At 43.9% G+C, this 1,148,179-nt stretch overlaps 15 protein-coding genes, 1 long non-coding RNA gene and 1 other non-coding gene across 42 annotated transcripts in view; 6 read left to right on the top strand and 11 right to left on the bottom strand.

Moving 5' to 3' along the window:
- Window positions 1–109,364, bottom strand: part of BAIAP2 (BAR/IMD domain containing adaptor protein 2) — a 134,506-nt gene extending 25,142 nt beyond the window's left edge. Inside the window, exons 1-7 of the mRNA XM_060271059.1 lie at window positions 109,173–109,364; window positions 74,612–74,687; window positions 66,668–66,754; window positions 39,265–39,326; window positions 38,444–38,515; window positions 36,275–36,412; window positions 3,936–4,235 (exon numbers count right to left, since the gene is read on the bottom strand). Of these exons, the coding sequence (XP_060127042.1) occupies window positions 3,936–4,235; window positions 36,275–36,412; window positions 38,444–38,515; window positions 39,265–39,326; window positions 66,668–66,754; window positions 74,612–74,687; window positions 109,173–109,250 (813 nt within the window). The 5' untranslated portion in view covers window positions 109,251–109,364. The remainder of the gene's footprint in view (window positions 1–3,935; window positions 4,236–36,274; window positions 36,413–38,443; window positions 38,516–39,264; window positions 39,327–66,667; window positions 66,755–74,611; window positions 74,688–109,172) is intronic.
- A 17,690-nt stretch (window positions 109,365–127,054) lies between these two features.
- On the top strand, window positions 127,055–127,129 carry TRNAR-CCU (transfer RNA arginine (anticodon CCU)). The gene has a single exon. It is a non-coding gene; the product is annotated as a tRNA-Arg (tRNA).
- Window positions 127,130–148,123: 20,994 nt separating this feature from the next.
- On the bottom strand, window positions 148,124–165,713 carry CHMP6 (charged multivesicular body protein 6). Its single transcript, XM_035104146.2, has 8 exons — window positions 165,614–165,713; window positions 162,159–162,268; window positions 153,491–153,578; window positions 152,983–153,069; window positions 152,831–152,896; window positions 152,318–152,398; window positions 150,455–150,509; window positions 148,124–148,797 (listed from the first exon to the last, which is right to left on the bottom strand). Exons 1-8 carry the CDS (start codon window positions 165,674–165,676, stop codon window positions 148,745–148,747), a joined length of 603 nt encoding a protein of 200 aa, XP_034960037.1. The 5' UTR covers window positions 165,677–165,713; the 3' UTR covers window positions 148,124–148,744.
- A 26,898-nt stretch (window positions 165,714–192,611) lies between these two features.
- On the bottom strand, window positions 192,612–513,908 carry RPTOR (regulatory associated protein of MTOR complex 1). The gene is made up of 34 exons (XM_035104148.2): window positions 512,281–513,908; window positions 478,257–478,359; window positions 470,200–470,282; window positions 399,495–399,653; window positions 394,937–395,083; window positions 383,668–383,843; window positions 367,838–367,897; window positions 341,534–341,634; window positions 340,804–340,948; window positions 322,847–322,922; window positions 310,853–310,954; window positions 301,596–301,679; window positions 300,534–300,644; window positions 292,465–292,539; window positions 290,842–290,907; window positions 290,470–290,661; window positions 289,313–289,453; window positions 285,422–285,539; window positions 283,983–284,123; window positions 277,191–277,349; window positions 265,065–265,183; window positions 257,335–257,438; window positions 255,974–256,157; window positions 254,267–254,377; window positions 240,673–240,778; window positions 237,366–237,480; window positions 236,909–237,033; window positions 233,959–234,063; window positions 212,041–212,147; window positions 206,502–206,629; window positions 204,935–205,021; window positions 198,799–198,915; window positions 198,124–198,253; window positions 192,612–194,989 (listed from the first exon to the last, which is right to left on the bottom strand). The coding sequence occupies exons 1-34, from the start codon at window positions 512,440–512,442 to the stop codon at window positions 194,921–194,923; spliced, it is 4,008 nt and encodes a 1,335-aa protein (XP_034960039.1). The 5' UTR covers window positions 512,443–513,908; the 3' UTR covers window positions 192,612–194,920.
- Window positions 478,257–636,827, bottom strand: ENDOV (endonuclease V). Of its 7 annotated transcripts, none has more exons than XR_009557056.1 (10): window positions 634,463–636,827; window positions 632,636–632,807; window positions 632,150–632,284; window positions 630,864–630,903; window positions 630,208–630,320; window positions 628,855–628,923; window positions 628,212–628,340; window positions 621,240–621,310; window positions 592,434–592,542; window positions 478,257–478,359 (listed from the first exon to the last, which is right to left on the bottom strand). XR_009557056.1 is itself a non-coding variant. In XM_035104154.2 (9 exons), the coding sequence occupies exons 1-9, from the start codon at window positions 634,690–634,692 to the stop codon at window positions 604,858–604,860; spliced, it is 987 nt and encodes a 328-aa protein (XP_034960045.1). In that variant the 5' UTR covers window positions 634,693–636,827; the 3' UTR covers window positions 602,751–604,857. The 7 variants fall into 7 exon arrangements, 2 of the variants coding, with proteins under 2 accessions (XP_034960045.1, XP_034960044.2); XR_004691878.2 differs by lacking the exon at window positions 478,257–478,359 and adding an exon at window positions 604,780–604,885 and having other exon boundaries at window positions 592,480–592,542; XR_009557055.1 differs by lacking the exons at window positions 478,257–478,359; window positions 592,434–592,542 and adding exons at window positions 602,751–604,885; window positions 616,191–616,526 and having other exon boundaries at window positions 621,240–628,340.
- Window positions 552,871–563,101, top strand: NPTX1 (neuronal pentraxin 1). Its single transcript, XM_035104150.2, has 5 exons — window positions 552,871–553,388; window positions 553,766–553,973; window positions 554,980–555,224; window positions 556,347–556,526; window positions 558,819–563,101. The coding sequence occupies exons 1-5, from the start codon at window positions 552,876–552,878 to the stop codon at window positions 559,038–559,040; spliced, it is 1,368 nt and encodes a 455-aa protein (XP_034960041.1). The 5' UTR covers window positions 552,871–552,875; the 3' UTR covers window positions 559,041–563,101.
- Window positions 636,828–636,963: 136 nt separating the features above from the next.
- RNF213 (ring finger protein 213) lies at window positions 636,964–730,979 on the bottom strand. Of its 2 annotated transcripts, XM_060270902.1 has the most exons (68): window positions 730,759–730,979; window positions 725,678–725,824; window positions 723,547–723,719; window positions 723,191–723,319; window positions 721,589–722,284; window positions 717,865–718,040; window positions 715,198–715,356; window positions 713,750–713,943; window positions 709,252–709,544; window positions 707,334–707,590; window positions 705,861–706,070; window positions 704,553–704,748; window positions 702,011–702,066; window positions 701,474–701,627; window positions 699,020–699,145; window positions 697,273–697,371; window positions 695,639–695,761; window positions 694,785–694,968; window positions 694,170–694,343; window positions 689,927–690,085; window positions 689,042–689,619; window positions 687,130–687,292; window positions 685,116–685,333; window positions 684,341–684,481; window positions 683,746–683,907; window positions 681,861–683,001; window positions 681,146–681,339; window positions 680,827–680,979; window positions 676,884–680,468; window positions 675,530–675,666; window positions 674,886–674,981; window positions 674,361–674,479; window positions 673,629–673,757; window positions 673,419–673,501; window positions 671,087–671,234; window positions 669,864–669,999; window positions 668,397–668,588; window positions 667,264–667,403; window positions 666,053–666,207; window positions 665,461–665,679; window positions 664,532–664,713; window positions 663,328–663,448; window positions 662,513–662,613; window positions 661,479–661,661; window positions 661,153–661,310; window positions 660,962–661,064; window positions 660,585–660,699; window positions 657,962–658,178; window positions 657,576–657,772; window positions 656,879–657,001; window positions 656,106–656,216; window positions 655,576–655,818; window positions 655,259–655,340; window positions 653,165–653,199; window positions 652,778–652,872; window positions 651,738–651,897; window positions 650,056–650,236; window positions 647,751–647,842; window positions 646,206–646,454; window positions 644,572–644,701; window positions 643,716–643,799; window positions 642,273–642,453; window positions 641,940–642,141; window positions 641,734–641,811; window positions 640,778–640,975; window positions 639,508–639,597; window positions 639,217–639,395; window positions 636,964–639,070 (listed from the first exon to the last, which is right to left on the bottom strand). In XM_060270902.1, exons 3-68 carry the CDS (start codon window positions 723,676–723,678, stop codon window positions 638,917–638,919), a joined length of 15,450 nt encoding a protein of 5,149 aa, XP_060126885.1. In that variant the 5' UTR covers window positions 723,679–723,719; window positions 725,678–725,824; window positions 730,759–730,979; the 3' UTR covers window positions 636,964–638,916. The 2 variants fall into 2 exon arrangements, with proteins under 2 accessions (XP_060126885.1, XP_060126886.1); XM_060270903.1 differs by lacking the exon at window positions 723,191–723,319.
- Window positions 730,980–732,334: 1,355 nt separating this feature from the next.
- Window positions 732,335–837,445, bottom strand: LOC118079699 (E3 ubiquitin-protein ligase RNF213-like). The gene is made up of 63 exons (XM_060271058.1): window positions 837,306–837,445; window positions 836,091–836,249; window positions 828,977–829,173; window positions 827,191–827,462; window positions 824,260–824,531; window positions 823,350–823,553; window positions 822,514–822,706; window positions 821,338–821,393; window positions 819,084–819,237; window positions 818,768–818,923; window positions 815,467–815,565; window positions 805,995–806,117; window positions 804,967–805,135; window positions 802,673–802,846; window positions 801,266–801,424; window positions 796,714–797,303; window positions 794,693–794,858; window positions 794,305–794,522; window positions 792,865–793,005; window positions 791,965–792,126; window positions 789,554–790,685; window positions 788,187–788,380; window positions 786,305–786,457; window positions 780,580–784,167; window positions 779,283–779,419; window positions 778,564–778,659; window positions 776,858–776,976; window positions 776,221–776,337; window positions 773,485–773,625; window positions 772,181–772,316; window positions 771,113–771,304; window positions 770,576–770,715; window positions 769,827–769,969; window positions 768,400–768,618; window positions 761,133–761,314; window positions 758,156–758,276; window positions 757,739–757,839; window positions 756,212–756,394; window positions 755,593–755,741; window positions 755,407–755,515; window positions 755,010–755,124; window positions 753,674–753,910; window positions 753,030–753,254; window positions 752,381–752,503; window positions 751,208–751,318; window positions 749,985–750,227; window positions 748,380–748,461; window positions 747,520–747,554; window positions 747,155–747,252; window positions 746,114–746,273; window positions 744,850–745,073; window positions 743,824–744,120; window positions 742,170–742,299; window positions 740,322–740,573; window positions 739,241–739,373; window positions 738,764–738,844; window positions 738,058–738,238; window positions 737,325–737,526; window positions 737,131–737,208; window positions 736,389–736,586; window positions 735,369–735,458; window positions 735,074–735,252; window positions 732,335–734,914 (listed from the first exon to the last, which is right to left on the bottom strand). Exons 3-63 carry the CDS (start codon window positions 829,122–829,124, stop codon window positions 734,761–734,763), a joined length of 14,436 nt encoding a protein of 4,811 aa, XP_060127041.1. The 5' UTR covers window positions 829,125–829,173; window positions 836,091–836,249; window positions 837,306–837,445; the 3' UTR covers window positions 732,335–734,760.
- Window positions 837,446–840,014: 2,569 nt separating this feature from the next.
- Window positions 840,015–848,768, bottom strand: LOC132591124 (uncharacterized). Its single transcript, XR_009557069.1, has 3 exons — window positions 848,213–848,768; window positions 846,114–846,298; window positions 840,015–840,183 (listed from the first exon to the last, which is right to left on the bottom strand). It is a non-coding gene; the product is annotated as an uncharacterized LOC132591124 (long non-coding RNA).
- Window positions 848,769–852,400: 3,632 nt separating this feature from the next.
- On the bottom strand, window positions 852,401–871,496 carry SLC26A11 (solute carrier family 26 member 11). 2 transcript variants are annotated; one of them, XM_060271931.1, is made up of 17 exons: window positions 871,423–871,496; window positions 869,573–869,933; window positions 868,855–869,047; window positions 867,292–867,377; window positions 865,623–865,702; window positions 864,597–864,739; window positions 863,328–863,503; window positions 862,085–862,157; window positions 861,077–861,127; window positions 860,795–860,855; window positions 859,581–859,636; window positions 859,292–859,432; window positions 857,766–857,893; window positions 856,875–856,980; window positions 855,987–856,120; window positions 854,846–854,918; window positions 852,401–854,395 (listed from the first exon to the last, which is right to left on the bottom strand). In XM_060271931.1, the coding sequence occupies exons 2-17, from the start codon at window positions 869,762–869,764 to the stop codon at window positions 854,304–854,306; spliced, it is 1,785 nt and encodes a 594-aa protein (XP_060127914.1). In that variant the 5' UTR covers window positions 869,765–869,933; window positions 871,423–871,496; the 3' UTR covers window positions 852,401–854,303. The 2 variants fall into 2 exon arrangements, with proteins under 2 accessions (XP_060127914.1, XP_034960054.2); XM_035104163.2 differs by having other exon boundaries at window positions 871,316–871,469.
- Window positions 871,497–871,526: 30 nt separating this feature from the next.
- Window positions 871,527–882,104, top strand: SGSH (N-sulfoglucosamine sulfohydrolase). The gene is made up of 8 exons (XM_035104164.2): window positions 871,527–871,719; window positions 875,310–875,470; window positions 875,587–875,692; window positions 877,581–877,734; window positions 878,122–878,278; window positions 878,735–878,816; window positions 879,834–880,037; window positions 880,916–882,104. Exons 1-8 carry the CDS (start codon window positions 871,596–871,598, stop codon window positions 881,473–881,475), a joined length of 1,548 nt encoding a protein of 515 aa, XP_034960055.2. The 5' UTR covers window positions 871,527–871,595; the 3' UTR covers window positions 881,476–882,104.
- Window positions 882,105–882,175: 71 nt separating this feature from the next.
- Window positions 882,176–903,441, bottom strand: CARD14 (caspase recruitment domain family member 14). Of its 3 annotated transcripts, none has more exons than XM_035104158.2 (21): window positions 903,300–903,441; window positions 898,654–898,888; window positions 897,585–897,722; window positions 896,900–897,225; window positions 895,319–895,489; window positions 894,673–894,792; window positions 893,936–894,061; window positions 893,088–893,231; window positions 892,400–892,531; window positions 892,043–892,170; window positions 891,050–891,144; window positions 890,082–890,127; window positions 889,066–889,255; window positions 887,080–887,206; window positions 886,139–886,376; window positions 885,935–885,998; window positions 885,399–885,510; window positions 884,873–885,046; window positions 884,338–884,441; window positions 884,069–884,184; window positions 882,176–883,360 (listed from the first exon to the last, which is right to left on the bottom strand). In XM_035104158.2, exons 1-21 carry the CDS (start codon window positions 903,339–903,341, stop codon window positions 883,153–883,155), a joined length of 3,036 nt encoding a protein of 1,011 aa, XP_034960049.2. In that variant the 5' UTR covers window positions 903,342–903,441; the 3' UTR covers window positions 882,176–883,152. The 3 variants fall into 3 exon arrangements, with proteins under 3 accessions (XP_034960049.2, XP_034960050.2, XP_034960052.2); XM_035104159.2 differs by having other exon boundaries at window positions 892,400–892,528; XM_035104161.2 differs by lacking the exon at window positions 892,400–892,531.
- A 7,675-nt stretch (window positions 903,442–911,116) lies between these two features.
- GAA (alpha glucosidase) lies at window positions 911,117–932,643 on the bottom strand. Of its 7 annotated transcripts, none has more exons than XM_060271928.1 (21): window positions 932,558–932,643; window positions 932,162–932,315; window positions 931,095–931,689; window positions 929,970–930,115; window positions 927,511–927,676; window positions 925,687–925,783; window positions 923,756–923,875; window positions 922,483–922,601; window positions 922,200–922,331; window positions 921,151–921,261; window positions 920,199–920,312; window positions 919,983–920,067; window positions 918,984–919,101; window positions 917,928–918,061; window positions 917,503–917,654; window positions 915,043–915,191; window positions 914,675–914,816; window positions 913,543–913,641; window positions 913,123–913,287; window positions 912,845–912,997; window positions 911,117–911,578 (listed from the first exon to the last, which is right to left on the bottom strand). In XM_060271928.1, exons 3-21 carry the CDS (start codon window positions 931,620–931,622, stop codon window positions 911,519–911,521), a joined length of 2,790 nt encoding a protein of 929 aa, XP_060127911.1. In that variant the 5' UTR covers window positions 931,623–931,689; window positions 932,162–932,315; window positions 932,558–932,643; the 3' UTR covers window positions 911,117–911,518. The 7 variants fall into 7 exon arrangements, with proteins under 7 accessions (XP_060127911.1, XP_034960057.2, XP_034960058.2 ...); XM_035104166.2 differs by having other exon boundaries at window positions 932,447–932,558; XM_035104167.2 differs by lacking the exon at window positions 932,558–932,643 and adding an exon at window positions 932,433–932,546.
- Window positions 932,644–935,143: 2,500 nt separating this feature from the next.
- CCDC40 (coiled-coil domain containing 40) lies at window positions 935,144–963,644 on the bottom strand. The gene is made up of 21 exons (XM_035107953.2): window positions 963,477–963,644; window positions 961,547–961,613; window positions 960,857–960,913; window positions 959,592–960,122; window positions 958,231–958,351; window positions 957,255–957,442; window positions 956,385–956,468; window positions 956,073–956,292; window positions 954,478–954,635; window positions 952,914–953,036; window positions 949,471–949,592; window positions 947,353–947,596; window positions 947,075–947,257; window positions 944,094–944,339; window positions 942,693–942,906; window positions 941,399–941,568; window positions 940,582–940,673; window positions 939,418–939,538; window positions 938,413–938,601; window positions 936,315–936,473; window positions 935,144–935,566 (listed from the first exon to the last, which is right to left on the bottom strand). The coding sequence occupies exons 1-21, from the start codon at window positions 963,494–963,496 to the stop codon at window positions 935,321–935,323; spliced, it is 3,555 nt and encodes a 1,184-aa protein (XP_034963844.2). The 5' UTR covers window positions 963,497–963,644; the 3' UTR covers window positions 935,144–935,320.
- A 301-nt stretch (window positions 963,645–963,945) lies between these two features.
- On the top strand, window positions 963,946–966,063 carry RMI2 (RecQ mediated genome instability 2). Its single transcript, XM_035098937.2, has one exon. The coding sequence runs from the start codon at window positions 964,075–964,077 to the stop codon at window positions 964,507–964,509; it is 435 nt and encodes a 144-aa protein (XP_034954828.1). The 5' UTR covers window positions 963,946–964,074; the 3' UTR covers window positions 964,510–966,063.
- A 551-nt stretch (window positions 966,064–966,614) lies between these two features.
- On the top strand, window positions 966,615–1,029,591 carry TBC1D16 (TBC1 domain family member 16). 10 transcript variants are annotated; one of them, XM_035104171.2, is made up of 15 exons: window positions 966,617–966,736; window positions 972,219–972,314; window positions 974,826–974,915; window positions 976,690–976,849; window positions 979,579–979,828; window positions 981,871–982,501; window positions 1,012,132–1,012,329; window positions 1,017,987–1,018,134; window positions 1,020,134–1,020,301; window positions 1,020,948–1,021,096; window positions 1,021,691–1,021,825; window positions 1,022,877–1,023,063; window positions 1,025,236–1,025,415; window positions 1,027,260–1,027,406; window positions 1,027,664–1,029,591. In XM_035104171.2, exons 5-15 carry the CDS (start codon window positions 979,642–979,644, stop codon window positions 1,027,907–1,027,909), a joined length of 2,376 nt encoding a protein of 791 aa, XP_034960062.2. In that variant the 5' UTR covers window positions 966,617–966,736; window positions 972,219–972,314; window positions 974,826–974,915; window positions 976,690–976,849; window positions 979,579–979,641; the 3' UTR covers window positions 1,027,910–1,029,591. The 10 variants fall into 10 exon arrangements, 9 of the variants coding, with proteins under 9 accessions (XP_034960070.2, XP_034960062.2, XP_034960064.2 ...); XR_004691881.2 differs by having other exon boundaries at window positions 966,618–966,736; window positions 1,025,236–1,025,356; window positions 1,027,664–1,027,798; XM_035104172.2 differs by having other exon boundaries at window positions 966,620–966,670.
- Window positions 1,029,592–1,097,323: 67,732 nt separating this feature from the next.
- Window positions 1,097,324–1,104,907, top strand: CBX4 (chromobox 4). The gene is made up of 5 exons (XM_035104183.2): window positions 1,097,324–1,097,583; window positions 1,097,725–1,097,768; window positions 1,098,833–1,098,898; window positions 1,101,593–1,101,659; window positions 1,102,690–1,104,907. Exons 1-5 carry the CDS (start codon window positions 1,097,515–1,097,517, stop codon window positions 1,104,073–1,104,075), a joined length of 1,632 nt encoding a protein of 543 aa, XP_034960074.1. The 5' UTR covers window positions 1,097,324–1,097,514; the 3' UTR covers window positions 1,104,076–1,104,907.
- Window positions 1,104,908–1,148,179: the final 43,272 nt, after the last annotated feature.

The raw sequence follows: 1,148,179 nt of genomic DNA, 5'->3' as shown, positions 1-1,148,179 counted from the left end.
CACTCAAGTCACTAGTCTATACTTATTTAAACACAACCCCCCCAACGATCTCAACGCCCAGATACACACACACACACACACACACACACACACACACACACACACACACCATACAGCTACTATTCTCATTTTACTTGAAGTTCATATGTACCCCCTCAGTACAAAGCTAATTTTTAAGGGAAGATATTCCTATCTACAAGTCTAAGTAATCATAAAAAAAGGAGTTGGGGAAAGTGCCCTAAGGACAGTTTGTGTTAAACCACAAAAAGGAAAGACCACCCCCCTCAAACAATTCTGCTTGCCCATTCGTTATTTGGGGGTGGGGAGAATTCTTTTTAAACTTGTGCTTTACATATATCATCAACATATAAAAGGCCCTTAACATATGTTGTCAATTTGCTTGGCAAACACTACTGCTTGAAGATGCTTATGACTAAGCGGGACTTTTCAGCTAATCCCTTTATTATCTAAAAAAACACCTTTTCAATCTTGCCAGATGGATATGGTTAAATGAAATGAGTGATATACAGAGAAAGAAGTAATTAAAAGGTAGAGCATGTTTCTTCAGAATACCAGCAGGAGTCCACCGACAGCCTAGAAATATTGGCTATTTCTCCATCAAGGGCATCTACAAGAGAGATTATTTCACTATTTGGCTACCCAAGGGAAGATATGGTGGAGCATGGGTTGCAGTATGGCATTCTGGAGTCATAATCCACAAGGGCCCACCACCGCCTGATGGCTCTCTTGCTGCCTACTTACTGAATACGACTGTGATGAATCTCTGGCAAAGGTGGGCAGAAAGTATTTTGGGATCTACAGCTCATCTTTAGGTGGTTTACAGCAGATTGGCAAGGGTTTCTGACCCCCCACCTCCTAATCTTTTAACAATAACCACAAAATGACTCTTTCCCCCATCCCAACAAAAATGGAGTGCTGAAAGGAAGAAAGCTTGGGGTGACCAGGAATGGATTTGTGGGGGGAAAAGACTGGACTCAGTGTAATTCTGAAACTCAAAACAAATCCCTGCACTCTCCTAAGCTGCTCAGAGGCATCATGGATATTCATTGCTATTCCACCACCTGCCATCCAGAAGAGACTGAATTATTATTATTTATTGAATTTATAAACACCAGGAAGAACTTTCTGACGGTAAGAGCTGCTCAACAGTGGAATGCACTCCCTCAGAAGGTGGCGGGCTCTCCTTCTTTAGAAGATTTTAAGCAGAGGTTGGATGGCCATCTGTCAGGGATGCTTTAGTTGAGATTCCTACATTGCAGGGGGTTGGACTAGATGACTCTTGGGCGTCCCTTCCAACTCTACCATTCTAGTATTCTATTATCCTCCCCTGCCCTTTTCTGTTCCAGGAAGGCACACATGCTTGAAAGCTCTGTATGCAAAGCACCCTTTTTTGCCCTGGAGCTTTCCCCATGAAAACCTGCTCTTTAGTGCTCAATCCGCAAGAAAATTTGAAGTTTGCTCTGATTGAGCGCTAAAGAATGGGTTTTCATGGGGAAAGCTCCAGGGCGAAAAGTGGGGGTGGGGGTGGGGAGCTTGGACACAACTTTTTAAGCATTGATTTATCCCTGGAAAGAGCAGGGCAAAAGGTAAATGTGGATATACCGTGAGTTATGTTCAGGAATACCAACTTGAATAAGCCCCGCCCTGCATAATTGACCACATGGTGCAGTGCATGGACGCCATTTGAATGGCAATGCCCATCAACTGGGGGGGGGGCTGGCTGGCCCCCACATAGAAGTTGGGTCCTACGGTTATGTTTCACTTAGGGCCAAATGGAAGCTTGTGCTTTTGGCTGGGGGTTGTTTTTTTTAAGGGGATCTTGTTCAAAAGTGATATTTGCCTTACTAAAGCTTGCACAAGGGTAATAGAGGTATTACACAAGGCCTCTGTGTTATTGTTGTTGTTGTTGCTGCTGTTGTTGTTTCTAAAATCCGGTGCGTGTACTGAGATTACAGTCTCCAGGGAGATCTCACACATGTACTTGTTTGGAGATTATGAAAGAACAGCTCCCTTTAAATGGGTTGTTGAAATTTGAATAGGCCTTCCACAGCCCGTGGAAATAGACGTGCTTGTATCATTCGGGCTGCCAAAAACAAAATAGCAAGGTTGTGCTCACGTGAGGAGCACACATAAGTAGGGGTACGGCCTTAGAGAAATGTCACCAACCAATCACCTCATAAACATGCCGACAAAATTCCACACCAGCAGCAACTGCAGGTGTATATAATGGGTTATTTTTACTTGCTTTTTTCTGCTGTGAGGTGAAATCCAAATTACATGTTAAAGTTTGGGCTGGCAATTTGACAACAATGACATCATGTGCGCACTTGCGGGGGAGGGGGAGTGTGTGCGCATGAGCAGCACCGATTTTACAACAAACTTCCATCTGGAAGCAGCCTTGACTTTTGCTTTAGTTGATGGATTGCAGTGTTTTAGATACATACAAAAGTAGATTTAGCAAGCTTGAAGCCTGCCCTCCCTGTGTGGCTGGGATACTTTTGAACATCTTTGCTTAGGGGTTGGGACAGCCAGGAATCTAAATATTGTGAAACAGTAACAGTACCAAATTAATATACAGTGGTGCCTCGCTAGACGAATTTAATTCGTTCCAAGGGTCTTTTCTTATAATGAAAAATTCGTCTAGCGAATCCCATAGGAATGCATTGAATTTTTTTTGCCCATAGGAACGCATTAATTGAATTTCAATGCATTCCTATGGGAAACCGCGATTCGCTAGACGAATTTTTCGTAAAATGAATTCGTCTAGCGAGGCAACCTCCGCTAGAAAAAACCTTTCGTTAAGCGGAAATTTCGTTAAGCAGGGCATTCGTTAAGCGAGGCACCACTGTACGTTAGAATATTTGAACCTTGTTGAGACATAAGCGCTAACCCATGTTACATTGCACAAGTTTTTAAAAAGCATGCTTAAGCTGACCACTTTTTGAAGGGAAGGAGATATGCGGAGCTCTGACTGAGTTAGTTCTCCCCGTGCAGTTTAGCACCCTGCACCAGTTTTTCGCAGAAAATTGCCCCCTTGGCTGCTATATTCATCTGCAGTTAATAGCTGGGGAAATTTATGGTGGGGAAACTAACACAAGGCCCTGATCCAGACTGTTGAGCACCTAAATATATATATATTTTCCTTCAAAAAGAAAAGTGGCCACTCTAACAACTTTTTTTGAAGAAAAGCATGCGTCATATAACATGCAGTCATTCTTGAGCAATAGGCCATAGTGGATGGGTTTGATGGGAACATGTTACCCGAACAAACTTCCCCAGTGGCCTAAAACGTTTCTGGAAATGTTGATGCTGATATTGGTACTGCAGCAGTGGGTACCAACCCAAACCTCCTGCATTGTTCTGATTGAAATGAATTTGAATGGGTTAGACACATGGCCTCCAGAGCCTCTGGGCTTTTATTGTTGTGCTAGAATTGGGCAGATATATTACAATCTGAGGAAGGTAACTACAGTACCTGCAATAGTTTTCAGATATTGAAACAGCTCTTGAAAAGGAAAGCTCTCGTTTTTAATTATCCTGGAAACTACTGAAGGGGCCCACAGGTATAAGGCTCCTTATGATTACTGCAGCTTTGTACATACACTACTAGATATGGGGGGGGGGGTAGCATCACTGTTGGGACACATAGCGCAGGAGTAGGCATAGGAAATTAAGACAGTCCAAGGGGGTGAAAAGCTCAGAACAAACTTGAGGCGTGCACATTTTCTCCGGCATCAACACTCATCTTAGTTCGCTCATAAACATGTGTACATTTCTGAACAACTTGAGATGAAGTACTTGGACCTGAATGATGTGCAACATCCCCCTAAGGAACGTTATATCCCTTCAAGTTCCTTGAAAAGGAGCAACCATTGGTGGCCTGCAATTACCGATAGAGTTCATTAATCGGTTTTTAGGAGTTTAGAAGTCAGCCAGGACAGAAACGCTGCCCGTGCCTGGGTTCCCGAGGGACTGCGTGAACGGAGGGACTTTTTCATCCCACCCGCTTCCCAAGTCGATGGTACCAATGGTACGGCACCCCAACACAACAACTCGCTCACCTTAGAATGGTAGGTGAGGGAATTCTTGGCCACAGCGCACTGCTTCTCTACCAGGAAACAGAATCTTCGCCTCTCTTCTGTGAGCGCCATCTTGTACCCATCGCAGACGTAGTTCTCCAGCTCGCCTTGTTTGTTGGTGATAGCTTCAATGAACTGGGAGGGGGGGAAAACACAAAGCAAAAGAGGTTACCCAAGGGTTCCCATCTGAGCCGCAGCACAAAGGGGGAGAGAGGGCTATCCTTCTGCATTAACACATCACTTGGTCTGTAGCAGAATTCCCTTCAGTGCAGAATCTGCATCAAGCATGGCAAGGACTGGAGAAAAACAGAGAGTGTGGTCATTTTGCAACTGCGGACTGTCCAAGGCTCTTAATTATTTCCATCGTTCCATTCATGGCCGGACGGCAGGGGGCACTAGGCAACAAGAGTATACGCAGGCTTGAGAGAATGCATCTCTTTCCCCCCTCGCCAACCATCCTTAGTCATCTGACCTCCCCCACACAAAAGCTCCTGACTCAGAACGTGGGCTTCAGATGTTGTGTGGGTGGCAGAAGAGCAGAGAGAGAGAGAGATTCTCTCAGCCTCCCTCCTACTTCGCCTGCACCTGGGTAGTGCTCGTTTTTCTAGTGCCGATTGTTACAAAAAAACCCCAACAACGGTTGTGCCGCTGCCATGAGGTTAAAGCGCTTCGAAAGGGCTTCCACTCAGAGGTGAGAGGAGGCTGAAACACAGACTGTCCATCTCACCTGTTGCAATCCGGACAGATGGAAATGAACTTTGTCATGTCCGTGGGGTTGGGGGGGGGGCGGAGAAAGCATGAGCAATGCATATATGTACCTTTCCTTGCTTGTACTTAACAACCCACAAACCCACCCCCCTCCTGTGGGAAAGCAGAACAAATGACTGCCTGACACACTCCCACAGAGCCCACTGTTCCCTTTCCAAACATCTATCCCCATGTCAATACAATACCCACTCACGCTTGGTCTCCATACACCCACACGAAGTCATCCACCAAGTCCCTCAACCTCAGACCATCAGCTGCTAGAAATCTGCATTTGAGTCTCTACAAAATCCAGGCTACTCCCTCTTCCCAGCTAGTCCTAATGCACCTGGTGTTCATTCTGAGCAGCTCAAAAGTTTGGAAGTGCTTCTTTCATTATTGGGGAAGTATTAATTATTTCCACCTATGCAGACTGGATACTCGTTGCCACGAGTTGTGTGTTGCTTTGAGCTCTCTAACTGCAGTGGCAATGAGACACTCCTCTAAGTTCATGTTCTGCACAGGGCTGCACCTACTGCCACCTCTTCCATTCAGTGTGTAACTTCTGCACAGGTGCATGCAATCAATATTTCACTGAATAAGGGATGCAAACTAAGCAACCCTTGCCCGACAGCCTGGACTGTTAATTAATGCTGCAAAAGCTACCTAGCCTTTTTCTTTAGGAACATGGGAAGCTGCCTTATGCCAAGGACAGACCACTGGGTCCATCCACCTCAGGTCTCATGCAGGGAGTTGTTCCCAGCCCTGGCTGACTGGAGATGCCTGGGACTGAACCTGGGAGGGACCTTTTGTGTGCAAAGCTGATGCTCTCCTTTGATTCCAAGAACCCTTTGTTCTGCAGCACCCCTTTTTTCCAATAGGGCTGCATGTAAAATCTTTCTGATCCATTAAAAAGGTGTCCACAATTAATCAGGCAGCAAAATTTTGAAAAAGAAAAGCACTTAACAACAGCAACAACAACAACCCAACTTCAGGCAGGCTGCTGATGCTATCACAGAAGCAGCACTGCCCCCTGGCAAAAAAAGCAGCAGCAATTCCTAGAATGAAGCCTGTTATACAAGCATGGATGATCTAAAACAAAAAGAAAAGCATGCTTCTCTCTCTAGAGCTGTGGTTTTTTTCTTCTTTTATTCACATGCAGTAAATGCATGCATATTTAACCAAGGAATGTACAGTAGATTAAAACTCCCTATGATCTATCTTAAAAGGCAGAGACATCACCTTGCCGACAAAGGTCTGTATAGTTAAAGCTATGGTTTTCCCAGTAGTGATATATGGAAGTGAGAGCTGGAAGTGAAAGAAGGCTGATCGCTGAAGAATTGATGCTTTTGAATTATGGTGCTGGAGGAGACTCTTGAGAGTCCCATGGACTTCAAGAAGATCAAACCTATCCATTCTGAAGGAAATCAGCCCCGAGTGCTCACTGGAAGGACAGATCAGAAGCTGAGGCTCCAATACTTTGGCCACCTCATGAGAAGAGAAGACTCCCTGGAAAAGACCCTGATGTTGGGAAAGATTGAGGGCACTAGGAGAAGGGAACAACAGAGGACGAGATGGTTGGACAGTGTTCTCGAAGCTACGAACATGAATTTGACCAAACTGCGGGAGGCAGTGCAAGACAGGAGTGCCTGGCGTGCTATGGTCCATGGGGTCAAGAAGAGTCAGACACGACTAAACGACTAAACAACAAATGATCTATCAGCTCATATTTCATTAACTGGAGGACAGCCAATTTCTGCACATGGATGCAAGCAACCAAGCATGTGGGTAAAAAGAAACAGCTCCAGACTTGCCTCTTCTGAATACACACACCGCAAAATGCAATCTCAAACTTGCTTCAAAATCACTCAAGACTGACACCTCTGCTGTTCCCTGCAAAAGGTGGATTTTCCGTTCTGAGCTGGCAATGAATGGGTTTACTGTCTTCTGTCTGCCTTATCATGCCAGCCCAAGCTTGTTTTGCTGAATGCAGTTCCACCCAGTATTTGGGTGGGAGATGCTGTTCACTTATAGAAGCATTTGTCTTTATGCAAAAGATAAACCTAGAGTTTAATTTCCCTGCAATGCTACAGATTCCAGACACAGCCTTGAGTAAATTTACTTATGACTTCTGATTTGCAGTCCTGTGTTCCAGATGAGGTCAGATGGGCCCCTTCCCTATTTAATTTCCTACACCCACTGAAGGCTTTAAAAATTGTTATTCCAGTAGGTATTTCAATTGTAGTTTGCGTTTATAGTTTTAACTGGTTTTATTTTAATTTTATTTTATTGCTTTTTGTATCAGATCCTTGTAAACCACTTAAGAGATTCTTGTAGTTAAGTGGTATATAAATTGTTTAAATATTTTGTACACACATTCATGTTTCTGCCAAATGTCTCTGCAAACTGTATCACTCACTGTGTGCCAGGAAAAAAGGGCAGAATAAAAGGTTACGTATCCTGAGAAGAACTAAATTGGCAAGTGATATCTTCATTTTCCTTACTTACCAGCAAATTTGTTTCAAGATTATAGGGCATCCACCAAGGCCCAGCTATAAGTATCCAAAATAAAATTTATGCACAAGCATTTTTTAAATCTTTTATCAGCCCTGAGTGCTCACTGGAAGGACAGATCGTGAAGCTGAGGCTCCAATACTTTGGCCACCTCATGAGAAGAGAAGACTCCCTGGAAAAGACCCTGATGTTGGGAAAGATTGAGGGCACTAGGAGAAGGGGACGACAGAGGATGAGATGGTTGGACAGTGTTCTCGAAGCTACGAACATGAGTTTGACCAAACTGCGGGAGGCAGTGCAAGACAGGAGTGCCTGGCGTGCTCTGGTCCATGGGGTCACAAAGAGTCGGACACGACTAAACGACTAAACAACAACAATTTTTTATCTTATTGGGCAAGTTTCCAATCCAGCCAATCTGAAGCATTCTGGAATTCCATTTATTTCAATGGGAGAGCTAAGTTTAGTCTCTCCCACTGAAATATATGGGGCTCCCAAGTCCTTTACCCTGGTCATGAACTAGCCAAAGCAACTATCTACATCCAGTGTTTCTGGCACAGCTACCTAGAAGCAGACCCTTCTCAGGAATAGGTGCCCCTGTTTGTAATTTGTTTCCTGTTGCTCTCAACTTTTGCGTTATTTTTCTGTGCATGTGCCTCATTGAACCAAGACCCAGCTGGTTTGTTATCATGCATATGCTTGAAAAAAAAGTCTAAATGCAGTATACCTTGGTTGCAAGGAAAGATAAATTTATTAAGACTCTTAAAAAAGAGTATAGGCCTTATTGCTCTCCTTCCGTACTAGGCATCTTTGTTCTGGAAAGTGAAGCAACTTGCAGTCCACCACCTAGCCACAATATATCTCTGATAATGGAGCAACTCACAAGCTGCCAGGGGGTATCCACAGGTGGCAACAAAAGAGTGCATGAAAAAGCAGTCACCTACAATACCAGCGCTGCTCCCGGCTGTGTCGACAGTATTTGTGTTAAACCATTATTCTTTCCAGAGCTGTACTCTTGAGGGAACAAGGTGTCAGGGAACGATTGTGCAACGAACGATTGAAAAACTAGATAGGAAAGAACCAGCGCGTGGCCACCCACTGTGCTACATCAGAAATCCTAAGGGCCTATTCTACAGGGTGGAAGGACTCCAGCTGTCAGTGCCTTTTGAGATGGGGCAAAAAAGATCGAGGAATGAAGCAACTTTTGAGACAGGCCAGCAGCTGCTAAGTCTTGATGTGCTGGAGCACATGCAAAGTGCCAAGAAAGCGATCTGCGAGGCGGGAAGGCTTTCAGTTCCATGCTTCACGTGCTTTCAGTTTTGATGTGCACTATATAAATATTGTTATATTACCCATTGTTCAAAACCTAGCAAACCCCACGTGGGCTATCTGGGTGGACTATAAATTTTGACTTCTTAGAGAGAAACAGTTGTCAGCTCCTCAGGCAGAATCTCTCTAACCTTAGTTTAACAAATTGAAGAAAAGAAAGAACAGCACCAACCTAACTGTGTAAGCACAGCCGTACTAGATTAGACGACAGGCCTGCCTTGTCCAACATCCTGTTTCTCACCAGCTAGATGGGCTTGAGAAGCCCATAAGCAGAACTCAAGGACCATTATCCATTTTTGCCCCTCAGTGACTGGCCTTAAGTGGCCAAGACTTGTGCTTGGAGGTTCCAAACTACTATCATGACCAGGGGGCGGCAACCTAAGGCCCATGGGCCACAAGCGGCCATGGGGGTCATTCAACCGGCCCATGGACCCCCGCCACCCGCTCGGTTGGCTCCTGTGCACCACGCTAAACTGGTGCGGAGCAGAGCGGGGACCGCCTTCTGTGACGCTGGCCAGCTTCCCATTGGCTGCAGGAAGCTCCTGCAGCCAATGGGAAGCTGCGCACGCCTCCTTCGTGCCGTAAGAAGTGCCGGAAATAGCATTTGCACATGCATGCACACTCCGGCAGCCGCGGTGTCTGCGGGACCGTGAACCAGCCCAAGCCACAAAAACCCCTGATCATGACCAACATCCTCTAAACATTTTCCCAATTTCCCTTTCAAAGCCACCCAAGCCAGTGGTCATCACAAGGCATAAATTGAATTACACACTGTGTGAAGTACCACCTCCTTTTGTCTATCCCCCCCCCAAAAAAAACTGGTGTATGGAACCAATGTTTCCCAAACTTGGGTCTCCAGCAGTTTTTGGACTACATTTCCCATCATCCCTGACCACTGGTCCAGCTAGCTAAGGATGATGGGAGTTGTAGTTCAAAAACAGTTGGAGGCCTAAGTTTGGGGAACACTGCATTACACCCACAGCTCTTTCCGGAAAGTATAGGTGGGGGAAGAAAAAAAGGTGGGGAGGGGGGAGAGACACTCTAATTTGTTTCCTATGGAAGAGCTTGCCTGCTCCTCACCAGTCATTAAACTTCCTTGTGGCCCTCCAGATGTTGGGACTCCAACTCCCATTAGCCTCAGCCTGCAGGGGCAATGGTCAGGGATGATGGGAGCTGGAGTCCAACAATATCTGGAAGGCCACAAGTACCTCAGCCCATTCTACTCTCTTGTCTTCATTGTTGTACTGTGAAGAACACACATCTGTCCTGCAGAGACAGATCTTGTGTCTATGTTTAAAGTTAGGATCAGGAAGCAGAATTTCCATCCCATGAAGAATGTCATGGTTTGGAAAGAGAAGCAGGAATTCCTGAACTCCGCAGTATTGGAAACATTTCTTTACCACATTAAGGGCCATTAATAATGGATTTCGTTTTGAGTTCTGCACTAATAAGCAGCCACTGCAAAGCCTACTAGGAGATGCTATTTGTTCCTTCAGCTTGTCTTCAGCAGCCCCCCACACCCCAGCCATGCCAAACTGAAATTCTCAAGAGACACAGAAGCGACACATGGGGAGTCGTTTACATCTGTGTGCCAGAGCAGATCGTCTCACTGAGACAAACCACAAGAAAAATAGTTTTGTTTCAGAAATTTGCTCCAAGATGATATATGGCTGTTGACAACCCAAGACAGACAGACAGACAGAGACACTGGGAGAAATATTCTCCACCATTTCCTATGGAAACTTTGAGGAATGGGAGGAATGGGGGCAAAGCTGCCCCAAACAGAAAAGAAAACCGTCCATGCCCAGCTGCCTAGGTCACCCCACTAAAAACCATCTCTGAAGCCATCATTTTCTTGAAGATCTTACACTGAAAATTCCCAGATGTTGATTATTGTGACCCAACAGAGTCTTGCTGGTGGGTTGTGAAATCTCGTGGTAACATCCTATGTGGTTCCTTGGCCAGCTGCTGGAGGCAGAATGACCAGCACTTGCAAGCTTACCCAGGTCCACAATCATTTAAGACCATGCACTTGCCCCAAGTCGGACAGGGCATGCTTCTCACCTAAGAGAGGGTGGTGCCAGATAAGAGAAAGGAAGGGAGCACATGCCACTTCCAATTTGGCTGGACCATGAAAATAGAACAGCCTTTACGTTCACTTCGGCCAGGGCGCCAGCCTAGTCATCAACAGCATGCTGCTTCTGTCTTCCCACTGCATGCAGGGTATAAGGCACATACAGCCATACGGCAGGAGACTAAAGGTGGGATTTGGAGGCAGGAATGACTCTATTCTCCCTGTCTGTCTCCAAAAGCCTAAAGCCAGCCCAGGGTATGAATAGTGACCAGTTCTTCTCCCACGTAGCAACCTGGATCCAAGTGACAGTACCCACCAGTCAACAGGGAAATGTACTGGCAACAGGACCCCTTACATGTCTCTCTTCATGCACCCATTTCATAAGGTGGCCGCTGCTACAGGGTTTATTAACGTAATGGGGGGGGATCCTCGTAAAATGCACTAACCACTCTTTACCAGGTAATTTTACTGGAGCTCGTACCAATGTATGGTATATGTACTTATTTAATATGCAACAGCTGAGAGCACTGTCCCTTAATTGTTTCATTTGCTAACTGGATTAAAATTGTCTAAAAGCAACAACATTATTTGTATACAAACAAACAAGCAGCAACAACAAACTTTGAAACACTGCTTCCAGAGACTTCAGTCCAGCACCTTCCTGAGAACTCACATTTGTTATTTCTAGGTTGGAAAACGTTTAGATAAATTCACATCCCTCCAAGTCCAGGACAAGGCTCCTGCTTAAAAATCCATGCAGAAAAAAGGCTTCCTCCAATTAGCTACCGGTATGTCAGTGATGTCTTTTCAGTAAGGCTGTGATCCTAAGCACACTGACTTGGAAGAACCTTCTGCTGAAATTAATGGGGCATGCCTATAGGTTGTTTATTTGGGAGCAGGATGCAAAGAAAACTATACAACGTTTGGTTTTAAAGCACACCTGTTCCTTCATTTACATAGAGAAGCAGAATATAGTCCCTCTGAGCTAATACAGTCGTACCTTGAAAGTAAAAAAGAATCCGTTCTGGAAGTCCGTTCGACTTCCAAAACATTCAGAAACCAAAGTGTGGCTTCTGATTGGCTGCAGGAAGCTCCTGCAACCAATCGGAAGCCGCAGAAGCCCCATCGGACGTTGGGGTTCCAAAGAACGTTCGCAAACTAGAACAGTCACGTTCAGGTTTACGGTGCTCGGGAGCCAAAACGTTGAACTTGCAAGGCGCTCAGGATCCAAAGTACGACTACACTGTACAAACCTGCGCCTACCCCGTAGCAAAAACAGGAATGAACTTTGGAGATAGCAAGAGGCTGGAGAACAAGAAGTATAATTTAGATATCAGCAAAATGAAAAAATAAAATGAAATAAAATAGGACACCCTGAATCTTGGGAGAGAGCAGGAAGGGTTATCTCATGAAGCTGGTGACTAATCACTCGTGAGAAGGCGCTCTGCTTATCCTGAGGGGCCTGTTGCATTGTAAGCAGCCTCCATTGTTCTGCATGTGTGTGTGGGAGTGGAAAGGAGGGGGGGGGGAGTGAGAATAGAAAGGAAGGGGAAGAATGGTGCTGTTTGCATAGCTATCAAGCAAAGTAAAAGCCATTATCTCTACCTCAGCAATGGGCTGCGCTAAAGCAGAGTCTCTAACCCCCCTCCCCCAATATAATTTTTTCATATAGCTTTAACCCTTCGCTCATCTGTTAAAACAAAGTCTTGCTCTTCATTTATATAACAGTTTTGGACTCAAAGGCCCCCAGAAGCTGTGAACAGCACCATATCAACACATCAATCAAAACTATGAAACAGCAAAGTTGCAAAATACCGACCAATCACACATTTCAGTTCATGAGCTACATTCACGCTTTTTACCACGGATGCACCTCCGCAGCGTTCCAGTCTCACTTGGCAGCCAGGTTAACTTGCACCTGCACTCACATTTACTTACACACACACACACACACACACACACACACACACACACACACACACAAAAGTGTAGCGGGTGGGTAGTGAGGGGCAGCTGCCCCCCAAGTAAATAAAAATACAGCTAACTGAGGTTCTGCTCCACACCCCCTAACAAAAGGCATGCCCCCAACAAAAATCCTGGCTACGCCCCAACAAAAATCCTGGCTACGCACACAAACACTGCCCTGTGGCTCTGATCCCTCACTTAGAAGCAAGCCTATCCAGAATCAAAACATTGAAGGGGAATGCCCTCACTCTACCCCAAATGAGATATCCTAAGGGGTTTCCCTTTGGGGTTCGCTCATCATCAGCGCCTGGCCTCTCATAAACAGCTGGTTCCAGCTACAGCTCTGGTGAAGTTCCTGCCCTTTAAGGGGAAGACTTAGCGGTGAAGCTTTTGTGCACATTTTTCTTCCATGAACTGGGGATCCACAGAGCAGCAAAAAGGTAAGCAGTTACCTAAGTATTCAGAGCATTTTCATGTGCAGCAGAGGGCTAAGTCTTCCAGGCACAGGAACTCCATTTTGAAAGCATTATTCAAGGCTGAGCAACTAAATTTAGCAAGAAAAAAATCCTCACGAGGTTCATATTCAACTTAGTTTATCTTTCGCTGCAACCATTCTCTCCCCCCAACTCCAATTTAATTACGGTATATAGAGGAAATTCATTTTATCTCTTGTGTGGACTCAAGCTTGCCATTTGTTGCTCACATGTTTAGCAGCATGACGCAACTTGTTTATGCAACTAACTTGTGACTGGCTATCTATATGCCATGTGCCACAGTGCCGTGGAAACGTAAAAAAGAAGAAGAGTTCTCGGAAAGGAAGGAACTAAATTAGCACTCAAAAAGAAAGCAAGGGAAATACAGACTTGCTGAATTCCTGACTGGCATCTATGGTCACATAAATATCACTGAGGTGATCCAGCTGAGAGATGAATGTGCTTCCTGTTTGGGGAGCGGAAGACACATTGCATCCAACTCCAGGGAAATAATGTGCCATGCCCCAATTACTGTTCTCATGATCAGTAAGGGAATGCCTATGTAAATAGAAAAGCCCCATAACTACATTGTTATTACTCTACTGTGAATTATTTACAGTAGCTACAAATGTACTCTGTGTGTGTGTGTGGTTTGACATAGGAGAATGCACATTCCTCTTCTTTGAAATCTATCACATCCACATGATAATTACAAAATGGTTGCTATTCTCCCCACCCCACCTAAGACGTTCTAGTTTTACTCCCATTAGGGATGCTAGGGTGTTTATATTTAGCATGCCTGAGAATACCTATATCCACAGGAAAAGCATGGTATAGCAGCTAGAGTCTGCTTAGTTAATGAAGCTCACTGGATAGTTTCAAGCCAACTGCCAACTTCTCGACGTGTCCTACTGCACAGGTTTGTTGCAAAGCACTCTGGTGGGAACCTTATAAAGATTTGTCAGCCACCACACCCCAAGCAGGTGAAATGTTGTTGGGTCCTTAAAACAAGACAGGTCTGGGTAACTGCTTGACTTTGTGCTTCCAAAAAAATGGGGATCAGAGATCACTTTTTTTATTCTAAAATCCTAGGCGTAGCTGGGACCTGAAGCCAGCGGTGGAGTTTCATGCTCCGCTACCAGGGACGGAGAGCAGGCGCACTGCCCCCAGGGACGCGGCGTGCGTTTGGGGGGGGCGTCGTGCGCAGGGGTGGGGCGTGCGTTTGGGGGCGGGGCGGGCATTTTGGGGGCGGGGCGGGCAGCCACGATGGCGCCCCACTCCACCGCCCCTATCTCCCTACGCCCCTGCCAGAAGCACACAGCAAAGACTAATCCAATCATGTCTGCAGTCATCCTACTGAGAAAAAGTCCATCTTTGGGACTGGAAAATTAGAACGCAAACATATCTTATGGCCATAAACAAAGGCAATTTGTTGTCTCTTTTCAACCTTTCTTATCCCCTCCCTGCTACATTGCTTTTTTTAGTATCCAGCCTGATTAAAAAGTTATGGAGAACTCAGAAACTCACTATTTGGGAACATTTCATTTTATTGTAATAAAGGAATTGTTATTGGTACTAGGCTACAAAACCACACACATTCTCTCTCTGCCCCAGCCCAAGTCATTCCCTTCTGTGTGTGAATTTCCCTCACCTCACCAGCTTTGGCACTAACCAGAACTTGCTCTTAACCAGATTTGCTCAACTGTCCGGGGTTATGTCAGCTGGTGCCAATGTAACCCTTACTTAACCACATTTAAAGAACACTTAACCACATTTAAAGAACAGCTAGGTAAGTTTTTTTGTGAATTAAGAGGATGGGGATAGCTGAAAGGGAAGCACAGCTCTACAGCCTGATCCCAAACTTGAACCTTGGTTATTGGATTAAGAGTATTACATCTGCACCGCCCTCATAAATACCAGCGAGCAAAAAAACCCCAAAAAACTAGTTTCACTCTGGAAGCCAAAACAATAAATTCCAATACGGAACCATCAGAAGAAAATTACAAAAATGGGAGGGAACTAAAAACTGAAGCATGCACATAGTTTCAAAAGCTATGAACCACAGAGTGGGGTCAATGTTGAATGTGGAAGGAAGGCGCATAAACTAGGGACGTAATTAGGCAGAAATGAAAACTGAGTGCAGAATTCATGTTTCTAGCATTTCATGTATTGAAGACAGGTCTGAGCACAGCGCCGTGAAGTCTCAAAACTACGGGGTAGGGTGGAGGAGCAAGATTTTCTGTGCCTGTCGGGTGAATGTGTAGGATCTTACTGTCTTATATAGTTCTTTCCAGTTCCTCATGAGCAACAGAAGCAGAAGTAGGTAAACACACAAACACAACTCAGCTCACATAATCCATGAAATTAAAAAAGGTCTGGTCTTGACACTTATTTTTTATTATTTTGAAAGTAAATATTACACACAGCCCCCCAAGAGGAACTGTGCAAGAACCACCCACTGCCAGCAAGGAATGTGCTATGCGATCATCTTTCCAGAGAAATTCTGTTAGTTTTAATAACTCAGCAATTCTACAAAATGGACAAAGCCCTAGAAGGTGATCTGGCAATCCATGCAATGTGTCATATTCTTTTTTTAAAAAATATATTAATTTTTTATGATAACAAAATATAAAAAACAACATATCATATACATTCCACGACAACAACAAAAATAAAAACATAAAAATACATCACTCAATCTTATATTCCGTATCTTTGTCGACTTCCTCCTTTCCCTCCCTTCTACGTTTCTATATATCACTTACTTAGCACTTTCTAAATCTTAATAAAATTCTATTTCTTAATTATCAAATCTAAATATTACTCTTAATGCCTTATCAAACAAAAATTTCCAAAACCTCTCAGTATAAGCATAATAACATCCCATCATATATCTAAATCTAAACACACATTACATTAAACTAGCTTACTTCTGCAACCGCAATGTATCGTATTCTTGGCAGATGGGATCACAAAACTAAAACTAAACTAAAACAAAACCCTCTTGAGCATGTCTATTGGGTTATCACAATAATCACACACTTTGAAGAGAATTGGTTCTTAAAATAAATACACAGTAAGCCCACTTCAAATTTTGGTTCAAGAGCAGATAGGACAGAATAAGGAAAAGCCCAACATGTAGGAAGCTACTAAACAGCAGGTATGGGCTATGCGTGCTGTTAAATATATGCATGCAAGCACCACTATCAAGAAAATTGTGGAGAGATCTACTCTGTGCAATGCAATGGGTGGAGGAAGAGATGACTGAAAGGCAACATGATATGCCACTGTTAAAATAAAACACAGCTGATTCAAGCACTTGGCAGGCTGACAGATGTGTGTCTTTCACTATCATTACTTGAAGCAGACTTGCTACTCAGAGCACCCAACGGTTTGTGAATGACATCAAAGTCTACTCTGCACTCCATCAGTTGCTGCAGCTGACAATTATTCCCGACTAGCAGCTCCTGATGAAACTACAAGGGAACTGAAAGAGGCAAGAGGAGACGCCGCCATCTACGCGCACATAGCACATACAAGACCCTCCTCACTTCCTGGAAGACAATCTCACATGCAATCCCACACCATTACAGGGGAAAGAGTGTGGGACAGAAAACGCAGGTAGGTGTCTGCAGTGAACAGGTAGGCTAAGCAATATATTGAGAGACCAAGACTGACAGTGACTGAACAAAGGGCACTGATCAGTCAAGGAACTAGTTCAGAAATGAGAGGCAGCAAGGTTAGGAGAAGTCAAAACTCTGGAAGAGATTTATGCAGGTTTCTCTAGGCTGTGAACCCCTGGGAGAATTTTTGAGTGCAAGTTTTTCAGAACCATTCAGTTCAAGGTGATATAGCATGCACATCCATTTTGTTCAGCCAGTTAAAAAAATAAGAATGAAGTGGCCCGCTTCCTTCCTCCCTCTACCAGCCTGTTTCTTTTTGTTGTGGTGGTGGTCGTTTGTTGTACTGATATAAGCTCAAAACAAAACTTAAAATTAGAATGTTAATTTAAAATGTTAATTAAAAAGAGACAAGTACCGTATTATTCCATGTATAAGACGGTATTTTTTCCTTAGAAATAACAGGCAAAAATTGTGGGACGTCTTATACACGGATAGCAGAGGGGGGACGGGCGATTGATGGCAGCAGCCAGCAGAGGTTTGCAGAAACTATTTCACGTGTACCTAGGAAAAGTTTGCTATAGCAAGTACAGTGGAACCTCGGTTTATGAACACCTCGGTTTACGAATTTTCGGTTTACAAACGCCGCGGACCCATCTGGAATGGATTAATCCACTTTCCATTACTTTCAATGGGAAAGTTTGCTTCAGTTTATGAACGCTTCAGTTTAAGTACTCCACGGACCGTCTGGAACAGATTAATTCACTTTCCATTACTTTCAATGGGAAAGTTCGCTTCAGTTTATGAACGCTTCAGTTTATGAACAGACTTCTGGAACCAATTGTGTTCATAAACCGAGGTACCACTGTACAACAATGGATGTCAGGTAACAGCTGGCATGCTCAGGGTGCTGGAAGCCAAAAAGGAAACAGATGGAAAAGGAATTAATCCCACCAACCCTTCATTTCCCTATGAAATATGCGCCTTCTGCAACCCATCCAATACTGGCAAAAAGGAGGGATGAGCTAGTGGCCGAGATTTGCTTTATTGGCTTGACCAAGTATGGTCAACCATATTCCTTCCTATCATGTATAATGTATCTGGATACAAACAGTAAATAGAGGGCAAACAGCTAGAAATAATCCAATAAAAGAAAAAGAAAAGGCCCTTTCGAGATTGAGCCTTTCATAATCATCTTTTGAAAGCATGAATAAGATGAGCCAAGATTGGTACTGTAGTTCTCATACCACTGTAGCTAAGAAAACAACCTTTCTCCTGAGAGAGATTATTATGCATGTTTTCAGGTTCTTCTAAGGTTTTCAGATATGTCCAACATATCACTATCCCCCCCTAAAATGAAAGCCATCTGAGGCATCAGAAACCCCATCAAACAATTGCAAGTGACTGCCTGGGCATGTTTACAGCTGGGGCAAGAGTTCACAGTGAATACCCTAATACCTTAACCAACCAGATATTGGATAATAACACTACTCATTTAATTTCGAAATAGGATTATAATCTTGAAAAAAGGGGAAGGCGCCACTTTTGTATATAGACTGGCCAGAATTCAGCTAACTAGCTTCACTGGCAGAAGTCCACATGAAGACTTACGTTAGTGCAATGGTATCCAATCAAGTACAGTGGTGCCTCGCTAGATGAAATTAATTCGTTCCACGGGTCTTTTCTTATAGCGAATAATTCGTCTAGCGAATCCCATAGGAATGCATTGAAATTTTTTTGAATTTTTTTTTGCCCATAGGAATGCATTAATTGAATTTCAATGCATTCCTATGGGAAACCGCGATTCGCTAGACGAATTTTTCGTAAAACGCATTCGTCTAGTGAGGTAACCTCCGCTTGAAAAATCCTTTCGCTAAGCGGAAATTTCATTAAGCAGGGCATTCGTTAAGCAAGGCACCACTGTATGGCAAGGTGTGTGCAGAACTAGGTATACATATGATGGAACACTGGGTGTGGGCTAGCACTAAAAAATACTGGTTGTGTTGCCATTTTTGTTGCCAACCTTCGAGTTGGCTCTCTTGGTTAAGGACTCTTATAAATCCAAAGGGTTCCAATAGATAGCAAAATCAGATCTATTGGTATTGACTTAGAACTCTTATATAATTCAAGTGAGCAATATATTTATCACAATGTTCAAACCAGATTAAGGGACATTGAAAAACAAAACATCAAGTCAGCTGTAAAGAAATAAAATTGGTCCCCCAAGTCCTATGGTTTAAATACAACAGATAAGAGGGTCACTTATATCTTAAAATTAATAATTCCAGTCCAATGCAGGGCCTTTGCGTTAGGCCGAATGAACGTTTCCCCCTCAGCTTTTGTCAAGGACAGATATTTAATCATCCCCAAAAGTGATAGACGTTGTGGATGTTCTTTGAATGTGCTGGACACTGTAGAACATATTCTTTTCTACAGTACAACCAGCTATGCAAACGCATGCTATCCCCTTTTTGGGGCAGACTAACATTACAGCACAATGAAAATATCAGATTCTATCTGTCTGACATTAACCTGGAAGTAACTGCAAGGGTAGCTGCATTTTTGTCAATAGTATCTCTTATAGAGTGGTGAATGGCACTATTTAGCGGGAAGAAATCCCAATGAAAATCCTCGTCATTATATATTTTACATGGCTGTTTATTTGTATATATTTTAAAATTTTATATATGGATGTTTTATGATACTCCATACTTGTAATGTCTAATAAAAGTAAGTTAGTGCAATGGGGCTTTCCCCACTCTTCTCCCTCTGCATATCCCTAGAAATAGTCTAGGCCTAGGGGGGGGGGGGTGTGTGGCAAGCTGAAAAGCTCGTGCTGATGGAGCATTTGCCATAGCGCTATGCTGAATTCCTCCCACAGATTCCATATGTACCAGCTTTAGCTGCTACATCAGCTGTGGTCCCTTCCTGACAAAGACAGACTTGCCAGTGTCATTTGTGCCTTAGCAACCTTCACATTGGAATACTGCAACATGCTATATGTGGAGCCGCACTTGGAAAAAGCGCTGAAACTTTCCGGAGCAGCTAGGGTGCCGATTTGAATCCATCACACCAGTTTTGTGGGATTTGCACTAGTTGCCAATGAGAGCGAGCTTCTGGGCTCAATTTCAAGGAGGTGGCGTTTAACCTTTAAAGCAAATAATGGGACCTGTTTACCTTAATAGCAGCCTTCTTCATAGTTTCCTCCCTGATTGCTTCAAGATCCCTGCTCCAGGTCCCTCAATCTCATGAGATGAAGCTGATGTCAGCCAGGCTTACGGGGTTTCTCTGCTGTGGAGCCCACATTGTGCAATGCTTTGCCAAGCGTGGTCTGTTAAGCCCCGTCATAATATCGCCTTGTGTAGTTAATGAAGATGTGGCTTTTTTTTCTTTTCTTTTTTTGTAAGGCCTTCAGCTAATTAATTAATTCATTCACTAGCTTAGCTTCATGTTCATTTGATGGCTGAATTGGAATTGTTAAATTTGTTTTTAGTCTTATGTTCATTTTTTGTGTGGAATTAGCTTTCATTTGAGGATTTTTACCTGTTTTATTAGTAATTAGTAATTTTTTTAATCATTAGTAATTTGTTGCCGCCCTTGAGTTTCCTTGGGTAATCAGGCAGAGTAGACATTTAAAAATAAAATAAAATACACACCATCTTATTTCAGAAGCACTATACTGTGTCCAGACCCACAGACACAAAACCTGCCCCTCACCTCTGGTTTCTTAAAGTCTCTAATCACAGGTGACAGAAATAGAAATAGTTGATGCCACCACTACTCAGTTTTGAGAATCCCTTCCATTGGCATCACATACAACAAGGAGTGGAGGGCATAATGCAATTTGAGTGTCACACTCTTAACATCACACTTTCCAGCTCTCCTGCTTTTTAACTACAGGTGCTTTTGCTTAAAATAGATCCCTATTCCCAACCCCTTCATCCCTTTCCCCTTAAGAGAAAGCCTGCCTCTCTCCTTGTTTTGATCATTTGCCGCTCCGGCGGGAAGGTAAACAGCATTTCCGTGCGCTGCTCCGGTTCGCCAGAAGCGGCTTAGTCATGCTGGCCACATGACCAGGAAGCTGTACACCGGCTCCCTCGGCCAATAAAGCGAGATGAGCGTCGCAACCCCAGAGTCGTCCGCGACTGGACCTAATGGTCAGGGGTCCCTTTACCTTTACCTATTCCCCACCTCATTGACCCTCCCCACCTACCCCTCTCGTCTTCCTTTGCTCAGCTCCTTTTAACCAATGGCTAATTTGTGGATAGGCTTAGACTGCAAAGTGAGAGACAAACCAGGTTCTCCCTGCATGGAACATTTTGTTCATACATTGATAGAAATCTGTACTAGCTGCAGCTTGTCAAATATAGAACATGTGCAAATTCATATATATATATATTAAGTCCTTCTCTTCCACAAGCTAGCTGACCCATTTTCAGGAATGACAAAACAGAAGCCATCCCACCTCTGTCTGAAGTGCCACGCATTCACAGTATTGTAAAAAAATATTGAAGCCCCCCCCCCCGTACTTCATTTGTTGACAACGTGGGTGTTTCATTTTTCGCCACCAAGCACTATCCCTTCCACAGAAAAAGCATCTGGGACCCATCTTCATAAAGCTAGCAGTGCAGAGGAATTTCCAGAAGGAAGACAATTGACAAATATAGGGAACCGCTGTTTTAACTGGTTCTGGGCAAAATGAAACACAGTACAGTAGTACCTCGGGTTACAAACACGATCCATTCCGGGTCGCAGTTCGTAACCCGAAAAGGTCGCAAACCGAGTGCCGCTTCTGCGCATGCGCAAAGCGTGTGCGCCGCTTCTGCGCATGCGCGGAACACGCACGCGACGAAAACACTTCCGGGTTTGCGGAGTTCGTAACCCAAAGTGTTCGCAACCCGAGGTACGACTGTTTCTATTCGTCTATATAACTTTTGCCACTTTTTCAACTTCCTGGGTGACATCCAATGCTGTGCAGATTTCTGCTGTCATGACAGGTTTTCTGCCCAGAGTTGCTGTGGCAACCCAGTCAGATGGGTGGGGTACAAATAATAAATTATATTCTCTGTCCCATGCACCCTCCTCTGTAGGAAAGAAGACTAGTACCTTGCTCCCCCCCCCCACACACAAAGAAACAATTTCTTTCCGTGCAACTTAACAAACCCAACAGCAAAGGTTCTGTCTGCTTTAAACATTTGCAGTGCTGTATCTTATTCTTTCCCCAACAGCAAATGAGTTTCTATTACCATATGGATACAGAAACACACTGTCTTCCAGCAAACTGTCACATGTTTAAAAGTGTGGTGGGGGGGGAGCCTTCTTGCGGATTTTTTATAGTGTGCATACTAACAGCTCCATAACTAATGCAATTGCCTGAAGTGTGACTCAATTAACATGGACGAAACAAGAGACTGAATTGTAAGCAGGGATTCCACAAATGCTCAGGTTGCTACTTTCTGGATGTCATTTGCACTACTGTAACATGGGCGATGTTCTTGTCCCCGCAGGTCCTTACTGTACTTGTTTCAGAGAACCGAAAGGAAGAAGGGGGTCTCTTGCTTCATGCCAGGAAGAGAGAGAGACTTATACGGATGTCTTAAAGGGGTAAGCATCTCTCCTGCTTCCACAAGTGTGGAACCAAAAAGAGAGGCAGGAAAAACCTGCTGCGGATGTATTTTGATTATTCATAGAATCATAGAATCATAGAATCGTAGAGTTGGAAGAGACCACAAGGGCCATCCAGTCCAACCCCCTGCCGAGCAGGAAACACCATCAAAGCATTCTTGACATATGCCTGTCAAGCCTCTGCTTAAAGACCTCCAAAGAAGGAGACTCCACCACACTCCTTGGTAGCAAATTCCACTGCCAAACAGCTCTTACTGTCAGGAAGTTCTTCCTAATGTTTAGGTGGAATCTTCTTTCTTGTAGTTTGAATCCATTGCTCCGTGTCCGCTTCTCTGGAGCAGCAGAAAACAACCTTTCTCCCTCCTCTATATGACATCCTTTTATATCTTTGAACATGGCCTTAACCTTCACTTCTCCAGGCTAAACATACCCAGCTCCCTAAGCCGTTCCTCATAAGGCATCGTTTCCAGGCCTTTGACCATTTTGGTTGCCCTCTTCTGGACACGTTCCAGCTTGTTAATACAGGCAATCCTCCATTGAGGCACATTGAATATGTGCATGATTGCGCACAAGCGCATCATGTCCAAAAGTCACACCAAGGGGCAATTCAGGGTGGGGCAGAGGCAGAACAGGATGTTTGCAGGCTTTTTCAATGGTGTATCAAATATAAACAATTTCACTTAAACACGCAATGCCCTGTGTAAATGGGGGGATTGCCTGTATACCGCAAATAGTGTCCTTTTTAACTATTAACCAGGGGGCCGCTATTTAACATTGTATGGCTTAGTAAACTTGAACGGTTTCAGCCGTACCAGAGTGGGGAATCCGTTACCCTCCAGATGTTGTTGGATTACAACTCCCATCAGCCCCTGCCAGCGTGGCAAATGGCCAGAGACAATGGGAGTTTATAGTCCAGAAACATATGGAGCGCAACAAGTTACGCACGCCTGAGTTAGTGTACTTTTATCTGAAAATAGTAGACGAGGTATTCGGTGTTCCAAATCTTGCCCAGTATTGTTATGCAATGAAATCAGCCATGTCTTGTATGACTGGTTTCAACCAGATATAAATGTGAAAGCAGAACAAGGTTATGCTGGTAGAGGTTTCATGGTTATGGTTTCAAAAACAAGAAGTCAAGCATTGTTCAATAATCCCAATGATAGTTTGAACATATTTAATTATTTGGTATAGATTTAAACAATGTTTTGGTCTGGGTTTGTCTCTACTAACACCAAATACCTTACAATAAAGCAAACAAAGTCGGCATCCATTGGGGGATTTTATGGTATGGATGGAGAAACAACTAGAGTGGTACCTTGGTTTACAAATTTAATCCGTTCTGAAAGTCTGTTCTTAAACCAAAGCATTCTTAAACCAAGGTGTGCTTTCCCATAGCAGCGGGGGACTCAATTTACAAATGGAACCCACTCAACAGGAAGCGAAACATGTTCTTATTCCAAGGCAAAGTTCACAAACCAAAACACCTACTTCCAGGTTTGCAGCGATCTTAATCCAAGTCATTCATAAACTAAGCTGTTCTTAAACCAAGGTACCACTGTACCTATCTGACTTTGTGGTGGAAAAAATCAAGTTCTTAGGTTTCAGCTCAAACAAGACAAACCATGAGCCCAAGTTTGGAAGACATGTTAACTAAGCCATAGCTAAGATCATTTAGAAATATTTAGATACACGCTGATATCCACAAACTCGGACACGATATTTGAAAAACATAGAATTCTATTTCACAAGTCAACACAACCTCATATATGTATTAGCTGACGAAGACATCCACATCAAAACAGGTCCCTGTCCTGGGTTCTTCTACTGAATCGACTTGGCATTCCGGCTCTATATAAAACGACCCTTTTGAGCACTTTTGGAATTTACGGATATTTACGGATATTATTTAGTTGATATCTTTTGTGTCGTTACACTGTAATGTGCTATTATTTTCTAAGTTGTAACATTTATTTCAAACTACATATACTTTAGTGCAGTGTTTCCCAACCTTGTGCCTCCAGCTGTTTTCAGACTACAATTCCCATCATTCCTGACCACTGGTCTTGCTAGCTAGGGATGATGGGAATTGTAGTCTCAAAACATCTGGAGGCACAAGGTTGGGAAACACTGCTCTAGTGAACTTGAAGCTCATTTCTTGTTTGTATTCATTTGTTCTGTTCAAGACTGTTAGTCTTACCAAAATACATACCTTATTTGACTGTAACTCACAAGTAGGATTTATTCCTAACATTGAAATTTCTGGCCAGATTTCATGGTGTCCTTCTTTTTGGTATAGCTAAGATCACAGCAGAGCAGCTCCTGAAGGACTGGAGGAGAAGTAATGCAGCTGCAATCTCCTCTCTGGAAACTTTCTCATTCATGCTAATCCATGGTTTGGCTTAATGTTACATGCAAACCAAACTAAGTAGATCTATTTTAGAGACCACTGATAAAAGAGGAAAGGAAGTCCTATCAGCCTGCTGGCGCAATGTTGAAGATCATCACAATATTTGCACATGCCAGAAAGCAAGGGGGAATGGATCAGAAGTGACAACAGATTATGGCAGGCTGCGAAGGCCAGACTGAATTTGTGGACCCCAGTTTGGACTACTACTCTATTTGGCAAAGCAAACACTTTGTAGAGCCACAGCTAAGAAAACCCAGCAGATATTATATGCTAAGTTGTTTTGTAACAGAAGCACATTAACGTTCTTGAACCCTAGTAAATTTGAGTAATCTCAGACATAGAAGTGTGGAACTAGATGCATCTCATTATAAATTTGGAGGTACAGTACTGAAACAATTTCAAAACTAAGTTTTGGTGTGATGCTAGCTTACGTTTGATTAGATTTTAAAGCCTGTGCAGAGCCTTGCCTTAATTTTCTTATCTGTGCAGTGTCAAGCATTGTCATGAGCTTCATAAACAAACATTCCAAACACTTCTGTACAAGACGTGCATGGTGTTAGAATACTGCCTATAACTCTAGGAGAGGGTTTTCTATATTCAAACTTGGCCAGCACTTCTTTGGTTGAAGAATTGATGGAACAGAAGCAAGTCTGATGAAATAAGGCCACTGAAGAATGCTTAAATCTAGCACTAAAAGGCTTTTAATTGGGCTACTCTTCATCCTTTACTCTCTAGAGAATGAGCACTTTGGTGTTGGGAACAAAAACTGATACTCTTTTTAAGCTTAAGTACCTCTGGGCTTTTTACATAATTTTTCCTAATGTCTCTTTTACATAAAACACATATGGCCTGGTTCAAGCCCAACTCCCCGTTCATTAGAGTTCCCTGACCTATAACTAAAATTATTTCTCCTTCTGGGAATATCAAAATGAGGCTTCAATTATGGAAATTTTATAAGAACTCCGGGCTATTTAAGCAAATAGTGCTGAAGCATTAGAAAACGCTCAGAGAAGAGAGGACTCCCATGCCTCTTGGAAGACACTCTGTGTGAAGATTCAGCTCAGCCCATCCACATAAATCTTCCAGAAAAACAAAGTTCTAGATTTTCACCCCTAAGTATGCATTCTCCATCTCCCCCACACAGGCAGACCAGCCTAGAGAGGTGGGTTAGAGAACCCACCTATCAACCACAAGACATCCATAGCTGATTGACAGGTCAGTGGTTGCACCCACCTGTCAAAAGTTGGCCTGCCATGGTGGAGGAGATAAAAGATCTGCTCCATTAGGTAAAAAAGGTTCCCAACCCCCGAAGAAAGGCATAAAGCACAGGAACAATGGCACTGATGTTTGCTACCATGCCAATTTTAGGGCTGGAGATGGTCACTGGACTCCATCACCTGCACTTGTGAGACAATACAAATGCAGCGAATCACAGGACCAGGCAGTTGATTTAGCTTCAACCAATTGGCAGACCTATCAAACTTGGGTGCAGGTGAGTAGTGATATAGGTGGAAAGCTTTTTTAATTTGTTTAGGATTTGACGCTTCTAAGTCCAGTTAGAGTACTAAACCGATTTTCAAGTACGTTTTGTGCAATGCTAATAAGCAGCTGAGCATTGTTTAGCAATGCTGTTAACCTTTTTGCATTTCCCCCTTCCCGTAATGTCAAAGATTAATAACATTGAGAGAGCTGAGTCAGGAAATCTCACGGTAATCAACATAAGGCAGTCAATTCATTTCCATTTAGAAATGACAATGTAATCATGCAGAAGCATCTTCAGTGGCAGATGAAAATACTTTAATCTAGCAAGTACATACGAGAAAATGCTGGAATCTATGAACTGCACTAGTTTAAATTCAAAAAAAGAGGCACCATTTACAACCCACTGAAACACCTTCCTGAAGAGACACGAGAACTGATTCCATGGCTATTCCTCTGAGTTTTTTTGAGAATAAGCAACATTTTAATCAGTGACACTAACCTACTGAATAAACATGCACAGGATCAGGCTTTTAAAAAGTTGTGAAGTCCAGATTATTAATTAAGAATCATATGACAACTGGGGACCATTTTACCTACGAGATTGATTTAAGCAGAGGCTTGGCAGCCACCTGTCAGGAATGCTTTGATGGTGTTTCCTGTTTGGCAGGGGGTTGGACGGGGTGGCCCTTGTGGTCTCTTCCAACTCTATGATTCTATGATACCCCACATGTGGCCACTTGGATCGGTGGAATTGGCACTACGATAGCTGCCACATAATACCCATTCCACATTTGTAATAACTTTGGAACTCACTGCCTATTGAGATCAAGCAGGTGCCTTCACTCTACTCTTTCTGGTGCCTGCGAACCTTATTTGGACAAGCCTACCCAGGTGCTTGTAGGGACCCAGGTGGCACTGTGGGTTAAACCACAGAGTCTAGGGCTTGCTGATCAGAAGGTCGGCGGTTCGAATCCCTGTGACGGGGTGAGCTCCCGTTGCTCGGTCCCAGCTCCTGCCCACCTAGCAGTTCAAAACCACATCAAAGTGCAAGTAGATAAATAGGAACCGCTCCGGCGGGAAGGTAAACGGCGTTTCTGTGTGCTGCTCTGGTTCGCCAGAAGCAGCTTTGTCATGCTGGCCACATGACCCGGAAGCTGTCTGCGGACAAACGCCAGCTCCCTCTGCCTATAGAGCGAGATGAGCGCCGCAACCCCAGAGTCGGACACGACTGGACCTGATGGTGAGGGGCCCCTTTACCTTTAACCCAGGTGCTTAGAAAGTTGATGAAATTTTAATCTGGTCTAATGTTTTAACGTTTGTATGTTTTAGACTAGGTTGTATTTTTTTCTTGCTTTTATTGCCTTAATCTTTTTGTAAACTGCTCAAGCTGTGTACAAATTTTTATGAAATAAGCAGATATAATTAAGCAGTGATAGGAGAGGAAACCCTTTTTTTGCACTTGAGGAGATGCCTCTTTAGAGCTTACACCACCCTCTTCTGACATACCGGTATCCTCCACCAATGCACAAACATGGTGTCAACTAATAGCATCACAAAACTTCACCCAGTGGATACAAATGTGAGAAAGCTGCTCTAACCAATACCAAACTACATGTTAATCATTCTACAAGCTTTAAAGATTAAGCCGTCTAGTGCCAGGAAGAAAGAAAAGCCAATCCTCCCAGGGAGGAACAAACATTCCAACTGCTAACATCCAGACAAGGATTGCAGTTAAGTTGGGAGTGGTTAGCACTTTGCCAGAACCTCAGTGTTCAGACATAACAGAAGGCTTTACTAGTCTCGCTCTTTCAACCTTGTTTAGAATTAAACACCACTGTTAATGAGTATTCATGCCACTAAGTCAGCTCACAAAATGCAGACATCCGTATTAGTTCTACAGCAAATGCGTTTAAGGGGCCAGGGGCGTGGGGAAACTGCAGTGCAGCCTCTCGCAATGTTTTGCTTCTCTCAACCAACAGTTTCAGGTGTCTTTATTGCATTTCAGCAAGCAACATTTCACCACTCCCCCCAACCACACTGCTACAATGGTAGGTGACAAGGTAAAGGTAAAGGTAAAGGTAAAGGGAAAGGGACCCCTGACCATTAGATCCAGTCGTGACCAACTCTGGGGTTGCGGCGCTCATCTCACTTTACTGGCCGAGGGAGACGGCGTACAGCTTCCAGGTCATGTGGCCAGTATGACAAAGCCACTTCTGGCAAAACAGAGCAGCGCACGGAAACACCGTTTACCTTCCCGCCAGAGTGGTACCTATTTATCTACTTGCACTCTGACGTGCTTTCGAACTGCTAGTTTGGCAGGAGCAGGGACTGAGCAATGGGAGCTCACCCCGTCGCGGGGAATTCGAACCGCCGACCTTCTGATCGGCAAGCCCCTAGGCTCTGTGGTTTAACCCACAGCGCCACCCACGTCCCAGGTGACAAAGTACTTGCCTGTTTTCTCCTTCTACACAAACTATTGAAGGCACAGGAGTCTGGTCTCCTGTTGGATCAGACTGGGCACACGTGTGGCATACAGTCGTACCTCGGATGTTGAATGGAATCCGTTCCGGAAGTCCGTTTAACTTCTAAAACGTTCGGAAACCAAAGCACGGCTTCTGATTGGTTGCAGGAAGTTCCTTCAGCCAATCGGAAGCCGCGTCGGACGTTCGGGTTCCAAAGAAAGTTCACAAACCGGAACGGCCACTTCCAGGTTTGCGGTGTTGGGGAGCCAAAATGTTCGACTCACGAGGCGTTCGGGATCCAAGGTACAGCTGTATATTCAAATGAAACGTGGCGAATGTATAAATTGAGAAAAATTGTACCTTATTGAATAGTTAAAAGGGAAGGGAGCGGTGTTATTAATGTGTTGTATTCATACCATCCCAACATGGTGCAGCTGTAATAATATAAAATAAGAATTTTTAAAATAGTTATTTTTGGTTGTGAAAAGGTTGTTCCTGTCCCCAACAGATGTTCCGTATCTTCAAATAGTTAGACAATTAGTAGTCTGACTATTGATCCTGCAAATGCCAGCGAATTAGCAGAATTAGGAATTTTAAGGCAGGGAATAAATAATCCCCAAAGCAGCACAGAACACCTGTACTTAACGTATAAACTAATTTGTGACTTTTCCAAGCTCTGTTAAGGACAAAGATTTGATCTGAGTAGGGCTCAGACCCTGGGATGCCAAATACGTTCATTCCCTCCCAGCTGGCCACCTACAACTTGGCAGTTCTAAATGAGGATGCACTGGGTTTCATGCCAGTTCAACATCCTGCTTCTTGATTCTATTGCTATTAAGAATTTACGGTCTCAAATATGTAAATTAAATGTTCATAAATTTACAAGGCAAACACATGTCTGAAATAGTACAGGAGAGCAATCCTGAAACCATTTTGACTCTCCCAAATTGACCTCAAACGTTTCTCTGAAAGGAGGAAGGAAATGGGAAAACCTCTCCATTGTCTTTTGCTTACCTGTTTTAGGGAGTCTTTGTGTATGCCTATGGGCCTCTGACCTGGATTCAGGAATGAAAGTATTTACCATCACAAAAGAATGGCCGGGCAGTCCAGGTAAAGTAATCAGTGACCATTGTCAGGTATCCTGGTATTTCAATCTTACTCAACTACGAGTGATCGCCAAAGAAGATGATGATCCTGGTAGACAGGATTTCTTTTGTAGACCGCCTCCTTCTGTGATGTATGCATGGTGTTTTTGGGGGTGGTCTTGAGCTACAGGGTGGGCAATTTCAAAAGTCTATATAAGACAGGCATCCCCAAACTGCGGCCCTACATATGTTTTGGCCTACAACTCCCATGATCCCTACTAAGAGGACCAGTAGTCAGGGATGATGGGAATTGTAGTCCAAAACATCTGGAGGGCCGAAGTTTGGGGATGCCTGATATAAGGGCTTGCACACCATTGTTCTGGGTTCCTCCTCCCTCCTGCATGTGGCGAGTTGCAACAGTTTAATAAAGATCAGGCTTTTACTACCTGCCTTGCTTCTCAATATTCTCTGGCTGGTCTCTGTTATTTTCTCCTACCAATAGGGAACACACTTACTCTATACGGGCTCTTGGGGACCCCACAAGGGAAAAGGAGCAGGTTTTTTCTTCATCAATATGGAGGGAAAATAATCCCACTTCCCACCACTTTTTGCCTTGTGACTTGAAAACTCATGTCCATTGGGAAATGGCGTCGCTCTCTAAAATGGGAACATTCAGTCTCTCTTCTATGTCAGCTATCTCTTTGATGTAAGAATAGGTATGCTGAATGAAATCTTCATATGCCATTTTGGCAAAGCAGCCACGAAAACCCCTTGCAATTCCTCATGTTAGACCTGCCTAGTGTATACTCAAGATTTGGATATTTATTCTACCTTATCTCCAGCGCAGCCGTTTGTCCTTTTCCCTTGAATAGACTTTTTAAAAAAAGCTTCAGGACAATGACAAAATACTGCAATTCTGCAAACAATGGCAACATACAAAATAAGCTTTTAAACTTCCTGTGGCTCTAAAATATGAAAGCAAGAGATTACAGAGCGTCTGAGTCCTGGATAAAAAAATTCCTTCAGTAGCACCTTAAAGACCAACTAAGTTTTTATTTTGGTATGAGCTTTCGTGTGCATGCACACTTCTTCATCTGAAGAAGTGTGCATGCACACGAAAGCTCATACCAAAATAAAAACTTAGTTGGTCTTTAAGGTGCTACTGAAGGAATTTTTTTATTTTACTTCGATCCAGACCAACACGGCTACCTACCTGAGTCCTGGATGTTTAACAGCCAGTTAAATAAACGTACCTACTAAAGTAAAGTCTAGGCGTCTTCCTAAGTAGTAATGGATTCCTACTGCAACAAACAGAATTATGCTTTTCTTTAACTTTCAAGACTTGGCTGGTAGTGAATGGGTGTTTAATATATTTTGCTGATAATAAAAAGCCTTCAAAAACAACGAAGATGGGTACATTCTGCCTCTCGTATTAGTATCCCACTTACATCGCCAGTTTAGCCAAAAAGGTGTTTCTCCACTAGCTTGGTTTGAGGGGTTTTGGGTGGGGGAAAATTGGGAAGAGAAAAATAATTCCATAAGCCAGAAGCATCTGGACCGAAAACTAACTCTCCTGCCAGGAAGGGAGCGGTGCTCTGTTTTTAAAATAACTACTGTCAACATGATCACACGCTTGTAGAACAAAATTGGGTGTCGATGCAAGATCAGGAGATACAAAGCCAAGATTGCATTTCATAGCCATATTTAGCATCTCTTTAGTCTACAGTCAAAAAGGAAATCCTCTCTCTGCACACATTGTGGCCAGCAGGATACCCTGTTATCAACCAGCTGCTCACCATCCGCAGACATTGAGATTGGATCAAAGGAGTTCGCAGAGTACAATGGGCTGCAGAAGAGTTGGCTTGGTAATGTGGGTATCAGCACAAAATGGTCTGATTCATAGGCTGGTTTAAACCATAGAAAACCAAACTATGGTTGAAATGTGTGCATGCACCTTGGTTTTCGAACGTTTCGGAAGTCGAACGGACTTCTGAAACAGACTACATTCGAGAACAAAGCTACCACTAAGGCTTGTTCTTGGCCAGGCACCCCCAAACTTCGGCCCTCCAGATGTTTTGGACTACAATTCCCATCATCCCTGACCACTGGTCCTGTTAGCTAGGGATCATGGGAGTTGTAGGCCAAAACATCTGGAGGGCCGCAGTTTGGGGGTGCCTGTTCTTGGCTTACCAGACAATGCTTGTTTGGAGAGAAATGAACCACAAGTCTGGATCTAGATGTAAACCTAAGACTAAGTTTTCCTTATTCAAAGGGAAGAGGGGAGAAAACACCCACTGAGTTACGTGGAACTTACTTCTGAGTAGGATTGTGCTTATGTATATATTTTTTCACTTATCTTACCCAACAAATACCCATCTGCAATGTATTTGAATTAGAATACATTTTTGGGCTTAGTTGGCCTGAACATAGCTACTCAGGGGCAATTCATATAATAAATTTATCCACTCAAGTGTGCAGATGGTAGCAAGCAAAAGCACAAAGCACAAGGGCCTTCTTGGAAGTGGTGCCCGCCCTGTGGAACGCCCTCCCATCAGATGTCAAAGAAATAAACAGCTATCAGACTTTTAGAAGACATCTGAAGGCAGTCCTGTTTAGGGAAGTTTTTAATGTTTGATGTAAAATGACAAATACCAAATACACAAGTGCTGTCTGGGTGGAGCATGTAATAATGTACAGTAACAGTATTCTTGGCACAGACATCTATCGTATACCTGCCAACACAGCAAGGTGGATGAACAGAGTCTTTCAAACAAAGCATAGATAACTGCACCTTATGACAGTCCTTCCACTGGTATTTAAGTAGCAGGCATTCAGATGGGTTTAAAAGCTCAGGTGCATGCCAAATTTAATTAAGTCTTCAAGGGAACTATGCTAAGCAACAAGCACAGCTTCATCAATACTTTCACATTTGGAAACACAATTTTATTTCTCCCTACAGCATCTCATACCAAAACTGGGAGACAAGATTCTTAAAACTACTTTTAGAATTTAAAAACCAGAGTTAAATTCAGAACGATTACGTTGCATTTTCTTCCCCATCAAATAGCTCGCCAAATTGAGACTCAATTACTGATAAACACTCCTATTTCCCTTCAGCAACTCTTTTCAAATCGCACAACCAATTAAAGAACAAGTAATTCATTGTTGTTGTTTTTTCATACAATTAAAACATGTGGCCTTCCCCAACATAATCTCTAGGTTAATCACCAGGCAATTATTTCCTTACACCTGCATCTAAAACAACTGAAAAAGGCCCTAGGATTTGTTGTGCTCTATGCTTAGCTCAGAAAATATGAAAAGTATAGTTAGTCTTAACCTTCAGTTACCATTTGGTTAAACCCCGCCTCTACAGGATAAAGTAGCTGATAATGGTTACACAGTGCGTATCAAGGCAGGAAGTGTTTGCACCAAACAGCTGAAAAATAAACTCATTCACAAGGCATACCCACCTAACCCAACCAGATTTAAGCAAATTGTTGGTGAGGGCTGCTGAATTACAACTCCCATTATCACTGTTTAGTGACCATGCTGGCTATGGCTAATGGACCTTTGGAGTCCAACATCTGGAGGGCCGCAGATTAGCCATCCACTTATCTACACACTACACAAATTTTGCACTGAAGCGACTTACAGTGACAGTGGTGTGCACAAAAAACGCTGGAAAAAGAAAGTGCCTCACTCATGTTCAAAAGCAAGCAAGGGATGGTTGAGAACTCCCAAGGAATAGGGTGGCGAGTTCCCTAGAACTCTTGTTATACTCTCTTATTTCATATGCTACTCTGGTCTATGACAAGGAAAAATAGAAAGCAAAAAGTTAGGTACGATGTCTTTAAGCCAAAGCATGTTGATGGAATCCCTACAAACATATCCTGAAGACTTGCTGTGCTTGCATGGTGAGGCACCAACTGGAGAAGACACTGACCTTAAACCCATATATATATATATATATATATATATATATATATATATATATATGAGAGAGAGAGAGAGATTAACCTAGGCATCCCCAAACTGCGGCCCTCCAGATGTTTTGGCCTACAACTCCCATGATCCCTAGCTAACAGGACCAGTGGTCAGGGATGATGGGAATTGTAGTCCAAAACATCTGGAGGGCTGAAGTTTGGGGATGCCTGGATTAACCAAACAAACATGCTCGTTTTACTCCTTGAGTGCCACTAGTCCAGGCATCCCCAAACTGTGGCCCTCCAGATGTTTTGGCCTACAACTCCCATGATCCCTAGCTAACAGGACCAGTGGCCGGGGAAGATGGGAATTGTAGTCCAAAACATCTGGAGGGCCAAAGTTTGGGGATGCCTGCACTAGTCTATCAATGCCTGTGAAACAGGTCCTCTTTGCACAGCATCCATGCCTAATTGTTTGGTATATATATATATATATATATATATATATATATATATATATATATATAAGATAGTAGCCTTTTTCATATTTTTTAGTGCATCAGTCTTCTTGAAAACAGTGTGTGTGTTTCCCCCCACAAAAAAGAGCAATTTCCTTTCTTCAAGATGCATGCAATGACACTTGGTTGCTCTCACCAGGCAACAGACACAGTCTGCCTTAAGACTCTCATGCCTGTCTCAATCTCTAGGGGACACTATCAAAATCTGATTAGAACACAGCATGGGGCTTGTCAAGTGTGCTTGAAATCAGAAGTCACTGACTAGGTATTTGTCTTGTCAAATGAAAAACCCCTATGGCATAGGAAAGAGTAATTTATTTATTCATACATACATACATGCATACTTAAGATTGGAAGTGAGGAAAGAGCAAATGCAAATTAAGAGACCAGGAAAATATTGTTAACAGAAGGCACTCTAATATATTTTGTGTGTGTGTGTTATCAAACACGCAATGCTAAAGGAAGCAAGAAGGGAGTGAAGAGTTCTCAGTAGTTTAATTCATTAATGAAAATGCATCTCAACTACTGGTGATTTGTTTTCTTGAAACTCTACTCTATAGCTTTCACAAAGTACTCTACTACAGCTTAGTACAGACTTACACATGTTAAAATTGTTGTTGTTGTTGTTGTTGTTGTTGTTGTTATTATTATTATTATTACCACCACTATCTCTGCATCCTAACTTTTCTCCAAGGAGCTCCAAGTGGTTATACTGTCCTCTCCCACTCCATTTCACTGTCAAACCAACCCTGTGAGGTAGGTTAGGCTGATAGACAGTGACTGGCCCAAGGTCACTCAGTGGCCTTTAAGGCTTGGAACCCTGATATTCCAGGTCCTCGTTCAACACTCTAATCTAGAGCTTTCCAAACTGTGTGTTGCGACACGTTAGTCTGTCGGCTACAGTGTGTAGTTTGCCGCACGAATGTTCCCGGTGCTCCTCCCAGGGCTGGAAAGGGGATAGTTTAACCTCTGGTTTGATAGCAAAACTGAATTGCCGTGTCGTGAAATGATGCATGTTTAAAAAGTGTGTCGCCAACATGAAGAGTTTTGAAAACTCTGCTCTAATCGCACAAAGAATAATGAGAACTTATCCCAAGTGTCTAGCTGTACAGTCCAATCCTGTGAATGTTTATTTGGAAACAAAGCCCCTTTTGAGTGTCAAGGAAGTGTGCACAGGTTTACTGCTTTATGTGTTTTTGCTGGTTTTGTATTCATACTAGGAAAACAAGAACTATCGTGCTGGATCCGTCCATCATCCTGCCCTCAGTAGCCAATCAGATACCTGTTGGAAGCACGCAAGCACAAACACAGTACAGCAGCACTTTCTCCACCTGTGATTCCCAGAAACTGATCTTCAGAGATGTACTGCCACTGACCATGAAGGTAGACCATAGCACAAGCAACCCCCGTTTTAGGTGCGACCAAATGTGCGTGATGGCACACACACGCACAGTGCCAAACCTGGAAGTGACCGGTCACTAAAAGGGCGGGGTGGGTGGGACATAACAGGGTGTTTCAGTTGCACACAAGCACATAATGACCCGGAACGCAACTCGAGGGTTGCCTGTAGTAGCTACTACCGGTAGTCACAATGGCTATTTAAGCCACCTTGAAAATGTTACTAACCAGAAAGGTGGCTTGTAAACGTTCAAAAAATAAACAAAAGGTTGCAGCTTTACACTTGGATGACCATATGCAGCTGTCGCTCAAGATGGCTCAAGCCCTCCTGGATGGGAAACATATACAGTAAGTACTATTATTGCCCCAAACTGGCCAAACTATGGGAGTAATGCCAACGTATAGCTTGCCTGGTAAAACACAAGCATTGCCATATGTAGTTAGAAGTACCACACAGATCCTGCTGGAATCCAGCACCAGTGAGGAGAACAAGTAGTGATTTTATTTTTTTTTACCCAGAGGCCTTTGCAGGCAAATGAAAAGCAAGCAACATCCTACCTGCAGCTCCTTGTCAGAATATTTTTGAGGATTCTTGCTCCCTTGGCTCTTCTTCCGGAGCTTCTTCAGTTCAGCCTGGCACTTCTCTAGCGAATCCCCCTTATTCCTTTGCTCGGTTTGGTACTTCTTCAGAGCAGCCTGTATGTGGAAGAGGTGTGAGGAGCTGAAACAATAATAAGCTGAAGGAGTTGAGCAGAGATTTCCCCTGCTCCTAATGAGCGCAGCTAACATCCTCCCTACAGGCAAGAAGTTCCTGACCTCACACCTGCTGAAGAGGGTATGTTTTGAATGAATACATGCTTAGAGGAAAAAAGCTGGCTTCCTCTGGGGGAAGTGCAGAAAACACATTCCCAGTAACCAAGAGAACAGGGGTCCTAGCTGAAGGGAAAGTTAACACAGCATGCTCTTACATGCTTGGGAAAAGGGCTGTGCTTGGGTTTTGAAATCCTTTGCCCTTCTTTGGGCATAGTAGTTCAACATGAATTCGGAAGCCTTAAAAAATAATAATAGAGAGTCTGCAGAGGGAGGCACTAAGAGAGAAACACCACCCTTATCAGTTTGGAACAGTAGAATTCAGCTCAAAAAGAACCACCCAGTTTCTCCAATAGGGACTTATAAGCAACGTCCACTTCTAACAAACATATCTTCCTTTCTACCAAACTAGATAAAGGTAAAGGTAAAGGGACCCCTGACCATTAGGTCCAGTCGTGACCGACTCTGGGGTTGCGCGCTCATCTCGCGTTATTGGCCGAGGGAACCGACGTACAGCTTCCGGGTCATGTGGCCAGCATGACAAAGCCACTTATGGCGAACCAGAGCAGTGCACGGAGACGCCATTTAGCTTCCCGCTTGGAGCGGTACCTATTTATCTACCTGCACTTTGACGTGCTTTCGAGCTGCTAGTTTGGCAGAAGCAGGGACCGAGCAACGGGAGCTCACCCCGTCGGTCCCAGCTCCTGCCAACCTTGCAGTTCGAAAGCACGTAAAAGTGAAAGTAGATAGTGCTTGGCAAATCAATGGCAAGCGGACTGTTAGAAACTAGGCTTCTCATCTGGGCTGTAAGTTAAGCTGCAGTGATCTGGGTCTTCAAAAGTCTGGAAGTTTCTTATTTCGTTCAGAAGGAGAGGAGTAGGGAGAGTGGTCGTATCAAACTTTTGGATATAGAATGAACTGAAGAAACACACACACACACAGGTTGAGCTTTTAATATAAAGAATTATCAGCTCTGCTTCCATGGCAATGTTACCTACTTCAACATTAGTAGCATAAACATTCACAATCCCACTGAGATTTAATGACTCATAACTCCCCATGTTCATTTCATATCTAGAGATGGTCTGGTTATGCTCCCACACGAATGAGAACTAGAAAGTGCTGGATTTGAGGAGAATTTATCTAGTTCTGTTCAGATTAACAGAACAGAGCAGAGAGCCTACATTCAGAAACCATTTGTATTCTCTCTTTAAAAATTTAGTGCAACTCAAACTCTTTGCAGACACAACCATAAATAGGAAGGTGTTGGAGAAAAACAATGGGCTTTCATTTCCTGTTTCACAAGCTTCTCCAACATATTTGAAATGGATTTTTTTTTGCATCTCTGGGGTACAGGGGAACTGAATGAGATGCGAAAGTTCCCCTTTCAACAGAGACAAGTGCAGAGAAAGAGTGTGAAAGTCAACTGCACTCTCCTAGCCCTCATATCATGTCCAAAATGTCTCTTTTTGAATGCAAAACATCAAAACTACAACACAAGCCTACATCAAAACTAAAACACAATGGGTTTTGAAAAAGTGAACCACATAAATTTGAATCCCTGTGGTTTTAAATTTACAAAGGATGAACACACTCATGATATCTTAACCGATAAAGCATAATCTGAATTAATAAACTGAATTAAGTGAACGTAGTTCAGAACTCGTCCTTCAGAACATATCTTAAGAAATGCCTTGCAGGATCAGATCAAGGTTCAGCTAGTCCAGCAGAATTTGCAAGAAACTCGGCCACCGGTAGATTGATATGTGCACCCAGATCATGATCTTCCTTGTATCTACCCCTTGCCTTGGAGCAGCCCAAACATTTATGGTACTAGATCAACCAGTTAAATGCAATCATATTTGAGCCGGTGATCGGATGTACCGTACATTAAATATAGATTACATTATTACTTACACTTAGATATCGGGAATCCAGTTCTACTTTCTGCTCCAGTTGTGTTAATAGCTCATTGTGGAAGGACTTCAGCTGAGAACCAAACAGAATGCGGGGGGGGGGGGGAGGGGGGAGAGAGATAACACATTTAACGATTTCAGTATGTAAATATGAGAAAGCATGCCGTGAAGGGCAACTAATCCACATGGGACCTTTGCATCAGGGCATGTGTACACAAAACAGAACGTGAACCAGTACAAGAATATAATATGTAGGACAAAGAAGCACCAGAACAGCCAAGCCGGCTCTGAGAAGACAGGTGTATTTTATTTATTTCACAACAATTATATACCACTTGGCTGTAATAAAACCTCAAAGGTGTTCACAAAAAGAATAGAACAATAAAATTATCAGTTAAAATAAAGCAGTTTTTTTAAAAATGTAAAAGCACAAAAAAGAAGCAACGAGCAGTTATAGGCCATGGATCAAGTGGAGATGCCTTTATTTTTCCTGAATAAAATATGAGGGAAGTTTACTTGCCTTGCCGCAGCAAAGAGTTTCCCTGGCACTGCATGAAATCAATCGGTCAAGCAAGGATCTTGGTCCACAATCAGTCCCCCCCCCCCCGTGCAGCTTCCATTATTTCTCTGACATTGCCGAGGCCAGCATATGATTTATGATTTTGTTTGCCTCATGGCTTATTCAACAGGGGCTTTATTCTTATTTAAAGGACTTGGCAAGTATTTCACAACAGATGTATTTTAGATCCACGTGTATCAAACAGACTGCCTCTTGGCCAGCCTCTGTAAAAGGGGCAAGTCAACAGGAAGCAAAGTGCTTACCATCTCTTCCAACTGATTCTGAATCTGTCTGTGGACTTCGGCCATTTGGAACAGAACCTCCCCTAAAAGAAGGCAAAGACAAAAGAGGGAGGGAGACAGACCAAAGAAGACATGTTTAGAGACCTTTCTGCATGGACCTTCTCTCTCTTCCTTTCCCCCTCAAACTACAGTTGTTGTTGTTGTTGCTGCTGCTGCTGCTGTTTTAAAATCACTTCAGTTTTGCTGGTGCCTGAGAAAGGAACACTTCTTTCACAGACTCATAGAATAATAGAATCATAGAGTTGGAAGAGACCACAAGGGCCATCCAGTCCAACCCCCTGCCAAGCAGGAAACACCATCAAAGCATTCCTGACAGATGGCTGTCAAGCCTCCGCTTAAAGACCTCCAAAGAAGGAGACTCCACTACACTTCTTGGCAGCAAATTCCACTGTCGAACAGCTCTTACTGTCAGGAAGTTCTTCCTAATGTTTAGGTGGAATCTTCTTTCTTGTAGCTTGAATCCATTGCTCCGTGTCTGCTTCTCTGGAGCAGCAGAAAACAACCTTCCACCCTCTTCTATATGACATCCTTTTATATATTTGAACATGGCTATCCTATCACCCCTTAACCTTCTCTTCTCCAGGCTAAACATACCCAGCTCCCTAAGCCGTTCCTCATAAGGCATTGGTTGCAGGCCTTTGACCATTTTGGTTGCCCTCCTCTGGACACGTTCCAGCTTGTCAGTATCCTTCTCATTTAAGACTAACTCAGTTTACACATACAATATGTGCCAATATGTGCCATACAATATGTGCCACCCCAGAATACATGGTCAGTTAGGTAGAGTTAGGCAAAACATTGATACCCAACAGCTTACAGTGCGCTTCTCTCTGTTTGGCTGTGTCTATCTCTCACAAGGAGACAGTTATTCTTTCTCAAAAGTGCCTTATAAAAGGTTGAGCATCTTGTGATGTTCTTTAAGATTTACAGTATCTTTACAGTACAGTGCATGCAAAAAATAATAAAGCATTTAAATAGAGAATACAGAAATGATAGAATAGGACCTATTATCAATGGTTCTTGGGCAGGCATAGGCAAACTCTGGCCCTCCAGATGTTTGGGACTACAATTCCCATCATCCCTAGCTAACAGGACCAGTGGTCAGGAATGATGGGAAATGTAGTCCCAAACATCTGGAGGGCCAGAGTTTGCCTGTGCCTGTTCTTGGGTATACTAAAAGTTGTGTGTAAGTTTCAACAGTCTTCATTGCAGAACACTTTGCGCTGACTGACAAATCCTTCGTGCAGACAAGAAGCCGACTCAAGTTTTCTGCAAGCTTATTTATTTCCCATAGAGACCCTCATTCAGCAACAGATGAATTTCCTTAGAGGAGACTCTGTGAGCATTGCTCCCATAAATGCAATCTTTTAAAAGATTTTGTTTTGCTAAACAAGTGGCACTTCCCCCACACTGGTAGAAGCATATTTCACACCAATTGGCTGCTCAGCAGTAGCAGCCTTGCTTTCAAATAACAGGCACGTCTACTATGTGGACATTTCCAAGCCCATTGGTTAGTGGCAGCTTGCTAATTATACTCCAGGTATTTTTTTTGGGGGGGGGGGTTGACAAACTTAGTTGGTCTCTAAGGTGCTACTGGAAGGATTTTTTTATTTTGTTTTGACTGCGTCAGACCAACACAGCTACCTACCTATAACTAGAAAAATAGTGTGAAATGGATGTACCAATTTATTGTTTTGTGTGTGTGTGTGTGTGTGTGTGTGTGTGTGTGTGTGTGTGTGTAAGTCAGGGTTCCTCAACCTCTGCCCTCCAGATGTTTTTGGCCTACAACTCCCATGATCCCTAGCTAGCAGAACCAGTGGTCAGGGATGATGGGAACTGTAGTCTCAAAACATCTGGAGGGCCGAGGCTGAGGAAGCCTGGTGTAAGTAATGGGGGAATTTTAAAGGCAACTTGTGTACCTGAAGAAGTGTGCATGCACACGAAAGCTCATACCAATGTACCAATGACACACTTAGTTGGTCTCTAAGGTGTTACTGGAAGGGATTTTTCTATTTTATTTTTATTTTGTTTTGACAGCAGGCCAACACGGCTACCTACCTGTAACTAAAGGCAACTTAATTAGGTTACATCATGCCCGGTACAAAAAGCTTGCACGTTGCAGCAAGGCATGCTGGGCTGAGGAAGCAATAACGACTCTCCCTTCAAAAATCTAAGAGCCAACGGGTACTCAGCTCTCTCTCTATGGCACTAATTGGGACACACAGGTTCCTCTTAAGGCAGAGAATGGAAATAAATCAGAACCTGGTAGCCGTTATATTGACAAAGTTGTAGGTTAATTAACACGCACCATCTATACAAGGGTCCCATGTGCTCCAATTAGCACTAGAGGCACATCAAAATAACGGCTGCCTTTTAATATTTTCAGAGGGAGAAAAAAAACATTTGCTCCTTTGCCCTGGTAGCTTTTGGTGCTATCTAATCTCTTTTTGCAGTAGACGTGCATTTTAAACTTTCTCCTTTTCCATCTTAAAGCTATTATTAATTTAGGCTGGATTTTTCATTAGACCCAACAATTCTCTCTCTCGCCTCCCACTACCGTGTTTCCCCTTTTTTAAGACGTAGTCAGAAAGTAAGACATGGCAGGGTTTTTTTAGAAGTAGGAGAAATAAGACGTACCCTGAAAGTAAGCCATAGTGCCGCCATTGTCCCCATCGCCAGCAAAGCAGCTACCGGTAGAGGCGTGGGGGGGAGGGAGACGCCTCTTGCCGGAGTTCTGCCCCGCCTGCTCCTGACTCGCGGGGAGAACAAAAGGGAGAGGCGAGGAAAAAAAGACGCCACTTCCTGTTCCTGCCGGGAGCAGCAAACCAGCGAGAGGCGCGGGAGAAAAAGGCGCCTCTTGCCGGAGTTCTGCAGCCTGCTTCTAGCGTGCAGGGAGCCAGAGAGCGAGAGGTGGGGAAAAAAAAAAGACTCCTCTTGCCCGAGCCCTGCCGCCACCGGGACTCAGAGGAAACTTGCCGACAAAGACGACTGAAGGAGCGAGAAGCACTGTCGCGTGCAAGGAGATAAATATAGGAGATAAAAACTGTAAGGAACCCCTGTTGAGAACTTGGCGCTTTTGAAGCTTCTCTCCTTCTTTCCCTCCTCCCGTTTTTTTAAGGTAGCATTGCCCCAAGGATCGCTTTGCTCCTGCTCCTCCTTGCCCAGCTGATTTGTGGCTGAAGGAGGGGTGATTCCTTAAAAATCTGCCGAGGAAACGATCCTTATGGAGGACAGGGAAGTTTTTTTCCCTCTCCCTCCTTGCGTTTATCAAGGCAGCTTTGCCTGAAGGCAGATTTCCTCCTGCTTATCCCTGCCCAGCCACTGGTGTTTGTGGCTGAAGGAGGGGTGATTCCTTAAAAATCTGCCGAGGAAACGATCCTTATGGAGGACAGGGAAGTTTTTTTCCCTCTCCCTCCTTGCGTTTATCAAGGCAGCTTTGCCTGAAGGCAGATTTCCTCCTGCTTATCCCTGCCCAGCCACTGGTGTTTGTGGCTGAAGGAGGGGTGATTCCTTAAAAATCTGCCGAGGAAACGATCCTTATGGAGGACAGAGAAGTTTTTTTCCCTCTCCCTCCTTGCGTTTATCAAGGCAGCTTTGCCTGAAGGCAGATTTCCTCCTGCTTATCCCTGCCCAGCCACTGGTGTTTGTGGCTGAAGGAGGGGTGATTCCTTAAAAATCTGCCGAGGAAACGATCCTTATGGAGGACAGAGAAGTTTTTTTCCCTCTCCCTCCTTGCGTTTATCAAGGCAGCTTTGCCTGAAGGCAGATTTCCTCCTGCTTATCCCTGCCCAGCCACTGGTGTTTGTGGCTGAAGGAGGGGTGATTCCTTAAAAATCTGCCGAGGAAACGATCCTTATGGAGGACAGAGAAGTTTTTTTCCCTCTCCCTCCTTGCGTTTATCAAGGCAGCTTTGCCTGAAGGCAGATTTCCTCCTGCTTATCCCTGCCCAGCCACTGGTGTTTGTGGCTGAAGGAGGGGTGATTCCTTAAAAATCTGCCGAGGAAACGATCCTTATGGAGGACAGAGAAGTTTTTTTCCCTCTCCCTCCTTGCGTTTATCAAGGCAGCTTTGCCTGAAGGCAGATTTCCTCCTGCTTATCCCTGCCCAGCCACTGGTGTTTGTGGCTGAAGGAGGGGTGATTCCTTAAAAATCTGCCGAGGAAACGATCCTTATGGAGGACAGAGAAGTTTTTTTCCCTCTCCCTCCTTGCGTTTATCAAGGCAGCTTTGCCTGAAGGCAGATTTCCTCCTGCTTATCCCTGCCCAGCCACTGGTGTTTGTGGCTGAAGGAGGGGTGATTCCTTAAAAATCTGCCGAGGAAACAGATCTTTATGGAGGAGGACAGGGAAGCTTCTCTCCTCCCCTCCCTCTTCCATTTATTTTAAAAAACAACCAAGGGCTTTTCCATATGACCTGTTTGTTGGCATTCAAACTCAAAGCTTTTAGTCTTTATCATCCAGACTTCATTGAGCAAGCATTCATTCCAACTTGCTTGTGGAGGGTGTTTGCAGGTTTTTCCATTGACAATTTGTTCATCCCACAGTTCTCAGTGGATTTCAAGTTTCCAAACAACACAAAGTTCCAATAAAAACAACAAAGTGGTTTTGTTGCACTAGGACAACTCAGCTCTTTAATCCACTTTAATTGTGCCAAACTTAAAATTGCAATATGCTCTTGAGTCCCCTGTCCTGAGGTGCCAAAATTTAATCTTTTTAGCCATTTCTGGACACCTAAAAGCAGCCATTTAACATTTTTCTCTATCCCCCCATAACCAGCCAGAAACAACCCCCAGACAATATGGCTGCAAAAAGAAGGAGCTATACAGTTGAGTACAAGAAAGGAATTGTGGAGGACTCCCAGGGCAAGAATCTTACAGCTTTCTGCAAGGAGAAGAATTTGGATATCCGAATGGTCCAAAAATGGCGGGCAGAATACGATAACCTCAGTCTACAGGTGGTCATAGGAAATGCTAAGAAGCGTAAGTGTGGTGCAGGTCGGCAACCTTCAGTTCCTGAGCTGGAAGACATGATCAGTGAGTGGATCGCTGAAAGGAGAGCAAAGGCTTTGGTTGTGCGCAGGGCTGATATTCAAGCATTTGCCCTAGCAATGGCATCACAATTTGAAGTATCCCCTGAATTCAAAGCATCACAACACTGGCTGGATGGCTTCCTTCAGCGATATGAACTGTCTCTCAGAAAATCAACAACACTGTTTAGGTTGGAAGATGCTGAAGTTGTTAAGCGAGCACTTGCATTCAAGTCCTTTGTTGATGGCATCGACTTTTCTAAATACCAACTTTGCAACATGATTGCTATGGATGAAACTGCAGTGTTTATGGGCCAAGGAGCCCAAACAACAATTGAACAGAGGGGTGCCTCCTCAATCTACGTTCCCTCCACTGGTCATGAAAGTTCTCGAGTTACCTGTATTTTGGCAATTCGTCTGGATGGAAAGAAAGCCACACCTGTTATCATCGCTAAGGGCAAGAAAGATAAGATTGAACGTGTTTCTGGCATTTATGTTCTGGAATCCGAAAAAGCCTGGTGCACACAAGCAGTTATAAGGAGGTGGCTTGATTTAATGCTGCCACTTGTTACGCGAGGTGGTCAAAGAGGTCTGCTAGTCTGGGATTCAGCCAGCACTCACCGCGCTAAAGACATGAAGAAGTTCCTTGCAGAGAGAAGAATAGATCAAATAATGATTCCTGCAGGAATGACTGCCTATCTGCAGACTCTTGATATTGCAATAAACAAGCCATTCAAAGACCATTTGCGTATGGAAATCAACGACTACATTGAAAATAGAATGACAAGAAATCAGCGTGGAAACTTTGTGAAACCTAACCTGCAAGAGGTCGTGAATTGGGTGAAGAATTCATGGGATAAAATCACTGAAAGTGTTGTTGCCAATGCACTCCGAGCAGGTTACCTGGATAAGAGGTGCTCATTTACTGAGAGCTCTATCGCTCAACATGAAAGATTGGGGCCAATGGTTCTAAAGGAACTGGAATTGCAAGAAATGAAGGATGGAATTCCGGGTTTGGAGTGTTATGATGATGTTCCAGAAGAAGACGACTTAACTATAATTGAATAAATGTTGATTGTTGTATGCTCCAGAAGAAGATGACTTAATTTTAATTGAATAAATGTAGATTGCTGTACCGTACCATACTGATGCAATAAAAATAAGACATCCCACTGAAAGTAAGCCACCCTGTGTTTTTTTGAGGGAAAAAAGTTATAAGACGGTGTCTTAAAAAAGGGGAAACACGGTACTTCACCCTTTTGTTATGTTGGTTAATATCCAGCCTGAAGAATAATTCTGGCTCTCTATTTTGTGACTTTTCCATTGAGCCCAATAAAAAATACTATGCTGCTGCTGTTCTTTTTGTTCCACCCCCGCCTGCCCACAAGCAACTCAATATGGATGGTTCCATTTTTATTTTTATTTGGTCCAGAACGACATGGTGGTTTGCAGTTTGGTGAAAATGGTGTTAAGTAAGGGGTGGCTCTGTGGAACTCAGAAGTAGTGAACTTTCAGAAACAAGCAGGTTTTGGAACAGCATACATTGTCCCCTTAAGTTCTCCTCATTTAGCTATATGCCCACATGCAGATCTCAATAGCAAACAGCTTCTCAGCTAAACTCTACCCACTAGTTATCCACACTGTGTTGTTGCAAAAGGAAAGGCACCGTTGAAGTGCAATATCATCCTGCTACTGATTTGCTCAACTTCCCACACATCATATCAAATTCTTTCCCCCCACTTATACCTCTCAAACTGCTTTGTAATGATAATCAGTTTAAACCAACTCAGGCAATTAGGTCTGTTTTTATATTTTCTTGCCCCTCTAACAGTGTGAAAACTATATTAGAAGGCATTAAGAGTTGACCAGGGCTACCTGCTGGCTCTTTGGCAGAACCAGACCTAGGATTCAGTATTTGCAACTGAAGAAACATTAATCAGTCGGTAGAGCATGAGACTCCTAATCTCAAGGTCATGGGTTCAAGACCCAAGCTGGACAAAAAAAAGATTCCTGCATTGCAGCGGTTGGACTAGAAGACCCAGGGGGTCCCTTCCAACTCTACAAGTCTGAGATTTTTAATACTACACATTGGGGCACTCTCTTACTTAACAGTTCCCTAAAGTTCAGAGAGATACCATTATAACACAACCTTTTACTTGGCTACCTATGCTGAAAACTGCATTCTAAATTAACTACTGTGAGCTATTAACTCCCAAAAGTTGGAGAGGGTGCAAAATGCATGTTTAAGACAGCACACCGGCTTTCAACTGAATGCCCCCCCCCCAATCCCTGACACTAGAGGCAGTTTTTGCTCTCTACCAAGACACTGAGAATAGCACAAGGTAGATAAACAAGAGAACCAAGCAAATAGACAAAAACTCTCTGGGGAGAAAATGCCAAAGGTTTATTCCTTTAAAACAACAAACAGCAACAGCTGATTACAAGAGTTGCACAGGGGATGTAAGAAAATGGTTTCACTACTGAGGCAATTTATTAGATCGTCATTTTGGAAATACGCCCAGTAATTTTATAAGCTTTCTTCCGTCAAGAAGGTTATTATTGTTGGTACTCAATACAGTATATGATGCAATTTATGTTGTAAAGCTATTCTAGCTTCAGAACCTGAAGCCATTGCAGCTCTGGCTGTGATCTTGCATTAGCTGATAAAGATAACCGGGGTCAGATAGAGCCACCATTTGGATGGAAGGCCCAAGTAACTATTGAATTAATACCTCAGTACGGAGAATTGTGGGAGTGCATTGAAGCCAAGGGGTCTTTGAAAGCTGCCTTATATGTCTCTTTAAAGAGGTATTCTCCTCCACTTTCTGCCAAGTGAGGAAGTCAATCATAAAAGTAGCCAATCATGACAAGTCTAGGGAAGGGAGGATTATTCCACTGCTGCAGGGAATGGCTTCGCCAGACTTGTGTATCCTTCTCCCTTTTATTCCAACCTATTAAAATCCCCCTTTGGCCACACAGCTTCCTACATCTAGTAGAACATGGTGCCCAAGCACGTGGACTGGCAAGTCACTTCTGCCACATGCCGGCCATGTGTGCATATGTCATAAGCCACCTAGTGGTTCACTGAGCACATGCAATGCACTCATACATACAGCTCCACCATTTCCACTTTGCTCGCCTCTTGTGGCACAAGGTGGATAAACACGTCAGAGAGTCTTGAAGGTCCAAACCAGGGCCACAGCTTAGTTTTCTGCAAGAAACCACTAAGATCAGGCACAGGCAAACTCAGCCCTCCAGATGTTTTGGGACTACAACTCCCATCATCCCTAGTGTAGGAACGATTTTAGGATCGTGTTGGCAAACCACACAAAAGCATAATTAATAGTATTGCACTGGCAGGCCATGCAATACATTAATATAAAAGTACAGGTTTCTGGAAAGAGGTTGAAGGGACATAGCAGGGCAGGAGGTCATGACAGATCCAGGGATAGCTGAGTGGGACTTGTCAGATCTGGAAGAAACGGGTTTGAGCAAGGGAAGCAGGACAGAACCAGAGGGGTCATACCCAAGTCAGAGGGAGAACAATGGAAAGGTGGAAAAACACCAAGAGTCACAAGATGGAGAGGAGGGGGATGTTTAAGGAGAAGGCATGTGACAGGGCGAGGTCTGAGGAGTATGTGAGGACCAGGCACTTCCTGTATGGCGGAGTTTTAGGGTGTTGGCAGGATGTGACATATGTAAGGAGACCACCTCTTTGGGGCTTGACCGATTGTCATTGGATGAAAGATGCACCTCTAGTTAATCATTGATAGTTCTGAAAATTTACAATAAAAGGGGGTGCCTGATTTTGTTCTGGGCGACCTTCCGGATATACATTCTGTCTCCCGCTGTGTTCTTTATCGCGTGCTCACCACACCTAGCTAACAGGACCAGTGGCCAAGGATGGTGGGAACTGTAGTCTCAAAACATCTGGAGGGCCGAGTTTGCTTATGCCTGACTAAGATCAAGCCCACAAACAACAAATAATGGTTTCCACTGGTGACCTTGGACCAGTTACTCTCAGCCTCTCTTGCCTCACAAAACTGTTGAGAGGATATAAAATGTGACGGGGTGGGGTGTTTATACGCTGCCTTGAGCTCCCTAGGGGAAAAGCAGGAGTAGAAGTGTAATTAAATGCATTATGCCATAAGACCCTTGGCAGGGAAGATTTACAAGGACAATAATCTAGCGCAGAGGTTGGGAACTGCATCCAGGTAGCTAGATTCTTACCTGCCCCGTACCCTCCTGCAGGAAACTCTTGACAGAAGGGTGAGGCTTTGCAAGTGCTGACCGTCAGCCAGATGCCAGCAGCTGCAAAGCACCAATGATCATGGCAGCCTGTGCAAAGGCATCAGGTTTTGCAAGCACCAACCGCCAGCTGATTACAGCTGCCTGCAACCCCCCCCCCTTTCAGCAGGAAGCCACATTTTTACCAACTCCACACATGCTGTCATATACAGAGCGGGTTTTTTAATAGAGGCCCTTGGAACATGTGTACTCTGTATCCATGGGGCCTCTTTCAAAGGACTCACCCTGTACAACGTTAAGTGTAAGGCAGGTAGGTGTGCCAAACAGGGCTGGAAGCTCCTCACTTCTGATCCAGTGCAATACACACAAAAAGCATACCCCTGTAGAGACAGGGTGTGGAAGGAGAAGCAGCAAGCACACAAACCTCTCACTGAAAAAAGAGGTGACTACTGTATTGTTACCTATTACATTTATTAGTCGCTTTTTTGAAATGGCAACTCAAAGCGACTTAGCAATACATGCCAGTGAGCCAGATGCTGTGAAAAAAGAGCCTGTCCTATGACCTACAGAATAGCAACCCTGGAGGTAGCCTTTTCCACCCCCCTGTGAATATATAAAACCACAAAAGAGGATTAAAATACAGAGTAGCTTGAACAAGTTGGAAAGAGAACTAGTCTCTTGCACACTACACACAAAACCTACCTGTGCTCAGGATATCAGCAGAGTACAATCAAAGACACTATCCTAACCTTTCAACACGGCGCCCAAATATTGATGCAAACACGGGGATTATGAAGGCAACTTAATCTAGCCTGTCTTCCCTCATGCTTATCAGGATGAGGGGACCGCTGAGAAACATTTTGTGACAGTCATTGCCTTAAGGGAGAGACCAATATGCATACCTAAAGCATTCCTCACAAATAGTTTTTGCCTAGCCTCCTCTGAAGTTTTCCAGCTGCTAAGATTCTGTAGCCTCCTTTGGCCAGAAGCAGCTTCAGCTTGTAGAATTACTCTCCGCTTTGAATCCTTAAGTATGTAGTTCTTAAAAGAAGGAAACCTTGGAAAAGTCGAGGATGTGCTCAGAGGTGGAGGTGGTTCGCTTCCCAAAACCTCCAACAGTGTCCCTAGAAAGTCAAGGCCTTTGGGCATGGATAGTACCTAGACTAGACGAACCAATTATCTTGGACTCAATGCAGGTTCATGCATTCCTTTTCCACCTTGCTCCAAGACAGCCTTCTATCATCTTAATAATTGCCCCATCCTTTGAGAATGTCACCAAGCCTGTAAAGACGACTTCTTCCGAACATTCAAGTTGTCACAAAACCTCACTATGAGGCTGGAGGGAGGGAAACACACACACACACACACACACACACACACACACTGCTAAAACCTAGAAATTAATAAATGGTAAGATTTTGATTACTGTATTTGGGATGTGAAGGGAGAAATACAAGCGGCAGAAGAATATGCAAAACTTCACACAGACCCTGGGTGAGCGCCTGGAACCCCCTGGAATCTTGTTACTGCTTGGCAGAGAGTGCGGGGGGGGGGGGGAAACACCCAAGTTTTGTAACAATATTGACCCTTTTAAAAGGCTTATCTAAAGCAATAGTTTCCTAATTTGCAGCCTGTGATCTTTCTTCCTGGGCTTTGAATCACATGCTGCAGTTACAAGAGGCATATGAGGGGAACAGAATGAAGTCATGTTATCTGCTCAGTATGAGCCTGAACATATCAAAGCCATCCTTAACTCTGGCTGTCACCTACTGCAATTAAGCATAGCCTCTCTACATGTAGTGTATGGTTTCATGCATGAAAGGAAGGTCTGGGCAAAAAGGTTAAAGCCACAAAACCTACAGGAAATTGCTTTCTGGTTGAGATGCTAAATAAATGGGAAGTGACTGGTTCTTGTTGTCAGGAGAACAGCAATATAACTTAGGAAATTTTGCTGCATACGCCGCAGAAAAAGAATGCCCAGCAACTTTCCCTTTCAAAATAACAAAGCAACGCTGGCTTAATTTGTGTACAAAGCAAAAAGCCAGTTTTAAGATCGCTTGAGAACTAGACGTTTTCCAGACAAATCTTAAGAATTGTAGCTTTCAAGTGAAATTATGTTCTGTGGCAATTATCCAGAAGACTCTGCTTTCTGAAGCATAGTTGCACCCATTGATGATTTGTGTGAATACGGACAATTAGTATGGAGAACAGCTCTTATCTGTGTTCATTAATACATTAAGTTAGTTGGACCTTTACAGAATCAGTAAAGAAACAACATATGTCCCTGCTTCAGAGTGTTTCCATTTTATCCCAGAAGAGGACCAGTGATAGGGAAAGTTCCTGTTCAGCCCACAGAAATCCTGTTCTAGATGTTCTTGGCACTGATATATATTTTATTTAATTAATGGTATTTTTATACTGCCCTTCATGCAAATATATCTCAAGGTGGTTCACAATGAGGAATTACAATAAAGCACTATTACATAATTTGATTTAAAAAAGAAAAGGAAAAGGTTTACAACCCAAAACAGGTGCCTACAAGTCCGTACTAGTCAAGACTGCTATTGTAGAAAGTGGTGATCAATACTGAAGGCAGACCCTTTTTGTAAAGCATTTTATTAAGTTTTCCAATTAAAGCACATAAGACAATACACAAAACAAACAAACATTAAAAAAACAATACAACACATACATCATTCTTTTTAACAATTCTTTCCAAATCTCTCAATCTCAATGCTCTGCCGAGCTTGACTTCCCTCCCTCCCCTCATTTGGTTTTCTATTCAGTTCTTATCTCGCAGTTCCTTTATACCTCCCATTTAAAGTCAATTCGTAGGATTTATTTCAGTCCTGCAAGTGTCTTTAAACTTCTACAGTTCTTTTCCATATAGTCCACAAATTTACTCCAGTCTCTTTGGAACCTTGCTTCCCCCTGGTTCCGGATCCTGCTAGTCAGTCTCGCTAATTCCGCATAGTCTATCATTTTTGTCTGCCACTCTTCAATCGTCGGTAAGTCCTGAGTTTTCCATTTTTGTGCTAACAATGTCCTAGCCGCAGTTGTCGCATACTAAGGCAGAGCCCTTTTGAGCTAGTAAACACGAGTCAGATTCTTAAATGTAACTAACACATGTCACCATCATTGTTTTACCATGTCAGAAGATTAGCTTCTACAGAAAATTTTCTGAGTTCCAGTGCTAGGTTACATACCTTGCAACTTGGGAACAGGGCATTTGGAGCTAATAAAACTATTTTCAAGCCCAGCTGACCAGAAATGTAAAAAAAAAATAGGTAAATAAATAAAAATGTGGGTTGTATCCTACAAAGTCAACCTATTAACACAAAGCCCTCTCTGCGACAGGCCTTCCCCTTCTCTCTTCGCCTCGCCAAAAAGAAATGTGGTGAGGCTTCCCCTCAACCCTCCATAGCAGATTTGGGGAGCTGGGTGCAGGGGGAACATGGATAGAGGGAGAAGTCACTGTCCTAGCAACTTCACAGGATGAAACCCAGTACAGAATTTCTCTCTTTCCCCCTCTCTTTTTAAAAGGAGTTTTCAGAGACAAGTGTCTATCTCTAGTCTGGTATAAAGATTTTTCGATGTACATTTTGACCAAAGAATCGTTTCAAGCCTGTATCGGCAAAAGGAAGTGGAAAAATCCTGCCTGTTTTTCTAGTTGTTACCATTGCTAAAGTGCTCAAAATAATTATATCGCACATGTGCAAAATAGATTGTGCTTTCCGCCATGAAGAGTGTGAGAGAGAATGTAGTGGACTCACTTTCCTATATGCAAGGGAGGCAAATTTACAGTGGTTTAATGCTAAGCAGCTCCACAGGTCTCGAGCAAATGCAGTCTACAAAAACAAGGCCTTCAATCCAGGGATGTAGAACCTGTGATTCCCCCAGATCTTTCTGGATCCCAGCTCCCATCAGTCCTAGCCGGCATGACCAATGGGCAGTCATGTTGGGAGTGGGAATTTAATAACATTTGGAGGGTTGTAGGTTCCCCAACCATGCTGCCATTTGTCTGCTGGCTCCAAAACAGTATAGTTTTTCTTGGCTTCATCCAGCAACTTGCTCTCCGGGAAGCTTATAGGCTTGCGGTATCTTTCTCTCCATCTATTTTGGCCATGGCAGATGCCTCCTTGTTGTACAAAAAGTCATACAACGCCTTTAATTCCATTGCCGTTTCTTCTCAAAAGGACCACAAAGCTTTCAGAGTAGCTTGGATCTTCTGTGTGGTGGACATCCCTCTCTTGTTGCCAGTATTAAAACAAGATTATACTGCCAGCCCAGTTGCCCTCTGTACATGGAAAAGTGAGATGTGGCATCTTGTTGCTCCCTTCAGGTAGTAGAATGTCTTGGGCCGGCTCTGCTACCATCCCTTGCTATATGTACCAGCAGAGAACACCCCCTTCTCTCCCTGTGAACAGGTGTGTGTCATTCTGAACTTCTTCTGTGGTTTATTACCGTAGGTACATGAGAATGCACAATCTATTTTGCATATGTATGGAAGTGAGAGCTGGACCATAAAGAAGGCTGATCGCCGAAGAATTGATGCTTTTGAATTATGGTGCTGGAGGAGACTCTTGAGAGTCCCATGGACTGCAAGAAGATCAAACCTATCCATTCTTAAGGAAATCAGCCCTGAGTGCTCCCTGGAAGGACAGATCGTGAAGCTCAGGCTCCAATACTTTGGCCACCTCATGAGAAGAGAAGAATCCTTGGAAAAGACCCTGATGTTGGGAAAGATTGAGGGCACTAGGAGAAGGGGACGACAGAGGACAAGATGGTTGGACAGTGTTCTCGAAGCTACGAACATGAGTTTGACCAAATTGCGGGAGGCAGTGCAAGACAGGAGTGCCTGGCGTGCTATGGTCCATGGGGTCACGAAGAGTCGGACACGACTAAACGACTAAACAACAACAACATGAGAATAGGTTGACATGACTTAAATATGACATGAATTTGCTAGGCACTGGGGCCAGCCCACTGAAAGCCATTCAGGGAACATCCTGAGCTTCTAATACCTTGCATAAAGGTCAGCACATGTAAATCTAGCTACCCTTAAAATCTACTTAGCTTCTGAATGAATGCCATCGAAATAATGGTGGGATCACTTGGAGACATGAGGCAGACAAGGATAGCCAGTTTTTAGGCATTGCTCACTGGAATCATCTGCTTTCAACCTTTTGTTAAGAAAAATGAATGGAAAGGGGGGTAGACAGGAAACCGGGATAAAATAAATAGCGCAAAAACTATGGAACTTCTCGGAAGTACTCTCTCAAAACACCTTCCCTTCTCCGTTAGAATGCATTGGCTAAAAATACTGGTAGTACAGACCCCCTAAAAGTTCAATAGCTTTTTCCAAACTCCAACAAAGAAATTTACTCAGCGCTCTCAAGGAACTCACACAGACTTTGCTTTAAGGACAGGTATATACTCTTCCCCACCTTCTCCATTTCTTAACTTGCTATCAGTGTGAGTTCTGCAGCAAAATTGCCACACTCACTTTTATGTAGGCTTAAGAAAATAGCTAAGGATTCTTTCACTCTTTAGATCAAGGTGTGTATGTTTTGCAGGATTTGCCGCTTGCTTGAATTGTATTCTTGCTGCCTGAATCAGCATTTATATATTCCGTCACTTCCATTTCATATAATAAATTCAGCTTTCTTTACTCCTTTTCATTATGGGGTAAAACATATATTCATAATGGATGCATGTTAGAACTCTAGCAAAAGATCCTAAACCTTTTGGCTTAGGAATGTGTATGAATTAGTGCCAGACACACATGTGGGTTTAGACCAGGCTTCTTCAAACTTGGCCCTCCAGATATTTTTGACCTACAACTCCCATGATCCCTAGGTAGCAGGACCAGTGGTCAGGGGTGATGGGAATTGTAGTCTCAAAACATCTGGAGGGACGAGTTTGAGGAAGCCTGGTTTAGACACATACATGTAACATACATGTAACATCCCTTTCACATAAATGCACATATGAGAAGTCAACTTCGATCTTTAGAAGAAGTGTCTCTATCCAGACACAATTTGTATGGATGAGGAGGAGCAAAATAGGCACAAGTGAAAGGTGGGCAGGTTACAAATAAAATGTTATTGGAGATAAGCATTCAGTATTACTTATTGTATATTGCATTGTCTTATGACTCACCCTGAAACCTTGAGTGAAGGGCAGGATGTAAATATTGCAAACGACTCTTATTTTCCAGGATACCGTATTTTAAAATCATCCCAAAGGCATATTCCCAACTTGGATTTCAGTTCACGTGCAATCAGATGCAATCATGTCCTAATTTAGAGCGGAAGAGCCTCTCTAAAGCAAATCAGCAATACTTTAGAGCTTTTGACATTTTAATGTGTCTTTTTATAAAAAATAAAATAAAATAAACGAAGGCAAATTGACTTGAATATTGTAATTATTGGATTTCTGCATTAAGATCAATTCTATTTTCAACAAGCAGTATAAAATGTTTTGGAAAAGTTTTCAATATTCATGAGGCTAGTCAGACCTAAAGGTTCAGGAAAACAAGAGCAGCACACACAAAGAAATAGCACTACTGCAATGCCACAATCGACGTTTTGATCAGCAAAACTACAAACTATGCATATCCATCTATGCAAGCTAAAAGCAGCTTCATATATTGTGGAAGCTCTCTGTCTCGCCACACATTCCTGCACCTCTTTTAACAAAATCTATGATGCTGCATGAGAAATCCAACATGTGAAGAAAAAGACAGTGATAACTGAGCATGCAGTCACCAACAGCAAAACTGCATGAAAAACTGCTGCTGTCGATAAGACAAACAGATGACGACAGAAACATCATTTTGTAACCACACAGTGGTGGATACTTAACACAAATGGTAGTGTTCCTGTGTATTTTTTTGGGGGGGGGGTGCAGCAGAACAATTCCCTTGTTGACATTCTTCTGCAGCCTTAAGGGTAGCATCCTTAATTCATCTACAGTATTTGAAGTTGCCCATAAAGAACACCCAGCCTCCAATCGGATGGAAAGCTGCTCCCTCTCTAGCACAGAAAAGAAAATGGTTTGTATGCATTGGTTGCTACGCCACAAACATCTAAATATGGCTGTCCATAGACATAACTAAGGAGGAAATGAACAGGAAGGGAATGGCGATGGGATAGAAAAGTGAGACTGTTTCAGGACACTTCTGTGGCCACATAAAATTAGGCCAGGTGCCACAGGCAGCCCCCAGGTTATCTACCTGTCAGCTAAAAGCTCACTTCCAGATTCTGGAAATTGCTTGCCTCCACCTGAAATCATGAATATTGGCTGGAGTTATTATGCTAACACTCAACCATGACAAACATTTTGCTCCAGTGCACAAAAGGTTCAACCACATCCCATTGCTTTAAAACCTAACAGTAGCAATTAATTTATTACAGTGGTGAATAAAATGTGGACTGAAATAAAAATGTTTTAAGAATCCCCCCCCAAAATGTGACATGTACCGTGTTTCCCCTTTTTTAATACATAGTCAGAAAGTAAGCCATGGCAGCATTTTTTAGCATTAGTGAAATATAAGACACACCCCGAAAATAAGACATACCTCCATGCCGTGTAGAATGAGACCGCCGAGCACCCCAGCTAGCCAGCGGGACCCAGCCAGCCAGAGGGGCCTGGAACCGGCTGCTGCTACTGCAGCAGCAGCGAGCGCGCGGAGCGCCCGAGCCAGCAACCTGGCCTCCTCTTTTTTTTGTGGCCTGCCCGAGGAGGCCTGCTGCCCCGCCGCCAGAACCGGAGGCTGCAGAGCGGAGCCCCGAGCCAGCGGCCTGCCGCCTCGGTGCCTGGAACCGGCTGCTGCTGCAGCGCCACACAGAGCACCCAGCAGCACCCCGAGCCAGCGGCCTGGCCCCTCCGAGGAGGCCTTAAGGTACAAGACATCCCCTGAAAATAAGACACCGTGTGTTTTTTTGAGTAAAAAAAGGTATAAGACGGTGTCTTAAAAAAGGGGAAACACGGTATTTCCTGTGTGAGTGAATTCTAAAGAGAGAATTGCCACCACTGAAAAGGCCTTGTTTATTTGCCAACTTACCATATCTTATCAATGGGCCAGACAATGGGGGGCCCCAGCAGCTGAATATATAGCCTAGGAGACTCATATGAGGACAAATCCAAAATAAACAAGTTTCAAGCAACATTTAACAAGCTCATCCTCTAACACTTGAAAAGCAGCTGTGGGCTAGATCAAAGCTTTCCAAAATGCATTTGAAGAAATATCAAGGAAAAGTGCATACATTTAAAATGAGAGGTTAATCGACTCCATTTTTTACCAACTGCATGTTTAAGAAGGTCTATACATCAAGGAGCATCTCTTTGATTCTACGAAGCTACTGTTCTCCAAAAGAGATGTTGAAAGGATTGCTTGTATCAGCAGGTCTCTAATGCCCAATTACCCAGGCAACTTAACACAGGGGAAAGGCAGTGATTCTTTCGAGGGTAAAGTACTAATTAACAGGTACAGGATAGCATAGAGGTTTGGTGGCAGCCAGCCAGCAGAAGTCTGCTGTGCCAAAAAGCAGGAATGGCCATTGAAAGGGTCAGAAGTGGGGGGTGGAGGGAGAAGGGAGAAAGAGAGACAAGCACATAATCTGGATCTGAGAATCCTTTCAGCTCCCATCTCTAGTTCCCAGGATCCGCCCCCTTAGCAGAAACACCCTACCTGCAAGCTTAACCTGTTGACAGAACAATCTCTATCATACACATTCAAAACCTATTCCGGAACAACACATTTGTTGACAGAAGGCTGGGTGTCGCCTTTTCAATCGTAGGACTTTTAACTAAACAGAAACGGAGGCCTTGTCTGCAGTTGAGAAATTTAACTTTTAGAGTTAGTCCTCAAAACAACTTTTATTATAAAAAGCGCTCAAGGATTCTACGGCCCAACTACTGCTGAATTCTCTGGGCGATTTCCCTCTCGCATGCATATTTTGATAGTATTTCAGTCACTGTTTCCAGGTGGTTTGTCAACACCAGATCTCAGGCACTCCTTAGAACTAACCCACAAGTTATTATTTGTACAGTGCCACCCATGTACAGCTAGTTTCATAACAAGAAGAAAAGGCAGGGAACATTCGATCTAAAGAGAAGTTTCCATGACTAACCCCTTCCAAGGAGCGATCAATCCTATTTTGTTGGTGTCGTGGCCCAGCCTTACATTCAGTCAAATTTAGGGTAGCTAAGTTACTGGGTAGCTAAAGTTACTGATTATTGCTATTGCTACTATTAGAGCTGCCTGATTTGATGGCTTCCCCCACTCCTGCTGGCAACATTTGGCTTGCTTCAAACCTAAGCTATCTAGATAAATAGGGGGAGTCTTATACACGGAAAAATACGGTACATATTTCCAATGATGGACTCCGCATGGGGCCTTTAATCCAGATCTAATTCAGATTAATGCCTGCACACCCGTCCTGGCAGCAGCAGATGGCACACCATACAGCGGCTGGCAATCTAGCACTACCTGAGTGCAGTACTACAAAAGACATTTTTCTGCAATGCTCTCTCCTCCGAGAACCCTGTGGCTTTTTACTGGAATATACAAAATGCTGGTTGATTATACCATCTCATCAAAACTTTCCAACACGAAACCATTGTCTCCTCCCACTTCCCTTAACACAGGTCTTAGGGTGGGCCGTTTCATCTTTCCAGCGTCAAATAGACAGGCAGGTTCGCAGAGAGGTTTTGCCTATGGGAGGGACTGCATTGGGAACCTAAGCTTATGGGTTCGTATGTGTGAAGCAGATCTTTGATAAGAGTCTCTTGCCTGTCTTTCCACCTCTGGGAAAAAAAAATCAAAGCCACGTAACAGAACGCGATGTGATTTCCCGGCTCTCTGTCATGGCCTTCGCCACATTCGCTGGAATCGTATGCAAGTTACACATGTAGAAAATTGCTAGCCAGCTGCAGCCTCTCAGCTCCTGAAACACTTCTAATGTTAGCTACCTTTTTAACAAGAAGATAAGCAGTTTTCCCCAAAACTTGGCTTCCCTTATGTGTAATTCTGAGATGGGAATGCAAATTTATCTGTTCGGCAATTTCTGAATAGCGTAACACAGGTCACTGTAATCGACATTAGTCCGCTCAAATAAGCACATGTCCCTAGTCTGTTATACATCTGTTGTCATATTAACTCCCTTACTCAGACAAATGACCTTTACGCATTCACCGTGTTTATCACCACACTGCTCCTGCTGCCACAGAAAGCAGATACCTGAGACAAGTACAAATCCAATTAAGAGATTTATTAATCCCCCCGGAGGAGGATTCAAAAGAAGCACTTACAAAAGGGTTTCCAATCTGGGTCAAAGGCAATGACAGGCACCATGTAAGTTTTTCCATGCTCAGAAGGACTGCTCTCTCTACACAAGCTGCCGTGCACCATCTATCACAAAAAAGCGATAGGTAAAATATTTGCACAACTACTGCTAAAACAGTCGCACAGCAGTTTCACGTCTCCTGATCTTTCTAAGTTTGAGGGGTTCAGCAGGGTTTTTACACCGTTGATTCAACCTGGACCTACCTGGGTAAAAAAGGAGCACATGGGAAGTTTCTGCAGTGAGCAGTTATATACCATAACTTTTATGCTGAAGGTTTGCCAGAAGCAAATGCATGCTGACATTTCATATTATCGCCTTTCCAAATGAATGTCAGCATTCTTCTAGATACAATCGAAACCCACCAGAATTTAGCTAATCCTTTTATGTTGAAATTATTTTTGAGTTTCCCCTCTACCTGCAGCCTGCTCAGAAATGTAGGGACTGTACACCCTCCCTCCCACTCACCAGAGATACTTCTTAAGACACTAAATATGTAGACCTGCCAACTTCCACCAGCCATCCAATCTACTTTGTATTTTTAAAATGCAAGGAATTCAACTGATAAAATTTTAGTTGTAGCATCAGGATGCCAGAAAAGGGCTATTACCTGCTAAATTTGCCTGTGTCACAACTGTGAAAAAGCACAGGAGTACTGCCAGAACAGAGAGTTTTAGCAGTGAAACTTTGCATTAAATTTCACATCTGAGAGAGCTGCCTTCAAAGGTTTCTTCCCCAAAGGAACCTTTAGAGTAGGGAACCATAGCAAAGCTTCCTGAACATGTAGGCTTCAGCAGCTTTTAGTATTGCCATCCACAGCACTAACAAGCAGCTGCCACACATTTCAAGCTGAAAATGCAAAAACTGACTTGGAGGGAGGTGCAGTCTGGACAGTTCTGATATACCTATTGCAGACTGGTTTCCTAGCCAGGAAAGTGGAATTTTTATGGATGAACATGACACACACAGCTGGCCCTCTGTGGTGGTGCTGAAGCTAGTTATCTGGGTGGACCCAACTGGGTTAGCAGGGAGCCACCCAGCTCATGCTCCCAGATCTCAGCCAAGTACAACTTTGTTTTGTTTTGCTTGGAGGTCTGTGTCTTTGTTTTGTTTTGTTCTTTGTTTGTTTTGTTTTGTTTTCACACTTCTACCAGTAGGTTGGTCCACCTCAGTTTTCTTCTTCTCTTAACTTAGATATTCATTTAAAAAAACTGAGGGGGGGGATGAAACCATCCTTGGGCATTTGTTCTCTTCTTTGCCCCACTTCTCAACTCAGGATACCCTTTTATCCAACTTAAATCTAGTCATTTTCTCTCTTCATATGATATCAGCAGTATTAAACAAACCATCTCCTCCAAGTCATGGATCCAAGCGGTTTCCTGTTTACTCCAACACTTTCCCCAGGGGGTGGAACACTCCTTACCACTACATCAGAGCAAACATCAATTGTCAGAAAACCCAATTGACGTTTGGTTCTATTCAGCACTAAAGAGCGGGTTTTCCTGGGTGAAAGCTGCAGGACAAGCAGAAGTCTGCATGAGCAACCCCCCCCCCCCAAAAAACCCCACAGATAGTGACTCTGTCAATTGTTTTCTTCATACATCTCAATTTCTTCAATTTATATGATCTGCTTGGAAAATCGTAATGGAAGTGAAAGTCACCTCCTAAAAGGCCAGAAGGGAAAGTGGAAGTCTATTCTGAATAAATCTCTATGTCCCTGCAGTAGCCAAGAAGAAGAATAGAGAGGGAGCTTTTACTGAGCTATAAATGGAGTAAAGGTGGCTTACAGGTGCAGATATATTTACCTAGACAGAAGGTGGGGAGCGGGAGAGAAAGTTGAAACTAAGAAAATACCAGATTTCCCTTTGAAGATGTAGTTTCAACTGCCCCCACATCAACGCACACCCCTGTCCTGTCTCAGGAATAGTAGTGGAGGGATGCAGAACATGCTAAGTGAGACTACCAAGAGGGAAATCATTCTGATGTTCCAGCTAAGCAAAGTGACTCAGTTCCCAGGAATTTGTCAAGGCATTTAGTATGAAGTCCCACCCATCGAAGACACCGTAGCACAGGTACTCACTTGTGGGCATTATAACATTTCCACCCATCTGCTGTTCTCCCTAACAAGCAAACCTGTGTAACGACAACAACATCAACATTAAGAGTTGCAGCATAGCAACTGAAGTTCATGACTTTGACTAAAGGAAAGAGACAATGGGCTGATTTCTCTAAGGAATTTTAAAAGGACATGTTTTGTAATCAGGTCATTATCTTAAGTAACTAAAAATAACTGCATCTGTAGCCAAGCTTACCCCATTTACAGCTCAGTAAAAGCCACCCTCCCATTCTTCCTAGTTGCAAGTATTCTGTAGAAGAAATGTTTAGTAGCTGTCAAATTTCACAGAATTATAGTCTCTTGCCCCCTCCCAAAAATAGATATAACTGACAAGGAATGCAAGGAATCATGCATTTGAAACCAAGATGAAACTATGAAGAAGTGAGTTATTATAGGAACGCAATACTGTACATACATATCAAAGACCTGACATTGATCATAAGGTGACTGCGGGAGTAGCTGAGTTTTTGGCAGCAGTGTCTCAAGGAGTAGTTTAATAGGAAGAAATCTCAGATTTTATTTATATATATATACATACAATTAGTATATGCAGTTTACTGTTGCCTCTTTGTATGCATTTTAAATACTTTTGTATGTGATTCTTTTTCTTGCGATTCTGTTTGTAAAATGCCTAATAAAAGTTTGATAGTTAATCAAAGACCTGTTCTACGCAGAACTAGACAAAGCTGTCAGGAGGGTCCCAGCCTGCGAACAATTATTCCCGCCAGAGATTTCAGTGCCAGAGTTGGGGACAATCATCACACATAGGACAACTGCACAGGCCACTTTGGTATTGGCAGCATGAACAAGAACAGACAAAAGCTGCTTGAACTGTGCTCTTCACAACCTTTACATCGTGAACACATTCTTCTCTACTAAGGCAAAACAGTGAGTATCCTGGAGACATCCAAGGTCAGACCACTAGCACCAGCTGGACTCGATTGTCACCAAGTGATCAACCCCGAACTATGCTTGTGTCACATGGAGCTACCACAGAGCCAAATGCAACACGGATCATTTCCCGGGTGGCGAGCAAGATCCTTATCCAGCCAAAGAGGGCCCATAACACAAAGTAGAATGAGTGGCCTTGATGAACTGCTATAAGGCGAGCCTTGGACTCATGTGCTTTTCCCATTTCTGTTCCTCCAATGCTTCTGTTTTGCATTAACCACAGTTTGGTATTACATCCAAATCCTAAAACGTTGATTAATCTTGAACTCTGGTTAATTAACAAGGCTTTGAAGTTGCCTTGTTTCAACAAACCATAGTTAAGATTAACCAGAATGTTCAGCTTCTGATATTACAAGCAGATGTCGTAAATCTTAAATTGAAACGAAAACTTCCAAACACTCATCCTCACAACGTGCCAGAGGAAGGACAGAAGGAATCAAATCCTAAATTTGCTGCAGGTTGTCCTCATAATTCTACACAATGGTTTAGTATCATGTGTGAATACAACCACAATCTACTATGGTCCCACACTTGATTGGGGGGGGGGGTTATCTATGGTAGTACCGTAGATAGTTGTAAAGTCATTCACATTTGGATTTCACACGCAATGCTGAACCATGGCATGATTGAACATTTTATTTCCTTTAATTTGGAGAGGAGGGGTTCCACAAGTTCTGCAACAGGAAACACACAATCTACAAACAAAGTGATTAAGTTACTGAAACTATGTGCATTTCTTCTCAACATTTTTCTAAATACAGGAATTGCACTTCAATTTTTTTTTGGGAAGAAATGCAGGGAACTTCAAAAATAATGGGCAGTGAAGGATATGCATGTTGACAGAGGAGATGTGACCCCAAAGCTGCTTCTCTCAGCCAAGGGGATTGCTGAATAAGTTGGGTGTCTTGAGTCCATCAATTCACAAGCTTGATATGTTAACTCTCTTGACTTGCAGCAACATGAGTAAGGACTGCTAATCACTTGAACTAAGTAGGTTTTCTGTAGGCATTTCTATAGTCACTGTGACCCAAATGTATTTCAATATCACTTACAAACCTCAAGGCTTAATATATTAAAGAAGACTGGTACACATTGTCAGCATTAAGCTGTCCCGGGGGCCAGTGGCTAAACTGGCCCCACAGGCCAAATATGCGATTGCTCTCACAAACGTGAAGAACAACACACACAAGTCAGTAAATAAGGCTAAACTGCTTTATTTACTGGGCGCTCTACATTATGGCTCCCTCTCTCTGGCTTCACAAGCCAGTAAAGAGAAAGAACAAAGGAACAACAGTCCCACTTAGGAAGACAGTAAGACAAACATCCTGTCTACGTCACATCCACTCTGTGGAATGAAAACACATACAGTCAAATGATACACAATAAACCTATGACTGCAGACTGGGAATGAATCTCCCAACACACATCCACAGTCTTTCATATGCAACGAGGTTATACAGGGGTTTTGCTGCATCCTTACTTCCAAAGTGGTAAAAGGATTGCAGCCATATTAAATAAAATCGCAAAAAAAAAAAACAAGAATAGTTCAGCATGCACAGTGTCTGACATGTTTCAATATGCTGGAAGGAATGCAAACCTCAGCAAGCACAGCACCATGCAAAATAGTAATAATAATAATAATAATAATCTGTAGCTAGCTAGCTAGCTAGCATCCAAAATTCTACAGTTATGCCTTGGAGCAAAATGTAAAATCCGCTGTTCCTTCAAGGATCTGCAACTAATGGCAAGCCATGCATTATCTCTCAGATTTCTTCAAGGCAGAAAAGAGCAGCCCACTTAGATTCTTTACTCCATATAAAAAGGCAAGCGCAAAAGGACACAGAACTAGCATTTTTCTCTACTGGGTGTATTTAAGTAGATAAAGGGCTCCTTCAAGGCAAGATGACAACAACTTTGGCTCTGTTGCTCAGTGGCAGGGGATGCAGTCTATGTGCACACGGCTGCGATTGAACCCAAGTGAGCTGTTGACTTGGGGCAAAATAAGAGCACATTGTATGAATATCAGATTAGCTAAGGTTTTGGAAAGACTTTTAGAGTCCTAACAGCCTTCACTTCACGATGATTCCCCAAATACTCAGCAAACCAGAGTTTATTGGAGCCAGAAGGCTGTGTTGTTACTTTTACGGTACAAATCATGCAGGCTATGCACATTTACTTAAGACTGACTGGGGAGGGGGGATTTGGAAACTGAGCAAAAAGGAAGGAATTAAAACGTGGGTGGTTGCTTGATGGGGATTAGAAAGGCTGCAGAGAAACTGCAAGGAAACCCAAACAAACTCTCATTATGCTGACAAGAATTTACTCAGAACAGCAAAACATATAGCAAGATGTCTGACTTTTCAGGGCTTGCGTGAAACTGCCATGTCCTGATATATGCTTGCGTTTCCAATAAAAACCCCTCCATGTAGTATGCACAGGTAACAGGCTATTCAAGCCCTGTGTTTTATTAGCGTTTGTCTGTGAGTCCCACTTATGTATCAAAAGCAACACTCACAGAGAACCAAAAACAGATTTTCCCCACATCTATACATCGCAAGGAACATAGAGGTGTTATTGTGGCAGCCCATCAGAAGCGCGACTTCCCCAGACCCCAGAAATAAAACCTAAGAGTTTATTATTCACATGGACGGTCTTAAGTAAACAGGTGACCCTGCAGTTCCCAGGAAATGACAGGGTTGTCATTGCTTAAACAATGTTGGGGGGCACTTTGGCTTTTTTAAAAAATAATAATGTCTATACCACTGTTTGTCAAAAGACCTCAGGGCAGATGACAGTATTTTAAATATACAAACATAAATCATAAAAGCACAATACAACAAGCCATCTCTCATCAGAATAAGAGCTGTAGTTGCCTGTTGTTGTTGTTGTTGTTGCTGCTGCTGCTGCTGTTGTTGTTTAGTCGTTTAGCCGTGTCCGACTCTTCGTGACCCCATGGAACAAAGCACACCAGGCACTCCTGTCTTCCACTGCCTCCCGCAGTTTGGTCAGACTCATGTTGGTGGCTTTGAGAACACTGTCCAACCATCTTGTCCTCTGTCATCCCCTTCTCCTTGTGCCCAACATCAGGGTCCTTTCCAGGGAGTCTTCTCTTCTCATGAGGTGGCCAAAGTATTGGAGCCTCAGTTTCAGGATCTGTCCTTCCCAGTGAGCACTCAGGGCTGATTTCCTTAAGAATGGATAGGTTTGATCCTCTTGCAGTCCATGAGATTGTCAAGTATCTCCTCCAGCACCATAGTTCATAGTTGCCTAGCCTAAGCCAAAGACTCTTCACCCACAGGCTGGACAGAAGAGGAAGGTCTACAGCTGGTGCCAAATGACAGCCGATGTTAATGAGAGCTGAACCTCAAGGGGAAAATGGTCCACCAAAGTTAGGCCATTAGTGTAAGTTCTATGACTAACTCTGCAGCAGTGAAGGCTAAAACTTCTCTACAAGCAAAAATGTGTCTTGTTAAAGGACAGCCTACTACTTTCATCTACCTTTAGATTAGGTAAGCATGAAGAAAACTGTTTAGGGGGGCAATTAACACCCCATTTCCTTTTCCAAGGAAGAGGAGTGTTTATGAACCAAGTTGTGGAGAGATTATGTATGTATAATAACACTAGAGTATTATCATAAGGCTTGCATAAGACAGTAAATTAAACTGCGCAAGACTCCCAATATTAGCCCACAACTAGTACTGCCATGGTGTTTTTGTTTTTTGCATAAAGTGGATTTTTATTTTTGATCTACTCACCAGCATGAGACCAATAAAACAATGTTTATTGCAGAGGGGAAAAAAATATTTCAACACCTGCAATTATGATATTTCATATGAAATACTGGGGCTTGCTCACACTAGCTCAACTCAAACGCTACACCAAACCATGATTAAAGATGCTTAATTGGCATGTTGTCCAAATTGCTCACCAGTCTAACTGATCTTAAGAAATGTGGACCAGCAAGCAGGGCCTCTGGCACTGATCTCAAGGGAAGGCCAGTTCATGCAGGTGCAAGAGGTGTTTTGGTTAACCTGGTTCCAAAGCTGCTTCCTTAGAGAAGGGCCTCAGTGAAATAAAGGAATTTTATTTGAATGTCCAATCACGTCATGTCAACCGTGGTTGGTTGGTGGAGCCAAAAAATTGGTTGCCTTTGCAGACATGTTCATATTTTTCCTGCAATGATCCATGGTCCTGATTTGGATCTCAGGCTTATGGAAAACCCCTCTGACTCTAAAATGCCAGTGTCTTATATCTAGTGCCTTGAACAGGATGCACTTCAAACAGATGGAAATGAATTAGGGTATTTTGCATGTCATGTACAAATAAACATCCATCCTGTCACTTAAGCATAATTTACGGAATCCATATTCCAACAATAAACACAGGAGAGTGTAACCTGCATGTTTGAGAAAGGGGTGTAACAGCTCACGTTAAGCAATACCGAGGCAACAACTGAGGATATTTTAGAACTCCTCTCACCCCTTATGAATAATGAGTGCTGCTCTTTCCCTAGAGAAGACAAAGAAGTGTTGTGAGTTCATCCTTCCCCTTTTAGCAAACATCATCTCAACCTTTTAACCAAAGTGGCTACCTTTTTTTCAGCCCAAGGGCAACATTGACGGTTGGCTAACCCTTTGAGAGCCACATGCCAGCAGTGAGTGTGGTACTTAACTTACCCAGTTCCTTAGATCCTTGACTTTCGCTGGCCAATTCTCCCATTTTAACCAGAGCATCAAAGTATCCTTTTGCTGCAAAAGTCACACCTAGAAATCGAAACACATGTATATTATTGCCATGTACGTTTTTACCTCCAATGTTGCTTCAGGGATAACACAACAGAAAAAGTGTCATTTATTTGAATGTAGTTGCTAAATACGGAATTCCCTGTTGATTTACAAGGCAGCTATAAACTGCTGTCAAGTCCTTGTTGCTAGTGTTGTCACCAAAATCTGGCAGAATCAAAGAACACCACTAAGTTAGTGAAACAAGACTTAGCTTTGCAGAAGCCATGCTGGCTCTGCTTTAGCAAAGCTTGTTCTTCTGTATACTTGGTTATTCCAACAATAAACACAGGAGAGTGTAAACTGCATGTTTGAGAAAGGGGTGTAACAATACATCACCAGTTTTCTGGAGACAGACGTTAGCCTAACCAGCCTGTAATCTCCAGGAACCCCGCCCCTTGGATCCCATTTTTTTAAAAACTGGTATTACAGTGGCTACTTTCCAGCTCATGTGGTTTCCACTAAGTGCAAGATCCTGAGGCCTAGCTGTCAGCTGTTGAGTTTTTGGTTTTCTAACGTTTCAGAACTCGAACCGTCTTCCGGAACAGATTACATTCGAAAACCGAGGTACCACTGTACTAGCTTATCAAGCCTCCAAAAATCTTACTAAGTAGCCAGCTATCACTGACTTTCAAATGCAGCTCGAGTTTTAGCTCGTTTGTTGACATTCCAATTGCACACGTCACTTTAATCAGATAAGAAGGGGGTTCCACTTAATCACAAGAACACATTGCATAGATTTGATTTAACACCGCAAAACTACATGTTCCAGCAAGTGCTACTGGATTAAACTGCTTGCGTTTCATAAGGATACAGATCAAGAGACAAGAGAGCGGGAGAAAATGGAATGGCCTTTAAGATTACAGAGTTGAGATCTGCAGATAGACTGCATTTATCAAAAACTGAAGCAAATGAAACCAGATTGCAAGATAAAAATTTCCTTCAGTAGCACCTTAAAGGCCAACTAAGTTTTTATTTTGGTATGAGCATTCGTGTGCATGCACACTTCTTCTGAAAAACTCAGTTGGTCTTTAAGGTGCTACTGAAGGAATTTTTTTATTTTGCTTCGACTCAGACCAACACGGCTACCTACCTTTTACCAGATTGCAAGAGTTAGTTCTCAAGAATGGATACCATATTAACCAGGCATCCCCAAACTGCGGCCATCCAGATGTTTTGGCCTACAACTCCCATGATCCCTAGGTAGCAGGACCTGTGGTCAGGGGTGATGGGAATTGCAGTCCAAAACATCTGGAGGGCCGAAGTTTGGGGATGCCTGGAATTAACCCACTTCCTTGTCTTGGAGCAGCATTTCTCAAAGAGTGTGCTGGGATACACCCAATGGCCTTTGGGCTACTTTCAAGGTGGCCTTAGTGCCACAGCCCACCCTGTGCCTCCTAGGTGTGCCATTGCCTTTTGTTCGGACCAGCACCAGCACCAGCAACTACCTGCATGCTGATTATGGGTGGCTGGGGGAAGAGCAGTTTGGAGCAGGCAGGTGGCAAGAAAAGTCTCCCTTCTATAAAAGGGAAAGGGCTGGAGGACATGTTGAAGAGATTAAGGAAGTGAGAGGTACGTGGTTAGCATTTATTATAATTATGAATAGTAAATAAACTAGGAACAGAAAAGGAGGATGTAAGAGAGGAAAGAAATTGTAGGAGGAATAAGTGAAGGTAAGAAGACCATAGAGGAGGTATAAAAGAAACTTGGAAGTTGGTGGGGGCTGAATATGGTACAAAACAAGTGTGAAAGGAGAATGGGAGAAGAAATCACAGATGATGACTAAAAATAGTTTCTCACAAGCTCATGGGAGTCAGAAGGGGGAAATATAAAAGAAAAAGACTCCCCCTGCCCCCACTTAGGCAAACTAATGCCCGGGGGCTGGATGTGGCCCAACCGCCTTCTGAATCTGGCCCACGGACAGTCTGGGAATCACTGTGTTTTTACATGAGTAGAATGTGTGCTTTTATTTAAAATGCATCTCTGGGTTATTTGTGGGGCATAGGACTTCGTTCATTCCCCCCCCTTTAGTCTGGCCCCCCACAAGGTCTGAGGCACAGTGGACTGGTTCCCTGCTGAAAAAGTTTGCTGACCCCTGCTCCAGATGAGCAAATTCTGCCTAAAATGGGAAGGCTGTCATGGTAACTCCAGAGCAAGCCTCTGCACTTAGCTTAAGGAACAATGCCGTGGCAAAGAATTTAGCCATTTCCAAAGATGGGTTGGGCATCAGCAGGAAGCAATGTTAGCAACTGCCCACTGGTTATGTCAAACTCTGCTTCCAGCTGCCACCATCTTTTAACTGGTGGGCCTCAGCAGTTTTCAGCCATCTCAAGTGGGCCCTGGTGATAGAAAGTTTGAGAACCTGTTTTTTAAAATCTACTTTTAGTTGCAGCACTTTATAAAAGTAAAAAATCTAAATGTGAAAGGGAGCAACAGCACAACAGTAGTATACATGTCTACTTAGAAGTAAGTTCCACTGAGTTCAACAGATCTAACTCAGATTAAAATGACAAAGCAGTGGTGTAGCTACACGGGCTTAAAATGCTTCTTCTTTGTAAAAGGTTTCCAAGATGATTAGTCTCTTTTAAAAATGTAGTTGGTGTTTGGTTTTTTTTAATACTAAACAGGTCTGGAAACAAATTTTATGAGATTATTTCAAGTTCTTCAATAAATCTCAGGGTCTGTAATCTTTAACTCAGGGGTCAGCAACCTTTTTCAGCCACCCACTATCCCTCAGACCATGTGGTGGGCCGGACTATATTTTTTGGGGGGGGGGGTGAACAAATTCCTATGCCCCACAAATAACCCAGAGGTGCATTTTAAATAAAAGGACACATTCTACTCATGTAAAAACACCAGGCAGACCCCACAAATAACCCAGAGATGCATTTTAATAAAATGACACATTCTACTCATGTAAAAACACGCTGATTCCTGGACCATCTGCGGGCCTGATTGAGAAGGTGATTGGGCCGCATCCGGGCCACGGGCCTTAGGTTGCCTACCCCTGCCTTAACTCTTACAAGAAGAGCTCTCAGTTAGCTGTATATAGTTTTATGTAACTATATGTTTCCTGCTTTCATGTTACTCTTAGTCTTCCTCTTCATTAGATATACATTGCTTAACACAGGCATCCCCAAACTGCGGCCCTCCAGATGTTTTGGCCTACAACTCCCATGATCCCTAGCTAACAGGACCAGTGGTCCGGGATCATGGGAATTGTAGTCCAAAACATCTGGAGGGCCGAAGTTTGGGGATGCCTGGCTTAACACATACCTTCCCCCATTTCACAGGTGTACTTATCAACACTCTTATTAGCTTACCAAGGATAAATGCTGCCTTGGGTACAAATTTAATAAATAAATGCTCAAATGTATCGCCCTATTTACGCACTGCTGAAAACTTTTCCTGAGTGCCTGCTCAATGCCAAATTCACAGCCTCTGCAAGGGTTTCTCTGCAACAAGCGCTGGTTTGCATGCAACTCTGAGTCAAGTTGTTTGTTGTTCCCGTCTCCAAGCAGAGCAGAGCAAAATGGGAACAATTCAGTAGCATGCTGCTCAATCATGTTAAGCTAAAAACCACAGTTTACTATGACATGTGATGTGAACCAGCCCATTATGTATTGGGCACACAAATCCTACCCTTACAAATGTTATTTTGGGGTGTGGGTGGGTATGGGTGTATGTAACACTTTTATGTTAGCCCAAACCAGCAGGGCCACTATGGAGTTGCTTTTCATTCATTCCATGGTGTGTAACACTTGGGCTATACAGTATTTCAAAGTATTTTATACAGTGCTGTAAAATCAGCTATGGGCCATGACTCCCTGATGAAAACCACGACACTTCAAATTCTGTCAGCGTTCTTTAGGTAACATTTTGATCTCCTTTTAACAGCTTTTCAGGGTCAACCTCAAGATAATAAAATGCATATCAAGGGGTTGGTGGGCTTCTTCTTAATATAAGCTTCCTTTCTAGCAGAAAGATTGCCATGGCATGATTCCGACCAGGGCTTCATTCCTTCAGCTTCTTGTGAATGCTAAGACACAGTCTTGAAACCCATGAAATAATAATAAGAGAAGGAAGTGCAACCCTTGAGAATGTGTGGAGTTTGGTTCTTTACTGAGTAGCACTGGATTTCAAAAGCAGGCTAAAGACACCCAGTACTTCTTTTTCTCCTTAAGAAACTATTGGAGACTGCAGATCAGTACAAAGCATGTGCAAGGCATGTGCAAAGCAGTTCCATGTTGTACAGCATAGGTGCCAACTCCCTGGGACCCTGGGTGCCTGAGCACCCACAATATTCCCCCTCTGAAGGGGCCGGGCACCCACAAACTTGGGTGCCAGGGCCATGCATGCTGCAAGGCACCCACGGCCCTGGGCAACCACGGTCACAAGGCCAAGCTGGCACTCCTGTTGTACAGAATGTGCTGGAGTTGGTTTGAGAACATTTCCCTTAAGACTCGCTCAAGTGATGCAATGCTCACAAAGCTGACTCATCAGGTAGTTATTCCTTTTATTTAAGGTGGTTGGTGGTGGGGAAATCCCAGGAATGTTACTGAATTGCTGCTGCACTTAAACAAGCAGGCAGAGTCAGTAAGTGAAGCTGTCAAAGGGATCCTCGGGCCATCTAAAAGGGGGGAAAGGCTTTCAGGGAAAGCTTTCCTCTAGGGCTTTAACGAGGTTCAGGTGTTAGCAACTATAAAAAAAGGAAAAAAGCAATTAAGTTCTGCTTGCTAGCTAAAGTCCCTGGGGGTGGGAGGGACGAAAGTAGCCTGCACTACGGTACACAAAAGCTAGCAGCACAAATACCTAAGAGAAATAATGTACATGGCTGACCAAGCTCTTGTTTGGTTTGAACAAATGACACTGGCTGAAACACGTAGGAGATTTTCCACACCTGCCTAGGGCCAGCCAGCTGAAGCAGCCAGGGCAGGAAACCAGGCATATTAGGAGCACAACAGCAGCTACAAATCTACTAACTTTTGGGCAAACTGCCAAGCAGAAGGTAAAAAAAACCAAACCCATCCTTGAGAAAATGCCACTTCACATAACTCTCTCTGGTTTTGCTCTGAAGATTTTTTCAGTGTACACTTAAAAACGTACAATCTGAATGTGACGGACAGCTGTTTGGAAGAATCTGTGTGTCATACAGATACACTCAGCATGCAGGTGGGACTGGCTACAGTTCCCTGTGAAATGTAAATGTGGAAGAAAACCTGGTGGGGTTTGGGTTGTGGGTTTTTTTTTTTTTTTGCTGCCTATTGTATGACTTAAAAGTGCTCTTAAAAGTGGTTCTTAACTGTGTTATTCTGTGTTGGATGGAAGAATCCTGTGACCTCTTAAAGACTCGACTTTGAATTAAGGCATTGGCTTTAAAGAGTCAACTTTTGTAAGATACGGGATGATGAAGCAGGATCTTGCCTACGAAAGCTCCTGCCACACAAACATTTGATGCTAAGTAGACACTGAAGTCAAGGGGATTCAAGTGCCCTAATTATAGCCTTAGAATTCCCGATGAAGCCAATGGATCAAGTCCGCACCAACAAGTCAGTCATTATTAACTAAACTGGATGAAAGCCTTTGTCTAAGAATTGGATCGCTCTACTTTCTATTATTTATTTTCCATTTCTTTACTCATCCTTTGGTCCCAAGCACAGGTTACATCAACTAAAATACAGTCTATAAAACAAAACCACAAAACAGATACAACTAATAGCAAAATTTATGGGGAAGACAACTAAAAAAAGTTTACTCCGCTTCCAAAGGTCAGAGTAAACAGGCGTAGCCAACAGAAGATGTAAATTCAGTGCCAGATTCTCACTATGGAGTGAGAATTCCACAATTTTTGAGCTGCCACTTACACCTCTGTGGATGGCAGCATTACCAACAAGTGCTCCTCCACCCATCTTGATACCCAAACTGGTGGATGTGGTAGAAGTTTCTTCAGCTATTTGGGGCCCAAAGTCATTTAGAGCTTTATACATTAATGTAAACACAAATAGGCAACCAGTACAGGTGCTTCAGGTCAGGTGTGATATGACTCTTTGCAGTCATACCAGATTGCAACTGGTCCAGAATGAGGCAGCCAATCTCCAAAGAGTCTCTAAGGGTGGCCCCAAGTAGAATGTATTGCAGTAATCCAATCTGGAGGTTACCAGAGGATGAGTACAGTGGCCAAGTCCAAACAGGCTTCGCGATATCCCTTGCCCCTCACACTGGCAAACCAGCCGGAGCTGAAAATAGGCATTCCTAGCCACTGAGGCCACCTGAGCCTCTGGTGACAATACTGAAGCCAGGAGTATTTCCCACAGATCTACTCCTTCAAGGGAAGTGCGATCCCACCCAAAACAGGCTGCATCCCCATTTTCTGTGCTGAGGAACACAACACCTCTATCTTGTCTGGAATCAATTTCAATTTCCTCATCAACACCCAGCACAACACTGAACACCAGCCTTCCGATGAAAAGGTATGGAGAGATAAGAGCTCAATGTCATCCATGTGTTAATGACACCTTACTCCAAAACAGATGTTACCTCCCCAACAGCTACATATGAATATTAAAAGAGCATGGGGGCAGAATGCAGCCCTGAAGCATGGCACAGGTCAGTGCCCATGGCACAAAGTAATACCCCCCAATAGCTATTCTATGGAACAAAACTCCCAAATCAAAAACAGAACCTTCACAAAATGGTGCACAACCCCCACCACTTGGAGTCTGTCCAGGAGAGTAAAGGTAAAGGAACCCCTGACCATTAGGTCCAGTCGTGACCGACTCTGGGGTTGTGGCACTCATCTCGCATTATTGGCCAAGGGAGCCGGCGTACAACTTCCAGGTCATGTGGCCAGCATGACAATGCTGCTTCTGGCGAACCACACGGAAACGCCGTTTACCTTCCCGCCAGAGCGGTACCTATTTATATCTACTTGCACTTTGACGTGCTTTCAAACTGCTAGGTTGGCAGGAGCAGGGACCGAGCAACGGGAGCTCACCCCATCGCGGGGATTCGAACCGCCGACCTTCTGCTTGGCAAGCCCTAGGCTCTGTGGTTTAACCCACAGCGCCACCCACGTCCAGGAGAGTACTGAGGTCCAAATTATCAAAAGCGGCAGACAGATGAAGAAGAATGAGCAGGGTTGGACTCCCTTCATCTCTCTCTCGACACATGTAAACGAACAGGGAAACCAAAGCAGTTTTGATGCAATGGCTGGGCCTGAAGTCAGAATCAGATCGACCTGGATACTCAGCTTCTTCCAAGCATGCTTGAAGCTCGACCACCTTGAAGCTCAAAGTACCTTGCCCCCAAAGGGGACATTCAAGAGTGGTTGATAATTGTCAAACTTTTTTTTTTGTTTACTCATTTGGGATTTGCTAATGCAGCTTTGAAACATACATCTACACTGTAAAGTGTAGTGCTGGAACTTCTTTGCCATTAAAGATATATTTGAAGGTTTTAGGCAATCCAAAGAGGCTATTTGAGACAGGGTGAAATCACAAGTTGTGTTTATCATCTAGTTGTCAGTAAATCAGCAGCCTGTATCTGGCTCATCATTGCAAGGAAGATGTTTCATGTCACAGCTTTTTAAGCAGTGCGCTTTGTGACAGCCCTTCATGCTTCACATGTCATAGAATGATAATGCGCTTGTGTTTTAATTCAAAGAGCTGCTTTGCAGTCTGCCTTCGGCAGACAAGAGCATTTCCTGACATATTTTCTAAACTTCCAAGAGCAATGCCAACAACCTCAGCGACAAGATTTTTGCCATTCTCCCACACACACCTCTGCTACCACCCGATGCCACAGCCATGACAACAACATGCACAATTACACTTTGCTTACCTGCCAAGGCTTTTTCATAGTTCTTCCCCATGGAAATGAAGTTCCGGAGGCTGGGGTTGAACTGCTCCATTATAGTCTACAAAGAAAGAAAAACACACAAACAAACAATGCATTAGCAATTCAAGCACTTTGCTGAGAAAGCTACTAAAAGTGTTCTTCTGCTCCTTGTGTACACATGTGTGAATACAAGAGAGGCTGAGTCACACTATCCTACAGAATACAGCCTCGGAAACAGAATCTTCCCACAGACACGCACACCATGCGACACAGACAACACAAGCCAACAAGTCAAACGACATTTTACAAGGCAATGGGTGCATTTTTACAATTTGGTCCGGGATTCTAAGTCAACAGTTATGTATGAGAGGAATTCCAGAGACCACAAAGCTCTCTCCTATATGACTATTTTGCCAGAGCATAAACAAAATGAAGTATAAACCAGTACAAGGAAGCAGCAGCAGAAGAAGAAGAAAATCAGAAGAAGTAGGATAAGAACAGCTGGCAATTGGGCACTAACACTTCAGTCTGTAGACACAAAGCAAGGAAAAACATTGACAGCAAGCTTAAATTTGGCCAGACTTAGAAATGTGTTTATTTGTAGTCGTTATATGTATTCGCCTTGGTTCTCCTACAGAACATTGTGTAGGGGACTGGCTAACATTGCTATATATATTTCATACATTTAAACCATGCCTGCAAGTTCCAGTCAAATACAAGGGCCCTGGATGGGCAAAGCAGTGCAAGGCAGAAGCCTGCTTCTGTATTTAGCACCTCATGATGAGGAAGAATAATTGAGGAACCTTCATTTTTTCTTTTATAGTCACCACCGGCTTCCTGACAGAGATTCTTTATGGGCAATTAAAGCATTCTACTTAGCAAATTTTTAACCCTTTCTGTCTAGTGGGTGGTGTCAGCATACTGGGATTTCAGATTTTAACACCTTGTTATACATGTGGAACTGTTACCATTTACTGTAAATATATGAACAATGCCATTTATTTAATTACATATTTACTCCTAATGGATATGTGAGAGGGACAGAAAACACGTGAGAGTAAAATCAACTGCACACAGACCTTTCTGGTTCTGTTCTATCCTATCCCAGAGATCTGCCTTCACATTTTAAGTTTGAGCTCTTTTAAGAAAATGGTTTTTCCACCCACCAGCTTCTTTGGCTTATTTTATTATTGTAAAAACAGACACACTCAATACTGCTATGTTTGGCCAGGCTAGAAAATGCAGGGCAACAGTGTCTAACTAGAATTACATAGTGTGCCAAACAGATGAGTTCATACATTTTGGTTTAAAGGTGCCATTTAACAGTTGGAGGATAACAATTCATACCCTCCCTTTCTGAATAAGATACAGTACTCTCCAGGCAAGCTGCAGAACAGTCAATAAAAGCAATAAATACAATTCAAAGTTAAGACAGCAATATACAAATAGTAATTAAAAACACCATCAGCAGAGACACAAAGTTCTAAAAGGCTTCAGGATTAAACTCCATGCACCAACTACAAAGTAACAATGCATTTCATGAATGGCCAATGTGGTGCCATTCAGATATTGTTGAACTATAATTCCCATCATCCCTAACCAATGGCCATTCTGGCTGGAGCTAATGGGAGTGGGAGTCTGGAAGGAACACAATGTGGCAGCATTAATAATAAGGCCACTCTGCATAAAAGTCACTGCCATTCCATCATGACCAAAGACAGCTGGAGTTATGTCATGTGGTCTAACTGGAGATACATTTTAATGTATACCTTAAGTCCTGACAAAATACTTGGGAGACAATCTCTTATTCCTAGCTACATTCCTCCTTGCCATCAGAATCAGGTCATGCTATGGCGAAGCAGGTCCAGTGCCTGAAGGCAGTAACGAGATGGATGATGGCCAAGAAACTGAGACTGGCTCCTGATAGGATATCAGGAACGAGCCAGCAGTAAATCACACTGTGCAAGTTGGAACTAACTCTTTATTAGCAAAACACAATTGACACAGGAGTGCTAGGCATAAGGAGCATCTCCAATAGGTCTTGCCCCAATGAAGCAGTTGCTGTGACTGAAGGTCCCCCTCTCCCCATAGCTGCCTAAGTCCTCTCCTTTTCCAGGGCTTTTTCCAAGCTATCGGAAACTGTGTTTGTGCATTACCAAGCTTGTTACAGCAAGAGGGGGAAGACACCCATGATTCTTCACAGGCCTGACTCGTCTCTGCCTCTTGGTCTCCCTCATGCCACTCTCCTGCCTCAGCTTCTGACTCTGATCCTGGACTTCTCTCTGCCACAGACTCTCCAAGCTCACTAACTCCTGTTACTCCTTCAACTCCCGACACCTCCTCTCAGTCTTCCTCCTCCTCCCTCCTTTTGGTCCCACCAATCCCCAGGCTCTGAGCCTTCTTCCCCTGGGGGTTCCCCAGCTGGTTCCTCCCACCATTACTTTGCATCCAACCCATCCATGACATAAGACAGAGGTGCTGAGGAAGGGCAGTTCCCATGTCCAGGAAGCAGATAGATGACCTGTTCTAAACATGGCTGCACTCCCCTTCATGAAGCAGATTTATAGTATGGAAGTGTTTTTCTGTCACTTGATGCCTAGGTGACACAGAATGCCAGTTTCCTGCTGTGGTGCTTCCTAGACTGGTCTAGTAACCCATGCTCTGGTAGCCTCCCATTTAGATTCTAATGCACTCTACATGAAGTTACCTTGAAGACTGTTCAGAAGCTGCAATCAGCCACCAGAGTATTGAGTGACATGGCTTGTTCTAACCATAGAACCTGTTTTACAAGAGCAGCACTGGTTACCACTTGTATGGTAATAACTTGGATGTATCCATGTATCAACTTGCTTGGAACCCTCAGATTTATAGGAGAGGACCTTCTGGAGGTGATACATCAGGTGGTGATAACGTATGGTCTGTGGTGGCTCTCTACCTGTGGAACTCCTCATCAGAAAAACAGCTGGCATCTACATTGCATGGGTGGGAGGTATCTGTTCACCAAGACATTTGGGCACAGTTTATCAGTGTTGCCCATTTGTAATGGAGACTGCTGTTCGCATGGATTCTAGGACTAGTCTTAGTTTGTTATATTTTGTTTTAATAATTTTTGCCCATAAGCCATCCTGAGGTTATTTATTACAGAGAATGGTATAGAAATTCATTGACTAGAATGCATGAGTGAATAACAGAAGCACCAAACTGGCTCAGTAGCAGGTAAGAAAAATTGGCACAAACGGTTGAGCAGGCTTCCTCAAACTCTGCCCTCCAGGTGTTTTTGGCCTACAACTCCCATGATCCCTAGCTAGCAGGGATGATGGGAATTGTAGTCTCAAAACATCTGGCGGGCAGAGTTAGAGGAAGCCTGCTGTTGAGCATTGTGACTATTTTTCTTTGGAGACCTCGCCTCATTGGTCTGCAGCAAATACTTTCCGGTGCTTTTGTTCTCCAGAAAAATTAACTGTTGAAGCAGCAGCTCATTAAGTAACTTGCTCATAGATCAAAGTGCAAGAACAAAGCGTGCATCCACAGCCAGGACATTTCACTTTGCTATTCTTGACCCTTAAACATGTAGACAGGATTTCTGCTAGCTAACAAGGTGAAACATAGGTTTAGGTAGGTTTATGGACCGAGGACAAGGTGGTTGGACAGTGTTCTCGAAGCTACGAACATGAGTTTGACCAAACTGCGGGAGGCAGTGCAAGACAGGAGTGCCTGGCGTGCTATGGTCCATGGGGTCACGAAGAGTCGGACACGACTAAACGACTAAACAACAACAACAAGACATGCACACCCCTAACCCGCACATGACCAATACAAAGAATGGCAAAGTTCATTAGAAAATGCTGAAACTGATAAACAACTGGATAAAGATTGAGCCCAAGCTTTGAATTTGAACAGGCCAGATTTAAAGGCTAACCAATAGGAATGCCATATTCTGTTGAAGGCACCAAGAAAGAGAGGGGAAACAGGCCACGAAATGAGAGGATTCAAGGACAAGAAGAACTCTCACCTCCAGTTACCAAACTATGTACTTTTAGACTTCTACATAATCACCAAAGAGAATGGGCTCTTTGTTAAGTGTGTCACAAGCTGTGAATGAGTCTCCTACCTACCTTAGCTCTACAATCTAGAAAGTCATTCAATCACTTTGTAACTATGGCACCTTACAAATAAGATGAGGAATTCACTAGAAGCAGAACTAATTCTGTGCTTTCAGATTGAGAATCTAACCCCTGAACTAATGGAAATTTCATATTGCAGTAAGGAAAGCCACAGGCAGATAACAGAGGACTGGGGAAACAGCCTAGTATCAGAACAACAAGCTCACTGCATAGTTCATGGAACTTTTATATCAAGAGTCTGCATGATCTCTAATGCATGAAGTTTGTTGTCTTCTTTTTCCTTCATAGGTTGGCATCTACAGTGGTACCTCGGTTTACAAACACAATTGGTTCCGGAAGTCTGTACTTAACCTGAAGCATACTTAACCTGAAGCGAACTTTCCCATTGAAAGTAATGGAAAGTGGATTAATCCGTTCCAGACAAGTCTGCGGAGTACTTAAAACTGAAAATACTCAAACTGAGACGTACTTAAACCGAGGTTTACAATGGATGATATTTTTCCTACTTTGGCTACATTTTTTAATGGCTTGACACATTGGCTAACTGACCAGTGGCTCTCTTACAAATTAATAAAACAAGCCATCTGGGCATTTCCACAGTTACGACCCGACCAGTCACATACAAATTCTATTTTCCTATCACTTCCCTATTGCTGAAATACTATCCTAGAATATTAACATACCATGCACGGGACTCTTAAAGACAAGTAAAATGCAACAGGGGGAAAGATGCTGGGGCAGTTTTGGCCACTCCCTGGAATTCAGAACTGGCATTCACCAACACTGCATCCTATCCACAATGGGTTTTCCTTCCATGTGAACTTGCCAAGGTTTTTTTTTCTTTTTAATCTTGATAAAAGATTAAAAAGATAAAATACATGAACAGAAGCCCAAGCTTACCTGGCAATTGTAGCAACAACAAGAGTGGGAGCCTGGGAAATAACCTCACCCAATACTATCAACCATTTTACTAATATTCTAGTGTGTTGTCTGTATTATTTGATGAGAACAATTCTATGGGGAGCAGTTTAGGCATCTGGAAACGTTCCAGTTTAAGAATGAATTTTCCTGGATGCGTACATTTAAAAATGCCGCTCGGAAAAGCCACACACAAGAGCTTTTTCTCGAGTTCGTTTTGAGCTCCTTATAAAAATCACGTGTATGTTATCCACAGGAAGAGAAAGAGTTCTGGGTTCTCCCCACTACCATCACTATCTCTCAGGGGAAACAAAAAAACTCTTACAGAACAAGGGTTCAAACAGAATCTGGATTTTCACTGCAACCCAATGGGCCTTTCGTAGAACTGGAACTCTTACTACAGTACTAACCTGTGTGGGAGGTGGAATGCCCAAATACAACTGAAATAAGCAAGACTGCTGTAATACCAATACTTTTACCTCTTGTTCCTGTTCCCCCCCACCCCGGCCATTATTGCAGGATATAGTTCTGACTGTTGTACTCCCCTAAAAGCAAGAGGGGGGGGGAGTGAGACAAGACACTTCTGTTGAATAAGCTGAGTAAACATCTGCCACCTCAACTGAAGCCGGCCAAGCAACCATAAAGCTCATTTTCTGCCTGAAGCGTTTTTATCCCTCGTTTCTGGATCCTGTTCTTTTGAGACTATGACCACTGTAATTTTCTTCAGCTAATGCAACCCGTCACTAATGCCAAGGAGCAGTAGAGCATCTGCCATTCTGGTGTTCAAAACAGCAGGTTATTAATTTCATAACAGGCAAAAAATGTCCTCATGGCAACACATACATACTAGCTTGGAAATTTCAGTGTAGTGTGCTTTGTCTGGAAGTAACATAGACAGACTTTAAAAAATGCTGGTTAGCTCAGGAATTTCCTTTAAATCCTCAGATTAGTTCTGAGCAATGGCCTTGCTCCAGTAGTTCTCTTGACAAGCTACTAAGTGAGCAGATACATTTGTGCGACCAGACCACCCTCATCTTCTCCTTAGGACAAGAAATAACTGCATTCAAGGATGTTTCAAGAAAGCAGAAGAGGCAAGCTCTTAAAAAGCCAGTTCAGCCAAAATTCCTTTCAACGTGAACTTATTTAGCAGGTTGGGGTAGAGAGAGAAACCAAGATCCAGCCCACTGACCAGCTATCCTAGAGACCCAAACCCTGTTGCATTTTTGTACCTATGGCTTGACTAAAAACTAGGGATGGTATTCAACTGTACATTTTGCTCAGGGTAGACTAACTGAAATTCATGAACATGACTTACAGTAGGTCCATTAACTTCCACAGATCTATTCTGAGTAAAACACATGTGAATGCCGCCCAGGGATTCCAGGTCCTCTGTGTGCACAATAAGAAACATGGTAGGCGGTAATAGGGCTGCAGCACTTGCAAGCAAAGGAAGAAGTGCTTGAGTAATGGGAAGAAGAAAAGTCAGGTGCTGGGTGCGAGGGCAGGGGAAGAGGCCTGCTGCGCCTCTTGAACCAGTTCTGATGTGCTCTGCAGGTCACCTTGTACTCAAAGCAATAAGCTGCTAATATTAGGGCTTCCATATCAGGCACGGTTACCAACAGGAACTGTGCCTTAAGTTGTATGTGGGAAGACTTCAGGCTTGCAACATACGCTGTACTTTAATAGAACCCTATTAATATATTCCACTAGCTGTAGCTAGATGCAAAATAGAATCATAGAATCATAGAGTTGGAAGAGACCACAAGGGCCATCCAGTCCAACCCCCTGCCAAGCAGGAAACACCATCAAAGCATTCTTGACATATGCCTGTCAAGCCTCTGCTTAAAGACCTCCAAAGAAGGAGACTCCACCACACTCCTTGGTAGCAAATTCCACTGCCAAACAGCTCTTACTGTCAGGAAGTTCTTCCTAATGTTTAGGTGGAATCTTCTTTCTTGTAGCTTGAATCCATTGCTCCGTGTCCGCTTCTCTGGAGCAGCAGAAAACAACCTTTCTCCCTCCTCTATATGACATCCTTTTATATATTTGAACATGGCTATCATATCACCCCTTAACCTTCTCTTCTCCAGGCTAAACATACACAGCTCCCAAAGTCGATCCTCATAAGGCATCGTTTCCAGGCCTTTGACCATTTTGGTTGCCCTCTTCTGGACCCAGCTTGTCAGTATCCTTCTTGAACTGTGGTGGCCAGAACTGGACACAGTACTCCAGGTGAGGTCTGACCAGAGCAGAATATAGTGGAACTATTACTTCCCTTGATCTAGACGCTATACTCCTATTGATGCAGCCCAGAATTGCATTGGCTTTTTTAGCTGCTGCATCACACTGTTGACTCAAAATGGTTGCTCAAGGGGGTCAGACTCAGAGCATTCTACTACACTCCACAAACCATACACTCAGATGACTTACATACACAAATACTATTCTGCATCCGGAGTTGCTACAGGTCATGGATTCCAATAGTCTGATCTATACACAAAAAATGAAATTGTTAATGCATTACATTGCTGGGTTACTGCAGTTCAGAGGTCCACCAGCAGCTCATCATTTACTTCCTGACTATTACTACCTTATCAAGTGTTGTTGCGATGCAAGTTCTCTTTTAAAAAGTTGCCATGTTTTGGCCACAAAATACATGTATTGTTTATATTGCATATAATAAAGTTAACAAGTGTCTAGTGTCACAGTTTCTAAATTGTGTCTACAGTGAACCTCAGGTTACGTTACCTGTATCGTGCCATGCGCAGAAGCGGCACCTCTAGATGTGGACTTTTCGGAGTACATACGGATCCCCAGAACGAATTATGTTCATATCCAGAGGGTCCACTGTATTTCCAAAATTCTCTATGAAGTTTTACAAGCCCAGTCCTAATCTAGGCAACAAATGAATTATAACACTCAAGAAATGTAACATTGCAGTGCTATAATGTGCTTTATATCTACCCTAATTCTAACATTTTGCCAAGGAGCTCAGAGCAGCATGTACGAAGTTTCCAAGAGACATATATTAACCCCAAAATCATACAACATTGCATCCTATTAGGGAAAATTGCTGGGGGGGGATGTGTATAGTGGACAAAACTGTGTATGTTAAAAGAAATGCAGACTAAAATGCTGACCAGTTTTCATGAGGACTGTCTTTAAAAAGCAGCAAACCGATGCAGAAATGCAGTGAACTGAACTTAAGACCGGGGAAATAAGCAACTGATAGAAACTGAAATTGACAAATCATTCGTCCGTCCATCCATCATTCACGATAATTGGCCACCCTGAAGGATAGCTTCCCCATACTTAATTCCAGCAACTTAAGGGTTCCGATGGAAATGTTATCACTAACAGTAAGTTTCACACCGCCAGTCAACTCGAATGTGTCACCCAACAACTTCTACAGCATTGCATCAATTGCTCTTGTAGGAAATAAATAATATTGAAACAAGGTGTTTTGTGGTTTATCTCCCATAATTATTTAAGGCACTTAACTATGACACATCACAAAGAAGAAAACCTGTACATCATCTGTGAATCATGTGTAGGAAATGAAGGGAAGGGAAATTTCTTACAATGAGTTTGCCTTAACCAAGTTTGTACTACATTTTTACAAAGCCACACTCCAGAGAACATATACTGAAACAATGGTAAGCCATGGATGATAGGTTCCCAGAACTGTAGGATAGTTTCCATATTTCAAGAAGACAGTGAATACAGTGAACACCTCTATTGAGTACAGCTGTCACGTTAAATAAAATAATGGTTTGCGTTGTCAGTTTACATTCTATATACAGTATATATATATTTAGGAAGCAGAAATCCCCTCCTTGCTCCTTCAATATAATATGTGTGCATGCACAGATATGCAGAAGCAGCTCACTGGATGTAGCAGAGCTACCATGAGATGAAAGGGAAAGAGATGTTGGGGAGGTCAGACAAGCCGGCACTCCTGCTTGTATAGTTGCACCACGCCGAACTGCCTGCTGCCTCATCCCTCCCAGTAAGCAACAGTGAACCAGGAACCTAGTGCAGTGGCTCCACCCCACTTAGCAAGCTGCTTCTGCACACATGAATCAAGGAAAATGCAGGTGGAGAGTGGTATGGCACAGTGCCGCCCGCAACAGCACTGCTTTACTGGCATTTTCAAATAATGTAGTACAGGTACGTCCAACAGGTAGAGCGTGATCTACCGGTAGAACATTGGATGTCTCTGGTAGATCACTGGCTCCCCCCAAAGCAGCTGAACAACATTGCATTTTTTCCCTGCACCCCAACGAAACAGGGCTTTCCTCCACTCCCCAAAAAGGGGGGTAGATCACTGCAAGTTTTTAACTCTGTGAGTAGATCGCAGTCTCTTGGGAGTTGGCCACCTCTGATGTAGTACAATGGCATTTCCTATAGAAACACACAGACACACCTATATTGGACAAACAGGCCAAACCCTACGCCAAAGGATAAATGGACATAAATCTGACATCAGGAATCACAAGACAGAGAAACCAGTAGGAGAACACTTCAATCTCCCAGGACATTCTATACAAGATCTCAAAGTAGCTGTCTTATTACAAAAGAATTTCAGATATAGACTGGAAAGAGAAGTTGCTGAATTGCAACTTATTACCAAACTTTAAACCATGGAGAGACCTAGTCTGAATAGAGACATTGGATTCTTATCTCTTTATACGTGATAAAGCTATTTTTAGCCATCTCACCCCTTGCTTTTTCCTGTAAGACCAATTGCAGTCGTCAACAGGTTTACCACACCTATCAGCCACTCACCCATTCCCACCACCCTTCTGAGTGATACCCCTCCCCACCCTCTCACTATATATAAGGGTCCGGTGACTTCTGTTTCAATGTATCTTAAGAAGTGTGCATGCCTACGAAATCTCATACCAATGACAAACTTAGTCGGTCTCCAAGGTGCTACTGGAAGGAATTTTTTTCATTTTGTTTCGACAGACACACCTTGACATTTTTCGGAACAAAATGAGAATCTTCACAAGGGAGATGCAGAAGCCTTTAAAGTGAAATAACTGCTTTAAAAATTCAGGTGGGTAGCAGTGTTGGTCTGACGTAGTAGAAATATATGAAAAAAAATTAAAAAATTGTATAGTAGCACCTTAGAGACCAACTAAATTTGTTCTTGGTATGAGCTTTCGTGTGCATGCACACTTCTTCAGATACACACTTCTTGCTGTATACCAAGGCAGCCCATCATTCCATCTAGCCTACATGAGATAAAATGGATCCTCACACCTGCTTTTCTAAGCAAAACCTCTAACAACTGAAAAGCTTCGGACCTGTTTTATGCTTTTTGTAAATGTGAAACCAAGGGTAAATTACATTCTAGAATCACAAGACATTGCAAATAAGAGGTAGAATACAATGGATACACAATGGTTTCGCTTAAGGTGTGATCCTCAACACAAGACAAAAACACTGAATTTTATTTCCGACACAGATTTAAAGTGTTATATTGGCATCGGGGTATTCACTTTCTTGTCATCAAGAATACATTTGAATTATAGGTCAGCTGCAGCTTAGTTGCAGTCTCATGCAATTCCTGTTTTGACACAGAAACTCACTCTTTAAGACAAAAAAGCCTACTTCTTGCCAGTCCACTGCTTTTAGCCAAACATTCAGATGGCATATTTATGAGCAAACAGATATCTTTCCCCATTTGTACATATTTAAGATCAAAGGAGACTACAATTACAGAACATAAACATTAAGTGCAGCTTGTTTCTTTACATTCTCAACTTTGGCCACAACCCACAGTTCATTTCTGGACTTGACTTCTGAATGCAGAAATACAGACAAATGTTGCCAGATAACAATTTATACTAGAATGGTTATTCAGCCTTTACGTATCCAGATTCTGAGGTATCAATTCCCATGCTGTTCTTAGCAAATGCTTACACTTTCCTAAAGTTTACTTGGAACATCGGATTCAGGAGAAACCTGGAATGCATGAATTATCCTCCTAGTTTTCATTTCCTAGGTTTATTTACATGACCTCACCTTCCTGGTTAAATGTATTCATCTTCTTCCCAGACATCCTTGTTCTTCCAAGGCAATGCCTTTTTGAGATCTTGCTAGCTACAAACTTTGGGCTTCCTATAGTAGGAGCAACTTTTCTTCAACAGCTTCATGTACATTTTCTCCCCATTCACAGATTAGAATCCTGCCCCCTTGGTCTCAAATGGTTCTACTGACTCCAACCTAGAAGTCAGGCATGTAGTTCCTCCACTGTCTTACAATTTGTGCACTGGTGATGCTCTGTAGGTTATGTCCAGACCCTTCACCTCTTTATTGGAACGTGTGTCATATTTATGCTCCCAAACTTTGGCAGAGAATGTCAGTGATCTACGGTACCACCTGCTCTGTGCTAGGAAAGAAGAGGTGGAGAGCTACATGCAGCCACCTTGCAAAGGACTGTTTGATTAAATAAGCTCAATGTGCAAATGTGGAGAAGATGTTTAGTGCAGAACGCAAGAACAGAATCCTGTTGGCAGGGGCTGTAAGTTGGAAATCAAAGATGAAACTGAGTAGTTAGCTGTGAATGAGTGAGTCTGCCAGCACCTGAGACCATGCTCTACTAATCTGCAATCACATGAGTATGAGATACCAAATTGTTTGTGCATGAAAAATGGGCTCACATCTACTGATATATGCAAACTCCCTGATTGTGGTAGCTAGTTCAGAAGGACATCTATTTGAGGAGGAGATGGATGATCATTATGGCGACTTATCTTAAATGTTAGACTACATAAGTCCAGGGCAAACTAAATAAACATTTCATTTAACACCATCAACTATAGCAACTATTCAAGAAATGACAATTTTGGTGCCAGAGAATGACAATGCATTTTGAAGGTAAGAGTTTCCTGGTGATGGAGATGTGCAATGTGAGGTATTAGAAATCTTATTTTGTGATTCTTCAAAAAAGCATTAAGAAAACATATACACCTCATGACTGCAGAAACTGAGCCTTAATATGAGAGTTCAAAGGTACAGAAACGACTATTGGGAGATTATTATTATTTTGCCAGATAGTTGCACCCATGAAAATTGCAGCAGTTATGTCTCAGGATTTGCCATCACCTCAGCAAATAGAAACTGCAGTGTAACTAGATGACATAATCACTTCCTCCTTTCCTAATATTTACAAATATGTAACCATTACGGACAACTGCAACCTTGATTCAATGTTCTGGCATATACGGTATTGTGGCCAGAGTGGAGCTGATATCGTTCACTTGCCATACACAAGATGTAAATTTGACAAACTATAATGGCAATAATTATCACAACTGTAATTTATCATAGTGCTCTGTGGTTCAGTAAGTAATGAGATATTCCAACAATCACATCTTTGGGCATTTTTGTATTAACATGTTGGCTGGGGCTGATGAGGCTGCGATATAGTCTTTATGGACAAGGCCCCTAACACCTTTAGGACAGCAAAGTCCTTTGTAGTTTCCAAGGCGATCCCAAACATTTTTTGGGAATTTGTGTTCAACAGGTCTTTCACTGTAGCATATTGTACAGAACATGCTTATGACTGCATCTTTTGCAAGGTTTCAGAAACTTTAAGCTACAATCTTTCACCACACCAATATACCTGGGAATAAGCCCAAATGAACTCGCTGGGAGGGATTCACCTACCCTGTTTCTCCGAAAATAAGCCATAGCCATAAAATAAGCCATAGCAGGATTTTTAAGCATTCAAGGAATATAAGCCATACCCCGAAAATAGGCGCAGCAGCAATGCTGGCCGCGGCAGGAGGAGGAGGGAAAAAATAAGACATCCCCTGAAATAAGCCATAGTGTGTTTTTTTGAGGAAAAATAAATATAAGACGGTGTCTTATTTTTGGAGAAACACGGGTAACAATTCCTGACAGAGAAAGCTCAGTGCAAGAACTTACACTTGCACAATTGAGCTTCTCAACCTCCTCTCCAAAACTGGCTCACAAGGGTCAGGATAACCTCCAGAAAAGCGTGCAGCAGCAGGAGAGGCAGAATCGTTCCATCTAGCAAGCTGAAATGCTTGCACCGAAGGAATGGTCGCCTTAGTGCGATGTTGAATTCTTCCCCAGAGAGACTTCTGGGAAGACTTGTATAGGATTGCATTATAAGTGTGTGAAGCAAAGATTACAATCTAAAAAGTCAAGAGACCTCAACACCACTTTTCTTGACCCAATGAATGCATTCAGATTCATGGGAGGGGACGGCAAAGCCCTATGTTCAGCAAAAGCCTGGTTAATGAAAGCAAACAGCATTCTTGCTTGAATTCTGCCCCATCAGCATCACCCACAAGTTGTTTGCTTTCTATGTGCTGCCTAGGCAGAGTTTGGGGAGGCAGGGGGAGCGACACAAAAACCCTGGCAGCTAAAGGTTGAAAGGGCTTTGTGGTTTCGTTTCATTGCTCTAAATTCCCCCTGGCATTACTGCTCAACTCTTTGGGATTGTTACAGCTTTAATTCAGCTGCCAAAAAAACTGAAACTAATGCAAAACACGAGGGCTCCAGGAGAGGGGGGGGGAGAGTTTTATGCTGAAAGAGATGAAAAGCAATAGAGTGAACAGCAGAGGGAATGAAAGTTCCCCCAGTACCTTGGAGGAATACAATGACTGCTAGTTTTGGGGCAACCATTTGAGAAAGTTTAAGGGGGAAAGAATTTGAGGACAGCCCATCTCAGCTTTGCACAGGGACTCAAGCAGACAGGAACTAATTAAAAAACCATAACTCCAACCTGCAGGCCCTCCAAGTACTGTTTTATTAATGAAACCAAAGGAGGGAAGAGACGAGTAGAAAATGTTTCTCTTGAAAGCTGTCAACCCAGTAATTTCAGGTGGTCTTCTAGCTGGACTTAGGGCTGCCAAATTTTGAAGAGCAAAGAAGAGGACGCATTTGCCGACTTCTACTTTTAAACTATGGATCATTATGACGATTCTCATTTTACACACCCATGAAAAAGAGGACATGTCCTGGAAAAAAAGAGAGGACATATAGCAACCCTATCTATACCTGTGAAAAAATCCTACACACCATATGTATCATGCTGTGTGTGTGCGTGTTTTATATATTATTGCCCAGCCTTCACCAACCTGGTACCCCCTCCAGATGTTTTGGAGTACAACTCAGGGCTGATGGGTGTTCTGGCCACCAAGTTGGCAAAAGCTATTCCTGGATATGCACTGAAGAGGGTTGAAAACAAGCCTTGAGTTCAGGGATGGAAATCCTTCTGTCCTGTCAGCTGTTGCTGGACTACAAGCTCCCATCATCCATGATAGCGGGATCTGATGGGTATTGGAGCCCAACAACATCTGGACGGCCGTCCAGATGTTGCATAACCAGGTTGGTTGCATTGGACGCCACAACTACGACGTAGAATGGAAGGCAAGAGGAAGGGGTGCTAATTTTTGTCAACTGCACAGGGCGCCGCTGAAATTTGAGACCCCAAGGTCCACCACTGGCCATAGGCTGCCCCTTCCTTGGCCCTAGGCACCACTTGACAATGGAGCGCAGTTTCCTGTGTCCACTGGAACAAATAGCAATGTACGGTCTAATCTCTAATAAGGGAGAGATGAAGGCAGCTCTGGCCAGCGCAGGCACAGATTTGCAGCGGGTATTTTCTGTGATGTCATTTTGGTATTAAGACCAAGTGACATATTCTCAGAGCATTTATCACATGCATATCCCACACTTCCTTCAGGGATCTCAGGGTGGTGCATATCCTGTTTTAAAATAGGCTTTCACAGACACCCTAGTTGCTTCAAATGCTAATTTGACTGAACTGCACAGATCATTTATCCTAGCTTTTAACTCTCTCTTTCAGATCCTCACTTCCTTCTCCTCAATGCAACACTTTTTAAAAAGCAACATGATTTCTACACTTCCCCGATTAAGTTGTTTTCTTATATGCAATGCACACCCGACAGCTACATCGGTTTTACCTACACTCTACTTAATAGTCCGGTTCACACAACACGGTAAGTCAAACTATGACTTAGAACAGGCATCCCCAAACTGCGGCCCTCCAGAAATTTTGGCCTACAACTCCCATGATCCCTAGCTAACAGGACCAGTGGTCAGGGGAGATGGGAATTGCAGTCCAAAACATCTGGAGGGCCGAAGTTTGGGGATGCCTGACTTAGAAGAACTATGAAGTCACTTTGCATTAGGAACAAAAAGGACTGGGGAAGAGCAGAGCTAAGCGAAGGTTTGGCTTAGCATGCCATCTGAACCCAAGCTCATGGTTAAGCTCTCTCCCTGGCTACAGCTAGCGGCTATTGAGGAGAGAGCCTAACCCCAAACCTAGGTTTGGATGATACAGTTAAGCCAAACCAGGGCTTGTTTTAGCATGCCACAGCAATAAAAAGGGCAGATGAGGTGCACCTCTATGGGACCCTGCACAGCCATGATTAGTGTACTGTGCCCTGCAAACCAAGTACAGTGGTACCTTGGTTTGTGACTGCAATCCGTTCCGCGGAGGTGTTCGCTCGCTCGCCGAAGGCACGCTTCTGCACGTGCGCGAAGCGCCAATAGAACGTTATACACTTATATGACCAGCTTCTCATTCTTATTTTACTTCCCCTAGATTCTTTAAATTAGTCTGCATATCCTTTTCAACATTATATGCTGCAATAATGCTTATTCTTTTGCATAGAGAAGGAGGGGGGGAGAGAGTGGAAGAAACACAGCCCCCCCCCCCCGTTATTGTTTTTATTTCCTGGGCCCAATTGGTTGACAACTTATGTAATGTTCAGGTAAGTGACAATTCCATAGCCTAATGGAGAGCCTGAATTTCCTCCAGCTACATTGAATATTGAAACTTTTCTCATATTAAACCACTTCAAGTTTTTTTCTTACAATCAGCAGCACATAAGCTTTATGCTGCTATAATCATCGTCATCATTTTTTGTATTTACTTCAAAAACATTGCCTTATTCAACCTATAGCAGTCACCTGTGGCTTTGATTTGCCTCCTTTCTGCATCAATCTGCATGCTTTGCAATTGTTGCAGGGCGGTAAACCACGTCATTTTTGCTTTATTCTGTTTGTGTTTCTTTTTCTTCTCATTTCCTGTGTGACAGTCTCTCTCTGGTACTGGCAGACACTTCCTAGAATTCAGCTCTGTATATGACTCTGTAGTGCGGACAGGGTTCCCCCCATTTTTGCATTGCTGCAAGTATGAAGGACAAATAAGTTTTACCAATTGACGTTTTAGAGCTCAGTTTGAATATGCACATACCGGCGCTTGGGATACCACCTGTCTCAAACACTCCCAATCAAATACAGGCTCTGGAATCCAAAGAATCTCATTCTTCATTTTGACAAGAGGAAGGAATGCTAGCATTTTTGCAGAGAGAACCAAGCCTCCAGAACTCTTATTATTTAATTCATTTATAAATCACTTCCCATGAAACATGCCAAAGCAAATAACAATGGAAACACCAGCAATTCTAGTCTAGTGCAGATAAAGGCTGGGATACAGTGAATAGGAGACAATTACACACACACACACCCCAACAGCAGATACAAAGTCAAGGTTTCTCTTTTTTAAAAAAGAGGAAACCAGTGTTTTCAGTGTGGAAGAAATCATCCTTCATCTTTCAAGGGCTACTCCAAAAGCCCATGGCCTATGGTAGTTGCTTAATCAAACTGGCAAGGCAAACATTTACTCGCTGCATGCAAACCGTTGTTACTGCAAAACAGTAAGCAAGCTCACCCTGAAGTGCAGAACAGGTTAGAATGAATGTGGTCATTAATTTCTAAAAGCAAGATCTTCGGAGCTTACCTGAAGTCACACCCTGAGCCTTGGAATATTTGCTCCTAAACCCATAACATATAGAACTGCCTGTCATTACTTACTAGTAGAATAAAGGCACTTTGAACTTGCTCTAAGGTGCTTTATTTGCTGTGTCACACATTCCAGTGAAAATCTTGTCACCAAAGGTGGCTCAGATTAAACTCACCAGATGGGAAAAAAACGTTATTATAGCAGCAGAGCTAAAACCAGGACACATCAGTAGGTCATGGAAGTTCCATAGATGGGAGTGCTAAGACAATGATCAGTGGGTGTTAGGTCAGTGTAGCAAAGTGTTAATGAGAACCCAAAGCACTTAAGATCCCACCAGTGGCTCACTTCAACCATCAGTTTACACCCCAGCACTAAAAGTGAGCCAAAGCTTCCCAAAGTGGCTTAGCAATAGAGTACAAAGGTTTCAGCACTAAGCACACTTAGTTAAAAGTAAATCCAAACGATGTCAGCAAAACAAATTCCAAAACAAATGACGGTAAGAGCACACACTGCATGTACTCGACAGCCCATGTTGCCTTAACCATAACAAGGTCCAAAAGGATAATATATAATAACATTCATATTTCACAGAGCCAAAGCAACTTGCTCACAGTTCAGACATAGCAATATCTGTCTGCTAAACCATTTTTAGTGGGCCCAGAACTATGCCTGTGTGTTCTTTCCTTTAGATAGATAGAAAGATATACTTTATTGTCCATTCTAGCTCAGTAGCAAACACTGGTTAAAGCCATTCTCTGAGTGCCTATCTTTATACAGTACAGCCAAAATGGCACTATCCACACAAACAAGAGAAAGGTATCAGCAGCATTTAAAAGGGTTTTTTAAAAAATCTCCTTCAATGAGGACTGAGAATGATCACTGGGCACAGAACAGCTACCAACTGTTGAAGGAAAGCCAGAGGAAGGGAAAATTTAAAGGAGCAGCGCTCTACACATTTTGTTGCAGGCTCCACCTGTTAGGTAAATGAGCAAGTCAAGCTCATTGATCTTGCAGAGCTACTAAAGCAGGCAACCTTTCCAAAAACACATTGGAAGGTTTTCACCCCTTCTTGGTACTTTTGCCATTAGGACTCTTATACATGAAGGAGTGTCTTCAGCCCAGACACTGAGGTCCAGCTCCCAGGGCCTTCTGGTGGTTATCTCATTGTGAGAAGTGAAATGACAGGGAACCAGGCAATCAGAAGGCCGGTGAAGAGGGCCAGAAGGAAAGATGATTGCAGGGAAGCTGCGCGAGAGAGCATGGAAGGACAAGCCTTGTTGAGGCTGTGGTAAAAGGCAAAAAGGTAAAGGACCCCTGGATGGTTAAGTCCAGTCAAAGGCGACTATGGGGTTGCGGCGCTCATCTCACTTTCTGGCTGAGGGAGCTGGCGTTTGTCCACAGACAGCTTTCCAGGTCATGTGGCCAGCATGACTAAACCGCTTCTGGTGCAATGGAACACCATCTGTGACGGAAATCAGAGTGCACGGAAATGCCGTTTACCTTCCCGCTGTAGCGGTACCTATTTATCTACTTGCATTGGCGTACTTTCGAACTGCTAGGTTGGCAGAAGCTGGGACCGAGCAACGGGAGCTCACCCCGTCGCAGGGATTCGAACTGCCAACCTTCTGATCAGCAAGCCCAAGAGGAATGCAACCATAGGAGCTAAATAAAGGGCCGCAGCATGGGAATGTCTCTCTGGCATCACCCAACTACCAGGACCGGAAAGAGCATTCTGTCCTGTAACACTTCCTCTGAGAACTGTCCCCAGCAGGATACTCGGCTGAAAACCAGATCTTCAGGTTTCCTGGTTCAAGCTCCATGATGCCTGACAATGTGACAAGTACAAAGAGGTAAGAAACCTGCTTCATATTTAAACAATGAAATCTTTATTCCAAGCAACTGACATTTTTGCTTATCTGCTTACTAGCCAGAGGATTAACAATGCTCAGGAATGCTACAGAAAGCAGGGGCCTGCTTGTGTAAAAGTAAAAGCCTTTAGAAACCTCTGAAGTGAGAGCTACATTTTGGCAGTTTCCAAATTCCGTGGTATAAAGAGTTCCAGTGTCTGAACTGGTTGATCCTGATTCAGAACTCCACCTCATTATTAATATTTATTGCTCAAACTTACTGCTGTTTACATCGGTCACTCCCAACCCCTTGAATTCAAAACACCACATCCCAGTTTCAGAGGGATGAGTCTTTCCTCAGAGGAGAAACTTAATTGCTGCTTAAGGTCAAGTCCAGTTTGACAGCAATAAGAGGGCTCAGAAAGGACATCCTTTGTTCCTGCCTGTAGCAACACTACCAGCTTAGGAGGATGTAGACAGAGTTACATAACTCAGGAGAATGCTGGTATCTATGCATTGCCAAGTCCCACCATCTGGCACAGATGTTGCATAACTGAAGAAGCCTCTTGGGAGTGTTCAGACTATCACTACTCGTTGGTACACTGCTTTTGTTCCAGGGATCCTGCCCCAACTCCTTAGAAGATGTTGTCACCAACTGCCTTTGCGAGAAGCAAACATGCAATTGGTTTCGCTTAGTTGTACAGTAATTATCTAAAGGAGTGGTCACTACTGGGTATGAGGACTGGAACTCACCTTGCAGGTCACCAAGTCCATGACTCCACTAAAAGTTAAAACATTAGCAGAGAGCCCGCCCGCCCTGTATTTCACAGAAAATAAAGAAAATAAAGTCTTTCGTACAACATCTGCAACTTAATCATTTGAACTGGAGTTGCTAGGGATTGGACCTGAGACTGTTATGAATGCAAAGCACAGGAGCTACCACAAAGCATGGGTAGATCTCCACATAGAATCCCCCAGTTCTCCCCTACTCCCCATACCCCAAAAATCACAACCACAGAAAGCAGGCAACTTGGACTAGACGTGAGAAATTGGTATAGGAAGTGCATGCTTTTTAACTTTCCCTAAACAGAGGCACTGTACCTTGTGTGTTCCCCCGTTTTAACCATCGCAGGTTTGGTTTGTTCCTGGGGACTTTTTATTTTTCTCATGGATTATTATTTCTGGTATTTACACTACCACTATCATGCTGGAAGCCAGTCTAGCTACACCTTAATTTTCCCAAAGGTGCTGTGCTCCCAGAAAGTTTATTATTAAGCTGAAAGTCCAGAGACGATTCTGCCTTTTTTACCTCTTCTGCAGGTAATGAACCATGTAATACATTCAAAGAAATACAGAAAGTGGCCATGAGGCAATTTTCAGTGAAGCGAACATTAGTACTTAGCATGGTTAAGTTCCTTCTCTGTAGGGAGAATTGGGACCCAGAATGTGGGTTTGTTTCTGCCCATCTCACCACTGGCACAAAGTCTTTAAAAAAAACAACACCTTTGAGGATACTTCAGGGGAGAGACAAGCTCCTTGCTCCAGATCAACTCATGCTTAAGTAAGTAATTGTATAGTCATACAATAACAACTAAGGAATAGGAGAGGAACACAGTGATTTCAAAGGAACACGCCTCCTGTGTTCACTACATGAAAGGAAAGGTTCTTTCTGGCCCCTTTAACTAGCACAGGTAAAGGGGAGAAGGGAAATAAACCTAATATGGGGTGAGAAGGCAGGAAAAGCTGGAAAGGAAAGATAGGAGGCCCCTAGACCTTGTGGGGGGGGGGGGAGTATCATACTCCTCTGGGCAATCCTCAGAGATTCAGTGTCCAATAGCCTCCCCCATGCACACAGCGGCACCTGGGACTGCCAGATCCCAATTCTCCCTACAGAGAAGGAACATATCACGGTAAGTACCAACATTCACTTCTCCTTCTTCCGTAGATGGGCCACCACAGTTATCAACATCTTTGAGGACATTCTCGGACTTTGGGCCAATCCAAAACCCAGACAGGTGTACTGATAATGATTTTTCTGGTATGCAAAATGCAGAAAATAGCGATTGGCTGAGTAAACTAGGATGTGGAGGTAAGCACTTTCCTGAGGCCTGCCCCCAGCCCCCCGCTGCTCCCCAGATCTGAAGGGACCCTGATGGGTCTGTGGCAAGCGGGGGAAGGGGTGCTGTGATGGCCGCGGGCAAGCCCAAAGCCTGTCCTAGCCAGGCATTTCCACTCAGGGGTAACTGAAGGCATCCCTGGGAAAAGAAAAATCCCCCCCAAGATGGCGTTCCCGCCTTTTCCTTTTATCTTGCCTAGAGCAGGCAAGAGACCCTTGATGAAGGCAGGGAATGGAACTGCAACAAGAGGCTTGTCTCTCCCCTTAAGTATCCTCAAAGGTTGTTTTTTTTAAAAAAGACTTCCTTCCAGTTGCAAGATGGGCAGAGACAAACCCACATCATGGATCCCAATTCTCTCCTGCGGGAGAAGAAAAAGGAGTCTTGCAATACATTAGTACAGGAATGGGAAACCTGTGGCTGTCTAGATGCTGCTAGACTACAATTCCCATCATCCTTGACCATAGTCTTTGTTTTCTGGGACTAATGGTGGTTGGATGCAGACCAAAGGCCCACCTTGACCAGCTTTCTCCTCCAAACGGCAGCTGGCCTAGAGCATCATTCAGCAACTCTACAGCCACAAAGAGCGGAAGATTGAAATAGGGGTGGGGAACTGGATTTGACCAGTGGGCCAGATTCTTATCCTATCCAATCCTCGTATTGCTGCTGGGAGTTCAACTGATGTCTTCAAGGATCCCTTCCAACTCTACCATTTGATGATTCCTTCTCTACAAATCTAGGATTTTATGATTCCAGGAATAACTGGAGAGCCTTGGGTTCCCCATCCCAGGATTGGTACCATAGATTGACTTTTGTCAGTCCTCATCCATCCATTTTAGTACAAGCATAGTACACACTGAGCAAAAATTTGTTAGCAGATAAGTAAGCAAAAATGCATAGTGGACCATACCACAGCACAGAATGCAGCATTCCTAGTGATGCGTCCATACCCCTTTTCACCCCAACCACCCTCAGCCATTATATTTGCATAACACTTCCTGGGATACACGTGGTTTCAGCCAGAGGCATGCAGGGGTGATCATAAAGCATCACATATACAAAGTGGCATAACTATAGCCTGGGGGCGGGGGCAGGCTCTCTTCTGTCAACCTGCATATCTCCCTCTAGCAGCCAGGATGTGACAGCCACCCACCATTCTAATTTGGCTTCATTTGAAAAAAAGAATCTCTCTTCTTCCCTCTGGACTTTGAGATAATAAGGCAATCAGCTGTTTTGCTTGGGCTGACATTTACTGCATCTGATGCGCAGCAAGTCATGATCAGGAATTCTGGCTACACTCATCCAAAGCAAAGGAAGATTAAGAGGAAAGATGGTTTTTTAAAAATAAATAAATAAATGCCAGGATGAAGCAGCCCACCGCTCTTAACACGTGAAAATGTCTTATTTCCAAAGCCAAACTGGGTAGAAGTTTCCAATAATGGCAAAGCTGAGATATAGCTCCCTGAACAGACCATTAAATTACACTCTTATTATGAAGGGGTTCGCTTTCCTACTTTTAACTCTGGGTGTGTGTGTGTATCTATATATAATATGATCCCCAATGTTGTAATTATACTCACACAAAATTCTAGTACACTTTTAAACACTGTGAATAGGATGTCAAACTCGCATCTCTCCTTGGTGTACATTTCTGATGCGCTGCAGATGTAAATTTTCAGAAAGCACCAGCAGAGGTGATAAGACTCCTATCGGTGCCACAATGATATCTGTTCTGTTACAAAGAAGTCCACCAGGATGAGTCACAGTAGAGGGGGAGGTAGGATTACGTTGGCGGTAGGTGCCAAGCTTTCTCCATCTCCCCCTGTAATTATTCCACATGTGTAGGCAAGCCAATTGTGGTGGCAGCAGTGGAGAAAGGGAGGCTGACAGCTCCTTCCACTATCTCATTAAGTGTAATCATTCTGAGGGAGAGCTCTGGTAATCGTAGTTCTCTAGAATCAGAGCCTTTTTAAGAAGGGTGGCTTAGGAAAGACTACCATGTGGAAGCAGAAAGCTGAAGCTCATTTGATAAGTGCTGCAGAAAGTAGCTGGTTTCCTAACTGCATCCCCAACAGCGGAGGGAAGGCAGCTAGATATTGCTGTAGCCTTCCTTAGAATACCAGGTTCAGCTACAGCAGGCATCCCCAAACTGCGGCCCTCCAGATGTTTTGGCCTACAACTCCCATGATCCCTAGCTAACAGGACCAGTGGTCGGGGAAGATGGGAATTGTAGTCCAAAACATCTGGAGGGCCGAAGTTTGGGGATGCCTGAGCTACAGCATAGTTAAAGGTAAAGGGACCCCTGACAATTACGGTAAGTCCAGTTGCAGACGACTCTGGGGTGCAGAACCCATCTCGCTTTACAGGCCGAGGGAACCGGCATTTGTCCCCTTCCGCAGAGTTTTTCCGGGTCATGTGGCCAGCATGACTAAGCCGCTTCTGGCGAAGCCAGAGCAGCACACGGAAACGCCGTTTACCTTCCCGTCGGAGCGGTACCTATTTATCTACTTGCACTGTGTGCTTTCGAACTGGCAGGAGCTGGGACCGAACAACGGGAGCTCACTCTGTCGCGGGGATTTGAACCGCCGACCTTAGTGAGCATTACATGGGAGAAGTGAGAGCAGTAGACCAGGAGTCAACATGGGCCTTTGTCATTTGGGGAATATGCTCCAAACCACACCAATGGCAGCAATCAAATATACTGTATGTAGAAGCGCCTTTTCTTCCATCCATGTACAACATTAAACTTTTGCAACTTATCAATGGAACACAAGAGAAAGAACATACATAGGTATACATTACTGGCTAAGCCAAATCAAACAGAACACATGAAGAGTTTGGACAGCATAATAGAATAACAGTAGCTAAAAACTCTAATAGAGATGGAGTCAAGGCTTCTGTTCTCTCTAGCATTCCTGATCCTGGAGACCCATACTATGGTCCATGAATTGATTCCACCAAGGTCTTAATAGGATCACTGTTGAGGTTGGGGGGGGCAAGAAAAAGGGGTGGTATATGCTCGATCTCGCTAGATAAACAGACTTCAGAATAAAGGGTCAGGAGAACTGTTGAAAGATCCCACATTCCACCATTTATCCAAGATTGTCTTCTCTCTCTAGAATGATCAGCTACTGATAAAATATCCAGCTGGTGTCACTCAATATAGAAAGATGAACGCATGGATTTCTGAACGCAGCTATCCAAGTGAAGCAATCAACCCTAGAAGGCATACCACGACCAAATGCTATCATGATAAATGGAAAGCCAAGAGCAAGATGAAATGCAACAGATTACCGGAAACAGACAAATTCACTGCCAATCTAACAAGCTTAGAAGAGAACTTTCCATCTGGCAAGCTGCACATTCTGTTCCTACTTCCTGTAGAAGTTAGGATCACCCTTATGGCTTGCATAAGTTGGATCTGTTGGTATTTCTTACTGAAACCATCCTCAGTAAAGCTTATGGTGACTTCCAACCAGAAGATGCTCCGCAAAGTACGGTAGTCCTACAGATGACCATGCAGTTGGGGGAATTGGCTTTCTCTTTAAGATCAAAATATTGGGTAGTATTCAACTAGGTTTTTAACTAAAGGTAGACCCATTGAAATTAATGAGAAATTAATAAATTTAACTAAGGGCTCATCTACATTTCCACTTATCCCTTGCCTAGAAAGTACGGGTCCAAGTGGTTTTCCACTTTGCCACATGCTTTCTAGGCACAGGTCTGAGCAGTTTTGGCTTTGCCCCGTTGCTTTCCCCCCAGAAAACACACTCTTTAGTGCGAAACTGGAACAAATGGCAATCCTCTGAAAACCCAGTTGCTGCTTGGTCTAATTTAGCAGCAAGGCATACGGAGGTGTGGATATGCCCAAAGTTAAATTCAGTCATTAATTTCAATGGGTCTGCTCTGAAGAAAACATAACAAAATGCAGGGTTTATTTTTAAGTCTTTTTAATTCCCTGACAAACATATGACATGAACGTGTGAATCTCATTCAGAAAGAAAACCTGGAATACCATCACATAAGAATTGGTAGCAAATTCCATCTCTATCAACTTTTGCAATTAGATAAACATAGCTTTTTAAGTCATTATTAAACTTCAGAGATCATACACTCTGGAGCACAACACCAACACCTCCTTATATTTACATAAAGGACATAATTTGGCCAGAGCCGATTAACTGCTTTGGGTGAGAGATGCACAGATGCTAGCAGAGGCAAATATGAGAATTAGTGTCCAACAATATGTGGAGGGTCACAGATTCCCTACTTTCCAGTTTAAACAGATTTGAATTATTTAAAGTAGCAGAACAGCTATAGCATGAAAAATATTGACAAATCTCTATGCATATAAATTGCTCACACACTAGACAGAACAATGTAAGTCAAGACATCCTTTAATTTGAATATTTGGCAGCAAATATATCAGGGTGCCATGGAGCCATGGTGTCATTTCTACAAAGACACCAAACAAAATAATGGTCTTGCATGAAGTTTCTCACATGGTCTATTTCAGGCATCCCCAAACTTCGGCCCTCCAGATGTTTTGGACTACAATTCCCATCATCCCTGACCACTGGTCCTGTTAGCTAGGGGTCATGGGAGTTGTAGGCCAAAACATCTGGAGGGCCGCAGTTTGGGGATGCCTGGTCTATTTCATGGCTGGATGGCTATTCTTAGTTTTGAAGTGGAAATAAGATTGTGCCAAATCCTGGAGCCATTTGCATTCTCCAAAAAAAAAAAACCCACAAAAAAACCAACTGGAGTTCAGATAAAGGGTACGAAACTATTATCTTACACCCCTAAACTCGCACATATTACTTAACCTCCGTTGAACAAGAAGAGATGCAATGTTACAAAAGACTGGGGTTTCTTTTGATCTTCCTAACCAATACGGTTTAAGAACGGAAAGTGTCTTTGCTTTTTATAATTATCATCTGCCATGTTACTGCACAGAATTAATCATCTTTTGTTGAAATCTGTTCCTGTACTTAACATGCATAAATAGCAGAAGAAGAAAGCAAACAGGACGTTCACACAGTAAGCCAAACCTGGGCATTTCAACGGCCCCCTTTTATTGGCTGAAGTCCAATCAACTGTGTTGCAGTACAAACAAGTTCATGGGTTTGACCCTCAGTGCATTACACTCAATGTTCTATCAGCTATGTTTCAGGCATGCTGTAAACTTCCAAAGTGTATAGGAACATGAACAGCAGATGGTTGTAGACATTGCCTTTCAAACTGTAACATTGACGATTTCACAGAAATATAAACAACTAGAAGAAGAAAAATGACGGAAGGATGCTGTTGATTCCAGCTCAGACCTCCCCTTCTTCTGTTAGGTATTTTGCTTAACCTTTTAACTTCCATTCCTAACTGTCACCAAAGCTACATAAGGGTAACTGTCCCTGCCTACATTCCCTGCCCAAACTGGCTCTGAGAGAGTGGGGAGAACCCACAGAAAAGCATGCAAGGGGGAAGAGAGGGTGGGTCATTACATCTGGCAAACAGAAAAACTCACTGATGGAACAATGATCAAAGTGCTACACTGAATTCCTCCCATGTACATTACATTACTCTGTAAAGTACCATGTATGGCTAATGACAGAGCAGCAGCAACAATTGGTATGTCCCCATTTCTAACAGCCTGCAAGAAATTAAAACTGAACATTGGCTAAAGGAGAATATTTTGGATGGGTGTTACTGTATACTTAAATTGTAGAGTTGGAAGGTACCCTAAGGGTGATCTGGTCCAACCCCCTGCAATGCAGGAATCTCAGCTAAAGCATCCATGACAGAAGGCCATCCAACCTCTGCTTAAAAACCTCCAAGGAAGGAGAGTTAACCACCTCCCGAGGGAGTCCATTCCACTGTTGAGCAGTTCTTACTGTCAGAAAGTTCTTTCTGGCGTTTAGTCAGGATCTCTTTTCTTGTAATGTGGATCCATTGGTTTGGGTCCTAGTCTCTGGAGCAGGAGCTTGCTCCATCCTCCATGTGACAGCCCTTTAGATATTTGAAGATGGCTATCATGTTTACCAGGCTAAACATACCCAACTCCCTCAACTGTTCCTCATAAGGTTTGGTTTCCAGACCCTTGATCATCTTGGTTGCCCTCCTCTGAATGCCTTTCCAGCTTGTCAATATCCTCCTTAAATTGTGGTGCCCAGTTTGGTGTCATCTGAAGATTTGATGAGCATCCACTCAATATCATTTTCAAAGTTGTTTATAATGATGTTGAACAACAACAACCTCAGGACAGAACCTTGTGGCATCCCATGTGTCACTTTTTTCTAGGATGCTGAGGAACCATTACTGAGCACTCTTTGGGTTCGGCCAGTAAACCAGCTTCAAATCCACCTAACAGTTTTTGAAACCCATGCTGGTTCTTAGTAATGACAGCATCCTTTTCTAAGTGTTCACTTTTTAATTATCTGTTCTAGGACTTTTCCTGGTATCGATGTCAAGCTCACTGGTCGATAGTTACCTAGGCCTGGATCATTTCAAACACTGCGAAAGATCCTTTCATATGTAGTACTAATCACTATACTGTACACTGTGCTACAAGTTCATTAGTTTAACTTAATAGGTTATAACCTTATTTGTGAAACCTGCTGTCCTTTCAACCACATCTAATTTAATTGTTCAAAAGAATCTCGTACACTGGAAGAGTTATGTGAATTCTCTGACAGCACAATCCAGTGCACGTCTACTTGGGAATCAGCCCCATAGAATTCAGTGGGTCTTATTAAAATGTAAACATGCACAAGACTGCAGTCCCTGCAACCTAAGTCCAACAGAGATTGAAAGGTGATGGAGTTTTGCTTCCATACACTAGCCCCGACTATGTTTCCCTTTTTTATTATTTGTGGTAGAGAAGCTTTAGGCAATTTTCCCCTCTGATCCCAGCACAAAGATATAAAAAAGGGAGGCAAATAATTCTTAGAAATCTGCATCTGCCAAGTTAAATAATTCCAGTCCTTGCCAGCACGGCAAGGACAAGCAAGATCACAATAGCCCTGTTCCTGAACTCCCAGAGAAATCGTTACCTTTGCTGCAAACATGCCATTAGCACAGCTCTTCAAAAGACAACAACTTTAACAGGAGCGACTATAATTCAGAAGCAATGGCCCTTGGAGACCCCAGTGTTTTATTATTTCAGAGGACGGGCCGAATCCAGTTTACTTGTTCAGCCACATTTCTCTTCCTGTTTGCTTAGCTTAAGCACTCACAATCTTCAAGTCACCCAACTTGCCCCAGCTCACTTATTAGGGCAATCTTTCAACAAGAGACCATTCATTCAGACCGCAAGTGAAGAGTCTGCCAACATGATCTCCAACACAAGCTTAACCATTTTTATGTAACTGTGACTAAAAATGTTTCAGCAAGTAGCAGCAGGGGTTTGATTAAATTTAAAACATGTCCCCATTAAGGCACAAGAGAACAAAAAGGTGTTGCTTCAGAATTAGCTTGCTATACGTTGGAAAATAACCATCCTGGCCACAAATGCCATTGCAAGCTGTTACAGACAGGATTGGGAGAAGATCTATGTAATCATGTAACCAATTCACATTTATCCCCCTGTATGTTTACTGTATGGTTTTCCCAGTAGTGATGTACGGAAGTGAGAGCTGGACCACAAAGAAGGCTGATCGCTGAAGAATTGATGCTTTTGAATTATGGTGCTGGAGGAGACTCTTGAGAGTCCCATGGACTGCGAGAAGGTCAAACCTATCCATTCTGAAGGAAATCAGCCCTGAGTGCTCACTAGAAGGACAGATCCTGAAGCTAAGGCTCCAATACTTTGGCCACCTCATGAGAAGAGAAGACTCCCTGGAAAAGACCCTGATGTTGGGAAAGATTGAGGGCACTAGGAGAAGGGGACGACAGAGGACAAGATGGTTGGACAGTGTTCTTGAAGCTACCAACATGAGTCTGACCAAACTGCGGGAGGCAGTGGAAGACAGGAGTGCCTGGCGTGCTCTGGTCCATGGGGTCACAAACAGTCAGACACGACTAAACGACTAAATGTTTACTGAACCTTCTGAAATGTAATGGTGAGATATTTAAAATGAAGTCAAACCAACAACTCATGTTTTGCTAAATAACGCACATGATAGGAGCTGAAGCTCACAAAAGTTTTCCTATAAACTTGCTAGAGCGGGAAGACATAGCTATATACTGTATTCTCCTACCTCCCTGGGCACACCCTCTTCCTCTTTTCATCTCTTTCTGCTCTGCCAGCAATGCGAGAGCATCTGCTTTTAAGATAGACTTAAGTGCGTCTTTGTAATCGAATTACCATTTTAAGCCTGCCTGAACAAAGCTGCTGTATCTATTACTCTTCAACAAGTGTTCTGAGCGAGTAAATGTTATTTTTACTTTTTACAAGACTTGTTTGTGTAATTGTTGTTTTAAGGGAGAGAAAAGGGGGGAATCCAGTCTGCCTTAAAGCATCCTGGATTACTTAAACTAAAAGGCTAAAAACTAACCTAAGCTTCCCTTTTAAGATGTAAAGGGATGGCACCTTGTTGAACTCGCAAACGTGAGGAAGGGTGGGTAACATTTTCCTAGCATCTATTCACACCAACAGTTATAAGTATTGTATAGTGTCTCCCGTATTCTCCTCTTGTACAGAATGCCTCACCTATGTCCCTTCTACAGTATTAACAACTGGCCATGCAAACTAACAGAGAATCCAAGGCTATGCACACCATGTAGTATTTCATCAAGAGACCCACTGGTGCCATATAATGAATGTCTGATTTGGAAAATCCCTAGTTCAAATCTTGTTCTTGGGTAAACTTCTCTTAAACTCAGCTTTTACCCACCACCAATTTGGGACTAATAGTACTGACACTTGCCAAGAATTACACAGCTATGACAAACAAGTCTAAATGCTTTAAACACACTTTACAAATGCTAAATTACCATCTATCATCATTAACACAGGGATACACCCAAAGGTAACATCCACTGAAGTTCTTTTGAAAATTAGTTGCCCATGAAAGGCAGCCAAGAGGAAATGCGTTGTAAGAGGACACAAACCACGGACAACAATGAGGTCACTTGTGAAGATTACAGATACGTAGTCGTGTAGGTCTGACGCAGTCAAAACAAAACAAAAAAATCCTTCCGGTAGCACCTTAGAGACCAACTACCGGTAAGTTTGTCATAGGTATGAGCTTTCGTGTGCATGCACACTTCGTCAGATACACTGAAACAGAAGTCACCAGACCCTTATGTATAGTCAGAGGGTGGGGAGGGGTATTACTCAGAAGGGTGGTGGGAATGGGTGATTGATGGTAAACCTGTTGGTGACTGTTAACGACTGCAATTGGTCTGCAAGACAAACTTAGTTGGTCTCTAAGGTGCTACTGGAAGGATTTTATTTTGTTTTGACTTGTGAAGATGTGTTCATAAAGCTAGAGAAATTAATGAACAAGTGGTAACTGCCCAAAAGAGAGCTCCTTCCAGCATGTCCAGAGGGATGTAACCTCCTGCTCTGTGTAGCTCAGAGAATATCTGTGGTATTTGCATAGCCTTACCCTTATTCCTAGTTGTCGTAGGCATTGCCATAGTGCTTACCTCCCTTCTGTCCATCTACCATATACCATGTAGTTGTCTACAGCTGTTTTTAATAAGCATTACTACATAAATACGTTTGTGTTTGGCTTGCAACTGGGTCTCTCAGCTCCAGGCTCAACACTACCAGTCCTGACAATGCAATTGGATTATCACAACTATTGCCATGGAGTGTGAAGTGACCAGATCCTACCAATGAAAACTACTTGTGAAATGCACAAAGGGGCTGTTATTCAGCTGAAGCTACACTAGTCAAGTGTAATGACACACTTTGGTTGCTAGTATAAAAAAGGACAGCCTGTGGATGGTTGTTTACAATACTTGTGCTGGGAGAAAAAGCATTTTGAAATTTACAGCAAGCATATCCAACTAAAGATATTTCTTTTTTTTCTTTTTCTTTTTTTCTTTTCGTAATTGTATGTTTTTGTTGTGTTTTGTTGTGTCCTTTGTATGATTGTATCTGTATATTGCTATCTTGTATCTTTAAAAAAAATAAAAAAATATTTTAAAAAAAGATAGATTTAAGAACAAACACAATATTCTGTACTTGGCAAGTGAGGCAGAAACTTTTGCCTCACTAGCTGCAAAGTAGCAGTGACACATAATTGTGCTGCTGTTCCAGACTCCTAAACAAACAAAGGGTTCATACTAAATATCACACAGAGCTCTCTGTAGCTAGACCAGTCCCCCAGTAAGCCAGGGATGGAGAATCTGTGACCCTTCAGATGTTGGTGGAGTTCAACACCCACCATCCCCAGCCATGGACCATGCTAGCTGGGGCTAATGGGATTTGGAGGGTCACCCTACATCATCTCCAGTGTAAGCCATTGGCCTATCCCATAGTTATCATTCACACTCTTTATGGACAAAGGGATGCCTATACCATATGCCTATGGCTGTAAAAGCAGGGAGAATTTAATCCCATCCAAAGAGTTGCCACTCTTCTTTGAACAGTTTCCGTATCACAAACAGCTTTCAAAATTCCCACCCCCAGTTTCAAAAGCACTTTGCCATGTAGCTTGGGACAGTCTGAGAGGGTTACTTCCATGGCTCTTTGGATCCTGGCCAATCTATGAAACCAAGAAATGTATCAGCCTGTTCATAACAATCATAATGCGGAAGGGGGAAACAAGTGGGAGGTAGATTCACTCTCTCATCAAATAAATAATTTTCAATGGCTAAGGATGGCTCTCCTATCAAGCAATGCACAAAGGTGGGGCACAGGAGGGGGGGAGATGACAAGAAAGGCAGCTTTAAGACATCCTGCAAGGTTAAATGGTGCGAGCCTAATAATTGAGGCATTTCATGCTTTTCACAGATAACTTAATGTTGTAATCATTTAAAGAGATGAACAGAGACTGCAAAGGCTGACCCCAGACAATAGTGCAAATGGCTCCAGTTTAATGCATGAGAGCCGCATTACATTCTCAAGTTAGCAAGACTTTTTATTAAGAGTTCCTCATAAGGCCTGGTGGAGCAGAACCATTTTAATTTGCCCTCGTTCTTACAGCAGAAGAATATTTTCAGTTAGCTGTCAAACTCAAAAGGTAGGGAGAGGGAAAATATTCCAGAGCTTCATTAATCCCCAACAGAACCACAGCCATAGAACTAATTACGGTCTTAACAATAAGGTTGCTTGTGGAAGTGTGCCTAACTTAAAAACAAAGGCCAAGGGTATTTCAAAGCAAATAATTGGCCCAACTTAACCACTCTCGCAACAAACTTGGAATCTGATATAGATCAGCTTCAGCCCCCCTTTGAGCCTTTATGACAAAGCAGAAACTGCTCCATTGTCTCTGGGTGCCATTGGGAGCAAGGGGACAGGAGCAAATATTTACATGAGAAATTCCAACACTCCATGCTCAACAAAGGAGGTGCGCTTCTTGTTCCAGGTGATATGATGCCAGAAGCACTACCTCAACAACACCATCTGTACACATAGGTGACAATTCCTGCATCTGAAATATGTGCAGGTGGAAGAACATTTACATGTGGCATAGGCACTGGGGATATCAGGCTTGCACTGTGTAACAGCACCTCTACTATTTTATTTTTTTAAAAAAAACAGAACACCATGTACATATGCCTTGGGACAGCAGATTTTGAACAACTGCCCAGAAATTATCAAGTAACTGGTGTGTGTTTACTGAGGGACACGTGCTTTTGAATGGCATGATATTTAACTAGATATTATCCCGGCATAAACGAACATAATATTGGCCAATTTTGTATGACAATATCTGAAAGTAACACACACACACACATTAAGGGCCTCTATCAATCCAGGGCCCCTTTAACTCAAGTAGTTCTTTCTTTCTATTGTTCTTCGTTTACTTAAATAGACTCAAACATGTTACATGAGCCAGCAGATTAAACCTTAGGATAAAAAGGGAAGTGTGCCATTATTTAAAGCAAGAAACAGCGTTTATTTAGGTACCACATGCCTCCACGCTGATTTGACTTAGCAGAGAAGTAGTTTAGTAAGGGAACATTTATAATTAAAACTATTCAACAGAAGCCTTGGAAGATCTACTTAGAAAGCCATGAACAGCTGCAAAGAACTCCAAGTCTCCAAATTCAGAAGAATCCAACAGTTTTAGAGTTAAAGACACCCTAGCAAATTGACGGATTCTCTAGAATTAATGGAAAGGTCATGTCCGAAGATGCACTTAAAAATTTTAAGCCATACAAAACATATACCTGTACTCAGGGGGAGAGAACCCTGCTTCCTTCTCCGTTCTCATCTATTCTCTTTCCTCTGTTACAGGCTGCAATCCTGCACTCATTTACCTTGGCCTGACTAGCATTGAAATGAGTAGGACTGACTTCCTAGTACTAGTCAAGGATTGTGTATAGGATTATTTTGTGAATTATCCTTTGTGAATTACCCTTGCCCAGGATAGGAACTGCCTGGAATCTAGTATAGGAGACCAGGTTTACATACCAGAGAGAAAAAGTTCATTCTTAAAAAAAAAAAAGACTCCTACACACAAGTCACCTATCGGCTCTGCCCTTACATAAGACATCTTCCTATACCCATTTTAGAACAAAACCAATTTGTTTCCCCTATTTAGAAAGAAAAAAAGAAAAAAAGGGGGGGGGAGAGAGAATAGGCCAAACATGTTAGCATGGGAGGGAAGGAACCTTATTTAAAAATGAATAAACAGTACTTTCGTAATAATATCTGACAAAGAAAAAGCAAATTACTGCTTCAGGCAAATCTAACTAGCATTAGCCAGTTGGAATAATTAACAAGTTAAGATACTGGTATTTGCCCTACAAACAGGGATTCTTTTGAAACAAATCAAGTATTGTACTAAAAACAAACTCATTTTGGGGGGGAAATGGGGGGGTTAGGAGAAAAGTTGCTGGTTTGCTTTAAATAAATAAATAAATAAACAAATGACTCTCCTAATTGGGGCTCTTTTTCTCCGGGGAAGACTTAGACATGTGTACAACACACACTTCTCACCAAGTCCTTTACAAAACTCTCTCGCCTTAGGAAGGTATGATATTCTAGCCATCCCCACCTTATAACCTCAGAGGAAAGCAGTATTAAATTAAGGAGTTCGGGATAGGATTGGGGCGGCGGGGGAGGGAGCTTCCCGTAGTTACAAAACGATCGGTATAAAGAGGACTATCTCGGCACTTGGACGGATACAGGAGAAGGTAACCAAGGCACTCTTGTTATGCAAGCCAGGTGTTTTAAAATCATTGTTTCCAGGGCAAAAAGGCGCTTAGAACCACCCGACGCATACCCAGGATAATGAAATAACTAGAAATTCGATTTGGGGGGGGGGGGAGAGAGAGAGAGAGAGAGAGAGAGAGAGAGAGAGAGAGAGAGAGAGAGAGAGAGAGGAGAAATGTAGGTGAAAAGAGGGAGGAAGCGAGGAAAGCTACAAAATCTTGCAACAGGTGAGTGCCACTCGGCAAGGCACACAAAGCAAAGCTGGCGTGCGGCGCCAGCCCCGGTACCAGGCAGCGGCAGGGGGAAGGTGTGCGCAAAACAGGGAGTCCCGGTGCAGCTGAAAGAGCCACATTTGGGGAGGGGGGAGGGAAAGGAAGAGACTCGGAAGATGAAAGGCTACTCCAGAAGCAAAGGAATGCAACGCTGCCCCCCCGCACCCCCCCTCCCCAGAGCTCCGGACGCTCAGGTCTTACCTTGTAGACATTCTCGGTGATCCGATGCACCTCCTCCGAGCGCGACATGACGGTGCCGGGGGCTCCGGGAAGCACCATAGACCAAGGCAGGGGGCGCAGAGCTCAAGCCGAGAGCAGCGCGCGGGAGAAACCGGGAACGCTGCAGCTAAGATCCGAGTACGTTGCAGCGCGGCAGGGAAAGGCGCCGACGTTTTTATACCGCCTCCCAGGAGCCAGGCTCATCCCACGGCAAGCCGCCTCCGCCTCCGCCCGCCCCCGGCCCCGCCTGCTCTTGTATCGCTCTGCCCTGGCGGCAGCCTCTAGGAGCGCAGCCTGGGAAAGGCGGGGAATCGGGAAGGAAGGCGGGTAGGTGGGTGGGTGGGAGCGGGAGGCAGGACAGAGGCAGCGAAGGGGCCGCGGGGAAAGACGGGCGGGAATCGCGGCTGCCGGGTGTTGCTCGCACAAAGCAGCGCGCGCGCGCACACACACACATGCATACATTCAGCCACGCATTGCCTGCATCCAGAACAACAGCGGTCTGCTTCCCAGTCCACGCATGTCGGCGTTTGTGCCCCCCCCCTTTCCACCGAGCAGGGAAAAGGGCAACTCTGCCCTCACGCGCGATGCCTCACTCAGACACGCGCCCACCCACACGTGGGCGAAGAAGGGACATGAGAGAGTAGGAGTTGGCTCTGCCCCGACGCACACAGACGCCCCCGCACACTTATTGCAATGCAAAAGCAATGTTTACGGTCAGGTTATGTACTCGGACCACCCCAGAGAGGAACGCCAGCACTTAAACTCGCTTTCTTCCCCTACCCCACCCCAACTCTCTTTCTCTCGCATGTGTTCACACATGGCGGCGGCGGCGGCAGCAGCTGCAGCCATTGTTTTCAGCCCCCGCCGGCTTACAGGTACACTGCTCAGGAGTCAGGACCGATCCGCGGAGGAATTATAGACAATGAATGGGACCGGGGTGGGGGACGACCACAAGGATTACAGATCACATACATTCCTCAGCGAATTACAAAGGGCACGGGATGGCGCCCACCTTCCGGGCGGCGGTGGCGGCAGACAGGCAGCCCCCCACCCACATTCACCATAGTCTCCTCCTGCTTCGAATACCTCTTCATCCAGACAGCATAGGCTTAGGTGAGCTGTAGGCACGCGCCACCTTTTACCACGACCTCCTAGGCAGAAAGAGGGCTTAATTACTAACCCCTGCGCATAAGGAGGACTTAATTACTACCCCTTACACATAGAGAGGATGACTTAATTTGAAACAGGGCTCAGCAGGGTTGAGTCCTCCCCTCCCCAAGGTAATAGTATTAAACAACAATAGTTCTCTTTACATGTGCAGAGAGTTTCTCCCTCCTGAGTAGCACATATTTTCTACAACGCCAGTGGTTAAGGTTAAAAGGCATAATTTAAAAGGCTGAGACCATATAACACCCGTCTTGAAAGACCTACACTGGCTCAGAGTACGTTTCCAAGTACAATTCAAAGTGTTGGTGCTGACCTTTAACACCCTAAATGGCCACCGCCCAATATACCTGAAGGAGTGTCTCCACCCCCGTTGTTCAGCCCAGACACTGAGGTCCATCTCCGAGGGCCTGCAAAAGTGAAACTACAAGGAACCAGGCAAAGGGCCTTCTCAGTAGTGGCGCCCAACCTGAGGAATGCCCTCCCATCAGATGTCAAGGAAATAAACAACCATCTGACGTTTAGAAGACATCTGAAGGCAGCCCTGTTTAGGGAAGTTTTTAATGAATGGTGTTTTAATGTATTTTTAATCTTTTGTTGGAAGCTGCCCAAAGTGGCTGGGGAAACCCAGCCAGATGGGCGGGGTATAAATAATAAATTATTATTAATTTCTAAAGCTATAGCTCAATAGCACAGCATCTGTTTTGCTTGCAAAAGGTCTCAAGCTCAATCCTTGGCAATTCCAGGTACTGTAGAGATATTGCTCCTTGTCTGAAATCCTGAAGAGCAGTTGTCAATCAATGTATACAACACTGAGCTAAATGACCAATAGAGTGACTCAGCAGAAGTTAGTTTCCGATGTTCCTAAATCGCAACTATAGCCACCAGTAGCACCGCTGTTGCTCTGCTGCACTTGGATTTCCCACAAGCAATGCAAATGTATTCATCTTTCACAAGCAAAGCAATATGCTGTGTTACCAACACTATCACACATACACCTGAACATGAATCCACCACACACACCATATGTATGTTTCACAAATACAAACACAATACCCAACAGTTCTAACAAGTTAATTGGGGTGTGCTTATTAGTCTCCTTTCTCCTTTCTCCTAGCTTTCAAATGTTGACAATTCAGGAGGTGGAATCTGCATTTGATCTGGCTGCTTCTCTGTAGCCTCAATATGGGTTAAAAATCTATGCACCTTAATGCCGGCATCTTCTTCAAGCTGCGGGTTAGATTTTCACATGCAACCTCACTAACACCACCCCCGCTCCTTGGGAAGGCACCGCTGTAAATGTTACTTCCTCTCTTCCTTAATAATTATTTGATAGGCTGTGAAATTGTTGGCATTTAAAGCACTGTAAGAGCTCCTGATGCAACAAATAAGACAGGCCTGGGTGAAGACTGTACAAATACAAATGTATTTCCCTCAACATCACTTGTGATAAATTCACATTTGAAAGGCACAGTGGTTGTTGTTTAGTCATGTCCGACTCTTTGTGACCCCATGGACCAGAGCACTGCCTCCTGCAGTTTGGTCAGACTCATGTTGGTAGCTTTGAAAACACTGTCCAACCATCTCATCCTCTGTTGTCCCCTTCTCCTTGGGCCCTCCATCTTTCCCAACATCAGGGTCTTTTCCAGGGAGTCTTCTCTTCTCATGAGGTGGCCAAAGTACTGGAGCCTCAGCTTCAGGATTTGTCCTTCAGGGCTGATTTCCTTCAGAATGGATAGGTTTGATCTTCTTGCACAGTCCATGGGATTCTCAAGAGTCTCCTCCAGCACCATAATTCAAAAGCATCAATTCTTTGGCGATCAGCCTTCTTTATATGGTCCAGCTCTCACTTCCATACATCACTACTGGGAAAACCATAGCTTTAACTATACGGTCCTTTGTAGGCAAGGTGATGTCTCTGCTTTTTAAGATGCTGTCTAGGTTTGTCATTGCTTTTCTCCTACGAAGCAGGCGTCTTTTAATTTCATGACTGCTGTCACCATCTGCAGGGATCATGGAACCCAAGAAAGTAAAATTTCTCACTGCCTCCATTTCTTCCCCTTCTATTTGCCAGGAGGTGATGGGACCAGTGGCCATGATCTTAGTTTTTTTTGATGTTGAGCTTCAGACCATATTTTGCGCTCTCCTCTTTCATCCTCATTAAAAGGTTCTTTAATTCCTCCTCACTTTCTGCCATTAAGGGTGTGTCATCAGCATATCTGAGGTTGTTGATATTTCTTCCGGCAATCTTAATTCCGGCTTGGTATTCATCCAGTCCAGCCTTTCGCATGATGAATTCTGCATATAAGTTAAATAAGCAGGGAGACAATATACAACCTTGTCGTACTCCTTTCCCAATTTTGAACCAATCAGTTGTTCCATATCCAGTTCTAACTGTAGCTTCTTGTCCCACATACCCTGTTTCCCCTTTTTTAATACCGTACGTAGTCGTAAAGTAAGCCATGGCAGAGTTTTTAAGCATTTGAGAAGTATAAGACATACCCCGAAAATAAGGCATACTTCCGTGCTGCGGAAACCAACCCCCACAGGCACCTCCACTCACAGAGTCACTCCATGCGGCCGGCACTGCAGGAGTGCGATCAGCTGTGAAGTGGCGCTCCAAGAGCTCCGCTTAACAGCTGATCGCGCTCTCGCCTTGCTGGCTGCATTCCCGCGCTCCACCTTCTCGTCCACAGTCATCCCTGCCGCTTCCATGCTTGCCGCCACCACTGGGCTCACTGCTTCTTCCTTGCCTGGCCCGGCCAAGGAGCTTGGAGCGCCCTGCAGTGGCAGGCGGAGCGCCTGAGCCAGCGGCCTCCGCCTGGCCCGGCCAAGGACTCCTGCAGCCCCGCCACTCAGAACCGGTGGCTGCTGCAGCGCCGAGCACTCAAGAGAGCCCAGCAGCGCCCTGAGCCAGTGCCCTGAGCCGTAAAAACCGTACCAGTAATAAAAAAATAAGACATCCCACCGAAAGTAAGCCACCCTGTGTTTTTTTGAGGAAAAAAAGTTATAAGACGGTGTCTTAAAAAGGGGGAAACACGGTAGAGATTTCTCAGGAGACAGATGAGGTGATCAGGCACTCCCATTTCTTTAAGAAGACTCAAATATGGACTTCCTTTAAAACTAGTCTACAGAGTTCTGCTGAAACCCAATTTGGCTGACGCTTTTCTTCCTTTATCAGAAACTGCCCCCCACTGATCAAAAATAGCAAAATGTAACTTTGCCACATGCAATCTGAGTCTGTCCGTAGATCCATTTTGTCGCTAGAACCCCAAGTAACATCAGTGGCCAAGAGCACTTTTTACAGCACTTTATTGTCAACACCACACTGAGGACAGATCCAAACTATACATTTATATCACATCCAGCACACATTTAAAGCACATTACTTCCCCCAAATAATCCCGAGCACTATAATTTGTCCAAGATGCTGTGAATTACAACTCTGTGAGGGAGTAACTACAGTTCCTAGGATTCTTTGGGGGGAAGTTATGTGCTTTAAATGTGCATTGAAAGTGTTTTAAACGTACAGTTGGCAGCACTGCACATTCAGTAGTTTGACAAACACAGATTGATGCTACCTCTACCAGTGGCAGCTGGTAGATTTTGGCACTGGTGGGCAAATGGCTATTTTCCAATACAATATTGTGAGCGTTCTCTGGCAAGCTAGGCATCTCTGATCCAGTTCAATGGAAACTTCCCAGTGGGTCTTACTCAGCTGTGTCTACAGCATGGGTATTTTATATCCTTCTTCAGAACTGGAGGCATAAATGGTCTACCTATAATTTCTAAATCACATATGGTTAACAAACCTGAGGGTTAAAAAAAACAACAACCCTCAGGTTTGTTAATTCTCCTGTGGCTGCTTTTAGAAGAGGTTGTTTAGGCTAAAGGTGGAAACAAACCTTCTTTATTTTATCCATCAGATCCTACCAGACAGGTGCAAAAAAAAATACACTAAGAATTAAATAATTATGATCTCAGGAATTATTTTTCAGTACCAGAACTGAAATGAGTTCACAGTACACCTACAAAAAAAATCCACCCCATTATCCCTTTTCCCACTCTCCACCCTCCAGTTTTCCTTATTTCAGTAGTATAGTTGGGCAGCAGCAATCCACTTTTTTTGCTGCCACTGTTAAACAATTGGGAGACAGAAATCCTTGCTGATCTACTTTAAATCGCCCAGAGATCTACCAGTAAATCCCAGTGTACCTTCTGCCACACAGCCCTGCCTTACGTAGGTCATTAAGGAACATCATAACCTGTCCTCTTTAAATTGAAAACTGATTCTCAGGATGTTAACAAATAAGGACAATGAAAACAGGGCATTTGAACATTAGAAAGAATGTACATTTGGAAAAAAATATTTCCCCCTTCTTTTAAACAGACTTCTGAGAGTCCAGACCACTAGCAGCTAAATATGACTATTATGGTGAGACTTTGAAGGGTGATTAGCACATTCTTAAGAACATAAGCATGGCCTAGCTGAATCAGACCGAAGGTCCATCTAGATTAGATCACCATCTGGCCAATATTTTACAGGCTTGCTTGCTTTTCACAGTGTTGAGGTTAGTAAAGCACTCCCAGACGGTTACAGTAAGTCCACTCAAATGAGGCTATGGGATGCGGCGCTCATCTGCACTTTCAGGCTGAGGGAGCCAGTGTTTGTCCGCAGACAGCTTTCCGGGCCATGTGGCCAGCATGACTAAACTGCTTCTGGAACAAATGGACACCATGACAGAGGCCAGAGTGCATGGAAACATCGTTTACCTTCCTGCTGCAGTAGTACCTATTTATCTACTTGCACTGGTATGTTTTTGAACTGCTAGGTGGATAGGAGCTAGGACAAAGGAACAGGAGCTCACCTGAACCAGGCAATGAAGAACCAGTAAACTTGAGTCAGCCCTGGTGCAGGTAATGTCTCTTACAGTTGCCCTGCCAGCAATAGCATTGCCATGGTGCTATACACATAGCTGTCAAGTTTTTCCTTTTCTCGAGAGGAAGCCTATTCAGCATAATGAAGTTTCCCTTTAAAAAAGGGAGAACTTGACAGCTATGGCTATACAATAATAATAATAATAATAATAATAATAATAATAATAATAATAATAATAATATTATCCCTTGGGGGAAGGGCTGTGGCTCAGTGCTTTGCATGCAGAAATTCCCAGGTTTAATTCCTGGCATCTCCAATTGGGGCTGGGAATTTCCTTTGTCTATACCCATGGAGAGCTACTGCCAGTCAGTGTAGACAATACTGAGTTAGATGGACCATGGATCTGACTTAGTATAAAGCAGTTTCCTATATTTCTAATAGAGTCCTAATGGTGAACTGAGTCTGGACAGTCCTCTCCACCAGCAGGGCATGATTTCAGGTTTTTATGTGGGTGGAGGGAGGGCTTTTAGTGGGAATGCGGCAGCCAGACTGGTGACTGGGAGTGACCGCCAAGACCATATTACACCGGTCCTGAAAGACCTACGTACATTGTCTCCCAGTACGTTTCTGAGCACAAGTCAAAGGGTTGGTGCTAACCTTTAAAGCCCTAAACGGCCTCTGTCCAGTACAGTATACCTGAAAGAGCGTCTCCACCCCGATCGTTCAGCCCGGACACTGAAGTCCAGCTCCGAGGGCTTTCTGGCAGTTCCCTTACTGCGAGAAGAGAGGTTACAAGGAACCAGGCAGAGGGCCTTCTCGGTAGTGGCGCCCACCCTGTGGAACGCCCTTCCATCAGGTGTCAAGGAAATAAACATCTGACTTTTAGAAGCAGCTCTGCTTAGGAAGTTTTTAATGTTTGAAGTTTTATTCTGTTTTTAGTGTTCTGTTGGGAGCCACCCAGAGTGGCTGGGGAAACCCAGCCAGATGGGTGGGGTATAAATAACAAAAAAAAATATTATTATTATTATTATTATTATTATTATTATTATTATTATTATTAGCAAGTTTTTCAAACCTGCTCTTGGATATATACAATATTACATATTGGGAAAAACTATAATAAAAATTAAAGAAAAAATTAATGCTCATTCAACAGGGTTTTCTAGACATCCCCACAGACAGATGACATCTACCCATAGATATCAATGGGGGGGGGAAATAATTTAATGGAATTGGGATTAAACACAAGTATGTATACCCCTAAAAAAAACAGAAGGGGAGAGACAAGCCCCCACACCGCCCAATGAGGGCTGATCATGCTTGTTAGGGCGTGAAATACCGGCTGATGATTGGTGGGAAAACCCAAAAAGGATGGAATGGAATGGCTTAGGAACCCTAAACAGAAGCCCTCCACATGGCAACTTTTTGTTGCACGGCCCCAATTGTACCTTCTAATTACCATAGCTATTTCTCATAAATATTTGTATATGGGTTAAAATATGGGGTCTGGAGCTAAATGGAACCCACAATTATCCAAACTATGATAGAACAGCTTCGAGGTACACAGTGTTGCCTCTGCGTGCTTGTGATCAGTTCATTAGTCTGAAACGCAGGTGAATGAGTTAAGCACCAGTCCTGATATAGATCCTTAGAGACAAGAGATTTCCACCTACCCTCTCTGTTGTTTTTCCTGACAGGAGTCTTTTGTCCTACTGAAGAACTGTTGAAAAGAAACATGATTTTGATCAAATAAACTCTGAGCCAGTTTACAAGCTTGGGGCGGGGGAGAAAGAAATGCTATTTGTCCTTCCCATTTCTTCACAGGGAATTTGTCGGGAAACATAAACCTAAAAGTCAGGCTAGCTGGCTAGAATTCACTTATCTGTTTACTTATTTTGCCTATGTAATAGGAATTATATACCCCTTAATCATCAAAAGCCGCTAAGAGATTTGCATAAAATATAGAATGTTAATTTAAAAGGACCAATAAAATCAAACATTAAAAAGGATGTCGACCTAAAATGTATCAAAATATAAGTAAAACAAGTAGCTTTAAAAACAAATATATGTATTAAGATAAAAATGCATGCTAAAATTACATGTTTGGGTAGGCTTGCCTAAACAAAGTTTTCACCAGCCAACAAAAGCTATACAGTCAAGGTGCTTGCCTAATACTAATTTATTGCATGGTGCCTAGAGAATAAATCTGAATAATAAATAAATAAACAACATGTAATAGGATCCCTTAGGATGCTTCCTTACACAGGACTTGTCATCCACAAGCCACAAGGAAGAGCCTGTGATTATTCTCATGCTTGTTTGCAAAACTAGAGTCTGGAAGGATCAGTGCCGATAACACTGTCCAATAGAATGATGAATGCAGAAAGTCTGCAAGCTGTTTGTTTTTCTTAAGGTACCTTTCATCTCACTACGTATGGCAGTAATTAAGCTGCATATGCTGTGGTCTGGATGCATCCGTAACTGAAGGGTATTATTACCTCTTGTCATCTTCGTCTTGCAATTCTTAAAGCCTGTTAGGTGTTTACTCACCGAAGATGCAGCAGCAGCTTCCTTCAGCAGGGATCATGGGGGTTGCAGAGCCCCCCATCCTCAGAGACATTGCCGGTGTTTCTTGACTAAGCTTCCCTAATGCTATTATACTGCTTATACAAAAAGATGGCTCATGAGAGCTTATACTCATCATGGTTATCAAAGCTGATTCATATGGTATGAATTAGCTGTTAAATAGTATTGGCACCAAGAGTCATAGACCCAGAGCTAACCTCTTAGTTACTTCCTGTGTGAGACTTTTCTTTTGAGTGAAAACAACAACAATTCTCCAAAACAACTTAGCATTCATATGGCTTCTCACTGCCAAATGCAATTCACTTTTCTCCAATAATAGTATGCCCCTGGTTGTATTGGGACTCTGCTCACATGCATCATATTCTTGTGAATGGTTCAGTATATGTCCAGATCACGGACCAATCAGAATTTGGAAGTCTTCACAAATCAAGACTTGGGGGCGTGTGCTGCCTTGAAGCTTCTGGGCTTAGAATATAAAAGGTAAAGGTAAAGGACCCCTGACAGTTAAGTCCAGTTGCGAACGACTCTGGGGTTGCGACACTCATCTCGCTTTACTAGCCGAGGGAGCAGACGTTTGTCCGCAGACAGTTTTCCCAGGTCATGTGGCCAGCATGACTACCACTTCTGGCAAAACCAGAGCAGTGCACGGAAATGCCGTTTACCTTCCCACCGGAGCGGTACCTATTTATCTACTTGCACTTTGATGTGCTTTCGAATATAGTGACTGTTATTAGCAATGTTCATTTGTGGATTAGGGATTCTTAGTGTAGACAATTGGGATGTCTAAGTATTAGAAAAAAGACAGTAGGATAAGACAGAGGCCTGAGATTATGTTAGTGTTTATAATTTAATGGCTTATATGTATATATAAAATCCTTCTAGGTTGTTTTAATTAGTTAAGACTTAGTTTGAAGAAGGTGTGTGGTGTGTCCCCCACCTTAAGAGAACATCCCTGGAACCTGAACTGTTATACAAATATTGTCCGGTGGTTATATTCCCTTTTAGGGCAAGATGCTTGAGAGAGTGGTGGTGGTCCAACAACAACAACAACAACAACAACAACAACAACAACAACAACAACAACAACAGAATAGCACTGAGGAGAGAAATTGGAAGCAGCTTTGAATATTGGTCTTTGGTGACTGGTAGGAGTACCAGAGAGAAGATTTCCAGGGCAGTACATCAAGACAAACCTGTGTTTCAATAGTGAATCATTCCATTACTTTATCTGTTTTTATAATTGTGTTTTCTATTGCTGTAACCTGCCTTGGGACCTTATGGTGAAGGGCGTGTAAGAAATCTATATTTATTTATCTATACTGTAATAAGATTTCTTGTCTGCCCTTCACCACAACATCAGTGTGGCACAGTGCTCAGGAGTCACAACAAAGATGTCCCAACAAGTTTTTCTGCCCCTCCTGCCCAGCTTTCAAAGATGAGGAATGGAAAGCTCACTTGTGAGACACTCTTGCCTTGTGGGAAAAATTGGGATTGCAAGCATAGGCTCGGTCAGGGCAAAGTGGGTGTGTTCCCATCTGTGAGGTGGTGCCTGGTTTTAGGGAACAATACTGCACTACCCTGCTCAGGCTCTTGCTCCTTTACAGCTGCATCGTGTTTAGCCTTCTCCCTCAGTCAATCAAACCCCTCTCCAGCTCCACTGAGGCTATCTGCTCCACGGGAAGCTTGTGGGGGGGGGAGTTAGTACCTCTGCTTCCCCTTCAAAAGCAACTGAAGGAGTGGTGGAAAGGGGCGATCTCCCCTCTTCTGTTTTTTCCTCCTCCTCTGTCAGAGCCCAGCCATCCAAGCCCAGTCCTGAGAGTGTTGTAGGACTAATGAGATCTGGATCACAACTCCTATTGTTCCTCAGTGTGGCCCATACCAGCAGAGACTGGTGGAAGAGAAGAAGTCTAACAAATCTGTCGGGCCACAGGAGTAGGAATACTGGGCTAGATGGACAAATAGTCCGAGCTGGTATAAAGCATCTTCCTCAGTGGTCAGATGCATAGGTTCAAGAGGTGACAACCAGAAAGCCTTTGCCTACCTTTGGCCTTACAAGCAAGCAGAGAAAGACAGAAGTAAAAATGGGGCTGTGGGAAGGGAGAGATTAGCTGAAGGTTACAATGTATTATTAGGCCAGTGAAAACTACTACAGTGGTGCCTCGACTTACAAATTTAATCTGTTCCGAAGGCACCTTCGTAGGTCGAAAAATTCGTAAGTCGAAAAACACCATTGGAAACGCGATTTCCCATAGGAATGCATTGGAAACTGAAAAATTCGTAAGTCGAAACAACCCCATCTAAAAATTTGTAAGTCAAAGCAACCCCTTCTAAAAATTCGTAAGTCGAAAAAACCCTATCTAAAACCGCCGTGGTTTCCATTCAGATGTCGAAAAAATCCATTTGCCCCATTTGTAAGTCGAAAAATTCGGTTGTCGAGTCGTTCGTAAGTCGAGGTACCACTGTAATACTATTCAGCATAAACCGATAGCAAAAATGTTACCTTATGACAAGGGAGGGACATATTTAACTCCACTTGGGGACCTGAACTCATATTTATGTAGGAAATCTGGGAAATCTGACTTTTGTGTGTGTGTTTCTGGAAAGAAAGAGGGGGGGAAATGAGAAAATTGTTGATTTCTATCAGACTATGGCCCCGAGTCTTTGGTTCATGTGAATCAAAAATACCTTCTTTCACAGGGTTGACCCTACATTGGAAGGAGTGGGGGAAGCCACACCAGCCAGCTGTTTTTGGTTGTTATGAAAGGACAGCAATTAAATTATTATTATTATTACTGTTAGGGAACAGGGGAGTCACCTGCGGGATTTTCTGCCCAAATAACTGGGCTGACCCTGACCCTGAGCACGATACTTCTTGACTCGGGGGGGGGGGAACAGATACCATTTGTTGCTGCGCCTCAGACAGCATAAAGTCTTAATCTAGCATTAGGGCCTGTCAGATGACTTAACTTAAAATTTTAGTAGTACAGTAGTTTGCGTTGGAAAAGATGCATAAGGTTCTAAAGTGTGGTCCCCAAATCTTCGACAAAAAGGGCAAATAATGCTATGTATGCTGTTTTCAGAAATTACCCACGGAGGGAGAGGCAGATAATTTATTTTTAACTGAATATTCTGATGGAGGGAGGGGACGTGTTGAGAGTATGCCACTCTCTGTTTGATGACTTTCCAAGTTCCAGATTTAATTAATATCCCTTGAGAAAGCCAAGACAAAGATTTCGGATCAGACAGCATGAATCTCTGTCATATTATATTTAGGGATGTTATGTAAGATATTCTTCACTACGTCATGGGTGTGCATGGCTAGGGGAGGGTGTTAGTGGCGGGTGCTTGCATTTAATTTCAGAGTGACAGCCTACCAGTTCAAACAAGCTGTTCCTCTGGCAAGAGAGATAAAAGGATTTGCAATAATTTCACATAATAAAGCTGGTCTTTTGGGATGCTTCTCATAGTAGAATCTCTAGCACCAGGATCTCTCCTTTCTTATCTCCACACCAATACAGAAAATATTTTTCTTACTATTTCCTGATGGTACTTTACAATATCTTTCCCATCTAAAACTTAAAAGGCGGGGAATTCCATCCTTAGATTTCAGGTTAACAGGCTTCCTCAGTTCTTTTAATTCTCACTGATATTATTTTCTCCCCTGTCGTTTCCCACCAAGATTGAGAACAGCAGGAATCACATTGGCCGTAATGTGTCTGGGAAGATCCCAGCTAGCCTCTTGCTTCACAAGCTTTGTTCTGCCTAAAGCGCCTTGGCTGATCCAGAAATAGGATCTATTGTGCAAGCTGGCTAAGTGCTTTTGGGGTGTGGCATTGCACTCATGGTAAATACATCTTTGCCTCATGCCACAACATTTTCTTTTGTTTCCCCCAATTGTCCTTTTCTTCCTCTTCAAATTATTCTACAAACACCAGGCTGCTTATGCACCATAAATAGGGTCACTGAAATGTAGCTTCATCGCCACACTCCACTTTCTTTGACTTCCTTCAACCACTTTAAAATTGCTTATTTGCCAACAAGGTTTCGAAAGAGTCACTGAAAAGGTGTAACCTCGGTTTCCAGGAGATAAGCAAGTAAACAAAGGAGGAGGTAGTTTCAGGCACTAATGTGTGTATATGCTTGGTGCTGGTGGGTAAATAAATAAAATGTATCCAAAATGTGAAGGCAGCAAATCAACAATTTTATTGGATGGGGAGGCTCTCACTGGTCCAAAGGACATGTCCAGAACCAGAAGTCTTTCCTTAAAGTCCTACACTAGCTTCCTGCCCTTTCCCATTTCCAGCATTTCCTCATCCTTTCCTTCCCCGCCTCCAATACCGATGCTAATACATTCTGATGCATCCCTGCCCAAAGCCTTTGCTAACTGCCCAAAGCTCTTCTATACCCTCATACATCTCTGCCCTTTCTCCCTTATGTCTGGGGCTACCTCTTCTCTCTTACTTCCTTGTTCCTTCTAATCCCTAACCAAAACCCACCTCTTCTGCAAACCCCTACTTCCTATGACCTACTGCAGGGGTTGGAGAACCTGTGGCTCGCTGGATGTTGCTGAACTGCAACTCCCATCATCAGGGACTAATAGGAGTTCAACAGCCCAGCTGTAACTGACCCCAAGTACACATAACTGAAATTATTTTTCTCTTTGCCCTGGCCTTCATTGCTATCTCTCCTGGGCTGAATTTTAGATTGCAAGTAATACAATAGGTGGATTAGATAGAGGAACTGATTTGGGATTTACAACATTGGGGATCAGTTACAGGTAGGTAGCCGTGTTGGTCTGAGTCGAAGCAAAATAATAAAAATTCCTTCAGTAGCACCTTAAAGACCAACTAAGTTTTTATTTTGGTATGAGCTTTCGTGTGCATGCACACTTCATCAGATTGGGGATCAGTTATACATATGTTCATCCAAAGTTATGGTGACTCCCTTAATGAAGACAGTGTTTGTTTCTTGCAGTACCTATACACTATCAAACATTTGTGCTCTCCCCTCTTGCCTTATTAGGATCTCAGAGTGCCTCTAAGAGTGCTCTTATGGGAGCATCTGTTGCCAAGACAAATACAAACAGAGCTAACAGAGCCATTCTCTGGACCAATCTGTATATTATACTTCATGTGTCCACACCAGAGGCACCATGCTTCCCTGGCAGCAACAGGTTCTTTGTTATGTCCCTGACATCTCCAAATAAAGAAAGAACCACAAAGACCAAGATTTTAGAGAGGTGCTGCAAATCAGAGACAAAACTGGCAGTGACCAATGGGCCAATTCAATACACAGTAATGCAATGCCACATGTTCATATCAACTGGATTGTTAAAAAGTGTTTTGATTTGAGATGGGCTGAGCTATATTGCTCCTGAACAGCAGGAGATTGTGGATTATTGCAAAATGCAACTTATCTTTAACTGAAGGAGGTGTTCAAAACCAATGTCCTGATCAAGGAATAGACGTTTGGGGAACATGAGCAAGAAAACTTATGATTTAAGCTCTTTCGAAAGCATCCCAGTTATGTGAACAGGTACTATAAGGTTAACTAATACATTTGCTGGTGTAGGACGTGATAATATACTAATATTATCAAGATGAGTAGGTGACAGCAAAGGTTGTAAGGTTTTTAGCTGGGGCAATTAGAATAAGATCCACTACTTGACTACTGTTTCAAAACTCTAAAATGTATTTTATATAATTGACTTTTATTTCTATTCTTTGTATATCATATTGTTGTTTTATTGCTATGGCCAATGGCTGAAGCAAATAAAGATTCAATCAATCAATCAATATTTAAGAGATATCAACCTTCTCTTGCCTGTACACTCCCTGCAATATAATTCATATAACATATACTTAAGAGTTAGGTTGAAAAGTTCCTTCCTTGCCCTGCAATTTATGGTAGTAATAGCATAAAAGACGGCTGTTAAGATACTGCATTCATCGTACACTGAATGCAAAACAAAACAAAACATTGACCAGTATAAGAATTAGCTACCATAAACAGAAAGGTTTAATATAATAATAAAAAAATAAAGTAAATAATAATTTTGTGTCCTTTTCATGACACTCATAATCAGCTGCCCGAGGCCCTGCACATCTTGTAGCTATTTTTTATATATATATAAAAAACCAAACTCATATTGTAGCTATGCTATTATTGAGACAGATATAAAGCTGTAGGGAAAACAAAATATACATTCCACCATGTGGTGGAAACAGCAAGTGCAAAGAAAATGTAGTATCCAAACCCAGCATGCCACACTCATCATTTGCATGTTGGGTGGAGTTGCAATCTATGTTTCACTGCAACTGTTGGAGCAAGTTAACGCACAGAAAGGTGCCTGGTTTCATTGTGCCTCCTCGCCAGCTAATTTCTTGCCACTCAGTAAGAGAACAGTGCTGATGTTGATTTGCCCTGACCACATGCAGCCTCTGCGTAGCACAGATCTTGGGCAGGGAAAGGAAAAGCTTTCTTGTTTATGAAGGAGAGAAAATGGGTGGGCGGGACTGGGTGACTGTAAAATGTTTCAGTCAGGGGACTGCTAAACTTCACCGGATGAAATCCCTCTTTCTGAAATCCGCTGGGGGGGGATTTAAAGCTACCCTAGACTTGGCATAGCAATCCCTATTGTCTTAGAGCTGTGGAGCCCAGAAATCTCCCTTTCCTGCAATGCATGCCAGCTGCTCTAGCAGACTCTGCTACCACCTGTTGGAGTTCCCGATTGCAATGTGCCCCAAGGGTGCTGAAGAGCCCCATGCTTTGGACCTTGGTAGAACCTGGGGCATTTTAGACTAAAATATACTTGTGGGATGTGGGTGGCGTTGTGGGTTAAACCACAGAGCCTAGGGCTTGCCGATCAGAAGGTCGGCGGTTCGAATCCCCGCGACGGGGTGTGCTCCCGTTGCTCGGTCCCTGCTCCTGCCAACCTAGCAGTTCGAAAGCATGTCAAAGTGCAAGTAGATAAATAGGTACCGCTCTGGCAGGAAGGCAAACGGCGTTTCCGTGTGCTGCTCTGGTTCGCCAGAAGCGGCTTTGTCATGCTGGCCACATGACCTGGAAGCTGTACGCCGGCTCCTTCGGCCAATAATGCAAGATGAGCGCCGCTACCCCAGAGTCGGTCACGACTGGACCTAATGGTCAGGGGTCCCTTTACCTTTACCCTTTACTGTTCCCCATATTGTGAAACACTTGTTGATTAATATCCATCAGCTGAGTAAATATCGTACCTTAGGAGTGGGTGTCCAAATAGGAGTCCAAGGGTAGTGTTTTTTGGGAGGGGGGGCTTGAGGCTTGAACCATAACTTAATATAAGAATACTGTATCCCTTTGACACTGAACCCAGTCCTGGGTTCTGACCCAAGGTTTACACAGGTATAGCATGAAAACAAACCTTAGTTACCTGCGAGAGAGAGAGAGAGAGAGAGAGAGAGAGAGAGAGAGAGAGAGAGAATGTTTTATTTAGAGATGATCTATCAAGTTATGCAAGCAGCATCAAAACGGTGGTGGCTAAAAACAACTCCCGGGGAGAAGCATCAGCAGCTACACGCTGTACTTCCTGGAGAATTCCTGCCACAGGTTTCAACTTCCCCTCCTCCTCTCCACAAATCCCTTTTAGTCTAGGGTATTTTCTACTGGGAGAAGAAGAAATTATAATGCATTGGCTCACAGCACAGAAGCATCCGCCCCCAGCTGCCACTGGGGTGGAGTGGAGTTACTGTAGCAACACACCACATTATATAATCCACCCAATTTAACTGCAGGTGTGTGTGTGTGTGTGTGTGTGTGTGTGTGTGTGTGTGTGTGTGAGGTCTGTGTTGCGTGTGTGCACTTCTTTAACAGTTTAATTAGTCTCTTTCCTCTGCAATTTATGACAATGGTGTCATGCTTTATCTGTCATGCATTTCCTCATTATTGCACATAAGCCATTTTGTTAGCTATTTAAGATTCAAAAAGAGGGGGCTGGGTTTCTTGAAAAAAATTACGGTGCCATACAAATCTCTCTCACCTTTCCCCCCAAAATTTTGATTCAACCCATTTCTAAAGGTTTTCAGTGACAGAGACATTGCACTAAGGACGCAACACTGTGGCTGATGACTTTGGCAGGTCTAGACTGGTTTAATGGACATTCATGCTGATTGGATTGCAGGGAGATTAGATGGGGTTGGTTATTCATAAGTATCCACTCTGATTTGTTCATGGAAAGACTAGACTTGGTGTCAAAACCCACACACTTGATTGCTTCCTGCCCCCATCACTTTCTTTGTCTGGAAAAAAAAATTGTGTTTGTTGTGCAAAAGCTCCAAATCAGCTTTAAATGCACACTCTGAATTGTGGCAGGATGTGACTGAACCCCACCCCAAAATGGCAAAAGCCTGGAAACAGTCTGAAAGGTGAAAGAGCAACTAGACGCCTGTGCTACAGCGATGAATGCTTTGAAAACACAATTTTGCCCTGTTGCTTACTCATCATCCTGACTCTAAATTGTATTGTATATCATCTTTCACTTCCTTCATCTTAAACTTATCATCTCCTACTCTCCTTGGTGGGAGCACAAACCCCAACTATTACAGCCTTATGAAGGATGGAGTTGAGACAAAGCACACCATTTGCTTTCTCTTAAGTATCTTACGCATTACTTTAGTTCCCCTCAAACCTTTCTCACAACCTATAACTGTGCTTCAGGGCCTTACTGCCTTCACCACCAAATAACCCATGAGGTGCTAAAACCATCTATATATAGGAAGGGATGTGCAAACAGACAATGGTGACACATTCAAAAGAAGTGACTATGGGGAAAAGACTTACTAAGTCAACAGGAAGTCAACTGTCCAACCCACAAACTAGTTCAGCTGGAATACGTGGATTTGAGCCTATTTTGGGAGACCGTAAGAGTCCAGTCCTTAGCCGCATCCCTCAAGTGTGTAATGACCCCTGCATTCAAGCACCCAAATTACCCTGCATGAGCAAAACCCCTCCATTTAGTATTACAAGCTATGGGGCTAATTCTTGTGTTTGCAAGAACCACTTCCTGCTAGTGCTTCACAAAGAGATTCTTTGCCATCTCTTGCTGCAGCGCCCGGAGCTTATCCTTGCCCCCTAGTCAAGGGTGACAGAAAAACAAGTAGTTGCTGCTGGCCTGTACACCAGGAAATGCTTCCATAGAGTGCAGGAGCACTGTGCAATAGTCTTTTGAGAATACGGAGAGGACAAGATCACTTAGCTATGGGTCCTGGGGTAGCTCAGTTGGTAGAGCACGAGACTCCTAATCTCAGGGTTGTGGGTTCCAGCCCCACGTTGGGCAAAGGGTTCCTGCATTGCAGGGGGTTGGACTAGATGACTCTAGTGGTCCCCTCCAACTCTACAATTCTATGATAAGGGGCAAGGCAGCTTCAACTCCCACTCGTTCAGCAGGTGGTTGTGGCTCAGAGTACATTCCAATGTGGCTTTAGATGAGGCCAGTAACAAAAAAAGACAACGTCACGGGAACCCAAGTACCAATAGCACAGAAGCAAAGATTGAAACATTAGGATGAAAACATATGCAAGTATATGTGAATAGAATACAAAATGCAAGTTATGGAAGCTGTGGTCGCTGTATAAACAACAACATAAACACTGTATGAACCATCAGACTGGACTGCTCAACCCTACCTGTAGTGCTATCTGAACCTGACTAGTCAATGGAGGCCCAGATCCCTCCAGATAAGCCTGATTTGGTAAGCCTGATTTGGCTCAAGTCTCTGCTGGGGATGGTGCACAACCCTCTGTGATATATTCCATGTGATGAATATTAACTATATATATATATGTATATAAACAACCCTAGGCCAGATGCTCACCCAAACCATCTATTCCGTGTCTCTGCAGCTCTATAGCTACTATTGCCATTTTAGAAGATTTTTATGCTGCTATTGATAAACTCTCATAGGCATTTACAATACTGAACAATAAAAACAGCACCCAATAAAGCACCCAGACAAATCAAGTCAATGATTTCTCAATAAACAGCGGCAGAGTCAGCACAACAAACTGCAAAGCGCCCCAACACGATGAGCCTGATCCTTACAGAGGAGTGTAACCCCATATGGAACAGGCAGAACTCCACTACCATTAATCCTGTCTTTTCTGGACTGGAGTGGTGGTAGGTGGTGCAATGATTTCTGGTGCCTGTAAATAATCGGAAGCAAAAACATCTCGAAAGGGCTTTGCCATTCTTTGCTTCCACCTCCACTGCAATGCCACGTGGCACAGCTACACTTAAGACTCACACACCCAACAACTTTTTGGTGGATCAGATACTGGTGTTCACCGCTGCAGCAGTTCCTGCCGCTGTTGGCATGCACTACTGCAACACTGTGCCATTAGATCAGAACACCACCCAGTCCAATAAGAAATGAAGTCCTATACACGGGTTGCATTCACACAGAGCTAAGTGGAATTTAGGCTTCATTGATTTAATAGATTGTGTCCCAAACTGCCAGCGTTTGGGACTTACGAGTTGTGGTCATTGGGGGTGTGGGTGTAAGGGAGTGTCTTTCTATATACATTTCTCACTTTGAGCATATAAACACACACAAAGTCATATCTCGGTTTAAGTATGCTTCAGTTTGAGTACTTTCAGTTTAAGTACTCCGCGGACCCGTCTGGAACGGATTAATCCACTTTCCATTACTTTCAATGGGAAAGTTCGCTTCAGGTTAAGTACGCGTCAGGTTAAGTACAGACTTCCTTCCTCAGCAACAAGAGGATACTCTGGGGGAAAACACAAAGCATCGCCTAACAACTCAGCTCCCTCCCCATGCCCACAAAGTACTGCTGCAGGAAGCAGAAATGGTACAGTACCTGCAAGTGTCAGCTGTTTAATGAGATTAACGAGATGAATTTGCATCGCATCTCCCTCATGCAGGTGGCTTCCCTACAGAATCCAAAGGTACTGACGGTGTGCACAACCTGGATATCTATGGGATTATCAACAGAAGAGAGAGAAAGGTGCTTGCTTTCAAATAAGATTGCCATGGTTTTCAGGTCATGGTTTTCTAACGTTGTCCTTTGGGGATCATCTAAATATGCTAGAGTAGGACACAATTTAATATCTCCTTAACACCCCTTTCCTTAATTCACTTTCCCTGAAAGTGTGTGTGTGAGAGGGGGGGGGGTTCAGAGTACACTCTCCCCACCATTATTATCATTTGCATCTGTTCTGTTGTCTGATTTTCCTCTGACTCTATAGTAAATATTTATTTCCCATTCTCAGAAAAATAGGCCTGTTTGCTGCCTTGCCTTTGAAGAGTTGTTTCCAAATTAACTTCGATCTTTCTTACCAGGAAGATTGTATTTGACAATGTAAAATAATAATAATTGGGAACAGGTATTGTGTAAATAATTGTTTTCCCAGCTTACCCTGCCAGCTGTAGCTTGAAGATAACTTAGCATGTACAAATACATGCTAGCTTGTTTCTCAATCAGAATGTGATGAAGGCAGCAGGCAATTCTGGAGAAATTAAATTAGCATAAGCATAAGTTTGTGCATGAAATACGTTTGGTCTGATGTAAGCAGTTCCCATGGTCAGAGATAGAATTGAAAAGCAGTCACATAGCGTATGGGTACATTATGCAGCACACCTTGGTTGTTTAGCCCCCTTGCAAATAATTGCGATGCCAACAGTGGTACCCTGTACAATAGATGTGCAATAGATAGGTTGCCTTGAGATCTAACCAGAGTGTGGGGCAGAGACTCTGTTCAGGTTGATAAGTGGGCAATCAGCTAATGGGGCAGCTACGCCTGGAGCTGATGGCTAAAGCTAATCTGATCATGTTCATAGGACTGACCCAACCATTAGGCAAAGTGAAGCAGATGCTAGGGGTGCATGGAATGGTGGCAAGGTGTTGGAGGAAGAGTATTTTGTGTGGCCCTCAGCTTACCTAAACCAGCCTGTTTTCTTCAAGCGCAGTGGAAGACATAAACAGTGCTGAATGAAATAAGATTTCACTGCCAGTGCAGTTGGTTTCTCTATATGGAACGGGGAGGGGAGGAAAATACTTTGTACTGACATGTGTGTATGTTTGGGTCATAAAGAATTAAGAAATGTGAAATAGATTCCTGCATTGATTGGAACTGCTTCAATGCAGTAAGCAGTACAGTACTATTTGTAAAAAGGTGAAAGGTAAAAGACCCCTGGAGTGTTAAGTCCAGTCAAAGGCGACTATGGGGTGGTAGCACTCATCTCGCTTTCAGGCCAAGGGAGCCAGCATTTGTCCACAGACAGCTTTCCGGGTCATGTGGCCAGCATGACTAAACCGCTTCTGGCGCGACGGGACACTGTGACAGAAGCCAGAGCGCACAGAAACGCCGTTTACTTTCCTGCCACAGCGGTGCCTTTTTTTCTACTTGCACTGATGCACTGCAGCCATGGCAGTTCCAGACATTGGCTGGTCACTCCTCTCATCACTGAACCTTGATATGTTCTGAATTTTTTTGGACACAGCGAGATTTTGAAAAGCGCTAGGACAAACAGCTTAACAACTTTTGTGCCTGGATTTTCACTTTTTGAAATATGGCAAACCTAGATTCCTGCATTGCAGGGGACCATGCTGTGTGCCAACTATCCTTTTTTTGGGGGGGGGGTCATTTCTCTATTGTGACACCTACCCTGTGGAAGGCTCCCCCCTTGAGGTCAAGTATCAGCTGTGTGTAGGGGGGGGGGAAGGTTTCATCCCCAATCAAAAACATATCTGTTGACTCAGAATTTCCCTGTTAATATTATTAACACTGGTCACTGATTTTACCAGTTTTATTTTTAGTTATTAATATCTACCGTATATCACAAACTTGAATAAAGGGTAACTCAATTAGCCAAAACAACATAACAAATAAAATCAAAGTACAGTGGTACCTCTGGTTACGAAGTTAATTCGTTCCGGAGGTCCGTTCTTAACCTGAAACCGTTCTTAACCTGAGGTACCACTTTAGCTAATGGGGCATCCTGCCGCCGCAGCGCAATTTCTGTTCTCATCCTGAGGTAAAGTTTTTAACTCGAGGTACTACTTCTGGGTTAGCGGAGTCTGTAACCCGAAGTGTTTGTAACCCAAGGTACCACTGTACATTAAAGAAACAGAATAACACCTGAGAAGAATGTGGTAGAAACCATTGGTCATTTTCATAGGAAGGCTTGCCGAGATAATCAAGTCTTAACTTGGCACCTAAAACTCATTAAAGAAGGCACCAACTTAATTTCATTAGGTAGAGTGTTCCATAATGCCTGTGCCACCACACTAGATGCCCAACTTCTTGTTTTCCAACACTGCCAGGCAGTGTCGAATGTGCCTCAGTGGAAAAATGAAAAAAGATTAGGCAGGGATATAGGGACCGGATATAAAGCAGATTGGCACAGCTTGGCTTATTATTATATTTTATTTTTATGTGAACTGCTCTGGTGTTTCTTTGTAAATTAAAAGCAGCATAGAAACATTTTTAATAAACTCTCTTGTGTGTGAATGTGGCGAGTGTCTGCTGGTTGTTCTGCATATATACAATGCAGTATAGGCATTGACTATACTGCAGTGTTTTGGAACTAGCAGCTGTACTTTTGGATCGAAGGCACTGTACAGTGGTACCTCACAAAACGAAATGAATTCGTTCCACGAGTCGTTTCGTGTTGCGATAATTCCGTCTTGTGAAGCGCAGTTTCCCATAGGAATGCATTGCAATTTAATTCATGCTTTCCTGTGGGGGGGGTGGGAGCGCAAAAAAAGGCGCCGACTCACCCGCCATGGCCGGAAGTTTTTCAGGGGGAAGCAGGAGTTGGGCCAGGGAGAGGCTCCCTCCCTCCTTCCCCAGCAGCCGGACCCTCGCGCCCAACCAGACAGACAGCCCGTTCGCGCGCAGGCAGGCAGGCTTAAGGTGAGTGAGGGGGGATCCGGGATGGCGGCGGCAGAAGCGCAAGGCGGACGGGCAGGCTCTCGGTCTGACTTTCTCCTCGCGGCGCCCTGCTTTGTCTTGCAAAGTTTTTTATGACACAGCCATAGAAAACTTTGTCTTGCAAGTCTGCCAAAAAGTCGCAAAACGTTTTTGTTTTGCAATTTTTTCGTGCCGCGAGGCGTTCGTCTAGCGAGGTACCACTGTATTGGCACAATAAGGTGATTGGGAGTGGGCCAGCTAGATCAGGGGTCCCCAGACTTACCGCGCAGCGGGCCGGTGCCCGCCGCGCCGACCGTGCGGTGGGCCGGAGGGCAGGGGAGTGCGCGCGCAGCGGGCCGGAGGGCGGGGGAGTGCGCGCCCGTGCGCATGCGCACACGCACACGGGCGGGGAAAAATCGCCGAAAATCGCTTGTGCGCATGTGTATGGGCCTCCCCCGACCCGGAAGTGCATCGGAAATGACCTCTTCTGGGTCAGGAGAGGCCCATACGCATGCGCACAAAGGATTTTCGGCGATTTTTTGCCGACTTTTAAGATCGTCGCCGCGCCGCGCGCCGTAAGAGCGGGCGGCGGCAGCGGGCGGCGGGGGTCGCCGCGGGCCGGATTGGGAGGCCGATTGGGCCGCATCCGGCCCGGGGGCCGTAGTTTGGGAACCCCTGAGCTAGATGCTCCTCCCTCACATGCTATGCCAGGTATCATACAGCTGTACGTGTGGGATGCCAGAACTGCATTCCTGTAGCAGTGCAAGAGGCCAGTCCCAATGCTGCACTGTTGCAAGGGTGCGTAGCTTAGCATGCTATTCCTTGACATTAAGACTGAGTTATTAATGGTCCACGTTACCTTATGTCTGATGTTTGACCAAACACTTCCTCAATAGTAGTCAGCCCTGTAACCCACCTTGGGGTGAGAGAGAGACAGCAAAAATACTTCTGCCTCTCATATGTCATCTCTTGGGGCTCTGACTCCACCTGCCCATTTTAGAACCAAGCCATAGGAACTAATGGCCTATCAACAATGTGCTGTGTGATGAAGTACTTACTCTTGTCTGTCCTGAATCTTCTACCATTCTTCTTCATTGGATGCCTGTTCTAGGACTGATGGGAGAGGGAGAAAAAACTTCACTCTCTATACTTTCTTCCAGTCACGTCACCAAGTTGGCACGTCCAGAGGACCTGTCTTGAATGGATCCAATATGAAGTCAGCAATCTGTGCAAAGCAACTAATGTTCTACGTCTTACCCATTCACAGATCATCATCATCATCAACATCATCATTATTATTAAAATTTGTATACCAACCTATACCCACAGGTCACAGGATAAAATCACAATATAAAAACACAAAATACATAATAAAAACAAAAACAACCCAATAACCCCAACACATTTTAAAAGGACCCTGGATGATGATCAACCAAAGGCCTGGTTAAAGAGGAACATTTTTGCCTGGCATGAAGGCTCCAGGCGAACTTCCCTGGGGAGAGCATTCCACAAACGGGGAGCCACTGCAGAAAAGACCCCGTTCTCATGTTGCCACCCTCTGAACCTCTCGAGGAAGGGGGCACATGAAGGAAGGCCTCAGAAGATGGTCTCAGGGTCCGGGTAAATTCATAGGGAAAGAGGCGGTTCTTGAGGTATTGAGCTCAAGCCACGTTTATTTTCATATTCCTGAAAATGTGTTGTGCAGTGGGCTCAGTTGTACTCTGAATCTGTGTGAAGCAATCGCACAGCTGGTTTTTGTTACCCGGCACAATTTCGCTCAACCTGCAGTTTCAACCCACTGCTTTGTCTGTGTGGATTAGCCATCAATTCAATGCCTAATGTGAGAAGGGGCGTGCATAAACAACACTTGCTTGAGTTAACATGGGGGGAATGTTGAAAAAGTTGCATTCTCGCACCTTCACAGAGAGTTGGAGAGTCGCTGTAGTTTCCACGCCCACCTGAAATGTCCTTTTCACAGAAACAACTTCACACCTTACCCCCCCCTCTCCTAAAGATTTATTAAGACGCAGGGGAGAAAGTTCTGACTGAGAGAGATGGCTGCTGCCATCTAGTGACCAGGTCTGGTACAGCAATACAGAGACACTGCATTAATCTAATAGGGGCTAATCAAACACAAACTGTTAACTAGCAGAGCGAACTGGGGTTGGTTTCATTTCATTTTAAAAAAAAAAACTTCAGCGACTTTTAGGGACATTTTTAACGGAGCTGGCACATTGCCATAAATCTCTGGGGCTGGCTTTTCGTCCCATGACCATTAACTTTCCCTTTCTTTCTTTCTTTTCTTTCTTTCTTTCTTTTTTGATACTGTTCATTTATGAGGTCAAAACCAGCACTTAAAAGTCTAAGGCTCAGCATCCATTCTATGCAGCCACCAGCCTCTCCTGCAGTTCTAATATTTCATAATTATCACTGGGGCAATTGGGAGTCAAAAGAACAATGGAATGGAAGGAACACTCAACCAGGCTTGTGCAGCCGAGGGAGCCTCCTTATTCACTCAATATTCCCCCCAATCATCAATTTTCCCACACTGCAATAATTTAGTTGTTTATTTAAAAGGACAGAAAACATATCAGTTGTATGGGGCCGATTGAATGGTTCTGAATGGTGGAAAACTGAATGCAGGCATGAAGACCAAGCTCTGCTTGGTCACCCCCACCTCCACCCCGCTGCCTGAGCTCCCCATCCTCTCTGAGCTCACCTCCTGTGCTTTAAACAGCTGCGTGAGAAGCAGGAGCCTAGGAGGTGAAACAGACCTATCACCTAACTTTCCGTATTAAGAAAAGATCCAGCTGCTGGGATTCCTTGACTATGACCGAAATTGCACCTTTTAGGGGCAGTGCACCCTGGAACTAATGTGCATTGGAGACTTTTTCTTCCCTTTGTCCAACCAGACTACAGTTGCCCTCTCCATCACCTCTCCACCTTTGCATCAGTGAAACAAGTCAAGAGAGGTGGGATGTGTAGAGGAGTTTTACTTGTTTGGTTTAAAAAAAATAAAAATGGAAAAGATTTATTTACCAGCCTTCAGCAATGCTGAAGGTAAACAGTGTTTCTGTGCACTGCTCTGGTTCGCCAGAAGCGGCTTAGTCATGCTGGCCACATAACCCAGAAGTTGTCTGTGGACAAACGCTGGCTCCCTTGGCCTATAGAGCGATATGAGCGCCACAACCCCATAGTTGTCCGCGACTGGACCTAACGGCCAGGGGTACCTTTACCTTTTATGACTACCTTATCATGGGACTAAGACTAAGGGCTTATTCACATTTACACTTTGCCCTGCTCTTTCCAGGCTTAAAAACTCTGTGTATGACCATTGTTGAATTTTTTGTCCCAGAGCTTTCCCCGCGAAAATCTGCTCTTAAGTGCTTAGTTGGACCATGCCTGGAAAGAGCAGAGGAAAGGTAAATGTGGAGAAGCCCAAATATTTTTTGATCTTCAGAAAAAATGTTCATAGTTGGTATCCATGGGTGCAGAAGGCTTCAAGATTATTTGACATTTGTTTATATCCAAAGCCAAGGCCTGCTCTGTATTTTTTTTGGGGGGGGGGATTTAAATATATGCATTCACACACACACACACACACACTCTGATGTAGATCTATCCTGCCAAGGGTATTATATTTAAGACACTTTCTAGTCCCCATTCCTTCTAAGTGGGGATGTGATATCTTCACCTTCATTTTAGATCCGTAAAGCTGAGCAATGCTTTGCAATATCCTGTCTGTTGGGGATAGCCTGTGCAATTTCTGTATTAATTTACACCTCCTTTTTGCGTAACTTTCCCAGACACTTCAGGCTCCTTTCCTGTGTACCTGCGACATGACCCAAAGGCACACTTTTGCTGTGTCAGGCAAGCCGTCACTTAAAAGCACCTGGGCCCTGATGGACCATAAATATAGAAAACGCTGCCTTTATCCCTCATCTGTGACCGTTGAGAGAAGCCACACACTGCTTCTATACTTGAGAAGACCCTCCCTGTGTTAGCAGTGGACAATTATAATTAGACTTCCATAGGTTACTTAGATATCAAACTTTAATTTTTTATTTTGTTATCTCTTATTTTTATTCTGAATAAAAACTGTTAAAATAAAAACCTGGCTTTGGCACTTTGTTTGCCACCCTTCCCCCGCCCACCCAAGGATAATGCACTCCATGGCTCAAGAGACTAGGATCCTTCCAAGTGCTTGTCCTCATGACATCATATCCATTTGCACAAAATGAGAATGTCCTGTGTGAGTGCCTGGAGGCGGTTGGAGGATGGATGGCGGCTAACAGTTTGAGGTTGAATCCTGACAAGACGGAAGTACTGTTTGTGGGGGACAGGAGGCGGGCAGGTGTGGAGGACTCCCTGGTCCTGAATGGGGTAACTGTGCTCCTGAAGGACCAGGTGCACAGCCTGGGAGTCATTTTGGACTCACAGCTGTCCACGGAGGCGCAGGTCAATTCTGTGTCCAGGGCGGCTGTCTATCAGCTCCATCTGGTATGCAGGCTGAGACCCTACCTGCCTGCAGACTGTCCCACTTGGACTACTGCAATGCGCTCTATGTGGGGCTACCTTTGAAGGTGACCCGGAAACTACAACTAATCCAGAATGCGGCAGCTAGACTGGTGACTGGGAGCGACCGCCGAGACCACATAACAAAGATCTACATTGGCTCCCAGTACGTTTCCGAGCACAATTCAAAGTGTTGGTGCTGATCTTTAAAGCCCTAAATGGCCTTGGTCCAGTGGTCCAGTATACCTAAAGGAGCATCTCCACCCCCATCGTTTTCCCCTTCTGGCGGTTCCCTTGTTGCGAGAAGCCAAGTTGCCGGGAACCAGGCAGAGGGCCTTCTCGGTAGTGGCGCCCACCCTGTGGAACGCCCTCCCATCAGATGTCAAAGAGAAAAACAGCTACCAGATTTTTAGAAGACATCTGAAGGCAGCCCTGTTTAGGGAGGCTTTTAATCTTTAATCGATTATTTTATTCTTCTGTTGGAAGCCGCCCAGAGTGGCTGGGCAAACCCAGCCAGATGGGCAGGGTATAAATAATAAATTATTATTATTATTATTATTATTATTATTATTATTATTATTATTATTATTAAATGTCAAGGATGGCAAGCAGCTCCCTGTCTTGGGGGGAGAGGCATGCTGGGCACTAACTGGCTCATAGCGCTGGAGGTATTCCCTTGATTAGAGCTGGATCAGCTTTTTGGAAAATGTTACAGGCACAACTGACCTACCTCGCAATGCAGTCTTAGCATGAAAGTGTGTTACACGCAGACAACCCGGATCTCTGGGCAGCAGATGACATGTTCGGAAACCGAACTGAACAGACTAGAGGGAAATCTGAATAGTTTAGATTAGAGGGAACTGAATAGATTAAAGAGAAAATTATATTGGTACAAAAGAGTGTTGGGGAAGAAAAGGGCCTATTCCAGCCTACCTGCGGCACTCCAATCTGATCACGCGCCTAGTAAACTGTGACTGTTGAGATTTCCTCTCCTGATCTAATCTGGTGGGCACTTGCAAGACCGAGGCTCAAATTTAATTATGGCTTTTTGCAATCCAGCATTGTTCAGTCACAATTCCTCCCCGATGGTATACTGGGAATAATACTTGTCTGGACCTATGTTATTGTTGTGGGGATGAAATATGGGCTTGTGAGCCCTATATTTAAATGCTACCTCTGTTTTAATGAAAGTAGTTCATGTGCTTGGCTGTGAATCTACTTGCTGCTTTATTTATTTATTTATTTATTTATTATTATTATTATTATTATTATTACCACCACCTAACAGAACAGTTGAAGAAGGTATAAATTCATTTCCAGCCTTTCTGGGTCACACACATTGCCACAAAGCAGAGGTATCGCTAAAGCATGGCTTGAACCACCAAGTCTGTTGCATCTAGCTTAGGGCATCCCTTATCCCCCTCCCAAAAAAAAAATCATTGTTGATAATTTCACTCCACCACACAACCAGAACAAGGCAGGGCACTATTAACCACATCCACCAGTGTTTGATCACACATGTGCTAAGCTCTTCTCTGACCCTGTTTATGGAAAGCTCTCTCCAGAGACATCTCCTTGGCTCAACCTTGACATCATTTCTGACCTTCGTGCTTTCCTGGACATTTAAGCAGTACCGTTGATATGTTATTGTATTGTTAAATCTGTTTTTAATTATGTTTATATGATTATCTTTTAATATTTGGGTTGTGAATTGCTTCTGGACTTTATCTTTTAGTAGGAATCAACCGTATGTACATAAAACCTTCTGGGCCCCTTCCCTTTCCTGCTAACAGTTTACAGGGGCCATCCTTTTATTTTGTATGCAGCTCCCACCCCCAGCTACAACATTTTCTCTGTTGTCTTTACGTAAACACCACAAGGCACAGGAACTAAACAGTAGCAAGCCCAGGTCCCTACTATCCTGTGTGCGCAGGAAAAGGCTGCACAGACCCAGGCTTAGCAGAAGCTCTGTATTAACCTTCAGGCTGAGTACAGCAGACAAGGCCAGAAACCAAGAATGTGTTCATTCACCACAAACTCCTAATGGTAACACAGCAGCAAGATTAACACCTGTATCAGCTGAAACACTGCTTTAAACTGTGTGTGTGTTGGCATAACCATGGAGACAAGGTGAGCCCATCGTAGCACATGACGGTCAGGTCAGTGGAAGTTTTTTCCACCAACTCCCCTTACGGTTGCAGACCCTCAGGGGTCAGCAAACTTTTTCAGCAGGGGGCCGGTCCACTGTCCCTCAGACCTTGTGGGGGGCCGGACTATATTTTGAAAAAAAATATGAATGAATTCCTATGCCCCACAAATAACCCAGAGATGCATTTTAAATAAAAGGACACAATCTACTCATGTAAAAACATGCTGATTCCCAGACCGACCGGGGGCTGGATTGAGAAGGCAATTGGGCCGCATCCGGCCCCCGGGCCTTAGTTTGGGGACCCTGCTCTAAGCGTCCCTATTTTCCAGGGATGTCCTGGATTTACAGAAGCAATCCCGGTTTCCAATTTGATCCCAGAATGTCCCACTTTTCCTTAGGACGTCCTTATTTTCATCGGAGAAACATATGCAACCTTTAGAAGACATCTGATAGGGAAGTTATTTTTAAAAAAATGTTTAGTGTTTTATTATGTTTTTATATATGTTGGAAGCCGCCCAGAGTAGCTGGGCCAATCCAGTCATATGGGTGGGGTATTATTATTATTATTATTATTATTATTGATGTCCCTTTTTTCATCGGAGAAATGTTGGAGGGTATGCAGTTTATGACAAATTACCGCATTTTTCTGTGTATAAGACTAGGTTTTTAAACCAAAAATTTAGGTTTAAAATTGGGGCTCGTCTTATACATGGGTAGCACTGAGGAGTGTTTTCTTAATTTGGAGTCCCCCAAAATAGGGGGGCGTCTTATACATGGGGGCGTCTTATACACAGAAAAAATGGTACCCTGTTTTTAAGCATTCAAGGAATATAAGCCGTACCCCGAAAATAAGACATAGTGATAGGCGCAGCAGCAATGCCGGCCGTGGCAGGAGGAGGAGGAGGGAAAAAAATAAGTCATCCCCTGAAAATAAGCCATAGTGTGTTTTTTTGAGGAAAAATAAATGTAAGACGGTGTCTTATTTTCGGAGAAACACGGGTAAATGCAGCAGTCTTAATTTGGACAATCTATTCTGAGTAGTATTCTCATGCAGAGATTGAGAAGATTTTTTTAAAAGTGCTGCTCCTCGAGCTGAAAACGGTTGCGATTGCAGGATCTCCACGTCTGCTGCACGAGGCAGCTGCCTCACTCTACCTAACGATAGTGTCATTCCTGCCCAAGGGCAGGCCATCAAGCAGGTGAGGTACAGATATGCCAGTATGTAGTGGGGGGTTGGTAGCCACCTGATAAGGGTCTGGCCTTGGATACTTATTCTTTTTTATTCAATTTATTACCCACCCTTCATCACATTGGGATACAACAATTTTAAACACACTATTTTGGAAAGGTCGGGGAAAAAACACTGCCAGAAGAAAAAGGTGAGCCACAAAAACATACATCTCAGGTGTCCAAGCCCAAGGCAGGGTGATGTGTCTTCCGCACATGATGGAAGGTGAACAATGAAGTTGCTGTAAGCACCTTTCTGGGAAGGGAATTGCAGAGCTTTGGGGATTGCAGAGTTTTGGGGATTGCCCTGTCCCAGGCTTCCACCTTCCCCCTCCCAAAAACAAAATCTGAGTGGGGGTGTGGAACTACCAAGAGAACCCCCTCTGCTGATCCTAACAGGCTCTGTAGGGAAGGAAACAGTCTTCCAGATATTTGGGGCCTAAATTGTTTAGGGCTTTAAACACTAATGTAAGTATTTTGGATTAGGCCAGTGTTTCTCAACCAGTGTGCCTCCAGATGTTTTGGGACTACAACTCCCATCATCCCTAGCTAGCAAGACCAGTGGTCAGGAATGATGGGAGTTGTAGTCCCAAAACATCTGGAGGCACACTGGTTGAGAAACACTGGATTAGGCTCATAAATGAACTGGCAACCAGGGCAGCTGTTTTAAACACAGAGGTTGCATATGTTCTAAATAGAAGGTGACCCAGTAATCTGGCTGCGGCATTTGGTGGCGGGGGGCAGTTTAAGTTTTCCATTCATATTCCCCACACAGAGCGCATGACAGTAATCCATTCTGGATGTTCCCAGAACACAGAGGTTAGGGGTATCGCAGTGGCCAAGTCATATCTGTCCAAAAAGGGACCATAGCAACAGCAGGGCACTTTTTCATGTATTGCCAGCTTTGCCCGCTAGAAGCCATTTCTGTCTTGTCCTTGTTCTGTAGTCACCATGGTTTTCAAGCTCAAGGAACATCTTGTTGTTGTTTTTTTACCTGCTTCTAGATTTTGCATGCAATTTTTTATTTTTATTTTTAAAAGCTACTTGGCACCGGTTATGCAAACTAGACTAATGGACATAATTCGTCATGAACTGTCACAAAGGCTCAACTATTATAGCTGTGGAAAAACCATATGCTATGGTTGGTTCTGTTCATTTCCATGGTGATGACAACAAGCACATTTTAAATAGTGTTGCAGTGGCACTAGTGTTGTCTTGTTCTTGGAAGTCTCCACAGAGGCTTCACCCAAACGATAAGAATTTGATTACTGTATCCCTCTTATAAATCTCAGCAGGATCAGTTCATCCTATCTTACACTTGACATGCCACAGAAAGCAGATGGACTACACTATAACTGGAGGGGAGGTTAGGGGGCCACGTGAAGCTTATGTATCCTTGGTGGATTTGTCTCTCACACATGTGGGCAGGATAGCACAGAGACAGCCTCCCACTCTGTACAGATCCACTGCTGATGCTGTCGATACCCAGAATGCCCTTTAACAAAAGTTTATTCTTTCTTGCTGCTGTCACTCTTAATCTCCAACATCATCTTCTGATGGCAAAGGAGGCATTTATTATTTAGAAAGTCAGACAAAGGTCCTTCCATGTACTGGACTCATGTTCCTAACTCCCAGAGATTGGTAGGGTACGCAGAAGGTTAAAGCAAAGACTGTTTCTCTGAGGCCATGATAAGCAGGATGTGGCCTCTAAAAGCAGAGCTGCCTTTAGACATTTTCATACCAGAAGCAACATCAAAACACATGTTTTGTTTACCAAGGACAGTTCCTATTTCCCAGCACCTTCTCTTGATCAATCACTTTCGTTATTTTGGCCCTTTCCCCCCTTGGAAATGCCTTACTAAAATTAGTGTTTTGGTGGTTTTATTCAGAATGTAAATATCGGGAACAGGGAAACTGATTATCATATTGTGTGTCATTGCAGGCAGATGAACACAAAGGCACCACGCTGTGCAAGGCCTCCCAATTTGCACATTGCAGCTGCTGAGCTATATTTTGGAATTTTTGACAATCTTATTGGGAGTACAATAGATTTTTAACCAAACAAATATCCTCTTCCCATCACAGACAGGCATTTGCAGATTTTACGACAGCAGACCAAAACCTTCAACTATGTGCAGTTAGTCAGGGATGGAGGAGACCAGGACAGTAAAACTTGGCCGGAGAATACGGGTACATGCTACTCCTATTTCCCTCTGTGAAATGTTGGGAGGATTTGAAAATAGTATTCTTTCTCTCTGTTTAAAAAATCTATAGATATGGAAGTTGGAGGCAAAAAATGACACCGCTCTGACGTATTGCCAAATCTGCTGCTTAGATTTCCACCCCCTCCCCTTAGAAGCTTCCCAAAGTCCAAGCCTGAACATATTTTGTGAGCACTGTTAAGACCTGTTTAGACTGGCTTTTGGAGACCTAGCAGGGTTTATTTTAGTGTTGTAATTTTATTAGGTTTCATTGCACTTTAATAGGTGCGGGCGTGGGTGTGTTTCTGTCTGAAGCCTTTAGGGTGAGCTGTAAATTTGAATCAATACATGGAATAAGCTTCAAATACAGGTAAGTGAACTCCTTCTTCAACCTAGCTTTCCTTTAGGCATGGTTTAAGGGGGGACACAGTGGAATGTTGCAGAGGTTTCCTGATGGCTTTGGTGAAAATGCAGCAAATAATGCAAGGGAAAAGAATTAGAAAATAGATATAAGTATCACTTCCTTAGAGACTTCCAAACCTACACTCCCCACACCTTGTATATTAAATTGATTTATAGGCCAGTAAATGCAGAACCTCACATTGCTAAATAGCTCTCCGGGGATGCCTTAGGAAGATGAGAATAGCTTATGCAATTTACATAATTGGTTGGTAGGATAGGGCTTTTTTTTAAAAAAAAGTCATGCTCTTTAACTAAGGATAACCAATTTGGGATATTTGGGCAGCAAAAGAATTAAGTGTAAAGGATGCTGGGTTATGTTGCCCACAAGTAAGTGCTCAAGTATGAAGCCATTTTCCCCCCTGCTAATACTCCTTTCCTTTCGTAGTCTGGTAACTGAAACTGTGTCTGAAAACAAGGGTGCAAAGTGTACTCTAGATTGTTATCAAGTGAGCTGGACTTCTTGAGCCTAACCAATGAAGCAAGCTGGTCTTCCCTTTACTGATGGGGTCAATATCTAAAAGGCTCTCAGTGTACTTCCATACAGGTCTACTCAAAAGCAAGTCCCAGTGAGTTCAATGTAACTTAACAGCTAGAAAACTGAGCACAGTCTCAAATTATGCACCCCTCGCTTAACAAATCATGTTATAGGAAAATTACCTCTCCGTTCATTGAGTTCTGTTGGGAGAAATTGTTTCTCACATCTCTGGCTGTTCTCCTATGGAGTGCTGAAGAATCCTGTAATTTCCCTTTCTACCTAACACCTTCATGAAGCTCCCAAGATCATCCAAAGAACAGGGTTGAAGTGTCATCAACACGCTGACAGCACCCGGGCTTCTTTTATATCAGATTCAGGTGCTGCTTCTTTCCTGGCGACTGTGGCTGTGTGGGGCAGAGTGGAACAACCTTAGGTGGAATCCAGACAACACAGAGGTAACACTGGTCAGAAATCCACATTCTCTGGAGGAGACCCATCTGCGTTTACCATATCCTGGAAAGACCTTCAATTCCCCGATGGAAACTGTGGCCGGAACTAAATTTTTTCCCAAGTAAAAAAAGATTATCATTGGAGAACAAGGTTTTTGGAACCCATTGCCCATGCTTTTGTCAACATCCAGGTTTGAAACTGAGGAACTTTGAAAAAACCCACTGCTGATACAACACAGCAGCCCATTTGAAGGATATGGTCACCATTTTTAAGATCATCAACAGCTCAAGCCTTGTCTTGTATGTACATTCTAGAAGAATGAACAATGATTAAGAGACACATCTGCAATTCCTGCTCACTTTTGCTCTGGCCCCACCTACTTTTCTATCTGGCCACAGCCACTGAATGAATGTGAGCCCTAACAGTTTTGGGATGATATAACATGGGCCTTGGCTTGGGGGGGGGGGAAATCCTCATCCCTACATTAGGGAGAGTTTGCTGCCCCATTGCTGTGCCCTGGAGAGGCCCTGATCCAAGTTTTAGGGTGTATCAACTAGCAAAATGGCACCCATGTTGAGCAGGGCCTACATAATATTCCTTCCATGGGGGGTGGTACCCATTCACTCCCATCCCTGCATTGAGAAGCAAGTCAAAATGTCTTTGTTTACCCAAGCTTTCCAGTTTTCATAGGCATTCAGACTTCTTCAGTTGGATCATTTATTGGTTAGACTACTCTTGTAAATTTGTTAAAGCTTTGCCATAGTTTGAGTGGAAGCTACTCTGGTTTTACACAGAAGGGTAGGTTATAAAATCTACATACTTGTCAATACTTTTCTTGCCCTGTGACTGGCTAATTTAGGAATGTGGCCTAGTTTATTTTGTATTGACACAGAACCTCCCCCCCCCTGCAAGTAATCCCCTTTCCTGACTTTAGGAGTATAGACTATAAAGGTAAAGGGACCCCTGACCATTAGATCCAGTCATGACTGGTGCTCAACTTGCGTTATTGGCCGAGGGAGCTGGCGTACAGCTTCCAGGTCATGTGGCCAGCATGACAAAGCCGCTTCTGGCAAACCAGAGCAGCACACAGAAACGCCGTTTACCTTCCCACTGTAGTGGTCCTCTATCTACTTGCACTTTGACGTGCTTTCAAACTGCTAGGTTGGCAGGAGCTGGGACCGAGCAACGGGAGCTCACCCCGTCGTGGGGATTCAAACTGCCGACCTTCTGATCGACAAGCCCTAGGCTCAGTGTTTTAACCCACAGTGCCACCCTTATAGACTATAAGCAGCAATAAATTAAAACATACCAAGCTTCTGCAAGATTCCTTCTGCAAGATTCCTTGCAGTATCTGTGAGAAGGAACTTGCATGGTGTGGCAGTACTGGAAGCTGCAGTATAGAATGATCTTTCCCTAATCAGCTGCCTTGGTGTACCCCAGAGTCTGTACTTGCTCTACTTTACGGTGTTTGTCAACTCTAGCGCTCAATACAACGTACCAGGGACAGGTAAGGTTGAAAAATGGACGGAATCTCTACTGGTCTGAGGGAAAGACCATCTCATTCATCCTTCAATGGAAATTGTAGCTTCTCTAGAAAAGCTAAAGAGATAATGGAACATCAACCAGGGGTGTGAGCTGTGTTGGGAAGCTGTGGCCTTCCAGATGTGGCTGGATTTCAACTTGAATCATCCATAACTACACTGACAATGCTGCCTGAGGCTGTTGGGGGCTGGTAGTCCAATAACACCTGGAGAACCACAAGTTCTTCACCCCTGGTCCCCACCCTGAATCTAATTGTGGGTGGTTAACTTCATTTATCTAGATCGGGGGGGGGGGGAATGCCTAGCCCTCCAGATGCTATTGAGCTACAGACATCCCATCATCTCTGATCACTGGCCATGCTAGCTGAGGCGGATGGGAGCTGGAGTCCGATAACAAGAGTGTCGCAGGTTAGCCACTCCTGATCTATAATGCAGGCTAGGAGTTCAGAAAAAGCCATTCTGATTTTTTACACCCCCAGAACCGCTGATTTGGCCAATACCTGAGCAAAATCCTCTCCCTGCTTCGCTTCTCCCAGTAGCCCAGTATTGCACTGGGTTGGCATAGAAACCACATCAGTGCCAGGCATCACACAGCAGCAGTTACATAAGCTCAAGGAAGGGAAGGAGGAAATAAAAAGAAGCAACTCTTCTTAAAGAAGATGCACGTAGGCCACAAGGGATAACTAGCTCAGGAGGAAAGGTGCCCACTCACACAGAGTTTAAAAGGCAGCAACTCCCTGAAGTCAAGGCAGCGGGAAGAACATCCATATCAAGCTGATTTCTAGCAGAAGCACCGTTCCCTCGTGGACAACTTTTGAGTAATGCTCTGTAATGGGTGCTAAACTTTGGCCTCTTCCATTTGAAGAGTTTTATTCCCAGGAATACCTAAGAAAAAAAAAGAGAAAACCCAGTAATTTCTTTTCTTCTCTGTTTTGAGATTGTCAGTCCCGGGGGTGGGGGGGTGGGGTGGGATTGCTTTGTGTGGAGCACAACTCCTTGGGGCAGGTACAAAAAGTTCTGGACCTGGAGGAGGGATAAAATCACCAGCAGACAGGAGGGACACTCATTGAAGCTCTTCCTCCCCACCAAACAGGCAGACCCATTGCAGAACAACAAAAACAAAAGACAGGCTGGCATTAACACTCTTACCTGTGTCCCTTCTTTCTGTAGCACCAGTTTCAGTCTCCCCAAAGGGAGAACATGCCATGTTCAGCTGCTCTTTAACAAACCAGCAAGTCAAAACCGCCCCTTGCATACATCCTAGAACAGGAGAGTGCCATTCACAATCCTCTCCTTAACTTTCTAACCGACAGTGATTCTTTCAGAAAGGCCCTTCCCGCTCCGTAAGAACAATCCTAAAGAGGCCAACACCCTCTATACGTTTCAGGTCCCAAGGTGGGGGGAAGTGCATTGGCTGCTGATGGAGGTATGTGACTGGACACCAGATTGAAGGCGTCAGAAAAAACTTTATTGCTGCTACCCTGAACTGCTCCTGCTGGCCTTACTGTTTTAGGAGCTGCACAGAGATTCAGCCAAGAGATGGAAATATTCAACTCACACGCAGGAAGTGGAGAGTTTGGAGAGGCTGGGCAGCAGCCCTAATCTGACCCAGCTTTAGCCAAAGATGTCACCGACTGGAGAATTGCAGAGGGAAGCTGTTTAGTTAGCACTGTGGCTACTCTCTAAGGCCACTTTACATATCTGCTGTCCTTACTCTCCTATGAAGCTGGCAGACTCTTTTGCTGGCTTTCTTTCCTGTTCTTATTGGCAGTGAAGAAGAGCAAGAAAAATGCACTCCTGTTAATTTCCCCTGGGCACTGAGCTACCTAGTTAACTGGCCCCAATGGAGCCTACTGGGGATCCCTGTAGGGGAGCTGAATGCTTCTACAGCACCCTTGATACCAATGAGAAAGTCCTGCTCCTCCTTGAGAAACAGGCCTTGGCATTTGCTCACAAATGTAGTAACAATCAATCAATGACAGCAGTCCACAGCAACTAAGAGGTTAAAGCCGGAGAATGTTTGTTCTCAACCACAGTGATGGAACAGGTAAGGGTAGGACTGCCACCTGGTGAACAAAGTGAATACTGCAGTACTGAGACAGAATTGGCAACAGACAAACTACCCGGTAACTTTTAAGAAATCACAGCACACTTCCCGTAATTGTTTGTCTCCCATATGTAAAGGCTGGTCGACTGGTCTCTGAGCACATTATATAGAAAGGATGACTTAAGTGCGAACCATGAACTCAATCCGATCTACTGCTCAGCCTTCCTAATGCTAACAAAGAGTGCCTAGGTGGGGGAAGGTCTAGGTGTAGCATGAAGGACTACTACCATGCACATCCCTCTCCCTGTGAATGGTAATGGGCAAGTGCTAGCAGAGGACTTTGAAGACGAGCCATTCAGGGTTCTTTGCAACAGCAAAACAGGCAGGGCCTCCGTTGAAAACCCACTGGGGGGGAAAACCGCTACATTCAAAGAGGCTTGAATCCCAGGAGCCTCAGGATACAATTCCACTCACTAAGAGAGAAAGTATGGTCAATCAGAGGAAACATTTATCAGCTCTGAGCTGTAGACCCCAGACAGTGACAACCTCTGCTACTTCTGTATGTAGAATGAGCCTTCAATATCATTCCCCTCCCACCCCCCACTGCATCAACCCATTCAACTGCTCAGCCACGGTTGGCCCCCATCTCAGCATGTCCTGCGGGTTGCGCTCAGCACAGACCAGCTGGCTCTCAAAAGGCAGTAAGTCTGGGATACAAATTTGGTGGGCTGCCACTGTGAAAGCAGGTCGGACCCATGTTTCAAGGTTCCTGAAGCCGTGTGATCTGGGGCAAAGTCTTCAACATCCTTTTAAGGGCAAGGAGGCCATCAGAACGAACTGGGATCCAGCCCTTTCCAGCATTCAGGAGGGGGGCGGGCACGGGGAAGCACATTCAAGTTTTCTATAATTATGAGGAAAACAATACTTAGCCCTACTGGCTCCCCATGTTCCTGACTGCTCCATACAAGAACAGAGGAAAAGCAGACATGGGAGACAGCCTCCACCTCTGAAAAAGGGTGATGTGTGCCTCCTGTCTCAGCCCATTTCACAGCTGTGATAAGCTGGGAAGGGCAAGATTAATCAAGAAGCTGCTTTGCAACTACCCAATCATGTCAGCTCTTCACACCATGGATTTGTTAAGGAAGAAAAAGGAGGGGAGAAACAGGATGCCTGTATAGGATTTCAGGAATTAATCCTTAGCAAGCACTTTATAGACTCCTATCCCTGTAGGAAACAGGCCTTCAGTTTTCTAAGATCAAGGCCAGCAGCCTTGCATCACTACCTGGTGGTGCATAGAACTATTAACTGCATTTGTCTCAGAAGCACACTGAACACGGGATAATCTTCTTGTATTTCCACTACCACGTCAGCACAAGCAATTGTTGCTACCATTGGAAGTGATGCTCCCATCTCAGCATCAAGCTAACAAGGTCTAATTCAGGTACAGGCCAAAGTTCCATAAATTCCATTCTTTCAACAACAACAAAAAGAGAGCGAGAGAACCCATTCGAAAAAGCCAGAGAACTGAAGAGAGGCAAGTGAAGAGGAAGGCCAAGAGGGTTCCCAGCAATTTTTCCCGCACGGTAGCAGAAAGCTCGTGACTTTTCACAGCGCCCACAAGCTCAAAAGGGCACCATGGGACTTAGGCAGAGTTAGCAAGAGGCTGTGCTGGTGTCTGAGGCAGGTCTGCAGCCGACATCAGGTCTGTAGAAAGCATTTGGCTTGAAGGGTTTTGAGAGTCACCATTTAATCCAGTTTATGTTACAAAAAAGGAGTGTGCACACTACAAAATAATCTTGATATGGGATATTAACCAGTTTACAGCTTCCATTCTGTGCAGGAAACCTGCTCCAGCGTGGCTGTTCAGAGCCAATGGGACACCACGGAAGCCTCTTGCACCCTAAGCATGCTGGGAGTCCAGGATAGCCTGCAGGGATCCCCCAGGAGATGGAGTTAAGATGCAGCCACCAATTCTGGCTTTGGTTTGACACTGACTGGCGACGTTTCTGTAAATAGAAGGTAAAATAAAAAAAATGAAGGAGTTAACTTTCCAAGCTGGAGTTAGAGCGAACCAAATTCAGACCAATGGTTTATCTAGTCTTACAACTGGTCTGTCTTGCTACTTGCTCCCTTTAGAGGAGACAATGGAGATGCTATGCAAGCAAACACGCCCAATCCCACAGCAACATCTCTCAAACATATCTTCATGTTTGAGGGAAGACTTGTGATTTTCCATTTGAAGTACTCCTGAATGTCTGTATACTTGTGCCAAGAGCAGGAACACTCCCTGTCGCTGCCCTGATACAGTTCTACACCTTGTATGTTCTAAGGGCGGCCAACAAGGAAGTTGAGATAGTACTTTCTCCAAATCTCTCTAGAGAGGCTAAGCCTGGGGGCCAGAGACTTCTGAAGCTTTACTCCTCAGCTGACGAGACCAACTGCACTGTACATGGCCACGTCAGGTCCAGCCCCAGCTTTTTTAAAAGGAGGGAGAGACAGTGGTAAGGTATATTGAAGTTTATGCCACTACAGCAGCTGGGCCAAACTGCACCGCATACAAGTTTATTACAGGAGGCAGAGGCAAGAGGTTCTGCAGAGAAAGATGTAACTACTACAGTACCAACAAGTGAGGATATTCTTCCAAGTTGTGAAGGGTATGATATAACACTATACTGGCTAATATATCGTGTGACGCCTCCTTGAAAGGTCCGGAGGGTGGCAACATGAGAACGGGCCTTCTCTGCAGTGGCTCCCCGTCTGTCGAATGCTCTCCCCAGGGAAGTTCGCCTGGCACCTTCATTATACACCTTTAGGTGCCAGGCAAAAACATTCCTTTTTAACCAGGCCTTGGGTTGACCGGATCAACATCCCATACCCTTTTAAAATGTGGCTATTTTTTGGGGGGGTATTATCGGGTTATTGCTTTTATTTTTATTTTGTATACTTTTTATATATCTTTTTATGTGAACCACTCAGAGACCTCCGGGTATAAATTCAATAAATAATAATAATAAAATAACGAAGGCAGCTTTTGTTATTTGTTTCTTTAGAGATCCCAGAATCTGTATGACTTACACATTGATTGCTGAGTGCTCCCTATTCCCTATATATCTTCCAGTTCCAAAGCCAGTCATTTTTGTACACCTATGGCTGCTCACCTCCACTCTCCCCCAGGTCCACTACCTTGTACTTCAGATTGAGTTTGTTTTTAAACACCCAAACCAAACACCAGTTTTATGGGTACAACAGGGTCTTCAACCAGAGCTTGGCCTCCTTTGTTTGTCTTGTTCAAACATCACCTGTACCGTGAATCCACTCCCCCCCCCCTCCCAATACAGTACTGGGATAGTGCAACTGATCTAACTTACAGTTGTTGTGAGAACGAAACCAAGATAACACATATGAAGGTCTTTGGACATTTTAAAGCACTCTACAAGTGCCAAGTGTTGGGCAGTAGCATGATTACATACAGTAAAGCTTTGGTGGAGTCTGACATAGCCAGTGCTCTAGAGCTGCTTTAAGAGCGCTCTGCGGAGTTGGTGCTTGCATAGCACCTGCCAACCTTATTCTTAAATCTCCCATGTGCCACGTGGTTCACGCAGGCACAACCAAAAGCACAAGCCTGCACAATTGAGGGAAAGAAAACAAGACAGGCAACGCTACCTGGAATCTTTTCCGGGAGAGGCTCTGATGGAACCTCTGGAAGATCTATCTGTTCCTGCAAGAAAAGAAGTCACATTGTGAAACAAATGTTCTGGGGATAACAAGCAACTCTAAACCAGAACTTCCAAGTGCATAGGAAGTGTTAGGAGTGCTGCTCCCTGTACCACCTCAGAAGCTGAAAATTTGGCTGGGCTCTAGAGCTTTGGTTACTAACAAGATTCTAGCAGCACTTTTGCTTCCTTGGCTAGTTACCCTGATTAATCATGTTGGGTGGCAGCTATTGTACTGGGAATACAACTGTGTCAATCTATTTATTCATTTATTTAATGGATTTATATCCCTTTTTGAGAAAGTCCTCCACAATGTGACTTATATTGTGTTTACAATACGGAATCAACATTAACCGTGGAATCAATGCCAGCAACAGGACCACAATCCAAATTCCAATAAGCAGCTGCTCTCTATGAGTCACATTAAAAGCTTTGGAAAAGAGAAAGGCCTTTAAGTCCTCTTTAAAGGATACAAGGGATGGGGTCTGTCTGATCTCCAAGGAATCGAATTCTGTAACTGCAGAGCCACCATTGTGCCCTAGTCTGAGCACCTGCCAGCTTGATTGCTTTCACTGGCAGACACTGAAGCAGGCTATCCGGCAAAGATCTCAAGATATGGGCAGGACAGTATGAGTGTAGGTAGTCCTTTAAGTAACCCAGTTCCAGACAGCTCAAGGCTTTAAAGGCTTTAAACCAGAACTCTGAATTGGGTCTGCAAAAGCATTGGCAGCCAGTGCAACTGTTACAAAACCATTTATGTTCTGATTGCCTGGCACCCACTAGTAATCCGGCAACCCCATTTTGCGCTTGCTGCGGTTTATAATATGCTCATCTATGCACTCTGACAAGCAACGGAATTTTGTGGAAAGCATCATAAGACGAATATTTTGAACACTTTACAATCACCACCAGATCGCTGGTGGAGTTGGATATTAGGCAGCAGGGGTTTCATAACTTTTGCCTTTGGTGGTCAACCCCAAAATTAGGATCACCAGGACTCTGCCACTCTCCTAGCATCAGACCTTGCTACACGAGGTCAGGGACAATCCTTTATCCGCTTTTCCATTTCCAAGCTTTTGTAGTTTGGGGGCTGTATTTCTTACATGACACCTGAATTAGAGGAGGTTGTGCACTGGTGCTTGGATGCATGAGGGAAAATGAGCTGAGCTTGAACTCTGGCAGCACAGAAACACTGGTTCCTGTGTGCAAGAAACTGATCAATTGCCTGCCCTGGATGAGTTTGTTGTCACATTGGGCAGATGACCCAACCATTTGCATAAACCGACACTTATTGCTTCAACGTAGTCTAATGGCTCAAAGTGAAGTTCCGTCCCTTCTAAGAAGGGAGCCAAAGTTATACAGGAGGAGCGGCAGGCCAGAATCTCCACCACAGATTGCATCCACAGAAGTAGCTGGGGACACATGAATCTTCAGACACTAGTGTGGAAGAATCTTTCATTTGAAGGCAAAGAAAACAAAGGGTAAACCAAGGAAACATGTTGTAAAAAGTTATTCAATACTGGCAGTATCCAGCATTAGCGATACTCAGTGAACTTAAGGCCATACATTTCAATAGGTCAGCTCTGAGTACGACTTGGTTGGGTATCACCCTCTTTCTTTTTAAGCCTCTCTGGGAAGATTGGGCTGATCACTTCAAGGCTTCGGAAAACATAAATGCAAGGCAGCTATAATAAGGACCCCTTATTACCTGCCAGGTATATGGATGGATAACCCCCTCGCTTGAGATGAAAAATGTCCACAGCAAAATGTAGCCCGGCAATGAAATTACCAGTGTTGCTGATTAAACACTCACCTGAGTGATGGCATCTAATTCTGCTAAAATGGCATCTTCGTCTTCTACAGTGAAGCTGCCAGCCAGTATTTCATCTATTTGCTGCAAAGGAAAAGGGCAGATTGCCTGGTGAACACCAGAATAGCACCATATCCTTAAGCATCGTAAGATGGGAACACTTATGTGTCGGTATAACATAGGAACATAGATCCGAAGCTATGAAAAACCCAGCCACTTGGCACTCAAGCTATATTCAGCTCCCTCCCTCCTTCTACGGCAGTCTTCTTGACATGAACAAATGTCATCTCTGACCTGTTTAAGGTGCAATGATGAAGAACAGTTTAGTCTCTAGTTTTGCAATGGAATATGTTAAAGCAAAACAGGCTCCCCACTCCTCTCCATAAGCAGGTTAGGTGGCACAACTGAAATACTTTCAAGCATCCAAGTGGGTGGATTGCTGTCGTACAAATATAAGAATGAAGCAGTGCAATGGTTAAAAGGGACTAAATGATGATACAAAGGGGCAATACATACCCTCTGGTATTCCACAGATTCCTGGGTTTCATCCATGATCCTTTCCACTTCTTCTATTGACATAACCTACAGGAAAAGGAGGTTGGTCAGAAGAGATGTCCCAACTAGTGTCCCATATGAAATAGTCCCAAGGACCCTGGGCTCACACTCACCTGGTGCATCTTATTTAAACACTCATTACCAATTTTGAGGCCCTCAATCACTTTCATCTCAATTTGTGTGAATTCAATATCCTGGACCTGAAGGAAACAGAAGTCAACAGAGGGGGTCAGCGAGTGCTGCATTTCATCAATATGTAGTAGGGAAAGTAGCCAACTGCAGCCACAGTTGACAGTATGTTCTACATTCCACAGGCCACCATAGAGCCAAATGGAAGAGGAACAGACAAAACTGGCTTGCAGAACACTGTAGCACAGGCAGATATTACAGCTTAAAACATGACTTAGCACTCAGAGCTCAGTAAAAAAACAACAACACCCAAACCCAATCCCCCCAAAATACCACTTTAAACATTCATGGTGTAATCCAAGATGTCCAATTAATGCTAAGTACTAAGGCAGCTTGAATTAGAAATTAAGCACAATTAAACAAAATTTAGCAGCATACAGATATGACAGCTTTAAAAGCCCTGAAAAAAATGACATTGGATGCCTCCATTACCATGCGTTCCAGGTTGCTAATTTGGTTTTCTGTCTTGTCCAGCAGTTGCTCTTGATACCGTTTTTTCTTCAGCAGAAACTTTGCTTTCCTAGGAGGAGAAAAAAGCACCGGCTGTAAAAAACCATCCTTCAAACCAAAGCCATTTCTGCCTTGCCTTGCTGATCTTAATTTTTTAAAACAATAATAAAAACCCCATTGATTCCAGTATTCTCAGAAGCAGGGAATAAGTTAAAGATAGTCAAACAGTCTGCCTTGGATTCAGAAGTCCCATTTTTAGCCATTATGGCCTGAAAAAACTAATATGTATATTCTCTACTTACTTGATCATTTAAAATTTTTATTAAAGCTCACGGCCATCACAATATTTAATTTTGCAATTATTTATTTTGCAACGTGTGAAGTGCTTCCTTCCATCTGATTGCGGGCTTAGGGCAATCCATTTCATTAGATGCCTAAGTTCTGGCATTGTGAGAAAGATTCATTATTTCTCTGCTGGTTGTGTCACATGAATGAAGCTGCCCATTATGTGACCTATCGTCAAAATGACTCCTTTCTCCAGCAGGATGCAATAAAGGAACATGTGAGGGACAGGGGATATCGCGAAGTCCCTCCCCTCCTGAGTTCAAGCCCGTCCCCGAGCAAAGGGGAAAGCAGGGAGAGTTCCGATTCCAGTGGGGAAGCAGGAAGTCGTGTCCGAGGCTCAGGCAGGGTAGAGGAGCCAGGGTCCCAGGTGGGACAGGAAGGGGCAAGTAAGGGGGGAAGACCCATCCCCCCAACTCCAGAATTACGCAGGAAGAGGAGGGGCAAGAGGATGGGTCTGCCAAAGCTTTTGTGTTGGAGAAAGACGCGCCAAAAGCCATTAGGAGGTTCTGAAACCGACTGACAACATCGCTCCGTGTAAATAGCAATGACTTGAGCACTGTAAATACGCAGCACCAATAAAAGAATAAAATGCAGAGCTGCGTAGCGTCGTTACTCTGAAGTAGTCCACTCCGGCCACTGTGACAGCAACCTCCTAATCATTTTTGGGCTACTTCGGAGTTGCCGGGATGAGCGTGTCCGAGGCGGAGAAGTGGCGGCAGATCGCTGAGCAAGCCCAGCTAGAACTGCAGCAGCTGTCGCTGCAGGCGCAGGGAGAATTGAAGGCAGCTAAAGAGGAGACTAAGAAGGTCCAGGACGACCGGCTACAACTTGCGGAACAGGTGAGAGAGCTCCAGGAAAAAGAGCAGCATTTAAGGGCGGTGGCGGTAGACCTCCAAAACAAGCTGGATGCAGAGAAAAACAAGGCGGGAGGGGCTCCCCAAGTCCAAGTGCTGCCAGGAAGGAGAGCAGGGACCCTTGTAAGCAAGTTCAATGGAGACCCGAAGGAGTTTCAGGGCTTTGAGACTGAGATCGTGTATGCTCTTGAGCTGCACCAGAATGAGTTCCCCGATGATGAGCACAGAGTAGCGTTTATTGTGGAACATCTCACCGGAGCAGCCAGGGAGTGGCTAAGACCATTAATCGCAACCAAGAATCCTTGCATGAAAAATGTCCAACAATTTCTAGAAGGTTTGAGGACGATGTATTCGTCCGATAGTCATTTGGACCAGACTAAGGAGGAACTGCATAATTTACGCCAAGGAAATATGACAGTTCGCGCATATTGGGCGAAATTCACCATGCTGGTGCACAGACTGGGGTGGGTTTTGGATTCGCCTCCCATGCAAGCTGCGTTTTACTTGGGTTTGAGCGAGGAGGTGAAGGATGAACTCTCGAGAGGTCCAAAGCCCAGTACTATGGATCAGCTGAGCAAAGCAGCTCTGGCGGTGGGGGTGAGGCAGGAATCCCGGTGGAACGACAAGCAAGCGACGCGCGCAAAGCGGGCTTGGTTCCCACGGTCGCAGGAGAAGCCACTCCCTCAACAACCCTTTCAAGCCACGCCTGGAGCCAGCCAGGACCAGGAGCCCATGCAGATTGATAGCGCGCGCGCGCGGGCTTTTCAAACCCCAGCGGCGCCAAGACGCAAGGAGGGAAGGGGCGGGAATTGCTTTCTCTGCAACTCACCCCAGCATCTCGTCAGAGACTGCCCACATCGCAGGGAGTGGCAAGGAAAGGCGGGAACGGTGGTGCCCTCCCCCACTGACGCAGCACCACAGCAGGGAAACGGGAAAGCCTGGCTGCAGGAGACAAGGGGCAGCAGCCAGGCACAGTCAGCAGACAACAGCCCCAGCCCGCCCACCCGCACAGAGAGGTGCAGAGCCAGCCCACCCCTCCCAGAGCAGGAGTGGTTCTAGAAGTGACGCTAACGCTCCCAAATGGCTATCCCCTGACGGTCCTCGCCTTAATTGACAGTGGGGCGTCCGCCAACTTCTTCTCGAGAAGCTTTGCAGAAGAGCACCAAATCCAGCTTTTGCAGTTGGATTTTCCTCTGCACGTGGCAACCATTGACGGCAGGGAGCTGCTGGGAGGGGCCATCACACATCAAACCCCCCCCATGAGAATGACGGTGGGAAGGCACTCAGAGACACTGGCGTTCAACGTCACCACCATCTCAGACCCCCCCATCGTCTTGGGCATGAGCTGGCTGGCGCGCCACGACCCCTCCATCAGTTGGCACCAGAGGTGCATCACGTTTGGGTCGGACTTTTGTCTGGAACATTGCATGCAGCACCAACCAGGGGAGGGGCCTCCGATAGCCACGGTGGCCACCATGCATATCAAAGGGGGTGAGGCAATACCCAAGCAGTACTGGGACCTGCAGGAGGTCTTCAGCGAAGCGGAGTCCGACCACCTACCCCCGCACAGGCCTTTTGACTGCCAGATCAACCTGGTGCCAGGGGCGACGATACCCCCAGCCAAGCTGTACGCCATGTCAGACCAGGAGCTGGAGGATCTGCGCGCTTTCATCGACAAGAACCTCAAGCGGGGGTTCATAAGGGAAAGCAAGGCAGCAGGGGGCAGCCCGGTCTTCTGGGTGGACAAGAAAGACACGCAACAGCGCCGTCTTGTGGTGGACTTTAGACGGCTGAATTCGGTGACAGAGCCAGTGGCTTTCCCCATGCCCAGAGTGGATGATCTCCTGACAGCGGCACGCAGGGGCAAGATTTTCACCAAGCTGGACCTAAGGGGGGCGTACAACTTGATCAGGATCCGGGAAGGAGATGAATGGAAAACCACGATGTTCACGCCTCTGGGCTCTTTTGAATATCTGGTGATGCCCTTCGGTTTGCAAGGGGGCTCAGCATGCTTCCAGGCCTTCATGCACCACGTCCTGGGGTCCCTCCTCTTCAGGAAATGCTTGGTCTTCCTAGATGACATCCTTATCTACTCGAATGACCCAGTGCAGCACGTGAAAGATGTCAGAGAGGTGTTGCAACGCCTGAAGGAGAACCACCTGTATGTGAAGCTGGAGAAGTGCAAGTTTCACACCAAAGAGGTGGACTTCCTGGGCTACAAGCTGTCAGACAAGGGGCTGGCGATGGACAAGGACAAGGTGCAGGCCATCCTGGACTGGCACAGCCCCAGGACGCGCAAAGATGCCCAACGCCTACTAGGCTTCGCTAACTTCTACAGGAAGTTCATCAAGAACTTCTCTCGCGTTACGGCTCCCATCACGGACTGCCTGAGAGGCAAGCAGAAGTTCAAGTGGACACCAGAGGCGCAAGCAGCGTTCGAAAGCCTCAAGAGAGTGTTCGCCTCAGACCAAAACCTGTTCCATGTGGTGCAGGACGCGCCCCTACGCATTGAGACAGATGCTTCTGAGAAAGCTGTGGGCGCAATTTTGTTGCAACTGGACGCCAACAGGGAGTGGAGACCCTGTGCCTTCTTCTCCAGGAAGCTGACACAGCCTGAACGCAACTACACAGTGTTTGATAGGGAACTTCTTGCGATCTACGCTGCGTTCCAGCACTGGCGACACTTCCTGGTGGGCGCAAAGCACCCCATCCAGGTGTGCACAGACCACAAGAACCTGGAGTTCTGGAGAACTGCCAGGGTGCTCAACCAGCGGCAGATACGGTGGGCAGAGTTCTTCTCGAACTTCAACTTCTCCATCCACTACATCCCGGGGGAGCAGAATGTCAGGGCGGATGCCCTCTCCCGCAAGCCAGAGTACATGGAGGAGGAGGCGCCACCAGCCCCAAGGCACATGTTCCCCCCGTCGGCATGGTCCTGCGGAGCAGCTGTGGTGAGCGAGGCAGAACTCACAGCACTGACGGCAGCGGATGACTTTGCCAACCGCATCTTCAGAGAACTGAGAGGGGGGAGGGAGCAGGCAAAAGACTTTGCAGAACGCAGAGGGCTGCTTTTCTACAAGGGTGCGCTGTACCTACCCACCACCCAGCTTCGACGTACGGTCCTCAAGCAGATGCACGACAACCCTACAGCGGGGCATTTTGGAAGGGACAAAACCGCTCACCTAGTCATGAGACACTTCTGGTGGCCAGGGGTGCGGGAAGATGTTCGAGACTATGTAAGGGGCTGTACCACCTGCCAGCGGGCGAAGGTGGTCAGAGCAGCGCCACCAGGGTTGCTGGAGCCCTTAGCCACACCACACAGGCCGTGGGAAGTGGTGTCCATGGACTTCATCACAGATCTGCCTTCGTCCAGGGGTAAGACTGCAGTGTTGGTGGTGGTGGACCTCATGTCCAAAATGTGTCACTTTATACCGTGTGCCAGGGCAGTCTCGGCAGAAGAGACAGCCAAACTGTTTGTTGATCACATTTTCAGACTGCATGGATTACCTTTAAGGGTTATTTCGGATCGTGGCCGCCAATTTGTTTCCAGGTTCTGGCGGCGGCTCATGAACCTCCTGCAGGTGGAGGTCAGCTTGTCGACGGCTAGACACCCGCAGACCAACGGACAAGCGGAGAGGGTCAACGCCATTCTGCAGCAGTACCTGAGATGCTACGTCAGCCAGCGGCAAACGGACTGGGTGGATCGCTTGCCACTAGCAGAATTTGCCTACAACAATGCAGTGCACGTCTCCACAGGGGTGTCGCCCTTTAAGGCCAATTACGGGCGCGACCTCAGATCTTTCCCAGAGAGGGAGAGGGAGGAGGAGGAGGAGGAGGGCCCACAGGCTGAGGATTGGGCAGAGGAACTGGAGACGGTGCACCAGCAGCTCAGAGAACACTTGGAGAGGGCCAAGGAAGCGTACAAAAAGGGGGCAGATCGCCACAGGCGACAAGGGGAGGTCATCAGGGTGGGGGACAAGGTGTGGTTGTCCTCGGAGGGCCTTCCCACCAGAGGGAGGTGCAAGAAGCTGGCACCCAAATGGCTGGGCCCCTTCACGGTCACGCAACAGGTCAACCCGGTGGCATACAGGCTGGCACTGCCAGAGGACATGAGGGTGCACCCAGTGTTTCATAGATCGCTGCTGTCGCCGTACAGGGAAAGCAGCAGGCTCAGGGACAGCGAACAAACCCCCGAGGGAGGGGGGGAGAGGGAAAACAGGGAGCAACTCAATGAGGCCACGGCCATCCTGGATTCAAGGTGGGGGGTGGGGGGCCTGGAGTACCTCATGGCATGGGAGGATGCTCCACCGTCCCAGAATGAATGGGTTCCCGCCACTCAGATACAGGAGGAATTCTTGGTGGAAGAATTTCACGCCCTCTTTCCCCACAGACCCAAGCCCTGGCACATGGAAAGGGAGGGGGAGGAGGAGGAGGCACGGGAGAACAGCTCACCATGGCGCTGGGAAGCGGAGTTTGAGGAACCAGAGGATGAGGTATGGGTGTCGCCAAGATCCACCCAGTCAGAGGAAGGAGCAGATTGGCAAAACATTTTTACCCCCACCAGCTCAGACGCCACGGACTTTTTGGGATTCCCGTCCTCCCAGGCGGAAGGGGGGGGCTCGCAGGACTGGGGGGAGGTGTTCACACCAACGGGATCGGAGAGCACCGAGTTTTTAGGCTTCCAGTCGTCACCGACACATGGGGGGGGCCTGGGGAGGGGTGAAGGAGAGCTTGGGAGGGGGGTGGATGTGAGGGACAGGGGATATCGCGAAGTCCCTCCCCTCCTGAGTTCAAGCCCGTCCCCGAGCAAAGGGGAAAGCAGGGAGAGTTCCGATTCCAGTGGGGAAGCAGGAAGTCGTGTCCGAGGCTCAGGCAGGGTAGAGGAGCCAGGGTCCCAGGTGGGACAGGAAGGGGCAAGTAAGGGGGGAAGACCCATCCCCCCAACTCCAGAATTACGCAGGAAGAGGAGGGGCAAGAGGATGGGTCTGCCAAAGCTTTTGTGTTGGAGAAAGACGCGCCAAAAGCCATTAGGAGGTTCTGAAACCGACTGACAACATCGCTCCGTGTAAATAGCAATGACTTGAGCACTGTAAATACGCAGCACCAATAAAAGAATAAAATGCAGAGCTGCGTAGCGTCGTTACTCTGAAGTAGTCCACTCCGGCCACTGTGACAGAACATTTTAAGAACGCTCAATAGTACCAATTTAGAAATTTTAATGAAGGTTATGCAGCTTCAAATCACTCTTCTCACTGGAGTTAGGAGCATAGGAAGTGCCCTTATATAAAGTCAGAACAGTGACCTATCAAACTCAGTACTGTCTACACCAGGAATGGGGAACCTGTGGCCCTCCAGATGTTGTTGGGGTTATTTCTATCATTCATATACAACTCCCATAGTTTCTTGGACCATTGGATATGCTAGGTCAGTGATGGGCAACCTTTTGAGCTTGGTGTGTCAAAATTCGCCAAAAAACCGAGCATAACTTGAGTGGTGTGTCACTTTGAGAAAAAAACACCCATAATTTTGTGATATTTATAGTTTAAATAAAAAATGTATAATTGTAATATATAACTGTATTTAATAAACAAAAAACTAATTATTTAACCAAACCAAACCAAAAATCCCTTGTTTATCACAAAGTGCCCAGAGTTGTTGAGCTTTTTGGGGGGAGCTGCTGACCAAAGTTTTGGAGGTTTCTTGGGGGGCGGTGAAAAAGTTGCTTTGCTTTTTTTGGGGTGATGCCCCAAAGCTGCTGCGCTTTTTGGGGGGGAAAGAGAACACAAATAAATGACGAATAATACATTTGCTGGAACTAACATGCAGCACCGACATAGTCTGCCAAAGCGCCAAAAACCCCAGCACATAACAGGTTAAAAAACGAACGCTGTTACACCCAATCATAGTCTGCCAAAGTGGCAGAAAAAACAGCACAGAAAGGGTTAAAAAACCAATCTCTGGCTACCAGCAGCAACAACAACAACAACAAAGGATCCAGATTTTAACAGCGGAGACAAGCTGTAGCGTGAGGAGGAGCGGGAGAACAAATGGGGGGAAAACAACAACAACAACAACAGCGCAAATGGGTCGATGGGGCGCATGCCAGCAGTGAGGGCTCTGCGTGTCACGTCTGACACGCGTGTCATAGGTTCGCCATCACTGGTCTACACCAGGAATGGGGAACCTGTGGCCCTCCAGATGTTGTTGGGGTTATTTCTATCATTCATATACAACTCCCATGGTTTCTTGGACCACTGGATATGCTAGGTGATGAGTCCTACAACATTTGGAGGGCCACTGGTTCCCACCCTGGTCTACTCTGACAGGCAGCAGCTTTCCTTAGAAAGACAGGATTATTTCCTTGCCCTATCTGGCCGTGCCAGAGATTGAACCTGGGACCTTGTGCAGGCTACCCCTCTGAGCTACAGCCTTTCTCCTATGTGTTATATCAATTCCTGGTACATTTACTACCAAAGTAGCTCCTAGCCATGCCGTGTTTCACTAGAGATGCCAAGGACTGAACCTGGAACCTTATGCATGACAATATTCATTTTAGCACTGCGTTATTATGCAGGCTGAGCCAAGGTAGTTAGAACACTTCAACAGCAACAACAGTACAGTGGTACCTCGACTTACGAACGACTCGGCAACCAAATTTTTCGACTTACGAATGGGGGTAATGGCCACGCGCTTACGAATGTCTCAACATCCGGAAAGAAACCCGCAGTGGTTTTAGATAGGGATTTTTCGACTTACGAATTTTTAGATAGGGTTTTAGACTTATGAATTTTTCCGTTTCCAATGCATTCTTATGGGAAATCGCGTTTCTAATGGCGTTTTTCGACTTATGGATTTTTCGATTTACGAAGGTGCCTTAGGAACGGATTAAATTCGTAAGTCGAGGCACCACTGTATTCAGCTTAAATATTAAACCATGGCCAGTCAGAGATTTAAGGTTTCTACATGATGCACCTCAAATTCCTCCAGGGATGCATTTGTAAAGAAAGTTTCCCACAGGCAGTTTCTTCAAGTGTGGAAGTAAATGCTTCATGGGTTGTAATGATGGAATGCAATACAGTCATACCTCAGGTTACAGTTGCTTTTCGGGTTGCGCTCCGCGCCGAACCAGGAAGTACCAGAACGGATTACTTCTGGGTTTCGGTGTGTGCATGCACAGAAGCGCTAAATCGCCCTTTGCGCATGCACAGAAGCACCGAATCGTGACCTATGCATGCGCAGATGCGGGTTGCGAACGCTGCGGGGTGCGAACGTGCCTCCCGCACGGATCACGTTCGCAACCCGAGCGTCCACTGTATGTCAATTCAAGCTTTTCCCATACAAGAGGGCCCACAGGGGCAGTTGTGGTTCATTTCACTGAGAAGACCTTGACTTTCTGAACCAGCCCATAAACTTATTATGGAAAGGGTGCAAAGTGACTTGGAATGACTTACTCTTTCTTGCCATCTTTTAATAGTTGCCGAGCAAAAGCCCTCTCCCGCTCCAGCTGCAGCGATATCCTTTTCTGATATTGCTTTAGTTTGTCCCGCTGCTGTTTCAGTTGCTACAGGAGAAAATACATTGACCATTAGAAAGTGCACCAACAAGACTTGCTAGGACATGAGTAGGCAAACTAAGGCCCGGGCGTTGGATCTGGCCCAATCGCCTTCTAAATCTGGCCTGTGGACGGTCCGGGAACCAGCATGTTTTTACATGAGTAGAATGTGTCCTTTTATTTAAAATGCACCTCTGGGTTATTTGTGGGGCATAGGAATTCGTTCACACACACACACACACCCCCCAATATAGTCCTGCCCCCCACAAGATCTGAGGGACAGTGGACCGGCCCCCTGCTGAAAAAGTATGCTGGCCCCTGTGCTAGGATGACCACTGGAAAAGAGAAACCAAAATCTCCCTTTAAGGCAGACCTGCTTATAAGCCCAGCAGCCTGATCAAACCTACTTTGTTATTCCCATTTTTGGCTTGCTGCAAAAACAGCAGCGGAAGCTGAAAGTTCCACCTTGCAAAGTTAAACACCAACTCACTGCCACTGGTTCTCAGGTACGACACATCGTACCTCAAGGGAGAAGGTGGGAGAGAGACAATAAAAGTTTGAGAGTGTTTTACCATGTGTTTCCTCTTTCAGGTTGGTCAAATTGCTTTTGCTCTCAGGCCGCAGCACAATAAAACTAGCAGCATCTATCTGATGATATTCCAGACTTACAAAACAGTATGTGGAATTCAGATTTGGTGCACAATGTTCAGCTAGTGGAGCATGAGGATGTTGTATTCCCAGGGCAATAGCTAGTGGAGGGGAGATGTTCAGCAGGATGTGGAACCTTTGACCCTCCAGATGTTGCTGGACTCCAACTCTCATCACCCTTGATGATTGGCCATACTAATACAGTAACTAAAAGGCCATGGGTTTCTCACCACTGAGCTACTAACCTCTTGTTAGCATTCAAACTAAATGAGGCTATTAAGAACTAAATGAAAAAGTTGGCAATCAGCTGGTTTTAAGTAAGAATTGTATTAAGACAAAGACCCTCCCTTCAGTACGTACGGTAATGGACATACACACTGCAATGCTTTACTACAGTTCCAATTCTGATGGCTACATCTAGCTTTTGACACCTCAACATTTTTAGGGACACCCTAAATATTAGAACAGATACTGCAGAGTAACCCCGAGACCCTGAATTTAAATTCAGTGCTGAATGCAAATCTTCAAAAAAGTGACAGGTGAGTAGCCGCAGGGTTCTGTTCTTGGGCCAATGTTGTTTAATGCCTTTATATATTTGGTTGAAGGAATTGAGGGGGTACTTATCAAATATGCAAATGAGACCAAACTGGGAAGGGTAGCTAATACTGCAGAAGACGGAATCAGGGTTTTATTGACCTTAACAGATTGGAGAACTGGACCAAAAGTGAATTTCAATAGGGACAAATGTAAGGTTCTGCACTCAGTCAGGAAGAACCATCTGCATAGAGGTTGGGTGGCCATTTGTCAGGTACGATTTAGTTGAGATTTCTGCACTGCAGGGGGTTGGACTAGCTGACCCCCCCCCGGGCTCCCTTCCAATGCTACAGTTCTATGATTCTATGACAGGGGATCCTGAGTGGAGCCGATCACTGCTGAAAGTGAGGCTGGCAATGGATAGGAAGCATTTTCAAATGTGCTTGGAGAAAAATGCAGAAAACAAAGCCACAGCTGGAATACACTAGATGCAGTGGCGAAATAAAGTGGTGTGATGACAAAGCAGCCAATCCCTAGCATCTCCAGATAAGGGCTGTCTGAAATCCTGGAGAACTGCCACAAGTCTATACACACCAGGGATGGGGAAACCTGTGGCTTTCCAGATGTTGCTGGGACTCCATTAGCATGTTGGATGGTCCAATATTATGGGACCTGGAACCCAACATCTGGTGTGTCACAGGTTCCCCATCTCTGGTGCAGTTCAAGGAGTTGGAATGTCACAGGCTGAACACAGGCTCTTTGTGTTGAAAACCCTGGTCTTTCTGACACTCGAAAAACCCTTTCATGCTATAGACATGGTATTCAAGTGTTATTTGTAATCATTTACAGATACCATGGCAGCACAATCCTAAACATGCTTGTTCATAAGCAAGTCACTAACTGTTCAAAGGGACTTGAGAATGCAATCCTACTCCATGTTGATGAATGGGAGTTGGTGAGCAGGATGGCACATAAAATCCTCTCCATCAGCAGGAGAAAGCACTTTGGGGGTGGATGTAGGAGGCCTCAGCTTTCTCCAAACTCCTGGAGATTGTTCTCCCACTAGCAAAGGGTTCCAAAAACTTTTCAGTACAGTAACTGTGTTTAGGAGGCAGCTTGCACAACTGCTCTACTATTTTGTGAACTATGGCCAAGGATAGGCAACACATTTGTGGCCAAGATATTGACCAAGATATTCCAACTCTATATAAATGATCATCCAGTGGTAACAGGGAATCTCAAGACTTCACCAGACAGAGCTCCCATAATTCCCAAAGCACTGTGACTTTACCCCCTCAGAGTCTGAGGGCATCTTATTTCAACCTCGAAACTTCTCATTCTACATAGGATGCTACTATTTTATATTAGCCTTCCAAATGAACCTCCCCAAAATGATGAGCCTGTATTTCTATCCTGGATGCGAAGAAGGGAGAAGCATAGTGCTGATAATGTCATGGTTGCAGGTTTGATCCCTGTATAGAACAACTGTATATTCCTGCATTGCAGGGGGGGTTGGACTAGATGACCAACAGGGTCCCTTCCAACTCTGATTCTAGGATACTCCTCCACAGACAGTAAGGAAAGGCAGGCAAATAACCTCTTCGATAGTGTTTTTATAATAGACTGGTGGAAGAGAGGCAGCTGCTAAATTCAAGGCTCATTTTTTCTATAGTGCTTTGCTGCTCTTAAGTACCCGCCTGGGAGTATTTCCACCTGACTGCCAAAGTGATCCACCACCACGACTTCCGTTCGTTTGCTTGGGTTTCTTTCTTTTCCTTTTTCCTTTTAGAGAGAAACAGAAAGTGTAGGCAGTCCGAAAAGAAGCCAAAGTTCCTTTAACTTTCAACAGCTGTGTTAAGAAAGAGATCTTTGGCTTTCCCACCCCACCCCATGCAGGAGAAACCGCACCTGCCAAAAATCACTTTTCCTCCCCCCGCCCCTCCAAACTGCCAATCAATAAATAAATACAGGGGAAGTGGGCATGTCACATACGGTGGAAACATGGGTCTACGTGGGATAAATGCGGGTCCGGGCTCTGTCAAGGCACAGGGGCTCCTTTGCAGAATACATTTGCTGGCTACCTTGCAGCCTTTTGCACTCAAGTCACAGCAACCTGCTCCTGCTCCTGCAGCCGCCGCCTTCCCTGCCTCCCAGCCCCTTCTTTGCTCTCACCAGCACGGCCTTATCTTGCTCGGTGACCCGGCTCCGCCGCTTGCGCCCGAACAGATTCCCCATCGCCCCGGCCCCGCCCGCGCGGCCCTGGCCTACATTGGCCCCACCCCGGCCCACTCGACTTCCGTACGGCGGCCGCGGAGGCTCTCTCTTTGCCGGAACGCGAACGCGGAAAGGGGGCGAGGAGCAAAAGTGACGGCTTTGGCTCCGTAGAGCTAAGAAAAAATTAGAGGAGCCCGCCGCCGCCGCGTTTCCTTTCTAGGGAGCTTCCGGGTGGTCATACAGACTAGCTCGCGGAACGCGCCTGACAATTCCCCCCCCCCCCCATGTCTGCATGCCCGTGGCTTCCCCCGAGAGAATCCTGGGAGTTGTAGTTTAACGGTGCTGGGAATTGTAGCCTACTTCGATTGCTGGGAATTGTAGCCAAACTTAGATTCACAATAAACTTGCATGTGGTGCAATATGGCCCAGCTGCTGTTCTGACATAAACTTCAATACAGTACTTTATATACCTTACCACTGCCTCTCCCTCCTTTTAAAAAGGTTGGGGCTGAACTTGAAGTGGGCATGTACAATGCCCTTGTTCTCATCAGCTGAGGAATAAAGCTTTTGTACTATCCTGCCCCTAGGCTTAGTGTACCCCTGTGTCCCCACAGAAAAAAGCACGTGTGTGTGTGTGTGTGTGTGTGTGTCTGTTTCATGTTTTGTAAACCACTTTGAGAGCTTTTTTATTTTAAAAAAGCAAGTGGTGTATACATTTTATTAAATAAAATAAACCTCTGCGTACTACTGAACTCTCACTCTGGATTGGGAAGGAGCTGGCCAAAAGGCTTGTTGTAAAATTTAAGCTGGTTCCTATGAAACCAGAGAAATGGATCTTGACCCAGGGAGAGCTCAAGGATCCAGGCAAGCAGACGAATTTAAGCGTCTCCTGCCCACCAAATAACAGAGACCAAACCAGGACGTACGAAGCAAGGCACTTTTATTTTTGCTGTTGCAACAGGGTCCTTCCTCTCACACAGGAGAACAAGGAAGGAACCCCAAACAAAGATGTCTTGCCCTTAAAAAGAGATTTGAAATTGGTTTCAGCCCACCCCCCAGAAGCATCATCCATATGTCACAGAAGGGGTGTAGCCCAAGACCCCTCTCCCTAGATTCATCATAGGTACATCATGAAAGGGGAGGTCTGGTGGCAGTAATCTGAGCATCCTGGACCCTGCCCCCTGCCCCCAAAACCTAATCAACAAAATTGAGAGATATTTACATTTCCCTGTTTCCCAGCCAAGTTAATCACACCCTTTTGTCTGGCAGTCAGGTATCAGGATGCCAGGGATTATCACTTTAATTCCTGAGACAATGAGAAGGTTCCCCCCACCCCACTTCTTCCTTGCAGAGGAACACCTGGTCAGAGAGAGTCAAAATGGTGTCAGTCAGGCCTGTTTTCCTGTGCTGCTTCAAACATGTTTCTGTACATTCATGTACATGTTTTATGAACAATTATTATATATATATATATATATATATATATGACCTCAAAATTCTTATAACAGGCTAATTAAAGGGACTGATATTTACTACAACCTGAAGGGTGTTTTGTTGCTTGGGGTTTGGGGCATGAGTCCCGGCAAGGTAAAAAGGTAAAGGACTCCTGGACGGTTAAGTCCAGTCAAAGGCGACTATGAGGTGCGGCGCTCATCTTGCTTTCAGCCTGAGGGAGCCGGCGTTTGTCCGCAGATAGCTTTGCAGGTCATGTGGCCAGCATGACTAAACCGCTATTGGCACATGGAGAAGGCAGAGCGCACAGAAACACCGTTTACCTTCCCACTGCAGCGGTACCTATTTATCTACTTGCACTGATGTGCTTTTGAACTGCTAGGTCGGCAGAAGCTGGGACAGAGCAATGGGAGCTTGCCCCATCGCAGGGATTTGAACCGCCGACCTTCCCGCAGCAAGTTCAAAAGGCTTGGTGGTTTAGACCACAGGGTCACCTCTAAACCTGAACCATTAAGGGTGAAGCATGCTTATTTCGTCATAGACCTTAGGCACCAGGCAAAAACATTCCTCTTTACCCAGGCCTATGGCCATATAATCTATGGCCTATGAAAGTGTGCAGGAGTGGACTGTTATGATGATGATGATGATGATGATGATGATGATTAGGCTGTCTGTCGTTCTGTTTTTATTATGCTTTTATCATTTATGTTCTGTATTTATGTGTTTTTAATGTTGTACACTGCCCTTGGATCTTCTAATAAAGGGTGGTAAATAAATTGAATAAATAATAATAATAATTTAACTCAGTGATACTTACTTCTGAGCAAACATGCACAGCATCAGGGGACGCAAAGACACCACAAGTTTTGCAAGCGGCAGCTCATCTTCTCCCTCTCAATTTGGGGAGCAGTGGACCGAACTGGCACAGACATTGTCAGAAACATGTTTCCTTTCTGAGTGGAGAGGCTCACACTCGGCCACAGCTACTTTAAAATGCTGCGGTCTCTACATGGACCTCTATAAGCATCTATTGCTTCCAACCTGGAGAAAGTGATGGAGAAGAACTCATTATAGATATATAGATATAGATATATAGATACAGATACACACAGAGAGAGAACCTTGATCCCCTGTCCTGTCAATATCAATTAAATCCACGAGCTATAGCCAACCAACAACATCGGGAGGGGAAAGAGTTGAGACTTTTCTCCAGATAGAAAACGGGGCCAACAGGAGAGGGGCGAGTTTTGTCTCGAGGCTTTCGGTGAACAGCTGCCGATTCCCACGCCTCCTACACGCCAGTGTTCCCACGCCATCTTCTGTTGGCTTCTCAGAGTGGTTTGCAAAGACTGGGAGTTTGGTTTGTTTTTTGGACACTCCCTCCGCGCTAAAAATAACTCGTTTTTTAAAAAAATCCTCCTAGTTTTTTCTGCAATTCCCCCACCCCCAACCCCACCCCGGGTTTATTCCTGCCTCCTGTGGGTTTGCAAACAGCAGCCCTCCATGAGAGAACTTTTTCAGTCCTTCAGCCAAGGACTAATCAAGAAGTTCATTTGTTTAGGCATGACGTAGAGACAATGGCTGGGATTCACTGTGTTATCACCAATCGCTATCGTTGTGAGTGACCTTTGGCTTATTGTGTATACCAGGGGTTCCCAACAAAATTTTCTTGAGGACCCCTCATCGAGCCGCTATTGTGACAAGGACCCCCATTAATTCCTAATCCTAAAATTAAAAAGTGAGAGCCAAATTAAGAGTCTTTTTATATTTTATATTTATACGTTTTTTACAGTTCTTCCTCTTCATCTGTAGGCCTTTGTTGTTTTAACAAACCACTTTTTAACCAACGGCCCATTTTTAACTACGCGAACTGTAGCTTCCATGGAAAACAACGCTTTGTTTACAAACACTACTGTTTTGCAAAGAGGCAGCGCGTGCCAGGGAGGAGGGAGGGGAATGGAGAAGACAGGGTACCTGCGCAGTAGCTCACAAATGAAGCCGACGCGCGCAAAGCATCTTGGGGAGGTGAGCGTTAGTAGAATGCGCGCGCTGCCTCTTTGCAAAACAGCAGTTTGTAAAGCGCCACCTAACGGCATACAGCATAACTACTGCCTCTATCTAATTCTAGTTTTGTGCTAGACTCTGCTCATGCAGGAAGCGGCCAAAACAAAAAATCTGTTATCATAAAAAATATATTTAATATATTTTTTATTCTAATAGCATCTTGCGGACCCCTCTGGCATAGCTCGCGGATCCCTGGGGGTCCCCGGACCACCTGTTGGGAACCACTGGTGTATACATTTCAGCATCATATAGACTTGTATGGCTTATACTGTATGTACTTGTAGTTCTTGCATTTCATGGGCATTTGGGTCCACCCATTAAAAGAGGGATGTGTGTCTCTGTAAGGGCAGCTGTGGTCAGGGAAGCTTGTGTCTGGGCACATGCTCTGCATTCAGAAGGTCACTAAGGGCAGATGATCTTCTGGAGACAGACATAAAGGAGCGAAATTGTGGTCTGTGAAGCTTTGCAGTGGGTTACTGTGTAGTATTCTGCACGCTTGGAACCTGCTTTTTAATAAATGAAGCCTCATAGGTCCACCCAACGTTACCTGAACTCTGGAGTCTTATTTTACCAGGCATGGCTAAAACTGCAATTGCCACATGGTTGCAAAGCATCCCCAGAAGGTCAAATGAGCAGAGTTGCCCCTGAGCTGTATTATTATGTCTAACCTATCTGCATATTTTTAAATGGCAGTAATAATAATAATAATAATAATAATAATAATAATAATAAATTTATTATTTATATCCCGCTCATCTGGCTGGATTTCCCCAGCCACTCTAGACGGCTCCCAACAGAATATTAATAATAATAATAATAAAGCGACAACATCAAACATTAAAAACTTCCCTAAATATGAGTTGCCCATATGAATGATGGTTGCACTTCTTCTTTTTCCTAGTGGCAGCTTGATCTAAAACCCAGCCCCTGGCAGTTGCTTAGCCTGGAGAGTTTTGCTTATTTCTTTCCTGTCTTTGTGCCTTTAAATGCACTCGGCGATATGTAGTGCCTGTGCAATATTGGGCAAATATTATCAGGTTCACAATACTCTCATTTAAATATAGACAAATGTTCTCTTATAGATACTAGGAACTTGAACTTACAAGTGGCCTCTTCTTCATAAACGTTATATGCTTGTGCATTATAATGAAGTATTATATATATATATTTAAATGATTATAATTTGCTCCAGTTTGTGCAGTTATGAAAAGGACATACACCCTTTCTTCCATTGGGTGGCATAATGAATCCATCATCACAGCCTTTGAAATACTAACTGTACTGCATCTCAGAAGCTGGAGTTTACTGCAGTGCTATTTGTAGCAAAGAATGGATCTGTGGCTCAAATGGACAAGAAATGGCATATCTGCCAACATAGATACAAAACCAACAAATTGTAAGTTTGCATAAAGGAATACAATGAAGTATATCAATAAGGAAGTCCCAGGATGGTGCATATATCTGTGAATATTTGTTGCATTGGCAGGTGCGAAGCAGAAGTTCATTCATATTGATTTAAAGCTTTTTCCACCAGATATCATTAGGAGGTTGAGATAATGATTGAATTCAAGCAGTCAGCATTGGACTCTGAAGCCATTGCAGACTAAATTTATGGGGGGCTGGGGGCTGGGCATATCCCAAAATTCTGCATCAGTGCAGGAAAAACAAACCCAAACATGGATTACTTTGGTACTGAGTGCAGGATTAAACATCCTGGAAATTTCAGTTTTTAAAATATAACAAGCAAGTTTCTAGTCCTCATTGGGAGTGATGATAGGTTTGTCTGTAAGTGGGCAGGAGCTGCTGAAATCTCCAGGTCAGAGCAGCAGTCAGAAAAAGAAGTGGCTTCAGTGCCGGGTACATTTCTTTTTTCCTCCTTGTGAAGCAAAATAAATTGTGCAAAGCACATAAATATATAGAAATATGCTTAGAATTCAGGATAACACGGTAGATAATTTTGAGTTTTGGAGACAGCACAGCCCTGAAAATGCCTACCTGCCTTCCATGTTACTTTATGCACAGAGGACCTAGGGAAAAGATCCTTTAAAATTATATCCCACACAAACTTCAACCCATGTGCTTTAGGAAAAGAGGTAGAGGAAGTATGTGCCTTCTCACTGCTGTAAATCAGTAGTAATGCAGGTGGTAAAAGACCAAAGAACAGCAACTGTTACCTTTCCCCCCACCCCATCCCAGTGTCTGCTGTAGTCTGCCTTTCTGTCTCGTTAAATAGTGCGGGAAGCAGCTTTGCCATAAAACTGGTGCTCAGAGGATATTATGTACACAGAGCAAGCTGAGGTGAAAGATCTCATACATATAAACAACCAATGCGGAGATTTCCACGCTGCAAGATATGACTGCACAACTGGGAAATTAGCCTGAGATTTCAGCTGGCACCACTGTGCAGTTGTGGCTCAGCAAACCCTTTATTTCAAAGTCACAGTTCTCTGCTTAGGGCAGGAGCTTTGCTCCAGAGTCACGGACGTGTGACTTCCATGTGCATTCTCAGCACACGTCGTTCCAAGCTGACAGCCCTGTACAGTTTCTCTCGTCTCCAGCAATAGTGCCACCTAGTGTACAGTATCTGACAGGAAAGGTGTAACTGTAGGCAAACAAAATTCCAATTTATTTTTTTGGAAATGTAAAATTTGGGGGGAAAAATGCAGATGCTTTTAATTCATCAAGAGTTCTAACTTTCAGTTATCTGTGTTTGAATGCCAACTTGCTTGTTTAATGGACAGTGTTGTGCTTGTGGCAGTGAAGTCTCCTGCATTGATTTTCCCCTTGGGGAAAGTTTTGAGAATGCTTGCAGTCCATTTTCCACACAGTAAGAGAAGTGAAAGTTCGCTGTTTGGCTGGGATTAAGATTTCAAACAGACCTTACGAGACAATAGTAGCTTTCTTGTGGGATAGACTGAGGACTGGGACAAGATTCCGGGATATAGGGATGTCCAGGAACAGGGAAACCAGAGACAAGGTGGGTGGTGCAATGAAGCTCAGCCTAGGCAACAGAGTTGAGAAACAGGAATGGTAAGGGAAGAATTCCTTGCAGGTTTTGTCCCAAGGGAGAGGTACGTGAAAGTTTTTCTGTCTCTGATACTAAAGAATGGACCTTGACTGAAGTAGGGACACTGTTTGCTGCTTAGTCGTGGCCAGGAAGATGTATTGAGCTACTGGTGGTGAATATACAGGGTTAAAGGAGGGGGGGGGCAAGGAGAAAACAGGAAGAAGGCAAACTTTCACACTGAAGCTGGAAGGGGCTGTGCAGTATTGTCAAGGAAGCACATTGGCCAGGGAGACTTGGCAGGACAAGGCCTATGCAAACAATTGGTTTTAAGGATTGTATGTCTGATATATGTTCTTCATAAGGCAATCATTAGGGCTCAGGCATTATTTGATGGAAGCAGGAGACATCACAACTATATTGGTTTTTTGAGACTGGGCATTCTAATCTGAGACTGGCATTGAGTTTGGTGTTCAAGTGGCATACAAAAGCTGGAAGGGGAAACAAGCCAGTTTTGGTCCCTAGCTTATACAGAGCTAGAAATGTGACACTTCACCACGGCTACCCCACGTGCTATTACCGGGGCTAATGGAAGCTGTCACTTGTTGTTGATTACTGCCTGCTTGCCTGCCAAAATGTGTATCACACGCTAAGGGGACAATTGATTCTTCAGATCATATGAAATGCCTGAGCAAATAAAAATTGAACAAACAGTCTATCACTGTCTGTAAGTTAGGATGATAAGCCTCAGAAACTCATACGTGCGCATATACTAGCTATCAGGTAGAGGCGTGAGAGAGTGTGTGTGTCTGTTTAGGAGAAGCAGAGAACGTTCAGCTTCACCTGATTTCGCTACCAGCAGAACTCTCCGCTGTCTCTGCTCCTCCTTCTTGTCTGCAAAATGCTTCTGGAGATCTTTTCAATGCAAAATGCAGTTTGAATTATATCGAAGTGTTGCATCAGCACAGTGCTTGGGGGTATCCAGGAGTTTCTCTCTTATTTTCAAATATCAGAACCAACCCAAGTATGGAATCAACATTAACAAATCTTATATAGCAAATGTCAGTTTTGCTTAACATTCAGTGTGAAGTGAGTCGCGTTAAAATATTCATTTTGTCAGCATGTGTTTATGCTGCTCCCACCTGTATCCACATACTGGTTCCAGTCTTCATTTCCCACATTTATTCAGACTTCCATCCTGCATCTCTTTCCACATCTTCTATTTATTGCTCTGAACCATTTCCCTCTGCCTCTTCAATCTCTACTCTCAGTCACCTTGACCTCTTCTGCCTCTCTTCCTTTCAGTGTGAACTTGCTGACTCACCTACCAGTGACCACTTTCCTCAATCCTCTGCCCTCTATTCATGCTTTTTAAGGCTCCTATTTCCTTTATCACATTGTCCTGCTTCCTTCTCCAACTCTTAAGAGATGCTGCATTGCTAGAAATGCTTGATATTAATTGAATTATTGTGCTCCTGGGAAGGTTTCAATCAAAAGCTATTATGCAGTTCACTCTTTTTAATAACGGTTTTGTGCATATTTTTCAGCACCAATTTGAGACATATTTTCTTCTCGCTCCCTCTCGTATTTGGTGCTGCCTGCTGTTTTGCTTTTTCTCCTTCTCTTCCTTGTGCTCAAGAACTCTGCATAACCAATGACAAAAGACTGCAATTTCAGCCCAAGGCTGTATAGATAGCAGCAAACTAAACTATGGGTTATGCCTTACTTGAAACGCATGCTGAAGGCGATTGCTACTAGCAGGAAATTATTAGTGCCAAAGGGGAGAAGCAATGTATATTCTTGCCCATTAACAGGTTCAAGCAAAGTGATTGGTGAAGTTAATAAGAAGAGAAAGCACCAAACTTATTAGATTGCAGCCTCTTAAAGAAAGCATATAATTGGCCATTCCTTCAGATCTTGCCTGAAAGCCAAGAATGAATGTGAAGTGCTAACACACCTTGATTTCCCACTAAGAGAGGCATAAATGGAGCCAGAATCAAATTTGGGCAAAGACAATATCCCTTAATTTGATTTGTCCTTTTACCCTGAGCAAGCCATCCAGGAAGAGTTGATACATGAGACCCAGAATTCAGGTCAATAAGATACTCTTTTCAGATCAGCATCAAGTCAAACACACCTTGCAGACTGCTTGCATTACAATGGCACCTGGGACACAAGGTAGCTGCTCTGAGTCATTCTGTTGGGCTCAGGAGAGTTGGATGAGCAAAGCGTATGTTTGGAACTTGCAGGACATTACTGTAATGTGGTCAGAGAGCCTGGTGTTGAAGAGAACACAAGAATGGTGTTGCATGGACTGAAGCAAAGGACAGATAACTCAAAACTAAGCGTTGACTAACAGTTCATTGGCATGACGCTTGAGGGTTTGGTAGTATAGTGTAGATGACTGACAAAGGATAGCTGCATGCTTCCCAGCCAGATATAATTACAAATTTGTTCCGCCTGACTAACACCACTGTATTGGCCTTTGTTTGATATAGGCCACTCAAACTGCTATGTCTTTGGGTGTGGCCCCCCAAATTGGTGAAACCGTTAGAATGGCTTTGACCGCTTATGTAAAATACAACTCTTGTCCAGAAGAATTTGCAGCTTCTGTGCAGTATGGAAACTGGCTGGAGCAGAGGCGCTGAGTTGCACCCAACATTTTTTGGGGGTGGGGGTGGGTTGTTACCATTTGTGACATCACACATATGTCACTGCTCCCCCCCCAACCTAGACAGGCCGACTCAACTGTTACTCTTGGGCTTGCCAATCGGAAGGTCGGCAGTTCGAATCCACATGACAGGGTGAGCTCCTGTTGCTCTGTCCCAACTTCTGCCAACATAGCAGTTTGAAAGCATACCAGTACAAGTAGATAAATAGGTACTGCTGTGGCAGGAAGATAAACAGTGTTTCCATGTGCTCCGCCACTGGTTATGGTCCTCCGTGCACTAGTAGCGGTTTAGTCATGCTAGCCACATGACCCGGAAAACTGTCTGTGAACAAACGCTGGTTCCCTTGGCCTGAAAAGCGAGATGAGCACAACACCCCTTAGTTAACTTCAACTGGACTAACTGTCCAGGGCTCCTTTACTGTACTTTTACCTTTTAATTATAGCCTCAATTTCGCTTTAACTCAGAAAGATGGTGGCAACCAACTTAGTTAACACATGGAAGAGAAGTAGCTGCAATATTTTATTCTGTATAAGTGATGCAAAGAGGCAGCAAAGGAAATTGACTTTAACCTTCCAGCTCTTAACAATGATAATATACCTGCCATAGAATTCGAGCCCATGCTGAACTGCTTTTCTAACTGAAGCCACTCAAACACTTTGGAGCCTACTTTAATTACAGGAGTGGGCATGTTCTTGGTTGGGCAAACCAGGAACACAAAAACCCTACCACGAATGAGAAACAAAATTATTCCGAAATATATCCACCTTTGTGCATAGTAACAGAGGAGAAGGAGTATCTTATGGGTGCAGAGTTTGTAAAATATGGTTCAACACAGGGAGTCTAAATCCTATTATTCACATTAGCCAAGGAGCAATCTTGTTTCTACTTTTCATTTACTTTTCCTATTAAGGCAAGGGTTGTCAGACTTGGACATCTCTCACAGCACTTTCTTACGGCTATAACATGTTTCTTTCACAGTACTTACAAGGCTGTCATGGTTGAAAGTATGTGCCTTAATTTCTTCCAGTATTGATTCATTCTATGAGCAGAGTAAGGGATTTTCAGTAAATTGCTTAATAACAACGAAGTGCAAAATGCTGAAATCTTTCTTCCATGTCTGTTTTCCATAGCCCCTGTTTCCTTGCAGAAAACATTCATGCCCCAGGAAATTTAAGAAAAAAAATGTGTTTCTTTAAAAAACACCACCACAAAAACTGCTTTATTTGTTTTAAAAATGCAGCATAACTGATTGAAACCAAATAGTGCGTTGTTTCCATCTAGAGTTATTATGGATTCTAGCACATTATAAGAGTGTGTCATTCATCTTCAAGAGCAGTGCTCAACAATAACAAATCTCAGGTACTCACTTGGTAGAAAATATAGGAAGTGTGCTGAATTTTTCTTCCCAGAGAAAACAGTTCATAATAATCGCTTTCTGGGTTCCTCCTGACTTTGAATGCTACCTAATTGAGGAAATGAAGTGAATTAATTAATACATGCAGGGACCCAGATGAGCTCCTTAGTCAGAGAAATTGATTGAGGAAATTTTAATCAATTTTTGACTGTCTGTGAAAAATACAAATTAAAAGAATGCCAAAGTGATTTCACTGGGACAGCCGTTAATCTGAGCAAAATATTTGTACAAACTGGCAATCTGGGAGTTTTATGCAGCTAGCTTCCTCAACACTCCTGACCCCTAAGTACTCGGTTGGCACTATCAGTTGGGCCTGAAGACCATCAGCAGCACAGGGGAAGGGACCTAATAATTAGCAAAGGACCCACCTCCTCAGCCCTCTGTTTCGTTCCTTAATCACTGCATGCAGTGGCTGATAGCACACCACACCAAAGGTGAATTTCTTCAGCATGCAAATCTGTTCTTGATGTTTCTTTTGGCTCCCGAGACTCTTGCAGATCTTGCGGAATGTTAAACTATCACAATTAATATGGAGAGAGGCAACTAATGCTGATTCTCCTCAGCCCTGATCCTCATAGTTTAAGCTAGTTCTCCAATCATCCAGTTCCATGGGAGCTTGAGGCTCATAGGGGAAGCAGGTGATGTCCGAAGGTCAGTCAATCAGTCAGTTCAAAGTAAAGGGCAGAACCTTGGACAGGGTCTTACTGGCTAAAGCATTCTTCTTCTGGACAATGGCGATGTTCTGAAATCCCCATGTCCCCATCAGATCTACTGCAAGATGTGCCAGGGAATTCTAATGTACGGTATCATTATGTCCTCCCTCAAGGTGATAGGCTATTGGTAGAAGGGATGTGAAATCACCAATGCAGTATGGGAGATTTGCTGCTCTAAGAGTCCCAGAGTGGTTTATGCTTACTGTTTCCAGACTCTCCTGTAGCACACCAGTTTGTGCCAGTGCACAGTTTGGGGACTTACTGTTCCCATGTGTACCGCATTCATAAGCTACCTCTGCTCCTGTTGGGGGCTTTTCTGTGCTTTATAGTGGCATAGTTTCATAACGTATATAGTTGTATTTATAGCAGCATAGTTGCTGTTTGATCAGACATCTTAAAGAGTGAATTTGTAGCTCATTGTATGCAACTTTCGTTACATGTCACTGTTTAATATTAGAGAGTGAGAGTGTGGTTTTCCTTTCCACACGAATGGTAGAAAAGTTCAGTGGATGTAGTCACAGCCCTTATGTGCCCTCATGTTCCTTCAGCCAGTAAATGTCAGAGTTTAAAGGATTTAATGCCTAGTGTTGCAGAATTATCCTGTTTTTCGTGGGGGTGGGATAGGAGATTAGAAGAGGAACCACATGGTTGCCTCAGCAATGGTGAACATGCTTATTGTGGTGGAGTTTTGTCTAATTGCTGTCATGAACTGTACTTATGGCTCGGCACCATTGTCTCAATCTGCCATCTCTCTTCCTAACGGAGCTCGCAAACTGACAGTTTGTACTGGACAGAGGGAAGTGGCACGAAACATATGACACCCCCCCCCAAAAAGCCTTGCATGGCCACCACACAGAAGCCGGGTCAATGCTTATACACATGCCACACAAATACTGAAGGTCCAGCCCATCTTGAACTTTCTCAAAAGTTTGTTGTTTTTTGCGGTAGACAAAAAAGTGTTGGGTGGTGTTGCTTTTAAAGTACCGGTACATTATTCCAAAATATTAGCTGAATAAAGACGGATGTCGTGTGTCAGCATGCAGAGTGTGAGAGAGTGAGAGAGAGAGAGCAGCAATTATAGCACTATAAATTGTAAGTGCAGAAATGCCCTTCATTTGCCAGCTTCACACACACACACACACACACACACACACACACACACACACACACACATAGATGGACTTCCAACCACATCGCCTAGCTCATCATTGCGGTGCTGCCACCCACTTCTTTTATATCTGGTATAGAAAGGGAGATGAAAGCCATTCACTTTGAATGCCTTGGCCTGAATAGGATTCACGATAGCAGTTGCCTTTCAGACTGGGTAAACAAGCAAGGCTTTTTATAGCAATTAGGCCAAGGTGTGTGTGTGTGTGTGTGTGGGAAAACATAGCCGCATACCCATACACCAAAAAGCCTGATTCTTATTATTAACACAATATATCCTAGGAATAACTTAAAACACACAGGGTGCCATTTAAGGCCTTCATTCAGGATGCTGGTTAGCCATTTATATATCTTATCGCAGTGTTAAATATTTGGGTTTGGATTCAGGGCAGCGTCATCAATTTGCAGATGGTGACACTCAAATGCCTGCAAACAATCGATTAGGGAAGGAGGAGAATTTCGTTTGGTGTATATTTTTACTTCTTCTTTTATTATTTGCATGATATATACAGGCAATGAAAAATTTATATAAGGTATATATTGCAATATATTAAAGAGAGAGAGAGAGAGAGAGAGAGAGAGAGAGAGAATAGCAGTACAATAATTAAATAGCATAGAAATATATGTCTAAAATTAATACTCAAGACATATATGTAGGTATAGTTTGAAATATTCTTACAATAAACAGTTAAAGTTTGTTTTCACCCTTTTTGTAAGATATGTATCTTTTCTTTTTAAAATACTCCTGTAATCTCTCTCTCTCTCTCTCTCTCTCTCTCTCTCTGTGTGTGTGTGTGTGTGTGTGTGTGTACCCCCCTAATTATAAGAGTGCTGCTTGCTTATTAATTAAAGATTAACCATTTAGCCAACTGATTTGGTCTGCAGTTTAAAGCAAACTGACCTCAGACACATCTTTTGGACTGATACGTGGATCAGAATGTAATTATCCTTCACACTTCAAATTTTAGAATACTGTTCTTGGTTCAAAGAATGCACTAAACTGTGTAGTAGGAATGAATATATATATATATATAGGATAAGGTAATGTTTAGAAAATTTTCCATTGAAATAAAATACTTAAAATTCACGTACTGAGATAAAATATGCATGCATAAATACAAATTTGCATACAAACTTATTTTAAAATGCCCATCCCTCAACCAGTCAAGAAGTAGTAATCACAGCATCTATTTAGTGCTTTGGAGCTGTGCTCAGTTGGATGAGGGTGAGCAAGTTGCAACTGAATCCAGGGAAGACAGATGCAATAGCACCTTCACTTGGCTGGGGATCCACGTGCTCTAAGGAGGGCTAAGGTTGCCACATAGTAGTAGTGTCTCCCCTTCCCTAATGAGATCAGGTTTGCAGTCTAAGAGCGCTACATTGGCTCCCAGTACATTTCCGAGCACAATTCAAAGTGTTGGTGCTGACCTTTAAAGCCCTAAATGGCCTCGGTCCAGTATACCTGAAGGAGCGTCTCCTCCCCCATCGTTCTGCCCGGACACTGAGGTCCAGCGCCGAGGGCCTTCTGGCGGTTCCCTCGCTACGAGAAGCCAAGTTACAGGGAACCAGGCAGAGGGCCTTCTCGGTAGTGGCACCCACCCTGTGGAATGCCCTCCCACCAGAGGTCAAAGAGAATAACAATTACCAGACCTTTAGAAAGTATCTCAAGGCAGCCCTGTTTAGGGAAGCTTTTAATGTTTGATGGATTTCTGTATTTTAGTATTTTGTTGGAAGCCGCCCAGCGTGGCTGGGGGAACCCGGCCAGATGGGCGGGGTATAAATAGTAAATTATTATTACTGGACTCTGCATTGTGTGTGAAAATCCCACATGGCAGGGACACCAGCAGTGCATTATTACCAGTGACATTTTCATCCCTTTCTAGAGCAAAGGGGCCTAGCAATCTTTATTATCTGTTTAACCTAAGCTAAAGTATTGACAGGACAGGACAAAAGGGACCTGTGGTTAGGGAGTAGATACAACTCCTTGTATTGCACTACTTGACAGGGTTTAGAGATCTTGGGCTCCTGACCTATGCAGAGGCTGGGGACCTGTTATAAGGAGATTTCAACTGGTAGAGCTCAGTGTGACTCAACGGCTGGCTAGACTGCTAGAGTGACCGTGGAGAAAGACTAGGAATCAATTCAGCTGAACATTGGTTAGAGCTTATTTTAGACCTGTTTTTGCGACAGCGAAGAAACCACGCTTCGCCATCACTATTGCCCTGCTGCGTTGGCTTGGCCAGAGAAGTTATTCCAAGTAGTGAAGGAATTCTTACAGACTAGCCCCCAAAGTAGTGAGGAGGAACCTTTGGCAGCTTACTGGAACTCGTATGCACAGCACATTGCAAGTACACACTAGCTCTGTCTTGCTCCACAATGAGAACAGAATCTATGATGGTGAGAGGCGGCTGCTTTTCTATTTTGTTGGATAGTTTTCAGTGTGCACAGCCTCAGAATATGGGCAGCTTGCTCAAAGGACTGAGGCCAACTACTTTCTCGTTTGATCCATGTCCATATTGCCCGATTAAGCTGCCAGAGGAAGACAGGCCAGATGGGTGGTTGAGGTTGTAAATATATCTCCACAGTAATCCTGTGGCAATAAAGGAAGCAGTTGTGCTGCATTTACTTTAAATGCCCTCATTTGATTCTACCATGCAGGGTAATTACTGGCTACTGTCTAATTTGTTTGGTTTGAGAAAGGCAGTAGAGTGGTAACTACTCAACTCCCAGGCTTTGTTGAAGAAAAGTGATTGTTTAGATTCTTTCCCATCTGGATTCCAACCTAGTTTTGGACTGAAATGACTTTGGTTGCCCTTTGAAGATGACCTTCACCAGGAGCTAGTCGGGGGAGTGTAACATTTTGGTGCTGGTGAACCTTTTAGCAGCTTCCAATACCATTAATTCTGATATCCTTCTTGGACTTCTGGCTGATATGGGACTGCGAGGAACTATGTTGCAATGACTCTAGTCCCTATATGGCTGGACATACCAAGAACAGTGGTGCTTGGCTCCATGACCATTAGCCTATGGGGTCCCTCAAGGTCCCATCCTTTCCCCCATGCTATTTAACATCCATGTAAATCTTTCATCTGCGCCTATTTGAAAACAAAAATATATTGCATCTATGAATACAAGATATCAGGCATATGTTCTACACACATATCAAGATATCAAGAATTACAACTTCGGCAGTCTTCTAGTAGCATGGGCCATTTCTTTAGCCAGGGGACGGGGAACCTATGGCCCTCCCAGATGTTGTTGAAACTCCAAACTCCCAACAGCACCAGATAGCAGGGCTCTCATGGTCAGCATCTGCAGGGTCAAGTGTTTCCCCTACCCTGCTCTAGGCCAATGCATATAGATACCAAGGGCTGTTGCAACAGCCAACAAACTCATTTTAATAGGCTGGAAATTAACTCTATTCCCTTGATTTACTCATAGCTGAACCAGATGGCAGCCTTAACCACGAGAGAGAGAGAGAGAGAGAGAGAGAGAGAGAGAAGAGAGAGAGAGTGTTGTTTATTGGAAGCATAATAAAGAAAGTACTTAAACTGAAATATAGACTTAGTTCTTAGAGTGCTTTGGAGAAGAATTGGAAGTAGAATGAAGTATGTGACCTTTAAAAAAGGGGTACATCTTAGTCTTGGTCTAGCATACCTGAAAAGATGAGCCTATGCATCCTTTGATATGGGGTGGGCTACTCCAAATTCTCTTATGCAAAGGTAGTGAAGCCTTACTTTTCAGAGTGTACTATCTGTAGGGATCTGTCCTTCACTTTAGGATGAATTGCAAAGCTTTTCTGCTTTTAAAAGTGCTTAGAGACTGATTCTATTATAGCAAGCCTCACGCCTCCCCTCTCATTGACACTCACACAAATACCCACCCCCCACCCCCATAGCAGTTACTTCATTTTTAATGGTCATTTGCCATCAAGAATATCCTTGGTCTACTTGAATAGGTGAACAGATGTTCCATGTAGATGCCAGAGAACCAAGACACATCACTGTTGCCACCTTCCCAAGGATATGTGAAGTGCCAGAATTTAAATTTCTGAAAGCTATCCAAAGGAAAAGTTTTCAACACTTCCTCCCGCTCCTGAGATACTTTGCAACTTTTCAATTTAGTTTTGAATGTAAACAGGTGATTCAGTTTCACAGTTCCTGACAGAATGTTCGTTTTCAACAAAACTTACTTTCTGGGCCAGCTAGAATTTGGAATGGTCCCAATGGCCTGCATTTACCTCTCCTAGAAATACAGATTTTCTCTTCCGAAATGCAAATTTTCTCACTTTAAAAGAACACTTCTGTCTCCTACATTCTACGGAAAAAATAAAGATAGGAAAAAGTCTCGTATCCAGAGAAATAAACATGAACAGAATTATTAATCACCTCCTCTTAGGAGCTCTTCATTTCTTGTCAGAAGTAAACATACAATTGTCCTCTTGCAAAGAGTCCCCCAACCCCCACATCCCAACTTGACTCCCTCCCTCCCCCAGGACAGATCAGTCTATTAAGTTTCGCCAAAGTCCATGATTATATTATTTCTACAACTTAAAAAACGAATGACTAGTAGTAAATATACCACACTAACCACTGGGGAAGTGTGACTAGTTTCACACCAAAATTCCCACTGGAGCTGCTAGATTTCAAGTCAGGTTATATTTAGCAACATACCATTGTTATGTGACATTCTGTCAAGTGATCAAAGCTCTGTCAAACAATTACTGTGCAGAAGATAAAGGATGCTGGAGAAAATGTTATTTTTGTGATAGCATTTTGCCCACAGTCTTGCTTCAATTTAAGCACCTCTGCTCTTCAAACCACAGGCACAAAGAGGTAGCCAGGTCCACCAATTAGAGGCGAAAAATTCCACACAAGCCAAACCTGACAGCATGCATTGTGCACCCAGTTGTGTTAAAAAAGACACTGAGTAGACATATACATTAAAACATTTTGGTCTGCTTTTCCACCAAAGGCTTCCAAGTCAACATAAAAGACAAAAGTAATTAAAAATGCAACAATACTAATCAATATACACAAAAAGAACTTAACATAAATCTGCAGCAACATAGGACCAGAATAGCAAACTAAAGAGAAAATAAAAACGACTCCAATCCAAAGGACTGATTAAACAAAGCAGATTTAACTGAATATCTGAGCCCCTGTAAAGTCGGGCACCCTGGGACAGTTAGGCACCACTACCAAAAAGATCCTGTCCCACTACACTGACAAGTGGAGGTGGGACACAGAGATGGACCTTTCCTGAAGATCTCAACTGACGGGTAGGTTCATGTGGCAGAAGCCTGACATTTAAATATCCTGATCTCAAACTATTCAGAGCTTTGAAGATAATGATCAGCCCTTTGCAGGGCACCTGGTTCATTTCCTAACACAATTCAAATTAATGGAGTTGATTGAACCATTGAACCATGCCACGAACCTCTGAGAGCAATCTGGTTGCAGGGTTATTTATATACCAGCTGCATTTTCTAGACACTTTAAAAAGACCAAATTAAGCAAATAGCAAACCTAGTTCTTTGGAAAGTATGAGAGTTGTAACTCAGTAGAGGACTTGGGATCCATAACAGCACCTCTTCCAACTACGATTTGCATGATTTCACACACACACACCCCCCCGGGGTGTTGGAGGATGAAACACCAAGTGTATAGAAGACAAGGTATAAATGATAAATAAATAAAGAGCCAGTGTGGTGTTAGAGTATTGGGAAAGCAGGGTTCGAATCCCTTGTGCTAGGTAGGACAACCACCCCCCCCCTGTACAGTGCAGCCCCCCATGTCCCCCTCCGATACACCTTAGTATGGAAGGGGGATAAATTCAATTCAGTTCAACTCGGTTCACATTTAAAAGTGAACTTCCCTGATTTGCAGTTTCCAAAATGATATGCAAACCAAAACACAGTCTTCCTTTGGAAATCTCACTTTTCTGAATGTTGAAGTACAGTTCTCCAGTCAAGGATTCCGTACAAAAAGTGCATCTTCTATTGTAAAATGTGCATGTTAATGCATATAACAGTAAAAAAACAACATACAAAAATGCAATCTGTTAAGGGAAATGGCCTTGCAATGGCAACACTGCATATAAGATTGTGTATATTAATAAAAATTTGAACTAAAATACTATGCTGATGAATTTTTCATGAGGACATTAAAAAACACCAAACAAACTGGTGTAGAGAACGGAACTGAATAGTGGAATAAATATGAGAAGGAAAGAAGTTGAAATGGGCATATTCACCCATCACTGCTCCTGAGGGATGGTAACCATATGGAACAGTATATGATACGGTGCCGAGAGCTGCAGTAGATGGGGGCAGGGGGAAATCAGCAAAAAGCTGGTGCTCCTTCCTTACACAAGTTGAAGTGCTTTCTGCTAACACAAAGCCACCATTGGCTACAATTCTACATATTTCCCCATAAAATTCAGGTTTGTGCACTGAGATTGCAAAACAACACTTGGACATTTGTCACATATCACGTAAGTTGTTGGAAATGATTGTGTGGAAAGCGGCCCTGATAGAGGCACAGCAAGGAAGGGGGAAATGCAGGAGGAGAAGCAAACCAACATTTTGGAAGGAGTAAGAGATATGAGCTATAAGAGAAGCACCAATAACCAAAGAGGGAAATAGTAAAGGACACTGTGCAATGCATAACGCATTGGTTTTAATTTATTGTAATGATGCAGTATTAGATAATTGCAGCCGCCCTACGGGCAGGTAATATATCTAAATAGCAGTAGTAGTGGCAAGTGGTAATGACAGGGCAACCTTCCATTTCAGCACCAATCTTGCAAAGTAGGCTAACAAGCCCTGAGGAACCCAGCCTAGCCCTTCCTCTCTGCTGCTGCCAAAACCACTCGTGTGCCTCTAGGGCAAGGGGAGGGGCAAGATTCCTACCTCGCTATGGTGGTTTTCTTGAGAGTAGGGGAGCAGCCAGCTGCATTCCAGCTTCAGCTTGTCTGCTGCCCCACATATTTTAACAACCAGTAGTGCAGCAGCCTAAACACGTGGGAGTTTAATTGGCGTGTGCAGAAACCAATACAGCCCAGAAATCAAATTAAGCAGTTCATTCCAAAAGGAGTCAATGCAAAAAAAGAAGGAAGGAGGAGAAGAGAAATAGCAAGCATGCAGGTCAAAATGGAAATAAAACACTGTAATCAGGATATTTGTCTAACTAGTAAAGGTAAAGGTAATGGACCCCTGACCATTAAGTCCAGTTGCGGACGACTCTGGGGTTGTGGCGCTCATCTTGCTCTATAGGCCGAGGGAGCCGGCGTACAGCTTCCGGGTCATGTGGCCAGCATGACTAAGCCGCTTCTGGCAAACCAGAGCAGTGCACGGAAACACCATTTACCTTCCCGCTGGAGCGGTACCAATAATAATAATAATAATATTTATACCCCGCCCCATCTGGCTGGGTTTCCCCTGCCACTCTGGGCGGCTTCCAACCAAATATTAAAAACAATACAGCATCAAACATTAAAAAGTCCCTAAACAGTTGTCTTTTAAAAGTAAAATAGTTGCTTATTGCCTTGACATCTGCTGGGAGGGTGTTCCACGGGGCAGGCGCCACTACTGAGAATACTACCTATTTATCTACTTGCACTTTGACGTGCTTTCAAATTGCTAGGTTGGCAGGAGCTGGGACCGAGCAATGGGAGCTCACTCCATTGCGGGGATTCGAACCGCAGACCTTCTGATTGGCAAGCCCTAGGCATCAGTTGAAGGTTGCAGGATTCAAGAGGAAGAATTCAGCACTATGGTGGGAAACCTTTGGCCCCGTTTCCCACATCTTCCAATAATTTTAAACATTGATTTTATTGTGGGCTTTCTGTGTTTTATAATAACTATTGTTGCAAACTGCTTTGAGAGTTCCTTGGGGCTACATAAACTGGGATGTAAATTTTAATTAAATTAGACATTCAGTGTATATCTAACACCACAGACTTAAACTGCTTTCAAAGTCATTTCTTCTCATCAGGGAATCCTGGCATATGTATTTGCTGTGATCTTTGACAGGATTTTCAACACCCCTTTTCGAACCAAAATTCTGAGGAAGCCATGACAGGATTAAAATGGATTAAAAAAATTATAGTGCAGTTAGGCTCTCAGAATGACCGTAAGGCTATTCTTAACCTTTAATTTAATTTGTGAATACAAATAAATAATAATGCGATTAGAGGAGGGAATATAATAAGGAAATGATACAGAGAAGAGCATCTGTTTAATCAATCTTAAGTAATTTATTCAAAGTGTATGTTTATAAAGACAAGGCTGAATATCTGTATTGTACCCTATACACACTCAGTTGAAGATAATCTCCATTGAACTCAATGGGATATGTTGCTGAGCAGATGTGAATAGGATCAGCAGTTAGATATTCAGGTAGGGTAATCTGGTGGATCTCTCAGTTCAAGCATTATGCTGAAAACAATTCTCTAAATAATATATCCGCCTTGTTAGCACCTAATGCTGAACCTTAGCAAGAATGCACAATTGTGTAGGTATCCAGAAGGAAAATTGCAGACTATTTGCTTCTCCCTCACTTCTGCTGCCACTGTGTTACCTTGGAGCTAAACTATGGTTTGACTGAGCATTACAGATGAACCTGGTTCCCCTCCCCCCCCAAAAAACTATGAGCAATAACTTGCTCCCAGACTAAGGATGTTACTTTTAGTTTAGCTTGGCAATAGTATTTGTTTAGTTTATACTTTGTACCTAAACTGCAATAGCCTGAGGTTAGGTCAGCTGGATACAGCACGGTGCCAATAACACCAAGGTTGCAGGTTCGATCCCTATATGGGACAGCTGCCTATTCCTGTATTGCAGGGGATTGGACCAGATGATTCTCACGGTCCTTTCCAACTCTTTAATTCTATGACTGAGCTAATGGCGACTGCAAAAATCTATCTTGCCTGTTCTCTCTAAGCCGTAGGTCAGCTTAGTGTGAAACTGGGCCAAGGTCTATTTAGGTCTTGTTTAAATATGCTAAACGTATCAATCTAGCATCTTAATAGATTTGTCAGATAAAATACTGGCCAATAGATGCCCAACTCTCTTTATCTGGCCACAGGCCTACATAATACCAAACAAAATGTCCCTGCTTTATCATGAAACTGGCATAAATTCAGAAAGGTTATTGCACTTCTCTATGTTTCTGCACAAATAAGTAGTTGTCTGGAATTGAGTCAGCTCAACCTAGCTCAGTGTTGCCTGACTGACAGCGGATCTTCAGGGTTTCAGCTAGGGTTCTCTCCTACCTGGAGATGGGAGGGATTGATTCTGGGACCATCTTCGTTCAAAGCAGGCGCTCTACCACTGAGCTATGGCTCTTTCAATGATCATGCCATTTAAGATGCTCAGGAGAGTGATAAGCCATGCAAAGCAGCTTGTGCACGTAGAATATATTATACGAAAGTGGCCTGATTTTCCTCTTGCACAAGCTGTTTATACAGTGAAAATAGCTACCATGCCTGTGGAGCAGCTTCTCTTGATCATATACTTCTTGGTTCCCTAAGGCTCAGTAGTATGCTACAACTTCAGGTGACACATTCTAGTGGGACTATATTAAATTTAGTGGCAACTTCCTCCAAGTGCAATAATGTCACAGCTGCTAACACTCTCACTCTTTGGAATCCTTTCAAACGTTACCACGAACTTATTTTACTTAAGGGGTACATTTCCAGAAGGAAAATCAAACAAACTAGGGAAGTGCATGTTTACATTTCCACACAGGCGTTGTGCAGCTTGTGTTAGGGTAGGCATGCCCTTGTCAGGAAAGTGCTGCCAAGGGACCTGAGGATCTGGAGTTTTTGACTACATTTTCATATGAGGAGTTAAAGGAAGAGGATGGGAAGACAGGGAAGAAAATAAGGACAGCTTTGTTTGTGCCAATAAACAGAGGGGCTAAATCAGTGTTTCTCATTTGCAGAGAAGGACAAATAAATGAACGGGGGCTATGAAATTCATAAAATTGTGCATTGTATGGAAAAGTGGATAGATATATTTCTTTCTCCTGAATTCATAAAACCAGAAGATAGGATGACAAATGGCTACTGGCCATCACCGGCAGGGGACAAGTGCAACAAAATGTTGCAGTGTATCCTCATCCTGTTGCAGGCATGTTTTGAATCTTGAAGCAATGTTTGGTGTGTGGTCTCAGGATGGGAGACCAAAAAGAGGCCCCCTTTCCATCCTTTCAAAGGCTTTTCTCATTGTCCCAGAATGGGGTGGGGGTGGGTGGGACAGTGATGACAATGAAACTCTAGCTTCAGAGGCTATATGCCTCATATTTAATAATTACTGGGGGGGGGGAAGGCAAGAGGAGTGAAGGGTTGACGTGTTACCATTCTACCTCTAGGATTTGTTGAAGCATCTGACTTGCAACTGTGGGAAAGAGTGCTGGGCTAGATGGACCTTTGGTCTCATACAACAGCACTCTTCTTTTTTTGAGCATATTTCATTCATGTGGGACATGGTGAGCCAAAGATAATCTGAAAAGCAGTCTGTTGGCAGTCTGTTATCCAGCTGTCATTGTATGCTTGTAACTTTTGACTAAAACCCGCTGGAAACACAGAACCAGCCTCTGCTGCTCATTAGCCCTACTAATGCAAGCCAGATGGACACAAATCTAGCTGCATTACCAAAACACTTGAAAACATTAAGAGGCCTTCTGAAAATCAGTGACAGAAGTATTATTCCCCATTTTATAACTGGAAACAGGGGCAAGAGTGACTTGACTGAGGACCACCGTTGCCCAACTTGTACAATAAACCGTGGCCCACCACATTCTATGTGTAGCTGACTTTAGCAGGCAAGGGGATGTGTCGACAAATGAGCCCATGCTAACATTTAAAAGTAGCAATGTGGGTCTTGCCCATCATAAGCACGTACGTTGATCTGATAGATGGCAGAAACCTGAAGTAAATTTCCAGGATGCAGAGTTGCTGTGGGTTGCTTCAGGACCTTGGATAGCTCCTAGCCAACAGACCGCAACACAAAGTTCACCCAAGATGTGAGATGCTACCTGCAAATGAGTTACTTATTAAAACATCTTTTCTCCAAGGAGTTCAAGGGTGCATTCATGGTCCCTTTTCTTACAGATTAGGTCAAGGGACTATGGTTGGCTCAAGGTCTGCCAGCAGTGGTGAACCTTGGCGCCTCACATTTCAGTGGTGCCCTGTGCAATGTCAAAACCCAGTGTGTTCCTCCCTCCCCTTGCCTTGAATTGGAGTAACAGTCATGAAGCCTGCTCTGGCGCTCCAGAAGCTCTGTGCCCAGTGCAACTGCACTGGTCACACTCCCTTAGAGCTGCCTCTGCTCCCAGCTGAGTGGGGATTTGAATCCTGGTATCCCAGGTCCTAAATCCACCACAATATAGGGACACACTGCTTGATCCAAAACATTAGTAGATTTATTATCACAATAAACAAACATCAAGGAACTGAACATTATATGCATGCCATGTTGATAAGTCCTCCACCTCCTACAAGACTCTTGGGACACTATTGTTACAAACCTATGAGTTGCATTCAATGAAGTACTAAAGATAGTGTTCTGCCAGTGAGAGCCCAATGGAATACTCTCCCTTTTCCTCCCTCCACATGCTGTTCTGGGGCTTTCCCCAATTCTCTGGAGAAGATATGGGGAAGATGTGAAAGAAAGGGGGCTGAGTTATGAAGAACCAATAAAAGAGGGGGAATTTTTGAAACTAGATAGTATGTGGTCACTGTGAATACTGCCCAGCTGAATTTGTAGAGAAATAATTGCTACAAATCTAGGATAACAGCCATAAGCTACTGGACAGCACAAGGCTATGACTTTCCTGAACAAAATGCTGGACTCAACAGATGTAATTGCTGGTAGGCTTGTTTAAAATAATCAGTAATTCAGTAAAGGTTCCCATGGTAACAACTTCCACTAAGACATAGCTAAGCACCATGTCAATTAATCTTAAAACAGCTTCAGACAAGCAAGGAAGACACATTATTCTTTTGTCCTTTACTGTGACTGTATTTCAAGGATGCCAACGATGTGTGCTCAAGACTTTCCATTCTCCTACAATCACACTTAATACTATTTGCATGAAATGTGCACAAATGTTTTGCCAGACCAATGACAACTCTAGAAACGATTTAGACAGCCCATTCATCTTGTATGGACTGCGAAAAGCCCATTTTGAGAACAAGAAGGCAGCCTGATAGTTATTGTGGTGGGCGATCCCTGTGTAACTATTCTGCGGTGTTGCTGAAACCATAGAACGTTAGCCTTCATATTTAATAATACTTAAATCCTTGCTGTATAGTCCTGCAGGCTGTTCAAAATGACTTGCAAAATATTCTCAGAATAAGATCATACACAAACCTAGTACAGGAACATAAATTATATAGTGTCCATTCGGAACAGGGGTTATTCAAGCATTTCCTGTCATTGTCCTTCCCTGATGTCATATCAGGTAGCAGCTCCCATCAAAGCAATCTGAAGCAAGGAAGTGGGGCTGAATGCTTCGATGGTGTTTCCTGCTTGGCAGGGGGTTGGACTGGATGGCCCTTGTGGTCTCTTCCAACTCTATGATTCTATCTGGTTCTCACTCAGCCCATGATGGAAGCTGCCTTCCCTTGCTGGTGGGTTGCCACCTCATACCCTTGGGACTGGTTACTCTTGTTGGGTGAGGCATACAAGAGTGTGTTACAAAAAGAAAAAAATTATCTGGGCCAATCAGAGCTAAGTCTGCATGTCACCTCCTACTCTTTACCAATAGTCTTCCAATTTCTAATATTTAGAGTGCTTAAGAGTGTTGGATTAGGAGTGGGAAAGAGAGAACAATGCACACCATCTTTGGTTTGAGGGCAGTAGAATATAAATGTAAGAAACAAAGCATACCTTTTATTTTCCTTGTTGTATGCATTCTTCAGAAAGACAAAAAGCCAGATCTTGGGGTTCCTCGTGAACATTTAAGTTACAGGTGCTTTTCTGTTAGGGGAGGTCAAGCTCTATATAAGTGAGCTAAAATTAAATGCATATGATGCTTTTAAAGGTTTCAAAGCACTTCGCATATGTAATCAGTAATAACTTAGAACAATAATGCTGTGAGGTTGGCCATTCTCATGATCCCTTTGCAAATAGGGGACTGATGTTCTGAGGCAGTGGTTTACTTCAGTCTACCTAGTAAGTTTATGGTTGACATGAGCGTTGAACTGAGGACTTCCTGGCTTATTGTAGCTGATGCACTTAGCTGCTACAGTAAACCAGTTCCCACATTTTTCATAGAATGAAAACGTGCCTTTCACGTTACAAAAGGATAAAAATTCTCCTTTCATGGCTGTGGCTCTCTGCACAACCTACAGCATGGGTCCCCAAGGACGTTTTGAGCACAGCACTCTTCACTCGGAAAATATGCTGAAGGTTTGAAGCTAGTCTTTTGAATCATGTCATGTCTCAGGGCCATCTTCGATTAAATGGCTGCTGTCCAGCATGACAAGCAAAAAGCTATTTCAGAGGAGATTAATTCAGGTACTGCTACTATTTTAGTGTGATACGGCTCAGCATTCTGTGTTTTTCTGCTACACAGCATTCTTTGTCATAGTTCCCTCCTGCCTGGTGCAGATAGCTAATAAGATGCACATGGCTTCACTATATTTTACAATAGTCTCCCTGTTTCTTTAGTTGTTTCTAAGGTTGGGACAGAGGGAGAAAATTGGAACAGACTGAGCCACATTCAGGGCCAGGTCAACATACATATCATTATATCAAATTTGATTAAAAGATCAGCTCTTCTGCCATTTCCCCTGGGATGGGTATGACATTAGAAAGCATTCAGTAAGACTCCACCCATCTAGAAAAATAACAACTCATCTGTTCGACTGTTAATGCAGCAATCTTCCTCTTTCTTTCTTTCTTTCTTTCTTTCTTTCTTTCTTTCTTTCTTTCTTTCTTTCTTTTTCTTTCTTCCTCTCTCTCTCTCTCTTCTGGTACAGCATGCTTGAATTGCCTCAATGAGAAAATGGCTTGAAATAATTTGTACTCCTATGAAGAACAATTATAATCCTATAAAGAGGGTGGGGGAAAGTTCTTGCCACATAGTTAAATCACTTATTATTCAAGGAATTGTGGAAGAATTACTGTTTTCCTTTTCTGGACTTAAGGCTGCAATTCCAAGCACACTCACCTGTGAGATGTTGTTGTTTTGGAGGCAGTAGCTGTGTTTGTACTTTCCCCAGACTGCAATGCACTTACTCAGCTCCTCTATTCACCCTTTTAAAAGATGAGGATTGCCGAGAGCAGGTGCAGCTATCCAGAGATGAAGACAAGCCAGGAGTGCATTGTCTGTGCGTTGTCAGAACAGCAATTATTATCTTCCTTTCTTCTTTGTCAGGAGGAGCAGCTAGGCACTCCTTCATGGAATTGCTTTGTTGTCCTGCAACACACCCACACCCACCCATTCACACACCCACACCCACCTGTCCACCACATTTTTCTTGACATCTGTTCTCCAAAGTTTCCCCTCCACCCCCGTCTGATAACAGTCAGATCCCATTGACCAGAGGCTGTTACGGCATTTACATTTTATTAACCATTTATTTCATTAATTGTTTTACTCTCACAGTACAATCTTGTGGTGGTTTATTATTAAATGTATATATACTTTTTTCCTTTAAATTTTGCCTTTGGAAAATAAATAAAGAGATAAGTGAACCATATAGGTAGATTACTTTCTGGAGCCTTGGTTAAACTTCATGATTGGATCTCCACATCAGACCTGTGAAAAAAAACACAGCTCCCCCCCCAATTTGGATGAAAGCTGACAATTAAAACAGAAAAAGACCACCACAACCATAGTCCTGGCTGTGCAAACTGAGGGGCGGGGGAAGCACAAGGGATATTGTTCTTGAAACAAAATATATAGGATATACATTAAAAAAAAAAATTGTCATCATATTCTCATTTGTTTTTAATTGCGTAGGTTAAGTCAGTTATACATGGATTTCAGACTCTGGCTTGGTGCTTGTTAGCAAAATCCATCAACTATCTGCCCTTCCCTGAGTTCATTGCCACTTACAGAGGGACAGGCACGGCAATGGGGCCAAGGCTGCGGCATCTCAGCACAACTGACACTGGGGATCAGCAAACTAATGTGTCAAGTCACCTCTTGGGTTTATTCCCATCACTTAATTTTGGCAGCTTTCGGTATAGGTTTCTAGCTATATGAGCAATCCTCCCTTGGCCTCTGCCTAGTATCTTACATGGTGGCTCTCAGCCTAGAAGGGGAGAAAAAACATACAGCAGGCTTCATAGTGAGAGCCAGGAGATGGATTTTGCAAGCAAGGAAAAGCTGACATCCACATTGCAAGATGAATTGGATGCTATCTCTATTCTTAATGCTATCACAAGTGACAAAATTATTGGCAAGACGACAGAATTCCATGCCTCTCCACAGCTTTGTAGACAACTGATTTTGGAGCCAATGCCAATAGCTGCACAACATAATGCAAAGGGGCCTTCTTGTCTTTGTGTCCCTACTCAGGCAGCCATTAAATTGGGATTCTCTTCCCTTGGACACTGAAAAGACCCAAGTCTTTATTGTATGGGAGATGGAACCAGCATTCTCTAGAGAGCGGGAACATCAGTAGTTCTCTTGCAGGCAGCACACCATGCATGCAATCACAGGGTGCCAGGTATACATATAGCTTCCCCTGTGTTCAGCCTAGGGGGCAAGTGCCTGAAGTGGGGGGGGGGTGAATGGGAGGAGGGACCCTCTGCACAGGCCTGTTCTGTATGTGTGCTGCAATATCTGCATCCATTACCAAGCTGAATAATAGCACTTCTTGCAAAAGGAGAACCGGGGGGGGGGGTAGGATTTAAGGCAGTGGTACAATGATAAGTGAACTCCTTGCTCTCTATGAGGAGGTAGCAGGCCATTTCTTGTGCTTATGGGGTTCTGCTGTGAGCAAAAGGAGTTAGAGCAACTTATAGATTGAATGGACATCAGAGCAGAAGGTCTCCTGTCCTGTCACATGTACTGACACAGCTTCTCAAATGTGTCACTCCGATTTCCCCAACAGACACCCAGGAAGTGGGGGCAAGTTTCCTGCTTTCCCTTCCGTAGTGGCAGCCAACTCTGTAGTATTTTCAGCAGCACCGAGAGACTCTCTCTTCCTTAGGACTCTCCTTTCGTCTTTTACCAGTGGAACAGTAAATGCAAGAGAAGGTGGCCGGTGGCATATAGAGTAGTAACATACACACAGAACTATCCAAGACCGGCAGCCTGCTAGCATGCGACTGCCAGGGCCAGCACTTGGCACAAAATAGGTAGCAGCCACAGACGTTCTAGGTAGAGTATGTAGAACACTAGGTGAGTCCTGAATTAATTCCTGATTCAAAGGAAAACCCACCCCTGTTCTAGGAAGGAATCGTCCTCTTAGTTTGTAGGAGCCATAATGCCAAGCAACCAAAGAAGCAGTCATGGGCAGTGGTGGTGAAACCCGGTGAGAATATAAATACTCATTTTCTGCTGCTCCTGAAGGTTCTGGCTCGGAAGAAAAACAAGAGGCTGCTTCTCTCCCCTCCCCTCTGACTCAAAATCATCAGTAGCTAAATCAGGAGGGAAAAAAGTGTTCAAGTTATTGGGGGGTGGGTGGGTTGCACAGCAGCAGCAGCCAACACTAAACATTCAAGTCGATAGTTTCACTATGTACACCATGAGTGAGACACGGTCCCACCTGCCAGGAGATGTCCTGCTCTTGACAGAGCAGCCACACACACTGTTATCTGATTCGCTTCTCCACCGAGTACACGGAGATGTAGTAGTCATTGCTTCCAACTGCCAGGTGAGGCTGTGGAAAGGAGAGGGGGAAATAGAATCAGTGCATACATAGCAGGGTTCTGCTGGTTTTGATTGGCTTTTGAAGCTAGTCAGAATTTATACTCGCCACCAGCCCTGCTCCTCACTCAAGAGGGAAATAGTTGGAGTCTTTATTATTATTATTATTATTATTATTATTATTATTATTATTATTATTATTATTATTAATTTAATTTCTATACCGCCCTATACCCGAAGGTCTCAGTGCGGTTCACATAAAATATTGTCATGTCATACCAGGTTGTCTGACTGCCTCCGAAGCCTAAGTAAGCCCCTTCACCCTCTTTCTCAGCTGGATATAATGGGTCAAAGCTCTTACCTCTTGCTCTGAGCCCAAAGAGGTTCAGGAAGCAGCAAAACATTGACAGTTAAGGCACTAATCTGTTTTATTCTGCTTCTGTTAGGCAACATTTATGTTGCTTTTCTTGATTTTAATTATTGCATTTTGAGTTACAAAGTTGGATGGTTTTATTGAGTTGTGGCCATAAAAGTTCTTAACTACCTCTGCTTCATCCTCTAGAGTGACAATCAACTTCCAGTAGTTTCTGTTATGCTGGAAATCCTTTCTCCACTAATTTCCCCTGTTTGTTTCCAGTGGATTGAAAATCCACCAGTACAGTTGAGTTCCAACATATATGAGGGCACAGTTCCAAGGGTTGTGCAAACACAGGAAAATTGTAAATAGAGGGGAAAAATGCATTTCCCTTGTCTGGCAAGGTGTGGAGCAGGCATCCCCAAACTGCGGCCCTCCAGATGTTTTGGCCTACAACTCCCATGATTCCTAGCTAGCAGGATCAGTATTCAGGGAAGATGGGAATTGTAGTCCAAAACATCTGGAGGGCCAAAGTTTGGGGATGCCTGGTGTGGAGAGTCCCATGGGAAGGTCTCCTCTGCGTGTGTGTTTCTGCTGCTCCCCTCCTCCAGGTGTGAATGGCCATTGCAAGGGAGGAGGAGCGGGGCAGGCAGAGAGAGATGCAGGCAGAAGAAAAAGGCTCTAATGCAGGCACCCCCAAACTGTGGCCCTCCAGATGTTTTGGCCTTTGTTGTTGTTGTTGTTGTTTAGTCGTTTAGTCGTGTCCGACTCTTCGTGACCCCATGGACCATAGCACGCCAGGCACTCCTGTCTTGCACTGCCTCCCGCAGTTTGGTCAAACACATGTTCGTAGCTTCGAGAACACTGTCCAACCATCTTGTCCTCTGTCGTCCCCTTCTCCTAGTGCCCTCAATCTTTCCCAACATCAGGGTCTTTTCCAAGGATTCTTCTCTTCTCATGAGGTGGCCAAAGTATTGGAGCCTCAGCTTCACGATCTGTCCTTCCAGGGAGCACTCAGGGCTGATTTCCTTAAGAATGGATAGGTTTGATCTTCTAGCAGTCCATGGGACTCTCAAGAGTCTCCTCCAGCACCATAATTCAAAAGCATCAATTCTTCGGCGATCAGCCTTCTTTATGGTCCAGCTCTCACTTCCATACATCACTACTGGGAAAACCATAGCTTTAACTATACGGACCTTTGTCGGCAAGGTGATGTCTCTGCTTTTTAAGATGCTGTCTAGGTTTGTCATTGCTTTTCTCCCAAGAAGCAGGCGTCTTTTAATTTCGTGACTGCTCTCACCATCTGCAGTGATCAAGGAGCCCAAGAAAGTAAAATCTCTCACTGCCTCCATTTCTTCCCCTTCTATTTGCCAGGAAGTGATGGGACCAGTGGCCATGATCTTGGTTTTTTTGATGTTGAGCTTCAGACCATATTTTGCGCTCTCCTCTTTCACCCTCATTAAAAGGTTCTTTAATTCCTCCTCGCTTTCTGCCATCAAGGTTGTGTCATCTGCATATCTGAGGTTGTTGATATTTCTTCCGGCAATCTTAATTCCGGCTTGGGATTCATCTAGTCCAGCCTTTCGCATGATGAATTCTGCATATAAGTTAAATAAGCAGGGAGACAATATACAACCTTGTTGTACTGCTTTCCCAATTTTGAACCAATCAGTTGTTCCATATCCAGTTCTAACTGTAGCTTCTTGTCCCACATAGAGATTTCTCAGGAGACAGATGAGGTGATCAGGCACTCCCATTTCTTTAAGAACTTGCCATAGTTTGCTGTGGTTGACACAGTCAAAGGCTTTTGCATAGTCAATGAAGCAGAAGTAGACGTTTTTCTGGAACTCTCTAGCTTTCTCCATAATCCAGCGCATGTTTGCTATTTGGTCTCTGGTTCCTCTGCCCCTTCGAAATCCATCTTGCACTTCTGGGAGTTCTCGGTCCACATACTGCCTAAGCCTGCCTTGTAGAATTTTAAGCATAACCTTGCTAGCGTGTGAAATGAGCGCAATTGTGCGGTAGTTGGAGCATTCTTTGGCACTGCCCTTCTTTGGAATTGGGATGTAGACTGATCTTCTCCAATTCTCTGGCCATTGCTGAGTTTTCCAAACTTGCTGGCATATTGGGTGTAGCACCTTAACAGCATCATCTTTTAAAATTTTAAATAGTTTTGGCCTACAACTCCCATAATCCCTAGCTAACAGGACCAGTGGTCGGGGAAGATGGGAATTGTAGTCCGAAACATCTGGAGGGCCGAAGTTTGGGGATGCCTGCTCTAATGGATCTGGAATGGAGCTGCAGCAAAGTGTGCAAAGTTGAATTTGTGAAAGTAAAATGCACATATGATGTGACTTGACTGTATACCCAGTTGCAACCTCATATCTACTTTGCACTATTCATCAGGCATCTCTTACTTTGATCACCTGGAGCAGAAGCATTTGTTTGGCCATGGTCAGAAACAGGATCATGGACTAGATGGATCCATGGCTTGACCAAGTGAACTTGTAACTTGACAGCTACTAGAAAATAGCAGATTCTGGGAACCTTGTCTAAGCAAATAAAAGAACCCTACTAGAACTTGCAGGTAATCTGAAATAAATAAATAAATAAATGCTCCCCAACCCCCAACCCCCCAATGAGCTAGTTCAATTAATTTTCTCACTGAATTTGAGTTTTCTGAATTTGGAAATACTGTGTGTGTGTGTGTGTCCCTCTCAACAGCTTCACTAAGTCCTCTTCATAATAGCTATTCAGAACAAATTTAGGGTAACAGTTGAGATGAGACTGACCCAGTGTGGATGGAAGGCTAGGCAGCTGATGGCACCCACTCGCTGGCCCATGAATCCATCGTAGTACTTGATATTGTTGATCAGTTCACCATTCCCATTGTAGATTGCAGTGAATTGATTCATAGAGCCACTGCAGAGGGAAACAGAGAACACAGAACATTGGTGACATTAAACAACTGGTGGTTAAGTCCTAGAGATGAAGGTTTTCTACTTTTGTGCCATTTGTGGCGCAAGAAGCAAGTGAGCTTACAACAGCAAATGGGATTTTCTTTAAGCCATGAAATCTTCAGCACAATCTCATCTATTAGCAGGTTCACAATGGAAAATTTACATGCTCAGTAAGAGATTTAGGGAGGCAGGATGGGAGACACAACAGCAGGCAGGGAGAATATAACTATGAGATAGTCTTGAGTGAAAACCTCAGGCACCAAACTGCTGACACTGGACAGCAAGTCCCTACCAAATAGTGCACTTTCTGCTCTTAAGGAAGGGAAACCCACATAATATGGTGAGTTGCAGCATCCACCATAATTGAAATCCATGTGCTGCAGGTTCAATGAAGCATACAAGAATTGAAATACCTCAGCTGCAAACATGTGAAATAAGCCATACTGTTTATGCCAAGGAAAATAAACAATGGAGCAGGGTGGTATGCAGGCTGTATTTAGAACTTACCAGGCAAACAGGTTGGCTTGTGGGTGGATGTCCAGAGCTGTGAGTCCTTTTACTATCTGCAGGACCTTCACTGATTCTGGCATCCTTGGGTCGAAGAAACGGACATCTCCATTAACACTGCAAAGAGATAAAACATGAGGCTATTACCTGTTTGCTCCAACAAGGAGAGCAGATCTACTTATCCCAGAACCTGGCTATAATTAGGAGAGTATTAGTATCAATGCTCAATTTGCCAGCAATGTCCCTTTGTGAAAACCAGCATATTTGCTACCCACTGCAGTCTGTTTCAGGCAGCCCTAGATGCTGCAGAAGCAAACATAAGGTTACTTACGCACAAGGAATCAGTGTACACGAATCAATTCATTATTCCTCCTGTTCAACTCATTGGCATTAAATAGCACTAGAAAACCACTGACTGGCTTTGCTGTTTGACTGATTTCTGAACTTTAAGACACTTTGTATTCCCCTGGAACAAGGTAAATGATAACAGGGTTACTTTAACCATATGCAAACATCCCATGCCAGAGAACTGACTTTGGACTAACGGTTGAAGACCTTTAACACTGGACAAGATGCTTTATAGTGGCATGAGTGAATGGTTAAGATCACAATAATTGGTGAAGTGAAATTTCTAACTTTTAGCTTGATTACTGTCTTGCCATAAATATAATGGATTCATAGCTCATGAAGCTGGCCTTCCGTCCTAATCCTTTAAATGCTGTAAGGCTTGTTCAGTCCAAATGATGATTCTATGAGGAAAACAAAGTTGAAACATGGGGTCCACTCACTGAGCAGATGGTTTCTTGAGCTGAGGATTTGCCAAGAAAACTGTAGCCAAAGCCTGATCAGTTGAAGTTATCTTAATTCAGTCAAATGACTATTTTATTGAGAATTTACCTTAAACCTTGGTTACAATAACTAATTCTCTACTCCCTGCATCACCACAATTACTGGTCTGAGGATGTAACAGAAGCAGCATCCAGGTAACTGGGATCTGGATCTCGTTAGGTAACCATATAGTCTATCTCATGCTGCTCTTCCCTACATGAGTTCCTTAGTCTCCAGCTGCAGCATTTCATAATGAGGACTCGACATGGGGCTTCCCTACTGCAATTCAAATTCTTCCGCTCTCTCTTGTGATACTTCAAATATCTGACCTGCATGCCCTGTCTCTTTTAGAACTTTCCCTTCATTTAGGGTTCATTATTTCTCTCCTGTTTCTGGAACCTTGTAATTTAATTAAAGACCTAATAGCCTTCATAGTGTGACCCATGGGTGGTTTACAGCCTGTGGAGCCTGACAGTATAAAAAAACACACAAAGGAAAACATAATAGAAAAAAAGAATAGTGAGCAGGGCTTTAAGTTACACCAACTTCTGGCTGGTGCAAGGAGAAGACTCTACAGCTGTACTGCCAAACAAAACAGCAATGGAGACACAGCAATAAAAAGACTGAAGATGAAAGCACCAATATTTGATTCCTTGTATGCAACTAGGTGAAAGCTAATGGAGGCTGGTGGAAATCCACTTGAAGGCTGAGTGTTTACAGCCCATCTGCAATACACACAGCTGAAAAGTGCAGCTAAGATCTGATTCAAAAAAAAAAGCTGTGGGTGCAGAAGAGAAACTAATACCTTACAGACAGTCAGATCTGGAAAGCCAAAGGTCAATACCAAATGAAGAACTACAGAGAAAAGCACTCCACCTGTCACTGCCAAGTGTTAGGCTGTCAGAGATGTAGCAGCATCCTTAGGAAGCATCTATAGCACCACTTAGAGGGCAGAAGCAGGGCTAAAATATCCAAGAGAGGCAAAGCTTCAAATTATTACTCAACATAAGGAAACGTTCTGATTAAAAATAAGTCTTCAGGTTTACTGTAAATTAATGTATGTGAAATCGAATCATGAAATGATTTATTCCATGTTCTTAATTCCTGCTGCCCTTTATTTATCTTTTAAAATTGCTTTTATTGTATTTTCTTTTATATCCATTAGTGTGCATTACAAGTAAGTGAACCAATATAAAAGTAATGAATGGAATAATAAACAATGTGAAAGGTTCGTTTCAGGGTATAAAATATGCAATTAATAAGATGTTAAACTTGCTGAGGGGACAGAGACAGAACACTTAGTGATATTAACTGTATTTATTTTGGGGTAGCAGATTGCTGCTGCTCTTTCTTGATGGTCTAGCTGCTCCTAATATTACTCTCATTCATATGTTGGCCCAGCTAAATATTATTCTCATTCACATGCAATGCTAAGTTGAACCCATGGCTGAGCATGAACAAGCTCCAGAGATGAGATGATGGTCAGTTGACCCCTCCCTGATCCCAGACAATCACGAGCTGTTTAAACCATAGGAGACACCTTGGTTATAGCTTGTGGTTTGTCCGGGAGAGCTAAGCCATGAGCCTGGGGTATGGATGACATACTAAACCATACTATGGCTTAGCTCAGCGTAGTGCAGCAGCAAAATGACCAAGGAGGGAGCCTCTGTGGGAGCCCATTTGTTCCCTTGTTTATGCTCAGCCATGGTTTGCCTTAGCATTACACACAAAGTAGGCCATTGTCTCCTCCTTGATCGGTCCAGCTACCCTAATATTTTCTGCCCTAACAGTATTGCTTCTGCAGCAGCTGTCCAAGGCTTCAGGCAGAGGCCTTAACAAACCAGAGGCCTGGGATCCTTTGGACTGAATAGGCTAAGGGACTGAACCTGTCCTATGCCATTAGGCCTTATGGTGTGCTGCATATGCCTTTTGCATTGGGACAAAGGAAGTAAGAACAACTAAATCAGGACGGATTTAAGTCAAGCCACGGAGAAAATCTAACAGCAGATCCTGAGTGTGCCAGCATAATCAGTACGCACATCAGTAATGTAGAATCCCAACAGTTGAGTTTAACGAAGCTGCCTGTGTGCTGAAGTAATCGAGGAAACGCAACAAACTTCTCAAAAGGATTAAACAGGATGAGACAGCACCATGATTCATCCCTCAGCTTCTTCACCGAGTTCTGACCACAGCAGTGCCTGAGGCTGAGATGTTGGATGGAATACCTGTGCCTACTGCTACACTTTATTTTAGTGATGAAAAACTTGGTCGACCTCAGAGGGCTAGTATTACTAGAAACATCCTGGAACTGTTCTAACCACAGAAAGGGGAAGAGTACAAAACCATCTTTTTTTCCAGTCTTTCAGGAACAGAGGTACATGCAAGGAGGAGGAAAGAGTGTACTTAAGTAACAAAAAGATGAACCCAAGCCAACATCTGTAATGTCCCCATGCTATGCAAGTCAAGACCCCAAAGTTAGAACTGACCTTCAGAGAGCTGCTTTTGTTGTGAGAAGTGCAGAGTTTAGACTTTTATCTGCAATCATTCATCTCTCCGTTTACTGGTACATAAACCATTTATCAAGCTTCTGCTGGCCTTCTTAAGAACACCATTCACGACCCTATTCCCTACAGATGTTCTTTGGGTTCTTAGTGTTAGTGTTTTAGTATAAATGTTTATCACTTACTGTGAAGTACAAGCCTTATAGTAAGTATGCCACTCGCTCTTGAACAGAATCACGGAGTGTGCCTGATGCATGACTAGAAATGATCACATTTTACATATGCACCCTCTGCAAGAGGGTGATTCAAACAGGCTAGTGCTGTGAAGGCCAGTTACTCCAACCTAGCCAATACTCTGCTGAACAGCTATCTTACAATAGACTACTGCCTTCCATGTTAGTTTATTAGTTAATTTATAATTAATCAATGCTCAAAGCATTATACTACATAGGTTCCTAGCTGCTCTCCTATCCAGGCACAAACTAGACCCAGGTCTTAGCTTTAGTAAGGTCGTTGCATCATGCTCCTTTAGGCCGTGCAAGCTGAATTAATCTAAAACTGAAGTGCATAATCTTTTGCTGAAACATCAACATACTGCATGCTGTTGAGAGTCAATATGGCTTGCTAGGCTGATCTAATTGATGTGGAACATGCCCAGTTCCAGGTAAAATTCCAATCCCTTTCTGAATCTGGTGAGAAGCACCCTTTGTTTGAAAGATAAGATAATTATCTAATGTCAGGGGGCGCCTACCAAAATATATTCAGAGTCAAATAAATTCTCATCTGGCAAGAGGAACTTCAACCAGCTTCCAGGAAAAACAGAAGTTATAACATTTGCTGCCCCTTCTTTGGGGGTGGAAAAGCATTACCTCTTACAGCATTATATTTTCTTTCAATTTTGTATACAAGGAAGAAGTTCTCTGGAAACAAACTATGACTTAGTGGTAGTAAATTATAGTCTGCTGTCCTTTGAATGGGGTAATAAATAAACACAGTGCTCCTCCACCATATTTATGAAGCATGAGAAATGGATTTATGCACAGAAAATTGCTAGATGGGGAAATAATTCTGCATAGCAATAAGTCCAGAACATGCAATACAATCTATCCCTTGGTGTTAAAATTTTAAGTTTTTTGTCTCAGTAGCAAGTCTTGCTCTAGCCAGTTACTTCCCACCTTTTACTTTACAGCTATCATATAAGTATTTCTGTTTAAGATTAGGATCCTTATCTCCAGTGTTGTTACCTGTCATGCCAGGCCCTGACCCCCACTTTGGTTCCCATCTATACCTTCAAATGACCAATGACCTAAGTGAGTAGACAAAGCCCCACAATGCCAGGGCCCTGAGGTCTGTGAAGGGGCCTCCTCAGGTCTACCTCCAGGGGATGTATTAGAAGATTCCTTGGAGTGGATTCCTGATCCACCTTGGCTAACTCTTGTGAAGGAGGTTGAATCATTGCCTAGTTCTTTGGGAACACCAGCACCAGAAGGTCCAAGCCCTGGCAGTTGGTCAACATTGGAGTCCATGTCTGAGAGTTCAATGTGGCAGCAGAACTCTTGCACAAAGGGCTCTTTCTGAGTAACAACCTTCCTCAACAATAAAGGCTCTTTGAGCAGACTGGTATTGGGCGTGGCCTGAGACACTAGGCTATACAGTGGTACCTCAATTTACAAATGCCTCAGGTTACAAACGCTTCAGGTTACAAACTCTGCTAACCTGGAAGAGTTATCTCGAGTTTAGAACTTTGCCCCAGAATGAGAACGGAAATTGTGTGCCGGTGGCGCAGCGGCAGCAAGAAGCCCCATTAGCGAAAGCACGCCTCTAGTTAAGAACAGTTTCAGGTTGAGAATGGACCTCCGGAACAAATTAAGATCGTAACTAGAGGTACCACTGTATATCAAGCTTCACTTGGAGTCTGCTAGTTACTGGAAACAACAGAAGCCAGCCAGCTCCCTCCTCCTGGACCCAATTCCTTTGCCTGCCTTGCTTTCTGAAGAATCTCTTCAGTTTTCGACCCCTAGACTCCTGCTGATCAATGCTGACCCTTGATTACATTTGGATCCAGACTGGATTTCTCTGACTTTGGTTTGACCTGAGCCTTGCTTTCTGGACTCTCTTTCCAAACATTTGGTGATCTTGTGTGTGGGACTAAGGCTGCAGTGGGTTCCACTGAGGACCTCCTTCCACTTAGCTCACAAACTCCAGCCGGAGCAGGGCATGATCTTATTTAGGATCCTTAACTTTAAAGGGTGACCCTTCCCAAAAGTCAATAGAAGCTGACTTAGAACACAGTGCCCTCACTCACAGGATTAAGCCATGTAAGAATTGAAGCAGAGTATATTTTGCACTCCCATTTGTGTACATAGAATGACTCACAATGCACTGCATCAAGAGTTAAATTTGTGGGGTTTTGCTTTCTTTGAGGTACCACTCCTACAATATTATGCAGTTCCCACACTCAGTTCTTCCAGTCTGGTGGGCTGCAACCTGAAATGAGGTTGATCATCATCAGAAGAATGTATCTAATTTGAGGAGGATTAGATTATTTTTCCTGACTGAAGTTTGCTGTGACCAAGTTTGAAAACCCTTGCTCTAAGGAACAAGGTTACCCGTTCATCCGTTCCCCCATCTTGGGAGCAGCAATTAATTGCAGAGTAGAAATGCCAAAGTGAAGAGCTCAAATCTCATCACTGTTTAAATACCAGAGACAGATTTTTAAACAAGAGAGGGCAAAATACTGTTTTGACAGGAAAATGTCGCATAAATATTCAGAGGCCCTTGTTCCTTTTCATTTCGTTTTCTTTTACCTGACACTCATGATGTTGCCTTCAGGATGTTTCTGCAAATACGCTTTCACCACCCAGGCTGTGTGCTCTCGATAGGTCATCACTCGGCTACAAGAGAGGGGCAAAACTTTGTAAGACAAAGTTGGAAAAAGGCCAGAAACCAACTCATGAACCATAAATGTGAAAGGGAAACCATCTGCTTGCTGTGGCTAGGTTCCCAGTTAGGTAAGTTGCAAGACTTTGAGCCAGAGATTTTGAGTACAGGCATTATATTTTACAACTGCATGTTCCAACATGTACCCTGGTGTGTGCTGTGATTCGTCAAATGAAGCATAAGTGGAAATGAGAGGGGAGGAGAAAAGGTAGGAGGGAAAGACCCCATGTTTTTGCTCTAGGACATAATAAGTAAATGTCTTTTACAACTTATTTATTTCAGGGAGAAAAAAAGTCAATGCAATATTCTTCTCCCATTCTTTTTAAAAAACCACAAACTGTAAAAAGTTATTTCTCTTGCAGCTCAAGTTGATAAAAATTGCATCACCTCATAGCATTTGTTTCCAGGTCATAGCTTTTTTGAAATGAATAGGTGAGAAATATAGAGTCTGTCAGGTAATCCCTGAGCAAATGATGATAGAAGATTATGGTAGGGTTTGAATAACGTTGGTGCTGGAGGACACATGCAGCCTTGAATTGAGGTAAGTTATCATGAGCGCTTAACCACAGAACCATCAAATGATAGACTCGCTTCACACAATTGCAGGGGGTTGAACTAGATGACTCTTGTGGTTCTTTCCAACTCTACAATTCTATGATTCTATTTAGACAATAATGTGCAGATTCTAGAAATTAAGACCCTCAGAATTGTGCCCCTTGTTTAATATAATCTACAAAATATGGGAAGACATCCCCTTAAGGTGCTGCAAACCAGAAGACGGGATGCAATGGGGGAAAGAGCCTCTTACTAGAGAAGATTTATATAGCGCAATTTCCACTATGCCATCACAAAGGCTTTTTAAAAGAGAGGTTCTGCAGTGGTGCAAGGGAAATTGCCCAAACATTAGAAATGGGCTCCCCACCCCCCACTCTGCACTCCCTGGGGAAAATGGATGCATTCAGTGGGTTTTATTCAACCACGTTGAACTGCAGGCACAGAACAACTCCAGTGAGTGCAATGGAACTTCCCCTTCCTCTCCTACCATGCCATGTGATCCCTAAGTTTGCTCTAGGGATTCCCCCATCTCTGTGGAGCATACCTGGGAGTAGAAGAGGGGTACATGGGACCAGGAGAGGGAAAGGAAGCTCCACTGCACTTGCACGCACACAATAATTTAGCTGGATTCAACCCGATATCCTTTTCACATTACATTTTCACACATGCTGTAGTAGTAGTAGTAGTAGTAATAGTAATAATAATAATAATAATAATAATAATAATAATAATAATAACAACAATAATAATAAATAGAGTGGGGGTTCCAAGAACAGCCAGATCTCTAGTGTGTATGGAGGCATTGAAACAACGGCAAGAATAGTAGTAGTGAATGCAAAGTGAATGCAACTTGTTGTAAAAATTAGATAAGTCTCTTACCATTCACTCAGAGCCATCCGTCGGTCATAGACACGAACAGAACCATCACCAAGCCCCGCTACTATGAGCGAACGATGCGAATCACAGGACAGGCTGGTGACACAGCTGTCAGCCCCTGTGGGAATATCCTAGGAGAGAAAAACACACTAGTAAGCTAAAACGGCTGGGAGATTTTAAGTGCACTGGCCATATATATAGCCCAGTGTTACCCCTGCAGTGGGGTCCACACATGAGCATTGATGCTAAACAATGGTAACAAGGTGGTTGTGACAACTTTACCACGCAGGCTCAGATTTTGGCTTATGACTGGGCATGAACAAATTACCTCTGGAAACAAACTAACTTCTGGTAGTGAAAAGGGCTGAGGTTTTTTAAAATAAGCACAGAACATGACTGTGCAGGACCAGGGCAATGAAGACATCAAGGGCACCTATTCTGAGCTGCAGCACCAGGCTAATTGGTTCTTTTCTTCTAGCAAAGAGCAAGACATAAATATTATCAGAACGGCATTATCTCCCACAGTGAGATTCAGGAACTTGTGTGGGTCTATGCCTTATTATGTATTATAATTTCTATATTGGATAATATTAACTTTAACAAAAAATGTCTTAGGTCTCTTTCACATGGTTTAAATCAGGGGTCAGCAAACTTTTTCAGCAGGTGGCTGGTCCACTGTCCCTCAGACCTTGTGGGGGGTTGGACTATATTTTTTTGGGTGGGCGGGCGGCGAAATGAACCAATTTCTATGCCCCACAAATAATCCAGAGATGCATTTTAAATAAAAGCACACATTCTACTCATGTAAAAACACAGTGATTCCCGGACCATCCGCTGGCCGGATTTAGAAGGCGATTGGGCCAGATCCGGCCCCCGGGCCTTAGTTTGCCTACCCAGGCTTTAAATCTTTGTTTTGGAAAATGTAATCTGGGCTACTTTACACCTATATGCATACTGGTATATATATGAAAATTGGGGTCATGAGTTTGTTTTTGACTGTGGTATATATGTCACACAACTTCCTGATGTGTCTACTCACTAAAGCAAACCTTTGCACTGGAACATGTAGCATGAGATCTTAGCCCTTCAGTTTGAAGGGAAGCCCTGCTTAATCACATTAAAAAGTCCTAATTTGCTAAGATAAATGTCCAGGAGGAGATTCTTCTCTGCAAAACATATTTGTCCCTGACCAGCCATAAATACTATATTGAAGGGCATGATGGATAGATGAGTGCTGTTTAAACAAACACACACCATTTCCCTGGGGAGAAATAAATCTGCTCCAGCTGAAAATACACCTGGCAGCTAACGTGCATGTAGGAGAGGTATGTTATGGCAGCCATTGCTTTCTAAATAAGTACGTATTAAAGGAAGAACTCTGCAGGGCAATAGCTGTTTATTGGGCATTAGATCAGGCCACAAATGCCACAAAAGTAGATTAAATATATATTTAAGAGCAGAAAGCATTGAGAAGGGAACTAACAACAGGAAGGCCTGGTGAGAAGGAGACACTTTTTATGCACCCAGTCAAATAGCAAAGCTGAATTACTAAAAGTGGCAAAACTACAAAGAGAACTGCAAATGCAACTGGCCTTTCTACTTCACATTTTTTGTGCAGCATTTTATGGGTGATTATAGAAGTACATAGCCTGCCATGAACTCTAAAACCCTGCATTTCCTCTGGGGAGAGAGATGTTACCAAAAAGTGTTTCCTTTTAAATGATGGAAGCTGTTCCACTTTGACATGCTTCTGCTCCCCAAGCCCTGCAGCAAAAAGGTTTACAGCCCTTTATAATCTCTTTGGAGCCAGGAACTCTCTCTCATATTTTTATGGAAAGTAAACTGTGAAAGATGAAACATTGCATGCCCATGGTCAAGAAACAGAAACCTGGAGTCCTGACAGGCTGCAACAAGATTCTATGCTGCATGTGTTCATGCTCTGCAGAAAAATGGTAAGAACAGAAACCAAGGGCAGTGTACTTTGTGAAAGAACAACTCTGGAAAATAATAAACACAAAGAGCAATGCTGGTATGTTATTCTAAGGCTATAGCTCTTTCCTCTTTATGTGCTACACATAACAGAACTGCATGGAATAATAAGAGTGCAGCTGTGAAAAAGAAAAACAGTTTCAATTAAGCAACCAAAAAATTGAGCAACATTTTCAAACTAGCATAATAATCAGAACTGGCTCTGCAAAATTATGTTAGCTAATTTCACACCTCCTTCCTATTTTTGCTCCTGTGAGCCTATCCGCCTTCTCTTGATGTTATTTTTTACATTTGCTTCATAAAAAAAATATATTAGATTAACAGTTTACTGGAGATAAAAATCTGGCAATCCTAGATTCAAATGGAACTGTAGCTGCATAGAGGCTCTGCAAGTTAAGAGACTTTTGGGTCTCCAAATCAACTCTCTTGTAGACTCCCAGAGGGTTGAGAAAGGGCCACAATGGTGTCTATTAAATTCTTTCAAATCAGACTATAATCCAGATTAGAGTTCCATCCACAGCATGCCACAGACAAAGAACACAACCTGTGGATAAAAGGTGCTTAAGGAACAAATAGTTCCAGTTGACTTATATTACTGAGTGAAGTTTCAGGTTGCAAAGGAAAGCAATTTTGCCTTGGGTGGCGGCGGGAGTATTTATACAATCTGTTTCCCAACAAGATATTTTCTGCACCTAATGTTGCATGTAGAATTCCAGCTCCATCCAACAACTGAGTTTAGTCATATGTAAACAGCATCTTGGCAGCTATTCAGGTAACTTGTCAATTTGGAACGTGATGACACTTGGGGGAAGCAAGTGAATTTTCTACCATGAAGCTCATATGCAAATTAGTGTTCCATCCAATTAGTGGAGTGGAGCCTTGAACTAGAAGTCTGGCAAGTGGATCCAGGCATCTTTCTCATTGTGTGGTAACCTGCCAAATGAGGAAGTGTTCAGATTTGACCTGTTATTTGCACTAACAGCCGGGATCGGTAAGGATTGGATGTCGCAATAGGCCAAGAGGATTCCCTCTGGTCCCAAGAAGCTTCCAAGTCTATCCTGGCTCTGGAGCCTGAGAAACCCAAATGCACAGATGCACTGCTCTCACAGTGCTCATCCCTGCTTACGCATGTGCCAACTTGATTTCCTGCTTGAACCCTTAGCTTGGCTTAGTTGGTGCCTGCTTGCTGCAGACCACCATTCCTGGCAGATATCTAATAACCCAGATAAGCTATGGCAGCAGCGGCTAACCCCCAAGCTGGGGGCCTGATGCACTCTCCCAAGCCCTTGGCAGCAAAAAGAAGGGGGGGGGGTCAAATTAAACACAGTGCTGGGGCAAATAGATAGGTTTAAGCTTCTCCCCACCCCCCCAGTCCAGTTCCCTGATGGAGATGCAAACTGTGTCCACCCTGGTGATCAGGTCAATCATTTAACGGACGGGGAGGGGGCATGGCTCTGCTGTGAAGACAGCATCACACATAGGAGTGTGGTCTAGCTGCACCTGCTGCCGCCATGTAGCTTTGGGAGGGCTGGGTCAAGAGTAAATGCAGACCTTGGGCCAAAAAAGGTCGTCCACTCCTGGGATGCAGACTACAGTAGTTCATATGAGATTTTATTGTACCAACTGTGCTAGATCATCACAGCTGTTGCACCCATCCACAATCTATGATGATTCTCCCCCATCTCCTACCAACCTAGTACCCAACATATTCTCAGTGGCTCAAATACTGGGCAGCAGGCATTTCTGAATATGACTACTATGTTTCTGCTGCTCTGGGTTTTGCAGTATGATTAAGTCTTGATCCCCTGAATCACTGCAAAAACCAATTTTCACTGTTTAAGAAATAAAATGCCTTTAAGATGCTCTCCGTACAATCATTAATCATTCTAATTTAAAATATTTTCACCCTGCTGATTTCTGATGTTCTCTAATTTGCACAGATAAAATAATATTTGAAAATAATTAAGATTAGCATAGGCTTAGTTGTGCTGCATTGCTGGGTCAAAGTGCCATAATTAATGTTCATCCAGAGGTAATTAATTTCCAAAAGATTTGTAGACTAGACTTTATTTCCCACAGCAGCTTAGACAGAGATGTTACCTCTCATTATGTGTCTGAAGAGGTGGCTTGATTTAATGGCAACTGACATGAATGCACTTTTTTTTTTTGCTAAGGTGAGTGGCACGATAGCTCAAACAACAAGGCGGCTAAAACTGCTCTGTTCCTTTGCAGTCTCAATGCCTATAGAAGAGGAGGAACAAGGCCGGCTATGTCATGATGTGAAGTGTAGTAGGTGACTTTAGGTGGCAGATAGAGAGGAATGGCATTTGGGGGGCTGCCAAAGGCAGATAGATGCTATAAGGGACTTTTAGGCTTGCCAACTAGTCAGTTTCTAGCACACATAGAAAGGGATGGCCCAGACACTGCTCTGTGCATTCAATATAGTGAATTTAAATTTGCTGTCACTCAGCCTCTGCCATTGTAAGCTGGATCATCTTAGTCCTGGCAGTGAATGACAGCCAGGAAGAAGCTTGGCTGGCTTGTTGTTCCACTGTGGGATGTGTCAGCTGCCTACACTCCTAAAGTTTCCTTGGATCGTGGTTAGAGATGCATGTGAATAAAAGGATGGGAGCTCACCGCTGCCAAGCGAGAGAAGGAAGAACAGCTCAAAGAAAAGCTACAGCCAGCAACAGCCAATCAGGGCCAGCTTCCTCTGCCACTGTGTACATGTGTGTGAATGCATACATGAGAGAAAGTGCTTGTCTGTATGCTTCTTGTCTGTGTCTGCATGAAAGATGGCATCAGTGCATCTTTGCTTCTTTTATCTGCCATGTGCACAGTGTTGCTTTTTTCCGTGAAAGAAAGGTGCCAGTACTACATACTGTTGTGTGCCACCAGAAAAAAAAACAACACACGGCACATATGTGCACATATATGTAAGAGAGAATGCAATTTTGCATTGTGCCTGTGTGGATGTGCCTCCTTTGGACTAATGGGTCTTTGTAACATTTCCTACACTGTTAAATTCCTTAATGCATGATCTGTAGTTGGGTTGGTTGACTTTCTTGAGCTGTGTATTCTGCATGTATTTCCTTCAGTACTCTAAAAGGGATTCACTTTAGATTGTCCTTGGAACCAGTTTCAGTGTTCCTCATATGTGAATGTCAGATGACCTTAGGAATACAGATTTGTCCCCATGGTCCAGACGTTCACAGGAAATGATGTTTCAAGGCTCAGGCTGAAAGTGCTTGAGGTACACCAAGCATTTTATCTTTGCAAGGTATCTGGTACTTCAACATGCTTTTTAAACAAAATGCATCACAGGTACACAGGCATGATTCACCCCCATTTGTAAGTAACCCTGGTCCCAAATTCCACCCCACATAAACTGTTTGACATCCATGGAGCAGCATTTCCACAGACACCTTCTGTATTGAGTTCAGGAATTATCTCATTAACAAGTAGCCTTCTGCTGAGTGGCGAAATCAGCAGCACAAGACATTTCTCTGTTTCGGATTGTATCAGATCCATAAGCAATATATATTGTGGTTACCTGAACTTTCATTTCTCGGTCTGTATCCCAGATTCTTATAATCCGTACATCTCCAGAAGTCATGAGAAGGCCAGTTTCTTGTTCCCAGTCCACCACCATCCCTGCTCCTGAGGAAAGAAAAAGGTGCGCCATACAAATTTATTCTTGGTACACGTGGACAGATGAAATAAGTCAGAACATTGTGGGAATGAAATCTTCCGATCAAGCAGAGCAATCCAACACAAAGAGTGCACTGTGCATCAATGTTAGAATGTAGAAGGTACTGTGGACTTTGGGAAGTGACAAGTTTTGAGAAAAAATATAGCGGGGTGCAGGGTGGTGGTGGTGGCGGCACCTTCAGCAGTGGTTTCTAGTTGGTTTCATTTGAATTGTTTTATTCACAGGAGTCACAAACTGCTTGTATGATACACAAAAGTGAGGGAAAAGTGTTTTAATAATTATCTGTCCCCCTGTTTTTGTTCCCAAGGAAGAAAAAGACCATTCCTCTCCAATATAGCCATAAGGCTTTTGTTTTGTTTTGTTTTTTTAACATAGAGATAAGCAGTAAATTGCATTAGGCATGAAAATACTCAAACGAATTTGTTGCAGTGATACAACCTCCTCTTGTTTCTAATCAACAAAATCCAATGCAACATGTGTGTTTTTTCTCTGGTTTCTGCCCCTGGGCTCCTTTATAAGGAGGTTGTGCTATGATGATAAATGACTCTGAAACAATATAGGATTCATAGCAGTCTCTTCCTTAACCCAACAAGGCAGCAGTTGATTCTTCCTGCCAACCTCACTATGACTTCCACCAGGGCCTTTTATAGGAAAACAAAACAGAACCCAAATAATGACTAATGCACCAATCTTCTGAAAGAGAAGTACCCAGTACTATGAAAAGCACCCAGCCCCACAAAAAGACCAGATATCTAGTCAAAAGATAAAAGCAAACTCTTGTATTTTTTAACCTTTTAACAGCAAAAACACGTAGCACTCCCTTAGATACTAACTGCCACCATAAGGGCAGTAGCACCATAAAGTAGGGTGACATTTATTTATCAATTTAATGCATTTCTATACTGCTTTGTACTGAGTAAGTTTTTGAAGTGGGATACAGCAAAATAATAAAATCGTACAATAAAAACTATTAGTTGTATCCAACCAAGGTCTATATATAACTTTATACAAACAGCAAATGGTATCAAAAGTCAATGAGAGATCACCCAGAAGTTGCAGGGTCGCACATCCCATGCCCCTCTCCTGATAAAGATAATCCATCAGGGCAACCAAGGAAGATGCAGTCCCCATAACAGGCCTGAGTCCAGACTAGAACGTGTCTAGAGATAATCAGTATCCTCCAAGAGTGCCTGCAGCTGGGACATCAAGACATAACAGCAGCACAAACATTCTACCTAGTGCTATAAACACAAGCACCTATTAAGGGTCTTGTAGGACAAAAAAGGGGGGAGCTATTTCTCTTGCCCGCCTTGGATCGTCACCTGCTAGAGGTGCTGTTGCTTCACACCACATTGCAGATCCTGATTTAATCAGGGGGTTGGATTACATGACCCCCAGTCCCTTTCCAACTCTATGATATAGGGCAGGCATTTCCAACAGGTAGATCGTGATCGACCGGTAGATCACCGGACATCTGTGGCTCCCCCCAAAGAAGCTAAAAAACATTGGCTCCCCTAAAAAAAGCTCAACATCTTTGCCCTGCACCCCTAAAATGACCTGAACCACCAAAAACAGGACTTTCCTTCCTTAAAAAAAAAACTCGACGTTGCTTTCCTCTTCCTTAAAGAAGCTCAGCAACTTTTACGTGAACCCCCCAAAAGGGGGTAGATCACTGCCAGTTTTTATCTCTGTGAGTAGATTGCAGTGTCTTGGAAGTTGGCCACCCCTGATAAAGGGGATGATCAAAGTATATGCTCTGAAAGCATCTTCCTAATTATCTTTGTCTTCATTCCCTTCATCCAGTGGCCCTGCCCAGGCCCACTTTAATGTTTCTTGTGGCCTGCTGGAACTCCCGGCTGCCAAAACACCTGAGCAAGTATGGAACTTGGGAGGTGCCATTGGGCCCTTTGTTTGCTCTTACTGCAAGAAATGGGGTGCAGGGTGGGAAGGAGAGAATGGCAGCAAAACGGACAGTGCCTATTTTTATCTGGACATGCAAACTTATTGTTTCTTCAGCTTCTTTGGCAACTTGGAGGGGTGCTACAGATTCAGAGCAAGCAAAAAGGCGGCAGTTTAGATTATAAGCACCTCTAAAGCATTTTTGCATTTGTCATTCTGTTTATGGTCCCTATGACAAGATAAACCCAGCAGTCTTGAGATGGATGATGCCTTTTCATCTTAAGCAGGCAGCACTCTAGGAAGAGATGCTTAAGCTGCCAGTTTCTCAGTCATTCATACTTACATTTCAGCACAAGAATATTAACACTGCTTCAGCAGCAACATAATCTGCAGACCACACATACACAATATGTGGATTTTTCTCCTTGCTTGTATGGCATGGCACCTTTGTTTACTTAGTGTCTGGAGGAAGTTGTCAGGTAGATGAGTCTGACTTTAGACTAGACGGACCGGTGGGTAATCACAATGTCCTGGGGGGGGGGAACTAAGCTGCCTATGATTGATGCTTTTATAGCTTTTTGGATCAACTACTGTAATGTCTCTTTGCGGGGCTCCATGGAGGCGTGGAGCTATTCTGCTCCCACATCATCCCAGAAGCAAAGCAAAATAAAGTGTTCAACATTTAACTGCCTCGTGAACAGAATGCTAAATAAAGGAGGAAGGATTTAAATTCCTGGTCTGAGTGACCTTGAGTAAGACATCTGCTCTTGCCCAAGTCTCACTTCTTACAACTGTAAAATGGGGTTAATAAAGGAATTCTCTCTCCTTTGTGGGAAGGGAAGCACAAAAAGAATGTTAATCATACATCACTTAAAAGGAGTTGGCTCTCTTGAAAGGTTTAACTGTGTGGAATGAACAAGACTCTACTCTTTAGTGGACGATATACAGATTTCTTCCTGAAGACTAATGAAAAATTAAAGTCTCTGCAAACACGGGTGAGAAGGACTCACTTCTTTATGCTGCTCTATAAAAATGGAAGCAGTCCCTGTCTGAGCAATGTGGGTTCTGCTGAATCTTTAGCAGTGAATGACAAATATTGCTTCTCAATATGCTTATTTGCCTTTTGCCTCATTCCCCAGTCACTTGTGTTTTATGAGAACTGCCTTCCTCCGTAAGTAGTTTGTTCTGGATTCTCAGCTGCTTTCTGTTCACTAAATCTTGACAACTTCCCTCGCAACTATGCTCAAGAGGAAGTGACCTGGCCTGTTCCCACATAGTTCCAGGCAAACGATGCTGTCAGTGATAACAACCATTTTACAATATAAGGAAGCAGGGGAACCCTTTTTGGCCCTTGATAGAATATAGAATACGCTCCTCCTCCATGTAGTGACATGGAGGTTTATGTAGCTCTTGCCACCAGAGGGTGCCCATGTGCTGAGAACTAGGATGGCACAGCATCCCTCCACTCTCAAAGGATTGCAGCAGACAAGCGGAATCTGAGATGTTCAAGATGTGTTTTTAAACCCATTCATGAGACATGAAAAGCAAAAAAAGATCTATGGAGACAGCCGCCCTTTGCATTAAATCTAACTCATTCATAATTGCATAAATATATAGAATGCTATGAAATGCTAATAGAAAATGCTACATGATGATGAGCAAAGTAGCTTGTGTGCATTACCCACTTCAGGGCAAACTAATGTTTATTAAAGTAGGCCTGAGGTTTCTGGTGGTTTTCAAAGAGGGAACTTTCATAACATTATTGACTCATGTTTACATCTCAAGTTCCTTGCGTCTTGCAGATCAGAGGCTCGTTGACGACTCTTTGATTTCATTTTAATTAAAAATAGGAAACCAACCTTTCCATGGGATTGGGGGAGGTGGGGCACAGAGTCAAGAAGATAGATCTTTTGGAGCCTTTCCAAACAATCATAGCTATCAAGTTTTCCCTTTTCTCGCGAGGAAGCCTATTCAGCATAAGGGAATTTCCCTTTAAAAAAGGGAGAACTTGACAGCTATGCCAAACAATGTTCTTGCAAACAGTATAATCTGTGTGCAATTAGTTGTTTCTTATTTGTTCCAGGAGGCCAAATGCCTGTTTGCAAAACAGTGCTCTCTGTTGCAAGGACATTGCATTTTTTCAGCACTCAAATAGCAGTATTTGTTCATGAGAAAATGCATCCATAGTTGCGAGCACAGTGCGAAGTGTGGCAGCATAAGCATCACAGCCAGCGATTGAAGAGGGCTAGTAAAACCAATAGAGAGAAGCGAGTCTCCCCTGCTTCCATGGCTGTATTATTTTAGAGACATTTTCATTTCTTTATATAAATTATTGCTCTTTCACTTCCTTACATGCTAAACGTTCCTCTGCTGCACAACTCAAATGCACAAACACCAATCCTTCCTCTTCTCAGCAATGTCCTCCCAGGTTGTGAACTGTCTTTATATATTTACATATCTCCTGATTTTACACACACACACACACACACACACACACACACACACACACACACACACCAACCACACCACACCACACCACAAACCAATCTTTGAAACGGGTTGTTTAAGATCTTTGTCAGAAGCCTCTCTCTGGATACCCCTATCTTTGAAGGTGAGGAGGGTGCCTACTGGCAATAGGGCTCTCTCAGCAGTGATGCTTCAGTTGTTTTTCTCCCCTTATCCATCCATGTGGTGCTAGATTTGATGGTCTTTACTCAGCATCTTTTTGCTTCCCAGTGTGTTTTGTGTTACAGCTGGTTTAACATCTATCTGCTGATGTTTGATTGCATTTGTTAGCATTTTAATATTGGTTGTGGTTTCTGATTATGATGTTGTGAAGCTCCCCCAGATCCAACCACCCCCCTCCATGACATTCCCACAGGGCTCATGATGCAAGGTACTGCTCAGGTACTAGAGACCTTGCTGCTATGTGCTCATGAGGAAATCTGTAATGGAGCCTACTGCCACAATTTGTTCCCAAAGAGGCAAGGTTCACGACAGCCGACATATTCTCACAGACAAGGCATGCCGTACACCATGTAAAAGAACTTCCATCTTATTTCTATAAGGCATTACATGAAGTTGAGTGCACAAGACACATGGCAGAAAGCTAATTTTAAAAATAATTCCTCTTGGCTTCTTTGCACAAGGACTAGCAGTTCTGCGTGATATAGAAGGGTATATTTTAAAACATGTCAGCCACTGGAACTTTCCATAGCTGCTACTTGTAGGATTCCCCCAAAGTCAGAGATGCATCTCAGTGGAATAGTTCCTTGAATACGTTTCAGCAAAGAACCCTGGCATCAGAAACAGCTGCATTCCAAATACATTCTATTTAAATAATGTTTCCACCCCAATCCCCTCTCCCAAAATCATTGCTGTATCATAGTCTTTGTCTAACTGGCATTTTGATTAGTTCAGAAATGTGTGCACAAGCCACAACACAATAGTATATCCAAGAAAAGGAAAGCTGATCTTCTATACACCCCCCCCCGGGGGGCTGATAAATGAGCCATGTCCCTGTTTTAATTTCCAGGCAACAGTGGGGAGGCTGCATTACCTCATTATTCATTAATTCCTGAAAATGCCCCTTCAAGTGACACTCGTGTGCCAAGCATCACCCAAGTGACAAAAAAAAAGACTCTTTAGAACACCGGGAGCCTTAATTTACCAAGTGAAAGGTGCCTCAAAATAGAGCTGCAGCTTCCCTAATTACTTTATTTTCATAAAAGACCTGATCTCTCTCAAGGCATCATGCTCTGTCTCTGACTACAGAGGCACAACATAAGTTAATCCCACAGACCAATCAATGCTGGGATTCACCTACTGCCTTTTTAAAAAAGAATAACACATTACCTCCTCATGAGACTCCTTCTGTCTCATCCATATCATGGTGGGTAATGAATACACTTGGATGCTGGTTCTGATACAGCACAAAAACGTGGCATGACATGCAGTTCTCCTAGAAGTTTTCCGCCCCACAAAGCAGAGTTACTAAGGTCACTGCCTTTTAAGTTCAAAATGTCTCCCTTACAAAAACAAAACTCCTTATTGTGTTCCTTACTTAGTAGTATCCCTGTTCTCTGCCCTGCTTCTCTCCTTGCCCCCCCCCGGCAACTTCACCCCTCCAGCTTTCTCACCCCTTACTCTTAAAAAAGAGAGAGAGAAAAGTACAAGACCCAAGAACTTTTATGAGCTCCTGGGCTGGGGGAAGCTCCTAATCCAGCCCCAGGCCTTGCCCGGAGCTTCTTTGATTTGAACATTTAATTAATTATATATTGGATTTTAAAGCACTGCTTACTTTAAGTGTCAGATTGAAGGGAATCAGACCCTCAGACTTGACCAGGGAAATATGTTATTAATGTATTTTGTGGCTTTTGTTTTGCTAATTAGCAGCCTCATGGGGCTGCTTTGAAGAGTGTGGAAGTGGTGCTCAGGGAGATTTGTACGGTAATTCTTTCCTTCCCTTAAAGGTAAAGGGACCCCTGACCATTGGGTCCAGTTGTGACCAACTCTGGGGTTGCGGCGCTCATCTTGCGTTATTGGCCGAGGGAGCCGGCGTACAGCTTCCAGGTCATGTGGCCAGCATGACAAAGCCGCTTCTGGCAAACCAAAGCAGCACACGGAAACGCCATTTATCTTCCCACTGTAGCGGTACCTATTTATCTACTTGCACTTTGATGTGCTTTCGAACTGCTAGGTTGGCAGGAGCTGGGACCGAGCAACAGGAGCTCACCCCTGTCGTGGGGATTTGAACTGCCGACCTTCTGATCAGCAAGTCCTAGGCTCTGTGGTCTAACCCACAGCTTCCCTACTCTATCCCTAAAGTAAGACCCCTCCTCTTCAGAGAGGGGGGGATTTGCGGACGGGACCTGCTCTACGCAACAGGCAGGGGGCGGGATCCGCCCCCTGCTCCACCTTTACCTGCCGCGCTCAGGGCTGGCCAATAGGGCCAGCTGAGGGGGCGGAGCTAACAGGCAGCCCCCGGCAGCCATTTTGAGTGTGTCTCTTGCTGTTTTGTTTTGCAAACCCGGCGCCATTTTGAGTGTCCCCACGTGTGCAGCCCCCGGCAGCCATTTTGAATGTGTCTCTTGCTGTTTTGTTTTGCAAACCCGGCGCCATTTTGAGTGTCCCCACGTGTGCAGCCCCGGGCAGCCATTTTGAGTGTGTCTCTTTGTGCCCTGTTTTGTTTTCCTGCTATTTTCCTTTTGCTAGATAATAATAGTAATAATAATAATAATAATAATAATAATAATAATAATAATACAGCAGTGCGTTGCCTGGGCGCCTTTATAAGCGAACTAATTCAGGAATCTTGCCTTTAATTGGGCCAGGGCACTGAGCAGGCTGATTCATTGCCTCTCCTTGGGGGCTGCATTATCAGCAATAGACACTTAATTGCATTGGGAGTTCTCTCCGGTACAAGTTTTTGTTCCCTCTTGGCCTGTAGCGGCTGTGCCCCAGGCAATTGCTTCCCTTGTGTGTTTTATCTGGCCCTTGCTACAATTTAGCTTGCCTTCCCTGATCTGAGATTCAGCTTGCCTGTGCTGGTGTCTGCCGCCTTGGACTCCCTGCTCGGTTTTTGCTTGTGATAAGGCCAATCCCCTGCACACAATAGTAAGAATAATACAGTTTAGCTTGCCTTTGCTAATTTAGCTTGCATTTGCCGGTCTCCTCCTTTAATAGTAAAGAATAATAATAAATAAATAAATAAATAAATAAAAATAATAATAATAAAAAATAAAAATAAAAAATATATATATATAAAAAATATATAATAAATAAATAAATAAATAGAATAAGTTAAAATAAATAAATAAATTAAACAAAGAAAAATAACAAAAAATATATATAATAATAATTATAGCATAATTAATTAATAGATTGTTGGACATATACTGTTGTCATTGTTGTTGGTTGGTTTCCACATGGAGTCGGGGAACAAAGTCGCCATGGACGTGCAGCCACCAAAGGATGTGGAGTCGGGAAAGAAGCCCGCCCATGTTGACACTGCCTCTAACGCGAGAGGACAGGTAGGCAGCAAGCCGCGGGCTCCTCGTAAGAAGAGTGCTACCCCAAAGGTGGTGACTCAGTTCTTTAGCGAACTAAAAACCTTTATGTTGGGTTTCGAGGAACGCATGACTAACCCTTCTTCTAAGGAATCTAGGTCTTCATCGCCCGATATTATTCCTGATACGCAGCAGGACGATCGGCCGGGCACGTCAGCGTCTTTGTGTCACGGTCCACAGTCAGGTAGGCTGGACAGGTCCCCGGTCGCTGCCTTAATATCTGCAGCATCTGTGGCTAGGGACCAAACGGTGCAGGCTTCCCTCCGTGACTCATCTTTGCCCCAGTCTTCCTTGAGCATTCCACAGGGTCAGCGGCATAGCGTTCAGCATCCCGGGGCCGATATTTCTTCCGGAGGCGAGGAAGCACAGCCTCATGCCCCGAGGAGCCAGCAGCCGGGTGGAAAGCGGCGTGCCAAGACGAAGCATATCCAGGAGTCCCACACCTCTTCTGATGGGGAGGATGAGCGGCGTCAGGTCCGGAAAAAACACCAGGCAAGGCGAACAGGCAGTTCCGGGGGTAAGCATGTACAGGACTCCTATGCCTCTTCTGGAGATGATGAGGATCACAGGGACAAGCCAGCACGAAAGAGACATCATAAGAAGAAACATGCCTGCAGGAAGTCGCGTTCTCACAGTTCAGAATCAGGTACGTCATCCGATTATGATAGCGATGCATCTCTGGAGTCTTACTGGGGGAAGGCTGAAGGGATTTCTGGCCTTCCGGACTGGGCCTGGCGTAGGAGGGCTAATTCCCACCGTAAAAAATTTGGGGGTGCGTTGGAATGGAAGGATGGGGCCCTAGTAGCGGATGTTACTTCCTCCACGCACAATGAATCGGACACAGTTCCTGGTGACCACCTTTCCCCTAAACTGAGGGAAAAAGTATTGAATGGGGAGTACGTAGATATGTTCGATTTGGTCCCACCTGCTGAGGAGCTGGGTAAGGGAGAGAAAAAGCCTTCTTACTCGAGGCGTAGGGGCAAGCCGAGGGTACCTAGGACCTTCGAGAACTGGCTGGACGGCTACCAGGCATTCATGGGGGCTGTAGTGGCCGCATACCCCAAGCGGGCCCTTCATCTGGTGGCCTATCTGACCAATATTAGGACAGCCTTTTCCCTAGCCGGTGAAGCGGCGGCTATTAGATATGACGAGAAGTTCCGCAGGAAGGCTTCTCGCATTCCTAATGCGCGCTGGGACAAAATTGAGAGTGGCATCTGGAACGTTGTGGTTGGCCCGTATGTGGAAAAGAAACCGCAGGAGGCCTACCGCTCGGGCCGTGCAGATGCCAGGAAGGAGGTAAGGCGAAAACTGCTGTGTTGGGAGTACAATAAAGGTGTTTGTAACAGGTCTGTCTGCAGGTACTCGCATGAATGCGAAAAGTGCGCAGGAGCTCACCCAGCAATGTCATGCCACAAGGGTAGGCAGCCCTTTCGTGGGGGCCGGGGACACTACCAACAAGGGCCTAGAGGTGCCCCCGGCCCCACCAATGCAACAGCAGGGAACCGCAATTGACATGAAACCGCAGGAAACCAACAGGGAACCGGGGCTGGCGTGTTCCCCCATTAAGCTTGCCCCATTGCGTCTCCTTCTGGATATCTATCCTAACAAGAAAGCCGCTAATTATCTCTGGCTAGGTTTTTCACAGGGTTTCAGGATTCCTGTAGCGGGTTCACTTACAGCCAAGGATTCCCCAAATCAGAAATCCGTCAGGGAAATGCCCGAGGTCGCCATCAAAAAGATTGGAAAAGAGATTGCAGCGGGTAGGGTGGCAGGCCCCTTCCCTGACCCCCCACTTCAAAACCTACACATCTCCCCTTTAGGCATTGTCCCCAAGAAGTCCCCGGGAGAATATCGGTTAATTCACAACCTTTCCTATCCAAAAGGGGGCTCCGTTAACGATGCGATACCACCCGAGTTATGCTCAGTCAAATATGCATCTTTTGATCAGGCAGTAAAGCTAGTTAGGGGGCATGGGCCGGGTGCCCTCCTGGCAAAGTGTGACATTGAGTCCGCCTTCCGGCTCTTGCCAGTTCATCCTAGGGATTTTCATTTATTAGGTTTCAAGTTCCAAGGAAAATTTTACTATGACAAGGCCATGCCGATGGGTTGTTCGGTTTCCTGTGCTGCATTTGAGACCTTCAGCACCTTCCTGGAATGGGCCCTGCGTTTTAGGACCGGCCTGTCAGGGGTGTGTCATTATCTGGATGATTATTTACTCGTGGGTAAACCAGACACAGCAGAATGTGCTTTTCTTTTAAATGCATTTGCGTCCCTAGCTCATGAATTAGGCGTTCCCCTGGCTGCCGATAAAACGGAGGGTCCAGTTCACTCCCTCACCTTTCTTGGCATTGAGCTAGATACCATTTCTCAGTCTTCCCGCCTTCCCCGAGATAAAATCCGTGCCCTTAGTGATACCATACGTGAGGTCCTTCCACTTAAAAAGCTTACTCTTAGGCAGATCCAATCCCTCCTTGGTCATCTTAATTTCGCGTGCAGGGTAGTCTCCCCTGGCCGCCCCTTTTGCTCGCGGCTGTCTAGATTGTCCGCCGGCCTCAAGCTGCCTCATCACAGGGTCCGCCTCCCAAAGTCCGTCAAAGCGGATTTGGAAATGTGGTTACAATTTTTGGAGCATTATAATGGTATCTCATTGTGGCAGGACACCTTGACGTTACATGCAGACTTTCAGGTCCAATCTGATGCGGCGGGGTCCCTTGGGTTCGGCGTCTACTTCCGAGGGCGCTGGTGCGCTCAGCGTTGGCCAAAGAGCTGGCAAGGCAAGGCCATCACTAGGGATCTCACTTTTCTTGAGTTTTTCCCAATAGTGGTTGCAGTGCACCTGTGGACAGCCGAATTCCGGAACCGCCGGGTTTGCTTCAGGACCGACAATCAAGCTGTGGTAAACATATTGGCCAAGCAGTCCTCACGTTCTGATAGGGTTTCCAGTCTACTGCGCTCATTTGTGCTGCTCTGCCTAGAGTGTAACATACTGTTTTCAGCCAAGTTTGTGCCCGGGATAAATAATGACATAGCGGATGCTTTATCTCGATTTCAGATGGACCGCTTCCGGTCACTGGCACCTCTAGCTCAGCAGTGGCCAGAACCCTTCCCGGACAGTTCTAGCCCTTGCACATAATATCCCACCGACCACAGATCACGTTTTACAATACTTGGAGCATCAGTACACTTTGGGGCGGGCAGCAAAAACTTTAAAAATACATACAGCTGCAATTACTTTCTTCAGTAAGGCTATGTTCTCCTTGGACCCTTGTGCGGACTTCATCGTCCACAGGGCAATTGACGGTTGGGGCAGGCTTCAGCCCAAAAAAGCCGAAGGGCGTAGGCCAATAACTTACGAATTGCTCTGCCTGGTTCGCCAAAAGTTAAGGTCAATTTGTTGGTCTAGATACGAGGCACGTTTATTTTCTGCTGCCTATGCCATCTCCTTCTTTGGGGCCCTCAGGGTCGGAGAGGTGGTAGTGGAAAAGCACTCAGACAATGAATATCGTGGCCTTCTTTTGAATGACATTCAGTTGTCCAGCGCAGAACTGTTAGTACATATCCGCAGTTCGAAAACTGATCAGCGCGGCAAGGGTGCCTGGTTAAAGTTAACAGCTTCTGACCATCGAGGTCCATGTCCTGTGAAGGACACTAGGCGTTATTTGTGCCTGAGACCTGCTGGCGCTGGCCCACTATTTATTCATGAGGACGGTTCCCGGCTGATGAGGCACCAATTCACGCGGGTCTTGCGCATGGCAATCGACGCATGTGGGTTTCCAGCAAAGGAATATGCTGCACATTCTTTTAGGATAGGGGCTGCTACCTCTGCAGCACATTTAGGCCTCCCTACAGACAGGATTAAGGAATTGGGCCGTTGGAAGTCGAACGCCTATAAGGGGTACATTCGTAAGGATCTTTAGCCGGCAGCCACTTACCTCCTCCCTCTTCTCCCTTCATTCCGCAGCTTCACCCTCAGTACGAGTCTGGATTTGTGGGCACAGCATCGTGCACTGGGCGCGAGTGCGGGCGTGCGATCGGGGCCTTGGCAACAACCTGGGTTTGCCGGCTGACGTGTGCGTTTCCTGGATCTCAAGGCGTGGGATGCGTTGGGAAGAGCTGATGCCTGCTGTGACAGCTCGAGCTGCTGCTTGCGGTCCCCCCGATATCCTCATTATCCAGCTGGGGGAAAATGATCTTGCTTACAAAAAGAGCGTGGACTTATTGCTCCATATAAAGAAGGACTTTGATGGACTTGCTGCCTTGTTCCCGGCTACTACCTTGTTTTGGTCCACACTGCTCAAGAGGAGAGTGTGGCGCGACTGTCATAACCCACGGGCCTTGGAAAAATCCAGGAAACTGCTGAATCGTGTTTTGGCACGCAAACTGCGTAGCATGGAGGGCAATGTTGTGGAGCACCCTGAAATCAAGTTCAGTGAGGTGGCTCTCTACCGTGATGATGGCGTGCATCTTTCAGATCAAGGAAACGACATCTGGCTGGCTGATATCACACGAAGCATTAGGGCTTGGTTACAGCGGTGAGGGTATTGGCGGCGAGCCCCTTTTGGGCTCGGGTGGCGGTAGGCATTGGAATATGGAGTTGTCTGGTGTGTTCGAGGACTGGTTGTGGCCATCATCCAACCCTCCTCATATAGGGGTATCCCCTTAAGGGATCCGGCGGTCGTGGATCCCGTCCGACGCCCTGCGGGTGGCTAGGGCCATGGCACGACCCCGGTGGCACCAGGGGGAGCTTTCAGTTGTATTTGCATCAACAGGCTCCTCCCTTGGGGTGTTAACCTGATATGACCCCCCGCCGAGCGGGGTGGAGTCACGCTTGCTAGGGAGTCCAATGCCTAAGCCAATACCTCTCACTTGCTTTAACCAATAAAGTTGTGGCCTTATTCTACCCATTAACCTTAATACCACGTGTCACTGTGTCTTTATTTCTTGCGGGGGGCGGGTCCTCGAACCGCAAGACCCCTCCTCTTCAGAGAGGGGGGGATTTGCGGACGGGACCTGCTCTACGCAACAGGCAGGGGGCGGGATCCGCCCCCTGCTCCACCTTTACCTGCCGCGCTCAGGGCTGGCCAATAGGGCCAGCTGAGGGGGCGGAGCTAACAGGTCTTTAAAATAGCGCGGCAGGCTCCAGATCGCCCCTCTTTGCCCCTGCACCACATCGGATCTCCCACCCACCCGCCCTTTAGGTCGTCCCTTAGTCAGGTACATTTTGACCTTGCTATGGACTTCGGTTGGTCGCCTTTGGGTCGCCTTTGGTGGCACAAAGGGTCCGGGTAGGAGTTTTTTCTCCAATTGGCTAATTGGCACCGGCCTCTTGGGTTTTTCGCCTACCTCGTAGCAATTCGTCACAACTTCTTCTTCGGTATTTGGCGGTAGGCATTGGAATATGGAGTTGTCTGGTGTGTTCGAGGACTGGTTGTGGCCATCATCCAACCCTCCTCATATAGGGGTATCCCCTTAAGGGATCCGGCGGTCGTGGATCCCGTCCGACGCCCTGCGGGTGGCTAGGGCCATGGCACGACCCCGGTGGCACCAGGGGGAGCTTTCAGTTGTATTTGCATCAACAGGCTCCTCCCTTGGGGTGTTAACCTGATATGACCCCCCGCCGAGCGGGGTGGAGTCACGCTTGCTAGGGAGTCCAATGCCTAAGCCAATACCTCTCACTTGCTTTAACCAATAAAGTTGTGGCCTTATTCTACCCATTAACCTTAATACCACGTGTCACTGTGTCTTTATTTCTTGCGGGGGGCGGGTCCTCGAACCGCAAACTCCCCTCTCCCTACATAAAGTCTGCTCTAACTGAGGTGGAGAAGACAGAAGTGGACAGCAGCTCTCCCACTGAGCTAATAGTGGGAGGTGGGCAGAAAGGAGAAGAATTACATTGGAGAAAAAACCATGGGATAAATCTCTAAATCTCTTTCTCCTGGAGTACTACTTCCCCACTCTTCAAAGCAGCCCCATGGGACCGCTAATTAGCAAATAAACTACAAAAGATCCTATTCACAGTTCTTCCAGGTCAAGTCTGGTTTGGACCTTAGAATGCATTAATTTCCTAGAAGCAATTGATGCAGTGGTATTTCCCTGGTAAATTTCTAAGGTTGTGGGAAGCAGGGATGGGAGGTCTGGAGCACACTTTCTGTTAGTTATGAGACTGAGGCAAGATGGAGGATAGCCTAAGAGGACCCAACCTCTGTCCAGGACACATTTACCACGTTTGCTAAACTCCTTCAAATATCAGTACACAACAAAAAGCAAACCCATTTACAGACAGCCCTGCATTGCCTATAGCCATCATCCAGCAAGTGAGGAGAAATGAGGCTGGACCACATGCTTATGCTATTGTAGTAGATACTATTGGTTGGCAATCTCATATCCCCAAATGGAACTTTTCTCACTTTTTTGTTGCATTTGACAAAGAATTACGAATCAGAGACAAGTTTAGTCACATTTATCAGATGGGATGGCAGTGCCTTTGCTCTTTATAATCTGGAGCAAATATTTCTGTACTTTTTGCAGTCATTTTGCCACTCTGAAACTCTCCAACTCCTCACAGAAAGAAATGTGCTCTCAAAGACCTCAACAGGTGTGCCAGGCTAGCTCTGAAGCGGAGCTATCTATCTGTGTGCTGCTGACAGATTGTTGCTTCCAAAGCATCATCAGTATTGATTCTCTATGGTGGTTGCAATAAGCTGGTCTAGTGCACAGCGTATCAAAAGGAAACCCCTTCAGCCTCCACCCTTCCTAATTTTAGCTTTGTCAGCTTGCCAGCAAGTTTCTACAAAAAATGGGATGCTCATAGTAATCCATTGTATTTGCACGTTCTTCTCCATTGCTTCCCAATAATCAGAGAAAGTTTAAAGGCCCCCCACCTAAGAGAAGCCAACTTTGTTCTGATAATCACTGCAGACACATTCCAGCCCTTATCAACTAGTGAATATTAATAATTCATAGAGCGCCTAAGAAGATTACATCAGCTTTCTGACACATACCACACATACCATGTCCTGTTGTGCCAGCCATCTGTCACTATCTCAAAAGCTGAAGCAACAGAGAAGGATTTCAAGTCCCATCCCTCCACTGGGGTTTTTTTTCCAGTCTCAGTCTAAAGAGCTAAATACATGCTTTACTGTAGGTTGGAAATGTTCAAAACCTTTTCCAGACAATTAATCGCCAAAGGCGGAAACCAACTTTCCAGATTGAAACAAGGTCACACCTGCTCTTTACTTTCACTCAGCATCCCATAATTACAAATCAAAGAAACGTAGCAGTCAACAAAGACAGAGGCATTTTACGAATTGATGCTCAAACATTCCAGACCATCTCTTGAACTGTATAAGAGTAATGGTGGTGGCCGAGAAGCTGCTGTACCCTGAGCATGGCTGGCCTGCTTCGATCCTTGTTTAAAGTGATCACACAGCAATATTGCCTCTGCATATCTTGAAAACACTTTCCAATTTCCACATTTTGTGATCAGGCTCCCAAAGCGAAGGAAAATGCACGAATCTCCTCCCTTTGCCTTTCTTCCACATGGACACGAGGCCCATCTTGACCGGATATCAGATGTAGAAGCCCACGCTGCATAGTACAGACAAGCAATACAAAGCAAGGAATGGGAAGGCCAGGAGAAGCTAAGATGCCTTCCAAGGATTAACAGGACCCAGGAGATGTTAGAAGGAATGCCATTTTAAAAACAACAACAACAACAACACATGTGATTAGAAGGACCACCCCTCCCACGCTGATTGTAGGTAAGAGGAAAGAGAGCACTCACCTCCCTGTTTACTTCTGTCAAGATAGATTGAAACCCTTCGGGCCAGACCTGTGAGAAGACAGGGATTAAGGGGTTGATGCTAAGGGTAAGTTGGTCAGCCAAAGCAAAACAAATCTTAAAAAAAGGATTAGGAAAGGCAACCCAAAAGGAAGACAAAAGAACACAGTTAGAGAGAAGCAGTAGCAGTAGAGAGGCCTCCATTCAGGGAAGGAAGGAAGGAAGGAAGACGAGTAGCTTGATCACAGCAGCCATCCTAGGAAGCCATTAGCCATGAGGGAGAAAGCAAGACCGGTCTTCTTTTGCTCATGTGCTCAAATCCCGCTCAGAAGGGCCCTGCTATGCTCTACAGTACCTAGAATGAAAGGCACCTCACTGTCAGTGGAGGAGTGAGAAATGAAAGCTGCGCTCCAAATGACCCTTCCCTTCACCAAAACAAAACCCACAAAGAAACCCAACACCCTGTGAGGGGAGAGGTGAATCCAAACAGCCAAAGGATGTGCTGCTCAGGCCTCACTCTGAGCCACCAACTCAGCTGTGAAGCAATGCAGTAGGCAGCAACAAAGCACACTTCAATGATTTGCTAATGAGCACTCATTCAGAGAGGAAGGACAATTTACAGAGGACTCTGCTCAAACAACTGTTTAAGTGGGGGAAATTAGCAGTACAAGGGGATTCATTTGAAGTCATCAGGAAGAAGGCTGGATAATGAGAGGAGCTGCAGGGTGGCGGCAGCAGCACAGTTGTTAAGGACAAGGCAGCTTAGGCACATGCCGAGCCTGGCTGTCCTTGGTTTGCCCACGGAACTCGAGAAAAAGAACCTGCTTGACCTTTTCCAGGGCAGGACTTGCAAAGGCCACTCTCAAACACCATGGGCTCACCTTTAAAACAAGCCCCAAAACTGGGAGGAGTAAAGCAGTGGTGATGGATGCGAGCAAAGAGGTCAGAGATGTACCAGTTGGGGGTGACAGCCCATTCTCTGCATTGTAAGGCATCACTTGTAAGGCATCACTTGTTCTGTAGGGTAGTCTGAGAGCACCAGCCAGAGTACTTTATTTATTTACACTTACATGCCACCTTTTTTTTCTCCTTGGCTAGATGGACTGCCTATATCTGACCTCAGGGAAAGATGTTCCTTATGCTGTTGCTCTTCCTTTCTCTCCTAATTCTAACTGGTAATACACAGGATGTGGTTACGCTGATGGGAACTGCCATGTCCTTCCCCTACCAGTTTACAGACGGACCTAGGAGCCTGCATTATGCTTTCTGTTAAACCACTCATCTTAAACACCCTCTTTGTAAAAAAGAAAAGAAAAAAAGTCACTCTGTCTATTCCATGTGAAACCTCGCATGCAATCCACACAAACCAACACCTTTTGAAATAGTATCTGAAACCACAAAACGGACACATATGGGAGTAGCATCCTCTCAGGAATCACCTTGAGACTGTAACCTACTGAAGCACTAACTTGCACAAGGCTTGCCCTGGTTTTATATCTTTCACATTTCCCCATGTCACCCTTCTCACTGGTTTAACTGCAAACAAAACCATCTAAAAGAGAACCACTGCACGCACACACACACACACACACACACACACACACACACAGAAAACCTGGAGAATAAAGGGCTTGCTTAGTACCGGTCCATCTCTTGTTATGAGGAACAGACCAAGTCAGAATGACAGACCTGCTTGGCCAAAACAGCCAAGTGCTGAATTTATTCCGATGTTAATTTCAGCAACTTCTCCCCACCTCCTTCAGAGTGGTACAATATGAACTGTGCCTGCACTATTTCTGGTGGTGCCTGGGTGCTTTCATTAAAATGGTCATTATATCAACACCAATTCAGCACCGACCTGGAGCTGACTCATAATGTGCATAGATTCTGTGGTTCCCTCCACCCACTGCCTGATTCTCTAATGCTCACACAGCTGTTCTAATCTTCACATGATCCAAAATATTACGACTTTGCATAATGTGAAATTTGCTCCTGTCTTTCTTAGACCTAATCCTTTAACTTTTAGATGGACAATGAATGTATTTGGTAGATTTAAGCCAGGAAAGGGCATAACCAATGCTAAGAAAAAAAGCCTGTTTGCTGTTGCAGTACCTAGTCAGTACAGAGCTGAAGCCTTTGTGTTTCCTATATATAGGCACATGAATGTTTTGCTAGAGAATTACATACACTTTTATAAGATTCCTTTCCTTCCATCCCTCTTAATCCACTCCAGCCTGTTCTTCACAAATGATAAAGCTTGCACAAAGAGGTCAGGTCCACCCACTCCTTTAAGTGTGTCCTCTGCTCCTGCTGTTCATTCAATCCCCTTGTGAGGTCAGTGACCCATTTTTCATCAAGATGATTACATCACCAATTGAGGATTAGGAGATGGAGGAGAAAGATGGAGGAAAAACTACCAACAGCAGAGGATGCTAAAATTCAGGTATCGTTCCACTGGCCATGTAAAAAGAGGAAGGCGGAAGAAGCACCATACAGAAAATTGAGGCCACAAGCACAATGGTCTCAGAGAAACAGGAGTCAGATTACAAACTGTACCAGCAGTCTCCACAGCAAAGGCCAACACTTCTAACAATAATCTCATTTCTACAGAGGACTCACATTTAATTCACCCTGCACCTTTGCACAGAGTGAATTTAACTAACCCTCTCATTCCCTCAGCAATATGCATAGATAGTAACAAAATCAAGGAATGAAAGTGAAATTTAATAGATCTGTAAAGGAAGCACAATCACTCTCCCTTAGTGCTGTTTCTTATTCACTGAAACAGTGAGGAAATTACTGGGAGAAAATTCAAGCCATAGTGGAAATCAGAAACAACAGTCACAAGGGACCTGTGCAGCTCTTCTCTGCAGGAATCATTTGCTCATGCTATAGAAAAGTGTGAAAAGGATCAGGAACAGCTGATCTTTACTATCAAAAAAACAAACCATTGCCCATTACCCAGACTAGGCTGTATCTGCAAATCAATGCTTCATGGGTATATTTTTTATGTCAACATGTTGGTTTGCTCTGCTCTCATAACTCTTACAAGTTTTATTTTTTTATGATGCCTGAACGTTGTTTAAAAGGATTTGTCATATGGGCAGGTTTTTCTTGTCTTCTCCTCTTTTGAACTGCAGCCACAGACAACAGCAGCGGCAGAGACTTCAAAGGAAGAGCCAAGGATACAATTGTATTTGACTGCACACACCAGCCTCTATGCAGGAGTCCTAGGGTTAAGGCAACATTTGCTTGTACACATTTTATTGAACTGAATCAATGAAATGCCACTTCTCTTCAGCCTCAGACTTTTCTTTTTGTAGTGACTCAAAACAATAAAAATGAATTATTTTAAGATAAGAAATGATAGCTAAACAGATTAGGCTATATTTTTAGCCAAAAACGGTCACTCTCATTCAGAATTTATAACAAAGGGCTTATAGGCTGTTAACACTGGAACTGAGGATATCAGAGTACAGCAATACGTATCAAGTTGTGTCCATGTGATAGCAGGTTCTCGCCTTATCTTAAACCTTTTAAAACAGGATTAGGGAACCTGTGGCCCTGCAAACATTGCTACACTACAACTCCCATCATCCCTGAACCATTGGTCATGCTGGCAGGGGCTGATGAGAGTTGAAGTCCAACATTAACAGGAAGGCCACAAGTTCTCCAACTACTTTAAAGGAATTACACAGGTTAGAAAACTACATTTCCTGTTTAACTTATTGATTGTTGAGCGAAGCAATGTATTGGCTATCAGACTATGAGCGTCTTAAATGAATATTTTCAAATTTTAGTTATGAACTTTGCTTGTCTATTTTTGTGAAGTGAAATGTAACACAGGATTTATCAGATTTTATTTTATTCAAAGCCATTTATTTATTCAAAGCCAGCTCTCAAATATTATTGCCAGTGTTGGACTCAGTATCATTGATATTAGCCTCCTGCAAACTGGTGTCCTCCACGTTTTGCATTACAGATCCAACCACCCCTAAGCCTTGGCCACACTGATTGGGGATGATGGGGTTGGCTGTTCTATACATGTTCCATTTAAATTAGCCTTTTTGCTTAGTGCATTTGTACTTGAAGTATTTGCTAATGTAAGTGTGTGTGTGTGTGTCTGTGACACAAACCTTACAAGTATGCTAAAATTAAGATAATTTCTTTCTAGATTTTCTGATTGCAAATTCTGGATAAATTCATTGGTTTAGGTGGGGATAAGTAATAAAAATAACAGAAAAATGGGAGAAGAGCGTGTAGTGGAGCTTAAGGAAGTCTAACAAAGTTCTAATTTCTCCTATGATGACTAATTCAGTGCTTGTTTTGAAATATAAATATATATATATATATCTAAACCACCCTCATATTTTTTGTGTGCCTACTTTGCAGGTGCCCTAAGCAGCATGTATTAAGTCTACCTACTGGGTAGTCCAGCACTGGCTATGCTGATTCTCAAATATGTGCTTTCAAGATACTTTAGGGTGAGATGTGTGTTTAATGAACATCAAGTAAGCTTTAAAGCTTGGTAAACGGACTATGAAGACAAGACCTGGAGAGATCAACAAGATTTGACTTTGGTACTCTACTCTCCACTCAAAGCAGCAGAGGGAGTTCAAGAATTGCAAGATAAGCATCTTTTAGCTGCTTCCGCATTGCTCTTATTGACAATATTCCTGTAAATGGCAGGATTTCACTCACAGCAATGTTTATAGCAGACATCTAACTTCCCATAGTTTATGTGCACATGTAATGGTGCGCTACAGAAGCTTGGGTGTGCAGCAGCTGCACCTCAAATTTCAGGCTACCTGGCCCAAAAGGAAGAGGAACAGAATCACCATAATATTCTTTTCATGGAAAGAACCAGAGGAAGGTCTGTCAAAGTTTTAAGATCTGAGTGAGGCATCGTCTGTGAATTCCAATGAATAGCTAGAAGGCACATTATACAGGAAAAGCAGGGCAATGTGAGGGAGGAAGAGGACATTAAAGGAAAACATGTAGGCAGCGCTACTGAAATGTAAAACCCTTTATGTTCAAAGGGCAGAGATTTTTATTTTGACGTGTCAAACCACTATCACTTACTGGCTATGCCAGCACAAATATTTTAAAGGGATTGCAAAGTGCTGGTTTAGCAACAGGAAGTTTTCAAATAAGTGGTTGTCAGGCTTCAGTGCTGAGATGCACAGGTTCGGAAATGAGAACTGTCAGAGCATTAATGACTCCTCGTGTCTTGGAAGCAGAGCAAGTATCCTTCATTATCACATCCGGCATAGTGGGTTATTTTTGGTCACCTAACCCTGCACCTCAGTCTCTCAGCCGGGCTTGTTAAGTGATGGGTTTCTTGTTGACACCTAACCCTGCGTGGATTCTCAACATGTTTGGGACACTCAAATCTACTTGCACTACCATCTTGTAAATGTGACATTTCACTTGACCTTCCATCCCCCCCCCTACACAACGAACAGCAGGAAATACTGCAAGCAGTGTGCCCAAGTCAAGGCAGGCTCAGCAAGGTAATATGGGAAGCATGCAGAGCTGGGGCAAAAGGGAACAAGCAAACAAAAAAATAGGATAGTGGCAAGAGGTGAGTTTTGGGGGGTAAAACCCCAAAGTGAGAGGAGAAAACCAGCTGCAATAATGAGTCCAAGGAAGGGCAGTGCTTAGAAAAGCCTTACACAACAATTCTCTATCTAGAAGCAAAAAAAGTTAGATCTGACCTCTAGTGATGAAACTCCAGCACAGTCCAGGAAGAGAACTCACCTGCACTCCTCTGTTCAGCACTATGAAAAAGATTGCATCTATTCCCCATCTGGCATCTCTGTTTAATCTTACATTTATTATTTGTTTTTAAAGTATCGCAGGGCAGAAATTTCTCATCAGCTCCATAAAGACCAAAACATTGTTAACAAGGTGCTACTGTGAAGTGCACTCCATGTTACTTAACCCTGTTCCAAATGATGGCAAACTACTTTTGCCCCTCCAAATCCAGATAGAATGCTAGGTCATACCTACCGCGTGTCGTTGGTAGCATGTCTGACAAGCCCTGCCAGGCCGTTACCATCTCTGGATTCTTCTCCAGGTCAGCAAAGTTTTTCCACACCCTTATAGCACCATCATCTTGAAGGAATGACAGAAAGAAAATTATAAGGCAATTCAGCCCAGAAGGGTAAGCTGGGCTTACCCAGTACCGTAAATTAATCACCATTACTGATTTGGCTCCAGCAGAAAATTCATGCCGCTTCAGACATATTCCACTAAACCATGGTTCTCCAAACAGGAAGCAGGCATGCTTATGGAGAGATCAATTGTTACTATGGAAAGCTTGATCTGACACTTTTTAATCATATTGTTGAGTCCGTTTGCCTCTTAAGCAAGGGAGTAATATGCCAAGCTCCACTATCCTCTGCCACATTCAGAGTCACAGGCAGCAACCTAGCTTGACAGCAATATAGATTATTTATTTCCAGACGGCCTCACTGGTAATTAAGTCAACCATTTTGGAAGAAATTTTGCTTCCTGTGGTCCTAGTATTATCCCAATTTTGATTTTGAATTAGACGATCACTGGGTGCAAATAGCATCTAACTGTGTGCTCTATGCTGTCCATGCACAAAATTGCTCTCATCAAAATGCCATCCCACATTTAATCTGGATTTACCCGTTCTGTGGAAATTCTGATAGGGTAAAAAAAGGAGGGGGGAATCAATTTGGATTAAATGGGGGGGAAATAATATGGGGTTGCATTTTGATGAGGATGAGACTATATGTTCCCTGCAGGAGCAGCAGAGAGTTTCCAATAAACTGCTATGTGGAAACACCCACTGAGGGTTATATTACAATAAGAGATGGGGACTGGATCTCCCATTGGTGTAACAGCAGCCACTAAAGGCAAGGGAAAGGATCTGATCTAGGTTGCGTTGCAGCATTAAGGTAGGTTAAAGTTTTATCCATGCAACACTTTCCTAAGAAATATTCTCCCAAACCATTATTTGCCCTATGGGCAAAACATATAGGTACCATACAGGAAGCTCTTTTTGATTTTAAATCAGAGGCACACATTATGACAAAACTGGAGAACATGTAATTCTGTTGGCTTTCTATTTTATTCTTTTCCTCGAAGTGTTCTTTTAGTGTGTTTTCCCCCTAAAAATGAGCAAGGATCTTATGAATGATTCTAGCCTGGAATGGCAATCTTTAAGACCAGTCTGCTTGCAGCACCTTATTTTTTTCCAAACCTTCATCTTATTTGTTGCTCCTTCTTGTCATTCAGCAAACATTTCCCCCCACTGTTTATGGGAATAATGCTTTAGCTGTATCACAGTCCGTTGGCCCAATTTTCCTTATTAAGTCAAACACTTCAGCAATAAAAAAATCCAGCTGTTTAAGGAAACAGGGAAAACAGCACTGCTGCTGCTACAGAATATAGCAGCACATGCTTTATTAGTTTATATGCTTGAGACTAGACAGGAACATTGAAGATGCTCTAATCTAAAAATAGTACAGTGCTCACTCCTCACCATCCCCATATCTATCTGTAGAGGGACAACTGAAATGGAGGTATTATAGCAAAACATTTCAGCTTCCACCTTCTTCACCAGCTCTCATATACCTACGGTAAATCAAGGGTGCTATAGTCAAGGTGGTAATACGACTACAGCACCCTTTGACTGACACGAGACTCAAAGGGAGCCACAGAAGGCAGAAGCCAAAACATATTGCCTTAATATGTGTGTTTCAGTAGTCACTGCAATAAATAAATGGGATTAACTGTATCCTTCCAAACAAATTTGTCTGAAGTGCTGTTTGATGCTTTTTTGTGTTTTTTAAGGGTCTCTGTCTCTCTAAATTGGTGATAGCAGCAGTATTCAGACATGGTTAATGAAAATAGACTCAGAAGTTTAGCTTCTTCCTGCTGTTATGGACAAGGCTTTATTCATTAACTGTATCATAAACTTAGATAGGGCTGGAATAAATACAGATTATTATCTATAAAGATTTTGTGATTACCTCGGCTATAGACTCAAAGCAAGAAGGCTAAAACTGAAAATAATTCTAGTATGCACAATAATTTCCAAATGAATTTCACATACCAAACCCTCAAATGTACAGTGGTACCTCATTTTAAGTACACAATTGGTTCTGAACGTCGGTACTTAACCTGAAGCGAACTTTCCCATTGAAAGTAATGGGAAGTGGATTAATCTGTTCCAGATGGGTCCGCGGAGTACTTAAACTACAAGTACTCAAACCGAAGGGTACTTAAACTGAGGTATGACTATATTGATTATGGGGGGGGGGTTGGGAGAGCGAATCATGCCACACTTTGCTGAGGTGGATGTTTCCCTGAATGGATGCAGTTTTTCATTTGCATATGCGTACACATACGATTTCCACTGCAGTTCATGGGATCCTGGAGCTTATGCCCTCAACATTAGTGTTGTTCACTAGCACTTTGCTCCACAACAATGATATGCTTAGGAAAGATATGCTGGGCAATAGACTGCACAAAATAATGCTGCTTTTGGAAGGGATTGTCACATAGCACAATATTCCTGAAGGCACTCCCTGCAAGAATAATTGTCTCTGGAGAAGCTTACTTTATCTGTTAACTCAGCCTGAAGTCCTATGGAGCAGAGGATTACTCTGGAGTTGTGACGGCCAAGGAAAGTGCACAGGGGTTAAAACTGATGGTTAGGATTCCTGACATCAGGATGAGAAAAACTGGAAGAGTCTCAGACAGAGATGCTTGAAGAGTTTTGTGGGTGACTCAATAAGTTTGTTGGCAGGATGCACTAAAAGGCTTCAGAAGTTTTTACTTTTGGTTCAGAAAAATACAACCTTTATTAAAAGGTGGGTCCCTTTACTAAAACAGATGAATAAAATAAGGAAGCATGTGTATAACAATAATACACCTGTGTGTGACTGAAATGCAAGACAAGGTCCATATATAAGGCCATACCCACCTGTAGCAGTCAGGAGCAGAGAACAGTCTTGTCCATTCAGATATTCCATGGCAGTGATCCTTGTGTAGCGTGGGTTCCCATTGTGAAAATAGTCCAGCTTTTCTCCCTTTTCCCAATCCCAAAAACTGGGAAGGGCAGGAGGAAAAACAAACAGGTAAGTTGGATTCAGGTTCCAAGTGGATTTACGTTCCCAGGATAAAAAGATATATTATTCTATACACTGGCTCCAAATCCAATGTATTCCTCCAGCCCCCCCCCACCCTTAGAGTATTTAACTTTTGATTAATGTCTCTTCATTACACCTCCGGCTTCCGCAGAGAAAGTAATAAGGCTGAAATTCTATTAGCAGGGTCTGTTACAAATCCAGGCACAACAAGACGACTGCATGTATGAGGCTTTTGCTTAGCAGCAAGAACAGGGCACCAGCTCAAGGGTGTTTAAAATGCCAGTGCCTTACCAGATACTGTCCTTGTCGGCCACCGCTATACATGGGGTAAATGGGTGAAACTTGACCACTGACGGCATGCCAGGGTTCCTGTTCAGGAAGATTTGATCATCTAGTCGTGAAATACCTAGGGAGGAAAAGGAAGAGAAAAACAACACAAATAGTGGTATCAGGACCTCTCACAATGCCAACCACCCTGAGCCCTAAGACTGCCAGGGGAGGTCCTATCAGTGGGACTGCCAATATATGCGGCCTGATTAGCATTAACTCATTCTTTCCCTGCTAGTAGTTTTCTCTTTGTGGAATGCCCTCCCTCGGAAGCAGCATCTCCCTCCCTCATTAATAACTTTCAGTACCTGATTGCTGAAAGACTGTTCACGGCAACTTTGAAATTATTAAGCTGTGAGGATATGTGATTGTTTTATGTTCTAAAATATTTTAATTGCTTATAAATATGTTTTATTTTATTATATTGTTTTAGCACTTGGGTGTGGCGTTTTGTTTTGTTTTGTTTTTTTTGCTCTGGGTTCCTTTGGAAGAGCGGGGTAGAAATGTAATAAATATTCATAATCATAAAAAATAAATTCTGATACTCAAGACTACATTGAATGTAAATAATTTAGTATTCTACAAAGGAGGTTCTTGAAATATGCTATGCCTGGTCTCCTCAAATTACATGAGGGAATCCACCCTGTTTCTGTCCAGGCTATCTTTATTTGTCCTCGGTCCACACAGAAAATGAAAATATCACTCAGCAAGTGCCCAACTGTTGTACTTGATTCCCTCCAGCATTACATGTCTATTTTCTGTGTGAGAGCACAGGGAAAGAGTGCCAAGTTGTCTTCACTGTTTGATAGCCTCTCCTGACATTGCATTGCATTCCTGACAAATTGGAGATCTCAGAAATCTTTTCAGATTTTGATAGCAGTGCTCTAAGGAGGTTAAGATGAGAACAGATTGGAATAAGCAGGCAAAATGTTTGTGCCTCATTAAATACTTATTGCACTATGCCAATAAAGGCTGAATGGGCAGGTGAAAAAAGAGATACCTTTACAATATAATGTGCAGCTACCGGTACATAAGAGTCGAAGTTTCATAGTTAAATAGGGCTCAAAGCCCCCAGATATTAATGGCAAGTTTACACAAGAATATCATTTTCTGGAGTTCCAGTGTAAAGCAAATCTGACCATATTCTTGTGACAAAATGTTTTTTGCAGGTAAGTGGAGGCAGATTTCCAAAAGGGACAGCATCAAAAAAAAAATCCCCCCGTGTTTCCACCACTGCTAAGAGTATGCAAAATAAAACTCTGAAACTGGCATCCTTAACTGTTTGCACAGTTCCTTTAAAATAAAAATGTAAGGCTCTCTTCTCTGCTGACTCAAGCCTGCTAGGTCTCAAAGGACTGAGCTATATGTGAGAGACAGACCATCTCTCTCAACAGATTAATATTTCACACTAATCTTTCCCCAGCTGACATCTGTAGACGGAAAGTCCCCCCAAATTTTCTCATCCCTGGTGAGAGCAATCTTGAGTCATGCTGAAAATGGCAGTAGAGGTGAACAGCACAGATTTGCTCTTACTCACTGGCCAACCAAGCTGCGGAAGGAGTAGAAATGTCAATTCTATGCAAAATTAAGGGGCCACTTCAGCAAGATACAGGGAATTCAAATATCCTCTGTCATTAAACAATAAAGCCCACAGCCTGACTTCTGCCTCGTAAATGAATAAAGAGTTATAAATAAGCAAGATGCGCTTTCAGTACAGCACTGAATATATATGCTGATGAAACGTGAGTCCAATGCATATGAAGGGAAAGAAGCTGTAAGTGTAAAAGAGGCCACACATAAAAAAGCATTGCAGAAACATGACAGGATATGAATAAACAATCATTTATGGGGCCCCATAAAACCAAAGGATACTGAAACCCTTTAGGTGCCTTGTGAATGTGAAGGGGATACAGCAGACTCTTGCAGATCACAAGCTAATTTGCTGAAAACCCCAGAAGTATTAGACACCTATCAAACTCTGACTCTGCTCTTTGGAGAAGGTGAAAATGCTGGTATTTCGCCTGCAACACCATCTCTTGTAAACAAGCTGCTGCATCCATCTAAACTCTACCGGATGGAAGAAAAGCCTGGCTATGTTCAGCAGCATATGTTCAACGTCTTTGAGCAATTCATTTTATCTCGAATATTTTGCTTTTGGTGGGGCATGCCATTTTTTTATCAGCATGACTGTCCAAAAGCTCTGCTATTAGCCTTCAGTGTTGTTAGCAAGCTTCCTCAGTAGGCACATGTTTCACATACACACACATACCCCCACCCCCGGAATCCCACCTTTAGACAGCAGCAATAGAATTACATGGGCAGATTTAGCTAGTAACTTACGTTTATGCACAGATCTTAATATGGGGATAATGATTACTGAGCACGCACACACAATCAAAATATGCACATGCTTTGAGCTTCAGTGGGGAATAGCTCAGCTACAACATGCACATTTCCTGGGTTAGGGAGAATTAGCTAATTAATTCTAACCACTACTAAACTAACGCACCCACGCAACATACGTGCAAAAAGGAGCATGTACACAGGACGCAAGAGGAGATGGGGTTGGAGGGCAAGTGTCCTGCTGCTGAGAGAGACACATTAGTCTTCTCCCTCTGTGTCTGTCTGTCGTCTGTCGCTCTCTCTCAGCACACATTAAAAACCAGACCTCGGTGATGCAAAGTGGCATGAATGTAGTGAAAAGCTGACTTAGGCAAGGACTAAAATACCTGTTTAAAACACAGGCACACGAGGATAGGAAGAAGGGGCTACAATTTGTAGGGAAAGAACCTGCCACCCCAGGAAAACAATATAACTGGGGCACACTGAAACTCCTGGGTTAGTCAGGAAACAGTCAGGAGCAGAGAACAGCCTTGTTCATTCAGATATTCCATGGCAGTGATCCTTGTGTAGCTCCTAAATTCCTGGGTTAGGAAACAGTAGGACAACCACAAATCATATTGGCAATACCGGAGCACAGCGTCTCCCAGACTCTTGTAAGTAGCAGCCTGCTGACTCCACATGCATAGTCCCATGTGCTTTACCCAAGGAGAAAAAGGCTGTCTAGCTCTCAAAAGCAAACAGCCCCATTACAACAAAACAAGTTGAAGTTTTTGAGCAGAAGCTCACGCTAAAGAGGTCAACACTGGCCAAACAAATGGTTTATGAACAGTGTTCTTGTTCATGGCCTCATGTAAAGAGTGGATAAGCATTCTCCTTGGTGCCAGGAGATGTATAAAGTGGGGTGGGTAAGGGAGAAAAAGTTGATCACCTTTTTGGATGATTTTCTGTGCTTGCTTTCGGACTCTGCCATTGCGCAGAAACCGCCACTCCCTTTCTTTGCGGACCTGGCTCTCCAAATCATGTTCTTCTGGAATCTGCCAATAAATAATAATAATAATAATAATAATAATAATAATAATAATAATAATAATAATGATGATGATGAATACAACAGGAGAATGGCAAATAAAGGCTTCTTGCGATTCCAAATGCCTTCAGCCCATGCAATCTGACCAAAACCAGCAAGGGGCAGATGAGATTTTTCTGTTCTGATACACTTCATTACCTTCTGAACTGAACATCATCCACCATTGGGCCCCAGGGCTGTCAAGTGATCAAAGCCTCAGTTGTTTCTTTTAACCAATTAAAATAAATATGATAAAATGTTGACACAGGCAATATTTTCAAGAAATCTAATGCAGATCATTTTTCATTGACAAAATACAGGGAATTCAACTGGAATGCACTGCTTGAATGCAGATGTATACATAGATCAATTGCAAAAATGATATTGGCACTGAAATCCTCTCACTCGGGACATTTATTTTAAAATGCACATTTTAAGCCTATGGCTGATAAACCGTATCCATTACTTGACAAATATTCCAAAACCTATTCTTTACTTACTCTTTTGAAAAGGTCTATTTGTTTTTGTCTTGTCTCATTCAGGCTACAAGTTCTCACAGAAAGCAAATGAATATCCCATTTTCTTAAACAGCAACGTAAATTTATGAAGCTCATATAAATGGCTTGTCACAGCAGATATATTTGAATCTTGTGGCTGCTGTTACGAACCCGCAAGCTCATCCCTAGTACAGGACCATTTTTACACTTGTCTCCAAGGCTTTCTTCTGTTTAGATGGAAGGAGTGCAACTTCTGCATAATTCCTTATGAATAAAAGGCTCCATAAAGTATCTGGCAGGGAAGTGTAAACACAGAAGGTATAATTCAAAATTGGAGACAACATGTGAAGATCCTGTACTTCTTCCTGTCGAGGGCCTGAGCAGCTAGGGGATCGTAAAGATTCTGCCCCGTTATTTAAGGAAGCAAGCACACTCAATTGCAAGAAGTTGATGCTGCTCACATTTTGGGAATGGCTGCTGAAAACAATTAGGCAGATGTGTAACGGCATGAAAACATACATATTAAATGTCAAATGTGAATTGGCTTTCTGTGCAGAGAAAGGTGTACTTTGGATTTTCGTAGCCAGGCCTGCAGTTTTCAAACACAAGCACTCACTCAGCTCAGGTGTTTTGCTTTCATGATGACCTCCTTTGAAATTATTATTCATGCCATGATGAAAATTCTACAGATATAAAACAGTGCTGCTAATCAGTTGGTACTGTAGCCTGAGAGACCAGGCATTGGTTACCACTGAGAAAACAGGCGTAGTAGCCGTTCAATTTGTTCTAGACCAATAGGGATCCAAGGAAGAACATTTATTTTAGATTGGTTATCAGAATCAGAACCTCCCAGTTCACAACAGAAGGAAAGACATATCAATAAAGACTGAAAGGGCACACTTCGAGATTATTTTTAAGAATCATGGGCACATAGTCCCTATCAGTCCAGAAAAAAAAGTATGCCAAATCATATTGCCATGCAAACAAAATTCACAGCAGCCCATCCTCTGGAAACAAATCACAACAAGATTACAAAGCTAGACAGCATTTATTTTATTATTTTAAAAATAATAATTCTCCCTCACTCTCCCCAGTAGTTTTCTTTGGCAACAATCCAAGGTTTGTTAGATGGAACATGAGAAATGAACAGCAATGTACATTTAAGTATATTCAAATGGAGAGATATACTTTGATAAAAATGTCATTTCAAAGGAATAAATTGGAAGATCTTAAAGGGCTCTGTATCAAGAAAAGAAGACAAGGGGCATGTACAGAATCGAAACATTACCAGTTGGCATCTAGCATGGCTTCCGTAAGTATAGATTATCATTAGGGAATGCTTCTTCCCGGTGTAACAGCTCCCATGGAGTTAGTCTGTCTATATCAGAAGTTGGCTGCACCAAAGTGCCATGAAAATCTGCTGCCCCTATGGCTCCTGCCACCTGAGACGGTCACTTCACCCTGCTTCATGGGTAGGCCGGTCCTGCTCATGAATGATGTTGCTAAAACCAAGGCAGTACCTGTACTTGGTTCTAGCAACTCCGGAGGGGAATGGAATAAACCATCTATACACAAATGGGAACAACCTGAGATCAGTGCATGTGCAAATTTCTCAATGAGCATACGGTAGCTGTCAACTTCCGGATTGGAAAATAAGGGATCAGCAGCGACGCGGCACTGTAAGTCGCTTCTGCGCATGTCCAGACATGTGCAGAAGCGACTTCCAGTGCCGGACTGCCCGTGTCCGCATGTCTGGGCACCAGAAATAGCTTCTGCGCATGGGCATGCACTTTGGCATGCGCAGAGGCAATTTCCGGCAACACTTGGCAAGTGAGCGAGCAGCCAACCGGGAGCCGGGACATTTACGCAGCTCAGGAGCCTCCCTGGCCAGCAGGAGATGTTTTCTTATAAATCCAGGGGATTTACGGGATATTTTGCAATTCAGGATAACAGCGGGAAACGGATTTAAATACAGGGGGAGAGTTGACAGCTATGTCAATGATTAGCCAATTATCAGCAAGGGATTAAGAGTGTGATCCAAAATCAGTGATTTGGCAATATCATTAATTCCTTTCCCAGAAAGAACAACTTGCTAACGGAGTGATGACCAAACTTGGCCCTCTAGCTGCTTTGGGACTACAACTCCCATCATCCCTAGCTAACAGGACCAGTGGTCAGGGATGATGGGAATTGTAGTCTCAAAACATCTGGAGGGCCAAGTTTGGCCATCACTGTGCTAGAGCATTTGATTTTTTTTTAGTTTAGGTGATTAGGTTACAAAGGTGGGGCAGAATGGAGAATTTTTAAATTACGCATAGTGTAGAGGAAGTGGAATGAATGCTACTCCCTCTCTCATAACACTTCAAATTAGAGGTCATCCAATGAAATTGACAAGCACAAGATTAAAGATAAACAAAAGAAAGCACCTTCACACCGCACAATTCATAATGGCTTAGATGGTTTTTAAAAAGACAAGACAAATTTATTGAGCGTTAGGACTATTAACAGCCATTAGTAATGAAATCTACTGTGATCTCTACCTTCAGAGGAGTAAAGGAAGAGTAAACCAGTTTTTGCTGTTGGGGGGCAATCAGTGGAGGATGGCTGTTGCGCTCATGCCATACTTGTGGGCTTCCCAGATGCAGGATGGTAGACTAGATGAACCATTGGCTCAATCCAGCAGGCCTATTCTCACACTATGTTTGTTCTCTCCTTGCAGTCATTTTTAATGACTTCAGAAAAGTCTTTCTATAGTAAACAAAATACAAGCTTCTGTTCTGTTCTGTTCTATTCACTTCTATGTGGGTCTCCCAGAGGTGTGTGGGTGTCTGGAATAGTGTTACATGATTAGGATCATGACACACTACAGATTTCTAACACCTCTTGGCTTCCACTCAGACAGAAACCAATTACAATTCAGAAGTATCCCACTGAGCAGTGCCATGTGAAAGCCAATGAAGTTGTTCTCCGCTTTATCCGTATCAAGATGGAAACAGTCAGCAAGGGGTTGTGGAAATAAGGACAGAGGTTGGATTTTCTCCTTGCAGCAATAAATAATGTTATAGGGAGATCTCTGCTGGTTTCACAGTGATGAAACAGCTTCCTAAGGGGCTAAATCCTCCATCAGTTGAACAGAGCCAGAGCCACTGTGGAGCTGAGGTGGCAACCTGTGACTATTGAGGCTAGGGTGTGAGTGTATATTTTTGTTCATATGTTGCCTGCATTAAACATAAAAGATCCTAAAAGTTGCAGTCAGACACAGGGGCAACACCAATGCTACACTTCCCCGACTTTAAATGTTTTCAGAACTCTTGAGGTGGGAGTAGGGCCGGATCTATGATTACCTGAGCACTGCTGTTAAGTACCAGTTAAAGCACTACCAGTTAAAACACTACGCTCTTTTCTGAAACAAACCTTGTTCTGCTTTTCCATAAATAGAACACTGACTGATGCCAATGATTTATAATGCCACCAGTCAGTGCATAGAAGCATAATGCCTATTTCTCAGGGAAAGAATGTTCCCTTCCACACCAAACCTTACAGAAATTAAGTGTTCTTGCAGCCCCTTTTGCATGTATTCCTCACAAGAGCATCTACTGTCACCCTGCCTGCTTCATGTGTTTCCTAGCAGAGTCTTGGCATAAGGCTCTAGGCCAGACATCCCCAAACTTTGGCTCTCCAGATGTTTTGGACTACAATTCCCATCTTCCCCGATCACTGGTCCTGTTAGCTAGGGATCATGGGAGTTGTAGGCCAAAACATCTGGAGGGCCGCAGTTTGGGGGTGCCTGCTCTAGGCTTTCTCACTTACCTACATTTAGTTCACATTTCATGGTGTGTGTGTGTGTGTGTGTGTGTTTAAATACAGGCAGCTGAAATTCCCAGAAGGCAGCAGGAACAAAACAGGTTTCTTTACTCCTGAATGTGCCACGTGCGGCATTTTCAGGAAAGAGACTATTCCACATAACTCTAGAGAACTACATAGATTGTAAGAATGTCAAGCTCAGCTAGATGAACTATGGAATAATCAGGAAAACAGCACAGCTGCAACTGATGACATATACCAATTCTGCTCCTTGGATATATGCAATGCTGGCTTTTGTTTCATAGACATTAATTATTGTTCAGTGTAGCGTTAGGATATATATATATATATCCTACACACACACACACACACACACACACACACACACACACACACACACACACACAATCTTTGGTGAAGAACACCCTGTAGAATACAGCATGTGCAGTGTCCATGAAACCTCTGTTAGCAGGCTCCCAAATCGACTTTTTATGCAACATGAGCAAAACGCAAAAGATGGTGGTAGGTAGAGAAAGAAGCAAGCATAAAGGTATATTGCACATCCCTTGGATGCGATCTTTAATAATGGATTCTAGAGGTTTTTAAGCAGAAGTTGAATGGCCAAATGTCATGTATGATCTAGTTGAGATTCCTGGACTAGATGACCCTCGGGGTCCCTTCCAACTCTACAGTTCTATGATTCTATAACGAATCACAGGTTTTTCCACTGGAAACACAGGTCTAGTACTCCTCCTAGGAGAAAAGCAGTTTGGGGGAGGGAAGAGTTATGGGGCGGGGAGCAATGGATGGTGAAAGAGTTATGCACTATTGTTGCCCATAACATTTCATTTTTGAATGCCAGTCTGTAACTGTGACCAGGTGGTGTTTGGATTCATGGAGTTCACCAGTATTGTGTAAAAACTGCCAATACACCTTCCAAAATTGGGTAAGCATTTTCTAATGTTTCCTGAATTAAGAGCCAAACCTTTGCGCTGGTATGCTTATATTGCTCGTGAGGTCTTGTCATGAACAAGACCTGCCTTTGTGTGTGTGAGAGAGAAAGCAAGCAAGTGGGGATGAGCAATTGTGTGGTAGGAGAGAAGGGAGAAGAAGAGAGATGGACAGGAGAGCGGGTGGACTCATGAGAAACTGTGGGGATGGTGGTGGAAGGGTAAAGAAAGGAGGTGGTTGAGGGTGAGGTTTGTGCAGGGGAGGGAAAGATGGGCAGAGACAGTGTGAGGAGCAGATTTGCCTTTGATTTGGTCTATTTGTGTACATGGGTATTTAAGATCAGCCACAATGTTGGCTGCAGGTTTCTATGGTGGCAATCCTAAGTACACTTACCTGGGAGTAAGCCCCACAGAACAGATGGGGCACACTTTTGAGTACACATGCATAGGAGCAGACTGCAGACCAAATTCTATTTCCAATAAAACAAGTCAAATGATGGGACAGCCCTATGAGTATGATTTGTGAGATATCAATCCACCTGTTTTGTTTCAAACATCTCAGCAAAATTCTGTTCTGGGGGAAAGGCTATATATAACCCTTCAATATTAGTGGTGATAGGGAATATGAGATAAAAATGAACACGCTATATTTCGGGTAGTAAGAGAAAATTCTCTTACTACCTAAAACCCTTTTGTATATATATATTCCTGTAAACCCTGATGAAAGAAATGGGACATCTATTTCCAGTGGAGCTTGTGGAAGGAAAATTCTTGCTGGAATGTGACTCATATCTATGGTAGTAAATAGTTATTGCTGGACAAATCTCTCTCTAGAATTGTGTTGTAGTTCTCCATTCAACAAGTAAATTCAGAGCACTCCAAATATTCTTAAACTTCTACTTAAAAAAAGAAAAACCTGAAGTACTCACACTAAAAACACACATCCTGTGTGCACAGAACGATGCATTTTGATTGGCCATCTGGAGTGATTTATTAGATTAATAAGGCACCACTCTGGAGAACAGTTATTCTCAGAAAGTAGATAAATGTTTTTAATAATCATTGGGAGTTAATATATTACCCACTCTGAATGGTAAAATAAAGATAGCATTATCCTAATTCTTTTATTTTTAAAACATCTACATACTGTTCTCTAGACTTGGAAACAAGCACATAAAAGTCAGTTTGGCCAAAGTAGCTGGACCAACAGCTTGAAGCTAATTAGTAATTAAAGTAGTAACATTTCAAAAAATGTTACAATGCCTGTGTAGCTATGGGTATCAAGAGAAAATTAATTGCATTTGTGCTGTAGTTGATGAAGTACCAAATGTTTTATTACCTTGCAAATTCTCTTGGTGATTCAATTTCTTTAAAAAATAATAATACTGGGGAACTGCAAATCCACCTGTAAAACATGTTGTGATTAAGAAAAAAATTGCTTGAATATAGAGCCAGTTAAGTGTTTTGCTTTGATGACCAGTAGGACTCTCGGGTATGCAGAAAATATATTGACAGAGATCTCAGGAATAGGTTTTATGTTCTTTTTTTAAAAAAAGGATGTGTGTGTGTCAGCCAATGTTTCTTTATTCTGAAACCCAGGTGTAACCCGATACCTGCAGCACCTAAAAGAAACTAATTCCACCTGTAATTTTGATCTTGGAATAGAAATGAAATGCTGATCACATGATTAAAACATTCAGTCTATTTTTTTGTACTTTTAAATCTTGTTTCCCTTGCCCCTACCTCCCATTTGGATACCACCTAACCAGATGAAGAACTAGAATTAAAACTTTGCTCATTAGTTTGCGGTATTTTGGCTGGTCCTTATAAATGCTGGTTTTGGAGAAATACTACATGGATTATTCACATGTCCATTCTGGGCCTCCTGGAGGCACTAAGCACACACAGGTCTGTTGGGTGTCCGTGTCTTTGTTACTTTCATAGCTGCCAAGTTATCCCTTTTTAAAAGGGATTTTCCCTTATGCTGAATAGGCTTCCTCGCGAGAAAAGGGAAAACTTGGCAGCTATGGTTACTTTACAAAATATCTCTCCCCCAGAAAGCCCAGCAAGAGCTATGTCTGCTCATTAGCAACAAAGTAGGTTACTGTAATGAAAAGAATGAGAAGAAGCTGGAATAGAGGACTGAAAATGGGATCAGGCAACAGAGGCCCTCAAGCACATATCCCCAACTCCGCCCCACCCCCTTTTGCTGAACTCTTCTGTACTTATACCACACAGCTCTGGGATTTGTTGTGTTGAAGCATGAAAATGGAGGGCTTCACACTCACACAACATCCAACTACCCACCATACAACTGTATGGGCTAGCTGGGGGGGGGGGTGTTGCTCTCTCAACCCTGAGCCTATAAAGTATAAAAGGTAAAGGGACCCCTGACCATTAGGTCCAGTTTTGACCGACTCTGGGGTTGCGCGCTCATCTCGCATTATTGGCCGAGGGAGCCAGCATACAGCTTCCAGGTCATGTGGCCAGCATGACAAAGCCGCTTCTGGCAAACCAGAGCAGCACATGGAAACGCTGTTTACCTTCCCGCTGTAGCGGTTCCTATTTATCTACTTGCATTTTGACGTGCTTTCGAACTGCTAGGTTGGCAGGAGCTGGGACCAAGCAACGGGAGCTCACCCCGTCACAGGGATTCGAACCGCCGACCTTCTGATCAGCAAGCCCTAGGCTTGGTGGTTTAACCCACAGCGCCGCCTGGGTCCCTCTATAAAGTATAGTACTATTCAAAATGCACGGCAATATTTTGTTTAGTTGTCCGCTGTCACTTGTTATCTTATTATGCCCTCCTCTGTTTGTTTGTTTTAAATAAGCATTTTCTGGAACAGCAGCAGTGGCTGTTCAGAGCCTTACACTGCTGCACATTAACATTTTTGAACGCAAGACCACAGTCTCTAATTGCGGACATGAACCAACAGCCTTTGCCAATCCACAGAAATTTAGGGGCATGCTTATCTTGAACCTAGAGGTTCTATATTGTCATCCATTGATAGGACTCATCCTCCATGAATCTGCCTATTCAAGTGGATCTCAAAGCACTGGGGAGGGGGGCACGTTCAGTGGACCAGTTAATACCACTCCCTGACAACTCAAAGTACATACATAATTCTTATTTTAATAACTGTACTCTTGCCTTTCTAATGCAATGAATGTGCCTGCCTCTTGCAAGCAAAGTTATATGAATTCATTGCAAGACATATTTCAGCCTTTTTACATTACCCAGCATGCAAGAAACCTATTGTACTGCCTATAGGGAGACATTTATTTCTGCTCCCTCTTCAGCTGACAGATTGTGCATAAAATACTGTAGCAGGGTAATTTTAGAAGATATACATGTGTACACACACACACACACACACACACACACACACACACACACGTGCAACACAGAAAGTTGTTGTGCCAGTATGAATCCGCATGAATTTCTGGAAAGTCATCACTATGAACACAACCTCTAACTAGGAACCTTACAAACCTTGTACTGCTTGGGATGGATGCTCACAATTCAAATTTCAATTGCCTAGTCTAATTCATGAGAACCTTCAGCGTGTCTCCATAGTTTTGTTCTATAAATGCATCTGTGATACATGAGGATATGTTATTATGGGGGGTGAGAAGGGTGCTTTTTTATGTTCTTGTGATTTTAAAATGAGGCCAAAGAATACCAGCCCTTGAGTTTCCTGAGTTCTAATTCAGATTGCATAGACCAGCTTTGACCTTGTCAGCTGAAAAGTACTCTTCACACTGCTCAACAAGATAGGATGCCCACCTAAGCTCCACAAAATGGCCATGTCCTTCCACGAGAACATGTGTGGCACAATCCAGTATGATGCTTCATCCTCAGACACCTTCCCTTTAAAGAACAGTGTGAGGGAGGGCTGTGTTCTTGCCCCAACTCTCTTTGGTATGTTCTTCCCTCTGTTGCTTTCCTATGCCTTCAGCTTGACAGAAGATGGGGAGGGGGTCTGTTCAATGTGGCAAGTCTCCACACCAAGACAAAGGTGTGGCAGGTTCTTATCCAAGAGATGTTATTTGCAAATGACACAGACTTGAGGAAGCTCTGCAGAGACTCATCAAATGTTTTGCCCAAGCCTGCATGGAGTTTGGCCTGACCATCAGCCTGACATCTTGGGTCAGGGTGTCGCTAGCACACCATGCACCAGCATTTTGACCCCAGGCTTCAGGTGGTAGACAATTTTAACTGGGCTCCACCATAACCAGCAACATTGACCATTGATGCTTTTCACATGCGCTGTATCAGGAAGAACCAGGGGCACCACATGGCAGGACAGTATCAAAGATGAGTTGTTCCAAGGTTACCTTCCCAGCATGTTCACACTTCTGTCTCAGTGATGTCTACACTAGATTAGTAATGTCCACAGATGAAAGATGGATGGACCCCCAATTCTATGGGGAATTGGCTTCAGGCACCAGGCCCATTGGTAGACCAACTCTGTGTTGTTCTCTACAGCCACAGCAAGCACTGTAACTCTCTAACAGTTTGTCTCCAATGGCACACTCTTCCATTCTCTCTCAAGACATATGGATGCCAATGAATTCAGATTGTAAATAAACAGCCTGGTGACAAATGGAAACTCCAAAGATGCATGAAATAAAGCAGGGTCAACTCTTGGTCCTAGAAGATTATGTGACTTGCTGACCTCCCTCCTGGATTAGAAAGCTTTACTTAAGGCAAAATGTTCCAGTGTTGTTTCAACATTAATACAGCTAGAAACAGCAAAGAGTGAGACACCAAACAGTTCTGCCCTTGTTGTTGAAAAGCAGAGGCTTTAATTACACAGCAAGCAAAAACTGGCATTTTTTTTTAAAAAAAGTTTGCTGTTGATGTCCCTCTGGGACAACAGACAGGCAGAATACTTAATCACTGCAACTCTCCCAGGAAGCTCAAGTGCTATCTGGATCAGAGAAAAATTGTTTGTTAACCCTCATGGCACACAAATAAAATATGAACATAAAGTTGCTCAACATAGCAAGTGAGCTGAAAGATTGTGCTGTACTTGGCCTACATTCTTGTGCTCAAATCTTGAACCCACCCCACCCCAGCTCTCTTCTTCAGCCTTCCCACTTCACCTTGCTTGTGTGTAGGTTAAATATAATGTGCAAAATGCACAATAAAGGTTTGGAATTTTTGGTAACAGTCAGAGGCACAGCATTAGCTTGCTCACGGTATCATGTAATTCCAGAATCATGAATTCAGCACTGCCTCTTTACTGTGGAGATGAATAGAAGCATGATGAGAGGGGAGGGAGCAAGTTTTTCTTTGAACACAAACCTCTGCAGTAATTAGCAAGGAAAGATACAGAAAACACAGCTGTTTGCAGCAAGTATGCAGACAGCTGCTTAGAAGCTGTCCTTCCCTGTACCATTGTGATGATTTTGGTGTCATTATTATACATAATTTATATAGCATTGTTTGGCATACAACCCATCTCTCATTCATATTCTGTGAGGCAGGCTGCTATTATTCCTGACTTTACTAATGGAAATACGGGCTGAAAGGTTGTCGTCCAAGGTCCATGGCTGAATGGGACTAGAGCCCTCATTCTCGAGGTCCAGAAAGCAGACTGAATGACTTGCACTGTGCGATAGTTGGGTTATTTCTCATGAGGTTTTCTTCATTTTTGAGTTTGTTTCCAAGTTGGTGGGCCATCAATAATGGCTGGGGAACACTGCCTCCAAATGTCTTGTTTACAGGCCAGTTCGTCATAGGAGCTTGCCTACCCTCCCTCCTGCAGGCCATCTATCACTCTTACAAGTTTTATGCCTTCTCTGATGTTGCTGCGACATTTCCTCCCTTACAATCTCTCTCTGTCCTGGTGTCCTCTTACTCCTCGCTTTATAAAAGGGAAACGGTCCCTTCTAGCTCATCTCCTTTCCACCCCCCCCCCCCACATCCCATTAATCCACCTGGAAGCTGGCAAGCACAAGGAGCCAAACTGCCTTGCTGTCTTTCCCATATGCATGGTACCAGGATTGGCTGCAGCTCTCTATTGAATGCATAAAGGTAAAGGTAAAGGTAAAGGGACACAAAGGTAAATTTGGCTTACAGTTTGTGAATTCTGTGGCCTCCTGCCTGGTGTGCTCCCTGCACAGTGGGCCAGCCGTGATCGTGTGGAAAGCACTAGATTCCTCTGGTGGGTTAGGCTCAGGGGACAGCATCTGTGAAGCTTCTGCTTTAGGCTGTGTGGGCTCAGGACCACCAGCCTCAGATTCTATGTGCTCCAAACCACCAGCTTTGGGCCCTGTGGGCTCTGAATCACCAGCTTCAAAAACAATGGCTTGCGGTGAACGTGTGAGCTCTAGGAGAGGAGATTGCAGCCACGTTGTTCCTCACTGGTCATTCTGCTGCTGCAGCTAAGCCATGGCTTGGCATGTCTACTGAACTTGAGTTTATGGTTTATAGCTATCCAGGCTAACCATGAACCAAGGTTTGCCCTATGGTTTATAACTCATGGGTTGACTGGGAGAGCTAAACCACAAGTCCAGGTCTAGAAAGCACACTATGTCATGCTTAGTTCAGTGCAGCACAGTAGGAAAACAACCAGAGAGGAACAAAGGGGTCACAATCTCCCTGGGAGTCTGTGCATTTCACTAAGCCAGAATTTGGCTTATCATTAGGTACAGAGGATGTGCAAGTCATTTTACTTCCTACTACGACCGCTTGATTGTAGGCAACGAAGCTGCCCTGATAACATACCATTAAGAACACTGAACCTGCTCCATGCCTGAACTAGAGAGTGGCTGCCACACTAAGTACCCAGAATCTTGTATGGTAGAATGGGATCCCATGGCTGTGGAAAGAGATCTGGCATCCTTTATGCTGTGCTGTGTATGTGGAAAGGGAGCCTGCAATCCTGTTGATCCACATATAGGTTCTTGCTACCACCCAGTATGACCCATTATACCTTTTTTGCAACAAGAGGCACTACAAACAGGGCTAAGGCAGAGGCCCTAAACTATGTCATTACCAAGAGAGCCCATAGCACTACCTCCAAATGTGTACTATTCTAACGGAAAAGACAATGAAATAATACACTTTCCTATTTGAATATATACTGGTACATAAGCGAGGATGCAATTAAAAATTAAGAAACTAACCAAAGCATATATCTTGCAATATTCCTGTTTGTACAGAATGTATCCTCTTAGCACATATGAATTTTTTTTAATGTAGAGCAGCACAAGAGCCGTTAAACATGCAGTCTATCACTTACTAAGTGGAAGAGCTCACACAGCATCTACTGTGTGTGTTCTGCACATAACACAAAATGTAAAACACTTTCTTTCATGATTTTTTTTTGAGAGCAAAGTCATGGATGTCACCCAATGAGAATTGATTTATAAACACAGTATGATAAATATGGTACTTAAATATATTAGTCACATCAGAACAAAAATCGATGTTCTCCTGTGTGTTTTAACAGATCATAAAAATTTTAGAAATCTTTTTTTTGGGGGGGGGGTTGTATGTGTCTTTTGTATTTAGAGGCCCCTCATAATCTGAGCCCCTAAATTGTAGCTTACTTAGCTTGTGCATTAATCCAGCACTGGGTTTAAACATATGGAACCTCTGACTTTCATGCCCCATGCCTTTCTTCAGTTTGCAGCACAATCATAGGGTTCCAACGGCAGGACTCTGAATGTGGCAGAAGCAGGGACATGCTTATGAAAACAATGAGTACAATATAAACCACCACTCCCCTTCCATGCACATGTATTGTTTTCCTACTGCTGATAAAAACCAAACGGGATGGATTCAGGATGAGCTGGGAAGTGTTAGCTAAGGCACAAAACTGACAAGCGGTTACAAAGCATTCTGTGAATGAAGCCTAAAATATTTATTCCTTTGCATGCCAGGCTATTACTGAAGAGAAGGAATCAATAGCTGCTGGGTTGTTGTTGTTTTTGTTTAAAATAAATAAATAAATAAATAAATAAATGCTCAACTCCTGGAACAGAAAGTAAATGAACAGAGAGAGAGAGAGAGAGAGAGAGAGAGAGAGGACCATGAATGAGAACTCGGCAGTGTGAACATGCATATGTGTGTGTACGTGCGTGTGTATGCACATGTGTACATGTGCAACAGTAATTTACTTTTTAGGGTGAGGTGCATTCAATTGATTCTGCAATTCAGAAAAGGGTTTATAGAAGAAAGGCAGACTGTACCTTCATCACCGGTTGAGCAAAATACTTGGCACTCCAGTCGCAAAACCCCGTCTGCATTGTTGCTGACATGAAGTTTTTATGCCCCACGGCATCATCGGCATCATCAGCTGTCTGTCCAGAGAAAAGTGAGGAAACAAAGGTACACTTTGTGCTTCAGTTACAGTACCTGCACATCTGGTTTCACTGAGTGTATAGCACATCAACCACAGTAGGACATCACCATCCAATAATAGTTTATTGGAACAACAGCAAAAAAACCAAAACCCTGCCAAATCAGAAGATAGCCTAGTATATTATTTCTGAAGCTAATCGTGGCGGAATGTGGCCATATTTTGCTCTCAAATTTCACATGCCACAGAAGTTGCTATGCCCTGTAAGGAAGTATCTTGTATGTATGTGTCAGAGGTTCTTGCGGCTACTTTTGCGTAACAACGCTCCACACCTGCTTGTCTTTAAGGTATTTTTTTATTGTGCATTCTATTTACAGTGCAAAGAGTCTGGAAAACATGTCTGCTTAGTCTGAGTCATATTTGTTTGAAAGAAGCATATGAATCTAGGCCTTTGTAAGGAAATCTATATATATATATATATATATACATACATACTGGCCTAGTGAAATGTACAATAATGCTGTCTAAGAGGCAGAGGCCTGTATTCTCTAGGGTGCCAATTTTAATATTGAACAGGGCACCTATGTCTTCAATAGAAGTATAAAAGGGAGAATTTCAGAAGATGAAGCTTCTCCCACCAAAATGGCAAGAGAAACTGGCCCACATTCAAATATCCTTTCTATGAAAATACTACAGAAAAAAGAATCCCGCTTCTAAATTGCATCTGGTAACCCGAATGGCTCCTGAGACTTAGGGCTGCAAGTGTTTCCCCTTATAGTAAACACTGCAGAGAGACAGAGCCCAACTGAAAGATCCCTGACATATGTACCCATCTCAAAAAGGTTTTAAAACACTAAACCACAGTGTTTATTGTGTAAGCTATAAGTTCACACAAAAGCGTAGCTCATGAAGAAGTATTTCTCAACATGCATTAACAGAATTAGGTTACAAAAGGAAACCATATTTTCAGGGAAAGAAATTGCATGCCATCAAGAATGGCAAAATATGCAGTGAAAAAGAGAGGCTGGAAAAGATTGTAGGCATAGTATCACATTTCTAGCTGCCAGAGATTTTTCCTGTATCACATTATTATACTAGGTTATGACTATCGTATCTGAAGGACTGCCTTCACTTTTACTTTCTGCTCAGACTGAACTGATCAGCACCGGAACTTGTATTCTACATTTATTTTCTTGCTGCATTAGTCACTGTATGGTGTAAAGGTTTTGTTTTGGAATAGGACTGAAGGACTCAAGCTATGAAGCTCACCTTAGGCTAGTCACTATCTCTCTGCCTACCCTTCCTTCACAGGTCATTGCAAGGATAAAACTAGGGGGAAAACAATTTAAAAATCTGTTATATGCAATGAATCTGTTGCATTTATTGTCTTTTGTTTTGTTGCTGCTGGTGGTTGTTCTTTTATTTTGATTTTTTTTAAAGCTGTAAAGCTAACAACAATAAATAAATAAATATCTTATTCGTATTGCCAGGGTTACAGGAAAAATAAAGATGACATAGCAAAAACAGGTGGAGGAGAAGCAAAACAAATGAGAGTTATTTCAGGGACTAGAGTACAATGAGACAGGGAAGATCTTACCTGATCTGGGCCCTTGTCAAACATTTTCCTTGTCCTAGGAAACTGGTGGGAGTGTGGAGTGTATTGCACCCCCATGTTGCCCACGTTTGCAGGCCTTACAGATGACATGTCCCGGTTGACCGGCTGCTTTGTCACATCATTGGTCAAGCTGGAGCTACTGGTGCTGGTGGTAGGTGGAGATCCTCTGGAAATGGGAAATCAAATATGGGTGGAAATATTGCTGTACTGGATACTGTTTTACCAGCAGAGTAGGAAAGCAGACTGCCGCAGAAGATGGCCTTTTGCAACTACAAATTTATGTTTTCTCTGTCACTTTCCACTTTATTTATTCTTGTGGGTAAAGCCATTCTGTTTTTCAGCGCTAGATGCTTTTCCACACCCCCCCCCAAAGTGGTGCCAGTTAGCCTTTGGCCAGTTGAGATTGTAAAGGGGGAAACGACATTTGAAATTAATGTTGGAAATCCCTGCAGAAGCGTTGATGCAGCAGTTGTAAAATCCTGTCCCCCTATCTGCAACTAGTGTAGGGTTATCCCTGACGGAAGGGTTACTAAGCACAAATGAAGAATCTATGTTCTGAGAAACTTTTTCTACTTCTAATTAGTACCTACCGTAAAAGCCATGCATTATATTTGGTGCATTACCCCTACCCCACAATCACACAACCTGGAACTGAGTCAGACCATAGGTGCATCTAGTTTACTATTGTCTACTCTACACTGACTGGCAACTGGCAACAATTCTCCAGGGTTTCAGACTGTGATCTCCCAGCCTTATTTTGAGATAACCAGGGCCTGAACCTGTGCAGTCAAAGCAGATGCTCTACTACCAATTTATGGTCATTCAAAAACCAAGAAAAAATGTGTATCCTATAATGTCTGACGGGTAGCATTTTAAATAACTGAATATAAGTTTCAGGAAACAGACAATGCAACAACTTCCTAATACATTCTCCTAGCCTCAGGAAAAAACCACACATTTGTGTCACATTTCAGACATTATAGGATGAGATCAACACTTTTTCCAACACAAAGATTAATCTCCTTCTTTGATGGCTTCAACATAGGACACTGTATATGTCACTTCTGACTAACTTTTGGCAAAGGGATTTGAAAGCATCTCTAATGTGGGATGAGTCAGGGTCAATTTAGAGGGATACTTTTGCAGCGCTGCAGCCTTCATTGCAAGGATTGTCAGATCAGTTTCACAGAGTGAGAAATTTGTCCTAAATTGTCCCCTTATGTGAAATATACCATAGCTTACCTCTCCAGACAGCTGAATGTCTGCATGGTACACAGATACACATTGCTCCTTAAGCACAAAATCAGCTATGAATAACAAGGGATTTAAGATGTAGTACTTACCCCACTTGGTGTATGTGCATGCCCTTGTTGGTAGGACTGGCTGGGGCAGACTGTGTGAGAGAAGAAGTATCAAGGATGCGCTGGGGGCGGGCATTTACCGTCGCCTAGGAAAGAAAGAATGGAAAAACTGAGAAAGAACAAATGCCAATCATAGGAATAAAATTATTTTTACCACCAGGAATAACCTTACTGAACCTCAATATCAATGGTGGGAAGTGGAAACAGTCTTCAGCATTGCTATAGCATTGCTATACAACTTAAGATATATGCACTTACCACATAAGGCAGACATGGCCAAACTTGGCCCTCCAGCTGTTTTGGGACTACAACTCCCATCATCCCTAGCTAACAGGACCAGTGGTCAGGGATGGCGGGAGTTGTAGTCCCAAAACAGCTGGAGGGCCAAGTTTGGCCATGCCTGACAAGGGTTCATCTGATGCCTATTAATAAAAGGTTCCAAATTCATATGAAAGATATAATATGTTAACATTTGCATTGGTGCTTTGGGGGCAAACGAGGTTACCTTTACAAAATGAAAAACTCATTAAAATGACTAATCTGACCAAAATGCCAAACTAGAACTTGATGCCTCAGCAAAAGTTCCTTCCAATATATTGCGGCGACAGATTTCCAGAAACTAGAACATTCAAATCTGCAAACAAATGGACATGTGTGAATGGTGCTTTATAAAAGTAGCTTAACCCACCTGAAGCCATAGAGGGAATAAAATTCCCTCCACGTTCAGGGGAGAAAAACTACTTCCTGACCTCATAACTGGAGTCACTTCCCTCCAAATTTGCTTGAGATACTGGGCTGGCGTGAGGTAATAGATTCTGAAGCAATAACTTCAGAAACAACAGCAGCAATAACTTTAAAACCAACAACAACCATAACAACAAAGAAGCAGGAAAATATGTGCAGCAGCTCTTGCAATTCCCAAAAGGTATTCAGGTAAGCTTCTTTCACTGCCTTTAGAAATCTTAGGCAAGGGAGGGATGGGAACAACAGGCAAAGAAGTGTGAAAAACCAGGCTTCTTATTCAGCAGACACTTCACTTACAGGGGTGTGTCAAATCCAAAAGAGACTGAGACTATGGGCATTAAGATCTCTGCAGTTTGTACAAAAGGTGTAAAGAGCCATTGACAAGGCATTTGGGAACTTGGGGAAATAAATAGCATAAACAGCAGGCCATTTTCCAGTTGTACCTGCATTTGCACTTTACACCCAAAATTGCTGGGTGCAAACTGGATGATTGCAGCAGCCCTGCTTGAGGGCACATATTGCCTCTCTCCTTCAGATTTCACCTTGTTGAGACAGCCTTTTGAGGCAGTTTTCTTCTCTCCTTCCCAGCTCATTAGGAAAAGGATCAAGGCCATCACTAGCACCATACCCTTGATCGGGGAAATTGCAGTTGGTGTAGTAACAGCCACATCAATAAGAGTGAGAAGCTGCTGCTGGAACAGCCAGCGTGACAGGTTACATTTCGGGATCAAATTGGCTCTCCACCATGTCTTAGATGGCTATGGAATTTGTGCAGCAGTAAATTATATTTTTGAAAGCCTTATTGTCTAACGCTTATTCCCCTGCTGATTCTCTTCTGTTAAGGACATGCAGAGTTATTAAAACCCAGAACCTTTATATGGTCTTCTAGGACCAGACAAAATATTCTTTTCCCTCTGACCCTCAGCAGTGGTGTAGGCTAGTTGAATTTTATAATGGACCAATGGCTGTATTATAGCTCATCTGATGCTTCAAGATCAAGTGTATCATACTTCACATCTTTTCAGGAACGTGGCAAGTAGGAATCTCTGTTAGAAACGCTCTGGAGTATTCATACCATCATTCCAGGTGCTAAAATATAACATAATATTTTTACAACCACATCAGAATAGTTGTCCCACTGCAAGCCCTCTGTGATAAATGAAATTTGCTCAACAGCAAAAGCACAATTCAAGCTATGCTGAGTTGTCAAGTCATCCTAAATTATTAAAAGCAGAGATGAGAGATAAAGGTTGTATGGTCAGTCACTATAATGAAATGCCATAAACTAGAACCTAGGCAATGATGTAATGGTCTTAATTTTTTCATTTCCAAGGGTTTAAACTTGACCCTTTTAAGTTCACTCCCTTAGAAACAGGTGCTTTGGAAGCTTTGAAAGGAGATGAGGAAGACACCTATGCAAAGTTCACCTAGGCACATAGCAATGGCAGTTCAGATAGAAACTCTTAGTAACTCCTGAGGATTCAACAGAAAAACCTAGAGCTAGTTCACACATTCAACAAATATGGGAAAGTGGCAGACATTCAACTTCTAACATAAAATTTAAAGAGGAAACTGCTGGTTTTTTCATTCATGTTGAGATGCATGAGATCTATTATGACTTCAAAAGAATAGATTCAAGCACAAGCTGCAAACGTTTATGAAGTTTACTTACGATAAACATATGAATCGACACTTTATAATGAACCTTTGCTGACCTATCACAAGTGCAGTTTCCCTGTCTGCTCAGCAATACCAGTAATCATCACGAGGTAAACACAATCAGTGCTCAGTGTTATGTCCGCACTGTTTCATGGGGCACACAAGAGGTCACTGCAACAGTTCCTTTTACTATATGATAACTGTCAGTTATGTATCAAACGCTTAAGTTTCCACTGCATTTCCCATTCCACCAAAGAATGCTGAACAACACCCTGCCAAAAAGCGTAGCCATTTTCTGTTGTCTTCTTTATGGAGCCAAGAAAATGCATAGTACATTCTGGGATGTGATCCAGAAATTCTTGTGTGAGCAGAAAACATCTATTACCACCAGGTTAAAAGACTATCTGAACAAGTACACCAAATGTGAAATGCCACAATTTATTTATTCTACATGATGTTGTAAAAGCTCAAAGAGTAAGAGACACAAAGGATGAATGGCAGGTGAATAATTGGCAGCAGCTAAAATCCTTGGCCACAAAGAACATTTTCTGCTCTGCTCCCGTTACTATTTCCCAATCCCTGGTTTCTGCAGTCACCCATATTTCCCTTATCATATTTGCAAATTCCAAGGCCATCTGGACTTGAGCTATCCCAAACTTCTTTGACTGTAATGGGATATGGCCCCTCCCCTCCCAAGTCTGAGGACCTGCACAATTGCCATGGGTTTCCCTTAGCGATATAACCACAAAGCATTTGTGGAATTCATTTGTAAACTAAGGAAATGGTTCACTCCAAAATATGGTGATGTATATTGTATAAAGTATAAACAGAAATGCAGGTTGTGGTTTCCAGAAATATAATGAAATTGTTATTTACCTGGTGATGCTATTTATCTACTTGCATTTTGACGTGCTTTCGAACTCCCAGCTCCTGCCAACCTAGCAGTTCGAAAGCACGTCAAAACGCAAGTAGATAAATAGGAACCGCTACAGCGGGAAGGTAAACGGTGTTTCCGTGTGCTGCTCTGGTTTGCCAGAAGCGGCTTAGTCATGCTGGCCACATGACCTGGAAGCTGTACGCCGGCTCCCTCGGCCAATAATGCGAGATGAGCGCGCAACCCCAGAGTCGGTCACGACTGGACCTAATGGTCAGGGGTCCCTTTACCTTTACCTATATTGTATAAAGTATAAACAGAAATGCAGGTTGTGGTTTCCAGAAATATAATGAAATTGTTATTTACCTGGTGATGCTATTCAAAGGGAACACTGCCCATCCATAATTATGATGAAGAAGTCACAATATGACTCTTCTTCCTCCACCTCTGCCTCTAGAAACATGTAGCACATGTGTGTACCAACCATATAAAATGTGGTACTGCCTAGACACCTCAGCTTCTATCATATCAAGTTTGGCACTTTCAAGATGGAGAGAAAAGGCAACTTTGACAGAGATGGTAGATAATACCACTATTCACTATTTGCTGTCCCTTGCTTGAGCTCCCTTTGAATGAGCATATATAGCCACTTATTAGAAGACTTCGTTTCTCAGCCATGTCAATGCCACTAGTTCAACAATGATTTAAAGTACAGTGGACACTCGGGTTGCAAACGTGATCCGTGTGGAAGGCACATCCACAACCCGCAGCTTCGGAACCCGCAGCACTGTGTCTGAGCACGCACGGGTTGCGATTTGGCGCTTCCGCGCATGCGGCGAAACCCAGAAGTAACCCGTTCGGGTCCTTCCGGGTTCATATGGTGCGCAACCCGAAAAGGCGCAACCTGAAGCGTCTGTAACCTGAGGTATGACTGTACTATCATACCAAACCCATTAACTGATTTGGCAGCAGCAATTGTATAACCAAAGTGAATGATGGAGAAAAAGTAAATCATATGGCCGAGTAGCGCTTCCTATTATATACCATCCATATATATTTCCTGGAGGGCAAGAATGGCATGTTCCATTGTAGATCTTGTCCACTGTGCAATCCCGTTACACCACACATGAAAGTACATCAGCTTTAATTCCAATATGTGCAAATAGCCAGAGGCATCATTGAATAATTCTATTATTACATTGGTTGAAAGGAAGAGTTTTAGAAAAATCACCATGGGAAAAATTCACCATCTTAATATGATGATGACTCAATCTGCAGGCTATTCTTGCTAAATCACCCGGTTGCAAGAAAGGATTACCCAAAACTGTCATGCTCATACTCTATTGTATCTAAGTAGCAGAAACCTGGTCTAAGGGTAAGTACACTGTATATGTGCATCCATATTGTTGATACATATTGTTGATTGCTTTATCTTACAGATTAAGTGTAACAATGATATGAGGAAGAACAGAGATTTAAAATATAAATCTCTCCCTTCATTCATTTCGGGTATCAGGAACATAATTTTTCATTCCTTATCCTTAAAGTCGTCTGCTACAGAGTCGTAAAACTACCCAAAGACATTTAACCAATCAGCTGAGATTAATCAGTGGGTCATGGGTGCCAGTAAATAAACATTTTAAAAGAAAAATTAGCACTGTAAGGAGAACAACGGGTTTAAACATGACACCTCTGAGCGCACTAAAATAGTGACATCTCTCATGGCACATTTAGCCTCAAGTTCTTGAGCTACATTGTTGGAATGAATAATCAGCAAGAGATCTCACCTCATGTTGGACTGGCTCATGTTTATTTGTTTGTTGGAGCAGCCAGAAGGGCTTGAGCCAAGAACATAACAAAGACAATATCCAAATAGCCCCTAGCTGCAATCTAGAGAGAGTGATGGGGGAAGTATTTTCAAGAGCAAATATTATGTAAATGTTTAGGTAGTGCTTTGTTTGTGGTAGAAGATTTGTTATCACAAGTGATTTCCAAAACAGCCCCGCTATCAACACTATTTGAGCTAATAATTCCAAAACCAGCAGTGATGGCAGCCTCTGGAGTGAAACACACATCATCCTTGCAAAATGAAGAAGAGCAATAATGGTGGTGCTTTTAATCCATACAGGAGAAGTGAGGAGTGGGATGGGGTGTCTGCATGCTGACTCACATGTACTAGATCACCTGCACTGGGCAGCAGTTGTGGCTTCAATCTGCAATCCAGTCTTACTCTCACTTGCATAATCTAAATGAGTTTGCAAAGAAAATAACCAGAACCGCAAGTCAAATTTACTAGCTAGACATGAAAGGAAAGCTCCATTTACAGGGTTATTCATGTTACATAATTCCATTCCTTCTAATACCTACTACCTGATCAGCTGCCTCTAGTACCTTCCTGCTACCGTGTTTCCCCTTTTTTAAGGCATAGTCATAATATAAGCCATGGCAGGGTTTTTATGCATTCGTGAAATGTAAGACATACCCCGAAAATAAGACGTACCTTGTTGCTTCCCTTTGGAGCCTCAGAGAGGCTTGAGACCAGATGGGAGGGGGCCGAGGCAGAGCGGTAGCGGGGCGACTGGCGGCGGCGGGAGCCGCACTGCCGGAACGTTGTGGGCAGCATGGCCCGAAGCAGAGCGGCGGCGGGAGGCAGAGTGGCAGCGGAAGCCCTGCTGCCAGAACATTGTGGGCCGCATGGCCGAGGCAGAACGGCAGCGGGGCGACTGACGGTGGCGGGAGCTGCGCCGCCGGAACATTGTGGGACACATGGCCTGAGGCAGAGCGGCAGCGGGGCGACTACGGTGGCGGGAGCTGTGCCGCCGGAACGTTATGGGCCGCATGGCCCGAAGCAGAGCGGCGGCGGGAGGCAGAGCGGCGGCAGAAGCCCTGCTGCTTGAACATTGTGGGCCGCATGGCCCGAGGCAGAGCGGCAGCGGGGCGACTGATGGCGGCGGGAGCTGCGCCGCCGGAACATTGTGGGCGGTATGGCCTGAGGCAGAGCGGCGGCCGGAGGCCCGCTAGCCCTTCCACACGATTCTGGAGGCTTTCCTGCAGCTGTTTCTCTGGGCCGTCAGGCTGCAATTTCACCGAGCCCCTCCAAGCCACGGCGGCGGCGGCGGCATTGGCAGTTCTTTAGGAACTCGCAGATCTGGATCTCGCAGTTCTTTAGGAACTCGCGGAACCAGATCGGGCAAAACCTGGCGCGCAGCGCAGGCGCAGGACAAGGGGCGTGATCCAGCCTCGGCAGCCCTAGCGACGGCGAGGGGGGAGTTACGAGCCTGCCGCTGGATGAAGCAGCCCCACCCCACCCCCTGCATAGTCTCCGGAGCCAGATCCCTCGGCAGGATCACTTCCCGCGAAGAGGAGCTGCCGGTGGAGCGCAGGGAGCCTGGAGGGGTGGCGAGGAGGGCAACCTGTCCGTCTGCCCGCATCCCTCTCGTAACTGCTGTATGGTAACTTGGCAAAGAGGTTTCCCACCTCATCGTCCCTGCAGGCAGGCAGCCACTTTAGAGGGGAGAAGGGCAAGGGGGAGGGAGTTCATTAATGTTTGGAGAGTCAGCTCAGGAAGGGGACAAAGGGAAGGCTTTAAAAGCATCGCGAACGGGGAGATATTCATTTTTTCCCCAGCAAGGTGTCCCAATGCAACGGCTTGAGTATCTCCTCTTTTACGTTGCAATCTGCGTCAGTTTTTGCAACCGATAGGGCTCCAGCACCGGCGCCCAGAGCAGATCTATCCATAGACAGTTCTTGCTTCACAAAACCCGTAGCACCGTTTTTTAAAAAAAAAGACACCCCCTGAAAATAAGACACCGTGTGTTTTTTTGAGGAAAAAAAGTTATAAGACGGTGTCTTAAAAAAGGGGAAACACGGTAGCAGTTGCCTATTAGGCTCTTCGGAGGCTGTCTGGGCATCTACTCTCCTTTTACTTTCTCCCCTCAGAGGGCAGAGTTCCAGAAGGCGAAGAAGTGCAATGTTAAGAGTTAAGTTTCAACCCCTCCACAAAAGCAGAGCTGAACTAGGATGAATACCTGTATATTGTGTTTTTGGGAAGGGGACTGCTGCAGGAAATCAGAACAAGTTTATTAATGGGATTAAGGCACATTCAATCTAATAACATAATACATAATTTTAAAAATTTTCCCTTTCCCCCTGTATGACCTGTACCCGATTTAGATTGCAAGTTGTTTGTTTGTTTGTTGCAGGGTGTGGAGAATTAACTATTTCTTTTCATTTTAAGTGCTATTCCTCAGGCTATAGTTCTTCGATTAAAGTAGACTATAAATAAAAAGTAACAACCAAATAAGCAAATTTATGTGAGAATCTATTCTACAAGCTCTCACTGACTGGTAAAATTATTACAGAAAGCCTTCCAAAAGGAGAAGTGCAAGAGCCATTTATTTATAGTTTGCGAAATCTTGAGAACTCAGTAGTTTACCTTGTAAGCAATGCTGTTGAGCACTTTCATAGCCAAGTCTGAAACATCTGGGTACGGGTCAGCAGCCAAATGTAAGAGGACTCTCCAAATCTGTGTGTAAACACTGTTGAAAGAAACTCCTAGAAGCAAAAGGGGGGGAAAAAGGAATGTATTTCTGAATTAAATCCTATGGCCAATTTATCATATTATATACTGATCTTATAACTGTGACAATGTCCCAGACTCAGTACAGTATTATTTACGGTTATTATTTATATAACGGCATCAGGATATATGCTAGTTTGCAGAATATCACAGACAAACGATAAATCCCTGCCAGAAGGAGATTACAATCTCTTTAATTAATGAGTATGCTTTCAATTTACTACTAGACATAGAGACTGAGAGGTCAAATTATAAATGCTAATAGAGTCTAGTTGTGTGACTGGCAATGATTCCTGGACATGTTATTTTACTTGAATATGGGCACATTAGCAGTCTCAAATAATCTTCAACCCAGATTAAGACTGTATATCATAACTGTGACAGGATCTTTGAAAGCTGAGCTTCCTTATTCATTTAAGATAGATGTTGTAATATGATGACAATGATTTAAAAAACAAACAAAACAGTCATAACTAATTGCTAATGAAATGGTACTGTTATTTCCCCAGGAGAATATGAAAAACAATACACATTGGAAGTAAAATTCGTCTCATCAGTATTGTGATTGCACCTAACATAGTTTTTACACAATGTTTGGGGCAAAAGAATGACTTCTGATAGTTTAGTTGTCAACTTTTGCCCAATGACTTAGTCAGATGTGTGGACTAAGCCCTCATTTATGTGTCTGCCTTGGTTAAATAGGTCAGATTCCTTTTGATAGGAAAAAAAAAAGCTTTCAGGGCAGAAGCCTAACTTCTTGACTTTTCACTTGCTCATGCAGATCAAATGATTGTTTGATTGCCTGACAGAATGGATTTAGCAGTACATGTTCTAGGAAAACTTAATACTAGCTCCTCTTCACCATGTCGCAAAGGCAACCCTGTTTCAAACTTCATGGTCCCATTCCTTTTCTGTATTTACCCAGGTCAGATGTGTGAGATGTTGGGGAGGAAGCCACTTCAATTACTTCAGTTTGTAGGTAGGTTACAAATAAATGTACAAAGGGTGATATCCAAACTAAGTCATAATCAGGTAAGATCCACTGAAATTAATGGACTTGAGTTACTTATCCATTTGTTTTGAATGGTCTGCTCTGAATAATACAGATAATCATCAAAATGTAACAAACTACACCCTGGCCATTGCTGCAACCATGCACAGCAGCATCTAGGCATCTCTTCCCATGCTTCCTAGTCTACCTGGATACAGCCAGGATTAATGAATGTGGTGTCCTCCAGATGTTTTCGACTGCAACTCCTATCTGTCCCAGCTAGCATGGTCAATAGTCAGGGATGATGGGTGTTGTTGTCTATATTATCTGGGAGGGAATGGCTACCGCAGCCTAACTCTTCCTTTGCAATGTGATACCAAAATTTTTACATTCCCCTGTTTAAAACTTGCTCTCTTGCTTAGTACATTTCAATTAAAACACCATGCTAATGCACAACAAAACATTCCAAAACCGTTTTAAATTATGAAACCATACAGTATACAATAGGAAAATACCGGTAAATGCAGGAGAATAACAACAACATTCCATCTACCAAACTAAGAATTTTCAGTATTTCGGTTTGAGTTATTTCATCTTGGGCATGTTAAAAGCCCTCCAAAACTGGGATATCCATCCCAATGGAGGACAATGAACTAGCCAGGTAAATATATCTGAGCAGAGTTCTAGATGTGTGGTGCCACTATTGAGAAGGTTCAAGCGTTGTTTCTCGTGCGTGGAACCTCTGATGGGTATCTTCAAAAATGCCTTCCTGGATATTAGCTTATGAAGGCATTCCCTTCTGATAACCAGGAACAAGGCCATTTAGGGCTTTAAAAGGTGAAGACTAGCACCTGTCTCTTATTTGTTCAATGGATGGTTTTTAAGCTGCTTGCTGTTTTACAGAATCATAGAATTACAGAGTTGGAAGGAACCCCGAGGATCATCTAAGTCCAACCCCCTGCAATGGTGACAGCTTGTGATAATTTCATGGGTGGAAATGTGTGCTTTTAGTTATTATTGTTGTATGTTTTTAGTATATGTTTACTACCGTGTTTCTCATATTATAAGACAGGTCTTATATTTATTTTTTCCTAAAAAAAACACACTATGGCTTATTTTCAAGGGATGTCTTATTTTTTTCTTCCTTCTCCTGCTGCGGCCGGCATTGCTGCTGCACCTATCACTATGTCTTATTTTCGGGGTATGGCTTATATTCCTTGAATGCTTAAAAATCCTGCTATGGCTTATTTTATGCGTATGTCTTAAAATATGAGAAACAGGGTATGTAAGTTGCCTTGAGATTGTTGGGTATAAGGTGACATATATATATATATATATATATATATATATATATATATATATATATATATATACACACACACACACACACATACATATATATATATATATATATATATATATATATATATATATATATATATATAGTGTGTATATATATATATATATATATATATATATGTCACCTTATGGGTGGTTTTCAGCTATCACATCCTGTGAGCACAAAGATTTCTGCTTGCACAATGGGATTCCTCCCTCTCTCCTTCTCCCATGTGCAACAGATTTAGGGGCTGCACAAGCAGAAATCATTGTGCTGATAGAACGTTCACATAGTACTATGCTAGATACAACCCACTGTACCCTGTGTTCCCCAACGATGGCCTCACCAACAATACTGTATATGCAATTGTTTTACTTCTGTCCTCACCAGCACCAAACTCCACTGGTTACCCTAAGCAGAACAAGTGTTAAAACTTGTCTTGGATTACTACACGGTTACCTGCTGCCCTCATGCTGGTAAATCACTTTCATACCACTTATATGGGTCCATGGTGGAACATCTGCTTTGCATGCAGAAGGTCCCAAGTTCCATCCCTGATTTTACCAGGCAGAGCTGGGAAGGTTTGGAAATCTTGGGAAAGCTGCTGTCAGTTAGTGTAGATAACAATGAGCTAGATGAACCAATGGTCTGACTCGGTATAAGACAGTTTCCTATGGTCAATCATGGACCTAAGATGACACGAAGAGGTATGGGAAACTGTCTGAACAAAGTAGATTTTTCCATGTCAGCCACTGTTTGGCCAATCTTGCATGCAACTGCTATTCCCTCCCTCTTGAATTAGAATTAAAGCCACCAAAAGACTACTGTGTGGGTACCCTAAATAGCTCTGACTTTTTAATGAATCATTGCTCTTTTTTGAATGATGAGGCTGGCAGTGAGGAGGTGAGGTGGGGCTTCACAGACACCTTGGACACCTCCACGCAGAGCTCAGACTGGGGATTCCATAAGAGCACAGCCCAAATGCTGCTTCATCAGCAGCCATCCTCAGATTGAACCTAAATTAAGATTTTCAGCTCTGTCCAAGTAACTTGCTCCACCAACTGTGTGAAGAGACTTTTTGTTTAATGGTGTGCAGCCTGCTTTAGCAGTCATGGACTCTGACTGAGTGTGGGAGACAGAGGTTCCACTGAGTTGAATCAGAGGAGGACAACATGACCTTCTTCGGCTATAGAGGTACTGGCACAATGGGCTTCTCTTGTACAAATGCTTCTTAGTATGTAATATGGGGTTGGCCCTGAGAGCAATTCACTCTCCCATCTTGAATCCCCAGTCTCATCCAGCTGAAGAAGGGGAGTGGCTTCCTGTTTCCGGCAGTGAGAAATGGCTGACTCCCACACAATTGGACTCAGCCATGCCGGTTATTCAGGATTGATATGGGGGTAATTAGCCATGGCAGACTCCCCAGGGTGGGGGAGGACTGTCTCGTAGACCCGCAGACCATCCGAGATTGTCAGCTTGCATCAAGGTGCAAGCAGCAGGACACTAGGTCCCAGAGCACGACACGACTCACTCTTCAAAGTCACTCTCATAGCCAGAAATATCTGTTTGATAAAATAATTAGATTTGGACAATAAACAGACATAGTCTGGACTGAAGAAGACTGAAAAAACCCCTGCAGAACTGCACAGTCCCTGGTGTTTAAACTCAGACTTCAAAGAGATTCTCATCATGGTGTTTGGATTACGGAGGTGACTGGTATGTTCTTTCCCCCCCTTCTCAATACCTACAATTGTTTTTCTATACCAAGCCTCATTAAGAAACCTATTTTTTAAAAAAAGTACAGATGGGCTTCTATTTATAATTAAGTATTCAATTGTGCTTTCCTTAGACTTGAAAAACATAAAAGAAGAAACAAGAAGAAACAAGATGGCGCTTGTTAATACTGCATGACGCAGCACGGAAAAATGAGAATTCCTCCCTTTTTCGAGGGAAGTGGGAAATACTTGCTAGCTGACTTTATCATGACTTGAGACAACAATTTGGGATAACATACAGTGCATCTGTTTGCAGAATTTCTTCATTATGAGCGAGAGAGAAGGCTAAATGGATGTCTAGCAACCCCCCTTCTAGGGCCCAGAGGGGGGGATTGTGTGGTCTCCGGTAAAGCTGATCGATCACCAAATGACTTATATCTGTGGAATACAGTTCATTTACATTGCAATATTGCAAACAGTACGCTCAAACGACAGGCTTGGACAACAACCTGGATTGGAATAATTTAACAACTTAGGAGTTGCTGCGTCATTAAACTTCAAACGATAGACTTGGACAACAGCCCGGATTGGAAGATTGGAATGAAGTCAGGAAAAGCTACGGTGGCAAATAGACAGTTGAAAAAATATATATACACAAATAAAGCTGTACTCGATGGATGAAAGGATATATGATTTCTGACATGATTGAGAATCGCATAGCCAGGGACGGAGAACTTTAAAGCGTTAAGATTGGAATGTGGAAAATATGAGAACAAAAAGAAGAAGGCAGGAACGGAGATATTGGAGATATACTTCAGAGGTCCAGACTATGGGAAGCCCGGAAAAATTAATAATTAATCATTTGAATTGTAATTTGGTTTTTTTATTTTAGTTTATTGTTTTTAATTGGATTATGATTATGATTTGATGGATATGTTAATTGGTTGTTTTTATTGGAAAATAAATAAAAATGATTTTTAGAAAAAGTAAAAAAGAAGGGGAGTCTGACCCCAGGGTCATGACAAAGCTCAGTATCTTCTCACCCTAACTTAGTCTAGAACTTTCTGCACACAATTTGCATCTTTTGTTGTGCCAGACTTTGAGATCATAGAACAAACCTGACTTTTGTCACGTGTGTTCTGTAAGGTGCAGGGGGGGAAAATGATGAAAGTCAAGAAGATGCCAGCTGTCAATGCATCATGCAGCTTGTACCACCAGGAGAGCTCTCTACAGCCCTCTTCTCCCTGATCAGCATTCTGCCTCCTGTGCTCTTAGTTCTGTGCAGAAAGTTACATAAGGACTTCTGGGAAATCTCAACTGTTTGAGATTCCTTTTAAAGTTCATGAAAGACCAGGGGTGAGGTGGAGAAGGAATCTGTGTTTCAGTATTCCAGCACTCTGTACTAACACACACCAGCACTCTCTTATGACAGAAGAAGAAAGAGCGAGCTCACACAAAAGACTTGGTTTTAATATATCTGATCTTTTTTTAAAAACGGAATTTGCCACTGCAATTCCTCATTCATTCACTCACTCGCTCGCTGAGGAGAACAGAGGGGGTTTCTATGAAGAATTTTTTTGACACATTAGAAAGAGTACCCCCTACCTCCCTATACATTATTTTGTTTTATTTTATTTCCCCCCTTTTAGTGAAAGGATTGCTCATAGCACTGATTCACATGAATGACGCATCCAAAATTGCTTCTTGTCAAGCTTGAACCAACTGAGTCAGTGTGCTGATGAAAGGAAATACTAGCAGCGGCGGGGGGGGGGGGAGCTGCTCTACGTCTGCATAATGGAGTACAATAATAAATAAAAAAGGGATGCAGAAACAAAGCATGAGGAAGGAGTGTTATACGCTTCAAGTTCATCTAAAATGACAGCTCTGTAATTAGCTGGGCCAATTCAACACTGGTTAAATGGACCTTGCAGTACAGAGTTGCAAAATGATTCCTTTTAGCAATGAACACGGAAAGTAAATTGCCTTCTTCATTGGCAGTTTTTGGTTTTTATTCAGATGTGCATGGCTCTTCATTCAATTTAACAGCCATGATTAGGGCAGTACAAATGGTTTACATCTTTCTGCCTCACCACGCTAAGTATTGAAAAGGCCATGGCACACAAAAGTTGAGATAGCCGTGCTGTCATTTAATTTCCCACCAGTGCCTGGCTTAGTCAGAGATCAGAAGCTGGAGGAATCCAACACTGCAGTCCCTAGTTGCACAACTATGGATGGGGCCAAAATTCAGAATTTCCTCCATGCTGATTACAAACTAACCCAAGTTTGTCTTAGCTCATAATTAGCTTGCCTAAGTATCATTCATCTTCATATTCCCAGCTGCTTTCCTACCACCCCAAAGTTACTGAGCTGGGGAGAGGGGAGAGAAAGGGTAGGTAAACTGGAGCTAAAGAAAGCTAGGGACACTGAAGAACCCACCTTTAAGTTATTACTGTGACCCTGCAACCCAGCAGATTAAATCAAGTTTAATTTCTTGTCTTGATGGTTTGAGCAGGGAGGAATTAAGAGCTACAGATCCCAGCATTCCTGGCAACACAACCGTGTTACCAGGAACAAAGTGAGAACCTTTTCTGATGCCAATTTACCTCCTCTACACATACACCTGGTAAAATTGGGAAAGGCCACAGGGAAAACTAGTATGGTGGGAAGCTGGCAAAGATATCCCATACGGGGGCCTGACCTTTCCTGGCCTTAGAAAAAAATATCTGAGCTTATCGATAGTTATGGGGCATGGGACTCAGTGAGAGTGAATATCCATATGACATGCGTAAAATAAATTTTATAAAAATCCACCAGCTATTATTATTTTGTTGTGTTAACAAATTTGCTCTTTTGTATCATGCATATTTTACCAACATGACAGGCAATTAAAGTAGGACTGCAACATTTAGTGAATTAAATGGTTAACCAATTTTTATTTATTTATGAAAATGGTGCCCTGACCAACCAACCAGCACATTTATTTCTTTAACTTATTTTATTTTTAAGTGCAAATATAAAACCTGCTGATAGCAAGCGCCATCCTTAAAGGAGGTACTCCCATTTATGCCCCCTAAAGTGTATACAATTAATTTACTAAGATTTGTTTAATTGGGTGATACGCCCGATGTTTCATCTGCTTTAAAATGAGAGCACAAATGACTTGTTAAATCTGCATGTGAGAAAAGCAATCTAAGTATGCATGCTTGTGGCAACACACTTTTCATTTTTGAAAAGTTTCCCACTTTTTCTTAAGCCTAACCAGTGTGCTGTAGTTGCTAAAGTGCCACTCTAGAACCAGGGAGACCAGAGTTAAAATCTCTGCATGGCCATAAAGCTCCCTGGGCCAGTCACTCTCTCTTAGTTTTATAAACCTTTAATGTTGTGTGAGGTTAAATAGCAGAGGAAGTAAACTGGACAGTGGATACTGACTTGAGCTCATTGGAAGAACAGCAAGATATAAATGTAGTAATAATAAAATGTAATAAATGTTATCTTTCCTCTCCTTTGCATCTCATGTTTTACCTTTTCTCATCCTAGCCCCACAAAGACCATAACTTCACTCTCTGAACAGTTACATTATTCTGTAAATAGTATTATGTATAGGTGGATTCCTAAGTACACTGCTTACAACTCCCGTTTCCACATCAAATCAGGCAAACCCCAGGTTTGATGGATCCTGGAGGTTTCAGAAAACTCATTTCCAAGGCAAACCACATTTTGCTTGGATAATTGCATTAGCATAAAAGCACAAATACAGTATGTTCAAGATGAGAAAGGGCTAAAAATGGGATTCAGGTATCATTTGGATATGTAGCAAAAGGTAGACCTAAGCACAAAATTTGGTGGAGCTGCAATGTTCTAGACAAGTAAAATGCCTCACCCTGACCCACTTATGGGAGTGCTATGGCCTCACATAGACTGGAAGTGGGGTGGGGGAGAGGATTGTTAAAATGCACGAGTTTGCAGAGGAGAAGCGAATTTATGCATATTGTGCTAGAACAGGGTGAGCAGAAATCAGATCAGGATCTAATGGTAGATCACTGTGTGATTTGAAGTAGATCAACACAGATTTCTGACCCCCAGCTGTTTTACAAGGATGACAACAAATTGACTCCTCGCCCTTAAACTATATTGAAAGAATGAAGAAAGCTGGAAAGGTGCGTGTTTGTGTATGTGTGTATAACCAAAACTGATTTTTGTGTAGATTGATGGTGAGCTCAGTTAAGTTCTGGAGCTCTAAACAAGTTCCTGGGCTCAGAATTATTTAATACTAAGGATATTTATTTTACAGCAGACCATTGCAAAATTCTAATTCGTTGCAGCATTCAGCTGTGATGTCAGGGTCAGGAGGGTTGGATTCACCCCAACCCACCAACTGCTATGAAATAACAATAAATTTCACATTTAGCAGCATAACAAAAGGTGCATATTAAGAAATGATAATAAACAGATTGCAACGGAGAGAAAAGGCCCCATGCACAAAAGCATCAAAAGGCTTTGAATATATGAAGCTGCCTTATATTGAGTCAGAAAACTATTGCTCTGTCTAACCCAGTATTGTCTACTTTGCATGGCAGTGGTTCACGGAGGTCTCAGGTAGAGCTCTTTCTCAGTTTTGTTGCCTGAGATCCTTTGAACTGGAGATGGCAGGAAAGAAACCTGAGAACAGATGCATGCAAACCATGTGCTTTACCATGGAGCTATGGAGCCATTCCTCGCATGCTTTTATCTCCATCCTCACTCTCTCTATGCATAAATTATTACTTGTTCAATATTGCCTTTCTCCACTCTTCATATGCTAAAGGGACTCTATGGCTGACCTGAGAATTAGTCTAGACCAGGCACCCCCAAACTGGAGCCCTCCAGATGTTTTGGTCTACAACTCCCATGATCCCTAGCTAACAGGACCAGTGATCAGGGATAATGGGAACTGTAGTCCAAAACATCTGGAGGGCCGAAGTTTGGGGATGCCTGGTCTAGATTAGTCAGCTACTTGCCATGAGCTAAAAAAGCTAACTGAATCCATGAAGGTGCCAGAGTAAAACACTGGCCCATCTCAAGAGAGGATTCAAAACTCCATCATCTCACCAACCACTCATAACCTTCACTTCCATTAAGGCTCTCAACAGAGATAACAAACCTGGAAGCCCACTTGACAGCAATGGAGTGCCATGCTCCAAGTTACTTGCCCTCCGTTAAGAGGTTGGAGCTTGGGCCTATTTGAATCCTAGCAGTTCAAAAGCACGTCAAAGTGCAAATAGATAAATAGGTACCGCTACAGCGGGAAGGTAAACGGCGTTTTGTGTGCTGCTCTGGTTCGCCAGAAGCGGCTTTGTCATGCTGGCCACATGACCTGGAAGCTGTACGCCGGCTCCCTCGGCCAATAATGCGAGATGAGTGCCGCAACCCCAGAGTCGGTCACGACTGGACCTAATGGTCAGGGGTCCCTTTACCTTTAAGACTCTTGTTAGACAACATCCATCTTCCCTGGGAGTTTGCCCAGGGAGCTATCGGGTACTGTGAACAACATGATCCAGCCACAGATACCCAGGAGTCTATGCTTGCTTCTTGCTTCTCAATACTGCCTCATATCCCAAGCCAGTCTCCTCTAGACCTTGTTCAGCACCCAGAATGAGCTCATAGTCTACCCTGAACAGTGCACTGCCAACTACACAAATGGTGTCACACAGAAAGTGCAACTTTTCATTGCCTAGAAATCCATAATAATATTACAATGTTAGTGTCAATTATGTGTAAGTGGTCTGAGTCCCTCTAGTTCATGAAATTCTTATTGTGGCCTTTGGTCCTGAACAAGTTGCCCCCCTCCTGCCCAGTGTAATTGAGAAGAAATTTAAACAGGAGAGAATGGGTTGGAGTTGACAAGAGTCCGAAAGTTTACATAATCTGCCATTCAGGTCAACTCAAGCACAAACCTATGGACCAAGTTCAGGTTTCCTTTTTTTACTATTTCCTTTAGGATGCAGCAGAGGCAAGGCTGGAAGATGCATTTGAAAAAGGGAGGAGAAAAAAGAAATCATGGAGGAAGAAGAAAAAACCCTGGCCTTAAAGAGGTAAGTGCTGAAAGTAATGGGATTCCGTGTAAGTTATGAATTTTAAACACTTCCATAAGCTATGTCGTTTACAGCTGGATATGAGCTGTTCCTGTCTGAATATGAATGAGGAAGGCACTAGAGAGCTGCTTTTGTGCTTCAAGATGCTCTCACTCATCTCATTCCTAGGCTATGTTTTTCAGCTGTGCTCTAAAACTCTTTTAAGACACATGTAAATAACTAAATATGCACCTCTTTACACTAGCAGAAGACTATGGAGAAATATCCACAGGAACTGAGACAGTGGGCCATTTTACAGGGCTGAGCTAAAGTTGGGGGGGGTACTTTTTGGAGAAGCTCTTATCCCCTTCAAAACTATGCCTTTTCCAAATAAACACAAAGGCAATGGAAATATTTCCCGTCCTTGCTTACTTGGCTTTGCAATGTTATCATGTAGCCAAATTTCAATGGCTGTGTGACCATTTGTCATCATCTCAATGTGATCGATGATTAGTTAGAATCATAGTCTAGGAGCAATATTGTGCTTCATACTCTGGAACGGTCTGCATGAGTTTAATATCTGACCGATTCACTCTTCCTCAAAAATCTACATTACTTTAGTCTGGGGACTAGGATGATTAACATAGGAAGCCTGAGTAATTTAGCTACAACAAACAAACAATCCTACAGGAACCAAAGCACTGTACTAATCCTGCCATGTTACTCTTACAAGAAAACAGACATGGGAAACTGCCTTACACCGGGGTCAGACTATTTGCCCATCTAGCCCGTGGTTCCCCAAGGCCTCAGGTTTTACAACTCAGCCTTATAACAGGAGGTGCCAGGTACTGAAACTAGGGCTTTCTGTATGCAGAGTCAAGCCAGTAGCACTTTCCTTATCTGGGTGGTTTAACCTATTTTCCCCTTTTCACCTCCACATTAACTCAGGAGCTAAGTGTGGTGGGAGGGTCTGTGGCACATGAGTTAACCACGTCCATTATGATGCAAATGGAGTAGTTGTTCTAATTGGGTGCTTTCCTGCCCTGCCCAGACAAAGACTTGAAATGAGGTGGGGTAAGAGGGAAGGTTGTAATGGTAGTGGAGGAGAAATAAGAAAGCAAGGTACAAGAATTCTGTCTCCATCCCACTCCCCGCTCATCTTTGCACAGGCACCATGGATCACTTAGTTAACTGATGCACAGATGCAGACTGAAACATGAATACAACTGGCTTCATATACAGTTCTCCATGAGCCCTAGAAAACAGGGAAACTGAAACTGAAATAACAGTCAGCCCCACTCTCTAGAACAGAGCTTTCCAAACTTTTCATGTTGGCGACACACTTCCTAGCCATGCATCATTTTGCGACATGGTAATTCCGTTTTACTAGCAAACCGGAGGTTATACTAACCTCTTTTAAGAGATACGGACACACATTGTGCGACACACCTACACACTGCAGCCAAAACACTAATGTGTCGTGACACACAATTTGGAAAGCTCTGCTTTAGTATATTGTAGCCAACATAGATGTTACTATCAACAAAGCAGCGCATCAAAACTATAGTCAAATATAATCACCCAGTTTTCTAGGTTAAGAATGCTGGAAGCAGCTGTAAATTCCAATCAACATTTGTTTCTTTTGCTGGGATTGTTCACCACGTCCTCCCCTTTCGGAAAGCTGGCACACTCTCACACACAAATGCAGCTGTGTCATTGTTCTGCATCCACACACAAAACTTCAAACAAATACCTCATTTCCTTTTGTCAGGTTGCTGTCCACTCACATTAAGAGTCTATGTGCTATTACAAAGAACTCCTCCTCAAAGCTTTCCTACCACACTCTGCAGAATAGAGATGAGGCGGCTTGGAAATGTGCAGGCTCACCTATCAGTGAATTCAGTGAAGAGTAGGAGCTGACTCTTCTCATCTTGTCAATGGTCTCAAAAGACAGGATATACTCTTCATTCTCAGGGCTGCCCAAGGTGCTACTGGCACTGCTGCTGGTGCTCAAGTTCCCAGGGGAAAAGGCAACAGAGCTCCCGGCTGTTGAAGACAAAGAATAAGTATGGAAACATTGAGAGAAGCAAGTGTGCAAGGACAGCATTCCTTGGAGTATCTGTGTACAGCAGGATTTCCCAAACTTCTGAGTACATTGACCCCTCGATGTGCCAATAAAGTTGTCATTGACTCCAACCCAAATTCTTAGGAACGTAAATGAAATAAAGTCAGGAAATATCAATATATGATTAACATTTCTTAATCATAGGGATTGTAGTCCAAATCACCATGACCATAAATCATAAAATTGATGTATTGTAAAATTATCTTATTAAATATAGAGATTCATCATTGGCAAGGGAGATGTACTCTGTAAATGCCTATGCCTATATTTCTGAGGCTCATAGCTATCAATTAATTTTTTGGCATTATGCCTCGTAAACTTCTTTTTCACTCCTTGGCCCTTTTCTTGGCCCCCAGGTCTGCATTCATTTCCTGCATGATTGCATCAACCACAGGGTGTCAGTATTGGCAGCTGTAGAAAATCTTGCTCTAGAGCAGGTGTGACGACCCGTGTCCCACTCTACCTTACTATCACTGCGACACAGGAATCCAGAGGGGAAAACACCTACCCTCTTCTCCTGGCGCCTCAAAAAAAATAAACCCCTTTTACTAATGGGTTTCTTAGTAAGGAGAGCCTTCCAGCTTGCGTGACCTGGTACCTTAAGAAACTCTAGGCTGTCCCCCAGGAATAACCTCTTGCCTCCAGTAAAGGGTCTCCCTCAGTTGGATTCCCCCACTGTAGAAGTTTGCCCTATGCACTCTGGCAACTTCTTGGCACCTCAGGTTACCCTTCTTAGCCTCCTCCGTGTAACTTCAGGACACAAACCACCACCTCCCTGCCTGAGGTGAGTTTTGCCCTCTCTTGAGTCACCACGGCTGTGAGTCCTGGTACCTCGCTGGAAAAATACAGACGGACCTCTTGTTGGCAAAAACAGAGATGAAGTTTTATTGTGTTAAAAACATAAGTGATTCTTTAACGTGTCATTTATTAATTAGCTTTGTTCCAGTTGTACAAAATAAACTCAGTCAAACATTTAACTTTAAGTTTTCCTAGCCTCTTCACTGTCTTCTAACAAGCCACCTCATAACACCACACCACACCTTCCTCCCTCTCCCTCCTAACTGACCAAACCGACACTCCCTCCTTTCAAACCGGGCACAGTCCCGCCCCCATCAGAGTTCTATGCCAGTCAGGCTGGAGGTGGGTTAACTCTTTGCCAGCCGGGCAGAAATAAACATTTTAAAAGTGCTTCAATTTGTCACATATCTCCCCCACCACAAAGACATTGCGTCGGCTTGCTCTTAACTAACTAGAGCAATGCCAAAGCAATGGGCTTGGGGTTAAAAATACTTCAATGCATTCTATAACATTCATATTACAAAGTCAACTAAATTAACATCTCATAAACTTGTACACAGATAAACCATGTTTGGCATGTGTCAGACTATAATGCCTAAGCACAAATGTTCTGCTAGGGTTATTACCGTTTCATATAATAATTTGCACCATCCTATACCTCCCAAAAATATACCTAGACAAAGCGTCTGCTATGATGTTTTCCTTCCCACTTATGTGCTTACCCTGTGTCTATTTTATAAGTTGCTAGGTTGGTCCTCCCTGGGATGTTTGAGAAGATCTGAGCAAACTGAGCAAGGACTAATTTTAACTGCTCCTTTTGCTCTGGGGTCAGACTTTCATCGAATGACACCTCTGCTAGAGTTGTGCCATTACTCAGCTCTCCCCACCCAGTTAAATGAATTCCTTGTGTCATCTTCCCCTTTACTTGCAACACCAACTTATTTCTGTCAAAATAAGGCTTAAGTAAGTTTACATGAAAATTTTTACATCGGTTCCCTTCTCCATCTAACTCTACCAGATAGTTCACCGCAGATATCTTCTCGACCACTTTGAAGGGACCGTCCCACGACATCTCCAACTTCTTTCGACGTCTTGTTCTTAACACGAGCACACTGTCACCGGGCTGGAAAGATCTGTCTCTTGCGTGTGCATCATACCACTGCTTCTGTCGACGCTGTGCCTGCTGCAAGTTGTGAGCAGCTTGCTCCCGTAGCTCTTGAAGGTCGCTCTGCAGCTCCTGTAGATACGTCACAACATCAGGGCTGTCAATCTGCTCCTCCCCTGACCACGCTGCTTTCATCAAGTCTAGGGGTCCTCGTGGCTGTCGTCCAAATAGGAGTTCAAAAGGACTGAACCCTGTGCTCTCCTGCGGCACTTCGCGATAACCAAATAGGAAGTGTTGCAGCCTCTCATCCCAGTCGTTAGGATGATTGATGGAATAGGTTTTTAACATCCGGCTCAGGGTCGAATTAAATTTCTCCGTCAAGCCATTCGACTGTGGATGATAAGCCGTAGTTTTAACATGCTTAATCCCACAAAGAGTTAAAAGCTCTTCCATGGTCTTGGACGTGAAGGATGTCCCTAAATCTGTTATAATTTCCTTGGGGAATCCCAGCCTTAAGAACACCGACATGAGGGCTTTTGCTACAGTCTTTGAGTCAATGTCCTTTAGAGGTATTGCTTCTGGATAGCGCGTAGCATAATCCACTAGGCATAAAATAAACTTATTCCCCCTTTTTGTAACTCTGGAGATAGGCCCGAGGATGTCCACTCCTACTCTGGAAAAGGGCTCAGTAATTACGGGAATAGACTGTAACAAGCCTCGCGTTTTGTCCGCTCTTTTGCCTGCTTTTTGGCAGATCACACAGGACTTGCAATACTCTTTGATGTCTTTGCCCATCCCAGGCCAGTAAAATCTTGCTTGGATTCTATCACTAGTCTTCCTAATGCCTAGATGCGCTGCTGAGGGTGCGTCGTGTGCCATTTGTAGCACTTGCAACCGGTAAGCTCTTGGCAACACTAACTGTTTCTTCCTTTCCCAAACAGCAGCAGTTTTCCTCCTCCTAGAAATTCTATACAGTCTTCCCTCAATGGTGGTAAATAAGCAGGGGTTCTCCACAGTTACTTCGGCATTAGGACTTTGTGCTTTACCCCACAGCTCTTTTATAGTTTCATCCTCTTTTTGATCACTCAAGAATTGGGCACCGTGCTCCTGGACCACTGGCACGCTAATCAGCCCTTCATCCTCACCAGGCTCTATGGGTGACTCTATAACTGCAGGAGGATTACTCTCAGTGACTTGAGACTGTGACCTAGTTATCACTTGAATACGGTGCTTCTGACTAGCTAGGTCATTCCCTATTAAAAAGGGTACCTCCAATTCATTTAGGATTCCAACTCTCCATTTGCCACAAAATCCTTTGTAGGTAATATCAACTTCAGCTAATGGTACTTCAAAATGTGGGCCCCATATGCCTTTTAAACTATAGGACTGACCCTTGAGGTACTGCTCCTTTGGAACAAATTGTGATTTGACAAGTGAGACTTCTGCTCCTGTGTCCCTCAAACCTAAACAAGACTGACCATTTAATTCAATTGGCTCCATGTAATCTTGGTTGCACTCCTGCTCAGCCCTCCAGACCTGTAAGACCTTAGAAGTAGTCTCAGCTGGACTGTCCGCTTTCTCTGAGCCTTCTGTCTGAGGCGAGCTATTTTCCTGAGACTGCATTACCAGTTTTACTTGTTTAGCTGCAGAAGGTGTAGTTTGCGACTTAACCAGCAGGGGGCACCTGGCACGTACATGGCCCTCACGATTACAGAAAAAACAAGTGATTTTCTTAGACCCTGTCTTGTCAGAAACTGATTCCCTGACAGGAAAATTTTCTTGCCTGTCTTTATTTTCTCTGTTTCTCCATGGATTACCCTTCTGTGAGTGTTTTGGGAATGCTATTTCATTGAAATCTCCCTGTAGTTCGTCTAAGACCTCAGCAACCTGTGCCACAGTTTTCAGTTTTTTATCCCTCAAGAACCAACGTAAATTGCTAGGGATTTGCTTAAAAAATTGTTCTAAACAAATTAATTGTTTTAACTCATCAAAGTCCTTCACTCCACTCCCTTGAATCCATCTGTCAAGTAATTTATCTAAGCGGCTAGCTAGTTGGGCATAAGTCTCTTTATGTTCCTTTTTTGCCTCACGAAAAGCCTTTCTGCTTTGTTCAGCCGTGAGTACACATCGAACCCTGACCCTTTGCTTAAATACTTGGTAACTTGACAGCTCTTCTTCCCTCAGGTCAGCATAAATTTCACTTAGTATCCCACAAATTTGAGGTCTTAAATAAAGCATCCAGTTCTCCTCAGGTATTTGAAATTCCACACAAACGCGTTCGAAGGTAAATAGAAACGATTCGACATTATCGTCCTTTCCAAATTTGGGGAACCTTTTTAAATTAATTGTGGTACTATCATTATTAACTGGGCTACTAGTTAATTCTGATCGCAAACGTATCTCTTCAAGCTTCATTCTGTCCTGTTCTAATTGAACCCTTAATCTCTCGGACTGCATTCTCTCCTCAGCTTCCATTCTAGCTTTTTCCCTCTCACTTTCAGCTTCAATCCTAGCTCTTTCTCTCTCACTTTCAATTCTAGCTTTTTCCCTCTCACTTTCAGCTTCAATCCTAGCTTTTTCTCTCTCACTTTCAATTCTAGCTTTTTCCCTCTCACTTTCAGCTGCTATCTTTTCCCTCTCAGCTTCAATTCGGGCCATCTCAATTCGTAGTTTCATCAGTTCTACCTCAGAACCTGGGCTTCCCTCAGCCCCTTCCGTTCTTTCATCTCCTTTTGCCTCTCTGGGTTTTCTTACGTGAGTCATTTTCCTCACAGGAAAATCCTGACAGACTCAAACCAAACTAGGCGCGTGAGCTTTTAATTTCGATCACGACGCTGCCACCAAAAATGTGACGACCCGTGTCCCACTCTACCTTACTATCACTGCGACACAGGAATCCAGAGGGGAAAACACCTACCCTCTTCTCCTGGCGCCTCAAAAAAAAATAAACCCCTTTTACTAATGGGTTTCTTAGTAAGGAGAGCCTTCCAGCTTGCGTGACCTGGTACCTTAAGAAACTCTAGGCTGTCCCCCAGGAATAACCTCTTGCCTCCAGTAAAGGGTCTCCCTCAGTTGGATTCCCCCACTGTAGAAGTTTGCCCTATGCACTCTGGCAACTTCTTGGCACCTCAGGTTACCCTTCTTAGCCTCCTCCGTGTAACTTCAGGACACAAACCACCACCTCCCTGCCTGAGGTGAGTTTTGCCCTCTCTTGAGTCACCACGGCTGTGAGTCCTGGTACCTCGCTGGAAAAATACAGACGGACCTCTTGTTGGCAAAAACAGAGATGAAGTTTTATTGTGTTAAAAACATAAGTGATTCTTTAACGTGTCATTTATTAATTAGCTTTGTTCCAGTTGTACAAAATAAACTCAGTCAAACATTTAACTTTAAGTTTTCCTAGCCTCTTCACTGTCTTCTAACAAGCCACCTCATAACACCACACCACACCTTCCTCCCTCTCCCTCCTAACTGACCAAACCGACACTCCCTCCTTTCAAACCGGGCACAGTCCCGCCCCCATCAGAGTTCTATGCCAGTCAGGCTGGAGGTGGGTTAACTCTTTGCCAGCCGGGCAGAAATAAACATTTTAAAAGTGCTTCAATTTGTCACAGCAGGCATCCCCAAACTGCGGCCCTCCAGATGTTTTGGCCTACAACTCCCATGATCCCTAGCTAACAGGAACAGTGGTCAGGGATTGTAGTACAAAACATCTGGAGGGCCGAAGTTTGGGGATGCCTACTCTAGAGCAGTGGTTCCCACTTGGTGGCCTGTAGACCCCAGGGGGCCCACATAGCCCACCCAGGGGGTCCATGGCACATACCCATCAATTGTCCGGGACATCCCATTTTGGGGGGCTGTGCTCTCATGCAAGAGCACAGCACTCAAAAATGTGCTTTTTGGTGCTGTGCTCTTGCGTTGGTCACATGACTCACACGTGAGCACTCCCTGTTTTGCGGTGGGACGTGTTGGAGGGTATGGTGGCACTAATAACATAACCAAAACTACCACAGAGATGTCAACATTTTCAAAGGTCCATGGCTTGGCTTTTGAAAGACAGGGGGTGTGCAGTACATAGCTAATTAGGAACCATTACTCTAGAACATTCAAGTTATGGGAAGAGCAACCCCAAGATATAAAGACAGGCTAGTTAAATATCTCTTTTTAAAAAAACTGAGTACACTGGAAATGCAGTGCAAGCAGAAGGGGGCTTACTGTGCTGTTCTTCCACCTTGCACTCACAAAAAGCTAATCCTGAGGGTCAGGGGACCCTCTAGAATGTGATGGGTTCATTTCTAGAAGAAGGGGAAAACACCCCAAATCACATAGAAGCATCATGTGAACTCCCCTTTCCCCTTTCCGCACCTCCCATGCCCCTTCCAACCTTGTTTTGGAGGATTCCCTGATCCTCTTAATTGGCCTTTAACATGGGGCAGGAGTGAGAGGAGGCGGGAAAGTGCTCTTATGTGAATTCTCTTCCACTCATGTTTTCCGGATCTAATCCTGTCACATCACTTAGGTATGCCATCCAAACTTTTATAGGCACTGAGTCGGTTCATTATTGCTGTGGTTGGTAGCAATCATATGAGTAAGCTTTGCATACATGCATGCAAAGAGTAAATGATAAGAGAATCCTGAAAAGCAAACTTACATTCTTCATTCAAACTGAGATTCTGCAGAGACTTATTCAAATTCCTTGCTGTTGTGACTGCTCTTATATTCCCATAGGAGCTGACAGAACGGAGTTTTGGTGTGCAGGGACTGTCTCGCACTGGAGTCAGACTTCCACCTTCTATGGAGACAATATTGTTATTCATTTCCTACCCCATCTTCCTAACACCCAGAAAAAGGATCACAACTTTCTGCTTTTAGCATCACTGTGGCCTAATACTATACAAAGTTGGGTTAGGCCTTGGTAGTCCATAAATGGAGAAGCAAGCTAACTGCTGCAAGTGCCCTACTTTGGCATTAGGAGAATACATCCTCTTGCAAACAAGACCTAAATCTGTGCTACTGTTTCCATCCATTCATTTTAGACTTTGCTGACAAAGTGCTGTGCAGCCTCCATTAACTCTAATGGGACTAACATGACAACCCCATTTAAAGCAATGTGGCGGGGTGTGATGGTGAGGTGTGAGGCTAGATAATTTTTCTATAACAAAAGGTCAACCAAAGCTTAAGCCCCCCCCCCCCCCGCCAAATGCTTAGCTGCAGGAGTTACAGTATACTATGAGTGCCTGGCATGTCCACTGTTTTCCTCCTTAAGAGAGATCCAAGAAGCATTTGTGCCGTATAAAAGCTTTCAAAATTCTGTGCCAGATATAGCTGGGTCTTGATGCTGGAGATAAGATGCTTCTTGTGCGTTTTATTTACATAACAGCTTTAATTTATCCTGAGTAAACACATTATTATTTTATTCAACAGCAACAAGAAAGACAAGGGAATGGGAGAGTAGGTTTTCATATTTTTAATATAATCCACTCTTTCAGACAAAGGGGCTATTGAATTACTCATTGCAGGGAGACAACTGTATTTTCATCTAAATTATATGACAGGAGAGGTTCCCAAGTCCCCAGAGATTATCCAGGATATTTAATATTTAAGATGACATTTCACGAGATAAAAGGCCAGCAACAATTTATCCAGATTTCTGTATTTCCCAAATTAAGAAGAATGTACGAAGAGGAGGAAAAGAAGAGGAGAAGCGATAGAAAACACTGACCAAAGTCCACATGTCACAGTAAGAATAAACCCTAGCTTCATATCAAGGTTTGCTTAGAATAAAACAAACCATGACTCCTCATTTGGATGTAATGCTAAGGCAGGGACTGTGGTTTGTTGCTCCTGCTTGTGCTAGGGGAGAAGTGAAGTGGGAACTATTTGTCCTTCCACAACAAATCTTTAATCTACCATGATGTGTAAATGAAGCCAATATGAAGCCCACATTTGACCTTCACATACAAAATCAGGTTTTTTTGGGGGGAAAGGGTTGCCAAGAAATGTGATTTAGCCAATAAACTGCCCTCCCTCATAGAATCACCTTCTACAGTTTTATTATAATTTTTTTTAATAAAGAAAATGATGTATTACCTGGAGCAGCTGGTGATGGCAGTGCATAGTTCTTTTCTTCTTCCATAAACTGCAAGGCAACAGTGCAGAAATTGCTTTCATACTGGACCACAAGGTGACTCAATGCCACCACCAACTCCTAGGGAGAGGACAAGGGAGGAAAAACAGACTTCTGAACACTGTGTGCATGTGAAATAACTGACAGCAAAGAACCCCAATCACTGTAAAAAAAGCAGGGGAGATCTCATTCACCTGATAATGTAACAGAAAAGCAGACACCCATCTGCAAGTCAAAGTTCCAGGAGTACTCAAAGAACAGTGTTTCAGGTCTTGAAGGCAAACAAACAAATTGATGCAGTAATCTCCACTCCAAATTCTAAGGTCAAGCAATATATTTCTGAATTTAACCTAGCAAGTCCAGGAGCTATTGAAACATTCTGTTCACAGCTCAGTGTATCTTGTAAAGCAGGGAGGAGGACCTATTACTATGACTCCTGCCATCCCTGACCATTGGCCATAATGGTGGGACTGATGGGGATTGGAATCCAACAACATCTGGCCTGTGACAGGCTCCCCATCCCTCCTGCAGTCATTCATTGGGTTGTACATTTTGACTTTTAAGTACCAACAGCAAATATCTCCCTCAATCCTAAAAATAGCATATAGCAGTACTTAACAAAGTTCTCTTTTGTGAAAATGCAGTGGAAATATTCTATTTTATTATTATTTATTATTATTACTATTTATTTAATTTATATACCTATACCTGGAGGTCTATTTTGTGAGCAACCTTAAATAAAGCAAGAGAATCAAGTCCCTGTGAAAATTAATACCATTTGTCACCTCAAGTGGGGACGAGGGCACTTTTTATACTTGGCTTTGTGAAGCATTGATTTTTCCTTCACTTTAGTGTGACGGTCTTAAGAAAGCTGGAACATTTGACTCCAAAGTGAATTCTTTGCAACGAAAGATATTTCATTATTGGCTACGCTCTACTTTTTGATGCAGCTGAGAATTGTAAAACTGATCTACTGATACTGGAAGAACTGAAGGGGAAGGGTGGACATTGTGCCATTCTTCTCTGGTCCACTCAAGCTCCTCTGTAGGACATAATGAATCATAATAAGGGCAAGGTTATTGTGTGACCTCCTGAGTCATGGTCCGGACCTTAAAGCCTTGCCAACCTTTTCTATGACGACTCCAAGAGTTACAGAAATAGCATGATGCCCTGTTAGAAATGCCTAACTGTTCACAGTGGTTCACAGTCAGCTCAAAAAAGAAATCACATCTGACATTGGGCAAGCAAAACCTTGGTGCTTTAGAGGGAACACAACCTGCTACTTATTTTCTGTGAAATCTGGTGGGAAATCTTGAATTCTGCAAGAATAGCACAGACTATTAAAGTCTCTAGATACCATGATACTTGAGCAGAAAATACCAAGGCATTTTCTTAATAGCCCTACACAGTACTACTAATGTCCTATTTACCCAGAGGCTAGAAAGGATGAAATACATTTTGCCTATGATAAATTTGACAAGACTAGGCAGGAAGCTCTGGTCACAACGCTTCTCAGTGCTATCAAGCGACTGGTGTGCTCCCGCTCTAAAATGGGAGGTTAGAAAAAACAATCTTCAAGGGACTATTGTTTCATCTCAGCCCTCTCCCCTCCAACCCATTATGAAAAGCTCTTTGCTGAATAGAACTGTCCTGTTTCCCTCTTGCACTTGCAAAACTCATCCTTCCTCCTCTCGGAGGGCTGCCACATACTTCTTGCTTCCAGTAACAAATTGATATTTCATATTTAATTCGGTAGATTGTAATGTAAGACTCTGCTATCAAAAGGGTGATAAATAGGAAAGGACTACAGAGACAAAACGTGGCTTCTGTTTCGGGAGGAAGTAGCAAGAGCATCAAGAAATTCTGCAAAGTGTTGAGGTCTTGGAGACAGAGGCCAGGACAGCTAATTTCATTACCCTGTCCTCTTTTTTTTTTTTAATGCAGCAGCTCCAAAATGAAAGTAGTGACATACAAGCCTGACAGCTCTCTGCTGACAGATATCACTTTCTTTTGGCATTCAGCAGCACACTTTTCAATGATGGATATGGTGCCAGGTCTAAAATAATTCTTTTCTAATGCCTGGTCTTTCATTATTTTGTTATGCAATGCCCTTTTTCTGTTGCAAAGGGATTTCTCATACTGTACAGCAAATGAAATGCCATATTGATAAAGGCCTCATGCCTGGCCCCACTGGGCAAAATGAAGCAGCCTGACGTTCAGGTCAGACAAGAAAAAACATTTTATATTTCAGAGTGATGGCCCCTGGGAGCTGTGATGGGAAAGGGATCCATGGCATCTATGCCCTCAATTCAAGGTCAACTCCCCCCCCCGCCCCCGCTGACCCTATACCACCTCTTGCAGCAAGTGTTCTTTATCAAACTCTGGGTGATGAAGTTAATTTTATTTCCCTCAGGACAGGGAGAAAAGCAGTACAATGTTATTCTTCAGGCTGAAAACAGACAGGCGAGTGCAAACTGAAATTTACGTAAGCCTCTCAGGAAACAGAGAGACAAAACGATTGACCCGACAGGGCTTGTGATTCAAAGAAATCGTCAACAGAGAGGGAGCCAGTATGGCTTGTAGGAGTGCAAAAACTTTCCCTGTTTCTCGCATTGAGGAAATGGCACTTGCTTACATATGATGAAGCAGTCTCGGCAGCCAAAGATTCACATTGGCTAACTACCCCCCCCCAAAAAAAACCCTCCCTATTCTTAACCATTCTGATGAAGACAAGACATTAAAACAAGGAGAAACCAATGAGAAGTGGCCATGTGGGAGGTAAAATGGGAAGCCTGACGTGCTATTAATTTACTGTAAGGATTCTACTGGAACAAAGATCTAGGAAGACTTGCCTGCAGAAGCAGCAGTGTGCAAAGGCTGTACACCACGAACAAAAGCCGATTCCAAGCAAATTTTAGGACACATAGTCATTGCCACTACCACATGTACACAAAGTATGCATATTCATCCTCATGAATCTCTCAATGAATGGCCTAGAGTGTGCCAGTTTGCAGACATGCCATGTTTTCTTTATTGCTTAATGCTGCCAGAACAGAATTTCAGAGCTAAGGTCTTATAATTGTGCTCTTTTTCTGCAGAGTCCATACCTGACGGACACTCATCATGATGTGGAACAATTGGGCTAGATTTAGACATTTGGGAATCCTAAATTACCCTGCGATTACAATACACTGTATAGAAACAACTCAAATGCCTGGTTTTAGAATTGTATTTCAATAGAACAGACATTAAATAGTTTCCCCTGACCTGAAGAATCCCAACGGAATATCTAATGAGAAAGGGGGAAACTTAGCAATACTTTATTATTGTTTGCAATTAACACAGCACTTTGGAGCTAAAATAATGGACATTCCTTCCTCTCGAAGGCATGCCACTATTATTTCCACGTTATCAAACTGAGGCTTACAGTGAGTCCACAGCTGATCTTATATTTTAACCTGGGTTTTCTCTTCAATACTATTTCTGAAGACTATGTGTCTTTTGCAATGTAATGTTTGGCAATAGTCATAGGTGCAAGGATTCACCTTGTAATGTTTTAAGGCTGTTGTTATTCAGGGTCTCACATGTTCATGACCTGCTGGGTGGGTGGGTGGGGGGGAGGAAACCTAAGCACAAATTCCGCTCTGCTAATTGGAATAGGCTGGAGGTTAAAACTAGAACATTCTGCATGTGAAGGATGCGCATTATCACTGAGCTATGGTTTTCCCCTGTTTTCAGTAAATCAAAGTGTTGAACAGCTGCAATGAACTATAAAAGTCAGTGCAGACAGAACTAACAAGCTGAGCAGTAGCACAGGGGCTCTAGCACCTACCCCTCCCAACCCCATGCTATACCTTTCGGACCATGGGACTTCCATCGTTGATGAGCTGAGCCAGCATCATGGCAACATTGTGATCAATAGTGGTAGAATGATCTGTCCGCTCAGCTGAATTGCCTACAAAGGTGCCAAGGGCAAAGACTGCAGCACAGCGAACCTGAAAAAGAAACATAAATAACCTCTGTCCAACTTAAACTCTTAGCATACACTTTGTCACTTGCATGTTTTAGTGCAAAGATGCCATAAGATAACATATCCATCCTATTGGAAAGGACTCCCAACATTAAAGACACATCTAGTAAGTAAATGCAGACATGAGAGAACTATGTTGTTTTTTTTCACATGACCGGCAGACCCTCAACACATCAGTTGAAAGCTGCAATAGTTAACAGATTACAGGGCTGCAATAGTTAATAGATTAATCAGTTAGTATAAGCTTTAATCAAATAAATTAACTGGGCAGGTATTCATGGGCTTCTCCTTCTCTTGCACCTTATAGTCCCCACAATCTGCAAAATCTGCTCCAGAAAACTGAGAAACCCTCTGGAGTGGATTTTGGGCATGTACAGGGAGACAAAGACCAGAAGTTCTATTGTGCCAACAGATTTCCATTGCATAAGAAGGTAGACATCACTGGATGTTGCCTAATACAAGTATTCATAAAAGCTACAAGTGGTGAGTGCTCTTTTAAAAGAGGCATTCTGTCTTTCATCTTACATAGAAGGGAACACATATTAAAATATGACATCTGCTACAATGAAGAAAGCTTCCTTCAAAATTACTATTTTTACCCATATATAGAATTAATTACTAGATTAATCACTCAAAACTCATGAAATTAATTGACTAAGATTTCTTTTAATCATGTTCATGCCTTATTAGTTAAGATCTTCATAAATTAATCAGCCTTTGCAGCTGTTTCATTAGCCAGCCACTTTAATGGTTATTTGAATTGTTTTAAAAAGGTGTTTTATATTTTATTGCTGTACACTTGCCCACATATGTTATATGGTGGTACAGAAATACTTTCATCAATTGTTGTTTTTTTTAAATGAAAGAATACTTTCAAAGTTTAGTGGTGTGTACCCTGATCAGATCAAGTAATATAGGGAAGCTCTTTTGGACAGCTAAGGCAAGCACATGAACCATTCTCTCCACTGGACGCTGTATTACCTCTGGGATTGGATCAGAGAGAAGGCTGTAGAGCTTTTCATGGGCACTGTCCCTCACACCGCACCACCTTGCAGAGTCAAAATTCTGCCAGATTCGCCCCAAGCAAATAGCCACCCACTGGCGCAGAAGAGGATGTGGATCATTGAGCTGCTCCAGGCAAATGGCAATCAAGTTCCCTTGAAGACAGGCTTCCTATAACAAAGGGCAGAGCATGATATTTTAACACATTATGTGCCAATTAAACAATTCTAAGGAAAACGACTCTTTTAGAGCAGCATAGATGCATGGGATTAGGTCCTTAACATTTTTATTCAAGATTATTAATGAGGTCAGATGTAGAGCCATCCACACCCTTCCTCAACTTTTACTCACCTGCCCGGTATTGTAGTTGTTGACAATCACTGCAAGGATAAAAGCTGTCATCGTCCTATGTTCAGCCTGAAAAGACACACAAAAGATCGAGGATTAGATAAATTAATAAGTGAATATTTCAAGGTAAAGAATTTTTATTATTAAAAAAAATCCTTCCTGCTGGAACTTGCCTCTTTTGACACTGAGGGTTCTCAAAGGTCTCCCTAACTTAACAATCCAAATTAAATGAAATAATGAAAATGGCCATGAAAATGACTTAATCTCATTTGCTTGTATGACGGCCCTTTCAAACAGAAGTGTGTAAATTCATTTTACTGTGGGTTCAAGCTTTCTAAGGGTGCGAAGGTGGAAAATGCTTTTAACTTTAAATCACAAAACACAGCGTCTGCCACAACAAATAGACAGACAGGTTTCAGGCAAAATAAAAAGGTTGCACAGGATTTGCATCCTTCTCTAAAAGAATTCTGAAAATTTTCTGTCATCTCTACCTCTCCATGTGTCAAATACCTTTTGTGCTTCCGATACATTTAAAGAACTATATAAACATTTCCCAAGGACAGTACATTTCACATGCAGCGCGGGAAGACTGAAAATTATTTTGGATGACATTTTATTTTCCCTTAAGTGCAAGATTACAAAAATAATAATAGAGAAGAGAACAGTGCCCAACTGATTCATACTAGCAACAGTAGTGAAGTTTTAAAAAAAATACAAAGAAAACCTACCAGTGCCCTTACTGCAACATTCTTTTTCTTTAACAGGCTTAAAATACATTTATTGATAATAAATAAGCCCCTTAGTTCATTTATTGTAGTCTCTTTCACAAGAAGAAATACTGAGCAAAAGAAAAATGTGTGCAATTTACGATTCTTCTTTATGTGTCCCACCTCATCCACATTGTAGCAATGTAAGAGTAGCCCTGTTGGACCACATCAAATGTCTATCTAGCCCAGGTTCTCATTTCCCAACAGTGGTCAACCTGACCCCCCTGGGAAGCCAAAAGCAGTGAATGAAGATAATGCCCACCCCACCAATAACGTATTCAGTTGCGTATTTAGTCATTATGGTTAATAGCCACCGATGGACCATGAATTTATCTAAACCCCTTTGAAAGTCATCTAAGCCTTTGGGAATGAGGTCCACAAATGCAGTGTGTGAAGAAATAACTTCCTTTTGTCTGTCCTGAATACAATGCCAAACCATTTCATTCCTTTAAGGAAGAGGGAGAAAGTGTCCTCTAACCATTTTCTCCATGCTGCTCATCAACAGGACAGTTGCATGTTACAACTTTGTGGAAGGAACTTCTAACCATCTACAAAATCAACAGCATGGCTGCCTCATAAGTGCAGCACATGAACCAGCATGAGTTCTAATCAGAGAGGTTGGATGGTGGTGGTCAGGGCCCGCCGGGGGGGGGCACCGCGCAGCCACGCCTGCCCGCCCGCCGCCCGCTCCGCCGCGCAGCAGTGCCCTCGGCGACTGCGCTGCGCACTGAGCCCGGCCACCCGCCCGCCCGTCGCGCTGGAAAACGAGGCGGCGGAGGGATCCGTCGCACCACGGCGCCAAAGGTGCTTAAGACGGCCCTGGTGGTGGTGGTGGTGAAGACTGATTATTTGACCTTACCGGCATGTAGGGATCTGCCAACACAGAAAGGAAATATTTGTGACCGTTGTCCTTCACAAGGTCGGCTTGGCATGACTGAAAAACAAGATAGATGGGGGAGGAGGGGAGAGAGAAAAAACAATAAGCTGAAGATAATTTATTTTTAGTCTTTGAATGATTTACATTTAGTTCATCAATTGCATGTGTACAGAGAGTCCTTGAAAGCAAAAATCAGGAAGCCAGTTCTACAGATAACAACTCAGCTCTGGCTCATTCCGCCTAAGCAATGTACTGGGAGTACAGCCATCTGCAAGCCAGGTGTAGAAAGAAGCGACATCTCCCAGACTACATAACTATACATATTCTGTGACTGACAAAATTCGGGGTCTTCCTGTTTCTTTTATGCTTCCTTTGACTTTTATGCTAAACACAGCCATGGGTTGAAAGGGAGTGACTTTAAACTTTCCCTTTCAGAAGCTACCTTGGGAACCAGGTGGCTCATTTGGCATTGGTGTTCTTCTCTGTTCCCTGTATCTGATGAGGCAATTTGATATGGATATGTCACAAAACTCTGCTTAAAGAAACTTGGTCTGTTCTGAAAACTCAGAAAAAAAGTTGTCTAGAAGATGCATGTGCATCAGTGATGTGCTGATGTTGCTCCCCTCTGCATACGCCTCTCACCATAACACAGATCGTGCAGATTTTCTGATCTAAGCCCCAAGGACAGGCACAAGGATTCAGTTTATTGCATGAAAGCAATTGTGCCATGAATGGTAGAATTTGGCTTCCTGCAGTTTTCCAGCCATTACTGTTGCAGCAATATGACAACAGTGTTGATTAAAACTCTAAGACAGGGATAGCCAACACAATGCCCTCCAGATGCTGTTGGACTACAGCTCCCATCATCCCTGACCACTGGCCCTGCTGGCTGCAGCTGCTGGGACTTGTAACCTAGAAGCATCTTGAGGGCATCATGTTGGCTTCCCTGCTCTAAGAGTAGAGTGAATTTGCTCTGCCCTTACTTACTGGCCTTTAACATTTATTTAGAGTGTCCAATTCTTCCTTGGCTTCTACTAATGGACTTTCTGCAAGGAGGAAGAAGTACCTAACTCAGCTTGGGTGAGCCAATGACAATTACGGCCAACAGTGAACACAGCTTGTACTCAATGAGCCATGATTTAACTTATTAGAGAGAAAAAACTTGCCAATATTTTGACAACTATAAAACACTCTATTTATTATGCTCACAACAAGGCTGTAGAATTTAGTTGTTTATGTCATATCAAACCCGCAATGGTCTGAGCATCGCACATTCTTCCTAATCTGCAGGATACCAGATTTCTGTTCACAGACCCTTTGTGAAATATCAAGTGATATGACCAATCCAAGCATAACCTTTCTACAGCATGTTCCTCAATGCTAATTATTCCAAATGTTCTACTGTGTAGAAAAATGTGGAGGAAATAAGAAAAGGGCACAAGTCACTAATAAAAAGTCTTCAAACTCATGTTTGGTCCCCTAAAGGCCACTAGGTTGAGAAGCATGGTGTTGTAGCTATGAGATGAAACTGTTAAGCTGGGACATGTTGCCAGACAAAAATCATCTCAAAAGCAGGCCGAGCCAACGCCAACAAAATGCTAATTTACAGAGTGAAGTTAAAACAATGGCTGCAAAAACACAAATGTCAAATTCATGGCAGGGTTGTGTCTTGGATAAGACCTCTCCTCCCTTCCAGAGGGGAGAGGTTTCCTGTGCCTGCAGGGGGGGCGTGTTCAGCCCCCTGCACCAGCCCCTCCTCGCTGCCACGTTATGCCCCTCAGCTGGCCAATAGGGCTCGCTGGGGGGCGGAGTCCGGCTGTGATTAAGCAGCTGAGGTGGCGGGAATTTTTCACTCTGCTTAATACACAGGGATGGACCTAAAATCCTTTTATACTGTGACCAAGAAACATAAGTTAGGGTGGCCCAATGTTGCTAGGAGAAGGTTTGTTTCTTAATGACTGGTGTTGGCATGGTGGGAAACAGGTTAAGCTCCCCCACACAGATGGCATCTCTGATTGTATTCATTTCCAGTATAAATGAATGTTTCCCAGCATTTTGCTGTGTCTGATATTAAGGAAAGGACATAGCCCCCACCTCTCCTGATAAGAGAATAATTCCCTTTGAAAGTGAGCTTTCCCCACATTTCATATTGGATGCCAATTAGATGAGAATCAAGCAGGCTGGCTTTTAGTGCTAATAAGGCTCATTAGCAACTGCATCTTGAAACATTGTGCACTTGCATGCCAGTTTAAGCATTGGGGATGACATATTAAGGCCAGAAAAAGATGAATGAACACATACACATACATACTGGTACATACATTTATATGAAAGACTAAAGTGACATTAGGTAGAGAGAAGAGAAAGGAAGGAGGCTGAATTTGCTTTGAACTCTCTTCAGTGAGTTCTGCAGGAAGATAAACACCAGGTGGGTAAATATTAACCATTCTTTATTCCTGATTGAAAATGCAAGAAGGGGGGGGGTCAAACAAAGCGGGTGGGAGAGACAAAGATTCAAGAGAATAACTACATTGTTCAGGTAACTAAAGCTGCTTGTTGCAGACAGCTGCAAAGCAGGAGAAAATGGCTGAAGCCAAGCTGTATGTATAAGCAGACTTAACTCTTGCTGGGGGGGGGTGGTTTGCTGCTTCCAATGAATGGTTATTTTGTTAATACTGGTACCAGTTAGGTAAGTGGCCAATTATTTGTCCAGAAACAGGCTACTACTTCCACCAGATTCCACCAGTATTCTGTCTGCCTGAGGAAAACAGACTCTGCAGTGGAAGACTCTGGTGATAACATTGAGCATTAATCTGTACTCTCAATATGATACCTGTGGGAGGAAAATACTGAATGTACATCAGCATCAATGGCACCTCCCCCCTTCAAGGAATCGTGATATACCAGTAAAAACAGAATGGTGGCAAGCCTGCTGTGAAGGTGGTATGAACTGCCAACATCTGTGAGCAATTAAAGTCCTCTCTGCACGCAGAAGAGGGCAGGCAACAATGGGCTTTCATTATCAGCTGCATATTTACTCCCTCAGCAGGGAAGAAAAAATATGAACCTTGTGATGCTGAAACACAAATCTGAGAGTGGCACACACCTACCTAAGCTTAAGTATAAGATGCTAGATTCATCATTGAAGGGCACAATCTAAAATAAAGGGGTGTTGGGAACATTTTGTTTGGTCACAAGATCTCACTCTTCCCTAAAATTCTACTAGTGGGATTTTTCAGTAGTACTTTATTACACAGGTTAAAGAGTCACCATCTTCTCTTTTGAAAACCTCAGTATACTTATTTAAATGGGCATTGACATTAATACAGTAAAATACTGAGCAGTTGCTCTTTTACTAATGTGGTTATTTCTCTCTCTACAATAAGCATCCCACTGGCACCATTATTACATGGAGTTTAAATTAACACTAGTTAACTTATGTACTGTCAGGAGTTGGATGGTGATGGTCAATTATACTATCATTAATGAGGTGATCACAGTTACAACTCCTTAATTCTTGTGCCTGCAGGCTAGCAAAGGATATTGTTTATATTTGTCTATCTATGGCTTTAAGAAAGAATTCTTAAAACAAAAACAGGAGAGCTGGAAGTTCTACTGGCCTGATTTCAGCTGCCCAAACATTCTGATTATGTAGGAAAGTTATGAATGAACACTATTGGGAATTTAAAAATGTATTATCCACCAAATCTAAACCTGATGTTAATACATGTTGATTACTTGATCTAACATACCTTTACAATGTTTTAATGATTAGCACATCACATAAAACAAAACCAATAACCCACCTCCCACAAACACATTTAAAAAGCCATAGAATGTTAATCAGCCAAATGCTTGGTTGAAGAGAAACTTTTTCGCCTAGAGCCTAAATATATGTAAGAAAGGCCCCACACAACCCTCCCTCTACAAACTGTAGGTCCCTCTTCAATGGCCTGGAGATTACGTGCACTCCTAAGACCACTGTTTCAACAGTCATTCATTGGGTTTGCACTGGCTGAATGGTACATTGAGATGGAGCCCAACAGCATAGGCTTCTTTCCTTCTGGACATCTTACTTTAATCCCCAACATCCTAGGACAGGCATAGGCAATCTCGGCCCTCCAGATGTTTTGGGACTACAACTCCCATAATCCCTAACCACTGGTCCTGTTAGCTAGGGATGATGGGAGTTGCAGTCCCAAAACGCCTGGAGGACCAAGTTTGCCTATGTCTGTCCTAGGGGAAGGGCCGTAGCTCTGTGATGGAACAGCTGAGGTCCCAGATTCAATCCCCAGCATCTCTAGATAGGGCTGGGAATAACTTCTGCCTGAAACCTGAAGAGCCACTGCCAATCAGTGTAGACAATACTAAACAAGATGGATCACTGGTCTGATTCAGTATACAGCAGCTTCCTATGTTCCCATATGGTTGAAGAGTCATATTACAACACTGTGTCCACTACCCCCAAATGTGTCCACCCCCCCAATGTCAACAATAGTTGTGCCCATATTTGCTCAAGAGGGTTGGCAGGCTTTCTGCTTCTATTGCCTGCTGTGTGTGTGTCTAGATGGACATTATCCAATATGTCCAGCTGCAAAACAAAACAAAACAAAACAAAACAAAACATGAATACTATGAATACTGCAGCACCAAACCACAGGATTAGGCCATAAGTATTCAAACACTAAAATGGATATAGAAACAAAAGATGTCCACACAAAGTGCCCATAGAGCGTTTTTAAAAAGATACAACATCTGCTAGCTTTGCCACTTTGCTCATTCTGCACAGTCAAAAAGTTTTTTTTTTTTTAAAAAAAGGAAAGGCACTAACTAGACCCAGTCCAAAACCAAGCTTTCCAATATAACATACACTCATGCGTACTAGTGCATACTTGTGGCATCCTCTCACTCCTCTTTTTCTGATCTTTTAGTTCTTTGTTCATCCTGCAGACAAAACCATGATGTGTAGAAGATTTTTCTGTCCAGGTGAATGTGAGAGAAAAGCTAGTTGGAAGAATGAGTAAGTAGACTACACTGAGTCTTCAATGATCCAACAGTATACATACAGTGTGCAACCAAGCCATAATCCAGGGATCAGTGCTCCAGACAATAAAGCTGCCCCATAGCATATGTGCTGGAGAGAACATGAAAAGCAACAGAACTCTAATTGAATCAGAACCAGGGAAACATTTGAACTCAAAGTCTGTTTTAAACATGATTTTTATTAAATCCTGTTCTCATATAGGACTCCAATTTCGATTACTTAAGCTTTAGAAATTCTGCAGTATCAGAATCAAAGAATCATAGAATGGTAGAGTTGGAAGAGACGCTGAGGCTGATCTATTCCAGGCCCCTGTAATGCAGGAAAATGCAGCTGTCCCATATGGGGATCGAACCTGCAACCTTGGTGTTATCAGCACCATGCTCTAACCAACAGCTATCCAGGTACAGTATTCCCAAAAACATTAGCTGGGCCCTGAGGTACAACCATGTGAAATTAAGTATATGCTTACAAACTGAAAAGGATTATTTTAACCTGGTAGCTCTTATCTAGCAACCCACTACTACTAAAAACTTACTGTTATTTTAAAAATATTTCAACTGTTCCAAGTGCTTTCACATGTAATCTAGTTGTGATCCGTACAACAAGCCCCTAAGGAAAGTCACCATTGCTGTCTTCCATATTGCAGATGGTGGGACTGAGGCTAAGAGACAGTGATTTGCCTAAGGTCACCTAGCAAGCTCACGGCCGAGGCACAATTCAAATAGGGTACTTCATAGCTAAGCCACTACAATGCACATAAATACACTTTTAGCTTTCCTCCACTTTCTACCTTCTTTTACTTCTGTCACACAGATGTGATTCACTGCAGCTGAACAATTAATCACTACATCTATCTTTCAGTCAACACACCAAAACAACAGCTTCTCATGACTGCCTACAGCAGCTGGGATAATGCTTTCACTTACATTCAAAGGACATTCCCCTGCAGCCATTGTTACCTGACATAAATCTTGCAAAATGACTAGCTCTGGAATGCCATGGCCATGCAAGAAACATACCCATAAGAGCCTAAACCTTAAGGGATAATTGCTGCTGGGCTGTTAGGCAACAGACCATGTCCTATGCCCCTCCCAGCCCCCTCCTCTACTTTTAACACACTGCACTTCATTCTTTGTCACACTTTGACGGACAGTCATGAAAATCTAATATGTAATGGATTTTGGATATACACTGCAAACACAAATGCTTCTATGTCTTCATTTTTATGTTAAATTCCCCACTAAGTGATGGGAGAAAGAAATGGCCGGGCATTGTCACCTTTATCACAGGTTGACAGGGAATCCTTTTGTGATGGACATCTCCCCTACCTTTGCTATTATACTTATAGCTAATGGGGTGGGGGGAATGGGGTGTGAACATGAGTTGATGTTTCACAAATGATAAAGGAGGAAAAAGTACAAATGTTTCCCAGCCTAAGATATTATATCCAGTGGAGTGAACAAAACATGGAAAGGGCTTCCTGTCTCAAAATCCCAGAATTGCTGCAGAATGCTGGATCATAGACAGCATAATGCATAAATGAGGACTAAACTCTAAAGGATTTACATCTCTGGCACTCTAAAGCATGTACTTCAGTCTAAGCTGGAAGGCTACATCCGGCCTTATCTTTTAAAGACGGGAATGTGTTCTGTACTCCCTGACAACAATTTCATTGGCATATTGGCCTCCACAGTGCTGTGTGCCAGATTCGGTGAATATATTCTTATTCTGAATTATACATGGAGGCTTGTATCTCCAGCCAAACAAAAACATATATCAAAAAAAGAGCTTTTTCTTCCCCAGAACAGCTTGAAGATTACTTTTCATTTTCTTTGCAGTCCAAAATCCTCTTAAAACATTATCCAAAATATATTTAATAACACTAAACATAACTCTGGATCAGCAGGAAAGGATGCCAGTGCGTGATCATGGCTCTTTCCTCCTGCTTGTGCTTAAAGCATTAATCAGCAAAGGCAATCAAAATACTTAAGTCAACACAAATACTGTAAATGTCAGGCTTGTAAAAAATATCTAGTTTTGATGTTGTAATACTTATATTGGTTAATCATTTCTGTCTGCAATTACCTTTATGCACAATGCAAGCTGATACACCTTTAGGTGAATTTAAAATGAGACTACGATAGGAAGTGAGACAGACATAGACTGCCTGCAGAGAACCAGGCAGAGGGCCTTCTCAGTAGTGGCGCCCGCCCTGTGGAACGCACTCCCATCAGATGTCAAAGAGGAAAAACAGCTACGAGATTTTTAGAAGACATCTGAAGGCAGCCCTGTTTAGGGAGGCTTTTAATATTTAATAGATTACTGTATTTTATTTTCCTGTTGGAAGCCGCCCAGAGTGGCTGGGGAAACCCAGCCAGATGGGTGGGGTATAAATAAATAAATTATTATTATTATTATTATTATTATTATTATTATTATTATAGATGCACAGAGTCAACACACAAAATGACCATTGAGCTTTTACTAGCAGGATCTACCAGTAAGTTCCAGTAAATCCCAACTGGCTTCAACGTAGACAGAACGACTGGGATAGCTACATGAAGACATCTGAAGGCAGCCCTGTATCAGGAGGTTTTTAATGTTCAATGTTTTATGTTTTTGTATAATAACAACAACAACAACAACAACAAACCAATAACCCACCTCCCACAAATGCATTTAATAAGCCATAGAATGTATCAGCTTACTGCCTGGTTGAAGAGACACTTCTTCTCCTGGAGTCTAAAGATATGTAACAAAGGTGCCAGGGAAGAGTATTCCACAACTGCAGGAGCTGGCCAGGTCCCTCTTCAATGGCCTGCAGATTGCAGGCACTCCTAAATCCAACTTGTTCATGATTCCACAATAATTCCCTTTGGGCAAGTCTCTCATACTAATGACATTCCTAAGCGTGAACAAGTTATCTCATGTGTTGCCTCTGCAATGAATCAAGGCAGCCCTTTTAACATATTCTACATCACTAAATTAACATTTCATGGTTACTCACACTGTCCACTGCAAGGATTTTGGCCCAGATGAAGACCAGAAGAGGTCTTAGCTCTCGAGCAGAACTCTGGAGAAGCTTTAGCACATAAGGGAAAATGCCAACAGACAGAGCCTAGAGGAAGAAAGTTTGAAAATCAAAAATAAACTTAGGAAGTATGGAGTAGGTGAACCCAGCACAAACTTTAATAGCATGGCAAACACCTGACAATGAATCACAATGATCATGCTAAAGACATAATCTCAGCATATTTGTCTCAGGTCAGTTTTATTCAAGGATATCAGATGCTTTTTTTCAATCTCATCTGGATTGCCAAAACTGAGACTTAATTTAAAAAACACATTTTGCTCAATGCACAACGTGCTTACGATGCATTGCTCTCCACATCTCTCATTTGACTCTTCTTGCTTCTACTAGGAGGCAGCTTGCAAAAATCTAATCATCAATCCAAACAACACTATTTCTAATGGATACAGTGCTCCATTTCTTTGCTTCTCTCATTTTAATTGAAGATTTAACTTTTACATGTACATCGTTACTCCACCAATGGCTTGTGCACAAGCCATACATAGCTCAAATCCTCAAATGATTTTGACCCAATTTTTTTCTCATTTAAGGTCCAGGTAGGCCATGTTTGAAGTATGGGTAAAATTTACAACAGCTGGGGAAGCATCTAGTTTATTTTCATTTTACTCAGGCAGCTTGTTCAATAAATCCAACATGTCCATAAAAAACTGTATAAGCATTCACATTGCCTCTCTTATTATCACTATCCGTAGCCTCAGATGAAATTGGAGAGGCCAAACAAGGATGGGATTGCCATCTTCAGCTAATGTGTACTACATATAAAGGAATTCTCATCAGTTCTATAGCCATCTGAAGCTCTAGCAGCCTGATTTATGTTGACCTCAGGGTCATACAACTCTTGAAAACTAGTGTCCAGTTCTTCAAATTTGTGAGACATTATTTTCTATAACCTGCAAGGATGAATTCTTCACTCATACATGCTAATTATATAGCCAGCATCTTTCATTTTCCAAAAAGATGGCCATAATAAGTACCTACCAGGCTAACAGCCCAGGGACCTAGGTCCAAAAACCGTCCCAGTAAATCAAGAGCTCGCAACCGATGCACTTGACTTAACAGCACCTGCAGAAAAAGGGAGAGAGTGAGGGGAAAACAGATTGCAGTGTAAAGCACCTGAAATTTTGAAATTCTGGAGCATATGTAAGATCAGGGAAAGGTTATATTCAAGCACCAACATCTCACTTTCAGAAAAATATAATTACTGTATACAATATGGACTACAACTGGGCCATGATCAGAAACAAAATAATCCACTTGCAGAGCAGATAACCAAGAAAAAATACCAAAGGATACCACAGAATACATGTAAGGTCATACATGATTTGCATTATATGATCAATAAATTAAGCATGTAGAAGACTTTCCAGAAAACCCTTACCCATTGCAAATATGGAAACATAACATTAAGTCTAAGAGAACATCAAAGGCACTGCCTTTGTAGGTATCTGATTACCATATGCTGAGAACCCAAAAAGAAGGCTATGTTGTGTCATCATGCATTGCTAAAAGTCTTCCACGGGATTTTGTCCAGTCAGTGTTGTAAGCAAGTACAGGACTAGAAGAAGAGAAGTGTCTTGCTTAAGGTCACAAACTAAATACTGGAGGGTCTGAGCTCCCAAGCTCCAAACAATTCTTTTGAAAACCACCTCACACATCTGCTGTTGCAACACAACCCATCTCAGAAGGCAAACTAGAAATGGCATTTAAAAAAATAAAAAAATACATGCTACAACAAGGCCAGGCACCTAAGATGCTCTCTCTCCCCTTTAGTCTCTCATTCGAAGTGTAGGAGGCTGGCTCCCAGAGGTGGGAAAGCAATGGCACTGTGGTTTGCAAATGGGCAGCTTATTAATCAGCAGGCGTCTACCCCATTTGTTGGTCAACTTCCTTCATCCACCCTACAGCCATGATTACGCGGAGCAGGTATCTGATGGACATTCCAGAGTAACTCATAAGGGCAGGCAGGGAGTGAACTAGGCAGACTATATTTGTGCTCTCGTGCTGCTGCAGTACGCTGGAGTCTCAAAACCCTAGGATCAGGGCCATGTAAGCTGTTGTTGTTTAGTCGTTTAGTCGTGTCCGACTCTTTGTGACCCCATGGACCAGAGTATGCCAGGCACTCCTGTCTTCCACTGCCTCCCGCAGTTTGGTCAGACTCATGTTGGTGGCTTCGAGAACACTGTCCAACCATCTCATCCTCTGTTGTCCCCTTCTCCTTGTGCCCTCCATCATTCCCAACATCAGGGTCTTTTCCAGGGAGTCTTCTCTTCTCATGAGGTGGCCAAAGTATTGGAGCCTCAGCTTCAGGATCTGTCCTTCCAGTGAGCACTCAGGGCTGAGTTCCTTAAGAATGGATAGGTTTGTTCTTCTTGCAGCCCATGGGTCCTTCATGGATCACTGCCTTGTCATGGCGAAGGGGCTTAAATAACTCTGAGAAGCTATGAGCTATGCCATGCAGGGCCACCCAAAATGGACAGGTCATAGTGGAGAGTTTTGACTAAACGTGATCCACCTGGAGCAGGAACTGGCAACCCACTCCAGTATCCCTGCCAAAAAAAACCTCCATGGACAAAGACAACAGGCCATGTAAGCTACAGAACAGTTAATCTACATTGTTGTTTTTTAACTGTGTGCACCGGGCAGGACAAGTGTTGCCAGTTGTTGCCTGCTTCTTCAGTTCTTTGCTCCTGCTAGGGCAGCACTTTGCTATTTTTGCAGGGGATGCCTTTTTAGATGAAGCTAAGGAAAAGGTTGAATCTGTGGTGGTGTGTGTGTGAGAGAGAAGATTAAACTGAAAATTGCATCTCCAGTCCAATATATAATGAACAGCAAGAAGCTATTCAAAAGGAATTGGAAGCAGTAATCAGTCTTTGTTTTCCTTGGCAAATAGATGCTAAGAGGTCAGAGTGGAGAGAAAAGGAACAGGAGGAGGCTGCACATTAGTAATTTAATACAGACTCATTAAAACCACATCCAGCTATGTTAATGAGCTGGTAGATCTACAGACCTCTAAAGAATGAAGGCTCCCAAACAATAAAATATTATATATTAACATGGCATTAAAGAATAATGTAATCATTTACCAATATATTTCAATAGTATGCTGCATGGCTATAGGCTAAAAATGACTAGATTTATAGTCAACAATCCTTAGTGGTTGTCTGTGTTTTAGGACATTAGGAGATATGAAATTGCTTTAATTGTTTTTATATATGAAATTTGTTTATATGTTTTTTACTGTTGATGTTTAAATCACTTTGAGATGTTTACTAGGAATTTAGCACCCATATAACAGATGCTAAACAGTAACACAAAATTCTAAGAAATGGGTATACCACAATAATAGTCAAATGTCTTTTTTTGGGGGGGGGGGTTTACTTATTTGAAGTGCTTGTCAGATGCACAGAAATATTATCAGCATTTACCCTTCATTGTCTTAGTGGATCATCAATACCTTTTAATGATAAAATCTGTAGGTGTAGACCGTAATCTTCTGAAAACTACAGCTATTGTGGGTACCCTTTCCTGACCTTACTCACATAGCCCCTACATAGAGACAGTTAAAAGGTAAAGGGACCCCTCCCTGACCATTAGGTCCAGTCGTGACCAACTCTGGGGTTGCAGTGTTCATCTTGCATTATTGGCCGAGGGAGCTGGTGTACAGCTTCCAGGTCATGTGGACAAAGCCGCTTCTGGAGAACCAGAGCAGCACACGGAAACACCGTTTACCTTCCCACTGTAGCAGTACCTATTTATCTACTTGCACTTTGACGTGCTTTCGAACTGCTAGGTTGGCAGGAGCTGGGACCGAGCAACAGAAGTCTCACCCCGTCGCGGGGAATCCAACTGCTGACCTTCTGATCGGCAAGCCCTAGGCTCTGTGGTTTAACCCACAGCGCCACCCGCGTCCCAATAGAGACAGTTACTGCAGTATAAAAGAGCTGATTTGTCAAGGGTGCTTCCCAGTCATAGGAATGCAGATGGCAGACAGTTAACTCTTTATTGTCAAAGATAACACAGTCGCTTCTGCAGCTCTGGATAGCTATGCACACCAATCTAGCAACTAGGCAGCTATTCTCAGGTCTGTGCTCTATGGAGCTGTTGCAGGTCTGTGCTCTATGGAGCTGTTCCTCCCATGGGATGCATGCACACATTTAGAGACTGCAACTTTCTCTACTCATCCCTTTTCAATCCCCTCCTGGTTCTGGGGGACAGTGGTGCAGGAGAGGGTGGGGTCTCTTGCCTCAACAGGTCAAGGAGCATCTAGGGCAGGGAGGGTGCTCATCAAGTGGTGCTGCATAGTTCCATTCCTCCCTCCCATATCCTAGTCCTCATCCTCAAGTGCTGATTTGAATCAGAGAGGTGAGAGGGAACCATGCCAGGGGCCAAATCTCAACTTAATCCCAAATTTTATCTACTCATTTCAGTCACCCAGTTTAACCCCTGTTGGGTTATTTTCAACTTGCTTAACATTTCACTGTGCGAAATAAATTGATGTTATCTGCAAACTGGCTACCACACTACACATTTCACTTGCAATTAAGTGAACTGTACTGTTTACTTTCCTCCACTGTGAAAATAGTCTATCTATTGTAGCTCTTTGCCTCCTATTTTTTAACGAGTCTATAAGAGAAGCTGGTCTCTTATCCCATAACCTTTAGAAGCTTTTGGTGAGAGACTTTGTCAAGCTTTTGGAAAATCCAAGAACGTAAGTATATTCTGGATTGTACCTATCTATGTGTGTTGGAAAAACAATACTTCCCTTTCTTTGCTCAGCAGGACTTATCCTATAGGTTAAATAACTCTGCCTTTTATAAAACTTTTTCCCAATATACCTGAGACAGAGGTTAGATTCAGCAGCTTCCCTTCCAATGGTAAGAACAGTGGCTTTTAAGCAATTTTACATGTGATTTCTTAAAGAGCTCTCATGTGAACAGTATCTGGCTCCAGACTTCTAGATAGTGTTCTGAACTGACTAAAAGGAGTGGATAAGGCATTAGGAAAGACTTGCAAAGGGGAGATTATCGTAGTCTAGCAGGAGATAACCAGAACATGAACAATGGCTTCAGCAATAGATACAAAAAGGAAATTATAATCCTGGAGATAATGAAAAGGAGGAATGAAGATAGACAAACACAACTTGGCTATGCAAAGGGCATTGGAAATTTTTGTATTAATACTTTTTGTTCAGCAGAACGTGTAAAAACCAGTTTGGAGAGGATCAAGAATATTGCAGGCAGAAGAATAATAAGCAAAGACAGCAAGTACAACTACCGGTAGGTAGTTTGGAGATGAGGGAGGTAATTCAGCAGGAGGAAAATTCTACACTCAATATATTTTACATGTATTGGAAAAGTTGTTCAGTAATTTTGATAAGAAATTATTTGACAATTTCTAACACAGAGAAAATCTAAGGAGAAAATCTAAGGTGTGCCTTTGAAAGGGATTCCGAAAGAGCATACATACAGGGCATGTGTGGCACACTAGTGAGATCTAAATTTCTTTTTATTTTAAACTTGCAAGACATCATATAAGAAAGCCACCTTAGTCTCTTGTGTTTTTGCACATGAGCAAAAAATGGGTCAAGCAGCAAGAGTAACAAGGCTGAAAGTAATCAGTGTCTATAAAGATGCTCCTCACATTATCTGAATCAGGCACCCCCAAACTTGGCCCAGATGTTTTGGGACTACAATTCCCATTATCCCTGACCACTGGTCATGTTAGCTAGGGATGATGGGAGTTGTAGTCCCAAAACATCTGGAAGGCAGAGTTTGGAGATGGCTGATCTGAATCATCATTATTACCTCTGGAGCCTACATAAAATACATTAATCATAGAAATATTCTTTCATAGCATAACTCTCACCTTTACCTTTCTGCAAACCCATAAACTGCATTGGTGCCACTTATCTGAACTAGATCTGATACATTTGAGCAGGGCCCCAAGACTAGAGCTGTGCTGAATTATTGTCACCCATGAAAAACTTGTGAATGAAAGGAAGGGCCGGAGGGGCTAAGAACAACCCCCTTGGCTCAGCTTATTTGTGCACAAATCACCTCCCAGTAACCGCTGCTTTTTCTCTGATTTGCAGCTTTGCTACAATTTTTCTTTTATAAAAAATGGTTCCTCCTAAGGTAATTGCCAGTTAGCCAGGGATCTCAAGGGCAATGTGATAATCTACCACCTCCCATGGGAGTCTGTTCAACTGTCAAACAGCTCTTACCATCAGAAAGTTCTTCCTGATGTTTAGTCAGAATCTCATTTCTTGTAACTTGAAGCCATTGGTTCAGGTCCTAGCCTTCAGAGCAGGAGAAACAAGCTTGCTCCATCTTCCATATGACAGCCCTTTAGATAACTGAAGATGGATATTATATCTCCAAACTAAGCATACCTATTCCTTTTGAACAGGTTGTACACCTCAATTTCTACATTCCAGTCATGAGTCTTGTCCCACCAGGTTTCAGTAATGCCTATTAGGACATATTTGCCATGTTGTATTAAGAACTCAAGTTCTTCTTGCTTGCTTCCCATAGTCTGTGCATTTGTGTAGAGACAACTGAAACCATGAGTCATTCCTCCACACACTGCTGCCTTGGGCACCCTCTGTAGGGAATCACCTGCCAGCACATCATGTCTCTTCCTTCTCTGGAGAGCAGCAGGAATAATTCTGTGCATTATACCTTCCACTGCCACCTCATTGTGTTCTGAGGTCTGCATCTGTATTCTTGATCTTCTGGTCGAGAATTGGGCTAGCCTCTCAAACTCCTCCAAACACCCCTGTTTACAAGTCCTGGTCACATGCTGGATTTCTTCCTGTAGTGCTTGTATTAAAAGTGCAGCTGCCCTGCCTTCATTCCCATCATTCCAATTCCGAGCAGGCTTCCTGATGCCATGTAGCTAATCAGATTTTGCTACCTTATATGATGACACGTTCACAGCCAAATGAAGACAACACTTCCTGTCCTCACTCCAAATGGGCAAAAATTACCACTTTCCTTTTTACAGCTCCCATGTAAATAGTTGAATTGGGTGGTTACATTGGACGTGGGGCAATGATTTTCACCATCAGGATACATTCAGCCCTTGTCAAGACATGGTTAGCTACCACAAAGCAGCTACCATAAAAGCTACCATAAAAGCAATACTCCCTCACAAGCTGCATATACTCACTGCTGGAAATGGGCACAGAAACTTGTCTTAAAAAAATTACGTTTTAATATTCTGATTCTTAATATTGCAGATATATGAAAAACAAAACTATTCTTTGTTTGATACTAAACAAAAGTGAACTTTACAATTGAGACCTAGCAAACTCTGATCCCTGTCTGATAAGAAAAGCAAAACACTGCTTGCAAAACCAGAGAGGCAAATATACAGAAAAGGCAGGGGATCCGAGATTTCTTTTTTTAAAAAAATATTCTATGTATATGCAAATACCAAACCACCTACCCAAAGCAGGAATGAATACATTCAAGGAGGTTTTAAATTAAAATTGCAGGATAGCACAGGTCAAACAGCAGCCGATGCCATTATTTAAAGGCAGCAGTAGATAAAACAAAACCTTCCTTGGCATCTGCAATTAGGCATTGCATCCACAAGGCAACTACTAATCCTTCTGAGCTGCACTGGATACAGTTTGGAAAGCAAATGCCTCATCGAGATTTAACAATCAACAGTTGAAACATATACCAAAGTGGGCAACTCCCTTACCCTATGAAATCGTTGTCTCTCCCTCCCTCCCACCCCCACCCTGCCCTTCTCTACATGGGTAATCCATTTCCGTCAAGTCTTTCCCAACAGATCAGAAATTCTATAGGAACTTCATTGTTAAAAAGTCAATAAAAGGCCATTTACAAAAGAATCGTCCTCCTGTGAATATTACAACCATTTCAAGGACAATATAATGCCAAAGTATAAGAAGAGAGAAATGTGGGAGTGAAGTCTCTCTCTTCTAGATCAGTTACCTAAGTTCAGATGCACTGTGCAAGTGGGCACATTCATGGGGATAAAACATCTACATGCTTTGCCAAATTTAATTAAATCACATCATGATTCAAATCTAATGAAACAATGTAAACTTGGTTGCCCTAATGAATCCTCCCATCTGTGCTGACTTTTCCACCGGCTTAGTCACTTCTCCCTAAGAAGCAATAGGAAGCAGGTGGGTATCTTAATATTGTTGCAAAATTAATGATCGTAGCATCCCTCTGATGTCAAGTCACTCAACAGATTTGATGCTGGATTAGAAATCTCCCTGTCTCCACGGCTTTGTCAGAGATAAACTGCCCATCTATCACCCCTTTCCAAGAATGATCTCCCAGGCTTCAGAGGCTCTACAAAATGAAGAGTCAGATTCACAAAGATTGATGATACTGCCAGCCATGATGCAAGATTGTGGATCTAAGTGGGAATGAGAGTCCTTTCCTATTATAAGAGAGGAAAATGGACGCCCTTGGATAGTCCCATTCCTCTAAGTAGGAAGAGTCTATGACTGGCTAACGTCAAGTAAATGAAAACAAAATATGACCAAGTGTCCTCAAATAACTGCAGGAAATAACGATTCACTCTTTGGTTGCAGTCAGCATTGCCTGTGCAGATTATTAGAAAACTGAACAGTTCTCACACATCAAAGTATAGTTCTCAAAGGTATGGGATAGTACAATGATGATATATATTTGTTATTTTTTATTCTGTGCCTCCCAGGAAACTTGTGCATTGCAGTTAGGGCTCAAGGCAGAACTGAGTAACTACTGAATTCTATATTCCACCAAAATGCTGGAACATCTATTTTTTGCTTTATTGTCTCAATAGGCCTGGGTGATCTCACATTCTGTTTTGTACCTTGAGAAACTAAGTCACTTATATCTGCAAAATTCCTGTATTCCAGCTCAAGACTGTTATTAAATTACAGGCTTCAGGAGCAACACCACTCCCCGCTTCCCTCACACTGTCTTCTAATAATAATGGAAGGGTGCTATTTTTTCAGCACAGGAAAGCGAACAAATGTGAATTAATCTCTGGCTATGCCGTTTTGCAGATATTAAATGCAAAGGGTAACACTTGCTGGTGCATTTTTAATGTCAGAATTCAATGACTTCTAAATTTTGAAACAAAATTTTAAAAAAATCCTTCCAGTAGCACCTTAGAGACCAACTAAGTTTGTCATTGGTATGAGCTTTCGTGTGCATGCACACTTCTTCAGATACGAAGAAGTCTATGACTGAAGGTCATCCATTTAATGCAAGACGATGCACATTTCTTGCAACTGACAGACCATTATTATTATTATTATTATTAATCCACCTTTTCCCCTGACAGGACTCACGGCAATTTAAAGATAAAAATAAAAACCATTAAAAAAACAATTAAACCTTGATAGAAATATAGATAATAAATAGTTTTAATTCTATCTGCTAAAACCATGCAAATAATTACAATAAAACAGCATGGCACCAGCCCTTTCATTAAAAGCAGTCAGTTCCCAAAACCCTGTTGGAAAGATAAGTCCCTGTTGTCACTAGCAGTGCTTATTTTCTAAAAATAAATAAATGTTTAGGGGCACTCTCATTTTGACTCAAGAAAATCACCATTTTATAGTTCAAAGCGGGGTAAATAAATACTGTAAATGGACAAAAGTAAAAAGAACATGCATTACCCCCACACATTCCACACTGCTTCACACACTGACAATTCGCTGTGCTAGAGAATAAACTAAAAAAAGAAAAAAGTTTCTTCTCCCATTAGATTCACAAAATGTTTAGGGGTATGCGTCCCCCTGTGTCTCCCCAGAAAAAAAGCACTGGTTACTAGTAGCCAGTAAATTGTGGGTGGGGGAGAGAGGCTGACATGACTAGCTGTTTTGTGCAAGTGTCTTCCTGGTGCATTCAGCGGGGGGGACAGGTGAAGGAGTTAAATTCTGTAGCACTGACTAATGGCCTGCAACCTCAATTTATGCTCACCTGGGGAGCACTTAGGGGGTGGGGTAGTGGGACTATGCTTGTGTGCAATGTGTCTTTTTCAGCAAAGGCCCAGCAAACAATCAGCTCCAATTAGTCTCCAACGCAGTCCACATAATTTATTTACCCAAACACCATCTGGCAGAGAGCAAAGCAGTCAGGGAAAGGCATGCACGCAAATACACACATACTGAGCAAATTTGCAGCTGGCTGGTTGTCCACATGCTGCAGCAGCAGCCGCCTCAGTGAAGCTAGCAGTCTTACTGCTTGCCAACTCACCTGCAGCACAATGGGAAGCTGTTCCGGTGGATTGCGGTTTTCTACTCCCATCGTTAGCCATACCTGAAACGCTGTTAGCTGCTCAGCAAAGAACGGGCTGTGCTGTTGGGGAAACAATGGGCATTGGGTCATTATAAACTATCATGAAAACTGTATGCCAACAAAACAATGCAGGAACTCCAAATTTGCTTGTTTACGAACTACAAAGCAGTGGGGAATTTTTTTTTTTTAACCTCAGCATAACATTAGCAAAAGTTTGTTCCACGCTGATTTTACAGTCTGCTGTGAACCAACTACTTGAAATCATTCATCTACTAAAAAGAATGGGAGGAAAATGGGAGAAAGCTCTTGTTTATAAGTTTTGAATGGTTAATCCGCTGTGCACATTTTCCACTTGTAACTTTGACAGGGCACAAATTCATTTCTTTTTCATGGCTACGCTTTCATATATTCTGTGCAACGGAGCCGCATTTACCGAGTCCAAGGTGAAAATGATTCAGCAACAATGAAAAATGTTTTTCTGTCTCGGCAAAGACATTCACAATTCATACATGCAGTTTTAAATTATATAAGATGGTGTCAAAACAAACAAACAAACAAAAAACCATGCACAAGCAAAACTCATTTCTCCATTTTTTTTAAAAAGAAAAAGATATTCACAAAATGCCTATATTCCATTTCAGTGATATAAATGTCTAAGAAACCTACTGGTTATCTTCCAGTTTTGCTACCCTTAACAATATATGGATATAAGTACAAAACTGGGATGTAAGATATGTCTTACTAGAACTATGTAGAACTTAAAGAGATCTTAAGTCCTTTCTGGGGCCTCATTCCCCTACCTCCTACCTCTTTTTGTGCATGCATATCTTGATTTAATTCATTTATGTGGAGGCCTATGGTTAATACTAACATTCAATTGAAATTTTATTTATTCTTATTTGATAAAATGTGTAACATTTATATACTATTACAATCTGGATGGAACACACAAAGCTATGCAGGTCACTCTTGGGTCCAATTTGAATATTCCCCAAAACAGGGGTGAGGAATCTTTTTGACCTGATGGGCCAGACCAAATACTTATCTCCCCACACTCATGTGGGCCAACTTTGACAGCGGGTGGGAAAATCCATATGTCAACTGACATCATAATGACACCAGGAGATTGGCACTCGCCAATGCCTCTTGTGCAACCTTCCCAAACACACTTTGAAAGTAATTTTTATTTGCGTTTTTACATAGAGTTAAAAATGAATAAGTAAAGAATAAAATGGGGAAAATGAAAACAAAGCCATGACAAACCAAGGACACAACACAAAACACCTAAAGACTTCCCTTCCTCTCCTTCTCTGGTATCTTCTCTTTTAACCTCTCTTCCGCATATTCTAAGTTACCAAGTTCTACTCTTCTTACTAATTATCTCATACTTCCTCTTGTACTGCTGAATTTATTCAAGTCCTACTAAACTGTTCACTTGTTTATACTGATTTCTTAAACACTTTACAAACATTTTCCAATCCTTTCTGCATTCTCAATCATTTTGTTCTCTTATCTTACTAGTCAGACTTGCTAGCTCCGCATATTCCAATAACAAATGCCATTCCTCCTTGGTTGGCGCTACAAGCAAAATTTGGGCTGCCGTAATTGGGGGGGATGGAGACTTCTGTTGTTACTTTTCCCAGAAGAAAAGCTTCTGGTTTCTTGGGAAATGTTCTCTTAAACATTTTTTTTAAGTGCATTATAAATCATTTCCCAGAATTCTTTGATTACTTTACATGACCACCGCATGTGGTAAAATGATCATTCTACCTCTTTGCACCTCCAGCATTTGCCTGTCTTAGCTTTAAACATTTTCGCTAGTTCACTACCATCTGTGGATCATTTTCATGTGGTTTTCGTTCAGTAAATAACACGCAGTATTTTTCAGGTCCATTTTCCATAGCTCCCCCCCCCCCAATGCAAACTCATTGCAAACACACCTTGGAAGCACTGCACAAAGACTTTGCAAACCTTGTGCTCAGTTCATCCCAAGCACCATGCACAGGGCTGGCAAAACACTTCATGCAAAATCCCTTTCAGTCAAGTTCCACCTTTAGCTGCCCAACACCTGGTATCTTATATTATGTTGGGTGTAGAGCAAGTGGGCATGATCTGCCCAAAATGGCCTGGTGGGCCACAAGGGGAGGTCTGGATTAGGTTCCCCACCCCTGCCAAACAGCAATCCCTGCCCCCTTACTGCATGGTGGTCTCTACTATGCAGGTAGGAAGTGCTGAGAAGAATGTCACATTAGTTTCCACCCACCGTACCTTGATTTTTAGAGCCAGAAACAGCACTGCTCCTCAAAAGGAATGGGTCTCTTCATGGCATTTGTGTGTGTGTCTCTCTCTAAGGATGCTTTGTAAAGTAAGAGGTGCTTCACTATGCCAAATGCCATGGAAGCATAATTTTTTAAACTGGGAAAACCAGCAATGGAGCCCTGATAATACTGATGAATGCCTAATTAATCTGTTTTTTCATTTGCAGAATCAGAGAGATTTATCTGCTTGAATCACTGACAGCAATGAATTGTTGTACCACTATATTTCTGTACAAGGTCTTGCGGAGAAATGAGATTAATATGCACAAGACTTGAATAAGTAACAAGATCTCAAAGTTAATCACATTTCTGCAAAGCGGGACATCACAAAACGTAGGGTATGTCCTCCCTGAATAAAATATCTACAAACTAAGTTCAAAAGTAGTTGTGCTTTTTAAATGCAGAACTGCTTACGGGGGAGGACAACCAAGCAACAAAAGGATACAAGCTGTTTATTAGAGAATTAGGGCAGGTCTATATGCTAAGGCCACCACAGCTTCAGTGTAAAGTTTGCTCCACACACCATCACATGTAGCGTGCCTAGCCATCTAGATTGTTCCTGACACAAGAAAATAAAAGTTTATATACAACCAGAAGACTTCCTTGGCAGTTGTTCAAAAACTCTTCACACCAAGGGGCAAGTTTTGTTTTATTTACTGTATTGGCCTGAATATAAGCCTCACTACCCCCCAAAATTCTTATTGTGAAAAGTTAAAGTGTAGCTTAAATTTGTGACCTTACAAAAACTGGCTTTTACAATATCGCTGCTGAAACAGACATACAGTAAAACGGAATGGGTGTGAGTGCCTGCGGAATTTTAAGGGAGCGACTTATATTCGGGTATTGTCTTTTTTACTCTCCCCCCCCCCTGAATTTTAAAGGTACGGCTTATATTCGGATGCGGCTTATATTTGGGCCAATGCGGTACGTATTATTACACTTGTATCCCACTTTTCCTCCAAGGAACTTGTGAGAGTTTTCCCCCTTCCCATTTTATCCTCACAACAATCCCGTGAAGTTAGGCTGAGAGGCTGTGAGTGGCCCAAGGTCACACACTGAGCTTCATGACTGAGTGAGGATTTGACCCCGGTCTCCCGAGCCCAAGTTCAACACTCTAAACCAGGGGTCCCCAGACTTACCGGCGTTTGGGCCGGTTCCCACCGCACCAATCGCGCGGCGGGCCGGAGGACGGGGGAGCGCGCGCCTGTGCGGGCCGGCGGGCGGGGGAGTGCGTGCCCATGCGCATGCGCACGGGCGCTTACTGGCACGGAGGCGCGCTTCCAGGGTGGAAAAAGCGCCGAAAATCCGTTGTGCGCATGCGTATGGGCCTCCCCCGCCCCGGAAGTGCACCAGAAATGACCTCTTCCGGGTCGGGAGAGGCCCATACGCATGCGCACAAAGGATTTTCGGCGCTTTTTTCCCGACCCGGAAGAGCGCTGCTGCGCTGCGCGCCGTAAGAGCGGGCGACGGCGGGTCGTCGCGGGCCGGATTGGCAGGCCAATTGGGCCGCATCCGGCCCCCGGGCCGTAGTCTGGGGACCCCTGCTCTAAACACTATATCACCATGGTTCTGATGGGGAACCACACTACATGTTTTCCAAACATATTCCACGTAGTGATCATAACACGTAGGCCAGCTAAGAACTCTTGATTGTGAAATGCTTAATTCCTCAAGGAGCAGCCCATTAAGAAGGAGAAGGAGAAGGAGAAGGAGAAGAAGAAGAAGAGGAGGAGGAAGAAGAAGAAGAAGAAGAAGAAGAAGAAGAAGAAGAAGAAGAAGAAGAAGAAGAAGAGGAAGAGGAAGAGGAAGAGGAAGAAGAAGAAGAAGAAGAAGAAGAAGAAGAAGAAGAAGAAGAAGAAGAAGAAGAAGAAGAAGAAGAAGAAGAAGAAGAAGAAGAAGAAGATGAAGAAGCAGCAGCAGCAGCGTTTGGACTTGATATTCCGCCTTTCACTACCTTAAGGAGTTTCAAAGCAGCTAACAATCTCCTTTCCCTTCCTCCCCCACAACAAACACTCTGTGAGGTGAGTGGGGCTGGGAGCCTTCAGAGAAGTGTGACTAGCCCAAGGTCACCCAGCAGCTGCATGTGGAGGAGCAGGGAAGCGAACCCAGTTCGCCAGATTACGAGTCCACCGCTCTTAACCACTACACCACGCTGGCTCCCTAAGCTTGGGCTGGGAAAAGCAGGGAATCACCCAACTTTCTCAAAACAACAGTTCAGTGGAAACTTAAAAACTAATACTTTTATTATAAGCTTCTGTGGAAAACACAGACTCTCACTCCTGTTCTCACATATGCAAACAGAGGGGGGGGGCTACATTTTCTCTCAGTAGTGGGCTAGCAGTTTTCAGTTGCAATTTCCAGCCGATCCTAAGCCAGGTGTCATGCCCTAGCCTTTGTGAACTTACACCCATACTTATAGTCCTCAAAAGACATATTTAAGAGCTACTGGAAGGTTAAATTCAATAAAAGTAGCCGAAACAGTTGATACTGTTAAATAGTATGAAGTAATTGTCTTGGCTTTCCCACTTTCCCACCTTTCTTCTCAGAAGCAGCCTCCACAGAATCCCCGAACTGTTCTTTAAGGGCCGAGTCAACTAACCTGGTATGCTAATAAAAGCCAGCACAGCTGTTCCCACTAGTCCAACAGTGCTTTCCTCCCCTCACATCTCTCCCAAATCCTCTCAGGAGGGTTGGGAGAATTCCCAGGAAAGCATATTGGGGGGCGGGGGGGCGGACTGTTTTGTCTTGCAAGCAGAAATGCTTGTGCTGATAAAATTCCCCACCTGAAAGAAGCTACTGGGTACAGCAGTGCAAGATTCCAGGGGTTCCAGGCGCTTATCCAGGGTTTGTGTTTCCTTCAGAATGAGGGACAGCGGAGATAGTGGTGTCTTTATGATACAGTAAATGGTTTATATCAGCTTCCGCCCCATTAGTCGTCTGTTTATGATACTTTTTGGGAAGCAGAGACTTCTATTTTATTTTTTCCTTTGTGCTGGTCTACAGTCCCACAAGTAGTTTGTTTTGAGGGCTACAATGTGAACAGCAAAGGAGTAACTGTCTACATTTACCATCACAATTCATAAGAAACGGTAGGGCCCAATTTTATGACCCAGTGTGGGACAATTCATCAGAATTTGAAGGAGCTTGTTTCCTGTCTCTTTGCTTCTATATGTTGAACATTTCAAAGCATCCCTTGCTCCCCACTTCTCCCTTTAATGTACCCCACTCTTTCCCTATAATTTGAATTAGCTCCGCCTATTATTTTCCCCTAGGTATTTTCATGGAGGTTGAATCTGTTCTTTGACCTTGGAAGACTTGCTATGACAATGTTTAAGAAATCCTGTGAGAGAATATTTGACATCTGAGATACTGACTCTGACGTCTGCCAGCCCAGTTACAAAACCGAATGACTAACCTTAATAATACTTAAATTCTCTCCCCCCCTCGTGGTTAACGCTTGAGCCTCCATTAAACCACAATTTCTTATAGGATTACCGCTGGCTGGCAGAAGCTAACTTAGTCTGCTGCACAATAATTCCTGATAGATTGGAGAGCAAAATGTTGATTAGGAAATGGGGGTTAGGATCTAGAACGTTCAGTCATGTTCAATTCACTGTGTGTAAAAGCAATGTAATAGAAAACTAAACCCCCTCAATTTTACAATACACAGAGTTTTAGGATGCAGCTGTAACGCAAAAGCTGACTAACAGCTAGAGGCCAGCAAAGACAAGGATTTAATGGAAAGATGAACTTCTTTCCTAGTCTGTGTAGACAAACAGGAAACAAATAGGAGTTAGCAAAAATGGATTAAAAATGCAATCCAGGGTTGAACTGTTCGTTTACTTTTAAATGTCCACCAGTCCTTCAAAAGAAAAGTAAAGAGAAAAATATAAATCCTTATGCAAAGTGTGTGTGTGTGTGTGTGTGTGTGTGTGTGTGTGTGTGTGTGTGTGTGGTTCAAATCTGGTGGTTTCTTTCTTAACCACAGAGATTATTCAGCAATTGTGTAACATTCTTCTGTAGTGGCAAACCACTGGAAACAAAGTGTCCCTGCTGAAAGCAATGTTCAAGCACAGACGATAAAAACTAGAAAAGTACTTATTCCAGATTAGCTAAAAGAGAAATCGTGAACACATTTTTGTGAGTTCTGCAGTCAGAAATATAAGCAATGCAGATGCCACACTACAAAAGCTTTGGAAGGGGGCATACTTCTCGTTCAGACATTACACAGCTGCTCGCCTGGATTAAGTGGAAATTTTATTTGTTAAATTACAGTTTCCCATGATGCTCAAACCTGGCATTCAACCGCAGACCTGAGGCTGGCTGATATGACAACCACGATTCCCAAGGTTGGAGGAGGGGCTGGCATATGACACGGTCACTGCCTGCCTGTTCTGCGTGCCTCTTAATATTAAAACTATTATTTAAGAAACCAGACTGTTTCCTCTGATGTCAGGCATGCAAGAGGAGGGAGGGAGGAAGCCCTCACACTTACTGTCTGTTCATATACATTTGGATACACTGATTTATTATAAAATATTCGTTTTCTGAGCAATTTCATTTATTTAAATTATCCAATATTCTCTCCAATGGTTTGACTTCGACCCCAAAGGCACACTGCTTCTCCATTGTCTCCTGAGAGAGATGGATGCCAACAACTCAAGCAAACTAAAGGTGAATGCCCTTACTTTAAAGACCTAGTAATATTCTGAGTCATACTTGTTTGTCACACAATTAGGCAAGCCAAGTCACATTAAAACACTTGCTACTGACAAATCCCGAAACAGCTTTTTCAAAGCTATGCTAAATAAATGATGCCTAACAAACACATTCGAACAAACAGACAAAGATCCACAGCTGTTTTTAGAGGTTGTGAGGGAGAGAACAAGTTTTATTCCTGTAACCGGAGTGCTACTCCCTTTCGGCTACAAAAGGCAGGAATATTACGTGCCAAGTACAGGTTGTATTGAGGAATCTTTAAGAAATGTCAAAACACTCTCCAGTAGGTTACACATTAGTTTTTCCCTCTAGTCATTAGCTTCAAGACTTTAATCATTTGTATAGGAATAATTCATTTTTATGGCCGTAGATGGTTGCTGTCATTGCAAGAGAACTTGACTGCAATTTTTCCCCAGTCCAATAAATTTCTATTGGGCTCTCATCCAGTCAGTGTAATATATCTAGATACATTTCTCCAAAAGGCTCAGTATTGCAAGAGCCACCAAGACGGAGCTTATCACACATACATCACTGCCTTGCCTGTAGGTGGCTGCCCACTTCAGAGTTCTAGAAACTGAAACAGACTGAGAAATCATTTTCACCCCTTCAGCATTCATAGAGTCCTTTGTTCTACAGTAATCTATTTCTATGGGCCTTCTTCACACCTACCTTTATACTATCAGACACATTCACAGCTCTGACAGTCTTCCTGGCCTGCTGCTAAGACTGAGTCACCCGCACTCCTAAACTCCGGAATGATTTCCCTTATTATACTACCTTTGTTATTATTCCCGAACCCAATAGACAAAAGGCCTCGGGTCTTACATATTACAGCATTCTGCAGGTGATGCCAACCATTATTGACATTTCTCTTTCAAATACATTTCTTGCTGTGTCAACAGTAATATAGATATAGCGTGGTCCAATGACTCAATAAATTACGCATTCCTACCCACCAAAGATAGCCACAGACAAACATTGGCACACTGCCATCTCATCAGATGGGGGGGAAAGTTGTTCTCATGATGCTTGCCTGGTGACAAATGCACCTTCCTCTTGACAAGAATATGCCCACTGCTCAATTATCTAAAGATCAACCACAACAGTCCATCTGACAAGAAGAAAGAAGTGATGAGAGCTTATTTGCAGGTGCTTATGTTGTAGAGCTCTGAAATACAGCTACTGTATACCAATTCAGACTGCATGTGAAAAAAATACTTTAGAGCCTCATACTAAAATCTCCCTCTGTGTGGAAAGGTGTACATACCAACATCACATAGAGAGAAATGCTGACTGGGAAATAATTCCAAATAAGCCAGTCTCCACATAAATTCTGAGGTGGTAGTGCCATGTGAAAGGAATGTGAGATAAAATTTTGTGAACAGAAAATTTAGCTATAACAATTGTGTGAGTTTGGGGCCAATTCAGTTTCGCTAAAGTATTCTATTAAAGGATGTCAGAGGGCCTGATATGGCTACTCTAGAGTAACGACTCCAGCATGGTCTTTTAAGGCTTTTATTAAGTGCTGATTATTTACAGTGTTCAGAGCAGTAAAAATGCATCCTTAAGGTGAGGTGTCAGAACCTCCAAATGGCGATTGGCGCGTTTTCTTCCAGCACCAAAGCTTTGGCAGACCCAACCTCTTCCCCCTACGTTTGCGTCGCAATTCGGGAGTTGGGGGGATTGGCCTCCCCCCCCGTGCGTCCAACTTCCTGTCCCACCTGCGGCATGGGCTCCACAAACTTGCCTGAGCCTCGGACACCACTTCCTGACTCTCCGCTGGAGGCAGAGCTCTCCTTACTCTCTCCAGCGCTTGGGGATGGGCTGGAACTTAAGATGGGAGGGACTTCCCTGTATCCCTTGTCCCTCACATCCGATAATTAGCATAACACGTAATTTCAGCCTTGGGAAAGTGGCAAGATCTAAATAGCAACCACAGTTTAGGGCAGGCTTCCCCAAACTTCGGCCAATTCCCATCTTCCCCGACCACTGGTCTTGTTAGCTAGGGATCATGAGAGTTGTAGGCCAAAACATCTGGAGGGCCGCAGTTTGGGGATGCCTGGTTTAGGGTGACACCAAGCATGGTAGACTAATAGCCTACTTCTCTATAATGAGTCCCCTTATGGCACTCTTCTCTTCGGTCAAGTTCCAATAGTGGAACTGGGGTCAGAGAAAAGAGCTGAGGAGGAGTGACTATAGCAGGATTCCTCAAACTCGGCCCTCCAGCTGTTTTTGGCCTACAACTCCCATGATCCCTAGCCAGCAGGACCAGTGGTCAGGGATGATGGGAATTGTAGTCTCAAAACATCTGGAGGGCCGAGTTTGAGGAAGCCTGAACTCTCTTCACTATGTGGTCATTTTGCTTTTAAAACAGACCCCCTCCCTCTTTATATGAAATTGGGACACAATGGTATTTTAAGACACCAGTCTGTCTGAAATGGGATATCTTACTTTGGTCACCTACCTTTTTTTGAGAGAGAGAGGGTATGACAAACTAAACATTACATGCAAGCTTTCCAAATGCAGGTTTATAAACCTCAATGTCCACTTTGTTATGAAAAGGCAGCTTTGGGAGAAACCCATTGGAATGGAGAAGCAGCAAGGTAGGTGCTTTAACCATTTCTCTGCTCAAAATTGCTCCCCTGGCCTTGAAATTGTGTTTCTCCCCCTAGGGCAGAGCTTTCCAAACTATGTGCTGCAATACTTCCGTGTGTCAGTTACAGCGTGAATGCTCCCCACGCTCCTCCTGGGGCTTGAAAGGTTTAGCTTAACCACCAGTTTACTAGTAAAACTGAGTTGCTGTGTCACAAAATGATGCAAAGCTGAATTATTGTGTCTCGAAATAATGCATGTCAAAAAAGTGTGTCACCAAACTTGTAAAGTTTGGAAACCTCTGCCCTAGGGGATCAGCATCACAAACATGCATCTAGAAACCTATGTGGCAGAAGTAGCTTAGGGGGGAAAGTAAAGGTGCAAAATGTTAGCTGACAAAGCGTTAAACATTTCTCCTACAGTAGCTTCTCCATTGCAAATCACACTTCCCCAAGCTGGTTTCCAATTAAAAAGTGGTGTGTGTGTGTGTGTGTGTGTGTGTGTGTGTGTGTTTGCATGCATGTGTATAACACAATTTTTTGCATTAAAGAACGTGGAGATAAATGGTGAGGATAGAAAAAAGGAGTATAGTATCTGAGTATAGTATTCTAGGTAACAACTAGTTATATGGTCAAACACAACTTGAGAAAACAAAACATAGGTTTTCCATTTAAAGCATCTTTAATGGAGTTGAGCCCAGAATCTATCAGAGTATTTGACCAAGTAGGCTAATGAGCCTATAAAAGAGCTATAATTTAAATGGTTCTGTCCATAAGATGGTAAAGAAATAGCCTAAAGCATCTGATGCTTGAGGGATAAATAACAGTTTTTCCCTTCAAAATCACTAAGCCAAAACAGAGAGGAACAATTTCTCTGCATGAGCTCATTCTAAAGAACAAAGCTAGGTGTTCCAGCTTTCCCAAAATATGATTCTTCAATACAGCATTTATAATCATGCAAGTTTCAGGAGCGCTAGTTTAAATAAAAGGTTCTATTGTAAAATCTTGGCAGTGGAGTCTTGTTACAATAGTATGGGCCTCTGTGAGCACATAGCATCATTATACACCATTATTTCAGGAAGCCAATTCCGGTCAATAACAAGAATTCACAATTCTCTCTCTCCTTTTCTCTCTCAGAGTTAGAAGTAAAGAAAAACAAGTTCTCCAACCAGTTCTATAATGTTCTACGTTTTACTCACCACAAACATATGGTAGAGATATCCAAAAACATACATACCATTCAATATTCTCTGTACCCAAGTTCATCTACCAGTTTTAAGTGCTGGTTAGCTCTAAGAAGCCAAATGTGACAACCTGCTAGCAAGTCTAAATCTTGCTTTGCTTGTTTTTCCTTTGCAGGGAAGGAGCATCATTACAACATATTTTTCTGAAAACCACTGTGGCTTCAGGTGCATTTCTAGTCCTGAGAAACTACCATAAGCAAGAGAAAGTGTTTATTCTGCTCTGGGACAGGGAGAACAAAAAGTTGCAGCAGGTGGGGGAAGGAAGGGTAGAATTCAACGTCACACTGATCATTACGTCAGAACAAGTATTGTTCTTACTGCTTGTCAGATGGAACAATCTCTCCTCTCCTCCCCCTGCATGCTGTACTGGAGGTTCTCCTGATCTTGAGCAGATTTGTGGGACATTGTGGGGGTTCGCAGGAGGCAGGGGAGATTTTTTTTTGGGGGGGGGGAGTCCTGTTACACTAGTGGAAGTCCTTGCACAGGCTTCTACTAGTGTACTAGGTTAGCTGAATCCAGCCCAAAACAGTGGTGGCAGAGGGATTGCATCTAGCCTCTTATGATGAAAGTCACATTAAACAATGTTATAGTAACTAGTCGTTATGGACCGTAACCCTCTATTTCTCATGTCTTTCAGTAACTAAACCTAAGTACATGGAACTGAAATAATTCCACACACTTCTTCTCATTAACCCTGCCTTTCCTACCCTCCTCTGTTGTCTTCTGTATGTAGAATTTCAGACTGTAACGTCCTCAGAAGAGGGACCTGTTCTTTTATACTATAAAAACTATTCCTCCCTTGCAAGCATAGCCAGTTTTCTAATTCTTATGAAACAATACACAAAGATGATTTAAATTAGACTAGACTAGACTCTGTATTAGCTATGCAATCAGAATTGACTCCTCAAATGTTGAGCAGCTCCAATCCTCCATTAATCAATAACTTTGACTAGAACTATTTGCATTTGCTGGGAAACATCTTTGGGTGTAAGAAGTCAAGAATGAATATGAGGTTTGAAGCACTAGCTGATTCCGATGGAATGGCCCATGTATGTTTCAAGAGAAAAATCAGTAACTCACCCTGAATGCAGTTCCTTCCTCTATAATGGTGGGCAACTGAGAAAGGCAGATATCCACAGCGAGGTCCCAAGCTTGCCTAAGGAAAGATAACATGACAACATCAGAAGGCTGACGAAAGTGATTGTATGAAAATGTCTGTGGAACCAGAGTAGCAAATTGTATTTGAAGGTGGTGGCCTTCAACAAACCTTAGTTTGGTATTTATTTACTTACTTGCTTCCAAGGTATTTTATACCCTGCAGTTTTCCCCCAAAGGGCTTTCTAGATCAGCAAACAATTTAAAACCAAATACGGTAATTTGAAAACTGCATTAGAACATTAACATTATTGAAAATCCCATGTCAGTAAGGTAAAACATGTATCACCCATCTCAAACAGGTAATGTAAATATAACAAGATTGGAGTCAGATGATTCTCTCTGGGGAATAAAATCTAAAGATGGGGTGTCTCTATTGAAAATGCCCTTTACCACCTGTCTAACCTCAGAAGGTAGTGGGAGAGAGGGAGTGAGGGAGAGGGAGAGAGAGAGGGAGAGAGCGCCTGCAAATATGATCCTAGGACCTGAGTAGTAAATGGTCTTTCAGGAAGTTCCAACAAAACCAATGGAGGTTGATTCTCTTCCCATATGTACTGACCCAGACCTTGTGATTATTTCAGGTCTTTCTTCGCATGGATCCTCCACAAGAGCTCCAAAGAGTGGCAACACAGAAGCATGATTTTTCTACTGTGGCTCCTCGCTTGTGGAATGCTCTCCCCAGAAAGCCTCGCCTGGCACATTCAATAATATCATTAGGTGCCAGCCAAAAACATTTGTCTTCTCCCAGGCCTTGGCTAATTAAAAAATCTATGCCTTTTTAAACTGTGTGTGGGTGTATTGTTTTTGTTTGCTAGTATGTCATATATTTTGTGTTTCTATATTGTAAACCACCCTGTGATCCTCGGATAAAGGGCAATATAGAAAGGGCAGTATGGACTTCTATACTAATCGAAAGCCCCTTACAGCTCCAGAAATAAATTTTATATTGGGAGATACCGGTATACCCTGTGGCTGGTTAGAGATACACCCGATTATACATGTTCTGAATCACCCAAATATAAGGACTTAAGCATTATGCAGCTTAAACAGTTTTGAGCAACTGCTTATCTCAACCCACCCATCGGGAAAGGGAATCAATCATCTCCCAACTATATAAAATCCTCACACAATTGGCTCCCCTTCCCCTCACTTCATTAAGACTAAAATGGAGAAAAAAATGTGTAGAAGAATTAAAGGAACAACTCAGGGAACACATTTGGAACAAACTACGATTTGAATCCATCTCAGTTAGAACTTGAGAAAAAGCTATGAATGCTGGTACATGTGCCCAGGCATATTATATAGAATTAACCATAACACATCCAACCTTTGCTGGTAGGGATGCAATTTACCTGGCTCTCTAGTATATATGTGGTGGTTTTGCCCCAAAATTATTCCCTTTAGGGAAAAAGTTTTCAAACAATCAAACAATACAGCCAGACTGAAAATTAGCCCTACTTTCTTATTTTATTCCTCACATTTTAAAAAATAACCAATAAAGACCTCATCCTCCATTTATTAACTGCAGTTAGATTAGAGATTTTTTGGGGGGGGGGCTAGAAAACTTTAAATGCAAATCTTTTTGAAGCCTGGATTTCGCAAGTATGGGACATTGTGCTTAAGAACAAATTAACCATTTCAGAAAAGAAATATCGATCGGAGAGGCGAAAGACTCACAACTTCTTCATGACATGATATCATTTTATTGACTTTGTTAAGACGATCAAACATGATTTTCACCCTCCACTGACTCGTGGAACCTTATGGAGAGACACTTTCATCTTACTGCCTTTCTTGGAATGTTTAAAACTATAACCATCAGCTGCTATTTTTCTTTCTTCTCTGTGCAACTACTAAGCTCTATTTTCCTTGTATGGGTGTGTTTTGTTACTTGATACTAAGAATCAATTAAAAAACAAAAATAAACATTAGTAGACCTAAAGATGCCCCTTTTGAAAACTCTACTCAGATGCATGGGGGATATTGAATTAATTTCTTTGTGCTAGTGCAACAGGCTTCTCTTTTCTCCTTCCCCCCTCTTCACTGTCCCCAGAGGGTTGGAGAAACCCCTGGAACCCAGAGAGTCTGGGGCAACCCAGTCAGATGGGCAAGGGACAAATAATAAAGTTGTTGTTGTTATTATTATATTTAAGGGGCATGTAGGGGGTGAGAGAAGGTGAAATATCCTTGGGCTGGTGAAATGCTCGGGGTAGTTGAACGCAACTCTTCATATTTCTTACGTAAGGCTTCTTAAAAGACACCCATTGCAAAGCTGCAATCCTATCTTCACTTGTTCTTGTTGCTGTTTAGTCATTTAGTCGTGTCCGACTCTTCGTGGCCCCATGGACCAGAGCATGCCAGGCACTCCTGTCTCCCACTGCCTCCCGCAGTTTGGGTCAAACTCATGTTCGTAGCTTCAAGAACACTGTCCAACCATCTTGTCCTCTGTCGTCCCCTTCTCCTTGGGCCCTCCATCTTTCCCAACATCAGGGTCTTTTCCAGGGAGTCTTCTCTTCTCATGAGGTGGCCAAAGTATTGGAACCTCAGCTTCAGGATCTGCCCTTCCAGTGAGCACTCAGGGCTGATTTCCTTCAGAATGGATAAGTTTGATCTTCTTGCAGTCCATGGGACTCTCAAGAGTCTCCTCCAGCACCATAATTCAAAAGCATCAATTCTTCGGCGATCAGCCTTCTTTATGGTCCAGCTCTCACTTCCATACATCACTACTGGGAAACCATAGCTTTGACTATACGGACCTTTGTCGGCAAGGTGATGTCTCTGCTTTTTAAGATGCTGTCTAGGTTTGTCATTGCTTTTCTCCCAAGAAGCAGGCGTCACCATCTGCAGTGATCAAGGAGCCCAGGAAAGTAAAATCTCTCACTGCCTCCATTTCTTCCCCTTCTATTTGCCAGGAGGTGATGGGACCAGTGGCCATGATCTTGGTTTTTTTGATGTTGAGCTTCAGACCATATTTTGCGCTCTCCTCTTTCACCCTCATCTTCACTTACCTGGGGGTAAGCCCAAATGAATTAAATAGGACTTACGTGAGTAGGCATGGCTAGGATTAACAGAGTGAGCCTTAAATAGATCTGCAATGTAGTTCACAAGTTTCTTACAAAAATAAAATGAAAAGGCTGAAAGTCTTTCTGGAGAGAACTGAACAGAAATCCCTCAGCACTTTGAAAGAAGGACCATAGTTAAGTAGCCTGCACTGCATACAGAAGTTCGCAAGTTCAATATCCGACATCTCCAGGTAGGGCTGGGAATGCTCCCTGTCTGAAATCCTGGTGAATGACTGCCTGTCAGTGTAGACAATATTAAGTTGGATGTGTCCATGGACTGACTCAGTAAAAGGCACCTTCCTATGTTGACGCACATGCAACGAATGCATAGGGTGAAGGGAAAGGGAAAGCAGTGCAAAATCGTGGCACAGCATTAACAGGTCTGAACATGTTCCGTGTCACTGGAGACAGTCTGACTCGGAGTGTCTTGACATTGTCTCTGAGACATGGAGCATGCAGGGAGCTAGTAATACCTACCCTCTGTCAAGCAGTGCTTCACCTCTCTTCAATCTGCGCATTCTGTATTCAGCTGCCCCTGCGCTGAAACTGCTGTATTTTAATTCAGATGCCTTTCAAATACCTTCTCAAGTGTTGGCCACAAAGAGATAAAAATTGGTAATCTCCAACAAGCAGGCAAACTACAATAGTTTAGGAAGCATCACATTAATAGTCTGATGCACAGTTAATCTCTTGAGGGGGAAAAAGTTTATCCCACACTTGTTAAAAGCCTACTAGCTTGACGAATTTGCACAATATTTTAAATTGCACGTTGGTTTAATTGCCTATTTTAATTTGTGTTATATGAAGCAACTGAACTGTGTGGAGAATGAGGAACGCAATATAAACATGGTTTTTAAAATTATTATTGTTTCCCATGAGGCATCCTGAAACAATTTACAATAAAGCATATATAAAAGTTATATATTTTAAATCAGTTTAAACAATTGCATATATAATTTTTTAAAAAGAAAACAATAATATAAAAACAGCTTAAAACATATACATAAAATCAATTCAATTCCAAGACAGATACCAACTGGGACAACGTGTTAGAGGTCTTGTTGAAAGAGGAACATATTTAGCAGATGCCAAAAAGAAAACAGAAACGGTGCCTGTCTGATATGCAATGGAAGAGAATTCCAAAGGGTTGGTGTTGCCACGCTAAAGGCCACATTGCGACACTGTGCAGAACCGAATTTTGGGTAGAATGATATCTGCAGGATGCTCTATCTTGCAGAGTGTAGTGATCAGTTGGGTATAAAAGAGATATGATATTTTAGGTATCCTAGTCCCAAGTTGTGTAGGACTTTGTACACCAATGCCATCACCTTGAACCTAGCCTGGTAGCTAATTGTCAGTCAGTGTAATTCTGCATCATCCTATTATGCAGCAGCATAATAGGATGATGATAGTCTACTGCAATGTGCAGTTGAGCTGCAACATTTTGCACCAGCTGTGGTTTCTGAGTTAGCCTCAAGGGCAGCCCCGCATAAGAGTGCATGGCGATAATCCAATCTGGAGGTTGCCAGCACATGGACAAAAGTGGCCAGGCTATCCTGATTCAGAAGCATCTGCAGCTGTTTTGCCAACTCAAAAAGGCACTCCTAGCCCCTGGGGTCACCTGGGGTTCTAGCAACAGGCCATGAACTTGCTCCTTTGGGGGAGTACAACCCCATCCAAAGCAGGCAATTGACCAGTTATCTGGACTCAGAATCCACCCACCCACAGCACCTCTGCCTTTCCAGTTTACTGGGGCTCCTCCTGTCCACCACAGAGTCCAGGCACTGGTCCAAGGCTTTCACAGCCTCTCCTGATTCAGATAAACTAGGTTGGGTATCATCAGCATACGATGAAACCTCACCCCAAATCTCCTAATGTCCACTCCTGAAGTCTTCATATGTAGATACTAAGCAACATTGGGGACAAGATGGCACTTGAGGCTATCATGGTTAATGGTATCAAAAACCCACTGAGAGATCAAGTCAACTAAACGGGTTGCTCTTCCCAGGAGTAAATATGGATCAATGGTATCAAATAGTATGGGAAACAGCCTTACTAGAAAAACTAACCAATAAGCTGAAACTGACATGGGGACAAATAGAAGAAGACGCCTTCACGCCCGTATGGTTACCCTTTATCAGCCCAACAAGACAACAACAAGAATCTGCCGACAGCATACGAATCAATATGGCTAACCTGACCCCACAACCCCCCCCATAAACAAATCTCACTACAGCCAACCAAAGACAACCAGCCACCCCCAAGGCCACCCCCAACCACTCTCACCACCAAGGAAAAATAACAAATGAATAGAAAGAAAACCTGCACAAGTGACACTGACACAAAAATACACTAAGTAGAAGAATAGAAGCATTGCCACCCAACCCACTCTTTCCCCTTCATTTCTTCCCAACCTAATACTGCAAACTGATCTGTAGAAAACACAGCTTGAGAAAAGAGACAATGCACATATTTTTGTAAACTAAGAATCTATAATAAAAATATTTTTTAAAAGGTGAAATTCACAAGAGTTCCTGCTATGCTAGCACAACACTGAGCCTAGGAAAATGCCAAGCTAACACAGGAATGGGAGACCACGTGGTCTAGCTGATGTGCAACAATGTCAGTTGTTGTGACAACTGATCCACGTACTTGCCAGGGCTCTACTCCTATAAATAAAGGTGTCGTCACGATGAACCAAAGTTCCTCATGTATATTTAAAGAAGAGTTTGGTAGTTTTATGGGTGTCCCTTCTTATAAAAAAACTCACCAATTTTTAAATGCTTGCATAGTGCACATGCCCCTCTGAATCTCAGGCAAACTTTTAATTAAACCAACACACATAAAGTGCACAACTGAAATAGAAAGTTTACAACTCTATGATTCTATGAAAATGCTAACTGCAAATGCATTGAAACAGTTCTGCTAGTACACCAGACAAGTATTTATATTCTCTGAAGCTTCTTAACCACCTTTTGTCTCTAACAATCATGAACTTAGCTGTTGTTGTTATCTTAACATACCTGAATATAATGTAACAGGATTGTGAGCTACACATCACCCTTTTGCTTTAAAGGAGCAGAGAGGAAGCATTAGGTAAATGCAATGGATCGGAGCCATGGAAATAAAAAAAATGTTATTTCTAAGAGGCTTTACATACTGATATTGTACATAATCAACATACAGGATTTTAGCTGCTTGTTTGAATACCTCCATTAAATCTTAATCAACTGTGTTCCACCCAAGAGACTAGCTACTGCAAAGCAGCCAACTACAGTAACAGGATTCAGGCTGCAGATAGAAAACAAAAACTACACACAAAATAAAGGAACAGCTTTCAAAACACACAATTTCTCTACTGATTCACAGCATACACTTTGTTTCATTTGCTCCCTCACCTCCTCATCCCCATGGCTTCTTCAGTAATGACCTTCACAATAGGCTGCCTATATAATTATGAGGTAATCAGGGGATAATCAAAACAGCTTCAAAGCAAAAGCAATAAATGGCTCCCACGTGTTCAATAAACGCCCAGGATGCAGGCAAAATGGTTATAGAGAACAGTTGTGGGATATATTTATTCCAGATTGTGACAAGAGATAAAGTCAATTATTACAATTAAATCTATATCCTATTTCTGAACTCTGCCTGCAGTGCTGACTTGATGTGAAAACATTTAACAGAGGCTTGGCTCATGCTTTTATGGATGGTTCCCACTCTGCAGATATATAGAAAAATAATTTGTGGTGACAACTGGCTCCCCAAAGGTTCCACCAAGAGACTCATAGAATTGAAACTCAAGCAGCTGTTACTACCTCTGAGCTGACTGATGACCCTGAAAAAGATCTGGCTCCTTCCCTAGAGCAACAGAGTAAAACAAAAACACCCAGCAGTGCTGTTGCTTTCTGGGTGCTAGTTTTACTGGCCATGAGCTAGGAGGCCATGGAGGAAGCGCAGGTACTGAAGGCAAAATGAATCTGCTCTCTGGTGCTCAATGTTGGCTTGGCTTAGTTCGGTTATTGCATGCAAAATTTAATCAGTACCCAAGCATATCCTTAAGCTAAAGAACCAGGGAATCCCCCTCATGCAATCTTGGAAGGCAATGGACACTGTATTCAAGCCACTCTGATAGCTCTTGTTATAGCCGTTGGTTCTCTGGTTGGAAACTAGGACAGCAGTAGGAACCTGGATTATGAATCAAAAACTCAGTTCCAGAAATCGGGCTTCCACTTATCTTCTGGCTTGGACACACTGAGTCCCAAATGGGGGCTGTGAATAAAACTTGCCTGCAAATCTTGGGAGGCTTTACTAATACAATGATATTTTAAAACTTCTGTCGAAGAACTAATAATATTACCCAACTTTCAAGCCAGAAAACAAGGAGGGGCAGAAACTTGCAAAAAAGAAAAATATCTCAATAGTTTGTGAGAGCCAATAACACCAAGGGCTTTGAGATGAATGCTATTTATCTATACTTTATTGCTTAGAGGTGAAGGAGGGTCATGGGAAGAGACACATTTACAGTCTTGATTTGTGCTACTTGCAAATTGCAGGAGACACCAGTGTAGGTCATTAGCCGATAGAGGCAGATGTTGGTAAGATGCTTAACTCCTCAAAGGCATTTCAGGTAAAAACCACAAATTCTTCTACAAAGAAAAGAGAAAAGAAGCAACCATTCCCACAAGGTCAAATCTTGGAACGCTTATAAAAAAAAACATTTATCGGAGAGAAACTCAATGGTATTTGAAAAGAGATTTCAGCAGATTAAGGCCAAATCTCTTTTCCTACTTCTACAAACACATCATTAAAAATCAATGTGGTCATATCAGTCAATATTATTCACCCTTTCCGAAAAGCATAATTACTATTATCAGAATGTAATATGACTGCCTTTAGCAATGTAATGAGATAGTGATTAACCTGACTTGCTCCACAGGCGCTGTCCTTTTTCTTACAGTGCTACCTACCCTCAAGAACATTTTCTCCTGCTTTGTAGGGGAGGGGGAAAGCACTGCAAGCAGGGCAAGGCTTGCTAATATTTCATCTGTTTTAGTGTTTAGAGAACAAATGTTAAATACTTATACAAATACACAAGTAAAATGGGCCACTGCCCAAGTAAAAGCACTGTAAACACTCATAAAAAGAGAGCAGGGGAACAGAGCTATTCATATTCCACCCAGAGGTAAAAGTGAAAGGTAAATTAAAAGATGGCAAAACAGGAGCCAGGAAGGAAAGCCACCCTTCTATCTTCTTAATTCACATGGAGGAGAAGAGAAAGGCAGGGGTTCCACTTCAGGAGGCTTTCATAAGAGCAAGACCGTGACAATACATAATATTTTATTAGATTAGTCTATTACATAACATTTGCATGGATCCAAAATCTTGTACACATTAGCAAAAGCGCTCTCTCTCTCTCTTGCTCTCTCTCTCTCTCTCTCTCTCTCACACACACACACATACACACAACATAAAATCACTGTGGGGGGATATGTAATTCTTCAGAGCATTGTATGGTGTGGCACAGTCAGTTTAGTTAGAGGAGGGAAGAGATTGCAAGTCATCTGTGCACGAATGGAGCTTCACCTCATGCCAGATGATGTTTGGATCTGTAGAATTATTTTACAGGCTAATTTCTACTGCCTGAGAAATAAGGAACGCTAGACAAAAGAGTCCATTATTTTTTCATTGCAAGTTTCCTAAATAAATACCTGCAGTTGTGAATCTTAGTCAGCCTTATTTTAAAATACCTCACCAACAAATGGAAAGCATAAAAGTGTCAGAGAGTCCATCAACAAGTTTTGGGTATCCATCACGAATTTCATGCTTCAGTCTTTGCTGCGGGAGTGTAGCAAGGGAGGGGCGGGCTGCCCCTAGCTACAGTCTGGCGGGGGCAGCGTGGGGGCAGTGTGCGGGGGCAGCGCCACCGACCCCTGGCCCGCCCCTTGCTTCCTCCAGCCAAACGCACCGCTGCCCTCGTGTGCCGTCACGGTGCATGCGCCAGGACGGACTGCGTATGTGCCGCCCCGGGCAGCCAAGTGGCACCGTTCGCCACTGCTTTGCTGCCTTATAGTCTTGTTCTGAAGGACAAATATGATGCAGCCCAGAGTCAATGGCACCCAACCTTTGGAGAAGGGACATTCTGAATAATCTTTTAGCTGCGTTTTGGTCTTCCCTGGTAGCACGTCCACACAAAAAAGTTGGCACCAAAGACGTTCTTCATTTGAGTAGGTATATGCATGTCAATGGCTTAAATATGTTTTGCTCAAAAGAGAAAAGGGTGACTATTTGACCTGCGTTGATAACACTGCTGTAGTTATTATGAGGTATAAATAAATAACCACAACATATGCCCTTAGAATATACTATCTGCTTTTCAATAATTCAGTACTGAATTTATTCAAGCATGGGCATTTGAACTTTGGTAAGATATAAATCTTAAATGTAAGATCAATGGATGAAAAATGTACAGTAATATAGCTAGTTTAAAACCAACCTATGAAACTTAAGTTATTTGCAAGCACTAGGGTTACATTGGGGAAGAGTTTTGCCTTTAACAGCTGTGTGGCAAGCAGAAATATAAGAGACTTAGCCTTTCTAGTATAGAAATACAATTATGGGGACAACTTCAACTGTTCCCTATCCCTGCCTTCTACCTATCAAAGCAAAGGTCATAATCCTTCGTAATATGGTGAGATGCCTTGCACTGCTATTTAAATTATCAGATAAGGGCTCATTACATCCCCCCCGATCTTTATTGAAACTTAACATATATACATAATAATCAAAATTACCAATAATTCCCTAACATAAAATATAATACCTAAATTACAACAACTACATAATTATACGCTTATAAAACCCACCACCCACCCTCTACTTCCCTCCACAGTAATTCAACTTCTTTATATTTCTTTATACCTTTTTTCATTGCATTCTGTAGTAGATTATTTTTGTTAAATTCAGATTTTTCCTTCTTTCTCTATTGGTTTTGTTATTGCTTACATTTTTTATTCCAAGCCTATTAGCATGTCATTTTTAGAACAATATTTTGATATATAATCTTTGAAATACTTCCACTCCATTCTTAACTTTTGATTCGAATGGTATCTTATAGATACTCACTTAATTTGCAAATCCATTCTTCCTTTGTTGGTATGCCCTGAGATTTCCATTCAGTGGCAATCACTACCCTGGCAGCTGTTGTTGCATACAAAAAAGATTGTTTTTCCCCCCATATGTGGTATGTCTTTGCCCACCAGCCCTAACAGATAAGCTACTGGACAATTTTTTTATCTTGATAGTAGACATACCAGATTAATCTGCCCCCCATCACTCCTTGAATGGAAGGAAGTACACACCTGTTTTCAGCCAAGCTGAAGACATATGAGAGCAACAGGGAGAAGAATATGCCAAAGAGGGTTGGGACAAGAACACAGCCCTGCTTCATACTGTTTATAGGGAAGGCTTCTGAGGATGAGCCGTCATATTGTACGGTGCCACACATGTTATCGTGGAAGGACACAACCATCTTGCGAAGCTTAGGTGAACATGCCATTTTGTGGAACAGTGTGAAGAGTCTTTTTTGGCTGACAAAGTCAAAGGCCTTCATCAGGTCTATGAAAGCAGTACTCAACAGGCGTCTCTGCTCTCAGCATTTCTCCTGCAGCTGGTGCAATGAGAAAATCATGTTGACTGTTGACCTCTGAGCTCTGAAGCTGCATTGTGGTTTGGGATAGAGCCTGTCAGTGAGTGATTGTAATCTGTTGAGAACTACACAGGCAAAGTACTACACAGTACTCAGCAAGGAGATTCCATGGTAGTTGTTACAGTCATGGTGGTTGCCTTGCTTCTTGTAGAAGGTCGCAATGCTGGAGTTTGCTGTGTGAGAGACTACCTTTCCACTCAAGTACAGTTCTTGATAGTGCTCTGCCCATTGCTGCATCTGCTTGCTGTGGTCTGTGATGATCTCTCCCAACAAGGTTTCAGCATTGCACTTTTCCTGACTGTGTCGCGAGCTGGCTTCAGCAACCAGGCTTGTTGGCAGACCAACTCTATGTTACAACTCTACATTTGCAGATGTCTGCAAATGTGACATGAAGGCTGGTAACATCAACCCCACTGTGTGGAAATCCCTTGCAAACAACTACAGTGCCTGGGGAAAGTCAGGTTGTGCATACATAGTAGTGACCAGAGGAGGAATGACTGCTGGGTGGAGTGCAAAGAGACGAAACTCCATGGTACATCTGGAGCAGCACAACCGGACGCCTTCATCTGCACCAGGTGCAACAAAACATGTCTCTCCTGCATTGGTCTCTACAGCCACAGCAAGTGTTATAAACTTCCAACAGTTTGACTTCATCCCCAAAGGCACATTCCTCCATTGTCTCCCAAGACAGATGGATGACAACAACAACAATTTCTAAAATTACCATCCATACATGTAAATTAGTATATGCAAATTTGTATACCCTCTCGTGGATGGGGCAGAGGGCCCAATTCACATGCGAAGCACTAAAACCACAAAATCCTGTTAGGACCTCTGCCTCATGCAATGATAAGACTTCTTTTTATTCTGGCACTAAACAATATATAAATCAAAACATCATTATCCAAAGAACGAAGACACTAAGGGAAACACCAAAAGGAAAGCACAAAAATCTAGGGTTGCACCAAAGAGGGAAGGGAGTATTTTGTGGAGGAGAGGGGATTTTTCAGGGGAGAGGCTGTGATTAGGGTGAAAATGTTCATCTGTTTAGAGCAGGCATGTCAAACATGCGGCCCTCCAGATGTTTTGGACTACAATTCCCATCTTCCCCAACCACTGGTCCTGCTAGCTAGGGATGATGGGAGTTGTAGGCCAAAACATCTGGAGGGCCACATGTTTGACATGCCTGGTTTAGAGTGAGGGTAGGAAACACTCTCTTCACTGTGTCATCACATAGAAAATTTGACTGGCTACATCACATCACCAGGAAGCCAGTTCAGAGTAAAGTCCCTGATTGTGAATTTGACTTCATTGTATTGTACCATATCTGACTAGCCACATGACAACTTGATGTCACTATACTGACTATATGATATCTGACTAACTGATGATCACTTCGGAAAAAAGACCATTAAAGATGGTACAGAAACTACAGATTGCTGAAAGAATAAACTCCAAAAAGGACATCCAAAGACCTATGGATTTTTTTTGGTGGGGCTTAAACGTCCTTCCTGAAACCTACCCTTTTGGCCTGATTTTTCTGTTGCCAAAAATTTAGTAGAGCCCAAGGGAATCTGTTTCCACTTATTAAGCAGTCAAATAACACACTGTGAATGAAAATGTGAAATACAGGGTATTACTCTGAAGGAACACTGGTATTTTAGAAGGCAGACAACATGATTCCCCCATGACTTCACATCAAAAATGAAAGTATGGAAAGGCCTCTGTGATTCTTGTCATTAACTCCCCACTCATCCCCTGGAGAAAATGGCAGCAATGTTTTACTTTAAAATATAAAGTGTTTATTTCCCCTACTGAAATTCCATCTTCCTTCACTCTATACAGCAAAAGTATAATATACTTCTGAATAATTTATCCCAATCTCATCCAACTTGCCTCTAGTTTAAGTCTCTTGAGGTACAGCAGTGCTTGACTTTATAAGTAAGAAAAGGAAGGCAGAGAACTTCTAGATTTCCTTAAAGACCACTTTATTATGCTGGCTGTTCTGGATTGTAAACCTACACTACTGTATGTTCTCAAAAATGAAGCACGATTACAAAGGCTCACTTTGGTCCTCCCTCTTTCACATCGAATTTTGGCAGATACCGTGTGGCTTTGCTTTAGTTTTCTGAAAATGCTTTTAGTCCAACTCAATATTTTGGCAAACAATTACTTATTTCTTACCCCAATGTTTTCTACTAAGTTTCCTTCTGAATGCTGGAATAGGTTCATGCTACAGGAATGTGAATGCAAGGCACCTACCGTGTTTCTCATATTATAAGACATGTCTTATATTTATTTTTCCCTCAAAAAAACACACTATGGCTTATTTTCAAGGGATGTCTTATTTTTTTCCTCCTCTTCCTGCCGCGGCCGGCATTGCTGCTGCGCCTATCACTATGTCTTATTTTCGGGGTATGGCTTATATTCCTTGAATGCTTAAAAATCCTGCTATGGCTTATTTTATGGGTATGTCTTAAAATATGAGAAACAGGGTATATTCTGAGAGCGTTGTCACTAGTCTGTCTTATTACATGATAGATTTTGTAAAGAATTTGAGCATTTCAGTCTGTACTGAGTACACTGGACAAGTTCTTACCATGGCAGGTGAGTTAGCGGCTTTTCTTGAGCTTTTTTTTTTTGCCCATAGGATCGCATTAATTAAATTTCAATGCATTCCTATGGGAAACCGTGCTTCGTAAGACGAAATTTTCACAATACGAAATGACTCGTGAAACGAATTAATTTTGTCTTGCGAGTTACCACTGTAGTGATGCAACCATCAATTTGGCAATCCTGAGCTTGTACCAGGGAAGAAAACCATTTCCTCAATTCAGACCCAAACAAACAGCTTTAGGGAACAGGATGTTTTAAAATTATAAATGGTGAAGGAATCACAAAAATTAAGATTCCGGCAGGATACATGCTATTAAATAGGAACTGAGAAGTAAGGTGAAGTAAAGCCATCAAAGGTAATCTCAAGTGATTTGTACTGAAAGTGGAGAGAGAAATCCCTTCTGCACTGTGAGTGAGCAGAAAGGAGATAATCCCCTTTAGGCACATACTGATACACAAAAACAATAGGGTGAAATGGCTTCCATCAAACTTCTATAAGGGGGCTGCTATTTATTCATGAGATAAAGAGATGCTCAAGTCAAGTGGAAAAACATTCACAGCATATGTACATCCCTCTAGCACCCTCACAGCTGAACAGCAGACTGTCACAAGAGGCTGTCAACTGTGCTATGTTTTCCTTTTCACAAAAGCTACTAAACAGCATCTAACACAGCTCTGGAACTCAGGCAGGTGGCACTGGAGGAGGAAACAGGAGCTAGAAAGAAGTTGGTGGTGCTGGTGAGGATCATAGAATCATAGAATCGTAAAGTTGGAAGGGACCCCAAGGCTCATCTAGTCCAAGTCCCTGCAGTGCAGGAATCTCATTCCCCCATCCAATTTAAAATCAAGACACCAGAGCAGCAAAAATGACATTATACAAGCCTCACGTGTATTAATTCTGCAGTATGTTTCAGGCAGCTTGCCAAGAAACAATGCCTTTTGCAATCTCCCATGTTGTGGGAACACAGTAGAGCTGAGTTGTTCAACTACATTCAAAGTTCAAAGAGCCCTACTGCCAGCACACCCATGTCATTTTATATAGCAAGTGCAATGCTCTGCAGGAAGAATCCTACTCTAGCAAAAAATGCTGCAATCTGGATAGTGGGCAAATGTGATATATCTGGAAAAGATGTGGAGCCTGAGAGAAAACATGTGGAAAACATGCACCTACCAATGCAAAACAAACATGTGCCACCTGTATCGTGAAAAGCCCATTTTGAAATACTACCCCGAAATAAGTCAGATGATGGGTAGGTATGCTCATCATTTAAATTTTAAATGAATGAATCACTCTCTGAATGAAGAGCAAAAAAGACGAAAGCAAAACAAGTATCTGTGATGGAGCATTAGCCACCCATTTCAATGGGAAGGGATGCTGGTCCCTCAAGACTGAAAATAAACTACATTTTTTCCCAGGGCTTAATTGCAATGTCATATTTCCTCAGCATTAGCAAAAGGATGGTGTTGCATTTGGCTTCACTGCATTTGAAATACAATGCTTACATGCCCCACACTAATATACACTTCCAGCAATGTAGAGAGGTGCATCCTTATAATAGACAATGCAGTTAAAATAGAGGCACACCATCAGAGGCAGAATCAGTGGTTTGGCATGCACTACCAAGAGATGTGGCAATTTGTGTCTACAAGAAAGAGCCATATGACCTTATAAAACACTGCACCAGAAACATGTCGAACAGGTGAAAAGAATATCATCTAGAACAGAGATAGGGTGACATATGGACTCTGCAGGCAGCGCTGGGCTGCTAAAAATGATGCCTCATCTGCAACCGTATTACCAGATAATAGCAGCATGGGCTAGGGAAAATATATTGACAGGACTGATATGATTCTGAGGTCATGTGTTACCTATCCTGATCTAGAGTGAAGACAGAAAACAATAGTTCACTCAAGAAGGCATGCTGGTATAACCACCCTCCAATCTACAAATATATTTTGTTTTATAAAACATTGTATATATAAACACACATGAAAGAGCAAGGGTCAATAGGAAGAATAGAATATCTTTACATCAGATCCCCAAGGAAAGTAGATTAATGTTTTGTAAATCAAGCCTCACATGATATGCTTCCTGCTTTTCATCACAGGGTTTATATTGCACTAATTTTGTCATTCTTCTAAACAACTGCGTCAGAGAGATTCTATCAAAATCCTCTTTGGAAATCAAAGTAAACAGCATGTCCTTGAATAGTGTTATTTATTTCCCAGAAACCTTTTCACATATGACATAGCTGTGACGTTTATTTTACTGCAACCATGTTGTCTGGACCCTCCTAGGTTATATGGTTTGTCCAAGCATTGTGTTTCTATGGCCGTAATTAGAGAGGCTTCGGAATCAGAAAGATAATTGCTCTATCTAATCACCCCACACTTTCATTTACTGAGTGTTTGCTAATAGAAATTAATTTAAGAGGCTCTTGATAATAACTGTGCCATTTACATTCTGATCCATCATATTAAAAAGGAGCAGGATGACAGGAAACAAATGCTGTGGACAACTCTGCATCGCTTTATCCCCACATGAGACTATTTTAGAAGCATCACAAAGCCAGATGCTCTGGGCCATTTTTGAACTATTTTAAAGCAGTAGCCTATCATGGGAAGTTTCCAGCTACCCCACTCTTTGCCCTTAGAAGCCTTGCAAGTGGCAGCAGGAGAGGGACTCAGAGCAACGTCATGGGAGGGGTGTTTCTAGGACTAAGCTGAAACTGCCAAGCTCCCTTGTTATTTTTGCTATTGGGTGCTGCATGTTAAGCAATCTTGTTATATTTATAGTATTGGAATGTGGTTTTCTTTAATATGTTATTTTATTTGCTATTGCTCTGCTGTGTTATGTTATTGTTTTCCTATGTCATTATGAAATAGTTTAGCAGTGTTTGTTTGAAATGCATCCCCATTTCTTTGTTGTAAGCTGCTTTCAGGCGTAACTTTTTTGTTGTTGAAAAGCAGCATACAAATAAAGTGAATGAAAGAATGGATTGAACCTTTATTTGTACAGTGGAACCTCTACTTACGAATTTAATCCGTTCCGAATGCACATTCGTAAGTCGAAATGATGTTTCCCATAGGAATGCACTGGGAATGGATTAATTCGTTCCGGGGCCTTAAAAAAAGGCACTTTAAAGGCCAGCGGCTGCGGCGACGAGGGCCCGATCCGGCCTTCGGATGTTGAAGAAATTGGTAAGTGCTAGCCAATTATTTTAGTTCGTAAGTTGGATATTTTGTAAGTCGAGTCATTCGTAACTCGAGGTACCACTGTATACATTTGCTCCCAATATTTTATTTCTGAAATGAAGGATGCCAGGATTCGAGAGTTCCTAGAGTTCATGTCCTCTGCTCACCTATAATTCCAGAAAACTATGGAAAGGGGAAAACCCCTTGCACATGTCTAAAAGCATATTCCATTACCAGGACTCAGGCATGGCTATTGGCTATGCTTAAGGAAGGCCAATGGGATTTGGGAGCCCAGCAGGTCAAAGGATTCTCACCATTGGCTTAAGCTTTGGTTATTCTTTTATCAAAATAAGGGGTGATATTCAATGACCATGTCCCATCAGGCAAGGATTTCTACTTGTGCAATGGGACCTTCTTTCCTTCTCTATGCACCCCACAAACACCTGAATCTGCTCCAGAGGGTTTGCAGAAAACCTTAGAACAAATTTAGGTGAGCGGGGGAGGGAGAATGACAACATTTCATTGTGTAAGTGGAAATCCTTGCAGTGACAAATTGTTAACAGATTGTTACATTGGATACAACCCATTGCCTATCAACTGGACATGAGCAATTGCTCTAGTTAAGGAATGCCTGACTTTTAGACCTATCAAAATGGGATGGAACAATAATTCTGTTTAATTGGAAAGTGAGGGAGTAAAATGAAAGTTTTGTCTCTGGGGACTTTCTTAGAACCACAGTTTACTACATCCAGAACAAAAACACAAGGACAACAGTAGCAGACACTGTGCAACAGAAAAAACAGGATCTCAGTCCCAATAAAACGGAGCATCTGTACCAGGAAAATAAGACACATACCTAATAATATGAATTAACATATCTAAGAAAGAAGACATTTGGAGATGGGTAGTAAGTTCCCACATCTTCTTTCATACTTGATCCATGTATTAATCACAAAAAGCATTAAAAGGATTCAGGCAACTACATTTTGTGACAACAGCACCTGGAATTTCTGCTAAGCATCTGTGTACAGTGGACGCTCGGGTTGTGAACATGATCCGTGTGGGAGGCATGTTCGCAATCCGCATCTGCGCACGCGTGGGTCGCGATTCGGTGCGTCTGCGCATGTGCAAAGCACGATTTAGCACTTTTGCGCATGCGTGCCGAAACCTGGAAGTAACACATTCCAGTACTTCCAGGTTCGGCGCAGAGTGCAACCCGAAAAGACACAACCTAAAGTGGCTGTAACCCGAGGTATGACTGTAAAACCTTTACAGCATGAGGGAAATTTCGGGTAGCAACTTACCACATGGCATGCATGTAAGTTGGAGGTAGACGAGGGCTACTGACAGGTGTGCAATTGTAAGACCTCATTATCCTTTCTGCCAATAAAAAGTTTCGAAAGAGGCTTGCCACCAGTAGATCCTGCCTGAAGAGCTTTTGGAAAAGATCTGCAAGAAAGACAGAAAGATGGATGGCACCTATAAAGAGCTTGAAAGTAATAAAAAACATTGGGGGGGGGTTATTTCCAGGTTTTTGGCAAGATTCATTATAGCAATAGTTAGGCCTGCCGTTGTATATTTAGGTTTAAAACACACTAATAGATACGGGCTGAGCCTTCAACTGGGACTTTACACCTAGGAGCCAACATTTATTTTTTGTTTGCATAGTTTTAATAGTGGAATAATATCCACTGAACGTCATTCTGATACCTGCCATGCAATATCCTAAAGCCTCCAAAATGAGAACAGCTGTCAAAGGGCAGAACTATAGCATACCACAAGCAAAACAAAAACAAACAAAAAGCAAAAAAAACACCCCCACACAAATGCAAAGACACTTGACATGGCAAGGAAATGAAGTTTGGTAAGATCCTATTTTATCCGTTCAAAATGTTCTCCCTTTTTTTGTATTTCAGTTCTCATTGCTTCCTATTTCCCCTCATTAGTGCCTCATTTCATACTCCTGCTCTCTTCTATTATGATCAAGCTATATATATTGCCAGTAATTCTGTAGCTTATATGCCATAGCTTTACCTCTGGGTAGGACATTCCATGCAATTGTATCTGTGATGGCTGTAAAGATCCAATTCAATTCTCCCAGAGGCGTTCTTCTGTCATTTAGCCTCCCAGGAATTCTGCAAGGAATAACAAAATATTATTGTTAAAACAGAAACATGCTAATCTATTCCAATGCCCACAAAAGTGCTGCAAAAGGAAGCTATCCTTTATCCCTACGTTCTAAGTGTAAAATGTACACTTTTTTGGACTTAGGCTACAATCCTAACTATGTCTTCTCAGAAATGTCATATTGTAAGTAAGCAGGCACATGCAGAGCTTGTCTGATGCCTGGGGCGGGAGTCTTGACCATGAGATGCTCTGCCGTGGCACAACTGCCTGATCTGACCTGACCTGACTGCTAATAGGCAGCAACAGAGGTCCATATTTTACTATCAAAGCCTTGCAGTGCAAAAGGACAGCCATGGGTGTTTCGTCCATTAAGTCCTCAGTAGGCTGGGAGGCACAGGGTGTTCTTGGCATGACTGTATAAGTTTGTCAGGTCTCTGGCATGGCCCCCTAGCTAGCTCAGCCCTTTGAGGCCTTGGGGCAAGTGCACCCGTCTGCCCCCTGCCTCTCCATGGGCTTTTAAGTAAGACAGTTCAATAGGGCTTACTCTCAGGTAGGTGGGGTTTAGGAATGCAGCCTTATTTGACCCCTGAATGTTTTATTTCACATGGTAGTTCATCTCACTGTTCCCATCTCCCATGGCTTCTTGCCACCTCACAGTTCAAATAGTGAACTTAAAAGGCTTGAATTTTGAACCATGTTAAGAACATAAAATTACTGGAAGCAAAATCTCCTGGATACTTCAGAATAAATGCTAATAAGCAAGTGGGGAATACTTTTACGATCTGTTTTCCAACCCCAACCCCTAATTATTCAGTAAGGATGAACTACACATTAAATCATTGAATGGATTGACGAATAAACCAGTGAAAGTTTTTGAAAATGAGCAGCTTAGAAAATGTGGAGAAATTCAACAAATCACAATGCAACGTGGCAGATTGAGGCTGATAACAAGAACAAATGTCATGTGACTTTGACTTTATCCTTACAAAATATAACAAAGGAAAAAGCAGCATAACTAAACATCTAAATGAAATGGCATAGTTTAATATAACCACCCCTCCAATAATCCAACTATAAAGTTACTGGATGAAGAAGCATAGTATCTTCCTGTGAAATAAAATTTCACAATTAAGGCCCTACGGAAAAGTTGCACAAATTATTCTTATGAAAATACAGCAAAGCAAAACAAATAGCTTCTTGTGAAGATCAAATCTTTGGTCTAACTTCATGTTATCTAGTGTTCTATGTCCTTACTCAAATATTCCTTTATACTCAAATATTCCTTTAAGGGCAGTGATGATTTCCCCTGATATTAAAAACAATCCAGTAGGCAAATCTAACGCATGCAGTTGGGACTGCTAATGTTTGCTAAGGAGGCCAACTGTAAATATTTGTAGTAGTAGTACAACTAGTAAGAATTATTTTAATGAATTTTAGTTTTATTTAAGGTATAAGAATGAATTTTGTTTACTGCTGTATTCATTTATGATGTAAGCCATCCTAGAATTGCTGATCAGATGAATGAAAGAAAGAAAGAAAGAAAGAAAGAAAGAAAGAAAGAAAGAAAGAAAGAAAGAAAGAAAGTTTTCTGTGCAATATGGCAGCCAGTTGTGAACATCATTTGATGCATAACCAAAATTACATTGAAGGACGCTCCACTGAAATCAATGGGATGTTGTTCTAATGAATTAGCTCAAGGGAATTAAAAAATTGCCCCCAGTTATTTAATATTTCATTTACTGTATTGCATTTTAATCCCATCCTTCCTTCAAGAATCTCAGAGTGGCATACATAAATTCTTACCCACTTCAAGTTTATCCTGACAATATATTCTGTAAAATAGGTTAGGTTGACAGATATTGGCTCACAGTCACATACTGAGCTTCATGGTTGAGTGTGGATTAGAATAGTAAGTGACACAGTTTGCTATCCAAGGTACTCTCACCTGTATTATAGAGGTCATATCACATTTTTAGATAGATACAAATTGTTATGCCTTGCAATTACAGATGCAGAACTGCATGTTAAAAAATAGTGTCAGGTGGGATCAGAAAGGAATATTGTAGCACATTCCTAAACCACCCATCTCTGTTATTCAGATTATATAACAGCATTTTTCTGGGTAGGTAACTTACCAATCAACTAACATTTAATTTCTCTTACTGTTGAAAGGTGGCATAGGTACAACTAAGGGATTTCAATATTGTAGATATCAGCACTCTTAGAAAGCATTAATGTAGCTGGAACATTAAGTCCTTCACTAATGTGTAAAGTTTTAAAATACATATAACTTTCAGGGATATCTTATGACGGAGACTGTATTCATTAAAAAATATTAGATTCATTAAGACAAGCAGTTCTCTCCCCTCCCCAAGTTTCAGATGCAAAGCAAATTCTACAGAAGATTCCCATTTTCCTTTCAAAGATTAATATAAAATGCTCCTTTTTCTCCAAGAAACCCTCAAACACTTCAGGGCTTCTGGAACACTAACACTGTAGATCTGGTGTCCAAACACAAGCCAAAACACATGATTAGCAAACATGATGAGCACTTAAATTAGGCTTAGCTTTCAGGAGCAGTATGTTTTAGGATGATGGTGAAGATACAGCCATACAAGACTTAGTTTCAGCTGGTTCTTGGATAAGGTTGCATCCCACAAAATATTCTTGTTAACACAAGGTCTTCTGCTTGCACAGTGAAACTTCCCATCCTTCTCTTTTGCCTGAACACTGACGTCTGTTCTGCGAGTTCTCCCCACCATCCGGAGCATATTGGGGGGTGGGGTGGGGAGAAAAGTGTACGGACGTTCCATCGCACAAGTGGAAGTTGTTGCGCTAATGGGATGGTTTCATTGGACATAACCAGGGCCATCTCAAGCAGGTCGGGCGCCCTGGCGCTGAGATCGCTGTGGCGCCCCCGCCCTCGCAGCGCACAGTATGGCTTCCGTGCACCTTTGCCGCGCAGTGCCCCCCTACTGGCCCGGCGCCCCGGCGCCCCGCACCACCGGGACTGCACCTAGAGCCGGGCCTGGACATAACAAATAGTGTTCTATTCAATTATGTCCCTCCACACACTGAAGGCTCTTCAATTCAGTGGAGCTTTCCATGGACAGAAGGTGGGTAAAGGAGTAGTTTTTGTTGGTTTCCCTTTCCCTCTACAGACTGCTGTGCTCCCAGGGCCACATCTGTTCCAGAAATTTGGGGAACTCTAGGGAACAACATGGGAGTGACATACGGAGCAGCAGGAGAAAGGAGGATTTTGTGTTTCTTTTGGGGAAAATCGCAATCCTTCCTTGAGGCTTCTGCTGAAACCAAGAGTCTTCCATAAGTAGAGTAACAATTGAACACAATCCACATGAACAATTGTTACAGTGGTACCTTGGTTCTCAAACGAAATCCGTTCCGGAAGCCCGTTCCGACTTCTGAAACATTCAAAAACCAAGGCATGGTTTCCCGTTGGTTGCAAAAGCTTCTTGCACTCAGCGGAAGCTGCGTCGCACATTAGGGTTCAGAAAAACATTAGAAAATGAAGCATTTACTTCCAGTTTTTTGGCATTCGGGAACCAAAACGTACGACAACCGAGGTTCCACTGTACTACTATTTTTCTGCTGTTTTCAGGCTGAATTCAACTGAATAGTTGTGCCAGTGGAAACTAGCACAAGGGGGCTTTCCACCCCCTCTCCTCTCCACCCCACACCCTCTCAAATCAGGTCTGGGAAGTTGGAGGAACCCCCAGAACAAGCTGGGGGCGGAGAGGGGAGACTGTTGTGCCCGGCAAGCAGAAGTGCTTGCACAGATGGAACAATTGTAACTGTGCGATGTTGAATTCCTCCCTTAGTTGTGTTTTACCACGTTGTATTTAATTTCACTGTAGCAGCAAGTGCACATGCTTGATCTGAAAGGTGGAATATTTAAAGTTTTAAATAACCAGCTTCTATACTACTAGACTAAAAAGATGGTTGGGGGGGGGGAGTCAATTGTGGAATTATTTTCCGCTTTAGGAACCGCCCTACCATTAGGCCGAGTGAAACTATTGTCTTAAGCAGCTGATTTTGGATGTTAAGAAAGGGGAACAAATTGATGAATTATTTCATTTATCTTCATTGGACTTTTACTGCAGGGAGAGGAGGAAGCACTCATGGAATTTTCTGCTTCAGGTACCAAAAGATATTGGCCAGCTTTTAAGTGTTAGGTACTTTGGGGTACTTGAGGAGGCTGGTGCCATTTCCTGCTCTTCCTCGGGAAGTGAATGTCTTGGGCCACCCTGCTTTCTTGTGGCACATGACTCTTCTGAAGTCAGAGAAGCAAGGTGTAATGCAGTCTAGAGACTCCCCTTCTCTTCCCAGTAAACTTCCAGCGTGACTCCCCTTCCCTCTGCAAAATTACCATGGGTCTCCATTTCATGTTCTTAAAGAAAGAGAGAACAAAGTGACACTAATCAATTCCTAACTTGGCAGCTTCCCAAGTAACAATCTCTAGCCCACACTGTTCACATCCCTTGAGGCACTAGCACAGATTCACAAGCTTGAGCAGTTGGGGTAAGAAATCAATTCAAATCCCTGCAAACAGTGAAATGTTTACCCAGTGACCCTTTCGTCAGTGAAGCAGAACTGACAGTAGCTCAAAGTAAGTTTAGAAGTTGATAAAGCATCCAATGATTCTGCAATTAGTTTGCTGGAGATTAGAAAGGCTATATCATGAGATAGTGTTCATTAAATGCTTAATAGACTGTGCATTCTCTACAAATCACTATTGTATATCAAAAAGTGCACATGCAACAGAATGAACAACCCCCTTTACTGGTAGAACAGGTTCCATCCACTCAAGGGGACAAAATAAAAACCTGTGCTTTAAAAACCTCTACACATTTTTGGACAAACAGGCCACTGTCAGTCATTAAAACTGCTCACCCTTCTCTTCACTATTCTGCTATTTTGGGCAGGAGCAAGGTTACGTTTTGCTGAACAGAGGCACTGATTTTATAATGACCGATCCCAGTAAGCTGTAGGAAGAAATGGAACTTTTTTAAAAAAACACACAGCATTAACAGAAAGATTTTAAATATATATTAATGTATAGACATAGAGCTAAAATAAGCTCCTGCCCCAGCTCTAAGCCCCTGCTTGGGGGGGGGGGGCAGAGTGGGATTTACACTTCAAGCAGAAGCAGCTCAGATTTGGACTAAATTGAATGTCCAAAGGAAGGATCTCTGCAAGTAGGGGAGCAGCTACTGTATGAACCTTCCTTCCTTCACTTTTTTTGAGGCTGTAGCAGAAGAGAGCAGCTATCGAATAACCTTGACCAAATAACGGTACACTCCTTCCAACAAGCCTGCAGTTTCAGGAGGGACACACATGGAACTGTGAGAGAGGAAAGGGACACAAGCCTAGCCTAGCCTAGCTGAATCAATTCTGATGATCAGTGGTGTGAGATGTCACTTCCAGATCACCCTCACATCCTAAACGCATTCTTAACATTTTACAACGATTTGTGGTTTTTTTAATGCATGAAGGGAGCTGCTCAAGCCATTTTCACCAACCCATAAATTGAAAGGAGACAGCCTCGAGTTTGCATGGATTAGCTGCAGCCCACTTTTGCTGTGCAACTCTACTAGAACTGAAACTGTTGCTTGCAAACGTCTTGTTCCATGATAACATGTAATCAGAGCTATTACTGTATTGCAATAATATACACCAGATTTTGCTGTGGAATCATTCCTTAAATAGATGCACCCAGATGATTCAAGTGCAGAGAGTCCACCTCTGTTACAGAGAATGGTTGATGTGTATGTTTACACTACCTTAATGATCCTGCCCACTCACTCCTGCATTCCCCCAAATACTTTATGTCAGGGGTGGCCAACTCCCGAGAGACTGTGATCTAATTTCAGAATTAAAATCTGGCAATGATCTGACCCCACATTTTTGGGGTTCAGGTCAAAGTTGTTGAGGAGGAAAGCCCTGTTTTTATACGAATACTTTCTTGGGAGAGAAGTTCCGTTGGGGTGTGTGTGTTAAAGGCAAGGGTCAAAGGGGAAAAGTCACTCACAATAATATCGCTTTGAATGAAAACAGCCACAGAGAGAAAGCTCTGTCTTCCTTTCCACTGATCAAACAACAATGGGGGCAGGGCGAGGGGGCAAGGGAGCCAGACATCGACCCACGATCTGACAAAACCTCACAGGGATCTACCAGTAGATTGCGATCGACTTGTTGGACATCCCTGCTTTATGTCACTAACATGCTTCTCGTAGAATTGGGGAGTGGGAGAGCAAAAAGCAAACTCATTCAGAACTTGCTCCATGCTTTTATATCAAATGCTTGTGACCTGGCTCAGAGCTAACACAGCATGGCATCTTTCGGGATACTGTTTTCTCTGTTGAGAAAATCTCAGAGATTAGCAGTGCTAAAAGCATGTGAAACATGCATTTGGCTTGGTTAATGTGTGAATGCAGAGATAACAATGTAAATTTACCTCATTACAATAATATGCACTACAATGGCTCTTTTTGGAATGCAATAAAAAGGCAGATGGGAGGCTATCCTGGCGTTTGCAGTTTAAAATGGCACAGTCAAGCACTTTGCTGTCAGAAATAAATCTCTTTATAGGTTGGTCTTGTACTATTATAGCACTGTAATCAGTGCAACCATCTCCGAATGGACCAATTAAACATCACACAAAGATGTTCTTAGAGTTTAATTTAAGCAAAATCTCATTTGTTTGCAAAACTCTCTTAAAAGCCAAAGAACAATATTCCTTTCTCCAACAATTATAACACCCTCCCTTTCAGTTTGGCAAGCAATATGGTTCCTCAAGTTCAGGGCCAAGAAATTTTTTTGGGGGGAGAGAACACAAGATTATGAAAGCAAACATTTCAAATGTGTAGCGGCCGGACGGGACCCACTTTAAAATTATTTTGAAATGCAACACCCAAGAAAAGCTAACCACCCACTGAAATTTCAGTAAAATCACTTAAACTGATTTCAATGACTACCCAGTATACTGTATCACATAATACACTTTAAACAACCTCAAAGGGAATGCAGCACTGTCTTACTTAATCTCATTCAGAAGTCACTGACATCCATAGTCAGTAAATCAAGAAGGCTAGCTACATATAGATTGTTGTTCGTATGAAGGGGGCGGGATCTTGGATCTTGGGCTCAACATCAAAAAAACTAAGATCATGGCCACTGGTCCCATCACCACCTAGCAAATAGAAGGGGAAGAAATGGAGGCAGTGAGAGATTTTACTTTCTTGGGTTCCGTGATCACTGCAGATGGTGACAGCAGTCACGAAATTAAAAGACGCCTGCTTCTTGGGAGAAAAGCAATGACAAACCTAGACAGCATCTTAAAAAGCAGAGACATCACCTTGCCAGCAAAGGTCCGTATAGTTAAAGCTATGGTTTTCCCAGTAGTGATGTATTGAAGTGATTAAGAAGGCTGATTGCCGAAGAACTGATGCTTTTGAATTATGGTGCTGGAGGAGACTCTGGAGAGTCTCATGGACTGCAAGAAGATCAAACCTTTCCATTCTGAAGAATACCATCTTTCTGTCCGGACACTGAGGTCCATCGCTGAGGGCCTTCTGGCGGTTCTTCGCTGCGAGAAGCCAAGTTACAGGGGACCAGGCAGAGGGCCTTCTCGGTAGTGGCACCCGCCCTGTGGAACACCCTCCCACCAGATGTCAAAGAGAAAAACATCTACCAAACTTTTAGAAGACATCTGAAGGCAGCCCTGTTTAGGGAAGCTTTAATGTTTAACAGGCCATTGTATTTTAATATTTTGTTAGAAGCCACCCAGGTGGGTGGGGTATAAATTATGATTATGATTATTATCATCATCATCATCATCATCATCATCATCATCAAGTTTTTGTGTTGTTGTTTTTGCAAAACAATATGGCTGCTTCTAAAACACAGCATGATACAGTTACATGTATCATTTGACAGCAAATTACAACTGGAATCTATGCCATACTCTGACATACTTCAGCCTTCAGAAGAGAAACGTAAAAGTAATCTAATTTGATTTCTCACCATGAGAATGTCTATAAGAAATTCTTGTTTCTGCTCCTGCTAAAAAAAATGAATTAGCCTTAAGTCACAGTTCTCTATGAGCTTGTATTTTTTGAAAAAAAGTGATTTACAGTAATTACCTCTGCAAAGCAACATCAGACTGCCCCCCCTTATGCTTCTGAAGTTCAGCTGTTCAGAATATCCAAAGAGAACATCCTAGTCAAGTATATGACGAGTGGGAAAGGAAAGGGAATTGATTTTGTTTCCCTAGATATTACCTTGTCATTCACAGGAGAGTTTCTGACACAGAAGACCAAGTAAAATGCATTGGCCATGGAACAAGAAGAAAGAGGCCAGATTGACTGAAGCCATAAGGTACACTTTAATTATGCTGCTTCACTTCCATTTTTTAGCAAGTGTTCCTGGCCGTCCTCTCTACAGAGCTCAAGTTCGTTGGAGACCATTGAGAGGTAACAACTATGGAAATGTCAGGGTCACTGAACAGCTTGTGCCAGGTGCCACAGACAAAAGATCCTCTTTGAAAACCTGGCAACTTTGGATGATGCACACTAATAATTGTAGAAGCATCTGACATCAACAAAAAATGCCTTTCTTTCCTTTATCTAGACACCACAATTGTCCTGGCTTCATTTGCTGCTGTATGTATAAAATGGTAACAGTTGCACAATGCTAGAGGTACTTAACCCAAACCAGCAAATTATTCTGATTAATTTTATCAGATGCATCCATACTAAGCACTGTGCATGATTTAATAACCTTCTGCTAGAACTTTTATCTATTTTTCTTTGGCCAATTTACAGTCCCTAATGCCATTCACACAACAGTTTATGGTCAGAAACTTGGACTAGAAATCTGATGTCATGGGACTGAGGGCTTCTGGGACTGAAGCTAGTAAGCTAACAGGGACCATGTGCACTCAGGACACAAAGTCCTTGGGGGGCACAGAATGAAGTACAGACAGTAAACAAATAAGTAGAGGTGGGAAACATCAGCCGCTGCAACTGGCAGACAGTGCGAAACCCGTGGAGTGACTAGGCCTGGTATAAATTCCTTCAGAGTATTGTCTTCTGCCTGAGGCACCTCAGGCTTCAGCCCCAGCAACTAATTTTAGGGCCTAAGGGCCAGAGAACATAAGGATGGCATTCTGGTATGAACACCCACAGTACCACCTCTGATACCTACCTACACTGAGAGAGAGGGAGAAAGAGAGGGAGAGAGAAAGAGAGAGAAGGGAAGGGAAGGGTTGTAAGGTCAGTAGTAGAGCATGTGCAAAAAGCCCTATGGGCAGGGCTAGGAAAAAATTCCTACCTGAAACTCTGGTGTGCTACTGCTATTCTGTATAGACGAACTTTCCTGGCCCATCAAGCCCCTAGTGATTTTCGTGGTGGCAGCAGAAAGAAAAAGTGGTGTTGAGAATTGCCCCCTTCTTAATTATTGATTCAATCATCTGCTGGGTGAGGAGGGGGTGATAATCCCCTTTAGTTGGGGATTATCATGGATTAGGTTTTTTTTTGGGGGGGGGCTACATGTTTGTCTGGTGTGGGCAAGAGTGTGCAATGGCAAGTGACCTCCAAAGGGGTGGCCAATGATGAATGTGACCCTCATGTGAAAAAGCAATCACCACCCCTGGTGTAGACAATACTGTATGGAGCTAGATGGCTCCGTGGTATAAGGCTGTGTCCTTAAGATTCTGCAGGCTCTTTGCCAGATACACACAGGGCATAGTGGACTAGCAAAATCAGTACTAAGCCCACACTACTACTAACTCCCCAACACATAGCTTTTTGCTCACTTCCCGGTTAGTACTACAGCAACTGTAGTCTAGAGGCAGCCTTAATTCTCTGCAAATTGTGCTGAAGAATAAGATATTTGCAGCTTCTGTCTCCAGACTTAAATCAGCACCAATTTATCACAGGATTCCAAGAAATATTGAACTATAGAGTTCAAAAAGCAGGTACTTCAGAATTCTGTAGTAATACTGTGCTACATAACAGCTAAATGAAAACCTGACCCAAACCTAAAATCAGGGGGGGGGGGTAAACTAGATCTGTGACAATCATGGACCTGGCCAGCAGGAATTATATTCAGAACAGCTGAGGAAAGTGCCATTTTGCCTATAGGCATTTGTACCAGCTATATTCATGACAATGATTGTTTAGTTCACACAATCCATTTGTACATGGGAATGAAGAATGGCCATATGTTAAACAGTATATCGTATAATCCAACTCTTAGTGGATAAATGTGGATCTATTAAAGCTACTGAGTGCATATATATTATACAGTAGATCAGAAATTAATCAACTATGCTTTGAAAGCTAACAAACATGCCACATTCCGTGGTCTCTGCAACTGTGTTCTCAGCTGGCTTCCTTGATTTTAGAGCAACAAAAGAGTTGCTCTTCCCTCCCCTTCTTTGCTGGGTATCCTCAACCCCCGCTACTCTCACCCTCTATTTCTGTGGGTCGTCTCTCAATGAACTGATAGGCTTTCAGTACCACTTATAATACGTAGACACCCCACTACACCTTTCTATTGTTGTCTCTCTGTCCAACAGGTATTTCTGTGAGAATGTCCCCTTGATGTCTCAAATTCAGAATGACTGGACTGCTTATATTCCCTTCCAATTGTTCTGCTCCTCAGTAACTGTTACACTGTGTATCTGAAGAAGTGTGCATGCACACAAAAGCTTATACCAAGAACAAACTTAGTTGGTCTCTAAGGTGCTACTGGACAATTTTTTAAAACTTTTTTTATATATTGTTACACTTTGACATCATCACCATCTTTCAGATTTCTCCGTTGCTTTTGCTCACCATATTCACTTTGTGCCATAGCTCATTCAGCTAACACAGTGATGCATGCTTGACTCCCACTTTGATATCTGCAAGCACGGTAGCCTTTCCTTATCACACACGAGTTGTCTCACCTCCATCCGTAACACTGCTTATTTACATCTCTAGTCATTCAGTTCATATGATACCCCTACTCAGCTTCCCTTTCGTCTGCATTCAGCACAAGGTTTGTCTTTATCTTAAAAACTCTGCATTTTTCAGTGCTTCCATGACACAACCCCATATGTGATCTTCACTCCTAAAATTCCACCGGCTACAGACACCAGAATGTTTTCTACACTCAGATGATTTTGTTCATTTTCTCTGTCTTCTCCTTGTGCTGTGAACTCCCTCCAGTAATACATATGTGGTTCCATCTTGCTGTTTTCATTAGAATCGCTCCTCAAAACCATGCTTTTGTACAGAGCCTTTAGTATGACCCCTTAATCGCCTTCTCTTCCAGAAACAAAGCCTACCTTCCTGTAGCTTCATGTGCTGACATTTGTTGCTCATTTTCCCTTTCTCATCTATCCTACAACATCTTTTCTTATCTTTCCACAGTCAACATACAGATCTCTTGGGGACAGTGGCCTACCTTTGTTTATTTTGTACCTCTGTGAAGCCCTATATAAACCAACAGTGCTGAATTTATACAACAAGAACCACCCCCACCGCCAAAGTAAATGTCAAATTAATGTCCTTTTTTCCTCTAAAGAGGGTGCTACAAAAATAAACAACCCTTAACAGATTTTGGCTGCATTTCAAAACCTGCCCCGAACCTATCTATGCTCCACAATGGCCAAAGAATTTATTGTATAGGAGCCCCAAACTTGAAAGCTTGTTTTCAACCATGTCATTTATTTATATGAGGAAATGGAACAGTGTTGCCATGAAAACCATCTTGTTGAATGCGACCCTTATTTTGCGTATACAATAGGCTCTTCTCAGAGCCTGGCTCCCTCTGTAACAATGGCAGTAAAACTAAGTGCACCATTTCAACTAAAAAAACATTGATTTATTGCCAGACATAAACCTTGGAGAACATCATCCACAAAGTGCCTCCTCCTTGAACCCCAAGCATTAACAAGGCAGGTTTTATACTGGACATTCACCATCACTGCCCCCCTAGCAGTCAAAATGTAAACCTGTAAAATAGGTTTAGGGAAACTTCTACTGCGTTTTATTTAAAAGAAATTTACCAGCTTATTTAAATTGCCCTTTATTAGTCATGAGACTTGAGGGAGGTGCCCTCCCAAGGATAATAGTATTTCAGATCACTTGGTTTTGAATTTATCTTAAGTATGAATGACTAATTAAGGTAATAAGCTCCCTGGGGCTGCAAGGTTGTTGTCTATATACAGCACTTATCCCTTTGGCGTAATTAAAATATACTCCCATAGCTAGATACCCTGAAGAATGTTACATTTATATGCAAAAGGGGGAGGGGAGTCTGCATAAGGCACATAATTATCTAGTAGGAAACATACTACCGTACTAATAAAGAAACATCTAGATACAGGGGTCTATGGAAGTGCACACTCAATGGGTGACAAGCAAGATAACAAAGACGCACCAATAGGAATGACAAACTGTATATCCAGAGTCTATTCTCATGATCTATCCAAGACCTTCCTCCTGTCCAGGGGTGTCCCCGGACCCATTTGGAATCTGTAAGGAAGCAATTACTCCCCACTCCAAAGGAGGTGCCATTTGTGATGACAGGGGCTATGCCCATTACAGCTGCATGAAACCTATTTTCAACGGAATCTTGCAGGAACTTGACATGAATGTCCTGGTAGGAACTTGTAAGAACTTAACAGCAGTGTCATTTAGAAGACAAGAAAAACCCTCCTCTTTAGGAAATCTTTCAGCTTTGTGTTTCTCATTTTTTTGTGGGCTTTAATCAGTGGCGTGTGGTGAAATTTTTCGTAGGGGAGCAGCTAGGGCCAGAGGTGCCAGCTTGCAAGGGCAATTGAGAAGGGCAACATTGCACATGTGAGCATTGCTCCTCCCTCCCTAAGCAGGGCAGAAGCTTCCCAGGCTTTGGGAAGGAGGCACCGGGGCAACATGACTAGCCTAGTTCCCCCCTAGTCCAGTGACTGCACACCACAAGCTTTAATCTATTTTAACTATTATGTGGGTTTGTGATTGCTTTTATTTTTGTGATCTGCCTTGAGTTGGGTCTTGCCTAAATGAAATTAACAACAACAACAACCATCACCCCTACCTCCACCCACTGGCATTGATCAAGTGGTTCTTCTGTGCAATCTCTTTGGGGAAAATACATTGCCCTAGGCACTAGTAGTTAGCACTGCTGATTCTGCAGTGGTATGCAGCAACTGAGCACAATGCATGGACTTTTCAGTTAGCACTACAGAGAGGACTGTTGTCCTTGCAAAGCTCATACAAAATGTTCTCTGCAGTCACTGCAGTGGCTAGTGCAGGTGTACTTAGAACTACAGTGGAACACGAGAAAAACATTCCTAATTTTGATTTGCATATTCTGTTTACTGATGGATGGTTGGACACCTACTCAATACTTTTACTGTTTATAGCTAGCCAACCCTAAGCAAAAGCTAACCCAAGAAAAGTTCTGGTATTTTAAATTCAGTTTTGTGCCTGGCCTTCCCCTCCAGAAGATGCTTCTAATAATGACAAATTGCAAGGAAAATAGGCTGTGCCAAAAAAAGGCGATGAAGGAACCCAGCAAACACTGTTTGAGCAACTGACCCACATATACATTTTAATCCAATTCAGCAGAGGTGAAGTGCTGAGATCTTAGACAACGACATCCCTCAGCCTACCTTCCAGATTTGCTATGATAAAAAGCAATGCTGCTTAATTAAGCACCTCTGATGGTGTGCAGGAGAAATTGGTTATTTCGTAGCACTGCAGTATGATTTTCACATTTTCTCCCAATTACCCACATTGTTCCTCCTGTGCAATCTCTGGGGATTTTGTTTTCCCCATTTCATCTCTAAATTAGCTCCTGTTGAATCATTACTCATCTTATCAGTGACTGGCAGACATTAATGAATTACTGATTTCCAGCTTGCCCCCCTCCATGATAGCTATAATAGAAACAAAGGGTAATTTTAGCATCAGACTTGTTATTTTGAATAATTTTAGGAAAGTGAATTTTGTGCTGGTAAAAAGTTACTGATTGACAGCATTAGATAAGTCCCCACTGAATAGCTCAACTAGCAGTAAAGCTAGTGCTCCTTAATGTTGAACTTCACATCAGTACAAGCATACCAGCTTGACAGATGGAATAATCCCCCCATGCTGTTCTGGGGGTTATTCCTCCAGAGCTAATTTCAGGGGGTACAGAGGGTTACAAGCAGGGAGAGGAGAGAAGGAAATGCCTCATTGTTCCAGTGGAAGCAAGGCTTCTGCAGATGGGGTTTGTTAGTTGCAGCCTGCCCATTGTAGTTATAATATCATGCTACTCATGTTTTGAATTGCTGCGAGCACAAATTCATTTTGCAAAGAAAAGGGCACAACTAGCGGACAGCAATAACATCTTTGAAGCTTTACTGGTAATACTCAAAATGTCCAACATCTCAAAAACAAGGATATTTTGGTCACTCCGCCAAAGGACTTAAAATAAATCCACATGGCAGCTCCAGCAGCAGCGGAGGCAGCATTAACAACATGCTCATTCCGCCAGGCTGCTGGGTTAGCTTGGATAATGAGAAATTTCATCTCTTCAAAGAAGGTGCAAGGTAATTTGTTCAAAAAGTCTGCAGCTTAATTGGAAAACAAACTCCTTCTCAAGATTTTAAGACAGCTAAATTATGAATTACAATAGACATGTGTTGCCTTAACTGCCAATCTAAATCTTGTCTTCAGACTACTGAAGAAGAAAAACACGTGTCCTTTATAATTAATACATATAATACATATAACAGATTAAGGTGAAAGAGGTTCTTTACATATTAAATTTTGAGGAAGCTTACTTCAAACAACTTTTAATGAATATATCTCCTTTTTACATTACAGTGGTACCTTGGTTCTCGAACTTAATCCATTCCAGGAGTCCGTTCTACTCCTGGAACGGTTCGAAACCAAGGGGCGGCTTCCAACGGGCTGCAGGAGTTTCCTACAGTCAAGTGGAAGCTATGTCGGATGTTCGGCTTCCGGAAAACGGTCACAAACCAGAACACTTACTTCCGGTTTTGCGGTATTCGGGAGCAGATTTTTTCAGGAGCCAAGTCATTGGAGAACCAAGGTACCACTGTAGTATACTTTGTCCTGATCTGGCTGTTTCCAATTGCCAAGCTACTGCCCTGATTCCTACAAACTATGGATATGTAGATAAGGTAAGCTTGGCTGTCTGGTACTAATGTTGCAAAACAAAAGGAACAAACTTTTCCTACAACTGGGACCAAAGGAAAGAAAGGTGCCCCAATAACTAAAAATTTAGCCATGATTCCATGCAACAGAGAGAGCATTGTAAGACTAGGCTCATTCCAGGCACCTATGCTGACAACTGATATTCCTGTGGCTCACGTTTCTGCCAAGCCCGACTGGTTGTTTCTCCAAATTTGCAGTGCTGTCATTAATTCCCATTTCACCTTCACAGGATTTCAGAGGATATGTGAAGGCAATACAAATTTCCAAAATTACTTACGGTAATTTTTGATTTTTAGTTCACTCAATCCCAGTCCCTCTGAATAAGTCAGTTGCCTACTTATCTAGAAACAGTGTATAATTTGCTTCCCCCCATGTTTGAAGAGGCACAGCTGGGAACAACTGCTTCAAAGTTCAGTGAAATGTCCAAAGGATATGCTGAATGATGAGTCAGATTTCTAATCTATCCTACAGCAAAGAGAAAATGTTCCATGGGCTGTAGTGGCCACAGTAAAAAGATCAAAAAGCCAAACCGCTCTTTGATCTTGGGAAGATTGACCCCCCACACACATCAACTTCAGCAAAACCCTTTTTGAAAACCTAAAATAAGAGTAAAATAATTATCAAAGTCACTGCAAAGCAGAGACCATCAGCTCTGAACCACCATGGTAAGGTAAAGGTAAAGGGACCCCTGACAGTAAGGTCCAGTCGTGGACGACTCTGGGGTTGTGGCGCTCATCTCGCTTTACTGGCCGAGGGAACCGGCATACAGATACCGGGTCATGTGGCCAGCATGACTAAGCTGCTTTATTGCATGTAATCCACCAACATATCACAGATACAATACAGTATTGTAAAAATAAATATTGAAACAAATTACAGCTACAGGAATAGGCTGGGCCCATGTGTGTATTCTCCTATCTTTGCAAGTAGGCAGCTGCTATTTCTATATGATGTGTTGTTTTTAAATTTCATTCTTCCACGATCAAACTTTTTTGTGATATTTAAATTGCAGTAGATGCATTTAGGGGAAAATATATACCATGGACAGCTACAAGTTATAGTGCATGCTGCATATGAAACCTGCTGAGCCATGTAAGTGCTGTACAAAATCAAAATGATTTACTGCTAGCGTAGTGACTCTGTTAACATTAGGTTTTTACACTGCAACCTTTCATAGTGTCCGTTTAACTCCATTAATCTTTAAAGAAGGCTCAAGGAATGTTTTGGTGCTACTGATTACTTCAGTGGCCCAAATTTTGGAGGGGGGTTAAAACAAAAGTAGCAGGTAAAAATCACTCCTTTCCCAAAGCTGAGCTTTCCTATGCAGGCTAACATACTTTGACACTGGTTATTTCATTGCTTAACAAGCTTCTATTGCTGCATCCATGAGAATGATTGGGAAGAAACAGAAGTTGCAAGTGTCCCAGGTGGGCTAAAATTGATGTTGGGAGAGAGAAATCAGTCTTGTCTGTTTTAATAAAAAAGAGTTTTAGAAGGACTTCTTAGTTCAATCTCTGGGGTTTTTTTTGGGGGGGGAAGGGGGGGAATGACTGCCATAAGGACATACAGCAAGTCCCCCAATTACACAATAAATCCAGTTTGGCAAATGCCCTGACAGCTTAATCAATACTTGGTGGTTTAATGATGAAGCTCCTCTCTTTGCTCTCAATGTACCATTTGGCAGCCTTGAGAATATTTTCTACCATAATGGCTAATTATAACACAAAAATGCAAAAGAAAGCTGCCCAATTTACACAGCATTCACTGCAGAAATACATTTTCTGTTGATTTCATTGGTTCTGACACATACCCACACCAACACCCACACCCCTGAGAAAACCTTCAATTCCTCTGTCTAGAGAAGACCACTATAAAAACACAAATGCCTCTTTCCTAGTAGGATAAGCACTTAAATTATGGACAGGATGAGATAAGATAAAGAAGATGGTCTAAAGCAGCTCTTTCATCCTTTTAACTACAGCTGCTCACTTTATTGATAACATACTATTATGAGTTTGTGGGTAACTGGACCCCCCTTCTAATTTCTGATTCCCCGAAATTCCTGGGTCTTGTGGGTGTTTAATCTATGCTTGCACTAATGAGATTGCCGAAACGCTGGATTTAACAGTGTCAACCCAGTTTTTCCATGCTCAGGGTATGGACAACCAAAGGAAAGTAATGGGTGATTATCAATGCAAAGAGACTGTGCCAGCCAGGAAATGGAGGGAGTTGTTCCCTGAGCTCTGAGATAGTAAGCAGAGTCAAAAGGGGGGCAGTTGTTAAAGATTGCAGTGGTGATGGTGTGACCAAAGGAAAAAGCTTTTCAGTCTGTTATACATAGCAAGCTGAGCAGAGGGATAGAGAGGCTTGTTTGTTTGTATTATTTCCTTCCTTCCTTCCTTCCTTCCTTCCTTCCTTCCTTCCTTCCTTCCTTCCTTCCTTCCTTCCTCCCTCCCTCCCTCCCTCCCTCCCTTCCTTCTTTCCTTCCTTCCTTCTTTCTTTCTTTCTTTCTTTCTTTCTTTCTTTCTTTCTTTCTTTCTTTCTTTCTTTCTTTCTTTCTTTGATCCAAGGCTGCAGCAATGGAAGAAACAGGACCCTCTTGGACTATAATACTTTGAACCCCTGCATCATAGGCTCAGGTCGTATGTACGTGTAAATAAACCATATATCAAAAAGATACCACAGTCTCCACTGTGCCTCATTTCCAAAAGGAAACACAAACCCTCAGTTAGCACTTGAGGCCCCTGGAATTTTGCATGGTTCTGAGAGATTTATTTTTTTGGGGGGTATAACAATACATAAGGAGGTGAAACTGCTACAGCTCCACAAATACTTTAAAGCTAACTATTCTAGTCAGAGCTAAATACTTAATAATCAATCTTTCTCCTGTCCAGGTGCAAGAACCTCCCTTCCCTTCAGGAAGATTGTAATCAAATGGTAACTCTTTCAGTCTCCATCATCACCAACCCAGGTGCCACCCAAACAAGTGAACAATGCTGCTGGAAGTGACCCAACTCCAACATGATTGAAGAGTAGGTGCACTTATGCATTGAAGCCAAGAGGTACAGTCTCAGTACCATTCCCAGGTCCTGACTCTCACAATGCCCTTGACATGCCGCCTCTTCTTCAGATAATGCATAGAACCTCAGGTGAGAAACACAATTTGGCATCCCCGCACAAACATGAAGCGTATTTTCCCACTGTTATCCAGCCCTGTGCTCACCATATTTAGTAATGCAATCTCCCCACATAACACAAGAAAAAACAATCACCCCAAGTCTCTAGTCAAGGAGACTTCAGGGGAAATTATTGCTAATTCAATATGGATATTGGTGATCCCTGAGGCTGTGAGACTTCAACATTAAACAAACAACATTCCATGCAACAATGAGCTAAATTCTGTCCCCCAAAATGGAATTCTGGTGAATTAAATTATGTGTTTTTAATATTAATGTGTTGTAGTTAAGAACAAGTTGTAAGCCACCCTGAGCAGAAGGAGATACAGATATATAAATATTTTAAATAAATGAATTAATTTACACATTTTTTCCTGTGTGTAGTTTCCTCTGTTGTTTTCACTGTTTTGCAAGACCTGCTTCTGCTATTTGAGGAGCAAGAGAGGGGTGATGCATGAAACTGTTCCTCACCCCCTGTGAATCTTACTCAGCAAGTCCTCTGGCAACAGACGCACTTTCAATCACATCTTTACTAGACGCTTAACTTGTTCTCTCTCTTTCTTTAGGGAAAGCTGAGATTCTTTGCTGTTTCTTAAAAAAAAACCCACTTCCATAGAATACCAATATACACAATGCCTGGCTGTAGTCTAAATCCAAGACCTGCTTGCTGTTCATATCCAAACAAACAAAAAGATTTTTATTCCCCATTCCTGAGCACAGGTCTACCATATACATCTTGCTTTCAAGCATGACATGTTCAGAGACCTCAAATGAGAGGGGAGAACCCTGAAATTTTAGAGAAAACATTCCTGTACTCAAGCTTACTAAGGCGTCACACTCATCACACATTTTTCTTCTTCAGAGGAGGAGGGCTATTAACACATGCATTGATGCCCTGGGAGGTTGTTGCCTGAACTGATTACTTATTCAAACTATGAATCAGGAATACCTACTCTATTGTGTTCCATTATAGCAACTAGCCTGAATAATCTGGAATTGTGTGCACACATATATAAGGTGGCTTGATCTCACGACAAAGAGGGAAGTCCTTAGTGCATGGTAGACTATAGAAATGCACTTGGGATGGTCCCTAATGTCATTGCTTAAATGTGGCAACTGTATTTGAATCTGTATGGATTACATACCCTACAACATTCCTCAGATGAAAACAGGGACATTTCTCACTCCCCCACAACTGACCCTCCTCAACCCTCCCATTTTTGTGTGTCCCCCCACCTCGCAGAGCATTTCCTCCACCACTACACCAATGGGGCACAGCACACATACCCTCCACCACCCTGAGAAAACCCCTTAATCCCTATTTTATGTTATTCTTTGGTAGATTTACAAAAGCACACACACCAATGTATAAATTGTAGAAAGGGGCTCTATCAGACTTGGACACACAAACCATAATAAAAAAATAATCAAGACTCCTTGCACTCTGCTCCCCTTCTCTTCCTGCCCAGGGCAGCCCTGTTCTCTGCCTGTCCCTCAGAGCCAGCGTGTCATATGGGGCTGAGACTTGGTGGCCTCTACTCCTTCTCACCTGCTCTCCAGCAGCCCAGTGGAGGGTGCCAGTAGTGGCAGCCATGCAAAGGCAATGGGATGCTCCCTCACAGCCGTCACTGCTGCTGAGGACAAGCACCAGCTCATCCTCCTCCCTGAGCTCCACAGCAGTGGCACTGGCAGGGGAAACAGGGACATTTCAGGATCAAATCAGAAGCCAGGATGGAGTTCACAATTCTGGGACTGTCCCTGGAAAATAGGGGCACTTGGAGGGTATGGGATTAATTACCCTTTTTGCACTTCATAAGCATAAGGGTGCAATTCTATACAGTCATACCTCTAGAAACAAATGCTGCGGGTTGCGTACAACACGGGTTATGTACGCGCCGAACCCAGAAGTAATGGAATTGGTTACTTCTGGGTTTTGGCGATTCGTGCATGTGCAGACGCGCCGAATGACATCACGCGCATGAGCAGAAGCGCTGAATCATGGGGGGAGCATGTGCAGATTTGGTGCTTCAGGTTAAGTACTGCTCTGGATGCGTACAGGGCTCCGGAACGGATCCTGTTCGCATCCAGAGGCAGCCCTGTATGCATCCAGAGGTACCACTGTAATCACTTTTCCAGGAGTAAGACCCACTGAACTCAAAGCAACACTTGCCCTATAGCAAGTCAGATCAATTGTACACCCAGTATGGATGCTGACAAGCTTTTTGTAAACCACTTTGACTTTTTGTAAAATAAATAAGCAGCTGCTCCCCAGGGTTCCTGCAGCCCTACTTGTAGATGCCGGGGTTTGAACCTGGGACTTCTGTATGCAAAGGAGATGCTCTACCACTACCCTTTACAATAGGTGCAACTTACTTTTGAGCATAGGATTCTACTGCAAGTGTCACATCCTGCCCAATATGGGGAAGCAGAAGCTGCTGTCTCACTGAAATATATGATTACTGAAACCAACTAACTGTTATTGGAAAAACCTTCCCTGAGCTGGCTGAACTCCTCAATCGCAAGACAAGAAAGAGGGAGGTATGAATCAGTTGCCTGTAAATGCGGATTATTTCAGGATTGCAGACATTTCTCCCTCAAGCCATGCTCAGCTTTATGAGTTATTTAACAGCACATATTTTTAATTCTACAGTCTGAAATACAGATTGCAAAGAAAAATTTCCTGGAACAGTCAGAATACAACACCAATGCAGAGCATGCAGTATGCGACCTAGATTACTGTGATGAAAAATACATGAAGCATGCTGCAAACAGCAGGAAAAATGAATTCTGATGTGCTCAGTGGTGGTATAAGAGAAACAAAGCCTGAAAAATCTACACAGCTTTTAAGTTATGGGCCAAAGTTCATATGTAAAGCAGTCCCCAAGACAAATGAAAGAGCTGCAGTCACTCTGCTCTTTTCTTATTTACTTTACCAAACAGATTTGCAAGCCTGACTTAGCAGCAATCTTCTTTTTCAAATGTGGCGAGCCAAAGAGATTTCTCTTTGTCTTTTCCCACATAATCTGTCATTACCGAGAAGCCTTATTTACCCTGCCAGCTTCAGTCAGTCTGGGCAGGATCTGTACTAAGCAACAAGCAGTCTCTGTTCTACATATTAGCCTGCACTGAGCAGGTCATGCAGTATCAAATCCAGGTCTAGGTATCCAACAGCAGACCAATCCAGTTATTTTCTTGAAGAGCACAGCTGGGAGCAGACAAAACTTTCCATGTAAGATTGTTTTGATTCATAAATCCTGAGCTTGCTTTGAATATTGATCTACCCAGTCAAAAACTTCACAGCTAATTTCTCAGATGGTGTTCATATGGAAGCGGGAAAGGGAGAAGATAAATGGAAGGGTTGTTCTGTTCCTTGCTCATCTGCCAAGCCACTCAACACATTCTCAGCACACTGCTTTGGGAGTGAAAGAGGGCAATGGGGGGGTGACTATTTTCCACTTTATGACTGACCTTCCTACCCTTTTCTGGTGTTTCATGCAAATATTACTCAATGGGTACAGACTGCACACTGGCTGTCAAAATGATAGGTGGAAAAGCAGTGTTTCATATAAGTCACTGTGAATTTGAAAGCGCTCTCATACTGAAGAAAGAACAGTTATGGCTGGGCTTCCAAAGCTGCATTTGAGAAGATGATCTTGTTATTACAAGCATCCAGTCTGCAAGGGTGAACAAACGTTTCCCTGGCTTGGTGGATGCATAGGGGATAGAGACTCACTCACATACACATGCAGCTTGCATATAAACCTTTAATTGTGCAACTAAGTACCGGTATGAACGCATCACAGACATACAGCTCTTGTATACTTGTAAATGCGGTTTTTAAAATTTTCTGGTCCATTAAAAATGCATTTTACCCTACTTTCTAGATGCCTTCAAGTAAAAAGGAATGCTCCAAAGGCAGTGCTAGGGAAGAAGGTCTAGCACAGGGCTCAAACTGGGTACATTGGCTCAGGCATGGGCCCTATTCTTAATGTACCCCTGCAATCTCAGGTGGCAGTATGGTTCCACTTGAAAATCCGCACAAGTCTGACACAGCTTCATTTTTGTCAAGCACTATTCACAGAAGATTTACTGATACTGAAGTAGATAAAGCCATTAAGGCGACAGCTTTCCATTTTGGAACTTGTTCTGGAACGAAATGGACAAATTGTTCGACAGAGATCTACTTGAGCAAATCAGCAAGGCAGAACTTGACATTTTAGATAGGGCAATCCAATCTTCACTGGCATTCTTAGAGGTGCGCACAGCATTAATTGTGGTCTACAGGGTCGACTACCAGTCAGTTCCTGGTGGGATGCCAGTTTCTTCCTTCCTTCCAACCTCAGAATGGTGATGCTAGGGCAAATTAGTGCCCAGTGGCATATACAGAGAGGAAGGTCTTCACACAAACACACACACCCGTCCTGGGGTAGGAGGATATACCTTCTACTCCACGAGCACTGGTGGTGGCAGCAGCAAACAATACAGAGAACAACCGCTGGGTTCCAAGGCTACAGGGAAATTATGGCCCAGCAAACTTCATAACTGGGTAGGGATGTGAACCCTGGTCTCCCACATCTTAGTCCTGCACTCTAACAACTCCTCCATACTGGCTCTATCTCAAATAGCAATGGTAAACCAATTAAGATGGCCTGCCAGTGGCTGCAGCTCTGGAGAATCCTCTTAACTAGAAAACAAAGAACAATAATCTAAAGTGGAAATCTTCAACAAAAGATTCTAATGTCACACTTAAAAACAACAGCAACAACCCAGAAGATTGCGTAATGCAAGGAACTAAATTATGCAACAAGAACATGCTTGTTCAATTATATTACTTTGTTGTAAGTCTTTTAAACTGAATGAGAATGGTGACAGGACAGTGTCAGATGCAGCAGAAGAAAGGACTGGGAAAACCAGAAGCACAATTTTTGTGGCAGAAAATTGCCAGGAAAGTTTGGACTACCATTTAGAAACATCTGATATTTCTAGCCAGTTATCTGCTACGAAGCTACTGAGTCTTGGAAGATTTCGGCTGGCTGCTAAGACTTGGTGCTTATTGTGTTGCAGTCACAGCTATTTCCTGCAGAAACTCTTTGAAAACTGTGGTATTTTGCATTAGCTGCCAAATTCTGCTGTGAATATCTTCTTTTTACAATAATAAAGAGAACTGAAAGAGGGTTAGAGCAACTGTTGTATCTTAGGATTCCTTGGCAAAGCATTTCAATTATGCCTATGCACCTGCACCCCTATTCATTACAATTATAATGCATTTAGGTGTCTTCGCTACAAAATTTTGGCCTTGATAGGTGGAATGGGTGGGTGCGGGGAGACTACCGTAATTGCTTTTGAAGAGGCACATCAGAAACCTAAATGAGTCCACAATATGTTCTTCCCATTTATCTTGCTTGACAAGGAATGCTTCTAAGGGAAAGACATATTGAAATCAAATTATCTCTTATTAATTGCTCCCACTCAATTGTACTTTGATACAAAATAAGCAGTATAAGGCAAAAAAGGTGCAAATCATCACTGAACCAAGATTCTAAAGAGCCCATCTCTTTCTGCACCAAAGCAACCTACAGGAACACTGCAAAAATGCACATTGCAGAAGGTTTTAGTTTTTAACCTTTCCATATTCAGGTCAGGGTTGCATAAACCGAACCATATTTGGGGAAAGAAAACCATGTCTGTTTTTTGTCAGCTTGCCTTAAAATGGGAAAGTATGTTTTTATGATACCGTGCAGCCCAAAAGAGTGCAGCTAACCAATGCAAAAGAATAAGCTGTTGTTTGTCTTTTCACAAGTATTTGGCAGACATTCAAGATGCAGGAGGAATTTCAGACGTTATAAGAGAATGATTGCAGTGGCTGAAAAGAGTTGTTGCTTAAGCAAGCACAGTGCAAACTTCCTTTCTGCATTGCTGCAGCTATGCAACCCACATCATGATCTGTGCCAGTGCACTTCATTAGGCCTCCGGCAATGCCATGCTACTCCAGTACTGGATAAAGGGCAGAGCTCTATCAATGCATATTCATCTGCAGGCATGCTGCAGTGCCAGTAATATCAGCTCTTCTTAACCCAAGCTTTCAGAAAGTACTAACACTGCACTATCTCGCTACTTAACACTTTCCAGGCACCTTTGCATACTTTAAAGGCTGGCCATTTTCCAGAGGCTAAAAGAAATGTGGTAGGGAAACAACACAACATCACCCCACCAAAATCAATTTATTTCAGAGCATTGCCTAAGAACATATGGTACAAATTTCCCATAGATTGGCAAGCAGAAAGTTTGGCAAAATTCTTGTACAAATTCCTTAATGTCAATATGAACCCCTTTAAGTTCTGTATTTAAAAAATCACAACGATCATAAATATTCAATTTTCTTAAACCTCTTCTATGAGCGTTTAATAAAAATGTTTAAGCCTCCAACAAATAGTAGCTTCACTTTCTTTTTTTTAATGGTCAATGTCGTATTGAGCTATACTTTGCAGTAATAACATAAAAGGACAAACACTTTAAAGCTGCAAACAAGCTAGTGTATGTAATTTTGAATCTCTGTGCATTTGACAAGTCAAAGGTAGTCTAACTGAACAATGCTAACCCTGTCTGAGGAGCCATGGGCTCTAAAGGAGGAAAAGGCAATGTACACCAAGCCCCAGATCTTATGCTGGTCAGGGTGGAAGGTTGTGGGGAGTTTTGCTGTGCCAAATCCAAACTGATGCCACAGAGGGACCTTAGAGCTTCTTGTGGGATTCATTTGCCTTTGGATGCAGCAGATACAAAGCTGGAAGGGTGGCTAGCCAGTCACCACAGTCACCACAATACTCAAGACACAATAAAGTGATGTTGCCAAATAAACAATCCTCCTGCTACCACAGCACTAGGAAACTCTCCTACCAATATGATTAATGGGTTGTATCCAATCGGTGCCCCTCTGCTGACAAAAAGCTATTGGATCTAGGCAGAGCCTTAGCACAACAGGGACAGAGGCAAACTTCAGAGGTTCTCCCTCCCTTCCCGCAGCTTCCTCCAGGCAACCGCCAATCTGCTCCAGAAGTATGTGATACCCTTTGCAGTAGCATGAGAGGTGGTGTTGGGGCTGTTGGGAGCTGTGAATCACTGAAGATTGCCTTGGTCTCTGTTCCGCTGACAAAAGGCCGCCCAAAGAGCTGTCCAACATGAAACCGTATTGCATGCCCAAAACAAGTGTGCCTTCCCTGAGGGCAAATACAGATAAAAGAAGACCATGCCCCTCAGTCACATTTTCTTTTTGCAATAATAAAGAGAACTGAAAAGAGGGTTAGAGCAACTGTGGTGTCTTAGGATTTCTTGGCAAAGCATTTCAATTATGCCCACCCTCCAAAAAGAATACTGGTAATGACTGCAGAGGTGGATAGGGACCACCCTGCAGCTGTGCTGTGCTTCCTAACCCTTCTTTAAGGCCAAAACACACAGATCACCACCACCATTTTGTTGACTATAAAATGTAGCCTAAAAAGAGAGAAACACAATTGTGGTATGTATCAGGCTTATCTCCTCCTCTTTATTTTACTTAGTCTCAGGATACCTAGCTCTGCTTTGGCTCATGTCCCTGTCCCTTTCAGAAAATAAATAAGCAGGGATCTGACCTTTGGGGGCTGCCCTTTGGCTACAAAACAATCTTTGTATTTGTGAGGTTGCTTTGACGAAACAGCCATATGGGATGGACACACTCCAAGAAACCTGAGAATCTCCAGTTAAATAAATTGGAAAAAGTAAAGTTGGGCAAGTAAGAATCTTTTAAAGGTCTCCGAAATCGTGCTTACTTCTCTATTAAATCCAGCGTGACTCCCGGTACCAGTCTCACACTCTTCTGCATGCAAAACCTGCAGATGAAAAAAAAGAGAAAGCATAAGTAAATCATGCTAATTAAACCTATAATGACAGGCTACCCAAAAGGTTCCATGGCAGTAATTGAGTTCCTCATTATTAGAATGCTTTTGTAAAATAAAAACAAAACAAAAAGTTTGCTACAGCATAGCAGAAAAGAGTGTTTGCTGCACTTGTGATTCTGCAGTGGTTTCCATCATTAGTGCCAAGCCTTCAACTACCACAGTGACAAGTTTGGAAGAGGAGGAGAAAGTTCCGGTCATTTGCCACAACTTCTAGGGAGCATGGACAAAGCACTGAATAAAACTGAACTAATAGAGTAATGTGGTTTGGTAGCTGGAGTTCCCCAGAGAACAGATGCTGAAAGAAGCAGCACTGGAGAATGAGTCAAGAAAGCAATGCCTTGCTAAAACAGCTCCATTAATAGAAGAAGAGTTTGCTGGGAAGGGACCAATAGAGCATTTATTGCAATTATTCCCTCCAATTCCAACAGTTTAACCTATTCAGTCCAGACAATAGTGCACCACACTTGGAGTGAACAGATGCTTACAAATGACTCAAGCAAGAAACACGTAAGATATGGCCTCCAGCCAAAGATTTGGCAAGTTGTTTCAAATCAATATGAACTTCATCTCTCTCTCCTGCACCTTTCTCTGATGCCCTCACTACTCTAGAGCACTTCTTCCAGCCAGTACAGTACAAGAAAATGTCCGGGTTCAAGCCCAAATGGAAACAGCAACTGTTACCAAGAGGACCTCACTCAATGGTGAGAAAGATGAATTCTGAACCTTCTCAGGGTCACATCATCTAGTCTCACTTCATATTCTCCAGGATTAAAGCCTGAAAACAAATTTCAGGGTTTAGCACAAAGCAAGCCCTGGTTCCAGCTCTCCTTTACTGTACCCCCATTCTCCCAGCTTCCTTTTGCCTGCTGCCAACTCAACCTTCATCTTCTACCTTTCCAAGACCCATGTTTTCCTTTATTTCCTTTTGTTTGCCATACCCCTCCATCTCCATAGAATCAAAACCGTTCTGTTAGAGACCCTTCTATCTGCTCAGACCTTTTGTGTGTGTTACATGTTAGGGCAGCTTAGCTAAATACTGCCAGCGGCTTCACCACCTTTGCCAAATACCTAATTGCATTACAATATACATATTGATTTCTCACTTCAGTGTAAACACAGCAATCAGAGCACTACTTCTGTTCTTTAGTGTTTATTTTACACTAGTCATGCACTAACTGCTTTACAAAACATAAAGCTGATGCCATTCCCGTGCAGAAGACATGAAAAAATTGTTAAGTGGCAGCTTCTCTCTGTCACCAGAGGTATGTGTTTCCCTACATTATAGAAGTGTGTATCTACTTTGCATTAATGCATAATATATTGTCCCTGCTTTGACTATATATCACCAGCTCTGACTATATATTCCATACCCTTCCAATTTTCCTTCTCATCTGGCTGACCTTGAAATGCAATAAAGTATTTTTGTGAGTGCAGTGATGATCAGTATACATGATAGGGCCTTTTAATTTTCTTATCCATGTGCATCTTTCACCATATCATTTTGTTTCTTATGTCCAGTGTTAGAAACTCAGATATATGAGCTAATCTCCAAATGGCACTTTAAACCTAGGTTGCAGTCACCACAATGGAATTTCTAGGCACCACTCCCCACCTAGTGGCGGCTGCTGCTATTATTATTATTATTATTATTATTATTATTATTATTATTATTATTATCGTCATTATAAACAAATCTCAAAGGGGTTTACAAAATAAATCAAAAATCCAAAGTAAAACAAATTCAAGCTTCAAGGAAATATTTCAGATTATTCTCTAAGTGACATTTTGCTTTCCCCAGTCGCCAACCTGACATCCAGAGATCTCTGTATGATCATAATTGGACCTGTGCCAGACACAAAATGTGCCTTACACCTGGCTAATTTTGAGCACTGCTTATGTCTTTGGTTATATTTATACACGTTTCTTGAAAAAATAATTATTATGTGTTGTTTTTGACAGCCAAAACTGGGAGAGGAAAAAGAGATAGGATGCAGACAAATGAGTAGTGAGGCTAGGAAGAACCAAGGCTGGCTGCTACAACAAGTCACATCCATTTAGGGAAGGGAACATAGCTTAGTGGAACAGCATCTGCTTTGCATGCAGAAGGTCTCATATTCAATATCCAGGTAGGGCTGGGGGGAATCCTGGTGTGGTGCTGCCAGTGAGTGTAAACAGGACTGAGCTAAATGGACTAATGGTCTGACTCAGTATAAGACAGCTTCCTGTGTCCACGCCTATAGTTTTCCTTGATTGGTTTCTGATTCCACAGTACCAGCACCCATCTAATCCATGCTTTCCTCTAACACCATCCATTAAATTTCTGCCTTCAACCTACCACTCTCTACAGTGAAGAATACCAAGCAAAAGAATGTAGGTAACCTTTGGCCAGGATCACAAATGATGCATGTTCAATGTCCTGAAATTTCACTGCAACGTTGACAAGGATCTACTAATTGATATGCCGCTATAGGCACTGCCAAATGGTAAAGACCAGCCATTTGATGGTCAATGACTCAAAGAGGGCATAGTATTTCCATGGAAATCTTCCATCACCTATGACTTTAACTCACTCAGCTTATCTTTTGAAATCTGATGGAATGGCACTAAAAAGGGCACAACAGTTTCTGGCCGCTGTAGTTCCATTCCCTTTTATTAGGGCCCTTGCAGCCTCTTCCGGGCTATACCTCCAAGGCCTCAGGATTGAACGGCAGCCACCTGCCTCAATCCAGACAGCCCTTGTCATGAGCTACCAAAACCTATACCTCGATTCAGTAGGCTTTTGATTAGGACTTGCTGGTTCAGCTGTGGCAGGCCTCCCATGTACCTAATGGAGTGGGGAAAGTGACAATGAATGTGTCAAGTGCATGATTTGGTCTTTCTTTCTTTCTTTCGTTCATTCGTTCTTTTGTTCTTTAAAAATATGGTGCACATCTGGGGTCAATGATATTTTCACACAAACTCTGCGCATTAAAAAGCTGTCCTTTTGTTCTGCCCCTCTAGGGCACTGAACAAAAGCGTATGAGCAGGATGTAAATAAAGCTGATTTCAGAGATTTCAAGGGGGCTTTCAGCTTCTTGAAGGAAACATAATAATGAATCAGGTCACTCCTGCTTTTGATTAGTAAGGAAAACACCCTTTCTGGGGCATAGTCAGTTCACCATGGTATTCAGCATAATGGCACAAACTCAGCAAGCACTCGCAGCTTTCATGTTCAGAGGGCTGCAACTGCCACAGGTCTGCTATCATACTTCAGAATACAAGGAAATGCTCTTAGTGCTCTCCTTTAATGAGTCCTTGCTGTCTCCATACTAAATCTCCACATGGCAAACTATAGCTTATACCTGCCACTCTGTTAGGGACACCCTGCATTTTCTCTCAAGAATAACAAAGGCAAAACATTTTCCTTGTGTTCCTTCTTCATCCACAGCTACTTCTGAAACAACCAGCTATGAAATAAAACACTGATGTGCTAGCATGACAGGGGGAAATGAAAAAAAGTGTTGTATAAATATCGCAGTAAACATGGGTGACTTGGAAGGCACACAGAGATAGCACCCAGAAAACCCTCAAGATAAAACCCTATACTGGCAACGTTTTTGTTTCAAACTTCTTAAACAGTACACCAAATGAAACGTAGAACTTGCCTTTCAGACCACTTATCTAGAGTACTTGAAAATGCAGACACTCAGCAAAAATTAAATTCCAAATGTTTCTTTTTACTAGTCATCAGTAAGTGCCCATAGGGAAATAGGACTGGTTAAAAGAAGAAGAAAATAGTAAAAGTCAAAGTACTGAAGAATACAGGGGGAGGGAGAAGGAGTAAAATATATAGATATGGTTGAAATCAGAACCTCTTGGTTCAAATCTCTACTCAACTATGAAGCTCACTATTTGTTTTTGGGGAAGATGCAGTACACTTTTGCCCACAATGCAAAACCAGGATATGAATGATTGGCATATACCAGATGACAGCTACTTTGTTCCTCCCACCGCAGAATTCAGCATTTAAGCATAGTTTCCTGTTATATGTGTGCCTGGAAACTATGGTTAACAGCTTCAAAAATAAGTCAGGATAGTCATGGTTTGACATCCTGCGTTATTTTTAAGCCATTGTTCATAGGGTGTTAGGGGAGGGGTAGTACCTGTGCTATGGGATGCGGGTGGCGCTGTGGTCTAAGCCACTGAGCCTAGGGCTTGCCGATCAGAAAGTCGGTGGTTTGAATCCCCGCGACGGGGTGAGCTCCCGTTGCTCAGTCCCAGCTGCTGCCCACCTAGCACTTCGAAAGCACGTCAAAGTGCAAGTACATGAATAGGTACTACTCCGGCAGGAAGGTAAACGGCGTTTCCATGTGCTGCTCTGGTTTGTCAGAAGCGGCTTTGCCATGCTGGCCACATGACCTGGAAAAACTGTCTGTGGACAAATGTCGGCTCCCTTGGTCTATAGAGCGAGATGAGCGCCACAACCCCAGAGTCATCTGCGACTGGACCTAATGGTCAGGGGTACCTTTACCTTTTAGCACTTCTGGTGGGGGGACACATTGTACTCCTTCTGCGGTAGCTTGTCCACCTTTGGTCCCCATCCTGCACTCAGCTGTCACCTGTGGCTCCAAGAAGCCACCAGCACACGACAACAGCCACACCCCAAGAAGCGGCTTCAGCTGGCTGGCTAAACCAGGTGAGGGTAGCTGATGGGTCTCAAACCCTCAGTGAGTTAAGGACTTCCCTGCATGTGAAGACAAGTTCTGGTGGATTGAGCAGATGAAAACAATAGGGGGTCCAATGGTCGAGAAGGCACATGTTGTAGAGGAAAATGTGGAGCAGATGGAACTTATCAGCCTAGGGAGGTAGTCACCTAGGAAAAGGAAAACTTTGACCCTAAACCTGGCTTCCTCAACCTCAGCCCTCCAAATGTTTTTGGCCTACAACTCCCATGATACCTAGCTAGCAGGACCAGTGGTTAGGGATGATGGGAATTGTAGTCTCAAAACATCTGGAGGGCCGAGGTTGAGGAAGCCTGCCCTAAACCTCTGCTGCCTTGCGGCTATATCCATTCACAAGAAAGGCTTCAGGATTAAACCTGGAGGAAAAATCTATATCCATTGCCTTGTCGGATATAGACACTGCCTGAAGGAGCGTCTCCACCCCCATTGTTCTACCCGGACACTGAGGTCCAGCACAGAGGGCCTTCTGGTCGTTTCCTCAATGTGAGAAGTGATGTTATAGGGAACCAGGCAGAGGGCCTTCTCGGTAGTGGCGTCCACCCCGTAGAATGCCCTCCCACCAGAAGTCAAAGAGAACAACAACTACCAGACTTTTAGAAGACATCTGAAGGCAGCCCTGTTTAGGGAAGCTTTTAATGTTGATGGATTACTGTATTTTAATATTTTGTTGGAAGTCGCCCAGAGTGGCTGGGGAAGCCCAGCCAGATGGGCAGGGTGTGTGTGTGTGTGTGTGTGTGTGTGTGTGTGTGTGTGTGTGTGTATATGGGAGAAGAAAGGGCTAATAAGTAAACCCTACACAAATCTGGAGTGGAGTCCCTAAGATGTAATATTGTACGCCTCCTTTCAGCAACTCCTGCAACTAAGCTGCTGCCAAATGTATTTCTCTGCTTTCATTTCAACCAAGGCCGAGGTGGGGGTGTCTTGTTGTCTGGTCAGCCCAGGACTACCATACACAATGCCCAGGCTTGTGTCCCAGAGAGGTCACTTCGGTGCTGTTAATGCAGTGGAAACAATGCAGGAGACAGCACTTACGAGTTACCAGTCTCTGCAGCCACAGCGGGCGCTGTGATTCTCCAGTGGTTCGATTTCACCTCCAGAGGTGCACTCCATTGTCTCTCAACAACAATCACAGCTCTGGGTTAACATGCAATGGGAAGCTATGGTGAAGTGCTGAATCCAGGCTTGTTTAACCATTCATGCAAAGGGAAGATCAAAGAGGTTACAAAGGAGCTCTGTTTACCTGCACATAGTTTCATGTATACCCTTGCTTACTAAACCAGGATTTTAGGCTTAGTATTTTGTATGAATGTGGTTACTGTCTGTCAGTTGATTTTTGTTTCAAAGTTTTGCTATGGTGATAAATACAACAAAAGCTATAAGAGAGGCAATCACTTTGTATCAAAGCAAGGAAACTCAGCTATGGTTTTTATGCCCACCCACCTGCTACCATAACCACTGCCCTTTTCCACCCCATAGTTCAGGTGGCCTACTGTGGTTCATAGCCAGCCATGGTTTATAGCTCATCATTCCAGTTAGTAACATGAATAATGAAACACATTTGATTTGAACTAATGTTTTGGGTTGTTGTTGTTTTTTGCCTTTACAAGTACTCTGACCACAGTACTGCAGAATTCTGCAGTTGTTATATGTCTAGAGGCTGCTCCAGTTAAGTAATCCGCCTTTATATCTGATCCCAACAAGTTACTTTTGATGACCAGAAACCTATACAGTGGTACCTCTACTTACGAATTTAATGCGTTCCGAACGCACATTCGTAAGTCGAAAAAAATTGTAAGTCGAATCCCATAGGAATGCATTGGGAGAAAAAATTCGTAAGTCGAAGCAACCCTATCTAAAAATTCGTAAGTAGAAAAAATCCTATCTAAACCGCATCTAAGATGACGGACAGAGCTCCATTCCTAAGTAGAAACATTCGTAAGTAGAGTTATTTGTAAGTAGAGATACCACTTTACTTAATTTCCGCATTTTTTTTGCACCCTATATTTGCAAAAGGCAGACAAAACAAGCTACCAATTTTCACTGCACCACCAAAGAAGAAAAGACAAAATATAACAGCAGCATAAGCTCCCTTTCCCTTTTAATCAGAAGCGACAACTTACGCAGATTTGATGCCCTTTAAAAATACAGGGCTATGGAATCATGCTGAGAGAAGCAGTGCTTAGGAGTTAAACAGCCCGCTCAAGTACATTTTATACTGCTGTACCATGCAAAATGCCCTCACATGTATCATTTCCAAAACCAGTCATTAAAGAGGTCTGAAGCTGATGTTATTGCAGAGCTCTGAATCTCAACTTGTCTAGTGGCACAAAGCCAAGCCCCGACGCTCCTTCCATAATGCCAGTAAAAGAAGAAATCAGCTAATCCTGGGTTCTTGCAGAGCTGCAAAGAATTTTAAACAGGACTAGAAAACTCAGCACAAACCTATCATTGCTGGTAGGCCTTTCATAATCAAAAAGCATCAGCAGGACAGGAGGGGAAGAAGTAGCTTTTCTCTCGCACATATATACATGGAACTTATTTGTCTCTATTCTGAATCCCAATAAAATTTCCCTCTTAACAAAATGGCAACTGAAAACAAAGATAACACAGAGCTTATAATAATCTTCATGTTCTCCTGACTGTCAAATTCAGCCCAAATGAGAAAAGGTTATTTGCACACAAATAAAAAATCCTGTGGATATGCTTAAACGTGGCTGGATTATGTCCTATATTACCAGTAAAAAACCCTTAAAACATTGAATTGAGCTGAAACTCAGGGCCAAATTCAACTTATGAGCCTGGCTAGCAGAAGCCAGTGCAAGGACTTCCTGTAACTTACTCTTGTGTAAGTGTACACAGGACTGCAACTTTAATCTATCAGAGTTGATCTGGAGTGGGGGTGGGGTGGGAATGTTGAATGGTAAAATGGCAGGACTTCACAAACTAAAACAAACTTTTCATTATGGAACTACAACTATATGCTGCTTCAGTGTGGAAGAATCAGGGGAGTTCCTTCAAACTTCACTCAACAGAGGGGCAACAAAGAACAATCAACAGTACAAGGTCCCAAGGGTGATGAACCCTCCCCAGATTTCCTGTTTATTGTGATTTCAGGCAAGCTGACATGAGGAAGGGGCAAGGGCCATGGAGAGGTGAATTAAAGTGACAGAGAAGGTGACACGGGGCAGAAAAAAAGAGAGGAAAAGGAAAAGGAGATGGAGACAAAAGGCAATACTAGTAGGTGAAAGGAGGTACAAGAGGGTGAGGGAGGGAAGGGGAAGAAAAGAAGAAATATTTGGGAACATAAAAGAAGAGGAGAGGAAAAGGCTCTGCTCCAATGTGATGGTTTGAGCTGTGCCTCCGTAACCCTTTCCCTCAACTCATGCTAATACCTGCAGGGCTAAGAATGGGACTGTTACAAAGTCAGATAAGCTGGGGTGGATTTATGCACTGGGACTCATTTTAAGACTTAGTTCGGTTGAGGCGCTTCAGTTCCTTTGCTCCAAAAGTGTGAGAGTTTCCATAAAATGTGTGCTGCGGGCACCGCTCTCTGGAGGTGTAAAAAGCAGAGAAACACCTTTGTTGTTGTTCAGTTTGCTTTACTGTTCCACAAAAGGTTCTGCCTCATCAAGCATGCATATGTTGTCACAAAAATCAATACTACAGAAAATTTGGCTCAATTCTACTAAAAAAACAAAACAAAAACAAAACCCCAAACCTATGTCCTCTCATTTCCATCCTCCTCCTCCCCCCCCCCGGCCCATATTAATCATTGCCCTTGGATATTCACAAACTACTCTTTTCAATGCAATTGCTTTAGATGAAATCTCCCTTTGAAAATTTGCCACCTCCTGTTTAGGAAGGGGAATATCAAGTTTTCACTCATTTTCCCTTGGTAGTTTACTTCTTCAAAAGTTGATAAATATATCTCGTTTTGAAATATTCTCTAAAAAAGTAACAAAACTTTGCTTTGCTTTTCTCTTATCATATGCATGTCATTGCTCTTTCTTCATATAAGCTTTATAAAAGTTTATAGGTGTAAGTTCAATTTCTTATAATGTTAAAGAAGTTCCTATTCTCATGCTATGAAGCAGGAACTAATAAACCCAGGGGGCGAACAAATCACACAGAGACATTTACTGGCACTTAGCAATTAAGTACGAGGCGGGAGTTATTTTGGACTTTTCCAAATTAGATGCTAGCAATTTTACGCAATCCTGAAAAGGGAAGACATCCTACAGGTGTCTCTCAGGCTGTCATTTTAAAGCGATCATAAAACAATCAGGGGGTGGACTTGTGAGTAAGTATAACGGGAAGAAACATAATTCTGCTTTTTGCTGCAGTGCTGGCTATACAAGGTGAAGCTCCAACAGCTTTCTGAAGTTGGGTCCCAAGGGTTGTAGCCTGCACTGCAGCTTATTAAAGGAAACATCATTCCTTTCAGCGGTTTTTTTTCTAGTTTTGCAGTGTTTTTACAGGGTGAAACTGAACGGCACTTTATTCAGAATGCCCCAAATGCAACTGGAAACATTGCAAAATTTATCATTCGTTATTCACATGACTTCTTTTATATTACTTCTTAAAGATATCAGTTGGCAATCTTGTTACACTCTCATCATTAAGTTATGCTGAAAAGGAGTTTTTAGGTAAACATGGACTTTCTCTTGAAGGCACACTAGTCATAGCTGCCAAGTTATCCCTTTTTTTAAGGGATTTCCCCTTATGCTGAATAGGCTTCCTCGCGAGAAAAGGGAAAACTTGGCAGCTATGACACTAGTATATAGCAATTTCCACTGTCTAAAAAGCAGTAGCCCACTTCCTAAATTTGGTAGACAACTAAAAACATGCCCAGTTGCCTTCCTTGTGCAATTCCAATCGTGTGGTTGCTACCTAAGGAGCTAGTCCTGTAAATAGCCATTCACCTTTGATAAATAAGAATTAATTCTAGGTGACTGGAAAGACACCTAAAAGGGGTGTGGGGGGGAAGGGAGTGTCATTTGTGACCTAAAGGAAACAAACAGAGATATCAGTCCAAACAAGTAACGAATAAGATTTTATAGAGAGTTATATAGATATGTATGGAAAGCCTCTTAGGAGCAAGGGGTGGATGGGTCCACCCCATCTTCCCCTAGAAATGAAGCTGGGCCCACATGGTGCAAGTCAGGTGTCTGGGTTGTGTAAAAGAGGAGCCATGGGCACTAACATAGTGGCATCTTCTTTCTACCACAACTGGAGATACTTGTGAGCTTTATAATTGCTTAGTTCAGAATGCAAACTTGAGTTACTCATGTCTGCCTCAAATACCAGGTAAGCCAGGGAAGAACAATTCCCCTCCCACTTGCAAATTTTCAGCCCTCTTTCCACCTGTGTCTACTCGCTTCTTCTTCTGTGAAATGGGTGGAGTAGACTCTGCTGGTCCCTCAACTGGAGAAACAGTTGACTCAGATTTACGCAGAATAAGCTGAGCATTTCCTGGTGCATTGGGGAACCACCTTCCAATCCAAGGAATACTATGGGAGGGGGTGATTATTATTATTATTATTATTATTATTATTATTATTATTATTAATTATTGATTGGCCAAGTACCAACATACTTGGAATTTTGCTTTGGCTACATGGTTGTAGTAGTAGAGTCTTTTAAGTTACTGGGCTCTATAATTTCTCGAAACCTAAATTGGTCAGGCAACATCAATAGTATTATTAAAAAGGCCCACCATCATTACCAAACACAGCTTCTGTAGCCCTTTCAGCAACACAAGAAATAAGAAACAGCAGAAAAGTCTTTTCTCAGTAAGAGAACGCTGTGTGAACCCACATCTCTCAAGATCCAAGTCCAGCCCTCCAATCAATGAATCACACTTGTCTGTGGATCGTATTATGTAGTTCGCTGAAATTTCAAGCGCTTTGAGCACAGCATGTTATGCTTATATGGAAAATGGATACACACACAGCTTGGTGGAAGCAGTATTTTGATTGATTTTTTCCACTTAATAAGAGGGGAATTTCAAAACTTAACATTCACTGCTTGGTATGCAGGATATTCCTCTATTACCCATTACAACTGCAGTATCTTAGTGACCTACTTTTAGTAGAGATGGAGTTTATGCTGTGAGAATTTAACACCAAATGCTTTGAAATGTCTATTGAAAGGTCTGTAGTCCACGTTATGAATGTGCATGCCATCCAGGCATGTGATAAGCAATGATCTTTATATACTAATCTCAGAGTGATGCAAAATGTAAATGGACCTCCTGCCTTACTTACAGCAAGCCGTACCTGCAGAGAATGACTCTGCTGCAAAGCACTGAATATTAAGAGCCTGTAGCATAACATGGAAGAGAGTGCTTTTCTCTACCAGAATCAGTTCATTTTGGTGTTACTTGGTCCCTACAAGTCTTTCAACACCAGAGAACAATAGTCCAATTTCAAAATAAAAGCAAGGCTTCCCTACAAATATGAACACATTAATCTGGGAGACGCACTATGACCCCTCTACCCACCCTAAAAATGTCAAGTTTGTACATTTATTTTTTACTGTTCTGTGAACACCTGATTTCTTTGCAGTTCAATGATACCAAGGACAGAAAAGTACTTTTCCAGGGACACTTTCCATGCCTCTGGTTGTGAGCTACGAAGCCTATTTTGGAGCGTGGGCAGTATGCCTCAATAGCTGTTAAACTCCCTTACACAAATAATAATCTTTTATAGCATTTTCATATTTGGAAGAGAAAGAACTGGCAAGGGAACTGCACTCCCTGCCTCCTGGTGCCTTTGAGATGTACTAGGTTTATTAATTATTTATAAATAAATAAATAAATAAATAAATAACATAAAATAAAAATAAGCATTCAGTCTGCTAGCATCACTACAAAGGAATTTCACTTTTCTGCCAACAACTTCATCCTCCTCTCTCCAATCTATCCATGTATCTATCATATACATGGGTACATTCAATACAAATACTGTAACATACCACACTGCAGAGTTGCACAAAAGAGGACTGATTACTATAAAAAAGAGGACTGTTTGTTTGACACTGAGCCATTCCTTGATGCTTCCTGCAGTGAATGCTGAGACAGATTGGCACTAAATGTTTAGGGTTGTGGGGAGCAAGAAAAAGATGATAATGATAATTATTATTATTTATACCCCACCCATTTAGCTGGGTTTCCCCAGCCACTCTGGACTGCTTCCAACAAAATATTTAAAATACAATAAAGCATAAAACTTCAGATGTCTTCTAAAAGTCAGAAACAGTAGTTGTTTATTTCCTTGACATCTGATGGGAGGGCGTTCCACAGGGCAGGTTCCACTACCGAAAAGGCTCTCTGCCTGGTTCCGTGCAACCTCCCTTCTCGCAGTGAGGGAACCACCAGAAGGCCCTCAGAGCTGGACCTCAGTGTCTGGGTTGAACGATGGAGGTGGAGACGCTCCTTCAGGTATACTGGACGGAGGTCATTTATGGCTTTAAAGATCAGCACCAACACTTTGAATTGAACCAGGGGTGCCCAAACGTTTTCCAAAGAGGCCCAGATTTGATGAAGTGAACATGCTTTTTTGGGGGTATTGAAGTTGTTGAGCTTTTTTTTTACAATTTTACCCCAAAAGTTGTTGAGCTTTTTTTAGGATGTTACCCCAGGACATGTACTGCCATGGGGGCCGGATTAAATTTGGCCCCCAAAACGGACTTTGGACATGCCTGCCTTAAACAAAGTCAAATATGCTCTTGGTGGGTTGTCTTCAAAGACAGGGACAAAGTCACAATCTCCCAGACAAACTGCTCATAGGTCACAAATCACAATAGGGAAGGGAAGAGCAAGTACCATGCCTTAAATTCTTTGAAGGGAAGGCAAGATAAAGAAAAGCAGTATCTGTTGCATAAAAAAAACTATTGCAGATTCATTTATTCACTTAAACATTGTGGGTTGTAGCCAATGCTCTGTGGGCAGAAGTCCACTTGCACAATGGGACTTTCCTTTCCACTCCTCCACACTTCCACACACCCCAAATCTGCTCCAGAGGGTCTGCCAATCCTCCAAAACTGATTCTGATGGCATCAGTTCTGATGCAGGGGAAAGGAGAAGAGGAGAAAGTTCCATTCTGCAAGCAGAAATATATTGCCATAACAGAAAAGTATGGCTGGATAAAAATTAATTAATTTATGGCATATCCCCCCCCCTTTACCTTCCTCAATAACATGTAACAACCACTCATTTTGTACACATATTGAACACAAAGCAAAATGCTCCAATATCCATAATAAATTAGGAAAAATAAGCAGAGACTTTAAGGGTGTTTTGAATATTGCAGAATCCAGCTACAATCTAACTCCCCAATGTATTCCTTGAGCTGCAGAAATGTGCTCAAACAAGATGCAGACTTAGAAACAATGAATATGGTAACTAGGCTTAAATATTGTCATGGTTTATTTGCTGTACTGTATTGACTCAGGCTCTCGTGTATAACACAGTATTATTTGCTCACTCTTCATTCACTGAATGATGTCAAAGCAAATTGAAGTTATATAAATATCATTAAGGTTGTACCACAAAACAAGAAACAGAAAAGGAACAAAATATTCCATAAGACTACCTCATATTGTACTAGAACATTGCTGAAGGTACTGAGATGCCAGAGGTGTTATCTTTCAGATGATACAATCCCAAACCCCTTATCAACCCCTGCCATAGATTCATAGAATCAATCACAAAATCACATGAATTTATAATAAATGCAAATCGATTTCTCAGACTCAAGGCTACCACAGAGGTATCCCTCCTTAAAAACATTATGGCGCTATTTCATTTATGCCACATCTTTGAATATTGATTGATTTTTATGTTTCTAAACTAAAGCCACTAAATACAGATTTTTACCAGGGACAAAGGTTTTGCTGAACTGTATTTGTACTTATGCTTAATTTGGTACACTAAAAGTATTAAGATAATTATATGGGTTTTGGTAATAGTCTATTAATCTACTCTACAATCACCTCCTACTAAACAGGTTAAGCAAAAGCAAACAACTGGTTTACTGTTCTGTTATTAAAATATTATAAAAATCTGCTGAATCAGACCAAAAGTCCTATCTAGTCTAGCATTCTGTTCTAACAATGGCCAACTAGATATCAATGGGAAGTCCAAAAGCAGGACATAAGTAAAATAGCATTCTCCCACTCAAAAGCTGGTACTCAGAGGCACCACCCCATCATATGGGAAGTAATATCAAGTTATTGAGGCGAGTAGCTTCTGATATAAAATCTTAATATAATGAACAATGACTAACACATATCTATTATACAAATTGTGTTATTTTTAATGGCTCCATAAAAATAATCAGGGTCTATTGTAGGGAAGCAATAGGAAAGCGTGGACAAAAACCCTGGACTATATATTACAGTGAGGGGGGGGGAAGTATTTGTTCCCCTGCTAAATTTACCTGTTTGCCCTCTGACGAAGAAATAACCAGTCCATAATTTTAATGGTAGGTTTACTGTAGCTGTGAGAGACAGAATAACAACAGGAAAACCCCCAGAAACACAACTAAGTACTGGTCTCTTATAATAAATATTATTATTATTATTATTATTATTATTATTATTATTATTATTATTATTTATACCTCACCCATCTGGTTGGGTTTCCCCAGCTACTCTGGGCGCCTTACAGCATATCTAAAAACATCAAGCGTTAAAAAGCATTTAGGACCTCAGCATCTTTAACGTTCTAATCCTCAAACTACTTCCCCCTCCCCCCAAAAAAATCCAAATGAACTTAAGACCACTTCACAGTAATTATTTTGAGTTCAGTGAACATAAAGACATAGCAGCATAAGGGTTTTAACTTCTGTTTATAGCAGACTGGCAACTTACCATGTGGGACTTTCACAGCTAAGGAAAATAGACATTGCAGATTTCACCAAAGGGCTGTTCCACACAGCACACCTGATTGCTCTATGCTCACCAGTGCTACATCACAATTTCCTGAGAAAATATGCTAAGTGTGGATGGCATACCTTCACCTTTAATTATCCATATTTAGCCATCTGGGAATCCTAACTGGACTATATAAAAATACATGTATGCTGTTGTCCACACTTTTAACAGTTTGCTACCAAAAGCAATTGGGTTTGCCGTGCAAAGCTGCTCAAAGTGGAAAGCCAGGATATGCATACAAAACTGACACTCAACTGCAACTGCAATGATTTCACAAATACTGCAAAAGCAGAAGATCTGACAAAAGAATCTTAATTCTGCACTGTGACATGAAAAACAGAAAGAGGAAAAGAAAGCATTGGACACTTTCTATTTACTAAAACTTTAAACTTGTTTGTGCATCAGAGCTATTAGGTATCTGGTGTTCCATTTGTTTTGGTACTGTAATCTTCTTAGAATATGCTTTCATCTCTCTCCACCTCGGCAGAAGGCCACATCACTTCAAATTATCTTCTCTTTTGTTTATGCCTGCGAATTTTTGTACTCCATGCTATTGCTTAACTAGCTTATTTGAAGCATTTTTGTAACATATGGGATTTACACCGCAATCCTCAAAGCGTAGTACCACTGAAAACCTCTTGTGGAATAAACGGAATATGCACAAGTGGAAGAACTTGAGGATCAGCACTATAGCTTGTCTGGAAAATGGTCTACTGATATAACATTGTGTTGTACCATATGGTATTTCTGATTTGTGAAAAGGCAGACTATTTTAATTTCCAGCACAGTAAGTCCCTTAATCTGAACAAACCCAAATATCCAGCTAGAATCCAAAACGTAATAAACAGAAGGATAATCAAAGCCAAGAAGGTGAAAGTATGCTTAATAAGATACTCTCCCAGGTGAACACCTCAATCCTTGTAATTTAGTACTGCAGATATATTTTAGAGCAGTTGAAGTATTTGGGTCAACAAGTCTATCAGTCCAACAGGCAAGGCTCATAGAACATGCAATATTCCTCCAAATAGCAGGCAAGTCACTCACCATCTCAGCGCAATCTTGATTGGTGTAGTAAGACAGGATGTGAACAGGTCAGCTGGCAGGTCAGGGATCATCGGCAACAACTCACTGGCTTCACATGCTGCCAGTTGAATGCAATTTTTCATTGAAGGAGGCAAGGGCATCTGAGCCAGTGGATGGTTAGGGTTAATTGCAGCCACCTTCATAGGAAATTAAAACAAACAGCAGTTAAGTCTTCCTACTGATTAACTACCAGTATCTAGAAAATCTTCTGGAAACAAAACTAGTAAGGAGATGCCAAAGCTCAGAGAACCATGCTACTCATCAATGATTAAATTACTAATGATACTGGTGGAGATTGTAAAGCAGAAATGAATAGTTCAAGCCTATCCAAAGGGTAACTGCTTATCCAAAGGATAGCTTCCTATACTCTTTAGTCATGGCACGGGTCATTTTTCTCAAAGGCACTACCTTAGTGGTTGTAGGAAGCTGGCTGCATGAGCTGCCCAGCCTGAACTTCTGCCTACCCTGTTTTCCCGAAAATAAGACATACCCATAAAATAACCCGTAGCAGGATTTCTAAGCATTTGCGCAATATAAGCCATACCCCAAAACTAAGACATAGTGATAGGCGCAGTTTTGGAGGGCCCCAAGGAAGAGGCGAGGCTGGACGCATAATTAAAAAATAAGACATCCCCTGAAAATAAGCCATAGTGTGTCTTCCTGAGGAAAAATAAATATAAGACAGTGTTTTATTTTCGGGGAAACACAGTATATCGGCCACATGGACAACTGAAAACCAAGATAGGATTTAGGAATGAAGCCCAGGATACAGGCTGTTCAGGGGCCTTAAGTGGTATGTTGTTTAATATAATATTTTTGTATTCCCATCTTCAGTGCCCATGCTGGCTAATAGACAATAAACCATGAAGTTACAACAATACACAGTAAAGCAGCATATTACAAATCACAAAATAAAATATAAATTCAGCGTTAATTTTACTTTGCTTTTAACAGAAGGGTTTGGGTTTGTTTGTTTTTGCATATTTTGTTGTGGTGAAGGCCTAAAAAAGCATTAGGAAAGCATTAGGGGGGAAATGAGGAAAGCATTTAAAGATCAGTCAGTTCGATTGAAATCCCTTGAAAGAAGCACCATCATGTCATAATGCCTTAGACTGATCCATGTCATCTCTATTCCTTTTTCCTTCATTATCCTGATTTTTTAAATAAAAAACTCCAAGATCAATTTGTTTAATTTGAGATTATGATAATTTGATCCAATTCCCATTATAAAGACGTTTGAGTGCAAGTTTCTATAGGATGCTCAACAAAAGACTGGACCACCAAATTGGTCATTCAATGAACTACTGTGGATATCACCACCTCATTCACGAATAGTGTTATTATAACCTGAAGTAGCTCAACAGTATAAATATTAATTGGCTGAAAATTATTATGAAAGAAAAACTTCTCTGTCATCATTTGAAAATGCTTAGAAAGAAACCACACTGAAAACCAGTTTAACAGCCTTTCATGAAACTGTCTATATCTGATGCAGTGTGTCTCTCCGAAAGAGTGAAAAAAGAAGTTTCCGGTATCTCATGGGATTTCTGGTGTTGAAATTCTGGCTGCAGGGAAGCAATTGTCCCAAATTACAAATGTGAGCTGAAATAGTGCTTCCAAACCTCCACAATGGAGATCAGAAATATTAATTAGCTAGGAAAGGTCTGTATAAACTAGCCCTTACTCATATTCATATGCAAATTAGAAATAAAAAGGAGAATTGCAAGGAGATAAAGCATTACGCCTGAGGGAACGGGGGCAGAAGGGAAAGAATCCTTATGGGAAAATGAATACACAGAGAGAAAAAGAAATGAAAGGTCTTCTTTAACTGCTAAGATTGCATGTAGGCAGTTTGTATGGATCCTTTCTCAAAGCTCAATTTTAAAATGGGCCTTTGATGGTAACCAGCTTGGAAAAAAGGAAACGTTTTTTCAGAACACTCCACAGCAGTTGGTCACAGGAGAAATTTCAAAGCAAGTCCCTAACACTTCAGTAACCAGAAGAAGAGCCAACATAGTGAAACTACTCCAAAGCAGGAAATTGCTTCCCAAGGTCTGGATGACATCACTGCTATGAATTGAGAATGGTTCATTCCCTGTTTGCCATGAAAGCTGAGCCACAATGAGAGACAGAAATAACAGAAACGTCAAACAGCTTGCACATACTGATGTTCAAAACAGACTTTTATCCTAGTAGCAGTGCTGTCATCATCCAACCAACAGGATTTCACTACAATACAACAGTTACTGAGAACAAACAAAGCTAGGCAATGTGGTTATGCCTGCTCCCAAAGGCCAAGTGCTGCTAACATTTTTGAGCCCAAGGGCACATTGGGAATTTTGAGAGTCAGCTGTAAGCATCACCACCTCTGGTTGCTTCTCCTCACCCTTGATCAGTGTCCCTGCCCCACAGACAGACAGAAAACACATTAACATGACTGCATACATGTTTTTGGTCTCATCATGTTTAAACAGTAAAGGTAGAGCAAGTACCAAAGTACATATTTTTCAGTATAAAACTATTTTGAAGAGCAAACTTCTAATTACCCCTATACATTTAAAGACGTAAGCATCTTAAACCACTGTCTTTTCAGAAGTAGATATTACAAACCAGTGCAGTTACAGAAAAGTAAATATTAAACCTGTTAATTTAAAGGAGATAACTTACAATAGGGGACACGGGTGGCACTGTGGTCTAAACCACAGAGCCTAGGGCTTGCAGATCGGAAGGTTGGCGGTTCGAATCCCCGCGACGGGGTGAGCTCCCGTTGTTTGGTCCCAACTTCTGCCCACCTAGACTGTGCATAGGATTGGAACTAAAAGCTGTTTCAATACTCTTGGCTACTGCGCCTCAATTTTGCTGCTTCTCCAGTCTTTTTACTTTGCAGACTGCAGCAATTTCCCTTGCTAATCAGCTGACTGCCTGGCAGCTAATCAGTAGATAGGGAACACAACATACATCTGATAATCTCATTCATTACAACTGACAAGTAGCAGAGATATGAATGGGTCAGTGATCTAGCACACACAGCTTCACTTTCTGGTTAGGGTGAAGGAATTTATTTTTTGCAAAGGACTCTTTTACAGAGAACATTAATGCTGGCTGTTCCTTAGGATTTGGGGTGTTTAAAGTTTAAATATTGTGTCTATATTACTATTGTATGCAGTTCTCTGCTTGGTGAGGAGATTCTCATAAAAAACAGGTTAAACCTCTAGTAAACTTGTTCAGTTTCATGCTGAGTTTGATTGGATTGTGTTGTTTCAGGCTGGGTCCCCATTTCACACATGATGTTTCCCACAGAGGCAAACACAGGTATTGCAAAACCAACATACAATGGTGTACAATATGCTCCGTGAAGGTCATACATGTGTATTCTGATGAGGAAAGTGTACCATACTTGGAAACTGCAGCTTTCCAAGCGCATATTTAGCAAAACAGATACATGCGCGATCTTCACACAGGTGCCAGGCAAGAGGAACATTTTTCTATGGAGCGTCAGTGACTAATGAGAAAAGGTAATGGGTGACTCTGAGCTGAAGAAAGGTGGCATAGGCTTGGCTCTATGCCTGCCAGGCAGTTGGAGCTACAACTACTCAACAAGCATAGAGGCTCCTCAATATGATAAAAATCTATTTGCCTGGTGACAAAAACAGACTCAAACAATGCTTCTTTATTTTTTCCTGGTATAAAAACAACAACAACAAAGTAGACACCTGAGAATCCACACCTGTCAATGAACATGTTTTCCATTGGTGAGTATGTTTTTTCCTACAACGGTATAGTGTATTGGCCCAAATATAGGACGCACCTGCAAATAAGACGCACCTTTAAAATTCAAGGCTTATTTGCTGGTGCGCCCCACCTCCCAGCCCTACTGCCCTGACCTGGAGGGCTGGGGCCAGCACCAGAACCAACACCCTGACACTACCACCTCCTGGCACTCCCTCCCCAAACTGGCACCAGGGGAGGCTTGGGAGCAGTGGGCCCATGCTCCCAGGCTGCTTCCTGGGTGGGGGGTGGGGGGAGAGCCACGCTGTTTTGCCGGCAGCATAAGGTTGCGAATATAAGTCACACCATGTTTCCCCTTTTTTTAAGATGCCGTCTTATAACTTTTTTTCCTCAAAAAAACACAGGGTGGCTTACTTTCAGTGGGATGCCTTATTTTTTAATTACCGGTACAGTAATTACACTGCTGGGCTCTCTTGAGTGTTTGGCGCTGCAGCAGCCACCGGTTCCGGGTGGCGGGGCGGCAGGCGTTCTTGGCCGGGCCAGGCGGAGGCCGCTGGCCCAGGCGCTTCACCCGCCGCTGCAGGACGCTCCAAGTTCCTTGGCCGGGCCAGGCAAGGAAGAAGCAGTGAGCCCAGCGGTGGCGGCAAGCACGGAAGCGGCAGGGATGGCGGTGGACGAGAAGGCGGAGCGCGGGGATGTAGACAGCAAGGCGGGAGCGCGATCATATGTTAAGCGGAGCTCTTGGAGCGCCGCTTCACAGCTGATCGCGCTCCTGCAGTGCCAGCCGCATGGAGTGACTCTGTGAGTGGAGGTGCCTGTGGGGGTTGGTTTACGCAGCGTGGAAGTATGGCTTATTTTTGAGGTATGTCTTATATTTCTCAAATGCTTAAAAACCCTGCCATGGCTTACTTTATGACTACGTATTAAAAAAAGGGGAAACAGGGACACTTTAACTTTTCACTGTCAGAATTTGGGGGGGGGAAGTGTGGCTTATATTCGGGCCAATAAAGTACATATTTAGAAGAAAAATCAAGTGTATTCAGATCCTCTCACTTGCTGCTGTTTTTGTGTGTTCTGAACAAGGGAAGAATTGCTTATTCCTTTGAGTGATAGTGTCAAGAGTACGGGACATGGAGGCTTGAGGTTACAATTCCCATCATTCTGAATGGTGGCACGGCTTGGTGATTTCTCAGAACCGACAGCATCCTGATCTTCTATGCCAATGTACTAACAAAGGTAAAGGAGAACAATTTCTTCTTTCCAGAAGATGATAGATTAGGAAAATTCCACACACCACTGACATATACCGTAACAGTCCTCTGGACTGTAACTTCAAAGATTCATCTGTGCTGAAGACGGAAAACAAATCAAAACTGCAAATTTGATCTCATTATTTCTGATCAGAAGCAGTTAGTCATGTACCGTACTTCTGGCTAAAGGAACAAGCACTCCCACAGTAGAATTAAATTCCCACACAGAGAAGGAATAAACACAAGAAATTCTACTGCTCTAACATAAAATACCCTAGAGACTGAAAAAAAAGGACATGAAAATAAGGCTGTGGGGTTGTGGGGAGACTAAGAACCTAAGGCTCATATGTCACTATTAATTTATATACAGTCTGAGCAAGGTCCTATGATATGCACAAATTCTCCACCTCACCCTCTTTCTAGCTTCTCTTGACATGTAATAAGGCATTTCAGATATACACAATTATGTGGGATGACACAGGAAGATTAAGCAGCCTTTTGCTCCAACAGTGCACTTGAGCAGCTCATTTAGCTATCCAGAATTATGGTGTGTTTACAGAAACACTCTGAACTCAAATGAAGCTAGTTAATTAGATAATTGAGAGCTATAACAGGGTGGCTTTAGTCTTCAATAAGCGCAGCCAAATGACTGGAACACATGCACTATTTATTGTCTGAACTGCCCCAGCACCTGCCTTGGATCCAGATTCTTTCCCAGAGTCATACATATATACATGCATCTGGTCAAGCCTTGAGAGACAACATTATATTCCCTGAAACTGCCAGTGTTCACTGCTAAGAGTCAGCATGAACAGACTTTATATCTAAAGTTCAATCTGGTTTTCAAAAGGCCAAGATAAGTCTGAGGAAGAGGTCAAGGCAAACATTGCTGCTTTTATTATTAATTGGACCACACAGCTTCAACACGAAGGGGCAGAGGAACCAGAAACCAAATTGCAAACATGCGCTGGATTATGGAGAAAGCTAGAGAGTTCCAGAAAAACATCTACTTCTGCTTCATTGACTACGCAAAAGCCTTTGACTGTGTCGACCACAGCAAACTATGGCAAGTTCTTAAAGAAATGGGAGTGCCTGATCACCTCATCTGTCTCCTGAGAAATCTCTATGTGGGACAAGAAGCTACAGTTAGAACTGGATATGGAATAAATGATTGGTTCAAAATTGTGAAAGGAGTACGACAAGGTTGTATATTGTCTCCCTGCTTATTTAACTTATATGCAAAATTCATCATGCGAAAGGCTGGACTGGACGAATCCCAAACCGGAATTAAGATTGCCGGAAAAAAATATCAACAACCTCAGATATGCTGATGACACAACCTTGTTGGCAGAAAGTGAGGAGGAATTAAAGAACATTTAAATGAGGGTGAAAGAGGAGAGTGCTAAATATGGTCTGAAGCTCAACATAAAAAAAAACCAAGATCATGGCCACTGGGCCCATCACCTCCTGGCAAATAGAACGGGAAGAAATGGAGGTAGTGAGAGATTTTACTTTCTTGGGTTCCATGATCACTGCAGATGGTGACAGCAGTCACGAAATTTAAAGACGCCTGCTTCTTGGGAGAAAAGCAATGACAAACCTAGACAGCATCTTAAAAAGCAGAGAACTCACCTTGCCGACAAAGGTATAGTTAAAGCTATGGTTTTCCCGGTAGTGATGGGAAAAATATTTGCCAGGAGGTGATGGGCCCAGTGTCATTGCTTTTCTCCCAAGAAATATGCGTCTTTTAATTTCATGACTGCTGTCACAAGCTGAGTGCTCACTGCAAGGACAGATCCTGAAGCTGCGGCTCCAATACTTTGGCCACATCATGAGAAGAGAATACTCCCTGGAAAAGTCCCTGATGTTGGGAAAGATTGAGGGCCCAAGGAGAAGGGGACAACAGAGGACGAGATGGTTGGACAGTGTTCTTGAAGCTACAAACATGAGTCTGACCAAACTGTGGGAGGTAGTGGAAGACAGGAGTGCCTGGCATGCTCTGGTCCATGGGGTCACGAAGAGTCGGACACAACTAAACGACTAAACAACAACATGAAGGGGGGGGCACCACAATCCCTGGTCTAGATGTAATGCTAAACCAGGTATTAGCATTACATTAAAGACACTGATGTTGGGAAAGATTGAGGGTCCAAGAAGAAGGGGACGACAGAGGACAAGATGTTCTCGAAGCTACCAACATAAGTCTGACCAAACTGCGGGAGGCAGTGGAAGACAGGAGTGCCTGGCGTGCTCTGGTCCATGGGGTCACAAAGAGTCGGACACAACTAAACGACAACAAATTGAAAATATCAAAATAACGTACCAAAAAAAAAAAACCACAGCAGCAATTCAATTATGAGCAATGCTTCAAGCCTAAAAGCAGGCATAGGCAAACTCTGCCCTCCAGATGTTTTGGGACTACAACTCCCATCATCCCTGACCACTGGTCCTGTTAGCTAGGGATGATGGGAGTTGTAGTCCCGAAACATCTGGAGGGCAGAGTTTGCCTATGCCTGCCTAAAAGACTTTGATGCAAGTGCCAGGCAGGCTTCCCTAGAGCAGGCATTCCAAATATAGTCTCTCTCTTCAATTGCCACCCATCCAGGAGTGGCAAGGCACATTGAGCAAACCTCAAGAGGGCTTGGACAAAAGGATTATTGGAAATATTTGGAATCTGAATTCCAAGGTTTCATGAGCAACCTATGTCAAATATCATGACATATAAATTAACCATGGAAATACGAAGTAATTAAGTAGTCTCTGACCTTGCTTCTGATGGTAGAATACATTGCTTATAAGTTCCCCCCCATTAGGATTTTGGGTTTGATTTCCTGATTTCCAGCTGGAATGGTCCCATTTCTTGTGGGTTTGAGATCTGACCCAGGAACAGCAGGGCCAATGTTCGGGGATGATATTAAATGCAGTCCAACAGTACTTGGATGCCACCATGGTGGCTGTCCCTGTTCAACAGGGTAAATCCACACAAAATCTTAATGAAGGGCTGGGACCCTTTTCGGTGGAGGAACACATTCTGTCAGGATACTCCTTCAGGGGCCACTTTTCTCTCTCATATGGACTGATCTCTCTCTCTCTCTCTCTCTCTCTCTCTCTCTCTCTCTCACACACACACACACACACACACACACACACACACATCATCACTCATTTACTTAATCTTCCCCTTCCTAACAGGCTACTTATAGAGGAAGAATAGATTACTGTTGTCAGAAGATTTCAGAACATTTTCCACTCAAAAACTGGTACTGGTTGCCTGTTTCAATGGCTAGTTTCAACCCCAGAAACAAAAGGAATATATCTGAGGTATTGGTCTCTTGCAACAATGCCCTATTGTCCTATTAAATTTGAAAGAAAAAAGACACCTGTGTTGTTTGCACACCACTGGATTGCACATTGCGTCTTTTGTTTAGGGTCAGAACATTGCTAGAATCTTAACACAGAACTTTGGAATGTCCATTGGGATTCTGTCAAGTCAACAAGGCATTTTATAAAAGTGAACTCTTCCCTTCTGGGTGATTAGAAGTGGAGTAACAAGGAAGATGTTCTCATCTTTGGTTTAACAAAACAGTACAAAAATAGCTGAATTGGCATTTAACATTTTCAGAATACTGAACTGGCATTTCTGCCATTCATCTTCCTGTCCCTCAGGAGCACTATTCATGCTGAGGAAGAATTCCTCCTAATTGCAGCCTTCCCATTGAGATTTAAAGACAAGAGCAAACATTCCCAACCTGCACCGCCAGAGGAAGCAGCTTCTTTTCATTATGTTGATAGGAGCATGCTTGTGGTATGAATTCAAACCCATAATGCAAAAATTGTTTCCTATGATTCTCAACAGAGAGAAAGGTCTACACATGTGTAGTCGATAGCTAATATATGAGTGAAATTCATATTCCATTTACATTTGGGGAGGGGAGCCTTAAACTATCACAAGTTTGGAAAACACTGGCTTATACTTATGAAGACATCTAAAATGAATAGAAGAATCCTAAACTGAAGAGGCCTCCCAGGCATTTAGCTCATTGATTAATGACTGGTAGAAGCAACAGGGCAATCTATATCATAAGCTTCACATTGCTACTATTTCATATTTTTTTAAACACCATTTATACAACTATTTCTGAACTGCCAGTTCAACACACCATCTGGCAGGCAATCCCTTAATCCCTACTACTATCACAGGCCAAAATTTTTAAAAGTATGTCAAATTACTCCATGAGTTGATAATCCAGTAGGTCAATCCTTTTTTAAAGGAACACAGAAAATAAATTTCAAACAGCACTGAATAAATGCAGCATATAGCCTCCAGTCCCCACAATGCATGGGCTGCCTTCCTCTAAACTAGAAGTATTTGTATTTGCCAAAAGAAATATTTACAAGTGATAACCATGGACATGTTTTGTCTTTTTAATATCCGTTATTTATACAAGCAACCATCTGAACAATAGCCAATAATATTAAGCCTAATGGGAGGCGGGAGGGAGGCGGAGAGAGACAGGCATTTCTTCATTTTAATTAAAAATAAAGTACCAAGATCAAAATCTAAGTTAATTATGAAACCTATAGTGCACTTTTACATTGTTGCGCATTTGGCATAAAAAAAGTGTGATCCTTGATCCACTTTTAAAAATTGCAGTGTGCCTTTTTAACAGGATGTGTAACAGTTCCTATAAAGAGTATACTCTGAAATTGAAAAACACATTTCTTAGCCAGTTAATCCACAGCACTACTTGGCATGCTAAGACTGAAGGTTATTGCAATCTAAACAGACACCAAGAGGGAAATGTTGGATTAGCAGCCGGAGAGCAAAGGTTTTCCATAAACAAATCTAACAGCAACTTACAAAACCAGTGGATTAATATTAAAATGTTTTTCATCAGGCAATGTATAGATATTGTTTATCCCTCACCGCAGAAAGGATTTGTTCCCAGCTTTACAGCAGGTCAGCATCAAAGGCCATTCCACACATTTCCCTAGTTACAGTGGCTGATCAAACAACGTCCCTTTTGGCCAAGTCCTGCCCTTACCTGGACAGGTGGGCGTGGCTTTCTAAAAAAAAAAAAACCTGGCAGGCCAAATTTGGCCCACAGAGTGAAGTCTGCCCACCCCTGATCTACAGTAATTCTCTACAAGAGACCACAAATAGGTTATTAAAGTACCTGGGTCACTGCACATCTCTAAGATTTTTGTGTATTTTAAATTATGAAAGGATTTGAGAAGGAAAACTCCAACAGATAAGAAGATTATAGATAAATTGTGATGGACTGAAGCAGCAGAATCATTAAGTGCTGTTATACTATGCTTCCAAATTCTATGGGGAGACAGCAGCCATTATGTAGAAATTAAAAGGCAAGGAAGTTAATGAATAAACATATGCTAGGACTGGCTTTGAAAAAAAATGTAGTTTTGTTTCAGTAAAATATTAGAATCATAGATAACCTTGATAGTCAGAATCCCATATAGATCTGTTTGGCTCAGCTTCTAGCATTCAAAGTGAGAGTTTAAAAGATGGAAAGGAGTTAGCAACATAAAAATAAGAAATTGGTTTCTAATAAGGCATCTCTGGCAGTTACAAAGTACAGAGAAAATATTCAGCCAAACTCAGTGTCAAAGGCATAAGTGAAAGCTTCTTAAATTTAATGGCTTCATCTTCTGGTATTCACATTTGCCACAATAAATTTAATCCTAAAACCACAAAATGCCACTTTTTATTAACACCAGGGCACTTCTTCACACTGCAAAATTAATGGCAACAACAGCAAGTTCCTTCTTTGTAACTCTTTCAAGCATTTAGTTTAGCGGTTGCACATTTGGTTGCAAGAGTAAGGATACTGTAATAGATCTCTATGCAGATCTAAGTACGCAACGTGTAAGAGATATATAGACCTACTTCAACCTTGCATTCATCTCCTCTGTAAAAACCATTAGGGCACAAGCAGATTCTATTAATGTTATCATTTAATTAACAGTTCTGTTAATGGCCAGGGTTATACTGTTGGAAAGCAAACAGAATCAGAACTAAATTAAAGCTGCAAGACTCTTCCTAAATTAGTTTCTTTTTTTCAGCTCAGTCTCCTACACGTTTGTTGCTAGTCGTATCTTTCCATCAAGCACAGTATCATCTGCTCTCACTAGGCGTGATCCCATGGTCCTTTCCCCACTCGATCCTATTGAAGCCTAAAAGAATAATGCTCTCTTTCACAACTTCACATTTCCACATTAAGAGATCTCACCTCCAGCTCCTGCTCCCTCTGCAGGGCAAACTGTTTGAAAGATTTGACAATAAGGCCAGCGTTTGAGCAATCATACACGAAGATAGAGGGACTGCCCATCCATGTCTGTAGATCATATATGGATAATGGGATGTACTGAGTATAGTTCTGCAAAATAAACAAACAAACAAAAATATGTATATTATACTGCACAGCGAACAGCCTTTGCCTACAATACTCAGAAGGATAAAACAAGCTACTTCTGTTTTCAGGGTTAAGAAACAATTCCAAATATTATGGAAATAAATGATGCTATGGCATCATCATTTACCCTCCCATAAAGTAATACAAGGGTTCATCCAGTGTGAAAATGTTCTCAAATTTACTCTGAATCCTTGTCACTTACTATGTATTATTATCATGCATGTATCAGAGATTGTGGTCATAAAAAGAGTCAGGACCAACTTGAGAAGTAAGCTGAACATGTTATACTGTTAGGTGAAATTCTACCAAACACAGTGTGTGAAAATAATATATGTTAACTATTACTAGCTGTTTATACTGGGTATGTCCCTATGCATATTTGTACCAAGCAAAATAAATTCACACCCTCGTAAGTAAAATGCATTGTTTCCTGAATCATGACCAAGAGACATCTTATCTCAGAACGACAGTTTATCAGAAGACTCACTGAACTGTCATCTGGAAATCAATTTTGCAAACTTATGGTTGCCTTGAAAACTAAGCACAAAAGATAGAGCTAAGACCTCTGACAAGTAAATGAATCACCACTGCTTTTAATTTTTTTTAAAAAACACCTATGAAGTAGCTTAACCAATCAGAAAACATGGAACAGCTTCCGGTTACTTAAATGGTAATAAAACAGATTTCTGCCTTACAGTTTAATATGCAAGTTCTGTGCACTTGTGATACTGTAGAATTGTTTGGCTACTTTCTGAGTGATTAACAAAGATTATAAAAAGAGCACCCAGGAAAAAGAGCAACCATTAATATTTCTGGTTTCCCCCCCCCCACACACACACAGTGCATCTTTTTTTCTTTAATATACAAATCACTGGCATGTACCTGAAATACTGTAAAGCCAAAATAACAGCTTTGAGGGTTCTTGACTTTATGGTCAAAAATTGTGATTTTAATGGAATCATAAAATATAAAAGAAAGCAGGGGATGGGGGGCTGGGGGAATGTCAATTTTCTTTTTCTGTGTAATCCATTAGCATCTCATTAGCTGCTTTCCTTTGTCTGCCAAGTTGCAAACCAAATATAGAGCACTGCAAGTCTTCAAAAGAGTGGGAAATCATTTTATCATACTACAGAGGAACATTGGTCTTGTTGCAGCAAGAGGTGAATGGAAGGAGAAGAATATACCAATAAATGTTCTCCAAATCCTTTCAAGGTGCTCTCTCCTCCTACATGGGCTGAAAGTACTGTACCAAAGTGAGGTCCTTAAAGACAAAATACCTTCGATCCCTAAATGCCCCATCTCAAAGCAATATAATCTGGGGGCAGAAGAGGAGAAGAAACACATTGCAATTGTCTCTCTTTCTGATGCTTAAATATACAGAGGATGAAAAGCAAGTTCTCATTCCAACTAAGTGAGCATAGATGCACTGCAGATTATGGTATTAATTTATTAAGTTCCTCTTTATCTGTCAGACTAGATTAAACATCCAAAAACTAGGCTCGCTTTATAAACCAGTCCTGAAAAATTAAGCTAGCCACCACATTATGCAAAACATGACAAGAGGAATAAAAAAATCAAGTTAAGGGGGGATGCATGGCAGGAAAGAGTGAAAAGCGTGCACACACACACACACACACACACACACACACACACACACAGTGAGACACCAACACACACACTTTTTTTAAAAAAAAGATCCAACTCAATTTAATGATTAACTTTTTTAAAGTGACTTATTCAAACTATGCCACATAGTCCTTTTTCGCTTGGATCCCTGTGGAAAATAGAGTCTGCTTAGTTAAACAAAACAACTGAGATCTGGCTTTTTGGCTGAAACAAATCAGACAGAAATAATACTTCCTGAAGGGTTTATCCTTTTTAATCTATGTATCAGAATATATTATCCTTAATCTCTTATAAATATAGCACTACTAGAAAATGATGGGTGCTTAAACTTGCACAGACTCACTGTAAACTCACAGGTCTTCCACTGAAGGGCAAAGAGATAATTTGCAGAGTCTCTGATCAGAAGCAACAATTCTACAGCTAAAAAAGAAGAAGGTCACAACTACAGCTCGACCACCAAGGGCATCTCAGGGACACTCTGTGGTAGGTTGAGCCAATTGCTAGTGAATGTGCAGTCACTGGATTTTAATGCACTACCTAAGAGGACCACTGGGAGAAGTTATATTTTCTAGAATTCATCTTAAAACAAAACAGTGGCATTTACTCTGCATTAGAATCTTTGAAACTTCAAGCTGTACAGAACATAGCTGTTTGGAAGCAGAGGGCAAGAGCATTTCCTCCCTCCCTTGTGTGTCTTGCTTTTTTTGTTAGAAAGAAAGCACACTTCCCCTTCTGATAGGCAAATATATCATGTTTCACATTCCACCTATGCAAATCCAGTCCTCCTTCGTAACCTGGGCTACAAATCTTTAAGACATCTCCTAATAATAGACAGTGGAGTCTTCATCAGATTACCCCAGCTGATAAGGCAGGATAGCTGGCAAAGGCACAATAAATAAATACTTAATAATGCTGTTGGCACAACATCCAAATTTCATTCATCAGTAATTTATTTCCCTCATTCTTGTAGCACATTCAGCATCACATTATTTCTATCTTATTTACCGTTCAGAACTCATTTAGATCACTTTTTATTGTTTTTAAACACCAGATTTAGATTAAATTTTTGGTGTTGTGATGGGATGAATGTTAATTGAGTTCTGAACTCTATTAGGAAGGAAGTTGCCTTATACCAGGTAATATGCTCCAGTATAGTCTTCCTTCAACAGACAGTGGCAATTCACTACCACCTGTGTTAAAGGGAGGTAAAGGGACCCCTGACAATTAGGTCCAGTCGTGACCGACTCTGGGGTTGCGGCGCTCATCTCGCGTTATTGGCTGAGGGAGCCGGCGTACAGCTTACGGGTCATGTGGCCAGCATGACAAAGCTGCTTCTGGCGAACCAGAGCAGCACACGGAAACGCTGTTTACCTTCCCGCTGTAGCGGTACCTATTTATCTACTTGCACTTTGACGTGCTTTCGAACTGCTAGGTTGGCAGGAGCTGGGACCGAGCAATGGGAGCTCACCCCATCATGGGGATTCGAACCGCCGACCTTCTGATCAGCAAGCCCTAGGCTCTGTGGTTTAACCCACAGTGCCACCCGTGTCCCTTACCACCTGTGTTACCAGACCTTTTTAACTGGAAATGACTAGAGTTGAACATGGGGACATTTTGCATGAAAGACACATGCTCAGTTCGCTGCCTAATCTTAGCCGAATTACTAGCCAGCAACATTAGTAAACTATGGTATAAGTTTGTGAGGCTACACCATAGAAGGAAAGAAAGAACCCAAGTCCTCTCCTCCACATGCCTAAACTCAGGGCTGAAATAGTAACTTTTTGCAAAATGCACTGCAAACTAAACAACTACATTTTTGTACTTGGAACAATAAAACAAAAAAATTGAAACTGAACTGACCATATAAACATCCAAGAGCAACTCTCCCTCAGCTATATGGAACCAGCTATAAAACACAGTTAGGAGCAACCCCAGGGCAGTAAATAAACAGCTGAATAAAAGTCTCTGTTTCACTATCAGTCACCTGTTGGAGGTAGTAAAAGTGTTACTTAAAAGGCAAAACACATTTGGGTAAGTGCAACTGGTAATCAATCATCATAACCTATCACCCACTTCTCATCCCCATGCAAGTGAGAAGACATCTTGATGTCGAGTACAAGCTCTTGTGGCAGATTTGTTGTCTGGAGTAAGGCTAATAAGGATTCTGAATGCAAAGTGGGTTACGGCTTCCGACACCACAAAGGCAAGCTGAAAATCCTGGCAATGCACTTCATGTTTCATACATTTCTAGCATACACTGCAAGATCATAATGACCAAGGCCATGTGCATTAAAAGGTATGCCACTGAAGACTTGATCAGTGTTGGGGCGGGAGTATTTTCCCTTAGAAAACTCTGTAAGGTACCATGCCTACTGCTGGCACTGTGTAACAGAGTTTTATTAGCTTGTGGAATTTGAAGAGCAATTTATGGAATCCTCTTCAGGAGGAAATCTGGACATGCAAATTAATTATGTATCTAGCATCATTATTATCTCTGTAATCTAGCTCTCTTTATGTGCACACGCTAATGCAGAGAGAGAGCTCCTCCAGAAGGAATGCAGGGATCCCTTTAAAAAAAGGAGTTACAAGAAGTTCATAACAACTTAATGTGGGGGTACATAAAGGTGTGAACAAACTGAAGCTCTAAAATCAAACATTAGCAATGACGCTTTTATTGGTTTCTTGGTAAGTGTAGAACAAATTTGACATGAGAAGGACTGTGATTTAACTCCATCTGCAAATCGTGTACCTTGTTGAAGACCCATATTTCTCCATTTACTGTTGGTCTAGGGACACCATGCCCATTGTAGTGGAAGAGAACTCTCTCTTCCTTGGCATTTCGACGCAATGAGGTGCATAGCTTTTTAACTTCATCCACTGTAGGATCAAGACTCTGCTTGTATCGGGCCTGGTTGGAGAGAGGAAGGAGAGAGGAGAGAGAGAGAATAATATCACATTGTTTTATTTTTGCATATGGATGAGAATTAACAATAATTTGACATTTTTCCTATGTACAAGAATGAAGCTCACTTTCATTTATATAGAACATATAAATCAATAAGCAGCATATATCTTATAATGCTTAAACTACATTTGTGTACCCCCTTTGACAATTTCCCACAAACATTTGCCTCTTATTCAGTATTAAACAACTAAATAAACTTGGACAACTTTAAAATATCCACCTGCTACAAAAGCACCTCTCTCTTCATAATGCATAAACCCTCCTACAAATTATATTGGTACCAAAGGAACTATCCGCAGTCCTGAAATGATTACAGGGCATAGCTAAAGATGCTGCAACAATTTAGGCCTAGACAATAGGTCATTAAACATTCAAGAAGATAGAAATCCCAGATGAAGTCCTTGTTCAAATTAAAGTTTATTGTAAGTTAAGCCCCTGATTCATTTTTCAAACTCAGTAGCAGACAATGGCCAGGGCACAAAGAACTACTTAGACTCAAGGAAAAGGTATATATATACCAGACCAGAGGCATTTTCAGACTCACCCCTCCTTTGAGTCCTGCTGGATCCAACAGCAGCCAACAAGATGTCTCTTGGAAAGCCCACAAAGCAGGGCAAGAAGACAAAGACCCCCCTGATTTTTGTCCTAGCAACTGGTATTTAGAGCTATACAGTGGGTACCTCGGGTTGCAAACTTAATTCGTTCTAGAGGTCCGTTCTTAACCCGAAACCGTTCTTAACCTGAGGTACACTTTTGCCAATGGGGCCTGCCGCCATGCCGCCGGCACACGATTTCTGTTCTCATCCTGGAGCAAAGTTCTTAACCTGAGGTACTACTTCTGGGTTAGCGGAGTTTGTAACCTGAAGCGTTTGTAACCCGAGGTACCACTGTACTGCCTCTGAACACAGAGGTTCCACTTAGCTTGTGTCCTATACTCATGTACACTACTAGAAAGAAAACTATGTGCCAATTTCATGTAAGAAACCAGAAAATCTACCATTGACACAGTATGTACAGGAGGTTCATGTCCCTCCACAGATAGCTCCAACTTTATTCTACCACAAACAAAATTTAAAAGACAGGTATGCACATGGCATCACTTGGGATTATATTCTCCTGCACAAGTGCCACTAAAAGCTAGTGGAAACTACAACAGAAGTGCAGTGCCAATTCTAACACAACATTTTCTGCACTCGCACATTCCTAATGTAATGTTTTTCATGTTTGCCCCACTACCACCACCACTTACTGCAGAAAAGCAGAAAAACACTGGTACATAGCAAAGCTCTTGTATCAGTCCATTCATTTCAGCAGAGCTTGAATCAAAATACAGAACAAACGTCGTTTAAATAACTGCATTAGGAAAGCTTATAATGGGGGTGAGGGGAGAACAACCAAGCAATAGCTACAAATTTAAAGGGCAAAGAGCTACTTCTAAACGAAAATACATAACCCTATTTCCTGTGTTGAACAGTGTCCTTTCACAATGTTTTTAAAAATGCTGTACAGTGTCCTTTCACTCCCCCCTTTTTTGCAAACTTCTAAAAGGTACTGCAGCATTTTCCCGTGAGAAATAGTAACCTTTCACTGCCTGTTTTTTCCCACATTTTTGTGGGTTTTTTACAGGAATAAAGCAGCAGGTTAACACAATAGTGGTTCTTGGCATTTCAGGATGTTCTGTTAAAACTGTGCCTTGCAGTGTAATATTTCATTCCACTCATCTGTGTTTATGAGCAAGAGACAAGCAGCTGCAGGAAAGATGCTGCTAAAGTCTGTCACTCAAGAATGCTGCTCACAGTAGACTGCATTAATGCAAGCATCATCTTCTATCTCACTATCATATCTTACAGTGCCTGTTATGAAGGTGCTGATTTGCAAAATGCATGCCTTAAATCACATTCTGCCTGTTGGCGCATTTACAAGACACTATAACCAAGCCCTATAACCAAGGCAATTTTTCAATTCTCGCTTTGAGGAGGGGGTAGGGGCAATTTCCTTGCTGGAATCTCCGTCGCATCCCCCTAGCATTGCTATTAAACTGAATTCATAATTAATAGTGGTGAATGGAAAGAAGAGCCAAACTCTACATAGAACACCACTTTCACATTTACAGAGCAGAGCTGTAGTAGGAGGAAACAGGGGAAAAACAAAGAGCCACTAAATAAGCAGTTATATACCTATCTGCCAAGCAAGGAGTTTTAGCCTTCCCTTTTTAAAATAGCATTCTGATGTACAGACAAGCCAAATCTCCATTCATGCTGCCCATGATGAGAGGTGTAACCAGCAATTTGTTTTGCTTTGACAACACTGTAATAATATTTCCTTTAGAGAGAAACAGAGAAAAAGCAGGAAAGTGATTAGGAAGAACTTTAAGGAAAAGCTTGCAAACATTACCAGTTCTTATTTGTTTGGTTGTGTTGCATACTATGAGGCTGTAGTCAACTTAGGGGCAGAGCATCCCGTTTCATCATTTGAGGTGAAATGAAACATGCCCCCACCCCACCCCCCAACAAGCCTGTCTTACCTGTGTTGTGTGGCAGTGCCCATGAAGCCCTGGCAGAAGTGCCAGCTTCCGGCAAATTCTTGCCTGAATCTCTTGAAATCTCACTGGAAATTGGTGCTGCTGTTGGTGCCACTTCTCTAGAGCGCCCACGGGAATGCTACCTGGTGGGTTTCCTCTGCTTGAGGTGGTCAACTAATCTTGCCTCATGGACAGGTCATACCTGATTCAACAAACTTTTACTCCAGAGTAGTAGTCATGGCCACTAATAGCAGTGGGTCTACCAAGAGTAAGCTGAATACAGCCCTATATTTTTATCCCACTTTTTAGACAATTATTTTCTCCTAAAGGGGATCACAGCAATGAAAACGGGTTTACAAAGACACACAAGGGAATCAAAGTGTGAGGTAAGAGTTCTCCATGGTGGCAGGGAACAGTATTGCTGGCTGGGCATTTAGAGTTTGACCTGGCGTCATCCTGGGCTGGGACTAGGTCTGACAAAGAGTCCAGTATCAAAAAACCAAATGTGCGCTAAGCATGAAATCGGTGTGCCTTGACATGTCCTGTCAAGTGGTGGAGATAGCTAGATACCTCCAGATCAAAAGGGTTCTGATTACATCTTCAACAATGGGTTGGTGGTGTTGTCACCTCAATCAAACTGGGTTCAAGTACCGTACTGGCGCAAATATAAGCCGCACCCCCCCCCCAATTCTGACCGTGAAAAGTTAGTGTGGTTTATATTCGCGACCTTACAGTATGCAGGAGACAGGAGCGTGGGGCAAATAGCGGCAGGAATGCGACGAAGGGGCACCTGCCCCGCACGTAGCCCCCCATTCTCTCCCCAAGGCTGGGAAGGGAAAGGGAGAGGAAGGGGAAAGGCCGCCAACAACACAACTCCCCCAATATGCAGCCAGGAACAGTGAAAAGGGGAGCGGCTTATATTCAGGTATTTTTTCTCTCCCACCCCTCCAATTTTAAAGGCATGGCTTATGTTCGGGTGTGGCTTATATTCAGGCCAATACGGTATGTTCATATGTATATTTTTATTGGGTAAAAAATCACTATAGGACCACTAATGCTACTGGGATCAGAGAGATGAGACATTGCCTCCAACAGGGGGAAAAAAACAATTCCAGCTTCAGAATTCTGTCCTTGGAAACATCAGAAGCTGTCTTATATTGAGGCAGACCATTGGTCCAAAGAGCCCAATATTATCTGCACTGACTGGCAGCAGCTCTACAAAGTTTCAGTCGGAAGTTTTCCCCAGGTCTACTAGCAGATGCCAGGGACTGAAGTTGGGACCTTCTCCATACAAAACAGATGTTCTACCATAAGCTATGCCCCTTCCTAAAATAGGCTTCTCAGATTTCATCAAAAATATTCTCTCTTTAAGCCACAGATTCAACTCTATATTTAGTCTCTAAAAAGATTTAATCACATGCTTTACTTACTAGTTTCATTAACCCGCACAGGTACATCATTTAAAGATTGTCTGGATGTTACTACTGCCCCCTTCTAGAAGGCAAACCAAACCTTATGTTTTGACTATTTACATGCCTCCTGTGATTACAACACCAAAGGAAAAAAACAATGTGAAGAGCACAGCTTGGTTCTTTTGATTCATGGTTATTTCCCCCCAGATGTTATTCTGTCAAAGTGAGTTCTCTAAAACAGTGTTCACAGCTGTTATGCCATTTTAATGACAGCACAAACATTGTGCAAACAGTAAATCGGGATGCAAGATTCCTTATAAAAAATAAAATAAAATTGTGTGTGTGTGTGTGTGTGTGTGTGTGTGTGTGTGTGTTTCAAAAAAAAATCTATCCTGTTTTCATCTCATGAAACTGCAGGTCAAAATTGCATTTCCTTCCAAATGAATGCTCTCCTGTGCCATAAACCATTTTGGTTGCTTTGTGTCTTAACACCCAATCAGACCTATTTCCCACAACTACTGTCTATGATCTTATTCTGCTCCCACTCACTGTACTTCGCTCCCTCCTTCAAATCAGCTATGAAGATCAGGCAATACATCTTGAAGAAATGGCAGTGGGGATTATATTTGTCTCAGTGCATACAAGAAAGAGTATGCAATACAAAATACTTACAGGATTTCTACAAACTAAGGGTGTAATTCACTCCCCCCCCCCTTTTGAGTCAGTGCGGGACTGAATGGAGGTGTCCCTCTGCCCAGCCCGCTGACAACAAAAAAACCCAAAATTGAGCATTCAAGGGCAGGGAGGACCACTGGATCCCATGATGGCATTGGGCCTGATAGCTGTGCCAGCTGCAGGTTGATAAAGTGGTCAGTCTGACCTCCCTTCTTTCCCAGCTGGCATACGTGGCAGAGATGTGGATGTGGCCCTGACTTTGTTAAACCCTGCTGCACAGTGACCGGGTTTAGGATTCCACACTTCGAATTTCCCATTATTTTTCACATATGTATCCCACCCCTCCTTAAATGAACTCAAAACGTGAGGCATGAAAATTATTTTATGCTCACAACAACTTGAGGGCAAATTTATTTTTATTTTTATTTGTTTACTGCATTTATACCTTATTCTCCAAGGTGCTCAGGGTGGCATACATAGCTCTCCCTGCTCCTCATTTAATCCCCACAACATCCCTGTGAGGTATGGTAGGTTAGGCAATGAGGCAGTGACTGGCTCAAGGTTACTCAGTGAACTTCAATACTGAGTGAGGATTTGAGCCCTGTCTCCCAAGTGCTAGTCAGACTAAACCACATTGGCTGAAGAAATGGTGGACTTTCTCACTTTGCTATGAAACCTGTGCTTCCCACATCCAGGTCCAACACTCTAGCCACTAAACTGCAAGCATGGTCAAGCACTGAATTCACTATACATCTCACCCCACATGCAGCAGGATATCTGTGTCTTATGTACCCAGTGCTTCTATTTACATAAAACTAATTATCTATGTGTTTCAGACATTTAAACACAGGTCATTTAAACAAAATGGAACATTCTAAGGACTATCACAGAAACAAGAGATCAAAGAAGAACACCAAGAAACAAAAGCACAGATTGGTAAGTCTTGGTGCATTTGGGAAGTGAAATGTCCATCAATGAAAGTTTATTTCTAGTTCCTTTAGTAAAAATTATTTAGAATTGTTTTCATGGTGCAGTGTTAGGAACTGCCAAACTGTGCACAGCCTTTTTGCTTCTCAACTGTAAAGAGTTTTTCCACTCTTCAAGACTACACAATTTCAGAAAGACTGTGTCTTGCTAAAACTTGAAACCCAGAGCACAAGACTGTTTCTAAAAGTCATATTGATCGATCGATCAATTGATTCATTGCATTCCAGAGTAGCACTTTCCCCAGCAACACAAGGGAGAATTGCTCAATACAGTTTGGGAGCAATTTCAGTGGAAACAAGAGTACATACCTTCCCTAAACAGAAAAGCAGTAGTTACTACAGGAGCTGCCAACTAAATTGCTTCTGGAAAAAGGTACATCAGAACAGATCCTTCAATTGACAGAAAACTGACACATGCTTAGAAACAGATTCTAGCAAAGCAGTTATCCTCCACTGTCAACCACAACACCATTATCTGCACTAGACAGAATATCCTGCTGGCAGTATATAATTGAAAAGCAGCAAATTGCTTGCATGGAACCTGAAATGGGCAGATTACTCTACAATGCTAGTGGACAGTACAATTTCAACTCTGGATCCCTGTAAACCACTGTTCACAAGTTGGGAGTCAGCTTCAGGAATGCATGCTGTTTCCTTTGAAATTTGTGAATGGGCTCTTCCTCCTCTTATCAATCTTAACCATACTTTAGCATAAAATTTTCACCATTGCTAACCATGACAAATGCTAGTAAACAGTGTTCCCTTCTCAATCAGAATTTGAAACCAAGGTTTGAAATGAGCTTGCATCTGGGTAAGATGGGAACCATGGTTCATATTAATGTACTTGTAATGCTAGCCCACATTTAAGCTTAACCACAGCAGGAAGTGGAAAATTCACATGAGAGGAAAAGGAATGAATGCACATTCTCAAGATTAACTTCTAATTTGTAAAAGAATGGTGTGCAGAGAACCAACATTTCAGTTGCTTTAACTATGTGTAGAAAACGAAATCTAAGACTCTCTACTGAAGGAATGGGAAACCTGGGGCCTCCCAGTTGTTACTGAACTACAACTCCCATCATCCCTGACCACTGACTGGGCCATGCTGCCTGTGGCTGGTCAGAAGATGAGAAGGGCATAGGTTTGTCAAGACTACAGTTAAACACATATTGCGGGTCACAAGTGGCCCACTGCTGCTCTGAAAATATAGCTGTTTTCCCCCAATAAGCATTATACCTGGAAAAATAGGCTACCATCAAAACTTTCAAAAGGAACTTAGAGAGACCTTAAACTGAAAGGCCTAGCACAGGGTAGCAATTTCTCACCAATGTCATAGTAGTAGATTCATATGACAGCAACCGAGAGGAGAGAAACACATCATTTCACATGAGTAATTCCTTTTCTCCTCTGTCTCCACACCCAATCTCTCACATAAACTGCATATTCCAACTCTTAAAGGAAGAAATCTGATGCATTTCATAGTGAAGCCATTCTAATTTTCAGACCACATAGCTTTCGGGGCCCAAAGCAGCACATCTTCTTCCTCCAATCTGCCCTGCATTTTTGCTGTGCCATTCTTTCAAGCTAGCAGCTGACATGTTTACAACTTTACCCTCCTCACATGAAGATTTACCAAGGGCACCAATGCACAAGATCATATTGGTTTTGTTAAGATAAAGTAGACTGAACCATATTGCTCTTAGGTACTGGGAGAGAGCTTAAAGTTGATTAGCTTTAAAATGTTATTTTAAATCACAAACAACTGACACCTAAATGAATTTCTTCTATTGGTGTTAAATGTAGCTTTTTGACAGTAGAAAGACCTCACTATGTAGTCAAAATCATGGGTTGTATCCAAGTCATACTCTGAGTAGACCTGTTGAAATTAATACACAAGCTAGTAATGGCTAACAATTCCGTTTATTTCAGTGGCTCTACTGACTATGAGTTAGTCAGATACAACCACATGTTTTAAAATTCATGACCTTTCTTTTTGTCTACAAACTGATTTGCTTACTTCCCATTAAAAGTGTTTAGTGCCAGTGTTCGTTCCTTTCATAAAGCCTTTTTTATTCCATTATATCCTCTGCTTGTTGTCTGTGTCAGTTATTTTCCACTGTTAGATGTTCCTGTTCCACATTTTCAAGGCAAAATATCAGCTTTAGCTGAGTGCAAAACTAATGGCGTCTCTGCAGATGTACAGATTGGCTTTTAATCCTTCAACAACATTTCACTGTAATAAAAGAGCAATTAAAACTTTAGTGGATAAGGCTGCACTAGCTTCTTTTTGACACCTACTAGCTGCAGATTTGGGGCTGGGGGCTGGGAAACAAGTACCTACAGCAAAGTCTACCTGACCTAGCAAATTCTTCTTGATTTTTTCTATAATGTTTCCCTCCGTATTTCTGCCTGCTCCTTGGCAAGAAAGCTTTCCTTCTTATTATGGTTATCAGAAAGGACACTCTCAATTACAGCTCCTTTGCTGATGGTATTCAGCTGTATCTGTCATTCCAAAGCTGACACCAAGCTCAGAGTTGTCAAAATGCCTTGTTGATGGGCACCGCAGGACAAGCATGAAATTGCTGGTGGTGATGTCAGTCAGCTGCTTCAGTGGTGAGAATCCGATTTTTATTATCGCTTTAGTGTGAGACTCAAGATGTTATGTCTACAAAAAAAGCCTTGGGGAACTCCAAATTGGGAACAGTCTCAATTCCATTTACAAAATTAAGACAGAACACTTCTTATTTCATTCAATATTGCATCCATCTGAAATCTGAGTAAAGATAATGACAATACCAATTAATTCATTTCTTCCTATTGATTAGCTGTAAACAGCACTTCAAACAATCTGGAATAAATGCAACTGTGGCTATTTACAAAACAAAACAAAACACCACTACAAAGGATTAAGTAAATTTATATTTGTGCACTTGAAAGCCAAATCTAAAACAATCATAAAACAACAGGAACTTAAAAGTAGAAGTCCAGGTTTTTTTTTTTTTGCACTGGCTATGATTTAGAATAGAAGAAAAAAACCCAAAAGCTGCAGAGTTTTAATCAAGACTATGAAGCAAATCCTTATTATAATATGCATAACCAATTCTTTTGTTTCTCTTGTGTTCCAGTACAGCTGTCAGGGATTTCTGTGGCAATTTTATTTTGATTAAAAATGCGACAAAAATATGAGAAAGATAACTAACATAATATCCTGTTATTTTCCCAGAATAATTTGACTTTTTGTGTTACATTTCCACTCTAATTGCCCTATGCAGGTTTCGATATGCCAAAAGCTTTTTATTATAACAACATAAACATATGAAGGGGGAAATCGCTTGACACTGAGATTTTCCAAGGCTGTGGAGAGATGACAAGAGGTGCCTCTGTCACAAGTGGAGGCGTGAAAAGCAGCTCACGATTTTTACAGCCTTTGGAAAAACAAAAAACTGCCATTCAAGTCAGTGGTATGAATACATAGGAAAGAACTAGGCATACAGGTGGCGCCTCACTTACTCTTCCTGTTGCCCCTGTCTCCCTGGACAAGAGACAAGCTGCCGTTTACATGGAAGAGTGGTTGCATCTGCAGTTAACTCCTTTGGATTACAGACTAAGAAAATACTTCATCGGTCTAATTTCAAGCTACCTTTCAGGTATTCTCCAAAGGTAAAAAAAAGTAGCAAATATTTGGTGCAGACCAGGCGTGCTGTTAGCCCCTTCTTGAATAGAGTAGTAACAGGTACCCTAAAGCAAGTCTTCAAGTGCCAAACTGCTCAGGTTTTGCACACAACTAATGAAGCATATTGTGTGCAAGAGAGAGACAGAAAATGTTGGGATCTACCCTGTCAGACTGTGTGTGCAATTATTCTGTCTTAAGGTCTGTGAGAAGCAGCAGGAGCCTGACTGAGCCAGAGCTCTCAGCTTTGTTTCCCAGCCAGGAATATCGCATGTAGCAGAGCTCTGGAATTTGCCTGTGTGTTCTCCATCTCCGTCACCCTGATAGAGGGGGAGAATGTGGAGCAGTGACAGGGCAGAAAAGCAAGGGGGTGTAGATGAGCAGGGATGGGGATGGGCGTCCACCACTGTTATATTACACTGAAATTACTGGAGAGTGAAGGCTTTAACCTACCCCAGCAATCCCAAGGCAGCCCAAAGCATGGTCCTTGCACTGCATAGCAGCTGCATTCCCTTCAGTCTATAAACTGGCTTTAGTCCACTGGCATGTGGCCCTCAAATGCCTACATGTGGGTCTTGGGGGACCAAAAGTTTACAAGAAATATGGTGGGTTAAAAAATAAAGTCTTGTTGCAGATAAAATATTAATAAAAGGTTTACGGTACCCAATGCTTTCCTTTCGAAAAACTAGAATTCATTACAACCTGTGCATGCATGGACATAGACATGGCCCTGGAGACTAAAATTGGGTGGAATGGCAACAAAATATAAAAAATTAGTCTGACAAAATTCTAATGTATGTTAAGAAAAGTGGTTGTTGACAACAGAAATTACTGGCAACTCTGCTTTGACAGACTAACACTGTTCTCTTCTGAACATTGTATAAAATCTGTTTTTCATCAACTGCATCACTATTTCCCCTTGAGAAGGACCCAGGTTATACCTTCTGTCAAGCACAAAAAAAGAAAATAATAAGAAGTATGTAACATTTATTTTAATTCAGGATTTCAAACATTTAAACAGTATCACTAAATCAAGAATTTGTGTAAACTGTGCAAACATTCAGTGTCAATTATTGATGTAATTGAGAAGTTCTAGAAATAGAAATATTTTGCATTAGAACTGCAATCAATTGCCAAGCAGCAATGTTTTATCTTATTCCCAGTTCGCCACACATTCATGTCAATCGTCCTTTGTTTCCAAGTGCTATGACAGGGAGAGGCAAAGCCATAAAGACAACATCCCATCTGTCCTCAGCATCCAAAATAAGAATCTTCCATCCTGCTTTATAATTTAGAAGCGCCTGCTTACAAGCATAAATATTAGTCACTGTTCTGTTAGGCAGGATATAGGATCTGAACAAGACTACCTCATAAACAGAAAAAAGCATGTGAACATATAGAATGGAATCTGCGCTGACAGAAAAGGGGGGGGGGACTATGCTGATTTCATGACCACCTGCAGCCTCCTGAAAATCATCTTGGGAAACTTAGGAGTTCCTCCAGAACATGGTAGAAGATGGGCAAAGAGTGGGCTGCAGGAGGAAAGAGGAATATCAGCAAAAAAAAACCCATCTCTCCAGCTGTTCACTGGACCAAAATCACTCCCATGGGAACAAGGGCACTAAATGGATTCTACCCATAGGGTTGGATCCAAACTAAGTTAATTGCATTTACTTAAGTCAAGGTTAAGCCAAGGGTAGCAAAGTGCAATTGCAAATCTGGATCCAGTCCAGGCTTTGCAAATCAGAATCCTAGAAGCTTTGATGTGTACTAGACTTAATCCTCAGAAAGAAACATAACCAAATTATGACTTAACTGTAAAACTGGAGGGCTAGAAGGGAAGCATGAACACGGTAAGATCCAAGCCTTAGACAGACAGGACTGTATAACAAAAACTAAGACTTGCAAATTTTGGCGCTAGTGAGGACTTCTTCAGTGCAAAAAACACAAATAGAATTATGATGGGAATGTACCGTATATTCTGGCGTATAAGACAACTGGGCGTATAAGACAACCCCCAACTTTTCCAGTTAAAATATAGAATTTGGGATATACTCGCCGTATAAGAAATATGACCCAGCGTATAAGACGACCCTCAACTTTTGAGAAGATTTTCCTGGGTTTAAAAGTAGTCTTATACGCAGGAATATACAGTATCTCTTTCAAAATCAGCTTTCCCTTTTAAAAGGCATGGAAGTGGGAGCCCAACTTTAGCATCTCATAATTTCTGTATATTTTGCAGGAAATAGTTAGCTCTTGTTTGTTGTTGTTATAAAGAGAGGGAGCCTTGCCTACATGTATTTTGCAGCCAGGTACCTTGTTGTTGTTTAGTCGTTTAGTCGTGTCCGACTCTTCGTGACCCCATGGACCATAGCACGCCAGGCACTCCTGTCTTGCACTGCCTCCCGCAGTTTGGTCAAACTCATGTTCGTAGCTTCGAGAACACTGTCCAACCATCTTGTCCTCTGACGTCCCCTTCTCCTAGTGCCCTCAATCTTTCCCAACATCAGGGTCTTTTCCAAGGATTCTTCTCTTCTCATGAGGTGGCCAAAGTATTGGAGCCTCAGCTTCACGATCTGTCCTTCCAGGGAGCACTCAGGGCTGATTTCCTTAAGAATGGATAGGTTTGATCTTCTTGCAGTCCATGGGACTCTCAACAGTCTCCTCCAGCACCATAATTCAAAAGCATCAATTCTTCGGCGATCAGCCTTCTTTATGGTCCAGCTCTCACTTCCATACATCACTACTGGGAAAACCATAGCTTTAACTATACGGACCTTTGTCGGCAAAGTGATGTCTCTGCTTTTTAAGATGCTGTCTAGGTTTGTCATTGCTTTTCTCCCAAGAAGCAGGCGTCTTTTAATTTCGTGACTGCTGTCACCATCTGCAGTGATCAAGGAGCCCAAGAAAGTAAAATCTCTCACTGCCTCCATTTCTTCCCCTTCTATTTGCCAGGAGGTGATGGGACCAGTGGCCATGATCTTGGTTTTTTTGATGTTGAGCTTCAGACCATATTTTGCGCTCTCCTCTTTCACCCTCATTAAAAGGTTCTTTAATTCCTCCTCGCTTTCTGCCATCAAGGTTGTGTCATCTGCATATCTGAGGTTGTTGATATTTCTTCCGGCAATCTTAATTCCGGCTTGGGATTCATCTAGTCCAGCCTTTCGCATGATGAATTTTTCATATAAGTTAAATAAGCAGGGAGACAATATACAACCTTGTCGTACTCCTTTCCCAATTTTGAACCACTCAGTTGTTCCATATCCAGTTCTAACTGTAGCTTCTTGTCCCACATAGAGATTTCTCAGGAGACAGATGAGGTGATCAGGCACTCCCATTTCTTTAAGAACTTGCCATAGTTTGCTGTGGTCGACACAGTCAAAGGCTTTTGCATAGTCAATGAAGCAGAAGTAGACGTTTTTCTGGAACTCTCTAGCTTTCTCCATAATCCAGCGCATGTTTGCTATTTGGTCTCTGGTTCCTCTGCCCTTTCGAAATCCAGCTTGCACTTCTGGGAGTTCTCGGTCCACATACTGCCTAAGCCTGCCTTGTAGAATTTTAAGCATAACCTTGCTAGCGTGTGAAATGAGCGCAATTGTGCGGTAGCTGGAGCATTCTTTGGCACTGCCCTTCTTTGGAATTGGGATGTAGACTGATCTTCTCCAATCCTCTGGCCATTGCTGAGTTTTCCAAACTTGCTGGCATATTGAAAGCAAATAAGGTACTTGCAAGAGGTAGCTTAAGACTAGTTGACAGTTACCAGTACTTCCCACATTACCTTTAGATGACATGTGTGCATGGAACTCCATGAAATAAAACCCCTGGGGAACCAAAACAGGTTTCCTTAGCAGCTATCAGGACCATCTATTGTTGTAACAAAGAAAGAGAGGCAAAGCAATATGCATTGTCCTGACAGTGAGAAGTATGATGGGGCAAGCCAGGCATCCCCAAACTTGGGCCCTCCAGATGTTTTGGACTACAATTCCCATCATCCCTGACCACTGGTCCTGTTAGCTAGGGATCATGGGAGTTGTAGGCCAAAACATCTGGAGGGCCGCAGTTTGGGAATGCCTGGGGTAAACACTTACCCAATGAAGGATTACAATCTACATTACTAAATGCTAACAGTTTGGACCCAGTTTTCATAAAAGAGCACTTTCTCCAGATTTTCCTGCTATGATTCCTGACAACCCCCCATAACTCTGAAACTCAATGTCTTGTAGAATCTGTTGGGATTTTCCATTCCACTTTTAGTTACAGACGTGGGATTGTTACATGTCACATGTCTGTTTACATTCCAGCACTGTTTGTTGGTGCAAGTGGAACTTCCGCTGTGTTGTTGTTGTTGCTTTTGCTTTTATCTCTCTCTCTTGGGATGAGACGGCAAGGAGAGACAACATGTTTCTTTGTCCTGATTTCTGATTAATAAATCAATAATTTGCTAGTATGTCTCCACAACCCTCAAGCCCCTTTTGTTGCACAGTTTGCTCTGCTAAATAAAGTGTGCCCATGTCAGCAGACTTGGGTCACTGATTTATGTCACACCAGAGGTCGAGGGATCTTTGCAGCGTGATGGCTGGAAGGAGACGATCCAGCTGGGGGCTAGCCAGCTGGCCGTTCGACCCACGGATGCCGACAGAATCATCTTTTCAAAGCACTGTTTTCTCTCTTTTAAATTGATTTCACATAATGCAATAAATGAAGATCCATTTTAACATTTGTTGCATTCTGTTTCACTCATTTTAACTAACTATTGTTTAATGTTTTCAATGAATTGGTGCTCATCCAAAGTCTTTAAAGTGAAGCAATTTAGAAATCGCAGTATATAAATTATGAACTCCTTTCTTGTACTCATTTTGCTGCCAGCATGTTGTTCTACAATCAGTGCCTTTAATTAACCCAAATAATTCAGATTGTTTTTATAAGAGGATTGGCCTCTCACCTTCGGAAAACTCTGGCATGGGAGTTCCATGATCCTACACCTACCAAGCCTCAGAGGTACATCTCCTACGGTATGTGGAAGTCAGTTATTTAAATAAAATTTTGAACAATGTTCAGGAATAACAAACTCTAATTGTTGGAAAGTTTAATTTTCCATTTCAGTTCTGCTTTCTGAGGAATGGCTTAGGGAGCTGGGTATGTTTAGCCTGGAGAAGAGAAGCTTAAGGGGTGATATGATAGCCATGTTCAAATATATAAAAGGATTTCATATAGAGGAGGGAGAAAGGATGTTTTCTGCTGCTCCAGAGAAGCAGACACGGAGCAATGGATTCAAACTACAAGAAAGAAGATTCCACCTGAACATTAGGAAGAACTTCCTGACAGTAAGAGCTGTTCGGCAGTGGAATTTGCTACCAAGGAGTGTGGTAGAGTCTCCTCCTTTGGAGGTCTTTAAGCAGAGGCTTGAGAGGCATATGTCAATAATGCTTTGATGGTGTTTCCTGCTTGGCAGGGGGTTGGACTGGATGGCCCTTGTGGTCTCTTCCAACTCTATGATTCTCTTCTATTTAAAACTTTCATAAGAAAAAGTAACAAAAACAAACAGGAAGCTAAACTTGTACTTGCAATTTCATTCTTCTCATGACAAGAAAACAAAAGAAAAAGAAAGTAATCTACACAGGAGATCACACCTGCCTCTCTGTAACTTTTATATCTCAAATCTATGAATATAGATACCTTTCCTCCCCTAGAGAAGTGGGGCCACCATGGCATTACACACTGTGGGTTTTGGCACTGCATATTTTATCTACAGCATGTCATTTCCTGTCATACTTCATCAACTCACTCAATTAGAGAGACGCTTTTTGTGTCTGTGCAGGCTTCCATTTCATCATGCTGATTGTGCTGGAGAAGCCACACACAGCATTTCTAAACCAATTAACAGGTCAGATAAAACAGCTGCTGAAAGTCTGGAATGGGCAATAAAGCAGCCTGCTGGTAGATTAGGTTTAGCTAAAATCCGCAGCAAATGTAGCAGTGCCACTCCATGTCCCATAACAACACAGCATTAGCATCACCGTCTTTTCTGTGCATTTCATTCTTTCAAAAGATAAAGGAAACATTCACATCTGTAATAATTAGTTGATGAAACATTCAGTTCACCAAGGAGTACTTTGCAAAGAGAGGAAGCAATTTCAACCTCTGAACTACAGAGATATGCCCCTGATTTCACTGGCCATACAGCGTAAAACCCCAAAATTGATGGATTTATTGGATTTTAAATTCTTACTCTGGAGTAGCCCTCGGAGGAATCTGCCTTATACCAAGTAAGGCCACCGGTCCATCCATCTCAGGATTGCCATCCTTCACTGACTAGCAGGTGCTGTCTAGTGTTTCAGACATAAATATTTCCCAGTCATACCTGGACACACTTGGGATTGAAATATGGGACCTTCCATTTAAAGCATGGGCTCCGCCACTGAGCTACAACCCCTTCCAAGTAAAGCTTTTAAGTGGGTGCATCTGAAATGCCTGTAAAACTACTACATGTCTGGGGATGTTCATGTGAAACAGTTGTAGGCTTGGTAAGTGTGGGACTTGGGCGGAAACACATCTTGTGATCAACTCCAAACATATTATGGCCTTTTTTATGAAGCACCTAGTTAGACTCTTTAATGTCTGAACTGATCTTGAGGTAGTGTATCTAAGATCTGATGCCAGGTCTTAATACTATAAAAAATATGATGCCCGTTTCTCAGCCTTAGGGTGGGGAAAAACAAATGCAAGTTTAAGTAGACCCTTTGATACAAAACCATCACTTTGTTCTGACAAGGGATGCAAGGAAACCACAGGAGGATGAAATTGAGACATCTGTTATAAACGGACAAAGCATGTAGCCATTACTGAAGATGACAAACTTATTCCAACTCTTGCTTGTCTAGTAGATCTGAACCTTACAAATGCTGCAAGGAATTCATCTTAGTTAACTATAATTCTTTCCTCTATTACGTGACACTGATCAGCAGATTTTTTCCAAGGAGGGCAAAAAAAGGAGCTAGCAGCTGAATCTTCCTAGGCAAGGTGGACTGCAATGTGCATGTTTTCAATATTGTAGCCAATACATCCCCTTTATGTTCCCCCTAAAAGCTTCCCCAGAGAGTCAGGGGCAACTACTGAACCTTGTCTGTCTTAAAGACCTGCAGTGGGAGTGGGGAGATAATAAAAAATCATATGGAGGACTCTTGAACAGCTTGGGCAAAGCACAATGTTGTATGCAATCTTGATGTACTTTTTTTTTGCTACAGAACAGCTTAGAACTGGAGAGCAAAGGAAGGCCCAGAGGACAAAACATCAGAGAGCTGTTCAGACACATTTGGCAACTAGTTCCCAGCTTTCTGCCGCTGTGTGGATGCCTGTACGGTGCAATAAAGAGAGGAGGAGTTAAAATACGGCACAACCACAATTATCTAAGTGAGTAAGTTAAGCCAGCTGTAATTGTTGCTAATTGCCTTGCACCTGCTTTAGCCTTGTTGTCACTTCTTGGGCTGGGAGCTTATCAAGAGAGCCCATTGCATCTGGATCTTCAAAGAGAAGAGGTCTAGTGGGCACAATATATCAGAGCTAGTGGTATTAGACATTTAACCCCCAGCTTTCTGCAGAAAGAAGAGGAGTTCATGTGCAACATTACTATGTTATTTAAGTGAGTGGAGCCGGCTGTGATTTTTATTCTTCTTTCATTAAAAAGCCTTGCACCTGACTCATCCTTGGTGAGACTATCAGAACTGGAACATTATCAAGAGACCCCATCATGTGCAGAGCCTATACCGAATTACTGCAGCTGATGGATGTGTGTTTATTACTGCACTATAACATACATACTACTCCCCTTGAGGTTTAGAAAGTGCTGGATGGTTTTCTTCCTTCCAATATTATGTCTACAGGGATACAACAAGGAGGGCCACAGGAGTGCTTCTATAACTATGACTGTGGGCAGAGGGAGGCATTGATACAGAAGGTTGGAGTATTATTCCATAACAAGACAGCTCTCATTCATTTATTTGTAGATGAAGGAACCCACCTAGCATGAACCACTGAAGCCTGGGTGAAGGAAATGCATGGGAGGCATGTCTGTCACAACTGCATCTGCCTCAGAAATCAGTGCAGTACCTTTCTGGGCTTGAGGGGCAGGAGTAATCATTGCCCATAAGGGAATAAATCTGAAAGTACTTGACACGGGATCAGAGAGACAGAATAGGGATGTCACTGGTATACCACATACATTGCTGGCCAGCAATCTCTCTATCCTAGCTTGTAAGGGTGGTCTAAGTGGTGTTGGAGAATCCCCAGCGGATTGTTCTGAGTGGCTTCTATACCCGCACAGAGGCCCCTTTGGGTGAGCTGGCTTAGAAATTTATGGCCACCATGACAACTACAGGGCAGGCTCAATGCACTCCTGCTCCCAGTGCATAATGTGGATCATGCTTTAAATCTAGTCTTTGCTACAGGGTGAATGACTCATGGTCTGTAATTCAGAGCTGGACAGTGAAATGGGCCAGACAAGGGCTGGAGTGCAAGTGGTATAATGCTTGCAACAAGAATAGCAAGCAGGCTGGTGGAGCAATAAAATTGCTAGCACATTTGCAAAGCTAAGCAAGACCGCATGATCAGACCTACTACATGGTGGCAAAGAAAGCTTACTTTTTCACCTCTGCTGCAACAATTCCAGCAGAATTGTTCCAAGCAGGAAAGACCTATAGAAATATGTGATTGATTGATTGATTGATTGATTCAAGCAGTTATATACTGACCTCTCCCAGAATTTTGGGGTGGTGCACAGCAATATTATATATACCCTGTTTCTCATATTTTAAGACATACCCATAAAATAAGCCATAGCAGGATTTTTAAGCATTCAAGGAATATAAGCCATACCCCGAAACACGGTGTGTGTGTGTGTGTGTGTGTGTGTGTGTGTGTGTGTGTGTATACACACACACACACACACACACACACACATACATACACGCATATACATACACATACACACATACATACACGCATATACATACACACACACATTAAAAGCAGTGCAGAGCCATCCTTAAAATTACTGGTCACTCAATAAAATTGTAAAGCAATCGGATCAGCCTATGAGCATAAAACGAAGTCTTCAAGAGATGCCTGAACGCCAAAAGTAGGGCTGCCTGCCAAATCTCTGCCAGAAAAGCTTTCCACAACATGGGATTGGCAACATTAAATGCCTGACTTCTACTTGAGGCCAGTTGGGCCCCTGTAATATAGTCTATGAAGTGTGGTTCAGAACTCTCAGGCTCCTGCTGTAATAAATGTGTGAGACACTTCAAGAGTAAAATTGCTCATTCATGTTGAATATGATGTCTTGGTTGACTCTGAAGTGTGGTATCTTGAGCACTGTCTGCTCAGATATTGTGAGGCTCTTGTGGCCTGAGGATGTGGACAAGGTGTTCAGCCAACCATAAGTTCCCTCAATCATTGCCCATCTTGGCTGATATGACTGGGTGAGTCCAACTGTGCATTTGAACACATATTTGCATGAGGGAATGGTGTCTATTGCTTTAAACAGGGAGTAGTGTGACCACTCCTAAAGGTCCACTCTTTGGACCACTCTGTAACAACTACCACCTAGTTGCAAATACCCCCTTCCTAGGATGCTTTGGAAGATGCGGATTATTTATTTGGACTGAGTGAATAAGAGAGAAAGGGGAAGTGAAATCCCATTATTTCTCCTTGTTCCCTTGGTAGCTTTTGAAACAATCAACCACAACATCTAGGTCAGGGGTCAGCAAACTTTTTCAGCAGGGGGCTGGTCCACTGTCCCTCAGACCTTATGGGGGGCCGGACTATATTTTGGAAAAAAATATGAACAAATTCCTATGCCCCACAAATAACCCAGAGATGCATTTTAAATAAAAGGACACATTCTACTCATGTAAAAACATGCTGATTCTCGGACGGTCTGCGGGCCGGATTTAGAAGGCGATTGGGCCACATCCGGCCCTCGGGCCTTAGTTTGGGGACCCCTGATCTAGGTGAAGGCATAATGAACCAGTGCTTCCACTCTTACCTGCAGGTCCAGTTCCAGAAGGAAGCATTGGGGAATTACTGCTCAGCATAATGGCACTTGAACTGTGGGGTCCTGCAGGGTTCCATTCTGCTCCCCATGCTTTTTAACATCTACATGAAGTTAGTGGAAAAGGTCATCAGGAGATTTGGAGGAAGCAACCATCAATTTGGGGAGCAGTAATTGGGCCCAGAAGTAACAGTTGTTTCCTGACTTTTAAGAAAATGACCAGCCAAGCCATTGGAGGTTCATTGAACAACAACTGAAAACAAGCTTCCCTTGGACCTGGAGCAATGTGCAAAACAAAGTTTAGACAATAACAACCTCAGGATGATTCATCCTAAAATCTCTCCATTTTTTAAACAGGCATTTCAATCAGCTTCTAGATCAGTTTTCAAGTACTATAAAAGAATTTACAATAAGTGGTTTCCCCCAGTCATTGTAAAGCTGCAGAGATCACAAATGTCATATAGACTGAGCTCAGTCCTTCCAAAACAAGTAAAAAACACTGCAGAGGGTTGTACAAGCTACATTGTCTTACATAGCAAGGGACGTTGCATTTAAAGACCAAAAGCTTAAAAACAAAAGAAGGTCCCCTGCAGAACTTCTATCAAGACTCACACAGCTATGGGAACAAATAGATGCAATATTTTCCCATTGAAACAATGACATGGTGGAGAAGAATCAATATCGCATGCAAAAAAATAAGTTCGTCAGGGTCATGGATGAAAATTAGAAGATAAAACAACACATTCAATATTTATATAGTGCTCTTTAGGCATTCAAAGTGTTTCAAGTACATTATCTTAGTAATCTTTACAAGAACCAAATCAAGCAGTACAGTAATTATTCCACATGCCACAGATTTGAGGTATGTGGTTGAGAACAAGGGATAGTAGATTGGTTAAGATCACCAAGTAAGTTCATGACGAAGCTGAGATCTGAACCATGAATTTCCAGCTCATAGCTCACACTGCTGCCTAGTGTTATAAAAACATTTAAAAGTATTTTCTTAAAACGTGTTTACTAGCAGCAAAGTTGAATCTGTCATTGGAAAACTTCCAAACAATCATGACTAGCACTGGCAAGGAAGAGGAGAATCTATGTCAGACCCAGCGCTTATGCAATCAAGATTGGATGGTGGCAAAAAAAGGAGGAGGAGATGAACAGGAAAATGGCAAACAGGAAAATTCCAGCCCGACTGGAATATCTTATACAGGCACAGGAGGTAAGTCCTTCTCCAACATTCCTCAAGATGTGAGTTCAAGACCCAGTGCAGACTGAAGTCCTGATAATAAATGCTGAAATGGGAAATACTCCAGTCTACACACTTAAGTAACTGAAATAGCCCTAGGTCATTCCAACTTATTTGCACACACACACATGCCGTATTTTCCCGTGTATAAGACTAGGGTTTTTTTAAACCAAAAAAAATAGGTTTAAAATTGGGGCTCATCTTATACACGGGTAGTGCTGAGGAATGTTTTCTTAATTTTGAGTCCTCCAAAATAGGGGGCGTTTTATACATGGGGGCGTCTTATAGACGGAAAAATAGGGTGTATATATTGGATAACTTTCAAAACAAAAAGTCATGACGGAGAGTGAAAATTTATCCAGTACTATAATTTCCCATGAATCCCCCCCCCACTTTTAGAAATGCATTATTTCATAAGAATCATTAGTAATACAATGAATGAAAAAATATAAATCAAATTGGGCATTTGGAATATTAAAAATACACATCGAATCTAAAATTCAAAAAAGGAGGACCAGGGGTCAGGGGTGATGGGAATTGTGGTCAAAAAACAGCTGGAGACCCAAGTTTGGGAAACTGGTTTAAAGGATGGTATTCAGCAGAGACCCATTAGAATTAATAGACATGGTAAGTTAGGTCCATTAATTTCAATGGGTCTACTCTAAGTGAAACTTAGTTCAATACCATCCAGGGAAAGATACTTTATTAAAAGTATCAACACTATTAAAATATACTTGTTCTTCAAGCAACAACATGATTAGATATGCACTGTACCTCTCTCTCCTTTAAAATGCAATTATAAAGATTTCTAGATGTATTTCTAATGAAACAATGTCCTGTTCTCTTCAGGCCACAAAGGGGACATGAATACCTGCAGGCAAGAACACTCACAAAGGGCACAGTGGTTTAATTATAATTACCTCTAGGAACCTTCTAATCACTTGTTATAAATTATTGTGCCAGCTAAAATAATGCAGACCTTTCTTTCCATTAAAAGCTGCAGTGCATCATGCACTACGCTTTGTGCTGCAAATTGCTCTAAGATGCAGTGCGAACAGAGTACACCAGCAATGCCATTGCCAACAGGCTCTGCATCAGGGCAATCTGAGCTACAGATTGAAACTTTGGGTACCTGCAATTTGGATAAGAGGTCTAGGGAATGTTTCATTGCTGTAAACATGCAAACTCCTAGGAGCCATGCACAGCCAGAAAGAAGATCAGAACCACTCTCTAAATCCAACAGCAGAATAGAGTGAGCAATCACAGAGAAAAACTTTAAGTGGAGGTGATTCACACTCCCCTTACACTGATTTCATGTGGATCATCAGACCCTATTGTCTGTGTCACACCATGAAGAAGAGAAAAAGAGTTTGGATTTGATATCTCGCTTTATCACTACCCTAAGGAGTCTCAAAGCCCCCCCCCCACAACAAACACTCTGTGAGGTGAGTGGGGCTGAGAGACTTCAAATAAGTGTGACTAGCCCAAGGTCACCCAGCAGCTGCATGTGGAGGAGCGGAGACAGGAACGCGGTTCCCCAGATTACGAGTCTACCGCTCTTAACCACTACACCACACTGGAAGCAAACAAGAAGAAGCAAACAAGTAATTAAATGCATCGTGTGTCAAGTAAACTTACTTTTAAACCAAGTTATGAACAGGAGACGAAGGAACATATTTACCTAGAAAACAGAACACAACTGCAGGGTCCCATCTGAGGATAGTCTTGTACTGAATAGAGTGCACAGACAAAATACAGGGTGATATAGACTGGTTACTTGTGATTACATCTGTCCCTGCCTGGCAAAGGGATGCAGGAGGTTGTCTTCTCACATAAGGAAGACCTAATTTTTTTAGACCACAGATGCATTGAGGGAGTTGCAGTGGCAGTACCTGAAAGCAACTATTGGGAAGGTCACAGAAGGGGCAAAGTGTCTTTCTGAGCATGTGAAAAGTATTTTCCCTTCAAGTAATCACAGGAAACCTTCAATCAGAGCAATGGGGAGCAGGGACTACTTGTCTGGGGAGGATGCTCAAATCCCTCCTTCCTCTCCTCTGTGGCACTGCTTATGGGCTGTTGCCTTAATCCTAAGCATCTAGAAACAGAAGAAACAAAGTAAGTCTGAAGGTCTATTTTAAAACATTCAGAGGTGGTGATGAAACAGCCCAAAGAAGCCCAGTTATTCTGTATTATTTGTAGGCCTAGAGGAAGGCTGGTGGACAACAAACAAGTATTTACGGGTTGATTCAAAACTGCAAAGAATGGGGGGAAGCATCTGATCAAGCACTTATTCTTTTCCGTTAAGGGTTAGTCAATTTGTTGGAAGGAAAATTGGGATATACCTTTATATAATTCTTTGCCATAATTCTTCCCAGAAAGTATGAAAATAAAAACGCACACATGCATATTCTGTGTGGGCTGCAACACATTTAGCAGCCGAGAGTGTGTCAAAGCCAAATGGCCAATTTATCATTGTTGGCACCACAATAAGGAAACATCACCTTTTGAGGAGGGGGAGGAAGGGGGAATCATTATACCATATTTAATCACTGTTGGTATTGAAAAGCAATTAACCGCCAGCAATTGACAGAAAGGTTGCTACAGCCTACAACTTGGTGCTCTCCAGATGCTAACTCCCATCAGTCCTGGCCAGCATGGTCAACAGTCACAAATGATCCATACCTGTGTTCCTCTCCAAAAAAGCTCAACAACTTTGGTCAATCCAATGGATGGATCACTGCCAGTTTTTTTTAAAGTGGGAGTAGATTGCAGTCTCTTGGGAGTTGGACATGCCTGGCCTAATAATAATAATAATAATAATAATAATAATAATAATAATAATAATAATTTATTATTTGTACCCTGCCCATCTGGCTGGGTTTCCCCAGCCACTCTGGGCTGCTTCCAACAAAAAATTAAAATACATTAAAATGTCACACATTAAAAGCTTCCCTGAAACATCTGGAGGGCACTAGGGTGGAAAAGGATACACTAAATCCAGCTTTCCATTAATTCATTATACTATTATCTCTCTAAACATGTAATTATGCTTCATGTATTACTGCTGTTATAAAAGGTAAAAGTAAAGGGACCCCTGATCATTAGGTCCAGTCGCGGACAACTCTGGGGTTGCAGCGCTCATCTCGCTTTATTGGCCAAGGGAGCCGGCATACAGCTTCCAGGTCATGTGGCCAGCATGACCAAGCCGCTTCTGGTGAACCAGAGCAGCAACCAGAAACGCAGTTTACCTTCCCGCAGGAGCGGTACCTATTTATCTATTTGCACTGCTAGGTTGGCAGGAGCTGGGACCAAGCAACGGGAGCTCACGCTGTTGCGGGGATTTGAACTGCTGACCTTCCGATCGTCAAGCCCTAGGCTCAGTGGTTTAACACACTGCGCCACACACATTGTTATACATAATGCAATTTTCAACAGGGTACAGGATAAGCTACAAATATAAATGAATAAGTTTTCCAAAATAATTTTTAAAATAGGACCATGACTTCAAGCCACTTGTACACTTTGAAGGCTGGATTCTGAGATACCTTTCCTGTACCATGATGTATGCAGCAGGGCAGGGAGACCTTTGAAATTATCTATTCTTTTATTTTCTTTTTCTTTTTTTTGGATAGCACCTTTGTCTTAAAGAAGTTGGAAAACTGGTAGCCTATGTTTAAGCAATGCATCTTCAGCCTTGCTGGTACAAAATTTATTTAATTATTGATTTCCCACCTTTTTCTCAGTGGAGCTCAAGGTGGTGTACTTGGGTCTACCACTCTTCATTTAATCCCCACAACAACCCTGTGAGGTAAGTTAAACAAAGAGACAGTGACTGGCCCAAGGTCACCCAGTGAGCTTCATGGCTCTGGTGGATTTCAACCCTGATCTCCCAGGTCCTAGTCCAACACTATAACCATGACACCACATTGGCTCTACAATACATGCTGATGAAGTTGTCTTAGTCATAACCCCTGCAATGTATGTGTCAAGACCACAGTCCAAATCTGAGCTTAGCTGTCATTGTGATACATTATCCACCTAAGTTCACTTTGTTTTTTATTTCCCATCATCATAAAAGCTTCAAAAATGTTTTAAAAATCAAGTCAATCTCATTATTATGAGGCAGTTTGTATATTAAACTCAACTAATCATTTGAACTAAGAATTACATAACTTGTTTACATTTTGTCCTACAAATGATATTAAAGCAAAGTGCAATTTAGAAACTGAATTAAAGTAGGAACACTGCTGATTTTCAATCTTTAGTGGAACAGAAGGGCTTCACCACACAATTATATGTAGAGGTGTGTGTGTGTGTAACACATCACACACAAAAGCCAGTGTTATTGACCAAATGAATACTAGGACCAGTTCTGAATGCAAGTCCCACCTCTGACATGCAATAACTGGTCAGGTTTATATGTTATTTCTGCAATGGCTGCTGCCAAAATGAACCACTTGTATGACAGTCACAATGGGAGCAAATAGACGCGCCAATCATGAGTGGATGCCTGGATCATGAGGCTACTTCAATAAGGGCTAATAGCAAAGCACTCACTCTAAGTCTCATTTTCCCATCCATAAAGAGGGAATAATAGTGCCCTATCTCACAATGAAAAGTATTCAGCAATTCAAACAACTAGTATTTGTGGGAACTACCTGCTACTTAATATATGTAACAAGATGTAAAAACATCTGTGAGGAGGATTCACGACTGTTTTGCTCAGCGTTTGGACATGCTATTTAAAACAAAAACTAAATATTGATTACCAATAATAAATGTGGTCCCTTGCTTTGAGGAGGAATTGATCAGGGCATCTTTTACAATGTTTCTACTGACACATGACCAAAGTAAAACACCTAAGAAATTGCATAATGCTGATGTTCTACAAACCATGGTTTTCAAATTGAGATACTGTCTCAAGGATGTTATCCCCTCTCCCTTGACATTAACTACGATGTAGTGTTTCATATACTGACACTAATAATGGTAAAAAAAACTAATCAGTTTCCCCACAAATCACACATCAAATTATAGATTCAAATGGCCATTAACAGGGAAGCATTGACTCTGGCTGGGCATGGTGCATTTGTAATTTTAAACCATGGTAAAACAATGCCAAGGGAATGGGGGAGGGAAATGTCTAGAGAGCGGAGAGGGTGAGGAAAGAGAAAGAGTCTCCAAGGCCATCTCCCAATTTGTAAAACAAGTGTCAATGTTACATTTCAGGGGAGGCCTTTCCAGTTTTGCCACCTGAGGCGAAACAGGAATTGCCGCCTCCCTGCGCCACTACACCCCCAACTTTGCTGCTCCGAGTGCTTGGTTCTCACCAAACACAGCAGGAGCCAGGGTACTCCTCAAAGCATTGTCACTCAGCCTCTCCCCCAGGGGGAGAGGAGCCAATCGTCAATGTGGCATGCAGGGATGCCCTGGCTCTCACTGAACTTGGTGGGAGCTCCTCAAAGCACTGCCACTCCACCACTCCACTTCTCCACCCAGGGATAAGCAATGACGTACACCGGAACACCTCCCTGTGGTGTGGGCAGAGCCTCTTACACTTCTGCCGCCTGAGTGCTCCACTGATATGTTCCTTATATTCTGTCATAATAAAAAGCTTTTGCAAGAAGGAAGACCTCTACAGAAGAAAATGTTTTAAAAACGACAACATATTCATTAAAGCTTCAGATATCACTCTTCATCTTTACTCAACAGAAAATGTCACAACATTGAATTTTAAAGAATTTGGAAGTTAAGCTAACTATATGGACTGTCATTCATTTTTAAAAATAAGAACCACAAAGCATATACAACAACTAATGGAAGTGTGCCAACATTTCAGTAGAAACAAACTCTCTACCAGTAAATCATAGGTGATGCACTTTTTTTTACAGGGGTCATAAGTTGAATTGTGGAAGGACCAGCAAGATTAGCCCCTCCATTGACATTTGAATGTGAGTTGTGCAACAGGCAAAGGGCTCTTGCACACTGGGGGAGATGTTGCAAACAATATTAGGCTGCTATTCTACACCCACTTACCTGTACTGAGCTCAACGGCACCTAACTTTGAGTTGACATTATAAGAGAATGCTGTTAGAGGGCTTAAGTCAGTGGTGTCCAAACTTTTTTCAAAGAGGGCCAGATTTGATGAAGTGAAGGGCCGTGAGGGCCGACCAAAGTTGTTGACCTTTTTTTAGGATTGACGTTGTTGAGGTTTGGGGGGGATTAAGTTGGTGATGGTTTTTAAAGAATTTTTACCCCAGAAAATAAACTGCCACAGGGCCTGGATTAAACCGACCGGCAGGCCAGATTAGGCCCCTGAAATGGACTTTGGACATGCCAGGCTTGAGCAGAGTAATCCCTCCTTGCCACTTCAGTTACTCACACCTGGGAGCCAGACCTGACGTGTATGGAAAAGGGAGAACTCTAACAGAGAATCTTTTGCTATTCAAAACTGAAGAACAGGGAAAAAGGAAGCTTTCCCCTGTGTTTTGTCTGGGAAGAGAGCTTCCATTATATTAATCTTTAGGACCAGGAATATGCTGAGGGGCTACATTTTGCCTTTTGGACACTAGTTGCCTATTCCTACTATATATATTTTAAGGTGATCTCTACTAAAACAAAATAAATTAATTCTGGTAAAGGAGAATCAGGTCTTCTGAATTTTCATAATACAAATTAAACTTCCAACATTGCATTTGTAGGAAGTAGCCAGAAAATTAAAATAAAGTATTTCATGTGAAAGTTTTGAACAGTCTTGTTCAAACATATACTCTCGCATTCCTGCGTGATCACATCATGCTGGCTTTCTGCAGTGGCCTCTGCCCTGAACCACTTTCTCCTTCCCCATTTCTCTTGCGGCATACAGGGGAAGCTCAGTTCTTATGCATGACATTGGTTCAATCCTGCCGTTGTCTGAGTAGCATGTTGCTGCTAGGATGGTTGTGCTAAGTCAAGTGAACTATGCAGGTAAGAAGAGGATGAAGATAGTTCCAGTTCTTTGATGGTAGAATTTTCAGGCAAGTTCCTTGAATGTATGTGTGTGTGTGTGTGTGTGTGTGTGTGTCCAAGTACAAATCTTTTCCAATGAAAACTTATCATATCACTTCAGCTCCTGTTATCGGTTATTTATGTAGGTCAACCAGGTTAATAGGTAGGCACTGAGCACTATTTTGTACTAGGTGCCAATCTCTCTCTCTCATGTTATGTAATCAACACCATCTCCATTGCCTCAACTGTGTTTATTGTTAACATAAATTGATTATATTTTATTGGCAGATTATCCAAGTTATCCATAAACCTTTGCACCCTGCCCTATTTCAAAGGGGACTTGCTTAGAAACAGGCAAAGCACATATATAAGAAAGAACTATTAAAAGTCAATTGAAATTATGGCCTGTGCATGAGCCACAACTAAGAAGTCCCATAATTGTGAACAATCACCCTATCTCTCTGCTCCTGAGAGTCAACACAATATATAGATGATAATATTTAAAAGATACCAATAAAATCTTATTGGTCACAATAGATCATATGAAAGGAAATGGTCTTTAAGGTATGTTTGACTCAAGACAGCTAGGGCAAAATGAACATCTTGCACTGAGCCCAGAAAGCAGACTGCAACACCAATATAAAAGATGTAAAGATTAGGCCAGTTAAGGTGAGTTCAATGTCATTTTAGGGATTCCTCTTATACTCCCCCTGTGCTGAAATACTTAGGAACAAGACTTAATGAGATTGACCAAGAAAAAGAGAGATGCATCAGTGCTTTTATATCAGAAGCTCATTCTCAAGGGCACCTGCATAAAGATTCTTATATGTATTTTCTGTCTTTTAGATGCTCCACATATCGTGACAAATAGCAGCACTGCTGGGTTCTCTAGTGCACGCACGCACACACACACACACATATACACATAAACGTCAATTACTAATTCAATGATTCTCAAAGTAGCTGTGGCTCAGATTCATACCTTTATATAGAAACCACATTCTGTATTAAAAATCATGTAAAAAGGGCCATGGTGGAAACCCGGAGTGCACCACCTGGCCCTATTTTTTTTTTCTTCTTGGAGCTGAGAGGTTAAGGAAGTGGTGCTCTCCACATATTGTTGGACAGCAACTCCCACCAACCATAAAACTTTATCAATGCTGGTTGGAGGTGAAGGTGTAACTACGTTTTTTTCTTTAGCAAATGGTTCTTGCAGCTTAACTCACAGTCATGCAAAGCAAATCTCTCAGAGAAATTAAATTTGTTTAAGAATGAAAGTTTAAAGACATCCTTTTATGATGATATAGCATGGAGTAGAATGGAAGAAATCCCTAATGATTTCCCCCCTTTAAAATCAAAAAACCATTAGATCAGAAAATCAAAATGAATGTCAAAACATTTGAGGACAAACTGTGCTTTACATACAAAGCACTGCTTACTTCTGATGTTGCGAAAAGGCTGATAAATGTGTTCTCTTCTGAGATGACAAATGCCAATTTATGCAACTGTTTCATGCAATTAAATTCCTGATTGATGCTCCCTTTCATTTATTTTCTTTAGGTGAAACATTATAGTGGTAGATCAGGGGGCTGCAGATGACAAGGAATCAGTGAAGTACATCAAGATCAGCAGCTCTACATAAGGGTTTCAATGTCCACATCACAGCCTGAAATGAAAAGGGAATGAAATACGCCAATGGTGGTTTGAAAAAATTTCCTTGCCACATTTTATTGTGAGCTGCTCTGAATTTATTATACATTTTACTTCCCGAGGAAAACGGGAATTACTCTTTATAGTGAAGTCATTTTGTTTCTGATAATTCAGACAATGGTGATGATGTGTGGCCCCTTTCAAGCTCATTATACTAAATTATATGATTTCCCCCTTTTCCTTCCCTATCTAAAATCTGGACCCAATGCAGTATCTGGATTTCTTGGCCAATCCACAATATTCATTCACATGTGATTAGTGCCGGAAAAGCTTTGCATCCTACCATAATTCTCACAGCCACAGGAGCACCATACGTGCCCTCGGCTTTCATTTGAATCAAAGGAGGCTTAAAGACGTTAGGATTTTGAGGGGGAAGCCTTGAAAAACATAAGTATTTACTGAAAGGATCAGATATACAGAAGCACTTCCTGGTGGATACAGAAGAAAAATGTCTCCCTGTTGGGCTTGCTTTGATAATTTCAGAATATGTACTTTGAGTACATTGGCAGACGTGTGTTACATAGATATAGTTAAGAGCAAGTAAAATATAACCTGAGCTACTAGACATTGACTGGGCTGCTGGGATGCCTCTAAAGTTCACAAACAACAGGCTAGTAGTGTTGGGATCTGAATGAAACACTGACCTTACAGAACCTTTTTGTGATGCTCTCAAATCATTCATGTGCTCTCTTCTATATGGTCCTTTGAGATGGAGGCAACAAATTCCACAAATTACTCAGGTTGGTGAAAACTCAAGTGCACTGCAAAGAGCTCCAAAAGGATCTCTTTGAACTGATGCATGCCAGAGCAAAAAAAATTGTTTTAACTTCAAATGTACATTAATGGAATATGAACTAAATCTGAGCTGAAACACACATACTTTTTTCTGAGGGGCAGTGGAACAAAATGGAAAGCAGAAACAGCCTATTCTCTTAGTGTGACAGAAATAAACTCTTAAAATTATTGAGAGCTGAGGGCTTATAGGAAAGCGTGTGGTGGCGGTGCCTGTTTTCTTCTTCTCTTCCTTCTATTTTAAAAAATAATTGCTCCATTGTTCCTTGCAATGGTCAGTGACCACCATTCCTTCCCTCCCTCCTTCCCACAATTTCACACAGATATTTATGGAATGTTCGGCACTAGAATGATACTATGGCATAGCATAATGTGGAAGAACATGGTGGTTCACATGACTGCTGTTTATGGAAGCAGTATAATGAAGTTTGAAAATAGAAAAGGGTAGAACAGCCAGCACCCCTAGCCTCCCAGTGAGATATTCAGAAATTTTTAAGCATTTCTCTTACCCACACAAAATGCTTTCCTGTTTTCACAGCATGCAAAGGGGGCTGCAAAGGTGGAGAGGAATTCTCAACTCAGTGTTAGTTTGAGCTCACAATGACTAAACAGGAAATGATGAATAGCTCACAACAGGAGATACTGCATGACTCGAAGGTACATCCAGGTTCCTATCTAATAGCTCAGGTGAATATAACTTGGCAGCATCTTTTGAGGGATCCATATCAAAGAGAGGCAGAAAGACTCATGTTACACATATACTTGGGTATTGTTGCTGGCATCCATCTTGAGAGACAATGGAGACAATGGAGTGCGGCTCTACGGGTGAAGTCAAACCACTGGAGAATCACAGCACCTGCTCTGACTGCTGAGATGGGTAACTTTTAACTGCTGCCTCCCATGTTGTTTTTGCCATGTTAGCAGCACCAAATTGTCCTCTCTGGGGTGCAAGCCTGGGCAACGTGTATGGAGTCCCTTCGGTATAGCCTTATGAATATAAGTTTTGGCTATATTGCTTAACTCAGATTATTTGAGTCACGCCAGATTCTCAATGCCCCTCTCACTCACATCCTACCTGTCACAGTTTTCACTTCCTGTTCAATTACCCTCTTTGGACCCAATCTGCAACGATGAACCCAAAAAGGTAGGCAAGGCAAGTTTTCCTTGCTGTTCCCACTGTTCCCACACTTGGGATACTGGCCTCCCAAGTGCTCCACAATGGCAACCCCTGGAGGCTTCTAGGGAAACCTTTGTTGGCTCCTACAAGCCCTGTGTTTTCTTGCAATACTATTTTCTTTAGACATACAACGTTTACTTACTGGGTGCGTCAACCCTTCTTTAATGTACCATGTCATTCTGAGACAAGATTAAAGACACCACTGGTGGCATCTCTGAATGCCTTATTCTGTTCAATTTATGGAGGCGACACAGAAGTTCCTTGCAGTGGTCAGGGCTCTTTTCCAAAAAGCTTATACAAGAATCCATCCTTGCATGGTGCCTTTGTGAATATTCAGCAAACAGAATACAATTTACTGGAAGATGAGGCAAAAAGCTATAGCCATTTGTTGAAGAGACCTTGTTCCCACAGCTGTGCCATACCTTGAAAGTGACTTACTGTACTATGCTACAGCTCTTTATGGGGAGGCAGTGTTAAAAGCCAGCCAAGAATTGTATTGGGTGAATTACACCACTTAAATAAAAAAAGAGTTTTCCTGTCAGACACAGCTAGGACAAAAGAGAAGTAATAGAAGGTCTTCTTCAGTTTTCAAAAGAGGAATGAGGAAGAAGGAACAAACCCACCACTGGAACCTACACGGCATGCAAGAAAAATCTAGCCAAGAGGAGGGATGCCTCATGTCCCTGTCTAAAGCTTTAGCCAGAAACAGGAGAATGGCACCAAAGAACAACTAAAAGAAAAGAAAACCATGCAAAAGTAATGAAAACCTTTATTCTCAGAAATTGTCTGTAGCATTTTGTGTTTTGTCAGCTTCCCATCCCGCAACCCAAAGAAGATTTTCACTGAATTTGGAGTCTTGTGCCAAGAAGGTATTTCCAAAACATTGTTGGGCAATAATGCAAAAAAGTAGATGGAACTTTCACTTCCATAAAGCTCCAGGAAATGTTTGGAGAAAGTCACTATTGTAACTGAGGTGACTCCCAATCAAACAAAAGTCAAGGCTCCCCGTGACAGATTACAAGCTTCACGTGAACAAGGCTCTGTCTCCCAACATCTGCAGTTCAAAAGAACTGCAGGGACGATAGGCAAAAAAATAAATAAATGCCTGTGATTCTGGAAAGCTGCTGCCAGGTAAAAGAGTAATTACTAGCTAAACACACCAATGATCTGATGAAATATAAGGCAGCTTCACTGCAAGATTCCATAAACATATTTATACAAAACTAAAACAAGTCACACAGATTTGTTCATTTATATACTTAAAATACATGTGTAGGTTTAGAACTGGAAATTATGCCAGTAATGTCATTCTAACATGAATCTAAATCATTTTACAACAAGGAAACCTGCATATTGGGTGGGGGGTGGGATAACTGCTAGTTTAGATCACTATTGACATACTAAAATTTTCACGGTGTTGTAATTATTCCTGTTCAACACTACGAAACCGTTAAGCATTTTTAAGTTTCAGTTATTTCAATGGAAAGAGATTTTAGCTTAACACTCCCACTGAAGTTAATGCAGGTGCTTAGCTTGGCTGGATTGAGCCCTTCGCTGTAGGGTTGTTGTTTTTAGCAGCATTTTAATAAATAATGTACTGAGATTACTAAATTTTTAAAAGGTTTCTGAAGGCTGCAACTCTAAGCACATGCACTAGAGAGTAAGCCCCAGTGAACCCAATGGAACTTACACTAAAATTCTAAGCATTCTCATGATGAAGTAAGTCCTTACTTCAGTTCTTAACTTCTACCTCATTTTGCTTTGTAGAGGAAATTACTAAACCACCACCACAGTTCAGTTATCAGGGAGCATTAGCAAGGTTGTCACATGTCTGTTTACAAGCACTAGAATGCCTTGTGCAGTATGTATCCCACAAGTTCTCTCTATTCTATGAGATTTCTATTATGCCCACTATATCAATGCCTTCCTCTAAGATTAAGCACTCCAGTTCATCCATCTTGGCCCAGAAGCTACTAGCTTCTTCTTGTTCTTGTTCTTGTTCTTCTTGTTCTTGTTGTTCTTCTTCGGCGATCACTTGTAGCCGAGTAAGACTGTCTTCCATAAACATGGTTTTAACAATGAGTCTAAACACTTGTATACAGTCTCTCTTTTCAAGTGTCTCTGGCACTTAGATTGTGGCCTCTCTGAATTTCTGTACTGTGCCCCTGTACTCACAATCAGTGTTCAAAACTCCCATTGGTCCAGGTGCATTTTGTGACACGGAATTTCATTAGCGCGAGCCGTTTCTGAGCTCTGGGCCCAGTATTGCGCCTAAGATTTCAAATTAAAACTGCAGAGTGGAAGGAAAGGAGGACCTTTTTCTGCCTCCCTTCTTCCAGCTACTCTTTGAAGGCTGGAGAAGAGACCCTGTTAAGAATATTAGGGGGGTGGGCAGGGAAAGGATTAGACCATTTGAAAAATGAACATACTATTTTAGCTGCAGTTCATTCATTGTCAGCTTTGTATTCTTGTTATAAAAAAGTGCACCTAGACACACTGTTGTGCCCATAACCTAGGTTTCAGGTGCCATTTAGCTCCTAGCTTTCATATCTCAGTTTCTAACACTGTTCACCATGCCTAGTTCTACACTTCCCTATTTTAATTTTCATCAGTTTTATCACTCTCATCCCAGAGGAGAACTTTGTTCCAAACTGGACCCTCCTCCGCCGCTCCTGTCAGCTCCACACACACACACCCATCCAGGATCAGTTTAAAATTGCTCTGCCACCTTTTAACACTTTAAATGCCAACAGTCTGGCTCCATCTTTGTTCAAGTAGAGCCTATTCCATTAGTAAAGCCTGGCTTGCCACAGGATGTCCCCAATGCCTAACATATCCAAACCCCTCTTCCTGACACCACTGTCTCATCCATGCACTGAGACTACAAAGCTGCACCTGTGTAGATGGCCCTGCACATGGAACAGGGAGCATTTCAGAAAAAGCTATCTTGGAGGTCCTGGCCTTCAATGTCCTTCCTAGCAACCTAAATTTTGCTTCCAGGACCTCACAGCTACACATTTCCCCATGCCAATGGTGCCAACATGCACCATGACCTTTGACTCCTCCCAACACTATCTACCAGGCTATGTAGGTGACAGTCAACATCCACAAGCAAGCAATTCACCCTGAATTCTTGAATACATGCTTTGTGCTTTACCATACAGGATCAGATTACTAACACAACCGTATCCCTGTTTAGGGAAGTTTTTAATGTTTGATGTTTTACTGTGTTTTACTCTTCTGCTGGGAGCTGCCCAGAGTGGCTGGGAAAACCCAACCAGATGGGCAGGGTATTATTATTATTATTATTATTATTATTATTATTATTATTATTATTACACAGTTTTACCCCACCCCTTATATTTTATCTTCAATTAGTTATAGAAATAACTTTTAATTTATGCATCAAAAATAAAAATCCCTGCTATCACTTCAGCATCATTAAACATTGCCAATCATCCCCTTCATTACTAATAATTCATCACAATGCATAACTTTAATAATAATAATAATAATAATAATAATAATAATAATAATAATAATATATTATTTATAACCCACCCATCTGGCTGGGTTTCCCCAGCACTCTGGGTGGCTTCCAACCAAATATTAAAAACAGTACAGCATCAAACATTAAAAACTTCCCTAAACAGGGCTGCCTTCAGTTGTCTTCTAAAAGTAAAATAGTTACTTATTGCCTTGACATCTGCTGGGAGGGCGTTCCACAGGGCAGGTGCCACTACTGAGAAGGCCCTCTGTCTGGTTCCCTGTAACCTCACTTCTCGCAGTGAGGGAACTGCTAGAAGGCCCTCGGTGCTGGATCTCAGTGTCCGGGCTGAATGATGGGGGTGGAGACGCTCCTTCAGGTATACAGGACCAAGGCCGTTTAGTGAAAACAAGTCATCAGGTTGCCCCGTAACAAAACAAATGTATAGAACTTGAGTCAGCACCCTTCCCCTAAAGAGCAGAAAAACTTTCCTTGCTGTGGCCACAGTGAGACACATCAACATTTAAGTAATATTTCATTCACATTTTCATAAGTTTATATTATTAATGCTTTCTAACAGCTCTTGGAAAGTGTCATTATTCTCACTATATAATTTCATAGGGTTGAAATAAATAGCTAATGGGGCACAAAAATAGAAATAAATCTTTATAGAAAATGCTCTACATTAGCCAATTTAATACTGTGCCTGGTATGTTGCCATTTGACTAGAGAGCCTATTATGAATTCTGATGCAGAAACAGCAATTATAGCTCAGCATTAGAAGTGCTATAATTGCCAGTTTAGAAATAACATACACAGATAAATATTATACTATTAGTAATTATGTGCAATACCAAAGCATTCCAGAAAGAGACTAAACATGGAACTAAGTTCTAAATTTATTAATGGGGGAAGGGAGAGTTAGATATGCAAGGCCAGATGTATTAACACAATTCAAGCAAGTGGAACTTCAAAAAAGCTTTATACAATATAAGTAGCAAGTTCTTATTAATTTAAGGGAGACAATTATCCTTTAATACTAGTGGTACAGGTAATAATCATCAATTGTTTTATCCCTTCTTGCATGTTTAACTGAGATGTGTAGCTAAGCCAGATTATAGAGTTAAACTGTAGGTGCCTGAGGGATGAGGCAGGCAAATTTACTACTTGTTATATCTTCCAATCATCTCACATTACAGTTTAAATTAATCTACATTTGTACGGAATAAACCAAGTTCTTTTTCTGTATGGCTGTGAATTCTCTTTAGATCACCCCTTCAGAGACTCCAAAGCCAGAGGGAAATCTTGCTTTAATGAGTTCCAGCTAATTATCCAAGAGAGTGAAAATTAGAAGGAGCAATGGAAATAAATGCTTTGAATTTTTCCCCTTCACTAGGCACACAGAACATCATGGTTATAGAACAGAAGGCACTTTTGTTGTAAGGATATATTCTCTAACCCAGAAACATTGATTATACCACAATACGTAGGAGAAACAGTAAAGATGTTTGCACAGCAGAATCCAATATAGTTCCATGACCTTCCCCTCACTGCTTAGTCATGACATGTATATACTTCATCAACACTGGCTCAAGAGAAAGTAAAAGAACAAAAGGTAACTAGTCAACTGAATCCCTATTTTAAAGGGTTTAGATTCTTTACTACGACATGATAAAACCGCTCCTAGAAACACGTGCTTTGTCTAGCTTACAACACAGTGGGAACAAGTTCACTGGGATAGCTTTTCTTACAAACATTTCTGTTCAACAGTGAACATAATTCTTTCAAAAGCAATGTAAAATAATGGTGATACTCTGCCACAGTGAGCATTCAAGTCACAACACTGTGCACTAGCTGAAGCTTCCAGGTCATCTCAAGGACAATCCCAGAATCCAATATGGAGCTTACCAGTAGATCAGGCATCCCCAACCTTCGGCCCTCCAAATGTTTTGGACTACAATTCCCATCATCCCTGACCACTGGTCCTGTTAGCTAGGGATCATGGGAGTTGTAGGCCAAAACATCTGGAGGGCCACAGGCTGGGGGTGCCTGCAGTAGATGGAAAATAAATAGCTGCCCAGGTTAAACCAGTCCAGAGAACCTCCATAGTTGTATTAACCAGTCAAAACTGGTAAAAGGCACTTCTAGACACTGAGATCACCTGTGACAAAGATGCATCCAGGTGCACCCCAGCCTACAAACCTGTTCTTTCAGGAGAACAAGACCCCAATGAAAGCAAGCAGCTGATCAATTATCTGGACTCGGGAATTGCTCACCCACAGTGCCCCCATCTTGCCAGGACTCACGAGTCAGTCTGCTTGCATTTCTCAAACATCACAAACATCAAAGTACTTTTGAAGGTCAGGAAGCTGTAACTTTAAAATGCAATTTGTTACATGGCATGGTGTCTGGTGTTCCCAGAAATAGAAAAAGAATGTTCTATATAATTAAATGTAATACTATGCATCTCCCCCCTCTGTGGTCTTAATAATCTTTAGGATGTGTAACCTTTACTTTGGGAAAAATGTTACTGATTTCATCTGTAATATTATTAATACAAAGATTAGTATAAATGATAACCATCTGTTATAATGACATATATTTTAAAGTTTTTGTTTTAAATAACTGTTTAAATGCTTGCTTTTATAGCTGTCCCTTCAAACATTGTGCATCACGACAAATTTATTTGAACATCTTCAAAGGACTCCTTCCTTGCCTTGCATTGTTGCCTCCTCTGATATTTTGTTTTCTCCCATTGTCTATTTTTCCTTCTTTGTTTCAAATAGACATTTCGATTGACCCTTGGGCATGAGGTTTTTAACACCCCTAGTCCAAACTGTAGGCAAACCATAGCAAATTCTACCATTTCAGCCAAACTTCTACCAAAAGTTTACCCCATAACCTTCACAGAAGTAATTTGGGATGTTTTTTGGATGACTTTGTCTATGAATGTGAGGATAATTTAGTAACCAAATTCAGATATCTACTAAGACAATTCTGGCTACTCACAATTTCAGTAAAAAATCCAAGTCATTAAGGCACTATTTTAAAGTATAGGGAACACTCATCAATCGCACCAATCTTGCTTAATAGCATCTTGTGATGGACTATAAGAGCCAGTTCTCATTAACTCACTACAGTACTTTTAAGTTATTCTTCCAAAGAACACTAAAGGAACTTGCTTCCACTTCACTATACAATCAAACTGAATATTTGTACCAATTGTATTTGGCTATTGCCTCAGAAACACCTTAAGATCCATACAACTGCCCTTTCCCACCAACAGAAAAATGAATAAAGTGCTGGCCACTCTACAGTGATTTGGATACTACAGTTAGGACATGCTTCATTAAATCAGGCTTGTTGATGAACTGACTGCTGTCACCATCTGCAGTGATCAAGGAGCCCAGGAAAGTAAAATCTCTCACTGCCTCCATTTCTTCCCCTTCTATTTGCCAGGAGGTGATGGGACCAGTGCCCATGATCTTAGTTTTTTTGATGTTGAGCTTCAGACCATATTTTGCTCTCTCCTCTTTCACCCTCATTAAAAGGTTCTTTAATTCCTCCTCACTTTCTGCCATCAAGGTTGTGTCATCTGCATATCTGAGGTTGTTGATATTTCTTCCGGCAATCTTAATTCCGGCTTGGGAATCATCTAGTCCAGCCTTTCGCATGATGAATTCTGCATATAAGTTAAATAAGCAGGGAGACAAAATACAACCTTGTCGTACTCCTTTCCCAATTTTGAACCACTCAGTTGTTCCATATCCAGTTCTAACTGTAGCTTCTTGTCCCACATAGAGATTTCTCAGGAGACAGATGAGGTGATCAGGCACTCCCATTTCTTTAAGAACTTGCCATAGTTTGCTGTGGTCGACACAGTCAAAGGCTTTTGCATAGTCAATGAAGCAGAAGTATATGTCTTTCTGGAACTCTCTAGCTTTCTCCATAATCCAGCGCATGTTTGCTATTTGGTCTCTGGTTCCTCTGCCCCTTCGAAATCCAGCTTGCACTTCTGGGAGTTCTCGGTCCACATACTGCTGAAGCCTGCCTTGGAGAATTTTGAGCATAACCTTGCTAGCGTGTGAAATGAGTGCAATTTGAATCCATATATGGCCTGAAATTTGAATATATGTGAACACAGAGTAATTTCTAGGCAAGACCATGCTAACGTTTTATCAAGGCCAAAAGAGCAATTGGGCTAAGGAGGTAGTAAGTCAATAGTACTGTAGCTCCGCACCAGGAGACTTAAATTTTAATCAGTTTACTTCCAAGTCTCGGTCATGATATCTGTGAACATCAACAATGTGATGTGTTAATGTAGGCATCACCTACAGATTCTTATTAGGAGTGGAAACAATTCAAACTGAGCTATTATTTACTGCCATTTGCAGGTGGAAAACGGACATAAAGCACAGGTGACTGCAGAAAAATAAACTGCTTTATCTTGCTCAGATTCAAAAGTACAAATTGATGTTACCTGGATGGTACATGGAATAAGGCACTTCCAATAATCCTCATCCCAAATATGATAAATCTCTCTCTTTCTGTCTTTTTGTGATATGGAATAACAAAGGAGCAAAGCAATATTATGTTATATAATTCCATTCATGTTTGTAAAATCCTTATCACATGCAGAATTGTCAGGGACTATTGCCAGGTTTACTATGGTAAGGCTTCAGCTAACAGATTCTGTAGCTTTCTCCTTAGCTACCCTCAAATCCTGCCATTCTACTTCTGGTAAGCAAAGCAATTTTTCAAGGCCTGACACAATATATAAATATATTTCTTTCTTTCTTTTTAATCAAGAAGGGGAAGGGATACAAACTACAGAATCTACTTCTCCTGTCTCATTATTCTCTAGTTCCTAAGACATTTGGGACCCTTGGAGGAATATATAACATGAAACACCGTAACAGGATTTTAAGTACACACCAGGACACAACTTTAAAACCTTCTTAGTCAGTACACTGCATAATTGCCATGCAGCTGTGACATTTTACCCTTCCTCTTTTATTTTTCTATTTTAAGAGCTCTTTAAAGTTTCAGGCTACATGTGGCTCCTCATTTCCTGAATGTAAACTCATCAGTACTGTAGATTCAGTTCAGGCTGTGAGACTTCATGCAGCTTGATGCACACACATAGCTCACCGGGGAGTCATTTTTTCCTCCTTAGACTGCAAGATGGACCAGCCCCCACCAAGGAACACTTCTAATTAGAATTTGCTTCAAAAAATGCACCTTATCATCAATGCTAGAAATTCCACAATAGCTGTGTTAGCAATCTGTAAAATGCAAAAGTGATAAAACTGGGAAATTATTTTATTTACAAAAAATATTTATATACCACTATAGCACATAAAATATCAAAGCATTTTACATTATTATCTCTATATACTAAATAGACATACAAATAAAAATGAGTCTTGAGGTTAGCTATAGTGGGAAAATGTACAAATAAATTGAAAGTAATTAGGAGACAAGCAAAGAATGATTGCTTTGTAGGAGAGTGATATGATTTTGTTACCTTTGTTGCTGCTAAAATTAATGATTTATCTCCTCTTTCACATTATATGATGGTTTGGATGTCTTGAATTAAGCTGCTCTTTTGATACATGCATTTTGGTATGAATTTTGACTTGTATGTAAACTTATTTCTTTGCTACACTTATCTGCTGAGGAGTAACAGGGCTTTCAAAGGATTGTTGGTAGCAGGGGGAGGGAGGGGGATCTAGTTTTGTTTCAATTATTTTATTTGTTTATTTGCTATAGTGGTTTATCTGAGTGAGGGAAGTATAAATGATGCATTGCAGTTGTATCAACGTACTTTATTGAACAGAAAACTTCATCTGCTTATGTATTTACTTATTCTTGAAAACCCAACACAAATTATTTCAACAAAAATAAAAATAAACCAGAGACCCTCAACTAATTATTATGGAAAGATGCTTGCATAAGTTTGCCAGAATGGAAATGTTTTCAGCAGGTGTTTAAAGGTGTCTGCTGATCCTCAATTGGCAGAGCATTCCACAGAACTGGGCCAATTACACCAAAGGCTCTACTTCGTGTTGATATCAAATAAGCCTTGCCAGCTCAGGGGACAGCCAATGAAAATCCTGCAGATGATCTCAGTGATGAGGCTGGGATAGAAGGATTTAGGCAGACCCTGAGGTGCCCTGGACCTAAGTTTCTTAGGGCTTTGCAAATTAGTACAAGGAACCTGAACCTGGCTCAACAGGAAGTGGGCAGCCAGTGCTCATAATGGCAATACTACAGAAGAAAGAATGGCAAAGGCTGGGTGAAGTTTAAAGACAAAAGCACATTACTGATATTGGAATAAAACAACAAATTTAAAGAACAAACTTGGTGGTGGCGATAGGAGGGGGGGGGAAACATATTCTTCAAATATACTCCCCCCCCCCCGAAACACAAAAGAGGGTAACAGAGGAAACGGTGGTTCTCACGAGCTATTAAAGCAAAGGAAGTTGAATAATTCAGTCCAAACTTTGCTTCCATTTTCTCAATTAGATTAGTAGAAATCAGCATAAACATTAGGTAAGACTTCAGAGGTCAGTACACGAAAATGGTGACTAATGTTACTGGGGGTTTGAAAGGAATCCAAGACAGCAGAGCCTGATAAACTATACCTTCAATGTGCTAAAATAATTCAGTGGATGAAAACACAGCAACAGCTATTAATGCAATCAATTTTTAAAGCCTTGAGTGACTAAGTATTTGACCTGACACGGCTCTCCCCCCACCCCACCCCACCCCACCTCTCAGATACTCTGTGCAATATTAATTCAGACAAGAGATTTAGAGGGGGGGCTACATTCAGCAATGGGCCCAATGTTACAGAATTCCCTTCTAGTTGAGGTCAGGTGAAGGGACCCCTGACCATTAGGTCCAGTTGTGACCGACTCTGGGGTTGCAGCGCTCATCTCGTGTTATTGGCCGAGGGAGCCGGCGTACAGCTTCCAGGTCATGTGGCCAGCATGACAAAGCCGCTTCTGGCAAACCAGAGCAGCACACGGAAACACCGTTTACCTTCCTGCTGTAGCGGTACCTATTTATCTACTTGCACTTTGACGTGCTTTCGAACTGCTAGGTTGGCAGGAGCTGGGACCAAGCAACGGGAGCTCACCCCGTCACAGGGATTCGAACCGCCAACCTTCTGATCGGCAAGCCCTAGGCTCTGTGGTTTAACCCACAGCGCCACCCGCGTCAGACAGGCCCCCAATTTCTGCAGCCTACTGAAGATTTGTTTTTCTTCCAGCAGGCATTCTAACTGAAGTTTGATCATATAGTTTTAACAGATTTTTACCTTTTCTATATTGTATTTTCTGCATACCACATACAGACTATTGCAGTTAAATTGTTGAAATTAAATAATTAAATAATCACAAGGTATGAGTAACATAGCAGAATTTTAGGTCAGCTTTCATAACTCTCAAAATGTGCATTATCCTGGAAGGTTATAGAGGACTTTTGGGGGAGCGCTGAATGGACATTGGTCATAAATTGCTCAGTTGCAACAACTTGGCAAATTCCAGGGTAAGAGTTGGGTTAAGTGAGCTCATCAGTTCTCTAAAAAAGGTATATTCAACCTTTTCAGACTGAGGACCCAAACATGAATTTGGGGGTCCATTGCTTAATCTTTTGCCATATATTTGCATGTTGGTACTGCTCCTGTTGTAATCCACCTTGGATCAGGTCATAACCCACTAATGGATCTCAGCCCATCTGTTGAAGACCAGTGCTCTAAGCCACAGCAGAAAGGGAAAGCAAGCACATTTTCTGTGGAGAGACTCCCTTGTGCTGAGCGGGGCGTAATTTCTGAATAAACACACACAAGAATCAGCTGCACACCTAGCTGGGATTTTTCACAGCATCAAAGAAACAAACAGCTTCTAGTGCTGAACCCCATTCCTATTTGAGTAACATTCAGCTTCATTTACCCTAGTTGGCTATTACGCACACAAGTCACAGTCAGAGTAGCTCCACACAAAATACATATTTCACCCACAGTTTGCTTTGAGACCTTCTTTTGCCACAAAGCAAAAGTGTTTTAAAACACTAGAGGCTAGAGTATAATTACAGGAAAATGTGGATCGGATTTAAACTACTTAACCCTTTCACTACGTTCTTCTGATATTAAGCCTTTCCACATGTCTTCACAAGTGCAGAGCACAGAAACACACAGATATGCCCTCTCAGCTGAAAATCTTGATTGGATATCAATCCATCACTGTCCCTGACCACTAAAAACAACACATTAGCAGCTTTATAATGAGGCAATTTATTACAATGAAATCTTAGGTCCTAAACTCAGCAGCCTCCCACTTGCACATTTAAATCTCCTTTGGTCAACAAGAACAGAATTTCAAGACCAGTAGAAATGAGTATTTCATGTACATAGTGGAAACTGTGATTTGCATGACCAAATTTTATGACAGAAGACAGTACTGTACACAATAAATAACGGTTACTCTAGCCTGATTAAGCCTTCTCTAAAGACAATCCACTCTTTAGGGCTTTATAGGTTAAAAAACATTAAACTACTTGATTGCTATTGCAAGAAAGCATGGCGAAACCTATTGCGTACCCTGGATAAAAAAAATTAAAAGAACTTTAAGAATGACTATTTGAAGTGTATTAAAGACAAAACATAGTTGTTATGGTTTAAGCATTTGTGGACTAGAGTCCACTTCAGCCAATGTATCTGATGAAATGAACTCTGCTACATGAAACCTTATACAGTATCATAATAAATTTGCTAGTCCTCAAGGTGCTTCAAGACTCTTTGCTTCTGCTGCAGTGGACTAATATGTCTCTGTAAGTTGTTCTTAGAATAAACATGTCCCACGTACCCCCATGCTAGCTAAGCTGTCAGAGGCAGCTGAAGAAGACTCCCATAGACTGGCCCAGAAAACAAATGTAATTGTGTGTAGCCTAAATGGTTGAGGAAAACATAAGGATAGTCCATCATATTCGGCATCCTGTTCTCACAGTCGCCAACTAGATGCCTGTGGGAAACCAGCAAGAAGAACACGAGCACAAAAGCATTCTCCCCTCCTGTGGTTTCCAGCAGTTGGACAACAAATATTAAACTGTTACCTGTACTATAAATGCAATCTTGACCTCAGCTTTTATTAAGAAATAACTCTGGAGAATTTCAAAACCTCAGCACTGTAATGATTCAGCTGTTTTATCCAAAGGGAAAGCACCTGCAAGATACAGATGGGTCAGTTCTGAGTATCTAATAACTACTTTAGTGGTTTACGTTAAGTGCCTTTTAAATGCTATTATGCTTGCCTCCCAAGTTCCCTTATACGGAGCTTTCAAATTCTAACAAGAATACTCAATTCTTTAAACCAGAAAAGCTAACCCCAAACAAAACTCCTTTACAGCCTGGAGAACATGACTTGTGGTTATTGGTCGCTCTGTCCTTTTAGACTTTGGCACCAACTTCCTCTTTGCCCCAGATTCTTCCATCTCAAGGTCACTTTGCCTGCAGTGCTTGAATTTGTCAGCAGGACAGCAAGACCAAGAGGATTTTCCCATTAAAATGATTTTGCAAGTTTCTTGGTTTGGTTCAAAGATGTCATATCATTGCTGTAGAATGCATGAAAAACAGCACAAAACAGCCCAATGGCTATATTTCACTCTTGTCTAGCTCTTTCCAATAAACCCTCCAGAAATGCTTTCCTTTTTTGATATGAAAACATGCCTATATTGCAAGATTTCTGGTTCTCCATCTTAGGCAGTGCTTCTCAACAAACCGTACCTCGCCACCGCTCCAAAACAACCCAAGGCAGGTCAGACCCCACGGCCGCTGCTACCTCCACTACCTCCGCTGCCGCCGCCTCCACCACCTCCACCACATGCCTCACCCCACCACTGCCACCAGAACCCACCATTACCACCACCCCACAGGCCGGACTCACCCACTGCCGCATAAACACAGCAAGTCATGCAGGCCCCCGATGACACCGCCGCCCCTGCCACAGCCCAGACCCCGGGGTGGGGGGAGGAGGGGACGGAAAAATTCATGGATCGGGACAGGGTGGGGGAAATAACAGGAATGAGCCGACAGGTGGGGGAGAGGGGCCAGGATTCCTCATGAGTCAGCCGGGGGGTGGGGAAAAGAGGGGGCGGGATACTTCATGGGTCAGGACAGGGGGGCTCACAGGGATGAGCCGGGCAATGAGGGGAGGAGGGGGAGGGATAGGTGATGGATCAGGGCACCCTGGGAACAGTCACAGGGAACAGTCGGGGGAGGAGGGAGGAGGAGGCGAGATACCTCATCCCTTGGGACACCCTTGGGGGGACTCCCAGGGATGGCCACAGCAACGCGTAAAACATTTCAACTAAATGAAGGGGGACTCTGAAGATCAGGGTAGTCTGAAGGGGGACTCTGAGGACCCATTTCACAGACTAAGCCACAGCAACGCGTGGCCGGGCCAGCTACGGTAGTCCCTTATATAACAGCTACCATCTTGTGATTTCAATTGTGTCGGTTTAATAGGTAATTTATAAAGTTTCAAGTGAGGAACTTCAGCTGCAATCCTTATTCTTTCCTGCATGTGACAATTTTTCCCATGTTTCCTCATCCATATATAGTGTTGTATCCTTTATTCCTGCAACTGTTGGTGATTCCCGTCATGTCTCAGGAGAAGCTGTTATCCCACAGTTTCAAAAAGTCACTGCATCACTTCATCCCATGATTTGGTTTCCAGTAAACAAGCCGCCTCGCCATTTTTTCAGCCTGTTCTCCATGAGTTTGTTTAATCCACTTTTACAGCCATACCCCAATCATATATTTTTGTGGTAAATCTCTACACTAGCTTCCTGTCTGCTCCCAGATCCAGTACAGTGGTACCTCGAGTTACAAACGCCTCGGGTTACAAACGCTTCAGGTTACAAACTCTGCTAACCTGGAAGAGTTACCTCGAGTTGAGAACTTTGCTACAGGATGAGAACGGAAATTGTGTACGGGTGGCGCAGCGGCAGCAAGAAGCCCCATTAGCGAAAGCACGCCTCTAGTTAAGAACCTCCAGTACCTCGGACCTCCGGAACGAGTTAAGTTCGTAACTAGAGGTACCACTGTATTTATCTTCAAAACCCTCCATACCTTTCCCCCCTCCCTTATCTCTCCACTCTTATACCTAAGATATGCCTATCCAAGGCCTTCACTCCTCCAGCTGACCAGCTCCACCACTTTCCATAAAGGGACTGACTGTTGTTTCCATGTTGCTGTCCCATGTGCTCGGAACCACAACAATGCTAAGCCATTGTTTGGAATTAGACGTGAAACCTTCCAATCTCTTCCCATCCACTCCAGAGGGGAATGGGGAGCACAGAGCTCCTTCCAGCTTCAAAGAATTAGCTACACACAACCAGATAAATACCCAAAGGGCCCAGTGGAGCTCTTCTCTGTACATTTGCACATCATGCTAGTCATTAGCCAGAATTGAATGTTGAACTTCATTTTCCATCCAACCCAGTCCTCGCTTTCCAATCAAGAGCATAGGACAAAATCTGATTAGAGCTTCAGGGTTAAATGAAATTCTAACTGGAGCTAGAAGGCTGAGTGGGGCCACAAAATTTGGGGTAATGGTTGGCACATGGACACATCCTACATTGTCATGCTAAGGGAGGAGAGCTCCACTGGGACTCATAGCAAGTGCTCCATGCTGCTACACCCTCATGTGGCAGGAATCAGACTCTAAATTGTTCATTTGATATTAAACACTTAATAGTGGACAGAGATAGAAATGGTACACTGATTTAAATGGGATAGAGAAGTGGTGCATTTATTAAGGCTAGTTCTTATGTTTTCGAAAGCTAGTACGAGTCTTTTGAATACGTGTGTGATTGAATACTGAAAGTTCAAATATTGGGAGCTTTAAATTTCACTAGGAAACTTGTGATCCAATATGGGAAATTGCTGGGCTTTGCCCAAGCCTTGCACTGAAAGTTTTTAACCTTACATGTACTAAATTCAAAACATCAACCTTGGGAGAGAGTTATTAGAATGGAGTTATATATGCTGAAAACCTTTGAAAAGAAAGCCATTTCATTTCCAAACCATGAAATGGAAACATTTTCCCCAGCATATTTCCCCCTTTCTTTTACAACAGTAATTAGCATTTGCTATAGCTTTAAAAGCAAAAACCCTGCAGAAATAAAGGAAAAGCAATGGCTTGGAGACTATCCAATAATTAGGTCATGTGTTCAATTAGCTTTCATGCTTAACTAGTTACTCTTTAGGAAATGCTCAGCCTTTGATGTACAGTAGGCAGTACACCACTTAATTAGGAAGGAGAGGGAAAATGCAAGAGAGCAAAACTTCAGAAACCATATCAAAGACCACACCGATATCTAATAAGGAGTACAACAGCATCAAGAGAAGACAACATGCGGAAAGGGAAGAAAAGTGACTTTTCAATATACAGTAGACGCTTCAAGCAAAAAAAGAAAATCTCAATTACTGTACTTCAGATATTAAGAAAACATTGGTGACATGGGAACAAAGAAGATATCTTGATGGCTAAATGCATAAGCATTTCCACTGAGACATGGTGTGCAGACAACAATGCAAGTTATATATATATATATAATAGGACACCCTGGAGTTTCATAGAAACAGGGAGTTACAATGCTACTTAGCATTTAGATAGCACATTTCACCTGTTTAAAGTGCTTCACACGCATAATCTCTGCAACAACCTTGACAAGATAGAAATTTCTTATCTGCCTTTCACAGCTAGGGTGACTGAGACTTAGGGAACTGTGGCTTGCTTAAGCCCACCAAGTGAACTCAGGGCAGAGCAAGATTTAAATCAGGGACTTCCCTGCTAACAGCTCTTGCAATTCAGTACTTTGCTACACCAGCTCTCAGGTGGTGAAAGCAAAGGATGCTGTCAGAGTCAGACCATTCACTGATCGAGCCCAATATTGTCTACACTGACTGGTAGGTGGCAGTCCAGGCTCTCGGACACATGTCTTTCCCAGCTTTACCTGGAGATGCCAAGGATTGAAGGTGGGAACATCTGGAATGTTTGTGATATCAGGGGTCAGCAACCTTTTTCAGCCATGGGCTGGTTCACTGTCCCTCAGACCATGTGGTAGGTCAGACTATATTTTTTTTGGGGGGGGGGGAATATGAAAGAATTCCTATGCCCCGCAAATAACCCAGAAATGCATTTTAAATAAAAGCACACATTCTACTCATGTAAAAACATGCTGGTTCCTAGGCCATCCGCGGGCTGGATTGAGAAGGTGATTGGGCCGCATCCGGCCCACGGGCCTTAGGTTGCCTACCCCTGCAATAGATTCTAGTTCGAGACAGAAGATCACTTCAAATGACATTGGCTGAGAAACACATTATTTTAAAATTGCAAGTATAACTGTATGAAATTAAACACATTTGCCAAGCTGGAAGCTTCTCCAAAATGTTTTTATGCATAAGAAGTTAACTGTATCAAGTTCCACAAAACTTGTCAGCAGAAAATGAAAGCCTGAATACTGTTTGATCTGTTTACACAGCTAAAAACACAGTGTAACACATACTCCCGAATACCTTCACTCCTATACTAAGAATTAAGCTGTTTTACTTTCTCCCATTTCAACTCTATGACCAGGTTCAAAAATTAAGATTTGGCAATGCTTGTACAGTAATAATAATATAATGGCCACAACTGTACCTTCTGTATCCTACTCCACCAATACCTCATTTGCCCAATTTCTCCACCTCAAAAGCATATAGGTTAGAAACGTGAAGCAGGTAACTACATAACACGGCATTCATGTAGAAGGTCTCAATAGGTGAATGCTCCCCGCATGGAGGATGGAGAAGACTTTTACCATGCTTAGCACCTCCCATCACTCAAAGTATGAACTGGAGCAGCATTAAAGAGAATAAGCAACACAGTTTTGAACTGGCCCTACCCAGCCATGGAAGTAACACTTCTGATAGTTAATTCTTTAATGACAAGAAACACTTACCGCCACTTTCACAGTGTTCCAAATACACATGCACACGTTTCTAGCCTCTAGGGGCAGCTGTCCACATGTCTAGGCCCTGCAGAGCAGTTGCAGCAACAGGGGAACTCCACCTCCCTGCTAGCTTATATACCCTCCCCGATGAGGGTTGTGCCCCATAACCTGAGACTTCTCGCTTCAAGCCCCTCCTGGTTCCAGGAGACAGTGGGGCAGGGGAAAGTGGGGGGTCTACTGGCCTGTCTGTCAGCTGAACAGCCTCTTCTTTTTCCATCACATCTGGCACGCCTACCTCCATCTCAGACTGCCCTGACTCTCCCCTGTCCCCTGGCTCCTGCCTTGCAGGCAGCATCAAACCCCATAAATCACTTGTACCCTCTCCTAGGTCACTCTCCTGTTCCCCAGCCTCTGCCACACACACTTCAGAGTCCTGCCAGTCCCTGACATCAAGCTAGATTTCTTTTATAGAATTTACCCATTTTCTTTATTCAAGTGATTATTATAATATGGATTTTGTAATATGGATTTGTACAGGCATGCTTCTCTGGGTCTGCTTCAAACATGACTAAACTCTTACATGGAAAGCACTTGGAAACAAACAGCGACATAAGCATCACAAACAACATTTACATGCATATTATGAGTTGAGAAGGAACAATAGGATATTGTTTTTTAGAATAGTCATCTGCAGCAAATCATGCACATTTGCAATCACACAATGATTTACTGAGGCATGGAATCAGCTGTGTTTCTTAATCTCTTTACCCAAGGACATGTGTTTTTTAGCACATACAGTGGTACCTTGGGTTGCGAACTTAATTCGTTCTGGAGGTCCATTCTTAACCTGAGGTACTACTTCCAGGTTAGCAAAGTCTGTAACCCGAAGTGTTTGTAACCTGAGGTACCACTGTATTTCCAAATGTTTAAAAAGCCATCTTCAGGAAGGTAGAGCAAGCTTGTTTTCTCCTGCTCCAGAGGGAAGGACCAGAACAAATGGATTCAAGTTACAAGAAAGGAGATTCTGACTAAACACCAGGAATAACTTTCTGAGAGCATGAGATGTTTGACAGTGGAACAGACTCCCTTGGAAGGTTGTGGACTCTCCTTTATTGCAGGTTTTTAACCAGAGGTTGTAAGGGCATCTGTCATGTATGTCTTAGTTGAGATTCCTGCATTGTCAGGGGTCCCTTCCAACTCTATGATTCTATGATCTTGTTACAACCTTAAGGTAAAGGGGGGTGGTGCCTAGTTTTAGCATGTCATCTTGTGGGAACTAGACCTTAAAGGTAAAGGGATCCCTGACCATTAGGTCCAGTCGTGACCGACTCTGGGGTTGCGCGCTCATCTCGCATTATTGGCCAAGGGAGCCGATGTACAGCTTCCAGGTCATGTGGCCAGCATGACAAAGCCACTTCTGGCGAACCAGAGCAGCACACAGAAATGCCGTTTACCTTCCCACTGTAGCGGTTCCTATTTATCTACTTGCATTTTGACGTGCTTTCGAACTGCTAGGTTGGCAGGAGCTGGGACCGAGCAACGGGAGCTCGCCCCGTCACGGGGATTCGAACCACCAACCTTCTGCTCGGCAAGCCCTAGGCTCTGTGGTTTAACTCACAGCGCCAACTTAGCTGCACACTATTTCCTCACAGAAGGACATTCCATTGAGAAAACTAGTACTGTTTGAAGCAGCTCTTGATCATCTCTCTGTTCCTTTCTTTACTCCTAGGCATTCAATCTCTGTAATAAGACACTGTATGTTACTAATGCAGTTGAGATGGGGGTGGAGTGGGGGGAGAGATGGCTAACAGACCAAATAATTGCTCCTACCGCTCTTTCCGGATAAATCAACTCTGTTCTTTTATTCCCTGTCTATGAGTCTGACCAAACTGTGGGAGGCAGTGGAAGACAGGAGTGCCTGGCGTGCTCTGGTCCATGGGGTCACAAAGAGTTGGACATGACTAAATGACTAAACAACAACAACATCTTTTGTTAACAAACAGCAAAAGCAAAGGGGCATTATTTAGCTATTCAAATCTATATAAGATCAAGCTGAACAGAACATACCCACATAAGACAGAAATGTTCTGTTCATTTAGCCCTTTCTGGAACTGTTCCAGAATGCAAGCTTATTAAGACTGCGATCCATAGTCATGTACCTGGGAGTAAGCACATGTAGACATGTGCAGTCTTGCTTCAATAATCTGTGCAGGCTTCAAACAACTTTATTCTGAAGTAGCAAATTTCAGTCCTCTCTCCCTCTAGTTCTTAACTCTGCCTCCTTCCGGTCATGCTTACTAAAACCAGGTTGCCATGAATGAATGTGTTCCAAGAGGGACTGAACTAATCTGGATGTGCTGAAATGTTACTTTCAATTTCTCAGTAGTAAGATGGTAAATCCTTTAACATGGCGACACAAAAGTGGCAAAAACGACATCATCTGAATAGCATATTAAATGCAAGAATATTTAAAGATGTAAGGGCTTGACAGATTTAAGATGAGGGCATCAAGGTCCTTTTATAGAATGAGTTTAAAAGTAATTGGGGACATTGCTGCTGCTATAGTTGCTATAAGAACACAAACGACCTTCAGAGCTCCTAGCTTGGTGCTACCAGAGAGGAAGATGGAATGCCATAGATTTTAATGTGCTTAGATCCCAAAGACAGGAATGTAACTTACCTCTCCCTCTTTCTACAGCAAATGTTTATGCACTGCAGATGCTAGTGCTGAGCATGGTACAAAGAGAGTCATTTTAAATTAAAAGGACATATGTTGATATGCCATAAGAGATAAGGAATACCAAAACATCAGTTATGCAAGACTCCAGCATAGAGTTGCAAAAGGTGTTTTGTTTGGTTTGGTTTTTTTAAAAAAAACAACCCACAGAATCCTTTCCCCTCAACAGGGCATAATATTGCTATACAAATAATAATGTCTGATATGCTTGGCCTTTTCTCATGTGCAGAGAAAGTTTCATTCAGAGCACAGTTGAGACTTTCAGTACTACTGTTTCTATTCTCTGCCACCTTCTGCAGATAGGAAGGTGGAATCCAGACACATATAAAAACTGTGAAAATGCTTTTTGTAAAAAAAAAAAGTTTTGAAAAATATATTGAATTTGCCATAGCTCATCATTGCCCCCTAGTGTCACATTTGCATAATGCACTTTACAACACACTTAAAACATTTTATTTGCAACTGTATAGCTGAGTCCGAAGTCTAGTGTCTCCCAGATTCAAACCTCTCTGCTAGAGTCATCCTTAGAGCACAATTTGCAATAGTCACCTGCTGCTTTTGTACATTTCCACTCATTCTGCATGGGAAGTTCCATTATTTTCCCACATGAGTTACCCAGTAATGAACTGTGAAGCAGGACACTCCAATGTCTTGCTTGCTGAGCACTTCAAACCATTTCACCTTTCAGCAACTCATTAGGTCAGAACACCTTTCCTTGTCTAACGTCATTCACCTTCATACACTGCATTTTACTACACCTTTCTATGTAAGGGAATTATACAGAAGTCAGACCTGTGGCGTTCATGCATTTTTCTATAGCTACTAGTAAATATTTTTAAGCATGAAAATTATAAACATCTGAAGCAAGCAGCACTTAAAACAGTGTTTTACTTCAATCTAAGAAGTCTGTAGTCAAATACTACCTGGAGAACCTTTGCCAAATGACATATATAGTACAATCCAAACTACACACATACAATAGCTGCTAGGTTGACGGAAATGCTCGGGCTGACCACAGGGATCATTCAATGGATACAAAGAGGATCTTGGGCTCATAGAAGAGAATACCAATGTCTATTCATACTGGGAGCTCTGTGGTATGTACTGCTGGAACTCAGTCAACATTTCCTGGCCTCAGATTTCCATTAATAAAGTCAATAGAAGATTTGTCACAAGACTGGGGGGGGGGTTTTGAGATAAAGCCTCTTGACCACACCACACATTTAAAAGGTGCACTGGAGATTTGTAAATTATTCCTACAGTGCCTCTTTAAGATTGTGGTAGTATTTGCAATCATTGTTTTTTTAAAAGTTTGCCAAAATTTCTTGCCATGATATTAACCAATCAATTAATTAACCAGCTAAAATGTATTCTCTCATCTCAACACAGGCTATACAGTATTTGGGGGATATTTAATTACTATAACAGTTTCTCTTGATTAAATAACACAGACAAATAATTTATTCTTTGGAAAGCCATCTCAAACACATTGCCTGACTTCAGGGATGTACACACATTGTTTATGAAACTGCTATCAGCACTGAACTTCATCAATTAAAATTCAATTAAAAATCCACATTTAAAACCTATGATGAATGCACTAACTGATTAGTTGCACCAATTAATTTGCAAAGGATTTCAGACTTGAACGCTACTGAGGGTAGCTTCCCAACACAAAGAAAATACTCTAGTGTTAAAAAAAACACCATGGCATATAACTTTTTTTCGCTGCACAGATAGTCATAGTGGAAAGTGCCAGTAGGGTTTGCAATTTTCCCAGTGCTGGATCTACAAATTTTCCCATAGAGGGCAGTCTGCACTGCTTTCCTCTACTCCCTGATTGTGAACTTCAAGGGATGAATTTTATGTATCACTACCATAACCAAGGCACATTAAGAGCAAAAACCTAAAAGCAAAACATGTTGTCACAGGATATTGGAAAAAAGAACAAGCTTTACCTTACAGCTTAGGGGTACACAACATGGCAGGCTATTACTGCTATTCAATGGTAGTCATAGACAGAGTAGACCCATTGAAGCTAATGTAACTTAGGCTCATTAAACGCAACAGGTCTACTCTTGAGTCTTCTTCTTCTTTGGCGATCATTCATAGTCGAGTAAGACTGTCTTCCATAAACACGGTTTTAAAAGTGAGTCCGTAAGTGACTGTGGAGGCCAATTCTGGATCCACACGTCCTTCCACAGTGGGGACATAGGTTTCCGGGTGGGAGTTGATCATGCTGAGGGTTTGCCAAATGTGCCTTCCTCTTAGTGTGTTCCTCCCTTTCGTCCTGAGTTTGAGCATCTTCAAAACCCACGAAACCTTTGGTAAAGACTGTTCTCCAATTGGAGCGCTTGCAGGCCAGTGTTTCCCAGTTGTCGGTGTTTATACTACATTTTTTAGATTCGCCTTGAGAGAGTCTTTGAACCTCTTTTGTTGACCACCAGCATTATGGTTATCATTTTTAAGTTTGGAATACAGTAGTTGCTTTGGAAAACAATAATCAGGCATCCACACAACATGAGTAGGACTTAGTTGAATACAAACCATAGTGATTGGCTACCATTTTTTTCACTTACATTTTTCTAAGTGTATTAGAAAGTTAGCCTATTATGAATAAGCTTCTGGATGCATTCTTCAAGTGTGCTAATTGTTGTAACAATGAGCCAGTCATAATGGTCTGATTTGGATGATCATTCAATATTTCATAAACCATGGTTTTGTGAAGCTGGGAATGAACATCAGGGTAAAGCACTCCGCCCTAGCCTCTGGACTGCCTGAGCAAACCACAATGGATTGTCCAAATGTGTTCTTCTATCTAAGCAAAGCACAAACAGTTTGCACCACAGGAGGCAGCTTACCAAGTAATTTCTTATTGGTCCAAGCCAGGGGTCCCCAAACTACGGCCCAGGGGCCGGATGCGGCCCAATTGGCCTGCCAATCCGGCCCGCGACGACCCCCGCCGCCGCCCGCTCTTATGGCGCGCAGCGCAGCAGCGCTCTTCCAGGTCGGGGGAAAAGCGCCGAAAATCCTTTGTGCGCATACGTATGGGCCTCTCTCGACCCGGAAGAGGTCATTTCTGGTGCACCTCCGGGTTGGGGGAGGCCCATACGCATGCACACAATGGATTTTCGGCGCTTTTTCCACCCTGGAAGCGCGCCGCCGCGCCAGGAAGCGCCCGTGCGCATGCACACGGGCGCACGCTCCCCCATCCTCCGGCCCGCCGCGCGATCGGCGCGGTGGGAACCGGCCCAAACGTCGGTAAGTCTGGGGACCCCTGGTCCAAGCCCTGCTGGGCATAAATGACATGATGGATATATACTGCCTCCACAATCAGAGGCAGCATACCTCTCAATATTATGGATAACAGCAGCAGCAGAAAGCTACTGCTTTCATGTCCTATTGGTTGCAATGTCTATAAGAATTCTACCCCATCCTACCAGCTGATGGTGAGCAACAATGGGAGACAGCTATTGCCTCCTAGCCCTCCTTGCAGGCTCAGGGAAGCTTCTTGTCTTCCTCTTCCTGCGAGGACAAGGAAGTTGGGCTTTCTATGGCCACCTCTTCTAATAACCCAAGCATAACAGAGGGCAAAATAGCTCTTTTTAGGATGAGTCACTGAGCATGTGCTGCAGCACACCTTTCTCTCCTCTTCTCTCTCCCTTGCCACGTCATCCACATAGCTCAGTGCAGGAAGCTGTTTGCCGCCGCTCCTAAACTGCCACACATGCCCTGATCTGGCACTAAAATTTAGTGTCCCATATCAAATGAAATCTCTCAGGTGCCACCCTTTCAGGGCCTCATGTTCAGTTTGAGAGTCAAGCGAACATTTCGGAAAGAAGGCCTGGGCCCCGGGCAGAGTATGTGGAAACTGCTTCAGTGATAAATGGCAGGGTATTGCATGGGAGTGGAGAGGTAAGGACAGAGAGGTGGTAAATGTGTGTGCAGAATGGGATTGGTGCAACCTAAGCCATCAATCCTGATGGGTTTTTATCCATTTAGTTATGAAAAATTACAGTTGGTAAAATGGGCCTAATAATTGATGATAGGAATGCATATAAAGATTAAAGATAGCCTAAAATAATTAAAATGCCAAGTTTATAAAGAACTGTCACCTGAAGAAAATTATTATGTTAGTATATTAGTCAGTGTTCTGTTTGCACTATTGTTCAGTAGCTTGATTCAATTTTTTCTTCGGCAATTTCAACAACAGGTAGAAACCATGCACACTGTTTACTTTTTTTGAAGCAATATGAAGAACTGAAATTCTTTGGTGCAAGTACTTAAAAGACAGATTACAAGTAGTTAAAAAAAACTGCAACTGTGTGCTCAAGCCTCAGATGTTCTATTCATGATGATCAGAATTATATAACCATCAAGCACTAAAATGTAAAAAAAAAATTATTGCTCAAGTAATTAATGGAGTATTTCCTATTCAGGTTATTAATAAACAAGGACCAATTAAATGCCAACATACTTTCGTTTGATGATCCCCTCATGCAGCTGAATAAAATGTGCAATTGTAACTATAATAGCTATACTCCAGACATTTTGCAGCCATTCTGTTGAATTGGGAATTTTGCTGATTTCCCATTATTTAGCAATGAACATTCTAGCTACCATTAATAAATTTAATATTATTGCTATACTTGAGTAACAATAAATTATTGGAATAAGAGTACCATCTTAGGATCTCTCATACTGACCAATATTTCACATATAACAGGATCCTGCTATGCATGAGTGTGTGAGACTGCAGATGGGATATTAAAGAGTCCAATGGCAGGACCCAATAGTAAGGATGCATGAACATGCCTCTAATTGCTCCTTTTCCTGATAGGAACTGGACTAGGACTACAAATCCCAACAATGCAAGTGAAGACATGATTTTCTACATGCAATTCCCACATAGGTATGAGGAGAAACTGAGCATGCAAGGACATATAGCCTCAAATCAACTTTGGACTCCCCGCCATGGGAAAATATGCTCTTCTAGGAACTGGGAGTGCCTTTGCCTTCCTCTTCGAACCAAGATACACTCCTAGGGAGTGTTGGGAAGAGGAGGGAACAGTAGCTTGCAAGATATTAGAGAGCAAAGCCCTGATCAACACCACACAAACCCTTGATCCAACACTTGAGACCATCTCTAACAATTTCTACATCTGATCCTGTAAAATTAATCTCTGATGAAACCTTGTATATGATCAAAAATACACCCATATCATCAAAGTTGCATTTATGATAACACTTCTTGATTTGACACTCTTTCTTCAAGTCAAATCATCTATGTATTGTCTGCAATTAGACAGGATTACACTCATCCTGAATATCTGCAGTTGCCAAAATCTGGCACTGCTGGTAGATGGTTAGGAGGTGATCAGGGTACATGACTTCCAACTTTAGTCATAGAGTAGACCCACTGAAATAATGGATTTAAATAACTTGAGTCCATTAATTTCAATGTGTTTAAGTATGACTTGGTTGAGTATCACCTTTTAATTCAAATATACTTTAAATTCAACTGAGGCATGCTATCAACTATCTTAATTCCTTTTTAAATAATGACCTGGCTGAAAATGAAGACTGGATTTCATATAAGGCATGTTCAAGCCTACACATTTCTTACAACTGAACCATGAGCATCATGTTATCTTAAAGGCATTTTTAATATATATATATTTTATAAAAAAAACATGGGGAAAATATCTGCCTTCCGAGATAAAACATTATGACACAATAAGTCATCTATTTATAATGGTGGGTTTCTTACTGAATTTGTAGTTACTGAACTGTTTCTCAATGAGATATAAAGCCAATGGTCATGGTGTTTAGTTAGCAGAGTGATAATTGTTTTTATTTTAAGAACTGAATAGATCGCAGAAAAAAATGCTATTTTAAAGGTAAATATCAATAGTGCAAGACCATTCATATGGGCCCTCTAGATGCTGGTGATATACAAGATAGCATCCTTGTATATCATTTGCTAGTCTCTGGGCTCTTTCTTTCAGAAAGTTCAGGATACGTTTAACCCAATCCTATGAATGTTTAATAAAAATTAAGCCTAATTTTCTTCAGTGGGCCTTACTTCCAAATAAGTGAGGATAAAATTGAGCTTTCGGCATCAGGTGATCTTGCTTTGTATCCCTGTATGTGTACATACGTCAGCAAAACAGAAACCTGCTTTTCCCTAAGCAGATGTAGTTCTGTAGTGCCTGTGGGCTGCATGGGCAAAGATTTTGGATTATTTTCATAAACTGCACAAATGCTCCATTTAGCTGCAAACTAATTTTTGTCATTCTATTCAGTTTTATTTATAAATGCATTTCTATACTGCCATATCATTATAAATATCAGGGTGGTGTACAACATTAGGGCATAAGCACCATTTAAACAATACAGAGAATCATTAAAGTGACTGGCTAATGAAAAAGTAAAAAATTAAACAGCTGCAAAGGCCTGTCGTTAGTATGCATGCCTCATATTAAAAGATCTGCAGAGGTGCTGAGCCAGTAATTTCATGTTATTGTTCTGCAGTTAGGGAACATTTTGCCAAAGAAAGCCACCTGGCACTGTCCTGCTATTGGTGCTGGAAACACATTTATGTTTTTAGCCAGGTACTTGGCACTATTTCAATGTACCAATAAAGAACTTAAGAACAACCAGCTTCTGGGAAGCCCCAGGGCATTAAGGCAGTAGCTCTTTTTACACTGTTGTTCCCCTCTCCCCAAAAACTGATGTCCGGTGCATCCTACCTCTAAACACATAAGTCATTGACTGCTGAGACCATCACTAGGTTAATCTGCCTATTTCTGATCCACTTCAATTTTGCACGAGATCATTTCTAATTTCATTTCAAACAATTTCTGCATTGTGCAATTTAAAAAACAATATTCACAAAAATGCATGTTCAAATACAAATCAGTGTTACACAGTGATCCAAGGACCTTATTTTAGGTTAGGATTTAGTTTTAGAGATGCATTATTTTTGTTATTATCTAGATTACGTTTGTGTAGTTTTTACTGCTGTACAGCATTATGAACTGTTTAACTTTGTTGTTTATTTATTAATATAAATTGTAGAGATGGGACCCCGAGGATCATCAAGTCTAATCCCCTGCAATGCAAGAATCCTGCTCATACCACAACCATTCTTGGGTGGACGATGTGAACCACAAACCTTCTGGTTAACAGCCAGACACAATGACCCATTGCGCCACCTGAAGTAGGTGGTTTCATTAGCCTACCATGACTAATTAAATTTTGTTGTGTCTTGCAACCCTCTTGAATTTTGCAACCGTTGTGATGTTGTGAGTCACCTTAAGCACTGTTTACCAGCGAAAGGTAATATACAAGTAAGATGGTGGTAGTACAAAATGCAAGGTATAATGTCCCCACTGTGAAAGGACGTGTGGATCCAGAATTGGCCTCCACAGTCACTTACGGACTCATTGTTAAAACCATGTTTATGGAAGACAATCTTACTCGGCTACAAGTGATCGCGAAAGAAGAAGAATACTTACAGTGGTACCTCAGCTTACAAATACAATTGGTTCCGGAAGTCTGTACTTAACCTGAAGCATACTTAACCTGAAGCGAACTTTTCCATTGAAAGTAATGGAAAGTGGATTAGTCCATTCCAGACGGTCCGTGGAGTACTTAACCTGAAGCGAACTTTCCCACTGGAAGTAATGGAAAGTGGATTAATCCGTTCCAGACAGGTCCGTGGAGTACTTAAACTGAAAATACTCAAACCGAGGCGTACTTAAACCGAGGTATGACTGTAGTAGCATAGTTGTGTGTTCAACTTTGAATTGTCTCCAACAAGGAAACATCAATCCCAAAGCCCACTTCCGTAATGCCAAGGATTTTTTAAAAGCCTTGTTGTTTAGTCGTTTAGTCGTGTCCGACTCTTCATGACCCCATGGACCAGAGCACGCCAGGCACTCCTGTTTTGCACTGCCTCCCGCAGTTTGGTCAAACTCATGTTTGTAGATTCGAGAACACTGTCCAACCATCTCGTTCTCTGTCGTCCCCTTCTCCTAGTGCCCTCAATCTTTCCCAACATCATTGTCTTTTCCAAGGATTCTTCTCTTCTCATGAGGCGGCCAAAGTATTGGAGCCTCAGCTTCACGATCTGTCCTTCCAGTGAGCACTCAGGGCTGATTTTTAAAAGCCTAACCCTCCTTTATTATTGATAAGATTTTGCACAGGTTTTTAGGAGCCCCTGCTTTTTTGCCATTCTAAATGCCCATAATCACCAACAGCAGCTATTTCAATGCTTTAAAAGCTAGCAAATAAAAGACAAGTAACTAACCAATATTATTATGAGCCACACAAAATTTTACTGCTACTGCTTAATTTTAAAAATTGTTCAGGCCACCTTAACAAAAAGGAAATCTGATTGCTCAACAGCATTTTAACAATTAGCAATAAAATAATGGAACAAATGAAGAACTCTAGAAACTGCTGGACCAAAAACAAGGAGTGAATTTTAAAAAAACAAAGTTCTGTTCACTTAATTTAGTCACCCACCCACTCACACATACACACACTGTCAGCCCTGACAAACAAGAAGCTGGCGCATATATTCAAGCCTAGTTATAAAATCACAAACTAAGGATATTTTTACATCTTTGCTCTTGGAGCTGCTAGATAATCTTTGTAATAAATAGGTCTCAAACTTTTTCCATTGCCAAAGGGAAATTCAGCTTCTGAATACAGTTTCAGTTTATTAAAAGAGGGACAAAATCCCTATAGTGTCTCCAAAAGAAAAGTTGCCCAGCCATTCATCATTTACATTAATATGTAGGGCTTCAGCACAATCCTGTGGTCTGCTGCGCACCATTCGTTCACATGCTAGATTAACAACACCTTGTCCCCACTGCAGACCTGAGAATTACCTTCCTGGTCAGTGCTTGGGTTAACTACCACCATCGGAATCAGATTCAAAAGTTCTTTGGGAAAATTCTGGAGCAGTTCAGCTTTTCAACTGTTTCCTCAGGGCACCAAAGATATAAAGAAAGGGTCACAGTAATCGTTATCACCTTGCTCCACATGCTTCAAGACATCAGAACAACCCCTTTGCACGAAGCACTTCCCAGGATCTCGCTACAGATTCTGGGGTGGAGAACTGAATCGGTCTAGTAATGGCAGATACCAGAATGTGGAAAATTAACCTGACCTATATTCAGAAAGACATACTGCCATTACTGCAGTCCTTGTAAGGGCTATGCCCTAAGAAGTATCCTCAAAATACTCTTATAAAATAAAAACAATAAAACGAGGGAGAATTGGGAATGTTCTAGGATCAGAGTTAGATCAGTGAGAACATCCACTGTGGCATTCAAAGGCAATACAGGTAGGAACGAGGAAGGGAGATTGCTAAAGCTAGAGAGATATTTAAACCTATTAGTCAGGGCTGGTCCAAGACATTTTGGAACCTGCCACCTGAGGCAGCTGCCTCACCTTGCCTCATGGGTGAGCCAGTCCTGCTATTAGTGAATTTATATAGAATCATTCAGTTAAAATATTTTGGATAATGAGGAGTAAAAATGAAATTGGAGATGGGTGAAATCATCAACCAAAAGCAGGGGGGAACTAATTTCATACAAATTTAATGAGCATATGCTGCAAAGTACTTCACACCAGATTCTGAATTATGTAAACTGTGTGCCATCCAGCCTACAATTTTGCCTTTGGCTACAGGACCTCATTTGCAGTTTGTCACAAATACATAAACAACACGAACTAGGCAAAAGCTCAGAGTCCAGGGGAAAAGGAAGCCAGGAAGTAACCATTACAACTAGAGTCAGGGATGATATTTGGCTCCCTGTCAATGACCCTGGGAAAGATCTAAAGCAGGGAAGCTTTTGTTGATGGTTCAATGCTAAAACTGCCAAAATATGGAAGGAGGAGCTAATGTTTTTTGGAACAAGGCGCTCTAACTCAATTCCAACTGGCTGCAGAGAAAATGCTGGTGTTCTCTAAAGCCAGAATACTGGAAATGAAACACTGGCATGTAAAAGCTCACAACTGTACCAAACAGCCCCTGTGCTTCATTTCCCATGTGACTCCATTGCTCCAGGAGTACCTTTCATGGAAAAGAGACTCAGCTGACCCATCGATGCCTTCTAAAGCATCCTCTCTTATTGCACTAGACCGTTTATAGATGGAGGGGCATACGGGAGCAAGAATTGTTGTCACACTTTTGTAAACAATTACACTGTTGCAATACTGGAAATAAATCAGCAAGTTCCCAGTTCCTCAGATAAATCAGTGTCTCAATTCCTCAGACACAATGGTTTTCAGAAAATGTAACCAAACTGCTGTGTACAGACAATTTACAACAGCACTGACAAAAATATGTTGAAGCAAAAAAGAGCTTAATCTGTTAAAATTAAGATATGTTATTTTATTCATTATTTCTAACATTTGGCTATTCTAGCATTTAGAGGGACAAGAGCAATTAATTACAAACATTAATTAGGCAATGGTGAAGAGAATATACAAAATTTGTATCAATTTACCCAAAAAGCAAACTGGGTAAACCAAAATTTTATCTAAGAGTAAGCCCCACTTCAATGGAGCTTCCAAGTATACAGGATTTAAAAGACTACTACCAGAAGGCTACAAACATAGAAGCACTTATATATAATGCACATGAATCTTTGCCTTGATGTAGCGGACTGCTATGTTCATCATCTGGTCAATGAATACAATCCACAGTCCAGTGAAACAAGCAGCAAAAAATATACAACAGATGCTAATGGATCATGAGTGCATCCAAAAAATATTTATTATAGAAACAAGGCAGACATGTGGCTTGGAATGGACTTCACCGAAATTGGCAAAAGCCAAAAATAAAGCTTCATCAACAGCCTCTGTTGATTAGTGGTTTATTTCTATGAAAGGAATAATGGGACTAGAGTCCACCTGGAAGCCCTGGCCTCTAAAATGAAGGAGATGTTGCTACAGTTTATCTCAAGGAACACAGAAATGCTGAAATGTAAATTGGTGTGTGTACAATATTCTGCAATTCAAGGATGTGCTACACCTCAATCCATCCATCTACTTTTAAGGGAGACTGGAAAGACATAAAACACAATGCAATCAGATACCTAATTTGAAGGCTGAGATCAGAGTGAAACAAGCTACATATATTGAAAACAAAATTAATCAAAGTGTGAACCCCTGAGCAACCTCTGCACTCATTTCAAAGAAGAGGGAGAGAGACAAAATGTAAAATATATTGTAATGCTACAATTACAATCTAGACTCCACCCCACCTAGGGAGCTGCTGCAGATATAAACACAAGCATACAAAAGTAGTACCGTATTTTTGTCCAGATTCAAAGTCCACACGAAGGGACTTGCTTCTGAAAAATATACTGGTTTCCAAACATTTATATATTGCTTTTCAGATACAAACAGCCTCTCAACAATGCTTACTGTAGTATTACAAATGTTACTGTCAGGGCAGAGGTCAAACTAGGTAGTTGGACTAGAGAAAGGTATATTTGGGGGGGAAATGTTACGCCTTGATAACATCTATTTAGAAAACAAATTGTCTTCTGTTTATATTTTGTGAGCTTTAGGGGCACTGGTCCATCATAAGGAAGGAGTCTTAAGGGTGATTACTAACTGTGGGTTAAACCACAGAGCCTAGGCCTCGCCGATCATAAGGTCGGCGGTTCGAATCCCCACGATGGGGTGAGCTCCCATTGCTCGGTCCCAGCTCCTGCCAACCTAGCAGTTCGAAAGCACCTCAAAGTTCAAGTAGATAAATAGGTACCGCTACAGCAGGAAAGTAAACAGCATTTCCGTGTGCTGCTCTGTTTCGCCAGAAGCGGCTTTGGCATGCTGGCCACATGACCTGGAAGCTGTACGCCGGCTCCCTTGGCCAATAACGTGAGATGAGCGCTGCAACCCCAGAGTCGGTCACGACTGGACCTAATGGTCAGGGGTCCCTTTACCTTTAAGGTCTAGTTCCCACAAGATGACATGCTAAAACTAGGCACCACCACCCTACACGGGTCGCCACAAAATAAATAAATAACTTGATTGGCATTCCCTTGCTTGGGCTGTTGCTCAAAATGAGTGAGGAAAGGCATACTGGTCACTGCCTGAACAAGGGAAGGTGGCTCCAGTCAAGGGAAGGCTGGGGTTTGACCAGGAGGCATGAGTCTGAGTTTAGATGGCACACTAAAGCAAACCTTGGCTTAGCTCTTCACAGCACAGCAGCAAAAAGATTACAGAGGTTGCAAGCTCCTCTCCAGAAGCCTGAATACTCACACATTTGCATTAAGCCAAAGTTTGGCTTAGAGTGGCCTACCACAATCAAGGCTGTCAGGTATTAGTGCCCCTTCGTGGCAACAAGTACCGTATTCCTAAATAATCTCTCATCTTCATTCTCGTGTGTGTGTGTGTGTGTGTGTGTGTGTGTCGCATTAAAGTATTTCTCATGCTTGATTGCAGAACTCTAATTTGTTGGAACTTTGTAAGCCTCTATACTTGCTTCCCAATAAAAAAATAATTTGAACCTTGCATGAAATGGCTTACTTAACTGCATGATTCTGTAGATGAAACTGGTTCTAGTGTTTTTCACCCTTGTAGCACAAGAATTTATACAGCTGTGAAACACGAAAAAGTATTTAATTTTTAGAAAACCTGTAAGTAGTTACAAACTAAAGAGGCATACCATTCAAGCATGGAGCAGAGTTGGTTTTGGAAACTGTCAACATTGTTTCTCAGATTCCCTTCAAAATTAGTTTCTAAAATCTTTGCATTTACCCAAGCAGATATTTCAACTAATGCGTTTACTGAACAAATCCTGTAAGCAAAATTGCATTAAACGTTGAAGCCTCATTACTCCACATCTTATTGGATAACTATTCCAATGAAGCTCATACACTCAGTAGCAATTTTCCAATAATCAATACTTGTCATCCATTCATGATAAACTATTTCCAAGCTCTGTCGCTAGGCTGGTTATTTCAGTGCCCTGGCATGCGGTTCTCTTCAGCCTTATTGACCATTTAAGCAAGTGGGGGTGGGGTGGGGGAATCACAACCAAAGTAGGTCTATTAGTATTTACAGCAAAGGTCTAAGAGATTCAATCATTCTCCTATTGTTTTATTGCAGATAGCCCAGCAACTTCTCTTTATTACTGCAGGAAAAACTCAAAAGCTGGCTGAATGCAATCAAGTAGTACGTGTTCAGCTTTGCAATGTTTCAAAGGGCAGTGATTTACCGCTACAAACCAAGTATCTTGCACACAAAACATCTGAGCTCGGTAATTGCCTCATGTTTTGTACAAACTATACAAGGCAGCATGAGGTCTGCCCACACGCAGAGTACCTGCTGCTACCCGAAGCCAACTCCCCTCCCCAGCCCACCCTCTTCCCCCAATTCCATGGACTCTGTCATTAAACAGCAGAGAGACTCGTTTGTTTTCGTTGTGCCCTGAGGTTTTACTATACCTTAGGTTCCACATGCTGTGTTAAAGTCTCATGTCAGCCAGCCAATAGGCTGTGTTCCACGGGATTCATTATTCTTGTTACTGCTGAAAAGAGAAGGGCTCTGGAATGGCACGTAGCATGGATACTAGAAACTGCATGACTCATCAGTATGTGCAATAATGTGGTATCGTTGCAATTTTACTCGTAAAAAAACCATTGTGGCCTTTCATGCTCGCATAAATGTTACCACTAAGGAAATCAACAATCTTACAACAAAGATACTTACAGAAATCACGTTAACTAGCTATATATTTGTCCAAATATGCCAGCAGAATTTGCCAGGTCTGCTGCATCTGGACAGAAAGAATTTGAGTGGAAGTGAGAAGGTAACAACCCTTTCCTTTTATCTTCAATACTTCCATTATATCCAACAAGAGCGTTTCAAATCTGAAGAAACCAACATTTTATTATGGTTTATCTTCTTATGCAAACAAGTATGTCACTGATACATGGTTATGCAATCAAGCCTGTATTTAAACCGAATCTCCCCTTGAATTCACATTGTTTTTTTAAAAAAGTTATTGGTTTGGTTGTTTTTAACCTAGTGGCTTATTCAGTTCTGCTTTCCTTTTTTATCACTATAAAACAATCTCACACATGTCTACTCAAAAGTATGCCCCACCGAGTTCAGTGGGGTGCACTTCCAGGGAAGTATGTATGAGTCTGCAGCCTCTAGCAACTTTCCAAACTCATCAAAACAAAAACTAATTATACAGTGGCTCGTCTTGCTTTGACATTCTTGTTCTCTTATTTCCTACCTTATTTCTTGGGGGGGGGGGGAGGCCATCAGAAAATGATAAGAACTGTGAAGAGTGGTTAGTTCTTATGTTTAAAATACAGATAAATAAAAAAGAACCTTCAGAAACTTAAAAAATCCAAAACTGAGCCATAACTGAACAATTTCAAAACAATTACAGTAAACAAGTTATCATGCTGAAAAAAGGAAATGCCAGTATGAAGAATTAACTAGGACTTGACTAAAAGAGGGTACTTTTGGCAAAATATTTCAGTAGCAGCAAAAGGCATCCAACCTGTGATTGGGGGTGGCGGGGTGCTACAAAGGGGGACAAAAGGGAATGGCAATGCTGTTTCAAGAAGCATTGCTCATGCTCTCAATTGGCCATGTGTCACTACCATGTAGGCAAACCTGAATGTATGGCACCACTTATATCCTCACCACATGATCCCACAAACTATTATTTGCAGGAGTTGACTGACCTGGTTTAAAATAAAATGGTGCTAAAATAGCAACTAATGGGGGAATAAATAGGCGGGAATATTTTTGTCCTCCCTAAAGGCACTACTTTTGGGTATCAAAATAGGTGAACTGTTTGATACAGTTGAAGATTTCACTTATAGGGCAGTCCATTTTTAATCTCTTCAAAAGAAAACATATTAGTTCAGCTCACTGATTTTGAATCAACACATTTTGTCAATAAACACACTAAATTTCCTGTAGCTTCTTTAGAGTTTGAGTTTTATTCTAACAAAATGCATACTTGGCCAGCAGAATGTCAGAAAAATGCTGCTAGGCCTTTATGCTGACTTTTTAATATAACATTTATATTAATGTTCACACCCCAGAAAGATTAATCTCCTTTGTTCCATTTTCTTTCTGTTGGCAGGACAACTGATAAATATCTTGGAAAAAATCATCTGGTGTCACTACTGTATTTACATCCACAAATGGAAGGCAGACACAGAGGAGACAGCAAATATTTTAGAAAGCATGCTATAAGCAGTCATAGAGTCTTGCTGTGGTACAATTTGGACCTGTGCTGTTTATTTTCTCGGCGCTTATTTTTAAGGTTATTTTTCATGGTTTTATTTACATTTCAGCTTGTATTTTGATGAGCTTGTTTTTATTGTTAGCTGCCTTGAGCAGCATTCTGTTGGAAAGGCGGGACATAATTATTCTTAATAAACAATTAGGTGGTTGGCCCCTGATGCCAATCCTGCAATTATCTAAATTTAAAACTGCTACAAACTGATGCAGGTGCCAATGGAAGCATAAGTCACTGTTCCCTAAACACAGGATTTAATTCTAAATAAGCAGCAGAAAAGAAACAAGCAAATGTACACAATCATGCCAATATAATGCAAATTTAATTTGCAGATTCCTTAGTTATCCCGATAACATTCTCTCCTAAGTTATGATCCAGAGTGGTTCCTGGCTCAGGATCTTTTTAATATGAAGATTTAATTACAGTAACAAGACAGCAGCTACTGAGAGTGCTCAAAACACGACACATGCAAGTTTGCCCTTGGAAGTTACCCAAAATTTGTGCTCACCAGCAGGAGTAGTGTAGTCTTACTAGCAACAACACTCTGAGTTTCTTCTTCCTCTTCTTCTTCTTTGGTGATCACCCGTAGCCGAGTAAGATTCTGTTCCATAAACACGGTTTTAATAATGAGTCCATAAGTGACTGTGGAGGCCAATTCTGGATCCACACATCCTTCCACAGTGGGGACATTGGTTTCCGGGTGGGAGCTGATCACAATGTGGATTTGCCAAGCATGCCCTCTTCTTAGCACGTTTATCTCTTGTGTCCTGAGCGAGTGTCTTCAAAGCCCATATGACACCTTTGGTAAAGGCTGTTCTCCAATTGGAGCACTTGCAGGCAAGTGTTTCCCAATTGTTGGTGTTTATACTACATTTTTTAAGATTTGCCTTGAGACAGTCTTTAAATCTCTTTTGTTGAACACCAACATCACACTTTCCATTTTTAAGTTCAGAATAGAGTAGTTGCTTTGGAAGATGATAATCAGGGATCCACACAACATGACCAGTCCAACGAAGCTGATGTTGAAGAATCATTGCTTCAACACTGGTGATCTTTGATTCTTCCAGTACACTGGTATTAGTTCACCTGTCTTCCTAAGTGATGTGTAAAATTTGTCGTAGACACCATTGATGGAATCTTTCAAGGAGTTGGAGATGGCGTTTATAAGTGGTCCATGTTTCACAAGCATATAGTAAGGTTGGTAGTACAATAGCTTTGTAAACAAGCATTTTGGTTTCCCTGTGAATGTCCTGGTCCTCAAACACTCATAGTCTGGGAAACAAGTTCCTACTTTCCTTCGCAGACCTAGGCTAGAAAGGGCATGGTAAGGACAGGGTGTTCATCCCTGTTGTGTTGAGATTCTCTGAAGTCAATGCATGGTCAAAGAGAGCCCTCATTCCTCACCAGGCTGTGGTCAAAGTACTGTAAAACCGAGTTTATCAACCCTGCTACACAAGATCCTTTTCAACTAGAGAAGCCAAGTTACATGCAAAGCTAATGCCCGTAGCTCTCTCCCCTGACTTTAGCACACTTCTGAAGCAATTCACATCCCACACTTTAATATTCACACCACCACAAGGATATTAAATCCATATTTAAATCTGTTCTGATAACTAATCAGCTTCAACAAAGATTTTATTCTGAACTGCTCAGAAAGAGATGCTGCCTCTGTCTACTCTGAGCTCATGTTACCAAAGAAAACGTTTGCTGTGGCAATTTATTATCCTTATTGATTTTATAAATTATACGGGAACAAATAAATTAATGATGAAACAGCCACCTGTCTCTGTGTAACCAATTTCACTTTAAAGTAGAATGACTAGGAATAAATTTACCTAAGGGTATTGCTATAGCCAGGACAAGCTAGTTATCATTCGAGCTCCCCGCTTGGGAAAGGAAAAGAATACTAAGAAGATTTTCAAAATTCCGGAGCATACCCTACAGCTGTCCACTGATCAAGATTTCAAGCAGAGAAGATTGCTATCTGTATTTGCACATGTGACAATAATACTGTAAGTTCATCAGAATAGGAACACAGGAGTTCTCTTGACAATCAACAATGCATGTGAAATCCAAAACACAGTTACTGATCAAAATACTGAAGATGAAAAATGGAGGAATAAAAAATAGCCTTGGAGTTTGAAATGTTTGTGAGATTATAGATAATATTCCTACCCCTTTTTATTATTGTATACTTTTCTTGTAGTTATTTTTCTTGTATATTTTATTGTTACATTTGTTTCATAAATATTTTTAAAAGAAAAGAAAAATAGTCTACCAAATCTTATGCAACTGGCAGAAAAATACACAAAGCACGTGGAAACTTCTGGCTCTAGAATATGCACACACAGAATTACGGTAGGTTCAACAGTAAAATGGCTTTAAACCTAAGCCAAGTTTAGAAGCAACATCAAACCACAGTTTGGCATTGTATTCACAAGCCTGGATTGAACCGACCTCTCACACAATCCTTTAGCCTTCCTCAAACATGGAGATGCCCTATTCATTTTCTTGATTTGAGCAAACTATATTTAACTGTTTAATCCCATTTGGACATGGGTTACAAACCATACTTTCATGGTTCAGATAAAAGAGCAAACTATGGTTTCCCTCAAACCAGGAAAAGAATTCATGAACTGCCACACACAAAAGAGCGGAAAGAAGAGAGCCAAAGACATACTCCAGTTTTGTGCCCAACAGGGGCGTCCCCAGATGGAACTCAGGTTACAAGGGTGTTCAAAGGATTGATGGTCCTTGTGACCATTGTGTACATCAGTTCTCATAGCTACTGAAGCCTTGTGCCTGAACCACCACTATGTGTGATAAAGCACAGCACACATTCCATATACAGAAAGTATTGTGTCGTCTTAATTGTGCAAAGGAATTTTGTACCAAATGTACCAAAGCCAGAAAAATGATATAGACAGAGCATGTGAAGTCTGCTCACATCTTCCATCCCCAATATGTGGTCACAGTACTTAAAGAGTGACTGTGCCCCCTGAATATTTATGAACAGAATTACTTGAAATGATTATTTCTTACAAAAATGGAATGTGCCCGCTTCAGACATATAATGTTTATGGAGCACAACAACCAAAAAATTGAACTGGGTGACAATCTTTCCATATGAGAAGACGTTTGTAGGTAGCAGATGCCCACATGGGTACAACAATTTTAAGCTCACTGAGCATGGTTTTGCTACCATAATTAAAACTGCCAAAGCCATGGGGGCTTTACACAAATTGCTACTTCCATGGAAAGAAGCTAGTGTGATCCCTGTTTTTGGCAATTACCATACCATAAATCTAAAGGCTAACAAACAGTCATAAACAGCATAGTTGAACCGGTCAAGATTGCAGAAATTCACCAAAAAACTGATGGTGCAGAAAAGACCCCAACCTACACGGAAACTAACTACTGAATTCCAACTACTCAGAAAGTTATACCAATGGGAGCCATGTGGAATATAAATGGTAGTATAAAAATCTTGACTGAAAATTATTCCTGTTTCAAAGTACATTCACCCAACCAAAGCCTAATAGCTTTTGAGAACTTGCAAGATTCTATGCACACGAATGGACAGACAAGTTATGAATATTGGCAAGTCATTAAGTTATATAAGGGATGGTCCATACTCCAAGCTGAAACCAGGGTTTTTTCATGTAGTACAAGTAGTACACACAGTTGATTGGAAAAAAGGAGGCATAGAACTCCTCTCTAACACAAAAATCATACTTACCCTTGGTTGCCAGTTTTCATACTGTTTCTGCAGATTTGCACCAATAGTTTCCAAAGCTTTCTGTGGCCCCATTGACAGAGGATCTAAAACACATAAAAGAGTCATGAGACTTTTGATCAGCTCCTCAAGAATATTCACATAATTTCTAATTCTGTATGGAGGGAAGGGTATTTGAATACAGATTATAGCTCATGACATTACTTTGCACCAACCTTGTGCAATCTCCAAGGATGTAACATAGCAAACCAGGCAATTTGCAAAAGTTCTGGATAAAAGGCCCTGGAGCATGAGATAGCTGCTTCCTTTAGGACACTAATAGAAAGGGAGCTTGGTGTAAAGACACTAACATGCTTAGCATTTCCACCAGTTTTGCCCTGTCCCAGCCAACTGAAGAAGTCTACCTTAAAACAGAGGTAATCAACCCAGCAAGGTGCCATGGCAGCCATGAAAGCTTACTTAAATAAAAACAAGTATATAGCCCCTCCCCCTCCCCCCGCACGTTACAGGGTAAAATGTGCAGGTACCTTCTAAGTGATTTCTGTGAAATGAGATTATGATGTGGCCACCTTGTATATTTTTCATGGTACTATTATTAGACAGCAACAACGTGTGTGTGTGTTTGTGTGTGTGTGTGTGTTCTCCACAATCCGGAACAGCAGGTTATAGCTGTCTTCCCATGGTAAGCATAAAGTTGTCAAGGTGGCTGTCTCCCTAATTTCCATCGAGCTCAGCTCAAAAAGAAGATTTTTCACAGATAAAAAGCTAATGCCCGTAATCACACAGCAGTGCTCTCCGCTTAAAACTTTTGAAAAGCTGTATTTGAGGTTCTGGGTTTAGTGCAGTGAGATATAGGAAATTATATTTCAGCACTATAGCTTCAGAACATCAGGATTTTGATAGGCATGACGATTACCAACAAAAGGAATTAGCTTTTTTATTCTAGTAGCTGATTTATTTATTTTCAAAATAAGGAAAGAACAGATAGTATAGGTAAATAGCAAGTGCTTTTCCAAGACCAAATCAAAATATTCCAAAAGACGCACAAAGAAAAAGTAATCCCTTCAGCTGCTCTGCTCATCTTTTATCAAAACAGAGGTTTCTGGAGAAGTATGTGGTCAGTTGTAATCAAGGCTAGTGCAGTTCAAACACAGAATTGAGTATCAGAGTAGAATTTAGTATTCTGAACATTTATGGATCCCACTTTTCAATAAAGGAACAAAAAAGGTTATCAACACAGTTATGGAGAAAAACTGGTGAACTGGGGAGGAAGTAATGATTTCCAGTACAGTAATGCAATTCCTCAGACTTCTGCAATCAACTTGTTGCCCTCCAGATGCTGTTAACTCCCAACTTGCATCAGCCTCAGCCAGCACCATCAATTGCCAATGAGACAACAGATACAGTCATTTCCAGATGTTGCTAATGTAAGCCAAAGGGAATCCAGCTGCTTGTATTCACTCATGTGTTGAGCCCTAAGGTAAAGATAAAGGGACCCCTGACTGTTGGGTCCAGTTGCGGACGATTCTGGGGTTGCGACGCTCATCTCGCGTTATTGACCGAGGGAGCCGGCGTACAGCCGTGGTCATGTGGTCAGCATGACTAAGCCGCTTCTGGTGAACCAGAGCAGCGCACGGAAACGCCGTTTGCAAGTCAATGACCAGCCCCCCGTGTGGAGTAAATAAGACACAAGGAGATGTGATTTTAGGTTAATGGGCAAAATAAGGCCACAACTTTATTGGTTACGGCATGTGAGTGGTATTGGCTTAGGCACTGGACAGGAACGCGACAGATGACTCCACCCTGACTGGTGTGGAGTCACTTTAGGGTTAACAAACAGTGGGAGGAGCTTGTTGATGCAAATACAACTGGAAGCTTCCCCCGAAGTCACCGGGGGCCGTGCCATGGCCCTAACCCCATCAGGGCATCAAACAGGATCCACGACCGCCAGATCCCTTTAACGGGATACCCAAAGGAGGTAGGTGATGGCCACAACCTGCCCTCCGACACAGAACACAGATACATCACATATTGAATAATCCAATGCCTAACCGCCAATACCAAAAGTTGTGACGAATTGCTATGAGGTAGGTGAAAAAACCAAGAGGCCGGTGCCAATTTGCCACATGGATAAAAATGACTCCTACCAGGCCCCTTGGGCAACCAAGGCGACCAACCCAAGTCCATAGCATGGTCAAAGCAAAGCAAAGCCTAAAGGGATGGAGGGCAGGAGATCTGATGCAAGCAGGAAGCAGGGTAAGGAAACTCCCACCGCTTAAATGCAGGCAGACTCCGCCCCCCCCAGCAAGCACTATTGGCCGGCTGAGGGGCTTAACGTAGTGGCTGGGCGGTGCTAACGCAGGGGGCTGAACACGCCCCCCTGCAAGCACGGGAAATGGCTCCTGCTCGCAACCCCTCCCCTCTGGGAAGGAGAGGTCTTACCTTCCTGCCGGAGCAGTACCTATTTATCTACTTGCACTTTGATGTGCTTTTGAACTGCTGATCGCAAGCCCTAGGCTCTGTGGTTTAACCGACAGCACCACCTGCGTCCCATGTGTGTTGAGCCCTAGCTTTGCCTATATTAAAGGAACAGGCTTCCCCATGGGGGGGGGGGAGATTGCCCCACAACACTCAAAACCAACATGAAAAGTTCTCACCTATTTTAAAGCAGAAGATGGGTAAGCTAGCATTTTGTCTCCTGATACTCAGAATACACAATTCAGACAAAAGCTTACATCTCCCCACTTAACTGCCTGTATCTTCCTCAGAAGGCCCGTCTCATTCTTTAAGAACTGAGCTAAAAGCATCCTTCCAATACAGTACCATGCTTTTTGCAAAGCTAGGGCTGAAAAACTGGACCGTTTCCAAATTACTCCCTGAAGCACCAAGATTAATTTGTAAAAAATGCATGCAAAAAGAGACTAATGAATTACAGTGGAAGTCTACCTAGGGAAGAATCATGTCCTTGTGGAATGCTAAAGGAACATTTGCATGCTTAATGGAAGCCACCTGACACTATGGACAAAAAGAACAAATCTAGTATCGACTGGTGAAGCAATAGCTCTAAGGTGAAAAGAACTAAGAATGGGTTAGACATTTTCCCTATTCAGATTTTTTTAAAAAAAAATACTATAAAGAATTCTTGCTTTCTGAAGTCAATGCTTTTAAAGCTGACTTTGGACTGGACACAAATAAGGTACCTTCAGAAAGATAACACACAAAACAGTAACCTACACAATCAGCACAATGCTCAACTGAGCCAATCTCATTCTTCATGAAAACATTTTTCATCCATAAATGCAGCAGCTTAATACTCTATACAGTTTAATACTGTATCTCCCAATCACCAGCATGGTTTCTAAATGCAGTCCCAGCCATAAAGCTAATGAAGTGAACTCTGACCAGTCACTGTCTCTCAGTCTAAACTTACCTCACAGGACAGTTGTGACTCTCATTGAGAGGCAAATACTTTCAGGCAGTTGGCATTGTCTAGATAAGCAAGTTGCACTATGGGACACTGTTTCTTGGGTCACACATTCAGAATCAAAATGTTGGAATAGCCTGCTCTATGCCCTTGTAGCAGACCTCCAAGGTGACCCAGAAGTGATTATCAAGCACATCTTCCAGTTGCTTAACTCTGATGTTTTCTCATGCATCCTTTCATACCCACTAAAATGCCCAGGAAGGATCCAGCAAAAGCACCAATAGCAAAGAAAAGTGGTGGTAAGAGCTGACTTCAGACAAATGACTGAAAAGATTGGAGAATACAGGATTACCATCAATTTTATTGTTCTGTATTGAAATAATAAATGCATTGTATCTGCTCTTACCCAGACATGAAAAGAGCAAAAGAATGGTATCTTTGTCAAGTATTTAGTCATACATCATTAAAGGTAAAGGACCCTAGATGGTTAAATCCAGTCAAAGGTAGTTGCAGCGCTCATCTCACTTTCAGGCCAAGGGAGGCAGCATTTGTCCACAGACAGCGTTCCAGGTCATGTGGCCAGCATGACTAAACTGCTTCTGGTGCAACAGAACATTGTGACAGAAGCCAGAGTGCATGGAAATAATGTTTACCTTCCTGTCACAGTGGTACCTATTTATCTACTCCAGTGGTTCCCAACAGGTGGTCCGGGGACACCCAGGGGTCCGCGAGCTATGCCAGAGGGGTCCGCAAGATGCTATTAGAATAAAAAATATATTAAATATATTTCGTATGATAACAGATTTTTTGTTTTGGCCTTTTCCTGCATGAGCAGAATCTAGCGCAAAACTAGAATTAGATAGAGGCAGTAGTTCTGCTGTATGCCGTTAGGTGGCGCTTTACAAACACTACTGTTTTGCAAAGCGGCAGCGCACGCATTCTACTAACGCTCACCTCCCCAAGATACTTTGCTCGCGTCGGCTTCATTTGTGCGCTACTGCGCAGGTACCCTGTCTTCTCCATTCCCCTCCCTCCTCCCTGGCGCACGCTGCCTCTTTGCAAAACAGTAGTGTTTGTAAACAAGGCGTTGTTTTTCGCGGAAGCTACAGTTCGCGTAGTTAAAAATGGACCGTTGGTTAAAAAGTGGTTCGTTAAAACGACAAAGGTCTACAGATGAAGAGGAAGAACTGTAAAAAACGTATAAATATAAAATATAAAAAGACTCTTAATTTGGCTCTCACTTTTTAATTTTAGGATTAGGAATTAATGGGGGTCCTTGTCACAATAGCGGCTCGATGAGGGGTCCTCGAGAAATTTTTGTTGGGAACCCCTGATCTACTCACACTGACGTGCTTTCGAACTGCAAGGTTGGCAGGAGCTGGGACAGAGCAACAGGAGCTCACTCCATTGTGGCAATTCAAACCACCAACCTTCTGATCGGCAAGCCCAAGAGGCTCAGTGGTTTAAACCACAGCGCCACCCACATCTCTTTTACCTATACATCATTATTAAGGGCTAGCATGGTTTCCAGACACAGTGGAGAAGTAACTGTCCTGGGATTGCTGTTTTCCATTTTGCTAAAATTAGCTCTTAATGATGCATTGTGGCATTTGGGTCACATTTAGAGAAAAAAGAACAGTATTATTTTACAGTTAGTCCATTTCTAGGGACTGTAACAAACCATGTCACATTTCCTGCCTTGTTTTGATGCACTGCCTCCATTAGGCAGTGTATAAACAGAGAGATTTCAGTTGAATTACATTGCTTCTATTCAGTATTCAACTCATTTACACTACTGTTATAAACAGATTCCACCACCCCCTTTGAATGCTACAGGGCATTCATCTTTCTTAATGACATTTTCTACACTCTTATTGTGACATTTAATGCCAGGTCATAAAGCAAAACCAAAATAAGAGACAGGTGTCATTTTTCCAAGAGAAGATAGGAAATATTACAGGAACACTGTCTATTATATGGAGTGAAAGCAGTACACCTAACAACCGTAGCTTCCCAAAAATGAATGTACTAGTGCTTCAAAGCTCATTCAAGGCAAATTACAGAAGATATGCACACCTATTCTTCACTCACCTTCAAAACATAACCACATTTTGTTCACTCCAGTTTTAATCCCAGAGAGACAGGTTTAAGACACAGCAAAAGGAGAAGAGCGCAAAAACATTACTTAGTGGCTATTAAAATACCACTGTATTTTTTTTAAAAAGTATAAATTGTGTTTTATAAATATAAATATCACACACAGTGGTACCAGGTGACAAAACAGGGAATGCTCAATTCCTACATTGTTTCACTGCAGGGATGCAAAGCACCTTCCTTCCTTCTACCTCCCAGTTACTCAATATGCAGAAGCGTCTAGAACACAGAGTACAGGGGGAAAGGCTGTATCACATCTCACTATTCATCATTCAGTGGCTTGCTGTGCTGCATGTATGGGGAAGGAGATGTTACTTCTTTCAACACTTCCATCTTCTTAGTAGGGCTACAGCAGGAAATCCCAAATATTTCTGTAGCTCTCTGCTGCTCTGGCCAGTAGGCAGCAGATTGGAGCAAAACGTGTTCAGGCTCTCCTGGACATTGGAAAAATCATGCCTGGGTTTTCCTGGTCCTCTGCTACTTACAAATCAGACTGAGCAAGCAAGTGGGGAGTACCCCAGTACAAAATGCAGACAAGAAACGATTATAAAAGTGTGATGTCTTCTCAGCTAGTTGGGGGTGCCAGCGTGCCGAGTCAAATGGAAAAGCATGACTCCTCACAATTATTTCCTATACTCAGTGCACTTATTACTAAAAAATAGAATAGAATACACAGTTGTTGTAGCACCCCAAATACTAGCATTATACTACAGCTGTTATAATACAAGGAAAAATCATCCATACTTATCTTCACATAACTGAACATGAATGCATACATAAGTCCTGGTTAACAGCTCTGCAGTAAATGCTGAAGTCGCTTTGTAAAACCTTCTATCTTCTTAGCAATTAAAACGGATGTTGCAGCTGTTTTACAGGGTAAGAAAATACCCAGACAATACCAATATGAATGCCTCTGGCTTTTTGTTCATTTCAGACAAGACCTTTCCATTTACTGCAATATTCCAAAATTTGGAGCAATCCAACATTTCCTAGATTTTGTTTGTCCATTAGAATACATGCTCTTAGGAAAGCCAGAGACCCACACAGAACAAGTTAATTAATTATGCATACAAATCACGCACACTGGGAAATACCTGGTGTGTGTGGAGACAGACTGCATTCATACTGAATATGTGACATTATAAATGACATTAAATTGTCATTTAGACAACAGCGGTGCACAGAAAGTTTTATGTCTCCCTCTCTCCACCAAATTCAATTTATCAAAATTACTGGGATCCTTTTCAGAACCCATGCTTTTGTGACATTTGAACTAAACAGAAGTTCTGGCAAGGAGCTGCTGGTGGTTTAATGAAACATTTTCATACACAAAGCACCCCTGTTCAATTCCGATTAGGGTCTATTAATCAACAAACAAGAACTAATGCCCAGTCTCAATTAAGATACCAGGAAAATGAGGTGAACTAACACAAAAAGAAAGGAAAGAATTATGGTTGCGCAATTTCTTCAACAGACATTCCAGTTTGAGAATTATTGCCCCCAAGGTCCAGTCTCTTGGCCATGTCAATATGTCTTCTCTCAGCAGTCAAAAATCACAATGTAAAACTATAAGAAAATAATTTGGTTTGGGGTTTTTGGTGACCTATATCTAACCTGCATTATGAAACCTCTTTCTAGTAAACAATTAAATGCAAAATGCATACTATTACACCCAAATCCTTGCAGGTATCAAAACTTCCCTACGTTAACTCTGGTTATATCCAGGGACATACACAATAGAGGAACTATAATGTACAACTAATCACACACTATTCTCCACCTCCATCATTCTGCCCGGACACTGAGGTCCAGCACCGAGGGCCTTCTGGCGGTTCCCTCGTTGCGAGAAGCCAAGTTGCAGGGAACTAGGCAGAGGGCCTTCTCGGTGGTGGCGCCTGCCCTGTAGAACGCCCTCCCAACAGATGTCAAAGAGGAAAACAACTACCAGACTTTTAGAAGACATCTGAAGGCAGCCCTGTTCAGGGAGGCTTTTGATGTTTAATAGATTATTGTGTTTTATTTTTCTGTTGGAAGCCGCCCAGAGTGGCTGGGGAAGCCCAGCCAGATGGGCGGGGTATAAATAAAAAACAATATAATATTCAAAGTGGCCCCCAAAATGTGTTGCGGCCCACATGCCTCTGAAATCCTCTAGAATAGATCAACTATGAGCACCATGTTTCTGGCTTCACACAAATAGCAGTGGCCATGCAGAGAAGTGTTCTTGATATTTGCTCCACAATCCTCCTCTGCAAAGCTAGCCTGAGGCTGAATCTCTTTCAGACAGATAAGCCCTTTTACACTAGGGCTGAATTTCAGTGGCTTAAAATTAAGCCACCAGGAGGAGGTAGTGTGACATTTAGTAAATCAACCTGCTTTAATCTGCATTTTAATACAGGATTTGTGTTTAATGTGTTGTTACTTGCATCTAGTCTCAAGACAGGCTGGTTAAAAGATTAAACAAATAATATTCAAATGGACTCACCTATCCAGCACTCAAGACGGGCACATGGAGTTGTCTTCACCACATCAGGAGGGTCTACACCAACATTTAGACACAACACTAAGGCAACACTAACCGTCTTCATCTGAAAAAAGGAAGAGAGATGATCACTACATTGTTTAAGACAACCCTTTAGCCTTTTCAGACCAAACATACATTTGGGGACCCATTTCTTACTCTTTTACCATATATTTGCATGGTAGTAGTGCTGCTGTTGTGACCCACATCAGATCAGGCCAAAACCAACTAGTAGGTCCTAACCCAACAGTTGAAGTGCAGTGCTATAGCGTACATGGCCTAAAAACTCATGTATATATCTACAAATACTAACAAGAGAAGATAAAGGCATCTTTATTGCAATTTTGTTTCATCGTGTAGGATAGCCCTCTGAAAGAATATTAGCAGGTCATGTATAATGCTTAAGCTTCTAAAATGAAAGGTTTGGGCCATTAATCTCTGTTCTAAGCAACAACTGGCAGAGGGTATTTCTACTGCAATTCTGCCTCTGAATTTAAGCAAGTTTAACGGCCTGCACATGGAAAGAAGCCACCTGCTTGTCAAACAATAAGCAGACGTTTCGTTTGCAGTCACTGTAAGAAATTGAGTCCTATCACTCAGCACGAAAATGTGGTTCCGTTCTCCAATGGGAAATGCCATCTGTGCAATGATTGCTGTGATTAATATGCAGACAAAAGCTTCTCAGTTCTGCTATAGCAGGCACGTCCAACAGGTAGATCGTGATCTACCAGTAGATCACTGGACGTCTGTGGTAGATCACTGGTAGATCACTGGCTCCCCCCAAAGAAGCTCAACAACTTTGGCTCCCCTAAAAAACCTCAACATTTTTGCCCTGCACCCCAAAGAAATGGGGCTTTCCTCCCCCCTAAAAAAGCCCTACAACTTTGACCTGAACCCCCCAAAACGGGGTAGATCACCGCCACTTGTTAACTCTGTGAGTAGATCACAGTCTCTTGGGAGTTGGCCATCCTGTGCTATACCATCTAAAACAGTCAAATTAATTTATTAGACAAGTTAGCAAAAAAGTATGGATAGCCTTCTGCACCATAGCCCCAAACCCCCAAATGCTTGTATCTGTACAAAGTATTTAAAAACAGGCACTTGCCTGGTAACCTTTAGCAAGAAAAAAACTATTTCCAGCTGTATAGATAAGAAATCTATACAGCTTCTTTCAGGCCACTGATGTGCACAAACAACTAACGTGGGCACCAGCACAAATGTTTGCTTGGTTTGCTGCTTTGTTTTGTGGATTTATTGGAAAAGCTGATCCTACCCTTCTGAAATGTACAAATTAGGGGAAAGGTGGCATTAAATGTTTACAATAAATTTTAAAAATTTAATTGCAACATTTTTGCTGAAACCTATTTCTACATGGTTTTAGAGAAAAGTCAAATGTTGTTTGTGGCAAATTGCTAACTGACCCTATTTCTAATTATACTAAGGAACTATTAAATACAAGGCAGCACCCTAAACATTCATGTATTGATCTCCGAATCTGTTTCTTGATTAGGGAAATCTGCCTCAGGTTATCTTTTGTTCAGAAAACATATCCTGGGGCTGCATATGTGTCTTAAATTCTTAAAGCTTCTGTTTCTAAAGCCCTTAGTGCAGTTCCACTGAAAACTGATTGCCAGTGGATCTCTGCCAAACTTCATGGATTAGGCAGAGTCCAACAGAAATGTTTTATTAAAAAGTAATGGAAACACATTATTCAAGATTCGCAAATCAATAATGCAACATAGCATGCCTTGCCTTAAGTGACCACTCAGGAAGCCAGATAAACAAAAAGAACCTTAAATGTGTTTTTATAATAAAAATCTCTAACAGGGATCTCTTAAAATAAAGCTCATATATTGCAGGTAGATCACAAGACACAGTTTCACCATACATGTTATCACTGAAGATAGGAATTTGATTCTAAGCATACTACATGGTTTGTGGTAAAGGCTATCAGCGCAATATTCTTACTGCAAGACTGGGTAATTGCATGCTCTCCAAAATATTATACTTTAAGAACTCCCACACTGTACAGGGGCCAAACTATACCACTCCAATTTGCAGCTATCTAATAATAGCTGTGGGACTCGGCTATTACAGTGGTGTATGATAAGAGTTAATGATGCCCTTAGGCTCATGTTGTCTCAGTCCACTATTACAGCAGCCTCTTCTTTCTCCCCACTTTTTCCTGTTCATTACACATCTTGGCTATTCCAGTCTCACAGGAGCATGCAATAATCTATGCCCTGTCTGATACACACACACACACACACACACACACACACACACACACACACACACACACACACAAAACTATGGCCAAAGAATTGCACAGGGACTTTGGCCTAATCCAATATAATCCAATATATGCAGACAAAAAGCAGAAGATGTTACATGATGAATCTTTTGTAAGAAGCATGAACCAAGACAAATAATACAAGTTCAGTGCTGATACAGTCTGAAATTCCACAAACCAGACATTTCACCTTCTTTTAAACGCAGCCTCTGAGCAAGAAACCTCAAGCGACTGAAGATAAAGTACCTGACTCAGTAACAGTCTCAGAGTTGAATTACAGAACTCCAAAGCAATAAAGTGTAACAAAAAAAGCTGAAAAGGAATAAAGCATTTCATAATTTCATAATAAAAACCCAACAAGAAAGGTGTGATTAAACGATGTCGCCAGGGACCAAAGGCAGGTACCGTAACAGTTTCTGCAGGGAAGGTCCCCTGCGGTCAGTCTAGATATGATGTAACACATGCAATAAAACAGTAACATTACAGCCTGAGGAACACCACCATAATAAAATACAAAAAAATGTGGATATTTTACTAATTTTAGAACACCAAGGAAATTCACTTGTCAATTCTATCTCCTTAGATTTTTTTCCAGTGTGATAAAACTTTGCTGAATAAACTACTGCCATAAGAACACAAGATGAGGACAACGGTCCATCTAGTCCAGACATAGGCAAACTCGGCCCTTCAGATGTTTTGGGATTACAACTCCCACCATCATCCCTAGCTAACAGGACCAGTGGTCAGGAATGATGGGAATTGTAGTCTCAAAACATCTGGAGGGCAGAGTTTGCCTATGCTGGTCCAATGCTCTGCTCTCACAGCAGCCACATGGGAAGCTCAAAAAGAAGACCCAAGAGCAAACCGGGTGAGTGTGAACCTCAGCAACTAGTAATCAGAGGCATGCTACCTCTGACAGCAGTGGTAGAATGTAGCCATTGTGACTAATAGTCATGGGCAACCTTATCTTCCATGAATTGGTCTAGTCCTCTTTCAAAGCGTCTGCACCTCTTGTGAGAACAAATTACATTTTAACCATGAGCTGTGTAAAGAAATACTTTATTTTGTCTGTCCTGAATTTTCCAACATTCAGCTTCACTGGACATCCCCAATGGTACGTAGTTCCTTTCTCTTTGGAAAAAGAATGCGTTAAAATATAAAGTTTATTCTGTTTGCACTGTGATAAGGTATTAAATTTAGAGAACATTTATTGGATGCTATCCTTTGGCTCTATATATTTGTACTACAGGCATTAAGTGTTTTAATTATGAAGATGAAAAGCTATTAAAATGGGCTTTATTATATAATAAAGCAAGATTTGTAGTGTCTACCGGTAGTCAAGAACTGCCAATTGGCTTCACATCTTTGTCTTGCCTAGGGCTGCTAATTCAATGGCAACAGAAGAAAGTTTGGATCAAATACATGCATTCTGATATATCCAGGGCAAGGAGCAGGAGGGGGGGAAATCAAAGACCAATCATGAACAACACTCCAAAGTTGCACACAACTTATTTCTGGGATGGCATCATTCCTTGATTGTTGTTTACCACAATTCTTTATTTTAAAATCACACATATAAGGGACCTCCTCCCACAAATATTTACAGCATTCCCATGCCTTTCTAGAGGAAAGCCACCTGGATCTCCACAACCCTGGGGTGCTCATTAAGATTCAGAGCAGGCAAAAAAACTTTCAGCGAAGCTGAAGCCATACAAATGTATAATTTATAAAGAAAGCTAGAAACTGGAGCACACAGCAGAGAGATCATATGAAGAAAGAATTGGAGGGTGGAACCAAACAGGGAGAATCCCATGTATTTTTAGAGTAAAAACCCTGCAGTCTCTACTATCTCCTCCCTCTCCCTCCATCCAAAAAGCTTGCTGCAAAACACCACATTTGCATTGGCTACATCCCAATGCAAATTGTCGATCAAAATGCATTGCTATCATAGACGTTATGCAAGTTTCACATTCCTCATTTTAGGTTATCAAGGGGTTAAGTGATGCTTTCTAGGATGCAGGAGGAAGCTTCATGATTTCTGAAGCAGTTCCTTCTATCAGCACTTTACAGGAATTCCCAGAGGACTGAACAGCCCTTAGGAAAGGGGAGAAAGCAGTTTCACAGTTACCATGTATTTCAGTTTAGAAGCTTTATTGTGCAACAGAGAAAAAGAAAAATTGGACAAAGTCTGATTCTATCTTAACACACATAAATGTGAACTATGTTATGTACAGGCATTTAGCCCTATGGGAATGCACTTGGTAGTGTAAAGCAGAATGAAATGCTATAGTCTTGTATTAAATTCTGCCCTAACTAGCGCAACTCTTATGCTGCTTGCACACAGAAGATGACATGAAGCCAGACCATGGTACTGAGAAAAGCAGGGAGCAGATACCAAGTGCTCACCCATTTCCGAACAAAGATGAGTAAGGGTCTGGAGACCAAGCCTTATGGAGAACAGTTGAGGGTGTGGGTATGTTTAGCCTGGAAAAGAGGAGACTCGGAGGAGATATGATAGCCATCTTCAGATATCTGAAGTGCTGTCACATTGAAGATGGAGCAAGCTGGTTTTCTCCTGCAGTGGAGGCTAAGAGCAATGGATTAAAGTTAAAAGAAAGCAGATTCTGACTAAACATCAGGAAGAACTTTCTGACAGTAAGAGCTGTTCAACAGTGGAATCGACTCCCTTGGGACGTTGTGGACTCTCAGACACTGGAAGTTTTTAAGGAGAGGTTGGATGGCCATTGATTAGATAACCCTTGGGGTCCCTTCCAACTCCACAATTTTACGATTTTATGAACACAATTCAAAGCAATGGTTATTTTTTAATGTTCTTCACTGCTTAAATGAAGTGGTATGCATTTAGACTCTTGCACTGAATTATTCCCCTACTGGTTTTATGTTGGTTTCAAATTGTGTTTAGCAGCTATGTCATTTTTAGATTTTTTTAATGTTTAAATAATTTTATTTACTGTTTAAATTCTGATCTATTTGATACTTTTAATATGTTTGTACATCACCCAGAGAGTTAATACTGTAAGGGCAGTATATAAATATAACAAATAAAGTAAATATTTTAAAGGGCCATTGCTTCCTCCTGCACAAGTCTGCTTGTCTGCTGAGATCAGCTGAAGAGGCTTCGTGTGTTTCCCACTATTGTCTCCAGTATGGCTTATGGGAATTAAGGAAGGGCCTACATTTTTGTGACTCCCACCATGTGGAGAAGATTCATGTGGCCTTCTCTTTACTAGGATACAGCTATTGCTTGAAATCCCTTTCATTCTACCAAGTCTGCAGGCCAATTTCAGATTGACTTTTTTCCTCCCCATTTTGCTGGTTCTCACATTCTTTATCTTAACTGTATGCTGGGAATTTAGTAGTGTTTTAATCTTACTAAACTACATCTTTGTAAGAAGACATGTCATCACACTATGTGGCTGCTAATAGGTGGCCTGCAGTGTGACAACAGAGATGCAGGCCAGCAGCACAGCTTGGCAAGGGGATGGTGAGTTTGGTGGCTGTGGCAGTTAGGTGAACAATGTGAGGAGCAGCAGCAGCCCCTGGTTATTATATTTTGTTTTTAATCAGATGCAAGCTGCATTGAGCACTCTGTTGTGTTCAGATTAGAAAGGAAGAGTAAAATGCTACGACAAAAAGACTAATCTTTCTCCTATTAATCTTTGATCTAAGTCAGTGCTATTTCTCTAGAAAAAGAGATGCCTGAGCTAACTATGAACTTCTTCCTTTTTCTCTCTGAATGGCAATGGCACCCATTTCAGCTCCAGCTGAAAAAAAAGCCCTGATCTAAGTTACAAATCACTGCTCCAGGGCCTTCAGACACCTTGGCTTTTGCAGGCCCACCAGGGCACCTGCAGGTACTGAGCTGCTGAACCTCAATGTTTCTATGGATTTTTTGAAGTGGGAGGGGAAAGCACAGAAAAGAAGAGAAGAGTCGTTACTAGAGCTAGAAGGGCCCACAGCGTTGCATTCTGATTGGTTTGAAAGGACATTAAGAATGTTGAAGTAATCTTAATCTGTTTTAATACTGATACTTTTTTAGGTTTTAAAGTATGGTTGTGATTTTTTTCTTGATGCCACTGTTTTTGTTTGGTTAAGCAGTGTATAAATTTTATGAAATATAAATAAATAAATAAATGTTTGTGTGGGGAGAAGTGGCGGCAAGGAGAACTTCCTGCTCACTTACCGTGTTTCCCCCTTTTTAAGACGGAGTCATAATATAAGCCATGGCAGGATTTTAAAGCCTTTGTAAAATATAAGACATACCCCGAAAATAAGCCATGCCTGCAGGGTCGGCTCCCAGCAGCGCTGGGCATGGGAGAGAGGAGACTGAGCAGCCACTGTGGCATTGCGCTGCCAGAGACTCGCAGCCACTGAGGAGCTTGCGGCGCCGGGGCTTGCAGGCGGCTCTCGCCTTGCCGCCCTTTCTCCTGCTCCCGGGGGAGACGTGGCTTCTATTCCCCATTGCCAAGGAAACAGCCCGGGGGAGAGACGCCAGAGCTGAGGCGCCCCCCGCCCGCGGATCCCACGTGCCGCCGAAAACGGCAATGCTTAGGGCCCCCCACTCCTCGCCCGAAGTGGAGTAAGGCCCCCCGAGCGGTCCAGGGCTTGCTTCCGAATGCGCAGGGACAGGACTGCGCTGTTAAACTCTTTGCAAACTCCTTGCCCAAAAGAAAGCTGTCCTGCAGAGTGCCGGATCGAGGAGCCGGTCTGCAGAGTCAGCGCCCAGCAGCGCGGCGCTGGATTGAGGAGGCGGTGCTTCGTGCGGAGCTGCTGGGCGCCGACCCGGCAGGCCGCTTCCTCGATCCGGCGGCCTCCCGGGTGGGCGCCCAGCAGCGCCGCGCGGAGCACCGGATCGAGGAAGCGGCCTGCCGGGTCGGCGCCCAGCAGCTCCGCACGAAGCACCGCCTCCTCAATCCAGCGCCGCGCTGCTGGGCGCTGACTCTACAGACCGGCGGTGCTCCGCGCGGCGCTGCTGGGCGCCAACCCGGGAGGCCGCCAGATCGAGGAAGCGGCCTGCCGGGTCGGCGCCCAGCAGCTCCGCACGAAGCACCGCCTCCTCAATCCAGCGCCGCGCTGCTGGGCGCTGACTCTGCAGACCGGCTCCTCGATCCGGCACTCTGCAGGACAGCTTTCTTTTGGGCAAGGAGTTTGCAAAGAGTTTAACAGCGCAGTCCTGTCCCTGCGCATTCGGAAGCAAGCCCTGGACTGCTCGGGGGGCCTTACTCCACTTCGGGCGAGGAGTGGGGGGCCCTAAGCATTGCCGTTTTCGGCGGCACGTGGGATCCGCGGGCGGGGGGCGCCTCAGCTCTGGCGTCTCTCCCCCGGGCTGTTTCCTTGGCAATGGGGAATAGAAGCCACGTCTCCCCCGGGAGCAGGAGAAAGGGCGGAAAGGCGAGAGCCGCCCGCAAGCCCCGGCGCCGCAAGCTCCTCAGTGGCTGCGAGTCTCTGGCAGCGCGATGCCGCAGTGGCTGCTCAGTCTCCTGCTCTCTCCAGTGTCCAGCACCGGCGCAGCTGGGCACCGACCCTGCAGGCTGCCTCCGGAACCCAGCAGCAGCAACGCTGGCTGCCGTAATTACAGTTAAAAAAAAATTAAAAAGACACCCCCCCGAAAATAAGCCATAGGCTTATTTTCTTGGGTAAAATAAATATAAGACGGTGTCTTAAAATGTGGGAAACACGGTAGAAGCTCATCCTGTTTGCTTGCTTGTTACCCAACAGCCACATGGAGCTGGTAGCAAGCACCTGCTTTACCTCCTGAAGGGTGTGTGTGTGTGTGTGTGTGTGTGTGTGTGTGTGTGTGTGTGTGCTGGAGGGAGATGCACAAGAGCAGGGGGTGAGATTGAGGTAGGTGGGGGTGAGGTATGTATGAATGAGCATTCCGTGTCTATGTGTGGTCTATAAGAGAGGGAGAGATGCATGCATGTGCTGTGAGCATTTTGCACACCTTGCATATGTGTGGAAGAATGAACACTGCATGACAACCTTGTATATTTTTCTTGGTACTGGCAAATGATCTCTGGTTTGTTTTTTTAGATAGCCAATAGCATCATTTTTTTGTGGGGTGTTTTTTTTTGGGGGGGGTGTGATCTCCAAAATCAGGACCAGTAGGACCCTATTGAATTCCCACAGTAAAATGAAGTTGTCTGGGGAAGAAGCAATGACTGTATTCTCTCTAATTTTGTGTTGTACCACCGGTCCCTGTGAGCCATTTTGTGACTAGTATCCATGACACTTTCTCAAAATTCAAGAGGTGCCCACTGGTCCATAAGAGTGGAAACCTTCTCAACTAAGTGATCCGGACCAGGGAACTACCAGTACCACAAAAACACTATGAATAGGAAGGAATACGAATAGGCTACCAGAGGCCATTCTCATATAGTCTCAGACCATACAAAAATGTTACCAGTTATTCACATTCCTCTTAAAAGTGTGTTTTTCAACCTGGGCATGCACATCGCTAAGCTTTTGAGCTACGTACAGTATATATTACGGCCCATGTATTAAAAGTAACATGGATAACCACCCTATTAATCCTTTTCGTTCTAATTTACTGCTGGGTCTGGCTAATCTCTTCAGGACTGAAGACATTTCTAGTTCTAAACACAGTCTAGACACTCAGTTTACAATACAGTGGTACCTCGGTTTATGAACACAATTGGTTCCGGAAGTCTGTTCATAAACTGAAGCGTTCATAAACTGAAGCGAGCTTTCCCATTGAAAATAATGGAAAATGAATTAATCCGTTCCAGACAGTCCGCGGAGTACTTAAACTGAAGCGTTCATAAACTGAAGCGAACTTTCCCATTGAAAGTAATGGAAAGTGGATTAATCCGTTCCAGACGGGTCCACAGAGTACTTAAACTGAAGCGTTCATAAACTGAAGCATTGGTGTAATTGGTTCCGGAAGTCTGTTCATAAACTGAAGCGTTCATAAACTGAAACGAACTTTCCCATTGAAAGTAATGGAAAGTGAATTAATCCGTTCCAGATGGGTCTGCGGCGTTCATAAACCGAAAATTCATAAACCGAGGTGTTCATAAACCGAGGTTCCACTGTAATAACTTTTGGTTAGAAAACTTGAGTGTCATGGGAGATTTTTCCAATGATTGTCTTCCAATATGCAACTCATTCAGCAAGAAATAAGAAATCTGTCTATTTTATATTTGATGTAGTTACAAAACCACATTCCTTAGGCGAATAACTATTTTTTAAAAAACAACAACAACAAATGCAGAGAAAAACATACCCAAGGCAAAAATCATAAGAAACTATGAAAAAAGAAAATGGCATTTTCTCATCAATTTAACTATTGCGCAAATACTGAAACCTTTGGGAACAATCCACAGAATCAAGCTATCAAGATGTTGAAGCAGTAGCTTAGTCAACGGTGAGGAAAACAATACAAATGAAAGGCTTACAGTATTCCACTATTATCCAGCCATACAGCAAGCCGTCCAATGAAGGAGGAGCAGCAGCAAAAAGGTACTGCAGATAAAATATATTAGCTGCATAGTCTGCCACTTGCCCAAAGGTGAATAGCAATTTCTTCTGAGAAAGAAGATTGCCTGGATTATAATTCAAGCCTAAGAAAAAAATAAAGATTGAGAGGCTCCTGGCAGAGATGTCCTCCAGCAGTACAAACACAGCAAAAACCAATGTATCACAACAAGGCTGTTGACCTTGATAAATTCTAAAACCAGTCTGTTCATGTCCTAACCTATGACAGCAAGGCTTTACCTGCAGAGCAGCAGCAACAAATTGGGAATTATTCCCATGTATTATAGCCCAATGTGTATTGAACCCTGAGAGAACGATATCCTTTCGCCTCAATTTATAATTGTTTTTCAGATGTAACAATGAAAAAATTGAAAATATAACCCCCACACATAACCTCCCCCTTTCCTCAGGAAGGGACACAGGTGCCTCGGTCTAAACCACTGAGCCTCTTGGGCTTGCTGATCGGAAGGTCAGCTGTTTGAATCTGCCCAACATGGTGAGCTCCTGTTGCTTTGTCCCAGCTCCTGCCAACCTAGCAGTTTGAAAGCATACCAGTATGAGTAGATGAATAGGTACTGCTGCAGGGAGAAGGTAAGTGATGTTTCCGTGTGATCTGGCACTCATCACATTGTTCTGTGTGCCAGTAGCAGATTAGTGATGCTGGCCACATGACCCAGAAAGCTGTCTGCAGACAAACGCCGTCTCCCTCAGCCTGAAAGTGGAGATGAGCACCACACCCTGAAGTCGAATTCGACTGGACTTAACCGTTCAGGGGTCCTTTACCTTTACCTTTACCTTTCCTCAGGATTCCAAGGTGACACATAAACTTCAGGGTCTGTACAGGATCTGACCCTCTAAGTGTATGACCCAGAAAATTCAAGCCCCTTATTATTTATCAACCATCATTCCTTGTTACAGATTACAATATCAGTTAGAAACCACACTGCAAGGATTAAAAAGGAAAAAAGTATGAGGTATGAAGATATTTATTTACATCAAACTGTGTTCATACATAGATTGTCATACTGCTGTATTTTACTCCAACAGTAAAGCTTATTACTTTTTCTTTTTTAGTTTTTGTATCCTGTTCTTCCTCATACAGGGTTCAGGACTGCCAACGTCTTGTATACTTGACATCTGTACTGCCAACTGATTTAATGAGAACTACATTACTCCCGTTGCTCAGTCCCAGCTCCTGCCCACCTAGCAGTTTGAAAGCACATCAAAGTGCAAGTAGATACATAGGGAGCACTCCAGTGGGAAGGTAAACGGCGTTTCCGTGCGCTGCTCTGGTCTCTGGTTCGCCAGAAGCAGCTTTGTCATGCTGGCCACATGTCCTGGAAGCTGTCTGCGGACAAACGCCGGCTCCCTCACCCTATAGAGCGAGATGAGCGCCGCAACCCCAGAGTCGGACATGACTGGACCTGATGGTCAGGGTCACCTTTACCTTTACCTTTACATTACTGACAGAGTACCCTACTGCTGTTTCACAACATGAATGTGAACAAACCCATAATGTCTATTGATAAACTTAAGACAAGCAACTGAAGTGTTTAGAGGGCTCATATGGACATATGATCACTTTTTACTCATTCAAGATGTACCCTAAAGCGTCCTGGCTCCCATCGCAATGCAATGACAGAGGTTCTCACGTACACATAATAAATAAAGCTTTATTCAACACTTACTAAGATCACTAAGTGTTCAATAAGAACATCAGGGTCTGAAACTGAACCAAACCTATGATGATGTCTTGACTATGGTTACCAGACATCCCCTGTTCCCGGGGACAGCCCCCAGATTTACCAATTTGTCCCCAGAAAAAAATCCACCCCCAGAATGCCCCTGGATTTAATGTAATGTCCCCGGATTAATCATATGCCTGGGGACTTCCAGACCCTCCCCAGAGCCCAAAGCAATCATCCGCTCCAGCTCCGGAGAGTATCCTCGGGAGCCGGAGGTGCAGCTGAGCTTTGCTGCAACTCTCCTGCCTATCAGCTGACACGCGAAAAGAAACCTCCCTCTCTGTTAGCTCTGCAAACAGCCCTGCTCCTCCTGCTTGCTTGCTTGAGCCAGAGAGGCAAGGCTGCTCTTTGGACCAGCAGAGCTGAAGTGCAGGGAAGAAGCCTCTCTGCATGACATCTCTGCAAGCTACCCTGTCTCTCCTGCTTGCTCATGAGGAAGGAGGAGCACTTTTTCATACCTTTAAAGCCCCCTTTGCTGAGTTCTGCCTGCTTGTGAGCTGAGCTACCAAGCCAGCAGAAAGCACGATGCTGCCTTGAACCTTCAGTCTCCCAGACAGAGGTTGTTGCTTCAAAGTAAAGGGGGGGGATTGTCTTGCCTCTTTTGCTCCATTCTGCATGTTTGTGAGCTACATTGGACTGCCTTCCCTCCCTCCCTTCTCTCTGTGTTATTGTCTGTCTCCCCATTTTTTCCTCCTTACCCATAAACTCTTCCCAATTCTCCCTTTGTCTTTTCACACATTTGGTTCCCCAACCCTATACATCATTATGTGCTGTTGCTTCATTTTTCTTCCCTTGCACCCACCCCCACTAGCAAAAAATAGAAGGAGAGGAATGTTTTATGCTTATTTTGGGGGTGTTTATGTTGGTTCCCCCTAAACAGCTTTCTTGTTCCCTTCTTATTAAAAAATGAACCTTAAAAAAATTAAAATGAACCTTTAAAAATATTAAAAGAGGCTACCTCTGCTTGCTTGCCTCCTTCCCCTTCCCTTTGATAAAAAGGGAGAGATTGGTAGGATGGGGCTTGGGGGGGGGGGTACCTTCTGTGTCACAATAGGTATAAATGGAGCAGGGAAGCCTTATGTTCTTTTAAGTTGTGGCTGCTCTTGTTGAGCCACCTCCATTGCAGATTTCAAAATCTGTGATTCTGTCATCATCCCACATCTCAAACTCTGCTGATGCCTGCACAGGAGATGCCTGCAGGCGGGCAGGGCAGCAGCAGGAAGGGGTTTCTGCTAACGCTTACTTACTTCACTTAGTTGGTCTTTAAGGTGCTACTGAAGGAATTTTTTTATTTTACTTCGATCCAGACCAACACGGCTACCTACCTGTAACGCTTACTCCTGAGTAAGCCTGTAGGGGATCACAGTGCAAGGAGGGAGAGGGAGGGAGTGGAAGCATGGCTAGCACTCCAAGAAAGCAGGCCGGGACCCAGAGGAAGGCCGCACAACAGAGGAGACCACAAAAGAGAATATTTAACTTCATATTTTTTAAAAAAATAACTTCATACTCATTCATTCATTCATTTAAAGTGTCCCCGGATTCATTGAAAAAATCTAGTAACCTTAGTCTTGACAGATGGGCATGCTCCCCTCAGCAGCTTTTAAAGGCAAGAGATGATGCGCTCACTTGCAAGACTCCTTCTCCCTATGAGACTGGAGGCATGCACTTCTCCATGGGGTGTGTCTCCCAATGCAAGGGAAACTCTTTGCTCCAGAAGAGGGAACTAGCAGGAATGGGAGGGTGGAGGGTGTCCTCTCCAGCCCCTCCCCTGTTGCCAGCATCCTTTGCACTCTCCTCCTCTGAGTCAGTCAGACATGCCCTTCAATTGCTATGAATTGCCCTCTCTTATATTGGCACCAAAATGTGTGACAAGAAGTTTCCTATTACTTATGTACAGAAATGTGGGGGTGATCCTTCTTTTTGCAATTTAATAGTATACTCAATTCCACACAGCACCATCTTAGCATGGAAACAATTACAAATTAGACACGAATGACAAATGTCATCTAAACAATTCCATGTTCATGCAAAAGCCTGAATGAGCTGCAGATCTCCCTTTGTGATTTCACACTCTGTCAAGGTGATCCCATGCTGCCTAGCATTTTAAAAAATATTGCCTTAATTCTAGACTGTCAAATTGAAAATAATGGCAAAATACACATTATGATTTATTTGCAATGAGCTCTAGTTTGTGACAAAGTTGTTTTAATAATGTCAATGTAATTGATTCATTTATGCACTCACACAGCAGGATGCATCAAAAGGAGTGACTCAGCTGACAGTGAAAGATCTTTCCAAATCAAGGATATATTACTACAGGATTATTAAAGATGAATTTCATTTTCCTTTTAAACTATTGTCACATTAACAAACAAATGCTATGCTGACAGAAAAAAGGAACACTTCTTGAAACTTTCATAATACTCTTGCATACATTTATATAGTTCTCCAAAACAGTAAATGAAGGTATTATTTGCTAGAATACAGATTAAGTTTCCAACTACGCTTACTGGAAATTTGCAGAAAGAGCTTTACAAGTGCTGTATTTGTAATCAAAACCATCATTTAACAAGCAGCCACAATTCTACTCTCAAATGAGAGAAATACATGGAGGAGAACCAAACAGCTATAAATTACAGGTATGGCGCAAGAATCATGGGATTAAATTGTAGACACAAAAAACACACTGTAATGGCACAATAAAACCATAATAAACTAACCACTGTTCAGTTCCAAAGGCCAGAATGGAAATGTATAATAGCAGGTTTTACAGCTGCAGCAAGTATGCAAATTTTAATTTGCCATTGATTGGAAACTCAACAGTAAAAGGCATCACTGTGCCACAGTCACACTTAGTTTAAAAATCTACTAATCCTGATAGTAAAAGATTGTGGAATGTATGCAATGCTGAGCCAGCAGGCTCCATTGGTCTAAAGAAATTGTCGTTTACTGTATTCTGCTTCCACCTGTCCACCCCCAACCCCCAAATCTGTTTTGGAGTCCATCAAACCTCCAGAGCTGATAGCTGATTTTGAGGGTGCATAAGGGGGCTGGAGGGGACAGGAGAGGAAACAAAAGTCCCACTGCTCAAAAGTTCCTTGCACCAGTGAACCAACTGTGTTTGATGCAACCCTATGACTTGCTAGTAAAATGCAGATGAGAGAGGGGAGAGAGAGAGAGAGAGAGAGAGAGAGAGAGAGAGAGAGAGAGAGAGAGAGAGAGAGAGAGAGAGAGGGAGGGAGAGAGGGAGAGAGGGAGAGAGAGAGAGAGAGGAGAACTTGAACACTGAAACTAACTCTTGGATCCTTTAAATGCACTCTTTACCAAGCATGGGTTGTAGATGTTGCTGGAATACAACTCCAATCATTCCTGATCATTGGCCAATGCCAGCTGGGGCTGATGGGAGTTGTAGTCTAAAAGTGGCTCATAATTAGCTAAAGGAACACCAATGAATCAAATATGAATCAAAATTTTATTGATTAAAAATATTTTAACATTCTTTTTCTGTTGTTGTTTTTTTTTTACTTTTTGGTTGGATTGAACCATGTATGATACTGAAATGCTTTGTTTTGAACATTTTGCAATGTCAAGTCACCTGTATAATTTCTCTTTTATAAATCAATAAACAATATTATTTATTGAAAAAATAATAGTTTGTTAACTCTTTTTTAATAATAAAAAAAGACTGAAAGGCAATTCACTGGAGAGCATATCTGAAATTCTATGCTAAATTCTGGAGGCAGCTGGGACATTGGTTCTAAAAACCTTCCTCAGACTTCTTGGTTCAAGAATTTAAAGTGTTTGCCACCACAGCTATTATGTTTTCTCTTTTGCTACAGTGTTTCCCAAGAGTCAATGCCCGCCCAGGCCAGCAAGAAGGCAAGCAACATTATAGCTTAATCACTTTTTAATTAACACTCAAGTACATTACAACTTGGCGGTTTATTCTTACTATAGAAAGTGTGATGGTCTATGACTAATACAGGCTTGCTTTTACTAATGAGCTGCAGTGATTTAGTACAGCAGGAACATAATGCAATTACAGCAGCAAAATCCAACAACCATGTCTCACATCCAGTGCTGACTTGTATTTACTAGCAAAAATACCCAAAGACATTTTAATACAAGAAAATTAAATCTTCTAAAAAGTTTTGGTTCTAAAATATCTATCTTCTGTGCAAATCAGAATCTTACTTTAAATTAGTGGACAAATTACTATGTGTACTCATTTTTTAAAAAGGTACTGCTAGGTAACAAAGGAAGTTTTCTTTTAGCTTTTTTTTTAGTACTGATTCAGTTAAATAGATCAATTTTTAAGAAATAATGCTTCCCCATTCCTACCACACTAGGAACTACACTACTGAGATCATAGACATTCTGCAATAATTTAATAAAGGCCTGGCATTGATCATTACAAAGGCTAGGATCCAAAGACGCTTTGTGTACCCAAAAGGCCTATAGATGAGTTTCTACAGAAATGGGCCTTTTTTTGCAGTGGCTCCCTATTTGTTGAATGCTCTCTCCAGAGAGGTTTGCCTGGCATCTTCATTATAGAGTGGCTGGGGAAACCGACCCAGATGGGCGGGGTATAAATAATAAATTGTTAATAAGTTGTTGTTGTTACATCTTTAGGCATAAAGTGAAAACATTCCTCTTTAACCAGGCCTTTGGCTAGCTGACATCCAATGCCCTTTTAAAATGTGTTGGAGGGGTAGTTGTTATTGGGTTGTTTTTGTTTTTGTTTTGATAATGTATTTTGTGTATTTATATTGTGATTTCATCTTGTGAACCACCCTGAGACCTACGGGTATAGGGTGGTACACAAATTTAATAAATAATAATAATGTTTCCATAACAGTCACTCCCTCCTCCGGTGCCACACAAACTGGAGCTTTTTTAAGGTCGAGTTTAAAAGGTAGTTTATGATATCGCACAATGGTCAGTTATTAACATTAAAAAAACTCATATGACTAACAATGGCCCAAAAGTTAGAAAAAGCTAATTTATCCAACATTACCGAATTAGGATTGATTATAATGCTAAGAATCAAAGACTAGTACCTAGGTGTGAATTCAATGGTTTTGTGAGAGAGAGCAGGAAGCTGCTTTTATTAAACTATTGTCTCCCATTTCACCTGCTGATGCAAACTTTCAAGCCACAGAGAATCTGCGTGTGTATCAAAGGAACCCCCTTAAATTAAAAGCTGGCATGCTTCCATCAATAGAAGACGGTTCAATATTTTTTATCTCATACTCTCAGACCTAAAAGGAAACACTTGTAAAACAAATTCAAGTGCTATACAGTGGTACCTCAGGTTACAGACTCCACTAACCCAGAAATAGTACCTCGGGTTAAGAACTTTGCTTCAGGATAAGAACAGAGATTGTGCCACGGTGGCTCGGCGGCTGCAGGAGACCCCATTAGCTAAAGTGGTACCTCAGGTTAAGAACAGTTTCAGGTTAAGAACGGACCTCCAGAGATACTACTGTATTTGTTGAGATAATGTTAACATTCTCTTCCAGTTAATGTAAAACTGCCTTTGCATGCTTTTCTATCAAAATCCTATACAGTAAGGGAAAGCAAGCTGTTGATCACCACAAGCCAATTATGGGAAATTAGAACACAACAAAGGACTTGCACCAATTAGCCATTTTACCTGCCTGTAATTTGCATGAAGTTACATATGGTTTTTGAAGTTGCTGTAAAGAAAGGCTCATGAACTAAAATATATTATCTACTGCTAACCCTAACCCTAACCCTAACTATGTACCTGTGAAGGAACAGTTTACATGTCAATTTCAGAAGAAATGTGTCATTTTATTTTTATCAAAGGCTCAGCTTTGTCAACATACTTAAACATAACAAAAAAAACTATTATAAATTTCTTTTTATCAAATGGTTATATATGCATGGTCATATAAGATCTATAAACAAGGAACAGATCAATGTTGGACCAAGTGCAAAAACAAATGCAAATGGTCGACTTGTCCTAAAATTACCGTACGCTTTTGTGGAAGAGGACTATACTAATTATACAATTTAATGCAGTATCCTTAAGCTGCCTCATAATGTTGTTAGGTTACTTCAAGGACAAACCATGAATTGGCTTGAAATTTATAAGCCACCACAAAGATAATCATAGCTACTAATTAGAGAAAGAACAAGGTACCACCACTGAAATTATGTTCAGCTAAATTGTAAAGCATTGTAAGAATGGATTAGAATACCGATTGTATCGAATTGAGAAGAGGGGAAATCTATACCAATATATCTGCATCAACACCATAACACTGCACATGTAGGCATATACCGTAATCAGTATCAGCTGGCGCTTAAGCACATAAATGTTGAAAGGGGCAGTGCTATTTCATAGTAATAAGCTAGATCGGCCTTAACAGAAAATATAGGAAGCTTGCAGTTAGGCTACAGCAAAAATTGGAAGAAAGGAATAAAATGGTACATGTATATTGTTTTGAAGAATATGTTATTGTCTGAAACAAGTAAAACAAGAGCAATGTCAGAGAACAGGGGAGTAAGGATTAGGGTTCAATTGAGAGGACACTCATGTGCATGTTCAGGTCAAATAAAGGTGGAGAACTATATCTACTGTTTCAAATGCTCTTCTCTAACATTTGCACTTTTATCTGTATCACCAACAAGTGAGGACCTTCAGTGAAGACAATATAAATGAAAATCAATATTCTCAAGACACTAACATCTGCTCATTTGAAACGAGATACTCAAAACCTCCTTTAAAAAAAGAAAAAAAGGCATACTTTATTTCAGATCACAGGCCACAATGGAAATCACATAACTCCAATTCTACAGCACATAAATAAACATCTTACATATGCAGTATCCTTTCTTCTCGAAGTTTTAATATGGCAATGCTCATTTATGCTTCTATGCCAATTTAAAATGGAAATCAGATTAATACTGAAGGTTTTGTATGAAACAAGGCATGTAATGTGACAGCTTCAGGAGAAAGGACTTGCTGAAGAACATGGTGCCATGTTAGCCATGAGCTTTTGGGAACATCAAGCTTCAAGCTGCCCTTGAGAATAATTTGCACTTCCACTACAAGAGTAGCATACTTTAATTATCCCAGTTCAAAGAAACACATTCATTATGTGATGGATGCAACATCAAGAGATGGCCTGCATGTATGAAGAGAGTCAATGCAGATCAAGCACTGTGGACAGAGCTTTCATGTCACTAGATATCACTTCGGACACAATATGGAAAAAGTCAACGTATGTTCCTCTACAAGTCATCAAACTGGATGTCATAGTAAGGAGATACACAAGCCTGCTCACACAGTCTCGCTGATATCATGGAACTTACTTCCAAGTTAATAAATGTGTTCCGGATCAAGACCTTAGAGTTACTTCATGATGCAGAAAACATACCCATATATAGTTGACTATGCCTTTGAAAGATATTTGTATAATTGAAAACACACTATAAACTTTCCCCCCTCAATCAACGTAATCCACTGTCAGGGATATGTTTATTGCATGTTTTCCAAATATAAAACTGTGCCTAAATATTACAGGAAAAAATGCTACTATGCAATGGATGCAGAGGAACTTAACTTTTCTTCAGAATGTGAAGAGGTCACTGTTTAGAAAAAGCTTAAGCAGTTCTAACATATCCTGAATCATGTTAATATCCAGAATACCACTCATTAAAATCCTGCAAATTTCAGCACAAAGCTTTCTGAAAAATGATCACCCACTGTAGTCTAGAGTAGCAGGAACAATTATAAACCAAGAAAGTTCTCTAGAAACTAAAAGAAGGAAGTGTTTTGCTCCACTGCACAGGCACAACTATTTTAGGAAGTCATTCATGTGATGCAATAAAATTATAACCTCCCTAGATTTTTAGATAGAGAAATGCCCCAATGAACCGTAATGAAATCCAGATAAGCTCTAGACATGAAAGAGGTGCTGTTTTTAAAGAATTATCAGATGAAGGAAATGGTATTCCAAGTATTCCATTTTGGCCCTTAAGAATCAGCTTTACTATTCAGATAATGACAATGACCATGATAATAATAATATTTATTTATTTATTTATTTATTTATACCCCACCCATCTGGCTGGGCTTCCCCAGCCACTCTTAAATCTACCACTGTTCAAAAACTTAACTAATGCAGAAGGCAGTGGATAGTTTGCTAACACATGCTGCCCACAGCATAAATCCAGTGTTTTTAAAAAATCATCACTGGTTTCTAATTTGTTTCTGGATAAAATTCAGAGTGCTGGTTTTAAAGTTTAATTCTCTAAGCCAGTGTTTCTCAACCTTTTTTGGGCCACGGCACACTTTTCTATGAAAAAAATCCCGCGGCACACCAACTCTGTGCCGCCCTACCGTGTTCCCCCTTTTTTAAGACACCGTCTTATAACTTTTCCACCCCCAAAAACCACAGGGTGTCTTATTTTCGGTGGGGTGTATTACCTGTATTTTTTTAATTACCGGTACGGTTTTTATTACGGTATGATCTGCCCGACTTCATTCTGCATCCCTCCACACTGCCCACTATTGCCCTGGGGTCAACTCACAAACCCCCAGCTTCTCTTCTGCCTGGAGAGAGGGATTCATCCAGGAGTCTTTTCCAATGCTCCACGCTGCAGCCGCCAATTCCGGGCGGCGGGGAGGCAAGCCTCCTCGGCCAAGCCAGGTGGAGGCCGCTGGCTCAGGCTTTCTGGCCGGCCCAGGAGGGCGCTCCAAGTGCTCGGCGCTGCGGAGCGCTCGGCGTGCTCCATGCTGCAGCCGCCAGTTCCGGGCGGCGGGGAGGCAGGGCTCCTCGGCCGGGCCAGGTGGAGGCCGCTGGCCCAGGCGCTCCGCCCGGCCCGGCGCTCCAAGCGCTTGGCGCTGCGGAGCACTCGGCGCCCTCCACGCTGCAGCCGCCTGAGGGAAAAGAAGCTCGAGGGCGGCAGCGGCGGCGGCTCCTCAGGGGCTGCTGGCTGGGAGGCAGTTCCGGGCTCGCTCCTTCCTGTATACGGAGCCCAAACTCCGAGGAGGCAGAGAAAGCGACCCACCCCTGGCCGCCTGTTCCTCCGCGTTTGCTGCGGCTCCTTGCGCCTCCCCGGGGCCAAGGCGCCCAGCAGGAGAGAGGGAGAGGGAGAGAGGAGGCGGCGAGCAAGGAGCTTCCTTCCCTTCTTGCCCACCTTTTTGACCGTCCCACCCCCGGGCAATCGGCCACCTCTGTTTGCATCAGCCGTCGCACACCCTTTCCCCGCTGCGTGCCCTGGCTGGAGGAACGCGGGCAGCCGGCTGGGGAAGAAGGATCAGTTGAGGGAGGGGAGAGCGGCGGCGGGGCAGCTGGGGGTGACTGAGGGGAGAGAGCCCTGGTTTGGGCAGGGCGGTGGCCGGCGGGGCGCTTTTCCTTCGCGAGGTGGGCGCTTCAAACGGCGTTTTTAAACGCCATTTTCCCTCCTCAGGGCTGACTTTGCTGCGTTCCTCCTACGCGTGCGCTACAGCTGAGCCAGGAACAGCTAATTCCCGCGCTCCAGCTGATCAGCACCTCCATGTTCTTGCTTTGCCCGCGCCTGGGCGCTCTGAGCGGTCCACGCTGCAGCAGCCAGTTTCAGGCCCCGAGCTGGCAGACGTGGAGGTATGTCTTATTTTCAGGGTATGTCTTATATTTCTCAAATGCTTAAAATTGCTGCCCTGGCTTACTTTATGACTACGACTTAAAATAGGGGAAACACGGTATATTTAGTTTAGTTTGGAGGGGAGACGTACCGGTAAAGCATGCCGCTGAAGAACTGCTGCGCGGTAGCCAGGTGAACCCACCAGGCGCAGAGCCTGCGGAGCGAGCGGGGACAGACCCCAGGCGGGCAGACACGGGCGTGCAGCTGCCGGCACCTCCCAGCCGCCCCAGGCAGCCGCCGCCGCTCTGGCCCGGCGAAGAGAAGCCCTGCGCAGCCTTCCCCGCCTGCCTCCTCCTCCCCAGGAGGGCGATTTGCAATGTCACGTGCCTGGCGGCCGCCAATATGCAACACTGACCCGCCAGAAAGGAAGCTGGCCGGGTCACGACGCGGGCGCTCGCCTCGTGACCCTGCCGGCTTCCTTTCCGGCGGGCCAGCGACGTGACAGTGCAAATCGCCCTTCTCGCCGCGGCACACCAGCCAGTGTTTCGCAGCACAGTAGTGTGCCGCAGAACACCGGTTGAGAAACGCTGCTCTAAGCAGCCTGGAGTGAGGATGCTCAAAGAATTGACTTCTTCCACATGAACCTCCCCACCCATTAAGATAGCACTTGAACAAGGGCCTCTGAAGACTATCAGCTTTTGAGTTCAGGTAGGTGGGGGGGGAGCTACTTTTATGTAGGTACACCCAAAATTATGTAACCCATTCACCCAACTCCATCTCTTAAGTTCCATTTATTGATTTAAAATATTTGAATCTTGCCCTTCATTAAGAAAGAAAGCCACATGGGCATATATACTATAATAAATCAACATAAATACATAAAGATTATAAATACAAAAGCCACAGTAGGGGGAAAAAATCACTTAAAGCTTGATATTAAGAATCAGCAAACGCTTGGGAAAACAAGCATGTATTTAGTAAATGCTGGATCACAACCAAGCTTAGTGCTCGTCTTACCTAAGGCAAGCTTTTAGGCTTCAAAGGCTATCCTTTTCTCTCATGCTTTGTATTTATGGTGATTTACCGGTAATGGATGCAATAGTTTTTATCTGTTAGTGTGCTGCTGTTCTCTATGTGACTGTGGCTTATTATTATTGTCTTGAAGCTACTCATGGTAAAAGGTGGGATGTAAATCCCACAAATAAATAAAATCTCAACATTCCAGAACATGGATTCTCTTCTAATCACACTAAATTGACCAGTTTGAGTCAAACAGTGGCAAACTGTAAATAGGAAATGTGCAGGGATGACCCACTCTGATGACATCTTCCATGAGTATATTTTACAGTCATCAGCCAAAGATGAATAAAAAATGTAACACTTGGAGATCATCATAAACTGAATCAGATCCAGCTAGTTAGCTAGTGTTTCATACCACATCCTCCTCACCCTGAACATTACTCTCCCACAGTCAGTTTCAAAATGCAAACCATCTATAATGCCTGCTACAGTTACTTGCACTTCCAACTTTAGGATACAACAGAAGGTAGGCATTTTATGCAGCAACAGTCACTGTAATTATGTTAGAAACTAGTGAGTGAACACAGAATGTATTTCTTCAGGCATCAGATTCAAATTCTGAAGAAAGTAGAAAGATCTGCATCAGCTTCGGCAGCACATGGCTCAAAAGAGGCACCCCAGAACCAGTTTGGAGAGCCCAAGGAAGAGAAAGCAGTAAAAAGAAGAGTCAACGAGCTAGACTTGGATCTGGGAGATCTGCTCACCACTAAACTCATGGGGCCATCTAAGAAAGGTCAATTCATTTCTTAAGCCATTTCTACACAATTGCTTCCCTGTACAAAGCTAGACAAAACACTTCCTGATCAGGAATCCCTCACCTTTGTCAAGCAACCCTATATACTTTGTCAACATTTCTTCCAGTCTTGTATTCTGCTCAGATTTCCAAATGATAAGAAACAGTCAGCTGCCTCTACTAGTTCCTTTTGTTTAACTGTTTTACTCATCAGGCTAGATGTCTGTTGACTTCCAAGGCATTCTCCAAACATTATTGACTCAATTTAGCATCTCACTTTTTAGTCTTGTGAAGATGACAAATCAACAGTAGGGAAATCCTAAACCCTTTTATCAGTTTCCATGCTAAACTATACCAGACTTATTATAGTGAAAGAAAGGCAGCCCAAATCCAAATTCACTTAAAATCATTCAACACATTATTTTTAAAAAGGGCAACTGTTTCTGTTACTAAATTATACAAAAATACAAATAATTCAGTAAATAATCTCATTTATAACCACCACCACCACTACTAGTCTTTTTCACTATTTCAACCCTTGAACTACAAAAGGCAGGTTACTTGTTTTAAAAAGGTCTGAGGTCTTAAAAAAGGAATCACAGTGGGGAGGAGGGCAGAGCCGACTCTACCTATCCCTTTCCACAGATCTGGCCAGACATGCAAGAGACACTATCACCAATAATCCTATTACCAGGTGACAAACCCAGTTCAGGGAGAATTACTCCATCCACCCCTATAACAGGATTATATTGCTCTCTTTTACATAACTGAAAAGCATAACCCAAAGCAAAAAGACTGCAAGCATGGTCGGGAGGGTGTTAATAAAGATTAATCATTATGGCAAGTCATTCAGGTCATGAAAGACCAATAAAACCCATCATACTGGAAACCAAGAGCCATTTCCAAAGGTTAACATGTGTGCATCGTGGAACACAACTATTGGGCAATCTGCTAGGAAGGATTAGAAAGTGTTTATTGTACTGGGTTTTATCTATTAAACAATCTTGCTAAACAAGAATGGTATGAGTCTAAGAGAACACTCTGTTGGAGAACATTAGCATATTACAAGTAATAATAATATACTGGGAAAACTGCTACTTAAAACCACACCGGGGGGGGGGGGCTGCCTGTTACATGACAGATTTCCCCATTGAGACAGAGGACAAGCACAAATAATTCTTTTTAGAGAAAGCATGCTGCCAAATAATATTTTCTTCCACCCCCATTTATTTGCTACTTTTCCTTTGTGGCCTAACACTGCCTTATCTTTCAATATTTCATCTCAAGTGCCTGATCTGTGACCATCATTGTGCATGCCAATATTTATTGTCTATTCCTCAGTTCCATGTGTTTTAAAGCAGCATTTTTTGCTGAAAATTGACAGCAAAATGGCACGGATAAGCAATAGTCTAGCTGGGTGTTCCCGAAGACTAATAGGGTTATTTCCCTTCTGTGTTCTACACACACACACACACACACACACACACACACAGAGAGAGAGAGAGAGAGAGAGAGAGAGAGAGAGAGAGAGAGAGAGAGAGAGAGAGAGAGAGTATAGGACTCCACACTACAGCTATTTAACTCCTTCAAAATAAATTGTTCTGCTTCAGTATATATTACTCACTTCATACATCCTTTCATCTAATCCCTTTTTCCAAGGTGCTGAAATATAATAATTTCAAGGAAACAAGCTGAGGCAACAAGAAAGCTGCTGCTTACAGATTCTGAAGTGGTTTTCCAGATATAATAGCCCTAACAAATAAGAAAATGCATTTATACTTTATGACTCAAAATGTTGGCAACATTCTGGAGCAAAATTCCTTCTTAAAATCATATTCAGATGGATAGGTGCTATAGTAGTTGTTAACACAACACTTTCTGAATGCAATTCCTTCTATAGCAAGCATTATTTGTAGGCAGAGTAAGAACTATCAGGTTGGGACCAGGTAGGGATTTTTACATTTTTAAAACAAAACCAATGATCAACCTCCAGCAGAGGCAGCAGCTGTCTGTGCAACTTCTGAACAGGAGCTGCAGAAACAATGGCTTGACTAAGAGCAGGGGTGACTAATCTTTTTCAGCCCATGGCTCAACTTGAAGGTTTGGCACCTCTGCAAGAGCTGCATGCCAGCAATGGCAATAGCCAAAGTGCCATGAACACACATACACACTACACACCTATAGCTATATATTGTATGTATTAGATACACAAACACAAGGAGGGGGGAAGTAGGTATGCACACATAGCAGTGGCAGGACACACAAACAGTTGAAACTCAGAAGTTGCCTTTGGAAGTGGAAGGAGGAAGGCTATACCTTTTCGACACATTATCTCCCTTCGCCCTCATCAGATTGGGGTGAAATGCAAACTTGCTTTTATATATTAACAAATATGTGATCTAGTCACCTAATCAGTCAGTTAATATTTTACTCAATTCATTACCTAACTATTTACAGTGATAGCCAGTTGTAATTCATTTTGCAACAGAATACTCAATTTAGCAGTGCTTACTTTGTTCCAACTCTGTTATCAGTACATCATTTACAAATAATAGCTGTCCTTTATCAAAGGAACAGTATTAACCCTTGCTGGTTAAACCACCACACAGGCTTGGTTGTGTTCTGATACCTCATTGCCTTATGTGTGTTTTAAAAACTTACTTTCTAGGGCTTCCATACAGCATAGCTTTTCATTTCTTTACAGCCTAATTATCTGAAGTCTTTTTTTCTAACGCCGCAGTGTTCCTATGATACCTTTTATTACTTTGTCAACTCAAACAAGCCATCTGACAGTTTATTTCTGTTACACTAATTCCTAGTTAACAGGATTTCACGGCACCGTGCACAAAGCTAGTCAATGGATATCAAAGATGCTTACAAAGTTTATTGCAAAGCATAAGGCAGGGCTATTTTTGTGAACTAAAAAAAGGACAGTGAAAATAGGATGGGTTCTTCTGAAGCTGGAAAGTCCAATTTTTTTTCCATCCAGCCCTCCCAAACAATTAACATCTCAGAGGTCCCTGGAATAGAATACAGAATTTTTAAAGGAATCTTCATTCCATGAGCCTCTTGGGTCTTTTCACTACACAGTGCTGCTGGGGAACTCCTACCATTTTAACTTGGTAAAGCTTTATACCCAACTTAAGGAATTTCATTCTAGTGAAAGTATCGATACAAGACAAATCAACAAATCCTACAGCAAACCAAAAACATTCCCCAGGCTTCTCTATCCACAATGACAATTCCATCAGGCAAACATATACGTTGTGCTATTTGGCCCTGACTCAAGTCAAAAAGGTTTGTATGCCAGTCCAAATAAATAACAACACTCTATTCTTAACAAAGCATTAAATAGTATTTTCAATTAACAAAGATGTTGACATAAACTCTATCCTCATTTTACTCAGTTGTTTCCAAAAGAGCTCAGAAAAAATCTGTAAGAGGCTTAGATAACATTTAAGAAAAAGGAGATCAAATATTTCAGCATTGATGAATTAAATAAGAGCATAAAAAATGAACAAAACCATGAAAAATATTAATAATTCACATGACACTGCAGGTAGTCCACAGCCACATGTATCCTGAAAGGTCAGTTCTCACTGTGGCTATGGTGACAATATGCACTAGATTCCTCAATTAGCTGCTTGAGACTGCTTGGCTTGCTTTTTCAACCTCCACATTCCACAATAAGGCTGGGTGATATTAGGTTTTCAGCATTGCGGTGTATCCCCAGCAAAAACATTGCAGTTTGGTGATATACCGCAATGTTGAAAGAGCTGCATTCACTCCAGACTGCAAGGCCCTGCTCCCCAGCTGAGCTAGCCCTCCACTGCCCAAGACGGAGGGAGCCCAGTGTCAGATCCTGACAGGCTCGGTTTGCAAGGCTCCCTTCGCCTTTGCCAGCAAGGTGCAAGGGGCAGTCAAGCAGCCTCCTTTTCTTGGGAGAAAAAGGCCGCCTGCTGGCCCACCCTTCCTTGCCAGTGAAGATGGAAGGATTCATCAGGCTCCATTCACAGGGTTCCTTCAGCTTCACTGACAGGAGGTGGGGAGAAGAAGAGTTTGGATTTGATATCCCGCTTTATCACTACCCGAAGGAGTCTCAAAGCGGCTAACATTCTCCTTTCCCTTCCTCCCCCACAACAAACACTCTGTGAGGTGAGTGAGGCTGAGAGACTTCAGAGAAGTGTGACTAGCCCAAGGTCACCCAGCAGCTGCATGTGGAGGAGCGGAGAAGCGAACCCGGTTCCCCAGATTATGAGTCTACCACTCTTAACCACTACACCACACTGGCTCTCAATCAGCCTCCTTTTCTTAGGAGAAACAGGACGCTTGCTTCCCACCCCCCACCCCCCACCAGCAAGATGAAGGAAGCACTGCAAAGGAACCTGACAGGCTCCATTGTCAGGGCTCCCTTCGTCTTTGCTGGCATGGCCCTTTCAGCCAGGGAGTGTGAAGCTCTTGCCTCCCGTCTGTACAAAATCTCCGTCCATCCAGAAGGACAGCACCTCAGCCTGGGAGCACAAAACCTTCTGCTCTTCAGCTGAGGGAGCCCCAATCCTTCTCCCACTTGCATACTAGCAGGAGAAGGATCAGGGCTACTGCCAGGGCTCTGAGTTCCTCTGCCTCCAGCAGCCACCATCACTGCGCTGGTAGCAATGGGACTCAGGAGCGGCGGCAACTTCACTAGCGATATACCACTGAGAGAAACCACCATCACGGTCTGCCCCCCCCCCATAGCAGTCTTGGGTGATATATCGATATATCGCCCAAGCCTATTCCACAGAATGTTTAGCTTTCAGGAAACTGCATCATGGACATCCAAGTGCAACTGCCTTCCAAAACTCCTAACTTCATTCAGATGACTAAAACAAAACAAAACAAACAGCTAAGCAATGCTCAAGCACAGACGGTAATGCAAATATTGCTCATAATAAATGGCAAAGCTGATAGATTCCCCATTTACAAAGCAAGCACTTATCTAAACAAGGAATCAATATTGAAACTATATTTGTATATATGCTTTCCATTTTCTGGCTCCTGCCCAGCAAGTTGCCCATTCTTGAAACTATAAAAGACAGACTGAACCACTATGAAGATGCTCAGGAAAGTTCACCATAGTTGTGTAGAGTAAAGCTACACATCAGCAATGAAGTTTGTCTAGTCCTCCAGAATAGCTAAAGATCATTAGGTCTTTTTTAAAAATATCATTCTATAGTAGGAAGAGTTTGAAAAGCAACAGCACACGCACACACACTACAACAGCACTATAAAACTATAGTATCTTCAACCATTCTGCAGTGTATACAAAAAACTGCTTACTCATAAGTAATATCTGCATTTATAAATCTTACTTCAAAAGACAACCCAGGATTGGTTTTTTAAAAAAATATTTTGCCTACCTTTACCTTAAAAGGCAGCTTATATGACCTGAGCTCTCTCTAAAATATATCACAAGAAACACAATGTATTGACAATGTACTGACTGACAATTTATAAACATGTTTTAACATGAGTTCCAGCTACTGTTATCAGCTACCTCAATGGAATAAAAGAGAAGGTACTTCTGGGATAGCTCCACTGGTAGAGCAAGAGACTCTTAATCTTGGGGCTGTGGCCTATGTGTACCATTCTATGATTCTATGACCAGGGGACAAGAAAAGGTGGCACTACAATGCATTATCCAGTCATTGAATGGAGAAGGGTAGAGTACCGATACAGCACAATATTTTGGGGTGGGGGTGTAGGCAGCAATGATCCTTAAGAAACACCTGCCTTCCTCTCTACAAAATTGTATTTCTCTCCCCCTTACCAACAGTATTTGAACAAGTCCAGCCCACCTCAAAAACCCCAACCAAAGGTAAAACAGGCCAGCAAAAAAAAAAAAAGAGGCAAAACTGGCCAGCAAGGAAGGTCAGGCTATAAATCAGCAGGACAATTATATTCTTCAGCAATAATCTTTTGAAATGTGAAGGTTTCTATTCATAGTTCTGATGCTGAAATGGCTGGTAAATCTATTGATTATTGTTGGCTCTAAGGAAGATGTTGTGTCATTCAGAAACCAGTCAGCTCTATAAGTCCATTAAAACAGCCCTTTCTATTATTTTGCTTTTCCATAGAAACCCACATTCTGCCTGTTCCCATGAACGGAATATTTTAATTCTCAGGTTATGAGGCAACCGACGGGGGAGGGGGGGATTGTTAAAATGAAACCACTACTACCAGATATTTTTTTGCTTCCCATTTGTTTTAAAAATCAATATAAGTAAATGTGGCTCAATTTAAAAGCTCTGACAAGTTGCTACCAGTCAGTAAAAATCCAACACATTCAAGACCCTTTTATTTTAATGAAGTCTTTGCTACCAGAACTATGAGATTTAATTCCACATTCAAAGTGAAATTCCTACTCTGTGTGATAAAAAAAGATTCTTTGAATAAATAATAGATCAAAGGAGTGTCATTCGGATCGCATACAGATACTTTGGATCTAGGCTACGAAGAGCAAACCCTCTGCTAAGTTACAGAATTCTGGGCAAAGAGTAGATTTATCAATGACTTTTTCTTAAAATGGAACTGTGCCACCAAACAGCAGCACAACAAAAAATTATTCCATAAGGTTTCAGGTTATTTGTCAATCAGGCAAAAAAACACTGCTAAACTGACTATCACCATTTTAAGAAAGTATTACAATTTATTGTCATGAGATTAGTGTTACAGCATTATCACTGGATCACTAACAGGTTTACTCAATATCTATTATACATTATATATATGCAGAACTACATATGGGAGGATTAATCTAATGAGGGGTGGGAAAGGAAAATCTATGGTCATAGAAGGGGGAGCTGCCGAGAAGGGGAAGCAGTACAACAAGGCTGACATTCTTCTCCCCCATCAAGGCTATGTGCCAAAGGAATAGGAGCGCTTTGGATCCCCTTGATCCAAAACCTCTTATGATATAACCCCAGAACATGCATTCTGCCCTCTCTGCAGAGCACCAACAGTGGTGTCATTAAACATTTTTAAATTATTATTGGCAGTAGTAAATTAAAAAGTGTCTTCCAAATTGGTGCTATATAAACTTTGGATTATATTCCAAATTAAAAATAGAAGATAGTTTATTTTTAAAACCAAATGTATCAACTAGTGCAGGGGTCAGCAACCTAAGGCCCATGGGCCACAAGCGGCCCTTGGGGGTTGTTTAGAGGGTCCGTGGACCCCCGCCGCCCAATCGGTCGGCTCCCGTGCGCCGCGCTAAACCGGCATGAAGCAGAGTGAGGACCTCCTTCCGCAACGCTGGCCAGCTTCCCATTGGCGGCAGGAAGCTCCTGCAGCCAATGGGAAGCTGCGCACGTCTCCTCCGTCCCGGAAATAGCGTTTGTGCATGCGTGCATGCATGCACACTCCAGCCCACCACGGCGTCTGCGGGACCGTGAACCAGCCCAAGCTTCAAAAACTTTGCCGACCCCTGAGCTAGCTCAATACTTAAATAATTTGATCTTGCAAAAGAGCATAATATAAAATTACCCCATAACTACTGCAATATTATAACCAGGGTCTCATATTAAATATTTCACTAGAAGATAAATGTAGCTCAAGTATAACCTAAAGGCTAGAGATAATTCCTAAATCAAAGCTTACATAGGTTTCAATGTGTCCCATTATACAATAGCTCTAGGTTGTGACCCCTCCTCACCAAAAAACTACAATGCTAAAAATACATGAGTGGAAGAGATATAAACATGGGGGAAAACAAAGCTTTCTAGAATCAACTCAAAGTTCTACTCCAGCTCTAAGCATTTGTATCCATGCATCTACCTGTGACTGACTAAAGTAATATTTTAAAATAAATACTGTACTGAACTAATAGTTAATGCCTGTCATGTGGCACTCTTAAGGATAAGACAATTAAAATCAAACATGAAATATACAAGAACAATGAAAATAAAACAAAACAGCTAAATACAGGGAATCTTCCTAATCATAGGCTCTTTATGCCAATTAAAAGTCAGACATGAATTAGCTGTAATCCAGAGAGAAACAAGCTAGTAGTCAAGATATGCAAAAAGAACAAGCAGTGAACTGCATCTGTGGACTCAATTCACACTGATGTCACCTACTGTATATTCTAACAAAACAACCCACCACATATCCCAAAATAAAGATAGCATGTTCCAAGCTGCAAAGTTCCAATGTCAACAACAATTCTTTGGGCTGGCAGGTTGATGTTACTAAGAAATTATGTTTGCTTTTATCTGTATTACAAAAATATTTCCCACACTATGGATTCAGTGTGTAAGCTTAAGCAAAACTTGAAATGTACCCTCAATTTTACCCAAAGAATGAAATGATCTTACAATAATCTGCTTACTAGAGTACTCAGTTAGTATAAAAATGACAACGATTTCTTATTGCAGTAGAACCCATAGCTTAATCTATACTTTTCAGATAAATAGCAAAAACGTAACTTTTTCATTACTGTAACTAGTCATCTGACAACCACTGAAGACAAGAAGTGCCCCCAGGCAACTAAGTGGCAACTTACAACATCGCATTTGCAGCACATGAAAAAAAAAACCACATTCAGCATGCAATCTTTAATGCTGAATGAACTCCTTAGGTACATTCCTGCGTATAAGACTACTTTTTAACCCAGGAAAATCTTCTCAAAAGTCGGGGGTCTCCTTATACGCCGGGTTGTATTTCTTATACGGCAAGTATATCCTAAACTCTATATTTTAACTGGAAAAGTTGGGGGTCGTCTTATACACCCAGTTGTCTTATACGCCGGAATATACAGTATTTATTTATTTTTAAGATTTTCTTGGTTTATAAAAATACACGCACTGTCTCTTTTTTCAGGTTGTACAGTCTTTCTTACAAATCAGTTACATTTGTTGTGAGACATTAGTGTTGAGTAGTATAAGGTTGGGTTGAAAGAGGGGGGAGAGGAGGGGTGGGGTGATGAGGCTTATATTATTTTGTATGGGGTTTTGTGTCAGTGTCAACTGGCAAGTTTCTCTTTCTATTTGTTTTAATACAAGTGGACCCATTGTTTCGCCTCATGGATTAAGTGGTGTAGTTGGTTGGCGATGTAATATGATTCTATGTTGGGGATTCCCCATTCTCCTTCTGAAGGGAGGTGCAGGTATTGGGGGCTTATTCGTGGCTTGTAGTTTTTTCTACCACTTCTGGAGTTGGTTGAGGGAATCCAGATTGGGAGGATTTGGAATAAATAGGCTAGTTTGGGGAGGGTGATCATTTGGATCATGGCTATTTTGTCTGAAAGGGTGAAGTTGGTGTTGTTCTATTTCCCCAAGTCTCTGTTGATTTCGAAACAAAATAAAAAAATTCCTTCCAGCAGCACCTTAGAGACCAACTAAGTTTGTCATAGGTATAAGCTTTTGTGTGCATGCACACAAAAGCTCATACCTATGACAAACTTAGTTGGTCTCTAAAGTGCTGCTGGAAGGAATTTTTTTATTTTGTTTCGACTACGTCAGACCAACACGGCTACCTACCTGTAACTAACTCTCTGTTGATTTGTCACCACAGGGAATTGTAATTGTGGAGATATAGTTTGTTGAGGTTTTTGGTTATTTGAACCCTTAGGTACCTGAATTTGGTGCAGCAGAGTTTTATCTTTGTGATGTTGGTGAATTCCTTTTGAGTGTGCCGGGGGGGGGGGGGAGTTGAAGCACATAGCCTCAGATTTTGCAAAGTTTACTTGTAGGCCTGACACCATTGCGAATGTGTTGAGTTCTTTAATTAGGGTGGTTGCTGTGTTATGGGGTCTGGTGTTGTGACCATCAGGTCGTCTGCGGAGAGCCCTAGTCTGTAAGTTTTACATTTTATTTCCACACCCTTGATATCTGGGGCTGCTTAGTCAGATTGCTAGGGGTTCCAGGGCCAAGATGAATAGGAAGGGAGAAAGTGGGTATCCATTTTTTGTGCCTCTTTGAATTTTTATGGTATTGGAGTCCATACTGTTAATTCTACATTTTGCTAAGGCTTGGGAGCAAATTTGTTTGAGGGTTTGTAGGAAGTTGGGGCCAAATTTCATGTTAGTTAATACTGCTAATAGATATTTCCATTCTAAGCAATCAAAGGCTTTAAGGATGTCTAGGGACATGATCATCATTTTGCTGTGTTCCATCAGATTCAGTAGTTTCCTAACAGGGTCTGTTATGTTGCAACCAGGGACAAAGCCTGCCTGGTCCGGAGTGATTAGTTTGTGTAGAAAGATTTTAGGCACTTAGCTAGGATTGATGTGAATATCTTGTAGTCTTGGTTTATCAATGAAATTGGGTGGTATGATTCTATTTTGAGGCTATGTTTGAAAGGTTTAGGGATAGAGACTATTTTGGAAGAGGTCCAGGTTTTGGGGATAGGGGGCCCTTTTATGATGTCGTTAAATAGGCAGGTTATGTAAGGCCTTTTTATTTTAATTTTCTCATAGAAAAAAACTGCCTTCTCACTATCACTACATCTTATTTCTACCTTTTATTTTTTAGATTACAACACCTCAACATTTTTAATTATTTAAATAAACAGTTATGTGTAACCTGATTATTGCCCAACTGTGGAGTTTTTTCTAATGGACCAAGGGTGGAATTCAGTGTCGCCCTACGCTGAATATCCTGTCTGTGCAAGTATATCAGCTTGTCAGATGGAACAATCCCCACGCCCACCCCGTGCAGTATTCTGGGGGTTCTCCTGACCTCCCTGAGCCAATTTCAGGGGGCCTCCACTGACAGTTTTTGTTAGGTGAAATCCCCCCAAGACAGCTAGCTTTGTTTCTTTTATGCATAAAACTGGATACAAATGACAAACAATTTAAAGCCTTATTTAATCAAATGCATAATTTATCAACATGACTGTAGCAATTTAACAAGTATTCAAAGCTAAACAAAATTATAAAGGTGCAGGGGTGTACCAAAGGACAACGTGCAGACTTCAAGCAAGCAAAGAATAAAATTAGAATCTCCCTTTCAAATAAAATTTGCTACTATATATATTTACCCGGTCTTTCATCCGCCAACTCTGAGCCAGAGACTTGGAGCCCTCAATTTTCTCACAGTGCCTCTTCTTCATGAAGGCCAAGGGCAGATTCCAGTCAGTCATGTCTGACTCATCTTCCTCCCCAAGCCCTAGGAGGGGGGACTGCAGCATGTCAGACTCCATCAGAAGAAAATGAAATAATGTGACCAGAGATCAGAAACCTCCACTCCAACACAATGTCCAGAAAAAAGTAGTTGGAAGGACAAAGGAATCTGGCAATTATTGTTCCCAAAAGATGTTTTCTGGGAAGGAGCTGTTTGCAGGGAAGGAGCCGTTTTCAAAGTGGATTTGCAAGTGCTACTGTCCCAGAGTGTTGCAATATTCCCTGCTCAGCAACTGCGGGTTTCCTATCTGGGATGAGAAAATTTAAGGAGTGCTGCAATCCTTAAACAAGGGACAACAAACAGTATCTGACAGCAAATGGATTATCACCCTCTAGCTTCATGGGTCAGAGATATGTATGTAAATCCGTTGTTGTTGCTGCTGCTGTTGTTGTTGCCTTCTTCAGGAATAAGATATAGTTCACAGTCACTGTTATCTCAGAATTGGGGAGATATGTGTTTCTTGGTCACAACAGAAATTATGACATAACCCGGCAGAAATGATATCAATGAATATTCATTCAGAAGAAAGTTTTAGAAGATGGGCATAGAGCTATTTTTGGTCGAAGAATGTGATGTATGATTGGGAATCTAGCCAAGTGGTCTAAACATTGCAAATCAGCGGGCAAGTTGTAAATATTACTATAGTAGCAGGATGTTTGGTAGTCTTGTTTAGGTTAAAGTTGATGCCTTATGCCACACAAAGAGACTGCAAGCAATGTAAGAGACATTGAGTGACAAAAGTTCTTATCCAGGGTGGAGAATCAGATTAGGAACCTCTTGTATCTCTAGCAACAGTGGGAGTTCTTTGTGGGAACTGCTGTTCAGCTAAGTCCTCGTTAAGGCAACATTTGCAGGGGGGTGTACAGAATTTCAGCGGGTCTACTCTGGATTCAAATATGGAGATTCCTAGCACAGGATTCTTGCCACAAAGGAACCGTCAGAGCGGGATAGGCTTACAACGTGGTACCCTGTTCAAGGCAGAACTCTTAAGAACGTGGGGTCGGGAGGTCTGTCCTATTACAGGCAAAATAATAGGAAGCAAAGATGGAGCTTGCAGCTTTAGCCGAAGTCGCCTCTGCTCCAGGCGCGGCTATCCCTATCCTCGGAGAGGATGCAGGGGGAAGGGAGCTCACTCACGACAAAGTCTAGCCCTTGGCGGTGCAGTCGGGCTCAGGAGCAGGGACTGGGCCTGTTTCCGAGAGCTTATGGTCTCCGGTGGCCGAGAAGGAACGTCCTACCCCCGTGGAGGTACTTGCCCTGTGCCCGGCTGCCGCAACGGGCGCCCACTTCGTCCCATCGTGTCCCCCGTCTCGGGACAGCTGATGGCTGCTCTTCGCGTAAAGAAAAGTCCCCAAGACAGCGGGGTTCGGGAAGCTTAAAAAAGGAAAACGTCCCGGGTTGCCGGACAGCCAAACTCCCCTCAGTAGCAGCGCACCAAGGAGGCAGCCATTTTGCCGAGACCCAGAATGCATTGCGGCGACGGGTCGTCGGCCGGCTCATACCGCGTCAGACGCCTTTTAAATACGAGAGAGTTGTAGGCAAAGGTGGTGGGAGGGGCCGAGAGCGCCGGGGTTGCCGCGGCAACAGACCTGACGGCGTTCAGCTGCGCGAGGTGCCACCTGGCACGAAGACCCGCCGCCGCCGCCCGCAACATGCAGAGCTACGGGGGCGGCACAGAGGAAATAGCCTTAGCCCAGCTTCAGAAATAGGGCAGCTGCTGTATTGAAAATTACTGGGTGATAGATAGGTTAGATAAGGCGATGAGATAACCGTGATCTTCATAATTTAATATCGGAGGGGAAAATTTGTCAAAATGAACCAAAATTCGTTTAATTCTCCTTAATTGAAAAAAAAACCACATGCCAACTTCCCAACTTAACTGAAAACATGCCAACATATTTTTATTTTTATTTACTGTAGTGCTGGTTAGAACAATGCATCTCTTTCTCTGTACATTTTTGGATTGTACAATTGGAAATATTAAAAGTTCCTTTGCAGGTGTATCTTTCCGAGGCACATATATTACAAAAGATGTGGTGAGCTCCAATTTACTTTTATTGTAAAGTCACAAGCATGGGCGTAGCCAGGGCGGGGGGGGGGGGAGGAGATCAGGGGGCTAGCTGCCCTCACCAAATCAAATAAATTAATAAAATACTTAACTGACCAATTGCACTGCGGATAACTCAGTTCTGCCCCCCCCCCAACATAAAGCCTGCCCTTCCCCCCCCCAATAAATCCTGGCTATGCCCATGGTCACAGTCGCACCTGTTTGACATTCTGTGAAAGCATCAAATTGTTTAAAGGATATTTTTAAATTATTATTATTATTATTATTGTCTATAACTTGTGTACATGTAAGACTTACCCTGCCAGTACTCCTAGTTAAAGCAATAGAGGGGGTAGGGGCTATTTAACAGTGGAATCTGAAACTACATTGTGCCAAAATGCATGGCTTCAAGCTTAAACATTTAAAAGTACTTGTTCAAGTACTTTTAAAAAAAAGCCTAAATAAAATGATATTATTTGGAGTTGTTTGAGTTACTTAAAATACGTACAGTGCAGGAAAATTTTTTAAAAAGCTCCTTGTACTTCCAAAAATCAAGAAGTTTGGCATTTTGCAGAATGAAAAATGATGTTCCAATTTTTCTCATTAGAAAGCAAGGCATTGCAGAAGCTCACTGGGTGATCTTGTGCCAGTCACTGCCTCTAAGCCTAACCTACCTCACAGGGTTGTTGTGAAGGTAAAATGAGGAAGAGGAGAATCATATGCACCACCTTGAAGGAAAAGGTGGGATATAAATGTAATAAATAAATAAATGATATTTTTTTAAAAAAATTAAAAATTAAAACGCTCACTTACCATTGAAGATAACCTAAAATATAACTCAAGCATGTGGCAAGAAAGAAACAAAAAGGCCAGTTAAAAATAACCAAATAACACCTCTAGAAATAGCAACCTACAGAACTCTGTAAATATCTTTCAAACCCTTTCACAACTCTCAAGTTTATCCTAATATATTCTCAAATTCAATAAACAACCAGTAATATCTCTGAATAACTTAAACAAATTCTCACTTTCTCACCACAAGAATCATCCTTTAGCCTATCCAATAATTGACTAGATGTTGTCGTGAATTTCATACTTGGCACTGCTAGGACTGGAATAGAATTTTCCTTGTTCTCCTGAGACATCATTTTTTTTAAAAGCTTGTGCAACTGACAGCAAGGAGCAATGAAAACTTTTGCCAAACCCAAGGAGCTCAGAGCAGTATTATCTACTCTCTTACACTTCTTCAGTTGCTAAATACCTTACTGATAAATTGTGTGTGTGTGTGTATGAGGGAGAGAGAGAGAAGATTATACAGTACTGAAATCTCCAACCCTCATGTTGTATTACTGTGTTACTCAGTCTGAATATTTTGTAATGTTGAAGATTCAGGCCTTGCTAGTTTTTGATGTTTCCTTGCTTTTTGAAGCTTCTGGGCTGATGAAGATACACACAGCCATAAAGGTGTTTTTCTCTCTAACGGGTTTCTATACTCCTCCCAAACTCTCTCTATATTTTTCCTAATAACATGATTCAATTTTTAAAAATGTGTTTTACCTTTACCTTACCACACCATAGACATGCATGCCAGCCATGTTTCATACCATAACCTTCCAAATCTAATAATTGAATGTTGGCCAAATGGCCTGGCCAAATGCTCTGTAAAAAAAAGGGGGGGGCATATAGACCTTTTGCTCAGATTCCCCACATCATCTTTTTGAAATAATACATTGCCTCTAGAATGCCTATGTTCTGAATCCACAGTGAAAGAGTAAAATCCTTGATAAGAATGAGTCGACTTGGTGAATTGGTGCCTGATGTTCCCATAGCAAATTTTCCTTCTGAGGCGCTTGGTCACATAAACCAGGCTGTGTCCTACGCAACAATGGAGCTACTACCTAGTCACATGTTCCATGAGGCTGCAGTAGATCACAATATCTCATCTTCATAAAACTCTGCAGCCTCCTAAATATGCATGCAGCATATGGTGTAAACACGCGCTTGTTGCGTCCTCCCCTCTGCAAAACTAATGCTTCTCCTTTTGTTTTTATGCTACTACTGTAGAAACATAAATCTTACTTAGAGTCAATTACCTGAACATATATGGGATTTACAAAAGGAACATAACTAAAGCTAGCCGTGCTCATTCTGCCTTCAGGAAGGAATGTGTTAGCTTGGATTCCTTCAGCAATCCAAGACAGCAGCAGCAAAAAAAGAAAAGAAAGTAGAGGACAAATTGAGAAGGAAAAAACTGGAAAACTAAATGTTAAAACCAGGATGCAGTGTTGTTGTTGCTTTAAAAAAAAATAATGAGAAAAATAACCTGCCTTGAAAATCAAGCCAGTGAGGACTTAAGAGGATGGGTTAGTGCCAGACAGATTGTCAACAACCTTCCTTTGCACGTCTCTGCTAATGCATCTCAATTCTGACCCGCAGCACTCCTTTCTAGCTGAGATATATGCTCCCCTTGCAGCTTGGCAATATTCCACAGTCTTGACCTGCAGCCATATTCCAGCTGAGAGGCACACTGTTCTACCAGTGCAACTTAATCCTCATTTGCACTCTTCCCTCCTATTCTGGCCTTGGACTGCACATCTCCCCAGCTGCTCCTTGCCACAGGCAGCAGGCAGTTCTATCCATATATGCTTCTGCTCTCTTGCTGTTCTAGTCCTTGGTGTCTATGAAAGTTGTCGAAAATCAGCTGCAGTCCTTAAAAGAATGGGCAGAACTGAACGAATGTAAGAAGAGTCCAGTCCAGCCTTGCCAGATGAAGAAGAAGAAGAAGAAGAAGAAGAAGAAGAAGAAGAAGAAGAAGAAGAAGAAGAAGAAGAAGAAGAAGAAGAAGAAGAAGAAGAAAAGAGGAGGAGGAGGAGTTTGGATTTGTTATCCCGCTTTATCACTACCCTAAGGAGTCTCAAAGCGGCTAACATTCTCCTTTCCCTTCCTCCCCCACGACAAACACTCTGTGAGGTGAGTGAGGCTGAGAGACTTCAAAGAAGTGTGACTAGCCCAAGGTCACCCAGCAGCTGCATGTGGAGGAGCGGAGACGCAAACCCGGTTCCCCAGATTACGAGTCTACCACTCTTAACCACTACACCACACTGGCTCCCAGTGTGACCCAACTCCCCACCCCCCTAAGTATCCACTGGGCCACAGCTGAACTATTATTTTTTTAAAAACCCCAAAACAAAACAAAACCTTGCCAGCTATATAACCTTATGGGGCTATGCATCCATGGTTATTTCCTTAATGAAAAAAAAATACTTTTACATTGGCTATAAATGGTTTTAGTCTATTTTGAAACTCAAAACACCATTATGCTTTAAGGAGAAGTGAAGAGTGTGTGTGTGCGTGTGCATGTGTGCACACATAAAAGGGTAAAGGGACCCCTGACCATTAGGTCCAGTCGTGACCAACTCTGAGGTTGCGGCGCTCATCTCGCTCTATTGGCCGAGGGAGCCAGCGTACAGCTTCCAGGTCATGTGGCCAGCATGATAAAGCCGCTTCTGGCGAACCAGAGCAGCACATGGAAACACCGTTTACCTTCCCACCAGAGTGGTACCTATTTATCTACTTACACTTTGATGTGCTTTCAAACTGCTAGGTTGGCAGGAGCTGGGACCGAGCAACGGGAGCTCAAACCGCCGACCTTCTGATCGGGAAGCCCTAGGGCTCTGTGGTTTAACCCACAGTGCTACCTGCGTCCCTGCACGCACACATACACATGACCAAATGTGCTTTACTGGTAAAGTAGCCAAATTAGAATTCCAAATATAAGTGACATTTAGGAGTTCTGCTATTTGACATAAGATACATCAATCATATTCTGTGGGGCAGAGATTTCTGGAATAAGGAATAAAACCAAGGCTTGATTTGAATCCTGGTTTTGTTTGAATCAAATAACTTTAGTTTACACTGCAGGACCCAAGCCAATTCTCAGTTAACAGCCATCATACTCCTTTCTCTATCTTTGTACACTGTATCCTCAATTACATACAAGCTGTACAAAACAAGAAGATACAGAAGAACTGTAAAATTGTACTGCTGGAGTACTAAAGCTCTGGTATTATTATTCATTAAGCAGGATCCGGGATCTATGCAAATAAAACTATAAACCGGTCCTGCTGACAGGTTTACAGTCTAAGGAACAATTTGGCATCACAGAGTGATGATTTAGGACAGTGCTTCAAGGACATGTTGCAGTTGAGCTAAGCTGGTTGGTCAAAAAAGAGGGCTTTGCAAGAGCTCAACTGTTTTGTAAGTTAATTCATATATACTCCAGGCCTAGTAACGGGACAATTTGAAGATGCATGTGCTGAAATTAGTGTGCATAGGCAATCTAATATCCCCTCCTGCCCCCTTTAAAGGGAGAAGTGGCAAGCCCAGAATGACTGCCCCACAGTTACACCTCACAGATCATATATTTGTTATAGGATAACTCCTCAGGCTTTCAGGCCCAAGTATATCCCAAGATGTGGTGTTTGGCCTCCTATAAAAAAAGAATATGAACATGGAATAAGATAAAACATCAGTCTGAAAATTAGCCAGAAAACATTGCTGAAGAAAAAGAAACAACACCAGAAGAATAGAAAAGAGCAAGGTAATCTTTTCACACCACACACTTATATATAATTCACTCAGTTATCCATCCAGTCTAGCAGTCCAGGCGATGAAAGAAGATTGGCTATTATGGGACTTGCTTGGGACAGGCAGTATTTTCATTCATTCCTGTAATGGGTGCATACCTTCCAACATCTGACAGATGAATATAGGTACATTTGTTTCACATTAGGCAAGAAAGTAGCTCATGGCACACAAGGGAGCAAGAGAAATGCATAGGCTAGTTCCATGCCTTTCCAAAATGCCAAATAGTTCGTTCCTACAAAGAATTTTTGAAGTGTCACCTTCAAAACGTAAACTTCCCCACAGCCTAGAGAGCATATGTTGAGAAACTGAGCTATTACAAAACTGCTTATTTCTAATTGTCAACCCCACAAAATGCCACCCTCAAATGTCAAATCGTTTAGAATTTCAAGCACAATCTACCAAATATTGATCCCACAGAAACCCTATTTGTTTCAATGGATGTTTGTCAGGAGTAGCAGCAGTCAGTGGGTTATAGCCTTCGAGGTTTTCCATGGGGGGAAAAAATACTAGAGAAGATTAGAAGAAATCTGGTACTGGGTTAAGACAGCCAGTTAAACAGAGAGCTCAAGTATTAGGTGCAAAATGCAGCGTATGTGAACTGATAAATTCACCAGACTGTATCCAGCCCAGTCAGGGGAGATCAGCAGCCTAAATCCTGCAGTACCACTTCAGTAAAATAATGTTGCTGCAGCACTCTTCAAGCTGAGGAAATAAACTAGTGCCAGGCATGGGGGAGTGAAGGCAATCGGATGTTCCCTACACTATTGCCACAGTCTGTCTTGGATAGTGAGAGAAGCCAGCTCTGGCCCCTGATAACCGCCGCCTTGTGCAAAACATGAGGTATATAGGTTGCCATCTCCCAGAAGCAAGGACCTGCAATAGAATCACTCAGTCCCTGCACTCATCCGCTTCCAGTCAGCCGGACCGATCACCTCTCAGTGGTGCAACTACCGGTAGGTCATTTCAGAGGCCTCCTTAGACAGCCATGTGTATTACTTCAGTTATGAAGCATACAATGGGCATTTATCCTCCCATGCCTCACTGTCGTTCCACAGAGCAACAAACAGACAAAAACCAGTTTGCCAAGTCTGATAAAGAAGAAAGAACTATTCGGAGCATGTGCAGTTTTGCATTTGAAACATACTTAAATCACGGCACCATTGTTAACAATAGGGGTAAAATGGGGCTCGCCTCTGTTGATAAACACATTTACTTGGGAATAAGCACCAGTTTGTTGCAGTTAACATTGCTGTATTTTTGAAGTCAACATAATAAACAGGCTTCTGTAACCATGTACATGGCAAGCGGGTTTCCTCCTATTGATTAAAAACAACAACAATGCTGCGGCAACTAGCAGCAGCCCCCAGGGCACTGGCACACCCATGTTAGCCCAGGTGCAGACACCAGACTTATGGTCATCACCATCATTATCTATGGCACTCTGGGTGCTCATTTGAGGGCCTTACTGGCAACACGGTCTCCACTGTTTAATGTCCCAGGCAAACTAGATATCCTCCCAGTGGTAGGCAACTTGATGCCCTCCAGATATTTCAGGGTACAACTATCAGCATCAGACAGCATGGCCAACAATAAGGAAAGATTGGAAATGTAGTCTACAATATATGGAGATCATATAATGCTGGCTAATTAATTAGCATCTAATGTTGCATCAAAGAAGAAGAAGAGGAGGAGTTTGGATTTGATATCCCACTTTATCACTACCCTAAGGAGTCTCAAAGCAGCTAACATTCTCCTTTCCCTTCCTCCCCTACAACGAACACTCTGTGAGGTGAGTGAGGCTGAGAGACTTCAGAGAAGTGTGACTAGCCCAAGGTCACCCAGCAGCTGCATGTGGAGGAGCGGAGACGCGAACCCGGTTCCCCTGATTATGAGTCTACTGCTCTTAACCACTATACCACACTGGCTCAAGTGTTCTATACTATGGATTCCTTCAGGCATTCATCTTCTCTAGAAGAAAGCAGTTACGAGTCAGAGATGTTCTCCTGCCCCACCCTGTGCTTGTCCAAACCGCGAAGAAAAAGTTGCTGCACTCTCTGCATAGTTAAGTGACAGATGGAGCGTGGTAAATTCCCATAGCTCAGCGTTCACACAGGAGACATTATTCAACTTATTCATTTTCCAGCATCTTGATGGAATAGGATAAACAATGCGGGGAAAGCAGTGTTTTAAGTTATGGAGAGAAAGGCAGAGGGGCCTTATGGAAATCCACAAGACCCAACCCTAATTTCTCCTCACCCTAAGTTATTCAAAGCATCATTCTCCCTCCGAAAAACGATAGCTTACTACAGTATAAGTAAGGGGGCACACCCTCTCTGACTCCCAATACTGTGAAGAGGTATAGTTGATGTATCTGTATATACTGTATTTTTCCATGTATAAGGCTATATTTCCCCCAAAATTTTTGAAGTTTAAGATTTGGGGTCGTCTTATACGTGGAATGTTGCAATTAAATATATAAATAAATTTATTTCTTAATTTTGGGCTCAAAAAATAGGGGCCGTCTTATACATGGGGGCATCTTATACACGGAAAAATACGATAGTTCAAGAGGATTTACTTACTTTGCCAAACCGTTATGAGGCATTACAAGTATAGGCCATCATAAAACATCCATATATAAAAATTTAAAAAATATACAAATAAACAGCCATGTAAAATATGCAATGACGAGGATCTTCATTGGAGTTTCTTCCCGCTAAATAGTGCCATTCACTTCTCGGCCTTTTTGCTAAGATCAAGTGTAGTGTAGTTCAAGAGGATAGGAGCAGCAGCAGTGAGAGAAAAAGGTAAAAGAGGCTCCCATTTTGGCTCCTTTAACTATAAAGGGCAAATTCCACCTATTCCTGCAGTGTTGCAAATGAGGGCATACCTAAGATAGTGGAACCACATTGCCTTCGCAAAATTTAGCTTATAATAGCTCCTGCCAGAGGAAAAGACAGCTTCTCAGCATGCCAGCGGCTCAGTGGCAGAACGGATGCCATTGTTATGTGGATAACTGATCCCTAACGAGGATGGCAAGGTCAAAGCTGTGGATGCACTTTACTTTTTAATGTGTCACGAAAAGGGCATAACATTTACTTCTGCAAATCTCCATCTGGGGCTCAGTGATTAACCGAACCCAGCAAATACAAAGGTCCTTTTTATAAAAGAAGGAAATAAAATATTTAACAAGAGATTTACTGGGGGGGGGGGGTTGGTGGTTTTTTTTTCAGCCTCAGCCCTGTTACAGAGGCCAAAAATTCACCTTTTTAAAAGTACATAAGCCAAGGGGGTCAGAACAGAGACAGTTTCTTATTTAACAATTTTAAGCTGAAATTAAAACAATGCATTTTGCTCAGGCAGATTGGACAAACATGCAACCCAGTCATTCTAGCATGTGCTGGTGTCAGAGCCGGACAAAAACATCAAAATGAGTATTAGGCTGGCTGCCCATGGGCAGAGGCAGAGCTAGCTGCCCCAGCATCTGGAGCAGTGCACATGTTGTGCATGTGGGGGCGGGGCTAGCTGCCTGTGGGGCGGGGCAAGTGTCCCAGGGGGTGGGGCGAATGTCCCAGGGGGTCAGCGCGGTGATGTCACCCCCCACTCAGGGATGACACCCGGGGCAGACTGCACCTACCACACCCCCTTTCTCCACCAGTGCTCATGGGGACTTATGTTGGGTGGGCACAACCAGCAATGTGGTCTTCTCTCTCTCAGACTTTCCTTTACAAACCATGGCCGCATCTGACCATGGTGGGTTTCAACCTTTCATTTGGAAATTGTTGCTTTAGAATATTCAGTACTATTCAGTACTGATTTATGAGTACTGAATAGTACTTTATGAATTTATGAGAGCCTAGGGCTTGCCGATCAGAGGGTCGGCGGTTCGAATCCCCGCGATGGGGTGAGCTCCTGTTGCTCGGTCCCAGCTCCTGCCCACCTAGCAGTTCGAAAGCACATCAAAGTGCAAGTAGATAAATAGGGACCGCTCCGGCGCGAAGGTAAACGGCGATTCCGTGCGCTGCTCTGGTTCGCCAGAAGTGGCTTAATCATGATGGCCACATGACCCAGAAGCTGCCTGCGGACAAACGCCGGCTCCCTTGGCCTATAGAGCGAGATGAGCGCCGCAACCCCAGAGTTGTCCGCGACTGGACCTAATGGTCAGGGGTCCCTTTACCTTTACTAGTGAATCAATAAAGGAACTAGGTGGTGCAGAATATGGGTCTTTCAAGTATGCCAGTGTAAAAAGAGGAAATGGATACGTTTTGTAATAGTGAGCAAAATGAAGAAGTTCCCCACCTATTAGTCCCTCTAGCCACTCATCGCCAACTATTTTCTATCACTTACAAAAAAAAAAACCTAATCCGTCCAGTCTTCATTGCCAAGGAAACTAGAGATAATAGGAAATGCATGTCTCTTCACACTGAAGTGCCAGTTATGTTAAGTTTCTTGAAAAGAAGCCTTGGAACTGAAAGAGCTTTGGCTTTTGCAATTGTTTTGGGGCATCACAATTGAACACCATGGAAACTGGGATGGATGTCACGAAGCCTGGTTTGAACAATATCAGGAAGTGAAACACAGAAGTGCACCCGAGAAGCACACAGACGATGATTAACCGATTGGGAGCAGGGGGTAGTGATTGTCTATTTCTCAACCTTGGTATGGGGAAAACTAGCTACGGTAGAAAGGTAAAAAGGTAAAGGACCCCTGAATGGTTAAGTCCCATCAAAGGCGACTATGGGGTTGCAGTGCTCATCTCGCTTTCAGGCCGAGGGAGCCAGCATTTGTCCACAGACAGCTTTCTGGGTCATGTGGCCAGCATGACTAAACCGCTTCTGGTGCAAGGAATACTGTGACAGGAGCCAGAGTGCATGGAAATGCTGTTTACCGTGAACTGCATGAATTTCTAGGTTGGCAGGAGCTGTGACAGAGCAATGGGAGCTCACCCCGTCATGGAGATTCAAACTGCCGACCTTCCGATTGGCAAGCCCAAGAGGCTCAGTGGTTTAGACCAGTGGTCCTCAACCCCCGGGCCACGGACCGGTACCGGTCCGTGGATCAATTGGTACCGGGCCGCCCAAGGAACATTCAAATACAATTAAATTAAAATTTTTAAATCAAAACAATCTAAATAAAATATAAACAATCAACATCCCCCCCCCCTCAGCGGGCCGTGGTAAAATTATCAAATGTTGACTGGTCCACGGCGATAAAAAGGTTGGGGAGCACTGGTTTAGACCACAGCACCACCCGCGTCCCTACCCATGGAGAGGCATTAAGACCTTTGAAAAAAAGGGTAATCAGTTAGCTTCCAGGCCTGTTATTCAGACTGATAATAGTTTAATTATAAAACCTGATGTGAACAAATATTTTAAAGAAAACAAATTAGCAAGCATTAGTGGATGTGGGAGCAGCTTTTGTCTATTTTATTGTGACCTCAATATTACAGCCATTTAATGTTTGTTTATTCATTCATTCATTCATTTCATTCATTCATTCATTCATTCACCATCCCATGCTTGCTTGTGCAGGCATGCACACATATACAAATCTAATTGTCTGCCCTTTGTTTTGAGCCACTTTCAATAATCAGCTAGGCAGGATATGACACTCAAAACACAAAATCACTTGCAGAGATATGCATTCTAGAAGAGCAGCCACATTAATACATTGTTTTAGAAGGACAAAAGTGGCGCACACACCATACATTTAGCAAATGACTTTCCTCTTACCCCCAAAAAAGTCATGGGAACTGTAGTTTGGTAAGGATCCTAGGAATTATATCTCTGTAAGTGGTAAACTGCAATCCCCAGGGATTCTTTGCAGGGAGCCATGTGCTTTAAATGAATGATGTGTACACAGCCAAAGAACCCAGAGGCCCTGGATCTTACAAATGGACAGATTGGTGTCTCAAGATAAACCAAAGACATAAAGACATAAACCAAAAGCACCCTGGCAAGCGCTTTCTTTGGAGCAATGATTTTTTTTTAATGTGTGCTTGGCATGACTGCCCTGTCCAAAACTCCAATGCTGTTTACAGCAAAAAGTTCCAAACTAAGCTACACAGGTAGCATGATGAACTTGATGTAAAGGAATAGGAGCACACTGATCAATGCAAATATTTTTTGTTGTTGCCATGCCTTTTAATTACATTCATGTTCAAGGTCATAAGTTTATTGTTCTAGCCAAACTTGTATTAGGCAAATGTATTAATAAAATAATGCAGAACATACATCTATAAAAATCCATAATATAAAAAAGACTTTGCAAGTTCCTGAGCATTAAAACAGTTTCCCTTGCGCATCTCTGACAGCTCCAGTTCTAATATTATTTTGCCTTTTTAAAATCCAATTTGCCAACATCCTTGATGTAAGAGAGAGAGGTTACCAGAGACACCAACAAACTCAATTCCAGCTTGATTTCAGATCCAACCTCTGAATCAACACAACAATTTCTAGCTATTCTATCTTACTATCAGATTTTTCCTCTTCTTTCTTTCTTTCTTTCTTTCTTTCTTTCTTTCTTTCTTTCTTTCTTTCTTTCTTTCTTTCTTTCTTTGCAGCCTGTGCACAAAGGGCTACTCTGTGTGTTTTGAAGTTATTACTGTCACTCAAAAGAAACCAAACAATTTCTGCCAGGATATGCCTGCTTGCTTCTGTGAACAAGAGTTTCAGAAAGTAATCTCTTGGGTCTCTATATAAGGGACAGGCTAACAGATGAGTGATGCCTTCCACTTGAGGGTTGGCCACAAATACAAAGTCTATCTGTGTATGGGACCTTGTTGTAGAGGCCCTCCAAGACTGCAGTGGGCATCACTTGGAAACACAGATCAATAAAGTAATTTCTTAAGGAAACTGGTAAGAGTTTGGTCAGATAACTAGCTCTAAAATGCTCTGTTCTCAAGAGAGGATACCAAGGGGGGAATTTGGTGTTTCTAATTAGTTGTAGATTCTGGATTCTATCAAAAAGAGCCAATTCCTTCGTTGACACTTATACAAGGTCAAAGAAGAGCTCAGCAGTTCTGGAAAATAATAATAGTCTAAAACACCTTGACAAACTGCTTTCTATAGTTGGTTATCACCCAATTCCATATAGCACAGTGCAGGAAAACACTCAATAGGCACAGTAGCAATTTCTAAAATACAGTATACTTTAACTCAATGCAGTCTGCTCTTGCCTTAATTGTTGACTCCCCCAGATTCTGTATGAAGAAGAGCTGCTGCTACTTCCTGATGGTACAATGGAAAGCGGGGGGGGGGGGGAGAATCTGCAGAGTTCCCAAAACTTTAACAGAGTTCAAATTGGAGCCCCAGATTTCAACACCATAGACTATTGGAGTAAGTAGTTTGCTACCAAAAATATTTAGGGCAGGTTCAGTTTGCTGGACGATATCAACAAGATTTGGAGTTTTGCTCATAGAAGGTTGACACAAGCTCATCAGATGATTACAATACAGTGTCTCTTGAATATCACTGCTCTGTCTGTGAAATCATTTCAGTGTTTTCATGCCCTGTATTTCTCTACACATTCTTGCAGATTTGGGTGTTGGTATGCATTCTATTACAGGACATAGGGTCACAGGTGTTGGAAAGTGTTTGTTTACCTTTTAAATAAGTAAGCCAATCAGTGGCCTAACATCTAATTTAGGTAAGCTACCTTGGTATGTAACCTCTAATGCCTCTTCAATTATAGTTTAGCCAGGTCCCAAGAAGACCAACTCCAGCACCCTAACAAAGTCTTTTTCAATAACCTGTGCTCTTTGGGTCTCTGCCAGTTATTGAAATCATCCACTTTCCTGCTCTCATTTTAGACAATGGAACAAAGGAAAAGAAAGGAACTCATAAACATTCAGGATACGTTTCATTATGAATTTGCATCAGTTAAGTACAAAGGTTACCTAAATTATCTACCAAATGAGAAGCTGCCCTGACTCACCATTATATTTAAATAGTTTAAAATATTTGAGCAGCAAGGATTTCTACTCCAACTCCCCCCCCCCCGGTCCAATAATAGACATTAAGAAAGAGTCTTTTTAAACCAGTCCCATGTTGTTTGCAAAGCCAGAACTAGGGGTAGTTTTAAGCTCTTTGGGCAAAAGACCAAGGTTTCAGTCAGGGGAGCTTTATATCCTAAAGACAGTAAGTAAAATATTTATTAAGAAGAATATCTATTTTTAACTAAGGATGATTTCAGTTCTATTATTTATGCGTCTGCAGCACACAGACACCAGCACTTGCCTCCTTGTAGGAAATGTGAATCAGAGCACTGAGGGGTGAGAAACAGGGCAAGATTGTGAGGGGCGTGTGGGTGGGTATTCGGGAGTGTCGAGATTTGACACTGGTTACACATCACAGTTGGCGGGTACCCTCTGGGGGAGCCAAATGACCAGCTTTCACTCCTTACAGGACCTAGTGGCATGCCCTTCTCCTTCAGTGGCAGAGAAAGCATGATGTTACTTATGTTCTGCCTAGTCCCCTTTAACATGCACATAGCTTGCGAACACACAGCTTATGTCTCTGGCATTTTAGCAAAAAGAGACAGCAGCCCAAAAGCTGCTAGTCTGCCAAAGTATACAGCACCAAATCGGAAGAGCAAACATATTTGCCCCATTCCTAACAAATGAAAAATTAATAACATGCTATATGCATGTTAAAGGGGACTAGGCAGAACATAAGTAACATTATGTATTTTTCCGTCAATAGGATGCCCCCATATATAAGACACCCCCTATTATGGGGGACTCCAATTTAAGAAAATGGGGGGGCATCTATCCATGTTTTAGACGCCCCCAAATTTGGGACATTATTTTTAGGGGGTGACATAGTCTTATACACTGAAAAATACCGTATATATATACATATATATTTCACTGCAAAGGAAATATTCAGAATTAGATGGCAATAGGTTTCAGGACACACCGAAAGGGAGGATTTCTTTTCACGGTGCATCATTAACATGCGGAACCCACTGCCACAAGATGCTAGTTTATAGCTTTTAAAAGGGATTATACACATTATTTCAGACATAGGTTGGTAATTCTACTAACACATTCCATCAGTGAAAAGATTACTGCTACTGCCATGGGACTTCCTCCCCTCCCCTTGTGTGCACCCCATAGCCTTCCTGAATCTGCTCCAGAGGATTGGGGGAACCAGCGGTGGACTTTGGGATCTCAAATTTCAGTTGCACCCAGTGTGACACTAAAATTTGGTGCCCGCGCCCCTCACACTCTGTTCTACAGCATTGTTTTGGCACCCCTGCCACACAGCGCCCAGTGCAACTGCTCTGGTCACACTACCCTAAAACTTCCTCTGGGGGAACGCCCTAGAAGCTATGTAGGAGCCGCATGTGAAGAGGAGGAAGGGGAGGTCCTTGCACTAACTTAGGGGCTGGATGCAACCCATGGTGTTTGGGACAGAGAAAGAGAGCTATTGCTTTCATACTCTGATTGACTGACCACAAACTGGACTGAGAATGCTCCAAATCTAGCAGTGCACTCATAGGTGCCAACATCCTGGGGCCCTGGGTGCCCGATCACCCACAAAATTCCCTATGAAGGGGCTGGGCACCCACAAATTTCAGTGCCAGGGCCTTGCATGCTGCATAGCACTCACGGCTCTGGGCATCTATGGTCACGGGGCCAAGTTGGCACTCCTGAGTGCACTTCTTGTTTTCTTATGTTCTACATAGTGGTCATGAACTTGTTTGGAGCCAGGGAAAACATTGGAAACATGCCACATAGGACCAAAGAGCTGATACTTTCTAAGAGCTCCATGAAATTTTGCCCATCTCAGTTTTCTCATTTATGCCACTGCAGTGGTCTGGCCAACTGTACAGCTTCCAGGTCATGTGGCCAGCATGACTAAGCCGCTTCTGGTGAACCAAAGCAGGGCACAGAAACGCCGTTTACCTTCCCGCAGGAGTGGTACCTATTTATCTACTTGCACTTTGACATGCTTTCAAACTGCTAGGTTGGCAGGAGCTGGGACAGAGCAATGGGAGCTCACCCCATTGCGGGGATTTGAACCGCCAACCTTCTGATCGGCAAGCCCTAGGCTCAGTGGTTTAACCCACAGCGCCTCCTGCGTCCCTCCCGTTTACCTTCCCGCAGGAGCGGTACCTATTTATCTACTTGCACTTTGACATGCTTTCAAACTGCTAGGTTGGCAGGAGCTGGGACAGAGCAATGGGAGCTCACCCCATCGCAGGGATTTGAACCGCTGACCTTCTGATCGGCAAGCCCTAGGCTCAGTGGTTTAACCCACAGCACCTCCTGCGTCCCTCCCTCCCTCCCTTACTGTGAAATAAAAGGTGTTGGTCTGTGCCACAGCAGTTTAGGCAGGCAGATTATTGCAGCACCAGCAGGGGTGGGAAGCAGGACTTGCCAGAATTCTTTTCACCACTGAACAGTTAAACACAGATGAGCCTTCCCTGGATAGAGAGCTCACATCAATAATCAATTGGTTTCCTCCAGATTAATATCCTGTATTGGTTGCATTACACATTCCTTTATTTGTACATTTTTGCACATTTTGTATAATATAATGGAAAACCTGGCACAGTGTGCTTTAAGTTATTGCCATGAGTACTCATAAACATTTTTTTTACTACTGATAAGCAAAGAACGCAACATTCACTTCCAACTAGACAGCTTTGTAAATGGGGCTCCTTTTAACTCCTCGATGGTGCTCACCATCAGAGAAAGAAAGAAAGAAAGAAAGAAAGAAAGAAAGAAAGAAAGAAAGAAAGAAAGAAAGAAAGAGGGGGAGATATAAAACGGGACAGAAACACTGTTTTTAACTAAACACTTCTGTAGTGAAAAATGAATCTCTTTAAACATGAAGTGTACAGGGAACATTTTTGGGGAGTAGAGACAGAGGAGCTATTCATTTTCTGGAGCAAACTGACCTACTGCAATCCTGCACCCTGTAAATGTGCATCTGTACCATCTATTTCAATAGGACCCGAGTGAGTATTGAAAATGTAGGATTTCCATCGCTGTGTAGAAATAAATTCCAGATTATTTAGGTACCTTAGTCTGCGATTCCATGCTCCCTTACCTGGGAATAAGCCCAATGGAATTCAGTGGGACTTCTGAGTAGACATGCATGGGGTTGCACTGTTTAGGCTGGGTGTAAACTGGAGGAAAATCTCTCTAAGATGGTCTAGTTAGCATAATTAATCCTGCCTCATTGCAGCAAATTGGAGAAAGAGGCTTCCTGGATGCCTGTCCAGCCTCGTGATTGTACACTCTCTCTTGATAGCTGTCTGAATAAGATGTTACATAAATAAAACGTTAGCTCATTTGTTATATCACTATAATTCTGTGCTTGTTCACAACACTTGTTAAAAAATTTCCCCCTCAGCTCCACCCCATGCATATTTATAAATAGATGTACTGCGAGTGGTATCATACAAATCTCTGAACAGACTTTCTCCTTCTCCAGTGTAGGAATGTTTCCCTATATTTGGTAGGTTCTATCGAGCAATATCTGCTCTGGCTTGGCAGCAAAACAGCCCCTAATCTGAGGAAACTCAGACTCAAACAAAACCCCAGTTAGCCATGTCTAGGTCTGCCAGAAGCATTCAGGCAAAATGTCCAGTTTGCTGACATGTCTGCTGTGTCAAACACAACGTCTCAAGAAGGGAGGGCTGAAGGGCTGGCATTCTGCCCATCCAGCACAAGAGTCACTTATGAGGAAGGCAGATCCTTCAGTGAAGAGAGAAATGCTGGGCTACATGGCCTCCTGCCTAAAAGTAGATCTCCCTGAGTGCTCTTGTGCTTAGGTCCTACTGCAAGCTTCTCACAGGCGTTCTGGATGAGATGGGCCACTGGCCTGATCCAGCAGAGTTCTTCTTAGTTCAATACACAAGATTGCACAAACACTCCATTGTCCTCCAGGCATAGCTGTCAAGTTCTCCCTTTTTTTAAGGGAAATTCCCTTATGCTGAATAGGCATCCTCACGAGAAAAGGGAGACAGCTATGCCTCCAGACTGTGGTCCTGCCATCCACATCGGGCTGATGCAGACACTTGCTTCTCCATCCCACAGCAGGGTGGGAAGGTACATGCAAAGGCTGAGAGAAAGTGGGATGGTTTGCTTAAGGTCACCTAGGGTGAAATCCTCTGCAAATGAATCATAGAACTGTAGAGCTGGAAGGGACCCTGAGGATCATCCAGGGTCCCACTCCCTGCAATGAAGGACTACATAGCTGTCCCAAGTGGGGATTGAACCTGCAACCTTGGCATTATCAGCGCCACACTCTAACCAGCTGAGCTATCCGGCTGACACAGGTGACCCCTTTAAAGAGGATGAAGCTAACTAACCCTGATGGGTTGTTCTACCTCCACTGTTGGAGGCCGTATGCTTCTGAATACCAGTTGCTGGAAACTGCCGGAGGGGAGAGGGCTGCTGCACTCGGGTCCTACTTACAGGCTTCCCATAGGCATCTGGTGGGTCACTGTGAGAACAGGATGCTGGACTAGATGGTGTTAACAGCCTGGCTACCAGTTATAACCTGGGAGAAACTCCACCTCAGTATTGCCAATCAGTTTAGTTCACTTTGCAAGGAGGTAGCGCCAGATTAAACCATGTGGAAGCCCCTAGGCAGTCGAAATATCAGGGCCTCCCTTGCAAAATTATCTCCTAATACATTTTTTATTTTACCAACTAACTAGATCGAGATCAAATCAATATTATTTTGATCCGTTGTCACGGTGCACCTAAAAGGCATGGGGCCCATAGGCCAATGCCTACTCTGCCTATTTGGAAATCCAGCACTGGCTTCTTGAGACCTAAACCAGACATGGCATGTGCACACATCATTTGAATGGGCAATGCCAATCATCTGGGGGGGGCTGGCTCCCTCCAATATTTTATTGGGGGGCCTTCAGCCCCTAGGAGCTGACTCCTCTAGTCTTCTGTCATATGCACAGGATAGGATGACCTTTTGCAAACCAGTCAGTGTGATCCAAAAATAATGGCAATATTGTGGCTCTGGGAGACAAGCAGATTGTTCAAACCTAGATCTAATCAAGTAGCTGAAGAGTGAATACCACCACCTGTCTCCACAAAAGAAAACCCCATCACTCTAACCCAGGCATCCCCAAACTTTGGCCCTCCAGATGTTTTGGCCTACAACTCCCATGATCCCTAGCTAACAGGACCAGTGGTTGGGGAAGATGGGAATTGTAGTCCAAAACATCTGGAGGGCCAAAGTTTGGGGATGCCTGCTCTAACCCCATGGCTCATACCAGTTGTAGGAACTGGTGACAACACCTTCCTGATCCAATCAATGCTGGTATCTCATGAACATTAACTTCTCTTCTAAAGCTGCTTCAAGTCTTCCAACTAAATCCACTTCAGCTACACACTTGCAAAAGCTTGGGGGGGGGCATTGTAGCTAAAGCAGCACCCCAAGTTAACCAAGTCACTAATGTCTGCAAAGACCTAGAGTGCTGGCGTAATGTACAGTTCAGTGGGCAAAGCCTTGGACAATGCACTTAAACAGAGGAAACCTGTCTCACAGGGCTGTTGTGTTGCTAACATGGGGTGAGCCCCATATAGGGAGCCCTGTCCTCATTAGGGGAAGGGTGTGTGATATTAGAGATGCCCCGCGTTACAGGGATCCCCGCAGTTACTGCACAGATGCAACATACCTAGGGCTGATCTCCTGACTCTTTGGATCCACCAATATTTATGCCCTGTTCTCACATGGGAGCATTCTGCACTGTGAGACATATCTCAGGATTACAGGAGCTGGGGGAAGAGTTCCTCTGCAGCAGCATTGCTTCCCAAGGAAGGTGCAAGGGAATGTATTATTTCTTCTAGTGCTTAGTTTTATGTGCGGCTGTCTATGCATAGCACAGAAGGCGAAAGGGACAGTTTTATCTCTCGCAGCTGGAGACAAAGCTATAAAACGGGAGAAGCAGCATGGTGGCTTCGGCTGCAATCCAAAGCTCCAGTCTGCCATGCTGGGGAGGGTTTGGGTGGCAGAGGAGAGCTCTCCCTCCACCCAACCAAAAACAGCTTCCACAGCTTCCTTTGCTCATGAAGTGATGCTTTTCCGGTATAGAGCTCCCCATTCTCCACAGCAAATATGTGGATGGGGGGAAAGTACTGCTGGTGGGATTTCTACTGGTGGCAGCCCTTAAAAAAACAACAACCCAAATGGGGCACTTCAGGGCCAAGGGAGGGACTGAAATGGCTAAGGATCCACCAGATCCCAAGTCAACCCCACTACTACCATTTGACAGCATTGGGTCCAATTGTTGCATCAGCTCCAGGATGCCAGAGCACAGAGGATGGGTTTGCCTGGCCTCTCACCTTCCACCCTGGCCAGAATGTGCAAAGGGACTGTGTCCCATCATGCCTTGCTGCAGTCTGACTGAGTTAGGATAAATGGAAACAGCAGGTGGACTCATTTAGTTGAAGGAATCACTGAACAGGAGGAACATTAGACAGACATTTAATTTGTTGAAATTAAGTGTTCCACTAACTGACTGATCCGTTCTTTTTTTCTTTTTCTTCCCTCAATGCAAAACCCAGTTGGGTGACTATGAATAGCCAGACCTCACTGATTAGAGAGGAGCAAACTGTAGACAGACCGTCTGGAAGAGTTTTGAGCACTGCAATTGTTGGAGGGTTTTTCAGGATCTATATTGCCGTGATTGCTATGATTGACTACTGAAGTGCTGTTCAAGGCGGTTTGTTTCCTTCTACAGAGCAGCAACCTCAGCTTTTTTTAAAAACAAACAAACCAAGGCCTTTGATAGCTTAACTTGTCTTGAGGCTAAAGATGAACCAGAATGAAATTGGGAACTGATAAAAGCCAGTAAAGCACTGTGGCTTTAGCAGCTGTGGCCAACCCTTTTGGCAAGTGACTGCTACAACTTCAAAGCCTGAGGCACTGCCTCTCTGCTACAAAGCCTTGGAATGCATAATGTTTTAATGCAGAGCCTGTTTAGGAGTCACCAGCAAGGCACTTCAGTAAGCAGTGCAAGCAGTAAAGTAAGCAAAGCAATGCCATCCCCAAACCAATGGGTTGTTCTGCACCAATCCAGGTTGCCGCAAACTCCCGTGACGCTTACGGTATATTATAGGATTGGTTGCTCTTGGGTAGTGGCGACAGGTGTAGATTTGGGAGACTAAAGACATAGCCAGCCTCAGGAAAGACACTACATTGCAGGGTTGCTGTAAGGGCAATGTAGTAGCTCCACTTACTATAACTCTGGGGACAGAAGCTGCTCCCACTGTGGAATGTTGCCCTAATTAAAGTTACAGGACAGCAGCTCCCCTGATGGAAGCGGGTAAGTGAAGAAGAAGGGAGCAAAGACAACCAAACTGGAATGCAAACCTAGGACTATTAAAAACATTGCCTTTTCTATGCAGGAAGATAAGGTGGTGTCTACTAGTTTAGAGGGCCCCATTTCATGAGGGAGTGGCTCTACTCTTTTTGCGGCTACTTCATTTTCTCCCTGAGCTGAGCCAGGCTGGTGGGTCATGAGTCCTGCAAAACAAATCACCACCACCTGTATTTCCTTTACATTGAAAAACAGGATCTGGAACTGAAGTCAGATTAAATCTTGATCTTTCTCCTGCTTCAGTGAAGACGGGATTTTGTTTGCCTTTCCTTTTCAGTTGCTTGCCGCCTTTCTTTGCTTGTTTGTGCTAGTTATAGGAAATGTTTTCTACCTGTTACTTTCTACGTAATTTAAAGCAGAGGGGCAAATCTCTGCCACCCACCTCTCCAAATATGGCAGCTGATTGGCACAAACAGGCACAATGGCATGTGGTGATTGACAAGTGGGTGGCCCCACCCATCCACGTTGAGTGGGGGCAGGGGCTGGATCAATTTCTCCACCACTGAAATGTGAAATTTGTTTTTAAAGGTGCACACATACCCTATCAATAAAATGAGGTAACGCCTATGCCAGGCATCTCCAAACTTGGCCCTCCAGATGTTTTGGGACTACAGTTCCCATCTTCCCCGACCACTGGTCCTGTTAGCTAGGGATCATGGGAGTTGTAGGCCAAAACATCTGGAGGGCTGCAGTTTGGGGGTGCCTGCTCTAGAAGATTAATCTTTTGCTGCCAGAGCTCCATCATGGAATGTGTGAAGGCAGAACCCCTGAGCACGTGCAGAAATCCTCTCCATCACTGTTGAGAATCCACAGCCAGTCACTCTACATATGCGAAGTGATGAATAAACGCTTCCAAGTCAGAATTTCGTAGATCCTTGGTACACTGTTGTGTTAGAACAGGCTTCTTCAGCCTCGGCCCTCCAGATGTTTTTGGCTTAAAACTCCCATGAACCCTAGCTAGTAGGACCGGTGGTCAGGGATGATGGGAATTGTAGTCTCAAAACATCTGGAGGGCCGAGGCTGAGGAAGCCTGTGTTAGAAGCTGAGAGCCCTAGAGAGGGCCAATCACTTACATGCCTTGGGATTTAGGGTTGCCTAAGATGTTACCTGAAAAGGGATGCAGGTGGTGCTGTGGTCTAAACCACAGAGCCTAGGGGCTTGCCGATCAGAAGGTCGGTGGTTCGAATCCCCGTGACGGGGTGAGCTCCCTTTGTTCGGTCCCTGCTCCTGCCAACCTAGCAGTTCGAAAGCACGTCAAGTGCAAGTAGATAAATAGGTACCACTCCGGCGGGAAGGTAAACAGTGTTTCCATGTGCTGCTCTGGTTCACCAGAGTGGCTTAGTCATGCTGGCCACATGATCTGGGAGCTATCTGCAGACAAACGCTGGCCTGCTCGGCCTATAGAGTGAGATGAGTGCCGCAACCCCAGAGTAGTCCGCAACTGAACCTAATGGTCAGGGGTACCTTTACCTTTAACATGTTACCTAGATCAGTGCTCCCCAACCTTGGGTCTCCAGCATAGCTGCCAAGTTTTCCCTTTTCTCGCGAGGAACCCTATTCAGCATAAGGGAAAATCCCTTTAAAAAAGGGATAACTTGGCAGCTATGGTCTCCAGCTGTTTTTGGATTACAACTTCCATCATCCCTAGCTAGCAAGACCAGTGGGAATTGTTGTCCAAAAACAGCTGCAGGCCCAAGGTTGGGAAACACTGACCTAGATAATATATACTACCCATTCGCCATGTTGCCTGCAATGTTTAGATTTGCTCTCCAGGTGATTTTGGTGTATCACATTAAGATTTTTCAATACCTGCGACAGAGACCACCAGGAAGGAATGACACTAACATGAATCCTCTCCATGTCATGATCCCAACCCTGAGCAGGAGCAAGGGCCACACATGTATGGAAGTAGCTGAATTAGAGAGACTAGTGCTGCACAAGCTACAACAGTGCTGAAAGCAGCCCCAATACCAGCCCTGAGCCAAAGACTGACGTCTATGAGTCCCTTGAGCTGTTGAGAGGGGTTGCTTTAAGTTCACTGCATGATTTACTATGAGCATAGCCCTAGTCACATGAGGCATCATGCCTGAACAGCACTCTGAGCAAGTTGTTTGCTTGGAGCTATCCAAGGTCCTGTAGGTGCAGCCTTACTTGATCTGCTACCGGTATCTGTCCAACTAAGCTACCCTCAGATGTGTGCCGTGTGTCATAAGCTCCTGCATAAGTCAGGACAGGAAATTTCACACAGTGTATCAGAACAATGTCCAGTGTGGTGCTGCATGTAATAGAGAAGCACGGAGAAGACAATTGCAGGTTCAGTTGTTTCAGATAGCAACATGATCAATATAGTATAGCCCCCCTCCCCACTTATCTTCTGGCATTATAGCTCAGGATAGATACAGTTGGAGCACAATAGTGATGAGCTTCCATAAGCTAAGATATATGCTGGCATCATGTGATGAAGGTGTAGACCCCACATGACTGGGTTCCCAGATCCAGTGGATCTCCGCAGCCTGCTAATTCAGCGGGCTTATACAAAGTCTGGAAAGTTTGGCATGGGATTGCGCCCTTTCCCACTGAGGCTGAATTTGAAGTGAGTTGCATTCTGACTCAGAGGGACTTACTTCCAAGTAAGCAAGAACAGAAACAGCCTGCAAATGTTGTTGTTGTAAAGCAGGCACACCCAAACTTCGGCCCTCCAGATGTTTTGGCCTACAACTCCCATGACCCCTAACTAACTGGACCAGTGATCAGGGAATATGGGAATTGTAGTCCAAAACATCTGGAGGGCCGAAGTTTGGGGGTGCCTGTTGTAAAGCAAGGACATTTTTTAAAATAAAAAAATACATTTAAATTTGGCAGCCTTTTGTTTTACGCACAAAACACAGACACACAGTTCATTCCTGGGCTCTGCAGAGCTCTTTATCCTTTTCACATATCCAGCTTTTCTCCAAACCCAGCTGTTGCAGTATGGAATAAACATTTGCAATGAAAAATTCAGCAGAAGACAAAGGCTTTGCTATTTCTTATTTTAGTTCCCCAAACAAATCAGCAACATTTAGCTTTTTACAGGCATTTAAAGAGAAAATATTCTAGCTGCATTATATGTTTTTAGTAAATGTGTTTAGAATCCAGGGGTATCTGTAGTTAATGTTTTAGAAATTTAATGTTTTAGAAATTTATTACTAACTACTAGTAGTAGTAGTAGTAGTAGTAACAGTAGTAACAGTAACAGTAGTAACATGGTAGTAACAGTAGTACAAAAAGGATTCAAAGGTATTTCTACTTAATACCGTAGAAATAGAAGTCCCTGCATTTGCTATTTATTAATAACTTACTACTAGTAGTAATAATAATAATAATAATAATAATTTTATTATTTATACGCTGCCCATCTGACTGGATTGCCCCAGCCACTTTGGGTTAGTAGTAAGCAGTATTGGTGGCAATAAAAGCAATTGAGTAGTGGAGCAGGAATGAGGTGCAACCACTTATTTCACAGCAGCTGCAATTATTTTTCATCTCCAGGGGTGCTATTTGCAAGTCCTTTGCATACCAAATATTCTCAGAGAGAAACCCACCAAATAAGCTAAGCAGAGGAAGAGGCAGGCTGCATTAGCATGCATGGCTTTGGGTTAAACTTCTGCTTTTATTCTGGAAAAATATCAAAGTTCCTTTATTAAGACCTACCAAAATGTCACAAAGTAGAGAACAAGTCTTTAAAACCACCAGAACTCTTAAAAAGGCTGGGTGTTAAGTGAATAAACAAGCTGCCTCTGCACTGGTCAAAAATGCATTTTTGTTGTTGGAAGCAAGGCAATGGTCATGAAGGGCATCTGAACTTCAGAATTCAACAGCTCTGAAGGAAATGGGTATCCTGCCATTCTTCCAAACAGCATAGCCCAGGCTTCTTCAAACTTGGCCCTCCAGATATTTTTGGCCTACAACTCCCATGATCCCTAGCTAGCAGGACCAGTGGTCAGGGATGATGGGGACTGTAGTCTCAAAAAATCTGGAGGGCCGAGTTGGAGGAAGCCTGATTTAAGCATTAAAAGAGTCAATGGGTGTTATGCAGATTATGTAACTCATCCCGAGCCCTTTCTAACTGACTTATGATTGTCGTGGGGATAGGGTAGAAGTCAGGGTTTGACAAATGAGTGGAAAGGGTTAGGAGAAGTCTAGGTGCCAGTGGTGATGGGCAGAGTAGTGAAAGAAAGGCAGGCACAAGAGGATTTGTAGCCTTCACTCTTCCTTATTCTGTTCTACACTCCCACCCTTCCCCTCCTTAAAGTATCTAAATTTTTTGTGCCTCTAGTTTTTTTGGCAGCTCCTTCCACTCAGCGTCACCCTATTCCATCCTATACCCACTGTGGTTTCTTTGCTAGATTTTTAAAGGGAATGCTGCAGTTTTAAACCACAAATTAAATTTTTAATGAAACTTCATAACTCTGGTACCCAAATGCAATGCAATATTGATAGGAGCTGTGCATCCAGTGAGCGAGAGATTGCCCCAGAAAGCTTCTTAGGATCTTATGCAATATGTAACAAAATTAATTATTTGTAATGAAAGGATCCATGTCCCTATAGCATTGCTGGGACCTGGCTGGTATAAAGAACCCCCTGCTTTATTACTTGGCTGCCAATGGCAGGCACCAGGAAATATATTGACTTAGGAAAAGGGGACAGTGAGGAGAGGAAAAGGCATCATAGATGGAGATCTGCAAAAGGGGACTGCAGCAAAATGCAGCAGACTTCAGACTGAAATCTTTGCCTGCTGCCTCCTAGAGTGAAGGAGCTTTCTGACTTAAAGGCACAGAGAGACTTTTGAAAGAGCTGCTTGTTTGCAAGGTGCACCACCACTGAAATGGATCCCCAGTGCAATTGTGCTGAAGGCCTCAGGAGTCAAACAAGTACTGTATCAGTTTTGCTTATTTAGTGGAACAAAAAGGCTTCAGTCCAAACCTATTGTGTCAAATGGGTTGTGAATCAGGCTGGCTGTACAGATTTGAGAGCTGAAGAGATGTTCATCTTTACATATGAAAATTGGATTGCAGCCCCACATCCACAGGGCAACTTCTACAAGGGAATATTTGTACTAATAGGGAGCCCGCCCTAGTACAGAGTTACTGGCATAGTGGCACTTGATGCTAAAACATGGACAATAAAACAAGTTGTTAAGGAGAGTAAGAACAAGAAACAGTAAAACAGACTGCCGTTGCTTACAGCCTTACAAGGTACAATAAAAAGGCAAAAGACAAAATGTGCCAAGCCATCCAAAAGATTTTACAAAAGAAAAAAAACACACTATACAAATCATCCCTTATCTCCCAGTCAGTGCAAAGTTGCTTTGACCCACAGCATTATTGGGAAATGCCTTTGGGAATCAACCCAGGCACAGCGAGAACCTCCATTAGCACAATCTGTGTTGGAGCTCCTTGAAGAGAAGCAAATTCCTGCAGTGCAGATAAGGACTGCTTCAAGCTTGACAAAAATCCCCATATGCAAACCTCTTCCATGAATAAAGTGGCATGCATACCATCAGGCTGCTGCTGTGTGTGACTATTTCATGTGCATGCATTTCACTGGATATAATGCTCATACATTAGGAAGCTGTACCCAGATGTAATTTTGCAGCACGCATGCCATGCAGCAAATGCAAAATGTGCATGTATGCCTGAACGCTGTTTCCTAAACTGATGCATTTATCACATCAGAAGCAATCCTTAAAATAACAGGCGAATAAGTTTGGAGAGAGACCCCCTGAAGGCCTTTATTGCCATCTGTGCCCTGACTGCCATAATTGTACAGGAAACACATGTGTTTGCCAGCCCTTGTACACTTGCTAGCTACATCATCTGCTGCCTAAGCCGATCAACCATGGGAAAGTACCCAACTCCACTCCAGGAGGTATCTTGGCTTTTACTGGTACAATTGCTTCCATCTGCAGCACTAATTTGTTGCAATTGTACTTGATTTTTCAGAAAAGAAAAAGAGCAGAAGATTCAGGTGATGGGCAGACAAGCAAGCATTGCCCTCACTTCCTTGAACCAGACTAATTACTCTAGGATAAATCTAAGGTGCATGAACACCAAGGATAATAAAAACGCAGATCAGATTCAGTAGCAAGTTACAGATAAATGCTGTGCTTTAAAAGAAGGCAGGCCCAGGGAAATGATGTATATGCTTGGGGAAAGGGAACTGTATGTGCTTATTCAGCATGCAGCTGGAATCAGATTTAGAATGGACTATGCACGTCATTTCTAACCTCCAGAACCAAACAGAATGAGTTAAAAAGGAGCAACTATGATGTGGGCCAATTGGTTAATTGCAGAGGGGGGGGGGGACCTTTGATTTTTGCCATTTCCCAGGCAGCCCTTCCAACCTTCTATCTCTTCTAACTGCAGTTGATGCAAGACTCTGAAGATCGCATGAATATACAGCTGTTGATGGAAAAGGTTGGGATGGCATGAGGCAACTTTGAGGTGTTGCCACACCCACCACCCACCTCCACATCTCTGGGGCCTCTAAACAGCTAGATGACAATAGAAATACAAGAAGCTAACCTTTCCCCATTACTGCATCCCCATGCCGGGGGAAAGCTGCCGCTGGGGATTTCTGCTTGCCTATGCTGTTACAAGCACAGAAGCCTCATTGGAAGAAGGTGACACTCTAGTACTGTAAAGGCATGCCGTGGTTTTGCAGAGGTAGCTGTGCTCAGGGATAGAATAATAACAAAATTAATATACTAATAATAAAACCTAGTCTTGTTATTTCCTGAGCATTCAAGCATTTTACATACATTGTCAGCAGCTTTGTAAGATAAGCCTTATCTTCATATTGAATAGTGACGGGCTGGGGGAGAGACTGAGAAATAGTGGCTTGTCTAAGGCCACCACTGAGTCCACAGATGCTTTAAATGTTGTTGTCGTTTATATTTCTGCTGTAATCTTCCTTGAGTATGATTTCATCATAGAAAAGAGGGATATAAATGTCCCACTTCAAATACTGGAGATTTCACATGAATGTAAGTGCCTTTCTGTATCAAACCAAAGGCCTATGAAATTCAGTATCCCATACTCCAACCATGGACCACCGGAGAAGCCTACAGCCAGGACATGAGTGCAACAGCCTTCTCCTGCTGTACCCCAACTGCTTCTGATTCTGGAGATAATGCTATACAGCTATAATGACTAGCAGTTGCAGTGCATGGGTCAGGGGTGCCGCCTGTTGTCAGCAACAAACCATCCTGTTAATGCACAAACTCTTTTAAGTTCTGCCCTCGTTCCCAACCTCTCGCCCCAAGGAAGTTCACTCTCTGCAATCCACACACATTTCTCTCAGCTGACCTTCATAATGAAGGGATGCTGATGTGTCCAACCTTGATCAATTGTGCCTGGCTCACTTTTCCTGCAAAGAAAAGTCAGCCAGGAACACGAACCTTTTGTTTCAAAAGTGGGGAGAATTGCTAAAAGCCCTATGTTTTCTTTCCCACTAGATAAGTCCTCAAAAACATACCTTTGTGCATAAAACAATCACTCTGAGAAAAGTGGCGACGCAGTTCACTCAGTTCTCCCTTTCAGGGATAAATTTGTTCCATTCATAATAGAACAAGAGTTCATGTTTTTGATATGAATCTTTTTATGAATCATATTGGGCCCCTTTTCATAATTTACAGTGGAGTCCTACAATATCGTGTTCTTCTTGTGGACAAGCACTGGTACCCATTTGCCATAAGCAGCTTGTGCTTGTGGCAAAATGGCCCCAATCCAGCTCCAGCTGTAGGAAACAGATAAAAACAAATAGTGGCTCATCCAGATGGGGATGAGTCAAGCATCCACATCAGCAGCTGCTTCCAGTCACTTCAATGAATCCCAGATGAGCAATCTCTTGATGCACAGGGATCACCACTGCCAGATTGGGATGAACAAGCTCATGTTGTGAAGAAGTTTCACTAACTCTCCTCCCCACCCCAAACCCCTTCAACAACATGCAATTCTGTGACAAGAAAGCCCAAGTTCCACACCCATAGTTATGCAAATTAAGAAAATTTGAACACATGCATTTCTTTAATATAATCTCTTTCTCCCTGAAATGCTGCATTTTATAAGAATTAAAATATTCTCGTAGCAAAAACTGATATTGCAAAAACAGGAACCACCAAGAATGGTAAGGAAGGAATAGATCGACAGATGGAACAGAAGCCTGGTAGTGGGGGGACGGGGATGGACGGCCGTAAAGTGTGCTGTCACCCTACCTAATAGTCACCAGAAGCCCTTCAAACAAGTGTTGCCAACATGACTAGGGTTGCCAGACTCAATAGAGGTCAGGACTTCTGTGCCTTTAATTGCCCTGCTCTCTTTTGAGTCTGGAAACCTTAAAGAGAAACCAGCAGACCCTTTGCTTGGAAATTAAACAAAGGGTCTGCTGGTTTCTCTTTAAGGTTTCCAGACTCAAAAGAAAGCAGGGCAATTAAAGGCACAGAAGTCCTGTCCTCTATTGAGTCTGGCAACCCCTAAACATGACCCAAGCCCATAGCTGCCAAGTTTTCCCTTTTCTCACGAGGAAGCCTATTCAGCATAAGGGAATTTCCCTTTAAAAAAAGGGATAACTTGGCAGCTATGCCCAAGCCACTCATTAGATACCATGAAGACTAGATACATTCTATACAAAAATGTGATGAAGGGATCTGAGAATCTCAAGGTACTGAATTCTGTGCCTTGATTCCATAGATGGTGGGTTTGCACAGGGAACCCACAGATGAACAGTTCTGCCAATTCCCAATCAAAAGCAGCTCCAATAAAAGAAACAAATCTCATCTGTGTGTCTATTCAACCTTCTGTGTATATTTCACAGAGCATGTGACAGTGGGGAGGATTTAGGAAGCATATACCGCTAATAATACCGTGTTTCTCCTAAAATAAGACGTGCCTCTAAAATAAGCCATGGCACGATCTCTTAAAGGCCAAAAAATGTAAGACATCCCCCAAAATAAGACGTGTTGGGGGAGCCAGCGGGACAACCCAGAGGGAGCCGGCAAACGCAGCAGCGTGCGCCGCGCCGAGCCCCAGCCCAGCGGGAGCCCCGGCACAGCGACGTGTGGAGCTCCAACTGAACGGGCCCCAGGACCCGGCAGCAGGCGGCGCGCGAAGCCGCAGGAGCTGGCAGCAGCCCCAGCCGCGCCGCGCTGCACTGCGTGAAGCCCAGGGACCCAGCAGCGGGTCCTGGGGCTTCGCGCGGCGCAGCTGAGGCTGCCGGCTCCTGCGGCTTCGCGCGCCGCCCGCTGCCGGGTCCCTGGGCTTCATGCAGCGTGGCGCGGCGCGGCAGGAGCCGGCAGCAGCCCCAGCCGCGCCGCGTGAAGCCCAGGGACCCGGCAGTGGGCGGCGCGCGAAGCCGCAGGAGCCAGCAGCAGCAGCCTCAGCCGCACCGCACGAAGTCCCAGGACCCGGCAGCGGGCGGCGCGAGAAGCTGCAGGAGCCAGCAGCAGCCTCAGCCGCGCAGCGCTGCGTGAAGCCCCAGGAGCCAGCAGCGGGCGGCGCGCGAAGCTGCAGGACCCGGCAGGAGCCGGCAGCAGCCACAGCCGTGCCGCGTGAAGCCCTGGGACCCAGCAGCAGGCTCAGCGGGTGGCGCAAGAAAGCCCCGTACCATACATAACAATAAGACATCCCCCGAAAATAAGCCGCGATGTATTTTTTTAGAGGAAAAATAAATATAAGACGTGTCTTATTTTAGGAGAAACACGGTAGTTGTACCTGTGTTAAGTGCTCTATAAAGATATTCTTGTATTAAAAGTGACCAACATCAGCCAGGGGAATCCTATCAAATGGTAAACTGTGTCTTTTGATCTCTCCTAGCTTATTTCATGCAAATTGCAAATCACTGCTCGGTTGAAAGGCAAGACGCCCATTTCTTTTCCGGGAACCAAAGTTTTCAGGCTTCAAAGCCCTTCTATAAAAGCTCTGGAGAGGTTCCCATTTTAGTTTCTTTTAGCAAAAAATAAGCCTCATGACACATTGCATTTGCCACTTTATTAGATACATGAAGTCATCATCTCAGTGGATGGGGGAGTAGAGGGGGAATTGTGACCCCCTTTCTCAGTGACGCCACAAGATTAAGCGATGAAAGAGATTGCTAGATGTTTACCATCATACTATTTTAACCCTTCCCCCCCCAAAGAAAACCTTTTATCAGGTGTGTATGATTATCTCTGAAGAAAATTGATTAATTGCCCCTGAGGAAGAGTATCTAACATGAAACATAGTGGGTCCTATCAAAAGGGTTCATGTGCAACTTTGTGGTATTCTCTTCTTGCGGCATACAATACCATGCAAAAGCACAAAGGAATCCAATCAAATTAATGAATGATGTCCTAGTGTGCTAGTTGTGGGCAATTTTGGTCACATAAACTATTTGTTGTTTTTCACACTCCCATCATTAAATCTGTTTACCAAAATAATTACATTTGTTCACATGGAAAATTAGGTTTCATAACCAACAGACCGTGGGAACAGGATCAAGTTGGTCTCAGAACCTCAGTTCATTTGCAAGCCACTGTGTTCTTAGGCACACATTTTCTAACATCAAGATGGGGAACACACTGTGTTGTCCTGCTGTGAAGTGTGCTGTCAAAGTTTCCTGTGGCTATTTTGGGGTATGGGTATGACATAGCTGCCAAGTTATCCCTTTTTTTAAAGGAAATTCCCTTATGCTGAATAGGCTTCCTTGTGAGAAAAGGGAAAACTTGGCAGCTATGGGGTATGTGTGTGTGAATTGTAGGTTCTGAGAATGCTAATGCTTTATATGGATTTTTAAAGGGATATTATGTGTTCATGTTGTTATTTTAAATGTAATTCCCATGTAAGTTTTAAATGTTTTTACCTGAAAGATCTCCAAGAGACTGCTAACCCTAAAACATCACTGTGAGGGTGACTCCCTACAGGGAGCCAGCCCCCATCATCCTGACGTCCACCTCGTCAAGTACAGAGAGCACCAGTGGTTCTGAAGCAGCCAGAGGGGGAGGGAGAGACTCGGAGGAGGAGAGAAATCAGAGGGAGGAACAATGGGAAAGCTCGGGGGGGGGCGGCGCGGAGGGATGCAGGCAGATGCTCAGGGATGTTGCAGAGCCAGGGCACCGACCGCTCAGGGAGGAAGCTGAAAGGGCATCACTCCTTCTGGCGCAAGAAGGAGAGCGCCACAACGCAGGTCAAGGGGGCAGCGTTTTGGGGTGCCCAGACTACTTTGCTGGCGTAGGAACAGACGTACGCCATTGCCGGATTCTGATTCAGGATAAGAGGTCATGTTTTAAGCTGTCTCTACACTGTAAATAAATAGCACAATAAATGTCTTTGAAGACAAACTGGACTCAGGTGGAGTTACTCTAGAGTAGCCACGACGACCCTCTGACAATCACCACCATCCATGACACCTGCATGACCTACGCTTGTTTGCACAATCAAGTGTTTGCACAATCAAGGACTGAGAAGGACTGGCCCTACTATTAGGCAGAATGAGGTTATGTCCTCTGGCGGCAGAGGCCCCTGCCCCATTCCAGACATTCCACTCCTTTAGAGATCAGAGCTATGTATGCACTAGGAGATGCTATCCCATTACCAGAACAAAGATTTGACTGCCAGTCTAGTACCTGTACATGGAATGGGGGTGCCTTCTTGTACATTGCCTCAGGCAGCAAAGTATATTGAGCCAGGTCTGCTCAGAAGCTGTGTCTAACATCCACTTCATCTGTTTGTAGTAGTAAGTGGTGTAGTGGAGCAGAGCCAAGGAGCTGCTTTCCCATCACTGGTATTGCTACAGCTTACCTGTTGGGGCCAGGGCAGCAGTGAGCGCTAATACACCAGTGGGTGCACCACATTGCCTCTGCTAGTGTGTCCACACAGCCTCGATTTTGCAGCCCTCTCCAATTAAGTTGTATAGCTATGCTGGGGTCAGAAGGGTGTGTCTGCAGCTCCCTACCACACCTGTCATTTGCCATCTTGCTAATAGCCTACTGTGGAGATGTGCCTCAGGATGATGATGATGATGAATTTATTGCACACCCTTTACCCTAAGGTCTCAGAATCGCAAAAGGGAAATCATATCACTGCCCTGGGCACTGGGCTGTAGGAACATCTTGATTTTCAACAGTACTTCCATTTTCCAAACACAGCCAAAGTAAAAACTGAATAATGTACGCCTGGATCATATATAACTTGCAGTTACTGGCGAGCAAGCTCAGATCTGAGGCCTGCACATGTGCATTAATCAGCACATGTATGATCTTGCCAACATGACAACTGTTTGACCTTGCCATCAAGATTTTTTTGTCCTGAGACAATAAGTCTTTTCTACATGGACAAGCGATCTTGGGTCATTGTGCTAGCAAGGAACCCTATGCTGCACAGCTCATCCTCCTCTAAGTAGGGGGAAATATTTAGGCTGTTGTTTGCATGGTCCTTAGCAGAGAAGTGGGCCAGGAACCTTTGATTCTGTCAAGGATTCAGGATTCTCAGTGTTTGAATAGCTCACCCTCTGAATATGTAACCAAACAAGAGGCAACTTAAGGGCCTGTTCTCCCAAGATAATAGATGATGTATACAGGCCTTCTGTTTCTATAAACTTGTGTGGATCCTTAATAGCATGTTACTCTGTGGGCCTTTGTATGCATCTGCCCAAAGGAGCAGAGCACCCATCAGAGCCTCATTCATTCATCTCTGTGATTCTTGCAAAGTGTTGTGGCCTCTCCCAGGTTATTACAGCCAATGAATCACAGGCAGAGCTCCAGTAGAGCACTAGGGTCTGTTGGCACATTGCCCAGAACATGTGCATTTGATGGGAGGCTACGCTCAGTGTTCTGCTTCCCGGCTTTGCATTTCCCTTGATGAAATATTTGGCTGCTATTGGCATCTTACCCCCTGGCAGGTAGGCAAGTTTCTGCTCCCTCTGTGTGTGTGGGGGGGTGCTCAGTGCAGATGCTCCTAGTTAGTGCCCAAGGCTGGCACCATTCTGCCTCCTCTCCCTTCTCTCCCGTTGAAGAATGTGTCAGAAGCCCTCTCCCCTTTCTACTTGCCTTGCCTCCGGCTTTCCAGAAGCTGATTCTCCCTGTTACAACCAGAAGCTGGTCTCCTTTGCTAATCCTTTAAGCAAGCAAGTGAATTCTTACTCAGGAAATGTGGAGGGGGGGGGAAGGGATGTGTGTTATCTTGCTTCATCTGGATTTAAAGCTCTAAAGGAGGGGGCTCTTGTGGGGAGGGAGCAAGATATCTGCCTTCCAAGAGGGGAGTGGGGTAGCTATTGCCAGCGGCTGAAAAAACTGTGGTGTTGCAAATACAGAAAGAGCTGCCAGTCTTGTATTATTGATCTGAGCATCCGGCATGGCAGTTCTGAAGTCACTAGGTTGGAGGACAGCAGAGAGGATTTAAGCGGAAAATAGGGAAGCCTTGAAAAAGGAAACTGCCTAACTGTGGTTAATGCCATGCATGACTCTGCCAGATACCTTATACCTGAGGCATGAGCAGGGATGCCTGGAGAAAGGAGATCACCTTTTCATGACTGGTGAAGGCCTGGCCAGGGCCAGCACAATGCAGTTTTCCTGCCTAAGGTGAAGGTAAAGCTGCCCCTGCAGTTCAACATACAGAAGCAGATTGGACTGTCAGCTGGTGCTCCTAATGGCCGCAGCCTCGGTTAAGCAGGGCAGCTTAAAACGACACATAGCTCTGCCTTCCAAGCCCTCCCTTCTGCTCCCAGGTAGCCAATTCACTCTGCCTAAAAGGAAGGTGGGTTAGGTGATGATACACCTGGCTTTGGTCCAGATAAGAAAGTGGGACTGAACTAGGGGTCTTGGTGGGAATGTCTTTTTTCCCCAAGCCTCAAAATAGAAGCCCCCATCCAACCCCACTTCACTACTCCAACTCCTCCCGAGAAAGCCCTGCCCGCTGGAGGAGGGAGCTGGAGGGGAATCTGTCAGAAAGCCGCTTTGGGGAGGCAGGAGCCCCCACTACTCTCCAGGGAGCGGCGAGCTGGCGGGCCTCAGCGTTTGCACCGCAGAGCTTCCGCAGCTGGCCTCGGTGGGATTACTCCAGAGTAACAGCAGCCGCACCCAGTCCAGGGCCGTTTTATCCGTGGCGTGTGGGCGGCAAAGGAGCTTTCCTCGCCCCGCCTGACCCCGTGGGCTCTGCAAAGGTGCTAAAGGCTGCCCCGGCGCAAACGGGAGCCCCGCCACCACCACCTCCTCCTCCTCGCCAGGTGACTCGGCCTCCGGTGCCCAGTCTGAGGAAGGGGAAGGGAGAGGACACGGGGTGGCAGTAGACGCAGCCACGCCACGCCGTTTCTTGCCTCCCCCGCGTGACAAGCACCGCTTGGAAAGACAAAAGCCAGTCCGAGGCCGCCAGCCTTGGAACGTTTAGCCGCAGCCGAAACTGGGAGTCGCACTGGTTTAGTAATCCCCAAGCGAAGAAGCGCCTGTTATTGAGGGGCGGGATGTGCGTCCTGCGTGGGCGGGTCGGCGGGGCAAAATTGGGGCAGGGAAGAAGGCGGTGCCACCGGATTCGCGGCAGGGGAGGCAACGTCATCTGCTGGGGCCTGACTTGCCCAACCTCCGCAGGCCAAATGAATGGATGAAACTTTTCTCTCTGAGCGAGGTCCGCTAAACAACCGAAGCAGAGGGGAAAGAGGAAGGGCACGGCGCTTTGGGTTTCGAAAAACCCCAAAGGCCAACCAAAATGTCACAAATTAGTGAGCAGAGGTGGTTGTTAAGTCTACCATAACTTTTTTTTCTTAAGTCAGGCTAGAATATTAAAGCAATCCCCCAAGCGAAGAAGCGCCTGTTTGTGTGTCCAAAAATGGAAAGAAGTCCCAGCGAAAGAAGAATGTATACAAAAACTTAGGGAATATGCAGAAATGGCGAAACTTACGGGGGAAAATAAGAAATCAAGATAACAAATTTATAAAAGAATGGAAATGGTTTATTGAATATTTACAAATAAACTGTAAACAGATAACATTGGCAGGATTGCTGCAGTAACCTGCAGTGTTATAAGAGTATAGATTTAAAGTAGTTGAATAAATGAGCAAATTAAGTTGGAAATGCAGAAAGTATTAAAAATAAATTTAAGGAACCACAGAAAGAGGAGGAAGTAAGTAGAGTTTTGAAATGTTAAAATGATTGTAAAATTATGGAAATGTATAAAATTGAAAAATCATAAATAAATTAATAAGAATAAGAGTATTGAAGCAAAGCTGCCTGGAGGGGAACCCGGCTTGTTACTGAATGTGTGCTTTGGTTAGAATTCCATTTTTGCTGCATACTCTTCGAAAAGGTGCAAGGTGTGGCTTGCAGGGGTTGTCCTGAAGAGGGCCTGCCCCTTTCTCCCTGAACACTACAACAAAGGAATGGAAACCAGAAAACCCTTATTGGTCAACACTCTTTGAGACTACAGAGTTGGGGCCAATGATAGTCTTGCTCAAAGTAGACCCACTGAAAGCGCTTGATGAACTTCATTACTGTAATTTCAGCCGGTCTGCTCTTGAGTTAAACTTGGTTACAATCTATTTGCCAGGGCCGTATTTAGGTTTGATGAGGCCCTAAGCTACTGACGGTAATGGGGCCCTTTATATGTCCAGCTGTCCTTTGTCAACAACAAATTGTTGCTGTTTTTTGGGTTAAATATGTGCAATATGGTAATTTATGGACCTAATAGGTATCTAAAGCCATTTGCACATAACAAATAGGAGCCTACACAACACAAAACACTGTTGCTGTATGTAGGTTTTATTTTATTTGTTTTTTATCTTATATTTTGGAAATGTACATCCAGGTTTTTTCTTTAATTTTTTTTGGGGGGGATCCAAGAGAGTGGGGCCCTAAACTATAGCTTGTTTAGCTTATCCATAAATCCGGCACTGACTGTATCCAGTGCCCCTCCCCATCTTTCCCTAAAGTCTCCTCCTTTCCCTTTCCATTTGTGATTATTCCTCAGAAACACCAAGAGTTATTCTGGACTCTGGTGTTTATTTTCTTTTTTTTAATCAACCACAACCAATGCTCTAAAAACCTGCTTGCTACGGTTTCTCCTACCTAGCCTAATAACCACATGCAGGCCTTTCAAGCTTGCTGTGCCAACCCTGCCCTCGCTCCTCTGAATTCGGTAAGAGCAGCTCTGGAGAGGTAACTTTTGTCCGGGACACAACACCAACGCGCATAGGCCCCTCCTCAGGCCTCCAGCCAGCGCTGGCGCGGCCAACAGTTCCGGGAGGGAGGAAGAGAAGGGGATGTGAGGCTGATACCGCCTCGCTCGCTTCATTCTCAGCTCCCAAAGCCCCAGAGGCGCCGCGGTGCGGGAAGCTATCCGGTGCCCTGGCAAAGGAGCAGACGATTCAGTCATTCAAGCACTCAGTCGGTGCCACGAGAAACGGGAGGAAATGAGCCGCTTCCGCTGTCTGCTCCGGAGGCGCATCCCTCGGGCGGATGTTTCTTGCGGGAAAGCATGGACTGGTTTACTGGAAGCGAATCTCCTGGCTGGGAAGAGGAGCGGCAGTAGAAGGGCCCTGAGCAAAGTATCCGGGTGTGTTTCTTTTCTTTTTCTTTCCCCGCAGGCCGCATCATCATGCTCCTGCTTGGCTGGATGGCTGCTGCCATCCCACAGCCCGTGAAATGGTCCTCCTCGGATCGGAAAAGGGGAAAAGAAGCAGAAATGAGAGCGAGCTTGCTGCGAGAGGCCGAGGAGAAGGCGGGCGCTGCTTCCCTGAGCAAGCACGGCTTTGGGAACAAATCCTGTAGCAGCTGCCCGGTTTTGCTTCCCCAAACAGGGAATTTACTGAAGCAAAAGCAGCGACCACACGAATTAGCCAGGGACAGCGGAGTTGGATTGAGAGCAGAGCTTCCTTCGTGTCAGGGCGCACAGTCGTGGGTCTCTGAGCATGAGCAAAATTCTCTTGCCACTGAGTGATCACAGAGAGACTTAACACTCCAGAGAAGCGAGCAGCACGAGGAGGAAAGGATTTAAGGCCAGGGGCAATCAGGGGCTTTACGCATTGGCACCTCCTTTAGGTATTTAACTACTGACGAGTTGAGAAGCCGGGAGATTCAGGTGTAGCAAGGGCTGTAGAAAAAAGCTCTCACTTCCTCTTTCCAGGTACGGATGGACTCAGACGTGTCACGACAGCCTCCTATTTTCAGACGCCTGCCATAGTGACACACATGATAGCGGTGACACACCACAGGCTTCTGAAAGGCATTCAAGAGTTTTGCGTGTGCGTCATTGGTGCACATTACAGATTCCCAGGGCTGGATTGCGCCTGGAAATCGTCAAGTGGCTAGACGACTCCTATCCTAAAGTAGCTTCTTGCAGCGTTTAAACATAAGCACACAACCTCCAATCATCAAGTGAAGGGGGGACGGGACGGACTTGTGGCCTTCCAGACCTTGCCGGATTACACAACACCCACACTTCCTGATCATTGGCTATGCTGGCTGGGAGTACCTGATAGGAGTTTGCCTTCAGCACCACCTGGGGGTCCACAGGTTAATCCCCGCCGCCGACGCCAAATACAACCTTATCCTGATTATAACATAGCCGTCCCTTTCTTACACCCCCTATGACTCCTTCGAAAACACAAGTACACCAGCTAGTGACTATTGCACACAGGGGTGCCATAAAAAAACAGGGGGAGGGGAGGTACACCTTGCCCCGCATAATTGATCACATGATGCTGTGCACATACCATTTGAATAGCAATGCCCATCAACTTAGGGAGGGGGCATCCCCCTCAATTATTTTATGGGCGGGGGTGTCCCACAGACCCCTCAGCCCCTAGGAGTTGGCTCCTACGATTGCACACACACTACACAGGGGTTATACACACGCGCGTGGACACGGACACACACCACTACCACCGCCCGGCGTTCTCTACGCCTGCAGCCTTAAGTTCTGCTCCAGCGCGGCGCGAGCTACCGCGGACACGACCTTGCACACCCCTTCCTGCACTTAAGCACCCTGAAGGCACACGCGGCGCTTCTTCTCAGCATCGCTGCCAGCAGTGCCGAGGAGCGCTGCCTCTCTCTGCGCCGCACACGTGCATGCAAGCCTTACGCAGCGGCCACAGCGAAGGCTCTTCTCCCCTGTACTCCCTGGGCGCCCCCGCCCACCGCGGGCTCTCCCAGTGCACCGTTCCATTCACGACGCGAAGCGGAGGCGGCAGAGGCAATTACCAGGCCCCCTCGGTCAATTCCACCGGGACCCCTCAGCTTCCACTTTCGGCTGCCCGAAACAGGAAACAGGGCGCTCGCAAGGCAATTAAACAGGGATTCCACCCCACTATGACGTCAACGGGCTCGTAGCCCCTCCCGCGCGCTATAAAAGCAGCCCGCGTACCGCAGTCGGCTCAGCAGTTCGGCGGACAGTTCCATGGTGCTGAAAGTAACTCCAGCGTTCCGGGGCGCCGCGTCTGTTGGGAACTTTGCCCCGGCCATGTTTGCAGGGGTGCGGTGCAGCCTCGTGTTGGCCTCGTTCTTCTTTTTGAGAGGATGCGCCCAGAATTTCGGGCAGACCCGGTTTATCTGCACCTCGGTGCCGTTGGATACGGACATGTGCACTTCTTCTATGCAGAGCGGCGGCAGCACGGAAGACCTGAAGACCACCGTGCTACAGCTCCGGGAAACGGTGCTTCAGCAAAAGGAGACCATCATGAACCAAAAGGAAACCATCAGGGAACTAACCACGAAGCTGGGCAGGTGTGAGAGCCAGAGCTCGCTGGACACGGTCCCCAGTGAATCCAAAACGGGCGGGGGCTCCAACAGGAAGCAGACCGGCTCTTCGAAAAACACCATGGGGGATCTGTCCCGGACTCCGGCTGCCGAGACCTTGACCCAACTTGGGCAAACTTTGCAGTCGCTTAAAACAAGACTAGAAACCTTGGAGGTACAACTTTCTCCTTTCTGTTTTTCCTTAGAACTAGAAAAGGAGACACCGTCAGACGTGGCTTTGGGATGGCCAGCCCCTGCCGTCTTCGGTGTTGATTTAATGCTGCACCCTTTGCCCTGTTCCCGAGGTAAAATGTCTGCAGTGAAGTATTCTCTGCCACTTACCCCCCCCCCCAACTCTCATACAGTAGGGTTTTGTGGCAGTTTGTGTGCTTCCCTTTGATAAATTGGTGCTCCTTTGCTTGGAAAGCTGTCCGTGAGTTTAGCTGCCAGGGTAGCAAACATCAGGATGAGTCTGTGGTAAATAATGCTGTGGTGTTAATTTGGTTTGCAACAATCCACTTACTCTCTTTGCTTCTCCCCCACCCCATGCAGCAATTCAGTAGGATGAATTCTTCCAGCCAGACCAATTCCCTGAAGGAGATACTCCAGAATAACATCGATGACTTAGAGAAGCAAGTCCTGTCCCGAATTAACAGCCTGGAAGAAGGCAAGTACAACCCTAAGAACGAGACTGAAGAAAGAGGAAAAATAGAAAGCACTTTAACTTCCCTTCACCAAAGGATCAGTGACCTAGAGAAAGGTAAAAAGAAGCTTGAGAAAAGCCTAGATTTAAATGATCAGCATTTTTTCACTGAATAATTACACATTTGGAGAAAAACAGCTCACCTTCGCCCCCCCCCACCTTACAAAGCAGTTCTCCCCCCTTCTGTTTAAAAGAGGTGAAGAAATGATTACTTTTCATTTAAATTATGAGCAAATGCAACTCTGATCCTCCCTGGAATTCATGGACAAAAGTGAGTGTGTCTGTGTGATTGTGTGTTTATGTGTAATGGGGAAGGACAGTAAATAGATAATATCTCGTTCTTCCAAAGTGGTATTGGTAAAGTAGGGAAGAACTACCTAATCTATGTTAGCAAAGTATCTTTGACTCAGCATACCTATGTAGAAAAAAATGCACCTTCAACTTGCTAACATAATTCATTCATCTATATGCATTGGGGTCTACCCTCTAAGTGACCTAGGACAAGCAGTTTAACATTTTCTTCCTCCTCTAAGCAATATGTGCATCTTAAACTTCAACAGAACCAGTTGTTGTGTCCAGTCAAATACTCTGCCCCTTGCCTTTTTCTGTGTTCATTAGCGCTTTTTAGCCTTATGGTTAAAAAATAAACAAAGGGGTGGGAGAGGAAAGGAGAGAAAAGACCCTATTCCCCAAGCGCTGTCCATGTGACTAGGATTAGAGTGCCGAAATGTGCTGGAGGGATTTAAACAGTGCCATCTTAAGGCTCATTATATAATGAAGACAGAGAGACAGAGAGAGAGAGGCAGACAGAGTTCTATGCAAAATTCCACTGACAGAGACTCAAGACCTTCCTGTACATTTTAGAATTACATCTATGCCATTATTTGAATAGGAGCACCCTATTGTGTGTGCAATCCTATTGCATAGCACAATCCTATGCATGTCTACTCAGAAGTAAGTCCCACTGAGCTCAATGGAACTTACTCCCAGGTAAGTGCATATATGATTGCAGCCTCAGTACCCTTCAAGACCTCTGACAAACACCCTCTCTATCTTCCCTCAGGCCAGAAAGACAATCGGCCAACAGATAAGTTTCAGCTGACTTTCCCCTTGAGAACCAACTATATGTATGCCAAGGTGAAGAAAAGCCTGCCAGAGATGTACGCCTTTACTATTTGCATGTGGATAAAATCGAATGCCTCCCCAGGTGTGGGCACACCCTTCTCTTATGCAGTACCTGGACAAGCCAATGAGCTAGTGCTTATTGAGTGGGGCAATAATCCCATGGAGATCCTTATCAATGATAAGGTAAGTGATCAGTGTTCTAATCCTTCAACTGCCATGCAATGATTTTAAGGGTAAGGAGGGGAGAAATGTATTAATTAATAAAACAAGCGGCAACAAAACCAGCATTTAACATAATGGCTAAATAATGAAAACTCTGCACCCTTTCTGCAAACACCTTGTAGCACCTTTTGCACATGGTGGGTATGTATTTGCAAACCACTGGTGCTGGTCGATACTGCAGCCAGAAGTATTGGAATTCAGTAGCTTTGCTTTCAAAGTGAAAACAAAGGAAGTGAGTTAAAGCCCCTCCAGGCTCCAACCCCCTTTTCTGGAGCAACTTAAATAAAGACACCCAGGGATCTCTGAAAAGAAAAAGAAAAAAAGAACTGGAGGAGCTTATATTTAGCTTGCCCTCCAGAGAAATAAGTGATTTTTTTTAGAAACCCCAGTTCCCCAATCCCTTCTCCGAAATTTAAGGTCATTATACAGCACTGTGTATGTTACCAGGCAGACATTCAATATTTTTCTTCTTGTGGCCCAAAATGAAATACAAATGCCATTAAAGAACAACCTTTATATATGCACAGTATTTATTTATTATTATTATTATTATTATTATTATTATTATTATTATTATTATTATTATATTTATTTAAAAACCCTAGCTTGTGTGACAGCACCTCCACATTTTGACAAGTGTGGTAGTTCCTTTTGTGTTGCATTTTTCAATGTGCATGCCATCCCAAGATATATTCCAGCACAAAGAATAATCCTTCTTGAGGTTTTCAGGGGAAAAGAAAATGAAGAACCCGACAAAAATGACCTAGTGTTTTCCAAAATGTAAAATAATAGAGATGTCATTTTAGAATCCTACTAATTGAAGTTAGGGTCAGAAAACCTGATCCTGTGTCCTTGAAGTTAAAATAAGCATTGTCATGGTCTCCGCTTACTGGAGTTTTTAGAATCTAGAATCTTTGCCACCCCATAAAATCTTCATCTCTCTATCAATGCGAATCAGAAGGTTCTGTGGTTCATGTGAAAATCAAATGTTTCTCTAGTATTACATAACAGAGCAGGTTCGGGAAGACCGCCAGCTTGGTGAAGTCTCTAGTACTATATGCAATCTCCCTCTTCTCTCACCAGGTAGCAAAGCTTCCTTTTGTCATTAACGATGGGAAATGGCACCATATCTGCATCACATGGACGACTCGGGATGGTGTCTGGGAGGCTTATCAAGATGGCACACAACGAGGCAATGGGGAAAACCTGGCCCCTTATCATCCTATCAAGCCACAAGGGGTCCTTGTTTTGGGACAGGAACAGGTAAGGTAGCATAGTGGTGGCAGCGGAGGAGGGAGGGGTGACCACTGGAATTTATCCATGTTCTGTACAAGGTTTGCAGCAATTTGATTAGAAAGACCGGTAGAGAAGGTGCTTAAGCATTATAAATAGTTAAAACCTGCAGATTGTGCTGCTCTGGATTAAGTTTAGTAGACCTAGATATTCCTCGGGGCACAGGAAGCTGCCAGAGTCAGACCATTGGGTCCATCTGACTCATGATTTTCAGCACTGGCTGGAAACTGCTCTGCAGGGTTTTGAGCAGGGATCTCTCCCAGCCATACCAGGAAATGCTGGGGATTGCAGCTTCACATGCTACATAGTAGCATCCGCCTTGTATTCTTGTTCAGCAGGTCTCATCATGCACCTGCTGGGGTCTCCAGTGCCAATGTAGCATGATTATGTCAACGTGCCACACTGGCATTCCATACCTTCTGAACCTACAGCATAAGGCTTTCTGCAGTGATAGTTTCATAGGCTGCCTGTCAGAGCCAGCATTGAGTACATTTGTTAGATGAATGCAAAGTGGTTCCGCCACGGGCAGTACAGGAAATTTGCCTCTTAAAAACAACAACAGTGGCAAAAATTTGATGAAGTTTCTTAGGCATCAGATAAGAACAGAAGGGGATTAAAGAGAGGGAGGGATAAGGGGGGGGGGAGACCAAATGGTATGGGGGTGGTGGTGAGAGAGTTCTAAAATGAGTAGGAGACACAGAAAATCACCAATCTGTTCCCTTTAGTCATGCACATTAAAGAACAATTGAACCAGGGGTTGCCAACATGGTGTCCCCACACATAGTGCTGGATTTTAGTGCCCATAATCCCTGACCACTGGTCATGCTGGCTGGAGCTGATGGGAATTGGAGTTTAGCAACATTTGGAGTGCACCACATTAGCTATCTCATGAACTACACATGTTTGCATACACAACCACTCATAATTTTAAAGGAATGGGGATTGATGTTCCCATGGAACAAATGGGATCTTCAGGGGACATAATAATTTTGACAGTGGTAGAGACAACAATGCTGCCTAACATCTACACCTGCACATGGATACACACACACACACACACACACACACACACACACACAAGTTATAATTCAAATTTTACAGGGTGATATGCAAGTCGTGGAAAGGGTCCTGTCCTCCTTGCTTCTGTGTCTAAAGCTAACCAACTATTTCACACTGAATCACACACCACAGGGCATCTAAATTTCCTTCCTGCATTTCTCATAAAAACAAGCAGTTATTTCCCCCATCACTTATCGCACAAGTGACATAGATCAACTCTGCCTGCCAGTTACACAACATGCTCACTCAGATACATTGCCATAGTCAGAAAGCGAAAGCCATGGTATCCAATTATTCTGGTGCAGGCTTACACACACACACACACACACACACGTCTCAAGATGAAGGATCATAGCAAATCACCACGGCCCATTTCTTTAACGCCACTTGTCCCCTTCCTCTCTCAAAACAACATGCGAGGCCTTCATTTACATGTGCATACAAACTTACATTAAAAAATAAATCAATCTGTACTGCCGTTCAAAATTCTCAGAGTGCAATACACCACAGAATGAAAGAAGAATAGAAACACTGCAAAAATCAACACTACTAATTAGAGACAGAGTTACCCAGTAAAGGTAAAACTGCCTGGGAAAATTAGGAGATCTTTTCCTAGCACCTAGAAGGTAACAGAGCAGGCTGCAGGCAAGTCTCCCCGGGGAACAACTTCTATCTCCAGCCTCCTCCCTTCCATGCATACTGGCACTGCTGGAACCAAGGGCCTAAGTTTCTATTTTTGGAAGTTCCATCCATGAAAATTGCACTTAAAAGGCTGCACGTTGCATCCTCCTTATTGAACTTCTCTGGTGCAGTTTATTCCTGCTGACCTTTGCATGCTGCTACGGAAGCTTTCTGGCTCATTTCAAGTGTTTACTCTGTCAAGACTATAGGATCCCCAGTGTTGACTTACCTCTTGGGTCTTCTTCTTTTTTTAATACAATTTTTTTCAATGTGCATGCCACCCCAAGATATATTCTAGCACAGAGAGTTATCCTTCTTGAGGTTTTCAGGGGAAAAGAAAATGAATAACCCAACAAAAATGCCCTAGGGTTTTCCAAAATGTAAAATAATAGAGATGCCATTTTAGAAGCCTACTAATTCAAGTTAGGGTCAGAAAACTCTAACTTTTAGATAAGGATACATACTGCATATTTCCAGGGTGAGATGTTTTCAAATCTTTTATCTTCCATTTCTCTCTTCAAGGACACACTTGGAGGTGGATTTGATGCCACCCAGGCATTTGTGGGAGAACTAGCCCACTTCAACATCTGGGATCGAAAGCTCACCCCAGGGGAGATCTACAACCTGGCCACGTGCAGCACCAAAGCTCTGTCTGGTAGTGTCATAGCCTGGTCCGAGACCAACATTGAAATTTATGGTGGAGCCACCAAATGGACATTTGAAGCCTGCCGTCAGATCAACTAAAAAATGCTGCTCTTCCCCGCCCTTCCCATTCCAAATCCATTTAACCCTTGGTTAACAGACATTCTCCTCACCCAGGAATGAATTATGGACAAATTATTTCCTTTCTCTCTTCTGTCTTTCTTTTTAAAATTATCTTCTTTGTTTGTTCTAAAGAATCAATCACATTTTTTTTTTAAATCTAGGAGACTTGGGAGTTTTCCAGTCAACTCTAAGGCAACCTGGGACTTTGCAACCTTACAATTTTGAAGAGAGGGTTCATTGTCCCCCACCCCCCTCTCTCACTCCCTCTTTTGTCCCTTTCTCCTTTGGATCGAGACTTTATCTTTTTTCCCCATTTTGCTTTATGAAGTCTCGTCATGAATGGTCTGATTTTTCTGGCTTGCCAACTTTGTTTCAATGCCTGAGTGCCTTTGGGCTGGTGCGACTCTTTCAGCACATTTGTCTTCATTTGCATATACTTTTTAAAGGATATCTCTATATTCCTACTCTATGTCTTTTAAGCAGCCAGTCACCTGTGGGCAGATATTTATTTTTTATTACGAATTATTCTCTGAGTGATAGGAGGATAAACGCTTATGAGAGACGCATGATGGTGGCTAGACTAGGAGATTGAGGGGTGGGGGGGTAGGACTGTTCTCTGAAATTCTTCAGGTCCCTCATTGCTCCCCCACCAATTGTGTAAACCTCTGGCTATGGCCAGAGCAAACAGAGCCATCTTTGCCCCCCAAGGGTACATGTGAGACTCAGGAGCATTGCCAGCTCAAGGATCCTAGACGACTTGTCCAGATCCTTGGTCATTTGTAGGAGCAGCTGGCTCCTACCTATTTTAATGGAGCTGCAGAGCAGCTCCCTTCCCTTGTCTGCCTTCATTTTGCTGTATAGCCTAAAGGATCTGCCTCTGGTAGCCATCACAAAGCCTATGCGTAGTCCAGAAAACCTTCCTTCCACCACAGGCATTGATTACTGCTTCTCCCCAAACTCTGTGACCCAAAGATGGCAGGAAATCACCTGATCCATCCCCTTACCTCTCCCTTCCTGGTTCCACAGCAGGCTCCTACTTGCCTTCCCCTCCAAAGGTAATGCATCCTGGGCCTTTTCCCAGAAAACTTGTCTTGAAGATGGGACTATTTTCTTATGACTTTATGAGGCGTTCCCAAACCCTTACCAATGCTCCTTTACTCTCACTAAGAGCCATAAACCTGAAGGGCTGGGGTAGGGGGGAGTTTTAGTGGTAGTCGGATGCAAAGCATGTGGTTGCAGTCCGATTTCCATGGCCATACCGCTGAGCTGAGATTTTTGCCTTTTAAATACAAATTGGGTTCACTGCAGGTGGCAGGATGTATAGCGCAAGGAGCCTTGGCCTGCCCTGTGCTTATTGGACCCAATGAGATTTGAGGTATACTTCACTTTCATAAAGGTTCATAGCTCTTCCTTTGTGAAAGGAATAAGGAACTGCTTGAGAGAGGTTTTAAGCAAATGTGTCAAGAAACTGAATAAAGGGCAAATCCTGGTTTTGCTCCAAAGCCCCAGGGAATTAAGAAGCTGTGACCTCTCCATGCATCTGTTTTGCCCAATAACCAGAAACAGAGCCTGCACTATGTTTTTTTTACAGTATTTTAAAAAAAGAACAGCACAAGGGATACCTAAGAGACTGTATGGATGTGTCGAGCCTTCAGATAAACCTCTGCAAAAAGGCAAAATGTGCATTTCTTATCGTGCTATAGACGGAGATGTTTGCATCATGAAGGGCACCAACTATTTTAGGAAGCTGGGAAGGTGTAGTGGTTGGCCTTTCTTGTGAGGATTGTGTTTTGGTTAGATAAGAGTGCCTATTTTACCACCTTTAGTGATAATGGGTTGCATAGTGCTCTTTATAGATTCCGTCCTAGTTTATGGTACCCTTAGATTTCCTGCAGGCTTATAGGGAAGGCAAGGGGTGTACTGTCGTTTCTTGCATGTTTTCAGTAGGTGCCTCAATCGTGTTTTACCTGGTCTAATGCTTGCCTGCTTGCATGGGCTAATGCAGAGCTGTGGGGGTTTGCTGAGTGATAGTTCATGCTTTAAAAACAATTCAAAAACTAAAGTCATCCAAGCACGATAGTATAGGTCAGGCATGGCTGGAAAAAGGTGGCTAATGATACAGCATTCTTCCCCGTGATAAACAGCACTACACATTTTTGTATTAGAGAAGAGAAGAGGAGCCACCAGTTAAAATATTGGTAACTTTAAAAGAAATCAATCCATGGGAACTGCTCCACTCAGCTTTGTCTTTTCCTATAAGTCCTGGAGAAGCCAGAGCTCTTAATCCAGTAGTTGTGCTGTCCTAAAAAAGCAGCTATAGGAGCTGTTCTTTAAGCATTTCTTTAAGCAACGTACACTGTGCTGCTGAATCAGTCCTGTTGATGTTTACCAACCTGGATGTACTTGGAGCTGTCCCTTCAGCACCACCATGGGTGGGTATTTTCCATGCCAGACTCCCTGGGAGCTGTCCGTTCAGCACCAAGGCTGCTCTAGCGAGCGCAGAATAAATAGCTGATCCAGCCAAACTCAAGCCTACTGCTTAATACGATTGATGTTCCCTCTTGCACTGAATAATACATGCCTCTCTCAGGTAATGCCCTTTTATAAAAAACACACATACAAGTAAAGAGCACTGCACAGGCAGTGCATGTGTTTGCCTAAAGACTGTCTGACAGTTCCCAAAGGCCTCCTTCTAAAGGAGGTGTTTTCACTGACCATTTACACAGGTGTAGTTCCACTGAAGAATATAAGGTCACGCCAGTTTAGGTAATCAGCAAAGCATTCTCTGGCAAGCAGTCCTAAACATGGGTAACTTAGAAGACCTATTCACTTCCCTAGGACTTAACTTACAACCAGTGTATAGAAATCACAGCTCAAATGTGATATTAGTTGAATCAGCATTTTCTCTCCCTTGAAGGGTTAGCTACTCTTTGAAATGTCAAGCCTTTCTGCTTTTGTAAAACAAAATACACACAAATTATTTCTCTTGTTGTAAAAGGAGTTTACTACCAAGAAAGGTATTTTTTATTAGAAAAGAATATATGTAGAAAAACAGGTATTCCCTGAAAAAATACTTTTGAGCTACAGATGAAGGATAAAAGGATGATAAAACCTATTTTGAGATAAATAGTATTTTATATGGTTTCTTTTTTAAGAAAAAGAATTTCTGGTTTGTACTAATAGCCATCACCCCTTTAAATGACCTCACCCTCTCTCATCCCAGTCAATGAGTTTTTCTTGGCTGTGAGTGAAAAGGGAGGTGTGAAGGATAGAATTTGTGAGGCTCACTGAGCCATTCTGACCAACCCTAAAGCTGTGGCAAATGAATATGCACCATGTATGGGCATGTAATAAGCAGTTCAAGGTCGATGTTGCACTATTGAAAGGTTGGTGCTCATCAGATATTGAAGTGGGTCATGTGACCACCCTATGAAATCACAATGCTAAAGCACTAGGAGAGGGGGTGGAAATCTATCTAAACATAATCAACACAAACCCAGCCTAGTTATATTATTTTTAAATCTTGGCTCAGGGCAGCATATTTTAAGCAGTGCTCTTTAAAAGCAAAACCAACCAATCCCAACAAAACTCTACCTTATAAGATCGATCTGCTAACGACCCTTATTGGAAACCTTCTTGTAACTAATAATGAATGTTAAGTGTGAACTAATGAAGGGGGGGAAAACATGTCAAGGTAAATAAATCCAGTCCAAATTGTGCAGGATTTGCCAAAATAAAAAATAAAAAAGGGTGATAGTGATACAATTGTATATACTGTACAGCGTGAAAGAGGATAAATGTTTCTTGAGTTGTCATTCTGTTAACCAAAGCTGTATATTTTTCCTATTTCTTGCTATCAGTCTTTACTGAGTTTTTGAATGAGTTGATGTTATATCTTACATCCACAGTCCACATCAGCAATTCTTAAAATGCACTGTTTCTACTGGTTCTTCATGCTGTTTTTTTCCCTTTCCTTTTTTCATTTTAATGCTTAAACTACATGAATTGTCGAATTTATTTTTACACAATAAAGAGTGATGAAAGACAACAGGGCTGCAGTCATTTCCCCCACCAAACTTTCCTCTCCCAGAAAGGACCCCAGTACAGCCAGGAACTCCCAAAGTCAGGTCCACTTGGGAAGAAGCAGGGCTTGTGCTGCTGAGTCGGCGGCAGCAGCAGCAGAGATCTTACACCTGCACCCCCTAGGAATACAGCACAGATTGTGGCCTGCTGCCACGGTTCTGCAAAACCAGTCCTGAAAACAACTGCATATGCTCTCTGGCCAAATGAACCAGCTGACCATTGCCTGTGGTAATCTCCCTTTTCCTGCCAGTTCTTCTGTCTAAACAATTAGGGTTGCCAGCTTTTGCTGCTTTGGGATGCCCAGTTTTGCTTTCATCTCTATCCAGCTGATCTCCTGCACATACCTCTTACTTGTTTTTATCTGGCCCAACCCTATATTGGGATAAGAGGACCGAGCAACATATCTATTCTCATCCCCCGTCTCAATGCCTTGAACCCTTTACAGAAGAAGAAGAAGAAGAAGAAGAAGAAGAAGAAGAAGAAGAAGAAGAAGAAGAAGAAGAAGAAGAAGAAGAAGAAGGAAGAAGGAAGAAGGAGGAGGAGGAGGAGGAGGAGGAGGAGGAGAAGAAGAAGAAGAAGAAGAAGAAGAGGAGGAGGAGGAGGAGGAGGAGGAGGAGGAGGAGGAGGAGGAGGAGGAGGAGGAGGAGGAGGAGTTTGGATTTGATATCCCGCTTTATCACTACCCGAAGGAGTCTCAAAGCGGCTAACATTCTCCTTTCCCTTCCTCCCACACAACAGACACCCTGTGAGGCGTGTGGGGCTGAGAGACTTCAAAGAAGTGTGACTAGCCCAAGGTAACCCAGCAGCTGCGTGTGGATGAGCGGAGACGCGAACCCGGTTCCCCAGACTACGAGTCTACCGCTCTTAACCACTACACCACACTGGCTCTCCAGTGTAAGCAAACTGGTTGATCCCTTGGAGCTTGTCTCATGCAGCTTGCCCCTGTTCTTGACTTCTTTCACTGGCACTGGTATTTCAAGAGACCAGAGGGACAAAGCAAGAGGGGTGAACTAGCATTTCAGTGATGATATTGTGTATCTCCCTCTCAGCAGTAAATAGAGACTAGGAGATGCAAGTGAGGGAACGCCAAAGAAGTGGGTGGGATCTCCAAGTGTGATTTAGGACAGCTATGGTCATGCTACACCAGGGGTCCCCAGACTTACCGGGCTTTGGGCCGGTGCCTGCCGCGCCGATCGTGCGGTGGGCCGGAGGGCGGGGGAGTGCACGCCCGTGCACATGCGCGCACACACTTACTGGCGCACTGGCGATCTTCCAAATCGGGAAAAAATCACCGAAAATCGCTTGTGCGCATGCGTATGGGCCTCCCCCAACCGGAAAGTGCACCGGAAATGACCTCTTCTGGGTCGGGAGAGGCCCATACGCATGCGCACAAAGGATTTTCGGCGATTTTTTCCCGATTTGGAAGATCGCCGCCGCGCTGCGCGCCATAAGATCGGGCGGCGGCAGCGGGCGGCGGGGGTCGTCGTGGGCCGGATTGGGAGGCCAATTGGGCCGCATCCGGCCCCCGGGCCGTAGTCTGGGGACCCCTGTGCTACACAGACAAGCCCTAGTCCTATTATGTCCCTGAGAGCCCCAGAGACTCCAAATCAACTTCCACTTTGGCAGATCCAGTTAATGACATCTCTGAAAAGTCACCTCCCGTCTCTCTCTTTCATCCCTGCCTTCTGGTTGTCAGGGAAACAGCATCTTGGAACCTGGCTCTCCTTCATTATGTGCCTGTGACCCTAACGTAAAGCCTCTACTCTCTAAGAGAGCTTGATGTCAGAGTTTGCCCTATTTCTTTTTTTAAATGGTTCTATGCACATCACTCACTAAGGAGGAGGGATTTCGGTGGAGCGAGAGGAAGGGAGAAGGCCTCTTATTCTTAGGAAGCTGATTTTGCTTCAGAAGAGCTACCGGTAAGCAAAGCAGTGTATATTTCTTTCCCGAGGAATAATTCCAAACAAATCTGCAAATGCTTGGAGCACATGCAGCCAGAATTTCAGCAACAGGTGCAAATTTAATTTATTTACAATATTTGTATGCTGTCCAACAACAAATGTTCTCTGAGCGGTTGACAGGGAGCTTAAAACCAGCAAAAGGAAAATGCCAAGCACAACATAAAAGCAAATTAAATAAAGCTACCAGCACTAAAACATTAATACAATGCAGCATAAGAAAACACACACAAAGATTAAAACACCCGGGCGAATAAAAAGGTCTTCACCTGCAACCAAAAATTAAAACCTGGATGCCAGCAAGCCTACCTGTGGAGGGCAGTGCCTATGAGGATGAAATGGCAGTGATAGCCAATGTGGTACCCTCCAGGTATTGTTGAATTACAACTCCCACCAGCTCCAGGAAGCATGGCCAATACTCAGGTATGATGGGAGTTGTCCAACATCTGGAGGGTACATCCCTAGTTGAAAGAAGTAGCCAGTGTTGTCAGCTTCCTCCCTTCGGTGAAAGGAAGATAGGGAATGTACTCAGGGAAAGGAAAGGAAGATAAGGAATGTACTCAGTCCTACTCAGTTCCAATTATTACATCCGCTAATAGAGGTTGTGCAAGTCATTCACCCAATAATAATGGGTTAACAGAGAGAAACTGAACGTTCAGCAAAGGGATGGAAGACCTCCCCAGAAAACAACTTTGAGAAAGTGGATTCCTGTGACTTCTGCCCAGTATGTAGCTGTCTTGAGCTCTCTGTAACCGGAGAATGTTTGCTTTATTAGCAAAAAGGAGCAACTTTCCTTCCTTGGCACCACTTTAGCATATGCTTCTGCTGCTCAAGAACCAGAAGGACTGAAGACCATAGAGGATGGAACAGAGGAGTTTGCAGTGTTCACCATTTCCAGGATATAGTGGTTTGGGCACATTTTTTGTTTCACCTTGGGGCTTGCAATGCCAACTGAGTGGCACACTCAGTGGATGTTGGGTGTGTTTGTCAACTCCATTAATCACACAGTTATTTCACATGAGAAGCTGGGCGGCCAGGTGAACAGTGCTGGCCTGCAACAGGGAACTGGCATGTAATTGAGAGTACGTGATCAGTCAGGCCACCTAATATTTTGAACACAACCTTCTCTTGACATGCTTTCCTGAATGCATACATATATTGAAGATGTGGCAAGATTTTAGTTTTACAGGGGAGCTTGTGCCTCTGGGTAAAAACACAAGTATGATTCCAATGATATGATATGCTTTTTCAGTATCAGTGATGCCTTACATTTCTTGATGGTGCCAAAGAATGAAAGGATTGGTGTGTCACTTTAATGATTCCAATTGCTCCCCCCCCCCTTTTGGACCATACCTTACAACTGAGATAGAAGACTCAAGCATGTTGTAATAGTGATTCATGAGATACTAGGACCTATGGGACCAAAAGCAGATGGCAATCGTGAGAAGGAGAAATGAATGTGAGCAATCCCCTCTGCTTTTTTAAAGGCATTTACAGACATGCTTAAAGGTAATGCAGACACAAAACAATTTACAGACAAATATAATATCCACATCTCAATGGCTCCCTCTAAGCTGTGCTCTAAATTGAGCACAATTCAAAGTGTTGGTGCTGACTTTTTAAACCCTACAGACAGGAGCGTAGAAAGAGGGGGGTGATAGGGGCGCTCCACCCCGGACAGCGCGATCCCGAGGGCGCCATCGCGGCTGCCTCCCCGCCCGCACGGGGAGCCCCGCCCCCAGAACGCATGCCATCCCCGCCCCTGCCTGCTCTCCGCCCCCGGTGCCGGAGCATGAAGCTCCGCCACTGCCTACAGAGCCTTGGCCCCGTATACCTGAAGGCGCGTCTCTACCGTCATTGTTCAGCCTGGACACTGAGGTCCAGCTCCGAGGGTCCCTCACTGTGAGAAGTTACAGGGAACCAGCCAGAAGACCTTCTCAGTAATGGCACCCTCCCTGTGGAACGCCCTCCCATCAGATGTCAAGGGGATGGATGACAATACAACTTTTAGAAGACACCTGTAGGCAGCCCTGTATAGGGAAGTTTTTAATGTTTGGTGTTTTATGTGTGTTGGAAGCTGCCCGGGGTGGCTGGGGCAACCAGCCGGATGGGCAGGGTATAAATAATAAAATTATCATTAATAATAATAGCCAACTCAAGTGGTAAGTGCTGATAGGACTGGAGCCACTGAGGGACAACAGAGATGTATCAGCATGCTTAGGGGAACCCCAAGGTTTGTGGAAGTAGATTTACAGAACAAAACTCACAAGGGGGCAACTTCCCGCCCCCAGCCCGGTCCAAAAGGGGACTGGGCATGCTTAGGCAAGTAGGAATGTATCAGAAAACTTGGAGGAGGGCATGGTTGACTGGAACTATGAGCAGGCACCCTCCTGCTCAGATGTGACAGTGTACTGCAACATTTTGCTGCAGGTTCCCGTGGTAATCCTTCAGAAATACACAGCTCAATACAAAACATGTTTACTGAGAAGTAATCCCCGGCGTTTCAGTGGGGCTTACTCCAAGGTAAGGGTGCACAGAGTTCCAGCTGAACCACTGTTGCTGCTTCTCTCACACAAACATTTATGGCCAAACAGGGCCTCAAAAAGATATATTTTTAAATAATAATTTTTAAAGTACAGTTTCTAAGGGCAGTCTTTTCATGACCAGAAGGAGTGGTTACTATTGCAACTAAAATGCTATTTTTATGTGGCAAAATGCAGAGCTTACGGTACTTTGTGTTTCTGACAAAGCTCCCATCCGCCTTCTCTTCTGCCACCGCCACCGCCACCACGCCTGTTTGCTCTTTCCATACAACGGTGTCTGGCTTCCAACCAGATGATTCTCTCTCTCTCTCTCTCTCTCTCTCTCTCTCTCTCTCTCTCTCTCTCTCTCTCTCTCTCTCTCTCTCTCTCTCCTCCCCCCAGTTTCTGTGGGTGTGGAGAGAGAGAGAGAGAGAGAGTTGTTTTTGTTGCATCCCAGTGTTCCATCTGCTGGGAAAGAATGCCAGCCATAGGCACCACAACAGAAGTCATCCTATGATGCTTCAAAAGTGCACTCTTAGCCTAGCACTGACAAGTGTTACTATGATGAAAAGCATGCCGTCTTCATCCCATGGACTAATACAGAGATAGGAAAGCCCCTCGCCCCCCCCTAGAGGTCCACATTCCTGTGGACTACTGCAATACACTCTACGTGGGGCTACCTGTGAAGGTGACGTGGAAACTGCAATTAATCCAGAATGCGGCAGCTAGACTGGTGACTGGGAGCGGCCGCTGAGACCACATAACACCGGTCCTAAGAGACCTACATTGGCTCCCAGTACGTTTCCGAGCACAATTCAAAGTGTTGGTGCTGACCTAAATGGCCTCGGTCCTATATACCTGAAGGAGCGTCTCCACCCCCATCGTTCAGCCCGGACACTGAGATCCAGCGCCGAGGGCCTTCTGGCAGTTCCCTCGCTGCGAGAAGCCAAGTTACAGGGAACCAGGCAGAGGGCCTTCTTGGTAGTGGCGCCCGCCCTGTGGAACACCCTTCTATCGGAGGTCAAGGAGATAAACAACTACCTGATATTTAGAAAACACCTAAAGGCAGCCCTGTTTAGGGAAGTTTTTAATCCGTGATATTTTAATGTATTTTGGTATTTATTGGAAGCCGCCCAGAGTGGCTGGGGAAACCCAGCCAGATAGGCGGGGTATAAATAATAATTATAATTATAATTATAATTATACATTGGGGGTCACATGCTAGTAGTGGCCAGCGTCAGAGCCAATGATGGGTTGAAACAGAGACAAAAGTGTTCTGGATTAATTAATCCATGCTTCAGTTTTCACCAAGGGACCCAGGTGGCGCTGTGGTTAAACCACTGAGCCTAGGGCTTGCTGACCAGAAGGTCGGCGGTTCGAATCCCTGTGACGGGGTGAGCTCCCGTTGCTTGGTCCCAGCTCCTGCCAACCTAGCAGTTCGAAAGCACGTCAAAATGCAAGTAGATAAATAGGAACCGCTACAGCGGGAAGGTAAACGACGTTTCCATGTGCTGCTCTGGTTTGCCAGAAGCGGCTTTGTCATGCTGGCCACATGACCTGGAAGCTATACGCCGGCTCCCTCGGCCAATAATGCGAGATGAGCGCGCAACCCCAGAGTCGGTCACGACTGGACCTAATGGTCAGGGGTCCCTTTACCTTTACCTTTACCTCAGATTAGAATTTTCCAATACTACGCAGGGTTGCTCAGAAGCAAGCATTAATGGGTTTGGTGGGTCATTTTCAAATACGTATACAAATGTTTGTTTGATTTTTAGTACAATAGACCAATACAACTACTATTCTGGAAAGCAAGTGAAAGCAGTTCCTGACTTTAATGTGCAATGCATAAATGCATATGCATGCACGCACATATACCCTGTTTCCCCTATTTAAGACGTAGTCATAAAATAAGCCATAGCAGGATTTTTAAGCATTCAAGGAATATAAGCCATACCCCGAAAATAAGACATAGTGATAGGCGTATCAGCAATGCCAGCCGCGGCAAGAGGAGGAGGAAAAAAATAAGACATCCCCTGAAAATAAGCCATAATGGGGTTTTTTTGAGGAAAAATAAATATAAGACGGTGTCTTATTTTCGGAGAAATACAGGTAGCAGAAACCTAACTACCGGTATTTGTTCTCAAACAGCCAGGAGGGGGGTTCTTTCTTTCAAGTCATGGAACCAGGAAATGAATTTTCAGAAATCGATTACCGTAATTTTTACTACCCCAAAAAATACTGTCCCTCCCAATTGTTTGGAAACTATGTAGAAAGAAAGAGGAACACTTTAAAAAAGCTGGGAGAGATAAGGAGGAAATGAATAGGACAGAGAGAACTCTTGTGGGATGGAAGGGGGCAGCTTTAGGTGGAATTAGCAATTGCATAAAATGAGGCTGGGGCTGCAAGTTGAACTATGGGCTGGATTCAACTAACCCAGTGGGCCAGCAGAAGTCTGCACAAGGGCTCCTGCTAGCACCGTGGAGCTTCCCCCCAACCCCCCCCAGTTCCTCAGCCCCCAATCCACTCTGAAAGGTTGGAAGAGCCCCCCCCCAGAACAGGGCACAGGGAGAGGAGAGAGGAGAGCATTCCATCTGGCCAGCAGAAATGCTTGCACTGATGGAACAACCGTGATAGCATTACATTGGATCCCACCCAGTGAAATTTGTTATTGCAAGATGTGGTTATGACCACCAACTTAGATGACTTTCAAAGAGGTGGAGACCTATCATGAAGAAGCAGTTAGGGAACAGATAAAACTGCATGCTGGCCATTTTGTTTCTCACTGGCAGGAAATAAAAAGTTGTGGCCTAAATGTTTGTGTGTGTTGGATGATTTTAGTTTTTTTTTTAAAAAAACTATATATCTCACATTTGAATGAATAGGCCACTTGTGTACACATTAAATACATTACTTTGAAATATTGAGGTCCTTCTAATATATACCCCAAGCCTTCCCTTCCTCATCTACTTACTACCGGTAGCTATTTCACTTCTGTCCTGTCTTTTCATATTTCCTCCATGAAGTTCCTTTCCTTCCACTTCACCCAGATATATGCACAGCACTCATTACACTGTTATCAGACCCCAGACTCTTTTTCCCTATAGTCAGGTTGCGTGACACTATTTCCCAATTATTTCAGTGCAAAACCATACTACACTTTGACTCCCATGCCACTCATTCAAATGAGCAGAGCCTGAACATCCAGAATTCACAATGACGTTCTCATCACCAGTGTAAAAATATAGATTTCTTGCTGCCTTGGAGAAGAACAGACACCATGCCACTAAGATGAAATGACTCGATTGGCATAGTGAAGCTTGGAACTGAGAGTGCTTTCTCACATCATGAAAATGGGATTCATTCAAAACTGGGACCTTTAAGCTTTGCAAAATGTGTAAGAGTTAATCAGTCCACAGGCTGGGTATGTTCCCTGTATATTCTTCTAAATGACTGTATGTATGCCACAACAAAAGATAAAAACTCTCGTTTCCTAGTAATCACCAGCTGTATAGGAAGGTTTCATGACAATCTAAATGGAACACTTGCTGATCATCCTGTCTCCTGCCCACATCACATCTGATGATTGGTGTTTTATGAGTCAGATGGAGTGTGCTATCTTCACGACCCCAGAAGCGATACCTGGAAGGTGTCACCAAGTATTTAGATTGTATTTTTTAGCACCTCAAAATGCAACCGAATACTGACATGTTCAAAAGGCTCATGCAATGCTGTTTCTCCTCAAAATTATTTATTCCATTTTGACATACTACTACTACTACTACTACTACTACTACTACTAATAATTTATTATTTATACCCTGCCCATCTGGCTGGGTTCCCCCAGCCACTCTGGGCGGCTTCCAACAAAACATTAAAATATAGAAATCCATCAAACATTAAAAGCTTCCCTAAACATGCCAACAAGTCTTAGGAAACAAGCCTGAAAGTCAAAATGCTTGGGAGCCACAGATCTAGCAGACTGATTCATGAAACATAGTTACTGGAATGTGCTATTCCATTTAATTTTTTGCTCAAGACTCCTGCCAGTAACTCTTACTTTGGATCTAAGGAACTTTTCCCTCACATTCTCTCGCTCTCTCCAGCATTCATTTACACTTATTTCCCCAGTGCATGATTGTAGCTTTCTGAGCATCCACAAGCATGCTCAACTATGTGATACTTTCTGCTAGGAAGGAGCTATAGAATCAGAGGTGGAAGGGATTTAATCAAGTCCATTCCCCTGTCACACATATGAACGTGTTTAAAGCTACCTTTGTCGATGTACCTTCAGCTTCAGACTTGAACATATGGCTTGAAATGGTATGATCCAGTCCAGTTATACTGCTACTATCTAAACTAATCTAGCCGTAAACTTGTCTAGCCTGCTCTTCTACCGTAGTGTTGATTGTACCACATTCCTAAGCAACCCATTCCAATGTACAGTACCTCCACTCTTAACAGGGAGTCCATTTCCCCTCACATCCAGGCTAAATGTAACACTTTGAGACCATTATTTCTTCCCTTGTCTATTTTAGACAAGGAGAACAGTGGATAGTCTATACAAAACCCAGCTTTTCCATGTTCTTGCTTACTCCTCTCCGTGGGTATTCTCAAAGACCTTTCCACCAGCACTGGATATCTGGAGGAAACTCTCCCTGCAGTGGGCAAACTTGATCAGGCTTGGGACTTGACTTGCTACTGAATTTTGCCTCAAGCAAAGTTTCAAGGTAGCTTTGAAGGTTCCTCTTCAGGAGAAACACAAGAGGGATTTCAAGGAAAGCTAAACAAAGAAGAATCTCAATAGGACTAGCATTGTTTCTCAGAGGTGGCGAGGGTGGCATCCTCACATCCATAAACACCTTCCCCTGAATTTGCTCATTCCATCCTTTGTTTTCCTTTGCTTCTCTCATCCCTGACCTTCCTCTGTCTATATGCTCACCCTTTAGACTGCAAGCTCTTTGGGTCACTGAACTGCAAGCTCTTGGGTCTCAATTTACTTATACTGTGCTGTGTTCCTGTACATTACACTAAAACAGCACACTTCCAGGCGAATTGATAATATGACAAAATAAGCAAGCAAAGCCTGTGTAGGCAGAGGGTGGGGTTGCCATTAGGATCCCATCAGGTATTACAGTGGTACCTCTACTTACGAATGACTCGACTTACGAATGTTTCTACTTACGAAGAAGCTCCGTCTGTCATCTTGGATGCTGTTTAGATAGGATTTTTTCTACCTACAAATTTTTAGATAGGGTTGCTTCGACTTACAAATTTTTTCTCCCAATGCATTACTACGGGATTCGACTTACAAATTTTTTCTACTTACAAATGTGCATTTGGAACGCATTAAATTTGTAAGTAGAGGTACCACTGTATTGGCTATTGGGGCTGGTTCAACTGGGTTCCTAAGCACAACCTCCCCAGGGAAGCAGCCAATGCAATTATTTGGTGATGCAGGCGGTGGCAATTGCAGGCTTTGTTGCTATCAGCAGTTATCAGCCTATTGTCACTAGTCCTCAACAAGCACGCTGTCCTTCCATCTGCATAGAGGGAAGGCAGTATTACTGTGCCTCATCCATTTCCCCAGTTGTCAGAGGAGCCGAGATTTCTACACCATGATGATGAGAAATATATCAAGAATGCTTTGATGGTGTTTCCTGCTTGGCAGGGGGTTGGACTGGATGGCCCTTGTGGTCTCTTCCAACTCTATGATTCTATTATTCTCAATGTTTGGGATATGGGATGGCTTTTCACTCTGGAAGGAAGCGGGCAAGCAAGGAGGAGGAATTAGTATGGAATTGAGTGGCAAAGAAGAGGAGAAGGTTTGGGGAATGCTTTGAAGAGGGGGTTCTTTTCATGTTTTGGCTTTCTTCCCTTTGTTCCCTTCCCTCCCATTACCTTCGTCTACAAGAGTAGCACGACTCGCCTAGCAGCTCAAATAATACTCCCCCCCCCAACCTCTTACATCAATATTGTTATGTTTTATACAATAGCACCAGCTGGTAGGCAGCCATCATATACAGTTATAGGCATCGGTAGGAATCACTTGCAGTATGCAAACACCTTGCCATTAATCGGTGAAGCTTGGACGCTCAAAATCAGTGTGAGTAAAGGCCACTGCATTTGCAGGAGTGTCACCAGGGCAGAGGGTCCAGGAGCTCTTTCAGAAGAATGAGCAGGACAGCTCCCAAATGCAGCAGGGCCTACATTTTGAAATGAGGTAAGACAAGTAACATCTGAAAAGCCTCTCCTCCCAGGCCCATAAGACCATTAAGTCCAAAGCCTAACATTTCCTAAGTGCACTGCTGGGTATATGACCAGAAGGCAGGGTGCAGACCAGCAGAGGGCCTCTGTTGAATAAGCTATAGGGCAGATGATTACCTGACGCTCTCCCTTCCTTCCACAGCAACAAGCAATAAGAAAACCAGGAAAACATCCTTGTCAGAGCCATAGGGCTTTTAAGAAAGAGAGGGAGGGAGGGAATTTTACTCTCCAGAGCTAAAGCCCATTAAATCTGGGGATGGCAGAGCAGATGGAAGGCTTCGGTTGAGTGAGGACAAGACCCAAGACTTGGGGGGAAGGGTCAAAGGAACAGACAGACTCTTAAGAGCCAGGGATTTAGTCTGACCTGACTCCCTTTCCTTGGCAGCCCATATGGGAAAAAATAACATTTCCGCAGTACGGATTGAATTTTACTGTTAGACTGAGGAAAATTAACCAGAATTGAAAGGGAAACTGATTTTTCTATCCCTCAAAATATTATAATTTGGTAATAAAACAGTTTCTTATGAATATGGAATTTTTAAAAGAAAGCAAAACTTGTGGTGAAATACCAGAATCAGCCCACTTATCTTTCTTTTTTTTTCTTTCTTTTTGATTGGTCTCATTGTATGCCAGGGTCTTATCAGCAAATGACAATTTACCAACCAATCATAAATTACATAACACTTGTTATGGAGCTTGAGGGATTTCAATAGGATTTTCCCCTCCAGGCAATCTGAAGAATTCTGACATAGCAAACCTACTATAATGACACGTCAAGATTTTTTTTTTTTTAATGGTAAGGTTCTAATGGGAAAGTTTTCCAGAAGTTTGTCTAATCACTTAGCGGAGAGGTTAACTGGAAATGTTATATTTATAATAGTTTTTTCCTTCAGCATATATATGTTCTGTCTTAAATAAAATGAAGCTGTCTTTACAAAGGTCAAGGTAACTTACTAATCAATCATAGGCAAACCTACATTCTCAAGGATTTAAGAGAAGCCCCTAAGTATTATGTATACTCAGTCTTTCAAATTCCAGTTCCTCAGCCCCAGCCAAGCTATTTAAAATTCTGTTCAAAGTGTTGTCTATTGAACAGACATAATTAAGGCACACTGATATCTATGATTTATCTGAAGTACAAATGAATAAAGTTTATTGTGTAAGTCCGTAGATCATTCCAGGACATACAAAGAACCAAAACTTTCATAAAAGCGTAGTAGTTACATAAAATATATACATATCCTTAAAATAAACAGAGCTTTGTTTAAAAAGAAACAGAGGTGTGTGTGTGTGTGTGCGCGCGCACACACACACACACACACACACAGGGAGATGACATGAGAAGATGTGGGATAACTGGCCTCATATAACCAACATGCATGAAAGGGTTAATACCATAGAGTAAGCTGTCTTGCCAGGGTTAGCTATGTCTACTTCCCCTCACCTTGGGATGAACTAGAGAAGCTCATGGCGTGAAGAGGTTTGAGCTGGTTGCTGAGAGACCAGCAACTTTTGGACTGTCTCTTCTTGAACTGTTTCCATCCCAGCCGGTCATTAGAACTTGTATATGAATTTGCTTATTTCCTCGTCCATCCCAATCAACAGTCCTTTTGTGCTGTGTCTTTTTAGACTGTAAGCCTGAGGGCAGGGACAGGCTTGTGATTTGTAAGCTGCTTTGGAAGCTGGGTTTTGTTTTTGTTTTTTGTTTTGGCTGAAGAATGGGATTCAATAAATAAATAAATATCCCTCCTTTAATAGCTGCTTCGATGGACACCATTTAGCAGAAGCTGCCCTTCCACCACATGAGAGCATTAATGGGAGATGGAGGCAGATGAAGATGATGGAATTTATGGAACTGGCTGAGATGACCGGACGAATCCGCAACCAGGGAGAAGAAGCGATGGAAGAAGAATGGAAAGATTTTAAATTGTATTAAAAAAAATATGCTAAAGTAATATTTTAGATTAGAAATTAAGTTACAATTAAAACTGTGGAACATGTGAAGATGTTATTTACAGGGAAAGAAGGAATTTTTATAAGGTGAATACTCTGATATAGAATTTGCTAATTAAGAATTGTATATAAGAATCACAGGAACGGGAACCCGAGGAGGTCCCAAATCTACAATGTGAGGAGATAAGATATAATGTTTTATATGTTTTTGTTTTTTGTCTTCTTTTTGTATTTGTATTTTTCTTTTTATCTTGCTTTTTCCTTATTGTTTTTAGTGGTTTGTTAATCTTTTTTCTTTTCTGGAAAATAAAATATTATTAATTTTTTTTAAAAAAAGAGCATTAATGGGAGATGGAGAGACTGAGCTATTAAAGGCAGAGGGAGACCATTTGAGGCCAGGAGGTGGCAAATCTAACTGCACCGGTTTTGACTTGATGAGTTTGCACAATAGACCCTACCGTGTTTCCCCTTTTTTAAGACGTAATCATAAAGTAAGCCATGGCAGGATTTTTAAACATTTGCGAAATATAAGACATACCCCGAAAATAAGGCATACCTCCATGCCATATGGAGCGAGACCGCCAAGCGCCCCAGCCAGCCAGCGGGACTCAGAATGTCGGCTGCAGCAGCAGCAGGAGACCTGATGGCTCGGTGCCTGGAGCCAGAACTGACGGCTGCAGCGTGGAGCGTGCCAAGTTCTCCGCAGCACCAAACGGTTGGAGCGCCCTGCCGGGCTGGGCAAGCACCCCAGCCAGCGGCCTCCGCCTGGCCCAGCCAAGGAGACCTGCCTCGCCGCCACCCAGAACCGGCAGTTGCAGCGTGGAGCGCACCGAGCGCTCCGGAGCGCCGAGCGCTTGGAGCGCTCTGTCGGGCCGGGCGGAGCGCCTGAGCCAGCGGCCTCCGCCTGGCCCCACCAAGGAGACCTGCCTCCCCGCTGCCCAGAACCGACGGCTGCAGCGCTGAACGCTTGGAGCGCCAAGCATTTGGAGCGCCGGCCGGGCGGAGCACCTAAGCCAGCGGCCTCCGCCTGGCCCAGCCGAGGAGACCTGCCTCGCTGCCACCCAGAACTGGCAGCTGCAGCGTGGAGCGCACCGAGCGCTCCGGAGCGCCGAGCGCTCTGTCGGGCCGGGTGGAGCGCCTGAGTTAGCGGCCTCCACCTGGCCCCACCGAGGAGGTCTGCCTCCCCGCCGCCCAGAACCGGCGGCTGCAGCGTGGAACACAGCAAGTGCTCCGGAGCGCCGAGCGCTTGGAGCGCTCTGTCGGGCCAGGCGGAGCGCCTGAGTTAGCGGCCTCCGCCTGGCCCCGCCGAGGAGGTCTGCCTCCCCGCCGCCCAGAACCGGGGGCTGCAGCGTGGAACACAGCAAGTGCTCTGGAGCGCCGAGCGCTTGGAGCGCTCTGTCGGTCCGGGCGGAGTGCCTGAGTTAGCGGCCTCCGCCTGGCCCCGCCGAGGAGGTCTGCCTCCCCACCGCCCAGAACCGGCGGCTGCAGCGTGGAACACAGCAAGTGCTCCGGAGCGCACCGAGCGCTTGGAGCGCTCTGTCGGGCCGGGCGGAGCGCCTGAGCCAGCGGCCTCCGCCTGGCCCCACCAAGGAGACCTGCCTCCCCGCTGCCCAGAACCGACGGCTGCAGCGCTGAACGCTTGGAGCGCCAAGCACTTGGAGCGCCGGCCGGGCGGAGCACCTAAGCCAGCGGCCTCCGCCTGGCCCAGCCGAGGAGACCTGCCTCGCTGCCACCCAGAACTGGCAGCTGCAGCGTGGAGCGCACCGAGCGCTCCGGAGCGCCGAGCGCTCTGTCGGGCCGGGTGGAGCGCCTGAGTTAGCGGCCTCCGCCTGGCCCCACCGAGGAGGTCTGCCTCCCCGCCGCCCAGAACCGGCGGCTGCAGCGTGGAGCACAGCAAGTGCTCCGGAGCACCGAGCGCTTGGAGCCCTCTGTCGGGCCGGGCGGAGTGCCTGAGTTAGCGGCCTCCGCCTGGCCCCGCCGAGGAGGTCTGCCTCCCCGCCGCCCAGAACCGGCGGCTGCAGCGTGGAACACAGCAAGTGCTCTGGAGCGCCGAGCGCTTGGAGCGCTCTGTCGGTCCGGGCGGAGTGCCTGAGTTAGCGGCCTCCGCCTGGCCCCGCCGAGGAGGTCTGCCTCCCCACCGCCCAGAACCGGCGGCTGCAGCGTGGAACACAGTAAGTGCTCCGGAGCGCCGAGCGCTTGGAGCGCTCTGTCGGGCCGGGCGGAGCGCCTGAGTTAGCAGCCTCCGCCTGGCCCCGCCGAGGAGGTCTGCCTCCCCGCCGCCCGAACTGGCGGCTGCAGCATGGAGCACGCCAAGCGCTCCGCAACGCCAAGTGCTTAGAGCGCCTTGCCGGGCCGGGCGGAGTGCCTGAGCCTGTGTTCTCCGGATCGGCAGAAATCAGGGGACTGGGTGGGAGGGCGACTGCAGTATCCGGAGGGCTGGGGAGTTGCTCTAGGACTTCTCTCCCTCCCTCCTTCTCCGTCTCTTTCCCCTCTCATCAGACACTCATGTGCTGCATCTGCATTGGGATAACTTGATGGTAGAATTTGGGCTAGATGACAGGTAATTTTTTTAAAAAAGACACCCCACCGAAAATAAGACACCCTGTGTTTTTTTGAGAAAAAAAAGTTATAAGACGGTGTCTTAAAAAAGGGGAAACACGGTAGTTCTGTGCTACTGGCTGTTACAGCCTGCCAGTACCTGGCTGCTGCTGCTGGGAAAAGGAACAGGAGCAGCATCTGAGGGCTGCTTCACACATCGCCGATTTCCAGCAAAGGATGTATTTCTCTGCAGGGAAATAGCATAAAGCCTGCAAGCAGCTCATAAAGTGCAGCAGCGCTATTGCAGAAAGCAAATGTACATACTTCTGGGAAGCAGCCATAACGGCTGGTGGCCCCCAGACTTCTTGGGGTGCTTGGAGGTCAAAAGGACATGGCCGTGTTGTCCTGCTTTTCTCCCCATCCTCATCCCTTGCAAAGATAACTGTGAACATTTAAGCACTGCAGTTCAGTTAGCAGCTAACCAAATTGAAAAGTGTCTTATATTGGTTCAAAAAGAGTCTCTTCTGTCACAGAATGGCTCCCCTTTTCAGAGGGGGGGGCCCCCGCGTTACAGGAGAGTAATTAGTGGTGAGTCATAATACAAGCAACGTGCTACAAGGCTTGAAGTCCTTAAGACACAGGCATGATACAATATAAGCAGTATTAGGGTGGCACCTTGAAATTCAGGTTACAGGTAAAGAAGATGGCGGTACTTGCTACCGAGTTTTGGTGCACATGACAACTCCTAAATTGTTCCCACTGCGAACTCACAATTCCTGCCCCCCCCCCCCGGTATGTGCCCTTTACCCTAAACTTTGGAGTTTCAGTGGACAGAAAGCCCCAGCTTGTTAAGATCCATACTATTTAAGCAGGGTTAGGTAACCATCACATTTCAGCCGCAAGCACAGCACCTCTTGCCAGTTTCTCTTGCTCAAAAGCTAATGAGAAGCTACAAGGCCTGCAAAATTGCTGGCCTTTCCTGCCATAACTCATTGCCTGTGACATGACTGACCTCATCGCAGGGGCCTGACACTTGGCAAGGGACTAATTACTGAGCTAGGGACTGTGAGGGAGCTTGGTGAAGGAAGCGCCGGAAGATGGGTAGAGGAGTAGGGCAACGCTAGGAGGAGAATACATTAAGTTCAAGAGAGGAAGTTTCCTCCAACTAAACTTCTTCCCTCCTCCAGGATTGGCAATCACAGGTCCCCTATTCTCCAACTGCAGAAATACCGTAGGAGTCATAAGGCATCTAAAACACCATCTAGTCCTCATCCATTCTTCTTCTCTGACAAGCATCAGTAATGCATTTTCTTATTGCCTCTGCATTTGTCATGACATTAAAGTGAAGCCAACATTTCAGAAAACCTCTTCCCATCCTAAGGCTCTTGGTGACTAGGCTATTCTCCCGATACTGATATGCTGAAAGCTTTTTAACTCTCTGCAGCTTGAAAATTTGTTATTATCTATACAGGCTGGGTCATTACTTGATGATAGCAGTTCTTCATGAACAAGCCATCACAAATCATATACCCCAGAGAAAACATCATAATGCAGAGCTTTCCAAACTTTTCATGTTGGTGACACCCATTTTAGACATGCATCATTTTGTGACACAGTAATTTTGTTTTACTAGCAAACCAGAGGTTAAACTAACCCCTTTCCAGCCCCGGGAGGAGCACGGGGAGCGTTCACGTGAAACATCTACACACTGCAGCCAACACACTGACATGTTACAACACACAGTTTGGAAATCTCCACCATAATGCTTTTCCGGTGGAATAAGTTTACATTGGAGGTGAAAATCACTAAATGATGAGTCAGCAATATATGAGCATGTCTGAACCAGCTTTATGTGTAGTTTTATAGTGTAAGTAAGCCTTTGGAAACAATACAAAACATACACAATCTTCTTCAATCTTCCATAGCTGGACCTAAACAAAGCCAACCGGTTCTATGGTTTTCTGTAATACGGGAAAGAATTGAATAGGCAAGGACCTTCAATAGGGTAGTATAATCTGGTATAGTATATGAACATATGAAGCTGCCTTATCCTGAACTAGACTGTAGAGCTATCTAATGATGTCTACTCCAGCTGGCAACAGTTCTCTATTGCAGAGAAGAGGAACTTGTGTCTCTCAATATACTGTTTTTGGACTTAATTCCCCAATAGCTCCAGCCAGCGTGGCCAATGTTGTGGGATGATGGGAGCTGTAGTCTAGAAACATCTGGAGGGCCATAGGATCTCCACCCCTGCTGCCTCCATGCAGAGGTCTTTCCCAGCCCTGCTACCTGAGCTCCTTGTTAAAAGAGATATCAGGGATTGAACCTGGAGCCACATGCATTGCAATGCATATTAGTGCTACTATCCTATCAAGCACAGGCCAAGAAGCTCCTTTTACCCAAGCTGCTAAGTACTCTATTTTAGTTGGTAGGCTCTTGTTCTTCCTCCCCTTGCTCAATACTTTCCCAATACAGTATCTGAGAAGTTGGTGACATAGGGCGATAGCCAGGGTTAGTCCTACTCACAACAGTCCTATTGAAATCAATGGACTTAAGACGAGTTCAGTACTTGGGGTGACAACAACAACAACAACAAATTTATTTATACCCTGCCCATCTGGCTGGGTTTCCCCAGCCTCTCAGCAGAATACTAAAAACACAATAAAACATCAAACATTAAAAACTTCCCTAAACAGGGTTGCCTTCAGATGTCTTCTAAAAGTCAGGTATTTCACTTACATCTGATGGGATGGCGTTCCATAGGGCGGGCGCCACTACCGAGAAGGCCCCCTGCCTGGTTCCCTGCAACCTCACTTCTTGCAGTGAGGGAACCGCCAGAAGGCCCTCGGTGCTGGACCTCAGTGTCTGGGCTGAACAATGGGGGTGGATACGCTCCTTCAGGTATATTAGGCCAAGGCCATTTAGGGCTTTAAAGGTCAGCACCAACACTTTGAATTGTGCTCGGAAATGTACTGGGAGCCAATATAGGTCTTTCAGGACTGGTGTTATATGGTCTCAGCAGCCACTCCCAGTCACCAATCTAGATGCTGCATTCACCTTCAGAGGTAACCCCACGTAGAGCGCATTGCAGTAGTCCAAGCAGGAGATAACTAGAGCATGCACCACTCTTGCGAGACAGTCCACGGGCAGGTAGGGTCTCAGCCTGCGTACCAGATTTAGCTGATAAACAGCTGCCCTGGACTCAGAATCTACTTGCACCTCCATGGACAGCTGTGAGTCCAAAACGACTAACATTGATTCACCCATGCTAACTGCTATTCCCACTGGAAGCCTTTCCAGCAAGCATAGAAAAAGAGCTGCTTTCCTTTTCAAATGAGTGGAGGGTGGAATGCTTGATATATTCTCAGATACCAATCAGGAACAAATACCATTCTGTTGCCACTGAACAGTCGCCAGTAAATGGATGATATCAATAAAAACATGAGGTTAGAAAGTATCCTTCACCATCTTTTTGTTTTTAATACCTCCAGTTTTGGCAGAACGAGGCACTCGAGTCTCTTACTTGCCAGCTTATGTCCCAGTCCTCACACGCAGGAGTTTTCACACACATGTTCTTCACACAATGACTGCAGCGTGGAGGAATGACTCACATGTGTGAATGAGCCCTCTCACCAATCAAACGGCACAGACGAACTTCCATATCACCTCAGACGCAATGCTTTTTGGTGGAGGCAGTGACACATTCAGCTGCATCAATTGATGAGGAATCAAATGATAAACATGCAGGTGTAAACACACACACTCGCAAGTCTTCCCTGCATCTCCCTCAGTTTTGTTCATCCTCATTAAAATAAAAAGAGCTGCAGAGAAGAGGGAAGCAAGGGAATTGCAGGTGGTTTTAGGGAAGTTCATTTTTTAAAAGGGATTCGTTCCAGTTCACCTCCCCAAAAGGAATTAGTTCCTGTCACGGTGGCCGGAGTGGACTACTTCAGAGTAACGACGCCACGCAGCTCTGCATTTTATTCTTTTATTGGTGCTGCGTATTTACAGTGCTCAAGTCATTGCTATTTACACGGAGTGATGTGGTCAGTCGGTTTCAGAACCTCCTAATGGCTTTTGGCGCGTCTTTCTCCAACACAAAAGCTTTGGCAGACCCATCCTCTTGCCCCTCCTCTTCCTGCGTAATTCTGGAGTTGGGGGGATGGGTCTTCCCCCCTTGCTTGCCCCTTCCTGTCCCACCTGGGACCCTGGCTCCACTACCTTGCCTGAGCCTCGGACACGACTTCCTGCTTCCCCACTGGAATCGGAACTCTCCCTGCTTTCCCCTTTGCTCGGGGACGGGCTTGAACTCAGGAGGGGAGGGACTTCGCGATATCCCCTGTCCCTCACATCCACCCCCCTCCCAAGCTCTCCTTCACCCCTCCCCAGGCCCCCCCCATGTGTCGGTGACGACTGGAAGCCTAAGAACTCAGTGCTCTCCGAGCCCGTTGGTGTGAATACCTCCCCCCAGTCCTGCGAGCCCCCCCTTCCGCCTGGGAGGACGGGAATCCCAAAAAGTCCGTGGCGTCAGAGCTGGTGGGGGTAAAAACGTTCTGCCAATCTGCTCCTTCCTCTGACTGGGTGGATCTCGGTGACACCCATACCTCATCCTCTGGTTCCTCAAACTCCGCTTCCCAGCGCCATGGTGAGCTGCTCTCCCGTGCCTCCTCCTCCTCCCCCTCCCTTTCCATGTGCCAGGGCTTGGGTCTGTGGGGAAAGAGGGCGTGAAATTCTTCCACCAAGAATTCCTCCTGTATCTGCGTGGCTGGGACCCATTCATTCTGGGACGGTGGAGCATCCTCCCATGCCATGAGGTACTCCAGTCCCCCCACCCCCCACCTTGAATCCAGGATGGCCGTGGCCTCATTGAGTTGCTCCCTGCCTTCCCTCTCCCCCCCTCCCTCGGGGGTTTGTTCGCTGTCTCGGAGCCTGCTGCTTTCCCTGTACGGCGACAGCAGCGATCTATGAAACACTGGATGCACCCTCATGTCCTCTGGCAGTGCCAGCCTGTATGCCACCGGGTTGACCTGTTGCGTGACCGTGAAGGGGCCCAGCCTTTTGGGTGCCAGCTTTTTGCACCTCCCTCTGGTGGGAAGGCCCTCCGAGGACAACCACACCTTGTCCCCCACCCTGATGACCTCCCCTAGTCGCCTGTGGCGATCTGCCCCCTTTTTGTACGCTTCCTTGGCCCTCTCCAAGTGTTCTCTGAGCTGCTGGTGCACCGTCTCCAGTTCCTCTGCCCAATCCTCAGCCTGTGGGCCCTCCTCCTCCTCCTCCCCCTCCCTCTCTGGGAAAGATCTGAGGTCGCGCCCGTAATTGGCCTTAAAGGGCGACACCCCTGTGGAGACGTGCACTGCATTGTTGTAGGCAAATTCTGCTAGTGGCAGGCGATCCACCCAGTCCGTTTGCCTCTGGCTGACGTAGCATCTCAGGTACTGCTGCAGAATGGCGTTGACCCTCTCCGCTTGTCCGTTGGTCTGCGGGTGTCTAGCCGTCGACAAGCTGACCTCCACCTGCAGGAGGTTCATGAGCCGCCGCCAGAACCTGGAAACAAATTGGCGGCCACGATCCGAAATAACCCTTAAAGGTAATCCATGCAGTCTGAAAACGTGATCAACAAACAGTTTGGCTGTCTCTTCTGCAGAGACTGCCCTGGCACACGGTATAAAGTGGCACATTTTGGACATGAGGTCCACCACCACCAACACTGCGGTCTTACCCCGGGAAGAAGGCAGATCTGTGATGAAGTCCATGGACACCACTTCCCACGGCCTGTGTGGCGTGGCTAAGGGCTCCAGCAACCCTGGTGGCGCTGCTCTGACCACCTTTGCCCGCTGGCAGGTGTCACAGCCCCGTACATAGTCTCGAACATCTTCCCTCACCCCTGGCCACCAGAAGTGTCTCATGACTAGGTGAGTGGTCTTGTCCCTTCCAAAATGCCCCGCCGTTGGGTTGTCGTGCATCTGTTTGAGGACCGTACGTCTGAGCTGGGTGGTGGGCAGGTACAGTGCACCCTTGTAGAAAAGCAGCCCTCTGCGTTCTGCAAAGTCTTTTGCCTGCTCCCTCCCCCCTCTCAGTTCTCTGAAGATGCGGTTGGCAAATTCATCCGCTGCCGTCAGTGCTGTGAGTTCTGCCTCGCTCACCACTGCTGCTCCGCAGGACCATGCCGACGGGGGGAAAATGTGCCTTGGGGCTGGTGGCTCCTCCTCCTCCATGTACTCTGGCTTGCGGGAGAGGGCATCCGCCCTGACGTTCTGCTCTCCCGGGATGTAGTGTATGGAGAAGTTGAAGTTCGAGAAGAACTCTGCCCACCGTATCTGCCGCTGGTTGAGCACCCTGGCAGTTCTCCAGAACTCCAGGTTCTTGTGGTCTGTGCACACCTGGATGGGGTGCTTGGCGCGCGTTGCTTGCTTGTCGCTCCACCGGGATTCCTGTCTCACCCCCACCGCCAGAGCCGCTTTGCTCAGCTGATCCATATTACTGGGCTTTGGACCTCTCGAGAGCTCATCCTTCACCTCCTCATGCAACCCCAAGTAGAACGCCGCTTGCATTGGGGGGGACCCCAGTTCCCACCCCAATCTGTGCACCAGCATGGTGAATTTCGCCCAATACGCGTGAACTGTCATATTTCCTTGGCGTAAATTATGAAGTTCCTCCTTAGTCTGGTCCATATGACTATCGGACGAATACATCGTTTTCAAACCTTCTAGAAATAGTTTGACATTCTTCATGCAAGGATTCCTTGTTGCAATTAACGGTCTTAGCCACTCCCTGGCTGCCCCGGTAAGGTGCTCCACAATAAACGCTACTCTGTGCTCATCATCAGGGAACTCATCGTGGTGCAGCTCAAGAGCATACACAATCTCAGTCTCAAAGCCCTGAAATTCCTTCGGGTCTCCATTGAACTTGCTAACTAGGGTCCCAGCTCTCCTTCCTGGCAGCACTTGGACTTGGGGTGCCCCTCCCGCCTTGTTTTTCTCTGCATCCAGCTTGTTTTGGAGGTCTACCGCCACCGCCCTTAATTGCTGCTCTTTTTCCTGAAGCTCTCTCACCTGTTCCGCAAGTTGTAGCCGGTCGTCCTGGACCTTCTTAGTCTCCTCTTTAGCTGCCTTCAATTCTCCCTGCGCCTGCAGCGACAGCTGCTGCAGTTCTAGCTGGGCTTGCTCAGCGATCTGCCGCCACTTCTCCGCCTCTGACACGCTCATCCCGGCAACTCCAAAGTAGCCCAAAAATGATTAGGAGGTTGCTGTCACGGTGGCCGGAGTGGACTACTTCAGAGTAACGACGCCACGCAGCTCTGCATTTTATTCTTTTATTGGTGCTGCGTATTTACAGTGCTCAAGTCATTGCTATTTACACGGAGTGATGTGGTCAGTCGGTTTCAGAACCTCCTAATGGCTTTTGGCGCGTCTTTCTCCAACACAAAAGCTTTGGCAGACCCATCCTCTTGCCCCTCCTCTTCCTGCGTAATTCTGGAGTTGGGGGGATGGGTCTTCCCCCCTTGCTTGCCCCTTCCTGTCCCACCTGGGACCCTGGCTCCACTACCTTGCCTGAGCCTCGGACACGACTTCCTGCTTCCCCACTGGAATCGGAACTCTCCCTGCTTTCCCCTTTGCTCGGGGACGGGCTTGAACTCAGGAGGGGAGGGACTTCGCGATATCCCCTGTCCCTCACAGTTCCATTTCAACTTTGCCCCCCTTCAAAAATAAACTATGTAATTACATTCCAGTTCAATTCACAATTCATTCATGTGGCCCACGGCATTTTCCTCAGCCTTCAGAATTTTACAAGCTGCTTGCTAAAGTGTGTAGAATATACTTAAAGCTTAGAAACATCAGAAAACACACACACACATATACACACACAGGTAATTTGAACAACTGTTTTAATTATTTCCCCTGACAATTATGATATTTAAATTTAAATAACAGAATCTCTTTTCAGAGAGGTAAAAATGGTAAAGGCAACCACTATCCAACACAAAGTGCGACAACCCCCCCTCTATACATAATAATTTAAAAATAACTTAATTCATGTTCAATTCACTTGGAAATAACAAGAACTATTTTCAAGTGTAATTCAGAGATTATTGAATAAACTCAGTAAATTAAGTCAGTACGAACGTTGGTCACAGTAGGTCTAGTACCTTTATTTCTCAAGTCAATATGATTTCAGCATGGTATTATTGCTTACAACATCAGACAAATGGCTTTATAAACCAATTTTCTTTACTTAAATAAGTCAGTAGCCTCTAACTCTCTGCTCCAGCCAGAAGTCAATGTTGGCTTTTAACTAGTTTCTGGTACGTCCCAGAAAGCACAGCATACTCAGGCTGTATATAGTGTCTATTTCATATTGGTAAAGATGTGCTGCTGTTTTTGCCCAAACAGACTTCAAAGAAGCTTATTCTATCTAGGCTATGTTCTTGTCCCAAAATGGCCGCCAGCTGAGAAATGCTTTCCCTTCCATACACCTGAATTTTTATCTGGCTGTCCATCACCACATTTTTTTTTTTGACACAAATTTACTGTCTTGTTCAAAGATGCTCCAGTAGCGGCGAGATAAAAGGGAGCCAACTTTCCAAAGGTACTGTGGGAGGAGAGCAAAACAAAAACACTGTGGTTCAAAGTGGCAGGTAGCTGACCCAGCAGACAGGCTTCTTATTAATATTCATGGGGTGAGCAAATTAGACTACAGTAGTGGTAGCAGGAGAATAGAGGCCACAGGGGAGCTTCTGCTCAGATCTGTAGGTTCCAGGGCGAGGGGCATTGGGGATTTGCTGGAAGGTAAATCCGTTCCAGCATCTTCCATTTAGCAACTCAAACAATGCATTTTAATGAGTCTCTAAACAGCCTGCTACATCCAGTTAAATAATATCCTTGACTGAGAGAGTCTCGGCCACGGATAAAGAGAGGGCGAGCCAAACAAGTAGGCCTGTCAGAATTAAACCCATAAACCAGGCATCCCCAAACTGCGGGCCTCCAGATGTTTTGGCCTACAACTCCCATGATCCCTAGCTAACAGGACCAGTGGTCGGGGAAGATGGTAATTGTAGTCCAAAACATCTGGAGGGCCGAAGTTTGGGGATGCCTGCCATAAACCCATTCCTGTCTCAATATGTGGATCTATTGGAATGTTTCTTACTTGAGACCAGTTTTTGGCCCATGAGCTGCAAGGTGCTCACCCTGGGTGCCAAGGTTGAAGCCTGAAACTAAGGATCAGGGTCAAAGTCAGTCCTGGAACATATGGCAGACCCTCCAAATGTCCCTATTTTCCAGGGACAGTTCTGGATTTACAGAAGCCGCCCCGGTCTCTGATTTAATGCCAGAACGTCCCACTTTTCCTTAGGACATTCCTATTTTCATTGGAGAAATGTTGGAGGGGATGGAGTTATGCGACCCCTGAGCCAAGCACATCAGTAACTATACAACCTATATTGGACAAACAGGCCAAACCCTATGCCAAAGGATAAATGGACATGAATCTGATATCAGGAATCACAAGACAGAGAAACGAGTAGGAGAACACTTCAATCTCCCAGGACATTATATACAAGATCTCAAAGTAGCTGTCTTATTACAAAAGAATTTCAGAAATAGACTGGAAAGAGAAGTTGCTGAATTGCAACTTATCGCCAAACGTAAAACCATGGAGAGACCTGGTCTGAATAAAGACATTGAATTCTTACGTATCTCATTATACATGATAAAGCTATCTTTAGCCATTTCACCCCTTGCTTTTTCCTGTAAGACCAATTGCAGTCGTTAACAGTCATCAACGGGTTTCCACACCTATCCGTCAATCATCCATTCCCACCACCCTTCTGAGTAATACCCCTCCCCACCCTCTCACTATATATAAGGGTCTGGTGACTTCTGTTTCAGTGTATCTGAAGAAGTGTGGATGCACATACCAATGACAAACTTAGTTGGTCTCTAAGGTGCTACTGGAAGGAATTTTTCTTATTTTTTTTATACAGTACAACCTTTAGTAGACATCTGAATGCAGCCCTGTATAGAAAAGTCTTTAATGTTTCATTATGTTTTTATATATGTTGGAAGCCACCCAGAGTGGCTGGTGGGTTAACCCAGTCAGATGGGTAGGGTATAAATAGTAAAATTATTATTATTATTATTATTATTATTATTATTAAATAGGACATCCCTATTTTCATTGGAGAAATGTTGGAGAGTATGCATATGGTATCATGTATACCTGACTCATGTGTAGAGTGAATTTCTCTTGTCGTACCCCCATAATGTCCCTATCTACCGATCAGCCCTCCACAACTGGGATTAAAAGGAAGGCTCATTAGGTCAGACTTGCTAGTTGGTTCTTTACAAAAATAAATAAATAAACTGAACGTGACTTACAATAAAATTACAATATATTTGGCTTACCATCACCTGCTATTTTTGACATACATTTCCTGTCTTGCTCAAATTTGTAGCAGTATTTTTTGGGGGGGGGGGTTAATATGTTGGATGAATGAATCTCCCCCCCCCTCACTATAGTACTCAATTATTCCTTAAATATTTGTGACAATAGCTTACTGGTGCCTCATAACTGTCCAGAAATGAGACATGGTGCAACTTGCAATTCCTATTACTTAGGAAAGTGAGATTAGCTGTCATGTTGTTCATAGCTGGTCTTCCAACTAGTACATTTCATGGAGTGAATTCTGGAACTTTTCCATCTCTGTCGCCTAGCCTTTTCTTTCATCTCTTTAAAAAGTACCTGTTCTGCCCCTGACTGACTGCCAGGTATCCTGTTAAGCCTTCATGTGGCTGAACTAGATTCAAATCTGCTCATTAGGGGAGCCAGGTCAGAAACCAATAAGTACAGGTTGTACGTATTAGGAAGATAGGTTACGGAAGAGAGCTGGGTCAGAAACCATGCAAAGGATGACCTTTGGAAATAAGGCAACCTTATCTCAAACCATAGCCTTTTAAGTCTGCCTTCCTTCTCTTCTAGAACAGAAGTAGAAAAACATACTTGCTCCTTTGATTGTAGTCGCATGAACCTCGGTGACCTGATTCTACTTTAGTGGCAAGTTAACTGATCCTGTTCAGCAACATTCACAATCACAAATGGCTAGCCATATTTTGTAAAAGCTCTGCCTGGTGCTTTACCTTTGCATCAGATATGGCACACAGTGCAAGGCTGCTCTTACTTTTCTCTCCAGAGGTATTCATTCATGTAGAATTAAAACCATAGCATCATCAAAGGCCACAAAGACAACCGGATTCAGACCACCTTTTCATTGCCAGAGCAGTTCACTGCCTTCCCCCCCTCTTACCTTGTTTGAAATAAGAGGGGTGGGGTCTGCTTTGCAGGCCACCTGGTGAAAGGAATGGGAGCAACAGCTCCAGAGCAGCAGTAAGTCGAGCTATACAGTACAAGGTTCTGTCCTTTGCTGGTAAGAAAGATGCAATTGATTGCATCACTTTCCTTTCCAGCAGCGAGTATCAGTGGTGCAGTTATGGACTATTTTACTATTACATTAGCAAAAAAAGTTTCAAATTCATTATAAACATGCAACACCAGGTGGTGCCAGAGAGCAAAAAGAATTTCAAAGCGATTTTTACATAGTGTTTTTTTTCTCCTTTTGCTATAAGGATTTAATTTTTGACTTATTTATAGTGTGGTTTTTTTCCTGTGCGTAGATCCACCCTAGGTCATTTCAGACTCTGGACTTCTTGGCCTGTGGATGGTAGTGAATATTACTTCAATCACTTCTAAATGTGGTGCATTTGGGGATCCGCTGCTGCATTTGGGGATCCCCTGCTGCATTTGGGGATCCCCTGTGAAGCGAGGCCCTGAAATTCTGCCCTAAATATCTCCTATGATGGCACCACTGGCAAGCATGGCAGCCAGGTCCAGCCTTAACATGCTACGGCCAGATAGATTCATGGGGTTAAATATACACAGACGCTGCCTTGCTGGATCATGGGAATTTAGGGAGCTTCTATATACAGTACAGAATCATGCCATTGGCCTGTCTCAGAATCGTCTACGCTAAAGCAGCTTCCAAGGAGTATACATTTAATACACAAATAAATGCTGGAAGATGCACAGTGCTGCCCTTCACACATCACTCAGAAACAACTCCCACGATGCTCAGCAAAGCCGATTCCCTAGAAAATGTGTTTAGGGTTGCAGCCTTAATTCTTAATAGTACAAGCATCATCTCCAGAGCTAGGAAACCCACCTGTAAAGTGAAGCAACACTCAGCGCTTCCACGTGGCATATCATTGTGGAATCTGTGCTGCTCATGTGTGCAAGTTACAAGCAGCAGCAGCAGCATCCTCATCAAAATACCACTACTACTCCATGTATAGCACCCCCCCCCCACCAGCAACAATGTAGTAACATAACAAACTGAAGCAGAATATAAATCCACCACTAAGGCTGTCACTAACGCCACTACTACTGCCCTGCCTGTGGGCCAGCCTCTTTGGCACCAGTTTGGAGTCAATCAGACAAAATTGGGTTTTGGGTTGTCCCTGTGGCCCCCAGCATGAGCATCACTTGCTCAGCTGGGGGGGGGGGCTGTAAAGAAAGCAGGGTTTGTGGCACAAAACTGTGCAAAACCAGCACACCAATTGGACACTGGTTTAGTGCCAATCAGACAAAGCTGGGTTTCTGGCCCTTTACTTGTGACTCCACCAGTTTAAGTTTCAGCACACCACTTTGGCACTGGTTTGGCATCAATAGGACAATATTGGGTTTTAGGGTGTCTCTATGGACACACTATGGGATGCGGGTGGCGCTGTGGGTTAAACCACACAGCCTAGGGCTTGCCGATCAGCAGGTCGGCGGTTCGAATCCCCGTGGTGGGGTGAGCTCCTGTTGCTTGGTCCCTGTTCCTGCCAACCTAGCAGTTCGAAAGCATGTCAAAGTGCAAGTAGATAAATAGGTACCACTCCAGCGGGAAGGTAAACGGTGTTTCCGTGGGCTGCTCTGGTTCGCCAGAAGCGGCTTAGTCATGCTGGCCACATGACCTGGAAGCTGTACGCCGGCTCCCTCGGCCAATAATGCGAGATGAGCGCCGCAATCCCAGAGTTGATCATGACTGGACCTAATGGTCAGGGGTCCCTTTACCCTTTACCTTCATGGACACTTGACTGTAAATTACTCAGTTTGAAGGGCCGCACACAAAGCAGTGTTTGCAGCACAAAACCATCACACCACTTTGGCTGGTTTGGAGTCAATCTGACAAGGTGGGATTTTTTTGCATTAACTAATGACCCCAATTTGCTTTGTCAATTTCACGGTTTTGGGGGGATGGCACAAAACCTGGGGTTTGCAGCACAAAACGGTGCAAAACTAGCACAAAACTTTGGCATTTTTTTTTAGTGGGGGGGGATCTGGAATTTCCGGGTCACATGCTGATGAAGCTTAGAATTCTGAGAACTTTGCTTTGTCCTTGATTCTATTCACCATCCAGGCTTTTTGTTTTATGTAACAACCATTCACTGGGTTCTTAAAGCCTGCCTGACAGAATTATTTAATTATGTTAATTCCCATTGTTTTTCTACTTGATCTGACTGATGGCTCTTCACAATGCATGAGTGATTTCTGTAAATGCCAGCAAGGTCCCACAGAGAGCTTGGGGGAAAGTGGGTAGGAAAGACGGAGATTGCATTCTGGGGGCTTGGAAATAGCACCCGCAAGCTCGATTTGATACAGGGCACTGAGGAACATTTCACCCTTCCAAAGACTGTACTTTTACCCTATTCCCTTTCCACTGCCAACCAACATAGCACCCTTTCCCTCCGTCTCCAAGATGCCCTTTGCCTTGCCTCCAAAATATGAAGCAGTTTTTTCTTGGAATATCATATTCACCATTTTTTCCTCAGCCTTACCTTTCATTCATTCACTTGTAGGAATGAAGAAATGGCTTCTCTTCAATCCCTGCACTGTGCTTTGAAGCAGGAAGGCAACCGGGACACATCTCTTTCCTTTCCTAAAGGAAAGCTACTGGATTGAGTATCAAGAACCAATCGAAAACACTGTAGGGGTAGGAATATGACGGCAAAATATTTCCCTACCTTTATACCCATGTGGGCAGGTGGTACTTCTTCAGACAGTTTTGTTCGCTGACAGTCTCATCTGGCAAATGCCGTGCTGTGCCAAAGGGAGGACACCTTTCTGAAGACCCTTTTCCGCAATAGATTGAGATTGGGAACTTAATTAGAAATAAATGCAGCTACCTCCTCAAAGATAAAGCTGTCAACCCTAGTGATGCACGACAAGCAATTCAGCAAGAGGTTGCTGGGTTTTTTTGCCATCAGTCCACTTATGAACCTTGAGCTATCTGTGCCTCAAATAGTCTCACAACAACTACTGGCAAGGTTTCTCATCAGGGCTTTATATAGATCCAAAAGGAATTAGATGTGCCCCCTTCTAGTAGGGAAAAAAAAGCTGGCTACTTGAATTCAGCAGCCAGCCCTTCCACACCAAATATAGGCCATTACAGAAGCCATCCAAACAAGCTCAAAGACTTTCATGGCCTTAGAACAAACAGGTCATACTCAGAGCTTTCTGCGTCAGACCTTGTAGCACCTGGTCCACCAAGTTTTCTTCCCAGTTCCTAGATTACCTCCACCCTGGGGAGCCACAGAGATGTGGCTATGAGCTGCTTACCTTTCGCCCCTCAGTAGACCTGCATGCTTGCTTTCAGAGGCGTCTTTGCCATAGGGCCTAGTGGCGCATTGCGCCAGGGCGCCAGCCTCTGGGGGTCGCTGGCAGGGTGCAACCAGCCACTAAGCCGTATGCTGGTCCCACCGCCACGCTGCTCTGTATCCGCTTTCACAATGTTATTATTTAGTTTTCCTTCCACAGCCTTGACAATATCATAAAGGCAAACATTCCACCTTCCATCAAATCTGCTCCTGCCTGCCTGCCTGCCTGCCTGCCTGCCTGCCTGCCTTCCAGCCTCCCTCTTTCCTTCTCCTTCTCTCTCTCTCTCTCTCTCTCTCTCTCTCTCTCTCTCTCTCTCTCTCTGCCCATTCTCAGGCCCGTATTCCCAGGGCATCCTTTCTCTTGCCTGCTCTTAGCTCCCTGTCAGCCCATCTATGCTGAGGCAACAGCAAACAGATGACAAGAGCCACAGTGAACTCTGAAATTAGGTCAGTGATTGCCTGCAGCTGACATTTGCATTTGTCAGCCTGGTTCCATGCATTGGCTCTTGCAGCTGCAGCGCAGTCTCTCAAACGAGGGGCCCAGCACTCGACCACTCCTACAAGAAGCAGGAGTAAAAGGGTAAAAGGTAAAGGACCCCTGGATGGCTAAGTCCAGTCAAAGGCAACTATGGGGTTGCGGTGCTCATCTTGCTTCAGACTGAGGGAGCTGGTGTTTGTCCACAGACGGCTTTCCAGGTCACGTGGGCAGTGTGACTAAACCGCTTCCGGTGCAACGGGACACCGTGGTGGAAACCAGAGCACACGGAAACACCGTTTACCTTCCCTGCCACAGCGGTACCTATTTATCTACTTGCACTGGTATGCTTTCGAACTGCTGGGTTGGCAGAAGCTGGGACAGAGCAATGGGAGCTCACCCTATCATGCGGATTTGAACCGCTGACTTTCTGACCAGCAAGGTCAAGAGGCTCAGTGGTTTAGACCACAGTGCCACCCGTGTCCCACAAGCAGGAGTGACTGCAGGTAAACATGTGAAAACCTAACCAATCCCACCTGCAGCCCTGAGATGTGCGGAGAAGAATCTGATTATAGTTTGCTAGCAAATTCCCTAGTTAGAAGAAGTATACTTATAACCACACAGTTTTATCGGTGCCTCATAATCCCGCCAGCCCATGGGTTCCCTTGCTTCCCAGGTGGGTTCTTCATTATTAAGCACCAAGTCCAGGCTGCTACAAAAGAAAAAAACCCACACATATACACACACACACATGACATGTATAGAGGGCAAGTGGACTAGCAAGTAGGCTCAACTGAAGGGCATGGCGCACCTGTGCCACCTGCAAATTCACCGCCACTCCTTATCCACCCACCCCAGCATCTGCTCTGCTGCCTGAGGTGGCAGCCTCCTCACTCTGTCTAATGGTAGGGATGGCCTTGTACACTGCCTGCTGCCTGCCCATCTCTCTTTTTATCTCCCTTGTCTCTCACCTCGGGCAATTCACATTATTTATTTATATTCATGCCACAAATATTCCTCCTAATTCGTGTCTGTGGAAGGATGCTGGAAGGCTTTTAAAGGCTTGGGAACATCTGTTTGGGAAAGAGCTAGTAGCTATCCATCTGAGAGCCTTCGTCTGCCTGCCTGCGTGTGCCTGCACATTTCCATTTTTAAATGTATTTGCGCATGCATATGCAAGTGTAGTTTGCGTGTGTTTCTTCTCTGGCAGCGACCGCTGACCGACCTTGCACGGGCAAGGTGGTTTCATCGCAGCAAGTTCTCCATCATGTGTCCTGGAGCGAGCACTAATATTTGCTGGTTCTGGATCGTGGGATGTGGATAGGGTTGCCAGACTCTATTGAGGACAGGACTTCTGTGCCTTTAATTGCCCTGCTCTCTTTTGAGTCTAGGTGTGGACCACAGAGAAAGCAACCCACTACGGCCTCCCATTGAAGAAGACTGGGGTTGGGTTCTAAAATAAGCAGAGGAGCAAGGAAGGTTAGGCAATGCTAGCCTCTAGGGATACGCACCAGCTTCCCTGAGGAAGTTTTAAGAGCTACACTATTAAGTTTTGGGGGTCGAATTCCCCACATTGGGCAATTATGTTTGCCACTCAAATAAAGGCATAAACCTAGGTCACAGGGTTTCCCTAATTTCTCCTAACAGATACGTTTTTTGCAAAGCAATTCTTGCAGTAAGGAATTTAATCTTGCAACAGAGTGGGACTCTGGTTGGCAGAGAGGATTCCTCTTTTCTTTCACAGAAATGCGTACATGGAAAAATGAGATACCAAGAGAAAGCAACATTCTCCCATCCTGACACAGGGCCAGTACCAACCCCACAGCTGTTTTCAATGAGCCTTGTGGTTCCAAGCAGCTTGCTGAGGGCTGTTGGTCGCATGTCAAATGTTTTCAAGGGGTACCTCCTTGGCATTGGACATTACAAAGGTGTCAGCCTAAATCTTGCATCTGTGAGTAGGTTCATCTGAACTGAGGTGCTGAAGGTCCTCCACTTATACTAGAATACAGGAGAATTTTTGTTGATCTGTCGAATGCAATATTCCTCAATTTTGAATACTTTTGCAATAAACAAAACCTGCCCTTATTCCCTTATGGGATACACAAGAGCCCTTGTAGAGTCCTTTGTAGGTTCTCCATCAGTAGGAGAAAATAACAGAGGCCAACCAGAGAATATTGAGAAGCAAAGCAGCTAGTAAGCCTGATCTTTATCGAACTGTTGCAACAGGGTGCTCCCTCTCACGCAGGAGAAAATTGGAGGACCCAGAACCAAGGTGCACCTGTCCTTATATAGACATTTAAGTTGACCACCCTGGAGTCCATGACCACCCCCAGAAACATCATACATACATCACAGAAAATGGCAGTCTACAACAGAAATCTGAGTACTTGTTATTTATCCCCGTCTGCCAGGCCATCTGATAATGCTTTCTCTGATTGCCCTTCCTGGTAGTCTAGCCATTCCTTTGAGATGGTAATCACTTTAATTTCTGAAACAAGGAAAGGTTCCCTCACCCCCTCCTTCCTTGCAGAGAAACATTTTGCCAGTTTGGGAGTCAAAAATGGTTTCAGGGCTGTCTTCCTGTGCTGCTTCACATATGTGGTTTATACATTTGTGTACGTGTCTGCTTGGTACATAGAATCATAGAGTTGGAAGAGACCACAAGGGCCATCCAGTCCAACCCCCTGCCAAGCAGGAAACACCATCAAAGCATTCTTGGCATATGCCTGTCAAGCCTCTGCTTAAAGACCTCAAAAGAAGGAGACTCCACCACACTCATTGATGAATATTTATTATATATTTGTTGTTGTTTAGTCGTTTAGTCATGTCCGACTCTTTGTGACCCCATGGACCAGAGCACGCCAGGCACTCCTGTCTTCCACTGCCTCCCGCAGTTTAGTCAGACTCATGTTTGTAGCTTCGAGAACACTGTCCAACCATCTCGTCCTCTGTCGTCCCCTTCTCCTTGCGCCCTCAATCTTTCCCAACATCAGAGTCTTTTCCAGGGAGTCTTCTCTTCCCCTGAGGTGGCCAAAGTATTGGAGCCTCAGCTTCAGGATCTGTCCTTATATATATAAGACCTTGATTTTTTTATTTCACTTTGGTGTGTGTGCGTGTGCACATTCAGATTATACACAAGCACCCTTTAACTTAGATGTGTAGCACACCGCTGGGAGTCCCTTCATAGCTGGTGCCTTGCTGATGCATTCGGCACAGGAGATTTCTTGGCAGGGGGCCTCTAGCAGCCTGCAGTGACAATGTCAGGCTAATTGGATCTCAAGACTTCTGCAAACAACTACATACCAGGTGACATTTACCTAACACTAATTGATATATGAGCAATTTGTCACAGCATCCTTTGAAGTTGCCAAGTGGATCCCCCGCAAGGGCAGCCACTTCCTACTCGCCCGAAACAAGGTTTGTGTGTTAACCAGAGAGCTTTAATCATATTGGCTCAGCACTGCTGTTTGGAGGGAATTACAAAGCTAGGCATTTTCTCAAAGACTTTCCAATCCCCACTGCTCCCTTAAGAATTGCTTTGATATTTCATTAGCTGGTGGGAACACATTCTGGAAAAGGAGCTGAAAGTTTAGCAGTTAATGGGAATCACATGGACTACAAAACCTGAGCTTTCCTTCCTTCAAGTTATTTCTAGACCTAGTGTCTCTCAGTGAAACTGTTGTAGGGCAGGTGTTCCTACTCCACCTCAGGCATTCATTGGCTCTCTGAATTCTGTAGACATTTGGAATATTTATTTGGAAGGCAGGGAAGTGAGAAATTGGTGTGTGTGTTTGTATAGAGAGAGAGAGAGAGAGGGAGGGAGGGAGGGAGGGAGGGAGGGAGAGATGAGGGGGAGGGGGAGGGAGAACTGTATAGCCTTGAAAGCCTTGCCCCTTGATTGCATACCAGACTTTCTGTGTGTTTAAAAAAATTGTTCATTATTCTACCTACTCCTTGTACACAGCCTGGGGAAAGAATGAAGGTGCTATATTTCTTGTGGAGAGATGAGATTTGCACGAGACCTGCCACAACTTCCCAAGCGCAAACTGGGGACTGAATGGATGGGCAAGGTTTGCAATTAAGGAATCCATCTACGTCCATCTCTGATGCTGGCCAGCTTCAAGGTGCCAGGAGACCGTGCACGTCACAATACCATATCTATCCCTGTGCAGCTTCTTGCCTTGACAGCCATGTTGGCTCTGAACAAAGATAAAGGACAATGCAGAGATGTAGGCTTGAGAGAGAGACACAGCCTGCCTGCATTTCCCTTGTATCACAGAAGCCCAGCTGCTGCAGTTGAGGCTAAGATAAGGTGCAGATGCCATTAGGAAACCAATGAATCTGGGAGCGTGAATCCACCTGAGGATTAGGACAACCCGAGTTTCCAAACACTGTTAGGTGGAGACACTTTTATTGCCTTAGGTCGCTAACAGTGACCGGAAGCTAGGCTTGTTATAAAACCAGATGCTTTCTCAGCCTCGTTCTTTCTCTGCAGGGATTTATTAAAAGAAACTCTTGCTTTTATTGTGGGTCAGATAAGGTTTTATTTAAAGGTACTGCCTACCAAAGGGTCAGGTATTTGAGCAGCTTCAGTTTCCCACTGGACAATGCACATACATTCATTGTATAATATATCTAGACTCTTAGTGTCTTCACTGGGGGCTAAAAGACGCCTGCTTCTTGGGAGAAAAGCGATGACAAACCTAGACAGCATCTTTAAACAGCAGAGACATCACCTTGCCGACAAAGGGCCATATACTTAAAGCTATGGTTTTCCCAGTAGTGATGTATGGAAGTCTGATCGCCTCGCTGAAGAATTGATGCTTTTGAATTATGGTGCTGGAGGAGACTCTTGAGAGTCCCATGGACTGCAAGAAGATCAAACCTATCCATTCTGAAGGAAATCAGCCCTGAGTGCTCACTGGAAGGACAGATCCTGAAGCTGAGGCTCCAATACTTTGGCCACCTCATGAGAAGAGAAGACTCCCTGGAAAAGACCCTGATGTTGGGAAAGATGGAGGGCACAAGGAGAAGGGGACGACAGAGGACGAGGTGGTTGGACAGTGCTCGAAGCTACTAACATGAGTCTGACCAAACTGCGGGAGGCAGTGGAAGACAAGAGTGCCTGGCGTGCTCTGGTCCATGGGGTCACGAAGAGTCGGACATGACTAAACGACTAAACAACAACAACAACAACCACCACCACAACAACGCCTCACTGAGTAGCAGAGAAAGCTATTTCCAAAATGCCAGTGCTTAGTGATAAACAAAACAAAACAAAAACCAAATACCCCCCCCCAAGTTTAATTCAGTGACAGAATTACAACTGCACATAAAGAAACAGGAAGGTCTTTCTTCTGGTGGTTCTTGTCCAACCTGTACTGGTTCATTTTTTTTCTTTCAGAAGAACTGGAAAGGGAAACCTAAGACTCTTGAGATGTTGGAGTACAACTGTCACCACCACTTACTATTCACCATGCTGATTGGAGCTGGTGTGCTCCAATTTGAAGGTCACAGTTTCCACATCCCTGCAGGAGAAGACTTTGGTAGCCAATGTTTTCATTATGGCTGCCATGTGGGGAACACTTTAAGTCATCCCACATTGTGAGTGGTTTGTGTGCAGTGACTAAGTTACCTTAGTACATGATGAACTGGGGTTTGTGAAAAAGCATCCATTCATGAAAAGGCCATATAGTATGACCTTCAAGAAAGGTCTAACATCTCCACAGGGAAGCTGGAAGGTGCAAAGTGTCCCCTTGGAGCACCCCAAGTTACTTCTTGAAAACGGTGGAAGGCAAGAGGTTGTGGCGCCCTTCAAATCAGGGGTGACTAAACTATGACCTTGCAGATGTTACTGGATTCCAAATCCCATCAACTTCAGCCAGCATGGCCAATGGTCAAGGATGATAGGAGCTGTACTCCAACAACATCTGGAGAGTCACAGGCTAGACACCCCTGCTTTACATGTGACCCAACCTCTTTGGCAGAGGCCAATCATGCATGCCCCAACTATAGACCCGGCGCCCGCTGGGGAGTTAGGTACATGCCTGCCTGTATGGTAGCCAAGACCCACACAGTTAGCTCACTTAGTTGGAGCATTTCAATAATACCCAAGCTATACTCATGCAAAAGTTGATCCTATCTGGTCTGGGGGACATTTAAAATGAGCATGTCATTTATATAATCGTGTAAAAGCATTTAATCATTTTTATATTCGAATCATCTTTTTTCAAGAAAGGAAAAGTTGGATTTTTTTTGTTCTTTAGCCCCTCCGGCAATGCTAAATCCAGAAAAGCTGGGTTATTTCAGGCTTTAGGGGACAGGTATGTCTGAGCACCAGTTATAATGCAGATCCTGTGTAAAAGGTCCAGCCTATGTTCTGAGAGTGAATTCTGGCTGGCCCTTAAGAATGTGGAAGAAAGATTCTCCTGCAAGCTTCCTAATGCAAGTTTTCTGAGTGACTGCCTGCCCCTCAAAATAAAGAAAGTGGGACATCTTGGCTTCTTCATCCCATGGACAATCGAAGTCAGGAGAGACAGGGGAAACAGCTCTTCTTATTCTTCATCAACCTGGTGCCACCCTCCCGATGATTTGGGCTACAACTTCCATCAGACCCAGACAGCAGAGTTACTGGGTATGTTGGCTGAGGCTGTTGGGAGTTCTGATCCAAAGGATCTGGAGGGCACCAGGTTGGCAAAGGCTGCTTTAAGCACAGTTATTTCCCTCAGCCACAAAATATATGCTGAAAAAAGTGAGGTGGCACTAATATGCTGCCTTAAGAGTTTCACGAAAGAAACCTAGGGGGGGAAACACACACCACATTGCCCTACCTATTAGGTAACTCTCTTCTACCCAATTATTTCCCATATATCCCCTGTTCCCACCAGTCTGCACAGTCTTTAATGTATTTCAGCTTTTATCCCTGCAAGGTGAGCCAAGGCTGCTATTTCCAGCTCTCCTGGAAAATGTGGAATTATTGCCTACAGCCAGGAAAGCAGCTGTTGCCTGTTTATCAAGATAGCAGCAAATGAGCCACATATTGATTTGCAGACAGGGTTGTTTTCTTGAAAACATTTGCCCCATTAGAAACAGGTAGGAACTTCTTCACTGACCCCTAAGCAATCACGCAACTCTTTCCTAGAGTGTTTGCCCAGCGCTATCAGAGCAGCTGTACTAAATGTATCGACAACAGGCAAGTGATTCGGTATTGCATCCTATTAGGGTTATTGGGCTGTAAGTCAAAGATCCTCCTTTCCCCTATACACTTGTTGGGCAGCTTCCATCCGTTCTAGTTTGTCTGCACTATCCTATCTGTGCCAGTCTGTCTATCAAGCCAGGGCGGTTGAGACATATAGAAAAGCATTTCGGTTTCCTACAACGATGGAATGGCTTCCTTCGGGAAAATGCCAGCGTCTGATAATAGTTTGGCAGTGTTGCTAAGATCTTCTACATCAGGGATGAGGTCCTCCAGATGTTGCTGGACTACAGCTCCCATCATCCTTGACTACTGGCCATGCTTGCATGAGCTAATGGACGTTGCAAGTCCAACATCATCCATATACTCACAGATTCACCATCTCCGTTCAGTTTGAACTGGTGGTGGTGGTGGTTGGCATTAAACTGAGGAAAATATGACTGCTGAATTATTTTGCTTCATTTGTGATTTAATTAGATGTTTAGTAAATTTTTATGCTGCTGTTTTAAAAAATGAGGACATGGCAGGCTATAATATTTGAAGGGAGAACTGGCCTTGCCCTCAACACTGGCACCTTCCCACCCCATCTCAGATTACCAGCCACAGGCTGTTTTGTGCTGCACAGAATTCATATGAAGTCATTCTTGCCAGTTTTCCTAATCTCCCCTGGGCCGGGCCAGTGCAGACTCTTCCATCACACTAATGGCACCTCTCATAATTAACTCATTCACTATTAATTTGGATGTCAAAAGACATGCGTCACGTTTGCCTTTAATTAATATGCCCTTAAAATAAAACTATGGGGCTTCGCCGGCAAACTTGAAAGGGAGGCACTGCCCTACAGAGAACTTGGCTGGCATCAAGCCGCAAGAATAATGTGAGCACATGCTTTCTTTCCAGGGGCTCTGATGGTATATAAAAAGGGAGAAAAGGTTAGAACAATGAGGGAATTACACTGGTCCCCAGGTGCTCATTGCAGTCCCTGCCACCCCATTACATTTTTTATAGCCAGGCATCAAACATAGTCAAGACCATCAACGGTGCAACACACACAGGCCAGTGGGGAGCGACTTTATGAAGGCTGTCCCATGAATCGGCCTGGTAAGCTCTTACCCACTTGCTAGAGCTGTGTTGAAAACAGACATGCAATGCGATAGCTAGGGTACATCAGAGAGAGATAGAGCGAGAGAACATGAGTATGCCATTACTCCAACAGCTGAATTTATGGTTGCTAGCCAAGGAAAGGCACATCCTACCCAGGTAACTGCATTTTCAAGAAATTGGATGGTTGCCTGAAGCATAGTTTTGCATCCAGGTAAGCTGCTCCTTCAGGGATGAGTTGGGGGCAGCAAATGAGTATCCGCCCCAGTCTTAGAGTGACCAGAAGCAAAAGAGGCCAGGGTTCCTGTGCTTTCTGAACTTGCACAAAAGAAATAATGTGGGAAGGTGCCAATTTACTCACCCCAGCAGATGTAGCCCAAAACCATGGGAGGGCACCACACTGATAACCCCCATCATCCCTGGCCATTAACCATCCTGGGTGGGGCTGGTGGGGGTTGTAATCCTCAACATCTGACGGGCACCACAATGACTATTCCTGCTTTAGAGGATAGACTAAGAACTCAGCTTCCAGTTGACCAGGAGATCCTAGGTGGCAGGACATTTAACATTTGGGAAAAACTGCTACGAGCTTCTTTGAGCCTATGGGTTGGAACAGTATATAAAAAAAATGTTCTTCATTGAATAGTCAATCCGACCGAGGGTTAATGCAGATCAATTGCATTGGCAAAAATAATCCCTCTAGTCTCAAAAACCCATGATAGTTCACAAGACTGGGCTACTGATTGAGGAATCTGAATGGATTTTCCCAGTATGTGGCAAGTTCTAAACTGGATATTGTGGATTCTCTCCAGGCCTTCTACAAACATACCTTACGCAATGTGCATATACCAGCAGAGATGGAAGCCATTCTGTTTCCATATGTAGTCCAACATATGGAGTTAACTATCCTCTTCCAGTATAGTTGGTACTTGTAACATGCTAAGAAATTTGGAGGTTTGTGCCATAGCATAAAGAGTAGACAGGGGCAACCAAGACCTGTTAATGGGAGATGAGGTGATAATTTTCGACGGAGAACACTTCCACCAGTGGAGGATCTTGGGGTCTCAAATTTCAGCGGTGCCCTGTGCAATGCAAGAATCTGGCACACACACCAGCTGTACCTTCCATTCTACATCATAGTTGCAGCTCCCCCTGTGGTGCCCCTGAAGCAGCTCTCTGCACACAGCGTGACTGAACTGATCACGCTTCCCTAAATCCACCTCTGGTTCCATCCACACAAATTGATATCAGTTGCATGAGCAAACTCAGAAGGAGCAGCCATAAGGCAGCAACTGGCTCACGAAGATCAGTGAAAGCCAGAATCTGACTTTCCCCAGGCACCGCTGCCACCAACCAACTGCGCAGGAATCCAATTAAAGCCCTGGCATCTGAGCCTTATTTGCATTTGTACTGAAACATAAGCGAAAGGAAAGTGCCGGCTATTTGGCCAGTGGTGGTGCCTACTTGCCCGTAAAAATATGGGCAGCAAAGGAGGCGTCCAAGCCAGTTCTTTGCTCTTGTCTGCAGGTCATCGTGGTCCACTGACCTCCATCTCCAGCGATGTGGCATTTAAATAGTATGGGGTAAGCTGTAGCAGTGCTATCTGAACAACGGGCCTGACATTCTAAAATTAAGGACATCATTATGTTCTGTGGAGTTACAACGCTATGGAACATGGGCACAGTTGAAAGCAAGGAGGCAAAGACGTTAATTCCATCTCCCATGGATTTCCCCAAAGTACCGTAAGAAATTCAGAGCTGTCGCCTACTAGATTAGAACTGACAGAGCTAGTGGTTTAGAAAGAGCAGGCAATCTTGTTGCCTACCCATGCAAAGAGGCTTCTCCCTCCAAAAGCAGGTTTCTTATTTGATTGCCCAAACCTCACACCTCTGCTCTCCCCAAATACCATTGCTTTACTCACTTAGAACAGCTGCGACAAGGAACAGCATGTTTACAACTTACTGAGCCATGGAACCAAAGCCCTGTTGCTTGGGCATCACGAGTCACCCCTGAAAGCTGAGCTGCAACCCTCCGTCATTTAATTCTCTATTGCTACATAATCATCTGATAGTGATTCATTATTAACAAAAGCAAAACAAAATGTTCAGAGTTGAAGGTCAACATATTTCGTGAAGCTGAATAACAACAAGCTTCATTCAAGGCTTGCCTTTACTCTGAAAATGTCGCAGTCATAGTTCGTGGAGATGTTTATCAGAAACTGGAGCACCTAGGTAGATGCTGTTGAGAATTTGCTTGTTGGAGCAACTTCCCTGTGAGAAAAGGGCCTCAAATGTTTGCTTTTTTTGTAATTTAGACAGGTGGGGAAAGGGCTTTAAGGTATGTACCTTTGTGAATGGTGAAGAGCATACCCTCCAACATGTTGAAGGAAAATCAGGACACACATCTTTCACCTGACTTACATAAGAGCCCTAAAAAACACATATCTTTGGAGGCCATGATTTCATGGGAGCCAAAACAGAATATCTAATCACATACTCTCCAACGTTTCTCCGATTAAAATAGGGATGTCCCATTCCATAAATGATAATTTTACTATTTATACCCCACACATCTTTACCAGGTTGCCCCAACCACTCTGGGCGGCTTCCAGTATATATAAAAACATACAGCTGGCTGTGAATTACAAGAAAACTAAAGACATTGTGTTTTCAAGAAACTATAGGGCCCATAGATGGTATATGGATCATCAGTTGACAGAACAAGTTAAAGCCTTTAAATACCTCGGCCTTATTTTTCAGTCAACAGGGTCATGGGGAGCACATCAGAAATATGCAAAGGAAAAAGCGTCTCAAAGCGCCAAAATTCTAACATGCTTTTTCCATACAAAAGGTGGCAATCACATACTGTCAACCCTTGAAGTGTTTAAAGCTAAGCCCCTAGCACAGTTATTATATAGGGCTCAGATTTGGACAGGCACTCACCTTGTATCTACAGAAGCTGTTCAATCTTAAGTTCCTAAAGCAATTTTCTTCCTGCTCCATCCTGTGTTCCAAAATGCTTCATTGCTGATGGAGGCTAATCTTCCCTCTGTTGAATTATAGATTTGGTGTAGGACATTTAATAATTGGCTTTGCCTAAATTTAAACCCCACTGGTCTACTACCCTTAGTATCGCAAGATTGTCATGAGAGCGCTTGGACTAAAATTGTCAACCAAAAGCTTTACTTTTCTGGTTTATCACCACAAACAGTTATTAACACTGGGGTTCAGTAAAGCAAATAATTTAATTAGACAGAGCTCCATTTCCTCCCGGAATATTTTTGCCTGGCTGGAATGTGTCCTTGAATTCTGATAATGCCTCTTCTTGCCTGGACAAAGGACAGAGGGGTGATTGTATGTATGTGCAAAGCTAAGGTAAAGGTAAAGGGACCCCTGACCATTAGGTCCAGTTGTGACCGACTCTGGGGTTGCGGCGCTCATCTCGCATTATTGGCTGAGGGAGCCGGCGTACAGCTTCCAGGTCATGTGGCCAGCATGACTAAGCCACTTCTGGTGAACCAGAGCAGCGCATGGAAACACCATTTACCTTCCCGCCGGAGCTAGTCTAAAGGGGTAAATTTTGCATTCTTTGCTCTGCCTACTTTTGCCCTTGATCCCGCCCACAACTAGCACATGGCGCTCAGAAGATTGTCCAGGAGGAAATTTTGCTCTTGTGCCTAAAAAAACACACCCAATTCTGTTCTTTTTCCCTCTCTACAGCAAAGCCCAGAACCCTCTAATAACTACAGTAATAACATTTATTGGCAGCTGGTTCAGGAGAGAAAATCTTTGCTCTTTCATACACACATACAGTATATATAAAACCATAAGATTATGAGCTGAGCAGAAAAACAGTGGCCTGGCCTATTTGTGTGTCTTTTAACAGTTGCTTGATTTGTAGAAATCAAGAGGGGAAGCTTTGCATGCCACCAGGATAATATCACCACCTGCTAATGTCTGTACAGCAGGTGTTCAAGGCATCGCTAAAGCTGCTGGATGAAAATCTGGAAACCCTTGATTTGATCTGGTGGTCATTAGCTGCAGCCTGGTCTACACATGCAGAAGAGCGAGGCTGTAGAATGGGCTGTGCCCCTTCAGACTGCTGGCATGTATGAATATGTTCCCATGTTCGTAGAGGAAAAGGCCATTAGTGGCTGGCTAAGAAATCTCTATGTGGGACAAGAAGCTACAGTTAGAACTGGATATGGAACAACTGAGTGGTTCAAAATTGGGAAAGGAGTACGACAAGGTTGTATATTGTCTCCCTGCTTATTTAACTTATATGCAGAATTCATCATGCGAAAGGCTGGACTAGATGAATCCCAAGCCGGAATTAAGATTGCCGGAAGAAATATCAACAACCTCAGATATGCAGATGACACAACTTGGTGGCAGAAAGTGAGGAAGAATTAAAGAACCTTTTAATGAGGGTGAAAGAGAAGAGCGCAAAATATGGTCTGAAGCTCAACATAAAAAAAAACCAAGATCATGGCCACTGGTCCCATCACCTCCTGGCAAATAGAAGGGGAAGAAATGGAGGCAGTGAGAGATTTTACTTTCTTGGGCTCCTTGATCACAGCAGATGGTGACAGCAGTCACGAAATTAAAAGACGCCTGCTTCTTGGGAGAAAAGCAATGACAAACCTAGACAGCATCTTAAAAAGCAGAGACATCACCTTGCCGACAAAGGTCCGTACAGTATAGTTAAAGCTATGGTTTTCCCAGTAGTGATGTATGGAAGTGAGAGCTGGACCATAAAGAAGGCTGATCGCCGAAGAATTGATGCTTTTGAATTATGGTGCTGGAGGAGACTCTTGAGAGTCCCATGGACTGCAAGAAGATCAAACCTATCCATTCTGAAGGAAATCAGCCCTGAGTGCTCACTGGAAGGACAGATCCGGAAGCTGAGGCTCCAATACTTTGGCCACCTCATGAGAAGAGAAGACTCCCTGGAAAAGACCCTGATGTTGGGAAAGATGGAGGGCACAAGGAGAAGGGGACGACAGAGGACGAGATGGTTGGACAGTGTTCTCGAAGCTACTAACATGAGTTTGACCAAACTGTGGGAGGCAGTGGAAGACAAGAGTGCCTGGTCCATGGGGTCACGAAGAGTCGGACATGACTAAACGACTAAACAACAACAGCTATGCCCTGCCTCTGCAGTTGGAGCCAGTAATGCTTTTGGATGCCAGTTCTTGGAAGCTTAAGGAGGCGGCGAGGGCTCTTGTGCTCAGGTCCTGCTTGTGGCGTTTCCACAGGCATCTGATTGGCTACTGTGAGAACAGGAAGCAGGACTAGGTAAGCCATTGGCCTGTTCCAGGAGGCTCTTCTTACGGTATGTTGTTGTCTGAGCCGTCCCGCCCATGAGGTGGGGTCGAGAACCTGCCTCAGGCGGTGGAAGTGCAAGAGGCGGCGCCGGCTCCACGTGCCCCACCACTTCCACCGCAGTGAGGGAGGTGTTTTGACGTGTGGCCTTTCAACTCATCTTCCCTATCCCTGGCTCCTCACGAACCATCAAGTTCAATGAGAGAGCCAGAGTGTTCCTGCACACCTCGTTGCTACTCAGATCTTTACCCGCTTCAGGAAGAAGCTGAGCAGCAAGGCTTTCAGGAGTACCGAGTTTGGCGAGAGCTGGGATGCGGTGGTAAGTGGTGGCAGTAGTGGGGAAGGTGGCAGCAATTCCTGTTTCGCCTCAGGTGGCAAAACGGGATGGGCTGCCCCTGGTGGTGGTTGTTTTAAACCTCCTGCAAATATGAGGCTCCAAAAATGACAGAGTGGCAAAGCAAATTACAGGAATTCGCCGAGATGGCGCAACTGACAAGTAATCTCAGAGGAAATACGAAACAAAAAAAATCGTGCAGAAATGGGATAGTTACAGGAAATATGTTTGAAAATATAGTAATGATACGTTTTCCATGCTAGCATTTGAGTGATCAAGGAAGAATACGAAGCTGAATTATTAAAGGAGAGATAGTGTGTTATAGAATGTATTAGATAAATGGCTATAGGAAAGGCAAATATTTTGAGTACACTCAACTGAAAGAGAAGGTATATGCAATGGGTAAAGACAGGAAGTCACAATGGAATACTTTAAAAGTCTTTTTTTAAAAATATGTGTGTGTTTTGTTTTTTGTTTTTGTTTTCTTGGGAAGAAGGAAGAATGCAAAAATAGACAAGGGAAAAACGTGAAATTTAATTTTGTATCTGTATTTATTTTGTTGTATTGGTGTTGGTGGTTTTGCGATGTATGGAAAAGTAATAAAAATTAATTTAAAAATAAATAAATAAACCTCCTGCAAATAAAGAACTACCAAACATTGGGGGTGGGGTGTGTGTGGAATATTCTAGCCCAGCCCATTCCTTGCTTTTTGCAGGGAGCTTTATACTGTACATGGTGACAGGCTGCATATGAGACAGCAAGCTACTGCATGGAAACCCTCTTCTTCACAGTTTTTATATGTGCACAAGCCTTGTCCTCTTCCATGTTATGGCCATGATGCTCCTGTTTTGTTTCACTCAAAGCACCCATTGCTGAACACAAAGCACTGGCTCAGATGCAGCAAATGAAAGGGAGGTTATTGATTTGCTGTTTTAAATTTTTAATTTTTTTGCCGTTTTTATCCTGCATTTTATTCTGCGAACCACCTTGAGATCTTATTATGAAGGGCGGTATATAAATCTAATAAATAAGATAAAATAAATGAACGGAGCTCCAGGAGAAGAGCATGGCTGTGTTGTGGTCTTCTGGGATGCGGGGAGGCAGAACGGCAATTCCCTTTGCCTAACAGGATACTCTTTCCCCTTTTAGTAGAGCCCTTGTGCCTTTAAATAGCTGCATGATAGGCAGAAAGCTAGCAGATGGAGCTTGTCTTGGATGTAGCAAGCCGAGCCAGAGCATTAGTGTATCCAACTCAGTATTGTCTTCCACGGGTAGCCACCATGGACTCATGGATGCTTTTGGACTTGGCCCCAGCCAACATGACCAATGGTCAATACGGATGGGAACTGCAGTCCAGCAACATATGGAGGGTGCCATATTGGCTACCCCATAGTGGCTGGCAGTAGCTCTCTGCAGAGTTTCAAGCTACTTGGATATGCCAGGATTGAATCTGGGTACTTCTGCGTGCAAAACAGATGCTGCAGTGGACCAATGGTTCTGCTACCATTGAGATATAGTGACGGGAATAACCACCATCTATTGAGTTTTTGCCCATCACTAAGCTCAGTTTCCTTTTAATTTCTGTTGCCTTCCTTGGGTCGAATTTTAAACTACAAGATCCTCAGGGCAGGGACTTGCTCTTTTATGCCTGTAAAGCATCATATGCATCGACAGTGCCATATTGCTGTTGCAAAAGAAATATTAATGCTTATAAAAGCCAAAGGGGCACTGCTAACCAAGACTGCAAATGATAGGGCCTGAAATTAGTTCACGACTTAGTTCTATAAGATTTGGATTGGGTTAGCCATGCTTGAGAGGTCCCTCTTTGCACAGCCAACCTTGTAATCAAGAGCATGATGCTACCCAGATGCCTGGGAGCCTCTCTCCTCCCACCCAGAGGAAGCTTAAATGTCATTCTTCACTTTAATTACCAGTTTTCCAGCTGAAGGAGGATGCACACTCCACGCAGCTGTGGTTCAGGAAGGCCACATGGGCACCTCATGAATATGCTGGTGATGAGAGCAGCACAAGAAGGCAGCCTGCTCCGAAATATGTAGCATGGATGGGAGGCAGAGTGGGGACAGGCCAGGTGGGTTTGACTCATGCCAGAAATGGGCTGCTGAGTCAGAGTGAGGAGAGGTTCCAAAGAGAGTGTCAGTTGCTTCTTCAAGTGCCTCCATTCAGGCAGATGGAGCTCTGGGCTCTCTGTGTGTGGATAGGGTTGCCAGACTTAATAGTGGACAGGACTTCTGTGCCTTTAATTGCCCTGCTCTCTTTTGAGTCTGGAAACCTTAAAGAGAAACCAGCAGACCCTTTGCTTGGAAATTAAACAAAAGGTCTGCTGGTTTCTCTTTAAGGTTTCCAGACTCAAAAGAGAGCAGGGCAATTAAAGGCACAGAAGTCCTGTCCTCTATTGAGTCTGGCAACCCTATGTGTGGAGAAGCCTAATTTATCTTCACACTTGCAAGGTCTGTAGCCAGAAGCTAGGGGTCAATTCCTCCTGGCCAGAAACACATCTGTTTAAGAGTTATTGCTCTCATTAAGAATACACTTTTTTAAAAAAAGAAATAGGAAAGACAATGGGATCCAACAAAGCAATATATTTTGCGCTTATAGAAAAGCTAATTAGTTTTTCCTTTTGGGGCTCTGGGGCTGTTAGGGAGATAGGATGGTTTTCCGAGTTGGGGTGGGACTGCCCCCGGCGTGCCAGAAATGGATGGTGTTTCATTAGCCCCAAAATGGAAAACGAGCAAAGTCCCAACAAAAGAAGAATGGCAACTTAAACTGATGGAATATGCGCAGCTTGTGGACCTAACATATAAAATAAGAGAACAAGAAGAACATACGTTTAAAGATGATTGGAAAATGTTTACTGAATATATGGGGAGGATTGTGTACATTTGAAAACATGGGCAGCATTAAGATAAATTCAACAGTGTAAATAAGTTTTGATGGATGTAATAATGGAATACTGAATGGTTTAGTTTATATAAAATATGCAAGGATTTGTATTACGCAAAAGGAACCATGGAAAGAGAAAATTATAGAAAAAAAGAAGGAAAGGGACCCTGCCCTGCTCTGCATGTGGTTCAGCCAGGGACCTGGCAAATGATCCTTCTTTACCATGTAATCCTAACAGTGTCTGCTCAGAAGCAAGGCCTACTGAACTCCCTGGGACTTACTCCAAAGAAAGAGGGGTTAGGGTTGCAGCCTTAAGCACCTTTGCACATTTAATGTAGGGAAAGAGAGCCTGCCAAATAGGTATGCAGAGGTGCACAAAAATCTCTCACAGACACTGTTAGAGAGATAGGTTTACTGCTAACAATCACTGGGCATAACATAATAAAATTTGGCCTGGGATTGCATCCAGTGGATAGGAGTTTAAAGGGTCTCAGGGGTGGAGGAAAGTTCCAAACATGTGTCTTTCTACTAAGGCTGGCGATCCACGAATATTGAACGGGTTTTCCTGTTTCTTGTTTCTAAACCAATTAGATAAAGACCAGGCTAATCCGCCATTGTGTCTGCAGGGTCAGGAATAGAAACCAAACAATAGGATTTATGTACTGAGAAGGTAGGTGTGCGTTTAACTCAGCTGAGTTAAGTAGCTGCTTCATTGCAACGTATTTATCTGTGAGATTTATAGTCCACCTTGCGTTAAATATAATCCGGGGACGGGCGGACCATATGATAAACTAAAAACACAATTAAAACCAACACAACCTTAAAACAGCAAATAGGTACAAGTCAACAGGTTTGGTGGGGGGCAGACGAGACTCATCTCCACCAATCAACAGTTTAACCAAAAGCCTGGGTGAAACTGGCACTGAAAATCTATCAGGGGAGTGTAATCCATAACTGGGGCACTAGCACTGGGAACACCCTCCCATGTGTTGCCACAAAGTGGATGTTTAGCAGATGTGGCACGGTCATTTGATCCACACAAGATCAAATCATGTGGGCAGATGGCTATGGGAACAAGGGCTCCGTCAAGAATCCTGGTCCAGGATGGGGAACCTGTGACCCTCTCGATGTTGCTGATGTCCCATAATTCTGCAGCCGTTGGTTATGCTGGCTGGGGTTGATAGGAGTAACATTGGGTGGGTCACTGTTTTTCCCATCCCTGATCTAGGTCCCTGATCCGGCTTTATATGCCACAGCAAACATCTTGAATGTGGTTTGGTAGCAAACTGGCAGCCAACAAAGCTCCTTTGGAACTGGTGTGCTATGCAAGGACTTCTGGGGCATGTTAAAGGAGGTAACAGCTGTGTAAGTAAGGGGTAAAGGGAAGGAATAGTACGTTCAAGTGATGCCTTGGTTATTGGAAATTCACCCAGACATATGCAGTCTGAGTTATCCTGAGCTTTGCAGAAGCTGCCCCGTTTTTGTCTGCAACCAGGAGAGTTAAAAGCTTATCCTTTTAAAAAGGATTAAGGGAAGATACCTAGATTCTGCCACACCTACAGGACTTTGTATTAGGTGCTAAATAATTGTGCAGTCCCATCGGCCCCCCACAGCCCGGGGATAGGAAACCTGTGGCCTTCCAGATGTTGTTGGACTCCCAACTGCGAACCAGCATGGCCAATGATGCAGTGCCAGGCTTGCAAATGTCAGCAGCGCCCTGGGTGACTCCAAAATCCAGTGCTGTTGCACCCCTCCCCTTCTTGCCTTCCATTCTACATCATTGTTGTGGAACTCAAGTGTGGGTGAACCAGTCCCACTCCCCTAAATCCGCCTATGAAGGGCGATGGGATGTGGATGGTCTGATGTGATGGAAGCTCTTGCCTGACTTCCTGGCAGTTGTATTGTGTTGTTGTTGCTGCTTATGAGAATGGAAAGCGGGAGGACATGGCAAGGCCAGCATGTGGTACGGACATGGGCCAGCTGAGCCAACCTAATGCTCCTGCTGGTTGGCTTCGCATCACGCCACCCTTCCCTGCCGCCTTGATCCTCTTTCCAGATTCAACACACGCTAACAAAATAACTAATATGACAGAGGGAAGGTTTTGACTAAAAGTGGGCGGCAGAATTCTGGAGACAGAAACCAGCTCTGGGGGAAAATGAACATTCTGTTGCTCTTCGTGGCAGGCAGGAGAGAACTGAGTAGGAAGGCACTTTTCCATTCTCCTGCTGCCCGTGCGGAGAGCAGACAGAAAAAGAAAAAGGCATCTAGCTGACACTGTGCTGTGGGGTGGATTCCCTCCTGTCTTGCCCAATGTTCCAGAAGGTTCCCTTCCTGCGTCCTCAGAAGCCACAACAGGCTATGGGAGACGGTGGTCTCTCTGTGTGTGTCTTTTGGTGTTGCTTTCCAGGTTGCATCAGCTGGGTCCATGAACCCCTTGCCATTCACACACTGTTGCTCTTCAACCCCTTGCTAATTCTGGGCTCTGTTCTCCAAGATAACAGAGTGAGCGGGGTATCCCATTCTTTTCTCACACCCCTCTCTCGGTTTTCTTTCTTTCTGACAGATCTTCCCGTTCCAAAGCAACCAGCAGAACCAGAGTGGGTGAACAGGTGGAGCAGTGGAATGATGGATGGACCCATCTGGCGGGTGGCCTGGGGGCTCAGGCACTGCCACCTCAACAGCTGGGCACAGATGGCACCATCTCACTCAGCCAGAATGAATTTGCTTTTGCAGGCAGAGCTCGCCAATGACACTTTCTGCAGATCCTTCCCCGTTACAAGATGGCTGGGTGGCAGAAGCTGCTTAACACTCCCTCTTCTCCAGCCCTTTGACTTCCACCCCAGCTTTGAGTCACAGCTGAGCTCCCCACCCAGCTCACATCTGGGAGCTGAGACTGTGGCTGCTGCAAAAGGGAAACGGCAGCTGCAAGGAGTCCCCCCCCCCCCTCCCCAGGCTCCTTGACAGCACTGGGCCACTAAGCAAAGAGGGAAGGCTGGCGAGGGAAGGCTGGCGATGGCAAGGATATTTGCAAAGCTGTGTTGGGTACCCAGGCGGTCTCAGATGCTGTAGGGGACCTGGATTGCCACTGGAGAAAGGGATTCAGGCCCAGGATCTGGTGCCATCAGCAGAAGCAGAGATGGCGGGGGAAGCCAAAGTGTTGGAAGAGGAGGATGCTGCAGATTGGATCTAAGAGGAGAGGGGGCGGTGGTGGAGGAGCTCGAATGGCACATCACGATAAATGGGAAAGGGGGAGAACCAAAGCTCAGGATAACAGATGGACTGTGGGATGGGATTGAGGAAAAGGGAGCGAGAGTTGGGCTATGCAGCTGGGGGTGAAGTGGGGGCTGCAGGTCAAAACGAAGAGACGTGGGGCTTAATTCAACATGGACGGGAAGAGCTCAGGCCTTGCGTGACAGGTGGACTGTGGGATGGGATTGAAGGGCATTAGCAAACCTGAAGGGTGGGGTGGGGGCAAGGAGGGAGAGATCCGACAAATGCACGCATAGGTCAAGGCCGAGTGCCATTGTCAGAATTGATCTGGAGTAGATCACAGGACCGAAATAAGCAGAGGATGAGACGAATGCTCATGCTGGAGTTTCTCCTGAGGCCTGTTGTTCTAGTTGCCACAAGAACAAATAGGTATACAATATACGTATTATTTCTACAGTAGTTCTTGCCAGGGTTTCCCCTGCTAATACAGTGGTACCCCGGTTTAAGTACACAGTTGGTTCCGGAAGTCTGTACTTAACCTGAAGCGTACTTAACCTGAAGCGAACTTTCCCACTGAAAGTAATGGAAAGTGGATTAATCCTTGCCAGACGGTCCGCGGAGTACTTAAACTGAAGCGTACTTAAGCTGAAGCGAACTTTCCCACTGAAAGTAATGGAAAGTGGATTAATCCTTCCCAGACGGTCCGCGGAGTACTCAAACTGAAGCGTACTTAACCCGAAGTATGAGTGTAATTGGTTCCAGAAGTCTGTACTTAACCTGAAGCGAATTTTCCCATTGAAAGTAATGGAAAGTGGATTAATCCGCTCCAGATGGGTCCGCGGAGTACTTAAAATGAAAGTACTCAAACCGAAGTGTACTTAAACCGAGGTATGACCGTATTGAGGAGGGCTGAATGGTTGAGTCCCTACATACACCCTGAGCAACTGTGGACTAATTCCATAAGGCAATTAATGAAATAATGAAACCTATTATTTGTTCTGACTACTAACAGTTCACTACCACGAGAATTTGCTTAGATTTAACTAATGTTTTAATATCATGCTAAATAAAGCTAACTACATAAACATTTTTTATATTTTTAAAAAAACCCTATAGGTCTGATGCATTCCTTGGGAGTTTCCTGGTCAGGCTCCTGCTAATACGATGCCAGTCCAGAGCATGTGACCAAGGCACCATGAATCTCCCTTTTCCAGTTCTGGCTGCCCTAAGACCCCGCTGGCCATCGCAAGCCCAACTGCCCAAGGCAAAACACTGTCACCCTTGTGGGCTAAGTAAAGGCTGCTTAACTGAGGCACCCGGCAAGATTCTGCAGCCTGAGCGTAGCCCCGGCCTCCAACAAAACAAGGAGGCAGATTGTTGGCTTCCTCAAGCTACACCCACCCACGGGATACACAGAGTCCTCTCACTATCCATCTGCTGGGACCATCAGGAGTTGGGGATTCAGCATCTGCTCCCAAGGGAGGTGTGAAAGTGGCAGAAACGATCATGCAGGCAGAGCGGAGAGCAGAATGAGCCAGGAGGCTGAGTGACTTGATGTGGCTAGAAGAGCTCAAGCAAAAAGGGCGGGAGGTGGGGGGAGAGGCGAGAAAGAGAGAGAACACTGCCCAAATGAGTGGAGCCATATTGCTTGGCTAAACTCACAGCCCTTAATGGAATCCCTGCCCTTGGAATTCCCATTCCTTGCCATATTATTTCCCCATTAGCAGCCTGGTTTCTTGCTGTATTGAGCACAGGTTCTCGGACGCCTCCTTGTTGGCAAACCGCACATGTGTGTGTGTGTGTGTGTGGGAGAATACAATCGTTCAGAGATTACCAACAAAGGTTTATTTTCAGCACTTCAAAGATCTCAAATATGACTAAGATCTTACAAACAGAAGCAATGCTTTCTTCCTGACCTGCGTGTGGCTGTGCCAGGAAAGAAGACAGGTACTGTCTGAGTTTCCTGAGTTTCCTGGAACACTCCTGAGTTTCCACTCCTTTCACAGCAGGAGCTGGGGCTTCTTCACGCATTGCATGCTTAAGACAATGCTCTCGAAATGTGTGCATAGAAAAATGTAATATATGGACCTGCCCAAATTTATATTGGGAGCAACCGGGGTAGAGTGCAGTTTCCCAATCCAGGGCTGAACTAAGGGCGATGCAAGTTGTGTGAATGCAGGGAAGAGGGAGCAGCCTCAGACCATGAGGAGGAGGGGGACTTGAATTCTGTTGTGGTTTCGAGAAAACCTGCTTCTCCAATATAACTATTTGCATTTCTATTAGTGCCAGTGGGAACTTGAGGCTAATCGGAACTAGGTTTGCTGTTTGTTCTGATTTAGCACCGAAGAGTGGGTTTTTTCAAGGGAAAGCTGCGGAACAAAGGTCAAGTGCAAAACTGCTCAGGCCCCGTGCTTTCTAGGCACGGGGGAAGCGGAAGTGTAAACAAGCCCTTCCTCTGAAATGCAAATAGCAGCTTTGGGGAAGAGATGGGACTCTAGTAGGCAAGGATAGAGTTAAACTTCACTCCCAGGGTCCCCACAAATGCTATTCCCATTGCCCCAACACACGGATTCGAACTTTTACCTATTTCCATTGCAGTAGTGCTGTGTACATTTTCTTCTTTGTGCAACTAACATTGCACCTAGTCTGGGCTCTGGTAACCAACAGAGTTTTTCCTGCTACAAAAGGTGAGAAGCAGCCCCAAAGGTGGGAGATAGCCCCAGCTGTACAACTGGGGGATCAGGGCCCCGATGTTGTGGCACTGAAGCTCCGTTGTTCCTTCTGCTGCACGGGGAAGTCAGCAGGAGTCGCAGGGCAGCTGGGAGGTTGTTCTGTCACTTGTCCTGGACAAAGAGGTTTTGAAGAACGTCCTCAATGCTGCGTTAATGTTCAGAGTCTGCGTCTGCGTCTTCACTCATCCTAGAGAGGAGAGGAGGTATTAAAAAGAGGGGGAAAGAAAGAACACTTCCAGCTTCGACTTCGGAAGGAAGGAGAGGCTGGGGGCACTGGATGGAAAGCCCTCATGGGACGCTGATTCTACGAGAGAACTGGGCTCCATGACTTAAGAGAGAAATTGGATATGAGTTGTGGACATGCTTCAGACAAGGAAGAGATTTATTCTGCAAAGCACAGCCACTGAGAAAACAAAAGATAACTGAGGAATGTTTTACACCAGGGCAAGATGACGTATGTGACGGAGCAGAAGGGGGGAGGCTAGAACTCTATAATTGTGTTTTATTATTTACTTAACAAACCTCCCTCCGGAAGAGCCGTATGCAGCATTTATAAAGTGAGCAAGATCGGAATGTTGCAAATTTATTGAGATAATATGGTTTTTAAAATATATACTGTAGACTGTGTGAATTGAAAATATAAATAATTAAAGTTTGTAATTTGGGACTTGCCTGGAATGTGGCTAAAGACTCCCTAAATTTATGGACATCAGAGAGAAGCAAGCTCATTAGCAGTTGGAAACTTGTCAAGAAATTTCTGAGATATGACGCAGTTACAAAAACAACTTCCACCATCTTGGAGACAGAGCCGGCTACAGCAACAGTCAAAGGGGGTATACGGTTGTGACCTGGCAAAACCTCCCCTGAAAAGGCCGCTTCTAGTAGCGGCTTGGAGAAAATCATCACAGAGGCTTTAAGATCTGATTTATTGAATGGCTGCCAGCTGTGGAAAAGATTTGTGGATTTCTGGACGGACTTGGCAAGATACCAGCGTGTGAGGAGACAGTGCTAGATTTATAAAAGGGAATTATGGCAAAACTTCACACAGAATCATATATGGTTTGATTCATCTTGCTTGCCGGAAGAACTCAGTGACTTGAAAAAAGAAGAAAGCTAATAATAGATTATGGAAGAAGATCTGGACTATATAGAAAAGAACTGCAGTGACTATAAGAGGACTAGGCCTTCTGAGTCTGAAGCATGGGAAGTCGATAAATTTGTATAATTTGGCAGAGGATTTGGATTGTTTAATTGATATTTGCATAATTTGTATAATTTGAAAATGATTTAGATATTTAAATTGGAAAATCTAATAAAAATGTTTATATGTATAAAAAAGAAAGAACACTTCCACGGCTGCCAAACAAATTAGAGGTTGTTTTTCTTTTTTAAAAAAATTCTCATCAACAGCCTTGCCGTTAGCTAATTAATTAGCCTATTTGAGTAACATTTTCAGTATCTCAACAAAAGCCACTATTTGGAGATTACTTATTGACGGGAACAGTTCCTACACTCACAGGTTCCTGTATTTGTAGGCGGCGGCTGTGATACCTGGAGCATAGCTGCCAAGTTCTCCCTTATGCTGAATAGGCTTCCTCGTGAGAAAAGGGAAAACTTGGCAGCTATGACCTGGAGGAACAGAAGTGGCAATCCTCAGCTCATTTACTTTCTAGTAAAGCCCTTCAAAATGCAATAGGACACCTCAGTCAAAGTGCACTGGCTTGCAAAGAAAAGTGCCCTAAACATCAACCTCCACTTGGGGGCCAGGGGGGGCGCTCAGGTCTTGCAACTTGACACAGCTCATACTAGACAAGGAGTGGCCAAGCTATGCCCTGCAGGCCGTAGGCTGCCCTACCCCCTCACAAAAGTCCCCACCACAAAGTTGTAATTCTTTTTTTTAAAAAAAGCATTATTTATTTTCTGTATGCGTGCATGCCCCCCGCTTATAAGTCCATGATTGCAAATGTTTTTTGTGGGTCCCCTCTCAATGCGCCCATCTTTTAAAATGGGGGCAGGCATTTGCAGCCCTCTAGGCCTTTCTAGCTATCCCTCAGAACTCTACTTCTCCCTTGTCCTGCTTCGTACTCCAGCTAAAATAAATGCTAGAACTCTGTTAATATCTCTTCCTTGTCTGGATGGGGGATAGAGAAGGTGTGTGTGTGTGTGCGTGTGTAAACAAGCCTAATGCACCAGGGTAAAATTTACATTTCCTCATTTTTCTCTCAAGTCCAACCTATCACAGGGATACGGCCCTTGGAAAGTTGCCCAGAAGCAAATGTGGCCCTCAGACTGAAAAATTTCCCCAACCCTGTTTAAACACACACACATTGCTCTCGAGGGCCCCCTGCTTTGATGCTGAAAGATTTTTGCAGACCCTACAACCTGCCACCAATATATATTTTTTAATTTTTTTGGGGGGGGGAACACAATGAAGGACGTTTTTCCTTACTGGCCTCCTGCTGCAACACCGTGATCTAAAAAGCTTTTTGTGATTCCCCAGAACACTGTGCCCCGCCCCACCCCTACTTGTCCTTCAATAAAAAATTAATTTGTTTTTTCCTGAACTGAATAATCAATAATGAATGATAAGGCATGATTTAAGGCAGCGCGGAACAGTTGACGGTAAAGGCTCTCGGAAGGCAGCCTTGAGAACTGCAGCCCTCACTTGTGGCCTTTTGCATTTAAGCCATTCCTACTTCTGAGATGTAGGCCTCACAAGATCAGCCATAGGGCAGTGTGCCTACATATCAGAATTGTGCAGAACGGAAGCCCTGGAACTGCATACTCACACCCTCCCCGGTCTAAGCAGAGATGGCATGAGATATTTTTCTTGGTTGGAACAGGATTTCCATCGCAAACGATTGCTGCTGCCCATCTCTGCCCTTGCACTGTGAGCCTTGTTGGAAACCTATGACCAGGGCAAACAGCAGCAAGAAAGAGGTGAAATTCAAGGCATCAAAATAGCTTGCACCTCTGGGAAGGTGTGGGCAGAATAATCAGAGCATCTTTCCCTTTTTAGGCTAGAATGTGTAAAAGGAGCACAGAACAAAAAGCACCGAGGAATCTGGGGGTGGAGGGAATCTACCTCTCATGTACCTTTCCTGAATCTAGAATAGATCAAGCACAGCGCCATTTGGGGGTTACGGTGAGCAACGCAAACCTGTTAAAAACTTGCAGCCCTGGTAAACATTCCCAGCACATGCACACACACATGCAAACACAACATAAAAAGCAGGAACAGCATGGGACGGGAGGGCACAAGAGCCTTGGCCTGGGGCAGCGCATGCTGGGGGCGTATCCTGCGCTCAGGACCCCTTGAGCTGAACAGAGACAACAACAGCTGGGATGGTGGCAGATGGTTCTCAAACCTCAGTGGCCCTGAATGAAGGCAGAATCCTGCATGCATCAGGCTCCAAAGGGTAGGAGGGCAATTTGTCAGCTCTCTGCAGAGGGACTTGGCCTGCTTAATCCTCACCTCTTCCATTATCCCACCTTCGGATAAATGCTAATAGCCTTTCAGGGGGGCTGACACTTGCACTCACTTAAAACACCTATCACTCCCTCCGTGCCAGGATTATGATCCTGGCTCCTCCAAGAGCTTCAGCCTGAAGGCAACTGTCAGATTACGGAGGGGAAGAAGCATCTCCAAAACAGTTTCCCTGGCTGCCTTTAACCTCTACTTAGGCGAGGCTTACGTATTATGAATGGAGGTGGTCCCAGGGTCAGTAGACATTCTAGGCTGCAAATGAGTCTAGGGGCTGAAAATGAAGCCACTACAGATAACAGGCAGGTCATAAATGCAGTGAAAGGACAATAATAAAGGACAGCATTAAAAAAAACCCGAGGATTCTGCCTTATTATTTGGACATAGCATCATATTTGGATTGCAGATCTGGAATGAAGCAGAAATGAACTGGAACGAAGCAGGGTTTGGGGCAGAGTAGCAAACAGGGCCAGACCGAAACATTTTGCCGCCTGATCCACAGCACCTAATCTGCCCCTCCCCACCATGCTAGGTCAAATGCTTTTTAAAAGTTTTGCTGCACCATTCAGAGATTAATCCCTTTCCTCATCAACTATCCTCCTAAACTCCACCCTCCCCCTCCTAGCAGAGCAGATCTGCCCTGGCTGCAAGGTTGGTTTGTAGGAGCAAAACATCACCTGGGTGATTTAACACAGCATAGAAGATGCAGCAGTCTCAATGCCCAGAGCAGCCAGAGTCCTGCAACTTTGAACTGGAATGGGCAGCCTCCAGGCTTGCAGGATCAACTTTGGTTCCGTTACAAGAACCAACTGAAACTGGGTTCAACATAGTGGCAACAGAAAACCAGGGGACAGGGTAGCTCTGAGCACATGCTGAGCCCAAGAATTGGTTTTCACAGTGCCAATAACTGAGCTACACAAACCTGTCACACAAAAATCCACTCGGGGGTTTCTCCCCAAGCTTTCTTCATCTTCTCAGTAGCCTAACTCACAAGGGCAGGTTGCGTGAAGCATTTTTGCTGCTGCGATTGGGAATCGGGAAAGAAACTGTTGGCAAATCTACTGCAGAGCAGCCAGAAGTCTACCTTCTGCCCCCACCCCATCCGTTTCAGGACTTGCATTTTTCTGCACTGCCACCACTGGCAAATCCTCTGTGACCTTCTGAAGGCAAATGCGAACCGAACGCATTTCTGCCATGCCCAGCGCGGAGCCACGTGATTCCCCCGAGAACACATGGCGCAACACGGTGCTTTGCTGGAAATAGCCTGCTCCCGGAGGCCGTGTGGGCCTTGCGGTCATTTCACCTTGCCACGTTACCCTAGCTGTCCCTTTAATGCCATTACCGAAGAGCATTAAAAAGGCAGATTGCCCGAAGGGGATGCGCGGCCATGCATCCCACCCAATCGCCCACACCTACCTCTCTGGCTGAGGCGATGCAGAGACGGCTTCCAAATGTTTCCGGATGTACTCTCTGGATCTTATGTCGGCCTGGAATCAGGGCAGAAAACAGAACCGGGGTGGGCAGTTTGTTTTGGCTGGCTGATGTCTGCGATTGTATCTGAGGAGCTTGTGGTGGGACGAGAGGGAATAAATGACACCTAATGAACAATGAAGAAGAAACGCCCAGATCCCAGCCCTGCCCATGCTTAGGCCAACCATCTGAGGAACATTTTCTGGACTGACTTCCCACCCAACAACTCACCACAAGGCCTCCCTATTAATTCCAGGCTGCGCTCCAATCTGGCTCAAGTAATTAGGTGGCAAAACACATCCCCGATACCTGCCTACTGTCATGGGTGCCTTTAAAAAAAATTAAAAAAATAGAACGGGCATTGAAATCAAGGAACAAATCCAGAGGGCTTGTAGAAGGGTCAGGCTACTCTGCGCCCACTTAGCCTTGGGTGTCTCCAACTTTCTCATCGTCACTTCTGACCTGACCCCGTCTAAAAGTTGAAATGGTGAAAATTTGACCTCCTGCATGCACAGAATGTACTCTGCAGGCATGAGCTCCTGTGAGCCGTCCCTGATCCATGTCTGGATTCAATGGGAGGTGCCTTCTGAATAACTTGGAGAAAACGGTCTTCTATACCTATGACTTGTTCAGCAGGTTAGAGATTTCCCAAAGGAATCATAGAGTTGGAAGAGACCACAAGGGCCATCCAGTCCAACCCCCTGCCAAGCAGGAAACACCATCAAAGCATTCTTGACATATGCCTGTCAAGCCTCTGCTTAAAGACCTCCAAAGAAGGAGACTCCACCACACTCCTTGGCAGCAAATTCCACTGCTGAACAGCTCTTACTGTCAGGAAGTTCTTCCTAATGTTTAGGTGGAATCTTCTTTCTTGTAGCTTGAATCCATTGCTCCGTGTCCACTTCTCTGGAGATTCAAGCAGTTACTTCTAGGCTATGAATATATTGTATGTGAGCATGTGCATGTATGTATGTATGCATCTATAAGTTTTTGACTGATTCTCCAGCTCAAACAGCAGGTGTGCCAGTTCAGTGTTCAGAACGAAGTGATGTGAGCAGGCGCATGCTGCCAAAATGGCTGAGTTGATTGAAATAGCAGAGAGCCAATGGGACAGAATTCTCATCATGGGTTGTCACACGCTTCCTTGGGGAACGTATTTCACTAGGCTTCCCAGGGGAATCACTTCCTAATTCTAGAACAAGCCAATACTTTGTGGAGGATTTGTGGTCTGGCTGGGTTTATTGATATAGGGGGGGGGGGAATTATAGATTTGCTTACTCAAAAAAATATTTAAGTGGTGTATATAATAAAATAATTGTCAGTAATTACAGCAATGCTTTTAAAAACAAATATACCTGGCAGCGAGACCAGGGCTGCAATGGGATCATCAGCTTTTCTCATTGGAAAGATTTAGGAACCCATGAGGTCCAATAAACCTCCAAGGACAAACCATCTGAATGGGCTCATCAGCCTTGCGGGGGAAATTGCTGCCACTAACTCAGAGCTCACCAGATGGTAGACAATAAAGACGTCCCACAACCCGCCCTTCCCAATTTCTGACCATTTCTCACACCACTTGGGGCAAAGACTTGGGTGTGTTTGACCAGCAGTCATATGAGATAGTCTCTGTGCCAGGGCTGAGAATGGGGTGGAGGGTTTATCATTTCCTGTGGCTGGTCAGCCAGGATTCAGAACAGATCTCACCAGGCCACAAGTCTCCAGCCCCTCTGAACTGCCATTGGCCTTTGCCAGGGCTTAGAGGCGCCTATTGTAACTTGCATGGTACAGCTCAGACTCTCCCTGCTATGCCTACAGTTATCTGAGGAAGGTCTCATTTCATGCCATGAGCCAGAAGAAGGCCTGGGGCACAACATATCCCATGCATGCCCTAGATCTCCCAAGCCTGCATGTTGTACACTGAATCCATGAGGGCAGCAAGGGAAGGGCTCCATTTGCAATGCTTAGGCCTGATGTACAAGCCAATACCCAGTTTTACCACCTTCCAGGCTTCCCAAATATCACAGAATAACCTGCCTGCCCAACCCCTATCCCTTGGGATCGAGTTTCTGCAGCACTCCGCAGGACAAAGTTGGTTTGCCCATATTTGGACAGGTTAACTTTCTTTCTGTTGTTGTTAACCACTGGTTTTCGTTAACGATTTCAAACCAATACACGGCATTCAGCCGCCTCCTCCTTCTCCCCCAAACATAGTGTCCCTGGTAGAGTCTCCCTTGGCAATTGGGGGTCCCCAGCAGCCAGGCTCCTTGCCCTCTGCAGAGACAGCTCCTCCTGTCCCCCAGCTAGGCATCTTTCCCTCTCCTCCATGTAGCTACACAGTTGTCCTGCACACCCTCAAGCCTCTTCTCCTCTTTTGCTCAAGGCAAAGCTGGCCTCTCCACTTTCACTGGGGAATGCTAAAAAGGAAGATTTCCTCTTCTCCACTATAACTGGATAATATTCTTTAATACCACTGCAGCTCAACTAATGCCTTTGAAGATAGAGAAGCTTACATGTGTACGCAGAGGCAGCGTTAGTCTTTGTATGCAATGGGAACTGTGGTCAAAAATGACATGGCTGATTGTATCAGGCCCTCAGCCTAATTGCTTCTTAGGTCTCACTGTTCCATTAGAGCTTGTCAGGTCCATACTTAGACAGGACGCCTGTACATTTAATAAGAGTTAGATTAAGAGGCACAAGTAAGGGAATTTTGCAAGGTGCTGCTTTTCAATGCCTGCCGGCTACCAGCATCCCTCCCCATTGGGAAGGTTCATTATGACAAACTTTGAGAGTCCTTCTCCTACACTTTTCTACCAAAATTAGTTCCCATCATTCAGCTCCATACCAGAATTCCCTTCGGGACAAGGGAATCTAGATGGCTCAAACAAGCAAGCTGTGTTATATGCTACAGTAGAAGCTAAAGGCCACCCCGCTCTTCCAAAATAAATCCATCCATCTGGAGTGAAAATGAAAAATGGCTACAGGTGGAACTGTTTCACTGGAGGAATTTATCTCATCTTACACCCAGCTGACAAATAACTCTGCTTCCTTTGATTAAAAAGCTGGCTTTGCAATGAAATTCACGACCAGGGACTTCCAGTCCCTAGTGGCCCAAATGGGTTCATAACCAGGGGATTTGAATGCATTTCAGTATATTTCAATAAAACCTGCGGCATTTCAATTCTAGTTTATTAAGTGTCACACTAACTGGTAGCAGCATCAAGAGCTACCTCCATTTCACTTTTGGTAGCCTGGGTTTGGGAGACACTCCTAAAGCAAGTTTATCTGATGCCTTATTAAGTGTCTTTTTCGTTTGCAAAAAAAGTCTTGCCAGTCTTCACTCCTAGCACTGTGCTAAGAGTCAGCTTAACCCGGCTTATTAAACCAAGAGGCTAATCAATAAGATGGATCATGTTGCCTTAATAATCCCTCCAGATCACACCTATTTTTGGAATAGGCTAGCTGCAGCAGCAGCAGCATTAGGGGCTTGAGGTTATGCCGGGAGTATTTTGGGAAGAGATTTGGGAACATCAGCCCAGGGCATGTTTGGAGACTGTGGAGCTTGGAAGTTCTGTTCCCAACGAACTGGAGCCTGTTTCATTCCAGTGCTGGGAAGCACGGAAAGAGGGGCCTAAAATCACACAACAAACTTCCCCCCTGCTCTTTTGTGGACAGGGGACTTTCTCCTGTGTAGTAGTAAGAGCAGGGGTGAAGCAACCTACCATTACTAAAGTGTTGTGAGATGTGGAGCATGCTGCAGCAATCAAACAGAAACACTGGAGCAGTTTTTCTTTTCAAATATACACTGGAACAGGCTCCATTCAGGGCTAGTTCACAAGCGCACCCAAAACCTTGGATCACAGAGCACTTGGTGACTTGGAAACGCAAAGCGATCACAACGAGAGGCCTTGTATTTGTGATGATGTGACGCAGTGCGAGCATTTCTTCTCTCCCTCTCGTTCCCTCCCTCTGATGCTTGAACTATTATGGCTTCTTAGGCAATGCTGTAGCAAATAAATGATGAGCACATGCATGCATGTGCGAAGCAACCGCAGATCAAGAGGGAGCCCCAACTACGCACACTCCGCCGACTAAGAAACGTTCCCTGCGGTTTTGGTAGCTGGGCCCTGGAAACAGCACTCCCTCGCAGAGTGCTGCAGGGAAGGGAGAAGCCGCTTCTCCTGAACTTCATCCTACCTTGCAGCCAGCAAAGGCACAGGCTATCGGCATGTCTGATTGCCCACGCACCACTCTACAATCTCCCGCTGCTCAAATGCAGCCTCCAGGTTAAGAAAGGTGGTCTAGCACTGCCACCTTCTGGCTGTATTCTCAACGGGGAGCTTCTGAAGACTCTCTTGCAGGGTCCTGAGCCAGAGGCAGCACCGCAGTCTGGTGATGTGAGCAATGCTGCTAGAGCTATTCAGCCAGCCAGCCAGCCAGCCAGCCAGTGAGTGCACAGCCTCCTGCAGCTGGCAAGGCATCTCCATCTCAAGAAAAGAGAGGCCTTAGAAAGGAGGTGGGTGATTTAGTCTACTCCTTTTATCCTTGTGGTCGCCATTTAAGTCTGCTGGTGTGCAGGTTTGCCAGTTATTCGTGGGCAACCTCCACCTGCATCGTAGGCAGTAATATATCGTGCAGTGACATCAAATCCTGCACTCCAGGAACACCCAGGCGTGAAATTCGGATGGGAGACTTCATCCACCTATAGTTGGGCACCCTATAGTTTTCTCAGCAAAAGCAAATTGCTCCCCTTGATGCCATGGTGTGATTGACAGAGGGGTGACAGGGGAAAATGTCATTGGCTAGGACAGTGGTGTCCAAACCTTTTTTCAAAGAGGGCCAGATTTGATGAAGTGAAGGTCCATGAGGGCCGACCAAAGGGCCAACCAAAGTTGTTGAGGTTTTTTTTTAGGATTTTAGCCCAGGAAGTAAACTGCCACAGGGGCTGGATTGAACCAACCCACGAGCCGGATCAGGCCCCTGAAATGGACTTTGGACATGCCTGGGCTAGGATATTTGCAAAAATCTTAACTATCCAGTGCGTCCTAAAAGGGGAAGATCTCTTGGGAAGGGTGTTTAATGATTTGCTAAGCAGTTATGGATGGAGCCAGCCCAAAAGCAATTCCTAGTAAACAAATCCTGCAATAAAAAGCAGCCTGCTAAAAGGCCATGCACCTATGTGCTTGGAGAGCAGAAGGAACAGCCGGTGTGATGTAATGGCCAGAGTGCTGGATCTGGCCCATGCCATATGTAATGCACGCACGGGCATGGCTTAGCTAAAGTGGCCTCACAAAACAAAATGGGGAGCTTTGGCAGGTCCGATTCGGCTTGTGGGGCGGCGATTCCCCACCTTGGAGGTTGTGAAGGAATTGAGCCTTGCTTTTAGGAAATGCTGTATACTATCTCATACTATTTGGGGATTAGAAGGTGAACTTGTGCAGCATGACAGGAGGAACTGAAGATATAAAGTGGGGGCAGGCAAACAAAGTTTGTTTTTGCTTTTTTAAGCAGTTCGTATAGTTTCAGGGCCGTCTTGAGCAGATCGCGCGCCCTGGTGCTGAGGGGCGGAGATCGCTCCGCTGCCCGCCCCGCCCTCGCAGGGCGCAATTGGTTTTCGCGCGGTGCCCTCCTTGCCAGGCCGGCACCCAACTTACCAGCCCCGTGCCGTGGTGCACTGCGCCACCGGGGGTCTATGAAGAGCTGGCCCCGTATAGTTTGGAGGTGGGCAGACCAAGGTGGGTCTCAGTGTGATAAGAAAAGGCTTTGTGAGAATAAGTGAGAACCAGCTCTACTGCATGTAATAAGAGAAGAGGAAAAGAGGATCACACTTTAATCTATTTTGTTATTTTGCTCCATTGGGGAATATACTGCTTTTCTGTAACTTTTCCTTGTAATACCTTTTCTTTAAAACGCCATATTTTTTCCATCCAATCTTAGTCATTTCCTTTTGCTTTTTCATAAACCCAGGTGGTTTAAGCTGATTGCAAACACCCTCCTACCTGGGAGCCATAAACCTTGCACTACCTTAGGAAGTTTCAGGGAGACCCCAGGGGAGAGTTTAAGCCTGATTTAAGGCAGCCTTGTAAGTTTAAGGCAGCCTTGGAAAGAAGGAAAGAAGGAAAGAAGGAAAGAAGGAAAGAAGGAAAGAAGGAAAGAAGGAAAGAAGGAAAGAAGGAAAGAAGGAAAGAAGGAAAGAAGGAAAGAAGGAAAGAAGGAAAGAAGGAAAGAAAGAGTTCCTCTGCTTTATCTGGCAGCAGCAAGTTATTTAAAAGGGAATTACACTCTGTGTCAGCCAGGAAGACCCTCTCCTTAGATGGCATGAGGCCCAGAGGTTGGCTAGCTGGCAGGTGGCCGGTGGTCATGACAGGCGTAATTTGCTGGTGGTGACATGCCAGGAGTGCGCAGGGTAGAAGTCAGCAGGGGGTGGGACCAGAGCTAAAAGTGGGCCAGAACAACAACAACAACAACAACAATTTTATAATTTATCCCCCTGCCCATCTGGCTGGGTTGCCTTGCCACTCCTTGTGTCTGCCACCCCATCCCTCTCTGTCTCTCTGCTCATCCTGCTAAGGAAGAGACAGATTGCTCTTGCCCAAGTTCTGAGTGCTTTGGGCATTTAGGCCAAAACCAGCAGGTTACCTCCCCCTGTCATGGAGGACAGATCTTTGATGGCTATCATCAGCCAAGATACCTAAACTGAAGCCTCCGCAAATAGAGGACGTATAGCAACCTCAGAACACAAGACGCTGAGGACAAACAACAGGACGATGGTCATCGCCGTGTTGGCAACCTTCTGGCAGCCATCAGGTCAACCACCACTGGAAGCCCTAGCCTACAACTGACGCGGCAAATTGGCAGATCAGCTGGTCCCTTGGCCTGAGGCTGCCAGCACCACCCTTCCACCTGAACTCCTGTTCTCACCTGTCGGATGGGCTCAGGAACCCGATACCTGCAGCAGGAGTGCACTAACTGCACAGCAGACAGAAGGCTCATCTTGTGGCCCACAGAGACGTACACAGGTTTGGTGCTCTTGGCGTAGCTGCGCAAAGCCTAGGGCAGATTTAAAAACAAATGAACAAGAGATGGTATAAGGGACAATGAGTTGGGTGCAAACGCCAAAGCGACTGGAGCCAGTTCAGGGCTCACTGTTGCCAGATGGACGACGACAATGACCGATGACGATATAATAATAATAATAATAATAATAATAATAATAATAATAATAATAATAGTTTTATTATCTATGCCCTACCCACCTGGCTGGGTTTTATTTTGCTTCCAGCAAAATACCTTTTAAAAATAATAAAACGTCAAACAAAAAAACCTTCCTGATACAGGGCTGCCTTCAGATGTCTTCTAAAAGTTGTGTAGTTCTTTATCTCCTTGACATCTGATGGGAGGGCATTCCACAGGGAGGGTGCCACTACCAAGAAGGCCCTCTGCCTGGTTCAAAGGATCCACCAGGGCCTACTCCCCATCTATCTGATGACACCCTTGGTAGGGGCTTAGCGCTTCCTACTCTGCTCACTATCAATAGTGCCCCTCCCTGCACCCCAGTACTTACCATACCCAAGATTTTCCCTGAAGTACTCAATAGGGGGAATGTGTCTCCTCCTGCCTGAAGGTCTTGGATCTAGAATACAATAGGTTTGTTGCAGCTAAAACGAGTCCATGGGGTTATAAACTTGATCAACGTTAGGCGACTTCCTAGAATTCCTTCTGCTTTAAGAGGTTGGGATCCAACAACCTAATACAGGCATAGGCAACCTTTGGCTCTCCAGATGTTTTGGAAGTACAACTCCCATGATCCCTAGCTAACAGGGCCAGTTGTCAGGGATCATGGGAGCTGTAGTTCCAAAACATCTGGAGAGCCAAAGGTTGCCTATGCCTGACCTAATACTACCCACCCACCCCTACACAAACAACCCACACTGCAAGCAACTGAACGCAAGCAACCAAGCTCAGAACCCCTCATCTCTTGCCTTATAAATAGAAATATATACATAAACGAAAGACCTACCCATGTGATGGTGAGACACAAATTGCTACACTAATAGGCAACAGAACAAAAGAACAATACCCCCATTTCTCTCCCCACCTCTTCCTCCCCCCCCCAACTGTAAAATGTCTATGACAAAAGTGTCTCTCACTAAATGTAAATGAACTGTGAAAAAGACTATGAATTGAAAGTGGAGACAATTAAGAAAAAGAAAAAGAGGTTGGGATCACACTCGCCAGGCATTTCCTTTGCTAGTATCTGTTCAGTCCTGCAGCTCTGTACAGCAAGTCCCTGAAGGAAGAGTCTGGGGCAGGAATAGCCTGGGTGGAATTCTCTCTTGTAGGGATTATGCCACGCAAAGAGGAGTGACTTCCCTTTTGGGGCCACTCCACTATGCGTAAAATGCATTACGCTTACCCATAAGACTGTTCTCAGGTGCATGCAACAAATGCATGTCTATGCACACACGTCAGGAATCCAAGATTGGCTGTGGTTTCCTGACACAGCGCATCTTGGTCAATGCATCCCTTCTAATGGGACACACACACATATACATAGCAGAACTGCAACTGCAGTGCAAATAAACCAGCAAAATCTTCTACAATTCCTACAAGAGGACAATAAGCAAAGGCTCACTTGATGTACCATTCATAGAAAGCTTCCTTACACTGAGCACAGAGAATTGGTCCCTCTAGCTTGTTTATAACACTGGCTGGAAGCAGTGTTACACCTGGGCTACACCTCCCCTGCGTTGGAAATGCTAGCCCTTCCTGCGTTGGAAATGCTAGCCCTTCCTGGAAATGCTGGGGATTCACCCTGGCCCCCCTCTGCGTTCAAAGCAGATGCTCCGCCGCTGATCTACGAACCTTCCCGATGGCCGTTTGGAATGTGAGCTAAGAATCGCTATCCCGGACTTACCTGTTCCTTGTGCAGCTCGTCATTGGCCAGACCATCAACCTGCAGGAGGTTTTTGGCTACACCAACGCAGGGGAGGCCTGTGAGCACACCGAGATGGCAGGCAATGCCGAAGCCTGCCGAAGGAAAAGTGGGAAGATGCTGAAGCAAAGAAGGCAGCTTTCCGACTTGCTGTGGGTCTCTTTATGAGGGTGCGAGAACCAAACTACCAAAGGAAAGCTAAAGCACGCCAGAAGAGGCAAGCCCACAAACTTTTGCAATGAGCTGGACCCAGGGTCAGGGGTCAGCATCAAGAGGATACCCCACCCAGTTGTGGGGCTGGTGCTCCTCTTCCCATCTTGCTACTGCTCCCTCACCTGCTCTCCTCAAGCATGCAAGCAATGATAAGAGCAGCCTTTGGGAGAACTGGGTCCAGAGGGAAAGGGTGAGGGGACAGTGGCAATGAAGTGGTCTGCCCCCTTTGAGTGGGGTGTTTGTGTGAGAGAGGGTGTAAACAGAGGGCATCTTTCCTAAGGGCCCTGTAAAAGATGGGAGCCAGCACTGGAGAGAAGCTCCCCATGCTGGGATCTCTAGAACTCCCAGGCGCAATGACAGACCAACCAAATATGGAAGGAAAATCCGATTGTTGCTAGACTAAAAAGCCAATTCAAGAGTCTTACCTCTGTGGTGGAGAATGCCATTTCCATCTACGAGCAGGAGCTAGAAAAGCCACAAAGAGGGGCGTAAGTGACAGTTGATGTAGGGTGGGAGACGTCTTCAATAACTGAGGGTGTGTGTGTGAGAGAGAATGTACCCACATATTCACACCATCTTCCCCCAATGCTGAAAGAGATGAGATGCAATCACAGAGCCATACCCCAGGAATGCCTCGTTGAGGACGTAGAGCTGCAGGGGTAGGAAGTGAGCAATGTACACAATTCCCTCACCTCAAGTTCAGAAGGAACATGTGACGGAGTGCCTGTTCCTCAGGCCTCACCATCCTTCTGGTTCCAAACATTCGTCTCCAGTCTTACCTCTTTTGTGAGGGAATTCCCATAGCACTTGTGGATGACTCCACATACGCCGTTTTAGAGATCACCTGGATCCCTTTGGCATGCGCTCAGAGATGCACCAGCTCCTTGCTTCCCTGCACATGCTTCAATGGGAAGTGTAACAGGAGAAATATGCTGAGCAGGTAAACAGACAGGTGTGGGTGGCAGTAGCACCTGGCTGGCTACTGCTGCATCACTCAGATCTAGCAAAGCTTGCTTAAGTCCCACTGATTTCACTGCATTGACTGCAAAAGCATGATTAAGTCTGGATCCAAGTTATTATTCTTACTCGTTGCTAAAAGCAACTTGTTTTTTTTTAATAAAAAAAATATATTACAACTCAGCAATATAAAAGGAAACTTAACCGAATATTAAAACAGAAGCACGTAAAATCAAAACAGAGGGCAACAGACTAAATCAGGAGCAACAAATCCTGATTTAGCAATCTGCATTCATTTACAGATGCCGTATAAATAAGCATAGGTGGCATCCCTCTTTTTTTGCACAGATGCCATGTGGGGCTGGTAGCCTGGCGAGCTCTCCTGTGAAGCAGATGTTGGTACAGAACTTTTATGCAGAAAAGATGTCCTTAGTGGCAATTTTCCATGAAGGAAAGATAAAAGCAGCTGCTGAAACCAATAGGGAACCTTCCATGTTCAGAAGCAGTATGCTACCTGCTGAGAAGATATTTCGGCATGTAAGCAATATACAAATTAACTGGGATGATGATGGTGATGATGATGATGATGATGATAGAGTATCAGCTTCTGCGGAGCCACAGCAGAAGAGGGCTGTTGCTTTCTAGCCCTACTTGTGAGCTTGTTGGAGGTATCTGGTTGGCCACTGCAGGAAAGAAAATATCCCGGACTAGATGGACTCTTGGTCTGATTGAGCAGAGGGGGGAAATATCACACCTGGGGCCTGAGACCAGGCTCTTTTCGCTCTAGACGCTGGACGGCCTCCACAAGAAAAGGGACTTCTCTGAAGGCCAGGAAACCTGCCACGTATGGGGCATTCACAGCTACCATGCAACAGTCTTCATACAAGACCTAAAAAGATCGAGGGAGAATGCAGAGTGAAATATTTACTTGTGGAGTAACTCACTCAGAATGAGCAAGAGCGGCTGACCACATTCTCAAGCAAGTGAAGTAATAAACACACATTACCATCTTAACATCCTCATAAGTCTATAGCGATCAAGCGATCATAATTTGGCAGAAACTCCCCAAACTCATGTCTTGTTGAATTACTTCTGAACTGCTGTCATCATCTTATCCTCAGCCTTTCAATGCCTGGAGGCAAACAGAGCTACTAATTTAAAGTTACCCAGGGCCTACCAGAACTCCAAGACCCTTCCTTCTATTCTCAACCTTAGAACCTGGGAGATCTATGATGGTTACCTCAAGGTCTGGGTAGCTGAGCACCACCAGTGAAGCACAGGCTCTTGTGTCATCTCCTTTGATGTAAGACAGATCCACTCCTCCAACTCTCTCCAGTCCAGCAAAGGAGGGGGTGCTTTGCCACTCCTGGGTGTCCTGGTCAATTACATCTGCCTTCAGCTGTGCTTGGTCACTATGAAACATAATAGAACTAGGTAGCATCTGTTTGTTTCCAGCACCAGAACAGGCCGGGCACAGGCAATTATCATTGTGTTGGGGGAGTATGATAGAAGCATCATTGCTCACTGTGTTATCCCTTGATTGCCTCTGGTTCAAAGGTTCTGCAGGTTTCTGTAGCCTTTTGAAATACTGCACAATCTGTTTAACCCTGAGATAGCGGAGGGACAATAAATGTATACACCAACGATGCCTCCACCATACAAATCAGCTCTTTTTGATAAACTCCAGCATCTTCTCTGTCTCCAGACTAATAAGACTATACAGTACAGGAGACCTCTGTCGGCCCAGAATGCTTATGAAACCAACTCATTTTGCTTCAACACATGTGTCTATCCACAAATACAAGAACATCTCTCTCCAACCCCAGCAAACAAATTTAAGACTAAAGGATACCTTTATCTTTTAATTGTGTGGGAGGGAGATGATGGGAAACAGTGGTCTGCTTTTGTTGTTTTCAATCTCAGGGAATGCATATTGACATTTGGAACAACATATAAGCAGACAAACCATTCTGCTTTCAAATATATATATCCGTACCCTTCACTGTAAATTTACTATCTGGAGTCAATCCTCCAAAGTTTCTCCACCCGCTGTTTCACCATTGACACATTGAGGGCTGTGAAACCTTTGGCGCTCCAATGCTGTTGGGACTCCAATTCCCATCAACCCCCAGCCAGTGCAGCCAATTGCTAGGCTTGATGGGAGTTGTAGTCCAGCACAAAGGTTCTCTAGCCTGAACTGATTTGTATCATATTTAGGAGAGCTGACAAGATTAGGTAACCTGAACTTTTTGCCCTACAACTTGTTGACAACACAGCGGTCCAAACCCAACCAACTTCTTTTTGTAAGGTTTATCTTTTATTCAGTTCAACAGCAGCACGAGGCACTAATGTTGCAATCCTAAATCCATTTGCCTGGGGAATCAGATCAATTTAAGTCAGTGGGTCCTGCTGCTAAGGAGAGACACGTGTAGGACTGCACTGCATGAGTGGGCTGTTTATTGACCAGCAAAGATAGCGCTAAGGCGCAAATCCTAAGGACATAGCTGCCAAGTTCTCCCTTTTCTCGCGAGGAAGCCTATTCAGCATAAAGGAATTTCCCTTAAAAAAAGGGAGAACTTGGCAGCTATGCCTAAGGAGGCTCGCTCGGAATCGATGGCGCTGGCTTCCCAGTAAACCAACCAGCTTATGTTCGCGCTGTTAAGTTTTTTGCTCTGTTAAGTTTTTTGCGCTGTTAAGTTTTTGCTCCTCGGGGCGAGAAGGTGCTTTGCTGCTGCTGCTAGACGAGAAACGTGACTAGTTCCTGGCTCCCAAACGCAACGGTCCCTGAGGCACTGCAGCGTTAGGCAAGGCATTTTATAACCATGCAAAAAGTGAGCTAAAAACGACGTGCGCCTGAGCAGCCCGGGTGGCGCGCTTGTTGCCGGGGGACAATTAGGCAAGCCTGTGAAATAGCAAGTACTGCAGCTGTAAGCCCGGGAGGTGGCGCACGAGCGAGCCGCAGCCTTAGCCGCCCGGAAAGCACAATGCAAATCCCGCAGCCCCCAGCGATAGCGCGCTCCCGCTTGCCGCCTTGGAAGAGAGACTTGACCTCTCCGCTGCAGTTTACCGTTCCCAGGCGCGCAACGTCTCCTCCGCCACCCGCACCTCGGCTTCTTCCCTGTCCGCCATTCCAGCCGGACCTTCCGCCTTACTACTTCCTGGGCTGCTCCTGCACTGATCACGCCCCCCACCGAGCGGACCCAAGGGTGCTCTCTCTCCCTGCACTGCAGGTCGAGTGATGGAAGGGAAAGTTCTGCTGTTTGGGTTGCCACCTTTGTTGTGGAAAAATACAGTCATGTTATAAACTGTAATTGATACAAAAAGCCAAAGTATCAACCCAGGTGTATGTAATTAACCAATAGTTACCTCAGTCTTAAAGCGATAACCCCCCAAAATGCTGCAAGATTACAGTTCTTAATTTATAAGAAACAGTTAAGATCTAAATCTGTATTGAGACCTAAGGTGTTAATGTATTAAATAATAAGTAAATAAATCTGGTCTCTTTCTGTAGAAGAATCTTCTTGGCTAGTTCCAAGGGTCCATGATATGTCCAAATAACGAAAAAAGATAAATCCTCGTCAGTATGTGATGCTTCATTAAAGTGTGCAACTAGGGGAGCATCGTTTATATTGTTCCTTATTCTTATGCTCCGAAATTTAATGGGTCTCAGTGTGCATCCCACATACAAGAGACCACACGGGCATCTGATAATGTAAACTACCTTCGACGTGGCACATGTGGCAAAGGACTGTACCGTAAATGTAAAGCCCTCCTTTAAAGACTGAGGTAACTTATTGGTTAATTACATACACCTGGGTTGATACTTTGGCTTTTGTATAAATTACAGTTTATAACATGAGTGTATCGCACAGTGTCCTGGAATACCATTGTAAAATAAGCATTGTAAAATAAGAATAGAAAGCAGTGTTGGGTATGTATTACTATTTTGTAAATATTACAGGTTTATGATTTTGAGTCTGTTAATCCCAATGTGACAAGACTATAGCATTGCATTTATGTACAATTTGTAGATTTCATTACGTTGAAGGATGTTCCTCACCAAATTGTGAAGGGCTTTACAACCATAGAAATACTTGCGGTATTCCTCATTATAATCTTATGTGGAAAAATACAGGGCATGACAAGGAGATTTTTTTGGGGGGGGGTCTCTCCCTCCCCCCACTGAAGTGACTTCAAAGCAGTGCTGGATTTACGTATAAGCTAAACAAGGTATAGCTTAGGACCCCACTCTCTTGGGGCCCCCACAAAAATTTAAAGGGAAAAAAACCCTAGATGTACATTTCCAAAATATAATAAACAAATAAAATAAAACCTACATACAGCAAGTGTTTTGTCTTGTGTAGGCTCCTATGATGCAAGTAATGGGCCCCACCCGCTAGCCTGCTCCCTAAAATATCACTGGTTTGCTCATTTCTTCATAGGGTGCCTACATTCTGCATGGACTGGTTGCGTGGCTACATGTGCAAATGGCGCTAGATACCTATTAGGTCCATCAATTACCATATAGCATATATTCAACACAAAAATACAGTGACATTTGTTGTTGACAAAGGGCAGCTGGACATATAAAGGGCCCCATTACCTTCAGTAGCTTAGGGCCTCATCAAACCAAAATCTGGCCCTGCTTCAAAGCAATCCATTACAATCTATTGCAGCCTAACAGGATCGCCCCTCTGGAATTTCTCTGTCTCTACCGGTATGTCACTCACACATACAAATTTGTAACTCTGCTCAACTACCCAGAGCTTCTGTTGTAAAAATACTGAACTGCTCCCTTCCATGTAGGAGCTGCATGCAAGGAGCCCGTATAGAGATCAGTGAGGCTATCAGTCGGAGAATGAAGAGACCAACCAAAGACAGGATGAAGCAAAGCGGCTAGTAAGCCTGATCTTTAACAGGGTCCTTGCTTGCAAACATGCAGGATGGACAAAAGGAAAAACACACTTATATACATTCTCATTGCATACTTCCTACAGGGAAGGGAACAGTTCAATACCTGAACTGATGGGAGCAGGAAGTCTAACTGGAAGGCTGCAGGTTCCCCACCACCATGCTAGATGCAGCAATATGAAATTTATCTCCAAAAGATGCTTAATCATTCTAGAAACTATCTGTTGAATATCTGGAGCAGCTGCAAAAACCCTATACTGTACGTAAAGAAAGATGGCCTTAGCACTGCACAACAAGCAAAGCCCCCATCATTATAATCTTGCCTTTCCTTTCAAACCCAGCTCCAAAATGAATGAACCTTTAGGTCACTGAATTTATAGATTTCATGCTGAGCAGATAATCAATGGATAATGTATTGAAGAGATGTCCCTCTTCTGTGTAGAAAAGCATCTCGGACCTACCGTATTGATTAATAATTGGGAAAAGCTTATGCTGATTTGCTTTTGAATTGCAAGTTTATAGAAAACCTCACCCCTGCCAACCCAAGAAATAATGGTATAAGTAGAGATATGCTGTAAGTAACAAGGAACACAATCAACTTTCCAGACTGAATTCATGATGATAGCAAAATTTCAGGACAGTTAAACACAATACAAGTCTTGTGTAGCCATTTTTTATTAAAAGGAGAAAAAAAAATCTACAAAATAATTTTTAAACATTTGTTGGTTATGGTCCCCCAACTCAGTATACTTGTAAACGAAGCCACAGTTTACTGTTTCACCAGTACAGTGTTAATTTTATCACAGCCAAATGCATCATCCACAAGGAGAATAATGGATTTTGTTCCTTCACTGTGTCTGTTCCTTGTATTCTTGTTTGGAAATAGAGCAAGTGTAAGCAACTCCGCCCCAGACTCAGAACTTTCTAGTAATAATAAGGTAACTACTTAAATAGAGATCAGTTGGATCAGCAGTGACTCATAAACTGGATTTAGTACCCAGTGTAGATTATCAATAGATTATGCATGTTGAACAGGTGAAGCTTAGGGAAGTTATGCAGATGGCCAGAAATGCAAGTACCGGTACTCAGAATATGTGAAATGAGCTTTTCATAGCCCTTTAAGAAAGAGTTTGGTAAACTGAAGTATGTGCAAGCACACCTATTAAGAACCTTGTTATTTATAAAGCACATAAAATTTAGAGCACCAACAAAACTTGGCTAGTATCATTTATAGCAGTGGCAGATACTACTTTACTTTCACCCTGAGAAATTCCTCCCAAAATATTTTGGGTTGTCGTTTTCATCCATCTATCGAGAAGAATATTTTGGGAAAGGTGCTTAAAAATCCACATGAATACAGTTCAAAAGAAATTTTTAAAAGTTCATTCAATTAATGGTGCACAGTTCACACAGGAGTAAGTGGTATTTTCTTCCTCCTTCTAGAAATCCTAATCACTTCCACAGAATCTCCTCCTTTTGTTGTTTTAATGAGGCACAGCATCTCAAGCTCCTAAATGTGCTGTATATAGCTGACAGTTTAAGCATAACATTATTAAAATGAAATAAAATAGCTATCTTATTTTTGAAAGCATCCTAGTTGGTCCAATAAATCCAACACATTTCAGTGTTTCCTTCATGAAGCTGATTAGAGAAATGTGCTTGAGCTATTTTTCGGCCCAAACAGAAATTAAGACGGCATAGTTAATCATGATCACAGTTGCAAATTTAACACCAGCAGCGAATCAGTTGTTATATTCAAAGCACTAACATCAACTGGAATATCTAAGTCGTGGAGCTCAAAGAAAGGAAAACCAAGTTTATGCATACAAGGGTCCAGCTGCGAAACAAGCAGATTTTGACACTCATGGGATTATGAAAATGGCTGCCTAAGTGAGTGAATATACCTATTCACAATGGCCAACAGGCAGGCTAGGCAGCCTTGACTGGCTGCTTCTTGTGTAGGCAGTGACATCAAGCTAGTTCAGAGTCTGTGCCTGATGAATGGCTTTAAGAAAGCCACCTGGAAAACTTCCTTGACCCAGCTTTGACAACTGTCGTTTGGGCGCCTAGATCCAAAGACTAACAGACACACCATGGGAAAATAAAAGTTACAAACAAATGATGCCCCTAATAGTAGAGAAAGGCAGCTTTGGTAGCACTTAGGAAGACTAAGAAAAAACCTGAGGGAAAGAGGATTGGTTCCTTGTATCTTGCCGACCTGAGTGACTTAAGGGAAAAGAGACATCCCACAGAAAGGTGACACACAGCCCCTGCTCTATAGCCCCATACTGACAATTTATACCTTGGTTTTTTTAAGGGCCTGTTATGCTAGCCCTCTAAACTTGCCACTGAAAAGGTCTTTTTGCCTTCCTCTGAATGTGGCTTGCATCTTTCAGCTTGTGCTCTACTAGGGGATAAATATAATTTTTATTTTAGCTTCTATGGCTTAAATTAAGATTTACACATTTTAGTTTATTCTTAATATCGCGCAGCGACTCTTTCCATTAGGTTCTCCTTCGTCAATGATTTTTTTTTATCCAAAAGGTGTTTTTTTGTTTTTGCTATGTGCAAGCTTGGCCAAAAAGAGAGGAAGCAGCACAGTGTCTGCATTTAACCAAGCCTTCGGTCTCGTTTAAGAGTGGCAGCCACTTTCCAGGCAGCGATACATTGGGAGAGCAGAATCTCTTCTGGGAATGTATCCTCTAGTTCTTCTGGTATGTTGCTCCCTTTCGTTTCGAGGTATGAAATAAGTGTGTCCTTAAGGCTGGGAAAGAGAGAGAGTGAAAAAAGAGGGAGTGAGCACAAGTATAATTAGCTATTCTGCAGTATATGGCACTGTTCACAAGCACAAAAGAGCTACATTCAGGTGATGAAGAAAATATGCAAAGGTTGGGCTTGACAGGGTCTTACCTCCACTTGGGATTGAACTCTTCCTGAGCTTTGGGATGTTTCAGCTTCAGGATGATCATTTCGTGCAACTCTTGGAGGAAGGACTCCAGCCCAGCGTGCATAAGGAAGGCATTGAGGAGTTTTGTGTTCTCTGCAGTGAGCTCCTCTTTATAGGATTCACTGACCTCTGTGAAGGGATCCTGGGAAATACATGGCAAGGAAGAAACACACAACAGCATCATTAGGGGAAGAAGGGAGAACAAGAGCACAAAACATCAAGTTATCTCATCCTCGTCCCCTTCAGCTTCCTACCTTTTTCAGGTGCAGCAGCTGTTCAGATTTATGGCTTGAAAGGAGCTGCCACAGTGCAATAATGTGCTTTAGGTGACATCGGCTCAGCACCTGTAAGAAACACACAATGTTTGACCATTTTTAAGTTTACTGTAATTCAGAACTAGGTTTACAATAGGTATGAAGATGAGGTGGACATAGCTAAACCTTCATTTAGAAGAAATGCAAATATATTTCAAAAGTTGTTTTTTGTTAATAATGTTTAGTAGAAGGTGGTTGTTTTATTGATGATTTGTAATTATTTTACTTTTGATTTGCTAATTATTTTGCATGAATTATGTTGTAATTGTGATGTTCTACTATGTTATTATTTATCTATGTAAGCCTCTTCGTGACCCGTGTGAGTGAAAAGCAGCAAAGGAATAAAATAAATGAAATGAAATTAATATATACATTCTGTTACACGTATATTCTCTAGAGACAATAAATTTGCAACTGGCAACATCTTTTTTCTTTAAAAATAGCTTTAAGTTTCTGTTTTCACTGAAACTCATCTTAAAGTGCCCAAGAGTTTACTGTTATTCAACTCTTGTGTATACATAACTGCCTTTTTATCTGTATCAAGTTAAACAGAAACCAGCATCCCCTTTTGTGACATTTCAACACCTCTTGGGGCAGCAGAATGTTTTGGACCAGTAGGGTGCTAGGAAGTACCCCCACTAACGTTTTGCCCTGTGATTTCCAGGCACAGGCCTGAGCTTTAAAGCTCTGTGTCTGAGTGCTCTTTTTCTCACCCCGGAGCTTTTCCCCACGAAAACCTGCTCTTTAAAGCTGAAGCGCAAAAAATGGCAATTTTGCTCCAATTCAGCGGTGAAGAGCAGGTGGAGCTTTAATGCAAGGACCATGCCTGGAAAGCGTGGAGGAAAGGTGCGTGTGGATAAACCATTAGGCTGTGTGGTATTATTAGGTTCTTGCAAAAAACCGGTTTGACTGAAAACTTGCAATAGCAAAAAGACGTTCTTTTTAAAAGTCAGAAACAGCCAAAATAAGGGGACTTAAATCGTAAGCTGGAAGACAACAGTTGCATTGTGCTTTCTCCAATAGATAGTATAATTGTGGGGCCCCCATTCCAGCTCAAAAGGTCAAGAGGAATGCCAAAGAACCTGCTGTGGTGAATGGAACTTGGACCTCTGGAAAAAATGGGAGGAGAGAGCACCTCCTTTAGCCTGGGCCATGTAAGACAGTCATCGCATTCAGCCTAGTCTACTTCCCTCTTTCCCCCTGCACTTACCTTCAGCACGTGGTCACTTATCTGACGGCCCATTTGCAGGATATTGTCAACATACTTAGTCAAAGTCATATCTGGGTCTCCTCCGGCCACAGCTAGGAATCCTAAGGTTATTTCGGTGACAGACAGAGCTTCACAGATGTCACTGTAGGATAGCAGCTCCCCACTGATCATGCCAATTGTGGAATTTGGCAGAGAGCTCTGTAATTCAAGGGAATGAAAGCCAATCAATGCCCATCATTGTTGCCCTTTGCTATAAAGGAAAGTACTCCTTCAAGACATGAAAATATATAAAAAACACAACCCATACGCATTCAGCACAGATTGTTGCAAACACTGCATTCAGTCTCTATATAGTCCACTCCTTTTCTCTGCAATAATTCTTCCAAGTTATAGAAGCTGTTTGCCAGGCCCTGACTTGGACAGCAAGCACACCTAGAAGGAAGTGTCCCAATGAATTCCAAAGGGCTACCAATGTACCTGCTGCCTTGTGGGACATCTTGGGAGGCTAAGGAGTAAACCCTACACAAATCCGCAGTGGAGTGCTTAAGATGGTTGGGTGGCATCTTATACCCCCTCCTTCTGGCAACACCTGCAGCCAATCTGGTGCCCAATGGACTACATCAGTGAGGCCAAGAAGGGGGTCTTGTTGTCTGGGCAATACACACAGTTGCTTGACCTCCATACACGCTACTTCAGTGCTGCTAACACAGCAAAAACACGCAGTTACGAATTACTGGTCTCTGCAGCCACAGCAGGCACTGTGATTCTCTAGTGGTTTAACTTCACCCCTGCAGGTGCACTCCATTCTCTCTCAAGACAGAAGGATGCCAACAAAAACCAAGCAAGCACAGAATCGGGCACTGTGCAGCAAGAAGCTAATCCTAATGGTAACAAAACTTTACTGAAATGCAATCAGCCACTTTTTGTATTCTTTCTCTCCCATCTCTGAAGCTCACCTGGCTCAGCTTGGTTCTGATATCACTGAAGAGATGCTCATAATTTTGGTCATGCCTGTATACCAGAGTGGGTATGCCCTGGTGAGAAAGAGAGAGAAAATATGCCAGTGAGCAGGCCTTTGCAATAATGCTCTCTAACCTGACAAATGGATCTCAAAAGGCACCAGGAAAGCTATGTGGCAGCATCAAGCTTCCATGATACATACTGTCAATGTGATTAAAGGCTTTCCCTGTAGGAATCTGCTAGTGATTTGCTGCTCAATTTTTTCCAGTTCCAGTTCCTGGAGGGCTTCTCCTCCTTTCTCCATGCTGTATTGGCAGTTGGATAGGATCAGCGGGCTCAAGTCCCTCCCCACCTCGTAAGTGATCACATGTAGATCCGTCACTTCGGCAGGGCTGACAGAGTATCTGTTGAGATGGGGAGGGAGAACACAAGAGAATGAGAAATCTTGCTCTACTGCTGATTTGACACCAGATAAGGCTATCTGTCACTCTGCAGGAAGTAGCAGGGATTCTAGCAGATACACATGCAGGCATACCTTTTGGCATCTGTTGTATATTTTTCTACGGTGTAGACAAAGTCATTGTGTAGGCCAATGAGATAACTGGCCAAGGCAGTGGAACAGAGGCCTAGACCATGTCGGCGAGGCAGAAGGATCTCAAAGTCACTCTTCAAAGTGAGGTCAGACGCACAATAATCTTTGGGGAGTTTAATTTCACCTGCATTTGGACCAGAAAACATTAGTGAGTGACCAGGTTTCTAATTTTCTCTTGCCCCAGCACCTCGACTCCCACATTCTTGTTCTGTCTTAGAAAGTAGTGAACTAAGCAAACCTGCTGGAAAGCAGGGCAAAAATCACCTTCAGCATGTTCACAAGGAATGACTCCAAACAGTTAAGCAAAGAGAAATGCACACTCCATAAAATGAAAATGCCTTCCTCTCTGCCTAGTCTCTTCTAAGTCAATCAAGCCATTCAAGGGGTGTCCACTAATTTGGCCAATACAGAGCCGAAGGATCAGAATCTCCACCCAGAATTACACCAGTATTTCTCAAGCTCTCTCTCCACACACACTTTTTGAACTTGCCAGCTATGGTGGGGAAATTTGCAACTTAAATGCAGTTTCCTTTCCCCTTGATCTAAGAAAACTTCTCCATTAGATGATCAAGCGTATTAGAGATTCCACTAAGCCTTCCGTGTACAATCCTGAGCTGCCCAAGCCGGGCCTTTTGGTTCAGGATCAGTCATAGCTTGACCTCCGTCTCCTTCCCACAGTGTTCCCTCCCTTAGCTCCATATCCATTATTTTTATATATTGTATATGTTAGTCTCCAAGAGAGGCACACAATACATAAACCACCCAACACCATTAAGACTAGCTCCATGCCATAAGGAGTCCAAGGAGATTTAGAAGGGATCAATCTGCCCTCAATCGCCTATTACTTCCATCTTCCTGGGTTGATGACAAAGCAGCTGTTAATAAAAAAGCCAGGGTGTCTGACTCCCAAGCACTCATAATGTATAGACCCGTAATTGCTACCACCCCTGCGTCCAAAGGCCAGAGAAACTTGATCCATCCCTCTTTCCCTTCTATAATTCTGGAATAGGTAATACCTGCACTTTTGTACCTCTCTTTTTAGCTCTCACACAGACATTGGGTCCCTCCTATCCATTGCCACTTAAATTTAATCTCAAAGTTGCCAATCCAACACATTCTTGTAATAAACTGCACAGTCCTTTGCTCTAAACTCAAATGTCCTGTGTTATGTTCTACTAGTTCACCCTGTCCTGTGTTAAGGGTGGGTGGGGGAGTACTGTAAAAGGAGAGACTGCTAAATGGAACAACCTTTTTAGACTCTTTTCAGGAGACGAGACTAGTGTGTGTTTCTTCCAGCATTAAAGACCCAAGCTACCATTAGATGGCACCAGGTGACCTCTCAATCTTACTATTTTTCTAGAGTAATGATGTAAACTGGCCACTCACCACTGGTTTCCAAGGAAGATCTCAGTTTGTTCCAAACAGCCAGAAATATCTTCACTCTGTTTGTCATAAGGCACCTCTTGCCTTCTGGAATATGCAAGAAACAAACAGCATGTGACATATGCAAGATTGCAAAGTTCTGCATGTCTTTCTAAGGGAGCTATTGCCCAAGTAAGTTTTGGTTCAGGAAGTAAGAATCTAAGAGCAGCCTACTGAAGCAGACCTAAGGTCTGCCTAATCCAGTACCCATAACTGCCAGCCACATGTTTCTGGGAAGCCCTAGGCATGGCACAAAGTCAACACCCTTTCCTGACGTTTATATCTAGTTTCTGGTTTCTGGTTTCAGGCATCCCATTTCACTAAGCTGCCTAATTTTCAGGTAGACCTATCCTCTATGAATGCCATCGTTCAAAGCCATCTAAGCTAGTGTCCACCACTGTACGTTGTAGCACTGAATCCCCAAATTAATTGTGATGAAATGCTGCTACAAATATAAGCAAGTTCTATCTCCTGGTCAGATCATGGCTTCCCACTGCTAAAATGGATCATGATCCAGGTTGGTTTAAACACTTCTGGATCCCAATGATTTCAATGGCAGAAATTTAAGCATGTCTCTAATGTTTCCTCTCAAATCAGAGAGACTTCAAAATGCTTAATTTTAGTTGGATCATATCCATTATGTCTACAAAAACAATGGTTGTGTTTTCCTGAAGGATGCATTGCCACAATGAGGTGACCATTTTTTCTCCTCTTTTTTGCTCTGTGCAAGGTCACAAAACAGGGATGACTTGTATAAATGTGAAGCTTGCTGTTAACCACACGCCTTAATGCTCTGCTAACTTAATATGGGAGAGTCTACCTGCGGAAATGTTGAGAAAATCTTCAATCTTTCGGTATTCCAGCTCTGACACGTTCTGGAACCTTTTCACCAAGTATTTCTGCAGGGCCAGAATTTCTGGCAAAAACTTCACCAGTCTCAATTCAGCTTCCTAAAAATGAAGCAGAGTAGTGTTAATGAGATAAGAGGAGTTGAAAGACTACAGAAGCATGAGTAGCTTTCCCCTTAGGAGGCAATTGCTGCACCTGGCCCAGACAGTGGTATCACTGCCGCTTACCAGGAGAGCCAGGAGCGAAATGGCAGTGAGGTTGGGCCTGTGCAGGTGCACTCGTGAGAGTACCAGATTGCCTCTGCTGCTGCATAGCCCCCCCACCCCTTGCTGTCACCTCACAATGATGCTGCTTCCAGGAAGCAACTATAGCTCTGCCTCACCAGGTGAGTCACTCCCATGTAGAAGAATCAGCACTGGTGGTTGTCAATAAGCAGAAATTAACATATACACAGAACTCTTCATATCTGGAAAGTCCGTAGAACATGGCTTCCCACAGGTATAACTTCATTACAAAGCAAATTTAGTAAGGGGCTACCAGATTTCAAAATAAGCAGGACCCCTGCACAATCTCTCTCTTGGTTTCAGCTTTACACAATTTTATGCATCCCCTCTGGCTTTTTGCCTAAACCACTTGGCCCCTTATTTTTCTACAGCTGCAAAAAAATATTCTCAATTCTAGTAATATTTCCACCAGGAAAAAGGTATAAATGAAGCATTTACTTTTAAGTCATTCTGGGCAGAGATCTGCTTGGTACAAGTAGACCTTGCTCTGTGCAAAGCTCATCTCATCACATAAGACCCCCCCCAACAATATTTTTTAACACAAAATAAACTGCACATCATTCCAACATGTCTCATTTTGCTATAAAAGAGTACTAAAAGTGGTCATGAATCTTTTCTTCAGCTTCTTGGTGAAGCCTAAGACTAAGCACTTCTTCTAATTGGGGTGTGCGTGTGATAATTTTGTGTCCATTTCCCCCCCAACCTGCAATGAAAGCTGGGAACCCCCCAAGTATTCATCCATCCAAAGGAAGAAAAGATACTGTGACCCAGTCTCTCTCCCCCCCCCCCCGCCACAGATGGTAAGGCAAGTGGTATCCAGGTGCAGAAAAGGGTTAAACAGCTAGGTGTTGGATCAACAAAAAACTTCTAACAGTAGAATTTTCCCCTTGTCCTTAGGTTCCTCTCAATCTCAGCTACAGAAACATGAATAACAGTTCCCTTAATCCAGTTCTGACAGCACTCAATACCTTTGGGAGGTAAAGTAGACTTGGGTCTCTGATAGTCATTACATCACAGATACCAGCATAAAGTTATCTTATGCTATGACTGTGATTTTAATATTTCAAAGCACCTGCCTGGTTTGATGCTTACTGATGTACTTCAGCTTTTGACAAGTAGCTGACAGGAGACTTCTGCTCATAAGATCAAAGTCATAACATTCATAAAACGAAGGAAAAGAGAAAGGAAGATGAAGGGCATATATTAGGGTTTCCCCTTTATAAATTATGAAGAGCAGTGTACACTTGGGTCCCTTGCATGGCAGTTTCTGACTCGTGTATTCCCGTAATAGGGCCATTGGCAAAAATCTGGGCATGCTCACCTTTTGCAGAAACTTCCATAAGATGGGCAGTGTGTCCTTGCCACCTTTCTGCTGGACAACATGCCCCAGGTACTCAACGGAGATCCTCTTCTTGCAGCTCCACATCCTGGAACAGTGTACAGGGCTGTTGGTCAGTGTGAACAGGAAGGTTGCAGGGTCCCCATATACAACTTTCACTACTGGGTTCGAAGAGATTCTCTCATCTTCACTGATTTGTCGATTCAACTCCAGAAGTGTTTTATCCAGAACCTGCATGGGGAAAATTAGGGAGTGAGGGTTATAACCATTAAGATGCAGCCCCCCCCCCTCTCTCTAAGGCATGGCTGGGAAGTGGGGTTTAATGCTGATCTAGGAACTGGTGTGATTCTAACTGCATCTTGAATAATAGAAACTGGTAGTTCACCTGTGGGTTCTGAACACCTTAGCTCTCAAAACGTGAAATGCTCACTTCCTTAGAACTATTATGAAATTTGCAGGTGTGGGGTATCAAGGAGAGTTAGTTCTGAAAGAGAAGTCTTTAATTTTTCTAATTAGTAAATGTTATTTCAAATGTACTCCTATCAATATAAATAAAAAAACTAGCTTCTAGAGTCCTGCTGTAGCATCACAGCAAGAAACTGAACCCAGGGTGAAGCTTTGCAGAGCACAACTCCCTCAGTCCCTAGGAACTCCCAAACAATTTTATGCAGTAATCTGGACAAGATCTGGTGCTCATGTCAGACAGTAAGAATGGATAGGGCTAAACCTGCCCTTGGCAATGCCTTCCCTAAGTGCACACCATTACTTTATCCACTAGCCTTGGAAGGAATTACTGGGCACATTAGATTTCAAAGAGAGGATTCTCATGCTTACTTTCTCTAAAGGTAAAGGGACCCCTGACCGTTAGGGTCCAGCTGCGGATGACTCTGGGGTTGCGGCGCTCATCTCGCTTTACTGGCCGAGGGAGCCAGCGTACAGCTTCCGGGTCATGTGGCCAGCATGACTAAGCCGCTTCTGGCGCAGCAGAGCAGCGCACAGAAACGCCGTTTACCTTCCTGCTGGAGTGGTACCTATTTATCTAACTGCACTTTGACATGCTTTCGAACTGCTAGGTTGGCAGGAGCTGGGACTGAGCAACGGGAGCTCACCCCGTCACAGCAATTTGAACCACCAACCTTCCAATCAGCAAGCCCTAGGCTCAGTGGTTTAACCCACAGCACCACCCGCGTCCCTTACTTTCTCTTCTGCACCACAAAAAGAATGGGGAGGTCAACGTAGCATCTGCTAGAATCCCCACTGCTTCCTGCAGCTGACAGGTGACATTATCTGTTGCTAAATCAGCAGTAGATAAAGATTTCTCATTCTTGTGCTTTCCCTCCCCTGCTCAACAGCTACTCTGTCAGCCTTGCAGAAGTGACAGACCTATCTGCATACACATCACTGCATGTTCCACTGTAATGAGGATAACAATGTATGTTGTATCTGCTGCTAATGTAATATGTATAATCCATAAGGCTAGTCTGTGTACTGTCAGAAAATACAAATTTTGAAGTGTGTTATTGTTACCTCCAGTTCAGGAAGAATGATCCGTGCAACAATTCCCTCCCAGCTGTTTCTTTGCTCTTTTGTGGAGAGTTGACCATCAAAACGCACTGGCCCTGCAAAAGAACATTTATTGCATGAAACACCTTCTTATTATCCCTGCTTCCTTGCATGCAGTTATGTGGCATGGGCCAGCTATGGAAAGTGGCAGTAGCAGTAACAATTAATAGTTCTCTGTCGCTGCTTTTGTTAAAGGGCTGGAGATTATTGATAGCAATTCCCAGTTTCTTCTGCCTGTATTAGCCTCCAAAAGGAGGAAACCTGGTTTCTTCCCCTGACTACCAAAAAAGGTCACATAAGCTACACATCCCTCCATTGTCTAGCCTGGTTTGCACAAAATACTAAGGCTATGGTTCGTTTAACAAACCATGATGTAACAAAGAGTTGCCCCACAGATGCACAAACAAATCATAGCTTATTTTGCCAAAGTTTTTTTTCTGTTGTTCCTGCTTTATGCTTGGTGAGTTTCTGGAATGGGATGGTCAAACAAACCATGACTAAGGGAGGGTGCCAGGCTCTAACATAATGCTAAGCCATGTTTAACAAACCAAGACTTGTAAGTCAATAACAAACCATGGCTTCAGATCATAGTTTGTTGTTAGTAAACAAACCATGGTTTAGCTCAGCGTTTCTCAACCGCTGTTCCGCGGCACACTAGTGTGCCGCGAGACGCTGGTTGGTGTGCCGTGACGTGTGGCGACGAGAAGGGCGATTTGCATTGTCACGTGCCTGGCGGCCGCCAATAAACATCACTGACCCGCCGGAAAGGAAGCCGGCTGGGTCACGACGCAGAGCGAGCGCAGCTCTCAACAGCCACCACCACGGGAGGGTGGTTTTAGACAAACTTAAAGAAGCTGGCTGGATGAGCTCAACCTGAAACTTGCTGAGCAAAGGATTGTGCTGGCAGAGAAATCAGCGGCTTGTGAAGCCTTATTACAGGAGATTGCAACCAACACAGCAATTGGCAAGTGTTTCTTACAGTCATAATTATATAGTAAATATAGGGCGGCACAGAGTTAAATTTTTTAACTTTTTTAATGGTGGTGTGCCTCGTGATTTTTTTCATGGAACAAGTGTGCCTTGGCCCAAAAAAGGTTGAGAAACACTGGTTTAGCTGCTGAACAGGGTTCACACATGACACTAAGCTGGGGGCCAAACTTGGCCCATAAGGCAATTTCCTCCAAACCACACCCACCTGCCCTACATCTGGCATCATATGTGCTTTCAGGTGTGGGACACATAGAGACCCACATGCCAGTGCAGAATATGGAAACAAAGTGTGTTCCCAACTGCACATTGGCAAAAGAAGGCACATTGCCTATCCATGGATGAGTGGGAGAACTAAAGCCTGCTGGATCAGCAGTGCATGAGAGTTTCTCAAAGGAGAATTAACATGAAGAACTGATGTCTGCAAAAAGCAAGCTTTGGCTATACAACCCATTAGCTGGTGGACCGGACAGCCAAAGTCTCAGGAGCTTTAAAGTTACTGTGTAGGGTTCTTGGCAAGTTTGCCAACTGCCCTGCACAGAGCTTTGAAGTCTCAACTTTGGGACTTCAAAGTGCCAAATCACCTGATATCATTGTGACATTTGTGACATCAGATTATTGACCGGTGTCCACCTGCCAAATTTGGCTGGTGAGGTTAAGTCTGATGCGTATCTGGACTGTGGAGCCAAGGAAGTTCCCCAACCATGGCTTAGTACTATGTGAGAACCATGGCATTAAGGGGGTAACAGCTCTAAAACATCAGAATGTGTCAAATTTGGTGTGGCTTCTATATATGTTCCAGGGTGATGCACAGGCCTATTCTGTGTATAGTCATTAAGTGACTCACATAAAGTCACAAAAGGAGCCAAGCCCATTCAATGTGGACAGCATTCTTGCATGTAAATTACAGTGTATATTGTAAAAACAAGATACTCTGTGTGTATTCTTCACTTTATCAGTACTATGATTCAATAATGCAAAGCCCAATAAAGGAATTTACCCAGAACCACCAGTAATGCAAACAGGACCATTTTGAAAAGTGGATAGTTAAATAATGAAAGCAATGAGACTATGAAATCAGGTTAAGAGCAGACATGCCACTACATGCCACTCACTTATTAAAATAAGTTACTTATTTTTAGAAATAGGTACAATACAGCTCTTTGTGAGAACTCTGCCACGACTGCCTCAATCAACTTTGAAATATAACGCCAATGCTGTGAATTTAGGCCTGCTTTACTAGAAATGTAAGCAACCACATTTTGCAAGTTGCTCTCCTTACATTGGCCTGTCTGTTGGTGAGGCTCCTTGAGAAGGCTACAAAGAATGAGATGGACAACATTGGTGGTTTCATCAGCACTCTTCCCAAGAGTATTCATCAGTTGCTCCAAGTCCTTAAGAATATGCTGCATGAGAAAGCTCACTGGATCCCGAACCGGTGGTTTTATGATCTGTAGCAGGGACTTCCAAGAACAAAATGCAAGGTTCAGAGTGAGCAATGTGCAGTTCTATTGCAGGGCATGCAGAGTAACAGTCAGTCATTTATTTATTTCATAAAATTTATATGCTGCTTGATTATTGAAAAATCTCAAAGTGTTTACAAAAAGAATAAAACAGAAAGATTAGTAGTAAAATAATCAAAACATTTATAAAAATTAAAAACCTGAGGCTTGTCTAAACAAAAATGTTTTTAGGAGGGGCTGAAAAGAGTATAGTGAAGGCGCCTGTGTAATGTCAATACCACCTGATGCCAAATCGTTGGACAACTGTGCTAAATGATTTCATCCTTGAGGAAGCCAGAAGTCTATTGTAATGAACTGTCTACCACAAGTGTCCACTATAGTATGAGAAACTGAGTACAGTACAGTGGTACCTCGGTTTAAGAACAGTCCTGTTTACAAACTATTCGGTTTACGAACTCCACAAAACCAGAAGTAGTGTCCCGGTTTGCGAACTTTACCTCAGTCTAAGAATGGAAGCCGAACAGTGGAAGGGCACCGGCAGGAGGCCTCATTAGGGAAAGTGTGTCTTGGTTTAAGAATGGTTTTAGTTTAAGAACGGACTTCCAGAACAGATTAAGTTCATAGACTGCGGTACCACTGTACCTTTTCAGCTTCAAGGAAACATTTATCCATATATGAAGCTTGCTTTTTTTTTATTAAATATTTTCTTGATTTACAAAAGTATGTGCAATGTCTCTCATAACATTTTTACAGATCAGTTTCATTTGTTGAGACATTGGGAAGAAAAGGGGAAAAGAGGTAGATGGGGGAAAGATGTGAATGTGGAGTTTTTTGTCAGCATCGCTTGTACTAGTTCTCTGCTGTTCGCTGTTCGTTCCTTTGGTGGTGAGGGATGTTAGAGTTGGCCTAGGGTATGATTGCTCATTTGTGATTGGCTGTGGTGGTCTTTGTTTCGTGTGTGAGTGGGGGTGGATGGGTGTTTTGGATCAGGTTAGCCATACTGATTTGTATGCTGTTGGTGGATTTTTGTCGTTGTCTTGTTGGGCTGTGTATGTGATAAAGGGGAGCCATACTGGGGTGAAGCCGTCTTCTTCTATTTGCCCCCATGTCAGTTTCAGCTTATTGGTTAATTTTTCTAGTAGGGCTGTTTCCCATACTATATATATGAAGCTTGCTAACAGTCTTACTTTCCCTTCAGTTCTGGAGTATAAATAATCCTCCATGTATTGTTGAAATGTAACAAAAGAATTTCTGCATGAATCGTTAACAACCACATTTTTAAAATAATACTTTAAAAAACAAAAACAGTGGGGCACTTTGCCTCAAGTGGAAACACATCCCAGACGAGACATGCTTGCACCCGATCATCTCCTTCACAAGATACTGAGAATAAACCATTTTTTAAAAAAAAATGAGCTCATTTCAGATAGGCTTTCTTCAGTTTTCATGAAGCAATGCTTTTCAGACAGAATTGCGCAGTTCTAGTTCTATTTGAAAATACCTGGTGATCTTTTGTGGCTCCCAGAAGCAGTGACAAATGAGTGAGCAAGCGAATCAGAATCAGGACAGCTGGAGACATCTCCCTCTCAGAGGCTACCTCAGCTTCTCTTTTTTCAGGTTTTCCAAGCACATGGCCAGTTTGTGACCTGTCCTGAATACTCCTGCACAGAATAATATAGTCGGTGTGTGCACACTTGCTACAAAACAGTACTTTTCTGCGCTTAAAAATTCTATGATTCCCAGACATCCAGACAATAATTATCATCACACTAAAACAATAGATACAAACATATTACATAGGTAGTATGTAAAATGTTAAAATAACATTATTTGCTGTTCTATATGTTTCAACTTAAATTACCCCCTTGACTTGTTTTTAATGCTGTTGTTGTGTTTTTAGTGAACTGTTTATCCTGTAAATTGCCTTGACGTGTCTTATATAAAGAGATATAGAAATTCTTCTAATAAATAAATAAAAATGAGGGGTGAATGAAGTTCATGAAGTTAAAAAATCAGGAAAGCCATAGTACGATCCTGGCTTTTTTCTTGTTTGTTAATGCCTGTTCTATACATGCATTGGACTCAGAAGTAAGTCCAACAGAGAATTACTCTCAGATAATTGTGAGCAGTGTTAAGTCAAAGTTCTCTACTTTGGACATAAAATAGGGAGCCCAGATCTTTGGGTCAAATCAATACAAGCCCAGATCTTTGGGTCAAAAGTGGAACATGATAGGAAGAGGGGAAAGGATAGGGGAGGGGGCAGCCATAACTTCCTAAATAGTAGGTTTTGAAGCCTTGGGTGTTCTTCTGAATATGGCCATTGAAATAGGTGAACTGGAAATCACTGCAGTAATCTAGGAAGGTAAATTGCTTTTTTATACCTCTAAAGTTGTTACAACTTGATGGGGCAGAGCCCTGTTCTATAACAGATTCACCTTAAATAGCTGCATAGATCCCACCTCCCAATCTTTAGGGGACTAGGGAACACTCTAAAAAAGTATTTGCCATTCCACATTCCAAAAAGCTAACATAAAAACATACTGTGCTTCTTGAAAGCCTGGCACTGCTCTGTGGTTGTCGCCTCCTATTACAGCACGACAATCAACACACAAACCACGTTGCATGGGACGACCACACTGAAAGAAGAGAGGGATGGAATATTAGAAGCAGAAATCTAAAGTAATTCTGCTTGGATAAGCGTACCCTAAGGTTCAACTATCTTTCAAAATGATAAGCAATTGCAAAACTAAAGAAACAAAGAAACAAAAGCCACACACACAGCAAAGTTCTGATTTAGTTTGCTTTGCAAGTCAGCCCTTGAACACGTGACAGAAAGTTGAAGAAGAATGAAGTGCTACACAAACTGTACCACTGACTGCTTTTAAAGAAATAAACTAGAATACACACACCATCTGTGAAAGCTCTTACCTCTCCAATAGTGCAGGGATGACCATTTGGACATGCTAATTTGAAAAAAAGAAGAATGTTTATTTATTTATTTATTTATTTACTTACTTACTTATTCATTCATTCATTCATTCATTTGTCCTATACCCACAGGTCTCAGGGCAGTTCACAATATAAAAACACGATATAAAAACAAAAGCAAAGCAAAAACAAAAACATCCCAATAACTCCCCAACACATTTTTAAAGGGCACTGGATGTCAATCAATCAATCAAAGGCCTGCTTAAGGAGGAAAGTTTTTGGCACAGGTCTCAGGGCAGTTCACAATATAAAAACACGATATAAAAACAAAAGCAAAGCAAAAACAAAAACATCCCAATAACTCCCCAACACATTTTTAAAGGGCACTGGATGTCAATCAATCAAAGGCCTGCTTAAGGAGGAAAGTTTTTGGCAGGTGCCTAAAGGTGTACAGTGGTACCTCTACTTACGAATTTAACGCGTTCCGAACACACATTCTTAAGTCGAATCCCATAGGAATGCATTGGGAGAAAAAAAATCGTAAGTAGAAGCAACCCTATTGAAAAAAATAAGTAAGTAGAAAAAATCCTATCTAAACCGCATCCAAGATGGCGGACGGAGCTCCATTCGTAAGTAGAGTTATTCATAAGTAGAGGTACCACTGTATAATGATGGTGCCAGGCGAACCTCCCTGGGGAGAGCATTCTACAAACAGGGAGCCACTGCAGAAATGGCCCGTGTTGTGCTGCCACCCTTCGGACCTCTCATTGAGGAGGCACACGAAGCAGAGCCTCAGCACAATGGTACTATCAATGGAACAAAGGGAATTCTAACCTATCGAGAACTCATTCCCTGCCCTATACCTGATGGAGTTAAATATAAAATAACCAAACATATAGAACAGGGCTGTCCAACAGGTCGACTGTGATCGACAGGTCAACCCCCGGTTGTTAAAAGTTGACTGTGGGCTCATTTTCGTCCATGAGTGAAAAGGAGCATTCGCCCCCACTCCCTCCCTCTTTCCTTTATCTGCACACGATTTCCAGAGCGGAAGAGAGTTTCCGCTGGCGGGATGACTTATTGTTGATCTATTTTTGTCGCTGCCCTCCCTAAAAAAAGCTCAACAATTTAGACCTTCACCCCTAAAACAAACAAAAAACACTTATTAATGCTATTTGAATGTGTGAACAAGCATATAGAGATGATATGGCTGACACAGGAAACCTGGACTTTCAAAAAGCTTTTGACAAGGTACCTCACAAAAGACTCCTGAGTAAGCTTAGCACTCAAGGAATAAGAGGAAAGCTCCTCTCATGGATCAGGAATTGGCTACATAGCAGGAAGTAGAGTAGGAAAAAATGGACAGTTCTCTGAATGAAGAGAAATAGGAGAGTCCTCCAAATATTGGTATTGGAACCTGTGCTTGTTCGTAAGTTATCTAGTTAGGGCTGAGCAGTGAGGTTGGTATTTGCTACTAAATTGTTTAGAGTTGTTAAAAAGAGATTGCAAAGAGCTCCAAAAGAACCTCTTCAAGCTAAGTTACTGGGCAGTAAAATGGCAAATGCAATAAAATGTAAACAAGTGCAAATTGATGCACGGTGGGGCAAATATGAACAAATTTCTGCTAATTCTGATAACCAACTCTGCTAGCAGAGTCTCATTACAGAATTTGATCTCGAAATACCTCTGGATGCTTTCAGAAACAAATATTTCTATCAATCTGCTACTTGTTCCCATGGTACACATCAAAATATCTTGGAATGTTTCAGGTCTGCTTATTTCACTTGCACAAAGTACATTTAAAGTTTAGGTCATGGAGGTGCATGGGGAGGGAAGACAGGGAAAATCTGATGCGGAAGTGGAAATCCTTGCACTAAAAGAATGAGTGAATTGGGTACCACCCACTGACACTTAACCATATGTCTTTGTGCCTAAATGGATAGACACAGTAATTTGACAGGAGAATAATATATGGAAGCAGCAAAATTAAATCCCCATCATACCCTGGATTATTTCCACTGTTTTTAGGGGACAATACACCATTGGGGAAAAATAGCTCTCTAGGCTGCTCCCAAGCCTGAGCATGGTACTTACTATACCATCGAAGTGTTCTTGTTCCTTCCCATCTCACAGCCTGAGCCAGTAAGTCTTCTGGCATTGTTGGCAGAAAAGCAACCTGGAGGGGGAGAAGAATAATATCAAAGCGGAACTAGAATACTGTAATATGCAGTGTCCTCCTGCTCATGCATTAAGATCTTCAGTTGAAGTCTTTCGCCAAAGTGTGTTATGCTTGCATGCAGGCGAGGACTGTTTCTGTGTGATGGCAGACAGGCAGGAAATGCAAGTAAAACAGTAATGAGTGCAGTAACTGATGGGAATTGCAAAGGAAAATGGAAGATTCACTTCTTTACCTGCATGGTATGTGGTGAGAATGCCAGATTCCTTAGAGGTTCAAGGATTCGATTCTGGCCAGACAGCAAGACAGCAGCAGTGTGAATTGCCATTTCAATCACTACCCTCTTGTGGCTGGAATCTTGGGGGCTCAATGCTAGTGAGGGGGGATGGTTATCCATCAGAGATTCTGCAAATTTCCCCAGCTCTGGAGAAGGAAGAACGTTGGAGCTCTGGATGAACTCCTTGATAACATCACGTTGCTGAAATAAGAAGAAAATTATTTTACAAAAAGTAAGGTGAGATTTGTCAACTAGACTCATTTCAATCTTCATATGAACTATGGTCAACTAAGATAATCAAATGTTTGGAAGGTGATTAATAATGCATATAGGTCAATGCCTTTCAACGGATTTTCAAATGAAAGTTGGGGAAAACAACCACCTTTGCTCAGTTCTATAATCGATATCCTAAATCTTCCTCTCTCCTAAAGAAGCAGCACTTGTGCACAAGGCAACATGCAAACTGGCACCAAGGCAAAGGCATTTACCTCCTGCTTCGGATGAAGACTCAGCTCCTTGCATCCATACAGAGATGTGAACTCTCTGAAGACAGCCAAGAGAAAATGAACAGCCTGGACAGACTTGGAGACATTGCATGCCTGAAAAAGAAGGCACAAGTTACCAAGGCTGGGATTGGGGGTGGGGCAGGGTGGAGAAGAGGGCAAGAAATGAGAGATTATTAATAGTTAAGCTTCCATCTTTGGCTATTAGCAGTCATGGATATTGGTACAGAAAACACGCCCATGAAATGGTACCAGGTCACAAAGATCTCATCTAGTGCATCAGTCCAAAGATGTGTCCAAAAAAAGACACTAAAGGCACAACTTTTGTAAATGTTTCCCTGACACTGTTTCAATCTGGTAGTCAGTAAGATTCCATCACCTATGGCAAGAGTATTTCAATTGGGATTTCTTCATTTGCCAAATTTCTCCTGTAGGTAGGAGATCCACCCAGATCTGGGTAAGAACATATGAAGGACACTACAAAATGGCACAGTGAAGGAAGTCCATCACTGATAAGCAGAGTCAGTGTTTCTAATGCAACATGTTGCGTGCTGAAATTCAGCCCTGATACTCCACCCAATGCAAGAATGGCTTGTAATTTGATAAGCACAAGAAGTAAACCATAGAACACAGATGAATATTTGGGCTTTGGCATCAATAGTAAGCAAGAAAACCTTGTTAATAGAGCTGAGATATACAAAGGAAGGAGGGAAGAAAAAATCATCAGGAATATATGAAATCAAAAGAAATGGCTTTACCTTCAGGGCTGCTGCAATACCATCTGCCTGGCATTCTATTATTGCTTTTCCCAAAGCATCACGAACCACTCTGTAGTTTCTGCCGCATACCAGGAACCGATCCATCTGATTGTGCTGATGACTCTGAGGCCACAAAATACCAAGTCCCATTTTTAAAAAGTGTGAATATGAAAGCACATTCTAAACAATGTGCTGTAACTACAGAATCTGCCCAGCAATCTGCAGTCGAATTTCAAACTTCGGAAGGGTAATAGATGCCTGCCCAATCATTCTAAGTTATCACTAAGCTCTCTAGCCAAAGCAATATGTTTTGCTTATTAATATTAGATATATTTGTTAGTTACTTTTTAACAAAAAAATACAAGTGACTTACAAGATAAAAAACAGATAAAAACAATTAAAACCAGAAAATTTAAAACAGTGTATAGCACAATATACCTAAAATGCTCAGTGAATAAAATTAGTCCTACCTAACTCACTAAAAGATGAGCACCACCATAGAAACCAGCTTAGTTACCAAAGGCCTGAGTGAATAAACCTTAGCTTAGAGGGTGAAATCTCAATGTAAGCAAAACAAATTCCTTTTATTTTTGCAAATTCCTTCTTAAGAGCCACTCCATTTGGCCCTTGTGTACCAAGCCATAGCTCAGAAATAAACACCTCAAATTTATTAACGATAGAAACAGATGTGTATTACCTGTTGCTGTTGAATTACTTCCGATGGAAATACCCAGAGATACTGTTGTTCACTGGAAAGCCTCTGTGTGAACTCCATTCCATACTGATTAGTAAGCTTTCGGACAAGGTAAACTCTACACCAGTCATTTTTAGTCTGACAGCAGAAGCGCTTCACTTTCTGCAGGTAGAGTTGCTTCTCTGTTTCTTCGCCACCATCTACAGAGAGAGAGAGAGAGAGAGAGAGAGAGAGAGAGAGAGAAGGCCTTATTCTCTATGCCGTGCTATAGAAAGGTCACAATTTTAAAAGTGCATGACTGATAAAAATCATCTGGCAGCAGGAACTCTTTCACATGCCATTTCTTTGGTACATTTGCATTCCTCTTTGGTTACCATAATCCCACTTGCCTGAAGTTCCATGAAGCTCAAAGAGCAGCTCTGCAGCCCTGTCCATGCACAGTTGGATGTGGGCCACACCCTGCAAATACTCGATGGAGGCTTCTTGACGGGTGTCACCGCTGTTCCTCCTCCACTGTAAGTAGCTTTCGAGGAAATGCCCATCCTCTCTTAGCCGGTTTGCCTTGCTTTCCTCAGAGAAGGCTCCTGATTTCTCACACATAGAATCCTGAAAAATTAAACCACGTTTCCCAGTTACAACTAAGTCTCCATTCCATACAGTTTAAGCTTTTTAAACTTCTTGCATTTGTAGTTTGCACCTTTGGGGACATGCAAGCACACACACACACACACACACACACACACCATTTTGTACATGGAATGCCACTGAGCTGACAGGTATGCCAGCCTGCAAAGCTTTTTCTGCTTCCTGGTGGTGCTTTAAAAATGAACAAACAAACAAATAAATCTGGAAACATTTTGGCCACGAGTTACAATGCAATCCTAACCATGTCTACTCAAAAGTACTACTGAATTCAATGGTATTTACTCCTAGGTAAGGGGTTAGTACTGCAGTCTTAGTCCAAGCAAATGCTCCGGGGGCATGTTCAATACTCAGCTAAAAGCAAACAAGTAGGGGCTGTGGCAATTTTAGAAGGCTGAAAAACTAAGAGGCTTGCTTATCAAGAAGCAAGTCACACAGTTCCAAATGTTTCAAGAATCACTCATGATCATCATTATGTCACTCACTGCTTTTCAAAATATTATCGGGGGTGAAATTGCTACCATCTCCAATAATCAAAACACAGAGTGCTAGTTAAGTTGATGCTAATGCAAAAGCTGTGCACAGGCTTTGACGAGTAAGGAAAGCTATTTCCCTCCTACCTGATCCAGCAGCTGACAGCTTGGTAAATATATAAACAAAATGGTGTGTGTAAGCTTAGATGATGAGGAAATCCTGTTTGCTCCACATAAGTCAACTGTAAATGACTAAATCTAATCGTAAGCACCTTCTGATCTAGTCTATTTCCTTCCAGGCAATGATTGCTCTATAAAATCTCTTCCATGTAGACTTCCGCTCGTGCTCGTGGGAGTTATGGCTGACCCGTACCATCGCTCCCGACTCCCATGAGGAATTTTGGCGGCTGCCAGGGGAGTAAGGCAGTCCCCTGACCCCCCCGGGGGTGACGGGGGGGCCGCTGGCCCGCGGGTGCCCCTCAACCCACCCTGTTCCTTGAAGGGGTGGGGGGGCCTGGGCTAAGCACTCATGGGGGCCGGAACTCCTGGAGGCCCCCCATGCGAGCATGAACGCCATGATTAAGAAGAATAATTAGATTTAAAACCATGGACATGCTTCAAAGGAAAGGGAAGAAGATACTGCCAGGACTTTATCAGCTTCTGAGTGAGAAGAGAACCGAGGGAGCATTTTATCAAGAGAAAAGAATGACTGGGGCGGAACGAAAAGGGAAGTGAACTTTTTATTCTCATATTTTAAGACGTACATATAACTTTCCTGGACGGACTGCCTGATTATATTAGACAAATGAGAAATGGAAATGAACTGTGTGGCATTGGACTTTATTTAAATAGAGGATTATCATCTGGTATGATTTCAGAAAATGTTTTTTTTAAAACTGGAAACCCCCCTCCCCCGGAACGTTTATCTGTACTGCCTGAATGCCGCTGACGAGTGGGATTTACGAGCTGTGGTGTCTTTGGAATCTGAGTGCTAATTGCGGTTTAATTGGAGTCTCGGACTGCAGGGTTCAGCAGAAAGGTGAGGAAAGCTATAAATCAATTACGGCCCCTCACTAAAAAGCTGTTCTCTCGCTAAGTTCATAATCAGTTTGGAAGAAGAAGGTACATCCCGAGGCATTCAAGATGGCGCTGAGCTGTGGCGTATGTGGAAATTGATGGATAGTAGCAGCCAAACGGGAGTCTCAGAGTGCGGGGACCAGCTGAAGGACGAGGAAGGCTGTAAGTCAATCATAAGAAGTTATACATAATGTGAAACAGCTGTTCCACGCCAAAAGCTGGACTCGTGCAAAATTTACAAGAAGTTTGGAAGAAGAGTGCATAGAATCCGAGACTCCTAAAATGGCGCTGGTTTGTGTCGGACTGTCGACGTGGCAAGAAAGGCATACTGGACTAAGAGAGATTTATGGGGAGGTTGGACTGGATAAAAAACCCACACAGGAAAAATGGACAGTGTTAAATCTTGTTTGATGCTTATCTCAGAAGCTGTGATGAAAGATAAAAGAGAGAGGAAAACATCTAGAAGGACTGTTGAAAAGATTGGGACTATGATGGATAACAGCAAGATTTTGATCATAGGATTAGGATGGCAATGTTAACAGCTGTTTAAAATCCCAGGACTTTGGAGCATGGGGAGTCGAAAAAAAAATTGTTTTAAGGATTTGGCATAATATTTGGCTTAATTGATATGTATATGTATAATTGGATATAATTGAAATAATTGAATTGTTTTTTTAATTGGAAAATTTAATAAAAAGTATTTTTAAAAAAAATCTCTTCCATGTCTCTGAAAAGTTAAGATTCTGGAATGACCTAAGATTCTACCACTGGGCCATGTCACCCCTGCAAAGTAAACAAGGAAACTGGAAAGTATACTTACTTCAAGGCAGTTGACAAACAGCACGTACAGTTTTGTTTTATCATCTTTGTCTAGTATGCAGCTTGATTCTACTTCTGATAAATAATTTTGTACATAGACTTTCACATCGTTGAAGCTATAGAAACAGAGAAAACTCTCCTTATTAATGAACAAGGCATGTGCTTCTATATTGTAAAAATGAAAGGAGATTTCCACTGTCAGAAGTATGCATTTCAGTTGTACAACAGAGCCGAGGGGAGAGCCAGCAAGTTTCTGAAAAGCAATAGCTGAACCCAGGAAAGGACCACAAGGACTTCAAGGAAACAAAAACATGCATCAGTGGGATAAACACTGAAGAAGAAGCAGGGTAGTTGAAAGTCCCAATTGAAAGTCCTTACCTGTATTTTAGAAGCAACTTTAGCACGACGGAACGAATTACAGGCGTTTTATCTACCACATCGTTAAAAGGCGACAGAGATTTTGTATGCACCCTGGTGTTTCCTAAAGGAGTAATAAAACTCTGCATAAAGACATGGAAAAGTCTATTTATTCAAGACAAGACAGTTGATAAAAGATCTTGTGCATGTACCTCTCAAAGGCTTCGTATGGAAAAACAGGAGTTTCAGTAGCATTTGGATCACAGCTTTTTCTGGGGGTTCATTGTCTTTGAAGCACATAGTAGAAACCATGTCTATGAAAAAACTGTTGCAAAACTTACGGAACTGGGCATTTTTTTCTATGCAAATACTGTGGAGAAAATGCATGAGCCATTACATATCTGGTCAACTCTGTAACTTGCACCACAAAACACATGTGTAAATGCACAGCTAGTAGGGTAATATTAAGTCCTCAGAAATTAAGGCCAGTGTCTCTAAATCATTACCAGTATTATAGATTGTCAGAAGATGGCTTTACCTGAGCTCCTTGGATACTTCAATAGAATATTTTTCTGGTAGGTCAACCAGGCAAAGCGGACAGGACATCTGTCCTGCCACCAGCCACTGATTGATACAACTGTGGCAATATACGTGATCACAAGGGAGGTTGACTGGGTCCTTAGGATCTCCCATACATATTGGACACGGTCTTAAGCCATACCTGTGAATTCAAGAGCCACAGTTAATGTGATCATATATTTAATTGTAGAGCCCATTGCCTAAGCCAGCGATGCTCAAACTTTATATGGTACCCTTCCCCTTTCAGGGTCCACTTGAGAGGACTGAAAATTACTGAGCCCTGCCTGCCCCCACAATCACAAAATGCTAGCGTAGGGGCTGCAACAGTCACAAAAAGGTGAAATTGGGTGTAATCATTTGTCAATTGCTAACACAATTTTCTGCTAATACAGTCAAACCTTGGTTTTTGAATGGCTTAGTTGCCAAAGTTTTCGGCTCCCAAACGTTGAAAACCCAGAAGTGAGTGTTCTGGTTTTCAAATGATTTTCAGAAGCCGAACGTCTGTTGTGGCTTCCACGGCTTCTGATTGAGTGCAAGAAGCTCCTGCAGCCAATCGGAAGTCGCGCCTTGGTTTTCAAATGGTTCTGGGAGTCAAATGGACTCCCAGAACATATTAAGTTCGACAACCAAGGTACCACTGTATCTAACTCCTCTTTGGAAATCACTAGACTCTTCACCGCAGCAATTTTCTTCTTGCAGGGAGTTCCATAGTTCAGTTTTAATCAAAGTATAGACATTGGTTCTGGAGGTGTTACGAGTCAATCGTCCCATTTTAGGCAAAATCTGCTCACCCAGAGATGCCAAACAAATAAGGCCTTTAATTTAATTTTTTCCCTCTCAAACTCCCACATCTCTCAAAAGATTTCAATTTACCTCATGTCTTTTTAAAAAAAATCTTTCTCTTTTCACATTTATGGTAACTTATATCCCACTGCTTCCCCACAAACTGCCTTTCCCCCAGCCCTCCTCACACACTCATCCCAAAAGCTTTACTTGCAAAATGCTGAACTGATTTCATCCTTGCATTCGCACAGCACTTTCATCACTGCAGTGAATGTGTTATGAGTTTTGATGTCAGAATTCCACTGGAAACACTGAAAAGAATAAAAACAATGTGAATGGGAAGAGACTCTCAAATATAGGCAAACAATGCAGTAACCTAACCACAAGAGTCTGCACATTTATCATTATGGTAACTGCAATAGCAGAACATGCATTTGTTCTAACTGGGTTTAACAAGCTAGCCAAATAAGCTACTCCAACTGGCTTTGTTACATTATTTTTACTACAGCAATGATACATGTCTTTGCAGAAGGGCTGAGTTCAGTAAGACTTAGGATGTGAACACACTATACTGTACCTTTAAAGAAGTTTTGAAACACACTTCCCCTAAAAGAATCCTGGACACTGCAGTCTACAACTCACAGGGTTACAGTTCCCATAAACCTTTAACAAACCACAGTACCTAGAATTCTTTGATGGAAAGAATGCATGTCTACTGTGCTTTACAAGTATAATATGTACACAACCCCTCCCCAGCTGTAGAATGTTCTCCTGTGAGGCTTGCCTGGCATTGACATTAACAGGTTAAAACATATCTCTTTTTTAGGCATTTGAGGCACTATACTCATTGTTGTTTCTGTTTTACAAATTGGAAGTGCCATTCTACTTATGAACAGAAAAGCAAGTTCTGAGTTCTGAGTTCTAAAGTAAAAGTGGTACATATTTAAGTTGTTTATGGCCAGCCAAATAAGCAACTGATGTTTCTTAAAGTGATGTTTTCCTCCAAATGGAAAAAGGGTCCTTACCTTTCCAAGCCTTATGGTGTATTTTTTTATCAGATCCACCATCTCTGGGATCACCTTTTCTGCTCCAAGCAGCACATGTTCCACAAAGAGGGAGACTGAGAAAACCCGATTCCATCGGCTCCTGTTTCCAAGAGAAATGTGAGTTATGGCTTATTTATAGATGGGGAAAAAAGAATAAAGTAGGAATAAAGTACCGGATGACTGGATTGAGGGATTGAGGAAAGACTCCTGGTGTATAAGAAGGGATCATCACTGCCTTTTGCAGAGTGTGTCATAAAATTCAGTGGCACTGAAGACTTGATTTGCAAAAGACTAGAAGGAATGATGCAACCCACTAGTAAATTGTAACTAAGGAGAGGGCCAGAACTGAGTGAGTGCAGCAGCTTAGATTATTTTACTGAACAGCTACATCTGTTCCACTGAGCTTCAATTTGGAGGCTCACAGAACCACTTGACTACTGTATTTTTTTCATTCCATATTCCTTTGTAGATTCCATAATAGCATTTTAGTTTTACTATTTACTGCATTTATATCCCACCTTTTTCTCCAAGCAGCTCAAGGTGGCATACAAGGTTCTTTTCCCCTCCTTGATCCCCACAGCAATCCTGTGAGGTCACCCAGTGAGCTTCAGGGTCGAGCGAGGTGATGAACCCTGGTCTCTCAGCTCCTAGTCTTACTCTCTAACCACTATACTGAGGTGTGTGTTTGTGTGTGTGTGTGTGTGTGTGTGTGTGTGTGTGTGTGTGTGTGTGTGTGATAACACAGGAAACGTGTAATCTGGGATTTGAGGGTACCCTGTTTCCCCTATTTTAAGACGTAGTCATAAAATAAGCCATAGCAGGATATTTAAGCATTCAAGGAATATAAGCCATACCCCGAAAATAAGACATAGTGATAGGTGCAGCAGCAATGCCAGCCGCGGCAGGAGGAGGAAAAAAATAAGACATCCCCTGAAAATAAGCCATTGTGTTGTTGTTTTTTGAGGAAAAATAAATATAAGACGGTGTCTTATTTTCGGAGAAACACGGTATTAGAGGGAAGCAGCTTTGCAAATGGGTAACTTACCACAACAGTTCAAAAATGAAATGGGTGAAACAACAATGTAACCAAGTGACAATGTCATATGAAATTAATCTCAAGGAAAAAAGTTATGAAAGTAGAATTACTATACTTTTAAATTCATATTCTGCCTCTCTGACCTACCTGACATCCTGGAGCAGCTGGTCACATTGGCTCTCATTGCTTTGAAAGTAGTTTGCTGTACACACAAGTTCAACTGGCATTTGAAGCTTCTTCACCTGCTGGAGCCATGTTTGAGATCTGCAGTTCAACAGTTTTTCTTCCAACATCTCAGTACAAGCAATTGCAGCAAGCACATCCAAAACCTAAGCGATCAGGCATGAACAGGGGTTTAATACAGACACGGATAGTAAAGAAAAATACATTCGCTTCAGACACTAATAAGGCTGTATGCCCCCTTAACTAAGCAAGTTACAGAAAACAAATACCCCTCTCCCTTGAGTAAGTTGGCATCAGAACTTGAGAAGAACTATGACAATACCCCCTTTACTAGTTTCATGAACATGTAATGACACTCCCGCAGTGTCCATAGTTGGTTTCCTTTCTGTTTATCCCATCTATTTATTTTAAAACAAACATACCACTTTACTTTCTGTTCTAAATAGGGCACATTCCATTAGCCAACCTTTAACACTTGTGTTTTCTTCTTTCCTAGAATTTTACACTTACTATTCAATTCATAAGCTCATGGTTCACAAGCTCACTGTGTTCTCACAGTAGGGCAGGTACACAGTTAAGACAGAGGTGTCCAATGTGACGCTCCTCCAGATGTTGTTGGGACTGCAACTCCCATCGTCCCTGGGAGAGGCAACGCTGGTTGAGGCTAATTCGAGGTGGAGCCCAACCAAAGCTGGAGGGCACTATGTTGATTAGCATTGTTATAAGGAGTATAGCAGATACGGACATGTTAAAGCCTTGTGTGATGTATAGTACCTCTCCTTAAAGATATTATTGTTTCTCCTAATACTTTAAAAAGGCAACGGAAGAATATAATGTACTTCAGAGGCTGTGTTTTTTTCTAAAATGTTACAGCTACCAAATATCACTCCTACCATTTGCTGTTGCAAGAGGCTGCCTTCTTTCTCAATATGTTCAGTGAGAGCATTGAGCACTTCAGGGTACACAGCAAGAATCCTGGAAAGGTTTTGCAGACGACTACTAAACTGATGGTAAGCAAGATGGATCCAGGAGATGGGCAGCACCTCTTCCTCTGCACTGGGAGAGGCTGCCTTCATTTCCTCTATGCATGATAAGAGAGCTGTCTGCAGCAACTGGAAATTGAAAAACAAGTCTTTATAAATAAGTGAATTATTATAGAAATCACATATCCGGTTGTTGTTTTCTTAATAACCAAATGGTTATTAGATAAATGTGCTAACAGTCTCAGTGTTACAATGGCTATAATCCCTTATTTAGGTTAGGTTTTTGTTTTAAATAGCTTCGTACTTACAGGAAAACCTTGTTGGAAAGGAATTCTGGTTCTTAATGTTTCCAGTATCTTGACAAAGCAGACTTATATTTATGAAAAACAACTGCCAGCAATACCATTTCTTGCAGATGCTACAGCACACAAATTGTGAACGTAGTAATTGACACATGCTTTCTTCTCCAAGCAGCTCAACATCTCTTACTGGTTATACTCACATTTAGCTCCTTCGGAGAGGCCACATGCATTATCAGACGGATATAGTCTCTGATAAAACAGTGGAAAATAATGTTTCTTTCTTCAGCAGAGAGACCAGCAATATACTGCCCCAGTGGTGTCTTCTGAAAGAGTCCTACAAACTTCTCCGCATGGCCTGCAGGTCAGGAGTACAATGGGAGGAAACTAGATTAGATGGGAATTTTAAATGCCATAGTATCTCTTTATGCCAATAGGCATGAATCTTCTTGACTTGCCAGTCATTTAAAGATTGGTTTTGTATTGCTTTTTGATGGTATTTTGTTTTATATTGTTTACACTGTCCTGATATTTTATGATAGGGCAGTATATAAATGCTTCAATAAATAAGTATATCCCAGAAATACCATGCAGCAGTGTCATGGCCCTATTTCAAAAGTTAAAAGTAGGATGACCCTTTACTTTGTAAGTCTCATAACCCAAAACATTGAAAGCTGTTTGCCGTTTATGAAGAAGTCTCTCACCAAGCTCCCCCACCCCCTTTGGTAACCACTGAGAAATGGAAATTTTGACATTGCACCAGAAATGTGGCCCAAATCACTCCCTTTAGTTTCAAAGCAATGCTCTTAGCAGCTAGCAAGTATAGGATTGTCATGTCCTGGATATAAATGCAGGACATTCTTGGATACGCAGTAAATTTTCAGCACGAACATTTGTCTGTATATTTTAGGATATGCCTATTAAAGCAAATAGAAACAGAAGATGCTCAGGGACTAAAAACTTGCATAAGCAGAACCAAAAGCCACTGAGAGATCAAATAAGAATATAGGGTTGCATTCCCCTGTCCTCCTTCTGATAAAGGTCATCCATTAGGATGACCAAGACCAAATCAAGTCACATAATCAGGCCTGAATGCAGATTGAAATGGGTTGAGATAATCTGTTTCATCCAAGAGCACTTGCAATTGTTGTGCTACAGCCCTCTCAATGAAGGGAGAATTTGTGAACAGGATTCCAATGGGGAAAACAGCGCCTGGGGGGAATTTGGAAAATCAGCAAAATGTCCGTTTTAGGTTTTGTTTTTTTGGCAAACAGAACCACAGAGGACAGCAGCTTAACCCCAGAACAAACATCAAAAAGGGATGGTGCTTCATTATTGCCTTCAGATCCATTTGACATTTATCTAAAGGTTCCTATGAGCGACACCAGTTGCAATGTCATCCCTGCATTCTCACCTTCATCACCAGTGGCATATGGGGCTTGAACCCAAAGGTCTTCCAAAAAATCCTTTATCCTCCAGCTGAAGGGCATCTCATTGCCAGCATCTGTAAATACCTGAAAGGAATTCTCCACCAGAATTGTCTTGGATTGGGAGCTGGGCAAGAAACATGCAAAATCAATCAGAAAGTTGGTAGAAATCCATTACCAAGTGGGGAAATTTACTTTTGCTTTTCTTTAATCTATTAATCATTACTATAAAAACAAAAACAAAAGAATAGATCACAAGGCCAGCCTTTAATCAAGGTGCATGTAAAGTGCAATCTGTTTATATAGAAGGTGCCGAATGAATACAATGAATGGATTACAGGATACAATTAGTTTGAGGGCTGCCTCAATAACTTATTCCATAAGGAAGGAAGGATGGATGGATGGATGTAGTGGGTGCATTTCAGAGACACTATAATTAACACATGGAGTAAAAGGATACCATACTACAGGTCTGGGGAACTCTTTATTGGTCCCACAGGATAGCAATTCACAACACACACACACACACACACACACACACACACACACACACACACACACACACAGGCCTGGTGCTGTACTAAGTACCTGTATGGGAGCAGTTGGGTAAGATCAGATCCACCCAGCTCACTCACTCTCAAGGGAGAGAAGATCATCTGCTGCCTAGATTTCAAGGTGGGCTATTGCTTTTTTCATGGCCAGGGTTTTGGATTTAGACCCCAGGGTAGAATAGTGAAAAAACCCCAACAAGTTGAGGAGCAAAGAGGATTAAATTTAGCAAAGGATGGAGGATAAAGGAAGGACTTCTGCTAGGATAGACAAGAAGACAAAATGGGAGAAGCTGCTGGAAGTGGAGGAGACAGTATGCAAATTTGCAGCAAGGTTCTCCTGTCTAGGCTAGCAGTATGTGATAAAAGCTAGGTATTGAAGAGTTTTGTTGTAAGCCAAACCTACTTAGAAATGGGAAGCCAAACTGTCATGGCCTACTACTGGCATACATAGTTGCCAAATGAACAAAGAGCTTTGAAAATATTCCTTCACATGGGAGTCAAAATCACATTCACCGTTCACATTTAACAACAAATCAATTTATCATTGCTGCCTTGGTTGTGCTACTTACCTTTTCTCACTCATAATGTATGGGATGTTCAGAAGATTGAGATCATTGAAGATGAACATCCACAGAGCTTTCACACAAGTTTCTGTTTCTGGTCTAACCAGCAGGTCCAAGTTGCCATCTCTGTCTAGGACAGACACCATATAGGCCAGAAATGGTATAACTGCACTCTGCACCCGCTTCCACAAGGTGTGCCTGCAAGTTTCAAGAGAGGTAAAGGAAACAAAAGAAAGAAAGAAAAAGAAATACCCAATATTAAGAAGAAATTAAGTTCAGACACAATCACACACTCTTTCAGGAGCATTCTGATAAGACTGAAAATCTCAAGGGAGAATGTTATGAAGAAAAAGCAAGCCTTTTTTGACTTGCGTATATACATCTTTCCTCTTTTGAAAGCACCTTTCCAACTGTGAACCATGGCTTTGAAGCAAAGTTTATACTATTTACATAAGGAATGTTACCACTTGAAGCAGAGGCAGAAACTTTGAAAGACAGCCAAACATTATTGGCCCACAGAGCTATTACTGCAGAAAACAACAACACCCAGCTTTATTAAAGAGTTTTGGTTCCCATCTTGCACCAGCTACACATATAAATGCTCTGAACTCAAAACGGCCAGGATATTTAACTAGCTGTAATACTGAAGTTGACTGCAGAAAACAAACAAAAAAAGAAAAACATGGGAGAATTTTCAGACCCTCCACCTGCTGGGAATAAAGCAACAATGCTTTGCAGTAAGTTACCTGAACCATTGTGTTGACGGTGAGGGAAATAGACAAAACGACAATTTATTCTTCCCCTGCTCATTCTTTTTTAGTAACCACTTGTTGGTGAAATAGATTACTTCATTTGAGACTTTTATTTCTTTCCTGTTTTTTCACCGAATTACATTTGCTCAAAACAGATTCAGGGCTCGCCCACATTTCCACTTCTCCTGTGCTTTCCTAGGCACGGGACCCTAAGATTGTCTTTAAGAATCCATGGAAAACCTGACTGCTGTCTGTTCCAATTCAGTGCTGAAACACAGGTTTTCCCGGGGAAAGAGGTAAGGGAAAGGGAGGTGTGGATAAGCCCTGTCTGAGTTAGTATGTGCTAGTGACACTACTTTTGGCCACATGTAAAGCCTGTACTCAGAATGACGTTCTCATGATTAATAATCCTTGTTTTATTTTTCCTTTCAACCAGCTGTTTTACTAGATTATTTCGCTCTGCATACCACTGCAATATATTTACCAAACTCTTAACACCACCTTGATTCTGCAGCCCTTAAACCCATCTGAAAAGTTGTTCCCAAAGCTCAAGGGGACCCTCTGGAGAAGTATCAAATATACCTTGTGGGCCCACAGCTGGAAGAAGAAATTTATAATTCCTCTGAGTGCATGGAACCATCTTAAGAGAGGTGTACTCTTTAGATAATGGCCTATGCTTTTAGATTGCTGAAATATGACTAGGTTAAACTACTGTGTATACCTGAAAGTTCCTGCTTCTTGGAGGGCATTGAGGTTCGATGCCTCCCGAAGCACCCACTCTTTCATGATGTAAGAGTTCTCCTCTTGCTTTCTCAAAAGGGTTAAGAGGCGATTCTTTGTTATCTTCAGGAAGGAGGCTGAAAAACAGCAGAAAGTGTGGTAACTGGTATTCCTTAAGGCCAGATTTCAAGTGCTGAAGACAAAACAAAAGGTATCTGACCGATAGCTAATTTAGTCCCATTTTATCATCAACACCAGTTAAGGTTTCACAATCTTCTGCAGTGCTTGACTGTCAACTATGAAATTACAAATATACAGGGTGAGTCCTTTAAAAGAGGTGCCGTGGATACAGAGTACACATGTCCCATGGGGCCTCTTTTAAAAGACTCACCCTGTATTATCTATATAAAATTGTTGGGAGTTGTCATCTGGAGATGAGTGAAGAGTATTGAGTACAGTGGTACCTCGGTTTAAGTACACAATTGGTTCCAGAAGTCTGTACTTAACCTGAAGCGAACTGTCCCACTGAAAGTAATGGAAAGTGGGTTAATCCGTTCCAGACGGGTCCGCAGAGTACTCAACCTGAAGCGTACTTAACCTGAAGTATGAATGTAATTGGTTCTGGAAGTCTGTACTTAACCTGAAGCGTACTTAACCTGAAGCGAATTTTCCCATTGAAAGTAATGGAAAGTGGAGTAATTCGTTCCAGATGGGTCCGCGGAGAACTTAAACTGAAAGTACTCAAACTGAAGCGTACTTAAACTGAGGTATGACTGTATGCTGTATCTACAGAATGCTCAGCATGAAGCAGGAGAGGTTGCAGATGTGCTGCACTGGTGTTTAGAAACTAGACTAGGTGACAGTAAACTACAGCTGTTATCTTGGCAAGATGGAAGCAATAAAATGATTGATTTTGCCTTATTGCCACATCTTGTAGTGGCAAGCAAATTCCACAGGTTAACTATACAGGGACTGAAGTACTAATGATTTTTATCTCCAAACATTCAGCTTCATTGGATGGCCCCAGGTCCTAGTATTACCACACAGCGAGAAACTTCTACCTATCCCCCCCACCTACACCGTGCATAATCCTGTGCTTGATAGCACACGAGAACCCTGATACCTCATGCTCTGTGGAAAAAGATTGTATGAACATATTTTGGGAGGGGCTTGCACCAGAAAGCCTTCCACTTTACAAACCTAAATGCTCCTAGTCATTCATACCTTTCAAATCACTTTCCTCAGAAAGAAGGCTAAGGAGAATTGCAATCCTCCTAGTGCTGCGGCTGGAACTCTCATTTGGCTCTCTTAGCATCCCCACAGCACTTTGCACGCAGCTCCTCAGAAGAATGGTGGTGTCCAAGATTTGGGGCTTTCCAGGAGTAGAGAAAGAGAGCCTATTAATATTGTGAAGCAACACAGACTAAGCTGGTGCACATTTGTTCTCTGAAAAAGGGAACTGATGTAAACAAGAGCCTGTAATGACTCTCTTGCTTGCTGCCCAATACAGGAGACAAAGATACAAGATCTCCCCTGCAGCCAGAAATCAGCATATTTATCTGCCTAGAGAAGAGCAGTCATAAAAGTAAGGAAAAAGGATAGCACGGCGAGGTCCTATTAACAAAAACCAATAGGTGCTTGTTTTGTTATGGTGGAGAAGTGAGAAGAACCCACTTCCTGCATTGGAGATCTACTCCACTTGAAATAATTGGGTGTCCTTGGTATCTTTGGAGTGTTTAAGACGAGGGATGGGATCTTTGTTTTATCAGTTCAATAATAGGCTTAGTGCTGGGAGCAGAAGGGAGAGCAAGGATTGAGTACAGAAGCACAGAGACACTAAAAAGGAGCTCCTGCAATGTTCTGGTAGACAGGTGATAGTGAGGCTAACAAAATGATGGCCACCAGGAAAATTCTGGGCTTACTCTCAATGCTAACAAGGGACACCTGCAGACTTTGTGATTATTTATTCATTAAATTTCATAGAATCATAGAATCATAGAGTTGGAAGAGACCACAAGGGCCATCCAGTCCAACCCCCTGCCAAGCAGGAAACACCGTCAAAGCATTCTTGACATTTCTATACTGCCCTTCATCTGAGGACTACAGGGCAGTTTACAAGACATAACATAGTAGCAAACAAAAATAATACAAACCCACACCGCCCAAACACCGTCAAACCCACACCGCCCAAACACACACAATTTAAAGGGCCATAAAATGGACACGGGTGGCGCTGTGGGTTAAACCACAGAGCCTAGGGCTTGCTGATCAGTGGTCAGTGGTTCGAATCCCTGTGACGGGGTGAGCTCCCGTTGCTCGGTCCCAGCTCCTGCCAACCTAGCAGTTCAAAAGCACGTCAAAGTGCAAGTAGATAAATAGATACCGCTACAGCGGGAAGGTAAATGGCGTTTCCGTGTGCTGCTCTGGTTCTCCAGAAGCGGCTTTGCCATGCTGGCCACATGACCTGGAAGCTGTATGCCAGCTCCCTCGGCCAATAACGCGAGATGAGTGCCGCAACCCCCAGAGTCGGTCACGACTGGACCTAATGGCCAGGGGTCCCTTTACCTTTAAAGTTGGCTAATAAGCCAAAGAACTAGGAGAAGAGGAATGTTTTTGCCTGGCACCTAAATATACTGTATGTAACAAAGGTGCCAGGCAAGACTCCCTGGGGAGAGCATTCCATAAGCAGAGAGCCAGTGCAGAAAAGGCTTGCTCTCATGTTGCCACCCTCCAGACCTCATATGGAAGAGGCACACAAAGAAGGACCTCAGAGGATGATCACAGGGTCTGTTAGTTCTTATGGAGAGAAGAGGCCCTTGAGGTGATACCATTCACCACAGTCTTTGAGAGGCTCAGTAGAGGCCCGGAGATGGAAGCTGGCTGAAACGGGCCCTACCTAATTGCTTACAAAGTAAGAAGGGGGTGTCTAGAGTTTGGAGGTAGCCAACCTGTTCCTCTGTGATGAGGAAGACTTTTCCTTAGGGATCAATTGGAATGGTAGGCCAGAGCGATCCCTGTGCACAGAGGAACACATGTTCTGGAGAGACTTGCTTTTGGAGGCTCTATGGCAGCAGGAGCAGCCAGAATTCCCACCCCTTAAGTCTTCACCACTCTAACATGGGTGGTCATTTTTAACTGCAGATCTGCCTGTTTGTTCATAAAAGCCACAAAACATTGCACAGGCAAGAGAGCAGAAATGGACAATAAGGGGAGCAAGAAAAAAGGCAAAGAAGACACATGCAAAAGATAGCAGAGCAGATGGGAGAAGGGCCGAATCTCAGGCAAAAACAGGGAAAGGAACCCAACCTCTGGTATGAGGAAGCATAATCCATGCTTATTAGATGTTTCCTCACTACACCTGAGAAAATCTGGGGATATGCAGACTCCCATACCATTTGAAAAAAATATGGAGGGGAAACCATAACAAAGAACAAGTACAATAATAACTCTAGGACTTTTATGATTTGTCCTCAGCATGAATTAAGGGGGGTAAAGCACTCTCTCTTTTCATAGGGAGCCAAATAAAATAACTGAAGTGAGATACATTGAAACTTACAGCCAATCTTTCTGTTTTAGGTGCTGCTGCTACCACTGTCTCCATCTCCTCACTTTGCTCTTCTTCCTTTGCCATAATCACAGCTGCAAATAATACAGAAGGTTTTTCAAAGGGTTGAAATTTGCTTTCTGATAAAATTAAGGACAGTGGGAATGACTACAGGTTGTCAGATGTTAATGCTACATTACTTATTGAAATTCTTACACTCACGTTTTTGTGCAGACTTCCCCGCATCTTCATAAAACAGCTGGCTGAGGGTTATGTTCCTCAGGGAAGTTACATCAGAAACCATGTCCTTGGATCTCCTTAGATCATCAAGGTGCACAGACTGCCACATTCCTAGCAATAGACAGAAATACTTTTTGTGAGTCCGACTACTGCCATGAAGTTATCTTAAGAAAAGAAAAATCCAGTGCAAAACAGATAGGGATTAGCCTAACTACCTAGAGGCTCAATAATACTGATTTCTTATTTGTTAGACTTATATACCATCCTTCATCAAAAGGTATTCACAGTGGCTTCTCTTCTCTCATTTCACAACAGTGACCACCATAAGAACTGAGTTTTATTTATATTTAGCATGGATAGGGAACTGGATCCAGGTGATAGGCCAGGTGATTATCTCCCCCCACCCTCTGTTGGCCAAGTTTGACCAGGTGGGCTGGTAAAGGCATCTCCTTAATATGCCAACATGTATGGGCATCCTTTAACCCAATCTGCTCTCTTTGTATTGTTTTAAAAATAAAGCAAAAGATAGCAAATGTTGCATTTATTAGAGATGTGCCCTGACCACAAGATTCAATTTGGACCTCAATTTGATATTTCACAAAATAGCCCTATTTTCTTCTCTATTTTTACCGATATCAGTTATTTATTCACAGTTGCAACAGCATTCCAAATTCACTGAAAACCTCATATTTATTCTACATCCCGCAGTCCTACCTCCATGAAATCCCACATAGGAACTTCCTCCTTCAATCCGAGATAGCTTAGTGATGAAGAGCACAAACACTGAGGCTTCACACAGATCTATTTTGTTAATTTCATTAACAGCTGAGTATCTGCAAGGGAAAGGAAACACTTGTCGGCAATTTCAAGCGGCAGTACAGAGGACACTACTGCCTAATCACATCTCATTATCGCAACACTTACAAGGCTGCCTTCTCCACCCCATCCTAAAACCAAGTTTTAAATGTTCACCATTAACCATGAGTGCCTGGCGTGCTATGGTCCATGGGGTCACGAAGAGTCGGACACGACTAAACGACTAAACAACAACAACAATGTTCATACAGTTTCACACAAAGCTTGTCTTCCCTCACACTTTCTCCAAGTGTTTTACTAGATCTTGAAAAGGATAGACCTTGAAAAAGCTTGTGGTAACTGTTAACTATGACCATTAACCATGAGTTCAATGCTGTTCTAATTAAGAAGCTGGAAAACTACAACACAAGCTATGCAACATACTTGGCTGAGGCAACAATCTGGGCACTGAGAGATCCATTTTCAAAGTCAGTCTGAATAATCAGTATTTTAGTTCCAGGCGCAACAGAAAGAGAATTCCTGGGAAAAAACAACAGATGTCACAAGAATGGTTAAAAGGGTATTGTATTTCAGGCAAAGAGTGGATCATCACACGCAACAGTACAGTACCCAGACTTCTCTATAGACCATCTCAGGTGCGGAGACTGGCAGAGGCGGTCCTCTTGGTAGGTTTGGGGTGGTGGGTGGTGGTAGCCTGGGAAAGGGCATTCTCTGTGGCTGCCCCTAAGCTATGAACTCCCTTCCCACAGAGGTGTGTATAGTACCTTCATTATACAGCTTCCAGAGAATGCTGAAGACCCAACTCTTGTATATTTTTAGATCCCACTTTTTATGATTGTATGTTGTTTTTAATGTTGTCACACACCATGGCACCTTAGGGTGAAGGGTGGGTGATAAATAAATATCAAGTTCCATAAATCCCAGCAGTCTGAATCTATAACATAACCTTAAATGCTACCACAACCCCATGCTTATTCTCTACCCATCTGTTTTACTCAAAAATTCTGTTACTGTTATATTGAATGTGGTCTACAAACCAAGTGGACTGAGAAACACAAGTCACTCACCGAATTTCTTTCAAAAAGGAATGTTCTGTGTCAAACTGTTGCAAGAAAAGAACTTTTGGAATGCCTACATTGTCACATAGTTCTGTCTTCAAAGTCTCTATGTCTGCCGCAGTCAGGAGCCTAGAGAAAGTTGTAACCTGAAATGGTAAAGAAAAATACAAGATTTCTCTGTCAAAGATAGACAATTTTTTTCAATATTTTTGCAAAACGGCAGACAGCAAACCCTTTTGAAACAAAATGAAGCAATATGGCATGGTAGTCTAATGTCCAATAAAATTAAGGTTAGCCACACCAGCACCACATACACTAAGGAGGCTGTTGAGATGCTCTTAGGATCTGATTGATGCTGACAGCAATCAAGAACCCAAAATTTCTGTCAGAACAAATCCCAAAAACTTGGTTGTCAACTACTACATCTATTTGACAACAAAAATTCTATTAGATCATGATGGGAATGAAAATAAAATTAAAAGGGAGGCAGGGGGGGGAATGCAACTCCTGTTTGAAGGAAAAGGTATAATCTGCTGGGTAATATTTAGATGCCTTACTTTTTACCCTGACTTCAGCAGTCTAGACATTGCTAATTTCTTGACAGACACCGCCAAAGGAAGCACTAGGAAATCATTCCACCAACATCGGCAAAACAGATCGTATTTGGATTTTGTAGATTTCTGGCCACATATGAGAGATACCAAGGAAGCTGGCATTTGAATTGCCAAAAAAGCAAAAAATTAATTGTATAACCCACCACCTGTTTCTGCTGCTTGAACTTTTAATTTCAAAATGTTACAGGCGCATGGAACACCCACGGCAAAGCAGTTAACAAAATATTCACTGTTTCATATTGAACAAGATCAGATAAAACAATACATCTTGGTTTGCTGTTATTAGAGGCATCAATAATAGTGCACTTTAGATTTACATTATCTCTTCCCATCTCCTTCGCACACAAGCCTAAGGCTTGCTGTAGCACATTCTCTTAACAAACCATATTTCGCTATTACACCTGAACTGGACCAGTAGCTACATTTTACCTTGCTGTAAATACTGCTTGATGAACAATTTAATGAATTTAGCAGAAGGTATGCCTGGTAGTGGGTGCTTCACTTTGACCCATAAGGAATATCTTAAACCTTTGTACAACCAGTAAAATATACCGTAGCTCAGATCAGATTTTGACTAAACATTTTGTGACAATATCGGATCTCCACGGTGACGAGAAATATATTTTTCTGATCCAAATGCTGCCATGTACAGTTTAAAATCATAAAAGTTTTAATGCCATCTCAAGAAAGTATGAACTCTTAATGTATATACACATATATATATATATAAGAAGTATTTCAGAACTCACCTCAATAAAGGTTTTGTGACCCCTAGACTCTGTATCAAGGCAAGCATGAAGGAATTCTGCAAGAGAAGTATGATGTTGTTGCTGAAAGTATATCCTGGCCAAGTCATCTGCCAGAAAGGAACCCAGCCGTGAATCACCAAGGCGGACTACAGAATCGGGAGTTGCACAGTTCAACAGGACCAACTTGGCTTCTTCTTGTACTTTTCGCATCAGCTCCTGAGGGGAAGCATCCATTTTCAGCTTCTCCGTCACCTGCAGGACAACTGAGGCACAGGTATCAGGATGGTAGCCAACAAAGACATCAGAAGGGGTATATTTCTGCTGGCCCATAAAGTATTTTTCGGTTTCAACTGCTGTGAAGCTGCCCACCCATTTCTTCAATTCTTCCACAATGTCTCTTTGCCTCTTGTCCAACACAGTATTGATGTCTAGGTAGTGCTTTTCAAGCCTGTTGATCAACGGGATGGGGAATTGTTTGTAGACCACCTCTTTCTCCTCAATGACAATCAAACGGAACTTAGGGTGCACTCTGCATTTCACTCGATGGGTCCCCAAGCCCAAGTCAACATACTTTTGACCAGCAAGTTGAACGTAATACTGGTTGAGGGCATCGTAGAGGCTTTCATACAGATTCTGCAGGTTAAGAAGAATGACCATCTGCCCTGTCTCCATACAGATCTTCACTCGGTTGATGTTTCTGCAGATCTGGGTGTATTCCTGGTCTTTGGGAAAACTGGAACCAAAAATAATTTCTGGCTGCTGTGTACCTTTGAAAAAAGCCTGCTGCAGGATCTGGAGGGCTGCATAATTTTCCGTCAACACTAGCAGGTAACGGCATTCACCATCCTCATAGTCACTGTAAATGTTCTGCTGAACTAGATCAATTGTACCAATGTCCTCACGGATGATATCTCCTTTTCCTGAGAACTTAGACATAAAAACATTCAAGGCCTCAACACCTTCTTTACCACTGAAATTACGGAGTACTATCTCTGCTAGTTCCAGGGGAGCTGGCTCTCTTTTCAGTTTTTTGGTTAAAGCAAACACCATCTTTATGAGACTGTAATAATCACGCAACCCAAAGAACTCCTTGCCTTGGGTCTTGCAAATTTCCTCATAAGCATTTGCAAAGATGGGAAAGAAACGGTCAATTTTGTGCAGGACAGCGCGTTCTGAAGAGCAAATACCCTTTGCGCTTTCTAGGAGTTCCCTCTTGTTCGGTTCTCCACGGGATACAAAGATGCCTCGATTCATCTTAGCTGGATCCAGTGCCCAGTTAGATATCCCAATGAAGCCAACTTTTTTATGAGGGAGTGGATCATCATCAACACAGCCATCTTCCAAGAGCGGGTGAAGGGTCTTCAGAGGCATTTTGGGGGAGTCTTCAGCCAAGCCAATTTCATCTAACACCACCACAGAGACATACTCCTTTAGGTTCTTTCCTTCTTGGAAGCGAGCACAATGCTTGAAAGTGTTGATGATTCCCTCAGGGGTAGAGTGTGGGCTGCACTGAAAGGACACCAAATGGATTTGCTTCAGTTCTTTATAAAGCTCAGTATATGCTGCTTGGCCTTGCATGGCATCAGCCACAATCGTTTTGGCAAGAGATTTGGAACTGCCAGGCTTGCCGATGAGAAACAAGGGGATTTTAAGTTCAATGCAGATAACCATCATAAAAACATTTTCCTTCAGTGCCAAGTTCTTAGCGATCGTTTCCCTCAGAGGTAGGTCACTCAAGAAGAGATCCTGAACTAAGCCAATTTCTTCAAGGATTCTCTTTTCACCATCATATGGCTTTGGAAGGATGTTGCTGATGACTCTTCGGTACTCCCTTTTCCTTTCCAGGGAAGCATGGTAGCAAACACCCACTGAAAGAACCAAGGACCAAATGACTGGGTCTCGCTGGACAAAACCTTTAGCTGCCTTCCTCTCTGCAACTTGCTTCTCCAGATGTTTCATTAGTAGTTCACTGTGGTTGTGGAACCACTTGAAGACTTCCACGCAGCGTTCCACATCTCTGAGGCTGATAAAGCTGCATTCATCATTCCTTTGCCTCATATATGTCTGAGACGCAAAAAGCACATCTGTTATTAATTGGATCTCAACATCAGACATTGGTATTGACCTAGTAAGTCTTTGCACAATCTGCTGTATATAGAGTTTTTCAGTGACATTGTTCAACTGTCCGAAATCCCACACTAGAGGGATCATGCTAGGAGGGAGCGCATGGACACGGTATACCAGCTGCCTAAGAGGAATGGAGCCAAGCTTTTCCTTGGTCTCCTCTGCTTTGACACGGTAGCCTAAGCCAGACGATTCCAAGCGCTGAATCATTTCCCCTGTATGCTTGCGATAAGGATTGCATGCAGCTATGATTTGCAAACCTGAGTTGCGGACCAAAGGCTGTCCTTCGACTGTGCGATCACACAAGACTTCTTTGATGCTGCTGACAGCTTCAGTGGTGTTGGCTTCATCAAAAAACAGGATGGTGTCAAACTGGTATTGCTGTTTATTGTCAATAGCAATGTCTTCTGCTTCCCTGACTTTGGCATAGATTGCATCTGCTGTGGTGCCTCCATGGACCTTGACAAGCTTCATGTTATCGGCACTGGCACCGCTCCTACGTAGTCCACACAGGAATTTTATTAGCCTGGTTTTTCCACAGCCAGTTTCTCCCATGAGGACAACAGGGATACCACACCTGAATCGCATTTCAATGGCAAGGATCTTTAGCATATTGTCTGTTGTGAGCTCATATGTATCATCAGGATCAATTGGCCACTGTATTCCTAAAACCATGCAAAGTTTCTCAATTTTCTCATGTCTGGGCAGTGCATCAAAATTTATGTTGAATGGAACTCTCTGAAGGCACAATCCCTGGTATAGCTGAGCTGTCATTACATTTCTCTTGATGACATTCCCATTCAAGGGATTGATAGCATCAATACCACCATTAGCACTGGGTTTGAGATGAAAGCCAATGAATGTCATAGATACAGAATCATCATTGAAAAATATATATGGGTGGGGTTCTGACTCCCACTTCTTCCGAATACGAAATGGGGCAAGATCTTCTTCTGTGACTCCTTCCATGTCAAAAAACTGATTCCCAGGACTTTCATCAGAAATGTTTAGAGATGGTGTAGCAAAATCCTTTGCCATTAAAATCATAAATGTGACCACAAAATTTTTGAAGCCGTGTAAAGTGTCGTGGACAAAAGCAGCATTACAGAACACTGAAGTTTCACAATTTCTCAGCTGAATGTTCAAAAACCAAGCAAAGTTTCTCAGTTCTGACCAGGAAGGATCTATCACTCCACAATGGATCAGGAGCATCTGCAGGCACTCTGCTGGTGTCCCTTCAACAGAGCCTTCTTCATACTGGAATGTGTCAAGACTATCTCCTCTGCTAGATCTTCTCAAGTACTGGTAGGGTCTCTGAAAGGCTTCGCTACGGAACACTTCCTGATCTATACCTGGGTCTGACAGATTCCTCTGCATGTCCATTTCTAGGACTTCCTTGGGAGATCTGCAGGTTACTTTGGGGAACACATCAATGAAGTTGTACTTCAATCCTGGAAAATACTTTTTTAAAAAAAGAGAGAAAGAAGGGAAAAGTTATCCTAAGATCATACATCTTGGTCACTCACACCATTTATTCATTCATTCATTCATTCATTCATTCTTTTCTTAATGGTTTCAATAATTTTTCCACAGCTTTTAAACTGACAAGTTAATACTGCTTCTCATTAATTCTATTTTCCTGGATAATTAAAAAAATCAGTTATCTTAGCACATGTACAATTTTAATATCAGCATTCCATAAATACATGATTATGTAAGAAATCATTAAACTCATTAAAAATGGGAGCTTTGCAATAGGGTTTTTCAGTGGTGTGCTAGCAATTTGGGACATAGTAGTTAAATACCCATAGGTACTTACAGATCTAGTTTGTTTTTTTGGTGACGGAGATGTTTGAAGTATTTCTACAACATACAAATGACACTGTTTCCGCAGCCAGAGTTTCCCATGTATATCTGCCAGGTACTGTAAAACTAAGAGCTTGAACAGAAATTCTGGAATTCCAGAATGAACCTAGGAAAATACAGAAATGTAATAATTTTAAAAAGGAAAAGGAAATTTTCCTCCTCATTGACCTGCTTATTAAAAAAAAAACCCCAACCAAACAATAACAACCAACTTTATTAAGTGAGGGGTAGGGTAAGGATACAAACTTCTGCCAAAACCATGGTATACTCACTGAAGAAGTGATATCGAAATGAAATATCATAGGCTGTTTCTGGTGCTGATGGTCCAGGAATGGGAGAAGAGACTTCAGCACTTTCCCTTCATCCACATGGGGGTCTATCAACCTAATAGTTTTTAATGGCACTTCAGAGCGATGTAGTTTTGCTTCCATTTTCTCTTGCAGTCTCTTTACATAGAGAGATTTTCCTATTGTTCATAATAAAAACTGAGTTATTAATGGGCACAGCAGGCACACAATGGATTGGTTTGAAACTGAGAGCACTCAATAGTCTGGGCTTCTGCTGAGCAACAAGTAGGAAGAATCTGGGTGAGGGAGAGAAACTGATTCAATCACTTGGTATAGTCTTCAGCTAGATCTGTACTAACTGTTTATCCCAAAATGTACCAGTCACAGCTGCCGCCACCTGCACTGTAACCTCTAGTTTTCATCTTGGAATCATCTCTGTAAAAAGAGGTACTATTTCCTTCCACCATTTATGTCTAAGCTTGGGACAAAAACACTAAACAGCAGGCTGAAATACTGTTCAAGTAAAACTTCTCTGCTGTTTAATGTGCCCCTTGCCCTCATTATTCCTGTGCTGATCTTTCCAGTCACAAGCTAAAAGAGCATCACAGAAGGAAAAACAACAGACCATGTTTTATACCCAAGTTTTAGTCTACGCATTCTGATACATAGATGGAAAACTATATGTACTTAGTTCACTCACCTACGCCAGCTCTTTCAGAAGCTACAATCCCAACACACATTTGGTCCTTGAACACAGAAGCCGATGAACTTGGAAGCTGCGTTGCCCTGTAATGATTCTCAAGGTAGCCCTGAATGTCCTTCAGGGGCTGCTGAGGGATCATGTGAACTTTGAACTGGCTGAAGACAGAAGGGACATAGCAGTGCTCTCTCTCACAGTTGCAGAGAATCACTAGCCTATAATCATCCTGATGCTTTAAGTGAAGACTCTGGAAAAGTTCCTCAGACCTGTAGCCAACATCATAGCTCAACTCATCTGCAAACAGCAAGGTGTAAATCTTCTTCCCCTTATAGCCTGGAGTGAGGCACCGCCTCAAAAACAGTGCCACTTGCTCATAGCTGGTTTGTGGTGTGCAGAGCAGGACTTCATCGTAAGAGGGTAGCATCTCCCCTGGACTGTTCATGTAGATGGCCAATGCCGAAGCCAACACCTCAGAGCGAGGACAGAGAATGAGGTTAGGCCTGCCAGCATGAAGACCTTGTGGCAATTTTCGCATAACACCCCTCTTCTCCAGATCTGCCATGGTGGCCAAGTAAATGCCAAGGGTTTCAATGTCCAGGCAGCTTGGAAGGAATGAGCCCATACTTATCATGTAGGACTCCCAGATGTACTCCAGTTGTACAGCCAACTCTCTCCCTCTTGCCACCGGCCCAAGCATATCAGCAAAATTCCTCTTTGCCTTTTTAGATACTACTTGGCTGAAGACCTCCTGGGCATCTTGCTTGCTGCAGTTGCGCTTTATAAATGACAGCATCGTTAAGGCAGCCTCGCTGGGGCACTTTGAGCCAAGCTCCTTGCACAAGTACACAAGCTGTTCTGCCATATAGTAATTCAAGTAAAAGTACTGGGATCGCTTCTCCGACATAAACTGGTTCCACTTTTCCAGGAAACTCTCCATCTTTCGGCAAATGACCGGCAGAACTTCTGTGACGTCTCCATTTCCAATAAGGACAGAACTAGAATTTAAATTGAAGTCCATGCTAAGGCAGAATTCATGGTTGGGTGAGCAATATACACCAGCGACCCAAGAGCGGAAAAGCATGTTTCCAGCAGAATAAAGGTCGATGAAAGACAGTGCAAGCCTCTGGACACTAGAAAATACCTGGGTGAGAAGAAACACAGAAGACAGACCAATGAATCTAAATAGCACAACAGCAATGAATGTAAAATATGCATTACCCATTGCCACCCTTACTACTAGAATGCCTAAGCTAGCATTGGCTAACTCCATTAGCTTAGAGACAGAGCTACACCAGCAGAAACTATGGCCAAACTGAACTTTTAAGCTGGTTAACCAAAATACATGAAGGTGGTTTCAAGAACTGGTTCTCCTAACATTTATTGATTTAAAAACTTACACACCACTTTTCATTTATAGAGCTGAAAGGAGTTCACAATATGTATTAAAAAGGGGGGCATTTACTCCCTGAATTTTTCTTCAACCTTTCCCCCCTTCAACATTCTGTACTCGCAAGCAGCCAACAAGCTCTGGTCCAAGGGCATTCAGGGTGTAAACTTTTAATTGTTTTAAAATTTATCAGGAACACTGAAATTTAGAAAGGTCAAGTGAGCCAATTGATGGAGCCATTCAATTCCCAAAGGAACATCCTAATAAGCAACAAATCATCACAATTCAATGTGATGCGAACTTCTGTGAAGTTTCAAATTGTATTTTACATCTCAGGGGAAAAAACACTTTCTGAAATCTCTACAATCTCTCAATGGACACAGAAATGCAGCATGACTGGAGGAAGAACCCCGTTACTCTTGTTCCCCCCACCACACATCCCTCAAAGGATAACATGAGTTTTAAAATACAAACAGGAAATTATGCCTGAAAACTGACCTCGGAAAACTTCTCTACTTCTGCACCTTGTTCTACCTTGCCTGACATCAGCATCAGCTTATTCATCAATTCTCGGAGCTCTTCCAGCGAGTACTGCCGTTCCTCTTCTTGGCCACCGTGACTTTCTGAGATAGTCAGGCACAAGACAGTATCCAGAGAAACCTATAAAAAATTTAACCATATGTCATCATACAAGGTTCTCCCCCTACTATATGTAGGAGGTAGCAGTTGTCAGCGGTAAATAGGTTTATGTTAAATACTGAGAGGGCTGCGCCAAATTATGAGGGCAATGTCTTTGGAAAGATGCCAGTAAGAAGTTGTGGCAATGCCACCAACAGAAAATAGTGAATTCTCAAGTTCACACTTATGTGAACACTATGGGAGGAAATCCCTGGTCTACTTAATGGCGTTACAACAGGGAGGCACCAGGAAATGATAAAGGAAGCAGTTTATTGAAAGAGACACTTAAAGAGTTATATCATTCACTTTATAGCAGGCTGTTTGTTGGGTGTAGTATACAGAAAAAAAATAGCTACTGAGAGATGAAGAGAAAGGTTACAAAAACTGGGAAAATATATTTCAAGCATGGTCTCACCTTCTGGCCTTCTGCTGGTGCCCTAATTTGGTAGATTCCCTTGCTATTGATTTTAGTTGCCAGTGATATAGATGACAGTTCCACAGAACCATGACTCTCTTTTATTGTTTTTAGCCATTCCAAGTATCTTGCAGAATCACGCTGTATGGTTTAGGGAGAAGATATACTCTGAATTAGTCCCATACTTTATCCCAGTACAAATCACACACTAATAGCAGCATACCCATAGATGACAAGGGAGTATGGTGTGTTGCTAAATGACAATCCTCACTCAAGGACATTGTTTTTTGAATTTGGAAGATTTCTGTTCCACTATTCTGTGCTGTGAAGCCCAGAGCTATTTCATGAAATTAAGTAGCTACTGAACCCACCAACTGATATGATGCACAAAAATGCAGTGTATGCGGTAGAATAGAGCATACAGTAGGCATAATTTATCTTCACATACAAAGCACACACTGCTCTGCAGAATGTAGGTTTAAGTAGTTACAAGGTGGATATCCATAGCTGTCAACCCTTCGGATTTGACAATAGGGGAGCTTATGTAGCTGTCAACCCTTCGGATTTGACAGAAGGGCTGGAATAAGGCCACAAAAAAAGGGAAAGTTGACAGCACTGTGGATATCCCTACAAAATCTCAATGTCCACATCAATAATTTTCTACCCATCAATATATCTACAGTAAACTCACAATGGATGCAGTATCTTTATAAAATACACAGCTTCATAAGAGCAGATGTACACAGATGAACTAAGGTCCAACTGCAGGAATTACCAGTTTCTTTGGGAGGTTGTTGTCACTCTCCAGAGCTTTCCAAAGTTTCCTCAAACACTTCATGAGCTCCTCAAATCCCGATTCCCGTTTCAAGTCATACAACAAGGAGGAGTAGCCAAGCACAGCATCGTGGAAACAAGCCACACGATCCACATCCATGTCATTCTCTCCCGCAGAGATAGAAGCTAAGTCCACAAATACCTTCAGCTCATTCTTATCTAAGGCAAATAAACAAAGTGAAAGACACCCCAAAGTTTACTGTCTATAAATTCTGCCCCTGGAAGTACTCCATGTCTTTCTACTAGAACCTACATCTTTATTCAGTGCTTGACACAAAGCCTGCATTACTCACATTTGTTTCCTTTGCTTTTTATGTGAAGTTGGAGTAAACCACAAGGAGGCAAAAGAACTATTGTGATAATCTGAAAGGTGTTTCTCAGAGGTTCTGAACACATGCCATTGTGGACTATGCTGCCCTCTCAAACTAAAAACAGGAAATGCATCTTGCTCTTTGTCCATTGGCCATGCCTCCCCCACATTAGTCCGTTTCATGACAACCTACAGGGAAAACCTTGATGTAGGTTGGGCCCATGCCATGTGTTCAACACTTCTGAGATGCACCCTTCAGAGGAGAACAATTGTTCCTTCCAAAGGTGGCATGGTTGGGTGGATTAAAGGTAAGATCTCAATTGGGTGGGCTCTCTATTCTATGACTGCCCCTTAAAAAAAAACCTGCTGGAGGATTTGCCTCCCAAAAGCCACCTCATGAAAAACATATTTACCAATCTTATGATGCCTCATAAACATTGTTGCGGTTGCCCATGTGGCTTCCCCACACACCTCATTAAGAGGTACATTTGCTGAGAAAGCTGCCATAGTCACAGCCACCCTGAATGCACTGAAATGTGATTTTTCAAAACAGGAATTTTGAGGGGCTCATAAGCTAGCATAATACATCAACCTTGCTAAAGTGGAACTGGGCACCTTCTTCCCTAGTGTGTTAGGATCAAAAATAATAAAATAAGGAGTTCATTAACAGAACAAAACCGGTAGCACAGAAATGCATTTTCAGTGCTCTCCATACATCCAAGGAAAGCCATGCTTTTCCCAATGGATCTGAGGGAGAAGGACAAAAAAAGTTGTTACCTATGCAAAAGATAATTCACTTTGGGAATATATGATGGATCTTTTCTTAAAACCACTCTGTCCAAGTAAAACCCATAAAAATAATTTGCTATGTAAAGTGCTGTTAGTTTAATATTTTTTCTTGCTGAAATGATTGCTTCTCACAACCCTGTGCATGTCTTGTTAAAGATAAGATTGCCTGTACACATAAAAATATGATGGAGACATGAAGTGGAAAGAGATCTTCCTTCCTATGCCCTGCCCACATATAAGTTTGTGTGCACACGCGTATGTGTCTTGAGTGTAGAGCTATGTGTTCCTCAATGTGGAAGGAAATAAGAAATTTAAGGGAGAAAAACAGGAAGCATGAGACAAGGGAATGAGAAAGGAGCTGGTGGCTGAGAAATGGACAGTACAACATCCCATTCTGGGGTCCCTCCTGTACTGAGACATCTTGCAGGTCCCAACAAAACGAGGAAAGACATTGTATAATATAGGGATGGCCAACTCCCAAGAGACTGCAATCTACTCACAGAGTTAAAAACTGACAGTGATCTACCCCCTTTTGGGGGGTTCAGGTCAAAGTTGTTGATCTTTTTTCAGGAAGGAGGAGGAAGGCCCATTTTTCAGGGAAGAGGTAAAATGTTGAGCTTTTTTTTAGGGGAGCAACAGTTGTTCAGCTTCTTTGGGGGAGTCAATGATCTACCAGTGATCTACTGCAGACATCCAGTGATCTACCGGTAGATCACGATCTATCTGTTGGACATGCCTGGTACAATACATCTATACATAATATAACAGGACATTTCAAGTGTACATCATATGTCCCAGTAACTTTTTAGCCTTTTAAAACCAAGAAACAAGAATTGCAGGTGCACATCTGTTTTACCTTCCAGGGACTCTTTGACCCAGCTGACAAAATCCCTCCTGAGTGCAAGCTCCTCGAGGCACCTACGACGTGGTTCAGTTATGTCTTGCAGGTATTTTTTTACACGCACCAATTCAGTACTCATGGAGGAGAGCTTCTCTTGCTGAAACTGGAATTTCTGTACCTGAAAAGGGAATAATAGGATTGTACTGCACATTGAGGATGTGTAAAACCTTTCCCTTGATTTCCATCTCCCATTTTTCAGCCCTATGGTGCTGGGTTTCAAGAGGAGACATCATGGATTGTTTCAGATATGATTCCTTCTAGGTACACTGGAATGGCTCCCCACACCTCACCCCTCTCAGGAACCTGCAGCTGCACTCAGTGTTCCAATGGCAAGGGATCAGGATCACCCTACCGCTGCTGCCCCCCTGACCACACCTAAGGCTTTTGTTTGTTTGTGGAGGCAAAAAGGAAAATGAATAAAATCAGACAGAAGCAGTGTTTAGATGTCCAAACCAGCGAAACCACAATATCTACATCAGAAATCAAACCAGATATTACCATAGCATCCATGCAGCAGGGGAACATTTATTAATATATATTTTTCTCTTTCGGAAAAGAATGAGTTAGGCTGCTTTATAGAGAAAAATTTGTTGCTTGCTGCAACTACTATGGATTCTATACAAAGTGAAAGGAAAATCTCCCAGGAACTGGAATCCCCATATCTTTACAAAGGGGGAAAACTATAGTCCCATGATGAAACATTTTGGAGATGCTGCTCAGAGTATAGAGTAGATGGCAAGTGGCCTTATGACATGGTAGCCTCCTGTAACTCTAATGCAGTGTTTGTGAAAGCCATGTAGGTAAGATGAAAGTCTGTAGCACCTAGGCACATCTTTTATTCTGTTAGATTTATATCCAACCCCTTCCTCCCAAGCTGCCCACAATGGCTATCACCACATCCTTACCACTTCTGACTCTTTGTGGGGATGCAAGTGAGCTAAACTTGACTAGATATGGCAAATGAACAGCACATGCGGTTTAATTTGCAAACTGTTACCATGAGGTAAGTAGCTAGTTGTATCAGCCCTTTGCAGATGGTTGCTACACATCTTGATCCACTACTTAGTAGATACCACATGGATGAATACTCATCAGGACTCCCAAAACTATATTGAGTAGCATAGACTATTTAGTAGCATAGAGATTATTTTTCTGCCAGTCAAAATGTCCTTAAAAGTTTGTTGTTATTGTTTTGCTTTCTCCAGTTACACAATATCCACATGGGAAATGGAGCCATAAGTTATCTGTGTCTTACAGCAGTGTGCATACCCTCTAAATTGCATACTGTGTTTAGATGGTTCTGCAGTACGGAATAGAAATATAGGGTTAGATTCAACTAAGTTGGTGTGCTAGGGGAAGCCAGAAAAAGTTCCACCAATGCAAAAGGACTTTCCCCACCTCTTCCTATGTGCACCTGCATTTTACACAGTACACTGTAGGAGGAGAGAGGATTGTTCTGTCTTGCAAGCACCTATGCTGAATCCAACCCATACAGTTGCCTCTTTCAATATGATTATAAAATTCTATAAACCAAATGCCTGACAGTATGAAGTAGCTAGGCATTGGGCGGGGGGGGGAACCTAATGGCTGGACATCCTTGGGGAAAGCAATTAACAAATGGGGTGTAATTACAAAAAAAAAAACAAAAAAACCCTCATCTTCAGTGCAGAAAAACCATGCTAAAGAAATTAAAGAGATCCAAAAATCCAAAGTACTAAACAACTCTATATGTAATCCACATTTTGTGTCCCTGTGATAACGTATAGACCCCAATGAAAAGTGGACTCTATCAGCTTTTGAACAGAATGAAGCTACGTAAGTTTACTGGATAAGCTCTCGAACTGTGGTTTCAAAGAAATATACTTACAAAGTTAAGTAACTGTTGCAGAACTCTGAAGTCACCAGAGAGATTCAAACCTTCCCTGACCTTGTCAATAACTTTAGCAGAGTCCATGGCCAAATGCAGTTCATGATATTGCTGGATTTGTTGAATCCGCTCATCTATCCATTCTGTACCATCTTGACGCTGTAGATTGCTCATAACCTGAAAATCCTTTTTCAGATCCTCGTAACGGTTAGTAAAATCTCTGAAGAGCATGTCTACTTCAGAAAACAAGAGCTCTCCAGATTTCAGACTGTTATACAGCCTCAAGAATTCCCTGTAACAAGGGTCAAAAAGGGAGGGAGGCACTTCATCAAGATCCAGAGCAGCAATATCTTCATCAACGACAAGTTTTTTGGCTGCCCACTCCCAGCAGTACTGGAAGACGTCACTCTCTTTAAATTTATTCACATGTTCCGCTATCTTCTTCAGGGCTGGACTCAGGTGGTAATAAGTCTCAATTTTATCAGCACTCTGGGAAATGTCTCTCACATTAACAACATCTTCCAATGCTTTTGAGGCCAGGTTTTCACTGTGCTTCTGCTCTATTTCAGCAATATCCACTGAAAGTAAAGAGAAAATCAGAACTTGGACACACACAAAAAAAACTCCAGTGGGTCTTATCTTTGCTATACAATGGTTCACATTGCAACATCAAACACCAAACTGTGATGTTTGTTTAAAAAATGAACAATAATTTGCAATTTCTACCCCATTTTTCTACTTGGATCAATATGCTTTTCTGATGTTGGAGAGTTCAGGGACATTCTCATTCCCCGGTTTATTTCCACTCCCAATCTTTAACAATCTTTACAAAGGAAAACTAACAGAGTCACAGTTTTTAAATTACCCCCCCCTTTTTTAAAATACCTTTTATATGCTCTTGCACTTTCCTGCACATGTTCAAGAGGGATTCCAAACAGTTTTTCTCCCTCTTGACACACAGTAGTTCTTGCAGCCTCAAGTCAAGTATTCCTTCTAGTTTTGATCTGTGCTCTTTTTCATCCAACAGCGAAAGATGCTTGCACCCTGAAATGAAAATTGCCAATTACAATCACCTGCACAAAATCCCTATTTTCTTTCCTTTTACAAAATTAGATCTCCAACTTCGACTCACCATCTCCCCAATAAGCTCTTAAATAATGATTACAAAATGTTTGCATTTGTTTTGGCAAATATATTGAATTTTTAAAAAGACTTTATTCATTATGACCAATCTGGATTCCTTCCAGGCAGACAAATTAAATATTAGAAATGTATTAAATATTATAGAATACCTGGAAGTGAGAAATGAGAAGAAAGCAGCACTGATGTTTATAGATACAGAGAAAGCATTCGACAATGTTTCTTGGGGCTTCATGAAGGAAGTGATGGAAGAAATGGGATTTGGACCAAATTTTAATAGGGGGATACAGGCTGTCTACTCAGAACAGAATGCAATAATAATTGTAAATCGGGTAATGACAAACAAATGTAATATACAAAAGGGAACAAGACAAGGATGTCCGTTGTCACCACTGTTGTTTCATTCTGGTGCTGGAAGTATTGGCAAGAAGAGTAAGAGAAGATAAAGAAATATTAGTGTCACAGGTGCCGGGGTGGCTACTTTAGAGTAATGACTCCTCACAGCTCTGCATTTTATCCTTTTATTGGTGCAATCTATTTACAGTGCTGAAACAGTGCTATATACAGTCAGTCCGTACATGCTCTCAGTCTGGCGCAGAACCTCCGAATGGGGATTCCCGCGTTTTCCTCCAGCAAAGTAGCCTGGGAATACTAAATCTCCTCCCCCGGCGCTTTTTACGCAATTCCGGCGTCGCTGGGATCGGTCTCTTTCCCGCGGTTTCCCTGCTTCCCCTTTCCATTCCCAGGCGGTGCCTGGGCTCCGCTAGCCTACTTGAGTCCAGGCTTCTACTTCCTGAATCCCCGCTCGAAGTATCCCCCTCCCCACTCCCACTTCCGCTAGGCGAGGAGCTCGTGTTCAAGATGGGAGGGGCTGTCTGTAGCTCCTGTCCCTCACAATTAGGAATAAAAGTAAAGAAAAGTGAGCATAAGTTGAAAGCCTTTGCAGATGATTTTGTAATCACTGTGGAAGATCCGAAAAATTCTCTCCCAAGAGTAATGAAAATAATACAAGAGTTTGGACAAGTGGCAGGATTTAAATTAAACAAAAGTAAGACCAAGTTGTTATCAAAAAATCTTAAAGAATCTGAAAAGAAAGAAATAACAGTAATGATAGGGATAGAAGTACACAAAAAGGTAAAATATTTGGGTGTATGGATAACAGTAAAAAATATAAATATTTATAAAGACAGCTATGAAAAAATTGGCATGAAGTTAAAAGAAACTTGGAAATATGCAATAGAATGAACCTTTCGTTATCGGAGAGAATCGCAGCAATAAAAATGAATGTACTCCCAAGGATGTTATTCCTCTTTCAGACAATTCCAGTAATAACAGGGAATGCATGCGTCAAAGAATGGCAAAGAGAGATCTCAAGATTTATCTGGAATGGGAAAAAGCCAAGGATAATAAATAAGATACTTACAGATGTGAAAGAAAGAGGCTGATTCTCACTTCCAGATTTAAAATTGTATTATGAAACTGCATCCCAAACATGGATCTGGGATTGGATCATTAGATAAAGAGGAAATAACAGATTTGGAAGGACATGACAACAGGTTTGGAGGGCATGCTTATCTATGGTATGGAAAGGTGAAAATACATAAAGGATTTCATAACCATATAATAAGGAAACCATTGTTTAAAGTGTGGGAAAAATATAAATAATTATTAGAACCTAAGACACCTTGGTGGTTATCACCTATTGAGGCATTATCACTTAAAACTCTGGAAAGAAAGGGAGAATGGCCAACATACAGAGAACTATTGGTAGAACAGGAAGGTAAATTAAAACTGAAAAAATATGAAGAAATAAAAGAACATCTTCAAAGCTGGCTGCACCATAGACAACTAAAGGATATCTTTAAAGAGGACAATAAGAGAGGCTTTTCATATTCGGTTTCCAAATTCCAAAAGAAAGTGATAGAAGAAAATTCTAAATTATTAAAAAAGCACACAATATTCTTTTGCAGTGGGAAACCAAAGATGAAGAAGTAAAGTTGGTAATGATAAAAATGGGCACAAGATATAGGTCACAATATACAATTCGAAGATTGGACAAAATTGTGGAAAGAAAATTTGAAATTTACGGACTGTATTTTTGAGAGAGAATTACATGAAGATGATGTATAGATGGTATGTATCACTAGTCAAACTAGCAAAAATGTACAAAAATAAACAGGAGTAGTGTTGGAAGTGTGAGCCTGAAGGTACTTTTTATCATATGTGGTGGGACTGCAAAAACGTAAAAATATATTGAGAAATGATATATAATGAATTGAAAAAAATAACATTTGTTAAGCAACCAGAAGCCTTCCTTTTGGGTATTTTAGGCCAAGATCTGCCGAAAGAGAAGAGGACATTTTTATGTATGCTACTATGGAGGTGAGAATATTGATAGCACAAAACTGGAAGACTGGAGAAATTCCAACAAAAGAACAATGGCACAGAGAAACTGATGAACTATGCAGAACTGGCAAAATTGACGGATAGACTATGAGAAAAGAACAGTGACTTTGAAAAAGAGTGGGAACCTTTTATAATATATTTGCAGAAACAAAACAAAAAAAGAACGTCGACTCGTCAGAATGATAGGATGGAAGGTAAACAATCATATCTTTATTGATAGAGAACATTTAAAATAATGAAGGAATGATACAGTGGATTGTAAGAAACAGCAGTATGTAGTAAGGGGGCAACAAACCAGAAAGGGAAGTCTGGGAGGGAAGGGGTGAAGATGTGTAAAAGGTATGTTATTGATATGAGATGTTTGTAATGATAGAAAAGAAAGTTAATTTAAAAAATTCGGAAAAAAGAACAAGGGCATTCCAGAACTCTGCTTCTCAACAGCTGGTGCAAAAATAACACTAAACTGTGATTTACCATTACATACACAAGCCACTCTGAGCCCAAGTGAAGTTTCAGGCTTAAGTGCTTCCCTTGTCTCCTTTCCCACGATTGGATAAAAACAAAGATCAACCGAAAGGTGCACTCATTTTTAAGAAGGAATATCTTTAATACAACAGGAGTAACACAACATAGCAGTAACCAGATTGCTCTGTCAGTGTAAGCATTTCTGCAACCTGCCCTCTCCTTTCTCTGCACGCTGTTCCAAGGGTCCTCCCAACCCGCTGAGCCAATTTTTCCCCTTTTTGGGGGGGGGGGGGTGGGGGTGGACAAGGGAGACACAGGGGGAGGAACATGTAAAAAAGGTCCACTGTGCTATGGGAAATCCTTGAGAAGGGTTCCACTGGTACGGCTCGTTAGCTGAATTCCACCCCATCCTTATAAAAGGCTACAGATAGCAATCACTATCTTAGAAGAAATATTCTCCCATCTTTCACACACAATAGGCATGCTAATTGTATGTGAACCTAGTTTGCATGTCATGGGAAACCATGACTTACTGGGACTCTGCAAATGTGTGGGCTACAGGAGAATGGAACGAACACTGGCTACAGTCTGTAATGAGGAGGAGCTTAACCATAATGCTGGGCTCAGGCAATACACTAAACCAAACCTTAGCTCAGCTCAGCATGGAATGGGAGTAAAATAGACCAGGCTGCAAATTCCTCTCTAATTCACAAATTCACATGGGCCTGGTAAGCTTCAGTGTATCTGAAGAAGTGTGCATGCACACAAAAGCTCATACCAAAATAAAAACTTAGCTGGTCTTTAAGGTGCTGCTGGAAGGAATTTTTTTATTTTGTTTCGACTATGTCAGACCAACACGGCTACCTACCTGTAACTGGTGAGCAATGGTTTGACTTACTATGTGAATTTGGCCAATGACAGCTACAATACATGTGTCAACTAAACACAAAGCCACTATGTTTGCTTCAGAAATGCAGTTTTAAAACGATATGCAAATTCAAATTGACATTAAATGGATAAACTTTAATGGAGTAACATTTATTAGCATTTCATAACTGGACTTCAGTCCTATATTTTACCCATCTCTCCATTTATATATACAGATAAACACACTTACTTAATTCCCAAATGGACAGAAACTGCTTCTTGTGCTTTAAAACCAGCTCTAAATGTTTAACTAGAATATGGCCTGTCATGAGTTCATCAGAAACCTTTGTATATACAGAGTCAGCGCTGGCCATTAGCTCCTGGGCTTCTTCAGTAAGTTGCTCCAGAATGTTTCCAACCGCACCTGTTAGATCAGTCAGGTATTTTAAAAACAAGCAAACAACCTTTTGTCCTCAGGCGCTACAATAACTTCATCCCCATGGCAGCTGGACCCCATTAGGTTTCCTTACTTCTCTCTGTTCTACACACATAATTTGAAAGTTTGCTGCCCTACTTACAACAACGGTGACCCATTATTCATCAGAAGAAATAAAACATAAAAGAACTACAATAGCCTGCAACATAACACTCTTCCAATACACACAATATTTGTGTTTCAGCATAAATCCTCTACCAGTTACTAAACCTTAACTGACTTTACCTTTCTACAATGTCCAATACTAATTCTCCTCCTATTCAACTCTGTTTTGATATTAAATAACCCTCAGTGCTCCTTCAATAATAAGATATTTCCCACCTGCTCCCAGAACTTTACCCATTAAATGATACAGGTAGCTGCACTTACCATTGAAGATGAAAAGATGCTTGATGTCTGGCCAAACAAGCAGATGATTCAGCACGCCTTCCAAGTCTCTTATAGGCCTCCCTGCTACATCAGTTGGCCATGATTTTATGATGGCAGCAGATACAAGTTTACCCAGTTTGCTCAGATTGTAACGGGATATCACTTCAAGGAGATTAGTCTGTTCCTACATAAAACACAAAATATGTGGAGGGTTCAGGGCCTGGATGTTTTGCCACTGGAGGCAATGCAAATGCTCTGGATACCTGGAGAAGACAAATGCCTTCTCCAGGTATCCAGAGCCTGACGCTAAGGCAACTGCCTCACCTCGCCTTGCCTCACAGGCAGGCCAGCCCTGGCAGCATTAGATAGCGATGAGTCTGTCATTTTATTTTTACAAAACTGCTACATCATTTTTAAAAGTTTACTATTCATAATGGAGCCCAATCCAACAGATTCCAAAAGGAACTTGCTTTCACAGAACTGCTCATTGTGAGATTTGCCAAATAATTTGCTGTCCTTTCCCAAAGGGTAAATTATATGGCAATAGAAATCGATTCACATTTGATGAACACCTCAAACAAGTAGGATTCAGACAAAAATACAGTTGATGAATGATTTTTTAATCCTAGGATTGTCACTGAGCAGGGATTATCTACAAAACATGGCTCCCAGATACATGATTTGTCAGCCTGTCTTGATTGGCAAACCAGGAAGTCAAGCTGGATTTACCTGCGGCATTGAATCACAAACCCATTATTGCTTGCTCCCACAGTCAGGCACATGTAGCATAATCTCAACAAACTAACAGTACTTGGAAAATAAGTGTAGGATTCAGAAGATTTTAGATATAGTACCTGGTATGCTGATTTTATAGCATCTATGGCACAGTTTTCAAAAGCTTTGCTAATCATAGGGTCAAATTGTTCCATTTTCTCATGGCAACAGCAGTAGGCTTTAATCTGTTCAACAGCAGATTCCTATCAGGGAAGAGCAAAAAGAAAAACAAAACTTTCTACCTGGTTCCAGTTATTTAAGATTATCAGATAAGGAAAACATGGAAGGAAAGTAATTTAGGACAATAAAACAAAACAAATATATTTATCTAGTAATAGTAACTAATAATAATTTTACTATTTAAACCCTGCCCATCTGGCTGGGTTGCCCCAGTGACTCTGGGCAGCTTCCAACACATATAAAAACAGAATAAAACATCAAACTTTTGATGATCCTCCAATCTGTACTGTACTGTACTGTGGATTAGCATAGTTGGAGGATTTTTGTTGTTAAATGGCACTGTCCATTGCAAAAAGGTGATACTTTTTGAGGAATGACAACAGTTTTTTGTGCCACTTTGGTGGATGGCAGCTGCTCCAGGAGTTCAGCTGAGACAGGGACTAAAGACATCAAGGGCACACAATTCTGTTCCCATGGCAGCTGCTCTTGGTTGGGCTGAGAGTCATTATCTGATAAGGAACTGCATTGCCGCTACCCTACATTGGGTTTGGCATCAGTGGTTCATAGGGGAAGGGAGTAAAGGGCCTGGAGTGTCTCTGTGAGCAGGGAGATCTCTCTCTGATGACCTACGGTGGGTCTCCTGATATGCAGAACTGGGGTGCTGAGAGGAATGGGAGAGGCCTCTTCTTCACTAAGCTCCTAAGGAGTGGATCAGAACCACCTTGCATTTGAGAAGCTTTATCCTGTTATGTTGGTGTGGGTAGAGGGAGAGATTCTGAAAAAGAGGAGAAAGAGGACCTGGCCATTCAATACTTCATTTTAGATTTCTGCATACTGGGACTCTCCAAGCACCTAACTGCTTTCATTAATGAGATCTAGGTCAGATCTGTGGCCTGGTTGGCTTGATAAGACTGCCTTTCCCTATCCATTTGCCTTTGTAAAGCCAGGTGTTGACCCAGAAAAAAAGATGGGGATCAGCAAGGGAATGTAACTGGAACTTATGTTACTCTCTGCTTGTCCCTGCTGGTCAAGCTTCCCAGCTCTGATAAGGAAAGGGATCTTTCCTCAATATGAGGTAAGGGGGAAATGTTTACTTCCTAGCTCCCATCAGGAGGAAGAACAAAGCCTTTCTTTTAATAAAGTGGAGAGAACTGAGTAAAGAATGGAGGAAAAACAGAAGAATCAGCTAATTCAGAATAGCTGCAGATTTAGACAATGAGTGACAGCAGACATCTCCTGAAACAAGACTGCCTGGAAGGAGGGGGAACGGACATGCAAATTTAATTGAGAAGTTTCCTGTCTAGGCTGGTATGCCGTAATTTTACACAGGCTAACTGACTCTAGAGTCCATCAGGAAAAGGTGGTGTGTAATATTGTAGGGCTGGCCATGGCCACTTTCAACTCTGGCCACACATATTTGGCACTGCTCATTGCTGAGAAGCAGCCATGGGAAAAAGATCCCCCGCCCCCGATTTAGATTGAATGTGATAGATTTCATTTCATACGAGTCAATATAACCCATTCATCTCAGTACCTTTTTGATTCTGCCTTCCATATCTGTGATTAAAGTTTTCTTCCACTCTTCTGTGAAATTTGCGTTAGCAAAGTCTATTTTCAAAAAATGATCCCAAGCCTAAGAAAGAAAATTATTATTCAGTTAAATTAACCCAAATTAAGAGCAGAAGGGGGTTGTATTTATAAGCCCTTGGTTCTCCCTGGCAAAGGCCCTCTTTTCTTCTTAGCAGAAGAAAAGAGCAACATGTGACAACAATACCCTACCCTTTCCCAGTAAGGTTAAGGTAAAGGGACCCCTGACCATTAGGTCCAGTCGTGACTGACTCTGGGGTTGCGGCGCTCATCTTGCATTATTGGCTGAGGGAGCCAGCGTACAGCTTCCGGGTCATGTGGCCAGAATGACTAAGCCGCTTCTGGCGAACCAGAGCAGCACACGGAAACGCCGTTTACCTTCCCGCTGTAGCGGTACCTGTTTTATCTACTTGCACTTTGACATGCTTTCAAACTGCTAGGTTGGCAGGAGCAGGGGCCGAGCAATGGGAGCTCACCCCGTCACAGGGAATCGAACCGCCGACCTTCTGATCGGCAAGCCCTTATAAAAATAGTAATAATGGAACGATGAAAAAGACAGGGATAATGCCTGCATCTTTAGAAGACAGGTTCCACGCCTCACAGGAGCTTTTAAAAAATGGCAAAAAATAAGCAACCAGATCCTCATCAGCGACATCAGCATCTGACAAGAGAGGGGGCATTTCGTGAGGCCTCTGCAGGGTCCACTAGGGCTGCCAACTTATCCCCTGGGCCCCTGGCAGTGGCAGACCTATAGGTGCCAGCCCCACCTTCCTTCACCTGCCATCTTACCTGGTAGAGGCCCATTTCAATACTACATGCAAAAGGAGGACACCTCTCCTTGATGCTTACCGACTTGCAACTGGGATTACCTGGCAGAAATGGAACCGTAATGGGCTGCTGTCAAATAAACTGGCAAGCAACTGTCCCACCTTTGCCCTACAGTGTTTTGCGAGCCTCTGGGGGAGACCTGCTTAGGCTTTCTTAAAAAGCTGGGACTAGGCATGTACATCAGTCCTTGACTAACATGCCTATTCCTCTATGCTTTCTCCTACTGAGCATATACTCCTAATCTGTGACCTCTAAGAGAGCATATAAGACCCCCCCCTCTCTCTTTCTTTCTTTCTCTTTCTTTCTTTCTTTCTTTCTTTCTTTCTTTATCACACACAAACTTTCTACTTCCATAGGCTTGTGGCTATGACTGATCATTTTTGCACACCAATAAAGCACTGGGTTCTCAGTCAATATGAAGTACAGAATCTCTCTCTCAGAACCCAATGCAACTGCTGGGTTCAAGTGCTGGACTAAGGAGAAGATTGGCAGTCCCCTGCTCTATGTAGAGGAGCCACCACACTAACTTGGATATATTCCCAGTCTGGAAATGAGTGGCACTCCACTATCTCTCTCTCTCTTTGCATGCCTTTGATTATTTGCATCTGTGCAACAGTGACTCTAGGGTGGGCTCTCTGGAGCTAACTTTGGATGGGTAAACCTCATATCTAGGTGTGACAGAAACCACAGATCTTAAGCTACCAAACAATAAACTCTCTGACATTTCTTAACATGTCAGAAGGAGCACATACTGGTAGGTATGTGAAGGAAGTAAGGGAAACTGCTTAAAAACTCATTAAGTTAAAAGAAAAACACACACTGCATACTGACAAAGATTTGGATAGCTGTAGTTGCAAAATACAAACCTCAAGTTCTGCTGGAAATGTGAAACTAACTGAAGATGAATATGAACTTTCTAGCAAAGGTTTTGTCAAAACTTGATTAAACCAGGTCCTGGTATCTGCACAGAGCCTTTGGAATTTTTCTGAAACCTATTATGCAAAAGGGAAAGTTACAAACTGCTGAACAAAAGAGCAACCTACCACTATTGAGATTTTTACGTTTTGGTTTTTATCACACAGTTCTCCTATCAATTCCATTCTTTTCTCTCTCCCCTCACCCCAGCATTTACTGTTCCCCGCCTTCAAGTATAACCCAGTAGGCACATTCTGGTATGAGATAATACAGAATTTATATATATAAATGTAGAAGGTCCATGTTTGTTGGGCTGCAACGTTCTCCGAAACCGCTTGCCTGATCGTGTTAAAATTTGGGCACAGCATCACATGGGTATAGGTGAGTGTTTCCATGCACATAGATTGGCCACATGTCACACCTGTGCCACAAAAACCAGGTAAAACCCACTGTTTTGGAAACCTGAACTCAGAGGGGTGGGGAAGCTGGGAAACAGAAGGCAGACGAGGTTGCAACACAGTGCCCTCTAGCGGCGGTAACACTGGTACTACAGCTAGAAAACCTTGGCCCTCTATCGGAGGTTACACTGGTACTAGGCCGAATTAGGCCGAATGGAGGTGGGGACTCGCCTGGGTGTGGGTTGGGGGCAGGAGGGGACAGGATAGGTCATGGATCGGGACAGGGTGGGGGGAATCACAGGGATGAGCCACAGCAACACGTGGCCTGGCCAGCTAGTATTCTATATATTCAAAAAAGAATGCAATACACAACCTAAATAGTGAGAGATAGTACTGATACTAGAGAAAGAAAGATGTCAACCTTTCATTCTACTTTATGCATCTCCCATATTATTGGGCACTGGGTGGTATTTCACATATACAAAAATCCATTCCAGATTTTGGTTAGTATTAAGCACCTTTACCTGGCAGTAATAATAATAATAATAATAAATTTTAAGGATCCATTCTACCATTCTAAACCAGACTTTAGAACTATTAATACAAATACATTTAGAAGTTGTAAGATATCAGAGTAAAGATAATCTTCTTTACCCAATGCAATTTAAGCAGAGGTTAACATTACATACTCAAGATTGGGCTTATGTGCTCCTCCACTGTATCCACTGCCAATTAACTGCAGCTTGTTATTACTAAAGCATGAACTATAGTTAGCATCAATTAGTATTTACTGAAACAAGTCAGGATCATTGATTATTACTTAAAGTTTGCTTTTTCAATAAACGGTAGTAAACACTAACCACAGTTTGTCCATTTGCAGTTAATTAAAAACAGAAGCAAAATGGAGAGAGGAAAACAAAAACAGGGGAGGGGAAGAAAATGAGTACAAGTTTCCACACTATTACATATCTGTGGTTATTTTACTTAATGCAGTTTCATTTTATTGCCCTGTCTGTCAGTACATGATTTACAGTATTAATTGGAATATGGATATTTTGAAAACAAGTAACTATTTACAAAAGAAAAAGAGGTGGCCATCCCAAGTGAGGTCCACCTAACATCTTCACTGAAACCACTGGTCCAGCATTTTGTTTCCAATACCAGCCAACCATGCACCTCTAGAACTCAAAAGGCATGAAGGTAAAGGTCATCTCATTTCAATCCCCAGCATCTGCCAGTCAGAGGTATCGTGTCTCTCTGAATAGAGAGGTTCCATTTGGGATCTTTTGTATCAGACATTGACAGATCTATAGTCTTAATTTTTTTAAAGTAATCTAAGCTCATGCCCATTGTATCTTGTAAGGAATTTCATGTCAATATCAGTTAAGAAGGAACCCTGGTTAATGCTGGCTATATATATATATATATATATATATATATATATATATATATATATGTGTGTGTGTGTGTGTGTGTGTGTGTATATATATATATGTATGTATGTGTGTGTATATATATATATATATATATATATATATATATATATATATATATATATATATCATAGAAGGGGAAGAGATTGCAGTGTTGTGACTCCTAATCTTCTACTCTGTGATCTGCTTTTAAAATGGTGCTTGTTTATTTCTAGTTTCTGCTGGTTTTGCTCCTTAATTTGTTTTGTTTTTAGCATTTTCTCTTTGTTTTAGGTAGCTTATTTTGTACTGTGTCAATTTTGCTTAAGCCACCTTTGTGTAATTCTGTAGAAATGTGGTGTATACATTTATAAATAATACATTGTGTGAAGGTTTTACATTTTTTCCTGAACCTACTGGGCAACAGTAAAGTAAGGCAATCAGACATAGGGGGACCAAACTGAGCCTATTTTCCCCTTCCTTCTGAGCTTCCTTACAGAATCTCTTCCAGATGGCCTGGTGTCTTGGTTCAAGAGAACACAGAAAAAGATGCGGATACTCAAAAAAATGTGTAAAATCATATAGAAATTCTCACCTCCGAAGGTACAAGTCCAAGAATCCTTGAAAAAATCCCAGCAGATGAAGCTGGTATCTTGTATCGCGTTACCATTTTAACTTTGCTGCATATCATCTGATGAAGCCTTACACAGACTGTCACATACGAGTTCCAAGAGTCCTGCTGCAGCATGCTAAATTGTGAAATACTTTAATTACTGTGGGTACAGAAAGCAGGGCTTCTCTAATGTAGCCTTTACCTCTGAGATTCTATGGAATGTGAATAATTATTGAAATTGCGCAGCTCTGCATGCAGATTATATGCATATGTGGCGGGGTAAAAAGATACTAGATTACTGGCAGAAGGAGAAACACATTTCATAATTTGATAAGAAAAGCAAGGATAAAACTAGCAAAGAAACTGACAAATTGAGATCATTCACAATTAAATAACTAGTTATGTTTTGTAATCCTTCTATAATTGTATTGCAATCTATATTCTCAGACTCCGTTTTGTGCTTTCAGGACTTTTTCCAGATAAGCATGTTCAAGGAAGGTATGCACAACTTTTACTTACCCATTCTGAGTATTAGAGAGGATATTTATCACCATCTCCAGAAGCTTTTCTATTTCCTATGAAGGCAATAAAAATTAAGCCAGAGAACCAGAATCATTTCTTACTATCATGTTGTACAAAACACCTTCAAATCATGCAACAATGAAATTGATCTATCTGTTTACGTTCTTTGCTCACTACTCTCTACTGCTTCAAAGCTCTTATTTAGGTTAGGGCTTTGGCTCAACGGTGGCTACTGCTCATTGGATCTGGTGGGGCAGAAAGCAGGGCAGCTAATGAGAGGTGGAACTAATGGTAAACAGTTCTATAAAAGGCACAGAGATCCAAAAGGTATTTATGCAATGGCAGCCATGAATTGTGGAGTTATCTCCAGCTGGCCAACTCCGGAACAGTCTCATTCCAAACACGCTAAGCTGTTGCCATCCAAAAGAATACTCAGCATCCTCAAGGATTTCCCCTTCAACCACTTGGGAACTAGTTCTACAAATACTTTTAGTCACAAAGGAATTGCCATATTAACAGTGTATTTATATACATATTACTAAAGACCAAGTCCCATGGATTTAGATAAGACTTTCTCTCTTGTTAACTTGTACAGTCAAACCTTGGTTCTCGAACGCCTCTGTTATCGTACATTTTGGCTCCCAAATGCCGAAAACCCAGAAGTAAATGCTCTGGTTTTCTAACGTTTTTAATGTTCGAAAACCAAGGTTCCACCGTAGTACGGATATGGAACCTCAGGCCCCTGGGACTCTCCCCAAGCCATGCCACTCATCTTGCCTTGCCCTATCCCCTCCTCACATGCTTTCCCCTGGCTGTAATGCTTCCTTGAACTGTGATAATTTAGCCTTGTTTGCCTAGTTGGAGGATGTATGGATGGGTACAGAAAACTGGCATTTGAATGGCTAGAATGTACCTTACTGTTCAGAAGTTACTTATACAGTATCTGTTGTTTTACCAACTTTTTCCTCTGGTGCCGCCCATCACTGCCCTGTGGTTTCTGGAAGGTTGTCTATGTGGGAATTAGGCCCTCAGGCTGAAAAGGTTCCTCACCCCAGAGGTACAGGATTTCAGCCTCAGTAACAACAACAAAAGTGCTACTGTATTATTGTAGAATATTTACAGAACTTACCGTATTGATGCATTAAAATCAGTATAACCTATTAGATTTATTTATTTGCCAAATGAATTTGGCAATATGGTTTAGAGTTGTTAAAAATATCATTTGTGTTTTTATATTGTGATTTTGTGTTGTAACCTCCCTGAGACATGCAGGTATAGGGCAGCATACAAATGTAATAAACAATAATAATAATTTGGTTTTGAACTTTTTGTAGGAGCACTTATCTTAACAATAACCATGGTTAGGTTTGTCAGGTTTGGAATCTATATGATTTGAGTTATTCAGTGTTAGGTGTTCTTTCTTTTTAAAAAAAATCAGTGATTTTAAGATTGTTGCACCAAAAAACCCTAGGTATGATTAACGAAAAAGAAGAAAAGGTTGGAGTAGGGCATTCCCATGACACAGTCCTGACAGAGTAACCATAATTAGATTAGATTATAGATCAGTCAATACTAATCCTATACAGTTCTGATTAGGGAATCCATAGAATCTCTATACGTACAGTCGTACCTTGGAATCTGTTCCAGAAGTCCATTCGACTTCCAAACGTTTGGAAACCAACACAAGGCTTCTTATTGGCTGCAGGAAGATCCTGCAGCCAATCAGAAGCTGCAGAAGCCCCATTGGACGTTTGGCTTCCAAAAATAGTTCACAAACCGGAACACTAACTTCTGGGTTTGTGGCGTTCAGAAGCCAAAACATTCGAGAACTAAGCTGTTCAAAAACCAAGGTGTTGTTGTTGTCGTTTAGTCGTGTCCGACTCTTCGTGACCCCATGGACCATAGCACGCCAGGCACTCCTGTCCAAGGTACGAATGTATATTTTATGGAATACTATGGACCAGGGGTAGGCAACCTAAGGCCCATGGGCCAGATGCGGCCCAATCGCCTTCTTAATCCGGCTCATGGACAGTTCAGGGATCAGCATGTTTTTACATGAGTAGAATGTGTCCTTTATTTAAAATGCATCTCTGGGTTATTTTGGGGGCCTGCCTGGTGTTTTCACATGAGTAGAATGTGTGCTTTTATTTAAAATGCCTCTCTGGGTTATTTGTGGGGCATAGGAATTTCTTCATTTCCCCCCCAAAAAATATAGTCCAGTCCACCACATGGTCTGAGGGACGGTGGACCGACCCACAGCTGAAAAAGGTTGCTGACCCCTGCTATGGACTATAACAAAGGTTCATTCCCCATAAAATATGCTGTCTCACTTAAGGCTGTTTTAATCAAGAGACCTCAAGGTCCCTTTCAAGCATAACAATTCTATGGTTTCTCAATCAAACTATCAGGATAAAGACCAGTGTTCTTTATTTTAAAAATGAAGAGGTCTGATTGAATGAAGGGTTACTGTGGGGAGCCGAGGTATTATAACTTGTGCTGGTGTGATCTTCTATAAATGAACCAGAATTAAACAACAAACCTCAGAGTTATGGTAAACGATTTGCAAATTCTTCAGTCGATGAAAGGTTCCTAGAAGACATTCTAATGGATAAGCAGAAAACTCGGAGATAAATTCAACCAAGTCCCCCAGAGGCATCAAGGTGAACCATGACCTGAACAGTGCTCTGTCTCTGTTCATCAAATGTTTCTTATCTCTCATTACTCTAAGCAAGTATCTACCAAAAAGAAAAGAGAAAAAGAAAAAAATATTCAATATATAGATCAGAACGGCAAATAAACAGAAATGGTGAACAAAAGGATACTACAAAGTGAGTACACTCAAGTTTTTGCATGGCCAGGAAGATCAAAATGAAAAAGAAGGCGGCTGAAACCAGGATAAAAACCTTCAACCTCTTAGGAAAGTTGCTTGAACAGCTTCTGTCCTCCAGCTTCTTGACTACTGGTAGTTATGGTTCCTTGCTGAGAATCTGACTTCCCTATATGACCTTGGCCTGTGATTGGACTTGGTTTCTCTCCTGTGATCTGACTTTGCGCTCTGGACTATTCTGCAAGTGGGTACTGGCTGCTGACATCCTTATACTTTAAAGCAGGACATAGCTTGACCACAGTTGCCTATTTTTTTGGAACCCGAGATTGGACAACTACAATGTGCTCCAAGTGGGTTACCCTTGGACTTGGCCTGGAAGCTACAACCGGTGCAGAACACAGCAGCTAGATAAACTTGTGAGGTCAAACTGCTGCCAGCATATAATATACCTTGCTTATGGGATCTGCACTGGCATCCAATCTGCTATCAGGCCAAGCTCAATATTTTGGTACTAATATTTATGATACAGCTCAGGACCTGGTTAAAAGGCCACCTTTTCTTAACATACCCAGTAAGTCACCACCCTGATGTATTTTTTGAGAGGGTGGATGAATAAGGAGAGATATCTCAATTGCACAATGTAGGAGAGGAACAGAATAGGAATAGCAACCAGTCTCTCATGTACCACAGATTTTTGAAGGGCCTTTTGTATGTGCCACACACAACTGCCACAGGGACTGGTGGGCACACTGGCACCTGTGGGTGCCACGTTGACCACAAGTATACCACCACAAGAAAATCCTGATCTTAGATGGCTTCCTTTATTGTAGGAAACATTCCCATTCTACTTCTTACCATAAGAAAAGCTTTGGAAATCCTCTAAGGAAGGTAGTGAAGGAGACTACAGGTCAGGGAGGACAGGAGGCTTGTTCAAATCATGCCACTTTTCAGTGCGGTAAGTGAATGTGACTACTGATAATTTCAGAATGAAATTAAGTAATGAATACATTAAAAACTTACTTTTTATATTCCTGTTTATTCCTGCATCCAACAAATGCAAGTCCTTCCAGCCCTGCATACTTCTCTTCAGATTCAAGCAGAGTATTCACTTGAACACGCTCAAGATCAACAGAAGCAGTAAATAGATGAAAAGCTGGGATTGTCCACAGCCACTCATTAATTTCTTCTTCTATACATTGATTGCAAAACCTCTTCAAATATTGTTCCACACTGAAAGAGAAATAATAAGTTAACACCTACCAGAAAAGGATTTTTTTAAATAAACAAAACCTGCATTAAAATGCACCTGTGCATGAAACCAAAGGCTTTGTGGTTCTCTGCATAGGGTGGAATCTGCAATAATTCTGCATTTCTGATATGGAAATACATAGACCATCGCAACAAAAAGGTAATGACATAGTCCCAAAATTAATTGTTTGTTTATGTTGTATTTCTGCTGCATTCTAATTGAGGCACAGGAACTGTTAAGGCCAGAACAATGGCTTGGATTGAAAGTGTGTCTTCTGCAACTGCAAAGAGTCCAATGCAATGGAGGTCCCCAGTAGAAAAAGGTGGGGATACTTTTTTGCCAATCTCCAAAGCAGATTTTTCAGGAAGGAAACATGTAAGGGGAATCAGCAGAATCATCTCTTCCACTTCGGTCAGTGGCAGAACCAAGCCAGCTATCTTTAAAATTGCACACACATAAAAGAGTCAAATTATATTTTTCTGTTGTGTCTCATAAAGTTACTAGTTTTTCTCTAACAGAAACTCATGCCTCTAGGAGTACAGCATGCTGAATATTTCAACTTTCAGATTACAAAATGAGGAGTGCAAAAAACTTTGGAATTCAAAAGATATTTTAATATAGTATAGTTGTAGTATGAGTAAAATAGCACAGAAATCATTAAAAATGATTGTCAAGTATTACCGTATATATTATATATTAATATTATTAATTATTATTATTTAGTTTTACATGACTTTTTAGAAAGCAAAACTAAAATTCTTTGGTTTTATAAAAGCAGTTTATGTGTTTCTTCACCTAACGTATTTACCAAGCTAAATGGTGTGCAATCACAAAAACAGCCAAGTTGAATTCCTCACACACACACCCCCAAAAAAAGTTAAAGACTGCTCACCGAAGAAATTTGCAAATGTTAAATTTCACCCCCTAAAATGGCATACCCTGCTCTAGGAGGAAAAAAATTCAACAAGTGCATCTTTATGGATTTATAGCTCCTACTAGCACAATGGAAATTTCTCCCCTCTTACTCCCAAGGATTGTTTTATTTGTCAATCAAAAATGCTTGTGTGGACAGAAAAATCGTAATAGAATGACACTGAATTCCTCCTAAAGTATAGAATTATGAGCCTGTTGAATTTTTGCATATCAATGAGCTGCTAAAACAATGTCACAAACTTGAAACACTAGTCATTTAATCTATCTATTCAAAACACTAAACCTGAATTTTCAAATCCAAAATCACATACCGTAGCTCATGTGGAAACAGTTCTTTGAAAGATTTTGCTTCATCGGCTGGTGGTTTCTCCAAACAAAGAAGGCTACATAACTTCACCAGATCATCTTTTGATGTTCGAATCTCATAATATTCTCCTAGTACAAGAATGATCACTGCCAGGCCCAGCTTATTTTTCTTTTCCTTGTTCCAAGATGATCCGCTTGCATTGTTCTGATTAAGGAGGGTATGGGCTATTTCTCTTAAATGATCCAGAATTAACTGTTTAATCTAGATAAAAGGGTGAAAGGAATAAAAACCAACTCCACCTATTTTCTTTAGAAGACAATTACTTAATCTGAAATGCTTATTCAGATTACCATTAAACGGTTAGGTTGGCACAGAATTCTGGCCACAAATCAGGGTTAATGCCATACATCAAACAGAGACCATTAGTTCCTACCAATGTCTTTTAAGGATTTATCTGCCCAGGCTTTCCATGACCCATAAGAATGGAACTGGTTTTATGCATCTGTTTCGTTGTACAATATTAAAGATCATTAAAACATACACCACTTCCCTGTTTTAAAATATTACAATTCATAAAAGGCTTGCAAACAAACAAACCTGTGCACAAGTTGGTTCATGCAGCTCAATAAATTCTCACTTTGTCTCTTTCTAGAGTTGGGTAAACAAACCATGGAGTAGCTACCTTAGCTTTACATGTGAACCAGCACTCATGATTTGCTTCACACAACTGAACCATAACTGCCGATTTGCCACAAAACTAAAGAATGGAGTGGCTGACTTGTTTCCCCACTCTAGAAAAGGAGGAGCAAAGAGGGGAATACTTACATAGCTGCCAAGTTATCCCTTTTTTAAAGGGATTTTCCCTTATGCTGAATAGGCTTCCTCGCGAGAAAAGGGAAAACTTGGCAGCTATGTACTTATACTCCCTAACAAGCAGGTTGTGCATGATTTGACAAACTATGGTTTATGGCCAGCATCAATGAAAACACTATGTCCAATAGCACATTCCAAAATAATTATTTTCCTCTTTACAGAAAACAGTAACATTTACAGATGTGATGGGCCCATTCTATAGGCTTTGTACCAAGGAACCTCCTCAGTGCCCAGCATAAATAATGTGCCAGCAGAAAAAGAACGGAGCCAGTATTGTAACTAGGGGGGGCAGAGGGGCCATAGCTCCAGGCCCATGCTTTTTAGGGAGTGCAAGCCAGGTGCCCCCATGCAGGGATCCCCATCATAACCTGGCTGCTGGTGGGGGTCTCTGAGCCCTCTCGCTCAGCCTGGCCTTGCTGCTGCCTCCCCAGCTCCTTGCTGAATGGCCGCCTGGCCAGCGTTGGAGGGGGGAGTTGCCTACCAAGGCCTGCATCAGGCAGGCAGGTGCGCAGCGTGCACCGGCTTGGCTCCAGCTGAGCTGGCGCACAGGCTTCATGAACCCTCTGCATCCTGTGCTCCCAGGGGCATTGGCACCACGGGCTGCCCTGGTGAGGTGGGTTCTGTTGACTTGGCACACACATACATGTTTGCATGCCCTAGGTGCCACAATGCCACTGAGTACCTTCTCTGCCAGTGCATTCCAAGTGAAGGCAGCAGCAATTAGTCCACGGCTGGGTCAGCAGCTGCCTAAGAGTATTGTCCCTCTAGCTCTGTAAAAGGCTGCACAAAATGTTGTAGATCCATCAGATTTATTACAGGCAACTCTGTATTTATGCGTGTTCAGTTTGTGCAGCTGTGTATACACACATTGTGCCGAACACAAAAGTGACCCAAAAAGTCACAAAAAGGGGCAGAACAGGGCGAGACAGCGGCTGAACAGGGTGTTTGCATATATTTGAAACACTATTGAAAAAGCCTGCAATTTCATTTAAACATGTGGTGCCTCAGAAAATATTGTTCTAGGTAACTGCAACTTTGATTTACAATACCTCTTTTTCTCCAAACTGTAAAGCAGTCCATCCCTTTGGCTTGTCCTCATATACCATTGGTTTCCGATTCACACAAAAAAACTGATGGAATTGCTGGATGAAGCTGCTGACATTGCGAGGAGTCCAAGTGTTCAATATACTGAAGAGACTTTCTAGCATCACCTTTGCTGATATTTGTTTTCCTTTCACAACCTCTTTCTCTTGATTTTTAAACCCAGGAATGTTGTTCTTAATAGTACTCCAGAAAGTGTCAGATGGTTTAACACATACTATATCATCATACTGATGCCAATCTGTTACAAAAAACATTTTAGGTTTCATTAACACAAGATCAGGTTTCAATAAATCCATGCGCCTACTGGCCCATAGCAAAAAAAGGCCATCCCTCTGGCAAATACCCTCTTCCCTCCCCTCGCACATATGGAAATCTTTCACTAATTGCTGGTGTCTCCTGCAAAACCCCAACCTGGAGGAGAAAAACCACAGAGCTCCTTTCTGCCATGGGCAAATTCTTGAAGAAAAACAGAAGCTATTTCCCTCCTGGGAGGGAGCTGGGGGCACTGTTATACAGTGGTTACAGACACTTCAGGTTACAGACTCCGCTAACCCAGAGATAGTACCTCGGGTTAAGAACTTTGCATCAGGAAGAGAACAGAAATTGCACGGCGTGGCGGCAGCAGGAGGCCCCATTAGCTAAAGTGGTACCTCAGGTTAAGAACAGTTTCAGGCTAAGAACGGACCTCCAGAACAAATTAAGTTCTTAACCTGAGGTACCACTGTACAGTGGTTCCGCTCCTTCCTCCTGGGCCGTGTTCAGAAAGTGGTGGGGGGGATGAGTATTCAGACCCCTGGGCTCTCACTTGTGGGGTGCCTCAGGGTTCCATTCTCTCCCCCATGCTTTTTAACATCTATAAGCAGCTGCTGGAAGAGATCATCAGGGGGTTTGGGCTGGGTGTTCATCAGTATGTGGATACTACCCAGCTCTACCTCTCTTTTAAATCAGAACCAGTGAAGGCCCTGTGTGAGTGTCTAGAGGTGGTTGGAGTGTCTAGAGGTGGCTAACGGATTGAGGGTAGAAAAGGAGTCCTGTTCAGGGAAGTTTTTAATGTTTGATGTTTTATCATGTTTTTAATATTCTGTTGGAAGCCACCCAGAGTGGCTGAGGAAACCCAGCCAGATGGGTGAGGTATAAATATATTATTATTATTATTATTATTATTATTATTACTCCTGTATGTTAGGGCAAAGGAAGGAGCAGCAGGAAGACTGGGTACCTTCCTCTTCCTTTATGTATCAATGTACTTTTATCCTCCACCATCACCTGTGGTATCTGGACATCAAGATATATCCGAGTCCCCATTGTGTGGCTCACTTCCACTCTCCCTCCTGCTGGCGCTAGTCTGCTAGCCGCAGTCAACACTTTGCAAATTGTTCTGCCTGCAAAGCAGAGCTCTTGAAGGGAAAGCATCAAGTGTTCCACTTTCCACTAACTGGCAGATTCACAGAAGGTAAACAAGTGCTTCATGGATTGTTTGCAGGATGGGTAGGCAAGTAGAGTGCATTAATGCCAAGTGTTTCTCTCTTTTCCACCCTGCTCTTGCCATCTACAGTACATTTATACCACAATGCACACATCAAGAGAGAAAACATGAAGGCAGTGAATAAAGCACCTTCTGGTGGAAGGAATGGATATTAGATTATTTGTTTACTCCTGGTTCACATACTTGCAGTAGTGGCTGCTGGGGCTGTATTGTTCACCTGGTACCCCAATGTCACACATTACTACAGATTATCGAGAGGGGAAGGGCAGGGGGGAATCTGCACAGTGCAGGCACAGTGGTGGAGTGGTGGACTGGCTCTGTATTGTGCCCGCATTGAGCTCCCTTGCTCCCTGCCCTTCAATAACCAGCAGCGATGGAGAGTGTTGGGAAGCTAGGTCAGCAATGCAGCCCCACCTGCATCCCACCACTGGATGCTTGCAAATGCTGCTGCCCTTTATGATGATGGAAATGTATTTCCAGTGGTGTCGCAACGTGGGGGCGGTGTGCTCCCGGTGCCACGTCTCCGGGAGTGACAAGGCGGCGGCACGAGCAGTGGTGCTACTCCAGCACCATACGGACGATGCCAGGATCCTTTGCTGTAGCCGCGAGCAGAGGATCCTGGCAGCATCCGTATGATGCTGGAGCGCTGCTGCCGCCAAAGCACTACATAATTTGAACATCTATGGGTTTACAGAAGAAAAATTAGACTTTGTGTGACAAAATATGCATAGTTTTCATTCCAAGTCTCTGTGCAATAGCTATTCCTGGTCTCCCCCATGTCTCCCCACTTAGCATGGACTCCCCACTTAAACTACAGCTACTGGAGGAGTTTAAGAAACATCATTTTAAGAAAAATTGTGTGTCCTATGCACAGTTCCTTGGAATTAAACACAATTAAGCTATGTATTGCGTACTTCTGAGTAAACATGCATAGGATCATGATGTAAAGACACTAAATAAAGTAAAAGCCGGTTTTGTCCCTCTCCTTACCTGGCCATCCCCTGGCTACACCTCCCCAGGCAGCATTGGATGCCAGGCTTGGTAGGCGGAGACCCCTGGCATCCTACCTGGGAAGGTGGTGCCAGTCCTGAACTTCCAGGGAGCCGCCCTCTGGGCTCAGGGCGCTGCGCACGTCCACGCAAAAAAACGCCCCCCATAGATGTGTGGAGCGGTCATTCCTGGTCTCCCCCATGTCTCCCCACTTAGCATGGAAGAAGACTGCAACTACAGCTACTGGAGGAGTTTAAGAAACATCATTTTAAGAAAAATTGTGTGTCCTATGCACAGTTCCTTGGAATTAAACACAATTAAGCTATGTATGGCCACTGGTCCCATCACCTCCTGGGAAATAAAAGGGGAAGAAATGGAGGCAGTGAGAGATTTTACTTTCTTGGGCTCCTTGATCACTGCAGATGGTGACAGCAGTCACGAAATTAAAAGATGCCTGCTTCTTGGGAGAAAAGCAATGACAAACCTAGACAGCATCTTAAAAAGCAGAGACATCACCTTGCCGACAAAGGTCCGTATAGTTAAAGCTATGGTTTTCCCAGTAGTGATGTATGGAAGTGAGAGCTGGACCATAAAGAAGGCTGATTGCCGAAGAATTGATGCTCTTGAATTATGGTGCTGGAGGAGACTCTTGAGAGTCCCATGGACTGCAAGAAGATCAAACTTATCCATTCTGAAGGAAATCAGCCCTGAGTGCTCACTGGAAGGACAGATCCTGAAGCTGAGGCTCCAATACTTTGGCCACCTCATGAGAAGAGAAGACTCCCTGGAAAAGACCCTGATGTTGGGAAAGATTGAGGGCACAAGGAGAAGGGGACGACAGAGGACGAGATGGTTGGGCAGTGTTCTCGAAGCTACGAACATGAGTTTGACCAAGCTGTGGGAGGCAGTGGAAGACAGGAGTGCCTGGCGTGCTCTGGTCCATGGGGTCACGAAGAGTCGGACACGACTAAACGACTAAACAACAAAAACAAGCTATGTATTGCTTACTTCTGAGTAAACATACATAGGATCATGATGTAAAGACACTAAATAAAGTAAAAGGGGTTTCTTGATAACTGAAGTAATGGAGAAACAATTACCCAAATTATGAAGCTTTAGACTTTTGCAATGTATGTACCGAGAAGAAGAAGAAGAGTTTGGATTTGATATCCCGCTTTATCACTACCCGAAGGAGTCTCAAAGCGGCTAACAATCTCCTTTCCCCTCCTCCCCCACAGCAAACACCCTGTGAGCTGGGTGGGGCTGAGAGACTTCAGAGAAGTGTGACTAGCCCAAGGTCACCCAGCAGCTGCATGTGGAGGAGTGGAGACACGAACCCAGTTCCCCAGATTACGTGTCTACCGCTCTTAACCACTACACCACACTGGCTCTACCGAGCATATATAAAGCCCCCTTTCATTACTGCATAATCCTAATACAGTAGCTAGCCCAATTAGAATTGCTTTTCTCTCCCTAAATATTCCATAAGTAGGAATGTTTGCTTGCTATTTTATATTAGTCTAAAGAGCTATTTTCTGCAGTTTAATACATGAAATTTGATGTCCAGGACATTGCCCTCAGTTAATGATTTCAGCAACTGCTAAGTAGTATGAACAAATACATATTTTCATTGACTTCCACAGAGGTGCTTTCTGAATTCCACTGCTTGCATGTTCATTTAATTAATAGCCATATTCACTGAAAAGTTCTGCCCTGAGCAAACAGAGAGTTTTATATCTCAGTTTGGCAGGAAACATTGGCCCTTCTCTCATCTATGATACTGTCATCTATGCCTTCCTTCTAGCTACTTGGACTCTGTTGTCTAGCACTTGTTCCAGAACTTCAGAAACTCCAGAAACCATGGAGAAATGGTTTTATATACTGTTTCTGTTTTCTTGGGATCTACATGAACTCTGTTTATAAAGTATTATCAAAACCACAATCATACAGCAGAGATAGTTCCTTACCTGTGCCACATAGTAATGCTGACTGTATCAACAAAAAACGATTTACATATACTCCTTTCTGACAAGGTTTGTAAATGAATTCCCACTCTCCATTTCCACGTGCAACATAGTATTTATAGGGAATTGGTTTTTGTATATTATCCTTATGAATAGTTACACAGCCTTCCATTAGGTGACCATGCTCACCAAGATCCCTAGTATTTTAAAAAACAAAACACAAATGTACATCTTAGCAGTAAAGCAGGACAATAGGAAAAACTTTTTCAACTAACTTTTATGGAAGGAGAGGTCTCCAAATATTTACCATTTAATATATAGTTATATGCCTTAAAACATAGTGACCTGAAATAAACAGTGTTGCTAGATCAGATATGTATACATACTAAATTAAGAAGATACACACACACACAACTCACCACTTTCCCCCCATGTTGAATGATACTATTCTAAACACTGACCCCTATTTATACATAGTATTGTACTCTCAAGAGGTTAATAGTGGAACAATCTACAAAAGAATAATGTAGCCTAATAGCCATTATTGCAATGTGAGGAACAAGCGAGCAGGCTTAGTAGCCAGAGGGCAAGACTTCAGTAGCCTATATAGCATGTTGGTGTGCATATAAAGTAAGGGATTCCTAAAGGAGATGTATGAGAGTTCACACAGAGACACATTATTCTCCCTTATAGTTGGTCCAGTATTGGCCACATCACTCCATATTACAGGGTTTGCCATCACCCCAGAGGTACATCCACTTACAATACTTCATTATCATCATGCAAACTTTACACACACACACACACACACACACACACACACACACACACACACAGAGAGAGAGAGAGAGAGAGAGAGAGAGAGAGAGAGAGAGAGAGAGAGAGAGAGAGAAAGTGCTCAAAATGGCTTACAACAAGGAGAACAGCAAAACATTTTTAAAAATCAAGAGTCACAACTACAACTTCACAGTAACAAGGATAACAACAACATTTGTATGCTGCTGCATTTATTTAAAAAACATTTCAATACTATAAATGTAACAAAATACCTCCTGGCAATAATAAGAATAGCAAAGGAGTTTTACAATTTCACCTTGCTAATGAGAGAATAAAAATGACTTTTGTTCTTTCTGTAATATCTTCCTTCTCTGGTCATCATGTTTAATTGGAGACATGTTTAAAAGTAGACATCTGTACCCAATCAGTGTGGCACGGTGGTTAATGAAAACTACCTTATCTGAACTAGGGGGGAAATTAGTAACTCCAGAGTTGGAAAAAAATAAAGCAAGAAGGCTAGGACAGAGGCACTGAAAAAAATCGAAGGGGAGACTAAATACCTTGCCAGATCTTATTATTTGTTACCATCATCTAACACTTCTGCATATAGCAATATTCTTTCTGGCCCATGAATCCATTCCAAAGCTTGCATGAATGCACAAAATTGTACTCACTTTGTGAAAGTCATCTCACAGACATTTTCCTTCCAGGAAACATAGCCAGATATGCCTTGTGCCCTGATAAAAACTTTGTGCTTCCCAGTATCCAACTTGAAGTCCTTGGATAGTATAGCATGAAAATATACTGTAACGCCTTCATCAGAACTCACATGGCTGCAACAGTGAAGACAACAATGGTCAGTATAACATGTTTTGGTGAATTTATGGAGTAGGGCACCACAATGTATCAGAACAGAAAATGGTTCCATGCCATTCAAGAGTCCACACCACAACTCTATACAGTGGTACCTCGGTTTATGAACACAATTGGTTCCGGAAGTCTGTTCATAAACTGAAGCGTTCATAAACTGAAGCGAACTTTCCCATTGAAAGTAATGGAAAGTGGATTAATCCGTTCCAGACGGTCCGCGGAGTAACCGTTCATAAACTGAAGCGAACTTTTCCATTGAAAGTAATGGAAAGTGGAATAATCCGTTCCAGATGGGTCCGCGAAGTACTTAAACTGAAGCGTTCATAAACTGAAACATGGGTGTAATTGGTTCCGGAAGTCTGTTCATAAACTGAAGCGTTCATAAACTGAAGCGAACTTTTCCATTAAAAGTAATGGAAAGTGAATTAATCCGTTCCAGATGGGTCCGCGGCGTTCATAAACCAAAAATTCATAAACCGAGGTGTTCATAAACCGAGGTTCCACTGTATGTTAGAAGAGAGGAGAGGGAGAAAACTACCAAGAAGAGACACAAAGTATCACTGTATGAATAAAATTAGAGAACTCTTTCAGAAGCTTCAAGGAACAGATGATATCAAAACTCAAGTTTTTCCCTGTAAATTTCAGCTAATATTCATTATACCAAACAGTATGATTCAGGTTCACAACTCAGTTCAAACTATGCATCTTATTCTATGCAAGATATTTCCATTGTCAGAAAATGCAAACAGATGCTCAAAGAATCCAAAATATGCCATTGCTGGGAATGAAAAGCAACAGGTACCGGTATTACTCAGAACAGACCCATCTAAATTAATGGACCTAATTTAGCCATTCTCCTTAAGTTTTACTCTGAGTAGACCCGTTGAAATTAACAGTTGACCACCACCCAATATACACAGGGTTCACTAATACTGTTCACCCCATTTGCCAGGGTGATGAGGGTGTCAGGGTTTGGCAAATGAAATAAACTACGGTATATGTTTCTCTCATACCTTTGCCCTCCATGCCCCCCCCCAAGCCAAAACGTTCAGCTGGAAATTTGTTTTGGCTCTAAGTGTTAAGTGCAGAGCCATTAAGAAGCCTCCACCCTCCCAACTTCAGTTCCAAGCTGAACACATATTGTTACTGCCAAGGGTAGGAACAGTTGCATCTTAGTCGCCAAAGTTTTGGCAATACTGTACCTATGCCAATACTATACAGTCATACCTTGGTTTAAGTATGCCTCGGTTTGAGTACTTTCAGTTTAAGTACTCCATGGACCCATCTAGAACGGATTAATCCACGTTCCATTACTTTCAATTGGAAAGTTCGCTTCAGGTTAAGTATGCTTCAGGTTGAGTACTCCGCGGACCCGTCTGGAACGGATTAATCCACTTTCCATTACTTTCAATGGGAAAGTTCACTTCAGGTTAAGTACGCTTCAGGTTAAGTACAGACTTCTGGAACCAATTGTGTACTTAAACCAAGGTACCACTGTATTACATCAATTATGTGTTGGAAAAGACATAGCAAGTCCATTGTATAACATAAGCAGACAGACTTTTGCCCAAATAAGATGCAAAAACTTTACACCAGCAAGGGTGGAGCTACACCTGGGCTGCTATGGTACAACGTCAAGAGAAGCTGTGGCTGTCACCAATTTAAGGGAGCAATCCAAACCCAAGATCCCCTAGGATGATTGGAATAGGCAATCTCCTACACCAACTGAAGGCTTTCATGCTGGCTTAGCCAGATATTCTAGTCAAGTCCTCCATCCTGGCTCAGCCAGCTGAACTGAGGCTTTTAGTCCTGGGGGGGGGGCATGTTCCAGGGCATGTTGGGGGTGTGGAGAGGCAGATTTAACCTTATTCCAAATTCTGCTCAGCTCAGTCATATGACCTAGCAACCCAGTGAGAGTTATACTGCAAAAAGGGTAGCATAAGTCAAACTCAACTTTAAATACTTCTTTCCCTCCATTAGGCTTCTGAGTGGACTTTGGAATAGGGACAAGTCACACTGGCATAATTTATCCCAATGAAAATTAAACTGGCTTCCTGTAATCTGGATTGCTCTACCCTTAAGTGTCTTATGTCAAAAGGGAAAACAAGCAGGTATGTTAAAAGGTATAATGTTTATTATCTTCCTACTTCTTCCTAAAAAATAAAATGTACTGATCAAAATACAAATGAGTGGGTAAAAATGATTGCTCCAGCAGTTAGCTTATCCATTGTGGTCTTCTAAAATGCTTTACAGAAACCACAGTATTTTAGAAATGGTACTAATGAAATGTTGGTGGCACTGGAAAGATCTATGAACACTACATAGTGAAGTGTGTTAGATGAGTATTTGTGGTAATTTCAGATTTAGTAAAGCTTCGTGTTTCTAACCTTTTGGATTAGAACTATGCAACAACTGCTACTGGCCAATTCCAATCTAATACCACTTTTGAAATAAACAGAAATGTGCTATACCTCTGCTTGACTTCCTGGTTTGCTTGCTGCTTCTTAGTCTTTTGATCTTTCTGTTGCTTCTTCTGATTCGTAGCAGCAGAGGTCTTTCCCTTCTCAGATCCTTCTGCTGGAGTTGTTGCTTCTTCTGGTTTTTCACAGACATTTTCTGATTTAGTCTGTTCATCCAACTTGGCTTTCTATAACATAGGCATATGTGATTCAAAATTCTTGAAAAAATGTACTAGTCCCCTTTGGCTTGAAAGGGGGGGGGAGCTTAATCTTGTGCCCAGCTCCCAAGGAGAAAATTATGCTTGAGACAGGTAATCAGAATGGATTATTTTAGAAGTTTCCACAAGACGGTGAGCGGACCACAAATCTGACAGCTCCCGTCAGATTTGGCTCTATGGAGCCTAAGGGGAAGAACGCAAGGGCGACGCACCTCTCCAAATAGCCCCAAGAGGAACATCGGGGTGGCTCGGGTCCTGCGGCTCACTAACAGGCACTCGGTACTGCCGGTCCCTGCTTTTGTGCCGAAAGGTGCAGAGTGGGGGGGAAGCCGAACGTTCTGTTGAGCTAGGCACCAATGCAGCTTCGTAGAGAGCAACGCCTCTGATCCAGCCACAAGTGGTTACCTTTCCAGCAGACTGAAGCTGATGACTGCTTAATTTGATTAATTTGGCAAAAAAACAGGAGTGTTAAAAGGAAGTCCGCTCCCATTCCTGGGTCTATGAGCACGAAATACATACTGTACAAGTGAAGTGTTGATGAAGTTCACTTTGGAAGATAAGTTAGCTAATGACTAATAAGGATTAAAAGATTTCACCAAGCTCTTGCTTATACCAATCACAAGATTTTCTCTTTAAAAAAACAACATGAAACTTGACTTGAATTAGAACTTGAATCCATCCTATGTTGCGATTGAACTTGATTTAAAATGGAGGCTAAACCAGAGGACTGCATTGTTATTGTATGGAAGAATATCACACATTTCCTCTCAGGTAGAAAAATTGGACTGACCCTCTGAATTTATGCTACTTGTGGGAAAGAAGTTTTTGAACTTCCAGAGTGCTGAAGACATCTAACCTAACAGAGTTATAATTGTGGAATTATTTTATTAAAAGGTAACAGCTGGTTAAAAATCAAGATTATAAAAAAGGACTATAATATTCATTGCTAATATTGGCCTAAATCAGATTTTCAAATAATTCAGTTTTATTTATACTGGCAATTAAAAATTACTCTGATGTGAATGGATGTAAAGAAGGGGATATACAATTGTTAAATCTGCTAAAATTTGTTTTTGTGAGCAAAGTAGAAGGGGGGGAGGGAGGAGGCTGGAAGTACTGGGTTATTTAGTGAAATGGCCTTGACAAAGTACTGATAAAGGCAAAATAACACTTTCCCTGGTGGGAAAGGACTTTTTGTTTTGGAATTTAATCTTAGAAGGGAATCTGGGAAACAGCGAGAAAACTGCCCCCCCATCTCAAATTAGAAATGGCAGAAGAAAAAATCTTAATGCTGAAACAAACCAGCAAAGTTGCAAGACAAGAGAAATATGAATTATTTGAGTTGCTTTTAGAATTTAAAAGAGAATTGTTCAATCAGACAAAAAAAAAGCAAAATGCTGATAAGGCAGCCTCTCAAGTTTAGGAAAATACTAATTTACTTTCAGAGGCTGTGGGACAATTTAAAGAAGTGAATGCACACACCAGTAATGTGGGAAAGGCTGAGGTACGAGGTTTGGAGAAAATGCAAGGGAAAGTAAGGGTAGTCTATGACAAAAATGACACCTTGTGTGAATTGATTTGACAGTGATGGAGATGAAGCAGGAAGGGCGGGTAAAAGGTATGAGAGGCTACCATATGTGGTGACAATGTAAAATTATTAAGAAGGCGTGGAAAGTGATATATAAAGATTTGAAGAGAATGTTGAAAATGACTTTTGTAAAAAAAAAAAACCAGAAGCTATGATTCTGAAAGATACAGGACCTAATGGATTTACCATGCAAAAGACTTTGTTCCTGCATCTGAGAATGGATGCCAGGCCAAGACCAGACCATCCCTATAGAAGGAAGAAGCCACCGCCAAACTAATGAACTATGCAGAACATCCTAGACAATTTGAAACCCTAGAAAGAAAAAGGTTTTATTTTTAAAGGGGGGGGGAGAATGTTCAAGCTTTGTGTATAGGATTTTACATTAGTTGAACTTTTAAAGGTCACTTGTAACAACATGAATAAGGTTTTAAAATTGGATTAAGAATATAAGATTTTGTGGACGTGTATGAAGAAGTATAAAATAATGGATCCAGGAGGGGGAGTGGAAGTCAATTAAGATGTATTATTTTGATTGTGATGTTTGTTTTTTGTTATTTTAAAATAAAGTGTGTGTGTGTGTATGTATATATATATATATATACACACACACACACACAAATATACTGTATATATATATATATATATATATATATATATATATATATATATATATACACACACGTACATATATATATATATGTATATTTTATTCATATGTATATTTATTTATATATACGGGGAGCGTAATCTTGTGCCCGGCTCCCAATGAAAAAATTATGCTTGAGACAGGTCATCAGAAGGTGTTATTTTAGAAGCCATGGACTGGATGGATATCTCCCCCACAATATTTTGTTTTCACGTAAATGAATCTCTTCTTTCAGCAGCCTCTGGTGAATCCTGGTGGTAACACCTGGCTCTTCACTGGGTCAGGTTGGATGGGCTGCCTTTAAGTATTTTTCTCCACTGTGGCACAGTGCGCTATGCAACTAGATCAGACAAGCTAGCATGTGATCCCTTAAGCCCCTCCCCAAGGCACTTATGCAACACAATATCAGGGGAATTGGGAGGACAGAAAAGGACAGCTTCCTTTTCAATCCCTCAGTGAATCTTACAGCCGGGGGCAACAAAGGAAAGATTCTGAAAGGGAATCATCCAGTCCAGAGCAGGGAGCTTGTCTCCATTAGGCTAAATGGACCCCTTTTAAAAACAAAAGATCAATCCTGGCACCTAAAGAAGCTTCAGCAAACAAGGGACTAACCCATCTTTTAACACCAATGACATTGGGGAAGGATGACAAGGGTGATTTATTCACTGCAACCAAGCACTCCTCTCAGTGCTGCTTCTTGCCCCATGCCTGATAAATTACAGGGGCAGGATTACTTTGCCTGGCTGTGCTGGTGGATTTGCTCCATGCCAACCTCCATGCTGCCTCGCCCTTCTTTCCCCAGTAAGCAGCAGTGGCACAGCTGGCAGGAGATCAGGTAAGTGGCATCAGCCCACCACAAAGTCCACTACCACCTGCAGGATTCGATATTGCCTTCTACTCCAGTGTTTTTCAACCACTGTTCCGCGGCACACTAGTGTGCCGCGAGATGTTGCCTGGTGTGCCGTGGGAGAATTACTTTATATATAGTCAATATAGGCACAGAGTTAATTTTTTTAACATTTTCTAATGGTGGTGTGCCTCGTGATTTTTTTCATGAAACAAGTGTGCCTTTGCCCAAAAAAGGTTGAAAAACACTGTTCTACTCTGTTCAACAACTACATGAAACGACTAGGGGAGGCCATCTAGAGATGCAATGTCTACATTCATTAATAAGCAGATGGATGACATGCAACTCAAACTCCTATTCAGAACAACACCCAAGAAGGCAATGGAAGCAGACATACCCACACAACAAGACAGCCAATAGGACTGCAGGCAACATACCTTTGAAACCGAAGCACTTGTCTGTTGCTTGGTCTCTTCAACTTTTTTCTTACGACCCGGGCTCACCTCCGATTCAGACGAAGTTGTCTTAATTTCCTGATTTTGATCTTCTGTACTTGATTTTGCAACTTTATTTTCGGAAGATTCGCCACTACAGCGAGGGTCCAAAGATACGTTCTCTGCATCTCCATCAGAATTAGGTTGTATGGCAACCAAAGTCTGAGTATCTGATCCCTGAGACGGATCAGTTGCAGTAGAACTTGTCTTACTTTGTTCTTTACTAGAACCTGTCTGTTCACCAATTACATCATTCTTTTCAGAGCTTTCCTCCTCCATCCTCTCTGCAACTGCAGCACCAACATGCTGGTTTACTGCATCATTATTACTACCCTGACTCTTGGAATCCATATCACCAACATCTTTTTCTGCAGCAACTGCTAGATTCTGATCTATGTCTAAGGGGCTACTTTTAATCTGACCTCCACTGTCACCAGCCAACTCCTTGTCTGATTTGGTCAGTTTATCTTCTGGGCTTTGACTTTCCTTTGGTTGGTTTTTTGCATCTGTCACTTCAGGGCTAAAGTGATCAAGACTGGGTGGTGCTGAACTAAAACATCTTGTCAAGGATGTCATCGAGGAGTCCTGAACTTCAGCATCTGAGGGCCTCCTTTTCTTTTTCTTCTTCTTTTTCTTCTTCTGCATGATGGAAAACAAAAAACAACATCATCCACGTCTTAAAATGGAGAAACCCTGCTTTTAAAGGTTCAGAGGTAAAGCAAGAATAGATCATTCACCCTACATCCTCAATATTAACCTTCCCAGCATATGCTTCCACTCTAAGCTATCAAAATCAGAACTGGAAGAGACCTAGGCACATCTATTATTACAGTCGTACTTTGGAAGTCAAACATAATCTGTTCCGGAAGTCTGTTCAACTTCTGAAACGTTCAGAAACCAAGGCACGAATTCCGATTGCGCAGGCACGCCAGAAACAATAGCAGAAGCTGTGTCGGACTTCAGGCTTCCCAAAAAGCGTTTGAAAACCGGAACACTCACTTCCGGTTTTCGATCATTCGGGAGTTGGAACATTCAACTCCCAAGGCATTCGGGAGCCGAGGTATGACTGTACTACTAATTACTTGTCCTTCAATCCATGGCAAGGAGCACCTCCTATCAACTTGTTGGTATGCAATTATGCACTTTCCTGGACAGGAATAACTTTCTGCTATGACTCATGCGTTGGTGAACTCAAGACTGGATTACTGTAATATGCTCTTTGTGGAGCATCCCTTGAAACTGGACCTGAATCTGAAACATAATGCATCCATGGCTGCCATTTTCCATGGGTGAGAAAACCTAGCTTTCATAGGAAGCTGCCTTAGACTGAATCAGGCCATTGGTCCATCCAGCTCAGTGCTGTCTGCACTGACTGGCAGCAGCTCTCCAAGATTTTGGGCAGGGTTTTCTATTTGCAAGAACTAGTCAAGGATTCTGACAAAATGCATTTTTCCAATCAGCAATTCACAGCAGACACTTGACTGGCAACTGATACTTCAGACCAGTTCACTTACTTAATTACTCACTGCACATAGGAAAAACTACCTGCTGCGGGCTTGAGCATGGGCTGCTGCCCTCATATAGGTCTGGTTTCTCCTTTTTCCTTTTTCTGGAAGGAGGGTTATCATCCTCATTCAACTCATTCCAGTCAACATCGTTCTCAACTTTTACTGCCTGTTGAAAAATAGCCTTGCTTTCAGAGAGCTTAGCATTTGGAAGCAAAATGTAATTGCTTGCGTATTAATGCAGCAACTTTAAACCAATTGGCCATTTCAAGAAGCATCAGTAAGCACACCCAGCAAAGCACACGTAACAGCTCCACTATAACAGACAGCAGGAAGCAAAAGCTTGTATTTCTTAAATCTCTGCACTATGCTCAACCTGTGCTCAAATGTACTCACTTTTTTCTGTGTGTGAGAAGCCTGACTCCCAGGGCTTTCAGACAACTGGGCTTCCCCAGTTAGTGGTTGGTTATCAACGGAAGATCCCAAGGCAGGGGAGCTTTCCACTCTCAGTTTGCCCCCAGGCTCCATCTCCAACACTGAAGTCAGGTTTGCATCTCTGTTTTCTGCAACTGAAATGGAAGTATTGCAGAAAGTTATCCAAGGAGAATTTGGACAATGGTTCAGAGGCAGGGCTGGGGATCTCAGTGGTGAACCAACATTTTAAGACACAGAAGTCAGTAAATTTTCTGTCAGGCCCACAAAGAGCATTATTTAATTATTAAATTAAATTAAATTCCCAGGCGTGACCCCCAGGTTCAATGAAGAAATTGCTTCAATGAAGAAATATGCTTGTCTTTCTGGACCATCTGCAGTATCTGCAACACATCTCAGATACTGTCTCTATAATTCACATGTCATTTTATTAGTGCATCCCATTCATCGTACTGCAGAAAGCAATCCTTTTAATTAATTTACAACAACAAAACAAGTTAAACTTTCTCTGTGGCTACTGCACTCTTGCCAATTTGGTCTGCAGTGTTTTTTTAAAACCTGTTGCTATATATATCTTAATGTTTCAGTTTCTTTTCACACAGTGTGTTAACAACACATATGCAAGCTGTGTGACTAATGTCCACTAACCCATTTGGCTGTGCCTATTTGATTATTTTTTATGTAAGTCGCATTTGGCATTTTGTCTAAGAAAGGCAGTATGTTTTAATAAATAAATAGCTCACATAACAAGCCTTCTAACAGCTAGTTTTCACCAGTGGTGTTATTCGAGCATTTTTGGCCTTAATTATGCTTGTCAAACTTTTTCCCCCACTACATATGACATGGTGAGGAGGAAGACCAGCCTCTTGTTACAACCGTTATATTCTTAAGATAGTATCTCTCAGGTAAGGGACAGAGAGGCATTTTTGGTTTTTGTATGCTTTGTTTGCATGGATCGCAGGGTGCCTTAGCGTTCCTCAATTTATAGCATAAGGGAAAGTAGATGTGTAATAGGAATCATGAGGTAAGGGAAGTGTTAGGAGTGTGCAGAAGCTGGGCAAGTGAAGGACAAAAAGCTGGGGGGGGACTGGACATTCAATTTTTTTTCAAAGTGCAGCTGCAAGGGGCTTGTGGTTTTCTTATCTAGTTGCTGGGTGACTTATCACGTACTGTTGCATGAGATATATCCTCCCACATTCACATTCCTGAGGAAGAGAAGAGGACGGTTCGGAGAACAGAAAACTGTGGGAAGTTGCAGGAGTCAGGCGTTTGGGCAACTGCTTTCTGTAAAATTTGAGTAAGTTGGAACTGCTAGTGTTTAGAAGCTTGGAGAACGTGACATGCCATATGTGTGCAATGTATAATGTCTTGAACTATGAATGCAGGCAATATAATCAGTAAAATACTTCTAAGCCTATGTCTTGCTGTTGGAGAAATTTAATCAATTCTTTGGACTTCCACGCACACATACCCCAACACATTTACCCAGTTAAGGTTTGGGGGCATGGGTTTAGTGGTTTTTAAAACAGTGCATTTAGCTCTACAACTAATACTCCAAAAGAGAATGAAAACATGGTATGGGAGAAAAGAGTGAAGAGAGAGACAGAAATAACATATGCACAAACTGGAACTTATATACATCTCATGCTATTATTGACTAAATTACAGTGGTACCTCGGTTTACGAACTTAATCCATTCTGGAAGTCCGTTCTTAAACTGAGGTGTGCTTTCTCTTATGAGGCTTTCTGCCGCAGGTGCAACTTCCATCATTCGGATTCCGTTCTTAGAAGAAGGTAAAGTTTGCAAACCGGGACACTACTTCCGGTTTTGCGGAGTTCATAAACTGAATCGTTCTTAAACAGGGCTGTTCTTAAACCAAGGTACCAGTTGAATTTTACACTCACTATTCTTACTCTCCAATACAGAGTTACAGGAACACAAAAAGGCAAGGAGAGGCAAGGACATTGACTAGCCAGCAACAATGATTCTAGAACTTTGCCTGTCTTTTACGTATTTTCATTGTGTCCCTAATTCATACTGGAAAGTAGTTCTACACCATTTAGTGATTCTTGGTTAAGGCTGTAAATCACTTACTTTGTGTGTTGGTAGAAGAAGCCTCAGCTAACTTCTTCCCACAGTCACTGCAGAATTTGTGAGATGCAGGTTGAGCACTGCCACATTCAGGGCATTTAAAGCCCTTTTCATGCAATTGCTGATCCAGGGTGAAGTTTTAGGCCCAGCCTGTTGGAAAGCAAGAAAACGTAAGACAAATGGGGTGGGGTGACATTAGTCATAGAATCATAGAATCACAGAGTTGGAAGAGACCACAAGGGCCATCCAGTCCAACCCCCTGCCAAGCAGGAAACACCATCAAAGCATTCTTGACATATGCCTCTCAAGCCTCTGCTTAAAGACCTCCAAAGAAGGAGACTCCACCACACTCCTTGGCAGCAAATTCCACTGCCGAACAGCTCTTACTGTCAGGAAGTTCTTCCTAATGTTTAGGTGGAATCTTCTTTCTTGTAGTTTGAATCCATTGCTCCGTGTCCGCTTCTCTGGAGCAGCAGAAAACAACCTTTCTCCCTCTTGCATATTGTTTCACTCAGTGAAACAAAACAAACTGGAGTAACATTTCGTACATTCATAGAGATTAATAAATGTAGTTCTTCTTAATGAATAATCAGATTTGGATTAGGTCACTAGTTCTGTATTTTAACAGTATGTTATAAACACAGGAATCCACCTCAAACACACACACACAAATGCATACAGATAGGTTTCAATTAAAATAATTTTAAAATTAATATCAGACATCAAAACGTAATCAAAGTTATAACTTGTATCTTTGTAGTGAATTTTAATAGTTTTAAGCTGCTTTGGCTTAAATGAACTTGGCTGAAAAGTTCAGTGTAAATATAACAATAACAATACTACTTCTAATACAAAGTATTTTGCCTCATAAACCCTAAAGAATTCTTATAAAACTAACCAAGAACAGACATAAATAATGCATCAAATCTGTCACAAGATGTTCTACTAAGTAATAATAAAAATAATTTATTGCTTATACCCCGCTCCTCTGGCTGTGCCTCCATAGCCACTCTGGGCGGTTCCCAACAGAATATTAAAAACACAATAAAACTTAAAACATTAAAAACTTCCCTAAACAGGGCTGCCTTCAGATGTCTTCTAAAAGTCAGGTACAGTGGTACCTCAGGTTACAGACGCTTCAGTTTACAGACTCCGCTAACCCAGAAATAGTACATCAGGTTAAGAACTTTACCTCAGGATGAGAACAGAAATCGCATGGCGGCAGTGGGAGGCCCCATTACCTAAAGTGGTACCTCAGGTTAAGAACAGTTTCAGCTTAGGAACGGACGTCCAGAACGAATTAAGTTCTTAACCCGAGGTACCACTGTAGTTGTTTATTTCCTTGGCACCTGGGAGGGTGTTCCACAGGGCGGGTGCCACCACAGAGAAAGCCCTCTGTCTGGTTCCCTGAAACCTCACTTCTCGCAATGAGGTAACTGCCAGAAGGCCCTCGGAGCTGGATCTCAGTGTCCGGCAGGGTGGATAAAAATCAATTTTTTTTAAATTAAAAAACCTGATTTTTAAAAAATTTAAATCGGATTTTTAAAATAAAAAGCTTTTGGAGGAAAAATAGTTCTAAAGAGAGTTTTCTATTTAAGTTACATGTATAGTCCAAAGGCTATTCATCGGGAAATAAAAGATTTGTTTGTTTGTTTTTCATGTGTGCTAAAGCTCAGTCTAAGTTTTTTGAAAAAAACAACAATGTTTAACCACATCAGTTAACAAACATGGATACATATGCTATACAGTGGTACCTCGGTTTACAAACACAATTGGTTCCGGAAGTCTGTACTTAACCTGAAGCGAACTTTCCCATTGAAAGTAATGGAAAGTGGATTAATCCGTTCCAGACGGTCCGCGGAGTACTTAAACTGAAGCGTACTTAACCTGAAGCGAACTTTCCCATTGAAAGTAATGGAAAGTGGATTAATCTATTCCAGACAGGTCCGCGGAGTACTTAAACTGAAAATACTCAAACCGAGGCGTACTTAAACCGAGGTATGACTGTAATGTTATTAATTTACGGTAGTTAAATAAATTGTTTAAATTGTTATTTAGAAAATGATTATTTTTCTCCTTCCAATAAAGTACAGCAGAAAAGTTGTCCAAATATAAACAGTTAACTTATTAAACCACACAATAATTTCATAATTATCTGTCTATGTATTTCTAATAGTATAAGCAAATCAATAATTTTTGATAAAACTGTAAAAACTACTCTGGAAATTTATTATTCCAAAAATGAAACCTTTCTCTGGTTGTAAATATTAAGATTATACCAGCAATAACGAGTCTTTCTGTAAATAATAATAATAATAATAATAATTTAAATCAAGTCTTACTGACTAGTGATTTGCTTTAAATCAAATCCACCCTGGTGTCTAGGCTGAATGATGGGGCTGGAGTCGTAAGCATGTCAGTATTTTGAGCTAAACATTTATTTTGGCAGTGGCCGTGTAGTATGGTATATGTATATTGATTTAATTGTGGGCATAGTGGTGATGGGCATTTACCACATCTCTCGCTCAGTTTCTGCCTTCAGTTTACCTACACTTTAATACTACAAAGTGTGCAACTAATCAAAGCTAGTAGTAACTGATCTTCTCACCCATGCTGTCTCTTCCTCAAAACTGGTTAGCAGGAGCAGTGATTTAAAGTCTCTCTTGCAGGTACTATTCTTCTTGTAGGCCCATCCCTATTCTTTTTAGTGTGCCCATTTAGCATCACCCCAACCTATCTCTGGTCATAATTACAGTATTTACATTTAGAAACTGGGTAAGAAAAAGGTTTCTTTGAACATATACAAAGACACTTTCCCTTTCACCTGTAAGTAACTAACCAAAGAGAAACTGCAGCCTGTCTTAAATCACACAAGAAATGCCATTCACCCTTTCAAGATTAAGCACCATTTCTCCTGTCCACCTCACAAACATTGTGAGACAACACAATGCAGTTATGAAGATTTCAAAGCGTATACTGCATTACTGCTAAACTTTATGTCAGTACTCGCATTATCCACAATTTACCACTGACCAGGAGAGTGCTTTTGTAATGAACTACCAACCCACAATGGTCTCGTTGAATCAGCAAGGCCCAATTCAAGTGTAATCTCCCATCGGTTTTCTCTTTCACTGCCTGATATTTTGCGAAATACAATGCAGCTTATTTGCACAGCTACTTATGTGCATTAAGGTTATAGCAGTTTGGCTTACAAGTCCTTAACAGCAAAGGAACATATGTGTGTATATGTACTGGGTATGTATTTATTCTGAGGAGGCCCAACACAAATTGCTGCCTCCCGATTCCACCTACGCTGGTGCTGGGAAAAGAAAGTTGGCTTCATTCCTCAGCCTCCTCCACTTGAGACAAGGTGCTGAGGACAGGAAGACCTTGTCACCTCACAACATCTCTGACATTATTTATTTATTTATACGCCTTCCCAAAAGTATCACACCTCAAAATCTCTTGGCAGAAGCTGTTCTTCCGCAGCAAAGAGACCAGCAGCATTTACACCCACTTAACTTCTGCCTATGACATGCAACTGTTAAAGGATTGGGAAACGTGTCAGGAAAACCCAATGAAGGGTGGCAAGGCACAAGGTCCACCCCCACACTAGGCACTTGGGGTGTTCATGTGGAGTCGGCTGCCATTTTAAAACTAGAATATTGGGGTCAAAATAACATCTTGGCAACAAACATGTTGAAATAGCTTGGAAACTCCTAACTGAAACAGGAAAGAGAAGAGTGCAAAAGGTCTGCAAATTTTGCCTTAGCTCTTCCCCATATATAATACTGTAGTGAGTGTGTGTGTGTGTGTGAGAGAGAGAGAGAGAGAGAGAGAGAGAGAGAGTTGAAAGCTTTTGCTTCAGCACACACAACCCCTGGACTCCAGGCCCTGGCCAGACAGTGCAATAGCCCAATCAGCAGCCACTATGCAAATATAACAGGTGAACAGTCTCCTCTGTCTCTCCACCCCACCTACAACTGGTAGATGCAGCTGGTCCTGCACTACAAACCCCAGAATTCATTGAGATTACCTTCTTTATACTGTATGTTTGCAACGCATTATTCGCTGGTTTCCAGAAGTATGATTTTTACCACACAAATTGGAACAAATTTCACCCTTTCAAAAAAAAAAACCACACAACAACCCTAGGGCTTTCGCTTAACTACCACAGCCAGTTGAGGGAGGGGGCCCACCTATTTGCCCCCTGGTACACAGCCACTTCCTTTCTTACCTTTACTGCCCATACTTAAGGCCATTATCAAGAAGTTGACCTGGCTTTTCCAACAATTGAATCCTTGCCAGATCCAGTAATTAGAAGCCCACCATACCACAACTTTATATATGACAGACCCTTCTCATACAATAAAGAATTCATCTCCCTGGACCTTCACTCACCTCCCTTCCGAAGCACCTCCACCAGATTATCTCCGGCAAGCAAGAGCATGCCATAAACATTATTTCTTCTTTTTTTTTAAAAAAAAGGAAAGTTCAAAAGGCCCAGCGTATCCTCGCGGAAATGAAACAGAAAGTCGACGAGCGGCGCATGAGTCGTGACCCCGCAGCCCAAAAGCAACGAAGCGGGCTTTGGCGGGTCTGCCGCTTTGCTTAAATTCACAATATCATCAGGACAAAGGTGGGAACCTCTTCGTCTTCCCACCGCATCAAAACCAACAACACACCTCAATAGCGAGGGCAATAGCGGAGACCCAGGAAAGCTACCCGCCCCTCCTCGCCCAACTTTGCAAACTGTCCTATATACAAGCGATGTAACAAACCGTGCCCCACCCCCCCTTTGCAGTTCCACTCCGTTTGATATCCATGCAGGTGCCGCCGCCACCCACGCCGGGGAAAAAGCAAACGGGCAAAATAACACAAAAACGTGTCCCAGCCCTCCCCCCCCCCCGCCCCGCAGCTTGCAAGACGTTTAGTAGAAGCGACAACAAAAACCCTTGGAGATCAGCGTCCCAGGCGAGCAGCGGTTTCTATCGTAGGTACCTGCAAAAGGTTTTAACGGGTCACGCCACGAAGCCGGCCAGGTTGCTTCTATAGGTGGCATCTGCCACCTTCGTGTTACTCACCTCGGCTTAACTCCGCAATGGCTACCCCGCAGCTCAGCAGAAAGGAGGCTTCCCCGCTTCTGCGAAGCCAGCTCCTCTCTGACGCACCTGCAGCTGAGCAATGCAAGGCAAGCCGGCAAAGTTTCGCTTTCCCCCTCGTCGTTCGCCTTCTTCTTATTGGAGGATGCGCAAAGTTTCGTTTCCGAGCGCCACCCCACCCACCGTGGCTCAGCCTCGCCGCTCCGTCCGTCCCTCCCTCCCGGCTGTAACCGGAAACGGGGAATTCCCGATGGCCGCGAGACATCCAAGGGCAGGGCTTGGCTTCGTTCCAAACGGGCAGAACGGGGGAAGGGACAACGGGTCACCTCCATTCTCAAATATCCCCATCCATCGGCAAACACCTTTTGACGCAGCGCAGAGCTACTGAAGAACGTAAGGAAGGGGCCTGCCGGATTCAGGCCGAAGGCCCATGTGTTCCAGCACCTTATTTTCACAGCTACCCGTGGGAAGCTTCCTCTCGCAACGGGATTCCCAAGATCCGGTATGCAGAGGCATCATAATATAGTGCTTCGAGTCAAAACATCGTTATCTTTTTTTTTTTCTGCAGACATCCTTAACCTGTTTCTAGGTGCCGGACAAAAATATTATTATACGTATAGCCAGACCTTTGGTTCTTAATTAGGAGAGTAATTATTTATGCAACCTTTGACTTTTCTAGGAGGGTTCAATCAGGCTAGATGTGAACCCTGAGTTGCACCACAAGCCACCAGAATTGGAAGGGACCACGAGGTGCATCTAGTCCAACCCCCAGCAATGCAGGAATCTTTCACCCAATTTGGCGTTCGAACCCATAACCCCCTGTGAACCTGTTGAGGAAAAGGCATAAGCTGGGCAGTCATGTTTTTTAGGGTGCAGCTGTAAGTGCTTTTGATCTGTTTGCAACCAGGAATCTTCAGGTTGCAACCTGGCTACCCTAATTTATTTATCGTATGCAAGAGATGGCCTGAGCATTTTTTAAAAATTTTTTTTTACTGTGCTGCTGTTAATAACAGGCAAAAGACAAGAGCTGCCAGGTTTAAATTACAACTCTTGTAATCAAGAATGAATAATAAATCTGATTTAAAAAGAAGTACAAATTGTCAGGGGAAGTTGTGGTTTTAGGAAAGATCTAGAGTGTGTCTGGGAGGCATGATTTTCAAAGGCAGGCCTACCAGAATAGAAAGCAAAATTAATGCTTTGTTCCGCAAGTGTTCAAATACATTAGGAGTGTGGGTTGAGTCTTCTTGCAAATGTTTACATTTCTAGAGTTATACTTAAAATGATTATTCTTTAAGTGCACATTTATGCACACACACAGGGTGGCTGGAGGTCTGGCTTCTTTTCATCCTTCTAGTGCATTATTATGCTTGAGATGGACATTTTAAGAAGACTGGTGCTTAATAATTGTGTCCTATGGATTTATGTAACACTCAAGTTGTCTTAATAAACTGCTGTTGTGAAATGGCAGATCATCTGCCCTCTCACAGGCTTCGCTGGAGCAATTAAACTTTCTAAAGAGCTATAGGAGCCTGTTCTAGAAAGATAACCAAATTGTATCTTGAACCAATCAAGAAAACCTGTGTTTCTGACCATGCATAGGGAAAGGATGTTTATAGAGAAAGGTGCAAAAATTCACAGGCCATCCACATAATGGCAATAAGCATTATGTATAACCCCCCTCCAAAAAAGAAAAAAAACATGTTTATGGAACCACGGTCCATGTGTTGGCCTTTTATGTTGAACAGAGCGCAAGCTGTCACTTAATGTGGGACATTGCCCACTTACCCCTTTGTTGAATGCCTTGCAGTAAACCTTTGCTTGTGATCATTTAAAAAGAAAAGTCTGCTGAATGCTTCGGTTAGTTCGATGTGTGTACATCATGGATAGGCAAACTAAGGCCCGGCGGCCAGATCTAGCCCAGTCACCTTCTAAATCTGGCCCGTGGACGGTCCAGGAATCAGCATGTTTTTACATGAGTAGAATGTGTCCTTTTATTTAAAATGCATCTCTGGGTTATTTGTGGGGCATAGGAATTTGTTCATTTTTCTTTCTTTCAAAATATAGTCCGGCCCCCCACAAGGTCTGAGGGACAGTGGACCGGCCCCCTGCTGGAAACGTTTGCTGACCCCTGGTGTACATACTTCTGTATCAAGAAACAATTTTCTGCAGGACTGGGTTTTTTATTATTATTCTTAACTAAAAAGGGGTGCCTGCACCTATTGAGTTGAGCTCATTTATGGTTGAAACAATTCAACCCCCATCCCCAAATAGTTTTGTTTAAAGATTATTTTCTCAACCAGAATTTAAATAATCCAGAATTTCCCTACTATAGCACATAAATACAAGTCATTGTTCATGCAATGGACGCCTTTTGGTAGCAAACATTTGATTTATTAAATGGAGTGAGCAGCAATAGAGCTCTTATACATTGGTGAAAAATGACCATAGGTTCATCCATAGTAGGATTCCGAGTCTACTGCTCTGTTAGAACAATGAGTTGGAACACCACTGCAAATGACATCACTTTAGCCAATGCATTATGTAAGCACAACTCTGAAGCAGACCATGAGTATTGCTTCCTCATTAAAGATGTGTAGAAGTGTGAGGTATGTTGTCTTCACATCAGATTCACAGCTCAATCACTCAATTCAAATGTCATATTAAACACAATCATAATTTAGTGCAATGAAAATCAGATACACTTTTTTGCATGCATGTTCAAAAATACCAATTAATATCTATGTTTTTATCCAACAGAAATAAAAGTTCTTTCATAAGAGCAAAAAGCGGGGGGGGGGAGGGGATAGGCTAAAGGCAACTTAGATCACACCTGAGTGTGTGCTTTTTAACTTACTTGCTTTTAAAGCAGCTACCTGAAACTATTTCCTTGACTAAGCACTGACATAGCTTAGGGCTGTGTTCACACTCATTTACTGTGTACTTATAATTTCCAGTGCTGGGCTTCTAATGTGTTCACGTTACCCAAAATATGTATCCTGTACTTCTTTATAAAATGCTTATAAAAATACTACTGTTTGATGCATCGTCTCTGAAATCAGCTTCACTGCAGCAAGAATCCTAATAGCACAAAAATGGAAACAAGAAGTATGACCAACGAAGGAAGAATGGCAAGCAAAATTAATGGAGTATGTGGAACTGGATAAAATGACAGGAAGAATCCGAGAACAGCGGGGCCAGAGGTTCATCAAAGATTGGACTAAATTTGCAGAATACTTGAAAGACAATTGCAACCAGTTAAATACGTTGGTAGGATTGTAAGAAGCTTTGTAAGTTAAATTATAAAAATCAGTTTATATATGGCTTTTTAGATATGAGTTACGATGTTATAATTTAAAGCAATGATTAAATAGCGAAAATATAGAAATCTGTTATAATAGCAAGAAAATCATAAGGAAGGGTTGAAGGAAGTCAGGCTTTTAGTCAAAATGTTTAATATAAGAAAGAAAAATGTATTGTATCAATTGTAATAATTATTGTAAAATGAATAAAAATGATTTGGCAAAAAAATGACATCAGCTTCACACCCATCAGTGTAGTTAAGCCGTTGCTAATTCATTTCTTGCCAAAGTGTAAACCATTGCATAGGGTAAAAGACCTGAGAGAAGGAGGATTAGTTCATTGCCTCTGACCCAGCTACCTGTGACACTACAACATCTAGTTCTGGCTTTTGAAAGGGTCCATTTGCTTTTTCTACCCCTTTCTTTGAATGCGATTGAATCACTAACTTGCATTTTATATGGGGAAAATGTATAGTTAGTTGTAGGGAGGGAGGGTATATCCTTCATCTTCTGAGGCAGTAATTATTCCTAATATTGTGGAATTACACTTTTAGTTAGGATCTCCTTTAGTTATGATTTTTTTTCTCAGTGCAAGGAAAGCAGCACCTAAAAATTCAGCACTTTATTCTTCAGTATTTTTTTTAAAAAAGATGGTTGGGCAAGAAGAGAGGATGCACTGTCTGAATTAACCAAGCCTTCGTTCTCGTTTAAGAGTGGCAGCCACTTTCCAGGCAGCGATACACTGGGAGAGTGGGATCTCTTCTGGGAATGTATCCTCTAGTTCTTCTAATACGTTGCTCCCTTTCCTTTCGAGGTATGAAGTAAGTGTGGCCTTAAGGCTGGGAAAGAGAGAGAGAGAGAAAGAGAGTGAGCACCAGTATAACCAGCTATTCTGTTGTATATGGTATTGTTCACGAGCACAAAAGAGCCACATCCAGGTGATTAAAGAGAATATGCAAATGGACAAGGGACTTAGATTGGATTTGACAGGCTCTTACCCCCATGTGGGTTCAAATCCATCCCCAGCTTTGGCATGTTTCAGCTTCAGGATGATCATTTCGTGCAACTCTTGGAGGAAGGACCCCAGCCCAGCCTGCATAAGGAAGGCATAGAGAAGTTCTGTGTTCTCTGCAGTGAGCTCATCTTTATAGGCCGCACCAACCTCTGCGAAGGGATCCTGGAAGGCAGATAGTAAGGAAGAGAGACACAGCAGCACTGCTATTAAGAGCAGATGGGAAAACAGAAATGAATCATCAAGTTAACACACATTTTCCCCCACTTTGTCCTTCTTACCCTTTTCAGATGCAGCAGCTGTTCGGATTTATAGCACAATAGGAGCTGCCACAGTGCAATGGTGTGCTCAAGGTGACACTGGCTCAGTGCCTGAAAGAAACACACAAACATCTGTTTTTTTGAAAGAGAGTTACAAGTCACAACTAGTTTTGCAAAAGCTATAAAAGACAAATTTAGAACTGGGATGGAGAAGCTTAAAAGAACCCATATACAAGAACTTGAGCAAAAACAAGTTTTGTGGCACCTGATCTACAAATTCAGTACATTATTCTTTAGGCTGTCATAGGGCTCTTGATTTTATGCATTTTTTCCACTGTAGCAGACACACAACTAACCCGCTGTAACTATAAGCAGGGAGACTGGCAAGAACCAGGTAACTGAAGCAATCTTGATGAGGAAAAAAATCAACTAAATAACAAAAACAATTCAATAAAACAAGTCCCATCACTTGCAGTGCACTCTCCTGCATCACTTGTGCAAGAGTAGGGACTGAATGCAGAACTCATACTGAAAGTCAACCATTGCTCATCCCCAGCACACATCCTTCTAAGAATGGCAAGAAGGGCTAGGCATATTCCCAACTCTTGCCATACTGTAAGCCTCTTTTAATTAAATGTGTCTCAACGCCAGCTGCATTAAGCTGTTCTAGGAGACTGCAAAGGGCTACCTGAGAACATGTGGCTGGGGACACTCCTACCTGAGGAGCAAAGATAAATTATGAAGAATATGAAGAAGAGTGGTACCTCGGGTTACAGACGCTTCAGGTTACAGACTCCGCTAACCCAGAAATAGTACCTCGGGTTAAGAACTTTGCTTCAGGATGAGAACAGAAATCGTGCGGCGGCAGCAGGAGGCCCCATTAGCTAAAGTGGTACCTCAAGTTAAGAAGAGTTTCAGGTTAAGAACGGACCTCCAGAACGAATTAAGTTCGTAACCCGAGGTACCACTGTATTTATTATTCTAGTCTGGTTTACCCTCACCCCATAGAGACAAGTTAAAGCCCTGATCCCCTGCACTCACCTTCAGCACGTGGTCATTTGTCTGACTGCCCATCTGCAGGATATCTTCAACATATTCAGTCAAAGTCATCTTTGAGTCTCCTCCAGCCTTAGCCAGGAATCCTAAGGTTATTTCAGTGATAGACAGTGCTTCACAGATGTCACTGTAGGATAGCAACTTCCCACTGATCATGCCAATTGTGGAATTTGGAAGAGAAATCTGTAATTCAAGGGAACAAAAATCCACCAGAATACATTCATCACTGCTTCCTTTTGCTTTAAAGAAAAGATGAGCATGCAATGCAGGCAATCCTACAGGATAGGAAGCAATTCTAAAACACAGCCAAATGTAGCATAGGCTGTCCTATGCTCCACAGATCAAATATAGTACAGTGGTGCCTCACAAGACGAATTTAATTCGTTCCGCAGGTCAATTCGTCTTGCGAAAAATTCGTCTTGCGAATCACACTTTCCCATAGGAATGCATCAAAATTTCTTTTTTTGCCCATAGGAACACATTAATTTAATTTCAATGCATTCCTATGGGAAACTGCGATTCGCAAGATGAATTTTTCGCAAAATGAATTCGTCTTGTGAGTCAACCTCAGATCGCAAAACGCATTCGTCTAGTGAAAAATTTGTCTTGCAGGGCATTCGTCTTGCGAGGTACCACTGTATAGTGTTGGACTAGGATCAGAAAGACACAGGTTCAAATCCAGCGTCTCCCTTATCTCTTTACCATGAAGCTCATCTCAGAAGCTTACCTGGCTCAGCTTACTGTTGATTTCATTGAAGAGATGCTCATAATTTTGCTCATGTCTGTACACCAGGGTCGGTATGCCCTGTTAGGGAAGAGAGCAGAAAATATGCCAGTGAGCAGAGCTTTTTCTGGGATGAGAGAGGATCTTACAGACACCAAGAAAGCTAAGTGGCAGCATCACGATCATTTTATACATACTTTCAATGTGATTAAGGGCTTCCCCTGTAGGAATCTACTAGCAAGTTGCTGCTCAATCTTTTCCAGATCGAATTCCTGGAGGGCCTCCCCTCCTTTCTTCATGCTATATTGGCAGTTGGACAGGATCAATGGGATCAAGTCCCTCTCCACATCGTAAGCGATCACATGTAGATCTGTCACTTCAGCAGGGCTGACAGAGTATCTGTTTAGAAAGGGAGGGAGAGTACAAGAATGAGAAATCTTGCTCCTCTGCTGATTTAGCAATAGATAAGGATATCTGTCACACTGCAAAAAGTGTGGATTCACACTGCAAGAAGTGTGGACCCAGGTGGCGCTGTGGTTAAACCACTGAGCCTAGGGCTTGCTGACCAGAAGGCCGGCGGTTCGAATCCCTGTGACGGGGTGAGCTCCCGTTGCTTGGTCCCAGCTCCTGCCAACCTAGCAGTTCGAAAGCATGTCAAAATGCAAGTAGATAAATAGGAACCGCTACAGCGGGAAGGTAAACGGCGTTTCCATGTGCTGCTCTGGTTTGCCAGAAGCGGCTTTGTCATGCTGGCCACATGACCTGGAAGCTATACGCTGGCTCCCTCGGCCAATAATGTGAGATGAGCGCGCAACCCCAGAGTCGGTCACGACTGGACCTAATGGTCAGGGGTCCCTTTACCTTTACCTTTAAGGATATCTGTCACACTGCAAGAAGTGTGGATTCTAGCAGATGCATACACAGGCATACCTTTTGGCATCTGTTGTATATCCTTCTACGGTGTAGACGAAGTCATTGTGTAGGCCAATGAGATAACTAGCCAAGGCAGTGGAAAAAAGGCCTAGGCCACGTCGGCGAGGCAAAAGGATCTCAAACTCACTCTCCAGGGTTAAGTCAGTATCACAATAACCTTTGGGAAGTTTAATTTCACCTGCAATGGAGGAAGGAAATATCAGTGAGCAACAGGCTTAGACCACTGGTAGGTGCTCCCCTTTTCTTTTTGATCATTTCTGGCTTTTTAAAAATCATCATCATTTGTTGACTCCAATACTTTCTGAAAGCCAGAAGTAAAAAGCAAGTCCTGGGCATTCTGGATGAACAAATGGATCATGTTACGTCCTACCAATTAATCTCTCTATGTTAAAGGAAAACAGGTATTGCAAAGGGAGAGAATACTACAAGGAATAGCTTATTTAGACCTCAACAGATAAGGTTAGAGAGTTTTTCAAAGTTAAAAAATTAAAGGGAAAGTTTGGCCTGCCATGAATAAATAAGACCAGATCTTCATTTGGGTTATAAGGGCAGATGAAAGTTCAGTTTGCCCTGTTTCTATTTACATTTGTGAAGTTTTATAAGCAAAAGTCTGCATAAAAATTATGCACATTTTCCTAACATATTTCCCTCTAACAAAATGCATTTAGTACATTAAATTTAAAAATGCAAACTGGCATTTTACCGCTAGTTTCCAAGGATGATCTCAGTTTGTTCCATACATTCAGAAATGTATTCACTCTGCTTTTCATAAGATTCTTGAATTCTGCAGAAAGCATAAGGAAACAAACTGCAAGTCAAGATCGTGAAGTTCTGTAGCTCTTTCTAAGAGTGCCTCAAGTGCAGTTAGATCTGTTACAAAGAATTAGAATGTAAAGGCAGCCCTGCTGGAGCGGGTCACCTAGTCCAGCATCCTTAATTGTACTTCTATTGTGTCCATTATGCCTATATCATGTACTTTGATTGTACACAATATGTCCAAAATCAGAAAAGTGATGGTTTCCCCCAGGAATCCTTTAGGCATGCAATGGGTATAGAGTGATAGATATACTGTACACAAGTTAACAAACTCTCCTGTCATTGGGGCTGTTTTATAAGTGAACCACTTGCCTTAATGCTATTTATGCTTTGCTACCTTGATCTTATGGAGTGGCAGTCTCACCTGGTGAAACCTTGTTGAGGAAATTGCTAATTGTTCGGAATTCCAGCTCTGAAATGTTCTGGAACCTCTTCACCAAGTCTTTCTGCAGAGCCAGAATTTCTGGCAAAAACTTCACCAGCTTCAATTCAGCTTCCTAGAAATGAAGCAGAGTAAGACAAGTCAGACTGAAAAGTTTGAAGATACCTAAACTAAACCTTATTCTCTACACTTAATGAATTACTTTTTCTACTTTCTGCCAATGTTTTAATAGGATTACATTTCCACTTGATAAGCATGAAGTTTGCTGAATTTGAAAAGACATTTCCAAGATATGTTATGGAATAGGCCATGCATTTTCTTGATGTAATAAGGATTGAAGAACACATATAGAACATTTTACACAAACTTTAGTTAGTACTGTTAAATGAAATAGAAGCTTTTATACTGAGCAAAAAAGAATGCTCAAGGGTTGTCAAATTAATTCATTTCACCATTGTGATTTATATTTTAATGGTGAAATCGGGATTGATCAAAATCACATTAATTTTTGAAAGGAGTCATTTTATCTGAGGGCTGTCTATTAAAATTTGACAACCTTTCTCCCACTCATATTAATTTTTCTACTCATTAGTTGTAAATAAACTATGAGAAGTTTTGATTAGGTAATAGTGCAGAACCATACAAGTCCTTTCCTAACTCCCCAGAATCCTATTTTTATGTATCATTTAGCTAGTTAAACCTTTGGAGAATGTGCTCATTAAGAAGCCTCCAGACTACTGTAAGAATGATGATTAATCTTCAAGTGAACAGGTAAAAATAGCATTTGAGTGAAAATAATAGTACAGATTAATTTTTTAAAAGGTCAAACCACCTGCATTGTTTGAAGTTTACCAGCTTTTGACAAGTAGTTGACAGGAGAGCATCTGTTCTTAAGATCAAAGTGAAAGGAAGATGCAAGGCTGTGTATTGTATTATTCCCTTCATTTATGAAGATTAGTTCATATTCATTATGAAAAGCAACCTGCACTTCAGTGCCTGCACTATGATTTCTGACTCATATATCCCATGCCATGGCCACTGGTAAAGAACTGGACATACTCACCTTTTGCAAAAACTTCCACAAGATGGGCACCGTTTCCTTGCCATCTTTCTGCTGGACAATATGTGCCAGGTGCTCAACTGAAATCCTCTTCCTGCAGCTCCACATCCTGGAACAGTGTACAGTGCTCTTGCTGGGTAGTTCAGACAGGAAGGCTGCAGGGTCACCATATATAATTCTTGCTATTAAGTTGGAAGCCATTCTCTTATCTTCACTGATCTGTTGATTCACCTCCAGAAGTGTTTTATCCAGAAACTGCATGGGTGTAAGAGAAAGCGAGTCAATATAAGAAGTGGCCTCTTTCTTAAAAAGAAAACAAAAGCTTCCCACCATGTCAGGCATTCTGATAAATAGGGTATTGTGTTTTACAAATATTCTTAAGTAAAAAAAATATGGTAGTTCACTGAGCATTCCTTAGATACTGTATATATGCAATAAGCAAATAATAAAATGAAACATTGTTAATGCATCCCCTGCCAGGTATACAGTGAAAAAGAACAGAATAGCACAAGTAAAACTTGGTGTTATAATAATAATGGTCTTCTTTATGTGATAGTGGAATTTCTGAAGGAGAAAGAGGTTCCAACTTACGGGTGTCCAATTGGAAGAACAGTAACTATGAATATATTCCAAAATCAACAGTTAAACAATACCTTTCTTGAGAACCACCAAAATGTCAACAGTTTTCCAGAACTCTTCATCATTTTTGTGGAGAACACAAATGCTTGTCACAATTTTGTGACATTTTGGTTGGTCCCAACAAAGGTATTGCTCAATTGTTAAAAATGCCTGATTTCTCCAAGGAGGCAACATGGGAGATTTTGCCACCCGCACTCTCTAAAAATCACCAAAACATGTTTGCCAGTAAACAGAATACTGCCTAGGTTGGAGCAGATTTAGCACCCAGTTCTATAACCTGCAATCATGTTTGGCAACTGCATTCACTAGCTTCCATTTGAAAGGCATTTAAGAAGGCAAGGAAGAATACAAAGAGAGGTGTTATTGGAAGTGTATCTGAAGTCCTTAGCCATGTGCTCACGTTAAAGTAATTTATTGCACTAAGTGAAGAGAGCTCGTGATGGCAGAGCCAATGGATGAGTGCAATGAAAGAGGTATCAAAATCACCTTGAGGGTAGATTATGCTCTCCAACACGTAGCTTGGTCTCAGAGGGCTTAAGAGCCCTGAAAATCAAAACCACAACTGGGGCATCTATCTTGGGGGATGTATATATGACAATATTTAAAGAAATATTTCTCCCTAAAATTGCACATATGAGGAACAGATTTTAGGGGGGGGAGACTTAATTATTGTTAGTGGCTGCTTATTGTTAGATCTTGATGGGGGGGAATGGTCCTTACTTCTCCTTAATCCCTATTTTGAAATTTAAGGGGAACATGGCAGGAGAGGTTTTACATGCCAAGGACAATATTACCATGGAATTTTACATGTGCAACTAATAGTAGGGGCATACTGTTTCACCTACATTTGTCTTGCATATTTTCATTTCATTAACTTAGATTTTTAAAAATGTGGTTCTCATGTTGCTAACATGCATGGTAATCTCTTCTGAAAGATTATGCCTATTTGCACATCATTGGCTGAATGTTATGGTCTCCCTTGAGATGTACGGTAGGTCCAAATCATATCACACTCAGCACTCACAATATTTCTTGTCTACATTTTCAGACATGCTTCTGCATAAACAGGTAAAATGCATGTTTAGTGTTTCACTGTAGTCATAGACATATATCATTATATACCTGTTATATGGCTTAGCAATGGAATACATATGATCCATTGATCAATAATTAAATCAGTGTACTGTTAGTGAAGCACTTAATTTTATTTACCTTTAGTTCTGGAATAACAACATTTTGAGCAACAATTCCTTCCCAATCATTTCTGTCCTTCCTTTTAGAAAGTAGACTGTCAAAACTCCCTGTAAAAGAACATTTATTGTGTGTCATTCCCCTCTCTCTCCTAGCATGAAGTTACAGTACAATCGTACCTTCATGCAAAACTTGTGTGATTTCAACCTTGTGTAGCTGAAAGCCAGCTGAATTTGTGCAAATTAAGTGCACACAAGGTGGAGAACTTAAAAGTTCCTTTTCTGCTTGGTTTTCCTGGACCTGAAAGAGCTTTTAAGCTCTCTGCCTTGCTGACCAGGCTCTGGGATGCTCTTGTGAGATCTCACAGGAAGTTGGATGGCCCCTGAGATCTCGTGGCCCCATAGAGCCTTCAATGTGGGGTTCCTCGGGGTTCAATTTGGTCCTTTTTGGTGTTTAACATTTACATGAAACCACTGAGTGGGGTTATCCGGAGGTTTGGAGTACATTGTCAGCAATATGCTGATTCCATACAGCTCTACTCCTTTACATGTGCAGGTGTGGAAGTGGATGAGCTGGACCATTGAGTTGCCAAATGAGAGCCAACAAACTGAAGCTCAATCCAAATTAAGACTGAGGCACTGTTAGTGGGCTGTTCCCTAGACTAGATGGATGGGAAGTTGCCTGCTCTTGTTGGGGTTACACTCCCTCTGAAGGTGCAGGTTTGTAGCTTGGGAGTACTTCTGCATTCTTTGCTGTCGCTTGAGGCTCAGATGTCCTCAGTGATATGGAGTGCCTCCCTTCAACTTTGGCTGGTGGCCCAGCTGCGCCCCTATCTGGACAGGGATAGCTTAACTTCTGTTCTCTATGCTCTGGCAACCTCTAGGTTGATTGCTGCAACATATTATACGTAGGGCTGCCTCTGAAGATGGTTTGGATGGTTTGCTCATCAGGGCAAGACAGTTTGAGCATATTACACTGATCCTGGTCCAACTGCACTGCCTGCGAATTAGTTTCCGGGCTCAATTCAAAGTGCTAGTTTTGACCTATAAAGCCTTAAAGGATTGCAATACCTCAGTGACTGCCTCTCGCCATACAAACTGAGCTGGACCCTGCTATCATTATCTGAGGTCCTTCTTTGTGTGCCTCCTCCACAAGAGGTCTGGATGGCGGCAACATGATGATGATGATGATGATGATGATGATCCCAGAGGCCGGAGAGCAAGACAGAGAACTTAAAAGGGGTAAGGCCCACTCAGCATGCCGGCTCCAGAAGGCAAGGATGGTCGCATGGGGGTGGTTCAAGTACACACTTTTTGCATATACAGTGGTACCTCTACTTACAAATAACTTTACTTACAAATGTTTCTACTTACGAACGGAGCTCCGTCCGCCATCTTGGATGCGGTTTAGATAGGATTTTTTTGACTTACGAATTTTTAGATAGGGTTGCTTCAACTTACGAATTTTTTCTCCCAATGCATTCCTATGGGATTCGACTTACAATTTTTTTCGACTTACGAATGTGCATTCGGAACGCATTAAATTCGTAAGTAGAGGTACCACTGTACCCTGTTTCTCCTATTTTAAGACACCGTCTTATATTTATTTTACTCATTAAAATAAGCCTATGGCATATTTTGGGGGTCTTATTTTTTTTATTACTGTATCTCCTTACCGCGGCCAGCGTTGCTGCTGCTGGGTCGTGCTGGCTCGGGTCGCATGGCAGGCCTCCTCCTCCTGCCGCGTTGCTGCTGCTGAATCCCGGAGGCGACCTGCAGGGTCATTGCCCAGCAGCATCGCACGGAGCGCTGTATCAAGGAGGTGACCTGCAGTCGGCACCCAGCAGCGCAGCGCCGGATCGAGGAGGCAGCCTGCCAGGTCTGCGCCCAACAGCACCGCGCGGATCACCGGATTGAGGAGGTGGCCTGCAGAGTCGGTGTCCAGCAGCACCACGCCGGATTGAGGAGGCAGCCTGCCGGGTCAACGCCCAGCAGCACCGCACGGAGCACCCCAAGCCTCCAGGAGCCAACGCTGACCCGGCAGGCCGCCTCCTCGATCCAGCGCTCCGTGCGGCGCTGCTGGGCGTCGACCCTGCAGGCCGCCTCCTCGATCGGGCACTCCATGTGGCGCTGCCGGGCGCCGACCCTGCAGGCCGCCTCCTCCTACTACCACAGCCGGCGTGCTGGGTCCCACTGGCTGGCTGGGGCGTTCAGCGGTCCCACTTCATGTGGCGCAGAGGTATGCCGTATTTTCAGGGTATGTCTTATATTTCACAAATGCTTAAAAATCCTGCTACGGCTTATTTCATGACTACATCTTAAAATAGGGGAAACACGGTACACACCATCCCAAGAACATAACCCCTGCACAAGATGTGATCATACTGAATTTTAGATGGGGCAACTATGTAAAGTGGCAGTCATTTAAGATTATTTGCAGCACTTCCTACAATATAGTCTTAAAAACAAGGTGCTTTTAAAAGCAATGTATATATATGACCATTCATCACTACTACATCCTATAATTCTTTGTTTATCATAATCAATATTGCAATTCAACGCTACATAGCTCTGAAAGGGACATTTGCAACAAAATATAGAACAATAAATAACGCAAACTGGGCCACTTTGGAAATCTGAGTGCTGCTGCCACTACCACCTTTGAAATACAATGCCAAACTCTATGCTGTGGGTTTTATCACTGATTTATGTCAGCAGCCACATGCTGCAAGCTGTTCTCCTTACACTGGCTTGTCTGTTGGTGACGCTCCTTGAGAAGGCTACAAAGAATGAGATGGACAACACTGGTAGTTTCATCAGCACTCTTTCCAAGAGTATTCATCAGTTGCTCCAAGTCCTTATGAATATGCTGCATGAGAAAGCTCACCGGATCCGGAACTGGTGGCTTTATGATCTGTAGTAGGGACTTCAAGAACAAAATGCAAGGTTCAGAGTGATCAATGTGCAGTTCTATTGCAAGGCATGCAGAGTAACAGTCAGTCATTTATTTATTACATAAAATTTATATGCTGCTTGATTATTGAAAAATCTCAAAGTGTTTACAAAAAGAATAAAACAGAAAGATTAGTAAAAAATATCAAAACATTTATAAAAATTAAAAACCAGCAATACATTTTGGGGTGTTTAAACTCATCATTCTAAATACCTGAGAAGGTTTGTCTAAACAAAAATGTTTTTAGGAGGTGCTGAAAAGAGTATAGTTAAGGCGCCTGTGTGATGTCAATACCACCTGATGCCAAATCGTGGGACAACTGTACTAAATGATTTCATTCTTGAGGAAGCCAAAAGTCTATTGTAATGAACTGTCTACCACAAGTGCCCACTACAGTATGAGAAACCGAGTACAGTGGTACCTCGGTTTAAGAACAGCCCTGTTTACAAACTATTCCGTTTACGAACTCCACAAACCAGAAGTAGTGTCCTGGTTTGCAAACTTTACCTTGGTCTAAGAATGGAAGCCAATCAGTAGAAAGGCAACAGCAGCAGGAGGCCTCATTAGGGAAAGCGCACCTTGGTTTAAGAACGGTTTTCGTTTAAGAACAGACTTCTGGAACAGATTAAGTTCGTAAATCAAGGTACCACTGTACCTTTTCAGCTTTGAGGAAACATTTATCCATATATGAAGCTTAACAGTCTTACTTTCCCTTCAGTTCTGAAGTATAAATAATCCTCCATGTATTGTTGAAATGCAACAAAAGAATTTCTGCATGAATCGTTAACAACCACATTAAAAAAAAAAATCAAAAAAATCAGTGGGGCACTTTGCCTCAAGTGGAAACACATCCCAGACCAGACATGCTTGCACCCGATCATCTCCTTCACATGATACTGAGAGTAAACCATCTTTTTTAAAAAATGAGTTCATTTCAGATAGGTTTTCTTTAGTTTTCATGGAGCAATGCTTTTCAGACAGAATTGCGCAGTTCTAGTTCTATTTGAAAATACCTGGTGATCTTTTGTGGCTCCTAAAAGCAGCGACAAATGAGTGAGCAAGCGAATCAGAATCAGGACAGCTGGAGACATCTCCCTCTCAGAGGCTACCTCAGCTTCTCTTTTTTCAGGTTGTCCAAGCACATGGCCAGTTTGTGACCTGTCTTGAATACTCCTGTACAGAATAATATAGATTGTGTGTGCACACTTGCTACAAAACAGTACTTTTCTGCGCTTAAAAATTCTATGAATCCCAGACATCCAGACAATAATTATCATCACACTAAAACAATAGATACAAACATATTACATAGGTAGTATGTAAAATGTTAAAATAACATTACTTGCTGTTCTATATGTTTAAACTTAAATTACCGCCTTGACTTGCATACACTACTTAAATTATTTGTTTTTAATGCCGTTGTTGTGTTTTTAGTGAACTGTTTATCCTGTAAATTGCCTTGACGTGCTTTATATAAAGAGATATAGAAATTCTTCTAATAAATAAATTTAAAAAAATGAGAGGTGGTGGCTACAAGTTAAGAAATCAGGAAATCCAAATACGATCCTGGCTGTTTTTCTTGTTTGTTAATGCCTGTTCTATACATGCATTGGACTCAGAAGTAAGTCCAACAGAGAAATACTCTCAGATAATTGTGAGCAGCGTTAAGTCAAAGTTATCTACTTTGGACATAAAATAGGGAGCGCTAGCTCAATACAAGCCCGGATCTTTGGGTCAAAAGTGGAACATGATAGGAAGAGGGGAAAGGATAGGGGAGGGGACAGCCACAACTTCCTAAATAGTAGGTTTTGAAGCCTTGGGTGTTCTTCTGAATATGGCCATTGAAATAGGTGGACTGGAAATCACTGCAGTATTCTAGGAAGGTAAATTGCTTTTTTCTACCTCTAAAGTTGTTATAACTTGATGGGGCAGAGCCCTGTTCTAGAAAAGATTCAACTTAAATAGCTGCATAGATCCCACCTCCCAATCTTTAGGGAACACTCTAAAAAAGTATTTGCCATTCTACATTCCAAAAAGCTAACATAAAAACATACCCTATTTCATCAAAGCCTGGCACTGTTGTGTGGTTTGGGAAACCTCCTATTACAGCACCACATTCATTACACAAACCACGTTGCGTGGGACGACCACACTGAAAGGAGAGAGGGATGGAATATTAGAAGCAGAAATCTAAAGTAATTCTGCTTGGATAAGCTTACCCTAAGGTTCAACTATTTTTCAAAATGTTAAGCAATTGCAAAAATAAACAAACAAAGAAACAAAAGCCACACACAGCGCAAAGTTCTGGTTTAGTTTGCTTTGCAAGGCATTCCTTGAAAACATGACAGAATAAACTGTACCACTGACTGCTTTTAAAGAAATAAACTAGAATACACACACCATCTGTGAAAGTTCTTACCTCTCCAACAGTGCAGGGATGACCATTTGGACATGCTGATTTGGGAAAAAGGGGATTTATTTATTTATTTATTTACTTATTTACTTATTCATTCATTTGTTAAAAAGAGATTGCAAAGAGCTCCAAAAGAACCTCTTCAGGCTACGCTACTGGGCAGTAAAATGGCAATGCAACAAAATGTAAACAAGTGCAAATTGATGGACGATGGGGCAAATATGAAAAAAATTATGCTAATTCTGACAACCAACTCTGCTAGCAGAGTCTCATTACAGAATCTGATCTCAAAATACCTCTGGATGCTTTCAGAAACAAATAAGATATTTCTATCAATCTGCTACTTGTTCCCATGGTACACATCAAAACATCTTGGAAAGTTTCAGGTCTGCTTATTTCACTTGCACAAAGTACATTTAAAGTTTTTTTGGTAACTATTTCTGAGAAGTTAACACTACTATCAATATTCTTTTTTAAAAGTACACACTATGTGGTATTCAACAAGCTCAATCTGTCAGCACAATGACTGTGGGCTGTTCTGGAGTTCCCTCAACCCCCTGAAGCTGTTCTGAAGAGATCATGGGGGTGCATGGGGAGGGAAGACAGGGAAAATCTGCTGCGGAAGTGGAAATCCTTGCACTAAAAGAATAAGTGAATTGGGTACCACCTGCTTATGTCTTAACCATATGTCTTTGTGCCTAAATGGATAGATACTACACAGTAATTTGACAGGAGACTGATATTTGGAAGCAGCAAAATTAAATCCCCATCATACCCTGGATTATTTCCACTGTTTTCGGGGGACTAGACACCACTGGGAAAAAATAGCTCTCTAGACTTCTCCCGAGTTTGAGCATGGTACTTACTATACCATCGAAGTCCTGCTGCTGCTTCCCATCTCACAGCCTGAGCCAGTAAGTCTTCTGGCATTGTTGGCAGAAAAGCAACCTGGAGGGGGAGTAGGAGAATACCAAAGTGGAACTAGAATAATGTGCAGTGTCCTCTTGCTCATGCATTAAGATCTTCAGTTGAAGTTGTGGGTAAATGCCAGGATCTGTCCAGGTCTTCTTAGGCCCCTATGCCTGGGCAGGACGTCTGGAACACCTTCAACATACACCTGGGAATCATGGACTCATAACTGGGCTTTATGAGCACCAAATCAGCAGTAAACAGCAGAAGCATTTGTAGAGGTTTCAAAACATTCCTCATTTATTTCTATTAACTACTGCATATTTACAGATCTGGCTTTGTGAGTGTTACAGCCTCTCACTTAGCCATCATATCTACAGCAGATATTAAGCTGCACACAGCACACTGCAGAGAGCAGAGTCAGGAATGAAAAACAACAAAGTTGTTGTTGTTGTTTAGTCGTTTAGTCGTGTCCGACTCTTCGTGACCCCATGGACCATAGCACGCCAGGCACTCCTGTCTTGCACTGCCTCCCGCAGTTTGGTCAAACTCATGTTCGTAGCTTCGAGAACACTGTCCAACCATCTCGTCCTCTGTCGTCCCCTTCTCCTAGTGCCCTCAATCTTTCCCAACATCAAGGTCTTTTCCAAGGATTCTTCTCTTCTCATGAGGTGGCCAAAGTACTGGAGCCTCAGCTTCACGATCTGTCCTTCCAGGGAGCACTCAGGGCTGATTTCCTTAAGAATGGATAGGTTTGATTTTCTTGCAGTCCATGGGACTCTCAAGAGTCTCCTCCAGCACCATAATTCAAAAGCGTCAATTCTTCGGCGATCAGCCTTCTTTATGGTCCGGCTCTCACTTCCATACATCACTACTGGGAAAACCATAGCTTTAACTATATGGACCTTTGTTGGCAAGGTGATGTCTCTGCTTTTTAAGATGCTGTCTAGGTTTGTCATTGCTTTTCTCCCAAGAAGCAGGCGTCTTTTAATTTCGTGACTGCTGTCACCATCTGCAGTGATCAAGGAGCCCAAGAAAGTAAAATCTCTCACTGCCTCCATTTCTTCCCCTTCTATTTGCCAGGAGGTGATGGGACCAGTGGCCATGATCTTGGTTTTTTTGATGTTGAGCTTCAGACCATATTTTGCGCTCTCCTCTTTCACCCTCATTAAAAGGTTCTTTAATTCCTCCTCGCTTTCTGCCATCAAGGTTGTGTCATCTGCATATCTGAGGTTGTTGATATTTCTTCCGGCAATCTTAATTCCTGCTTGGGATTCATCTAGTCCAGCCTTTCGCATGATGAATTCTGCATATAAGTTAAATAAGCAGGGAGACAATTCCTAACTGTTCCCTCCCAACAGCAGATATCACCAGATTTTCAGAACGGGAGGGGTGAAAATGCTCACAGAAGTCTTTCGCCAAGTGCTAAAGTGTGTTATGCTTGCATGCAGGAGAGGACTGTTTCTGTGTGATGGGAGACAGGCAGGAAATGCAAGTAAAACAAAAATGAGTGCAGGAACTGATGGGAATTGCAAAGGAAAATGGAAGATTCACTTCTTTACCTGCATGGTATGCAGTGAGAATGCCAGATTCCTTAGAGGTTCAAGGATTTGATTCTGGCCAGACAGCAAGACAGCAGCAGTGTGAATTGCCATTTCAATCACTACCCTCTTATGGCTGGAATCTTGGGGGCTCAGTGCCAGTGAGGGGGGGTGGTTATCCATCAGAGATTCTGCAAATTTCCCCAGCTCTGGAGAAGGAAGAACGTTGCAGCTCTGGATGAACTCCTTGATAACATCACGTTGCTGAAATGAGAAGAATTTTTTTTTACAAAAAGTAAGGTAAGATTTGTCAACTAGACTCCTAGACTCACTTCAATGGATTTTCAAATGAAAGTTGGGGGAAATGACAGCCTTTGCTCAGTTGTGTGGCAATGTCCCTCCCTCCCAGAAATAATGCACAAGACACAGAGAAATAAGTTTAAGTGGGTGAAAAGGCCACAACTTTATTGGTTAAGGATGTTGAGCGGTATTGGCTTAGGCATTGGACCCTAACCGACTATATCCGACTGTAACCCGTGTGTTACTGTCTGGGAGAAATTAACCACCAGAAAGGAGCCCAGTGATATGTATCTACTGAGACACCTTCTGTGGCCACCGTTGGGGGGTGCTCTAAGGCCCTGACCTCCGTAGGCCCAGGACAAAGCTACCGCCCCCGGAACCCCTTTAACAGGATTAAATCTCCAATTTCGGGCAGAGGATGATGTAATCTGCCCCCCCATTCTTTATCTATGCAAATTTCCAATGCCTAACCGCCAAACCAAGTTGTGACGAAATGCTATGAGGTAGGCGAAAAAACCAGATTGGCTAATCCAAGTGGAAAAAAATCCTACCCGGCCCCACGGCCAACCGAGGCGACCGACTAATTCCATAGCAGCGTCGGCCTACCTGCCTAACTGCCTAACCAAGAGGGCGGGTGGGTGGGTGATCCGATCGCTTGCGGTGCCAGGTGAAGAGAGGCAGCGCTCCCGCCTCTGGCCAGATTTAAACGTGGGGGAGGCCCCGTCTCCCGGCCAGCCCTATTGGTCGGTCGGGGTATGACGGAGGCGGGAACACCACTCTCGCGAGAGGGCTGAGCTACAGCCCCCTCGCAAGGGTCGGGCCGGGCCACGCCCACAACACCACCTCCGTGAAATGCGGAAGTGGTTTTCTATAATCAATATCCTAAATCTTCCTCTCTTTGCACAAGGCAAAATGCAAACTGGCACCAAGGCAAAGGCATTTACCTCCTGCTTCGGATGAAGACTCAGCTCTTTGCATCCATACAGAGATGTCAACTCTCTGAAGACAGCCAAGAGAAAATGAACAGCCTGGACAGACTTGGAGACATTACTTTCCTGAAATCAAAATGTGGAGAGGAGAAGAGGGCAAGAAAGAGAGATTACCAATAGTAAAACTTGCATCTTTAGCAAGCAGCAGTCATGGATATTAGTGCTGGGCATTGCAGAAAACAAAAAAGGACTACCGGTAGATTACAAATATTTTTAAAAGTGCACTGGTTCAAATATATCTAGAAGATATATGTGTGGCCAAAAAGGAAACAAAAGGCACAGCTTTTGTAAAAGGTTTCCTGGCACTTCCAATTTGGTAATCAATGTGGGTGGCGCTGTGGTCTAAACCACAGAGCCTAGGGCTTGCCGATCAGAAGATCGACGGTTTGAATCCCCGCAACAGGGTGAGCTCCCGTTGTTTGGTCCCAGATCTTGCCCACTTAGCAGTTTGAAAGCATGTCAAAGTGCAAGTAGATAAATAGGTACTGCTCTGGCGGGAAGGTAAACGGTGTTTTTGTGTGCTGCTCTGGTTCGCCAGAAGCAGCTTAGTCATGCTGGCCACATGACCCAGAAGCTGTCTGCAGACAAACGCCAGCTACCTCGGCCTATAGAGCAAGATGAGTGCGCAACCCCAGAGTCGTCTGCAACTGGACTTAATGGTCAAGGGTACCTTTACGGTTACCTTTTAAGGTCCTATCAGCTATAGCAAACATATTTCAGTTTGCCAAATTTCTCCCTATAGGTAGCCCCACCCCAATATGGAACACAATATATAAAAGCACACTATGAAATGGCACTGTGAAGAAAATCAGCCACTAATAATGATTTTATAGTAGAGTCACTGTTTCTAATATGACATGCAGTACACTGAAGCTCAGATCCTATTTGCTAGCCTTAACATTCCAGTCAATGCAATAAAAGGTTTGCAATCTGATAAGCCCTAGGAGAAAGTATCAGAATACAGCTTGAGACAATTTAAAGATAAGCACGAAAACCACTTTAATATAGCCCAGATCTAGAAGGAAGGAAGGAATGGAAAATCACCAGAAGCACATGAAATCCTAAATGCTACAGTCCTCTTTATGTCAACATAGAAGAGCTGTGCTGGCCAGAATTAAATATCTGTACCTTCAAGGCTGCTGCAATGCCATCTGCCTGGCATTCTATCACTGCTTTCCCCAAAGCATCACGCACCACTTTGTAGTTCTTGCCATGTACTAGGAACTGATCAATCTGACTGGACTGAAATTTCTGAGGCACAGAGTACAAAAAGTCAGTTAAAGCCTAAACACTGTATAGCATGTGATACAACTGAATATCAGACATGATAAAGCTGTTGCTTAAAAAAAAAAGAGGGCATGAGGTTGGTGGGGTGGAAGCAAGCCGAAAGGAGGGAAAGGGACTCTGCTGTTCTATTATAGCAACATGTAAAAACCCTAATAAACCATAGATAAGAAATATGCAAACATCAAAGCAAATTGTATGAATATCATGTCACTATGATAGGATCCATGGGTCATTCAGTATGAACTACTTGGTACAAAGCAGGATTCACTATACTTAAAAGCATCACTGAAAGATGCCCTTGTCATACCTTGATTCCATTTAATCACTGCCCTCTCTGGGCAAGTCATCACATTCTCAGCCTAAACAAAACACATTCATTTAAAAAAATAAATCCCTCTTAACATACACACCATTTGACAATTTCTACTTTTTCCAAACTACTGCCCAATAATTAATAATATGGTAAGTGCTCAAGACAGAGCTGTACTACCTGTTGAATTATTTCTGCTGGAAATATCCAGTTAAACTCGGATTCATTAGAAAGTCTCTGTGTGAACTCCATCCCATGTTGTTTAGTAAGTGTGCGGATAAGGTAAACTCGGTACCAGTCATTTTGAATCTGACTGCAGAACTGCTTCACTTTTTCCAGGTAGTGTTGCTTCTCTGTTTCTTGACTACTAGCTGGAAAGAGAAAGGAAAATGCTTTCGAATTATGCTAAGCTATTAATAACCAACATGTGTCTGTGCGCTCTGGCTTCCATCACAGTGCTCCATTGTGCCAGAAGCGGTTTAGTCATGCTGGCTACATGTCCCAGAAAGCTGTCTGCAGACAAATGGTGGCTCCCTTGGCCTGAAAGCGGAGAAGAGCACCGCACCCCGTAGTCATATTTCACTGGACTCAACCTTGACCCAACACTTTCAGAAGCACTGAGGTTAAAAAATATCACACAAAGCTTTGCATTCAAAAGAGAGCACAAATCTACTGGCAGGAAAAAGACGATGACAGAAGCACAGAACCGGTATTTCGTTTTTCTGTTAAATATGGACACAAAGGATAAACCCATCCTGTAATTCATCTAGCATCAGGAACTCTTTCATACACCAGTTACCGTATTTGGTACATTTTTATTCCACTTTAACAGAATCCCACTTGCCTGAAGTTCCATGAAGTTCAAAGAGCAGCTGTGCAGCCCTATCCATACACAGGCGGGTGTGGGCTACTCCCTGCAGGTACTCAATGGTGACTTTTTGAGAGGTTTCATGGCTGCTCCTGCTTTGCTTTATGTAGTTTGTTAGGAAGTGTCCATCTTCTCTCAGGCAGTTTGCCTTGCTTTTCTCTGAGGAGGCTCCAAATTTCTCACACATAGAATCCTGAAAAAATAAACATAATGTTTTCCAGTTATTGCTTACCATTGCTCACCATACCAATCTTTGTTAAATCTGTTGAATAAAGCATTTCTTATTACTGTGTGCATTGACACTGCTAGAAAATAAAGTGCTCAGGACTTTTCCACATTTCCCCTTGTCCCATGCCTAGAAAGTACAGGTCCGAACAGTTTTTTGTTTGCCCCATGCTTTGTAGGCACAAAACCGAGAGGTTTTTGTCTTTGCCTTGCCATGGAAAACTAGCTCTTTAGCGCTAAATCTAAACAAACAGCAATCTGCAGAAAACCCAGTTGCTGTTGGTTCTGATTCAACGCTAAACTGTGGGTTTTCCCAGGGGAAAGTGGCAAATGGAGGTGTGGATAAGCCCTTAGTATTGTAGGGAGAATCTTAAGAGACCCTAGTCATCCACTTCAGAAGGCAGAACTTGCAGAGGCATTTGAAACCTCTGCAGTGAGGACATAATTATTTGATTTTGTCATGCCTATATTGAAGGCTCTAAGGAATGGCTTCCCTTTCAGAGGCTTTGCTTTTACCCTTCTTTAACCACTTTGGTTAATTAGGCAGGGAAGGTTTTCCTAATTGTTCTTTACAAGTTTTGCTTAAGTGGGGGAAAGGACCACATGAGGCTTAAGTACTAAGAAGCATGCCAAATATTTCTAAATATTCCTCAAGCAGAATTCACTTGGTCACACTGAGGCATATCAGCCTGTTCACTCTCTTTTTCTTACTGTAGCTGCTTCTTGTTTTTCCACAGAAGACAATGGGCTCGTGCAATTTATTAGACCAGATATCAAAAAAATATAGTCTAATCAGTTGCTCTCCTGTACATGTATACAGGCAGAGCTGGCCTTATATATATTGCATCTCTGTTTCTGAAAAGCCACACAACCTGAGACTTTGGCAAAGCAAAAAGAAACTGAATGTATACAGGGAGCACAGCACAGGTCTTACAGAAACCTTCCTCAATCTGGAAACTTTCAGACAACTCCCTTTGTCCCTGACAATTGGGTCATGCTGGCTGAGGCTGATGGGAGTTCAAAACATCTGGAGGTACCTTGAAAAGTTATGGGGAAAATATACTTACCTCAAGGCAGCTGGCAAACAGCGTGTACAGTACTGTCTTGTCTTCTTTGTCTAGGTTGCATATTGATTCTGCGTCTGATAAATATTTTTGAACATGGACTTTCACATCATTGAAACTATAGAAAAAGAGAAACCTCCCCTTATTAATGAACAAGGGACATGCTTCTCTATTCTAAAAATGAAAGGAGACCTCCACTGTCAGAAGTATGCATTCAGATGAAGTTGTACAACAGGTTTAAGGGGGAGAGCCTTCAGAGTTTCAGAAAAGCAATAGCTGAACTCATATGAGGACCACTAAGATATCAAGGAAAACAGAGCAGGTATCAGTGGTGTGAACACTGAAGGAGAAACAGGGTATATTGCCCCCAACTTGCACATCCCAGATAAAAGTTCCTTACCTGTATTTTAGAAGCAACTTTAGCACCACAGAACGGATTACAGGGGTTTTATCCACCACGTCGTTAAAGGGGGATAGAGTTTTTGTGTACACACTGTAGTTCTTTGAACCTAAAGAAATAATGAAAAATGGTACAGAGACATGAAGAAGTCAATACGTTCAGGGTAAGGCAAATTGCTGGGAGCACACGAACACATACCTTTCAGGAGGTTCAGCAGCTCTTGGATCACAGCTTTTTCTGGGGGCTCATTGTCTTTGAAGCACATAGTAGAAACCAGCTCTATGAAAAAACTGTTGCAACACTTGCGGAACTGGGTCATTTTTTTAATGGCAACACTGTGGTGGTGGAAGAGAATAGGGGAGAATTACTTATCTAGTCGACTGCAGAACTTGCATCACATAGTTTGTGGGCAATGCTAAAAAAATGCATGGCCAACAGAGTGATATAAGTTGGACCAACAAATAAGGTCCAGTTTAGGGGTCAATCCAACTAGCCATGCCTTCTTAAAGGATACACTATTTCATTACACATTGGTATGTTTTGAAGGGCTGCTCCTTACGGTATTTTTCTAAAGGTTTTATGTACTTTTGCAAACCTTGGGGTTCCCCTGAACCTGTAAATTTCACTTTGTTGTGTGTGAATTATGCCATTTTAGCTACCCAAATATTGTCCCCACCCCAACAAACATTGATAATAGAGGGAATGATTAAATCCTCAGAAATTAAGGGCCAGAAGCTGAAATTATCACCAGAACTACCAACTGCTGTGGGATATAAATGCAATCAATCAATCAATAAGGCATTACCGGATCTCCTCAGATACTTTGGGAGAATAGTCATCTGGTAGTTCAACTTTGCAAGATGGACAGCGCATCTCTCCTGGTACCAGCCGTTGTTTTATGCAATGATGACAATACACATGATCACAAGGAAGGTGGACTGGCTCCCTAGGATCTTCCAAGCAAATTGGACATGGCCTCAAACCATAACTGTGAATACAACACAAACATGTATGTGGGTTTAATGTATATTTAATTATAGCTCACTGCCCAGATCAGTGATCAGGAAACTGGCTTAGGAGCTACATGAAGTTATGTGACTGTTCCATTGCTGTTCTTGAGTCATCAAAGGTGCCTATATATTTTGCAGTTACTGGCTTCCTTCCCAAGATGCCTGCACACCAAGTGCTCCTTTGACTATGAGTTGGCAGGTCTCAAGGCACACAAGAGGGAAGGGTGCTGCTGCTGACATGTCTGAGGCAGTTACAGCAGGGTGGGAAGGAAGGAAGAGAGGAATGGGAGGTCTGCAGGAATGCTACTAGGCAGAACCGGCTTACTGGGCAAAATAGCAAGATGTGTGTATGGGGTGTGTGTGTGATGTTAGTAGCCAAGGGGAAGAATGAGCCAAAAGGGTGGGTTGGTCCATGCAGTCTATACAGCATGTTCCAAAACATACAAACCATCATGGGGTTGTACTCTTAAATATAAAATGTGTGGTGTTCCATCTGTCTAAAGCTCCTCCCAGTGGCGGAGCTTCAAGCTCCAGCAGGGGTGGGGTAGAGAGAAGGTGGGGGCATGGCAGGCGCGCATTCTGGGGGGATAGCACATGTCCCAGGGGCATGGCGCACTGCCCGCAGGGATGTGGCACATGTCCTGGGGGCGTGTCGCACCGCCCACAGGGGCATGTCACACGTCCTGGGGGTGTGGCGCGCCACCTGTGGGAGTGTGGCGCTCAGTGCACGGGGATCGTGCCACCGGGGGCAGTGTGCTCCCCCTGCACCACTGTTCCTCCGCCAGTGGCTCCTCCTGCAGTCCCTGCCCTCTTGGCATCCATGGGTGGGCACTGAAGCTGGGGATGGGAGCAAAAGGCAAATGCCCTACGACATATCCAACACCTGTCTGTTGCTGTGGCTGAGCGATTAAGAAACTACTCCTGCTCTTTTACCTCTGTCATGACTGTTTTTTTGCTAGGCATGCAAAAGGTTCGTGGGGCCATATTACCTCTTCTCCCATGTACTCTGCCCTGTTTGGTGAGCCACTCCCTCACAGCAGGTCTGTAAGCCCCTGCACAGGGAGCTATGTGAGTACTGTGTTAAGAGGACTCTCATTTCTTCTCTTTGTGCACTATGTTCCAAGAGTGCATGCGAGCATGAAGGGATTTGAACCACTGCTTGCAGGGATGCCTGAGAATTTGCACTATTGAGGTCATTTGGGCTTGGTAGCGGCATTTCTCTCCCCCTTCCTAATCATAACGAGTACAGGATTACACAGTCTGCCACCAATTCCAGGATCCCACTCTCATAAAATGAAATGGGCTCATCCCAAAGACATTACCTGCAAAACACTGAACTGGCATCCTCCTTGCACTGACATAGGATATTCATGACTGCACAGAATGTGTTATGGGTTTTAATGTCTGAATCCCCTTGAAAACACTAAAAAGAACAAAAGCAATAGTATCACATTCCAAAAGTGAAGTTTAAAATGTATAGGAACATACAGATAAAACTATCCTGTTCCACTAGGTTCTAAACGCTTATCACCACAATAACTACAATAACACTGCTCTGTTGTGGTCTTTGTGTTGAATGCTTTCGATACAACCATTCTCAGGTTTTATGTTTTTTTGCCTTCTTGAATTTTTGATGATGTTGATGCTCTGTGTTAAAAAAATAAAAATAAAAAGGATGTCGCTTACTTCCTTAGTACAATAAAGAGATGCTTTGCACCAAGTGATAATAGAGTTCTTACTTTTCCAAGGCGTGAGGTGAACTTTTTTACCAGCTTCTTCACCTCTGGAATCTGCATTTCTACTCCAAGGAGTACATGTTCCACGAAGAGGGACAGTGAGAAAATCCTATTCCATTGGCTCCTGTGTTGAGGAGGAAGTCCAGAATTAGAAAACCTGCCCAGCTCTTCAGAAGAATGTTTGCTCAAAAACAGCAACTTGAGAAAACGTGTGACCATTTTTGAGGAATAGGAGCCTAGATAGAAATTGTAGGTGGATGAGGTGGAGTTACAGTTCACCTACAATTCAATAGGAAATAAATTATGCTACTGAAACAGGTGGAATCTACAGGTTGTGAGTGTGGTGTAGTGGTTAAGAGAGGTAGACTTATAATCTGGGGAACCGGGTTCGCGTCTCCGCTTCTCCACATGCAGCTGCTGGGTGACCTTGGGCTAGTCACACTTCTCTGAAGTCTCTCAGCCCCACTCACTTCACAGAGTGTTTGTCGTGGGGGAGGAAGGGAAAGGAGAATGTTAGCCGCTTTGAGACTCCTTAGGGTAGTGATAAAGAGGGATATCAAATCCAAACCCTTCTTATTGAGTAGAGAGGCAGGATAATGTAATAAACATTTAGTATATCAGGAAAGGCTTTCTGACAAAGGAGGCATAAAAACTAAATGAGGCACAGGAAATCAAAACATAAACTTGAATATTAATCAAGGTTGTTGGCAATCTCACATACCGGTAGTTCTACCCATTAGAACTCCTTAAATAAGATCTTGTATCAAGAGTTTGTAAGGAAAGAAAGCAAAAGGCTTTGAGCTGGTCATCTCCCAAATTGCTGGTTTAATACAGGGAATTAATGGTCTATACAGTGGTACCTCGGTTTTCGAACAGCTTAGTTCTCGGACTACTTGGAACCCGAACACTTCAAACCCGGAAATGAGTGTTCCAGTTTACGAACTCTTTTCGGAAGCCAAACATGCTCCGTTCTGAGTATAACTTTCATTTTGAGTGCCACACTTCCGTTTTCTGGCAAGTGAGCAGGCAGCCGCCGCCACAGCAACCACCCACTCCTCTAGCTCCGGGAGTCGCCAGCGGCCCCAGCACTGAATGAGGGAAGGCTGGGCCATGGGCCGGGTGGCAAGCGACCAGGTAAGGGATGTTGCCACCACCACCACCACCCAGCCTGCTCTTGCTTGCAGGCAAGTAGGAGTGGGAGTAGGGCTTCTCCGATAGGCACTTCAAAGCCTCCCTTCCCAGTTGAGAGATCCCCACCCCGCTCCTGCTTGCACGCAAGTAGGAGTGGGATCAGGCAGCTCAGCTGGGGAGTGCCTGGCTGCCTTCAGGTGGTGCAGAGGCTCTCAGATGCAGCTTCCAGGCTGCCTCCACTTTCCCTGACCCCAGCAACTATTCAGCCTGTCTGCCTTTGGGTGGTGCAGGGACTCTGATGCTGAGGTGGGGGCTCCTTTAAACTTCTCCCTTGAGGGGAGTGCAGCCACAAACCCCTCAATGGAAAATGTGATGGAGCCTGCACCTCCCCAGGTGAGCAGCCCCAATCCAGTTCCTGCTCCTGTGCAAGCAGCAACAGGTTGGGGGTCAGGGAAGGTGGAGGCAGCCCAGAAGTTGCATCTGAGACCCCCTGCATGACCTGAAGGCAGCCAGGCGCTCCCCAGCAAACCAACCACAAATGAATCAAAATCACAAGAAAACATAAAACAACACTGACCCTAACCGTAATTCTAATTCTTACCCTAACCCTAACCCAGTCCTGAAATTAACCCTAACCCAAAAATGGTCTTGTTAGATAGTAAAATTCACGTTAAATTGCTGTTTTAGGGATTGTTTTTAAAAGTCTGGAACGGATTAATCTGTTTTGCATTACTTTCTATGGGAAAGCAAGCCTTGGTTTTGGAACACTTTGGTTTTGGAACAGACTTCCGGAACGGATTAAGTTTGAGAACCAAGGTACCACTGTACTTGGCTTAAGAAAAAACAAAGATCTCTTTCCAGTCGCCTGTAACATATCTAGCATCTCATACTTTAGCTAAGAAAACTAGAGTAGAAAGATGATACAGAATGTTGGATAAAATATTTCTCTGCATGTCCTGTCCTCTAACATTCCCAAACATCTTCCTGCCTCAGAAATCCATGTTGACTTAATTTAAGGTCCTCTAGTAAAATCCAAACAAACTCCTTGTTTTATGGGGAGTTTATTTTATTATTATTTATTTATTAACTTTATATGCCTCCCTTCATCTGAAGATCTCAGGGCGGTTCACAGCATAAAAATACAGGATAAAAACATGAAATACATAGTAAAAACAATAACATTCACACTTTGCTCATTCCAAGCAAGAAGATTGTGTTTGCAAGTACAGTGGTACCTCAGGTTAAGGACTTAATTGGTTCCTGAAGTCTGTACTTAACCTGAAGTGTACTTAATCTGAAGCAAACTTTCCCACTGAAAGTAATGGAAAGTGGATTAATCCGTTCCAATGAAAAACACCCCCTAAAACAGCAATTTAACATGAATTTTACTGTCTAACCAGACCATTGATCCATAAAATGAAGGCAATAATCAATGTACTGTACTATAAAATAAATAAGATAGTATTGTAGATGAAAAAAATTAACATTTACAGTGGTACCTCGGGTTAAGTACTTAATTGGTTCTGGGGTGCCATTCGCACCCCGAAAAGTACTTAACCCGAGCGCCGATAGAGCGCTTCTGCGCATACGCGAAGTGCGCAGATCGCTTCTGCGTGTGCGCGCGTGGCGGAACCCGGAAGTAAACACTTCCGGGTCCGCGGAGTACTTAACCTGAAAGTACTCAACCTGAAGCGTACTTAACCCAAGGTATGACTGTATACATACCTACAGGGGATGGGGTGGCTGAGTCTGTTTGCCTCAACGCAGATGGCAGCCTGTCTTTGATGATGGCACCTGAGCCCAACTCTCCAGTGTTTCCTCTACCTCCAGTTTGGTCCATGTGACCTACCTGAGTTCCTGGAGCAGCTGGTCACATTGGCTCCCATTGTTTTGAATGTAGTTTGCTGTACACACAAGTTCAATTGGCATTTGAAGCTTCTTCACCTGCTTCAGCCACTTTTGAGATCCCCAGTTCAACAGTTTTTCTTCCAACATCTCAGTGCAAGCAATTGCAGCAAGCACATCCAGAACCTAAGCAATCAGGCATGAACAGGGCTTTAATACAGACATGGACAATAAATAATAGTAACATTTATTTCATTAAAAAAATTGGGTGTGAAAAATCAAGTTATGACTCTTCTTTCATCAAGCAGAATAAACCATTCCACTGCCAATCTGGAAAATGTGAGAACTTGCTCTCAAGGTGAACTATGACTATCCACATTCCTAACTCAATAAGCAGATCATGACTCTTCTGTATTAGCCTCAATGTTCATAGCTGACTTCCATTCTGATTATATCAATAGAAAAAGTGAAAAAACATTTCCACTTTGTTTTCTGTTATGGTTTTTTTTTTTTTTTTTGCAAAACATGACAGACACATTCCTTTAATCTTTCTTTTTAAGATGTGCATTTTATTAATCACTTGCTAAATTTACATTAAAATTTTTACACCTTGTTTAGCAAGGAATTTTCATTGGAATCCTACTTCATTTGTAAGCTTTCCCTTCCCTATCATGGATCAGTCTAATTCCTGCACTTGTAAGGAGACTGTGGTTTGTGCTGATTGTATGTATTTACACAAGAGACTAATTATCAGAGCATCAAAGAACAAATAAGACACATAAATGTTAAAGCCTTGTGTTACTTTTAGGAATCGCCCTTAAAAGATATTAACATTTTCCCTAACATTTTAAAAACACACTTTTTTTAAAAAAAAAATATAAATAACTTTATTGATGTCAAAAAAAGAAAAACAATACAAACCAATGAAATCAATAAAAACATGTATCACATTTCGTTGTTGAACCCACTTTATCCCTCTCCTCCCACCCCTCCCTTATCCCGCCCCCCGCATTTCTCCCCCTGTTTCGAACTTATCCTTATGTTCCACATGATCTTTACATACCGTAATTCATTCAATTACAGAAAAAGTGAAATATATATACATGCTGTATTAACAAATTTACATATTATTTTGGTAGGTTATTCATGACAGAATTGTTAGACGTCTGAGATTATGTTTGGTTTTTCCAATTTATTCTTAATATAATTAATAAATGATACCCAAATTTTTATGATCTCCTCTGGATTCTTTCCTCTAATTTCTTCAAAATTTTTCGCTAAATTGTAATAATTAAATAATTTTATTTGCCAATCTTCTTTACTTGGGATTTCCGAGGTTTTCCAGTTTTTTGCGACTAATAACCTGGCGGCTGCTACCGCATAGCTGACTACACACCTGTCATTTGGTTGGATGTCCTCGGGTATCATTCCAAGGAGGAACATTTCGGGGCTTTTCTTGAAGGAATATTTTAGCATTTTCTTTAATTCCTTATACAGCATTTCCCAGAATTCTCTGATTACACTGCAATTCCACCACATGTGGATAAATGTTCCAACCTCCTTTCCACACCTCCCACACAGATTGTTAATCCCTGGGTACATTTTAGACATTTTTAGTGGGGTCAAGTACCATCTGTTCTGCATCTTTAGAATGTTTTCCTTTAGATCATAATTGGGCATGAAATTTGAATCTTTTTTCCATAGGTTTTCCCATTTCTGCATTGGGATGACTTTCCCCAGGTCTTGACCCCACTTAATCATATAATCCATCGTCATCTCTTCTTCTGTTCTCCATTTTAGAATTATCTGATATAATTTTTTTATAAATTTACTCTTATTCAATAATAATACTTCCTCTAATTTTGACATTTCCCCATCAAACCCCAGTTTCTTGTCAATTTGCAATCTTTGATTGATTTCAAAATATTGCAACCAGGTGGTCAGTATGTGTTTTATTTCAGCGTATTCTTTTAATTTTAGAGTTCCCTCCTTTTCTTCCAACAACGATCTATATGTGGGCCAGTTACTATCCATATTAGTTCTTTTGACGGCAACTAATTCTAATGGTGAGAGCCACCATGGAGTCTTTGGCTCGAAAAACCTTTTATATTTCTGCCACACTAAATGCAGGGATTTCCTAATTTTGTTGAACATAAAAATGTTCTTTTTTCTATTTTATCTTTCATTAAATAGCGGTGCCAGCCGAAAGCTAGCCCTTGGCCCTCCAAATCTAAAAGGTCTGTATTTTTGAGTTCTATCCACTCTTTGATCCATGCGATTGCAGCCGCATCGTGATATATTTCGAGATCTGGGAGACCGAAGCCTCCCCTATCTCTGTGATCTATCATGATTGTGTATCTCACCCTCGGCCTCTTCCCCTCCCAAATAAATTTCATAATATCCTTTTCCCATTCATCAAAAATTTTGTCCTTCCCTAAAATCGGTAAGTTTTGAAATAGATAGTTCATTTTGGAGACAACACACATTTTAATTAGAGAGATTTGGCCCATTAACGATAGTTTCAATTTTCTCCATTTTTCCATATTTGCCTTTATCTTTTTCCACATTACTCTATAATTTTCCTGCACCAGGTCTATTCCTTTTATTGTTGTTTGGATGCCCAGGTATTTCAATCTTTTATCAATTTTTAAACCTGTTTTTTCCTGGAGTATCTGTTTTTCTTTGGTTTCCAAATTTTTCACCAACATTTTAGTTTTCTCATAATTTATTTTCAATCCCACTAATCTGCCAAATTCATTTATTTTCTTAATTGCTGAGGGTATGCTTTGAATTGGGTCTTCGGTGGTTATAATTATATCATCTGCATAGACCTTTACTTTGAATTTTTTGTTGCCAGTTACTATGCCCTTAATGGTATCTTCTTCTCTTATATTTTTTAATAAAATTTCCAATGTTAATATAAAAAGAATGGGCGACAAGGGGCAGCCTTGCCTTGTGCCTCTTTCGATATTTATTCCATTAGTTGATCTTCCATTTATTAATATCTTGGCTCCTTGGGCTTTGTAAATAGCTTTTATTGCTTTCTCCATTTGTTCTCCCAAATTTAAATTTTCTATTGTTTTTATCATGAATGCCCAGGAGACTCTATCGAAAGCCTTCTCAGCATCAATCGATAGAAGGGCTGCCCGTTTGTCTCTTCTGTTTTCAAGACATTCCAAAATATTTACAATATTTCTAATGTTGTCCTTTGCAAACCTTCCCTTTACAAATCCAACTTGGTCTTTATGTATTAATTCTTCCAAAATCTATCTGCCAAGATTTTTGTAAATATCTTATAATCAGAATTTAGGAGGGAAATCGGTCTGTAATTAGATGGTAAATCTGTGTCTGTTTGTGCTTTGGGTATTAATGTGATCTGTGCCTCTGTCCAAGATTTAGGGATCGTCCCCCTCATCAGTATTTTGTTCATTAAATCTCTGAGTGGGATTGATATTATTTCCTGGAGTTCCTTGTAGTATTCTACGGGTAGCCCATCTGGACCTGGAGTCTTCCCTTTTTTCATAGATTTTATTGCTTCTATTATTTCCATTGATGTAATTTCTTTATTTAAAAATGTCATTTTTTCTGATGGGATTTTGGGAAGCTGGTATTTTTTAAAGAATTCATCAATCTCTTGGCTATCTATCTCTTCTTTTTGGTATAGGGATTCATAAAATTTGTAGAATACTTTCATAATTTCCTCCGTCTTATCAAAAATTTTCCCCTCTGATTTAATTCTACTTATTATTTTTTCATTTTTCCTCTTTTTAATCTGCCAAATCAATAATTTGCTCGGTTTGTTTGCCCACTCAAAATATTTATATTTCCAGAATTTTAATTTTCGTTCCATCTCTTGATCAATTGTCTTTTCAAATTCTGTTCTCAATAATATTAATTCTTGTTCAATATTCTTGTCATACTTTTTATAGAGGGATCTTTCTTTTCTCCTTATTTCTTGTAATAGATTTTCTTTCCTTAGCTCCTCAGCTTTCTTAATTCTAGCTGTTTGTTCTATAAAATACCCACGCATAAAAGCTTTCCCCGCATCCCACACTGTGTTTAGGTCTACCTCACCATTATTATTTAATTTGAAATATTCTCTTAGTTTTTTAATTGCCTCTTGTTTTATGTTTGTTTTTTTCAGCATAAAAACATTTAATCTCCAATTTCTTTCCTTTTGTTCTACCTTTAGTGTTAAACTCATTGCATTGTGGTCTGATAATGTTCGGGGGTTAATTTCTACTTTTTGAATTCTTAACAATAATTCCTTTGGTATCCAAATCATGTCTATTCTACTTGCGGTCTGGTGTCTAGCTGAGATATGTGTAAATTCTTTTTTAATAGGGTTTTTGTATCTCCAAGCATCTAATAAATTTAGATTTTTAGTCAAATTCAGGAATTTCTTTGGTAATTTCATTTTGTTTTTCTTCGTATCCCTTCCGCTTTTGTCAAATTCTGGATCAATTATTCCATTCATGTCCCCCATTATTATAATCTTACATTCATTGTATTTCATTATTTGAGATTCTAATTTTTCTAGGAAAGCTGTTTTACTCCCATTTGGCGCGTAAAGTCCCACCCAGATCCACTGTTCACCTTCAATAGTTGTCTTTATCATTACCATTCTACCTTCGTTATCCGTCCATAGAACTTCTGGATTCCATTTCTTTTTAACATAGAATACTACACCTCTTTTCTTTTTTGCATCCGCCGTCGCAAATTCCATTCCTAATTTTTCATTCTTTAATACCCTCAGGTGTTTTTTGTTTATGTGTGTCTCTTGAAGACAAATGACATCAAAATTTTGTTTTTTTAATAGGTGTCCCACCCTGTTCCTTTTTTTTGTTATTTAAGCCATTTATATTCCATGATATGATTCTTAAATCCATTTTTCTTTTATTGAGATTTTAGGAGAAGGAAAAGAAAAGAAAAGAAGAAGGGAAAAAAGAGAAGGGAATAAAAAGGGGGGGTAAGAAAAGAAAAGAAAAAAGGGGAAAGAGTGGGGGGAAGGGGAAGGAAGGGGGAAGGAAGGGGAAGATAAAAGGGGAAAGAAAAGTTATTAAAAACAAATCAAATTAATTTCTATGCTAAGCAGAACCAAGGAGACAAATCTTAATTTTCTGCTTTTGTGTGAGGTTCCTTAAACAATCATAATTATTGAGTTATTTAATAACTAGAATGACCAATACATTACATTCACTAGATAGGAGGGAGTTAATATTTACATGGAAGGGTTGTGTGTTCTATAAATTGTCCTTTCCAATCATCCTTCTGTTTCTACTTCCTCTTTTTCTTCTTCCTCTAGTACTTCCTCTCCTTCATCTTCTTCGCTGCTGTGTTCTTCCTCCCTTTCTTCATCAGTCTTAGTTTGTTGTTGATCTTTAATTAATTTCATTTTATCTCCTCCTAATTCCTGGGAGTAAGTCCTGAAGAATCTGTCGGCCGCCTCTTGTGTATCAAACCTCCTCCATCTTCCCTTGAATGCGAAGGCGATGCCTTCCGGGTACTCCCATTTAAAAAAGACTTTTTTTGCTTTTAAGGCTTTTGCTAAGAACTGATATTTTTTCCTTTTATGTACCAGCCTGGGGGGAATTTCTTTCATTATAATTATTTCAGTCCCATCCATCACAAAAAAAAATTTTCCTTGGTTTTTAAGATTTGATTTCTAAGCCACATTGTGGTGAACGTTGCTAGGCAATCTCCAGGCCAATTATTTGCTTTAGCCTTTTTGGAATTGATCCTGAAGGCTTCTTCCAGTCGGGTCTCAATGTCTAATTCCTCCAGGTCTAACCATTTCGCCAGAGCCACTGTCAGAAGCATAGCAAGAGCATCCTGTGTAGCTTCCCAGGCTTCCTTTTGGTCTTCTAAATCTTTTTATATTTTTTCTACTTCTTTTTTCCCTTCACGTCTTTCTTTGGAGAGATTTTTCAGAGAGTTTTCCATTGTTTGATTTTTTCCCCCTGCACTTCTTGTATACTCTCTATTGCTTTATTCGATGCTTCCTCTATTTTGGTAAGATGTTCTTTAATTTCTTGTTTATCTTTCTCATTTGAGTCCATTTTCCCTTCCATTTTTTCTACTTTATCCTCCAAGCTTGTAAATCTTTCATTCATGTCTTTTTTCATTTCTGTGAGATCTTGTTTGATCTCTCCAATGTCACTTTTTAAACTTAAAATCAAGTCTCTAAGATCCATATCATGCTCTGCTGTTGCTGATGAGACTCTTCTTTGGGAGTTACTGGCTGAGTTCAATTTCTTTCCTTTATCCATATTTTTTTAAAATTACCCGCACTGCCTCTTTTTATCCACTGGGTGTCGCTCTTAGATCAATTTCTCTGGAAGGGTGTCTGTTAAGTTTGCAATCTCCACTTGGTGTCACTGTCTTACTTAGGGAGCAGTTTTCCGTTGGTCAGTTATTCTTTCTAAAGTGTTACACACGTCACTTCTTGCTACTATGTTGCCTTGTCTGCTTAGTCATAGTCTTTAGCGTATTGTCGCCATTTTATTTTGAATACTTTAGTTTAGAAAAAAGAAGGATTAAATTCAACTTTTAAAACAACCGGTGCGGGTTTTAGTGTAACCCACTATATTTCGTACTTTCCTCTCAGATTGTCTTCAATCTTAAGATTTACAGTTCTCCGTCACAATTCTGTCCTGCGTTGTATGAATAATATACAAGATCAAAGCTCAAACAGGTCCTATTTAAAAAGTTATTGTTCCCCCCTGCTTGCAGATACTTTGTTTCTCCCCAGTCAGCATCTCTTGTATACGCGATGTTTCGTTCTTTTAAGTCCTTCCCTCTCCCCGCTTTTCCTTTATACTTTTAAGACAGTTCAAATTCGCTGGGGTGTGTGTGATCTTAGTGCCAATCTCCTTCTGGTGTCTTTTGTCTTATCTACGCCCGGGGGTGCTCGTAGGGGTTATATATTAAAAGGGGTTCTTTACCGTCGTGCATGCAGCTGGTTTTCGGCTTGTGCTGGAGGCGTCTTGTCTTGTCTTAGTGCCCAGGTCTCTCCCCCTCCTTCTGCCAATTGTGAAGGTCTCCGGGAGAGCCTTTTGGGGAACCGCCGACGTATCGGGTGGGAATCGCCTTCCCAGCCTTGTGGGGGGGTCGTTTAGCCGCACGAACCCCCCTGCTACTCCAGCTAAAGTTTCGGGAGTTACGGAGCTCCCGCTTTTGCCAGCTAGCGCTCCGCGGTCCGAACCGGAAGTCAAAAACACACTTTTTCTAGTAGGGCTAAAATGTCACCACCCACCCAATATGATTCCTACCATTTGGCGATGCAAGAAGCTGTTTCCTTTCTCAACATGTTCAGTGAGAGCTTTGGACACATCAGGGTACACAGCAAAAATCCTGGAAAGGTTTTGCAGACGACTCCTAAACTGATGGTAACAAAGATGGATACAGGGGAGGGGCAGCACCCTCTCTTCTGCATTGGAAGAAGCCGCCTTCATTTCCTCCATACATGATAAGAGAGCTGTCTGCAGAAACTAGAAATTGAAAAGCAGTGTTACTGGAAGCAAATCTTGTGCGGTAATATCTACAGATTCTTATGTAGATGAGAGTTTTCGCTTTAGAATTACAACACATTCAGGAAAACTGTTTCAATCACAAATGCTTGTATTACTGGGGTAAAATGTATCTCACTCCACAGGTACCTGCAGGACATTTTCTTACTTTTGTTTACAGCAGTTGGGTGTGTACATTTTGGAGCTAGTTTACCCGAAAACACATTTCAAAGTTTAATTTTTGGTGTGCTCATCTGAACACAGAAGACAGACATTAAACCTCTTTAGATGCAAATGCCTTTCTTGGGCCGCTATCATTCCAAGAACCACCTGACTAGGGAAACAACTTGTCAGAAACTTCTACCAAAGGGAATTTTCCAGTAGATTAAAGCTAGAGTCAAAATAAAGTAGGAGGGGATATTTTGTGCATTAATCTAATTGCCACACTACTGTAAAATGAAAGTGAAAGGGAAGAAACCCCTCTAGTGTTGTGATGATTTCAAGCCAAAGAAACATCCCCAAGGGTTGGAAGTCAAAATCTCATGATTAAGTCATCCTAAGGGATAAATCCAGGACAGGAGATTATATGTGCAGGCATATTTAAGTAGCCACACCTCAAGATCTCCCAGCTGATGCAGTGAGAGAATACTGAATATGGAACAGCTAGGACAGGGAAGTGGGGACAAAACCCTACAGTGGTACCTCGGGTTACAGACGCTTCAGGTTACAGACGCTTCAGGTTACAGACTCCGCTAATCCAGAAATAGTACCTCGGGTTAAGAACTTTGCTTCAGGATGAGAACATAAGTCGCGCAGCAGCAGCGCGGCAGCAGTGGGAGGCCCCAGTAGCTAAAGTGGTGCCTCAGGTTAAGAACAGTTTCAGGTTAAGAACGGACCTCCAGAACGAATTAAGTTCTTAACCCAAGGTACCACTGTACTTGTTGAGATCTAACAACGTGAGCTTTCAAGCAGTCTGGAATTTTCTTCATTCAAATAAAACAAATGTGTGCAATCACAATCACATTCCATATCTGTGTGATATTCATCTACTTTAGTGATAATCAAATGCCAGCCATATGCTGCTGAAGTATGTGTTTCAGTCAAACACTACAGCACACAACTCCTGGGCATTACAACTGGCACACACAATGTTCTAAGCATCTTGATGTCTCGTGTTAAGCAGCACTTACCATTAGCTCATTAGAAGAAGCACCCATTGTCAGGAGGATGAAGTCTCTGACGTAACAGTGAAAAAGGTGCTCCCTCTCTTCCTCAGGGAGATCAGCAATATATTGCCCCAGTGGTTTCTTCTGAAAGATGCTTACAAATCTGTCTGTAGGACAACAGTAGAATGGGAATATTTAAGTTATATGAGAATTTTAATTACTGTAGCATCTCACCGGTGCTACTTTATTAAAGCATGTTGCTGTATAATTTTCTTATCTATTTCCCACAACACTGGAGACTGCTTTGTTGTTTACAGTGGCTGGTCAAGATTCCCTGCTAAATGTCCTAGACTTTTTAATCTATCTATTTTAAAATAAAACCTGGCATGCCAAGTTTGGGCAAAGATTTGAGCAGGGGCAGAACTGTGTCTCATTTTAGCAATGTTTTAGTAGTCATCAGTACCCCAAATTATTTTAGCAAGACTCCTCAAGCCATAACAAGCTGCTTCTGGCTATTTCCATGTAGGAGGGGACAAATAACCCCTCAATGAATGAAACTGTTGAGGGGGGTCCACAGAGCTGTAGAGGCTAGCCTCACATACTGCCATTCTCTCACACCACCTCCATACTCCCCTCACAAATGTTTGTCAGAGAGTGTTTCCCCAGGTTATAGATGCATGTGTAGAAAGCTCATCTGCACATGAGGAGAGACACAAGCCAATCTAGGATCCCTCCTACTAGTAATTATCTGTGTGTTCCCTCTGGATTCTCACCTTCATTACCAGGGATGTACTGAGCTTGACCCCAAAGATCTTCCAAATAATCTTTTATCTTCCAGCTGAAGGGCATTTCATTGCCAGCACCTGTTGATTTCTTAAAGTAGCTCTGCACCTGAATAGTCTCAGTTTGGGAACTGGGCAAGAAACGGGTAAATTAAGTTAGCAAGCTAGAGATATCACATTACAAATAGGAAGCTCAATGTTTTGTTTCAGCACTTAGAAAGAAGCAGGGAAAGAGTTATGTTTACTAATCCTTGAGTTTTGAGTTCTCAAAAAAGCATTTGATAACCACAACATTATTCCTTTAAGGAGAGGAAAACAGCAGGTATATCTGGCTCGTAAGTCATGCCCACTGAGAAATGTGCTGCCAAAACATCATGGCATACAAACTGGCACATGTTTTTTTGGCTAACTGAATAAACAGCTTTCAATATAAGTCCCTCACATGGAATCAAAGTCGCATTCACCATTCACATTTTTGCAAGCCATCTATTCATTTGCAACCATTCATTCCTTCTTTATGCCACTTACTTGTTCTGGCCCATAATGTAAGGGATGTCCAGCAGCTTGAGATCATTGAAGATGAATATCCACAGAGCTTTCACACACTTTTCTGTTGTTGGTCTGACCAATAGGTCCAGGTTGCAGTCACTGTCTAGGACAGACAACATATAGGCCATAAATGGAGTCACCACACTCTGGACCCGCTTCCACAGGGTGTCTCTGCAAGGGTCAAGAGAGGTAAAGGAAACAAAAAGGCAATACTCAATATTAAGAAAGGCATACACTCCTTCAGGAACATTCTGACTGAACATCTCAAGGGAGAATGTTATGGAGAAAAGTGCTTGTGGAATGCTCTCCCTAGGGACGTTCATCTGGCGTTTTCATTATATGTTTTTAGGCGTCCAGCAAAAATGTTCCTCTTCAATCAGGCCTTTGGCTGATTAACATTCTACAGCCTTTTAAATGTGTTTGGTTGGGGGGAGGTATTTTTGTTTTTCCCCCTGTTTATTTGTGCTTTTATCTTGTATTTTTATCTTCGGGACTGCCTTGAGATCTTTTGATGAAGGGCGGTATATAAAATAAATAAACTATATATATAAAAGCAACCTAATTCTGCATTTCAACTATTCCTAGAACTTGTCAAATTGTGTCTTTGAAGCAAAGTAAATACATATTTTACTTCCAGGATTAATAGTACCAGCAAAAATGGAATCAAATCCTTTGAAAGACAGCCAAATATTAACACAGCTTCCAGTGAATGCTTTTGATTCCAGTATTGTACCCAGTTACACTCACTGCAATGTACTGAAAACAGTGGGGGTGTTAGGTCCATTTAACTGATTCCAGAACTGCAACTAACAGCTGAGATCTAAAGAGCTACAAGAAGAACAGAGTTTTTTAGGCTCCTGCAAACACACTTAGAGATCAGGGGACCGCTCTGAAGCAGCACTTGATACAGTTGCAAGTAAGTAAAATCAGCATCCCCTCCATGTGCATTTAAAATATCCTAAACGTGTATGTACAAAGAGCTTCCTGGATAATGACTTATCTGTTTTAGAGCTGGCAAAAGTGTAGTGATTTAACTACTGCGTATACCTGAAAGTTCCTGCTTCTTGGAGGGCATTGAGGTTTGATGCCTCTCGGCGTACCCACTCTTTCATGGTGTAAACATTTTCTTCTTGCTTCCCTAAAAGGCTTAACAGGCGAGTCTTTGTTATCTTCAGGAAGGAGGCTGAGAGAAAAAGACAGAATAAATTTTGCCAACTGACACTACTTATGGCTAAATTTCAAGTTCTGAAGCAAAATCTCTGCACAGTACAAATTAATTTTAGTCTCCCCCTTCTTCTGTTATTAATGTTCCCTATGAAATTATAATTTATAGAGCTGCAGGAATGGCTGTATAGTTAAGCAGCTACCTTTATCAATATTATATTATAAAATATGGAAAATCTATTTAGGACATAAAAATATTTATTTATTGCATCATTCTGTGAAGGCACACAAGGTAATTTAGTGTTTCAAAATACTTTTAAAAAAACCCACAAATGAACAATTACTACAAAATATACAGACAATTCCCAATTTACATGGGGGTTATGTTCCAGGCATCTGTGCATGTAACTGAAATCACATATATTGGGAGCACCCTGGAGAGTATGCCTGGGTGATGTATCAATATATCGCCCAGGATCAGTTTGAAGGCCATAGCGCAATGCTGCCTTCACCCAGCAGTATATTGCAAGGGAAATCACCACTGCTCTAACTCCCTCCACCACCAGTGCCTGGCATGTTAAGGGGAAAGCAATTTGCAGCTGGAGATTATTATACAGCTGGAAAATATTATACTCACAGAAGCCAAAGGTGGGAAGGGAGACTTCTTTAAAATACTCCACAATAAGGGTCAGGCTTGGCTGCCTGCACCTCAGTGGAGCAGTCTAATGAAGCCCACCCCCCACCTTGCGTGAACCTGAGAAGCTTCAGAGCTTGCTCAGCTGGGGAGCAGGAGGTTCCCCCCCCCAGCTGACTGCTTCAATGAAGCCCTACTGGAGAGACCTCCTGGCTTGCAAGGAGACCCTCCCCAGAGCCCGAAGAAGATACCTCTTAGGGCTCTGGGTCTCCCCACAAGCTTGAGGCGCAGAGGGGCTTTGCTGAGCCCTCCTACCTAACAGCTGGTGTGTGGGCCAGAGCAGCAGCTAAAGTCGCTTCCCCACACATCAGCTCTGCAAGTCACCCTGTCCCTCCAGCGGGACAGGGAGATCCAAAATTACGAATTGCAATCCGGATCTGTGGAACAGATCAATCTGGCCCAAACTGGGGCCCAACCCAAATCGGATTGAGGAAGGAGCCTGCAAATTCCTATAAAATACCTTCCACTTCCAAGTGCTTCTAGCCCTTCATACCTTTTAAGTCATCTTCCTGAGACAGAAGGCTAAGGAGGATTTCAATTCTCTTAGTACTGCGGCTGGCATCCTTATTTTGATCCTCTAGCATGCCCACAGCTCTTTGCACACAGCTCCGTAGAAGAATGGTGGTGTCCAAGACTTGGGTCATTCCAGGAACAGCAGGGAAGAAAAAAGACAATTGGTATCCTGCAACAGCACAAACCAAAGTCCAAGCCACAAGCTACCCTCTTAAAGAAAGAATACATATGGTAATTGTTGAAGGTCCTACTTGCTGGACTTTTGTCAAGAAAGCTGCTCAGAAAAGAGCAGTCACATCCAGATAACACAAAGAAAAGAGTCAGTCATGTTGTTATGCTAACCCAAATATATGCTGCTAAAGGTAGGTGACTAGTAACGTCCATGGCTCTTTAGCAAAAACAGGTGGCAAAGCAAGGATAGAGTGAATGCTGTAGGGAAGGTGATATTTTCATTCAATTCTTCTGGAGGTGATTAAAGGAAGGTAAAGGTAAAGGTACCCCTGACTGTTAGGTCCAGTCGCGGACGACTCTGGGGTTGCGGCGCTCATCTTGCTTTACTGGCCGAGGGAGCCGGCATACAGCTTCCAGGTCTTGACTAAGCCACCAGAGCAGCACATGGAAACACCGTTGACCTTCCCGCCAGAGCAGTACCTAGCAGTATTTATCTACTTGCACTTTGACGTGCTTTTGAACTGCTAAGTTGGTGGTTTGATTATAAATGTTCCCTGTGAAGAGGACGAGGCTAGCACAAGTGCAATATATTGTTAAAAACAAAACAAAAAAACTGGAATGGGATTAGTATTCCCATATAATTTAGAATGGGATAGACAAAAAATTAAAAGAGAAGACTAAAAGAATCATGTTCTTGGAAGTGCTTTATTGTTTGTTCCCAATGTTTGTTCCCAGTGTCTGTAAGAAACTTTATTTAGTATCAGAGATTCATGGAGCATGCACAAACAGGCTCCATCTACTCCCAAAGAAACAAGGGATAGAATTAAACGTACGGTCAGTTTTTGGGTTTCAGATGTTGCTGACCTGTCAGGTTCAGCAGTCGTCCTCTTCACATTAACACGCAAACATGTTTTGTTCTCTTATAACTTTTATTAAGTCTTCAAAACAGTACTTCAGAATAACAACAGTTCTTAACTTTAACTATCAATCCTCAGAGTCACTCATTTCTGATACCTTTTGAGCTCTGCTTCTCAGTGACCAACCCTTCTCAAAATGGCGAACGTGTTCTTTTTCCTGCTTTCCCTTTCGTTTTTCTAATCTCCTCACAAGCGCTGCCTTATATCTCTCCTCCTCTGAATCTGAGCTAAAACTTAACCCTTGCATTACTTGCGAACATCTGGTTCTTCCTTGTTGTTCTCATTCCCGCTCTCCTTCACTATTCCCCTCCTCCTCTTGGGTAATATCTCCTCCCTCTGGTAAATGGGATACTTCTAACTCCAGCTCTTCCCTGACATGATCTCTCCACCCCGATCTCATCTTCCTTTTCTTCCATTTCCTCTATCATCACAGCTGCAACAACAAAGAAGGTGTCACACAGGGATGCAAGTTGTCTGCTGATAAACTTAGGGCAAGAATAGTCAACTCCACCAGACTACAACTCCACCTTCCTTGATCATTGGCAGGGTTGGTGGGGGCTGGTGTAGTCCAGCAACATTTTGATGGCACCACATTGGCTACTACTGGGTATTACCAAAGTCTACAGTAATGTATTTTCTTCTTTCTCGTAACAGGTGCATTTCTTTAGCTTTAGCTTTTTGTTTACTTTATTCCATTATACATGAGATACACAAAACAAGCAATAACAAATTTTAAAATACAGCAACATCAGAAATGTCAGATAGGGCAATGTATCCACTCTCTTAATTTGTCAACAAAACCAGAAGATGTGATGGAGACACCAGTTAGCAGGAATGTTAAGAGGTCCTTATTTTCTGCACCGGTGGAACTAAAGAGTCCTAGAGGTTAGTTGTATTAGTACAAATGCAAATCCAAGCACTCAGTATAAAAATGTTCTGGATCTTCTAAGCCTTTGGAAACCTCTATATTATGGCTTATCGTTTCTCTGATCAACAGGTTCCATACATTTTTATATCACAAAGAAATTTCCAGCCCCTGCAAAGGCTTCCTCTTTTTGTGCTATGGATATCGTAGCTTCTACCAGTAGTCACATTCCCAGTTCTTTAGATTGCAGTCTTGAGTATGACCATCCCAAATATTTAGAAATAAAAGATGTGGGGTCATTTGTACTGCAGTCTTTAAGATAGTGGATACTTCCTGATACAGATTAGGCCAGAACTTTTTTACCAGAACTTTTTCACTATAATTGAAAGAATGTTCCTCGCACCTCACATCACCAGCAAAATTGTGTCACTCTTGAAGTCATATAGAACAACTGTGTCGGTGTACAATGTCACCAACGTGGAATTTTCAATGAGGATTATCAAATATATGAAAAATAGACTTCTATAGTTTCCCAGAGTTTTAAGGCCTCTAAGGGGTACAGTTGACAGTTCTAACAATTCACTATATAGTGATACAGAGTTTATGGTCTTTCCAGTGGGACCTTGGTTCAATAGTGAAAGCTCAAATTATTCGGTCAAAATTTGATGCTGCATACATATATAAAATACAAGACATACAGACATGCCTAGATGTTTTCTCACTTGTGTACTGTCTCTCAACATGCATTTATTCACATTCTTACTTTCAGGAGGCTCTGCAGAAAAGAGCTGGCTGATAGTGACATTTCTCAGGGCAGTTACATCAGAGATAATATCCTTGGATTTCCTCAGGTCATCAATATGCACAGACTGCCACAACCCTAGCAACAGAAAACAAGAGCATTTCTTGGTTGTCGGACCTCTTTACATTGTCAAGCTGCTGTAACTGAAACTGATCCCACAAATCTCAATCTGATGTTTCTCTGTGCACCTCTACAGGACCTGCCCTATCTGTGGTGCCTTTTATTCACAACATGCTTTGTAAATCCATTACAGCACTCCTCAAGATGGTTAGCTGTTCATCATCCAGAAGAGCTCTGCTGGGTGGTTTAACAAGGCAATGGTGGCAGAGAAGTAAGGTTTGTTTGCAGCTGCCACCGCCACATGGCAAGTATGATTATGCACTCTCAGCAGCGCTCAGTCGCTTTTGGACTGAGACTTACACCACCTGACTAGCAGTCATCCAGCCCGTTCCAAAGCCCTGAGCTCCTTGGGAAATTAAGGCTAGATGTCCGTCATAACTCAGCACAAGTCCACTGTTAGCATATTATATGATGGTGATTAATAATAAAAAATGCACTCCAGTAATTATTCTAAATCTCTGAACACAGGTAGTTCTACCTCCTTGAAATCCTACATAGGAACTTCCTCCTTCAGCTCGTGGCAGTTTAGTGATGAAGAACACAAACACGGAGGTTTCACCCTGATCCGATTTGTTGATTTCGTTAACAACTGAGTATCTGCAAAGGGAAGGAAATGGCTTCCATCAGTTTCACGTGGCAGGGTTAAATACCCGTCATAAAGCACCTACCAATCAATCAATCAATCAATCAATCAACATCTTCCATCATTATTTCAGTATTCATAAAGCTTACATTTCCACTCCATCCAGCATAAAGTATTAGGGTGCCTACTAAGTATTACACACACCATAAGAACACAAGAAGAGCCTACTGGATCAGGACAATGGCCCATCTAGTACAGCATCCTGTTCTTGCTGTGGCCCACCAAATGCCTATAGGTAGCCTGCAAGAAGGAACTGAGCACAACAGCACTTTCTCCTTCTGTGGTTTATAGAAACAGGTATTCATAAGGCATATTGCCTTCCACAGGGGAGGTACTACGCACCCATCAGGATTACCAGCCACTGGCAACCTCAGCCTCCATGAATTTGTCCAATCCTCTTTCAAAGCCATCCAAATTAGTGGCCATCAGTGCCACTTGTGGGAGCCAATTCTTTTGTCTGTCCTCAATCTTCCCAACAACTGACTTCACTGGATACCCATGAGTTGTAGTATTATGAAAGAGGGAGAAAAGCTGTTCTCTATCAATTTTCTTCATGACACACATAATTGTATGTACATTTACTCACCGTTTCTAAAATGTCTGAAATGCTACAAACTTTCCTCATGGGGAAAAGTTCAGTCATCTGCTGAACTTTTTTCAACTTTACAATACAGTCAAGCCTCGGTTGTCCGATGTCTCAGCTGCCGAATATTTCAGAAGCCGAACGCAGACAACCCAGAAGTGACTGTTTCTGTTTCTGAACATGTATCGGAATGGCTTCCAAGGCGTGTTTCTCATTTTTCCCAATTAGATTTGCCAGCTGCCCTTTGATCCTCAGTTTTCGAACATTTCGGAAGTTGAACAGACTTCCGGAACGGATTATGTTAAAAAACCGAGATTCCACTGTATTGCTTTTGTATCAACAGGGCCAGAACTGTGCACAGTATTCCAAATACAGTGGACCCTCGACTTACGAACTACTCGACACCCGAATTTTTCGACTTACGAATGGAAAAAGTGGCCGCACGCTGACAAATTTCTCGACATCCGAACGGAAACCGTCAGTGGTTTTAAATGGGGTTTTTTCGACTTACGGATTTTTCCGTTCCCCCACCCCCCAAAAAACTGCTTCTTCTATGGCATTTTTCAACATACGAATTTTTTGACCTACGAATGTGCATTCGGAACGGATTAAGTTCGTAAGTCAAGGGTCCACTGTATAGTTGCACCTTAGATTTGTATAATGACATTATAATATTAGCAGTTTTACTTTCAGTTCCTTTCCCAATGATCTCTAGCATGGAATTGACCTTTTTCACAGCTGCTACACATTGAGTTGAAATCTTCATATGACCCGTGGTTAGTCACCTCTGCCCAATCTTCACTCCCCTATATTTCTTAGAGCTTATGCTAGACCTTGGGGAAAAACCAACCCTTTATTTACACTATATGTCACCTATGACTATTAGCCCTGTGCTCAATACTGCTCTAATTTAAACACTGAAAAATGCATCATGTATGCCACTTAACATGCAACATACCTGGCTGAAGCAACGAGCTGGGCACTGAGAGATCCATTTTCAAAGTGTGTCTGAATAATCAGGATTTTACTTCCAGATGTAGCATCTAGAAAATTGCTGGAAGAAAAACCCAAAGATTGCAGAAAAATGGTTGGATGTATGTGTTGTTTAAAAGCTTTTTATTTAGCAAGAAGGCAGAAAAAATAATTGAAGTAAAATCCAGTGCCATTAAATACACATAAAAGAAGTCATATTGTAATTACAGTCCAATGTAATGAAGACAGGTTAACAATTAAACTGACTAAACATCTGCGTGACAAAATCATTCATGTTGTTTGTTCCTAATTGACTGGGCATACTTGTCTCAGTAGGGTTTATGGAAGATAATATTCTTAGTGTAAGCCAATGGAAAGGCTACCGGCTGCAGCTTGGAGGACACAGATGTCCCCTGGCACTGCAAGCAATTTAAGGTTGTAGCCTACCAAGTTCTAATCTGAAGTTAATGAACCCACTGAAGTTAATTAATATAAATTAGTCATGTCTATTAACTTCAATATGTCTATTTTGAGTAGGATTAGGATTGGATGCAACCCATCGTGTAGAATTCAACTAAGTTTTTCTCAGGGTATACCAACTGAAATTAATAAACAGGACTAAGTTCAGTCCATTAGATTCAGGTATACTCTGAATAAAAGTTAGCTGAACACCATGCTATGTCTATAAGGACACTGGACACTCACCGAATCTCTTTCAAAAATGAGTATTCTGTGTCAAACTGTTGCAAGAACAGAACTTTGAGGCTGCCCAACTCGCCTTGTACTTCTGCCTTCAAAGTCTCTGTATCTGCTGCTGTCAGGAGCCTGGAGAAAGTAGAAATCTAACAGGAAATAAGAAATAGAGTTTCAGGGGTTGGGGAAGAATATGGTTCAGATCACATTTAAAGCTGAACTTACCGGGTACCTAATTTGCACTTTCCCAAAACAGTATGTGAACTGAAACACTTGTGTGAAAATCACATTTGTCTGAATTTTGCAATGCAGTTCTCAAGCAAATAAATGTGTACACAAATGCATATTTCAGGGTTAAGTGTCCATTTAAGTGCATATATGAGTGAAAATAATACACAAAAATCCATTATATTATGGAAATTGCTTGCAAAACTGTGTATTTTTGCCAAAACCTGGCGGTTCCCTCACTACGAGAAGCCAAGTTACAGGGAACCAGGCAGAGGGCCTTCTCGGTAGTGGCACCCACCCTGTGGAATGCCCTCCCACTAGAGGTCAAAGAGAACAACAATTACCAGACCTTTAGAAGGCATCTCAAGGCAGCCCTGTTTAGGGAAGCTTTTAATGTGTGATGGATTTCTGTATTTTAATGTTTGATGGATTTCTGTATTTTAGAATTTCTGTTTTGTTGGAAGCCGCCCAGAGTGGCTGGGGGAACCCGGCCAGATGGGCGGGGTATAAATAATTAATTATTATTATTATTATTAAAACTGCATGCAAAAATGTGTTCATTAGGAGAAATTTACATTGAAATGCTGATGAATTTTAGTTGCAACTAAGCAACTAAAGAGGACTGAATGTGGTTTGCTGTGCAAATCTTTAGTTCCTGATCTAGGTACATTATTATTATTATTATTATTATTATTATTATTATTATTATTATTATATTATTATATTATTATTATTATTAATATAGCACTGTCTATGTGCACTTTGCAAAGTACAAAAAGGTAAGTGAGAGCCATGCAATTAATGAAAGGAAATAAAAAGGATAGATGGGGAAAACTTGTTCCATTCAAACACACAAATTTAGTCTTAGCAGGTTCTGCATTTGGTATCAAGGAAAATATGGCATTGATGAAGATATTTGATGTGGGAAATATTTCCATATGCCAAAATGCTCGCCTGTACAGTCCTCATGGCATCCCTAAGGAGTACAGATTATTAATATGTACATCCCTAAGGAGTACAGATTCTTAATGTGTATTTTAAAAAAAAAACAACAACAAAGAAATATTATGGAACAACTCACCTCAGTAAAGATTGTGTGACCCCTAGACTTTGTCCCAAGGCAGGCACGAAGGAACTCTGCAAGAGAAGTGTGATATTGCTGCTGAAAGTATACCCTGGCCAAGTCATCTGCCAGAAAGGAACCCAGCCGTGAATCACCAAGGCGGACTACAGAATCGGGAGTTGCACAGTTTAACAGGACCAACTTGGCCTCTTCTTGTACTTTTTGCATCAGCTCCTGAGGGGAAGCATCTATTTTCAGCTTCTCCGTCACTTGCAGGACAACTGAGGCACAGATGTCAGGATGGTAGCCAACAAAGACATCAGAAGGGGTAAATTTCTGCTGGCCAATAAAGTATTTTTCTGTTTCAACTGCTGTGAAGCTGTCCACCCATTTCTTCAATTCTTCCACAGTATCTCTTTGCCTCTTGTCCAACACAGTATTGATGTCTAGGTAGTGCTTTTCAAGTCTGTTGATCAACGGGATGGGGAATTGTTTGTAGACCACCTCTTTCTCCTCAATGACAATCAAACGGAACTTAGGGTGCACTCTGCATTTCACTCGATGGGTCCCCAAGCCCAAGTCAACATACTTTTGACCAGCAAGTTGAACGTAATACTGGTTGAGGGCATCATAGAGGCTTTCATACAGATTCTGCAGGTTAAGAAGAATGACCATCTGCCCTGTCTCCATACAGATCTTCACTCGGTTGATGTTTCTGCAGATCTGGGTGTATTCCTGGTCTTTGGGAAAACTGGAACCAAAAATAATTTCTGGCTGCTGTGTACCTTTGAAAAAAGCCTGCTGCAGGATCTGGAGGGCTGCATAATTTTCCGTCAACACCAGCAGGTAACGGCATTCACCATCCTCATAGTCACTGTAAATGTTCTGCTGAACTAGATCAATTGTACCAATGTCCTCACGGATGATATCTCCTTTTTCTGAGAACCTAGACATAAAAATGTTCAAGGCCTCAACACCTTCTTTACCACTGAAATTACGGAGAACTATCTCTGCTAGTTCACGGGGAGCTGGCTCTCTTTTCAATTTTTTGGATAAAGCAAACACCATTTTTATGAGACTGTAATAATCACGCAACCCAAAGAACTCCTTGCCTTGGGTCTTGCAAATTTCCTCATAAGCATTTGCAAAGATGGGAAAGAAACGGTCAATTTTGTGCAGGACAGCGCGTTCTGACGAGCAGATACCCTTTGCGCTTTCTAGGAGTTCCCTCTTGTTCGGTTCTCCACGGGATACAAAGATCCCTCGATTCATCTTAGCTGGATCCAGAGCCCAGTTAGATATCCCAATGAAGCCAACTTTTTTATGAGGGAGTGGATCATCATCAACACAGCCATCTTCCAAGAGCGGGTGAAGGGTCTTCAGAGGCATTTTGGGGGAGTCTTCAGCCAAGCCAATTTCATCTAACACCACTACAGAGACATACTCCTTTAGGTTCTTTCCTTCTTGGAAGCGAGCACAATGCTTGAAAGTGTTGATGATTCCCTCAGGCGTAGAGTGTGGGCTGCACTGAAAGGACACCAAATGGATTTGCTTCAGTTCTTTATAAAGCTCAGTATATGCTGCTTGGCCTTGCATGGCATCAGCCACAATCGTTTTGGCAAGAGATTTGGAACTGCCAGGCTTGCCGATGAGAAACAAGGGGATTTTAAGTTCAATGCAGATAACCATCATAAAAACATTTTCCTTCAGTGCCAGGTTCTTGGCGATCATTTCCCTCAGAGGTAGGTCACTCAAGAAGAGATCCTGAACTAAGCCAATTTCTTCAAGGATTTCCTTTTCACCATCATATGGCTTTGGAAGGATGGTGCTGATGACTCTTCGGTACTCCTTTTTCCTTTCCAGGGAAGCATGGTAGCAAACACCCACTGAAAGAACCAAGGACCAAATGACTGGGTCTCGCTGGACAAAACCTTTAGCTGCCTTTCTCTCTGCAACTTGCTTCTCCAGATGTTTCATTAGTATTTCACTGTGGTTGTGGAACCACTTGAAGACTTCTACACAGCGTTCCACATCTCTGAGACTGATAAAGCTGCATTCATCATTCCTTTGCCTCATATACGTCTGAGACTGAAAAAGCACATCTGTTATTAACTGGAGCTCAACATCAGACATCGGTATTGAACTAGTAAGTCTTTGCACCATTTGCTGTATATAGAGTTTTTCAGTAACGTTGTTCAACTGTCCGAAATCCCACACTAGAGGGATCATGCTAGGAGGGAGAGCATGGACACGGTATACCAGCTGCCTAAGAGGAATGGAGCCAAGCTTTTCCTTGGTCTCCTCTGCTTTGACACGGTAGCCTAAGCCAGACGATTCCAAGCGCTGAATCATTTCCCCTGTATGCTTGCGATAAGGATTGCATGCAGCTATGATTTGCAAACCTGAATTGCGGACCAAAGGCTGTCCTTCGACTGTGCGATCACACAAGACTTCTTTGATGCTGCTGACAGCTTCAGTGGTGTTGGCTTCATCAAAAAACAGGATGGTGTCAAACTGGTATTGCTGTTTATTGTCAATAGCAATGTCTTCTGCTTCCCTGACTTTGGCATAGATTGCATCTGCTGTGGTGCCTCCATGGACCTTGACAAGCTTCATGTTATTGGCACTGGCACCGCTCCTACGTAGTTCACACAGGAATTTTATTAGCCTGGTTTTTCCACAGCCAGTTTCTCCCATGAGGACAACAGGGATACCACACCTGAATCGCATTTCAATGGCAAGGATCTTTAGCATATTGTCTGTTGTGAGCTCATATGTATCATCAGGATCAATTGGCCACTGTATTCCTAAAACCATGCAAAGTTTCTCAATTTTTTTATTTCTAGGGAGTTCATCAAAATTAATGTTTAATGGAACTCTCTGATGCAGCAATCCCTCATAAAGCTCAGGTGTCATCACACCTTCCCGGATGACACTTCCATTTAAGGGATTGATGGCATCGATGCTACCATTGACTCTTTTCTGAAGATGAAAGCCAATGAATGTCATAGATACAGAATCATCATTGAAAAATATATATGGGTGGGGCTCTGACTCCCACTTCTTCCTTAGAAGCAATGGAACAAGATCTCTTTCTTTGACTCTTTCCATGTCAAAAAACTGATTCCCAGGGCTTTCATCAGAAATGTTTAGAGATGGTGTAGCAAAATCCTTTGCCATTAAAATCATAAATGTGACCACAAAATTTTTGAAGCCATGTAAAGCATCGTGGACAAAAGCAGCATTACAGAACACTGACGTTTCACAATTTCTCAGCTGAAGGTTCAAAAACCAAGCAAAGTTTCTCAGTTCTGACCAGGAAGGATCTATTACTCCACAATGGATCAGGAGCATCTGCAGGCACTCTGCTGGTGTCCCTGCAACAGAGCCTTCTTCATACTGGAATGTGTCAAGACTATCTCCTCTGCTAGATCTTCTCAAGTACTGGTAGGGTCTCTGAAAGGCTTCGCTACGGAACACTTCCTGATCTATACCTGGGTCTGAGCAATCATTCATCTGCATGTCCATATCTAAGACTTCCTTGGGATATCTGCAGGTTACTTTGGGGAACACATCCATGAAGTTGTACTTCAGTCCTGGAAAAGTCTAAAAGAAGAGGGGAAAGCAGTGAATAGGAAGGTATCATAAAGTCAAAGACTCTTGAATGTTATGACTGGACATTTATTTCTCCCTTATAAACTATGTTACTCCTCACAATATTTCTATCCTCAAAACTCTTTACTTCCTACTAGCTATCTGTTCTAACATTTGCATGGAAAGGACTAATTAAAATTGCATGTATATTGGCTAAATCGGCCCCACAAGTCTGACAGGTAGAAATGGAGATCAAGTTCCAGCCCTTCGTTCAATTTTGGAGCTCTCTGCAAAAAGGAGAAGCTGGATTAGAGCTCTGAAGGTGAACAAACCAGCATAATTAAATTCAAATTCATTTTAATTTAAAGTCATATTTAGTTAAATGGTTCAGGATCATAGTTGATAATGCAGTATGACAGGGTGGGTTCTTAAATCCCAATGTATAACAAGTTTTAGGGCTAAATGTAGAGTGAGCTGTGCTTTGTCCCCAGAGCCTTCTATAAAGTATAGTGTTGGGAGAAGATTGGGCATGCTGGAACCTTAGGCTGAACATTGCCCTCAACTTGTATATATAGATTTTTAACTTTTCCAGAGGTGAATTCTCATATAATAACCAATATAATCTAAATTAAATAGATAAATGAACCAATTCGTGCTTAAATTGCTTAACCACAGGAAGCTGCCTTATATGGAGTAAGACAGCTGATTCATCTTGCACAGTATTGTCAACATTGGCTGGCAGTGGTTCTCCGAGATTTCAGGCAGAAGTCTTACCAGCCTACCGGGAGATGCTAGGGACTGAACCTGGGACTTTTTGCACGCACAGAATTGGAGAGCCAGAGAGCACATATTAATTGGTTGGGTTGCGAGTTAAGGGTTCATCTGTTATTTTTTAAAAGCTATTTAAGTCCTCCTATGCTACTAATGCAGAATGAAAAATACACTATTAATTAAAGATTACTTTTCCTGCTAACAATGAGTGGTAGGTTTTGCTTATTAAATTGTAAATCAGATTTCTTTCAATATTTCCAAAGAGCCTCTATATTGAAAACTTGGAACAGTTTTATTTAAATATAATTGCTGATCAATATTCAAATACTAATCAGTCCACTGTCTAGAAATAATGTCTAGAAATATACTAGTAAAAAGCTGCTAAGACCATTATTTCTAGGCATCTGACAACCTCCTTTTGATCACAGAAAACTACAAAGAAAAATTAAACTTTAGAATTTTCCTAAGTAATAAACACTACAATAATATTGGCATGTCATGCTCCCCGCGACATTTGGGTGTTACTCCTTTTTTTTTTTAAATAATTTTTATTTATTTCAAATGTTAAAAGCCATACAAATTTGCAGAAACACAAAAGATTTTCAAAAACACATACAGGAAATTGGTACATCTCCCTTTTACATATAAAGGAATCCACATTTGAGAGAAAAAGAAGAAAAGAGGAATGTCAAGGGTGTTACTCCTTCAATTCATGTGCCATCTTACCTATCATCTCTCCCTATTGCCATTCATCGTTTTGCTTTTATTAATGCGCGTTTTAATGCTTTTCCTTCAAATTCCCTCTTTCATAGATTCTCTAAGGGCCAAGTTTCAGTTTTATGTTCCTGTGATAATTGTTCGATTGAAACCCTTCAGCACATAGTGTTTATATGTCCTTTATATTGTGCAGTCCGGAAGAATTTATTGCTACCATTAATCCAAAAATTACCTGGGCACCCGGCAGATTTTCATCTTGCCTTTTTATTGCAAGATATGGATCCATTTTTAACTTTACAAATGGCAAAAAAAATTAACTTCTGTTTTGTCATTTAAGAGACGTAATGGATTGCTGTATGGAATTTGAAAATTTCTTATATTATATTAAATTTTGTATATCTATTAAGCCTTTTATTGTTATTAATTTTAAATCAAATTTGCGTGTGTATTTGTTCTTGTTTTTGTTTGTTATGAGCTTAAAGCTGAAATAAAGTGATTGATTGATTGAATCTTGGCATGCTGCACAATTGTGATGTATATGAAACAGTATAGTGGTTGTACTGTATTATCTATTTTGAAAAATACAATCTCAAAACACAATTCAATGTAACTATATGATTACAGGTGGGTAAATATTTATATAACCATTACATGTACTTACTGATGTCATGCTTTTCTTTAATGGTGGTGATGGTTCAAGAATTTCTACAACATATAAATGATACTGTTTCCGCAGCCAGAGTTTCCCATCTATATTTATCAGGTACTGTAAAACTAACAGCTTGAACAGAAATTCTGGAATTCCAGTCTGGACCTAGGAGAATACAGAAACTCAAGTAGACAAATAAGCGAGTAGAGATCATTTAATCAATATTTATTTATCATGATTAGTCTACTGATATGATCCCAATTACATTAAGAGATGTCTTTCCTGTCCACTCCTGGATCCTGCACAAGCTTCCCTTTCTTTGCCTATGGTCCTACAGATGATGCTGAACTCCAATTCCCATCAGCTTCAAGCAACATGGCCAATATTCAAGGATGATGAAAGCTGTAGTCACTCCTGTTCAAATTCCTGCATGGACTCCCTTTCTCTTATCCAGGCGTTGGCGATGTTTTCCGGCCGTGGGCCGGACATGTGCAGAAGCGATTTCTGCCGCCGTGCTGTGCATATCCGCAGCTCTGGAAATCGCGTCTGCGCGTGTCCCCGGCACCGGAAATCGCTTCTGTGCATGCCCAGACACCGAAAATTGTGCTTGCGTAGAAGCAATTTCCGGCGTCTCGGCATGCCCAGACTTGGTTTCTGAGACCAAAAAAGGCAACACGAAGACCAATAATGAAACAATGTTATATATTTCTGATATCATATGCAATAACTGCAAAAATATAAGCCAGGCAGAACAGTTTTTGAAAAGTCTATTAATACCTATTGATGCACGTCAATATACGTAACTGGAAACCGCAAAAATAAAGCCAAGGTGATCAGACAGCGATCCGGTATTAACGCTGTTTTGAATAAATCTTCCTCAGCATATAACTGTAAAACAAAATGAAAGAATATAAAGGACGAAGACCTGCATGAACATGAATCACAGTAATCTATAAGATTAACACACATAATAAAAGACATACATAATCCATTAAAACAAGATAATATAATGTAATGGTTATAGGTGATATGTTTCTTTAAATGTGATTTTCATCCATGATTAGAATGGAAGTCACCTGGTGATGAAAGTGGATTTATTAGCTTCTGAATTCCTGAGAACCAACAGCAGTGGTTACATAGACATATGACCACTGCTCCTTAGAAACTCTATTCTGTTCTTTACTGAGGTATGCTATCATATTACATTATTATCTTGTTTTAATGGATTATGTATGTCTTTTATTATGCGTGTTAATCTTATGGATTACTGTGATTCATGTTCATGCAGGTCTTCATCCTTTGTAGTCTTTCATTTTATTTTACAGTTATATGCTGAGGAAGATTTATTCAAAACAGTGTTAATACTGGATCGCTGTCTGATCACCTTGGCTTTATTTTTGCTGTTTCCAGTTACGTATATTGAGGGGCATTAATAGACTTTTCAAAAACTGTTCTGCCTGGCTTATATTTTTGCAGTTATTGCATATGATATCAGAAATATATAACATTGATTCGTCATTGGTCTTCGTGTTGCCTTTTTTGGCCTCAAGTTTTGAAGATTGCAACGCAGGGGTTTTTTGATTACAGACTTGGTTTCTGGCAACTGCGCATGCGCAGATGCCATTTCCGGCACCCCTCGGCGAATCCCCGTGCCGTGCCAGTTTAGCGTAGTGCGCGGGGGACTTGCTGAGTGGGCGGGTCAGTGACCGGGCGGCTCATGGGCTGGATAAACGGGTTTCGTGGGCCGCATCTGCCCATGGGCTAGAGGTTGCCGACCTCTGCTCTTATCTCTCCACTTAATACGCTCCTTCCTGAGACCTTTTTTAAAAAGTTAGTTACGAAAATGTTCCATAACATTTGATAACAACTTCTGCCAAAATAGCAATATACTCACTGAAGAGGTGATATCAAAATGAAATATCATGGGCTGTTTCTGGTACTGATTTTCTAGGAACGGGAGGAGAGTTCTCAGCACTTTGCCTTCATCCACTTCTGGATCGATCAGCCTAATTGTTTTTAAGATTACTCCACAGCCTTGCAACTTTGCTTCCATTTTCTCTTGCAGCCTCTTTACATACAGAGATTTTCCTGTTATTAGTAACAACAACACATTTTATTTATCAGTTCTTTTAACAGAAAAGTAAGAACCCAGTGAACTGACTGGAAACTGAGGGCATCCAGTGTTTGGACTTTTCCATCCACAACAAGCAAAAAGAAATCTAATTTAGATAAAAACATAAGAAAAGCACCACTGGGTCAAATCAAGGGTGTACCTAGTCCAAAGTGACAGTCAAGATACAGAAAAACCACAATAATGCATGAAGACAGCAACCCTAACACAGTATGTGCCCTGGTATTCAACAACTGGTATTCAGAAACAGCAAACCTCATGTGAAAAGCACATCCTTTTTCTTGTCTTGAATCCACTGCTAATCAATTTCATTGTATACCCCCAAACTTTAGTATGAAAGAGGCAGAAAAATATATCTAACCTCAATCACTTTCTCTGTACCATGCATGGTTTTCCAAACCTCTTTCCTGTCCCCCCACCCTTAGTTATTGATTCTCCCAAAGCATAGAGAAACAAATGCTTTCTGTTGTCTGTTGAACCTCAGCTATGGGAACTTCTGATAATGATCTATACAGATATCATTACAAATCAGTTTGAAACCAGGGGAAAGTAGATCTGGGAGTCTAGATGTACTTAAAGGAACAATGCATACACATTGTGCATGAATACAACACATACTGTTAATCCCTTTCTTAATCTCCTTTAAAAAAACAACTGCTGCTGCTGCATACTGAATTGACATTTTCATTCAGTAATCTAAGCAAGACCCCAAGATGTCTTTATTTTCTGGGTATCCACCACCCATTCAAACTACATAAGGAGGCACTGTGGCAGTAGACTTTTTGCCCCAGTGTAAACTACTCATTTGCTATTTTGTTGTCCATTCATTCAGTTTAGTGAGATTATTTTTTAACTCTTCGAAGCCTCATTCAAAGCCATCATTAATAGTTTGGTGTCACCCACAAACTAGACCCTCTCATTGTTTTTTACTCTGGAGTATTTATACTCTATGGAATGGAATGAAAGCTTTTGAAATGAAAGACCAACATGTTATATCACAGAGTGGGTATCATCTAACAGGCTAGAAATTAGACCTACACATCACAATGTTTTTATACACTCAACCCTCAAGTTTTAGTCTACGCATTTTGAAACATAGATAGAAAACTATATGTACTTAGTTCACTCACCTGCTCCAGCCCTTTCAGAAGCTACAATCCCAACACACATTTGGTCCTTGAAGACAGAACTTGGAGGCTGTGTTGCTTTGTAATGATTCTCAAGGTAGCCCTGAATGTCCTTCAGGGGCTGCTGAGGGATCATATGAACTTTGAACTGGCTGAAGACAGAAGGGATGTAGCAGTGCTCTCTCTCACAGTTGCAGAGAATCACTAGCCTATAATTATCATGGTGATTAAAGTGAAGACTCTGGAAAAGTTCCTCAGACCTGTAGCCAACATCATAGCTCAACTCATCTGCAAACAGCAAGGTGTAAATCTTCTTCCCCTTATAGCCTGGAGTGATGCACCGCCTCAAAAACAGTGCCACTTGCTCATAGCTGGTTTGTGGTGTGCAGAGCAGGACTTCATCGTAAGATGGCAGCATCTCCCCTGGACTGTTCATGTAGATGGCCAATGCCGAAGCCAACACCTCAGAGCGAGGACAGAGAATGAGGTTAGGCCTGCCAGCATGAAGACCTTGTGGCAATTTTCGCATAACACCCCTCTTCTCCAGATCTGCCAGGGTGGCCAAGTAAATGCCAAGGGTTTCAATGTCCAGGCAGCCTGGAAGGAATGAGCCCATACTTCTCATGTAGGACTCCCAGATGTACTCCAGTTGTACAGCCAACTCTCTCCCTCTTGCCACCGGCCCAAGCAGATCAGCAAAATTCCTCTTTGCCTTTTTAGATACTACTTGGCTGAAGACCTCCTGGGCATCTTGCTTGCTGCAGTTGCGCTTTATAAATGACAGCATCGTTAAGGCAGCCTCACTGGGGCACTTTGAGCCAAGCTCCTTGCACAAGTACACAAGCTGTTCTGCCATATAGTAATTCAAGTAAAAGTACTGGGATCGCTCCTCCGACATAAACTGGTTCCACTTTTCCAGGAAACTCTCCATCTTTTGGCAAACAGTTGGCAGCACTTCTGTGACGTCTCCATTTCCAATAAGGGCACAACCAGAATTTAAATTGAAGTCCATGCTAAGGCAGAATTCATGGCTGGGTGAGCAATATACACCAGCGACCCAAGAGCGGAAAAGCATGTTTCCAGCACAATAAAGGTCGATGAAAGACAGTGCAAGCCTCTGGACACTAGAAAATACCTGGGCACAGATTAAGCAAACACAGTGAGGAATATGATGCAAGTGTTTTGAGTAAGAAGATGCTACCAAGATTGTCAGTAAAAAGAAGAAGAAGAGGAGTTTGGATTTGATATCCCGCTTTATCACTACCCGAAGGAGTCTCAAAGCGGCTAACAATCTCCTTTTCCCTCCTCCCCCACAACAGACACGCTGTAAGGGGGGTGGGGCTGAGGCTTCAGAGAAGTGTGACTAGCTAGCCCAATGTCACCCAGCAGCTGCATGTGGAGGAGCAGAGACGCGAACCCGGTTCCCCAGATTACAAGTCTACCGCTCTTAACCACTACACCACACTGGCTCTCATGGATATCATGATAATAAAACTATACCACTATCAATCAGAAAACAAAATAAAAAAATTCCTTCAGTAGCACCTTAAAGACCAACTAAGTTTTTATTTTGGTATGAGCTTTCGTGTGCATGCACACTTCGTCAGATACACTGAAACAGAATCAACCAGACCCTTATATATATTCAGAGGGTGGGGGGGTGGGAATGGGTGATGGGCTGTTAGGAGTGGTAACCTGTTGATGGCTGTTAACGACTGCTGATGACTGCAATAGGTCCTGCCCGGGGGGGGGGAGCAAGGCACAAAAGAAAGCTAGATCATGCATAATGAGGCACAAAAGAAAGCTAGATCATGCATAATGAGATAAGAATCCGATATCTCTGTTCATCCCAGGTGGCTCAAGCTTAAAACCACGGAGCCACCTGGGATGAACAGAGATATCGGATTCTTATCTCATTATGCATGATCTAGCTTTCTTTTGTGCCTTGCTTTCCCCCCCCCCCCGGGCAGGACCTATTGCAGTCATCAGCAGTCGTTAACAGCCATCAACAGGTTTACCACTCCTAACAGCACATCACCCATTCCCCCCCCACCCTCTGAATATATATAAGGGTCTGGTTGATTCTGTTTCAGTGTATCTGACGAAGTGTGCATGCACACGAAAGCTCATACCAAAATAAAAACTTAGTTGGTCTTTAAGGTGCTACTGAAGGATTTTTTTTATTTTGTTTCAACTCAGACCAACACGGCTACCTACCTGTAATCAGAAAACAAACCACTATGATAGCTTCAAATTACATTTTGGGAACTCTTGAGCACATTACAGTATTTCCTATTAATTTCTAAATATGCAGTCAAGAAATGTGGTGTGGCTGGAAGTGAAATACTATCACTCTGTCCTTCCCACCACACCCCTCTCAAGATACACATAGGAAATTGTGATGGAAAACTGACCTCAGAAAACTTCTCCACTTCTGTACTTTGTTCTATCTTTCCTGACATCAGCATCAGCTTATTCATCAGTTCTTGGAGCTCTTCCAGGGAGTATTGCCGTATCTCTTCTTGGCCACCGTGGCTTTGTGAGACGGTCAGGCACAGGACGGTGTCCAGAGAAACCTTCCAACAAATGATAATGACTCCAAATAAATTTGATCTTTGATTTGCTTCCATATACAAGGAAAGCCCCTCTGGCTATGCCTAACTAGGGCAACTGAATGGCAGCAGTAAACAGAAGCATCAGCTACACCCAGAAACTATTATGATGGAAAGCTCCAAGGTCCTTGGAAACACTGATAAAGCAAATGGCGGCATTAGAAAGCAGTCATTATTTGCTGTTACATGTAAATACTGGAAGGAGGCTGCAGTGGTTAGTTGATTACTGGCATCCCCCTAATTATATGGCAGATCTATTCTTGACCACTGCGCAAATATACAGAGTTAAACAACTGTATAATTTTTTGTAGAATCTGAGAGCAGTCCTGTTTCAAGAAGCTTTTAATGTTTGGTGTCCCCCCCCCTTTATTTGTATTTTTGTTGGAAGCCACCCAAGGTGGCAGGGGTAACCCAGCCAGGTGGGTTTGGTAAAATAAATAAAGTTATTGAATGTACATAAAACCAGAACTGCTACTTGAGAAGTCCTGTTCCCGCTTCCCTCTCAAACAGAAAGGAAAGTCAGTATTAATATTGTTTAGAATACCAGCACTCACTTTTTTATATGAATACTATCCTTTGCTAGCTCTTTCAATTTACAGCTGGTTGTTTGTTTGATATTAAGAAGATAGCTAAAAAAATATGAGCAGAAGGGCTACAAAATCTTGAACAGCATGCATCATACCCTTTCAAACAATGTCTCACCTTCTGGCCTTCCTCTGGTGCCCTAATTTGGTAGATTCCGTTGCTATTGATTGTTGTTGCCAGTGATAAAGATGACTGCTCCACAGAGCCATGAGTCTCTTTTATGTCTTTCAACCACTTCAGGTATCTTGCAGAATCACACTGTGTACCGGTATGTAAGGAGAATAAATACACTAGATTTGTCTCACTACCCCCACACTGTTATTCCAGTTCAACAGAGAGAGTGAAACTAGGCAATATGACAAAGCTGGAGAAAAATATTTATTATTAATTATATTTCTAGTTGCTTTTACCCCCACAGAAATGGCTCAGTGCTACTTACAAAACATATAATGCATTGCAGTAATCTAAGTGAATGTTAGCATAGAATAAACGTCAGAAGACGGGCTAACCCTATCTGAATGGGGCATTTCTGGGCCACCAGCCAAAGCTGGTGGGAGGTACATTGCACCACCTAGGCCACTTCAGCCTCATGATAATAAGGGATCCAGAAGTACTGTAAAGTTACACACCTGTTCCTTCAAAGGGAGTGCAATCTCATACAGATGCGGACAAACCCCACACTTCCATTCTAGGCAATCACTAACAGCACCTTATCTGGATTAAGTGCCAGTTTATTGGCTCTCATCCAGTCCATTACCAAGGCAAGACTTTAGTCTAGCACATCTGCTGCTACTCTTGCCAAGGTAAATGAGAGAACAGAGCTGCATATCATCAGCATATTGCTGGTAACACACTTCAAAACTCTAGGTGACCCCACTCAGCAGTTTCATGTAGTTAAACAGCACAGGGATAAAATCAAACACTGCACACTGAAGGCTTTATGGGGATGGAGCCACCACAAAGCAGTGCAGCTAACCCCCAACTCAAGACAGCTGCTCCAGAAGACCATGGTTGATGGTACTGAAATAGGAAGTCCCGTTGTCTGAGTATAATACAGCTTGCGTTGCACAAAATATTTCATTAAATACATGTAACATGCTGTTGCTTCCATAAATTGTGTATGAGTTGCACTGCACGTGACAGAAGGGAGCATCCACTGCTGGGTAGCCTTTAGATAAAAGTACAGTGGTACCTCGGGTTAAGAACTTAATTCACTCTGGAGGCCTGTTCTTAATCTGAGGTACCACTTTAGCTAATGGGGCCTCCCACTGTCACCACGCCGTTGCTGCGCAATTTCTGTTCTCATCCTGAAGCAAAGTTCTTAACCCGAGGTACTATTTCTGGGTTAGTGGCGTCTGTAACCTGAAGTCCACTGTAGTTAAAAGGCAGATATGCCCAGTAGCTGCAACTCTTCACTTGAGCCAATAATTTTATGCAACATACTGTAGTAGTACATCAGCAGAAATGCACATCAGGCATGAAGCAAAGTTAACCTCTCTATCAGGCACAGAGCTGCCTAAGAGCAGGTACAAGCTAAGGTAGTGCTAAAGAAATTACCAGTTTTTCAGGGAGTTTAGGATCACTTTCCAGGGCTTTCCACAGTTTTTCCAAACACACCAGAAATTCCTCAAACCCTGACTCCTGTTTCAATTCATACAACAGAGAAGAGTAGCCAAGCACAGCATCATGGAAACAGGCCACACGATCCACATCCATGTCATTTTCTCCTGCAGAGATCGAGGCCAGGTCCACAAATACCTTTAGCTCATTTATATCTAGGGGAAACAAACAATGCACTTTCAGGGCTGAACCAGATGCACAGTTAAAAGAGATAGATAGATAGATAGATAGATAGATAGATAGATAGATAGATAGATAGATATCACTCCCAGGTTTTTTTATGACCTTCAGCAAAAAAAAAAGAACAGACATGTATCTGTTTTACCTTTTATAACCTTTTTGACCCAGCTGACAAACTCCCTCCTCCATGCAAGTTCTTCAAGGCACCTACGACGTGGTTCAGTGATGTCTTGCAGCACTTTCATAGCATGTATCAATGAAGCACTTATGGAGGACAGCTTTTCTCTCTCGAAGGACTGGAGTTCATCTTCCTAAAAACCAATTATATGAACAATGACAGAATTACACATATGTCATTCTGCAATTAGCTGCATTGCTAAACAAACAAACAAACCTGAACTACCCATAAGTCAGTCCTGCTCCCAAAAGAAACTGCATGCTAACCTTTATTGATATTCCTTCTTCTACTATGCTGTGAAAACTGGATACTTTCTCTCTCTGTTTGTATGCTTTAAATGTGCTTTGAATCTGCTTTAAATGTATGGTGTGAACCCGCCCTGGCTATAGGATAGTTTGTTTTACTAACCATATGAATTTACAAATGGCCATCATAAACAATCATTTGCATCTGTGCACTTACCTCTTGCTTTCACAGGCTATAACATCTGTCATGCCTCTGACACATTAGCATTATTGTATGCATTAGCACACATCTGACACACAGGTCTGAGGGAGTGGGAGGTTTGCATTATGATCCCTGCCTAATCCATCAGGCATTCTCCTCTGTTTACATGTTCACACAGTAAGATTGGCTAGTGATTTATGGGCATATTTACTTCCATACAAGTGAGAACTGTTGGTGAATCACATAGAGCTGTATGCTTGGAAAACAATTTCAAGAGTCTAGGTCTATTGTACAGCTGGCAGCTTCTATGATGAATAATAACTTCCAAAAGAATTACATCTGTATTATATTCAGATTTGCAGGGTAGTAATCATATCTAGTCTAAAGAATAATGATCAAGGAACTCAAAATATCTGAAGTGCTTAACAGACCCACTGTATACCTTACCATGCAAACTGAGCCTGTGATAATAATGCCTATCCATCACAAAACAGCAGTGCCCCTACCTCGGACAAAACACAGGAAAACACACTATGAACTTCACACCCATTCCACCTTCTTCAAGAGTACATTCAGTTTACCCACTCAACCCATTGGGTGGGAAAGACCTTTGAAGGTTTGGCCCAGCTCTACTAAGAAGTGCACCACTGAAATTTTAGAAGCCCTCTAGAGACACGGGTGAATTCTGAATGCACTGTAGAATAGCCAGATGCAAGAGAGAACTGATTTTCTAGAAATAAAAGGATAGTCCAAGGGTGGCACTGCCTCAAAGACATCTTCCTGGGTGTCTCATGCAAGTGGTTTGCAAGGCCACCAAAGGAATAAAATGGGTAGAACAAAGGATGGGGTTGCTCCCCCCCTACTGTAGGTTTAAAGGTAAAGGTAAAGGCACCCCTGACCATTAGGTCCAGTTGCGGACAACTCTGGGGCTGCGGCGCTCATCTCACTCTATAGGCCGAGGGAGCTGGCGTTTGTCCACAGACAGCTTCCAGGTCATGTGGCCAGCATGACAAAGCCGCTTCTGGAGAACCAGAGCAGTGCACGGAAACGGCGTTTACCTTCCCGCCGGAGCAGTAACTATTCATCTACTTGCACTTTGACGTGCTTTCGAACTGCTAGGTGGGCAGGAGCAGGGACCAAACAACGGGAACTCACCCCATCGTGGGGATTTGAACCACCGACCTTCTGATTGGCAAGCACTAGGCTCAGTGGCTTAGACCACAGTGCCGACCCGCGTTTAAACACACACAAACCTCCCTCCAGACAAGCAAGACATAATCACAGTTAAAGACACATTCCAGCCAAAGCACTTGAGAAGGGTGCAGAGTAGGGTCTGGAGAAGAGGTGTGCTATGTCTTGAGGCTCCCCGCTCCATTTTTCATAGTTGTGTAAAAGAAGGAATTTCAACAGGGATAGCTTTTCATGCTGAAATTCCCTTTTCTGCACAATTTAAGGTGAAGAAGGCATATTATTTTTTGTACCTGAACACCCAGCCTTCATGGCAGCCTTTTGGGTGGTGGGGTTTAAAGGGATATACTTACAAATTTCAGTAATAGTTGCAGGTCGCTGAAGTCACCAGAGAGGTTTAAACCTTCCCTGACCTTGTCAATAACTTTAACACAGCCCAAAGCCAAATGTAATTTATGATACTGCTGGATCTGCTCAACTCGTTGCTCTACCCATTTCCCACTGTCTTGAGGCTGAAGGCGGCATATAATCTGAAAATCCTTTTTCAGTCCATCATAATGGTTTGTAAAATTCTTGAAGAGAAGGTCCACTTCAGCAAATGTGAGCTCTTCAGATTTCAGGCATTCATAGAGTCTGAAGAATTCATTGTAACAAGATTTAAATAAAAAATCAGGATTCAAAATGTCAATGCTCTCCTCTTTGCTCAAATCCTCAGTACTGCTTGCCAGCTTTTCGGCTGCCCACTCCCAGCAGTACTGGAAGATGTTGCTTTCTTTAAAGTTATTCAGAGTTTCAGTCATCTTCTTTTGGGCTGGACTCAGGTGGTAATGTGTCTCTATTTTATCATCACTCTGCAAAACTGAATGCCTCACATTCACAACATCATGCAATGCTTTTGAGGACAGGTTTTCACGGTGCTTCTGTTCCATTTCAGCAATATCCACTGAAAAGTAAAGAGAAACTCTGAAGAAACACTCCAAGTTTAACATCTTTCTTTTGCTGGGCAATGAACTATATTAGCATCAAATACATATATTGGTAGTTTGCTAAAAAAATAGTTAAACATTTTCCATTCCCCTTCCATCTAGCTTACTGTTCCCTAGCAGGTAACAAATTAAATAGCAAATGAGGCATTAGCACATTAGAAACTATTTTGAATCCATTTGCCCTATATTTAGTTTCACTAGCCAACTATTAATTTAAACTGAAGGAATGCTTCACTAGAGGAACACAAATTTTATTTCCCATTCCTTTCCTTAATTAAAGCCACAAATATTACTCAAGCAAGTTTCACATTTTCTGTAATGTTACTAGGGTGTCCAGGTGTAAAAGAGGACAAAGCTTCTGCATCTTTAATACTTGCATAGAAGACAAATCCTCATTCAGCTGCAAAAATCCATAACTGACCTTGGGCCGGTTACTAACTTCTCAGCCTTACCTACTTTTCAGTGTTTGGTTGTTGTAAGGATAAAATGAAGAGTGAAGTGGATATGAGAAGGAGAGCCTTTTATGTTGATCTGAACTGCTTGAAGGAAGTGTGGGATGACAACACAATAAATTAAATAAAAATAAGTCACTGAATGAGATTTGGGGAGGGTGTTTGTGCAGGAAAATTAAAAAACGCTCTAGCTTTTCTGCAGATGCTGAATATATATTCCCGCCTACAATCAGATAAAAAACCCGGGGACTGAGTTTAGGATGGAGCTGTGTTGTATCCATGAGGAAATTCGGTGCAGGGGGTAATAACCAACACACTTGTTTATCAGGTGATTGAGAAAAAGATGGGGGAAGTAAAACTAATCTTATATATACTTAAGCACTATTCAGGCATCATTGGCCTAGAAACTCCACCCAGTGATTATATCCTAGACAAAACACAGTCATTGGGTCTAGCTTTTATGTTAACAGTGCAGAACTCATATGCAACTTGCAATAAAAGGCAACACTTTATCATGTGAGTTTCACTGCAACTACCTGTTACACAGCTCAATTTGGAAGCAAATATGTGTGCATAGTGAAAGTCATTACCCTAGAAATTGTAGAATGGAATGGAAGCAAACTTATGTCAAGAAAACTCTGACTTATGGTCAAACAGACCTGTACGTCTACTTTATTTTTATTTTATTTTTAAAGAATTTTATTGATTTTTACAGTTTAATACAATCATCATTAAAAAAAGAAAAATCTCAATCTCCCCCCACCCCTTGACTTCCCTCAACTTCCCCTTCTGGTTCTTTAAATATTTGTTACTTCTGCTTAATTTGTTTTTCCTTATTTTGTAGCCTTTTAGATAAATGCTCTTATGTTCTTAACATATCTATACCAAGTTATCTTTCATGTTTTACACTTAATTTCTAAATTGTTATTTCTTAACTTTTAGTCGTTTTCTTAATTGTAAGTGTTTACTCAAACCCTGCTAGTGAGTCCATTTCTTTACAATATTTTTGTAAGTACAACATAAACGTTTATGCTGTATGTCTACTTTAAAGGCAGAGAAGTGCTCGGCAAAGTGTAAATTGAATTAAGATCATGTTGAAGAAGATACACGACTCATTGCTCTGAGGAACTTTTCATGAAACAAAAATATGTCACTCCCCAGAAACAATTAATTTAAAATAAAACACCTGTAGTCCCTGTCACAGTACAGAATTGAATTTTAATAATAAAGGGTGGGGCAAGATAAAAGAGCGAATCAGATGAAAGGAAAGTTTGGAGGTGTACAAGGATCAGAAAGAGATTAACAATAAATCATGTGGCAGCCTCTCAGTGTCTTCATTTTGCTTTTTAGCCAAACTAAGAGTTTGGTTCTCAATCACAGGTTCTATAAAAATTTCTTTCCCTTCCCGGGCTTGTGTAGCTTGAACTTCCCTATCTAAAAGTCTCTTGCTCAAGCAAAACTTTTCAGGGCTTTCAGGTGTTTGAGGTTTGGCTGCCTCAAAACAATTTAACAACTCAGAATCTTCTTGTTGTTTCTGAGCAAAGCTAGGTTTTTGTTTTCTTATAATAGGAACCAACAGTTTACAGTCTAAATGATACTGATACTCAGTGGCAGAAGGATCTGTGGCCTGTAAGCAAAGTCCAAAATAGCTGCAATATTACTCAAGTGCCAGCTGAGAAAGCAGAGTATGTGATCAGGAAGTCTATTAGTTCCAAAGAAACCAAAAAGACCAAACCCATAGTTTTTAAGGAAACTACTGAAGAACCTAACTTAGTTAATACAGAAGGAAATGACCAAATTAGTGCCAAAAAGAGAAAGCTGACTGTGCATTGTGGGTCAGTTAAGTGCAATAAAATATCTGTTGCAGCTGAAGTAAAAGTAACAGAATTAGAGATCTCAAAAAGTGAGAAGTTGTCAGAACAACCTAGGGAAGATATTGAGAAATCAGATGATACAGCTATCCCTAAAATGGTTAGAAGAGGGAGGAAGCGAAAGGCAGCGCCTGTCAATCCAAAGACAAGTCTTAACCGAGGAAAGCCAGCTGCGTCTGCAGCAAAGATTCCAAGGCCCAGAGGCAGACTAAAAGTATGCCCACCTGAGAGGAATGCTATTCGCAAGGGAGACAAGAGTGAAAGAGAGGTCGGTTGCGAGCGTCCACGAGCTTACGTCAGAAAAGAAAACCCAGTTGACACCCACAGAAAGTCGTCTCATAGATCGAGTGCGTCGTCAACGTTTGGATCCGACAAGAGCGACAGCGGTACCTCTGATATCCAAAAATTGGACTGACAATCTACCCAGGAGACCAGAGGAAGAAGACCAAGTGGACATTTTAAAAACAAAAAAAAGTTGTTTTATGCATTTAGAGGTGGTATGTACCGTATATGTGTATATTTGGATGGGAGGAGGTAAGGGTAAAAGTATAAATGTTGTATTTTGAACTATTGTTGTTTGAACAGGAGAGTAACTGTGAGAAGTTAACCCTCCTGTTTCAAACTTATTAAGGGGGGAGGTATGTGGCGTTTCACCTCTAGAGGGCCTAGAAGGGGTTAAGTTACCAGGGAGGGAGACGGCCAATGGGAGCTCTCCAGCCAGAAGCAGGGTGTATATAGGGAGAAGCAGGCAGGCAGGAGGGAGATGAGAGGCAGATGAGAGAGAGATGAGAGAGAGATGAGAGGAGTTGGTGGATTTTGCAGAGAGAGAGCTGGTTTAATATATTGAGGTGGAGAATAGGTGGTGATTTTTGTCAGACAGGATACAGATTATTTACCGATGTTTATTTAGTTGACTTTAGCGGTAATAGGCCGGTAATTTATAATTAGAGGTAATAGGCCGGTATAGGAACCATCAGAAATTTGGAACAACCTAAGATTTGTACTGCAACCAATAAGCTTGTGAACACAATAAAGCAACTTTGTTTTATTAAAAAAAAAAAGGATCAGAAAGAGATTGCACTCAAATGCTGTAGTTCAGGCATGTCCAACCAGTCGATCACAGGGTCACCCTGGTCAATCATTGGACCCTCTTCAATCCCCTTGCCCCCCCCCCAAAAAAAGCACAACAACTTTGGGGTAGATCACTGCCCATTTTTTTACACAAAATTCTTTAATTGCATTTTATGCTTTTTTTTCTTTATTATTTGGTGGGAGTAGAGTCCCAAAACCCATAATGGAGGATTGGAGAAGCCTTCCCTGGTTGCATGTGTGTCTTTTATATATGTTTGAGATGTTATCGTATATATGTGTATGTTTGTGGCACACACACACTTTCAAAGTATTTTCAAGATTTTAAGATGTACTGGGCTAAGTATGTAAAAGAAATGAATGGCCTTGGCATTTGATGTAACAATTTTGCTCACTTATTGGAAACTTCAGCTGCCTTTTTATTCCTTAGTCTTGCATTACTTTCATTCCCAACATTAGGAGCAAATATGTGCAAAAGAAAATCACACATATATTAGAAACCATTACCTTTTACAATGTATTCCACCTTCCGAAACATGCTCAAAAATAATTCCAACTGTTTTTGTTCCTCTTTGACAGATGTTAGTTCTTGCAGCCTCAACTGAAGTACTTCTTCTAGTTTCAGTTTTTGCTTTGGTTTCTCCATGGATGAGAGAGATTTATTCACTGAAATCAGAATTATTATTTACAATAAGCACTACAAAATCCTGCCCTCCTAATGGTGCAGAAGCAAATCCCTGCTTGACTCAAAAAAGGAATTCCCGCCTTGAGCACTGAAACTTCTCATGAGAGGATGTCCAATGGAGCGTTTGAAGGCATCTGATGTTGTTTATAATGACTAGCTTCCTGGTAGGGCAGCATAAGCCAGAGCAATGGGTGTGGTGCGTGAGGATGAACAGAACATTCCATCTCTCCTCAATCAGCGCACTCCATTTCTGTGCTGGCTGTGCAGGAGAGAACCACAACCACAGCTGTATAGTGAGCATGGAAACATTGGATGTTGGCAGAAGAGGGGAGCATGTCAGCACAACCCATAACTAGGCTAGATACCAAGGAAGAGGATATTTCTGCTCTATGACATACATAATGGGAAACACACTAGTTTGAAGTGATCTGCCTCTCTGTGTCAAGCACATCCCACACGTAAAGCTTTTGCGGGAAACTTCTGCGGTTGGGGCAGGAAGGTTTAAAAGGTTTGGCTGTTTGGAAGGTGCCAGAGTGCCTGGTTGACATCAGGTCAGATCAGTGCCTTAGAAGGCTTTCCTTCTCTTGGTTAGCATAAATTGGAGGATGCTTCTCCTTTATGCCAAACAACAGAAGAAAAGCTACACTACTAAGCAAGGGATGCTAGCAATAATAACTGTGGGGTGGTAATGTTTTCATTTGTTACTATGTTATGTATTGTAAACTGTCCTGTGACCCTCGGATGAAGGGCAGTATGGAAATTTAATAACTTATTTATTTAATAATAATAAAATAATAGTAGGGGCAGCATGACTGCTCTTCTCTTTTTCTGCTCTTCAGAATGGAAAAAGGCACTTTCATGCTCAACAGCAGAAGTAAACCCTTCCAGTGTGCAGGTCCAGCTAGCTGTAAGCCAGGTGGATCTGAACTTTCCAAGCCTCCTGCCTCGGAAGAGAGAGGTGAAAGTACTGTAAATGTGAGCCCAACTGAAGCTAAGGGGTGTTCTTCCTACCTTAATTAGCTAGCACTTTTAACAGGTCTGTTTAACTAATTGAGCACCCCTGGCTAAATGCTCATGAAATCCTTTCTCATTTTCTGCCTTTGTCTCTCACTTGGATTCACTATTTCTGATGCAAGCCATTAAGACAGCATAAAAAACATGCGATATCTTTTTTAAAACCTATTAATTTATTTATATTTTACACATGAGGGGATAAAAAACTCACTTACTTAATTCCCAAATGATCACAAATTGTTCCTTGCACTTTATAATTAATTCCAAATGTCTAATTAAGATCTGGCCTGTCATGAGATTGCCATAAATTTCTTTATGTACGGACTCAGTAATCTTCATTAATGCCTTGGCATCATCAGTAAGTTGGCTCAGGAAGTCCCCACTTCCTCCTGTGAGATTGGTCAGAATTAAAAAACAAGCAAATAAACAGTTTTCATTCTTGTGCTATAAACCAGTACATACTTAGCAACTAAATCGAAGGTCCCTTTTAAGTATTGAAACATTTTACTTAGATATAATGGTGATACCTAGTTTTTTTTAAAAAAACAACAACAACCACACACAAAAGAATTGTAACAACCTGGAAGAAATCAATACCTTCCTCTACTTACAAAAACTGTCAGTGAAAACAAACCAAATCATTAAAAAAAACACAAACCCCTCCACGAGTGGCCTGGAGGCTGGCAACATGAGAACAGACCTTTTCTATGGTGGTTCCCCATTTCTCAAATGCTCTCCTCAGGGAGGCTCACCTGGCACCTTTGTTACATATCTTTAGGTGTTGGGCAGATGCTTTCCTCTATAACCAGGCCTTTGGCCTTTAACTATCTGTGGCCTTTTCAAAGTGGGTGGGATGTTTTAATGTATTTCTCTTTCTTCTTGGTTTTAATATATCTATGTGGGGTTTACTGTCTATCTGTTTGGTTGTTAGGTCACTTCGAGTTGCGCTGGGCAAGATAAAGGGAGTAACAAATATAATAAATAAAATAAAACATAACCTAGACAGAGCAATACACCAATTTTCTTAAGTGATACTCCTTTTCCACAATGTCAAGCTCACTTCCATTTTATTCACAGGAGTTTTTAATCTCACTTGCCATGGTATCCCTGGGGACTGCTTAGCCATTCCTCAGTGAGCCTGAGGATTTCCTCTCCAACATGGTCCTCACTCCATATCTATACAGTATACAGTGGTACCTCGCTAGACAAATGCCGTGCTAGACTAATTTTTCGCTAGACGAATGCGTTTTGTGATCGGAGGTTGCCTCGCAAGACAAATTCATTTTGCGAAAAATTCATCTTGCAAATCGCGGTTTCCTATAGGAATGCATTGAAATTTAATTAATGCGTTCCTATGGGCAAAAAAATACATTTCAATGCATTCCTATGGGAAACCGCGATTCGCAAGATGAATTTTTCGCAAAACGAATTGACTCATGGAACGAATTAAATTCGTCTTGCGAGGCACCACTGTATATATAAATGTAAAAGGTCCATGTTGGTGTGTGACAACTTTTCTCTGAAACTGCTTGACCGATTGCGTTGAAATTTTGACACAAGTTCACATGTGAATGTGCGAGTGTCCACATACCATTTGCGTAGACAGATGTCACACCTGCGCCACGTAAACCCCCCAAAAAAACTATGTTCCAGAACTCACAACTCACCCTAAAGTGCATGCTGGGAGCACTGGAGATGCTGCAAAACAGCGCCCTCTAGCGACAGCTACACTGGTACTGCAGCTAGGAAAGCTTCCCTCTCCACAGCATCTTGGCTCAGCTTCGCAGACTGGGCCAAGGGGCCGGGATAGGTCATGGTTCAGGACAGGGTGGGGCCAATCACAGGGATGAGCCGGGGGGCGGGATAGGTCACGGGTCAGGACAGGGTGGGGGGAGTCACAGGGATGAGCTGGGGGGGGGGGAAGAGGGGGCAGAATAGGTCATGGACCGGAACAGGATGAGGGCAGTCACAGGGATGACCCACAGCAATGTGTGGCCAGGCCAGCTAGTATACATATAAAATACTGTACTCTATTTGCCAGGTGCAAACTGAGCCAAACAAAACCTACCTCCCCACCCCTCCTTCAGCTCCAAGCTGAAGAGGGACAGTGGAAACACACAGGCTGGTAGGCGAAGACATAAGCAGACACACTTCTGCCTCCCCTCACAGGTTCTCCCTGTGTCCAGAATGCAGGAGGGAGGCAGGGGTGTGTGTACAGCTCAGAATGCCACAGAGGCAGAGCAAACAGACATGGCTCTGGCTCCTGTCACCAGCTCTAAACTGGAAATGGGAAGTGGAGGCACATTGGCTTTCCTCTGCTCCCAAAAGTGACCAGATTGCCTGATTTGCATGTCTTTGGCTCCAAGCTAGAGGAAGGGAAAGATGCAGGGCAACTGTAAGGTTATTTGGCTCTGTTTTGATAATGTGCTTTCCTCCATTGGGTACTACTAAAATATTTTTCCTGCTGTACATAGAACATCCTTCCCAATTATGTGCTACATGTGAATACCTTTGAAGGTGAAAAGATGCTGGATGCCTGGCCAAACAAGGAGATGATGCAAAACACCTTCCAGGTCACTCAGAGGTTTTCCTTCTTTATCAATTGGCCATGATTTTGTGATGACAGCAGATACAAGCTTGCTCAAGTTGTAAGAGGCCATCAGATGAATGAGATCACTCTTTTAAGACATAAAAATATGTAAAGAATTGAATGGCAATGAGTTCATCGTAATGCAAGCTCTCAAATTTGCCACATCATCTAAGCTAAGGGTAAGTGTTCATTTCTTTATGCAGCTCCATTCTTTCCAGCCTCACTGATTTCAGTGGAACTAATGCCCAAATGTCACGTTAAATCAATAGTTTCATGCTGCATGCTCAAAACAAAACAAAACATAGCAACCTGAGTGATTAGGTTCATGGTCATGGCAATGGAACGAATTTTTAATCCTTCCCTCTTTTGCTGCAGGTCTGACAAAAGTTGCCCCCACCAAAAACCTGTTATTATTAGTTGTTTAGCAATGGAAACTTGCCAATGGCTTCTTTGACAAATGCAAATGAAACTTTTGGGAAAGAAATTTTAATCTCACCCCACATTGCTTCCCTGTCACAACCCACAGGTTGGTGGGTGACGGTATCCAGCAGGGAGTCTACACCATATGTATAGTTGTCCCCATGCAATGATTTCCCAGAGTTCTGCATTGTGTGGGAAGACTACACAAATAGAAACAACTCCCTGTTCCTACTGGACATCCTCCAACTCATGGGGACCAGGGGCTTTTCAAAGCTAGCATGCTCATTCCCATTTCCCTCTCATAAGTTGACTGAACACAGCAGACAAAAGCTTGAGCAGGGCTACTCTTTGTCAGGAGAGTGTGTTCTGTAACCTCTATTTCAAGTGGCTGCTGCACCATAGAAATGAGAGTACCGGGTAGATCTAAGCCACAGTTAGCCTTAGAGAGAAAAATATTTATCATGGTTTGTATTCTAGACTGTGAAAGTACTAATCATGGTTTGGTGCAGTGACCAAACTGAACCTACCTTGTATTCTAAGTTAACAGCTTCTATGGCACAACTTTCAAAAGATTTGCCAATCAGAGGCTCATATTTTTCAAAATCTGAAAGGAAGCGGCAGTAGGCTTTAATCTGCTGAAGTGGAGGTACCTGTCAGGGAAGAATATAAAAAATAGTATCACTGATTCCAGATATTTGCATTGATCAGAAAGAGAAAACAAGGAATGGGAAGAAAGGTACTGCAAGAAAAGAAAAGAAAATCAATGTTATTCTTCTAGCATTTAAAAAATGTCTATGTACAAAAACAAGCATACTTCTGCCCCTTTATGTTACGAACCATGTATGGAATATATTTGATTTTACCCAACACTGCATATAATTCATGCAAGAAGGCATCCTCTTCCTCTCTTCTCCCCATGCACCTCCCAAAATATGCTCCAGAGGGTCCCCCAGCCTTCTGGAGCAGATTTTGAGGATTCATGGGGGATTGCAGGAGAGTTCCATTGTGCAAGCAGAAGTCTGCTCCAATAAAAGAACAGCAGCTTTGAATACAGTCCATTGTCTCTTGTGTTTAAAGACAAACTAGGGAGTAAATCTGAGAGACATATATACCCTAACGTATCTAACTAACTATCCATTCATTAATTAAATTTCTTTTTTAAAAAAGATAATTTTTATTAAATTTTCCAAATAAACAAAAAACAAAGAAAAAAAATTTCCCATTCCATCTTTTCATACATTCCATCTTAAATTCACCCTCTCCATTCCTTACGCTCTGCCAAGCTGTGACTTCCCTCCCTCCCGTCATTCAGCTTTATTTCTCACTCTTATCCCGCAGTTCCTTTTTACAAACATGGATAGCTTAAGTTTGTAGGATTTATTTCAGTCCCGCCAGTGTCCTTAAACTTCTACAGTTTTTCTCCAAATAGTCAATGAATTTACTCCATTCCTTCTGGAACTTTGTCTCTCCCTGGATTCAGATCCCACAGGTCAACTTTGCCAGTTCTGCATAGCCCATCATTTTCGTCTGCCACTCCTCAATCGTTGGTATCTCCTGTAATTTCCATTTTTGGGCTAATAAAGTCCTCGCTGCAGTTGTAGCATACATAAATAGTCTCTGATCTCCCTTTGTTATTTCCTCTCCCATTAGTCTCATTAATGAAATTTCTAACCTGTGCTTTATCATATAGCCACAAGACAAGTTACCATAATACAATATACAGTGATGAATTCAGTGTAGTGCTACGGCAATTGTTTATCAACTTGCCAGATGGAACAATTCCCTTTCCCCTCCCCCCGAGCACTGTTCGGGGGGGGGGTTAATTTCAGGTGGGGATGGAAGCCCTTGTCCTGGCTTCTGTTAACAGGATTTGTTAGTTGAATGCCACCCACAGTTATAAAAGCAGATGAAACAATTAACTATCATAAAGATGAGTAAAACTATACTAATCAGAACTTCAGGCATGAATATAAGATAGTGGCATACCTGCTCTGTCTAAAAGGAAAGATAAATATTCATTCTCTGTCTGAAGATGTATGCATATGACCTGCAGAGAGCTTTGAAGCTCTGACATAAATAAGCAGTTGTGTGGCAATGCCCGCGGTCTCCCCGGAAGAAATAAAGACACAGGACACAATGCTTAAGGTTAATGGGTCGAATAGGCCACAACTTTATTGATTACGGAAGAAGAGAGGTATTGGCATAGGCATTGGGATCTAACCGACTATATCTGACTCCAGCCCGCTCTGCTGGCAGTCTGTGAAGGGTTAACCACCGTTGGATGGGTCCTGCGATGCACATCAACTAGGTACCCATCCTGGGGCCCCCATTTCGGGGCGTGCCCTCAGGCCCTCACCTTCCACGGCTTCGGACTTGGCAACGCCCCTTGGACTCCTTAAGGGAGTACCCTTCCGCATTTTGGGGAGGTGCTGGCAACAACCTCCCCACCACATCTGGACCTTCAAGAGATATCCCAATGCCTACCGCCAATCGGGCCCGGAGAGGGCTCGCCGCCAATACCTCTACTTCCGCAACCAATACCTAATAGCAACCAGGACATCAGTAAGCCAAATGTCATTGCCAACATCTGAAAGGTGTACGCCATCAGTGTGGTAGAAGCGTTCCTCTCGGAAGGTTATAGCGGGGTGTGGTATCACGAATCCATTCAAGGCCAGGACCTTTTTGGCCACTGCCAGATCCAAAAACTTCCTTGCCTTGTTCACGGCGGCAGGAGAAGAACAATCGCGCCAAATGCGCCTCTCGAGCAGCGACGACCAACAGATGGTCACGGTTGGGCAAGCAGCCAACAGTTCGTCAAAGTCCCGAAATATATTCCACTTTAAATCTTGGCCTTTCCGATAAGCCAGATCGTTCTCGCCAAGTTGCACAACCATGATGTCGGGGGAACCACACGAAGCAATCTTAGCCATTACAGCCGGTAGGAATTCGGACCAGCGCATACCCCGTCTAGTAATCCAAGTGACTTTGAGACAGGGAGGCAGCCCAAGATTGGGACCGAGGTTCTGTCTGCAAGCACGTGCCCGAGCCCAATGCATTATGCTATGGCCCACCATCCAGATCTTTATAAGCCGTCCTGAAAGCGAAGTAAGGGAAACATAAGCGTTGCTGCCATGTGTAGTAGGAGGGCGCTACTTAGCGGGACGGAGGTATCCCTTGTATGCTTTGGACTTCCACCGGCCCATATCTTTAATCCTTTCTGCCGACAACCCCATGTGCACTGCCGTAGTGGCGGCCCCGATACGGAAGGAATGGGCTGCAAACTCAGAGGGGGGTAGTCCACAAGATGAAATTGCCCGGCGCATAACACGGGTGAACTGGTGGCGTGTTAAAGGGGAACCATTTTCATGAATCAAAAATGGGCCAGGCGAAGGGGGCCTTAGATGAAGGAAACGCCTGGTGTCCTTTACTGGGCAAGGACCAATGTGGCCCGTAGCGGGTAACCGCATTGAGGTGCCCTTCCCCTGCTGATCAGTCTTAGATTGGCGAATGCAAACCACCAATTCGGTGCTGGATAGAGACACGTCTGATAGTAAAATGCCCCTCCTGAATTTTTTGGATGGGCCCTCGCAAACCACTTCGCCCACCCTGAGGGCCCCGAAGAAGGCAATAGAGAAGGCTGCAGAGAACAGTCTCGCCTCATATTTGGACCAGCAAAGGTCCCTGAGAAGTTTATGAATTTTACTCAAGATATCAAAGGTTATTGGTTTACGACAATCCTGGCGCGGAGGCTGAAGCCTGCGCCAACCCTCTAGAGCCTTCCGGATTAGGAAATCTGCACAGGGGTCAAACGAATAGCTGGCCTTACTAAAGAAGGAAATAGCGGCGGTTTGAATTTGAAGGGTCCTAGGGGCCCTGCCCAATCGCCTTAGGTTTGCCAAATACATCAGGACCTCTTGCCTACTGGGGGGAAGGTTAGGACCAGCCCCCAGAATTTTCGACCTATAGTTACTGAAATCGGACCAAGCTTTCTTATAGGTGTTAAGAGTGGAGGGGGCTACCGACGCCAATACTCCCTCTAAGACATCTCGTTCCCAAGATTCCAAAGGTGTTCTGGGAAAGCCTCCGGCAACTCCTGAGCCTCTGGCGCTAGAGAGCGGAAGCGGTCCATCTGGAAACGAGATAAAGCGTCCGCAATATCGTTATTGACACCTGGTACGAATTTGGATGAAAAGTAAATGTTTGATTTTAAGCATAGAAGGACGAAGGCACGCAGCAAGGCCGTAACCCTAGACGATCGGGAGGATTGCCTGGAAAGGACGCCAACGACAGCCTGGTTATCAGTCCAAAAGCATACACGGTGGTTCTTGAACTCCTCCGCCCATAAGTGAACTGCTACGACAATGGGAAAAAATTCTAAAAAGGTTAGATCGCGGGTAATAGGCTTATTCTGCCACTCGGTTGGCCACCGTTGCGCACACCACCGGCCACGAAAATAAACGCCAAACCCGCGGGAGCCGGCGGCATCGGACTGTACCTGGAAATCGACCCGAAGCCTCAAATCATCTTGCCAAAGTGACACCCCGTTAAAATTCTCGAGAAATTCCAGCCAAACCTCCATGTCAGATTTTACCCCCTTGTTGAGGCGCACCCTATGGTGAGGTTTTTTGAGGCCTGCCGATAATCTGGCCAATCTGGCGCAGAATGGGCGCCCAGGAGATACAACCCGACAGGCAAAGTTAAGATGGCCCAGGAGTGACTGGATCTGCTTAAGGGTCACTTTCCTAAGGGGTATTAACTCTGAAATAGTCTGCTTTAAAGCTGCCAGCTTCTCTTTCGGTAGCCGTGAAGTCTGAGCTACAGTGTCCAGTTCGATTCCCAGGTAAGTTATAGTAGACACCGGTCCCTCCGTCTTTCCAGCGGCCAGGGGTACTCCTAAGTATTCAGTTAAGGCGGAAAAGGCTTCTAGAAGGTAAGCACAATCATTATTATTAGCCCCTCCACAAAAAAGGAAGTCATCCAGGTAGTGTGTGACACCCACTAAACCTGTTCTAAAACGAAGGGCCCAATCCAAGAAGGTACTGAAGGACTCAAATGCGGAACATGCCACGGAGCAGCCCATGGGCATGGCCTTGTCCACAAAGTACGACCCTTCAAATTTAAAACCCAGCCATTTGAAATCGTGAGGATGTACCGGCAGAAGGCGGAAGGCCGACTCGATATCACATTTGGCCATAAGGGCGCCCCTGCCAAACCGCCTAATAAGTTTGACTGCCTGATCGAAAGAGGCATACTTGACGGTGCACAGCTCCGGAGGGATACCATCATTGACCGAGAAACCCTTTGGGTGAGACAGGTTGTGAATGAGTCTAAATTCCCCGGGGTTCTTTTTTGGGACAATGCCTAACGGTGAAATATGCAAGTTTGGAATGGGTGGTGCGGCGAATGGGCCGGCGACCCTCCCTGCGGTAACCTCCTTAGATATCTTCTTCCTGGCGACCTCAGGCATTTCTGTTACAGATTTTTGATTAGGTGGTTCGCCCGACAGTGGGGGGATAGCAACAGGTATTCTGAAACCTGTAGAAAAGCCTTCCCATAGATATTTGGCTGCTGTGTTATTTGGGTAATGGTGAAGCAAAGATTTAAGGGGGTCTAGTTTAATCGGGGAGTAAGCCAAAGCCAAGGACCGATTAGTAGCGGTTACCCATTGTGCCCTGGCCGGCTGCTGAACCGCCCCTTGACCCCTGCTGAAAGTTACCCCGCTTCCCTCGAAAGGACTGCCTTCCTTTGAAACAGGCCGTGGCTGGGTGTGATCCCTGACATTTGTCACACTCATGGCTATATTTACAATACGTCCTGCCACAGGTGCCTTTGTTAAATTCCCAGCACACAAGGCGGCGGGTTGATTTTTTATATTCCGTCTTTGCAGATCGAAATGTGTCCGGTTGCCTCTTTTCGATGTATGGGCCCACGTGCTCGCCCCAGAAGTTTTGGTCCCTTAAGTCCCACCTGGTACTGGACAGCAAGGAGGCGTTCCTACGGAAGTCCTCGTCATAAAGTAGTGCGGGACCTTCCCCGGCTAGGGCGTAAGCTTTCCTGACATGGGCCATATAAGCCAGGAGGTGCATCGCCCTCTTTGGGTAGCAAGCCACAATGGTGCCCATATAAATTTGGAAACCATCCAACCAATTTTCGAAGGTCCGCTCGGCCCTAGGCTCCCGGTATTTACGCTTACCGTAACTACTCCTCTTTTCCCCTTTACCCTTTAATTTAGCTGGGGGGAGAAGAGTAAATATGTCCACATAGTCACCGTTAAGGATTCTGTTCCGCTTTTTGTTAGACAGGTGATTACCCAAAATGAAATCCGAAGACACGAATGTGGATTTCTTGATCTCTGGTACTAATGCGCCATCCCTCCATTCCAGTGTACCATTGAAGGTCTTACGGTGGGAATTTGCGCGCCTCTCATGCGCCCAAATGGGCAAGCCCACGAGTTCCTCACCCTCGCCCCAATAGCCCTCTAAGGTGAGATCTTCATCGTCCGAACTGGAAGAATTACCTGAGTCGTCATTGGGATCTGTGTGCTTGGTCTTCTTGGTTTTCTTCTTGCTGGTCGTCTGTGGTGCTTCCTTCCCCGCCCTGTCTGACTGCCCAGTGTTATTTCCTGAATCCGCAGGTTGCGCGTGCTCATGATTCTCGCCATCGGAGGTGGTGTTTGAAGACAGGCTCCTTGACCTAGATTGGGAACCCTGCGAAAGATTGCGCAAACAAGTAGGGGTACCAAGGGAAAACAAGGAAACAGGATTATTACTGCTAGGCGTGGATGGCCCGGTGCCCGCAGAGCCGGATGAGGTTGTAGGCGCAGTGGAAGCCGATTGGGATCTGGTTCCAATGCGGCCCGCCCCGGCTGTGGTACCGGAAGCAGAAGTACCGGGGCGCGCCTCGTCTTCTCTTGGCGTGTCTGCCACAAAATCCTGCGATTGCTCACCAGGGTGCTCGACGATCGAGGCCACCGGCCTTGATACCTGCTGAAAGAAGCTCTGAATACCAGAAAATAAGTTAGCCACGGCTTCCGGAGGGATGGAGATGGCATTGACCATAGGAGCACTGGGGGCAGTGTTAGCGTTGGTGGCACGCCTTTTGCTAGGCGCGGCTGCAGGCTGGGACTGTTTCCGCTTTGGAGCCATCGCACCTAGTCGGGGTGTGGACCAAATTAACAATGGGAGCGAAAGGAGTTACAACTTAAAGCCAGGGGCTGCCTGGAAAGCTACAACGATTGAAAAGGAACGGCTTGTAATGCGCAAGGCTAGAAAGTGCCCCCCAGGTGAAGCGCAGGGAACAGGAGCTCACCCTGTTGCAGGGACTCGAACCGCCGACCTCCTGATCAGAAAGCCCTGGGCTCTGCAGTTTAACCCACAGAGCCACCTGGGTCCAATAAAAAGAACCCCAATGAAGTGATCAATACAGCGAAAATTCCGTCTTAATGAACTGATATAGATGCAGCAAGGGGTATGACTCCTGAAAAAAGGCCCCCAGGGAAACTTAGACCAGTCAGGCAATTAGGAGACCTGAAGAATTAAGACACGTAATGCTGGTTCCTAAAAGAGTAATGGCAGCTTGTAAGTCACTTAGCTGCGTGGATACCTAAATTAAACCGCTTCACACGCACTAATGGAGTAACACAGGCGACTCCTATGCAGGTAAGGAAAGAACCAGTATGTCAACGAGAGCCTTTCTAACCAAATTGTTAAAACCGTATTATCTAGTTAACCAATAAAAAACCTTATTATGCGTCTTAAAAGTCCGAGTAAATACAGCTACACGGTCTAATGCACTAACTCAGGAGGAGCGGAAAGCCCTGCCCATACATGCAGCGTAGCGGCGTAACGCTGTGCAATTACCCAGGTGGACTAATTAAGCAACCAGTTCAACAATTTCAACAGCAGGTAAGAACAAATGCAGCAGGCTGAATAATTCCCTGATATGATGCAAGCAAACAACAAACCCCACAGTAGTGACAAATAGCGGCTGCCGATACGTAGAAGGCACGGGGCAACCCGGAAGAGCTCCGGAGCGATCTACCCAAGGGGCGGGGAGGGTAAAGTTGTGTGCGGGCCACCCCGGGATTGAGGCAATCCGTCCCTATTGCAAGCGGGTAAACAAGGGGGGGAGAATGAACGTGCTACGCGCTAAGCACCCACCCCCTAACGATTGCTTTGAGCGACACCGGTAGCCCCTCCACCCCTAGGCAAGCGGGCCAAGCAACTGTTGCTAGAGGCAACCCTTTCAAAAGTGGCCGCCCAGGAAGACCACGTGGCCGCGCTCAAAATGGCGATCGGGCCAGGCAACCACTGCAAATAGTGACCCACTCAAAATGGCCGCCTAATAGCGACCTGCACAAAATGGCCGCCGAGGAAGGGCACGTGGCCACACACAAGATGGCGGCCGCAGGTTAACTGCGCACCGTGCCGCTACAAAAGCACCCCCGGGACGTCCCCTGGGAAAGAAGGGCCCCAATACGTTACCGCGTTTTCTTCAACTTCCAAGCGCACTCCCTGCGCAACCAGGCTGGGCTGACCAAATGCCGAAAGGGAGCCGCAACACTGAAACGGCCGGTAGATGATAGCCGGGAGCTCGCAAGGGGGGTCCGGCTCGCTGGAGAGGCCTCGCAGCCTCGCGATGACCCGCGCAGGGGAACTATCCCCGTTGGAGCGGCGCACGGGCTCGCGGCGCAGCTCAGGAAGGCTCAATAATGCACAGGGTCTGGTCGAGGGATAAGCGGCGAAGCGGCGCGAAGCGAGCGCTGGAAAAATAAGCTCCTGGTGGCTGCGTGGCAGGGGGTTCCCGGCGCGGCTTGAGCGGCTGGAGGCGACGCGGCGAAGCGGCGCGAAGGGGGGGGGCCGCAGGACGAAGAAGCGGCGAAGCGGCGCGATGGTGAGCGCTGGAAAATTAGCTCCTGGTGGCAAGGGGTCCCCGGCGCAGCTTGAGCGGCTGGAGGCGACACGGCGAGGCGGCACAATGGAGGCCGCGGGGCAACACAGCTCCGGCGTGGGTAGGAAGACCGGAAGAGGCGACGCTTGCGCAGGCAGGGGGGACCCCCAGGCGGCCCGAGGCCGAGTGCCGGAGCCGGCCGCGCGCCCGAGCGGCCCGGCAAGGGTAGCCTCGCTGTGTTCCTCGGAGAACCTAGAAAGAAAATGTGGCGTTTAAAAACACCGTTGAGTGATTTCAGCTGAGCGGGTAGCCTGCAGCGATCCCTGCAGCGAACCAAGAAAAGGTGAGGAGCGTCCGACGAAGAGGCTGAGCCCCTGCCGCGGTCTCGCCTATATAGGCGAGCCGGGCCCCTCGGCGCGCCCTGATTGGACGCGCCGGAGGCACGCCGCGGCAGGAGGACCAATGGGCTGGGGGGAAATGCTACCCATTCCCCCCCTCGCGAGAAGACCGCGCGCCGCCCACAACCCCTCCTCCCTTTGAGCTGGGAAGAGGCTTAAGCAATGAAAATTAGACCAAGTATTACTTTGATATAGTGGTAGCAAAATGGAAAATGAAAAGTGTCACAAAAAAGCTATATAAGAGAGTTTCCAAATATGATAATGGAAGGTAACAGGCAGCATAACAAATACATTAAAACTAAATGTTCAATTATAATCAATAGTCTCACATGAAAAAGGTAAATGTAAAGGGACCCCTGACTGTTAAGTCCAGTCGCTGACGACTCTGGGGTTGCGCGCTCATCTCACTTTACTGGCCGAGGGAGCCAGCATGACTACCAGTAAGCCGCTTCTGGCAAAACCAGAGCAGCACACGGAAATGCCATTTACCTTCCCGCCGGAGCAGTACCTATTTATCTACAGTACTTGCACTTGACGTGCTTTCGAATTGCTAGGTTGGCAGGAGCAGGGACCGAGCAACGGGAGCTCACCCCGTCAGGCGGATTCGAATCCCCGACCATTTGATCGTCAAGCCCTAGGCTCTGTGGTTTAGACCACAGCGCCACCCGCATGAAAAGCTAAGCCTAAATACTATCTTTGTGTATCTTGGTACCTGCTTGATTCTGCTTTGCATGTCTTTAATTAAAGTTCCCTTCCAGTCCTCTGTGAGGTTTGCATCACGGAAATTAATTTTCAGAAATCGATTCCATGCCTAAAAAAGAAAATGCACTTTTACTATAAAAGCACATCACTAAGGATACAAGAGGATTTGGAAAGTTTATTCAACTTATATGCCAAGAGTTTCCCACCTTCAGCATCACAATCTACTAAGAGACAGGATATAGTCTAAAACATAGGTGGCAAAACTTTTTTTCCTCTTCCTTCTGCCTAGAATTCTCCAGAACTACATGAGCAGGTTCTAGCCACTGTTGAAGATCCCAGAACAGCTTCATTATAGCTGCGCAAAGTGAAGACTGGAACAGGAGCACTCCAGAAACCCAAGCAATACTGGAGTGCTCTAGGGACAGTGGACTTTGATGGTTGGATTTCTTTTGTTTGGTTCTGCTGATAAAACCATCATGGAATAGGAGGTGTGGCTGTCAGTCCACTTTAAAAAGCTTTAGGGACGAGTTCCAGTCCATGGGGCAGAGTTTATCCTTTTCTCCCCTAAACATGCAGGTAACAGAGCAGCGTAAGTTTCCAATTCTAGCCTTATGCAGGCATCTTCCCATTGCCTTCAACATCTTCAGGGCATATGGTGGGCAACTTGTGAAGGGCAGTGCCTCCTGCATCCATGGAAATTCTCCATAAATTGGGGGTGGGGTAGGCAAAATCATGTGGTATCCCCTTGGTATGGTCTACCTCTGTAACTTTTCCTCTCAAGGTCCCCTTATGATCATGTCGACATGAACAGAATAAATCCCGTCTTTCCCCAGCCTCTACAAATCGTTGACTGCAACATGTGACGGGTAATCTCCAACCCAAAAGGAATACATGCAAGCCATGAATATCATGCCACTTCATCTCCCTCAGCCAACTGGTAATGATGTTGAGTAGCAGTACTCCAAAGACTAAAAATTCAAAACTGGCCATTCCAAATATGAAGTTCTCTTTGTGACATAAAAGCCAGCTAGAGGAAATGAAACATTTGTTGTATTGTGTTGTATTTATTATATTAATTTTTTAGAACAACTTTGGTGTATTATAAAGAAGAACAAAGAGAATAGTAATGACAAAATATGTAAAAACGTAATGTCACTTTAGCAATTCCAAAGGAGGGAGGGATTTCCAAACCCTGGAGTGAAGGAAAGACAACATGCATCAAAGGAGAGGCAAGTAAGCGAGACACTGCCCTTACATCTTGGCTGAGGCATGAATGAATTTATTATTTCGGTCACAGACCAGTTCCAGCCCACATACAATATCAATGAAGTCATAACAGGGACAATACAGATATAGCAACAGTTTAAAATATATAAATTAAAACTTAGTCACTAACATATAACCTAAAATTATCATTTAAGGCCTAAATCATTATGATCGCACAGCTTGTTCCCTAAGTTTTATGGAAATCACTTAACGTGGTATCAGGATCCTTGTCCTCTACCAAGGATTTTAGACATTGAAGTTCGGATTTATTTGGAGATTTTTTGCATAGTAATGTAAATACCGAGCGTAGAAACGGCAGCGTAACAAGGCATGAGAGACAGTTTCTACCTCCATCAAGCTGCAGGGGCAGACTCGTTCCGCGTATGGTTTACCCTCGAATTTGCAATTTTGACAAATAATTCGCTGGGGTAAATCCTCTCCCTGTTAGCTTTTCATGCAGTGTAGCTTTCCATTTGGAATCCAGTAGGGTTAAGGGTGCCAACCCAACAGGGAAAAAGATAAGTTTTAACCAATAATGGATCTTCAGAATCCATATCTGAGCACTAACAGGGATTTGCCCAACCTCCAGGCAGACAGCTATGTTAGACACACAAGAAGGGATCCCTAGCAGGAAGCGATAGAACATAGTTTGGAATGATTCTAAGAGAGCAAAGCTGAGGCATTTGTCACCAAAAGGTTAGTCAATAGGAGAGCAAGAAGAACTGTGTGCTCCAAGTTCTCCAAATTTCCATGGGCTGAATTGCAAATGCATAGGTTCTCCTATGCAAGACTTCAGAGCCACCAAGAAGATGGAAGAGACCCAAAGAGAGAAACACTCCCTCGAGAGTAACACCCTGCAAAACAAAATGCTTTGCAACACTGGCCTGTTTCTTGCTATGTGCAGGTAAGGCACAGCATGCACCACCAGGACAGACAAGAGTATTTGGGCAACCGTGACTCTACAGCAGGACAGGCTTATAACCTCCCCTCCTCCAACAGCCTTTGTGTATCATTTACACTTGAAATCAGCCTTGTAGTCACACCAATTGATGGCTACATTCAGGCTTCATTGCAGTGCAGCCATTTTTTATGGAGAGGTGGAATACAGCTAGGGATGGAAGGCATAAACCTGCCATGACACAGACACCAAACATGCCTCCCATGCTGGACATATGCTTGAAAATGGGACCTTTTTGAAGTCATGCATATCCTTGTTGACAACCCACTGGGGCCAATGTGTCAGTGATGGGCTGAGCCAAGGTTGGCATGGGCAGGGTCTCTCTGTCTCTCTGTCTCTCTCTCTCTCACACACACACACACAGAGAGAGAGAGAGACATGCAAACAGACACCACACTCATTCAGATTCTCTCCCCCCACCTGTGATTAGGCTTGAAAAAAGTATTTTAACTCCAGCTCCCCGGCTACAGTGTCCACAAAGATTGACCGTCCCACACACAGCAATTATGCTGGAAAACAGCTTTCTAGCAATATCAATAGAAGGCTATTCCTCCTCTAGAGAGATAAGCTTTGGAGAGATTAGCCATGCATCTTCTGCAAAACTACACCAAAATAATCAAAATCTTAATCCAAACAATATTTTCTGTGAGGTTGGCTAACAGAGAGGCGTAGGAAGGGGTGTGCGATGGGTGCGGTCCATCCCAGGTGTCATGACAAAATGGCAGATGAGTGGGCGGCATACCTTGCGCCCGGCAGCAGCAGCTCTTCTGACCTGATGGCAAAGAGCAGCCCTCCTCAGCCGTGGCGAGGCACACCCAGCCACCCAGCCATAGCAGCTCCGTTGCCGGGTCATGTCTGACCCCACTGCAGAGAGCAGGAGAAGAGTGAGCAGCAGCTTCCCTGCCCCTCTCCTATCCTGAACTGTGGTGCATGGGAGGCCACCCTCCGTGCTCCGTCCCCCTCAGGAGAGTGCCCCCCCCGGGCTAATACACCAGAAGCAGCAACTGATCTCTTTCCATGAATGCCAAAATGACTACTGGGGGAGGGGAACACCTACAAGAAAAGTGTGGAGTTCTAGATTACAAACCTCAAGCTCCATTGAAAAAGTAAGCTGAACTTTTTCATCTGAAACAGGTTTCAGCATACGTGTTGGTAGAACACCACAAAACCAGTCCCTGGTAGTATTATGAAGCCATTGGTATACTGTCTTTGGAGTATTCTGCATAGCCTTGTCTCTTGAAGCCTATTGTGAAGAAAATAAAGAATTACAAACTATTGAACCAAAGAGCAACTTTCTGCTAAGATACAAAAAAAGCTAGCCACGTGAAGAGAGGCAATATCCAACCCATTTGGTTCATCAGCAACCACCTCAAATAACAAACAGTATACAGAGAGATGCTCACCTCTGAAGGTGCAAATTCAAGAATCCTTGAAATAATGTTGACAGAAACAGCTGGTATCTTGTAATATTGAAGATTCAGGAATTTTCTACATATTTTCTCATGAAGTCTTTGGCAGACAGTCACATACGAGTTCCAAGTGTCCTGCTGTAACATTCTAAATTTGTGGGAAATGCTTGTTATTTTTGCTATACCAAGGGATTGGATGGATTGGATTATGTCTAAAAATATGAGCACAACAAACAAAACCTGACAATCACTCTAGTGCACGGGTGTCAAACACAAGGCCCGGGGGCCTAATCCGGCCCGCCAGACCTCGTCATGTGGCCCGCGTAGCCACTGCCGACAATAGCCGCTGACAGTAGTTCTGGAGCCTGCGATTGGCCGAGGGTCAAAACCGGGGGCGGGGCTGCAGGCGGAGGCCGGGGCGCTGGAGCCACGCTGATGGCCTTGGCCAGGGAATTTCAATTTCGAATGAGGCTGAGGGAGGCGGTGGCACAGTGGCCAGACGGGGAAGTGAGATACAGGAGGAGGAGGAGGAAGCCCGCCGAGGAGGTAGGAAAGCCCTAGAGGCGCCGCCGGCAAAGTTGGTGCCAGGACGGAGCAGCGTTGCATTTTTTTTTTGGTGGGCTTTTCTGTTGTCTCCGAGAGCGAGTGAGGCGGCACTGGGGAGCCACTGCCCGCCGCTTCCCTTCCTCTCCTCGGCTGCATCTGGGAGGTGGGCGAGCGAGCGGGCGAAAGGGACGCGGAGTGAGCCTGAGGGCGAAGCGCAACAGCCGCTCTCTTGATGGAGCCGGGTTTCTCTTCCCTCTTCCCCTGTTTTCTCCTCATAGACACTCGGGAGGGTGCCTGGCTTTTGCTCTGCCCCCCACCCCGAGCCGCCCTTTGGCCTCTCAGTTCCGGTGGAGCTGCTCCCCGGGGGGCGGCCGGGAGGGAGGCGGCGACGACGGCACGGGTTCCTGCTCTTCCCACTCTGCCGCCACCTCCTCTCAGCCCCTCGTGATGTAGGGCTCCAGATGGAGTCGCCTCGCGGTTTGAGTAGGTGGGAGGGGAATTTTTTGGGGGGGGAGGTTTTCAAGCCTCCTCTGCCTGAAGTCGCGGTAGGGAGAGGCGGCGGCGAAGACGACAACAGCGCGGGTGGGGGGAAGAGCAGCTCTGAGGTGAAGATGCACGTCCGCTGGGGCTGCCGCCGCCTTCCTCCTCGGGAAACCCGCTGCCCTCCCTCAGCGCGAGGGGAAGGGACTCTGGCGCTGAGGAGGGAGGATGCAAAAGCAAAGCAGGGAGTTGGCGCTGCACTGCATGTTCCTGCCCCTCTCCAAAGCATGGGGTGGGTTGCAGCGTGTGGCATCCTGCCTAGCGGGGTTTGGGTGTGCGCAGGGCGGGAGAGGGAAGCCCTCTTTCCATCTGCAGGTTTTTAATCCCAGCAGTGGCTTTCTCCTTCCTGCCGAAGGTTTAGTTGAGCGCCCCCCCCCCCCGGAAGCCATTGATCCCCACCTTTTGTTCAAATTTCCCTCGTTTACATCCCCTCCCACACACGCGCCATGACGCAGGAATGTGATCCGCGTGGGGGCGGGAATGACCTTACATTATTACAAAAAACAGTAATAATTGAATGCAGTGACAATAATTTATGATAATAAAGAGTGGACACATAGTCCTACAGACACAACCGGCCCTTTGAGGGTGACCAAACTGCTGATGCGGCCCCCGATGAATTTGAGTTTGACACCCCTGCTCTAGTGTGTCTAATACAGCTTTCATTTGTGCAATCCTAGAGAGTGCTAGGCTTTCCTTTGCACCCTATTCAGCTCACTTTTGGTGAGAGATAGCCTCGGAATGTAGCCAATGGGCGTTCAGATCTCTTCCAACCCACTTCAGAATCTGTGCCATGTCACCTTCATATGGTTTCAGAAGGAAGCAAAATATCACTGGGTGTGTGCATGCAATTTTGCAAAATATCTGCTCGTGGGTGGGTGGGTGTGAGTGAGTGAGGCAGAGACTAAGAGATATTGCAAAATATCTGCCCGTGTTTGAGAAAAAGAGGTCTTGCACTCATGGGCAGATATTTTGCAATATCCCCCCCCCCTCTCTCTCTCACACACACACACATGGCAGATGTCTTTCAAAACAATCTGTTGTAAATCTGTTCAAGTAATCCACTTCAGTAGAGTTAAACACTATAATGAAGGTATACACGTATCTTTTACTTACTCTAGTTAAACACTATAATGAAGGTATACACGTATCTTTTACTTACTCATTTTGTTTGTTATAGAGGGCATCCAACACCTTCATCAGGAATTTTTCTACCTCCTAAGAAATAGTGACAAAAATTAATGTCAGAGAACTAGAACGCTGCATTATCATCTAGTCTAGAGGCCAAACTATACATTACATTACATCAGGGATCACCAACCTCTCTCTGTGTGTGTATTTATATGGGGGCTGGAAATACTGGGCTTTTCTGAATGTGTATGTGTGGGTGCTCTAGTATGCTGTGTGTGTGATTAAGAGCAATGCAGTTGGGCAGAGAGAGAGATGCATGTGTGGCAGTGTGTATGTGAAGTGTGTGAACTGAAGTGCATGAGTGTGTGCATGTGCTGTGTGTCTGATACATAGCAGGAGGAAGTTCCAAATATTAGGTGCTTCCATGATAAAGATCTGGTTCCTACATTGTACAGAATGAGCTCATGATGAGATGGTATCTGTAGGAGGTCCTTTCCTGCAGAGTAGGCTATAATGATCAGATGGGCAAGAAAATCGTTTAGGTTTCCTGATTCCTACACAGGGCTTTGTTCACCACTATCAGCAGCTTTAACTTAGCCTGGTGGCTATTTGGAAGCCCGTGCAATTCTTTCAGCAATGGCTATATTCTGCACTAGCTATAGCTTCCAGGCTAATCTCAGAGGCAACACAGAACGCAAAATGGTAGTCCACTCTGGATGTTACCAGTGCAAGGGCAACAGCAGTCAGGCTATTACATTTCAGAAATGGCCATAGCTATATTATCAGCCAATGCTGAGGTCACCTGGGTTTTTAGTGACAGTGATTAGTCCAGGAACACCACCACACTATGACTCCATCCAATACCAGGGAGACCAGGGTGGGCTTATTCAGAAGTCATATCACCACCACCTTTTTCAAGATGCAATAATTTTATAACTTCAATAAGGACTACCAGGATTCTGTTGGGTAGAACTTTTTATTTTAAATTGTCTCATTTACTGACTTAACAGGCATATCATAAGCTGTGCTGCATTTTAGGGATGTGGGACCTGTGGCTCTCCAGATGTTGCTAGACTACAACCCCCATCATCCCTGATCATGCTAGTAGGGGCTGATGGGAGTTGGAGTCCAACAGCATCTAGAGATCCACAGACTCCCCACCCATTTTAGATGGATATTACTTTCTTTTAAAAAAAACAAAGCATACCTCACAGGTATAAGTGGCTTTCACATTCTCCAGTCTATGAAAAATTCCTAGAAGATAGTCTACTGGTTCAGCAGGAAAGTCAGAGATAAATTCAGCCAAGGCTCTTCGAGGAAGCAAGGAAAACCATGATCTGAACAGTGCTCTGCTTTCTTTCACTAAATATTTCTTTTCTTTCATTTGTGGTAGTAAGAATCTGCAAAATGAAATAATAACAACTTAAATATACATAATGCCTTCATATAATATACAAAAAAGAATGCCATATTCTCAGGAAACTGAGCATTGTCAGGAACAGTGGAATAATATTTGTAAATGGAAAATTCAATCCTAAGTAGGGTTCAGGATGAGCAGATCAGCAAATATACCACAATGGAAATGATAAATGCAATGTGTTTCTAACTTCTGCATTATGCCTGCGCCATGTTGGTTCAGCTGAGTAGTTCAAGGATTGGGGCCTTCAGGTCACCTGCGGTGTTTTGAATCCAGAGTTACTGTTACTGAATCCCAAAGTTACTGTTGCTCCCACCACATCTTCAGGGCTTTCTGCCAGACAGCTTTCCAGCAAAGAGGTAACAGTGCATCATCTTAACCTCCTCCAGCTATAAACCTCAGTGTCTTAGGACTTCATTCAAAGACTACAATCCTAATCAAGATTTTGTATGCAGTGGGACTGATTTCTGAGTTAACAGGGATAGTAATGCACTGTTAAATCTCTTCTAGTGTAGCATATGGGAAATGTATGTATCTATGTATCAAACAGAAACTCTAGACAGCTTCATCCACAGATCATAATATTTTAAAGAGAAAGGCAATAAGACTAACATATTCCAACTTACTTCTCAGAACCTTCTTCATCAATCCTATATTGAACAAAGGGAAGATCTTTCAACCTTGCCCATGCGTCTTCCGATTCAAGTTGAGCATTCTCTTGGGCGTATTCAAAATCAGTAAAGAGATGAAGAACTGGGATTGTCCACAGCCACTGATGAACTTGCTGTACAATACAAAAATTGCAAAACATTCTCAAATACCCCCCCAACCTGAAAAAGAAAAAGAAAAGCCAATCAGATGAGGAACATGGGTATATTTCTCTGACAAAGTCTTACATGCAGAAATTCAGGAGATGTACCTATTAGGGAATTCAAGAGATGTAAATCTTATTGATGGGGAAGCTGTGGCCTTCCAGATGTTGGTGGACTCCCAGATCCCATCAGCCCCAGCCAGCATGGCCATTGATTAGGAACTATGGGAGGTGAAGTCCAGCAACATCTGGAAGGCCACGGGTTCCCAATCCCTGCTTTATGTATGGGGATGGTTGAATCAATTTAATTTTTGTCCAACACACAGTTGCTAAAGTCACACCTGTTTGACAAAGGTAGCAACACAATCACCATGCAACACTTTTTATTCAATACCAATCCCTCTACTTTTGAGCCCCAAATTATTGATTATTTTATTTACAAAATTATTCATATCCCAAGGAAATTCACAGTATCATAAAAATAATCTAAAAATAAGCAAAGCAGCTGACAAAGGTAGTAACAATTATTGAAAAGGTCAATTACAGCTAGTTAATAACTGATAATAGAGATTTAATATGAAAACTAACAAAACTATATTCTGTAAGATGGCTCTCAAGCAAAACAAAAAACATAAAAGCAAACATGTAAGAAAAGACTGTTCAAAATACTGTAGGTGGGTTTTAAAAACTTGTTTAAAAATCTAGAGTGTGGAAGTCATGCACACCTTTCGTGGGATGGAATCTGAGAGCCTGGGGGACACCATGAAATCTTTGAAAACACTTCTTTAACTTTATTCATTGTCTTTGCCAGTGGTTGCTCCTTTAGGCAAAGAAGGCTGCAAAATCTGATACACTCTTGTTTTGATTTTGGAATAACATAGAAATCTCCAGATAATAGAAAGATGGTCAATGTCAGGACTAGTTTTTTATATTCTGATGTATTCCAAGCTGCACTCTTTTGGTAATCTTCCAAGTAATCTTTAATCACCTTTTGAACCTAAATAAAATATAAAAGATAATAATAAATTCAGCTCCAAAAATAACCTATTTTTCTCTAGAAACCATTCTGTTCTGTATAACATTTGGAACCAGTGGTAATGGCTGAGTCCACCTTCTCCCTTCCTAGAGCAAGTCAGGAGAGGGAAAGTACCTTGGCCAGCACTGCCAGTGCTAAAGCAGGGGGGGGGGAATGAAAAATGAAAAATGTAAGCTGTGTGTTGTTGCTTTTTAAATTATTTTAAATGTTTTTTTTAACAATGTCTATAATCATTACATTACATTAAAATTTCAATTTCCCCCTTCCCTGCTGACTTCCTTCAACTTCCATCCCTGGTTTATTACATTGTGCTGTTTATATATACTTCTATATTGTCACACTATTAGATTTCCTATTTTTTATAAATAAAATTGCAAATGTTTATTTAAATCCTGCCAATGACTGTTTTTTTTGTTTGTTTCTGCAAATATAATGTTATGCAGTGTGTTTATATAGAGAGCGTGAATATAGTGTATACAGAGAGTAGATGCTGCCACTGAAGTAGCAGCAAAAACCTGAATAACAACAAGTAATGGGGTGGGGAGGTGTTGCCATCATCACCATGTAGAAGAGGGGAACTTAAAATTCTGCCCGGACACTGAGGTCCAGTGCCGAGGGCCTTCTGGCGGTTCCCTCGCTGCGAGAAGCCAAGTTACAGGGAACCAAGCAGAGGGCCTTCTCGGTAGTGGCACCCGCCCTGTGGAACGCCCTCCCACCAGATGTCAAAGAGAAAAACAACTACCAGACTTTTAGAGGACATCTGAAGGCAGCCCTGTTTAGGGAAGCTTTTAATGTTTAATAAATTATCGTATTTTAATATTTCTGTTGGAAGCCACCCAGAGTGGCTGGGGAAACCCAGCCAGATGGGTGGGGTATAAATAATAAAATTATTATTATTATTATTATTATTATTATTATTATTATTATTATTATTATTAAAGAGCATTACAGTTCTTTGGCAAGTGTGGCTCACTGATTGGTGCTGACAGCAAGCCCCTTTGGTGTTGATTGTTCCTAGGCAAAAAGACATTTTTCCTCTGCAGACTGATTTTGCAGATCACTTTGCTGGGCCAGAGAGGAAGAAAATCTGTATGCGAGCCAAGTTTGAATCCAACCTGTGCCTGCAAACAGAAAAGGCAGGTCTCATGGTCAATGCCAGTCAGCTGTCACCTGAAGATGTGATTAACAAATCTATCTGTCAAAAAGACCCATGAGGAGTGGGGGAGGTCAGGATCCAACCTATCAGCCAGTTAGTTAAGGTAAGAGATGGAGCTTTTTCAGGAGCAGCACCCACCAGATTATGGGATGCCTTGCTTCATGAGGTTTGCTTGGCCCACTTGCTTGTTGTGTCTTACTAGCCAGTGAAATAGTTTTAATATTTCTTTTTATATATATAAATAATCTTTATTAAATTTTCCAAATAAACAACAAATAAAAAACAAACATTTTTGCATTCCATCTTAAATCCCTTCTTATTTCAAATTGCTCTGCCAAGCTGTGACTTCCCTCCCTCCCGTCATTTGGCTTTCTTACGTTCTCTTATCCCACAGTTTCTTTTCCCAATACAAGTAAATCATATTCGTAGGATTTATTTCAGTCCTGCTAGTGTCTTTAAACTTCGACAGTTTTTATCTATATAGTCAATGAATTTACTCCAGTCTCTTAGAAACTTTGTCTGTCCCTGGTTTCGGATCCCACAGGTCAACCTTGCAAGTTCTGCATAGTCAAACATTTTCGTCTGCCACTCCTCAATCATCGGTATCTCATGTAATTTCCACTTTGGGGCTAATAATGTCCTCGCCGCGGTAATATTTCAGTGAGCATTTGCTTTGTTGAGTAAAAGTTTTTATGTTGCTACAGGCTGGCCCTGCCATGCATTGCTGTGGCTCATCCCCGTGATTTTCCCCACCCTGTGCTGTTCCATGACGTATCATGCCCCCTCCCCCCACCCCCGGCTTATCCCTGTGATTCCCCCCTTCTACCCCCACCCCAGCTCATCCCTGTGACTGGTCCCACCATGTCTTGACCTATGCCGTCCCCTCCTCCCCCCAACCCCCACCCAGGCGAGTCAGTACCTTTATTCAGCCTAGTCTATAAAGGCTTCGGCCTAGTATATAAACGGGAGCCAAGGTGCTGTTGAGAGGGAAGGTTTTATAGGTGCAGTACCAGTGTAGCCGCCTCTAGAGGGCACTGGTTTGTAACCTGGTTCTTTTCCCAGCATGCATTTTTGGCTGAGTGGTGTGTTCTGGAACAGGGGTTTTGGGGGTTTTACCTAGCGGAGGTGGGACATCTGTCTTAGCAAACTTTCCTATATCCTTCCGACATTCGCATGTGATGTGTCAAAATTTCACCTCAATCGGTCAAGCGGTTTTGGTGAAAAGTGGAAACACACCCACATGTCCTTATTACATTTTTATATATACAGATTATGTTTGGTTTTGTATTGTTGCTTTTATTATTGATTATTTGTAGGCCAATCTGAGTAATGCAAAAGCATGAGAATATGCATTTACACAGTCCCAGAATATCTATTTTATCCCATGTCAGCTGGTAGGAAATTATAGTAATATGAACACTGACCCCCTTAAGAAAAGTTCCTGATAACTTGCTTTTACAATACCTGCTTTTCATCAAACTGTAAATCTGTCCATTCCTTTGGCTCTCCCTCATGTACCATTAGCTTCCTATTCACCAAGTAAAACTGCTGAAATTGCTGGAAGAAGTTCTCGACACTGCAAGAAGTTGAGGTATTCAATATACAGAACAGACTATCCAGCATTATTTGTAAAGCCTTTTTCTTTCTTTCCACAATATTGGCATTCTTACTGATTACAATATTCCACCTGCTTGAAGAGGATTCTTTACATATTATATCATCAAACTGATGCCAATCTGTTAATAAAACAGAAACAAAAAAGTTTCTCCCCATTTTTTGAACAACAAGGAATTTTCATGATACAAGATAATCCTTTCCGTCCCCCTATCTATATGGGAAATATAATTTCATTATTCAATATTCTACAAGCCATTATCCCCACCCCTCAAAAAAATATATTGATGACCTCAATTTTAGAAACTCGGTTGTTTAATATAATATACTTTCAGGTCTCAAAAATATAAGCATGCATTCACATAAACAAAAAATTATTTCCCCTGAAGGTTTTTCTGTGGTCCACCTCTCCCATGTATATAGATTATGCCTTTAGGAGATGGGAATTCCTGTTTTCCATCATGGCAGCAAGCCCATATACACAGAAACATGATGCAGGGATCAGGTATGCTGCTAAATCAGAATGCTAGTCAGTGCTATGGTGGGAGTCAATGTGGCATAGTGATTAGAGGTGGTAAGGGAACATCCAGGGGCGTTGCTAGCCGCTCCGTCACCCGGGGCAGCAAACGGAGGCACCCCCAGGGGCGGGGCGCCACTGCACGGCGTTGTGACATCACGACGCATTGACGTCACGACGCTCTCCCTGCCCATTCAGTCCAATGGGGGTGCTGCTGGTGCGTGGCGGATCCACGGAGCGCCTCTCGCACTCGGCGGATCCGCCACATACCAGCGGCACCCCATCGCGGGGGCCGGGGGAGGCGAGGGGCGGGGCAGGGAGGTGGGTGACATGACACCCTCCCCAGGCTGTCACACCCGGGGCTTACCGCTCCCCGCTTGCTCCGCCCCTGGGAACACCTAGTTCTTCAAATGAATTCAAATCTCTAGGGCAGGCACCCCGAAACTGCGGCCCTCCAGATGTTTTGGCCTACAACTCCCATGATCCCTAGCTAACAGGACCAGTGGTCAGGGATGATGGGAACTGTAGTCCAAAACATCTGGAGGGCCAAAATTTGGGAATGCCTGCTCTAGGGTCTGATTCATCTAGCATTGCTTTCCTTTTGGGTGAAGACAGAAGCAAAGCAGAGGGCAGACACCAAGTGCTCACCCATTTCTGAACAAAGATGATTAAGGGCCTGGAAACCAAATCTTATTACAAACAGTTGAGCAAGCTTGTTTTCTCCTGCTCTGGAGACTAGGACTTTAACCAATGGCTTCAAGTTACAAGAAAGGAGGTTCCGACTAAACATCAGGAAGAATTTTCTGATAGCAGGAGCTGTTTGACAGTGGAACAGACTCCTGCAGGTGGTGATGGACTCTCCTTCATTGCAAGATTTAAAGGAGAGGTTGGATGGCCATCTGTCATGGATATTTTAGTTGAGATTCCTCCATGAAGTTTGGATCAGTCACCTTGGGCCATTCACAGCCTCTCGCCCTAACCTTCCTCACAGGGTTGTTGTGAAGATAAAATATAGAAGGGAGAACCATCTCTGCCACCTTGAGCTCCTTGGAGGAAATATGGGTTATAAACCTAGTACATGCATACACCCCCCCACCCCCACTGGAAACAGTTCCTTACCTGTACCACTTAAATACTTTAACTGTATAAACAAACAACGATTCACACAGAATCCCTCTGGAGACTCTTTGGGAATAACTTCATACTCTCCTTCCTCGCCACATACCACATAATATTTATAGGGAATTTGTTTATCCATGTTGTCCATTGAAATGGTGACACAACCTTCGAATAGGTGTCCATGTTTACCAACATCCCTGTTTTTAAAACAATCCACGTTTGTGATTATATTAAAAGCAAAGTACATCAATGGTTGAGCAATAAATCTTAAGCTATAAAAAAGCTCTCCCAACAAAAACAAACAGAAAAGTAATGGTCTAAATGTAAAGTATCAGTTGCTGCATCAAAGCATAATCTCCTGAAGTAAATATTGCTTCCAGATCATATGTTTACCACCTTTAGGAATTAAAAGGAAAACACACACAACTCATTGGTTTATCATAGTTTTAACCCTAGGTGGGTAGAGGGAGGGCAGAAAGAAGGTAGGATCTATTCTTGGGATCTGTGAAAAGTGGAATGCATCCTACCGTGTTCCCCCTTTTTTAAGACACCGTCTTATAACTTTTTTTCCTCAAAAAAACACAAGGTGTCTTATTTTCAGGGGATGTCTTAATTTTTTATTAGGTTTTTATTACAGTCCGGTACCTTACTGGCTCAGGGTGCTGCCATCCATCCCATCGCTAACATGGGAGCCGAGGGGCACGAAATCGAGGCGGGAGAGCGGGGGGGGGGAAGAGATGAGAGAGACGCGAAGCAGGTCGTCTGAAAGATGCCTGTGTACGCCCTGTCCCATGAGGGGGAAATGAGACCTGTGTCCACACCTTGTCCACACCACCGAAACACGCATTCATAAGGGGCGGCAGCTCGAGGAGCTAAACTTCCTTTCCCGCTTGAGCGCGCACGGAGGCGGGCGAGGGTGCGCGCAGGGACCCCCTTTGGGATTCCTCTGCGCCCTTAAACTCAGGAGGTCGAGTAGCCAGGCAGCCAGCCCCCGCGCGCGCTACATCTCTGAGGAAACACGCTTTTTTTACACTGATACACTGAAGTCCCGCGGAGTTGCCCCAGGAGGAGGCGCCGGCGGTGGCACCCTGACTCCAGAGGGAACGGGGCGAGTTCGTCGTGGCCCACCCGACGAGCACCCCGTGGGTTTTTTGGGCAAAGTGGCGGCGGCGGCGGTGCCTGAGGCACAGCTAGCAGCGCCGTAGCTGCGCTCCCTGAGGCACTCCCGCCTCCCCACCCCGGGCCGTTTCCATTAGCGGGCGGAGCAAGGTGGGTGTTCCCTCGCTTTGCTCCTCGCCGCCCTTCTCCCTCCAGGCATTGGCGAGGCCGCCTGTCAATCAGCCGCCAACTCGCCCGCGGAAGGGGCCAGCAGTGCTCCCTCCGCCGTCCATCGCGCGGGCCTTGGCCCAAGCAGCCCACGACGTTCTGGTGGCACAGAAGGGGCCAGCAGCGCTCCCGCCACCATCTGTCGCCCCAGTGGCGCGGAAGGGCCTGCAGGCCTCCCGCCACCGCTCTGCCTCGGCGCGGAATGGGCCAGCAGCGCTCCCGTTGCCATCCGTCGCCCCAGCGGCGCGGAAGGGCCCACGGGACTCCCACCGCCGCTCAGCTTTGGGCCATGCAGCCCACTACGCTCCGGCAGCACGGAAGGGGCTAGCAGGCCTCCCAACACCAAGGGGTTTCCCCATCCAGGCGCTCCGCCGGAGTGGAAAAAAGTCCTGGGAAGAGGGGGGGGGAGTCCTAGCGCGGCTTGCCTGGCGACGCGCTCAATTCATGCACTCCACTCCCACCTGGTCTCAAGCCTCTCTGAGGCTCTAAAGGAAAGCAACAAGGTATGCCTTATTTTCGGGGTATGTCTTAAATTTCGCAAATACTTAAAACTCCTGCCATGGCTTACTTTATGACTACGTCTTAAAAAAGGGGAAACACGGTAGGTATAAAGGAAGTATCTTTATTAGGGCCACCAAGAGGTCCCAGAAGGCACAAAATTCTGACACATGCCTAGCTAAAACATTGGCTACTAGAGACACCACTTTCCAAAAGAGACATCTAAGAGAGATGGATCTGATGGTTGAGCTGACACTGCCATAAACCCTTGAGTAACATGTGGAACATCTGTGTATACTGTGAAATAGCTCATGGGAGATGCTTGTCTCGGGAACCTTTTTATCATCCAGAATAATTTCCATGTTTTGCCTCCTCCTCATTCACTCCTCTCTTCTGTTCATTTATGAACAAGTTAGAAGTAAAATACAGCTACTTAAGGGACCCCCTTATCATTGTGAGAGCTGTACATTTAAGTCCTACTTTCTCCTCTTCTTCTTTTACCAGTTACCGGTACCAATCCATAAGAGAACCTATCCACTTATTCCATGACTACTAAGTTTGTTTGGAAACTTTTGGTGAGGAACTTGGTAATTTGATATGTAATAATGTTTTCCACCATTTTACCCAGAACAGAAATTAAACTAACTGGCATATAATTTCCTGGATCCATTTAGAAAAAAATTGCTGTTACCTTGGCTATCCTTAGGTATGGATGCCAAGTAATATATTTTTGCTAGAAAGTCAGCAACCTGAAAGTGTTGCTGTGTAATGCCAGGTCATTGATGAACAAAACCACTGCCATCCACGACCTGATTGTGGATGGAGGATTTGACCTGGCATGTGTGACAGAGACTTGGCTGAATGACGCAGATGGGCCTGTCCTTGCCGCTGCTGGTCCACCAGGTTTCTCTTACGCACAGCAACCCAGGCCATCTGGGCGGGGAGGGGGGGTTGCAGTGATTTTTAGGAAGTCCTTAGTTTGCACCAGGCGTCCTACTGGAAAGACCGAGTTTTCTGAGTGCATGTTCTGGAAGTTGGGCAATAGGGGCAGTACAGGATTCCTATTGGTGTACCGACCTCCCCGCTGCACCAAGGATTCCCTGCCTGAGCTGCTTCAGGTCATGGTGGATGTCCTCCTGGAGACACCTAGCTTGGTTGTCTTAGGGGATTTCAACATCCATGCCAACACGACCTTACAAGGGGCCACAACTGGACTTCTCCACGACCCTTGCCCTCTGCTGGGAGGTGGGACCAATTCGGATGTTCCTCTCCCACTACTTAATGGATCCAAATGGCTTCCAGAGAGTGGTAGGGGATGTTTTATCCCTTGCTCAGCCTTTCAGCTGATTCCCTGGTGGCCCGCTGGAATGTGGAGTTAACCAGGGCTATTGACTGTCTGGATCCAAAGCACCCCCTCCGATTGCATGGAGCCTGGACAGCCCCGTGGTTTTCTCCGGAGCTCAGGGTGATGAAACAGTCGCTGGGACGGCTAGAGCGCTAGTGGCAGAAAATTCGTTCTGAATCAGACAGGACACGGGCCAGAGCTCAACTTCGAGCCTACCAAGTGGCAATGGTGACGGTGAAGAGGACCTTCTTCGCCGTTTCCATTGCATCTGCAGAAAACAGCAGCAGGAGACTCTTCCATGTGGTTCGGAATCTATCCGAACCACCTTCGTCATCGGGGCCTGGTAAGGACCCCAAGATCTCCTGCAATGCTTTTGCAAAGTTTTTTGCAGATAAAGTCGTTCAGATTCGGAAAGAGGTAGACTCCACCGTGGGAGCAGGGCCGGGGCGGGAGAGTGCCAGAGCCCTGTCTAGTCATGTTCTATGGGATCAATTCCAATCTGTTACCTCCAAGGATGTGGACAGGCTGCTTGGACGAGTGAAACCGACCACCTGTCTCCTTGACCCTTGCCCATCCTGGCTTATAAAAGCGAGCCGGGAAGGGCTGGGCGATGGACTCCGTGGGGTGGTGAATGCTTCCCTCTGTGAGGGAGTCTTCCCAGACCCGCTGAAAGAGGCGGTCATTAAACCGCTTCTTAAAAAGACATCTTTAGACCCAGCAAATATGACTAATTATCGCCCAGTCTCAAATTTACCATTCTTGGGCAAGGTGATTGAGCGAGTGGGGGCTGAACAACTCCAGGCACACCTGGAAGAAGCGGACCACTTGGATCCCTTCCAGTCGGGATTCAGTCCTCATCATGGGACTGAAACTGCCTTGGTCGCACTGGTTGATGATCTCCAGCGGGCTAGGGAAAAAGGTGAGAGCTGTTTCCTAGTTCTGCTGGATCTCTCAGCGGCTTTTGATACCATCAACCATAACATCCTTCTGGACCGTCTAGAGGGGTTGGGAGCTGGGGGCACTGACATACAGTGGTTCCGCTCCTTCCCCCTGGGCCATGTTCAGAAAGTGGTGGGGGGGATGAGTGTTCAGACCCCTGGGCTCTCACTTGTGGGGTGCCTCAGGGTTCTGTCCTCTCCCCCATGCTTTTTAACATGTACATGCGGCCGCTGGGAGAGATCATCAGGGGGTTGGGGCTGAGTGTTCATCAGTATGTGGATGATATCCAGCTCTACCTCTCTTTCAAATCAGAACCAGTAAAGGCGGTGAAGGTCCTGTGTGAGTGCCTGGAGGCGGTTGGAGGATGGATGGCAGCTAACAGATTGAGATTGAATCCTGACAAGACAGAAGTACTGTTTGTGGGGGACAATAGGCAGGCAGGTGTGGAGGACTCCCTGGTCCTAAACAGTAACTGTGCCCCTGAAAGACCAGGTGCGCAGCCTGGGAGTCATTTTGGACTCACAGCTGTCCATGGAGGCACAAGTCAATTCTGTGTCCAGGGCAGCTGTTTATCAGCTCCATCTGGTACGCAGGCTGAGACCCTACCTGCTTGCGGACTGCCTCGCCAGAGTGGTGCATGCTCTGGTTCTCTCTCGCTTGGATTACTGCAATGTGCTCTATGTGGGACTACCTTTGAAGGTGACCCGGAAACTACAACTAATCCAGAATGCGGCAACTAGACTGGTGACTGGGAGCGGCCGCCGAGACCACATAACACCAGTCTTGAAAGACCTACATTGGCTCCCAGTACGTTTCCGAGCACAATTAAAAGTATTGGTGCTGACATTTAAAGCCCTAAACGGCCTCGGTCCAGTATACCTGAAGGAGCGTCTCCACCCCCATCGTTCTGCCCAGACACTGAGGTCCAGCGCCGAGGGCTTTCTGGCGGTTCCCTCACTGCGAGAAGCAAAGCTACAGGGAATCAGGCAGAGGGCCTTCTCGGGTAGTGGCACCCGCCCTGTGAAACGCCCTCCCATCAGAGGTCAGAGAGATAAACAACTACCTGACATTTAGAAAATACCTAAAGGCAGCCCTGTTTAGGGAAGTTTTTAATATGTGATATTCGATGTATTTTAATGTTTGTTGGAAGCCACCCAGAGTGGGCGGGGTATAAATAATAAATTATTATTGTTTTTATTATTGTTGTTGTTGTTGTTATTGTATAATGTTTGAATTCTTTAAGAACTGTCAAGTAAATATAATCCAGACCTGATCTGTTAATTTTTGATCACCATTCTCATTTCTTCAAACTCCCTTGCTAAAAAAATGTAATTCAGGCATAGATTTCTGCCCTACATCTTAGGCAGTGAAGACAAGACAGCTGATTGCTAAAATAATGTGCATCTATATGTCTGTTACATAAAAGAAATTATTCAAAACATTCACTCTAAGATTACACCCAACTGTTCTACTGTTAAGCAGTATTTTCCCAATCTTCAGACCCAAATATTTCAAATTCATTCATTTTCATTTTCACAGAAAAATTCCAAAAGGGGTTCTCAAATTATTGTTATTAATAAATGTTAGCAATGGTCTCTCAAATCAAACATATCAACTTGTCTCCAATATCTTCAACAACAATTTCTCCATATTTAACAAGAATAAGTCTTTCTTTCTTTGTCCATGTCCTGTGACACGGGTGGCGCTATGGTCTAAACTAGTGTTTCCCAACCTTGTGCCTCCAGCTGTTTTCGGACTACAACTCCCATCATCCATAGCTAGCAAGACCAGTGGTCAGGAATGATGGGAATTGTAGTCCGAAAACAGCTGGAGGCACAAGGTTGGGAAACACTGGTCTAAACTATTGAGCCTCTTGGGTTCAGAAGGTTGGCAGTTTAAATCTGCGCAACGGGATGAGCTCCCACTGCTCTGTCCTAGCTTCTGCCAACCTAGCAGTTTGAAAGCCTACCAGTGCAAGTAGATAAATAGGTACCACTGCAGCAGGAAGGTAAACTGTGTTTCCGTGTGCTCTGGCTTCTGTTGCGCCAGAAGCGATTTAGTCACTCCCTCGGCCTGAAAAGCGAGATGAGCGTCGCACCCCATAGTTGCTTTTGACTGGACTTAACCATCCGGGGGTCCTTTACATTTTACCCTTTTTGCCTCCTCTGTGATCATATATTAAGATACTATTCCATAGTTCCGTTTACATTAATTCACACACATTCCCATTTCCAGTTAATTGTACTTGTCAGTTTTCCATCCTTATTAAAAAAAAATTTACCCCTTCCATTTACACCTCTTGCATTCTTTTCCAAAGAAAGCACCAGAGGTTTGATAACTTTTTCCTCTGAGTTCACTCCAAGTTGTACACAGAGCTCTTTCTCTCTCAGCTCTATTGATGCCATATCAGGATTCTCTGTGGCTTCATTTAACTCCTCCAACATCACAACTCCATCATTACACACAGGTTTACACACAGATGAACATGGTGGATGGTTAGTAGAAGTACTCTGAGTGAGAGTCAGGGATGGAAAGACTTCTCAGGGTGAAAGATTGGGAGAAGAAAGGAAAGCTCCCACATGAGAGCTGGGAGAGTGCACCACTTTCTGGGTGAGACAAGCTACCATTTGAGGGATAACTCTGTGTTTTCTATTCTCTTTCGTCTGCTGTTTTTGTTTTTATTTAGATTAGTTTCTTTGATCTTATTACATTATGAAAAAAACTTTAATACAATCTTATTTTTTTAAGGAAAGAAATACACCTCACCTTCCAAAAAATTATTAAAAGCAAGTATTAATACATAATAAATATTATACGTATCTGCATGCGCTCTTAGTAACCTTAATTTTGAGGCGGTAGACAGGAAGTTAAAATGCTAATCTATAGAAGCACAGAATAAAAAGATTAAGAGTTTCAGTAGAAACAAAAAAATATAATTTTCCCCAATTTTAAAAAAACATAGTATGTGGATGCTGTCTTTTCTGGCCACTACAGAACTGTACTTACTTTTTGCAAGCCAGCTTACAAATATTGTCTTCCCAATCATTATATCCAGAAATGCCTCCTGCCCTAATGAAGACTCTAGGCTCCTCAGACTCTCCTTTGAAGTCCTTAGACAGTATGGCATGGAAATATACTGTAACACCATCTTCAGAACTGACTTTGCTGCAACAGTAAGAAAAAAAGGTCAGGATAGCTTGTTTTGACAGAAGCAAATACGTTCTGATACTTAGGGGTAGAATTCAGGCTGTTGCCACATCAGCATAAATATTTCTGCTTGAAATTATATCCCCTCTTCTCCCCCATGCTCTTTTCTAGATTTTCAGGGCATGTGAGGGGGCGCATGGAAAGCAGCTCTGTTGCACTAGCAGGATTTGTTGCACTGGCTTCTGCTAGTGAAATCGTATAGTTGAATTTAAGCTGCAATCCTATGTTCACTCACTTAGAAACAAACCTCACTGGACTCAGTGGGACTAAGTTCTGAACAGGACATGTACAGGATTGCACTGTTAACCACTGCAAAATTTGGAAGGAAATGTTAGGGTTTGTGTTTTTTTATATATTGGTGGGACTTGAATACTTTAAGAACACCACAAAATCACACATTTTAGTTTTCTTCTTCTATCTTCTCTTTTTTATATTATACTTTTTATCTCTCTGTTTGTCTCTACATTACAAATACCGTTCTATGTCTGTCAATATTGAGTTGTTATTACTATGTGTTATTAAATATTCTCTGAAACTGGTCCAAACCAAATAACATCAAACCTGTGAGAAAGATCAGTTTGGAAATTAGGTATAATGGAAAGGATTGGAAGCGTTGACAAATGTTGAAATAAGAATTTATTTTAGATCACATTTGGTACATTGAAATTTTAGAGAAATTTTGAGTTTACTCATTTGTAAAATCGCGTGTGAAACGCAGGATATTTCTGTTGTGTTATGTAACTTATATTTTAAATTCTACACTTTATATAGATACATATAATCTTTCTTTTTGGTTCTGAAAATTGGATGTATCTCTGATTTTTTTTCCTTTTTTCTCAATAAAGTTTTTCAAAACAAAAAAAACACATATTTTAGGTGACCATTCTAGATAGTTTTACATTTGGTCAAATGTGGATTCCCTTCCCTTTCAGACCAGAATGAAAATGAAACCACTACATCAATTCTTATTACAGTACACTTAATACCACTTCAATAAATTTACATGAGTAATACCTTTGCTTAACTTCCCAGTTTCTCTGTTTCTTTGTATGCTTATGGTTTCTTTTTTCCACATTCTGATTTGCAGTAGCAGGCAGCTTCCCACTGTTAGGAGTTTCTGTTTTTTCTTCGTTTGTAAAGAGTTTGGTCACTTCTGCTTTCTGTAACACAGCAATGCATCCTCCTATGAACCAATGTTTAAGAAGCAGGGCCGTCTCTAGGCCCGGGTCCGATGGCGCGGGTCGCCAGGCCACCAGGGGCGCCGCTGCGCCCGCTGCGAGGCGCGGCGGAGGCAGCCCCAGGCGCGCCTCTCAGCTGTTCAGTGGCTTCAGTCCGCTTTCCGGAGGCGTGTGGGCCTGGGGCCGCCTCCGCCGCGCGCAGGGGCGTCACAACAGCGGGCGGGCAGCGTCCCCTGGCCCAGGGCCGGCCTTATGGCCAGGCTGGGTTGCGCAGGGCTCTGGCCCTCCAGGTGGCAGCCACGCTGCGCCCGCCCGCCGTGCTGGGAAACAGGGCGGGGGCGCCAGGGTGCCAGGCATGCTTAAGACGGCCCTGTTAAGAAGTTTCCCTGCCCAGCTGATGCGAAGTAATTCTTGCTTGCTACAGGATAAGGCTGGAATAAGATATCACATGATTCCATACAATCATGTATGGAACACACTGCTTTCATACAAATAAATTTCTTCTTCTAGGATATCATGCACAGCACACTGTACATAAAAGTAAATTATTAATTTAGGCACCCTTGTAGTTTGTCACTTGTCTGTGTAGAAACTGACTGCAGGCAAGAAGCTGTTGTCCTTTGTGGAATCCTACCTTACACTGCTTCCCCTGATCTCTGTCGTCGCTTCTCCTTATGTATTTCTCAGCAGCTACCTGGCCTATGGACATAGCTTTCCTGCATTTGAGTAATGTGTGTGTGTGTTTCAATATTGTTCTGTTAATATGTTTTTCCAAGACCATCTCTGTGCACCTTTACCCTAAGGGAAGTAGTCTGTAGTGCCTTCCTTCCATTGCAATGCCTTTCCTGTGTGCATTTTTTCTTATTTGTATATTATTTGCCTTTCTTTGGTCTCATGAAATGGACTGGGGTTGAGGAGGACCAAGCCACTTCTACTTCCTGCAACTTTGTGTGTATTCCCTGCCTTCAGACAACAGGTAGTCCCATAAACCATGTGATGGACCTTCATCCCAGATAAATGACCTTCAGCTAAGATGTTTCTATCCCATAGGGTTAAGGAATGAAATTGGAAATTATTTACAGAAATAATAAACTATGCCTTTAAACCTTACTAAGGTGGAATCTACACACCTTAAGCACTGTGGAAATGCTTTTTAAAAAGTTTTGAAAAATATATATTGAATTTTCCATAGCTCACCATAGCCATCTAGTGTCATCTAGTGTCACATTTGTATCTTGCACTTAAAACGTTTTATTTGCAGCTGTATAGCTGAGTCCTAAGTTTAGCAAGTCCTATTTGCTGCCATTGTTGCCGTTGCAGAATCAAGTGTGTACATCTGATTAGCTTTTGGGAACAATATTGTCAATACTGTATTGCCTCCAAAAGTTTATAAAAAGTTTATTGGCAAGCATTTCACATAAATGAACTAACATGTGTTATGGTAAAACTGTTAATTATACACAAAAGTGTGATTGCTGCAGGCTCATCCCTTTGTTTCTTACTCTTCAGATATAAACCTTTTCCAGAAATCTTGTTCAGCATTAGTCATCACATGTGATAAGAATCCATACTTTTAGGTAGTGTGGCCCATAGATCAACAGCCTATGTCAGTCTCTCCCTTCAGGCTTGCCTGCAATTAGTAACAACTTGTTTGTTTGTTATAAACATGCGCCATTAAATATTTTAAAACAGCATAGCACTGTACAACAGCAAAACAATAAAACTGCAGCAAGTAAGGGAAAAAGATGAAAAATTCTAAAACAAAAGAAAAGGAAATCAGGTACTGGTTTATACTGTACAGCTTGGATCCAGATGTCCAGTCAGTGGAACTAATTAATTGGATGCTCCTACTGAAGGAAGTGATGGAGGTGTTGTTTTTGTCAATTCCTCTTTCCCCCCACCGCGAGCCCCTGTGTCACCTGCACCAGGAGAGCCTCTGGAAGAGCATGTGATGTGCCATGTGATGTGCAAGGGGAAGGAAGAAGTGGCAAAGGTCACCACCCCCACTTCTTCCAGCAAGAACCTCTCATAGATTGCAGACCATTTCACAAACAGGAAAAGCCCTTCTGTTCAGGGAAGGGCAACTCCAAATCCAATCTAATCATTCCTGTGGGCCACTGAAAACAGGTTTTGCAACAGAGGCCACAGTGTGTCTCATACTAGGAACAGCTGCACTGCTGACCTATTCTGAAAAAGCAGATTACTCCAGTTTGATCATACAAGCAAGCCAAGTTACAAATGGCAGAGGCAGCCATCAAAGAGAAAGGAAAAGTGGTTTGTAAAACTCATTCACTATACTGAGAATTCAAATCACCCGTTTTCAAAACTAGTAAAATATGCTCCCTCCACAGCAACTTGTCAGAGAATAAAAAACAGTATATACTACCACTCATAAGCAGAGATTCCACAGAAAGGGTTCCACAGCACTATCACATGTCTACAAAGTAGTAAGTACCATTTAGTTCAATAGGGCCTACTCCCAAGTAAGTGTACATAGGACTGAAACAATAGTCATGTTAATATGCAATATTCTGGAAGGAAAAACTTAGGATAAGAAGGGACACAGAGGACCTAATACTCACAATTTTGTCAAACAAATTTGGATCCTTTCCTGGGCCCTTCTTTGTCACATTTCTTTCAGCTGCAGCTCCTTCTGAGCTTCTTCCAGCATTACTACCCTCTTCATAGTTTATTCCAGGGGTAGCACTTTGGTCCTAGAAATTAAATACAAGATTTTTACACAAAGCTTTGGCAATCTGTTTCATCATACATTGAGGGGAGAAATTCAAATTTATCACCACAAAAAACAGGGAGCTGGGTAACTATGGTTTGAAAGCAATCCCTTTAAACCAAGATTGCAAACCGCAGTTTGATCCTGCTTGACAATTGGGATGGATTGCTTGAACCAGTATGCTGGTTCTGATCAAATATAACAATGAAATGTGGCTTCAGCAAATCTGAAAGCAGGCCTGACCTGCCCATTACCCTCACAGAAGCCTCAGGCAACAGACTGGGAACAGCTGAAAAGGGCAGCAGATGCAGGCACCAAGGATAGTGCAGCTTGCCACCTCCTCCACTCACTCATTATGGAAGGAAAGAAAAATATCACAAGACTTTCATTCTCATTGTCTCTCTAAGGAAATGAGGAAGATTGGGATAAAAATCAAAGCATAGTACCACAGTGAAGATGGAGCTACTGTTCAATAGCCATTGTACAGCTGAACTGTAGCTCCTGTTCAACAGTTTTAATCCATAATTTGTTTATTTATGTATGCACATTTCTGAGCACTATTCAAAGTGTTGGTGCTGACCTGTAAAGCCCTCGGCCGATGTATACTTGAAGGAATGTCTCCACCCCCATTTTTCAGCTCGGACAGTGAAATCCATAGTGATATCCATACATAGTTGTAATCCACATTACAAAAAGTAATGTGTACCCAAGCTGTGTCCCATTATTAATTAACTGATTAATTAATTAATACCCTGCCCATCTGACTGGGTTGCCCTAGCCACTCTGGATGGCTCCCAACACATACAGTATAGAAACATAATAAAACATCAAACATTAATAACTTCTTGATACAGCGCTGCCTTCAAATGTCTTCTAAAAGTTGTTAAGTTATTTATCTCCTTGACATCTGATGGGAGGGCGTTTCACAGGGAGGGTGCCACTACTGGGAAGGCCCTCTGCCTGGTTCCCTGTCTTCTCACAGAGAAGGAACCTCCAGAAAGCCCTTGGAGGTTCATTTCAGTGTCCAGGCTGGACGATGGGGGTAGAGATGCTCCTTCAGGGATACTGGGCCAAGGCCATTTAGGGCTTTAAAGGTCAGCACCTTTGAATTGTGCTTGGAAATGTACTGGGAGCCAATGTAGATCCTTTAGGCCTCCCTGCGGAATGCCCACCCATCAGACGTCAAGGAGATAAAGAACTACAGTACACAACTTTTAAAAGATATCCGATTCTGAAGGGAAGTATTGGGAAGTTTTTTATGTTTGACGTTTTATTATATTTTTATACTGTATGTGTTGGGAGTCACCCAGATGGGTGGGGTATAAATACCGGTAATAAAATGATGATGATGACGACACACCATTTCCCTGTATTGTTCACACAGCACATTTGTTACAGTTGCTGATACGTCTTGCACTCGATTATATGTAACACTCAGGGCCCAGATAAGACTGTAATTATTATTATTTAATGTTTGATGTTTTATCTCTTTTTATTACTATTAATATTCTGTTGGGAGCCACCCAGAGTGGCTGGGGAAACCCAGCCAAATGGACAGGGTATAAATAATAATTATTAAATCATTATTATTTATTATTATTTTCTTTAGTGACAGTGAATCATGAGAGCTATATACAGTACAGTGGGAGGGGTTTCTCTCTCTGAAACATGAAGTACACTCTGAGTATTTTCTTTTCGTTCATGTTTGATGCTGCTAAATCGAATAAGGGAGGATGAAGGTTTTATGATCGTATTTGCAGGGGGTTGGACTAGATGACCTTTGGTGGTACCTTCCAACTCTACAATTTTATGGTTCTGTGATGGGGGGTTAACCCTGGTGTTTAATTTGCTCTAGGAGGCTTCGTTTGGTAAGAATGCCAGCGTTAATGCAAAATACATGATCTTTTTGTTAAATGAGCCACCATAGCTGCTAGAGGGCCATGAAAATTTGCGTACTGGGCTTTTTAGATTCATCAACCTATGTACTATCTGGAACCAAAGTGGCGCATTGGTTGCCAGATGTGAAATATTTTGGCATTTAAATTAAATAGATTTGGATGGTAATATATTTTCCTCAAAAAGCATTTTTTTTAAAAAAAGATGATTTAAATTTTAAAAATCCGATTTTTAAAAAAAAATCATTGATTTTTATCCACCCTGATTAATGGGATTCCTGCGACGGCACTTTTCCCCCTGGTGCTGTTGGGCCTGCCCTCACTAAAATGTAGTGCACCCACCTCACAGAACACCACTTCCTTGAATTTCCACAAACTACCTCAGATTATCTTGTGGGGGGGGGATGTGTGAGGGAAAATTTAATAATTTGGAGTCTCAGGCAAGATTAGATTAAACAAACAATAAAGATTTTATTTAACAAAGGAAGTTTATGACATTAGTGGGTAAAACAGGATACTTCAGATTATGTTATTTCACTTCACTGCTTTCTCAGATGTTGCACAGCTGTTGCCGCTTAATACTTCGATTCTTAAACAAGGTGGTACTTCCTGTCAGTTACACACCCCTTAGACAACCTTACTCCTGAGGTACTCCAAGTAACAGACCCAAGGGACCACTGGTTTGGGAGTCTTCTCTTTCTAGAAGAATCTCTTCCCTCCTGACTGGAATGAGACCTAAGTAGACAGTCTCTTTATAGCTTCTACTTCTCCTGGCTCAGCCTCAGCCTCCCGGTTAATTCCTGGCCTATTACTCTTACAGGACACCACACACTGTCCTTCACACTAAGCTCAGAAGCTCCTTTCTCTAGCTTGTGATATATTCCTCAGAGTGGATGTTTCTACCCAGATCAAGAACCAACTCTCTCTCCTCTCTCTCCCAATCACAATCCCAACCTACTCAAACTGTCTCTCCAAATCCTCTCCTTTTCAACTTCCCCTCCTGGAACCATTCGTTAACCATTTGCTGGCAGGGAAAAAGAAAAAGAAAACACTTGGTGAACCAATCTGCCCAGCAAAAAGAAACTTTTCTGTCACAACTCCCAGCACCCCAAAATCCAACAACATTTGGAGGATCACAGGTTCTCCACTCCTGATTACTTTGGATTAATTTGGTTCACTAAGACAATAGCCAAAGGAATGTTAGAAGGCAAAATAATGAATATAATCAAACATGGGCTACAGTCCATTTTAGGACCAACTCTGTAGCAGTGATACCACTATTGCATCTCTTCAGTGCTGTCTAGAGGAGTCTGTTCTGAGTGATGAAGGTCAGGGCGTAGCAAGGGGGGTGATAGGGGTGGGGTGCCCCGGGCTCCACTCTGCGGTGGGCAGCGCCACCTCCACCGACCGTCGCTACCGCAGCATGACTGCCATCGCGGAGAGGCCCCAATGATGCTGGCTGCACTCCGCGCCACTCTGTTGAATGGCATGGGAAGCAGCCAATGGAGCCTTGCCTTGCCCCTTCCAGAGGCGAGGCGAGGCTCCATTGGCTGCTTCACATGCCACTCAACAGAGTGTGGGCGGCGGGGCGGGGACACGCGCGGAGCTTGCTGGAGCTGGGGAGGTCCTCTTCAAGAGCGCAGCCGCCTTGCCTTTTAATGTGGCTGGATGCTCGCTCACTTGCTCAGTGTGCACTTTCCTTGTTCCTGGGCGGGCCAGGGAGGGGCATGAGGGGCGGCCACTGACACCCCTTGCCCAGGAACAAGGAAAGCACGCGCCGAGCCGGTGAGCGAGCAAGGTGCAGAGTGAGGCTTTTTTAAAACCTCACTCCGCGGCTTGCCGCCGCTCTAGCACTGGGATCCTCTGCTCGCGGATCCATGAGCAGAGGAGCCCGGGCGGCAGCATCCCCGTACGGTGCTGAGGTTTGCCTGCGGCTCCGCTGCATAGCATGCATGTGCAGAGCCACTACGTATGGCGCATGCATGCTGTGTGGGCGGCACCCCACCCCCGAGTGCACGCCCACGGTGCCGCTCCCGGCAGCAGAAAGCCTTCGTCCGCCACTGGTGAAGGTCTGTCCTATGAATTTGGGTGGGTTATATATTGATGCGAGGATGTGATCGCACTAATTTACCTGAAGCTCTCTCTCAGTGTGTTCAAAAACAGTTACCAGGGTATCAATTGGAACTGCTTTGCAGGGGTGAAGCAAGTAGGCATAAGGTTTATATGGACCTAGTTCTTCCTCAAAAGCAGGACACAAAAAGTGATGTTCAAAGACTCTTGCTTCGCTCCATAGTCATTGGCCTATGACTGTGGTTTTCAACTAGTGTGCCATGACACCATGGGGTGCCTTGAATGATAGCCAGGTTGCCGTGGGCAATACTAGCCTCTGTTCATCTTTCCTTCCCTCTCTCCTCTGACACCCTCTCGTGTCTCTGCTTTCCAAAGGCTTGCACAGCTGCTTGTTGCAGCAGCCATGGCTACAAGCTTCCCAGACAAATGGTGGCTCTGGGGCTGGCCAGAGGGTGCTGGTTGCCAGGAACTGAGGTGGCTCAGCCGGCTGTCTGGAGGACTCCCAAGGGGAAGGGAGAGGAGGGGAGGCTTAGGGAACACTCCACAAGGGAGGGTGTTTGAAAAAGGCCAAGAGGCTGGCAGCCTGGCAGGCAAGGGGTGACATAACTGGGCTCCTGAGCCCTATAGAGGTGCCGCAGAAAGAATGTAGTTGATCAAGGGAGCCATGGACTCAAAAAGGTTGAAAACCTCTGGCATATGTGGTCCCATCTTGTCCCTCATGCTTTCTAACTTCTACATGAAACTACAGCATAAGATTATCCAATGCTTGTGTGCTAATTTTCATCAGATTGTAAGGAGGAAGCGAAAACCCTGAATCGAGGTCTGGGGGCTCAGAAAACAAGGAAAATAATTAAGTAGAAGCTGGATACATCTTTCCTTTGATGGAATGCCTACTTTATTCTAGTTTAAAAACTAACATTTCTTTGCATGATTGTTCGTATTTCTAATTAAAAGAGTTTCCGAGGCTTAAGTTCTTTTGTTGAAATCTTACTGTTTTACAAATTGAATCTATGCACTCAGAAGTAAGCATCGCTGAATTAAATAGAGCTTACTCACAGGTAAACTATGCATAAGATTGCTGTTATGCCACTTAAGTGATCAGGGATATGAACCCAGGCCTCCCTGGTGAAATTCCAACATGCTGACTACTAAACCACCCTTTAACAGCTCAGTAATCTGTGACCGTCCACTATTCCAGTATGCATAGGATCAACACATGTGTCTGCATTTGAAACTCGGCTTGAGGATATGGTTATGTGGGCTGTCATGGTGAGCTCTCCCTCTTCAAAGTGTACCACAACAGCACTGGCTTCTCCTGTCTCCCCTTTCTGGAAAATAAGCTTGCTTTCAGAGAATTTGGCATTCTGAAGCAAATGGTAATTGCTTGCTTGCTAAGACAGAAGCTATAAACCAATCCATTATTGCATCCACTGTTTATGTTAACAGTATTAAAAAGTAAAGGTAAAGGGACCCCTGATCGTTATTGTTACAACCCAGCAAAATATATTTAACAGCCCCAAGATATCAGTCATCAGTAAGAGGGGTGTTTATCATTGTCAATTTTTAGAGATAGAAGCAGTGCTTTTTCTTTTAAAAATGTTTAGGGGTACTCTCAAGAAAATCACCATTTTATAGTTCAAATCGGGAAAAGTAAATACAGTATATGGACAAAAGTACAAAGATTCACAACATGTTTAGGGGTATGCGTACCCTTGCTCCCCCCCCCCAGAAAAAAGCACTGGACAGAAGGGACCTTAGAAGTCATTCAGTCCAACCACTTGTTCAGTACAGGACTCTCACAACTATAGCATCTCTGGCAACACAACCTCTGTTTACATTCCTTCAGCAAAAAGGAGCAATTCTCTTGCATCAGGGAATAAGAAACATTGCCAAAACAAAAACAAAAACCCCTCTATACAATATACAATCTATATTCAAATATACTCACTTTCTCCTTGAGGTCTAAGGCCTCATTCGTAAGGAAATGTGCCAGAGCACCTTCTGGCTCCCCCTGTCCTTCCTCAGTGGGTGGCTGCTCATCAACAGAGGATTTCATGGAAGTGGAGCTTTCTGTCCTTTGTTCAACCCCAGGGTCCATCTCCAGCATGGAAGTCAGTTTTGCATCTCAATTTTCTGCAAATAAAACAAGCATTCCCTGTAATATTATCTAATGGAAATCTGTAGTTGATTCAGAGGAAGGGTTATGGTGGGTAATGATGAGCAAAAGCTGCCAGTTAAGGGAGGAATCCTTTGGAGGTCAATCAGCCAAAGGCCAGTTGAAGAAGAACGTTTTCACCTGGCGCCTAAATGTGTATAATGAAGGCATTAGACGAACCTCCCTCGGAAGAGAGTTTCACAAATGAGGAGCCACTGCAGAAAAGGCCCGTTCTCGTATTGGCACCCTCTGGACCTCACCACTGTGGAGGAGGCACAAAAATAAGGACCTCAGATGATGATCACAGGGTCCAGGTAGGTTCATATGGGGAGAGGCGGTCCTTGAGGCATTGCAGTCCTGAGCTGTTTAAGGCTTTATAGGTCAAACCCAGCACTCTGAATTGGACCTGAAAACTAATTGGCAGCCAGTGCAGTTGGGCCAGGATTGGAGTAATACCCTGTTTCCCCTTTTTTAATACATAGTCATAAAGTAAGCCATGGCAGGGTTTTTAAGGATTTGAGAAATATAAGACATACCCCGAAAATAAGCCATACTTCTGCGCCGCGGAAACCAACCCCCACAGGCACCTCCACTCACAGAGTCACTCCATGCGGTCGGCACTGCAGGAGCGCGATCAGCTGTGAAGCGGCGCTCCAAGAGCGTCGCTTAACAGCTGATCGCGCTCCTGCCTTGCTGGCTGCATCCCCGTGCTCCGCCTTCTCATCCACTGCCGTCCCTACTGCTTCCGTGCTTGCCGCCACCGCTGGGCTCACTGCTTCTTCCTTGCCTGGCCCAGCCAAGGAGCTTGGAGCACCCTGCAGCAGCGGGCGGAGCGCCTGAGCCAGCGGCCTCCGCCTGGCCTGGTCAAGGACGCCTGCCGCCCCACCACCCGGAACCAGTGGCTGCTGCAGCACCGAGCACTCAAGAGAGCCCAGCGGCGCCCTGAGCCATAAATACCATACCGGCAATAAAAAAAATAAGACACCCCACCGAAAGTAAGCCACCCTGTGTTTTTTTGAGGAAAAAAAGTTATAAGACGGTGTCTTAAAAAAGGGGAAACACGGTATGCTCAAAACGTTGTGCCCCAATAGTTGCCAAATTCTGTACTATCTTAAGTTTCCAATCATCTTCAGAGGCAGCCCTACATATAACATGTTGCAGTAATCTAACCTAAATGTTACCAGAGCATAAACAGTAGTTAGGCCAGGGGTCAGCAAACTTTTTCAGCAGGGGGCCAGTCCACTGTCCCTCAGACCTTGTGGGGGGCCGGACTATATTTTGAAGGGGGGAAATGAATGAATTCCTATGCCCCACAAATAACCCAGAGATGCATTTTTTAATAAAAGCACACATTCTACTCATGTAAAAACACCAGGCGGCCCCACAAATAACCCAGAGATGCATTTTAAATAAAACCACACATTCTACTCATAAAAACATGCTGATTCCTGGACCATCCGCAGGCCGGATTTAGAAAGCGATTGAGCCGGATCTGGCCCCCAGGCCTTAGTTTGCCTACCCATGAGTTAGGCTAACCCTGTCCAGACAGGAGTGCAGCTGAGCCACCAGCCAAAGCTGATGGGAGGCACTCCATGCCACTGAGGCCACCTGAGTCTCAAGTGACAGCAATGGATCCAGAAATATCTACAAGATGCATATCTGCTCCTTCAGAGGGCGTGTAACCCCATCAAGAGCAGGCAACATCACCTGGCTTCCAAGACCAAGGGCTACTGTGGCACTAGCCCAGCAGGGATGAACTGTGGCTTCCTTCTCCAACCAGCAGCCCTAGTGGCACAGGGAGCCATCTTCCCCATTTGCTCAGGGGCATAACTAGCCCCAAAATGGAAAGAATATAAGATACCAACGAAAGAAGAATGGCAAGGTAAACTTACGAAATATGCAGAAATTGCGAAACTCACGGGAAGACCTAGAGATAAAGACAATACAGACTTTAAGAAAGACTGAGAATCGTTTATGCTTTATTTACAGAAACATTGTAAAGAAATGGGCTGACTAGCAGGGTTTGAGTAAACACTTACAATTAAGAAAACAAGAGCAAAGTTTAAGGAATAATAATGTGGAAAATAATTAAATGTAAGATGTAATTGAAAGAAAACTTGGTATAAATACGGTAAGAATATAAGAGCACTTAGACAAAAGATGGAAGGTAAGACAAAATCTAAGCAGAAGTAGCAAACAGTTAAAGAACAGAAGGGGAATTTATATGATAAATGTGTTGAATATCAAACTGTAAAATTCAATAAAATTTATTACAAAAAAAAGAGAACTATTTCAACCCCTAGTCCCAAGATCTACATACTTACTCACTGAGCTCATCCATGAAGTATATTTCCCATTTAAGGCGGAAACTAGCCTAGCTAAAGTCATCGTCCACATACTGTAACATACAAGGGACCCATTTGAATTCTGAAGACTCAGGAAAACTAAAGCCCCCCCCCAACCCCAACTACCTGTCCCGTAAGTAAGCGGCATTGCAAAGCCTGCCACCTCCCCTCCGCTTGGAAGAGCCTGCTGGTGTTGTCCTCCCCGTCCCCACAAAAAAGAGCCAGAAAACAAACCCGAGCTCCATAGCAAGAACCTGCGATGAAAGACAAGAGCCACCCTCGACCCCACCCTAAGGACCAGTGTTGTAACCGAGGAGCAGCAATCGTCGTTAGACGCTGCGAAACGAATTCCCTCCAGCGACGAATCTCCCGCCCTTGGTGCGTTACCCACCTCAGGAAAAAGTGGGTCCCTTTCACAGCTCGGCGGGATGACCGCTTCCCCCAAGCCTGCTCTGCTTCGACTGAAATGCCTCGGGCAGAAGCAGAATATAAAGCGCGCCTTGCACGTGTGCAGGACTCGCTTTCGCTTTCGTTGCCTCGAGGCAGCTGCTCTTTCCTCTCAGGCTGTCAAGACCTAGCCTGCGGGAAGAAACTCGACTCCAATTTCTTCTGTCCCACTTTCTCTCTCTCTCTTTATCCAGTCAAGGAAGGGGTAGGTTCCCCCCACCCCCAGCTCTTGCCTCTCCTTCCATTGGGTTAAATCTTGTGGGATTCCCAAGTTCATGTCAACAACTCTGCGGAACCTTTCCTAAGAAAGATCAACAACTTTGGGGTCCCCCCACCTTAAAAAGGTCAACAACTCTGGGGAAACGGGGGTGATGGGATCAGGACTCGATTTCACTTTTGTTGCCTCTAGGCAGCTGCTCTTTCCTGTCAGGTTGTTAAGATATAGCCTGCGGGAAGAAACTCGACTCGAATTCCCCTGTCCTTTGACGAACTTTCTCTTTGCATCGCTTCATTTGCAAAGCAAGAGGTGGGAAAGGCTCCGAAGCCCCTGGGAGCCGGAGCATTTGAGTGCGTTTCTGTCTGGTTGCATTGCATTTCCAAAAGACCATTTAAAACTAAGGGTGATGGGGAGCAGTAGCTCACTCAGTGGTCTTTACAGGAACCAAATGGCCAAGCGTAAATAAATGCTTAGCATTCATATAGAATCATAGAATCATAGAGTTGGATGAGACCATAAGGGCCATCTAGTCCAACCCCCTGCCAAGCAGGAAACACCATCAAAGCATTCTTGACATATGCCTGTCAAGCCTCTGCTTAAAGACCTCCAAAGAAGGAGACTCCACCACACTCCTTGGTAGTGTATGGCGGTCTTCCTAAAGTGTTCACATTTCTGTGGCATTTGTGACTTTGCATGGTTGGCCATTTCTGTTTCCCCAGTGGAGGAAGGCAGACATGTGAGAGAGACATGGAGAGAGAAACACCTGCAGTAAAACTCCACTGTGTCCTCACCAGTTTCCAGCTGCTCCACTACAGCACCTGGATAGAGAATGTGTTTGTTTTAATTATCTTGGGAACTGCTAATGCTGAAATAAATGCTAGGTCTGCCTAGTTAAAACACAGAAATTTTTGAACACAGAAAAAACATCAGTAGCGGACAAGAGTGTGCAGGAGAAAGTCTAAATTAGGGGATGAAGCCTCAGATCACCTCAGAATGAAAAGGTGTGCAAGGACACAAAGTTTATGCAAAGGCTTAATCCTGTTAATCTGTATAGGGAAGACTTGAGAAGAATGCCTCATGTATCAAAACAGGCACAGGTGGTAATTCTGATGACTATCACAGGCAGGTTAATAGATAAAAAATTATTAAGAAGGCAACCAAATACTGGCTGTAGCCAAACGGTAGTGTATTGTTACAGGCCACCCTAATCCCTGCCGAGTTGTGCCTGGGATTCCAGAGGTCATGGCCCTCAACCAGGATCTGTGCTCCTTTGGAGAATTGAAGATGTGGCGGAGACTGTCAGTGGTTTAGACCACAGCGCTTTGTCAGCTTAGTAGCCAATAAACCCCATAGAGAGGGGATAACGATGTGGCTGTGTAAACACTCACATTTGCTCTGCATCCAGTGCGCTGTCAACCGATGGTTTGAGAAGCAATGTACAGTACTGTATACACAACATTCCGTATCTATCCTGTAATTTATTATAAAAGAAACCTGGGTCCTGATGCATTTCCCCAAAACAAACAAACAAACAAACAAACAAACAAAAAAACAAACCAAGCACCAGCTTAGATCCAAATGGAGAAAAAGAACAATCTGGCTTCATTTTAAATTGGCAAGGTGTACACAGCCCAAGATAATGCAATGAAGCTGTAAGGGTACACAGGGAAGAAGTATAACCAAGAAGAGAAGGCATGCACTTTTGTAGGTACAATAAAACGTCCCAGAGTCAATGCTTGGCATCTCCACTTAGAGAACAAAATAAAACAGTTTTGAGACCACTGTCGGTTGGAATAGAAAATGTTGGGCTAGAAAAACAAATAGCCTATAGCCTGCTATGTCAACCTTCCATGCCATTTTTTTCATGTGGTTTGTTAAATCTCTTCCTGAGAACCGAGTGGAAGTGAAACTAAAACACGATGAAACGACATAGCTTCTCAGAAACTTCACCACCTGTTCCTTACTCAGCAGTGTATTAAAAAAAGATCATCATATCCAGAAGGTCAGATGCATTAAGAGTAGAAGCCAAAATTCCTCTCTGAATTATAACTGAAAATGCTTTCTAATCAGGGGGTGTAGTGCCTGCACGGTGTCCCCACCACTCTCTTAACATGCTTCAGCACTTCCAAACAGTGAGTTGCTTTGCTTCCTGTTCTGATAGCAGGCTTGTGTCCTGACACATGCCCCTCAGAGACACATATCTAAACTTTCTATCAAACCACAACTTCCTCCGGCAACTTACATCTAGCTAAGAGACACACATTATTTATTCAAAATATGTAGTACTCATTTAAACTAATTAACTATTGTAATTTTTACATTGGGAGGTATTTCTCTTTGGCTAGGGCCAGTTTGTAAAATTAGTAAGGTTAGATGCCAAAGTTTCCTCCTATGGCTTTTAATTTGCCATTGCTGTGTGGGAGCTAAAGCAGGGCTGGCTTTCCTTTCCCATTTCCCCCTGCCCTGTCAATTTGCTTCCTCTCCCATAGGCACCTATCACTAAGTTCACATGGGTGAAATCCACAACAATACCGAGCATTGGAGATGCTGAAGGCAAAGTGTACTCAATTAAGTTGTAGCTATTTTTGCCAATAGAATTCTGGTTAGGACCAACTGGTCAGATTTCAAGCCCTGACCCATGAGATCAAACTTCTGAAAACCCATGAGCTAAACTGCCTTCTCTCAGCTTGGAGTCTCTTCTGCAACATATTGGTGAGCTGCAGTGGACCATTCGGAAGTCACAGTGGTGGGAAGAAGCAATCAATCTTGAGACTTGCATTGTTCTTTCCCCAGTGAAAGATTAGAGCTATGCTCTGGTTCCTCATTCCACTTGCAATGCTACCAATGGAAGCACCAACCATAGTGTGTTATGTCAGCTTAGTAGCCAATAAACCCCATGGGGAGGGGATAACGATGTGACTGTGTACACACTCACATTTGCTCTGCATCCAGTGCGCTGTCAACTGATGGTTTGAGAAGCAGTGTACTGTATACACAACATTGGCCACAATCCATATCCGTTCCGTATCTATCCTGTAATTTATTATAAAAGAAACCTGGGTCCTGATGCATCCCCCCCCCCAAACAAACCAAGCACCAGCTTTGATCCAAATGGAGAAAAAGAACGATCTGGCTTCATTTTAAATTGGCAATGTGTACACAGCCCAAGATAATACAATGAAGCTGTAAGGGTACACAGGGAAGAAGTATAACCAAGAAGAGAAGGCATGCACTTTTGTAGGTACAGTAAAACGTCCCAGAGTCAATGCTTGGCATCTCCACTTAAGAGGACAAAATAAAACAGTTTTGAGACCATTGACAGTTGGAATAGAAAATGCTGGGCTAGAAAAAAACTAGCCCAGCCTGCTATGTCAACTTTCCATGCCATTTTGTTCATGTGCTTTGTTAAACCTCTTCCTGAGAACCGAGTGGAAGTGAAACTAAAACACGATGAAACGACATAGCTTCTCAGAAACTTCACCACCTGTTCCTTACTCAGCAGTGTATTAAAAAAAGATCATCATATCCAGAAGGTCAGATGCATTAAGAGTAGAAGCCAAAATTCCTCTCTGAATTATAACTGAATATGCTTTCTAATCAGGGGGTGTAGTGCCTGCACGGTGTCCCCACCACTCTCATAACATGCTTCAGCACTTCCAAACAGTGAGTTGCTTTGCTTCCTGTTCTGATAGCAGGCTTGTGTCCTGACACATGCCCCTTAGAGACACATATCTGAACTTTCTATCAAATCACAACTTCCTCTGGCAACTTATATCTAGCTAAGACACACGCATTATTTATTCAAAATATGTAGTGCTCATTTAAACTAATTAACTATTGCAATTTTTACACTGGGGGGGGTATTTCTCTTTGGCTAGGGCCAGTTTGTAAAATTAGTAAGGTTAGATGCCAAAGTTTCCTCCTATGCCTTTTAATTTGCCATTGCTGTGTGGGAGCTAAAGCAGGGCTGGCTTTCCTTTCCCATTTCCCCCTGCCCTGTCAATTTGCTTCCTCTCCCATAAGCACCTATCACTAAGTCACATGGGTGCAATCCACAACAGCAGTGGAGATGCTGAAGGCAAACAGTGTACTCAATTAAGTTGTAGCTATTTTTGCCAATAGAATTCTGGTTAGGACCAACTGGTCAGATTTCAAGCCCTGACCCATGAGATCAAACTTCTGAAAACCCATGAGCTAAACTGCCTTCTCTCAGCTTGGAGTCTCTCCTGCAACACATTGGTGAGCTCCAGTGGACCATTCGGAAGTCACAGTGGTGGGAAGAAGCAATCACTCTTAGGACTTGCACTGTTCTTTCCCCAGTTAAAGATTAGAGCTACGCTCTGGTTCCTCATTTTACTTGCAATGCTGCCAATGAAAGCACCAATCACAGTGTGTTATGTCAGCTTAGTGGCCAATAAAACCCATGGGGAGGGGATAGCCATGTGGGAGGGAATCTTTATGGATTACACACAACTGAAATACTCCTAGTTCATGATGTACACCACACAGACTGGTCTCATTCACCCTGGCATATTTCCATTTTTTAAAAAGTGCTTTATTTTCTTAATTCCCTTTCCTTATTAGTGTTCCCTTAAGTATGCTACTCAAATCCAATGTACATTAGAAATCATCAAAGGTAACCACCCTTCAATCTAGAAGCCCCAAGATCCCATGGTTACTTCAATTCTGCTGCCCCAGAGTTCTGAAACACTGGGTGACCTTGTGCTTTTTTACAGATTCAGATTTCATACACATGAAGGAGGTAAAGAGGTTACTATTCTTCACACTGAACAGTCCCGGAGTGGGAGCAACTTCTGAATTCAAGTTGTGCGATGTCTGAAAATGCATGAATAAGGGTACAGAACATCTGCCACCTAATGTTCACGCTCCAAAATGTTCATGGCCCGAAAGCTTCACTGTCAAGCCTGGGTCACTTCTATTGTTTGGTCACAGGCATCTATTACTTCTGTATCCTCACTGGATGATCCCAGATGTTGGCAGTATGCTGTCACTGTCATCCAACAAGGCTTCACCGGCATGGCTCAGTTCCTCTTCAAGGCTCTTCTCTGCAAAAGAGACAAAAGCGGGGTAAGATGCATTTTGTTAAGACCGTGATTCATTTTATGTTTTCACAAGTCAAATCCCACCTGTGGTTAAAAGAGAGAGAGAGAGAGAAATGGGAGATGAGGTTCCATGAAGACCAACAAGGCATTCATTCAAAAGGCTTAATGTTTGAGGGAAAGTGCAGAAGCAAGGGAATGATGTTGGCCAGAGGTTACAGCCTTCCCTCATAGGATGAAAGCCCTGATAAAGGAAAAGTGAGACTAGCCATTTTCATCAGAGATCAAAGAGATGCAGGGAGCCCCATTCCACCTCCCACCAGAAGGAACTCTGCCCCAAATGCCCATTGTCTTGGTGCTGCATCTGGCCACAGGACTAAGAGGCACCGGGTAGCTCTAGGACACCAAACACCATTACAAGGACACTGGCACAAGAAAATGCCCGACACTGCTCACCTGCATCCTTCAGGTTGGGGAAATGACGCAATCCTTCCAGACCAGCAGCCAGGAAGACTTTGAGAACATGTTTCTGTGGACAGGAATGATAAGAATTGGTCAGTCATATTCCAACTTGTCCCAAAGCATTCAGGGAAGCCCCTGAAGATCTCAAAGACTAGAAGGACCCTGGATGGATGGAGATGGTCCACTGCTCAAAGGTAGAGTTACATCCAAGCTTTTATATGTCCTGACCTGTCACGGTGGCCGGAGAAGGCTACTTCAGAGTAACAACTCTACACAGCTCTGCATTTTGTCTTTTATTGGTGCTGAGCATTTACAGTGCTAATGGCAGTGCTATTTACAAAGACACATCTGTTCAGCTTGAATCAGAACCTCCAAGTGGCTTTTGGCGCGTCTTGCGCCAGCATAACAACTTGGGGAGACCCATCCTCTTCCCCCGACGCTTTCTGCGAAGTTCCGGAGTTGGGGGGACTGGCCTGCCCCCCTTCCTTCCCCCTTCCTGTCCCACCTGGGATGATGGCTCTTCTACCCTGCCAGAGCCTTGGACACCACTTCCTGTTTCCCCACTTGAGCTGGAGCTTTCCCTCTTTTCAGCCTCGCTCGGGGCTGGGCTGGAACTCAGGAGGGGAGGGGCTTCGCGATATCCCTTGCCCCTCACATGACCCTTGCATGTCTGGTTAGAAGGATCCTCCGGCTGATATTTAGGGAACACAGTGATCCAGGCACAATAGACAGTACTGTACTGGCAAACACACACACACACACACACACACACACACACACACACACTTTTTTAAATGGGTGGGCTGTATTTAGAGGAAGATGTTGGGAGTTTCATGTTTTTAGAAACTTATTGTAGAATCAGGTAACTGGTTAATCTAATCTAGTGTTGTCTACTCTGAATGGAAGCAACTCCCCAAGGTCTCAAGCTATGCAGCTCCCAATATCCTTTAAAGAGAAAGAGAGAGAGAGAGAGAAATATGCCAGGGATTGAACCTGGTACTTGCTACATGCAAAGCAACATACTCTACCGCTAAACAAAGATGAGTGCTGGGTCTTAAGCCTGCTCAGTTTGTTTCACAAAATCCAGCCACAGTGTGTGATTGCTCCTCTGAGGTTGCAGTTCTCACCCACCTACCTGCAAGCCAATAAACACCAGAGAGAGTCTCCTATGCTGCAATTCCTGGAGCAGCTCAGACAGGCCCAGGACTGCTGTGTAATCAATGCTGCTGATGTGGGTGCAGTCCAGAATGATGTGGCACAGGCAAGACTCTGAAGGTAATCAAGAAACATCGTGCTCAAGAAAGGGCGAACGCAGACAGGGCAGCTACTCACACCAAGAGAGTTCGGGCCAATGGTCAATTTCAAGCCATGACCCCACTAACTGCAAGCTTCCTTGACCCTTGGGCTGCACTAGTCCTCCCCACAGCTGGTGTGTTAGGAGAAAACAGGATATTCTGAGACTATCTGGCAGCAGGTGGGAACTAAGGCTTGGCCAGGAATATAGTACCATTAACAACTTCCCGCTTCCACCTTCGCTACTGTCAAAATGCAGTATGGCAGGTTAGTGGCCCCATGAACTCCCAGAATAGCTGGAATCTTACAAGAGCTGGTAGCCCCATGTTGCCTGCTTTATCAGTTTGGGTTGAGGAGATGCTAGTCAGAATTCTCCCACATCTGGAACACGCTGTATCTCCCTGTGCACCATGAGCCTTTAATCAAATGCCAAATTACAAGAGGATGGAGTTTGTTTCCTTATTGGAATTCATGGGTGGGGTGAGGGGCTCAAGCATAGACCTCACTTCTTCTCCCCCCCCCCCCCAGAGGCACTCGTAGGGCCAGGAATATTAGTTCCTCTTGAACAGGTCATCAACACTTGTGTCCCTAAGACACCATTCTATGCAAATATTACTGCCCCAAGCGGTTTGGTCCTTTTGTTCAGATGGCAAGAGGCCTTCACTTCTGGAGCCAATTCAATTCCTCACAGCCACCACCACACCAGGAGCTTTTAAGTTCTTCATTTTACCTGTCTGAGTCCGCTTGCGCACTGTATCCCGCAGGAACTCAATGGCTGGGAAATACAGGCCACCGGCAGGCTGTATAAACAGCATCTCTCGCTCATGCTGCAGGACCTGCAAAAAAAGGTTGCCAAAAAGTGCCGTGAGGAAAACAGGGTGTGGCTTTGTTCCTGTTCAGCGATTTCCACCCTTCCCTTTTTGAAAGTCAAAGGAAACATGCCCCAGAGGCTCTCATAGCGAAGGGACATGCAACACCAATTACCTATACAGTGGAACCTCAGTTTATGAACACCTCGGTTCATGAATTTTCGGTTTATGAACGCTGTGGACCCATCTGGAACGGATTAATTCACTTTCCATTACTTTCAATGGGAAAGTTCGCTTCAGTTTATGAATGCTTCAGTTTATGAACAGACTTCCGGAACCAATTACACCCATGCTTTGGGTTAAGTACGCTTCAGGTTGAGTACTCCGCGGACCTGTCTGGAACGGATTAATCCAATTTCCATTACTTTCAATGGGAAAGTTCGCTTCAGTTTATGAACGCTTCAGTTTATGAACAGACTTCCAGAACCAATTGTGTTCATAAACCGAGGTACCACTGTATTAGATATTTCAGCCATACGGGAAAAAATGATTAGGAGATAAGGGGTTGGATATAAATATACATTAAAAAATGCTGCGCTCTTCACTGTGCATTGCACAAGGAAACCATTCTCCAGTTTCAAGCTCCAAGAGGGTCACAAGCAAGTTGTAGCAATTGGATACAAAAAATGATTTATTTATTTTCTAGTACAGTATCTCATATATTAGAGCTGTACTGCAGTAAACCTGTTCTGTGTTTTATGAGTTTCCCTCCTAAGCTCTTGCATTCTAACTCAGTGGGATCATAAACAAACCTTTATCCGTGGCCTGGCAATGGGGTATAGCAGGAGAATACCTGAGACCAGCACTCCTGCTATGATTCCATACTGCACCTCCCAGAAGCAGAAGAAGAACGTTACACACAGGGGCACCAGGTCCAGCCCTGAGAGAGAAGGGGGAGGGGAATGACTAGGTAGGACTCAGACTTTTCCAGTCCTGCAGCAAGATGGCTGCCACAGAGCACAGTGAAGGAGAGAAGCAAACAGCTAAATAAAATCAATAATAATAATAATTTATTATTTATACCCAGCCACTCTTTGCAGCTCCCAATAGAATATTAAAAAACAGGGTTGCCTTCAGATGTCTTCTAAAAGTCAGATAGTTGTTTATTTCCTTAACCAATAAGCTCAGGGTGAGCTGGGTGTGTTTGTAAGGGAGACCTTTCCCGTCACATTATTGCTGTATAAAATTAACTGAACCAGAACCCATCCCATATCATAAAAATGCACTAGACAGATTTCTTTCCTACCGGGAACCACATTCCCCTCAGGGGTAGTCTGTCAAGGGCTGCATACTGGTGGAGCCAGAGCCAGTGATTGGCAGAGCCAGGGATGAATAATCTTCTGAATGAACTAATTCAAAATAAAGAACACCCTGCTTCCATTTTCACTACGGTATACCTCAGACTGCAAGGGTTTGATGGGGTTAGTTTCAGTACTGTATAGTATATAGAGAATTTCATTTCCTTTTTTAACCTGTGCTTCATCAAATAAGTGGTCTCTTTACATTCCATTTGTCATGTTTCTGGACAAAGACAAATGAACAATCAGCAGTTTTGTGCTGATGAAAAGCTGAACATGGTTCTGAAAGTAAAGTATAGTCATTTTATTTCTGCTTTTGGAAACACACTAAACTTTGGGAGATACTCCATTTGTCCAGCAGATGCCAGCATCCCTTACGTTGGTAACTTTCCATAGCCAAGAATATATTCTTTTTTTAAATGTGAAAGGGACATCACAGAGAGATTTTTCAAATTCAGGGGGTGCTACGATGGGAGATCATGGAGTGAGGAATATATGACTTCCCAGAAGTATCTATGAAACAGGACTCTCAGTTCCTGTTCACCGAGCCAGAAAAGTTACAAGAATGGGAAAAACATTCTGTTTTATATATTTACAAAAACCTAGTGACCACCTTGTTGCTCTGCTGCAGCGTTACTACTTGAAAGCAGCCTATCCAAGAACTCTGAACACCACATCCAAAAATGCTCTAAGCATTTGAAAAGTTATGAACATCAATTCAAAGCTCCTTAGATTTGCAGAGCTCTAAATCTGCTGCTAATCTTGGAAAAAATGGGGGGGGGAGAGAAATAAGGTGTGGCTATTTGTGCAAATTATTAAAAAATTAGAAAGTCAGAAAATTAAATTTATGAATGATACTTTTGTTAAAGTCGTATGACAGATTTTAAAGAATTCTAACCGGCTCCATTATTGTTAGGGAAACATTACAGGATCCCCAACTTTTCAGCTATGGGAAGAAGAGGACACATTCATGCTCATACTTTTAACCTGCCATAACGTGTAGAAGATCCTGGCATCAAACATAGGAGCCACAGCACAGATGATGACAGCTGCCAGCGCAGCCTTGGGAATGTAGAAGAAGACAGAAGTAAGGAAGGCTAGAGACAATAGCACCAGGGCCCCTATGGAGGAAACAAGGAAAAGTGAGTAAACAAGAGGATGACAAGTGGCATTAAAATAGGACAGTGAGCCCCTCAGAGTTCTGTATCCCTGCTCAGATACGAGTCCTTAATAACTCAGCAGGCACAAAGACATCCTTCTAGCTCCTACCTGTGATTAGACCTCCGGCAGGAGTACAAACACCTGTCTGTGCATTCACTGCTGTCCTGCAACATAAACAAGCTTTGTGGTTACAAGAACGGAAAACAGCCCCCTCACCTCCCTAGACCATTTAAGGGACAGTAGTCAGCCTAGAGACAACAAGAGCTAATGATTACTGTATTGGCCCGAATATAAACCACCACCACCCCCAAATTCCGACCATGGAAAGTTAAAGTGCGGCTTAAATTTGCAACCTTACAAAAATTGCTGCGGTCAAACCACAGCAGCCCGTGAGGTAGAGGGCGGTGGGGAAGAATCTGAGAAGTGGGGCCACAAATGAGCAGGTCAAGGCGGACATTGTATGTGAGGGGAGAGAAGAGAAACCTCCCCTCATGAGCGGCCCAAGTTTGCTCTCCCCCTCCCTCCGTCATTCTCTCCAGCGGTGCCTGGACGCCTTGAGTGCGTGAGAAAGCACCTCAGACAGACACACATGCTTATATTCGAGTACAGTGGTACATCTACTTATGAATTTAATGCGTTCCGAACGCACATTCGTAAGTCGAAAAAAATTGTAAGTCAAAGCAACCCTATCTAAAAATTCGTAAGTAGAAAAAATCCTATCTAAACCGCATCCAAGATGGCGGATGGAGCTCCATTCGTAAGTAGAAACAGTCGTAAGTGGAGGTACCACTGTATTGTCTTTTTTTCTCTCCCCCCCTTGAATTTTAAAGGTGCAGCTTATTTGCGGGTACGGCTTATATTCGGGCCAATACAGTACCTCACACAACACCCCACACAAGCAAATACTTATTTATCAGTATGGATTATCAGCCCAGCTATTTTGCAATAAGGGCATCTTTCTAGAGACCACCGAGAGAGATGACCTGCATGTAAAACCTCGGACTCGGTCTCAAGCATTACCTGCAGCCTGCACTTATCATTATTTATGTGAAGATGTTAAATACTCCGCTTAAACTAACCCTAGTGGTCTCTAGAAATGGACTGCAATATATGTCAATAAAAACAAAACAAAATAAAACCCATACAGTAAAAACATAAAGGGAGCCCAAATTGCCTATCCATTATGCAAGTGGGAAAAATGAGTCCATAGCAAATGATTTTACACATGCCCTTGCACTACTATTTTTGTGTGTGCAACTTGTACTACTATTTAAGCTGGGCCACTGGGCAGCTAAGTATCATCTACAATAGGAGCCACTCACCGGCCAAAGCTCCCTGTGACAGGAAAGGATGAGATGAAGGATCCTAAGAGGTTGGTGAAACCTGGAAGCCACAGAGGGAGAGAGGTTAATGAACAAAGGCAGAAAAGATGTGGAGACCTGCTTCTTTGGCTTAGGGACGCTTCAAACAATTTATGGAAATAAAGTCATTTTCCTGTATGGGAATTTCGGCTCTTCCTTCCCAGGCTCATCCCCAACTCCAAAGTGGAAGGGCTCAATCCCATCCAGCCAACAGCATCCAATCCGTTCATGCAAAAATCTTACCCATGGCCAACAGCTCCTGGTTGGGGTCGATTTGGTAGTTATTTTGAGAGGCTAGAATGAAAAGGGAAATGGAGAACACATGTTAGACCGAGAAACCTAGAAATTTTGGTGTTCTTAATGGGTAAAAGCTCCACAAGGCACTGCAAATGTGTGGGCTGGAAATACAGGGCTGGAAAGAGGCCTGGATCCACCTAGCAGAACCCAAATTGTGGTTTTCTGCTCCCTGCACCCTCTTTTATACTGAGAGTTCTACTACCTGAACAAAGTTATTTTGCCTTTCTAGGTATAGGAATCTTAGTCAGAGAATACTTTTAGGAATTTCCCTAATTTTAATCCATGGATAGGGAACCTGTAGACCTCCGAACACTGCTGGATTTGAACTCCCGTAAACTCCGGGCAGCATGGCCAATGGTCAGGGATAACGGGATTTGTTGTCCAGTAACACCAAGATAGCCACAGGGCAGGCATCCCCAAACTGCGGCCCTCCAGATGTTTTGGCATGCAACTCCCATGATCCCTAGCTAGCAGGACCAGTGGTCGGGGGAAGATGGGAATTGTAGTCCAAAACATCTGGAGGGCCGAAGTTTGGGGAAGCAGGTTTCTATCCCTGCTTTAATCCATGGTTCAGAAAGAAACAGAGAGAGTGAAGAACACCTAGGTGGGGATGGGATGCCATCTCACCGTGCACACTGGATGGGACCCATGTAATCAGTTCTACTGGGGCAGTCAATCATAGGGCTCCTCTCTGTGGGATTATGTCAAATGGAAACCGGTAATTCCCACATCGCTGGGTGTTAAGGGGGCTTTATTGGCTAGGTAACAAGGAGGAGATAAAATATGCCTGAAAGATAAATGTTGCACCTAAATTTATCATCATTCCCTCCTCCCTACAAGCATACTGTCCTTAGAAGGCAACAGGTTTTCCAAAGCCCAAATCCCATTAGCTGCCATGTGAATTTCCCCCTTGACTCAATGCCTAGAGAAGCTGAAAGATTGGGGGGCCCATACCGAAAGCTTTGGCAATAGCAACCGTCTCCAGAAGTCCCATCAGAGGGACCACAGCCAGGCCAGCTCCCATTTTCTGTAACGGGGGAAAAAAGAGAGAGGATGGCTTAATTCTACTACAAAGGTCACTTGTGCCCAACAAATGAAGCTTGCAGCAAACATAGATGACATCTCAGTATTCTTACCATGGCATCTGATCAACAAACACTGGACAACACAGGAGTCTACCCATAGTTCAGGCTAGTCTCTCAAAAGGTACCAGTTTTAAACAGCTGCGTGCTTACCATCAATTATAGCTTCCAAGGAAGGCACCGCCTCAGCACAAGAGAATGGGAAATAGTTTAATTCACATAAACTTTACCTAATAATTTTTCTATTATTGTATATGAAATTTATAGGACAACCTTTAAAACTCCTTCGACATTGCCTCAACAACTCTGCGAGGCAATTTATGCAAAGCCACGCAATTATCTTGTGGTTTATTTGCTTATTTATAAAGCTATTTATATACCACCATGTCATAAAAATATATCAAACTTGATACAACAACACCATACAATAAAAGCATAACAATTTTAAAACAAAGATCAGCTGATTCAGTCTGGAGCATGTAACACACCATAGTATGGTAGGCCCAGGAAAGCATAAATTAGTTGCTTCCTTTCCATAATTTCCAGCGACCAGAATTAGAAGATCGAGCACCTTCAAAGATCGCAAGAACCGAGCAGAGGAGTACAGTGCCAGCTTCCACCAGCGCAGAGATGCACAAATGCAAAGGGCTGCAGGCTTCATGTGCTGCTCAATTTAGTACAGGGACAGAAAGGGTTACTTTCTCTGCACACATGAAAATACCCACAGGAAAAAAAGAAGAGCTGTAGAGCAATTCTATGTAGATTCCAAGCAACAGCTCAAAAGGATTTTTTCTGGGTTTATAGGAGAGAAAGGGTTGATTTGAATTTGCAGTGGATATTCAGATTAAATTCTTTTATTTTGTTGTTGTTGCTAGGAAGGGTTTTAAAAAACGATATTTATCTAAGTACCTCTTCTTACCACATTCAGAGGATTGTGTTAATAAGTTGCTATCAATTATTATTTTTTTAGCTGTATTCATAACTAAATTGGCTGTGGTTTTAATTGTAATTATTGTTGTGAACTGCCTTGGGTTTTTTTGGGGGGGGGCAGTGTCAACTACATAACAGGGTGTTATATCAGCATCTAAAGCTATGGCATCATCTGAAATACCCACCTGCACCATCCCTCCAAAGGAGACGGTTCCATTGGGTGTGACCTCGGAGAACGGTGGCAGCTGGAAGGATGGGAGTCCCTGGGGCGTAAACCCTGTGAGGGTGAAGGGCTGGGAGCCTGTTACCTGGAAGGAGTAGGCCACGAGACCAGCAAAAAGGACCACAAGAGCATTACGGACTGCAAGGAAGAGAGTGAGACTCTTATAGCAAAGCTGTCATCCACTACCCAACAGTGAGCATAAATGGTAGACATAGAGGATAGTTAAGGCCATAAGCAACAGCAGCAAATCTCCTATTAGGCCATGAATGCACTCCTGCCTAACTATTTTGTGTAGAGACCCCAATACACGAAGAGTGGGGGTTCCCCATGCTTGGATTACCACAAAAATTGAGCATCTGCGAGGTGGAAAGAGACTCCAAAGCGAACAGGCAGCTTCTGGTGACAGCTCCCATGTTTTTTAAAAATTATGGAGAGAATTTGCAATATAAATTCAAAGGTAAATAAATTTTGTTTCCACAGTTCCACAGTCTGAAAATGCAATTAGGAGAAACCTCAACTTTCTCATGAGGTTTAGAAGGCCTTCCTGTATCCTCTATCTTCTCCCCACCAATTCTCCAAACATTCTTTCTTAGTAATGCTCTTTCTCTCTCTACATTGCCTACCTTTCCTGCAGCCTCTTTGATCCTGGGCTGAGTTTTTCTCCAGGACCACTTCTCAGCAGAGGTGGAGGAAGGGGGGGGGTACAGTGGGTGCCGGCTGCCCTGGGAGTCACCACTGAGAGGAGTGACAAAATGCCGGGCAGCACTCACCACAGGGACTGCAGCGCACCCGAGCCACGTGTCTCTCCTGGGAGGCTAGGGTGCACGCAGGCCCTGCGCTGCCCGAACGGTCCGCCCGCTGCCTCCCCCCAGCTGTAGGGCAGCTGAGTGGGAGGAGGCAGGAAGACTCCAGAGGCCCCACAGTGCGCCCCGTCCCTGGGCGTGCTGCCCCAGGCGCCTGGGCAGCTTCCTTCGCCGCTGCTTCTCAGTACTCAGCCATCCTTCATGTGAGATTTTTAAATCCAGCCAAACTGACAATACTCCCTTCCCTCACAGGACTGCAACCTATTTTTTATTTCCTAAGCAACTAAACCACTCTTAGCCATTCCACCACTTTACACAATTGATAAAGTCAAGAGACTTTACCAATGGAAAAATAAGACGATAATTCAGCATACGTTACAGCACGCCTGGCTGTAAAAAAATTAGCTAATAGGGCGGGATAGACAAACCTGTAGCTGTTGTCCAGACAACAAGCTGGCTGATCCTGACAAACAACGGTTCCATCTGGCTGGCCTTAGGGATGCTCTTTTTCATTTGTTGTAGCCCAGTAAGTGCTGTCAAGCAGAACAGCCCAAGAACAGCATCCGCAACCCTGCATATAAGTTATAACAATCGTAGCTGAATTGAAAGGGACCTCACTTAAACAAGGGGATGAACCAAAAAAGTGGCCTCCGTCACGTCTGCTCCCTGAAAATGGTCCCTTCCTACTGAGCATCTGCACATGAGGGATATAACAGCCACCTTAGCACTCACCGCATAAAGGTATGAGCCTCTCCTTAGCCCAAATTAAAACTTCCCTGGCAGTCAGTTAGATTCTTAATTGGCTGTGGGAAAGATGCAAGATTTGAGGACTTGAAAAGTTACATCCAGATCCACTTTCATTCATTCCTCCAAGAGGTACATCCACGTTTAGCATCATTGCTCATAGACTAAGGGCATAATGTGGCAGATTCTGCTTTGTGCAAGAACTGCAAGCCCAACTCTGCGCACCTTGGAGACATTCAATGCGATACATGCAACAAGTGCACCCAATTGAAACATACAGCTCAAGAGGGCAACAATGTCTATGAGCAACAATGCTAAATATGCCAGGGATCCTCTCAGCTGCTATAATTTTAGGACTACTCACCTCAGCCTTCATTACAAAACAAATAAGAGAAAGCCTTTAGCTCTCAGGGATGAGGCAAAAGACTTTGCTCACCCCTGCGCCCCTCAGGTCTCTGGTAAGAGCACCCCACTTTTCAGCTCCATCATATGATCCCATGCCACACACCACCCCCAATGATGTGAAGTTGCATGACTACAAATCTCATAGAAATTCAAGAAAATAAAATGCTTGTGCAGCCCAAGGGCATCTACTATTCCCAGAGGTAGCCTACATACCGATTCTCTATTTATCGTTTTTGCTACTTTTGCAGACTAAAGGTCTTGTAGAGAGGAATAAACAAGGGGCAGGCATAGGCACAGCCATTTACCTTGTCTCTCCAATTCTGCAGAAGGTGTAGTACACCTGGAGGATAAACTGGCGTGGGATGTTCTGCAGGCCCAGGAGCGTCTATGTAAACACATTTTAAAGCCACAAGTCAGGATGATGAAAAAAATTAGTGTGTGTTCTCTCTCTCTCACACACACAATATAAAAACACAAAAATACATACCACAGTAACAAACAATAACCCCATCACATTATATTTGGACCCACTTACCTCTTGTGTTTCCTTTTAGGAAAGCCATTAAATGTCTCCGTGGGAATGCCTCACAATAATTTCTGAGGTGTTCCATGTTACCTGCAACAAAGGGACTTAGCTGTCCTCGAACATTTATCCTAAAAATAAAGAGCTCTTTTCTTTTTTGCCAACACTGAATAATGTGTGATGGTACTGTGGGTAAGCGTGTAAGACAAGGTATGTGAACGATAAAAATCACATTTCTGTGCTCAGTTACACAAACTTCCAAGTTAAGTCTCTGCCATCCACAAAAATAAAAATCAAGAGATGCCCAGACAACCTCTGCTAAATGATTTGCCCATACTACAACAAAAGATGTCTTTCACCCGAGGAGGCTTGCTAGCTCTTGCCCTACCTTAACTGCTTTAAAAGCCTTCTGTGGAACAAGGAGCAGAGGCTTCTCTTTCAAAGGTACTTCTTGAAACGGGCTGTTGTTGCAAACACAAGGAGTTCAGCCAGTGATTGCTATCGTTATCTGCTGCTGCCTGCCCCTCACCCCTGTGAATAGCTGACTGTGGCCAACCACAAAGGAAGCATTGATGCCACAGCGTTTTAAAGATACTAGCTGGAACATGGTAGGCGGTTCAAGCATTCATAAATCAAAAAAAAATATCCTCAAATCTATGGCAGAAGGTGGGGTAAATCTGTCCAGATAACTGTCCGTTTCAGTACTCTAGGCAGTCCATGGCCCCTTTGCTTCTAAAACCAACTGAGATCATAAAAAATGCTGGTTAGGCCCTAGTTATCGTCTCCATTTCAGGTATCTCTTGCCTGGCAGTGGCATGAATTTCTGCCATTTGCTGCAAGGCTGTGAAGGCAAATCGGGGGGGGGGGGGAGTCAGTGGCCAAAACAGAGGATCCCAGCTAGCTTAAGAGATCTGCCAGCTGTCATTTAGTGTTTACAGAATCCTTAGGTTCCATAAATTTAAAACAGAAGGTGGGAAAAAGGAAACCCTGTAACCCAGAGGAGGTAGAAAGGGACTTAATCCCATGAATTGTTGCATATAAGGTAGGAAAAGAGAGGGCAGAGTGTATCATAGCTGTCGAGTTCTCCCTTTTTTAAAGGGAAATTCCCTTATGCTGAATAGGCTTCCTCGCGAGAAAAGGGAAAACTTGACAGCTATGGAGTGTACAGCATGTGAAATAGTTACAATTCCAGGTTCTCACAATTGCCAGAGTCTTCACATGAAGTCAGAGCAATTTTCCTAAGTTTCATCAACAACATAAGAGTTTTTGAGCCAGCCTGCTTCACCCTTGATAAGCCCTACAGAGCTCTCCTTAAGCCCTTTACCAGAGATCTATTTACTTGAACAGGCAAGCCTGGCCTCCATGCTATTCTTACAGAATGGGCAGGCGAGTTTTACAAGTGTCATTGCTAAACCTGGATAAAGGCCAAGTGAGGGAAGGAAACCCCTTACCTTGACTTGATTGAAGCCAATGGTGACTGCAGCAGCTGAAGTAAACCCTTTGATGACAGGATAGGAGATAAAGTCCAGAAGGAAACCTGCCAGGAATAAAGAATCCCTATTAAGCCTTACAAAGACCGGGCGCAACGGACTTACTTCACTGCACATTATACCCCATTCAGAACTACCAAGCTCTTCAGCCAAAAGCGATCCATTAATCAAGGATGCCCACACACACATAACGATACAGAGGCAGCTGCAGGACCTGAAGTGTTTTGGTGGCCTCTGTAAGTATTACAATACTCCTCCTCCCAGGGTCATCATCTTCCCACTACCCAGGATCCTTCTTTTGGCTTTGGTTTGGCCAACAAGGGCCTATGGGCTGCTGCTCTTTGAGCCACCTAGGCCCCACACCAGAATTGAACCTACTGGATTCCTTTCTCCATCGCTCTGACAGTCACTGGAAACTGGAAACATTTGAAACACTGGAAACATTTGGTTGTCTCTTGCCTTCCTAGAGCTCCGGGTCCTTCATTTCCTGCTGATCCCAAGCACTAATAGCAGGGGCAGCTGGGCAAAGGTGGGAGGAGGCAGCCTGTTCTCATCTAGGGCCGTCTCAATGCACAAGACATTGATATAGGCTACCCAAGTTTAACTAGTGCCCTTTCAGCTACAGAACTAAGCAAGGAAAGGGGAGATGAGCTGGATGTACGATACTTTTAAATTTTCTAAGTTACAGGTGAAACTCGGAAAATTAGAATATCGTCAAAAAGTGCATTTATTTCAGTAATGCAACTTATTATTTTTTAATTACAAATGCTTTCTTTGGGAAATTCCACAGTAATAAAACAAATAGTTACAATAATACAAAAATAAACATCGCTAATACATTTCATTAATTACATTCCATTTATAATTGACCCGCCTAACAACAAATAATAATTACAACAAATAAAGGCTTGACATATCTTGCCTTGCATGTCATGCATCTACATATCTCATATATTGGTTTTACCTTTTAAGTTGCATTACTGACATAAATGCACTTTTCGACGATATTCTAATTTTCCGAGTTTCACTTGTATTTTCTTCTGTGGCATTTTATTTTAAGTACTGCCAGTCCCCAAGTTTGAAAAAAAAAATGAAGGTTAAAAACAAAACTGTACAAATTGGGCACATTACTCTCTTGCAATAAACACATACATGTGCACACATTGAAAAACAAAAACCTAGGATAGTAACAGATAATCTATAGGAAACAAGGTGGGATTACAAATCACTATACAGTAATTCAATGAGCTGTGAGAGTTAAGACTGCAATCATATACCCTCTTATTTGGGAGTAAAGCCGCACCAAATTCAATGGGACTCACTTTTGAGTAGATATCTAAAATCATAGTATTGTAATTAATGGAGGGCCGCAGTCACAGGATTATGTTCAGCTCTAACTATCAGAATCTTGTGATAGACAACCAGTCATCTCTCCAGTTCTGCCTCCCTGTTTGGCTATTATTAGCCATAAGCGGGCTTGAGGGACCACTGATTTGACCAAATATAGCACCAGCCAGATCTTACCAAGATGTAGCAGCCCCATAGCTAACTGGATGCAGCCTGAGAGGAAGGTGAGCAGGATGGCATAGGAAGGGTCATGGAATGCGTAGGACGAAACCAGTAACGACATGATAGCTGTCGGGCCCAGTGTCACATCTTTCGATGTCCCCAGGAGGCAGTAGACAAAGCAGCCCATGAAGGAGGAATAGAGGCCATACTATAAGGGAGGAAGGCAGGCAATTAGAGACCGATCGCAGTTGATGGAGGAACAAGAGCAGAATTAGAGCACAACAGAGACAAAAAGGCTGTGAATAGCTAAGAAAAGTGTGATCCTTGTCATACATAAAGGTCTTACATGTGTGCTGTGCACATTTTAACTTGTACTGTGTGTCAACACTTGTATCAAATGAAAAAATTAGAGAGAAAGAAACAAAAAGGTGTCTGTTTGATAACTCGGCAAAACATTTTTAAAGTGTCTGAGAATTTATTATCTTGGAACAGCAGGAAGAAGCAGAATCAAACAATAGTAAAGGTATTTCAGAGAACTGGTAATTCCCGCTCATTGACCTTTGATTTACTCCAGGCATCCACTGTCTGCTAGAGACTCTCAGAGCTTATTAACTCTAAAGCTGCTCTCCTCTGGAATTGGATCTACCGTATATTTTTCAAGCAAAAAAGGAAAAGGAAATATTCAATAGATGCTACACTAAGGCAACAAAAAGCTCTGGGTCAATGGCCTCACCTGCACTGGGAGGCCAGCCAATGCAGCGTAGGCAAGAGCTTGTGGCACAACAGTCAATCCCACTGTCAGTCCAGCAACGAGATCGAGCTGCAGCCATTGCAGAGAATATTTGGGAAGCCACCTTAGCACTGGCAGCCTCTTCTGGATTATTCCGTAGCATCGTTCCCGACACTCATGGCTTCTCTCTGCCATGGCTGGAATCACAGTAGTTCAGGCCAATTCACTTGGGGCCCATCACACCAGTCATGATCAAAACCTCTTGCAGGCATGCCAAAGTCAAGAGAGCAGACAAAGGAGAAGGTCATTGCCGAGGCACATCAGAAAGACTCCCAAACAGGCAATAGGTGGCTTACGATAATACCTGGGGGAGAGAGGGAGAAAAAGGACACCCACCGTTCTAGTTATTCAATCAGTTCTTCATTTCAAATATTAATGGGGTATTGAAACTTAAGTGCCCCAAAAGACAAGTATTGCTATGGAATCTTCTCATTCATGTCTGCGAAAACAAACCCAGTAAGTGTTGGGTGTGTTTTAAGATGAAAACTACAAACAAGAATACAAAACGAAACCAATTAGCATACCCTAAGATAACTGAAAGGGACACGGGTGGCCCTGTGGGTTAAAACAGAGAGCCTAGGGCTTGCCGATCAGAAGGTCGGCGACTGGACCTAATGGTCAGGGGTCCCTTTACCTTTAAGATAACTGAAGTGCCAAATATTAGTGCAATACAGGAAAATATAATAACGGGAAAACAAAGGATGACCACTGGGCTTGACAAACAATGGACAGCCTCTCCTTGGGAAGCAGGTAATTCTTTGCTTCTGAAGAACAGACTTCTCTCCCCTCTATTCTTAAGGAAATCTCCATTTTGTCTCAAGAAGCGAAGAGGGCAAAGCCAGCTCTAAACAGCTTCTTGACCCAAGCAACTGCATCACCCACCCAAAGGGTGCACATCATAGTATCTTGGAAGCCGAGTGCGCAGCTCTCAGACTACATGCTTCAGTTTGTGTGGTCTGCCATGACCTAGCAAAAGAGGAGGGGCTGTGAGGTTGTTACTTCATGTAAACAGTGTCATCAGGGGACAGCTTGGTTCTAGTCAACAGGGGTTATTTCAGGGGAACATTTTACGGTAGTATGTCCACTGAAGCTGTTTTTATGACTCGGGAGGTGATCCTAGGCGCGTTGGCTTGCAAGTAAACCCCTTTGAATGCAGAGGGGCTTATTTCTGAGTGAACGCACGCACACTAGGGCTGTAGATGTCGCATGCCGCTTTACGTATTATTTCAACCGGAAACTCATCCAGGAGTAAATGCCCTTTCCTCCTGGATTAAAGCAAGCTGCATAAGATACCTCTAACACTTAATAACACACATATATAGTTGGCAACATTAAATAAAAGCATATAGTTCAAGCACAGCCTCGCAAGCCACGCCTTTCTGACCAAGAAGCCTCATTTCCCTAACCACAGACATGGGGGCTGTGGCTATTCAGCAACAAGGAAAACACGCTCTGTACATACGCAGAGTTTACACTCTCACGTTCTACAGCTAGCACGGAAAACGGGGCGTGGGGCTAAGCTACTCCTCAGTTTAAGCCAGAGCAATGCTCCAAAGCAGTTAATAGGTACGAGACCAGAAACAACTTGGGAATCTTCTGGGGGGCACCATCACCAGACTCGGCAGTGAGGGAGGGCTTGTTTAGTTTTCAAAACGAAAGCAAGAAAAAATAGGAAAGGAGACTTACAGTATTTGCTCCTGCTGCGTAAACAAGGGAGCTCCAGGCTCCCAGCTTCCTCCTGGTAGTCGAAGGGCCCATTCTGCTGTTTTCCCCAACTCCCAGGCTGGACTCACCCGCAGCAGCGCCGGCAGAAGGCACCGAGGAGCACGGAAAACCCAGATCCGGTCAGAGGCGTCTCATGTGATCCGGAGGTGGAGCTAGGCGGCGGCTGGCCCTTTTTCCAGCGGCGTTTAGTCTGGGAAGGGGAGATGCGCGCGCTCTGCCCGGCGAGGAAGGGTGTCTCGCCATGTCTCCGCCTGCGCGGAGATGGGTGGTGGCGCCGGCGCCGCTGCTGCTGCTGCTGCTGCTTCTGGGGCTCTGCTGCGCTCGGAGGGACCCGGGCAGACCTCGCAACGTGCTGCTAATAGTCGGTGAGCGAGCAGATTGGGGGGCCCAGGCCAGACGGGGTGCTGCTCTCTGGAGATTAAACCCCCTGAGAGCCAGGCGCCCGCGCCGCCTCCCCCTGTTCCCCACTCAGTTCGCCCTCGCGGGAAATACCCCTGAAAGCTCTGAGGAGGGAAGTATGAAACTTAGGGGAGGGGCCGGACTTGCGCCCCCCCCCCGCAACCCAGTATGGACTACTAGGCGCTAAGATATGTCCCGCAACCACCATTCCCTTCTCATTCTCCTCTTGGTTCGGACACTTGGTGCACCAGTCAGACCATGTTGTTGCCAACTTCTTTCAGCTAGGGCTACTGTGCTGTTAACAGAATTCAGCAGGCACAGCTGTTCCCAGACTGGAGGTGGTAGGCCTGTGTTCTGCTGGGGGGCCAAGGAGTCCTTATGGTGGGCACTGAAGAGCTCGACGGGCATTAAGAGATATTGGGGTTTAGCCATAGGTAGTGTAAGTGAGAGAGCATGTGAATTGCATATAGACGCTTGGACCTATGCCTGGTTGCTCTAAAGCAGGCATCCCCAAACTGTGGCCCTCCAGATGTTTTGGCCTACAACTCCCATGATCCCTAGCTAACAGGACCAGTGGTCAGGGATGATGGGGATTGTAGTCCAAAACATCTGGAGGGCCGAAGTTTGGGGATGCCTGCTCTAAAGCATACCATTGGACCTATGCCTGGTTGCTAAAGCATACCCTCTCACATTGGGATGTCCTAATAAAAAGTGGAACATTCCAGGATCAATTTATATAAAGCCTGGACTGTCCCTGGAAAATAGGGTCACTTTGAGGGTCTGTCTAAAGGCTTTGGTAATACAGGCCCAGCAGTAACCAGGATTGTGTGAAATCTGTGGTATTCGTTTCCCCTTTTTCTCCTGCTGCAGTTCCTCCTTTGTCCCACAAACTGATTTAATGGAACATCAGCTCATATGCTCACCTGTTGGGTGGCTCAGTTTCCAGGGTTGACTTTTCCACTGTGACTGCATGACTCATTTGCTAGAGCATCTGGGGATAATGTTGCTAATGGATGCTTCCACACAACAGTTTATTCAGGACTCAGGTTTTGGGGTGTTTTTTCTTTTTTCTTTGCAGAGGCCACACAACGTTATCCTCATCAAAATGCTGTTCTATAGTATCTTCTCATTTAATCCGGATTTACCATTTCGGGGGGGGGGATCCATGAAAGGGTAAATCCAGATTAAGGGCAGGGATGGGATTTTGATGAGTACAGTGTCATGTTATTGCATGCATCCACAGTAAAGGGTGCTGTGTGGAAGCACCCTGTAAATTGCTTGAGTTTGGGGTGCAGCACAAAATTTCAGTTTTGTTAGGGAGTTGGGCCAGGGGCGTAGCCAGGATCAAAACTAGGGGGGGGCAAGCCATGGTCGTTCAGGGGCGGGGCCAAGGCACAGAAGTGGAGGGGCCACAAAGTGGGCGGGGCTAAAGGGCCAACGGGCCTGATGACATCGTGGCGGTGGCAGCAGCAGCCACCTTGTGCTTCTGGGGCTGGTAGCGTTGGCGGCTACCCTGCTTGGCTGGAGAGGACGGGAGGGTCGGGCAGGCGAGAGGGGGTGGCAGGGCGGGCGAGGGCGAGGCAAGACACGGCCGCAGCCACGACGGCTCCGAGGCGTTGCTGCATATCAGCATAATATTTCAACCATGGTTCAAGCCCCACCTTAGGAAAAAATCCTGCATTGCAGGGGGTTGGACTAGATGACCCTTGTGGTCCCTTCCGACTACAATTCTATGATTCTATTGATATATTACCATACCATATGCATCGTTCTGCTTTCTTGAATTGTCCTACTCCTAGGCATAGCAGCCAACTCCTAGAGGCCTATGTGCCTCCCCCCCCAATTACTGGTAAATACCGTATTTGAAAGAGTCATCCCCCCATGTTGATGGGCTTTCTATGCGGGGCTTATCTGCCTCCCCCCGTATTTTATCAAGGATGGAAGAGGGAGGGAAGGAAGGAAGAAATAGAGAGAGAGATAACTCATATTTGTGGGTGTCTCTGGATGACGCTGTGATGCTGGAACTCTGCAGCAAGAGGACCGGAGGGTCGGGCAGGCGAGAGGGGGTGGCAGGGCAGGCGAGGGCGAGGCAAGGCATGGCCGCAGCCACGACGGCTCCGAGGCGTTGCTGCATATCAGCATAATATTTCAACCATGGTTCAAGCCCCACCTTAGGAAAAAAATCCTGCATTGCAGCGGGTTGGACTAGATGACCCTTGTGGTCCCTTCCGACTACAATTCTACGATTCTATTGATATATTACCATACCATATGCATCGTTCTGCTTTCTTGAATTGTCCTACTCCTAGGCATAGCAGCCAACTCCTAGAGGCCTAGGTGCCTCCCCCCCCCCAATTACTGGTAAATACCGTATTTGAAAGAGTCATCCCCCCATGTTGATGGGCTTTCTATGTGGGGCTTATCTGCCCCCCCATATTTTATTAAAGATGGAAGAGGGAGGGAAGGAAGGAAGAAATAGAGAGAGGGATAACTCATATTTGTGGGTGCCTCTGGGTGACGCTGTGATGCTGGAACTCTGCATGTACAGGAGCCTTGTAAGCAGCTTTCTCTCTGCTTGATATACAGCAGGCACGTCCAACAGGTAGATTGTGATCTACCAGTAGATCACTGGATGTCTGTGGTAGATCACTGGTAGGTCACTGGCACCCCTAAAAAAAGCTCACCCAAAATTTTCCTCCTCCCTCAAAAAAGTTGAACTATGACCTGAAGCCCTAAAGAAAAATGGGCCTCCCTCCCTCCTAAAAGAAGCTCAACAAGTTTGACCTAAACCCCAAAAAACAGGGCTTCCCTTCCTTTAAAAAAAACTCAACAGCTTTGACCTGAACCCCCCAAAAGGGGGTAGATCACCCCCAGTTTTAAACTCTGAGTAGATCAGAGTCTCTTGGGAGGTGGCCACCCCTGATTTACAGTATACAGATGCAGGAGGAGGGGCAGACTGGAACACCAATGCTTTTTATAAACATCACTGTGTCTGTCAAAGCTACAGCCCCCCCTTTCTTATTCACTTTTTTTAGCCTTGCAGAGCCACCTTAGTCAAATTGAATCCTCTGAGTCTGCATCCTCATTAAATCGCCAATAGAACTCTTAATGCTCCCACTTAAGAACAATAGGGTGAAATGGTCAGCTATCGAATCTTGCCTGGGGATATATGCTCCATTGTCTTAACTGCTTAACTACTGGTAGCCACTTTGCTTTATTTATTTGATGTGTTTTTGTTACTGCTGTGTCCCCCCCCCCCAGCAAGCGGAGACTTAGCTGCTCTTGCTAAAGCAAAGCCCTTTCCACTTCAATTTTTGGAGGGGGAAAGTGCTGGTTATGGTCTGTAAAATACATTAATTTTTTTGCTTCTAGGGGGGGCAGCTGCCCCCTCCTGCCCCCCCTGCCTACGCCCATGAGTTGGGCACCGCTTGAGCTGCAGAACTTGGCCCCAAACCCCCAGCTACCTGGGCTCATAGCTACCATTGTTCATAGGCAACCATGGTGTTGCAATGGGGACACTGATTTCACACCTTGACCTCTGACCCTTCCATGGCAGCTGACGACGGTGGCTTTGAGAGCGGCGTGTACAACAACACGGCCATCAGCACCCCAAACCTGGATGCCTTGGCCAAGCGCAGCTTGATCTTCCAGAATGCCTTCACCTCCGTCAGCAGCTGCTCCCCAAGCCGGGCCAGCATCCTCACAGGCCTGCCTCAGGTAACACTTGCCAGGTGGCCATAAGGGAACTGCTTGCTCAGCCCTTTTCTATCACCTTGGAACTCCCTTCCCTGCCTGCCCTGCTCATATTGTGAATGGTTCTCTCTTATCTGCAGCACCAGAATGGGATGTATGGGCTCCACCAGGATGTGCATCACTTCAACTCCTTTGATAGTGTTCGGAGCCTCCCCCTGCTGCTTAGGCAGGCAGGGATTCGGACAGGTAAGCTGGTAGGAGCAGGAGAATTCCTCCCTGCAAATTCACCTGCAGCTCAAGATACCACTCCTCTTCTTCTATAGGGGATCTGGGAAGGGCAGCCTCCACACCACACAAATAATTTTAGTTCTTTTTTCTTTGCAATCAGCTAAGAAAATGAAATTTACAAAAAGCAATAAAACCATTTTTTTAATGCACACAGTGCTTCTCTAATCCCTCGTTTATAATGTGCATTGATGAGTTTTAGCCCCAGTTCTGTGGTTGTACAGAGATGGAGAAAGGATTCCATCTATTTTATTTCATTTAAAAAAAAGATTTTTTTGGTTTGCGAAAGTACACGCCTTGTCTCTTTTTTTGGTTGTACAGTCTTTCTTACACATCAGTTACATTTGTTGTGAGACATTAGTGCTGAGTACAGTATAAGGTTGGGGAAGGAGAGAAGGGGAGGCTTGTATTCTTTTGTACAGTGTGCTTGTGAGGTTTTGTGTCAGCGTGAACTGGGTAGGTCCTCTTTCTATTCGTATACCTCGGTTTGAGAACGCTCCGGTTTGAGTACTTTCAGTTTAAGTACTCCGCGGACCCGGAAGTGTTTACTTCTGGGTTCCGTGGCGCACACATGCGCAGAAGCGATCTTCGCACACACACGGAAGAGGCACTCGGTTTAAGTACTTTTCAGGGAGCGAATGGCTCCCCGGAACCAATTGAGTACTTAAACCGAGGTACCACTGTGTTGCATTTCCTTGGTAGTGAGAGGTATTGTGGGGCAAGGTGTGGTTGGGTGCCTGTGGTCAGCTGCAGTGGGGTTTATTTTATTTACCCCGAAGCTTCCACCAATATTTTTCTGCCAGGGACTGCCCTCCTGTCATGGGAAGGGGTGGAGCTTCCACCATCCATGTTTTGGAGCATGCTCGGTCCACAACAGAAAAGCGAGTTGAGTATATGTGCATACATGCCTTTCCTGAATACCCCTTCACTCAGAATCTGGCTCACCTTGGCACAGATGAGAAGACAGCATTATCATGGCATACTTGGTACTGGGATTCATACAACCCCCCCCCCCCCCAAGTACAGAATCCAACAGGGCAAGCATCATATGTGGAAGGTGGTGCATGCTATACATGTAGCTCCTCTCTAAAATCCATGGAAAGCGTTCTTCTTTGTCACCACCTCCATGTATTCTAAAGGAGAAACCAGCGATTATTGCACAGTAACACAATTCTTGCACATATACACATAGAGCTATTTACATGTGTGTACTTATGCTAAGTACAAAATGTATTCCATGTCAAATGTACCATATATGAAAGAGACTGGTTTTAAAATGAAGCTTAATCTGAACCAAGTTTCTCCAGGGCTTAGTCCCTAATCATGTTTTCCATACCAGAGGCTAAGCCTTGGCACACGGGAGTGCATTCTGTACATGCTTAGTCTCCCACCACCCAGTAACCACATTCAGGTCATACACATGCATTCCTCTCCAGTTGAAACGAGGCCTACATTTTTGCAACCGTATTTGCTTGCATCTCTTCATTTGGGATTGAGATAGCCTGAGCCTTGGCAGGAAGTGCTGTTTTAGGAAACCACAGTTCTTGGGAGCCAGTCAGTAGCTCTTAGACAACAGAGACCTTGTGTTGGATTCATCTAGGGCAAGCTTCCTCAACCTCAGCCCTCCAGATGTTTTGAGACTACAATTCCCATCATCCCTGACCACTGGTCCTGCTAGCTAGGGATCATGGGAGCTGTAGGCTAAAAACATCTGGAGGGCCAAGGTTGAGGAAGCCTGATCCAGGGTAACCACTAGCTCCGAAGTGCATCAGAGCGCTGGTGGATTTTTATGTGAACTATTAACTTTTCCTTGCTCTTGCATCTAACTGCTGGTGTTTGTCTGCTTCAGGGATCATTGGGAAGAAACACGTCGGGCCAGAGGCTGTGTATCCCTTTGACTTTGCCTACACCGAGGAGAACGGCTCTGTCCTGCAGGTGGGGCGGAACATCACCCGAATCAAGCTGCTGGTTCGGAAATTCCTCCGCAGCCAGGAGGAGGAGAGGTAAGATCCCATCATCGGGTTGCTGGTATTGCATTGCAGGCTCACTACTTGCGTAGACCAGGGCACTCTGGCACACACAAACGGAATTTAAGAATGCACAGCCATCAGTCTACATGTTTGTTGCAGGAAAATTTACGCAAACCTGAGAGGCAAAAAAGGGAGCTTGGGGGAAATTGGTGGGGTTTATTTCATGGAGGATAAAAAATCAGGACAGAGAATCAGCAGAAAAACTGAAGGGAGCAGAGGCTGAGGGCTGCAGTTAGCAGAAAGAGGAACCTCAGCAAAGCTGGAGGACGCCCAGAGTACTTTTGCTAAAAGTGGTGGAGATGATGTTTGTTGTCTCAGGCGTTTGAGTGCATTCACACCTCCTGCGTTTTCAACTGGCAGGCCTTTTTTCTTGTATGTTGCTTTCCACGATCCACACCGCTGCGGCCACTCCCAGCCCCAGTACGGAGCCTTCTGCGAGAAATTTGGCAATGGAGAGCCTGGAATGGGCTGGATCCCAGACTGGAAACCCCAGCACTACAGCCCAGATCAAGTGCAGGTGAGACATGGAATGTGAGATACAAGAGGAAGGGCGGGATATAGATTTAATAGGTAATTAAGTAAAGACGCGTGGGCCAGATTCAGCAACCCCATTCCACTAGCAGAAGCCGTCACATGGGCTCCTGTCTCTATGTGCTCCTCCTCATAACAGCGCACAGGGGAGGGGAGGGAGGTTGTTCAGCCTGGCAAGCAGAAATGCATGTGCTGATGGATCGATCTCCATAGCGCTGCATTGAATTCCACCCTTTTCTTCTCTGCCATGGAACCCTGGGAGCATGTGCAGCGTCCCCTAGCCATCCCCATTGCCGGACCAGGAGTTGTGCAGCAGATCATTTGTGCCCAATGGAGGGAGGTTAGCCATGGCCATTGCAATTTCTTTGTGGGCCTTTATTCCCTTGGTTTCCCTTCCTGGTGTAGCTTCTGGTAACAGTTGCCCCCCCCTTTCTGCCCTCAGGTCCCATATTTTGTACAGGACACGCCAGCTGCTCGTGGGGACCTGGCAGCTCAGTACACAACCACTGGGCGCATGGATCAAGGTAGGGCGGTTATTGAATCAGAGCAATCCTGCCTGCAGGAGTGGAGAGCAAGGCTGGAGAGGCAGCGCTCTTGAAGCAAGAGTGAGAGCTTAGGTGTGTTCAGGGAGAGTCTGGTGCATTTTTGCACATTTGATATACCATGTGGCATCTCTTGTGCTTAAGGACCTAAGGCAGTCCTTCTGGAGAAACATCTGCTCTGGAGGGAGGGGTGGCAATCAAGTTCTCTTCAGCACAGGGATGCATCTGGCCTCCAGGTACACACATGTGCTCGAGTTGGCCTTTAAAACGCTGGAAATCCTAGTGAGGTGTGGAAAGAAAGCACTAAGCGACTCCATACATTATATCTATGAATTTCATTATCTTTTTTTAATATGGTTTTATTGATTTTATATCAACTACAAAAAAGAGAAAAATCAGAAATCAAAAAGAAAAAGAGGGGGAAAAACATTTCTTTAACAATATCTAATATAATTCTTAATCTGTCGACTTCCTCCTTCCCTCCCTTCCACGCTTCTATTTATAACTAATACAGCACACTCTATCTCTTAAACCATTTCTTCTTCTAACACACTTATTAAAAAAAAATTCTTGATCCATTTTAACCACACATTCCCAATCATTCAAAATGTTTTTTGGATTTAGAAATCTTAACAATCATTTTACATTTATACTTATTCCCCTCTTGCTATATCTAAGTGCTTCTTCAGCCTCTTTGTACTTCCATTTCCCTTATTGTTTATTATTATGAATTTCATTATCTTCAGCATTTGTGGTTAGCAATATCCAGACTTGGCTGCCCCAACTGAGTGAAAATATTTCATGCTGAGCAGCTGGATGAGCTGCTTTTGGCTGCTGGAAAGCAAGTCCCATTCAGTAATTAGATGGTGGTGATGAAGCTCCCATCTGATCAGAGTGGTTCACTTTGCAGACGAGAGTTCTCCTGAGCACAGTTGTTGGTGAAGGCTGCTACATGCCTTTGGCGCAGCACCCTCAGGTCTCTTTCTGTGGCACATGTAGGGATTGGTCTTGTCCTAGAGGAGCTGAACAACGCCGGCTTCCACAACACTACCCTTGTAATCTACACTTCCGACAACGGTATCCCTTTCCCAAGCGGCAGAACTAACCTGTACTGGTCAGGTACGGCTGAACCCCTCCTCATCTCCTCGCCTGAGCATCCTTCGCGCTGGGGACAGGTCAGCAGTGCCTATGCCAGCTTGCTAGGTGAGAGCTACTGATTTACCAACTCCTGTATTGGCATCGGGGAAGTGTGAGGCAGGGGAGGGCTTTGAATGTGAGGAAGAGACTTTGGGGGGTGTCCAGACAACCGCGAACTGGCTTCCATTTTGCACCCATCTGTTCTGTGTATTTATTTTTAATTTACTTTTATTTTTGATACTTATCCAAAGCTATACAAAAGTTCGTACCCAATGCAAAGTATATTTTTTATGATGCACGATAACAAAAGAAACACTTTAAAAATCTAATCTAAAAAGGATCAAAAACAAAAAAGAAAAGAAAATGGGAATTTTTTTTTAAAGACTTCCAGTTCTATGTCCTTCAGTTGCATATAGTATTTATCTATTAAACTCCCAACTATTCTGTTTTCTGTAAGCCAATATTTTTTCCTATCTTCATTTTTTTAAAGAAAATGTTATCATTTTTTTCCATTTTTAACATCTAAATATTTTTCCAATCTTCAAATCCAGATATTACAAGTTCAGCAAGAAGTCCATAGAAAGTTTCCAATATTTAATAATTGTGTTTTATTTACTATGCATACTGCTGGATTGCAAATAAAATGTCTAAAGCAGTTTAAGATATCTTTATTGTCATTGTCCCCTTGCGGGAACAACGAAATTACTAAATTACTTAACAACAACAGTAACAAAAAGCCATTTACACCGGGTTTAATTGTGCATTTTAAATGGTTGATTTTTATTGTGTTGTTTATAGTCATGTTAGATTGTACACCCTTTGGGGAGGAATTTCTTCTTTTAATTGTGGGATTGAGCCACCTACTTTGGCAGTGACATTTAAATAAATGTTGCTGTTATTATTGTTATTATATTATGCTTGACGTTTTCCCTTCCTCTCTGTAGACATGACCCCCACCATTCTGGACTGGTTCTCTGTGCCGTACCCCAGTTACAGCCTCTTTGGGAAGCGGATGGTGCAACTGACCGGGAAGTCCCTGCTGCCAGCGCTGTCTCTGGAGCCGGCGTGGGCCACAGTGTTTGCAAGCCAGAGCCTCCATGAAGTGACCATGCACTATCCCATGCGGGCCGTGCAGCGGGGGCCCCTGCGCTTCATCCACAACCTGCAGAACCGCACGCCTTTCCCCATCGACCAGGACTTCTACGTGTCACCCACATTCCAGGACCTGCTGAACAGGACCCAGGCAGGGCAGGCCACACACTGGAACAAGACGCTGCATGGCTACTACTACCGGGAACGCTGGGAGCTGTACGATCACAGCCTCGACCCCACGGAGAGCCGCAACTTGGCTTCTGACCCCCGCTATGCCCAGGTCCTAGAGGAGCTCAGGGGGCTGTTGCTGAAATGGCAGTGGGAAACAGACGACCCCTGGGTGTGTGTGCCCGACGGAGTTCTGGAAGATAAGCCCAGCCCGCAGTGTCGACCGCTGCATAACGAACTGTGATTTCCCCCCTCTTCCCTTTTGTGGTGGCTGCTAGTTCCTCATTCATATGAGCAGCGCTAAGGAAAGCTCTGACTTGCAAAGGCTTGCAGTTTGCAGAGCTAAGCAGTGTTGCGTTTGCAGCTGTGGGAAGAGCTGGAGTCAGAAAGACGAGGGTGGTTTCTTATGTGCCCGCCTTCTTAATTGCTGCAGACGTATCAACCGTCTTAGCCAGCCCTCCATTGCCAACATGTTTGCTGCCAAAGGGAATGATGTCGCAAGTGCCTAATGGAACAGCCAGCAAGTGCTGCTCTACAGAAATGGGCTGGTCCCATCCAGGCTGTGATTTGCACGTTCAGAAACAGTGCCTTTTGCAGGAATGTGTACAGGAATGTGTTAGGCCTAGATGCGGTTGAAAAATTTAGGAGAGTACACCGTACAGTCTTCTGAAGAGGATTGCAGATGGCGGAGTCACTTAAAAGCACCCAACTCCAAAACCTGCCAGTAGGTGGAAAGCTAACATCCAGTTCCTCTCCATGCATTTCAGACTGCTACAGGCCTATGAGTCGTTTCTAAACAGTAAGTTTGAAAGAGCTTTTTATGTGGCTCCTACTGAATATTCAACCAACAAATAAAGCAGATTACTTCATTGAGCTGATAGTCCTTCCCTTGTTACTACAGCAATGACAGCCACTAGAATGTCTTCTGGTTTCTCCCACACTTGCTGTTTATCTCTTCAAGTTGAGAATCTGGAAAATCCCACAGAGATTTGGGTTGGGGTCACCGTAGCAGTGGTAGGCAGTAAACATATATAAGAGTGTCCAGATGGGCGGGGTATAAATAAATTATTATTATTGTTATTTTAGTTTAGTTTAGTTTAATGCAAGCAGCAGAGCTACCTAGCACTCTGCTGTTTTACAAAATGAAATAAAATCAGGAGAAATATATTTGCTTTACCTGTTGAAGTAATTGAAAACAGAGAGTGGGAGGTAAATCAGATAAGAGACAGCTTGAATGAGTATGCAGTTGTTTACAAGTATTGTATCTACAGTCTCTGGATTAAACACCTGTAGTATATTAATGTTGCAAGATGCTTGAGAAGCAGGTGCTGACAGAAGGACAGAGAGATCTGGGATACCCAGTACATTAAAAGAGAGACCACAAGGGTCCCGTATATTCTGGGGGAGGGAAATGTAGGCCATGGGCATAGCAAATCATACAACATCCCACCGTTCTTCATTTGTACATGTGTTAACAGTGGCATATTTATTGAGATCTGAAGGGTCAAATCCTTTGCCTACTTGCCCCATTGAAATCAAGGGGTCCCTCTCGCTTTCAGATCGGCCCCAAAGCACCTTCTTTTCAACATTTTAAGCGAAATGTAGGGAACAATGGGAACCAAGCCCATTGGGGACAAGCCACAGAATGAAACATGTCTGAATTTTTTCAACTCAGCTGAACAGTGTCTTGATTTTCAGTGGAACAGAAGCGCTGTCTTTCCTAGTCAACATAAGACTCTGCATAGCGGGGTGTGCAGTCAGGGTTGGGAGGCAAAAGGTCAATTAAGCTTGGAAGTGTTTGAGTGTGTGTAAAAGAGTGTTCAGAAAGTTTGAACAAACATGCCCCCCAGTCCCTCTTGAGCTTAGTTCAGAATAAATTGCAGCACTGTCAAGTCCTTCCAAGGCCCTGAGACAAAAAGGTTCAGTGGGGCATTTGTTCCACCCATACCACCTTCTTCTGCTCTTCAGCAATGGCCACGCGGACACAGCTGACAAGAGTGTCATGGTCACTCCAGCCATCGGGGGCGATGGTGCCATAGAGGCAGGGCACCGTCTCCAACTGGGCCTCCTCTTTCCGGGCAGTCTCCAAAAGTTGCTCCTCGGTTGCTCCGAGGCGCTGGAGGGCTTTCCTGAAATGCAGATCATTTGTTGGGCTGGAGGTCAACAACTTAAGACGTGGGGGCCTTACTCTCATGGGATGTTATCCTCCAAACCAGGGTCCCCAAACTAAGGCCCGAGGGCCGGATGCAGCCAAATTGCCTTCTAAATCCAGCCCGCAGACGGTCCGGGAATCAGCATGGTTTTACATGAGTAGAATGTGTCCTTTTATTTAAAATGCATCTCTGGGTTATTTGTAGGGCATAGGAATTCGTTCATATATTTTTTCAAAATATAGTCCGGCCCCCCACAAGGTCTGAGGGACAGTGGACCGGCCCCCTGCTGAAAAAGTTTGCTGCCAAACCATGGGAGGTGTGAGTAAGTGGCAGAAGAAATTATCTCCCCTGCCAGTTTCAGTGATTGGCATAGTTGTCATCCAATACTTTTGCAGGGGGTTCGATTATGTAATTATTATTTACTTAAATGATTTCTAGACTGTCCTATAGCCCAACAACCCCTCTGGGCAGCTTGCTTCTTTTTAAAAACTCAATTCAAAAGCACCCCCTTTCACAGCCAAGCCACAACGTGATAGGTATGACTTTCTGCCACACCCATAAATGCCGCTCCAAATACATTAAAGGGTCCATCATCAACTTTATGCAATTCAAATCCTGGCATGAAAGGAAGGTTGTTGTGGCTTTAGGATTATGCTGAGGAGGCCTTGGCCCTTCGGCTCTTACCTGAATTTCTTTCCATTCTTTTCACTGATAGTGACCAAGATGATGATGGGGTAGATTTCCATAGCCAGGAGTTCCTTCACACTTTCCAGGCCCAGGTCCAGCCAGCCATGCACATTCTAGAGGGGAGCAAGTTCAGGGTGCAATTAAGTTCCAAGTCTGTGCATGTGTGTTTCTTAAGAGGTGGGGGTTGACAAACCCTAGTCTCTCATAAGAGATACTTGCATCTGCACCCCTGGGCCACATCCCCAGACCCCCTGCACCCCTATTACCTTTTGCATCAGCCACTCCAGAGCTTGATGGGGAACACAAAAGTTGCTACTCGTCTCACTTTTTTCGGGGAGCGCATCTCTGCTCTGTGTTTCACCTTGGGGTTCTGCAGAGGGAAGAAACAAGTCAAGAAGACAACACAGCTTGGTGCCGTTCTGGAGAAGCTTCCAAACTGGACCTTGCCTCTCAGGAATTATTGGTGACACTGCTGGGTGCGGGGGTGGGCAGAGTAGAAAATGAGCAAATGTACCATAAGGCACATTTGTCAAGATGTCAAGGTGTGTGTCTTGGGGTGAGGCAGTACTTGTGACAAGAACTGGAGATGGACATCAGAAGACAACCTCCACTACCCTCAATTCCATTGCTTCAATGGAAGACACTTCCATTTACTTGCCCCTTCTGTTGAGTGAAGCCAAGCCAAAGTCCCGCAGGTTGCTGTTCCCTTGGCCCATGGCTTATCCAACCTGCACAGTTCCAGCAAAGGGAGCCCAGCTAGTTTATGTAACAATGGGGCCGGGGCCCATCCCAAGGACGTACCTGCTGGACATTTCTCAAAGGCCTTGGACAGGCACAACTTGTCAGCCAGGATCCTTCCCAACAGCGTGGGCACCAGGAGAACTGGGCGTGGGCAGCCAGGCCTGCAGGGCCTGACCAAAGTGTACGGCATCAGGCTGACACAGCTCCTGGTGTGGAGGCTGACTCGGCGGCTCACTAGAGGAAGAGGAAGAAGAGCCAAGTCTGGAGGAGGCCACTCGTTCAAAGCCACACACAGAGATCCCCACTGAAGAGAAATGAGCCATTGATGCTGTTCTGCAGAAGACCAACATCAAGACCAGGCATAGGCAAACTCGTCCCTCCATACGTTTTGGGACTACAACTCCCATCACCCCTAGCTAACGACCAGTGGTCAGGGATGATGGGAGTTGTAGTCCCAAAACATCTGGAGGGCCAAGTTTTCCTATGCCTGCTCAAGACAATTGTCTTCTGGAACAACACATTGCTTAAAGGACAAGGGTACCGGCAATTATCTTTTTTTAAGAAACAGAAACTAGCCGGAACTCACTATGTGGCTTGCTGGAGTCCGACAGGCTGCAGTCCATTGATGACCAGAGCGGATTGATCTTCTTGTTGTCTGTGCTCACGATGCGCACCAGTTTGGGCTGCAACCCAGAATTCTGCAAGGCAGGAAGGAATGTCAAACCTTCATTCCAAATGACTTTCACTCAGTATGTCTTCCACATATCAGTGCTGTTAGGGATATATGCTTCCTTCTCTCTGCCAACCTCCCTAGGCTTACAAGGGAAATGGCACTGGCCCGCGCCCATTGTTGGAGCTGCGTGTTTCATCGCCGGTGACTGCCGTTCGCAATTTGAACAAATGCTTGCAGATTTAATTTCAATGACGAGACATCGTCACTCCAAAGCAAGGGATGGAGGAAGAGGACACCGATGTTTACAGAGATGCACCAGTAAGAATGGTTGCACAGAATTGTCCATAAACGACTGCACAAGACAGTTCCAGTGAGCTGTGCCTGCAACCATATGGAAAATATATTAAGATTTTCCCCCTCAAATTATTTCATAGGCTGCTCCCAATTACCTTGTGAGTGACGGTGCTCTTCTGGGCCATTTCCTGGATCAGGGTGATGAGTTGCTGCTGTGCCCTAGGGTGGAAAGGAAGGGGACAGAGGAATGCATTAGGTAAAAAGGAGTAGATGTGGTCCCCCCCTCCTTGGCCATCATGCCATGTGGAGAGGACCATCTCAGATGTGCTAAGGAGGCCTCCTCAGATGATGAATCTCACCGGCAGTAGTTGGGGATAGTCCCAGCATCCATGTCTTTCATGGTGTAGGGGTTCACCTGGCAGGCACTCCACTGCGTTTGGCCCTGGCACACTGTGTCGGTGATGTGCAGAATGTCATGGCACCCTACTAGAAGTTCCCCAGGTGCCTGCCTCTCAAGGCAGAGGTTGGACCGAACGTAGAAGGAGTCTCCAGATGTCACCAGCTTGGAGTTCAGGTCACTCAGCAGCTTCTTGTAGCCTAATGGGTTAGAGAGTATTGGAAATGCTGTGTAGGAATAGCAGGAGTGCAGGATAAGAGTTGAGAAGCCCAAGGGGCATGGGGAGAATGATGATGGCTTCCTGACTCTTCCCATGGCTAGGGAGATGCCCAGGGTTGTCCCAAAACATTTTGATGCCCAAGGTGGAAAATCTAAAAGAGCACCTCCTCATTCACACTATTTAACATGGGGTGCAATCCGCCAGAAAGTTGTCTATCTAACACATTCCTCCTTGAAATGCTCTTGCACAGCTTACCCTGTTTCTCATATTTTAAGGCATCCCCATAAAATAAGCCATAGCAGGATTTTTAAGCATTCAAGGAATATAAGCCATACCCCGAAAATAAGACATAGTGATAGGAGCAGCAGCAATGCCAGCCGCGGCAGGAGGAGGAGGAAAAAAATAAGACATCCCTTGAAAATAAGCCATAGTGTGTTTTTTTGAGGAAAAAATAAATATAAGACGTGTCTTATAATATGAGAAACACGGTACAATCATTTCAACTGGGTTTGTGCAGGGGAACTTCCCAATGGATTCTACCCATGAAGCAGGTCTGCCTGTCTCCTAGTATGCCACCCTTAGTGGTATCCACTGTTCACCTTACTTGATGGTGGGACCGCAAGCAATATCCATATCACTGATTGCTCGTAGCAACTTCCCCTTTCCCATCAGGCGACCCTTACCCTCCATGTTGAGCCGCACGGACAGGCAGCAGAAGCCATTGACCCTTTCCAGGACCCAAAGAGCCTCCTCAAGTGTTGCATCCTCCAGGACAGCCTTGAAACCTGGTTCCATGACTCCGTAATCCACCTACAAATTCGAAGAAGACTAGCTCAAAAATAAAATCAAGGGGAGTGCTTTGAAGGAGGGTTTCAAGAGGCAGACAAACACATGATGGCAATCGGTTGCAGCCCAGTGAAGCCACAACACAGGAGAATCCTTCGCCATGCTCATGTTACAATGACACCTTTGGTAAAAAGTGCCTAAGTAGTCTGGCAAGGTCTATGGCCACTGGTCCCATCACCTCCTGGCAAATAGAAGGGGAAGAAATGGAGGCAGTGAGAGATTTTACTTTCTTGGGCTCCTTGATCACTGCAGATGGTGACAGCAGTCACGAAATTAAAAGACGCCTGCTTCTTGGGAGAAAAGCAATGACAAACCTAGACAGCATCTTAAAAAGCAGAGACATCACCTTGCCGACAAAGGTCCGTATAGTTAAAGCTATGGTTTTCCCAGTAGTGATGTATGGAAGTGAGAGCTGGACCATAAAGAAGGCTGATCGCCGAAGAATTGACGCTTTTGAATTATGGTGCTGGAGGAGACTCTTGAGAGTCCCATGGACTGCAAGAAGATCAAACCTATCCATTCTTAAGGAAATCAGCCCTGAGTGCTCCCTGGAAGGACAGATCGTGAAGCTGAGGCTCCAGTACTTTGGCCACCTCATGAGAAGAGAAGAATCCTTGGAAAAGACCTTGATGTTGGGAAAGATTGAGGGCACTAGGAGAAGGGGACGACAGAGGATGAGATGGTTGGACAGTGTTCTCGAAGCTATGAACATGAGTTTGACCAAACTGCGGGAGGCAGTGCAAGACAGGAGTGCCTGGCGTGCTATGGTCCATGGGGTCACGAAGAGTCGGACACGACTAAACGACTAAACAACAACAACAAGTCTGGCAAGGGGAAACGAGTGCTGAATCTCCAATGAAGGCAGAAGAAGCTGAGCAATATGACTTGCATTAGGGTGGTTCACTGTTCTGGAGCAATTTCCTGTCAAGTTTTTAGCTTGTTATTATCCTTGACTTGAGGCAGTGTCTTCCCAAGTAGTTGAGGGAGTTGCATCCCTCTGAAAGTAGCCCAGCAGGAGACACCTGCACATGTCCTACTCTGAGCAGTCATCTCTGCGCCCAATGACTGTCTCCTTGGGGTGCTTAGGCTTAGTTGCTGAGCCTTCCAGAAGCCATGCCTCTTGCTCAACCATCTCATAATTTCTTTTTCATGATTCAGATATAGATTGCCCCACCCAGCAAGTACTTTTACTACAAGGCAATAGGAGCTTCCCGGCACTCGCTACTCTTCAACGTGAATTGCTGGGGAGTAAAGATTCTATTGTTGTTTAATTTCATTTCTATACCGCTTTGTGTTTTTAACAACAACAAACACATCAGAGCAGTTTGCAACCTACGTTAAAACATCAAATAGAACATTCCAAAATAAAACATTACGGAAGAAGACCAAATACAAAACAAACATCCAAAGAAACATAATTAGCAGGAAACTAAAATACCTTAAAAGATTTCAAAATAAGACATTGCAAAGGAAGGTCATATATAGAAACACATTTAAAACAGCACAATTAGGAAGAAAATAAAATATTATGTTTTAGAACATTTTCTATTCTATCCACAGCATAATGTTGTGAGCGCAGTGGTCATTACTCTACACTTGGAGTGGCTTTGGTGTTTTCCATTTTGTTTCCTTCCTCCAGCACCAAATCATTGTCAGGTGGCAGTTCCCTGGGTTCTACATGGGGACAGGGATGTAGCTAGGAGGAGGAGTAAAGCGTCCAAAGGAAATAGGTTATCTCCATGGGAAAGAGAAAGATAGGCTCCTTAGGCATAACCACGGAGTCTTCGATGATGCTATGGAGTGCGGAGATGTGCACGTCTTACCAGCACAATCTGATGGCCCGGCGACAAAGACATCTCATCAGCTGCAGAGCCAGGTGTGACTTGATGAATGAAGATGCCCGTCTGGTTCCCCCCAATGATGCTGATCTGTTCCATCAAAGTGTTGGCTTGGAAGGCAATGGTTGTAATGCGGCTTGGGAAACGCTGCGCAAGCCTCCGGCGCATAGGCACACTGGGGAGAGGAGAATGGAGCCATGAGGACAGAGTGGGCATGGGGGCTTCTGTCTCCTCCCAGATGTGCATATCTCCCCTTTCCTTCCCCTTGGCTCATCCCATCACAGGTTCAACTGAGCTTCATAGCATTACATGCAAAATGGGCCACTGTCAGAAATAACAGGTCTTAAAACCTTACCTCTGAGAAAAAATGTGTGCATGCACACACACACACACACACACACACACACACACACACATCATGGTAGGCAACTAATCCTAGATGACCTGTACCAGGGGTGCCATCTTGAACAAAATATTGGGGGGCAGATAAGCCCCGCCCCACATAATTGATCACATGATGCAGTGCACGCACACACTATTTATATAGCAATGTCTAGCAACTTGGGGGTGGGGCTCAAATATTTTATTGGGGGGCGAAGACCCCTTGGCCCCTAGGAGTTAGCTCCTATGACCCATACCAATTACTTCCTGGGAAGCCCACAGTTATTTGCCTATACAAGAATGTTAGCTTGCCTACCTACTACTTGCTACTCAAATGTTCTATTCTTGCTTAAACCTGACACCTGTTTCTCATTTCTGTTGCCCCTTGTCACCACCCTGCTTCTTGGCCTGTGTGCTCCTCTTTCCTCACCCCTGCAAGTTGCCTTCAGATAGATTCCTTGGGTAACAAACTCATTTTTTCCTTCTTGTCAGCACAGCCCTTTTGTCTTTTGCCCAGGACATGGGTGCCTCAATTGTTGAGGCAATCCTCATTGACTTAGGCCTTGAGTCTGTGGATACTTACGACCCAAACTTTCTGCGGTTGGGAACTTGACATTTACCTCTCTGAGATGCAGGGGTCCAGGTGAAGCCACAAAGAGTTGCCATCTGGAATGAAAAAAATGTTTGAATAGGTGAGAACTAAGTGGCCGCTTTATTTGTCTCTAACCAGGCACCCATGTTAAGTTAGCAAAGCTGCACAACAACCAATCAGAATGGGGCAGTAAGTTCTGCAACAAGAGGCAGGATCTATTATTGCTGCACAAAATGCTTGACTGTTAACCTTCAGAATTTACTCATTGTGTCTCCTTTGCTTTGCTGGATATGGGGTGCCTGGTAGATGAGGGGTGTGGCCTGGGAAAGTCACATGGGCTCAAGAGATCCCTAAAGGGTCACATTTGGCTCTGCAGATCTGAAGTTCTCCACCCCCAAAAAACAGGTAATCAGACTTCACCAAGGAAGCAAATTCTGGAATTGTATGATCTACAGTCCCTGCTTTTTCTTTTCAATACAGATCTGACTCTGGAGTCCTAGTATTGTACTTAAAATTAACACTTTGTTAACAAGTCTCCTACTATTGATATGATTGTTTTGCCCTATCCCAACTGAAGGGCCCACTTAGATTGTGGACCATTTGGAGATAGTCTATTTTAAGTGAAGCTGCTACAATTTGCCCAGAGCTAATGAGGTAATTTCCTGCCAACCTAGCAGTTTGAAAGCATGTCAAAGTGCAAGTAGATAAATAGGTCCCGCTACAGCAGGAAGGTAAACAGCGTTTCCATGTGCTGCCCTGGTTCACCAGAAGCGGCTTTATCATGCTGGCCACATGACCTGGAAGCTGTACGCCGGCTCCCTCGGCCAATAACGCGAGATGAGCGCGCAACCCCAGAGTCGGTCACGACTGGACCTAATGGTCAGGGGTCCCTTTACCTTTACCTTTAATGAGGTAATTATAAATACAACAACTTAATGGGAAGAGTCGTCTCCTCCCCTTAGCCAGGGACACACCAACCTAGGTTTGATCCCTTACCATCTTTTTCCACCATCTCATACTCAAAAGGGGGGTCTTCTACTTTCTCTTCAGAAGCTGAAAGGAAATCCTCCTCCAGAAACTCCAGGGAACTGCTGCAAGAGGAGACATAAATAAGATGAAAATAACAGAGCGTGAACTGAAAAGATAGATCAATCCAGGGTGTCATGGCGGTTGCGAGGTTATATTCAGGATGGTGTGTGTGTGTGTGATGAGCAATCTTAAAATACTCCCTCCTTATATATTGTTTAGTTGAGCCTAGAACAGATTCACACATGTCCAATGGAGCCTGTTAGCACATCATTTTAACTCCCCCACACACTACATAATAAAATTGTCATGCTGCAGTTTGCACGGCTGTCAGTTTGCACAGAATCTGGTGGTATATGAAGACTTAAGGGTGCAAGTTTCTACCCTTCATGGCTGTGAAGAAAACATATGGAAAGTATAAGATCAAGGCGTATAAAGACTTCCAGTGGTGGTGGGAGATAATAATCACATCTCCATATCCACCTAATTGCTCTTAAGCCCCTTTCCAAATTCTGCTAAAATCTGGATGACTGGGAAAAAAGCTCTAGTTATAGATAGGGAGCCGTGTTGGTCTGCCGTAGTCGAAACAAAATAAAAAAAATCCTTCCAGTAGCACCTTGGAGACCAACTAAGCTCATACTAATGACAAACTTAGTTGGTCTCTAAGGTGCTACTGGAAGGAATTTTTTTATTTTGTTGGGGGGGGAAGTATCTGTGATAAATTCTATTTCTAGAATTTCTATAACTCGGTATTTCTATAAATATTTATCTATTAAACATATATCTATAAATCTATTAAACATATTTCTATAAATCGATATTCATTTGCCCACTTTGCAAAATGCACCTGTCTATCAAAATCAGGATTATCTCTCTCTCCTCCTTCTTTTTTCATAAGCACACATGCCCACATAGGCCTAGCTGGGAACCAGCAGTATACAGCAGAGCATGGTCTGTACTCACCTTCTGGAAAAAGAACTTTCTTGCATGGCTCTCCTCTGTAGGGAATGCTTACATGGTGGGATTGGGCAGCATGAGCGGATGCTCCCAAGCAGCTCTTGATTTGACCTGTTGCTTAAATCTGACCAAGACTGCGAAAGAAAAGAGGTTGGTCAGGCCACTCAGACACAGGGGAACTCCAATTTCCCCATTCAGGTCTTTCCCCCAGGAGTTCTGTGCCCTAAAGAGTGGAGGCCTGCAAGACAAGTGAGACCCCACACCCTGAGGATAGTATCCTGTGGCTGCTCCCCCAACCCCAACCCCCCACTGCCTTGCAGTTGGAGAAAGTGTGATGGGTTTGGGGAGGGGTGAGCTGTACACCTCAGACATGCTCAAGAAGCTGTCCTGGCTGTCACCCTGGGGGCAGACGGCATTCATGCGCACAAGACGCTGCTTCCTCTTTGGACAAGGTTCCTTGGTCAGAGAGCTGGCAGGCCCATCCCACTGCACCTGCTTAGAGGAAATGGAGAGAGAGAAATGGCTCATAAAACATGCAGCAAAGAACTGCCTGCAGTGCAGAAAATACTGGAGGGAACAACGCCATATAGATGATAAGGGGCTGCCATTTTTCTCCTACCCCAGTCATTTCCATGCTGTGTGCTGGGGAATATGAGTATGTTGCCTGCTAACAAGTAATTTTAATGTTTATCCCCCCCATATAATAAAATTGTCGTTCTGTTGTCATGCTGCAGTTTGCATGGCTGTCAGTAGGTGGCTATGGTAACTCCAGTGTGACAGCAGACAAGCAAGCAAGCAAGCAGTGGAGGTGGCCAGTGGCCCTAGTGAGCTACTTAAAAGCAGGATGGGAGGCACTTCAGAGAGCAGTTTGGTAAGCCACTTTCTGAAATGCTTTCCTTTCAAAGGGGTTGGAGGTGAGGGTGAGCTGTGAGGGGTGGGGGAGTGAGTGCTGTGAGGGGAGGTTTGGGCGAACTGGGAGGAGGAGATAGACGAGGAAGTGGGAGAGGTGTAATGGGAGGGGGCTCTTGGTTACCGTCATCCCAAAACTCACCGCGAGTGCTGAGCCACGTAGGCCTGTCTGCTTCCTGAGTTCACAGATCTCATCAGTGAGCTCAAAGACTTTGCGGCGGAGTGAATCTTTCTCCAGGAGGCTCTGAGAAATTTCCAACTGAGCAGCGTCCCTTGCGCTGTAGGCCTGGTCGGGGGGGGGGGACAGAAACACACCATCGGCAAGGGCTTTGGGAGACAGGCGGAAATAAGCTGTCGGCAGCAACAGTTACAGGGACAAGTGCAGGAGATCAAAACTATTCTCACAACAGCTTAAAAGGTTCCAGTGAGCCATTTGCTCTGGGGGCTTGAGAATCAACCCTAAATAGGGGCGGAACATACCAGAGGAAGCACAAGGAGTACTCCGCAGTACCAACAGAAAAGCCAAGATGCTGCCTGAGTTGTCTTGGGACTGCAAAATATAAAAGTAAGGCCAAACCTACTTATTTGGCCACTTTCTGCTAATGCAGGGTTGATTGCATGCAGGACCTCTGACTTGAGTAACACAGCTATGTGGGGAGGGCAGGGGGAAGAGATTCCGCAAACAGAATTAATAATGCAGCCAATTCTCTGTTTGGACAACAAGCCATGTTACAATTGCTGCTATCCTTTTTAACTATTGGGCTGGATTCTAGCTGCCCATTAAAACCTTGCAGCTAGTAACAGGTAATGTCGTCCATTATATGGCTTGGAACATTTGATTGGACATTTCCTTAACTGCTGCAACATTCTAGAATGGTAAAGATCCCTTCTAATTGGACAATCCACCACTTCCCTTACTTTGGTAACCTCCCTGGCGCCTGCCCTGAAAAAAACTCCTCTCTTTCCTGTGGTCAGACCTTTAGGTGTTACCTGATCTCTCTCCTTCTGCAGATCAGCCACTTGTGCCTGGAGGGCACTGATTTTGTCCTTGTAGATCTCACAGTCCACCTTCATCCTCTGGCACTGGATCAGAGTGTGCTCCTTTTCTTCCCAGCACTGAATGGTGACAAAAAATGTTAGAAAGATATTAACAAGCACATGACACTCTTTGCCACCACCTTAAGGCACAGAACATAATTGTAGGGTTGGAAAGGACCACAAGGGTCATCTAGCAGCTAGCCCAAACCCCTGAAATGGCAGGAATCTTTGTGACCAACGTGGGGCTCAAACCCACAACCCTGAGATTAAGAGTCTCATGCTGTACCAACTGAGCTATCCCAGGTCCTCTTGACACCTACTTTATGCTGGTAATGTAACCCAGCTTGACAGCGTTCAGGTGCAACTTCGAAATATATTTAGAGCAGCCTTTGTTGTGAGACTCTGTCCTAAAGGTATTGGGCTCCCGCAGTTTTAATCAGATGCTGTTTGATATTTTAAATGTTCTATGGTTTATTTATTTTTGGTATTGCTTTGTATCCTTAGCTGCCCTGTGCTCCCCTAGGGGAGGAAGCATGGGATACAAATGTAAACAAACAATTTGGGCTGGGGTTTTGTAACCTCATGCTATGGACATGAATTGTCCTCCTGACCTGAGTTGGAAAGAGACTTGATTCCTCTGCTTTCCACCTTGCCTAAAGGCAAGCATGGGTTGTGCAGCCCCCTCTCACCTGCTTCCGCTGATTCTCAGCAAGCGCCGCCTGCTCCCTCAGCGAGTGGATGCGATTCAGCAGCTCCTGCTTTCCATCCAGAGCATCATCAAGGTTCTGCTCCAGGATATCCTTCTGCACCTGGGCAAATGAGAGAGGCTCATCAGAGGCACATTTCTGCTCCCCTTACCCTGCCACCACACCCTTGCCCAGGTTGGGGTGCATGGGCATGGAAACCCATAAGTGGCGGTTGGATCTGTGACAATCTGCCTCCTCAAAGGCTAAGCCTCCTGCAGCCAGTAAAGGAACGTTATGCAGTTGGAGGGGGTTTGTGCAAGACAAACAGTTTTGCTGAAATGTGAGGAAACAACTGTGCAGGTGCCTATATAAGTTTGTAAGAAGCTTGTCTTTAGGGCAAACACATTAAGGGCATATCTACATTGCAAATCTACATTGGTTCTTACACCAGAACACCAGTATGCTGCTGAAGTATCATAGAAATGGTTGTTTTGTGAAACTAAGAATTCTGTTAAGAAATCCCCATCTCTCGTCACAGAACTACAGTTCCCTGGATTCTCTGGGGGAAGGAAAAGGACTGTGGAAATAATTGGGGTTCCACAGCACAAGTAAAACCTGTATGAAAGTATTCCTGGAAATAGTCTTTTACCACGCTGAAGGTCCCCAGCTCCACCATTGACTTGAGACGCTCATTCTCCTCTCTCAGTGTCAGAAGCTCATCGGCCTGTGGCTGTGGGTCCCCAGCTGGCCTTGGGGACCTCTCCCATTCACAATATGATGACACCCGGGCTCGCTGCAATTCCTGCTTCATCAGGTACAGCTACCATTGATGGGAACACAGAGGAGAAGGAGAAAAAGCAGTTGTGAGCGAGCGAGACGAGTGGTATCAACATGAAACACCAGGCCAGGTTTGGATGCTCACTCTGAAACACAGGACCTGAGAGTCTGGTTTTAAGAATGCAGCTAGACTTCCAAGTCCCTCTAACAGTGGATTCAGCTGGGGAGTGCCAACAGAACTGGAGCCCAAACAGGCCCACTGAGAAACAAGATGGTGGCACCGGCACGTTCAAGGAAACTCCAAATTGAAAACAAAAACAAATAAAACTAAGGGGACGCACATACCCATCCCCAACAGCCAATGGAAAACTGAGCATGCTTAGTGCCCATGGAATGTTGAGAGGCAGCTGGGAAAGAAAGGTGGAAAACTGGGAGTGAGGAAAGGCCTGCTTGAGCTCTATACAGCTTATTCCTGGTGTGGTGGGGGACCTTTGCCCCCCCCAGATGCTGCTGATCTACAGCTCCCATCAGATCAAGCAATCATGGCCAATGACCAGATGTTATGGAAGCTGCAGTTCAGCAACCTATGGAGGGCCAATGGTTTCTCACACCTGGCTTACAGTATACAGCATGACTGACTGGCTGGTGGAAACTCTGAACAGGACCACCCCTACTAAGGGGTGGGGTTACACTATTACTCCCCCCCCAAAAAAAACTCTCAGTAAGCACTTACTGAGGGGTGTCTTTTTCCACACTCCAAACCTATGCACGTTCTGCAAGAGGCTCAGCTAAATACATACTTAGGTCAATCATAGCACAGAAGGAAAGAGAAAAATCTGGACAACCATAAAGAAATTGATGATAGGCTATTGGTTCTCCTGGCACACAATGCAATCTACAATAGCACACTCTTCAGCTGATGGGTCCAATAAACCAGGCATTTCAGGAGTCATCTTGTAAGAAACCCTACTCTCTTCCAACAAGCAGATACCAAACAATCTCTCTCGGTCTGGAATCAGATTGCATCATTTCCATGGAATTTTATGTTATGTCACTTCCAGTCAATCCAAATGGGTCATCGTCTACTGGTAATTGTATTGGAGGAGGTGTCCATGGGGTGGAAGAGCTATGCCTTTCCTCTGAAGCTGCAGCATAAATTGTTGCCTCCACTGGAGGCAAGGTGCCAAGCTAGGCATTCCTCCAGGCAAGCAAACAATTCCTGCATTCCGAAACACCTAGCAGTAAAAGTAGGCATGTACAAAAATAGCTACAGATTACTGACAGGAAGCACTCTGGAGCTGTGGCAAAACATTCATTGAAACACTGCATTTAGAGGACTAGCGAAAGACTCTGGGAATTTCTTTGAAACACATAATGCTCATCCATCATTCCTGATAGCAGCCTGTCACTCTTAAAACGATGTCACAACGCTGAGCACGACACCCTACCACACCTCTTCCTGCAGGCTCTGACAGCGGGTGATGGCCAAGTCCTTCTCCTGCAGGGCACTGCTGTAACGTAAAGACAGGCCATAAAGTTCATCTTTAAGCTTGAGGGCCTCATGGAAGTGGGCACTGAGCTCCCTCTTCATGCGGTTACATTCGGCCTCAATGCCGCTCAGGCTTTCAGCTTGTGCTTCCAGCCGGGCGGTCTTCTCCTTCAGCTTGCGGCAGTGATGGAGCAAAGACACCTTCTGCCGCTTCTCCTGGCTCAGTTCTTCCTGCAGGCTGCTCACTGCCTTGGCCAAGCATTCTGTCAGTTGGGAACTCTCAATCAGGTCTAGAGTAAGGGAAATACGGTAACAGTTAGGGCTTTGACAGGTCTAGGCCTAGCATGAGGCAGTATCCACCTCAGGTGGCCAGATTCTGGCAGCAGTCTGGTGTTTATTGTATTTCTGCTACCTGGTGTTTGTGTGAGGAAGTTGGCAAGGGGAGGTTGGCAAGTTACCTGTGTGTGTGTGTGTGTGTGTGTGTGTGTGTGTGTGTGTGTAAGAGACACCATTTTGATTATCTGCCTTAAGTGCCAAAATCTATTGGGCCAGCCTCACTTCAGGGGCTGAAGATTGTTTTTAACACAACTGTCTACTCCCAAGAAAGTGAGCTATGAATAGGTGGGGTGCAGGGTTTGAGAAAACTCACCACTGAAATGATTGTGGTCTATGGAAGGTTCCAAGCCAGTGATGAGCACATAAATATCTGGGTTGTGGAGTTTCAGGCTTTCCAGAAAGGCAAGGGCTCCATTTTTCCCACGGAATTTCAAGAGGTCCAGCATGTGACCTACAAGGGAATAAGAAAGAACAGCAGAATAAAGCCATTGAGTTCCTCTCCTATGAGACTCCCTAAGACCCACCCTGCCTGCTGGGTCAGAGGAACATGGCAGGTGATGTGATGTGCCATATCTCTGTAAGTAATTTTGTTAGCCAGCTAAATGGCCTTCTATAGCAACTACAGTACAGAGAAGCCAACAGAGCAGTCTTTAAGGACATAAGTCTTGCAATATAGGCTGCAATCAGTTGTCTTGACAGGCCCAGCTTTGGCTTCCTTCCTTCAACCTTGGTCTGTGCGGGAATGATTTTACCCTACCTGTGGTCTTTGTGGAACAATTTGCCTATCTGTCTTTGGCAGCCTTCCCCAATCTGGTGTCCTCGTGCGAACTGGGGTTGATAAGCATTATTGTCCAAAACATATTGAGGGCACCAGGTTGTGAAACACCCATCCTCCTTTGACTGACAGAGAGGAGCTCCTTCCCATTTAGTATCTCATTTATTCCCCCAGCCACAAATGATGTCCTAGCAGTCCAAATATTTGCATCAACAGCTAGCCTTCCCTCCAGTGGTAACACTACCATGGTGAGATTCTTTGGACACAGGCTATGTCTGCTCCTAAAGTTGGTGGCCTTCCTCATCTGCTTATGGTGAGGATGAATGATTATCAACTTGGTGGTGTATCAACTTGGTGGTGTCATAGCTGCCAAGTTTTCCCTTTTCTCGCGAGGAAGCCTATTCAGCATAATGGAAAATCCCTTAAAAAAAGGGATAACTTGGCAGCTATGGGTGGTGTAGATCAAGGTTCAACAGGGCTGTCCCGCCTCCCCTTCTACATTTCTTCTAGAGGGAGAGGAGCAAGAAATAAACATATCCCCTTTCCCCATTACAGGTAGATGTGCCTTATGGCGCCCCATCAACATTGACACACTAAGGCTGCTCACCCACTCTCATGGCGCTGTTTGTAAACTGAGGGCTGTGCAGCACCTCTTCCTCATCAAGTTGACCAAGCACCTTGGCCTGGCGCAGGTAGGGTGTGAGCCGGCTGGGGGTGACACCACGAACAATCCTGTAGCGATGACCCTCTACCATCTCCCACAAAAGGTCCTCATCCATGTCACGGAGCTCTTGATCAACCAGGATGGGGTTATCTGCTCCTGCCTCCGCCATAATAGGAACCTGGAAGGACGAGAGGGGCTAGTAGTTTTCGAAGGGCACAAATCAAAAACTTATTTTTCGAAGCTCTAAATACACAGTAGGTAAGCTCTCCATAAGCTACACAGCTGTTGTTTCAAATTGAGTGTGTGGCACAGCAGAGGCCGAATCCCAGCCTAGAAAACAGCATTGCACAATATACTGCAGGACCAAAAGGATTCTTGGAGATCATCGAGTCCATAATCTTCTCTGCTTTTATCCAAACTAACACTACATGCACTATACACCTGTCTTCATTATACACCTTTAGGCACCAGGCAAAAATCTTCCTTTTTAACTAAGCCTTTGGTTGATTTGATTGACATCCTATGCCATTTAAAATGTGCGGTGTTTTTTTTTTGGGGGGGGTATTGGGTTGTTGTTTTTATTTTGATTATATATTTTGTGGTTTTATATTCTGATTTTGTTCTATGATCCACCCTGAGACCTCTGGGTATAGGGCAGTATATAAATTCTAATAAAATAAAATAATAATAATAATAATAATAATAATAATACATACATACATACATACATACATACATACATACATACATACATACTACAGATGCTACAGATTACAGCAATTATCCATACTGTTGCCTGAAATGTGTCCATTATACTTTCTTACCTAAGTATAGCAACAATTTAGTTCTGGGTGCATAATATATCTCCCCCCCCCGTCTCCCTTTTTCTTAAAATGCTTCTAGACCTTATGGAAGCAAAAAATATATAATGGTAAAGGAAGGGGCATTTCTTCAGTGTCACGTACTGGCTTGCTCCTCCCCATGGCAAACACAAGTACTATGCAAACCAGGCACCCCCAAACTTCGGCCCTCCAGATGTTTTGGACTACAATTCCCATCATCCCTGACCACTGGTCCTGTTAGCTAGGGATCATGGGAGTTGTAGGCCAAAACATCTGGAGGGCCGCACTTTGGGGATGCCTGATGCAAACGTTATGTGTGCATTTTTTTATTTTATTTTTTGTATTTTGCATCATTTACACAGGGCACAGAATTTGAGCTGTTTTGTGTGTGCAGCACAGAAAGTCCTGATTATCAGTGTGTCACAAGCAAAGCATGAACCCACATGCCAAAGATGCCTATGAGGTTCAAAGAATAATTTATTAAAATCAGCCACATTGGTTCATTGAGTCCAGAATGCAAATCTATTTATGGTGTAAAACCTGCTGCTGGACTTTATTCTTCTTCCCAGCCTGCTCACAAAGGATCGCTGGTTAATAATTCAGAATAGACGGTTGCTATTTCATGAAAAGGAACTAATGGTTAGGAGATCATTTCCTAGTAGGCTAGGAATCTCTGCATGTGTTTGAATGAGGCACCAACATGAGTTTGGAGAAGGTGACACTCCTCCATCTGATGCCCAGAAGGCAGTAAAACAACAGTTGACATTTTCTCAAAGCATGTGTGTGCTCTGGTTGGAGTGAACTGAAACTGCAGGATTGCCCAAGCTGCTACCCATATATAGGGGGATTTCCTGTCTTGTTTGAAATGCATGCTTTGCCTCCACTTACGCTCTGCTTGCACATTTGTCAACAAACATTATAAATGCATCCCAGGTATCCAAAAGAAACTAAACCCAGAAGTATTGCCATTGGAACTTTTCCACACTTGAAGAAGTGGGTGAACAAACACACACACACACACACACACACACACACACACACACAGGCACCTTAATAAATGGTTGTCTAACCTACACATTTATTTAACATTTACAGTGTGGGTGTCTGCTGGATTCTGGAGTAAAGCCTGATGGCTAATAATCTGCTCCTTGTTAATTTACATCTAGAGCTGGAATTATTCCCATGTGCACCTCCCCTGTCCTTTCTGTGTCCTTCCAAGTGTCTAGCACGTATCTAGTGCTAACTAAATAACCACAACAACAATACGGTCCTCTTATAGGCCACAATGGACTGTTAACACCACCAATCCATTTGCCTAGAGGCAGCAGTGATTAAACATGCCAATAAAATTCCAATAAGGTAGGCAGGGATGAGAACATTATCCTAACCATCAAAACTAGAAGCTTTCCCTCCTCCTCCTCCTCCTCCTCCTCCTCCTCCTCCTCCTCCTCCTCCTCACAACAACAACAACAACAACCAATTCGATTTGGCTTCCTATCTGAAAGTAAGTAGCACAGGGCCATATTCCAGCTAGAGCAGTTCAAGAAGCTGACAGGCTGCCCAAACAAGGAAAGTACAGTTGGATGAGAATCACGTCAATAGCCATTTCCCTTTTAGGCACAGACTTTTTTAGGTGATTGGGAGGAAGCCATACCGGTAATACTGGACAAAAAAGGTTTCAGATCATTTGAAGTGCCTGATAGGGGGAAAAACCTTTCCAGATCGGGGTGGAAATTTTATTTTTGCCTTCCTTTCCTAAATCAAATAATAAAGCAAGCTGCCACCAAGCAACAAATCCCAGCACTCTGGCTTGGCCCTACCATTAGGCAGGGAACAGCAGCAAGGTGCTGGAGGATAGAGCTCTCTGTGTTTGTGTGTTCTCCTTCTCTCCCCTCTCAGGTGTTTTGGAGGATGCCGTCCCATCACTGTCTGTTGATGCAAGATACAATTACCAGTCCCAATTGGCTTCTGTATGGGGAATGGGGAGCACCAGCAACTTTTGCCACAGGGAGATCTTTGGCTGGCTCTGCCAACACTACCCTCCAGGACCCTAGGTCTCCTGCTACATCAATTTATTTTGAGATTTCTGCATAATCCTTTACCTAACAATCCTGGGCAGATTAAAAATGTCAGAAATACATAATATGCATCATCATTCATTCATTCATTCATATCATGTCTTGTATGCAACGTTGCCAATCAGGAGCGGGGACTCTGTGCTGTTGGGCCACGCTATCAGGCTGAAAGGAGTTGGAGACCAACAACTTCCACAGAGCCAGGTGTTTCCCATCCTTGTTGTAGAGCAGGGGTCACCAAACTTTTTCAGCAGGGGGCCGGGCCACTGTCACTCAGACCTTGGGGTGGGGGAGACTATATTTGGGGGGGGGGCTGAATTCCTATGTCCCACAAATAACCCAGAGATGCATTTTAAATAAAAGGACACATTCTACTCATGTAAATACACGCTGATTCCCGGACTGTCTGCAGGCCGGATTTAAAAGGCAATTGGGTCAGATCCGGCCCCCGGGCCTTAGTTTGCCTACCCATGTTGTAGAGGTACATGTTTCTTTGCAAAGACAAGCCTCGTGTCTAATAATAATAATAATTTATTCGTACCTTGCCCATCTGGCTGGGTCTCCCCAGCCACTCTGGGCAGCTTCCAGCAAAGATTAAAATACAATAAAATGTCACAGATTTAAAACTTCCCTAAACTGCCTTCAAATGTTTTCTAAATGTCAGGTAGTTGTTTATCTCTTTGACCTCTGATGGGAGGGCATTCCACAGGGCGGGAGCCACTACAAAGAAGGCCCTCTGCCTGGTTCCCTGTAGCTTTGCTTTTCGCAGTGAGGGAAAAGCCAGAAGGCCCTCAGCGCTGGACCTCAGTGTCCGGGCAGAACGATGAAGGTGGAGACGTTCCTTCAGGTATACCACAGAATGTTGTCTGGTCCACAGTTACACATATATTTTGGACCACAGTGGTTGGGAATGCAGACTGGGGTGCGTATGATTATTACCTGACTTTTAAAAAAAGCCAGGAAGTGGTACCCAGGCACTTAAATGCAGAGAGAACTCGAAACCCATCGTTCCATTTGGGAGATAGAATGAGGTAATGAAAATAACAACAATCTGGGATTCCAAACTCGTCAGTGGTTGGAAGCGGGGAATTTAGGAGCAGAAATTGTGCACACTGCCCAAGTTTCTTTGGAGGGAGGATAAAATGCAATGGACAAACAAACAAATAAACTTCTCCAATAAGTAAACAGGGAATGCAGAATCTGTGGAGTAAGAACAGCTAAGTCCTGGGGGGTTTTATCTAGAAAAAGAGGTGTCTAAACTCGCCATGAACATCTCCCTCTTTCTCTTAGAATGGCAATGGTGCCCACCTGAGAAGTTCCGGAACTTACCTGAGAGGTGCCAGAACTGAGTTCTGGCGATTTCCCACTGAAGAAAAGCCCTGTTGTTCTCAGGTGTTTAGTTTCTGGGACTCCATATGGTGTCTGTATAAAGCAGTTTATCAGTCTTGAAGGCCCTAGAGGCCTGCATTTAGGGGTGTTGAAGTAAATGGAGGAGGAGGACACTCAAGTCCAAATTAAGTCCTTCAATTCACTGAGCAACCTACTAAACTCTTATTCGCCTCAGCTCTTTTGCCCTGGATGTGATTGAGATAGCAGCCCTTCCTTTCCTTCAGGCCAAGCCACCCCCTGACAGAAACACTGAACGCTAAAGCTGAGACCCTACTAGTCCTACCTGTTCCTGCTGATCCACAGGGGTGAATGTTGTCCTCGACATATTGGTGTTGCATGTCTTGGAGAAAGACTGTGATGTCTGGAGAACAGTGAACAGGTTTTTCAGGAGGGCCAGCTCTGCTTGCCAGGGAGATTTAATGTATTCATCAGCAGTTCTTCCTCCTGGGCAGAGTGCCAGGCTAAGAGAGAGCTATTATTCCACCAGAGGTATATGGCTCTATTGCATAGCAAGGCATTATTACCTCGGCAAGCTAATCAGACTTCCTTCCAGTTACAGGAGCTGAGAGTTCGCATAAGTAACAACGTGGGCTCAGGTTGTAAACACCAGGGTGCCAAAGTTCAAGTCCTCCCTCAAGTAGTTTCACCAGGGTGGGTTTTGGACAAACACTGCCCTTTCTCACCTTGGTTTCTCACCCGCGAACAAAACTGTAAGACACATAAATAACTATCTCCTACAATATTTCGAATATCATGAATGGTACACAGTGACAAAATCCCAAAGCATATTGCTTCCTTATAAATAACTTTGGTTGGAATCAAACCAAATACACTCACATGTACAACCAAGATGATCAAGGGTCTGGAAACCAAGCTTTATGAAGAAGGGTTGAAGGATCAGGGTATGTTCAGCCTAGAAAAGAGGAAAGTGAGAGGCGATATGATAGCCATCTTCAAATATCTCTCAAGAGCTTTCACATGGAACAAGAGGGAACAAGCTTGTTTTACCCTCCTGCTCTGGAGGGTAGGACTTATCATTATTTTATTTTTATTGTTGGAAACAAGAAGTATATTGGCTGTTCTGGAGCATTTGCAGTTTGCTTTTCAACTGGCTCTAGAGGGAAAGGAGGGAAAGGAGACTCAAGATGAAGTTCATGCTTCAGGGAGAGGTTGGTGCTCTGCTTATAGGAGGAGCCAGGCTCAACCTCCAGTTGAAAGGTCTTGGATAGAAAGGTTGGGAAAATTTGGTCCTCTTCCTCCCCATTTAATTTTCACAACAACCCTGTGAGGTAGGTTAGGCTGAGAGACTGACTGGCCCAAGAACATCCAGTGAGCTTTCATGGCTAATCAGAACCTTGGTCTCCCAGGTCCTAGTCATCACCATCATCAAACCTTTTATTGGCATCACATACAAACATCCATAACAAATCAATACAGAATTACCACCTTCCCAGTGGCACAAAACATTTGCCAAAAGAAAAAAGGCAAAGCAATCTATTGTCACATCTCTACATCTCCAGGGAGATCAGATGTCTGCAATGACAAAAAACCAAATAAATATATTTAGCCACTAACTTGGTGATCTCCTGATCATTCCCCAGTAATAGAAAATGTATGACCTCCAACTCTGGTTTCCATTTGGGGATGCAGAGTTGATCTAGGAATTGCTGGCGGAGATCAGCTTATAGTTTACATTTAAGAACCATATGTGTAAGGATTTCCACGAGGTGGTCTTCACATGGGCAAATTATTTCTCCTTCCACCCTGCCCGAGAACCTTCCCCAAAGGAGGTTTGATGGATTTGAATTAAACCTGGCCAGTGAAAGTGCCCTTCTTTATTGAGGGTTAAGCAAAAATTCAAGATAATTGTGGTTAATTTCATGTGCCCAAGAAAGTTGAAAGTAAAGCGGGGAACATGTTTTCTCTGCTGCTACTGTTAGTTCCTGGCATTCAATCTCCCACAACCTAGTTTTTATTATATCCTTGGCAGATGGTAGGGACATCGATCGCAAAAATTTCCACTGACAGCCCGAGTTGCTGTACCTTTACTGTTAAACTGTTGTAACCCTGGGGAAAGAAAGGGGTCTAACAAAACTTTGCTGAGGAGATACTCTTTATCTCTTGTAAGGCAGATGTTTAACCAGCACAGAAGAAATCTCGCCCAGGCGACAGTCTCTACCTTGTGTTGACCTCCCTCTAGACACAAGACTGCATAGGATACACAGCGTGGGACAGCAAAAATCTTAAAAAGGAAAGCTACCTGCACTCGTTCTACCAGCTAGTTAACCCTAGCAGCCAGACTGGAATTCTGTAGAGCAATTTGGTGTTGAAGACCTTAAGGGCAGAGGGGATATGCGAATTACCTCTTGTTATGAAGAAACGCATTATGGCCTGCATAGACATCTTACTGGCATTCACCGCCCGTTGCATGGTGCAAGGACCAAAGAAGCCTATGATGGAATGTAATTCCCAGATAGTTGAATTTGAATACCTGCTGGATGGTTTTTCCACCAAATACCCAGCTATAGTTCTTGCGTGAATTCCCAAAAACCAATATTTTGCTTTTATCAAAGTTCATGCACAATTTCATTGTGGACAGATAGTCAATACAGGAATTTAACAATCGTTTTAAGCCAATTCTTGTCCGTGAAAGCAAAATAATATCATCTGCATATAGGAGGATGGGAATGCTTGATGCATTGAGTTTTGGGCTATGGGCGTCCACCTGCTTTAGTGAAGAAGCGAGGTCCTTAAGAAAAAGGTTAAAAAGAGAGGGAGCAAGTACACAGCCCTGCTTTGCTCCTCAGTCTATAATGACAGGACCTGTCATTTCATTCCCTGGTGTTGTTCTTATACAACAGGTGTTCTTTGTATAAAGCTTTTTGATCAAGAAAAGTAATCTAGGTTCTAGGCCCATTGTCTCCAATTTGCTCCATAAAAGCTGCCTGTCAACAGTGTCAAAATCAGCCTTGATATATAGGAAGGCCACATAAAAACATTCTTTGTGGAGCAGTGTGTAGCGGCTAAATGAGATAACACCATGCAGTTGCGTAAAGTGGATTTCCCTGGCCTAAACCCTGCCTGCTCTGGACCTATGATGTTATTCTCATCAAGCCAAGTAGTTAGTTTATTTGACAGATGTTTAGCGTACAATTTCCCGATGTTTGACAATGCTGTAGACTTATTGGCCGATAGTTGGACGGCAGCTTTTTGTCACTCTTTTTAAAGATTGGGGTAATTATAGATTGCTGCCATGAGTTAGGCATAATTCCAGATCTATCTATCACAGTGAATAGTTCTGCTAGTATCGGAGCCCACCACTCTGACTTAGCTTTGATCAATTCAGATGGAATAGCATCAGGGCTGGCAGCCTTTCCTGCTTTCATCTGGTCAATTAAACTTATAACTTCGGTAATGGAGACAGGGCGCCACTCATCCGTGAAAGTAAAAAATGACATGATCCTGACTATCAGGTGGAATACAGTCATCGAAGAAAACCGCCTTGAAATGCTCTACCCATAACAAAGATGGAATCAATGTCAGCGAATCATCCTGTGTCTGTGGGGAGTCTGCGACAGCCTTCCAAAATTTCTTATGATCTTTCATTAGGATGGCTGAAAGTAGCGTATCCCAACATGCATGATTATATCTTATCCAGCTGAGCTGGATAGTTTCCCTGAGTTGTCAGGATCTGGAGAAGTAAATATCAGACCATCAAGAGCTGCCCGTCTCTCTGAACTCTCTATAGATTTTCCTAACCTCGGTTTTAATTGCTATGGTTTCTTTGTCAGTCCAATCGCCAATCCCCCTCTTCTTAGGTGGCCTATGCGAGTGTAAATGCGACAGTTCAGTTATTAAAATGTTGATAAATTCCTCAGAGTGACTCCAACAACAGGGGAAAGTTCATCTTTCTCTACCGAGAACAAATGGATCACACGGTCAATTCACCAAGCTTTGGAAAAGAGATAGTGTATGCTCGTTAACTCGTATCCTTGTGTGCTGGGGTCTCGGTTCCTGGGGGGGATGGATTAATTAACTGTTCTGTCTTTCTCGATGGAAAGACAAGTTTGCAATGTAGAGGGAGAGGTCACTAAGCATAGGATCACCTATGTAGAACTCAACCACGTAGGGCATCATTTTAGTGGGTATCAGAATATAGTCCACCACACTATTTCCCTGGTGGTGGTCAGCTTAGTGCATTGCAGACCCGCCAGATTAATTACTGGATCCCGGGATCTACATTCCCAAAAACAGAGGTCTGGGAGAACAGAAGTATCCAAGATCCCCCATGCTTTTGTAAACACTTCCCACACTTGGCCTAGGCAGGTATTAAAGTCTCCAGTCAATATGATAGGTAAGTCAGGGCAGATGAAGTCCAGATTCTCGACCACATGTGCAATAAATTCCCATTGTAGGTTCTTGGCTGCGACAGTGGGAGTGGGAGGGATATACACATTGACCAGTAACATTTCCTGGCTCTCTAGCTCTGTCTTTGTTACTAGTAATTTACAGCTAGCATTTGTCGACAGGATACGTTCACTTTTTATATATGGGGAGCCACCAGGGTTAACAATCTACCCCAAGGCCTACCTTTCTTGTGGCTTCGGTTGCTGGAACTGAAAAGGGCATTAAAACCTGCAAGTTCGATGACCAGGTTTCTTGTAAACAAACTGTATCACGTGCCCTTATTAACTTTGTAAAGTCAGGGAGACACAGCTTAGAAAACCACCCTGCCACCAGGTCCTAGTCCAATACTCCAACCACAATAGAACACTGGTTCTTTTTCAAGATGCCACAAAATAATATAAATTATTATAAATTTATAATAAATTATTATAAATTTATAATAAATTATTATAAATTTATAATAAATTATTATAAATTTATAATAAATTATTATAAATTTATAATAAATTATTATTATTATTTAATGCTTAATAGACTACTGTATTTTATTTTTCTGTTGGAAGCCGCCCAGAGTGGCTGGGGAATAAATAATAAGTTATTATTATTAAAATGCTGGTTTCGCTGCAGTACACACACTGGAAAAGGTTGAGACCTTGGAGACCTGCTTTGGGCTTATTGGAACAAATAGCTTTTTGATTCAGTAAAAGGCAGTTACATGAGCTCATGAGCCTTGGCTTTGAAGAAGTAAAATAAAAGAGGCAGAATACTCCCCCTGTGCTTTATTATAACCCTCTTGTGACAGATACAGATCTTGCATGGGGAAATTTTTTGTTTTGGTTGGTGGCAATTGTCCCAGACAACACGGGAGGGAAGAATCCCTGCCAACATACCTGCAAACCGAGTCAGTCAGAAGCTCCACCTTAGCTTGGAGAGGAAGGGTGGGTCAAGCCATTGAAAAATCCACGATTGCAGAAGAAAGGATAAGGAACGAGTGGGCGTCTCCAAAGCCAGCACTTAGCTAGAGAGACAGTGAGTGACAACCAGAAGAGCTACCTTTCCCATTCTCAAAAATCCGGACTCAAAGACAGTCCAGGGCAATTATAGAACTAAAAAAACACAGAGGAGAAAGAGGTAGCAGAAACTCTGCTTGTTTTTTGCTCTGCCGCTCCTACCACCATCAACAAAAAGGTTACCCACACTCGCACTATTTCCATCCTGGAAATCTTAACTTCGATTCCAGATGTATAGTGATTACGGAAAGAAACCTCTGCCAGTGCTTCTCATATTCTAGGGTTGAATTCTGGTACTAAAAGCAGATTTGGCTTCATCAGGCAATGGTTAGAATATTCCACAGGGATCTGTGCTATAAACTCACAGTAAAAAGTTTACGTCAAGTCGTTTGCCTTAAATATGGTCTTGGGTATCAGAGGCCCACAAGTATTTCAAGCGCTCCAGGACAGCATTGCAGTAGTACAAAGCAGGGCCTGCAGTAAACTGTTGCAATGAATTCTCCCTCCAGTGCAGGATTCTAAACAGCCACTCCCTTCAAGCAGGTCAGTCCACTCCGTCCCTTTCTCCAGCTTTATAAAAATTTTAGTGGCTCTTGAGCATGTTCAGCCTGAAAACTGGGCAGGTTTGGTGGATTTTGACCCTTTAGGGTCCCCCCCCCCTAACTTTTTTGGTAGTTTTATTTTGCTAATCTTTAGCATAGTGGTATCTCCCCTTCTGTGTCTCCATAGACCCTTTGGGCTACAACCTTGATAACACTTGCCAGCTGAGTTTACCATTCAGAAGGAGCGATAGCAATGAACAGCCTTCTGTACTTACATAAATAGAATGCATAGATTTGTGGGGTTTGCAAGGAATGACTGGACTCCGTGGATCACATACATTATTACCCTTCCTTAACAGACCTATTTATATATATTTTGAGGAAGATACTTCTTTGGAAGTTCTTCTGAATTTAATTATGAAGTATTTGTTTAGAGATACTTAGAAAATCTCTCAAACTCTTATGTGTGCATACACACACACACACACACACACGGAACAGGGTCTCAATGTACTTTTAACCAACTAACGTAGTTCTGTGTGCCTTAGTCCTTTTGTTCCCTACATATGGGTGAGGTCAACTGTTCGGGATTTATCTATAGGGCACGCATAGGGTACAGTGGGGGTGGAGCAACCCAGCAACATACTGTTGTTACAATTTTTATTCTATCTTGAATCAACCTTTAATATAATCACTGCATCCTGAATTACATGCAGTGTTGTTTACTATTTGCTCTTGTGTCTGTGCCTTATGCTGGGCGACAGCAGCACCGTATCCTCAAACTGCAGCTGTTTTTGGCAACCACCACTAGGATATCATCATTATTGTTAACCATTTGGGTGCTGGTAAAGTGGCGCTGTGGGTTAAACCACAGAGTCTAGGGTTTGCTGATCAGAAGGTTGGCGGTTCGAATCCCTGCAACGGGGTGAGCTCCTGTTGTTCGGGCCCAGCTCCTGCCCACCTAGCAGTTCGAAAGCACATCAAAGTGCAAGTAGATAAATAGGGACCGCTCCGGTGGGAAGGTAAACGGCGTTTCCGTGTGCTGCTCTGTTTCGCCAGAAGCGGCTTTGTCATGCCGGCCACATGACCCGGAAGCTGTCTGCAGACAAACGCCGGCTCCCTCGGCCTATAGAGCGAGATGAGCGCCGCAACCCCAGAGTCGGACACGACTGGACCTGATGGTCAGGGGCCCCTTTACCTTTAAAGCAAACTTTATGGCAACAAGAGAACAATCTGAATGCACCGGATAAAGAGCCAGTTGGATGCCTGGCCTGTTCTGAGCTTTTGAGAGGAAAGGTGAACGCAACAAACAAGGAAACAGCAAATAGGAAGGAGAGATGGGGAAGATCTATGAGTAGTAGGGAGTGTTGTTTTTTTATCCCCCACTTTTTATCAAAAGCCAACCTTTTTAAAAATAATTTCTGCCACCAGTGAAATAGATCCAACACAAATGAGGGTAAAGCACAAGATTTAAGAAAAATATTTATTGAGAAGACAGACTTCTAAGAGGCAGGGGAAAAAATTCATGTCAGGCTTCAAATGCAAACAGACTCTCTGTATTCCCTGAGTTCCTGTTGCAGCTGCCTTTCCCCAAAAAGGAGCTCGTTTTTTTTGTTCATAAGAGCTGCTCTTTCAGCAAGCAAGCAGCTTTTACAGCTTTCCTGTGGATGCACCACTACAAAAACAGAACTGCATTTTAGTGCAGTTAAATGAGGTCTTGTGCATAGAGAAACACTTGCTCTGCCCACTGCAGCAGAAATACACATTTTGGCTTATGAAGGTGTGCTGATGAGTTAGAAAACAGGAGGGCAGGGGGACGTGATTTGGAATGACTAACTCCATTGTCATGCTGTTTTCCCCTGAAAGATTCTGCTCCCTAGGCCAGGAAAGTTTCCATTCCACTGCCCTTAGTACTTTTGGAGTGCAGTTGTGGATTACTACAGCCAATGGGAAGCTACCAATTGATTCAAAGGGAGCTGAGCTTGGTAGCCAATGAAGTGGGTGTCCGCAATGGCTTCTGTCTGCTTCTGCACCTGCTTGAGCAAATTTGCTCCATTTGGTTGAGCTCCATTAAGGTGAGCTTCATCACAAGAAAGCAGCATCTGTCCTCTCATAAACATTCTTTTTCTTTTTGGGGGGGCGGGGGGGGAAAGGAGACACAGCCATGTGTCTTGAACTTCATCAGCATCCAAAAAACAAAACCAAAGCTGTCAAATATCTGGCTTAAATTAAGAATACAGAAAGTCCCTGAAGACTCTTGACTATTCCCCTTCCAACAGATACTGAGCAACCTGTGACCCTCTAGATCTTTTGGACTACAGCTTCCATCATCCTTGACACCCAAAGGGTCACAGGTTCCCCTTCCCTTCCCTGCAGGGCCAGAGGAAAACAGGAAACAGTTCTTGCTCCTGAAAAGGCACTTCCTGACGAATCACCAAAACATTCCAGTGTCGTGTACAGACAGAATAATGTGTATTGTTATCATTGGTTTTTCATTCTTCTAGCGTGGTGCAGAGAAACTGGAGAGAGCTTTTCTTCCTTGCTCAGGACCAGGTGATAAGAAATAGCTCTCCCATCAGCAAGTGGAGTGGGATGTTAAGGATCTGAGGAAGTGACAAGGTAGAGTTAGTGACAGTTGCTCACCGACTTCATCCTGGAATCATCAATGAAGGACAAAGCAGTCCAAGCTCAGGTGCTGGCTGGTCCTTGCTAATCTCCACTGAGACCTTGTGGGGCCATGGGTAATCTCACAAAGCAGAGGGGAAGTTCTGCTGTCCCTTTGTGCTTGGGCTTCCGTGGTACACATGGTTCTAATGTGGCTGCTGCCCCATGTGGATGCACCAGTTCATGTGGAAGCACCTCTAGACTGACAGCCTGTTGGCAGCCCTACATGCTCCTGCAGGCAAGTACCCTGGGTGGAATTCAATGCAGCAGTAAGTGGGGTATGTATGCATGGAATGAGGTCCACTTACACAGCAATACTCTCCCCTCCCATGCCCACCTGTTCTGGAGGGTTGGGAGAAAACCAGAGCAAATTTAGGGATGGTGGAGAATGGAGAGGGAGGAAATCTCACTGCATTGAGTGGACCTCATCAGTTGAATCCCGCCCAGAGAGGTTGCCATGCTTTTAAACCAGGCACCCCCAAACTTCGGACCTCCAGATGTTTTGGACTACAACCCCCATCATCCCTGACCACTGGTCCTGTTAGCTAGGGATCATGGGAGTTGTAGGCCAACTCCCCCACAGTTTGGGGATGCCTGTTCTAAACCAAGTCAACAATTGTCTTCTGAGTTATGAAGTCATGTATGGTCTACACTGCAGCCATCCTAATTATTTATGAGAATACTCTATTTCCAAGGCATAGCTGGATATATAATGTAAAAACAAAACAAAAGCAATTTAAGAGCATTTACCCCCAAGGATATTGAGAATGATGTTGTGTGCCCTTGATTTGCATTTTAATAGCATTTACAACATTCAGAATGTATGAGAAAGTTTCGAGATGGGGTTTGGGGAGCAGAAGAGAGGAGCTGAAATACAGGGAACTCATGTTGCCCAATGTCCAGTTTATACTGTTGTTGCTTTATGGTATTTGTTTCGATTTATACATTTTATAATGTACCGTCCCAGCAACTTCAGATTCAAGGGCAGAATAGAAATCTAATAGGTAACTAATTCCCTGAACACTGCAAGCCCTGCTCAAATCAATTTGGCACTTTCAAATCTTTACTAACATACTTTTAAAAAGCTGACTATTGCTGAAAGAGCTCATGCTGTCTCCCCCAAAACGCCCTGCACCTTGCACCTGTGTCTGCAATCAATGCAATCAGAAAGAGGCATCAGCCTCCATCCACAGAGAAGTCCTTACCTTGGTGTCTGTGCGGTAGGAGAAGTCTGGGACGGGGACTCCATTTGCCAGGACACGCCGAGGAGGGCTGGGGACACCGAGAACTACCACCTCTTTCAACAGCAGCCCATCTATTTGGCTATTGAGCTGCACAATCTCATTGACCAGCATGCCCTGTAACCGGGGGGGGGGGGGAGAGAAGGAGAAGGAGAGGTGAATGACAAGATACCACCACAAAACAGGTGCAGCCAAATGAAATCCCAGACATTAGGGACAACCCGTTTCCGCCAGAAACTCACATTTCTTGCCAGAAATACAATCTGTGTGTAATCGCCCTTCTCAAAGGTCTGCAGTCCATCGCCATCGTCCCAGAACAGGTCACCTCTTGCTACCCCTTCCAGGGTCAAAGCCACCACTAGGGACATCCCCTTTTTGCGGGACTCTGTGGTGGTGAAGGCAGGTTCCTGGGGAGAGAGGCAGTGGAGGAAGATGATAACCAGAACATTAAAGCACTGAAATATAGCTCAGCCCCCCCCAAGCAATATTATAAAAATATCCCTGCACCCCACTAATCATGCACACAAGAACACCCTGCCAAGGGAATCCTATGGCAGTAACTTGGCTTAGTAGTTATGTGTTCTTGTTTTTGGCAAAGGTACTGGGTTGATTCAAAGACATAGGGTGTCCAGGCAAGGTCGAAAGTGGTGGAATTAACTCACCTGCAAGGGTAAGATGTGACCTGCTCGTACATGGACATTGATAGTGTCAAGTGGAGCCGGTAAGAGAACCCATTGCCCCTTGCTGTGTATGGCAGATCCCTGAAAAGCCAGATACAGGACCCATCATTAAGCAGGCATTTGAAATCCTGTGTGTTGTGTGTAAAGGCACAAAATGCACAGAGGCAGAGACATTGCTGATCACACACAGCTTGGCTGGTGCTTGGCTGGTATCGTGGCTCCTCGCCCCTTTGAATGCTCCTTCCATTTTGCTGGTATGCAGAAAAGGTTACACACACACACACACACACACACACACACTGCCCTAAGAGCTGATGAGCTACCAAGCCTCTCTTTCCTGGGGCTTAGCCAGCATTTGGGTTGAGAATAAATACGGCAGCCCACTTCTGCATTGTCTAAAGGTTAATTTTCATCTACTCAGGATGATTCAGGCTATTGTCGCTTTAAGACAAGATTAGTCACTTGATGGTTTCAAGTCAAGCAAAATCTGAAATGTGACAAGTATTTGGTCATTACAAATCCACAGCGCCCAAAACAAGTATTTCTGGAGCCCATGAATGTGGCCAAGCCTGAAGGGCAAGTCATCTCCCAGACACGTTGCAAAAAGGTATCAGAAACCACGGCTTCTATAGTGAGTGGGGACAATAATGTTACGAAGGTGCGAGGTCAATGATGGCCACGTAGGTGAACCCAATTTTGTGAATGTCTAATCAAGAGATGTGCTTCAGATACGGCTTGGACATCATGGGAAAGGCTCCGTTTATTGAAGCTGAAAGGACCTGGAGGAGGGAACTATCAACCTTCTCTGCCCGCTGTGCTCCCAATTCCAGTGAAATGTCGAAGGCACTTGTGATCTTTCACAGTAATTATAATACTAATTTGATTATTTATACCCCACCCATCCGGCTGGGTTGCCCCAGCCTTTCTGGGCAGCTTCCAACACAAATAATAAAACATCAGAATTTATAAAAACTCCCAATAGAGGGCTGACTTCAGATGTCTTCTAAAAGTTGTATAGTTCTTTTATCTCCTTGGCATCTGATGGGAGGGCGTTCCACAGGGATAACAACAAACAACAACAATGGCACTGGCCAGAGGAAACTGCAACACTCACCGCCAAAAGGTTGTACCATGTGCCCAAAGGGAAGTAGCCGCTGACTTGAGTCTTCCCTGCCTCCAACACAGGAGTGATGAGAACCCCTGCTCCCCACATGAGCTGTCGGTCAACGTCCCACGTATTGGGGTCGTCTGGGAACCTGCAGAGAAGAGTTCACCCCCATACAGCTCTGTATTATAGGGAATCAACAAACTTGATGTGATCAAGAAGCAAATTCCTCCGCCTTCAGCTCATAAACGTTCTCTTTCATTTTCTCTCTCTCTCTCTCTCTCTCTGGCTCCCTCCCCCCCTGCTGTGGGTCCCCACTGCACCTGACCCACTGCACCTGACCCTTCCACTGCTGGCACAGCAAACCACTGACTCACTCCAGATAAAGGGGTCGGGCAACTGTCTCCCCTGCGGAGTGGGCCTTGTGAAAGAGGGTGTAGAGGTACGGCAGCAAGGAGTAGCGCAGCAAGAAGGCTTTTCTCATGGCTCCTTGAGCCTCTTGGCTGAAGACATATGGTTCCTGGGGCTGCAAGACAGAGGGAGAAAACAAATTAGAAGCATCATGCCCCAAGGGCTCCTGCAGAAAAAGGCATCTCCCAGGTTGCCAAGATCAGATTCAGAAAACAGCTTTCCCCCCACATGCACCCTCCCCGATACCCAAACATCCTTTTCACTAGCAAGTTCGACACCCGCTGTGGGACACGTTGACACTCTTAACACAGTGTTTCTCAGACTTGGTTCTCCAGCTGTTTCCGGACTACAACTCCCATCATCTCTAGCTAGCAAAACCAGCGGTCAGGGATGATGGGAATTGTAGTCTGGAAACAGCTGGAGTTTGGGAAACACTGCCTAACAGGAATAGAGTTGATGAGAGTTGAACTAAAAAGAGTAACCCTGAAGCAGAGGGTAGCTAACGCGGTACCCTCTAAATCAGGCATGTCAAACCTGCGGCCCTCCAGATGTTTTGGCCTACAACTCCCATGATCCCTAGCTAGCAGGACCAGTGGTTGGGGAAGATGGGAATTGTAGTCCAAAACATCTGGAGGGCCGCAGGTTTGACATGCCTGCTCTAAATGTTGTTGGGCTCCAATGCCCATCAACCCCTGCTAGCATGGCCAACAGACACAGAGGGATGCGATCTGGAGTCCAGCAACATCTGGAGAGCACTACGCTGCCGGCTCTTGTCTTAAGGCATGATCCCTTAGGGCCCATTGTGCCAGTAACAGAGTGCATAATATTGGGCACTTGCACCGACCGCAATCTCTGGCACTACATCGACAGTAACAGTCAGTTCTAACTGTTATGCTGCCGCTGCTGCAAGTGGAGCCAAAGATCCTATGCTACAAGGACCCCCATGGCCACTTTTGGTGCAGCAGAAGCACGCAGGGCCAGAGCACTGTAGCAAGCAGAGAGGGCAGAGGTCACTGCATGGGATGGAGTTACTCGCCCCTAAGATGCGCATCATCTTGAGGGCCACTGTGAAATCTACCGAACCAGCTATGGGCAACCGGGGGAGGGGTACTACTAAACCACGAATAAGGCTGCAATCCTAAATGCACTTACAGTGGTACCTCAACTTACGAATAACTCGACTAACGAATGTTTCGAGTTACGAACAGAGCTCCGTCCGCCATTTTGGATGCGGTTTAGATAGGATTTTTTCGCCTTACAAATTTTTAGATAGGATTTTTTTCGACTTACGAATTTTTTAAAATTTCCCCCCCACCGGCTTCTACTTACGATTTTTTCGACTTACGAAGGCCCGTTCAGAACGGATTAAATTCGTAAGTCGAGGGACCACTGTACAAGGAAGAAAAAACAGCATGGTACACATTAGAACTTACTCCCAAGTAAGCATTGCCTTGAAAATTGACTCACTTCAGGAGGTCCAGTTAATGATTTACGAGACTATAAAAAGAACAACTAAAAGAGTTGTGCGTGCTGCACAATTCATACCAGGCAAGCTGTGAATCTAACCATATTCAGTTCCTTGCAAGCAGTTGCATAGCAGCACCAAGACTACTGGGGTGATTCAGCAGCTCAGCATTACACGGCCTTGTTTTTCAAGTTAAGTTGACCTAACCTTTTCCTTTTCAACTCCTAATAGCGTTCTTTGCCACATTGCAACACTGCTTTTAAAACATTATCCGGCCAATTCCTTCATTACTTCTATGCCTGTGGCTATGACCAAGTCACTGTACACTCTTAAATGAAATTCAAGCACAGGACACTTCTAAATGAAGTGCATTTAGGTTTTGACTCTTACTTCCAGCTCAGTATTGGAGGGGGTGGGAAAAGGAGCCTTTGTCTGCTTTTTTCCAACAGCATGAAAATCATTGTTGCTTCACAAAAATGATTATCCGAACTTTTTGGGTGCAGGATGGGCTGTCGTGAGCAGCAGCCTATTCCAAAGATTAAACTAATTGGAAGTATTGGGGGGGGGAGGGGGGGAGTTGCTCAACAAGCTACCTTTATGCTTGGTTCATGACACCAGAGACCAATCCAGATACAATGGTCCACCTGTCCCTTATCCTGGACCAGGCACCCCCAAACTTCGGCCCTCCAGATGTTTGGGACTACAGTTCCCATCATCCCTGACCACTGGTCCTGTTAGCTAGGGATCATGGGAGTTGTAGGCCAAAACATCTGGAGGGCCGCAGTTTGGGGGTGCCTGTCCTGGGCCACTGAGCGACGCTCCTGCCTCCCAGAGACACACACCTTCCATTTGAACTCTCTAAAATGTTTAATCCCAGCCATGCTCTCCACACACACACCCCACACAGCGTAAATATGTTACAAAGAGGGGGAAAGAGCAAGGCTGATCCACCGTCGCTTACCTTGTTTCTACGGTCGTTGTGGTTTCGCATGAAGGGATAGAAGGCGCCCAGTTGGGTCCAGCGCACACAAAGCTCTTCTGACGTGTCGCCCACAAAGCCACAGATGTCCGCACCAACCAACGGCACACCGTAGAGGTTAAAAAGCAGCACCGCTAAAGGCAAGGCAAGGAAAATACATGGAATGGCCTAGGAGAAGCTCTTCAGTTGCAGGCTCTGGGTGCAGGCACGATTCTGCAGTGATCTGTGTTGTTGTTTTGTGTGTGTGTGTGTGTGTGGTATTACACAGAATTCATCCCTGCTAGGGAATTCGCATCTCTAAGGCCAAGAACTTTCCTCTCTCACGGAGATCTGAAAGAACTCCAAAGCAGCATCTTTAAAAGCAGAACATGGCAAGTTCCCGGGATTGACTCTCCAAACATATTTACCTGGTATGGTATAGTATAAATGGTCCCAGGTGCTCAAGACATCCCCAGTCCAGTGACCAGCATAATGACCATGACCAGAAAAGGTGGAACGAGAGATGATGAATGGGCGCTTCCCTCGCACTTTCACCAAAGCGCTGAGAACAGAAGGGAGGGGACGTCATGGGCAATGTCAGAAACTGTCCCCTGTCCATCCAGAGCTTTGATCTTTCATTTATTTATTTGTTTGTTTTTGTACCCCGCCCATCTGACTGGGTTGCCCCAGCCACTCTGGGCAGCTTCCAACACATATAAAAACATAATATCAAACATTGAAAACTTCCCTATACTGAAACAAAATAATTTTTTTGAAAAAAAATTCCTTCCAGTAGCACCTTAGAGACCAACTAAGTTTGTCATTGGTATGAGCTTTCATGTGCATGCACACTTCTTCGCTATACTGTACAGGGCTGCCTTCAGATGTCTTCTAAAAGTTTTGCAGTTCTTTATCTCTTTGACAACTGCTGGGAGGGCGTTCCACAGGGAGCATGCCACTACTGAGAAGGTCTTCTGCCTGGTTCCCTGTAACCTCACTTCTTGCAGTGAGGGAACCACCAGAAGGCCCTTGGCGTTGGACCTCAGTGTCTGGGCTGAATAATGTGGGTGGAGATGCTCCTTCAGGTATACAGTACTGAACCGAGGCTGTTTAGGGCTTTAAAGGTCAGCATCAACACTTTGAATTGTGCTCGGAAACGTACTGGGAGCCTATGCAGGTCTTTCGGGACCTGTGTTACATGGTCCCGGTGGCCTCTGTCAGTCACCAGTCTGGCAGCTGCATTCTGAATTGTAGTTTCAGAGTCACCTTCAAAGGTGAGCACATTGCAGTTGTCCAAGTGCTGGTGGAAGTGTTGATTTACTGCATCCCATGAGAAGATTCCCAGGCAGAAGTTCAAACTCAAGGCGCTTGGCTCCAGCTTACCACCGGCAACAGGCCCTTGAAAACCAAGAAAAGACTCTTGCAGCCAAGAGGCATGCCACCTTTTGGGCACGGTCCCCAAGGACTCTGTATGTCCTACTCACTCGTGTGACGCGATGGCTTCGGTCAACCCATACAGATTGTGCAGGTTGTAATGGGAGGACAGGTATTGCCTGCTGGAGACACAGAGCGTTCGAGTCTTCAAGGATCCTCCTAGCACGCCTAGGTAGGGAACCGGGGAGGGGGGACAAGGGAGAACGTGTGAGCAAAAAGGCCATCACCCAGGAGCTAGAAGGCAAGGGAAGAATTCTTGAGCACTCTTGGTCTCAGGGATCTTAGGATCACTAGTGCTCAGCAGCAGAAGCTCCGGCAGGCCGAAAGGAAAAGGCAACACTTCTCAATACTTAGAAGTCTATTGAGCATCACAGGGAGCTGCTGCTATAGGAATGGTCTAACCCAGGCTTCCTCAAACTCAGCCCTCCAGATGCTTTTGGCCTACAACTCCCATGATTCCGATCTAGCAGGACCAGTGGTCAGGGATGATGGGAATTGTAGTCTCAAAACATCTGGAGGGCCAAGTTTGAGGAAGCCTGGCCTAACCACAGGGAGCGACTGCTAGGACTCCTGCTTCAGGATCTGAACCAGGTCAAACAAGGATGAACTCGTTGCTCTTCTGTGCTCCTCATGCACACCAGCCCTGCACTATGTGGCATTTTGTGACTTGTGATTCCTTGGCTGCTTTCATATAGTGCAGTGTGTGTGAATCATGGGTAGGGAACCTAGGCCCTCCAGATGTTGCTGGACCAACTCCCACTATCCTTGACCACAAGTCATGTTTTGCCTGGGGCCATAAGAAGCTCCCCATCCCTGCTGTACATCATAATTTTGTTAAATAGCTCATCCAGTGCTGCACAGTGCAGTGACCCAAGCAGAATTAACTGAAGGCCATGCTGTCATGAATATTCCCAAGTAATCATATTTGGAGATTCCTCTCCCAAGGTTTATTGGTTTATCTTCTAGTCCTAAATTCTCCAGTTCCACCCATCATTTACTAGCAAAGCCCCATCTTTGTTACCTTCTCTCTCTCTCTCTCTCTCTCTCACCTGGCACATAAGGGGGCTTCTCAAACTTGTTGCTGGGACAGTCTTCCAAGGAACCTCCCACAAAATTTGATGGCTCGTTCATGTCCTAGAATGTGGAGTAGAAAGGAGAAGAATCCTGTTTCTCCATCAGTGTAGAAACAAAGGGCTTTTGAGGACTTTGCGCCTCCTCCGTTCAGTGAACACGACAACACCAAAGTGCTGGCATGAGAAACTCACAATCCACATGCCATCAAAGGGCACCTGGTCATGGAAATCCTTGACCATGTCATGCCACCACTGCTGAGTCTCTGGGTTGGTGAAGTCAGGGAAGGCGGTGGGGCCGGGCCAGACCTGGAAGATAAAAGGTCACAGATCTCAAAAGCCATTGGGAAACCCTTGTGTGTCACAATGCTGTGCTTACTTGCATCCTTAGAGCACTACTTGTGGCCCAATTCTCATGAAACCCCTTGAAAGATGGAACTAGAGGAAGGCCAATGGACTAAGAAGGCACAGCAAAACCTGTCTAAGAGCAGAATCCTCTGTGGTTTCCAGGGGAATGGTGACTGCAAGTGTACAATCGCAGCCATATAGCGCGCTGAGAATGCAATATTTCAGGGCTTCGCTTGCAATGCTACCAAAATGGAAATTGGAGCCCCATGAACAAAGGAAGACATGGTCCATCCTATTGCCTCTCCTTTACCCGTCCAGCTCAAGTATAATTAGAATATGAATCATGGGCTTTGATTTCACTCAAAAACACGTGCCATTCAGAGCAGGCATTATTTCATCATCATCATCATCATCATCATCATCATTTATTATTTGTACGCTGACCATCTGGCTGGGTTTCCCCAGCCACTATGGGTGTCTTCCAACAAAAATTTAAAATACATTAAAATGTCACACATTAAAAACTTCCCTGAACAGGGCTGCCTTCAGATGTCTTCTAAATGTCAGGTAGTTATTTATCTCTTTGACATCTGATGAGAGGGCATTCCACAGGGTGGGTGCCACTACCGATAAGGCCCTCTGCCTGGTTCCCTGCAACTTGGCTTCTCGCAATGAGGGAACATGAGCGCCAGAAGGCCCTCAGCACTGGACTTCAATGTCCGGGCAGAATGATGGGGGTGGAGACACTCCTTCAGGTATACTGGGCCGAGGCCGTTCAGGGCTCGGGCCCAGGACTCACCTCCCCAATCAAAGGCTGCCCTGTTGTATTTAAGATGAAGACCCCCCGCTTCAGGCCTTCGTCATAAGGCTTGTAACTCCCAGCAGGGCTGGAACTGCTGATACCTGGATCCTAAAAAGAGAACACAGGGAGACACAGGCTACGACATATCAGATCTGATGACATGAAAATGCAAGAAAGCATGGAATTTCATGACATCTGAAAAGTTACCAGGCCAATACACAGTATCTCTTTAAATGAAGTCTATCATTTCATAATTACGGTACATTTTCTAGGTCAGACCAGTAAGGCTGGAATCTCACACCTCATGTCTCAAAAGAGTTAGGGGATATATATCAGGGGATTTCTCAACATATAAATCTACAGATTTAAGAAAGAGAAGTCCTAGCAACTTGCTGCTTGCTTGTTGCATCTCAGAAAGCAGCGCATACCAACAGCAGTGGCCTTAAACCAGGAGTGGAAAATAGAAATAATAATAATATTTATACCCCACCCATCTGGCTGGGTTTCCCCAGCCACTCTGAGCAGCTCCCCACAGAATATTAAAAGCACAATAAAACATCAAACATTAAAAGCTTCCTTCATCCCTGACCACTAAATGGTGATGGGAGTTCAAGAATATATGGAGAAATGCAGGTTTCCAACCTCCAGTTTAAACATACCTAGGCTTAGAATCAGTCAAGCTGTTTCTTACTGTAGGCCAGGAAAGTGCCCTCCAGATTGTTTGCACTCGTGGCCAATCGTCAGGGACGATTTGTGAGTCCCACATCACTTGGATTGTGACAGGTTAGCTACTCCTACTCTAGAGCAGTTACCTTCAACCTTTTCGGATCCACGACCCACTTTTAACCAGAACATGCACTGGGGGACCCATTTCTTAATGTTTTACCATATATTTCTATGGTGCTTGTGCTACTGTCACGAACCACCTCGGATCAGTCTGCAGCCTGGCCATAGGTCCCGACAGACCAGCTGATGAGCTACAATGTGGAGGACCAGCCTTTGTGAAGTTCCCTATCGGTGGAAGAGCTCAGGCTTCATTAACTTACCACAATCATGACGTACCTCCGGCCATCACGATGGAAGTCGTTCACCATACCTGGCATATCCCCGAAGCCATCCTTGTTGAAAGTGAAATCTCTCCTAGCATCTGCATAATCCAGGTCGTTCCACTGCACATCCTGTGAAGTCCACAGATGGTGGCATTAGTGAGCATACAGGTGGTTTCTCTGATGCTCTGGCCCTGTTATTCCCCATTGCTCAGTTACCACAGTTCTTCAGGCACATGAGGAAGAAGCTGTGTCCTGGAGAGGACTCTGGGAAGCCACGTACCAGGGGAAATCGTGACGCTGTCATGTTTCTCACCACTTCCCGGGTGACAGCCGTAGATGAGTATCCCCAGCGACAGAGGTGGAATCCCAGGGCCCAGTAGGGGGGCATGAATGGATACCCTGAGGGAAGAGGGAATTGTTGGGGAAACGCCCTGGGGTGCCCCTGCAGCCCCCGAACCTTCGAGTGTCCTCCGGTATGCACAGCTCTGGAAAAGGCATTCCCCTTCTTCTCCAGTGCGCTTCAGCGACGTATACCAACTTGTATATGCACACTAATCTTCCGGCATAACACAGCAAGAAGAGCGAGACATCGTAGAGCTAATCTACGTATTTATTTACACACACTACAGACAGACAAACAAACAAACAAACGAATCATTGCGTCCTTTCTCTCCAGCTCTGAGAGAACAAAAAGCAAAAGCAAAAGTACAGTGTAACAGTACACATAGCGGAAGAGATAAGACAGTCTTCCATTCCCACACTCTTCCCAGACAGGCATGTGAATTACACCAATCGCATCTGCAGCATCGGAAGCATGAAATACCAACATCCCCCCCCCCAGTGACATTAAGGCAGATTTAAGAACTACGGGAGGGGCGCGGGTGGCGCTATGGGTTAAACCACAGAGCCCAGGGCTTGCCGATCAGAAGGTTGGCGGTTCGAATCCCCGCAACGGGGTGAGCTCCCGTTGCTTGGTCCCTGCTCCTGTCAACCTAGCAGTTCGAAAGCATCTCAAAGTGCAAGTAGATAAATAGGTACTGCTCCGGCGGGAAGGTAAACGGCGTTTCCGTATGCTGCTCTGTTTCGCCAGAACTGGCTTAGTCATGCTGGTCACATGACCCGGAAGCTGTACGCCGGCTCCCTTGGCCAATAATGTGAGATGAGCGCCGCAACCCCAGAGTTGGTCACGACAGGACTTAATGGTCAGGGGTCCCTTTACCTTAAGAACTGCGGGACATTGTGGTGGGAGTCCTCTTGCCACTCCTGCCACTCGGGGTTCCCCCTTTTATTAACTTTCTAGCACCAACAGTGCACTTCCTGAAGTTCAAAATAAAGAGGAATGCCAATACAAAGAAAGGACAGGCTTGAATCATTGCAGCCATGGCACTGCCTGCTGATCAGTGGCATTAAGGACAAAGCTGGAAGTTGCTCATAGTGCTTCACAGGACCCACAACAGACCAGAGGGGTATTTTTGATGGGAGCAGTTTTGGGAGAGAAGGCACTTTGTCAAGTTATTAGCTAGCTTCTCATAAGGAAGAAAGCAAGTGCCTACCAATGACATCCATGTACTGCCGCACAACACTCTTTGGGTCTGGGCCCAGGAAGACGTAGAAATCCAGGATACCACCAGTAGTTCTCCAGGTTAGGGCTGGACTGGGCTGCAGGATCACATCTGAAAGGCAGAAAGAGGCATGGAAATGGTGGCTGAAGACCAAAGGCACATTCTGAAAATAGATTCCAAAATATTGTTCCAGTAAGGTTGATCCAGTAAGCAAGGAGGGACCAGAGTCAGACCAAAAATAAAATAAATGGTTTTTTATCTAAACTGAAGCACATAAAGGATGAAAATTTACAAATTCAGCAACCACTGAAAACTCAGAATAAAAAGCATAAATTTATAAATGGAAAATAACATTAGACTGGGGAATTAAATTAATTAAACAAAGCATGTGAGTAAACCCTAAATCGCACCCTCCTAAAACTTTACTCGTCTAATTTAGTTAATTTAGGTTTCTAAATTCATACGGTAGCCTTATAGCAGTTTAATTTAAAGTGCATGCTGATTTGCCCCCCAAAATGGGACTCAGTAGCACTTCCCAATTTGTAGCCCAGATACACTGTCACGATTTTATCTTCACGGTTTACAAGCACCCATCACCTTGCATCAGCAGCTAAATCCCTCACCTCTCCAACCTGCTGTGCATTTTTGCCTGTAAATATGCTGACAGCATCAGCTTGCTGTTACCCACTCACTATACCACCTTATTTGATCAGGGCAGACGCACACTATTATACATATAGATCCATCAGTCTTAAAGGGAAAGGCTTACGACGCATTTGTCAGGCTGCGATCCTAAACACATCCTGAACAGTGGAGCTTCCCTAGGAGTAAGTCCCATGGAATATAATAGAATTTGCCTCTGAATACACATGCTGAGGATTGCACTGATGGGTATAAATAATAATAATAATAATAATAATAATAATAATAATAATAATAATAATTTATTTATACTCCGCCCAATCTGGCTGAGTTTCCCCAGCCACTCTGGGCGTCTTCCAACAGAACAGAACATTAAAATGCAATAATCTATTAAACATTAAAAGCTTCCCTAAACAGGGCTGCCTTCAGATGTCTTCTAAAAGTCTGGTAGTTGTTTTTCTCTTTGACATCTGATGGGAGGGCGTTCCACAGGGCGGGTGCCGCTACCGAGAAGGCCCTCTGCCTGGTTCCCTGTAACTTGGCTTCTCATAGTGAGGGAACCGCCAGAAGGCCCTCGGCACTGGACCTCAGTGTCCGGGCAGAATGATGGGGGTGGAGACGCTCCTTCAGGTATACTGGACCGAGACCGTTTAGGGCTTTAAAGGTCAGCACCGACACTTTGAATTGTGCTCGGAAACGTACTGGGAGCCAATGTAGGTCTTTCAAGACCAGTGTTATGTGGTCTCGGCGGCCGCTCCCAGTCACCAGTCTAGCTGCCGCATTCTGGATTAGTTGTAGTTTCCGGGTCACCTTCAAAGGTAGCCGCACATAGAGCGCATTGCAGTAGTCCAAGCGAGAGATAACTAAACTGCCACAGCTCCAAAAAAAGAAAAAAAAGAAAGTCCCAAAGCATTATAGAATGCTTGAAAAAATGACTATTCAATATCTAGTATCCTGCATTTTAAATAAACAAGATGTAGGGCCCTTTGTAGAGGTACCGTGTTTCTCATATTATAAGACATGTCTTATATTTATTTTTTCCTCAAAAAAAAACATTATGGCTTATTTTCAAGGGATGTCTTATTTTTTTCCTCCTCCTCCTGCCGCGGCCGGCATTGCTGCTGCGCCTATCACTATGTCTTATTTTCGGGGTATGGCTTATATTCCTTGAATGCTTAAAAATCCTGCTATGGCTTATTTTATGGGTATGTCTTAAAATATGAGAAACAGGGTAGATAGATATAAAGGAACAGAGAACACACTCTAAAAAGATGCCTTACCCATAGCATTGCTGTTCAACAAAAAGACTCCATGGGCCAAGCCGCCGTCTTCCATTGCCAGGTAGAAGGGGTGTGAGCCATACAGATTGACAGAGGGCTGGAAATGCAGAAACAGTGCATAGTTCACCTAATACAACACAACTAAGTCAGGTGTCAGGGACTGGACTGAAGGGGACGAGATGGAGCAGGAATGGTGGAGATTTTCCCTCCCCCCCCCTTCCCCTGAAGCTTCCAGAGAAGAGAAAGGCAGTATTGAATTACAGCAGTGGTTTGAGGATGGTCACAGCTCAGAGACATGCGAAAAGAAGAGTTGGGAGGTGTTGGGAGAAGAGAAGGGCAAGACAGAGACAGAGCAGACAGCTGACACGTTATCATTGGAGAGTATTTCTGACCCCCCCCCTTCTCCCAGAACCTGGCGAACGTTGAGAGTACAAGAGCAAAGGACTCAGAGACATTCCGCTCCTTACGGTGGTAAGGGGAAGTGCTGTTGCTAGCAAGGGAGGGGGAAGGAGCTCAGTTGGAGCAACGCCATTAATGGGAGACAGACTGCATTCCTTGTCTCTCGCTGTGATGATTGAATAAACTCACTAGCAAGAACTATTCTTTGTTTTCTCTGTTCCTCGCTGCCACTGGGGGAGGGAAAGAACTCCCCGAAGCTTGACACCAGGTTTAGTTAGTAGAACAGTGCAATGATGGATCTACACTGTGGACAATAGCAGAATACTGTACTTCAAAACCTCACTGCCAGGTCAGGTCAAATGATCCTTCCTGCACACATTGTCATTTTCAACAACTACTTGAAAAAGCACATCAGAAGTCAATGAGAGCATAAGGCATTCCTCAGGCAAATGGTCTTAGCAATGCATTTGATGGCGCGGATGCCCACACCTCCATACATAGAGGTCCCATGCACACTACTAACTTTTAACCTGCCAAAAAATTCTGGGTACTGAAGTCAGGTGAGGTGTTGAGAATTCTCCGCTGGAAATCCCAAACCCCTTTTGTAGAACTACTATATCCAGAGTTCTCCGGCAAGAGGGAAAGGACAGGTTTAACTGGATTCAAAAGCAGAGGGGACAACGGTGAACTGCAACAAAAAGTTGTAGCGTAAGTTATGTAGTTCAATGAAGGTTCTTGCTGGGCCTTGGGGGGGGGGGAGTTGTAGCATAGAGTGCTCCTGTTGGGGGTTCCAGCCAAGCCATTTCTCATGCTACTCCCCTCTGTCCTCTGGATACACAGTGCAGTGTGGCCTCTGAGCATGCCCAATCTGTATTGGCTATCGCTGCTGTAAGAGAGAGGGCTTGCAGAGAGCAGCCCACTCTGCTTACTTCCATCAGATGGGAGAGCAGCAGCAAGTCTGGGAGTTTAAATCAGGAACAGGAAGGGTTAAGACGGGTCCAGGGCTCTGCAGAGTCCTGGTGGCTCAGCTCCAGGCTGGTAGCAGGGAAGCAGGGGAGGAGCTAGCTTCAGCAGGGGCTGGAAAGGAGGTAGACCGGCACCTCAGGAGCCTGGTTTGGGACCACGGAGGACCCATAGAGCAAGGAGGAGGGGCGTTTGGATGCACAGTCTTAAAAGGGGGGTCAGAGCCCACGAGACGCCATTGTGGGCTTCGGCCCCATGCAGAGCAGACATGATTTGAGACATCTCACCACTGTATATAGCATGCACAATAAAACTATGAAAATCCAGAGGATGTGTGGAGTGCTTACTCGGGAGTAGCCAACACCCCATCTGTGACAGCTGCTTTTTGAGAGGCAGTCTTCTAAAGTTGTTTTCCTCCAGCCCTTCCTGAACACCACCCTACTGAAACTCCGCATGACTTACTGTGGGCGTTATGTCCCGATTCCAGAAGGTAAACCTGGTCCAATTAACATTCAGGATGAGCGAGGTCTGGTGCTCACCTAGCCCAGAGATGAAGCGCGATGGCAGGGAAGTGGAGATCTGCAGGAACTGGTCTGCGTAGAACAGGGGAGCCACAGTGGTATTGATCCTATTTGAGGGGGAAAGTGAACAATCCCAATAAGCAGGTTGCAATGAATTTGCCTTTTCTAGATCTCTGTTCTACTAACCACTCCCAAAGCCTACACACACACACAACTTCCAATGGATTTGTTGGCCACATGACCAGAGCACGTGAGCATTGTGTAGCTCAGTTGGCCATAAGAGGCTCTTGGTTGTCTGCATTCACTTTGAGAACAAGGAGAAAGAAGCCCTTAACCAGACATTAGGAACATAAGGATCTGCCTTATACAAGTCCACCTAGCTCAGTGTTTTCTGCCTGACTGGCACAGGCTCGCCTGCATTTCAGGCAGAGATGTCTCCAAGCCCTACCTGGAGATGCTGGGGATTTTACCAGGGACCTCCTACCTGGAACACAAATAATAATAATAATAAAATGTTATTTATACCCCGCCCTCCCCAGTCAAAACCGGGCTCAGGGCGGCTAACACCAATAAAATTACAATAAGACATAAAAGAAAACAATTAATTAAAATACAATATTAAAATTTAAAATGCAGCCTCATTTTAAGTAGTCCATAAATCAAAACCATGAGGGAGGAACACACAGGGGTCAGACTGAATCCAACCCAAAGGCCAGGCGGAACAGCTCTGTCTTGCAGGCCCTGCGGAAAGATGACACATCTCGTAGGGCCCTGGTCTCCTGTGAAAGAGCGTTCCACCAAGTCGGGGTCAGTACTGAAAAGGCCCTGGCCCTAGTCGAGACCAATCTAACCACCTTATGGCTCGGAATCTCCAGAATGTTGTTATTTGTGGACCTTAAGGTCCTCCGCGGGGCATACCAGGAGAGGCGGTCCCGTAGGTACGAGATGCTTTACCACCGAGTCCAGCCAAAAAGGTCCATTCCACTTTAGCATTTCTCTGGTTCCCACTGCCCTAGCACACCTGTGAATAATGTCACTACATACCCTGAATGCAGAAAAGGACCTCTTTCTCACCAGAAATGCAGGAGGTCAAAAAGAAGAAGTGCTTTAGCCCAGAGTTATGAATACTACAAAGAGCTCTAACCGCTGGAGGCTGCTTCTCATAAGTGTATTTGCTTAAGGTGCACACTTAAGAGAGGCTACATTTTCCAATATCAAGTTATGTGCAAATGACTCAAATGCATGTCTGGAAAAACACACATCAGAGAGTTGGCAATGTCTGAAGTGCCACCTCAGGTAGATTCTTGGGTATAAACCCTGGATTGCTCGTATGTAGTATGGAAAATGGCCCTGGGGGCACCCTGTCAGTGGAAGCCTTCTGCTTGTGCATCAGGGTGAGCCCTGTGTGACCATCCTACTCTCCATCACCACTTTCTCACCTTTTCCAAGGCCTCCGGTTAATGGGTTAGTTCCGCTCATACCCTTGCTCATAGCATAACTGGTTTTTCCTGGCGGCTGCTATTTCCACCCCCCTCTTTCCCTTCAGATCACACTGTGTGATGGGGAGAGGAGGGATCTTATGTCTGGCAAGCTGGAATGCTTGCACAGACGGAATGACTGAAAGAGCACAATGTTGAATTCTATCCCCAGAATATACAGGTGAAACTCGGAAAATTAGAATATCGTCGAAAAGTGCATTTATTTCAGTAATGCAACTTATTATTCTTATTTTTATTTTTACAAATGCTTTCTTTTGGAAATTCCACAGTAATAAAACAAATAGTTACAATACAAAAATAAACATCGCTATTAAGGTAAAGGTAAAGGGGCCCCTGACCATCAGGTCCAGTCGTGTCCGACTTTGGGGTTGCGGCGCTCATCCCGCTCTATAGGCTGAGGGAGCCAGCGTTTGTCTGCAGACAGCTTCCGGGTCATGTGGCCAGCATGACAAAGCTGCTTCTGGCGAACCAGAGCAGCGCACGGAAATGCCGTTTACCTTCCCGCCAGAGCGGTCCCTATTTATCTACTTGCACTTTGATGTGCTTTAGAACTGCTAGGTTGGCAGGAGCTGGGACCGAGCAATGGGAGCTCACCCCGTTGCAGGGATTCGAACCGCCAACCTTCTGATCAGCAAGCCCTAGACTCTGTGGTTTAACCCACAGCGCCACCTGGGTCCCTTTAAACATCGAAAAATGCACTTTTCGATGATATTCTAATTTTCCGAGTTTCACCTGTATTAGCTACAGCATGGGTCTCGGATGGGGCAATTGCCTTCACCCCCACATGCTCTCATTCCTCTGTTGTTTTCATACAGCTTTTCAGGCTCTGTTAGACTGATGCTCTTGGCAGCAAGTAGACAGAAGGAGAACATTTGGGTAAAGAAAATCAGGAGTAACTTACAGAACCCGCCCACTGGATTTTCGGGCAACAAGAAGGCCAAAGGGATCAGCAGAGAACTGTACCGAATACAGTGTTGAGGATGCCCGGTTGCTCATTTTTGGGGTCTCTAAAGGGACTTCATAGCGCTTGTTAACTGGATCCTTAAGCTGTGTTGGAGAAGACAAAAGAAATAGCATTACAGGGTTGACTTAAGCCATATGGAGCCTATGAAGAGTTTTTTGCATCATAAATAGAGATGCTGCAAATCAGAGAACTCTAGCCAGACTGCCAGGAACTTTGCATCTATAGTGAAATTACTTGAGAGACGTAGGGGTGGGGGAGAGATAATTCATGAATTTGGGGGTGGGGATGACATAGTCAGAGTATAGGTCAAAGGAACCAGGTGTTTTTCATGAAACAACTCATCCCTCCACCAATTCAAGTAGCAAAATATCTGACTTTATATACAGTACCTCTTTATTACATCCCTTAGCCACTAATTTGATCCAAGTAGCAAAACACCCCAATTTCCACCTGAGTTTGATCACTGTATATTTTCCTAGATCACTGTATATTTTCCTACTATAGGCCCACTTGGTTTTTGATGTTGTTTTGAAATATTATACTGAGATTTTGGTGCTGTTGGGGTGTTGTTGTTTTTTTAAGTGCATCTTAAAAAGGTAAAGGTAAAGGGACCCCTGACCATTAGGTCCAGTCGTGACCGACTCTGGGGTTGCGCGCTCATCTCGCATTATTGGCCGAGGGAGCCGGCGTATAGCTTCCAGGTCATGTGGCCAGCATGACAAAGCTGCTTCTGGCAAACCAGGGCAGCACATGGAAACGCCGTTTACCTTCCCGCTGTAGCGGTTCCTATTTATCTACTTGCATTTTGACGTGCTTTCGAACTGCTAGGTTGGCAGGAGCTGGGACCAAGCAACAGGAGCTCACCCCGTCACAGGGATTCGAACCGCCGACCTTCTGATCAGCAAGCCCTAGGCTCAGTGGTTTAACCACAGCGCCACCTGGGTCCCTTATAAGTGCATCTTATTGCATGTATAATATGCAATTTGCAAGTTGCTCTGCAAAGATCTTTTTTCTTGAAGAGCAGTATACAAATGAAATGAAACAGGCAGAGTCCCTACTCACCGTGAAGTGAAGCCTACCCTCCGTCTCAAAGATAACATCCAGCTGCAAGGTCATTACGTCGTCTGGCATGAAAGTGGGCACACCACGGGTCAAGCGGGCAGTGTAGCCACTCTCAGTGGTGGTCAGGTTTGCTAACTTGTAACTAGGGTAGCTAGGAGGGAAGAAGCACCACGGCTGCAAAACAGCAGGGCCCTTGGGCAAAACAGGGACATAACAACAGCCCCGGGCCAGGCATTCTTCTTGAGAGAGCAGCTTCTCTGGAGCACAGTCAAAGCGGCTGTCTGGAGGAACATTGCACTGTGGCTGCGCGTCGAACCCTCTGGGGAATTCCGGTTGTTCTATGGGTTTCTGTTTCACATCTCCGCATTTATTATTATCTCTGCAGGTGCTTGCAGCTTCTGGAGCAGTTCCAGGGCTCAAGGTATCATGGACCCCAGAAACACCAAGTAGAACAGTTGCAGCTGTGATGCCAGAAGCCCACAGAATCATGCAGAGACCCTTCCACTTTGGCTTCTCAGTCGGTGGCATAGTAGACTTTCAGGAGACAAGCAGGTGTGCCCTCCTCAGCAGGCATAGGATTGGTTAAGGCATCCACCTGCGGGAGAACATGCAAGACAAGGAACTTAAGGCTTTCTGCAGGCTGCATTGCCCAAGAGTCCTATTGTTAAGAACAAGCAAAAGTTCCCAGTCTGCTTCTTGGCATTCATTAGTTTTATCTGATTTAAGGACCCAGCAAGCCAGTTTTATGCAATAGCCAGAGTGCATTCCTGCCTTTACCCCCCCCCCCACTTCTGCCTAATGTTGCCTCCAAACAACTTAATGGGCCCCCAGACACTCCTTTGAGGGTTCACTAGAGTACTCACATGGGGCCAGGGGCCAGCAGCCTCCCCTCAATCAATAAAAATCCACAGAAATCTGAGGTCCTGCCCCCCCAAATCCTAGCTACGCCCATCGCCCATGCATTCATTCTAGTTTGGTAGTCTCCATTCTGCCTGCCTTCTTTTTTTTTCCTCTGGAGAAAATGGGGTACAATTCTATATGGGAACTATCACAGTCCCAAATACTACCTGTTTTCTGGCAAGATTCCGTGCCTAAGAGCTCTGCAGCAGGCAGAAAAACAGAAGGTGTTGCTTTTAATAGCACATACAGTACTGCTATTATACAGTGAAAGGATGCACGTTTTCCCAGTTGTTGTTTTGAGCAGTTAAAGGCACGAGAACCCTGCAAATAACATAAAAAAGGTGGCATTACGTATTTAATAAAATACCGACGTCGGAATTTTTCTCATGAGTCAACGCTGCTAACTTTGCTTCTTGCGTAATAAAAATTATAGGAAACCTTGAAAATCTCACAGTGGTTGATCTCCGAATAAGATTCTGCAGGTTACTCTACCAGGCTTGCAGAACAGGGTGAGGGACACCCAAATATTTCCTGACCATTTTCCCCTGCAAAACTTCACTCACCGCCGGCTCAGAAACGCCGTCAACCAACCTTATACTGTACAGTACTCGAGTCCAACAAGAATATTCCGGGTGGGTGGAGGGGAAATCACTACAGTCACGTGAACAGTTGATCATGTGACTTCCCTCTAGTTTCTCTTTCGGCTTTTCTTAAAGCAAGCTCCGTAGACTAAAGTTGGTGGAAGAGTCTGCTGTTGTTACTTGAAGCATCATATAGCGTCGTGGGGAAAAGATTCCCCTCGATTCAAAATACTTTTCTCAGTGAAAATATGTATTCAGATTTGTACCCGAATTCATCGAACTATGTAGAACTTCAACCTCGAACACGCACAAACCACCACCACCCTGGGGAACAAAAATGAGCAACAAAAATCTGATAGGAAATGATCGAGGCCGCTCCTGAACTTTGGTATCTTCTAGAGAGATTCATTTAGTCGGAAGGTGCGTGTCCTGAAGAAGGAACATCTGTTACACTCTTTTGTAGTACAGTAGTTATAATACTGTAATGTGGACGCTCGGATACTCATTCCTATTAGCAAGCGATGAGCTGCTTCCTCATTGACGAGCTGTCAATGACGAACTTTTTGCGGGGGGTGGGGAGCACCAATCCTGTAATTAAACCCTGTACAAGCATTGAGAATGTTCGCAAGTTTTTAGTCCGCTTCCTCGAGTGCGCGCGCGCGCGCTTGCTACTTGTTGCTGCCGGTTTGGGAAGTGGTGTGCAAAACGGACGGTTGGTCTTACCCAGGCTTCCTCAACCTTGGCCCTCCAGATGTTTTTGGCCTACAACTCCCATGATCCCTAGCTAGCAGGACCAGCTGTCAGGGATGCTGGGAACTGTAGTCTCAAAACATCTGGAGGGCCGTGGTTGAGGAAGCCTGCTCTTAACTGAAGCATAGATTTGGTGAATAATAATAATAATAATAATAATAATAATTAATAATAATAATAATAATAATAATAATAATTCCTTCCAGTAACACCTTAGAGACCAACTAAGTTTGTCAAAGGTTTGAGCTTTCGTGTGCATGCACACTTCTTCAGATACCAGATTTGGTGGATAAGGAAGGGTACTTCACTTTGCCACCCTTACACACAACTCTCCTGAAGCCCTGGGAGATGCGCTGGGAGAAAGGCTTTACAGGTGCTGCCAATCAACACTGCCTGCAAAGTGCCTTTGGGCCAAGCCCCGCCCTTGCCTGCCCCACATCTGGCATTCTACTGTATATGTCACATAACAACCGGTGCAGAGCTGGTAGGCATGCTTGGTGGAATGGGCCTGATGATAGTCGAATTTGGGCAGCAGGCAGCAGGCTGGAGGTTCACATTGGACTGTATACAGGTGTGCCCACAGAACTAGTGTATTTTTTTTCTACAACGAAAAGCTGTTTCAGCCACACATTTTGTACCCCAAATGGATGACAAGGTATGTGTTCACATACAGTATAGAACTCTGAACCAACACTTTAGCAAAAAAAGAAAAGAAAATCCCCCTAGCTGAGTGCCTGTAGCAGGCAAAGGCAACCTTGGCTCTCCAGATGTTTTGGAACTACCACTCCCATGATCCCTGACCACTGACCCTGTTAGTTATGGATCATGGGAGTTGTAGTTCCAAAACATCTGGAGAGCCAAGGTTGGCTATGCCTGGCCTATAGTTTTAAAGTTGGTGGAAGGCACCCTGCACCACTTGGGCCTCAAGCAGCAGTAATGGATCCACTAGTATCCCCTAAACTGTGTGCTTGCTCCTTCAGAGGGAGGGTAACCTCTCTCAGAGGAGGCTACCTCCTAATCTATCTGGTCTAGGGAACTACCGTACTAACAGTACCTCAGTCTTGTCTGGATTAAGCTTGTTTATTGTCTCTCTTCCTGAGGCAAGACATTGTTCTAGCACATTCCCTACCACACCTGCAATCAGATAATTTTTGGAAGTGGGTTTTGGTAATCCCCTCTACAACTGGGTACAAGTGGGGAAATGTTTTCAGTTCTGGTGTTCTGTTTTAAGTTGGAACACTGTAGAGAAGATAATCTGGAGATGGGTAAATGGGGCCCTGGATAGCATGATCCGTTCCTTAAAATTGTTTTTATAAAAGAAGCAGCATAGTCTGTTTAGCTTCTCTAAACCTAAATAGCCTCTTAGGATACAATATAGGGAAAAAATAAATTCAACCAAGGGAAGCAAAACAAAAATAAATACCTGTGTATTAAAAATGAGGAAGAACACTTTTTATAGTGTGACTTGGTATCTTTGCAGCCTGGTGGTAGTCCATTTTAAGTATCCTGATCAGCAGAAAAATTACGGGACCCAAATTCTGCAACTCTCCCTTCGTGTATTAAGGGTTTAGATCAGGAACCTATGGGCCTTCAGCTGCTGCTGGATTCCAATTCCCCTCATCCCTATTGCCCATGCTGGCTTGGGCTCATAGGAGTTGGAATCCATCAGCACTAGGAGGGCACCACACTAGCTGTCTATGCCATAGATTAATGACAGATTTTCTGTCCTCAGTAACCTAAGTCAACAAACAATAAATTGATCCTTAACAGCCTGCTGTTCCAGAACGGAAAGAAAAGAGCAAAAATCAAAGAGTTCAAGACTGACACACTTCTATTTATTTATTTATTGCCACGTTGACCATATTTGCTCTTTCATGTTTAACTATCCACTAAACGATGAGCAACAATTGTTCCAAATCATTCTCAAAAACATTTTTATTTGTGAAATATCCAAAATGTAAAAGTTTCAGTCTTAGTTTCCCCGCCCCCCTGCTACTATACTGCTGGTGTGCCCAGCCTATGGTTTAGGCTTTGGGTGAGCAACTTCAATGCCGCCTTGTGCTGTGGATGCTCCTGCCCGATTTGATGGAGGATGATGTGAATGCTGTGAAGTCGCTCCTCCAGCTTCTGCCTTTCGATGCGGACCATTAACTCACCGCGGCAAACTGGGTTATAGCGTCCTTCCTTCACTGACCGCAGGTGCTTCAGGCGCCCCTGGTTGGCCACAATATCTGCAAGGTTCTTAGAAAAGGAACATCAAATACGTTACAAGAAACAAAAGTCTACAGGCAAGGCAATGGTGAACAGGGCCCTGCGCAGCAGGTCCTTGAGGTTGGGAAGAACTGCTTCCCAAAAATCTGTTCCTTCTGACTATCAAGAGACCTAGTCCTTTAATAGACAAGGTCCCCAAGTGCAGGGGACAGTGAAACAACATAGTGGGCACTGCAAGGGAGTTCCAAAAGTGAATGCTTGCATTATTATACCAAAGTCAAAACAAATTCAATACCTTGCTACGCGAATACAGTTGTCACAATACAGAAAGCCCAACAGGCTATATGATAATAACTGTGAAAATTTTACTGGTTATTTCCTATCGTAAAGGTCTAATTCAGTATGTTCATATGTACGATGTATAATCTATGGGGCTAATTCCAATATTAATACATTTCTCTTTTCTTATCTTTTCTTACTGCTTCTTCTTGTAAGGCCCTGTATAACACAATCCTTAGGTAAGAATAGAAAAGTACCCAAGGTATCGAGAACAACACAGCTGATGTAGACTGCTGGCACAAGAAGAAGCAGTAAGAAAATATAAGAAAAGAATAAATGTATTAATATTGGAATTAGCTTTGTGTATTGTGCATTATTATACATGCACATGAACCAACTCAACCTGAGTATAAATGGCTATGAACAAACAGAAAGGATACATCAATCAGCCACAGAAGAAGCTGGAAAATGTGCTACAGAGAAGCCCTGTTCTGCTCACCTGCCGTTTCTTCTCCTGCAGATGATCCACGTCTGTCTCAAGCTTATTATATTCCATGTTCAAGAGGGAGATGTCATTGTGCTTATCCTGAAGTGCAGTAGCGAGGCTCACCTGGGAATTCTCAAGTTCAAAGATGGTTTTGTTGCACTCCTCAGCATGCTAGAGGAAGAGAAGTGGAAGGGAAAAGACTCTATGCCTTTTAGTGCAACCCACATGCCAGATAGGCCTGTAAGAGACTATCTCGGGGTAGCATCACGCATTACACTTTTATTAAACAGTAGCTATTCGAACATAGGAAAATGCATGTACACTGTCACGAGGAGCTTTGATATATGGGTGCATATTGGATAGCTGATGAGAATCCATATGTCTTGCAGCAGAGTAAAATTTCACGCCATGCTTAATAGGTAATGGCGCACATGCTTTCCCGTAAACATGGAATGGATAAAATGTCTCATATTTCAAGCTCTGCCTTCCCTTAGCATACAAAAGCAATGAAGATGCAGGTGTTCCCGCCATCTGGCCAGCAGGAACCCGGGGGCCTTCTATTGACAGTCTCTTAATGGGATCTGTCCAATTGTGTTACTGTTCTAGTTCATTGCATTTTAAACCACATTTTGAAAATGTTCTTTGAACTGAATAATAAAAGGCTCTAATATTCTCTTTCTAGACATGTCCTCTTTGGGCTTGGAGCTGGCAGCCTCAGGAAGGCATTTTAGCAATCTCTGGCGGCTTTCATACTAGTTGTTTTGCCGTCCTCTGTCCACTCACTTTTTATTGAGAATAAAGATGATGCATCCTGGAACTGATTAAGGGTTTAGAAGCTACGCATCAGTAATGCTGCTGCCATACTGAACAGGAAGCAATAAGAAGACAGAAGTACAAGGAGGAGTTTTTAATTAAAGCTGCAGGAGGGTTTTGTTTGTTTGTTTGTTTTTGCTGAACAGGACTTACATCTGAGAATACACTAAAGAAAGATATTTGTCATGGGCACTGGTGGATAATACAGTATTATACTGTGTGGTGTTTCAGTTCAACTTCCAGCTGATTACAGGAAAGCAAACCTTGCTAGGAGATCCTAGTGTGGAATAAATGTATATTTCAAACTGCCTGCTGTGGACCAGGAAGGCTGTTAAATCAGATTTTTTTCCGAGATTCTGCACATGTAGGGCAGGCAAACTTGAGGGTCTCGCTATTTTCTATTCTTCTCCCTTTATAGCAACTTAGTAAGAATTGACGTTTCCTGCTCTGTCTAGCATTTCATTTCAGAAGGTTAATTATTTGTGAAAGGCAGGAAGGCGGCAAAGTTTATACAGTACAACATTTGAAGTGCTAATATAAGACAGTATTTAGTTTGCTGCAAGGGCAACTAATAATACAGAATGACTTAGGGATTTGGTTGTTTCAATAAAGCAATCTGTGAGATTCAGTATATGTGGATGTTAGAGTCTACAACTGAGACTATTGATAAGCTATATAATGCCATCTTCCTACTGTTCTTAATGAAGAGCTGCAGCTTTTAACGTGGGCAGAGATGGGAGAATGTGATCAAGTAAGACTAGCTATCCTGCTATCCTTTGCAAGTGGGCTGAAGATGCTACATCTCAAGTCTCTCTTGGATTTGGGAAGATCCTGGCTGCTTCTTTGTAGAGTTGCTGTTCCTACCTAAGCCTAATTCCTCATGAACAGAAGCCCAACATTATCTCATATTATGTTCAGGGGCCCACTAGAGAAATGGCAGCCCCTGGTAGCAGCCATGCAGAGGGATGTTTTGAGATGATTTGTCCAGATAAAGACAAGGGACATTAGAAGGCTGGCACCTCTTTAATAAGACACTAACTTCTATGATAGGAAGTCTGGAAGTAGAACACTAACTGGGAAAAGGACACAGGGTAAGATGGAAACTGCACCAGCTCTTTTTGCTATTTTGGAGACACACTGTACAAAAATGAGCTGGTCAGATAAGAGTCCGATTTTTAATATACTTTTGAGCAGTTTCCTACGGTAGTAGCCTATAAAGCAAAAAAAAAAAAAGTGATTAGGGTATCCCTTCTACATGGCCTTACTGAGCTATTGCCACCTGTTTTTATTTCCTGACCTTCTGGGTCTCTTTGATCTTTTTCTTTAGCTCCAGCTTCTTGTAATGGAAATCGCCCTTGGTGAACACTTTGCTACTCATTTTCCTCTGTGCCTCTCCACGAATCACAATAGACTCTCGGCGGGCAACAGCTGCCTCCATATCTCGCATGAGCTTCTCCTGTTGCTTCATCAGCTGCTGGTACCTTACCTACAGTGCAGGGCGAGAGAGGCGCAAACGTACTGGATACACCTAGAAGTCACACATGAGGCAGATGCCACTTTTCTATGCATTGCATTTTAGCTATCAGACAGGGCACAGCGAACACATGAGCATCAGCAGTCCTAAGGTTTGTGCAACGTGGGTTGCATAAACGCCATACACTTAAAGCACAGAATTTTCCCCAAAGTCCAACGACAGTGTTGATTTGCACATTCGGCAAAAGGCTTTAGAATGGTTAGTGTTTTCAAAGAATCTCAACTATTGGCTGCAGAATGCCATGAGCTATGAGCTAGCGACCAACACTCCAATATGAAATGCAGGTGCCCTCTCAGTGGATCACAGTGCCTCTGTTATCCAAGGGATATGTGTTTTCTGCCAGTCCTTAGAAGAAGGCAAGGTTGGCAGCTAGAATGAAATTCATTAAACACACCTGGAAAAAAACAACACCTATTGATCTGCTTATTAATTATCCCGATTGCAGGATCTGTGTTTCTCCTGCCAGAAACTGGTTATCCCCACTACAGGTATTGGATCTATCTGGCACAAAAAGTCACCAGGCCCCCACATATATATTATATGTGCAACTTTCCTTCCTACATTGTCTTCCATCATAATAGATACATCAGCAGAACAGGAAAGGATCACCAGAAGTCTACTGTGTAGGCAGGAGGTAATGTTGATTAGGCTGAAATGCTCTCTGCCTCAGTGCCTTAGACTAGGCTTCCACCAGCTTGCTGAGGTTTCTGATACTTTTGCCAGGCTAGGTAATGAGCAGATTTGTCTACCCAGCCCTTTCTATGTCACCTGCATCCTGTGGATCTCTGACTTCATGGCTAGGATCTCACCCTGCCCTGTCTCTGAATCCACTGCTGCACGCATCTCTTTGGCCAGCTGTATTTTCTTCTCCCATTGCATCATCTGACACCTAAAAGGAGAAAAGGCAAGGGGGGTGGAAAGGTTTTATACAGAGCACTAAAGCGGTTCCTTTGGCTCTGATCTGCATCAGTTTTCAAGGTAATATAAATTAGTTTTCATTAGTTTTCAAGGTAATATAAATTAGTTTTCAAGGTAATATAAATTAGTGGGACCCAGGTGGCGCTGTGGTTAAATCACAGAGCCTAGGGCTTGCTGATCAGAAGGTCGGCGGTTCGAATCCCTGTGACGGGGTGAGCTCCCGTTGCTTGGTCCCAGCTCCTGCCAACCTAGCAGTTCGAAAGCACGTCAAAATGCAAGTAGATAAATAGGAACCGCTACAGCGGGAAGGTAAACGGCGTTCCATGTGCTGCTCTGGTTTGCCAGAAGCGGCTTTGTCATGCTGGCCACATGACCTGGAAGCTATACGCCGGCTCCCTCGGCCAAGAATGCGAGATGAGCGCGCAACCCCAGAGTCGGTCACGACTGGACCTAATGGTCAGGGGTCCCTTTACCTTTACCTTATAAATTAGTTACAAAGAGGCCACAGAATCATACAGCTGATCTCACTAGCCAAGAGGAGCCTGGGCCCTCAAGCAAACTGCACGCCGTACACAAAACTCACTATCACAACAGGCATGCTTTTGGGGGAAGTTGGGTGCAGAGAGATTTTGGTAGGAGAGATTGCATTTCCCAAAAAACTAAATTACTATTGTCTATGTAACGTGAACTCATAATATAAGTGGTACAGGTGGATATGTGGATCTCACAAAAATACTGAGAAGAGTAGAATTGTTGCTTTAAAAAAGAAATCATCTAGAAGGCCCTGAACAGTACAGTAGCAATTGTGGTGAGCAAACCAATTGTTCCAGGCATGAAAGCTGCTGTCTGTTCAGCTCTGAGGCTGTGAGAAAAGGAAATCTGATTTACAGTCCTTGTGGCTACTCTGTGACTGGTCCTTTCAAAAGAGGGGAAATGCAACCACAAGGAAGCATGTATAATTTACCAGCTGTACTGCATGAGCGTTCAAGTTCCATATTACATAACAGGACTCACTCTGCCTCAAGTAGGCCGTTGAGGAGCCTCTCTTTCTCTTCTTGAAGTCGGTCCAGCTTCTCTTGCATCTCAATTGATTCTCTCTCTGCTACCTAGAGCCGGAGAGACATTGTTTATGCCTTTTATCCACTTGGGAATACAATGGGCCAATAAAAAGGATAGCTTTATTTTTTGTGTGCCAGCAAACAAGTCTCTGACTAAATGTGCATTTGAGCTCCCTTTCCCCCAATTTCATTCTTAGGTACAGCGGCGTCTTAAGCGCCCCTGTCGCCATTGTGCGCCGGATCTCTCCGCGCCCTTCCGCCCCATTTCGCAGCGCGGTGGGCGGGTGGGCGCGGCGCTGCTGCGCGGCGGGCAGGCGGGCAGGCACAGCGCGATCTCTCCGGCGCCCTCCCGCCCCGTTTCCCAGCGCGGTGGGCAGGTGGGCGCCGCGCGCAGCGGACCGGCCGGCCAGCGGGCGGGCCGGCACCATGGTGCCCTGCGCCACCGGGGGTCTACGAAGAGCCAGCCCTGCTTAGGTACACTGTACAATTTCTATTGCTCCACCACTCCCGCAAAAGGCATTCAGGCTACTTCTCAAGAACTGCCCTTTCTATAGGTTCAGCAAAACAGAGCAAGAGCATCTCGGACAGACTGTGTATGAGGAAATGTATCAAGAAGACAGGCAATAATAATAATAATAATAATTTATTATTATTATTTATACCCCGCCCATCTGGCCGGGTTCCCCCAGCCACTCTGGGCGGCTTCCAACAAAAACATTAAAATACAGAAATCCATCAAACATTAAAAGCTTCCCTAAACAGGGCTGCAATACCTTGAGAGCGCGCACAAACTCATTCTCCATGATGGTATTGCCTTGTTGCAACCCTTCAGAATTCTCACTGTTCTTATTGATCAATAGATGCAGTTTCACCAAGTCGTTAGCCATGTTCTTCATGTGACGCTCAGTGTCCTTCAACTCATTTTTCTCCTGCTGGATTTCGTCTGCAGGGGAACAGTGGAGAGATAACAATGCTCTAAAATATGGGGTGTGTAATTATAGTCCACAGGTGAAAATGCCATGGAGAACATGTGTGTGCATAAACTTTATGAAATATGCCTTAAATATTGCTGCACAAATATAGAAACCTGTTGATGTTGCTAAATCTGTGCTGCGCTGTGATACCAGTGATTTCATTGGCACCTTTATATGCCCTGTTCACTATGGCCAGTGAACTGCTTGTTTACTATGGCCAGCAGGAACATGAGAGTCTATAACAGGGGTCCCCAAACTATGGCCCGGGGGCCAGATGCGGGCCAATCGCCTTCTAAATCCGGCCCACGGACGGTCCAGAAATCACCATGTTTTTACATGAGTAGAATGTGTCCTTTTATTTAAAATGCATCTCTGGGTTATTTGTGAGGCATAGGAATTCGTTCATATTTTTTTTCAAAATATAGTCCAGCCCCCCACAAGGTCTGCTGAAAAAGTTTCCTGACCCCTGGTCTATAACTTTACAAGTCCCTTTCTTGGTAGCTGGATGGTTGGTAATAGAGTTTTCAAGGGCAAAATGTCCTTTAAGAAGTCCCCTGTGAATTTCTGCCATCTGAGAATCCCAAATTCTCTCAGAAAGGAAATTCAAACCTGATGGGTACAAAAACACAATTCTGCATTCAAAAGAATCTTCCGACATCAGGGGATTGATTAAAGATTGCTGTGAAGTACATTGTTTTGGAGATTTGGCAGCAGCAGTTATGTGAGAGCTTGACAACAAATCGCTCAAGGTGATCTAAGAAAAAAGTAACTCAAACAACACACGTGACCTTCCTGGAAAAGCACGCAATTACCAAATGCTATGAGACTCCAGGGTAGCTAGCCGGTCACCCAAGTGACTATCTCACATTTGCAGATGTTTGAAAAGATCTTCACTGATGCCACCGAAAGTGAGTGATGTGTCTCTCTACCTTTCCCCCCATTAGTTCTGCATTTGGCAATCACTGACTAGCAATCACAAATAGGATTATCCCGCTTTAAACAGACCATCTTTAAACAGACTTCAAAACCATCCAGTCAAAGCTGTGGGGAAAGATCTTATGAACAACTCCTTAGGAGGAGGACCTGCACTTACTCTCTATGCGAACTTTCTTTTGCTCCTTAATTGTGATTTCTTTCTTTAACATATCGAAGGATGCCAGCTGCTGTTCTCGCACCCCGGTAAGCTTCACTAATTCCCTTTGGCTGTTCAGCCAGTGTTTCTGCAGCTTCTCCACCTCCATATCATTGTCCTCAATCTGTTTGGAGAGCTTCTTGATTTCAATTTCCAGCGGCCCCAACTCTTGTCCCTGGAATCAGGATCACATGAATGGTTTTTTTTTGGGGGGGGGGTGTTGTGGCACGTTGCTTTCACAGGGCTAACATGTCACTTCAGCTGCTTATACATATCACAGCAATGTTGGAAACATATGACTTGGTGGCTAATGCTTCCAAGTGCACAGAATCTTTTTCTGAGACCGTAGCAGCTCAAGGAATGAGCTGTGAATGACATCTGGGAGTTGAAAAGCATATTTCAGATTCTGGTTGCCTGTTAGCTAGGGATGATGGGAGTTGTAGTCCCAAAACATCTGGAGGGCCGAGTTTGCCTATGCCTGTTCTATGCCCTGAGACCCCATATACAAAACACAAAGTAATAGCACAATAACACGTATGATTAATGTGTCTGACTAGGACAGGAAAGACCTGGCTTCAAATTCCCACTCAGCCACGAAACACACTGGGTGACCATAGACCATTGATTACATCTCAGCCTAGCCTACTTCACAGGGCTGTTGTGAGGATAAAATTATTGGGGTCGGGGCACACTCCATGTGTACTGTCTTGAGGTCCTTGGAAGAAAGTTTGGATATTATAAATTATTATTACTACTATTAATAATAACAAAATTTTGAAAGGACAAAGATCAGGAGTCAGAGATTTTACATAACTAGCAGACCTTTGTATTTGCATTTCTAGAGCAGCAGCCCACCATGCCACAGATTGGAGAAAAGACTGTGAAACTTCACAACTGCAGTCCATGTTGTGGTACAGAGCCGTACAGAAAATACATAAAAGGCACCATATCCCCTCAAGCATCACAAGTCCTTGGGTGCAGACAAGACTGATAAAAAAAGATCACATACCACATGTTTTATGCTATTACGCCATTAACGAAGAAGTAGCTCCTCTATATTTTTCTTATTAGATATGCTGGCTGAGTTTAAGGGTATAACAGGTCCCATTATGCGCTGGCGTTTTATTATCATACCATTTCCCCTTTGAAACCTCCCACTAATCCCCAAACCGCTTTTAAAATCCCTGCTACTTTAACGAGTGGCCTGTGGTGCAGCACAAAGAGTAGCTGAAGACATAACAGCCTAATAAATCTTGGGAGTGAATGGCAGCCAATATTTTTGAATCCTAATGCCATAAATGAGATGTCATATTCCAGTGAGGAGGCTCAGATTTCAAATTGTGAAAGTCATAAGGCACATACCCCCAGCTGAGATAAGATCATTTCCAATTTCTTGTTGTACAGGTTGATGACCCCCTGTTTGCGCCCAATCAGGAGGATTCGCTTCGCAATTTCAATCTCACTATGATTGATTTGTTCGTTCAAAGAGTCCATTTCCTTGTCCACTTCAGAGAGTTTCTTTTCAAGCATATTCAGCTTGCATTGGGTGTTTGTTTGATCCAGTGCGGTTTGGGCAATGTCATTTTCTGCATTAGCAATCACCATATCCTATAGGTAAGCAAGGGGGGGGGGAGAAAGGAAGGGGGAAATTGATTCAATATTATAAGCAAGCCTCCGATACTGACATAGAAAGTCTAGCTCTAGAGTAAGTTGGCTAAAGGATCATAGATTTCAGTGCTGGTCTGCTGCTTAGCATGAATCAGCCCGAGTCTCATTCCCATCAGTTGTCAAATGAGCTTAGGTGCTTGCACAAACAGCATCCTTCACTGGGCAGACTCCAACAGGGCACAGGTGGATTTCCACTTGCACAATGGAATTTTACCTTCCTCTCCTTCCTGCTGCAAATCTCCACATCCCCCCCCCAATCCATTCCAGAAGGTTCTCCAGTGTTCTGGAGCAAATTTTGAGGGTGCAAGGGACTTCAGCAGGGAGGAGAGGGAGATCAAGTCCCACTGTACAAGTAGAATCCCATTCTGCTCATGCACAGTGCTGGGTATAGCCAGGGCAGTCTGGAGCAGGTCGGGCACCCTGGCGCTGAGGCGCGGAGATCGCTCCGGCGCCCCCGCCCTCGCAGCGCCCGGCGCGGCTTTGTCACGCAGCGCCCGGCGCCCTGGCGCGCCGTGCCACCGGAACCTTACCTAGAGCCAGCCCTGGGTATAGCCCTGTCTGCTACTCTCACTGATGCCTTCTCAATTGTTTGGGGAGTGTGTGCTAGACGTTTTTTCTTAATGCACTGCAGTAGCCAATATTTTACTTACTTATTACAAAAGGAAAAATGGTTTACTTCATGATTACTGAAAATCTGTTCTATTACCCGATTTATAGTGGAAACTTGTCGAAACAAATGTACTGTTCCATCTATTTTAGCCAAGGAATTCTTGCAAATTATATCTGTTTATATGTATTGAATTTTTTAAAGTCCTTTTTTAACTTTATTTACTCTTGCTTTATTTTATCCTGTCTTGCCCAGTGTTTTTGTACATTGTGTTGCATAAGATTATATTGTGGGCCTTTGGCCGTAATAAAGATTTCATTCATTCATTTTACTTACTTATAAAACATATGCTGTTGTTTTTTTCTACAGAAGCACACCAGTGACTTTCAAATATGAAGCAGGCTACAATCATATAAAAGAAATCTCCAGCAACAGATAACAAGCAAAATTATTAATCAAGTGTACATAAAACTGCAGGAAGGACAGTTGGTCAAAACTGTTACAATTCCTAGCTAAACCTAATCAGTATTAAAAGTTCAGGCAAATGTGAATTAAGTACAACTGAGATGCTTTGATGGCAGAAGTTTGAGGACAACATTTTATATCTTAGGAAAAGGCTTGAAACTTCTATTGCCCTTTAATAGGAACTCAAGGGAAGCTTGTGAATTTTCCAAAGCCTAATAATGAACTATGATTGCCAAGAGTAAATGACAGAAGATGGATCAAGCCATGCAAGTATTATTTTTTTCAATGAAATGTGTGCTACTTGCTACTATTTACTACCACACCAGCTTTTCAGTATTCCACCAGGCCCTAACTGCAGCTGGACCCAACCTGAGGTCTTCTTTATCCAGGGCCGTCGAAGACAAACATTGTAGAGCTAGCAGCCACTAGCAGTTGGAAGGTAGGTTGTGGGAACTATGGACTAGCATCTAAAATGCCCTCCTCATAAACAACTCCAGCAACTAACATGCACACAGTTTCTTGAAGCTTCATCAGGACCTAACGGAAACTGCAGCATTTGCAAAGGTTCTTTCATTGCATAGAAACTACAGAGGTGTGTATCTCTCTGCCATGATCAGAATACTGGGTGTGGCTTTTTGAAAATGGAATATTTAGCAATTAGCTTTAGTTAAAAATGCACAGAGGGAATAAGCTAGAAAAACAGGCTATGGCAACACAACTCAAAATGCAAGAACCAAAAAGATTAGATTCAAACATCATGCCTTCTCCTCTGTCCACCACACATCCATTTACTTGTATTATAGCTGCTGGTGGATTTTAACTGTGTGTAATGCGAGAGCTAAACTGGGGAATGTTTATACTAAAGAAACAATATCATACTGAGCTAGGGTTCCTGACACATTCCCAATACATGCTGTTCATGAATCTCCAAGTCCAGCTTTGCACCATTTGCCAGTCATTCTTGGTTACTGGGCCCAGACCAGTTCTTAAGAGGAATAAATTATTACACAGTTTATATCTGCCTCCATAACTAGGTTGTGCAAGAACTGTCACGCAAGAAGGCAGCAATGTTATTCCAGCTGTGTTTTCTTTGCATGAATCATCCTTTATCTACAGCCTCATTAGTTAGATTGCCTTGAACGTTAGCTAAACATGCCATCAGTTGGAGGTAAATTGCAGATGGGATAGTTTTCACTGCCTAATAAACACTTATTACGTCTATCAGTGCGCTTTATGCGTAATATTTTAAAAAGCGTAATCACAGAAAATCTGCACATCTCCATCCTTCATTAAGAAAGGAAAGAGGTGGGCTTGAAGTTTGGCACCATTTCCTTACAACACTGGGTCCTTGTGGTCTGATGGTTCAAATGTACAGTGGGCATCCAGAACTGAACCAGGGAAGGATTTTTAAAAATAGGTCTAACACTGCTGGTTCATTCTTTCTGGGTCTCCATAAAAGAAAACAAATGTGGAAATACTATGCTAAGAATACTTTTTAAAAATATTTATTTGGTAAGGGGAGATTTATTATAAAATATTCTCCAGTTTCAAAAAAGGGGAGGAAATCCTGTGCTCTCCATGCAACCTTCAGTGCTGTACATACCAAAGCCATCAATCTGTTCTGCAGCCTGATGCCCAGCTGCAAAAAGTATTTCGCTGCTTTGTTCGACATCAGCTGATCTTGCAGCTTGCTCACAATCTCATTCTCCAGTTCTTGCTTGTTTTGTGAACCTTTCTCTAGCTCTCGGCGAATGAGAACCAATTCATTCGTGCGAGCAGCTCGATCCTGGAAAGGAAAGATACGGGAATGTTAAACACGCAGTAAGTTTTTGTGACTTACTAGAGTAAATCAGGTAGCAATGCCTGGCCCCATGATCTCACCGCATTGGCCCGGTTGAGGGCTTGCTCTGTTTCCTGAAGGGTACGGGTGTAGGTCCCAAATTCCACTTTTATGGCATCCTGTTTGGCCACGCTCTGGGCTATCAGCTTCCTGCTTGTGTTGGCATCATTCTCTGACCGGTTCAAGATAGCAGCCAACAGCTCATTCTTTTCCTCCTCCTTGATGATGGACTTCTTGTAAACTTCAATCTCAATCTCTAAAGACTTCAGCTTGTGCCTGGAATCTCTGCAGGAGCAGAAAAAGAAAGATCCAGGGCCAGTTTACATCAGTGCCTGCTGCCAAATGAACTGTGAGAGAAATAAGAGAGGATTTGCAATGGCTCATTCAATTTCAGTGATCACCTATCTTCCTTACTTTCAAGTATGGACCTTTCCAGGTGATTTTCTCTTTGCAAGATAAGAAGAAGAAGACAGATGTTACTTCTTTGTTATTGGAAATACAGACAAAAGTAATTCAACAAGAGCATGGGGGTGTGGGTTTGAGCCCCACGTTGGGCAAAAAGATTCCTACAATGATGATTCTCCTGGTCCCTTCCAACCATTCTATGATTCTAACATCTGGAGCAGGCACCCCCAAACTTCAGCCCTCCAGATGTCTTGGACTACAATTCCCATCATTCCTGACCACTGGTCCTGTTAGCTAGGGATCATGGGAGTTGTAGGCCAAAACATCTGAAGGGCCGCAGTTTGGGGGTGCCTGATCTGGAGGGTACCCTACTGGTTGCCCCTCATTCAGATGGCTTTCCTAACCCATGAGCACCAAACTGCAGGGAAATGTGATTCCTCCTCCCGCCCACTCCAAAAAGTCAGTGCTACTATCACTAACAATAATCGCCATGTGGAAAGCAGCTGCAAAAATGTCACAAATTCATATCAAAGTTCTCAAAAACTACAAACTCTGAAGCCAAACTCTGAAGTTGCAAATCTGCAGTAAACACACGAAGCATGCCACCTGGCTCCACACTTAAACCAATGTCTCACACTGTATCTCTCTTAGCACGTTAGCAAAGGGAACTATCATGCAGCAGCTGGATAATTTTTCAACTTTGGCAGAGGTCCAGATCCTAGATCAGGCATCCCCAAACTGCGGCCCTCCAGATGTTTTGGCCTACAACTCCCATGATCCCTAGCTAAGAGGACCAGTGGTCAGGGATGGTGGGAATTGTAGTCCAAAACATCTGGAGAGCCGAAGTTTGGGGATGCCTGTCCTAGATAAAGAAAGAAACCAAGTCACTGCCTGGCCTAGATGCATGAAGTTTCAAGATAGAACTGGATCCAAACATAAGATGTTAAGGTAGGAACAGGAAGATAAAAACATTTCTCTTTCCTTAGGCAGAGATTAAGAGGAAAGTAAACAGCTGTCAACAACTCTCTTGTCAGCAGAACTCCATGAAGATCAGGTGGAGAGGGAAACTTGGGTATCTGTTTACAGACGAGGGAATTACTTTCACAGTTTTTAGTGACTGGCACATATTTGAGCAAAGAGATAAAGCAAGAACGAACACTTCCTTTTGGAATAGTTGCCATTCTAGGTAAGTTCTGAGTGCCGTTGGGAATTATGGTGATCTCTATCTAACCCAAAAGCAAGTGTTGTTGTTGTTTTAGAAATAATATCCACCCCAAAAAAATCTCTGCTCGTTCGCTGCAGTTACCTCCCAGTATGTTTCCGAGCACAATTCAAAGTGTTGGTGTTGACCTTTAAAGCCCTAAACGGCCTCAGCCCAGTATACCTGAAGGAGCATCTCCACCCCCATTGTTCAAGTCCGGACACTGAGGTCCAGTGCCGAGGGCCTTCTAGCGGTTCCCTCACTGTGAGAAGCTACAGGGAGCCGGGCAGAGGGCCTTCTCAGTAGTGGCGCCTGCCCTGTGGAATGCCCTCCCATCAGATGTCAATGAGATAATCAACTACCTGACATTTAGAAGACATCTGAAGGCAGCCCTGTTCAGGGAAGTTTTTAATGTGTGACATTTTAATGTATTTTTAATCTTTGTTGGAAGCCACCCAGAGTGGCTGGGGAAACCCAGCCAGATGGGCAAGGTACAAATAATTTATTATTATTATTATTATTATTATTATTATTATTATTATTATTATTATACCTTAGAGCTTCCTGCATAGCAGCGTAGGCCTCATCTCGGCGCTTCATTGCAGTCAAACTGACAGTCCATTGATGCAGAAGCTGCTTTTTCTCCAGGTGAATAGCTTGTATCTCTATACTTGCCTGCAACGACACTGTGGTGAAATACTACAACACTGCACAGACAAATGGGAATCAAATCCTATTTCTGCTAATCACCACCTCCTCCTCCTTTTCTACACAGCCCAATAACGATGTTATGAATTCTGACCCTTAACTCTCATCTCCTTGGTTCTTTATTCTTCTTCACATGTCAGAAGAAGCTGAACTGAAATCTGAGCATACAAAAAAAGAGCTGGAAATCGGAAACTTGTATGAAGAGTTTGGGGGACTTAAAAAGGTCTATGGAACCCTAAATTGCAGTGCTGACTTGTGCTACGTGGAGGAGACTGAGAGGCAAATGACACATTACACACAACATCTGGTAGGGGAAAGGATAAGTGCCTCCAATCTCCTGCCCTGTGATTCTTCCACTCAAAATTATATCCTCCCAAAACTGTTCTTTTAATCACCCAGTTTATACACCTTGAGTTATCTTCATAATATAGACAGAAAAAGATAACATACACAATTTTAATAAGCCACAATAAAGTGGTCAATGCCATCTCAAAACACTATACAGTACATAAAAGAGGTCCATTTTGTGCAATAAAGAAAACCCACGAGGAGCACCAAAGGATTTATTCATAATTCAAGAAATTTGATCTTTCCCGAATGATTGTTGCTGAGATGAGTTCTTATCTTGCCCATAACTGTGGATCAATTCTTTTAAAAATGGCTAAAAGGTCTTTCTTTACATGGATTATAACCTGTGGTTTGTTGCAGAGTATTATGAGTTAATGTATCTGTCTACCGTGTTTCCCCTTTTTTAAGACACCGTCTTATAACTTTTTTTTCATCAAAATACACAGGGTGGCTTATTTTCAGTGGGTGTCTTATTTTTTTATTACCGGTACTTTTTATTACCTTGTGGTCTCCTCGGCCGGGCCACGCCGCTGACTCGGGGCGCTGCTGGGCGCTGTGTGCAGCACTACTGGGCTCTGTGAGCACTCGGCGCTGCCTGCCTTGCCTGTCTCCCTGTTTCTGTTTAGGGCTGGAGGAGGGTGCCAGGTTTCTTCGACCAGCCCCATCTCTTCCAGATGTTGCGGCAGATGTGCCCGCAGCCAGGCTCTGTGGGCAAGCCAGTTTTGCGTGTGTGTGGGTATTTTAATGTGAAACGCAAACACAGTACAGTATGTCAGTAATTGCAGAGTCCTTTTATTGAAGGGGGGTGCAGGACTGCTGCTGCTGTTCCCCAAAAGCTGGGGGTGGGTGGGTGGAGACTCGGATTATAGCCTTGGGTTGGGTTGCTTTTGAACTGGAGAGCTGTTTCTGGTGCAAAGCATTTGCCCTGCTGTGGGCAGTGCCTGGGTCTATTTCTTGGTTGCTGGGGGTGGGGCGGGGGTAGGCATAGGATTTTTGGGGAGCTGGCAGGGGGTAGGTTATGGGTACCTATAGGGCCAAGAAATAACAACAGCAACAGCCATCTTTTTTTGCCTGGGGCTTGCAACTCCCTTCCCCCATTTCTAGATGAAAGAATCAGGCTTATTTTAGAAAAAATATATCATATATATATATATATATATATATATATATATATATATATAAGATTTCATTTTTTAAAAAATGTGGACATGGGCAAGAAATGTGTCTTTCGCTTTTATCCTCCCAAAAAGGTCGTTTCTTCACAAGACCTCAAGGAGCTCTAGTGCAGGTTAAGGCAGCTGGCCTGGGAGCGTTTTGCGCGAGGCGTCTCCTGCCTCCGCGCAATCCTCAAGCCAAGCCTTCCGTTCCAGCTGATCTTCTGGGCGGTCGCAGATCCACTATTTACACCCGGTCGGCCCTTTCGTCTCCTGCTCAAGAGCCTTATACCAGTAAATTAAGTCCCGGGGTTGGGGGCAGAGAGCAGCCCGTCAGGTTTTCGCGTAGCCTCCTAGAGAGAGGAGCTGGCGGCAGCCGCCGTCTCCGCGCGCTCCAGCAGCCGGCGCTGCGGGGTGCTCCTGAGCGCTCGCCGCGCTCCAGCAGTCGGTTCCAGGCGGCGGGGAGGCAGGCCTCCTCGGTGGGCCAGGCGGAGGCCTCTGGCTCAGGTGTTCCGCCCAGCCCGGCAGGGCGCTCCAAGCGCTTGGCGCTGCGGAGCGCTCGGCGCGCTCCACGCTGCAGCTGCCAGTTCCGGGCGGCGGGAAGGCAGGCCTCCTCGGCCGGGCCAGGCGGAGGCTGCTGGCTCAGGTATTCCGCCCGGCCCGGCAGGGCGCTCCAAGCGCTCGACACTGCAGAGCGCTCTGCGCGCTCCACACTGCAGCCGCCAGTTCCGGGCGGCGGGAAGACAGGCCTCCTCGGCCGGGCCAGGCGGAGGCCGCTGGCTCAGCTGTTCCGGCCAGCTTGGCAAGGCGCTCCAAGCGCTTGGCACTGCGGATCGCTCGGAATGCTCCACGCTGCAGCTGCCGGTTCTGGGCGGTGGGCGGCAGGCCGCCTCGGCCGGGCCAGGCACAGGCAAAACCGCTGGCTCGTGCGCTCTGCGCGCTTGCCGCTGCAGCAGCAGCCAGCTCCAGGCACCGAGCTGGCAGGCCTCCTGCTGCTGCCGCAGCCGGTGTTCTGAGTCCCACTGGCTGGCTGGGGCGCTCGGCGGTCTCGCTCCACACGGCATGGAGGTACGTCTTATTTTCGGGGTGTGTCTTATATTCGCAAATCTTTAAAAATCCTGCCATGGCTTACTTTATGACTACGTCTTAAAAAAGGGGAAACACGGTATGTATCAAACACTTCCACATGGATACAAACATGTTTTAAACATTATAATGGAAAGGAAGGGTATAAATGCATGAAATCAGTTAAAATATTGTCATATAATTTAATTGGTATATAATTTACATCAGGGTGTGTGTGCACAGAATAAAAGGCACCCTCTTGGGTGAGGGGGGTGCTTCAGGTTGGTGGTGGCAATCCTGCAGGTGTGCTTTTACCTGCATGTTGCCACTGCTGCCAACCTGGAGCTGCCTTGACCTTGTTGCTGCCTTGCCCCACTTCTGTCCCAGTCAGGCAGAGGGCCCTTCAGAAGCACTTGATCAATGTGGGAATCACTGGCTCTGCCTGAGGAGTTTAAACAGTGCAGTCCTATGTGTGTCTCCTTGAGAGTAATCTCCCACGAGTTCAATAGGACTTGCAATAGGATTGTAGCCTTGAGCAGCTTCATATTTCAGCAAAAAAGTAAAATGAAAAAGGTAAATAAAGCAATATCTCAAGCTGTCAATCTAATAAAACATTTTGTTTGGAAGATGGGCTGGTTAAGTTCAGCAATGCAACATGTGCATGTCCTTGGTTGGAAACTAGCCCTTTCATGAAAATATCTTAGCCACAGAAAGACATTACCTCTCCCACTTCTTGTCGTGTGATTCTGGTGTCTTCAGCCTGGGCCATATGTTGGGCTTCATACAGAGCAATCTGCTCCTGCAGCTCATCCACTCTCGTCACGAGGCGGTCCACGTGAAGGTCCTGTCAAATCAGACAATTCCAGGTTAGTGGCGGCAGTTTTGTCTCTGCTCTCTCTGTGCACTCTCAGAAAAAGAAATGGGCCCAGTTTGCTAATTTGCTGGGAACTTTCTGGAGTGTTCAAAAATGATATCATCCTTTTGCAGTCTGCAACCCACTCTACCACCCCAGAACTCTTTATCACCCAGTTCAGCTGCTTGTACGCATACAACCTAAGAAAAGAGGTTGGAAGCAGGACTCATAGCCCTCCAGATATTGTTGGATTCGAACTCCAGGGCCGGCTCTACGGCCAGGCTGGGTGGCGCAGGGTGCCACGGCGCCGGCCCGCCAGCAAGCTCGCCCGCCCGCCGCGCAGCAGCACCCTCAGCGACTGCGCTGCGCGCTGAGCCCGGCTGCCCACCCGCCCGCCGCGTTGGAAAACGGGGCGGCGGAGGGCGGCGGAGGGATCCGTTGCACCATGGCGCTAGGGCGCCAAAGGTGCTTAAGACAGCCCTGTCGAACTCCCATCAGCCCCAGCAAGCATCATCAATGTCAGGCATTATACCAATCAAGCAACATCTGGAGGGCCATATATTCCCCATTCCCAGTGCAGATGAAGGGTGGTGAACCATTATCAGTCTGAGGACAACCTTCCAGGGACCACAGGCCAATACCGATAGCTGGGGAGCCTGGGGCAAATGTGGACATGCTGAGAGGCAAGAGTGGGCAGAACAACAAGTGTCACTCTCACCATTGTACTAGAGACTACATTCCAGCCATGGAAAAGTCAGAGGTTTCTAGACACACACCGGCGTGCTTCATTCACCATCCACAAAAGCAAGGGGGATTGTCACAGTTTAATCATATATTCCAGCCAGGCAAAAGTAGTCAAGGAGGGCATGGAGCAGGGATGGCGAAGCATGTGGCCTTGGAGGAAAGGTGTGACCTGGGAAGAGTCACCAGAACCAGACAGAAAGGACCCCATTTGGCAGTTGGGCCTGCGGTTCCCCACTCCCGGTTAGATACACCACAAGACTGTTGAAGCAGAGGTTGAAGCTCGTTCATATCATGACATCCGTTGGAGGGTAGACCAGGCATCCCCAAACTGCGGCCCTCCAGATGTTTTGGCCTACAACTCCCATGATCCCTAGCCAAGAGGGCCAGGGGTCAGAGATGATGGGAATTGTAGTCCAAAAAATCTGGAGGGCCGAAGTTTGGGGATGCCTGGGGTAGACAAACAAGTGACCATGGAAGTGCAGATCAAATGAAAATTAGACAGTCTGCTAAAGGAAGTCCTGAGGAAGACTTGTGTAGAGATGCAAGTGGAAGGAAAGCTGTTCCGGGAAAGGGGTCATCGTGGCAGATGGGAGGAGACAAAGGGGCCAACAGGAGATCAGCTTTGGCAGGATACATAAAGCAAATGACATTCATGGATAGGAGTTAGAGAGGATCAACCGCTAGGTACCTGTTTTTTCTTTTCCACCTCTGCTCGCATCCTCTCCACTTCAGCCTTCTTCACAGTTCTCTTCATCACAGCTATATCATCACGAACATCTTGGTCCATGTTCTGCATGTAGAACAGGCGCAGGGACAGACTTTCCATTTCTGTCTGCATGGCCGAAACTAAGAAAACCGGAAGGAATACACACACACATATATATATATGTATATTTCCATAGCCTGTGCCAAAACTGTGATTAATAGTATAATAAGGGGAAAGCAACAAACCATGTAAACTAGATGGCTTTCTGTAAAGTGAAAGGATGTCAGGCCTGCAACTCACAGGCTGCCCAACTGTGATCTACTTGATCATATCTCTAGAGCAGGAGTTGCCAATATAGCACCCATGGGCACACCTTCTCTGACACCTACCGGGGTCCCTTTCACTTCTGAAATTAGGCCTGAAATACGAACAGGTTGTGGGGTGTGTGGTTGGTTGCAGAGTGTGGGTGAGTGCACATGACAGTTTCTCTGATTTCCAGATGTGCCTATGGCCCCCTGAAGGTTAGTGATTCCTGATCTAGAGGCATGTGTATATGATACTAAAAATATCCAGATTTCCTACCAAGGAAACGTTTTATTCCACCCCAAAACTGGAATACTGTGGCCTCAGTAAATCATGTAAATTAATCACATGCATTAATCTTCTTTTGCATCTTTTAGTCTCCTTCTCTAGCCAGAAGAAAAGAACCAGGAGCGTTACATAAAGCCATCCCTTAGCCCCTGCTTTGTATTCAGCAACTCATTTGACAGCTGCAGGCGACAACAAATTCCACATAGGTCAGCGGAAAAAGAGGCAATCTGGAGGAGCAATCTGGAGCAATCCATTCCTCCTATTTAAAAAGGCCTATTTAAAAGGTTGCTTTGTCCACCAAAAGTGCTGCTTATCGCTCTTTGGCTTCTGTTGTGTGTGTTTAAAAATAAATAAATCATAGTCATAAAGTTAGAATGAAAACTAAAAATGGAAGTTGGCATTCTCAGAATGCAGAATTTTATGTCCAGTATCAGCTTCTGACTTTGCAGTACAGAATACACACACTCTCCATAACATCACTTTTTACATTGGCCTCTTGTTTACACAAGAGCAACTATAAACACAATGGAAGAAAATTCAACCTGTGATTCTACTGACCACCAACTATGTCTGCATGCAATTGATCCAACAATCATACTATCATTCAGGAATCTGGTAGAAGGAGGCAAAACTAGTTAGGTTGTTGAAATATTCATAGCCCCTGAATACTGGAGCTAAAGCTTATAAAGTAAGCATGTGATAGGTTTAATTTCACAATATGAAAGGGCAGTGAGGGCAGTGGCGGAGCTTCATGCTCTGGCACCGGGGGTTAGGGGCAGGCTGGGGTGTGGCACGCCGCCCGCAGGGGCGTGGCGCGCGTCCTGGGGGTGTGGCGCACATCCTGGGGGCATGACGTGCCGCCTGTATGGGCGTGGCAACCACGATGGCACCCCATCGGGATCAAGCTGCCGGGGGCGGTACGCTCCCCTAGGCCCCCTCTTCCTCGGCCAGTGGGTGAGGGACAACCTAGCAGCAAAGGAGGTCACCTTTTTTACGTTCACTCTCCGTGCCCTGGCTTGTCTTCTTGTACATGCCCCTGAGGTCTTGCAACTCTTCCTCTAACTGCCGGCGTTCCATGGCAATCTGGGAATGGAGATTGTGGTTCTTCTCCAGTACCATCTGCAGTTGGGCCAACTGCTGCTGGACTCCATACAAGATCACGCCGAGTTCTTCCCTCTCAATCTTTGCAGTCTTTACTCCTGCTGTCTGCAATCAGGGGAGGGACAAAGTGACCATGCACACTCCAGCGTGGATGGACAAAAAAGAAGAGTCAGAAATTCAAAGGAAATATACTGTACCAATTCCCGAAACTCTTCAGTCAGCTTTCCTATCTGTTTATTGAGGTAGTTCTTGAGAGCAGTTTGGAATCTTTTCATCAAGGGCTATAGAATGAATCAAGAGGAAGTTAATATATCATCCCAGGGGGGTCAACATTTGTCTTCAACAACTGCTACAATTTCTGCTCTGGCTATCTTGGGTAAATTTCAGTACAAAATGTGGGGACAGCCTTATTTCATGATAAAATTTTAAAAAGAAGATCACATATAGCTTTACCAAAGGTCCATGCTGGGCATCCACCCTCCCTTCCAACTTTCCACTTAGGACACACCTACAGACCAGCATTCAAGAAATGCCCCGGGCATTTATCTCATGTAAAACAATAGAATTAATGGAGGAGAATGATGTCCAAACAAAACGCTTTAGGGTAATTCTGTTTGCTGACCGAATGGTTCGGTGAGCAAGGAAGTCGAGGGGGAAATGGAAGGCAAAAGGGGAGGAAGCAAAGGCAACAGCTGAGATTGGGTCAAGGAAGGAAGGGAAACTGGGGTCAAGGTGGGGATCTGTAATTATAGAATGCGAATGGGAAAGGAAGTCATTGAGAGTAAGGGGTCTTGTGTGAAAATTGGGAGGTTGGTGGATTGAATATATTCATGAAAAAACTTGGAGCAACAAGGGAGAGAGAGCAAGTGTGGGAAAACTGGGGGGGGGGAGAGAGATTGTTATAACTTGCAACCCTTATTTATCTTTGTGTGAGAAGATCTGCTCAAAAGAGTCAGCTGCTTTGCATTTAAATATCACAAATTTCATCAATATCTTTTAATATCTGACTTTCTGTTTTCATCCAGCTGCCGACATGACAGCTCTTGTAAGCTTTGGTCTTTTCTTACATGCTCTGGGTCCAACACAACAAGCTCAGCTTCTTCCTCTGCCTCTTCGCTGCCAAGGTCCCCCTCAGCAAAATGCAACACGTTCTCCACTTCCTGCTCTTCCATGGGCCCAAGCATACTGGGTTGCAGAGACAAAGGCCGAAAAGCAGCCTCAGTAGAGTCAGGGAAGATGACTGTCTTAGAGGCACCTATATTTGGAGAAGAGATGAGTAGCATCAGCAACAGAAAATGCAAGGTAGCAAAGACTTCTTTACCACATGGAAGGTTTACCGTGACCTTCTTGGGACACAGTACTTCATGGAAAAGCAGGGTATAAATTGAACTGAAATGCAACAAAAAACCCCCACTAAACTAAACCAACACCTCTCACGTGATACTACTGGGCAGCACATTATTAAGGATATTCCCCCAGTTGTAAATTTTATTAAAGAGTTGTAATAAAACTCTTTAATAATTTTTTTTAAAAAAAGGATATTCCCCCAGTTCCATTCATTTACTGCTATTTTTGTGCTATTTTATCTGGCTTTTAGTTCTCTTTCTGTTCTGCTATCCTATTTTGAAGTATTTAACATCCTATAGATTGTTGTTTCTATAACTTTATGTAAGTTGTTTTGAGCGGTGTGGCCTGAGAAGTGGTATACAAGTACTATAAATAAATGGTGTTGTTATTGCCATTATCCAATCCTGGTTCTACAAAATTCTCTTCCATCCAATCTATTTAATGTCATCTCCATTAATCACTTTTAAAAATCCTTGTTTCTATTATCCAGATCCTTTGGATACCTGCAGCACATTCAAATGACTATGGCAGTGCTATAATGATAACAACCAGGCAGAGAACCACAGTGGAAAATACAGAAGTCAACTTAGTATTGGCATCAAACATTTCAAATGCAACGTTTCTCCATCATCAATTGGATTAAAAACGTGCTTCAGTGGCAAGCAAAGTCCGCATCAATAGGATGGCGACTGATACCTGACAACACACGGCGTCCCAATTGCGTATCCAGTCTCATGCTGCTGGTTCCTGAAGATACAGGAGACAGCACTTGCCCACTGGGCAATCTGGAAGGTAGGCTGAATGTGTCAAACGCTTCCTGAAAGAAAGGCTACTATTAGAAGAGAGCTGCTGAAAAGTGTCTTGATGCTTAGAAAGACTTCTCTAATACAAATTCTACTTGAATTGGTAATAGCAAAATATGAATGAAGCTACCTCACAAAGACCCTACAAAGCAGTTTAAAGACTATAACTGGTGTGGATAGCAGATAGACACAGACCCTTGTTGACATCCTATGAGAGTCTGTATTTATTTTAAAATCTACCTTGTATGATTGCAAAGTAAAGGTTGGAAACATCTTGCTAGTGCAACCTTGGGAGAGTACAGCTCATATTCCTCCCCACCCCCACCCCAATCACACACAGACACACACAGAGCACTCAGTCTTTCTTCCCTAAGTCAGGATGAGGGGCTCTAAAAACCCATCTCTCCCTAGTGTTGGGATGGGTAGTGAGGAAACACCTCTTCTTCTCTAAGCAGCAGGCAGAGGGCTTTATTTCCCAATCTTGGTGCTGTCGTGCTATACTAAGCAGGCAGAGGGATTTTATTTCCCCATCTCAGTGCTGAGTCCTACAGCACTGAGATTGTAAGATAAAGCTAGAGGAGGCTGACAGGTCACTTCCTGTGAATTGCTGAATTGGATTTGGCTGTGGTAAATCAACCCTGCCTTGGAAAAATAATAGTAAAAATTGACTCATGGATTTAATCAGTTCCCCCCTCCCCCCCCAAAAAATATTATCCACTTTCACCCGCTCCTCCTTCTCACATTTCATTCACAGGTAGGTAGCCGTGTTGGTCTGAGTCGAAGCAAAATAAAAAAATTCCTTCAGTAGCACCTTAAAGACCAACTAAGTTTATATTTTGGTATGAGCTTTCGTGTGCATGCACACTTCTTCAGATACACCATCTTCAGATACACCATCTGAAGAAGTGTGTATCTGAAGAAGTGTGCATGCACACGAAAGCTCATACCAAAATATAAACTTAGTTGGTCTTTAAGGTGCTACTGAAGGAATTTTTTTATTTTACATTTCATTCATTTAGACTCAACCACATTTTCAACAGGACTACTTCTTGATAGAGACCTAACATTGTATATACAACATAATGGCCTAAATCAGATATAACACAAGACTATGGGAATAAGCCTGCTTGAGCCTAGGGCTTTAGAACTCTCCTGTCTTCCTCTAGTGTGGTTTAGCAGTATTATATCCAAATGAGGCCAACATGTCCTAGGGAATAAAAAGTTCCTTTGTGCCACATTCAGTGTCACTCTCACCTGCAAAAAGGAGGGGGTGCCACGCTCAGGAAGACCTGGCATTGGTGTGCCGGGCTCACTCATCACTCTTGAGAGTATCTCTTCCAAGATTTCCATAGGAGCAGCTATTGCCTCTTCCTCTGTAGCTGCTGCAGGAGCACCTTCTGCCCCTTCCTCTGTAGCCACTGCAGGAGCACGTTCTGCCCCTTCGTCTGTAGCCGCTGCAGGAGCACCTTCTGCCCCTTCGTCTGTAGCCGCTGCAGGAGCACCTTCTGCCCCTTCCTCTGTAGCCGCTGCAGGAGCACCTTCTGCCCCTTCCTCTGTAGCCACTGCAGGAGCACTTTCTGCCTCTGTAGCCACTGCAGGAGCACCTTCTGCCCCTTCCACTGTAGCCACTCCAGGAGCACCTTCTGCCCCTTCCTCTGTGACCGCCGCAATAACATCTTCTGCCCCTTCCTCTGTAGCCACTGCAGGAGCACCTTCTGCCCCTTCCTCCATGGCTGCTCCAGAAGCACCTTCTGCTCCTCCCTCCATGGGATTATTTTCTCCTGGCTGCAAAAATTAGAATGAATCAACACTACCTGAACACTAGAAAATAATATGAAGATAGTTCACGTTTCATCCTCTAGAAAGCACAGAAACTTGTCTTGATTCAGCCAAACGTTAAAGGACATGCTTAACCGTCCTTTAGGATTTGAGCGGGATAATTTGAGAATCCAGAGTCTAAAGAGAGGAAACAAGTTAGATCTGTATTTCTCTTCACTGATTTGTAGCACGGCCTTTGGCAATGAGTGTGTAATGTTTATTTTCAGCAAAAGTTTAGATTTTGATTCTTTTTTTAAAAGTGAAAACTGGAACTATGTTATAATATCTACTGGACTGGAGACAAGAGTGCAGTAGCAACCTGTGGGGGGATGTGGAGCAGCCCTCCAAACTCTGATGCCACCTACCTGGATGAGGCTGGGGTAGGTTAGGGTGGTAGCAAAGCCAAGGCTACATGGGGATGTCAGCAGAGCCAACCCAGTGCTCCCACCATTGGACCTGTGCAGCCCCAAATTCACACCCATCATGCCCCATCCAGGTAAGCTGCAAGGATGCTGGTGGCAGTAGGAGAGCTCTGCTGCTCAACCTTGCTACTGCAAGAGCAACAGCAAAGCATTGATAGTGCTAGAAAAGAATCAAAATAATTTGACTGCTGAATACCACAAAAAGGAAGCGGCTTTGCTCTTCTTAAACCATTTAAATTAACTGGATTGTTCTTCTACTGAAGAATCATGAATACCTACCTCTGTGTTCACCCCATCATCTTGATTTTGGCCACTTGTATCTTGCAGCTGCTCAGTCTATTCAATACAAAGAAAAGGGTATGTGTGTGAAACATACACATAGAGGAAAATAGCATTCTAATTATTTATTTTTATTTCCAATATTTATAGACCACTTTTCATCATAGATGGTCACAAAGCAATTTACAGAACAATCAATGAAGCAACTCTCCAGTCACTTAATATGGTGTTTAAAACAAACAAAAACCACAGGTTAAAAAACATAAATTCACAAATAAGCATAAAACGGCATACTTAAAATGCCTGCTGGAATAGAAAGGTCTATGTGAAGCACCCAAAGTTCAGCTGGGAGGGTACCTGTTGCTCTCAGTTCCACAGAGTCTGACACATAATACCAAATGCATGGCTCCTGGTGGACATGAGCCATGGATCTGAGTCATGGGGCACCACAAACAGAGAATCCACCCTCAGATATAATGATTCAGGTGATCCTTAAGGTACCCTGGACTCAAGTTCTTAAGGGCCTTGTAAATTAATACATATACATATTGCAATAATCAAACCAGTGCTAGTGAGTTCCTTGGTTCAAATGTGTGCAGTTCAAGTGAAACTGTGCCTTTAAAACTGTGGTTCAATTTCTATATATAACTTAAATTCTCCAACACATCAAAATCCTTGCATTTATATTACCTCTTCATCTTTTGCAAGCAGCTCTTTATTCTCATCTTCTGCAATTTCTCCATGCTCCAATTCAGCGCTTTATTTTAAATGTAGAGAAAATAAATTATTTTAATAACATTACAATCATATGTTGAAAAAGCAGTTTAGATTTTGGTGAATTTTATATTCAGCCCAGTTTGCAAGGCAGGGCACCAATACAGAATGACAACAGCAGTAATTTGCCTTTGTTTCATTTTGGCAAACCCAATTTGATACCTTAGTGCTACAGATATATACTGTACTAGGTCTAACTGTGCAATCCTATGCATGCCTACTCAGAAGTTGAGTTCAGTGGGATTTCAGTCCAAACAAGTTCATATAGGGTTGTTGTTTTTGTTTGTTTGTTGTTTATACGCCACCTTTTTTCCTGACAAGACAAAGCAGCTTACAGATAAAAATAAGAAAAGGGGCAGACATTAAAAACAATTAAACACACACACACACTATTAAAGTCATAGCAATAGTTGTAGTCCAAAAGTCCTCAAGAGTCAAGAGGTGAATGAACAATGTCATCAATGTGAATGACAAATCTAAAGATAAGGAAGAGTTCTGTGTGGAAGGTGATACAGTTTCCACAAGATTCTTTGCTTCTTCTTGCTGCAAGTTCAAGTGATGACTTTAGCAGTAAGTTTCAGATGCAAATGTGAAGCTTGGTTGACTAGAACAGACAACAAGTTGAAAGGTGAGAGCTACCGTATTTTTTTTTAATAATGCATGTGTGCTGAATCAGTCTAAATAGGAAGTGGATGAATGGAGATTCTGGGTTCACAGGAGCAGGTGGTGTTAAAATAGGGAAGGGAAATTGGGAGCTCTGGATTACAATAAATTGATGGAATAAAAAAAGGATAACAACAGTCCAACATTTGAGAAGAGAAAGATACAAAATGCAGTTGTTTGAGAGGCTGGAAGTTGTGAGGAACTGAGCTTTTAGTGATTATATGTTAAATAAAGAGTGGTGAAAATGGTCTTGAAACCCTAGAGAACTGAGATGCAAAGTGTGAGGAAATATGAAGTAAGGGGACTACAAAGCTGATGACAACAACTCTAGAAGGTATCTGGTCTTGTGCATAGGGAGAGGCTCTTGGTCCTCCTTGAGCATAGACCAGATGGGAGGATGAGTTACACAAAGCAATGTTTGAAATGCATATCGGACATGGGGAAATGAGGGCCATGCAGTTCACCCCAATGCGTGTCAACTCAGAAATAAATTCACAGGGACTAAGTAAGCACACATAGGATTGAAGCTGGCGGGAGGGGAGGCAGAGTAGAGGTTTGGGAGATCCTAGAAGTTGGTAATATGGGAGGACTGAGGAGAAAAGTAAAGGACATCAGCCTCAGGGATGTCCCAACAAAGTGCCTTATTGTATGGTCCATTGAGTGGAATGGGGTATTTATCGACTGTTTGCAATGGGAGGTGGAATACTGAGAAATGGAGGGTGGAGCTGGTGGGTAGGGCAACCAAGGAGTGAAGCGGCGGCGGCGGCGGGAAAGCAATGGTCTGTCTTATGGGGCTCCTTTTCTTCACCCACTTCACCCCCCAACAACAGAAATTCCCATTCACATATATGCCCATTCTCCCTTGAATTCAAGCTTTCTTGATATAGGGTCACAGCCCTAGATTTGAGTTGCTGAATGAGGGCGGGTTGGGGGGTTGCTGTTAATGAGGGCACAGCAATGTAGATCTACAACCAGAAACTTATTTTATTTTATTTAAAATGAAAATGGGGGGGGGAGCTGTCCCCTCCCCCCCAGGGGCGAGATACTAACAGGGCTTAACTAATGCAATACACTGAAGGGCAGCAGCCTTTTCTGGGGTACCCTTTCCCCTCACCACAATGCACCCCTGTGCCTGCCCCCTCTCTAACCCAAGTGCCTTGATCCCGCTCCCTTAAGCGCTCACCGGCTGCCGCTCGGCTCCATCCTCTCCTCCGTTGCTAGGCGACGCTAAACACATCCAGCGCTCTCTCTTTCTTTCCCTTTCTCTCTCTCTCCTGCCCCGCCCCGGCATCTTCTCGGATGATACCACTTGCGGGGAGCGGGAAGGGGAAATGGAAATATGGTCCGAACCATTTCTGTGCTTCAGGCTGTCGTGCCCGGACTAGGGTTTAAGAGGCATGCATGTCGAGTGGCAGGAGACAAAGACAAATGAAAAAGTTTAGAGTGACACGTTGCATGAACTGAAGATAATATATCTATTGAAATACGATTGGCTGAGCTGCTCTATGGTCGCAGAAGCTGAGTCATTTAGGTGTAATCTATATATATTTTTGCAGTAAACTTTAGGGGGGAGGAATACCAGCTCAGTTTAATTTTAATCTATGGAGAACTTTGTGAGTCCGCTCTTCTTTTTCCTCTCTCTATGGCCAACGAACCTGTGCGCGTGTTGCTGTTTTTTTTTTTTAAAAAAACTCCTTCAACTCTCGCGCTATTACTGGAAGGCTCCGCCGGCCCATCATCCTTTTCGCGGCGTGAAAATTGGCGGGAAAGAAGGCAGAGCCATGGCGGAAGACTCTCGCCTTGCGCAGTCGCCGTCGCCGCCGCTGCCTCCTGTGAAGGTCCTGGCCGCGCACCTGAAGCGGTGCCACCGGGTCCCTGGCGGCCCGTGGCTGCTGGACCGGGAGGAGTACCGGCGCCCCGCTCTCTCCGTGTCGCTGGTGTGGCTTCAGGGCACGGTGCTGGCCGTGGAGGAAGGTGGCTCGACAGTGCGGCTGCGGGACGACAGCGGCCCTTTCGTGGCTCAGGGCGTGGAGAAAATCCCCAAGGGGCGGCCTTGCCTCAGCGCCGGGAAGTACGTGATGGTGATGGGCCTGGTGGTGTCTTGCAGCCCAGAGCCCACCATCCGAGCTGTGAAAATGACGGACCTTTCAGGCAACCCCCTGCACAGGGACATGTGGCAGCTGGAAGTGGAGGATTTGCATAGGCACATTTTGTGATGGGAACAGTTTGTCAAAACAGCTTCTCAAAAAGAAGCCGGGAGGCTGAAGAAGCACCTTTGGATTTTTAAATTATTTTTATTTTGCCAAATAAGGTTCCTCTTGAACTTCCTTTAGGAGAACTTGGATTACCCAGCGGAATTTGACCTTGGTTCATTTGCTGCAGGTATGACAGAGCAATGGAGATGGAAATGCTTGAAACCCAACCCCCTTTTTGGAGGAGGGCTGTTGCTGATTCCCAATTAGTCAACTTGGGTCAAGTAACGTTACCGGGTAGCTTATCCAGTGGAAAATGCAGTTGTCACTGCTAGGATAAAACATCCGCAGTCAAGAATCTGGTTGCAGAACTTTGGGCTCTTCTTTTGGCCTGCACTTTCTCTGTATTACAATGCATCTAATGTTGAGTTGCCGACTTCACTACCAGTTGCAGTCCAGACATCTAACTTCAACTGTAACTCGCTTGAACTGCTACATGAAGTCCATGCTGCTTTAAAGTACTGTTTCCCCTGCTCCAGGACATATTTGGACTAATAGAGTTTCTGGACACATGTGGCTTCAGGGAGACACTTGCAAGATGGACAAAAGTTACAATAAAAGCCTGAGGCTATTATCGGCTTGAGCATCTATGCTGACCATTTTCTCACAGGGTTCAGTGGGGTTCTTAATGGCTCGTGTTTCATGGAATTCAACACATCACAGCTTATGCATAATTGATGTGCCTAGTTTTGGAACTTGCCTTGTTTACTAATGTGTGACTATTGTGAGGTGTGGAGGTAGCTATCAAATAATCCACAATCTACTCCTGATTTTGAGGTAGTACTTTTCCCAAAAAAGAATGCAGGGTAGTTGCTGATGCATGCTGCTCTGGGGATATTGTGTTTCAGCATAGAAGCACACATTAAACACACACACACTAAACACATATAGTATTTCTACATTGTCCAAATATTAAAGAATCATCTCTTGTTAGCTACTGGATTTAGTTATGTATAGTCCCTCTGGTTTGCTGCGACTCAACAGCATATCATGGAATTGAGTTTCCTTTCACTTCTGATGCTCAAACAAAAATGTTTATATTAACAGGTTTGGAATTGCTGAGCATTATTAACATACAAAGTGGTGTCAGAGGGTACTAACTCAATTTTCTACAGACTCAATTTCAAAGAAGAATTCTGGAATAACTCAGTCGCAGCATGAGCACTGAATAGTATGGAACAGAAATACAAGTTTTCCAATAAAGATACACTCAAAATAGAGGACAGGAAATCTAGTTGCATAGTATTCAAAAGCATAATCTCTAGGAGATGCAGCCATGCTGTAGTCCAAAGAGATGTGTATAGATTAAACTTTTAGTCAAACCTTTAACTAACAGTTCACCATGTGTTATCACTATTATTCTGAGCAGACTGTCGAAAGAGAAGCATGAAACCCTGGCCAATGCAATCATACTGAATGTATTTAAGTTCATGCAGTAGGTTTATTTTTATTTTAAAATGCTCAACTGCTGTGTAATTTAAGCTGGAACTTTATAATGTGTGTGTGTTTCTCGAATATAACTTGGAATATGGAAGAAATATAATACAAAAAAATCCAATTTGTCATTTTCTATAAAGCCTCTTACAATTTTGAGTTGCTGAAGGCACTTATTTTCTCATGCATCCTTGTTTTTGCAGCTCAGTGCTGTTAATTATTATTAGGTTTTTCAAATAACAGCGTAGTGTCTACAGAATATGTTATTCAATTAAAAAAAATAATAAATGGCCCAGTACGAGAAAGCCACTTTGGCTCTGCACGCTTGGCACCTCTGCTCTTTACACTGAAGCTTCTGGCTCTTGCAGCAAAGATGCAGAGGCGGGGGAACGGGAGTGGGGAAAGGTTGCGTATATTGTGCCGCAAAGCTTTTCCAGGATGCGAACGCAGCACATCCCTGGAAACAGGACCTATGACAAAAGTCCCCCGTCTCCACGCGATGCCCTTCTGTCGGCCTAAGTATTTTTTCTTTCCATCCTCTAAGCCCGGAGCGGATCCGGGAAGGAAGGCTCTGTGGGCAGGGCTAGGCAGATAGGGTGGGAGTGCCTAAGGGTGGCCGCGCCCACCTTCCCCGCAGACCCTCCTCTCGCGCGGCGAGGATTTCGGAGGCGGCAGCGGCGGTGGCCTCTGGGTGAGAATTTGCCCTGCTGGGCATTGGGGGGCGTGGGCGAGGCTGCTCTCGCGGTCTTTGCTCGAGGTGTGTATTCCCTGGGAAATAATAGATTGTGGAAGGTGGGGAGCCGGTTCGATTTTGGGGTGGGGTCTTCATTCAGGCCCTGCGGTGGGTGAGCGGAGTGAATGGAATGTATTGCGGTGCTGGAGGAGGCGAGCTGCGATGGGTTGATTCTGGGAAGGAGCTTCATCTCTCGGGGGTTGGCCCTTAGGGGGTGGTCTCCATCCTCTTGTACGTTACCTGCTCAGGGCGCATGTGTTTTGACACTGGTACCTATGGGGAAATTAGGGTGGGAATCTTGCACTGTAAGTGGCTGTATAGACACTAGGGGTTGACCCTGAGGTTATATGTGCAGAGAAGCCAGTTGTTATACTAGCGAGGCAGGGATTGTGAACTGAAGGGAGCCTGGTATTGTGAGCAGGGATTGGCCATTGGGTATTTGAAAGCTGCACACCATAGTGCTCTAGACAAGGGAAATGTAGTCTGAAGAGGAAGGAGATGAGTGTACAGTATGTCACTGTAGAAGGCTTATGATGAATACATGGGAAACATGCTTTCCTTTGGGGTAACTCTCCTTAGGTACATCTGTTTATATGTACTATGGTTCCTCTGTCTTTTTCTGCAGGGCATTAAGCATATCCTTCTGTTATGTGACTGGCAGCGGAATGAATGTTCTTTGTTTGTTTTTTAATGTACCTCTTCAGTCACACTAGATTACCCTGGGCTGGTATGCCAAGTTCCTCAGTTGCATATGGCATTCTTCTTTCACTGATTAACACTTAGAAATAATTCATCATGGCAGGGAAAGGGTGGGGAATGACACACAATACATGGTATTCTGGTGCAGAAAAGCTGTGAGTTAGACACGATCTCTCTCTCTCTAACCCCCCCTGCCAAATCCCCACCTTCCTGGAACACAGTGGTGAAATTGGAACCTTTACTCCCCAGTTATTTGGCAGGATGTAGCAGCAATCAGTTTCTAAGGAGATACACCTAGCATGCCTGATGTTAAGATCCTACTAGGTGATCCTCATGTTTTGTGTTATGCTTATTTTTAAAAGCTTGTCTTGGCAGTTGTGTCAATATGGAAATGTCATTATTGGGGGTGGGGGTGGGGAGAGCCCTTATGTGAAATGGTAGCCTATTAGTCCTGTGTAGAATTGGGCATGCTTGACTGCACAGGATCAGGCTATTGATGAGCAGATCATTCTGCTCACTTTTTAATTTACAGAGCTTCTGCCAGCAGTGGAAGTGGTTGTGTCTTTCCTTCACTCCCCACAACCTGAATACAATGAATAATTCATATTAGCCCGGGAGGCCATAAAGTATGGATCTCATAACATATGGGGTCAATACCAACGTATAGTTGGGTCCCCAGGCTCAGAGCATAAAAGACCACAAGCATAATAAGAGACATAGTCTCTCCTTTCTACCTAGTATAATTCGATTTTTGTGTACAGTAGTCATGTCTCACCAGTAGTTATTTCTTCCTCTCCAAAATTCTGTGTTTAAATAACACAGTAACTGAGGTGTTTCAATGCATTTAGGATATTACCGATGAAGTTTATTATTTATTTTATTATTTATTGAATTTATATATCGCCTATACCTGGGGGGTCTCAGGGTGGTTCACAAAATAAAAAATTACAGCAATGTATGTCTAACAAGCAATGTATGTCTTTTGGTCATCCATGCATTCTCTTGGAAGGCAGTGTCCCTTTGGAAAGGGGAACAAATCCATTGGGAGCCACTCTCTCCTATTCATACAGTACATAACATTCTACAAAAGACTGGTATCTGACGAAGTGTGCATGCACACGAAAGCTCATACCAAAATAAAAACTTAGTTGGTCTTTAAGGTGCTACTGAAGAAATTTTTTTATTTTGTTTCGACTCAGACCAACACGGCTACCTACCTGTAACTATAACATTCTACAGTAAGTATAGACTCGGCACTAGGAATCAGAATGGTTCTGCCGTTGTCCATATACTTAAAATAATAACTTCTAAGTAAGCTGTTATTTAAAACAGTTGATGGTGGGGAAGGTGTTAAAAGACAGAGTTGCTCTTCCTGTTACTAAGACATGCACACACAAAAATCCCACTAGGGAAGTTGTTTGAAGGGGTGATGTGTCAGGAAGGAAGGTTTTAAAAACAAGCATGACTAGCCTGCGCCAAAAGTACAGTGTAAAATTGGGTAGATATAAAACCATGCTTGCTAGTATGGTAAAGGAGAAAGACTGGCAGCACAGTCCTTTTAGTTTAGGTGATGGTTTAAAAAAAGGATTTTCAGCAAGGAGCAGTGCAAAGTTGCAAGAGGGTTTCAGTTGAGGTGGAACCACAGCCGCAACATTGTTGTTGGTGATGACAGGGCTGTAGCATGTGGCATGAAGATTTGGAACATCAGAGAACCTGCTTATGATGAGCAGAGGAGTTGGGCCCCTAGGAATGCACCTGTAAATACCAGGGCTGGGCTGAGGCTTTAGCACAGATTAGTCTTTGAGGAGTTCATCTCGCTTTCCACACAGGCCAGTAATCAGGAGATCAAATGAGATGGTGGTTTGGTGAGTAGGAGATGAGCAAAGGATTTTGACTCGAAAGACCAAGAAGTGGTACTGTATACTTAAGCAAGCCCCAATTCACTTTTAAGTAGAGGAAGGGGATGGTTGTTTTAAGAGTTGGGAATGAAGTTAAGGAAAAGGCCACGGTCAGCAGAGGTACAGGACAGGAGTTGGACAGAGATTGCTGCACACACACAAGCACACAATTCCAGGACAACTTGTCCAGTGAATGTTCTAGGTGGGAGGAAGCTTCCTCATACTTTCTGCCAAGATTACAGTGGTTTTTGGAGGTTTGAGCCACCAGGCAGAAGCAAGCAGTTAGGAAACAGCACGGAGAGTTCACAGGAGCAGGAGTCAAGAATCCAGCAGTGGTTGAACTGGTGAACTGGAAGCAATAGATAGCCAGACTCAACAGGAGGCAAAGAGTAGAGATAGTCTGGGTGAGGTGGGGTGCTGTGTTCCATTAAAGTTAGCAAACCAGGCATTCAAAGTTGTTTTCAAGCTGAGGATGTGGTGACAAGAAAGACTGTCACCAGTACTGTGGTTGTAATATTGGTGGCTGTTTCAATAGTCGCATGACACCTAATTGTGGAATAGCACCTTACAGAAAAATGGAACACTGGTTTATATCCCTGGGTAACTTTGAAAATAAAAGTATGTGAGTTTTGTTGCTGTGGACATTTTAAGGCAGTGTTTTTAAACTTTGTACTTGCATAAAACCTTTTCCAAATCTATGTACCTTTGGGTATCTTCCCAGAACCCTTGTGTATTGGGAAGGATGTTTCACCCCAGAACAAAATAAAAAAAATCCTTCCAGCAGCCTCTTAGAGACCAACTAAGTTTGTCATTGGTATGAGCTTTCGTGTGCATGCACACTTCTTCAGATACTGAACACATTCAGTTGGTGGTAACTGGTCAGACTTCTTGGGCCTTGCCCTCATCCTGAGTAAAGTAGAAAGCACCCCAACCTTCTTTGCAGCTGCACATTTCAGGGCAAGATTGGTAATGATGCATAAGCCAACTTTGTAAAGAATCTTAATGTTCTAGAAAGCCCTGATAAGTGTCCAGGAAGCTCCAGGATATCATAGAACACAGCTTGAAAACCACGGTGCTGAAGTGATGTGATGTGGAAGGTTTGTCAAGTGGTGCATAAGCTGATGGTGCTGCTTGGACCAGATAATGAGAGCTGAGCTGGGGAGAAGTGCTGTGCTGATCTTCTTGCATAAGACTTCAAGCCTGACCTAACAAGGAAGTTTACTTAGCAGAGCAAAAGTTGATAACGTTCCTTCCTTAAAACATGATTTAACAGCTTCCAGTGAGCTCATTCTTCTAAAGGACTTACTCATTTCTTTGAGTCATTTATTTGTACATGATTCTGGGCTGTGAGGTGCACATTCACGGCAGTGCCAGCGCTGTAGCTGGTCTAGAATATGTTACTGTATGTTTTGTAAATGGGTAATTGAGAAGCTATTGTGCACAGCTCCTCAGGGTGTGCTCCTAAGAAGCAGAAATTCCTTGGGTGAATATGCTTCTCAAGAGCATATTGTCTGGTATGCCTCAAAAGGACTCTTGGATATCTGCTTGCTTGCTTGCTTATTTATTTATTTGGCAACTTGATCTTCCACCCAATGGTTAAAAGAGAACTCTCTCTTAGAGATGCTCTAAGACAGGCATGTCCAAAGGCCAGTTTCATCTGGCTCCTGTGGCAGTTTATTTATTGGGGTCAAATCCTTAAAAAAAGCTCAACAAGTTCAATCCTCAGCAACTTTGGTCAGCCCTCACGTATGTTCACTTCATCAAATCTGGCCCTCTTTGAAAAAAGTTTGCGCACCCCTGCTCTAAGAGGTCTGTAGATTATCTTGAGAGGGATTGTCCATGTTTAAACTTCCTCTGGAGTGAATAACCACCAATTATTGTGCATACCAGTTATTGTGTAGGGAAGTGAGAGCTTGTCCATAAAGAAGGCTGATCGCCGAAGAATTGATGCTTTTGAATTATGGTGCTGGAGGAGACTCTTGAGAGTCCCATGGACTGCAAGAAGATCAAATCTATCCATTCTTAAGGAAATCAGCCCTGAGTGTTCACTGGAAGGACAGATCGTGAAGCTGAGGCTCCAATACTTTGGCCACCTCATGAGAAGAGAAGACTCCCTGGAAAAGACCCTGATGTTGGGAAAGATGGAGGGCACAAGGAGAAGGGGACATGGGCATAGGCAGGGGGGCAGGAGGGGGCAGTTGCCCCCCCTAGAAGCAGGGCTGCTGGTGGCCAGCCTGCCCCGCTGCCCGCCGCGCCTGGTGCCGTCTCCCTTCTCCCTGGCTGGCTGTGGGGCGGGTGGAGGGAAAGCTCCAGAGCCGCGCAAAGCATTTGGCTGGCTTTCCCTCCACCTGCCCCACAACCAGCCGGCTAGAAGGGCCGTCTCCCTTCTCCCTTGCTGGCTGTGGGGCGGGTGGAGGGAAAGCCAGCCAAACGCTGATCCTGGTGCCCCCTCGCCCCTGCCAGTTGCGGAGGGGGAGGAGGGGGTCAGAGCAGCCCGATTTTGGGCTGATCCTGGCGCCCCCTCGCCCCTGAATGACCATGGCTTTCCTTGCCCCACTGTGGCCCCTCCCCCCGTGCCTTGGCCCCGCCCCTTGCCCCCCTAATTTTGATCCTAGCTACGCCCCTGGAAGGGGACGAAATGGTTGGACAGTGTTCTCGAAGCCACCAACATGAGTCTGACCAAACTGCATGAGGGAGTGGAAGACAGGAGTGCCTGGCGTGCTCTGGTCCATGGGGTCACGAAGAGTCAGACACGACTAACAACTAAACGACAACATTGTGCACCAGAGATAATATATACAGTATATGCCTGGTTTCTTTCATCCTTTACTTCACAAAGTACATTCTAATCTATGTTCAGTCTTGCAACCACCCTTGTGAAGTAGGTAACTTCTGATCCCATTTTACAGATGACACTGTACAATGAGTTGTAGCTGCTGTGATCAATGCCAGCCAGCGGAAGCACAGTCCTTTGCACGGCTTTGGCACTCTCTCGGGCAAGAGAGGTGAGTAGCGCTTACTCATGCTGCTGTTTCCAGGAAACCTCCCCTAAGTTGTGTGGTGCACAGTATTGAGGGGGTGGTGGTGGTGGATCTGGACCACTGTACTGAAGCCACTGCACTAAAGCCAGTGTAGAGACTGAGCTACAATTCAGTCTCTGGTTCTAATTTCACCCCTGTCACAAGCTCACTAGGAGACCCATCTCCCCATCTGCAGTATGGGAATAGCAGTGGTGCCCTATCTTGCAGGGTCGTTGCAAGGGTTACCGCAAGATAATGTATGTCAGGTGCATTGTTGAGCACCCATAAAGTGCTGCGTAAATACTATTTGAAATTCTGCAGCTGTTTCTTCTCTTGCAACAATACAGTTACACTTTGCAAATAGCAGTAGTCAATATTTGGATTTGCCCCGTCAGAAACTTGATTAGCTGAGGGCAGGGACTGAAGACTTCCAGATACCGTCCCAGATGGGAGTGCCCATTGTTTAACAGTTCTTGGGAAGTAAGACTCCCCCACCCAAGAAATATAGTCTCCTCCTTGGCACTGATGCTTTCCATTGTTGCGTTTTCTCTCCTTCCCTCCCCCCCTTCTTTTTGTTTGCCTTGCAAATATAGCAAAGTACTTTGTGGGCCAGAATTCAGAAACAGTGGCTGCTTGAAAGAGATGAACTTGCCATGGTTGCCCCTTGCTTTAGTAATGTCTTTGGCTGCAATCCTAAACCCACTTACATGGGAATAAGCCCCACTGAATTCAGTAGCACTTACTTCTGAGTAGATATGATTAGAATCGAATAGTTAGTTGGATTGCTGTAATTCCTTATATGTGAAGCTGATTTTTTTGGGGGGGGGAAGGAAAAAGTCTTGGGAAACTTGAATGATCCACTCATAATATTACTAGTGCTTAAACATCTACACTAGCTTCTAGTGTATATGGGATGTAATTCAAAGTGCTGTTTTTGACCTTTAAAGTTCTAAGCACATTGGTGTCAGGATATCTAGAGGACCATCTACTTCTGTTTGAACCTACCTGTTAGTTGAGGTCTTCATATTGGGCCCTTCTCTGGGTGTTCCCATCTTTGAAGGTCAGGCAGCTATCTATTGAGGAACAGGGCTTTTTTGTGGTGGTGCTCTCTCTATGGAATATCTTCCCAAATGAGCTCTTCTTTGGCACCTTACTTATTGGCAACAGGTTAAAAACTGTTTTATCCTCTCATTGTTATGGGCAGTCATACTTTGCCCCTTTTGCTATGATTTTACTGGTTGCTTTCCACTTCTTTTGTTTAGTCTTTTGTGCATTTGCTGTTTATAAGCTACCTGGATTTCATGGTGTTTTAAATTGTAGCCCTTGGATGCCTGGAAAGCCATTTGCTGAAAATGCAGGATATAAATATTTGTGTGGTTTTTTTTTTTTAAGGAAACAAAAAACTAAAGAAGGAAGTGTGTATTGCATACTTGAGTTTTAGGTTCTTCATTTTCTTGCACGTGATGTTAGAGGAAGCACTGGCCATGCTTTCGTTGCAGTTACAGTAAGAACTCCAAAGTTCTTGTATGTAACCTGTTAAGTCCCCCTCCCCTCACAACCAGCAATGAAGCCAGGCACCCCAGTTCCTGCTGCATTCATGTTTTGATATGGGGCCATTCTTCCACAGACTTGGCTTGTACCAAAACTCTTAATCAAATACAGCTCCCTCTTCTGAATATGCCTTTCGATTCCATGGCAGCTCTTGGGACCTCTGCACTGCTGCAGTAATTTCTATTGTGTAATTTTAATGGTATGGCCACACTCCTTTGTCTTGATTAGAGAAATGCAAAGTAAATTGGTTTGCAATATTAATTCTTTGTGTACGATTGAACCTTCTGCTTATACCTCTGTACTTTTTACAGCCCTTTTTATAGTTTCTCTTATTGTTCTTTGTTTCCATGCTACTTTTGTAATGGGGGAATTTTAAGAAGAGCTGTGCATATCTATATTCTCCCCACCACACCACCCCACCCCCATTCTGACTTTCCCATAGTTGGCTGGGGCGTTGTGTAAATCTTCAGTGCTTTGCTGCAGGGAGCATGCTGCCTTGCATGCCTTTCAAACATTACTGGGTTCTTGTAACTGTGCCAAGTTTTCAATAAGAAATCCATCCTTCCAGCCAAACCATTCCATAAAGCCACTCCTCTTTCTGATAAAGAAGAAGTGTGCAGCCGGAACAAGTGAGCAGCCCTGCCAACAGGATCTTGTTCTTCGGCCCTTTGTTCAAAAGGGATAGGCCTTAGAAGAAACAAGCCAACTGTTTGTGCTGGCTCAGGCACTTCTTTGCTGATGAGAAGGCCTGGGGGGTTATCCAGTTGCTGCCTGCCTCCAGGGGCATTGCCCATGAAAGTAGCCAGTAGCTAACTGGAAGTACCTTGTGGGCTGCAGCACAGGTGTTCAGCAGCAGCAGCTGAGTGTGGGAGGAAATTAATAGGGCATGAGCAATTTTTTAAAGGCAATTGGGATTTTATTTCACCACACATGATTGCATCACAGGTGGGGGAGAGCACCGAAGGGCCAGCTGCACGAACTACATGCTGTTTCCAAACATGAGGAACTGGACTCTCCAAACCTGAAATTTCTACAGTACGTGATTTAAAATAGCCATTGTTTTAGAGCGTGATGCCACAGCGCTAATCTCCTGTCTGCGCCAAGGCCTTGCACCATGTTTACCTGGGAATATGCCCCAATAAGTGTCCGTCCTCAGAACCTGCAATGTAGGCCTGCTCTGCGCATTACTTGGAGCAGTGCGGTCGCTTCCATGTTACTCTGGGGTTCCTCCCACACGGTTCAGGTGTACTTACATTGTTGACATGCTGTGGACCTCCCAAAACTGTACTTCTCCATGTATAAGATGACCCCTATTTATTTGAACCCAAAATTAGAAAAACAAAACCCTAAAACAGAAGTGAAATTCAGGATGATTGGCGGCGGCAAGTTGTTGATCTTTTGGGGGGCGGTCGCTCTGAAAGTTTCCAGCATGAGGTGCGCATGCAGTGCACCGTGGTGCAGAAGCAAAGGCAGCAGTTGGGGCAGCTGCTGCTGCAGGGAAGCGAGGGAAAGGGGGCTCCCAAGCAGGATACCAAGGAAGAGCCGGGGGAAGGCAGCGCCCACTCTGTGCTGGGTCATGCCATCGAGCAAACTTGAGCTAAGGAAGGTGGTGAGCGGGCTGGGGGCAGGGTAGGAGTTTGAGAGGGGAAGAGGGGAAAAGCGAAAGAGCAAGGAGAGGCAGCTGTGATATTAATGCTGTATCCTTATTTTTAGATTTTGATTGATGTGGAAATTGTTTTCCACTTGGTTGTGTATTTTTTTGATGTGGTTTATTTGTTGTTTATGACTTTTGTAATTATGTAAATCTTGCCATGATGTAAGCCGCCTTGAGCATCGTTTTTAAACTATGGAAAGGCAGCATACAAATAAGATGATGATGATGAGGCAGCTTGCAGCAGCAGCAGCTACTCTCGCTCCGGTGGTCGAGCCAGCGGGCGCTTCAGGAGGCGAGCCAGTCGCCAGCATGCAGCCCAGAGGTGGAGGAGAAAGAGGGGGACGGCAGCAGGAGGGACCGCCTCAGCCTGCCCAATCCAAAATCCCGGACATATGCTTAAATATTTTTAAAAATCCATCCAGATGCCCATGTTCCGTATACAAGACAACCCCCAATTTTTTTAGTCCTATACACGGAAAAATACGATACGTTGCTTCTGTGTTTTGTAAACATGATGCATGCCTGAGCCATGTGGAAAGCAGGTTATGCATGGCTGGGATGCAGTAGCATTAACCATAGAAGAGCAGCAACCACGCTGTGCCCGCTAATACATGCAGAGGAGCACAGGAATCTGCTTTACACAGAGTCGGACCATGGGTTGACTTAGCTCTGTGTTGCCTGTACCAATTTTCCCCAGCCTCCAGATGTTGGTGGACTGCAACTCTCATCACCCATGGCCATTAAGCTTTGGTTTTGGGGACTTATGGGGAGATGGAGTCCATCATGTCTGAAAAGCACCAGGCTGGGAAGGCCGGTCTGTTGTAGCAGGCAGCAGCTCCCCAGGGTTTCAAATAGGGGTCTTTCACCTGTCCAAACTAGAGAGACCAGATTGAACCTGAGACCTTCCACAGGTAAAGCAGGTGCACTGCTGCTTATCTGTGGCCCTAATGGCTTGGAGTTGATGCAACCACTTTTACTCCTCCCAGCCTGATAAGCCCTGCATTCTCTGAAACGTAGTATTCATGTCATATGCTATCTTGGGTTTCCCAAGCGCTGTCGTCCAGAGGTTCTTATGCCTGTTGAACAACACTCTTTGTGTGGCAGCAAGAGAGATTGTTCGGTGTAGAATTAGGTGGCGTGTTTGTTTGCTTTTAGATCCAAATCGTGGGGAAAAAGAAAAACCCCTTTTCATGTTCAGCAGCTGCTTTGTCTTTGCTCAGCAAAAGCTGGTGATAATGCGAGGCTGCTTTTCATTCCATAAGGGGGTCAATCTACTGCTGCTTCAGCCCCCTGGAGAAAATAGCTGGGAAAACATGTGAGTTTGTGCCTGAGCAGGCCAGATTTTTTTTCCCCTCCACCACTTTCTTCCAGAGGAAATGCTGCCCTTGCATCTCCCCCCCCCCCCGGTGGATGCATCTGCTGCTCCCCAACTCTGCCAGTAAGACGCTACTGCATCATGACACTGTCACACAAGCTCAACAACACACAAGACTTGCTGCACAATGCAGGGGAACAACATGGGTGCAGGCTGTTTTGCTCCTCTCCTCAGAAGTGTGTGCATCTTTGTTTTGTCTGCGTTTTTAAGTGAGACGAGAGATGTACATGGATCCAGAGCTTTTGAGCCTGGTTTGATCTGGAAGTGTGTGTGTTTGGCAGTGGGGGAGAGTAGCATGTGAAATTTCAAAGGAGATGTCTTGGTGAAACCAGCCCAATAACCGGGTCACCTTATCAGAATGTTTGAGGAATCCACTCCTCCATAAGGAAGATGGGATGCACTTACTGAAAACCAGCCTCTTAAGAGCTGCCCTCTGGCAAATTACTCTCAAATCTGTGTATTCCCTTAACATGCTTCCCTAGTAAGGAAGTAAGGGATGCGGGTGGCGCTGTGGGTTAAACCACAGAGCCTGGGGCTTGCCGATCAGAAGGTCAGCGGTTCAAATCCCCGCGACGGGGTGAGCTCCCGTTGCTCGGTCCCAGCTCCTGCCAACCTAGCAGTTCGAAAGCACGTCAAAGTGCAAGTAGATATAGGTACCGCTCTGGTGGGCAGGTAAACGGCGTTTCCATGTGCTGCTCTGGATCGCCAGAAGCGGCTTTGTCATGCTGGCCACATGAACTGGAAGCTGTACGCCGGCTTCCTCGGCCAATAACGTGAGATGAGTGCTGCAGCCCCAGAGTTGGTCACGACTGGACCTAATGGTCAGGGTTCCCTTTACCCTTTACCTTTAAGGAAGTGCTGCAGCCATTGTAGTGCCAGGTGCATGGTACCTGTTTTGGCCTGAGGACTGCATTGGAGGTCCATGCCAGTGGTGGGCATGGCCAATATATGTTCACTTTCACGTTTGCACACAGCACACATGCATATCACAACTGCACTCATGCATATACAGTACACAGACAGATGACACATGTAACATGCATTCATATCAGCAGGCAGATGAACACATTATTCTCTCTCTGTGTGTGGAGATCATACCACTGGGGAAGGAGGAGGCTGTCTTCCCAGCCCAGCACTGCAAAAATGTACTGCCTCTGTTTTAATACGAGAGGTGAAGTATGTCCTGCCTCCCCTCTCATGGTAAATACATGCTGCTGCAATGGAGGAAAGAAAAACCCACGTTCTCTAGGTAATGGGGTTGGCAGAAGGTGCCAAGAGAGAAGCTCTGGAAGGAAGTGGGTGGAAGTCATAATTTTAAAAACAGGTAGAAAGTGAACTATTTGTGTATATACATAGCTTCTTGGCTTTTATATAGTGTGATTTTTAGGTCTGTTCCACTTAGTGCATTTGCCTTTTTTGTTTCCTCCTTTCTTCTCTCCTGTGTGCATCTCTGACTGTCTCTCTCCTATATCTGCATGTGTTAGCTTAAGCATGCATTTTCTTTGGCCTGCTTTCCTGTTAATTATTTGAGGGGACAGGCACACAGTAAGGTTTGATCTAGGCTTGCTTCCTGATATTTCTCTTTCTTTCAGAAAGCACTTTCCAGAAAGCACTTGAATCTGGCATTGCAAGGGGATGGTGTTGCTACAGGGACCATAGAAACCAGACCAGGTTAGGCTGACCCTGGGAACAAAGAGTACTGACTAAAAAGGAACCGCTGTGCTTGGAGGGGAGGCTTTGAGTGGGATCAGCTTTCCCTTGGCTTGTTTTTTTCTCGTGGACCTCTGGAGCCAGTTCATATCTGAAGCTGGTGATGGCAGGAATGTGTTGCTGGACAAGCTCCATTTTCAAGAGGAGTCAGAGGCTATGTACACAGAGGCTTGTCACTATGCTACAAAAGAAACAATAGCCACAGCAGTTCCCAAATTGCACTCCTGGGCAAGGTGTTCCCAACACCACACTGCAGAGATCCAAAGGAAATAAGTGATGGTGGCAAAAATGCTTATTGAAAATACCTGGTGCATTCTCGGCTAAAATTCATCCTCCTTTTCAGACAGCTTCTGTTCCGAAATGTGATTGCATAGCTCTTGAATAAAGTCCCTCTGTTTTTATATATTAAGGTGGTATAGAGAGGGAAAGAGGATGGGTTTTTTGGGGGGGGCTCCCCTCATTTTTTTCCGGGCCACCTCATCTTCTGTTGGACTGCAGACAAGAATTCTAGTGTTAAAAGTGACACTGGAAATCTGTGACCAAAGCTGTAATTTTAGACTCAAGTATCAATTCATTTTTAATAGTTCGGAATGAGAAAAAAGAAACTCCAAATTACAGGTTCCATTTCTGGTGTTGCAAGAAAACCCATCGTAAGCCTTGTGGTCCCACAAATATTTAACCTATCTGCTATGGCAGCATACACTTTTGTGGTCCACAGCTCATTTTTCTCGAAGTGATTGCCTAAACTATGTTGGAGTGGTGTTTTTCGTTTGTTTGTTTTTGCTAACAAAAACTTTCTTATTCTCTCAAGTATTGTATTGTTTTCCCCCCACTAACCTCATGTGACTGAGACGGTGTCTTACCTCCTTTTGCATGAAGGCAGGCAGTATGTGTCTTTCTGTCCATTCTACCTGTTGTTGTTCTCTTTCTGACACTTTCTCTCCTTTTCCCCTGGGCAGACTTGACTGTATGAATTAGGTGCTTAAGTGGAGTCAACAGAGAATGGAAACACTCCCTTGGCAATGTCTCTGGGAAGACTCCTCCGACGTGCCTCTTCGAAAGCATCTGACCTCCTGACCTTAAATGCCAGCAGCAGCAGCAGCGGTGGCGGATCGTCTTCCATCTTGGATGGGGAGATTATCTACTCCAAGAACAATGTCTGTGTCCACCCACCCGAGATGCTGCAAGGCAACGTGCAGCATCACCCAGGTGAGGGGAGGCTGGAGACATGGGTTTGTTCCGTTGCTTTAACTCATTTTGTTTATGAGTCTCTCTCTCTCTCCCCCCATAAACCATCTTGAAGCAATTTAACAATAAAAGCTTCAATAATGAAACAGCAATTAAATGTAGTTTCAGGTTCAATACAGATACAATTGGGATAAAAATGTCCACTTGAAAGGTTTGTTGGAAGAGGAAAGTCTTCAACAGGTGCCAGAAAGATCATAGAGATAGCATCTGTCTGGCAGGTAATGGAATTCCAAAAGGTGGGTGCCATAACACTAGAGGCTCAAGACCTACATTGTATTGCGTCTCCACTTCCATCGTTCTGCCCAGACACTGAGATCCAGTGCTGAGAGCCTTCTGGCAGTTCCCTCGCTGCGAGAAGCCAAGTTACAGGGAATCAGGTGGAGGGCCTTCTCGGTAGTGGCACCTGCCCTGTGGAACGCCCTCTCACCAGATGTCAAAGAGAAAAAACAACTACCAGACTTTTAGAGGACATCTGAAGGCAGCCCTGTTTAGGGAAGCTTTTAATGTTTAATAAATTATTGTATTTTAATACTTCTGTTGGAAGCCACCCAGAGTGATTGGGGAAACCCAGCCAGATGGCATGGGTATAAATAATAATTTATTATTATTATTATTATTATTATTATTATTATTATTATTATTACTATTATTGAATGAATCTCGTGATGAGATGGTGTCTGCAGAAGGCCCTGCTACTCCTGCAAAGCATGGTGATCAGTTTCGTATACATGGGGTGAGATGATATTTTCCGTATCGGCAGCAGTATCAGCACCTTGAACTTTGATGCTGGACTTAATGTTAAGGAAAGTTCTATGGGATACACTTTGTGTACAGAAGAGTCTCTCAGTAAACATTAATTGTTCCATAAAACCTCTCCCTTGACTTCTTACCTCTTATTCTCAATACGGTTTCAAAGTTGCTATGGAGGGTCTACTTGGTATTCCTTGTTCTTTCCTTCTGAACCTCCTAATGTTTTATTATTTCTTATGTAAAACAGATTAGAGTGTCTGGTGGTGGCGAATTAATAGTTTGTTTGTTTTTATTTAAAGACCCTCCTCTTAGGGCTAAACTGCACAGGATGCAAGATTGGAATTCCCAATATTTGTTAAAAGCTTAAAAAAACAAGGGGAGCTCCCCCTTTTCCACCAGAGTCATTTCCCCCGTTAAAATTGCATCTTTTCTCATTCTTCCCAAAAGCTACTGTTAACCATGCTGGGGCAAGAAGAAAACAGCATAATATAGGAGCCAATCCTTTTCTACTCCCTCCCTACCCCAAACTAAAAGGGATTTTTTGGAGGGGGGTAGTAGGATTAAACAACTTTTGCCCCACCCCTGCTTTAGTAACATCCTGAAATTCAACTAGATTCCAGCCTGACATGAGCTCTGGCAGAGTAAGTGATGATCTTAGCAAGTTGCCTTAATACCAAGTCAGAGTCAGTGCTCTGTCTAGGTCAGTATTGTCTACTCTGCATGGCAGCAACTCTCCAGGGTTTCAGACAGGAGCTTTTCACATCAGGGATTGAACCTTGGACCTTTTGTGATCAAGGCAGATAATCCATAACCGAATGGTGGCCCTTCCCATTTTGATTTTCTAGGACTGGCATCCTTATTCTTTGGGTTGCAGTTGGCTAGAAGAGTGCTCTGGTGTTCCCTCTAGCAGATGTAAAAATGAATTGGTTGTGCTGATTGAGTTAGCTATGTTTTTGCCTCTAATACCATGATGGATTCCAAACCGAGCTGTTGTAGATACTAGCTGGAGAGTAAAAAGCAGTCAAGAATGATGATCAGTAACCAAACATTGCTCCAGTGGATGAAGCAATTGGTTCTGGTTCGGGGAGGAGGAAGAAGTTGAGCTTAGGAGAGAGCTGCTCAAGAGGCAAGTGAGTGATGGGAGGAGTCCTAGTGGTAGCAGGAAACTGGAGTGCTCAGCACCCTTTCAGGATACCTGCCATTCATGAAGTTGGGGCTTGGTTGTAACCCTGGGGCACTGTGTTCTTTTGTAGGCTATTTGTGCCTGTACATGGAGAAAGATGAGCTGCTTGGAACCACGCTTATCTTGGCCTGGGTCCCAAATTCCCGAATTCAGAGACAGGACGAGGAGGCCCTCCGCTACATTACACCAGAGAGCTCCCCGGTCCGCAAGGCCCCCCGCAAGCGTAACCGCCATACTCAGGGTTTTGGCGCCACTATGCAGGCTTCCCCCTCCTCCGAGCAGAAGCGAGCTGTGACCCCAAAGGATGAAGAAGACGTTCTGACCGTGTCGCAGCTGGTGAGGGATGTGGCTCACGCCAGCTGCCCTTCGGAAGAAGGGGAGAAGCTGCCCCAGGGTTGCTTGGCAACGGACAGCATCCGCAGCTCGGCTCAGCCTGCCCACAGTGACTCAGGTATCTTATCGACAATCAGTGCTCTGGAGGAGCACAACCGGTTGGAGGAGTCAGTGGAAGAAGGGCTGGAGAGCCACCTGGAGACTGCAGAGGACGACGAGGGCTCTTTGGAGTTGTCTGCCGATGATGTCAGCAGAGACAGCACATTCGACTCGGACTCTGATGCCTTCTCTTCTCCATTCTGCCTCTCGCCCATCAGTGAAGCCCTGGTGGAGAATGTTGGCTCCATGTTCCTAGTTAATGAAAACAGGTGAGTTTGTGTTCCTTTGCTCCTTTTACGGAGTAATCAAAGAGCAAGATTATCCGGTTGTAGAACAGCTATTTGTCCGGTTTTTGCCCCTGCTGAGGGGCGTTCACTCTACTACTCTCAGCAGTGTGATTTTATGTATGTTTATGTATGCTTAGGGAGCTGGGTATGTTTAGCCTGGAGAAGAGAAGGTTAAGGGGTGATATGATAGCCATGTTCAAATATATAAAAGGATGTCATATAGAGGAGGGAGAAAGGTTGTTTTCTGCTGCTCCAGAGAAGCGGACACGGAGCAATGGATTCAAACCACAAGAAAGAAGATTCCACCTAAACATTAGGAAGAACTTCCTGACAGTAAGAGCTGTTCGGCAGTGGGATTTGCTGCCAAGGAGTGTGGTGGAGTCTCCTTCTTTGGAGGTCTTTAAGCAGAGGCTTGACAGCCATCGGTCAGGAATGCTTTGATGGCGTTTCCTGCTTGGCAGCGGGTTGGACTGGATGGCCCTTGTGGTCTCTTCCAACTCTATGATTCTATTCTATGTCTACTCAGAAGTCCTACTGAGTTCAGTGGGACTTACTGCTGCATATGTGTGTATAGGATGACAGCCTATTCTGTTGCATCTCAGAGGTGAAGGCCCTGGATCCCACTAGCTGTCCAACTGTGGTGAGATGCGTTGACAGTAGTCGCTACATATGAGATCCCATTTGGTCATTGAGACAGTAGACCCTGCTTGCTTTGAGTTGCCCACTGCGATGGAGGTGTAGTTGCAAGCCCTGGTATAAGTTGCTTTGATGGCCAGGATGTTACTTAAATACGGACCTGAATGTATGTATATGTCTTTTTTGTTAGTATTCATGTCATGTAAGGAATAGCTTTTAGCTGGCTGACCACACTTCTTTCAGTTTGGGGGCACCTCTTTGATGTTATCTACAGGCAGTGACCGTTTTAGCCGTGTCCAGTTGACACGCAATTGCCAATGCATTGGTCCATTTGGACCTGGAAGAAGGCAGAATGGGGACCGAACGGCAGGCTGGGCAGACTGGGGGCAAGGCACGTTTATATGGGCTTTGCTGACGCACACAGGGGCTGGGAACAGAACTCTGGAACGAAATGGTCGTCACTTGTATATCCAAGATAACTTTCACCTGTCTGAAAGATGGATGAGAGAGGAGCTCAGTTGTGTGCTTCAATACCCTGGATATAGTCTTGGAGCTTAGGCTGGCTGTGCTACTATCCATGTAATTTAGACTGCCAAGATTATAAATTGCCAGGCTGATTTTTCTCTCTGCTTTCCTCTAGTGCTGTTGTGTAGAAGTGGCTTGCCATGTCTTCCTGTTCCTGCGCTTCAGAATCTAGATCTAATACAACTTACCATTCTGTGACAAACTGCAAGGCTGATTTTCTAGGGAGAAGATTTACACTTTATCAAAAAAATGTGACTGGAGCCACAGCTCTCCAATTTAGTGCAGTGCACACTGTTTTGCCTGCTCATTGTGTGGGGAGGGTGCCCTCGTGTGGCCTTTCAGTTACATTGCAAATTGGCACATAAGAAAATACTTTAAATGGCAGAAATCTGGTTTTCAAAGCTGTTAACTTTGTGTGGTTCCAAGATTCCATGTGCTTTTTGATGCTTACTTGTCAACAGGCAGCATTCCTATTCTGTGGGCTGTGGTTTTTGGAATAAAGGCAGTCCAGGATTTCTATTTGTTTCCAGAAGGTGTTGCTGTTCAAGACATGCCTACTGGATAGCCGAGTTGGTTAAAGTGTGGTCTGATAATGCCAAGATTGCAGGTTCGATCCCCATATGGGATAACTGCACATTGCTGGTTTGGACTAGATAATCCTCAGGGTCCCTTCCAACTCTACAGTTCTATGATTCTACTGTTTATTGCAATCTGTGGATGTTATTGTTAGTAAACATGTTGGGAAGAGTACACAGAGTAGCTGAGGTCTTTCAAGTTGTGGGATGGTGGGAGTGGGTAGGTGGTTGGGAGAGTTGTTTATTGACATAAAACAATTCGAACTCACTTTTCCGAAACGCTCCTTCCATAAAATAAAAACACAATTAAAATAAATTGTACATTAGCTTCTTCTTTTTTAAAGCCCTAATAAGCTTGCCAGAGAAATCAGCCAAACTTGAGTTGAACTAGGTTTTGCATTTCTTAGACACCATAACCAAGGCTCTCCCAAGTTTTTCATCAGGCTTCGAGGGTCTCAGCTGAAACACAATACAGTTTTCAGGCTGCACAGATGTCTGCATCTACATACTGGCAAGAAAGGTCTGAAGTCAAAAGATAACACCTTTAACACTTTTTAAATTGCCCCATTCCTTTCTAACATTGCACAATGATGCATCTCTCAGGGCTGAAATGTCAAAATCCACTTCTGGTTTACTTCACCTTTTATTCACTTCACTTTTTATTGTTATAAATGTGGTTAAAGTTTTTTTAAAAATTAAATATAAGTGGCTTGATCGTTCTCTTTCAAGCTCGTACACAAATCCCTGCTTCAGTAAATGTTCTTGAGCCCATGGCAAGTCCAGTAAAATTGGACAGGATGATGATGATGATGATGGTTTCAGGTCTTTATTAAAACACAGGCTTACACACCTTTCCAGGCCTGAGGTTTGAAGTCCAGCAGTAAGTTAAATATTGCTGGACTGCACTGAGAGGCTGCTCAGAGGTAATCTCCAGAAGGAATGGTGCATGGAGGAAAACAGCTGGAAACTCATGTAATTTCAAACATAGATCCTCTTGCACTGAATTAACTTAAACATATGTTTGTTTGATAGTCCAAGCTGTTGCTTCCAAGTAGATCTGTCAATGTGCACACAGGGTGTGGTTGGTGCTTTGCAAGTGGAGTTTTGTTCACGCCATGGGATTTCCCCTTCCCCTCCTCCCTCTTCATGCTCCCAAAATCTCAGGCGGCAGAGGGACTCCCAACCCTCCAAAGTAGATTTTGAGGGTGGGTGGGGGGGCTACGGGGCAGGAGGGGAAGGAGAGGAAGGGGAAGTCCTGTTGCAGAATTGGGAGTCTGTTGTGTGAGCACAGCAGCAGTGTTGGATACTGAGAGATCCCTTTCCCATAAATAGCTACAGGTATGTCATCAGCACAAATCAGCAGCATTTTTGGCATGCATGCCTGGTAATAATAATAATAATAAATTATTATTTATACCCTGCCCATCTGGCTGGGTTTCCCCAGCCACTCTGGGCGGCTACCAACATTAAAATACAATAATCTATTAAACATTAAAAGCTTCCCTAAACAGGGCTGCCTTCAGATGTCTTCTAAAAGTCTGGTAGTTGTTTTTCTCTTTGACATCTGGTGAGAGGGCGTTCCACAGGGCGGGTGCCACTACCGAGAAGGCCCTCTGCCTGGTTCTCTGTAACTTGGCTTCTTGCAGCAAGGGAACCACCAGAAGGTCCTCAGCACTGGACCTCAGTTTCCGGGCAGAACGATGCGGGTAGAGACGCTCCTTCAGGTATACTGGACCGAGGCCGTTTAGGGCTTTAAAGGTCAGCACCAACACTTTGAATTGTGCTCGGAAACGTACTGGGAGCCAATGTAGGTATTTCAAGACCGGTGTTATGTAGTCTCGGTGGCCGCTCCCAGTCACCAGTCTAGCTGCCGCATTCTGGATTAGTTGCAGTTTCCGGGTCACCTTCAAAGGTAGCCCCACATAGAGCACATTGCAGTAGTCCAAGCGAGAGATAACTAGAGCATGCACCACTCTGGCGAGACAGTTTGCGGGCAGGTAGGGTCTCAGCCTGCGTACCAGATGGAGCTGATAGACAGCTGCCCTAGACACAGAATAGACCTGCGCCTCCATGGATAGCTGTGAGTCCACAATGACTCCTAGGCTGCGCACCTGATCCTTCAGGGGCACAATTACCCCATTCAGGACCAGGGAGTCCTCCACACCTGCCCACCTCCTGTCCCCCCAAAACAGTACTTCTGTCTTGTCAGGATTCAACCTCAATCTGTTAGCCACCATCCATCCTCCAACCGCCTCCAGTGGTGCCATGATCCATTTAATTGTTTAACAATAGTCACTCAGTGTGTAGACCAAAAATATAGGTCCTTTACAGAATTTATTCTTCCTTTGCCCTGGTTTGGAAAGGGACTACCTTTTTGCAGGGGGCGGGGGAGATTTCATATATGAGCTGGATATGCCACACAGTCCAAATGCATGGGCCTCCCTCCCCCAGTCCTTAGCTGTTGCTGCTATTAAGTGACGGATATGTACTTAATTCAGGCCTCCACCTATTTGTGTTGGTGTGGATTGCCCAGCTTACATATTGCTTCTTTCATGCAGCTGAGCATATGAGCCAGGATGTTGTCCTTTAATAATAATAATAATAAATTTTTATTTATACCCCGCCCTCCCCAGTGAGAGCCAGGCTAAGGGCGGCTGACATCAATAAAATTACAATAAAACGTAAAAGAAAGAAAAACAATTGATCAAAATGCAGATTAAAATACAATTTAGATTTAAAAGTTGTTTTAAAATGCAGCCTCATTTTAAAATGGCCCAAATCAAAACCCAAAGGCCAGGCGGAACAGCTCCGTCTTGCAGGCCCTGCGGAAAGGTGTCAAATCCTGCAGGGCCCTGGTCTCCTGTGAGAGAGCGTTCCACCAAGTCGGGGCCAATACTGAAAAGGCTGTGGCCCTAGTTGAGGCCAATCTAGCCACCTTATGGCTCGGGATCTCCAAAATATTGTTATTTGTGGACCTTAAGGTCCTCCGCGGGGCATACCAGGAGAGGCGGTCCCGTAGGTACGGGGGTCCCAAACCGCATAGGGCTTTAAAGGTCAAAACCTTAAATCTGATCCTGTACTCCACTGTAGCCCTGTCCGTCTTGATTCCAGGGCCTTATTAGGAGATTTTAAGAGCATCTTAAAAAGCAGAGACATCACCCTGCCGACAAAGGTTCGTATAGTTAAAGCTATGGTTTTCCCAGTAGTGATGTATGGAAGTGAGAGCTGGACCATCAAGAAGGCTGATCGCCGAAGAATTGATGCTTTTGAATTATGGTGCTGGAGGAGACTCTTGAGAGTCCCATGGACTGCAAGAAGATCAAACCTATCCATTCTTAAGGAAATCAGCCCTGAGTGCTCCCTGGAAGGACAGATCATGAAGCTGAGGCTCCAATACTTTGGCCACCTCATGAGAAGAGAAGAATCCTTGGAAAAGACCCTGATGTTGGGAAAGATTGAGGGCACTAGGAGAAGGGGACGACAGAGGACGAGATGGTTGGACAGTGTTCTCGAAGCTACGAACATGAGTTTGACCAAACTGCGGGAGGCAGTGCAAGACAGGAGTGCCTGGCATGCTATGGTCCATGGGGTCACGAAGAGTCGGACACGACTAAACGACTAAACAACAACAACAACAACAAGAGGAAGGAAAGGGCCTTTGCCTCTGCAAGGATGTAAGGCTCTAGCTGAGAGGCCCCTGGGCTGCTCCTATCATTCTCCTTTGTGACCTTCATGGCAGGGCAGGATGCAGTTTATGTTTTCCAGAGGTATCCTGTCCTTGTTCATTTTATATTGTTCTGGGTTTGCAGGGGGCAAGGATTCTCTAAATTTCTGGGTGCCAGGCTCTCCCAATTGCTCTCTGAAATTACTGAATGTGGCGTTGGGTCAATGGATTTAGCAGGGCCTTAACAATAAGTCAAGCCAGCTTTCTCGGGAGATTGGCTGAGAGAGGTGCCATGAAAGAACTAAACATTGCCCTGTCATTACCCTGACAAAAGGAGTGGGGGGGGAGTCCCTCCCTCAGCTGCGTGTTAGTTAGCAAAAGACAATAGCAGAGTTGGGAAGGGGAGGCTGCCAGGTTTACAGTGGGCATGATGTCACCACAGGGGGGGAAATTGTCCTTTTTGCACGAGGCTTGGGTTGCATTTTAGGAAAGGTTTTGGGCGGAAAGAAGGGTGGAGCCAGTGGCCATGCAGGCTGACACGTGGACAAACTGTGTGGAGATACAGATGACATTTGGGCTACCTTTGTACCAGGGCTGCACTGACGTGAGGAGCGAGTCCCTTGTGAGATGTGATGCTCGGAACCCTCTCTCCATCCAGACTCAGATGTAAATATGTGTAAATAAACTGTATTTCACAAAGATACTAAAGTCTCTACTACCCCTCTTTTTCCCAAAGGAAACACGGACACTGGTAAAGGGCCAAGACCCCTGGAATCTCAAACTCTGCACTGGAGATTGGATTGGCCAGAAACTATATATCTATATCTATCAAATATATATCCATCTGTTATCTATCTATCTATGCCAGGGGTCCCCAAACTTACCCAGCTTCAGGCTGAATGCCCGCTGCGCCGATCGTGCGGCGGGCCAGAGGGTGGGGGAGCACGCACGGGCGCACGGGAACACGCAGCCGGGCGCGCCCATGCACATGCACAAACACTATTTCTGGCACACTCCTGACCTGGAAAGTGCCGGAAATAGCTTCTGCGCATGTGCAGGAGCCTCCTCCAACCCGGACGTACACCGGAAATGACGCGCTTGTGCACGTGTTCAAGCTATTTCCGTCGCTTTTCCAGGTCGGAAGTGGGCAGCCGCGCCGCACCAGTAAGAGCGGGCAGCAGCAGGTGGCGTGGGGTGCCGGGGGCCGCATAAAAGAGCCTCCCGGGCCATATGCGGCCCCAGGCCGTAGTTTGGGGACCCCTGATCTATGCCACCTTCCAGGACAAAACCCTCCCAAGGAAGTAGGCATCAAAACCATAGTACACAATATATCAGATAATGAATCAAACTGCAATCTAAAGGAAAACGGTACAACATTAAAACAGCAGTTGCTTTTTCCATCATATGTAGGTTGATCCTTGTTTTGTCAGCAAGATATTTTTGGAGTGGCCGCATTATACCACTTTATGCAGCATATACCGTATATGAAACCTCTGGCATTCATACACAGTGAGAGGGGGTAGCTCATCAACTCCTTTCTCAGCACTGGCCTGCTGCTCAGTTTGGTAGCTAACCACTGGAGCATAGCTGCCAAGTCTCCCGTTTCCCCGGGAAATCCCCCTTTTTCCAGCTGTTCCTAGCTGAAAAAACGGAATTTTTTGTTTTTTCTTGGTTTATTCTGGCGCGGCGGCCATTTTGGAACTGGGCGGAGCATGCTCAGAAGCGACTTTTGATGCTGCTCTGCCCAGTTCCAAAATGGCTGCAGTGCAACTTCTGGCGCGACGGCCATTTTGGAACTGGGCAAAGCAGCATCAACAGTCACTTCTGAGCATGCTCCGCCCAGTTCCAAAATGGTGGCAGCGCTACTTCCGGTCTGCTATTTCCGGCCTGGTCCCTTATTTCTCTGACAGCAACTTGGCAGGTATGCACTGGAGTATGTGCATGTTTTAAGGCTCATCCTGTATGCTCATTGTATGCACAGAGGTGGAGCCTGTCATATAGCAATCTTGGATTCTTGGGGTGTTTTATTTGCTTGCAGTGCTATGAGCACTTTGGTTTTCTGGTTCTCCTCCAGATGCTGCCTGGCCCTCTGGTTTGTTATTTGAACAAGGACTCCCCTTAAGAGCATGTGGAGCACAGAAATGCGCACCACCAAATAGCACACATAGCAGCTGCAGAGCTGGTAAACCCGGGTTCAAAATAAACTTCCACCTGTCTTTTAACAAGCGGGGCTGCAATGTGTAATCAATTTAAAAGGCTGGCCACTCAAAAATGTGACCCCTGTTAATTGAACATCTGATTGTCTTTATTAAAAAAAGATAAAAGTACAGCTCGTAAAATTGGAGGTGGCTTTTTAGAAGCATTTTTCTTCTAAAAGGAAAATTGATGCCTGCCACAACACGCATGGCATTTCTTTAAAAGAAAGAAAGCATGCTTTGTGTTTCATGCTTAGTGTGTTGTTCATCTGCAGAGAGTTAGTGGATTGGCTAATCAATTTATTGACAGTAATATTATTGATTGGTCAAGCAACAGCCCCAGTAGTAAGTAATATAGCTTGCTTTTTCTCCTTCTTCTAGTGGCAGGAATTAAGAAACAGCTTTGGGAGGGGAGGGGTGCATGTGCCCAGGAAAAGCATGGAATCCTCAAGAGGCACCTTCTGCGGGGTTTGGCTTGATGCAATGCTTGCATAGTTCTTGCCCTTTCTGTTTCGACTTCTTTCTAGGGAGCTGATGATTAAATTGCTTTCTTGTCCAGTAGTTTATTGGGCGGGGAGTGTGCAAGTGTCTGTGGGACTGCAAGCAGTAACTGAGTCTGGGATGTTGCATCATGCTGTTGTGGCAATTCACCTAGGAGGCTGGTGCTGGCTGAGATCTCTGTAGAATTAAGCAGGAGATTAAATTACTGGCAGAGCAGTTGCGAGCCATAGGTATGTATTGGATGGAGAAGCAAGCGTAGGGAGCAGGGAACACCAGGCTTTCGAAATTGGCTTCTGCTGTATGATGGTGATGTGGGATTTACTTCCTGCAGTCTGTGTTCCTTTGTGCTTCTTTTTGTAGAATCGGATTTTCTGCTGCGTTGTCACCTATTCAATCAGCGTATTGATTGAAATAAAGCAATCCACACTTCCAGAAAGGTAGCTGTGTAGGACTAACATATCAGAAACAGAGAGCCCAGGGGTACATTTGGCATGCCAAACTCGCAAACCAATGATAATTGCTCGGTCTGTCCATAGGCTGCATTTTAAGTCATTTTAGCTCCCATCCTTGCTATGTGACCCAAGGTGAGTGAGGTTAAAATAACCAATTGATTAAGGTCCCACCAATTGTGTGTGCGCGCGCGTTTTTTACAGCAGACACTCATTGACTCCTTTGTATGCCTTTGTCAATAGCTTGCCTTGCACCTACTGTAGAATTAAACACTGAGTCTTTACTGATAGAATACAGTAATGGGCTGTAAAATGAACCAAATGGGCCTATTTCAGTGAAATTATAAGGCTATGTCAGAAACAGAGAGAGGCACGTCTGCACCATCAAAGGCACCTGTAGGACGAAATAAAAATCCAGGAAGGAAGTCAAGCTAAAGGACTGTACCTTCTTCCCACCCCCACCCCAAGGAAGGTGGTAAAATTTAAGATCAACCACCAGTTCTATAAAAGAACATTCCTTACACATATCAAATAGGACAATTGGAGCAAATTCTGCAGCAAAAATGATCTTCTTTCACATGGGCGTACCCAGGATCAAAACTAGGGGGGGCAAGGGGAGGGGCCAAGGCACGGAAGGGGAGGGGCCACAAAGTGGGCGGGAACGGTGAACTCGCGCTCCGCTGGGCTGTGCCCCTCCCTAGAAGCAGGGCTGGTGGGCGGAGGCGGAGCCCAGCCCAGCGGAGCGCGAGTTCGGCGTTCCTGCCCACCGCGCCGCGCTCCCTGGTTCCCCGCCGTGCTTGGCCTTGCCTGAGGGCACGCCGGGGAGCTGGAGGGAGGGTGCGGCACGGCGCGGCGGGAATGGCGAACTCGCGCTCCGCCGGGCTGTGCTCCGCCTCTGCCCACCAGCCCTGCTTCTAGAGTAGGGCAGCTGCCCTAACTTGCCCCGTGGTGGGTACGCCCTTGTTCTTTCACCATTTCCATTTTGTTGTAACGATAGTGGAAGGACAATCCATCTTAAGGAGCACAACCTTGACATAAAGCTCAAAGACAGAATTTCTATGTACGCCTTGCTTTTTTATTATGGTTTTATGCATTTACTGATGCTTCTGTTGTGCTTAATTGATTCTTTATGCCTTTGGCTGTGTCAAAAACTGGCTTATAACCCTAAGTAAAGATTTGATCTGATTTCTTTGTCTGTCTGTTGCCAGCAGAGGCCTGTGAAAGGAGAGTAGCTTTTGTAGATGGGAGGCGATGGTGCCTTAAACAACCACTGTGAGGAACTGGGATCAAAACAGGAAATGTCAAAGGTATGAGCTGCTTAGCATTGTGTCAATGTTTAAACAGCAGAGAGGGATTATTTTAGGTAGGCTGTGTCTCATATGGACTCTTCCTATTACCTAAGGCAAGGGAGCAGCAGTGGCTTTTGATTGTTGGCAAAAGAGGCAGGGTGATTGGGAATGGAAATTAATAGATTTCTATTCTTTTCAAGGTGAGACATATCCAAAGTAGACCAGTATAAGAAACAAAGTCAGTTTTGAAGGTCCACAAATTTGTCTCCCGTGTGGTGCTTTCACTGTAAATATGGTCAAGGTCTTCTGGAAAGGAATAGGGCAGTGGAAGGAGCTTTGAGTGCATTGTGACATCTCTCTCTTTCTCCTCCTCCCTCTCTACCTCAACAAACCAATACGGCCCACTAGCTCTTTCTCTGCTCTACCCATAGCCCAGTAGAATTTTGTAGCTCTCCACTGATCAGAGCTCTGTATGCATACCTGCGAATGAATGAGAGAGAGGAAAAGATTGTCCAAATAGAAGGGACATCACACGTTGCCTTGAGATTATATACCCTTTACAAGGTATATAACGCCTGGGCACCTCGCTTTGTCATGGAGTAGGTGGAAGTAGTTGTATCTATTATCTCTAGAAGCTGTTCTATTTGTGCGAGAGAGACGGTGCAGTGCTTTCTCCAGAAGTAACCTAAGGGGTTTGGTAACATTTTCCTATCAGAAATGTAAAGGTTTACTATGGCCTGGTTAGCAAGCAATGCTAAGGCTAAGTGTAAACAAGCGGGCATCTGAGTACGCAGAGTGAAAATTGTGGCTTTTTTGATCCTCCACGAGTAGTACGCCAAGTAAGCCAAGAGCAAACCTTTGTCTGGAGCAAAATAAATCATCAGCTCTGGTTTGACATAACACTAAGTCAGATCATGGCTCGTTCCCTGATCTAGAAACCATGGTTTTTGCAACAGGGGTGTTCTGCTGTGGCTTCTAGTACAGTGGTACCTCGGTTTACAAACACAATTGGTTCCGGAAGTCTGTACTTAACCTGAAGCGTACTTAACCTGAAGTGAACTTTCCCAGTAAGTTGAGTGGTCCCTCAACTTACGAACTTAATCCGTTCTGAATGCACATTCGTAGGTCGAAGAGTTTGTAAGTCGAAAACCGGTTTCCCATAGGAAAAGAAAAATTCGGAAAAAATTGTAAGTCGAGGAAACCGCATTTAAAACCACCAACAGTTTCCGTTCGGATGTAGAAAAATTCATAAGCGTGCGGCCATTTTCCCCATTCGTAAGTCAAAAACTTCGGATGTCGAGTAATTCGTAAGTCGAGGGGCCACTGTAATGGAAAGTGGATTAATCCGTTCCAGACGGTCCGAGGAGTACTTAAACTGAAGCGTACTTAACCTGAAGCGAACTTTCCCATTGAAAGTAATGGAAAGTGGATTAATCTGTTCCAGACGGGTCCGTGGAGTACTCAACCTGAAGCGTACTTAACCCAAGGTATGAGTGTAATTGGTTCTGGAAGTCCGTACTTAACCTGAAGCGTACTTAACCTGAAGCGAACTTTCCCATTGAAAGCAATGGAAAGTGGATTAATCCGTTCCAGACAGGTCCGCAGAGAAAATACTCAAACCGAGGCATACTTAAACCGAGGTATGACTGTACAGGGATTCCCTCCCCCCTTATGCACATTCAACTTGTGTGCATTCAGCTTTACACGCTTAGCAAAAATAAAAATAAAATAAAAAGGGGGTGGGAACAGGGGTGGACATCTGGGAAATTCTTTAATCCTACCCGCCACTGAACCCAATGGTGTTTTAACTATACACGATTTCACGTATACGCCCGGTACCCGGGAACATAACCCCTGCATAAGTGGGGAGGCACCTATATCTACAGATACAGACTGCACCTAAAAGCTAACTGTTCCAAGGACAAAGGCATCCATAGGTGCATTCTTTCATTGCTAACGTGATACTGGGGAAAGGGTGTATTTCAGTGGAAGAGCATTTGCCTTGCAAGCAGAAGATCCCATCCCAGGTTTCATCCCCAGCATCTCCCAAGTAGGGCTGGGAGATTGTCTGAAAACCTGGACAACTACTGCCAGTCAGTGTAGATCAGGCATCCCCAAACTGTAGCCCTCCAGATGTTTTGGCCTACAACTCCCATGATCCCTAGCTAACAGGACCAGTGGTCGGGGAAGATAGGAATTGTAGGCCAAAACATCTGGAGGGCCGAAGTTTGGAGATGCCTGGTGTAGATGGTGCTGAGCTAGATGGACCAGTGGTCTTGACCTGGTACAAGGCAGTTAGTTTCCTGCGTCCCTAACAATGGTTTTGTACTGCAAGGCATTTTCCCCCTTGCAGTAATGGTGGAGTCTGCTTTGCCAGTGTACTCGTGGGAGAAATCTAAGTAAAGCGGGGAATAAATTTCAATGAAAGGTTGGAGCTAATGTGATCAAGTCAAGTTTGTCTGCAATTACTGCACTCTAAGTAAGTTCCCAACCAGTGTAAATACAAAACTCTGTAACTATAAAGCATAGTACAACAAAGAATACATAATAAAAACCACACTGTCTCAGTGCAAACCATTTCAGGAATCAATACAATACTAAATTCTTAACAATTTATTATACTAGAACAAAAAGCACAGCTATAGCGGTGGGTTTAAAATAGCAAGTCACAGTTCATTTTGTGGTTGGCTTATTGGGCTGGTGGATAAGTACAAGACTAATAGCACAGTCTAATGTATGTCTACTTGAAAGAGAGTCCCATTGAGTTCAAGGGAGCTTATTCCTGGAAACTGGGTACAGACATACCCCCACCTGTATATGTGTGGCGCTGGGAAATCAATCAATCGATTGAAATAATTTCAAATCTGGAAATGGCAGGACAGAGCTGGAAAGTCCTCATGGCTTGTGAAGAGATCCTCCCCAGAGCCCAATGTTTCAAAGACTTTTAAAACAAGAATTTATAGGCTCCAAAATGGCTCGTGGGGATTCTCACTGCTGCTGCGCTCCCCCGTTCCACAGCCGTTGGGCGGGAAGCTATATCGCAGCGGGCTTGGACACACTGTTCCCTGCCCTTTCTGGCAATCTGGAGGCAAAGGAACAATATGGGTTGCTTTTTGTTACGAAGAGCTCTGGACTTTTTTGTTGTAAAAGAAGAAGGAATCGCCCTAGTTCCTCGCCGTGACGAGGGTCCCCAGTTACACACATTTTGCTTATGCGCACAGGGGTCCGGAATGTAACCCCCGCGTAAGTGGGGAGTCACCTGTAAAGGATTGCACCCAGCCCGCAATCCTATATAGCAGGGCTCCCCAAACTAAGGCCCGGGGGCCGGATGCGGCCCAATCGCCTTCTAAATCTGACCCGTGGACGGTCCGGGAATCAGCATGTTTTTATATGAGTAGAATGTGTCCTTTTATTTAAAATGCATCTCTGGGTTATTTGTGGGGCCTGCCTGGTGTTTTCACATGAGTAGAATGTGTGCTTTTATTTAAAATGCATCTCTGGGTTATTTGTGGGGCATAGGAATTCATTCATATTTTTTTTTCAAAATATAGTCTGGCCCCCCACAAGGTCTGAGGGACAGTGGACCGGCCCCCTGCTGAAAAAGTTTGCTGACCCCTGCTATATAGCAACCTTCCCCAACCTCATTCCTTGCCATATGTTTTAGACCACAAGTTCCATCATTGCTGGCTGGGGTTGATAAGAGCTGTAGTCCAAAATACCTGGAGCAAACATGGTTGGGGAAGGCTGGGAGTTCGGTAAGTCTCATTGCACATGATGGGACTTACAGCACAATCCTCTGTGCATCTACTCAAACAAGTTCTTTGTTCATCTTTGCTTTCTCCCACTCACCACACCACAACACCAGCATACAGAGTGTTTCGTCCTCTTTCCCCCCATGTCTTCCACTTTCTTTTCCTTTCTCTTATATTTCCCACTCAGCACATAACACTGAGCTAAATGGGAGCTAAGTGTGAACATATGAGTGTATAGGTAAAGCAAAAATTGCATCCACTTCACTCCACACCCCTTCGGCCTGCTGCCATGCTACCTGGAGTTAAGCCCTGGTTTGGCTTAGCATTGCTTCCAAACTAAGGCTTCTGGTTTGCCTTGCTCTAGAGCAGGCATCCCCAAACTGCGGCCCTCCAGATGTTTTGGCCCACAACTCCCATGATCCCTAGCTAACAGGACCAGTGGTTGGGGGAGATGGGAATTGTCGTCCAAAACATCTGGAGGGCCAAAGTTTGGGGATGCCTGCTCTAGAGTCTAGGCAAACCATGAGCAGCGAAACCAAGGACAAACCTTGGTTACAGATTGTGATTTGTCTGGAGTGCCCGCGTTCAAACGAACAAGGTTTCATTGAACTGCTGTACAGTCTGGTTTGGGCTAACTCATCCCATGACCAATATTGTGTTGCTCTTTCCTATTGTCATCGGGCCTCTTAATTTTGAGAAGATTAAAAGGTTTGGTCCTTCTTTTCTCCTCCCTTGCCCCTCTCCCATTCTGTATTCAACACATTTTCTGTGCTCTCGAAAGAGGTCATCTCTTCATGTGGCCAGTAGATGGCACACTTTTCTCAGCACAGCTTTGGCTAACCAAAGGAACACCGGAGACATCTAAATTCAAAGCTGGATGCGGGTGGAGGCTGTCCCAACCTTCTGCTTTTCTTCATAAGAAAATTCTGTCATTGATCCTTCTCGGGAGATAACATGCCCTTTTCTTGCTATCTCATCTGGGCTAGCCACTAACCAAACTCTGCCATTTATCGCCTGCCTTACATTTTGGCAGGCACAGCTGCTGATGGACCTACTTGCCTTCTGAGTGCAAAATCATCGATGTTCCTCCACTTGCAAGTAGCCCATCTTGATACTTGTGCCCTTCAGTTTCTTCCAGGAAGGTTGCATGGGCAGCCTGCTTTCTGGTGATTAAACAATTTGCTGCTGCTGTGCTGTGATTGGCTAACATCTTCTTCTCTAGGGACATGGCCTCTGACCTCATGTCCTTGGAGAGACAATGATTGAGAGAGCTGAAGTGTGTGCGCGCCTTCAAATAGAGGACAATGCAGATCCATCGGTTTCCTTTTCTCCCATGGAAGCCTGGATGAAAGATGACCTAAAACATGAAGGTTTTAGGAGAGTGATATATGTGCATTTTAATGGAGAGTTCTGGCAGGAAGGTCTTAATTTTGCATGCCATTGATGTCTGCAATGCAAAATGTAGTTGCTGCATCAGATTCCTGTGCTGCTTTTTCTATTCATGCATCGAAAAGAACCAGGTTTCTAGTCCTTATGGTTCCTGACAGAAGTTACCTTTGAAAGCATTTGTGCAGCATTTGCTAATCTCATGAGATCTTGTTGGGTTTTGAAGCACATTCCACATAAGTAGAAGATCAGGAGGTAAAACTACTACTGGGCTATGCACTATTTCAGACTGTAGGAAAACAGGTAATAAATGTTAGGATGCTCTCCAGTGTTGAAACGAAATCTGCACCTAGAAAACTAAAATTTTAAAGCAAAAGAGATTGGGAATGCAATTCATTCCATTACTTAACATCCCTAGAAAGAATCTGATTCCGTCAGTATTTTGGTAACTGGTAGTTTCTATAATCTCTTTGTCTCCTGTGGCTGTTCCTTACCAGTAATGCAAGATTCTTGTACCCCACCCTAGTTCCACCCGACAATTCTTGCAAAAAGTCATCATCACAAAACCTCTAGACATGTGCCTGGAGGTCACCGTGACTTAAATTAATCGAGAAGAGTGCTTGATGGTTATATTGCCAAAAATCTTAGGAAGTGGGTAAGTGGTCAGATTGGGGTAATGCAGGCTTAACAAGTGGTTGCATGTACATGCTCTGCTAACTGGTTCACCTAGTTTTTTATTGACCAAACTGGAAAGCTCACTGAAAACCAACCCCATGATTTAAATATCTGAAAAGGAGAAAAGTTGAGGGGGAAGCAAGAAAAAAAGCCTTGTTCATTCCATGTAACCTATCACGTACTAAATCCAGGATTCAGCCATTCCTGTTTCAAGCTCTAAGCCGGTGCCAGTGGGGAAAAAACCACATTATTTTATTGTCTTAGCATAAACTGTGCTAACACCAGCTCTGTTCACATGAGCTTGCTCCCATGCATTGACTGTGATGGCTATTGAGGCACCCCCCCTCTCCTTCCCTGCACCTGAAGCACCTGCCACATTGGCTCAGGAAGCTTTACCTGTGCATCTTTTTCACCTGCCATTGCTCATGTTCCTCTTAAATTCAAGACAGTCTTTTTTTTCCTTTAGAGAACATCTTAAGTATACACTATGCACCAGTGCTGTAAAGAGGAGGTGCTAAGTAACATTTTAATTTTAGATAGATATAGATGGAACCAAAAACAAGCTTTTGGGTAGGAGAAAAACGTGTATGAGTGGGACCCCCAGTGTAGATAAAGGTAAAGGACCCCTGGACGAATTTGACTATGGGTACGAACGTTTGTCCGCAGGCAGCTTTTCTGGGTCATGTGGCCAGCATGACTAAACCACTTCTGGTGCAACGGGACACCATGACGGAAGCCAGAGTGCACAAAAACACTGTTTACGTTCTCGCTGCAGCAGTACCTATTTATCTACTCACTTTGGTATGCTTTCAAACTGCTAGGTTGGCAGGAATTGGGACAAAGCAACGGGAGCTCACCCCGTCACGTGGATTCGAACTGCTGACCTTATGATCGGCAAGCCCGAGAGGCTCGGTGATTTAGACCAGTGGTCCTCAACCTTGGGCCTCCAGATGTTTTTGGCCTACAACTCCCATGATCCCTAGCTAGCAGGACCATTGGTCAGGGATGATGGGAATTGTAGTCTCAAAACATCTGGAGGCCCAAGGTTGAGGACCACTGATTTAGACCACAGCGCCACCACGTCCCTTACCCCAGTGTAGCACCCATGGACACCAGAGTGCCCCTTGCTGCTCCTGACTTTTTTGACATTACATTTTTCCAAGGTATGTTTTCCCCTTTGCCTTTGACAGTGGCTGGTCAGGTGGGTTAGAGACAAAAAAAAAGAGAGGCTTATTTAAATCACTGTCTGATGTTCTGGTGTCTGATGAATCACTTGGACATGTTGTGGTGCTACCCATGACGTATTTCCCTTGGTCCAAAAAGGTTGGAGGAGTCTGGTGTATGGGATATAGAAGGGAGGAGATTCTGGCGCAAACCCAGCTCCATTGGAAAGGAGCAGTTCTTCTACAGCTACTGTAGCAGCAGCCCCCAACCCTATTTCAGGATTGCTTTTTGCTCTTTTAGCAGTGGGGAAATGGGCAAAGCTTCCTGTCCTTCCTCCCACTCTGGAGGTGAAATTGACAATGCAGTTGATCCAAGAACTCTACAGAAGACGAGAGCAGGACAGAAGCCAAAGGGGATAGTGAAGCTTGATGGCAGAAAGGCAAGCAGGTAACAGAGAGAGGTAGGGTTTACACGCAGTCAGTCACCGGCCCTATCAAGGATTGCAACCTCCAGACCACATGAGCCAGCAGCATTGTATGAGTTTGTGCCTGGAAGGACTCTCCTGCAATTGCGATGGAAGCTCAAAAATAAATAAAAGCTACCATTTTTAAATACAGGAGTGATGCCTTTATAAGGACAGGAATGCAACAGTTCGGGAGAGGTGTCATTTGGGCTATTGTAAATCAATGGTTTCCGTGCCAGATAAAAAGACTAGTGTGGTTTCTCAACCACCATTCAGTCTGGCCTCTTTCACATGATTGCTGCTCCCCACCCCACCCTTTTAGTCTTGTAACTACCATCCATTGTGCATCTTTTTTCTCACATGCTCATAGCTGCACAACCTGCCCCTTGCCCCTTGCAGGAGCAGGAATAGCTAACATGATGCCCTCTAGGGGTTGCAGACACTCAACTCTCGCCATTCCTGACCACTGGCCATGCTGCTGAGAGTTGAGAGGGCACCGTGTCCTGCCTTTCAGCTTTTTCAGTTGATGCCATTTCTCGTCGCTATCTTTGGATGGCTAAACCAGGTTTTAAGAACATGGACTGGTAGTGACCACCATTCTTGTTTCTTCGATATTCCCATTCATCTAACCCAGGCATCCCCAAACTTCGGCCCTCCAGATGTTTTGGACTACAATTCCCATCTTCCCCGACCACTGGTCCTGTTAGCTAGGGATCATGGGAGTTGTAGGCAAAAACATCTGGAGGGCCGCAGTTTGCAGATGCCTGGTCTAACCTTGCAGACAAATTGACAAAAGTTACTACGCAGCAACAATACTTAATGGTCTGCTTGCCTTTTTTTTTTTTTTGCAAACTCCTGCGAGCCGTTTTTGGCTCTTCCAACTTTAACAAGAAATTCCCTGCCTGGCTGCCTGGAGGCAATTCCTACTTGTTATATAGGCAGAGTGGCTGTTTTTGCAAGCCAGCATTAATCCCAGCATCGATAGGCCATATGTTCTCCTGCGCTGCTTTACGACGAGCGCTTCATCGGCGGCTGCCTTAACAATGCACTTATTGCTAATATTTAACAAAGAGCATCCTTTCTTGTCCTACCTGCTCACTGCCTCACTCTGTCTGTATTCTGTACTCTTTTGTTCAGAACAGAATTCTCTCTCCCTCCCTCTCTCTCTCCTTGCAGCTCATGCAGTGAAAATTGCCTGGCTTGGTTCCCTAATCCCAGCCCTTGAAATAACAATATTAAACACTCTGGGTAACCCTTCTGGTCAGCTCTCCCCATTCCTGCCCCCTCCCTGGCTGTGGAATGTTATGCCATACTCCAGTGGGTTTTCAACAGCAGTGCCAGTCTCTTTGGGTGGTGCTGGCTGGGCAAGGGTTGGAGTTCTCAGCAGAATATAAATTGGTGGTGGTGGTGGGGGGGTGCTTTAATCTGCCAGGCAAAAAAGGACCCTTTGAGATTCTCTGCTCATTGCTAATATGCTAAGAATCTGAGAACAAGAATCTTTAGGTGTTTCCAGTGACTTAGGTTTGGTGTTTTTTTAAAGGCTTGATTGTAATTAGCATAATGAGTTCTGACTTTTATTTTTGCATGGATGGATCGGGAGGAGGGCGGCAGGGAAAGCGTTGCAAAATGACCCATTGATTCTTTTTTTAAAATAATAATAATAATGAAATAGAATAAACAAGGCTAAGAAAGCTCTCCTTTTCCAGCCTGGACCAGCTGGAAGGTAAACATTTCTCTTCATGCTGTGCTAAGAAATCACATTTTCCATCTCTAGGATTTGGAGGTGCCGGTGGGGGGGGGGGAGGGAGAAGAGAAGTGTTACATTTCAATTGATTTATTAACAAGCTTGAAGCCCAGGCGCAAAGGACCCCCCCTCTTCTGTACAGAATGTAAAGACGTATCTTTTGGCTTTTGCAATACTTGCCTTGTTTTAAAAGGAAGGTCAGGTTCATGCCCACGCCTGCCTCTCAATGGTTAGCTGTGTTAAGCTGCAGAGGGGTGTGTGACTGTGTTTATTCATAAGTGTCAAACGACTAGACCTGTCACCACTAAGCAACTGTAACAACAAAAAATGTTGAGGAAAATCCTTTCCTTGGATTTACCGAAGCATGCCTCACCTGTTTAGCAAGAGAGTGTGTGTGTGTGTGTGTCTATATACTGGAGAGTGAGCGCACTTATATATGTATGTACAACTTGCATTTGACTGGGTAAAGCAGATTAAAGCACATGGATTATTCCATAGCAAACTGCTAACAGCTTCTTCTCCTTCCTTTTGCCATTCCCATTTTAAATTAAGCTGTTTATCCTCTTTGCATCACTTATAGTAGCTAACAAAACCTTTCTAGTGGAGTAATCGTTGGCCATGCTTCTATACCAGAGAAGCCTGAAAATATCAAGCTCTTTGTTGTTTAAATATACATTGGAATATGTTGTATAGATTAAAATATGGAAAGTGGGTGGAATTGCATCAGTTTCACTGAACGTCTTTTTTTGAGTCAGTCACTGACTGCTAGAGGGGCAGCAACAACAAAAAAGTGGGGAGGGGGGGAGAGATGTGCAAAATGAACACTTCCTGCCTGCTAAAGTGCCACATGATCACCTCTGGCCTCTCTCTATTATTAGCAGACTATCTTTTAAGAATCATTCATCATGGCTCATAAGGACACGGATTTTCTCTCTAAATTAAAAATAAGGAGGCCTATCAGAACTGAAGTAATATAAAAAGACTTTGTGTATTAACAGATTCCATGCTGTGCATAGTTGAACACTGGCCAGACAGATTCGGAGGAGTATCTAACCTTCACTTCAGGCACAGCCCTCCCTGTGAAATTGCCCTGAAAATTGTCTCTTTTCTCTCTTCCCTTCCTCTCCCTTTTAATATGTTGGAAATGAAATGGGGTTCTACAAAGGATCTCTCACTCTCACGCACAACTGTGTCCTTGTGTTGAGCCAGACCAGTAAGGGAGCTCTCCTTTAATGCAATGAGATGGTTTCTAGAACGAGCTATAATCCTGACTTTTTCTATTATTATTATTATTATATGTGTCCCACTAAAGAAGTGGTGGCAAACCTATGACACGTGTGTCAGGCGTGACATGCAGAGCCCTCACTGCTGGCACACGCCCCATTGGCCCATTCGCGCTATTGTTGTTGTCCCCCCCCCCATTTGTTCTCCCGCTCCTCCTCATGCTACAGCTTGTCTCTGCTGTTAAAACCCGGATCCTTTTTTGTTGTTGTTGTTGTTGCTGGTAGCCAGAGATTGGTTTTTTAACCCTTTCTGTGCTGTTTTTTCCTGGTGCTTTGGCAGACGATGATTGGGTGTAACAGCGTTCGTTTTTTAACCCGTTCTGTGTTGGTTTTTTGGCGCTTTGGCAGACTATGTCGGTGCTGCGTGTTAGTTCCAGCGAAGGTATTATTCGTCATTTATTTCTGTTCTCTTTCCCCCCCAAAAAACACAGCAGCTTTGGGGCACCCCCCCCAAAAAAGCAAAGCAACTTTTGCACCCTCTCAAAAAACCTCCAAAACTTTGGCCAGCAGCTCCCCCCAAAAAGCTCAACAACTCTGGGCACTTTGTGATAAATAAGGGTTTTTTTGTTTGGTTTGGTTAAATAACTAATTTTAGGTTTATTAAATACAGTTATATATTACAATTTTTGTTATTTAAACTATAAATATTGCGAAATTATGGTTTTTTTCTCGGAAGTGACACACCACCCAAGTTATGCTCGGTTTTTGGGTGAATTTTGACACACCAAGCTCAAAAGGTTGCCCAAAGGCTACACAACTGGGTATTTTCATCCTGAAATGCTTCATCTTGGATCAAAATGCCAAACAAAATAACTTGTCTGCTCCACAGAAACTGAATCCAGTTGTGTGTGTGTGTGTGTGTGTGTGTGTGTGTGTGTACATGCTCACATGTGCACACATACACAATTTTGGATTCTCGGAGAGAAGAGTAAAGGTCTGATACGAAAGTTTCCCATATAGCATTATCATGGATACTGAAAATGACTGACATTGCTGCAAGCATCACTCAAAAGGGCTTTTGTTTTCTATTTCCCCACTATTTGATGAGGAGCAGATGCCAGCACAGACAAAATATAAACAGTCTGGGCTCTGAATATCTCTGTAATCCATTTTTAAGAGAGAAATATCTGTTAAGCGATAAACTCAGAAGAATTATTAGCTTATATATATATATGTATATAGATTGTTGAATCTGCTACCTAACGTTGCATGGAAATTTCATGTAAGCACACACACACCCCCGCCGCCGCCGCCTTCCATCTTTTCCATTGTGCGTAGCTAGGCAAATTTGTCCGTAGGAGGAATCTTCCTAATGCAGTCCCTGGTGACCTTTGTGGCCTTGATTGACAGGCTGCTGTCAAGGTAGAACTTTTGCCTCAGTGGTGGGAAGGAGCAGAACAAATGCCAGAGGACAGCTCCAGCTCCCTTGGGGAAGTGGGCTAAAAAGGTGAAAGAATCGCAATTACAGGAGGTTTTCTAGCACAGAAAGTTAATTAGCTACTTAAATAGCATTTAGTGGCACTTGCTAGGGGGAAATGGACACATAACAAAGGTCTGTGTGCATGTGCGTGAGAGAGAGAAGGAGGGAGGAACCCTTGCTAACATTCTAGCATTGGGGCTACAACATTTCCAGAAGTCAGTCTTTCTCAAGAATAATGGGACGTACTTGATTAGTGGAAGGAAAGGGAATTTAGACTCTGCTACAATCCTGGGCAAACAAAAATTGAAGATGCAATCGTATTCATTTTTATGTACCTAATATTTCACTTAAGGTATAACAAGGGATGTGCACGGTTTCTCCTCAATCCCTACTCACCACCTAGATTTTATATTGGAACTTCTTTGAAGCAGGAGCTTGTTTTTTTGCTTAATCTGGAAAGTGGTGTATGCATGCTGAGGGTACTATAGATGTAAGTCTAATCTTTGAATTTGAAATTCTGTCGCAGAGCTAGGGTTGCCAGACTCAATAGAGGGCAAGACTTCTGTGCCTTTAATTGCCCTGCTCTCTTTTGAGTCTGGAAACCTTAAAGAGAAACCAGCAGACCCTTTGTTTAATTTCCAAGCAAAGGGTCTGCTGGTTTCTCTTTAAGGTTTCCAGACTCAAAAGAGAGCAGGGCAATTAAAGGCACAGAAGTCCTGTCCTCTATTGAGTCTGGCAACCCTACGCAGAGCTGTAGTCCTATTGCTGAATCTAGAATTTTTGCTGTTGTGGAAATATCTAATCCACTTTCAAAACAAAAATAAAACTGCAAAATGCAGCAGTCTAGTCCAGGCCCGGCTCACCCATTGACTCTAGTGGCGCGTTGCGCCAGGGCGATCAGGGGGCTCTGAGGGGCGCCCCAGCAAGTGGGGGAGCTGCGCGGCGGCCTCCCTTTTCCTCCACCAGCTGCGGCAGGAGAGCAGGGAGGTAAGCGAGTGGAACAGGGGTACTAGGACCCTGTTCCGCTCTGCAGCGCCAAGGTCATCCCTCACCCCGGCACTGCGTTTCATTGGTAGAGGTGACACCACATGGCAGCACCTCTACCAATGAAACGCAGCGCCCTGTTGGCGGGAAGGAAACGGCCGTGGACCCAGCAAGCGGCGGAGTCGCGGGAGATGGCCGGGAAGGCCCCGGCGCGGCCTGCCCAGGCACACCGGCCCGCTGGGAGAAGGGAGGAAGGCCGCGCAGAGCAGCGGCGCCCCCTCCCCCACTCAATCCGGCATTGGACAGGCAAGCGGCCTCCGGCACAGCACGGCCCCGCTGTGAGGTGCGGGGGCCGCTGTGAGGCTCCCACCGCCCGACACGCCAGGTAAGAGCTTTCCTCTTTTTTAAAAAAAAGAGGGGGGGCGCCCGAGGGATCCCTGCACCAGGGCGCCCAATGACCTTAAGACGGCCCTGGTCTGGTCCAAAATTTAAATTGTGGGGTTGCTTTAAAGGAAAAAAAAAGTTTTCATAAATTTTCACTTCGATAAATTTCAATTTAAATTGTTGAACAGGTAGAGAAATCTAGGCCTGCATTTGGAGGTGGAGCTTTTAATATCATGGCTTGTTGCCTCATATGGGTGGTCAGCAGATCAGCATAGACAAAGAAGGAAGCATAGATGTAGATGCTTTGATGAGCTTATTATTTGGTGTGACTGCTAACAGACAGGCCCGCAAGGCAAGGAGGCACAGAAGGAGCCCCTTGGATTTGGCTTAGTGTTTCAAAGCAGGCATGATACACCACCACACACAATTACCCCGACTCCAATGGAAGATTTGCCACTGGCTTTATTTCAAGCTTCACTAGATACTAGATTATGATTTTTAATTGCTCTGTTTAGACCCTGAGACTGAAAGCGAATCCTTTCATTCAGCTTTTGCTCTAGATCAGGGGTGGCCAACTCCCAAGAGGCTGCGATCTACTCACAGAATTAAAAACTGGCAGCTTTTTTTAGGGAGGAAGAACGCCCCGTTTTTTAGGGGTGCAGGGCAAGGTTGTTGAGCTTTTTTAAGGGAGGAGGAAACCCCCGATTATTGAGAATTCAAGCCTAAGCTCAAGGGAGAAAGGGGAACAGCCACTCAACAACAGATCGCTGCGGAAACAAAGAGCCTCACTAAGTAAACTCCGTCTTCCTTTCTGCAGATTGTGCAACAATGGGGGTCGGGGTCGGAATCTATTTTACCAACACTAAGGAAAGGGACCCAGCAATCGACCACGATCTACCAAAACCACACGGGGATCTACCAGTAGATCGTGATCGACCTGCTGGACATCCCTGCTCTATATTGCTAAACTCCATGGTTGCCCCTTATGCACGTAACAGGAAAATCAACAATGGCACATCTTTATCCATGGGTCTCTGTGTTAGGCACAGTACCACATAAACACACAAAAAACTAGGTTGCAATGCCTGTTCTCATTGTACCCAGCCAGATACCTGTGAGAAAGCCACAAGCTGGACCCAAGCACAAGAGCATTCTCCTCTCCTGTGGCTTCCAGCTACTGGTATTTGTTCTAGCAGAACAAACAGAAATTATATATGAGCTATGTACACTTCTTTTAATGAGTTACCAACTACAGGAGCATCATGACCCGGTTAAAACCTAGATTATGAGTGCTAAATTACACAAATCATTTTCATTGCCAATGTGGGAGTTGAATGCCCAATATGATATCTGGTTTTAGATGTAAATATAGGTCCCTGTGGTCAGTCCTCAGTCTAATTGGATATACTTGTAATTATGTCCTGCGACTTATTTTCTAAGTGGGTGTTGTCAAATTAGTAAGTTAATTACCATGTGATGATGTAAGCACTATGGTATAAGGATTGCCTAAACTAAATTGGGACCCAGGTGGCACTGTGGGTTAAACCACTGAGCCTAGGGCTTGCTGATCAGAAGGTTGGCGGTTCGAATCCCTGTGTCGGGGTGAGCTCCCGTTGCTCGGTCCCAGCTCCTGCCAGCCTAGCAGTTCGAAAGCACGTCAAAATGCAAGTAGATAAATAGGAACCGCTACAGCGGGAAGGTAAACGGCGTTTCCATGTGCTGCTCTGGTTTGCCAGAAGTGGCTTTGTCATGCTGGCCACATGACCTGGAAGCTATATGCCGGCTCCCTCGGCCAATAATGCGAGATGAGCGCGCAACCCCAGAGTCGGTCACGACTGGACCTAATGGTCAGGGGTCCCTTTACCTTTACCTTTTAAACTAAAAGGAAACTGTATTCACACCATCCTTTGAAGGAAATCCTGAGAGTCAACAGATACTTCCAAAGGGTCCTTGGCCAGCCACAAAGAAAACATCTGAATGACCAGCTACTATGAATATGGAATTTTTGTAAACCGAGAAACTTAGCTTAATTGATGTAGCAGCGCAGACTAGTTTGGGATGCCCCTATCCTTCACAGCTTCCATGGTCACTTTTTAATTTTTAATAATGTTCTTTGTTTTGGAAGGTAGTTGGACCCTAGCCTTGAAATATTTTGGGGGGAAATTAAGTACCCATCCCTCACCCCACTGCCCCCACTCCTTCTCACTCATGGCGCAAAAAGTGTTATAAATTTTGACTTCCCAACAGCTTCTTTTGAACTCTTCTGTTGGGTTCCCCAAGGAAGTAATCTCTTCTCTTACCCTCACCTGTCTTCTTCAGTCTTTCTGACAAAAGGCAGATCACCAGTTCTTCCATGGTTACCTAACAAAACAGGATTCTGGGCCTATTTTTTGTTTGTTTGGACCAAGTTAACTGCTCTTTCCAGTACTGTATATGATCTGCTCAGTCTCGCAGCTGCTTTGGGAGTCAAGATGGTGGTTTTCCCAGGGCATTCAGAAGGAAATAAGATTTGAGTTTTAAGTTTCCAGAAATCTTGAGGGCTTGTGGGTAGTGGATTTTAAAAAGATGGACCTGTGCAGGAACAGCTGTTAAGCTATTTCCCACCCCCCCTAGCTAATCGCTGAGCTGCTGTTCTGTGCCAGAATGTTCAACAGATGTGTTGGTTTCACTTCTGTCTGTTGCATAGTTTTGCTAATACCATGTTTCTCATAAAATAAGACACCGTCTTATATTTATTTTTCCTCAAAAAACAACAACACGGTGGCTTATTTTCAGGGGGTGTCTTATTTTATTATTACATGTCCAGCCTAGCCTCTTCCTTGGCGCCCTCCAGAACTGCGCCTATCACTATGTCTTATTTTTGGGATATGGCTTATATTGTGCAACTGCTTAGAAATCCTGCTATGGCTTATTTTATGGGTACGTCTTATTTTATGAGAAACACGGTAGGTGCAGTTTCTGTGAGACGGAAGTAATTTTGGAATAAGGAAAACCTCTATTTTATGGAGCAGAAATGGTGGGGCTGAGGTGGGGGGTAGCGGGGTGAGAAAGCTTGGGAGGCAGGAGACCCAAGAAACGGAGAGCCCAAACAGCTGTGAATTACTTATCTATGATCACTGAAGGTGTGCAAACAAAAGAACTTAAACGCAAATTTGGAGATGATTAGAATATTTCTGTTTAAAGAATTAGCATGTATTTAAATTTGAGATGTGTTGAGATCATTGGGCCCTACTGTGTTAGAGAGAGAGAGAGACTGACTTCAAGCTGTATTGCTGAACTTGGTCTCCTGCACATCAAGGGAGGGGGCTCTGTTAACAATGGAGCCCTCAGCTTGGCTGTCTAGGGAATGTGTATTGGAATGCAATGACCCAAACCACTGGTGAATGCTAAAAATAAGGCTCTTCCAGTGGTCTAGTTCAGTTTGTGGCCCTGGTTTTGGGGGGCACTGTTGTCAGGATAGGAAAGCATACTGGTGGGGATGTTCTGCACAGGCATGCTGAGTGTGTGATTTCTTCAGCGTTCAGTGCCTACATTGTTCAATAAGCGGATTAGAAAACACTGCATAAAGTGGCTTTTCAGGGGGCTGCTTTTATACCTGCTCCTTGCCTTGTTTTGCAAACCATGATTTCACAGTAGAGCCCATTCAGGCTGTTCAAATGGATTGGCCTTTTCAAGATCTTAGAGGTCACAGTTTCAGATTCACTTATTTCCCAGAGCACTGCTGTTTTTCTTGGGGCAGGAGGGAGGATGATTTCATAGGGGAGGGGAGGGGAGGAGTTACTTTTCTGAAATCTGAACTCTGAACACTATTTGGGGGCAATATATCTCCTGAGTTCAGTTGCTTAACATGCCGAAAAGCTTTGTCTGGCTTGCTGTCCCTAGTATTTTGTGGCTAAACAGCTGTGCAGCCACTTTGTCTAAAAATGTGATGTGTGATGCTACCAGCAGAGAGCTATGTGGTATCGTATTTTACATTCCTGTTCCTTGACTATTCATTTGAGGGAAATATGCCATGATAAGCAGGGAGTTACATTTACATTCTTACATTTAAAAATGGTTCAAAGGGTTAGTGTGTCTTCAAATTTGCATATATTTCAATTCGAGATGTGATGGGAAGTAGGTGGTTTTTCTCTGCAGAATGTATACATGCAGACTATGGAACCTCATTCTTGTAATTTCCGGAGAAATGTGGCCAATGTCATCAGCAAACATTTCTCTGTAATTAAAGGACCTAAAGTCCTTTGCCTTCCAAAGTTCTTTTTCTACCGCAGAAGAGCCAGTAGAATCATAGAATCGTAGAGTTGGAAGGGACCCTGAGTATCATCTACAGTGATGCCTCGCAAGACGAATTTAATTCGTTCCGTGAGTCAATTCATTTTGTGAAAAATTTGTCTTGCGAATCGCAGTTTCCCATAGGAATGCATTGAAATTTTGTTTTTTGCCCATAGGAATGCATTAATTAAATTTCAGTGCATTCCTATGGGAAACCGCAATTCGCAAGATGAATTTTTCGCAAAACGAATTCATCTTGTCACCATCAGATCACAAGACGCATTCGTCTTGTGAAAAATTCATCTTGCAGGGCATTCGTCTTGCGAGGTACCACTGTAGTCAACTCCTTGCAACGCAGGAATGTGCAGCTGTCCCATACAGGCATTGAACTTGCAACCTTGGCATTACCAGCACCATGCTGTAACCAGCTGAACTATCCATAATACTGTTTGTATGCTAGCCATTTGAGGTATATTTGTAGAAATAGAAGAGGCCTGCTTGGGAAGAGATTTTAGAGCAATGGTCGCCAACCTTTTTGGGACTGGGGGGCACTTTTGGAATTTGAGAAGGTGCCGGGCGGGGGAAAACACCAGTCATAAACTGTTACTGCCAAAGGTGTGGCTTAGCACTGGAAAACTGCCGACTGCAAAAGAGCAGAAAAAGAAAAGAGATGGGAACATAAAATGTTTCAAATATGGAAAAAAATCTGTTCAGGTGTTGATTTGGTTTTGGTTAACAAAAAATGTTCGGAAAACTCTCTTCTTTTCTGGACACAGTTAAGCCTTGGTTGTTATGTTCCCTGTTGCTGGTATGCTGCTGTAGAATAGAGCTGGAAAATAAAAGATAACTGAACGCAGAAATAATTTTGAATTACTACAGCCAGTCACACACACACACACACACACCATTCTTAATTCTGGCTGGCAAGTGTTTTTTTTTTAACGATCTTTAGGGAATGGAAAAGAATAGAATACAAATTCAATGAAAGTACATGAAAAATGCATAAAATGAGCTGAGTAGCAGTTGAACAATACTGGCTCATATTAGTATGATGTTTAAGGCTGAGTCTATCATCTGCAAGCTTCTCAAAATTAGGGCTGTATGAGGAGAGAACAATGATTATGCTTCTGCTTTTTTACTGTGCTGACCCTCCCCAAACAACTTTGGAACAATCCATGCTGTAGACCAGGCAGAGGTAATGGTGATAACAGTGATGCCTTTGAAATGCCCCCCCCCCAAAAAAACAACAACAATAAAATTGGAACAATTAGGGGAAAGGTGGTGATAATAATGACAATGACAACAAAATGTCTTGGGTAACAGGTCTGGACGTCTGAGTAAGACTTTAGGGTTCCGTTGATAAGGTGGATATTGCAGTACTGAGCTAAATAGGCCAGTGACCTGGTTCTGCATAAGGCAGCTTGCTACATTCACATGTTCATGTGACAGACTGACACTGATGTAGAAGGTGCTTAACGGTCTTTTTCTTTGCCCTGCGAGAGAGGCTGCAGCATCTGTTTCACAAACTAGAAGCTGGGCCGAGAGAGGGTCAGTCCCTGGCCACCCAGTGAGTCTGGCAGGAATGGAACTCAGAGTCAAGTGGTTTCCCCAAGTCCTTTCACAGCACAGGAGCCACAAGCCTTTTGGCCGCTTCCACTTTGGCCAGCATGCTTGAAACATTGCTTGCTTCTCTCTTTTTTAAAATATTGTCCTCTCAGTATTGTTGCACTTTGAGGAAACTTACCTACTCTGCTCACCAGCCCTATCTGGGAATTAAGCACAGGCATTGGTTTGAAGCAGGTTTTGGCCAACCAGTGTTGCCTGTCGGGATTTCATAAACCTGCTGAAGTGAGAATGAGACATTAGGGTTACTGGCTTGAAAAAACATACACACAAATTTGGGCTTTTCTGTATATGCCACTTTGCAACTTGGGGAACGCTGCGCCTTCTGATTAAATGAAGCTTAATGAAAAGAGTTGGGTTTTTTATTTTATACTTCCAGCTTTCTTTTGCTTTTGCTCAGAGCATTTTATTCTTGCAGCAATGGATAGAGGTAAGACTGGGTTGATGGCTTGCCCGACACCACAGACTGAGCTTCATAGCCAAGTGGGATTGAGTCTGTTTCCCACATCAAAATCAAGCCCTCTAGTTCCTATACCGCACTGGCTCTTGGAGTTAGTAATTTTCAGGTAATTTTTCCTGCCTTCTTCCTTTCTTCCTCTTTTGGTGCCACTCTCTCATGTTGGTATAGCGAACCGTGCGAAAGCCACATGACTCGCTCAGCCAGCTCCAACTCAAGCCTTGATCCCAGCTCCCAGTTCCAGGAGAATAACGTTCAAGTACAGACCTCCCGGTGGGATGAGCAGCAGAAGGTGTTTGCCTTGGAACAGATCTGTGGTGTCTTCAGAGTCGACCTGGGACAGATGCGGTCTCTTCGCCTGTTTTTCAGGTAGGATAACTCCTTTGGAGAGGGTCTGACTTGCCCTGTTACCTAGGAGAGTGACATGGCAGCAGGACCAGGGTGAATTTCCATCTTTCATTGTTCTCTGAGGGGAAGCCCACCTAGGAAGTTCTAATGGTATCAGGTGTTCTTTGTGAATTGTGGAGTGCTCCTCTGCGTCTGCCTTTCAAACAACAGATTACCTGTACATCCTCTATGCATTCTGAACCAGTGATCCAAGACTTACTGTCTCTATTTCTTCCCACTCCCACCACCTTTTTGTGAGGGGATTCTATTGGGCTGGCAAAAATATATGATGTGGTGATTTAGTAGTAGGCCAGATTCTATATATCCATACAAGTGGCTCTTCTTACCCAGCTTGGAATCCATAACTTGCATAAAACCTGGCTTCCTGAGGCTGGGGCTACACATTACCTCAGCAAACATGGATGTCTGCCAAGGTAATATGTAATTCTAGCCTGGGAATTTGCTTCTCTTCCAATTTTTTCCCTCCACCTCCACAGTGATACCTCGGTTTAAGAACAGCCCTGTTTACAAACTATTCGGTTTACGAACTCCGCAAAACTGGAAGTACTTTCCCGGTTTGCAAACTTTACCTTGGTGTAAGAACGGAAGCTGAACGATGGAAGGGCGCCGGTTGTGGGAGGCCTCATTAGGGAAAGTGTGCCGGTTTAAGAACGGTTTTGGTTGAAGAGCGGATTTCCAGAATGGATTAAGTTCGCAAACCGAGGTACCACTGTACCATGGTTTCAAAGAAAAGGTTTAAAATGTGAGGCAGTGAAGGTATTATGAAACTGTTGCCACGTACCATTCTCTTGTGACACAAACTGCCTGAACCCACACAGTCTTTCAGGCTGCCTGAATGTTACACACCACTCTTTCTCTTCATGCTCAGGTAGCTGTGGAGCCCTGGGAGAACATAGCTGCTAGAGAAGATGCCTGAGCTTATGGAAACCTACCTTTTCCATCCTGATCTGTTCAGACTCCCCAGGCTACCTAAGAGAGCCTGAAACATTTTGGAGCATGAACCCAGAAGGAAACTCCTTTTGTTAATGGGTTAGCTGCAGTTCCTTAAACCCCAAGGCAAAACGCATTGAGTAACTTGAGGAAATAATTGTTTTACACTGAAAGGAGGAAGGTAGCCTTAGCCAGCGTTTGAAACTCCCATTGTTCTAGGCACATTTTGTGACAGGGAATTTCATTAGCGCGAGCTGTTTCTGAGCTCTGGGCACAGTACTGGGCCTAAGATTTCAGATAAAAACTGCAGAGTGGAAGAAAAGGAGGAGCCTTTTCTGCCTCCCCACTTCCAGCTACTCTCTGAAAACTGGAGAAGAGATGCTCTTAAAAATATTAGGGGGTTGGGCAGGGGAAGGACTAGACCAGGCATGGCCAAACTTGGCCCTCCAGCTGTTTTGGGACTGCAACTCCCATCATCCATCCCTAGCTAACAGGACCAGTGGTCAGGGATGATGGGAATTGTAGTCCCAAAACAGCTGGAGGGCCAAGTTTGGCCATGCCTGGACTAGACCTTGTGAATTTTAGCTGCAATTAATTCATTTTCAGCTTTGCATTCTGGTTATAAAAAGCGCGCCTAGACATTCCGTTGATGCGCCCATAACTAGGATTAAGGTGTACCATTTAGCTCCTAGCTTTCATATCTCAGTTTCTAACATTGGCCTTAGCATAGGAAGTAAATGAAAGGTGGGGAAAAAACTTTTTAAAAAAGGAAACTGCCTTACACCTAATCAGGTCATTGGCTCACCCCACTTGATGTTGTCTGCATTGATTGGAAGCAACCCTCCAGTGTTTCGGGGTTGAACCTGAGACATTTTTTATGCAAATCTCATTCTCTACCTCTGGACCTTTAATGGGTATAGTATAGGTGAAAATTCGCACTGGATTATGGACATAAATATGGATATGCATCTACTTTATACACCAGTTGGAAATCTTGGAACTTGCTCCGTTTATGGCATCTGTTCACTCTGGTGAAATGTACGTCCATACAGTCCTGTTCATTCAGTGTAAATTATTCGTGAAAATGAGCTTCCTTCCCAGTGGCAAAGAGCAGTGCGATGGAGCCTGGCCTTCGAGCCCTTACCCTAAGCCTCTGCATGCCTTTTTACAGAATATATGTTCATAGTGCTTCAGCAACCAAGGCCTCTGGGAGGAACTCAAACCATTTCCCAAAGCAGCAGCACTCGCCGTAGCGCTTTGAACCCACTTACAGAATCCCGCTGAAAATATATTTAAAGTTTAAAATGTGTGGTTTTGCACCGAATCATTGCAGTAAGGTGTTTATGACATTGGCACCCCAGATGAGCAGTATGTGTGGGATTATCCCATTTTCCTCCTCACAGATAAGTGTGTAAGGTAGCATTAGATAGTCACTAAACCAAGCTCACTCAGAGACCTCGTGGGCATGTTAACACTAAGCCATTTGAGGCACTCCCTTGGTCTTACACCAGGCGTAGGGAACCTGGGGCCCTCCAGATATTGTTGGACTCACAACTCCCCCCCCCTCAGCCCCAGCCAGCATGTCACAAGGTTGAGGGCAATGAAAATGTCAGTCGAACAACATCTGGACAGCCACAGGTTCCTTACTCTTGCTTACATCATATTTTGTATATTCCGTAGCTCACTCACTAAATCAGGCATCCCCAAACTGTGGCCCTCCAGATGTTTTGGACTACAGTTCCCATCATCCCTGACCACTGGTCCTGTTAGCTAGGGATCATGGGAGTTGTAGGCCAAAACATCTGGAGGGCTGCACTTTGGGGGTGCCTGCACTAAATTGCCTCTTTGCACATCCTCTTTCCTCTTTGGTTCTTATTTTTAGGGCCTGTAACTGTTGAGAGCGGAAGTTTTTCTAGGGTCTTTGGTGTGTAAACAGGAAGTATGCACTTCTTCTGTTCCATAAAATTCAGCTCCTTTTCAGGCTACCAAGTGGGATGGGGGTGGGGAACAAGAGGAAGTCTCTTCATTTAGAATGGGGAGAGCTGAAGGGCTATGGCTAATTATCCTATTAATCACAGGTAAATTAACAGGATTTGCATATAATTTTCATAAGCATGACAGCTGTTACACTTATACAGCATTTATTTATTTATTTGAGTTTTTGTTTTTTGTTTTTAAAAGCATCCTGACTTTATAGCGGGTACACATCATTCCAAGGGAGATTTTCAACAAATGTGTCACAATTTAAGAATGAAACCCCCAATAACAATGCAACATACAGTCAGATACAATATGAGGGTTATTTTTCTGCTGTTGCTGCCCACAAATACACAGTCGAAATAAATAAAAAATTGTCCAGTAGCACCTTAGAGACCAATTAAGTTTGTTCTGGGTATAAGCTTTCGTGTGTGTGCACACTTCTTCAGTATCTTTTTAATTTATTTCGACTGCGTCAGACCAACATGGCTGCCTATCTGAATCCACAAATACACAGACAGCTAAATACAGTGGTACCTTGGTTCTTGAACTTAATCTGTTCCAGGAGTCCATTTGACTCCTGAAACCATTGGAAAACCAAGGCGCGGCTTCCGATTGGCTGCAGGAGCTTCCTGCACTCAAGCGGAAGCCACATCGGACCTTCGGCTTCCAAAAAACGTTCGCAAACCGGGTTTGCAGCAACCGGGAGCCAATTTGTTCAACAACTAAACCGTTCGAGAACCAAGTTACCACTGTATCTGAAATGTGCATTTATTTATGGATACAATGTTGACTTGAAACAATGAAAGGTTGGAAGCCCTTGACAAGCTAGCTTTGTTTGTTTCCTCCTTTTCAGTCCTTGAGCTGCCCCTGTTATTTAGCTCCTGTTTTTGTTTTTACAGTTGCAAGTGGTGTTTTAATAACAATGAGGACTAGAAACATGGAGTTACAAAGGAAAACCGGGGTTCTTGGTTGTGGGGGAGGGTTATAACACATTCAGTGTTTTATGAATGTGTGTGAAAGACAGAGAGAAAGAGGGCTTTGTGCCTGTCTGGTGAGTGTGTGTTGTTTATGTGGGGAATGTGTGAGTGTGTGGTCTGAATGTGCAGGATATCTTTGTGTGTATGTATATACATTGGCCATACCCACTGGTGGCATGTGGCTGAACATCCATTGGGCTGAAAAGGGTTACCCACTGCTGATTAACGCCATGAGTCCTGGAGTTCATTTGAGAAGCAAACTGGTCTTGGCAGCCGGTTCCTTTGCCCAGGCCCTTACGATCTACTGGGTAGGGGTGGGAGGGGGAGCACTGTTCCACCTGATACTCCTTTTGTTTGTACAGTGCCTAGCATACCAGGACTCTGGTTGATTACCATAAACAACCTGGTAAGTACTGCCAGATGTAAGCAAAAAAAACAACCCACCCCAACCTTTTTTGGGTACCGAGAAAAGTGCAGTGTGCTCTGATTCTGTGAGACCTCACAAGCGCCAATTGGTCCATGAAAGCTCATAATCAGAGCAGTGTGTGCTCTGCAGGGGGCGAAATGAAAATGAAAAGCAACCTCTACACCCGGGGTGGGGGGGGGAGGGGGGAAGCAAAGTATGTGCTCAGAATATATTATGCAAACTAAGGTCAGATGATTTGCATAATTCATTTTGATTGCAGTTTGGAGTTTTCAGAGAACTTGCCATTTCAGTCCTTGCAGATACATTCTATGGGGAAGGGGGGTGGAAATGAGAGAGAGAGAGAGAGAGAGAGAGAGAGAGAGAGAGAGAGTGCAATGGAGGAGGAAGGAATTGGGGTGCTTGAAGCCAGGGCCGTCTTGAGCAGATCGCGCGCCCTGGTGCTGAGGGGCGGAGATCGCTCTGCCGCCCGCCCCGCCCTCGCAGGGCGCAATTGGTTTCCGCGCGGCTTTGCCGCGCGGCGCCCTCCTTGCCAGGCCGGCGCCCAGCTTACCAGCCCCGCACCATGGTGCGCTGCGCCACCGGGGGTCTATGAAGAGCCGGCCCTGCTTGAAGCTTGGGAAGAGATGTGGGAAAAGATGGCTGTCGATGCAAGGCACAGGCTTCTGATTCCTGGAAACACTACCTAAATTGGTTTGGTTTTTGAGTCTTAACACAAAAATTTGCTTCAATGAGAAGTGCAGGTGGCGCTGTGGGTTAAACCACAGAGCCTAGGGCTTGCTGATCAGAAGGTCAGTGGTTTGAATCCCTTCGACGGGGTGAGCTCCCGTTGCTCAGTCCCAGCTCCTGCCAACCTAGCAGTTCGAAAGCACATTGAAGTGCAAGTAGATAAATAGGTACCGCTACAGTGGAAAGGTAAACGGCGTTTCCATGCACTGCTCTGGTTCGCCAGAAGCGGCTTTGTCATGCTGGCCACATGACCCAGAAACTGTACACCGGCTCCCTTGGCCAATAAAGTGAGATGAGCGCCACAACCCTAGAGTTGGTAACGACTGGACCTATTGGTCAGGCGTCCCTTTACCTTTACACCGCATTAGATTGTGTAGGGCAGTTCACATTTCTTTGGAGGGGTGCTATATATATATTCTCAGCCCAGCCATGCAACATGCACACAGGACTCTCAAATGTTTTTTGCGCTATCTGTATTTGAACAAAGTCCCACCCCCTAGATGTTCTGACCAGTAAACTGTGCTCTTAACTACACATTCCGTCTTTTCTTTCCCCATCCCTCCACCCTTTTCCTTCAGTGACGAGGCATGCACCAGTGGGCAGCTGGTGGTTGCTAGCAGGGAAAGTCAGTACAAGATTTTCCACTTTCACCATGGTGGCCTGGATAAACTTTCCGAAGTGTTTCAGCAATGGAAATACTGCACAGAGACCCATCTCAAAGACCAGGTAAGCGGTAAAGTCCAGAGTAGACTTGGGGAGCCTCCTCACACCCTCTCCACCCCTAGTAGAAGTGGTCCGTGGATTTCTAGCTAGGAATGAAGAAATGTGGGCAACATCTCTTCTTGTTTCTGACATGTCTGGAAAAGTGGTGGCAAGTGCCCTGATAGGCTAGAAGGCTCAGAGGCCAACAGTAGGTCGAGCCAGAGCTAGCCTACCAGGCCAGGTTCAAAGCTCTTGTGTTGATATGCAAAGCCCTGAGCAACCTGGGTCCAGAATACCTTATATCACTATGGAGGAGAGAGGTTAGTTGTGTCCCTGTGCTACAGAGGCCCAACTGGCCGCATCCAGAAGTCAAGGATTCCGTGTTGCCAGTCTATGCTGTGGATCACTCTTCTGGCAGAGACTCAGCAGGCAGCCTTCCTTTTTATTTCAGGCGTCTCCTGAAGATATTTTTTGTGCTGACGGGCCTATACAGGTTAAAAGAAGAAGAAGATTGAGTGGACAGTCATTTTAAAGATTATTTTGTACTGCTTTTACAGGCTTTTGTAAGTTGCTGATGTTTTCTGGGAGGGCAGTTTATAAATACTATTGTAAGTGAATGAATGAGTAGCAGTGCCAACCAATTCTCGTTTTGTCCGCTTCCCCCTCCCCCTGGACTGGTTGAAAGTAAGAAGGCAGGTAAGAGATGGTTGGCTGGCTTGCTGGTTGATGTTGGTGGGGCTGTGCCCCATTCTTCCTGGCAGACCAGCTTCTCTGCCTGCTTGGAGATCTGCCAGGGGTTTGTCGACACTGGTGATGCACATCCCTTGGTTTGTTCTTTCTTTTGCTGGAGAAGGGGGCCATCCAAAGTATTTATTTAATCCAATATTGGGAATTAACGAGGAGCAGGCTTACGTAGGTTATGTAAGCTCCTGGCAAGGTGACACTACATTGGGTTAAGAAATTTCAGCCAAACAGGAGTTTTGAATAACGGAGGATTTGCTTTATTGGGCAGAGTGTTCGACTTTGTAAACCTCTTCTGTGGCTAGAATATTTGGGCCTCGTTTCATTTCCTTTGCTTCTTGTGGCCTGCGGCAGCCTTATAAAGTAAGCCAGCTGTTTATATAAATGGCGAAACCACAGATCTAATTCTCTCAGGGTTCTCCTCTGTGCATTATGTGTCCGGTATGAGCACAGGGTGAGTCCACAGATCAGGTGGAATCTGAACTCCAGTCCGGGATGCAGCAAGTGTCCTGACTTGCCCATCTTGTCTCTGCAATTAGGATTGTGCTGAGTGTTCAGTCTATGACTTCTAGCCGTCTGTATTCAAATGGTGTTTTGACAAAGCCTATTGGCATATCTTGCTTCATTCTGCACAAAGGCCTTGCAAAGGCCATAATTATATGTTTAAAGATACTAGAGATGCTTGTTAGAAACAGTGATTTCTACATTCCCTTCCTTCTACACAGCCCCCCTCCCCTCTTCTTCCCCCGCTGCTTTCCCCTCATTATAGTACCATGGGGGCTTCCATCTGTGTTGAGTAACCTTTTGATTTTTAAATTAAATGTCAGCTGCAGTTTTCACCCAGGAATGGCAAGCGTCCTCGGAGAGCCTTGGCACCGCTGCCTTCTCTCCTTCCTAACAGCAGCCCTTTTGTATGTGGCCAATCAGATGTAATTTATTGCGTGCATTCCTGGGCAGGCTCACGATATTGCTGCAAGCCGTGCTAGCTCTGATCTTGGGCAGGGGAGGGTGGGAAAGGCAGCGAGCCGAACCAAGCAGTGCGTCATGTCGCTCTGATCCTTAATGACTCCCAATTACGCTTGCTGGCGTGGGCCGGAAGTCTCCCCCAAACTTCCAAGGCTTTTGCCGCCCTCCCAGGACAAGTCTCTCTCTCCAGACAAAAATCATCTTCCTTTTCTGCTGTGGTGACCTGGATATAAGATGTCCAAGCCATGGGAATGGGAGGTCAGGCTCCTGCAGCTATCGCTCTAGCCCCTCTGTCCTGGTTTTGTCTCCCAATTAGCAGCTCACTGACGTGAAGACCTGCATGCAGTTCTCCATCCGAAGGCCCAAGCTGCCCTCCTCGGAAACCCATCCAGAGGAGAACGCTTACAAGCGCCTGGATGTCTCTGCGTGGCTCCATCATCTAAATGAGGCTGGGCAGGTGGAAGAAGAGTACAAGCTGAGGAAGGTGAGGGAGAAGACACAGTGGCATGTTTTGCTCTGCTGGTTCCAAGAGAAGAAACGTCTCCCAAGTGGAGAGTGGAGCAGTTGTGCTTATTTGCACGTCATCTTCCCAGCCTTTGGCAACGGGGAGGCAGCACCTGTCAGCTCCCTGCAGGCTAACATAGCATCTCTCCGGATCTCTGGTTTGTTGCTGCATTGTTTGCCCTGCGGTTTGGGACATGAGGACCAGTGAGCATTTCTAGGGTTGCTTGCATAGTATGTGAAAGGCCTATGAAAGCAATTGAGACTGTCTGGCTTTAAAATAATTAAGGGCTTTGCTAGGGGAGGAGGTATGTGAGGCTGAGTCCAAGTGTGAAGTTTCCAAGATTGGGGATTAAACAGTGACGTGAGAATGATGTGTTAATTGTGTAGGCTCTCCAGGGGGGTTATTGACATTGAAATGAGTTTGATTTGTGTCTCCCCTGGGGAAAAAAAGGGGGGGGAGAACTGCTTTCCCTCTAAACATGTGCAGATTGTGGGGCTCCTGAATCTCAAGGCCTCACTTGTCAGAGGAGGAGAGCAAAAGAGGTCCAGTTTCAGAAACTGTGGCATTTTCCTCTGTTGCAACTTCTTTATCATTTCCCCTTTGCCCTCCCTCCCTTCCTCCCCAGGCTATTTTCTTTGGTGGGATCGATGTCTCCATCCGTGGTGAGGTCTGGCCTTTCTTGTTGCGCTACTACAGCTATGAATCCACTTCAGAGGAGAGGGAGGCGCTCCGAGTGCAGAAGAGAGAGGAATACTTTGAGATCCAGCAGAAAAGGTAAGGAGGAGTGACAGTGGCTCCAACTCCAGACTTTCAAGGTTTACATGTTATCTTTCTTTCTTTCTTTCTCTTTCATTTCTTTCCTTTAATTACTTTTATAAATGCTAAACTACTTTATTCTGTAAACCTCAATCCTAAACCCCAGATCTGCTATGGGGAGGGCTAGAATGGGGAGGGTGAGGTTAGAATGGGGAGCGCATCACATTTTCCTGCAAGTGTAGGTAAGGACTTCAGTCCTGCTTCCTCTCAGGGGAATGGAGGGGACTTTGAATCCAGCCGGTCCATACCCAGTTTTGCGTGTTTCTGCGTGTGTATGTGTGATGCCTCTTTCTCCCCACCCTCCCTCCTTCAGCCATTATTCTTTTAAATCTTCAATTGTAACAATGAAGGGGGACGATCCCCAGAAAATGAACCTTCACAATAGGTCCAATGTCACATTTTGAGTGGGACGTATACAGAAAAGAGGCAACTCTCCTCTGTCCTCCCCAACTGCCCCAGATCTCCTTTATCTTGACCCTTACCTGAAAGTAAGGGTCCATTGGCAGCAGTGGGTGGGTTGGGAGTGCACTCATGTTGCAATGTGGCGCCTAGGCTCTCCCTGACACCGGAGGAGCAGAAGGCATTCTGGCGGAATGTGCAGTTCACGGTCGACAAAGATGTGGTGAGGACGGACCGCGGTAACCAGTTTTTCCGAGGAGAGAACAACCCCAACGTGGAAACAATGAGGTGATTATTGTAACCCATTAGTGCAAAAATAAAAAATGCACTGAGAACCTTGCACCCACTTGGAAAGCCCAGATCCATCTGTGTTTTGGACACCAAACTTCATATGCTTCCAGCTAAACCCTTTCAAAGGTGGGCAGGGCAAAGCAGGTGGAGCCTGCAACCAGGGCCGGCTCGTCGTCGACCCCCGGTGGCACAGGGCACCATGGCGCCGACCTGCCAGGAGGGCGCCGTGAGCTGTGCCCGCCCGCTGGCCGGCCGGTCCGCCGGTCCGCTGCGCAGCTGGGCACGGCGCCCACCTGCCCACCACGCTGGGAAACGGGGCGGGAGGGCGCCGGAGAGATCGCGCTGTGCCTGCCCGCCCGCCCGTCGCGCAGCAGCGCCCCGCACACCGCGCCGGGAGGGCGCCGGAGAGATCCGGCGCACCATGCCGACAGGGGCGCTTAAGACGGCGCTGCCTGCAACAATATTGTAGTATGGAGTGCTCCTTTTCATGTTGCCAGCCAGCCATGCCCATTGCCATTCCGCTCCGCTCCATTCCATCCCCCACCCACCCTAACAGCAAGTCAGCATTCTGTGCCTACTGAGTATGCTCCCAGACCCTCCAAGTGTCACTATTTCCCAGGGACAGTCCCAGATTTACAGAAGCCACCCCGGTTTCTGATTTGCTCCCAGAATGTCCCGCCTTCCCTTAGGATGTCCCTATTTCCATCTTGGAAATGTTGGAGGGTATGGCCCTACTTTCATCGGAGAAATATTAGGGAGGGTTTGGAGTTATCCAGCCCCCAAGCCATCTGAAGGAAGCCCTGTATAGGGATTTTTTTTAAAAAAATGTTTCATGTTTTATCATGTTTTTTATACATGTTGGAAGCCGCCCAGAGTGGCCGGGGCAACTCAGTCAGATGGGCGGGGTATACATAGTAAAATTATTATTATGGAATTAGGAGGTCCCTAATTCCATCGGAGAAATGTTGGAGGGTACGTGCTCAGGCCTCTCTGGGTTGCTCCATCACCCCAGCCTCACTGTCTGGCCATTTGACCATCCTCTTCCTAGGCGGATCTTGCTGAACTATGCCGTGTACAACCCTGCCATTGGCTACTCCCAGGGGATGTCTGACCTTGTTGCCCCACTTCTCGCGGAGGTCCTGGATGAATCGGATACATTCTGGTGCTTTGTGGGTTTGATGCAGAACACGATCTTCATCAGTTCCCCTCGTGATGAGGATATGGAGAAACAACTGGTGAGGATTTGACCTTGGGGCACTCTCCCCACCCACCACCTACACCTTATTTATCTCTTTTCTCCCTCCTCCACACCCCATTTGCCCTTTAAATCCTAAATTAATCAGAAGCGTGAAATCTGCAATCCACTTACCTGCAGAAGTTGTAGTAGCTGCAAGGAGGAGGTGCTGTATCCCAACACGTAGGATATACTGATGACACATCGCTCCAAGACTCCAAATGGCTGCTCCCTACAGCTTCATGTCAATTTGAAATGACACTGGGAAGGGGATATTACCCTTCAGAACCCCATAGCACAAGTGGCATTGGGCTGGGGAACAGTTGCCATGGAGGCCCTGAACTCCTGAGCTGGCACCCCAAGGGCAACCTCAGCATGGATGTCCTGGGTTCCTCCAACATCATACCCAAGATAAGCTTGGTCAAGGAGGCTGTTGGGGGGTCAGGGTGGGAACTACACCAACAGCATTTGTATGCCGTCTCCCAACTAGGGTTGCCAGACTCAGTAGAGGACAGGACTTCTGTGCCTTTAATTGCCCTGCTCTCTTTTGAGTCTGGAAACCTTAAAGAGAAGCCAGCAGACCCTTTGCTTGGAAATTAAACAATGGGTCTGCTGGTTTCTCTTTAAGGTTTCCAGACTCAAAAGAGAGCAGGGCAATTAAAGGCACAGAAGTCCTGCCCTCTACTGAGTCTGGCAACCTTACTCTCAACATCAGATGCAAACTTCCAGTCCCACTCGAAGGGATAGCGAGAAGTTAACTCCTTGTGGACTGCAGCAGTGCGTCCCTTATCCCCATCCCACCAGTCTGAGCCATAGCTGTGTCAAGTTCTCCCCCTTTTTTTAAGGGAAATTTCCTTATGCTGAATAGGCTTCCTCACGAGAAAAGGGAAAACTTGACAGCTATGGTCTGAGCTGATGTCGCACTGAGTACTTGGACAGGCAGATCTGGGTCAGATCTAACCATCCCGGCAACCCCCACCCAGGCCTTGGTGATAGGCACCAGGTCAGCCCCACTCATCCATGATCAAATCGTGGACCAACATGTGTGTTTTTTTTACAGACCGACCTGATGGTCAGCAGCAAAACCACCAGACTATTGAGGCCATATGCCATGCATCCCCTAGCACCAGGGATACAGTGCTCCTAATAGGACTGCTTGCATTAGTGAATGAGTTGGTTTTATTCTGTGAACCGCCCTGAGACCCCCAGGTATAGGGCGATATATTAATAAATAAAATAAATAAATAAATAAATTTTAATTTATACCCCGCCCTCCCCAGTCAAAAACCGGGCTCAGGGCGGCTCACACCAACAGAATTACAATAAAACATAAAAACAATTAATTAAAATACAGATTAAAATACAGTATTAAAATTTAAAATGCAGCCTCATTTCAAGTAGTCCATAAATCCAGGCCATGAGGGAGGAAAACACAGGGGTCAGGTTAAGTCCAACCCAAAGGCCAGGCGGAACAGCTCTGTCTTGCAGGCCCTGCGGAAAGATGACAAATCCCCGCAGGGCCCTGGTCTCCTGGGAAAGAGCGTTCCACCAAGTTGGGGCCAGTACTGAAAAGGCCCTGGCTCTAGTAGAGGCCAATCTAGCCATCTTATGGCTCGGGATCTCCAGAATATTGTTGTTTGTGGACCTTAAGGTCCTCCGCGGGGCATACCAGGAGAGGCGGTCCTGTAGGTACGAGGGTCCCAAGCCGCATAGGGCTTTAAAGGTCAAAACCAGCACCTTAAACCTGATCCTGTACTCCACCGGGAGCCAGTGCAGCTGGTAAAGCACTGGATGAATGTGATCCCGCGGCCGGGACCCTGCAAGGAGCCTCGCCGCAGCATTCTGCACCCGCTGGAGTTTCTGGGTCAGCTTTAAGGGCAGCTCCGCGTAGAGCGAGTTACAATAGTCAAGCCTGGAGGTGATCATCGCATGGATCACTGTGGCCAGATCAGGGCGAGAGAGGTAAGGGACCAACTGCTTAATACGGTGGAGATGGAAAAATGCCACCTAATTACTAATACTAATAATAATAGAACCAGCTCTTAAGAGGTGTGTCTGCTCCTGCTGAGCCTGAGGGGCTTGGGGGCAGGAATGCCCAGTAGTCTAGAGGGGAGTAGCAGGGTTTTCTTCCCCTCCCCTGGAGCTGAGCTGAGCGCCTCTTCCTCTTTGCCAGATGTACCTGCGAGAGCTCCTGCGGTTGATGCATGTGCGCTTCTACCACCACCTGGTCTCCCTTGGGGAGGATGGCCTTCAGATGCTCTTCTGCCACCGCTGGATCCTCCTCTGCTTTAAGCGTGAGTTTCCCGATGCTGAGGCTCTGCGTATATGGGAAGCCTGCTGGGCTCACTACCAGGTAAGGTTTAAAAGGGGGCTGGAGGAGGAGCGGGGCAGTTAGAAGGGTCCTTTTTGCCAGGGGCTCCTGCACTGCTCCTTGGAGGAGGATGGTGAATGGGGGAGGGGGATGTTGCCGGTTGCAGCCGCTGCCCTTCCAGGCCTCTCCCCTCTCCCCAGTCATGGCTGTGATGAGCTCTCTCTCTCTCTCTCTCTCTCTCTCTCTCTCTCTCTCTCTCTCTCTCTCTCTCTCTCTTGTGTGTGTGTGTGTGTCCCTCCCCCTCCACACTGCTTGCCTTCTCTCCCACTGTTTGCCTCTGACATTACACAAATCGATGCAAATTTCACCCTGACGGTTCATTACTGAACTCCTAGGCTGTTCTTGCTGCTGTCGCAACCCATCAGCCAAAGCGGCCCTCAGCCTGCCTTGTGCGCTGGGGTTGCTGCAACCCTGGCTTTCTCTCCAAGCTGCAGATGTTGCTGTGTGAAGGGCACGCGCGCGCACACGCACACACACACATACACAGAGGCAAGCTAATTTTCAACTTCCTTGTGAGGTTAGCCCCAGGACTGAGCAGCAGGGGAAGCCAGCGTATGGTTTCTGTCTGACCTGGTCTTGTCTGCAGGAGAGGAGGCTGCCACCAGACTGTGTTCGCCGTATGCTGCTTGCTCACATTACTCTCTGCCAAATAGTTGCTCTCTGGTGGTGGTCTGGGAAGGGGGAGGGGAGCTCGCTTTGAATCCTTGTGGCAGAGATTTCACCGCCCTTTGCCAGGTGGTCTAGAGTCCTGTGCTCCTAAAACTCACTGTGTTAAGCAAGTAGAACAGGGGCAGGCGACGTGGTGCCCTCCAGAATTTGCTGGACTCCCAGCCCTCATAATCTCTAGCCAGCATATGGCCAATAGTCGGGGATGCAAGTCCAGCAAGATCTGGAGAGCACAATGCTGCCTATCCCTGCAGCAGATCTTAATTCTATGTGCAAAGTTATTCAGAATGGAGCGTTTTGTAAATTAAGCGTTAATGCAGCATATCCAGCACCTAATTTGTTGGTTGCTCACTTGAAAACATTTTTACTACAAATAATATTCCCTCTCATGCCTTTACTTCTTCAAAGTGAAACCGATATAACTGGGTCAAGAAACTTACAGACTTGCTAGATTTCATATACTTCGACACTGTAGGCTTTTGTCTTGTAAGGATACGCCAGTTCTCTCAGAATGCATCCGGGTTTCGTGCATGTAACTGGGCAAACCAGGATTTGCAGTCTGCCTTACTAGTTTTGACTTCCTCTTTCTCTGTGGCCCAAGAGATTTCTGCATTGCTTTTGAAAGTGTATAGCTCTCTAGATTTATTTCAATGCGTTGCCATCCTGTGCTTCTTTTAATAAGATTAGGGTGGCGTACATGGTTTCTCCACCTCCTACTTTATCCTCACAACAACCCTATAAGGTAGAGCATGTGACTGACTGCCCCAAGGCCACCTGGTGGGGATTTCAACTTGACTCTTTTCAATCACACTACAAAGCTCTAACCTCTACACAACAGTACCACTGCATTCTGCGAAGTACAGTACTGCCTTTGTCTTTAAACTGCTGCCTTGCAGTGGTTGGGAGAGAGTAAATAACTTTTCATTCCCATCTTGCCACATCATTTATAATTCCCATTACCTCTCTCATGGCTCCTACATTGAAGGAGTTGAACTAGATCCCTCAGGATCTCTTCCATTTCTACAATTCTATGATTCTCCCATTCACCGGCTTGCTTTTTTTAAAAAGCCAAAAAGCTACTAAATGTGATCTTGTTGCCTCAATCGGTGCATCTTTCTAGCCCTCCCTCCCTTGATCATTTTGTTCTCTTGCTGCTGCAGACAGACTATTTCCACCTCTTCATCTGTGTGGCTATTGTGGTGATCTATGGAGACGATGTCATCGAACAGCAATTGGCCACTGACCAGATGCTTCTGCACTTTGGGAACTTGGCCATGCACATGAATGGGGAGCTCATACTCAGGAAGGTAAATTAAAAATTGCAGGTGTTAAACAAACAGACAGACAGATAAAAAAAAAACCTTTGCAATTCTGTCTGCTCCAAAACAGCAAATGGAAGGCTGTGCAGTGTTCTCCTTTTGTGGGTGGTGTCAAGTCTCCATTACGATTTGGGTGTGAGATGAGCAATTTAGACGAACTCAGCATTTTCTCGTATGTGCTATTTGTGCCCTGTGCTGTTTTGTGGGCTTGTGTATTCACATCTACTCTGCCATCCCAATTCCAGGCTAGAAGTTTGCTTTATCAGTTCCGCCTGCTGCCTCGGATCCCTTGCGGTCTGCATGACCTGTGCAAACTCTGCGGGACAGGAATGTGGGACAGTGGCTACATCCCCGCTGTGGAGTGTACGGGGAACCACCCAGACTCGGATAGCTGCCCTTATGGAGGCATGGTGGAGGAACCTTCTCCCAAGCCAGTGAATGAAAGCAGGAGAGGACTGAAAACACGGGAGGTCTTCACTTTCCGGAAATGACAGCTTTCTGGGGCTTGAGTGCCCAAAGACTGGAAGAGAAATGGAAGCGAAAAAACTTGGCGCAGTTGAGACGCACTCTCAGCAGACATCAACAGGAGACACCAGGAGGCGGATGTTTCTCCTCAATGTCCCAAAGGAGATGGATGAGTGGATGGGAGAAGGAAGGAGAGTGGAAGAGTCTCCCTTGTGGTCAAAGCAGGATCTTGATGTGTGTCCTATATACCTGGAAGGGCGTCGCTCTGAGTGTCCCAACTTTTTTTGATATTGTTGTTGCTTTACAGTTCGGAACATTTTGAAGGGAGTGCACAAGGCTGAGCCTGGTGAATCAAGAGTTCCAAGGGGCAAAAGGATTCCCCCTCCTAACACACACACACACACACACACACACACACACACACACACACACACACTGCTGCCGTAGGGGAATGTAGATGGCTTAAGTCATTGAGTCCACAACCAGCAACGCAGTAGATGGAGGGCAATGCTACTCCAGCCCCTCCATCCCAAACACACCCATGCACCTGTGCACGCCCGTGTTGCTTTAACCAAAACACCATGACTCTCTGGCTTCTGCATAACTTGGAATATAGTCTGCCAAAAACGAAAACAATAAAATTGCAAGCTTTTGGGGTTCCCCAGGGAAATAATCACAGTATGTGTGTATGTATCCAAAGCCTGATCACCATATTTTACAAAGCGCTTTATTTTTATTCTTTTCATATATACATGACTTGTTTGCTGTAGGTCAAAAATCAAATTTTTGCAGTTACGGAAGTTGCAATCCTCAAGTTCACTGTGAGTATAATAAATTATGCAAAATCACACACCATGAAAACTTTTGATTAATTTTGGCCTGAACCGGTCTGATTTGAAGATGCAGGTAGAGCCCCTGTAACGTTTTGTCACTGACACTCCATTGGGTCTTTGCACATGGCTACATGAGAGCCAGTGTGGTGTAGTGGTTAAGAGCAGTAGACTCGTAATCTGGGGATCTGGGTTCGCTTCTCCGCTCCTCCACATGCAGCTGCTGGGTGACCTTGGGCTAGTCACACTTCTCTGATGTCTCTCAGCCCCACTCACCTCACAGAGTGTTTGTTGTGGGGGAGGAAGGGAAAAGAGAATGTTAGCTGCTTTGAGACTCCTTAGGGTAGTGATAAAGCGGGATATCAAATCCAAACTCTTCTTCTACTACTCTCATTAAGACAGATTTGGAGGGGAGAATAGACTGTGCCTGCTGCAGTCTCAAAGCTGAATCACCAGGCCCCACTTCTAGAGATGCAGCCTATACTCTGCAGCTCTGTCACCCTCCTGTCTCTCACATCCATGCCCGTCCTCTTTTCCAGCATTCACCATGGTTGATCTTCCTGGAAAAAACTGCCCAAAATCAGTGCTGCAAGAGCCAGGACCACTTGGAACAGTGAGCTTGAATGCATGTCCTGCAGTTGTAAGGCTAGAATGAATTTCTCAGTACTCTGAATCCTGCCCCCCTTGCGGCTTTGATCCAGCTCTGAGCTGCATAGGAAAGTGGCACGACATACCGTAGGTCTTCCTGCTTTTCCCTGCAGCCATTGTGAGTGTGGCAGGTTGTAGCCTTCTGGTTACAGAGTAAGGGCGACTACTTGGTTCCTGATGTGCTTTGCTTAATTTTTAACTGACTTACATTTTAGAATGAACCTAACTGCATTTTAGGTTCTATTACAAGTACTAGTTTCATTGAGTTAGCATCCAAAGTCTCCCCCTCTCCCTCCCTCCCTCTCTCTCTTACATCTGCTCCAATGTGGCAGACAGTTTCAGAAAGGATAAATAACAACTTGACTGAGATTAGTGGTTGCGGTCTGTTAACATCTTTGCACAGGCTTATTTTCACAACATTTGACCCACCAAGCCAAATGCAGCCCGTAATAGCACTATACAGAGGACCTGCCAAGTGCTGGCCCCTGTGATGGAAGGTCCCCCGCACCTGTAAACAACCTGTTTCAGGGTTCTACCACTCACTACACTCTGGCATCAATCCTAAGTCCTTCTGGCGGCAACTTCCGCCCATTGTTTTTGCCCATGGCAGACAATCCACATACTCCTCCAGGCATCCTTTTATGCACCTGAAACCTATTAGTGTTACTTTTCTCAAGTCATCTCCCTCCCAAGCAAACTCCCCTCTTCTTAGCCAGGTTGCTAATTGTTTTTGGTTGCTCTTTGGATTACACTTGCAGATATATGTAGAAAACCCAGATCTGGTGGGTAATTAGCACTTCAGACTTGTGTGCCACGAGGGAAAAGTCTTAGCAGGAAAGAGCCAGTTTAATTTTAGTTCAGCTTGGCTTTGCTAGAGGTGAGATGGCTGTGAGAGATAATTTTGTGCAGAAGCATTGTGTTCATTCACATTTGATAGGGGGTGTATATATCCATTTAGGCTTGGCTTCCTCCAGAGGTCATAGGAATACAGCACCACCTGCTGTTTATAATCTCAATTGCCGTGTGCTGTTCTAAGTCTGAACTCAATGCTCCCATCTGGCCACTGGTGCCAGGGACCATGTGAGCCGATACTGTGGATTCAGGACATTTTTCAAGTGGGTGGTTGTTGCCATTTCTGCAGATTTAAACAGAGTGAATGCTTTGCAGCTCAGCATGTCAACAGCGGGGTGGGGGTGGGGGTGGGAATCTCATGTTGGGTCAACAAACACAGAACTGTTGATCTAGACCAGGCATCCCCAAACTGCGTCCCTCCAGATGTTTTGGCCTACAACTCCCATGATTCCTAGCTAACAGGACCAGTGGTCGGGGAAGATGGGAATTGTAGTTCAAAACATCTGGAGGGCCGAAGTTTGGGGATGCCTGATCTAGACATTGTTATAGAGGATGCTGCCAAAACCACCACCACCACCCAAACCCTTGCATAAATATTTCATCAAGAATTGTTCTCAACAAAAGCTGTTGGACAAATACAAAGGGATTTGGGGTGGTGCTGAGTGGAGGTTACAGTTCTTCACCTTCTAGCCCATGGGTAGGCAAACTAAGGCCCGGGGGCCGGATCTGGCCCAATCACCTTCTAAATCCAGCCCGCAGATGGTCCAGGAATCAGTGTGTGTTTACATGAGTAGAATGTGTCCTTTTATTTAAAATGCATCTCTGGGTTATTTGTGGGGGATAGGAATTCGTTCTCCCCCCCCAAAAAAGTACTGTATAGTCCGCCCCCCCCCCAAGATCTGAAGGACAGTGGACCGGCCTCCTGCTGAAAAAGTTTGCTGACCCCTGTTCTAGCATTTCTAAATGTTGTTTGGGTATGGGAGTTGCGTGACTTTTGTGTTTCAGACATTGTGTAGTGGAATATTCTGGAGGCACAGAGGAAGCTTTTGTTTTCTAGCATGACCTCTATTCACATAAGCACATCTCTCAGCCCTTTGTGGCATGTGTGCATTTGGGTGTGTGTCATGCAACTCAACTGATAATGCCCAGCCTAGTTTTTCTTTTCTTTTTGGAGGACTGGACTGAGAAGCAGAAAATGCCAGAGTGAGCCTAAAGAAAGGGGGGGGGGTCAAAATAAGCTGCAGTGCACACACACACACACACCTCACCCCTTCCCAAAATATGTTGGAAAATGTTTTTGGGGGGTGTTTCTTGCTTAAAACTATAGACGGTTGCTTATTGAAGCCATGCAGTTTGCCTGTACAGTCGTACCGTGGACGTCAAATGGAAGCTCCTGCAGCCAATCAGAAGCCGCGGAAGCCCCGTCAGATTTCGGGTTCCAAAAGAATGTTCGCAAACCAGAACAACCACTTCCGGGTTTGCAGCATTTGCAAGCCAAAACGTCCGAGTTCCAGGGCGTTCGGAATCCAAGGTACGACTGTATGGCCTTATGAAGTCATAACTTACGTCTCAAAGCAAACAGTCTCCACCATGAGATCTGTAAGAATGTGCATACAAACAGGCGAGTTTTTCAGGCTCCTGTGAGGGAAAGTGAAATAGTGTTGTGACTTTTCTTTTTAATGTTTTTATTCTATTTTAAAATTCAATAATGTAGCAACAATAAACACAGGGTAATATACAAATAATTATAGGTGACAGTCTTTCACTATTACATACTGTATAAACAAAACACATAGAAAGTACCGGTAATAAAAATATGTTTGCATTACTATTTATACATTATCTTAAGCTGTACCAACTTCTGGAAAGTTGAGGTCTTCCCTTCTTACAGCTTGGTCTCCACTCATGCCCTGTGCTGCTCTAAGATAAAGAAACAGGACACCCTTTCCTCTGTTTGATCACTGAGAATCATAGCTCTAGTTTTCTCTTTCTTGCTCTCTTACTTACACACACACACAAACACAAACACACACCCTTTACCTCTTACAGGCCCACTCTGTTCAGTACTGGAGGAAATATCTTCTGCCATTCTGGTCATGTCGGTATATAACACAAGTCTTTCCTACTTTACTTCTAATACACACTTCAGCCTAAATGGCTCATTAGCTTGACATGTGAGTTACCATGATCAGTTTGTTTGACCAAAGAAACATTTGCGCGCGCGCACACACACGCACAAAAACACACACACACACACACGTTATTGGACTACATCTTTCATCATCTGATGATGGCTTGTGCATTCCAAGAGCGGGATATATTGGCCACAATAGTCCGCGCATTAGTAGCTTCAAGACTGGATCAGTGCCACGCTGTATAAGTAGGGCTCTGTTTGCACCTGATCTGGAAACTGCAGTTAGTGATGAATGCTGCAGTATGGTTGCTGACAGGAGTGAGGCTCTCGCAGCGTATTACACCCCTGCTCAGAGATCTGCATTGACTGACAATTTGTTACCAGGCCAAATTCAAGGTGTTAGTATATAAAGCCCTTAACCGCTTAGGGCCAGTTTACTTGAAGGATCACTTTACTCCCACTGGGCCCATTTGATTGCTTTGATCTCCAAAACCAGCACTTTTACGAGTTCCATATAATGTATGTTCTGTGTGGCAACATCTACTTTTTGGAAGTCCCTGCCCATTGGTATTACACAAGCACCTTCACTGAATTGTTTTCAGCACCTGCTAAAGCCTTTTCGCAATGTTAACATGTAATTTTATTATGTATGGTTGTTTTTAGAATTACTGGTTTGATTAACATTCTGATTTTTTTACAGTCAGCTTCCTTTTAATGTTCACTTTAATTGGTATTGGGTAAGTGGTATATACATTTTCTAAATATACATTTTGTTTAAATAAAAATTCAAAAGATGGCCAAGCTGGCCATGGCTGATGGGAGTTTGAATCCAGCTACCATCAGGAAGGCCGCAGGATTCCCATCCCTGAGTTAAACAGATGATAGCTATGCCATCTATGGAGAGCTCTTGAAGCCTTCCAGGACAGGCATAGGCAAACTCGGCCCTCCAGAGGTTTTGAGACTACAATTCCCACCATCCCTGACTACTGGTCCTGTTATCTAGGGATGATGGGAATTGTACAAAAAAAACTAACAAAAAAAGAAATGACATTTTTGAGCTATTTCTGCCCAGACACTGTTTCCAGGAAATTCTGGAAACCCTAAATAATCCTCCTGCTCTGGGCTTCTGAATGAATACCACTCAGGCATAGGCTTCACCATGTTGCATATACTGTGTATTCCTGCGTATAAGACTACTTTTTAACCCAGGAAAATATTCTCAAAAGTCGGGGATCGTCTTATACACCGGGTCGTATTTCTTATACAGCGAGTATATCCCAAACTCTATATTTTAACAGGAAAAGTTGGGGGTCGTCTTATACGCCCAGTCGTCTTATACGCCAGAATATATGTACTAATTTGCCTGTTACACGCACTGTTTCGCAAGGAGAAAAGAAGCCATATTCCAAAGAGAAGTTGCCTAAATTCTTCTTGAACCTTGAGATGATTCATGCTTCAGTCTCTAGCAGTAAGGGGTGCCACAATTATAGGCCGCAGGGCTCCTGGAATCATTAACAGTGAGCTTCGTTCCAGCAGCTGAGAACATGATCTCGCTGTATTGGAAAGGTGAAGCACAGAAGAGCGGTACATTCTGTGCAGATGGCCATCTCCCAGTGCTATAAATGAACATGCTGTGCTAGCCTAGGTCCTCTGCTCTAGTGAATGACTACTTTAATTGTTGAGCCCTCGTGAGTGAGGAAACTGTAAGTCCGAGTACCGCAAGAGGGGCTGTTAAATGAGCACAACTTGGAAGGCCACGGCAACACCTCCTTCCACTGTAGTCCTCAACCTAATTTTGTTTGACTCTTTCACAGCGGCAGCACATACGAGCACAAGAGCGTCTAAGGTTTCCTTGCTGGACCTGCCTAAAAGCTCTGTCAAGTCCAGCACTCAGGTCCCATCAGTGGTCTATCCAGGTGTCCTAGAAAGCTGTCAGGCAGAGTGTTGCGCAACAGCCATAACTTGTTTATTTCCACACCACACCCAGGAATCACAAACAGGCTGTCTCAGATTATGAAGTCTCATCTGGTTCGTTCTATACCTCTTGCAGATTTCCACCCAGCATGACTTGCACAGCCAGTTGGCTCTTTAAGAAGAATGCATAGCATATTGAGCATTGATGAGGTTCAGAGGAAAGGCTGTGGCACAAGCCATTTGCTTTGCATGCAGAAGGTCCCAGGTTCAATCCCTGGCATCTCTCAAGGTCGAAACATAGAATTGTAGAGTTGGAAGGGATCATCTAATCCAACTTCCTGCAATGCAGGAATCTTTTGCCCAAATTAACGACCCTGAAATTAAGAGTCTCGCGCATTACCAACTGAGCTCCGACTGTCTGATTCCTCACATCTTAGAGAGGCACTGGCAACCACAGTAGGCAGTGTTGAACTGGATGGGCCAATGGTGTGATTCAGTATAAAGCATTGTCTTTGTTTGTTTGTTTGTTTGTCCAGAAAGAGATCTGTCTCCTGCGGTGGTAGATAATATGGAGACCTCTCAGATACTGAAAGTGTGCTGAACTGGCTTTAATAGGGAAGGAAAGGGATAGTTTCACCACCAAACAGCTGGCCACTGGAGACAGAACACAGCACTTGCCTGCAACATGGAATGAAGCATGACCCAGCCATGTCCTATCCTTTGTGTGACACTGTAGCAAGCCTTGGTTCACCAATAATATGATGTCCCCATCCTCACTTATTTAATAGGGTGAGGGATAGCTGAAGAGTGATCTCTATAGCACTGTTCCCTCACTTTTGAAATGTGGATAGGTGTGTATGCCAGAAGTTAGCGTGCACAGCCACTGGAATTTGTATATCATTTAAACTTTTGAAATTTGCAGACGCGTACAGGTATTGGGGAAGGGATTTGTGTCACTGTTGCTAATGTATAAAAGGTAAAGGGACCCCTGACCATTAGGTCCAGTCGCGGATGACTCTGGGGTTGCGGCGCTCATCTCGCTTTACTGGCCGAGGGAGCCGGTGTACAGCTTCCAGGTCATGTGGCCAGCATGACTAAGCCGCTTCTGGCAAACCAGAGCAGCACACGGAAACGCTGTTTACCTTCCCGCCAGAGCAGTACCTATTTATCTACTTGCACTTTGATGTGCTTTCAAACTGCTAGGTTGGCAGGAGCTGGGACCGAACAACGGGAGCTCACCCCATCATGGGGATTCGAACCGCCGACCTTCTTATCGGCAAGCCCTAGGCTCTGTGGTTTAACCCACAGCACCACCCTTGTTAATGTATAGTCACAGGCAATACCCTATATATTTATGACGATGTTCACACAATTGTATTCTATCCAGCAACAACTATAGCAATGGTTTTGGGGGAGGGGGTTGGGGGGGGAGAGTAACATCCCACCCACCCCAACTATAAAACATTGTCCTTTGGCAGTTGGGAAAAAGCTTTGTCCGAACAACAGAAGCACAACTTTGCAGGGAGAGGAAGGGGCTGGTCACAAGAAGTCACAAGTGTGCATTTATTGCACAAATACACCAACTGTATGGGAAAACCTTCCGCCTGCTCTGCTGTGTGATAAGATCAGGGGTTTTTTTTGGGGGGGGGAGCAACATCAGCTTCTGAAACAGATTCCAGTACTCGACACTAGGGGATCCCCAGCTCAAACTAAGCACTTAAGCTTTTTCGTCTATTGTTTTAGCTGTGAAAGTGACCTCATACGCTTTAGTCTAAAGCAGAAATCTTCAACCTTGTCAAGGGTTTATCTCTCTAGGATGAATGGGTGCAAAGAAAAGCAGAGGGCCTCCTACAGTTTAAATTAGTCGATCCACCCCTAAGACTTGAGAGTTGTAACATTTCCTTTCTCATCACAACAACAGGTCACAGTTGCTCCCACGTTACGGATGTCCCAACATAGTCGGCTCTCCCTGGAAACTTCATGTGATGAATCTGTGGCCTAACTGAGAGAGGAACTTGAACTCAACTCCCTAAGCTCAGCCCTCTGACACTATGAGGAGATGACAGAGATGGTCTGAGGAGCCTGAGCTGACAGCAAAACCCAGACCACCCAATGTTCCAAGTCCTGGGGGTGGGGTGGGGGGGGCTCTAGCCCTTGCTCAGATGGCTGGCACCGGTGTCTTTTGAGACACTGTCAGCACACATTCATGTCTGTTCTTGCGGAGTACAGTGGTACCTTGGTTCTCATATTTAATCTGTTCCGGAAGTCCGTCCCAAAATCAAGGTATGTTTTCCCATAGAAAGAACGGATTAATCCGTTCCAGACTTTTAAAAACATCCCCTAAAACAGCAATTTAACATGAATTTTACTATCTAACGAGACCATTGATCCATAAAATGAAAGCAATAAACAATGTACTGCAGTCACACAATCAATCGATCAGTAGCTGAACTGCGTTCCACACAGTCACACACACACACACACACACAAAGAGCCACAAAAATGCTAAATAAATAGCAAAAACAGACAGACCTTAGCATGACACTCAAATAGGAAGTGTGACACTCAAAACGGAGTACGTTCGGCTTCCAAAAAAAGTTTGCAGACCGGAACACTTACTTCTGGGTTTGCAGTGTTTGGGTTCCAAGTTGTTTGAGTACCAAGGCGTTTGAGAACCAAGGTACCAAGCACTGTACAGGAGTTTCAGAGTACAGAATAATAAGGAGCACAGGAGAGTGCTTGGCCTGTGTTTCTCCTCTTGTGCAACTCATGGGTTGCGGTTTTTGGGGCGCATACACTCTCTCACACACCTTTTATTGCTGGCTGGCAAATCTGTAATGAATTATGCTCCGGCAGCTGCAGCCCCTAATAAGGACCAGAGGGATGTTTGCTTGGGTTATAACCGTCAGGAGGCTCGTCTTTTTCCAAAGACACCAATGAGCCGGTCAGTCCTAGGGCAGTCAGCCGCCGTTTCTGTTGATTCATTGAAATGCTGCGCTTGAATATAGTGCTGCAGGACCTAGCAGCCTCAGAGCTGTATTACTGTTGTTGAAAGAAGAGCACCCCATCTCCTCTCAAAATTATGCCCTTATTGTCCAGTGAGGAGGAGAGGTACAGAATCCTGCTGCTCTGAGCTTTCTTTAAAAAAAAATTATTATTGCTGCAAAAGGCAACAAAAATAATATGAATTAAATGAAAACTTAATTGAAAGAGCAGTGGGGACCTATGATCCCAGAAAGAGATACCACCCTTTCCCATTGGCCTGAGAAACATGGGTTCAGTTGTTTGCACTTAAGCAAACAGCTCCTAGTCGAATCTACAAACCATTAACCCCAGTGAGGACAATGACCATTTGCTCCTGCTGTACAGGTGCCTTTCAGCTCAATGCCCCAGATTTGGCTCCACCAGCCTCTCCAGTTAAATGATCTTGAGGTGGAAGGCCTCTTGCCAAGGGCTTTGAGAGCCACTGCCAGCCAACATAGGCGATGCTACGGAAGATGGACCGACGATCTGACACAGTGAAAGGAGCCTTCATCTGTCCAATGAATAGGAAGAGCACAGCTTTCACTACAGCATGTTTTAACTGCATATATACAAGCAACTGCCCACATTATCATAGAGGTCTTAGAATCATAGCCAGACATGCTGACCCATTGTGCCACAGGATGGCCTGGTGTGTAAGCACTTTGAAAGCTGTATTGTACAGTATTTGCTAGATAATAGGAGAAGCTAAATTAGCAGTGTGCCACACATTGCCATCGCTGCCATTGCCATTACATTAGGCTTGTGTAATCACCAATTACACATTAGCGAATGAACTAAACCATGGTTTTGTGACCTTGCCATTCAAAATGGCTTGCTAAAGCTTAAGGACTGCCTTTGGCGGTATTCATTTTCACTAGCATGAACCTTCCTGTGTATTCCTCAGTATGCACTCATATGAGCAACAAGGGTGTTTATTCGAAAGTTCATGGCTGCAGGCATTCCCACAGTCTTGGAACTAGAAAACCAGGTTTACATGTTTCTGACATACATTGTTAACAGTAGTTCTTTCAAGCTCACTCATGAGGAAAATAGGAAGGTTGGTGCAATTTACCAAGGAAAACATACTGCCTGAACTAGCCTTGTTACCTTACAGTGTTTAAATAATTCCGGTTACAGGTAGGTAGCCATGTTGGTCTGCCGTAGTCGAAACAAAATAAAAAAAATTCCTTCCAGTAACACCTTAGAGACCAGCTAAGTTTGTCATTGGTATGAGCTTTCGTGTGTATGCACACTTCTTCAGATACAGTGGTACCTCTACTTACGAATTTAATGCGTTCCGAATGCACATTCGTAGGTTGAAAAAAATTGTAAGTCGAATCCCATAGGGATGCATTGGGAGAAATAATTTGTAAGTCGAAGCAACCCTATCTAAAAATTCGTAAGTAGAAAAAATCCTATCTAAACCGCATCCAATATGGCGGACGGAGCTCCGTTCGTAAGTAGAAACAGTCGTAAGTCGAGTCATTCGTAAGTAGAGGTACCACCGTACACTGAAACAGAAGTCACCAGACTCTTATATATAGTGAGAGGGTGGGGCGGGGTATTATTCAGAAGGGTGGTGGGAATGGGTGATTGGATGACAGGTGTGGTAAACCTGTTGAGGACTGTTAATGACTGCAATTGGTCTTACAGGAAAAAGCAAGGGGTGAGATGTCTACTTTATCGTGTATAATGAGATAAGAATCCTAAGCTGTCTTGAACCGAGTAGGATCATCTGTTGCCATCTAGCTCAGTGTTGCCTGTACACTGACTGGCAGCAGCTCTCTAGGACCCCCTTCCATCAAAAGCACATGCTGTGCTGCTAAGAGGCGGCCCCTCGCCTTCTGCATCCTCCTGGGTGACTCAGTTCTCCGGACAGTGAACAGGAAGGAGGCTGGAAGTAAATTTTGCAGCTCAAGTGAACCCCTTGCAACTGAGTCAAGATATACAATGAAGTTTGCACCAGATAACTTTGAGAATTTTGTAGGTTTGCCATGAGTGTGAGATATAAAGACACGCACAACTTTTGATGACAACAATTGCAAGTGAAACTATCAGCAGGTCTCTGTGTTTTGTTTTACATGGCAGCTGAATTAAATATTTGCTTGGATTTCCACAGCCCCCACCTATTACCAAATCCACACTACAGGCTACTTCTGTGTTATCTTTGGGGTATTCTAAAGCTCCCACAATTTTTTATTTTATGAGTTTTAATTTTATTTTTTATTTTATGAGTTTTGATGTTAAAAATTCTCGATATGCCCTAGGAATATTATTTGAACAACCCTCTGAACTGGAAATGAGAAACCTTGGTGCATATTAATTTCATTGGTGTACAGTATATTGATTTCATTCCAATCTTCACAACAGCTTTCTGATGGCAAAGTAAAAGGGCCATAATTAATTGTCCAGTAGGAACATTACCAATGGTATAACACCAGTGATAAAACACTACTACAGTCAATGACGGCATGTAGTAGACCCTTAGGTCATAGAAATGCTTTCCAATACATTGTATTAATCATAACTACCATGACTAATACTTGATTACAATTGTGGTCGCTCCAAACAGGATACATATTATTGGCATCCCACTCCTTGGTCACCATAAGTATAGTGGAAAAAATAGCTACCGTGTTTCTCCTAAAATAAGACGTGCCTCTAAAATAAGCCATGGCACGATCTTTTAAAGGCAAAAAAATATAAGACATCCCCCCAAAATAAGACATGTTGGGGGTACCGGTACCTACCCAACCCAGCGGGAGCCGGCAAATGCAGCAGCGCGCACCGCGCCGAGCCCCAGCCCAGCGGGAGCCCCAGCCCAGCGACGTGCCGAGCTCCGACTGAACGGGCCCCAGGACCCGGCAGCGGGCGGTGCGCGAAGCCGCAGCAGCCGGCAGGAGCCAGCAGCAGCCCCAGCCGCGCCGCACCGCACCGCGTCAAGCCCAGGGACCCAGCAGTGGGCTCAGCGGGCGGCGCGTGAAGTCGCAGCAGCCGGCAGAAGCCGGCAGCAGCCCCAGCCGCGCCGCACCGCGTCAAGCCCAGGGACCCAGCAGTGGGCTCAGCGGGCGGCGCGCGAAGCCGCAGCCGCCGGCAGGAGCCCCAGCCGCGCCGCACCGCACCGCGTCAAGCCCAGAGACCCAGCAGTGGGCTCAGCGGGCGGCGCACAAAGCCGCAGGACCCGGCAGGAGCCGGCAGCAGCCCCAGCCGCGCCGCGCCGCGTCAAGCCCAGGGACCCAGCAGTGGGCTCAGCGGGCGGCGCAAGAAAGCCCCGTAACATACTTACAGTAACAATGCTGTACCATGCTTAATAAAAAATAAGACATCCCCCGAAAATAAGCTGCGATGTGTTTTTTTTATAGGAAAAATAAATATAAGACGTGTCTTATTTTAGGAGAAACACGGGTATGTAACAGAGGCCTTTGAATGGGTAGCTCAGATGTGACTGATAGTAAGTCAAAGGCAGTGGTTTCTTCATTAGGAGAACTAATTTTGCTTTCACTGTTTCACTATCTAGGCAGATGAATGATTGTGGCAGGTTTCCTGTTAGCGACCTCTTTCCTAAGGGATTTGCTATTCTAGGAGGTACCTGTACAACACTGTGGTTCCACCTCCTCCATCCCTGCTGGCTAATAATGTTTTCTGACCTTCCACACAGCAGCGGCAGTTCTCGTAGAATTGTAAGGGTTGGAAAGGGTCCCAAGGGTCATCTAGGCCAACCCCCCTGCAATGCAGGACTCTGAATAATAATAATAATAATAATAATAATAATAATAATAATAATAATTTATTATTATTTGTACCCCGCCCATCTGGCTGGGTTTCCCTAGCCACTCTGGGCAGCTTCAAACAAACATTAAAATACATTAAAATGTCACACATTAAAAACTTCCCTAAACAGGGCTGCCTTCAGATGTCTTCTAAAAGTTGTGTAGTTCTTTATCTCCTTGACACCTGATAGGAGGGCGTTCCACAGGGAAGGTGCCACTACTGAGAAGGCCCTCTGCCTGGTTCCCTGTGGCTTTGCTTATCACAGTGAGGGAACCGCCAGAAGGCCCTCGGCACTGGACCTCAGTGTCCGGGCAGAACGATGGGGGTTGAGATGCTCCTTCGGGTATACTGGGCCGAGGCCGTTTACGGCTTTAAAGGTCAGCACCAACACTTTGAATTGTGCTCGGAAACATACTGGGAACCAATGTAGGTCTTTCAGGACCGGTGTTATATGGTCATCATACATGACCGATGGCCATCCAACCTCAGCTTAAAATCCTTCACCACCAGGAGAGTTCACCACCTCCAGAGGGAGTCTGTTCCACTGCCAAACAGCTCTTACTGTCAGAGATCACTTCCTGGTATTTAGTCGGAATCTCCTTTCTTGGAACTTGCCTTACTGGCTTTGAATGGGGAAATATTTTACAAGTGTTGTCATGAAACAAGTTTTACAGCTTCAACCCATGGGCTGGTTTGTTGTTTGTTTTGATGTGGAATACTTTAATGTTCCAGGAATTCACCTTGGTTGACTTTAGTTTTGGAAGAGTGGTTTGCCCAACTGGTGTGTAGAAGTCAATATAGCGAACCATGAACATACACTGCGATCCTAAGCATGCTTACTGAGAAGTCCCACTACGGCCAATGGGGCTTACTCCCTTGTAACAGGGTTGCAGCCCTAATCAGCTTGCGGATATCTTGTTCACAGGGCAATAGAGCCAATGGCTCAAAATATACAAGGGAGGGAGTTAGCAGGGGATTCTGTTCCTCTTAGCCTGATGTTACAACTGTGTTGTACCCGTGGGCATCAAAACATAGAATATAACTTGCAGGAATCCCTGCAATGCAAGGAGTTGGACTAGATAACCCTTGGAGTCCCTTCCAACTGTACAGTTCTGTGATTCTTTGGTTATATGAATGATCCTTTGACTCTAAAAACGTATTGTGAAAGCCCATCTCTTCACTGTCTTCTAATCCTGTGCAAACAACCTTTCCTAACCCCTTACCCAGAAGTAGGTCTTATTGATTTAAAGGGATTTTAGGGTTGTGGCCTTTAGGTCAGGGGTAGGGAGCTTGCAGTCTGTCTGTCTTCCTGCAGGTGTGTGTGGGGGGGGGGGGGAGACCTGAAGGAGGGTATGAGGGGGAAAGGTGAGGGGTGCTGAAACTGATGGTAGAAGTGGGGGGAGCCTTCTGCAAGGAACCAGTTCAGACCTCTAGCAAGAACAACCTGTCTCCCTCCAGCACACTGGTCCCAAAGGAAGAGTGAGAGAAAATGGTGTGTGTGTGTGTGTGTGTGTGTGTGTGTGAGAGAGAGAGAGAGAGAGAGAGAGAGAGAGAGAGAGAGAGAGAGAGAGAGCGCAAAAACCACAGCTAGTTGCCGTATGTCAGGGCTTAGGGGCAGCCTCTGAAGTCAGAGCAGAGGCTTGCCATACAGTACCATCTGAACCCCAGGACCTCTCTTTTACAAACCACGCCCTCACCCTGGTTCCCTGTTTGTGGAATGCTCTCCCCAGGGAAGATTGCCTGGCGTGTTCAGTACATATGTTTAGGCACCAGGTAAAAATGTTTGTTGATAACCAGGCTTTGGGCTGATTAAACATTCTGCGGCCTTTTAAATGTGTATGTGGGTGGGGGGGAGGGCTATTGATTTGTTTGTTTCTTAAATGTATCTTTTGAGTGTTCTCGTTTTCCATTTTTATGCTGCAAAGTGCCCTGCGATCTTCAGAAGAATGGCAGTATACAAATTGAATAAATAACTCTTGTCATTATTATTATTATTATTATTATTATTATTATTATTATTATTATTAAGCTGTGATTCCTGCATTGCAGGGAGTTGGGCTAGATGGCTTTTGGGAGATTCCTTCCTCCAGTTTTATGTCTCTATGAGAAGAATGGGGGAAAGATCAAGCAAAGACAATTTCTCTTTTTCCCTGACAAACTGCTATGTTTTGTTCCTATCAGGCTTCCTCTCTGGGACGCATCTGTGCTAAATGAATTTTATTAAAATAATTATCTTCTCGCGGAAGCAATTATGACTGCCTTCGCTTTAACTTGCAAGCAGCAAACGCAAACCATCAAACTACATGCATCTCCTCCATTCGCCGGATTGGATGGTTGCTATGTTGGTTTGCTTGACAACTATGCTGTGCTAAGCAGGCCACACTCGCTCCTTCCAAAATCATTGACAGCTTCTCCTTTCTTTAAGTAGGGCGCTCAAGTCACATAGCGGCTACCTCAGGCTGTGGGGTGGATAAAAAAAATAGCCAAGGGGTCTGCTTTAAAACAATGGTGGTCGTACAGGGATCGCCAACCTTTCTCAGACAGGGCGCACATTTGGAAATCTAAGAAACCACTGAGGACACAATAGCAATTTCACAAAAGAAAAACTGATGGTGCTCAGAACCTCCTCTCCAAAGAAAAGCGGGCGAACTTCTACAAACCCTGAAACAAACAAAACATGGATTAAAAAAAAAGCAGGCCACCCCACCCCCCAAAACCAGGCAATCCCAGCCAAACAAATCCTCAAGTCAAAAAGTATTTTAAAAACAACTGGAAGGGACAGTGGGGCCTTGTGACCGACTCCAAGGGGGATGTCTCAAGGCACTGATACCAGTGGATGCCACCACAAGGGCCTCAGGGCTAAGGGGCTGTGGGACCAGGCCCTTTAAAAGCACATTCTTTTGCTGCCAAAGAACTGATAAACCAGGCCCCTGAGGAAGTGGCCTTTCCTACAAAGAGCCAACTTAAGTTTTCAAATCTGATGTCTGAGGTTAAAACCAAGCAAGCTGCATTTCTTCCCTCCAACGTCTTCTCAACCCCCAGCCCTTACTACTAATCTCACAGCATCAGGTGTTTTTCAGATGTATGTTAATAATAACCACAGCAAAGAAGTCCGCATCTAATAAAAAGGGATGTACAGGTCAAGATGGAAGCATTTACAAGACATTATTTCTCCCCCACCCCCTCACAACTCACAACCTGAAGGGCAGGCAGATGCTTCAAAGCTTTGACCAGATCGATTAAGCCTATAAGCTGCGAATTTCACAATGGAACAGTATGTTGTTACACTGTGATTTAGTTATTAACATTTATAAGCTGCCTTTCCATTTAAAAAAAAACATTCCCATTTTGCGTTGACAGCTGGGGCTTAGAAATGAAGGTAGAGCTGGGATGGGAAATCTGTGGTCCTCTGTATCTTATCATAGAATCATAGAGTTGGAAGGGACCCTGAGGATCTTCAACTCCCTGCAATGCAAGAATATGCAGCTGACCCATAAGATGGTCAGCTGAGCTATCAGTTCCCATCAGCCCCATCCCAGCATGCGCAATTGGTCAGGGAGAATGAGAGGAGCTTTTGGAGGGCCCAGGGTTCTCCACCCCTGAGCTACCCTTATAAAAGGGTAGATTGGAAAGGAGACTGGGGAGAGAGAGCATTTCTGCCTCAAATGGCCCCATTAAGTTTGTCTGCTGCTCTATAATATTCTTGCATCACTTCAAAGGTAGCCATTATACTAAGCTTGTGTTCACCTTCCTAGTTGACGGTGACTCCCTCCTGCGAGGTACTTAATTTATCTGGTGCTATTAATAAGTCGCTTAAGGTTACAGACGAGCCAACACCCTGGAATCCAGGTGTTGCCGGCTTCTACTTTTTTGGGTGGAGACCTGGCTAGGGTGGTGTCACATGAGCACTTTTGAGCTCTCGATGAGGACATACCCTCCATCAATTCTCTGATGAAAACAGTGACATCCTATTCTATTACTACTACTACTACTACTACTACTACTATACCCCACCCACTGACTGAGTTGCCCCAGCCACTCTGGGTGGCTTCCCACATATATTAAAACATAATAAAAACATTAAACTTTTTTATATAAAAAAAACCTTCCCTGTACAGGGCTGCCTTTAGATGTCTACTAAAGGTTGTATAGTTACATCACATTAGCTTAGCATAACTCCATACCCTCCAACATTTCTCCAGTGGAAATAGGGACATCCTAAGGAAAAACAAGACATTCCGGGATCAAATCAGAAACCGGGGCGGCTTCTGTACATCCAGGCAAGACTGTCCCTGGAAAATAGGGGCGCTTGGAGGGTCCATAGAGGATTTTCCCCTCCCCCAACCCCCAGAGGTCCATGTGCAAACAGGATACTACCTTTACTCTCCAACATGCTTCCATTTATGATAACGAACAAACAAAACAAAAGGCCACACAGATACGTTTTGCTCATGCGCTATATGTGGAACCACGTTGATTAAAAAAAAAGATATGGCAACTTGATTTCAGCGTGCGCCTCTCTGTGTTTTAATTTTTTGTAAATTGTATTTTACAAAAAAGAAAAAAAATTTCTCATGATACAAATCAATTATGATGATGATACAAATTTCTCATGATACAAATCAATAATGGAAAGAAAGAGTAGCTTCTATAAAATGACATCTAAGGCAAATTTCCATAGATCATTTGGATATGAGGAGAAAAAGAACCTGAGATCTACACACCTGAAAAGCTATTATTCTCTGGAGCATCAAATAAAGTTCTCTCTATGTTTTTAATTTGGATTTCATTATGACAGCTCTAGGCTTCACAGTATGCCATTCTCAGTGCTTAGTGGTTGGAAGGGCAACTGTTCTTTATAAATAACGTGTTTTATAAATAAACTATTATTTTTTAAAGCGCCAGAGGCTCGTGATTTAAGACCACCCTAGGACCAGAGACATGGGACGCGGGTGGCGCTGTGGGTTAAACCACATAGCCTAGGGCTTGCCGACCAGAAGGTCGGCGGTTCGATTCCCCATGACGGGGTGAGCTCCCGTTGCTCGGTCCCTGCTCCTGCCAACCTAGCAGTTCGAAAGCACGTCAAAGTGCAAGTAGATAAATAGGTACCGCTACAGCGGGAAGGTAAACGGTATTTCCGTGTGCTGCTCTGGTTCACCAGAAGCGGCTTTGTCATGCTGGCCACATGACCTGGAAGCTGTACGCCGGCTCCCTCGGCCAATAACGCAAGATGAGCGCTGCAACCCTAGAGTCGGTCATGACTGGACCTAATGGTCAGGGGCCCCTTTACCTTTACCTTAGGACCAGAGACAGGTTTAGGGGAGCACAGCCAATTTGCCCACACTGGGCACTGAGTTGAGAAGGTGCTGCACACAAGCCACCACTGAAATTTTAAAGTCTGCCACTGCTAGGACTGGCCCCTTGTCTTTATTCCTCACTTCTGGCAGATCTTTTCTGCCTGCAGCCACTGCATGTTGAGCAGTGGCAGCTTTTTAGCCTTTTCGGAAGAGCTGTATCTCGGCTGGTAGTGCACCTTGCTGCGTACAAAAGATTCCAGGTTCAGACCCCACTGTCTCTGAGCTGGGCTAGGAATGTCCCCTGTCTGCTGCTGCTGCTGCTGCTTCCAGTCAGCAGAGACCATGGGTGGGGATTCTCAGGCCTAGGTTCCAAATACTCCAGGCCTGTCTGGGCTTTGGAGTTCTGCACAGGCCACATACCTTCTCCACATCACTCAATCACCCTGCTTCTCACCTCTAATGTTTTGGCCTGGCTGGAATGTGTCCTTGATAATGCTTCATGCTTGTCTGGAAGCAGGATACAGAGGTGCATGAGAGAGTGTGAAGAAAAAAAAGACTATTGCTCAAATGTAAAATTTACACCCATTGCTCCAACCATTTTTGCTTTTTTATGATTTTATTTTGACAAAGTAATAACCATTAATAGTAATAAAATTATAAAAAATATATTACTTTGTCAAAGTAATTTTTTTATTAAAAATATTATTACCATTTTTGCTTTCGACACACACACACACACCCATGGCCTGAAAAGGGGTTCCCCACTCCAAGTGTAGCCAATGCCAAAGTAGATGGTCAGACTCATTCCTATGTTCCATGCTGTAAAGATGAGGAGGGCGGGTTTATTTGTTAAAATTCTGCTTGCTCTGCATTTAAATAAAAGCACAAGAGCTCCGGAAGGCAAGAGAGAATTTTGTTTAATGGCCTTTATGACAGTTATATAATCTTCCGGTATAGTCCCCTAAACCCTGCAGTTCAGATCTATCTACAGGTGCTTTTGCCTGGTCCTGTCCCCGCAAGACTTTTAGGTTGAAGCATCGTAGTATCTAGGGTCCCAGCTGACATAGCGGGCTTCCCATGCTCATGCAGTAGCAGAGCTAACTCATAGTTAAAAATGCCTTGACTTTCCCAAAGGCCCTTTCAGCCTCCTGCTTTCAGCAAGGAGTGTGGGAACTTCGCTGCTTGCCTGATAAGCCCTAAAGGGAAACACTGCCTTATCCTTAATTGCCTGTCAGTGAAATGGGGATAAAAGGACTGCCCGTCTGGGTAACAAAAAGATTGCGGGTGCTCAACAATACCATAATAGGATGAGGTTAGGTACCACAGATACTTGGCTAAGCAAGTCAGAGCCAGTGTATGCCAGAGGACATACATGATGAATAAACAGGAAGGTGGTGGGGAGGGTTCACTTTCCTTTGATGTCCACGTAAGTACATTATTGGCGGAAATAGGCCAATGGTAACGAGCTGAAGCGCAAGATTCTGGGGCAAGAGAGGAGTGGGCAGGTGGCGTCTGAAGGCATGAACAAGGCCGGTTTTATCATATAGGCAGGCTGCATAAGCATCCAATTGGCATAATTTTAGGGGTTCCCACCACGCTGGAAGAAGCACATGGATCTACGGTAGGTTTGTATAGTCCCTAGGTTGCTCGGTTGCCTGTGCAAATCAAACAGAGCCAGAACCCTGCTATAACATCCCAGAGGAATGGGTGGGGACTCTCTGAGCATGAAGATGTTCCCCTGTCTCAGACACACACACACACACACACAAATGTTGAGATGGACCCATTTGTTCAATGCCAGCAGGGCACACTGAACTTGCTTCTAGTGATTAGGACAGCGAAGCAGCGGGGGGCAGGTAAAATTATGGCTGGAGATGAGATAAGTGTAGGTTGCTTCAGAAGCCAATCCCCTCTAATTTTGGAGCTATTGTGAACTATGACTGCATAAGAAGCAAGCGCTCAGAGCTGGTAGCGGAAACATTTCAACGCACCGAGAGCAAGTTTGCGTCCCATGACAATGGTGTGTGTGTGTGTGTGTGTGTGTGTGTGTGTGAGAGAGAGAGAGAGAGAGAGAGAGAGAGAGAGAGAGAGAGAGAGAGAGAACAATTAGCAATAACAAAGAATACTGATTCTGTGGGTTCGACTAGTTAGTATTAGTCCTATTGCATGTATAGCACAAATATTCATTACTATTATGCTATATCTTTTATCTTTTGTTTAATGTGCTTCACGAGTTTCCAATACCTGTACTTTCCTCCCCTCCCCCTCCCATATGATGCAATCTGTGTGCGTCATGTAACCCCTTGGCACCAATGACTTTTTTTTTTACAGGGGGAGGGGGCACCAGTTGGTTTATTTAAACTCACGTATAGCAAAACATAGGCTCCCACACCCCTGCTGATCATGGTGTTCCTCCTTTATAATCCAGCCAAATGTGCTCGTTCCACAGGGAAACACATTGCATCAGTTAGTGACTTCACGGCTGATAATGGCTACCTCCAGTGTTTTGTCTCAAAGAACAAAGCTGGGGTGAAGCCACTTTATGAAGTCATTAATGGCCCTTCATTTTTTTCTACGCACGTTTCAGTAAACAAATTTTGTTAGGTAGATCACAGAGAATGTGAAGGCCTTCTGGCTGTTTTCTTATCCCTTTTTAACTCCCTCTTTAACCCTCTTTCAGTTTCCAGAATATTTACGTTACCCAACTGGGAGGTGATTCCTCATTTCAGTCCCCAAACTCAGTACAGATACTTGTTCTGAGTTCCTGCAGTCTTTTTCACAGTCTTTCTCTGCTTCCATCTCAGATTCCCCAGAATTGGACGGGATCTCATGAGATAATTAATTAAGGTCTTCAGAGCTCACTTCACTTGGCCCAAACCATCCCTGGGAGAGTATTCCTAATGTGGTCTAAGCACATACATTTTACAACCTATAGGATACTGGACAGTGTTGATTGATATCTCAACTGTAGTAAAAAATAACAATCTCCTTCCTGATAGCCTTTGAGAAATGAAAACTCCCTCTAGGCAAATAGGCGGGGATGATTTTAGAAACGGGGAGCGAGTTTTTGCTAGCCCATATGCATGTAAAAAATTGTGTGGGTTTGTAGCTGATTTCCACGGACCTCTTTGCAACTTGGCTGCTGCCCGTCTTTCAGATTGAAACTCAGGTCTTTAACGTGATGTGTTTTGTGCCTCTTTATTTTCTCAGACAAATGGTCTGTACCCTCCGATGGATGGAAACATCTATCCAGAATACAGGTTGTACTCACGATCTTCGCAGGTAGAGTCAGGTGACCCCAGTTGCAAACATATAACTCTTACTTTTCTTAAGAATCATCTTTGGCACAGATGCTTCACTTTTTTGAGACCCTCGCTCAAATAGTTTTCACCTATTCTCTGGGGAAATCCTTCCTATATCCCTATTGCCCTTCCAGTTTAACATTTTCTCTCCAATCTTACTTCAATGTAATTCTTTGGTTCCCAGGGCGCATCAGTACTGACCAGCTTTGCATTTACATTTCTAAGAGATGACTGCAACTTCCCTGGGGGTTCTGACTGGGGGTGGAAGGATCTGTCAATTTGGTTCTCTCACTTTCTAATTTTTCCAATCTTAAATTCATTTCTGCAGCTGTTTGGGAATTTTCTTTTGAAACATCTCCATGAAAATTCTGCAGCATTTTATCCAAATGCAAATTTATCCAAATAAACACATTTTTTGCAAGCAATTCCTCCTAATACAACACATTTTGGAATGCTATCTTCCCTATGTATATTCCTTTTTTATGCACACTTTTACTTAACATACCCGTTTTTGTAAACATTGGTTTGCTGGACAACTGCATTACAAAATTCGGATAAGTGCGTATTTCGAAGGACGTCTGTGTTTCAGTTGTCATATTGGTTCAAGAAAGTGCTAATTTGATACGTTCCGCTTTAAACGTGAACAGAATCAGCCTTCTCCCCCATCCCTAATGCAGACTGCATTGTAAGTCCTGGCTGCTGCCAAAGTGAGAAATCAGAAGAGCAGCACAGTCAAATCAGCTGCTTTGTGTACTGTACTGGGTCCAGAGTGGTGCTGCTGACATGGAACTCTCTAGGTCACACTGTTCCTTTTTTTACAAACAAAGAACTGTACCAGCTCCCACTTCCTGCCATACTGAAGTGGTAGCAGAACTGATGCAGCATTTTAGCATCTCTCCTCTTGTCCCACCCTCAGCGGCGAGGGAGAGTGAGCATTCCACCCTGACGACAGTCCCTTAAATATGTGAAGACTTGTCAACACATCCCTGCCCTTAATTGTCTTTCCTCCAGAGCTGAGCCTAACCAGTTCTTCTATCTTTTCTTGTTTGTCAAACCGTCATGGTTTGTGACCCTCTGATCGCCATGTGAAGTAGAAGCCGTTCCCCCCATTTATTTTTTTTCCTGGAGAAAGGCTTCAAGGGGCCTCCTGAACTGCCACCGGCAGTGGCCCAGTGGCTCTACAGTTCCTTGGGAATGTTGATTTAATTCCCTTTACAGTTGCTGTTGCAATATCTTTCAGGTCTTGCTAGCGACGAGAGGAGCGCAGGAGCCATGTTTTGACGTTAATAGAGAAACATCTCTGTTCTTGTGGAGAGGTAACTAATGGCTCCCACTGGGATTTCATGATCATTGAATACTAATCACAGTGAGCAAGGGCAGCCTTGGAGAGCCAGGGCTGTCAGTAGGTGACACAAACACTCACAATACATCCCAGACTTCCAGTCGGAATGCTGAGAGTATTAACACTTCTGCAGCAGTACACAGAGCTACTTCAGCTGATGCAAGATCAACAATTCATTGCACAGATCTCGTAGTTATCTAAGTTCCCTTCAGCAAGGTCTCTGTTTTCTGTGAATATGTGATTTTGTCACACAAGTACAAAAATCGATATGGGGTGCAGAATTCAGCATCCAAAGCCTCTTAAATGCCTGGTATGGAGTTTTGTTTTGTTTTTGTTTTTAAAAAACTCCTTTCTTTCTTTTTGGTTAAGTTTCCAATCCTTATGGTTTAAATGCACATGAGAAATTGCTGGTGAAATCTTGGAGCTGAGGAGAAATGTTTCAGTACCCTGCATATTTCTTGGCACTACCTCTTTAAGAAGCAGAATTAATCATGCAAAATCATGCAGATTTGCACGTGTTCTCGCCACACACCTACTTGCTGCTGCCAACACACTAACATGTTGTGACACACAGTTTGGAAAGCTCTGGACTAGACATTTGCAGATTTGTGCTTTTTTAGAGCTCCTCTGACACAGCTACGAAGGTTTCACTTCTGCTTTCAATTAACCATAGTTTAGTGTTACATCTGAATGGTAAGCTGCGGTTAATCTTAACAATGGCCAGCTGCATAAAGCATGGTTTGAATTAGACTTGTTTCAGCCAAACCACAGTGAAGAGAAACCGCATTTTGTCGGGATCACACAATGTAGCATGCTGAAGGTTGATCAAAAACAGAAGTTAAATCTTCTGAATTCCTCCTTAGGGTTGTGCCAGAGGGTGGGGAGCAGGAGAGCCCAGGGGAGACAAGGCTTAATAAACCATGGTTTATTGTGACACCTGGATCCAGCCTTAGTGTGATATCATTAGGAGAATAACATATCTGTGCCTCTGTATTGCAAATTCTTACAATTCCTTCCAACAAACTGTTAACATGCTTCATATGCTTCCACATCCCGCTTCGCTTATCATGCATCCAATAATCTTCACATCTTCTTGTCCCTGAACACACACAGGCATAGACAATGCAGATTTGTTTGTTTGTTTGTTTGTTTGTTTATTAGAGCTTCAGTAATTTGCTTGGAGCATTCCAGCATGGAGAGCCAAAACTCCACATAAAACAGCAAGGGTGGGGTGTCTACTGGCATTACCCTATTGGCTACTGTAACTTATTGAGCACAGGACCTATATTCTCATGGGTGTTCCAGATGTGTCTTTTATGTTGAATGACAAAACCTGAAAATCAGTAAAAGTTCTGCAAAATAAAAAAATTGCTACTGTCCTTAAATAACAAAGTTTGAGCTCTCCACACTGAGGTTTTTGTAGCTTTTCAGTGGATGGGTGCTTTTTTGAGTAGCATCAGATATGAATATATTTAAGACACAATACATTTTCAAGTCAATATTTTTTTGGGGGGTTACATTCCTGGATTACTCTATTGCAGCTGGTGGGACTTTCTAGCTTTTGCTTCTTTATGTACAATAGCATGCACACTATTTTAATCTCTCTCTCTCTAGTAGGGTTGCCAGACTCAATAGAGGACAGAACCTCTGTGCCTTTAATTGCCCTGCTCTCTTTTGAGTCTGGAAACCTTAAAGAGAAACCAGCAGACCCTTTGCTTGGAAATTAAACAAAGGGTCTGCTGGTTTCTCTTTAAGGTTTCCAGACTCAAAAGAGAGCAGGGCAATTAAAGGCACAGAAGTCCTGTCCTCTATTGAGTCTGGCAACCCTAAGCAGTAGAAAATCTATGAACTTTGAAGCCTACCACAGATTGCAAAAAAGAAAAAAGAAAAAAAGAAGGAGGATAGTTGTGCACCCGCCAAGCCAAAATGCAGTGAGTGGGCTGCCTTCAGCTGCCGGGTCACAAATTTTACAGGTCTGCTCTAAAAGCTTGTGTGCCACACTCTAGTTATCAGCTGCGAGTTCGTCTGAGCCTTCTATGTCCACAGGGTACAGGGAGATCAGAGATACCCTTATCTTTTGTGGTGCCCCCCCCAACCCTTAGGTTTCTTTTTCTTTTTTAAGGCTTCTGGTATAGACTTTTTTAAGGCTTCTGGTATAGACTGGTATATGGCTGCAATGGGGAGGAGTTGAAGGTTTCATTCAGGCTTCCCTACCTGCCCCCCTCCCCCATGACTCAAGCATTACTGGCCCCCATAGCTGGCAAACCTCCAATTGCCAATGTCTGCCCTGCAGCCTTCCCCACACTCAGATGCCCTCCATGTATATTTTGAACTATGGCCACTTCAAAATATCTATGGAGGGCAGCAGGTTGGGGAAGGTTTGTACCGAATCCAGCCTGCCTCCATTCTACTATAAAAACATGGGGAGTTCAATAAGTCCATATTAATGTCCCAACTAAAATAACTAATAAATAATGGTTACAGGTAGGTAGCCGTGTTGGTCTGGATCGAAGTAAAATAAAAAAAATTCCTTCAGTAGCACCTTAAAGACCAACTAAGTTTTTATTTTGGTATGAGCTTTCGTGTGCATGCACACTTCTTCAGATATCTGAAGAAGTGTGCATGCACACGAAAGCTCATACCAAAATAAAAACTTAGTTGGTCTTTAAGGTGCTACTGAAGGAATTTTTTTTATTTTAATAAATAATGCTTTGCATGCACATAGAGTGAGCGCTTATAGCAGGCATCCCCAAACTTCGGCCCTCCAGATGTTTTGGACTACAATTCCCATCTTCCCCGACCACTGGTCCTAGGGATCATGGGAGTTGTAGGCCAAAACATCTGGAGGACCGCAGTTTGGGGATGCCTGGCTTATAGAGTATTCTTGGGGTGGGAGCAGGGCAGGAATGACATATGGAATCCCAAAAATCAGATTCGGAAACAATGGACTGTTGGTGCCTGTTTATTCACATTACACAGCCAGGTTACACAGCCTAATTTTTTTATTTTTATTTTTCTCCTTAACCGATAAGAAGTCGAGCTTCTTCTGCGTTCTGCAGGGCTGAGAGGATGAGGCAATCCAATCCTCACTTTACCTCATGATGGAGCCTAGGAAAATGCCTCTCCTTGTTTCCTGCTCCTCCTCCTGTGTTGTGTTGTGCTGAGCTGCGCTGTGCTGGCTGTGCTTTGAGGGGCGGCCGAGAGCCCTGAGAGACATTTGGTTGCTAAGGGAGTCCTGAGGCAGCAGTTTGCTGGATGTGGCAGGGAGGAATCTGTGTGTTCCAGGGAGCCTCTCCAGCCTGCTTTTTCAACTAATTGTCAAGCCGGGAAGAAGGGAGAAGCTGGCAGGAAGCCAGGCAGGCAGGCAGGCAGGGGGTGGAGGTGTCTGCCCTGGGACTCTCAGCAGGTGCTATGCACAATGACGCAACCGTCCACCCAGAGGTACAGGTGTTAGTTACATGAGTAGGTACGGACTGAGCTGGGGGAAGGGAAGCTGCCCTAGATTTCTTTTTAATCTATGTGGGAAAGTGTATCTGAAGAAGGAATATTGTACAGCTGGAGAAAGTGCGAAAACGGGCAAGCAAAATTATTGTTATTATTATTACCTGCCCTTCACCAGAGGGTCCCAGGACAGGTCACGGGAATGTAAAAGACAGCATTAAAAACAGTTTGAAAAGAATGATCAAGGGCCTGGAGCAGGCATCCCCAAACTGCGGCCCTCCAGATGTTTTGGCCTACAACTCCCACGATCCCTAGCTAGCAGGACCAGTGGTCAGGGAAGATGGGAACTCTAGTCCAAAACATCTGGAGGGCTGAAGTTTGGGGATGCCTGTCCTGGAGCATCACCTCTGTGAAGAAAAGTTTGGGCCTCCTTAGTTTAGAAGGGAAAGGGCAGGCAAGTGAAATTGGACATGACATGGAGATGCAATGAGACTGAGGGTACTTTCTATCATATGTGGTGGACCTATAAAAGGGTAAAAGAGTATTGGGAAATAAACATAATGAATGGGGGGGTAAAAGTAATTTTCAAAAAACAAAACAAAAAAACAGAGTCCTTTTCTTTGGGGATAATTCAGACGGAAATTTCCAGGTGTCAAAAAAAGGTTATTTATGTATGGCAAGACTGCGGCCCGTGTTTCATTAGCCCAAAAATGGAAAATGAGCAAAGTCCCAAGTAAAGAAGAATGTCAACTTAAACGGATGGAATATGTGAAGCTTGTGGACCCAACATATAGAGTAAGAGAACAAGAAGAACATACATCTAAAGAAGATTGGAAAGTGTTTATTGAATATATGGGGGGGAAATAGTGTATACTGTATTTGAAAACATGGTCAGCATTAAGATATATTCAACAGTGTAAATAAGTTTTGATGGATGTAATAACGGAATACTGAATGGTTTAGTTTATATAAAATATGCAGGGATTTATGTTATGCAAAATGAACCATGGAAAGAGAAGAAGGGAAGCCACTGATATTTTAAGATTGTTTAAATGAATATTCTAAAATGTAAAAACAGAAAATTGAATAAAAATTATGGAAAAAAAGAGAAAGTGGACATGACAGAGGGGCTTACGATACGAAGAATGTGGAGAAAGTGAATAGACAGGATATGTTCCTCCTTCCCCTGTTTCCCATACTCTGATCACACTAGAACCCGTGGGCATTCAATGAAGCTGAACAGAGAGAGATGTGATCCAGACCAAAGGAGGTGCATAGATAATCTGTGGGATCCACTGCCACAAGATGGCCTCCAATTTAGCTCTGTTGCCCCCTCAGCTCCCGACACCTCCTCTTCCCACTCCTTCTCCCTCTGAACATTCATCGTCATCCCACCATCAATCCCCAGGCTCAGAGACTTCTTCCCTTGGGGGTTCCCTCCTGCCATTCCTCTGCGTCCAACCAGTCCATGGCAGAAATGCCTCACCAGGAAAGAGGCCACATCTGCATAGAATTTGCATGTGATATGTGGTAAAGATGCCAATTTGAAAATGTTGACAATAAAAAACACACACCACAATACAGCTGGGTAAACACTATACCTTTAACACCCATTCCCACCCCCCTCAAAGAATTCTGGCCATTGTAGTTTGTTAAGGGTCACGGGAATTGTGACACTATGAGTGATAAACTACAAGGCCCAGGAATCTTTGAGGGAAAGAAGGTGTTTCTAGTGTGTTTTAAAGGTATAGGGCACAGAGGACAGGTGAGTTCTTTATACAGTGGTACCTTGCAAGACGAATGCCTTGCGCAACAAAAAACCCGCTAGACAAAAGAGTCTTGCGATGTTTTTGGTGACTCGCAAGATGAAGTTTTCAATGGCCGCGCTTCGCAAGACAAAGTTTGTCGGTCGTTTTTTTTGTTTGCTTGTTTTTGCCGCGGCAACCCGCACTTCGCAAGACGAAATTATCGCTAGGCGAAGCGACTCGCGTTATGAATTAACTATGTCTTGCGAGCCACCACTGTATTTTAACCAGACTTGGACCAGGCAGCCCTTTAAACAGAGGACCATCTTCTGTATAAAGTAGGTAGGATATATGATCAGCTTAGGTCCAAAGGAAGAATGTCAGAATTCACTGACCATTCTTTAAAGAGCAAGCGGTGTGACGGCACCTCCTTATTTCTGCTGCTAAGAAACGACAGGGGGTTTCTTATTATGGCATTGCTGCCCCATAGCCTGGGCTCCTGGAGCCAGAGTTCCCAGGATTTGGTTTGGATTTTCTTTTTCTCTCCCCCCCCCCTTTTCTTTTTTTCTGTTTAAAAGATCCCCAGCAGCATCTGGAAACCTTGGCAACCACCTAAAGGCGTGCCTGGACTCTGGGCCTCGTGCCAAAATTAATAAATCTGCCTCATTTCTAGATGCTTTGTGCTATTGAGGCCTGCTTTGCTACTCTGCAAGGCCTGGCATGACTGACAACTATGGGGCTGTAATCCCGGGAGACACAGCTGTGTTTAACAGGGTTCCAAGCTCTGAGCGTGTATCTGAAAACTAGGCTTGTTGGGCGAGCCTTATTTTAACAACCTGCGTGTGTTCCCCGTTCAACGAAATGCCTCGAGGCTCTGTAGACAAGGCAAAGCACTGACGTGGCCCTATCTTAGACCATCAGGTGTTTTGAAAACGCAAGTACAGAAGCCTTCTGTGAGTCTATAAACTGGGAACGACATCCTGAGAATCGCGGTGCCACGAGTCCAGAGAACGTTCTGGCTCAGAACTGCCCTGGCACAACCAACAGCGCAAGCAAGGCATGGTTTCATAATCCTGCACTTGATATATGCCACAAGATCTGACCCACCGTTAGGCAGAACGAGGAGATAGCAGGTGCTGGATGTCACAGAGGAGTAATGAGGTTCTGAAGGGCAGGAGGGTGTGTGTGTGCCCGTAACCTGCCCTGCGTCCCCTCAGCTAGCCTACTGCCCTCGAGTGTGACAAAAGATGCTGCTCTGACACCAGGATTGGTGAAATATTCAGCTGCCAATCCACTCAACATCTGTGTCACAGTCTTGGTGTCCCAGATCCCTCGGAGCTTACAGCAGCTGCTCCTTCCATCCTTCAGGTTCCTTCTCATCAGTGCAAAGAAGCCTCACTTACCAGGCAGGGTGGGGGATAGGTAAGCCAGCCAACCGCTCCCCCCACCTGCCTATTATTTTATCCTCCCTGAAGGGGCAGCCTCTGCATTCCCATTTGCCTTTCTCAGTGACTCTGAACTGCATTGTGGAACCTGACGAGAAAGCCAGAATATTGCTAACCCTGGAGTTTACTGGTTTTCATTGTTTGTTCTCGTTTGATTTTGCAGCTGCAAAATTTTGTTTTTTGTTTTGTTTTTACATGCAGAAATTCGGCCAAATTCTTTTGTTCACATTGGCTTTATATAGCAGTATGTGGAGCTCAGTGCTTACCGAAAAGGGCAGTGACATTTATAGCTTATCTCTTGCCCCAAAGCTTTTTTTACTCCATTCTAATTGAGACGTGCTGTTTTTTAATCTCTGTTTTAAAGCAGTTTGTTTTGATCTTATGGTTGGTTGGTTGGTTTGCTTTTGCTCTTTCTTAAGCTATTAAGTATTATTTTTAGCTGTGTGTTTTTTGCGTTGCATATTGCACAGAGAATACTTCTTATTGAGCAATAAATGGATGAATGAACCAGCTATTGCTGGAATGAATCAACCATAGTTAGTCATACTTACGTTCCATTGAGAGCCGCTCTGGTATAGTAGATAGATCCAATGCTGGACTTCAACACTGGGAAGAATCTACCTCACATAACTCTTGTGAGAATAAAATGTGGGAGGGAGATACCATCAATGACATAACTCTGTGCATGCAATCAGTGATGGACTTGATGTGCACTATAGAAAACCACAACATACAAGTAGCATTAATCAAGTGTTATTGGGTTTCAACCTGATTTATATGAGGGTTGTGCTCGCCTTGAAAAACAAGGCTTGCGGCTTAAGAGTGCTCCACTTTGACTTAGGCTTGATCCTGGGTTCCCAAGTGGAAGCCACACCCAGTAGTGCTTTTGCTCAGCTCCAGCAGATGTGCCAATGACATCTGCTTCTAGAGCAGGGGTCAGCAAACTTTTTCAGCAGGAGGCCGGTCCACTGTCCCTCAGACCTTGTGGGGGGGCCAGACTATATTTGGGGGGGGGAATGAATGAATTCCTATGCCCCACAAATAACCCAGGGATGCATTTAAAATAAAAGGACACACTCTACTCGTGTAAAAACACGCTGATTCCCAGACCATCCACGGGCCAGATCAGCGGCGTAGGAAGATAGGGGCGGTAGAGGCGGGCTGCCATCGCGGGCACGCGCCCCGCCCTCGGAACATGGGTCACGCCCCTCCGGGAGGCGCGCCATGCCCCTGGGAGGCGCGCCACGGCCCTGGAACGTGTGCCCTGCCCCTCCGGGAGGCACGCCCCGCCCCCAGAACGGGCGCCAGCCCCGCCCCGGTGCCGGAGCCACTGGGCCAGATTTAGAAGCTGATTGGGCTGGATCCAGCCCCCAGGCCTTAGTTTGCCTACCCACGTAGAGAATAAGTTGACTTGGTTTCATTGAAATTCGACTACTGTAATGCCCCTTACGTTGCATTATGCACCTTGCCGACAAAGGTCCGTATAGTTAAAGCTATGGTTTTCCCAGTAGTGCTGTATGGAAGTGAGAGCTGGATCATAAAGAAGGCTGATCGCCGAAGAATTGATGCTTTTGAATTATCCTATCCATTATTCAGGAAATCAGCCCTGAGTGCTCACTGGAAGGTCAGATCCTGAAGCTGAGGCTCCAAAACTTTGGCCACCTCATGAGAAGAGAAGACTCACTGGAAAAGACCCTGATGCTGGGAAAGATTGAGGGCACTAGGAGAAGAGGACGACAGAGGACGAGATGGTTGGACAGTGTTCTCGAAGCTACGAACATGAGTTTGATCAAACTGAGGGAGGCAGTGGAAGACAGGAGTGCCTGGTGTGCTCTGGTCCATGGGGTCACGAGGAGTCGGACACGTCTAAACAACAACAATGCACCTTACGTAGACCAGTGTGTGGGCCTGTCTGAAAAATCATAGGTAGCATAGAATGCAGCATCTAGATTATTGGCCTGGTCTAGTTCTTTTTAAGCATGCACCCCCCACTTCTACATCAGTTGCAATGGCTGCTAGTCTGCTTCTAAGGGCAATTCAAAATTCTAGTTCCTATCCTTAAAGCTCTAAGCTTCCTGGGACCAGGATACTTAACAAACATCCTTCTGCAGTGCAATCCATCCTGCCTGCTTGCCTGTTAAGGTCATCGGAAGAGACCTTATTATTTGCCCCATCCACACCTGAGGCATGGGGTCCGTCCACACCACACATCTAAAGCACTCTTATGCCACTATAGCAACCATGTGACTAAGATTATACTGGTCTAAGACTTGTATATTCCAGCTGAACTATTTAAAATTTTAAAAGATGATGCTGTTAAGGTGCTACACCCAATATGCCAGCAAGTTTGGAAAACTCAGCAATGGCCAGAGGATTGGAGAAGATCAGTCTACATCCCAATTCCAAAGAAGGGCAGTGCCAAAGAATGCTCCAACTACCGCACAATTGCGCTCATTTCACACGCTAGCAAGGTTATGCTTAAAATTCTACAAGGCAGGCTTAGGCAGTATGTGGACCGAGAACTCCCAGAAGTGCAAGCTGGATTTCGAAGGGGCAGAGGAACCAGAGACCAAATAGCAAACATGTGCTGGATTATGGAGAAAGCTAGAGAGTTCCAGAAAAATGTCTACTTCTGCTTCATTGATTATGCAAAAGCCTTTGACTGTGTCGACCACAGCAAACTATGGCAAGTTCTTAAAAGAATGGGAGTGCCTGATCACCTCATCTGTCTCCTGATAAATCTCTATGTGGGACAAGAAGCTACAGTTAGAACTGGATATGGAACAACTGATTGGTTCAAAATTGGGAAAGGAGTACGACAAGGTTGTATATTGTCTCCCTGCTTATTTAACTTATATGCAGAATTCATCATGCGAAAGGCCGGACTAGATGAATCCCAAGCCGGAATTAAGATTGCCGGAAGAAATATCAACAACCTCAGGTATGCAGATGACACAACCTTGATGGCAGAAAGTGAGGAGGAATTAAAGAACCTTTTAATGAGGGTGAAAGAGGAGAGCGCAAAATATGGTCTGAAGCTCAACATCAAAAAAACCAAGATCATGGCCACTGGTCCCATCACCTCCTGGCAAATAGAAGGGGAAGAAATGGAGGCAGTGAGAGATTTTACTTTCTTGGGCTCCTTGATCACTGCAGATGGTGACAGCAGTCCCGAAATTAAAAGACGCCTGCTTCTTGGGAGAAAAGCAATGACAAACCTAGTTAGCATCTTAAAAAGCAGAGACATCACCTTGCCTACAAAGGTCCGTATAGTTAAAGCTATGGTTTTCCCAGTAGTGATGTATGGAAGTGAGAGCTGGACCATAAAGAAGGCTGATCGCCGAAAAATTGATGCTTTTGAATTGTGGTGCTGGAGGAGACTCTTGAGAGTCCCATGGACTGCAAGAAGATCAAACCTATCAATTCTGAAGGAAATCAGCCCTGAGTGCTCACTGGAAGGACAGATCCTGAAGCTGAGGCTCCAATACTTTGGCCACCTCATGAGAAGAGAAGACTCCCTGGAAAAGACCCTGATGTTGGGAAAGATGGAGGGCACAAGGAGAAGCGGACGACAGAGGACGAGGTGGTTGGACAGTGTTCTCAAAGCTACCAACATGAGTCTGATCAAACTGCGGGAGGCGGTGCAAGACAGGAGTGCCTGGCGTGCTATGGTCCATGGGGTCACGAAGAGTCGGACACGACTAAACGACTAAACAACAACAACAAGACTTGTATAAATCCCCATTCCACCTTCTTTTTTGCCCCTTACCCTCTTGCTCCACTTTTTATACATCAAACCACCCTGGGAATCATCCGCAGTCTTGATCATTCCTGCTAGTTAATTGGCCAGTTTCTCAGCTGGAGCGCAGTTATTGTAATCAAACCTGTCCTGAACGGTTGTAAATGTCTTCAGACCAGCCTTGCTGGTCCATCTCCCCCTCCCTCTTCTCTGTCATAAGGACACTCTGGGGCACATCATACCTGCTACTAATGACAGGCATCATGAAGATAATAAAAGTGTGTTGAGAAGTATATGTCGCCTCAACCTCCTGCCATTGGGGAAGAAAATTGATTAGACCTGGATGTGCTGACCTTTTTGTACTTGAAAAATTGCTCTTGAGTGATTTGGGCAATAAAATTAAATTGATTCGGAATGAAACAGGGATGAAATTTGTGTCTCTCGCAAGGAGAGAGGGAGAGAGAGAGAGATGGGGGGGGGGCAAAATTCTTAGATGTAAACCCGTGTTGTTGCCATAAGTGCCGCTAGGGAAAAGGATCCCATTGAAGGATGCGGGTGCTGAATCATGGTCCAAGAAAGGAAAATCCCAGGGTGAGCAAAGGCAAATCAATATTATTAAACTGGGAATCAACCAGAAACAGCTTGAGGAGCAGGTGCGTCAAAGGAGGGTTACCTAGCTTTGAATGAAAGTGCCATGATATGAGGATCATTTTGGGTATTGGTTTGTATGGAGAGGACAAAAGCAGAAGGGAGGTCCTCCTACTTTGGGTGGTTACTTTCTTGTACCGAACCCTGTTAGAACTAACCTCAGGGCACCGGATTGTGTAGAGGTCCTGCAACTTTTGAGAGAAGCTTTTGAGATTTGGAAGAGTCTCATCCCTGAAATTACACTTGGTTTCGGAGGCTTTCAATGTTTCTGAATGCTCAGCTTTAGAGGCACAGCTCAAGGGATGAGGTGCTACATTTCTTCTGAGGCCTGGAATTAAGTGGTGGGAGGGGGGGTGCCCCTGATGAGGGCTTTTTTCAGCTGGAACTTGCCGGAACTCAGTTCCAGCACCTCTCAGGTCAGTGCCATTAGCATTCTATGAGAATGAGGGAGGTGTTGGTGGTGGGTTATAAAGGCTCTTTTTCTAGAAAAATAGCACTGCCCGTGAGACTATATGCCAGGCCTCAGGGGCACAATTCTTCCATGTACCTCCAAGCCCAAATATGAGGAGCCTGACAAGCTCCAGCTGGCAACGAACACCCTTGCCAGGGCGTGGACTGTAGCACATATCTGACTGTGCCAACTATGGAAGCTGGGCCTGGAACCAGCATTGCACAGTCAGGCCTGAGCCAAAGCACCATTGATGGAAGCTAATATTCGCTGATTGAAATTAATGCAGCAGCTTCCCCATGTACGCAAGGACAAACAATAGGGACATCAGCAGAAGCTCGTGCTTCTCAATGCAGTTACAGAGTGTCTGGCTCAGGAGCCGCTTGGAGAATAGCAACAAGCCTGTTTCTCTGCTGAATCACTTTGCACAGCGATTGCTCCTGCCCTTTAAAGCAGCCCCTTTGTGAAGTCAGAGAGCCTATGGAAATGTAATGGGAGAATCAACAAACGATTGTTGGAGGGCTTAATTTAGCAGGCTCGCCATTCAGGCACGGAAGTAAACAGTACACCATGGTGCGTAAGCAGCGGCCAAGGAACAGGATGAATCAGCCACATTAGGCCTCCGCAAAATGTGGAGAGGCTGAGCTGGCAAAGCAGGCAGGTATGCCAACCTGTAATTTCCTTGCTTATGAACAACTGGGTTGGAAAACGGCAGCTATTTATTAGATGCCAGGAAGGAATACTTAGTCAAGAACTGACTTGGATAAACCAGAACTCGTATTTGGGCTAGGCTAGATCCATAGTCCCATTTCTGTTTAAAGTTGATTACCTTTTGCTTAAGGGTTAATTGTTTAGGGCAATCAACAGATTTCCAAATCAGCTGACATACATTTTGTGCAGTAAGTTTCATAAGCACAGAATGACCTTTTGCATGACAGACCTTTACATTCAATAAACCCCGTGCATCTTAGGCATGTTTCCTCGGAAGTTAAGTCCCACTAAGTTAATGAGAGTTACAGGTGGGAGTGTATAAGATCTTATCTGCGCTATACTTTTAAAGCAATGTCAAACCACTTTATTCAGCCATAGCTTCCTCAAATAATCTTGGGAGCTGTGGTTTGCTAAGGGTACTGAGGGTTATTAAGAAACCCCATTCCCAATGTGGTTTAACAGTCAATCCCTCTTCCCAGAGAACTCTGGGAATTGTAGCTCTGTGGGGAGAATAACAGTGTGTTAACCACTCTCCGCATTTTTGACAAATGACAGTTCCCAGGATTCTTTGGGGGAAGCCATGACTGCTTGAAGTAGGAAGCCATGACGTTTTAAAGTGGTATGATGCTGCTTTACATGTATAATGCAGATGGAGCCTTAGGCTGCAATCTATAAGGCCATAAAGCCCATGGGTGACCTTTGGCCAGGGACTATCTCTTGGAGTTGTTGTCAAAATAAAATGGCAGGTGGGATGGAGATGCATGAGCTACTTAAAGGAGAGGTGGGCTATAAATGTATGTTATGTACATACATACATACGGTACATACATACATACATACATACATACATACATACATAGGATCACTCCTATGTGTGCTTGCTGCCACAATTAAGAGGAAAACTGATGTTGGTGCTCCTTTAAACTCTGTGGGATGCTCTGCACATGCAACACGGAGATCTTTATCCTAGTGATTTTCATACTTTTAAATTTGTAAAGCACACTTGTATCCCTTACCTATTCTGTGGAGCTTGGACTGTACAAATGATGTGATCCTATTTTATTCTTACAACAACCCCGGGAGAAGCAATAGGTGGAGGTCCAATGCTAGGTCCAAGGTCAGCTCTTGAGCAGGAATCTGAACTCATTCCAAGCCCAGCATGCTAGGCTACTCTGGCTGTTTCTGAGCCACCACTGGAGATGAATCAATGGGGCTTTACCCGTTGGTGCCATCCTTTCCCACATGAAATTTCTAACGCTGCCTTGTTCCCAGGACGCGGTGGTATAAACATGGCCACTCTTTCCCGAAACATCTTAAGCCAATGGTTCAAACTGCAATGTAAGCCATTCCCATTGTTTGGGAATTGCGTTGCACATTTCGCCTTCTGCCTTTATGGATAAAATGACATGTCACTTGTGCAGGCCTTTTTCCCCCAGCTGGAACTCACCAGAACTCAGTTCTGGCACCTCTCAGGTGGGTGCCATTGTGGCAGCTCTTTTTCAAGAAAAATAGCACTGCGCTTGACGTATGGGTGATGGCACTGGTGTTTTAGCATAAAACCGAAATCATGAAGAGAAGAAGACTATAAAAAAACCCCACCAACCCCTGGTGTGGTGGAAGAACCTCTCAGGCAGCACCACTGCTTAGGTGGTACAGGCAACACAGCACGTGTTGGTGTCACAATTGTAGGTCGCACACCACCACACAGGTTCCGAGGTGCTGAAAGATCATTTCCAGTTCTTTGCCACTACCCTCCCACCCCACACAACCCCCCACCCCTGTACAGATGTACTTTTTAGTCGAAACACTTTCCAAAACACAACGAGAAACAGATGTGTCTCTAAAGCAGATGCATGGGTGGTCATTCCCGATTTGGGTTCTCTTTAAAAAAAAATCAGCTTCTTTCACTGGAAACAAGAGTTGCAGGATACTATGAAATCAATCAAAATGATTTCAGATTGGGTCATTTTATCTGGTCGTGGAGCTCGGTGGGTCAAACTCTACTACTGCCAACCTTCCCCCCCTCAGATCCTTCTAGCCTCAAAGGGTATCAGCGCTGATATGCCTCAGCTTAGCCTTGCTCACACAGATGTAGTTACTGTCTCGTGACGCTAGATGTCCTCTAGCTGTCTTTTGTGTTAGATACACTGGACTTTCCCACATATTTATAAGCCCCAGTTTCTCCCTTAGTAGAATACAGTGGTACCTCTGGTTAAGAACGTAATTCTTTCCGGAGGTCCGTTCTTAACCTGAAACTGTTCTTAACCTGAGGTACCACTTTAGCTAATGGGGCCTCCTGCTGCTGCCGCGCGATTTCTGTTCTCATCCTGAGGTAAAGTTCTTAACCCGAGGTACTGCTTCCAGGTTAGCGGAGTCTGTAACCTGAAGCATTTGTAGCCCGAAGCATTTGTAACCTGAGGTACCACTGTACATGACACAGCTTGATGCCAGTAGCATGATATAGTGAGACAGCACTTGGAATAATGTGTACAGTTTTGGTCACCTCAAATGCAATGCTGTAGAGTTGCGAAAGGACAACCAAAATGATGAAGGGGTTGAAGCAACTCTTCTGTGTAGAAGAGGTACAACACTCAGAGCTTTTTAGTTCAGAAAAGAGACAAGCCGGGACATGACAGAGGTGTATGAGCTTGTGCATGGAACAGAGAAAGTGCTCTTCCCATCTCATAGCATTAGAACCCTGGATCATCCCCTTCCATGGAAGAGCTTTTTGATATTTCTAAAAAAATAATAATGATGCGATACCAACACAGCCTTTGCAACAGAATGACTCTTGTTTTATAACAAAAAGGGATAACAACAATATAGTATAAAAGGACGACATGATGATAAAGAGAGTCTGAATATAAGAAGTCTAAGTCCTGTTTTATAATATGTTTTTGTTTATTTTTGGTTAGAGTTTAAGGGAGAGATGGAATGGGGAAGTTTAAGAACCATGATTATTATTCAACTTAGCTTCCTCTGCTGAGAGCAGAGGGCTAAGAAATTGGGGGGGGGGGAATTCTTGCTATTATTGATGTAATAAGTTATAAATGATCAAGAACTATTTTCAAGGATATGAACATTAGTATTGTAAGTGAATGTAGGTGTTTGTGTCTTTGTAAGTTTTTTGGGGTATGTTTGTATTGTATGTTTGCACTGTATGTTTGCATGTATGTACCGTATGTCTGTACGTACGTACGTATGTATATCTGCTATGTTAAAAGCTCGTAATAAACTTAAAATAATAATAATAATAATAAAAAGAACCCTGGACCATCCAAGGAAAATGAATGTTGAAAGATTCAGGACAAAGGAATGTCCTAACTTCACATAAGGGGCATAGCGAAACTATGGCATTTGTTTCCACAAGAGGCCGTGATGGTGGCATATTGTGATATCTTTAACAGAAAGATTAGACAAATTCGTGAAGGCAAAAGCTACCAATGATTCTTAGCTACAATGGCTGTGTTGTATCTCTGAAGTCAGAGGCTGTATGCCTCTGAATACCACTTGCTGGAAATCACAAGTGAGGGGAGAGTTGTCGCCCTTAGGTTCTTCTGGTGGGCTTTCCATGGGCAGGCAGTTGGCCGTTGTGAGAACAAGATGGTGGACTAGGTGGGTCTTTGGCTGGATCCAGCAAGTTTCTTCTTATGTTCTTATGGCAGCCCCACCCCATACAAGGAATGGGGGACGCCTTGGGACAGCTGGTACTTGTCTCCCCTGTTTTGTTTCCATTGCAGCTGGAGTAGGGGAGCACACAGCATTTTTAAATAATAAGAAAACACCTATATTTAGAAAAGAAATGAAGATGCGAATGAGCCAGAAGGATCACAAAATGATAAGGCACTGCGTCAAGTAGCTTTGCAGGTACTCTTCACTAAAAATGGGGTGGGGCGGCAAATCCTCAGGGGCACACGAGTGCTTCACCAAACAGAAGTATAGCATCCAAATCAAGGGAAGTAATAGTACCACTCTATTCTCCCTTGGCCAGTCCACACTTGGAATACTGTGTCCAATTCTGGGCATCACAATTTAAGAAGGATGTTGACAAGCTGGAACGTGTGCAGAGGACGGCAACCAAGAGGATCAAGGGTCTGGAAACTAAGCCTTATGAGGAGTGCTTGAAGGAGCCTGGAAAAGAGGAGTCTGAGATATGATCGTCATCTTCAAATATCTTAAGGGCTGTCACATGGAGGAGGGAGCATGGTTGTTTTCTCCTAGTCTGGAGGGTAGGACTTGAACCAATGGCTTCAAGTTGCAAGAAAGAAGATTCCAACTAAATATTCAGGAAAGTTTTCTGACAGAGCTGTTCAGCAGTGGAACATACTCTCCTTCCTTGGAGGTTTTTAAGCAGAGGTTGGATGACCATCTGTCATGGATGCTTTAGCTGAGATTTCTGCATTGTAGGGGGCTGGACTGGATGACCCTTGAGGGAACCTTCCAACTCTGTGATTCTATGATTCAGCTTAGCCATGTAAAATTGCTCCAGGGCTCTCAGCACAGAAATAGGACATAGCCTCCAAATTTACAGTGGAGTTTTGGTTCTGACTTTGGGAATGGATTGCTAAGTATTGGCTTGGCTCTTTGACACCTCATCTGTCTTTTCAGCACTCATTTGTTTGTGCGTTAATTATTACGAATATTTATGTCCTATCTTTCAGTGAATGCCCAAGGGAGGCTAGCAAAAATAATATATTTCAAAATGAAACAAATTAGTTAATGGAATAAGTCCCACAAAACTCTACTGTCAGAGTTCACATAGTGAATGTGGTGGGACTTGTTTTCTGTGCTAAGGAACAGCAGTGGCACCATAGCTGCCAAGTCTCCCGTTTTTCGCGGGGAAACCCCATATTTTAAACCGTTTCCCTCTGGCAGCCCGGATTGGAAAAAATCCCGTAAATCCCCCGGATTTGCTACCTGCCAGGGAGGCTCCATTTTGGGTGTTGGTGGCGCCCGATTTTCAGTGCCCAGACATGGGTAGCGTGGCACCGGAAGTTGCTTCTACGCATGTCCATAAGCGACTTCCGGTGCTGCACCGCTGCTGATCCCGCATTTTTCAGCGGGAGGCTTGGCAGCTATGAGTGGCGGGCCTTGGGGTCTCAAATTTCTGTGGCGCCCTGGGCAACACCAAAATTCGGTGCACACGCACACACACCGCCTCTTGCGTTCAATTCAAAATTATACTGTAGTTGTGCCTTCTCCGAGGCTCTGCGCCCGGTTCTGTTGCACTCCCCTAAAACTGCCTCTGGGAATAGAGTGTTTGCCTATTGCTTGATGGTGTCATTTTGCTCTCCTTTTCACTCATTCTCTCTGCAAAATTTACATCCCAGTTCTAAGCAATGCGACATAAGAGACTCTGCCACCCACATCTAAATCCTGGGCTGCATCTCTTACATGTGTGTGCAAAGGTGTGCGCCTGTAGCAGCTTGTATATGAGTTTGCAGCGTTCTTGGGCACCGCAGACCTACTCTATAAAAATATATATAATTGCTTGCAAATCAGCACTTGCTTGGTGAGTGGTTTTCTGTAGCCTTGCAAATTATTACCCTTCTAACAAATGTATAGAAACAGGGCTTGCTTGCTCCTGCCGAATCAGTGGGTCAGTTGAATATTTGGATGCATGCCAGTGCCTCGCAGACCCATGGGATCTGCACCACAGTGCAAGTTGATTGAACACTAGAGGTGCGTAAATACCCAACCAAGCTGGGGGATCCAAATATGTAGACAATCATGAGGGTGATTATTAGGCGAACCAAGTCAGCTGCTGGACCCAGAGGAATGGCGGTGCTGTTTGGGTCAGAGGTGCAGCGGCACTCTTTCTTTTCTTTAGTGCGAAATCCAAGTAGCGGCAGTGAGAAGTGCAGATGCAGCCAAGGCACACGGAGGAGATTAAGGTTTCATGACACGGTGGTCATAGGTCAAATGTGAGACTTTGCTACAAATTTAAGGGCAAACCCCTTGCCAGTGGTACAAAGCAGCCCAAGCGCAGCCTGAAACCGACAGTATCTATTTTGGGAACGCCCAGGTTGGAGATCACACATGAAAGAGGTTTTAAATCCTGTCCCCTGCCCCAAGTTTTCATGAAGTGTGCCACAAACGGATCGTTTTTTATTTGCAAGAGAGAGAGAGAGAGAGAGAGAGAGAGAGAGAGAGAGAGAGAGAGAGAGAGAGAGAGAGAGAGAGAGACCCCAAATCATGAATACCTTATTGGAATTCTGAAAACTGACCCTTTGTAACTGTGCAGTCAACATGAAGTGCAACTGACTATGACTGTCGAAACAAAATAAAAAAAATTCCTTCCAGCAGCACCTTTGAAATTCTGAGTTGCAGGCGTAGGTTATTGTGTGCATTGATCGTGTCTTCCATAATGTGTTGAGTTATTCTTGTATTTTTCAATGGTTTTAACACCGAGCACCATTAAAGATGCTTAGTGGAAGGCAGAACGTGAATGCAAAAACAAGTGATGTAAATACAATAATATTTTGTTGTCTTGCAAGAGCTAACCAGACATCGAAGGTATATATTTGTCAAGGGTGAAAACCCTGTTGAATTGAATGGACTGTGAATCTACTGAGATCAATCAGTGCTGTCATACACTGGTTTTATTTTGTTTTTGTATTCCTGATAGAATTAAGTGAAACTCAGTGAGATGAAAGCTGTAGAAACACAGATCACCCATTAAAAGCCCTGGAGAATAAAAATGACTTAAGCAAATGTCCAAAAAATAACAATGTCATAGTGTACTGCAGTTCTGAGTCCCCTTCCCCAATCACCATCTAACCTGTGAAGGGGGGGTTTTTCAAAGCAGATCTTAAAGATTAGGACCAGGGCAGTCTCGAGCAGGTCGTGCGCCCTGGTGCTGATGGGCGGAGATCGCTCCGGCACCCCCACCCTCGCAGGGCGCAGCATGGTTTCCGCGTGACTTTGCCGCGCGGCGCCCTGCCTACCAGCCCGGCGCCATGGCACACCGCGCCACCGGGGGTCTACCTAGAGCCGGCCCTGAGTTAGGACTGTTCATGTGGGACAAGGTGGCACTTTGTTCCAAGCCATTTAGGGCCATAAAGTTACAAAAAGCATCACCTTGAATTGTGCCCATATTAAAAAACAAACGGGTCAGATCTCCAGACATGAGCCAGCTGCATTTTCTGAACCAGTTTTCAAGAGCAATCCCAAGTGTAATGCATTGTAGTAGTTGTGAGACTATCTCTGTGATGAGACAAAACATTCAGAAGAGGATGGGGCCATAAGCAAATAAACATGCCTTGAAATTCCAGTTCCTTGTGGGGACAGTGAGAGGACAGGATGAGTAAGTCACACCAGGCTGTGGAAATAGGTCTGTCCACCTTCACAGAAAATGCCATGCGAACACACACATAAGACACACAATCACACCCCCACACAGGAATTTAAGCTATGATACAGTAGCCAGGAATAGGTTTTTGTGTCTCCTTTCTTATTCAGAAAGTTTTAATGAGTCTACTTACACCATTTTGAAAAGCAAAAGAAAAGGTCAGACATTAAGACATGAACCTCAGCCCTTCTAAACCCCATTGATTTCAACATGAGCGTTAACTATTGCGGTCATCCTTTCCCACTGAAATCCAAGGGGCTTCAAAGTGCTTGACTGGATTGTACCTTTGAATATTTCTTAAGTGGAAAGGAGAGGATCCATCTCATCAGCGCCTTCAAGAGGAGGATGCAAAAAGCTTCTGGTTTTGCCAGACCTTCGCTTTTAAAATTACTGTTCTGAGATGTCGCCTCCTGTCTTGATCATGATGTTTTCATTCATTCATTTATTACGGTTATAGACCAGCTCGAAATCATGATGTTTTAAATGTGGATTTTCTTTAAGACATTGATCCCACCCCCCTCGATTACTGCAAGTCACTTTGAGGACACGGTATAAAGTTGCAGTTGTCATCCTATCAGGGCTGGCCTGCCCATGAGACAAGGTGAGGCGAATGCCTCAGGTGGCAAGATCCACAGGGGCAGCAGATCCCGGTGTAGATATTTACTCCCCTCTTCTTCCTGATGCAGCTCTTCACTTTCTTCCCTGGCGGCATGGGGATGCCATTTTGTGGTTTGCCTCAGGTGCTAAAATATATTGGGCCTGCCCTGAATCCTACATTCACTTACTTGAGAGTAAGCTCACATTGAATTAATTTGGCAATTTTGAGTAATGTCAATGCTGCGGATTCTTATGAAACCACAGTATTCTGTGTATGTTGTTTATAGTTAATGATTTATTATTATGACCTAAGGATAACACAGTAAGTTCCAGGATGAATAGCACTGGGAGGAAGCGTATGGTATTGTCCAGTCTGAGTGCTCAGACGTTAATAAACTAACATGTATAAACGGCTTTCTCTTTAAAAAATCTGAAAGCTAAAATGGGACAGATCAGTAACAGAGCTCATGCTCTCCATGCAGAAGCATCCAGTTCAGATCCCCAGCAGAATCCTTCCCCAACTGGGTGGCCTCCAGATGTTTTTGCTACATTTCCCATCAGTCCCAGCCAGCATAGTTACACACTCTGGGGCCGATGGGAGTTCTAGCCCCAAGCACCTAAAGAACACCAACTTGGGGGAGGCTGTCTTGGCACCTTCTGTGATCAGTGCTGTAGCTTGGGGGAGCCACAGGGGTGAATGCACCGGGGGCAAAATTGTTAGGGATGCAAAATTTCAACACCTTCTGCTGCCTCAAGACAGCTGTGCACTCTGTCACTGGGCTCCATTGAAAACAGCTTCTCCATGCGAACTAGGAAGTGACCTCTACAGACAGCAGAACAACTCTTCTTTTCTTATCTCTGTGTCTGCGATCTCCTGGGTGGTGCAGACACTGTTAGGCAGTTGAATGCGCATGTGTACTCTGTCTGTTTCCCTCCCTTCCACACAGTCCGGGCACTGGCAACCCACACTACGCCACTGCCTGTGACAAAGGAACTTGGTAGCAGGACTGGAGAAATACCTCTCCTTGAGACTCAGGAAAGCTGCTGGTGTTCAGAGCAGATGGGACATCCAAGCCAAGTGGACCACTGCTCAGATTCAGTATAATGCAGATGGCTTAAAAACAAAGCACCATTACACCACCCCTCCGCCCAGTATAAAACAAGAGAAATCTAATAATCGAAAGAACAATATAAAACCTGCTATACCTGGTGTTGTTGTTTTTTAATGATGATTAAAAGCCTTGGATTTTTATTTTTATTGTTGTTTAGTCATTAACCTGGCAACAGAAAGGGTATCCTCTGGAAGTACTGTGTGTGCTTCTCCATCCTCCACCCCACCCCACAAAAAAGGCCTTGCTCAGAGACATGAAACCAGACGAAACCAGAAGTTCAAGGTACAGAATTAGCAGAAGGGGAGACCCCCCAGGAAATGGCATCTGTGACGACCCTGGTCCCACTCTGCCTTACTATCACTGCGACACAGGAATCCAGAGGGGAAAACACCCACCCTCTGGTCCTGCCGCCTCAAAAATAAACCCCTTTTACTAATGGGTTTCTAAGTAAGGAGAGCCTTCCAGCCTGCGTGACCTGGTACCTTAAGAAACTCTAGGCTGTCCCCCAGGAATAACCCCTTGCCTCCAGTAAAGGGTCTCCCTCAGTTGGATTCCCCCACTGTAGAAGTTTGCCCTCTGCACTCTGGCAACTTCTTGGCACCTCAGGTTACCCTTCTAAGCCTCCTCCGTGTAACTTCAGGACACAAACCACCACCTCCCTGCCTGAGGTGAGTTTTGCCCTCTCTTGAGTCACCACGGCTGTGAGTCCTGGTACCTCGCTGGAAAAATACAGACGGACCTCTTGTTGGCAAAAACAAAGATGAAGTTTTATTGTGTTAAAAACATAAGTGATTCTTTAACATGTCATTTATTAATTAGCTTTGTTCCAGTTGTACAAAATAAACTCAGTCAAACATTTAACTTTAAGTTGTCCTAGCCTCTTCACTGCCTTCTAACAAGCCACCTCATAACACCACACCACACCTTCCTCCCTCTCCCTCCTAACTGACCAAAACGACACTCCCTCCTTTTTTTAAAGCCGGGCACAGTCCCGCCCCCATCAGAGTTCTATGCCAGTCAGGCTGAAGGTGGGTTAACTCTTTGCCAGCCGGACAGAAATAAACATTTCAAAAGTGCTTCAATTTGTCACATATCTCCCCCACCACAAAGACATTGCGTCGGCTTGCTCTTAACTAACTAGAGCAATGCCAAAGCAATGGGCTTGGGGTTAAAAATACTTCAATGCATTCTATAACTTTCATATTACAAAGTCAACTAAATTAACATCTCATAAACTTGTACACAAATAAACCATGTTTGGCATGTGTTAGATTATAATGCCTAATCACAAATGTTCTGCTAGGGTTCCCAACATTTCATATAATAATTCGCACCATTCTATACCTCTTAAAAATACCTGGATAAAGCGTCCGCTATGATGTTCTCCTTCCCACTTATGTGCTTACCCTGTGTCTATTACATGAGTTGCTAGGCTGGTCCTCCCTGGGATGTTTGAGAAGATCTGAGCAAACTGAGCAAGGACTAATTTTAACTGCTCCTTTTGCTCTGGGGTCAGACTTTCATCGAATGACACCTCTGCTAGAGTTGTGCCCTTACTTAGCTCTCCCCATCCAGTTAAATGAATTCCTTGGGTCACCTTCCCCTTTACTTGCAACACCAACTTATTTCTGTCAAAATAAGGCTTAAGTAAATTTACATGAAAGTTTTTACATCGGTTCCCTTCCCCATCTAACTCTACCAAATAGTTCACCGCAGATATCCTCTCGACCACTTTGAAGGGACCGTCCCACGACATCTCCAACTTCTTTCGACGTCTTGTTCTTAACACGAGCACACTGTCACCAGGCTGGAAAGTTCTGTCTCTTGCGTGTGCATCATACCACTGCTTTTGTCGACGCTGTGCCTGCTGCAAGTTGTGAGCAGCTTGCTCCCGTAGCTCTTGAAGGTCGCTCTGCAGCTCCTGTAGATACGTCACAACATCAGGGCTGTCGATCTGCTCCTCCCCTGACCACGCTGCTTTCATCAAGTCTAGGGGTCCTCGTGGCTGTCGTCCAAATAGGAGTTCAAAAGGACTGAACCCTGTGCTCTCCTGCGGCACTTCGCGATAACCAAATAGGAAGTGTTGCAGCCTCTCATCCCAGTCGTTAGGATGATTGATGGAATAGGTTTTTAGCATCCGGCTCAGGGTCGAATTAAATTTCTCCGTCAAGCCATTCGACTGCGGATGATAAGCCGTAGTTTTAACATGCTTAATCCCACAAAGAGTTAAAAGCTCTTCCATGGTCTTGGACGTGAAGGATGTCCCTAAATCTGTTATAATTTCTTTGGGGAATCCCAGCCTTAGGAACACCGACATGAGGGCTTTTGCTACAGTCTTTGAGTCAATGTCCTTTAGAGGTATTGCTTCTGGATAGCGCGTAGCATAATCCACTAGGCATAAAATAAACTTATTCCCCCTTTTTGTAACTCTGGAGATAGGCCCGAGGATGTCTACTCCTACTCTGGAAAAGGGCTCAGCAATTACATGAATAGACTGTAACAAGCCTCGCGTTTTGTCCGCTCTTTTGCCTGCTTTTTGGCAGATCACACAGGACTTGCAATACTCTTTGATGTCTTTGCCCATCCCAGGCCAGTAAAATCTTGCTTGGATTCTATCACTAGTCTTTCTAATGCCTAGATGCGCTGCTGAGGGTGCGTCGTGTGCCATTTGTAGCACTTGCAACCGGTAAGTTCTTGGCAACACTAACTGTTTCTTCCTTTCCCAAACAGCAGCAGTTTTCCTCCTCCTAGAAATTCTATACAGTCTTCCCTCAATGGTGGTAAATAAGCAGGGGTTCTCCACAGTTACTTCGGCAGTAGGACTTTGTGCTTTACCCCACAGCTCTCTTATAGTTTCATCCTCTTTTTGATCACTCAAGAATTGGGCACCGTGCTCCTGGACCACTGGCACGCTAATCAGCCCTTCACCCTCACTAGGATCTATGGGTGACTCTATAACTGCAGGAGGATTACTCTCAGTGACTTGAGACTGTGACCTAGTTATCACTTGAATACGGTGCTTCTGACTAGCTAGGTCATTCCCTATTAAAAAGGGTACCTCCAATTCATTTAGGATTCCTACTCTCCATTTGCCACAAAATCCTTTGTAGGTAATATCAACTTCAGCTAATGGTACTTCAAAATGTGGCCCCCATATGCCTTTTAAACTATAGGACTGACCCTTGAGGTACTGCTCCTTTGGAACAAATTGTGATTTGACAAGTGAGACTTCTGCTCCTGTGTCCCTCAAACCTAAACAAGACTGACCATTTAATTCAATAGGCTCCATGTAATCTTGGTTGCACTCCTGCTCAGCCCTCCAGACCTGTAAGACCTTAGAAGTAGTCTCAGCTGGACTGTCTGATTTCTCTGAGCCTTCTGTCTGAGGCGAGCTATTTTCCTGTGACTGCATTACCAGTTTTACTTGTTTAGCTGCAGTAGGTGTAGTTTGCGACTTAACCAGCAGGGGGCACCTGGCACGTACATGGCCCTCACGATTACAGAAAAAACAAGTGATTTTCTTAGACCCTGTCTTGTCAGAAACTGATTCCCTGACAGGAAAATTTTCTTGCCTGTCTTTAATTTCTCTGTTTCTCCATGGATTACCCTTCTGTGAGTGTTTTGGGAATGCTATTTCATTGAAATCACCTTGTAGTTCGTCTAAGACCTCGGCAACCTGTGCCACAGTTTTCAGTTTTTTATCCCTCAAGAACCAACGTAAATTGCTAGGGATTTGCTTAAAAAATTGTTCTAAACAAATTAATTGTTTTAACTCATCAAAGTCCTTCACTCCACTCCCTTGAATCCATCTGTCAAGTAATTTATCTAAGCGGCTAGCTAGTTGGGCATAAGTCTCTTTATGTTCCTTTTTTGCCTCACGAAAAGCCTTTCTGCTTTGTTCAGCCGTGAGCCCACATCGAACCCTGACCCTTTGCTTAAATACTTGGTAACTTGACAGCTCTTCTTCCCTCAGGTCAGCATAAATTTCACTTAGTATCCCACAAATTTGAGGTCTTAAATAAAGCATCCAGTTCTCCTCAGGTATTTGAAATTCCACACAAACGCGTTCGAAGGTAAATAGAAACGATTCGACATTATCGTCTTTTCCAAATTTGGGGAACCTTTTTAAATTAATTGCGATACTATCATTATTAACTGGACTCTGAGTTAATTCTGATCGCAAACGTATCTCTTCAAGCTTCATTCTGTCCTGTTCTAATTGTGCCCTTATCCTCTCTGACTGCATTCTCTCCTCAGCTTCAATTCTAGCTTTTTCCCTCTCACTTTCAGATGCTATCTTTTCCCTCTCAGCTTCAATTCTGGCTTTTTCTCTCTCACTTTCAATTCTGGCTTTTTCTCTCTCACTTTCAATTCTGGCTTTTTCCCTCTCACTTTCAGCTTCAATCCTAGCTCTCTCTCTCTCACTTTCAATTCTGGCTTTTTCCCTCTCACTTTCAGCTGCTATCTTTTCCCTCTCAGCTTCAATTCGGGCCATCTCAATTCGTAGTTTCATCAGTTCTACCTCAGAACCTGGGCTTCCCTCAGCCCCTTCCGTTCTTTCATCTCCTTTTGCCTCTCTGGGTTTTCTTACGTGAGTCATTTTCCTCACAGGAAAATCCTGACAGACTCAAACCAAACTAGGCGCGTTAGCTTTGAATTTCGATCCCACCGCTGCCACCAAAAATGTGACGACCCTGGTCCCACTCTGCCTTACTATCACTGCGACACAGGAATCCAGAGGGGAAAACACCCACCCTCTGGTCCTGCCGCCTCAAAAATAAACCCCTTTTACTAATGGGTTTCTAAGTAAGGAGAGCCTTCCAGCCTGCGTGACCTGGTACCTTAAGAAACTCTAGGCTGTCCCCCAGGAATAACCCCTTGCCTCCAGTAAAGGGTCTCCCTCAGTTGGATTCCCCCACTGTAGAAGTTTGCCCTCTGCACTCTGGCAACTTCTTGGCACCTCAGGTTACCCTTCTAAGCCTCCTCCGTGTAACTTCAGGACACAAACCACCACCTCCCTGCCTGAGGTGAGTTTTGCCCTCTCTTGAGTCACCACGGCTGTGAGTCCTGGTACCTCGCTGGAAAAATACAGACGGACCTCTTGTTGGCAAAAACAAAGATGAAGTTTTATTGTGTTAAAAACATAAGTGATTCTTTAACATGTCATTTATTAATTAGCTTTGTTCCAGTTGTACAAAATAAACTCAGTCAAACATTTAACTTTAAGTTGTCCTAGCCTCTTCACTGCCTTCTAACAAGCCACCTCATAACACCACACCACACCTTCCTCCCTCTCCCTCCTAACTGACCAAAACGACACTCCCTCCTTTTTTTAAAGCCGGGCACAGTCCCGCCCCCATCAGAGTTCTATGCCAGTCAGGCTGAAGGTGGGTTAACTCTTTGCCAGCCGGACAGAAATAAACATTTCAAAAGTGCTTCAATTTGTCACAGCATCCCTCTGAGACCTCTCGGCTTGTGACAGCTGGAGTTCCCAGAGCCTGCTCAGGGGAGGCCAAAGGACCCCCTCAGTCAGCTAGCCTGGGCTGTGTGTCCCTTGTCCTGTAACAAACTGGGAAATGAAAGGAGCAGTGGCCTTCTGTGGGTTTCCACAGAACAGTCCCCACAGCTGGGCAAAATGACATCTTGATCTTTCAGCATGATTCATCCGTATTCTGAGTAATAGCATAGGGTGGCTTATTAACTGGGCCTGATTTTTTTTCTCACTGCTGCAGCAGGCCTCAAAGACCTGAACAGGAAATCTGAAACGTCTTTATTAAGGTTGGGGACGTTCCCAAGGATGGGAGAAACGCCTCCCTTTCTGGCCTTTCCTTAGCTGCAAGACTATTCCTGCTTCATATTTGCAGTACTGATGAGAAGATTTATGCAGCGAGGCAGCGGCAGCTTATCCCCTCCTTTTGTTTCTGACATCACTGCAGTCTCCATAGGAACCAGATGTGATGTAACTTCTGGATATTCGGGGGGGGGGAATCCGATGGGCTTCTTAGGCCAGAGGATCCTGTTTCCATTAATAAATGGGAGCCAAGAAGAGAAACTCCAGAGGAATGTCTGCTGTGGATATGGGGACATCTGGAGGTCCCCTCTGTATCTGTCTAGCGTGCATCGCAGTAGAATCCTGACACGCTCAAATAGATTCCTTCTGCACAAATGGTATCCAAGCAAAATCCTGTGTCCATATGGAATATAGGGGCATCTTACGCAATAGATGCTCTTTAGCTGATGGCCTAAGCAGGGCGGAAGAATAATTACATATGCTTGCCCCATTTAATCGAGAAATGCACAGCCTTGTCGTCCATACTAAACAAGTGTTAACATGTCTCGCTAGGTGCTCTTTAACCTGATGTTTTGCAGACCGTACTCCAGATGTTCTGGCTAGCAATGTAGCCTGCTAGGGGTATGGATCTACCTCCCCCCCCTCCCAACACTCTTCTGTTTCTTTTCAGCCACTGCAAGCAAATAGATCAAAGTGGGTCGAGCTATTTAATTGGTCGAGGTGCTGCAAGTGCTCAGTAGTGCTTAACCCAATCATTGCCACATTTCCCCCTTTGCAAATCACTTACTTCACACAACCAGGGACAACTGCACTAGGCTGCATGAGAAAGGGGGTGTGGGCAATGGGAAGAATTGGTTTGAGAAATGTGGCAGATAGCTGCATCGCCTTCGTGAGTTGTTATGTGTATTCCCTCTATTTCCTTGCGTGCTGTTGTATCATCACCACTTGGTCACAAAGGCCTTGCCGGTTCTGGGCAGCGTGCAAGGAGTTAAAGCACTACAATCACAGCCTTGCCTTACTTACTAGTGGAACTGAGACCTTACCCTCCATACAAATCATCTGGTAATAGGTTTAGTGTCGTGGCACTGGAGCCCAGGCTAAGCAGCTTTATAGCACAGAGAGTGCACCACCCGAGCAGCGACAGCATGCCTAGCGCATGGAGGAGGGCTCCCCCGGCTTGTCAACTAAATCTTCCCAAACCATAAAGGCCCCTGTGTAATCTGCTGAGAGGATAAAAGCCGCAGGGTGGTCGCTGGGCTGGTGACATCGTTTCACAAATAGCTGTGTGTGCGCTCCGGCATTTCTTTGAGGCTGCCAGTGCGGTGCTGTCGGTTGCAAAATCTGGAGGAGGAGCAGGCTGGGTGGGCTGTGAGGATGCTAGAAGGAGAAGCGCAGGTTGAGGCCAGGTGGGATGGCTGCAGCACTGGCATCTCTGTTCAGGTGCAGAGAGGAAACTCACAGCCTGGCCCAGCCGCCAGCCTCCTCCCTGCCACTGCCCCACCTACAGGCCACAAAGTCAATGAAAAGATGGCAACTGCCCCAGAAAACAGCTGCAGCTCATCTCAAGAAACACTCTGGATTGATTGAAGGTGGCTGGCAAGAGTGACTGGGTGTTTCTACTTTGTCTGCAGCAGTGAAAAGAGCAGTGAGTGGGCCATGGACACTAGCCTGGTATCCTGTGCAAGAAAAGTGGGGCAGAGCTATCCAGGCTTGTCCCTCTTGCCCCAACACCCAGACCAGATTCTATTTTACTGTGGCACAGAGCTGCTCTGAAGGTTTGCCTGGGAGGGTGTCCTCACGGGGCTATTCGGTGACCCTTGCCTGCCTATCAACTCTTCCGCACTCTCTTTGCAGGTCATCTGCTTCCCTAGTGCAGAAGCATCTGCCAGATCAGCCATTGCAACATAGTGGGCTAAGAGGCAGCTAAGTGTATACTTGCCTGCTACAAGGATGAAGAACCTCAGCCCTAAGCCATTAACCCAAAGTCCCCAGATCTCAGCTGCACCAGGAACAGCAGCCTCAGCCAAGCTGCTATTTCTTTGCCTCAATCATTTCATCTGTAAAATGGGGATAATACTACTGACATAACTTACAGGGTTATCATGCAGAAATAATGAGGAAATGAATATGAAGCTATCGGGAAATGCACTTCATAAACACTAAGCATATCAAGGCTTCGGGGAAGCTATTCCTCCCCCAGTTGCAGCACTGGGTTCCTCCTCCCTCCTTCCTAGCAACAGCATCTTCCCATATGGTGGCCACTCGTGGTCTAATGTCTTTGAGTACTTTGTTCCTGTACTCTTAACGAACGCCACGTTCTGGGAGAAGGGGGATCAGAAATACTCTCCAGTGACATGTCATCTGGCTGCCCTGCCGCAGGTCACACACACACCCTGGTCTTCTAACACTTCCCAACTATGGCTTATCCTGTAGTCAGCCCAGGTCACTGTGACCTACTGCTGGGGCCTGACAGTGCCACAACCTACTGGGAGTTTGCTTGGCTAAGGCTCAGAGAAGGGCCTTTTTCACTGCAGAATCCATTTGGAAGAAGACTCCCAATGCAGTTCATGCGAGCACCAATGAGGGTGTGCCTTTGATAGCTGGCTTACTATCGAGAAATATAAGCAGCTGCATTATACCAATCTAAGCCACTGGCCAATCTCATCTAGCATTTAATAAAGGGCAAATTAAATTAAAATCAGCTGTACATTGAGTCTGGGACCTTCAGTATACAAATCACCTGCTCCACTACGGAGCTATGACCCTTCCTAGGGTTGCCATACATCTGGAATTTCCTGGACATAGCCGGAATACTGCAGTCGGAAGCAGTAAAATTTGGACATATGGCAACCCATATCACAGCACCAGTTTGGGGCGATTTTCCTTTAAATCAGCTCAAAAACTACTTGTTCTGCAATTTTGCCGAAAAAGCTGAACAACTTTGGCCCGAAGGGGGGAGGGGAGAAAGCTCAACAACTTTTGTTTCTGGATTTTCACTTTTTGAAATATGGCAACCCTAACCCAGCCGCAAACAACTACCAGAGACTAGAAGGTGGCCCCATAGCAATGCTTTTATGTAACCATGCATGCAGCTTGTGGTTCTGCTAACACAATTGGTCTGTCTGGACTTCTTTCCTCCATCCTTGTCTACAGGTAACTCTCTGGGATGGCACAGGGGGGACTCTTATAAACCGATTCTGGATCGTATTGAGGCAGATATGGAAGATCCTTCTTAGATGCATGGCTTTTAACTGGATTGCATTCCCCAGGACGTTCTGTAGGGCATATCGCTCTTTGCACACTCCTCAGTGCGCTCATGCTGTGGCCCTAAACCAAAGCTTATGGTGCCGCAACCTCCTGTTGCGGGTGCAGAGTGTGAGCAGAGGAACTTGGGTCCTGCAGTCAGGTCCAAAACAGTCAAGTTTGGGGGGTCTGAAGGAAGCTGCTTGCCAGTCTAATGGGGCCAGACAGGAACCTCATTCAGGACAGGCATGGGTCAAGCCCCATTAGCATGAATCATGGCCAGGGCTGGCAGTTCCATTCAGCAAACTGAGGCAATTGCCTCATGCAGCAGGGACAGGTGTGTGTGTGTGTGTGTGTGTGTGTGTGTGTGTGTGTGTGTATTAACTCTCACTTGCCTTGCGCGGCACATCGCCCGCCCAGCTCTTGCAGGTCTCTCCCATCTCCATGTCTCACCCTGATGAGAAAGAGAGGCATTCTGGGAAAGATACCCAACAAGAACACCTGTGCTGCTGCTGCTTCCCCACGGAGGCTGGAAATTCTCTTTCAAACCTAGTTTAAAGTCAAATCATTTAAATGTTTTAAACTAAATTTAAAAGAGAATCTCTGGCTGCGTCAGAAAAGTGACAGAGGCACTGGGCCACCTCATCCAAAATGCCTCACTCTGAGGACATCCAGATGGGGTTGGGTTGTTTTTGGTAGAGCTTTGCAGTCCTATGTTATTGGGGCTGACTTCTGAATGAACAAGCATAGTATGTGCAACTTTCTGAGGGTTTGGTGCAATATATGTGTGTGTGTGCACGTGCACATGCGTGCGTGCGTGCGTGCGTGCGTAAAAAGTGCATTTTGTTGCAATGCCTTTGTGGCCGCAACAGAGAATGGGCAGAGAGAAGAAGTGGGTGGGGAATGAAGCTGCAAAACCCCGTGCCAGGCATCCCAAACTGCATCACAATTCACTGAGCAGCTGATGGGCTCTTTCTTGCGGCTGTCTCTCTTCTCTGTTGTCAGGAGACACATGTGCAGACCTGTTCTTCAAGGAGAAAAATCTTGTAATTAGACTCAGCTGTCAACAAACTACATCCACTTAAGCGGCAAGCGCTGTTCAATATGCAGCGCTCAGGGCCCAGCCTTCCCTTGGCCCCTCCACCTCCGGATACCACCCAGAACCTCAGTGCTTCCCTTGCACTTTCGTCAAGTAAATAAGGAAGAAATCTGAAATTCCCTCTCTCTCTCTCTCTCTCTCTCTCTCTCTCTCTCTCTCTCTCTCTCTCTCTCTCTCTCTCTCTCTCTCTGATTTGTACCTCAGCAGAAGGAATGCAGAACCTTTGTCAGCCTGAGGGCTGCATTACCTTGGTCGAAAGCTGGGGCAGGGGGGCATGTTCTAGCAGTAGGGGGGCTAAGACCCCAGTGTAAGTGGGGCAGGCCTGCCACACAGCTACAGACACATGCTGTGTGTGTGTGTGTGTGTGTGTGTGTGTGTGTGTGTGTGTGTGTGTGTGGAGCACTCTCTCTCTTTCTTTCTCTGTCTCATAGACTGCCACTATTTTCTCCATGCTTAGTCCTCCCCCAAGCCTTTAGCTGATCTGCACCAATCAACTGAGGAACAGGAAGGGTATAATTTCTACACACACACACCCATCCTTGTGTGCCTTGAAAGGAGAGGGGAGGGGGGGTGTTGTCTGGCCGTGTTGAAACACTTGGAAGGGGTTCAGAGGCCAGAAGCCAGAGGTTCCCCATCCTTAATGTAAGGGTGTGTCCTCTACACACACAACAAATTCCCTAGAAGGCAATATTGTGATCTGTTTGTGATAAAATATATGCCTTACACAAATAGTTGCAAATAAATATTTTTACCTGTCAAGGTTGGTAACAACTGAACAAGTTTTATTTAACAACTCTTCCAGACAGCGCCTGCACGAAGTCCCCACACTTTTCATCTTCACAACACTAACAGGAAAAAAAACCTACCAACTACTACTTCCTTTCTCCAATACCATCTACGGTATTCTTTGTGAAATGCATTCCCCAATGAAATTACATTACAAATACTAACAAATACAGCCTTTGAAATGAAAGCGGTTCCCCACACTTGCTTAATACTGGATTAACGCAAATTGTAGCCTACTTTTTTCTGTTATATGGTTATTTGGCCTCATTGCTTTACCTTTTTTTTTTCTTATTTGCTTACTGAGGAAAACCATTTATGTCATGTCTCATGGAGCTGGTTCTAGCCCACTCAAGCTTGTGCAGTAACAAATGTGCTAGCCGTCAGGTGCCACAAGACTCTATCGTGTGTGTTGCATTTAGCTAACATTGCTGCATTTTAGGTGAACCTGGCTACCCCTAAGAAAGTGGGTCTCCTCCCATATATCAGCGGCTGGTCAGCTCCTTTGACAGCAATTTTTCTCCATCTTTCCTGGAGGGACTCTCTGTTCTTTCTCCATTTGGAATATCTGCCTTTCACTCTGAATCCGTGAAGCCATCAAGCACCCGGCTTGGTCTGTGAGGTGAAGGAGCAAGTTGCATTTCGAAAGGGACAATAATTGCAAGTCAGATGTGCTTGTTCAATACTCTATTGACAGATTTGCCTTGGCAACCCAGAGCAGGGATTCTTTGTGTGCCTCTTACTTTGTGGCATTTGATTGATTTTCATTTTCATGCTTTCTCTCTCTCTCTCTCTCTCTGCCCCCCCCCCCATTCTCTTTAAATTCTACTTCCCCATCTTCTTCTTTCTTTTCTCCCCCGCATGTTATGTGACCCACAGGCAAGTGGTTTGTGCCCTACATTTCAAACATGTCTGCTTCAGCAGAAGGATAGGCCAAAGTCAGATGGAAACATGAAACTGAACAACAGGGTGAGGTTTCCACCTACCTGCATCTTGGAATGAATGAGGGACATAAGGGCCCATATAGCTGGAAAAACACCCACACTGATTCTGAGCTAGCTTTGCAGATCGGCTCGCCTCCTATTTTGTTCTCTTTCCCGCATCTTTTATTTCTCGCCCTGTGATTTCTGAGAGCAACTAGTCCGATCAACAGTTTAATATGGATATGTGGTAGTGAAAATGAATTTTAGAAATCCCTTTAAAAATAAATCAGTTTTCTCTTTTGTTGAACAAAGTCCTGTTCTACCCGAAATGCATCCATTTTTGTAAGCCAGCAATGATTCCACCCCCCACCCTGGCATTGATCCATTTGCTAAATGGTGCTAAATTGTGGTTGGATCAGAGGAAGGCACACAGACCTGCTGCCTTTCCAATCACCCACCTGAGCTGCAAGGTCTCAGTGTCACCCCCAGCCAAGAGGTTGAGATTCTGTACTGGTCTGAACTAGGCAAGTTTGTTCACACAATAGTGGTTCTCTCTATATCAGGTATGGGAAATCTTTGGCCTGCCAGATGTTGTTGAACTACAGTTCCCATCAGCCTCAGCAAACATGGCCAATGGCGGGGGGGGGATCTGTAGTTCAGCAACATCTGAACTATATTGCTGGGCAGGGCCGGAGCCTCCATTAAGGCGAACTAGGCAGTTGCCTAGGGCACCAAAATGGAGGGGGCGCTGGCTTAGCAGGACTTGCTCTGCCGCGCGGCCGCTGCGCCCCGACGCCACCTACCCACGTCCAGGGCGGGCGGCAGTAGCGGCGCCGGTGCAGCCCAGGCGTGCCCAAAGCGCTGAGGGCAGCGGCGTGTGGAGGACACAGGGGTGAGAGCAGCCCCTTCCCGCAGCGCGCACATGCCAGAGCCGGGCCTTCGGCTCCAGGCGCCGGCGCCGCGCTCTACTTCTCGGGCAGGCGGGAGCAGCTGCTGTTGCGCCTGGGGGTCTGTGGCTGAAGCCCAAGGGCGGCCAGAGCAACCCAGCCATGGACGTCGCAGGTAAGCGGGAGGGGCGCTGGGAAGGGAAGCAGGTGAAGGCTGGGCCAGGCCGGCAGGGAGGAGGCAGACACCCGGGGGGGGGGCAGAAGGTAATTTCGCCTAGGGCACAAAAAACCCTAGCACCGGCCCTGTTGCTGGGCAGCAGTGCTACTTAAAAGCGATACAAAATCTGTTTCCTTAAAGAACCTGACATCTGACAGGGAGGTGAGAGTCTCTCCCTTTAAATGAGCATGTCCCCCTGGTCCATGTACACTACCCGGAAAGATGATAAGCTACTCACATACTGGGAGCCAGTGTGGAGGATGGATCAGCAAACTTGATCTCTGCAAACACCAAACAGATTTATGGGAGGGCATAAATTCCACATTTATGAAGAGTCATTAGGACCTCTATCATGGGGGGCGGGGGGGGAGAGAGAGTCTGGTGTGATCATGGGTTGATCAAGTTCTCTGTGGACTATGAAAAGTGTTGTCTAAATTATTACACCTTTGCATACATGCACTGCAGAAACGGGTGAAATCAGAGGAAAATGAGTACAGTGTACAGTTGTTCAGCATTGTTCTGTTGTTCACAGTTCTGAACAACAGAACAATATCAGTAAGCAGGATGTGATTAGAATACCATTATCTTTGCCTTAATTGCCAGGAAGGATCATTAAAGGTCTTTAGAAACCTTTCACAGGAAAACTTTGTGTAAACCTTTTCTCTCAGAAACAAATGAGTAGGGTTGTCAACCGATTCAAGGGTTTTGGGTCAATTAACTGCCTTTGCTTTTAACTGATTAATTCGCCATGCAGAGGTCTGCTCTGAGATCTCAAATCAGGAACTACTTCAAGGATTCTTGATTAAGAAAACACAAACTTTTTTTACATTAAGTGCTGTTTCTCGACTGTCTGAATCAAGGAATCCCTACGGTATTTTACAATAATAACCATCAGTTCAAAATACATTTTCACAAGCATATCTATTTTAAACTGGACAACAGTGAAAACATATGCCTGTCTACTCAGAGGTAAGCTCAATATAACTTACCGGTATTTGCAGGTAGGTGTGGATAAGATTTCAGCCCTTCACCTTCCTTTTAATAATTTCAGACCTCCATATTTGTAATGCAGTATTTCCATATATATGTATTATAAAGTGAATTTTTTTTAATAAAAAAAACTGGATCCCACTTGTGTATATATGGTACAGTTGTGGTTTCTGTGGAACTGAGCAATATGCCTTATAAAAAAACCTACAAAGGAAAAGATACATAACCGGTTCATAAACCTTCAAGGTAGTAGGACGGGAAAGACAACATTATAGGCCCCATTATAATCATTACTGTCAAATCATGTGCAATCAGCCCAGGAAGAAAAGCCAGATGAATATCCTGCCGAAATCCATATTGTCAGATCTGGCTTTTTAGCAATTTAAACTCTTTGAAATTGAATGATTATAACACTGAATGCTAGCCAGTCTCCGAGATGTGGCTTCTGCCTTTATACACTTTAATGGTGGGCTCTTTTGTTTTCACCTGACGCAGGATTATTGTAGCTGGGTGTGGGCTGTGGGTGTTTCTTTTAAACAAAGAACCTGAGTAAATTAATTTGTGTGTTTAGGAAAGGTATAAAGGCAGCTGGGGGGGGCGGCGGCGATGGATCACTTTTATGCTTGGCTGTTTCTAAAGAGGAAATATTTAGATTTTTCAGATGCAGATATCCTTTTAAAGTTCAGCGGAATAAACATGGGGGGGGTCTGCAGAAATACTCTGATGGAGGGAGGTTGAATAATAAAAATATATATACCCCACCTCACCCAGCAGGCACTTTTCACCCAGATCTTTTTTTTTTGCATTTAAGTTTTCTCTGATTTTCTTGCAAACGTACATTAGGCAAGATTACAGGGCATTTATCCCCTCTCTTTAAAATAAGTTTAACAAACTCATAATGCATGCAGGTTAAAATTTAGCATTAAGTAGATGACTGTTTTGGTTTGGTTTTTAAACAAAAAACAAAAAAAACACCATTTCCTCTGAGCGCTCTATATCAGCTGCTATTCACAATGGATAATAATTCTTACATTAAGCCCCATCAGGCCCCCAGGGAAATCAAAATTGTAATATCAGTTTGCTTTTTATTGGCTCAGCTCTGTGACAGTGCAGAGGCAGGGTCTTTGTTCAGCTCCTAGCCAGAAAGGTGTGTACAAATGGTGATATCCAGACTGAGTAGGCCCTTTCCTTGCAAGCTCAGAGAGCTTTGCTTTTCCTGCTCTGCTCCCAGTCCAAGAGACTGTCCTTGTTACAGACAAGCCTTTGGCTAGTGTTTATTTCCCGTTTTAAGACTTTATCCATTTGACTGGCTGGTTTAATCATAGCACGCTCCCCCTACCCCCCCCCCCCCGCCAAACACAAATGCTTTCTCTTTAACCAAAGCATTATGAGTTGGGGTGCCAGGAGTTCTCTCTTGTTTTTCAGGGATCCTCGCTTATTTTGCAATATACCAGCAGAGCTTCGCAAAATGTCCCATGTTGCAGAAACCCTGGGGAGACATCCAACTTCACATCAGTGGATGTGACAAGATTCTCCTTCCCTGCCTCCTGCAGCCCCACCTCCTAAATCTGCTTCAGAGGGTCCCCCAACCTGTTTTCACAAGCAGGATGCCACAACTGATTATCACCTATGGAGTGGAATATGGGCTAGCCTATTCCGGTGCCTAGGGCAAAGAAATCCAAATGGAGTTCCCCAACACATCTCCCCCTCCACAAAGCAGCCGTGCACATAAAATCATACATTGCTCTTGTTAAGACAAAGTGAACCATGAAATGAATATATGTTGCCCTGCCTCCTGCAGCCATTACCGTAACACACCAAAAATCAGGTTTAGTTACAAAACTGTATTACATTTTACAAAACAGAACTTGAGGATACAAGATCACTTTCTGTATTATTCCAGACAATCCTACATGTGTTTCCTTGGGATATACTTTCGAGGTGGCTTGTTCCCAGGTAAATGTGCATAAGACTGCAGCTTTAGCTGTTAGAAATGTGGTGCTAATTGCCATAAATGCCTGGCAATTTACCATGCTTTGAAGATGCTCCAAATCAGGCATCCCCAAACTACGGCCCTCCAGATGTTTTGGACTACAATTCCCATCTTCCCCGCCCACTGGTCCTGTTAGCTAGGGATCATGGGAGTTGTAGGCCAAAACATCTGGAGGGCTGCAGTTTGGGGATGCCTGCTCCAAATCGACTGTTTTCTTGTGTTTCTTAGAGTTCAGCAGGGATCTATATTCTCTCCTATGCCATTGAACATGTGTATGAAACTGTTGGTGAAGTTCTCTGGGGAACTGGGTTGCACACACGACACCCAACTTCATTTTGCCTCATCATCAGATCTTCACGTGGCAGTAAAGTCCCTGAATTGCATGCTTGAAGAAATCAATTAATAAGCTGAAGCTCAATCATGTCAAAACAGAGTTAATGATACTGAGCAGTTAAGTTATGGTGAACTGATGACAGATCAGCTACACAACTTGGGAGTTCTCCTTGGCACTGCATGACCTCTGACCTCAAGTGCCTTTGGCCAGCTTAACTTGATGCACCAACTGCACCCACCACTGGAGGGCAAAGCTCTTGTCACAATTGGTTCATGCTGTATGGTTATTGATTAGACTACTGTTAACACTATTTATATGGGACTACCCTTGAAGATGGTCTAGACTGAGGCCTCAACCAGAACAGAAAGTGACTGCCCACATGTTAACAGCTGTATGCTTCCACATCAATTCCAAACCAACTACATTGCAGGGGGTTGAACTAGATGACCCTTGGGGTCCCTTCCGACTCTATAATCCTACAGTAAAGTTCAAGCTGCTATTACTGGTTTTTAAAGTCCAAAGTGGGATGGGCCCAGAGTATTTCTTTTTCCATAGGGGTGCCCTGGCATATTAAAATCTCTTCATCAGGTCCTTCATGTTCTACCAGTTAGGGAATTATCTGTCACTGACAAGAAACAGGACCTTTTTGGCAGTGGTCTCTAACCTCCTCAGTTCCCTTGAAGGTAGGCTGGCAGGTACAGTCTCTTTCTTCTTGAGGGCAAGTAAATATCCATTTGTTTTTGTTTTGTCTTTTTTATTTGATTTTTATCTGACAAACTTTGGCTGTATGCCATTGTTGTATCTGCTGTTCTGCTTTGTTGCTGTTGTTTTCTAATTGCCGATTATAGCTATTACTCTTCATTGTTGTGGTGTTATTATTACTGGGGACTGCTTTTGGGAAACACTGTTCTTGAAAAGCGATAAGAAAATGTTACAGACGGAAACATCCCCTCACTACCGGATTCTAGGCTACACTGTGTTGTCCCTTCAAGACCAAACAAAGAAGTGCAGTGTTCTTGAGATGGTCAAGATATGCCAGTCTGGAAAGCAGTTCTGTATGTATTCCAAAGTAGCCAAGGGATCCAAACAATGACAGCCGTCATTATGACAGTCTCTCACTTTTCCTCCTTCCCACACCCTCTACCCTGTGTGTTTGTGAATGTTCTTATGTGCTGCTTCTATAAATACCTAACAAAATAAAGAACTTCATCAAAGGCCTTTCAACTGCTCAGTTTGTTCTGGGCCTTTGTGTTTTATTGTGCAGCAGTGTCATCCCTCGCTCCCTCTATTTTCTTCCTGGTGTCATTTGTTTTGTTCTAAAGATTTCAGCTTTTGTATTAAAAAGTATTTTTAAGTGTTTAAATTTAACTTTCATTTGCACCTCACTTTTCTTTCATTGAATTTCTGTTTAGTTGGAAAACAACAAAAGGTTGTCCCTATTAAAGGTACAGTGGTACCTCGGTTTAAGTACACAATTGGTTCCGGAAGTCTGTACTTAACCTGAAGCGTACTTAACCTGAAGCGAACTTTCCCATTGAAAGTAATGGAAAGTGGATTAATCCATTCCAGACGGGTCCGCGGAGTATTCAACCTGAAGCGTACTTAACCCAAAGTATGAGTGTAATTGGTTAGGGAAGTCTGTACTTAACCTGAAGCGTACTTAACCTGAAGCGAACTTTCCCATTGAAAGTAATGGAAAGTGGATTAATCCATTCCAGACGGGTCCGCGGAGTACTTAACCTGAAGCATACTTAACCCGAAGTACAGTGGTGCCTCGCTTAACGACTGCCCTGCTTAACAAAATTTCCACTTAACGAAAGGATTTTTCGAGCGGAGGTTGCCTCGCTAGACGAATTCGTTTTATGAAAAATTCGTCTAGCGAATCGCGGTTTCCCATAGGAATGCATTGAAATTCAATTAATGCGTTCCTATGGGCGAATTTTTTTAAAAAAAAATTCAATGCATTCCTATGGGATTCGCTAGACGAATTTTTCGTTATAAGAAAAGACCCGTGGAACGAATTAAATTCGTCTAGCGAGGCACCACTGTATGAGTGTAATTGGTTCTGGAAGTCTGTACTCAACCTGAAGCGTACTTAACCTGAACTTTCCCATTGAAAGTAATGGAAAGTGGATTAATCCGTTCCAGACAGGTCCGCGGAGTACTTAAACTGAAAGTTCTTAAACCGAAGCGTACTTAAACCGAGGTATGACTGTACACAGCTTTTCTCCTTCATCCTTCACCAAAAAATGCCCCCCAATTCTACGGTTTCTTATTGTAAAAGGCGAAAGATTTATGGTATACGATCTGAGGTGAAACCAGAGTCTAAGGTTGCTTATTTTCAGGCCCAGCACTCTTCTATTTGTGCTGGGAGTGGAATATATTTCAGCGCTGGCATAACAGCTATCATCTTATGGCTCCTCAGTTGGCATATTTTTACCCTTAATGGTAAAAATAATAATAATGGAGGTTTCTTCAAGGCATAAGAACAGTTTGCTGTCTACCCCAACCAATCAGGAACAACTTTTTACACTATTCAAGGAAATAAGTCGCCTAACACAAAATGGCTGCCATCTCCTAAAGAGCAGAAAAAGAAGAGACAGGAATATAAATTGAAGACATAATCATGATTTTTCCATATTATCATTAGTAATAGTAACGATAACACTAATTGTGCATCTGTACTGTGCTCCCCCACCAGTAACAGCCTGGGAGCAATCCTTCCCCCCAAAAAACCACCCTCTCTGCTCCCAAATTAGAACAAGTGGCAGACTCCAGGTTCCCACCATGGTCCTCAGACAGACTGCCCAGGTAAAGTCCCCCACCCAAAGTGGGGAGGGTTCAACTTCACAACCAATGAGAATGGAAAAGGGGTAGACATTACACCGGCTCACCAACTCCTTAAACTCTTTAAATATGCCGAAATCGGTATCAGTTAACAAAAAAGGCAAATAAATCTGTTTGTTTTCCTCCCAAATCCCATCTCTTCTTCGTTTTAACTTTGCAGTTCTGAACTGTGGCTGTTTCCCACCTGGTTTCGACGTGCACAAAGACAAGCTGTGAAATGCCAGGGAAAATAATTTTTGACAAGTGTCTAAATTTGATTCCCCCTTTGAACTTGAACCTCCTGACATACAGAGGTCCTGAGAGCGCGTCCCCACGTGCCTGTTGCGGTAGAGCAGTAAAGAACACCACGCACGTGTGAACGCCGCCAGTCAGGCATCATCGTAGATTTCTTCCATCGCACCTTCACGAACTGGCTGGGGTTTCTAACCCTGTGCAGCCCTTACGATTGGGAGCCTGTCTTGGATAACAAAAGGGACAAAGCCCCGAGGAAGGGGCCTTGTTGCCGGGGTAGGAAGGAAGGGCAGCGCGGGTTAATTTGGAAAAAAAAATAAAAATCCAGCCTTCCAAGCTGCGGGAACAAGCGAGGGACCCGCGGCCCTTCCCCGCCACTGCCAGTCCACTGCTCAGCCGCTCCAGGTCCCAGCGGGCGCCTGCAGAAGCCGAGCGCGCAGCGAGCCATCGGCGTTCGCTTTCCTCCCCCTCGCGAGCGACACACGTGGCTGCCAACTCCGGCCTCATTTGCATACGGAAAACGCTTAACTCTTTCCGCTCCGGAAGGGCGAGGAGCGCCGCTGGAAAAGGAAAGATTAACAGCACCGTTTCGAGCCACACGCACGGGGATTTCTCCTTCTTCCTCTTCTTCTTCCGCCTCCTCCCAACGCGTAAATTCTTTACCTCTTTAAGAACTTTTTTTTAAAAAAAAAAGATGATCCTTGGATTCCAGAGTCCTCACGGAAATTCCTGGAAAGCTTCGAGATCGTCGCCTCGGGATCTTTTTCTAACTCATTTCAACCCACCCCCCCTCCCCCCCAGTTTTTAAAAAGGGAGCTGCTTCGGAACACCCAAAATCCTGTGGGTCGGCGAGTCTTCCTGCGGTTTATAATGAATGACACGCCGCCAGCATTGAATGAGTGCCTCCGCCCTCTTTAATCCAAAATAGATTCCTGACCTATTAAATGGGTTCTTCTTTCCCCAGCCCAAATCCCTTCCAGGAAAGACGCCTTTGCAGCAAAGGACTTCTCCCCAAGGAGTTCAATAGAATTAAGCCCGCAGCTTCCATCCTGGAGGTCGGCTCCACCCGCTGGCCGGCTTCCTCCAAGTTAACCTACAACCTACCTAATGCCCAACAGGGAGCACCAAACCGACTTCCCCACCACGACCCGGTTTATAATACTGTAGGTTACTCCAAAATTCAGCGCAGCAGCAGGAGTGGCTAATGCGCAAGTCAGATCCTGGTGTCTAAAATGGTTCGCTCGGTATTCATGGTTCGCAGTTTAGGACTTGGTCCTCAGTTCCTCAACAGCCCGGATTAAATAAATCCAGTGTACACTTTAGAGACAGGTCGAGAGGAGAGTTTGTTTGTGCGGCCCCTTTGGATGTAATAATATCCCCTTAAAGAGCCAGGCGCCGGTTTGCTGACGCTGTGTGTACTGTATATGAGTGAGTGAGAGAACGATTGGTAACTGCAATTCTGCAGGCTGGTTTTAGATGTCCGTGTAATGTATGCCTGGCATGATCAGATGGCCGGGCATTTCTTTCTTTGGACCTTGGGATTTTAGTTGTGAGCTTTCCGTTTTCCTGCCTATTTCCACATACAGGTGAGAAGTGGCAGAATGGAGTTCGTAGCCCCACTGGGGGGGATTCAGGCAGATATCTCCCCGCCTGCCCACTAACCTGCTTTATTGGTGAGATTGGGGGGTGGGGGCGAATGGGGGACAAAGGAAAATGCGCTGGATCCTAAACTCTTCCCCCGCAGGCTAACAAAGAAAGCCAGAAATGGATGAAGCCAACTGCCGTTTGGGCATAAAAGCGGTATACAAATTAATAATAATATATTGTTGCAGATGCCACAGCTGCTATTTCACAATCCCTCTGCTTAAGCTATTATTGTCAGGTGATCCTGAGCCAGGAGAGCATCTAGATCTTTCAGAGGGTCAGAGGATGAAGTACTGGCCCAAGTTTTCCTGTCACTGCAGTGCTTTGTGGCAGGAGAAGCTGCACCTGGAGAAATTCTCCCTTCTAGCCAACTCTTGGCAAACCCTATTCCAGACGATCATCTATTTTCCGGTGTATATTTATCGCAGCTTTTAAAATACACAACCCCCGAACTTTTCCTTGGTGTTATTCACTGTCTCCAGGTTGTTTATTCCTCTTTCCCCTCTTCTGCGCGGTTCTATCGGCTTCCCTATTTGGGCCACCCGCAGGCTGCTTCTCCCAGCTTCAGAGTCGTTGTGTTTTATTGCGTCGTGTCGTGTGTCGTTATGACACAATACCAGCGTCCGGTGGGGCTTCGATTGGAAGCGGATGGGAGAAGCGGGGAAGTCATTCGTCCGTTTCTCTGCGAACTATTCCCTATTGCCTATCCAGTGAAAACTCATTCCGGATGGGATAAACCGAGTGGAATGAAGTTTTTGGGAAAGGAGCAAGGTAGGGAATTTGGGCTCCAACGAGGTAAATGCTGCAAAATCGGGGGACAATCCGTTTGTTTAGAGTCTGTCTCTGTCCCTCATTCGGTTTTGCTCTGGAGATTCTGTAACGCGGGATTTGAGCGTGGATGTTTTGAGCGTTCTCTCTACTACAATCCTTACACCGAGTCAATTGTTTTCTTTCTTTCCTAATCTCTCTCTCTCTCACCGCTGTGTCTTTGGTTTCAGGCTGAGACAGGAATGTTCCACTTGGTCAAACAGCTTCTTTCCTCCTTCTGCCGATTTGACAGCCCCCACTCCCTTTTCAAACTGGGTAAAATCACTTCAGCAGCAGAACCGAGGATCCTAAAATGACCCAGACCACCACCACCACCAGCAGCAGCAGACCTACCGAATTATGTTCTACTTTTTTAAAGAGCTCACACACCCAGCTTTTAAAATGGGGCGTAATCCAAGAATGTATTGCGAATAACTCTTGATCCGGATCAACCACTTAAAACATACATCCTAACTATAATTCAGTGGTCACAGGTAAGTGTTGTAAGAGGTCTGGTTTCTCCCACTTGGTAGTATGTGTAATAGTAATCAGATAGCATTAGTATGTTGGATAGTATGTGGAAAAGGAAAAGTCTAATCCTCTATCAGTACAGAAGCAAGAGGCGATAGCTCTTCTGAATTAGGACAAAGTAGCAGGATAGGATCTTGCAGGTCCCTATGAATGGAGTATCCGCCCCGCCCCCGCCCCCGATCAACTGTAGCGCATAGATTGGGGACTGGCGGTTGCATTTTTCGTATTGTCCAAAAAGCAGAAAATGCAAACTCCCCACCCCACCCTTCCTGATCCGCGGATCGGGCTCCTCGCCTCCGGGGCAGTTCGCAGAATCCGCTCGGTTGAAGCGGCGCTAAATTTCCTCCAGACATCAGTAGGGGGCGCACTGGAGGGCAACTGAGAGAAGACGAGATTGCTCACTTGCTGCTTAAAAAAACACACCGGCTAACAGCACGTGGAAAATGTAGGGAGAGGAAGTGGGGCGTGGAGAGAAGAGGAATTGATGTACAGTTCTAAGGGCCCGCCTTCCTCTGATTTTTTTTTTTAAAGGAAAGGTTATTGCTGGTTAATTCATAAAAAACGATCTGGGTCGACCATCTTTCCACGGTGTGCTGAATAGACCGGCTAGCTGGCTGCTTACGCATCCTCCCCTATCTGTGTCATCAGCCACCTTCCAAAGGACCCGTTTGGTCAAAGCAGATTTGGGAGATCGTAGAAAGCCAGGCATCCCCTTCTCCTCCCTCCCCCACTAGTTTAGCGCCAGCGCATCTATGGTGCTCCGGTTTCCAGCAACATCTCGCGCAATTGGCTGCGAGAGAAGGACGATTCCATCCGTGTTTAAATGCTCCCCTTTGCTGAGATTAATTCGCTTCTTCTGACTGAGACCCGATGAGCTCCCAGAACCTCGACTGTGTGTGGACAGAGGTCTTGTCGCTTTCCTGCCGTAACATCGCTTAGCCCACGCCGAGCCCCATTAAAGGGGGAGCAGCAAAAGATCTCTGCTGGAATTATAGCAGGGGTGTGTGTGTAAATAAAATAAATAAATAAATAAATCGACTGTTCCCGAAAAAAGAAAGCCACCAACTCATAGCGCCACAATAAATCAGGTACTCCCCTAAGCATAGCTGCCAAGTTCTCCTTTTTTTTAAAGGGAAATTCCCTTATGCTGAATAGGCTTCCTCGCGAGAAAAGGGAAAACTTGGCAGCTATGCCCCTAAGGCGCACGACGCTCCGGGGCAAATGGGTCGATCGCCTTCTCATGAAAACGCCCCCCACCCCACCCAAACTGGGCAACTTTGCGCACGTGTGTGAGCTCCGGTTAGGCGGGGAACTGTCCAGCCTCTGGTAAACTCTCCCGGTGGAAGCCACGATCACGCCAATCGGGCCGGGCTCTAAGTTTCCGAAAAAGGTGCCCGCTCTCCCGCCCACTTCGTGGAGCGACTGACAAGGGGGATTCCCGCCCCTTTGCCATACACTTTGGGAATACAGTATAATATTGTGCCCCGCAAAGCTTCCCCACCCCCATCCACTGAAGTTTTTCAGGATCTTGGCAGCGGGTCTTCCTCTGTTGCGAGCCTGTTTCTCCGTCTGCCTGTCTGTCTCTCTCTCTGTGTGTGTGTCCACATCTTCTGAGATTCTCCACTTCTCATCTTCCACGTCGCCCCGATCCCATCAAGAGCTGGCCAGCTCCCATCGCCTCCCCCGTTTATATCATGCCACCTCTCCTAGACGGTTACATGCTGCAGAACTTCCCCAAAGTCTCCCACTGGGATTCAGAGCAGAGGGCTCGCACCCGCCCCAACCCCAGCTCACTCGCACCTTTCGGGGGTGCCCTGCCATTTCCCCGCCCTCACAACTCCTCCCGCTCACCTGCCACTCCAGCGAAGGTTTCCATTGCCTTTTTTATTGTTCAACTTCTGCCCTTATGCGCAGGGTCCTCTCGTGGACAGTTTTTATTTTATTTTTAAAGGATTGACTGACTGGGATCCAAGATCAGAATTGAAATCCTGCAAACCGGGAGAAGCCATTCCTTCTCAAAGGAGAAGCTACTTTTCTGTCGCGAGACTAGGCTGCCCAAGGGCCGGAGCGGACCTGCTCCTCATCTCTTTTGACGTTTGACGTGTCTGAAACCTCGCCCACCCACCCCCCACCGCGTTGCCCTTCTCTCCCAGATATAGACTTTGCCGGGTCCCCTTTAATCTAAAGCTTGTTCCGTCATGTTTTAAAAGGTCATTCCCCCCACACCCTCACCCCATGACAGAACAACCCCCCCCCCCCAGCAAATGAATGGAAAACTTTGCGGATCAGCCCCTATGCTTCTGACGCTACGAAGCCGTCAGAAAAATCCATAAGGTTTTTTTGGGGGGGGGAGGGGGGTGCTACTTTGCAACTCCTCAGTCCTCCGGTTTGGTCCCCGAAAATGAAAATCTAGATTCCTTCCCTGCATAGGACTTTGCCAAAGGGCACAGTGTTGCTATCCAGAGAGACTGAATACCATCCTGGAGACGTTTTTTTTTTACACTGGCGGATTTCGAAATTTTAGGTGGGGGAGCTGACTAGCGTAGATTGCTGAGCAATGGAGCAGTCAACCCTCTCCCCCCCCCCACTCTCACACACCGCCTTCATGCGGGGGGGATTAAATCGAAGCCCCTTCTCCCCCGCCTCCCTAACGTTCTCTCCGTTTCCCCTCCCCCGCTTTTCCCGCCCCTCAACGGCGCCGAGCCAATCCCTGAGCCGCTTTTCTCTTTGACAGGCAGCGAGCTCCCCGCCCCCCGTGACGTCTCTGCGATGATTTGCATGAGTTGCGCTGCTGCAGGAGGCTGGAGCTCAGTTGTCTGGGAAGGCGAAGCGAGCGGAGAGAGCGAGAGAGCCGGAGAGCGCTGTCTGACTGCAAGACACCCCAGCCCTAGGGTTTCCCCCCTCCCTGCCCCGCCCGATCTCACGCTCCCCTCCTCCAGCCACCCACCCTCCTACCCAAAATGGAGCTGCCGACGGTGGGCGAGCATGTCTTTGCGGTGGAAAGCATAGAAAAGAAGCGTATCCGGAAGGTGAGCGAGCGACGGTCCTTGCAGCTCCAGGGTGGAGGGCGGAGAAGGGAGGGCTGCTGGTCTGAAGACTGCGTGGTGGTGGGGATCTTTCAGGAGACTGACGTCTTTTATTCCTCCCCCCTCCCCTTATTTTATTTGCAGGGCCGAGTGGAGTATCTGGTCAAATGGAGAGGGTGGTCCTCAAAGTAAGTCCTGGGGAAGGGCGACGGGGGACCTTCGAGCGGGCTGCAGAGTCTGCTGGCTTGCCTGCCTGCTAACGCACTTCGCTTGCATGCTCCAGCAATCCGGAAAATGCATCGGTTGTTTTTTTTTAACGCATGCATAAAAAGGAGGGGGTGTGCATGTAATTTGGGGTGGGGGAGGGCATCCTAGAGAAACGAGGCAGAGCAGTGCAGAGCCAGCAGCTTCAGAGAGAGAAAGAAGGCAAGGCGGCGACTGATGTTCAGCAGTTGCAGAAAATGGCTCCTTGGAAAGCAGGCTCCATATTGCAGAACCGAGCAGACCCGAGATCGAGGAGAGAAGGGAGGGCGAGAGCAGGGGAAGGGGGAGGACTCCCACAAATAAATAAATAATGCATTGAATAGGATCCGATTTAAATCCTCGAATCGGGCCCGAGAGGGAGAGAGACACCCGGGGGAAGGCGGCCACTCACTGTCACCAGGGTGCTGCCCTACTGGCTGGGAGGGGACTGCGATTGAACTTGACCGTCCCTCGGTCCGTGCTGCTACTTCTGCTGGATCAGAGACGACGTGCGGGAGCTCGGCAGCTCCGTGGGGGTCTGGATGACAGAGCGTACGAGGAGGGGGCGGGGGCGGGAAAGGCGCTGGAACTGGGTAGGATACCGAGACGGCGGAGGGGGCAGATTTGGAAGGGGGGAGCTTTTGGCCCGCTGCCGCATGCATGGCATTCCTCCGGAATAATAACCCCGCTAAATAAACAAGATTCTCTGCTCCGCCTGCCCAAACTACAGCCCCTCCGCCCATCCCCCCAGTTCCCTGTAGCGGCTGGAGTCCTGAATGCGCACTTTGAAATCTGTCTTGGGAAGCCTGAGGGGGGCGGCGGCTAACTTGGCCAGTCTCTAAAATGGCCCCTTAACATGCAGCTTGAGAGTGAGTGTGTGTGTGTGTGTTTAAGAGCTCCCATCGAGAACTACAAATGTGAATTACAGTACTGCACTATATAGCTAAGTGGTGTGCATTTAAAATAAATAAATAAATAAATAAAAACCTCCTTTTATTTCCTTTGCAAGGTATAACACGTGGGAGCCGGAGGAAAACATCCTGGATCCCAGACTCTTAATCGCCTTTCAGAACAGGTGAGAGCTTATGGAGCAAAGGGGATGTCTGTTTTTCTGCCTGTCTGTCCGTGTCAGGAGCTGTACACCCAGATCCATTTTCGGTGGACGAGTGGGGAGCCTAGAAACAGCCACGGCTTTTGCGCGGGAGGTGCGTAGTCCCGGGGTGGGCCGCGGAGTGCCGAGGACCTTTCCTTTGCTGCTGCTGCAGTAGCACAGGTCGCTGGGAGCGTGGCAGACTTGTGCAAGCGGCGCTGCGCGTGACGGAACTCCGTTTTAACCCATTCGCCGCTGCAGAGCAGGGACTTCCTTTCCGGACGACGCTCGAGTTGCCTTGCCTCGGTCGTTGCAAGGTGGTGGTGTTGGCACGTGACGGAAGGGAGAGGCGGCGGGTGTGCGCGCCGCTCGCCAGCTTGGCCGCTCTTGCGCTTGGCATTTTCTGAAAGCCTGCCTGGGGAGAATCGCTGCTGCGGAAACCTCTCGCAGAGAGCCCCTCCCACGTCGTGTGTGTGTGGCTGCAAAATGCTGCTCTCGTCGAGCCCAGGCTGCCTCAGCTGGAGATTGGGTCGCTCCCAGTGCATACGGCGCTGCTGCTGCCATAGGCTTGCCTTTTATGCGTGCGCCTCGTTTCCCTTAGGATTTTGGCGCAACCCGAAGTGTAAACTTGGGAAATAGGAGGCGACGTCGGGGAGAGGCACTTGCATTTATTTTTTGCTCCCACCACAGTCACCACTCGGTGCGTTTGCCAAGCTGCCCGAAGCTTGAGGACGCTGGGCCTTGCAGGATATGGGGGGGGGGTACGGAGAAAGAGAGGTGGCTTCTCCAGGTGCCTTAACTGCACACCTTGGAAACGGCGCTACCGTAGTTGCTGCCTTTGCATTGCCCCTGTTCCGCTCCGGCCAGCCCCTGGTAGTGGCGGCACCTCCTCGAGCTCCGCCCCTCCCTTTCCCGCGTTCGATCGATAATTTGGTTATTTTGCGGTTCAGGCGCCTGGAGCACGTTATCCCCTCCCTCTTCAGTCCATGAGTGGCCTCCGAGGCAGCGGTGGGGGGAAGGGGCGCATTATGTGAATCCTAATGAGGTGATTAGCATCTAGGGCAGTTCCTGCTTTCCTGTCGCGTTGTGTGTGTATGTGTGTGTGTGTTTGCTTGCTTGCTTTCGTGACTCCCATCTCCTCTGCAGGCAGCACGTGGGATGGGTGGGACGTTGAGTGCAAGGAGGGTGGGGACTTGCCTGGACTTCCCCTCTGGATGCACTTTGTCTAGGATTTGCTGTCAGCACCCAGATGTTTTTGCCATTTTGCCATTACACAAGATCTCCCTCTACTGCCACTGCACACTTGCACTTTTCTGTCTACACACTCCTTGTAGATTGCTATGTTCATGGGTGGTTTCTTAAGAGAAGCAAAAAAGGACCCAATAAAGAATGTCTCCTGTGGCAGGGAGGGGAGTGTGAGCAGAAAGAAAAGCTTAAAAGTCTGCAGTCATTGTTTCCACCCAGGTTCTCCTAACCATGTTTATTCAGAAATAAGCCCCTTCCCCATGGTTTTCAGTGAGCTTTTATGACCTAGCTGTAAGCAAAACCTTAGGTGTATGTTTCATTGGAAATAAACTCAACTTAGAGAGTGTGATTTTACTTTTCTTGGAATAAGCCCCATCAAACTAAAGGAAACCTACTTTTGAATAGACATTGATAGGATTGGACTGTCGTCTACGTAGGACTTGCTTTCTCCCAAATGTTCTTAGAATTGCAGCATCTGTATTTGTTTTGACATTTTAAAATTAAAACTTCTACCAAAATGGTGGGTTAGTTAGCAAAACAAAATAAAGGGCCCTCGGAAAAGATATATTTCAGCCCCATTTAAAGTGCTAAAATGGCCCCCTGAGAGACTTGGCCATAGTAATTCAATGACTTGTTTTGTTGCAAAATATCAGATTGGCTGGTTTCAAAAGCTATTGCGTTTCTATGCCTCTTTGCATGGTTGTGGAAAATGCTGGTCTCCATGAGAACTAGATTTTTATTTATTTACTTGTCTATGAATTCCTAGATCTTGATAATTTCTTGGGGATAGAGATGCAGAACATTTTCATGCATTGCACTAACAGTGCAATCCTATACAAGAGTAAGTCCGACTGAATTTGGTGGAACTCATTCCCTGGAAAGTGTGCAAGGTTGCATACTAATTTGGAGGGAGTATTTCTTACCCATATTAGGTTACTCTGTGTATTCTGGGTTATTGTTTTTTAAGTTGCTCTTCCACTTGTTACCCTGCCTTAGCATTTACATGTGCAAAGCGTGAAAGGTGTTTTTTTGGTGCTGTGTGAAATTTTCTCCCACCCTTTGCTTGTCTGTGCATTTCGTCCCTCTCCGCCGGAATAACTGATACCCTGTAGGGGCTCGAGGCAGCAGTGCTTGCTGGCTTGTGTTAATTCCCGTGACCTTTTAGCATTTTGTCTTGTTGCCTTTAGTGCTGTAGCCTCCTGCTGCTGCTCTGCAGTAAAAATGCTGCCTAGCTCTGTGATTCCTTACTTAGAAGTCCCACTGTGTTCAGTGTGGCTTACTCCCAAGTAAGAGTGCTTAGCATTGCAGCCTTAATCTTGTGTTCATGGTTAACCCGCACGGTAAAGGACACTTTTCTCTCCCTTGTCCTCTTTGGTGTGTTGCTGGGAGAGAGGTTTCCTAATTGCATCGCTATTGATTTTTATATCTCTTCAGGGAGAGGCAGGAGCAACTTATGGGGTACCGCAAACGAGGACCCAAACCAAAGCCATTGGTGGTTCAGGTAAATCCAATCACTTCCTCTGCTTCCTACTCTCCTAACTTTCAAAGTGAGATAAGAAAATAACAGTACTGTAGATCTAACCATATCCTGAAATGGGAATCTTGCTGAGCAAGCAGATTTTTTTCAAAGGCTTTCTGAACGCCTGTTCTGTTTTTGTTTAATTAATAAATATCCGCTTCCTTGTCTGGTGCCTTTCCCAGGGGAAGAGAATTTCATCTTGGTTTCATCATACTCTGGGAGACAGCGTGTTTGTACACACACACACACACACACACACACACACACACATGCCTTGTTAACTGTAAATAGCAGAGGAAGCCCTGGCTATCCTGTGACTTCATAGGTCCTTTTGCCAGCATGTGTGGAATATATTCTGAGAAGGCCCAGCAAATGTGGTCTCTGTCGTGGGTGACCATGACTGAGCCCTCTGTGTCCCGCAAAAGAGATTTATTGGTGGAGTCTTAGGTGTTCGCTTCCACCTTCATTCTGTGTTTGGTGGCCTGGTTGGCTGTAAAATACACTTCCTGCTTCACTTGCGGAGACCCACAATGCAAGAAGTATGTAACAGGAGCCAAGGAGTGCTGTTCACAGCAGCATTGTCCCTGCCCCAGCCTGCCCCAATTTCAACATACATTTCTTAGACATCTTTTCCCCCCTTGTGCTCCAAAGGCCCATTGAGTAAAAGGATGCCTTGTCGCCTCTAGTTTAACCTATATCTCAGCCAGTTAGGGGAAAGGTGGGATGAGGTTGTTGGACTAGGCATTTTAGAACAGGGTTTCCCCAAACTTAGGTCTCCAGCTGTTTTTTGGACTACAACTCCCATCATCCCTAGCTAGCAGGACCCGCGGTCAGGGATGATGGGATTTGTAGTCCAAAAACAGCTGGAGAACCCCTGTTTGGAGCATCCTTTAAAAACTGTTGCTGTTAAAAATTAGGATCTGTTTCAATAGGCTTGTAAAATGGACCTGCCCTCCTCTCTCTTTCAAAGCCCTTAATGGACTATTTTCCCCCTCCCCGCTCCTTCTTACAGCTGCCATCCTTTGCACGCCGTTCCAATGTCCTCACTGGCCTCCAAGACCCTGCCGTGGAGAACAGGCCCAAGCTGGACCTGGGCAGCTCTGGCAAAAGCCAGCAGCATCAGTACGAACTCAACAGTAAGAAGCACCACCAGTACCAGCCCAATGGCAAGGAGAGCAACATCAAGTCTCACGGCAAAGGGAAGTACTACTACCAGCTGAACAGCAAGAAGCACCACCACTACCAGCCTGACCCCAAGATGTACGAGCCCCATTACCAGCCCGGCAGCAAGGAGCCTCAGCAAGGGCAGGCCTGCTTGGACCACAGCAAGAGCCCCTTGATGTCCCACATGGACAAATGGTCTCATGGCTCCGCAAAAAGCCTGCTGAACCCTGTGAAGAACCTGGGGGGTGCCGAAGGGAAGAGCAGCGCAGAGAAGAACCTTTCCAGCGGCACGGGGCCGCCTCCACCGCCCCCTCCCCGGGACGGCGTGACCGGCAACGGGATTGGCGGCAAGATGAAGATCGTCAAGAACAAGAACAAGAACGGCCGCATTGTGATTGTCATGAGCAAGTACATGGAGAACGGCATGCAGGCCGTGAAGATCAAATCCGGAGAGGCACCCAAGAAGCGGGTGGCTGAGGACAGGACTGCTAAGAGGGGGGCCTCCGAGGAGAGGCAGGAGTCGTGGAAAAAGCCCGGGGCGGAGAGATGGCCAGGCGGCGACCTCCAAGGGAAATCTGGGGCAGAGGCAAGTAAAGCGCCTGCCGATCATGGGACCAACTGCCAAAAGACTACAGCCCCTAGCAAAGAGCCCTCCATTTCTGAGCAGCAACCTCTGCAGCTCACCACCAAGCCCAACCTCGCCCCGTGGTCCCTGGACTCCAGGCCGCAGGAACAGAACTCTGCTGCTGCTGCGGCGTCATGCGTTGGGCTGAACCTCTCGCCCAGCTGCGTTGGGCCGCGCAAGCGCTGCCTCTCTGAACCCCACAGGGACAAGGAGGGCGGCAAGAAGCGGCTCACTTCCCGGAGCATCAGCACCCCTACCTGCCTCAGCCCCCCTACCCCGGAGAGACCCGAGACCCGAGCGCTTCCTGCCTCCCAACCCGAGGTTATCCTGCTGGACTCTGACTTGGACGAGCCCATAGACTTGCGGTGCGTCAAGGTGCGGGGGGACAGTGAGCCTGGCCTGGTGCACATTAAGCCAGAGACTTTGCCGGCACCGGCCGACCCGCCGGTGCCAGAACCTCCAAAGCCGGTGGAACACTTTGAGGTGGAGGAAGAAGAGGAGGAGGAGCCCCCAGTGCCGGAGTTCAAGCCTTTCTTTGGGAATATAATCATAACGGATGTGACGGCGAACTGCCTGACTGTGACCTTTAAGGAATATGTGACAGTGTGAGGAGGCGCAGGCTTCGGCCCTCTCCCTGGGCAGCCTAACACATGACACCCCACCCCCACCCCCCTCCTCCTCTAAGGTATTGTTCTGCCCAGAGAGTAACTCTATGGTGCCACCCGCGAAGATCAGACGTGGCCCACGACCCCCGCCACGCCCCAGAAGAAGGGAGGGTGGGGTGCGGCGATTCTCCTTCGCTAGAGGGTGGTCTTCCATCTTGGTTGGTTCCTTGGGGGGAGGGGGGGTAGATCTTCACCCTCCATGGGTCTCGTGCACCCGGAAGTACGTCAGGGTGGCAGCTTCCCAGTTAACTTGACGGGAGAGTTACATAGTATTATATTTTAACAGTGCTAACTTGTCGAGTCGTTCTTGCTCCCGTTTGTATGTGGTGTTGCTGAAAATGTATTGTTTGAGCTGAAGGCAGCCCGCCTCCCCTCCAAGGTGGGCCACGCAATTATATTTATTTGTAGGTATTTATATAATGAAATATTAAGAAAAGACTAGATTTATGGAGTTTCCCTAGATTTGCCCTATATATATATATAATTATATTAAATACATATATTATATATATATTAAAAGCTATATCAGAATATTTTCATTTTTGTCCCTTTTTAAAAGCCACTTCTGGTTTTTGTTTTACCCCCCCCCCCCCTTACTTTTCCTTTTCATAAAACTGCAGGACCATCCCTTTTCCTCTGGTATATATTTTTTGATACTGTGTCCAACGCATTCTTGTTTTCAGTGTGCAAAAAAAAAAGTTAATAATAATAATCATTATCTAAATCTAAACAAGCTATTATAGAAACTGCTGCTACTAGAAATGTCTAAACTATAAGCTTCCAATTATTATGAATTGCTTGAATGTAAATATTAAATGGATATGTTGAAAGTGCATTTGATGTTCTGCAGCTAGCCTAGGGTCTGGGTTGCAAAGACTAGCTGGAAAGTGGGGAGGCACGAGGGCCTGGAGACCTGATGGGCACCTGTTGCTCTTTGGGGGCTGTATGCCGAAGGAAGGAAAATTGTGTGTCATGCAGTCATTGCAAAGGATTATAAACCTTTCCAAAAACACCAGGAGGTTTTGAGTACATTTATTGCAACTTTGGTTGTCCTTGGGGGCCAATATTATTGTGCATGCAATCTAAGCATATGCTGCTGTTTCGGGTCTCTGGTCATAATCTGCAGGGGGTACTTTGGATGCAATAGGTTCTCCATTCTTGGATTAGATGACCTCTGGAATTCTTTCTCACTCGCTAGCTGAGAGCCCACAAAAGAAGCACTTGAACTCGATGGGCAAGCTTCTGTTCTGCTTCAGTTTTCAGATGATTTCAGTTCTTAAATGGTGCAGAACAGAGCAAGGTGCCAAACGCTGTCATGCCTGACATGTATGGTCATCCAGCTAGTACAGGCATCCCCAAACTTCGGCCCTCCAGATGTTTTTGGACTACAATTCCCATCTTCCCCGACCACTGGTCCTGCTAGCTAGGGATCATGGGAGTTGTAGGCCAAAACATCTGGAGGGCCGCAGTTTGGGGATGTGCCTGAACTAGTACATATGTAATTGGTTGCAAAAAATAAGACCTACAGAGAGGCTGCTCCCTCGATAGCATCAAAACATCATGGATTCCCTCTCCTCCCCCCTTCCCCCCAGCGCCTTAAAGGTCAGGTGTAGCTTCTTAAGAAATCCTGGATAGAATAAAGTATAGGAGTACAATGATAGCAAGAAAATGGTGCTCTCATTCTGTCGCCCACACACTTCCTCCATTTGAGAATTCTGTTCCTTAAGAGGCAGGCTGTCCGTTTCAAAGAGTTACATGAATTTATTTGGCGTTCACCATCTTCGGATTGTAGGGTCCCTGTTGGGACTTGCACAAAACGTTCACACAGATGAGCCTCATCAGAACTTCCTAACCAATCATCCATAACAGTCTCTTAGGGTGCTCTCCATAAAACAGTCAAAATGAATTTCTGCCCTACCTTGGCATGTCATGAGAGAACATGGCAAAGTGAGCGGACTTTTGTCAACTTGTCACGTTAACCAGAAAGGTAGATTGCCAGACGGATACTTCCAAAAGAATGCAGTTGTGCTAGTGTAAATTGTGTTGGCTGTCATTCTGCGAAGCTTTAGTTTTCAGGATTAAGTCATGATCCTAGAAATAAAGGACTGTCTTCCTTCCTGTCCCCCGCCCCAAAAAATAGTCCACCTGGAAGAGCCTTCCCCAGCTTTTGCTGCCCTCCAAATGTTGCTGGGCCATAACTCCCATCCCTGACAATTGACTGCCAGCTGGGGCTGATGAAAGTTGTAGTCAAAAACATCTGGAGGGCAAAAGGACAGGGAAGGCTGACCTGGAAACGATGCTGCCTTTGCCTTCTGATATCTCAAAGCACATTTGAGATTGGATTGCTCTTGTTTTTGTTCTTGTTTATGTATTTTGTGCTTTTACGTTGCGAACCGCCTGGAGACCTGCAGGTATAGGGCAGTACAGTCGTACCTTGGTTGTCGAATGCCTTGGAACTTGGACGTTTTGGCTGACGAACGCTGCAATCCCAGAAATAATTGTTCCGGTTTGCAAATGTTCTTTTGGAACCCAAATGCCCGACGGGGCTTCCACGGCTTCTGATTGGCTACAGGAGTTTCCTGTGGCCAACTAGAATAATAATAATAATAATAATAATAATAATAATAATAATAATAATCTGTATGGCAAAAGAACAGGGAAGGCTAACCTAGAAACAATGCTGGCTTTGCCTTTTGATATCTCAAAGCCCAAGTGGAATACAGAACGCTGTCCTAGAGTCAAACGGTCCAGTTCAGCACTGTTTACACTGAGTGGCAGCAGCTCTCCAGGGTCTCATCTGGACTTGCAATGCCAGGGATTCACATAGGAGCTTTGAACTACAAACGTGTTGTTCCTTTCCACTGAACTATGAGGCACCTAGAGGCCCGTATTAGCAGATCTGAGCTTTAGGAAGTGCAAGATGTAAGGATAGGAATCTGAATTCTGCTCAGGCTACTAAGCTTTAATTGAAAGTTGCTGGACTACTGAATGCTGTAGCTGAGATTCCTGCATTGCAGGAGGTTGAACTAGATGACCCTTTGGGTCCCTTCCAACGCTTACCATTCTATGATTCTATATCCTTCTACGCCTCTGGTGCCACCGCTTGAAGAGCTCTTTGAAAGCTGGTTCTGTTATTTTTCTCAGCAATGCTGGTAATGGAGGGGAAGGTAGATTGGGAAGATTACGTTTCATTGGGCCTTGGTCTCATCTTGTTGCCCTCTCTGCCCTTAATTAAATCTTACAGATATGCCATTACAGTATTAGGCAACGCATGCTTAGGGTAGACTGCTGTTGGAGTGGGAACAAATTGCTCCAACTAAGATATTAGTTATCTTCTGCATAAGCAAAAAATACATACTGTAGGCTATTACCGGTACTAGGTAGAATCCTAAGTCATCGGGAGCGATTCCTGTTGAACTCGTGGCAATTTCTCAGTAAAGCTGGCGTGGGAGTCAGGCTGCGTGTGTTTGACTCTTGCCAAGCACCTATCTGAGAAGGAACTGAGGACTTTAGCCATGTCACAACATGGGCAGCTGAACAAAGTCTATTTTTAAAATAAGCAAATTGCAGAAGTTAGAAGAACAAATACAAAATCAACAGGGTGGCAGCTCCCATGGTATCAGTGGTTTAATTTGATTTATGGATTTTTTTTAAGAAAAGGACTGCCTCTTACCCGCCCCCCCAAAATGCTTTACAGCTTTTTTTAAAAAACACAATCTCCATTCTTTCTACACAGACATCTTGCTAAATATTAATCAACTGTATTCTAGGAATGTGTTTGGGCTGCTGTAATAAAAACATTCAATATGTACTGAGAATGGATTTCTTCCAGTGAGAAATTGTAAAATCTTGGATGGAAAAAGCTTGAAGAAAATGCTTACTTTTTCCAATGAAATTGCTGTGTCCCCACCCACTCCTCATGAATTTCTTTATTCCTTTGTTAAGAGTGAATACGGAAATTTGGCTCAGCTTTGAAGTTTCAGGCTGTTTGTGTTCAGCTTTTGAGATTTTTTGAAAACCAGAAAGGCAAAACATATTTATCAGCTGCCCACTGTTAAAGGGCCACCTATGGATTTTGTCTTATAGGTGACTGCGTGAGCAAGTCTGGGGCTCCTTCTGACCTTTGTCTTGTTACCTTTGTCTAAAACAAAAAGATTTTAAAAGTAGAAAAACTTGCAAAGAATAATATAATACAACTTGGCCATCATAGCTCAGGCACTGAGCCACACTTCCTGTATCACACAAACATGTCAGTGGTTGTGAGATGAATCTTCCTGTTCCTCTAGTAAACTTAATTATATTTAATAACTTTAATCATTGGTGCTTAGCAATTAATGCAAAATGCATTATCACTAGTATATTAAAAACAACTTAATTGCAACTTATTACTAGCAATTGGCAAGCCCATGCTTCTTGCAGATTTCTCCCCACCCTGCTCCTGCCCCAAATTTGACAACTGTCCTGGATACAGAAGCCTCTAGAGCAGGCATCCCCAAACTTCGGCCCTCCATATGTTTCGGACTACAATTCCCATGTTCCACTGGTCCTGTTAGCTAGGGATCATGGGAGTTGTAGGCCGAAACATCTGGAGGGCTGCAGTTTGGGGATGCCTGCTCTAGAGCTCTGAGCTTTTTTGACGGAGCATCTGTGGGTGTTTTGAGGAACGCCATTTCCTGTTAGCTGTGTCGTGCATTGAAAGTACACAAGTAGCTGGCAGCTTCAGGTGCAACTGATTTAGTAAGCCGACAAAACGGATGGGGCCTATCCGCTCTTCAAATAGCAAGGGAAGAGGATGTGTTTTTAGTGTGCGAGGTTTGCTGCTGAGCTGCTCTCAGTGGCAGCTGGAGTTCCGTGACTATGCAGAAGTGCTTGTGTAATTCATGACACACGTGGCAGATTAGGAGGCATGGTGGCTGGCAAGACTACTGTAGTTGGATTCCTAACAGAGCATAGGCTGGCTTTGAAAGTGGGGGCCCCTTATAGATGTCAGAAATGTTGCTTCCACTGACCTACTGCTGCTTTCCTTCCACTTGGCTCTTCCTTTGTGAAGCTCTAGGGTTGCCAGACTCAATAGAGGACAGGACTTCTGTGCCTTTAATTGCCCTGCTCTCTTTTGAGTCTGGAAACCTTAAAGAGAAACCAGCAGACCCTTTGTTTAATTTCCAAGCAAAGGGTCTGCTGGTTTCTCTTTAAGGTTTCCAGACTCCAAAAGAGAGCAGGGCAATTAAAGGCACAGAGGTCCTGTCCTCTATTGAGTCTGGCAACCCTATGAAGCTCAGAGTTGGTTACATGGGGTCTTGGCTACACCCCCACACTGATCAGACTGAGACACCAATGTGCAAAACATTTCTGCAAGTGTATTTGTGGAACTGGTAAAATTGTTCAGCCCAGATACTGAGGTCCACTTCTGAGGGCCTTCTGGCGGTTCCCTCACTGCGAGAAGTGAAGTTACAGGGAACCAGGCAGAGGGCCTTCTTGGTAGTGGCGCCTTCCCTGTGGAACACCCACCTATCAGGTGTCAAGGGGATAAAGGACTACGCAACTTTTAGAAGACACCTGAAGGCAGCCCTGTATTGGGGAAGTTTTTTAATGTTTGATTATGTTTTTATATGTGTTGGAAACCACTCAAGGTGGCTGGGGAAACCCAGGCAGATGGACGGGTGGTGTTGGTGGTTATTATATTAATTCCAAAATATCACACAGTGCTGTTGTGGGTGAGGTATATACACTTAATCTGCTTAAGAAGGATCAGAGGCTTATAGAATTTTCTTCATAGGAAAGAGTGACCTGATGGTGAAAGATCAGCTCCTTGAGAGTCCCGAGCAACCTTTCTCAAGCTGGTGCCATCCAGATGTTTTGGTTTATTGTCCTCCTCAGTCCCAGCCAATACAGAGGGCAGCAGGCTGGGAAAATCTTCATGAATGTATAGTTCTGTACAAGCACACAGGGCTCGCGGAAGTTCCCAGGGAAATGCAGCCTATCTCCCAGCTGCTGACAAAAGTCAAAAGGGCCCCATACCTAAGTATGTAAAAGCTTCCTTCACAGGGGATGGTTGTAGGTGTGTGTGTATTTCAATCCTCTGCATTAGCTGCAAGCCCTGCTGCCTTGTGACCTTGAGCAGAGCCTGTGACCTTGAAGAGACTAGGCGGATGCAGGAGATAGCTGCTTTTCTGGAAGCAGGTTTGTTTTGATTTCTTGGTTTGTCAGCTGCTTCCTCCCCCCCCCCAAGCAGATCAAAGCAGCATCCAATGCTCAAGACGTATAAGGAGCACAAAATAATTAATATCGTAGCCCTCCAATTAGACAGCCAGACCCAGATACTAGTCTGCCATGTATTTGAAGGGGCGGTCTATGCAGCAGTACAGAAAGGAGGAATTCCGCTCCAACATTACTCTTCTTGAGCTGCTGCTTCTGCAATGTATGGAACTGCTTTGAATGGGTGGGGGTGTCTTCTCCCTCCCCAGCTGTGTGATGTAAACAGAAGTAAATGCCAAGGGCATTCCTCTTTGGTCTCTGGCTCTCGTTTCTGGCACTTCCTCTCCTTCCCAAGCAAAATAGTGGATTATCTGTCCAAACATATTTTCTCCTACAAATATTTGTGCAACAGACTTGACAGAATGTTGGAATTCTGTTTCCTGCGCTAGCATTTTAGCATCCAAAATTCTAATGTTTGGGCTGTTCTTGACAGTCACAAAATGTGTATAAATTACTAACCTTGGTTTATTATTTATCAAATTTCCAACTGTCACAGTTGCCAGCCTTCCCCCCCTCTTTTTAATTATTTTATCTATTTATTGCTGCCCAGTGTGACATTTAGAAGTCTTGCAAAAGAGCTCTTTTCAGATAAAACGATGGAACTGAAAGGAAATATTTCACCTTATTTCAATGGCAAGGGAATCTAAATTCCTGCTTGAGAGAATTATGTTAAAAACAAAGTGGTTAATTCAGTGTTGCAATAGTTTTTGCAGTGGTGTTTTGCCAAGTGAGGTTTGGGAGTTGGCAAAACTGAAGCACTCTAATGCCTTTCCCAAGCGTCAGTGCTTAAAATGCAAGGTGCAATACTTGCCAAGTGCAAAATTTCACGCTTGTTTCTGAAATCCATTTCACTTTAACCTTAGAGTCATAGCATTGTAGAGGTGGAAGATTCCCCAAGGGTCATGTAGTCCAACCCCCTGTAATGCAGGGATCTCAACCAAATCATAGAATCACAGAGTTGGAAGAGACCACAAGGGCCATCCAGTCCAACCCCCTGCCAAGCAGGAAACACCATCAAAGCATTCTTGACATATGTCTGTCAAGCCTCTGCTTAAAACCCTCCAAAGAAGGAGACTCCACCACACTCCTTGGCAGCAAATTCCACTGCCGAACAGCTCTTACTGTCAGGAGGTTCTTCCTAATGTTTAGGTGGAAACTTCTTTCTTGTAGTTTGAATCCATTGCTCTGTGTACGCTTCTCTGGAGCAGCAGAAAACAACCTTTCTCCCTCCTCTATCTGACATCCTTTTATATATCATATGTGACAGATGGCCATCTCATCTGGTCAGCTTGCTGCATCGTGGGGATACATTTAAGTTTGAAACTGGGCTGACCAAAGTCTCTGGTTTCATTCAGGTCTTCAGACACTAATGAGAGGAGCCACCCTGGATCCACATATTCCATGCGTAACAAAAATAATCAGAACCCCTTTCTCCTTTAAACACAGTATGAAGAAAAGTAATCGTTGCTTAAGAGAGATTGTACTCTGTTAAGAACAGTGGTGGCAATATAATTAGCAGAGAGCCTCATTTAGCCAAGTAGATGGGTCTAAAACACGATACTGACATCGTTCATTACGATGCACCTGGAAGAAGCCTGACATGTTAATCTAACCAAAATAGCAGGATTCAGCTTTTCACATCTTTAGGTTTGTTTTCTAACCATCTTGGGCTCTTCATTTAGCCCTGCTTTCTTTCTGTAAATGAAAATACCAGTGTGTATGGATAATGCCCTGGCTTTTGCCTTATGATGATGATGATGATGATTTTTTTCAGTGGTACCTCAGGTTAAGAACTTAATTCGTTCTGGAGGTCCGTTCTTAACCTGAAACTGTTCTTAACCTGAGGTACCACTTTAGCTAATGGGGCCTCCCGCTGCGCTGCCGCTACACAATTTCTGTTCTCATCCTGAAGCAAAGTTCTTAACCCAAGGTACTATTTCTGGGTTAGCAGAGTCTGTAACCTGAAGCGTCTCTAAGCTGGCCTCTAAGGTGCTACTGGAAGGATTTTTTTTATTTTGTTCTGAAGCGTCTGTAACCCAAGGTACCACTGTACCGCCCTATACCCGAAGGTCTCAGGGCAGTTTTCCCCTCTGTGCAGCCGCCAAAATCCCTCCTCTATACGTTTTTCAAAGGTACAGGAGCCATCCCACCTTTGTATCTGTTTATCCTAATGCCAGGGAGTTTACCAATTGCCTTGATTCTACTGGAGCCCTGAAACTGAAAGAACATAATTGCAGCAAGGCCTTTTTTCAGCGTTTATGCAAAATAACAATGGACCCTGAAAGACTCGCCTATCAAGAATACAAGAGAGATCTGTGTTGTTGTTTTTAAAGAAAAGGGGAGTGGGGAGTTGTGCTCGAACAAACTGGAGGATGAATGAACAGATTTGTTACTATCTCCAAAAGCAACAGTTACCTCTTGGCCAAAATGGAAAACTTCCAAATCCAAACACCCACACTTGGGGATAATGTTCGGCTGGGGGTGGGAAGGAAGGCTTCAAATCTGCTTCAGATTTCCAGTCTCACTTGATTCCACAGAGAGAGATCTATGGCAGTACAGTGGCTGTCACAGGTGAGTGCCAACAAACAATTGCATGCCCAAAGCAGAAGAGAATTGACGTGGAGGAATGGAGTGGGCGAGAGGAGATTCTATCATTCCTTTTGTTGTTTGTCCCAGGCAAATTAATGTATGTTGTTTCATCCTGGAGGTTATAGCTCTCCTACGTTTCCTGCCTAAACGAAGAAAAAGGAAATTTGATGTATTCTTAATAGGTTGCAAACATGTATAGCTATATTTAGCACACTGATTTCAAAGGAATTCAGGCATGCCTAATTCCTTTCTGGGTGGTACCCAGTCAGTGTACAGCAGGAATCATGCTTATGAATTGGCTTAGCTCCAGCATTTCCAGATTGCTGTTTCAATGCCTCTAAAATGGCTAGGGAATCCATGGCCCTCCAGGTATTAATGGGGTCCATTTTCCATCAGTCCTAGCCATTGGTCAAGGATGGCGGGAGTTGCAGTCCAGCAACACCTGGAGTTCTGAAAGCCCCCCTCTCCATTACTGTCCTTCCCCCAAGATGAACACAACTCTTAATTTCTGCAATCCTTGATTGATCTCAAGTAGGGTGTGGGTATTGCCCTTCTCAAGTAGGGTGTGGGAACTGTGAGTGGACCTTGCAGACTTCCAAAGGCTCTGTGCAGCAGCAGTCCTTGTGGGAGGATACCTGTACCCAGGGCTTTTTTCCCCCCAGCTGGAGCTCAGTTCCGGCACCTCTCAGGTGGGCACCATTGCCATTCTTAGAGAACAAGGGAGAAGTTCATGGTGAGCTCCAGCACCCCTTTTTTCTAGAAGAATAGCACTACCTGTACCAATTATGCTTGTGGGACCTGGCAATGTGTCTCAGATTGCCCTAGTTGTGGGGAGCACGCAATAAAGAACACAGCGGGAGACAGAATGTGGATCCGGAAGGTCGCCCAGAATGAAAGCAGGCTCCCCCTTTTATTGTAAAGTTTCAGAACTGTCAATGATTAACTAGAGGTACATTCTTCATCCAATGACAACTGGTCAAGCCCCAAAGAGGTGGTGTTCTTGCATAGGTCAACACCCCAAAACTCCGCCATAGAGGAAGTGCCTGGTCCTCACATACTCCTCAGACCTCTCCCTGTCACATGCCTACTCCTTAAACATGCCCCTCCTCTCAATCTTGTGACTCTTGGTGTTTTTCCACCTTTCCACCATTTTCCATTGTCTTCCTCCTAACCTGGGTCTGACCCTTCAGGCTTGGACCAGCCTCCCCTGTTCTAACCTGCTCTAACCGGTTCCACCAGGATCCTCCCAACTCTGGCCAGTCCAGTAGTGACCTGCTGCCCTCTAATGTCCCCCTGACCCAACTTGTGAATGGTGTTTATGCATACTGACGTACAGGAAGGTTTGCCAGCACTGTACGTTGCGTTTGACAGCTGAGGGTTTTGACAGCTAGCTTTCTATCTGATGCGGTTTGCCGACATCAATCCAAGATCACTGCTACACCTAGTCGTGCTTTTTCTTTTTATATATATATAACAGCTAGCTCTGTCTTGAAAGTCACTTACACTTTCCGCAGATGTAAAATGTGAATTAATGCTACCTCTTTCGCAAAGCCGCGCCGAGGACAAAATGAATAGCAGTTTTTAGTCAAGCGCAGAGCTGCCCGCTAATGTCCTTCACCAAGACTAAAAACTGAATGAATGTTGGCTCACATCCCATCCTTTTCATTCAGATATATTTTTTGCCTAGCCAAGTGAACAGAGGGGGAAACATTTGCAGGCATACAGGGGTTACAGCTGCTAGAAGCTGTTTTAGACTCTCTTGCAAGGACACCAGTCTACTGCTAATATTAACTGCTTTCTTTGGATCACCTGAAACACATCCATGGATGTTTTTCAAACTGCCTCAGAAACCACTCCCTTTCGAGAGGAGCTTTCCAGGTAAGCATAGAGTCTGCTGCTTGTGAAAAGCAAGTCTAAAGCCCTCTTTGGCTCATAGAACAAACACCACTGTTCTTTTCAATCCTAGCTATTGCTTTTCATCATCATCATCTATTTATTTATGCCCCACCTTTTTCCCTGACAGTGACCCAAGGTGGATAATTGTATTTAATTGTATAATTGTAACTGGGCAACACTGGGGCGCCTTTGAGGAGGATCTAATAATAAAGGCCACTTAGAGTGTCGCCTTCCCTATTATTATAACAAATATTTTCCCTTTGCATTCACAACACTAACTCAGGAAAAGCCTTTTCCCTTTTTTTGCTGATGATTCACAGAATATCTGACACCATGCTACACAGCAGAAGGTTCAATGTCATTTTCAGCATTGATAAAAGAGCTCTGCAGATACCTTTACATACAAATCCAGCAGAAGGCATGTCTGCCCGGCACCTGTATACTTGGAATGCAATTCTCGATCAATTAGTTTCATTTCATAGACAAAGCCCCCCTGATAAGACATCTTCCGAAACAGAAGGGTGATATCTCTGAATTGTCTCCTGCTTTCACCAATCCTAGTGGCTTAATTCTGAAGCACTTTAAAAAGTGTGGGGAGATCGCAATAAAGAACACAGCGGGAGACAGAATGTGGATCCGGAAGGTCACCCAGAATGAAAGCAGGCGCCCCCTTTTATTGAAAATTTTAAGAACTGTCAATGTTTAACCAGAGGTGCATCCTTCATCCAATGACAATTGGTCAAGCCCCAAAGAGGTGGTGTTCTTGCATAGGTCACATCCTGCCAACACCCCAAAAACCCACCATAAGGGAAGTCCCTATTTCTCACATTCACCATGATCATGCCTCTGTCACCTGCCCACTCCTCAAACATCCCCCTCCTCTCTAACTCGTGATCCTTGGGGTTTTTCCACCACTCTGCCATTTTCTCATTGTCTTTCTCCTCACCTGGGTCTGACCCTTCAGGTTTGGACTAGCCTCCCCTGTTCTAACCTGCTCTAACCGGTTCCATCAGGATCCTCCCAACTCTGGCCAGTCCAGTAGTGACCTGCTGCCCTCTAATGTCCCCCTGACCCAACTTGTGGATGCGTGTTTGTGCATACAGACGTACAGGAAGGTTTGCCAGCACTGTACGTTGTGTTTGACAGCTGAGGGTTTTGATAGCTAGCTTTTTATCTGATGCGGTTTGCCGACACCAATCTAAAATCACTGCTACAAAAAAGCAAGTGCCATAGAGGCCAGTGAAGCTCATTTCATAGCATCTGTGCTTAGGTTTGCAGCCTCCTTGTTTGTCATCTGAATATTTCAAGATCTTGAACATACAGGTAAAATCAACCTCTGTGTTAGGGGTGGAGAACCTTTTCAGCCTGAGAGTTGGATTCATATTTGACCAGGCCTCCAAGGACCAAGTGGGCAGAACCAAAAGCTAAGGGGATGGGGCCAAAGGCATGCATATGCATTTTGGTAACTGGACTTTTGTCTGAAGTTTTCAAAGCACGAAGTGCTCTGTACCAGAAGACATTCAAAGCTTCCTGCTGCCAGTCTGAGGCCAGGTTCTGGCATGGCTTTAGGAAAGCCTTCAAAATCCTGTTTAAGATGAAACCCTGAACTAATCTATCTTCAACTGTCAAAGCTGTCAGTCTCATCCCAGTGAAACACAGAGGACTATGACAGCCTTCCCTCAAGAAGTAAGTGGTACAGACAATGCATGACCCCTCCAGAACCAAAATACTGATGAACTGGCCCAAAAGTAAGAGGAAAAGATGAGCTGCGGCTCAGTTAGGTACTAATATAGGTTGTCAGAGGAAGAATCTGTTATGACAAGTTTTCCCAAACTTGAGTCCCCAGCTGTTTTTGGACCACAACTCCCATCATCCCTAGCTAGCAGGACAAGCGGTCAGGGATGATGGGAATTGTAGTCCAAAAACAGTGGAGACCCAAGTTTGGGAAGCTCTGTGCCAGGGGTCAGCAAACTTTTTCAGTCCCTCAGACCTTGTGGGGGGCCAGACTATATATATATTTTTTGGGGGGATGAACGAATTCCTATGCCCCACAAATAACCCAGAGATGCATTTTAAGTAAACGGACACATTCTACTCATGTAAAAACACCAGGCAGGCCCCACAAATAACCCAGAAATGCATTTTAAATAAAGGACACATTCTACTCAGTAAAAACATGCTAATTCCCGGACCGTCCAGGACATTATGACATTTTATTCTACATTTTATGACATTTTATTCTACAGTCTATGGATTATGAAAGTCTGTATAAATGGGTAGTATAATGTCCACAGATATGCTGGCCATTTTAGCCCACCAATTACCAAATCTGACCTTTGGAGTAATGAAGTGATGTGCCCGGGGATGATGGGAATCGTAGTCCAGCAACATCTAGAAGGCACTGTGTTGTTAACCCTTGTATTGACATGTGGTGTGGGGAACCTTTGACCTTCCAGATGTTCTCCACACCTGCATTACATTATTTTCCTGCCCTTCCTCTAAGGAGTTCAAACTAATATGTATTGTTTTTCCTCATCCTCTTTATTCTCACAACCACCCTTCAAGGTAAGTATGGTGAATGGCTCAAGAGCACCGAGTGAGCTTCACTGTTGAGTGAGGATTTGAACACTAGACTCCCTGGTCTTGACGGAACTCTTTAACAACTCTACCACACTCTATCGTTTGAGTGGCAACCCTGGCCTGTAGAAGAAATGTAGCTAACCCACACAGGTGGCGCTGTCGGTTAAACCACAGAGCCTAGGGCTTGCCGATCAGAAGGTCGGCGGTTCGAATCCCCGCGACAGGGTGAGCTCCCATTGCTCGGTCCCTGCTCCTGCCAACCTAGCAGTTCAAAAGCACATCAAAGTGCAAGTAGATAAATTGGTACCGCTACAGCGGGAAGGTAAACGGCGTTTCCGTGTGCTGCTCTGGTTCACCATAAGCAGCTTTGTCATGCTGGCCACATGAACTGGAAGCTGTATGCTGGCTCCCTTGGCCAATAATGCGAGGTGAGCGCCGCAACCCCAGAGTCGGTCACGACTGGACCTAATGGTCAGGGGTCCCTTTACATTTACCTTTATACTACATCTAGCATACATAAACATAACTTATTGCAGCACACATCTCATGGATAAAGGAACCTCTTTTTAAAAAAAGGCTTTGGAGTTTGTTTACAACTTGTAGTGGTACACTTAGCTATCCCAGTGAGCTGTACTAGATCCTTTGCTTTCCATCCCAGATGAATCATGTCCTAATGCATATTTCTCAAAATCATTCTGCTCCTGATTTGATGGCCTACATATTCTGCAGGTTACAAAGGAAGGGAGGGAGGCATAAGAATACGCCGGACACAATTCTGTATCACCGTTTTGAAATGCAAATGGTGGAATGTACGTTCTATCATATGTGGTGGACTTGTAAAAGGGTAAAAGAGCATTGGGAAATAATTCTTAATGAATTGGGAAAAAATGTTTAAAAGTACTTTTCAAAAAGCAAACAAACCAGAGTCCTTTTAGTTGGGGATAATTCAAACGGAAATTTCCAGGTGTCAAAAAAGGTTATTTATATATGTCACTACTGTGGCCCGTATTTTGTTAGCCCCAAAATGGAAAATGAGCGAAGTCCCAACTAAAGAAGAATGGCAACTTAAACTGATGGAATATGCACAGCTTGCGGACCTAACATATAGAATAAGAGAACAAGAAGAACATAGCTTTAGAGAAGATTGAAAAATGTATATTGAATATATGGGAGGGGAGAATTGTATATATTTGAAAATGTGGGCAGCATTAAGATATACTGTATTCAACAGTGTAAATAAATTTTGATGGATGTAATAATGGGATACTGAATGGTTTAGTTTATATAAAATATGCAAGATTTATGTTATGCAAAATGAACCATGGAAAGAGAAGAAGGGAAGTCATTGATATTTTAGGTTGTTTAAATGAATATTCTAAAATGTAAAACAAAATTTAATAAAAATTAGGGGGGGAAGCAAATGGCAATGACTAAAAAGCTAAACAAGGAAATTTGGGATCCAGAGACAACACTGAGGTTTTTTAAAACAGTTTTCAGATCTGTGGTTTAGCACAGTCAAGGCAAATAGTAATAGATGTGTACCTTGGGGAGATGAGTCCTTGTTCCTAGAAACCCCAGATTTATTGTAGGGATAATATCCTTGACTAAGGTACGATGCCCCATCTATTATGACCAGACCAGTGGGAGAGGGGATAATGTACCTTGTGAGCCTGCAATGGAACTTGCCATATCTCCACCATATGCTATCAAGCGCTGGTGATGAAGATAAATTCTGAACAGATAAATGCTATAATCTGAAAACGCAAACCAATATGATCAGTTCCAAAAGAGGACTGTTCTTGGAATGTGCTTGCTACTGTGTTTAAATGTAGAATGTCAAACAAGATCCATGTGTCAAGGTGTCCTTGGCTCTTGGAAGCTAGGAAGGAATGTAAAGAGGCACCTACAGCCCAATTGTTCTGCTTCAAATGACTTCTGAAGTGCATTGATATAGTTGCAACATTGGCTTGACCCCATTTGGGAGCACTATTGTAGAGACACAGCAATGCTGCTGTTCAAGGTTGCTTTGCTATCAGCTTTTAAAAAGCAAAGTGGGTTTTCTTCCCTTTAGAAAATGAATACTCTCTCAAGAAGAAGAAGAAAGTGGGTTTTCTTCCCTTTAGAAAATGAATACTCTCTCAAGAAGAAGAAGAAGAAGCCATCCTATGACAACTTTCGCGTCGTGCTGTCCTCCATTCTTCTCCGTGTCAAAGGCTCTTTTCTATATTCAGCATGAGTAGTTTACAACAAACAGAGGGACTCCTCTTCAAGGTTTCCTCTTCTTATTCCTGACATTGCCGTTGTTATCTGTCTATGATGAAGCCTGTTGGCTTCATTACTGTATTTCCCCCCCCCCCCGGGGCTACAAATGTCATTCCTCAGATGGGCTTAGAGGGTTGCAGTGGCTGCATTGAAAGACAGCTTGTCTGCCAGGGCTGATCTCGAAGGTTCCATGTCAGGGCCAAGCTACACATTACGTAGGAGAGCCATGATAGAATTCGTTTTTCCTTTAATGAAGCTGCAGCAGGGACCTCTGAACCTGACCAGAGCAGGTGTTTGGGGGGAGGGCATATTTAGTCTTTACCCGTGCCATTTACCTGATCTAAATTGCCCCTCCCTATGGGTCTAATATAGGGACCCAGGTGGCGCTGTGGGTTAAACCCCTGAGCCTAGGGCTTGCTGATCAGAAGGTCGGCGGTTCGAATCCCTGTGATGGGGTGAGCTCCCATTGCTTGGTCCCAGCTCCTGCCAACCTAGCAGTTCGAAAGCACGTCAAAATGCAAGTAGATAAATAGGAACCGCTACAGCGGGAAGGTAAATGGCGTTTCTATGTGCTGCTCTGGTTTGCCAGAAGCGGCTTTGTCATGCTGGCCACATGACCTGGAAGCTATACGCCGGCTCCCTCGGCCAATGATGCGAGATGAGCGCGCAACCCCAGAGTCGGTCATGACTGGACCTAATGGTCAGGGGTCCATTTACCTTTTTATGGGTCTAATAGCAACTTGGGGTGGGGTGGAGTAGGGGGGAATAATTTAGATTGGGTGAAATGGCAAGCACTGCTACACTGATCAACAATCGAGCCCACTACCCATGTTTCTTTAAAGTCAAAAGGTTGGGAGATCCTGTCACTGATATTCCCAGCAACAGATGGTTTGTCCCTCAAACACATGTTGGGTATGTTCTAAGTGTCCACTCTAATTTCCCACAGGCCTAAAAACATTTTGATGCCCGAGACAGAGCATCGAATCGTGCCCCCCACCCCAAGTCTTAGATAGGACAGCTATTATGGCAGCTGAGACAGAAAATCCTGCAAGCACCTCTTCCCTTCTCCCAGGAATAAAAAAAACCCGAAGTAGCACAACACTGCCTCCCCTTTCATGACAGCTAAATCTGCTGCTTCAGGCAGCTGTTCACTCTGCCAAATGGCAGGGCTGGACCTGTGTAGGACAACAGAAAGCTAGTACCGTAGTTTCATTTTTCTTTGACCTGAAGATATAAAAATCAAATGTTTATCAACATGAGCTGGTACCCTGGAAGCTGCTGATTCCATCCCAAGTTCCGAGTCCCCTTTGGACAAGAGGAACTGCCAAAATGTCATTGGAAGAAGAGTCAAGTCAATATCACTACATGATGCCCAAGAAAAAATAAATGAAATGCAGTTAAGAGGTCCCATTCTGTATAAATTGTTTTTGTAACTTTGGGCTAACTAGATGCAGAGATATGGACCCTCTGGTCCTCTGAGTGCTGCTGGACTCCAGCTCTCACCAGCCCCCTGCCCAGCATGACCAAGGGTCAGGGATTATGACAAGTGCAATTCGGTGACAACTGGAGGACTACATGTTCTGCACCACAGGAGTAGGCATGTGCAGTTGCAGTTTGCAGAATATTTGTCTGCTTTTGACCACATGCAGAGATGTTGGGTGCCTTTGCACTGGCTCCTGGGCAGCAACTTTAGAGAGAGGTGCACCCAAAATGTCTCGTTATAGGGAGAGATCAGTAGTCCATGAAACTGAGGGGTCCGTCTCCCAGTTGGTATGCTTACTTTTAGGTTGGTTGTTTTATTCTATAGGACTGTAAGATGCTACACTTGCAGCCCCGTGGACTGCAAAATAAGGAGTAGGCTTTATGAATAAATTAAATAATACATATTACGAACCAGCAATTATTTATATGCAATATAATGCAATAGAGTCCCCCAAGAGATCCAGTTTCAGTCATTCATCCCTACCTTCTAGTAGGCAAAGTGCTGTAGTAGGTGCAAAATATAGATGGCATCTCCCCCAACCCTCTGCCATTCTTAATTCTGATTCTAAGACTTACTTACTAGCTTGGAAGTAAGACTCATCAAGCATGCTTATGGATGGACGATTCATCTCTGATGTTCTGTGCTTCTTTATGGGACACTGCCTATCTGTGTGCTTTCAGGGTGTTTGTAAACAACAACAACAACAACAACAACAACAACAACAACATCCATTCCCAGGCTTTTGTCGTATGTCTCACAGCCAAACATAGTTCTCAGTGGTCACAAGCCAGAAAGTGGCCAGCCATCCAAGTGCTTCTACAACTTCACCATCCATATTTCTAAAGCTATTGCAAAGATTTGTTGCCATGTTTATGTGGGATGGAACACTGGGGCAGACAAGTCACAACAGTTCCTAGAGTGTCCACTAACAGGAACTCACCTGGAGGGACACCTGACTACAGGTCAGTTCCTGTTCCCTCAGACATGCAAATGAGTTGGATTAGACAAAAGCCCTAGCCTGCAATCACTCTCTCTCTTAGCTACTTCCTCCCTCGATGAGGACACATCTCCAGAGAATCTCCAGTTAGCATGGTTCTCACTCTAGGCCTGCAGCCAAGAGTGAGACCAAATGGAGTCTTACTTTACTAAGTAGTCTCTAGATATATATGTACTTGTAACTTTTCTAAGCAAGCCTGCCTTTCTGAGATTATGCTGTAACTCAGGATGAAACTGTAAGTAAACTCTATCTTATTTTATAAACACTGTGTTGTGTATTTCTTTTAAGAGGGACAAAGGGGACCTTTGCCAGGAAGTGTAATATTGAAGTATAAAGTGTAATATTGTTATAGAGATTCTAGCGAATCTAACGCACATGCTTTGCTGCGCACAAAAGGGGAATGTCACTCTGCTAATATTGGAAGCTTGCTAACACAAGCTTGGATAGGATCTATCTAATAATATATCCTAATCCACATCCCTAACATTCCCATAGTTTAGCCCAAAGAAAGGGGGATATAGAAGCTGGGCCCCTGCTCCCCAACTAACTTTTAAATGTGCTTTGGAATATCACAAAGGTATCTCATGCGCATAAACAAAGTGAAAATATGTGAGGTTTCAGTGTCTACATTCAATTTTACTAGGAAAAGATCGGCTACTTTAAATGTGGGGTTTTTGCATCTAAAAAAAATGCCCCTTAGAAACATGGAAAAGGCAGAGTGTGCTTGTCATGGAGTGTGTGTGTGTGTGTGTGTGTGTGTGTGTGTGTGTGTGTGTGTGTTGCTGTGTGTTGCTGTGTGTGTTGCATGGACATGAAAAGAAAAGATGGAATCCCCAAGGGGCAAGTTCTTTTAATTAAAACCTAATGGCAGCCATTAGAAAGCTGCTTAGGAGTTGGGATGCTGGAGACAGATGAGAAAGCAGCCAAAGGTGCAAAATGAGGGCAATTTATCACAGGGTCAGGATGTTTCCCCAAGGCTCCAGAAAGCGCAAACTTCTGTCCCAAAGATGTGCTTGCACATCTGCCCCGATGGCAAAACAAACAGTGCATTTTGCACGGCGGGCTTTGGGTTGCTGCGGAATAGAATTCCACGCCTGATGTTAAGGATGCCATCTGGTTTGCTGGGCTTTCCCATCCAAAGCTTGTTTTGCTGTAGGTAGAGCCATTAGGCCGACTTGGGCTCCTGGGACTGACTGGTGACATGCTGGCACAATGCTAAAGGTTCCTAGAAAGTAACAGCATGAAGGCTGTGATGCCTTTGTGAAGTTAACAGTTCTGGATCATTTTGGATCACATTGCCCATCTCTACCATTCCCATTCCTTTGAAGAAACCCTCCACCCATATAATGGTGTGTGTGTGTGTGTGTGTGTGTGTGTGTGTGTGTGTGTGTGTGTGAAGTTGCTCTTTCCAAAATAAAGCTCACATGGTGTCAGAATATTTGGAAGGCATCCCAGGAGTTGTCTGTCTCCTTGCTCCATCCCAGCCCTTCCCCACATCTCAGCACGCATGAGGCCAGGAATCTTCTCCAGCTCTTCCTTATATATATGAGAAGTTGACCAGGGCAGGCTCAGGCACAGTTTGCTTAAATAGTTTTAACGCCAGTAACTGATGAGGCCATACTAAGGGGTTTCCAGGGTCCTTTAAAGGGACGTAAAGTACTTAGCTACTTCCCATGGTGCTCCGAAGTGCTTTAAGCTCCAAGAGTATTTTAAATGCTTAACTCAGTTTGACTTTGTAGAGGGCCAGACACCCTAGTGCGCCTCTGGGCCGGAGGGATCAAGATGCTAGAAAGTAAAGAGAAACTTCCTGGCTCTGTGTTTGCTAACCTCCCCACCAGTTACGTTATGTTCCATGGCTTTAATAGTTGCAAAAGGGGCAGCAGTTCAGAAGGTGAAGTATATACACATCTCCCCGGGCAAGGAAAGGTTACACCTGATGATTTTCTGCCTGTCTTGTTGAAGCCACAGATACTCCAACAGCAAACAACGACAGCCTCCCCTGCTCCCCTGAGAGTTACCTCTAAAGGTAACTTGTGAAATAACCTTCTCCCCCCCCCCAAAAAAAAGGGGGCACTTTTGAAATTAAACCAATTTCAACCATTGAAAAGTGTTTAATGTGGTTTGCAGCTGTTGAAAACACAAAGAAAAAGCAGAGGAGGACATAGCGGATAGCCATTGGATGTTAGGGCACACACGACAAATTCTGAGGGTGCATAGTTATCAAGAAAGACTTCTTAACACCTTCTAAAAATCCAGCATTTTCCCTTCCACTACTGTACTTTAAATACTTAAATCTTTCTGCTCCTGCTTGGCTTTCCTGCCTGCCTGTTTGCTTAGAGACTGGTTTGTGGACAGTGTGTTTTCCTACAATGTCAGCAGTGGCCTTGAACTAGCACCTCTGTCTCCTCCATTCATTTGCTTATCTAGAAAGTCGGATCTGATTATCTGATATGCTAAGTCTGATGTTAGTCTTGTAGACTTAAATGAGCTGTCCTTGAGCAGGTTGCAACAGCAAAAAAGATGCAGGGCTGATATTATCTCACGATATTGTTCATTTCCAAAGACGCAAACCAGTGTTTCTTTATCCTCCCAACCCTAGGAGGCGGAATAGATGAGCGATCAAGGTCAGCTTTACCACGAAGGGAAGGGAAGCAGTTCCTTTGAGCAGCAAATCCTGGAAGGGATTATTATTATTATTATTATTATTATTATTATTATTATTATTATTATTATTTATTGTATACCCCACCCATATGGGTGGGTTTCCCCAGCCACTCTGGGCGGCTTCCAACAAAATATTAAAATACAATAGTCCTTCAGATATTAAAAGCTTCCCTAAACAGGGCTGCCTTCAGATGTCTCCTAAAAGTCTGGTAGTTGTTTTTTCCTTTGACATCTGGTGGGAGGGTGTTCCACAGGGTGGGCACCACTACCGAGAAGGCCCTCTGCCTGGTTCTCTGTAACCATTTTCTTCCTCCATCTTTGGGTATAATTTTAAATAATGAGCAAGGAGAGTGTCATTTTGACATTTTACTTTAGTAACAAAAATGTCCAACATGGATTCAGCAACCTCTAGGCACATAATACATTTTTTTGACAGGCACACATTCTCTTAACCACTCATGCAGGCAACCATAATGTGTGAATGGATATGGCCAGGAAGCATTTCTTTCTGCGAACACATTGGCACTTTCCCTCCTTGCTGCTGGGATCATGACAATTGCTGATGACCATGTGTACAATGACACAGTTACCACATTCTGCTTCCCAAATGGAAGGCTGGGTCTGAGTGCCTGGACAAACAAACAAACAAACAAACAACTATAAAAAATGTATAGGGTGAATTGATACCTAGCCACCAACATCTGTAGCCAACAGTTATCAACTTTTGCCCATTTCTGTCCTGCTGAGATGCAGCAGCAAGCATGGCTCGTTGCATTCTGCACCTTAGTGAATTAGGACTGGAAGTTTTCCTATTAAGCATGTGTATTTCCTGCAATAAATGTTGCTTTCTTATTTTCCTAACCTCAGAGTCTCAATGTCATTGCAGCCAGGGTAAAGTGTGTTCTCCCAACTGTGATTCAGTGTGTTAAGTTCAACTTCTGCTTTTATGCCCCGTGTTTAAATGTGGTGCATTCAAACTCCAAATGCCATCACATGTCAGAGTTCTTGTGAAGATAAAAAAGGGATTATGCTATGTATGTTGCTATGTATGCCCTGAGCAACTTGCAGGAAGGATAGTATAAACATGTCATTATCTATTCAGGCATCCCCAAACTGCGGCCCTCCAGATGTTTTGGCCTACAACTCCCATGATCCCTAGCTAACAGGACCAGTGGTCGGGAAAGATGGGAATTGTAGTCCAAAACATCTGGAGGGCCAATGTTTGGGGATGCCTAATCTATATGTGCTGGAGGAGACTCTTGAGAGTCCCATGGACTGCAAGAAGGTCAAACCTATCCATTCTTAAGGAAATCAGCCCTGAGGGCTCACTGGAAGGACAGATACTTTGACCAACTCATGAGAAGAGAAGACTCCCTGGAAAAGACCCTGATGTTGGGCAAGATTGAGGGCACTAGGAGAAGGGGACGACAGAGGACGAGATGGTTGGACAGTGTTCTCGAAGCTACGAACATGAGTTTGACCAAACTGCGGGAGGCAGTGGAAGACAGGAGTGCCTGGCATGCTATGGTCCATGGGGTCACGAAGAGTCGGATACGACTAAATGACTAAACAACAACAAATCTATATATATAAAGTTGTAAAAGGTCCATGTTTGTGTGTCATGACCTTTCTCCAAAATCGCTTGACCGATTGAGTTCAAATTTGGACACACCTTTGCTGCCACACCTCACCCACCCCTCCTCCTCCAACCTCACCAGACCAGCCCCTCCCACACCACCACCACCACCGCCACATCTAGGCTAGGCCTGGAGACCCAGGCTGGACCTCCAGGCCCACGCCAGTTCCCGAAACCACCTCAGCGACCGACGCCCACGCCACCTCCACACACAGGCCGGGACTCCAGATCCAGACCTGGCCTCGAAAACTGGCCCAACCCTCCAGACCCAGACCACACCCCAAAACCACCACCTCCATGCAGGAAACGGGAGACCCTCCCCAACATAACCTGCAGGTTCCCCCCCTATCCCCTACCCCACCGGGATCCACCGAGGGACCCTCACAGAGCCTCCCCAAACTACGAATACTTTATATGGGGGGGAAACAGACAGGGACCGGGGGGTGGATCACATCCTCCCCCTGTCCTGGGAAACGGGACCCTAGACTAGGCCACTGCAATGCGTGGCCGGGTACAGCTAGTAATAATATCATTTTTAAATAATAATAATATGCGCTACTGGAATTGCAACCATGTAGCTACGGTAGGCACATAATTTCTGGTTAAGATTCTAGTTTCTTAGTCAGCAAATTATTCATCAGACTGCAGCTGGAGTGGTATTGCGATACATAAGGACAGAAGCCGACAATGTGACCCACAAATAATTAGACTAAGCAAACCTAAGCTTATTTAAACTCATTAATTTAAGCAGTTTAAAGTTCCAGTCTCGTGGACACTGACTATGTGGGCAGCTGCCAACATATGCAAAAACATAATAAAACATTAAACATTTTTAAAAATCCCTATACAGGGCTGCCTTCAGATGGCTCATGGGCCGGATAACTCCATACTCTCCAACATTTCTCCAATGAAAATATGGACGTCCTAAGGAAAAGTGGGACATTCTAGGATCGAATCAGAAACCTGGATGGCTCCTGTGAATCTGGGACTATCCCTGGAAAACAGGGACACTTGGAGGGTCTGTGAGTATTTTTCAGGAATTGGGAAGTTAACACATACAGCTTGTTGGGGATCTACTTAATCACACCTAATCTCTGGCTTCTCAGAGAACCAGAATTTCACAATCAAACACAGACACTTATTTGTAAAGGTGCCTTCTATAGAAAGCTTCACAGTACAAAACCCCTCATCAGAAATCTACAGTTAAAACTTTGTACATGAGGCTTCATTGACTCAAACACACACATACAGCAAGAATGGCATGCAGCTTTATGAATGTGATGAAATATACAACTGCTTTTAAAATTTGGGACACAGCATTCAGATAAGACTGTCTGATGCAAAGGGATTTGTTTTAATAGGCCAAGCGTATATCTTGCCCTACTTTATAATATAAAACAAAATTACTGTTGGGTTTGGTATGTGTAGTAGAGTGACTCATTGTTCTAAGGAAAACACAGGATTGGCTTCCTTCCACCTGGCCCTGCTTCTTCATTCATGTTGGTGGTTGGTTGGTTGGCTGGTTGGTTGGTTTTGGTGGGGGTGGATTCTTCATTTTAAAGAAGAATTTCTATGCCATATTATGCAGCTACCGGCAGTGAGATCAGCACAGAGCCTAAAACTGTGGGAGATTAGCAGCCAAACCTAACAAATGCTAGTTAGCATGACAAGGGGCCAGATCATAGAAATACAGTTGGTAGAGAGGGCTCTGTGTGATGTCACTTCCCTTCCTCCCCTGGAAGGAGCATATAGTACTTCCTGTTCTTCTCTCTTCGAAACTCTGTTCAACTCACACACATGGACACCTGGAGGGCTCAATTGCAATTAATATACCCTCTCCTACTCATTAAAACATATCTCACAAAAACAGAGACCAGAGAATGTCCCTAATAGACTAGTATGTTATAACTAAAAGAGTGCTGGAGTTAGACCTGAGTTCAAGTTCTGCATTCAGCCATGAAGCTCTCTAGGTGACATTGGGTCAAGTGCTATGTCTCATAAAGTAACTCTAATGATAACATGGTGGGTATCATAAATGCCTTTTTTTTAGAAGAGGTGGGATTCAGCTGAGATGAGAAAGCTAAATAGCAATCTCTTCAGTGATTTATTAAAAAATATGTATTAAAAACAATAATAAAATACAACCTTGCAGATGGAAGTTATATTTTCCATTTTGCTTATGGGACAGAGACCAAAACTTAGAAACTTACCCAGGATAGCCATTGAGTGAATTATTTGCTGATCAAGCCTCAATCAGATCCAGTCATAAGGCAATTTGATGCACTGGCTATCACACCAATAAAATGTACCGTAATCTGATTCCCCTTATAACCATTTGCTTCACATCAAGAATCTTGATTTAGAATATTCACATTGCTCTACAATTACATGCTTGCTCAGTTTGCAAGGCAGGTTTTGAAAAGTATCAGCAAAAGGACTAGCTACACCAAATGTCAAAAATTTCCAAAATGTCTTCGTGAATGCTATATGGAAAAAATTCAACTACTGCACAATAAAATTTTATTAGCAAGAACTCACCTTAGATCAAATATTAATTTGTTTTAAATATTTTACATATACTCTATAAATATAAAACTAGACTTGGCAGAATCCCAAGGAGGATTGTGCCTTTAAAAAAATATGATGGAGATGGATTGAGGGTTAAATCTGTAAATTAAAATTTGAACCGCCTGTCCCACATGTATGGGAGAAACATGCGAGTAAACAGGTTGTGAGACCCTTTCAGCAGAGTCAAAACACTTATGCATTTTTACATCTTACTGGAAGCTTGGAATTGGGCAATTATACATTTTTATCCCTGTTTATTTGTGGTCTGCTGACCTTCCCCTCTTTTTTCCCATTGCTAAGAATGAACCACACATTTTAGTTTATTTTTTAAAAAATGTTTACTTACATTTTGATGCAGACAGCAAATACATCAAAGTAGCATGCAGGTAAAAATACTTCTTAGTTTTGAAATGCAAAATTAGTCGCCAAAGTGGAGTCTGGATTCTGAGCAGAGCCCAGGCCTGTACGTCAGCTCACATCACTGTCTTAAAAATAAGATAATGACTGAAGCAAAGAGGAAAGAGGAAAGGTTAAGATCCTTCATTCTATTTCCCACTACAGGAAGTAGAGGATATGAATACTGGAATACAGGAACTCTGAGAGTCTTAACCCATTCACATACTTATTTAGCAAACATAATTGTCATACTGACTGCAGATTTTCCCACAAAAACGTCATGCATAGCTAAACCCAACAGGAGTATGGAAGAGATGCTTTCAAACTATGGGGAGCATTCTCATGAGCTTTACAAAGGCAATTGGAGTTTATAGCTTTATCCTGTTGTTATATAAATATAATTTTTAAATGTTGTGTAACGGGAAAGGATCCAGAACCACTTTGTCTAAAAAAGGTTGGGTATAAATATATTTAAATAAAGGAACCATTTCAAATACCGTGATGTATATTCTTGACCTTATGTGTGAATCAGCACCCGAAGGTCAATTTGTATTATAAGGTTCAATGTGTTTCAAATGCAAAATGCACATTTTAGGATTCAAAACTCCACCTTGTTTTGGTTATTTGCCAAAACTGTACACATTTTATCAGCTGTTTGTGCAGTTTTTCATTATCAATATGCAGAAAGTCTAGCTCAACAGCAGTGTAGCAAAATATCGTGTATGTTCATAGAGGCAGAGGGTTGGAAGGGACCTCAAAACCCCTTTAGGTGTAGAAAATACACTACTACACTTGTTTTCTGTATATTACACACTTGTTACCGGTATTTCTAATAATGTGTTCCACATTAATCTGGTATTTCTTTATCTGTAAATATATACCCTTTTTTTTTTGGATATATTTACAGATAAATATATACCATATAGGGACCCAGGTGGCGCTGTGGTTAAACCACTGAGCCTAGGGCTTGCTGACCAGAAGGTCGGCGGTTCGAATCCCTGTGACGGGGTGAGCTCCCGTTGCTTGGTCCCAGCTCCTGCCAACCTAGCAGTTCGAAAGCACCTCAAAATGCAAGTAGATAAATAGGTACCGCTACAGCGGGAAGGTAAATGGCGTTTCCATGTGCTGCTCTGGTTTGCCAGAAGCGGCTTTGTCATGCTGGCCACATGACCTGGAAGCTATACGCTGGCTCCCTCGGCCAATAATGCGAGATGAGCGTGCAACCCCAGAGTCGGTCACAACTGGACCTAATGGTCAGGGGTCCCTTTACCTTTACCTTAAATATATACCATATCTATTTTAATTTAAGGGAACTAACAACATTCCTTGATTATTGCAACAGAGTGCATGGCACTTCCTCTTCCAGATGTCTAAAATCTGAATGACAGGCGTTTTTCACTTGCCTCACCTAAAATGAAGATAATCTGGAGGAAGTGTTTGGAGCAAAGAAAGATGATTACTTACATTGTTCTGTTTACCACCTTGTTCCTGGCTATTAAGTATCACCTTAATATGTAAAGCAGAGATGGGGAACTTGAGGCATAGCTGCCAAGTTTTCCCTTTTCTCGTGAGGAAGCCTATTTAGCATAAGGTAAAATCCCTTAAAAAAAGGGATAACTTGGCAGCTATGACTTGAGGCCCTCCATATGTTTGATGAACTACAACTCCAATAATCTCTAACCAGTGGCCATGATGGCTGGGGCTGATGAGAGTTGGAGTACAACCACATGTTGTACCAGGGGGTAGCATGCCCACCCCCACAGGTTCCCTGCCTCTGACCTAAACCACTTACACAATATTCTTCACCTAAGAATGGGTGGTCCCAAAAACCATTGGTCCAAAGGTTGTGTAGTCTTTACATCCCTCAAGGGTCATCTCACAACTCTGCTAGTTTTGCCTGCAGGCATGGCTAGTGGCACACAGAACGACCAAACTGGCAGTGAAGTGGTCCCTGCCTAGCCATTCCCTTTGGCAGGTTAGCTCATTGGTCCCATAAATCACAAAAGGCAGAAAGTACATAGATCCTAAACAGAAACTGAAAGCTGAAGTCTTTCCCTGAACAATCAGGTGAGGTATCTCCACCCACTTCCTACAGACAACGCAGATCTTCCAGGCAAACCCTGATATCTCCAAATGCTATGAAGTTTTCAAATGTCCAAGTCCATAGGATTCCTTCATGCAGTTATTAATTTAAACCCTCAGGTGCTTTGGCGATCCCAAATCCCTAGCCCCATGAAAAGATATTCTATTACAGTATTTCCGTACAATCGTATAGAGCCAACACCTCGGTTCATATTTTATTTTTACAGCGTTTAGCTTCCCAGTGGTTAAAAAAATAAATAAACCCTCAGAAGTGGCGATTTCCACTTCTAGACGTTCTCAGAGTCCCAGTCCAAATCCGATTCTCCTTGAACTCGAAGCACTGTAGCTGCCTGTGGAAAACAAAACACCCGCGTTTCTCAACTGCTCCAAAGAACTTTGATAAAAGACAACAAGCTCTTTATGATGGGGGAAATGATCTCATATGCAGTCTGAAGCAAGAGATGTAAATGGCACCCCGAAACGCAGCGCGTTTCGCATACGATTCCGCGAAGGGGAACAGCTCCCTGCTAAAAGAAAAGCCCCTCGCGATCATAATAAATCTGAATCTAATCCATATAACTTCGTTTAAACCCGTGACTGGGAGAGAAATCGACTTCTATCCATAGTCTTTCGCCGTTTGCCGGCTTGAGGAGTGGGCGACGCGTAATTGCGCGGAGAGCCACAGGCTCACGACGCAATGCCAAGCCCTCATACTCCAATTCGGAGTTTCACTCTGGGCAGCGCGAGAGTGGAAAGGGGGCACGTGGGGCGATCTTTGGAAATCGACCGGATAACTTGACAGCTTCGGCAGGCAGCGGACTCCTTCTTTCGAGGAGTGGAGGGGACTGTGGAGGCGGGTAGCTAGGCATTGCCCCCCCCTTTGTAAATAGGTCGAAAAACTAGTTCAACAAGGTGAAAATATTTCATGCAGTCTTTATGAAGGCGACTGTCCCTTCCTTGCAGAGTCCAAAGTTGGCCGATACGATGCTAAAGTAAACCAATTCTTTGAGCGCCCCATTGAAAGTGGGGGGGGGGTCCCTTACGGCTAATATCACGGTGGTGTTCGAAAACCCTGCGGGGGGGGGGCGCGATCAGCCTCCAACAACACAGCTCTTAATATAGCAGACAAAGCAGGCCGGAATTCAAACTTGATACAGATTTATTATCCCCTAATCTCCCTGTCGGGCTGACTGTACTCTGTGCATGTTCAGTGATACATTCTTTTGACCTCACATGCTCCCAGGACTTCGCCCTGAGCTTCATCGTGGGCACCTAGAGACGAAGCTCTCACCCGGATGAACTCTAAGGAGGAGGCGGGGCGGCGAGGGAAGAGAAAATCAGCTCCAAGAATCAGCCCGCGCGGAGCGGGAAGATGATCCGCCGCAGCGCGCGTTAAGCGCATCCAGATCGGACCACGTGGCACCTTGCGCCTGCGCAAAGGAATCCAGGCTACCTTGAATCGCTGACTTTCTGTAGCTGCCCTTGTTGCAGGGTCTGTGAACAAAGACCTGAGTCACGGCGAGCTCCCGGCGAATCTGGCGCAGCCGGTCGGCCGCTGCAGCCTTGGCGATGCTCCTGCGCGTGCTACTCCTCGTGCCCGGCAAGGCCTCGCTAGCTCTGCGGGTCGTGATCAGAGGCTGCTCGGGTTTCTGCGCCTTTCGGAGTCCCTGCTGAAGGAGGAGGAGGGCCGGGCTGCTGGACGACCCCGCACCCGCTAAACCGGATTCAGTCGTTCGTTCCCACTGGCCCAGCCGCTGCGGGCCAAGAGATAGTTGCAGGCAGCAGCACCAAGGAAGACCTTTCAGAGATCTCTCGTTTTCCTTCTGCAAGGCAGTGCTCCAGTGTCATTTAATAAATAATAATTTAATAAATACTCATATAACCGGTGGGGAAAGGGATCCGTCGACGTCCTTAGCCCGAGGAAAATGACGTCGAACTGGCGGCCAGGCAAAAGCCCGTTTTACACTCTCAGGTTGCTGGTGAGCGCTCGGCTTCGATTATGTTGCCACACCACGTGTCTAGAAGATTGTATTGGCCCGGTCCTAGCCGTATTGAGTCAAAAGGAAGATCCCACCTCTGTGGTTTACTTTAAGAGTATCCTTGAGACCCTATGCGTGTTTCCATCCCCACCCCCCACACAAACACACAAGCAAGCCCTACTGTGCCCAGTGAGACTGACTCCTATGTAGCAGTGCCTATAGGATCATCGCAGCCTTCCTCTACTCAAGCAGCCATAGATAGTCCCATCAATAATAGGTCTCACCTACTGTGGAATAAGTGCCCCTGAACGTGGTGGGCCTGACTTCCGAGTAAGCAGGTACAAGTATCTGCTGTATCTGTAACTGATGATCTGCTAATTTGCAAGTCAACTGTGTTTCAAGTCATACTGCCTTGGTTAAGAGCGCGCCACTAGAATGTCGTGTTTAGAGAGGTGGGCTGCAACTACTTCAAAAACCCCGCTCGTGCATGAAGTTCTCAGTGTCACTTCGCTCTCAGCCTAACCTACCGCCACAGGTTTGTTACGAGGGGAAAACGGAGAAGGCACGGCCGTGTGTGGCTCCCGGAGGCCCTTGGAGAAGCAGCGGCATATAAGTAAATAAGTAAGAACCGATAAATCCGCGGTGAAGAAGCGCGTCCCTCAGTCCGTTCCCTTGGATGGGCCATATAGAAACCCATGGCATTTGCTTCCTAGGAAACATGGCTCGGAGGATGGGGGAGGTCATCTCTTCCTCCCCACCCTGAATGAATGAGTCTCTCTTTCTCTCTGCTCCCCAAAAGGAAGCAAATGAATGGTCAAATATCACCCAATGGATTTGAGTATACGGTCTTGGAAAACATACAGTAGAAGACTGAATAATCCGAGCCTCTGAAACAAAGGAACTGAGACTGCGGCAAATGGAATCGTTTGCGCAAGCAATTTCGGCTTAACTTTAAGCGGTCCGAGTGGGTGGTGGTTGCTCATCAATACCCTTGGGAGGTCGAGCGCGTTTCCTTTTCCCCAGAAGTCTGAAATCCCCACCACCCCGCCGAGACGTCTCTCGAGACAGAAAAACCGACTCTGTAAAGGAATTCAGAATGTCTCTTTCCGCATTTAGCTGCGAGCTAAATCCCCCTGGAATTCACCGGGGCTGACTTCTCAGGAGGCGTGTATAGGATCGCGCTGCACTCAGAAGTGGTCTTGTCAAGCCGTGTTTGTGTGTCTCGCGTGAGGTTCGAGGACCACGTTTCCAGCTCCCAGCCAGAGCCCTCCTCTGTTTTCCCGTAGTTCTGGGTGGGAAGAGAAATGGAGAAAAACTGGCTGAATTCACCGCAGTGTACAGTATCTCCAAGCCATATATTTAGGATTTGGGGGGGGGGGAGAGAGAGACTCCGCTTTTTAGACGCTGCCGATTCGTGTGGATCGGAAACAGTACCGGCGCTGGACCTTCTGGCAGCACCTTGTCACGTCCACCTGGAAAGAGATGTCTGCAGATCCAAACGCAGAGGCAGCAGAAACGGACAGAGAAGCAAATGGCCGGAGGAAGGGGCTTGGGGGAAAATGGAGGCCTTGGGGAGCCTGCCTGGTACCGTTTCGCCCGCAGCCCAGCCCAGCCTCGCAGTCGCCACGCAAGGGGATCCCGCACCTGCATTGCAACACTACGGACCTCCTTCCCTGTTTTCCTCTCTGCTGGCAACACCCTGCAATGCAGCATTGCAAAACGCCCCCCTCTCTCTCTCTTTCTTTCCGCTTTCTGCTGAAATAATGAAGGCGCCACCCTGCTCCCCAATCAATTCGAAAACCAGGCTTGCAATTTCGTGTCGCCAGTCTCTCCATGCCACCCCCCCCCCACACACACACACACTTTCCCCTTCTGCCTGCTGCAGCGGAATTATTGGATCTGTTGCGCGCGCCCTCTCCCTGGAGGCGACGCGCCCCTCTCGGACTACCTAAGGGATGCCTGGCCATATTCAAACCAGCCCCCGGGCGGCGGGGGGGAGGGAGGGTGGGAAGGAGGAGGAGAGCGAGAGAAAGAGCCTGCCCCACGTGTTCTTAGCGCGCCCACGCGTGGGTTTCCAAATCACCCTGCCCCGCGTGGGAAGGGCATCCAAGGATCACGGAGTTTAAAAATGGAGATCTTAGCAGGCTTGGTGTTGGCATCGGTAATACAGCCCGGTCGTGCCAAGGCATGCAACCAATATGTCGTAAAAAATTAAATAAATAACCCTGGGCACTTGTGTGGCCGCACATGGGAAGCTGTTGGACTGGTTTGGAGAGGCAAAACAAACACGGTGCAGTAGGGAATTCAGTTGCGAGACATCCTGCTCTGACGGGTTTCTGTGAGAGAGCCGCCCGCCTCCTCTCATTCTCGGCCGAGAACCCAGGCTGAGATTTGGGCCTCAGCAGCCCAGCCAGAGATCGGCATCGAAGTCCGAAGGGTTTGTGTCTCACGGTGACAAAGGTCTCCGAAGGGTCCCTCTCGCCCAGTTCCTTCCCATCCGCCCACAGCCTCACGTGCCATAATGGAGACGTCTCTCTCTGTGTATATATACACATACAGTATATACATACAACAGAATATATCTATATAGGCTACACGCACACATACATACAACACGCACACACATACGCATATACACAACAGAAGTCTAGATACAAATATAGACAACAGAAGGCTTTGGTGAGCATATTTGAGAAGAGGCTAAGCCAAGGCTAAGCGTTGCTTTGGACTCTCCGGAGGGGGCGGATAACCGAAGCCAAGACCACCACTCTCATTCATTTACGACGTGGTGCAATATTGCAGCCTTTCAAACGGGAGAAGCGGGTGCACACCCCGTTGGAACTGTCATCCTGTTCGCAAGCCGAGCCTGAGCTAGTGCGGCTGCCCTTGGCGGCGTTCAAACTCTCCCGTTTCTGCGCTGGCAACGGGTGGCATCCTGGCCCTCACGCCTGAGGAGCTGAGTAGCAGGTGACTTGCTGGAGAGACCAGGAGGAACCGGCTAGAAGCCGGGGAGAATTTGCAGCTCGGAAATTCTCCGTGGTTTTGGGTTGTCACATCCACGCCACACATCCAAAGCAGTCTTATACCGCTGGAACAGCCATGGAGACTCCTGGGAACTGCAGTTTGTTAAGGGTGCTGGGAATTAAAGCTCTGCGAGGTCAGAACCCAGAATTCTTTGGGGGAAAGCTATGACTGTTCAAGTGCTATAAGGGTACTTTAAATATACAGTATCTCAGTGGATGCTGAGAATTCCCAAGAAGGCTGTAGGGGCTCGCCCATTCCATCCTCTCCACCCCATAGTCCACGGCGGCTTGGTTATTCCCGTCGGCCTTGGTGGCTGTGGGTGCAGAAACAGAGTCGGCAGTGATTCGGGATTAAAGAATCCGAAGCAAACGCGTGGGATGGGTTTATATTTGGGGCGGGGGGTTGTCGGGTGTTATAGTTACGCCATGGTGGAGGCTGAGGCCAGGGACCCTGGCCTGACCCAGTTTATTGCTATGCGGAGCCCCCAAAGTGGAGGGGAGACACTCTAGATTCGCACTGGAGAAGACCAGGGGACCCCGCTCAGCGGGGCTGAGTGTGCGGAGGTCCGAGCCTGTTGCTTCTCCCATCACTCTTTCCACCCCTCCCCGTCGCAGCGTTAGGGGTGACAGCAGAGAAACCTTGGGCTGGGGGTGCCTCTCTCTTCCCCAGCAACCGCGAAGGATCCATGTGGCCAGCCATCATATCTCTCTCTCTCTCTCTCTCTCTCTCTCTCTCTCTCTCTCTCTCTCTCTCTCTCTCTCTCTCTCTCTCTCTCTACTTTAGGGAAAAGCTGGCGAAGTACAAAATGGCGGGGCAAGGGGTGGGCAAAGGCACATAAACCCCTTTTCCCTGCGCCGCTCCAGCTCGCCGAAGCCCACCACCCCTGGCAGCAGCAGCCCCTGCCTCTTCTGCCGCATAATCGTCCCCCTCGAAGCTCCTGCGCCCCCCCCCGCTCCGTCTCCTCTTTCTGCAACGTGATCCAATCCTAAAGGCAGAAAACCATCAGAAAATGGCTGCCTAGAGGCTTCCAGCCGGACTCGGTTTTCTTTTTCCAGAGGAGCGATCCGAGCTGAGCTCTTGCTCCTTCGTTCCCCCCCGATCCCCACCAGCCTCTCCTCCTCCCCAGCTTTTTCTGGAACCTGGAAGAGGAGAACCCTCCCGCTTCCCCACCCGACCCCCGGCAGGCTCAGCCTCTGGACAGTAAGACTTTGAAGGAGGCGGCTCTGTTGCGTGGCAGAAGCAACCGTGCCTCCTCCCGCCTTGCAGTTAGTGCCCCGAGGGATCCACCAGGTCACCTCTCCGGGATTACCCTAGACCCGGAGCAGAGCTTGGGCCAGAGCCGCAGCTAGCGCCCAAGTGACTTGAGCTGACCACCCCGGGCGGCTGACAGAATGGAGGCGCCTCAGGCGGCACATGCCTTGGCGCAGGTCTTGAACCTGCCTCAAGGCTGAGAGAGACATGGAAGGAGTCAGGGCCGGCGGGTGGTCCTTCTTTTGATGCGCAAAAAGGGAGCGCGGCAGAGCGATCCTAAGTCTCTGCGCTGGGTCCCACTGCAGTCCATCGGGCTTATTTCCTCGCGGGCCATAGCTGCATACTGACCATTCTGTTGCCCACCCCTCACCCACAACTGGGGTGACTGATCCTCCCCCCCAATAATAAATACCCTCCGATTAAGGAGTCTAGTCTGTAAGCAATAGGAAAATTAGATGTAGAGGCGGCACATTGTAGATTTATTAACTCGATGTGGTGGGGGGTGTAATTTTGTGAATTTGGGGTATGATGTGCAGAGGTGCGAAGCTGCCCGAGTTGCTGGTGAATCGGATGAGAGAATAAATACCTACTTCTGTAAAATATCTGCTTGGACCTTGGATTACCACCAGAAAAAAGGCAACGAAACTTCGGTTCCTGCGTTCTCAACCTGTCTAAACGCAGGTAATCTCGGAATCCGATTCCGCTGTCAAAACTGTAAAACCAAGCTGGGAGTAGTGCCATTTCGGAGCAAGTCTTCAGGACAGGGAGCCGGCTTCGAAGAAATCCTTCTAGCTTTGGGGAAGTCGCCGTCTCTTAGCCTCACTCTCATCTGTGAATCGCCAGTAGGAGTGGTGTCCTACCTCACAGGGGTGCAGCGGGGAAGAATGGGTTTCACCCCGGTACGATTTTATTCCTTTTTTTTAAGGGGTTGGTTGGGTGTAAATCCCACTATTGAACTAGGGCGTGTGAAACATCGAAAGCACGGAGGCTGCTATCATATGCACACTTCCTTGGAAGTAAAACTATGGAAAGAAAGGAGACGCTTCCGAGTGAACGCGGTTAGGGGCTGGGCTGTAAAAGTGGCATGGTATATGCAGCCATGTACTCAGACTCCCCCCCCCCCCGCTTCTCTTCGAGGAGTGGGTGTATATATTATAATCGTATCTCCAGACAGAAACCAAATAAACCCTCGAAAGCCTTTTTAGGCACTGGTATTTCACCCGGGATTAAACAGGTCAAGGGGAGGAGACCGACTCCGGGGGGTTTGTCGCGAGCCGCGTCGAGCTTCGGCTACAGGCGCTGATGTCAAGGGTCTAAAAAGAGGCGAGCGCCGCCCGATCGCCAGCCGTATAAGGAAGCGCGATGAAGCTGGCGAAGGGAGCCGACATGGCGGGCGCGAGAGAGAGGGTGCGGATGCAGCCGCGGCGGAATCGGCCCTGGCTAGGTTGGCAGAGCTCGGAACACGCCTCTCGCGGCCGGGCAGGAGCACGTGGAGGGTGGAGGGAGGAAGCAACGTGCCAATGCATGCCAATAGAGTGCAGACACCGAAGCAGAAGACAAACATCGAATGCGCGCAGTTTGGGTACTTTGGCAGGATCTACCTCGTCCATGTCAAGTGTCTCTTTCTCACGTTCACACAAAGATGCGTCGCCGCCGACGGCAATTCCAAACCCACTGACCTCGCGAATGAGACGCCTGCAAGTTAGCCACCAATTCGTGTCGCGTGTGCGCAGGTGGCACGATCCTCACAGCATGTGTGTTAGTCTAAGGGAAACTTCCCGGGTTTTGCTTGCGGGCAAGTGGGGAAAGAGCTGCAGCGTGCAGTTCAGGCTGGCCATCTGCAAAGCGCCGGGATAGTTTTGCCGACGTCTCCCTGAAACTTACAACTCCAGGGGAAGCTGCGAAGGAATTGCAGCGTCTGCATCTCTGGTCCCTAGCTGAAGATCCTAAGTCTCCACAGCCTTTAGCCCCGCTTCTTAATCCTGAAATCAATGAAGTTTCCCCCAAAAAATGTGTCCTGGGTGACGTTTCACTGTAGGCAGCCAAGCAGATAGATAAATGTGATTGGGGCGGGAGAGAGAAAATAGCGCCAAACGGTTGCAGCCTGGACCAGCGTCTATTTTGGTAACCCTTGTCTTTGTCTGCTTGCGTTTTAGTATGGGGCGATATTGTAAGCGAATTTTTCAAACTGAATCCGACCTTCACGCTGAACTTCATATGGACATCAGCAAGAAATGAACTCCAGTTATTGCTGATTTCAATCTGAAGGCCAGAATCAAGGTCAGGCGCAGAAGGAAGATCTGCCTACGGGCGCTTTTGTTTTAACTGCTTTGTCTGTGCTTTTTGGAGAAGCGTAGACCTTTACGGTGGGTGGGATTCACTTTTGAGACAATAAATTGAATCTATTTCTTTGACTCATGTAGGGAGCTGGTAGTGCTGCTGGAGGAGACTCTTGAGAGTCCCATGGACTGCAAGAATATCAAACCTATTCATTCTGAAGGAAATCAGACTGAGTGCTCACTGGAAGGACAGATCGTGAAGCTGAGGCTCCAATACTTTGGCCACCTCATGAGAAGAGAAGACTCCCTGGAAAAGACCCTGATGTTGGGAAAGATTGAGGGCACAAGGAGAAGGGGACGACAGAGGATGAGATGGTTGGACAGTGTCCTCGAAGCTACGAACATGAGTCTGACCAAACTGCGGGAGGCAGTGGAAGACAGGAGTGCCTGGCGTGCTATGGTCCATGGGGTCACGAAGAGTCGGACACGACTAAACAACAACAACAGTGCTACGGCAGCGTCTCTCTAAGGTTTCAGATAGGCATCCCGGGGACTGAATAGCAACTCTTTTGCGTGGAAACCAGGTAGATACGTAGCACTGAGCTACGGGCCTTCCCTTAGAATTCATTCCATTGCGAAATTTCGGGCGCTCCTTGTACAAAACAGCAAATGTTCTGAATTGAGGCGTGTTTCCTAGGGATCGTGCACTTCCGACAAAGGATTAGGATAGCTTGAGAGAGGTCTCAACCTTTTTCTCTCACTTGGTCGGCGAGAAATCACGTCAGCTACAATCTACGGCTGACATTAGACACGGATGCCATTGCCGGCGACAGTTTTTGCCGGGCGAGTTCTCCAGTTGCCATCATCACACCTTCACGGGCACCTTCAAAATGCTGCCTGTCCGCGCACTTTAGGGGAAGGAAGCCAGCCGTTTCTTTATCTCCAAACAGGGAGAGTCCTTTATTGGCGAGGCGCCTTGCGGTGGCCAGGCTAAGAGGGGCATCAGAGACTGGATGCCAGACCAGGGGTTTCACACAAAACAAGGGCATTGGTGGGCCGCCTCTTGCGCTCCTGCCCCAGTGGGACCACCCGATCCCTGCGCTCCGGGAAGAAGGCATGCTTCTACTCTCCCCTGCTGCACCTGCTCCCAGGCGCAAGGCCCCAGCTGCGGCTGGCTACCAAGGTGGGCCTGCGAGCGAGTTCTGGGCAGCTGGCACAGCTCGGGGGGCTGGAAGCTCCAGCTTGCAGCCTCCTGAGACGCCTCTTTAAAAAAAAAAAACCGGCCTTCGTCGTGGCTGGTTCCCTCCGCGCCACAGCAGCGATCTCTGAACCAAGGAGCTGTGTGGGTGGTGCAGAGCCGGCTGCTGAGCTAGGCCAGCTCGGAGCTCCGGGCTGCCAGGCGAGCCGTTTCAATCCCAGCCTGCAAATCTCATGCAGCAGGGTGACCTACATTGTTGTGAGCTGCCAAAGAGGAAGCGGCGCCGGGCTCGGAGGCCGGGCTCGGATTGATCGCTCAACAGCAGCAGCAGCGGGCATTGCGGACTCCCTAGCTCTCCTCTACCCCTGAGCAGGCCACAAGCAAGTGGCGAGCAAACGCTGAACGCGATCCCTCGGCCACTGGGGAGGAGGGTGGTTGAAGAAGACAGTTTCTTCAAGCCCTGGAAATCTCTGAGTCTTCCGGAGCCTGAGCGCAATCGAAGAAGGGGGGCGCGGGGCTTTCTCGCCCCCCACCCCAGAGTCCAGAAGAGCTGAGGTGGCACGGGAGAGGTTAACTGGCACATCTACCACGCTGCATCTTCCGCAGCCGACGAGCCACTGCGGCGCACGGGCCCCCATAGTAACCGCAGCAGCCATTTCAGATACAGGCAAAGATGGCAGGATAGATTCCCTGCTCTCCTCTGTTGCCACCGAAAAGACAAAAGAGTCTCCTTGTCTCTTAAAAACGAAACGCTCCCCAGTATTTATTTATTGAACCAGGATGAATCCTCTCCTCTTTCTGCTTTTTTCCCTCTCCTTGCAAAACTGGTTTCCCCTCCAGTCTCTGCACCTCCGCCCATGTTATGTATACCTGCGTCCACAAAATGCCGCGGATCAAGTAGGAGCTCATACCGCGAGAAACTAGGATTCAGCGCTAGGTCTCTCTCTCTCTCTCCCTCTCCCCCCCCCCCCCCAGTTTATTTCGTTTTCCTTCACATGCCTTTAACAGCGCACCTATTGACCTAGAGGACGGACTGGCCAGTGGCCACCTACATTTCCAAAACGCAGATGTTGAGAGTGTTGCGCCCTTCGGGAGACGGTACTCAAGGTCTGCGGATCTCAGCCCTGCGCTCCAGCCCTCGGCTGCCACGTGCTGCTGGATCGATACTCTGTGCCACTTTGTCTCACTGCTGGTAGAGACCACTGCGATGCCTGCCATGTCACTAGGCGGAAATAAAGTCTTCCATGTTCCTCATACACTCCTTTCATTTCAAGGGAAGAATGTTAAATGTTGTTCTGCAGCAGCAGCAGCATCCCACAAAACGGGCGTCCATGACGCGTAATGCCCCCATGGACCGGATTTTTCTGGCTCCTAGGAATTCCCAGGTCATCCAGAGACAAGCCCAGTCTCAAACGCATCTGTCCATAAGGTAGCGAGGCCTTCTGTGGCTAGCTAGCCTAAGCAAATTGGATTTGGGAGCTTGGTTAATCCTGTCCTCGGTTGTGGCTCCCTTTAAAAAGGAGCCGAGACGAGGCCTCTTACCCTTTCAAATTTTACGGAAGTAGGCCCCTTCTGAATCCACTGGGCTTTGGTGGTTGCCGGTATAAAAATGCACAACAGGATTGGGCCGCACATTCGTAAAGCTGAGTAAGGGTACGCTTGAGAACGTGTGGATGCGGAGAGCAGGTATTCGGAAACATGTGCATCACACTTCCGTAGAGAGCGCATTTGGGGACGAACTGGCTTGCACCTGTGCAATGCTGACAACGATTCTTGGCGTAGGAGGGGATGCGCAACTTTTCCCCATGGCCCTTCTGCCCACCTGCCCCCTTCCTCTGCATCTATCAACCCCTGAAATCTCTCTAACCAATGTGAACATCCCTGCATCCTCTCCTCTTTCTGCTGAACCCATCCATCAAGGCCTGGTATTCATTGGGCCATCCATCACTCAGGCATACGTGTCCATCCGTCATGTACACCTAGATCTATCTGTCTCCCTATCCATCCATCCATCCCGCGCCCCCCCCCCTCACACACACGAGTCTCTGAGCTCCAAACCCAGCCACTCCAGTAGAAGCCATCTCTTTTCGCAGCTAATTGTAATTATTATTACGCTCTTTCGGACTTACGCAGGCCAGAGAGCTGGGGGAGGGAGAGGGAGCAGAAAAGGAGGGAGGGAGAATTGGTGCTGGTGGAAACCCATTATCTGCTGGGGGCTAAATTGGCAATTTCAGCTGCAAGCAGGCGACATGTCAGAGGAGGGGAGGCGGGCACGGGGCTCCCCCCCCCTTTCCCACCATATTTGCCTTTGCTGACTTTGTGGTGGGTTGTGGGAGGGGGGGACAGAGAGGGGATGATAAAAGGGGGGGAGAAGGAGGGAAGGGAAGGGAAAGGCGCGCGAGGGGGGGGTGGCGGCGGGGTTAGAATCCTCGGTTCTTTTCCACCACTGAAGCCCCGTTGCCGAGATACGGGCGCACCAATCAGCGCTCAACAGCTCACCCGAGGCTCTCGCGCCGCTTCCTTTTATGGTGCAGCTAGTCTGCAGGGCGCCGCGTTCGTCACCATATAAGGGCATGAACCTAAATACAGTATCTACCTTGTTCTCTCGGCGCTTTCGCCTTCGCCTCCTCCTCCTCCCCCGCCCTGCGCACCGCCCCCCCCCGCACTTGCGCACCCGCTCCCTCTCTCCCTCTCCCTCCAGAGCCCGAGACGAGTTAAAAGGCGATCGATGCCAGAGCGAAGCACAGCCGCCGTCAGAGGCCGGGTGAAGCAGCAGCAGCAGCACGGTGCCCAGGCAGAAGGGAGCGAGGGAGGGGCAGGGCTGCAGTGGCTGCAGGAACTGCTGCTGCTGATCGAGATTCAGACACAGATGTGGTTGCCATATTTCCCCACCCCCACCTCGCGGGATTATTATTATTATTAGCCTATTAAGCGCAGGCTGCTGCAAATCCTCCGCTTGCTTATAAGGGGCGAAATGCAAATGAGCGGGAGATACTTTTGCACGCAGTAATGGCTTTTGTTAAGGCACAGATCCGGGCGCTGCTGTCAAAATGAGGGAGGGAGGGAGGGAGGGAGGGAGGGGCAGGGCTGCATCTCCCTGCCGCAGTCACCTGAGCACCCCTGGAGGGCCCTGCTTGCTGGGTGGGGGGGGTGGAGAGGAGAGGAGGGAATCCCCCTATCTGAGAAGGAAGTGGTGCTGGCACAGCTGCCGCTCCCTACCTTGCTGTCAATCAATTTGGGGAGCGGTGTGTTGCATAGCTGCCAAGTTATCCCTTTTTTAAAGGGATTTCCCCTTATGCTGAATAGGCTTCCTCGCGAGAAAAGGGAAAACTTGGCAGCTATGGTGTGTTGTAGTAGTAGTAGTAGTAGTAGTAATGATCATGATATTATTATTATTATTATTATTATTTATTCCCTCTGGCTCACCAAAGTTGCATGACGTTCAAAAGGGGTGGGTGGGTAGCGGAACACGTACTTGTCCAATCTAATGGCCATGGGGTGGGCTTCCTCCCCCCCCAACACAGCACGGCCCTCTTGCCTGCCTAGAAGCTCTTTCTTAGCCGTGGCAGATGTCTGTGGAATAGCGGTGGCGGTATAAAGATGATGGGAGGAAAGGCACTCTGTACGTGCTCAGGGGCACTCTGGTTTTCCCATCGTCTTCTCTTTTTTGCTTCGCGTTTCGGGTTCGATGTTGTTGAAAACAGATCCAGAGGGGTCAAATCCTGGCGACTTCCCTTGCGCGGTTTAAATTAAGGCTGACACTAACGGAGGGCGGGCTTATGGGGCGGCCTGGAAAGGGCTCGTTTCCTACCCGAGGCGAAGGAGTTGCCGCCGTCACACCTCCTTACAGCTGTCAGATTCCAATTTATACCTCCTCCTCTCTTCTGTTGACGTCAGCGAGCTGATGTGCCACGGATGAGATTGCGGGTGGAGAGGGGGGTATTGCATGCAAATGCACGGCCCCCACCCCCTACCCCTGCTTCACAACAGGGCTATTTTACCCTAGCTGAGGAACTAAAGAGGCAAACGTGTGTGTGTGTGTGTGTGTGTGTGTGTGTGTGTGTGTGTGTGAGAGAGAGAGAGAGAGAGAGAGAGAGAGAGAGAGAGAGAGAGATTATTTTAGTCCATTTCAGGGGGGGCGCTTCTCCCTCCCCCTCCCCCTCCCTCCCTCCCTCCCTGATTAACAACTGGATTTTGCTGGCTCTTTCCAGAACCCGGCGGGGAAGATAAACAACTCCCCGAACGAATATGGCTCAGTGTGTGTAGCTCAGACAAAATGGATCCAAGCAGAAGACCGGGGAGGTGGTGGAGATGGACGTAGTAGGGCGAGCGGCTCTGCCTGCCACGGCAACCTTTCATTGGCTGTCGCGGGTGGGGGGGGGGTTGCTGCAGAGAGCCGAGCCTGGTTTGCGAGGAACACGCATGTTTGTGTTTTGAGGCAAATTGGGTGGGGGTTGCCGCCGTCGTCCCCGGGAACAAAAGGCGTTTTGTGTGAAACGTCCTTGCAAGGCGGAGAGTGTCAGATAAAGCTGCTCGCCGCCGCAGTCACTCTCTCTCTCTCTTTCTCTCTCTCTCTCTCCAGCCCCGCATCGCCTCCGAATGGAGCAATTTTATCTCACAAGGATTTTTCTGTGAGAGTTTGCGGGTCCCGGTGGCTGAAATAGCCTCCTCCCCTCTCCGTGGCAGGAAGTCGAGAGAGGAGAACCGAGAGAGCCTGAAATGTGTGTGTGTGTGTGTGTGTGTGTGTGTGTGTAACTAATGGGTGTCATGTTCTGGGTGGGTGTCCGTCAAAGATCGCTCGGCTTCCAGCCCTCCATTTATTTCGGGGGGGGGGGGTGGCGGCGCCGGAGTGGCCTTTGCTTTGCGCTTCTGGCTTAGGCTAGGGTTCTAAAGACACTTACTAGGGAGCAAACCCCATTGAACGTAGTGGCACTGACTCCCACAGGATGGCGTTGCCAAGCATCTCCCCAGCTGTGGGCTCTAGATTTCCTTTGGACTCCAGTTCACTGTGCGAGGCGCGGGCGGCTCCTGAAGCCGCTCTTGGTGCTAAGGCTTGGCTCAGGTCCGGGCAGTCTGGAGTGGGGCACAGTGGTTTGAGGGTCTGCAGCCGCTCCTGCATGGGTCCCCCAACATCCCCTGGATGCAGGTTTCTCCCACCAACCGGTTGCCACATTGCTATTCTGTCTAAATCAGCTTCGGTTCCTGACCACATCGCCAGTAAGTGCACACACACGTCCATTCATTCCCCTGCTCCCCCCACGACACGCCCAAACTTCTCCTGGCCGACCAGTTTCCCTAATCCCCGTCGTATTTCTGCCCAGGGAGCGGCTGATGGAAGCACAGACGTCCTGGAACCTGGAGCAACCCAACGTGTTCTGCCAAATCTCTCTTGTGTCCTGGTTTTCGAGGGGTGGGGGAAGGGATAGAGAGAGTTCGGAGTCCTCACCCGTGTGTCTTCTGCTTGGGCAGAGAAGGATTATTGATTCAAGGCTACTGCAGAAGACTTTTGACCACAGTGGAAATCGATGGATGACTCTGCTTTCTGAGCCCCAGATTCCTGAGACTCACCGTCTCTTTGATCACCTACACACGAAATTGTAGCTCCTACGATTTTGTGTGTGGGTGACAATTTCAATGTGTTTGTGGAGGCTGCGATTTTACACACACTGCGCAAACTCAGAATATGTAAAGTACTACTACTAATAATAATAATAATAATAATTTTGAGAGAAGGGAAGATCCAGGTCAGGAGGAAAATGGCAGACACAGCCCAACGGGGGAGTTAAACCCGAATAAATGGGTCTAAGGTGTATGTGCCCTCAAAACGCATTTACAATCAGAGGAATGGTTCATTTGAAATTATAATACATCAAGATTATGAATGGGTGTTTGGCGTCCAAGAACGCACACAATTACTTCCGAGTAAATCTCACTGATCTCACTGAATCCGAAGAGCAGGCTGTCGGATCGGTATCTCGTAGGTTCTGGTGTGAAGACAACGAAAAGCCCCATCGGTTTAAGTGGTGGGGTCGATTGTGCGGCCATAGAATTGTAGCGTTGGAAGCGACCCCGTGCAATGCAGGAATCTCAGCTAGAGGAGTCTCAGACAGATGGCCACCCATCCTCTGCTTGTGTGGTTTTTAACCAGGTGGCACTTATTCCTCAAGGCGAGCGGAGAAGTTTCTGCTGAAACGAAGCGGCTCTCGCGCCTGGTTCGACGGCTCCCTCGCTTCGCGCGCAGAGACCATTTCTAGTAGCACGATGCCACCTATGGAATGCACCTGGAATTATTCTTTACCACGCAGCACACATACGGTAGCACGAGAGATCCTCCTGCCCCACTTCGGAAATACCTAATCCCGGGAGGGAAATGCGTTTTGGGAATGAGAGGCCGTCACAAAAAGAGCAGCCTCAGAAACTGCAATAGCAAAAAAGAGGAGTAGCAGAAAACGTGAAGGTAGCGTGTTGGCTGCTGAAAAAAATGCGGAAATCATCTAAGACCTCTGTTGGGCTAATAAAAACGCTACGAAATAGCGTGCGAGGTGCCGAAGAGTCCCGGAAAACTCGAAAGCTTGCGCGTTATTTTGTAAAAATAAAATAGAAAAATTCCTTCCAGTAGCACCTTAGAAACCAACTAAGTTTGTCATTGGTATGAGCTTTCGTGTGTATACACATTTCTTCAGATACACCGAAACAGAAGTCACCAGACCCTTATATATAGTGGGAGGGTGGGGAGGGGTATTACTCAGAAGGGTGGTGAGAATGGGTGATTGGCTGATAGGTGTGGTAAACCTGTTATTTTGTGACATTTGGCCATGTAATGAAGGTGTTGCCCTAATGTGGATCTTGAACCAACGGTGGTTCTTGCTTGTTTAGACCAGCATGTGTCTTTAAGCAGTGCATAAACTT

Source organism: Zootoca vivipara, chromosome 2, assembly GCF_963506605.1.
Source record: "Zootoca vivipara chromosome 2, rZooViv1.1, whole genome shotgun sequence".
NCBI lineage: Eukaryota > Metazoa > Chordata > Lepidosauria > Squamata > Lacertidae > Zootoca > Zootoca vivipara.
The sequence above is the reverse complement of the archived record's forward strand: the minus strand, read 5'-3'. Positions and strand labels throughout refer to the sequence as shown.

Coding starts and splice junctions, on each gene's coding strand:
- CHMP6 (XM_035104146.2), bottom strand. CDS start 165,676: ATGGGGAATCTGTTCGGGCGCAAGCGGCGGAGCCGGGTCACCGAGCAA. Junction 152,399..152,830: donor AATCTGTGGAATACCAGAGG/GTATGTATTGCC, acceptor TTTCCTTTGCAG/CAAATAGATGAAATACTGGC. Junction 148,798..150,454: donor TCTCCCGGAAAAGATTCCAG/GTAGCGTTGCCT, acceptor TTCTATTTACAG/AAACGTCGCCAGTCAGTGTC.
- RPTOR (XM_035104148.2), bottom strand. CDS start 512,442: ATGGAGTCTGACATGCTGCAGTCCCCCCTCCTAGGGCTTGGGGAGGAA. Junction 257,439..265,064: donor TCAACAGCATTGCTTACAAG/GTAAACTACTGA, acceptor TTTCTTTCCTAG/GCGACGGTAAATGCCCGCCC. Junction 256,158..257,334: donor ATGCACATACACCAAGTGGG/GTAAGTACTACA, acceptor TCCCATTTCCAG/AGGATCTCCACCTACCACCA.
- NPTX1 (XM_035104150.2), top strand. CDS start 552,876: ATGGTGCTGAAAGTAACTCCAGCGTTCCGGGGCGCCGCGTCTGTTGGG. Junction 555,225..556,346: donor AGATCCTTATCAATGATAAG/GTAAGTGATCAG, acceptor TTCTCTCACCAG/GTAGCAAAGCTTCCTTTTGT. Junction 556,527..558,818: donor TTGTTTTGGGACAGGAACAG/GTAAGGTAGCAT, acceptor TCTCTCTTCAAG/GACACACTTGGAGGTGGATT.
- ENDOV (XM_035104153.2), bottom strand. CDS start 634,692: ATGACTGTATTTTTCCACAACAAAGGTGGCAACCCAAACAGCAGAACT. Junction 630,904..632,149: donor AGCCTGGTCTCAGGCCCCAG/GTGTGATATTTC, acceptor TGGCTTTTCTAG/CTCCTGCTCGTAGATGGAAA. Junction 616,527..621,239: donor GCATCGCCTCAGCCAGAGAG/GTAGGTGTGGGC, acceptor TCTCCTCTCTAG/GATGAGTGAAGACGCAGACG.
- RNF213 (XM_060270902.1), bottom strand. CDS start 723,678: ATGGAGCCTGGGGGCAAACTGAGAGTGGAAAGCTCCCCTGCCTTGGGA. Junction 689,620..689,926: donor AGTGCAAGAGCATATAAAAG/GTATTTTAAAAA, acceptor CTTTACTTTCAG/TGGATATTGCTGAAATAGAG. Junction 667,404..668,396: donor TACATTATGAGTGAGAAAAG/GTAAGTAGCACA, acceptor TTTCTTGCCCAG/CTCCCAATCCAAGACAATTC.
- LOC118079699 (XM_060271058.1), bottom strand. CDS start 829,124: ATGGACAACATGGATAAACAAATTCCCTATAAATATTATGTGGTATGT. Junction 778,660..779,282: donor TCATTTTTGAAAGAGATTCG/GTGAGTGTCCAG, acceptor TTTTTCTTCCAG/CAATTTTCTAGATGCTACAT. Junction 768,619..769,826: donor CTTCTTCTAATGAGCTAATG/GTAAGTGCTGCT, acceptor TTCAATTTCTAG/TTTCTGCAGACAGCTCTCTT.
- SLC26A11 (XM_060271931.1), bottom strand. CDS start 869,764: ATGGCAGAGAGAAGCCATGAGTGTCGGGAACGATGCTACGGAATAATC. Junction 865,703..867,291: donor TTGGCTTCAATCAAGTCAAG/GTAAGGGGTTTC, acceptor GTGTTTACATAG/ACGCTCCTGGGCCTGCAGAA. Junction 863,504..864,596: donor TGTCTGGACAACAGCTACAG/GTTTGTCTATCC, acceptor TCTTCCTTGCAG/TCCGTAATGCTCTTGTGGTC.
- SGSH (XM_035104164.2), top strand. CDS start 871,596: ATGTCTCCGCCTGCGCGGAGATGGGTGGTGGCGCCGGCGCCGCTGCTG. Junction 871,720..875,309: donor CAACGTGCTGCTAATAGTCG/GTGAGCGAGCAG, acceptor CTTCCATGGCAG/CTGACGACGGTGGCTTTGAG. Junction 877,735..878,121: donor CGCAGCCAGGAGGAGGAGAG/GTAAGATCCCAT, acceptor TTCAACTGGCAG/GCCTTTTTTCTTGTATGTTG.
- CARD14 (XM_035104158.2), bottom strand. CDS start 903,341: ATGTCGAGGACAACATTCACCCCTGTGGATCAGCAGGAACAG. Junction 886,377..887,079: donor CGTGCGGCTCAACATGGAGG/GTAAGGGTCGCC, acceptor CTAACCCATTAG/GCTACAAGAAGCTGCTGAGT. Junction 883,361..884,068: donor AAGAATGGAAAGAAATTCAG/GTAAGAGCCGAA, acceptor TCTGCATTTCAG/GAAAGCCCTCCAGCGCCTCG.
- GAA (XM_060271928.1), bottom strand. CDS start 931,622: ATGCCACCGACTGAGAAGCCAAAGTGGAAGGGTCTCTGCATGATTCTG. Junction 918,062..918,983: donor GAAGCCATCGCGTCACACGA/GTGAGTAGGACA, acceptor TTCTGTTCTCAG/CGCTTTGGTGAAAGTGCGAG. Junction 914,817..915,042: donor GCCCGACCCCTTTATCTGGA/GTGAGTCAGTGG, acceptor TCTTCTCTGCAG/GTTCCCAGACGACCCCAATA.
- CCDC40 (XM_035107953.2), bottom strand. CDS start 963,496: ATGGAGCCGAGCGGCAGCCG. Junction 953,037..954,477: donor AGGTGGAAAAGAAAAAACAG/GTACCTAGCGGT, acceptor CTGATTTGACAG/GACCTTCACGTGGACCGCCT. Junction 938,602..939,417: donor CAGAGATCCACAGGATGCAG/GTGACATAGAAA, acceptor CCTGCACTGTAG/GTAAGGTACCAGCAGCTGAT.
- RMI2 (XM_035098937.2), top strand. CDS start 964,075: ATGGCGGAAGACTCTCGCCTTGCGCAGTCGCCGTCGCCGCCGCTGCCT.
- TBC1D16 (XM_035104179.2), top strand. CDS start 979,642: ATGTCTCTGGGAAGACTCCTCCGACGTGCCTCTTCGAAAGCATCTGAC. Junction 979,829..981,870: donor CAACGTGCAGCATCACCCAG/GTGAGGGGAGGC, acceptor GTTCTTTTGTAG/GCTATTTGTGCCTGTACATG. Junction 982,502..1,012,131: donor TTCCTAGTTAATGAAAACAG/GTGAGTTTGTGT, acceptor ATGTTGGTATAG/CGAACCGTGCGAAAGCCACA.
- CBX4 (XM_035104183.2), top strand. CDS start 1,097,515: ATGGAGCTGCCGACGGTGGGCGAGCATGTCTTTGCGGTGGAAAGCATA. Junction 1,098,899..1,101,592: donor TTAATCGCCTTTCAGAACAG/GTGAGAGCTTAT, acceptor ATATCTCTTCAG/GGAGAGGCAGGAGCAACTTA. Junction 1,101,660..1,102,689: donor CAAAGCCATTGGTGGTTCAG/GTAAATCCAATC, acceptor TCCTTCTTACAG/CTGCCATCCTTTGCACGCCG.